The sequence below is a fragment of the Rhinatrema bivittatum genome, chromosome 2 (genome assembly GCF_901001135.1).
Source record: "Rhinatrema bivittatum chromosome 2, aRhiBiv1.1, whole genome shotgun sequence".
In the NCBI taxonomy this organism is placed as follows: Eukaryota; Metazoa; Chordata; class Amphibia; order Gymnophiona; family Rhinatrematidae; genus Rhinatrema; species Rhinatrema bivittatum.
In genome coordinates this window covers 465,023,328-466,176,760 of record NC_042616.1, presented here as the reverse complement: position 1 = coordinate 466,176,760, position 1,153,433 = coordinate 465,023,328, and the positions used below count along the sequence as shown (strand labels likewise).

General features: G+C 44.2%; 3 protein-coding genes across 6 annotated transcripts; 2 read left to right on the top strand and 1 right to left on the bottom strand.

Annotated features, from left to right (window-relative positions):
* Positions 1-116,191: 116,191 nt before the first annotated feature.
* LOC115084996 (cadherin-6-like) lies at positions 116,192-349,465 on the top strand. Its single transcript, XM_029590503.1, has 12 exons — positions 116,192-116,413; positions 223,736-224,094; positions 297,735-298,029; positions 310,554-310,673; positions 312,324-312,491; positions 323,599-323,786; positions 324,601-324,854; positions 331,158-331,294; positions 341,234-341,355; positions 342,737-342,854; positions 342,964-343,215; positions 346,609-349,465. Exons 2-12 carry the CDS (start codon positions 223,891-223,893, stop codon positions 347,097-347,099), a joined length of 2,349 nt encoding a protein of 782 aa, XP_029446363.1. The 5' UTR covers positions 116,192-116,413; positions 223,736-223,890; the 3' UTR covers positions 347,100-349,465.
* A 102,267-nt stretch (positions 349,466-451,732) lies between these two features.
* DROSHA (drosha ribonuclease III) lies at positions 451,733-853,317 on the bottom strand. Its single transcript, XM_029587136.1, is given in 36 exon segments — positions 451,733-452,215; positions 461,563-461,575; positions 461,577-461,610; positions 477,196-477,288; positions 496,613-496,716; positions 496,853-496,935; positions 497,369-497,510; positions 518,077-518,182; positions 534,234-534,391; positions 539,162-539,206; positions 543,003-543,073; positions 550,139-550,241; positions 598,713-598,812; positions 618,190-618,249; positions 621,149-621,209; positions 628,345-628,483; positions 628,777-628,884; positions 645,841-645,948; positions 653,129-653,228; positions 665,472-665,596; positions 680,890-681,020; positions 681,023-681,058; positions 697,868-697,939; positions 720,482-720,563; positions 723,309-723,380; positions 754,130-754,138; positions 754,414-754,491; positions 754,576-754,668; positions 755,494-755,639; positions 756,391-756,472; positions 766,352-766,506; positions 775,453-775,594; positions 801,351-801,585; positions 817,369-817,449; positions 820,201-821,094; positions 853,103-853,317. Coding segments are annotated over 35 exon segments (4,191 nt in total). The 5' UTR covers positions 821,088-821,094; positions 853,103-853,317; the 3' UTR covers positions 451,733-452,078.
* A 186-nt stretch (positions 853,318-853,503) lies between these two features.
* On the top strand, positions 853,504-937,656 carry C2H5orf22 (chromosome 2 C5orf22 homolog). 4 transcript variants are annotated; one of them, XM_029590502.1, is made up of 9 exons: positions 853,504-853,621; positions 868,427-868,572; positions 876,853-877,002; positions 889,945-890,419; positions 901,817-901,879; positions 911,181-911,302; positions 912,397-912,463; positions 924,556-924,713; positions 936,209-937,656. In XM_029590502.1, the coding sequence occupies exons 2-9, from the start codon at positions 868,532-868,534 to the stop codon at positions 936,339-936,341; spliced, it is 1,209 nt and encodes a 402-aa protein (XP_029446362.1). In that variant the 5' UTR covers positions 853,504-853,621; positions 868,427-868,531; the 3' UTR covers positions 936,342-937,656. The 4 variants fall into 4 exon arrangements, with proteins under 4 accessions (XP_029446362.1, XP_029446359.1, XP_029446360.1 ...); XM_029590499.1 differs by lacking the exon at positions 853,504-853,621 and adding an exon at positions 853,643-854,045; XM_029590500.1 differs by lacking the exon at positions 853,504-853,621 and adding an exon at positions 853,646-854,045 and having other exon boundaries at positions 924,574-924,713.
* The last annotated feature ends 215,777 nt before the right edge of the window (positions 937,657-1,153,433 follow it).

The following is a 1,153,433-nucleotide window of genomic DNA, read 5'->3' as shown; positions in this document are numbered from 1 at the left end:
CTCCGAGGCCGCTTGAAATCGGAGCGGCCTCGGAGGGAACTCGCTTTCGCCCTCCCCTCACCTTCCCCTCCCTTCCTCTTTCTAACCCACCCCCCTGGCCCTATCTAAACCCCCCCCCCTACCTTTGTCGGGGGATTTACGCCTCCCGGAGGGAGAAGTACATCCCCGCGCGACAGCGGGCCGCTAGCGCGCCGAGACGTGACCTGGGGGCGGTTCCGGAGGGCGCGGCCACGCCCCCGGACCGCCCGGGCCGAAACCACGCCCTGACACGCCCCCAAAACGCCGCAAACCGCCCCCAAAACGCCGCGCCCATCGGCCCCGTCCCCGACACGCCCCCAACACGCCCCCCTCGAAAAACCCCGGGACTTACGCGAGTCCTGGGGCTCTGCGCGCGCCGGCAGGCCTATGGAAAATAGGCGCGCCGGCGCGCAAGGCCCTGTTCGCGTAAATCCATCCGCCCCAGAGTTGGTTCCACTACAGATTGCTAACTTCCTAGCAGATCATACAAGATTGCTAACTCCGCCTACCGAGTCTAACAAGATAGTTAACTCCTCCTCTTACAGGAGTATCCAGCAACAGATCCCTAACGGATTGCTAATTCCTGCAGTCCGTCCACAATAGATTGCTAACTCCTCCCATCTCGAGGAGTAGCGTATAACAGATTGCTAAATCCTCCCCTCTGGAGGGGTGATCTACAACAGATTGCTAACTCCTCCTCTAACAGGAGTATCCAGCAACAGATCCATAACATAACCTGACCTTCCCACCCCTTCCCCTAACCATTCCCCCCAGCACCGCCAAAATGTTTATCTTACCTTTTGCGCCTGCCAGCAGCCTGTCACCACACAATCCTCCAACAGAATGGCAATGGCCGCTCTGTCAGAGGCCTCTGGCCCTGCCCCCAGACCGCCCCGCCCCCTCCCGCCCCTTTTTGCAAGCCCCGGAACTTACACTCATCCAGGGGTTTTACGCACGTTGCGGGCCTTTTTAAAATAGGCCCGGCGCACGTAGACCCGGTTACGTGCGAAAATTCTCTGGATTTAAGAGCATAACCCTTTTAAAATCAGACTCTATGGGGTAGATTTTAAAAGGTTGTGCGCAGGTATCCATGTGCATGCACTACCCGGCGTGTGCACATGTGCGCCCAATTTAATAACATGGGCGCGCATGTTATAAAATCCTGGGTCGGCGCACGCAAGGGGGTGCACAATTGTACACCTTGTGCACACCAAGCCATGCTGCCTTCTCCCGTTCCCTCCCAGGCCACTCCAAAAATCGGAGTGGCCTGAGAGGGAATGTCCCTTCCCTCCTAGCCTGACCTTCCCACCCCTTCCCCTAACCTCCCCCCCCCAGCCCTACTCTAACCCCCCTGACCTTTATTTTACCTTTTGTGCCTGCCGGCCAACTGCCGGCATGCAATTCCCGGCACCGCGGCAAATATGACCGCTGTACCGGGAGCCTGACCCCGCCCATGCCCCGCCCATACCCCCTTTAGTAAAGCCTCGGGACTGACACACGTCCCGGGTCTTTACGCACATCGCCAGGCCTTTTGAAAATAGGCCTGGCACGCGTAATGCTGATTATGCACTTAACCTTTTTTAAATCCCGCCCTATATGTTTTGTTTGGCATCAGAGCAACTATAAAGGTTAGAAATGTGAGAAAATGTTTGCAGCACACACGAAAAATAGCGAAACTTTAAGGATTTCACCTTTGCAAAGAAATTAGTAAAAAGCTCTACTAATGCAAATTTTTTTTCTCCATTAGTTTTAATGGAAACTTTTTATATATAAGAGGGCCATATCCTTTTGGCATCATTTGCAAATTCTTCATTTTCTCTTTTTTTATGCAGAATATTTTGTATGGAGTTTCTCCTATTTAAGACTATGGAAAATATTTTAAATGTGTGGAGGGTGGTATTGTTATCAGGTCAGATGGTTTGTGAACTGCTCATGATCAGCTGAAATGACCAGATTGAGGAGGTTCAAATTTTCTTTGCATTTCAAGTCCATTTCTAATGACCTCTTCATCTTGCTTTGTTCACAGAGCTGTTGTACATCAGTCCAAAGGATCTACCATTCAGTAAATTGGCCTCATAAAATCTCTCAAAATGATGTGGGAGTCAAGAACTGCAATTAACGAACCTCAGGGTGGAATCATTAGCACCAAGACTAATTGCAGGTCACTTGAATGAAGGTTTGCAGATCAAAATCCACGGATTATGACTTTTAAATTGACCCTGCTTTAATTGAAATATCAAAGCTTGACTATAAATGCATAGCCAGAAATATGTTATTTTAATTACCTATTATATAAAGGAATATATTTGTTATGTATAGGAATTATTTGGTATATGTTGGAATCCGGTTTTTACTGTACAATGATGCATATGATATATTAGCACTACAATAGAATAATGCAATTTAACCATATTCTGAAACTGTGTCAATAACATTGCCTGAATATGTATTACATGTAACATCATAAGAACACAAACTTAACTATTCATTTCTGTAACTTCATTTTACTGTGATAGGTTTAAAGTGAAAAGCTCTGCATAGTCTGCAAAGACCAGTTTCCATGTTTAACAGTATGGAGGTCAAGGGGTTTTTTTGTTTGTTTTTGGGAAAGACTTGAGGGATAGCAGATACAGAAAAAATATATATTAAAACTAGCATTTGGTGCATTTGATTTTGAATGTATAGAAAAAGATATACAAATAATCCAAGAAATTGTGCAGAATAAGTTTAATGTCCACGCACAGTTTGAGTGGTGATCAAAGAGGGGTAGATTTTTTTTAAAAGCGCGTTCGTGTACTTTTGTTTGCGCACCAGGCGCAAACAAAAGTACGCTGGATTTTATAAGATACTCGCGTAGCCGCGCGTATCTTCTAAAATCCTGGATCGGCTCGCGCAAGGCTGCCGATTTTGGGCAGCCGGCGCGCGCCAAGCTGCGCAGCCTGTCTCCGTTCCCTCCGAGGCCGCTCCAAAATCGGAGCGGCCTCGGAGGGAACTTTCTTTCGCCCTCCCCTCACCTTCCCCTCCCTTCCCCTACCTAACCCACCCCCCCGGCCCTATCTAAACCTCCCCCCTACCTTTATCCACGGATTTACGCCTCCCGGAGGGAGATGTAAATCCACGCGCGCCAGCGGTCTGCTGGCGCGCCGAGACTCGACCCGGGGGTGGTTCTGGAGGGCGCGGCCACGCCCCCGAAACGCCCCGGGCTGAAACCACGCCCCCGGTCCCGCCACCAAAACACCGCGCCCCGCCCCCGAAACGCCACGTCATCGGGTCCCGCCCCCCCAACACACCCCCGACACGCCCCGTTCGACAAACCCCGGGACCTACGCACGTCCCTGGGCTCTGCGCGCGCTGGCAGCCTATGGAAAATAGGCGCGCCGGCACGCAAGGCCCTGCTCGCGTAAATCCGGGCGGATTTACGCGAGAGGGCTTTTAAAATCCGCCCGAATGTGTTTACTTGGTACGGCAACTCCACAGTGTTTCATATAGCAAACTTATATACAAGGGGATCGAGCAGGTCGTATATAAGTTTGCTATATGAAAACACTGTGGAGTTACCGTACCAAGTAAACACATTTTGATCACCACTCAAACTGTGCATGGACATTAATTTTATTCTGCACAATTTCTTGGATTATTTGTATATCATGTGCACTATTGCTCCCGTTGTGGATTTTTAGAAAAAGACATAGACATATGCAAACTTATTTCATCTTTACTGTATATTGATTAATATTTTTTATTTACAATGCAACTACATCTGAGTTCATTGCTAAAGACCAAGTGAAAGTTTTCATTTTATCAACAGTGTTTTAAATCAGCTTATAATGATCAGTAGTAGGGATGCTCATTTGTTTCAAATGAATGGACAAAATGCAATAAATGAGTCCATTTTTTTTTCTTTCATGGATCCACAAAATAAATAGAGGAAGCCATGAATTTGAACAAAAAGTTTGGTCTCAGTTTGTGTTTCCCACTGAACTCTATGGCCCATTGATGTCTATAGCTGTGCTTTGAGCAAATAAACAGGTGCAGGTAACTTAGCAACCAACTCTTGCCTGTGTGACATCACAGTCTCTTGGGAGTAGAGGCAAGACAAGTTGGCAAGAAGACCAGAAGGAGGATAAATCATGGTGAAGAATCCTTTTAACTAGTCTATAGCTGCCATCTGGATCAAGTAATACTAAGATCCTCCCACTGAAAGATCTGTGCATTTGCAAGAAACTCTCTATTTCCTCTCTTGCAATTGGTAGAGAAGGATCTGTTTTTAAGAAGATCTCTCAGAAATTAAAAAAAAAACCTCTTTAAAATGTTTGCTTTGACACTGGTAAAGGGCTATTTCTGATATTCTCTGCTGCAGTGGTTTCACTCACTGTGACAGAAAAACAGAGGCAGTGGTACCGTGCTTTTTCTGTTCAGACAGAAAAGGTAAGAATATGGAACTTGTCTCTGTCTCTGTTTGTTTGATTCTCTAGTACAGAAGTACAGTGATGTTAGCACACTAACAAGTGAAGATTAAGAAGTCTTGCCAGGCTGCTAGTCTTGTTCATTTGGTTTTACTTTCTAGTTTCTAACAATTTTTTGTGTGTGTGGAAAAGGAGTCAGTATGTGAGTATGAGACAGACATTTCTGCACATAGTAGAGTGGTATTGTAAGTGGTGGTACAGTATCAAAAAATAAATTCCTTTCTGATATCAAAACTCCCAGTAGGAACTTCAAATGTCATCATGTCACTGAGAGGAAAAAGCATAGGTGGGAATGACAGCCCTGGTAGGGATAAAGAACTTTCTGCAAAACCAGACCAGCTTAATAGCAGTGAAAAAAGACTGTCCTGCCCCTAAACTGAAAAGATAATTTTTTAGTCACAGAATGGCAAAAGTGGAAGTTGGTTCAAGGCAGAAGCAATTGAAATTTAGAGATCATTTTTCACTACCACCTGCTCATCTCTCTTGTTTTGGAGCATGGGGAAAAGGTGAGAGAGCCATCCAAGGATGGAATTAGCAGGGCAGAGGCAGAAGAAATGCAACAACTAAAACCAGTAGCACACTCCTGTATGGTTACTGCTTCTCAGGCAATGGAGGTAGTATTTTCAAAAACTGATACTGAGGAAAAATCTTGTCTGGGATTCCCTGAATAAGAAATTGAAGAGCTAGAAAAGAATTTGGGAGGTTTAGTCAGTAGCATTTTAGCATTCAATGCATTGATATAAATGTTGTTGAGATCAACCCCCAGGAAGAGCAGACGGTACAGCTAGAGAGTGTGAGTGATGCCCCTGGCATTTTTCCTCATGGTCCACCCCCAAATTTAACTCCATTGCTAACATCAGTATCCCAGAAAGCAGAGAATAGATCTCACAAGTCATCCATGGACTGGAAGCACTTTTAAGTGAAGGAAGGACCCGCACTTTGCTCAGTGTATTCATTCCAGAATGGACACCAATCAAGAGAAGCAAGTGGGGCATCTGACAAACACTGGTATATAATATCAACTGTGGAAGCAGCACCTGCTAGCATTGGCAGAGGGAGTGCTGACAGAAGAACATTCATCTGCTATAGTAAGTTTGGATTTGCTGGAAAGAAGCACATAAATCTTGAAACAAAAAAAAAGTATTGTATGGTTAAACTGTCACTGATGCAAGTGCTACCTTATAGACTAATTTATTGAGGCATGAGCTTTTTGGGACACCTAATCAGAAAGACCATGCCTCAATAATTTGATTAGTCTTTATGTTGCCACTCGGCACTATCATTTCTGCTACACCAGACTAACACGAATACCCCTCTGAAGATTTTAAACTATCACTGGATGTTAATATTGTTGCTAGTTTTAAGGTTAGTATATGTTTGCCAGTGTTAGAATTGTTTGTGTGATGAGGAAATAGACTTTGATTCTCTGAGCTAGTAAAAGATAGTTTTTATTTGCCAGTGTTAGAACTGTGAGTTCGCAAAGATCACTTATTTGATTTGAGAAGCTGATAGAACTGTTTCCTGGCCAACTGGTTACTAATGTGGTTCCCACCATCCGACCCACCCCATCTCATTTTTTAATATATAATCACCCCCTCTAGGATGACAGTCTTAAAAATAAGTCAATTAATCAATTAACCCTGATTTTAGTGATTGAATAATTTTAGCTCTGTTGCTGGTCATTTACTAACTAAAATCAATTACTTAGTTATCAGATTTAAGAACCATAGATTTTTTAAAAAGACACCTAATAAATAAATTTTAAAATCCTAATAACATTTAACAATCCTCATATTGAGACATACCTACTCCTTACTCGCCTTTAAGACTTTATCATCTTAACACATTAAGGTACAGGCAAAAGCCCAGAAGTGAGATGGAGGCTATCCAGATTGCTCTATTTGTCACATGGTGAGAGGTTGTATGTGTGCACTCAGTGCAAACAGCTGCTGGTTCTTAGAGAATGCATCTGATCTCTGGAGGCCAGAATGGCAGACCTGGAGAAGCTGAGGCTGAATGGAAGGTATATAGAGGATACCTTAAGGGACATAGTAGAACAGTCCCATCCCCAGTCTAGCAATTCTTGTGCTGCTTTGGAGAAGCAAGGTCTCCTGGCAGGAGACAATTATCTTGGTGTGGCAGAATGTGATCCTGTATCTAGAACCTGACCTCCAGGTGATTCTTTATTCTCTCCAATTGAGGATGTATTTCCAGAGATAGGTGACCAGAAGAGATGGGTTAGGACGGGCATTGTAGTGGGTGATTTGATCATTAGGAAAGTAGATATCTGGGTGACTAGTGGGCATGAGGATCGCTTAGTAACATGCCTGCCTGATGAAAATATAGTAGGCCTCATGCACCATGTAGATAAGATTTTAGAAAGACCTGCGGAGGAGCTGATTCTCATGGTAAATGTGCATATCAGTGACACTAATCAATAGGGAATAGCCACTGATTGTTGCTGGCATTAGTAGCATGGGATCTATTTAATGTTTAGGTATTTGCCAGGTACATGTGACTTGGCTTGACCACTGTTGGAAATAGGATACTGGGCTTGATGGACCCTTGGTCTGACACAGTATGGCATATATTGTTTTATTTTGTTCTTATGACATAGGGCTGGATTCACTAATGCCGCAAGGCATAGTGAATCCCGCGGTAACGGGTGGAGGGGGGACGATCCTGCGGTAGCCAGCAGCAATCGCACCTCCACAGTGTGATCGCTGCCGGCGTCACGCCAAATAATAGCAATAAGGTGTAGTTATTCGGCGCGAAACTGACAGCGATAAAGGTGCTTACTTTTCGCTGTCGGCGCAGTCTTCGTGGCGTCAGCCCCGGTGCCGCTCCGACTCCTCCTCTTCCAGGGCTGACTCCTCCCCGAGCTAGCTATCGCATGCGTGCACTAGCTTTAGAAAATAACCCCCATAGGAAGGTGTATGAATGAAGATCTGGAGGCTAAATTTAGGCTACTCTGTAGGAAATTGAAATCCAGAACCTCCAAAGTTGCATTCTCAGAAATGCTCCCTGTTCCATATGCAGGGCTCTGGAGGCAGGCTGAGCTCATGAGGCACAATATGTGGATGAGAATATGGAGCAGAGAAGAGGATTGTTAGGAATTTGGGAACATTTTGGGGAAAGGGGAACCTATTCTGACTGGATGGGCTCCAACATAACCAGAGTAGAAATAGGCTAGTGGTGCTATCTTTTAGAAAGGAGATAGAGCAGTTTTAAAACAAGAACATGTTGGGAAAGCTGACAGTTGCCCAGAAACACATGTTTCAGATGGAGGCATCTTCAAAGGATAATGGCAAACCAAGCAAGTCAGAATGTCTGCTAGAGAGGTTGTTGTAAAAGCTGAAAACACCCAGATGTATTAAAATACAGAACACACAGATAAAAATGACTCCAAACAGCCTGTATTATCTGATAATAAGCAGGTTTGGGGTACATATAAAATAGAATTGCTAATAAAACTACTTTAAAATGTCTGTACGCAAATGCCAGAAGTCTGAAAATAAGACTGGAGAGTCAGAATGTTTGGCAGTAAAGGAATATATAGACATAATACGCATCTCGGAAACCCAAGATGCCTATATGTTAAGGATAGCATAAGGATGGCAGGAAACAAACTGCACTCTGGAATCCTTATGAATAGAAATTACAAGGGTAACAGGGAAGAGTATTGTAGTGGGGATATACTACTGCCTGCCTGGCCAGGATAAGGAAACAGACTGCAAAATGCTAACAGAGATTAGACTGGCTAGTAAAATGGAATACTTCAATTTCCCAAGTATTGTTTGGGTAAATGTCACATCAGGACATGCAAGGGAAGTAAGGTTCCTATGAATAACTATTTCATGCAGTAGCTGTTATGGAACCAATGAGAGAAGTGACTAATATACTAGATCTAGTTCTCAGTGAAACACAGGACCTGTTGCAAAAGAAAAAGCTAATGGTTCTGCTTGGCAACAGTGATTATAATGTCATAAAATGTGACATAACCTCTGGAGGTTGAATACTAAGGAAAAATACTGCAGTAGCATTGAACTACATAAAGGGAAACTATGATAAAATGAGGAAATGTGTTAGAAAAAAACTGAAAGGAACAATTCACAAGGTTATAAACATGCATGAGGCATGGACACTGTTTAAAATTACCACACTTGAGACCCAGACAAAATGTATTCTATGTTTTAAAAATGGTCATAGGAAAATCAAACAACTTCTAGTATGGTTTAATAGTGAAGTGAAAGAGGCAATTAGCCAAAAGCACATGGAAAGCAGAATCAAATGAGAAAAATAGGTAAGAGCATAAGCACTAGCAAGTTAGATAGGACAAATAATTAAGCAAAACAAGTAATAAAACTTTAAAAGTATATCGGAAGCAAAAGGCCTGTTAGGGAATCACTTTGGCAACTGGATGACTAAGGGATAAAAGGGTTGGTCAGAGAGGACAAGGAAATAGTAGAAAAACTAAATTAATTCTTTGCCTCTGTCTTTACTGAGGAGATGTTGGGGTCATTCCCATACTGAAAACATATTTTGATGGTGATGAATCTGAGTGACTGGATGGAATAACTGTGAAACTAGAGGATGTAAACTTTCAGACTGACAAATTAAAGAATAGGAATAGTACCCCCCAAAATTTTCATTTCAGTTTTCAAATAATTTCAGGCTCTCCTTTCGTTAAAAAAAAAGGAAAAATCCAGAACCCTCCCTAACTCATCCCATTTATTGAGCGTTCCCCCCCAAACCCCCCTCCCACCACCACCACCACCACCAGCTGACCCCCCTGCCTACCTATCCCACCCTCCCAAACCCCCCAGGACTCACAAAAAATTCCTGGTGTTTTATCGGGAGACCTGAGAGCAACCTCCAGCTCCCAGGCCAATGGTTGCCATTATTCAAAATAGCACCAGGCGCCCTTTCCTCTATCTTGTGACAAGTGCTACCGGCGCCATTGGGCAGCCCCTATAACATAATAGGGGCAATGAGTGGCCAGTTCTGGGTCCCCCGTTAGACCACCAGGAGAGTGGGTGGGCAGGAGGGTTAGCTAGTCGGGGGTTCAATATTGTAATAAATGGGAAGGGTTGGGATGGGTTCCAGGTTTGTATTATTATTTTGTAATATTGCTTTTTTTTTTACTTCCCAGAGGAAAAACAACATGAAATTTTGTGTTTTTTTCTATCATTTTTTTTTTAATTCCAAAATGCAATGAAATGGGAAATATTGTTGATGTTTCCTATTTCATTGCAAACAAATGCCCATCCCTACTAAAAAATATCAGATCACTGGGTCAGGATGGTATTCAACCCAATATTCTGAGATAACTAAAAAGTTAAACTTTAAAGCTGTTTCTGGTGATTTGCAACCTATAATTTAAAACAGCCATGGTACTAGAAGACTGGAAGGTGGCCCATTTGATGCCAGCTTTTAGAAGAGCTCCAGGGGTGATCTGGGAAACTATAGACCGATGAGCCTAATGTCGATACTGGGCAAAATGGTTGATACTAGTGTTAAAAACAAATTTACTGACCACATGAATAGACATGGTTCATGGGGGAGAGTCAACATGTTTTTGTAAAGGGAAGTCTTGCATTACTATTTTAAGAGATTTTTTTAAAGGGTGTAAACAGACATGCAGACAAAGGTGAGCCAGTTAATATAATATATTTGGATTTTCAGAGGGCATTTTCAGAAGCCCCTCATGAGAGACTCCTCAGAAAGTTGGGAGGTCATGGAATCAGAATCAGTGTCTTGTTGTGGACTGCTATCTGAATAAAAGACAGGAAACAGAAGTTAGGACTAAATAGTCAGTTTTCCAAATGGAGAAAAGTCATTCGTGCCCCAGGGGTCTGTATTGGGACTTTTACTATTTAGCATATTCATAAATGATCTGGAGAAAGCAATGATAAACGAGGTGACTAGATTTCCAATTTCGGAGCGACCTCGGAGGGAACAGGGAAAGCCATCAGGGCTCCCCTAGGGCTCGGCGCCCGAAAGGTGCACAAGTGTGCACCCCCTTGCGCGCACCGACCCCGGATTTTATAACATGCACGTGGCTGCATGTGCATGTTATAAAATTGGGCGTAGATTTGTGCACGCCAGGTTGTGCGCACAAATCTACGCCTGCGCGTACGTTTTAAAATCTGGACCAGTGTGTGGTGGCAGTCAAAAAGGGAAATAGAATGTTATGAATTATTCGGAAAGGAATAGAGAACAAAACTAAGAATATCATAATACCCTTATTTAGATCCATGGTGTGACCGCACCTTGTGTGCAGTTCTGGTCTCACCATAGAAAAGTTAGAAAGACGACAAAAATGATAAAGAGGATGGAAAAGCTACTTTATGAAGAAAGACTAAACAGATTAAGGTTATTTAGCCTTGAGAAGAGAAGACTGAGAGGGGAAATGAACAAGGAGGTCAATATTCAAAGCCATTTGGATGGATAACTCACAAGTTATCATCTAAATGGCAAGGTTTGAATATTTAGCCACTTATCCAGCTAGCAGGTTGATGCAATATAGTGCTCTTGGCCGAACACGCTGCTTAACGCACGCTTGATGCACATTTTGGATGCTCGTCCAAAACGGGCATCCTAACCAGTGCGTAGCTAATAGCGCTCATCACGTGTAAATTCATGTTGATGAGACTATTCTCAAAAATTATCGCCTGCTTTGGAGCAGGTGTTAATTCTTGAGAAGCCCATAAAGTAAACAGAAAAGCAGAAAATACTGTTTTTTTTGTTCCTTTTTTCAGTTCTTCTGGCTTAATATTGCGGCGATATTAAGTTGAAGGAACAGAAAAAAGGAGTAAAGAAAAAATTTTTTTTTTTAAAGTCACGAGTGGTCAGGTTAGGAATATGGATGCTCAATTAACGAGCGTCCATTTTCCTTACCTGTGGCTTTGAACAGGTTAGGAAAACGGACACATAAAATTGAGCGTCTGCTTTCCTAACCCGCACTGACAGCCACCTGTTCTAGGTGCCCGCTGCCGAGGAGGCGCTAGGGGTACACAATTTTCCCTAGCACCTCCTTTTTACCGCAGCTACCCATTTAAATATTACATCAAGCACCCCGGAGAGGTGCATAGGCGTGTGTTAAGAGGGCAGGTGCTCAATCATAAGCACCCATTTTCCACGCCCCGCTGTTGCATCGGTCTGTAGATTTTGAACTTTATCTGGATAACTTGTCCACTAATTGGCTTACTCAATATGCCACACACACACACACACACACACACACACCCCAAGATGTATAATATCATGAGTAGGGTGGAATGGGTAAATAGGGAACTGTTATTTATCCTTTCAAACAACATTAGGTCTAGAGGACTCTCCATGAAACTAGCAACCAATACCATCCTTTGCTTTGCAGGCCTTCTGCACCTCTCCCTCCGGCTTTTGATACCATTCTTCATCCAGCCTCACTTCTCAAGGTACGTCCTGGGCGGGGAGGGGAGGGGGTTCAGCTAATTTCCTTGCTGTGTTGCTCTGCTCCTACCATTTCTGTTTTTAATCACCGGCACCACTGCTGCCACCGCCACTCAATGCCACTCTTGGTACCTTAGGGAGCTTCATCCTCTGCCCCAGCTTTTTTCTGGTTGGTTCTTTCTAAAGCCTCTTCCTCTACACTATTTGCCGACTCTTGGTCTTGCCCTTCCCATCCATTGCTTTGAATGCTCGCTGCACCACTCCTTGGGCTTTTGATAAAATTCTTCCTCCCGCCTGAGCCCTCAAGGCAAACCTTGAGAATTCTTCAGCTACTCTTTTTGCTGTATTCCTCTGTTCCTACCGTTTTTTTTGTTTTTAGTTGCCAATGCCACTGCTACAGCTGCCACTCCAAGCCAGCCCAGGCACCTCAGAGTGCTTCCTCTTCTACTCCAGTTGTTTTGTGGGTTCTTTCCAAATCCCCTTTTCCTATGGTCCTTGCTGACTTTTGATCTTGCCCTAGCCATTCATTGCTTTGCACACCTTCTGCACCTCTTCTCCAGCCTTTGATACCATTTTTCCTCCTGCTCGAGCTACACCTTGGGAGCTTTTCAGCTGATCTTCCTGTATTGCTCTGCTCCTACCATTTCTATGTGTTTTGTATATAGCTTACCCCAATTCCCGCTACATATTTAGCTAATCCAAAACTTTCAAGCTTTTCATTTTCGTAACCTACATCATTTTCTATTTGTTATATATATAGTTTACCTACACCCCACTCCCTTGTTTCTCTCCCCCCCCCCCCATAGCTACAGCTCACTGTTTAATACCATTGTTTCTCTGTAAAGCAAATTTTGCTATTGTTATGTTTTAATCCGATGTGATGTATCTAACGAATGTCGGTATAGTAAAAACTTTTAAATAAATAAATAAATAAATACATTTCTGTTTTTAATCACCAGGGCTACTGCTGCTGTCCTGCTCCAAGTCAGTTTTAGTAACTTAGTGTACTTCTTCCTCTCCTCCAGCTGTCTTGTTGGTTCTTTTTCAATCCCCTTCACCTACGGTTCTTGCTGACATTTGTCATCAGCTGCTTTGCATGCTTGCTGCACCATTCCATGGGCTTTTGATAACATTCATCCTCCCACCTCAGCCCTTGAGATGCACCTTGAGGGGTTTTCCAATATTCTTCTTGTTACATTGCTCTGTTCCTATCATTTTTGTTTGTAATTGTCAGTGTTGTTGCTGCAGCTGCCACTCCAAGCCAGTCGTGGTTCTTTAGGGTGCTTCCTCCTCTGCTCCAGGTCTCTTCTTGGTTCTTTATGAATCCCTTTCCCCTACAGTACTTGCCAACTCTTGGTTTTACTCTGACCAACTGTTGTTTGCTACCTTCAAACACTCCAGCATAGTGTCCTGCCCTGTGCAACTCTGGGCTGTTGTTAGCTCTTCCTGTCACCAGGGTATCCTCTTATAGGCCCTGATAATAGAATTGCGTTGGGGCACTGGCTGATGACATCACTTCCTGTTCTAGTATATAACAACTCCTTCTGCTACCAGCCAGCACCTCACTAACAGGTATCCTGCCATGATCTTGCCTGCAGTGTGTGTTGCCATATTGCAGCCCTTGTCTCTAGCTTCTGCCTTGCCTCTAGTACCAGCCCTTGTCTCCAGTTCCTGCCTTGCCTCTAGTACCAGCCTTTGTTTCTAGCTCCTGCCTTCGCCTCCAGATCCTGTCTTGACCCAGCCTTGTATCTGCCTTGTCATCCTGCCATGTCTGTTCCTGCTTCCCATCAGCCTCTTTGGATTGTCTTCTTGGTGCTGACTTGGAACGGACTTTGACCTTGCCTAATTGCTGTCTTACTGATCTTTGTTTGTTTTTGGCTCCTGTTGATATGCTAACCGCCATGACCTTAGCCCACATCTCAAACTCTCTGCTATCCACCAGCCCTAACTTTAGACTGCTCCTGGACTTTGCCCTCACCTCACATTGTCTCAGCATCAGAGCTGTTATGTTTATGTTAGGGTACTAAAATTGTGAGGCAGTATGCACTCCAGTTCAGGACATTAGCTTTTGAATTCTCTTGAAATGAGGAGAGCCAAACCACAGTATTCTGACAGGGCTTTTCAGAAAGGATTAACGTAAATTAGCTGGCTGTGAGATCCCCTCTCATCTGGAGGACCTCATTACACTTTGTATGAAGATTGACATCTGACTCCAGGAGTGGTCCCTGGAGAAGGAAGTGTAAAGGAAACCCATTCTCCTAGCCCCAATCTTTCAAAGATCCCTGCAACCTCCTCCAAAGCATCAGTATCTAACCTCTACTTTGGAGGAGCTCATGCAGCTAGGTCATGCTGGTTGTCTGAAGAAGAGAAGCTCTGATGACAGGTTTATAACCTCTGCCTGTATTGTGCAGCCTATGGGCACTATGCAACAAAGTTCCCTGTGAAGTCTGAAAACTCCCGTGCCTAGAATGAGTTGGAGAGACAACCCTAGGCACCACAAATACCTTTACTCCTGGCAGAATTGTTATGATAGTGCAACTGGAGTTGGACTCAAAGCTCATCTTCACTGAAACCTTTGTTGACTCTGGGGCAGGAGGCAACTTCATCATGGAGACATTGGTCAGACACCAAAACATTCCTATTATTCCCCTCAAGAACCATGTCACTATCTCCTCTATATATAGAGACCCTTTTCTCAGGGCATCCTGGCCATGACTGAACTTGTGACTCTGCACATTGGCCTCCTACACCGGGAACTGATAGCTTTCTATGTATTTCCCATATCTATCAACTCTATCATCCTGGGGCTCCCCTGGCTGCAGCAGCATGCTCCAACCATTGATTGGGCCTCTGGAGACATAATCACCTGGAGTCCCTCCTGCTTCTGCTGCTGCCTCCAAGTAGTACAACACCCCACCCTCACCCCGGTTTTGGCACAATTGGACCACCCACAGTTGGCCTCCCTCCAGCTTACGCTGCCTTCACTGATGTTTTCAACAAAAAAACAGATGGAGACACGTCCTCTTCATCATCCTTACAGTTGTCCCATTGAGTTGCTCCCAGAGAAGATGCAACCCATGGGAAGGGTTTATCTGATCTCTCTTCCAGAGACTCAGGTGATATCCTCCCACATTAAGGAGAACCTGTAATGAGGCTTCATTCAGCCCTAAACGTCCCCAGCCAGAGCAGTATTTTTCTTTGTAGGGAAGAAAGGTGGGTCACTGTTCTCCTGTATAGATTATTAAGGCTTGAATCAAAACAAGTATCCGCTACCACTCATTTCTGAGCTTTCTGACCAGCTGCAAGGAGCAACCGTCTTCACAAAGCTGGGTCTCCAGGGGACCTACAATATGATCCAAATCTGGGAGGGGCATGCGGGAAAGACAACCTTTAACAGCAGAGATGGACGTAAATAATATTTCGTTTTTCTTTTGGTTTCTGTAATGCCTCAGCAGCCTTCCAGAACTTTGTAAATCATGTCGTTAGAGACCTCCTAAATTCCTGTGAACTTGTCTATCTGGACATTATATTGATTTATTCCATCTCTCCCTCAACATCGTGAACAAGTGAAAATTGTCCTCACACATCTAAGACAATATGGACTGTATGCAAAATTAGAGAAATATTCCTTTGAACAAGCTGAGCTTCCCTTTCTGTGATTTATTGTGTCCGATCAAGGCTTTTGGATGGGTCCTGCCAAGCTTTTGGCCATTCAGGATTGCCTCCAACCAATGGATCTTAAGACCTTGTAATGATTCCTGGGCTTTGCTAATTATTATTGACAGTTCATCCAGAACTATTCTACTATAACAGCCCCCTTAACCTCCCTTACTCAGAAGGATGTCAGCATATGAAATTGGCTACTGGAAGCACCTCGATTTTTCGACCAACTCATCCTGCTTTACAACAACTCCCATACTGATTTTAACACTTGGACTCCTCCTGGCAATTCTTTGTGGAGGTCGATGCTTCATCTATTGGGGCGAGAGCCATACTGTCCCAGGCAGCATCTGATGGCAAATTGCTGCTATGCTCATTCTTTTCCAAGAAGTTCCCTCCAGTCGAGCAAAACTATATGATTGGAGATTGCAAACTCTTAGCCATTCAGCTGGCTTTGGAGGAATGGAGTCCATGCTCCCAGACTCCTCTGCAGATTCCACCACCTCTTTCCCCATAAGTCCAAACCTAGAGCATGGGGAAGGGCTTAAAGTGGGGTACTATAACACCCCTTATCTTCAAGCACTCCGGCATAGTGTCCCACCCTGGGCAGCTCTGGCCTGTGGTAGCACTTCTTGTCACCAGGGCATCCTCTTATAGGCCCTGATACCGGGACCTCCTGGGGGCACTGGCTTATGACATCACAACCTGACCAGTATATAAAGAAGCCTTCTGCTAACATCCAGTACCTCAGCAACAGGTCTCTTGCCATGCTCTTGCCTGCAGTGTGCATTTCCATGTTCCAGCCCTTGTCTACAGCTCCTGCCTTGCCTCCAGTAGCAGCCCTTGTCTCCTCCAGTGTCTGCCTTGAACTTATCTAGCATCTTAACATCTCTGCTAGCCACCAGCCCTGACCTCAGACTGTTCCTGGACTTTGTCCTCTCCTCATCATCTCTCAGCTGCTGGCTGCCGGGACCTGGGCAGCACTTTCACTGCCCAGGTAGCATCAACCCTGCAGTGGTCCTAGGGCTCACCCCTCTTGCTCATGATACTTTGCGCACTTGTTGCATCACTTCTTGGACTTTTGATACCATTCTTATTCCCACCTCAGCCTTTGAGCTACAACTTGGGCTTTTTAGCTATTTTTTTGCTGTGTTGCTTTGCTTCTACTATTTCTGTTTTTATTCACTGACACCACTGCTGTCACTTCTGCTCCATGGCAGTCTTGATACCTTAAAGTGCATCCTCCTCTGCTCCATTGTCATAAGAAATTGCCATACTGGGTCAGACCAAGGGACCATCAGTCCCAGCATCCTGTTTCCAACAGTGGCCAATCCAGGCTACAAGCACCTGGCAAATACCCAGACAGTAAGTAGATCCCATGCTCCTGATGCCAGTAATAGCAGTGGCTATTCTTTAAGTCAATTGGTTAATAGCAGTTAATGGGCTTCGCCTCCAAGTACTTATCCAAACCTTTTTTTAAACCCAGCTCCACTAAATTCACTAACCACATCCTCTGACAACAAATTCCAGAGCTTAATTGTGAATTGAGTGAAAAACAATTTTCTCCAATTAGTTTTAAATGTGCTACTTGCTAATTTCATGGAGTGGCCCCTCGTCCTTCTATTATCTGAAAGAGTAAATAACTGATTCACATTTACCCATTCTAGACCTCTCATGATTTTAAAGACCTCTCATGATTTTAAAGACTTCTTGGTTCTCTCCACCTCCCCTTCACCTACAGTTCTTGCCGATTCTTGGTCTTACCCTGGACATCCATTGCTTTGCTTCATGCCACTCCTGATACCATTTTGCCCCTCCTGGTGCCTTAAGCTTTGGATACCATTCTTCTTCTCTCCTCAGCCTTCAAGGTACATCTTGGGGTGTTTTCACTTATTCTTCTTTATGTGTTGTTCTTCTCCTACAATTTGTGATTTGATCATTAGCACCACCGTTGCAACCACAACTCCAAATATGTCATCTTAGGGTGCATCATGTTCTTGGATCTTTGAAAATCTTCTTCCCCTATAGTACTTGTTGACTCTTATTCTTATCCTGGCCATCCAATGCTGTACATAGACCTTACCAATCCAGTTATCTTTAATAGTTTCATGCCTTCTTGGACATTATCTTCATACTCCTTTCCCATACGGTTCTTGCGATTATTGATCTCATCTGGTATTTAGCCTTCAATTGATTACACCATAGTAAAAGGCAGCCAGAACCAGAACCATTCTCCTGCTTTTGAGGTAATGGAGGCAGAATTTGCGAAAACTGATTCAAAAGAAGAATTAGGTCCTGAATTCCTTAAATCATAGGATATTAAACAGCTAGTGGCTAAAGAGCATTGGTGCTTCTAGTCAGTAGCAACTTAGCTTCAGTGAAGACCAATTCCAAGCCCGAACAGCTAGCTCCTTCATTTAATGATGCCTAGGGCTTTCTACCAAATTGGTTGGTGCCTTTTTCCCCTCATTTGGAGCCTTAGGGTATTCTTGCCACTCTGTGTGGATGCTTTGGATCTTTCATGATGCTGTGGGGTCTTCATGCCACTCTTTCATTTGCTTTGACCATCTATCATTGCCTTGGGGGAAGGTCTGCCTTTTTTGGTGCTTTGCTCCCCCTTCATGGTGCCTTGTGTTTTCAGCCTTGCAGTACTCTGGCCACTCTTGATGCTGTTTTCTCCTCTGACAGTGACTTGGATAAATCCTTCCATTGCTAGAACCAGTTTGCATCATGCCACTTTTGATGCCATGTTGACATAAATCTTGATGTGTTGTCTGCCTACCAGTTTCATTAGAAATTATATATTTATTTATTTATGACATTTATAAATCGTTTTCCAGTTTTTATAATAAAAGCTTCCATAGAAACACAGAAATGATGGCAGAAGAAGACCAAATGGCCCATCCAGTCTGCAGAGCAAGCTTTCATACTTATTTTTCTCGTACGTATCTGTAATTCTGACCGCTGAGGTCAGGGCCCTTATTGGTAACTTTTTGGTTCTAATTTCCTTCCACCACCACCAATTGATGTAGAAAGCAGTGCTGGAGCTGCATCAATGTGAAGTATCAAGCCTAATTGGTTAGGGGTAATAACCGTCGCAATAAGCAAGCTACTCCCATGCTTATTTGTCTGCCCAGCCTGTGCAATTTAGTCCTTGTTGGTTGTTGTCTGAATACAAATCCTCTTTTCTTCATCCCCCTGCCTTTGAAGCAGTGAGCTACACTGTATATGTATTCAAAGTGAAGTATCAGGCTTGATTGGTTCGGGGTAGTAACCGCCATAACAAGCAAGCTATTCCCACGCTTATTTGTTTTTCCAGCCTGTGCAATTTAGTCCTTATTTATTTAAAAAAAAATTATTTAAAATCTTTTCTATACCATCATTAAACTAGTTGCCGACACAACGGTTCACAATAAGGCACATAACTTCAAAATTAAATGTGTTGAGTTATATTAACTAAACAGGTGCCATCAAATACTGTAACAGTTTCATATTAAATATTACTTAGTAGTTGTGATAAGTGATGCCTACTTTAAGTATATCGGCTATAAGATAAATTAACACTTAAGTCTTGTTCTCTGTTGTTGCAATCTAATAGAGGTAAAGTAAAATAAAATATACACACACACACCATTCGAGTAAGCTGATGTGTGTGTGTGGGAGTTCTTCGGACTGCATCATACAATTCCCTGGATTCTACTCTTCATTCCCTTTGTGGTATGCTTGCTTAAATAGCCATGTTTTTAATCTTTTTTGAATGCTTTGATGTCTCTTTGTATTCTGATTTCTAAAGGCATTGTGTTCCATATTATAGGTCCTGCCAGGGATAGGGCCCTATCCCTTACTTGAGTTAGTCTGGCTGTTTTTACTGAGGGAATAGTTAGTAGGGCTTTGTTTGCTGATCTCAAGTTTCTATTAGGGACGTGTACGTGAAGGGCTGTGTTCAGCCATTCTGCCTTTTCGTCGTGTATTAATTTATGTATGGTGCAAAGAGTCTTGTATTGAATTCTTTGTTCAATGGGTAGCCAGTGTAGTTCAATTGGGTTTTGGTGATATGGTCTCTTTTACTTTTACCGGTTAAAATTCTTGCAGCTGTGTTTTGTAATACCTGTAGTGGTCTTATCGTGGTGTGGGGTAATCCTAGTAGAAGGGCATTACAGTAATCAGTGCTTGAAAAAATTAATGCTTGTATTACTGACCGGAAGTCATTTGGTGTTAGTAGTGGTTTAAGTCTTCTGAGAGTCATAAGTTTGGCGTAACCTTCTCTTACTTTTAGAGATATATGTTGTTTCATACTTAGTTCCGTATTGATAATCACTCCAAGGTTTTGCACTTTCTCTGCTAGTTGTATTTTTTGGTTGTTATTGATTGTGATTGGGTTTTGAATGATTGTGATGTTTTTTCATTCAAGATGTAGGAATTCTGTTTTCTCTATGTTAATAACTAATTCCATCTGGTTTAAGAGCTGTTTTATTATATCTAGATACATGTTGGCTAAGGTTAATGTTTTCTCAATTGAGTCATTAATTGGAAGTATTAATTGAATATCATCAGCATATATATAGTGTGAGATGCCCAGACCAGCTAGCAGGTGGCATAACGGCATCATGTATATGTTGAATAGTGTGGCAGATAGGGCTGATCCCTGCGGAACTCCTGTTTGAAGGTTTATTCTTTCTGACATTGCTTTTTTGATTTGCACTTGGAAATATCTGTTATCTAGGTATGATCTGAACCATTTGATTGTTGTGTTGCATAGTCCTATTTCTTCTAAACTATTTAATAGGATATCATGATTTACTGTGACGAATGCCGCTGATAGGTCCAGCATTACTAAAATGTAATGTTTACCGCTGTCGAAACCTCTCATGATGTTGTCTGTTAGCGTAAGTAGTAGTGTTTCAGTGCTATAGTTTTTGCGAAATCCATGTTGTGATGGGTACAGAATATTATTGTCCTCTAAGTGTTCTGCTAATTGATTTTGTACGTTTTTTTCTATTAATTTTGCAATTAGTGGTAAGTTTGATACTGGTCTATAATTGCTCAGGGTGAGTGGATCACTGTTCTTTTTTTTTAATATAAATCTTCTTTTCTTCATTTCCCCTGCCATTGAAGCAGAGAGCTGCTTGGATATGCATTGAAAGTGAAGTATCAGGCTAATTTGGTTTAGGGTAGTAACCGCCATAACAAGCAAGCTACTCCCACGCTTATTTGTGAATGCAGATCCTTTTTCCCACATTTCCTCTTGCCGTTGAAGCATAGAGCAATGTTGGAGTCGCATTAACCGTGTGTATGTTTTTTGAATAAGGGTAGTAGCCGTCATTCCCATAAGCCACCCCCATGCCTCTTCTCTTCATTTCATTCACATCCTCAAGACTTTATGGATCCACAGTGTTTATCCCACACCCTTTTGAAATCCTTCACAGTTTTGGTCCTCACCACTTCTTCCTGATTCCAGGCATCCACATTCCAGGCATCCACATCCTTCTCCGTGAAGAAATACTTCCTGACATTGGTTCACAGAAACATAGAAACATAGAAATAATGGCAGAAAAAGACCAATCAGCCCATGTAGTCTGCCCAGCAAGCTTCCACTCTTATTTTCCCATACTTACCTGTTTCACCAACCACCAACTTCAGGGCTCTTTTTGGTAACTGTTTGATTCAAATTTCCTGCCATCCCCTGTCATTGATGCAGAGAGTAATGTTGGAGTTGCATCAAAGGTGAGCATAAGGCTTATGGTTAAGGGTTGTAACCGCCGGATCAAGCAAGTTATCCCGATGTTTGTTTACTCAGATTACACAGATCGATGCCTTGTTGGATGTTGTCTGAATGTAAATCCTGTTTTCCTAACTTCCCCCTACCGTTGAAGCAGATAGCAACACTATATATGCTTTCAAAGTTATGTATCAGGCTTAATTGGTTTAGGGTATTAACTGCCGTAATAAGCAGCTACCCCCACGATTGTTTACCCAGATTGTGAAGTTCAGTCCTTGTTGGTTGTTGCCTGAATGTAAATCCTGTTTTCCACTTTTTCCCCCTGCCGTAGAAGCAGAGGGCAGCACTGTATATGTATTCAAAGTGATGTATCAGACTTAATTGGTTTAGGGTAGTAACCGCCATAATAAGCAAGCTACCCCCATGCTTATTTGTTTACCCAGATTATGAAGTTTAATCCTTGTTGGTTGTTGTCTGAAAGCTAATCCTCTTTTCCAAAATTACCCCCTGCCGTTGAAGCAGAGAGCAATGCTGTGTATGCATTGAAAGTGATGTATCAGGCTTAATTGGTTTAGGGTAATAAGCAAGCTACTCCCACGTTTATTTATTTATCCAGATTGTGAAGTTCAGTCCTTTTTGGTTGTTATCTGAATGCAAATCCTCTTTTCCACATTTCCCTTTGCCGTTGAAGCAGAGAGCAATGTTGGGGTTGCATTAACTGTGCAAGGGATTTTTTCTGAGTAAGGGTAGTAATCAGGTAGTAAACTTTCCAGCAAGCCACCCCCATGGCTCTACTCTTCATTCCCATCCCTCTAGCCTTTATGGATTCACAGTGTTTATCCCACGCCGCTTTGAAATCTTTCACAGTTTTAGTCTTCAGCACTTCCTCCGGAAGGGCATTCCAGGCATCCACCACTCTCTCCATGAAGAAATACTTCCTGACATTGGTTCTGAGTCTTCCTCTCTGGAGTCTTCCTCCCTGGAGTTTTAAATCATGACCCCTGGTTCTGCTGATTTTTTTCCAACAGAAAATGTTTGTCATTGACTTTGAATAACTAAAACCTTTCAAAACGATGTACAAAAGAAATTATTAAAAAATCCCAATTTGGGAGCACATAATAAGCCTCATTGCTTCCCCCATTGATTATATTGGTAAATGAATGAACAAATCAAACAAACAAATCATTTTTTCATATGAATCAAACTGAATGAATGACTGAGACTTATGAAACAAATAAACAAACTGAAATTAATTTTTTGACACTGCACATGCCTAATCAGTAGTCTTCTGCATCCCTTCAAGATCATTTAGGAATATGTTAAACAGCACAGTTCTCAGTACCGATCCCTGTGGTACCCCATTAATGAACTTTCTCCATTTAGAAAACTTACCATTTAGTCATACTCCCCATTTCCTGTCTTTTAATCAGTAATCAGCCTACAATAGGACACTGCCTCCTATCCAATGACATTGATTTCCTGAGAAACCTCTCAAGGGGACTTTGTTAAATGCCATTTAAAATCCAAATGCACTATATTGACTGGTTCACCTTTATCCACATGTTAACTTTATTTACCACCTTCAAAAAAATCTAATAGATTTCAAAGACAAGATTTCCCAGTGCTGCAACCATAGGCTTTGCCATGGAGTTTACCACAGGAGCCATGGCCCAACCAAGGTCGGTTTCACTTATGGAATTGCTGTGGAAGATCTGGAACGGGGTCAGACAGGCGGCAGCTATTGAGTGACAGGAGGACAGAAGTGGTGCCACAGACCGTGTCCTCCTTCTTCTTTGCTGCCTGTCCATACTGTTCCTTTGAACCTTATGGGACTCTGTATAGCCCCGCAGTTCACAGCAGCAGGGGAGGAGGAGGAGGAGGAGGCACCACTGCTTTCCTCCTCCTGCTGCTGACCTGTATGGGAAGGGGGGGGGGGGAAAGTAGGGTAGAGAAAGGAAGATAGAGCAAGAGAGGGATAGGAAAGAGAGAAGGGGTGGGGAGGAAGAGAAGAGAGAGAAGTAATGAGAGGAGAAATAGAGGGATGTGGGGGCAAAAGGAGGGATGGGGTGGCACTTGGTTGGTTTGGCCCGCCCCTCCCCCAAAACAGCATTCCACTGTCCCTAGCTACAACTACGATGACTCTTCCCCATTAAGCCCTGTCTATTGATATGGCCAGTAATTTTGTTTTTAAGAATAGCTTCTAACATTTTGCCTAGCAACAATCTCAGGCTCACTGGATCAACCCTGGAGCCCTTTTTAAAAATTAACCTCACTAGGAAGAAGGGAGATGAAAGAAAGTGCTATCATTCCATCTCTCTCTACCCAGGTAGCACACAACACAGTCTGTAACATATAGTAACACAGTAATGATGGCAGAAAAGGACCAAATGGTCCAACCAGTCTGCCCGGCAAGCTTCTTGTGGTGGTATCTGCCATGCCGTGCAGGTTACCGCCATGTTTCTCATGCAGTTGTTCTCAAGCTTCATGATAACCCATAAATAATTTACTGCTAGCAACATTTTTACTGGGTGATGAGCCTTCTTGAAAATTCAGACATTGCTGACATGTTTTGCTTATGGACTTGGCCTTAGAAGCAGTCCTGCATTTTTCACTTATCAGGACCCCAGATCGTAAAAGTTTGCTACATCTTTTTTTTTTCCAGGAAACTCCTGTTCTGTACAGTTTAACAATATATCCTGCCAGGATCACAAGCCACTGAATTAAGCTGTAGTACATCCTTGATACCGAGAATGGAAAAATCATTCCACATTCCTCAAGAAAAATGGAAAATAGGTCCAAATAAGGAAACATTTACATTTTTTTCCTGACTTTTTTTTTCCAACTGAAATAATTAAATGTTCTTGTGTTTGATTCAGGCTCTTCCATGTTGAAGCAGATTATTGATAGTGCATCTTAAATTAATCCGCCATTCTGTAAGAATTATCTGCTCTCTCAGTGAGGTTTAAAAGAGATCTCTGCTTTATTTTGCTATTAATTTATTTTATCTTTGACATCATCAGTTTTTTGGTGTTTTTTTTTAATGGTGAACATAGAAGCTGTGCTGTATTTGAAAAGAAAGAAAAAAAAAATCAAAAAGCAGATCAGAATAAATTGGCTATGCTGAGGCATTTACAATAAGCATGATAACCAATTAGAGCAATACCTGGTGTAGCTCAGCGATTCGCTACTGCACATCAGAGGCTTTCTAATCAGTGTGAAGCAAGCAGGCACTGCCGTGGAAAATAAGTAAGATCACAGCATTTGCTAATGAGTCTCTGAAGATAGATTTCAAGGCGTCGAAATGTTCATCATTGTCAAACAGATGAGGATTCCACAAATTGTAGGGTGGGGGCAGAAAGGGGGTGTCATTCTAATTTACAGGTGATGGGAAGAAGCACCTTTTGATTTCTGCCGCACCTTTGCCCACTGCCACATTTTATTTTATTTTTATCATTTCGTCAATGCCATACTAACATATTATTCCAAGTGCTAAATACAGATGTGTTTTGAAGCAGCTAGGACCCAGTCATTTCATTATTTAATTGTAATCTACCGATTTTTTTTAAATTTGCAAAAAGCATGAATTTGGGGGGGGGAAGAGGGTGGGGGAAAACTGAGTGATTTCATTGCGAGATGATGTTCTAGAACAGACTGACTCCAGAGCACGTTCTGAAGCAGCGCATTAATAGCATGGCTTGAGTGTTTTTAAAGTGTAAGATGATGAGAGCAAAACCACCGCTATTCATTTCTGGAGCTGCCTTTACTGCAATTGTTTCAAAGTGAAATGCTATTAAGTTATGACAACTCTGCCATGGTTTCGCGAACAACGATCCTTCAGGAGCTACTTCATTAAAACTTTCAACCAATTTGGAAATAAATAGGCTGAGTTTCTTTGAGACCTGCGTGTCTGTTCAAGAAGACATCAGTCTATTCATGTCTAAGTTGGTTCAAATTTAATGAAGTAGATCTTAAAGAAGCATTATTTGTGAAACCACAGCCATTGTAGGCTCTGTACTAATTTTGATTTGGACAGCTGACATCTATCTAATTTTATTTGTGTTAAAAAAAACTTTTAAAAAATTGAAAACTCTTGCATAGAGTATCATTATGAGCCCTTGGTTCATGAATGATAAGACTAGGCAGCCCATTTAAAAAAGGGCATACCGACTGGCTTGCTGATACCTCGGGCTTACTGGTTTTGTATTATTTTCATTATTTTTTCTTTATGTTCAGCAAAACCTTATGTTGTTGATCTGGGATATGCATTCCCATTCTTTTCCCTTGATTGTTTCTGTGCCATCTTAACAGAAAATTGAATGTATTTATTACTACTTGTGTGTTTCAAGAAGAAATATTCAGATATTCAGAAGAATTTCTGTAAAAATTGAAAAAAAATGTTCATAAAAATTAAAAAGGTGTTCTTGGATTTATTTCAACTGTATTCACTGAAAGCTATCTTTTCCTTTGTAGCTTGGGTGCCAGCTGCCCTTCCGGTGCCTTAATAATGCAGTGTTCCAAAAATGCACCATCACTATGTGTGTTGTAGTAGAAATACTGTGGTAGTCAGATAGTGGACCCTTGGGCCGGGCTGCAAAGAGAGACTCTATGGCAGACCGGGAGGCGGAGTCGAATGCCTAGCAGAGCTTCACCTGGGACCCGGAATCCCCACGGGAGGAGCCCGTAGGGACCCAGGCCCTTGGGACTTAGGCTGAGAAGGGAAAGTCCAGAGGCTGGTCTGAGGGGGTTAGACAGCTAGGTGTGAGCAGGCCCCGGATTGGGTAAAGGTTGAGAAAGAGCAACAAAGTCCAGCAGCGATCCGAGGCAGGGCCAGCGATCCATGGACAAAGGTCAGGGGCAGACCGTCGAGTGGGCAGAGTTCTGTAGCAAGCCGGGGTCTGGGCCGGCAGCAGGCAGGCAGGCGAAGTGTTGAAGCAAATCGGGATCAAGGCAGGCAGCAGACAGGCAGGCAGAGCACTGAAGCAGGCCGGGGTCGAGGCAGGCGGCAGACAGGCAGACAGAGTACTGAAGCAAACCGGGGTCAAGGCAGGTGGCAGACAGGCAGACAGAGTACTGAAGCAGGCCGGGGTCGAGGCAGGCGGCAGACAGGCAGGCAGAGTACTGAAGCAAACCGGGGTCAAGGCAGGTGGCAGACAGGCAGACAGAGTACTGAAGCAAACCGGGGTCAAGGCAGGTGGCAGACAGGCAGACAGAGTACTGAAGCAAACCGGGGTCGAGGCAGGCGGCAGACAGGCAGACAGAGTACTGAAGCAAACCGGGGTCAAGGCAGGTGGCAGACAGGCAGACAGAGTACTGAAGCAGGCCGGGGTCGAGGCAGGCGGCAGACAGGCAGACAGAGTACTGAAGCAAACCGGGGTCAAGGCAGGTGGCAGACAGGCAGGCAGAGTACTGAAGCAAACCGGGGTCGAGGCAGGCGGCAGACAGGCAGACAGAGTACTGAAGCAAACCGGGGTCAAGGCAGGTGGCAGACAGGCAGACAGAGTACTGAAGCAGGCCGGGGTCGAGGCAGGCGGCAGACAGGCAGACAGAGTACTGAAGCAAACCGGGGTCAAGGCAGGTGGCAGACAGGCAGACAGAGTACTGAAGCAAACCGGGGTCAAGGCAGGCGGCAGGCAGGCAGGCAGAGTACTGAAGCAAACCGGGGTCAAGGCAGGTGGCAGACAGGCAGACAGAGTACTGAAGCAAACCGGGGTCGAGGCAGGCGGCAGACAGGCAGACAGAGTACTGAAGCAAACCGGGGTCAAGGCAGGTGGCAGACAGGCAGACAGAGTACTGAAGCAGGCCGGGGTCGAGGCAGGCGGCAGACAGGCAGACAGAGTACTGAAGCAAACCGGGGTCAAGGCAGGTGGCAGACAGGCAGGCAGAGTACTGAAGCAAACCGGGGTCGAGGCAGGCGGCAGACAGGCAGACAGAGTACTGAAGCAAACCGGGGTCAAGGCAGGTGGCAGACAGGCAGACAGAGTACTGAAGCAGGCCGGGGTCGAGGCAGGCGGCAGACAGGCAGACAGAGTACTGAAGCAAACCGGTGTCGAGGCAGGCGGCAGGCAGGCAGGCAGAGTACTGAAGCAAACCGGGGTCGAGAACCAGGAAGACAAACGAGAAAGTCACTGAAGCAGGTACAGGAACGGAAGGCAACTAGTATTCGGAGAACCTCGTTGCAAGGCGTTTAGTAGGAGACTGGACGCCGGTTAAATGCGGTCCGGGGCGTGACGTCAGCAGAAGGGGCCGTCCCGAACTTCTGGGTGCTGGGCGCACATAAGGGCCTTCCTCGCGCGCGCGCGCGCGCGAGGCAAAAGAGAGAGGCGGAGATTCTGGCGGCCTGGACAGCGTTCTCCACCTGGTGAGGCCGCGGCCTGGCGGCCCAGTGGACTGGGGCCCCGGCGCGGCCCTCCATGGTCCGAGATGAAGGTAAGCAGACCTGACCCCGAACATGGGGGAGGCGGTCGGGACCGCAACAATGTGAGACAACCAGGATTATTCTCTTCCCAGCTATTGAAGGATATTCTACTGATAATCCTTCTAGAGATGCATGCGACAAATTGGAATTATAAAGTCAATGATTCTCCCATTAGGAGAATCATATATAAAGTAAGATCTGTGAAACTTGAAATTTTCTGTCCACTTAGGATGGTGAGAGCATCCTCCTACACTCAAGGGATGGTGGAAGCACCTTCTGTAGCCAGCAGTGGCAGGGCTGGCCTGCTTTCATTCACTTCTTCATTATCCATCCATGTCTACTGGATGTTAGCAAATTTCTGCGTATTTAACTTTTCCTTTGTAAGATGGAGCTGCATGCTGTGCAGGACAGTGCCTACACCAGGTGTAGATCCTGCCTGGGCCCTGGATCTAGCCCAGGCAGATATGGATGCAATGCTCTCCGGTGTGTTATATACATTATCTGTTATGGTATATTGCAATGCAATATGGGTTAATGTCAGTTACTGTAAAATATGTGCAATTTGTCCAGGTTTTGAATAAGTGGGAGGGGGTGTAACAGGCACTCCAGTTACATTACCAATAAGCCCTGGGTATTTCATATAATGTTAGTGCAGTACAGGTTAGTAAAGGAGGGAGGGACGTTTCAGATGCAGGCCCTCCCTTTGAGAGTACTGGATTGGCCGTCCCTTTAAAAGGTTATATAGTTTCTCTCTACTGAGAGCTCTGGGGGCAGTGTGAGTTGGGTTTTTTTTAAGTTATAGGAGGGGTGTAGGACCTTTGCCTGAGCTGATTTTTGGGCCTGCTCTTAGGACTCCAGAAACCCCTGCAGGGAGTCTGGGGGTTGGGTCAGGGATCTGCCTTTCCTATCTACTCCCTGGTGGGTAAAGTCTGCATCCTGGGGCTACTTTGGGCTTTTGAAGAGACTTTAATGTGTAGGAAACCTGGTGAAACCGTGGGCACCACCTGGGCTCAGAGCAGGGGCAACTTTGTGTCTGGGGCTGCCCAAATTAGGGAAGACCTGCCCCTCTACACCCTCAGAGAGGGTGACCCAATCCAAGATCTTCCTGTGTTAATATCAGTTTTGGGAAAAGAAGATTTTTTTTTGTAAGAAGATCTGAGAGGAGGTTTTGGCCGCCCCTCTTCCTGCCCATCTGAAAGAACAACCTGACCTGCTGTACCAGCCTGGATCCCTCCCAACAGGGATTTGTCTGAACCAAGAGAACACTGAGACCCAGCTGTGAGTAAAGGAATAATTGCTAACACCGAGGACCCCCATCTGGAGTCTTCAACCTGAGAGAGAGAGGTTTGGGCTCTCTGTGCAGAGACAGTGGAAGGAGTGTCCTGCCCATCTAAGGGATACCCTGCCCACCTGGAGACTCTGCTTTTTCCAAGGCCTGGAGGGTAGAGTTTCCCTTGTCTTGGTGGAAGTGAATCCTGCACAGATAGAAAGAGACCGTGACACGCAAAAAAATTCTGTGGTGCTGTGGATTACGTTTAATTGTGCTATTCTCATCTGACTTTTTGCAACAGTAAAAAAGTTTAATTCTGGACACTAACCAAGTGACTCCCATGTAGTTATTAGCATATACAGTGAGGAAACAGTGCCCCTTTCCCAGCGACAAAGAAGAAGATACAAAGGGTCAGCCCTAGCACTCTGGGCCTTAGAAATAAATTCCCCCCCCCACCAACAAAGGAACTTAGCCCTGTGGAAGAGAGACAGAGAGAGACATGCTAATGCTAGCCAGGAGTGATTCTAGCCCTGAAGAAAAACTAAATTCTTTTATGGCCCCATCAGAGTGCAGTAAGCTCCCCGTGGTGGGGGTTACATAGTTTTTCTGCAATGGCCTTATCTTCCCTAAGTGCCCCTGTAAGCCTTTGATCATCTAACAGTCAACCAACTCCCTTGCAGGCTTTCTACTTTGGATATATATTTTAGTGTTTATTATGTTTTTGTGCCTACAGCCAATTTCATTTCAAAATCCTTTTAGTCTGTCTTATCAATGTTTTACATTTAACTTGCCAAAGCTTATGCTTTTTCCTATTTTCTTCAGATAGATTCTTCTTCCAATTCCAAGGAAGAAGCACTGCGCCTTCCTTCAATCCTGTATGAAAGTTAGTAGTGTGGTCGCGACCGGGCCTGCTCACCTCGCGCTGCCCTCTACTAGCTCCAGCCTCGCCGCTGCTGCCAGCTCCTGGCATCCTCGACACTTATCGCAGCCCTCTCTGGCTTCCCCCACACCACAGGCCTCTCAGTGGAGCTCCCGTAGGGGCTCCGCATCTTCAGCCACCTCGGCCCCGCCCCTGGGCACGCACGTGGCCGACTTCTCTTTTAAAGGGCCGAGCACGGGAAGAGTGACGCAGAAGCATCCCAATGACATCACATAGCCCTAGTATAAATAGCAAGGCCCTGTCCCGAGGACCTCGCCTTGGCAATCGGGTCGACACTGTGGTGTTCTAGTTTGCCTAATCCTGCGTTCCAGCATTTCGTTGTTCCAGTGTCTCCTTGTTCCAGTGTCTCCTTGTTCCAGCGTCTCCTTGTTCCTGAGTCTCCATGTGTTCCTGTCCTTACTCAGGTAGTACCTTTTCGGACTGATCTCTGGTACTGACCTCGGCCTGCCTGACTACTCTCTTTGTCTGCTGTCTGGAACTGACCACTGCCTGCATGACCACTCTCTTCGTCTGCTGCCTGGATCTGACTCTCACTTGCCTTGACTACGCTTGGACTAACCTTGGTATTGACCCCTGCTTTGGCTGACCACTTCTGGATGGATACTCTGGCTTTGACCCTTGTGCTTCAATCGGACACTCTCTTCTGGCCTATCATGACTACCAGACCAACCTGCTTGGATTCCAACAGCGGCCTTCACCCGATTAGATACGCAGGCACTGCCTGTCTCGCCCAGAGAGCCTTCCTGAACTGTTACCTCCCTGAGGTCTCCGGAGCTTTCAATTCAGGTCTGGTCCATCCTCTCTGCATCAGCCACGCACCCTTGCTCATGGTGGGCACACCTCTCTGCTACCTCTCCAGGAGACCATTCAAAGCCCACCTAAGTCCAGGCGGTCCAGGTACCCAAGGGCTCAACCTGCAGAAACCCCGGACTGTTATTGGCGAAGCTCCAGCTAGCCTCTGTCTCCTCATGTGCTCTGCCTCCTGATGGCAGGCACTCTCTGGGGCTGACCAGAGGGCCATACCAATTTTGTACCAGGCCAAGGGTCTACCTCCAGTGCAACAAGTAGGGTACATGGGGTTGGTTGTCATTGCAGAAAGGAAAAGTGGCAGAGCAACTGGACCCCAGAGATGAGGGTAAAAGACAGCAGAGAGTTCTTGGGTAGGAAGCGCCAGACATCTGGGTTTATTTTCTTGTGTCTCCTATTCCTTTTGAATATTACCTTTCTTTCCAGGTCATTTATCATTTTGTGTTAGGGCCCGAACACATGTTAAATGGCTCTAGCACACTTGATAAATATCATAACGAACCTTAGCATACAAATTTTAAATTTTGTATGAAAGGGGGAGAAGTTAATGCAAATTTGGGCCCGTTACCACTTTTCACGGTAAAGTAACACACAGTAAAGCAAGCTTCAACTTCAGAATTTACTACATCTTTTTTTTTTTGCAGTGGAGGAGGGAAAAAGGTTTTATTGTGTGTCCATGGCTGCCATCGTGTTACGCGGCTATTATCATGGCTATTATTGCAGCACTTGTCACGCGCAATAAAATGAGGCCTTCTATCAGATACACCCACCACGCCCTCCTGGACCAATAAAAACACCTATTATTACCTGGCCTTTCTGAAACCCATTATGTTTGTAGCAAGTCTACTTGGGGGATACTGGATGTTTTGGGAGGAAGAAGAACAACAACAACAGGCAAGTGAAGTTCCAAGCCCTCCTAGGGAAACCACTGCACTGGAGCCCAAGGCACTGGTCCCACACGGAGAGGGTCGAGGCCCATGTCAGTGCTTGGCATGCAGGTGGGCACAGCGGCGGAAATACAGGGAGCACATCTTTCCTCTAAGAGCATCATTGCTGGGCATGCCAAAAGATTATGTGGTTAACAGGTATCGGCTGAGCTCTTGGGCTATCCTGGAATTATATGAAGAAATCAGAGGGGATCTGGATCTGATCACGGAAAGGTCCCACGCTGTGCCTGGCCTCACCAAACTATTGGCCACCCTGCATTGATGATATAGTCGAAAAGACTTCTTTGACCTTGATGGAGATGTAGTCGGTGTTTAATGCTGCTCCCCAAGGGGAGGAGCTAGCAATTTGTAATACTCTGTAGGCGGAGTTAATGATCTATTGTGGGTTGGCTGGCAGTCTGTTATGGTACCACTCTAGTAGTGTATGGAATAAACACTTCATGTAAATTGGTGAATCCTTGGGCCGATGGCAGATGACAGCGCCCCCAGGAGGATATCCTGAGAGGGACCACCGGCTAGGCTGGAGTATGGAGACAAACACAGATAGTTCTTTATTAGACAGGAAGTAGAACCACCAGAGGTGGCAGTAGTGAGCTGATGTGCACGGCAGGGCTGAAGTCCCTCAGATACTGGAATTGCGATCTCTGGGTTGCTGAGCTGTAGAGAGAGACTATAGGTAGTGAGTAGACAGGGTATGCTGGATATATAACCAGTAGTAGATGATACACTCACAATTGTAGATATCTGTAATGGCTTCTATGCAACAGAGAGTCTTCAGTATATTCAGGAACAGGAGCCGTAGGCAAGTACTGGTTCCTATATGCAGTCTGAAATAGTAATTCACGATTTCCGTACCTGCGATAACGTCTTAGACAGAAGAGAGTCTTCAGAGATTAGGAACATAGGCCCTCATGGAGTGAGTACAGGTTCCTATCTGTAATAGAACTCACAGTGTTCATGTCTGAGATCGCTTCCAGGCAATAAGGAGTCTTCTGAGCATTCAGGGACGTAGGCCCTCGAGGAGCGAATACAGGATCCTGTCTTAGCAATCTGGAATCAAGAAGAGAGAGCGGGGCCCCAAGGAGCGGGTTCCCCTGGGAAGTACAAGAAAGCAGAGTAGCTTGGATGAATCGTAACCAAGAAGAGTATGATTCGAGTCCTTGCTAATTCGATTTGTAGTTGCAAGCAAAGACCTTTTAAGTTGGAAGCGGATGATGTCACTATGGGGGGACGCCCCCGAGGTTCGTGCCCTTGCCGGTACAAACTCTGGAGTGCGCGCACATGCACCCCCCTACGTCATCAGGAACATGGCGGATCTGCAGCTTCAGGCCAACCCGGAGACTCCAGAGAGACGTGGCAGGGAGACTCCGCGGCAGCAAGTCATCCCTCAGACCCAGAGGGAGTCGCCACACAAGTAGAGAGGGTGGAGCGAGGGCGAAGATCAGGCACAAATGCAACAGTAGGCTGATGCTTGCCACAGCATGTCGCCCAGGATCATCAAAGGTTCATCAAAACACAGCCACAAACTGAGTCAGTTCATTCAACAAGGAATCCGAGCGTTCCCATGGGAGGAAGCCCACGCCAGCGCCTTCCCCTCAAGGTGGGATAAGATGAAGGTGGCCTTCGTCAATTCGGCCTGGAAGACGGAGGGCTGCAGAGCAAATTGCATATAACATTGGTTAATAAACCCATGGCAGAGTCTGGAGTCACTGTTGAAGCGTGGGGGCACTGGGAGTGCCATCGATGGAGGTGGCTGTAGATGAGGAGGAGCTGGAAGAGGAACTGGATTATTAGTGAGGGCATCAAGCCGGGCATGAAGACAATCCATAGAGGAGGCCAATGCCTCAAGAAACTGCTGCTGTTCTTGTACCTTGGACGCCAGGCCCGGGATAGCCTGGCATCCCCACCGTCGGCAGGTGGAGTGGGCTGAAAGTACAGGTCACTGGAGCTTCACCTATACCAGCCCTCGATCCCCACGAGTTGAGCCTTTGGGTGCCGGGGCCAGCAGGACTTAGGTGGGCCTCGAGGTTGGTTAGTAAGAGAGGTTGGTTCAGCCCAGAGACAGCAGGTGGCATAATCCTACCCTGGACTGGGTACGGTACTGGAACTCGGGCGCCAATGGAACGGAGATTAGCTGGGGGCGCTCGAGCAAAGGTAGGCCAAAGCCTAATAAGTCCACATCCAGGGAGTAGGCTAGGAGAGGTGTCAATGACAGGCTTGGATCAGGGCCAGCGGCAAAGCGGAGGTCGTGGCAAGCAATGCTGAGTTCTGATCACAGAGAAGTCAATAGCATTAGTCAATCAAGGCAATGTTCTGATCACGGAGAAGTCAATAGCGTAGTCAGGCATAGCTGAGGTCTGGGTCTGGAGATAGGCAGAAGCGTAGTCAGGCGTAGCAGAGGTCTGGGTCTAGAGATAGGCAGTAGCGTAGTCAGGCGTAGCGGAGGTCTGGATCTGGAGATAGGCAGTAGCATAGTCAAGCAAAGCAAAGTCGATATCCGTAGAGTCAGTCCAAAACATAGACAGGGCAGGAACGAAGAAGACAGGAACCAGGAACAACAAAGGTCAGGAACGAAGAGTAGAGAGGATTCTCTAGTAGTAACGAGTACTCGAGTAGCAAGGAGACCTGTTGCAAAGGCAACGCTATGGAGCGAGGCCTGAGCTTAAATACACTGAAGAGTTTGACATCATCATCTGGAGCTGCGGCCAGGTTCCAGCTGCGGGCCCTTAATAAGGATCAGTGATGCGCGTGCGCGCCTAGGGAGGGGCGCTGTGCGAGTAGTGGCGTCTCTCCATGGACCATGCGGAGAGGCCCGACGAGCAATGGCATCTTGAGCTGCAGCACTGGGGACCAAGGCAGAGCCGGAGGCACTGGAGGCGGCCCGAGGTTGGAGCCGGCGGCCCACCACTGCTAGCGAGGAGGAACCAGGAGCTTGAGTCTGTGTAAGAAGGTGAGGGGGCTGCGCCGTGGGTCTGCCGCGGACGGCATGCGTAACAATAACTGCACTATGACCAGCACATAGGTATACAAACCATTAGGCTCCCACAGAGTGCAGACATACTTTAGCACCTCTAGCCAAGCAATTCAACATCTATTGTACTAGACAGAGTATGGAGCTGAACACTAGCTAGCTAGTGGCCATCTCACAAACAGGCCCATGTACCCAAGAGTAAGCTAACAGTATGCTGTCTGAGGAAGGCAGCAGGAGTCAATTGTGAAGCTCCATAATAAAGAGCTTCTTGTTTAGCTCATGCTTTCTTTCTTAGGAGCTTTCAGTTGTATGGTCTAGGCCAGATGGTCTTGCCTGCCAGATAAGTGGTTAGTTGGAATGTGCAAGGGTACTCTAGCATGCAAGGTCAGTAGAGGCCAAACTTTGTACCTAGTGAATCCTTAAGACAAAAACCACACAATGAAAAGACACAACCAGAAAGTGTTTTGTTCAAAACTGTGACCGCTTTATTACACAACACATGTAGTCAACAGATTCAAAGCAAGTCAACGTCTAATCATTTTCCGCAAGGACAAGATATCAAATAGCACATGACATAATAACTGAACTGAACAGCACATTGAGTGTAGACCTCTACATACATACTTATAAATGGCACAACTACATATACAGGCTTAGCATCTTATCCCTTTTGCACAATCATGATTACAGCAAAGAACATAGAAAGTGGAAGTGGCACCCCCAATAGCTACATTACAGCTCTAAGGTTACAGCTGAAAACAGCATAATTATGTGCTGGCAAGTGAAGGCCCCAGCCAGTCCATTTTGAAAGAGTGCATTCAGTGGGGGACAGCCTAAGGGCCATGGCAGCAGAATTCAAGTGAAGGCCCCATACAGTTCATGTTGAAAAGGGACATCCTAAGGGGAACATCCTAAAGGGGACATCCTAAGTGCCATGGCAGCAAAGGTTAAGTAGCAGGCAGCAGGACCAGGACTGGAGAGTGCAGCATGGAGGCCGAGGGCCAGGACTGGAGGCAGGAGGCCCAGGAGATGACCCAGCAGCATGGAGGCAGGAGCCCCAAGAGATGACCCAGCAGCATGGAGGCAGCAGCAGGAGGAGAGGAGATGAGATGAGACACCAGCATGGAGGCAGCAGGATGAGATGAGAGGAGAGTAGATGAGAACCCGCATGGAGGCAGCAGGATGAGAAGAGATGAAATGAGGCACCACCATGGAGGCAGCAGGATGAGATGAGAGGTGATGAAACACCAGCATGGAGACAGCAGCAGGAATGAATGAGAAGAGATGAGACAACAGCAGGACCATGACAGAAGCCAGCAGCAAGGAGGCTGGAGTACCGGCCGAGCATCGAGGAGGGCATTAAAAGTAGGCAGCAGGACTACACTGGCAGACAGTTGACCATCCCCATCAGCAAGCTGGCACAGAAACTCTGTAGTCAGGATGGGCCCAGCAGGCCTCTTCCATCTAGCTGGCAAAGGAACTCTGTACTGAGGTCCAGCCAGGCTTGATGGTACAACTCTTCTTATTTGGAATTTGATGCCACCCCCCTCTGATGCCCCTCCAAAGACATGCCACTTGGGAGGGCAAGTCTTTGGGGGGCCTACCCCTCAGGTATCTATCAGACTGGGGACTGCTGTGAGGCATGCAGTCCTGTGATGCTGGGAAAGACACCAGTGGGTCTCTGGCATCCTTTGAAGGAATTGAGTGAGGACACTGGTCATAGTGTTGAATAATGTGGCCACCATTGTTAGGACCTGTGTGTATGTGTGTGTGCAGCAGTCTGATCTCACAGAGCCTGGGTCTGCCTGTTCACAGCTCTCCTGAGGCACCTAGATCAGTTTGCATCTGGCGGAGGTATACCCCATGCTTCCTTTCCAGTTGGTCCAGCTGCTCGTACATCAACTCCTCTGTTGGTCGTGGGGATGGGGATGGTGCTGATGCTGGTGCCAGTGCTGATACTCTGCTGGTGGTGTGGAGTGCCATAATTTGGACCTCCAACTGTGGCATGCAGGGGCTGCTGGGCTGCTCCTACTCAGGGCCTGGTGCTTCAGGCTGGCAGCATGGTGTGCTGGTCTGAGGTTATGCTGCATCAACTGGCTCCCAGTACAGGCTGGGTTCCTCCATGAATCCAGAGAGATTCAGTGACACATTCAGTGGGCTGGCTGAGCCCAGGAGTTAAAGGGTCTGCATGGCCTCCTTGAGGCAGTTGCTGCTGCTCCTCTTCCTTCTCCTCCTCGTTCACCTGGGTCTGGGCATCCATCAGCCAGGGGTTCCGCAAAAGAGCTGGTATGCTGCTGGTCCCTAGAACTTGCTGACTGGTCCATGGGGCTTGATGGCTGGGACTGACAGCTACATGGGTGAGAGCTGTGGAAATAAAAAGAAGACATAAGTACCAATGGCAAGAAGTAGCCATTTTCCATTTGGCATCAGAGGTGCACTTTGCATCTCTAGCATTGTGAGCATATTATGCCAAATGATATCTACAACTGTTTCAGCCTTGCCATTTACAGGTGAGGTGAACTTACTGGCTACGGCTTGTTTGGTGTCCAGCCGCTCAGCTATGTCCTTGAATACATCTAGTCCCAGCCATTGGATGCTGTGCTCCTCCATTGGTGTCAGCACTATCATAAAGGGGCTCCTTCTCTGGTCCGGTGTATGTATTTATTTTGACTTACCACCTTTGCCTTCAACTGCACCTTGATGTCCCGGGTACCTATGGGCCACCTGCTCTGCGCTGCATTTGACACCATTGTGCCTGGAGATCACCTGGGGGATGACGCGCTAGATCTGGCCCTTGGTTGCCCTTGAGGTCTTGGCCACACTGTTGCCAAAGAGCATGGCATAATGCTCCAGGACACCTTCAATCACCATCTCATTCTCCTGTACACTGAACTTGAAAGCCCTCTGACAAAAGCGCCCTGCTGCCTGACTGCCAGAATGGTGTGCCACTTTCACTTCACTTTCCTCACTCTCGCTCCCACTCCCCTCCCTTCCTCCCCTTTCCTGCCCACCAAAACTCCCTTCCTCTCTGCCATCTCTTTCTATCCCTAGTCTGTCGTCCTCATCTCTCCATCCTCGCCTGCATATCTCCTTCCCCCGCCTCCTCCTATCCCTTCCCTCCTTCCTATCTCTACTCATGTCCCTACTCCTACTCCTACTCCTATTCCTCCTCCTAGCACTCCTGCCCTTATCCTCCCCCTCCTCTTCTTCCTCCTTTCCTAATGCCTGTCCTCTCCTCTCTCCCAATGCCTCTCATGCTCCATTCTCTCCACTGCTTACTCCTCCACACCACCACCACTATTTCTCACCACCACCTCACCATTCCTCCACACCACCACACTCCTCCTCAACACATTATCTCGCCTCCTCACCATCGCCACTCCTCCTTACCACCACCACTCCTCCTCACCACCACCATTCCTCCTCACTCCTCTACAAAAAAAGACTGATAGACAAACATGACAAACTAACAAAACCTTTCACACACAGAAAAAGACAAAGGAGCAGGGAAACAGATGAGAAACACAAAATAGAAGACACAGCACTCTGAAATCACTACCTTAACCTACTCCATCTATCCAATAACTCACCTTCTCTCCTCTCTTTCACGTGCCTGACACCCCCTCAAAGAGGCAGCTGTAGGAAGCTGGTATATATAAACCCAAAAATAGCGAGTCATGCATTAATCAATACACGCCGTGTAAAGTGACGCACACCACATAAAATGACGCGCAAAGCACCTACGCATCACAAGTTATCCATCTAAATGGCTTTTTATTTATTCCCATCATCCAGCTTTTTAGGGATCCACAGTGTTTATCCCATTCTCCTTTGAAAATCTTCACAGTTTTAGTGTTTACCACTTCCTCCGGAAGGGCATTCCAGGCATCCACCACTCTCTCAGTGAAGAAATATTTCCTGACATTGGTTCTAAGTCTTCCTCCCTGGAGTTTCAAATCATGACCCCCTAGTTCTACTAAATTGTTTCCAATGGAAAAGGTTTGTTGATGACTATGGATCATTAAAACCTTTCAAGTATCTGAAGGTCTGTATCATATTACCCCTGCTCCTCCTCTCCTCCAGGGTATACATATTCAGGTTCTTCCACCTCTCCTCATAAGTCATTAAATGGAGACCACCTACCATTTTGGTCGCCCTTCTCTGGACCACCTTCATCCTGTCTCTGTCTCCTTTGAGATATGGTCTCCAGAACTGAACACAGTACTCCAGGTGAGGCCTCACCAAGGGGATTATAACTTCCCTTTTCTTACTAGATATTCCTGTCTCTATGCAGCCCAGCATTCTTCTGGCTTTGGCTATTGCCATGTCACACTGCTTCATCGACTTCAGGTCGTTAGACACTATCACCCCAAGGTCTCTCTCATGATCATAAATAGGTATGCTGGATTACCAATATGCCAGTGATCAGAGGTTCATCTAAGAACTCTTTCAATGGTTAAAAGGGTAACTGAATTGGATCAAATGATGTATAAGAAAGGTGAGCATAGGGATTTGAAATTTGGGTATATTAATGCTGGATCAATTAGAGGGAGAGTTATATTTTAAATGTAATTGATCAGTTTCAACTTGATTTTTTTTTTATTATTACTGAATCATGGCTTAAGGAACATGACACTTTTTTTAAAAAAAATTTATTTTCAAAAGTTTTCCAAATTAACACAAGAGAAAATCTTGTACAAAAACAGGTAATCCAAATAGAAGTAATAAAATATTACAGATTCCAAGTAAACATGCACTAAAATAAAGGAAAAAAAGGAAGGACTCAGAAACATGAGTGAATTATCAATCAGGAAAACATTTCAAGAAGAGAAAACAGAGCAAGCTGAGCAAAGATCACAGCAGCCTTACCCTTATACCAAATCAGCTAGGGGTGACTGTAGGTGTGCGTGTCTAAAAACACTCTGAGTTGTAAAGGCTCAAAAAAGATATAATTTACATTTTGATACTTAACATAACATTTGCATGAATATCAAAGAGTAAATTGTGCCCCTCTTTGAAGTACATCTGGACACATGGATAGGAAATTTTTCTGCAAGTTTGAGTGATTTTAGTAAGGTCTGGATAAACCCAGATCTTTTGTCCATAGACTAGACATGCAAAACGCAACTGCCAGAATCATCACTAACACCCGTAAAACAGATCACATCACCCCGATCCTGAAAAGCCTTCATTGGCTACCTATCCCATTCCGAATACTCCACAAAACACTCACCACCATACACAAATCCATTTTCTCTCACAATTCCCTTTGGCTGGACATACCATTTAGCCCTGTCACTCAGACCCGCCCCACCAGGACAGTTCACAAAGGAACTCTGCAAGTTCCCTCGCTAAAAATTGCACACCTCTCCTCCACTAGGGAAAGAGCCCTTTCTATAGCAGGCCCCACACGCTGGAACTCCATGCCCATGATACTCCGATCAGAACCCTGCCCAATCAAGTTCAGATCTAAATTGAAGACCTGGCTATTCCATCAAGCCTACCCTGACTAACCTTCCTCCCCCTATGAACCCAATTCCGCCATTGTATCCCGATCTGCTCACCGCACTTTATAAAGACTACGCCTCTTCGGTTAGATTTAAGTTTTTACCAGTTGCTTTTGTTGCATTTATTGCAGTTGTTGTAGGTTTTTGACTTATTTAACTAGTTCACAACTCTGTATTTCTTGCCTTTCTCAGTTTGCTTTATCCCCTCCCACTCCCTGTTATAATGTATTTTCCTCGCTTTTGTTAATATGTAAACCGGCATGATCTGCCTATCTAATGCCGGTATATAAAAGTTATTAAATAAATTAAATAAATTACGGAAGAAGAACCTGAGAATATTGTTCCTATCCATAAGAAAAGCGAAGGAGACCAAGAGTGCTCGTCTTCTATCTTTGTTTCTTGGGACATTTCAAGGATCCCTGAGACATCCAATGAAGGTAATTGTATAGGCGCATCAGCTCCACTCTCAGAAGTAAAGTAATTGAAAACTCTAAAGACTTTAAAGCAGTCCATATTCCATCAAGTGTAATTTCAGAGGGACGCTGTAAAGTATTTGCAGAATCCAGAGCATTTATATAAGCACCACCTGCACCCGAAGTTGAGCCTAAGCCAGTCTCCATACCTCTCACAGATGGAACGACAACCTCCAAGGGGGCCGCCGCTCCAAGGGATCCCTGACCTTACCCTGAAGTTGCCTTCCCAACTTCCGGGTATGGTACCCTCGGCGGCTTGAATTACCTGGGCCCCTATTGATATCTCTCACCACTGCTCTGCTCCTGCATCTCCTCAGCACATTTCAGAGGAAGATGTTATCGGGATCAAAGTGCCAAGCATTTTATGGTAGGGTGGGGAAGGTGGGGAAGGTGTGTTCGGCGCGCCGGGGCTCAATGAGATGTCAGTGGTCAAAGGGGATGGTGTTTGCTCCCCCATAGCCCCACAGTGACCAATACTTCTGGCATAGCTGTCGGATTAGCTGTAAAAAAGCCCTCAATTCATGGCTGAGATGTTTCCAGGGAGGGAGAACTCAATGTAATCCCTCTCAGTCTAGCCTTTCTTTTGGTATGAGGCATTATAAAGCGAGGAAATTGAAGGAAAAAGATAATCAAGTTGAGAGCCATTTTACAGCATTCCTCACTCAGCGGCCATCTTAGGGTCCTCCCTGGAACATGACACTTTTGATTTTAATTAGGTCTGCTGTCAGGGTTATAAATATTTGTAACACATGTGTTTAATAAAAAGATGGCGGGGGGGGGGGGATTGAATTATTTATAGACAAGAATTTGCTGTAGAAAAACTTGATTGCAAACCACCAGTCCCAATCCAGTCATTAAAATTTAGAACTGGTGACTGGAGGCTTTGTGTTTTGTATTGTCCTCCAGGTAATACCCTAGCTCAAGTGTATCAGTTAGTCGAGTATATAATTTCTACTTGTGTAACTTACTTGAAGTTTATTTTTATTGCGGATTTTAACGCTTATGCTGAAGATAGTGCTTCTTCCTAAACAAAGGAGCTTATGGCTATAATGCAAGCAGTAAATTTTACTCAATTAGTAAAGAATTCTACACATCGTGATGGTCATCATATCCTAGATGTTTTGCTTTGCCTAGAAAAGTAGGTTGAGGCAGAATCCAATGTTTGTGTGCTGCAAACTTTGTAGTCTGACCACAATCTATTTCTGTGGGATTTTAATATAGGAGTGAGTCCTAAGGAAGTGGTTATAAAATATGTAAAGAAATTGATTTGTCCTCCTGTAGAAAATGAAATGTTTTTTCAACAATAGAGAGAATTGTCTGGCCAGTCTGATTTAATACTTTATCGAAGAAGTTTGAGGAAATTAGAAGGATGTTGGAGGAAGGAACAATGTGAGGACAATAGGTTAGAATATAATAATCAACCGTGTGATTATGGAAAACAATGTAAGTTAATCAGGAGCAAATATTATGTTCAAAGGATTGAATCAGCAATTAGTCACCCCTTGAAACTTTTTGCAACGATGCGTAAATTAACTAGCCGGTTAAGTATGGAATCATTATTACACCCTATGTGTGAGGATTTTGTGGAGTATTTTGGGAAAAAATTGAGGATGTTAGATTGCAAACTAGTCCTATAATGGATTATCCAACCTCAAATTGTGATGGACAACTGGTCAAGTAGTCTACCTTTAGGGAAATATCAGAATGGGAGTTTTAAGATGTTATTACTAAAGTTAACCCACACTTAAAGAGTTTGTATATCAATCAAACCCAAATTAGTACTAGGTCCCTTTACTTTATTATTACTATTTCATCAATTTTTTCTAAAAAATATTTCAATAATGTTTCTCAACATGCTGACGAACTCCAATATCGATCTTTTTTTTTTTTTTGTACAATCTTAAATTGGTATATACACATCTCTCCAAAGCTAGCATTACTCCAACCCTGACATGATCATGTTTCGAACCACACAGTTCTGCCTCAGAAAAAATTGATGAAATAATAATAATAAAGTAAAGGGACCAAGTTCTAATTTGGGTTTGATTGATATACAAACTCTTTAAGTGTAGGTCCTACATAATACCAAATAAAAAATAAAAATACATAAATACATATTTATATGAAATAAGTAAGTAAAGCGTGGCTATACGTAGGAAGAAATATTTGAAGGACATACCAGTAGACTAGTCGAATTGTGTTGTGTTACTATCAGCAGTCTCTGGAATACATATTTGTGTAAGGGCAGATTTTGTGATTGCTGAAGTTATCATCTGTATATATAGACTCTTGTCCATTTTTTCTGATTAATAATTTCTGATTGAAATTTTGAGGAAAATTGTGAATGCCTCATTGGTGGAGGGTTACCTTCCTGTACAATTGAAAGAAGCTATTGTTAAGCCATTAATTAAGGATGATAACGTTTTGTTATTGGAGGTTAGCAATTATCACCCAATTTCACAATTTCCAAAACTGACTAAAATAATTGAAAAATGTGTTTTGGTGCAACTTGAAGATTTATTGAGAAGAATGGAATTTTGGATAACAATCAGTTTGGCTTTTGTAAAGCCCATAATACAGAATATCTTCTATTATCTTTGACTGATATTTTGTACCAAAGACTGGATAAAGGGTTGTGTGGCGTGTTGGTTCATCTGGATATTACGTCTGTGTTTGATACAGTAAATCATCAAACCTTAATTTCTTAGTTGATAAATTTTGGTGTTGGAGTTGAATTGCAGTGGTTTAAGTCATTTTTAGGTGAGAGAAAACAATGGATTTCTAGGGGCCAAAAGCAAGCTGCATGGAGAATAATCTTGGAGCGGGGGGGGGGGGGGGGGTATTGCAGAAATCTGATTTATCTACAGTATTGTTTAATTTGTATATGGCCCCTTTGGGCGAGGTGATTAATTCCCTTGGAGTCCAATATTATATTTATGCTGATGATATTCAGTTGTATACTCCTTGTGATAGTGATGGCTCTATGCCTTGTTTGTTGTTTTAAAAATGTGTAGACATTATTAAATATTGGTTGAATAGTAGAAGGTTGTTGTTGTTGAATATTAAAAATATAAAAATTCTTTGGGTCAGAAAAAGGAACTGGTATAATAACCAGATGAATATGCAATATCATGATGAAGTAGACATATTTTTGGATTCTCAACTAACATTTAAATCTCATGTACAGTATCTTATTAAACGTTCTTTATACAGATTGAAAATGCTAAGGCCTTTAAAGTATTTTCTGAGACCTAAGCTGGTCAGGACTGTTTTGCAGCCCTTAGATTTGGGGAATTTGGATTATTGTGGAAGTCACTTGGCTAGTTTGCGAATACACTTTCTTAGGGCTTTGCAGTTGGTGCAACATGCCGCTGCTAGGATAGTAGACAGGGTTGGTTATTGTCATCATATTTCTCCAGTTCTTCTCTCCATACATTGGTTGCCTATAGGGTGGAGGAATCAGTTTCGGACTGTGGTTATTTTACTCAAACTTTTATATGGAGAAATGGGATGTATGGAGAAAACATTTATATGGAGAAAAGGCATTCCCTTTAAACTGGTATGTTCCAGCTCGAGATCTGAGGTCGGCTGGCTCACATTTATTATGTGTACCAAATGTTAAGTTGTATTGTTTCAGTCCTCATGAAAACAAGCTTTTGTTTCAATTGGCCCTTGTTTATGGAATGATCTTCCCATTGAAATAAGATCTCAGAGTGATCTGAAATTGTTTCGTAAGATGGTAAAGATTCACTATTTTAAGAAGGCATTTAAATAGTATTGTATTTTTTTATTAATTTTATTGTTTATAAGATACTGTACTTATTATGTTTATGAAATTATTATGGATGTATTTTGTGTAATCTGCACTAGATGTAATGATGAAAACTGTTTAATATAAAAATGAAAAACTGAATAAATAAATAAACAAGCCATTTATCTGGCTAAATTATAGCTGGATAAGTAGTTATCCAGCCATAATTTAGCCGGATAAAAAAGGGGCATTTCAGGGGTATTCTGGGGAGGGGTTGAGTTATCTAGCTAACCTAGCCAAATATCGGGTATATCCAGATAGATTAACTTGAATAACTTTAGACCTGCTTCTGAGCAGGTCTAAAGTTCTCCAGCTTCGTGTAGCCAGATAACATGTTACTTAAACAGATATCTTTAAAGATATCTAAGTAAGTAGGCTGTCAAAAATGAAAAACAATTAAATAGATACAGTAGGCCATCCCCTCCCTCTCCCCAAAATTATCTTGTAAAGGCCCTGTTGGTCCGTGCCCTCCTCATCCCCCAATTCCTTAAAATATTAACAAGACTCCTGCACCATCCCAGTGTATCATAGATTATAGAATCAGGCTGCCCCTCCTTCCCTTTCACCCACCCACCCACCCACAAGGGTTTACCATATCATGGCACCCTTACCCCTGCCCCCTTCTCCTGACCCTCCCGATCCTTACTGATGCCTTAAATTAGATTGCTGGGAGCATGGGGACCCTTCGCCCTACTCCCATTACCTCCACACTGCTCTAAGAGAGACAGTGCTGGAAGCCTAAGCTTACATTAAGATTAGGCTTCCAGCTCTACCTCTACTCAGGTAGAAATACATTTTGATGTCTACACATGTACAGTGTAGCTGTCATTCATTTACAGGCAGATATAAAGTACTATGCAGCAACCTATAGCTCCCTTTAAGACTGCACCCTTCTACTTTCTAAGCCAGACCTCAAGCTGTAGCCTTCCTAGGTTTCTTGAAAAACAATGCCAACCTAAGATGATAGCTCTAGGTTTAACATGATTGCCTTCTGACTGACCTTTACTTTTCTGGTTGTTTTGCTCACTGGCAGACTCTTGCAACTTAAAGGCTCCACCTGGAAGCTCCCTAACCCTTTTTGTCAGCTACCCCATTTCCAGTTTTTCCAAGGGCCTTTTCTTCATGCTCATACCACATCCTAATTGGCCACACCTGTCTTCATGGCTTCTTTTTCCTTAGAACTACATCACCTAAAGGTCTTCCAGCTATAGCAACATCACTTCTTCACTTATTTTCCTATTTTGCAATGCCCTCTGTTTCCTTGGCAGCTAACTGCACCTAATCGCTTGTTGGCCCCCAAGTGTGAAGAATCTTGGTTCTATCCCATGCATGTTAAACAGCCTCAACACATGCTAAACTTTATTGCCTGAGCCCCAAAGGGGCTTCAATAGAAAGCAATTATCAATAAACAGCAATAATCAATAAATAATAATCATTAAAAAGCAGTAGAAGATTTATAGACATAGTAAAAAAAAAAAAAAAAAGGTGTTATCTCAAGGAAATATCATGCAGCAAGTCAATTTTTACCATAGTGATAAGTTTAGCACATGGTATAAACAGCAAAATGGAAATGCGCCTGCAGTATTATCAACTCCTGTATATTCATGACCCAGAATACCATGTGAAATGTAAAGAGCAGGCTAATGTTTGAAAACTGTGAAATTTGGTATTCATAAGCTATTCATTAAACTGCAATAAACTGAGAAAGCCATATCGCAAATGTAATAACACCAATTCTTCAACACCAGCTCCAAGCTCAGGCTAAAAGACTTAGTGGTCTTTATTCTATGGGAAAGATAAGGGCTCTGTTAGCAGATTTTATGTGTACCTGTTTTCTGGCTTTCTTTATGAAATAACAAAAAATAGAGAGTTAGAGCTCTGTCTCAGGAAGATTTGTGTTCAGTTCGGAGTTAACAGTCTGCTTAGGAGTTAGCAATCTGTTTAGTTCGGAGTTAACAGTCTGCTTAGGAGTTAGCAATCTGTTGTTAATTAGGAGAGTAGTGGGTGGATCCTTGGACTGATGGCAGATGACCACGCCCCCGGGGGAAGATCCCGAGAGGGACCACCGGTCAGGCTCAGAGTATGGAGACAGACACACACTAGTTCTTTTATTAGACAGTATATAGAACCACCAGAGGTGGCAGTAGTGAGCTGGAATGCCCAGCTGGGCTGTAGTCCCTCAGATACTGGAACAGCGATCCCTGGAGGCTGAGCTGTAGAGAAACTGAAATATAGTGAGTAGGCAGGGTATGCAGAGTTCATGAACTGAACCAGATGGTAACACTCATACTATGTCTCATAGAAGCCCAGGAACTGGAATGTATAGGCTCTCGAGGAGCGAGTACCTGGTTCCAGGGAAAGCTCTGAGAGAGCGATGGTAGCTCACTGATATAGCTGGCAGTGATGACTTCCAGGCAGAAGAGAGTACCGAGTAAGTCTGGGAACGAGGGCCCTCGAGGAGCAAGTACCGGTTCCAGACTGTCACCTGAAAAACAAAGGAGAGAGAGAGGCCCCCGAGGAGCGGGTACCCCTAGTAAGTCCGAGGAGGCAGAGTAGCTTGGAAAGTCGAAGTGAGTCCGTAATCAATCTTTGCTAACTCAATCTGTTAGCAAATTCTAAGACCTTATATATCCGTCGTGGGTGACGTCATCTTCGGGGGACGCCCCTGAGGTTCGCGCCATCGCCGGTACTTCAGTTGGGACTGTGGTGCACGCGTGCCCCTAGGCCTCCAGGAAGCATGGCGGGTTGCAGCGTCTAGCCAGTCTGGGGACGCCGGAGGACCTCAGCAGAAGGACACCGCAGCAGCCAATCTTCCCGTGGTCGAAGAGGGAGGCGCCAAAGAGGTAAGGAGGGCGGAGAGAGGGCATCGGGAACCAACGGATACAACAATTGGATAGCCGTACTTTCTCAAACATGCAGTTATTCTGTCTCGGGTGCATTGTCTGGACTGCAAATGAAAACTGGAATGCATCTGTGATAAATTACACACTGGAACCAAGTGAGATGTGTTAGAAGCAGTTTGTTGTCAGAAGAACATGAGCTTATGCTCTTTGCACATACTTCTAGGTTTGCAGCTCTCTAGCTCATGTACTCGTTTTCATTTTGGAAATCCCAGAATAACCATTGTTCATAGCATCATGGGAGAAATTGCCCCTTCTCGAGTAGTTGCACTTGCTGACTCCTCCTTACCGGTCATTGTAGGAGGGGGAGGGGCAGTTTTCAAATAGCCAGCGTAGCTGCAAAACACTTTGCAGCAGATTCTCAAAGAGAAGCTACCTAAATACTACTTTCTCTTTGAAATTTATCTATTTATTTATTATTTATTTATAGGGTTTATATACCGGAGGTTCCTGTATAAAATACATATCACCCCGGTTTACAAGAAACAAGAACTATCGCTTCATTTAGCGGTTTACATTGAACATTGAACATATTAATTAACATTGAACATTGGACATTGAACATAAACATTGAACATATTAATTAAATTAACGAATTAGTATATATTGCTGACAGTTATAAATAATACCTAATAAATAAATAGCGTGGTTATAAGGTTCTAACATGATAGAATATAATATATATGATTATAAAGGTATAAGATAAATAAATGACTCAATTTTTTCAACTGGTCTCTTTGTGAAGTTATATGCTGTGGGATGGGGAGAGAGCGAATAGTCTGAAACATGACTTTCTTCCTAACAGAATCTAGTGTTAAGTATGTACACTACAAGCACCTGCAACCTTCATACAGCTATTTATGCAGATGGATGGGAAGAGGCAGGGAGCAAAATAGCACACCTACGTTTGAACATTCCAAACACATGAACTGCGCCCCTGACCAGAATATCTCACCCTCCCCACCCCAGCAGAAATGTCTCAAGAGGGCAGTTTTCAGGCAGGCAGATTTACCTGGGTAAATGGCTTTAAAAAATTGCCCTTTAAACCTTTGCTCACCATTGCATGGGTAGGGAAGCCATGACATTTCAAAGTGGTCAATGGACTCAAAATATTTTGGCCCTCTACAGGATAAACATCAGAACAAAACTCAAATAGGAACTGTTATAAAAACAAATATTCAGGACAAATCTGTCAGAAAAAATAAAGATTCTTGTTAAGGTTCATGGAAAGATATTCAGAGCATTTAGGAGAAGGAGCCATCATAAATGTTACATAAAACCCTTCCACTCTGTCCACAGACCTGCCTACAAATGCCTGCCTGGTCACCCAGATGTATACTTGCCTTTAATTCACCTGAAGGTATTTGCTCCCATTCAAGGCTGGGATAAATCCAGAACTGAATTCTACCAAACACGGCCTCCATTACTTCCTATAGCAGTAATTTTGATACATTTAAAACATTCCTGCATTTTGAGAAAAATAGAAAAACAAGGAAAAAACATTTATCTTTTCTTCAATCAGATAAGATCCCTAGAAAAATGGTAACAGCCCTCTCCTGTTTTTAAACATTGGGTTAACTTCCCATGAAAAAGCTGCCAAAAAAGAGCCAGCGTTGTTTTTGTAACACACAATGGAGTTTCTTGTCTTAAAACGGAAAAAAAAAAATCTACTTCACAACTATTTCCAGCTCCAGTGATCCAACTATTGCTAGCTCTGCTTAGGTGAGTAGTAAATCCAACACAGGAACTCCAAAACGCCAAGACAGTTTCATTAGTGAGAACTGACAAGGATTCAGATCAGCAAGGTGACTTCCACTTCTTCCAAGAAATTTGCTTATAAACTTGAAGAAGCAGATCCAAATGCCACCCAGAAAACCCTTGAGGCACCTTATTTCCCTGCCAGCAGTGAAAACAGTAATTCATCAACTGAAATGGGGTACCATGAGCATGATAAGCTGGATATCCAGACTGACACTTTGCAGCAAGTTATTTAGGAAATGAAGGATGAAATCAGAGCAAAAACTAACAGTACCCACAAAAAACAGGGTTTCTAGGCATAAAAATATTCCAAAGACTATACTAGTTATACATAATGGAAATTAGTATTTAGCCAAATAATTCTTACAGGCACCTAATTGTTCTTATAATCAAAATTAGGCTCACTAACCGGTTTGATTGAGAAAAATGGTTATCATAAAGTTGTCTTCACTGGTACGATAAGATCAGCAAAATCTGCTCATGCAAGTTCATTTTCAAAGTTAGCATATACAGCACCTGTGTAAGTAACTTGCATTCATGTACTTTCTATTTCTTAAACAGCAAAAGTATTCACGTGCACATTTACCTGCACAAAAAGGGGCAATCTAGAGGCATTCCTGGAGGGGACAAGAGGTACGTGCATAAGTTGCTATTTTATAAGAGATTTATATGACTATATTAGGCAACCTATTAGTGCAATTTTTCACCTGCTAATTAACTGGAGCAAATAACATCAGACTCGTCTGTTGTCTGCTATTTTTGGGTGGGATGTCTGGGTGAATAAGGGGGAGGGAGTTCAGGGTGAAGTAGTAGAAAGGTCTTATCAACTGGAGCTGTGTTACGTTCGCTAGTTGCAGCCCTCCGCGACCGGCCTCACGTACTTACCCGCGCCTTGGTGCGGCTGGGGCGGGCCCTGGAACGTTGGTAGCGGCGGGGAGCCACTGCCGACGCAGCTCCTCCTCTCGGGCTCCCCACTGGGCAGTCACAGCCAGCTTCTCTGGCACTGCTCCCTCCCGGCGCGCGGCCACATGCTGCCTCGGGCTTCTCTCTCTCCCTGATCCCTTAGGCATGCGCACGCGCCGCCTTCTGAGATTTAAAGGGACCGCAGCAGGAAAATGGCACAGCCCCTCCCTCCTGCTGTCAGCGCTTATCCTATTTAAGGCAAGGTCTGGCCTGCAGACCTTTCCTTGGCTTCTTGGCTCTTGCTCCTGTTCCTCCTTGGAGTCCTGACCTGTTCTGCATTTGGACTGCCCTTTGACCCTGACCTTTGCCTGGATATGACTACGAGACTCGTCACCTACCACGACCACAGCCTGAATAACTGACTACGAGATTCCCCACCGGCCTTGACCCAAGTCCAAACTCCGACCGAGAGGTTCGCCGCCAGCATCTACCCTTGCTTAAACTCTGACCCTCATCGGTATCCGGACCCTCACTTGGCTCCAGCCAGTGTCACCACTCCACTGGGGCTTTCAGAGACCCCACATAAGTTCGACCAGCTCCGGTACCCAAGGGCTCAACCTGAGGGGAACGTGGACTGGTAGTGGTGAAGCTCCAGCAGAATATCTGCTCCTCTATGGCCTTGCCTGCCGACGGTGGGGACCTGTGGGGCCCATCCCCACAGGTGGCACCAACTCCCCCTCAGCCCAGGAGTCCACAACCCAAACAAGATGGACTGGGTCGACAGATGGAGGTTTCGGCAAACTTGATTTCAAGTATGCCCACATATTTTAAAATGTACTTATTTCCTCATGTAAATATTAAATAAAGGTCCTGTACATACAAGTTATATTTTTTTCACATGGAAAATAAATGTGCATATGTTTATAAAATAGGTAGAGAAAGTACATGCTTTCAATGCATTGCAAATATTCACACATACTGAGACATACACATTTTTTGTTGGGTGATGGATATAAGCATATTTTATAATCTGCACAGAACAGATACGAGCAGATTCTAAAATACTATAGTAGATCTCAGTATGTCCATATATACGTGTATCTGTGACTGTGCAGAGATCTTTGAATGTCATCCTCTTAGGCAGTAGACTCGGACATGAACTAGAAAACCCTACAAGGGGAAAAAATACTTCACTAGCCAATTTAATTCAGGGTCCCAACGTCACATAAAATCATATTATCAGGCTAACAAGAGGCCAGCAGGCATAAAAGAGTGGTCAGAACCACTTACCTTATGTATCCCTGAATTTTAATTTTCTTTTGATTCGGAACAAATGTAATTTTTCTAGTAAAAGTCATAGCCACAGAAGAAAAGCAACAATCTCAAGATGAACTAGGACACGGAAAGATTTTTTACCAGTTGATTGATGCAGACCCAGAATTAACCAGAGGAGGTCTCAGGGAAGCTTCTATGGCAATGTCAAAGCAAGATGCACGTTCTCCTTATGGTGGTCTCCAATCTCAGATGATTGTCTGAGTCGCAGCAGCATGTCATTGTGGGTGCAATTTAGAAATCCCATGCGCAACACGTACCCGAGGGGACTGCGGGCTTGTTTGCAAAGGGAAACCCTGAGCAGGGACCCCTTTTTGAAAATGTGCCAGTCATGGAAATGAAGGCTGAATCAGTCATGCGTGTGCATTCGCACGTTTTCTGAGGCAAGTTGAAAGTCTGTGTGGGGCTTTCAAAATGAGAGCCCCACACATACTCCTCCTCCCCTGGCCTTGCCATGCCCCTTCTTACCTGCAGGTAAAAGTATCCGTGTTTTTAACCACAGGTCTTTTTCCATGGGGGAAAAACTTTGAAGCGTGTCCTCCCCATGGCTGAAAAAGAAGGGAAACAACATCAAATACCAAGCATTTTAAACCTTTTCTGAAAGCCTTCTTAACCAATAATGTGAGGTATCTTAGAGAGCAAATCTGCATAGACAAGAAAACTGTAGCAGATGGGAGTGGCTGAGGAAGGAAGCAGTAACAGGGATAAAAAGAACAGAGGACCAAAAATCATAGCCTTTGTCAAAGTTTCAACGCTCTAGTCCATCAAATCCAACTGAGCAGCAAAGAGAGAAAGAGAAGCTGGTAACACTTCATGGAACACACACACGTTCCCACGGTGAAGACTCCATTCCCCACCACAGTAGCAGGCATCAAATAATCAAAACCCATGCAGAGTGGGTGCTGCACTGATGAATAATTGGTATTGCTATCTACGTACTTGGCAGGTCTCTCATGAGCAAAATGGACACAACAGTCAGGCTGTTGCAGCATTGTCTGCTATAAGCAGAAAGCATCTGACGTCCCACCTGCAGTCAGACATGCACATTCTGGAAGACCATCCAATCTTTCCATGCCAAAGACAAAAAAAATGTACGTCCTGCTCTACTGAACATACCAATGCTGACTCCCTGGCAGTGCTGGGGGGTAGTAGGCAAGCGGGCATCCCCTGCCCCATTCACGATCCTGAAATGGCATGGAAAGGGATCAGGAGGGAGCTGGGAGGTCCTAGGAGGGTGGGAGGGAAGTTAGAGGGGGCCCAGGAAGTTCCTTTTTTTTTTTTCTTGTTTGCTTTGGGTGCTTGCTTTTTTATATTAAATGAACTGAAACCTGGGGAAAAAAAACTAAACAAAAAATAGATGTTAGGGGGGTGCACATGCCTCCATGTGTATTTTTACCCATTTATAGGGCAGGCAATCTTCTAAAAAGCCCACTTCTGCAGGCAAAGAGCTTTTTTACCCATGAAAATGACTTCTAAAATTGCTCTCCTGCAACCAAATAAAGATTTTTTTGTTTAATTGTTCAATTTCCACTGCTTCCTATGAAATTGTGGCACGTAAGCGGCTTTGAGCATATTTAAATGAGGCAGTGTAGGGCCTCAAGTGCGGGCAGGTGCTTTTGACTTTATGTCCCTATCTGGAGATGACACAATGGTGCAGGCATATTTATTTCAGTGCCTCTGCCAAATTCCAGGTGCTGATGTCAGGAGAGTAATCCTGCACATTGAGAAAAGGATAATGAGAGGTAGGTCTGGTCAGATCTGATCAGTTTCTTTGGATGATCAGAGAGAGCACTAGACATAGTATACTTGGATTTCAATAAGACCTTTGATACAGTTCTGCATGGCAACTTATAAATAAACTGAGCAACTTATAAATAAACTGGGCCCTAAAGTGACGGACTGGTTGAATGGGAGGTGTCAAAATGTAGTAGTAAATGGAATTCACTCTGAGGAGGGAAGGTTTAATAGTGGTGTGCCCTAGGGATCTGTCCTTAAACCAGTTCTTGTTAACAATTTCATAGGCAATATTAAAGAACTATCATCATCATCAGTGTTTATTTAGGACACGATTTTCCAACAAAAAGAGTTCAAAGCAAGTTATAACAATGAAATCAGTAATCAGGTACAGTTCCAATTATTGTCAAAGTTCAATTACAGTATACAAAGGCAACCGTTGTGATCTTCATTTGGAACGACGGTATGTAAAATGGCTAAATAAATAAATAAAAATATCAGCAGTGCATTTGGGCTTTCCCATGGCAGAACTCCATTGGTGGGTTGGAGAGGCTCCATAAGCAAAACAACTCCAGGAGTAGATAGTTTAGTGGTGAAAATTCTATAGTATCTTCTGAAGCTCAGAAGTAGTTTATGGTGATCTAAATGGTACAATATATTAGAGATCTACGTATATGTGGTTTTAATGAGTTCAAGGTTTGCTAGTGCCAAAATCTGCTTTAAAGAATCAGGTTTTCACTGATTTCCTAAACTTTTGGGTTATGGAGCAGATCTAATGTATGGGGGTAGGGAGGTCCAGAGGGCTAGGGTAAGGTCTGCAAAGGTCCTTTTCCTAGTGGTTGTGAGGCACATAGTTCTGGGGTATAGTTTCACAAGGCAAACTTGAGACAGTGAGCATACTGAATTGGCTATCTTGTAGGGAATGATGGAGTCGTGGAGGTAGATTGAGGTCAGCTCTATGAAGGTTTTGTAGGCCAAAATTAGGATCTTGAATTTGGTGTGGTAAAATGTAGGCAGCCAGCATAGACTTTTCAAGACTGGGGTGATTCAATTAAACTTATGTGCATTCATTATCATGCAGGCAGCAGCATTTGTACCGGTTGAAGGTGGCAGTTTAGGGTGTCAAGGTGTAAGCATGAAATAAGAGTGGCCCAGATACCAGTTGTGAAGTCCATGTTGTTTAATGATGGGTGGCAATGGCTGGGCTGGCAGAGGTGGAATAACGCTGCTTTGGTTACCACTTGGATTTGGGCTTTAGTGATCAGTCTGGAGTCCATGAATCCTAAGCTCCTGACCTGAGAGCTGAGAGTGAAAGTTGTTCTCCCTAGGGTCATTATCAGGAGAGAAAGACTGTTGTGGATGTGGTGCTTAGGCCGAGGGAGAGTTGGCGCTACCTGCAGGGAGGAGCCACACAGTTCCCCACCATCGGTAGGCGAAGCTGGCAGAAGCAGAGGCCCAACTGGAGCTTCGCCAGTACCAGCCCACATTCTCCTTAGGTTGAGCCCTCAGGTGCCGGGTGGGCTGGTCTTAGGTGCAGGCCTCGGTGGATGTGAATTGCCATTGGAATGAAATCAAAGCAGGCCAGCACAGAGAAGGTAGCAGCATCAGGACAAACAACAGTAAGGACAGACAGCAGAAATCAAGGTCTGGTCCAAGCTGAGGTCAGATGCAGGCAGTGTTCTTGCAGGGTTGTGGTTCAGGCAATGGTCTGGGCAGACAGCATTTGGTCAGAAACGGAAGCAGGCAGTGGTCAAGGGCAGCAGAGGTCAAACAGTGTCGAGGTCCAATCCAAACAAGCCAGGTCTGAGGTCAAGACAAGTCCAATCCAAAGAGACGAGGAACAAAGAGGAGGACGGAGGAGGGAGGAGGGAGGAGGAAGGAAAGGGTAGGAATCACAGGGACAAGACGAGATGCTGAAGACAAATGAAGGAAAGACTGAACATGAAGACACAAACTCAGCAGATTACCAGACTGCCAACACAGGACCCAAGACAGAACACAGAAATTCAGGAACATGAATCAAGAACATGGCACAATAGGAATACAGGAACACAGGAATGCTGAAGCAATGCACACTTCCAGGGAAGTCGACCTATTGCCGAGGCACTGGAGGGATCTCGGTCTCAGCCTTTTATAGGGCTGGCTTGATGATCAAGAAGCACCTCCGGTGGCTTCCCACCACTGGCCCTTTAAGGTTGGGGCAGACAGCACACGCACACCCTAGGGTAGGTAGGTCCCATTGATCCAGCAACATCTTGCCTCGAAGAGGGAGAAAAATTGCAGCACAGCTTCCTGCCATTTTCAGAGGAGGGCCCAACACTGGGAAGCCAGTGGAGGCTGGAGGCAAGCATGGTGGTAGATTGCTGTGTCTCATGGGGAGGGTGCGGCATCGGGAGAAGGTGAGGACGGGCCCGGGCTGGAGATAAGGGCGGAGGTCCATGGGACAGGTCCTCAGACCACTAATCTCAACAGTACTCCCTCCTCTAAACCCCCCCTTGAGCGTTGGAGTTTCTTGGGGTCTCTTCGGTGGAATTCACACAGGAGGCTTTTATCTAGAGAGTTGGAAACTGGCACATATGTGTTCTCTAGTCCATATCCTTCCCAAGAGAGAAGATAATCCCATCTTTTGCTGTGCTTTCTGACGTCTAAGATTTCCCTCACTTGATATGTGGTGTTCTCCTCTGAGGGGATCTCTTGAGGCTGTGGCATCTTCCTGAAGGGCCACAAGAGAATAAAAGGATTTAAGAGCAAGACATGGAAAATGTTGTGGATTCCCAGAGATACAGGCAACCGTAGCTGGTAGGTTATTCGTTCAAGTTGCCAAATAACTGCAAAAGACGCAATGTACTGGGGAATGAGTCGCATGGAAGGAACTCGGAGCCTAATATGGCAAGTACTCAGCCAAACCTTCTCCCCCAGTTTAAACAGTGGAGCGAGTCTCTGATGAAGGCCTGTGAAACTTCTGGCTCTTTGGGCTGTCTTATAGAGCATTTCTTGGGTATGAGTCCATAGCTCTTAGAGTGCCTCTGTCTAGAGTTGAACTGCTGGCAAAGGGACTGTTAAGGGAAGAGGTAGAGGAGGTAGCAGTTGTCTTCCATAAACAATCAGGAAGGGTGAAAAGCCCATGGCTGCACTCATTGGCATATGCTCTGAGAAACATTTTGAGGGTACAGTTGGTCCATTCAGGTTGGCCAATCCCGTGGGGTTGTTATGCCATCTTGAAGTCCAGGGAAAAGCTGAATTTCTTGCACAAAGAGCACCAGTATTTGGCAGTGAATTGGGTTCCTCAGTCCAAGACAATATGTCTGGGCAGACCATGTAGACAGAAAATGTGGTGTCTGAGCAGGCGGGTCAACTCAGGTGCTGAGGAAAAATCCAGGTAGAGGAACAAAATGAGCCATCTTAGAGAAATGGTCAATTATGACCCAAATGATAGTGCAGTCATTAGAGAGGGAGAGGTCCAGGGTTCCCTGAGCATTGGCAATGGCTGTAACAGCCCCAAGGGTCATCCTGACAACAGTTTTTGCTGTGCACAAGTGGAATAGGAGTTCATAAGAACATAAGAACATGCCACACTGGGTCAGACCAAGGGTCCATCAAGCCCAGCATCCTGTTTCCAACAGTGGCCAATCCAGGCATAAGAACCTGGCAAGTACCCAAAAACTAAGTCTATTCCTTGTTACCGTTGCTAATAATAGCAGTGGTTATTTTCTAAGTCAACTCAATTAATAGCAGGTAATGGACTTCTCCTCCAAGAACTTATCCAATCCTTTTTTAAACACAGCTATACTAATTGCACTAACCACATCCTCTGGCAACAAATTACATAATTTAATTGTGCGTTGAGTGAAAAAGAACTTTCTCCGATTAGTTTTAAATGTGTCACATGCTAACTTCATGGAGTGCCCCCTAGTCTTTCTATTATCCGAAAGAGTAAATAACCAATTCACATCCACCCGTTCTAGACCTCTCATGATTTTAAACACCTCTATCATATCCCCTCTCAGCCGTCTCTTCTTCAAGCTGAAAAGTCCTAACCTCTTTAGTCTTTCCTCATAAGGGAGCTGTTGCATTCCCCTTATCATTTTGGTAGCCCTTCTCTGTACTTCTCCTTAGACTCAGACACCAGTAGTATTGTTGAAGGAGGGCAAGCATCTGAGCCCAGCCAGAGTGTCCTGCTACAAGGGATTCATGGGACCACTTTAATATTTTTTCTCGGAGTAGTGTGGAATGACTATCTTCCCTGACAGGACAGTCAGGGTGGTGGTAAAGAGGAACCTAGCTGGATCAATGATGTGCTTGAGAGGTTCCGGGGTGCCCTCTGTATGGAAGGAGTGGCAAAAGGCATCTGCTCAAGCATATTGAGTGCCAGATGATAACTCAGCTCAAAATCAAAATGGGCAAAAAATAGAGACCAGAGGGCTTGTTGAGCATTTAAACATTGGGCATGATGGAGGTGCTCCAGATTTGTATGATCGGTGTAAATGGTTATGCAGTGTTGAGCACCATTAAGCCAGTGATGCCATTCTTTTAAGGCTAACTTAATTGCAAGAAACTCCCTATCACTAATTCCATAATTGTGGTCAGCCGGGGAGAATTTTTTTCGAGAAGAGTGCCCTTGATGGAGTGCTGATTTAAGACAGCCCTTACCCCCACCGAGGAGCCATTCACTTATGAAGGGGCATGTAGAATCTGGATGATGGAGACATTGTTCTTGCAGAACATCTTTTAGGTCTCAAAAGGCTACCACAGCCTCAGGTGTCCAGAGCTTGGTGTTAGCTCCTTTTCATGTGAGGGCAGTGAGAGGAGTGGTGATCTTGGAGTAGTTGGTAATGAAATGTCTGTTACAGTTGGCAAAGCCCAGGAATCTTTGTAGGACCCATAACCCACTCTCTTTCTCAAATAGACACTTCTCAATTTTGGCATATAACTGAGTGTAACAGAGGCACTGAAGTACTCGGCAAACATCCCAGCGATGAGAAAGGAGATCCTTAGAGAAGATGAGGATGTCATCTGGGTACACCATGACACAGATGTAAAGAAGGTCTCTGAAGATTTCATTCATCATCTTTTGGAACACTGCCGGGGCATCACGAGATACGCGTAATGCCCGTTCGCATGTTGAAGGTTGTTTTCCATTCATCATTGGCACAGATGCAGATTAGATTGTAGGCTCCTCAGCGGTCCAATTTAGTGAATATTCCCACCCCTTGAGGGTGATTGAACAGCTCTGAGATTAAAGGAAGTGGGTAGCAGTCCTTTTTGATAATCACATTTATACCCCCAATAATCAATGCAGGGTTGGAGTGATTCATCCTTCTTAGAGATGAAGAAGAATTCCACATTGGCTGAAGACATGAAGTAGCGGATGAAACCCCTGTCAAGGTTCTCGTGGATGTATTCAGACATCACCTTCGTCTCTGGGAGTGACAAAGGATATACCCTGCCACGAGGTGGTTTGGTGTCGGGCAGCAACTCAGTCACACAAGCAAATTCCCTATGCAAAGGTAGAGACTCTGCCTTCTTCTTGGAGAAGATGTCCAAGAATTCAGCATATGATGGAGGAATGCCAGGCATGGTCGCTGCCATGGGAAGACATTTGGAATTCCCCAAGATCTTTAAGCATGAAATTTGACAGTTAGGGCCCCACTTGGAGAGCTGCAAGGAAGTCCAATCAAACTGAAGTGAATGGTGTTGAGCCAGGTAGCCCCAGGACCATGGGGTCAACTGATTTGTCAAGAACATGGAATGTGATGTGCTCAACATGGAGGGTGCCAGTCCATAATGTTACGGAGCTGTAGTGAGGATGATCCTACTGGGTAGCGAGTCTCCATGGATGGAGGAAATGATTAACAGGACATCCTGAGGGATGGTGGGTATCTAGAGGTGGTCCACCAAGGCCTTCATTAGAAGGTTCTCGCTGGAACTGGAGTCCACAAGAGCCAGCTGTTACGACTGTCGCTGCCCGACGTCTCCACTCCGCCCACCTTACCTTTTTTGCGACTCCTCCCGCAGTTGATGGACGTCTGACTGTCGCGGCGTCTGCCTGCCATCCTCTCCAGCGTCCCCGGTCCGGCTTGGGCCCTGAATCCCGCCATGTTGTCCAGGTACCATAGGGCATGCACGCCACGCAGTCCTGCTTCTTATTCTCTCATTGACGTGAACCTCAGAGGTGTCCCCCTGTGATGATGTCACGCATCCCGGATACAAAAGCCTACACTGCTAGCTAATCGAGTTAGCAAGGGATCTCCTTATGGATGAGATTCGCTCTCCGTACCTAGCTACTCTGCCTCTCCAACTTTTGGACTTTATCCTAACGGGGGCCTCTCTTATTTCTTTCAGGTTGCTATCAGGAACCGGTACTCGCTCCTCAAGGGCCCATGTTCCCTGACTCGCTGCCTGAACTTATCGCTTCTGCTTGGAAGAAACCGCTGCCTACATCATCAGTGAGTTACCAACTTTATTTCCTCAGAGCTGTTCCCTGGAACCAGGTACTCGCTCCTTGAGGGTCTGCCTCTATTCCAGCTTCTTTGTCACCTTCCGGGAGAAACCGCTGTGTGAGTAACTTTACCAACGAGGCTCTATACCAGAACTCTGTGTATGTCCACTGTACTCACTATCTCAGTTTTCTCCACTATAGCACAGCCATAGAGGGAATCGCTGTTCCAGTATCCTGAGGAACCCTAAGCCCAGCAAGGCTTCATCTCTACTCACTACTGCCACCTCTGGTGGCTTCTCAGCTCTGTCTAATAAAAGATATAACTCTGTGTTATGTGTCCCAAAGCTGAGCCTGACCTGTGGCCCCTCACTGGACTTCCCCCCGTGGGCTTGGTCAGCTGTCACAGTGTCCAAGGGTCCACCCAAAACCTTATAAACAATAACACCAGCATGGTGAAACTCAGATCACCTATTGAGATTGTTACAGGAAGGGTGAGTTGCAGTGCCAGAGTTCTGAAGCCTAGGGTCAGCCCCCTGCTAGGCCCTAGGCTCTGATATTTCCCGGTCTGATCAGACAATGGGCTATATGGTGCCCCAAGCCACCACAGAAGAGTCATACCCAAGACTGGTGATGCTGAAGGTGTCCTCCAGGGAAAGGCATTCTTGCCCCAGCTGCATAGGTTCCTCAGTGAGAGTCATGGGAGTCAGGAGTGAGCTGGGTGGAGATAGTGGCTGTGACAAGCAGGGAGTTGACGTAATGGCCCTTCACAGTGGCTTAAACTCCCTGGCATGCTCCTGGAGATGACAATCCATTCTGCTGGCCAAGTCAATGAGACCTTCAAAAGACCCCAGGAGGTCCCGAGCTGCCAGCTCAACTTTTATTAAGGATGAAAGCGCCTCAAGGAAGATAGGCAATCCTCTCTCCAATTAAGTTCAGTGGAAAGAGTCTGGAACTCTATTGCGTAGTCCATTACAGGCTATTTCCCTTGGTGCAGGTGGAGATCCGTGCTCAGTGTAGCTTGGGGGCCAGGGACATTAAAGACAGTTTTGAAGGTAGTGATGAATTGCTGGAGATCTCGGAGGATTGGGTCAGCTCGTTCCCAGACCAGTGATGCCCATGCCAGGGTCTTGCCATCGAGACAGGAGAGAATGAACTTGGTCTTGATAAAGTGCCACTTAGAGGGAGAAATGCATATATCACTGATCAATAAACCCTGTTTCAGGTCCCCAGCATACCAGGGAGCAGCAGGCAAAGGAATTGAGGGACATCTCATAGCCATTGGGGTGGGTGGAACCATCATGGGCAGCGTTGGCACAGCTGGGATTGCTGTGGATTCTAGTTGGGCATTGAGACATTCCATGGAGGTTGACAAGATCTCGAAGAAGTGCTTTCCTAGATTTTGTGGGCCAAGCCCAGAATAGCCTGAAAGGCAGTGCCCTCTGCGGGATCTATGGCCTCGGCAATCTGTTGCAGATGTGATCCCTTAGGCTGAAGGGGAGCTGGCACTACCTGCAGGGAGAAGCCCCATAGGTCCCAACCATTGGCAGGTGGAGCTGGCAGAAGCATAGGCTCCACTGGAGCTTCACCGATATTAACCCATGTTCTCCTTAGGTTAAGGCCTTGGGTGTTGGGGCTGGCTGGCCTTAGGTGCGGGACTCTGTGGAGGTGAAGATCCATCAGGATGAAGTCATGGCAGGCCAGCACGGAAAAGGTAGCAGCTTCAGGGCAAGCAGTAGTCAGGAGAAGTAGCAGATCCAAGGTCAGGTCCAGGTAGAAGTCAGATGCAGGCAGTGTTCTTGCAGAGTCGTATTTCAGACAGTGATCTAATCAGGCACCATTTGGTCAGAAGTGGAAGCAGACAGTGGTCAGGGGCAAGCGAAGGTCAGGCAGTGTCAAGGTCCAATCCGGAGTCAAGACAGAGGTCCAATCTGAAGAGACAAGGAACAAGGGGGAATTAGGAGAACAAGGAACCACCAAGGTAAGATGAGACGCTGAAGACAGATAAAAGAAAGACTGACTACAAAGACACAAACTCAGGAGCTGACCAGATTGCCAACATAGAACCCAGGAACAGAACACAGGAACTCAGGAACACGAACCAGGAACAAGGCCCAGCAGGAATGCAGGAACACAAGAATACTGAGGCACTGCAGGGAGGTCAAGCTATTGCAGAGGCATTGAGAGGTCTCGGTCTCAGCCCTTTATAGGGCTGGCTTGATGATGTCATCATGGAGCACCTCTGGTGGGTTCCCACCACTAGCCCTTTAAGGTTGGGGCAGTTGGCATGTGCGTACCCTCGGGGAGGCAGGTCCCACGGATCTGGTGGCGTCCTGCCGCAAAAAAGGAGAAGAATTGCAGCTTGGCTCCCTGAGAGGAAGCCAGCAGGAGGCTGGAGGCAAGCGCGGTGGACAGCCGTGTCTCACAGGGAGGGCATGGCATCAGGAAGAGATGAGGATGAGCCCAGGCTGGAGGTAAGGGCGGAGGTCTTCAGGACAGGCCCGTGGAACTGTCAATTGCATCAGCGACTGGGATCCTAATAAGAAAAGTTTGTCTTTTTACAGATTATATCATAATCTGCAACAGGGTAAATATGCAGGAAGATATGAAAAACATGAGGAAGGATCTAGGGAAGTAACTTTTATGAGAACCGGCCGCAGAGGCCCGCGGCCGGCTCCCTTCACTCACCAGTGCAAACCCCAGCTGACCGGACCGACTGCCGGTGCACGCTCTCCGCTCCGGCTTTCCCATGCTGCCATCTCGACCCGATCAGGCTGCTACCAGGGAGCCAAGCGCCGACCAGGTTGCGGTCAGGCCCCGCACTGTTCTGCCTGATGCCACCTGCCAAAACCCTTGCCTGCCTGACCACGAGTTTTGCTGCCTTCCTGGACTCTTGCCTGTTCACTCGAGTTACTCTGTCCGCCAAGCCTCTTGCCTGCCTGACCCCACGAAAATCCAGCCGGCCCTGGTACCCGAGGGCTCAACCTGAGGGGAACGAGGGCTGGTATTGGTGAAGCCCCAGTGGGTCTTCACCTGCCGACGGTGAGACACCCGTAGGGCTTCCCCCCCAAGGGTAGAACCATCTCTCCATCGGTCCAAAGATCCACGTTGCTAACAGCAACAAAGATTTATTGCTAAAAATGCAGTCATGCTCTTGAGCTACAAAACACCTAGGCCAAGCCCAGAATAGCCTGAAAGGCAGTGGCCTCAGCGGGATCCATGGCCTCGGCAATCTGTTGCGGATGTGATCACTAAGGCTGAAGGGGAGCTGGCACTACCTGCAGGGAGAAGCCCCATAGGTCCCAACCATTGGCAGGTGGAGCTGGCAGAAGCAGAGGGATCGAAAGAAGAACAGAATCTGGGGCTGATCGCATCTGATGATCTTAAGATGGCCAAATAGGTGAATAAGATAACAGTCGAAGACAGAAAGATGCTTGGATGAATAGGTGAGATCTCAATTGGAATACTGTGCACAATTTTCTAGACTGCACCTTCAAAAGGATATAAACCAGATGAAATAAGTCCAGATGGTTACTGAAATGGTCAATGGTCTTCGTTATAAAGCATATGGGGACAGATATAACCATGTATACCTTGAAAGAAAGGCTGGAAAGGTGATTCTAGAATGAAAAGTCATGAGATGAGAGTGAAAGGGGGTATATGCAGGAGTATTCTAAAGAAATATTTCTTTACAGAAAGGGTGTTGGATGCATGGAGCAGCCTTCCAGTGGAGGTTTTGGATATAAATATAGCATCTGATTTCAAGTCAGCATGAGACAAGCAGGTAAGAAGGAGAAGGGATTGTATTTATTTATTTATTTATTTGGACTCTTTTATATACCGAAGTATAGCAGTCTGCCTTCACTCCGGTTTACAGTTCAACAACTTAATACATATAACACATTTGTCTAACACATATTAAACCGAGTACAAACAACTAGTTACATTTAGGCATAGAGCACTAGTGTATAAACAGGTATAATGGAGTACGACCTAAATCGGCCTTTCAGTGTGTGAACTTATAAAGTTAAGCAAATAAAGGCATAACTAAAATGTGTGCATAACTTCACTAAACCATAATTACAATTATTAATAAAAAAAATAATAAACAAAAAAAACCATATATTCCATCCCACAAAAGCTTTTGTCTCATTAAAAACTCCAAAAGTCAACACTCGCTCACCAACCACTCATCTACCCCACATAAAAAAAAGCATTCCTAGTAAACTGCTATAATCCGTTCATACTCTCACCACCTATCTACTAATCGCCATAATAAAACCACCACCATGCCATCCCCTGCTCCTTTAGCTGGTTCACCTATCTGGAAAATCAGGATTTCACTTTTTTCTAGATTCCTAGGGGCCAATATTCAAAAAGTCCTAAAATGGCCAACTTATGCAGCTAAAGTTAATTGAGTAACTTATCCTGGATTTTCAGTGGGTAAATATCCTACTGAATATCCCCGAATAAAGTTATCCGACTAACTTTAGCTGGATACCTTTAAATCCTGGTAGCCATCTTTTGAATATCACGTTAGGTTTTAAAGTTAGTTTAAAGTTATCCAGCCTCGTGTGGCTGGATAACTTTAGCCTTAACTGGCTATATTGAAAAAAAATATAGCCGGTTAAATAGTGATGGCCATTAAAAAAAAAATGTTGCATGCAGGTCTCCCAGTCCAATTCCTAGTTCTCCACCCTGCCCCAGTCAGTATAAAAAAAATCCCCTGCTAGTCGATTCCCCCCCCCCCCCTCATTTAACCCTACCAATTGTTAATTTAAAAATGTATGTATCAGTTTTGCCACTGGCCTCCTTCTCTTCTGTTCCATTCCAGTAAATCTGATGCTTTCTCATGACCCTCCCACCCACCCAGTACCTTAGTCAACCCTGGAACCCACATTTCCAGCACCAGAATTGCAGTACACGAATCACAAGGTACATGGTACATGGTACACAAGGTGTTTACGGCTGTTATTGCTACTCTGAGCAGGCCTCACCCATGCTTTCTGCTTAGGGCTGTAACTGCCACTCCATCTTTTCCAGCAATTACTGGCACAAGGCAGATTTTTATTCAATTATACAAAAATATTATTACAATGTATAAAAATATATTTGAAAACACAATACGAAGCTTAAAAAAAACCTGTATACAAAGCATAGCACAAAATTGCATCCTTAATCCCACACCAACTTCACAGTAAAATAATTAGCCGGGTAAACACAATGATAACATTTAAATTAAGCTTTTTATAGCCATATTAGCCAGATCCTCTAGTCTAGAGCATGAAATCTATCTCCATTTAAATGTCCTATCTGACTGAACCAGAGACCATTTGAAAATCAACAAAGAACTATTTGAGGTCTAACAGAACAAACAGCCAAATTTTTAACACATGACAGAAATGCATACAATTCCCAAATTTCTTTTAACTGACCCCTGAATCCAAAAATTAGAAGCAACTCCCGAGAAAGCCCTCCTTCAAGTTCATGCTAACCACCGTGTTTTACGTGACAGGAGAATAAGATTAATAAATTCAATTGACTGGAGCACAAACTCTTGATGGCTGATATAAGGTCATTTTCTCTTTAGGATAACCTGAGCCCCTCCCACTCCCCCATTTAAATTTTCTGGGGCCAGGGAGCTCCCACCCCAGTCCCCACTGACCCCCTTTTCCAGGACTTGGAAAGTGCTAAAGGACAGTGCCATTTTTAAAGGTCAGGGGCCTGGGTATGTGCAAGTGGGCTTTGCTCCTGCTCTTTAGGAATTTCCAGTACCCAGGAAAGGAGTAAGTAGGGGCAGGAGTGGGAATTCTCCAGCCTCGGCAGATTTAAATCAGGGGTCAGGAGAGGCCTGAGGAGGTCCTGGTTGGGCCCAGACCCTGGCCCTGCGCTCCAGGCTCCAGGTTAGGTTAGTTTTGTGTGCTGGGAGTGGGGGTTGGAGGAGCCCTGAAAGAGCCAGATGGGCAGGCCCAAGTCCTTGCTTCTTTTTTTTTTGCAGGGAGGAAGGGAGTTTCCAGGACTGTGAAATGACTGAGTTTTTTTTTTTAAATATAAAGAATATGAAAATATCCCAAAATTTTAAGGCATTTTTGAAGGAGGCCATTTTCAGTTTGTTTCATTCAGAACAAACCTAAAATGGCCTCATTCATTGTATTTTTTTTTTGCATTTGTTTTAAATAAATGCACATCCCTACTCCAAAATATCGCTCACAAAGAAATTGAATAGAATTGGCCCCAGAACTGATCCGAGGGACTCTACTAATCATTTTTTTCTCCTCTCAGTGAATTCCATTTACCATTACCTGCTGTCAACCAATCTCTAATCCAGTCCACCACTTCAGGACCCTATCCCAGGCTGCCAATTTTATTCACAAGCCTCCTCTATATGTTGCATTTGGCGGTCCACGGGGCTCTCCTGTGAACTGCCGCACTCATCTCCAGCCCCAAGCTACAATCGCTGACCTCCAACACCAACGAAGTTCCCTCAGGCAGACACGTGGCAGGCCTCTGTGTTCGAGCAGGCCCAATGCGACATGAGGCTGGACACCACTGGTTTCCATCATAGCTGCCCCTAGGCATGTGTGCACCTGAATAGCACCAATTTAATCCGTCCAAGGTGGAAAATCCCCAGCAGCACCCATTCTCCCTGCAGTCCTCACCTCGGCAATAGGTCTCCTACAGCCTTGTAGAGTGAGGTCTTCAGTGTTCCCTGCCTGCATTCCCAAGAACCTGTATTCAGTTCCTGGTCTTTGTCTAGTCTTCAGTTCCTGGTCTTCATCCTGTCTTCAATCTGGTCATCATTTGTCTTTGGTTCCAGTGGTCTTCGCCTGCAGGTCCTCTTCAGTTCTTGTGGTCAGCCCTTCAGTGTTCCATTTCTCCTTGCCTGCCCACCTGTTCTGCTCCATGTCTCCCTACCCTGCCTATCCAGCCCGCCTTCCCTCGGACAGATACTCAGTAATGACCTTGGCTTGCCCATTGGACTTCCTTGATTGCTGCCTGCCAGTGACCACTGCCTGATACTGGACATCCTTGAAGGCCACCTGCCTTGACCCAAGTTTTCCTTTTACTATTCCTGCATGTCTCAACCTCATTTACAGATATTCTGTTTGTTGGCAGAGGCCCCTATCTAAGACCTGTCAGGCCTGGAACCCAAGGGCTCAACCTAAGGGGATTGTGGGCTGGTATAGGTGAAGCTCTAGTTGGACCTTTGCCTCATTCATCTCCACCAGTCAACAGTGAGGATCTGCAGGGCTCCTCTCTGCAGGTTATGCCAACTCCTCCTCGGTCCAAGGGTCCACGCCCACAATACTATGGGACTGTATCAAAAGCTTTTTGCTGAAATTCAAGAAAATCACATTCAGTGCACGCCTTTCATGTAATTCTCTAGTCATCCAATTGAAAAAAATTGATCAGATTCATTTGATACAATATTCCTCTGATAAAACCAAGAAAAAATCATATAAATACTGTATATACAAATTTAATATTATGTCTGAGGGCAACAAATTTGTGTTTTTAGATCCTGACGCAATACACTCCAGAGATGCTACTGTTTTTGGACCCACCCAGGGCTGATACAGACCCCCTCCTTCTGACAATTAGTTTGAACAACAGTTGGAGATCTGCCCTACTCAGTTCAGCTTCCTCCTGCAATCTGCTATCTTACCAAGTCATTTTATGCACTTAGGAGCCAGCAACTAGGGTGCTCTACACATGTAACGTGCTGATGTGGAGGAGAGAAGTCAAACCAGCTGTCATCCAAAATAGCCGCTTAGTCTCTGTTCTCCTTTTTCACTATGTAAAACCTTTTTTAAGGTGAGAAATCCTGATAATCAGATCACAAAAAAGACAATTAACCATTCTGGATATTTCTCCAGCAGATCCATTTTATAGATAAAACAGTGCTACAAAGGGTGTTTTGAAGAGGAGCAACATCCAGGCTCTGTAGATGTTCACTGTTTAAGGTGTAGCTCCATAGCACAGAATTCTGCTCAGCATGGTAAAGCATGCGTGAAATATATATACTGCATACAGAAACTCTGGCAAGGAAACTCTGAATGAATACTGGTCCAAAAGTCAGTGGGGCTGCAGTATTAACTGAGGATTCCAACAGCATGTAAGTTCATTCTCGCAGCACTGAGCAGCAGGTGCTCCAATCCCCTACTGCTATTAAATAAAGGTTCCCATGAAGCAAGAAAGGAGAGAAGAAAATGGGAGGATCACCGGTAAACCTTTGCAAGAGACACATTGAAAGGCCAGGCAGATAAACTAAACTGAGCACCAGAAAGCACCAGGCTGCTGAAGCTGAGAGCAAATATGGGGAGTTATACCAGCAGAAAGATACAGAGAAGAGGCCTATAGAATACAGCTTAGTTAAATGCAATTCAGAGAATTAACCTATCAGACTGATATGGAATAAAATATGAATATACTCAGCTAGAGCAAGCTGAGAGTAATATAGGCATAAAGACTTGGGTGTTTTACTGGCTTTGACAATAATCTGATTCATGACTGTCTGCTAGAGATGTGCTTCGTTTAAAGCTTTCGGGTCGGGCTTCAGTTCAGGTGCTCTTCGGAAAAATTTATTTTCCTACGGTTCGGGAATTTTTTTCGGCATTTTTCGACGAAGTGCATTAGCACATACTAATGGGCCTCACTGCGCACTACCAACAAGTTAGTGCACACTATATCAGCATTAGTGCGCAGTGCACCGGACAAGACAGTGCGCACTAGCTAGATGTTAATGCGCATTAAGGCCCTTTAATGTGCATTAAGGCCCGTTAGTGCACACGAACAGGTTAGTTAGTGTGCCCTAATAGAACTTACAGCACACAAAGAAATCTAGTAGTGCGCTGTAACTAATGTTAGCACGCACTAACAAAAAGTGCTACTTAAAAATTACAACATATCAATTCATGAGGAGTTCGTTAGCTAGAGGTATGATTCTGCATTTCCAATGGTTCTCTCCACTTTGAAGACAGCCAATGGGAATGTAGAGCCATAACTTAACTGCCCATCTGGAGGTAGTGCGTACTAATCCTTAGTCCTTGCGTACTACTCAAGGTTTAGTGTGCAGTGATTTGAATTAGTGCGCACTGCCCATCCGGAGGTAGCGTGCACTAATTCTTATCTAGTGCGCACTAGGTAAGCCTTAGGGGCAGATTTTCAAAGCCTACGCTCTTAAATCCAGGCAGATTTACACGTGTGGGGGGGGGGTTACGCGCGCCGGGCCTATTTTCAAAAGGCCCGGTGGCGCGCTTAAAGCCCCGGGACGCGCGTATGTCCCAGGGCTCAAAAAAAGGGGCGGGGTGTGAGCGGGATGGGGCGGTCTGGGGGCGGGGCAGGGGCATGGCCAGAGCCTCCAGGCACAGCGGCCATTTGCTGCTGTGCCCGGGATTGCACGCCGGCACTCGGCCAGCACGCGCAACCTAGTAAACAAACGAAGGCAGGCGCAATTTAGTAAACAAATCTATGCCCGCACGGAGCTACTAAAATCTGGCCCTTAGTGCGCACTAACTTGACTTAGGGGCAGATTTTCAAAGCCTACGTGCGTAAATCCAGGCATATGTTATAAAATTGGGCATACATTTGTGCGCTCCGGGTGGCACACAAATGTACGCCCTCGCGTACATCTTAAAATCCAGCTCTTAGTGCGCACTAATCCAAGCTTGCTCGGTGGTGTCCCCGGGGGCCATTTTGTTTCTTCGATGTGCGCAGTAACATTTTGCTTCTTTGAGACAGCGCACAGACAGGCAGGCAGCAGTGCAGCACTGCTCTAAGAGAAGAGTGATTAACCACCAGAGCATAACCACTGTAAGTACATAAGGTTTTGTTTTAGATTTTCTATATATATTGATAACTGTGATCACAGTTAAAACATTTTTTTCACTAAATTTATTTAATTTTTTTTCGCTGAAGTAGCATAAAATATAAAAATAATATTAAATGAAGTACTTTATTTCATTTTAAGTTAAGTAAGTTACATTTGGGGAAATAAAAACTTTAACACACAAAGTACTTCATTTTATTTTATGCTAGTTTAATGAAAAAAAAAAAGTTTAACACAGAGACTGACAACCTGGCCACAGTTTTCTCACCAGTTTTGTCAGCCATCCTTCAGAGACGGGGGAACTGCCTGGCCCGTCACCCCCTCCTCTCCCCCAAGTATCTGCCAGTGAATGGTGTGTGGGTGTGGGGGGGAGGATCATGACAGGTGAGACAGCTCTCTGCATTAAGGTGTGAGCTTCTGAACAGACAGCTGTCCTTCAGAGACTGGGGAACTGCCTGGACACTTGTTGTCATTTTCATACTAGTAGCACTAGAAATAGTAGTAGTAGTAGTAGAGGTAGTAGTTTTAGTCACGTGCTGATGTCAAATGGTGTAGGGGACAGAGTATCACTACTGGCACTGGCAGTGGTTGTTTTTGCAATCTGACTAGTCATTGTCATTGGTTTTGCAATCTGACTGACATTGTCATTGGTGGTGTTCTCCTCCTCCTTCTCATCCTCAGAATTTTTACTAGCCAAGAAACTCTGATCATCAACGTCATCATCCTCCTCATCATCAATATCTGATTCATCATGCAAGACTTTCTCTAGCACTGTTCTTTCATCTAAAAATTTGCCCTTTTCCTCACATTGTTCTGATTTAGCTCCTTCCTTCCCCTGCAAGTAACCTTGCGCTTCTACATCCTCATTCTCTTTCTTCTCAAAAAATTGCAGTTTTTTTCTAGGGACTGGCAGACTGCTCTTTCTGGCAGCACTAGTACTAGCGCCAGTGCTCTTGTCACCAAACATTTTCCAGCCAATACTAGTAGTACTACTAGTACCACATTTTCTTCCAGAGGGGAGTGGCATAATGATTGAACAAGTTATTAAATTAGTTTGGTATTTTTAAAACTTTACTGAGCTAATAGCCCCAGACCACAGGACAAAGAAGGATATAGGGAGTGAGTGACACTGATAATTGATAATTTGATATAGTTTATATATATTGCGGTATTGCATGATCTGATTGATGAATGACTGCCAGCCAGGCACAGTCAAAGCTGTAACTGCAAGTCCAGCAGTGACAACTAAGCTGGCAGGCACAGCAGTGAGACACTAGTTTGGTATTTTTAAAATGTTAATTGATATACTAGTGGCTCACTGGCTAGTGACACTAGGCTAGTACCATAGCTAAGCTATAAATCTAGTAGATTAATATAATAAATCTAATTAATATAGATTAATATAATAAATCTACTACACTACTGCTGCACTGTTTGGTATTTTTAGATATATAGCCCCAGACCACAGGACAGATGTAGGATATAGGATATAGTGACACTAGTAATCTGATTGATATACTAGTAGTGGCTCAATTGGCTAGTAGCCACTAGCCAGTGACACTAGGCTAGTAGCCTAGCTAGCTATAATAAATCTAGTAGATTGATATAATAAATTAATAAATCTACTAGAACACTGCTGCTGCACTGCACCTACCTAACAAGCACTACTGCTGGTGCCTAGGCTATGATAATGCTACTAAGTGCTAAATGCTAAGTAAGTAGCAGTAGCTCACTGGCTGGCTAGTAGCCACTAACCACTAGGCTAGTAGCCTAGCTAGCTAGTAGAAGCAGCTAGCTAAGCTAGCTAAGCCAGCTACCTATGAGCTACCCCTTAACAAGAAAGACGGTATCAATCAACAGCTGCAGCTAATGATTGATTGATATAATAATCAATAATAAATCTAGTAGATTGATAGAATAAATCAAGTAGAACTTGAAAGAATGGATTGAATAAAGAGCTGATGTTTTCTCCTCAAGCCCCGCAAAATGAAAGCAACACACAAGCAGAGAACCCCTTATCAGTGAGTAAAAGTAGGAGGGAAAATAAACCTATAAGTGGCCAATTCAAAGATACACTTAACCAATTATCATGTACCTCTCATAAAAAATGAAACAGGATTTGAAAATTAAAAGTGTGTGCATAATGCATATATAATGCCAAGACCCCCTTTCTAAAATGCACAGGGATTAGCAAATTCAAAACATGCACTAGCATTTCATCTGCCAGTGCCTGGTAACACAAGAATAAACAAATCATAGTTACATGACTGATGACATGTAATCACAGTAGGACTAGAACTTTTTGTCAAGCTATCCCCCATTCCCATTCCCCATCCCCCCATATAAAACACACTCTGTAAAAAAAAACACCACCTCAACAGGAACCTTGGTAACATGAATAAATAACAAGAAGACAACCAATAGGAATACATATTCATTCCTAAATTGACTAAAAAGTGACATATTCATTCCAAAATTGACTAAAAAGTGTCAATTTAGTATCATTTGATATTAGTGTGCACTGTCATATACGTAGTGTGCACTATCACAGATTTAGTGCACAGTACAGTTTCCTAGACATACTGCACATTAAGTCCCGTTAGTACATGGTAATGGCTGAAGCAGCGTGCACTAAAGGACATTACTGCGCATAATGTACTTATGAAATAATGCGCACTAATCGGTGTTACTGTGCATTAAAAGATATGCGGTGCGCAGTAACTCTGTTAATGCGCACTAACACAAAATACAAATTTTGCCGAAATTTTGGCAAAATATGCTTCGTTTTTTGGGGCAACCGAACAATAACGAATTGGACAACTTCGTTGACATTGTCTAATTCATGAAAAATGAATGCACATCCCTACTGTTTGCCAGAAGATCTATATGGAAGCAAAACAGAGGACACCGTAAGGCACTGAGAAAAAGCCCTAAACAAACCAGCAAGAGGCTGTCAGGGACACTCCTGTACATGGTAAAGAAAGCTACTCAGGGATCCAAGAAGTGAAGAACTCCTGAACAGCTCTAGTAGATGCAAGCAAAAGAAACATCCAGGTTTTTTTTACAGTGATTTATGCACGGAATAAAAAAATACTTTGATCTAAGTAGTTCTATTACACTACAATAGACTTTCCTGGAAATTCACTGCTTGTTCTGTCATCTCGAAGGGGCTCAATGGCAGTACAACACCAATTTTTTAAAAAGGGTTCCAGATGTGACCCAGGAAGCTTTACACCCGTGAGCCTCACACTGGCGCTCAGTAAAATGACAAAGGCATACACAAACATGACTTAATATGGAAGAGCCAGCATGGTGGTAGCAGAAGGAAATCATGGCTTACAAGTCTATTAGAATTCTTTGAAGATGTGAGCAAGCACATCATTAGCAAGGGAGACAGCCAATAGAACTTACCTAGATTTTCAGAATGCATTTGATAAAGTCCCCCACAAGACAGTCCTTAGGAAAATAAAAATCTGAGGACTAGGAGGCGTGTCCTGTTGTGAGATGGTAATTGGCAGAAGTGTAGGAAACAAGACGTAGTCCTAAATGGGCAGTTTTCCCAATGGAGAAATGTGAAGAGTGCATTGCCCCAGGGATCTGTACTGGGACCAGTGTTATTTAACTTGCTCATTAATGATCTGTAAAAAGTTTAGCATCAAGTGAGCCAATCAAATTCACAGATAACCCGAAAATATTCAAAGTAGTGAAAACACAATCAGACTGTAAAGAATTACAGTAGGACTTTGTAAGACTGGGGAAATGGATATCTAAATGACAAAAGATAGGAACATAGGAAAAAAATTCCTAACATACCTTTTCCCTGCTGCTGCTCCATGTTTATTAAAAAAAAAAAAAAAAAAGCTTAGGTGCCTGGTCCAGCATGCTGATGGTGGAGCAGCAAACAGCAGTAAGGAAGAGGATCCCCTTCCACATGCTGGCTGACTTCACCACCCTCTTTCTCTACCATAACCACACTAGAGGTCAAAGAGAGAACAAGACAATCTCTCTCCAGAGCAAAGGCTGCAGCAAGAGCTGTCAGATTTTATCCCACCAGTCTTCATTGATCTTTCTCCTTCAAGATTCTCCTTCCCCATAGTAGTGTAGTGTGACAGGAGCTGTCCGCTTTGCTGCCACTATTACTTCTGGGTTCACAGTACTGATAGCATCTGGGATTTCATGCACACTGAGCGTTGGGGGCTGGTCTTGGACACACTGTCAGTGGACAGCACCAGCAACATTGGAAAGATAATCCTTGTCATAAGTGTGAAATATAGGTGCTAAGTATGGGATGACATACGTGTGAAATGTTGCAAGTTGGGTGATATAAGAGTGAGGACTTCCTATACACACATATTTAGAGGACCTGCTGGTATACAAAGTATCAGGACATCAGTTGTAGCTGGTAATGAATAACCACTCCATGAGTATTTTCCTTGGCATATCTCTTGTTGATCAACATGGGTTCTTGTGCCTTCTCTTCCAATTCCTATTTTCTGTATTTGGGTTTGCATGTGGCATATCCTTTCTTATTTGCATTTGTAGAGACCCCTTGTCTCCACTTGTGTCCACTGCGTTAGACAGCAGTAGAGGAGCATACCATTTCAAAAAGCACCTCCCCAGAAGCTTGCTGGAATAGATGGCTCCTAGTTCACAAGGCAGCACTAGGAGATAAGAGAATATAGCACTTTAGATTTAGATTTATGTTCTTATGTTCTTATTTGGTTTTGAGAGAGCCATGTGTGTCATAGGTTGCTAGCAAAGGAAGAGAGAGGCACTGCCCTGCCAGTTCCCTTGTCTGGACTGGAGGGATTAGAAGGTAAGGGAGAAAAAATGTTGCCTTTTTTCTAAGTTATTTAAATTTTGGTCAAGACCTGTGCCTTTCTAGGAGGTGTTCTCCATGTCTAGGAGGTCAGGAGTTCTCCATGTCCTCTTTGCCACAACTAAGAGGAGGCTGCATCCAAAAAAGAAAGGGGTTTTTTTTGTTTTTGTCCATCTGAAAGGGAAAGAAGTTAATTTTTTCTGCCATCCTTCTTTACCTCTGTTAGCGCTCACCCTGCCAGGAGGGCGGAGTTAGCAATCTGTTAGCACTCACCCCGCCAGGAGGGCGGAGTGAGCGATCTGATAGCGATCATCTCCTCCAGAGGGGAGGAGTTGGCAATCTGATAGGCTTGGCTCCTGTAGGAGGAGAGGTTAGCAATCTGTTAGTGCTGTGCTCCCCCAGAAGGGAGGAGTTGGCAAAGTATTATGCTTTGTTCCTGTAGAAAGAGGAGCCAGCAATCTGTATGACCATCACGGGAAGTAGGCTATCTGATATGGTCCGATGTGGGTTGGCTCCCACAGAGAGGCAGATGATGATACCACTCTATTAGTGTAAGGAGTAACACTTAGTAGAAATAGTGAATCCCTGGGCCGATGGCAGATGACAGCACCCTCAAGTGGAGATCCTGAGAGGGACCACCGGCTAGGCTGGAGTATTGAGACAAACGTAGATAGTTCTTTATTAGACTGGAAGTAGAACCACCAGAGGTGGCAGTAGTGAGCTGATGTGCCCAGCAGGGCTGAAGTCCTTCAGATACTGAAATTACAATCTCTGAGTTGCTGAGCTGTAAGAAGAGACTAGAGGTAGTGAGTAGACAGGGTATGCTGGACATACAACCAGTGGTAGACGATACACTCACACTTGTAGATATCTGTAATGTCTTCTTATGCAACAGAAAGTCTTCAGTATTCAAGAACAGGAGCTGCAGGCGAATACTGGCTCCTGTAGGCAGTCTGAAATAGAACTCACAATAACTGTGTATGGGATGGCTTCTGGAATAGAAGAGAGACTAGGAGAGATTTAGGAACGTAGGCCCTCGTGGAGCGAGTACCGGTTCCTATCTGCAATCTGCAATGGTAACTCACGATCTCCGTACCTGCGATAACGTCTTAGACTGAAGGGAGTCTTAGAGATTAGGAACATGGGCCCTCGTGGAGTGAGTACCGGTTCCTGTCTGTAATAGGACTCACAGTTCACGTCTGCAATTGCCTCCAGGCAATAGGAGTCTTCTGAGTATTCGGGAACGTAGGCCCTCGAGGGGCGAGTACCAAATCCCGTCCAACAATCTGACATCAAGAAGAGAGAAAGCGGGGCCCCCAAGAAGCAGGTACCCCTAGGTGAGTCTGTAGAGGCAGAGCAGCGGAGAAAGGATTCCCCGAGAGTTGCGAGGAAGGGGTTCCTACCCTTGTCTTTGCTAACTCGAATTGAATTAGCAATCAAAGACCTTTTATGTTGGAAGCAGATGACGTCACTACAGGGGGACGCCCCCAAGGTTCGCGCCCTTGCTGGTACAAAGTCTGGAGCACATGTGTGCACCCTTACATCATCAGGAACATGGCGGATCCATAGCGTCATGCCAGCCCAGGGATTCCAGGAAGAAAATGGCGAAGAGAAGCCGCAGCCGTATCTGTCTGTCTGACCCGAAGGGAGTCGCCACAATGTAGAGAGGGTGGAGCGAGGATGAGAATAGGCATGAGCACAACAACTTCAGACATGGAAGCGTTAAGAACTGTTTCCAATAAAAGGCATTTCCTCAAGGAGGGTATGCTTCCATCTAATTTTGAAGAAGAATCCAAGGAAGAGGGAAAAAAAAAATCTAGAGACCCCCAACAGAGGTTCCACCCCAGGATACAGGACACAGACAGTTGAAGACTGGGAGTACCCATGGACCTCAGATACAGTGAGGAGAGAATCCAGTCATAGTTAGGACACCCCAGCCCACTTGGGACAATTATCATTCCCCCCATGGAGCATAAGCAAATCTTAAGCCTGTGTACTGATGGGCACCTCCACAGAAGTAGAGACACTAAAAATCTGTATTCCCTTATAGATTAAGAACCTTAATGTAAATGGACACTTTATTTTGAATACCCATCCAGTGAGTCCAGCTTGTTTTGAAAGTGTGCCTGCCCCAAAGAGCCATAGTAACATGCACAAAAGAGATTATACCCAAGCCCTGGGCCTTGAAGGGTATCCTTCCCCCCAAGAAACAAGAACCAACACCCCAGGGCAGCAAAGACTATTGACTGTGACCTTGGGACTCAACCCTGGGATTTTCTTGGCCCCGTCATGATTCAGTCCATCCACTGAACTGAGTTACAATTTTTTTCATCTTTCAGCTCCACAAGGACCAGCCAACGAAGGACTCAACAAACTCACAGGAAAGGAAGGAGACCCCTTACACAAACACACTAAATAGAAGAAGAAGAGGACCCTCAGCTAATGCAAGGAGTCAACTAAAAATTCTGAAGGGGGTTAACTAAAAACTGACATTTTTCAAAATAGATGTTTCTTATATTCAGTGAAAATTATATTTTTGCCAGAATTATCATGGGCAGAGTCATTTCTTTTAGGGTTAGCTATGTGTGTGTATGAATGATGGTCATGTGTGCATGAGTATGTTTGTCGTTTGAATGCCTATGGGTACAGGTAGCATATGTATACAAGAAAGGATATAAAGGGCTATGAAGAGGTATAAATTAAAGGAAGGGTCATGTGGTAAGTGAGAGCATTAGGATGCTTGTGTAGTAGGTCAGGACTGCAAAAGCACTTTTAGAAAGATAGGCTGCAAATAGAAAAACAGTACTGTCTCAATAAAAGCATCAAGAATATTTTCTGAAATGGAACCCTTTGGGATCTCTGGCCTGACACTTTCACATGCACTGCAAATGCAATATGAAAGAGTAAAACGACAGAAAGTAGCACAACGTGGCTTCCATGATTTTCTATGGGAGGAAAATAAGTATTTGTAACACATGTTCCCCACTTGACATAATGAGAGCTCCATGATAAAAGTGAAGCCCAGCCAGATGTGCCCTAGGTAATCTCTCTCTATATATACAATTTGCTAGATGCAGGAGTTGGTCACGCTGTGTGTCATGCTCAAAAGGTAAAAAAAAAAAAAAAGCATATTTTCCATCACTTTTAGGGACATGTGGTGATTGATTTAGGTTCCTCGGGCTTTCTTCTCAGTATCTCACTGAAAAAGGAACCTTAGGAATGTTCATTAAGGAGGAAATCTAATTAAAAGGTGTTTGGCATTTTACATATACCTGCTAAACCTGCAGATGGCTACACCGACAGTCTTCCCAGCAGGTGAAAGTAAGCCTGGTGTTTCATGTGCTGTGACAGGTGCATGGCATTCTGTGTCGGTGTGAAAGTGTGTGCCCTTATTCATGATACTTCTGTGCTTGCTGCGAGGGAGAAAGGGGTACCCATGTAAATGCTGTATTCCCCCTCTCTCCCCACCCCCCACCCCCAGCATTTCCGACAGACATTTCCACTAGTAGTAAATATATTCAGGGTAGAGTCCACAAATGTGTGAGTAAATAACTCCTTGTAGCTATTTATAGTTTTGTCAGTCTCAAAACTGTTCCAGAATCGATCCTTTTACATTGGTTGTTATTCAAGAAAAGCCAAACAGCTATCACTAGTCGCTTACAGAGAGGTATGAAAACTCTAGAGGTGAGGGACTCAACATCTATGGAAGCATGTGGCAAATCTGAGTGTGCTGACAGGGCAGAGCAGCAGGACGACATTTGCGGCTCTCTGCTGGTATTATTCAGCCCACCCGCTTACACTGGTCGGCCCTTCCTCCTCCTACGCTTCCCTCTCTCTCTCTTCCCCGCCGTCCTAGTGCTGATGGCCCTGCTGCAATAAGAGCTTGTGGCAGAGGTGCAAGAAGGCACCGAAAAGGGCAACCAGAATGGTGAGAGGGTTAGGAAAGGCTGAAAACAGTAGGGAGTTTTAGCGTGCAGAAAGAGAAGACTAAGGGCGGACACATTGGCCCATTCTCATCCAGTTTCATTTGTTTTGTTCCTTCTAGACTCCTTTTCATCACAGTTAGCTTTGAACCCCTGTTATGTATCCTGGATATGTGATACCGTGCATTTCTAGTTTCTTGTTATCTTGAAGAGCTTAGTATTTATTTGTAACCATTGGATCCCAATTACACGTATCCCTTGTTTGATGTAATGCATTCGTTTGCTTTTATTGTTTCACTGTAAACCGATGTGATTTGTAATTTTGCACATGAATGTCGGTATATAAAAGTCCCAAATAAATAAATAAATAAATAAATAGAGGTCCTACAAAGAAAGAACAAGCCCCCAAGCAAGAAGTTGTTTACCCTGTCCAAATCTAGTAGCGCCATGGTGCATCCAATGAAATTGTATTTTAGCAGCTTCAAGAAGAATGCAATAACATATTTCATTTATTTAGTCGGCGGGTAGTTAAATCGCGCTCCCGTAGGATGTAGTCACAGCAAGCAGCAAAGCAGGGTTCAAATAGCGCCTGGATGTGTACTTAGAGCACAAGGGCATAAAAAGATATTAAATGATCAGTGAGAACTGTGTTGCTACACACTTATATATCTACAGGGAGCACTTAGATGTGATCTGTTTTGGATCTGTTGGATGTTACTAATAACTCTGGGGCCACTGTTGAAGACGAGATAGTGGGTTAGCTGCACCATTGGTCTGACACAGCTTGGCCAGTCTTTAATGTTCTTGCATGTTAAAACCGCAGGTGGTAGGTGCCATTAAAATTCAGATTTTTCTCAGGGCTTTAGACATCTGTCTATGCTAATCTCCTTTTGAAATTCAGCTGCCAGGCTGCTAATATATGTATGGTGGGGCCTGGACTTGTAACTTAATTTGTAGATAAAAGACTGACCTGAGTCTGAAACATCCCCAGTGAACCTCCCTCTCCAGACAGCCACATCAGTTTGGAACATCTACAGCTTAAGATATTTCAGCTTCTTCACACCGCTGTCATTTGCTTTAATGTTTGATTTTGATTTCAGGAAAACAGAGTTTATTTAATTGCTGGAATAGTACAGAGCTACAGATTTCGTAACAGATATCACTGCAATCTAGCCCACTTTTAATGGGTGAACGAGAAGAAGAAGAGAAGGATAGAGAGAGAGAGGAAAAAAGGTTAACTTAACATCCTGGCTATACTTCAGGAGCCATGTTTGCTCCTCAGTGTCCATCTGTCCTCAGTGTCTGTCCTCGACTAGGTTGTAAACTCCACAGAGCAAAGACTGTCTCTTCCAAGTGTTGTAAGAGCACTGCATACACCTTGTAGTGCTATAGAAATGTTTAGGAGTAATAGTAGTTGTATCTTCTTGATTCTGATCGGTTGGGCCGAGCTTGAAAGTGGACGGTCTGATGTGCAGCTCATCCCTGGAGTAATTTAAGAATCAAACATCATGTTATACTTAATATTCTAAGGTTTTTGTGTTATTGGTTACTATACTTTGTCTTTTAATATAGCTGTGGTCTTATTTTTCATTCAAATGGAGCAGTCATTATTGCAGAAGATAAAGAAAGTGAATAGAAAAAAAAGAATAAGAGAAGGATTAACAGAGAAGGAATATTTTGGCTTAGTGATCTGAAAGTAATCACTAAAAGGTTATTTTCTAAGAAAAATAATCAGTAATACTAACTGATTTTGACATAATTCGGGAGTTGCTTTTTGTATTCCGTCCTCTTTGAAACAAATAATGGTGCTTTTGTGCTGGGTCAGGCAAGATCACTGATCCGGAACCTTTTTTGGCCAGACACCATCATGCGGGCAACAGCTCACATGAGGATAGTGGGCTGCAGCAAGAGCAGCTACCAGGGCTGCTGCAAGGGTATTAGGCGCCCTAGGTGAACCTTCTGCCTTGCAACCCGCTCCCCAGGTCCAGGCCCCAGCTCTGGCCCCAACCTCACTCACTCAGACAAGCTCCCTCTCTTACACACACTTACGTTCCTAGCCTCACTTACACACGTACCCTTGCACAAGCTCCTTCCCTCTCTCCAATTAACATCATTGATCTCTTGTTCACAATCCCTCTCTCTCTCACACACACACAACACACACACACACACACACACAAACATAGGCGCCGCTCATGGCCCGCTGCCGCTTGTGGAAGAATTAGAGATTTTCTGGAACTGTAATTCTGTTTAGATTTTGCATCTACCTGAACTGTCATTATGTATGATTTGGAAGATTCTGCAGCAAATTATTTATTTTTTGGAGCACAACTTGAGTCTGGAGAGTGGTTTGTCAGTACGGAAAGTTCTTAGCCTGGTACTGGCCCTGCAGATTATCCTGTTCCCAACTCACAGCCCTGGAAACTTCATTTCCCACTTCGGGATAGTGACTACAATACTCCCCAAGGCTGGGAGGGAGGGGTTACAAAAATGGCGCACGACTTGTGGCAAGAGTGACTGGCTGGGGACACTTGTGCTCCAAAAGAGTTGACATTTTTTTCCAAAAAATGCAACAAAATTGATGCAGAAACAGTTAAAAAAGATTTTTTCAAATTTCCTGTGGAAATCCAAGATGGCCACATTTCCTGCAGGTGTGCAGGAGAGTGCGCAAAGAAGCAGAGTGTGCGTATCCGCATTGGCGCTAGGGAGCGTGAAAGAGAGATGACGTCACTTAGTGGGTAACTCAAAGTGACCAACCACAGTGCAGGTGGCCAAAGGTTGCACGGCCAGGCGTGATTCTGTGCATCATGCAACAGCCATTTCTGCTAGACAGCATGCGGCTACAGTGAAATCCAATGTGACCACATGTTATTCTTTAAGATTTTGCCAGTGGTCCCGCTCAACACCCTATAACATGGCTTATCATCTATTAGGCCAAGACTGACTCAATATCAAGAAGGGGGATACCGTGGGACCTGACATGCCTGAGTGCAGCTGGTGGGGACAAGCTCAAGCAGCAGCGAGATGCAGAATACTGCTGTGAGAACCAATGCGTTGTCCATCCTATCATTAGACCCGCATCCAGAGGAACAGATCAGCAAGAGTTGGGAGGTGGTCAGTGGGGAAGAGCCGACAGACCCAGTGGTGCTCCTGGAAGTGAAAGAACCTATACCAGAGCAGGTTGTATGGGGAGGAAAAGAGGCCGTGGTTGCTGTAACTTTACTGCCAACACCTGCATGAGGTCACTGCCTTCATGAGGAGGACTTGGGGCTTTTACCAGGGTCCCTGACCACTCAAAAACCTGCCCCCGTACCAATGGATGGGGCACTAGCCAGGATTGCCAGCTCAAAAAGCAGCTTCCCTCATCAGTGTCCTCTAGAGTCAGTGAGGCTATCATGACTTCCTGGGTGACTCAAGTAGATTGTTGGGAATCCCAGAGTTCAGGCATCGAGCAAGTCTCCATCACGAGTTGCAATCACCCGGCTGCCTGCCTAAGTTGGAGACCCTGCTAGATTTCATCATTTTGTCTAGGGGTCCATAGTCAAAGAATCTTCTTCATTATAAATCTAAATAAATAAATAAAATAAATCTGGTATATCCCCAGGTAGGACTACCTCAAAAGGCCGGAGTCCCTCGGGGAATACTTAGTTTAGACACTGAAGAAGACACCATGGATCTCTCTCAAGTCCCTGTGCCCTTCAAACTGAGCACTGCACCATGGGTAGAACCTTGATGCCCAAGGGTTAGGCAATTGCCCCCGTGGTCAAGAGCAAAGCGCTTTGTGAGGTGGACCATCTCTGAAATGTGCGATTACACTCTCCCATACATCCCACTTCCAGCAATGGCAGTAGTGGAATAGAGGCGAGAAGATTGGGTGTGGCAGGAGATATTCAATCAGATAAAGAGCGAGATTGCCTACAAGGATCTTCCCAGAGTCCATCCAGTGATCAGAGCCACTATAAATAAACAATAACATCTGCAGGAGTATCTGCAAGCACACTGTGGTGATAGTTAGGAAGGATGGCAAGCCACACCCATATACAAAGACCCACATCCTGCCTGGTGGAAATTGTGTAGAGATCCCAGACCTCAGTTGGTATTCACCTTAAGGAACATAAGTACAGCAGAAGTCTGCTTACCAGGGGATGTGTGTTCTTGGACCACGGCTCAACCCCAGAGGAACTCCAAAGAGGTGCCGCGGCAGGCGAGGCATGCCCGAGCATGGGCTGGACAGGAGCGAGGCTGGACTGAAGACAGATGATTGAAGATAGTGACCCTCCTCAGGACCTGCACACTTTGGAAGACCAGCAACACAATGGTGGTCTTATAAACAGTCCTCCGACCTTTCCAAGCCCTTTCGAACCTGCTGCAGGGTACGGCAAGAAGCGGCAGGCCGGATGGAGGCCAGGCAGCGAAGACCAGAACATGGGGATTCAGACGAAGACTCTGGAACAAGGTACTTGGATGCACAGACGAGACTCAGGAACAAGGTACTTGCAAGCACAGACGAGACTCAGGAACGAGGTACTTGGGTGCATAGACGAGACACAGGAATGAGGTACTTGGGTGCACAGACGAGGACTCAGGCAAGGTTCTAGATATTCAGAAGACTCAGGCAAGATTCAAGGTATTCAGAAGAGTTAAGCTAGGTTAAAGGCATTCAGGAGAGTCAAGCAAAGTACTGGGTTGAGAATGTGATGCAGCGTGCCCTACACAGTCCACCTGCGGGATTGGTTGTGGACCACGCTGGACTCGAAGTAGCCTCTAGACAAAATGTGGAGTAATGACAGGAACATGTCTCAGAAGCTGTAGAGGCCTGCACCGGGACGCGCCCTACACAGCCACAAGTGGCTGGTCACGGACCATGCTGGGATGGCACAGGTTCTGGCAGAGTCTTTGGCATGGACGGAGCAAGCACAAGGGACTCCGAAGACCAGGGACAAGGACACGATGCAATGCTCCCCCACTTCAGCACAAGCAGAGGCTTGTGCTGAAGTGGGGGAGCATTGCACCATGAAGCGCCTTACACAGCACGCCCGTGGGGCTGGTCGCGGACCACGACATGGCAAACCAGGAAGGGTGGCAACGAGGAACCAGGGGTTCAGGACAACTGGACTGGATCACCAACATCAGGAACGGAGAACAAACATCTGGATTGGAACACGGATTACAGGATCAGCAGACAGACCTCAGGACTGGATCACGGACATCAGGAACAGCAGGCGGACATCTGGACTGGAACATGGACATCAGGACAAGACGAGGAGCTCCAACGAAGTACAGGAAACACAGGACCTTGAAGAAGCGATGGAACAGCAAGACTCCTGGAGCGAAGGACAGGAACATCCAGGAGCAACTAACTCCTTGCGAAGGCAACACTGGAATGGACGCTGAGCCCTTTTGTAGGGCTGAAGTGGCAAAGCCCAGGGAAGGGCCAGCAGGGGGCCACACCTGACTGGCCCTTGAAGAGCAGGAGAGAGGCGCGCACCCGCACCTAAGGAGAGCTGGGAGAAGAGAGGACAGGCTGGTTGGTGGCGTCCTTCCAGCCACGTGGAAGGCCCAAGAAACAGGCAGGCAGCGGGAGCAGCCCTGCCAAGAAGCTGGAGGAAGGCAGGCTGCAGGAGTGGCTTCCAGCCATGAAGAAATCAAGCAGGGAGAGAAGGAGGGCTGCAGGCACCGGCAAGGACCTGGGCAGCAGCAGGCACCGGCAGGGATGGCCCCCCTGCTGGCCGAAGACCCCGGCATAGGTGAGGATGGCTCCCCGCCGTCTGAGTAACCCAAGGACGGTCCCAGCCACGTCGGGAGGAACAGGAGTGGCAGCGGCTGTCCCGGCCACGAGGGAGAGCCCCCAGCGGCCCGACGATGGCAGCATGCCCACCGTGAAGGAAACAGCGCCAGCGGCCCGACTGGCCGCGGCAAAGTAGGGGACCTGCCCGCGCTCCTCGCGGGCAGGTTCACAACAGTTTTGTTACGAACTGGGGAATCTTTTGGGGAAGGAGGAGTCTCATCCGAAGGGATGGGCTCCACCTTAACCAAGGTGGAACCAGACTGCTGGCACTAACCTTTAAAAAGGAAATAGAGCAGCTTTTAAACTAGAGCAAAGGAGAAAGCCGACAGTCGCTCAGCAGCACATGGTTTGGAGGGAGATATCTTCAAAGGATACTAATGATGCATTACAATTAGGGCATCCCGACAGTGAGGTTCCAATAATAAGAAAAGTAGTCCAACTGCCTGTAACTAAAAACTCACCTGAGCTAAAAAATTCTAACTTAATCAATTAAAAAGCAGAATGAAAATACAAACAAAAAGCAGACTTTGAAATGTTTGTATGCTAATGCCAGAAGTCTAAGAAGTAAGATGGGAGAATCAGAATGTATAGCAGTGAATGATGACATAGACTTAATTGGCATCTCAGAGACATGGTGGAAGGAGGAAACCAATGGGACAGTGCTATACCGGGGTACAAATTATATCGCAATGACAGAGAGGAACACCCGGGAGGTGGTGTAACGCTTTATGTCTGGGATGGCAGAGAGTCCAACAGGATAAACATCCTGCATGAGACTAAATGCACAATCGAATCTTTATGGGTAGAAATCCCTTGTGTGTTGGGGAAGACTATAGTGATTGGAGTAGAGATGTGAATCTGAACCGGAATCGGTTCCGATTCCAATTCCGATTCACATCGTTAATTTTTTTTAGTGAGGCCCGCCCCTGTCACATGATAGGAGTACTGGATAGCCGGCGCCATCTTTAAAAATGGCACCGTCCATCCAGTGCTCCTACCATGTGACAGGGGCCGGCCAATGGCACGGATACCCTGTCACATGGTAAGGGCAAAGGGCCATCGGCACCATTTTTATTAGCGCAGCAGATGGCCCGAGACCGGGAGATCGCTCCCGGGACTTCCGCTAGATCACCAGGTATTTGGAAAAAGTTTTGGGGGGTTCGGGAGGGTGGGGGAAGCTAAGGGGTCAGTTTTAAAGGGTCGGGGTGGGTTTTTTTTTTATCTGGCCATTGGCGCCATTTTATTAGTGGCAGCCGACGGCCCAAGAGCGGGAGATCAGTCCCGGGGCTTCCACTGGACCACCAGGTACATGTAAAAAGTTTTGGGGGGGTTTGGGAGGGTGGGGAAAGGTAACGGATTAGTTTTAAAGGGTTGGGGTGGGTTTAGGGATTGTTTGGTGTGCCGGTTTCCCCACCCTCCCCCCAAATAACTCCCGTTAGTGGACACTAACCCGATTAACGATTTTTTCATGATAAATCGGAGGAATTTCTATTGTATCGCACTCTTTAACGATTATTGATGATTTAAAAAATATCAGACGATATTTTAAATCATCAAAAAACGATTCACATCCCTAGATAGGAGTATACTACCGTCCACCTGGTCAAGATGGTGAGACGGACAATGAGATGCTAAGAGAAATTAGGGAAGCTAACCAAATTGGTAGTGCGGTACTAAATGGGAGATTTCAATTACCCCAATATTGACTGGGTAAATGTATTATCGGGAAATGCTAGAGAGATAAAGTTCCTGGATGGAATAAATGACAGCTTTATGGAGCAATTGGTTCAGGAACCGGTGAGAGAGGGAGTCATTTTAGATCTAATTCTCAGTGGAGCACAGGATTTGGTGAGAGAGGTAATGGTGGTGGGGCCGTTTGGCAATAGTGATCATAATATGGTCAAATTTGAATTAATAACTGGAAGGGGAACAGTAAGCAAATCCACGGATCTCATGCTAAACTTTCAAAAGGGAAACTTTGATAAAATGAGAAAAATAGTTAGAAAAAACTGAAAGGAGCAGCTACAAGGGTAAATGTATGCAAGAGGCATGGTCATTGTTAAAAAATACCATCCTAGAAGCACAGTCCACATGTATTCCACACAATAAGAAAGGTAGAAAGAAGGCAAAATGATCACCGGCATGGTTAAAAGGGGAGGTGAAAGAAGCTATTTTAACCAAAAGATCTTCATTCAAACATTGGAAGAAGGATCCAACAGAAGAAAATAGGATAATGCATAAGCGTTGGCAAGTTAAATGTAAGACATTGATAAGACAGGCTAAGAGAGAATTTGAAAAGAAGTTGGCCATAGAGTCAAAAACTCACAGTAAAAACTTTTTAAAATATATCAGAAGCAAAAACCCTGTGAGGGAGTCAGTTGGACCGTTAGATGATCGAGGGGTTAACAGGGCAATTAGAGAAGATAAGGCCATCGCGGAAAGATTAAATGATTTTTTGGCTTCAGGGTTTATTGAAGAGGATGTTGGGGAGGTCTCCGTAGCAGAGAAGGTTTTCATGGGTAATGATTCAGATGGACTGAACCAAATCACGGTGAACCTAGAAGATGAGGTAGGCCTGATTGACAAACTGAAGAGTAGTAAATCATCTGGACTGGATGATATACACCCTAGAGTTCTGAAGGAACTAAAAACTGAATTTCAGATCTATTAGTAAAAATTTGTAACCTATCATTAAAATCATCCATTTACCTGAAGACTGGAGGATAGCTAATGTAACACCAATATTTAAAAAGGGCTTCAGGGGCGATCCGGGAAACTACAGATCGGTTAGCTTGACTTCAGTGCCAGGAAAAATAGTGGAAAGTGTTCTAAATATCATATAGAAAGACATGGTTTAATGGAACAAAGTCAGCATGGCTTTACCCAAGGCAAATCTTGCCTCACAAATCTGCTTCACTTTTTTGAAGGAGTTAATAAACATGTGGATAAAGGTGAACCTGTAGATGTAGTGTACTTGGATTTTCAGAAGTCGTTTGACAAAGTTCCTCATGAGAGGCTTCTAGGAAAAGTAAAAAGTCATGGGATAGGTGGCAATGTCCTTTCGTGGATTACAAACTGGCTAAAAGACAGGAAACAGAGAGAAGGATTAAATGGACAATTTTCTCAGTGGAAGGGAGTGGGCAGTGGAGTGCCTCATGGATCTGTATTGGGACCCTTACTTTTCAATATATTTATAAATGATCTGGAAAGAAATACGACGAGTGAGGTAATCAAATTTGCAGATGATACAAAATTGTTCAGAGTAGTTAAATCACAAGCAGATTGTGATAAATTGCAGAAAGACCTTGTGAGACTGGAAAATTGGGCATCAAAATGGCAGATGAAATTTAATGTGGATAAGTGCAAGGTAATGCATATAGGGAAAAATAACCCATGCTATAGTTACACAATGTTACGTTCCATATTAGGTGCTACCACTCAAGAAAGAGATCTAGGCATCATAGTGGATAACACATTGAAATCGTTGTTTCAGTGTGCTGCCGCAGTCAAAAAAGCAAACAAAATGTTGGGAATTATTAGAAAGGGAATGGTGAATAAAACGGAAAATGTCATAATGCCTCTGTATCACTCCATGGTGAGACCGTACCTTGAATACTATGTACAATTCCGGTCGCCGCATCTCAGAAAAGATGTAGTTGCGATGAAGAAGGTACAGAGAAGGGTAACCAAAATGATAAGGGGAATGGAACAGCTCCCCTATGAGGAAAGACTAAAGAGGTTAGGACTTTTCAGCTTGGAGAAGAGACGGCTGAGGGGGGATATGATAGAGGTGTTTAAAATCATGAGAGGTCTAGAACAGGTAGATGTGAATCGGTTATTTACTCTTTCGGATAATAGAAAGACTAGGGGGCACTCCATGAAGTTAGCATGTGGCACATTTAAAACTAATCATAGAAAGTTCTTTTTCACTCAACGCACAATTAAACTCTGGAATGTGTTGCCAGAGGATGAGGTTAGTGCAGTTAGTGTAGCTGTGTTTAAAAAAGGATTGGATAAATTATTGGAGAAGTCCATTACCTGCTATTAAGTTAACTTTGAGAATAGCCACTGCTATTATTAGCAACAGTAGCATGGGAGAGACTTAGTTTTTGGGTACTTGCCAGGTTCTTATGGCCTGGATTGGCCACTGTTGGAAACAGGATGCTGGGCTTGATGGTCCCTTGGTCTGACCTAGTATGGCATGTTCTTATGTTCTTATGTTCCTATTTTCTTTAGATGGATTCTTTTTCCAAGTTTTGAAAGAAGCCCTTTTGGCTAAAATTGTCTCTTTCACCTCACCTTTTAACCATTCTGCAAGTGTTTGGCTTTTCTTTCAGCATTTCTAATGCATGGGATAAATTTGGTCTGGGCTTCCAAGATGGTATTTTTAAATTATGTCCACCTGATGTAAACGCTTTTCTTTTGTAGCTACACCTTTTAAGTTTTTTTCTCTTTTCCACATTTTATAAATAGCTTCCTTTTGAAATGAAATGCTAGAGCAGTAGATTTACTTAATGTCTTCCATCCAGTCATTAACTCAAATTTGATTGCATGAAGATTATGTTGCTGAGTGAGTGCTCTACCATTATATCTCATACCATATACCGCATGCCACTAAAAATTAAGTCTAAAAATGGCTCTCCATCTTGTCAGGTCCTTGACCAGTTGCTCCATGAAGCAGTCATTTATTTCATCTAGAAACTTTATCTCCTTAGCATGTCCTGTTGTGACATTTACCCAGTCAATATTTGTGTAACTAAAATCTCTTATTATTACTGTGCTGCCAAATTTATTTGCTTCCCTAATTCCCAATAGCATTTCATTATGTATCTGTTCATTCTGTCCAGTAGACGATAGTATACCCCAACTGCTATACTCTTCCCCATTACATATTAATTTCCATCCACAAAGATTCTACTGTGCATTTAGTCTCCTGCAGGATCTTTATTCTGTTGGATTCTATGCCATCCCTAACAGAAAGCACCACCTCCCACCAAGTTGATCCACCCTATTATTGCAATATAATTTATACCCTGGTATGACAGTGTCCCATTGGTAATCCTCTTCCACCAGGTCTCTGCAATGCCAATTAAATCTACCTCTTCATTCAGTGCTATATATATACTAGAGATGTGAATCGGAACCGGAATATGATCGGTTCCAGTTCCGATCCAAATCTTTAAATTTTTATCACCCGGCCCGATTGGATTTTTGATTATCGGCTGCGCCCAATCCAATAATCAAAAAACCCTCCCCCTCCCTCCCGAACCCCCAAAAAAGGTTTTAAAATTACCTGGTGGTCCAGTGGGTGTGCGAGGAGCGATCTCCCACTCTCGGGCCATCGGCTGCGTTAATAAAAATGGCGCCGATGGCCCTTTGCCCTTACCATGTGACAGGGTATCCATGCCATTGGCCGGCCCCTGTCACATGGTAGGAGCACTGGATGGCCGGCCATGGCCGGCGCCATGTTTAAAGATGGTGCCGGCCATCCAGTGCTCCTACCATGTGACAGGGGCCGGCCAATGGCACAGATACCCTGTCACGTGGTAAGGGCAAAGGGCCATCGGCGCCATTTTTATTAGTGGCAGCCGATGGCCCGAGAGTGTGAGATCCCTCCCCGTGCCCCCACTGGACCACCATGTAATTTTGAAAGATTGGGGGGGGGGGGGGGTCGGGAGGGTGGGGGAGGCTAAGGGGGTCAGTTTAAAGGGTCGGGTGGGGGTTTTTTTTATCGGGCCATCGGCACCATTTTTATTAGTGGCAGCCAAAATGGCGCCGATGGCCCGAGAGTGGGAGATCGCACCGGGAACCCCCCACTGGACCACCAGGTAATTTAAAACATTTTGGGGGGGTTCGGGAGGGTGGGGGAGGGTAAGGGATTTGTTTTAAAGGGTAGGGGTAGGTTTAGGGGTTGTTTTGGTGTGCTGGTTTTTCCGCCCTCCCCCGATTTATGATTTTTCACGATAAATCGGGGGAATTTCTATTGTATCGCGACTCTAACGATTTTTGAAGATTTAAAAAATATCTGACAATTTTTTTAAATTGTCAAAAAACGATTCACATCCCTAATATATACTAACTCTCCCATCTTTTTAGACTTCTGGCATTAGCATACAATCATTTTTTATTTGTATTTAAAACCTTCTTTGCAGTTTGAAGCAATTTGGTTTCTCGGCTGTGGTGTTGAAGCGGATTGAGTCTTTTTAACTGCCTGTGTTCAAAGAGTTTTATGTTGTTCCAAAAGCTCTATGTTTTCCAGCTTTCTGCAGGGGTCAGCATTTCTGCCACACATTTTAATTTAAACATTCTTCCATTTGTCAGCATCCGACCAGCCTGGGGGTCTTATATTATTTATATGCTAACGACATCTATTTCCTTGTGCCTATTACTTCATGTATCCCTAAATTTTTAGAAAGAATTACTGATAGCCTGAAATTAGTTAAGGACTGGATGGTGGGAAACAGATTAGTGTTAAATGTGTCTAAAACTGAGATTCTATATTTGGCTAGGATTCCATTTGAAGATGTGCCATATCATCTTTTACTTGATGATATCTGAATTGTCATTGTGAGACAAACATGCAATCTGGATGTCATCATAGATTCCTCCTTATCGTTTTTGCATCAGGGCCAGAATACTTTTAGATCTTCATATTTTAAATTGCGGCAATTAAGGCCTTTTCTGTCCAGTCCTAATGTGAAAACTGTTCTGCATTCATTGGTTATCTCCGCTGTAGATTATTGCAATGCACTTTATAATGGGCTTCCCTAGTCGACTTTATATGCTTTGCAAATGTTGCAGAATTCCACAGCAAGGGTTGTCACTGGGATATCATTAAGGACCCACATGATGCCTGTGCTGTGGGATTTGCATTGGTTATCCATACTTTTTAGAGTTGTTTTTATGATTCTGTTATTAGTTTTCAAAATTTTAAATGGATTGGCACCTAAGTGTTTTGGCTCAGCTTTTGAGTTTTAACAGCCAATACACCAGTCGAGATCAGCCTCTCAGAACCTTTTAAAGGTTCCTTCTTTTAAGCAGATTAAATATTCAAAATCTAGGCAGCATCTGTTCTATGAGGCTGGTGCTAAATGGAATGCTTTTCCTATAAACTCTGGGTAGAAAAATCCTTGTGAGATTTAGGAAATTAATACAAGTGCATATGTTTCAACGGGCTTATGGTGGTAATTTTGGAATCCAATATATCTATTATTTGTTACAGCAATGTTTTGTTTTTAAAGATGGTATCATTTATGCTTTGTTTTATTATTTTTATGTGTTATGTATTATTGTTTTAATGTGGTAGGTTTGTGGTTTGTTTAATTGTGGTGTTATGTTTTTTGTCTTAGAGGCTATGTTTCATGCCATATGTGTTATTTATTGTTTTAATTGATAGATTTGTGCCTTATGCTATGAAAACCACCTAGAAGTGTCCATAGATAAATATATTTTCTAAACTGTGAATGCCTGTGCAACCTCCATGTTTAAAAGTACCCATGGAGTTTGACCCAGTTCTCAAGGTGAAAGGATGATCTTTCCCTTTGCAAACTGACCATGGAAAGATACCTACAGAGGTTTGCTACTGCTTATTCTGTGGGAACTCTTTCTGACCAAAACAATGTGCATAATTTTGAAAATGCAAAACTATGTGCATTGTTGCCTCCTCTAGCCAAACCTCATCCCAGGAAGGCCTCCTGGGGTGTTCGGAATGTGCAAGTAGACTTTTAACACAGGTAAATGGCCTTTGAAAATTGCCCTTTTAAAGGTCCATCGTTCCTCAGAGTACTCCCAAAGGTACCAAGTACATGGCAGTGCATGTACGAGGGACAGGCTTTGATAGGTTTACACAGGTCAGAGAGGAAAAATAAAGGGAGAAAGAGAATGCACATTACAACAGAGACTCGGGCACTACATTGTCATGTGAATACATGTCAGTGCAGTCCCACCTACCTGTGCAAGACTTAAAATATTTCTTTTCAACCCCTAACTACGGTAGTAGAGATAGAGTATAAATTGACATGGCAAAATATGAGCATGCCTATATATTCCTTTAAAGCTTTCTTCCATCTGTTTAGATAGCAAGAGATCATACAGATGTGACATTTTGGTTCCCTGCCCTCCCTTCCGCTTACCTCCCCCTGCCCCCTAGAGTTTATTTTATTTTCTAGTAAGATATGGCACGGCTAATGCTGATGCATTCCAAAGGAAACATGAGCAAAGCTCCTTCTCCTCAAAGCATTCTGCTGTTCCTGCTCAGTAGTACCCTGCTGTTAATGTGAAGCAGGTAACATTCACAAGATTTCAGCTCCTTAAAAGGCTGTAGGAGAGAAAGAAATAGCAGGAAGCAGAAAGAGCTAATCTCCCTGAGAAGTGCAATCGCAGTTTGTCAGTAATTGTGGGAGAAAATAAAGACACGCTGAACACTTGTTATTTATATGCACATTTGGGGAGGGGATTTGTTGTTGTTTAAAAGCAAAACAGGTTTTTTTTTTTCCACTGGCAACCCTGGTTCTGTAAGAATACTATTTTTCTCTTCTGAATATACAAAAAAATATATTAATATTTGCAGTTAGCAACCATCTGCTTCGTACAATTTCAGTACAATCATTAGTCTACACTGACGGCACTATGGCAGTCTGCCGCCTCCCGGGAGACATTCTCCAAATCCCATCAGCATCTTTAAGCAGGTCTCCATAAGAGATTCTGTGAAGAATCAAGGGCCGAGTTACTAAGAAACGGGGAAACTTAGAAGGCCGTCCCACAATACATGCCACTCAGTGCAGTCTGTGTGAGCTGCTGCATTACGGTGGGCGAGCACATTGCCTGGAACGGTGGCCAACGCAGCCAAGCAGAATTTTCAGAGGCTCCAGTGAAGATAACTGAATTCTGAAGGTCTACGAAAGACGTGCAAATGATGAACAGCTATGGTTAAAGAAGCTATGGTGACTGCTGCTGCCGCTCACTGGTTTCAAACTTGTGTTAATTCAACTATTTCTCGGTGGTGGTGGTGGTTCTTCTGGCACAGGAAAAAGCAAGAGATTGGAAGCAAATAATCTATTACTGTGATTATTTTTCAGCTAGCAGCTGAGGAGCCCTTCCAGATTATCGCCAACATCAGAAATATCATTAAGATAAGTAAGACAGTGCTTGTCAGCTGGTATAACCATGGCACATTGGTGTGCTGCAGAAAAGTCACCACTGGCACCGCCTGATGCTCTCAGGTTCAGACCAGCACCCAGGTCTGATTTTAGCAACTCAAAGGCAACAAGATTGGTGGCTCTCAAATGCCCAGGAGCTCCTTTTGGAGCTGCCTCTCCTTCCGAACTTCAGCATGAGCCCCGGAGTACAGGAATTAATGGGCAGCATGGAGGACATGGAAAGCCGGGCACTGCTTTGTGAGGAACAGGCATCGCACACAGCTCTTCTGCCTCTTCATCATCCTGGGCCCCTTCCTTCAGTCCTTGCATCCACTGCCTGCCTCTTGTGCATCCACTGCCTGCCTCTTGTGCATCCACTGCCTGCCTCTTGTGCAGCTCGCTCTGAGGGCCGGGAGCAGCGGCAGTGGCGAAGGTCTGGCAGTCTCGTGCACCACCTCCAGGGGTAGCCGAGGTAACTAACTAACAAAGCCTGCTGCTTGCACCACACAGATCCCTGCTTTCTTCTGCATTTGTGTACACAGTAAAGGAAGCCTGGAGTCCATGGCTGGGGAGGTCTGCTCAAAGCAAGAAACCAGGGAAAGAAGTAGAGGGGAAAAAAAAAGAGTTCAGGAATGGGAAGGAGCAGAAAACAGGGAAGGGGGCAAAGAGTCTACAAGCAGCGAGGAGCGGAGGCAGTGGAAAGAGCAGAAACACCTGCCAGCACCATTTTCTGCAGAAGAAGTTAGCAATGTTGCCGGCCTCGATCTGGAGGCACCATTTCTAAGCATTCCTCTGGTGTGGCAGGAGGTACTGGGATATCGTCCCTGCCCCATGAAGAAACGGAAATATATATGGTGAGAGGGTTCAGGGGGAGACGTGGGATTGGAGGGGAGGCCTGAGAGGGTTTTTTCTTCTTCAATGGGGCCCAACATTTTGCTTTGCTTCGTTTTTCCTTGTATTTAATTTTCTTCATTTACTGTTTGTTTCTCTTTTTTCATTTTAAAGAAAAGAAAAGAAATAAAACAAACAACAAATGAAATAAAAAAGTGAAAAAAGAAAAAAAAAAAGCCTATGCACGCCGCCGAGAGCATGTTATGTCGCTGCCCGCGCACTCTCCCTTTCTTTAAAACTTTGGAGCAGAGGCTGGTGGAGCTTTCAGTGCTCTTCTTTCCACTATATGAATCCATTCTGTGTCAGCATGAGGCTGGTTGTTTCCGGGTCTCAGCTAAGGCTGACAGAGAGGTGCGTATAGAGGAGACCTTCAGAGACATAGCAGAGTGGTCACAACTCCAGACCAGCAGCCCTTGTGCTGCTGTGGAGGGAGCAAGGTCACCTGGCAGGAGGCCATCATTTTGGTGTGGCAGGAAGTGGTCCTGCAGCTAGACCTACCCTCCAGGTGATGCTTTATCCTCTCACACCAAGGATGTGCCTCCAGGATAGAAGGGATAGGACAGCCATTGCAGTTGTTGATTCAATCATTAGGAAAGTAAATAGCTGGGTGGCTAGTGAGCGAAGGGATTGCTTGGTAACTTGCTTGCTTGGTGCAAAGGTAGGGGACTTCACGTGCCACCTATATATATTATTTCAGAGCGTGCTGGTGAAGATCCAGCTAGAATGGAACATGTGGGTGGGTACCAATGACATAGGAAAGGGCAGGAGGGAGGTTCTGGAGGCTAAATTTAGGAACTTAGGTAGGAAATTGAAATCCAGAAACTCCAGGGTTGCATTCTCAGAAATGCTCTCACTAGAGGCAGGCAGAGCTCCAGAGTCTCAATGCGTGGATGAGAGGATTGTGCTGGGAAAAGGGTTTTAGATTTGTTAGGAGCTGGGGAACATTCTGGAAAAGGAGAGAGGGTTATTCCAATGGGATGCGCTATACCTTAACCAGAATGGAACCAGGTTGCTGGTGCTAATTTTTAAAAAGGAGATAGAGAAGCTTTTAAACTAGAACATGGGGGAAAGCTGATGGTCGCTCAGCACCACATGGTTTTCAGTATCTTCATAAGACACTGGCATACCAGAAACATTAAAATGTTCTGATAGAGAGATGGTTGTAAAAGCTAACGATAACCCAGATGTAATTAAACACAAAACATGCAGACTAAAATGACTCCAAATTACCCATGTCATCTGATAATAAACAGGCAGTGGGTACATATAAAAATAGAAATACAAATACACCTATTTTAAAGTGTCTGTATGTGGATGCCAAAAGTCTGAAAAATAAGACTGGAGAGTTAGAATGTGTGGTGCTAGAAGAAAGCATAGAAATCACAGGCATCTCAGAGACCTAGTGGAAGGAGGATAACCAATGGGATGCTGTGATACCAGGAACAAATTATATTGACATGACAGGGCAATGAAAATGGGTGGCGGGGTAGCACTATATGGTTAAGGAAGGAATTAAGCCAAGCAGGATAAATGTTTGGCAGGAAACAAACTGCACTCTGGAATCTTTATGGGTAAACATTATAAGGTAAAATGAAAGAGTATAATAGTGGGGATGTATATTCTACTGCCAACCAGACCAGGATGAGGAAACAGATTGTAAAATTCTTTCAACTGGCTAGTAAAATGAGCAATACACTAATAATGGGAGACTTCAATTATCCAAGTATTGAATGAGTAAATATCCATCAGGACATGCAAGAGAAGTAAAGTTTCTAGATTCCATCAATGACTGCTTCATACAGCAGCTGGTCATGAAACCAATCAGAGGGAGAGCAACATTAGATCTGGTTCTTAGTGGAATGCAGGATCTGAGGCAAGAGATAAAGGTGATGGATCTGGGGGGAGTCACGTGAGGTGATGAGCTAGGGCGGACGTGCTCCTCGTGAGCTCGGGGCACCACTCCACTAAAGCTACCGGCATCTTGCTTTACTGGCTAAAATCTCTCACCCACCCTGCTCGTGTGTAATCGGCATATGTCGATAGTGAGTTATATGCAGCATTCTCCATGGCTGATGGTGACAAAAAGCGCAAAAAAGGATAAGGAAAAGGAGAAAGGGAAGGCGGCAGAAATCAAAATAGCGGCGGTTAGCGGAGACCCGGAACCCTCACTGCCAGGACAGATTACGGTGTCCATACTGAGGGATACGATCGCCACTACATTGGACGAAAAACTGGATAGTGTCCTGTCCCAGCTTGCCGAAGTGAAGGATGTGGTGGCGGAGTTAAGCCCGAGAATCGAACAGCTCGAGGGGCGGGTGCCCACCGTACAGGACGAAATGGCAGCCCTCACAGAAAGAGTCATAGAGCAAGAGACCACATTAAAAGACTGCATGATAAAAATCAACAATCTCGAGAATCGATCACGAAGGGCGAACCTCCACTCCATAGGATTTTCTGAGCAGATTAACGATAGAGAGCTGGGTTCCCTGCTGGAGACTTGGCTACCGGAGGCGGTGGGCCTAGTGGACCTGCAGGGCTGCCTGTGTATTGAAAGAGCGCACCGAGTGGGGACCAGACAGGCAAAGGACACCCGACCCAATATCGTCATAGCCAAGATTCTGAATGGGGCACTTAAACAGGCCCTCTGGCTGGCATACCAAAAAAGGGAGAAATCACCTACCAAGGGCAGAAAATCAGGATAACCCAGGATTACTTTGCACGTGTCTCCCAGATGCGGCAAAAATTCTCCCCGCTCTGTTCCTTACTAGTGGACAACCAGATTAAATTTGCCCTTCAGTTTCCAGCTACGCTGAAAGTCTGAGTTGAGGGAACGGTGTATACCTTCCCCGTTTTTGAGGACGCACAGAAGTTTGTGAACCGCAGATGGGGACAGACAACGCCCTAAGAGACTGGGTAGGCCTCAGTGGTCAGAACTGATAGTCTAGGGCCAGACTCCCTGCCAGTTGTTGTGCAGGAGATACGGCTCATTCACAGTGACTCCAGTTTACATGCATTCCAGTTATTTAGCGAGTCCTATGGAGAAAAGGCTACAGTTTTGGACAGCCTAGAGTCCATCAGAAGGCAGGAGAACATAGGACAGAAGATAGTTTCATCCTTACAGCAGGACCACAGACGAGTCATAAGCAGATAACTTCCATTACGTTTATTATAAATATACAGACAACGATGGAGAAGGAACCACGAACCCGGAAATAACCCTCTAGTGCCCGTGTGACTCCCGGCGAGAGGCAATCTCTGAAATCGCTGTAGGGGCTTTATGGAGATGTGTACTGGCACGAGTGGTGGAGTGGTGCCCTAACACCTCTGGACTTGACTCTAGTATCCCTCTCAGAGAAGGAGAGAGGGGGAGACTCTTGCTAGGATTAGGGTAATGGGGGATTGGGGGAGAGGGGTGAGGGGGGAAGGACGGAGAGGTGAGGGTTAGTGTTTGTAGGGATCTGGGTGGGAGGGAAGGGTTAAGGGGGAAGGGGAAAAAAGGGGAGAGTGTGGGTAGTGGGAAGGCGAGGTCTTGCTTTTTCAAGTTTAATGATCTCCGATGTCTCGATCACATATGGTGTGGGTACAACCCAGATATTTCTTTTTATTCTCATGTGGTGGATTTTCTTGTTACATTGGGTGAGGTTACAGACCGGTGGAGGCTAGGCTGGAAGCCTCTTCCCTTCAGAGCACTGGTAATGGCAATGACGCTTGTTATTCTTAGTGAGTAATGGCTAAATTAATATCTTGGAATGTAAATGGACTGGGTACCCCGGTGAAATGAAAAAAAATGTTATCCCATTTAAAACATTTGAAGGCTGAGGTGGCGTGCATTCAAGAAACACAACTCACCGACCTTGAGAGTCAAAAGCTTAAGCGGGAATGGGTGGGCATCTGCATATATGCCGCGGCAGCCCATCGAAAAGGAGGGGTAGCGATTTTGATTAATAAATCTGCCAACTTGAAAATCTTAAAAACCATCACAGACCCGGAAGGCAGGTATATTATATTAATAGGCGTTTGGAATGCTAAACCGATTACCTTATGAAATGTCTATGCTCCAAACGCCTATAACCATGCGTTCTTTACACAGCTAAGCAATTTACTCCATACACATACCCAAGGTTCCCTCTATGTAACAGGAGACTTTAACTCTGTCCACGATACTTCGATTGATAAAATGCCCCCACAAGGACACTCTGCTGGGAAATGGAAAAAAGGCATAGACTACCTGTGTCACCATTTAGGGCTCATAGATGTTAGGAGCATATTACACCCTAATGAAAAAGATTACACACACATTGCGAGAGCCCACAAGACGATATCCCATATTGATTATATCTTGACCCCACAGGACCAATTATTTAATATTGCAGAGGTGACCATTGAATCCCAGGCAGTATCGGATCATTCCCCAATCTCCATCCAATTTACTTCCCCAACGCAGGCTATGAATAATTGCCTGTGGCGATTTCCAGGGTATCTTAAGGACGATGTCCAATTTAAGGCTTTTCTGCATGAAAAATGGAAGGATTATGCCCAAAATAACCGTCAACATCTGGATACACCCCATTTATTTTGGGATTCCGGAAAAGCGATACTTCGCGGGGAAATAATTGCTTATGTCCATTTTCGTAACAAACATCTTAACAGGGATATTATACACTTAGAGGGACAGTTGCGTTGAGCCAAAGAGGTGCTAATACAGAAAAATACGGATAGTACTAGAAAGGAATTTTATAGTGTCCTTGGCCGATTGAATACACTTTTAGATTATAGAGCACAAGCCTACTTACAAAAAGGACAGCACAATTTTTTCAAATTTGGAAATAAACCGAGCCGCTTACTGGCAAATTTAACAAAAATACAGAGGCAGAAATCGTTCATCCCTAACTTGAAAGGGAATTCAGGAGAGGTCACAGCTAAAATACCAGAAATAAGTGAACTGTTTTGCCAATTTTACAGTACACTTTACACAGATGATTCGAGAGGAAGTCATGACGAGATGGAAGACTTCTTTCAAGACCTAAAACTCCCTACGCTCATGGCCTCCCAACTGGCTTTTTTAAATTGGCCCATACAGACATTTGAGGTATCACAGGTAATTACTGTGGTGCAATCGGGAAAATCTCCGGGTCCAGATGGCCTTCCTTATGATTTTTATAAAATACTTCTTCATAATATTAGCGTTCCATTGACCAATTACTTTACTGCGGGGTTGACTCAAAAACGTTTCCCTGCATCGTTCAATGAAGCTTATATCACAGTTTTACCAAAACCAGGGAAAGATCCATTATACCCCTCCTCATACCAACCCATATCGTTGTTTAATTGCGATTTAAAAATATTAACCAAAGTTTTGGCTGAACGGTTGAGCGTCCTGTTGCCCAGGTTGATATCTCAGCACCAAGCAAGCTTTGTTCGCGGACGTAAACCAAATGCGAATATTATCAAACTCCTTTCGGCCATGAACATTTGCCAAAATCAAAATATTCCAGCCCTGGCTATAGTGCTCGACTCGGAGAAACATGTGACTTGGCCCTATCTTTTTCCTGTCCTGCAAAAATTTGGTATCAGAGGCGAATTCCTTCAATATATCTCCCTCTTATATGATCACCCGACATCAAAGATCTTAGCAAATAAATATTTATCCGGGGTCGTCCAGATCCAGAGGGGAGTCTGTCAAGGATGCTCCTTGTCCCCACTATTTTATATTTTATCCATAGACCCACTGCTCCGGAAGATCGATGCCTGCAGGGGGCTGAAGGGTTTTGGGGGCCCCACTCAAATTTTTAAAATAGTTGCCTTTGCGATGATTTATTGGTTTTTCTTACGCAGCCCAAACCTTTGCTCTCTGTAGTCTTGGATATTCTAAACCAATATGGTCATTTTTCAGGCCTTCAGATCAACTTTGATAAATCTGAGGCCATTGACATTATAGGATGCCTACACAATAGTTGGCCTGGGAATTTTCAGCTTCGGTGGGTATCAGATACTCTGAGATATCTAGGTATTAAAATCCTGGTGCAAGTAAATAAATTATATAAAGCCAATATTCAACCCCTACTGGATCATACGTTGGCTTCCCTGAAACGGTGGACTCCTTTACCCCTATCATTAATGGCCCGCGTACACCTTACTGTTTCAAGAACCTCCTTAAGATGGTACTATTACCCAAGTGGCTTTACACCCTTCAGATGGCTCCTCTCTGGATCACTAAAAAAGACCATAACACCTTTCGTCAAGCTCTTCGCTCCTTTTTACGGTGTGGGAAGCATGCCCGTTTACCTCTGGAGGTGTTGACAGATCGGTAGAGAGCGGGGGGTTGGGGTGCCCTGATCTTGCAGTGTACAATTTAGCCTGCTCTCTCTGACATATAAAAGATTGGATTTTTTCCACCTCCACATTTACCCCTTATAATCACTTATTGGAATGGTATGGGGTAACGGCGCTCAACCCATTATTGCAACTCGATATTCAGATGCTCCCTAATCATATTAAGACTCAGGACCTGCTGCGCATGTGTAGGAAAGCCTGGCTCCTGTTTTGCAGGAAAGGACATGTGCCACATCGTCTAACTCCCTTGCTCACGATTACTGCTCATGACCTATTTCCTCCGGGAAAAGGGAAAGGAGTTTTTTACCGTTGGAATCAAAAGGGCCTCACCCTTATTTCTGACTTATATGATAAAGTAACAGGGGAATTATTTCCCTTTCATACACTGCAACAACGATTTGCGATACCTGACACGGACCAATTTGCATATATACAGGTCACTCATTTATACAGACCACACAACCACAGCTGCGAGAGACCCCAGGGGTGCGGAATATAAGGGAAGAACATTTTGTGCCTTTCCGGGGGGATATTTTACTTGTGAACAGAAGTCCTAAAATGTGTATTGGGGCTGAAAAGAAAAAAAGTTCAATAAGTTTTACCAGTGTGGCTAGCGAGAGGGGCTCATTGTAGAACTCTCTGGAGTAGAGATCAGCATTTGGAAATAGACATTAGCCATTGTTTGCAGTTCTTCCTGTGAGAGGCAGTTACAAGGTATCTAAAAAATAAATAAATAAATAAAATTCCTGCAAGTAGTCTCAACTGTTTAGTTCCCTCTCCCCCTATCTCTCTACCCACCCTCCCCTGAGTTTACTTTTCTTATATAGTCTTCCCTGGACTCCTAGATAATTAGCTTCAATTACTTCATCTCCCATTACATAGTAGTTCTTTACAGCTCAGATAATAGTAACTTAAACTGTCATATTGCTTGTAATAACTGGTTTTCATATTCTACCTATTAATCTTTACTGGCTAACACTAATACTTTTAGTTTTTATTTCAAATACCCTATTACAAATCTTGCTAGACCCTAAATGTTACCTTACCTTATCTATATGATTTTAAGGAATTTGTGATAATGTAACAAAATGCCTTTCATTCAATGCAACAGTTGTGGTGCTTTTGTCCCAAGGCCTATCATTTGGAGAATCAAAGGTTGTCCCTTTTGCCTTCAAATGTCTGTAATTAAAATGGAGATGATTCACCTAAGGGATGAATTGCCCAGGTTTCAATTAACCTCCTCTTCCCTGAACCATCCAGTAACTCTCACCCATCTCCCACAAAGGTTTAAGAAACCCAAGAGAAAATGGTTTACAATGGGCTCTGGTAGAACAAGACATGTAACAAACAGACACCCAACTTCCCCAACTTTACAGCATCCTGTGCATCAACTTCCACTACCACAGAGATATCAGACATCCAGGATTCAAAAACTCAAGAACAATTTAATAAAAGTGGGCTCTGGCAGAATAAGGCCTGTGATGAAGAGACAAGTACCCTTCCTAATGTTACCCCTACAAAATGCTTCTTCTGCATTGGAGAATGAAGAAACCTCAGCAATAGATTCTGAAGTGATTTCTAAAAGTGAAGTTACCCAACACACCCAGAAGCCCTTCAACAGAATCAAATGTCATTAAAGAAAACTGCTTCTACTGGGAGGCTCAGTCATCAGAGGAACTACTTTGGGAGCACATTTTGATGGTGACACAACAGTTAAAAGCCTTCCAGGGTACTTCCGTGGCATGGTGGAGGAGTAGGACGTGTTTCTGCTGAGCTCTGTCCTCCCTCCCTCTAGATTGCTTTCCTATTGCATCTTTTTTCATTCTCCTCATCATTAGTAGTGCTATAACCAGGTCGAGAAACTCACCGACCCTGCTTAGGATGTCTTGGACCTGGAATTGCTCCCGATTTGCAGTGAATGGCAGCGAAACCACAACAACGGAGCCTGGACAAGTACCGCCAAACAGAGCTCAAAATGGCACCGGCGGCTGGTTCCCCCTCGTCCCCCGAACAACGAGATGGGAAAGTCGCAGAGATGGTGGAGGCCATAGTCTCAGCACTGGATGAGAAGTTTGATAAATTGTACCAGAAATTTGAGGATATGAGCCAGCTTTATATGGAATGTACGACACGCCTCCATGAAGCGGAAACTTGGATTTTGACAGCTGAGGACCGGGTTACTCACCTTGAGAAACAAGTTGTCAAGTTGAAGGCTAAAAATGAAAAGCAGGCAAGAAAGATAAATGACCTAGAAAACAGGTCCCAATGGGATAATCTCAGATTTATCAGCTTTCCGGAAACAATCAAAGACATTGATTTGCTGGAAGTATTGGAAACCTGGCTTCCGCAAGTCTTGGATCTTACACAGAAACATGGCGCCCTAACAATAGAACGAGCGCACAGACTGGGACAAAGACAATCTAATTCCCTTCAGCCGCACCCAGTCATTGCGAAGTTTCTAAACTCAGCGCACAAAATGGAAGTCCTGCTTGCCTATAGGAAAAAACGAACATTGGATTATAAGGGGAGTTCCATTTTAATATTTCAGGATTGCTCGGCACTGGTGGTAGCTCAACGTAAGGCGTTTGTGCCCATATGTACACAGTTGATACAAAGGCAAAAGATCTTCATTCAAAAATTGGAAGAAGGATCCAACAGAAGAAATTAGGATAATGCATAAGCGTTGGCAAGTTTAATGTAAGACATTGATAAGACAGGCTAAGAGAGAATTTGAAAAGAAGTTGGTCGTAGAGGCAAAAACTCACAGAAAAAACTTTTTTAAATATATCCAAAGCAGAAAGCCTGTGAGGGAGACAGTTGGACCGTTAGATGATCGAGGGGTTAAAGGGGAACTTAGAGAAGATAAGGCCATCACAGAAAGATTAAATGATTTCTTTGCTTCGGTGTTTACTGAAGAGGATTTTAGGGAGGTCCCCATACCGGAGAAGGTTTTCATGGGTAATGATTCAGATGGACTGAACCAAATCACGGTGAACCTAGAAGATGTGGTAGGCCTGATTGACAAAATGAAGAGTAGTAAATCACCTGGACTAGATGGTATACACCCCAGAGTTCTGAAGGAACTAAAAAATGAAATTTCAGATCTATTAATAAAAATTTGTAACCTATCATTAAAATCATCCAGTGTACCTGAAGACTGGAGGATAGCTAATGTAACCCCCATATTTAAAAAGGGCTCAAGGGACGATATGGGAAACTACAGACAGGTTAGCCTGACTATAGTGCCAGGAAAATTAGTGGAAAGTGTTCTAAATATCAAAATCACAGAACATATAGAAAGGCATGGTTTAATGGAACAAAGTCAGCATGGCTTTACCCAAGGCAAGTCTTGCCTCACAAATCTGCTTCACTTTTTTGAAGGAGTTAATAAACATGTGGATAAATGTGAACCGGTAGATGTAGTGTACTTGGATTTTCAGAAGTTATTTGACAAGGTTCCTCATGAGAGGCTTCTAGGAAAAGTAAAAAGTCATGGGATAGGTGGCAATGTCCTTTCGTGGATTACAAACTGGCTAAAAGACAGGAATCAGAGAGTAGGATTAAATGGACAATTTTCTCAGTGGAAGGGAGTGGGCAGTGGAGTGCCTCAGGGATCTGTATTGGGACCCTTACTTTTCAATCTCTATAAATAAAAATGTAAATGTTCATTTGTTCAAAATCTTAAATCTCCGAATGTTCTTCACCAATTGCTTTGAAATTTTGACACAAGGTTGCATTCGAATACGCGCATTTTTATATACCTATATTATATAGATGTCACATCTGTGACAGGTAAAAACATGCTTTTTTGGAAAAACAGTGCCATCTGTTGGACATACAAGCAACACACGCCATCTACAATATAAATAGGCTCTGACCCACGGCCCGCAAATGCGCAGTAGAGAGCAGCTCTACCACGCATGTGTGGACCATTGAGCTCTGCGCTATGTGCTGGGTGTCACAGAGGGGAGGAGGAAAGGGCAAATGAGTCACCGCTCTGAGAAACAGCTCAGCCCATTCCTCCCCCACTGGGGAGGGGGGGAGGGAATAGGAACTGCCGGACAGTTACACACAGGATGAGGAAATGGTAGAAGAGTCGCTGAGCCAGTCCGTCCACCGCCAGGCAAGGGGGGGAGGGAGTTGGGACGGCCGGAGCAGAGCAAATGCAGTAGAAAGCGGCTGTGAAGAGATCACAAGCAGCTGCAGCCTGCAGCAGCCAAAGCACAAAGAGCTGAACAGAGAACAGCTCGCCCTCCTCCCCCACCCTCTGAGTCTCGCAGATAAGGATAAGCCAAGTAAATATCCCGCAACTGCGGGGGGGGGGGAGGGGAAAGGCAGTGCTGTCAGCCCGCCCATGGGTCTCAGCCGCCACGGGAAGAGTTTACATGGGCATCACTCCACCCCCACTCCCAGCAAAGCACCGTGATGAAAGTGAAAGCCAGAGCCCTGCTCCCTCCTCCCTCTCAAGACCCCGAATGGATTTCTTAAAGGCACAGGTCTGCCAAAAAGAGCAAAGTAAGCTAGGCAACGTGTCCCAAATCTGTTGCAGTGCCTGCTGCCTGCCCTTTGTGAGGGGGACGGGATGGAGTGTTTTCCTCTCTCTCCCAGACACAACTGGCATGGGAACTTTGCAAGCTCTTGCGAATGCAGAGCAAAGACTTAGGTGGGGAGGGGACAAAAATCCCGCCCGTTTTAACTGTGTGAGAGAGAATTGTGATAATGTGCACTGAAGGCGAGTGTGAGTGCCAGAGAGAGAGGGAGACTACATGAGGGATTGTGTATGTGTGTCAGAGGGATTGGGTGTGCGTGTGTGAGGGACAGAGGGAGAGTGTATGTGCAAGAGAGAGAGAGAGGAAGCCTATGTAGGGGGCTGTATGAGAGAGAGATCCTCTACCCCCCCCCCCCAGCTCTCCACTTATAGGTTATAGTGGAAGGGGTTCAGTGTAGAGGGGAATGGGAGAGCAAAGGATTTGGGGCCTGTAAGGATAGAGTGAAAGGGGTCTGAGCCTGTCCCTCCGCCACCGGGGAAGGGGGGAGGGAGTTGGGCCTCACGAGATCCCCCTCGGGCACCGCTGCAGCTCCTACCACTGCCGCCGCCTCTGGCCCTTCATGGTGCTGGGGAGGGAGCGGAGCAGAGCAAAGACGCAGGAGGAGAGGGGACAAAAATCTCACCCATTTTAACGGGCTTATCGGCTTGGACTAAATATTTTATGATTCCATTTCAATGTTTCAAATTGCATTGTTAAATTGAATTTTCATAGATTTCGATTTATTTTCATTTTGATTTAATTATTTCGTGTGACATTGCGTTGGAATTGAGCTGTGTCGTTTACCATACCGTTCATTTAGTGAGTATAGTTTATGTTTTTTCTTTTTTCATTCTTTTTCATTTCTAGAATTATGCGGTTTACATCTAGACATGGATTGCTTCTCACATGGACAATTATATGTTGTGTGTTCTAGAGTTGGCAAACCAATCTCTATATCTGCACAGACAATGGAACAACAAAAAATATTGTATACCCACAAGCATTGTGAAATTAACCATATTCGAAATGTGCACTTTCTATTTTCTTTCTTTTCCATTTAACCAGACTGAGCCACAGCAACGCGTGGCCGGGTACAGCTAGTATATTTATAAATGATCTGGAAAGAAATACGACGAATGAGGTAATCAAATTTGCAGATGATACAAAATTGTTCAGAGTAGTTAAATCACAAGCAGATTGTGATAAATTGCAGGAAGACCTTGTGAGACTGGAAAATTGGGCATCCAAATGGCAGATGAAATTTAATGTGGGTAAGTGCAAGGTGATGCATATAGGGAAAAATAACCCATGCTATAGTTACACAATGTTAGGTTCCATATTAGGTGCTACCACCCAAGAAAGAAATCTAGGCGTCATAGAGGATAACACATTGAAATCATTGGTTCAGTGTGCTGCGGCAGTCAAAAAAGCAAACAGAATGTTGGGAATTATTAGAAAGGGAATGGTGAATAAAACAAAAAATGTCATAATGCCTCTGTATTGCTCCATGGTGAGACCGTACCTTGAATACTGTGTACAATTCTGATCACCGTATCTCAAAAAAGATATAGTTGCGATGGAGAAGGTACAGAGAAGGGCGACCAAAATGATATGGGGAATGGAACAGCTCCCCTATGAGGAAAGACTAAAGACGTTAGGACTTTTCATCTTGGAGAAGAGATGGCTGAGGGTGGATATGATAGAGGTGTTAAAAATCATGAGAGGTCTAGAACAGGTAGATGTGAATTGGTTATTTACTCTTTCGGATAATGGAAAGACTAGGGGGCACGCCATGAAGTTAGCATGTGGCACATTTAAAACCAATCGGAGAAAGTTCTTTTTCACTCAATGCACAATTAAACTCTGGAATTTGTTGCCAGAGGATGTGGTAAGTGCAGTTAGTGTAGCTGTGTTTAAAAAAGGATTGGATAAGTTCTTGGAGGAGAAGTCCATTACCTGCTATTAATTAAGTTGACTTAGAAAATAGCTACTGCTATTACTAGCAACAGTAACATGGAATAGACTTAGTTTTTGGGTACTTGCCAGGTTCTTAGGGCCTGGATTGGTCACTGTTGGAAACAGGATGCTGGGCTTGATGGACCCTTGGTCTGACCCAGTATTGCATTTTCTTATGTTCTTAATTTTGGTCTTGCCCAACTATTAGTTGCTCTGGCGAAAGGAGCATCGCTACTTGCTGACAATATGGTATCCTCTTTCAAAATAAGTCTACCAGATGGTGGTTCCGCTTGGTGATTTTGCTAGCCAAAAAATGTATCTTACAGAAACGGTTAGCTGCTGATCCCCCTACTTTAGCCCAATTGCGCAACTTGATTCATCAGACGTGCTTGTTAGACAAATATATAAACAAAATTGAATGGTTCCACCCACAACGGCTGTTTTATACACGATGGGAGGTCCATCTTTTCTCTTTAACGCCCCTAGCATGGAGTCTCATTCTTAACGACATGCCTAATCAGTAAGGCCTATCTCTTTCATTCCAACCTGAGAAGGTATGCAAGCTTATCTTTGTTAATTACTATTTCTGTTGGTGCCTACTGATCTGAACAGAAACCTGTTTTACTGTTCATATTCGATGTCCTGGGGGGGGGAGACATTACTACTGTCTGCTCATTGAAACGTTTATGTGCTCCTGCTGTACATGGTCCCACCAGCTGGCAGAATCACTGCTGGAGGGATGCTTCCACGAGAGAACACTGTTCATTTTCCTTTATCATGGCTATTGAGTTTTGTACTATATCAGTGGGCGTTTGTAGTAATATGGAGAAAATGGGGAAAAATGTGACTGTTTGGTTTGTTTGTTCTGATGTTTATCTTCTGCTAGTCAATAAAAAAAAATATGAAAAAAAAATCCTTCCAGGATCCTCAGCCGGTAGAAATGTAAACCAGAAAGTCCAAGTCATTGAATAAGAAAGTAGAAACTTTGATATCAGTGGTATAATCCATCTGGGGATCAATGACCTCAACAGAAATGGTATCTTTGAAGTACAAAAAGGTTTCCAAAATGTAGGAAAGATGTTAAGGCACACTGCAAAGACTATTGCCTTTTCAGAAGTATTACCTATCCATGGAAAGGGAAATGAGAAGCTATGCCATATTAGAATTTCAATTCCTGACTCAAAACCTGCTCTACAGAAAGTGATTTTAGATACATTGGAGGCTGGGGTTGTGTATGGAGCAGTAAAAGGCTATATGGTAAGGATGGCCTACATTTGTCTGTAGCAGGAAGGAGGATGCTAAGTGAGAAATTCAGATCATATATTATCTGACATTGAAACTAACAAATGGGGGTGGCAGGGGATGGCCAATGAAATTGACATGTCACCCCCAAGCAATACAGGAAGTGGGAGGATAAAATAAAATCAATCAGCTCAAAAAAGCAGAAAAGGAATCTAGGAAGTGCAACAAATCAAGGGAGAAAAATTGGAAAGCTATGACTACAAATGCTCGTAGTTTGGGCAATAAAATCCCAGACCTGCAGGCCCTAATGGTGGAGGCAGACTTAGACATTGTTGCTGTTACAGAGACATGGATCACAGATTCTCATTATTGGCCATACCAGGCTATAACTTGTTAAGGAAGGAAAGAGAGGACAGAAAAGGGGGAGGAGTATCTCTCTATGTCAAAAACAATATCCAAGCAACTGAACTGCAAGGAATGTGGGGTAGAGAAGAAGCATTATGGGCCATCCTAAAAAAAGATGATGGTGCATCCATTTTTACTAGAGTGGTTTACAGGTCTCCAACTCACATGGAAGAACTAGACAGAGATCTGGTGAAAAACATCCAATAGGTGGGAAAGAAGGGAGAAGTGTTGATTGTTGAAGATTTTAATCTGCCGGATGTAGACTGGAGAATCCTTTCTGTGGAATCTACAAGAAGTAGAGAGATAGTGGTTGCCCCACAAGCGGCTCTGTTCAAATAAATGGCAATGGAACCCATGAAGGAGGGAGTTATACTTGACCTAATGCTCACTAACAGGGATAATGTCTCTAATGTCCGGGTGGGTGCCCACCTCAGCACCAGTGATCATCAAATGGTATTGTTTGATATTACAAACAGATACAGAGAGGTCACATGAAGACCCAAGTTTTGAATTTCAAAAATACAGACTTTATCAAAATGGGGATGTACCTGGTGGTAGAACTAGAAGACTGGGAGAAAATGAGAGAGAGTGAACAACAGTGGGCCAAATTAAAAGGAGCAATTGCAAATGCAACAAATCTATATGTTAAAAAAGTAAATAAGAGAATAAGAAACTGACCTGGTTCTCAAAGGAGGTGGCAAAAAAGAACAGCATTCAAGAAATATAAATGATCCCAAAAAGAGGAACACAGGGAAGAATATCTAGTGAAACTGAGGGAAATGAAGAAAGAAATCAAGACAGCAAAAATTCAGGGGGCAGAAAGGATTGCCAAAGAGGTAAAGAGAGGTGACAAAACATTTTTCAGATATGTCAGAGAAAGGAGAAAAGTCCAAAATGGTATAGTTAAATTGAAAGGTGATAAAGATCAATGTGTGGAGATAGAAGAAGAAATGGCCAAATTATTAAACAAACACTTCAGTTCGGTGTTCACTAAAGAAGACCCTGGAGAAGGACCATCGCTAATTAACAAAACTGTGGATGAGGGTAGAGTAGACAAAACTCTGTTTATAGAAGAGAATATATGGGAAGAGCTAGGAAAACTGAAAGTGGACAAGGCCATCGGCTCAGATCAGGTTCATCCCAGGATACTGAGGGAGCTCAGAGATGTGCTGGCAGGTCCACTGAAGGACCTGTTCAATAGATCCTTAGAAACGGGAGTGATGCCGCAAGATTAGAGAAGAGCAGTGGAGGTCCCGCTTCACAAGAGTGGGAGCAGAGAGCAGGCTGTAATCTACGAGCCGGTTACCCTCACCTTAGTGGTGGGAAAATTAATGGAGACTCTGCTGAAGGAAAGCATAGTGAACTATCTACAATCTGATGGGTTGCTCAACCCAGGCAGCATGGATTCACCAAAGGAAGGTCCTGTCAGACAAATCTGATTGATATTTTTGATTGGGTGATTAGAGAATTGGATCAAGGACAAGTGCTCGATGTGACTTACTTGGATTTTAGTAAAGCTTTTGATACGGTCCCACATAGAAGACTCATGAACAAAATGAGAAGATTGGGAGTGGGTGCCAGGGTAGTAGCGTGGATTACAAACTGGTTGACTGACAGGAGACAGCGTGTAATGGTAAATGGAACCTACTCTGAAGAAAGAATGGTGTTAAGTGGAGTGCCACAGGGATCGGTTTTGGGACCGATTCTGTTCAATATTTTTGTGAGTGACCTGGCGGAAAGATAGAAAGTAAAGTTTGCTATTTGTGGATGATACTAAGATCTGCAACAGAGTGGACATGCCTGAAGGAGTAGAAAGAATGAAAAGTGATTTAAGAAAACTTGAAGAGCGGTCAAAGATTTGGCAGCTGCTTTCAATGCCAAGAAATGCAGAATCATGCATCTGGGGTGCAGTAATCCAAAAGATCTTTATGTGATGGGCGGTAAAAGACTAAAAGAGGGACCTTGGAGTGATAGTATCTGATGATCTGAAGATGACGAAGCAATGTGGCAAAGTGATAGCTAAAACCAGAATAATGCTGGGCTGCATAGAGAGAGGAATAACCAGTATGAAAAAAGAGGTGATAATGCCCTTGTACAGGTCCTTGGTGAGACCTCACCTGGAGTACTGCGTTCAATACTGGTGCCCGTATCTCAAAAAGGATAAAGTCAGGATAGAGGCAGTCCAAAGAACAGCAACCAAAATGGTGAGGGGTCAGCATTGGAAAACTTATGAGAAGAGGCTGAAGGATCTGAATATGTACACCCTGGAAGAAATGAGGTTCAGGGGAGATACGATACAAACCTTCAGATATCTGAAAGGTTTTAATGATGCACAATCAGGGGTGGATTGCAGGAAAATATCGGCCTGGGGGATTTTTTCAAAACTGACCCATGGTGTATCTGATGCCCAGCTCCTGCAAAGTTGGAGGAAGAGGGAGGGGGAGGGTCACGCGGCCTTGCAGGCCTCTCTCCTGGCCCTGGAACGGCTGTCTCCCAGCCGTGGCAGCATGGGCTCTGTCGCGGCCTTCCAGGCCTCTCTCCCAGCCCTAGAACACCTGTCTCTCAGCCACAACAGGATGGGTTCTGCTGTGGCATTGCAGGCTTCTCTCCCAGCCCCGCAAGTTTCTCTTTGGGCTGCAGCAGCCCCTCTTCTTCAATTTGGCCAGGAAGTTTATAAAAAAAAAAAAAAAAAGTCATGTGATTGGAGTGACCAGCCCACCAGGGGAAGCCCGATTCCCCAGTAGGGCAATCCTCCCCTGTGCACAATCCTCAAACCTTTTTCATTGGAAAAAAATCAATAGAACTAGGGGTCATGAAATGAAACTCCAGAGAGGACGACTCAGAACCAATGTCAGGAAATATTTCTTCACAGAGAGGGTGGTGAATGCCTGGAATGCCCTTCCAGAAGACAAAAACAGTCAAGGAGTCAAAGGGGCATAGCATAAACACTGTGGATCCCTAAAGGCTAGAGGATGGAAATAAAGAGTGTACGGGGGTAACTGGGGTAATTTGCTGGTGTGGCAGTTGCTACCCTTAACAAATAAGCCTTGATAGTAGAGATGTGCATTCGTTTTAAACAAATTAGACAATTTCAATGAAATTGTCTAATTCGTCATGGTTCGGAAGCGCTCCGAAACGAAAGAAATGTTTCTTAAATTTTGGAAAAATTCATATTTCCTATTAGTGAGCACTAACTCCCGTACTCTCTGCTTCAAAGGCAGTGAGAAATGGGGAATTGGATTCAGACAGCAACCAACGAGAGCCCTGACTTTTACAGCTTGGGGAACAAATAAACATGGGAGTAATTAGCTGATGCGGTGCTTAACTACTCCTAATCACTAAGCCTGATACTTTGATACATCGCCAATAATGCTCTCTGTTTTCACGGCAACGGTTAAGGGAAATTGTATTCAAACAGCATCCGAGGGCCCTGACTTTTGCGGTCTGGTAAACTGATAACCATGGGGGTAACCTGCACAGTGCAGCAGTTACTGGCATAAACTTGCTGGGCAGACTGGGTGAATCATTTTCATCCTTTTCTGACATCAATTTCTATGTTTCCATGTTAAGCATTAACACTGGCACGTTAGATGTAAGAAAGTCATTAAACATGCTATGAGACAATTTGAAAATAAGCTTGCTATAGGAGTAAAAACAAGTAATACAATCTTTTTCAAGTACATTCAAAGCAAAAAGCCTGTGAGAGAGTCATTTGGGCTGCTAGATGACCGAGGGGTAAAAGGGGTGGTCAAGGAGAACAAGGAAATAGCAGGGAAAAAAATGATGTTTTTTTTTAGAAAAACTAAATTAATTTTTTGCCTCTATCTTTACTGAGAAGTTTGTTGGGATCGTACTCACATAGGAAACATTTTTTGATAGTGATGACTCTGGGTGAATAAACAAAATCACAGTGAAATTGAAGGATGTAATAAATCAAATTGGCAGACCAAAGAATAACAAATCACTTGGACCAGACGGTGTTCATGCCAAATTCTGAAGGAACTCGAACATGAAATTGCTGGTCAGTTGCAACCTGTCATTTAAGACAGTCAAGGTACCTAAAGACTGAGGGGTGGCCAATATGACACCGATTTTTTAAAAAGGCTCCAGAGGTGATCCAGGAAATTTTAGACGGGTGAGCCAGATATCAGGGTTGGGCAAAATTGTAGAAGTTATTCTTAAAAATAAAATTACTGACCCATGGTTTAATGAGGGAGAAGCAACATGATTTTAGCCTTGCCAATTTATGAGATATTTTTGAAAGTATAAATAAACTTGTGGAAAAAGGTGAGTTGATTGATAAAGTGCATTTGGATTTTCAGAAGGTGTTTGACAAAGTCCCTCATGAAAGACTCCTCAGGAAATTGGGAGATCATGGGATAGGAGGCAGTGTCCTATTGTGGATTGTTAACTGGATAAAAGAAGGGGAAACAAAGGGTAGGACTAAATGGTCAGTTGTCCCAGGGGTCTGTATTAGGAACTGTGCTATTTAACATCTTCATAAATGATCTGGAGCAAGGAACAACAAGTGAATTGACCAGATTTGCAGATGACACATTATTTTGAGTTGTTCAAACAGCACTGGATTGTGAGAATTGCAGAAGGACCTTGTGAGACTAGAAGACTGAGCATCTAAATGGCAGACGCAATTTAATGTGGACAAGTGCAAAGTAATGCACATAGGGAAAAATAATCCCAACTACAGGTACCCAATGCTGGGTTCCTGGTTGGGAATCGCCACCCAGGAATAGAACCTCGGAGTCCTTGTGGATAATACCTTGAAATCTTCACATCAGTTTGTGGCAGCAGTCAAAAAAGCAAACAGAATGTTAGGAATTATATAGAAAGAAATAGAGAACAAAACTAAGAATAGCAAAATGCAATAGCAAATGCAATGCAGTTTTGGTCTCCCCATCTCAAAAAAGATGCAGCAGACATAGAAAAGGTACAGAGAGTGTGATAAAAATGATAAAGAAGATGGAAAAACTCCCTTATAGAGAAAGATTAAACAGATTAGGGTTCTTTAGCTTGGAGACCAGAAAACAGAGAGGAGATATGAATGAGATCTATAAAATCATGACTGAGGTGGCATGGATAAATATGGAATGGTTATTTAACATTTCAAATGAGTAGGACTAGGGGACACTCCAAAATACTAGCAATTGGCAGATTTAAAACAAATTGTCAGAAGTATTTATTCACTCAGCACCCAATCAAGCCATGGAATCTGTTGCTGGAGGACGTGGTCAAGGCAATTAAACATAGTGGGGATCAGAAGAGTGTTGCACAAGTTCCTGAAATAAAAATCCATAAACAATTATTAGCCAGGTAATCTTGGGAAAGCCAACGCTTATCCCTGGGAGTGAGATGCAAGAAATAGATCCATTAATTATTGGTGAGCTGATGGGTATTTATGATCCAGTCTGGGTACTATTGGAGACAGGATGCTGGGCTCAATGGCACTTCTTTTGTTCTAATGGTATGCCACACAACATTTTTGTTAATGTACTTGTGCCTTGGGTTTGAAAAGGCTGGAAATCACTGGGGTAGATTTTCAAAGGGGTACGCGCATAAGATACGCGCGTACCCCCCGAAAACCTACCCCAAACCCCCCCTGCGCGCACTGAGCCTATTTTGCATAGACTCGGCGGCGCGCGCAAGCCCCGGGACGCGCGTTAAGTCCCGGGGCTTGCATGGAGGGGCGTGTTGGGGGTGTGTGTCGGGGGCGTGCTGGGAGTGACGCGCTGTTTCGGGGGCGTGTCGCGAGTGACGCGGCGTTTCAGGGGTGGCGCCGTGGGGTGTGGTTTCGGCCCGGGGGCGTTCCGGGGGCGTGGCTGCGGCCTCCGGACCAGAACATGGAGTGCGGCAGCCGGCCCGGCGCACGCAAAATTATGCCTGCTTCCAGCAGGCGTAACTTTGCCGACAAAGGTGGGGGGGGGGGTTAGATAGGGCCAGGGGGGTGGGTTAGGTAGGGGAAGGGAAGGTGCGGGGGGGGGGGGGGGGGAGGGAACGGAGGCAGGCTGCGCGGCTACGCGCGTATCTATTGAAATCCCGTGTACTCTTGTTCGCGCCTGGTGCGTGAACAAAAGTACGCGTGTGCGCAGATTTATAAAATCTGCCCCACCGACTTAAAAGATTCAGGCTCTTCTCCTCTTTCTCCCCATCACTCCCCCCCACCTGGCCATGATCCTCCCCTGACAATCTCCCATCTTCTTTCAACACACTCCTACCCTCACCTGCCCCCCCCCCCCCACCCCCCAAAAAAATAAAACATGATTTTCTTCTCCTTCGTCCCAACAGCAGGTGGAGGGCAGCATTTCCTACCTGTATCTGCCTCCTCTTTTCACGGCTTCAATCTGAAGTCTGAATGAGCACTGCCAGTGCTCATTCAGAGACTACGGGGCCCTGTGCTGTTCAGACATCACATTGGAGGAGGCAGAGGCAGATACAGGTAAGGGCTCCAGTCCTGCTCTCCTCTTGCTGATAAGAGAGAGGAGAGGGTTGCACTGGGAAGGAAAGTGACTTAAGGGGAGGATGACTCCAGAAAAGCTCGGTAGTGGATGCAGTGGATGGGCAGACAGCGCTTGTCTATGTGTTGTTGAATGGGGCCTGGGTCCCAGGGCAGTCCCTCCAATTCTCCCTACTACCTTAGGGGTACCCTTGGATTTAGGGCATTGTGAAATAGAAGCAGGGTCTCTTGTACCTGTACCTACCTAGTGATGCCCCTGACTAAATTAAGTTGCATCCTCAGAATGCCTGTCCATCACAACATCCAGGAACATCTGGAAGCTGCTTCCAGCCCACCCCCAGTACCTTTAGGAGGTGTTCTGTGCACCCTGTAGTGCTATACAGATGCTTAATAGTAATAGGAGTGTCAAAAGGTACATTTTAAAACAAGACAGAGCACTCTTCCGCACAGGGAGATGTAGAAACTCTGGTCTTCTGTCGCACATGGACTTGTAGATCTTTAAAAATGTATTAAGCATTCTCTCTCTGCTAGGGTACATATTTTTTTAACTTCAGGGTTTCAGGATTCAGGGCAAATAAAGATCCTAAGGCCCATCTTGTTGGCTGAGTTACAGTGCTATATTTAATCCAAAGTAATCAGACTTAATGAATTACATGTTGTTGTTTTTCTTTCTTTTTTTTTTTATAGGACTAATATGGAGCCTCTCTACTTCATGTAAAAGAAATTAATTAAAACTTCACTAAAATAGTTATGACAGACAATTCTTAATATTTCACTGGAACTCTAGAGGTGTAGTAAATGATAAGTAGAGATTTACTGATCAGTTATTTCTAACTGCCATAAATAGGTAGACATGGAAGTACTTATAAAGAAAACAAGAACGCAAACACAGCCATACAACAATTTCAAGGCGATGGGTAATGCACCGCATCCTCACCTTGTTGTTTTTTGTTTTTTTTTTTTGTTGGGTTGGGGTTGTTTTTTTTCCCCCAAACTGTCTTTGAGAGTAGACCACATTGGAGTGATTGCTCCAGACTTCAAACAGAGAGTCATTGCATCCACCGGGGGGGCTTTCCAACAAAAGACTTCCTCTTTCTCCCTCTCTGCCCTCCCACTGAATTCGCTTGCAAATCACCGAGTCTGTCTGCCTGGATGGAGCGCTCATTCCCCAGCCCCTCACCTTCCCTTCCAGAGCGCTGCGGCTCCAGCTAGCAGCAGCAGCAGCAGCAGCAGCGCCTCGGCGGGTCAGGCACCAGGGAAGGGAGTCCGGCTTTTTTTCTTTTTTTTTGGAAGGGTGGGGGGGAGGTTGTTGGTCTTTTTCCCTTCTTCCTTTCTTTTTTTTTTTTTTTTATTCAGTCATTGGATGGAGACCAGTTAGAGTGAAGCTGAGTTCCCCCACCTCTTCGTTTTCAGCTCCCTGCCTTGGCAGAGTTAAACAAACAAACAAACAAGCCAACAAACTGATGCTGGGCGAGGGAGCCCCCAGTTAAGAGGCGAGCAGCGTCAGCAGTGGCGGCGGCAGCAGCGGCGGGGAGCGGCGCACGGTGCCACCGGACGGGACTGGCGGCTCTCGTCCTCGCGTTACTGCCGGGTAAGGAGATGGAGCTATTCAAATACTAATAATACTACTAATAATACTAATTACAAATGGTGCGGGGCGGGCTGACCCGATGCGCCCGGCCAGCTGCTGTCTCCGGATTCCAAAGTTGGCTCGGCTGAAGGTCACCCCCGCCCTGCCCGGAGCGGCTTCGCCCGCCTCTCGGCCGGGGAGGGGGGGGGGGCACGCGCTAAGGAGCTGCGCTGAGGTCGCCCGGGGGGTGGGGGGGGGGGGCAGCGCTTTTGGCGATGAGCTCAGAGAGGGCTGGCAAGTCCACGGCCGTGACCTGCCCGTAAGGTGCCCGCAGCCGATCGCGGTTTGAGGAAAAGAGGCGTCCGGGTTGCGTCCCCGGCTCGAGCTGCGGTAACACTTTTTACACTTCGCGCAGGATGGCAGCAGCGTGGGCTCCGGAGAGGGGGAGGGGTGGGGGGATCCGCTGGGATGTTTCCGAAAATCGTCGGCCGTGCAGTCTGCTCCGTGGCGCCCAAGGACACGTGGGGGGGTGCCTGGGCATTGGGTGCGTGTGTGTGTGAGTGAGTGAGTGAGTGTGTGTGTGTGGTGTGAGTGTGTGAGTGTGTGTGTGTGAGTGTGTGGGTGTGTGTGTGTGTGTGAGTGAGTGTGTGGGTGTGTGTGTGTGAGTGAGTGAGTGTGTGTGTGTGAGTGAGTGTGTGTGTGTGAGTGAGTGTGTGTGTGTGTCAGGCGGGGACGGTCCAGGGCTGATGGCGGGCTTCGGCTCTTCTCCAGGGTCGCGACGCCACTGATCTTCTTAGTGCACTCGCCCCCCCCCCCCCCCCCCGCCTTTACTTTGAAGCCTTCTCCAAAGATCGGAGTCAGGAGATGAGAAGCTGGCGATGGAGATGGGCGCTCGTCCCTGCTGCAATAAAATCCATATTTTATAGGGAGCGGAACGCGGGGCTTTGGAAGTGCAAGCGGCGGGTCAGCTAAGAAACTTCTGCGGGCGTTCAAGGACCGAGAAGTTGAATCTTCTAAATTCTGCCCCAGCAGCATAGTGGGGTCGGGGGGGCGGGGGAGAAGGTTTGTCTTGTTTGCTTTCTTTGGTTCTGTTTTTCCGGGCAAGTGCAGCCAGTGCTGCTTTAGTTTGACATTCTGAATCTAAAATTTACTCTGAAAGCAGCACCTGACTACCGTGATATCATCATGCAATCTGCTTCTATCAGGAATAGGTTGATGCAAAAATGGAAATCAATAACACAGAAATAATGTAAGTTGGTAGAAGCTGAGTGAATGTCTATATATGAATATGCATGCGCATAGATTTGCATGGCAAGCCATTCTCATCATCCAATATTATATATATATATATATATATTTATATTTACTGTGTAGACGGGCATTAGGAATCACTCAAGCACAGGAGGCACGCAAAAGAGTGAAACTTGGTCGCAGGAGATTCTCTCCTCCCAGCACTAATCAGAATAAGCAGTGCCAGTCCGGTCCTGCAAAGCGTTTGCCGCCAGTGTCATGAGCAGAAGGGCCGTTTTTCTTGCAAAATCCTTGCTATTTGCAGACCCCGTGTCGATACTGAAACAATTCTATTAGCAGGAGGGAGCCTCCTTCCACACAGTGCTATGCTATATGGAAAGCAGGACAAATCCAGCTGGAAATTGGATGCTCTTTGGTTTTGTGTTGTTGTTGCTGGTGGTTTTTTAAATTTAGAGACTGGGACAACTTAGTGGTCTAAGGAGGGAAAACAAGTTTCCTGGTGGATCAAAGCGAATGTTTGCCAGACGGGATCTGCTCAGAGCCTATACTGTGACCTACTGGAACAGCTCCCCCTTCTCTCCTTAATCCATCCAGCCAGTTCCTTCAAATATTCAAATAGGCCAGCCAGGAAATCAAGATAGTGTTCTGAGAACACCTTTTGCTTATGCTGTGTGTGTGTGTGTGTATATATATATATACACATATATATATATATATATATATATATAGACACATGCATACACATACTGTGCTGTGAAAATATACAAATGATGCCCTCTAAGTGGCAAATTCAGCCATAGCAGCATTGCGATTCAATACTGCCCTGTACCCTGACCTTATCCTCTACAGCCTTTCAAGACGTGTGCCTGCCTGAGAACTCACTACTAGGGCCTTCCTATTCCTTCTTGGTGCTTTCCCCATCCCCTTTTCAGAGCTGCTGAGTGGAGCAGCCTGAACACTCCCAGGATTCTCTTTATAGGGTCCTCCTTTGGCACTTTATCGGAAAGAGTAGGTGTGGAGAGCTGTTTCATTCTTGTCTCACAGGCCAGAACCTTGCTCTTTAATAAACCTTTATTAAAACTGACACCCTCCCCTCTAAAAAAATAAGGAATGTTTCCCCTGCTGCTATTTCAACTTATTTTACCCTACCTGACTGAAGTTCTGACTTTGCACTTTCTACTCAACTGACTGTGTAGTTTCCTTCCACATCGCCCCTAAGGGAGTTGAGTTAATGTTCCAGTCTGACTTCCCTTGGAAGAAAATGCCTTTTTTGAACCAGAAAGCAAATGTGATTCTATATGCTCTCCTTCCAGTGCCCACAATCAAAGGAAATCCTTCACTTTCTTTCTCCATTCTACCCCTCCAGTTTTCTTAGTAGGCTTAGATGTCCATTGTTTTTTTTTTTAAATAGGCAATGATATGGGAGTACCACACCTGTCCCACCGTGCAAGAAGTTGCACCACAGAATGCTGTGTACAAAAGGAACCTTCCTACCACAATCACTTAGGTCCTTTTCCAATATCTCAGCACATCCATAAACTTGCATATCAATGTAACTAACAGATAAGGTTTAATGATGAAGCTGAATAAAATCCAGAGGGGAACATTAAAACAAGCAGGACTTGGAAGGTCTCTGTCCTTAGACAGATTTCATTTAGCTATGCTATTAAATGCTAATCTTTCATTAACTTAGGAAGATCATTTTGTTAGTGTCTCTTATTTATTATGTGTAGCATCTTCCAAGCAATTCTAAAACAATAAAATTGCAAAAGTAGTTAGCGAGGGCCCTGAAACCTTTACATGTTGTCACACAAAAAAAAGCAGTAGCTGACAGAAATGAAGGAGGATGGATTTCTTAGTTAACCCCTCAAAGATTGGTTTGATCTAGGACTGAAGCTTGTTGCTGTTGACTACACGTTTCAGCAGAGTAGATGTTGCCTGGTAAAATGACTCTCAGACACGGAGTGATAAGGTTCTGTACAGTGCTGACCCGAGGTTACTCCCTGCAAAGCTTACAATTCCTTCTGAAAAACATATCCTAGAATTACGATGAGAAGGAACTTCCGTCCTGTGAACTGAAATCAAATGCTGCACATCAAGAGTTTCCCCTGCTCCTGAGCAGTAACTGCAAAGTTTGAAATGTGTTTCAGCCGAGGTGTAATAGAAAGAGGAATGTCCTCAAAATGCTGCTTGATTTCTTACCTGCTTTGCCCTGGGCTGGGTGGGGGAGGCGGGGTTGGGGAAGGCAGGGGGGGGGTGAGTGTTGCTATCTGCAGGAAATGCTCTGGCATTTAAGAATGGAAGGGAGAGGCAACAACACAGGCAGCGAGTGTCTTGGTTCCGTTTTTGCAGTTTATCTGGACAGTCTTGTGTCTCAAAAAAGATTCAGATCAAAACACCTAAACCATTATTCCTATATCCCATTTACAAAGTAAAGATTCAATGTAAAGGATTGAGATAATTATTGACGAGGTAAGTGCTGTGCGTGTGGTGTGTGTGTATAGACAGATAGATAGATATAGATATAGATAGGCTTGAAGAGAAATTACTCACCGTCTGGCTTGTTTCTGGACACATGACACAGCTCAGCCAGTTCTTGGCTTTACTCCCTTAGGAAGAGAACGAGGTGGGTGAGGCTCAGTCAAAGGGTATGTGGGCCATATTTTACTTGCTAGTGCTTGTGCCGTCTATGTATTAACTGGGGGATGACTGCATATTAGACTGCTGCCAAGGCACTCCTGAAGGACCTAACCCTTTCTCTTGGCTCAGTGCCTCCTCTCCAGAGTTGAGAAGTGTGTGTGTGGGGGGGGGGGTTTGATCCACCTACTTTCAAGAACTTTGTATAGTGTTGGCACATTCAAGCAACTATTCAGCTATGAACTTGCCTATTTCTTAACTCTAGTTCTCCCTCCATTGTCCCTATTACTATAACTGCTTTCTGTATTCTCCAAAGATGTTTTCTCTCTTATGCAGCTGTTTTGACATTTGTAGACTTTCAGAATGGCAGGGACCTTTGTGGTTTGTTTGTTTTTTTAAATCTTTTCCTGAGGTTGCTCCTCTGCTAATTACATTATAGACATTGTGTGAATATAAACAGAGTGACAGTGGCACAGGCTTAGGATGATAGCTGGCACAAGAGCCTCCTGGTGTACTGAGATGATATAGGACTGTAAGGCAGCTAAGGACCCAGGGAGGGTTTCCAGAAGTGTTAAATATGGAATTTTCCTCAAACAGTGAAATAGAAAACCAAAATAAAAAGGGAATAATAGCAATCTTGTTGAGTCAAAGTGCCAAGGAAATGACCTAAAATTGATTTTCATAGTACTGCTGCTGAAACAGTGCCTTTGCCTTCACAATGAGGGGCGTTACAGGCCTTTCTTAGGTAATCAATCACTCATTGTTATGGTAATTGGACAGTACTTGTCGTCATATAATTTTTGTAATCCTTACGTTAGTTTTATATAATATTGAAAGAGCATGCAATGCCGTGCAAAATACAGACAAATGCTGGCCTTGTTTATTATGGTACCAGTGCACATTTGATTAATGAGAGCCTTTTATTTTCTACGAGAGATCAATTAAAATCCAAACCAACATGAAGTTGTACAAGCCAAGATGAGGCCTCTGCATCCAAGATGAACCCATCTGCAAAGATTTTATCGCTGAAAACATAGCTTTGTTTGCGGATTTCTGCGACTTGGAAATTTTACTCCATCCACTACCTTAGGAAAATGAGAGCTGGAGGTGCTGTAGTCTTTATCCAGAAACAACTGTGCATAATCTTACAAACACCAAGCTGAAGGGCAGACCCTGTACCTTGAATCTGGACCTTACTGACATGCCTCTGAAGGGTGACTGAACACTGCTGTTCATGCAGAACACTTGTGTCCATCTTGAAACCATGATTTTGCATTTGAAATAAATGAATAAACCCCAGTATTTGTCTAGAGCAAACATGGCCAAGAGCTTGCAACTCTATTCTAAAATGAAACCTGGGCATCATCCATAGGATCTGTTCATGATTTACATTTTCTTCTTGGAGATAACAAATCGTCATTTCCCAAAAATACCAGCTTTGTGAAGAATAGTAGCCTTCTCCTTTTGATTTTGTTCATGGCAAGAAGAAAAGTTCAGGTCAACTTGATCTTAGAAATAGCAGCAATACTGAAAGAAATACTGCAGTTGGGAAATTGGACACAATAGCCTAACACCGGAAGTAGACCTCTCCATTAATAAGGTGATATCACCATAGGTACAAAAGCTAAAAAAAAAGTTTCCCTCTCAGAAGATCTAGCAAACAGATATTCCGCACTCATGGACTCGTCTTGCTATTGTGGTAGAGTTATACAATTTATTGAAAATTGCACTAACTCTCTCTATAGTTTCCTATGCATTCTCTCATCTGTACAAGCATTCTTAGGGCCCCCCCCCCCCCCTCACCCCCTCTGTGTTTTTGCCCCATCATTTTATGACTGGTAACTCATGAAGAATGCCACAGAATCATGGCTAACAGAGCGCTCCCGACCAGCAGGCCTGCCGCTGCCTCCTCCTGCTTCTTCGGATGCCACCCCCAGCAGCGGCCCATAGGCCAGCCTCCTCCTTCTGACGTTAAACTTCCGGGCCTGACTGTGTCGGTGCAGTGCAGCTGTGCATTTGCTACCTTCATTTGCATTTTCACATTTTGGTACCGCCTTCCTCCAAAAAAAAAAAAAAATGGACTCAGGGCAATTTGCAACATAATTAAATACTGGGCCAGGCAGACCCTCAGCTCTTCATAGGAATATTCTTGATCTTCCGTCCCTCAGCACCAAGGTCGCTTCCATTAAATGGCCTTCACTGTCTACCCACAGGGACCCAGAAGAGTGAAAGATGAAACCCCCCTACACTTCCATCCACCTCTCCCCCCCAGATCGATATGCCAAATAAGCTTAGCAGATCTAATATCTTCAAATAAATACAAAATGAGAGCAATACATCCACAAACCTATTTTTGTTCTCCACCTTCCAAAACAACTTTGTCCCACACCCTACAGAGAGAACTATCGCCAGATGTACAAATGGAGGTTTGTTTGGGGGGGGGGGGGTTTCCTTGAAGATGCATCCTGCAGAGAAAAAATATCCCCTCCCTGTCACCATCCCATAAAGCCACAACCTTTCAAACTCCACAAGAGATTTAAAAAAAAAAAAAAAAAAGGGAACAGCACAGCACCTGCTGTAGCTTTGTGTTCTCTCGGTTCACCGTGAGAAAAAAATTACAACTGGCACTGTACTGCTCATAAATGCAGAGCTGTGCTGCTCCAACACAGTCCGCTCCAGGGCACTGGTGATATCAGCAGTGGGCAGCAGGTAAGGTTTGATGTCAGAAGGAGGAGGCTGAGGATGGCCAGCGGGCTGATGCAGAGACACTCAGCGCCGGCACAATGATCAGCAGCTCAGATGCAGGGTGCTAGAAGGAGGAGCATTCATGGATGGCAGGGGAAGAGAGGTAGCTTGGAGAGGGGAGAGCGAATAGATGGCAAGGATGGAGGGCCGGGGAGGACATGGATGAGAGGGCAAGGCAGTGGGTGGAAAAGAAGAGGGGATGGAGCAGATGGAAGAAAAGGATGGAGGGAGAGCAGGTGGGAGCAAGAAAGCGGAGAAAGATCTGAAACGAAAAGGAGGCATACAAGTTTGGGAAAAGATTTTCAGCTATATAAAATTGTATACACATTTTTGCTTTATTTATTTTATTTATTTTTAGATTTTTATATACCGGTGTTCCTATATGAAATAAAGATCACATCGGTTTACATTGAAACAGAACATGAAAATTGCCAAAAGGCATTACATAGAACAAGGTTATGAAACTTGGAACAGTGTACATAAGTTCAAAATTTAACAATAACGTTGTAACATTGATGACCAAAAGATAAAGGAGAAAAAAAAAAAAAAAAAAAAAAGACAAACAATTAAGTTGACAGGTCTTATTGAGCATAAAAATTATAACGTATAAGTGAGAAAGTCTCAAGTGTCCTGCAGCAAGAGATTAGATACCGAAGTAGGTAGTGGTATGGAAAATGGGGGTTTGTGAAGAAGATATGTTCTTGCTGGTTGGAGGGGAAAAAATGATGATCATGGTCCTGGAAAAGCTTGGCTAAAGAGCCAGGTTTTAAGTTTTTTTTTGAATGAAGAGTGGCAGAACTCAAGCCGAATGTCTGGTGGGAGCGCTTTCCATTGAATGGGGCCTGCTGTAGATATGGCACGTTTATGATGCGAGGATTTTGTTGAAGGTACATAGAGTGTGCCTTTATATGCTCCTCTGATGGGTCTAGAGGAGGAGTGAGGGCGTAGTTGGTTACATAATTGAAGAGGAGAGATATTGTGAATGGATTTATGAATTACGGTGAGTACTTTATATAGGATCCTTTGCTTTATAGGCAGCCAGTGGAGGAGCTTGAGAATGGGGGTGATGTGATCTCTTTTATTCGTATTGGTAAGGATTCTGGCTGCAGAGTTCTGTAGCATTTGGAGGGGTTTGATGGATGAATATGGAAGACCAAAGAGAAGCGAATTGCAATAGTCGACTTTTGATAGAATAATGGCTTGTAGGACCATCCGAAAATCGTTGAAATAAAGAAGAGGCTTCAATTTTTTTAAGACTTGTAACTTATAAAAACAGTCTTTGGTGGTTGTGCTTATGAATTTTTTAAAATTGAGCTGATTGTCTAGCTTTAGCAGCAGAATCTTTTAAACTGTGCCGCAGAATTTTCTAACTCCTGTCTCAGATTCTACTCAGTAGCTACTCCAGAAAGCAGCAAGGCTTTCCAAGACTGCTGAGACTGCGGAGGCTCTCAGCCACCAGAAATTCCCCGAGCGCCCTTGCCATCGACACAGGATAGGAGAAAGGACGCAGTGTATCAGGCCCCCAGTGGCCAGAGTCAGGGTGCACACGTCCCAGGTTAGGAAAGGTGGTGTGATCTCAGCTTGGGTGGCCACAGTCTGCCTCTGCAGGGACTGAGTTTGAAGAAAGTAGGAAGAGTTATTATAAAATTGGAATGAACCCCAGCTAGTTATAAATGAAGCCTCGTGGTGCCATACTTCAGTATCAGCCAGTTTCAATTGTACGGGAAGCTCAAAACAGCAGGAGGACACAGTCAAGCTAAAAGAACAAGAAAACAGGGTGGGGGATGGGCAAGCAGGTATATGCGAGGAAAAAATAGTTTTGTATTTTGTTTCTTTGTTTTTTTTTAATTTGTTTTGTGGCGGTATTTTTAACTACACTACAACCATTTAGTGTACATTTAAACCAATAAATGTGCACTGAATGGTTTTTAAATACACTAAATGCATTTGGTGTGAGCTAAAACCAAAAAACACAAAATGCAATTTTTTTTAAAATTTGAAAACCACACAAAATGACACCACATATACAGTATGGCTGGTGTTTCATGCAAGATACTCTTAGGACCACTGTATAATGCCACACTGATAACAAGCAGGATTAACACTTATCAGTCTGCTTTATATTTTATTTATTTATTTTATTGGTTTTTATATACCATCATTCGGTAGGACCATCGTAACGGTTTACAATCAAACATTGGAATAAGACCGAAACAATTCTGTTCATGATTGTGTCCCGCTTTTCAGCTCCTTTTCCAAGTCAAAATTATAGGTTCAACTTCTGGGCACTCTGAATGTTTAAATTCATTCTTTCTCCCTTTACTGTTTCATTCCATCACAACATTTATAGGAGCATAATGCTCTCCTTAGCCTCTCCCAGCTTTCCCAGTTGAATATGGGTGACTATTCACTAAAGGGGAATTAATGTTTTTAGGCATCTATAAGCAAGTTAGGATGCCAGTAAAAGTTATTACCCTGTGTACACAGGGATGGTAACTTCTGAACAGGTGGGCAGGCGCACATGTGAGTGTGCATTCATCGGCCCGCACCCAGGGATGCGGCCATTATATAACAGGTGAGGGGATTTTAATAGATGCGCACAGACACCATTGGCAGTTTTCCCAGTTCATTACCAGTTCGTCCAGGTAAGGAATAGGACTTCCAAACCACCTAGTTTATAGCTTCCCTTTTCCTCTGCTAGCCCTGACTCTTGAAACCCATCCGACCTATTTATATTTATGTTATTACCTACATGTCCTCCACGGTAGAAGTAAAGGTATGTGGCAGGGGACCCCCAGCATGTGCCTCTATGCGTAAGTATTTGCGCAGAAATTCGAAGTTGAAATCCAAGAACGCCCATGCTCCGCCCCTTTTTTGCAACTTTTCATTTGTGTGCGAGCGGGAGATACGCACGTACACGGGCGGCTTTTTAAAACCTGCTCGGCACGCGCTGGCCTAACATATTTGTGAATCTCCCGCTTTTGGCACACGCCAGGCTTTTAAAATTCATCTTTATGGACTTACCCCTAGATTCATCATTCTGCTATATTTATATATATTTATAGCAGAATGACGAGTCGCGAAAAAAAAAGCGGAGGGGGAGGCGATCATGGGCAGCCGGTCGCGTCGCGGCGGTGCGGTATCGCCAGCCGTGGGGCAGTCGCGCCGCACACTATCGCCCCCAAAGCGCCACGGGAAAAGGTGGTGTTATTTCCCCTAACGCACGCGGTAGCGGCCCATCGCAGAATAAAGAACGACCCTGTTAGCTTGGCCACTGTTTGCACAAAATAGAAAAAGTGTTAAAATATGAAGAATTTGGTCATAGTGAGAGAAAACAAAAGAGCCTAGGAAGTCAGGGGAAAAAAGAAAGGATTATTTAAGGCCAGTTATACTAAGCATTTTTCCATAGCCACAAAAAGGGAAAAACCCTTTAGGACATCTGAATCATAGAGGCCAATTTACTAACCCACAATAATTACGAATATTGGCATGGATGCAGATGAGCTTATTTGTATCTGTGGCAAACCTTTGAGCTAAAATGCTCTGCTTGTTGCCATGGCTGGGAACTTTGTGCATTCCTGGCTGTGCCGATGTGTGGACGGTTTCACAAACAAGGTGGCCCCATCCAAGACTGCCATGGATTAAAGAGGCAGCGTGGACCGCATGATGGACCCCACAAAGGTAAAAGACTCCCCTTATTATCCAGAGTGGGCCAGTCAGATGGCACCATTTTGGAAATAGCCATTGCTCTTGACCCAGCAAAAAAAGCCCCCCCCCCTAACGTTTGGATAAGCTTGAGTGGTGCTGGGGATGGGGACACCCCGGGGGCTGAAGTTTTGAAAACGTTTATAAAAGCAGTTGGGTTTGGGGGCAGACCTGCCACTATAGGTCTTTTTGACCTCAATCGGGATAAAGGGTCTTTTACTTTTGGGAGGGTCCCTTTAATGCCATGGGCCACTTCATACATTACTTTGATCTTCCCTCAGGCTTCCAAAAAATAATTACACCTCTTTGAAGCATAGTTTTTTTTATGGTTTTGTTTTGATTTTTTTTTTTTTTTGCAAAAAAGCCCACAAAGCCTTTTGTATGTGCCCAATTTGGCAAAATTCCTCCTCCCCCTCCCTGCCATGAGCTGCTTTGCATGATTTACCTCCTGGAGGGGGCTTTAAATAAACTTTCACTTGCAGCAAACTATACACAAAATTTACTACAGCAAAGAGGCTTTTTGCAAATGTTTTTCACAAAAGGGGTTTTTACAAAAAAAAAAAAGGTCATGCAGAGCCCCTAGGTCTGGTGCTTCCATTAGGCAAACTAGGTGGTTGCCTGGAGTGCCAGAGGGTGCTATTGCCAAAGAAGGGAGTGCTGTGCTGAGCCGCTGCTGCGGGTAGGAGGGGGTGTGTGCTGGATGTAAGCTAGAGAAGGAGTTTCATGACTAAAGGATCTCATAGGGCACCAAATACTCTTACACTGGCCCTGAAAACACCAAGGGTTTCATACTCAGTCACTGTCCGGGTAGCAAAGTTACATTTATTCAGCTAACTTGGGAGGTGTATTTAATGCTAACAGTACTGCCACAGTATTGAAAATAACAGGCTACCTTAAAGTTAGCTGGCTAACTTTAGGACTGCTGTTTTGTGTGACCAGACTTAGCCAGCTAAGTAATCCAACTCTCTCGGGCGGATTTTTAAAGCCCTGCTCGCGTAAATCCACCCGGATTTATGCGAGCAGGGCCTTGCGCACCGGCGTGCCTATTTTCCATAGGCCGCTGGCGCGCACAGAACCCCGGGATGCGCGTAGGTCCCGGGGTTTTCGGAAGGGGGCGTGTCGGGGGCGGGACCCGATGACACGGCATTTTGGGGGCGGGACCGGGGGCGTGGCGCCGGCCCGGGGGCGTGGTCCAGGCCTTCGGACCAGCCCCCGGGTCGGAGCACGGCGCGCCAGCACTCCGCTGGCGCGCGTAGATTTACGTCTGCTTTTCGCAGGCGTAAATCTACGGACAAAGGTAAGGGGGGGTTTAGATAGGGCCGGAGGGGGTGGGTTAGGTAGAGGAAGGGAGGGGAAGGTGAGGGGAGGGCGAAAGAGTGTTCCCTCCGAGGCCGCTCCAATTTCGGAGCGGCCTCGGAGGGAACGGAGACAGGCTGCACGGCTCGGCGCGCACCGGCTGCCCAAAATCGGCAGCCTTGCACGCGCCGATCCAGGATTTTAGAAGATACGCGCGGCTACGCGCGTATCTTATAAAATCCAGCGTACTTTTGTTTGCGCCTGGTGTGCAAACAAATGTACGCGAACGGGCTTTTTTTAAAAATCTACCCCTCTCTGAATATTGGAGTTAGGCAGATAACTTATCCCCTAACATAACTCCTCCCCGAAATATCCCTGAGTTATCCATCTAAATTTTAGCCGGATAGTAAAATATTCAGCTAAAATAAAGCCAGAAAGTGAACAAATATTCCTTTAGCTGGATAACTTCTGATTTATCTGGTTAAATGCTTCTGAATATGTACCTCCAAGCTTTTAGTGTTTTCTTTGTTGTGTGATATTTTACAAAATTTTTCATGCAGAAAGCCATTTTGTGATAAAAAAAATAAAGTCACACTTTAGTACATTGGCTTCATAGTCTGTTATCAGACTGCATTCCTTTATTTTTTTAACAATAATTTAGCTTGACATATGTACATACATACATTCTATTTTTTTTTCTTTTTTAAATATTCTGATATATTGAAATTCTTTGGGCTAAAACATGAAAGATTGTAATATGTTAACATGACATGAAAAATGTATATCTTTTTCTGGATTTAATAGTGTAAAAATAGTTTATTTAAATGGACGTGTTTCTTTTTTGATCATGCTAATGTAGCCCCTGCTTTCGGTGGCTGAGTTTGAGTGCCTCCGGGTTTACATACATTTTAGCATCAATGCAAATTCCAGAGATATGAGATTTTAGCTCACCGGTGAGAGGCACCCTTAACTTTCCTTGTCCCGTTATTTAAAAACTGCACTTTCACGCAGCGATGATTGTTCCCACAAAATGTTTAATTCAAAATAGAGATAGCAATAGTTGCAAAAACACATCCAGTGCAGTCCAACAGATTGAACTGATGTCCCCATCCAGAGCAGGTCACTAAGATCAAATAGTATTCATTTCCTCTTACTGTGCTCTCCATTTAAGAGGGCAGACTGTCTGCCCTGACATGCTTTTAATACTGTACAGGAGGCACTTTACCCAGTATGTTATTTCACTATAGCTCTTCCATGTTTCTGCACAGTGATGATTAAATAAGGCAATAGGTCCCACCCTCCCGTCTACTATTTTGTCTCCTGGCACCAAAGGTTCCCACCATTTGTTTCTCCCTTGCTCCTGCCTGCAGCGAGCCCTCTGCCCTGCCACCTTCTCTTACTTCCCTCTGCAGCATTCCCCCACCCCCACTCCACGCCCTACCCCAGCATCACAGGCCTCTTCTTGCTTGCAGCCAAGAGATGAGGTCATGAGAGAGATCATTACCATGGTGGCGCCCCCCTCTTCCAGGTTAGGAGGAAGGGTTTCCAGACCCAGTCTTGCTGTGGGGTCTTAGGAAAAAAGATTTCCTGGGCTTTGCATTGCTTTCACTGATCCTTCACTTTGGGTGATGGGAGGAGATTCACACACACACACACATACACACACCCCCGTTGTTGGTGCGTCTGCTGCTTTTGCGCTTCTTCTTTGGATCCCAGTAGTAGAATCATTAAGCCGTGCTCTGTCTCCTCTCTTATCTATTGGTAAGGGAGGCTACACTGCTCGTGGCAATGCGCTTCCTGGGTAGATGAACTCTGAAAAGTTTATGAAAAATCTTTTTTTCACTCAAAAGACATTCATTCTCTTTGGTGACTTGGCAAACACAGATGTTCGCATCCTACTAAATGTATCAACTTTTAGTAAATAAATCTCGCAATGACATCTTGAAGAGAGAATGGCCTAGGGGATCCAGTCAATAAACATGCAATGCTAAATGAATTCATGAAATGGTGAAAAAGCTTAGATCATCCTAAAAACAGTAGTTATCAACTTATTCAATAAGAATCAGCTATTCGGGAATAACTTCATAACTTTTTTATCTGCGCAAATTTGAAGGTTTGATTCATAAAAGGGTAATACATTTTAATGGATAGAGGGGCTGATTTCCACTTGGTTTCATTTGGTGTTAGAGAGATAATGCCGGCACAAAATATTCAATAACATTTAGAAAAATGCTAGTGCCAGGACGTGGCATGAGTGAAGTAGGTGGTGGCATCTTGAGTGTCTGGCAAAATGTAAAGTCTGGAGCTTGAGCAAGCATTAGGACTGACTTTCAGATCTAGAGTAGGAGCACGACCTGGAGCAGGAATAGAGGTGCTGCTCTGGAACAGGAGCCAGGCCTAGGACTTGAACAAACGTGCAAGCCTGGAGCTGCAGCAAGGCTTGGGACTGGTCCAAATGGCTAAATATAAGAACAAAGTAACCAAAAGAAAGTTTTCAAACCTGTTGTTTGACCAATAGTGAGTCTGTGTCTGGGCAGGCTTAAGACCCCCTGATGGCCTGGGTGTATCCTATCTGTCATCAGTGGATCCATCTTTTAATGTATCTGTATTTAGTGCTAGGTGAGTTACCCTGTAGACTGGGTTCAGGAACTGTCCAGGAACTTTTGGCTGTTCTGCTAAGTCACCCAGGATCACCAATTCAAGCCCCATTGGCCTTAACAATTACACACGCTTAAACCTTTTTCCATTCCAAATTTACTGCTAGCGGGAAGGTTATTCATCTCTTTAGAAATTGTTGGGTGGAAACGTTTATTTTCTCACTGATCTCTGATCTGCAAAGATGAGGCAATGATGACCCATGTCATACCTAGCATTTTTTATTTATTTAGTGTCTCAATAGTTATAATTGTAGATATAATGATAGATATAATTAGTTTGCATCCCATTTCTAAATATCTAGGTTGCTAATTTTAGTGCTAAGGCACAGTCTCATTTTGTAGTATGCCTAACCCTCAATTTTTGAATGGCCCCCATATTGTGGTAACAAGATTGAAGTCCTATATATACATAATTACATACCTACACTGGTATGTAGATATAACTTTAGACTAATGTTTTTCCTACCCATGTAAGAAAGCACATGCTCATTGAATAAATATATTTTTGCTTTAGTAGTTAAATATATTTTCATTGCTGCAATAATAATTAAGTCATTTGGAATTGTAACACAAATGAATACAATAAAGAAATATTTTAAAATCATTTTAAATATATAAATAAAACATATAACATATTTTCTGGGGGTCATATAATGATGGGCTATTGATTTGAGGGCAGAGTCCTAGGATGCAACACTTTTAAATGTGAGCCACTCTAATATTACAGCAACATGAGGGGTAAATTCACTCAGTTTGAGGCTGAAAGGAATTGAGATAAATACTTATGTTATGTGCCCCAGCCCACGCACGGGCCTGCTCACCTCGCTAGCTCCTCTGCAGGTCATGGGTTGGCCTCCCCAGCAGCAGCCAAAAGCTCCTCCAGGCCTTGGCATCCCACGGCGGCGGTCGCCGGGCCTTCCACTGCGCACCAGGCCTCACGCCGGAGTTCGGCGTCTCCAGTGGCATTGGTCATGCCCCTATGCGCACGCGCGGACCGGCCGGCCTCTTGTAGGGCCAGGGATGGGTCCTTATTGAGTGTTCAATATAAGGAAGTTCCTGCCTGTACTTCCTTGCCTTGGCAATCGGGTCGGCACTGCATGAGTACTAGTTTGCCTCCGCGTTCATAGTCTTGTTCCAGTCTTGTTCCAATCTTGTTCCAGCCTTGTTCCAGCATCCTTCTGTTCCAGCATTGTTCCAGCATCCTACTGTTCCAGCCTTGTCCAGCGTCCTTCTGTTCCAGCATCCTTCTGTTCCAGCGTCTGTCTGTCCTGTCTCCTCAGGTAGTACCCTCGGACTGTCTCTCTGGTACTGACCTTGGCCTGCTCCTTGACCATTCTGTCCGCTGCCTGAATCCTGACCTCTGCCTGCCTTGTGACCTCGTCTGACCTCCGGAACCTGACCCCTGCCTCGTTGACTACTCCTCGGACTGATCCTCAGATTCTGACCTCGGCTGCCATTGACCACATCTCCTGATTCTGACTCTGTTCCTTGCCTTGTCATCGTCTACGCTGTTCTGGGCTTCCTTGCTCCATCAGACTTAAAGCCTAGAGTCCGACCGCGCTCCCTTGTTGTTCGTGGGCACACTTCTCTGTTACCTCTCCGGGAGACCCTGCAAGGCCCACCTAAGTCCAAACGGCCCAGGTCCCTAAGGGCTCCACCCAGGGGGACCGCGGGCTTCCAGTGGTGAAGGTCATCCTAGCCTCTGTCTCCTCCAGTGCTCCGCCCCCTGGGGGCAGGTGATTCCTGGGGGCGGAGCTGTTCTCCACTGCTCCAGGACAAGGGTCCACCTCCAAGCGCAACAACTTATTTATCCAGATTACTGAATATTTATAATCAATATTCAGTGCTGCAGTGGAGGTGGTGCAGAAAGCTGAATAGGAGTGCATTGGGTGAAAATGGACATATAAAAATATGCACATTTTCAATAAGGCACCAAAGAGACATAATATGAATGTATTGTACCTTGCAACCTACACAATACAACTTGATCTTTAGACACAAAGTACCTAGATAGTTTCTGTGTGAAGATCAGGTTGATAAAAAGGGCAATGCCTTTCTAACCCATCCCCAGCAACCATGGCACCCTTGTGAATAACTTCTGAAGGGTTTTGAAATGCACTGAGTAGCAGCCAAATATCCCCTTTCAGAGCAATATTTATTTGGAAAACCCCTGATATTTGTTTTCTATTTCTGTACTGGAGGCCAAAATTGGCAAGGGTAGAATAACCCCTAAATTATTAGTGGCAAAAACATATTCTTTCCGTAAAATCAAATCAAATAAAGGAATGTAATCTGCTAACAGACTATGAAGTTCCTACTTTTCACAGAGGAAAAAAAAGATCTTCAGGAGCCTTCAATACCAGCCTGGAATTCCCATTAAAAAATATTTCCTGTGCAATGTGGCTATAGCAAGCTACTGTAAACCAGGTTCTTGCCCCCATATGTTAGAGCCTTAAAATGTGGACTGAGCTGCATCTGGATCTGAGTGATGTGTTTTGGAACTTTCAAAAAAGGGTTTTCAGCCCTGCAGAGACTGCAAGCCGTTGCAGCCAAAATACGTCAAAAATCCCTGTGTGCTCTCCTGTGAATGACAAATGTTCTGAAAGAACCAGCATCCATCACTCACAGTGTTAACAAGTTGGGAAAAGGGCTGTACTGTTTAGCCTGCCCAGAGAACAGTGTTACTTAGCCAGCAGAGGATGAAGCCAAAGGAATGCTGGGAGACTAAGGTAGAAAAGGTGCAATTTTGCTGTCTCTGTCTGTGTGTGCAGGGTGGGAATGACCAGGAGTTAGAGTCAGGAGCCAGAAAAACAGGAGTGCATCTGGCAGCCCTGCAATTAGTTCTTCTCCTGAAGAGCTAATTATCAAGAGGCAGAGACAGAAGTCTGCACTCTGAGGAAATACAGAGACAGACAGCTTTTCTTGCTTCATAGCCAAACTACATGTAAAATCCAAACAAGGACAGAGAAGTCAGGAACTACGAGACTGAGAGACTTCCTTTCCAGAGATATCCAGGCCCAGGAGCACATAGCTAAATCACTCTCCTAAGAGACTGAGTTAAGTAATCTATACTTTGCACAGAGAGTATCTTAGCAGAGGAGGGAGAAGGTTTATTTCCTTGACTTTTTTCACAAATTCAGTATCTCATCTTAGCTGTTTCAGCCTTTCAACTGAATTCAAGCATAAACCCTTGCTGACAGATACTGCAAAAGAAAAACTGGTAAACCGTAGTCTTTCTGTAAGAGACTGAAACCAGGCTCACTTTCTGTTTAGTACCAAGTAAACCATTTGGGGAAGCTCCCCAGAAGAGAGAGACCTTTCACACACTGCAGTACTCATCTGTTTGGTTTGTCATCTAGTCAACTCCACCATCAAAAGTGACTTCTTCATTTTCTTGATTGGTTTTTTTTCCACACAATTTTGTGTTTGGGACAGGGTGCACCCTAGTGACATTGTGGTGGATTTATTTTCCACTCTTTATGAGTACTTAAGTATAAAGACATTTTTTGAAAGCTGTTTACTTCACTGCTTTTCCTCCAAACTTCCTCTATTAGCATTAGGGATGTGAAATCATTTTTATAACGAATTGAAATATCATATGATATTTCTTAATTCGTTATGTATCAGCTAAAACATGAAATGAAAACTTTTTCCACTGAGTTTTCGTGAAAATTGTTTTTCGGGTTGATATTTTTTGTTATTTTTTGTTAGTGCGTGCTAGCTCCCGTTAGCATGCACTAAGCCAAAAAATTATTTTTTACTTTAAAAAAATGCCGATCCACGGGAAAACGAGATTTTTCCCTTGGCCACACGAACTCGAAAGCGCAAATGACCGGGCACTCAATGTTTACTATCCATATGAGTATATTGGTTGCCCTAGATAAGAGGCCATACCCAGTGTTATTTTGGCATTGCTTGATTTAAAATAAGAAAACTGCACACATATTATACTTCACTACTGTACTTTTCTCATTTAATTTTCTGGTGGGATTTATTGTCTATCTAGGGTTAATTTTATCTGGTCCGTGGTGCTACAAGTGACAGGTTGTTTGGGAAGAGCACAGAATTGCGGTATAGAGGAGAATGGGATCCTATCTCATCCACCACTGAGGCTACGAACCCAAAGATAAATCATATTAGTAAATATAATTTCTCATGTGGTACTCCCCACCCCAAGCATAGTGGTAATTCATAGTCAGGACAAAGGAGGGAGGTGGGGTGTGTGCACATGGCTTTTTCAATGTATCCCATTTTATTAAATACCTTCTGAACAGCAGGTTTCAGTTTTCCCACATCCACATGCCTTTTACATTTTGTGGTATATTCTGGCTAATTAATGTACAGAACATCCCCAAAACTAGTGTTTGCATACTTATTAAAAAATCACTGTTTATAATGTGAGAATCTTAGGCATGATGTTTTCACCAGTTTGCTCATGCAATATTTTTGCTAATATGCACCTCTTTGAGAACTATGATAAATCTATTTTTTGCCCTTTGTTGAATAGATCCCTAATGTGAGAGAGAGAGAAAGAGAGAGCAAGGCTTGCTGCTAGCTTTTCCCAGCTGTGCTAATACTGTTGTCTGTCTGTGCAGTGCTTACAGCTGACTACTTGATACCAGTAAGCAGTGTATCTTTGCAGCCTTTTCAATTTGGTGGCAGTCAGGGATTCCTAAGGAAAGGGTCCACTGATGCCAGCAAATTAGCAAAAGGGGACTAAATGCTGATGAGAAAGACAAGGGAGAAGGAGTAGCTTCTTTACCTCTAAATGCACCTCAGTTCAGTCTTCTCGAGGCAGCAGCCTGGGAATGTGGTTAAGTCTGCATGGTAGTGGCGGTGCTCCATGGGTGTCGAAAGGGTGTTGTGTGACCTGTTGGAAATAGAGCTCATACGGTAGAGGGTAGTGGGGCCAAAATCCTATGTACTTTTATTTGGTGATACCAGCCTGCTCCTGGAAATGTCATTGGCTGCAGATATTATGCTACAGGAAATTTACTTGATGACTTTTAAAATGCCTGTCTGGCAACTCTTTAGAAAAACAGAGCCAAAAGTGTTCACATTTTCAAAGAACCTTTAGCAAGCAAAGAGCATCACAACTACAGGCGGAACCTTGTTTTTTTAAACCTTTCACGAAACTAACTATAAACATGTCTTTGAATAGTAAATACAAGAAGGTATAGGAAAATATTCAGTGTACCTTAAATATAACCTAATAAACCAGTGGGAAAAAGCCATTGGATTTGTTAAGACAAAACTATCCTTCCTCCCTCGTCCCACCCCCATGGAATGGAAGGCTTATGAATGCCTTTGGACATGGGAATTAATAATCACCAGTGAACTAGCAGCACACAGAAAATAATTTCCTATTCACTCAGGACACCCCCCCCCCCCCCCCCCCGACTCCAGCCTGTCGAGTTTTCAGTGTCTCCATACTGAATATGTATAATAATAAATATGTATAAGATGTATTTGCATACATCAACCTGGTTCATAGACCGAGTGTATGAAAATATATCTCATGCATATTCTTTCTGGAAGTTGTGAAACCCCAGCCAGCTCAGCATCCCCTTGGACAGGTTTGGGAGCCACCGCAGTGGGAAAAGAATGCCTAGAGCTCCCATTAACAACGAATGCTGAGCAAACATATGAAAGGCAGATTCCAAAGCACTTTACAGGGGTAAGAAGCCTTTGGCCCACATTGGCCATCCAAAAACTGCCCGTCTGCCAAGCGGCTGAAATCCTACACCCTGCTCCCCGCTGCGCCTCCTTTTAGCAGCAGCGAGAGGAGGCATCTGGGTCGGGGGAGGGAAAGTGCGTGCGTAGGCGACATTTTCAAGCCCAGGGACGCGCCTTTCCATCACCCGCAGGAAAAGAAGGTGCGAGCGACCACGCCCATTTCAGAGCCAGGCTTCGCCTCCAGGCAAAAGGGTGTGAGTGCTTCCATTTTTGAAAAACTGGTCCAAAGCCTCAACATGGCCAGTTTGAAAACTGCCTCTGTAAGGGAAATGCAAACATTGCATATACATACATTTCAGCACTTTCTCTGCATTTTAGCCTCTCCTTTGAATTTGTGGCAGTCTTTTGTTTAATTGAAGCAGAGAATTCATTAGAACAGCATTTCCCACCCCTCTCCTGGAGGCACACCAAGGCGATCGGGTTTTTGGGATTCCACAATGAATAAGTACGAGAGAGATTTGCATACCCTGGGTCTCCAGTGAATGCAAATATATCTCATGCATATTCATTATACATACATCCTGAAAACCCGACTGGTTAGGTGTGCCTCCAGGAACGGGATGGGAAACACTGCATGAGAAATTAACGAGGCAAGTATTGTGCTATTCCTCTACCAAATCTCCTAACAAGACTTCAGCTAACGTATGTTTTTAATATTCCATCATCTGGCTGCATCCTATGAAGTAAATTCCCGTGAAAGTCAGAAAGAACAGAGTAGGAGTGATTTATTTGATCTATGATGCCACCTAGAAGCAAAATGATTAATCACTATCAGGATGCAAGGATTGTGTATAAATATGATGGGCCTCGCTTGCAGCAGGTTAGCACCAGTGTTAAAGTGATAGCGTCCGCCAACACTAATGTTCTGACTCAGTATACAAGTGTACAGTCTGGTAAATAACTCAATCTCTCTCGCTCTCTTTCTCGGTCTGCTTGGTTGGATCATTTGTTTCCCTGGCTGCTCTCCAGGCTTTCCCAACGGTCTTCCATTCAAGTACTAGCCAAGTCCTCACGGGGAGCGTGACATGAATGCTGATCCATTGCGTCCCAAATAAAACATCATTTACAGGGATCATCGTAACCCCTTTCACTGGTGGCACCCTGATTTTAATATTAAAACAAGCTGCACCAAGCAAATTTACAAAACAAATTGCATCTGCCTAGCCCTCGTTGCCCTTCGCCTTGGCAAAGCAGGGGCAAACTTGCTCACAAAACCGTTACAAATGTCTTGCACTTTGAAGCTGGTTTTTTTTTTTTTTCATGTTTGAAGTTTATCCAGTAAAACTACTCGCTTGAGATTTTGTAGGTTTCTTCTTATTTTAGAAATTGATATGGAAACCCTCCTATTCTTCTACCAATCTGTAATCTGAAGGACCGAGGTCAAAATCAAGATCAAGCCTAGCTCTGTGCATTTATACCCCGATTTTAGAAAGGCCGCGTGCGTAAACAAGTGCATTTTAAATGGGCTACGCACCGTACATTTCGGGGTTTACGCGTGTGGCTGGGCCTTGCGTGCGCCACATGCATTTTACAAGGGGCCTGGCCACGTGCATAAGCCCTGGTCCGCTCCAAAGTGCCAGGCGTCTCCAAAAGGGCGGGCCGGGGGGGTGTGGTCTGGGTAGGGAGGGGCATGGCGGGGGAGGTCCAGGACAGCATCATTCAATACTGTCCCGGGGAAGTGCTCTCCAGAGGAGCAGCAAGTACCAAAATAAAACATTTGGGGACAGTTAGGTTAGGTTTAGGGGGCAGGCAGGAGAGGGGAAGAGGGAAGAAGGTTAGGTAGGTAATTGAAGCGCCTGGAAGGTATCTGGGGAAAAAGGCTGATTGCGTCGCCATGCAGAATTGGAAAATTCCCCCCTCACACCTGAGTTGTGTGCCGCCCGCACATGCACGTGGCCATCGGATTTTATAACATGCGCGCACCAGTGCACGTATGTTATAAAATCAGCGCTTCCATGTGCACATGCTGGGAACTGCGCGCACATGGATGTGCGCGCGTGGGTCTTAAAATCGACCCCAGATTTCAGGGGTTACACGCGTGGCCAGGCCTTGCGCGTGCTGCGCGCATTTTATAATGGGCCCGGTCATGCTCCTATCCCCTGTTACGTGCTGACCTGCCTGAAAGGGGCGGACCGGGGGCGTGGTCTGGGCAGGGAGGGGCGGGGTGGTCGGCTGGGACTGCGCCATTAGCTGCTGTCCCAGGGCAGCGTGAGCTGGCAGCTGGCCGGCGTGCAGTGTCTACTGCTGCTCCAAAGGTAAATTAAAAATATTATAATAGCTAGGAAGGGTTTAGGGTTTGGGGAGGAGAGGGGAATGGGTAGGAAGGTTAGGTAGGGTTATAGGGAAGGTCCCTCCCAGTCCGCTCCTTAATTGGAGCGGACTGGGAGGAAACTGGGGAAGCCCTACTCGCATTACCGTGTGTAGCTTTTTTAAATTTCCCCCCTCCCATGCTCGTGCGAGTCCCAACCCGCCCGAGCATGCGCACGGGAGCCGTATTTTATAACATGCGTGCACCGACGTGCACGCATGTTATAAAATACCCACGCCCCTGTGCATGCGGCGGGAAACGCACGCACATGGACGCGCACACGCACGTTTTAAAATCTACGCCTTAGTGTCTCAACAGTGCTGCATGTTATGCATTACCCTCTGTAATAAATGAGGCCGGGGTAAAATCTGGTCCTTCGTGCACGCAAGGGCTAGGGAAACACTGCGCTCCACCGCTTTTGCCCTTGGCTTTGTAAATGAGCCCCAGTGTCATCTAAGAATAAGAATTTTTAAACGTGCATTTTTGTGGAGTTGGTAAAAAGTCCAAATAAATATGTATGCAATCCTAAGCAGCTTAGGTCAGCCACCTGTACAACCTTGCCCCGCGAGCACAAGATGAAAGACGGATCTTTAAAAAAAACAAAAGCACTAACTTCTCATGTGTAGATGCTGGAGAATCACATTCCGGGGATGCGAGATTGATTTCGCTTTATTTTTGTTGTTTTTCTTAACTCCAGATCTTTCCTGCTTATCTCTGCTTCTTCCAGGTCCCCTTTTTCATGCACAGTCCTCCACTGGGTTATTTGACTAGTGCTCCCATCTTGCCCTCAAGTCGATGACGCAATTATACAATTAAGATGACAAAAAAGAAATAGCCTCTGAGATATGAAGGAAATCCCTGCATAAATGCAAAGGATAGCAAGCTACTTCAGACAGGATCTGCCTCAGTGTCTCTTTCTTAAGTGTTTCCTTTTCTGCTATTTGGACACATTTTCCTCAGCAGATCCATACACAGATTAGGTCGAGTAGTTGCAATTTATTAAGGGTTAAGATGATTTTAACACAAGTGAAATCAACTTGATGCACCGCAAACAATTAGATATTACAGATGGCATTTAGGGAATGAAAACTGTTTGTGTAAACAGTTACACGACTGATTAATTAAGCAATGATGAACAAGAAGCTTTGCTCTGCATTTATGTGATGCTCCGGATGCTCATTTAATACTAAGTACGCTATGCTATTCATTACTCAATTAAATGCCTTAAAATTTTAAAAAAATTAAATAAATAAATTGCTTACACTTTTTTTCAGCTGCTTCTGTGTGGCAAAATGATTATGTCAGCTGGATGTCACGACCGATCAATCCCTACCAAAAAAAAAAAAACGGCTGTGCGCTTTTGTAATTAAGAAAACACACACGACTATCCGTGACATCATAAAAGAACTTCAAAGCAGCAAGGAAGAATGAGGCTGGATATTAAACCAGCTAACAATTAGCATCGCTCCCTAAGAAGCGGTGCTGTGCTCACATCAAGGAAATGATGCCCTTGGGAAACGGTTATCATATTTAATCCCCACATCGAGCCACCTGATCACTAGTCTGGCAAAATGCAAGCAATTAGTGTAGTGCTCTTGCGACTGGCTTAGCCTTTGTAAATTTTATGGTTTTTTTTCCTTCCACCATTGTGCACGATGGAAACTTGAGATATCTTTTCAGTAACAGACGGCATGTTAAGTCTCAGGCGAAAGAAGCTAATCATTTGTAGAAACTTTACAGTTTTTCTCGTTGGGAACGTGGGTCTGGTCATAGGAAAAAGTCAGAACTCGTCAGTTGTGATTTTATTATGCGCTGCTATAATTTGCTTCCTGTCTCATTCATTTTAGAATATCAGATTCATGGGGGGGAAATAACTATGCTAGTTCCACTTTGTGATACAGTCAGTCTAACTGATGTGTTTTTTAAGTCATATGGCATAAAATAGATGAAAAAAAAGACCAAAACGTTCTCAAAATTTATTTTTTTTTCACATTTCAGAACAACTCACACTGTCCTTATTTAGCTTGCCACTGTCGGATATAATAGTCCGAAAATAACGTAGTCTTGAAGGAATCTATGAAATCTCTTAAGCATGCGAAAAAGGAATGCAAAGGAGGGAAGGAGAATGTTTTACTTGTTGCATAATCGTGTGGTGAAAATGTGCTTGGAGGACTTCTCTTGCAATGCTTTCTATGAAGATGAAAAGGACCAGTTCGGATTAGTTCGCACTCTTCTCCGTGGCTGCCTTTGAACATAAGAGATGCGCACACTGCAGGAACGAATCTAATCCCAAGTCATGTGGTACAGAGTGTGACAGATGCTGATATGACTACTCCCAGTGGATGAGGGGAACTGTACGGGTGCATCTTCAAGGAGCAGTGGGAATTGCAGTCTACCTTTGTCTTGTTTTAATTACCTCATTGGTATTAACAGAGTATATCTGCAATATAAATTCTTGCTAAACATAAGAGTGTTCTTTAAACAAAGAGAGCGAAAGATGATAGCTGGTTTATTAGCCACAATGGCAGTGCTGCCTGCTGTCAGAGCCAATCAGAGTGTGTGTGTATGGGGGATGGGGGGACGACCGCAGGAGGGTCATTTGGCCTGGACCTCACACTCAAAGAGGGCCTCAGATTTAGACACTTGTTCATTTTATGGATTTCGATACACTTCACATTTGCACCGAAAAAGGTTATAAAAACATTTATTAAATAAAAAACGTACTCAAATTATGTCTCAGCCTTTTTTGATGCCTTATTTTGTTTTCTTATATTGTCATTTTTTTTTCTTTTATTAGGGCTAGGGGCCTCAAATGCTGGAAGTGGTCTGCGCCTCTTGGATCTCTGAGAGATCTGTAACTTAATAGATTCATTTTAGAAATGAATCGTGGATCTGTTATGATTTCTGTACATGTTCACCATAAACCTCTAGCCTACATATAAATATTCTTTAAACTTTTTTTAAGCTTCATATTATTTTCCTTCATATTGAGTTGCTAGGCTAATCTTGAATTAATAATGTATATATAGAGGCATATGTGCTAATCAGCGTTAAAATTGGCACGGCAACGTATATTACCTTCTGATTTTAATGCCAGACGTACATTAGGCTATAATATGGAGGAAAGAAAATCCAGTATGAGACAGCATTACCATGGCCATGTTAAAAACAATGTGACCATGCCAACACTGCCACATTTGGCAGCTCAGGTTTCTGCACACCAGTTATCCCACAGTGAAATGGCCAGTTAGAATAGGGAACCTCTCTTGCCTCCATGCTCAAAAACAAATCTTTGAAGCCCTCTTACCATCACCACCCAAATCCTTCCACCCCCTTAAAGTCACAGTCAGACCTTGTTAGTTTGGGCGTGGGTTGAATGAAGGCATAGGGGGTCTGAAGTCCTACTAAGGCCACTCAAGCTAACTACACCTCCTGAAGTGTGGTTAAATTTGAGGTGTTGATAGGCCTCATTAAGCCTCTTATATAGAACATAGAAACATAGAAATGATGGCAGAAAAAGACCGATCGGCCCATCTAGTCTGCCCAGCAAGCTCCCACACTTATTTTCCCATACTTATCTGTTTCACAAACCATCAACTTCAGGGCTCTTATTGGTAACTGTTTGATTCAAATTTCCTGCCATCCCCTGTCATTGATGCAGAGAGTAATGTTGGAGTTGCATCAAAGGTGAGCATAAAGCTTATGGTTAAGGGTTGTAACCGCCGCATCAAACAAGTTACCCCGATGCTTGTTTACCCAGATTGCACAGATCGATGCCTTGTTGGATGATGTCAATGTAAATCCTGTTTTCCTCACTTCCCCCTACCGTTGAAGCATATAGCAACGCTGTATATGCTTTCAAAGTAATGTATCAGGCTTATTTGGTTTAGGGTATTAACCGTCGTAATAAGCAGCTACCCCCACAATTGTTTACCCAGATTATGAAGTTCAGTCTTTGTTGGTTGTTGCCTGAATGTAAATCCTGTTTTCCACTTTTCCCCCTGCCATAGAAGCAGAGAGCAGCACTGTATATGTATTCAAAGTGATGTATCAGGCTTAATTGGTTTAGGGTAGTAACCACCGTAATAAGCAAGCCACCCCCACGCTTATTTGTTTATCCAGATTGTGAAGTTCAGTCCTTTTTGGTTGTTATCTGAATGCAAATCCTCTTTTCCACATTTCCCTTTGCCGTTGAAGCAGAGAGCAATGTTGGGGTTGCATTAACCATGCAAGGGATTTTTTTGAGTAAGGGTAGTAATCACCAGGTAGTAGTTAACATTCCAGCAAGCCACCCCCATAGCTCTACTCTTCATTCCCATCCTCTAGCCTTTATGGATCCACAGTGTTTATCCCACGCCGCTTTGAAATCTTTCACAGTTTTAGTCTTCACCACTTCCTCCAGAAGGGCATCCACCACCCTCTCCATGAAGAAATACTTCCTGACATTGGTTATGAGTCTTCCTCACTGGAGCTTCAAATCGTGATCCCTAGTTCTACTGATTTTTTTCCATTGTAAAAGGTTTGTTGTTGACCATGAATCATTAAAACCTTTAAAGTATCTGAAAGTCTGTATCATATCACCTCTGCTCCTCCTCTCCCCCAGGGTGTACATATTTAGGTTCTTTAATCTCTCCTCATATGTCATTTTATGAAGATCATCTACCTTTTTGGTCGCCCTTCTCTGGACCGCCTCCATCCTGTCTCTGTCCCTTTGGAGATACGGTCTCCAGAACTGAACACAGTACTCCAGGTGAGACCTCACCAAGGACCTGTACAAAGGGGATCATCTCTTCCTTTCTCTTACTAGATATTCCTCTATGTAGCCCAGCATTCTTCTGGCTTTAGCTATAGCCTTGTCACATTGTTTCGCCGACTTTATTATGTACTAATGCTTGATAGTAGATCCAGTATTAATTTCTTAAAGAAGTAATTTAGATATATATTTTACCCTCACGGGGGATAAAAATAATATCCATGTAAATAACATCATAATACACTTTGTAGATGAGCATGAGCTAATGCCCATATTAATGTGGGCATTAATGCTAATGCCCATTAGTACATAGGCCACTAAATTATTTGAATTAATAAAAAACATGAACATATTCCATGGGGCTTGGTGATAATAAAGGTAAATTGGTAGCCTGAGGCTAAAAAAATTTTGATTGGGCTACTGAACTTTCATAGGCAGGATCCCAACTGTCATCCTGCTTCAGGCAAGTTTTTTTGTTTGTTATTAAACTTAGTATTAAACAACATTGCCTAGAGTCTAATTAACAATTTATGCAATCTTAACAAGGATTAACAGAAGCCTATAATTTTAATATTTATATCTTAGCTTCTACACAGAGGACACACACATCATGCCATGATCAACAGCTCATTTCTCAAGGTTTACAGAAATGTGAATAACTTTTGATCAAAATAATTTATTCCTATTCACTGTTTTGTTTATGGGTGTATATTTTTTTTCTGAAATGACATTTTTAACTTTTCTTACCTTGTAATTCCACCCCTAGGATATCATGTGTCTGTATATGTTTGTGTGTGTGTGTGTGTGTGTGTGTGTAAGTATATTATAATAAGGGTGTTGGTAAATAAAGCATTTATTTTCCTGTAGGGATGACTGTAGTTGAGACATGTCATGGAAACATAATGCAATGCATAGTCAATAAAGTGATGGAAGTAGCTAAGTTACCTTACCTAAAATTGACCCTAAATGCTTTCCCACAACCAGTAATGACTGTAAGTTATTCAGGTGCAGCAGATCCATGAATGGGTTATGCAGAGTCATCTCTTTTTTAAAAAAAAGCTTATATTCTCTACAGCTCCGGTGTATTAACTGTGCCACCCTGTTTCCGGTTCTTAAAGCAGCACTGTGACCTAGTCAACCCGAAAGTCAGCCATATTGAATACTGAGTCCAAAAAAAAAAAAAATAAACCACAGAACAAATCCAAATGAGTCATAAAAGACAAAATGCTTTATTCCGTAGCTGAAAACACCCAGAGCCTCTGGAGACCCGTGAAATGGAAAGAAAAAAAAAAAGCTATGATTGCATTTGGTAAAAAGTTTGATTTCTAATGAGATCTGAAATGCAAAGACAAATGTGCTTCTTGTATGTATTTCCACTAGAGATGTGAATCGTGTCCTCGATCGTCTTAACGATCGATTTCGGCTGGGAGGGGGAGGGAATCGTATTGTTGCCGTTTGGGTTTTAAAAATATCGTGAAAAATCGTTAAAATCGTGAGCCAACCCCCTAAAACCCACCCCCGACCCTTTAAATTAAATCCCCCACCCTCCCGAACCCCCCCCAAATGCTTTAAATTACCTGGTGGTCCAGAACGGCGGCGGTCCGGAACGGCCCCCTCAATTGAATCCTTTTGTCTTCAGCTGGCGCCATATTGCAAAATGGCCACCGCAAAATGGCGGCGGCCATAGACAAAAACGATTCGACGCAGGAGGTCGTTCCGGACCCCCGCTGGACTTTTGGCAAGTCTTGTGGGGGTCAGGAGGCCCCCCCCCAAGCTGGCCAAAAGTTTCTGGAAGTCCAGCGGGGTTCAGGAAGCGATTTCTTGCCGCGAATCGTTTTCCGTATGGAAAATGGCGCCGGCAGGAGATCGACTGCAGGAGGTCGTTCAGCGGCGGTCCAGAACCCCCGCTGAACGACCTCCTGCAGTCGATCTCCTGCCGGCGCCATTTTCCCTACGGAAAACGATTCACAGCAAGAAATCGCTTCCTGAACCCCGCTGGACTCCCAGAAACTTTTGGCCAGCTTGGGGGGGCCTCCTGACCCCCACAAGACTTGCCAAAAGTCCAGCGGGGGTCCGGAACAACCTCCTGCGTCAAATTGTTTTTGTCTATGGCCGCCGCCATTTTGCGGCGGCCATTTTGCAAAATGGTGCCGGCTGAAGACAAAAGGATTCAATTGAGGGGGCCGTTCCGGACCGCCGCCGTTCTGGACCACTGCTGGATCCCCAGGTAATTTAAAGCATTTGGGGGGGGGGGTTCGGGAGGGTGGGGGATTTAATTTAAAGGGTCGGGGGTGGGTTTTAGGGGGTTTTAGTGTGCCGGTTTTCCTGCCCTCCCCCTTCCCCTGATTTACGATTTTTTAACGATAAATCGGGGGAATTGGTATTGTATCGTGGCCCTAACGATTTTTGACGATTTAAAATATATCGGACGATATTTTAAATCGTCAAAAAACGATTCACATCCCTAATTTCCACCATATGACATAAAAACAATTGTATTCTAACAAAGTACCATGAAAATCAAACAGCTCAACTTAGGACATTTATGATTCCATTAACAGTGATGCGTGTACTAATACTCTAATTCAGACAGCAAAAGAAAAAGTCCTTAATTTATCCTGGAATCCAGTTGAAGCTAAGATTTTTGTCTTAATCTCACCTGAGTATTGTACAAATACATGTTTGTATTCAACATGTGCAAAGTCAAATAATGACATTTAAGAAATAATGAGAAATACATGCCAATTAAATATAGAGGTCGCAGAATAGCATTTAAATATCAGCTCATGACTCAACTGCGTCAGTCAGATAATGAGAGGTTGCCACAATGTTACTACAAATAGTTATAATCAAAAGGATAAAATGAAGTTAAATAAGGGCTATATCCCTCCTTTTCTTATAATCCTAAGGGAAGCAAAGGTCTCAGATTATTTTAGAATTTCCAGTGGAAGGTCAAACTGTTTCATTTTATGACATATATCCTTGTACGACAATAGGACTCGCTTAAAGAAATGCTAAGGGAAATCTATCAGACAGATATCCATCTTAACTCTCCTCTTGGACTCCTTCCCCTAACCCCCTGCCCTCCCACCACCATAGGTCTAGTCAGTGAGCCTGCTCTCCGCGTACTGCACTCTGCTTCACTCCCATTCTCTTCCCCACAGGTTGCCGTATTCGTTCACTTAGTCACATACAAATAAAGATCAGCGAGCTGTTCATTGCAAGTAGACGTAGAAATGTAGTAGTAACAGGAGGAAAGTAATACTGACTGGATTCGATATTCTAGCTAGCCCTACAAATGAGCTTTTACAGTATTTTTCTATGTCATAAATAACATCTAAAATGAATGACTGTTCCTGGATTTAGCTGTTCTGTTTTTGACTTCTTTCTAAATGTTTTCTTATCTCCATATCAAGTCAAGCTTCTGCCCTTCAGGGGCATTTCTTGTATTCGGCCTCCTTGAAGAAGTCGTTGGGGGCCTACGCAATAAAACTTGTGCAAAACTAATATTAGTCTGGGCCTGCAAAAAAGTTTAAGGGGCTCATTAAAAAGACATTTAATGAGCTTTTAGCCTGCTCATGGTAAAAAAAATGTCAGATATGGCATTCTCGTGCTATTCTTCTGCGAGAAAACCTGAGAATGCATCAAGTCAATAGTGCATTACTGGGGCATGCTAAAGAGCCTAAGCCTCTTTATTCCTCCTGCTGCCTGCTGCAGACTGTACAACTAAGCCTGGTACATATGGGGGGGGGGGGGTTGCTTGTTAGTGCAGAAGAAAGAAGTAGGAGACCTACCACACTCTGGATGAGGAGGTCAAAGGAGAGCGGAGGGTACCTGGGGAGCATAAAACTGACAGCACCGCATGTTTGCAAGAACCCGTCGTGCATATCAGTACAGGATTTTCAAATAGCAGTGACAGGGGGCTTGCTTGGGGACAGAAGGAGGCTTGCAAGGGGGGAGAATCGGGGAGGAAGCTCACCCACCCTGACTCAGAATGTCCTGACATCTGTCTGCTCCGCCCTTTCTGACCACCCTGTGAGTGTAAGCACCACGGTGGCTGCACCACAACCACAGAGTCTTCTACTGCCTCAGAGCTCAGAGATAGGAGCTCTGCCTCAAATTGAAACAACCGATCAGCTGAAAAGTAGCCTTTGGGGCTCAGACTGCTCTTCAGTCCCAAGCCTCTAAGCATTTAGAGTGATCTTTGTCTCCACTAACATTAACAGTGACTTCCCTCGGGCAACTTATTGCTTGGAATTATGTTTGCCTTGTGTTAAGAAGGGAAGGTTTATTCTTGAAGTGCTCAAGAGTGTCTCTTCTGTCATCTCCTTCTCTCTGCCATTCCCTCCCTCTCGTTCATGGATTCCCTGTCTCTCTGGTGCCCTGTGATATGGAAAGGACTGGGGAAGCACACACAATGCCTACTCACTTGTGTCTAGAGGGAACCCCCATCCATGGGATGCCACCTGCTTTCGTAACTAGCCCCCCCCCCCCTTACAAAAAGATTACTATGGGCAGATATTCAAGTGCCAACAGAGGAAGAGGAAGAAAGAGCAGCTTGCCCCATAGACCTGACCACTATTTCCTCTGTTATCTCCACTTTTTGCAACTAAGCATTCTCTGTGCTTTTGCCAAGTGTTGAAGAGGGCATGAAATACGCACAGAGAATGTTTAGTTGCCAAAAAGCGAAGAAATAACAGAGGAATAAGCGGTTAGGTCTGTCTGGCAGGCTGTACTTTGCTGCTCTTTGACTCCTCCCTCCTCTACCTTCTCTACCCATCGGCGGCCCTCTGATTGTATGTTTTTGGTCTGGTTTTTCTTCTCCGGGAAAAGCCTACTTTCCTTTGACCTCCTCTTCTGGACAACAGTGGGGCTTTCACGTCTTCCCTGTGCACTGACTTGCAACCCTTGTGTTTCACATTTCTTGTTGTGCCCCCTCAGAAGCCAGCAGGAGTTGTCAAGAGAAAAAGAAACTGAAGACTGTTCGGTTTAGTGTGAGCACGCTATTTAGCTTTCCTTCAGTGAACAGTAGGAATATGTATGAAAAAACCAATTTCATTTCATGTGAGGTTTGTTTTTTTATTATGTGGTTGTATTTCTATTCAGGTTTTGATTCATTTAATGTTTCCTTTTTGTTTGTTTCCTTTTTTCTTTAACCAAAATAAACATTACTTTTTTTTTTTTTTTTTTTTTTTAATCTCCAAAAGAATAAAACAAAATAAATGGTCCTCCCTCCCTCTGGATCATGCTTACCCCCTCCCCAGTTGCTCCTGCCCTGACAGCTCCTGGTTCAAAAAGGTCAACAGCTGGCCCTGAGGCCAGTGCCGTTTGTTTCATAGCTGTCTGGCTGTTAAACAAAAAACGGCACCATTTTCAGAGCAGGGCCAGGCCGGGCAGGAGGACCTGGGGGCTACGCTCCTGCCACTTTCTACATCAAAAGACCCCCCGTGGAAGCAGGAACATGAACCTGAGAGGTGGGGACAGGGGCAGATTTGGGAGTTTGCCTCGCCCAGGCACTGTGTGTGTTGCTGTTCTCCCCCCTTTTCCCCTGTTAGGCCGGACATAGGTGCCAGCTCTGTGGGTGCAGTGGATGCTTGACCACCTGCAATACTGAGCAAACTCCTTCAGTTTGTCTAGGAAGGGGAAATTTGGCTTGAATTTAGCACCCCAAATCAGTTTGCAAAGTTGACTTCTTTGAAGTTGGACAGCATCTCAAAAAAGATACGGTTGCGATGGAGAAGGTACAGAGAAGGACAACCAAAATGATAAAGGGGATGGAACAGCTTCCCTATGAGGAAAGGCTGAAGAGGTTAGGGCTGTTCAGCTTGGAGAAGAGACGGCTGAGGAGGGATATGATAGAGGTCTTTAAGATCATGAGAGGTCTTGAACGAGTAGATGTGACTCGGTTATTTACACTTTTGAATAATAGAAGGACTAGGGGGCATTCCATGAAGTTAGCAAGTAACACATTTAAGACTAATCGGAGAAAATTCTTTTTCACTCAATGCACAATAAAGCTCTGGAATTTGTTGCCAGAGGATGTGATTAGTGCAGTTAGTGTAGCTGGGTTCAAAAAAGGTTTGGATAAGTTCTTGGAGGAGAAGTCCATTAATGGCTATTAATCAATTATACTTAGGGAATATTCAGCCACTGCTATTAGTTGCATCAGTGGCATGGGTTCTTCTTAGTGTTTGGGTAATTGCCAGGATCTTGTGGCCTGGTTTTGGCCTTTGTTGGAAACAGGATGCTGGCCTTGATGGACCCTTGGTCTGACCCAACATGGCAATTTCTTATGTTCTTATGGAGGAGAAGATGTAAGCCACAGCCCCATACTATCTTGTGGCAACTCAGGGGTAGATTCTGTGGCAAAATGAGGAGATTCTGAAGCCCATTGGCAAACATTTCCACCTTGATTTTATTTGATAAAAATAAAGTCGTTTTCCGATCTTTCTTGTATCTGTACAATTTATTTCACTTTTAATGGTGAGGAAAAGAGACCTCTAGTGTCAGAACAGAAAGAAGATCTCAGGCACGGGAAGAAGAGTAGAAGACAGTGAGAGGGAGAGAGGACAAGGGATGGGGAGAGGAAGTCAGGAGGACCAGGGATGAGGTGAGGAGAAGGTGAGAGGACTGGGGAAGGGGAGGATGGAAGATGGAGAAAATGGAAGAAGGGGAAAAAATTCAGGAATCTGAGATGCAGAAAAAGGATGGAGAGGGAGGGAGGTGATGGAACTAAGGAAGGGAGGGAGTGACTAGGAGGGATTGGAGGGCGGGATTCAGATCAGGGGAGAAGGGAGAGATAGGAAGGAAGAGAAGTCCCATGATCTGGAGGATAAAATCTGAGATCAAGGGAGAGAGGATCTGCAGGAGCAGCGGGGGGGGGGGGGGGGGGGGGGAGACGGCTTTAATCCTGCTCTCCCTTGCATCCCCTCTCTAACCTCCCACCCAATCTGGCATACATACAAATACACCTGGCACCAATCTCTACTCTCTCACACACACAAACATTTACCCCCATCTCTCGCGCGCAGACGCACGTCTCCCACTCAATTTTCTCTCATCCCCCAACAGGTCTCAACCCACAATGGCCCCTTTTAGCCCCGCAAACCTCACCAAAATGCTCCGTCTACCCCAGATTCCACTCGTCTCCTCCCGCTCCTAAATGACAGGCGGAGAGGGGCTGGATCAGGGACCAGAGCCGCTGTTCTTTGGGCAGGGCATGCTGGGCACCTCCAGCATCTCCCGTCCTGTGGTGTTATTGCCACAGCAAATCCCATCCCAACTCAACCAAAGAGACGCCCAGAGTGGCCGCAGTGGATCCCATCCCACCACGGCCAAAGAGACGCCCAGAGTGGCCGTAGTGGATTCCACCCATTCTCAGCCAACGAGAGGCATGGGGCTCCATCAGTTGGGGGAGGTGCTTTCGACCAGGGCGCCATTTGCCTTAGAGCCGTCCTTGTTTTGCTATGTCTGTTTCAGAATCACCCCCTTTCCCCTCCTGTTTTCTGCAGGCTGCCTGGGAGAAGACAAACTGGATCCAGAAGCAGAGGGCTGTTCTCTGCTAAGTGAGATTCAGCCCAGTTGGGGAAAACAGCAGATCTTCAGCACAGCCTGCTGTCTCCCAGAATTTTGCCACCCTAGGCAGAGGCCTAGTGTACCTATTGCCAAATTCAGGCCTGGGTAGCGAGGCTTAGGTGGGAAGGTGTGGAAGTGAGTTTCTAAAAATAAGTCAATGAAAAAAAAAAGTCAGTGAGTTTCATTTGAAAATGAAATGAAATGCATGTGATTCATTGGATTTTTCATTTTGTTTAAAAACTCATGCACACCCCTAGTAAATGGTAGGCTCATGCTAAGTTTGAAGAGGTCCCAGCAGGTATTAAATAGCGTTCAGTCCTGTGAGCTCCTGCTAAATAACATGGAGGGTGAGCATACCATACTGCTCAGCAAGAGCTTGCTAACCCCTCAATTTACATCTACCATGCCTTCATTTGCATGCATGAGCTCGCACATTTTTCTCTGCTCATGCCAGCGTCTTCTAGGAACCTTTTTAAACTGGACAGCTCACTACTGAGCTTGCACAAGAGAGCCTTAACGCGCATGCTAAAGTTGATTGCAAAAGTCCCATTTGTATACAAGTAGGGCTAACAGCTTTGCTTGAACCTTTTCCTGGAGGTTTCATCGCACCATACAAATAAGAGCTTTAAAGGTCTGGGCTTACTGAGATTTCTGTTATGGAAAGAACAACTTATTTGCTGTTTGCCCCAAGTGGAAAATAATCGCCATTGGATGTGCCAGGTTTTTGTCCTGTGCAAGTGGACCCCGTCCCTTTGAAGGAATTAGGGTATTTCTTTAACAAAAGCCTCTGATTTATTTTGTTTCGGTTTTTTTTTAACAAGCTGCATACTGTGTTATTCCTGCCTTAACATTACCATTTCTTTGTGCTTGTTGACTTTACCCTGCAGTGTTAAGGAAATGGCTTGTTAAGAGGCCAATAGCTGCCTAAAAATGCATTGTTTTTTGTTCTTGGCAGTCCGCTAGAAAATGCAGCACTGAAAGGTTCAAACAGATGGGTGTTCTTTAAGAATCTGCAGCGTTGTAAGTGCCTCTACTTAGAAATCCATCACAGACCTCCTAACTCATCTAGCCTAGCCCAGCTTTTCATCAGCAGTACAATTGTGCTTTGAGCTTAACTTCAGGGCCTGCTGGCTGAAAGGTTCCCTTGTATTTAAAAGGAAAGTTGGATAAACGACAGCGCCGTGCAGCATGTAGGGTGGCACTTTGTATTCAAATCTATATCCAGCATTTCAACAAATATGCAATTCCTCAACCAGAAAATTGTGTAAACACACTGTCCTACCAGCGGTAGATGCTCTAGCATTAAGGAGAATGTCCAGGCACTTACTGAAAACAATAACCTGTGAGTGCCTTGCTGTAGGAGCACTGTGGTAATAAATCCAGCGCGTTGCTCTGTCTCTTCCTACATGTCAGCTTGGTATTAATTTAATTTCAGGAGGTGAGGCTATACTGGATCAAAGGTTGTTTGTCTCGGAAAGTGGAAGAACTTAGCTGCGCTACCATAACACAGCGGCTTTCTTGAAATCAAATAAATAAGATGCTACAATGTGAAGTTTTTCCTGCTACTCGTCTTTCCAGATAGATGACCTGGCATCTTTATCAGAAGAAGTTTTTAGCACTTTTTTTTTTTCAGTTGAATTATTCTCTGGTTTTCTTGCCCTCTTTCACAGTGCAGTGGGTTCACAGGGCTTATGTGTAGCCAGAACATAGGAAGGGTATAGTTAATCATGGGGATTACCTGTCACCGTTTTATTTTCAGATGCTGGTCTTTTTACCAATTCTTATATCAGTGTAACTGCAAACTGTATAAATAAAACACAATATTAGCTTACAATAAGCTACAACTGTGGTTTCTTTTATTCGTTGTGCCTTGTAACAGAGGATTCAGTTTCTTCTTACAATAAGAGTTGGGAAGCCTCCTTTGGAAGTATTAACAAGATCCTTTCTCTAGCTCGTTTAGAAAGATTCTGTTTCTTTTTTGAAATATTTGTGTTGACTGTTGGCTCTCTGAGTATCCCGGTGGTTTTAGGTTCGCTTCATTGGCAAGTTTTTTTTTTTTTTTTTAAGAATTTCCAGACTGTTCCTTTCTTGTATGTGCACACTCTGAAAGATCCAGAGGAAGCAGTAGGGCATGTGCCCAGGTAGATTGCCTTGCTTGAAAATTATCCCCCCAAAAGTCAGGGCGGCCTTCCATACAGGCCGATACAGTAAAGTTCGCTGGAGAGCGGGCGAGTGCCCACTCTCCTGTGCGCGCGATTCAGAAAAAAAAATTATTCAAATTAGGGCCTGCGGTAAAAAGAGGCGCTAGGGACACTAGCGCGTCCCTAGCGCCTCTTTATGGACAGGAGCGGTGGCTGTCAGCGGGTCTGACAGCCGACGCTCAATTTTGCCTGCGTCGGTTCTCGAGCCCGCTGACAGCCACGGGTTTGGATACCGGACGCCGGCAAAATTGAACGTCCAGTTTTCAACCCGCGAGCCGCTGGCCGATTTAAAAATTTTGTTTTTTAAATTTTTGATTATTTTTAACTTTTCAGACCTCCGACTTAATATCGCCATGATATTAAGTCGGAGGGTGTACAGAAAAGCAGTTTTTACTGCTTTTCTGTACACTTTCCCGGTGCCGAGAGAAATTAACACCTACCTTTGGGTAGGAGCTAATTTCTGAAAGTAAAATGTGCGGCTTGGCTGCACATTTTACTTTCTGTATCGCACGGGAATGACTAATAGGGCCATCAACATGCATTTGCATGTTAATGGCCCTATTGGTTTCGGGGGGGAGGGGGTTGGACGCATGTTTTCGACGCGCCATTACCCCTTACTGAATAAGGGGTAAAGCTAGCGTGTCGAAAAGGCGCATCCAAACGCGGGTTAACAGTGCGCTCCACCGGAGCGCACTGTGCTGTATCGGCCTGTAAGTGCAGTGGGTGGACATTTGATTTCAGTGCACATGTGCTGTGTTAACACCTCTCCCCCCCCCCCCCCAAGATTGGCTTCCTGTATACTGCTTGCAGATGTAAATTAGCTTGAAGGGGGTAACCTGTACAAATGTGCACGCCTAGCTTGCGAAGAGGTGGGCTACCGAAAATTCCCCCACTCCACATTGGCTCTGCTTGCTTTCCTGAGAAGGAACGACTGCGCCGTGCAAGTCAGGTGGTCAGAGTTCTTCAGGACTTACTGTGTCTGGATCCTCACAAATCCTTGCCCAGAAGTGGACTCTTTAAAGAAGGACAATTTCAATGGATCATGGTCTTTCAACCAGAAGATATGATTTGATTGGAAGCTATGCCCAGATCCTAGAATCCTGCTGTACATTAAGGCCAATAATTTATCTGGGTCAATGGTAAGAACACTCAGGGGCTAATCACAGCGTATTTTAAGACCTGAGAGCATGCACATCATACCGGGAATCTGATCACAATGAAGGGCAGATTCCTGGTATCTCTGTTTCCTCCTCTCACCACTGAAGACATGTACATTCCCACATTTGTGAGTGATCCAGAAACGTGAAGGAATATCGTGGATAATTTTTAGGCAATAGAATACTCTGTGCACCTTTTCCTGCGAAGACTTATTTCGTGACTTCCGACCCAGAAGTTGTATGCCATTTGCAACCCTGAACTAAAAAAAATATCAAGCATTATCCAATCCAGTGCATCTCCAGCACACAGGGATACAACATGGAAAAAAAAAGTCTTGAATAGTATGTATGAGATCAAGAAAGGATTCCTTTATATTTTAATAATGTTTCTGTAAAATATTTCCTTCTGGTCTCGCTGTTGTTTGGGGCTTCATCCGCTCTTTTTTTTTTTTTTTTTGCTTTTCTTTTGCAAACAACTCATCCTTATTACAACCCCTCTAATTGCTTTGTGTTCTAGCAAAAAAAAAAAAAAATTAATTGCCAATTATTTCAGATTCTGAGTTCTCTTCTAAATGCATCATGCATCTGACTGATCCTGATAACTAATGAAGTTTAAAATGGTTTTGCTCTGGCAGTGCTGGCATTCCTGTCCCTGACCTGTACAGTAAGGGAACCTGTGACCTCCGAGTGCCTCTGTTTGAACCGCATTACAGTCTTTCCATATAAAAACATAATTGCATCAAAGATACTCAGATTGTGTGGTGTCAAGGTGATGGGGAGGAGGAGAGAAGTAGTAGAGCAACAAGATTTATTTAATATTAAATGCTAAAAGAATAATGATCAATTAGAGGAAATATATCTTAAGGGTGAGTATAGCCAAAGGAATAGTAAATGTGTCATTAGATGATCATTGTAAATGCTTTCTAGAGGAGCTCTTAGGTACTTCTCGCAATTGAAAATGAGAATTTCATGGTGAAGGTGCAACTGGGGGAAAGGCCATTTGGGAAGCTAGTGGGAGAAATTTAAAGTGGCCGACAGAGATGTGCAAACAATTCAGTGTCAACCTTCAGCCAGACAGAGCTCTGCCTGTTCTTGGCTAATTAGAAAAACTGAAATTTTCCCCCAAGCCCACTGCGAAAATCTGTCAGAATATTGTTGTGGAGTTGCAAAAACAAAATTTGAAAACTTCAAAACAAATCTGCCAATCCACTGAAATCTGCTTTGGATCTTCAAAAGAATGAAAACAAACTGATAAAAGATGCAGCACAAAGTCCAAAGGCTCCAGGGAAACCCAACGCACTAGTGCATCACATGTAGCACCTGTCATGTGCTCCATAATATTTGTAAGGGCCCTTATTTGGAATAACAGCTATGAAGAGTCTCATTTGGATGCCACTGTAATGCTGAATTAGACTTTGAAATCCTATGTGTGCTTTGTGCATGTATTTTGAGAGCCCCCTAGGACTCTTGTGCCTCAGAGCTGCAGTTCAGTTCTGCAGGAGGCAGCTAAATATTAATCATCTCAACAGGTTAGTCCAGCTACCCAGCCTACTCCTAGGAGAAGGTGTAACACATTCCACAGATTATCTTCCTTCCAGGAGTCTCTTCTGGAGCTGGCATCTGCGTGATTGTCAGTAATTATTCTTCTCAATCTGGGTACTCAACTGGAGTCCCGGACTTTTCTGGAAATTCTAAATTTTAGGTACTACAGTTCAGCTCAGAAAGCAGGGGTTTAGCCCACTATTGTAGATGCCAGTGAAACAGCTTGGTTGTCTGCCCATTAAACTGGTTAAGCCCTGCACAAAAAAGTGTGCCTTAGGGAGAGTAATTTGGATTGCTACTAGCCTTGTTTGAACTCAGAAAATAAATTGCCTTTACTGTGAAGTTTTCCTGTGGATTGGAATTACAAACACTACTTTCCTCGGCAGATAAAACAGACCTCATTTTTGGGAATCACAACTGATGTAGTAGCTTGGACATAGCTTAGTCAAGTGCTCACCAATGGGACTGCCCACATGGTGTTCAGCTATTTGTCAGCAGTCTGCGCTACCTGAGAGAATCTGCCCAACCAAAGAAAGGTCTGATCAGTCTTAAAGTAGTAAATTATTCGGCCCCTGCTGTACTACAACGCCTGATCAACCACTGACCATTGAGGAGCTGAATTTCAGTGGGACTTAAGGCAGGAAGATTCTTGCAGTGGTATAAGTAGGATCTAAGAAGGGAGAGCTTATTTAATTATAAACTTTCTTAGGCTGTTAATTTTAATTTTATTTGATTTTTAGTTTATGGATGGTCTATTGTTAGGCTTTAGGTGCTTATGTTATTATGAAAGTTTTGATTATGTACTGTATGAGAAGCTGTACCTCATTTAGGATTATTGATAGGTGGCTTGTACATTTTATAAATAAATAAATAAATCAAACATTCTTTAATGCACATAAGTGGCACTTTAACAAAAAACTAGGGTGTTTTGCATGTAAAAGTATGAAGGAAATATGATTCTGTGTGTACTTTTACCTGCACTTATGATATGTATTCCCAGTGGTGTATAGTGTTGAGGTAGGGAAAGCATTTAGCAGGGATGTGCAGAGGGGAAAATATTTGTTTTGGTGTGCTGGTTCATTTCGAGAGCACCTCAATTAATTTCATTACTTTTAGAAATAAAACCCCTGTTTTATTGTAACTTCTGCTTCTCTTCGCTTTGTTAATATCTAAGGTTATTGTACCCCTGTTCCATGTAAACCGACATGATATGATTGTATCATGAATGCCGGTATAGAAAAGCACCAAATAATAATAATAATAATAATATTCATACATTCATTTTTTATTATACATTAAAGCCAATAGGGGAAGGCCCATTGACTTCACTAAGAAAGAAAAATGGGCAGGGGCCCAGGCCCGAGGCTGCATCCCATTGCTGAGGCCCAGACACAACACTGGGTCTCTGCTTTAAGCCAACTCCCAATGCCGAAGCCTAAGCCTGAGCCTTGCCCTGTGCCTAGGCCTGGGACCCATGCCGAGGGGCCATCTGAGACAGGGTCCCAACCCCGTCACCGAAGTCCAAGCAAAGACTTGAGGCTTAGGTCTGAGACTGAGATGGGGGTCCAGCCAAGGTTAGGTCCCATCACTTAGGCCCAGGTCAGATGCTGGGGCCCAGAAAAAGCTGTGTCCCAATGCCAAGATCCAGCCTTGATCAAGGCCTAGGCTCTATGTTGGGTCCCAGCCTGAGGTCAGATCCAAACACCAAGGCCCAGAGGTCAGATCCAAACACCAAGGCCCAAACCTGGGCTTGGACCTAGGCCTAACTCCAGGGTCCCAGTCTGAGGCTGGCTTCCACTTGCCTAGACCAAGGCCTAAGCCTCAGACATATAACTAGATCTCAGTGCTGAGGTCTGGCCAAGACTAGGTCTTGATGTCAAGGACCAGACCTGGGCCTAGGCCTAGGCTAGTTGCCAGAGCCAGGTCAGAAACCTGGTCCTGGTCATTGAGATCCAGGCCTAATGCAGGGGCCCATGCTCGGACCCAGGCCTAGGCTAGTCCCAGGAATGAGGCCTAGGCCCTGAGGCCCAGGAGGAGGCCTTCCAGCCTTAGATCTGGGTCTCTGCAATTAGGTCTCTGCATCAGGCCTGGGCCTAGCCCCAGGCGTAGCCCGAAGCTCAGATCTCGATGACAGACTTCAGGCTTGCTTAGGGCCTAGGCCTAGGTGCAGGCCCAGGTCTTGGTGACGGAACTCAGCCTCAGCTATAGAACTTGGCCTTGGGTGGGCCAAGGCATTGGAGCCAGGCCTAGGCCTTGAACCTAAGCCTCAGGCTAGGCCTGGGCCTCAGTAAATGGGCTCCAGCCTCAGGTCGGCCCTCTGCATCATTTCTAGGCCTTAGCGGTAGTATCTGGCTTGCCCAGGCTCCAGCATCAGACCCAAGCCTAGTTTTGGGCCTTGGCTATTAGAACTTTGTTTTGAGCAGGGCACCTGCAACAAGCCTAGGCCTGGGCCCATGCCCAGGCCTCAAAAATGGGACCTGGCCTCAAGTCGGACCCCAGTTTTGGGCCTAAGACCGAGCCTCAGCAATGGGACCTAGCCTTGTCCAAGCTCCAGTATTGGACAGAGGCCTAGGTCTCAGGCCTAGCACTGGGCCTCAGTGAAGGGACTCAGCCTCAGGCCAGGCCCTGGGGTTGGTACTAGGCCAAGGTCTGTTTTTTTTTCCTTTTCAGTGAATGAATACGAATATACACAAAATTTTTCTGTATTATTATCCATGACGTATTTTCGATTTCTATCAGTCACCAAACCAAAAATGGTCTCATTTGTTACGTATTTCACATTCATTCAAAATGAATGAATATCCCTAGCATTTAGTTTCCTACTTTCAATTTTCTAAAGTATGCATGTAAATGGACATGCACAAAGTTACACCTTCTCTAAAGGTGTACAACCCATGAATTTTCAAAGCAAACTTATGCACGTCAGTCCACTTGGAAAATCCAGGTTAAAAATACCTGCAGACCTTTGCCCTGCACCAGCAGTTTGTTTGGCAGTGACCCTCCCTGAACCTTAGAACCTGCGACTGAATATACCATCACACGGGATTACTCAAACATCTGAGAATGTTCAGTTTGTTCCCATTTTTGCAGGAAGACCACACATTTTGCACGTCGCCTATTTTTTGATGATTCACACACCTCTAGTTTAGCCCCTACTGTACTCTCCAGCAGGGTGCATGGGCACAGCTGGGAGATGAGGGGGAGAGGGGCATTAAGACTTCTCATGGACTCCCAGGGTGCTTTCCAACAAAGGGGGAAAGACAATCTTTAGAGTCCCTAAGGCTGTAACCCTCTTCAATAACTTGCTGCCAACATTTAATAATTGAAACACCCCACCATTCCACAATGGGCCTTCCCTATCCCCACCCCCTACTCCCACCCCCCCCCCCCCCCCAAACTCTTGTCGAAGGACTCTGCCCCACCCTTGGGATTCCAGCAGTCCAAATTGGGCGAGAGCAATCCCCAGTCACTCCTGCCTAGTCAGGTCCCTTTTTCAAAATGATGCCTTGCCGGTCCTGAGGCTGCCATCTTTTTGTTGTATGACTGTACAACAAAATAGTGCCAGCCTCATGGCCAGCCAGTGTCACCGTGAAAACAGGGATGGTTTTGGACTACTGGAAACTCACAGATGGGATAAGAGATACCCAATGCGGGGAAGGCCCAGGAGTGAGGGCATCAATTTTTAAAGGCTGTAAGCATTTCCAAAATGAAGGACAATTTTTTTTTTTTTTTTTTAAATAATCCTAATTTGGGCAGGGTTTCTCTTTGTTTCATTTTGCAACAAAACTAACTTTCTTCATTGTGTTTAGCATTTCATTAGAAAACAAATGCACATCCCTGCATGCAGACGATACACCAATGTGGGAAATTACAATATTACTCCCTTAATGAGTATTCTAATCAATTAGGTTAACTGATTGTGCAGTCTTTTATTGCATATTTTTTTTTGCAAAGTCATCCCCTTTTTAATTATCCTCTACTTTATCCAGTGACATGTGTTTTTGTAACCTTGGAGCAATCAGTTCTAGCGTCTTCCCTTTCCACTGTAGTTCCAAGTCCCATCTTGTTCTCATCCATCTCGCTACCATTGTCCATACTCACCTCCCTTTCCAAATCTTTGCCTCATCTCCCAGAGATTCATATCATTACATTATTAAAGAAACTGTTATGCAAAATGGCATGAGGGCTGATTCAACTGGGCTTGAAGAAAACCAAGGCTAAGAGTGAAGACATTTGAAAGATTACAAAGGCACAGTTTTTCTTATTTGCTTTTCCACCATGTTCATCTTTCATTGGTTGCATTTTCTCCTTTTAAGATTGAGCTATCAAAAATGAGTTATGGGTAGTAAAGAAATTTAGATTTCAGAGAAACAGAAGCTTTGTAGCAATTATACAGATGCTGGCATATGGGATATAGATTCTTGTTTTCCCTGGAGTATCAATTTGAAATGCAGGGTGAAATGTAAGCCAGCATTCGTCGGATTTGGGAGCACTCATAATCGTGTGAGAACCCCTTGCAGCAAAAAATAAAAAAATGTTAGCAGATTTAGTACCCTCTCCCCATCTGATCCGAATGCTGTAATTATGTCCAATATCAGTGTTATGGTTATAATGCATAACGTATAGCTAACTGTAAATAATGCTGATAGAAGCACTCCCTCTCTTCCCCACCTCTGTCCTCCATTCCTCACCCTCATTCACTCTACATCCTCCCCAAAATCATACATAAAATGCCAGTGGCGCTCACTTTAGAGTAAACCTAGTAAAATGCAGTGATTTCCATACTGTCTGAAACAAAACAGTTTGTGCCTTTTTCTACCCATGAGAAAACAGAAATCAAGCATTTTGTTTTTGATCATTTTGGTCAGAGTACACTGGAGTCTCACAGGTACATAAAAAGAATGGGAAAAGTAGTTACAAATCTGTGGTGTATCATGCATCATCACATCCAGCAAGCCAAATGAATGAAACAGAGGCATTCTAAAAAGAAAACTATAAATAATAAAAAAGACACAGGAGCACAGTACAATATAAAAAGGGCAAGAGGCAGGCACAGCGCTTTATTTAGAAAATGTTTTTCCTATCGGCCAAAAAATGGGAGAAACCCCTTAATAATTCAAGCTCTAAGAATGAGAAAAACGAGCTTGACACCGCATTTCCAAAGCACACAGACTTTAGGAACAGACTTAATTTTGATTGGCTTTGGAGTCTGCCCATGGGCTTTAACCTCCTACAGCGCACCCCTCAGCCTCCCACAGCAATCCACCACTCTAGGAATCAGGTGACAAGCATTAAAGCAATTATGAGATTTTTACATGAAAAATCACGAGATTTATTCTGGCAGAATGTGGATTTCAAAGCTCTTAATTAGTTGCTACTGTGTAAAATACTATTATTAACAGAAGCTGCAATCAAATTAGAGGCATGAAACCAAATAAAACGCCAAGTTCAGTTCACACATCTATTATTAATTTAAAAAAGAAAATTGTATCAGCCGTAAGCTGTGAAACAGCTCAGACGTATGTGGTGAGTAATAACATTTTGTCTGCATCCATTAAAAATGTTAATGATAATTATACTGTGTTATTATTTTTTTTTAACTCTTTAAGTTACCATCCTTACTCCCCTCCCCCTACCCCACAATTTCACTATAGCCCTTCAGGTTTGGTCAAGATCTCAGATGCAAAATGCATTTACAGGTATTTTCATCCAAATCCCCGATTTAGGGACATTTTTCAAAGAAAGTTACTTCCTGACTTTGAAAAAGAAAAATAATCAGATCCTATGGTTAAAAACAGCAGCTCATAGAAAAGTAATGCAAGCTCACTTTACATGACTTTTTAGACTGGCCCCTGCTCGGCGTCATTGTAACAAAACATCAGCTTCATTATGGCATGTGCATGTGCCACATTATCCCTTTCCTAAATTGCAGTCTTTCTCCTGGTATCACCAACATTTGGAACATGGTGGAGGAGTCACACTGAGAAGGGTCCCAACGCAGGAGGCAGGTTATGAAGGGTCGCTGCCAATTAGTGTGCATGTTAAAGGCTTTCACGTGAACGCTAAGCAACTGAACAAATCACTAATGACTTAGCATGGGTGAAAACTCATGCTAAATTGGACATGAGTGTGAGTGCTAAAAATGAAAGTCCATGCACATGCAAAATATTCAAGCTGCCACGGCTGTGGCGTGCCACTAGGTGGCACCATTTTGAGTGCAGAGGTGGTGTCAGCAGGATGTCAGTGGCTTTAGCACCTGCCAGTAAAGATTTTGGTTTGGGAAGGGAGGTGCCAAGCAGGGCCGCGATTCTGTCAGAGGCGCGTCCCAGAAAGCTTTCATTCTTTTGGGAGGTGGGGTGTGCCAGAGGAGAGCCTTGGAGGGTTGCGATTCTGCTGAGGATTGAGAAGGGGAAAATCAGATGGAAGCCCCAGAGGGCCATAGTTATTTTGGGGGATGGGGAATCAGAAGGGGGGACACAGAGGCCCATTATTCTTTTAGAAGAAGTAGCAAGAGGTGGGACAGAGCCTTTGATCTTTATTGTATCGGGAGAAGGAGAAGGGTTACCAGCCATTACATTTGGGCCTCTGACCACACGGGATTTTGACATGCAGAGTAGGCACATAATAAACAGTATCTCTGCACAGCACCACGTACATCCGGCATGTGTTAAACAAATGATAATGACAATAATAATAATAATGACATCAGTATTCAAAAACCCAGAAAATGGATAATTCATTCAGCTAAAAGTAGCAGGATAAGTTCCTGCGGAAAAAAAAAAGTTAGCCAACTTTTTGAAGCCTAACTGGCAATATATAAATATCACTGGTTGGGTTTCAGAGTTATCCAAGAGTGTGTTTTCAGCTAACTTTGCTAGATTTTTTTACATTTAAAAAAAACATCTAGCCTCCTGTGCCTCTCAGCTTGTTTACTCACCACCTACACTAGTGAAATCAGCCTATCCCTCCTCCTCCAAGCCCCCCAAATACTTAAGCTCATGACATTGGCCTATAGGCCCAAAAAGCTTCCCTCTCCCTAAAACCAATCAATGAGGTAATTGCTAGCCCACACCAGAGGAGCACCCTTGCCCCATCACCCTCCTCGCACCCCACCAGGACACCCCCAGCCCCTTACTGCAAGCTCCAAGCACCTGGTTGTGGTAAGGGTTTAGAGGGAATATGGGGAGGGGGGTTTCAGGGCTTGGGGGGGGGCATGGCGGGCGGGGAAGGTTCTCTCCTGCTGTTGGCCAACAATTACTGAATTTATTGATTTTGGTGGGTAGGAGGGAGGCATTTCAGGCCTACAGGCCTGTGACATGAGATTAACTTTTTAGAGAGGCTTGGGGGAGCAGGGGGGTTCAGCTGGTGGGGCTGGCCGAGGATTCCCTGGCATGGAGGGTGGGGGATCGAGCCGTGAAGCCCATTTGACTAGATTTTTTTTATCTAAGCTAGTGCTGCTTAACCACCTATATTTTTTGACCATAACTGGTTAAGTTAAAGTTATCCAGGAACACATTCCCAGATAACATTAACCTTTCCCAAACATACGACTACAGATGGCTGAAGAACTTATGCGGCAAACTCCAAATATTCGGCTATCTCATCTCCATCCCAAAATTCCCCTGAAATGGCAACCATAAAGTTTATCCAGAGAAATGGCCCCGTTACTCATACGGTGGCATTTATCTAAATAAATTTTGCGTTATCCGACTATATGTCTTTGAATATTGACCTTAGTAATAACAATGAAAGGCTTGTGTTCCTTTTAGTGTGGCTCACCATATACATACTGTCTGTCTCATTAGATTAGTGACTAGGCCATTAATCACAATTCTAGCGCAGATGCTGAAAACATGTTTGCAAGCCGTTTAGTGACTCAGCTCCCTAAGGTCACCATGAAGTAAGGGCATGAATTAAATACGCTTGTCACACTTCAGTAACCATACTTCCTCATTGAAATATGTGCAAAAGCTCCTACATGGATGTACTTCAGAGACGTACATGGGGGGGGGAAAGGAAAAACCAAACCAAAAAACAGATGGCAGTTTGGATGAACCATTCTGGCCTTTATCTAGCGCCATTTTCAGTATTTGCTTAGAAAAACTCCCAACTATTTTTGGTGGCGAAAACATGGGCCAAAAACTGGTGCAAATGTTTGCCTTGCAACGTAACAGGCACAAACCCATCCAGTCTAGGCTTTACTTCTGTATGACCAGCACTGGAAATCAAAAAGAAGCAGCCATTTACAAATAGTGCCTCAGGTCTTTTGCACATGTAGAGAGCTTTATTCTCCCCTCAATACCTGCAAGTTGTACAAGATGGAGCAGTCTCTCAAAAGTGGGGACAACAGGCTCTTGGCGGGACCGACACCAGTCTCAAGCTGGAGTAAGCATGTTTGTATTTGAGGGCTGCTCGAGGAGAATAAAAGATGCATTTGCAATTTGGATAAATGGGTGTTTGTAGGCATATGTGTGAGAGGAGTGGAGGAAATCCATTGTAGCACCTGCTCTTCCATGCTCCAAATAACTTTTTTGGGCCACGATGAATATTTCATTGTTTTGCCGAGCATAGGCTTTTTGCAACAGTTGCTATTTTGTTCTTCTTCTTCTTCACTATTTGCCCTTCAGAGTCCCAAAAGAATTTGAGTGAATTAAGCCCATTGTACCCAATTGTTTCAGCTTAAATAGAATGTCAAAAAATATATCACATGATCTACATCAACAAATCAGACACCACATTGTGTAATGCCATCGGAAATTCTCTCCAACCCTTGTCTGCTCCTATGGATGCAAGAGAACCTTGGAGTTTTGTTCTCCGCTTGATTTGCATTGCTCTCTTGAATTGAGAGTATTAACTGTTTGCTTGCTGCACTTTAGGAAAAGTAAATGGTATACTGACATAACAGGTTTCTATTTCTTGTGAACCGTGGTTGACATTACTATATTTTCCACTGGAGGAAGAGGAGTATATGTTGCTTAAATAATTGTGTATATTGCTTTTTTTTATTCCCTCAGTTTTGAACCTGTGGGAATTTTTGTTTACGTAAGACTCAGAGAATGCAACTTTCAAAACCATTTATATGGATAAAGCAGTGCTTTACCTGCATCACTGTTTTTGATGCACAGCAGTGTAACACCTGCCTCTGTTTTTGATCACAAAGTGTATCTTATTTACGTTCGTTCTCAAATTGCATCTTATTTACGTTTGTTCAGTGCACCTGTTAGCTGTTCTATGTACTGTTGTTTCTCTTGTAAACCGCTGTGAAGGCCAGTTCCAAACAACGGTATATATAAAAACACTTAAATAAATAGAATCAATGACTCCTTTGCAAATTTCCCACCCGATGTGCACGCAGATTGAAATGCATGCATGAATTACGTGCGTAAACGTATGTGCACTCCAGGAGAGTTGTTCCAGGGGCAGAGGATACGTTTTGCTTTCTAAAGCGTGCACATAATTTCTTCTGGCAAAAGCACCTGCACAAATAACAGGTGCAGGTCTGTGTGGGGCCTTTTTCCAAATCACTTTTTAAAGGAAACTTTTCACCCTTTGAAAACCGATGGAAAGCCCATGGGAAAAGCTTTCCCGTAGGCTTTACCTTTCTCTGCACAGACTTAAAATTGCCCCCCTGTGTCAGTTACTTTCAGGCAGCTTTGTTCTTAAAATTGAGTTCTGTGACTGGGAATCTAAATGCAATTTTTTTCGATGACGGGAGGAGGACATATAGTGAACCCGCTCGCCTCTTGTGAACTCTGATGGGAAGATGGTTGCTAAAGACATGCGCGCGCTTTTACCTTGGGCGGGGTTGTGCAGTTTGAACGGGAGATTCTTGGCCCTCCAAGACAGAGAGCCAGTGAACACTGCAGCACCCAGAGCTTTATACTCTCTTCCGACCTTCCAGGTCTCTTGGAACTGCAAACAAGGCCTTATAAAGGCACAGCCACGTTCACTTGCTGTTTTGCTTCTATATAGTCCCCCTCCTCCCTTTCATCCATCCCTGTTCTGCATAGCACAGCCATCAGGAAAGAAATGTCAACAAGTAAATGCCGTCAAATGCTATTAGGTTTTGTCAGGGATGGGAGAAGAAGGAAGGAAGAGCGAAAAAAGATGATTTTGTCAAACGTAACAAAGCAGATCACTGGGTGCTGCCACCACTCCTTCACTGACATAGACGCCTATTACAGAACCCAGAGTGCACTCAAAATAATTTTCCTGCAGGAGAAATGAGGACAGTTGAAATGAATCTTGGGAAGACGAATGAAAAAGATGGTCTTGTTTACAGCAACGTGACAATGCAGTCATTTAAAATATCACACACCAAAAGCAAGCAAAGAAATAAGAGAAAGCAGATAAGCTAAAAAAAAAAAAACAAAAAAAAAAAAGTGGAAGGTGTAAACAATATTTCACCATGGTTAATTTCATAATCCTAACAATGCCATCAAATTCATCAAAAGTTTTGCACAAAACATAGTGCTATTGTTCATTTTGATTTCTGTAGTCATCCAATTCACAGTCCAGAAATAAACAAAGACAGATTCAGAGCACTCTGTAAAATTCTTACCAGTAACGGCGCATTTGCAATTCAACAGCTATAGTGAGCTTGTCCCAAAGCAGCCCTCGGCCTTTAAAAACGTTCCATCAGTATTTCAGACAGTCCGCTCCCAAAAGATTGATACCGGATGGTGAACAAAAGACACATTTAGAAAGAAGATCAAGTACTGACATGGAATAATTAAGAATGGAAATGCTATTATCTTATCCTAATTATAATGTATGCAAAGAAATAAATGCTCCAGGCATCCCTGTTATGCTAAACTGTTACAGTATATGGAATATCAGTCACTTCTGGATATTAACATACACTGCACGGTACATGTCATAATCTTGGAAGGTATCTTACCAATAAACTGGAGAAAAGAGTAAAAGCCTGAACCATCATTTAGGAGGGAAATATGTGTTTTATTATTTTAACCACTTAACGCAAACATCACAAGATAATGGATCATTATGCTCTGTAGCATCGTCTGAAGTGTCCACCCAGTTAAATATGTGCTCACTGTTGAGGAAAATGCTGGTTAGAAATGGTAAGCATTCTGGTTCTTTTTGCCAGAGTTGAAAATGTGTAATAATTAACCTTAGAAACAGGCAGTTCAACTGTAGCGTGGATCATATACCAGCATGCCACGTTTGATCTGGTACATCAAACTGTATCACATTCAGGTCAATTTCCAGTTTCTTATAGATTTCATTGGATTCAGCCAGCCTCAGCTCATATGTTTAGTGGGTGAAAGGTCAGTATTTGATCTGCCTTTTCAGAAACATCATCAAAGATCTTGAAATCTGAATTTTTGTTGTCTGATAGTGGCCTATTTTGTTTTGGTTTACTGACCCCGATATGTTTGCTAGGTTATATTAATTTGTTTTTTGATTTCATGATAGCTGTATGTTTGGTTTTTGTGTCATGTTATTTTAGCTTTTAATTATTTTATTTTGTCTTAAGTTATGTTGATTTATGTATTGCTTGAGTTTTGTTATTTTTATGATATAACTTTATTTTTGGAAATTTATGATTGTTTTTAAATGTATTGCTACTTGGGTAACATGTTATCAAGCAGGATATTAAATTTTAATAAATGAAATGAAATGAAAATTCAATGGTCAGTGCCTGACCTTTTGGCATTATTGAATAAAGATTTTTTCATAGGTATAGAATAGGGAAAAAAGTCCTCTTTTAATAAAATTCTTTATTCTAAACATGTCTTCAAGATTCAGCAAAATGTGGATTTGAATTTTAGATTTAATTACTCGCCTTTCTAACTCCATGCGCAAAGTGGGTGACAATCAGTTACATGAACCTCAAATAAGAGGATTTGCTTTGCCAAAATAAATTGAGTTTTCCCACAGTTGCAAATCATGTCACTTATCCTTAGTTTGTCTCCTCTATTTTGTTCCAGTTATATAGATTGAGTACTAGGGGTGTGAACAGAAAATATTTCCAATTCGATTTGGTTTGTTTCGTTGGAGGGGTGGTTGGGGATTTGGCAGAGATTTGTTTTGTTTGGGTGGGGGTTTTGCAGGAGGAAGGTGGAATGATTCATTTCAGGGAATAGTGCGCACTATCTCCCAAAACAAATAATTTGAAAATTAGGAGGTTTTTTGGCACTACCAGGGATTTTTTGGTTAAAAATGAACCAAACCAAAAAAAGGGCTTTCTTGGTTCAGCTTCCTTATTCATTTTAAATGAATGCACATCCTTCCTGAATACCTGTAACTATTTTACCCTGCTGGTATTCAAGTGTGAATATTGCTCGTAGAGTATTATAAGTATGGGAACAGAATGCATGGGAATGACAATTACAAATCGGATCTGGTTAATTCCTCCCTTGTAACACAGAGTCCTTTGAAAGGTGCACTAGTTGAGAGCCATGTCCTTCGGTCTTAGACAACGACCTTTAAGATAATTTATGTACAAGTACAATTTTTCTTATTTTTAGATCTGTAGCCTGAACCTTTGGCAGATTTCTGGTCCTGAGCTCTTAGGCATTTAATTATCCTGATTACTGTACACCAATTATATTAATAACACTAAAGTGCCAGTATGACAGCAGCATTCCTTGGGGGTAAAAGGGTTATCAGTTTATTGCCAACAATATTCAAGAAAATATAGACACTCATGGTATGAACTAAGGAAAAACACAACTGCAAAGAATTTTGCTGCATTTCCAAACTCCGGAGCCTGGTACAGAGTTATCTTCGGAAGTGCTTTTTCTCTGGAAATGGTGTTTAGTGAAAGTAAAAGTGGCACCCTCGCTGACATCTATGAATTTATCATTTCCATATTTTCTCAATAATAATTCTTTTTAATAATCTAAACTTTGCCAAATACTAGTTCAGGTGCACGGATACAGCTGATATATAACTAGTTTTCCAACCATTGTGGCCACTTGTTTGTTAACACTTTGATGATTTTGTTTAGTGATATGGGATGTATTGAGCTCGGCATTACAGAGAAGTATTTTCACAGCTTCAGAACTCAGCTCTGGCAATTCAGCTGCCGCTTCTGGTCCAATGCCATGATGACATACATGCTTTTTTCTTTTTTTGAATTAGAAACCGGACATTGGTTCTTTTTTTTTTTTTTTAAACAGGAGAGTAAAATCTTGAATAGAATTACGTCCGTGTACATATTTTGCTATAGGATGATTCTTGCACTTACCACAGACTTTTTTTGAAGTTCTTGGAAAGTCAGGCTTTGCTAGCTTCACATAACAAACCCAAGATGCAAAGCCATGGAAAGGTTAGCTGTTCTCACTCTCTGTCACAAACTGTGAAAGAGTCATCCTGTTATTTGCAATGCATTTTCGTTTTCAGATTATTTCTATCACTACATATGCTGTTTATTCTCTGACAGATGAAATGACTGCAGGCAGATTAGCACTATGGGGTGCATCTGGTTTAGGAAGCCTGGGGCTCCCTCAAGTGGACATTAGTTGATGTTTTGTTGCATCTCTGACTGGTTGTATGCTACGACTGGTGCAAGAACTCCTGCTAGGAAGCAGATTGGGTGTGTTAAAGCTCAGTTTTTTCACAATCTCAGTGTGGTCATTCCACTGAAAATAATTCCCTTAGTATGGCCAAACTACTTGCAAGGTCACTTTTCATTTCTAAAGACTTCTTGCAAAACCTACATTCAGTGAAAATGATTTTTTTTTCCCCTTCACTGTAATGTGTGTTCAGAACAGAGACACCATGCTTATTGCTAGCTCCGATTATTCTGTTTTGTATTTCTTAATTTTATAAACACAGTTATATGCTAGGGACTAAAATGATGAACAGTATAACCTCTACATAGAGAATACAGAATATGCTGCACATGAAGTGCACAGCTGTGTTTGCTCTCAGTTTTTTTCCCTGTGCGTTTCAGTAGCTGTTCTTCATCTCTCCAAATGGGTAGAAGTTAGTGTGATATAAGGCTACATAGATCTGTAGGAGACCAGCGCATTCAGAAGGTAGAATGCATTGTGCAGACCAGAGATTTGCTCATGACCTGCTTGCCAACAAGTAAGTCCTTTCTTCTTCCTTTCATGTTTACCTGTGAGAAAAACAAAGCTTTTATTGTTCCTGCTTGGTAACATCAAACAAGTACATAACAGAAAAATATTTTCAGATCAATGTTTTCCTGTATTTATAAGGTTGATAGAATATGCAGGTAGACAACGCACAATGAGCTTGATACACTTTTCCAAGTTTCCACTCAGAGTGACCTTGTGCCAGGCTGGAGTAGGCATGTGCGTTGTCTATGTACTAAAGGTACTTTAGGGGTCAGATGTAATGAACTCTTTTATTCCCGTAGATAAAAAAATAGGAAAACATGTTTGTACCTCTGGCCCCATAATAGAAATATAGAAACATAGAAATGACGGCAGAAAAAGACCAAATGCTCCATCAGGTCTGCCCAGCAAGCTAATGATAGCATTTGCTGCGCCATATACGTCACCGCCATTCTTAATTTTCCAGACCATCAAAGTCAGGGCCCTTGTTGGTTGCTGTTTGAGTCCAGTTCCCCATTACCTCTTGCCTTTGAAGCAGAGAGCAATGTTGGAGTTGCATCAAAAGTATCAGGCTTATTGGTTAAGGATAGTAACAGACCCATCAGCAAGTTCCCCCCATGCTTATTTGTTTTCACAGACCGTAAAACTCAGTATCCTTGTTGGTTGCTGTCTGAATCTAAATCCCCTTTTCCTCTTTTCCCCCTGCTGTTAAAGCAGAGATAATAATGGAATTGCATCAACAGTTAACTGCCACATCAGCAAGTTAACCCCATGCACTCTTTTCCTCATTTCCATCCCTTAGTCTGTAGGGATCTTCAGTGTTTATCCCAAGCCCCTTTGAAATCTTTCACTGTTTTTGTCTTTACCACCTCCTCCGGAAGGGCATTCCAGGCATCCACCACCCTCTCCGTGAAGAAATATTTCTTGACATTGCTTCTGAGTCATCCTCCCCGGAGTTTCCTTATGTGACCCCTAGTTCTACTGATTTCTTTCCAACAAAAAAAGGTTTGTCGATTGTGCATCATTAAAACCTTTCAGATATCTGAAGGTCTGTATCATATCTTCCCTGCACCCTCTCTCCTCCAGGGTGTACATATTTAGGTACGTCAGCCTCTCCTCATAAGTCAATTGATGGAGACCCCCACCACCACCACCACCACCATTTTGGTCGCCCTTTCATCCTGTCTCTTTCTCTTTTGAGATATGGTCTGAACACAGTGTTCCAGGTGAGGCCTCACAAAGGACCTGAACAAGGGGATTATCACCTTTTTCTTACTGGTTATTTCTCTCTCTGTGTATCCCAGCATTCTTCTGATTTTAGTTATCACCTTGTCACATTGCTTTGCCATCTTCAGATCGCTAGACACTATCACCCCAAGGTCCCTTTCTTGCTCGTGCAAAACAGCCCTTCACCCCCATCTCATACATCTCTTTTGGATTACTGCACCCCAGATGCATGACTCTGCACTTCTTGACAGTGAATCCCAACTGTCATATTTTCAACCACCGTTCAAGCTTCCTTAAATCCCGCCTCATTCTCTCTACTCCTTCAGGTGTGTCCACTCTGTTGCAGATCTTAGTATCATCTGCAAATAGACAAACTTTACCTTCTATCCCTTCCGCAATGTTGTTCACAAAGATAGTGAACAGAACCAGTCCCAACACCAATCCCTGCAGCTCTCCACTTGACTCTGTTCTCTCTTCAGAGTAGTTTCCATTTACCATTACACTCTGTCTTCTATCCCTCAACCAGTTTGTAATCCAGGCCATCACCTTGGCGCTCCCTCCATAGTTTCTCCTTTTATTCACAAGCCTCTTATGTGGGACCGTATCAAAAGCTTTGCTGTAATTCAAGTAGATCACATCGAGCACTCCTCCTCAATCCAATTCTTTAGTCACTCAATCAAAAAAATCAATCAGATTTATTTGACAGGACCTTCCCCTGGTAAATCAATGCCTTGGGTCCAGCAATCCTCCTGACTCTAGATAATTTTCCATCATTTCCTTCAGCAGAGTCTACATTTATTTTCCCACCACCAAGGTGAGGCTAAGTGGACTGTAGTTTCCAGCCTCCTCTCTGCTACCACTCTTGTGAAGCGGGACCACCACTGCTCTTCTCCAGTCACTCGGCACCACTTCCATTTCCAGGGTTCTATTGAACAGGTCATGCAGCGGACCCACTGAGCTCCTTCAATATCTTGGGATGAACCTCATCTGGCCCCACGGCCTTGTCCACTTTCAGTTTTCCTAGCTCTTCCCATACATTCTCTTCTGTAAATGGAGTTTCATCTTCCCCTTCTCCATCTATGTTTTTGTCAATCAGAAACGGTCCTTCTCCAGGGTCTTCTTTGGTGAACACTGAACTGAAGTATTTGTTTAATATTTCTACCATTTCTTTATCTCTCTCCACATAGTGCTCCTTGTCACCTTTCAATTTCAGTATACCACTGTGGGCCTCCCTTCTCTCTGACATATCTGAAAAATGTTTTGTCTCCTCTCTTTACCTCTTTGGCAAATCTTTCCTCTGATTGACTTTTGGCTTTCCTGATTTATTTCTTCGTCCCCCTCATTTTTAATAGATATTCTTCCTTGTGTTCCTTTTTTTGAGATCCTTTATACTTCAATAATGCTGTTCTTTTTGCCATAAATTGTTCAGCCAGCTCCTTAAAGAACCATATAGGTTTCTTTTTCCTCTTACTCTTCTGTACTTTCCTAACATATAGATGTAATAGCTCCTTTTAATTCGGCCCACTGTTCTTCCACCTCACCCATTTTCTCCCAGTCTTCCAGTTCTTCCTCCAGGTACATCCCCATTTTGACAAAATCTGTATTAGTGAAATTCAAAACTTGGGTCTTGGTGTGATTTCTCTGTATCCTATTTGCGATATCGAACCATACCATCTGATGATCACTACTGCTCAGGTGAGCCCCTACCTGAACATCAAAGACATTATCCCCATTAGTGAGCACTAGATCGAGGATCACATGCTTCCTCAAAGCTTCCATTACCATTTGTTTAAGCAGAGCACCTTGGAGGGCATCCGCTATCTCTCTACTTTTTGTAGATTCCGCAGAGGGTATGATTTTTTTATTACATGCGTCCTTGAATCCATTCAAGGCATGTTCCAACAGTAGCAATATATAACCATCAAGCTAGGGCAATAGAACATTGTAGAAATCTCATCTTTGTGTGGTCTTCCTCACTCCAAATGACATCAAATCTTCACTGAGGTCTACTGTGCTGTTCGTATGTTTCTGCATGTAAAACTGGCCCCAAAACCCCACACCACCACCAAAACCTCACCTTGAGTTACTAGCTGGCCCTACTGCAGCAGTATAAATAGTTGACTACTATGTACATCATCTCCATCCATCTCTCTCTCTCTCTCTCTCTCTCTCTCTCTCTCTCTCTCTCTCTCTCTCTCTCCATGCCTGAAATGTGTTACATGAAATGTGAATGCCAGGAAAAAAAGGTGTAGTTATTTCTGGGGTTAAAAGCATGCAATAGCACAATGCACAGTGCAATAATGCTCCTCATTTTCATTGATCCCGCCAAAACCCCTGCCCCTTTGAATAAATTTGCATTTGCACTGCGATAACTATCGTGTGTTAACGCCATAATGCACTTTGATGAATGACCCTGTATGGGTCCTAAATCTAAGCAAATAAATAGCAGGTCCAAATTTAGGATTCAAAGTTATAGGGTCCTAAATTTATGTAAATTTTCAACTGAAATCTTAGGGACCTAAGTTTTTTTCTGAAAATAGATGCCTCATTTACGACCCTAACTTAGGAACCTTCAGATTACTTTGAATATTGGCCTCAAAATGTACAACTGAAAGTTCACATAAATTTAGGAGGCAAAAACATAGGATACAAAATTTAGCCCTGCTATTCATTTACCTAGATTTAGAATCCTAAGAGGATAGCTTTCAAATATCTACAGATGATGGCATATGTAATGACCCCCTGGGGTTCATTACAAATATCGCCCTAGATTAACTCCCTTATCTAGGTACAGACAGGTTGGCAAATAAGAGGAAGCACTATTTGGTACAGCCCCTCTTTTTGAGGGTGCTGGGATAGCCATCCCCTTGTGAGGAAATGAAAGCAGCTCTCTTCTGAGAGTTTTGGGAGCGGTGCAGTTTGAGTTATGAGTTTGAGAAAGTGCAGGAGGTTTTGAATTTGTTGGATTTTGGGGCCTACCTTTTGGGCACAGGCCCTCTAGCTTGGTGTCCCTGAGAAAGGTCGGGAAGCTGCCCTTCCAGTCCACTCATTGGCTGGCTGGGTTTGCCTTCAAGGTTGTTTTGGATTTTTTGCTGAATTTTTCTTTTGTAAAAAGCCTGCAAAACCCTTGGTGTTTTCTGGAGAAAGGTCAGGGGAAAATCTTTCCCTGGGGGGCCCAGGATAGGGGAAACCTGCCCCTCTGCAACCTCCAGGACAGAGATATGGTGGTGACCTGCGGTGGAGAACTTCTGGTGTTTTTGGACTCAGTTTTTGGAAAAAGACTTTTAGGTTAAAAGATCTGGGAGGAAGAGTTTTGCTGCCCCCTTCATATTCAGCAAGAGGAATTGCTGAGATCTGCATGTTCCTGACTGGATCCTTTTCCATCAAGGATTCACTAGAGAGAGAGAGAAAGAGAGAGAGACTGGACACCTGGAGAACTGTGAGTAAGATCAAACTAACACTAAGTCTAAAGACCCTACTTGAGGTCTTCACCCTGGGGGAGAGAGGAATTTGGGACTCTGCGCATAGACTGTTTTCCCACTTTTTCTGGCCTTGTAGGGGGTTGTTCTGCCCTGTCTCGGCCCATACCCAGGCCCAATGCCAAGACCCAGCCCAGAAGCTGGATCCTGACACCAGGGCTGCAGCATAGACTGGGGCCCAGCTGTGGTGTTGGACCTAGGCCTGGGCTCTGTCCTAGGCTGAGGCCTAGATGTTGATACTCAGCCTCCAGGCCAGGTCATGATATCAGGTCTGGGCCTGGTCTGTGTGGCTTAGGCCAAGGCAGAGGCATCACTAGTATAGCCAGAGGCTGAGGTCACAGTGACTTACCGTGGCCTCGGCTGACTCAAGGCCAAGGCTATGGCCTGTGCCTAGGCCTCACTGATGGATCCCAACTGGATTGAGTAAGGGGGTGCCAAGGGGGATCCTGGTCCTGGCACTTTTCCAGGTAGGAATGGGATGGGAAGGCCTTGGAAGGCCCCATTTTCTTTTTTGCGGTACTTTTTTTTTTTTTTTTTTTTTTTTAATGTTTGATTCATTTTTCTTTTTTTACACAAATGAAACAATCCACACAGTCCACAATCTGAAATTCATGGGAAAAATCCTCCTGAAAATGAACCGAAAAACAAAAACTAATTATTTATCCCTGCATACCCCTAGTACGCATGCTCTATTGACTTTTAGAAAATACGAATTAAATGAGTACAGGCTACTTACGTGCATATATGCTAATTTTTTCATGTGCATCTCTTTGAAGATTACTCCTAAGTAAGATGCCTAGTAAAACAAATCAGTGCTAAGTTCCTATTTTGTTTCCATGTACTAACAACAGGTCCATAGTCACTCACTTATTAGGAACCTAAACTTAGGAACCTATATTCACTAGGCAGTTAAATTTAGGGATTCATCCCTAGCATATTTTAAAATTTGCCAATTTAAGAGCCTACCTCTCAGTATTAAGCACATAACCCTTTAAAATTTGACCTCTTAATTCTTGGATCAATGCATGCCATACCGTATTCATTAGTATGGCATGGGAGAATGCCCTCTGCCTCATTCTTTCCTGTTTTGCTTCCTTTAACTGATGGCACAATTAATAGAGTATCATTTTTCAACCTCATGGCATAAATGGGTAGACGTCTTAATAAACAATCTCCACGGCAGGAAGGAATCAGATTGTGGAGAGACTAAGAACCCACAAGGTTCATAGTTGGAAGAAAATATTCTTCGTCTAAGATACTGTCTTATTAGCAATATACTTTATTATTTTTTTCTTTTCATTGGGTGCTGTGTTATTTTTATAGAATGTTTCCTATTTTAAAATGATTGTCGCCACCCTTTGGAAAAGAGGTCCCCATACCTTTACATTCAGTCATAAAACAAAATCTGTGTGCCGCTTCTCTGAAAGTGTTAGACCATGAAAAAAAGCATAAAGAGAAACAATCCTGTAAATAAAAGAAGAAGTATCTTTATAAAAAAAAAAAAAAAAAAAAGAGAGAGAGAATACTGTTTGGCTGAGAACAGCCTTATCTCAAGGGTCCAACCAACATTTCCCGAGTTAACTGAAGCATACACTACAGTACAAATCGCTATACAGTGTCAGCATCGAACAAACTGATTTGTGGTGCCCTGCAAGAACCGCATTAGTACTGAAATGTCACTACGTCAGCACTAAAGTAACATTTTTATGAGCATTGCATTAATACTGCAGCATGTAGGGTGCTAACAGAGTGTCCACCGCACCGATCAATCCGAAAAGACATTAACAACAAAATGAAAAAAAAAAAAAAAAATCAATCTTCAGAGCACGGCATACACCCCTGTAAAACTCCACTTGCTACAGTTACAGAGCAGTGTGCCGAAAATGGGTCCTGAACCAAAGTAAACCTGATTATTACAGCATTTATCCTTTACCTAGAAGAAAACAGTACAAACCTGCAAATGGTACACCGCGCCGAGTGCCTCTTTAGGGAGACGTGCGTTTTAGAGATGATCTTCTACTGGCTGTGGCAGCTTGGATGAGGCTTCACGTTTGGTTTGAGCCTGAAAGGAGGAGAACGGTACCACTGTCGTCCCAGCTGGCAGAGATTCCTTCTTCAGCTCCAGTGGAACCCTGCACGCACTCCTTTTGGAGCCAGCGACCGCCAGGTCTAGTCTGGACTGGGACATGTTTGTTTCATCAGAGAGGACATCTGAGGGAAGCTGTGATTTATGTCGAGCCATTTAGCGAGCACTGGCAAAGAAAAGCCCCAAGTAAATGGCACAGAAAAGTCACGATCACGTGCACTGCCAAATTGTGTTTTCTCATATCGGGCCTGATGGTTCATTTGTTGATGCTTGGCCCTTGCCACCTGCTCTTATGTTGTGCCTGTTCCCTCCCCTACATGTGGGTTAATTTATTTCAACCCGCTGTCTGTTTGTCAGGCAAAAAAAAAACACGGCCCAGTTCACCTAAAGGTGGGACTCAGAAATGTTTTCTGGCGGGAAGTTATTCATTGATTTTGGTTAAAAATAAAAAAAAATCATCATAATCCTATGTTTAAAGGAAGAGACTCTGTGCATCTCTGGATAAACCCCATTTCTTGGGGCTGGGCTTTTGTTTGCAACAAACTAGAAAATATAAAAGAAATTTCCTATTTCATTTCCTTTTGCTCTGAAAAAGAAACAAAAGAAAAAAAACCAACCAAAATTGTACTTTATTTTTTTTCTTTCATTTTGTTTTCATTAAACAGAAGCAGTCAGCCCCACCCCCTCCATAAAAAAAAACAAAAACCTGCACTGCCGCATTTGAAAAAAAAAGCTCCCCAGACCCCTTCAGACATGCTCCTCCCCACAACAGCTTACCCAATATCCCCAGAATGCAAAGGATGCCAGAAGCAATCCCAGATCACTCCTGCCCTACTGGTGGTATATTCCAAAACAGCACTTGCTGACCCAAGACTGGCGCCATTTTGGAAAATGGTATCGGGGAGGCAGGAGTGACTGGAGATCACCCTTCCCCCTTTTGGACCCCAGAGATAGCAGGTAAGCTAGGGTTACTTAGTGGGGGTGGTCAAGGGTGGTGGAAGCAAGCCTGCGGGGGGGGGGGGGAGGTTATTTGTTAGAACGATTGTGGCCTTAATATGTAATGCCAATAGCACACGGTAAAACATTTTAGTGTGCGCTATTGTAAATTAGCATGCACCAAAGCAGAAGGGATTATGATGACAACATTTTTTTTTAATAAGCCAACCCCCCCTGCCCCCCCACTAATAAAACAAAACTGAAATGGAGCAAAAATAAAAAGGCTGCAGATCCTTACCATTTGCATATGAGCCAGTATGTACGAGTCTGAGAGTTTAAGGGCTTAGGCACGTAGATCTACCTAAATGAAAAATTCCCCTGCTGAGTATCTAAACTTAGGTTCCTATTTTCACCAGGTGCCTAAATTTATACACCTAAAAATTGGGCAGGCCAGGGCTGGAATCAGGTAGGGAGCTAGCACTGATGTTTAGTGCTAGGAAACTAACTTAGGTCTGGATTTATCAAAATGCGGTAAGTACCGCATGTGATAGCAAAAGGGGTGCAATTACAGAGAGAGAGAGAGAGAGAGAGAGAGAGACACAGACCTGCTATAGTGTCTCCTCCCTAGACAGGTATTTGTATCCCTATGGTAGGCCCACCTAGTAACTCGAGGTGGGGATTAGGTAAGAGTGTAGGGGGTTAGGGGCCACTTTGACATTCTACGTGACACCTACGAACAGAACAGTGGTCTCTTGTGATCAAGCTAGCTTGAGAGAACCTTGCCCAAATCTCATCTTGGAGTGAGTTTCCTTACTCCGAAGGCCATCAAATCTTCACAAGAGACCACTGTTCTGTTCGTAGGTGTCACGTAGAATGTCAGAGTGGCCCCTAACCCCCTACACACTTACCTAATCCCCACCTCGAGTTACTAGGTGGGCCTACCATAGGGATACAAATACCTACCTATGGGCCATGCCATTATGGCCAGTCTCTCTCTCTCTCTCTCCCCCTCCCCCCTCCCCCTCCCCCCTCCCCCCCCCCCCCTCCAAACCTGCCAATTCAGCTGAAATCAGACTTACAGGAGACATCACAAATGGCAATGAAACCTTACCACTATCACACAGCCTAACACAATCCAAAGAAGTGTAGTTAAAATCAGCATTACAGCTGTGCGATAGCTCTTCGCAGACAGGCTAACCAAGCCCACTCTCCACCCCTAACTCCTCCTATTTTTGGAATTTGTATCGCACCATACGATATGGTGCGATTGCATGTGGTAAACACGTTTTTGCATGCGGTAAGGGACTATCACATGCGTTAACGGGGCTTTTCGCAAGCGATAAGCCCTTAACGCATGCGAAAACACCTTATCGCATTTTGAAAAATGACCCCCTTAGATGCCTACATTTAAGACAAAACAGCAGGCCTAAAGTTAGACAACTCAGTTTGAGGTTTCTAAAGCTCGGTGAATTTCCAGTTGACAACTTAGGCCTTCTAAGTTTCACTGAACAATTTCCTAACTTTATATGCCTAAAACCTGGTTAGGGTACTTGGCTTTCTTTGAAAAATGACCCCATCGGTTTTTAAATTGATTTCCTCTCAGAAGTGTATAATACATGATTAGCTTCATTATAATTACATATGACTCGGAATATCCCTTTCCTGAAATGTGGAATTGTTCTTCTGATGTCACTAACATCTTGAATTGGTAGAGAAAACACAATGACTTGTTTTCCTGCTGTGATGCTAACTCAAAGTAAGGGCAAGAAACTGAAAGTATTTGCCCAGACTGAAATCATTTCCACAACATGCCACCTGAAGTTCTTACGCCACCCAAAAGCATAGGAATTAAAAGAAAAAAAAAACAGAAATCCTTTATTTCTAGTGGAAATGATCATATAAAAGACAGCACTATGCAGACGTTAAGGAAAGCATAGATATTAATAGGGATAAAAAAGGAAAGAAAATCCTATGCACACTGCCCCTTGTCTTCTTTGCCTTTTCAACAATATTGTATACAAAGGAGAAGCAATTCCTTTGCAGATAATACATTCATCTTTTTTTTCTGTTCTATAACTGCAGTCTCCATTTGACCCTTCCTAGGAAAGAATGCCTAGACAGTTCAAAACAGCACTATACAGACCGAGCAACTTAGCATATGAAGAGTTGAGGAGAAGGGAAAGGGAGGCTCATCTGCCTCATCCAATAGACTCAGCAGCCATCAAATCTCCATGGCCTGAGATGAACAGTAACACAGGGAAAACATATTACAAAGTGCACAACCAAGATGCTGCCTTAGCATCTGAACTTTGCAGCCTCCTGCCTTCTGCAGATTCTCTTCTATTTTTAGGCTTAAATACTGCCATATTACGGGCACCCCAAAGAGGTTTACATCACTTAAGATAAAATACAAAAATACAACATAGTATAACAAAATAATGTAAACAATCACAAATGCAGTCCTACCCACCCCCCACCCTCTTCAGGAAAGGAAAAAGGTGCATCACCCAACTACAGAGGGAACAGAATAATGTTCCCTCTCAATTTCATTACAATAAATATAAATGGTAGAATAGTAATACAAAGCATAATATCACAAATACATAATAAAACAATTAACAGCATCACAGTAAATATACTTATTTACATTAAACCCACCCCATTTCATTTATTTAAATTGTATATCTTACCTGTAAAACATGTTATCCAGGCGGATGTGCCCCCATTCCCTAACAACTATCAGCAAGTCCCAATCGCTCAGTTTCCCCGGTCACTCCTGAAAGGGCACAGGGTAGCCTAAAAGTTTCCCCCATGTGACATCAGTGGAAAAACTTCAGCAGGAGCAGTTGGAACCGGGAAAAAATAGCAGCTGCATACAAGCTCAATCTCTCCGCACTAGCAGCTCAGCCTCTCCACACTCTTTAGCCAGCCAAGATAGATGCTGTTTTGAAGCATACATCACACATTTTGACCAAGGATAAGGGCAGAACATTTCCATTGGGGTCCTAACAATGAAAATGGGGTTTAAAAAGGGATGAATATTTACCCAATAACTGCCTTTGAAAAACCAATTGTAGCATCCTTCTGAGAAAGCAAATGGATACAGGTACAGTCAGGACAAGAGAATAAATCACCTACAAAAAAAAGAACACAGCATCATTTATATAATTCACTTTACAGTTCCCTCACAGCCCCACATATAAGGAATCATTTTGTTCTGCACCTACGCAGCTGAATTCCAGCCGAAGGATCACAACTGCCCATGTATTTATAACGGGAACTTTAGGAGGATGATGGTAGGGCCTAGGAATCCTATCAACAGCATCTATCGTCAGCAAATGGTGGACATGAAACACCTGTATGTACAGGCTGTGGTAATATTTTGAGTAGGTATCATCCTGAACCCTTGGGGATAATAAGACCATATGAATGTTATTGTTAACCTTGATTACATGGGAAAAATTAGCTATCATATAAAAGCCCCTTCACGCCACCTGCCTCCTCTGCTGAATACATGAAATCAGGCACTCGGGCAACCATGGCATCCATACAGGAACTAATGCATCTGGATACAGAAACTAATGCTGGTTGTTTCTCCCACGACCCTCTGGGAAGAGTGAGTAACCAGATAATGCAGAGCAATCAGCACCATCATGTCCTCATAGGCGACTTGTAAATAAATGTAACACCCTTGGTATGGGGCCTGAAGAGATTGACTGTGTTAGAAACTGGTCGAGCAAGAGGTGACAAGAAGTAGTGGAAAATGGAGTTCACTCTGAAGAAGGGGCATCACTAGAGGTCCTTGAAACAGTTCTTTTCAACATCTTCATAAGCGCGGAAGGATTAATGGGAAAGGTTTGTCTTTTTGCCAATTATACCAAAATCTGTAAAAGGGTAGACAGCCAGAAAGGTGTAGAAAACATGAAGAGGAATCTAGCGAAGCACGAGGAATGGTCTAGAGTCCAGCAGCTAAGATTTAAATCTAAAAAATGCAGAGTCATGCATCTGAGCTTCAAAAACCCAAAGGAGCAGTACAGTATAGGGAATGAAATTCTTCTAAGCACGAAACAAGAGTGGGATCTAGGGGTGATCGTATTTGATGATCTTAAGGTAGCCAAGTTGTTGGCTAAGGTAACAGCAAATGCCAAAAAAAAGATGCTTGGGTGCATAGGAGAAGAATGGTCAGTAGAAAAAAAGCGGTGAGACATCATTTGGAATACTGTATACAGTTCTGGAGACTACGCCTTCAAAAGAATATAAACAGGATGGAGTCAGTCCAGAGGATGGCTACTAAAATGATCAATAGTCTTCATTCTGAAGCATATGGGGACAGACTTAAACATCTAAACATGAAAGGCAAGATAGGGGAAATATGATAAAGACATTTATCTACCTCCAAGATTTCTATGCACAAGAGGCGAGCCTCTTACAGTGTAAAGGAAGCTCTGAAACAAGAGTCCATAGAATGAGGGTGAAAGAGGGTTGATTTAGGAGTAATCTAAGGAAAAATGTATGTACAGAAAGGGCGGTAATGCTTGAACAGCCTTCCAGTGAAGATAGTGGAGACAAGGATAGTAACTGAATTCAAGAAAGCAAGGGCTAAGCAGAAAGGATCTCGCTGAATAGTTGGTGTGGATGGGCAGACTAGATAGGCCGTGTGATCTTTTTTCCTCCTTCAGATTGCTGTTTCTATGTTTCATAGTCAAGCTATGAGGATAGTGAACCTATTGCAAGATTAGCAGATTATAACCACTTATTTAGATTTATTTAGATTTTTATATTCCGCTTTTCAGCACTTCAAAGTGTACATTAAAGCAGATTACATTCAGGTACTATAGGTATTTCACTATCCCCACAGGGCTTACTTCTAAAGAAAGAAAGAAAGAAAGAAAATATATACTTTAGGATTGCAGATGGGAGATGAGAAGTCCACTCAGGTGAAAACGAGCTATGTACATTGTCTATTTGTCAGTTCTTAGATCCAATCTGGAATTAAAAATTATCCTGTATGCCATTTAATACCACCTACAATATTCATAAGAGTAGGGTTAAGCACAGAGCTACAGACAAAAATCCATCTAAATAGGTGAAATAGGAAGGAGTCAGATCATATCTCCTATCCTCCTTTAACAGGCTGACGTTTATTGCAATCAATTTTCCCATTAATTCTATCGGCTGTGAGAAATGGTGTTAAATGGTCAAGAGCCCTTTAAATTTCTCTCTGATGCTGCCATTGTTTGGTGTAGGCTTCTCAAGTTTGTTTTTTTATTTTATTTTTATTGAATTTCCATTAACTTAGATAGCAAACAGACTAGTCATTGGAAACAGGGTCATAAGGAAAGAAAAGAAAAGAAAATATATTACATAGGAGAAAATTAAAAAGAATATCATCAATTGTACCTTAGACCCAGGCACCAAGAATTAAAGAGAGAAACTAAGGATTTCAGAGTGTAATGTATCAACAAATGGGTAAAAAAGAAATACCAAGGGACAGAAAAATCAACAGATAATCTTCAGTTTAGTAATAGATTAGCTAGCGGCATCCCCAATTGAAATGGAGACTTCTCACGTCTTTCCTGTGTAGCCCCTTTGCTCTTAGAGTCTGAAAAGGCAGGGGTCACACTCACTCCCGGGGCTAAATCCCTACCTACATTCCCAAGCCCAAAACATCCCCGGAGCACGGATTCTCCAAAACGTAGGGGAGGATAGACCCACAGGGCCCAAGGTGCAGGGGCAAAAACCTCTTCACAGGGCGTGCTAGCTATTGCTTAGGTCTAGGTGCAGAAAATAAAAGGCAGGACACTCCAGCTGGCTGTTCAGAATTAAAACTTTACCTTAAGTCTTCCCAAGTAATCAATTTGCACCAAATACACACGTGTCTCTGGTTACATCCATGTCCGTAACTGAATTTTTCTCAAAGTGCTCCTATATCTATGAAGGATCCTGAGATAATCTTAGCCTCCAGGGTTTGGAATGATGGATGCCAGGTAGGTGGGGGTATCCTAGGGGTAATGGGATCCCTTCCTCAACAGTACCTGAGGTCCAAGTGTACTTCTTCATCTCTAAATAAAAGTCCTCGTTCTTTCTTTCGCAGTGAAGACTCTAGAGGGAATCTCCAGATGAGAATAAACGTCTTACTCCATTTCTCCTCTCAGAATGACAAAGGGAGCTCTTTCAGCCTGAAAGGTCTTATAGCAAAAAAAAAAAAAAAGCTTCTCTCCTTTACCCAACTATGGGCAAAAAGGGTGGAGGGGAAAAACCTTCCTCACAACTCAACAGAAAAAAAAAACAATAAACGTTTCAAAAATATCGAACACAGGGCTCTCTTTCAGTGAAGCACCACTATCCCTCCACAGACTGTGAGACTGGCACAGCAGGTGTACTCTACCCCTGTCCTTCCCAAGGCAGGGCTCCTCCCTCTCTGAGCCAGGACTGGGGATTACACAAAAGACAAAACTCCAAAAATGAACTTCCAGAAAAATAAATCACATCCTCCAAAAGCCCGAGGCAAATTCCACCAGGCAGGTTGTGCACTGGGAAGGTGTATGCCACTCCCCTTTACTATGTATCTGACTATGGAGCCTAGAAACAGAGACAGGGAATCACAAAGGAAACAGATCCTAGTTATTCCAAAGCCAACCAAAAAATGCCACGCTGTTCTCTATCCCCGCCTGATGTTATGCAGGCGGGAGCTCACCACTCCAGCAGCCTCAGAGGAGAGGCTCTCAGGAATGGTGTGATCCTCTGCTATCTCCCAACCCAGGGCTTAGGCTAGGACCACCTAGTGGAGAGTCCAAGGGATCCCTTCACTTGTCTTATTATGATTTCTTTCACTGGGCCTAATTCAAAAAGAACTTTTCCCTATCCTTGTCTATGAAATATCTTTTTAAATGAAAACTGTTCATTACCTGAATGGCCCTGAAAATAATAACCGCCGGGCCTGAGCTCTGTTTATGGGAAGGAGAACACTTCTCTCCTTTATGCAGTAGTTTCAGCTGAACTCTGGGACACAGAGGAGGTACCCTCCTGGTCTTCCTCCCTATCCTGGTAAGTGATTGATGCGGTCCATTGACTGATCCCATGGACTGCCGCTCTTACCCCCAGGCCTGAGCTACTGCTGCCACCGCCACCAAAGGCCGCTCCCAAAAATGCGGCAAGAAGCTGCCATCATGTGGCAGACACCACCGCTCCAGTCTTTCTCTCCTCGCAGCTTCCTGGGCGCGCATGCGTGTCTTGGGGTGATTTAAAGAGGCCATGCACAAGGCCTGGCCTATAAAAGGACCCTGTCTGCCTTAACCTTTGCCTCAGCAATAGGTCAACCTGTGGCTTCAGCGTGTGAGTTGCCAGTGTCTTGTTCCTGCGTCTCCAGTTCCTTCTTGACCCTGTTCTAGTTCCAGGTTCTGTCTTTGTTCTTCAGTTTCATCATCTGTCTTCATTTTTCAGTTTCAGCATCCTATGTCTTCAATCCAGTGTCCTGTGTCTTTGGTCTCTACCTCCAACCCCTGTGGACCTTGCCTTCTCATCAACCCTTGTCGTTACCTCTTTAGTTCTTCAGTGGCTTCTCCTGCTTGTTCTGCTCCTTGCCTGCACGTTTCACCTATCCATCCCTCCTGGTCCCTCGGAAGGATACTTGATTTAGACCTCGGCCTGTCTCTTGGGCCTGCCCGACTGCCACCTGATTTTGACCATAGCCTGCCACCAGATACGCCTTGCTTTCTCCTGTTCCAAGCCTGCTATGTCGATAGATCTCATCACAAGCAGAGGCCCCCACCTAAGACCTGCGGGCCCCGGTACCCAAAGGTTCAAACTGAGAGGAATGTGGGCTGGTAAAAGCAAAGCTCCAGTTGGGCTTCTGCCTCGTGAGTCTGCCTGCCGACGGCAGGGACCTGCAGGGCTCCACCCTGCAGGTAGCATCAGCTTTGCCTTGGCCCAAAGGTCCATGCTCGCAAAGGTGATTTGGTTATTATAACATCTTTGTAGTGGGCATTGTGCATATAGTGGATATGTCCTTTATGTGCAGCATTGTTTTCATAGAGGAATGTGTGATAAGTACATGTAAGTGGTAGCTCCATGTTTCTTAACATTTTGTTTCACAGATATATTTTAGAGGAAGATGTAAGAGCAGAAACAAAATCCTGCTGTTCATCCAGGGTTGAGTCCAGAGTACCCACCCTGCCTCCTTTCAGTCTAGAAGAAGGTGGATCTGAAAATGTTCCAGCATCTGGAGATAGGCCAATTTTAAATATAGCAATATAGTAACATAGTAAATGATGATAAATGGTCCATCCACTCTGCCCATCAAGTTGCCCAGGGTTGTAAAGATTAGTTGCCCCTATGATATCTCCTTTTAGTTATGCCCACTGCTCTTCTACTTCCCCTATATTTTCCTATCCAGCTAACGACTCTTTCAGGTACTCCATCATTTTAAGAAAGTGAGTTTTCCTGAAGTCTAGGATCCTTGCCTTTGATTGAACCTTCATCTCTTGTACGCTAATACTGAACCACACCATCTGGTTATCACTGGATCCCAGATGATCATAAGAACATAAGACTTGTCATTCTGGGTCAGACCAAAAGTCCATCAAGCCCAGCGTCCTGTTTCCAATAAGAGCCAATCCAGGTCACAAGTACCTGGCAAGATCCCAAGCGACAGATAGATTCTATGCTGCTTATCCCAGGGATAAGAAGTGGATTTCTGCAACTCCATATTAATAATGCTTGATTGTATCTGATGATCTTAAGGTGGCCAAACAGGTGGGTAAAGCAATGGCAAAAGCCAGAAAGATGCTTGGCTACATTGAGAGAGGAATAATCAGCAGAAAAAGAGGGGTGATATAGTCCTTGTATATGTCCCTGGTGAGACCTCACTTAGAATACTGTGTAGAATTCTGGAGACCGCACCTTCAAAAGGATATAAACAGGATGGAGTCAGTCCAGAGGGTGACTACTAAAATGGTCAGTGGTCTTCCTTCTAAAGCATATGGGGATAGACTTAAAGATCTAAACATGCACACCTTAGAGGAAAGGCGAGATAGGGAGATATGATAGAGACATTTAAATATCTCAAAGATTTCCATGCACAGGAGGCTAGCTCTTTCAGTGGAAAGGTGGCTCTAGAACTAGGTGAAAGGGGGTAGACTCAGGAGTAATCTTAGGAAAAACTGTATTTATTTACAGAGAGGGTGGTGGATGCATGGACAGCCTCCCAGTGGAGGTGGTTGAGACAAAAACTGTATCTGAATTTAAGAAAGCATGGGACCTCTAAGGAAGTGATGGAAATTATATAGCTATATTAGTTGGGCAGACTGGATGGGCCATATTGTCTTTTTCTGCCGGCATGTTTCTATGTTTCTATATAATTATTTCTCCATGCAGGTTAACCCAGTAATTCATTACCATCCAATGGATCCTTTGTGTTTAACCCATGACGTCTTGTTTTCCTCCACCACCTCTAAAGGAACGGCATTTCAGGCATCCATTGCCCTTTCCCTGAAAAGGTTTTCTGCTCTTGGCCCTGAGTCTACCCCTCTTGTAGCTCCATATCATGCCCCCTGATTACAATCGTATTTCTGAAATTCTCCCTTCACATTCGGCCTGTTTGTAATATACACTCAGTTTTATTGGTTGTGAGACTTTCTTTCATCTCCTACAAAGTCAATTACGATAGACTTTAGTCTTGTTACTTGTTCCTGTGTTCTCTGTTTTTATTTCTGGTTCTTTCCGATTCTGTTTCTTTCCTGTTCCCATTTCCTGCTTGGGCTATTCCTTCACCTATCAGCTTCCTGTTTTCTGTAGTGGTTAGGATGAGATCTGCCCTTTGAGCGGTAGCGTACAAGGATAGTTTACAAAGCACCCGCTTTCCTATGTTGTCTTGTTCTTTTCCAGACCAGCAATGAAATACTGCTCCTCCACCTGGAGAAGGAAGAAGAGGATATAAGAAGCCACCACAGAGCAGCTGACCTGAGATCTGGGAGGAATGCAGTTATATCCTATCCCACAGAGGCGGCTCTATAATGAGGAAGGGTGAAGCCCCTGCCTCAAGCGGCAGAATTTTGACGTGGCAAAAAATGCTCCCCTCAAAACGCCCTTGCGGTGTCTGCCTCAAATTGTCCTGCTGCAGTCCAGCTGCCTGACTGTACCCTCCTACATTGCCCTCATGTCTGCAAAGTACTCTGCACACTTGGAAAAAAAAGTGCAGCATCCCACGTCACCACGACGCTGCGCAGGCTCACCATTTTCTGTTGCCTCCCGCATGCTCGTAGTTTGGAGCGTGGCTGAGCAAGGGGGCCTCCTTTGCCGATTTTCAACTCTTTGGTGTGCTTGTGCCCTGGGTGTGCAGAGCAGAGCTACTTTCTGATTTGCGGTCGGTTTAGTTCCCATGCCTACGCTATGATATCTGTGTCAGCTGTCTCCTGCTTCCGTGGATCAGAAAAGTAAAAGTAAGCAAAAAGAAAAAAAAGCGGCAATGCCGAGCCTTTCTTCTGTGTTCCCTCTGCCTCTGCTGCTTGGTCACTTGTCAGCCTGAACTACGGGTGAGGAGGAAGCTGTATGGCCAGGCAAGAAGGGGGACTGCAGTTAAAAAATAAAAAGCCAATTGCCGATAGTCTGGGATTTGGGGGGGGGGGGTGCCATCACAGGGTGGAACATGATAGGTGCTCTTCTGATCTGCTCTCTACCAGCCATCGCCCTGCCTCAGACTCAGGTTCCTGTGTGTGTGTGTGTGTGTGTGTGTGTGTGCGTGCCCTGCCTCAAAGTCAGCTCTTCATTCTCCATCCCCCGCTCCCTGTGTTTGTGTGAGCATATGAGGGAGAATGTGTGTTACCATGTGAAAGAGTGAGTGGGGGGGAGTATGAGCATATGAGAGATTGTGAACGTGTGTGTGTATTTGAATATGTGAGCATGTGATAGAGTGTGAGCGAGCATGTGTATGTGTGTGAGAGTGAGTGTGCATTTTGAAAATGAGCATCTGTTTGTTAGAAAGTGTGTGTATATGAGAAAAAGTGGGCAAAGTTTATGTGTAGCTCCCCTCCCTACACTAATCTAGGATAATTTCAAGGTAACTAAATCAAATGTTCCCAGGTATGGAAAATTGGAAATTTTTTTTATCCATATTAGTTTTAATGATTGTTGGATGTTATTTTATGTATCTGCTGTTTTAAAATATTTTATTGGCTTTTGGGAACTTTTTAGAAATTAGTATATGAATTTAATTATATACATGATATTCTGTTCATCAGCTGTCTTCAAATATGTATTTTTTAATTGTATGGGGTTTTTTTTTATTATGATTGTTTTATATTTACTGTTTTTGTGGTTTTTTAAGGAATGGTGATGTTTCTTTTTTTCCACTGATGCATCACATAAAGAGTCTGGCTTTTTCAGTTTCCAGTACAGTTTTTGTTTGTGTGTTTATCATTATAGTTTGTCACTTTATTCTGTATTTGCCGAGGATCTGTCTATGTTCTGGTGTGTGATGGAGATGAGGTATTCTGCTACTGTGTAGTTTCTGTATAGGGATCTATAGCAGCCTGGCTTGTTCTGTTTTTTTAATTGAAGGTGTATTGGTATTTTAGGGCCTGGTGTAATATTTGCAGTGTTGCATTTTCATGCGTAGGGTTCTTACTTCTTGAGTGCTAGCATTTAGGGTTATTTTGGTATGGGATGTTTACTATATTGTAATTGTACTTCAGTTGATTCATGGCTTTCTGAGGGCCAAGCCCAAACCCAATGCACTTTTTACAATAGGCCTATGGACTCCAAGTGTCTTTTTTGCAGGGTTTCCTCATTGTCTTCACAGCACTGCATGTAAATATAACATCCATGTTGTTGTAAGTGATATTTTTACATCGGAAATCTGTACTTTGAATGTCTTTTTTCATATAAAATATGTTATTATAAATGCATAATTTTTAATTGTGTACATAGTGAGAGCTGGTTTGGAGGATGAGCGCGAGACTGTAAGGTTCACCGAGTGCCTAATACCCTTGCACTAGCCCTGAGAGAGTGCACTATGCACAAGTCTTTGCCATTCACGTCTCTCCCACGTTCCCAGGATGCAAATGCTAGGGACGGTTGGGAAGCAGATGAGAGGGTTCCCAGCTTCCTAGAAATATTATCACTGGCATTCTCATCTGGGATCTCTGACCTCTGCCTGCCCACTTCCACAGCATTTCCAGTCGTAGAAAGGGACAAACTCCAGGGGTAACCTTGCCCCCCCCCCCCTCTTCCCAGGGCCATCTTGGTGATTTGACCTGCTTCATGCTTTCGGGGGTGGGCAGGGGTGGAGCGCCATCTCAGCTCCTCGTCTCAGGCAGCAGATTGTCTTGAGCCGCCCCTGCTATCCCATACACCATCTCATTGCCAGCCCACAAAGGGATGTAACCTTAGTTTATTTTATGATACCTTTTTTCTACAAATATAAGTTTGATTGTATTTCTCCATCTACTGTGTGGCATCAGTTCTTGTTTCAGCTGTACTGTGTTCTATGAGTTATAACCTATAAGTGAAGCTGGTATGTCTGAGTTGTGTTATTTTGTATACAGCAGAATATGTACGTGGGAACTGATTGCACAAATCATGAGTCAGTGAAAATCCACTAGGCTTAATTTTGTTCTTAAATGTTTTGTACATTTCTTGCCAGTACTGTAAATTCGTTTTGCTATCCAGGATCCTATAGGCTCATGGATGTGTGTTAGATATTAGAGTAGTTAAGAGGTATACTGTATATATATCAAAGAGTTTGCATGGATGTGTAATGGGGTCAGAGTGCAAGTGTGAGATTCAGTGTGTAAAGGTTTGGCAGAATGAGTGCAAGACAGAAAGTATAAATATATGATTGAGAGGCAAAGGATGCTTGGAACAGGACAAGAGGGAGATAACTATGAAATTTGTGTAGCCTGACAGAGGCATTAGATTTTGGCAAAGCAAATTGTAAAAGACCAGGACTACAATCCCCAGCAGAACAAGTAGCATTGACCTTTCAAAGGGGAAGTGGCCTGGAGAACTTTAACTGTTGTTCAAAAGCAGGGAAAGGGTCTTAATGTATTTTGCTCTTGGGTTTTTATTGGTAGCTCAAGGCAAATTACCATCAGGTATTTCCCTGTCCAGATAGGGCTTACAATCTAAGGGCCCTATATACTAAACATTTTTCCCCATAGACACAAAAATGTGGGGAAAAAACTAGTAGTAAATAGGCTGCTAAGGTTGTACCTGAAGAAATGGATAGTGAAGTGACTTGCCCAAGGCTGGTTTCCTTGGTGTTCTGCCCAGTGCTCTAACCACTAGGCTTCTCTTCCAAGTATGTAGGTTGTTTCATAGTAGGGTTAAAGAAGAGGGATTGTTGCAGCTATCTCTCCAATGTTAGCCCATGCATAGTCAAGTTCAAAGACTGAAAACGATTCCCAGAGGAAGCAGTGGGAGCTGTGTGGCATTGCTCTAGGCCAGAATTTCCCAACCATGGTCAGACCTGGTCAGGCGTGCCACGGAAAAATGCACCGCTGCCTCCAGACTTGGTCAGACGTGCCACGGAAAAGGCACCGCTGCCTCCAGACCTGGTCAGGCGTGCCACGGAAAAGGCACCGCTGCCTCCAGACCTGGTCAGGCGTGCCATGGAAAAGGCACCACTGCCTGATGCTTAAATCCAGACCAGCACCTGGGCTTTGCTCTTAGCACCTCACAGTAACAAGAGTCACTATCAGTGGCTCATAAACTTGTAGGAGCTCTTTTCTGAGAAGATATGTAATCATTCTTCCTAGCTACAGCATGAGCCCTGGCATGTGATAATTAATGGGCAGCATGCAGAACATGTATAGCCAGGCCCTTCTTTGCATGGTACACAGTGCTCACAGCACCTCCTCATCTCCCCCTCCTGAACATTCTTTTTTGAGTCCTTCCCACCTCTGTCTTATCCCCTAGCTGAGTGAGGCAAAGAGAGCGTGCACCGAGCACTGGATGTGACACATGCTAAGTGTTGGCAGCTGCCGCATTGGAGGAGCTCTGGCAGCCACACATGACAGCCAAGGTAACTGAGCCAGCTGACTGCATCCCACCGACTTCTCCCTTCTGCATTTGTGTGTAGAGGGAACTGGCCTATTGTGTCCAATTCAGGTGTGTCTCCATCTAATCTCTAAATTTATTTTAAAATTTGGAAGAGAGATGGGTATGGCTTTCAATGCTTCCCTAGGTCTGCTTTTGACCATATGTGTCTTCCCTATGTCCAGATCGCCACACAACGTTTTTGTTCACGTAGGTGTGCCTGGGTCTTGAAAAGGTTAGGAAAAACTGCACTAGGTTCCAGTTACTCCTCCCTTAAGCAGGAGTAAACATATTCGGCTCTAAAGGCTTCCTGAGGTAAATAAAAGGCATGTATATATTTTGGGAAATGGGTGTTTGTGGGGAGTTAAGGGGCGTCTACAATGGCTTCTCCTCCTGTGCGCTCTAATTATAATTTTTCAGGGCATGACAGATATTTTCCTTTTTGTTTGACACAATTTCTGACATTTGACACAGTTTCTGCTATTTGTGTTCTGTCTGATATTCTCCCTTCAGAGGACAAAAAAATCATTTGGGTGAATTGAACCCAAAGAGCAAAAAAGCTCTACAAAACAATAAGTAACCGTGTCCTACTGAAAAGGCAAAGCTAGATTTCTAAAACAAGAAAAGGAAGTAATATCATTAGTCTATAAAATTAGCTGGATAACTTGTCCTAGGTATTCAGAGGGAGAAACATCCTGCTGAATATGACCACCTAATGTTGCGATCCTGCTCACGGCAGGGCTGCGAGCAGGCTCTTACCTTCTTCGGCCAGCCGGCCCGACCCCCGACACCTGACGTCATCTTGCCGGCATGGCAGGAGCTGTGCCGGTGTTCCCTACCATGGCTAGAGGCTGCCATCTTGCCGGCACGGCAGGAGCCGTGTCAGGATTCACCCTCGTGGCGAGGGGGGCGCTGCCGACTTCTCCTCCACAGCCCAGAGGCCGCCATACTCCAACAGGCCTGGATTCCTGCTTTTCGGTGGCGAGAGCCGCCCGCCGGGCTCTGTTGCAGCAGGAAGCCGGCCACGCCGTCCTCGACGGACCTGAGGCCTGCTCCGCAGCAGCAGCAGGGATGCTGCCTTGCTCTGCTTCCAACATCGGGGCCTGCACGGCCCAGCTCCTGCTCCTCCTTTCTCAGCAGTGCCACTGTCCAGGGTCCTGCTGCTTCTTCCTGCTTTCCCTAGGCAAGGGGCCGCGCCTCTCTGCCCTTCTTAAAGGGCCAGTGAGGGAGTGGGTTCTAGATGACCTCATTTCCTGGAACTGCCTCTTCAGCCTACAAAAGGCTCCTCAGGTTAGACATGCCTTGCTTCGCAAGGAGCAAGTCCTCCTTAGGACTCCACGTCTTCCAGCTTCTCCATGGCACTATGTTCCATGTGGGATCCCTCATCTTCATCATTGTTCCTGGTCTCTTGTCTCCATCTTGATGTCTTCAGTGTCCTGATGTTCCGTTCCAGCCCTGATGTCTTCAGTGTCCTGATGTTCTGTTCCAGCCCTGATGTCTTCGTCCATGTCCAGATGTCCTCAGCTCCACTCTGACCTGTCCTTCGTGGTCTGCGACCAGCCTTGCTGGGTTGAGTAGGGCGCATAGTGGCCCAGTGGTTCACGACAACCCCCGCTGGGGTGTGTAGGGCACTGGTGGGTCTTTCCATCTGACGGCGCCAAGGAGTCTTCTCGTCCCTCGTCAGACCTGCCATGTTCCTGATGTGCTGACGTCTTCCATGTGAGATGTCTGCCTTGCCTTGATGTCCGTAAGCCTGATGTCTGCCCTTCCCTGGGCAGGTCCTGTCCTTCAGTGTGGTCCGCGACCAGCCTGGCTAGGCTGTGTTGGGCGGCTGAGGGACATTGGCCGCCTGTCCGATCCATCCTGTCCTTGGATTTCCTTGGTTCTGATGCCTTCTTGTGTGGTCTGCGACCAGCCCGGCTGGGCTATGTAGGGCGCCGGAGGCACATTGCTTGCCTGGAGGTTCTGAACTTTTAACTACTTGATTTTAATCTTGCCTTGCCTTGCCTGAGTCTTCGTCTTCCTCAATGCCAGAGTCTTCATCCTGCGTAAGATGTCTCCACTCGCCCTTGACCTCTGTCCGGCCTGCCACTTCTTGCTGTTACCCAGCAGCAGATTCGAAAGGGCTTGGAGTGGTCAGAGGACCACTCAGAGACCACCATTGCGTTGGTGGCCTCACGGAAGCGTGCAGGTCTGGTGGAGATCCCCGGTTCTCCAGTTCCCAGAGAAGGACCGTCTCTCTGCAAGGGCATACAACTCTCGTCCTGCACTGGGGAGCGCCCCCCTGGTGCTCTCTCCCATCGCAGCGCAACACCTAAAGCTATCCGGCTACATGTAGTCAGCTAACTTTAAAACCTAGCTGGCAATGTTTCAATATAACCGGTTGGGTTATCAGGCCTAGTGTGGCCAGATAACTTTCTGCTTACCCAGATAGCTATCCGGGTAAGTAGTGCTGACAAAAAATTATCGATGTGCCTGAGGCTTCAGTCTTCCTTCCCCCATTATTAAATATAAAATTTCTCTGTCTGCCCAGCACCCTCTACATTACCGCCCCCCCCCCCTTCCTCTCCCTTTGCCCCTTGTGCAGTAATAGCTTTTACTTTCACTGCTCCCGCCCCCCGCAGGCTCAAACAAATGTGAACCCCCTCCCTCACCCTGGATCCCCAATCCTACCCCTCCGAGGCACAAACGACATCCCTGCCGGGACCTCCTGATATTTTTCACGAGGCAAATGAAATGTAGATCAGTGTTAGTGGTCTAAGAACATGTGCAAGAAATGAGTCTAGGGTCAATTACATACCCCAAGCGCCTCCTTGACAGCCGGCGCCCGGGAGTAGTCAGCTTTCCGCAGCGTCCATTTTCCTAATCGGTGCACAGCCATGGGTTCGGGAAACAGACGCTGGTTAATTGAGTGTCTGTTTCCCGAACCTGACCGCCAGCACTTCAAAAAAAATATTTTTTTAAATCTTTCGCGTTCCTCCAACTTAATATCGCTCTGGGCAGGCGTTAATTTCTGAGCATGTGATGAGCGTTATTAGTTTCCCCGGCGCATTGGACACGCGTTGTGGAGGTGCTAATCCCCTTATAGTATAAGGAGCTGTGGATGCGCCTACACAACCCGCGTCCAACTGCAGGTTAAACAATGTGCTCGGCTGAGTGCACTGTATTGCATCGCCCCAGAGAAAGAGAGAGGGAGAGAATCTCTCTCAGGAAAACCTACAATGTGTTACTTTTAAATCAAAGTGTCAACTCCGTAGTCAGAAAAGTTTTACACGTGTAATAACATGGTGGGGGGGGGGAGGGAAGTTGCTAATTTGTGGTGATTTTGTCACAGCTGTTAATCAGGTCAAAAACAGAAGTTATTTCTCTCAATAGGAATAGCAAAGGGACATCTGTGTGATCAAGGTATGCGGCTTCACAGGTTCCTACCACAATTAAGTCAATCCCATATGTTTCTATTAAACATCTGTTTCTGCCCTGTGACTTTAAAAGCAGGTGAATTAAGAGGAATCTCTTGCAGTGCCAGCAACATAGATAGATAAATAGATAGATATGACTGTCAGGACATGAATGCAGCAGGAAAACTACTAATCTTCCTTTGCTCCAATTAACCTCTGTGTCACATTTAGGCTGCTCCAGCTGCATCAATCAAGGCCTCTTCAGCTGGAGAAAAATCCATCACTTCCGCCACACACATGCATTATTCTCCTAAAGTATCATAATCCTCTATTTACAAAAGAGGGCTCGTGAGAGCTGGGAGGAGATGCAGGCTCATTCTCCTTCACATCTGGTTGACTCTTTTTGTTAAAATCAGCCCTGCATGCCACAGGCAATGCTGTGAACTATGACACTATTCATCACAGCACACAGCCTCCCAGTTCTGTACTCACTAACCTCTTCCTATCCATCCCACTTCTCCTGATCTCTGAGAACACTTCAGAAAAGAGACATTCTTCTCTTTGGACTCAATTCACCCTGAATACTTTGGGCAAATAAGAATAATCACATCCTATGTTTAAAAAAAAAAATTGTAGTTCAGAGGTCTTAGTGGGTCTGAGGAAGAAATGAATAATCCTGCTTTGAGTTATTAGATTGACCTGTCCTCAGAATCACATGAAACATTATCGGCTTCATCACCATGCACATGATGTTACTCTGCTGATGTTACAAACATCTGAAATTAAGGAGAGAAAGTTCAATAAGAATTGCTGTTATTGCGATGTCAGTTTAACCTAAGGACAAGAATCCAAAAACCCTTGGCTACACTTCAGTCACCACACCACCTCTTTTAAATATTCTCTGAAATACTTATATGGTCCTAGTTCCATAGGAGTCAATGGGGGGAAAAAAGGAAAAACAAAATATAACATTACAAATCTTTAAGTCCTGCTAGAAAAATACTTGTCTGATCCCTATCCTGTTCTGCTTCTGGGCACGGGGACACACGGGGAGGGTTGTGTGACCCCTATCCTGTTCTGTTTCTGGGCACGGGGACACACGGGGAGGGTTGTGTGACCCCTATCCTGTTCTGTTTCTGGGCACGGGGACACACGGGGAGGGTTGTGTGACCCCTATCCTGTTCTGTTTCTGGGCACGGGGACACACGGGGAGGGTTGTGTGACCCCTATCCTGTTCTGCTTCTGGGCACGGGGACACACGGGGAGGGTTGTGTGACCCCTATCCTGTTCTGTTTCTGGGCACGGGGACACAAGGGGAGGGTTGTGTGACCCCTATCCTGTTCTGTTTCTGGGCACGGGGACACACGGGGAGGGTTGTGTGACCCCTATCCTGTTCTGCTTCTGGGCACGGGGACACACGGGGAGAGTTGTGTGACCCCTATCCTGTTCTGTTTCTGGGCACGGGGACACAAGGGGAGGGTTGTGTGACCCCTATCCTGTTCTGTTTCTGGGCACGGGGACACACGGGGAGGGTTGTGTGACCCCTATCCTGTTCTGTTTCTGGGCAAGGGGACACACGGGGAGAGTTGTGTGACCCCTATCCTGTTCTGTTTCTGGGCAAGGGGACACACGGGGAGAGTTGTGTGACCCCTATCCTGTTCTGTTTCTGGGCACGGGGACACACGGGGAGGGTTGTGTGACCCCTATCCTGTTCTGTTTCTGGGCACGGGGACACACGGGGAGGGTTGTGTGACCCCTATCCTGTTCTGCTTCTGGGCAAGGGGACACACGGGGAGAGTTGTGTGACCCCTATCCTGTTCTGTTTCTGGGCACGGGGACACACGGGGAGGGTTGTGTGACCCCTATCCTGTTCTGTTTCTGGGCACGGGGACACACGGGGAGGGTTGTGTGACCCCTATCCTGTTCTGCTTCTGGGCACGGGGACACACGGGGAGGGTTGTGTGACCCCTTACCTGTTCTGTTTCTGGGCACGGGGACACACGGGGAGGGTTGTGTGACCCCTATCCTGTTCTGTTTCTAGGCAAGGGGACACACGGGGAGGGTTGTGTGACCCCTATTCAGTTCTGTTTCTGGGCACGGGGACACACGGGGAGGGTTGTGTGACCCCTATCCTGTTCTGTTTCTGGGCACGGGGACACACGGGGAGGGTTGTGTGACCCCTATCCTGTTCTGTTTCTGGGCACGGGGACACATGGGGAGGGTTATGGACCGGGCAGAGCCTCGTGACCTCCCAGGATTCCCACATGGGGTGGAAAGGTAGATGCTTCTCAAGGCCCTTAGTGGTTTCTCTTTTCACACAGGAGCTCTTCCTCCTCACCAATACATTCACTTCAAAGAAGTGAGGGAACCTGTGCTGTTGTTCAAAAACAAAATCCTTCACTATCAAATTGGTGGCAGGAAAAAACAAAGTCCAGTAAGTACACTGGTCAATAGTGCTCCACAGTAACAAATACAAAAATCACAAAATATAAATTCAGTCTCTTTTCAACCTCCCACACCAATCACCACACCAGGTCAACTTTCTGGCATGATTTCTCTTCCACCCTGGGACCCCTGGACCTGTTGGGTAGCTGAATTTTCTTCAAGGGCTCGTTTTCTCTCTCTCTCTCTCTCTCTCTCTCTCTTGTCTTTTGCTGATTTTATTAGAATCAGGCTTTGACTGGTGGACTTTCCCAGGCAGGATGCCTCTTCTCTGGCACCTCCCAGTACCCTTGCTTCAGCTTCCAGGGTATCCCTTCCTTATCAGGGCTCCTTAGATTCTGATGTTCTTCAGGAACCCTTCTCCATTTCAAACTCTGGACTCCCAAGAGTTCCTTTGAACTGTAGATGTTTCTCTCAGATGAGGCCTAGCCTTCCTCTCCCAGGGCTCCAGCCACCTCCTTCAGTCACTTCTTGTCTCCTAAACCTTCTCTGTGAAGAAATCGGCCCACTGGTGCCACTCTGTAAAAAGATAGCTCCAAACATCTCAAGGTCTGTAGATCTTAGATTCCTTTCCTGACTCCCTCTTGCATCACATGGGCACAGAGTTTTCTAAGTTCTCAAATCCCTCCCAATGGGAAATGATATACTACACTAACATACCTACAATACACTGACTTCACTCATAAGGGCATGGTCTAGATAGACACCTCTGACACAGAAGCATAGGTGACTGCTGAAGTTGGTGATGCATCAGAAAATTTGCTGTTGTCATGTGATACATTTTTTGAGGTGCCTCCCTAACCTGACATCATCAACAAGGCCGGATTCAAAACGTCTCCTCTGATTTGGCAACAAGTGCAAATTGGGTCAGCCTTCCATGGTGACGTCAGGCTCTTGGCGGGTAAGTTCAGAGCGTCGGCAACCCAAAGCAGGAGCAGAGCTTTAATTTATCGGTAACTGCCTGGTGCTGGCAGTCAGGAACAGCTCAAGGCAATCTGGTGTCTGAGGTGAGGGATGGGATGAGATGGCCCCCACCCCTATTAAGGTACCCAAAATGGATGCATCCTCCAAGAGGCAGGCCTTCGCCAACACATCATACAAGAAAAAAAAAAATTCAGATTCTAGTGTCACCTCGGTAACAGCCACACAAACACCTTCTACTGCCAGAATGTTTGTTGAAAGTTGTACAAAACCCTTCAAAAAAGACACACTGAACCTATATGGAAAACCTGCCAAACCAGCCTTCCTGCTGCCCTGGCCAGTCCTTGTACCCTGCTTCTCTCCTAGTTCAGTGCCTTTCTGTGCTGTTCTACCACCGCTGTTGCCCAGTCTGTTCCTCCCTCCCTGCCTCTCTCATGGTTCTACCGGGAGAGTTTTGGCTCCAAAAACAAAACTTTTTAAAAGCATTCCCACCCCTCCTCCCTCCCAATTCAGCTTCTTTCTGTGCTGTTCTACCTCTGTTACTGCCCGGCCTGCTCCCACCACATTGCTTCTCTCACGGTTTTACTGGGGGTATTTTGGCCCCCAAAACCGAAAAACGCTTAAAAAAGAAAAACAAATGAAAGAGAGCTTCCTCCCGCCCCACTTCTCTCCTGGTTCAGCGCCTTGCTGTGTTGTTCCGCCACGGTGAAATACTCTTTTTTTTTTTTACTATTTGTTCTTTTTTTTTTTTTTTCATTTACCAAACAAGTACTTTTATGACAGTTGCTAACTGGCTACAATGCACAATTTACCAACAAGTGGTAACAGAAATTTGCAGATGAACAAAAATTGCCACGATGGGTCAGACCAAAGGTCCATCCAGCCCAGCATCCTCTCTCCGACAGTAGCCAAATCTAGGTCACAAATAGCCGGTAGGATCCCAAAGAACAGACTCAATCCTGTCGCTCATAACTAGGGATAAGCAGTGGATTTGCCAAACCTGCATGGCTAATAGTGGTTTATGGACCTTTCCTCCAGGAACTTGTCCAAAGCCAGCTGTATGAACTGATTGCATGCTTGGTTTTTTTAAACAGAACCAAGCTGAATATTTTCAATACACACAAAATCTTTCATGCTTATATTCACACATAGAAGTGAATATAAATACTCTTGGTAAAAAAAAATACATCCCCACTTTTAATGGAAGATGACAGGTACACAGATGGGTAGAGGAGATCGATATTAAAGCTGAGAACATATGCAAAGAAAAGTAACATACTGTTAAGAAAACTAAAACATTTTTTCACAAACAAAAAAAAATTAGAATAGAACAAACATGCCTGTATATAAATGTTGTTTAGTCTGTCTGATTTGATCTGAGACTGGAGGTTAATAATTCTTCTCTCAGTACATTTTATTCTATATCTGACAGCTTTCGAAAATGTGAATGATACTTGTCAAAAAATAATAATATAACATGATACCTGATGGATTCCATTCTCATCCCACTCTCTCAGAATCCCTAATAACTTATATTTTCCCTGCAGTGCTCATTGATGAGCCTTACTCATGCTGAAATAGGAAAATGCACCTTCATTCCTCTTCTGGTTCTTACTCATTTTTGCATTTGTCCTCCAAACTATGTTTCCTTCTGTTCCCTCCTTCAGGTTGCTATATTCTCACGCACTTATGATAAATGTAGTCATAAGAACTCTTGCCGCATAAAAACTCCTCATTTGAAATGACCTAGGCCCTAAACAGAATGAAATTCACTTCTGGGGGAAAAAAAATCACTTTCTGTTTTTTACAAATGACTTACAAAGATATTAAATTCCGTGCTGTAAAGGTATTGCATTAATAAATTCAGGAGGTATAAAATATGTCTGCACTGCCTACCTGGCATGACCACTGTATGTCCTCTTTACAACAGATTTTAGGAGCTTGGTACTTTTGGATTATTATTATATTCACTGTCTGATAGCTGGGGCAGATCGTGTATTGCTGAGCTCCCATTAAGGTTGTCAGAGCCACAGCACAAACCCACTCATTTGTTCACCAAGTCAGATTTTATGTCTTCAGATTCATGACCCAAATATTTCAACTGGCTGGGAAATAAAGCCTGTTATTTTCTTGCCCTCAAATTTTATGCACAGAACTAAAATAAGATGGACATTTTCTGGGTTTTCTTTTTTCTAATTTCTTGAAGCTATATAGAAGGTATGGTTTTATTGCAAGCACTATAATTATTGCTTATTACTTATTTAACAGATTGCTATATTGGCTGGAAGCTAATCTCTTTAATGAACTAGGATAGCTTAGTTTGATCATCAATGCCTTATCCTCAGGCCACTAGATGTTGGTGCAGCTTGATGTCAATATGCCAGTTGCCAAAGAGAGAGGAAAAAGTCGGTTTCTCCATGACTTGGCAGTGCAAGAGCTATTCATTGGCATAAACCACAGAGATTTGATCCACTTTCTAAAATATGCTGCAGAAAAAGGGAACGAAAACTGGAAATTACAGGAAAGGGACAGGAGGTTGGGCATTTAGGGCCAAACTTTCAGAACTGCCCTCAGTACACCATTTGCACGCGTAAGTTAGCCCACGGAGGTTCAAGAGGCTATTTTATAAACTGTGACAGGAGCCACACGGTTTATAAAATACGGTGTCTTTCTGCCCTGAAAGTACGCACATATATTTCAGCATATGCGCATATTTGAAATGCGGGAACACACATACTTTTCCTGTTTTATAAAGTTTCACACATATATTTTATGCAAATAATAACCCAGAATTAAATGCAGAGGCAGGTATTTTATAAAATATATGCATGTTCTGCTTCTGTTGGGCTCTTAGAATTTATGTGGATTCAGAGTCTGTAGCCAAAGTAGAAGAAACTCAAAGCTGACTGTATCATAGGCTCAGCTATCCAAGCCCCTACAGGTTCAGCTGACTTATGAGATGAGCTATTTGAAAGAGATTTTCAAAAGGTGAGATCAGTGCTGTATTAATGGATATATTACGTATTCTGTTTCTTTTGGGCAGAAGTCAGTTTGATCATGTTTCATGAAGGCTGTTCTTTTTGTTGAATAAATATGGCTCTAGATGAGCATTTCCTTGGTCCTCTGTTCATTAAAGATGTTTGGCACTGGCAGAAACATGAGGAAAATCCCTGTCTAAAGGGGAATGCTCTGCATTTATCTGTTGAGCCTTACTGTAAATGTACACCAATTCCTTATGAAAGAAGGCTATGATTTGGGAAACAGAATCTCTTTTTCAAAATCAGTCTTTGCTTTTAATATGTTTTTTTAATGTATTAGTGCAGTAGTAAGAATGACTTCTGATGTTAGGCAGGAACTCCCTTCCATGTATAGAGCTGCACTATAGGAATACAGCAGCATCGGAAGACAATTTCCACAACTGCAACACCTTATAAAAAAAATATAGATGCAGTTTCCAAAATAACAAGCTTTCATGGTATTGAGATACAGCATAAGGTGCTTTTAACAACAAGTGAAGCTTAATGTTTCAGTGAGGGGGGGGGGGGGGGGAAAGAGGGAGAGAGAGAGAGAATCTAGCCATAAGCCTCGCACACTAGATTGGTATTTATATCTCTATCGGAGGCCCACCTATTCACTCAAGGTGAGGTTTAGGTATTAGTGTAGGGTTTAGGGGCCAATTTGACATTCAAAGTGAGACGTACGAACAGAACAGTGCTCTCTTGTGAAAATTTGATGACCTTCGGAGTGAGGAAACTCACCCAAAGATGAGATTTGTGCAATGTTCTCTCAATCTAGCTTAGTGTTACCCAGGTAGAGAGTCCATCAAGCTAGGTTGAGAGAACATTGCACAAATCTCATCTTTGGGTGAGTTTCCTCACTCCGAAGGTCATCAAATCTTCACAAGAGAGCACTGTTTAGAGATTTAATTTAAAGGGTCGGGGGTGGGTTTTAGGGGGTTTTAGTGTGCCGGTTTTCCTGCCCTCCCCTTCCCCCGATTTACGATTTTTTAACGATAAATCGGGGGAATTGGTATTGTATCGTGGCCCTAACGATTTTTGACGATTTAAAATATATCGGACGATATTTTAAATCGTCAAAAAACGATTCACATCCCTAGCACTGTTCTGTTCGTACGTCTCACTTTGAATGTTAAAGTGGCCCCTAACCCCTATACTAATACTTAAATCTCACCTCGAGTGACTAGGTGGGCCTCCCATAGAGATATAAATACCAATTTAGTGTAAGGGTATTATGGCTAGGTGCTTGCTCACTCGCTCTCAAAAATATGGTCCCCCAGGTGGTTCTATGTAGGAAATTTATCACTTCTGGCACTTATTGCAAAGCATACTAAGATAGCACTTCACATAGGTTCTAGTATAAACTGCCTATTACCATAAATCACACCCCTTTTCCTATTGCATGCAATATTCAGTGCATTTTGATAAATCTAGGCCTAAGTAACAGAGTTAAATATCCAGCTATGGTCAGTGGATGCCACTAAGCCTAAGTGGTTTAGTCAGCTAAGATTTTAGCCAGACAAGTCAGGGATGAGGAATATGTGGATCAGGGAGAGTCAAGTTGGCTGGATAAATTAACCAGCTAACTCGATATTAGGAATTAGCCCATTGATTTATTCAGCCAATTCTGGTCAGGCCAAAGGGTTGTCCTAAAGTTAACCGGTTATACATAATCATCTAACTTTAAGATAGCTGGGTAGGGTAGGGGTGGGGGTTCCAAGATGGAGGTGGCAAGCAGCATAACAGCAGAGCTGCATTAGCATTGGTGGTTGTTTTAAGGATTACCTTAAGATGGGCCTCAAGAGAAAGGGAAGATCAGTGACTTTCTCTACAGCCCCGTTAACCTTGTTTCCACGCAGCCTGATGGATGCTTATGTCTTCCAAGGAGAGGTGCCATCAATGGTTGAGCCATTGGGGAGATCCAGAGAGAGAGGTTTGTCTCCACTCTTCCCCGGCTTGATGACATTGCTCAATCTGGTTATAAGGACTCCTCTAGCCGATCCTGTGGTGGTCAGGTTGCTCTCAATGCAACCAAGAGAGTCCTTTTTGGATGATGTGGTTGTGACTCCCTTGGGAATGGGGAATGCTGAATGCAGCACTCCACTTGCTAATCTCACTGAAACAGCTAAATTTCACCTTCAAAGTGCTCCTGAGGCAAGGCAGGAAGAGGGGATCAAAAGAGGTACTATACCATCTTCCTTTTCAGCCAATATTTCACAGAGACCTTTTCCTTACTGAGATTTACTTATTTCACCCTTGAGACTATTTGAGAAGCCATTGAGGGTCTTAGTAAAGTCAATACCACTCAAGTGGGATCTTTGCAAGCTAATGTTTAATATTTGGACTCACGTATAGTTGTTTTAGAAAGTTCTAATGAAGATATGGCTGTGCAACTATCTGAGGTTAAAATTAATTTTTCTCATTTTAAATCTTTGCTTGAGATTTTGATCAAAGACATTACCATTCTTTCTAATAAAGCTGAAAATTTGGAAAATTCTTTATGGCATAAGAATTTACGCTTTGTGAATTTCCATCAAGGCCCTATGACATCTCCTAGGGATATGTTTAAAAAATATATGCTGGAGATTCTTAAAATTCCTGAAAATGCTCTCTTACCTATTGCCAGGATATACGATTTACCTCTGTCAAAGAGGGAAATTGAGGGGAACCCAAGATGGCTGCTCCTGGGCAGTCGTGTTTTCAGCCGCTTCCATGACTTTTCTGTCTTCTTCATTCCAAATTGCCCTGAACTTTTTCTTTATGGGGAAAAGAAAGGGAGTAGTAAATAAGGAAAAGCCACCTAAAATGTAGGCTATCCTTTGTCAATCTACTACGCTGGAACACGCACTTAACCGAGTGGCAGTAGAAGAGCCTGGCTTGACTGGAATAGGGGACACTAGTCTGTCAGTGGCTGAAGTCTCTCTCATCCCTGCTGATCTACCCCATGGCCTCCTGGCAGTGCTGCCTTTTTTGAAGATGAGTTCCCAGAGGGTGTTAAGATCCCTGAGGTTCCTGCTTCGTCATCTGGCTGCATCCTCCCTCCAGCGGCCGTGAGTCTCATGGCTGGGCTTGGTGGGAGAGTAGCAAGAATGCTGGGAGATATAAAGGAAATGGCTGCTCGACTAGCCACGCTGATTATTCACCCAATGTAAGTTCTTTAGCATTGATACCTCAATCTTTGGCTTCTTCTTTAGGTCTTCGTTTCAAAACTTTCTTTGAAAAACCTGCCGTGATCACATTGGAAAGTTTGTGGACAGTAATGATGGCTGTAAATAAATCTGTTTCATCTCTTGTATTAACTACAGACATACATACCAAATTTCATAACCACGAACAACTATACCATCTATACCGTCTTCCTTTTCAGCCAATATTTCACAGAGACGTTTAGCGTGGAAAAGAAGGTATCTGAGGTAGTGGAAGCTCGAGAGGTACGGACTAAGATCTATCTTCTTCTTCACGAAGAATTGAAAATATTGCCAATTCAGACCCCAGTGTCTTGAATTCCATAGCGAAGTCAGCTAATGGTTTATTACCTTGCTTCAGGTGAACCAAAGAAGATCCTGCAGTGGTATACCGGGCAGGATCATCGAAAACTGATTTAAACAGTTTGAAGAATCCTTCAAGGTCATGAAGGATCGGATCCTCACGCTCCCACAGCGAAGAGACCCAAGACAATGCTTGTCCATCAAGATACGACAAGATATAGGTGGTCTTGGCATAAGCTGTGGGAAAATGGCTGGGTTGCAGGGAAAAGTGCATACTACATACATACATACATACATCTCCAAACTTCCCCCAAGTAGCGGGTAGGAGCAGATAGAGGTACATTAGTCTTGACCGTCACTTCAGACGGTGTAGCTTCTTTACCTGTGGTGGTAGGTGAGTTCATTTGCTGTGCAGTAAGTCAACCCCTCCAGCGTATTCTGCTGTTTGGAGATTCGCTGGGCTAGGCCTGGAATGGCCTGCAATGCGGTGAACTGAGCCGGATCCATGGAGTTAGCAATCTGTTATGGTTGAGCGGTGTTTGGGTGGATCCTTGGGTACTGTGGCAGATGACCACGCCCATGGGGAGGAGCCCCATGAGGAGCCACAGTACTAGGCTAGACTCAGAACGCACATACACAGTTAGTTCTTTATTATACAGCTTGAAGAGTACCACCAGAGGTGGCAGTAGTGAGGCAGACTGGTAGTTGCAGTCTCAGGGACCTCGGCAGAGGGAGCCCTTCTCACCCCGTTGGTATTGGAAGGTTCCGAAGCAGGTTTCCTAGCAAGGAAGTACTGTGGATGAGATAGACTGAGAATTAGAGTACTCACTAGGCGTTTGCTGTAGGTATGCGATTCCACCAGGTTGTAGAAGGTACAGGCACCGAGGCAGGGAGAGCAGGCCCTTGAGGAGCGAGTACCTGTTCCCTGTAAGGCATCTGAAATAAAGCAGAGGGCCCCCGAGGAGCAGGTACCCAGGTTAGCAGTTACCCCGTAGGGCAGAGAGAGAGCTTCCAGCGGCAACACGGAAGTGGCAGAGTAGCATAGACAGGAATGGATTCAAGTCCAGATTCAAATCCTTGCTAACTCAACAAGCTAGCAAATTAGAATAGGTTATATACCCGGATGGCGTGATGTCAGCAAGGGGGAACGCCCCCGAGGTTCGCGCCAAGGTTGGAATAAAGACGTGGGTGATGCGTGCGCGTGCACCCTAGTAGGTACCTGGGAGGAGCATGGCGGGAGGGCTGCACCATAGCCGTTCTGGGGACACCGGAGAGGTCGGCTTGTAGATGCGGCGGTAGCCATCTTTCCTAGGTAAGCGAGAGGAGCCGTGAATAAGGTGAGGCAAACGGGGCGAAGCCATCTAGCATCGACGGACGCCACACTGATTCCAAGAAAGTTACCAATACCGTCCTGTTGGAGGTTCCTGCTATAATCTATCAAATTTTCTGGAGAACTCTGAAGAAGGCAATCTAGTGGGTTGTGACACTTTACAGGTGGCTTTTGTCTTTGTGAAGGATCATAATAATATTTTCTGATTGCATTTTTGTCATAAAGATGTGTTATTAAAGGGTCAGAAAATTTGGATGTTTCCAGATTTGGCCAGTCACACAGGAGCATAGAAGGAAATTCTTGGCTATGAAATCTGAAGTACTTGCATTAGGGGCTACTTGTATTGTTTGTCATCCTTGTAAATATGTTATAACTTTAGATGCCTTCTTTGACCCAGTACAACTTAAAGAGCTCATAGATGCCAAGCATGGTATAGTATTGCTGCCTTCCTCTGTTACTGTAGGTAATTAATGATATGGGTAATGTTCTGCTCTGAAGCTCTCATCCTTTGTGAATTTCTTTACTTTTCTATTAGCCTGTCCCCATGGCTATTTACTGCCCCCCCCCCCCCCCCCCCCCGGATTATAATTGGGGTCTAACATTAACTTATATCATGGAATAATTTGTTTTTCTTGTATTCCATTTGCTTTATTGTTATGTTTTGCTAACTATATATAATGTCTTTTTTTCTTGTCAAATATTTTATATTTGATGTTTTATTTAAAATACATAAATAAAAGTTAAGAAAGAGGGAAATTGAAAGGAAAAGAACTCAGGAACTCTCTCTGATTTCAGATGATTCCTTGGATGTGACAGCCTATCTGGAAACGTCTGATACTGTGGTGGCAAAACCTGCTGCTTTGCTGGTGTCATTGGTTCTGGATTTTGACAGAGATTGGCTTCTACAAATGTATTTCAGATGACGAGAGGGCACTTTGTTATGTTGCAGAACAATGGCATTCCCTGACATGACAATATCCACTCAAAAGAAAAGGAAGCAGGAGCAGGGAGTTTCAACTGGGTGCTCAGTTTTTTCTAAAATTTCCTTGCAAATGCTGTGTTAACTATAGGGATACTATGTATGAACCAAATCAGCTTTCCTTCTTTTGGCTGATCAGATTGTTCCTCCACATTCTCCTATTATTATCTCAGAGGCTTCTTCATAGGTGTATTTGGCATTCGTTTTTTGTTGGTTGTCTCCAGAGCTAGCTGCTTGCTCCCTTTTTTCCTTTGTTTAATTTTATTTTCTATTTGCATTAAGATAGAGATGTATTTATTATTTATTTATTTAAAAGATTTTCTATACCACCTATACAAACTATTGCAGGTCTAAGCGGTTTACAAATAAAAAAAAGTTCATAATCCAATTTTAACAGGTAAAACAAGGTGTTACAACAAACAAAATAGAAATTAAAATAGGATAAAAAGTAGGACAAATAGAATACTGTGAGATGAACTAACAATAAAATAACAAAATAAAAAGGCCTTCATGCCTAAGGATCAGCAAACGCTAATGAACATAGGTAGGTTTTAATAGCTTTTTTGAATTCTTTGAAATTTGTAAGTAGTCGGATAGAATTAGGCAATGAGTTCCATAATGTTGGGCCCGCTACGGGCAAGGCATGTTTTTGAGTTAGGTCCAGCCTGGCTGTTTTAATGTTTGGTACCTGTAAGTAATTTTTGTCAATCTAGCATAAGTGGCATGGTGGTTGGTAAAGACGTAAGGAGGAACATAACCATATGGTTGATGCGCTATGTATTAAGTTATAAATAATGGATAGGATCTTGTACTGAATGCGCTGACAGATCGGTAACCAGTGGCCTTTTTATAGGACTGGAGTGATATGTTCTCTACAATGTGTATTGGTAAGTAAACGGGCCGCAGAGTTTTGAATTAATTGAAGAGGATGAAGGGTATAGTTGGGGAGCCTAGGTAAAGTGAGTTGCAATAATCTAAACCAGTTAGTATTAACGCCTGGACTATGGAACAGAAGTCATTCGGGTAGAGGAGCGGTTTTCGTTTTTTTAATCAGTGTGTTTTGTAAAAATAGGTTTTTGGTACAGATGAAATATTAGCAGTCATGGATAAATTGGAGTCTAAGATGACACCTAAGTTGCAAGCTTGTCTGGACATAGGAATGGTAAAATTTTCAAATTTGAATTCTGGTGGAATAGCACAAGTTGAAATTGGTATGGTTGATATATTATTTCTGTTTTTGTGGCATTACGTGTAAATCGATTATGAGACAACCACGTGTTTATTGTTTTTAGATAAAGGGTTACTAATGACAGTGTATTACTCTAAGAGGTATTGTATGGCAAAATAAATTGATGTTGTTTGTATATATTTTTAAATTTATGTTAAGACCAGATAATAGATGGCAGAGGGGTAACAGATATATATTGCATAAGATGGCAGATAAGGCCGATTTTTGAGGGACACCTGAATTGTTGTAATACCAGTTGGAATGAAAGTGTCCATGTTGTGGTCTGTGGGATAGGAATGACTTAAATCATCAGAGGACTGTACTGTTAATGCCAATATGTTGGAGATTAGCGCAATAGGATGTTGTGGTCTAAAGTATCAAAAGCTGCAGAGATACCATAAAAGGTGTAGTTATTTGGCGTGAAATAGGCAGCGAAATAGGCAGCGAAAAGGCTCCTTACCTTTTCACTGTCGGCGCCTTCTTTGCAGAGTCAGCCCCGGTGACGCCCCGACTCCTCCTCTTCCGGGGCCGACTCCGCCCCGATGTACCTAGCGCAGGCCTGCGCTAAGCTTTCTAGCTATTGCACGCTATTGCACGCTATCGCAAGCGTGCGATAGCCTTAGAAAATAAGGCCCTAAATGTTTTACTCTTGTAATTGGGCTTTTGAAAATTGCTACAATATATGCTATTGAATCGTCCATAGGATCTACCTGCCTAAGTGCACTTTACTCGGTTAAATTGCTTTTGAAAATTGCTATGAAAGTAGTTACATTTACACGTGTAAATTGTAAATCCTTTTGAAAATTCAGCTGATTGTGCGTAAACCCCAACTCCACCCCTAACAGCCCCAAAACACCTATCCCCAGTTCCCATTAAAGTATGCATGAAATTGGGTTACACATATACGTTTATATGAACTGAGCCCTGGGCTATTTTACAATGACCATTTATTCACATAAAAAACTATGTTTTATGAATGTAAATGTCTTTGAAAATTTGGCCTTTAGATTCCAGAATGCCAATCATTTCACTATAGAACCTGGTTTCTAGACTGGACTTTCATTGTAAAAGATGCACTATATTTTTGAGGGGAATGCAGGGTCATATTTATTTTTACCCATCATTAGAATTCAACTCACTCACCTTCCTGTAACAAACAAATGTTGGAGCGCAACTCTTTATTACATTCTAGTCAGATATTGGAATAAAATAAAATTAGTACATTAACTGGATTTATTAACCTATAAACTGCTTGGATTTATAATTGAACCGGCAGTACTCAAATGGCTCTTACATAATTATTTCTGAATGAAAAGAATTCAAGTTTTAGCATGCTTTCTTGGCATCTGTTTCATTAAGCCCATATATCCTGCTCTTGCCTGTATCTTCTATATTGCCACTACAGAATTATTCATTAAAAATATGCTTTCTTTTGCAACTTAAATCATTTTGTTTGACAATGCATTAATTGCGAAAAAAAAATTCTTCTCTGTCCCCCCTTCTTTACGTTAATAAATATGTATTAGCTAGCTCATTTCGGCAAATGTTTATTAAATATCAAGTGAGAGCACTTGCCTAATGCTGTAATTATTATTCTCTTTAGACTATATTCTGCTTGCTATTGTGTGTGTAATTTGGTTTATGGAAAGTAAAAAACTAAGGCCTGGATTTATCAAAATGCACTAAATATTGCATGTGATAGGAAAAGGGGTGTGTTTTATGGTAATAGGCAGTTTATTGCAATAATACCTATGCAAAGTGCAACAACTGCCAGAATTGATGCATTTCCTACATACAACCACTGGGGGGACCATGTTTAAGGGAGAGAGAGAGAGAGAGAGAGAGAGAGAGAGAGAGAGAGAGAGAGAGAGAGAGAGAGAGAGAGAGAGAGAGAGAGAGAGAGAACCTAACCATAATACCATCACACTAGATTGGTATTTATATCTCTATGGGAGGCCCACCTAGTAACTCGAGGTGAGGTTTAGATATTAGTGTAGGGGTTAGGGGCCACTTTGACATTCAAAGGGAGACACAAACAGAACAGTGCTCTCATGTGAAGATTTGATGACCCTAGGAGTGAGGAAACTCACTCAAAGATGAGATTTGTGCAATGTTCTTTCAACCTAGTTTGATGTTACCCAGGTAGAGAGAGTCCATCAAGCTAGGTTGAGAGAACATTGCACAAATCTCATCTTTGTGTGAGTTTACTCACTCCAAAGGTCATCAAATCTTCACAAGAGAGCACTGTTCTGTTCGTACGTCTCACTTTGAATGTCAAAGTTGCCCCTAACCCCTACACTAATACCTAAACTTCACCTCGCATGACTAGGTGGGCCTCCCATAGAGATATAAATACTAGAGATGAACTTCATTTTTCTGGCTCGGGCTGGGTTTCAGTTCGGGCGCTTCGTGGGAAAACTCGTTTTCCCACGGATCATTTTTCACCAAAAACGAAGCTGGAACCCGACCCAAACCCGAAAAAATGAATCCAAAAAAAAAAAAAGAATCAGAAAAAAACCTACCCCAACCCTTCACTTTACTTTCTTACAACCCCCCACCATCCCGATCCCTCCCCAAGACTTTCTAAAAGCCCTGGTGGTCCAGCGGGGTCCCGCGAGTGATGTTTCCCTCCGTCCCTTCGGGCTGCCGGGCCTGCTATGAATCAAAATGGCGCCGATGGCCTTTGCCCTTACGATGTCACAGGGGCTACAGGTGCCATTGGTCACATGGTAGGAGAAATGGATGGCCAGCGCCATCTTGTGCTCCTACCATGTGGCAGGGGACGACCAATGGCACCGGTAGCCCCTGTGACATAGTAAGGGCAAAGGCTATCAGTACCATTTTGATTACTGGCAGCCGACGGCCCGAGTGCAGGAGATTGCTCCCGGACCCACACTGGACCACCAGGGACTTTTGGCAAGTCTTATGGGGGTCCAAAAGTCCCTGGTGGCACTAACCCAAAAACCGAGTTTTCCCCAAAGTTTGGGGGAAAATCCATTTCATGGTTCAGGTCCCCTGAACCACCACGAATTAGGCAATTTCGTTGAAATTGCCTAATTCGTGATAAATGAATGCACATCTCTAATAAATACCAATCTAGTGTGAGGGTATTATGGCTTCTCTCTCTCTCTCTCTCTCTCATAGCTTGGCTGGCTCAACTGCATATATCCTCCCCTTTTTCTCATTTGCATCACACCAAACGTTATGGTGCTTTCGCATGCGTTAAAGGCGTTTTTTGCATGCGAAAACACCATATAACACTTTGATAAATAATCCCCTAAGAGAGTAAGATGTGGTAGGTAACCTGCTCTAGAGTCAGACTACTGCAAAGAATGACTGTAAATCCCTGTTGGATTTCTTACTGAGTAAAGTGCCTCCTTTACAAGGGGAATGCTGTGGTGTGCATAAGGTTTCCCCATTGACTTCAGAGTTTCAGGACAGGCTGATCCAGTCTTGATTTGACTCCCACTGCCTGCATGGACTTTTAGTCTTGCTTTCCTTAGGGAAATCAATAGGGACACCAGAGCTCCTTCCATGCAGGCTGCAAGGTAAAAGCAGGATCTGATCAACGTATCCTGAAAATCTGTAGCCAGCTGGCAACCCTAGGATTGCTGGAAGATACTATGAACAATTTGCTAAGGCCCCCTCATAGGGAGTTGCTACGATGGATCATTTTTTTGCATTAAGTATAGAGGCTCCTAGAGAGTTCTGAGAGAAAGGAGGAAGCAAAAGAATGGAATTATTAGAAAGAGAAGGAGTGCAGTGAGCTGGAGGAGTATCACAGACAGTGCTGGATGTATGGTGCATCCTGAGAGTCACTACAAGCTGAGGGGTAGGGACTTGTGAGTTGTCTCTGCTTGTTTCTTCAGATAGCAGCTGAAGGGAAGAAATTATGGAAACTATTTTTCCTTGGCTGTGTATCTAAGTCTTAAGATCTGGGATTAGCTAGGGTGTAAGATTTTCCAAAATATTGGATAACAGCTCTTACTCTTCTCATTTCTGTTCCTGCCAGCATTGAATCCTGTTTAACAATACTCAGGAGAGAGTTTGGGGGTTTATGTTTTTTTTGTGCTTAGTCAGTAATCCACTGGAAACCCGTCAGCAGCCTACTGAAAGGTTTAAAAAATAATAATTTTCACCCTGATTCCTTCAATCAGTATTGACCAGGTGTCACCCAGAATTTATTCCAAAGGGAAAAAAAAGGAGAGCATGCCCATCCAGTACATAAAAAGAGAAAAAGGAGATCCTGTCCAGCACAGTGTATCAAAGGGGTAATGATGTGCATTTGAATTACTCTGCATGAAGAAAATGTGACAAATGAGTCAATTTTCAGTTTGGTTTGGTGTTTCTGAAGCAACCAGGCTCAGACACCAAAACAATCCAAATCCTATTCTGCTCATTTGGTTCAGTCCCTCTAAATCTACGGGGAAAGCAAAGCCAGCCAGAGCAAAGTCGGCTGTGTATGGGACAAGGAAGGAGCAGGACCAGTCTTATCCCAGCAGATAGCTGCATGAATTGACTTCAGTTTTTTTCAAGTGAAAGTGAAGCTGAGAACATTTGAGCAGCCAGTGACTATTTTGGTCTCAAGTTATTCCCCTATTGGTTCTCAGAGAGAGAAGGCCTAAGATTTTTAAGTCTTTGCTCCAAAGTTCCAGAGTTCAAGAAAACAGGGGAAAAAAAGCTTAAAATTTAGAAGAGAATGCTCTTACAGTCACTGTTCCTGTGTCCTAGCTGTGCTGCTAGGAGCAGGAAAAAATGTGATCAGTCTGTTGGAGAGTTGCAGTGTTAACGTTTTATCAGCCAGGGAAAGACTGCACTTCTCTTCTACAGCAGGCAGGCAGCTTGTGTCAGTGTTTGTAAGAAACATACCAAGAGAGAGAGATTAATTTTCTCTTGCTGGATCTGCAATGTGGCCAATGACTGGCTGTGACAGCCTTTGCTTACTCTGTGTAAAAGAGTCGGCGCCACTGACACTGTACTAATTCTTCTGTGTGTGTGACTCTTGCACTAATTTCTTCGTAACATAGTCAGCAAGCATCAGCAGTTCACTGTGCTCTATTTGTAACAAACATCAGTGTCTGGTCTGCTGTTTGTGTGGATCCATGCTTTAGTATATATTGATTGTAACACTAGCAATCTGCTTTAATAAATTACATTATGTCACTGGCATTAAGAGGCAGATATGGCATTGGGAAAAGAAGAGGGAAGTCTATTCTTTCTCTGGTATCAGTGACAATGATGAGAGGCATAGATAGGATGAAGACCAGAAGCCCTCTAACCACAATCAGAAGAGATTTTTTTTTTTCTAAGAGAGAGAAACCAGCCAGAGATGCAGGGTATGCTGAGAAGCTGGAACAGCTGTAGTCTGCTCCCATCTCCACTGCTAGTATGGTGCAGAGACAGAAGTCTCAGTGCAGAATGGTAGTAGAGATGTGCTTCATTTAAAGCTTTCGGGTCGGGCTTTGGATCGGGAGCTCTGCGGAAAATTTCGTTTTCCCTCGGGTCGTTTTTTTTTTCGGCAATTTTCAACAAAGTGCGTTAGTGCACACTAATGGGCCTTACTGCGCACTAACAACCAGTTAGTGCGCACTATCTCAGCATTAGTGCGCAGTACACCGACCGAGACAGTGCACACTAGCTAGATGTTAATGCGCATTAAGGCCCTTTAGGGCACCCTAACAGGTTAGTTAGTGCGTCCTAATAGAACTTACGGCACACTAAGTATGTAGTAGTGTGCTGTAACTAATGTTAGTGCGCACTAAAAAAAATGCAACTTAAAAATTAAAAAGTATCAATTCAGAGAAGTTCGTTAGCTAGAAAAACAGAGCGCACTAATTGGTATTACTGTGCACTAAGTGGCATGCAGTGCGCAATAACTCCGTTAGTGCGCACTAACACGAAATACGAATTTTGCCGAAATTTCGGCAAAATACGCTTCATTTTTCGGGGCTACCAAACAACAATGAATTAGACAATTTCGTAGAGATTGTCTAATTCGTGAAAAATGAATGCACATCCCTAAATGGTAGTATCAGCAGTGGGGAGCCCACTTTCTGAACATTTGTGAAAGCCAGCACAGCACTCCCTGTTCTGTTCTGACCAGTGTCTGCAGCAGATCTTTGCAGAGCTTACTGATTCAAAGGAATCATGTCAGAGATTTGAAGATGTAGAGAAAGAGGATATTGAAAGCTGAAGAAGATTTGGAGAACATGGTTACTAATGTGATACCTAACTGGTGAGCAGCAGCAGATGGATAGCATAGTTCAGTGGTACTCACTTCCACTCCTCTGGGATTGCAAATGGGTCAGGTATTCAGGATATCCCTAAGGAATGTGCATGAGATAGATTTGACTACATAAGAGGTAATGTGCATGCAAATCTACTCCATGCATATTCATTAGGAACATTCTGAAAACCTAACTCATTTGTGGCATAGTCATAAAGGCACTAAGTGATCCTTGACTGCCTGCCCAGGAAGGGCAGGCAGTCAAGGCCATGAGAGGCAGCCCTGGTGTTTTACTTCCTGGTTTGCCTTTGACCTCAGCCCCAGTAGTAGCAGCTGAGGATCCAGAGAGGGGATCCCACAAGACATTAGAGGTGTGGAGGCACTTTATTGTTTTGGAAAATCAGCATTTTTCAGAATGCATTCACTGTCCAAAGGCCATTTGAAGAGGGTTGGTAGTGGGCCATTTTCAAACAGTGGTGTTCTCCATTATTTGCAAAAACACCCTTAGTATCAGGTTCAGGGAAGGCTGGTACTAGTCTAGGGACCCCCATCTTTTCCTCCAAGCAGCAGCAGGAAAGCCACAGCAAATGAGAAGTCCACCTGCCATGCTGACATCTCCACCCCATTACCCAATGATGAGGCAGGCCAGCAGCCACTACCCCCATGTCAGTGGCAAGCCACCATGAATCAGATGGGGTGGTGTTCTGTATCTCTGTCCCTGGGAAGAGGCAAGTAGCATCAAAGATGGTGACATGAACCATCGGGCAAATGATTGCCCTGGATAGTCAGACCCTGCAGATGGTTAAGAACATGGGATTGAAGTGGCTGCTGCACACCTTATCCCCAACTTATACATTTCTATTAAAGCATTTGTGGTAGGTGGGTTAACCCCCTATCCTGTACATTCAATACCATGCCCAGAAGTAGGAGCAGCTGTCCAAGGTAGAGCAGACCAGCATCCATTTTACAAGTGACATCTGAACCAGTCAGAATTTTACATATGCCTTACCTCTCACTGGACGAAGCAGGAGCAAACAGCAACTCAAGCAGGGGCACCCCAGCATGCTACAGCAGATGGGCTACCTTGCAAACCCAAGTGATGGACGAGAGCCGTACCTCAGCCCATTTCCTAGCAGGGATAATCAGGATGATGAAGGGTTTGAGGCTAGTCTACAGTAACATGACCATTCCTAGTTCTTTTGTTACAGACGATGGCATTAACGTGATCAAGGCAGTGAGTGATGGAGGCTACCAGGGAATCTGATGCTTTGCACACTTGCTTCATCTGACAGTAAAGATTGGGGGGGGGGGCAAGGAAGGTGCTAGCTGTGTCCTGCAGAAACTTGAGAGAAAGGTACAGAAAAATGGCATGGCTTTTTAATCAGAGTATGAAGAGCAGATAGGAGCTCTGTGAAAAGCAGGCACCTTGCTCAGATGATGCAGAGGTTAGTGAAGGAACAAACACTCTTTCATGAGCTGTCCATGAACTCCAAGGTCACGCTGTGGTGTCAGGATTGGTTTCACATGATGCAGAGGATAAAAGTCCTGAAGCCGTTGAAGGATGCTACGAGGCTCTGAGGTCAACAACAGATAGTGAGGTCATCTCCATAATCAATATCCTGGAAGAGAAGTTATATTGTTTCCATCAGGAACAGGGTCTGGCACTACAGGCTAGGGGATTGCTTGCTGCAGCAAGTGAAAAATCAACTCAAACCCATCACCTAGATGAATCCCTTCATGCTGCCACTCTGTATGACCCACAGGTGAAAGGGAATATTGCTCTCCAGTCTGGAATACTGACTTACTGGAAGCTGGTGACAATTGTACAAAAATGGAAGCACCAGGGCAGAGAGGAAGTAGGATTGCAGCACAGGAAAGAGTGGGATCTCCATGCAATGCTTTCAGCATCAGCAGCACCCTGAAAGCTACAACTTCCTCTTCTATCTTTATCCCCCCCCCCCCCCACCTTTTCCCCAAACCCATGGCCACCACACAACAGGCTCCCTGTCACAGGCCATTTCAGTGGCTGGCAACAGAAAGCAGTATCTCCCCAGAAAAGGAGACCCCTGCATAAATTATACTCATGTAGCACCTTGGAAAGCCTAACGAGAACAACACCGTTGGCATATTGGGTACTCAAGTCTACAGTCTAGCTAGACCTTGCTAAGGTTGCCCAACATTTCCTTTCTTGCCAAACAGCCAGTGTGTCTGATGAATGCATATCTTCAATGGCAGGGGATATTGTGAGTCCCTTCATTCACCAATGTTGGCGGAATTATTGATCTTCCATAAGATCCACCTCCCTCTGTTGGGTTTCCCTGAATTCCCATGCAAGTGGCAGGAGGACCCAATGCACAGCTGCACCGAGCCAATGCCAGCACTTCTTTGGTCTCAGCACCTTGCCATGTTGTTACCAGTTGCCAATCTTGTCACCGCTGCCCAGCCTATTCCTCATGCCCTGCTTCTCTTCTGCTTCAGCACCCAGTTGTGTTTTTGCCAATTGCCCCCCTTGCTGTCACTGTTTGGCCTACTCCTGCTGCACTGCCTCTCTTCTGGCTCAGCGCGCTGCTCTGCTGTTGCCGTTCTTGCTGCTGCTGCTGCTCAACCTGCAAACACTGTCCTTCCATTTCCTTGATTCCACTGGGATGTTTTATCCCCAAAAACAAAAATTAAAAAAGAAAAAACTCTCTTCATTTGGCTAGGCGTCGGCTGCTGAACATAGACACGTATTCAGCGGCTGCTACTTAAGCCACATAAGTCCCGCTTATCTGGCTAAATAGTGCTGAATGAGCTTTGAAGATTGGGCCAATTGTGCACAAGAAATCCCAATATTATTTGCATTATACTGGCTCAGGGCACACAAATTTGAACTCAGCTTATAAAAAGTTGCGCACAAGAAAATCTTTGCACATTTAACCTTTCAAAAATTAGAAGGAACATTGGATGGTACCCATAGTCTTGCTGGCCCCTGTGGAAAGTTGCAGGATTCTGAACCCATGACAGAAAACAGGGGTTGAGGATTGCATGGTGTGTGTAAGAGGGGGCAGGTTAGTAACCTGTGAATGTTAGGGGTGTGCAACTGAAAAAGTGTGTTTTTTGATTTTGTTTTTGTTTGTTATTCATTCATTGGGTTTTTTGTTTTGATTTGTTTTAGTGTGCACTACATTCTTGAGTGCACACTAAATCCCTTTTTGTGTGTGCTATTTTGATTTTCTGCGCACTAAAAGGTGAATTTAAAAAACCCGGCATGTGTCGAAATTAGGGGATGCGCAAATAGGTTGGACCGTTGTGCAACGAGCAGTTTTTAAAAGCCAGCCGGACATGTGTGTACTTGCTGCTGTGCGTACAAATGAAAAGTTTTAAAAAAGGGGAGGAGCATGGGCATTCCGGAATTGTGCCCTAAAATTTGCATGTAAATACTTACCTACACTGGTGCACACTGGGTTCCCCTGCCACTTTACTTCTGCTATGGATGACATGTACGTTATAAAATAAAAAATGCTAGGCAGATCAGCGGGGTTTTAAAGGTCGGGGCTAACAGGGGGGAAGGGAGGCTATTAAACTAGGGGGGTTTGGAAGTCCTATCCCTTAACTAGGCAAACTGGGAACAAATTAGGAAAATGGCCAATGGTTTCAGCATGCAAGGGTTTTAAAATCCCCCCACTTATGCAGTAGAAGCAGCATTTGCGCACACAGGTGCGCATCCACTTAAAATTGCACACACGTGCACACAGTCAGGCTGTTTTATGACATGCGCGCATATATGCGTGCATGTTATAAAATGGCTGCGTCCCTGGGTACGGGCTGACGAAGACGTGCACATGTGCGTCTACATGCTGCATTGAAAGTTACCATCCCTGAACACCTAACTTGAAACATATTCGTGGTACTACATTTGCACGCGTAAGTGGACGCATGGAGAGCTATCCTAGCATTTGATAACCTGCCCAGTGGGTTGCTGTATAGTTTATAAAATACAGTGCAGTTCTGCTCTGAAAGTATGGACACATGTTTCAGTACGCACAAATGATTCCAATGCAAGAAAGTGCTTACTTTCTCTACCTATTTTATAAAAATGCATGCATATATTTTGGCACAAACAGAATATCATGTATACGTAAAACCCTGATTTATATGCTCATTATCGCCTGATTTGTCACTCTTAAACCTTCCATGCAGCTCCTGCTCTGCTGGCCTTCCCAGATAGTTATTCACTTCAACCTCCTTTCTGACCTCAAAATGGGTGAATACATTTTGATATTACTGTATATTTATATTTAAGATTGTATATCACTTTGTTTCCATGAAGAAAGGTGATTGAACAAATTCCTAAACTAAACCAGACCTATATATATATGTAACCCCTTTTTCTCCAGGGGCCACTCTCAGATGCTGCAGAGCACGAGCCCACTCGGTGCAGCTCTGGGTTCCAGATTCTGTTGTGGGGGGCAGCTGAGCTACAGCCGAAGGGGAGCACGCTCATTCACTCCAAAAAAAAAGCAGTCCATACCCAGTGCTGTGCTCTAAAACAAAAAGTAAAATGTACTGAAGAAGAATCAATCTGTTCAGCATTACAAAATGAAATAAAGCAGGATGCCACATTTTAAAAGTCCAGAAAAGACAGAAAAAAAAATGTATGTCTTGGTTATAGGGTACATAACCCACTGGAGTATATTTGGGCAGGACTCTGGGGACCTCTCCTTGCTCCCCTTAAAGGTGTCTTATCCCTTAGAATTCCTTTGGAGGCAGGAAAACACACTTCTCCCTCCTGGAGATGGTAGCGCTGTACCTGATGTGACCCACTCACTTGGATGAACTCCTCTATCCCTTACACCTGGAACACAAAGCCCTCTAGAGTCTAAATACAGTTGGCACCTTTAGGGGATCCATTCTAGTCTTCAGACGGAAAAAAAAAAAAAAAAAAGCATGGGAGAATCACAACCCCAATGCTGCTGCTCCCTGCTCCCTGAGTGGCATCTCTCTTGGTAACCAATGGAATCGCCCAGCTTAACTCTCCCCCCTATGGCCCACCCTTTGGTGGGCTACATCCTGACCATCACTCAAAATAATACTACCTGCCCTGGAGCCTCCCGTTCCTGGGCATTTCCTCGAGTAAACCTAGTGGGCTTTACATAAATAATTAAAAGCATAGCTGGCAGAAGCCAGTACCTGATTAGAATTTCCTTAAAAAACAGAGATCGAGTGTAAAAAAAAAAAAAATTGTTTTAAGCATGTTTTCTATGTATGGTAATAAAGCCACTGTGGAAGCCACAGTTGTCATATAGCAGGTTGTCGTCAGCAGGTCGATCTGTTGTACTTCTGAATGTTATGTCCCTTGTCAATTGTTTTATTCTGCAATTGCTCGGGCATGGATCTGACATTCTTTGCCTTTGTCTTCATTACCACACTAGGGACGCTTCCCAAGCTGTTCTGACATGATACGCTACCTACCAGGTTCAAGGTGTAAAATGGAGCTTTTCAGAAGAAAATGAAAGCAGTCCAGCCAACTTTGCTTCCTTTTTTTTTTTTTTTTGGACATTTCTTCAAGTCACGGCCGAGCTCGGTTATTTTGGGGACTTTGGAAACAATACTTGCATGAAGCTGCCTCTGTTCGAGCCCTGCTCACGCTTGGAGATGGCACTGCCTTTTTATGCATATAATTGTACCCCAGAGATTAGTGCTGTGTATATTAATGTCATGGTGGGTATAATAAGAGAGTGCAGGCAGTGCTGGTTGCCTTTATGTTTCTGGTGCACTCACTCATTTTTCTTTGCCGTTCTAGGACATTCTTCTGGCTGTGTGAAAAATGCTTTGAAAAGCATTCTAATTAGTCAGTGATGGCTGCTATTACATTTCATTCCACATTTCAAGAATCTGCCTTCCTTAAATGTGCAAATCTTTTGATTATGGTGTTGTTTTATCACATTACAGTTTTCCACCTGAATATTAAATAATATGGCATTATATATTTCCAGGCTGACTTTTCATCGTTTCTGTTTTGCGTTTCTTCTTTGTTTCAAATCGGCAATTGCAAATAGTAAAATATTAATCTGGAGGGTCCTCTGCTAAAGTAATTGTATTTCTCTTCTGGCTGGCTGTAAAGTAAATGCGTCTCAGAGAAATACATGAAAACTACATGAGTCCCTCCCAATTTTAGTTAATCATTACATAAAGAATTTGGAAATGGCATGCAAAGCTTGAGATGACATCACATTCATTCATTCATTCATTTCTCCATCTGTTTACTTATTTGTTTGTTGAAAGCGCTTATAGGCCGCTCTATCCTTTGACCTGGGTGGCTCACAGAGTAAAACATTCATAATGCAGGCACAAAAGACAAAGGGTTCAAGCACCCTAGGGATCTGGGAAAGGCAAGGCAGCGAAGAAGAAAACAGAAAGAGAGAAAATATTGTTTGGCTCAGGTAAACGAGGTCCATATTCAGAAGCATTCATTATGGATAATTCCGAAGTTATCTGGCTAGATGAATATTTGGGCACTTAGCCAGTTATTTTAGCTGGTTTATAAGTTTGCTGGCTGGAATTTAGTCGGCCAAATTAGGGATGTTCTCGGGGTGTAACTGGGAGGAGCTGAGTTAGCCGGCTGACTCTGATATTCAAAGTTTGCCAGCTAACTTAAGGGCCTCGTTTACGAAGCATTTATGCCGTAGACACAGAATGGGAGAAAAGCCTTAGTAAATCAGGCCTTAGTCAGCTGTGTGGTTTGGCCAAAGAGCTGTCCCTGAAGTTAGCCGGCTCACTTTGCTATCCAGACAGTGACTAAATATGGACCTCATGGGGAACAAAATTGCTTGTGCCGGGTGCATGCTGATGAGAAGAGTGAGAGTGCCTGAGATGAGGAGCCCGAAGAAAGGACGTTCAAGTAAGGAGAAGCGTAGTGCAAAAAAAGAAATGACAAGGCAGCTGTGAAACTGGTGAGCAGGGTGCTGGAATACTAGGGGGTGAGGCGGTGCCTTGCATCTCAAATAACTGAGCAAGGAGCACATAAATGCCCGAGCTGCAGGTGATGCGGGACCTAAGTAATCCTTATGGAAAGTTACTTTCATTCACTCACCGTGCGCAGCGACGAGAGCCACAGGAGAGCATTTGCCTTTCGTTGACTTATTTCTGCTGGTGCAGCATCGGCACAGACAGAAACCAGCAGGTCATAAATCTGAAACGTTTAGCTCTAGCAAAAAAAAAAAAAAAAAATGGATGTCTGGAGATGGAGACAGCGTTTGTAATTTTTTATTCCTTGTCTCTTTAAAATAGAAGAGGGTGGGGGTGAGAGGCGAGAAGAGCAGAGAGCTGAATTGGGGTGATGTAATCAAGTCCTTAGCGCATGCTTTCCTGCCTGTGCTCCTATATTTCCTGCTCACTTGAGTGTACTCGCTATGACAGCTCACCGGTCTCTGGGACGGGCGCTAACCTCACTCACTTCTGGGAGAAGCCCTGGAGTCTGTGCGACGTCTTTGGGAGCACGGGTGTTTTAATGTTGCACGTGGGAGTGAAATGTTAGGGGGAGGGGACCCGAGGGCGCCCGGTGTTTTCTTGTTTAAATTAGTTTACGAAAGCAAACGGCATCTCATTGCATGGTCCTAGCAAGAGCCCCTCCATCGGAAACTGTTAGGATATCTTTGGTTGGTTGTGGGGAGGTGAGACTTGGGAGTGTGAAATGTTTTGAAGGAAAAGAAAACTCAGAAAGCTTATAGGTCGTCCCTGAATTTTCTGTTTCAAAATTCAGGGCGGGTGGGGACCACCTGTACAAAGGTACCAGCAGGCCTTTGGTACAGGTGCAAGTCCGCACTGTGTAGTATCTCTGGGGGTTGCCCACCTGAGGGGAGGGTGGTTCTCAGCCTCGGGAATCTACCCAGGCCACCGCCGAGCTCTCCGGGCTTGAAAACCGGCCTCCCCGTGAATAGGGGAGTGCTCATCGCAGGACCAGCTCCACGCCAGATCCTGATCTGGTCCCACGGGGGCCTTTGATGCAACAGGTTAACAGTTCAAGTCATGCAGGGGGCACATTTTCAAAGTACCCCTTGGTGCTCACGGGGCAACGAGCACTTTGCAAACTGCCCCTGGAAATTTCTTTGGAAAGTTCAGGGACAGACAGCAGGTGTAAAGTATGCCCATGAAAGCACCCCGGAGACTTTTCAAAATGCCACCCTTGTACAATTATCAGGTGGCATAATCCTGCCCCTTTTCTTTGACCGCGGGTAAAATTATCCATGCTGTGAGGAGCACCCATGCATTTACCCGCTCCTAGGGAGAGGGGAGAGTTTCTGACCCACTTTTCCCTCTGGTTAACAGCTAGGTACCCGAGTGAAAAGCTTTGAAGATTGCCCTCTTAATGGATATTTAAAAATGCATTCTACTGAATAAAGATGTGTGTGTGAATCTGAGTGAGAGAGACACACACACACACACAAGAAAATAAAGAGAGAAAAGATAGAAATGGAAACATCCTCGATGGCGTGCAGTGCTGGTAGAAGGGTGTCCAGCCGCCCTAGGCAGTGATGTCGTCATGTGATCTCTCTCTTTCTCTCTCTCTCTCTCTCTCTCTCTATCTCTCTAAAATCATGCATGACAAATGACTCCAACTCCTCAAAGAAATACAGACCCGAAAAAGCCCTCCAGTTCCATGTCTCACCTGCGCCACTTCTCACCTCGTCCGTCCTTTCAAAACTGCCGCCCTTACCGGCTACTCTGCCACCTCCGCCCACTTCCAGAGCCCTAGGCCACTGCCCGCCCCGCCCAATGCTTCCGCCGGCCCTGATGGCGGGTTGCATTGAGGGTGCTTGGTGTTCGGTTATAACATTTCAAAGTCGGTCGACATTGGCTGCAGTTTTATTTTCTGATCTTCTCCTTGGGCTTACTTGCCGTAGCACTGAATTTAAAATGCCTTTGAAAGTGTCTGATACATTGTCATTACTCTTTACAGAGATCCTCCGAGAGCAAAGAAGAGAAATGCTGAAGAATGAAGCAAAAGGATTAAGTCTGGGCACAGAGCACTGAAGAAGATCCTTTTCAGGACATAGCGCATACAAAGAGGGAATTATTTACATCGCAGGAACTTTTGTGCTTTTTGTTTACACCATGAGAACTTATCACTGGCTTTTGTTACTATTCTGGGTTGGTCAGCCCCAGCAAATCTTCACGGGTCCATTGACAAAAAGGACTAGTAGCAGGAAAGGGACTGGGCGATTCTCTGAACTTAATCGCTACAAGCGGAGCTGGATGTGGAATCAGTTCTTTCTACTGGAGGAATACACGGGATCCGATTATCAGTATGTTGGCAAGGTAATGGCTCTCAAGATACATTTACAGCCTTAAAACCATGCTCTCTGTGTCTTGTATATAGCAAGTAATAATCTCTTGAATCAATTACACATTTTCCTAGCTTCATTATTTTAGAAATGACCCTCAATGCCTCTGGGAGGGGCCATCTTTTGCAAGAGGGTGTGGCTTTCCCTCCTCTCCTCCCTTCAATCACTGGTTAGGTTAAGTTGTGTTCGCAGTGTCCCGGGTCCAGGTATGACAACATTTAAGATCTTGAGACTAGCAAGGGCCGTAGTGATCTCTTGTGTGCTGACTGATTCCAAAATAAATTAGCAGAAAGGCATATATTTAAAAAACAAAAAAAAAAACCCAGCCTCAAATATAATTAGCAAAATTGCAGTCAGCAAAGATAGATCTGCATACGGTGGAGGTAGTGCATGCAAATCTATCTAATGTATATTCATTCTGGATATCCTAAAAACCTGGTCTGTTTGTGGCTCTCAAGGGCCGGAGTTGGCCATCCTTGGCCAAGTCTGACTCAACTCAGTGGGTCAGGTCTTATTTTCTAAAAATTTCACATCTTTGCAGGAGGTGAGAACAAAATAAGAAAAATATAATGTGAACACCGAACACCAAGAAATCTAAGAACTCCAAGAAATGTATCTCTTAAAGATTTGCATCTGTGTATAGAGCTAACTGCATAGGAATTCCCACTGGCCAAACCCTCAGCAAGGCTCCTTGTTAGATTCTTGGCAAACAGTGTTCATAGATATAACATTTAAACGAATAGCCATGTCAAATTGGTCTGAGATACATTCTGAGATGCACCATTCCCTGGAGTATATCCTGCCATGTATAAATATAAAGTGGCAACATCCCGTACGATGGGCCCGCATGCATAGAAATACAAATATAGCAACTCTTAGAGCCTATAAGCATATCCAAATGAGAAGGTCCATCTCACCAAATTGGGGATTATTGAGAGAGGTGCTACAAGAGTAAAACATCAATTAATCTACTTCTTTCTGGCTATAGTATTATCAGTGATATAGTACACATTGCAAGAACTACTCTGATTCAATCCTATTAAAGGTTACTGCTCAGAATATGGCTACTCCCAGGGAATCATGGGAATAACAGGAGTATCATAGAGATAACATTTCAAGGCTATTTACCTGAGTAGCTAGCAACATTGAATGATGATCCCCTGGGCTCAAGCTTGTGCCTAAGTCTAGCAGAGACTGTTTAATCTCAGCCTTGCCAGGAGATCCATCTGAGATACAAAATAGTCCACGACACCACTAAGGGGCTAGTGAGAATTCAGTTTCTGCTTTCGCTTGACCATTGTTGGACCTGAAAATCAGTCAAAGTAAAATAAAATTAAATCCAGCTTGGAAGGCAAAATGGTCCTGCTCTGCAGATGCCTTCTCGGTTCTCCTTCTTATTTTTACGTAATTTATGAACTGAGGTATATTTAAACAATGCAGTTACACAGCAAGTGTCTGCTATTCTGAATGCAGCATGCTGTGTGCTGAACTACAGCTGAGGTTACTTCCTTACAGTTCACTTTGAGGTTATGTAATGCTATCATTCATCTTCCCCTTGTTTTCGTTATCAGTCATCCCTGCTTGTTGTTCTCATTTCAGCCTTAACCAGATTTACCAGGCCAAGTTTTTCTCATTTTAGGGGTTATTCTCCTCTTCAATCTGCTTCTGCTTTTTAACACATGGCCAAACCTTATATCGTAAAATGGATTTTGTTCTATCTCTCCCCCCACCCTCCCCCCCCCCCCCCCCATTCTCTAAATACCCTGAATTCATCATAGTACAATGTGCTATAATTGTCTCTTCATTTTATTACTTTGGTTTCATTTCCTTGCCACCCAAGTGGTAAAACGTGCCTGCCTTTGTTTTACACTGGTGGAATACTTAGCATTCTACTTCAAGGACAATCCGTGCCATCTGTAAGACAAGTGTGCAAGTGTTAATACAGGTAAAGATAGGTAAGGCCTAACCAGGATTACCCACATTATATGATCCAGTGAGTTTATCTGAAATTGTAGGGTGATGGGTATATGGTAAAGCAATTTAATATGAATAAGTATGCATCCATTCTCCACTTGGCAGGAACAACTTATAAAATTCTATCAGAAAGTGATTTTAACATCCCCACCTTTCAAGAAAATAATTTCTACTGATTAGGCAGAGATGTTATGTTATGTTATGCTATGCTATGTTATGTTATACTTTTATACCGCTTTCTTTGAAACAAGTTCAATGCAAGGTTGTTTACATTAAGCAAATAGAATAATAAACATACATCATATAAATAATAAAACAATAACATATATTAGTACATCAATAATCTAGAACCAGGACTCAAAAAATTACCCTACTTTCATTAGGGGAAATAGAGTCATAGTTCATCTAAACATTATCAGCCTAACCTACTCCTAATAAGAAATTATGGTCATGTGGCCAGTTAATCTTATGTTTGTCATTAGCCTCTGAATTTCTTCCTCATTGGTTGGACTCTGTATTATAGTGTAGCTAGTTTTGCATTAAGGGTGACGTTATTATAGATGCTTGCATTTATGCGAACTGTACAACATTTAAATAAGCTGCTTTACATAATTATGCATGCTGGAAGGTCATTTACATATTCAATACATAAATGTACATGAATGACAAAAACTGCACATTAATGCAAATGCATTAACACACATTCCACGATAAAGCAGCATTTAAAGCATATTAATGTTTGTGTTAGTGTTTAGCAAGCAGGCTCCACAGTTTGTTATAACTTGTGAGTAATAAAATTAAATTGAGGATGCAAGGGATTATAGCATGAGTAGACTTTGATTCTCCTGAACAGCACTGCTTTCTACACCATTACCTCTTCTACAGTTCATTTTCTATGTAGCAATGATCATAAATGTTCCTCTGGATACATTCCAACAAGGGCATCACAATGACCTTTCATGAGGAGTTCAGTTTCCAGGCCTGCGCAATACCATAAGTGATACTTTCTAATGGACGATTTGATAATAGTACTCTGCTAGTCACAAGGCTATTATGCTATCTACCTGGGTATTTAAATATGTTCTTCTTTCAGCACTTCTGTTTATATTGTTACAGGCTTTAAAAATGTCCAAGTTAAATGACAGTTAATGCATCTTCTGGAGAAGAATATTATGATATACCTACTGTATGTAAAGGTATTGGTTATATAGCTGTGAGTAATCCTCAGAGAATCAGACCTCATGATTACCAAACTCCATTTTATAATCAATAATATACCTTCCTTTGCATCCTAAACCAAAATTAAAATCGAAACCCAAACTGAAATCTATTTTTTGCTCAGTTCCGAGTCTTAATATTAAAATAGACTTCTTTAAATTAAGGGGTGGGTACTGGAGAGTTAGGTAAACAAGATGCTTCATGATCCATCAGTAATGTGCTGGGATACAGCACGACTAAACTAGTCAAGGTGGTACATTACTTGAAATAAAAGGGTAATGAACGGGGAAACCTATCTCTAGTGGCAGCAATTGTAGTTGGAAACAATGATCTAGAATGTGGCTTTTAGTTGTACTAATCATGCACACACAAAGATCCACAAAAAAGTTATAGAGGATACCATTTTATTGGACTAACTTAATACATTTGTGACCAGCTTTCAAGAGCTATGCTCCATTCATCAGAACAGTGCAGAATGAGCTACCGAGAATGTTGCCCGAATATACAAGTGAATTACAGGCTTTATTGGTGGGAGGTGCGGGAGCAGGGCTTGCGGAGGCCCCCTTTATTTGTTTATTTTTTTATTGTTTGTTTGGAACTAACCAAAAATATCTGAACATTTTCAGATAAGTCTATGTTTGGTTCATTCATTTCAAAACATACCAAAACAAATGCACATCCTTAATGTACATACTTTTATAATATGTACAGGCCGGTGAAAGCACTGGGCAAACTAGGCAGCTGCCTGGAGCACCACAGGTGTGATCAGATGTGATCTTCAGGCTCGGAGCAAAATGCAGGACCGTGAGAACTGCACTTCCTATTTCCTGCCCACGTGAGCCAGAAGAATAAGTGGTGTGCTCTGGTTCTACAGAGGCAGGAAGAAGGCGTCCCAATCACTATGGCTGGCAGGAGCAGGAAGCTTTGGTATCAGTCCCACAGGGCTGGAAGAAGATCCCAGGCATCAGGCGGTAAAGCAATGTGGGTCAGGCATTGTGGTGAAAAGAGGAGCAGCACCTTGCAGGCGCGTGGGGCCACTGCCTGAAGGAGCAGGAGTAGTGTTGGAAGGCCGCGCAAGGTGAAGGAGCAGGAACAGTGTTGGCTGGGCGGGCCTCCATGGCAGAAGAGAGGAAGAGCAGCATTTGCAGCTGTGCAGGTCCTGAAAATGCAGGAACAGTGTTGATTGGGGCTGCTGTTGTTGCCGAGAGAGACAGAGCATGTGTGTGTGAGAGAGAGTGAGTGAGAGAGAGTGTGTGTATGTGAAAACATAAGAGAGACAGCATTTGTGCTTGTGAGTGAAAGAGAGCATGTAGGAGAGGAAGTCAGCATATATGTGTGTGAGAGAGAAAATGTGGGAGAAGGATATAGTATGCATTTATGAGAGAGAGAGAGAGCATATGGGAGAGGAAGAGAACTTGTGTGTATGTGTTTGAGAACATGTGGGATAGAGAACATGTAGGTGGATCAAACCATGTGGGAAAGAGAATGTTTGTGTGTGTGTGAGAGAACATGATGGATAGAGAGTGTATTGCGGGCATGGACCCTTGAACGAGATGGAGTTGGTGCAAACTGCAGGGAGGAGCCCTGCAGGTCCCCACCATCAACTGGCAGAGCTGGCTGTGGCAGAGATCCAACTGGAGCTTCACGTATACCAGCCCTTATTCCTCTTAGGTTGAGCCTTCAGGTGCCGGGTCCGGCAGGACTTAGGCATGGGCCTCTGGTGATGAGGTGGAGATCCGTGAAGATGGTCGAGTCATAGGCCAGAGCATGGGACAGGCTGAGTACTGGCATAGTCAGAGACAGGCAGCGGTCAGGACAGGCAGCATTCAGGTGAGGTCAAGAGTCAGGCAGTGGTCAGAGGCAGGCAGAGTTCAATCATAGTCAAGAATCAAGCAGTGCTCAGTGGCAGGTGGAGTCCAATTATAGTCAAGAATCAAGCAGGCCGAGGTCAGGGCTAGAGATCCATCCAAGGGAAGACAGGATGTATAGGCAGGAAGGGAGGTGAGTAATGGCACAGGTAGGCAGGAGAAGACACTGAAAAACTGAAGACTGACCACAGAATGAAGATGAAGAACTGAAATCTGACCATAGGACAAAGATGAAGAACTAAGGAATGATGAACAGGGCCTGCCAAGATGATGACCAGGAATGCAGGAACGAAGACCAGGATCATACTGAGGTAACTTGCTCTAACAAGGATAGATGACCTATTGCTGAGGCCAGAAGCAGAGTCAGGAGAGGCCTTTTATATACCACGGTGTCAGTCATGAGCAATAAGGGCCGTGAGAAATTTCCCTCTGTGTCCCTTTAAATACAGCAAAAAGGCATGCACACATGCCTAAGTTAGCATACTGTTCAGGGAATCAGCGGCAGCATCCAGCCGCATAGACTCAGCAAAGGCATCTATGTCGACGATGGGTCCAGAGGTAAGAGAAGCGGTCTGTGAGGGCAGCCCATAGATTGTAACAGAGTGTTTAGTGGGTGAGAGAACGTATGGAGGATGAGAACATGTGGGCAAGAGAGTGTGTGTGTGTCGGTAAGCCTGTATGTGAGAGAGAACACATTTATGTAGGTGAGATAGCAGGTGGGAGAGAACACATATGCGTGAGTGAGAAAGCATGAGAAGAGTGTGTCAGACAGCATGTAGGAGAAAAAGAAAGTATTTGGTGTGTATGAGAGATGAGTATGTGTGTGAGAGAGCATGTTGCGTGTTTGTGTGTGTAAGTGAAATATAGTGGAGAAAGTTTGTGTGACCTTCAGCCCACTAATTCAGGACAATCTCAGGTGGACTGGAAATTAAAAGTTCCAAGTATGGAGAGCAGACTTTTTAAAATTCTGATTAGTTTTAATTATTGGGTGTTATTTAATGTGTCTGCTGTTTTGAAATATTTTATTGCTATTTGGGAAATTTTTAAAAATTTCTATATGGCTTCATATATTTATTGGATGTTATTCTATTCATCAGCCTTTTTGATATACTTTTATTAGTATTACTTTACTATAATATTTGATGTTTTTTATATTTCTTAATTTTGTTTGATGTTTTCTGAGGAATGGTGATGATTCTTCTTTTCCATTGTTTTACTAGATTCAGAGTCTGCCTTGTAGTTTGCAGTTCAGTTTTTGTCTTCACATTTCTATTTACTTTATGGTCTCTTTATTCTGCATTTGGTCAGGATCTGCCTGTGTTCTGCATGTGTGACCGAGGTGAGGTATTCTGCTAGTGTATAGTTTCTGTGTAGAGATCTATAGCAGCTTGGCTTATTCTGTTTTGGTATTTTTGGTATAAAATTTGCAGTGCTGCCTTTTTATAGGGATGGTTGGTACTGTTTGAGTGCTGGCAGTTAGTACTGTTTTGGTATGGGAGGCTTACTGTATTGTAATTAAGGTTACTCATGGCTTTCTGAGGGCCAAATCCACACCCAACACGTGTTACAATAGATCTAATACCATATGAGTTCCAAGTGTCTTTTTTTGCAGGGTTTTCTTGTTGGCACCAGAGCAGTGCATGTAAATAAAATATACACTCTTGTTGTTGTAAGTGATATTTTTACCTCAGAATGTCTTTTTTCATGTAAAATCTTTTATTATAAAAGCATAATTTTTAATTGTGTGTGGCGAGGTCCGGTGGTGGTGGTCAGGGAGGACAAGGCTGTAAGGTTTGCCTAGGGTGCCTAATATCCTTGCACCGGCCTGGAATATGTATAGACATGGTCACATATGAGAGGTATTCTGGAAGGTATTTTGTGGGTGTGTACTCAGCATACATCCATACTCCACTTTCAATAAGTATGTGAATAGATGGTAAGTCTCTGACATTCCTAAGTTTACACCCCCATTTTCCTTTCCCTAAATGCTGATACATATATTTACCCACGTACAACATGATTTTCTGTTTACACAGGTACCTTATGTTGGAAAATTGCCTTATAGAAAAAGTATCCAACAAAGTTATTAATTGTCAAGGTTTTAGATGATTTTGTGTTTCGCATGAAGGGGTAGTTTTTAAAGCTTACGCGCATGTATCCATGCGTTATAAAGTATGAGGGGCGTGCGCACGTGTGTGGTGGATTTTAACATCCATGCGCGCATGTGCGCACGGCCCGGGACTCGCACGTGCAGGAGGGGTAAATTTGTAATTTACGCACGGCGACACGATGGTCCCTTTTCCCAGTTCCCTACCCCGCTGCCTAACCTCCTTTACCCTTCCCCCTCCTCCCCACCCTCTAAACCCTTTGTCCTACGTTTTTTGGTTTTTATTTTGTTGCTTACTGCTCCTTCGGTGACCCCTTCCCCAGTATAGCGGCAAATGGCCGCTATACTGTCTCCAGCCCCCCCCCCCCCCCGCCCCCCAGGACCTGCCCCTTTCATTCGGCCCGGCACTTCTGCGCGTAACGGGAGTTACGCGCGTGGCTGGGCCCCTTTGAAGATGCGCGCAGCTCGCGCAAGGCCCAGCCACCCTCGTAACCCCCGTTTTCCACGCGCACAACATTTTACATATCTACCCGTTAGAGAATAACTTTCAAAAGATCTCAGCGTAGCCCCGTATATGCACATATATGTTCACACAGAGATCTACTGCAGTAATTTATAACCTTTGTGTATCAGGTACGCGCAGATTATAAAACGCACGTATGTCTACCCCTCAATATATGCACATATGCATGGTTACACGTGAATACCTCAAATGCATTGAAAGCACACACTTTTCCTGCCTATTTTATAAACATATGTGCATATATTTTACATGGGAAAAAAATACAAGCTGTTTGTGTACAACCCTGTTTTATGTGCCTAATCTGTATATTTAAAAAATGTGCGCATGATTGAAATCACCAATTTGCCGATTCCTCCACCAGTTCCACCAGGTCCTTCTCCAGGTCCAGACCCTCCTGGTTCTGCAGCCTGCACTCCCCCAGTTCACCCAGACCTCACACCCAACCAATACTTGACAACAGACAATTCTGAAATTGTATGAGATAATAAGCAGGGGTAAAATTGTGCGAATGAGTTACCATATGTACTTGCATAAGTCTCTTATAAAATAGAAACTTGCACATGTACCTCTTAACCCCCCTCCCCCGAGCATCCCTAAACTTCCCCTTTTTTGCACAAGTAAATGTGTGTGCAAAAGCACAAATATGTGCGTATTTTTGATGTAGATAAAATAGCAAGTACAAGCTACTTACATGTGTATATGCTAATTTTACGGACGTTAACGCCTTTGAAAATTCACTCCATATGTATTTGAATGAACATATGCATCCATGCCCATTAATTAGCATATTTTATGTGTTTAGAAAGATGCATTTCCAATTTTGTTTTTTTAAGAAACCTGACAGAAGCATTACTGGGCATTTCTAAACAAACATGTTTACTCAATTCTCATATTTTGCATTTTAAAGATTCAAACTCCATCAATATATATTAGCCCATAAAATACTGAACACCATGCTTATCAGAAATAATAATATATTTCATATCAATGATAATACAGGTAAAAATATTTGTTAAAAAAAGTGTGAAAAGTAACTAATTTAGAAAAGTAGAGCCAGTAGAAATTTTAGCTGCCCCAAGAAAGACCCAAGCCTGAATCCCCATTGTCTTTGAATCCTGGGAACCTGGACAGAAAGCTCAACATACGAACATCCCAGAACAATCATTTATTGTACAATCCTCACATAAGTATACATTAATTAAAAAAAAAATCTCAAAATATTCAGTAATACAGTTTGCAAATGGCTATCAGATTTTAAAAGCAATTATTTTCTCTTTTGAACAAAAGGTTAAATGAAACGGTGCAAAAAATTTATCATACATTCTCACACCCACACAGCCAAGGTCTGAAAGATGTGATGTGGAACCAAAAAATATTACAAACTAATTAAGTCCTGAATCAAGAAAAGTGAATTTTTACAAAAAGGAAAGAAAGCACGTTACGCAAAACATTTGTAATATCAAGCGGTCACAGGAGAAGCTGTGTGGAAACTAGTAAAGGTGCTTGTGGAAATTGGATATTATTTTGTGAGCCAGCGGTTCCTTCTTGCTCCTTTGTACTTGCAGCTCAGTCAGAACCAGGGGTGGGATCTGTTGCCTTTGGCCTTCATTTGTAGCCACCCAGAGATTTTTTTTTCCCTCATATTTTATATCCTCTCCCAACTTCCATTTAGTTTATTCACTGCAGTGATGGTCCTAGGCCAGAAGCCATACACCAGGGCTCCTCCTGAAAGCCTGAAATCATGGGCTGTGAATCTAAAGCATTGATCATGACTCCCTCCCCCTCCCCCTGCCCCTGGAGGTTGTGACTGTAGCTTCCACATTAACCTGGGGATCAAAGTGGGGACAGTCTGCATGACATATATAATAAGCACTTACCATCTGAACCATTAAAAAGCTTTGCAAATAATACAGTTTTCATTGAAAAAGGGTGTAAACGGTTGTTGGAAATGTTCAAATAATGACAGAAACATTTCCAACTAAAACACCTTAGTGCTTATTGCACGATGCCTGGGTATTCTACAATGTGCTGTAAGATGGGGCTGTATTATTTCTTGTTAATAATTGTTGTTGTTATTTTCAGGGATTTTAGTAGACGTATGATCTAGTGCTATCCATACTCATTGTGGACGAGTCGTGCCTGCAAATTATAGTAGTGCAGTATCACAGTACTAAATTATATTAGCATTTTTTTATTTATATTCCATCTTTCATGACACATCAAAGCAGATTACATTCAGGTAGTGTAGGTATTTCCCTCTCAGAAGGATTACAATATAAAGGCCTAATTTACTAAGCTCTGTGTCTATATGAAAAAAGTTTAGTAAAGCAGGCCCTAAGTTTGTACCTGAGGCAATGAAGAGTGAAATAATTTGCCCAAGGTCGCAAGGAGAGTCAGCAGGATTTGAGCTCTGGCTTCCCTGATTTACAGTTTGCTGCTTTCACCATTAGGCTGCCCCTCTGTACCTTAGGATTCCATACAGTCCTGAGGGTAAATAACACAGTGGTATGAAGCTTTGAGTAAATGAGAGATTTATATGTGTAAAAGTGTTTGTATGTACGGTATATATGGAAAATGTGTACAGTGAAAGTGTATGTGAGCTGTGACTGAGTATGCAAGCGAATGAGAATATAAAGTTGCAAAGGATTAAGGGGGTCATTTTCAAAAGCGATCACACGCGAAAAGGGACTTTTCGCGTGCGGTCACTAAATGGGGGCAGAGTCAGGGCAGAGTCGGCCCTGGAAGAGGAGGAATCGGGGCGGCACCGGGGCTGATGCTGTGGACACATCGCTGGTGGCGAAAGGTAAGGACCCTTATCGCCGCCAGTTTCTCGCCGAATAACTACCCCTTTTATGGTGAAGTTATTCGGTGTGAAAGCCGGCAGCTAGCGCACCACAGTGGTGCGATGGCTGCCGGCTTTCGCAGGCCTGCCCCCCACTTCGCCCCCCCGTCCCCCGTTACCGCCGGATTTTCTAAGGTCTGCGACCTTAGAAAATCCAGGCCTAAGTGCCTTATTCAATAAAGATTATTTTTCATTAAGTACAGAACGGGAAAGTCTTTTTTGATTAAGGCCTTAAGGCATTGATGCATAAAGGAGGATCTTTCCACCTTTGAGATATGAGATTCCATTGTGATGTTTTGATCTAACTGAACCTCGACGCGGCATAGTGATTCCTTAGGAAAAATTGAAGGGTTCCAGAGAGAGAAGGTAGTGATCATAAGTGATGGTCTTGGTGGCTTAGCCAGAGGAATTCCGATTTGGAGGCATTTAATTTGAATTTGTGGTTACTAGGCCATTGGGAAATGTAAGGAAAATGTAGCACTACAAATTATACAGTGATTATTATTTGAATGTCCATTGTGCTAAGCACAGAATTTATAAATGTATTAATTTATGAATCTATCAAAATTTGTTTTAATCAGAACAAAGACGCGTTTAGTTTGTCTAATGTTAAAGGTTTATTGAACATATTTTATCAGCTAAAATATAATTGATTGATGTAACAATCATTTAAGTGATTTAGAAAGTTAGAGGCAATTACAGTTTTTAAAGCGGCATTCTAGCATCTTGACCACCAGCTTGGCAGAGATTTAATTCAGAGAAATTACAATGATCTATCTATCCAAACTAAAAGTAACTTCAGACTTCTTAATTAAAAGTTAAAGTTTGTTCTCTTACCACACTGGCAAACACAGCTGAAGGGATATTTTCTCTCTCTGTGAAAGCATCTGCGTTTTTGTTCTTCAGTCTGGGAGCTCAGCAGCTGGGCACAGGCATCTGGGTAAGCGTCTCTGCATCCCAGCGATCAGGCTGATGGGCAGGCAGATTTATTGTGGTCCCCTCAGGCAGTGGCGTAGCCAGAATTGATTTTTTGGGTAGGCACAAGGTTAACATGGGTGGGCTGTAGGCATGCAGGTCTGAGACCTACTAGTTGTATTCTTCTTGATAAATAATACCATATGCTGCACCCTGCAATGGCTTTCTAAGCAATTTGAAACAGCCATTGTGTATCATGTATGAAACTTTAAAATAATTTACCTCAATTATTTCAAGCACTTACCAGCATTAAAAATTCCTTATTAATCAGAATTTATTTTATATTTTTTGCAGTTTATAAATGCACAAGTATATCATGTAAAAGCAAAGAAAACAATCAGATCCAATCATGTAACAAAACAAAAATTAATGTATTCTTTCATGAACCATTTTTTGTAGAAAGCCAGAAATCTTCACAAATACAATAAAATATAATTAATCATCAGAACAGGTGCAGCGCAGAGCTAGGACAATTCACATTACAACTAACATGAAAAAAAAAATTCAAATTCTGGTGTCACCTCAGCAAAAAATAACCCTCCACTGTTGTTTCGTGAAGTAACGGAAACTCCTGCAAAGAAAGTGACATCTAGAACCTTGCCATACCATACAGTCACAGCACTGACTCTCAGGATTCAAATAACAGCAACCTTATAAAAAAGCAAATACTACACCAGGCCCTACAACATTAATACATCACCTACTGGAATAACAGAACAAACTGGACTGCTACTACAGAGAAACTACACGCTAGAAGAAATACTGTATTTCACACACACAGGCAAAACAGAGGCCAATCTTTACCTAATATACAGGCCGATACAGTACAGTGCGCTATCAGAGCGCACTATTAGCCTGCTCTTGGACGCGCGTTTTCCCTTACCCCGTATTCAGTAAGGGGAGGAAAACGCGAGTCCAACCCGCGGCACCTAATAGTGCCCTCAACATGCAAATGCATGTTGATGGCCCTATTAGGTATGCGCGCGGGATACAGAAAGCCGCACATTTTACTTTCAGAAATTAGCGCCGACCCAAAGGTCGGCGCTAATTTCTTCCAGCACCAGGAAATGCACAGAAAAGCAGTAAAAACTGCTTTTCTGTGCACCCTCCAACTTAATATCATGGCGATATTAAGTCGGAGGTCCCGAAGAGTAAAAAAAGTTAAAAAAAAAATTGAATTCGGCCCGCGGCTGTTGGGCCAAAAACCGGACGCTCAATTTTGCCGGCGTCCGGTTTCCAAGCCCATAGCTGTCAGCGGGCTCGAGAACCGACGCCAGCAAAATTGAGCGTCAGCTGTCAAACCCGGTGACAGCCGCCGCTCCGGGCGAAAAGGAGGCGCTATGGACGCGCTAGTGTCCCTAGCGCCTCCTTTTCCCCGTTTCTACTGCACCACCTAATTTGAATACTGAATCACGTGCACCGGTGAGGGGGCCGGTGCGCACGCCAGGAGAGCGGGTGTTCGTCCGCTCTCCCATGGACTTTACTGAATAGGCCTGTTAGAAATAAGAGACTACAAATTAGAAACAGAAACATGCAGATAAAACCAAAATAGAAAGCCTGAGAAACTAAAGTCTCCGAACAGGGGAATACTGAAGAAAGAGCAAAAGACAAAAATATAAGAGATGCACATTCCCATTTTACCCATGAAGAATTTAGCAAAGTCCTTTGCTGTGTTGTCCTCTGTAGTGGTAGTAGGTGTTTGGAATTCTTGAATATTTTTTTTCAGGCCACAGTAAATATTTTCTTTTATCTGCTGAATATCTCTTCAATAACATTTTTTTAAAATAGTTGCTATTCAAGTTTTTTTTTCACTCAATGAAGCATTCACAGCCGCTTGCCTCCTACCCCCCAGAGGGTCAAAAATATTTTGGGTGAATTGACTCATGTGCTGAAAAGGTTCAGTAATAAACTTGTGAACGAAAATGTTTAGTAAACAGGAAACACAAGCAGAAAAAAGTAGTTTCCTTTAACAAAAATTAATTTATTCATAAATATTTAATGTCATTGTTATGGAATTTTTGTAATCAATCAATGCATTCATTAAATAGAATCCAATCAACATAAAAGTTTCAAAGCCAAGAATTTCATTTGTCCAGTTCTATAGTAGAGTTTGCATATGAAATAAAGAGAAACAGAATCTCTTTCTTTTGCTCACTGCAGTGATTCATTTCATTTTGTTATCTGGAAATCAATACCATCCAATCAAGAATATGCATAGATCTAAAAGGTAGTATAAAGCTCCAATTATTTTTAATTGCCTTAGTAAGTAAAAACTCTTGCATTTTTAACAGGTTTAGGGTACATTATTTAGAATTAAAATCCTCCAAATTAACTATAACTGTAAACATATGAATGGATAACTTATTAGCATAAGCTTAACTATTTATACATTCTTCAATGATAGACAATTTGGGAAGAGGGACGTTTCTGGCTGGCTACCACAATGAGACACTGATCACTGAAGGCTGTTTGATTGTTTTGTTTTGTTTTTCTTTAGTCTTTTTCTCCTGTATGGTTAAGAGGAAGGAGAAATCAAGAATTTACCCTGCAGAGAGATCCCTGGTTCTCTGGGGTCCAATGGACACACATGCCCAAGCAGTGCAATCCCCATCCCCCCTCCCACGGGAGCACCCACTGAGAAAGAAGGAGTGACCTGAAGTCCCTGAAGTCCTCTGTGTTCATGGATGTGATGCTTAATGCAAGCAGTAGAACCCCTCCCATTCCACCTCTCCTTGGAAACATCTTGCTGCTGGGCTCGCAAGTGAGTGATTCCAGTGGCAAGAAGGTGAGTTTAGCTGTGTCACAGTTTCTGGAGGATGAGACTGTGAGTGTTGCACATAACCTTGTTCTGTGCACCTAGCTAAGGCTGTTGCCAGTTGTTTATCTCCTATGGCTCTTGCAGTGCCCTCAGTGGTTCCTGCTCCAGGTGGTCTGGGGCTCAATTTGAGGAGGAGATTGTCAGCTAAGCCCAGGAATGTAACTTTAGAGAATGTGTGGGAGGAGTGTCCCGGACTGAAGACACTCTGGCACAGTCAATTGTTCAACTATGTGCTCTTTCACCTGAAGCAGCAGCCAAGATGGAGGTGCAGGAGGGGAAAATAACTGGGATTGAAGGTCAATTAACTGAGATATCTTCACAGGTATAATCGCTTCCAGCTTCTGGTGTAGCTTGATAATCCATAACAAATTGGAATCACTGGAGAATTCCACTAAAGAAAGGAATATGAGCCTTCATTTTCGCAAAATAAGGTTTTAAGCTCCTAAGGAGTTATTTGGGAAACATATTAAGGATGTTCTGAGGATCCCATCTGTAACTGTGATATCTGTCTTGAAAATGTTTTATATACCAACAATGAAACAGGAAGAGAATATAGAGGATGCAGCTGTGGATTCTTTAATCGTAGTGGATAATCTGGACTTTTCGGCTTTTCTGGAATCCTCCAAGGACTCATCAAGGCCACCCTCTTGATATCTTTCTGTTCCAAATGGAACAAGGACTTTGTAATTTGTTCAAATTTCAAATATAAAGATCTTGCTTTTTGTGGCCAGAAACTACAGATTTTTCCAGATATAGCCCATGCCACCCAGGCTAGGAGGAAAATATTTCTCCAACCACGAGAACTGGTTGTGACCCTGGGGACTGCTTTTTTTTCTAAAGTCTCCTTGTAAATGTATAGTACATTTTTCAGAGGCATAAATTAGCTTTTTGGGAGCCTTCATATTTAGAGATTTACTTGATGGATAAAATTTGAATTATAGTAGATTTCTATATTGATAGTACTGGCATAGGAAGTAGAAAATAGAGTTCCATTAGGTGTAATTAATGGGCTTGATTATCAATCTAATTAGGTATAAGGGATAATTAGTTTATTAATCCTTGATTATTTACAGATGGTGCCCAAACAGGGACCCAAAATGTTTTTGACTGTTTTTGTGGACTTAGCAGTTTTCAGCAAAAAGCACTAAAATTTGACAAGATGGCATCTTTACCACCCTGTGAAGGCGAAGATGATGAAATCATGCCAAGATCTGGAGAAAAAGCAGTATGTGTGTGAACCCATAATATCAATCAGAGCATCATTACTAGCCAGCCAGTTAGTGGATGCAGATTTTCACACGTAGGAGGCAGATCCTGGCCAGCAGGAGGACAAAAACAGAGAGATCAAACATGGTGGTCCTGCCGTGGACTCCAAGCACTGAGCACCAGAGTTTTGCCAGGGAGGAAATATCTAGATACTGCTAAATCCTGCCTGAGTTTCTGCATCCCAGGTGGGAGATACCACCCAGCCATTGTGCACAGAGGAGGGTTGGGCAACAGCGATCGGAGAGTCAACCAGCAGTCTTTCCAGTGGGACAGTCTCTACGGTAATGCCAGTTCAGTTACTGTGAGAAGTAGATCCCTGACGGCTACAGAAAGGAAGGCAGTGTTATTATTTACCCTCATGGTTGCTTATAGCTGGCCCTGATGGGATGCACGATGATGGGGGTAGCAGAATGTGTAGAGTACCACACTTTTCCATGGTGACACTGCAGTGTTGTCAAAGCTGTGACCCCATATTTTTTTGAAGCAGATGCCAGCAGTGGGCTGACATGGATTGAGTTGGCAGTGGTGAGTGCCCTATCCCATAAGAATATTGGGAAAGGCCCTAGTCTGGTATTGTTCGCCTAATTGGCGAGGAGCACTGAGAGTGGTGGAGTTGGGAATCAACCGTCAGCACTGAGTGAGGTGGCACTGCTATGTCTATTATTACTGCATTCACGGACATAGAGATTGTGCCTGAATTACCTTCAATAAGTGAACTGAGCTCTGAGGGGAGAACCCTGTGGTAGAAGATGAAATCGGTCCACCTGAGGTTAGTGCAGGTGCAAGTCTTCCTCATATCACATCTTTGGACTCCGTGGACAGTATGGCAATAGAAGAAGGAAATGTAGAGATACTGCAAGGTTGCACGGCTTTACTTAGGTCCATGTCCACTAGCCTCTACCCAGTTAGGCTTCAGCAATGATTAGAACTGTCCCTGCTGAAGCCAAGCAAGTGGAAGGAGTACTTATCAGATGAAGGGTTCACAACGACCAAATCCATGAGGAGGGCTGGCAGGACTATAGTCAGTCATAATTTTGATTTGTAAGAGTGGAACATTGGATTTCTGCAAAAAGCATATGAAGGTGCTTTGCCATTGTGACTCCACATATAAATTTTGTTGGCTAGAGGCCCAGAAACAATACTGGCATTTCTCAGGCAATGTATGGACAGTATTTTGCCATATACAAGCTTAGAAATGTCATCTAGAGGCTCAACCAGTGGTATGAAGTCCCTTATTTCCTCTAGTAGCGGGCAGGGTGAAGAATTACCAAGGTCACCCAGTGATGTAGCTGCTTTGAGAATGAGGCCTAGCAGTTTGGTGGCAACTGATGTTCTTGATCACACCAGCACTTTTGAGTAAGTGAATACCCTCCAGTGGACTTCACAAGTTGAACAAATAGTGCAGTGGAAGAATAAGGCACTTTTTGATCTACAGTGTAACTAACAATCCTGGCTCCTAGGTAGCACCCCCCCCCCCCCCCCCTGCCAGCAGAGGTCCACTGAGCCATGTTCTCTCCCCTTCCTTCATGGCTACAGGACAAAGCAAGGCCAGCCCTATTTAACCCTGCCTCTCCCACAACTTGGTGCCTCATCATCAAGTCATCTTGGATCCTTGCTTTTTCTTTCTTGCCTTTTTACTGCATGGCCCTTTTGGCCTTCTTAACCTGCTTTGTCCTACGGCCTTCTTGGCCTTTTTGCCTTGTTCTGTGGCCTTGGCATTCTTGCCCTGTGGCTTTCTTGGCCTTCTTGACCTACCTTGTCACCTTCAGGCCTTCTAGAATCACTTTGCCCTGCCTTGTGATCTTTGGGACTTCTAGCCTTGCCTTGTGGCCTACTTAGGCCTCCTTGTCTGTTGCTTGCTTGTCTTATCTTATGTGTACCTTAGTTTGCATTAGTTCCTGTATTTCTGTGTTCGCATTTTCCTTGCCCTGTTCTCCTGCCCCTGTCCAGTCCTTGTCTTGTCCTATCCAGTCTTCCCTGTGGACTCCTGCTCCCTGTGGACCTCCCAGTGACCTCTTGTATCTTGCCTGTGCTTCCCTTGGCCCTATCCTCTCTGTGAGTTCCTGTTCTTGGCTCTTGTCTGTCTGTATCCTGCTTGTACCTCTGTTCCTATTTACCCTGTCCTTGCATACATATTGTTACCTCATTCCTGCCTGTATGAACTTTCCCTGTTCCTGCCTTGTCCTTCCATGCTCCTGCCCTGCTGACCTCACCTTCCCAATCTGCTTTACCAGAACTGATCTTCATTAATGACTTAGCCTCTGGCTTTCAACCCTCACTTGTCTTCTGCCTGCCTCGACTGTGTGCCCAGATTCCGACTTTGCCTGACCGCTGCCAGTTCTAACCCAGGCTCGCCTTGTTCTACGGCAAGAAAGTCCTGCCAGCCACCACAACCTGCAAGATCAACCCAAGGGGGAGGTGACTGACCAGGTGGAAGACATTACCCTTCTCTGCTCTCCTGTAGAGCCCTGTTCTGCTCCTGCTGGAGGAATCCTCAGATCCAGCCTGTCTGTCCATGACATATGATATCCCTATCTCCCAGTCTATATTATGAATCACATCGAGCATCATTGCGAAGAGTGGTTCTGAGAATACACAGACAAATGTGTAATAAAGGATGCAGCTGACTATGACTTTGTTCACAGCCACCCCACATACAGTATTGAGATGACTCAATGAGTGAAGGATGTGAAGAGGGGAAGAAACATGTATAAGCATGCAGTTGTATACCACTGAGGGGATGGCTGTAACAATTGCTGCCAGAGAGAAGGTTTGCTTCCAAATGAAGTAACTATTAAGAAACGACACCCAGAACATTACGAACAGTAAGAAGATGCGTGAGTTGGACCATTACTATTTAAGAAGGATATTAATATTGTTTTCAATGCATATTGTTGAAATGGTTGAAAAAGTTTTGTTGTTGAATTGCGAATTTTGCCTTTTTTTTTTGGGGGGGGGGGTTCTTATTTTTCAGATTATCTGTCTCAAGTCAGCCTTCTAGTAACAAGCACCTGGCATCTCAAGAGCCATAGAAGAAAGAATCAGGACAGAGAGTACTACTGATCTCCAATGGAGTTGAGGCACTAATTTGATCCCAATCGAGGGTGGGAGAAGTATAAAGTAGTGTGTAATATTGTATTATTCATTGACTAGTTATTAAAAAACAGAAAGAAATTATAGGAAGTGTGCTTTGAATACCAAAGTTTGCTCTCCTTGAGTAAAGTTATTCTTGAATAATGGGATATATTTGAATAAGTATTTAATAACAAATTGTTAAAATACTATAAAAATTGGAAAAAATTCTTAAAAACCCATAAAAAGCTTATGGTGTGCAGTATCTTAAGTTGTGATTTTTTGTAATACTTTGGTACTGCAGTGTTTTTCTGCCATTTCAAATTCAGTTTTTAGATGCCCTTAAAGGTCCTCCACAGATCTTAGAACATTGATTTTATTGAGTATCTATTCCACGGGTCACAAGATTCTCTTCTTGGTTCCCTATGGGAACCTAAGGGAGTACTATGATGTGTTTTGGGAGATTTTCTATGGTGTTCCTTTTCACGGGGCAGCTCCTGTATATACACCTTTTTTCTAGGATGTCTCTCCACAGGTATTTGCCTGAAAGGGTTGCAAAGTGGTTTTCAAACGTTTTCTGTAGCGTTCCCTGCTGGTCTTATATGTGGTAGAACTACTGACAAATAGTCCCTCTGTATTGGGTTTGGTGGAAAGGACCCAAGTGTGCGCATTGTTCTCTGCACTTTTCTGTACAAGAGGCTCCATTGTGCCTACTTTGCGGACTGGTCTTCCACCTGAAGATCTGTTTTGATGCTTTTTTCTTTAAGCTCGTCCATGGTAAACGATGTGAAGATCTAATTGGATGGTTAGTGGTTCTTCTTCCGAGAGAACTACTGTACGCCTCTGCTATTGTTATTGGATTTGCCTTATTATGAGTGATATAATGTAATTCCCTTCTTCTATGCTGGATATAGATCCTTGGGTGTGAGCTCCCCCAAGTAGGCACAGGGAATTGTTACACCTGCATTTATTCTGTCCTTGTCTAATTCTGACTAATCTTATGTTCTGTGTTTCAAAAATTGCTGCTATCCATAGGGGGAAAAAAATCTGAATCAGATTCATGCTACAGATTTTTTTTATTTTGTGCAGGGGAGGATGTGATGGAATTTGTGGAAAGGGAAAAGCGAGTATATTTTCCTGTCAGGATTTCCCCCTTCCCCCGCCCCAGCATTTATTAGAACTATATATTTTTCCATTCTCACCAAGCTCATTTATCAACATGTTTTGTTGCTCTCCTACCAACTGAAAGAGCAAAAAAATAATAATAATGCCCTCTCTCTTCTCTTCCCCAGGGGTGTTTCTCCAGTTTCCTTCATCCATCTTTAACCCTCTCCAAAAGAATATGTTCCCAGGGAATACTTACTCATTTATAGTACAGTTGCTATTCCATCTCATTGGCATCTCACTCTAAATAGTAAATAATTCAATAAAAGATACAGGAACGAGGAATTTGTTACAGTCTTACAGTTGCCAGTATAACAGTGTTTGCAGATGCTACAGACAAAGCATCAGCCATATGTAGCCCCCTACGTCAGGGTTCAGACTGAAATGTGCAAGGGTCACATTCAGTCCCAGGGCTAAGTCCCTCGACACAGTCACAAGTCACTTCTGCCCCAGTGTGTGAATTATACGAATGGGGTTGGGGGAAGGCTGAACCTCCGGGACCCAAGGCAGCAGAGAGGAAAGCTTCTGTCTCTCTCTCTCTCTCTCTGGGCGTCCTCAAAGTTTGCCGAATTGCTGCAATCTTTCTTCTTTGGTACCAATAACATACTAGTCACTGGGGTGGGGTGTTCCAAAAACATTTTATTTTACTGTTATAACTCTTCAAGGTTTAATAACTGGCAACCGTTCATTTAATTGTCCTTACTTCCACTAGTTACCCACAATCTCAGGCCTGCTCCTTTGAATGAGTGTCCTTCAAGATGGCAAGCACTAGAAAAAAATAAACACCTCTGCTTCTAAATGGTGGAAGCCAGGCTCCTAGTAGGGTACCAAGGATCAGGGTTTCCTCTCTGATGCTTAAGTGGACATCTCAGGAGGAAAGTCCAAAATGCAGCAAACAAATCAAATCCTAATTCCCTTCTCTCGGATAGGAATGGTGGACAATAATTCCTCCCAACAAAAAAGGAAATAAAATTCTTCTCAAAATCCCAAACCTACTGCTATTGTGGCAAGTCACTCCATGTGCGGTAGGATGGGAACTGCAGATCCTCTCTTCCCTGATCTCCTCCTGACAGAGGACAAATATCCTCCCAGAGGCAGGCCCAGGAATCCACAAACCAAAAGCAGCTCTCACAAATGATGACTCTCACAAAACTGAGACAACCCCATCCAGGGTGGTCGGGTATTGAACAGGGGTGAGCCTCTCCCCTTCTCCTAGGTATCAAACCATGGGGCCTGGATTTGGAGACTGGAGAACTCCAAAAACTGAACAGTCCTCCTCCCTAAAAATCCAACTCAAAAGGCCACACACTAGTAAGCAGCCTCCTGCAGGTAAGCAGGTTAGAGATGCCACTCTCCGCTGGATAAGAACGACAGCAACGTCATGGAATACCGGCATACATTTACCAACAAGGACCATGTTTTGCCAGCATGCTGCATTAGAATGAAAAGATCCAGGTACATAAGAACATAAGAAATGCCATGCTGGGTCAGACTAAGATCCATTGAGCCCAGTATACTGTCTCTGGCCAGTTTGGGTCAGAAGTCTATCCGGCAGATCCTATAAAGTGGATCGTTTTCCTGTTACTCACTCCCAGGGACAGCAGTAGATTTTTTTTAATCTGCCTGGCTAATAATGTTCTATGGATTTTTCCTCCATGAACATGTACAAATCTCTTTTAAACCCCACTATGCTAGTCATCTGGACCATGTCCTCAGGCAACAGATTCCAAGTTTGATTGTGCAATGAGTAAAAAAGTAGCTTCATACAGTGTCCCTTTTTCAGTATTATTGGAAAGGGTAAATAACCATCCTTTATTTACCCATTCAGCCCCACTCATGATTTTATACGTTTCTATCATATTCCCCTCTCAGCCATCTCTTTTCCAAGCTGAAGAGTCCTAACTTGTGTAGCCTCTCAACACAGGGGAGCTGCTCCATTCATTTTACCAATTTTGTCACCCTCCTCTGCACCTTTTCTAGTTCCGCTGTGTCCTTTTTGAGAGGGGGTGACCAGAACCGGACAAATACTCAAGGTGTGGTCACACCATGGATCGTTGCAGAGGCAATATGATATTTTCTGTGTTATTCTCCATTTCTTTTCATATCATTTCTAACAATTTATTTGCTTCTTTAACCACCATCCCACACTGAGCTGAGGATTTCAATGTACAGTCCACAAAGACTCCAAGGTCCTTTCCTGGGTGGTGACTCCCATTACAGAACCCAGCATTGTGTACCTGTAGTTGGGCTTATTTGTTTCCTATGTATATCACTTTGCTCTTTTTTACATTAAATTTCGTCTGGCATTCAGATGTTCAGTCTCCTAGTCTCACAAGTTCCCTCTGCATTACCTCGCAATCTGCTGCTCTTTTAACAATTATGAATAATTTTCTGTTATCAGCAAATTTGATCACCTCTCTCGCTGTTCCCTTTTCCAGATCATGTATGACTATGTTAAACAGCACAGGTCCTAGTGCGATCACTGTGGTACTCCACTAATGACCTTTCTCCATTTAAAAAAATGACCATTTAGCAATCCGTAGTAGGTTGCTGCCTCCTATCCCATGATTTTTTTAATTTCCTGAGGAGTCTCTCCTGAGGGATTTTGTCAATTGCCTTCTGAAAATCTAAATACACTATATCAACCTTTTCTATATGTCTATTTACATCTTCAAAAAAATCTAAAAGATTGATTTGGAAAACTTTCCCTTTGTCAAAACCATGTTAAAGGTATTTTCAAACCTTTATGATGAATATTTTCAAAATAGCTCAGGGCACAGGAAAAGTGTATACATCCATGTTTCTATCATGTTAACTGTAGGCTTGTGAGAAAAAAGGAATGCTACAAGACATTTAAATTGACTTAATAGATCAAACTAAGTCAGCTTAACCAATGTATATCACTTTGCTCTTTTTTACATTAAATTTCGTCTGACATTCAGATGTTCAGTCTCCTAGTCTCACAAGTTCCCTCTGCATTACCTCGCAATCTGCTGCTCTTTTAACAATTATGAATAATTTTCTGTTATCAGCAAATGTGATCACCTCTCTCGCTGTTCCCTTTTCCAGATCATGTATGACTATGTTAAACAGCACTGATGTAATAGCCAAGGTGAAACACAATCTGGCTAGCTGGATTCCTGCTGCTCCAGAAGGTGCATCAGGATAATACCAGCGCATATCCTGATGACAGCCAGCACAGCAGCATCACAGAATACTTCATTCTAAGTAGCAGGTGCTATGAAAAGCTTCCAAAACGAAGGGTCATGTGATGCTCTGAGGAGGAAGTTGTATTTAGCTGAGCTCCTGCCCGGCCTACATTTCTTAGCTACTTTAACTCTTTTCTGTTGACCCAAAGTCATTTAATACAATGCCTTAGGAACTTCCAAAGTAATCCATAATGTAGGTGTGGGCAGATAAAGCGGCCAAATCACAGGATGGCCCAGATAATCAGGCTGCTGATAAAAAAGCCTCTGAGCAGAATGGAGCCTCAACCTGAAAACAAGATGACTGGCAACTTTCTGAATTAGCACATTTATTAAAAAGATAGCTAGACATTTTCTCAGAGAAGATTAATAAAAATGAAATTCTAACTTTGTCATAGTGGTTGAGAAAGTCACTCAACCAGTTGCTTCTGTAAAAGATCATGAAGAGAGGTTTATCTGTGAAATAGTCTACTGCTCTGGAAGGCCCACTATTCGGATGTTATTATGGTGACTCCGATTTTCAGGATCATCTTGCTTTTCCTTGAGAGCCCTAATTTTCCTTTCCCATGTGATCAATTTTACTCCTGAATGAGATAACAGCCATTTCTAGGTTGTCCGTTCTAGAGACCAGAGAAGTGGTTTGGCTGAGGGGTGAATTGTTATATCAGAGTTCAAAAACAGTGCAAGAGGTAAAGAGATAGTTCAAATAACACGGGGTCCAATACTCTATGATATATCTGGCGAAACTGCATATATTGAAAGATGGTAAGCCTAAACTTGCAGATGTGAGTAAATATATTGCCATTGAACTCAGTTGTGACACTCAAAAGACAACCAGTTTTTTATTTTTCCCAATGGGACCAACACACTGACCATGTTAGGCCGGGCGGAGTGACAGTGCTGTGACCCCTAATGTACTTGGCTTGGGTTTTTTTTTTTTCTTTGTTTTGGTTGCTAGTGTCTTGGATATTGGTAGACTTGTTCTTTTTACAGGCCATGGCAGCTCATTGCTCTTATTACCTCCATATGACTTGGAACTGGCCCCGCAATTTCTTTACTGAGTTTTTGGAGATGGTTTTTTATTTACCTTTCACAGCAGTATTCTTGTTCACTTTTATCGGATTAGGAGAAGGCCTTTTATTTTGCTGCCATCATCGCTAACGTCTTACTTCAAAGTCATCCTGGCTCCACGGATGAACCGGTTCATCATACGGACAATTTTTTTATATTTTTTTTTTTTGCTGCTGCAGGCATTTCAAACGTCAGTGCACGGATTACCATGTTGCCTCATTTACTTTTTGTATTGGATTTTATTTTTATTTTGTCTACATTTACTATTTCATATTATTATCAATTCTCCGGGCAGTGCGCCCACCTGGTTCCTACTGTTAACTATCTGCAGTATGAATGTGTTCACGGTGGGCTGTAATGCAACGTGGGGGTGGGAAGGGAGTCCCAATGGGAGTTGTTATATTCTCTTTCTTATTTAGGATGGATATCTGTTTCCTTGCTGTGGTGGGCAATTTGTTATCTCTGGTCATGACCTGTTCCACATATTCTTTCCAGCAGTCTGTCAATGTATCTATATTGGTTATTTACTTCTTAGTTCATCCGGAAGGGGTTTCTCTGAAAATCTATAAGTTTAATTTGCTGCCATATTGGGTTATGTATTGAGTCCAATGTTCTTTAAATCTAATTTGATGCTGCAGATGAAACCTGGTTTAACTTTTTCTCATTACTTTCTAGTGAACGTACTCTTTGTTTATATAGTCTTCATGTTTCAGATCTTTTTCTGTATATTGCTAACCTAGTATGTTATGTGCTTAATGTTCTGTCCTTGAATGTGAGGGGCTTGTCTATCCAGTCAAAAAAACAAGGATTCTGCAATTCTATAAGTGACATAGTACCCAAACTGTATTCTTTTAAGATTCCCACATAACTAAAGAACATGGTAAGCTCAGGAGGGACTGGGTAGGTCAAGTTTATGCTGCCTCTTACTTCTCTAAAAGTAGAGGTGTTTGCATCCTAAAACACAAATCTTTCCCGTTTTCTGTTACTAAATCCCACCTTGACCCTGAAGGAAGCTATGTGATTGTGGAAGGGATTATATATGGAGTACCCCTGACATTGGTAAATGTGTATGGTCCTAATGGCAATAGTGGGGAATCTTTTCATTCCTTTTTTAATGTTTTGGGTTCTTTCTCTGTCTTTCTCTTGTTGATCAGCAGGAACTGGAATATATTTCTAAACCCAGTGTTGGATAGATCTCATGATACCCTTTTATATGGTTGGGAGCCCAATAGCTTTCTCAGCGATTCCCTTCTAGCAGAGACTATACATTCTACTCTCCTTGCCACAAATCATTTACTAAGATAGGCTATTTCTTATGTGATTCTTCTCTCTTAACACAAGTTAGTGACTGTGATATTCTGGCAAGTTACTTCTCAGATCACCATCCCATTGATATCACCCTATCTTTCAGGCCGATACAGTAAAGCGCGGCCGTGGTTACCCTGTTTCTAACCCGCTTTGTACCCACAATTTGGCCGCGTAAGTCTAACCTGCGATTCACTATCCGTTTTTACCAATCCTTACCGCTTCTTTAAATCAACGCGTATCCCTTTCCGCCTCGCTGAACGACCTCCTGCAGTCGATCTCCTGCCGGCGCCATTTTCCGTACGAAAATGATTTGCGGCGGGAAATCGCTCCCTGACCCCCGCTGGACATCCAGGAACTTTTGGCCAGCTTGGGGGGGGCCTCCTGACCCCCACAAGACTTGCCAAAAGTCCAGCGGGGGTCCGGAAGGACCTCCTGCCGTCCAATCGTGTTCGTCTATGGCCGCCGCCATTTTTCGGCACCATTTTGGAAAATGGCGCCGGCTGAAGACAACAAGATTCAGTAGCAGGAGCCCGTTCCGGACCGCTGCCGTTCCGGACCGCCACTGGACCCGCAGGTTATTTAAGTCATTTGGGGGGGGGTTCGGGAGGGTGGGGGATTTAATTTAAAGGGTCGGGGGTGGGTTTTAGGGGGTTTTAATGTGCCGGTTTTGCGATTTTACGTTTTTTCGATTTTTCACGATTTTTCACGATATTTTACCCCCCCAAACGGCAACAATACGATTCCCTCCCCCTCCCAGCCGAAATCGATCGTTAAGACGATCGAGGACACGATTCACATCTCTAATGCCCTCAGCTATCCTGTTAGACAATGTACAATACACTGGGTGACTGGCACACCTAATCTGTTAGTGTCATATGACACAAACAATTGAGAAGACTGATGATGTGGCTGAGTTTATTTTTTGTAATAAGCCAAGGCTCTTTTGAAATCCAAATATGAAGAGTTTTCTCTACCTCATGCACATGAGATCTTACAAAGAAGGTAGGTAATATGATGGACTAACATGAAAAGCTGAGACAACCTTTGGCAGAAACTTCAAGTGAGTATGGAGGACTACCCTGTTGTAGAAGAATTGCATGTACAATGGATAGTGAGAACGAGAACTTGGAATTTGCTGAGTTTTGTAGCTGATGTAACTGCTACCAGGAATAGTACTTTCCATGTCAAGAACTTAAGTGAAACTTATTCCAACAGTTTAAAAGGATGCTTCAAGGACTGAGAACAAACAACATTCAAATCTCATGGAACCAGCAGTTTTTGCACTAGAGGTCTGATATGCCATACATAAACCTTTCATGAATCTAGATATCAATGGATAAGTATAAATTGGTTTACTGTCCACCATAACATGGCATGCCACCATGGCGCTGAGATATACACACACTGAAGATGTGGCAAGACCTGAATCAGAAAGATGGAGTAAGTACTTTAGCAAATGCTTAGGTTCACAAGAGAACAGGTCCAAAGTGTTCTGTTAGCACCACTTGGAATATCTATCCCATTTGAAGGCATCATTTTTTTCTATTTGATGGCTTTCTTGATGAGGCTAATATATCTACAATTTCTCAATATAAATTGAGATTTGTGATTACCGAGCTCTCAACATCTAAGCCATTAGGTTGAGGCCTGGGAGGTTGGGATGATAAAGCCTTCCTTCATCTTGAGTTAACAATGTAGGCTCTGTCCCCAGATGTATGAGAAGACTGCTGGATAATTGTACTAGATTACAAACCATATCTGGGCCACAGTGGAGCTATGAGGATCAGATGAGCAATCCTGGAAAAGCTTCTGTACTATTCTGGTGATCAATGATATTGGCAGAAAAGCACACATGAGGCTAGTGCTCCAGTCAATCAGGAAAGCACCCTAAGCTAGTCTGAGATTGCTGGGTAGAATTAAGCCACATTGATTTAATTTCCTTTTTTATTTTGAAGTGAACAGATTCACTGATGGTAGACTCCATAAGTTGAATAATCTGTTGGCTACTGATTGCTGTAGAGACCACCCATGTGGACAAAATACTCTGTTGAGGCAATCTGTTAATGAGTTGGAGATGCCTGGAAGATAGATGGCTTGTAGGACAGCTTGATTCTTAGCTTCTCAATCTCAAATCTTCAACATTTCCTGTGCCTCTTTATTTGTTGACATAAACATGGTGACTTAGTTGTTGGTTTGAATCAAGATGCCTCTTTCCTGAAGAAGATATGTGAACGCTGACAGAGCACATGTTATTGCTCTTAACTCCAGTAGGTTGATCTGAAACTGACTTTCCTCCAGAGACTAGGTACCCTGGGTTCAAAAGAATGCTGTGTGAACCCCCCGTCCTCTGGTGGAGGCATCCGTCACCACTGTTACCTATAGTATCTCATTGTAATCCGCTTTGATGTACACTTTGAAGTTCCAAAAAGCGGAATATAAAAATCTAAATAATAAATGTAGGAGCATTCAAAGAGGAGCTCCATCCTGGAGAACTGGAGGGTGTAACCAACACTACAACTCTCACTTCATGTCTCCTGTGACCCATACCACATCCAACATTGGTTGAGTTAGCTGATCCCCTTAAGAAAGTACACTATATTGAAGATAATGGATATGGAGACTTATCAGCAGGGCCAAATGTATGGCTTCCACCATATGTCCAAGACCATCAGGAATACTCTGGCTGTTGAACATGGATGGGACTGTAGCTTGTGAATGAACAATTTCATGAAGTTTGCTCATTCTGAAGGCAGAAATGCTCTCTCTTGTAATTAGTTTATCCAAGCTCTGATGAACTTGAGATTCTGAATATGGACTCTATTCAATTTTTCGAAATTGACTAGAAAGCCCAAGTGTTGTAAAAGACAAATCAACTTGTACAGGAGAATTTGCTGTAACTAACCAGTCATTCAGAAAGAGGAAAATATTATTCCCTGACAACATAGATGTGATGCTACCTCTGTGAGGCATTTTGTGAAGACTTACAGAGCTGGCAGTAGGCAAAATAGGAATACCTTATATTGGTAATGGGAAAAATCCACCTTTTAAGTGAAGGTAGCACCAATGGGAAGCGTGGATGGGTATGTGAGCATATGCATCCTTTAGGATTAGGACACAAATCCTTTCATCTGTCTGTATGTAAGGAATAATCATACTGAGGGAGTTCATTTTGAATTTCTCTTGGAGAAGATGTTGGTTTGAGTATCTCAAGTCCAAAATGCACTTCAATCCTCCTGACTTCTTGGGGATAAGGACATATCAGGAGTAGATACCCTGCCCATATTGGGATACAGGGATTGGCTCTATTGCTCATCGCTGAAGAAATGATTGGACTTTTAGGCAAAGGTGTAGCAAGTAAGAAGGATTTGGACAGAAAGTTACATAATGTGAAAGAGATGGCAGCCAGACTGAATGATTGTGAGGACCCAGAGGTCCTTGCTTTCTGATACCACATTTCTAAGAAAGTCTGGATTCTTGCTCCCACCAGGACAGAAAAGTGAGGATTGTGCAGAGGGATGAAAAACTGAGTCTAGATTTAAGGTGAGCCTGCTGCGTAGTTTCTGGTTGATGACATTCCCACTGTTGTTTTTGGCTGGAGTTGGCTGTTGATGCTGAGCCGGAAGAAGTGGCAGGCGGTACTGCTGAAAAGACCATAGGGCCATCTGTGGGAGTATAATCACTTATACTTGGAGGATCATCTTGAGGAAGAGGGCTGCTTGGGAGCTCTCGAAAGGGATTACACTGCTACATTCAGATCATTAATCAGAATGACCATTTCTCTGAGGTTTACATCAAACAGGATGTCACCTAAACAAAGGAGGTCTGCCAAATTCTCATGGACATTTTCACATATGCTGCTTGCTCCAAGCCACACATACGTTGAGTCCCGATTGAGGCTGAGGAAGTATGTGGTGTAGTTGATCAACTCATACACAGATCGAGAAGGTGATAGATGCTTTCTTCCATATCCAAAAGTGGTTGTGGATAATAACTACCACCTTCCATAGGCCATAGAAAAGGCTTTTGCTTCTGGATGCAGTCATGAAGGTATTGCACCATATAAAATTGGTGAATAGTGATGCAAGCAGTAAGCATAGAGCTTTGAAAGACCATCTTGCCAAAGCTGTAAAGTAGTCTATGATCTTTCCTTGCAGGTGAATTGAGTAAATTCTTGTCTTTTTTGTTTTTTTCATAGCAGATTCAACCACTACAATACACCCTGGTCAATCACCTCCAACTGACTGGTCTCCACTGCTAGAGAGTGCGATGATGAGGAACCTCAAATTATGGGTTCTGATAGTGTGTTCAGGCTGATAGGCAAGACTGCGATTCTGATCTGAGGTATCACCACAGTAATTTCCATCTCTTTGGTCAGAGAGATAAAGAAGCTTCTCACCAAACCTGCAATCTGGTCAAATGACTGATTTGTTCATTGACCTGAGGTGGGCGGTAGAACATCCTCTTTGGAGAATAGAATAGGTTCCTGCATCTGAATAGGAAGTTTATTGGAGGTAAATGGAACTATAGAACATACCAGATATAGTATTTCCAAATGAAGACCCTCCTATAACACCCTTGCCAGAGTTAGTGTTCCTGTTATTGGAGGGGGAAGAGGTAACATGGCCCCTTCTGCCTCCGATCTAGGATGGGTTGCATAAATCCTAATTGCATTGGGAGCTTGGGGACATCTCTCCACAGGTGTAACAATTTTTCTGGTCATGTTCCGGTCCAATAACAGAGTTTATGTCCATCATTGAGGAACATTACCTTGCCACAGATGCCATTTTTAAATCCTCTCTACATTGATTTTTTTCTTCTGGCCCGACATGTTGAGGAGGCAAGGCCTCTGTAAAAAATGGTTTTCCTTCTTTATTTATTTTTATTATATAGCACTGAAAAGTGCTGTTGTGGGTGCTGCAGAGGCAGTGAGACAACTTGAAAAGAATTTGCTGACGAAGAATTATCAAATTCAATAGTTCAAAGAAAAATTAAAAGAAGAAACTGAGTGCACGTCCATTCTTGTGCTCAGACAAAAATGATTGAGAAGGCTCATAAGGCAATGCCCACATGGGAACTCCCACACATGCTCAGTAGAATTCAAAGCTCTACTAGCTTGGAGAGACGAGTCTGTTTGGTGCCGCCAGATGATGTCACCCACATGTAATGGCTAATTCAGACTGCTTCTCAACGGGAATGCACAATCACTCTCAAAGTTAAGAGAAAAATATGGTCTTAATTATTCCCAGTGTGTATCCATCTTTGCTACATTGGGGGAGTTGGGGGTGGAGGTTGTTTTACTGATGGCTGTTCATATAGGGAGATAAAGTTGCACAGTTTCTGAAATGGTTAACATCATCCAGGGTTGTTGTGTGAACTGAATGCAGCAGATGCTTTCACAAAAAAAGAAAACTACCCCCAGAGAATGTTTGTCAGGCTCCAGCACTTAAAATATCAAGGGGTCACCTTAGTAAGCAAAGGATGTGAGTTTGCTTTGAAGTAAATACATCAGGGAGCAGTAAAAGGCTGCTACCTGCTGAGGAGCATGGTGTTCTACTTAATCACATTCAAGTGAAAACAAGTCAGTTTTTTAGACCAAGATGGGCTACTTTACAGTCATGGTTCAGCAAGGTCCTTCAGTAAAGATTTTCTGCTAACTGCTGATAAAGCCATGAGGATAACTCAGGGAGATGAAGGATGTCAGAAACAGGAGGGAAAGGGGGCTTCTTAGCTAGAATGATGTGACTATGTATGTGTTTTACTTGATGGCTGATTTCCAGAGCCCTTCTGAGAATTCTCCCCGATCCTTGGGCTCTGGAGGACAAATAGTGGAAAAACTGAATAGAAACTGTCATAAAAACAGATATTTAGAAGCTATCTGAGTGAATAAAAGCAGCCTGAGGAAAGATATTCAAGGCATACAGGAGGGACTATGTACTAAAAGTGTGCTAGGAAATGTGCGTACTACCATTAGCACACATTTCTTAGCACACATGTTAAAAAATAAAATAATTATGTACAAAGATAATAGTCTGCTGAGCACATATTAAGTGTATATCATTACCTTCATATATTTTATCACAAGGCTGTAGTATACTGCTAGAACACTAATTTGTTATGGAAGTACTTTACAAATGAAGGGAGGTCGTGTCCCTAACAATATTGACTGCCCTCCCAATTCTGACTCTCTTCCTTCAACTCCAATCTCAAGTCTGCTGCCCCAGTCCAAAATATGCTTCCTCCCCCTGACCTTCCTCTCTACTTTTCCTGTCCCCTCCTCCTCCCTCCCATCAAATCTTCCACCACTACTACCGACCCAGCTGACAGAAGGTTCTCCTATCACCTCCTGTTGGCTCCAGTGTAGTCTGTCAAATGGTACTGGTCAGTGGTGTGTTACACATTTAGTACATAGGCCCCAGAAAGAGCAGTGATGGACAATTCAGCAATGCCATCCACTCCATCCCTAGGCATGCATACTAGGGCTGTACAGCTGAAAATGGTTTGTTTGTTTCATCTTGTTTTCATTATGTTTTATTTTATTTTGTGTTATTTTTTGTTTTAGTGCACTCTAGATGGTTTTAGATCATGTTGAAACCAATTTAGTATGCATTCATCACGCACTGGGTTGAATTTTCAAAATGTTATGCAGGTAAAAATTAGCATATACGTGCATAGGTAGTCTCTACTCACATAGTCTGTATTTTATAAAAGTAGAAAATATTCATTTATTTTCATATTTGTGCACACATGCACATAAAAAAGGAGCAGTATAGGAGCATGGCCAGCATTTACACAGGTCCGTTGCTATTTTAAAAGACACAAACATAGATTTGCCAATTTACCTGCATAATTTTACGCCTGCTAATTATCTGGCATAAATGATATTAAACATGCTTATTGTGTAGTACTGACTGGGTGGGAGATCTGGGTGAATAGGTGGAAGTTCAGGTTGAAGAACTAGGAGGATCTCAATGACCTGGAGAAGGACTGGGCAAACTACTGGACTAACTGGTAAAACTTAAAATATACTTATGTGTATAAATTCTGATATTCGCAATTAAATCCTACTTTATGTTCATGTGTAAAATATATGCATATATTTTTAAAATAGGTAGGAAAAGTACATGCATTCAATGCATTGATATTCGTGGCTTCAATGCATTGCATGTATTCGCACGTAAGCCTGCGCGAATGTTGTAAGGTAAAGATACATGTATTTTATAAACCACGCATATAGCATATGCATGGGTTATAAAAATACTAGCATATATGCTGCCATGTGCATTTTGTTTGAAAGTTATCATTCCTAAATCGCTTTAGGGCATGCTAAAAATTAAGATGCACAAAATGAATTGAAGCAAGCAACAGCACATCCCTAATGCCCACAAACATCCAGTCGCTCAAATACCATGCTTTTAAAGCAATTTTGCACTTAGGCTGAAATGAGAAAAACTATCTGCAAAAAGTCATCATTTTTAAACTCTAACCCAGACCTCCTCAAAAATCATTCCACCACTTTCTTTTTTCATTTTTAAAAGCTAAAGTTTACCAAGCAAAAGTCTTTTTTAAATGGCAAGTACTGCAATGCTTTTTCCACTCAGGATCATGATACTTGCCTTTTAAAAAAACCACTTTGGCAACAGCTAGAATACCATCTAGAACAGGGATGGCAAACTCCAGTCCTCGAGTGCCACAAACAGGCCGGGTTTTCAGGATATCCGCAATGAATATGCATGAGAAAAATGTGCCATCCCTGATCTAGTCTATACACATCCTTTCTCTTATCCTAATCTATACTCAAATGTCACACTTATACCCTTACACTCCTTCAGTCACACCTCATAGCCTCATTCTTGTGCTTTACATATTTTCTGCAAGCATGCGAAATGTAACAGCTCACAGTTTGATAAAGGAGGAGGCGAAGACCGATCACTTTGCAGATCTGGGGTAGGCTTTGAACAGTGCTTGATACAGGGTTGAAAGGATAGGTGGGTTATTTGGGAGACGAGGGAGGAGTGCGCTTGCATGGGGCTGCACAGGAGATTTTGTGTGCGCCTGTGCCTAAATTGGATGAATCTCTACTGGGCAGAATGGATGGACCATTTTGGCCTTTATCTGCCATCATTTACTATGTAAATACTGGAGAATGTAAGGAACATATGCATCCTTGATACTTTAGCTAAAGCAGACACAACTATGTACACCCACAGGATCATTGTGATACAAAAGAACAAGCCAACAAAAAATGCTTTCTCGGGCACATATTACAAACTCCCTGGTATTGACAGTATTAAGACCAAGCTCAGCAAAAAAAAAAAAAAATTTGCTTTCAAATATATTTCTCTGCTGCCCTCTTGAACATACCCAGCTATCATATTCTAGCATTCACAGACTCATTTACACATATATTATAGCAGATTCTATAGACCTAAACATAAAGTGCCTGACATAAGTTGTTATAATAGAAGGGTTATTTACATTCATATGGCTCTGCAGGGGAAACGTATGAGGACTTTTCCATGTCATCTATCCTCATCTTTTCTTGGTGTGGGGCACTACTACTCATCGCTTATTTTTTTCCCCTTGAGCACAAGAATGTCATTCTTTAAGTGAGAAAAAAATAGAGTTGATACACAGGATTGTTAAACCTTCAAAAAATATTAGCCTCCAGTGGTTACAATATGGACATTGGCTACATAAAGCCCTATAACAGTGTTTCCCAAACAGTGTGCCAAGAGCTGACCAGGAAAGTTTCACTGCAGCTGCCAAGATCCAGGCCAGCACGGGGGCTTTGATCTCAGCACCTCCTAGCAACAAGAGCGGTGGCTCTTAAAAACCTAGGGCCTCCTTTCTGAGAACTTCTGTAATCATAGGAATGTGCAGGGAAAAAAATGTGTTTCATTTTTGTTTTCAGGAGAATTGTTTCCCACAAATTTCGGTTCAAAGAATATTTGATTTGTTTCGTTCGTGTGAAAAAAAACGAATCAAACGTTTAAAAAAAAACAAAACAAAAACGGCCAAAAAATGAAAACGGGACCTCCTAGGGCCTCCTAACCATCCCTCCCACCTACCCGGAAAAATGCTGGGGCCAGGGTCCCCCTTGCCCACACTTACCTGGTCTGATGGGAATCCACCAGTGAGGCCTAGGCTGAATGGCAAAGTTGAAAAAGAAAGAAGACAATGGATATGCTTCGAAGCTTGGGCTTCAGGCTTGGGCCTGACCCTAGGCCGAGGCCCAGGTGTCAGGATCCAGCCTCCAGGCCAGGCTATGGCATCGGGCTTGGGTCCAAGCTAAGGCCCCAGCATTGGGACCCAACCTCCAAGTTGGGTCACAGAATCAGACATGGGTCCAGGCTCCAGCCTAGGCCAAGGCCCAGGCATTTGTAACTGGTCTTCAGACCAGGTTGTGGCTTCGAGCCTGGGTCAGGGCTGAAGCCCTGGCATTGAGACGCAGCCTTTGGGCTGGGCACAGCATTGGGTTTAGGTCCAGACTCCAGCCTAAACTGAGGCCCAGGTATCAGGACCTGGCCTCTGGGCCGAGTCACAGCATTGGGCCTATATTCAGGCCAAGGCTCAGGCGTTAGGACACAGCCTCCAGGCTGGGTTGTGGCATTGAGTCTGGTTCTGGGCTGAGGCCCCAGCATCTGGACCTGGTCTCTGGACCAAGTTGCAGCATTGGACCTGGGTCTGGGAAAAGGCCTAGGCAGAGACCTAGGAATCAGGACTCAGCCTGGCCACTTTCGGGGATACCTGTTGGATCAGATAAGTTTGTTTGGGGGTACTCAGTCGAGGCCTAAGCATTGGTCCGGGCTAAGGCAGAGACCCTGGCATCATGCTCAGACTTAGGCCATGGCCCCTGTTTTGAGCCTCAGCCTATGCCTTAGGTGAAGCACCAGCTTCGGCCTAGGTATAGGCCTAGGCTGAGGTCCTGGCGTCACGCTAAGGCATAGGCATAGGCCCGATGCATTCATTTATAATGAATGAAACTAATAAGGTTCATTTCATTCAGGGGGCCCCAATTTATTTTGGAGACCCCCGAATGAAACAAATTGGCCTTATTCATCATGTTTTGCACATTCATTTTAAATAAATACACATCCCTAGTAATCATATTATAAGCTTATCCCTGGGATAAGCAGCATTGAATCTATCAACCTTTTGGGATCCTGCCATGTACTTGTGTCCTGGATTGACCACAGTTGGAAACAGGATATTGAGCTTGATGGACCCTTCATCTGACCCAGTATAGCAATTCTTATGTTCTTCTGATCATATATAGCTCTTCTTCCTAACTACAGCATGAGCCCTGGAGTGTGGTAATTAATGGGCAGCATGTAGGGCTTTATTCAGCACACGCTGTGCCTACAGCACCTCCTTCTCTTTCCCCTCCTGACCTTCCTCTTTTGAGTTCTGCCATCCCCTATCTTATCTCCAAACTGAGTGAGACAGAGAGAGCATACACTCATTCTGAGTATTGGGAACAGCAGCAGCAATGGAGAAGCTCTGGCAACTACACGAGGCAGCCAACACTGTTCCCTCTATATTGTGTGCATGTACATGCACACATAGGTCTTAAACTCTGTGCACAAGGCAAAACATAGTGGGGCGGATTTTAAAAGGAGCGCGAATAGCCTACTTTTGTTTGCGCTCCAGGCGCAAACAAAAGTACGCTGGATTTTAGTAGATACCCGCGGAGCCGCGCGTATCTGCTAAAAACCTGGATCGGCGCGCGCAAGGCTATGGATTTTGTATAGCCGGCGCGCGCCGAGCCGCGCAGCCTACCCCCGTTCCCTCCAAGGCCGCTCCGAAATCGGAGCGGCCTCGGAGGGAATCCTCTAACGCCCTCCCCTCACCTTCCCCTCCCTTCCTCTACCTAACCCACCCGCCCGGCCCTGTCTACACCCCCCCCCTTACCTTTGTTGGGGGATTTACGCCTCCCTCCGGGAGGCGTAAATCCCCGCGCGCCAGCGGGCCTCCTGCGCGCCGGGCCGCGACCTGGGGGCGGGTACGGAGGGTGCGGCCACGCCCCTGGACCGCCCCGGGTCGTAGCCACACCCCCGTACCCGCCCCCAAAACGCTGCCGACACGCCCCGAAAACGCCGCAATGACCGGGACCGCCCCCCCGACACGCCCCCGACACGCCCCCGACACGCCCCCTCGGAGAACCCCGGGACTTACGCGAGTCCCGGGGCTCTGCGCGCGCCGGTAGGCCTATGTAAAATAGGCTTCCCGGTGCGCAGGGCCCTGCTCGCCTAAATCCGCCCGGTTTTGGGTGGATTTAGGCGAGCAGGGCTCTTAAAATCCGCCCCAGTGTGCACAAGAAATCCCAATGAAATTTGCATTACACTGGCTTGGAGCGCACAAATTTGAACTCAGCTTATAAAAAGTTGCACAAAAGAAAATGTTTGTGCACAAAGCCTTTCAAAACCTTTGAAGGACCATTGATAGCCAAGGTAAATAACTAAGCCAGATGCCTATATCACACCAACTTCTCCCTTCTCCTGTACATATATATAGAGGGAACTGGTCCACTGTGATGGGTTCATGGGTGTTAGGGATGTGCATTCATTTTCAACGAATGTGCAATCCACAACGCACAAGTCCCTGTTCGTTTGATTCGTGGGTTCGCGAAATGCATTGCGATCCCCCACGATCGAAATATATCATATTAGTTCCATTCTTTTAGTTCGCAGTGATTTCTTAGCAGCCATTTGAAATAGGAGAAGGCCATGTGGGAGTATCCATAGCAACAGCCAGCCCTTTCCTGTGAGTCATAAGTGACCTCACAGCCCTGTCATAGAGTGGGTCAGACAGGTTGGCAAGGAGACCAGAATGGCAACGTATCAGAGCTAAGCATTTTTCTAATGTAGCCAATCGCTGCTCTCAGTGCTCTGTGATGCTGTTCCTGCTGTACTATGTATACCTTAAGCACGCGGCGTACCATGCACTTTTTTCTCGCAGGTGTTTGGGGTGGTGGCTTTACTCAGAGCTAGTCTGAGTGTCTCAAACCTGTATTAAATTGCTATTGCTTGCTACTTTGATAGAATTTTCTATTAAAAAAGATATGTGTTCGTTTTTGCTGCTGTGCCAGCCAGGCTTTTTTTTTTACTGCACTTTTTTTTATTGAAAGACTATCTCTCTGTCTCTCCCACTGAGACAAGCTGCCAGCAGAGGCATTTTGCTGCTGATCTTACCCCCCTGGGGTAGGTTGCAGGCAGGGTATGGGTGGTGTGGGTGGGAGATAGTGTGAGAGTTGCAGTGGCTGTCTAGGAGTTGGTATTTTCAAACAAGAAGTAGCATCACTAGGAATTGTGCATGCTCATCCTTCCAGTCTTGACTCTGGAGTTTCATTTTTTTGTGCACATACAGCAGTCTCAGTTGTAGTGTACTGTAAAGCAAAGCACTGCACTGTGTGTCTAGTTTTCCAGACTCACATATATTGGTACAACAGTGTTCTTTTAATCCAAATCCCAGTAGGCATCTTGAGTTTAAATTTTTTTTTGTCCACATACAGCAGTCTCAGTTGTAGTGTACATCAAGCACTGCACTGTGTGACTGTGTGTGTGTGTGTGTGTGTGTAGTTTTCCACACTCACATATATTGGTACAGAGGTGTTCAGTCACCAATAAAGGAATAATTCTTTTAACTGAAATCCCTAGTAGGCAGTGACATTAAATCCATGATATCAGGGAAAGGTAGACGAGTGATTGAGACTGGCAGAGAAGGCACTTCAAAAGGCAGTGCCAGTCCCCCATTAAAGTTAAAAAGGGAGCTGTTCCAATCTAAAATCTCTGGAGGGGAAGGCAATTCCATCGGGAAAAAACTGAAATTTAAAGATGATGCACCGCCACCACCTGTTTCTGACCCTGTTGTTTGGAAGGGAAGGGGAGGCTGAGTCATGCAAGACAAAAGGGCGAGACCCAAAAGCAGCAGTGCAACAGCAGACTAGTTAGTGCTGAAAATGTAGCACAGACACTGTTTGCTTCTGATTCTGATGAAGAATCATCTTGTGTGGGATTCTCATTATCAGAAATGGAAGAAGTAATAGCTGAAGAAGGTTTAGGAGGATTAGTTAATTCTTTCTTAGCCTCCATTTCAGTGCTGGGGAGGAGAGATGAAACTGATGATGAGGAGGAGGAAGAGCAGTCAGTGCAGGCACAGAGTGTGACTGATGCCCCTGGCATTGCTTCTTAGGGTGCACCCACTTCTTCAACTCCAGTGCCAGCATCCACCCTGAAGGCTATAGAGAAGGGATCACGAAAGAAATCTGTCATCTGGAGCCACTTTAAAGTGACGGAGGACCCGTGTTTTGCTCAGCTTAATTACTGTGCCAGGACTATTAGCAGAGGCAAGCAAATGGAACATCTAACCAAGTTTTGCATGATGCATCATATGCAGAAGCAACACCCAACAGTACTGCCATCTGGGGATGGTGGCAGTACCAGTCAGGGAACCCCTTTTTCCAGGCAGCATAAAGTGGTTGAAAAGGAGCAGAGTCATCCCACGCCCTCAGCCCCTTCTAGCAGTCAGGTGGCAGGCCAGCAGCCCCCTGCCATGTGTCAGAAGCGACAACCCACCATGGAGAAAATGGGGTGATGTTTGGTAACGCTATCCCGGGGAAGGAGGCAGACAACCACAAAAGTTGTAACCAGGAGCATTGGGGAAATGATTGCCCTTCATTACCAGCCCTTGGAGGTAGTGGAGAATGTGGGTTTCAAGCATTTGCTGAAGGTCTTAGTTCCAAATTACAAAGTCCCCTCCAGAACCACATTTAGCAGAAAGGTCATCCCTAGCCTGTACAACCAGTGTCACATTCGCATCCAAGCGCTGCTAGCTAAGGCAGAGGGGAGTGTGCATTTCACCTGCGATATCTGGACCGCCATGAGTGCCGCACACTCTTACCTCTACCTGACAGTACACTGGTGGGAACTGGCTGAGGCAGGGGCAGGCAGAAGCTCTATTAGTGAACAAGTATCAGGGTGGAGGTGGGCTTTCCTGCACACCCACCTGATGGATGATGCCCATACCTCAGCCAATATTCTAGCTTGCATCAGACAGATGCTGGCGGGCTGGCAGCTACACCAGCGAGACAGTAATCTTCAGGCAGGGTTTCTTTATCACAGACAATGGTGCAAACATGGTAAAGGAAATAGCTGAAGGGCGCTTTCAGAACATCCGATGTTTTGCACACACTCTGCACCTGGTAGTGAAGTCAGCTCTGGGGTTGGAGTCCAAGCACCAAGAGAAAGAATACCTGCAGGACTTAATATACAAGTGCAGGAACATAGCAGCACACTTCCACAGAAGTGTGAAGGCGGAGCAGGTTCTCTGTGAAAAGCAGACTGATTTGAGGATGCCTCACAAGCGTCTCATTCAAGACATTGGCACCTGGTGGAATTCCACCTATATGATGTTGCAGAGGTTAATGGAGCAGCAGACACCCCTTCATGAACTTTCTGTGGAAATGGACATAGGTGTGCAGAGTCCTCTAGGGCATCATGATTGGTTAGTCACGAGTCAGCTGGTAAAAATCCTGCAGTCCTTCAAGGATGCCATGGAGGAGCTGAGTTCCAGAAGTGCCACCTTGGCTGACATCATCCCTATAGTTAATTTTCTGGAGGAACATTTGGAGGGCTTTAAACAGGAAGAGGGAATGACAGCAAAGGTGCTGCATTGTCTGGACTTTTTGCAGAAGCAGGTGCAAGAGAGATTAAGACCTTTAACAAAAGACCACAGATATATGCTCTCCACAATCTGTGATGCCCATGTGAAAGGGAAACTCGCCCTACAGTCCGATTGTCTCACATTTGTGAAGTACCTGCTGATAGTAAATGTCCATGAACAGGAGTGCCATAGGCAGAGACTGATTAGGCATGAAGCAGAGGAGGAAACAGCGGGCACATCAGAGAGCAGTGCAAGCCCAAGCAGGAGCAGCACTCTGTCAGCGACAGCTAGTACTTCCTCCTCCACTTCAGTACGCCAAAGCCATGTTGCCCCTAAAAAAGATTCTGTTCTGGAACGGGCTAGAGTGAAAGCAGCTGGCAAGAAGGACTCTCAGCCCACCCAAGCAAAGGAGACACAAGCACAGCTGTCAGTGACACGGTATCTCAAAGAGCTCGTAGAGGACATGCAGACAGATCTGCTGGCATATTGGGCACACAAGTCCATTGTCTGGCCACACCTAGCCAAAGTGGCTCAGCGATATATGTCATGTCCACCAACCAGTGTGCCCAGTGAACGTATATTTTCTTTTTCTTTTTTTTTTTTTTTTTAATTTTGCATTTTCAGAATATAATACAATATCCATTAACTTTTGGAATAAAGAGATTATATATCTTATTTTCAAAGGCATGCATAATATTTGTAACAACATAGCATAAATCTCTCATATATATTAAGGTAATGTTTGGGGACCAAGATTCAAAGGAAAATTGGAGCTCACAAAATATTACAATCAACTTAAGCAATAGCTTCCCTGTAAGAACAAACTTCCCTTTGTTTTACACACTTCCAGATTTCCCATCCAGAAAGCCCCTTAGTTGTCCCGGTTCTAGAAATATGTATGTCTCCTTCTGATACTTCAAAACACATCTGCAGGGATATTTCAATATCATGATTGCCCCCCGATTTACCACTTCTGTTCTCATTCGCAAAAAGGCTTTCCTACGCTCTTGAATGGATCTTACAATATCGGGATAAATCCAGATATTCTGTCCATAGTACTTAATCAATCTATTTCTGAAGAAAAACTTCAAAACCATATTCCTGTCATGCTCAAAGGCAAAGGATACCAGTATAGTTCCTCTTGCTTTAATCTCTGTTTGAGATGATAGTTCAATAATTTCAGTTATATTCAAAGACTGTTGTTCCCATCCACCCATATCTCCAACATTTGGTGGCTTTTGAGAGATGAAAAAAGCTTTTGTAATTACTGGCATCAGTTCCTTTGGGAATTTAAGAGCTTCCAGTAAATAATCTTTAAATGATTCAACAGGTGAAATTTTTTCCAACACAGGAAAATTTACCACTCTGAAATTAATCTTAGAGAGTTTTCAACAGACTCAAACTTCTTTTCCATCAAATTTCAGACTTGATTAAATTAGTTTGAATTTTTTCCATAGATATTACTTTAGCTTCTACTTTCTCAATCCTTCCCTGCTGTTGGTTAGTAATCTTCTCAATATTCATTTCTTTCTTACTCAATTCTAGGAATGCCTTAGAGATGTTATTGCAGTTTCAATAGATGTTAAAGCATTCCAAACAGATTCTAGAGTCACAACATGAGGCTTTCTTAAAGCAAAAACTGTTCCAGGAATAATATTTACCTCTTCTGTTTGTGTGTCGTCGGTGTTTGGTTCCGGTGGAGCCTTAATGGGGGCCCTAGGAGAGAGTATCAGTTCTCTCACAGGAGTACTCTCACCCAGTTCAGACAGCCTCTCCCCATTTTCAACACCCGGGTCAGTGAGTGCCGTCATCCTCCTTCCTTCCCTTACGGGGCTCAGCAGTTTTTCTCCTTCAATTCCTCTCCGTCCCCGGGGCGGGGATGGCGTCATCGGGGCCCCCGGGCTCAGCGATATCATCTCTGCCAATGGGATAGACGCAAGCTCCAAGGTCTCGCCCTCAGCGGCCCTCGCTTCCGGTTGTTTGGGAGTCGAAGCGAAAAAACTCTCAATTTTCACCGATGGGAGTCGTCTTCTTTTTCTGATGGAATATTTTTAAGCTTCGCTTTGCGCTTGGTGTGCGGCATCCCTCAGAGCCTAAAATTCGCTGATAGAACAGCAGGAAATCACCAAAAGGAACTAAGCTTTGCAAGAGAGTTCTTCCACAGCGTCTTACAGGTCGGCCATCTTGGTCCCGTGAATGTATATTTTCAATGACAGGGGATATCATGAGCCCTCATCGCTCAAGGCTGGCACCAGAGTTGATGGAAATGCTAGTGTTTTTGAAAATAAACATGCCTTTGCTTGGGTTTCCAGATTTTCCCTGTGAATGGCAAGATGAATAAAAGTAATTTAAAGCCTTGCAGCAGCTCCAGCTGCCTCATATGCTCCAGATAATATCAGCACATGCACCTGACCTCAATCGCTGTGCTTGTCTGTCCATTGTCCAGCCCTTATGTCATTACAAGGGCCTGACCCCAAATGCTGTGCCTGTCTGTCCAGTCCTTACGTCACTACAAGGGCCTGACCTCAACTGATCAGCCTGCCCGTCCAGCCCTTACATCACTACTAGGGCCTGACCCCAAACGCTGTGCCTGTCTGTCCAGCCCTTACGTCATTACAAGGGCCTGACCTCAACTGATGTGCCTGCCCATCCAGCCTTTATGTCACTACAAGGAACTGACCCCAAAGCTGTGCCTGTCTGTCCAGCCCTTACTTCACTACAAGGGCCTGACCCCAAACGCTGTGCCTGTCTGTACACTGTCTAGCCCTTACGTCACTACAAGGGCCTGATCCCAAATGCTGTGCCTGTCTGTCCAGCCCTTACATCTCTACAAGGGCCTGACCTCAACTGATGTGCCTGCCCGTCCAGCCCTTATGTCACTACAAGGAACTGACCCCAAACGCTGTGCCTGTCTGTCTAGCCCTTACGTCACTACAAGGGCCTGACCCCAAACGCCATGCCTTTCTGAGTTTAGTTCTAGTATCTCTAATTTCAGTTTCATGTATTTGTGCATCACTTCTTTCCAGAAAATTGTTTTTCCTGTTTTGCAACATTTGGAATGTAATAACATAAAAAGCTGACTTAAGATGTTTGGAGCTTGCATATTTCATATGCTCAATAGTTTTCATGACCTTCATAATATGGGCCATTTTCCCTAAATCTTTCTTAGGTGCCAACATTAATGTTTTTAGTACTATAAAAATTGGTGGTGGTAGTTGTACTCTAGTTCATCCTCTGTGTTTCCATAGTTTACAGAGGCACTGTGTAGGGTAGAAAGTCAACAAAGTTTGAAATTGTAGATTTGGTCTTGAGTAGCAGTTTTCTTATTTCTGAGACCTCTTCAAGTCCCTTTGTCATCAGCTGAAGTGCACAAGTACAGTTAATAGCTTCTGGGTATTCACAATTAATCTCCAGCTCAGTTCTTGCTTCACAAATGGCAGTCTCTATTGCTCTAAAAACATCCTCTATTGAATTATCTTTCACAAATGAAAAAGATGCCATTTTCTTCTGGCAGTGAACCAGTTCAGGAAGAAGTGACAGATCAAACCACAACATACCTGTACAAAGGAAGGGGAACTCTCCCCGGGTGTAGCCTTTCTTTTGGTACCCACTGACACATGTTGAACCAGAACCGCTATTCACATGGAAATCTCCACGTCGCAACACTTTCCAAGTCTTGTGCCCCACTCTGGGGTGAACCCATTTCAGGGAGCCCTTTCCTGCGCAAAGGAAAGGGAACTCTCCCCGGGTGTCGCCAATCTCTTAACAACCACTGACACATGTTGAATCGCTGTTCACATGGAAACCTTCCCCACGTCGCAACACTTTCCAAGTCTCGTGCCCCTCTCTGGGGTGAACCCATTTCAGGGAGCCCTTTCCTGCACAAAGGAAAGGGAACTCTCCCCGGGTGTCGCCTATCTCTTATCACCCGCTGACACATGTTGAACTGCTGTTCACATGGAAACCTCCTTCACGTCGCAACACTTTCCGAGTCTTGTGCCTCACTCTGGGGTGAACCCATTTCAGGGAGCCCTTTCCTGCGCAAAGGAAAGGGAACTCTCCCCGGGTGTCATCTGTCTCTTAACACCCGCTGACCCATGTTGAACCGCTGTTCACATGGAAACCTCCTCCACTTCGCCACACTTTGAAGGCTCGAGTCCCACTCTCGGAGCGAACCCATTTCAGGGAGCCCTTTCCTGCGCAAAGGAAAGAGAACTCTCCCCTGGTGTCACCTGTCTCTTAACACCCACTGACACATGTTGAACCGCTGTTCATATGGAAATCTCCTCCGCCTCGGCCTTCAAAATTCTCGTTTGTATATCTGCTACGTCCACCAGATTTTAAAAGACCATCAAGAGCTCACTAGATGCCAACGGAACCACCACACTCTAGGGGCAAACCCATTCTAGGGAGCTCTTTCCTACACAAAGGAAAGGGAATTCTCCCCGGGGCTCTTGTTTGAATATTTGCTACTACCACCAAGATCTGCACCCGCACCATCTCCACCCCACCCAGGCATAGTTCATCATGTTTTAGGTCCTAGCACGTGTGTTAGATTCCTTGGTCCGTGTTTCAAGACGGGTCGGGTAGACAGTACGCCCTGGTCGACAGTCGTGCTGCTCCCCTCTTCTTGGGTTTTATCTGAGAAGCTTGTTTGCTGTTTGAACTCTCTCAGAGTGTCTCAAATCGTTATTCAATTGCTATTGCTAGTTTGCTATAATTAATTTTCAATTGCTGAAAAAGATATTTGTTCTTTTTTGCTGCTGTGCCTGCCAGGCAGCCAGGCTTTTTTTTACTGCACTTTTTTTTATTGAACTACTTGTTGACTATCGGTCTCGTGCTGGTATTTAACCTTAGATGGAGTTTACCACCCATTTTCGGCTGCATTCACAAACAACCCGACTCCTAGAATACCGGGTCCCGGCATGCCGGGGGCCACTACTACCGGCCTAACACTATCCGTTGGCTGAGCCTCATCTTGTCTTGCCTCCTTGTCTTTCCCCTATCAACATCACAGTGATCTGACTACCTCAGCTCTGCCAGCCTGTCTTGCCCCTATCAAAACCACAGTGACCTGACTACCTCAGCTCTGCCAGCCTGTCTTGCCCCCTATCAATTTTCTGCCACTCTGCCTTGCTACTGTACACCAGACGACTCACTCTACTCCTTGTGGTGTTCTTCTCATTATCATGGTTCCTCAGTGTGTTGGTGCTAGTCTTTCTACTGCTTTATCCCTTTATCGGCGCCTTGTGGTTTTTTTCTGACACTTTTTCTGCTTGCTATGTTCCCCCTTCATTGTGCTGTAGGATGTTGATGCCACTTGTCTTTCCACTTTGCTTGTCGTGCTGACTTCGAGGGTTCATGCAACTGTTATCGGTGTTCTCTTTTGAAGCTGTGGTGTGTTTTTGACACTCTTGCTGCTGCTTTGCACCTCCGTTAAAGCACTTTTGCCACTCCTGGTACCCCTTTGCCCCTTTACAGTGCCTTAGACTATTCATGCCACTTTGGTGCCACTTTGCCACAGTCTAAGTACCTTGGAGCTCTTTTCTCATTTTGATAATTGCTCCCCAGAAGTTTCATCAGAATTGATAAGAAAACCCCAATTCTGCAGCCAAAAATAGGCTGCAAATACTTCCCCCATTGACTTTAATGGCAAGCGAAAAACGAATGAAACTAATAAACGAATTGGTTTTTCCCCCTATGAAACTAATGAAACGAATTTGGGTCCCAGCGAAACGAAAAATGAAATGAAACACATTTTTTCCTTTTACACATCCTTAATGGGTGTCTGTCCTCTCTCTTCCCTTCTTTCAAAATTTGGAAGAGAGGCTGATTGGACTTTTGATGCTTCCCTTACTCTTCTTTTGACCATATGAGTTCTCTCCATGTCTACATTGCCTTCCCTGTGCCTCATGATATTTGTATTAATCCAGGTGTGATGGAGGTCCAAGCCATTACTAATAGTTCCCTTATAATTTAGATATTTAGTAGCTGTGGAAGGGGGGTTTATATTTTTGATTCCTCCCTGTGTGATAACCCCACCTTTTGGTAGGTGTGGCATCTGCAGTATATATTTCCCAGAAGCATGAGCAGAACTTCAGTGGGAAGGAGGAGCTGAGAAAGGGTAGAGGGCTGGAGATAGAGATTGCCCTAGAATTTCAAGGAAGCAGTGGATTGAAGGTAGTAGTGGAAAGGAGAGTAAGGGATCCCTTCAGGATCTCCACTAGCTTGCAGAGCTTTGGATCCCCTCAGGATCTATAAGGAAGAGAGAGGAGATTGGGGCTTTCTACAGGGTCTCAAGGGACAATAGTTGAGAACCTTTTGGATGGGCCTTTGCTTATCACTTTTGCATTTTGATATTGAAGGACTTTTGGATAAAAGATAGTAAGAACCCAGTAAGAACTATAGTACCTACAGTAACTTTTCCTCCCATGTTCCCCCCCTCACCCCTTTCTCCCATTCCCCTTACTCTCTCCGTCTGCCCATAGTCTATATAACCCTTAAATTTATTGGTTGACATCTTTTGCTTACTTCTCCCCCTATTCCCTCTTAACCTAGATAAATCAAAAGTTTATCAGTTGACACTCTTTTGCCTTTTCAGTTAGCTTAATTATGCCATAGTTAGTCACCTTTTTTACCACTTTACCATATTAACCTCGGATTTTGATATCTGTTTTCTCCAACTTCCAAGTTTCTATTCCCTCTGTTCAATGTAACTTTGCCTCTTTTCTATGTTATTTTACTTTATTCCAGTTCCATATAAACCGATGTGATATGCTTATATGAATATCGGTATAGAAAAGTTTATAAATAAATAAAAGATATTTTGGACTTTGACTTGACCAGTTTGAAGGGAAGGGTGTATCTCCAGTATCCCAGAGGATTTGGGCAAGAATCTGGTTGACTGAGTGACCTAAAGAATCAAGGGTAAGAAGATTTTGATACTTTGTGATTCAAGGACTTAAAGGGCTGTACCCCACTGAGACAGTATGATACAGTTTTTCCAGTTTAAAGAAAAGTTAAAACTTGGACCAGTTGAAGTTGGATGTTTTATTTGTGGAGACAGTTGTCCTGCAGAGTTTGTGCTTGGGATTTTCTTCTATTTGGTGATTGACTTTATGCTGGAATCCCATTCCGGGTTTCCCACATTCAAGGGGAGCAGATTTTCTCCATGGATAATAGTGCAAGAGGATTGAGAAGGGAGGTAACACCTAAGATGGACAAACTGACAATAACCTTCATTGCTATTACATTTTTTATGCTTTCTTGATTTTTGGTTTTGTGGCCTGGATTATCCTTTATAATTTCAGTAAAGACTATTTTATTTGAACACCATTCTTGAACTCCAGAGAGAATTTTATCCTAATTTCCCTACCCTTTTTAGTGGTTGAACTGTATGACTGGACATTGGTGTGAATTCACTTATAGTGTATACCCTTATTGCTGTGATAGCCTTAATTGTTCTTTCTCTGGACTGTTTGGCACCTGTTGCAGGTCCTCTACCTCCAGTGTCAGCACTGAGAGTAAAGAGTGGATAGACACACCAAGGGCCCTGGAAGATTATTCTTCCTCCCGTCCAGACTGAATCTGGATCCATACCACCCGTTAGTGATGGATGAAGCACCAAACGGGGAGACCGGTTATACAGTTGTGCCTTGGGCTTGAAAAGGTTGGGAAACACTGCCCTATAAGCTGAAGGTAGCAAGAAGCCAAAAAAAAAGCTGGCGAAGCTGGAAGCATAGCATCATACTGATAACGTCCACTAGGAATATCTTAAGTAAAGAACAGATTCTTCCAAGGCAAAACTACAGCGCTGCTACTGCAGGCAGCACTGGAAGAGAGCCAAAATATGACATAACAGGACTACAAAAAGTTCAAATAATTACAAACAAAGACATTATGACTGCAAGGCAGATGACATAGAAAGGAACACCAGAGTTAATGCCACATGCCCAGAAAATGAACATTTATTAGTGCATAAGTCAATCAGGAAGGATATGATATCCCACCAACTGCTCTTGCAGTCATTATGAACTGTGTGGCCTGGTGCTTTGAAGCCATCCTTTCTACCTGCTGATTTATACAGAGCTGGGCTATGTATGAGCTTTTGACCATATGTAAATGAAGCAGTGGTTTTGGTTTCTTGTCTTTAGTTTGTGCTGATTTCACAGCATGAGTATGCTCAGTGGGCTGCTTCTGCCCAATTCCAGATGTCAGTGCTATGATAAGAGGAATTGCATACTGCCAAAAAAGAGAATGAAACTGATAATATATTACATGATTCTGAGTGAGGGCCTTCTTAAAACCTTCAAAACAAGGGCTTATTTGACTTTCCTGAGATATGTACATGAAAGCCCTTTGCTTTAATAAAATGTGAAATGCATTTTTAACACAGTCTTCAGAACAGACCCAGCCAGTCTGGTTATCAGGATATCCACAATGAATATGCATGAGATAGATTTTATGCACTGCCTCCATCATATGCAGATCTATCTCATGCATATTCATTCTGAATATCCTAAAGACCTGACTGGTGTTAGGACCTGCCACCATCTGCAACTCTGAACAACGGGGAGAAGATGCCTCTAATCCAGTGGATCAATCTTAACGATAACTTGCATCACCTTCCATAGGATCTATCAATTGACCACACCTGGGGAGTGACATCCTTAATCCACCTTAATTATCTCACAGTGGGAGAGGAGCAAAAATATTGTATTTTGATATGCTGGCCAGCAGGGATGCCGAAGGCACTAGGTGAACAAAGCAGCCGCTTAGTGCAAAACAGTTCTGGGGCTGGCATCATAATGGCATCTCCTCCTTCTTGCCCATGCAGACCTTGGAGGAGGAAATGGGCTCGTGAAGGCAGGAAGAAGGAGATGCCAAACGATACCATGGGAAGGAGCAGGAAGAGGCTGCAGTGTGGACCTGCGTGGTGGGAAGGAGCAGCAGATGGGGCAGCACTGGGCCTTGTGGCCAAAGAAAGGAGAGCAGGAGGCAGAGCAGCATCACATCAGCTGCGTGGCCAAAGAACGAAGGAGGAACAGGAAACAGAGCAGCGTCAGGTAGGAGCAGGAGGAGCGTCAGCGCCGTAGCCTGAAGAAAGAAAGATGAGTCCCATTGGGGGCTGAAGAAGGCTGCTGTTGCCTGTGCTTCCAGAAGGAGAATATGTGAATGAGGGAGAGAGCATCTATATAAGATTGAGCATGGGAGAGTGAAAGAGAGAGAGAGAGAGAGTGTGTGTGTGTGTGTGTGTATGAGAGAAAGAGAGAGCATGTGAATGTGTATATGTGTGTTTATATATGAGAGAGAGAGGAGATAGATTGTATACAACAACATCCTGTCTTCCCCTGCAATCTAAGGGCATCTGGAAATCAAAAGTTCTCAGATATAGATAGCAGGGGAAATTTTTATACTTATTAGTTTTAATTATTGGGTGTTTGATGCATCTGTTCTTTTGAAATATTTTGTTAGTGTTTGGAAAATTTAAAAAAAATGTTCAGATGAGTTTTAATTATTTGATATTATGTTCATCAACTGTTTTTGAAATATTTATTCTTTTTATTAGTATGGTTTTGCTATTATTATTTATATCCTTTATTTTATTGTTTAATGTTTTATGAAGAATTTAGGATGTTTATGGTTTTCCATTGTTGCGGTTTCCAGTTCTGTTTTTGTCTGTTCATTTCCATTTATTTTATGATCTCTTTATTCTGCATTTGGTCAGGGTCTGTCTGTGTTCTGTATGTGTGACCAAGGTGAGGTATTCTGCTATTGTTTAGTTTCTGTATAGTAATCTATAGCAGCTTGACTTTTTCAGCTTTCCTAATAGGAAGTATATTGGTGTTTTAGGGCCTAATATAATATTTGCAGTGTTGCCTTTCCATAGGTAGGGTTGTTACTGTTTGAGTGCTGGCAGTTTGTGCTCTTTTGTTATGGGAGTTTACTATATTGAAATAGTAATTCTGTTTATTCAAGGCTTTCTGAGGGCCAAGCCCACACCCTGTATGCATCATAATAGGCCTAATACCATATGAGTTCCAAATGTCATTTTGCTTTTTTGGAGGGTTTTCTGGTAAGCACCACAGCAGTGCATAGAAATACAGTATATTATACATGTTGTTAGTGATATTTTTACCTCAAAGACTATACTTTGAATGTTCTTTTTCATGTAATACCTGTATTAAAAATGCATACGTTTTAATTATTGTGTGGGGATGGTGCGACTTGGGGAGGGGAGAGGGAAGGAGGGTGCAAAACTCTAAGGTTCACGTAAGGCACTCTTACATCAGTCCTGATGGCCAGGCATTAACACACTGTTGACCATGTTGGCCAAACACAGATAGAATCTTTTCTACCTCAAACAAAAAGAGATATCCCTTGTGCCCAGGGCCCTGTTATCCAAAACTTGAACTTAAACCAATTGAGAAGTCTTCAGCTCTAGCACACAGGAACAGTGGGAAATATCCCTATAAATGGACTGCTTATGCTCTTGTAACTACTTATATACTATGGGCCCCACGTGAAAGGAGAAATCTTTGTGAACATCAATCCAGTGTGGTGTGTTTTTATTTGTGATATCCACTGAACTTACATGAAGGTATAAGAACATCAGATATACCATACTGGGTCAGACCAATGGTCCATCAAGCCCAGTATTCTGTCTCCAACAGTGGCCAATCCATAGAAACATAGAAATGACGGCAGAAGAAGACCAAATGGCCCATCTAGTCTGCCCAGCAAGCTTCACACATTTTTTTCTCTCATACTTATCATTTTCTCTTAACTCTTGGTTCTATTTCCCTTCCACCCCCACCATTAATGTAGTCATAAGTCATAAGTCATAAGTACCTAGCAAGTACCCAAACATTAAATAAATCCCGTGCTACAAATGCCGGCAACAAGCAGTGGCTATTCTCTATTGATTAATAGCAGTTGATGGACTTCTCCTTCAGAAACTTAAACCCAGGTATACTAGCTACCTTAACCACATCTTCTGGCAATGAATTCCAGAGCTTAATTGTGCGTTGAGTGAAAATAATTTTTTTCTGGTGGTTCCTGAAGCTTATTCTCTTCTCAACTGAGAAAAATCCTTGTGCCCATCTTGCTAAAGAGTGAGCGTCATGTAGGAGCACTGAGCCATATTTCTTTTTAACATTGGATGTGATTAATTTTATTCATCAAACTTGGTAAACATGTTTCTGCGAGAAAATGTTCTGTCCTGAATCTGAGTGAACCCATGGAACACAGGGTTCAATCAAGATAGTAACTGTATTTGTGTGGGAAATAAATCAAGAAATAACATCACTGCTTCAGGTAAGATTCAGAGAACAGTGCTGACAACTGATATACATTGGAAATCATTTGCCGATGAGCTGTTGAGACAAAGATTATTTTGACCACAGACGTATACAGCACTGTTATTAAAAGTTCTCATAAAATGTATTGGGAAATTTCAATTTTCTGAAATGTAATTTCACCGTGTTCTCTGTCAGCTTGCAGCCCCAGTGATATTTCATATCCTTCTCTGAGTGGAGATCACTATAAATGCAATAAAAGATACACATTTAAGATAGGAGGGTCATTGTTTCATTAAATCACTAATCATGTTTCTGAGAAATTTGCGTCAAAACTTTATAAAGTTTAACACATTGTAAGTGCAGTGAAAGCAATGAGCAACAGCAGACAGATATGAGGTGTGGAACTCCTTGAAAAAAGAAATTTAAACCCAAACTCCAGAACAAAAACCAAAGCTGAAGAAGCACCGTCTAATATATGGGGCTCAGTTTTCAGAAATGACGAGAACAAGCAAGCATTTCCCAAGTTGTTAAATTACAAGAACTTAAGATATGCCAAACTGGGTCAGACCAAAGGTCCATCCTGTTTCCCACAGCGGCCAATCCAGGACACAAGTACCTGGCAGGATCCCAATTGATAAGCAATGGATATCATGGAGGTCAATATTCAAAAGCTATAATTTAGCCATATGAAAAAGAGGCAGCCCTGCAAGCACAATCTTACGTTCAAGTTTACATTTCCAGCACTACCTTTGTCAGAGCAGTGCTGGAGGTGTCAGGAGTGGGGCAGAGAGTCCCTCGCGCAGGGCTGAGCTGAAAAAGGTATGGGCAGGGATGGAGAGAGTCGGGGGATGGGGGTGCAGGCAGGACATTTCTTGTAGGTGGGTGGAAAGGGGGGGGAGACAGGTTGATCACGTTTTGAATGTAAAAGCAGGATGGGACCCGGCTTATAATACTGGGCAAATCGCTACTATTTATAAAGGCTTAGGGGCAGAGAGGGGGTTTGAGGATACACGCCTGGCTTGTATTATGCTTATGGTTTACTTTAGATGCTGACGACAACACTACTTAGCCAGATAACTATAGGCTGGTATAGTCAGTGGGACGTTTCTCCCACTGACTATATATGAGACAAGATATCTGGCTAAGTTTAGCAAGATAAATTGTCCACAACCGGTCTACTGAATATGGACCTCCTCAAATCCACCTTCAGAATGGTTTATGGACTTTTCCTTCAGGAACTTGTCCAAACCTTTTTAAAACCCAGCCACAATAACAGCTTTTAAAAAATCCTTGAGTAAAAAAAAAAAAAATGTTATATTTGTTTTAAATGTACTACATAGTAACTTCCTAGTCTTTGTACTTTTTCAAACCAACTGCTTACCCATTAGTCCTAACCTCTTTAACCTTTCCTCATAGGAGAATCGTTCCATTCCTTTTATCATTTTGGTTGTCCTTCTCTGTACCTTTTCTAATTCTGATATATCTTTTTTAAGATGCAATTACCAGAATTGCATACAATACTCACAATACAGAGGCATTATGATATTCTCTGTTTTATTCTACATTTCTTTTCTAATAATTCCAAGCATTCTATTTGCTTTCTTGGCTGCTGCTGCACATTGGCCATTTGCATAACTTGGAGGTCAACATTCAGCCACAATTTATCCAAGTAAGTTTCCCAGATAAATGTACCCAGGTAACATACACCATTTATTCAGCAATGCAGCTGCACCACACTGAATATACCCAGAGAAATGGAGAATATCATATTGCTTCCATATCGATCCATGGTGTGACTGCACCCAGGGCTGACCTTAGGAGCTGCAAGGCCCCAGAACAGCACTGTGCATGATTCTGCCACCAAACTGACAGGAAATTATAGAGCAGGGATAGGGCTATCATTTATTTATTTATTTATTTTGAAGGTTTTGTATACCGACATTCGTTAGGAAAACATCACATCGGTTTCCATAGAACAATAAAATAGCCAACAGGGCTTTACAATGAACCTGATACAATAAACAATAAACAGGGGAGGGGATAAAAAGGAGGGGGCGGGGAGGAGGGGATCATAGTAGGGTCCCCCCAAAAGCATGGAGCCTGGGACAATCACCCCTTTAAACCCCCCCCCCCCCTCCCTTCCCCGGTCCCTCCCAGGCAGCTCTGATCACATCTTGATTATTGTGTGCATTTCTGGTCACCTCATCTAAAGGGAAATATAGTAGATCTAGAAAAGATATAGAGGCACTAGAGAGCTCATTTTCAAGATGGCTGTTTAATCCTTTTTCTCCAGCCCCCTGAATACAGTCCTCTGATTTTCTGCTAAATATAATGCTATACATTTGGGTTATTTGCTCTTTTTGGATAGCCCTCCTCCCCAAGGTACTCACCGGATGCCTTTTGGGGCATTTCAAAGTTCCAGAGCGACGTGAGTTGTCGGAGGCCTTAGCAAACTAATAATTGCTGCTGGCGACATGAGCCACTTTCTAGCTCTGTGCTGATATTGTGCAGGAGACCTGCATTGCGCACATCTCTTGAGCTGCCTCTAGACAGACCCAGAGAAAAGAAACTGCGGTACTACTGGGGGCAAGTCATTCTGGAGAAGAGATGCCACAACGCCGCTGTGAGCAAGCACAGAAGCTAAACAGTAAGGTGGGCTTAGTGGTTGAATACTACAGCATAAGAGTGCTAGTCGGTGGGGTCAAAGGCCACAGTGAAGCCTTGTCATTGCGCTGAGCTGAAGATGCATTGTACTATCCATGTGCCTAGGCCATTTCTTGTCTTGTCCAAATGAGAGAAGCTGCTCTCCAACAGTGAGTGGTTTTTGTAAGCTAGTGTTTGAAGTGCATGGCAATTTTACATAGCTGGATATTGAACTCTAATTGTTTTGATCAAAGTGCTATTCAGGAGGGAATTATCCCCAATATATCAAGCGGGTGGAGGAGCTCAGTTTGTAGCCCATAGACTGATATTGCATGCTGTGTTTAGGGAGCCCCCCTGGTCATTTCTAGCTTCTTAAAGAGGGAATCATTTGGAAGTCTGGCCTCCAATGCCTGGTCACTTATGAGACCTATTTTATTTTCTGTGAAAGAGAAAGCTATCTCACTGAAGCAGCCTGGCTGTTGTTTTCTACATTTGTATGTTTTTATTTTTTTTCTCTTGAATAATCTTTCTCTTGAATGCTCCCAGTTCTTTTGTCCAGTTTAAAATATAATTAAAAGTCTGACTCATAATGGAGCAAAAACCTTCCTATGCAGCAACCAGTTTATATCCTTTTGCAGGTATGGTCTGTAGAATTGTATATAGTATTTCAAATGAGGTCTCACCAGGGATTTATACAGGGGCAGTATCACCTTTTTCTGCTGACCATTCCTCTCTCTGTACACCCAAGCATCTTTTTGGCGTTTGCCATCGCCTTATCCACTTGTTTGGCCACCTTAACATCATTGGATATGATGACCCCCAGATCCTGGTCTTTTGTGGTTAGATGAATTTCACTCCCTGTACCGTACCTCTCCCTTGGGTTTTTGCGGCCTAAATGCATAGCTCAGCATTTTTAAGCATTAAATCTTAGCTGCCAGATCCTAGACCATTCCTTGAGATTTGTTGTATCTCCTCTCATGTTTTCCACACCTTCCTGGTTGTCTACCCTGTTGCAGACTTTCGTATTATCTGCAAAACGACGAACCTTTCCCAATAATCCTTCTCCAATGTTGCTCATGAAAATGTTGAAAAGAAGTGGTCCAAGTCAGATTCCTGTGCCCACCACTAGTAATGTTCTTTTCCTCGAAGTGAACTCCATTTATCACCAGCCTTTGTCACCTTCCACTCCACCAGTTTCTAACCCAGTCATTCACATTAAAGCCCATACCAAAGACGCTCAATGTATTTATAAATTGTGTTTCCAAATCATTCCTGGTTTTGGAGGGGGTCACAATGCTTGAAGGGTTCTCATACCTGTATTTAAGCCTCAATGATTTGACATCTCATGGTGTTCATTGAATATGAAGAAGCTCAGCTCCCCTCTTAAATGGAATCTGCTGGCTGGAGAGGTTCTTAGATAGAAGCTTTTGATATATTTTATTCAGGAAACGCATTTCAAATTGTATGCAGAAATTCCCATAAAGAATAAGACTAAATATAAGAATAAATATTTCATTCAATTCTTTTTTTTGACTCTGCTATAGATAAGAAGGGACTCGGAGGTGTGGGACTCTTATTAGCTAAATCCTTTCCTTTTATAAGTAATCAAATCAGAAAGAACTCTTTAGAAAGATGCTTTAGTTTTTTGTGAAAGTTAAAATGGGGGGTGCCCTATTACCCTAGCATCTGTCTATGCCCCTAACGTTAATCAGATTGAATTTATTTCTCACTTCTTCACGGACCTTTTGCTTTTTTCAGAAGTAGGATGTATATTGGGGGGATTTTAATTTAATTTAATTTAATCCTTTTCCTGGCATTAAAACTATTTAGTTCAAAGAAGCTTATATGGCCATTTAGGCCTGAGTCTCTCTGTAATATTTGTGATCTTTGGGCCTTATTTACTAAGCATTTTTCCCATAGACACAGAATAGGAGAAAAGTCTTAGTAAATCAGGTCCTTTGGTGTTTTAATGTTTTTTACTTGCTTTAATTGTATTTGTTTTATATATTTTATTTGTCATTTTACTGCTTGATGTGACTTTTATATATATTCTGTTGTAATCTATGCTGTACTTTTTTGGAATTGTAGAATATAAAATATACAAATAAATAAATAGATAAATAACTGGGCAGATTACTAAAGAATTGAGGTGAAAAGCAGAATTGTTCATCTGCCTGCTAAATGAACATAGTCTGCTAGATGTGTAGAGATATTTGTTTCCTAAGGAAAAGGATTTTACCTATTTTTCTCCTCCTCAAAACTCTTACTTGAGGATTGATTTTATTTTTATTGATAAGAGGTCCTTACCAATGATTTCTTCTGCACATTTGGGTCTAATAGAATGGTCTGATCAGGCTCTAATTAGATTACATTAAAATGTATTTAGGAATTCAGGATTCAGTTTTCTAGAGTGTGAAAGACTAAATATCTGTTGCGAGATGAGGCTGTACATGACTCGGTAAATTACGCTATTCAAGAGGTTTGTTTTTTTTTTTTAATTAATGATAATGGAGAAGTATCAGTGGATACTTTATGGGAAACAGCTAAGGCTACTATTAGAGGAAGATTGATTCCAATAGCTGATAGAAGGCAGTGCCATGGAGAGTCAGAAAATATTGCTAGAGATGAGCTATAGAAATTCAAAAGATTGATTAAAAGATATTGTTCCTTGCATTTAAAGAAAGTTGTGTTGCATAAAAGGGCCATAGTAAAAGCTTATGTTATTAACAAGGTGGGTAGGACTTTGAGAAGAGTAAAACAGTTATTTTATGATAAAGGGAATAAAGCAGATAAACTGCTAGCTCACAAGTTGAAGGCCTCTTCATAGATGAATTTTTTGATTACTACTGTATTTGTACCTCTTCAGGAGAAATTTCCTGTGACAGTGGCATAATTTGTGAGGCTTTTAGGAATTATTATTCATCATTGCATTCTTCTGAGTCAGTAGCTAGTATGGATAAAATATCAAATATTTTACAGGCTCTTGATCTTCCTGTGTTATCGAGGGAATCTTCCCATTGATTGGATTCTTTGATTTCCATTTTTGAGGTCATGGAGGCGATTGAAGCTTTGAATAATGGAAAGAGCCCTAGGGAAAATTGTTTCCCTCTTTTATTTTACAAAATCTTTCTGATCCTGTGGCTCATAGTATGCTGCTAGGTGATTCCTTGGCTTGTTCTTCCCTTCTAACTTCTATTTTGGTTGCAATGTACACTAAACATGGGTAAAGACCCTTTGGAATATGGTTCTTACCAGCCAATTTCTCTTTTGAATTATGGCAATCAAATGTTGTCTAAGATCCTAGCTCAAATAATGGAACTTGGTGTGAAAGTTGATCTTAACTGATAATTTCTTTTCCTTAAGTCCTGCTAGACCAGTCCTTTCTCATAGGAATTTTCCACTCAACAGTTGCTGGAGACAGAAAACACATGTTTTTCTCTTGTGATGTTATGTCCAGCTATAAGGGCAGGTGTGGCCTTAGGCAGCTTTCAGAGCAAGAAAGGAACAACTTACCCTACACAAATTTAAGGTAATAAAAACTACAATTAAGGATGCACTGGAGAGTGAGATAAATCCCTTGATTCACTCTCAGTGCATTTCTGTATTCGAATAACAGAGATATATCTGTGCTCTATCTTTTTTTTTTTTTTTTTTAAAGGTTTCTAACAACATTTTCTTTCCTTTATTTTTTTAAAAGAAAAGGATGAATTCTGGAACTTCTATCCCCCTTGAGGAAATAGGAATTGAATTGAAAGGTAGAGGGGATAGCACATAGATTCGGCATTGTGATAGGATCTGAAAGCATTGTATTACTGAGTGGGCCTTAGACTGGTCTAGCAGGTCTTAAAAAAAAAAATTATCAAGTAAGATCAAATGTCACCCTCCTTATCTTCATGCTAGAATATTTCCCTTACTCATGGGAAATATGTAAGCTGCTACTTCTTCAGGCAGGAGGAAGAAAGTACTGCCTCAAGTACACTTGCTTCAAGGGCTGCATTTGCCTTGGCTCATACTTCTAGTAAAGGAATGCAGGGAGGAACAGGAGGCTGCCCTACAGATGTCTTCTGTGGCCTGACAACACCTGTGCCCATGATATAGCCGGTGCTCTGATGGAGTGTGCCTGGAGTGTAACCAATGCTTGTTTATCTCTGAATAAGTAAGCCAAAGTTATTGCTTCTTTGATTCATCTAGCTATTGTCAGCTTGGAGGCTGCTTCTCCCTTCTGTGGATCTCCATGTAGTACAGCCTGTCAGACTTTTAGGTACCTAAAGAGTATGTACCAGATGTCCAAAAGGTAAAGTTTGATGCTTTTAGTTTGTAACTTGTTATCCTTAAAGGCTGGAAAGGATACCACCTTATTCAGGAGAAACAAGGACATCATTATGGCAGAAAGTGGGGACTGGACAGAAGATAAACAAGTCCAGGATAAAGACCAAGTAGAGGTCCCTGCAAGACAGGACTTGTTTCTCTGAGATCTGTCTAGCCAAAGAGACAGCCACCAAAAAGGCCATCTTTAAGCAACGATCTTTTAGAGATGCTTGTCTAATTGGTTTGAAGAAGGCCTGTTAAGGCCCTAAGAACCAAATTAAGTCTCATTGCGGGACTACTGGCCTAAAAGTCAGTTCAATATGCTTAGCCCCTCTAAGAAAACAGACTATGCCCGGGTGTGCTGCTACCTAAAAGCTCTTGCTTGGTCCTCTGTAGCAGGATATGGCTGCTACTGGCACTTTTCAAGAGTTAAAATATAACCCTTTGTCCAGACCTTTCTGGATGCAATCTAAAATACACACAACATCTGCTTTCCAGTGGAAGATTATACAAATTTGGAAGAAATTCTCAAACAGGATCCAGTTGCGGATATAAGCTAAGCTTTCAGCATGGTCGCAGTGACTATAGAGTAGCCCTTCCTATTCAGGTGTGCCCTCTCAAACGCCAGGCCATAAAATGGAGACAGGTCTTCACTGGAATGGGGCCCTGCCCTAATAGGCCATGCCCCCTGGGAAGATATACCAGGGTTCCTGCCAATAGTCTTATTACATATGCATACCATGGTCTCCTTGGCCAGTCTGTAGCTATCAGGATTATCATTCATCAACATCCATAGTCAGCCACTTCAGAACATTGTAAATAATTCTCTTCTCTTATGTTAAATTCCTATAGTCTTTCCTTCTCTTTCCAGTTTTGATCATCCTTTGTTTATTGTAACTTCAATGTTTCCTCTCATTTTTCCAGTTTCAATTACTGTTTACACCCCCTGTTAATTGTAAACCAGCATGATGTGATTGTATCAAGAATGCCGGTATATAAAAACCCTAAATAAATAAATAAATAAATGGACAGATGATCTTCCACTCTTTTCAGTGTCCTTCCTATCAGGAGCCATATTTCTAATCTGGAAGATGTCCTTTGGCCAAAATCTTATCAGGGTGTCTATTCCACTGGAGCTTGGTTCCTTCTGCTGGCTGAAGAACCTGTCTATTTTGGCATTTGCTCGAGTTGTCATTAAGTCTATTGTCTCCACTGGCTTATTATCATCTGAAATGCCTCTGAAATACCATTCTCCAAGTTCTAACCTGTTTCTGCTGAGGAAGTCAGCTTGCACATTCTCAATCCCGTCATGTGGGAAGCAGATAGGAGATACAGATTTCGTTCTGCCCACCTGAAAAGCATGTTTGCTTTGGCTGCTGAAGTCTGGCTGCAGTGCCCTCTTGCTTGCTACAGCTGCAACAGGGAAAAGAGTAGGGTTCCCTTGATGGCTCTTGTTTCTAATCTGTTTATCAACCATGTCGATTCCTTCCTTGATCATTGCCTCTGTGACACTTGACTTTGGCAATGGGCTCCTGAGCTGTGTGCGCTGGCATTTATAGTTATAGTGACACAGAAGAAGTTTCTAGGTTCATGCCATTCAAGAGGGCCCCATCTATCATTTTAAGATCTTCCTCACTGTCTAAAGGCAGGAGGGATTGTTGCAACAGGTGCATATGAGTACTGATACATGAAACTAGATCTAGCATAGTTGTCATCAGCCCCAAGAGATGGAGATAATTCCAAATTTTGAGTGCTTTTTGAGAATGGAAATGGTATACCTGAGATATTAATTTGGCCATCCTCTTTGAAGTAAAGTAACCCACCCCTTTACTATATTAAAGAGTGCCCCTTAAAAAATCCAGGGATTGGATAGGATACAAACTCCCTTTTGCATAGTTTATCTCCCATCTGAGTTGCTTCATGAGCTGTATCACTTTACTTGAGGCTAATTGGTTTCCTGGAAAGACTTACTCTGATAAGCCAGTCATCTAGGTAGGGATGGACCAATATACCCTGTTTGCGTAGTGCTGCAGCCTCTACTACCATCATGTTGGTGAAGGTTTTTGGGGTGGTTGTCAGACGGAAAGGTAGGAGTTGGAATTGAAAATGTTTGTCTAGGACACAAAAGCAAAGCAGATTTTGGTGGAAGTATCGGGATATGAAAGTCAGCCTCCACTAAATCAAGGGATGCTAGGAAGTCTCCTTTCCTTATGGACATAATGATGTACCAAAGTGTCTCCATCCGAAACTGAGGTACTCTTAGACATATGTTGATCCCTTTGAGGTCTAACATGGGAAGAATGAAACCATTCTTCTTTGAGACCAGAAAATAAATTGAGTATGTACCAAGTCCCTGTTCCATTGCTGGTACTGGAATAATAGCTTGGCTATCCTGTAGCTTTGACAATGTGGCCATTATTGCCTTCTTCTTGGCCAAAGAGGAACAAGGGGAGGTCATATAGGCCTGGGGAATTGGAACCATCATTTCTAGTGAGTAGCCCCCTCGAATGAAGTCTAAGACCCACTGGCCTGATGTGATGTGGGTCCATTCTGTATAGAATTGCTGAAAGCATCCACCTACAGGGAATATCATGGGCGTGACCTGCTAAATATCTTTGGGGTGGACAACTGTAGCCTGCGCCTGTGGAGCAGGCATCTTTGGCTATTCTTGCCCTTTGAAAGGAATTGGATTTAGCTTTACTGGCTTGCTGAGGCATTTACTTACTCGCTTTGAATTTTCAGTATTCTCTGAAGCACTTGCATCTTGAGCCTCAAGTGCCTGAACAAGGGTTATCTTCTGGGAGTTTTGAGGCATGGATTCTTCCAAGTCTCTGACCAGTTTTTCCAATTCTTCTCTGAAAAGTAAGTCCCCTGTAAAAGGCAGTTTGTAAAGGCAAGCTTTGGATACAGCATCTACTGCTCAGGATGCCATCCTAATGAGGTCATATATGGTGTCAGCTTAAAAAGGCCAGGCTTTATTTTCTGTGTCTGAGAGTTGTTGAACCCAGCATACCACTACCTGTGCAACATAGCCTCCACAAATAGTCACTTGCAGGGACATGGCATTAGTGGAAAAGGCTTGCTTTAAAACCACCGTAATATTCCTATCCTGGAGCTCCCTTAAGGCACTCCTGGATCTAGCAATTACCAGCAAAATTTCAATTCCTGTTGAAGGCAGGGAAACCTTAAGGAAGCCTTCCATGGAATCTTGCATAATGGTCTGAGCAGAGGAAACTGAAGTCTTCATGGCGGCCCTAGGTTGTTTTTATGGTGGACTTCTATAGTCAGTAGTATGATAGGATCCAGATATGGCAGGAACTGGTCCTACCCCAGGCTTTTGCATAGCACAAAAAACCTGATGCATGGGGAGCATGAACCCCAGAAAAAAGAACCCTAATGGCACTACTGGGGATCTCCCCTGTGTATCCTGGGGAACTGTAACAAACCTGAGTCGAGACTTGGAGCCCTGCTTTCTTACAGAGCAGGAATCTGAAGGTGGGTCCAAGGGTATGAGACCATGCGGGCTCTGGAGGCTTTCTGGCTCAGAAATGCCTCATTCTGGAGCTACTGCCAAAGCTGCCCCTGCAGCTGCTCCCAGATGTGGCTCTGCTCCTGTTGGGGGAGGGGGGGTCGATAGGGTCCACTACCTCCTGCACTACTTGCTCCATGTCTTTTTTTTTTTTTAACCACTCTGCAGTAAGTTTTATGGAAGTTGAGATGGGTAGGCTCCACACAAGAAAGGGTGCTGCAACTTGTTCTCATGTTGTTGCACAAATAAAAAAATATATATATCCTCCTGCAGTCCCATGTCAAATGAACTGAACACTGTGAGAGAGAAATTGTTTCGCACAACCTCCAGGTGTGCCAGGTGTGCTTGGAGCTGGGTCACAACCATCTATCCTCTTGCTTCTACTCCAGCCTGCTTCTTCTTTTTATTTTAATTTTTTTTACATATTTTATACAGCTGAACCGAAGGCAGGGGAGCAAGAGGGGGAGAAGGAGAGGAGGGGGAGGTGGAGAGTGGGGGAGAAGTCTAGCTCCTGCCTTTCTTCTCACCCTGGTTCCCTGCTCCTTTTAAAAAGACAGGAAACCGCTGCCAGGGATGCTCAAATAGACCCCTAGGGGGTCCTGGGAGCAATCTCAACCAAGAAAATGAAAAAAAAGTTTGGAATTTTTTCTTTTCTATGGTTAGCGGGTCTCTGTTGGGGAAAGCAGTCCCTAAAGACTGTTGGCCCAGGATCCAGTAGGCTCAACCATGCTGAGGTCTATCCAAGACCCTAGGAGTTAGCAGTGAGTACAGACCAGTCCTCTGTGGTCTGTAACTGCTGTAGATAGAGACTGCTGGCAACTGCCTAAGGCCGCACACCCCTTACAACTGGATGAAACATCACAAAGGAAAAAGATGTGTCCTCTGCCTCTGGCAGCTGTGAAGGAGGAAATTCCCATGAGTTAACTGTAGACCAGTTAACTCAAGGAAACTTCCCTTTCTTATCCATGAAGACCAACGACTTTTTATTCAATGAAGGCATGGTGCTGATAATATTAGGCATACCCTGAATTTAATGTATCATGTACACAGCATAGGTGATGAGGTAGTTTTGGTTTCTCTAGATGCAGAAAAGACTTTTTTAGAGTACTTGTACTGGGCCCCCTCAACACTTTGGATTTGAAAAGAATATTCAGACTTTTGTCAAAAATTTCTTTTGAAACCCTGAAGCTCAAATTAAAGTAAATGGTAGGCTCTCTAAAAAAAATGTCTCTCAATAGAGGAACGAGATAAGAATATTCCCTTTCCTCTCTTATTTGCCTAAGCTATGGAATTATTTTCTGCTGTGATTAGACCATAACAAGGTTTTTCAGGTATTGTGAGGGCAGATGGTAGCATTAACAGAATAGCTTTATTTATGTATTATGTACTTCTCCACGATAGGAGGCCATCCAGCTATTTGGTAGACTATCTGGACCAAAAGTGAATGAGCAAAAGACCAAGGTTTTGGGGAGTCAGGTTGATGCAGACACACAACAGAGGTTGAAAGCTGCTTTTCATTTAACATGGAATAAAAGCTATTTGAAATATTTAGGGATTGTGATCCCAATTAATCTTGAACAACTCTATTCACTGAATATTCTTCCTTTATTCAAGAGGTGAAGCAAGATTTAAAGATCTGGATGCCCTTTCAGATTTTGTGGTTGGGGAGGATTGCCTCTGTCAAAATGAATGTGCTTCCATCAAGAAAAGAGGATTTATATTCAGACAACAACCAACAAGGACTGAATTGCACAGGCTGGGTAAACAAATAAGCATGGGAGTAGCTTGCTTATTGTGGCAGTTACTACCCCTAACCAAATAAGCTAGATACTTCACTTAGATGCAGCTCCAGCACTGCTCTCTACATCAATGGTGGGGGTGGAAAGTAACTAGAACCAAAAAGTTACTAATAAAGGCCAAGCGTATCAGATAAGTATGAGAAAAAATAAGTGTGAAAGCTTGCTGTGCAGACTGGATGGGCCGTTTGGTCTTCTGCCATCATTTCTATGTTTCTATGGATATGTATAGAGAAGGAGAAAGAGGAGTCGAAGATTACTCCAAGGTTACAGGCTGAGGGAAATGGGAGGATTACGCATCAACCAAAATAAATGATTTGGAAGACAGAGTTATTGACAAGAACACTGAAGGAGAAATTTGACAGGATGTGAACAATGAATGAGTAGAGCCAGAAAAAAAAATAGAGTTGATGGCAAACAGTGTTGACAGTTGCTGACAAATCCAGGACAAGTATAGTAGATCAGCAGGATATAGCAGACAAGATAATTAAAAAGGGGAAGGAGGGCAGTTTCAGTATAGTAGTGAGATCTGAAGACAGACGAGCATTGATAAAAAGAAGAACATGCAAAGGCTAGCCAACGATGACTTGCTACAAAACTTTAGAAAGGAAGGAAATTAGGGAGATGGACCAGTAGTTAGAACCAGATACAAAACTGAGAGGAGGCATTTTTATAAAGAACAGATTATTGCAGCTTGCAATAATCACTAAACTAACTATTGGGAGTTTTTCAGGATGTATTTTGCAACCTACTTTTCTTTTTCTTTGGAACTGCAATCTGTTTAGTGCTTTTTGCCCTTTATCGTCTTTGTCCTTCTGGAGAATGACATGGCCCAAGGCTGACACAATCTATCTACCTGCACTCTAGAGGTTTCAGATCTATTTATTGATGTCATGGTTGCTCTATGTTCAGTATGCCAGATTGTGCAGAATACAGATACAAGGCATCTACCCCAAGATATCTCACTTCCCCAGTAGATTTAAGGATGAGAATAGCTATGGCCTCCTAACCAGATTTGAATTTTTATCTCATCCCTATAACCGCATGATAGTTTACTATGTATTCTTTTATACAGAGGAATTGTTTATATTGTATAAAACATGTCAGCGGCCCCAAAGATATCTAGAGTTCATTGTAAGTTCAATAGGAAAATAAAGAGATTTGTGCCAACCTGAAATGTAGATTTCTATATATTTTATTTTTTGTCTTTTGCTCTATTGATTTCTTTTGGAGTTAAGGTGCATAAATGGTTAAAACGTATTTCCAAAGGAATAAAGGTGAGTGCATCGTGCTTAATATCCTTTCTTTATGCTGATGTGAGCATACTCTGTGTGTTTCTCCACCCTATCTGAATTGTTACCAATGTCATGAAGATAACACGCATATCGATCTGATGTGCTCTTCAAATCATGTACTCATTTAAAAATTCATGTAAAGAAGGTTTACATGATTTTTACAAGATATATTGTGCCTTAAAGTCAAGTTCTTATGACATGAGAAGTGATTATTTTATTGTGGCCTCCCTCTGGGGTATTTAGATTTACCCAGCGCCAAAGGAGGGGAGGCCAATCCTAGAAGAAAGAATTATTAACAATGCAGGTTCACAACAACCTGGGGGAAACAGTGTAAGAGGGAAAAAGAAAAAGGAGAGCAACAAACAATAAGCAGCTTTCAGGAAAAATATTGACAATGCAAATGAATGATACACAGACAAGGAGTAATAGTTTCAGTAATCTGACACCTTAGAAGGGAATCAAGGAGAAGGATCCAATATGGTGGAACTAGCAGCACACTCTTGAGCTTGTCTTCATATTTGCCTTACCTTATCAAAAACATGCCTCACTCTGGCTGAAAACGGAGGGCTAGGGAGCTTGAGGTCTCAACAGTTTCCTCTTTGAGCCCACTGGTGGGTTCGATGGACGCTCATGTGAGATGGGGAGTCATTACTCCAGAAATGTGCTCTCTGGAAGTTGGTCGGAAGGAAGGAAAACTCGACTCCCTCCCAGAGCTATTGACATCTTTGACCCCAGAAGAACAGATGGCCCCTGCAAATCCTGCTGAGATGAGATGAGATGAGGTATGAGATGAGGTATGACGCTGATCAATGTTGTTGGTGGCTTTGAGCCTCATTCTGAGACCTCGGAACCTGTTGGAAGTGCTTCAGTGCCATTTGAGAATCTCGGCCATGCAGGGGAGATTCCTGGAGGCAGAATGGAGTGGACTTTCTTGAATTATGCCAGTTTCAACTGCTTGAAATGGTAAGGCCAATTACATTCACACTTGACATTATTTGGGAAGCAATTCAGACTTTAAACAACAATATGGCAATCCAGATAAAACCAGTGGTGAATTGCATAAATGCTTTAGATTCTTAGATGAAATTGTTGGAAAGTGAGATTAAAAAATCTTATGAGACCCTTAAAGTGGATCTAGAAAGTACATCTGCTCTTCAGCAGGCTTTGCTTAAAGAAAATCAACTTCTATCAAACAGATTAGAGCAAATGGAAAATCAAATTTGGAGGGAAAAACCTCCACTTTATTAATCTTCCACAGGATCCACTTATCTCTCCTAAAGAAATGTGGAAAAAATACTTAATGGATATTCTTAAAATCCCCAAACAAGCTTTACCACTGGTTTCAAGAATATATTATATACCATCCTTTAAGAAAGGGTCTCCTGATCATAAGGATATGCTTGCAGACTCTTTCTTTGACTGAGTCAGCTAAGGGGGTTATTTTCCAAGCTGCATTATGGCCTTTTCGCATGCGTTAAGGCATTTTTTGCAAGCGAAGAGCACCATAATGCATGGTGTGATGCTAATTTAGAAAAGGAGTGGGATTTCTGGCCAAGTGAGTTGGCTTCACAAGTTGCAAAGCCATATTGCACAGTTTTAATGTGGCTAATAACTACATCTTTTTCATTAAGATGTGCAATATGGCTTCATCAACCTTTGCAATGTTTTTGCTCATAGCACTGTTAGTGTTTTAAGCAACCTACAGAGACAACAACAAATGCGAACAAAAGTACGCGCTCGCGCAAGGTTTTAAAATCTGCCCCATAGAGGTATAAATACCTACCTAGTATGAGGGCCTTATAGCTAGCTTCTCTCTCTTTCTCTCTTTCTCTCTCTCTCTCATATATTATAAGTAGGAATTACAGCAGTTGTGGCACTTACTGCAAAGGGTGAAAAGTTATTGCACTCTGCAGTAATACCTATACAAAGCATTACAATAGTGCACTTTACGATAAATAAGCTATTACCATAAAACATGCCCCTCTTCCTATCGCATGCAATAGTTTGATGAATCTAGGCCTAAGTTGGATATCACTAGAATTCTAGAAACTTCTGAAAAGAATCTAAGTTTTTTCAGCAAACCTTATTGCTTCTTTCCTCTTGGAGTCCAACAGAGACTAGGTCCTTAAAATGTTTTTTCATCACCGTTTGGAAAGCTTCCTAAATTTAAAAGTATGAGTTTATCTGGATCTTGCCAGACAAATGCAGAAGAAGAGGAGGCAATTTCTATGAATGAGGCCCAAGTCTTTAGAATTAGGTGCTTTCTTTCTTCTCAAATTTCCTTACAAATGTCTTATTAAATACCAAAATGTCTCCTATATCTTTTTTCAACCATCTAATTGTCATCTTTTCTGAGTGATAAATCTATAGCTATCTTAAGTTCCTCTCCCATCTCTGACAGCAGAGCGCTGAATGTCCAGTTATAAGTCTATTCATACATATATAGCTCCTTTGATTGCTAGTAATTTCCTTAACATTATTGCACTATTTTCCTGGGGTTGTGTTCTTGGATTCATCTTATTGAGGACTTGGATTGTATGAGATAAGTGAATCGTAACTATATAATATTGTTATTTTCTTTTTATTCTTTTTTTGTTATTATTTCATGGTTTGCTGTTCAGATTCTTGAAATGTATTTGGAAAATTCATAAATAAAAAAAGAGAATCAAATACATGGAAAATTCATAAATAAAGGGAATCAAATACTTCTAAATAGTATTCTTCACTGCAAGTAACATGGAAAATTCATAAATAAAAAAAGGGAATCAAATACTTCTAAACGGTATACTTCACTGCATGGAACATAATTGAGTGCAAAGATAAAAAAACATAGAACCCCTACTCCAAGAAATGTTTTTAAATGGAGCAAGAGGAATTTAGGAGAAACTGCATCCCTTTCACATTTATCTCATAACATTTAACAACCGTCCACTTGCATGAAAGTCCTTGCTTGAAAAGGCCCAGAGGTAGGAGAGATATTACGCATTGGAGATTTCTAAAAATCCTGTTGGTGGAGGCTTTGTACCCCTAATTTAACAAGCACTCAGTTCCAGATACATATAAAAACCAGAGATTGTAACCAATACCAGGTCCAAGGGTAAAGACAAGCCAAGTCTCATTCCTGGGACAGCGGAGCACCTTTTTAGTTGGTGGGGGGGGCAACCAAGCTCTGCTCTCAACTCTGCCCCAAGCTTGCTTACATTCCCACTGACAATTCTTTACTGTACATTTGCAGTTAATGTTCTGTCGCATACATTCTTTGCATAAATCTTAGAATATAATTATTCATTCCCAGACCAATTAAATGCTTCATGCTAGTGTAGCAGGGCCCATGTCTGGTGCCATGGGTCCACGTTCAAATCCAGAGGGGGGGGGGAGGAAGAATTAACTTCCGGGGCCCTGGGGTGCAGTCACTTACTGGCTTACTCATGGCCCACACTCTAGGTAGAAAATCTCACCCAGGTGCAATTTTGTCCAGGAAAGGATCAAGGAAACAACTTTCTTCCACTACCAGGCACATTGTGAAATAATACAAAATCCTGGAATAGAAAAATACTATATAGAAAACTTGCCATTCTACAGCAGCACTAACTCACAAGACCACACCTTGAATACAGTGTACAATTCTGGTCGCCGTATCTCAAAAAAGATATGGTTGCAATGGAGAAGGTACAGAGAAGGGCAACCAAAATGATAAGGGGAATGGAATAACTCCCCTATCAGGAAAGACTAAAGAGGTTAGGGCTTTTCAGCTTGGAGAAGAGACGGCTGAGGGGAGATATAATAGAGGTCTTTAAGATCATGAGAGGTCTTGAACGAGTAGATGTGACTCGGTTATTTACACTTTCGAATAATAGAAGGACTAGGGGGCACTCCATGAAGTTAGCAAGTAGCATATTTAAGACTAATCGGAGAAAATTATTTTTCACTCAACGCACAATAAAGCTCTGGAATTTGTTGCCAGAGGATGTGGTTAGTTCAGTTAGTGTAGCTGGGTTCAAAAAAGGTTTGGATAGGTTCTTGGAGGAGAAGTCCATTAATGGCTATTAATTAAGTTTACTTAGGGAATAGCCACTGCTATTAATTGCATCAGTAGCATGGGATCTTCTTAGTGTTTGGGTAATTGCCAGGTTCTTATGGCCTGGTTTGGCAATGTTGGAAACAGGATGCTGTGCTTGATGGACCCTTGGTCTGACCCAGCATGGCAATTTCTTATGTTCTTATGACTCCAAAAGCAACAACTCTACCTATGATTAGGCAGCCATGCAAATATTATACTAGACCCTAAAACACCGTTACATCTGTTGGGAACACACAGGAGTAGATTTTAAAACATGCTCCCTGGCACGCACACATGGACACCCAGTTTTATAACATGCACGCGCAGGTGCGCGCATGTTATAAAATCGGGGGTCGGCACCCACAAGGGGGTGCACACTTGTGCAACTTGTGTGTGCCGATGCCCTCGGCCTTCCCCCATTCCCAACCCACTTTGCTAACCTCCCTTCCCCTTCCCCTTCCCCTAACCTACCCACCCCCTGGCCCTAACCTAGACCCCCCCCCCCCAACCTTTATCCTACCTTTTGCACCTGCCCCAAGGCAGAAGCAGGTTGCGAGCACCGGCACCCTGCCAACACGCGATCCTCCGACATAGCAGCCCCCTCCACACCCATACGCATGTCCCGGGGCTTTAAAATAGGCCAGGCATGCATAGGCCTTTTAAAATCTGGGCCACAGTGAACAAGGTTGTTGTTTCTTCTTTTCTCTAGGAGTGGGTTCTGTTGGGGAAAGCAGGTTGACCGGGCTCACCACGCTAAGTACTAACCAAGACCCTGGGAGCTGACAGTGACTAGAGACCTGTCTTCACTAGTCCACAACTGCTGGAGACAAGACACTGCTGGCAACTGCCTAAGGCCATACCCCCTTACAACTGGATACAACGTCAGAAGGGAAAAAGGTGTGCCCTCTGTCTCCAGCATCTGTGGAGGTAGAAATTCCCATGAGTAAGGACAGGTCTAGCAGGAAGATAAGAAAATGTCCCTTTCTTATACATATAGACCAAACAGTCTTTTTATTCAGTGAAGGCATAGCATGTGAAAATTGGATTTCTGTATTATCAGAAAGATTTATATACAAGAAAACATTATTAATCTTTATGTTTCAAATGTAAAAGCAAAATGAAAATCCATATTTGAGGCAATTTGAACTTACTACTTTCCATGCAGTAAGCTTATGCTCAGAGGGTATTTTAATTGTATAAATTTTAATCAGGACTGAGGGAATATGGTAAAATTCATTATGATGCTTTGTATTTAAAATTCGTTTGCAAGCATAAAGACTCTGATGATGTTTTTCAAGCAGATAATTCTTTGCAACCAGGTTTAACTTTTTAAAATTTAAGAGCCATATATGTATGCTTCATATCAGGAAAATGTTTCTACTAAGAGTAATGCTTTCCCAGTTAAAAACCTGTGTTTCATCGTGAATCAGAAAGGTCTGTTCTGTTCAGGGCTGAGTGAAGGAGGAGTCCATTGGTGAGAGCAGCAGGCTAAGAGCACGTCAGGGTTCACATCCAACTAACACTCTTTGGGACCTTGGGTAAGTCACTTCACCCTCTTTATTAAGAGGATAGCTTTCAAACGACTGCACGCAGTGGCATAGGTGGCCGGAAGCAGATCTATGCAAGTATTTTATAACCCACGCATATGATATATGTGCATTTTATAAAATATGCACCTATCTCTATCCCACAACATACACTTGCCTATGTATGTTTACACAGAAAGAAATGCAGTGCATTTAAACCACGTACATCAGTCCATTGAACGCGTATACTTTTTCTTCCTCTTCTAAAAATATACTTACATATATTTTACATGTGAAAGCAAAGCAGGACTTTTAGCTAAGTCCAGATTTACACATATAAATTGGCAAATTTTAAAACATGCACACAAAAATAAAATTTGCCAGTTTACCAATTACTCCACCATTTAGCCCAGACCTTCTCCGGGTCATCGACACCTTCCTGGTTCTTCAACCTGAACCCCCACCCCCATTCACCAAGTCAATACTACACAATAAATACATTTTTTTTAATTCTTTATTTTTATTTTCAGCTGAATTACAATACAAGAATACTCTTGCTTAGGAAATGAATGGCAAATAATCGATAGAGACGGGAACATCTGTATACACAACCCAACCAAAAATGAATTCCCACTGTTGTGCATGATTAGACTTACAGCATTCTAAGGGGCAAAAGTCCTACTTGAGTTTAAAAAGCAGTTCTGTTGGGGGCAGATACGTTGCATTCGGAAAGGGCCCCCCCCCCCCCCCAATACGTTTATACGTCAATTCTTATTCGTTTCCTGACTAAAATTAAATTAACTACAACCCCCCACCCTCCTGACCCCCCCAAGACTTACCAAAACTCCTGGTGGTCCAGCGGGGGGTCCGGGAGCCATCTCCTGCACTCAAGCCTTGGCTGCCGGTATTCAAAATGTCGCCGATAGCCTTTGACCTACTATGTCACAGGGGCTACCATTGTAATGGATGGCTGGCGCCATCTTGTGTTCCTACCATGTGACAGGAGCTGACCAATGGCACTGGTAGCCCCTGTGACATAGTAAGGGCAAAGGCTATCGGCGCCATTTTGATTACTGGCAGCCGATGGCCCAAGTGCAGGAGATCACTCCCGGACCCCCGCTGGAACACCAGGGACTTTTGGCAAGTCTTGGGGGACCCTCCTGACCCCCACAAGACTTGCCAAAAGTCCAGCAAAAGATGGCGCCAGCCATCCATTGCTCCTACCATGTGACAGGGGCTGACCAATGGCACCGGTAGCCCCTGTGACATAGTAGGTCAAAGGCTATCGGCACCATTTTGAATACCGGCAGCCGAGGGTTGAGTGCAGGAGATGGCTCCCAGCTGCCCCGCTGGACCACCAGGGAGTTTTAGTAAGTCTTGGGGGGGTCATGAGGGTGGGGGTGATTTAAATTTGCTCCTTTAGGCGGCTGAATAATTCGGCAAAGATTTGTTGTATTCGTGGGGAATCGCGATACGTTTCACTTCCCCACAAATACCACAAATATGGCCCTATACGTTGCGGATTACCAATTTGTAGGGAACTAATGCACACCCCTAATTTGTTGTGACTGGACTGGCTTGCAAAAGAACCCCCAAAGAGAACAAAATCCTACGGGCCTTGAAAAGGCTGTGCTCTTCCACTTGTGCGGGAATCCTGGGACATCATGACTTTCGTGGTCCGTGATCCTCACTGAGTGTCCCCCATGCCCGACAGCCAATTGGGACGGGGGCTACAAACATTTCATTTTGGAAAATCATAAAAAAATGAGAGCTGGCAAAACAACAAAATCAACTCCCCCTCCCCCATGGGCTCTTTCCATAAGCTTCTTCCACCCCCCCCCCCCCCCCTACAGGTTTCATACCCCATTCTTGGGGGTCTGTGAAGTAGAAAGGGGCAGGAAAAATCCTCTGATTCTCCTGTTTCTCCAGGTCCTGATTAAAAAATGGCACTAGCTGGCCCTTTTGTTGTACAGTTGCATGTTTTGTGACCTTAGCACAAAATGTCACTGGCCTAAGGGCCTTCCGGTGTCATTTTCAATCCGGAGCCCAGCTGGGCAGGAGCAGCTTGGGATCACTTTTGGTCCTTTTGACTTTGCAGCTCTTAGGAAGGGGGTATGAGTCCCCTGGGGATGGGGGAGACCTGGGACAGGATAGTTTCACTGTTTTAATGCTGGGGGGAAAGTTTCTTTTGTTTTGTTTTTTCTTTCAGGTGTTTTTTTTGTAATGTTATGCTTTGGCCTGCAGACCCCCTACTCTACAAGAAGTTACTGATGGCGGAGTGACTCAGACTCACATCCTGATCTTTTCTGAGTTGCAAGCCAAATGCCCCAAATACTTCAGTCACATCTGCTATAGCTACTTATAGTTCAGTTCACAGCTTTTACTCAGGTGTATGTCACCCTCACAGAGTTAGTGCTCCGATACTCAGTCATCTTGTGCCTTCACAGCTCTTAAGTTCAGCTGATTATGAAAAATACATTTAGTATCATGCACCAGTTTGATAGCAACAACAATGTGTAATAAGAAAATATATTCAGAGGTATAATTTAGCCATTTTCTACAAAGACAGTCTAATAGCACATGTTGCTGTTTCCATGTGAAGTTATCCAGTTAGAGCAAATCTGTTAAGATGAAATGTATTTTTTTCCTGTTTCGCCTTGTGGCTATCACCTTCGTATTGGCAAAAGCGAGCGATAATAGAGGCGCATGCCTTTGCTTTAGTGAACAATGGAATGTTAGTTTCATCAGAAACTCGTTTTGTCTCATTCTTGATAGCTTCATTTGCATTTCATTGACTCTTACTGACTCTATAGGTGGTCCTGTGTCTTCAGGTTCCGTTATATGGTTTATATTGCCTTTCATAGTGTTGTCTCACGGGAAAGGAGAGAGGCTAAACTACTCTGAAACAAAACCTAAGATGCTATGGCAGTTCTTGTAACATTCTGTGCAGGAAATAAAGATTTTCTGACAAAAAGATTTCAGCTGCAAACAAATGCAAAGACGAAATATTCCTTGTGATATGAGATACAAAATGCCGTGTGTCGTAGGATTGTGTCTCAGCATTCTAATGTCCTTGTTTTTCAGTTGCACTCAGACCAGGACAAAGGAGATGGATCGCTCAAGTACATCCTCTCGGGAGATGGAGCTGGAGACCTGTTTATCATCAATGAAAATACAGGAGATATACAAGCCACGAGACGACTGGACAGGGAGGAAAAGCCTGTGTACATTCTGCGTGCCCAGGCAGTAAATAAAAGAACAGGCATTCCCGTGGAACCAGAATCTGAGTTTGTTATAAAGATTCATGACATCAATGATAGTGAGCCCAAATTTACCAAGGACATGTACAGTGGCACTGTTCCTGAAATGTCAGAAGTGGGTATGTAACTGCTCTCTGAATAAGTGACATCTACTACATTTTAATGCTAAGTTGTTAATTATCCAATGAGAAAATGAAAAAATATCCCTGTCAATCCAGTATGACTCTACCTGCTCATTATTAATAGAACTGTGAGTTTAGTTTTATCAACCTAACACACAAGTTAAATTAAGAAACTATTATAGGCTTAGCAATTTGACATACTTCCCGTTTTACAACGAGATTTATCATCTATACCTGAACAAGTAAGAAGTTCCTATCTATGTAAGGCTAGGTAAATTATCCAGGCATGCCTGATAGGGATGTGCAGAGGGACAGCATATGTTGCATTCGGTATTCGTATTCGTCGGGGGGCAGATACGTTGCATTCGGCAAGGGGGGCACCCGATACGTTCATGCATTCATTCTTATTCATTTCCCGGCTAAAATTGAATTAACTACAACCCCCCACCCTCCTGACCCCCACAAGACTTGCCAAAAGTCCTTGGTGGTCCAGCGGGGGTCCGGGAGCCAACTACTGCACTCGGGCCGTCGGCTGCCAGTATTTAAAATGGCGCCGATAGCCTTTGCCCTCACTATGTCACAGGGGCCGACCAATGGCACCAGTAGCCCCTGTGACATAGTAAGATCAAAGGCTATTGGCACCATTTTGAATACCGGCAGCCGACGGCGTGAGTGCAGGAGATGGCTCCCGGACCCCCGCTGGACCACCAGGGAGTTTTGGTAAGTCTTGGGGGGGTCAGGAGGGTGGGGGGTTTGTTTAAATTCGCTCCTTTAGACGGCCAAATAATTTGGTGAAGATTCGTTGTATTCGTGGGGAGTCGTGATACGTTTCGCTTCCCCACGAATACAACGAATATGGCCCTATACGTTGCGGATTACCAATACGTTGGAAACGAATGCACACCCCTAATGCCTGAAAACAATTATAGATGCCGATGTTAGAGGCCTGTTTGTGCACAGTTTTGCTATGGATGCTAATGAGTTCAGAACTTATTGGCATCCGTAGCAAAATTGCTAAAATCTATTAAACAGATCCTTCACTAGACCTGCCAGAACCTCCCTGAACCTCCTTAAGATCCTTGCATGCATCCCAGCTACCCCATCGCTTTGCCTACTTTCAGTTATGCAAGCTCCATCCTTACCCTCTCCTCTGTCAATGGCAGGTTATTACTCCATTCCAGTATGGAGCCTTGACATACAACAGCTGGTCTTTTCTACTGCCTTACTTTTTTAGTCACCAGTTTGGTAAGCCATGCTGGTTTCTTTTTATTCTTTATTTAGCCTCACATAAAGATCATTTTCTCATACTGTTGCTCCTTTTAGTTTAGCCCACTGTTCTTCCACTTCACCAACATGCCATATTCACTGTTAAAATCAACAAATAGATAGTCATTTTCCATTAAAATTGCAAAAAGATGTTATGTTTACCGTTGGCTATTTGTCGGTGTTTAACTTTGTGCCATGCAAAGGTTGTGTCAGCTTTTGTTCACTTTAAGGTTCATTGAATCATACAGTTTGACCAGGGGTACCTAAACGTTTGCATTTGACTGTATAAGTTTATCTTTGGAGGTATAGTTAATTGATAACGTGCCACACAATGTACAAGGTTACAAAGCTGCCATACACTGGCGCACTCGGAAAATATAAGAAGACAGGTTGACCAGCTTTTCCTTCTCTTGCTACTTCCCTAGGCCTAGGAAAGTGGTGGGTGAGCTGGGGAGGAAGAGTAGGGGACTAGATGTCAAGGGGATTGTTCAGTGTGGAGAGAGGGTCTTGGTGATCCCAGAAGAGCCAGGATACAGGAGAAGTTGGAGATGCTGGGACGAGGAGGTCAAGAATCCCCTATGATGTCACACAGTCCATGATAACTGAGCCCATATCTCGGGCATGAGTAATGCGGGCTACAGCGGAGGACCAAGATAGTGTCCATGTTAAAATGAGCACATTCATTCTAATGTAGTCATTTTAACATGACTGCGATCTGCATCTTAACCTTATCAGTTTTCTGAATTCAGCAAAAATGTGTGGTTTCGCACATGTTTTAAAATCAGCAGATAACATTCAGCTCTGTAAACAGACCCCTAAACATTTCTTTTAAAACTTCAACTGTTTAAAAGAAGTTTGGTTGGAAATCTGAAAACTCTTCAACCTTTCCAGAATTTTCTTCATAGACAATAAGGAAGGGGGTGGGGGAGAGAGGGAGAGAAATGTATTTAAACCAGCAGCATTCTACAGAAATATGTGGAAAAGATTTCAGCAGTCTTACGTAGTATCCTGTGAAACTCAGCTGAAAATGCAATCAAAATAGCATTAGATGTTGCTATGCACTTTAGGAGATTTTTCTTGGCAGAAGAGAGGGGAATTGGTAGGGATGAATATGCACATATTTACCTGGAGTTCACCAAAGTTCCTCACTCTGGCTGTGTTTAATTACACAGAGAGAGTGCAGCAATTATTGCAAATACACATGGATAAAACAGTACAAAAGCAGACCACAGATAACAAATGACCTGCTTCGAGATAAAACGTTCCAGGCTGTGCCACTAAATATAAAATCTTCTGTTCCTTCCTAAACATCTGACACTGAGCAAACAAAAACAAATTCTTTAGTGAGTGAATGTGCAAACGCTGTAGGTGGTAAATCACTACTCTGAATCTTAGAAGCCCGAATAATGAATTACCCATGATACATGGGGTTAGCAGTTAATTCCTTGCTCTATAATATCTGAATTTCTTCTAAATCATTCAGCCATATGTTTCATTCTCAACAGTCCCCATTTCCTGAGGCATCCTTAAATTCATTCTACCCCTTCTCAATCTGTCAGCTCTTGTAGAAGAAATTGGGGACTTCAAAAAGCCAATTCATATATTGGCTTTGGTCTTTAAAGAATTGATGTAGCTTCTTATTTTTGAAGGTTGTTAACTTTTCTAATGTTCCCTTATAAGAGGATGTGTCTGCTCTTTCTAAAGCTTGTTCCTGATCTTATTCTGCCATTCTTAAACAATGACCTCTACATGTTTTCATAATTTTTCAAATATAACAAAGCATCTGTAAATCAATATGTTGCTGAGGGCTGGTCTGCATTGTTTGTATAAAATGTGCGAGGTGCAACAGTACAGGTATGAGAGAAAGAGAGGGTGACTGCAAGGAAAAAGGAACAGAATAGGATGAGAGGTGTTATAAATATCACATAGGCTAATGTGGGCACCACAGTGGTTTTTAAAAGTTCAGGGACCATGATCCCTAGAGTGGAAAGCAGACCTGGCCCTTTAAAAGGGACTATTTCATGGAAACTGTTGCCTAGTATTTAAAAATAAAGGGAGGGAATTAAAAAAAAATTTTTTTTTTAAGGTAGAATCTGTTATGAGTGAAAGCAAAAGGTTTATGCTTTCTGGTTTTCTTATTTCTCCCTCAAGCAGAAAAAAAAGTTCTAAACATGTCAAAATTATTCCCATAGAGTGCAGTGGGAGTTGCACAGTTGTGACAGTGCTCTAGCATGGATTTGCACCAGCCTTGAGCAGGAAGTAAATGTGTTTGGACATGCGGGCTTTCAGAGATGCATATGCATATGGGTGAATGAGAATCCTGGGGCAAATCTATTGACAGAATAGAGTGCACCAGATTTCTTTTTTTGTTTTGACCCTGAAGAATATTTTCTTTTATTCTGGAATATCTCCTGAATGTCTTCTTTTACAACATCTGCTATATGAGGTTTTCTACAGTTTGCCCTCCAGAATCCAAAAGGAATTTGGATGAATCAATACTTATGTATAAAAGGAGTTAGTGATATACTCATAAAATGCATTAAATGCTATTTTTGTTAGCATCATTTTTGAGGGGTGAGGGGGATATATGCTACATTTATTTTCTATCTTCTCTTCTCTCCCCATATCCCTTCCTCTAATAAGCCATCCATCTCTCTAAAGTCAGGATTGCAAACGTGGGCTTTTAATATTTACTAAAGTTAGAAGAGACCAAACAAACATCAACCAGCACAACCAAAATAATAAAAAGTGAAACAAGCTGGTGGCCAACAGAATGCAAAAGGTGAAAACCAAATTACAAAAAATGACTTGGAGAAAAGGAGCCCACTATGTAAGACACTTGCAAAAAAATAAAAAAGCACTACTGATAAAAAGGGGTGAAAAACAAAACAAGGAGTTGTGCATGTTTTCATGTAAGGACTCACACAGCCTCTCACATCATTCATTTACATGTCAGAGTAATATGCAAGAGGTTCTCACGACAGGAGCTCTAGCAGGACTACAGAATCATTTAGGAAGAGGTTTTTGGCAGATATGTGCATTTATGTGGAACAAATTAAAAAACTAAAATGAATGAGGCCATTTTTGCTTTGTAAGAATGATAAAAACTAAATATAGGCCTTGGACAAATATACATGAAAATTTTGATGTATATTTGTATTCATTGGCATGAAACAAAAATTTAAAAAAAACAGGCCTCCAGTGGGACCAGGCCTTGGCCTACTGCCATTCCAGGGAGATGGGATTTTATTTATTTATTTATTTAAGGCTTTTATATACCGACTTTCTTGATACAAATCAAATCAACTCGGTTTACATTGAACAAAGCGGTTAACCGTAACCAAATAACAGCAGACACAGATTGAAGAAGCAAAAAGTTACATTGTAACAGGGGCACAAAAACTGGGGATAGGAAATATAGGGGGGAGAACAGAGATAAATAACTTTAGGATCTAGGCCTAACCCCAATACCAGAATACCAATACCAATACCCAAAACCCCTAATCCCCAATACCCCAATAGGCCTAACCCCAATACCAACTTTAGGATCTAGGCCTAACCCCAATAACAGGGCCTGGCCCATAGATAGATCACAGTCACTGAGGTCTGGACCTACGGCATAAGCCTAGGCCTAGGTCCGATACCAGGATGTAGTCATCAAGGCCCAGGCCTGGGACAAGGTCTAGCTCTGATGCCAGGTCCTGGTCACCAAGGTCCACCCCTAAGCCCTAGGCCAAGGCCAAAGGCCTAAGCTCAGGTTCCAAAACTGAGGCCTACATCTGGTTGCCAAGGCATGGACTTGGGTCTAGGCCCAGGCCTGATACTGGGACCCAGCCAAGAATGGGTCTTGGTATTCAAGACCCGAGCTTAGAGCCTATGCCTAAACCTGGACTGAAGATGGGTTCTGGCTGAGACTAGAGCCCAGTCACTGAAACCTGGTCCTGGGCCTAGGACAAGATCTGAAGCTGGATCCCAGTCACTAAGGCCCAGGCCTAGGCTCAGTCCAACACTGGGGCCAGGCTGAGGCTAAGTACCAGTCACTGCAGCTAGGACTAGGACCGAGCCCAAGGCCTAGGCCATGCTGATATTGAGTCCTAGTTACTGAACCCAGGGCCTGAACCTATGCCTAGGCGCAATGTTGGGGCCCAGCCTGAGGCTGGTTCCCAGTCACCAGGACCCGGGGATAGGCTTTGGGCCTAGGCCCAGAGGGTAGGCCTAGGCGTTGATGGCTTGGACCTAGCCTCAGCCGAGTCCCAGTATTGGGCTCAGGCCTAAGCCTAAGTCCTAAGCTCAGGCCCAGTGTCTGACCTGGGACTTTGCAACCAGGACAGCCTTAGCCAGGCCCTGGACTTGGACCCAGGCATAGGCCTGGGCCTTGGCAATTGTGATCCGACCTCGGCCAGGCCCCATCATTGGGCCTGGACCTATCTCTAAGCCCTAGGCCTGGGCCTTGGCAACTGGGACTGAGCCTTACCTAGACCCCAGCGTCAGGCTCAGGAACAGGCGTCAACGACTGGGTCATGGCCTCAGCTTGTGCCCAGTATCCTAAGAACATAAGAACATAAGAAATTGCCATGCTGGGTCAGACCAAGGGTCCATCAAACCCAGCATCCTGTTTCCAACAGAGGCCAAACCAGGCCACAAGAACCTGGCAATTACCCAAACACCAAGAAGATCCCATGCTACTGATGCAATTAATAGTAGTGGCTATTCCCTAAGTAAACTTGATTAATAGCAGTTAATGGACTTCTCCTTTAAGAACTTAACCAAACCTTTTTTGAACCCAGCTACACTAACTGCACTAACCATATCCTCTGGCAACAAATTTCAGGGCTTAATTGTGCGTTGAGTGAAAAAGAATTTTCTCTGATTAGTCTTAAATGTGCTACTTGCTAACTTCATGGAATGCCCCCTAGTCCTTCTATTATCCGAAAGTATAAATAACTGATTCACATCTACTCGTTCAAGACCTCTCATGATCTTAAAGACCTCTGTCAAATCCCCCCTCAGCCATCTCTTCTCCAAGCTGAACAGCCCTAACCTCTTCAGCCTTTCCTCATAGGGGAGCTGTTCCATCCCCTTTATCATTTTGGTTACCCTTCTCTGTACCTTCTCCATCGCAACTATATCTTTTTTGAGATGCGGCGACCAGAATTGTACACAGTATTCAAGGTGTGGTCTCACCATGGAGCGATACAGAGGCATTATGACATTTTCCATTTTATTAACCATTCCCTTCCTAATAATTCCTAACATTCTGTTTGCTTTTTTGACTGCTGCAGCACACTGAGCCGACAATTTTAAATTATTATCTACTATGATGCCTAGATCTTTTTCCTGGTTGGTAGCTCCTAATATGGAACCTAACATCATGTAACTACAGCAAGGGTTATTTTTCCCTATATGCAACACCTTGCACTTGTCCACATTAAATTTCATCTGCCATTTGGATGCCCAATCTTCCAGTCTTGCAAGGTCCTCCTGTAATGTATCACAATCTGCTTGTGATTTAACTGCTCTGAATAATTTTGTATCATCCGCAAATTCGATAACCTCACTCGTCGTAGTCCTTTCCAAATCATTTATGTATATATTGAAAAGCACCGGTCCAAGTACAGATCCCTGAGGCACTCCACTGTTTACTAGAGATGTGAATCGGAACCAGAATCGGGTCGGATTTCAGTTCCGATTCACATCTCTATAGATGTGAATCGGAACCAGAATCGGGTCGGATTTCAGTTCCGATTCACATCTCTACTGTTTACCCTTTTCCACTGAGAAAATTGACCATTTAATCTGTTTCCTATCTTTTAACCAGTTTGTAATCCACGAAAGGACATCACCTCCTATCCCATGACTTTTTAGTTTTCTTAGAAGCCTCTCATGAGGGACTTTCTCAAACACCTTCTGAAAATCCAAATACACTACATCTACCGGTTCACCTTTATCCACATGTTTATTAACCCCTTCAAAAAAATGAAGCAGATTTGTTAGGCAAGACTTCCCTTCAGTAAATCCATGTTCTATATGCTCTACAATTTTGATCTTTAGAATAGTTTCCACTATTTTTCCCAGCATTGAAGTCAGACTCACTGGTCTATAGTTACCCGGATCACCCCTGGAGCCCTTTTTAAATATTGGGGTTACACTGGCCACCCTCCAGTCTTCAGGTACAATGGATGATTTTAATGATAGGTTACAAATTTTAACTAATAGATCAGAAATTTCGTTTTTGAGTTCCTTCAGTACCCTTGGATGCATACCATCTGGTCCAAGTGATTTCCTACTCTTTAGTTTGTCAATCTGGCCTACTACATCTTCCAGGTTCACAGTGATTTGGTTCAGTTCGTCTGACTCATCACCTTTGAAAACCGTCTCTGGAACTGGTATCTCCCCACCATCCTCATTAGTAAACACGGAAGCAAAGAATTAATTTAGTCTTTCTGCAATGGCCTTATCTTTCCTAAGAGTCCCTTTAACCCCTCGGTCATCTAATGGTCCACCTGACTCCCTCACAGGTTTCTTGCTTCGGATATATTTAAAAAAGTTTTTATTATGAGTTTTTGCCTCTATGGCCAACTTCATTTCAAATTCTCTCTTCGCCTGTCTTATCAATGTTTTACACTTAACTTGAAAATGCTTATGTTTTATCCTATTTTCTTCAGATGGATCCTTCTTCCAATTTTTGAAGGATTTTTTTTGGCTAAAATAACCTCTTTCACCTCACCTTTTAACCATGATGGTAATTTTGCCTTCCTGCCACCTTTCTTAATGCATGAAATACATCTGGACTGTGCCTCTAGGATTGTATTTTTAAACAATGTCCATGCCTGTTGAACACTTTTAACTTTTGCAGCTGCACCTTTCAGTTTTTTTCTAACTATTTTCCTCATTTTATCAGTTTCACTTTTGAAAGTTTAGTGTTAGAGCTGTAGATTTACTTATTGTCTCCCTTCCAGTTATTAGTTTAAATTTGATTATGTTATGATCACTATTGCCAAGTGGCCCCACCACTGTTACCTCTCTCACCAAATCCTGCATTCCACTAAGAATTAAGTCTAAAATAGCTCCCTCTCTTGTTGGTTCCTGAACCAACTGTTCCATGAAGCAGTCATTTATTACATCCAGGAACTTTATGTCTTTAGCATGTCCTGATGTTACATTTACCCAGTCAATATTGGGGTAATTGAAATCTCCCATTATTATTGCACTGCCAAATTGGTTAGCGTCCTTGATTTCTCTTAGCATTTCATCATCTATCTGACCATTTTGTCCAAGTGGACAGGAGTATACTCCTATCACTATACTCTTACCCAGCACACATGGGATTTCTACCCCTATAGATTCTACTAAGCATTTAGTCTCTTGTATGATCTTTATCCTGTTGGACTCTATACCCTCCCAGACATAAAGTGCTACACCCCCACCAAGTTGATCCTCCCTATCATTGTGATATAATTTGTACCCTGGTATAGCACTGTCCCATTGGTTATCCTCCTTCCACCAGGTCTCTGTGATGCCAGTTATGTCAATCTCATCATTTACTGCTATACACTTAACTCTCCCATCTTGCTTCTTAGACTTCTGGCATTGACATACAGATATTTCAAAGTGCGTTTTTGTTTGTATTAACAACCTGCTTTTCAGTTGATAGGGATAATTTGGAAATCTTTATCTCATGGCCTTCGTTTGCATTTATTGGAACCTCTCTGTTGGGATGCCTTAACTCTCCTGTTTCATTAGTATCCTTCAAGGATACATTTCTACGAACCATGCACTGCTGAGTGACTGTCAGTTTTCCCCCTTGTTCTAGTTTAAAAGCTGCTCTATCTCCAGGCTTGAGCTTTTGCAACCTTAACCTGGCCTTGGCTGGGCCTCAGTGTTGGACCCGAGCCTAGGCCTTGGGTTTAGGCCTCAGGCCTAGACTTGTACCTTAATAACTAGGACCTATCCATGGACCAGACTCCCAATGTCAGACCTAGGCCCAGGCCTGGGATTTCTTGACTGGGACCTAGCCTCATCCAACACTCAGCATCAGGCCTGGACCTAAGCCTAGGTCCTTGCCCTGCTGTCCATATCCTGGCATTGGACCAATGCCTCTGTTTTTCTTTTACTGTGAAGTCAGTGGGGCCTTCCCCCACTGACATCTATGTAAAATGAAAAACAAATGGAACATAAAAACAAATATTTTTTATGTTCCAAAACTAATGAAATGAATTGAGGCACTCACAAAATAAACCAGCAAGCCAAAACACATTTTTTGAAGGTGCACATCCCTAGTTTTTGGGAGAGGCAGCATGAAGGCTGGCCTGCTCTTTGCAGGGGTTCTCCATCTTTTCACTCTTTCCAGTAGAAAGGTCACTTGTCTTTCTACCCAGACACAGCATGCCCATTCCTTTATTTTCCACTAAATTTGGGAGTGACAGAGTTTCACCTTTTCCCCAAGGGAAGAAAGGTCAACACTCTCAGAGTCATGTTTCTAAAGAGGAGAAAACTCTTGGACTAGTCAAGGATTCCTAGTAGCATATTCAAACTCTACAAACTGCTGGCTGCATTTTAATATTGGTGGAGAAAAAGCAGAGTACAATTTTTGGTGAATATCCATCCCGGGGAGAGGAGAGCCATTCTGGATGAGCTGCAACACTTGCAGCTACAACAGCAATAGAAGAGCACACAGCAGAGGAAATTTTCAAAACATTTCATGCATGCACATGGGCTTTTGAAAATTGATGTTATATACTCCTTTTACCTGTGAAATGCCTTGGAAAATTCACTCCATTGGTTCTAGGAAATCTTGGAGGCAAAGAAGGCCAAAAGGTTTGGCCTCATGCCCCTTTATCTTTTGGAGACCAAAGAAAAGAGGTTGCGTACACAAACTATGCTGCAACTCAATCCTTCACTGTCACGGCAAACAAGAGATTTCAGGTTTTAGGATTCAATTTACCATATGTAACAAGTACTCCTGCTGAAGCAGTAGCACATTGCCATTATACTGAGTACGTGCACAAACTCACGTACAATTCCGTTGCAGGTTGCAATGGCATAAGTACAAAGCTAGTGAGGAAGCTGAGTGGGGTTACAGATAGATGGCCAAATTTTGAATGTTATTTTGAGAAATATTTTTGGAACAGGGATAGTGAGAGAGCTGGACAGCCATAAAGTGCATTCAACTAGAAGAATAATTTTACAGGAAGATCAAAAAATATGGATCAAATTCTTTTTAACTAAGGCCTGGATTTTCTAATGGCGCACAGCTTTGTGAATCCCGCAGTAACGGGGAAGCGGGGGGGGGCGAAGCGGGGTGCGGGCCTGCGAAAGCCTGCAGCGATTGCACCACCGCGGTGTTATCACTGCCGGCTTTCGCACCCAATAGCACGACCGTGAAAGGTGGTCTATTGGGCGGGCTACTGGCGGCGACAACGGGTCTTACCTTATCACCACCAGCGAAGTTACCACCGCGTCCACCCCAACGCCACCCCAACTCCTCCTTTTCCGGTCCCGAATCTGCCCTGACTCCGCCCCTATCTAGCTATCGCACGCGAAAAGTCCCTTTTCGCGTGCGATAGGGATAGAAAATGACCCCCTAAGTGAGAAGTTGCCCCTCCAAATGCAGCATTGTTGACCTCCGTGTTCAAAGAATATCTACTAAATGTTTTATAGAATTACAAGTTTGTTCCTGTCCTGAACACATGAATAAACTAGGAATATTTTACTTCAGAAAAGCAGTGACTGGGGATACATATGCAGTGAGATTTCTGAAGCATTCTGTGAGCCTCCTGGGAAATTCCATTCCTGTACTTGGAACCATGCATAGATTCCCCAAAATATGCAGAACTGCTGTAGCAGTCTATGCTGTAACAGTGCACTACTATTTAAAAGAACCCCACAAGAATTTAGTTCAGAAACTTCTCAAGAAAAAAACAAATATATATATAGATGCAAAAGAGGATTCAAATTGATAATAAGTATGAATAATGAAGGAACAATTCAACCAAAAATCAAGTGAGTTACATTTCTCATACATACTGCAAATGTCTGATATAGTTGCCTTTATTTGTACAACATTGTCAGTCAGGGGAGCCCTGAATTAAAGGAGCATGCTTTCAGCTGCTAAGAGCAAACTGAAGCAGAGATGCTTGAGCAGCAGAATTCATGCTCAGAAGAAAATTAAACTTGATGGGCAAATATATCTCCAGCCTGATAACTATCAGACCAGATAACCATGTTGCCACTGATTTTCATAATGATCCTATCTGATGTCTGTAATCCTTGGCATAATGTAATACATCCTGGCATTTTCAGATATATCCTTCTGAATTCCATGCCATGGATTATCACCAAGGGAAAGATGGAGCAAAGATAAATATTTCTATATGACAACATTGCCAGAGTGACAAAATGTTTATATAAGGCCGCTTTTGGACAGACGTGCCACCACACAGAACAAAACTGCTTTTTCCAAGATATCGAGAAACTCACTTATACATAGAGACCATCACATTCAGGTTATATTTTATTTTTCCTGACAATTTAACGGTGGTTATTGTAACAGACAAAATGGGAGAAAACCAGTGGGGGAAAAAAAAGGCTCATTCTTTTTCTACTGGTTTTTCTCCCATTGATAAATTCCTGGTAAAAATAAAATAAAAACTGAAAATGATGGTCCCAACTGATACAGCAGCAAAAAGTTAAGCGTAAAAGAGTTCTGTGAATAGGATTTTTCACTGTACAGACGCCCAAATATATTACTCAGTTGTAAATGTATTACTCAGATGTAATACATCTTCTCCCCTGACTCTTAACTACCTTCTAAAACTTCCCCCCCCCCCCCCCCCCCCGGCACCCTATATCCCCTCCAATCTTCCAATCCCTTCCCATGCCAATAGAACCCTCCTAAATTGCGTACACTGATATCCTTTATTCACAACTATAGTATAAGTTATCAGAATTCCCCCTACATGCATTACCCATGCTAGCCTTTAACTTATGATCTATATTGTTACCTAAAGTATTATGCTTATTATTATTACCACATGTTGAACACAGTTACTTTGTATCCTCTAACCTTTATGTTTTATGTAATTCGCATATTTAAAACCTTGTTGGTTCTTTCTATTTCATTGTAAAGCATGTTGCTGCATTATGTTCTAATGTAAACCGAGGTGTTGTTCCAAACGTGCCGCGGTATAAATAAATAAAATTCTGTTCATTAATATAACAATGTATAATATTGATCTTTCTTGTCTTTACTATAGGTACATTTGTTTTGCAAGTTACAGCCACTGATGCTGATGACCCTACCTATGGGAACAGTGCAAAAGTTGTCTACAGTATTCTCCAGGGGCAGCCGTATTTCTCAGTCGAGTCGGAGTCAGGTTAGGAGACCTTACTTGTCAGTTTCCTTCTGCATCCTCGATTTGAAGTGACATGTTAAGCTAAGCTGGGACATATTGCACAGAAACCTCCAAGAGATTCAATTTGCCTTGCCTGTAAAAATCTGACAAACTCAATAGAGCAATACATCTGTAAACTTGACACCTGCGTTATTATAACCTGAACATCAAAGCATAACAAATACAATTAGGGCTGCCCACAAAACAGTTCTCAGTCATTTTTGGACAAGCAATGGCCATGGAGGATTCAAGTGGAATATGTATACTGGACTGATTGTACAAATATTCATCAACTTTGTTCTAATCAGGATAGAATTTTCCTTTTTCCGCTCCCTTAACAGAAATTGTTATTTCAAGGCTGAAAAAAAACCCCAAATCAGTCATCTTTATGTAACAATCTTTTTTTTTTCTGCTGCTTTCTCCAGTGTTCATGCCCACAAATTTTCTGTGGCTCATTTTAAAATAAATATCTTTTATCTTAAAATTTGTCTTTATATTCAACACTCCTAATTTTAATGATATTTAAACGTGGTCTACCCTCATTCATCAAGATCTAAGGAATTTTAAAGAGATTCACTAGCACCACAGGTGAGAATAAAGAATTAGTCTGAAATTATACTGAAGTATATAAAATGTAATTATAGTTTTGTAATTTTTCTTATATCGTGCTTTGATTCATAACACTTTATGGAAATAATACACAATTATTTTCACTTAATTACAATTTATTTATTTACTTGTATTTATTAATTGCCCATCTTGGAGCCCTAGGTGATGTACAACAAAATTGGAAAATACATAAGATAACAGATTTAAAAAATAACAGTACAACAAAATAAACCAAATTATATATAATAATAAAAACAGTAAATATGAAAAGTACAAAAAGTAAACAATTTAAAATAAATTATCCAAAAGGCCATAACTTTATATATATATATATATATATATATATATATATATATATATACACTAGTCAAAAGTACCCAGTGTTGCTCGGGTCGTCTGGTTCCGCAGGCAGATGCAGTTCCTCTCCCATGGGTCCGGCAGAGCTCCAACAAAGCTTCTTACTTTATTCCAATTCTCTCTGGCATTGTTCTCCTCAGACACACTCTCTCTCTGCTTCTTCTAACTCTCAACTCCTGTAGGGCTTTGAGAAAACTCGAATTCTCTTTCCAGCTTCTCACTCCTTAACTCTCCTTGGAACCTTTTAGCCCTACTGGGTGCAGCACCTGTTCCTTCTCCTTGGCTCAAGCTCCTCCAGATACTCCAACCCTGAGACTCCTTCCTCAGTGACCAGCATCTAATCCTCATGGAAGAACCTCTTTTATACCATTCTCTTACCTTCTCCTATTGGAGTGAGTCACTCTGCCACTCATACACCGGCACTCTCTTCCATTTACTCCACTTGACTCCTAAAGCTGAAAAATTCCACATCTTAACATATAGGTTACATTCACTCTAAGCAATTTCCGATATCCATATGCCATCTAGTGGCCAGAGTTCCACTCTACGACAGACAGACTGACTAGTTGGCACACTGGTAATCGTTTACCCAGTCACAAAAGATAATTTTCTTAACAATTTATCCATCACCGATGTTTCATATTCTTTTTACTTCTAAAATTACAGGTGTCATCAAAACTGCTTTACCAAACATGGACAGAGAAAATAAAGAGAAATACCAAGTAGTGATCCAGGCTAAGGATATGGGCGGCCAAATGGGAGGATTATCCGGAACCACCACAGTGAACATCACACTGACAGATGTTAATGACAATCCTCCTCGATTCCCCCAGAGTAAGAAATGATTCTGTTCCTTTGAAAGTCTGTTTAAAAGAGGTTGATGTCTGAGCAGCATTAAAATCAGCCATTAATATATCTGGCCAGTTTTAATGCAGGTGTTAACTCCTGCAAAATAATACATTGAATACCAAACTAAGGGCCTCATTTTCTAAAGTATCGCAGGCCTGCGATACTTTAGAAAATTGCGCTAATGGGAGGCGGGGGGGTCGAAGTGGGGGGGTCCTGGGCTAACTGGCAGTGACCGCAGTGCGATCGCTGCCAGCATCGCGCCCAATAGCGCCACCATAGAAGGTGTAGTTATTGGGCGCGAAGTAGAACGCGAAAAGGCCCTTACCTTTTCGTAGTCCGTGGCGTCTTCGCGAAGTCGGCCCCGGTGATGCTCCGACTCCTCCTCTTCCGGGGCCGACTCCACCCCGATTTAGGTAGTGCAGGCATGCGCTACCTTCGCAAGCTGTCGCAGGCTTGCGCTGTTAGCGCAAGCCTGCGATAGCCTTGGAAAATAAGGCCCTAAATGGCATTAAATCTTGTGTTTTGCAGGAAATAATGCATGTAAGCTACTGCTCCTAGTAAAGTATTGGCACTATATTCGCTCTGTCCCCAAAAGGAGACAAGAGGGATCCTGCACATGGGCCATTCCCTTCCCCAACCTTCCCCCTTCTCCCATCTGGATCCTCCACATCCTACTCCATCATATGCTGCAGTAATGTGCGTTATCCACATGTTAATGTGTCAGCCAAGTCCACATGTCAATTTAGAGAATGAATTTATTATCCAACCAGATAACAATCCTTTCTATGGATCGAAATGTTGGCTAATAAATTAATTCTCTAAACTGATAGGTATACCTAATTGCATTCTCCTTTTTTTATCTTTCTTTTGAAGTGAAGCATGTTCAACTAATTTCCCCCTTATACCTTTCATCCAAGACTTTAAATGTATCAATACATAGACTGCAAGGTTGACATTTTTCTATTGTCTAGAGTTGCGATGTCAAAGTCAGGCCTCCTTATCTTTCCAGTGAAAGAAATATGATGCATACTTATAACTTCATAGTTGAAACAGCTTTTCTTTTCTTTCCTATAGTAGTCACAATATTTGCCTAGGGGCTTCTGAGATAGTTGTGACTGATAGACATCAAGATTTTGTTCGTTCTCATTATAAGTTATCTTGCTTGGTGCCTTTGAATTTTTCTATCAACAGAATTACTCCTGCATAAATAATTATAATTCAGTAAAGCATGGAGGATCCTTGGTTATGGGGAAATGAGGGTTAGACCAGGGTTCAAGTAGAATCTGCAGAATTGCAATAGGTAGGAGAAATGACCAGATGCGATTCGCCTTGTGGTATCTGCTGTCATATTCTGTTTCTGTGATTTGAATTTGCATTGAGAAGGAATTAGATATAGTGTCGCATGAAGGTCTGCTTTATAAAGTAAAGAATATATGAGTCAGAGAAAATTTGAATAAAAATTGCTTAAAAAACTGTTTTCAGAGAGTAATTAATAGAAGTAGCATAGGTGGTGGAAGGATCGGTGTTGGGAGTGGTTCGGTTCAATATCTAACGGGCAAATTCAGTAAACTGCGCAGGAGAGCCGGCGCTCTGAGGCGAGCGCCCGCTCTCCCAATGTGCACCCAGGCCACTCTAGTGGGCGCGCGATTCAGTATTCAAATAAGGGCCCGCACTAATAAGGAAGCGGTGGCTGTCAGCGGGTTTGACAGCCGACGCTTAATTTTACCGGCGTCGGTTGTCAAACCCGCTGACAGCCACGGGTTCGGAACATGGATGCCGGCAAAACTGAGCATCTGTTTTTTTGGGTTTTTTTAAGATTTTTAAATTTTTGTTATTTTTGGGGCCTCCGACTTAATATCGCTATGACATTAAGTCGGAGGGTGTACAGAAAAGCAGTTTTTTCTGCATTTCTGTGCACTTGCCTGGTGCCGGCCAAAATTAACTCCTGCCTTTGGCAGGAGCTAATTTCTGAGAATAAAATATGCGGCTTGGCTGCACATTTTACTTTCTGTATCGAGCAGGACTAACTAATAGGCTCGTCAACATGCATTTGCATGTTGCGGGCGCTATTAGTTTCGGGGGGGTTGGCCGCGCATTTTCAACGCGCTATTACCCCTTACTGAATAAGGGGTAATAGCGTATCGAAAACGCGCATCCAAATGGGGGCTAACGGCACACTCGGCCTGAGCGCACTGAACTGAATTGGCCTGTTCGTGAGCAACACTGCGGAAGGGATAGAAGGTAAAGTTTGTCAATTTGCGGATGATTACCATAAAACAATATGAGGATTTGTTGTATGCTTGACACAACCTCTAATGTCCGGTACCCCTGCCCTGGGTTTAAATCACTGTAGGATTTACTCCCATGGAGCCAAGTGCCATTTTTACTTTATTCAAAATCCTAGTAATATATTTATTGTCCTTTATAATTTTTTTTATTTTTTTATCACATCATAAAACTCTTTTGTGTCCATGGATACTGTCTGTGTCCACTCTCCTCTGAAAAGCTCTACTTAATGGAATAAACAAACTTATCTTTTCCCTTTTTCACCCAGCGATTCTGGGCTCTCAGTGTCCTTTCATTCTTTGTTTTAGTAGAGCCATTTGCCCACCCCACCTCTAAAAAGCTCTACTTAATGGAATAAACAAGCTTATCTTTTTCCTTTTTTGCGTGGTGAAAAAGGAAAAAAAGGACACGGAAAGCCCAGAATCGCCGGACAAAAAAGAAAAAAGATAAGTTTGTTTATTCCATTAAGTAGAGCTTTTCAGAGGAGAGCGGACACAGACAGTATCCATGGGCACAAAACGGTTTTACAGTGCGATAAAAAAATAAAAAAATATATATATAAAGGACAAAAGAATATAAAGGACAATAAATATATTACTAGGATTTTGAATATCAACACGGTACTTGACTCCATGAGAATAAATCATACAATGATTTAAACCCAGGGCAGGGGAACCAGATATCAGAGTTTTTGTCAAGCATACAACAAATCCTCATATTGTGTTGAGGTAATTATTATTATTTTAGGGATTCTTGCAGAGGCTTGTATTTCTTCTGAGATGCACACTAATTTGTGGATGATACCAAGATCTGCAACAGCGTGGTCACGCCAGAAGGAGTAGAGAGAATGAGATGTGATTTAAGAAAGCTTGAACAGTTGTCGAAGATATGGCAGCTGGGATTCAATGCCAAGAAGTGCAAAGTCATGCATCTGGGGTGTGGTAATCCAAAAGAACCGTATGTGATGAGGGATGAAAGGCTGTTTTGCACAGACCAAGAGAGGGACCTTTGGGCGATAGTGTCTAGCGATCTAAAGACAGTGAAGTAAAGTGACAAGGTGATAGCTAAAGCCAGAAGAATGCTGGGCAGCATAGAAAGAGGAATAACCAGTAAGAAAAAGGAGTTGATAATGACATTGTACAGGTCCTTGGTGAGGCCTCACCTGGAGTACTGTGCTCAGTTCTGGAGCCTGTATCTCAAAAGGGACTGAGACAGGATGGAGGTGGTCCAGAGAGGGGTGATCAAAATGGTGGGGGTTCTCCATCAAATGACTTATGAGGAGCCTTCATACTGTTGATGCGTCCATCATTGCTCTCTGCTTCAACGGCAGGGGGAAAAGAGCAATTTGATTCAGACAGCAACCAACAAGGATCCTGACATTTACAGTCTGGGGAAACAAATAAACATGGAGGTAACTTACTGATGCAGCTCTTAACTACCCTTAACCAATAAGTCTGATACTTTTGATGCAACTCCAACATTGCTCTATGCTTCAACAGCAAGAGATAATGGGGAATTAGACTCAAGACAGCAATATACAAGGGCCTTGACTTTTATGGTCTGGGACACTGATAAGTATGGGGCTGACCTGTACAGCGCAGTGGGTGCTGCCATGGGCTTGCTGGGCAGACTGGATGGACCGTTGGGTCTTTTTCTGCCATCATTTCTATGTTTAGGTTAGTGTATCCTTCTTGGATAAGCAAAGGTTTAAACTCAGAGGGAAGGGTAACTTAAACAAGCATGCTGCAGAAAGACAAAGTCAGCGTTTTTGGCTTCCTTTTACAATCAAGTTGGATGAGTTTCTGGACATTTATGATGTTAGTGGGTGTTCTGCATGATCGGCGTTAAGAAAATTTGAAAGCCACGTTTATTAAGGATCAGAATGGAATTGCTTGCTTCCCTGGGCAACAAAACTGGCCGAAGTCCTCCAGACTTTTTACTTTTACTTGATGCCCCTGAATTATCCTAAACAAATATTTGCCCAGATAAGAACAGTTGGTAAAGTGCTATCCTTGATGTTTTCTTTCAGCTTAGTATAGAAAAAAGATAAACAACTTGTAGGTGAAACCTTTTTTTATTGAGCCAGCTGAATATATTTTTGTGACTCCAATTCATGGTTTACCAGCTCTTTATCAGATCAACACAACACGAGCTAAAGAGGATGACATTTAAATATGCTGTATGTCTGCTGCCACAATGCCTTCCCAGTTTTGGTTTTTTTTTATTATTTTTTTTATTTGATTGTGGAGCTTCAGGGAGGGCAACATTTAGCAGTGCTGAGGTGCATTTTTCAAAGGGACATTGTCTGCCAGACTTAGGAGCCGATGTAATAAAGAAAAGCACGTGGCAGAGCACAACCTAATCTGCAGCTGTGCACACATTTTTTGTGCGAAAACTTTGCTGTCGATGCAGTAAGGAGTTTTATGCTGAAAAAATGGGCGCACAGAACTGTGCATGAAGGTGAATGCCCTTGTTGATGCTGGCGTCAGCTGCTACACCCATCCCAATGCAGAGAGGTGCGCTGGCTTACCTCGTGTTCCCTTACTGCTGCAAACTTAACTCCTAGTCAGAGGTGGAGTAACGTTTCTAGGGTTAACGTTAGCCTATGGCTGGATGCTTGAGTTCTGGTGCTGGGACTTCTAGTCTGGATTTTATGTGCAAAAAAAATATGATTTATGCACACCAAAAAATGTTTTCTTTGCTTAACCATTTTGGTGCGCATAACTCATATTTATTGCACAAAAAATATACTTTACATGCACAAAGCATGTTTTCTGTGCATAAAAGACTTCAGTGGACACAAAAGTGCTTTTTTTAAGTGCTCATAAATCATGACTCCCCGAGACTCCTTTTTCCAGCGGAGTTAAAGTGTGTGCTCTGCCTATACAAAAAGCTGAGGGCACATTGTAACTCGGGTTTGCATGCTTTTTTAACTCTCGATGCATTAGCAAACCCCCTGCTTATTGCATCAGGTGTTAACTTTTTTTTTTTTTCTAAAGCTTTATCGCGTTCGTTAGGGCCCTAACGCGCCCGATAAGGCCATATCGCATGCATAAAGGGCCTATTCGCATGCGATATAATGCAAATTAGGGGGAGGGGAGGAGCGGAGTCGGCAGTGTCTTCGCTGCCGGTGATAATGTTAGTAACGTTATCGTCGGCAATAGTGCACCAACTAGCACCACCTTTCACGGTGGCACTATTCGGTGTGAAAGCCGGCAGTCGGCGTACCGCCGTGGTACGAAGGCTACGGGCTTTAGCAGGCTGCAAGGAATGATGAAGCCAGGCTTTAGCCAGCTAAGTTAAGCTCATTTTCAGTTGCAATCTAGCCTGCTCAGTTATAGCTGAAGATGTCCCTAAATCTAGCCAAGTTGACTTAGGGCAGCTATTTGTGTGCTCAGGTTCAGGCACCTAGATTAAGCAGTAGTGGCAGTATCATCTCATCAATACCCTTCAGAAATCAGAAAAATCTCGTAGTGACAAAGAAAAAGTGACAACTCACACTCACATTTCTCAGTGTGTGGTATGTTTACCTTCTAAATCCCATACAAATTTTATTGGTGAAATCTCCAAGGGATGGAGGAGGGCTGACTGAAGGCCGGTCTAGAAAGATGGGAAAAGTAGGAGAAAAGATAACGCACAGAAGTGAAATACCAATGTTTTGGTAAGAAAAGGAGAAGGCCTGCCATTCCCATCCAGACAGCGTAAGTCATTATAGTGAGAATAATCTATTTACTATACATCTGAGAACTAGGGAAATGGTAATTACTGTGGATCACGATGATCCTGACAATGATGATGATGTGGTGCTGCAGGTGCACATTGATATTGGCAACAAAGAGCCATGGTGATACAGCTGTTAAAAGAAACATATCTCTCTTGAGAAGAAACTACATTCTAGTCAATTCGCTTTTTCAGAAAAAAAAGACAAAAAATGCTTAATAGACCTTCCTTCTCCCACTAGCCACATCCACTACCACTACTACTGCAAACATCACTAATGGCTTTCACTGCTCGGTGCTAGGGAAAGGGTCCTCCTTGGAAGTACATGCTGCCGCTGTGATAGGCCAAGGGTCAATGACAGTGGAGTTTGTGCAGAAGGAGGAGGATGGCGCTGCCAGGTTGCATAACAACAGCATCAGAAAGAAATGAAATCCACCAGTGTACACTATGAACATCTTTCATTTCTGCTTCCAAAGAAAACAGCAGAATGCCTAAGTAGAGAGATACTAGGGATATGTGTTTTTGTGTCACCCTCAAGAGCAAAATATGATGTTCAGTCCTTTGGCCATGTAACAGAAATGCATGCACTTAAATGTCATAACCAACTTGAAAATTGCAAAAGAGAAAAACCAATCTTCCATCATAGAAGGTTCCTCAGACTTTATGCTTTGGTATTTTTTTGGTCATTTTTTCCCTCCGTCTTTTTTTCTGTAACCAAAATGCAATAACTGCTTCCCCATCCGTTTCCTTTCTGCTTTTTCTCACTCTTCCTCTCTTTTTTCCTTTTCCCTAATCTAGAATGAAAGAGTACTTACTGGAATCCAAATTCTGCCTCAGCTCTAGTTTTGCGTATAAAATATCCATTAGAATTCCCTTCCTTCCCTCCCCTCACTCCTGGTCTCCCTTTCTGCAAAGACAGACACATCTTCAACAATCAGCAAAAGAAAAAGCCACAGGCTCTGTTTATCATAAATTACATAACTTATTTATTCTTAATACAGCAAATTATGTCAGAAGCTAAAACCTCACCAGCAAGAGAATATTTATATCCCTTTTAGAATCCCCTATTAGGGATGTGCATTTGTTTCATATGTTTCCTACGTTTCCTAGATAAGCATGTAATATAAAACGTATGAAACATATGAAACGAATGCACATCTAATTGGCATATAATGGGAAAAGAATGAAACGAATGAAACGAATGCACATCCCTATCCCCTATACACTGTGTTTACTGACAGCTAGCGAGGCTGCCGCCCCTTACATCTGCTCCGTGTGTAACGCGGAAGATCGTTAGCAGGCAACGGATGCACCTTGCAGTTATCCCACCTCTTTGAGAGAAACCTCCTCACACTGACCTTGGTGGGAACCACACCCCTTTCTTATGGGGGCCTAGGATTGATCACCACCATGTATCAAACAGTCCAGGAGTCCCTTCCATAATAGCACCTTGGTACCTCCTTTATGGGCTGAATCCCCCTTTTGTTTGCTGTTGCAGTACTGCGGTAGCTCAGCTCTGACAGTGATCTATTCTACCAACTTTACCAGAGCTAACCCTATTGTTACCAACAGCAAGTGTGATGGGTGAGTTACCTTTGCTGTGTTCTGCTGAGCCCTTCTGCTATCTCCCCCTTTTACGGTGCTCCCTATCTTCCCATCTATTGTGACCTTCCAGTTGTGCTGGAAAACTTGCAGGCTTGCTTTTAAAATTCCCTTCAACCTATAGATGTAAACCTTTCTCCTAGGGAAATTTTGGTTGAGTTTGTTTTTTCAGTTTGGTATCCTATTTCATTTGTTTCGTTCGATATTAGGAAGCAGAAACTGTTTTGGGTTTTTTTTTGTTTGTTTCCATTAAAGTCAATAGGGGAAACAATGCGCATCTTAGTTTTTATTCTAACACTGGAGTTTTCTGTTCAAGTTTTCTGAAACTTGCTGGTAGAAATAAGCAGCAGAGGTAACATCACACCAAGGCAAAAAAAGTGGCATGACCACCCCCATGGCATCCAAAGAGGGCAAAGGGTACCAACAGTGGCATGAACAGCCCAAGCCAGCATGAAAGGGTCAGAGCTGCACAGATAGTGGTATGAGCAACCCAAAGCATCAAAAGAGAAGAAAACAGCACAAACAACCGAATTAACACCTCGAGGCACCAAAAGAAGGACAAAGGACACCATCAGTGGCATGAAAATCCCAAGGCGACAAAAGAGGAATAAAGGCCATTACTAGCCATAGCAGAAACACCCCAAACAGTGAGCAAGGGGCATGAACACCCCAAGGCACAAAAAGAGGGGCAAAGGGCACCAACTACAGTGGCATGAACACCTTATAGCACTGAGAGACCCAAGGCCCTGTGAAAGGGGCAAAGCAGCACCAACAGTGACATAAAAATTCCAAGACACAATTAGAGGCTTAAACAGTGGTATAAAAAACCAAACGCACCTGAAGAGGGGAAAATGGCACAAAATGTGAAATGAAAACCTCAAGGTATAGAATGAGGGATAATGCAGCCAGTACTGTGACATCAACACCCCAAGAAATAGAGTGAGGGATATAGAGGGGCACCAAGACCTCAAAGTATTGCATAAGAGGTATGGCGGCAAGCACAATGGCATCAACACCCCAGAACAATGAGTGAAGGGTAAGGAAGCAAGAAGAGCGGTGTCAACACCCCAAGGCATAGAGTGAGGGTTAAGAAAGCAAGAGGAGTAGCAGTAACACTCAAAGACACTGAATGAGGGGTAAGACAGCAAAATAAATGGCACCAATATCCCCAGGCATAGAGTGCCATGTGAAACATCAAGAGGAGAGGCATCAACATCCACAGACACTGACGGGTAGATTTTCCACCAGTTGCGCGCGTAAATTCCAGCCTTTACGTGCTTGGCCAGGCCTTGCGTACGCCGAGCCAATTTTCCACAAGGCCCAACCACATGCATAAAGGCCAGTACACACACAAATGCTGGGCTTCCTGCAAGGGACGGGGCAAGACAGCACCATTGTTCACTGTCCTGGAGCCTGACGCGCCGTCCAGCTGCCACGTGTGCAACCTACTTCAGCTCGGGAGCTGAAGTAAGTTGCAGAAGAAGAATAAAAAAGAAAAAAGGTAGGGTTGAGGGGGTGGGGAGGAGAGGGGAAGGGAAGGGAGATTAGGTAGGGGGGTAGGGAAGTTCCCTCCTAGTCTGCTCCTTAATTGGATGCAGTGCACTTCTGTGGAAAATCTACCCCTGAGTAGGGGATAAGGCAGCAAGAGGATTGGCATTAACTCCCCCATGAGGGATAGAAAGTTAAGAGGAGTGGCATCAACACAGCAAGGCACTGAACCAAGAACATAACAGTATAAGATATGCCATGCTCAATCAGTCCAAAGGTCCATCAAGCCCAGAATACTGTTTTCATCAGTAGCAAATCCAGATCACAAAGAGTAAATCCAATTTCTTATTGCTGACTCCCCGAGATATAAGATGGCGCCCATCAAGTCTATATACTTAATAAGTGTTTATGAAATTTTCCTCCAGGAACTTGTCCAAACCCTTTTTAAACCCAGCTATGATAGATGCCTTGACCATATCCTCTGGCAGAAAATTCCAGAACGTAATTGGGCATTGATTGAAAACATCCCCTACCTGCTAGTATCATGGAGTGTCCCCTAGTACTATTTGAAAGGGAAATAACCATTCCAGGGGTCATATTCAGTAGGCCAGCTAATGCATAAGTGATCCAGCTAAAGCCAGATAACTTGTCCCGTCTATTCAGCGAGATAAATGTTCCACTGAATATACTTGACTAAAGATATCCAGCTACATGTAGCCAGATAACTTAAAAACTTAACCAGTTATCTTTGAATATAGATGGTTAGATTTCTAGATATTCAGTTTTGTGTGGCTGGATAATTTGCAGCTTAACTGGATATCTTGAAAAGATATCCAGTTAAGTAGTTCTTTTAACAAAAAAAGAAGAAGAAGTAAAGGGCCTATGGCCTGATTCTCTGCCTTCATCGACCAAGTTTGAAAAGTGCCCTGTTGGGCTGTCCACCTAACACAGATAATCCCCTCATAAACCTTTTAAAAAATACCCCGGGGGGTCTGCTGCTCTTCCTCCCCAGTCTATCCCTAGTTCAATCTACATTTAAACCACTGCTGCTGCCAGACCCTCCCACCCCTCACCAACTTAAAGTGCTTCTCCGGACTCCCACCCAAACCCCCCCCCCCCCAGACCCCTAAAAATGTTTGCCAGGAATGGGCTACGACATCCCTTCCCCCTGCGCTCCTGCACAGGCTCTGTGATAAGCTGCACTGCACGCAGCCACTGCCGCCTAGCCAGAAAGGTTCTTACGTGTCCAGTTAAGTGGCGCTGAATATCGACCTCGGCGCGTTTAAGTCCGAAGTCTGACAAACTCCTCCCCCATCCCCGGAGTGCCTCTTGTCAGTTTTTGAAAAGGTGCAGGCAAAATCAGGTGACACGGGCAGATTACATGAAGCGAGCCCCAGGCCGTTTTAGAACCCCCATTTATATGCGGAAAATTATATCCTGGTAACGTGCCCACTATCTTGCTCACGGATTTTGGACCTCTAAAGGTTTTACCTCTAAAAGAATTCTGCTGTAGGCAGAGAATAGGAAAAGTCTTCTTTTGAATAAAGGCCCTGGAGCTGATGCCATCAGCTCTGCCCCTTCCTCTTTTCTTTCTTGTTCATGATTGAAAACGTCTGGTCTTTGACGTCCTGCATTTATGGTCTTGTTTAGCCTTAGTGTACCTTCAGTGGAATAGTCGAGTTCCAAGGGTTCATTCAGATTCAAATGTAGCTTCAAGGTCTAGAAATAGTAGAATTTGTAGTATTTAGTTATTTGTATATTATTTAAACATTTTTTTTTTTACTATACTGTTTTCCACAAGTGCATCGATTCAAAGTGGTGACAGAGTGGAGAAGTCAAGACTTCCCTCTGCCATAAACTCTATATGCCATGCATCTCCGCTGCAGTTTCCTGGGCAACAAAGAAAAATGTTTTTTTTTAAGTTCAGCATTGGTCACAGGCCCCCCACTAAACTACAGCCTTTCCCTCCTAACAGAAGGTGTTCTTGTTTTTCTAGGCACATACCAGTTCAAAACACCAGAGTCTGCCTCTCCTGGACACCCAGTTGGCAAGATAAAAGCCAATGACGCCGATGAGGGTGCTAACGCTGAGATCGCATACCATATCGTTGACGGAGATGAATCAGATGTGTTTGATGTGATCACTGACAAGGACACGCAGGAAGGAATCATAACTGTTAAAAAGGTACAAGTGCTGCAAATGCTTACGAAGCTTTAAATTAAGTTTTATGTCATCACTCCACCTCCATTTCTTGGAAAGATACAAGAGGAGGAATAAATGTTTCATCACACTGTCATCTGATAGGACTCAGCAAGATATAAAGCGGCAGCCTTGGGCAAAAATCTACTGCGTAATAAATAATAAGATAAAAATCTAGAGAGATGTTCTACATTGTTTCAGATATTTATGATTTTACTCATGGGGAATTTTTCGGTAGTAACTAATGGAGATCACTGCATGTTGCTTATTTGAAGTATCCATTGATCACTCAGAAGAAGCAGCACTGCTAGGAATCCTAAAAATCAGTTTTATAATTAAGCATAGTCAGTGATTTACAATTGCTGAGCACAGGAAATTAAAAGTAAATCAAATAGCATGACCCCACTTTGATGCCTTTGCACTCCTGATTTCAGAACAGAGGCAAACACTTCTTAAAGTCGTATTCCAAGAAAATAAGATACTGGGGTTCCGCATAGACCCCTGTTGTATGATTTCAGATACATTTGTTCAGCTTTTCAATACGAATCTGCAAGGGTTGTGGGACTGGGAATGTTATTGCATGACATAATCACCATCCTACTGAGAATACTGTGAGATAGGCAAGCAAAACTCATAATCCACTAGGTTGCACATGTAATATGTTACGCTACTAAACCACATCACCACGTAACTCAGCTTAAACCTTTCTTGCAGCTACCTGGAAGTGCAATAGAATTGACAGTGTTGGTCTATTGACATATTACAATGCACGTCTACAAAATGTTGCATCTTTTTCCAGGCTTTAGATTTTGAAAAGAAAAAGCTGTATACCCTGAAAGTGGAGGCAGTCAATACGAATGTGGATCCTCGTTTCCTCTATCTGGGGCCATTCAAGGACTTTGCTACCGTTAGAATTCTCGTGGAAGATGTGGATGAGCCCCCTGTATTCAGCAGGCCAGTATACATACTGGAAGTGAAGGAAGATATTAAAGTAAACAGTACTATAGGAGCAGTAACAGCTCAAGACCCCGATGTTATGAAAAGCCCCGTGAAGTAAGTATAGCAATATTGTTCTGTGATTCGCTTGATGTGCTTGACTAATTTATTCATGTATTGTTATTCAAACAACTGCTTGAGCGACGGGAATCGTTTTGCTATCGCTCCTGAAATAGTTATTTGTAAATTTTAAAATATAATTTCTTAAGCCGTGTCTATTGTACAACCATGTATTCAAATCCTTGCGTGTCATGCCTTTTGTAACCTGAGTCAATGGCAAGGACATCGGATACCTTGGGTAAGCTAAATTATTAAAGCCTTCTTCTGTAACAAAATATCTTTTGGTACTTGTTAGAACTGGAATTGGTAGCTTTTTAAACCACCATATGATGAGCTATCCAACACTGTTGCTGTGCATGAGCTTTGACAACCTCGTAGCTCTACTCTTTGGATATCATCTGAAGATACACTGAGAAGAAGTAATAATGAAAGCAGTATGGCTGCTCGAGTTACTCATGCCTCAAGCAAGAGTAAATATATTTGGGACTGGGGGCTGCTGGAGGTAAATAAAAAGTGCAGGTGTGTTTTGGTGAAAAGGTGCGCATGTTTCTGGGCAGGTCTGGAGGCAGAAGAAAAGGTGATAACTGAACACCTGTGTGGTCACTTTCTCCTATACATTGCCAAAATCGTTTCACAGGCAATCGTCTCCTGAATATCTGCTTTTATGACTGCAGCTTTTCTGGTGTTTTAGTCTTTTGTGTATTTGCACTCTAGAAGCCAGAAGAATTTGTGGGTGAATTGACCCATTAAAGATTTCAATGAATTAACCACATGAAAAAAAATGATTACTGTAGGAATTGGGTGCTCTGAATCTAGCTGAGAAAGATATGTTACAATTTACTATTATGTGTAAATTGCAACAAAATAACTTTCTGTTATCAACTTAAATTCTTGGGTACTTATAGAAGTTTATTTTTGTTTTTAAATAATTGGAATAGAAAAACAGAACACCTTCTAATTTTAAAGAGACTATCACAAGACATGGCACAGGTTTTTCATTGGTCCATTTCTATGGATTATTTCCAGGCTCTTGATGTCTACAAGCATGTATCATGAGTTGTCTACCTGTGGTCGCTGTATAGCCGAGGTGTGAAACAATTCCAAACTCTAAGTAAAAGTGAAAGATACTATTTATAACCCCATCCCCGTGTGCTGTTTGCACTCCAATGGGGCCATAAAGTTATATATAAGTTCTTTGGGGCAGAAACCCAAACTAGCTCTCCAACCTCCCTTCCTTCCCAGGGTATAGGCTCTTTTGACTTAAGGATGAAAGGAGTCCTCTCATTTCCTAGTGCAGGGTGACCAACTCTTCCTCTGACCTCCCTTTTGGCAATGTTAATCTTCTTTAGTATTACTGTGTGTGCTGGAGGGCCAAATAATGACTGGTGTCACTGTGTTAGTGCCCAAATAAATCTTTACTATTGCAAATAGTTGTAAGGTGGCACAATACTGATCCACAGCACCACTAAATATGTTCTTTACAGGATTTCCCTCAATCTGTGCAGGAATATGTGTTGTCACTGTCCAGGGAACTACTAACCTCCAGGGTTTTGTTAAAATAGAGTCCCAGGTGGGCAGGTTGTCCTTTGGATGGACAGAGCACCCCTTCCAGATGGCCAGGATATTAAAATTCTCTCTTTCTCCGGGGTTTGAAGAACCACTGGATGGATGTCCTTTGAATGGTAGACTTTGCTTTTACTCACTGTTAGATGATTCGAACCTTCTTTGTTCTTATGCATTCCTTGTTCTTTCCTTTGAATCCCTGATGGGAGGGATCCCTCGGAGCAGGATTCTCAGTGCTCCCAGCAGGAAGGAAGGGCAGTCAGAACTTCCAACCCAGATCTCAAAATTAGGCTTACAAAACTGAAGATAACTCCAGGGTGACTCACAGCAGGTCACTGGTACCCCCTTCCTCACCGAGGCAATAGGGGGCAGGTCTTTCCTAAACTGTCTTATACAGGTTGTGTATATTGGCTGGGCAGAAACCCTCCTGACCCTGGCCAGGACCACCAAACAAGGCTTGCTTGGCTAAAATATATATTCAAGGATACTCAGGGAACTCAGATATATCCTGGCAGCTCCATTGCCCAACTTTTTCAATGCTTCTTTAGAGTTTGGAGTAGTTCTGGAGGACTGGAGACAGACATATGTGGTTCCTATGCATAAAAGTGGAAGTAAGGAGGAGACTGGGAACTACAGGCCAGTTAGTCTGACCTCTGTGGTGAGCAAACTAATGGAATCACTGCTAAAACAGAGAATAGTGCAGTTTCTGGAATCCAATGGATTGCAAGATCCAAGGCAGCATGGTTTTACCAGAGGTAGATTTTGACAGATGAATCTGATCAATCTCTTTGATTTAGGTGACCAGAGAGTAAGATCAAGGGAGAGCATTAGAATTTCTTGGATTTCAGTAAGGCCTTTGACACGGTTCCACATAGAAACTTATAAATAAACTTTTTATAAATAGAAACTTATAAATAAATAGAAACATAAATAAAGTAAATAAATAAATAATATGTATTTCCGTTATATTACAATTTGTTATTTGTAAATGTTATCTATTTCATGTAAACTGATATGATGTTCAAACGGTTATCGGTATATAAAAGTCTTAAATAAATAAATTCAGCACCCTTGGTATGGGATCTAGAGTGACTGACTGTGTTAGAAACTGGCTGAGTGGGAGGTGACAAAGGGTAGAAGAAGGGATTGTTGCTAATGGTGTATCTCAGGGATCAATCCTTGGACCAGTTCTTTTCAACATTTTTTTGAGTGACAAAGTAGAATAATTGTCAAGAAAGGTTTTCCTTTTTGCCACTGGTACCAAAATCTGCAGCAGGGTGGACAACCAGGAAGGTGTGAAAAAAATAAGAATGGATCAAGCAAAGCTCGAGGAATGGTCCATGGTCTGGCAGCTAAGTTACTGTTTTAATGCTATAAAAAAATGCAGAGAAATGCATCTAGAATGCAAAATCCCAAGGGAAAGGTATAGTATTGGATGTGAAATTCTTCTAAGCACAAAGGTAGAGCAGGATCTGGGGTTGATTGTATCTGATGACCTTAAGGTGGCCAAACAAGTGGATAAAGCAAAGCCAGAAACGTCCTTGGCTGCATTGAGAGAGGAATAATCAGCAGAAAAAAGGGGTGATATAGTCCTTGTATATGTCCCTGGTGAGACCTCACTTAGAATACTGTGTAGAATTCTGGAGACCGCACCTTCAAAAGGATATAAACAGGATGGAGTCGATCCAGAGGGTGACTACTAAAATAGTCAGTGGTCTTCCCTCTAAAGCATATGGGGATAGACTTAAAGATCTAAACATGCACACCTTAGAGGAAAGGCGAGATAGGGAGATATGATAGAGACATTTAACTATCTCAAAGATTTCCATGCACAGGAGGCTAGCTCTTTCAATGGAAAGGTGGCTCTAGAACTAGGTGAAAGGGGGTAGACTCAGGAGTAATCTTAGGAAATACTGTATTTATTTACAGAGAGGGTGGTGGATGCATGGACAGCCTCCCAGTGGAGGTGGTTGAGACAAAAACTGTATCTGAATTTAAGAAAGCATGGGTCCTCTAAGGGAGTGGTGGAAATTATAAAGCTATATTAATTAGTCAGATGGGTAGACTGGATGGGCCATATGGTCTTTTTCTGCCGGCATGTTTCTGTGTGTTTCTATGTAAAACTGGCTGGGCCTGTAAAACAACAAAACCTAAACTCCTCTCCTCCTCTGAACACTGTTCACAACTCAAGGGACTGCCTCCTCAGTTGTAGCTGGGGAGCTATTTTATAGTATTTTAGCAAGGGGATGGCCATGCCAGACTCCGCAGAAAGAGGAGCTGTATCTGAATGGATCCTCCCTACTAAACAGTCTACACTAGCTGGCTGACACCTGACACCCAGGCCTTAATGGTAACAGAACAAAGGGTCTGTTATTGTGTGGGGCCCTGTCTCAATCTGGTCCTGGGCAGAGGGGCTCATGGGGAGGCTCATGGCCTAGTGCAGGCACCGTGACCTCCCGATGTTCCCTCACTGGTGGAGGGGATTTAACTCTTTAAGGCCTCTAGTGTTTCTTCTTGCTGGGGAGCTTCTGCTCATCAGTCCAATCAAAAACACAAAAATTACCACACAGACCCCAAAACTGTTGTTCAAAAGAAAAGTTCTTTATCACCACTGATGGGAGAACAAAAGAAAAGTCAAAAAAAGTGAAACAGTAATGGCGAGGGCACCAAACAGCAGCGCAAAGTTCAAAGCAGCATCAAAACAAAATCTCAGTCATTTTCCAGCAGCAATAAGCCATTGCCCTCCCAAACAGGTCAGCTCTTGGGCCAGGAACCCTTCTCTCTCTGGACCCTCCTGAGTATCTGCTTTGAAGGCAGCTCTTCTCCTGTATCACAGCATTTTTCCCACGCTGGTGAGCTTCTGCCTGACTCTCTCTCTCTAACCAGGAGCTCCTTACTCAGGTGGGCAGTTTCTTCTTAGTGAACGCTTCTCCAAAACTTCTCCCGTGACAGGTGAGGAATATTAAACACCTCCCACTCCTGTAATCTCCTCTCTTCAGGGTTCTCAGGGTTCTCGCCTTAGAAGGGCTGCATACACCGATTATAGGCCTCAGTCCCCCTCACTGAATAGAAATTATTCTGTTCTATACACTCCTTAGTTGTGAGAAGGTCCCTCTCCAGGTACTTTCCGGGAGGAAGGAGCAACCCCACCAGCACCACTCTGTGGGGAGGTGGCACCCTCAGTCTGTGTGTTTTCAGAAATCACATGGAACAATAGAAAATGGGGAGAAATATAGAGATTATTTTTTGATAAATAAGCCTTCTTGGAATGTTTTTGCAAAAATTGAAACACCAGAATTTGATTTCCCTCTCTGACTGTTGTATTAGTAATAAGAATTATGTTGCCCATATCATGGCATGGTTTCCACAGAGCTCTAATGATATCTCATTTGTTACAAAGTCATTGTTATGCTGATACAATTCTATGCAATTTCAGCGAGTCTTTAGCAAGGAAACTAGAAGGGGCAAATTGATGTATACTGCTGTGATGGCTTCCAGTTCAGTCTGGGGCTGTTCTTGTGACTCTACTGTAGCAAAATCCCATGTGGCGGCCTGGACAATAATATAAACTGTTAAACTGAAAAGCTTATCCGTCCTCGCAAAGAACAGCAGCACAGCCTACAAATAAATCAGCATCTCTTATGGATCATTTTCAGGAAGTCCGTCTTTTCTTTCTTTGGTATTTGGACAGCATATACATGGCTGGTGGTTATCTGAATAGCTCAGTGCTCATGGGCCTATGCGATAAAACTCATGCTAAACATATTTGAGCATAGGATCACAAAATATTTAACATGTACTTTTAAGAAGCCACGTAACAACCGCTGCAAAAAAAGAATTAATATGCTCGTAGTACAAAATGTCAGCAATAGCATGGTCATATTATTCTTATTTATGGAAACCTGAAGATGCTTTGTTTAAAAAGTGTGAGCATGTTACAATTCGAAGGGAAGTTAAATAAGGTGAGCACGCTAAAATGTGCCTCCTGCACACACCAAATGTATCATTTTCGGCCCTTTCAAAAAAGTAATTTTTTCAAAATATTTTAAAACAGATCAAGTAGCAGACAAATAACCCCCTTTTTGATAGCAGTTATTCAGGAAAAAAAACTATATTTGGCTGCTGTTCATCACAAGTAGGCTAGAACGGTAAGGGGTGAATTTGCCTTATAGATTTTTATCTGGCAAAGCTGTCTAGCTACCTGTTGTTAGCAAACTGAAGTGTATCTATATATCAGCATTTTATAGAACTGAACACCAAATATCTAGGCAGAGCATGTCAAAGGCAATCATTTGACAGCAGGAATCTGAATCACTGCTTTTGGCAAAGTATTCACACCATTTCTCTCAATGACTCCATTACTACTTAACATTTCTATACTGCTCCTAGATGTAAACCCTTCCATGCAGATACAGAAACAGAAACAGTCCCTGTCCCATGGAGCTCACAATCTAACTGAGATACACAGACAAGATAATTGGTTTCTAGTTTTATACTGAAATGAAGTGATGTCCAATAGTTAGATCACTGAACTACGAAAACTGATTGCAAAGTGATGGCTTGATATTTCCACTGTTGGATCATATAAGGTCATTGGGAATGTGGTATCCTCTGTTTTTAAATGTTGCTTCAGGATTATATCCATTCTCTTTAATTCCTACGTGTGAATACCTACTTAGCCCTAAGGGAAATTGCACAATTTATCAACCTGTGTGTGATATTCCTCTGTGTTTTCAGGTACTCCTTGGATCGGCACACTGATATGGACAGGATATTCAACATCGATTCTGGAAATGGTTCAATTTTTACCTCAAAACCTCTAGATCGGGAAACATTGCTGTGGCACAACATTACAGTAATAGCTACTGAAATTGGTGAGTCGGTGCCAAAATACAGCTTCTCTTCCTGACATAATGAATGAAGCCTCCTATACCTATAACTATAGCTGGACAGATATCAGACTGCAGTACATGGATAAACCTTTTGGATTTCAGTAATGAAAAAGAGGGCTTCACCCTCTACATTTTTCACAGTCTGCTGTCTAAAAAATACAGATCAAAAGTGTTAAAATTAAAGTTTCTTTCACTGATCTACACAACATATTCTACACTTTCATCATTTAGGAACAATTATAGAAATATTCCAAAAGTAATCAAGAATAAAACAAAAACAAAAAAAAGTCTTGGATTTGGAGTTCAGTAATGTAAGAGAAAAACCCTGAGGCGCTACAGCGAGATCATTAAGATTTCTAGATTCAGAAAGAACAGAAGAGGCACTGCACTTGCTAGGTGGGAAGAAAAGCAGACGGTACCAGGGACAAATGGGTGGGGGAAGGAACGTGATGGGGTGGAGGGAAGAGTGATACCTGTGACCAGATACATGGCAGATGCATTCCAGGTCCCAAAGGGAGCTGCAGTGTGTGAACCCCCTAGCCAGGGACTGTTGCCACAATGACAGGCTAGAAGGAAACAGGGAGAAAGTTAAAAATGAGAAAAACAATCAAGGGCAATTGTAAATGAAGAATCACGGGGCCATGGACCCAGCAGAGACCAGTTTTTCTATGGAGATGGACAACAAAGGAGACGTACAAGGCTAAAAAAGAGAGAGAGAGAGAGACTATTTATGACCTAATAAATAAAAGAATGAGTGGTAGTGGGAGCACAGTACTTTGGGAGGACAAGTTTTGAAGGTATTTACCCAGGTTAAGTATGTATTTACTCAGGTAGAAGGCCTTGGCTAAACTTTGTCCTCTGGCCCACCCAATCGAAGGATCACAGCAGAGTCCCAGAGCCACAGCCTCTCTCCTGGATCTCAGACAACTCCCACACAGAAGATTAGTAACTTGGGGGGGGTGGGATGGGGTGCGGGTTCACCACCAGGGTGAGGGAAGAACCCTTAGGGGGTGGTGGAGAACTCAGTCTCTTACGCACTCAACTCTCTCCTCAACACGGTCACTGATAGCTTGGTATTCACAGACGTAGAGCTTGCTGGCTGGCTGGCTGGAGGCAGAGGTGGTATACCTCAAAAATAAACGTTACTGAAGCTTGAAAAATAGGATTCATGTCAGTGTTGCAAAAAAATCAAAAAGAGTATTATAAAAATCATAACAATAAAAATGACCATGTCCTTATCCATCCTGTACTCCCTTCTCCTTCTAGCTGATACCTCTGGATCAGTATCCATGAAACCTTCTCCAAAAAGGGTAAGGAAATGATCCTGTATCTCCAGCATGAGCTAGAGGGAAAAAGTTGGGGGGGGAAAAAAACCCCACACTCATTTTACTGAATAGAAAAATTACAAAATTGTCAAGAACTGTCCTTCCAAATGATGTTGGCAAAAAATTTAAAAAAATAGTCCTCAGGCAACTGCTGCCTACTGTTCACGGGTCATGGATAACAAACCCCACTACAACTGCAGCCCACTGTTCACTGGTTGTTGGAGGTAACCATGCCACAAAAATCTCAAAACCTTCTTCTCCAGCTCTCAGCTCCACTCTGAAGCACAGACAAGCTCACACCATTTGGTCAGTCCACATGAGGGATGGCAAAGACCCTTCTTCAATGCTCCCTGACATTATATATATACATACGTCCTAAGCCCATCCCAAAAATAAAAAGGGTAGAACAAGGAGGGAGGAAGCCAAACTGCAACCCCCTCCTCCTTTGGAGGCTGTACCAGGCAAGAATATAATTTACCCTGGCAAAGCTGGGTTGCATAGAAATGGGCTTTTAGCAAACATATCCTCATCAAAAACAGAATAAAGAGACCTTAAAGTATGTAGACACAACTGAACTGAAAATCACAACAAGAAAGATTCTGTATGCAGTGCAACAATGAAAAAAACAGAAACATCACCATTCCACATAAAACACAAAACAACAAAATTAAAAAATATAAAACATCAATCATAATAGTAAAAACATACTAAAAAAAATATTTCAAAACAGCTGACAAATAGAACATTCAATAATTAAACTCGTATAAAAATGTTTTATGTTCCCAAATATCAATAAAACATTTCAAAAGAACAGGCACATAAAAAAATATCAAACAATTAAAACTAATAAGGATAAAATAAATACCTTGCTCTCCATTCACCCTGGATTAGTTGGGGAAAGAGGGGGAGGCGCACAATCTTTGCCCTCTATCATATACAACACTAAGACACATATGTTTATTCTCTCACACATACACACTCACACACTTTCAGATGCTCATCTCTCAGAAACACACAAGTTCATCCTCCATATTCAGCCCACACAGCCAATGGAACTATTCTTCTTTCCTCTCAAGGTGTGGGACAATGCTGCTCCTGCTACTTCCCTGTCACTCAGCCACCCATTTTCCCTATCTCCCTTTCCTCTCACTCACTCACTCACCCTCCCCTTCCTTTTCCCCTTTCCTCACACTCACTCAGCAACCCATCCCTTTTCCTTTCCCCTTTCCCTCTTCCCTCTCACCACAACTTCTTATGTTCTTATGTTGTTATGCTCTTACAGAAAGTGCCTCTGACTGGTAAGGGCATAGTTCACATCAGTTCTTATCACCTCAGGTGGCTTTTACAGTTTTCAGTTATCTATGCAAGGATCTCTTTCTACCAGGGCAAGGGAAACACTCACCATCCAGGGCATGGATAAATGAGGTTCCCAGGTGGATTAGGGGTACTCTTGGTGGACAGAAAAAAAAAACCTTTCACGCTGGCCAGAAAACAAGAATAACACAGTCTCTGCACAGATTCCCAGTCTTCTCTTTTTTTCCCAGGGATGAAGTGGGAGTCCTCAGAATTAGTTCAGTTTTGGTCTTACTCACAGCTCCCCAGATGTCTCGTCTTCAGATACTTTGATGGAAAAGGATCCACTCGGGAAAACACACAACTCTCTCTCTGGTGTTCCTCCTTCAGGGTAGGAAGGGGGCAGCAAAACTCTTCCTCCCAGGGCTTGTCCAAAAACTGAGTCCAAACACCACCAGGAAGCAGAGCTTCCCTATCCTGGGCTCCATGACCTCTCTCCAGGCAACACCCAGAGCTTTCACAAGGCTTCTTACAAAGAAAAAATTGAAAGAAAATCCCAAAACAGCCTGGAATGCAAAGGCAGCCTCCAGATTACCTGGACCCCAAAAGTAGGCCCCAAAAATGCAAAATAGGTAAAATCTCCTGTGCCTCCTCTAACTTCAGACACTGCCCTAAGCTCTCAGGGAGAGAGCTACTTATAGACTTATAGAGACACAAGGGACTGCCCATCCCAGCTCTCTGAAAGGGAGGGGCTGAACCAGCTGGTGCCTCCACTTCCCTACTAGCTGCACTGCTCCTAGCTAAAGGCATTACTAGGGCAAATACTCTTAATGAACCTCAGGGGATCATTACGTACTCATGCCATGGTCTGCAGCCTTTTCGGGAATCTCTCCTACTTCCACCCCCAGATCCCTATCCAATCATCCCTCAACCCTTTCCTCCTCCCAGTGACAAATCTAGGTTTTTGCCACCCCCTAAGAACTGTTGTTGCCATCAGCAAATACGGAACAAGGGACCATCGATTAGAAATAGAAATGTGCAGACAAAATCCTGAACTGGAAATTTCAAGAAAGCAATTCTCTACATGAAGAGTAATACCAGAGAAATACAAACAAGAATGCATTTTGCCTGATACTTCATAAAATACAAATATATCAGTGACGCACATTCTTAGGGCTCACATATTCCTTTCACTACTGTGAAAATAAAATGGTTTTTTTTTACCTGTGTTGTCTGGACATTTCATTTTTCTAATCACTTTGATCCTCATCTCTTTTTTCCTGCTTTCCTCTTGTTGGTCTCCTAACTCCTTTTTCAGTGACTCCTGTCCATTTTCTGTTTCTTCTTCTTTCTGTTTTTTTCAGTTCCTCCCCTACCTCTCTCTCACTGACTTTGATCTTTCCCTGTCATCTCATTTTTCTCCATCTTTCTGTGCTCTACCTACTATAAACTCATAGCTAGATTTCTTCCCTCTTTATCCTCCTCCTGTTCTCCCTGTCCCAAACCTACACTCCCCCAACTCTCCCCTCTATTGGCCCCTCTCAGCCCTGAGTCAGCCAAATAGCAAATAACACCTCTGGGAAGACTCTACAGCAAGCTCAATATAGACAGAAGCTGAATAGGAAGGAGATTTAAGGGAGACTGCTCAGGACAGGATAGATCCTAGGATAGGGGTGGCCAGTTCTGGTCTTTGAAAGCCACATACAGGTCTGGTTTTCAGGAAATCCACAATGAATATGCATGAGATACATTTGCATACAATGGAAGTAGTGTATGCAAATCTATCTTGTTGTAGATAGCCTGAAAACCTGGCCTGCTTGTGGCCCTTGAAGACTGGAGTTGGCTACCCCTGTCTTAGGGGAAATGGGGAAGGGGATTGAAACTTGAGAGGGGGAGATTGTTGGAGATGAGCAGGAATTGGGAGAGAGACTACTGAAAAAAGGGTGTGGGGTGGAAGTCAACTCATTGCCCCCACCCTGTCCCAGCAGTCTCTTTTTTCAGTTCCTTATTCCCAGCAGTCTCTCTCTCTCTCTCTCTCTTAAAGTGGGAACAGTGGGGCATTGCAACAGAAACTGCTGTGGTAGGAGAAGAGTTTGCAAGTAACAGGATTACTAGCATGCTCACAATCTATGCCTAGAGCCCCCTTGTTAACCTTAGGCCCTGCCGAAATACCAGTTCTGGCTATGCCACTGCATCATACACTGTTAATATGTTGCCTGTAATGCAGTATACAAATAACAATTATATCAATCCTTATCTCTTCACTTCCATATGAAGGCCTTCATAAAAATATGTCCTGAAAAATAAATCCTTTTGGGTTGATGTTGTGGCTCAATGGCAACATAAAATGACCCCAGTTGGATTCCAAGTCCTCCTCTTTTTCACTCTTCAGGTCAGCCGGGGCTTAGGATGCTGCAGAGGCATCATTCAAAGCCCACAGAGGGGGAGGGAGTCATGATCATCGCTCAAGAGTGACACCTGGTGGCCACATTCATGGCCCATGATTGTAGGGGGTCTAGAAGGAGCCCTGGAGCATGATCTCCTGCTGACGACTGTCAGTATAATGACTAGACTTGGTATGTTGGAGGGAGCGGATATAAATAGGGAGGGGGAGGAAATCCTCACGAATGAATGAAGGTGAAGGGCACCAGGATTCCAGCCCAAAGGAGCATAGGGAGAAAATAATAAAAACAAAAATGAAATCCTTTTGCAAACAGCCTCGGACAAAAAATAACCTTGCTCATAAGTGCTAAGGGACTGTTCCATGTCTGGGCAGAGCCAGCATCTCTAGCACCTTAACCAATTTGGTTTTTAGGCTATCCACAACGAATATGAGGGAAATGTGCTTAATGAATTAATATGGCTCTTAGATCCTGTGTATTTATTTATTTTTTATTTATTTATTTAAGTTTTTTTATATACCAACATTCAAGACAGTAGTCCCATCATGCTGGTTCACAAGAAACAGGGGTGCAATAAACTTTACAATTTGAACAATGGTGCAGAAAAGCAGTTACATGTAACAGGGAATCAATAACTAGGAGTAAGAAGGAAAATGAAGATCAAATAATTATATATATATATATAATAACATTATAAGAGGTGGCTATTAATGCTATTACTAGCGAAGAGTGTTGATTGGCTATTAATGCTATTACTAGCGAAGAATGTTGATTGGAGGAGGTTAAGTAATGTTGGAGTTAGAAAAGGCCTGCGTGAACAGCCACGTCTTGAGTCTTTTCTTGAATGTTGAGATGCTGGGTTCCATTCTAAGATCCGGGGGAATGGCGTTCCATAAAGTTGGACCAGCTGTGGAGAAGGCCCGATCTCTAAGCGTGATGTGTCTGGTAGTTTTGGCTGGAGGTACTTGAAGAGATCCTTTGTAAGCATCTCTTGTCGGTCTTGTTGAGTAGTGTAATCGGAGGGGGATATGGAGATCGATTGGGGCTAATTGATGGATGTTTTTGAAAATGGTGAGAATGGTCTTGTAGATTATTCTGAAGTGGATAGGCAGCCAGTGGAGGCCCATCAGGATAGGGGTTATGTGTTCTCTTCTCCTGGTGTTAGTGAGTATACGGGCGGAGGCATTTTGGACCATTTGCAATGGTTTGGTGTGTGAAGAAGGGAGACCAAGCATGATGGAGTTACAATAGTCCAGCTTTGCGAAAATGATTGATTGTAGAATCGTTCTGAAGTCATGTGTGTGGAAGAGAGGCCGTATTCTTTTCAGCACTTGGAGCTTATAAAAGCAGTCTCTGGTGGTTTTGTTGATGTTCGCTTTCAGGTTTAGGTGATTGTCAATTAGAACTCCTAGGTCTCTCACTTGTGTAGTATTTGGTAAGGCTGGATGAGTGGGTGTGAGGGAGCTGTTTTCTGGTGTGATGAGTAGAAGTTCCGTTTTTGAAGAATTTAGTATAAGGTTGAGACTTGTGAGAAGCTGTTTGATATTTTGGAGGCAGGTTTCCCAGTGAGACAGTGTTTTTGCGAGTGACTCCTTGATGGGGATCAGGACCTGAATATCGTCAGCGTAGAGGAAGTGTTTGAGATTGAGGTCAGTGAGAAGTTTACATAAAGGTAACAGATAAATGTTAAACAAGGTAGGAGACAGGGATGAGCCCTGAGGGACTCCTACTGACGCAGGGTGAAGAGAGGATTCTTTATTATGAATCTTAACCTTATATCCTCTGTTGCTGAGGAAGGTTCTAAACCATGATAGGGCGGTGCCCGAGATACCTATGGCTGTTAGTTGGTTGATGAGAAGAGAGTGATTGACCGTGTCAAATGCAGACGAAAGGTCGAGTAGGATCAGAAGGAAGGATTGTCCTTTGTCTAAGCCTAGGATGATGTGGTCGGTCATAGAGATGAGAAGGGCTTCCGTGCTTAAAGTTTTACGGAATCCGTATTGTGATGGGAAAAGTAGGTTATTGTCTTCAAGGTAGTTTGAGAGTCGGGAGTTTACCAATTTTTCCATTATCTTGGCTATGAAGGGGAGGTTGGCTATAGGTCTAAAGTTGTTAGGATCGTTTGGGTCCAGATTTGGTTTTTTGAGAAGGGGTTTGAGTGAGGCTAGTTTGAGGTTGTCCGGGTAGAGTCCTTGAGTGAGGGAGCAATTTATGATATCTGCCAGGGTTTTGGCGATAGAATCTGGAATTGATAGTAGTAGTTTAGCTGGGATGTGATCTGAAGGGTGGGAGGAAGGTTTCATTTTCCTTAGAATTCCTTGGATCTCCATGGATGAAGTTGTGTCAAGTTCTTCTAACTGAGTGTAGTTGATTGAGGGTTGACGAGTGGTTAGTGGAACAGTATGGTTAGTGGGGAGCTGAGATAGAAGAGTGTTGATTTTGTTGCTGAAGAATAGAGCTAATTCTTCCGCTTTCGATTGAGCTTGGTCATGTGGAATCTCTGGTTGGTTTAATTGTGTGAGGTTGGCTACATAGCTGAAGAGGGCTTTGGCATCGAATACCAGGTCGTGTATCTTCGAGGCGTAATAGTCCCTCTTGGATCTTAGGGTGCTTGATTTGTATTGGTGCAGAGATGATTTGTAGATTGAAAGGGTGTTGGTTCCTGGGTTTTTGCGCCATTTAGCCTCATTTTGTCTTAGTTGGAGTTTGAGCTTTCTTAGTTCTGAGGAGAACCAGGGCTGTCTTTTGGAGGAATTCTGGTGTGGTTTTTTTGTAATTGAAGGGCATAGCTTGTTAGCTATAGTTTCGGTGATTGTGTTCCATGATCGAAGTGCTGAGTTCGGATCTGTAAGGTCCAGTTGGTGGAGTTGAGGTGATAGGTGATTATTGAGGTCTTCTGGGGAGCAAGTTTCCTGTATGTGAAGGAGGGCGAAGGAATGCAAGCCGGGCTAGTATCTTTTATAGAGAATGAAGTTGTTATGAGGTAGTGGTCTGACCACGGGACCTTTGTGCAATCTGGGATAGATACGGGATTGATTGCAGCGTTAACGAAGATCAGGTCTAACGTGTGGCCGGCTTTGTGGGTAGGTTTGTTAACTAATTGAGTGAAGCCTAGTGCTGAGAAGGCTGTGAGAAGTGTATGTAAAAGCATCTCATGCATAGTCCTTATGAGTGCCTAAAAATCAGGCCTGGTATGGGGCTCCCAAGGATTGGATTAAGAACCACGAGTCCACATTGTGCCACAGAGTCTCAGAGGAATCTGGGGAAGGAGCAGGCAGGTTCGGGATAGTTCAGCTCCCTGTTCCAGCCTCGCTTTTGCCACTCTTATGGGTAGGCTTTTTCTCTGGTCAAGATACCAGCTGTCACCACTCCTGACATGGTGACAGTCAGCCGCCAAGGACTTCTCCAGTAAGTCATAAATTCCGAAACCAAATTCCCTTTCTAACGCCAAGCTCTGTGAATAATAAAAATGGCCATTCTCCAGTCACCAGGAGAATTGCAAAGAATGCAGTCATTCTCTGTGGACATGGATGTCCCAAGGGGTGGGCAAAAAAGAGCACTGCCCTGGGGAGCAGGCTGGGAGGGGGAAGGGCCCCACGCCGCTCTTTTGAGCCAGTCTGCGAGCATGCAGGGACGAAAGGAAGGCAATCCTTGCGCAGAGCTCTGTTTTGTCCAGTGACTTACATGTCAGTGGGGTAAGGATTTTCTCATCTAAGCTCATCTTTATGAATGAATTCAATCAGTCCTAGAAGTGTTTAGCAGTCCTCGGGTACAACAGAGTCCCTGGATCCTTGAACGAAGATCAGCAATTTCTGTTGTGCGGGTCTGGAGTGAGTCTGCTTCCTCTCCTAACTGGTGACTGCCATCAGGTTTACCCTGGGTCTCCTCTCCAGAAATTTCACCCATATCCCTAGATTTTACCATTTCTGAAGACTACCATCCCACCCTCTCTAGGTACCTGCAAGTAATCTGCTGTGGGATAAGGTTGTCAGAAGTGATCATGCTTTTACCTAGAAATTCACTGAACCCAACCCTTTCAATGGAGAATAAACTGTGATTTCTTATTTCTGTGAGTATAATTGCTGATAGTGTTGGAACCATAGCCTTTGTGTCCAGAATTCGTAGAGACTTGGACAGCCTTATGAGTTAATCCTTCTTTTTACCAGCTTCAATAATCCATTTCATAACTTGTCCACCTGTGATTCAGTCCACAATCTCCAGGATCCTCTTTTAATAATCTCTCTGCACTCCTCCATTCTCAAAGGTACATTCCCCTGAGGCACACCATGACAAAACCTCGATTAGATTTTGTTTTTAAATTCCACATTTCATATCTCTTAAGTGTCTTGCAACTGTTGACATTTTCGTTTTATGATTTTACAAAAAAAAAAAAATAATAATAAAAATAGGAACAGTTGGCACTTATAACTCAGCTCATAAACTACATTGAGTTCACAAGACCACAATTCAGCAAACTTAATAGTTGTTTTTTGGTTTTTTTTTAATGGAAAGCCCAAGATTGAACAAAGGACATTGTCCCATATGACTTATGCAAGTTTGGAGTGTTATGTGCATGCCCTTCACCTTGCTTTGCTTTTTAAGTCATAATAAAAAGAAAACAAGTATGTCTAAAGATAAAGCCATCCCAACTGAATCCTAAGCATAAACAGATCACTCCCGCTGCATTAAACACGGTACAAATAAATTCTCCTCAGCTATGGATGTAGGAAACATCTTGGCAGAGAGCTGCTCCCTTTGCCTCTCACGGTCACCAGCTGTAGGAAGGGAAGACCGAGCAGAGGAAGGGCATTACTGAAGCACCTGTTCTCCTTCTCTTGGCAGAGGCAAGGAACTCAAGTCATTTCTGCACATTAAACTACTCTCTCTTTATTTTCTGGCAGGGAATCCGAAAGAAAGCAGTCGCGCTCCTGTATTCATTAAGGTTTTAGATGTGAACGACAATGCCCCAGAGCTTGATATGTTCTACGAGACGTTTATCTGCGAAAATACAAAGGCAGAACAGGTGTGTTGACTCTTGGCACTTTTTAATAAAGGGAATGTGAGAAGGAATCAAGCTGAGGCACCACATTTTTTTTAAGCGAGAGCTCGCTTTGCAATGGCACATCTGCGTGGCAAATGTGCGTTATTAACAAAGCTAGTAATAACAGTTGTTTTCTCATCGTGCCTTGAATCCAGAAACAGGATCTTAAAGCGCCTAACAATTAAAACATTTCGAAAACACACATGCAACTACTCAGAGGGTGCCTGAGAAGCCACTAATCTCAGTATCGAGAAGATTGAATGGCAGCATCCGCAGGAGAAGAAGGAATATTTGTTCACCTTTAAATCCATAACATCATAGTTTTGGCAGGGCAGGGATTGTTGTGCCACATTATGATTCTGGCTTTTCTGGGTTGGAATCATGCATGCACAGTTTTGGGCAAACCAGGTGCTACAGCTGAGCACTGGCAGCTTCTGCCAACGAAATCACTGATTTGATGAATCAAGCTCTGCCCTTGCCTGCTAATCACAACTGGAGCTCTCTTTCTATTCAGAATGATAAAAAAAAAGGACAGATCTCTTAATAAAATGTATAATAACAGTAAATGACAGCAGAAAGAGATAAAAATGATTCATTCTGTTTGCTCAGCAAAATGTTCAGGGTAGTAACTGCCACTCTGAGCAGGCTACACGCATGTCTTCTGTTTAGGGTTGTAATTGCCTCTCCATGCAGGTTGCCACCATGCCTTCTGTTTAAGATTGTAAATAGCCCTCAGGGGGCTAATATCCTTTCTGGTTACACCTGGTAGGTCAGCCTGTAGTGGACCTGATGGTTTATTTGCAAGTTTAAAATCTGTTATTGCCGACTGCAGTCCTTTAGTGTAAACTGGATACATTTCTGTTGTAAATGTTTTTAGTATTGGTATCCTGTTTTTACCTTAAAAGTGGAAGTCAAGGAAAAAGCAATAAGCAGTTTCTCATTGCCAGTCAAAGAAGGGTCAAGGGCAACCTTCTTACCTGTCTAGGTTAGGGTGATCAACTGACTCCAGGCTGAGCCGAGGAGGCTGGATCAATTCAGCTTTAATCCTATTGCATGGATCTTTAGCTCCAATTATTCTGGAGAAATAAACAGAACTAAAAGACTATAAATACTGTGGGATACAACCAAGACTGACTCCGCTTGTTCAGATGAGATGGAGCCAATTGGCGATCCTAGTCTACATTCCTACCTATTACCTGCTTTCTCTCCTGGGCATGGTTGGTTGTCTGAGCTGTAGTGCAAAGGAACTTTATATCTAATTACCAGCCTAAGAAAGCTAAACCACACTTAACTACATTCTTAAAAGGAGTCAAATACTCATTATTATTGAAGGGACCATTGTATTTTGCCTTTGTAATTTCAGTTGATTCAGACGATACGTGCTGTTGATAAAGATGGCCCTCCTAGTGGACTTCAGTTTTTATTCTCCCTAACACCGGAAGCAGTCACCAGCTCCAACTTCACGATCCAAGACAACAAAGGTAAATAAGGGAGCCATGTTCCTTAGGATATTTGTATTAGCTTTGTTCTTCTAGATAGCACTTTGTAATCACACCTATCCAGCACTTACAGTATCCATTGTGTTTTCAGACAACACAGCAGGAATCTTCACCCGTAGGAATGGGTATAGCCGACATGAAATAAATACCTACCTCCTTCCAGTGGTGATATCGGACAGCGATTATCCCATCCAGAGCAGTACCGGCACGCTGACTATCCGAGTGTGTGCCTGCGATCGTTGGGGAAATATGCAATCTTGTAATGCAGAAGCATTGATCCACCCTACTGGCCTTAGTACCGGGGCTCTGATTGCCATTCTCCTCTGTATTATTATTCTACTAGGTAAAATTCATCATGACATTTTATTTTTGGTCAATGGAACTGCTTCATTATGCTTACCAACAGGGCAGATTTTCTTTTGGTATTCCATGGCATGCTTATTCTAGAATGGAAATTTCTAAAATGCACATAATTGCCTTCCTGTCTAGGAATGCACACCTTACGACACATGAATGGCTACAGTATGTCTACCATTTTATTATATTTGAACTGATGACTATACACTTGGAGGTGCAAATGTGATTTAAGTAGTTTCCTCAATGGGAATAGTATACTGCAACCTCTTTTACAAAGGGTATGAAGACACATTATTTGCAGTATTTTTTAAATCAAAATAGAAATGTGACTAAGTGCTGCAGCCCTACATCTGGTGTCTTAGGTTATTATTTGCAAAATTAGTTTAAAGAAAACCAACAAAATAGTGGGTTGAGATGATCCCTGTGTAAGGATAACCAGTGTTTAAAGCAAAAAAAACTTTTGGAACAACTAAAGCTCTTTTGTCAAGCAATGTTCAATGTTCCCTTTCCATTTTCTAAGTCATAATTATGCAATTATATATCATTCTAAAGCAATGATTTTCATGGCTGTCTACAATACTATTAAATATTTTAAGGTCCAACAATACAAGAGCCTCAACTGACTGCTAATGTATATTGTACATTCTGGGCCTAATTCAAAATTCCTGAACCTTTAGTGAAAGATTAGAAGTTTGGTCACCATCATTTCACAGTTAGAGCTAGAGTTGTAGAAATCATCCACGTCATACAAGTCTCTCCTTAGATTTCTCACTTTAGTAGTTTACTGCACGTTCCCAGCTTTATCGCATTCACTATTACAGTAACTAACCGGCACATTCAGATTACCTGGAATGTAATAAACACAAGCAGTGGCATACCTCACCATCAGAGATGTGTGAACTTCTTCAAAATAGGATCAGTGAAGAACTCTGTGCCCCTGGCAAAATGCTGAAGTTTTTATGAACGTGTTTGCTGAAATTGAAGAGATTAAGTTAAACTTTTTTCAAGAATTCACTTCCTATCCACCTGAATTGATAAAATTGATTCAAAGGGTGTGCGCTATTCTGAATTGAATGCTTCAGATTTTTGGAGCTTCTTTCAAATGCTTCCTAAATCTGCTTGTAAAAATGTAATGGATCTGAAAAAAAAAATCTGATTTTTTTTTTTTTTTTTTCAAATTCAAGAGGCTGAAATTTATCAATTTCAAGTGCAACTTCAAGTTGTTCACACTTCTGTACTCTTCATGCAGAGGGAAATCCTATGTTGTAGGCTTCGCGCCGGCTCAGGCACCAAGGCCCAACTAACTTGCATGGCTCGGGATCACCAGCTCTGGAAGGCAGAGGGCAATGCTGAGTGGAGAATTTCCTTCAAGATATGCATACCCTGAAAGGAACAGTCTTTTCACATTATTGAAGGTATAGGGGCATTAGGTTTTAGATTAGGCCCAAATCCCAGAATGTAACCAATATGCAGCCACATATAAGGTTTCAGTTGAGCTTTTTGCAATAAATATATATATATGATTTAGACATTACCCGACCAAGGAAACCTTGCTTCTTTATTTTACTTTCAATATGTTGCTGTCTCCTTTGTCAGAAAACACTGATGTAGTATTTTACATGGTGGTTTATTGGAAAGCTCATTTGAGAAAGAAACCCTTACTTTCCACATTTCTGTTTTAATGATTTTATGCTGCTGTGCTTGTAAGAATCAATTGGCTTCTCGTTGGGCAGTAAAAGATAATTCTGTAGGGCAAGCGTCAGTGAAAACCGTAAAGTGGAAGTGAATTCCGGACAATGCTCAGAGCAGTGCCACACCGCCGGGAACGTTTTGTGTAATACGTAGTAGTTAATTTTATGGTTTAATTTTTTTGAGTGGGGATAAGTGGAAGGGTGGATGATGGACTGCCAGTCTACCTTGCATTTCCTAAATGTCCATCCTGCATAAGAGCATAGAGTCTGCATGCTTTCAATAAATTAAAAAGCTACCTGAGAAACAGCGGGATGGCTACCCTAAATTATTATGTAAGTAAACCAAGAAGCAAGCTGGAAAAATAAACTGCAAAGTGAAGAGCACAATTCCTCAAAGCAGATATGATTAAAAATTACTCTTGCTTAGAAAAAGACCATCAGCGTTTCTAATTGGAATGATTCTGCTCGAATAAGCAGTCGCCCTGACATCACAGCAAACGCGAGGAGCAGCAGCCTGACTGGCACAATCTTCTATGTGGTCATGCATTATGCATTTCAGAGCATTTCAGGGGAGTTCTTTTATCTTATAGTCTCTGCTTTTTCAGGTCCGTTCCCCCCCCCCCCCCCCCCCACCACTCACACACCATAATAGTTATGTGGCATTTTCCCTGCCAGAACTTTTTATAAAAGCAATTTTTGTCAGCTGCTACTGTTACTGCTCTTATAACAATGAGTGTGAGTTTCAGCATATTCTTTAGATAGGTAAAAATGCTAAAGCCTTCTATCACCTGAATGTCTCCCAGGGAGCCAGTGACATATTATTAATTAGAGCAAGCGCGGAGGTTAGGAGGCAGGTTTACTCCGAATGATCACTTGGGTGTAGTTTCATTGGCCACTAAACATATGATCAGGCCCATATTTTTTCACCTTACCTATCTGTGGAAATTGGTTATGCCTAATTTTTTTTTTAATTTTTTTTTTTAGTTATCTTATTTCCGTGTCTGAGATTATGAGCCCAATTTTCAAAAGGGTCCAACTGAATGTGCCTTAATTAGGAGCTTAATTAAGAAGTGTCTGGATTCAGTCATTCAAGGTGCCTTAAATAAGTGACTATAGGCTCCCAAATGTAACTTTACTTGCCTTAACTTGAGTACATCTATTTGGGTGACCTACATTAAGGCACCATGTTTAGGTGCTCAGCGTTGAATATCCCTTGCCCCTAGCTCTGTACAGCCTTAATGTAAGGACCTTGTGCTTTAAGGTGCCTAAAGTTGGGTGCTAAGACCATGAAATGTATAAATTGAAATATATAGACAATTAGCATTTGAAGTTAGGCACCTATGTCTTGTGAAAATCAGCCTCTATGTGTCATAGATTGGTGACTGACTGGTGCTTGGTTCCTCGACAAACAGCATACTTAGCACTTGATTCAGTAAGAGTGTTTCCCATAGACACAAAATGGGAGAAAAGCCTTAATGAATCTGGCCCTTGGTTGGGGAAGAAATCCCTTTAAATACTTTCTTCCAAGTCCACTACTCTGAATCTAAATTGGAAAACCCAGCCACCAAATTTGCAATGAAGTTTTCAAACCAGGAGAACCAGCACTATATTTCTGCTTACCTTGAATCAGGAAATAAAATAGGTTTCTTATAGATGTGTTTAATTAATTTTTGTGTTACCATTTGTAGTTACAGTGGTGCTGTTCGCTGCACTCAGGCGGCAGCGGAAGAAAGAGCCCCTGATCGTCTCCAAGGAGGACATCAGAGACAACATTGTCAGCTACAACGATGAGGGCGGAGGAGAGGAGGACACCCAGGCCTTCGATATTGGCACTCTGAGGAATCCTGAAGCCATAGAAGACAACAAATTACGTCGAGACATTGTGCCGGAGACACTTTTTCTGCCACGTCGGACTGCGACGGCACGGGACAACACTGACGTCAGAGATTTCATCAACCAAAGGTTAAAGGAAAACGATACGGATCCCACTGCGCCTCCATACGACTCATTAGCAACCTATGCCTATGAAGGCAATGGCTCTGTAGCAGAGTCACTCAGCTCTTTGGAGTCGGCGACCACGGAGGGAGATCAGGACTATGATTACCTCAACGACTGGGGGCCTCGCTTTCGAAAACTGGCAGATATGTATGGTGGTTCAGATAGTGACAAAGACTCTTAATATATTGCCTTTTCAGCCCCATATTTCCAGAAGCAGCATTGAAATACGTGAAGTGGCTATTTCCTTATATTTATCCACGAGCTCTGTGAAAAGGGCTCCTCTAGTCCGCAGAATCAAATGGTTCAATGATTGCAGTCTGTGTGGATCAAACACTGGAGACTTTTTCTAATACATTTTAATGAGCTTCCAGGAGGCTTTTTTTTTTTTTTTTAATTATTATACTCTAGTGTACCCTGTTTACCTGACCAAGCTTGGAGACTCAGTGCAGGATGGGAATGGGAAGGCAGCAATACTTAATTTGTTCAGCCTACGCTGCAATATACTATTCTTTCAGATCACCTATCCTCACTGTAAGCAGATTATTCCATCCCAAAAAGAGACATTCAATTGCTGTATGTTTCTGCGTTCTATTGTAGTGAAGAACCGAAGTATTCCTTAAAAATTAAGATCAGCATTCTGAGTTTTATTTTTGTAACAGAATTCTACATTTGCCTGATGAAGCAAAGCCAAAACCTTGTTCTAGTTTACTTACTAATGACTCTAAAGGCATCTAACGACCATTTGATTTTATGCATATCTCTTGTCCTGACTGCTGCCCCAGTTGTAAATCCTGTGACTCAGTAAAAAAAAAAAAAAAAGAAAAGAAAAAAACCTTCCTCCGTGGCAGATATTTTGAGATATCTTGATTTATATGATGTAAATTAATTTGTACAGTTGGGGTGCTTCTTCTCAGATGTTGTTTATTTCATGATCTAACGTTAATTAATTTGGGTACCTAGTGTAGGCAGTGATAGTGGAAACATTCTCTTTTTTGGATAAAGAGTTAACTCTAGCTACTACACATTAATTAATTATACATCACAGCAAACTTGCTGAAGAATTAAAACAACGAGGTATTTGAATGTGAGATTTCCTTTCATTCCTTTGGAAGGATGTAATTGTGCATCTCGCCACGGAATGCACTGTTGAGGAAAAATGTCTACAAGAAGGAAGCTTAACGATTCAAACCCTCACTCAAGGGGGCCCAGTTTAAACCCTGATGAGATTGACCAGTTCGAGCCTATGCAGAATATAAAATTCTTGCAAAATGGTGATACACCCCCCAAAAAAAATCAAAGAATCAGTTTGGAGACTCTAAAGGTTTTTCATGTTCTAATTTCTGCCTACGGATTGAAAAAAAAACCCCAACCATTAGCAGGTCAATTCCTCAGGGTTTAAAAAACTGTGAAACCGTTATGTAGCTGCTCGGCGTTCCAAAAGGTGAATTTTAAAAGCCCTGCTCGTGCCAAAACTAGGAGATACGTGCACAGGTTGGGCCGGCGCGCCGCGAGCATGTTTTAAAAGGTGCCCACGCTCTTGATAGAATTAAGGTGGCAGCGAGGGGCAAACTTCAGGTCGGCAAAGCCTTTTCTTATTTCGGTATTTGCTACTTGAAAAAGACAACGATGGAGAGAGAGGGATTTAGAAAGCGAGACTCGTGGATCCTGATTCAGTGCATGTCAGTGATTCTCATGTGTTCTTTGGTCTTTTTTTTTTTTTTTTTGGCAGTGTGTGCTCTGGGACCGTGCTGAAAGGTTTGTGCCTGTGCACTGTTAAATGTACACTGAAGCTCGGGCTGACAAGCTTGCGAAGCCTCTGTTGATAGTCACCACAGCAGATTCCTCAATTGAATTTTACAGCAAAACACAGCTTCAAAAAGGAAGTATTGTTTGAACAAAACCAAGAAGCATACTCTAATATCAGAGCAGGCTTCTAAGCCCAATGCCTCCCGCCCTCCAGATCAAACGCATGCTGGTGCTCCGAGTTCAGAACAGCCAAGAAAAGATTCTGCATAACGAAATATTGGCTAATGATGATCTAATAGCATTGATGGTTAGTTCTTAATTGTGAGCAGCAGACTTGAGGGGAAAAAAAAAGTATTTCATTTTCTAGATTTTTGAGAGGTAATTTATTTACCTAGTCATTTAACTAAATTAAGTCATATTAACGTGATAAATCAACATAGAATATCTCCTTTATTTTCTAGTATTCCTGAAAAGTAAGGATGTGCATTCACAGAAATCAGTAATCCAAAATGAATGCATGGCCCCAATTAAAAAAAAAAATGTTCAGCTATTTTTCATTTTGGCCAATAGTGCTAGTAGCAAATGGCGCTTACTATTTGCCAAGATCTTTTTTTTAAATGTGGCACCCCCACCTCCACCACCAAAGTCGGGTAGGGGCCTTCCTTGCTGGGCTGAGCCAAGCCCAGCCGAAGTCGTCCCAGGCACTTCTACCCCCCCCCCACCACACACACACACACACACACACACCCCCACACACTTAGAAATCAGCTGGGGCCGGGGACCTCTCTGGCACCCACTTACCTTTTACATGGGGGTCTTGGCAGAAAAAAAGGGGCAGGAGTGATCCCCACTCACTCCTGCTCTACCGTGACTTTTTAAAAATGGCACCTGGCCCTAAGATTAGGGCCACAGTGCTGTCAAAATGATAGCAGTCTCAGGACACCATTTTCTTGCACGGTCATATATTTGTAAAGCTAGCAAGAAAATGGCAGTGACTGGATCTAAGCCCAATGCCATTTTTACTTCACTTTGCCACCAGCCTGAAGGTTGAGCACCATTTTTAAAGAGTCACGGTGGGGCATGAATGAGGGGGGGGGGGGATCTCTCCTGCCCTTTCTCCTGCCAAGACCTCCACAGAAGAGGTAAGTGGGGATCAGGGAGGCCCCCGATTGATTTCTGAGGGTGAGCTGGAGAGGGTCCAGGCCCTGGTACATTGTAGGGGGCAGTGGCTGAGGGGGGCACAAGAATGCCCCAGGAAGCAGCAGCGGGAAACCCAGGGAGGCCCCGTTTTTGGGAGGGGGGAAGTAATGTTTATTTTGGTTCAGCAAATGAACTGAACCAAAATAAACATTCAAAGAGGAAAAAAACAAAATAACAACCAAAACAAAAATATTTGGTCTGTATATCCTGACTGAGAAATGTACATGTCCCCAATTTCGTCTTTATACACACCGCTCGGGTGCATTATGCGATCTGAGGCAAGTAACAATGTGTCTTAGAAAAGCAGAGACGTGAGAATAGTTATTATAGAACAGGTCCCTAAAGGAGCTTTGTAGAGGATTCTATAGCTAATGTTCTTTGGAGATTTCCTTTTCCAGGCCAAAATCAGCTCAGATTTTCAAAACCAAATCTATGTTATGAAATACTCAAACAATGCTTAGTGATTTCAAGTGAAAAACTGAATCTAATTGCCAGAACAGGCTGGAAAGAGTAAGACTACTCAGCTTGGTGTGGTGAAAAATATGTTTTCTTCTGAATGAAAACCACTGGCATAAACTATTACCTACCAATATTTCTTTGAAATCCTTTTTCAGAGTCTGCTTTCCTGTTCTACTTTGCTTCCCTTAGAAATCAACTAACATTCATGTGTTCTGAGCAATTTGGAAATGATTCCCTAATGCTGTAAGGTTTGCCATGTGTAATTTAAAATGCAAAACTTAGAAAAGTGCAGTTTCACCCAAAGCAAAATAAAGGATTACTCATTCAGATTTTACATTTACTAAACTTTATTGATCGCTTAACGCAAATGTCCTAAGCGATGTACATGAAAGCATCCAAATTTCAAAATGTTGCAAAAACAAAAAAGCCCCCTGGCACCCCCTTATGTTTTCTGGGGGTCTTGGCAGAAGAAAGGAGCAGGAGTGATCCCCAATCACCACCGTGACTATTTAAGCTTAAGTGCAGGGGATTCCCAAATCCAAAAGAAAAATGATACTTACCAGGTCAAATAGAAGCAATAAGAACATAAGTACTGGCCATACTGGGTCAAACCATCAAGCCCAGTATCCTGTTTCCAACAGTGGCCAATGCAGGTCACAAGTATCTGGCAGGATCCCAAATAGTAGATAGATTCCAAGCTGCTTATACCCAGGGATCAGCATTGGCTTTCCTTAAGTTTACCTGGTTAATAACAGTTTAGGGATTTATCAGGAACTTATCCAGAACCTTTTAAAACCTAGCTATGTTAATCGCCTTTACCACATTCTGCACAATGCATTCCAGAGCTTAATTATGTTTTGAGAGAAAAAGTATTTTCTACAATTTGTTGTAAATATGCTACTTAGTAACTTCATGAAGTGCTCCCTAGTCTTTTTATTTTCTGAAAGGGTGAACAACTGATTTGCATTTACCCATTCCATTCCTCTCTGATTTTATAGGCCTCTTATCACATCGCCCCCTCAGCCATCTCTGCTCCTAACTGAAGAGCCTTAACCTCTTTAGCCTTTCCTCATAGAGGAGCCGTTCCATCCCCTTTATCATTTTGGTTGCCCTTCTCTGAACCTTTTCCAGTTCCTCCATATCTTTTCTTGATATGTGACAACCAGAATTGCATACAGCACTCCAGATGTCGACGCACGGTGGATCAATACAGAGGCATTATGATATTCTCTGTTTTATCCTCCATTCCTTGCCTAATAATCCCTAACATTTTGTTTGCTTTTTTAATCACCATTGCACACTAAACTGAGGATTTCAATAGATTGTCCACGATGACACAGACCCTTTTCCTGGATGGTGACTCCTAGTATGGAACCTAACAAGTGAATAAAAGTATAATCTCCTTTCAAATTGTTAGATAAAGTCTAAGGAGTTAATTTACAAAGGAGGTACATGCATAAAATTAGCATATACGTGCAAAGGTAGCTTGTATTTGCGTACACGATGTTTCATCGACATCAAAAGTACGCGTGTATTTTTTATTTCACGCAATATTTACTGCTATTTTATAAGAGATTTACACAAATACATTGGGCAACTTGTGCAATTTTATGCCTGCTGATTATCTAGCACAATTGATATCAGAGTCCTCTGTTTTTGGCTATTGTTTGGTGGGAGGTTTGGATGAACTGGGGGGAGGTTCAGGGTGAAGTATTAGGAGGGTCTCAGTGAATTGGAGACGGCTGGGTGACCTGTGGAGATATCGGCAAAATAGTGATTTCAATTCCTTGCACATTTTTTAAAAATCTGCCTACTTCCACATATAAATCAGGGTTTTATGCAAACAGGTTCCAGTTTCTTTCACGAGTATGTTTATAAAATAGGTATAAAAAGTACGTGCTTTCAATGCATTGCTGATATTTGTGAATATTGAAACACACGTGTGTACATAAGAGGGGGTGGGCATACGCATATTTTAAAATCTGTACGACCAGACATGCACAGGTTATAAAATACTGTATTAGGTCTCTACTTGCCTGTATACGCATGTACATAGGGCCATGCACAGTTGTTTGAAAGTTATCCTCTATGTGATAGATAGGTTAGCAACACAGTCATAAAAGAGGCTCCTTCCTTGTATGGACAATTTTAGGTACACAGCAAGAACATCTCGCTTGGGCTGTGGCTGCATAAAACACCCACTCTCTTTTACATAAACATTTATTTCATAGAGGTCCTCCTGCTAGGTTGTTCTCTCTTCTCAAGGCTATCTCCCATCTCTGGTTGGTTAGGAAAGGATAAGGGAGGTCTTTGGACAAAGGCTGGACAGAGGAATAGAATTGGGAGAGCCAGAGAATCCACCAGGAATGAAATTAGACTAGATGGGTCTTACGGTTATATTATATATGTCTATATAAGTGCTGCTCCTTGTTTCCAACCTAATTCCACCTCTGTCATCATGGGATTTTATTGTAACTTTCTTCTAATTGGAAACAAGTATAGATTATACAAATACAAGAGGCAATTTTCGCTGTCACTTAGTGGAAGAGTTCCTGTGTATTTTCCCTTTGAAAATTCGCTAACACCTAGGCAGATACAAAAGTACCCATGTACTGTGTCTCTTCTATATCTGTGAATGGGGGTTCAACAGGAAAAGCAACAGATGTCTATTGAAATTGATGTACATGGTTTTCTCCCCTGGTCAAGTTACATCTCCCAGGAATGTCTGTATTTAGGGTGGCTAATTTACTGCTCGGCAAATGGCGATTTTCACCCTGGAGGATCTAACCAGCTAACTCCTTAGTTGGGTAGAGTTCTTTGAAAACTGCCCTCCAGAGGACTGATTTATGAAAGATTTTTGCTGCTTTTGGCCCAGTGTCAAACCAACGGCAGATTTACCAACAAGAAACATCCTATTATTTTCAATGGGGAAAAACATGGCTTTTTTTTTATACAAGATCAAAACTGATGCAAACCTTTATGCATTATAGGGCTAATTTATTAAAGTACAATAAAGCACTGGATAAAAAAAATCGTACTTCATAAAATTAATCACACAAAGGACTGGCCATCTAGAATCATTTTGTGACCCAAGTAAGAAGTTTTCACTCAAATTATCAGAAGCCTGTTCTATTACATATATAAAGTAATATGAAAAAAGCCAAAAGGTGAATTTTCAAAATGTTGTGTATAAAAATTAGCATATATGTGCGTAAATAGCCTTTTCCTGCATACTTCATATTTTATAAAAGCAAAAAATTACACGTGTATTTTCACTTTCACGCCCACATAGACACATGTAAAAAAGGGGAGATCTACGGACATCCTGAAGCAGGGCCAACACTTACACACATAACTTGCTATTTTAAAAGACACATGCCCACATTTTTCAACTTCCTTGCATATTTTTACATCTGCTATTTATCTGGTGTACGTGATATTAAACTTGTTTATTGTGAGTACTTACGGGGTAGGAGATCTAGGTAGACTCGGGGGAGTTCAAGCTGAAGAACCAAAAAGGTCTTGATGACCTGGAAAAGGACTGGGTGAACAGATAGATTCATTGGTAAACTGGTTTTATTTATTCATTTATTTATTTAAAATTTAAAAAATGGCCTATCAACATTTTTAGGCGATTTATATAAAAACATTCATAGTCAATCACAAACAACATTAGTCTAATAATAAAACATAAAAAGCATAAAACAAACAATAAAACAATGATAAAATAATAAAATATGCAGGTAAAAATGATATATTTAAAGGAACAGCCAATGGCTAAGACTCCTACAACTGCTGCTCTTCAGAAAGTTAAAATTAAGGTTTAAAACTTGCTGAAACAGGAAGGCCTTCAACATCTTTCTAAACCTGATTAAAACATTTTGTCCTTTTTACTGCTTCACTAATGTATTCCATAATATTGGGCCTTGTACATAAAACAGCATTCTCTAGATTCATCTAAAGTGAACTTCTTTAAAAGATGGAATATCCAATAGTAGTTAGAAGGCCGATCTTAGAGTTCTCACTGGACAGTATAATTTCAAAGTTGCATGAAAACTGTGCAGTGATTCCCTTGAGCCCTTTAAACACCAACATGATAAGTTTAAACTTCACTTGCATGATATAGGTAACCAATGATGTTTCATCAAACATGGAGTAATGTTTTGATGAATTGGTACTTGTTCAATAATTCTAACAGCAGAGATTTGGACATACTGAAGTACCCATCTATAGAGTTCTGAGGTAAACCTAGATACAGTGAAATACAGTAGTCAATAGATGACATAACCAGGGAGTGGATTACAGTTTTAAGATCAGTGTCATTCAAGAAAGGGCGCAACCTTCTAAGCATCTCTAGTTTATAGTACACATTATGGACCACTGGTTTTATCTGTGGATGGAGAGAAGCTTGGTATCCATAATGGTATATTAAGTTTCTACCTCTTCTGAAATAAATTTTGCTCTATCAATATTCAGTGTTTTGGGCATACATTCTGGTTAATTTCCTTGACACACATGTTTTAAAATTGGCTGACTTACGCATGTAAATCAGGATTTATGAGAATATTTTTAAATTAGGTGGGTAAAGTACATGCGTTCAATGCATTCAAATATGTGGTTTCAATGCATTGCATGTCTTCGTGCATTGGCCTACATACGCACATAGGGGTAGATTTTAAAAGGTTGCACACGAGCGTACATGTGCGCGTGCTACCCGGAACGCACACATGTACGGCCAATTTTATAACATGTGCGCACAGGTGCGCGCATGTTATAAAATCCTGGGTCGGCGCACGCAAGGGGGTGCACAATTGTGCACTTTGCGCGCGCCGAGTCGCGCTGCCTTCCCCCGTTTCCTCCCCCCTAGCCTGACCTTCCCACCCCTTCCCCTAACCTTTCCCCCCCTAGCTCTACTCTAACCCCCCTGACCTTTATTTTACCTTTTGTGCCTGCCTCTGGGCAGGCACATGTTGCGCGCACCAGCCAACTGCTGGCGCGCAATCCCCAGCACAGCGGCAAATATGGCCACTGTGCTGGGAAAGCACGCGCGTTGCCGGGCCTTTTGAAAATAGGCCCAGCGCACGTAACCTTTCTAAAATCCGGCCCAGAGGTTGTAGTGTAAATATGTGCATATTTTATAATATGTTATAACCTACTATGGTAAAACTACACAAAACCATATACATGCAAATATGCTGCTGCACACAGTGGTTTGAAGTTATCCTCAATAAGTGCAATATGTGTAGGTAAAATCAAACAGTCCTATATATTGAAAACATTCAAAAGTCAAATCAAACAGTTGGATCCCATCCATCAACCCTGTCAATCAGGAAAAGAAGCAGGGAAAGTCAGGAGAAAGGGACTAAAGGAGGATGAAGGAATTGGGAGATGAGCACCTTGCTGCCACTGTATGAATGTTCACTCAGTTGTGAATAGAGATAAGATGGCCTCTCCATTGTTACAATGACCTCAATTTTCTGGTAGCAATTTAGCAAAAGGGCAATGAAGTCTGCTTTCCGTAACTGATCTAGCCACCAACAGTAAGCAGTAGACTAAATCTCGCCTATTTAACATGGGGAGAGAGTTGGACTCAAGAGAGCACCCGTCCTAGTTTTCTTACTTCCATGTCAATATAGTCAGGTTCTTGTTGTACTCCAACAATGACTGCAAGTGGAGTTAGAAACCATAGAACAAGAACTAAATAAAAATACAATAATGACTTGAGGTTAAATTGGTACTATTGACATTCTCCTTGGCCACCAACCCCATGCTCTCCCTAACTCCAATGAGAATTGACTGAAGTCACTATGCCCCTTCATTAAGGCAGACTCTGATGTTCCTTCTGACTTTCCTCACACAATGTCATCCATTTGCATTCTAGGGTACCCAACTGACTTGCTTTTTTTGCCGGATGGGCTGATCCAGACCTGGTTGTAACCTATTGCATGCATGGACTTGCAGTTCTTAGGGAAATCAAATCCCAGAGTACATGCAATGGGAGTGAACTTAGGACTGGTTACACCCAACCTGAATAAATGGAGCAGCTGGTCACCTTTACAAGTAACTTCAGAAACGGTAGTTCTCTTATTCTAGGAATAAAGTAACAGGTAAACCCATTTATGTACATTTTTAAATTGCATTTTTGCAATGACATAAGCATAACATAATAATAATAATAAGATGAATTCTAAATAATAATTTGACGTATGATTAGAAGACAGAATGTTGACTGCCCTTTCATGTTTTGCACGATTTCCATTTTATCCTAATCAGGTGGAAATCTGCTTACAGAATTTATTTTCAGCCGCAGTCATTAGAGATGAGCTCACAGTCCTGTTATAGCTTGGTGTATTAAAAAATCATCTTTAAACTCACACAGATAAATCAGGAATCCAGACTTAAATGTATCACTCAATTTATATCCTTGGCTGAAGTGTGACATGGTTGACGAGGTAGAATGCAGTTAGTTACAAGGAAGCAAAAGACCATAAAAATGGAGTCATAGAGCAAGATCTTACTGATAAGGCAAGAACTTCACATTTTCCTTAGAAGACTGCTTTACTTTCAGACTTAGGGCCTGATTTACTAAGGCTTTTCCCCCCATTCTGTGTCTATGGGAAAAAAAAGTTTAGTGAATCAGGCCCGTTGTTTTTATGGTTATTATTATTATTGTCTACATCAGAGTTGTATAATTTTAGCCACACAAACTGCTTTTCTAATCTTGTTCCACACCACTTTCCACAAACAAAACAAGTTTAGAATAGCAGTGCTAGTGAATAGAAAGGGTACAGTTCAGCTGTGATTTTTCACTGCAGTATCAATAATTATTTCAATTCATTTTATTTATTCATTTTTTTATTCTGGGGTGTTTTTTTTTGTGCATACACCATTTTGAATGCAGACAAAGCATTGTGATGTAGTTCTACCATTGTTAGAACACATCACCAAAAGAGAGACATGGTACCATCATTTAATCCTTAATTAAATATTTCATTTTCAGGTATCTTTTTCTATTGTATTATATGTTGTTATGGTATTTGATGCTATACACCACTTTGCATGACCTTCTGAAGGTCGGGGAGGTGGTTTATAAATAAAAAGAATAAACAGCGGACTAACCCAAACCAACAAGTCCCTATAATAACTACTGTCCCAATATAAATGGCCAGTTTTCTAAATATCACTCAATAAAGCATCACCAACCAGCTCATTTCACACCAAATCCTAATACCAGGGATATTGTTAAAAGAATGACCACAACCTTTGTATAATCTTGATATCATAAAAATAATTGCTTCCCCAGCACCATGACTCACAATTATGCGAACCTGGCTTGCTCTTTTCTTAATTGGGTTTCTTTCTGGGATGTCAGTAATAATTTTTGCAATCCTATCCCAGTTGTAAGTATGGCATACATTGGTTTATCCATGCTCTCCCTAGAACCCTTACCAGCAGAAGATGATACAGCAATTGACTTGCCATTAGTGTGGGTATCAGCAATTAAGGCTTATTGTTTGCCTTGTTCTCTTATCAAAAAATACCTAACTAGTGGGGACCCAATTTTTAACTCAAGGTATTAAAAAAATAAAAAAATAAAAATTAAAGCAACAGTAAGAACATAATAGGTTTGAAATAATCCAGCTGCCAAGTACAGAAAAACCTTAAAAATTCACTTTTTTTTTCTAATTTTTATTTTATTTTTTAGAATATACCAGAGTGAAAGTGCATACTAACGAGGTGTACTTGGCATTAAGAATCAAAGTAAATCAGGAGCACTCCTGTGCTGACCCTCCTCAGAATGCCATACAGGATCCATGTAAGTGTGGATACAAAGCAGGCGGCTGAAGAATGGACTCAGGGAAGGAGACTGGGAGTGTGGCCATAATAAAAGATGTATATTTTAAGTCAAGTTGATGTTGTACTGATTACTCAAGAAACGTTGTAGTCCAGCGATGATATTTTTTTAAACTGAAAAACCTACACTTTGGGGGGGGGGGGGGGGAGGGGATTCCAGATTGCTGAGTTACAATTTGATGGGGGGTGTATTAGACTGTCACTTTGTGTTATTTGGATGGACTTGGATTGGTAGTTTATGACGTCTCTTCAGAAATGAATGGGTGGAATTACCCAGTAAGTACTATCCATGGCTTAAATTAAGGAAGTCCTAAGTATTTAAGGAAGTAAGGAGTATTTAAACCTGACATTTTCTAAAACGTTTCTATTTGTTTGAGTACTCTACTGGGGAAATAATCAGTTATACTACATTTCAGTGGTTAAAGTTAGCAGGGCGCCTACATATAGCAGGACTAAAGCAACTTTCCTTGCACTTTGCTGGAAAACTGTTTCTAGTCTTTAGGAAACTACAATTTGTACTATATTCGCTTACTGACTCTAAATTATTCCAGATCCATCAATATTGTGCCATAGTGTCTGCCCATCTAGTTAACAATTGTACTGGATATAACTATATGCATAGCTTCTGTGAAGATGGTTTTTGAATTCTATTGAGACATTGATAGTGGGTGGTCCAGAATCCCAGAGTCAATTGTGTAAACACCAAAATAGAGGTTCCTCATTTCCTTTATTAAGCCATGAGAAAACAGTTTATTCATTTGCCAGGGTCTGCCCTGACTTTCCTGGAGATGATTTCATGAACTGCGAGTGTAGTTTAGCTACCGTTTGAAGTTACTGCACAACATGCCTTTGCTAAAGCACTGTAAATGTAATGTATATTTCATTATCTAAAGGAACATGGGAATAAATCATATTTAATATCTGTAACCTCGTGGGTTTAGAAAGGAAATATGTTGGGGCACTTGTTAAAAATTAATAATGCAGGGTTTTATTAGGGTGTGATATTTTTGAAAGGACCAACAAAAAAGAGGGTGTACTACATGAGACCTTCCAGTGGAGGTGTTGGAGACCAAACAGGAACAGAATTCAAGCAAGCCAGGGATAAGCACAGAGGATCTCTAGGGCAGGGCTTTCCAAATCTGTGTTGAGGACCTCACAGCCAGTTAAGTTTTCAGAACATGAGAAATGAATATGCATGAGATAAATTTACATACTGGAGACTTCTTGTATGCTATTTTATCTCATGCATATTCATTAGGGATATCCTAAAAACCCAACTGGCTGCAGGGGCCTCAGGACAAGTCTGGGAAACTCTGCCCTAGTTGCAATGGAGTGAAGGAAATACCAGAGGTCAACTGGGGCCTAGGCCATGCACCATTGTAACCGTCTTAATTTAGTCAGGAAGAAGGCCCAGACAACTGATCCGTAAAGATAGACTTTTATTGCCAGCAAGATGCAGCTAAGACAAAGGCTTAGAACAAACTGCAAGCCCCTCCCCGTTGGGAGTGGGCTTTTATACATTCTTTCAAGTAGGTGTAGCTTATAATTAGACCACTACATACGTCATTAAACAGACATGATATGATCGACATTTTATAGCAGCAATCGTATTAATACAATACAAAATATTATTACAAAATGGTAGTGCGTTTCACTGAATGTCAGTATGTAAGTGCGTAGTGCATTCCATTGCGTATCAAATGTTAGTACATTTAAAATGGCTGTGCATTTCAATGCGTTTCACTGCTGGCGTTGTTAATCAGAGATTTTCAGTTTTTCTCATTTAACGATTGTTCATAGGAATTTGCGCTCCTACAATAAGATGATACTTGCGCCTTCTAAAGAAGTTGAAGTATCAAAGGGGGGAATGTAGGAGCTCAAATTCCTATGAACAATTGTTAAATGAGAAAAACTGAAAATCTCTGATTAACAACGCCAGCAGTGAAACGCATTGAAACGCACAGCCATTTTAAATGTACTAACATTTGATACGCAATGGAATGCACTACGCACTTACATACTGACATTCAGTGAAACGCACTACCATTTTGTAATAATATTTTGTATTGTATTAATACAATTGCTGCTATAAAATGTCGATCATATCATGTCTGTTTAATGACGTATGTAGTGGTCTGATTATAAGCTACACCTTCTTGAAAGAATGTATAAAAGCCCACTCCCGACGGGGAGTGGCATGCAGTTTGTTCTAAGCCTTTGTCTTAGCTGCATCTTGCTGGCAATAAAAGTCTCTTTACGGATCAGTTGTCTGGGCCTTCTTCCTGACTAAATTAAGACGGTTACACCATGAAGTAAACTGGGCAGACTAGATGGGTCTTAAAGATTTCATCGGCTATCATATTCTATGTTTCCCTGAGTTCTCAAGACCTTACAGGTACCTTCTTCAGACGTACTACATATTAATAAAGCAAATTTGGTTTTAATATCATTAGATTAAGGTTTTTCTATAGTGTCTTTATTTGAGCACAACTGAGACAATCTTTCACCTGCCTTGTATTGTGCAGTAGAACGCTAAGATGGAATCCTTTTCAAGTGAAGGGTAAGGAATGAGAAACGAGGGAGAGCACAGGCACGGGTCAACAGAAAATGCCATCTCATTATTGTAGTTCAGGTTTCTCCAAGGCATTTGAAGCAAATACTGAACAGCCATGGCATTCTGCATTTCCTTATCAGATTTATTCCATTCACATTTTCTGCAGGTTGTCCAGCTTCCCCTTTGAAATATGGGCTGCAATCTTAAATTCCTTCACCATGGTGTTAATTTGACAAATGAGGCATGAGCCAAGCAGAGCAGGAATGCCTGTGTGCTGTCACAGTATCCTACTCCTACCATTTATTGTATGTATTGATATACCCAGATGCTCTTTCCAATAGGATTTGTTTTTAGATTTCTATGATTAAGTTAGGTTAGTATTTCAAAGGGCAACAATCAAATGTTTAGTATGATCAGATACTCTATTTAGACAAAAGATACATGCAACTTTAAAAAGAATACACACACACACACACATATATATATATACACCCATTCATTAATTCCCCACCATATGAACATTCTGAAGTTTGTCAAAATCATTGTACTGTTTGATTTCCAGGTTCTTTTAGTTGGTTTTGTTTTTTTTAATGCACATGAACAAAGAAGGCCTTACACTAAGTCATTAACCATGCTAAGTTGGTCTGGTATTCCCGAGATTATGTTATGGTCTGCAGATTCCAACCCTTAAAATGAATGTTTTTTAGATATTGATTTTGTTTAATTAAAAAATACTTACAAGCAAAGCGTGAACTAGTTGCCACTTCAGCAGATGTGTTCACTGCAGCGCTCTAGCAGCACGTCCCCGTGCCACAGGATCTGCTGGAAGCAGGCCACGAGCAGCCGTGCCAGGCGTCTGAAGCTGATGACATATCCATACTTTAGTAGTTCGCTATTAGCAGTTTCTGTGTATTAAAATTCAAACAAAATGCAATGAGGGTGTCAGAAATACAATGTGTTTTTTTGTTTTTTTTAACTAGATATTGCAAACATTTGTGCTTCATCTCTTTTAGTTTTTCTTTCTTTCTTTTGTTCGTCTGCATCTTGTTCACTGTTATGGCTTTTTATGTGTATTTGGAGAAATTAAAGTGAAACCAATTTCAAAATTAATTTCACAGGAAAAAAAAGTGAATTTGCCTTTCTGCGAATCAATTTTTGTAACAAGTTATTTATATGATATTACTGAATAAATTGGTTTTTTTTTCTAACCTGTTTTTTTTATTTAATTACCACAGGTCATAGTTTCTATAGATAGATGAGGGTGACTGCATATGCTCTAGTGCTTCAGCTGTAGGAATAAGTTACTCCCTTATACTGGTTAAAGCACTCCTAGTTTTAAAGATCCTAGGGAATAATAATTTTTATGGGTGGAAATGGACCACCCTTTTTTTTTTTTATTCCAGTTTGATAGTGATGGGCCTTGTATTCCTGGCTTCCACTCTGCAGAGTTCCCTAGCTCATAAATATAACAACTGTATTTCACATCACTTATTGCAAGCTACATGGTCTTTTTCATGTCTACAGGTCTGTAGTGCCAGAGGGTCATGTTAAAAAAAAAGCAACAATATGGTTGGGAAAAATTGAAAACTATAATAGCAAATGTTTAAAGATGCAATCTTTCTGGACTGCTAAGGTACCTATATTGACTGAGGAAAGGACCCTGGTAATTGTAAACATTCACGTCTTTAAACTTTTATTAACCTTCATAAAGATGTCGTCACTATCCAGCACATTTTTGCTTTTCTTATAATTCATCATCATCATTATGAACAAATCTCATCTTCAATAGAAGGTTGTCAACCATGGTGCATCAGTTCTCTCTGTGCTCAGCTTTCCTAGTTGTTTAAGGTCATCACCCCAGACTGTTCTCTGCTTTTCTCTATCACTTTTGTCCTCTACCATGCTCTCCAGTACCAGATTAACTAATTCCCACCAGATCTAATATAATTGGTAAATCTCAATTTCCTTTTAATCAGGTCTTCTATTGGAGTTCTTCCAACATCTATCATCAATCAAGTCATATCTTTAGTTGTGGTCCACCTTTCCTTTAAGTACATCAGTTCCCAAACCATGGGTCATGAGCCCAAATGGGGGGTCACAAAACAATATTCCTCAAACGGGGATTACAAGTGCATCTTTGTGGATTACAAAGAAATCAAAACACAGATGCTTCCAGAACTGGCAGCAACTCCATCATGTGGCCAAATGACAAAAACAGCAAGCCTGTACTTTTTTTCAGCAGCCATATGTGTTGGCAGAGGAGGAGAGTGCGTGGCAGGAAGTACAATGAAATGATGCCATTGCCCGGGAACAAGCACAGCCTCCCAAACCTCTCTCCTCACCTGCTGCCATAAAATGTATGCTGTTATTGCCGACCAGTAACCACAAACCCTCCCCTCCCCACCCCCACAATTCTCTCTACAACACCCACTGCCAGTCGAAACTTCAAAATGCGCTACTGTTGCAGGCCTGCTCCAATCCAACACCTACCACCACCACTGCAATCACCGCTGCCACAAGCCTGGACCCAAAAAAAATGTGCCGGTATTGCAGGATTCCTTCTTCCCCTCTCCCCTCCACAATGATCACTGCCACTGCCGTCCTAGGCCAAAAATATTGTTGCTGAACTGCAGACGAGGAGGAAATGGCCTAAGGTACCTTGTCCTTGTTCAGGCTGTGATCAAGCAGCAGCAGCAGCAGCCGGGTAAATTTCAAACAGAGACCCACAGGAGCAGGGGAATCAGTGGAATAAGAGATGAGAGAGGAATAGACTGATGGGGGTGGGGGTTGAGAGGAAAGGTCAGCAGTGACAGTGTGAGTGGGGAGGGGACTGGGGATGACAGTTTGAGAAGGTGGTCATCACAGAGGGGTTTAAGAGAGTGGAAAAGTGTGTGGAGGGGGATATGGGTGTTTCAGAAGGGTGAATTGGTTGGGTGGGGTTCGGAGGAGGAATTGATTGGAAGAGAGGGTTTCAGAAGGTGACTGGAAGGGGAAGGCTTGAGGTGACCTGATTGGCTAAAGGGTGGTATAAGAGGGGAGACTGAGTGAAAGGAGGCATGAGGGGAAAGGGGCTAAACCTTGCTGGTGGGGGGGGAGTGGAGTTGCTGAGAGATGGGGGATGGGCTGCAGAGTGTGAGAAATGACCTGGTGGGTGAATGTCAATGGGGTGGGGGGAAAGGGGATGGGATGGGGTGTATGACAAAAAGGATTGACAATGAAGGGTGAGAGAGAGTGGATGGATTGTTAAATGATACAATAGGATGACAGGATAGACTGTGAAAGATGAAAAAGAGAATGGGATGGGGTGAGAGAGAAGAAGTAACTAAGAATTTACTATGACGGGTGAGAGAAAAGAAGGTGAGCTTTTTGGGGTGAGAGGAAGGAAAGAGCCTGTTTGGAAGGAGTGAGAGAGAGAGAGAGGGGCTAAGAAGGGGAAGGATGTGGATGAGAGAGAGGGGATTAAGCCTAGGCTGTGTTAGCAAGGGAGAATGAACTGTGGTGGCAAAAAAGAGGATGGGAGATGGGGGATTTAACAGGCTATCGGCTAGGGGTAGTATGAGAAGAACTGGAAGGATGTTAGAAAAATTAGTTCTGGAATGGGGTGAGAGAAAGGAAAATTAGATGAGTGAGAAACAGGATGAAGGAATTATGAGAGAATGGGATGGGGGATGACAGAGGATCAGTTTGGTGTTGAAAGTGTGAATTGGAGGCAGAGAGAAAAGAGAGGAAGAGCTGGGGATGCTTGTGAGACAAGCTGGTGGTCAGGATGTAAGAGGAGATCAGCTGGAGCTAGGGGATTCTTGAGGGAGGGGATCAGCTGAAGGGGGAGGTTGAGAGTGGAGTGATTTTTGAAGGGGATCTTTCACTGGCTAATTTGTTTTGTCGGATTGTAGTCTTGTGAATTTTCAAGTGCTAAAATGGGGTTGCGTTGGTAAAAAGTTTATGAAGTCTTGCTTTAAGAGCTCATGTGGGGAACAGTGGATAGACAAAGAAAAAACATTCTATTAAAATAATTAATGCCAATGATAAAACATACTACAACAGAAAACAATAAATGTACAACTACATAAGATTAAATATACAACCAGTAACTTTGCTGGTGCCGAGGTAGTGGATTTCAAACATCACCTAGATGAGATTTTAGAGAATGCTGGGGAGGAGCCGACTATCGTGGAACATGTGGGTACCAATGACATAGAAAAGTTCAGGAGGGAGGTTCTGGAGACTAAATTTAGGTTCTTAGATAGGAAACTGATAACCAGAAACTCCAGGGTTGCATTCTCAGAAATGCTCCCTGTTCCACATTGAGTACCCCAGAGCCAGGCAAGTTCCAGAATCTCAATACATGGATGACACGATGGTGCAGGGAAGATGGTTTAGATTTCTAAGAAACTGGGGAACATTCTGGGCAAGGAGCCTATTCAGGCAGGATGAGCTTCATCTTAAACAGAGTAGAACCAGGCTGCTGGCACTAACCATTAAAAAGGAGAAGGGGAGATCCGGGAAACTATAGACCAGTGAGCCTGACGTCAGTACCGGGAAAAATAGTGGAAACTATTCTAAAGATCAAAATCACAGAACATATAGAAAGACATGGTTTAATGGAATACAGTCAGCATGGATTTACCCACAGGAAGTCTTGCCTCACAAATCTGCTTCATTTTTTGAAGGGGTTAATAAACGTGGATAATGGTGAACAGGTAGATGTAGTGTATTTGGATTTTCAGAAGGTGTTTGACAAAATCCCTCTTGAGAGGCTTCTAAGAAAACTAAAAAGTCATGGGATAGGAGGCGATGTCCTTTCATGGATTACATGTTGGAAACAGGATGGTGGACTTGATGGACCCTTAGTCTGACCCAGCATGACAATTTCTTATGTTCTTATATTCTTAGGAAATAGAGCAGCTTTTAAACTAGATGATGGGGGAAAACTGACAGTCACTCAGAAGAACATGGTATGGAATGATGTATCTTTGAAGGATGTTAGGGCATCCCAACAGAGAGATTACAATAAATACTAAAATAGCCCATGTGCCTTTAAGTAAAGAGAAAACAGAGCAGAAACATTCCAAATTACTACTGTCAACTGATAAACAGATTGTTAATACAAACAAAATACATACTTTGAAATGTCTGTATACAAATGCTAGAAATCTAAAAAGTAAGATGGGAGAATACATAGCACTGAATGATGAGGTAGATATACAGTAACTGGCATCTGAGAGAACTGGTGGAAGCAGGTTAACCAATGGGACACTGTAATACTAGGGTGCAAATTATATCACAATGATAGGATGGATCAAATTGGTGGAGGAGTGACGCTATATGTTAAAGAGGGCATAGAGTCAAACAGTATAAAAACTACACTGTAGAATTTTAATGGATAGAAATTCCATATGAGAAGGGTAATAGAATCAATATGGGGGTGTACTACCATCCACTTGGCCAGAATGAACAGACAGATGATGAAATGCTAACAAAAATTAGTGAAGCTAACAAAATTAGCAGCACAGTAATAATGGATGATTTCAATTACCCCAATATTGACTGGGTAAATGTCACATCAGGTAATGTTTCTAGATTAAATAAATGACTGCTTCATGGATGAACTGGTACAAGAACCTACAAGGGGGAAGCTATTTTAGACCTAATTCTCAGTGGAACACATGATTTGGTGAAAGAAGTAATGGTGTTAGGGCAGCTTGGCAATAGTGATCATAACTTGATAACTTGAGGGAGAATACTAAAGAAATCTACTGCAATAGCATTTAACTTTCAAAAGGGAAATTATGAGAAAATGTTTAAGAAAAAACTGAAAGCTGTAAAAGTCTATAGTTTACATCAGGCATTGACATTGTTTAAAATACCATCTTAGAAGCCCAGACTACATGTATTCCACACATTTAAAAAAGTGCCAGTAAGTCCAAATGACTGCTGGCATGGCTAAAAGGTGAGGTGAGAGAGAGGCTACTCTAGCCAAAAGATCATCTTTCAAAAAATGGAAAAAGGATTTGAATATAGAAAACAGGAAACAGCATAAGCACTGGCAAGTTAGATGCAAAACATTGATAAGCACGGAAAAGTCAGAATTTGAAAAGAAGCTTGTTGTGGAAGCAAAAACTCACAATAAAACCTTTTTCAGCTACATTAGAAGCAAAACATGCAAGGGAGCCAATTGGACCATTAGATGATTGAAGGGTAAAAGGGGTACTAAGGGAGGACAAGACCATAGCAAAGAAATAAAATGACTGCTTTGGTCTTTACTGAAGAAGATGTAAGACAGATACTCATCCAAAAGTTATATTTAAAGGTGATGAAACAAATCTCAGTAAACCTGGGAGATATACTAGGACAAATTGACAAACTGAAGAGTAGCAAATCACCTGGACCAAATGGTATATATCCCAGAATGCAGAAATAACTGAAAAATAAAATTGTAGACCTACTGTTAGTAATCTGTAAGCTATCATTAAAATCAGATATTGTACTTGAAGATTGGAGGGTGGCCAAGGATTCCAGGGGTTCCAGTGAGCCTGATGTCACTGCCAGGAAAAATGTTTGGAATTATTCTAAAGAATAAAATTACTGAACATATACAGTAGATATAGACTAGTTAATGGGAGAAAGTCAACAAGGATTTAGCCAAGGAAAATCTTGTCTCACCACTTTGCTATATTTTTTTTGACAGCATGAATAAACATGTGGATAAAGGTGAGCCAGCTGATATATTGTATCTGGATTTTCAGAAAGCATTTGACAAAGTATCTCATGAGATTCTTGAAGAAATTAAAAAGTCATAGGATAGGAGGCAATGTTCTATTATGGATTGAGAACTGGTTAAAAGATAGAAAACAGAGAGTAGGGCTAAATGGTCAATTTTCTCAATGAATAAAAGGTAAATAATGGAGTGCTCCAAGGATCTGTACTAGGAACGAACTAGAGATGGGAACAACTAGTGAGATGATCAAATTTGCTGATGATACAAAATTATTTAAAGTTCTAAATCACATAAAGATTGTGAGAAAGTCCAAAAGAACCTTGCAAGACTAGGAAACTAGGCATCCAAATGGCAGATGACATATAATGTGAATAAGTGCATGCAAGGAAAAGAACTTCAAATTATAGTTACACATTGCAAGAGTCTACTTTGGGAGTCAACACCCAAGAATAGAATCTAAGGGCCAAATTTTAAAACGTACGTGTGGGTGTAGATTTGTGTGCGCAACCTGACGCGCACAAATCTACGCCCGATTTTATAACATGCGCGCCGCTGCGCGCATGTTATAAAATCCGGGATTGGCACACGCAAGGGTGTGCACACTTGTGCACCTTGCATGCGCCTAGCCCTAGGGGAGCCCCAATAGCTTTCCTTATTTCCTTCTGCCACCCCCCACCTTCCCCTCCCTTCCCCTACCTAACCTGCCCCCCAGCCCTACCTAAACCCACATCTTGACCTTTAATCTTCAAGTTGCGCCTGCTTCCGAGCAGGCATAGATTGCACTCACCGGCCCAAGGCTGGTCTGCGATCCCGGGCACAGTGGCAAATGGCCACTGTGTCTGGAGGCTCTGGCCCCGCCCCGCCCCAGACTGCCCCGCCCACTCTCCATCCCCTTTTTCAAGCCCCGGGACATACCTAAATAGGCTCGGCGCGCACAGGGGCAGGTTTTCAGGGTTACATGCCCCTAAGCGTCATTGTGGATAATATTTTGAAATCCTCTACTCAATGGGGTAGATTTTAAAACCTACGCATGCAGCCTACATTTGTGTGCACTACCCGGCTGCGCCCATGTTATAAAATCAGGGGTCGGCACATGCAAGGGGGTGCACACTAGTGCAACTTGCGCGCGCTGAGCCCTTGGAGTGACCAGCTAGCTTTCCCCGTTCCCACTGAGGCCACTCCAAAATCTTTCCTTCCCCCCCCACCTTACCCTCCCTTCCCTACCTGTCCCACCCCCCAGCCCTAAAGAAACTCCCCCCACACCTTTGTTGTAGAAGTTATGCCTGCCAGAGGCAGGCGTAACTTGCGCACGCTGGCTGACTGCCGGCATGCGATCCCCCCTGCCCAGTGGCCCTGCAGAGGCCTATGGCCTCGCCCCCACCTGTCCCACCCATTTTATCAAGCCCCGGGACTTGCACGAGTCCCAGGGCTTTACATGCACCACCGGGCCTTTTGAAAATAGGCCTGGCGCGCATAACCCCCACTACGTGCGTAAATGCACCTGGATTTACACGCGTAAGTCTTTTAAAATCTGCCCCAATATATCATCAGTGGACAGGTGAACAAATAGAATTCTAAGAACTATTAAGAAAGGAATGGAGAATAAAACAAGAATATCATAATGCTTCTCTGTCACTCCATGGTGAGACTACACCTTGAGTTCTAGTCACCACATCTCTAAAAAGATATAGCAAAATTCGAAAAAATACAAAAAAGGGTGACCAAAATGATAAAGGGGATGGATTGATTCTCCTATGAGGAAAGACTAAAGAGGTTAGGGTTCTTTAGCTTGGAGAAGAGATGGCTGAGGGGAGATATATGATACAAGTCTATAAAATAACGAGTGGGGTGGCCTGGGTAAACACAAATCAGTTGATTACACTTTCAAAAAGTACAAAGACTAGGGGACATTCAATGAAGTTATTTGGTAATACATTTAAGACAAACAGTGGAAATATTTTTTTACTCAATGCATAATTAAACTATGGAATTTGTTCCTGGAAGAAACAGAAAGCCTGTGAGGGAGTCGGTTTGGACCGTTGGATAACCAAGGGGTTAAAGGGGTACTTAGAGAAGATAAGACCACTGAAAGATTAAATAATTTCTTTGCTTTAGTGTTTACTGATGAGGATGTTGGAGAGATACCAGTTCCGGAGAAGTTTTCATGGGTGATGATTCAAATCAATTGAACCAAATCATGGTGAACCTGGAAGATGTAGTAGGCCTTATTGACAAACTGAAGAGTAGTAAATATCTTGGATCGGATGGTATACATCCCAGGGTTCTGAAAGAACTAAAAAAATGAAATTTCAGACCTATTTCAATTAATTTGTAACCTATCATTAAAATTCTAGAATAGAAATCCATAGTCAGCTATTATGGTAATTAATTAGCAATAGTAACTTGTGATTTATCTAATGTTTGGGTACTTGCCAGGTACTTGTGACTTGGATTGGCCACTGTTGGAAACAGGATAATGGGCTTGATGGACCCTTGGTCTGACCCAGTATGGCATATCTTATATTCTTTTTTATAATTATTATTATTATTATTTCTTTATGCATTTTACAAAAGAAAACAAGATATCAGTCTTGAAAGAAATACAGAGAACATTCAACTTACATTGCAGGAAATTTTCCAAAAACACAAAAACCACAATAGTTTCTCTGATATTAAAGTCCACAATTGTGGGGGAGGATATACTCAACCTAAAGAAATATTTAACAAACAAGAAATCCTCAGAAGAAATACAGAGACCCACTTCTTTATGAGGAACTTAATACACCTAAACTGGTTCCTACTGGGATCACCGAGGACTTCCCTGTTAGAAATTGTATCAGTTGAGGAGGGTCAAAAAATATATGTATTATTAGCATGCTTTACCATGCATTTACATGGAAATTTAAGAAAGAAAGCCCCCCCCCCCCCAATCTGCAATACCTGAGGCCTCAAAAGAAGGAAAGCTTTTCTCTTCTTCTGAGTTTCACATGAAATGTCTGGGAATACTCTAAAATTACAGCCTAAGAATACATCATTCCTATGTCTGAGACACAATTTTAATAACCATTCTTTATCCGGTTCAAGAGCTAGAGTCACTATTAAAGTTGCTGTAACTGCCAAAACCGTATCTGAGGTTTCCAATATCATCAAAATGTTCAAAGACTGATCCTGTAGAGGTACTGAAGGTGTTATCCCCTCTACTTGTTCCAAAGATCTTCTTGGTTTGTGGAGATAAAAAAATCTTTGATATCGGTGGAATATCGCTCTCTGCAATTTGAAATATTTCTATCAGATACCTTTTAAATATTTCTCTAGGTGGACTTAGAGGAATTTGTGGAAAATTAATAAATCTTAAATTTCTATTTTTATCAAATTTTCCAAATTCTCCATTTTTATAGCTGTACTTTTCCTTTCTTTTATCATTGCAGTCTGAGTTTATTGTATCCCACTTAATTGTTCTCTATTATTCAAGATTTGCTGTTCCAACTCCGTATTGGTATTGGCCAGCACTATTACCTTATCTTCCAGCTCTTTAACATTTTCATTCATAGGAATTAATTATTGAAGTATTGAATGTCTCATCTCTATTATGGTCTCCCAGATAGTTTCAAGTGAAAAGACAACAGGTCTTACCACCGTAGGTATTCTTTTAGCAAGAGAATCTCCAGCGGCTCCAGCAGGTTCTCCCAGCGATGTATCCCTTCCAACACCGGTCTGCCCTGATGAACTTCCTGGGTCTACTGTCGCGGTTCTTGCCTCGTCTAACCCTGCAGGGCTCTGCCCCTCGACTCTTCGGTCTGGTGGTGTCTCCCTCGACTCAAGGGCACTCCTTACTTCGGCAGGATTTCCCGGTAGTGTTCTTTCTGTGAGACTAAGAGGTGAAATCAAGCCAGGGAGAAAAGGGAGCTCCATTTCCCCTCCTCCACTCTCCAACGACTGCTGACCAGCGTTCATGTCTCTGTGCACGACATGAGCGTCCATTGGCCTGGAGATGGGCGTTGACATGGAGATTGCAGGGTAAGGTTCCCCCCGTGGCTTTCGTTTCCTCCCCATCAAGGTAAAAAAGCAGCAAGAAAAGTTAAAAACGTATTCTGCCCATAGGAGCCCAAACGCCGAGCTGCTCTATCACCTTATATTCTTATGTTATATTCTTATGTTCTATACAGGGTTAGATCCTTAATATTTTGTGTATCTTGTAAGAGGAACTACACATATAAATACTTCTTTTTCTTAAAGGGGTTTGATGTGCACAAGGAAAGGGTAGAGGACCAAGATGACACATAAGGAAGGAAAAGATAGAGTGTAAAACTGAGTGACAGGGGTGGGATGGAGGGGTCCATTGGGGGAATCTATTTTCTCGGATTTGCAGGCATGTATTTATAAGCCCCCCTAGTGCAGTGATGGCAAACTCCAGTCCTCGAGTGCCACAAACAGGCCAGGTTTTCAGGGTATCCACAATCAATATGCATGAGATAGATTTACATACAATGGAGGCCGTGCACACAAATCTTTCTCATGCATTTTCATTGTAGATATCCTGAAAACCTGACCTGTTTGTGGCACTCAGGGACTAGAGTTCACCATCACTGCCCTAATGCCACTTACAAGTTTTGTCTCTATTATAAGCTTAAAGCATACGTCTTCTCCATACTTGGCTTTCTTCCCTTCTGTTCTCATCTCAAGGTTCAAAGTTTATTTGCTTGTGTTCTCTTGCTCACCTTTTCATGTACAGTCCTCTGCTGGGCATTTCTGCTCTATTTCTTCTTCTTTTGATCCTATCATCCCTTTTTCTTATCCCTGTCACTCTCACTCTCTCTCTCTTCCTCTCTCTATCTGTGTCTCTGTCTCAGCTGTTTTTTTTCTGCTCGTTTTCCTTTATTTATATAGCACATTTATCCAGAATGCTGAGCACAAAGAGCACATCTAAAAATAAAAACAGTACAAACAGTGTTAGTGTTATTTGTCATGTATCATCAAGAGTGAAAGAAAGGGATGGAGAAAAGGAGAAGAAATGTTAGAGATTTATGAAGGACACAGATGAGTTTTTCATAGTAATTCAAGCAATCAGAAGGTAGTAGCGGAGACGATGGTCAATACAAGACAAATCTTCAAAAAAGGCTTGGCAAGAGAAAAAGAATAGAAAAGGAAGATTAATGAGAGAAAGGGAGAATGGATACCAAGAGCTGAATAAGAGCAAAAGGCAAGAGAGACCTGAAAAGGGGCAGTCAGAGGCCAATGCACTAACCTGCGCTATTTACTGCGGGTTAGTGACTGTTTTGTGCTGTTTTGCTGGAACTACTAATGAGCTCAGACCTCATTAGCATCTGAAGCAAATTTGCCCAAGACCTTTTTTCCCAAGCTAAAGAGCCCTAATCTGTTTAGTCTTTCTCCATAAGGGAGCTTTTACGTCCCCTTTATCATTTTTGACACCCTTCTCTATACCTTTTCCATGTCCACAATGTCTTTCTTGAGATGGGTCAACTAGAACTGCACATGATTCTCGAGTTGTGATCCCACCATGGTTCTATAGGCTCAGCTTTATTCTGTATTCCATTCCAATTAATTCCTAACATTCTATTTGCATTTTTGACTGCCGCCTCACACTGAGCCAAAGAATTCAAGTTATTGTCCACAAGGACTCCGAGATCCTTTCCCTGGGTGGTGAATTCTAATAAGGAACCCAGCATTGTGTACCTGTAGCTGGGATTATTTTTCCCTATGTGCATTACTTTGCATCTGCCATTTAGCAGCCCAGTCTCCTCGTCTCACAAGGTCTTTCTGCAGATCTTCACAATCTGTTACCATTTTAATGACTCAAAACAATTTTGTGTAATCTACAAATTTGATCACCTCACTCTCTCCAGATAATTTATGAATATCCCAATACAGGTCCCAATACAGATCCCAGGGGAACTCCACTAATGACTGTTCTTTATTCGGAAAACTGACCATTTGGTCCTACCCTCTGTTTCCTGTCTTTTATCCAGTTACCAATCCACAATAGGACACTCCCTATGATCCATGACCTCCCAATTTCCTGAGGAGTCTCTCATGAGGGACTTTGCCAAATGCCTTCTGAAAATCCAAATACACTATATTAACAGGCTCACCTTTGTCCGCATGTTTATTTATACCCTCAAAAAATCTATTAGATTGGTATGGCAAGACTTCCCTTTGCAAAACCCATATTGACTCCCCCCATTAAACCATGTCTATTTATGTGGTCAGTAAGTTTGTTTTTAAAAATAGCTTCAACCATTTTGTCTGGCACAGACATCAGGTTTACCAGTCTATAAGTTTCCTGGATTGACCCTGGAGCCTTTTTTAAAACCTGGCATCACACTGGTCACACTCCAGTCTTCTGGTACCATGGTTGTTTTACATGTGAGCTTGCATATCACCAGAAACAGGTCTGCAATTTCATTTACATTTTTAGTTCATTCATAACTCTGGGGTGAATACCATCCAATCTCAGTGATTTGTAATTCTCTGTCTGTCAATCTAAGTTATTACGTCCTCTAGTTGCTCAGAGTCATCACCATCAAAAAATGTTTCCAATGTGTCTATGACCCCAATATCCTCCTCACTAAAGACAAAGGCAAAGAATTTCATTTTTCTCCTATTGCCTTGTCCTCCCTGACCATTCCTTTTACCCCTTAGTCATCTAGCAGCCCAACTGCCTCCCTCACAGGCTTTTTGCTTCGAATGTACTTGAAAAAGTTTTTGTTATTTGTTTTGACCTCTATGGCAAGCTTCTTTTCAAACTTTCTCTTACTTTTTCATATTTATAACTTGCCACTGCTTATGCTCTTCTCTATTTTCCTTATTTGGATTTGCTTTCCATTTTTTGAATGATTCCCTTTTGACTTTACTTGCGTCTTTTACCTCACTATTAAAGCCCGTCAGCAATTGTTTGGGTTTCTTTCAACCTTTTTTAATGCAAGGAATACCTTCCTTGCATATCCTGATGTGGCATTTGCCCAATCAATACTCGTGAAGTTGTAATCTCTCATTATTATGTTACCCATTTTATTAGCCAACCTAATCTATGTTAGCATTTTACAGTGTTTCCTCATCCTGGCCAGGCAGGCAGTAAGATAACCCCACTACTATACTCTTTACTTTTACCCTTGGAATTCCTATACATAAAGATTCATAGTGCAGTTTATTTCCTGCAAAACTTTTACCCTGCTTGACTCTATGCTATCCTCAACATATAGTACCACCCCTTCACCAATTTTATCTGCTGTGTCATGTTGTTATAATTTGCACCTGAATTCACACTGTCCCATTGGTTATCCTCCTTCCACCAGGTCTCTGAGATTCCTAATAACTCTATATTGTTGGGGCTCCCGGCCGTGGCAACCCGCAGCCGATCCCCCCTACCTGTTCCGGCACTCCGTGGACCTCCTGCCTGCTGGTGCGGCGCACTACGACTCTGAGTCGGCTGCCAGCATGGCCCCACGCAGCCCTGGATGCCGCCAATCCTCCTGCTGCAGGCCTCTCCCTAGGCGCGCATGGCTCAGCTGGCTACTTAAAGGGGCCACGGCGTGAAACCTCGGCCCAGCCCCTACTGATGACATCAGGCCTGAGGGGTATTTAAACCCTGTCTCAGTCCTCAGTCCTTCGCTTTGGCAACAGGTCCATCTCCTCAGAGTGCTAGTTGCTGATCCTGATCCCGGTGACTTCAGTTCCTGACTTCTGATCCTGATTCCTGACCACTGCTTCATGAGGTTCTCTCTCCAGCCCATGCAATTCCCCAGCGATCAGGTAAAGACAACGTTCATCCTCTTGTTGTTGGACAGCAAGGCCCTGGCCTGGGCTTCCCCACTGTGGAAGCGCGAGGACTCCATACTCGGGGATCTTCCCTGTTTTGTCCGGACTTTCAGACAAGTATTTGATGAATCAGGGTGTCAGTCTACTGCGGCTTCCGAGCTTCTTCAGCTCCACCAGGGGTCCTATACTCTGGCTGAGTATGCCGTGGAATTCCGCACCCTGGCCTATGAATTGGACTGACGCGAGGACAGCCTGCGGATCATTTTCCTCGAGGGCCTGGCCTTCAGAATAATAGATGAGTTGGCTGCTCGGGAGTTACCCAAGGATCTGGAGGCGCTCATTGACCTAATGGGCCGAATTGATTGGCATTTTCAGCAGTGGATGAGGGAGCTGAAGCCTGGGCACCAGGTGGTTCCTTTGGCACCTTCCTTCTCTTGACCTTTGGTCACCCCCAACAACCTCAGTGTCTACGCCTGCTCGCAATGAGGAGCCCATGCAATTTGGCCGAAGTCACCTGTCAACTGTGGAAAAGCAGCGACATAGATCCCTCGGTCTTTGCCTTTATTGTGCCAGCAAGGGACACCTACTGGCTCAATGCCCTGAGCGTCCAGGAAACTCTCGAGCCTAGGCATCACAGGGGAGCTGACCCTAGGCTGCATCAACCCTGCTCCCCAATGTACGGTTCCCGTAACACTCCAGTACTCCAGTGAGTCCTTTACAACTTTGGCCTTCTTCGACTCCAGGGCTGGAGGGAACTTTATCCTAGCCGAACTAGTGAAACAGCTACAACTGCCCGTGGTTCATCGTACTCCTCCGCTGCTAATCTCTTCCAGCCAGGGAGATCCTCTTCCAGGTCAAGTTACCTCTTGCACTGCTCCCATGATTCTCCTCACAAGGAAGAGATCTCCTTCTTCATACTTGAAAAAGCTGTCCACTCAGTGGTATTAGGACTTCCATTGCTGCAGAAACACTCTCCTCACATCAACTGGGAGACCTTGCAAATAGCATCCTGGGGTCCCAACTGTTTCTCTTCCTGTCTTAGGGACTTACTTTGTCCTCAACTCCTGCTAGCTACCACCACCTTGTCTTTGCTGGCCCAGTATGCGGACTATGATGATGTCTTTTCAAAGGAGAAGGTTGAGACTCTCCCGGAGTACCTCCCTTTTGACTGTGCGATTCATCTTCTGCCCACGTGGTCGGGTCTATCAACTGTCGCTACCTGAAACTCAGGCGATGTCCCAATACATTCGTGAAAACTTAGAGAGAGAATTCATCCGTCCTTCCACTTCCCCGACTGGAGCAGGTTTCTTTTTTGTAGCTTAAAAAGACGGTTCATTATGGCCATGCATTGACTACCGTGGGCTCAATGCAATCACTCGCCGGGACAGGTACCACTCACACTCATCCCATAGCTTTTGGACTGTCTCCAAGGGGCTAAGATCTTCATTAAGCTGGATCTCCGTGGGGCCTACAACTTGGTCCGCATTAAGCCCAGGGATGAATGGAAGACCGCCTTTATTACGCATGACAGCCATTACGAATACTTAGTAATGCCTTTTGGCCTGTGTAATGTGCCGGCGGTCTAAAAGACCATCACCTGTATGCCAAGTTAGAAAAATGCCTTTTCGAGCGGGAGTCCCTGCCCTTCCTGGGGTTCACCGTTTCCACATCAGGATTTCGTATGGACCCGGAGAAACTGGCCAGCATTCGGGATTGGCCTCGACCCTTAGGACTCTGCTCATTACAACATTTTTTGGGCTTCGCTAACTTCTACAGGAACTTCATCCCACGATATTCTCACATTGTGGCACCTCTCACCACCCTCACAAAGAAGGGCTCTAACACCAGACACTGGCCTCCAAAGGCCATTCAGGCCTTTGAGAAGCTGAAGCAGGCTTTCCTGCGTGAACCCTGCCTCCGTCACCTGGATCCTTAATGCCCATTCATTGTGGAAGTTGACGCTTTCGATATCGCAGTGGGAGCAGTTCTCAGCCAGCACTCCAGTCAAGGAGTCCTCTTGCTGTGCTCATTCTTCTCCCACAAATTCTCCTCGGCTGAGAGGAATTATGGAATTGGAGACAAAGAACTCCTGGCGATTAAGATGGCATTTGAAGAGTGGAGACAATGGCTGGAGGGGGCGCAACATCCAATCACAGTATACACTGACCACAAAAACTTGGAATATCTTAGCAAGGCACACTGTTTGAACCCTCACCAGGCCCACTGGTCCCTCTTCTTCAGTCAGTTTGACTTTGTGCTACACTATCGACCAGCATCAAAGAACTCAAGGGTGGATACCCTGTCCAGACTTCATGAGACGGAAGATGTACCCAATTCACCTCAGTATATCCAAGATCCTGCCAGGATCCTCCTTGCCGCCACCAGCACGGTACCTTCGGGGAAGACGGTAGTCCCTCTACGCCTTTGGCAGAAGGTTTTATCCTGGGGCCATGATTCTCTCACCACCGGACACCCGGGCAGAGCCCATACCTTGAAACATCTGTCTCATTTCCATTGGTGGCCTTGGATGACCCAGGACGTTCAGGCTTACGTCAACTCCTGCCCAACCTGTGCCCAGCAGAAGCCACTGCCGGGTCACCCATGGGGGCTCCTGCAGCCTCTGCCAGTGCCTCAAGAACCTTGAACACACCTATTCACAGACTTTGTGGTGAACTTGCCTTCATCCAGTGGGAACAGGTGATCTGGATGGTGGTTGATAGGTTCTCCAAAATGGCACACTTCATTCCTCTGCCCAAATTGAGCACCCAAGTTAACTCAGTTTTTCACCCGACACATCTTCCGCCTCCTCGGTCTTCCACAACACATCACGTCGGAACATGGTCCCCAGTTCACAGCAAAATACTGGTGGTCTTTATGCACGAAATTTGGAGTACAACTAGATTTCACATCTGTTTTCCATTCTCAGGGAAATGGCCAAGCTGAACAGGTCAATCGGGGCCTGAAGACCTTCATCCGCTCTTTCGTTGGGAGCCGCCAGGATGACTGGGCATCTTTGTTACTTGGGCGGAATTCTCGCACAACATGCATGTTCACTCGGCCATGGGGACTTCTCCTTTCCAGGTAGTCTTCGGTAAGCAACCAAGACCTCCACTGCTTCTGCCTCTGGCTGTGCCCTCCCCGATGGCCCAACTCACAGCTCAGCAACTCCATGCCCTGTGGAATACCACCCAGGCCAACCTCCAAAGAGCTGCCAACGCTGCCAAGCAAACGACAGACAAACACTGTCGTCCGGCTCCTCTGATCAGACCTGGAGACCGGGTATGGTTAAGCACGCACCATATATGCCTTCGGGTGCCCTCCATGAGACTTGCCCCTAAATATATTGGACCATTTTCCATCAGTAAGCAACTGGGACCAGTTTCTTATCGCCTATGCCTGCCTGCCAGCTTAAAGATACACAACTCCTTCCATGTGTCCCTGTTAAAACCGTTGGTGCTCTCCACCTTCCACTCTCCACCTCCCATGACCCCGGCTGTCTCCTCTAAAGAAGATCCAGTCTATCAAGTTAGAGAGATTCTGGATGTAAGAAGTAATCACAGGTGTTGGGAGTATCTGATATCCTAGGAAGGATTTGGTCCAGAGAAAGACTCCTGGGAGCTGGCCTCAAACATCCTGGACAAGTCCTTGCTTCAGCATTTCCATCACACTCACCCCAACAAACTTGGTCCTTCTGTGAGGGGGCATAAAGGGGGGGTTACTGTTGGGGCTCCCGGCCACGGCAACCTGCAGCCAATCCCCCCTACCTGTTTCAGTGCTCCGCGGACCTCCTACCTGCCGGGGTGGCGCGCTCCGACCGCCGGCATGGCCCCCACATGGACCTGGACGCTGCCGATCCTCCTGCTGCAGGCCTCTCCCTAGGTGCACGCATGCAGCTCAGCCGGCCTCTTAAAGGGGCTGCAAGGGGAAACCTCGGCCCGGCCCCTACTGATGATGTCAGGACTGAGGGGTATTTAAACCCTGTCTCAGTCCTCAGTCCTTCACCTTGGTAACAGGTCCATCTCATCGGAGTGCTAGTTGCTGATCCTGATCCCGGTGACTTCAGTTTCTGACTTCTGATCCTGATCCTGATTCCTGTTCCGGTGGCTCCAGTTCCTGTGTGCTCCTGTATTCCTGACTCCGTGCTTCTCCTCGCCTTCAGTTCCTGCGTTCCCTTCCTCGGCTTCATCTCCTGGTTCTGACTTTGGCTTGCTTCCTCGTCTTTGCTTGTCTCCTGCCCGTCTTGACCCTTGGCCTGGTACCTCTTCACGCTCGTCTGCTACCTGCCCTGGACCTTCGGATTGCATGTTCATTTTGCAACTTCGCTGCCAGCCACTACCCGGACTCCTGACTTCACCTCTGTCTGCCGCTGCACCTGTCTTCCTCGAGGCAACCCACACCTAAGCCCTGCCGGCCCCGGTACCCGAGGGCTCAACCTAAGGGGAACGAGGGATGGTATAGGTGAAGCTCCAGCTGGGTCGTCCTCATCATTGTTTTGCGGATTCATCTTTAAGATTCATGTTTTCAAGAGGCAGAAATTTACAGGAGTATAGCAGTCCCTCTTTGTTACCAACCAAGAAACAAATGATTCTGGGTAGTCTGACTGGGGAGAAATTGATGGAACATTTTAAATGTGAACATTGTTCCATTATGTCCTGAGGAACTGATCAGGGAGAATCCTCAGCCCAGCCGTCCGCTGATCAAACTTCCCCAGGCAGTTTCACCTTGCAGGATTCCACACACCACATTAAGGTCCTCCAGCTCAAAAGTGTCCTCTGATGCGTTCACACACATTCAGCCAGTTGCTTTAACGTCCCCCACAGCAGGTCCATGCGAGCTCTCTGTTTCCATGTCAGTGCTAGTAGTTTCCACTGCAGGGACCTCCACTTCCAATCTTCCTCCTCCTCTGAGGAGCTGAGCTTCCCTTTAAACTCCAATGTATCCCCAGTGCCTTCCTCCTCCGTCATCATGGGTTTAGGTGTGTGCATTTCCCAGGTGCCATTCTCCGGTATATAATCAAGCCTCTTTCCTTTCTCCCATTGGCTTGTCCTTGGCTCAAAGAACCTGGGAAATGTAGTTTTCCCCTGTAGTCTCTGTTGCCTGGCTCTGCCCCGGGCTCTCCCTGAGGTGATTCGGTCCGGGTTTTTCCCCTTAGATACACTATGCACCTCATCACACACACACACACACACACACACTTTTAAAACTCCCAGAACCTCCTGAGTAGGGAATTCCTTTTTCCTCCCTTGGCCTGGAGAGGAAATCGGCATTCACATGTTCTTTTCCTGCTCTATGTTGTACTTCAAAACTGTACGCTTGTAAGACTAAGTACCAGCGTGTTACGTGTGCATTGGAATCTTTCATCACATTAAGCCAATGCAATGGGGCATGGTCCGTGACAAAAACGAACTGTCTTCCCAACAGATAATATTTCAAAGTCTCTATGGCCCACTTGGCTGCTAGACATTCCTTTTCAATTGTAGCATGTTTGAGCTCATAGGGGTGTAACGTTTTGCTCAGATACATCACTGGGTGTTCTTCTTCCTGATCCACTTGGGAGAGGACGGCCCCTACTCCCCCTCCTGATGCATCTGTCTGCAAGATGAACGGCAGGGAAAAAGTCCACTGCCTTCAGCACAGGGTCCTTGCAAAGAGCTGTCTTAAGGTTTTCAAACACATCCTCAGCTACATTCCCCCGTGTTAATCTGTTGGGTGCTCCCTTTAACATCTCGTTTAAAGGGCTAGCCAAGCTCGCAAAGTGAGGGATAAATTTTCAGTAATACCCCACCAAACCTAGGAAAGCCCTCAATTGTTTCTGTGCCCCTGGCTGTTGGTATTCCCTGACACTATGGACCTTATCTATAAGGGGGCGCACCACTCCTCTCCCTACCAAATGTCCTAAATATTTCACCTCCCTTTGGGCCAATCAACATTTGGCCGGGTTGGCTGTCAAGCCTGCCGCTCGCAAGGACCTTAATACTGCTTTTTCCCTGGGGAGATGGGATTCCCAGTCAGAAGAGTAAATAACTACATCGTCCAGATAAGCGGCCGCATAGCACTATGTTTAGAAGGCGCTGACAGCTTGCTGCAGCCCCATGTAAGCCAAATGGCATGCGTACAAACTGGTAAAGCCTCCTTGGAGTGGAAAAGGCCGTTTTCTCCCTGGAGCTCTTCTCTAAAGGGATCTGCCAGTATCCTTTTGTGAGATCGAGCATGGTAAGGTACTGCACCTAACCGCTCCACCAGCTCGTCCACTCGGGCTATGGGGTAGGCAAAGCCAGAGACCGCATTTACCATTCTAAAGTCTGGGGAGAGGTGAAATTATTGGGTAAACTGACTTCAAGTGCATGTGTGTGCTTTGACTAAAAGCCAGGAAAAATAAGTAATTTTTGTTAGTATATATATGTGTGTGTGTGTGTGTGTGTGTATGTGTGTGTGTGCCTGATTTAAAAAAGAAAAAAAAAAAAGACAAGCGAGTTAGGTAATTTCTTTTCTAGTTTCTGTGTGCGTGCCTTTTGATTAGAAAAGAAGACCAGGGAGCTAAACAATTTCTTTTCTGGTGTGTTTGAGGGCCTTTTGATTAAAAAAGAAGACAGGGAGCTAGGGAATTTCTTTTCTAGTGTCTTTCTTTCCCTCCCTCCCTTCCCTATGCTCATTCTTTGATTTATAAACTCTTATGCCACATAAAAGAACAATAGTCGTTTCCATATCAAAAATTAATTGGGGAGCGATCTAGAACAAGAGTGACCTAGCCTTTATCAATTAGAGTAATTTTTCCCTTGCAGTTCATTGCCACTTAACATTAAATCTAAATAGATCACATAAATTTAAAGGACTTAAAATTACACATCCCCACTCCCATAGCAACATAAATTAACTATGAACTCAACAATATGAAGATGCAGACATCAAGTTCAGCAGTGAGATGGGGCCCTTCCAGTATTTTGACCCAAGTGCTACATGTATGATTATCTACCATTTGGTGAGAGGTTGTATGTGTGCGCCTGGTACAAACAGCTCCTGGCTCTCAGAGAATGAGTCTGATCGCTAGAGGCTAGAGTGGCAGACCTGGAGAAGCTGAGACAGATAGAGAGGTATGCAGAGGAGACCTTCAGGGACATAGTAGCCAAGTCCCATCTCCAGTTTGGCAGCCCCTGTGCTGCTATGGAGGAGCAAGATTACTTGGTTGGAGAGAATTACCCTGGTGCAGCAAGGAGCAATCCTGTAGCAAAGATCTGCTATCTGCTCTCCAGGCGATACTCTTGAACCAAGAATGAGTCTCCAAGGACTAGTGCCCAGGAGGGAAGGGTTAGATCAGTTGTCATAGTTATGATTTGACTATTAGAAATGTAGATAGTTGGGTGGCTAGTGAATATGAGGATTGTTTAGTAACTTGCCTGCCTGGTAAGAAAGTGGCTGATCTCACATGTTAGCTAGATAAGATTTTAGAAATTGCTGGGTAGGAGCTAAGCGTCACAGTCGATGTAGGCATCAACGACATAAGAAAGTGTGAGAGGGAGGTTTTGGAAGCCAAATTTAGGCTCTTAGGTTAAAAGTTGAAATCCAGAACCTCCAGGGTGCTCCCTGTTCTACATGCAGGACCTCAGCAGCAAGAAGACCACCATAGTCTCAATACGTGGATGAGACAATGGTGCAAGGAAGAGGGCTGTAGTTTTATTAGGAACTGGGCAACATTTTGAGGAAGGGGGCATCTATTCTGAAGGGATGGGCTCTAACTTAACTAGGGTGAAACTAGACTGCTGGTGCTAATCTTCAAAAAGGAGGTAGAACAGTTTTTAAACTGGAACATAAGGCAAAGCCGACAATCGCTCAGCAGTGAATGGTTCAGAGACAGGTATCTTCAAAGAAAACAAAAATAGTAGTGGAGTTAGGGCATCCCGATAGAGGTTCCAATAAAATCAATAGTAGCCCACATTCCTATAAGTAAAAAACCACCTGAGTTAAAAGATTCCCAAATGATAAGCGGATTGTTAATATCAACAAAAACATACTTTGAAATGTCTGTATGCTAATGCCAGAATTCTAAAAAGTAAGATGGGAGAGCTAGAATGTATAGCACTGAAAGAAGATGTAGGTATAATTGGTATCTCAGCATCCTGGTAGAAGGAGTATAACCAATGGGAATCTGTTATAGCAGGGTACAAATTGTGTCACAATGATAGGGTTAATCAACCTGTGGGGGGTGGCACTTTATGATAGGGATGGAATAGAATCCAACAGGATAAAGATTCTTCAGGAGACTAAATGCACATTAGAATCTTTATGGGTAGAAATTCCATGTGTGATGGGGAGGAGTGTAGCAGTGGGGGCATACTACCATCCTCCTGGCCAAAATGAACAGACGGACAATAAAATGCTTACAGAGATTAGGGAACATAATACATTTGGCAGTAATAATGGGAGATTTCAATTACCCCAATATTGACTGGGTAAATGAAACATCAGGACATGCTAGGGAGGTAAAGTTTCTAGATGAAATTAATGAATTCTTACATGGAGCAGTTTCTCCAGAAACCAATGAGAGTGGTATCCATTTTAGACCTAACTCTTAGTGGAAAGCAGGATTTGGTGCAAGAGGTAACAGTGGTGGGGCCGCTTGGTAACAGCAATCCTAGTGCAATCAAATTTGACTTAATAACTGGGAGGACATTAAGTAAATCTACAACTCTAACTTTAAACTTTCAAAAGAGAGACTTTGTTAAAATGCGGAAAACAGAAATAAACTGAAAGATGCAGTTACAAATGTTAAAAGTCATTGATTAAAAATGCTACCTAAAAGTCAGTCCAATTTTTATATTAATACTCTGCTGTATTACCACTATTGAGTGATGATACACCAGGACCATTAGAAAATGTAACAGAAGTTATGACTTACTAAGTGAATGTTTTCTAATCATCAGCCCCAACTTTGTGCTTGTTTTCCTTTGGTGTTTATTTTCTTAATACCGTACTTGCAAAAGGTTCTTGTGGCCTGGTTTGACCTCTGTTGGAAACAGGATGCTGGGCTTGATGGACCCTTGGTCTGACCCAGCATGGCAATTTCTTATGTTCTTATGTTCTTGTGCTCCAAAAAGATAAACATTTATTGTAGTCCACAAAGACAGTAGACAGATTTTCAAGTTAAAATCATAGTTCAGATTCTTATTTACTTTCATTGTCATCTTGATCAGATCACAAAACTCCCAGTTTACCACTTTTCTCCTCCCAGCTGCAACACTGGTATCCCAGAACCCCTGTGGCTCCATCCTCCTCTTCCATCACTGCACCTCTGGACAGCATCTCTCATTACACAGGTCTCTCTGCACAACTCTTAGTTTAGGACCAGTCTGGGGCCCTGAAGATATTTCTTTCTCTGTTACAGAAGTTCCCACTGTGCTCACACTTCAGAAAGCAGCTCACATCCAGTCCCACACTTCAGGAGTGGCATCAGAGTCTGTACACCCCCAGTCTTTTGGGCATAATAGTGTCAGTCCCCAGCCCTGTGATGAAGCAACTGGCTGCAAATCCCTAAGGTCCAGCCAGTCCCCCCAACACAGATACTGAGCATAAGTCTAAACACAAATGTTTTCTCCTTTCAGTACTCAGTATGCACTTTTCAAATTCAGCTCACTATCCATTCTCTGCACACAGAGGCACTCCTGAGACAGTGAACCCCCTGGTCCATTGGAGCTAGTGCAAGTTTTGAACCCTGCACTGAAATAACCAGCTGCAACTTTCCCCTTAGGTCCAGCCATCCCTTCCCCACCCTTCCACCCCCTCAGCACAGTCTCTGCATCCAAATTCCAAACTCTTCTTAATCAGCAAGAACATGTAATCCACTTTCTTGCAATTCTGTCCACCTCTGGGTTGTTGAAAACCCCAGGCACTTCTCTCTTCACACCTCCTGTTCCACACTGGTCTCTCTCTCTCTCTCTTTTCAGTCTCAATCCACACTGTGGGTCCTTGATAGCACTTCTGGATGAAGCACTGCTGTTCTCCTCTAACCCCTTGGCATGGACCCTCCAGAGCCTCCTGTTGTCCTGTCTCCTTCCTCAGATGATCAGGCCCATTCACATGTGCACAGTCTCCTCTTGCGACCCCTATACCACAGAGTATATAGGATTTTATATTACTTTGGAGATGTGTAGTAAATAGGAGGCTGAATATTGAGTGAGGAGACACCATAAGATGGGCCAAGTGCCAGGCTTGCCACCAACTCCGCTTCCAATCCGAATACAGTGTGCCTTTTGCTGGGAAAACCTATACGAGCAACAACCCAGATTGGCCAAGACGGCTGGAATCCAGGTTGGACGGAAAACCCTTGATGAGGAAACTGGAGTTACTTTGGATAGGGACAGACCTGCTGGCCCACCCAGATCACCATCATTTTCAGACTAGAGCAGAAGCATCTCATTGCGGCTGGCAGGGACAAGTTCAAGCAGTAGTGAAACTCAGATTACACACATGAGTACCCAAGCTTATCTACCTTATTGATTGGACCAACCCAGAAGAACAGCCTGATGAGAGTGGTGAGGCAGCCGATGGGGAATAGTAGAAGGTGCCGGAGGGGATCCTGGAAGAAACTGGTCCCGAGCAGGGGCAGAGTGAATAAGGAGGTGGAGAAATCACTACCGCCACCAATACCAACACGAGGTCAGGGGTTTAGCCAGATTAATTGGCTCCATGAAGAGGCCTTGGGCTTTGCCAAGGCCTAGAACCACTATAGAGCCCCCATCCACCATCGGACAAACTACCAGCCAGGATCACCAGCTTGGCAAGCAGTCCCCTCATCACTATCATCTAGAGCCAGTGACGCTACCATGAGTTCTTGGGAAGCTTGAGTCGATTGATGGGAGACCCAGAATTTAATATAGAACAGGTCTCAATCACAAGCGGGTGCATTCGTACCTAGAAGATGCAAACACTGGGTTGACACTCGAAGCTAGGGACTCTAGATTTTCTTTTCCTAGCTATGAGGTCCATAGTAGAAGAGTCCTTGTCATCTGGGATATCCCCAGGTTGGACCATCTCAAGTCCTGAGGTGGATTTGCAGTCTACTGCCAGCAGTACCAACTTGTGGCACCGGAAGATGCTGGGGCTGCCCCAGGGAATTCCCAGCTTGGATTCTGAGGAGGATAAGGAGGATCTCTCACAGGTTCCCGCTCCAGCTGAATTGAGCACCTCACCATGGATGCCCTAGGGAAGATGACTGCATCCATGGTCCTGGGCGGAACAGTTTGTGAGATGTAGGACTACTCATATTCTTATGTCTCACTTCTCGTGATGGCCATGATGGAATGGTAGTGTGAAGACTGAATCCAACCAGAGATCTACAACTGAATCAAATCAAACGAGAGATTGCATATAAAGATCTTTCCTTGGACCGCCCAGTAATCCGAGCAGCCATCAATAAACAGTATCACCTGATGTAGGAGGGAAGAAGCATTCAAAAGCACACCATGGTCATCATTGGAAAGGATGGAAAACCATGTACGTATTTAAAGACAATACAGAGCAACACCTCTCTAAAATCACCACAAACCAGAACAAAAAAAGAGAGGGAAAACCACAATCAAAAATTAAACTGATTTAAAAAAAAATGTTTTACTTCATAAACTTCTATTAACTTTAGAAGAAATTGACGGTATCAGAAAAAGTAATGCAACAATTATAATCTGCTGTCTCTCACCCGCAATGGGCCTCAGGCAGCATCAGTGTTTTTTGCACTCCGAGTTTAAATCATTTACCATCAACCTTCAACTAACCCAATGCTTTTCTGTACTTCTTTTTTAAAGTAAAAAAATAAATAAAATAACTCGGCAGACCGCAGAGATATGAAGACAGACGCCTTCATAACTTCATATTTTATAAATAAAATAATTCGGCATCGGTTTTCAGAACCGGCCGTCTGCCAGTAATGAAAATGGAAGGACAGAGACAGGTTGGAGCTGTTATCCTCAGGAGTGAGGCAGAGATTTTCTCCAAAAATCTCAGGAGGCCCAAAGAGAAGGAAAGTGAGTGTTTGCAATACAATTTGGGAAGATCAGAAGAAAAGCCTGTGCTTAACTGCTGCAGGCCATCTGTCTGGATCAGGACGACAAACTGTGCCTGCAGTGCCTTGTTGCAGTGCTCGGTGGGTTTCTGACTGCTGAACCGGAGGGAATCTCTCCTTGAGCTGAATGGGACTGTGTGAGTAAATATTTTTTCTAAATGATGGAAAGGAAGAGAGAGCCAGGATAAGCCAGTGAAAAAAACTGAATAAAGGAAAGAAATAAAGCACAAAGCGATATTGTGTTACTAGAAGAAGTAACGGTTACCAAAGGAAGAGACGTAAAGGTAAAAACGTTGAGCATTTTCTGAAACTGTGATATTGTTTAATTTTCTGCAACTACTGGAGTCTGTTATGTTTTATTCTAAACATTCTTTACTAAACTAGTTTTAATTTGGAATACAACTTGTGTCTGGACATTGGTTTGTTTGTGTAGAGTGTCCTCAGCCTGGTACTGGCCCTGCAGGTTATCCTGACCCTAGCTCACGGCCCCAGAGTCTTGATCCCCCAACTCAGGTTAGTGACCCCAATACTCCCCAGGGCTGGAAAGGTAACCCCAGAAGTACAGTGGAGTTACACTTTTATACAACTGCAACTCACACAACCTTTAGCTAGCAGTCACACTTGCCACTCACAACACAGGCACATCCTAACAGGGCCATCCTTGCATCCCTATCTGGAATTTTCCCCATTATAAGAAACAGGAAAAACTTTTAACCTTTTATGAAAAGACCCACAATACACTCCTCTTAGAGGAATGACTACCCACATATCTTCTCTTACTAGCCATCCTCCTCTGATAAACTTTGGATGACCTCTTTTAACAAGAACATTCCTATTTTAAAGAATAGGCTAAACTTTGGAACCCCCCCATCAACCATACACAGAAAATGCATAGCTCAAGTAAAACTGAGTTACAGTGCCATCTAGTAACCCCTTAGAGTTATATCTCTTTAAAGATATGTTTAAATATTTTCATTTTTGAATTTGAGCAAAGAGAGCACATAAAATAAGTAGAGTTTTTTTCACATTATATGAAAACAAAAATAGGAGTTATTTGGCCAATGACTGACAATCTGAGTGATTTTAACTCGGAATTACTGAGGTCTTTTCCTCAAATATGATAACGTTAAAAAGAGAGAGAAGTAATGTTTTGTTTTAGAGAAGAAATAGGGCTAACTGTTGCGCAGGAGGTGGACCCTTAGGCTGAGGTGGGGTTGACACTACCCGTGAGGCCCTCCGGGTCCCCACTGTTGGCAGGTGGAGCTGGCTGACTGACAGAGGCCGGCTGGAGCTTCGCCAATACCAGCCCTCGTTTCCCGCGGGTTGAGCTTTTGGGTACCGGGGCCAGCTGGAGTTAGGTGGGCCTCTGTCTGTGATCTTTGAAGAGATGGTGAGGAGGTCAGCCAGAGGGCAGCAACCACAGGAGTGGAGAGTCTGTACTGGATGAGGCAGGGTCCCGGAGACCCGGGCGCTAATAGGAACTCAGAGGGCGCCCGAATGTAAGCAGGGCAAAGCCTAAAAGGCCATGCCCAGGACTGAGACTGTAGAGGCGTCGAGGAACAAGCTGAAGTCAGGGCAGGTGGCAGACAAGAAGAAGAGGTCTGAACTAGGAGATGATCCATAGCATAGTCAGGCAAAGCAGAGGTCAGGACTAGGAGATGATCTGTAGCGTGGTCAGGCAAAGCAGAGGTCTGGACTAGGAGATGATCAGTAGCGTGGTCAGGTGAAGCAGAGGTCTGGACTAGGAGATGATCAGTAGCATGGTCAGGTGAAGCATTGGTCAGGTCCAAGAGAAGATCAATGGCGTAGTCAGGCAAAGAAGTGGTTGGATCCAGGAGACTATCAATGGCGTAGTCAGGCAAAGCAGTAGTCGGGTCCAGGAGAAGATCAATGGCGTAGTCAGGCAAAGCAGTGGTCGGGTCCAGGAGAAGATCAATGGCGTAGTCAGGCAAAGCAGTGGTCGGGTCCAGGAGAAGATCAATGGCGTAGTCAGGCAAAGCAGTGGTCGGGTCCAGGAGAAGATCAATGGCGTAGTCAGGCAAAGCAGTGGTCGTGTCCAGGAGAAGGTCAGTCCATAGGAATAGCTAAGTAGCACAAAGCACAGGAACCAGGAGAAGGCGAGGACCAGGATCAGGAACACGGAAGGAACAGGAACCAGGAACACGAGGAAATCACCAAGGAGGCAATGAAGTACATGTCCAGTGTGGAGACCTGTTGCAAAGGCGACTAACAGGAGCTGAGCCCGGGCTTTTATACCGGAGCTCAGTGACGTCATCATCCGGGGCCGCTGGTTGAATTCCCGCCATGGCCCCTTTATAAAGAATGGAGATGCGTGCACGCACGCCTAGGGAGGGGCGCGGCATCTCTCTGCAGACCACAGGGAGAGGCCCGCCTTGGAGCACAGGAGTCAGACATGGAGACGGGAGCGCCAGGGGCGGCCCAAGGCCGGAGACAGCGGCCCACATCCACGAGGGAAGTGGATCCAGATGCTGGAGCAGGCAGAAGAGGGTAAGAGGGCCTGGCCGCGGGCCTGCCGCAGCCTGCACACGCAACACTAACAGAAGCTAAGATGGCCACTATGTGGACTACATGTCCCAGCTTCCTCTTTACCCAGCCTCAGAAAGCATGAGTAAGCAGGGGCTGAGTCAGGATGACTCAGCAGTCTCCCAGCCATAGGCTTCCAGGTGCTTTAAATAGGCAGTGGCATTAAGGAACAAGGGAGAGAGGGACAAGGAGAACAAGCTATGCAGAGCCATTTCAGCCATATCATGGAGCATCTTTCTGAGCATCCAGAGCACTGAACACATTATCAGCATTTAAGTTAAGTTTATTTTTAGAAAAGCATTAAGAGACTATGTTGTTCCTCTAATTAAGGCAGTGTTAAGCATGGGGAGTAGAAGGACAGATTGTGAGATTAGATTCTGGGGGAAAGAAAATAATGAGGAAAGGAATGGAGAGCCCTAAGCTAAGCCATGTTAACACTTTTTTTGTGGCTAAAGAGTGAAGTACTGGTGTCTGTGTGAGAGCTGTGTTCTTGCTTCACTGTTAATTAGTGAAGTTGCCAGCTGTGTAGGGAAATCCCAGAGAAGTGAGCCTATCTTAAGTGAAGCATTGCTATCAGTTCAACTTAAATGGAAAGGTTTTTGCATTGAGCTCTAATACAGCAGACATTGCCCTAAGAGATTGTTAACTGTGCTTTAGTTCTAATAGATGTTGAATTATAATAAGTAATAGAAAACCATGCTCCTGCCTATCAGGTGGTTAGGAGTAAGAGGTTGTAGAAGACAGCTTCAAAGAATGAGAACTATTATCAGCAAGCATGTAGCAATTGTTGAACTTAAAAAATATATATAAATTGAAAAACTTTCTGAGAGTGTATGGTATATTTAAATCCTGTTGAAAATTCTAAGGGTCTGAAGATTTATTTTGTTGTTGTATAAGAGCATCTAAAGATTCTCCAAACCATTATATGGATAGAATGGATATTAAAGAGTTTTTCTTTGAGCCAAGAAAAATAGCACAAACCCAGGGCGAAATTCTTAAAGGAAAATACTGTGCAAACCAGGATAATTTAGGTTCAGGAGATGAGCCTACCTAGAAAGAGGGCAGAAAGAAAGTATAAGCACTGGAGTATGAGCTTGGATAAGGAAAGACCTTTCACTTAATAATATAGAAAGGTTTTATAAGGTACTCGCTAGAGACTCAGTAAAAGGAGGAAGGTAATAAGCCTGAATTGTAGGCTTCCAACAGCTCTGGTGACCTATTTTGTACCGGCATAGGATTATCCTCCGAACAAGCCAAGATGCCAGACAGCTCCTCCTAGAGACCAGAAAGAATCCTAACACTATGAGTCCTCATGACACAGTTAAATTGCATTTTTTTTTTTTAAATCCTACAATTGGCTTAAACTCTCCAGTAGTTAGGAAGCTTTCTACTTGGGTCCCATCAGGGTCAATGGACCCCCATACTTGTTATATTTAGGGAGTTGGTCCTTAAAGATATTGTGCAAATGGAATCAAAGAAGATGTATTGGCATCATAATTTGACTAAACAGGATTGGGATGCTTTGAAAAATCTCTCCAGAGAAAAGTCAATAGTTGTAAAATTGACTGATAAGAGGGGCACAATTGATATTAAGGACTCTGATAAATATATTAATGGCATACTTAGACAATGTTGCTCATGTTACAGGCCATTATTAAAAGATCCTACCAGAGTTTTGCAGATGCAGGTCAGAGAGATTACCACACAAAGGGCCGGATTTTAAGAGATACGCGTGGGCGTAGATTTGTGCGCGCAACCTGGCGCACACAAATCTACGCCTGATTTTATAACATGTGCGCGCGCGCGCCGATCCCTAGGGGAGCCCCAATGGCTTTCCTCTCCCTTCCCCTCCCTTCCCCTACCTAAACCCCCTCCAGCCCTACCTAAACCCCCCCCCCCCCCCGACCTTTGTTTTTAAAGGTCCGCCTGCCTCCGTGTAGGTGTAGGTTGTGCGCACCGGAACTTGGGCATGGTCTTCTGAATGGAATGCCTTCATTACCATGACACTATTGGAGACTATTTTACGAGGCCTCAAACTGGCTTCAGTTAACATTGACTGTATTCTCTTTAACAAATCAGTAGATGCTTCTTCTGAAGATATGGACTTCAATCCATCAATCACATAGACGTCTTTTTCTGTGAATTCTCTGCCATCTGTGCCATACTCCTTCTCTCCTTCTTGTGCTGTCCTCCTGAATCCAAAAGTAACCACTGAGGGTGATGGTCTGTTGCTGAATACATATACATTGTGAAAGACCGACTATGCTTCGCCACTCACTGGAGCAGATTCCTCGCTGCTCCGGTCCACTGATCCGTTCCCCCTGTAGAATCTCAGCAACATTCAAATTCCCCAGCCCCAACATGGGCCTCCGATGCCCCTGCGGGGCTTGCACAAGTCCTGGGAGGTGCCTCGGTAACAAGTCCCTGGCCACGAGTCCAGCCGAGCTCCCAGCAAAACCAACACAAAAAGCAGTTTGTATCACAAACAGTCTTTTTCCTACAGCTCCTTCCATGAACCCCAGTGGGTTCCAAACTCCTAGTTCGCAGGGGTAAAAACCCTCGCTTGGCTTTTCAGCCAGCCTCAATTGCCCTGCTTGAGAGTTGCACAACACGCCCCCCCAACTCCCCTCAGTTGTGCATCAGGTCACGGTCTTCCCAGTCCTTAACAACCAAAGCAAAACAGCAACACACAGTCAAAATCCCTCTTAAACAGTGCCACTCACTCTGTTTCCATTTCTGAGTCAGCGGCTTCCTCTGTAGGGACTTCTGTCTCCATCTCCTCCTCCTCTGAGAAGGAGGAGCTCAGCTTTTCAAGCCACTCTAACCCTTCTGGAACACCTTCCTGCTCCACAATCATGGGCTCAGGTGTGTGTGCGCCACGAGTGCTCTGCTCAGCTGCACAATCAGGCTGCTCTCTCTACCATTGGCTGAGCTGTGCCTCTAAGAATCTGGGAGTTGCAGTCCTTCTCTGGCTCCCAGGCATCTTTTGCTGTCTGACTCTGCTCCGGGCTCTCCCAGTGGTGATCCAGCCTGGGTTTTCCTGCCCTAAGACAGCCTGCACTTCATCATAATATACATTCCATACTCAACAATCTTATTGCTGATGTTGTTTTAGTAGCACAGGAATCTTATTTTCTGTAGTCTTCGTGAACAATGAAACAGTAAAACATCTGTTGGTTAAGTAGTGCTAACAGTAAAAAAATCAAAGCTTTCAAGCAGGCCTTGAAGCCTGATCCCCCACTCTCTACCCCAATGAAACCAATGACTATTCTGCTGATGATTCCCTTTTCTGCCAAGCTCCCCAAAATAAGTAGAAAATGTTTTGCTGGCCTATAAGCCCAAAAAGCCTCCCTTCACCTTCCTCCCAAAAATCTAAACATATATTAAGTGAAAGCTCCCAGTATAAGTCCACTCACCTACCCCAACTCTCCTGCCCCAGCCACACCCCTCAAATCCCTTACAGTGATCCAGAGCTTGGAATTGGCATCTGGTTCCTGGTGCATCTAGAGTTGCTGACAGAATATTGCTTTGAAAACAACACAGGAAACTTACACAACCAGTGCTGCTGTCAAAGCAATGCTGGAAACACAAGAGCCAGACGCTAGTTCTGAGCTCTGTAGGAAATAAGATGGTCACCCTACAAGGATGTACACACTGAACCAATGTGCAAGCCTACAGCAATACAAAATGGAGTTGCAAGCCACCTGATAGCCTCTAAAGGTTCACTTTTAAAGACTGTGAGAAACTACACAGTGAGAAAAGATTGCTATTGTTCTTCATATCAAACATCTGTTTGGACATTACAATTTGATAGTAAACCCCGGACTGCTAAGCCCTGTCATTGGCGAAAACTTTATATCTAGCCATGAAGCTACCTGGGAAGTCGGTATTTTTCAGCAAATGGCCACTGATGCCCTTCTTACCAACAGTGAGAATATGGATTCACATATTAGCTGAGATGTAGTCATACCAGCCTAATAATCACAGGTCTATAGAAGGTGGTATCATTCAATCAAGATCAATCTTTGGACTCTATGACTCTGAATATGCAATGAAGCCCTAGAGAAGAAAGACTTTGCACTACACAGACTACAGAATCTTTTTTTCCCAGTATTACTGCTGATGCTGCTGCTTTTCATGCAGACTGAGAAATTTCTCTCTGTTCCTTTGCTGTTATTTACATGAACTCTAACCCGGTTCAAAGCTTGATCCAGCCCTGTTTCATAACTGTGGAGTGCTTGACGGTCTCACACTACCTAAACCCCAGACAAATAAGCTGCTTCCACCCCATTCCTGCCCAGAGACATCTGTAAGACTTCTGGGATCTGTTTCCCTGAGACTGTAGCATTCCCATGTCATTAACTGCTGGAGGTGTTGCAGATTCCCTCCGTGCCGTGAGACAGGTTCCCAGATCTCTTCAGGACAGCTATCTGGCTACAGCTAAGGCTGAGTCACTGACTTAATTACTTTAGTTGGAATAATTAGTTGGCATTGCATATTGAGAAATACACTCTGAGTTAATGCAAGAATATTTGCTTAATCTTGTAACAACAGTGCTTTGCTCTATAACATTAAAACTTAAAACAAAACTATATCTACCATACAATTCCTTGTATACGTATGCTGCTATATTAAACATATTAACTACCTCACAAACATATAAGTTTCTACTCCTTGTAGCATATTCAGGCCTTTTGCAGCCTCAGGAATAGTCCAGGAACACAACAAGACTTACTAGTCCAGTTCTGGTGCAAGTATTTATTTACAGTGCTTCCCAATTACAGAAACAAAATAGTGGCTCACCTTGCGTCAGACATAATTCTCAGGTAAACATACTCCATATGGATATACCAGGAGGTCCTACCAGCTCCCTGGAATCTCCTCAAACTTTCTAGGCCTGGGTTCTTATGGTAGGGTAAAGGGAACCTCCCTTCACCCAGAATCCCTTGCGGCATTCTGCCTTAAGTAGGACTGGGTTAGAAACCTGAACCGGGTTCCTTAAAGTAGAATGAGGGAATTGTTGGTATACTCCATCACTTACCTTCCCACTTGGCCTTGTCAGATCAAGCATCTAGATTTGTCCGGGGCACACCCCAAATCTGTTTCGAGTGCCTGCTGCCTCCGGCTCTATTGTCCCCAACACTCATGAGTTGTCTGCATAAGGTTACAAAGTGGGGATAATCTTGACCCAGGATTACTGGGTATGGAAGTTCGGGGAGAACAGCCACTTCTAACACAGCTTGTCTTGCGGCAGTCGTCAAAAGGACGTGGAAGGTTGAACACTTCTATTCATCTTCATGTATACACGTCAGTATCTTTATTTCTTATAGATAATGCGTCCTTGACATAGTAGGTCCTGGCAAATGAGCATTTTGCTACAGCTGGAATCTACCAAGGCCTAGTAGAGGTTCCTTCCAGTTCCATCTGGATTATAAAGTCCTTAAGCCATGCTCCAAAATTGCAGCCTTGGAGTTTTTACAACTTGTGATCCCAAGCGTGTTCCCAAGTGTCATTAACATTCTGGGGCTCTGTCCCTGTTCTTTGCTCCTTCTCCCATTGTTCCATTAACTTACGTTTGCACTCCAGGTCACAAAGCCAAGGATATTCTTCCTTTACAAGATCTTCTGGTTTACAGAAAGAATACTTCCATAGGGCTGGTCAGGTTTCTGCCCTAGCAGGTTCACTTAAAGACTCTTTGGTTTCCAGCTGCCTTTATGGACAGTGGTCTTCTTCATGCTCGTTCTCTATAAAAAGAGAGGGTCTGCAAGGTTCTGTTTCTGGATTTTTCCCTTCTCTCCGGATTCCCTTTTTTTCAGGTTGTGGTTGTTGCTGCTTCAGAGCGTTGATTTTTGTATGTATACTTCGTTCTCAGGCGTTGGCTGGGTCATCAAGCTAACATCCATAGACATACTTCAGTCATACTAACTGTCCTTTGCCAAGTGTCCTTCTGTCCACATTTAAAACATATGAATGAGATTGGCATCTGGAAGGTGGGTACAGAGGGCTTGCACCCATCCTCAGAGGTTTGGAGCTGAGGTCTTCTATCCTCTGTCCCATGCCAGGGAATGGTTACAGGTTGCTTCTATAAGACCCTTTAGCTAGCGGACATTGACTGTGTCTGGTGGAAGGCTTCCGCCACTTTCAGGTCTCTCTCCAAAGTGAGCTTGATGTGCCGGCAGACCCAATTCTGCATGAGCTAGTCTAGGCCACTGAGGATCTGCTCTAGGAGTATCTGATGGGCTACTTCCAGTCCTGACCTTGCCTCCAAGTGTAGCTACTTCCAACCAGCATTTTTCAATTGGTGAAAGAGGTTTCTGGGGGTCTCCCCAGACTGTAGGGCCACATGCCGGAACTGCTGCTGGTAATGTTCTGGGAAGTATCCAGCTCTCTGCAGTATAGCGGCACTGATATCCTCATAGGAAGCCCTCCCATCTGGATTGGCTATCTGGAAAGTCACTTGACTCCTGCTAGTCAGCAAATTCACCAAATTCTCCAGCCAGGCCAACAGGCGGGCCATTCGTTAAAAGTTTTTTAGAAAGACCTCCGGGTCCTCTCCTGCCTTCATCTTAAACAGGATATGTGAAGGTGTGGTTGAGGTATTCTGGACAGAGCTGATTGGAGGGCCTCAGCTAGCTGCGTTAAGACTGTGCTTTGTTGCATTAATTGGTCTTGCAACTGCTGCTGTTTACCTATTTGTGTTTGCAGAGCATTCTGCAGCTGCTACTGACCTTGGCCAGAACCTGGATTATTTGCTCCATTTTATCTCCCTTTTGGGCCAGCTCACACACACACACACACACTCCGATGCCCCCTCCAGCCACACACATACACACACACACACACACACACTCCGATGCCCCCTCCAGCCACACACATACACACACACACTCTCCGATGCCCCCTCCAGCCACACACATACACACACACACACACACTCTCCGATGCCCCCTCCAGCCACACACATACACACACACACACACACACACACACTCTCCGATGCCCCCTCCAGCCACACACATACACACACACACACACACACACACACACTCCGATGCCCCCTCCAGCCACACACACACACACACACACACACACACACACACACACTCCGATGCCCCCTCCAGCCACATATACAGACACGCACCTTGCCATCTCTCCAGCCACACACACACACACACTCTCTGCCAACCCCTTAAGCCACACACATTTTAAATGAAAATCAAAAGCCCTGCTTATACCCACTTTGACCATAAGATGTGTCTAGAAGCTGCCAATGGCAAAAAAAAACAAAAAACCCAAGGCTATAGTGACTTTAAGATGGAAGACCATAGACTTCTGTCCAGCTGCTGGCACAGGTATATAATGGTTTCCTTATTAAACCTGAACTTGTGCATCCTGTGTCCTGGGTCTATATATCCTTTTCATGGGATACCTCCTCCTGCTCCTCTGTCGTCTGCCCCTTTGCTGATGCAGATTCCACAAAATCCACACATTTATAACACTCTTTGTAGTACTTCGCATCATCACCAGTATCATCCTCTCTCACCACGCTACACCCTCAAGCACCACCATTACACCTTCAGCCACCAGCAGCACAGCCTCACCTGCAACCACTACACCCTCGCTCACCTTCAGCACATACTCAGCCACACACACACACACACACTCTCTCCAAATGCAGCCACACACACCCTGATTCACACAAACACGGAAACCAAGAACACAAACAAACCCTGAGGCACACTGAGTGACAAACAGAAAAGACAGCGAAACCGACAAACACACAAGAAATGACCAAAATTGCAAACAACAAATAATTCCTAAGGTACAATTACTCAACCAAAGCAGCTGCAAACACTCACAAGTAACTCCCGCCAATTTCCAGTCTCCAGCATTAACCCCCCCCCCCACTCCCATCACCAGGTCCCAAAAGACACATGAGACACATTGTGTGGCTTGAATAGCAGTTGTAAAAAGCATCCTCACACGTTCGATGATCTATACGTGTACTCCATTTATAAAATATGTAAATATGTGTGTGTACCTCCAAACGCCACCCCAGAACACCCTCAAAATGCCCTCTCTGAAAGCGCACGCTTTCCGACAGTACCCGTGTACTTCTGCTCTACTGAAAACGGGCTTTCCCGCGCACAGAGCCTACTTATGTGCCTACGAGCTGATTTTTACGTGCACGACCCCAGCCTAAAGTCTTTGAAGATCACCCCCCTTTGCTGCCCTGTACTTCAAGGTTTACAAAAGAATCCGAACCTGCGAGAGACACATTGCCAATCCTCGGCCCTTACAGGTGGTAAAGACAAAAGTGACAGCCTGCATCTGTTTTGTGATTGAACAGAATGCATGGAAACTGATCTGCAACTCTTTCCGAGGGACCTCCTCCCCCCCCTACACCCCCTTAGGCCTTTCTGAAGAAAAGAAAATGGAGGCTTCTCCAGGGGGATAGAAGTACTTTTAAAGAAAAATCAGAATAGGCTTGTGAATTGACCTTTGTAATTGAAACTCTGAGAAATGCATTTCTGGCTCTGTTTTCTCTCAGTGAAAGTAAACAGCGTGGCCTCCTGGGCAGCAGGGCCTTTAAAGATTTTTGATGAGATTTATGTGGCAGAAAGAACACTTCACAGACAAATCAATACAGCCAGGCACAGGGCACTCATGCAATCACTCTGATCAAGGAAAGTGGCGGCATCATCAGGGGACTGTCATTTTCGTTCTTGTGCTTTTGGAGGGCAGCGAGGAGGGGAGAGCCTTGAGACATCTGCGGCTTTTCACAGCACTGATGCAGCGAGCACAGAACTGATGGCCGCTCTTAGGAGCGATGCGATGCTAACAAGAAGGTGAATTACTGTGGTGCAAAGTCAATGTTTAACATGCATGAAAGGAACAGCATCTCACAGCACCTCTATGGTATGAATCTGAGTTACAAGATGCTAACGATATGGGTTACGATGAGCACCCCAGTAGAGGAGCAGTCATTTCATCTCTGTAAAGAAACAGAGCCCCCTGCGCAATGGGATGCAGGCACTACTACCATGGCTTCTAATATTTGTCATTTTTGAAAGCACTATTAGACATAGGCAGTGCTGTGCGGGTGCACCATAACATTCTCTAGGGCCCTTGTTTGATGTGCATTAATTAAGGGTCCAATGTAAAGCAACTCTTTAGTGTCTGAGTACCCTAAGCCCTTGAGTAACAGCTTATGAAACCCCTGCACACTGTATTAGAAGGGCTCTTTGTATGTGTTTAGAGAGTGCTCTAGAGGTTTGGGTTTTAAGAACTGAAGAAGTAGTCCGCAGGAGGGGATCTGATGAGTGAACATCTCACCAGACTGGCTCCTGAACCAGCATGAAGTGGCTAGAGCAGCAGGCTGCCAACCAGGGATCAGATCCCGCAGATGTGACTTGTGACTTTAGGCATGTCACTTCACTCTCCATTGCCTCAAGTACCTCTTGGGCAGGGAGATACCTACTGTACCTGACTATAACTTGATTTGCGCTTCAGTTTGGCAAGACAAATAATCAAATACAAGCCACTCACCGTACTCCGAGGCAGGGTTGCTTAATGCTCCTGTAACAGACCCTTTGTTCTGTTACCATTAAGGCCTGGGTGTCCAAGAGTCAGCCAGCTAGTGCAAGATGCAAGGGGGGGGAGGATTCCTTCAAATTCAGCCCCTCCTTCTGCGGGTCAGCAACGACCATCCCTCTGGTGAAGCTTTTAAAAGCAGAGCTCTGGCTGATTTGCACTTTTCAGTCAACCAGATAGCCTGGCTGGTCAAGAGGGCTAGAAGATAAGAAGACCTGCCTCTGCGGTTGCTGAATGGATTTTCAGTTACTTTTAATTTGAAGTTCCTTAACCACTATGGGGAGGATTTTCCATTGTATACTAGTTAACATATTTTGAGTGCTTTATGGTGTACTTCAGTTCCTTATTTGTGTTGAATGTCAATTATGTATTGGTTTGCACAAAGGAAAAATTGAAAAAAAATCCTTACTATAAAAATGGAAAAAATGTTTGAACTTGGTGTCCTTGGATTTATTTCAGAACATCCATTAAAGTAATCGTTTCCTCGTAGGTTGGGTGCCAACAACCTTTCCGGTGCCTTTTACCTATTTTCCAGAAAGAAGCTTCAGGAGGAGTTAAGATTAGGAGACACCTACAGCACTCTAACATTATTTATTTTCTCTCTTCAGGGGTTGGAGGAACTTATTCCAGGTTCCTCTTATGCAGTGAGTCTTATGAAGTGACTTTTATGGAATGAGTCGTAGGTTCTCCAGCCAGGAGAACCCAAAATGTCACCTTCTCCCATGAAAGTGGAACATTTAGCCCAGTGTGCACTGAATTGTGGTATTGAAATGGGGTGGTGAGAGCATCCTCCATAGCCAGCAGTGGTAGGGCTGGCATTTCTGTATATGTCATTATAATTCACCCTAATCTGGTGAATATTCAGGCTAATTTTTTCAGTTTACAGGATGGAGTCAGCAGACCTCCTCTGATAGTGCCTATACCAGGTATAGAGCCTCCTTGGGTTTGGGCCCAGCCCAGGTAGATTGGCTGCTATTGCTCCCCTGTGCATTTCATGTTTCATGTTGGAAAAATATTTTGTGGAAAAAAATGTGTGTATGTATATTAAGATAACTGCAATGCAATAAGGTGTGAAAAGGTGGTTTAATTATGCACATATTTGTGAAATCTGTGCCCTTTGTCCAGATTTGATTAAGTGGGAAGGGGGTGTAACAGACCCTTTGTTCTGTTAACATTAAGGCCTGGGTGTCACGTGTCAGCCAGCTAGTGCAGGAAGAAGTTGGGGGAGGATTCATTCAAATTCAGCCCCTCCTTCTGCGGGTCAGCAATGACCATCCCTCTGAAGCTTTTAAAAGCAGAGCTCTGGCTACTGCTAGAGAGGCAGTCCTTCGAGTTTAGAACAGAGTTCAGAGGTAGAGCGAGTTAAGCTTTTTTTTTTTTTGTTATTTTTCAGGCCCAGCTAGAAGAGCTGAGTAAGCCCTGTTTAGTGGTCCTGGCCAGGGTCGGCAGGGTTTCTGCCCAGCCAGTACACAGCCTTTCTGGTAGGAGTTAGCCCTCTGAGTGCATTTTTAGGAATTTAAGCATTCAAGTGGTAGGGGCCTTGCTGGAGCCTGATCAGCTCCTGTTCCTGGGGAACGGAGAACCCTGGGCCTGGGCCTGGACAGATTAGGGAAGATCTGCTCCCCTGTAGCCTCAGGGAGGAAGGTGGGTGACAGTGACCTGCTGTAAGAAGTCACCCCGGTGTTATTCTCAGTTGTGCAAAGATTACGTTCAACATCCAAAAGGATTTGACTGCCCTTCCTTCCCGAGCAGAGCACCGAAAGCCCTGCTCCAAGGAATCCCCCCCCCCCCCCCCATACCCTTAAGGGATTTGATGAAAACATCTAAGGTCTGCATTAAGACTTAAGAAGAAACTATACAACTAGCTGTGAGTTAAAGAGTGAGCCTAACATTTGGGAAGACACCCATCCAGTGATTCTTCAGACCCATGGGAAGAGAGGGAGTTTGTCTTTCTGTGCAGCGACTGACACATTTTGTCTTCGCTGGTTGGAGAGGTGTTCCTGCCCAGCTAAAGAACACCCTGCCCACCTAGGGACTCTGTTTTTCCAAGCCCTGGAGGGTTAAAATTCCTCCTGGCTCTGGCAGCCGATATAGACTGAGGGAAGAAATTGTGACAAAGGTCCTTGAGCTGCTGTACTGAGATTTGTGCCATTTGCATCATTTTTATCGGTAAAGATTTATTTGGACACTAGTTATTTATTTGGCAGATCCAGCAAAAATTTGGACAGAAATACACTTTGGTAACCCCAGGTTAGCAGGACAGACACAAGGAGCCACCCTTAGCACTCGGGGCCTTGGGAGTCATCTTCATCCCCCCACTCGACCAAGGATCCAGGCCCTGAAATCAAAAGACTCTGCCGAGCTAGCCTGGGAAGGTTCCGGCCCCCACGAGTACAACAAATAAGTTTGTTCTGTCCCCAGCAGTGGGTACATGTTTGTGTCTGTATATACTGTGCTTAATGGAAACACCTTTTTGTAACCCACGATAAAAACCTGTGAGCCTTGCCTTTAAGGAAGCTTGCCCTTAAGAGATGTTCCCTTCATCCTTTGCTTTCTCTCACTTGGGAGGGGTCTGTATGCCCTCTCAATCTAGCTTGAGTCTTCTTAAGTGCCTTATTGGCTCAAGGGACTGCCCTTCATGTTTCCCCCTGTGTCACATGGATCCTAGGCTTGCTACCATTGGATATCACCCTCTAGTCCCAGCTTGTGGGGACGTTTCCTGTAATCACACTCCAAGACTGTTAGTCTCAGCCATGCTACCTCAAAGCTAGAGGTGCCTGCAACCTCTGTGATACAATTAGCCTTTTTACATTCCTTCTTATTGCTTTAATTCTAAAGATTAAATCAGCTTCAGAATCCTTTGTCTTCTCACCCTGAATCCCAAGAAACTCCATTATCCTCCCTCCTACCTACTCCAGCTACAAGATCTCTGCCTGGGGCTACATGTTTGGAATGCGACAATTGTAAGTAATGGAAAATTATCTGTACAATAAATAATTTCAAACTTAAAAGATCTTGCCTGAAGACTGATTGGGAAGGAAAGTTATCTGTCTGGATGAGAGAACTTGGATATTTTCTATTGAGCCAGCACAAAGTTTATTGCCTCATCGGATTGCAATCTACCCCCGGGGGGGGGGGGGATTCACACTCCTAACAGGTTGTAGCACCAACAGAAAACCTCTCTTCCTCCAGTAGCTACTTCAGCTGGTAGTGTCAAAAAAATTAAGTGTAAAGAATCTCAGGCCTTACTATAATGTTCTATGAGGAACTTTCCAGAGCTGGGAGGTTTTAGTGGCTGCACAAGGGTGGAGTGACAAGGAGTTCCTTCCCCAAAAGGGGCTGGGTAGGGATCAAGTTATAAAAGCACTTAGGAGGCGTTGATGCAGTGGAATTGGGGCTGTGACTCCCATGATTCAGGAGCCTGGAGTGGAAAGAGAAGCAGGCTGAGGCTTGCAGCCTGGTGAATTAATTAGAAAGGCTCTGTAAATCTGAAACCTGAGCATGTTGAATTGTTCCTGGGAAGAAGAAAATTCCTCTGCGGTGTAGGAACTTTCCCCACTGCTTGGGATAATTCTTGAAGTAAAGAGAAACTGAGTTACCTCTGTGATGGATTTGGAAGTGAGAAGCTGTTTTCATTTTATTTGGATTTGTGCTCCTTAAGTTGTTGGGGTTTTCTTTTTTCCTTCTGTTATTCTGCCCTATCTGGACTTAAGATTCTTTTAGGCTTTACAATAAATTTTCTATCTGTTTGGAAGATTTTTGGTGTGATAATTTTTCCCTGAGTAAATGCAAGGCTCCTCTTGGGCCAACCAGCTTTTGCTGGTCCCCTATTAATTGAACTCTGGTTTGGGGCTTCAGAAGAGTTTCCTCACCATCCCTGCAGCTGCTGAAGGTGATACCTGATGAAGTGGGAGTCACATGAGTAATAATCTTATCCATACTAGAAGCTGAGAGGGCCAGGACCCTATAACAAAAATATTTTAACCCTATAATCCAGGACTTCCTAAACCTTTCCTGGGTTCTCACAGCCAGTCAGGTTTTCAGGACATCCCCAATGAATATGCATTTGAGAAATGTGCATATCATGGAGACTCACTATATTCAAATGTATCTCATGCATATACATTGTGGATATCCTGAAAATCCAACAGGCTGTGGAGTCCCCAGGACAGGAGTGGAAAGCACTGCTGTAATCACTGATGCAGGTAGGGAGGACAGATAGAAAGAGAAGAGAATTCAGAGACTGGGAAGGAAGGGAATTGAAAGGGGAGGAATTAGGGGAAGATGAATATAGAAGTTGGTAAGGGATTTAAGGGGACAATGTAGTGAGAGACAGGGCATAGGGCTAAGAGACGAGGAAAAATAGGGTTAAGAGCAGGGCTCCTGGTCTCCCGTGATTCCGCAGCCAGTGGAAGAGTCAGAAAGCCTGCCTATTCCTGCAGAATTTGCTGGTCCCTACATCCAGCCAGGTCAGGAGTGGATCAATGTGTTGGCAAAGGGCTTTTGTCTTCAACCACCACCAGATTCCCTTCTTGGCTTTCACCTCCTCCCCCACCCCCAATCCCCAGCCACGTGCAAGCGCCTGCATGTCTGATCACGTGGTAAGGAAGAGGAGGAGAGTGACAGCCTGTCAAGTCGTGGCTGCCTCCTCCTCCTCATTCACCTGAGGGACAGTGCACAACCCAGGGGCTGAAAGCAGCAGTCAGGCCTGGGCGGCTGAGAAGGAGGATGCACCCCCGACCTGCAGCCGCCTCTCTCTTTCTCTCTGTGACCCACGCCAAGGGGAGGGGGGAGGGAGAGAGGTAGGATGAGGATTGGGGTAGGAGTTTTGTTAGAGTGGCAGGAGGTGGTGGATAAGGAAAAGAGAAGATGGAGGATGTAATTGGCGGGTTATGAAGCAGGGACGAGGATGAAGGGGATATAAAGGAAGGAGGAGATAGGGGGATGATGGGGGGGGGTCTGTGATGGAGAGGTTGCAGGTTAAAAGTAAAAGGGGCTCGTGGTGGGATGTGAGATGTAGTGACTGGGGACAGGATCTCCGGCCTCCTCCAGTTCTGTAAAATCCGTCCCTTTTCATGGAATTGCGATTCCCCTGCAGTACACTGAGGTCCGAGTGCCAGAGTCAGTAGGAGCAGCAGCGATGGCAGCTTTTCTCCCTCCAGCTGCAGTGTAGCGTGTCAAGCGGCATTTTCTCTCTTTGCTTTCAGCTGAGGTTTGCATTTTGAACCATGGAACACTAAAATAGCCCATGCAGCTGAAAACATGCGAGCAGTCCCAGGAAGCATGCAGCTTGAAGCACTATACTGACATTATACTGCACTGAGGTGGGAGGGTAAATGAAGGGGTCAGGGAGGAGGGAAAGAGTGAATAGGGGGATCGGAGGGAGAATGGGGGGGGGGGGAGGAGAGAGAATGAGTGAAAGGAATAAGGGGGCTAAGGAACTTATTTTTACTGTTTTAAAAATCTTTTTTATACCACTTCTACAATGAAGTTAGATCGAAACGGTTAAAAAGTACATACATAATAAAAACCACAATGAGGAAATAAGACATATCATCAAAATAATATCATAACAAAACAATAATAAATATGACGCCTCAGAAAGTAGACTACATAGAGTCAGTCCTTTACTGTCTGTTTAAATGTGATGGAGCACAAATACGTTTTTAAGCTTTTCTTAAACTCCTTGAAGTTTGTTAGTAGCCTGAGGAAGTCTGGAATAGAATTTCAAAGAATGGGGCCAGCCATCAAAAAGGCACGTCTTCTGGTACGATTGAGCCTGGCCATTTTAGCTGAAGAGATGTGGCAGCTTAGTCCTGAAAGAACTGATAAAGAAGTGCAGGAAACCTGTGTGGCATTTTTACTGGAGCATGAAGGATGGGCAGTAGCTCTGTGAGCAGCAGGAAACATGGGGCTATCTCTGTACCAATTTATTGAGGAAGTAGGCTCCAGGTGGAATTCCATCTATGTCATGCGGAAGAGGGTAGTACAACAACAGAAAACACTTCATGAGTTGTACCTGGAAACCGAAATAAGTGTGGACCGTTTCCTGGAGCATCATGATTGGTGGCACATGACACACATGGTACAAGTCCTAAAGCCATATGAGGATGCCACTGAGCATCTAAGTTCAATTAGAGCCACCCAGGGTGAGCCCATCCCCACGGTCATTATCTTGGAAGAGAAGTTAAAGGGTTTTCTGGCAGAAACAGAGACTGAAACCAGAGGTGCTGGTGCTTGTGGACTTCTTGTGGCTGCAACTAGAAAACAGGCTCAAACCCCACACCCAGCTGGATCCTTACATGCTTGCCATGTTGTAAGACCCAGAGATGAATGGAAGTATTGCCTTCCGGTGCCACAGTCTAAGTTACTGTAAGCGAAGCTAATGGCTCGGGTGCGGGAATGGGGGCACCAGAGGCAAAGGATCAGTGAGATTACAGGGGAGGAAAGAGTTGGCGCATTACACAGTAAATTAAGCATTAGCAGCACCCTGTCAGCTACCACTTCCTCCCCTTCCTTTCCTGCAGAGCAGGCTCTCCTGACACAGGCCATAGCTACAGAAGTTGGCAGCAGAGACCAAGATCCACCTCCAGCACGTGAGACCCTGCACAAATTTCATTCACCTGCTACCTCACAGAGCCCATTGAAGACATGGCCACAGACTTGGCTTACTGGACACACAAGGCCACAAGCTGGCTCAGGCTTCAGTCTTTGCTTTCTGACAGATCCCAGTATATCATCTGGGATGTTCAGCTTTTATCTTATTTGCAAGTGAAATATGGGGTTCAACAAGAAGCGATTTTTTTGCCTACCTAGTTTAATATTTATCTTGCCCCTCTGTGTTCATAGTTAGGTCTTGTGGTTTAAATTTTCAGTGTCATGCAGACAACCTCCAAATGTATGGCTCTTATTCAGCTAAAGATGTATCCTTCCTAGCAAAGATAAAGAATTGCTTATTGTATATTGAAAATTGGATGAAAAGTATTAAATCTTTAAATCCAGCTAAAATGGAGATCATGTGGTCCACCAAAGACAGGTTTTCCTCTCCTTGTTATGTCCACCAGTCGTGGCCACCTGCGGCCAGCTCAGCTCACCTCATGTCAGGCTTGGCTCTTTGCTCCAGGTGTTTTCGCAGCTGCAGCCAGCCACTGCCGCCATGTTCTGCCTAGCTTCCAGTGCTCCTGTGGTGGCTGGGACGCCACTGACCAGTGCTCTGACCCTGGACCTCCTTAGGCAGGCACGCACACCATCAATCCTCCTTTTAAATGGCCAATGGCGGGAACTTCGGGTTCGTCCCTAACTGATGACATCAGTGGCTCGGGATATTTAAGGACAGCCTCTCTCCACCACTAGCTGACTTGGAACGAGTTCCCTGGTTCCTGTTCTGGTGCCTTTCTCCAGTACCTCGGACCTGTTGTTCCTGCTCTACGGATTCCTGCTCTGCTCTTCAGGATCCTGCTACTGCGCACCGGCTCCTCAGGATCGGACTCAGCGCTTCTCCTTTACAGGACTCTGTCTCGGCGCTCCCGTTCCTCTGTGCCTAGCTCAGTGCTACTATACCTCAGGACTTGGCTCAGCGCTTCTACACCTCGGGACTTTGCCCCTGCGCCTCAGCTCCTCGGGGCCTGGCTCAGCACTACTACACCTCAGGACACTGTCTCCGTGCCCACCGCTCCTCGGGGCCTGGCTCAGTGCTTCTACACCTTGGGCTCTTGTCCCTGTGCCTCAGCTTCTTGGGGTCTGGCTCAGCACCTCTGCACCACGAGACCCTGTCACTGCGCTTTGCTCCTCGGGGCCTGGCTCAGCAATTCTACATCGCGAGGCCTTGTCTTTACGCTCTCGCGCCTCAGGGCCTGTCTCAGCGCGTCTACATTACGGGACTCTGTCTTTGTGCCCCCGCTCCTCGGGGGATCCCTCAGCGCTTCTACTCCACTAGAGCCTTTTCAGCAGCTTCACTACACAGGTCCTGCTGTGCCCTCTATTCTACAGGCTCCAGCTCCAGCACTTCCTCTCTACGGGGTCCACCCCATGTGGTCCTGCTCTACTCTCTCGAACTGCTATAGCCTCTCATCCCTCAGGGACTTCTCTTTCTCCCTCCTCGAGGGCACCTCAGCCTCGGACTGAACCTGACCTCTGTGACTCTCCCTGCTCTCTGCCGTCTGTCTCCTCCAGGACCAGCCACACAGAGGCCCACCTAAGACCAGCCGGCCTAGGCACCCAAGGGCTCAACCTGCGGGGAACACGGCAAAGTTCCTGTTTGCCTCTGCTCCTGGCCAGCCTCACCTCCCGACGGTGGGGACCTGCGGGGCTCAATCCCACAGGCAGTGCCAACCCAACCTCGGGGCAAGGGTCCACATTTCCTAACACTCCTGAGTTATACTTTTCACTTGATGGGACAAACTCATTGGAGTCAACTCTTAGTTTGGAAAACATGTTACCAAAAACATCTCGTATTCTCTTTGGTTGGTCTGTCATCTCAATCCGTACCTGACAAATTCCCAGTTCAGGTAAGTGATACCGTATTTAATAATTTAAAAAATCGACTATTGTAACTCTTTTCTGTTGGGTCTCCCAATTAAGAATAGTTGAAAATGCAGTTGCCCATCTAATCTCAGGCATGAAATGATCTGCATGATTTATGTACCAAATTAATGAAGTCCCAAAACTGGGGAGGAGGTGTTTCAGAGGATGTTCCTATTGATTCTAGGTTGTGACTTATGTTGCATTAGCTCAAGTAGATGGAGGGAGTATTTAGTTTTGGGGAGAGCAGAGATGAACAGAGATGAGCCTGAAGAGAGTTTGTTGATGGATTTTCAATCTGTTGTAATTTGGGGATTTACTAAAATGTATTAGTTAGTTTATTCTATCATTAGATTATAGGTCTTTCTAATTCCTAGTGAGAGTGAGCATGAAGTTCCCCACATATTAGGGAGAGTTTACAGTATGTTGATTATTGTTTTCAATATTGTAATTTTCCTCTCTGCTGTGAATCGCTTTGGGTTGATATTTTATAGACGGAGTATGTGTCACAACAGCCAGGCACCAAGAGCCACAGCTGCAGGACAGCAAAAAGCAAAGGACCAGCAGCCCCGGAGCAGCAAAGGACAAAAGAGCCAAGGACTCAAACAACAAAACGGGGGGGGGGGGGGAGCAGTGACCAAGAGCAGAAGAGGACCTAAGAGTCCTGGTGTTGGAGTGGTGAGGGGCACAGGACCAAAAAGCCATGGTCTTGAAGCAGCGGAGGACTGGTGGTTTCCCAAAATGTGGGGACCCGAGGAAGGCAGAAGAGCATTTTTCTAAGGAACAAGAAGAGACTAAGAACTTCAGGAGAATCCAGGGCAGTGAGAGAGAACTGCATTCCATTTTCCTCTCCCACGCAGATGAAACACAGTCCTGCCCTGGAAAGAGCAGGGCAGGACCAAGGACAGGGATTCCAGTTCTCCTCACTGCATCCACTCTGCTGCCATACTGCGCCCATGGGGGAAGTAGGGAAGACATGGCCTAACACGCCAAATTCTGAAGACAAGCCAAAAAAAATTGAGACTCTCACCCCTGATCTTGGATTTTCAGGGGGGAAACTCCCTGCCCCTTTGAACTTTGAATCCAATCCTGGGACAGAATGTATGTGAGAAAAAGAGATACAGGGGGCAGTGGCGTTATGAGACAGCGAGATGATGAAGTGAGGAAAAGGGCTGTGAGATAAGGAAATGGAAGGGCGACAGAACTGTGAGTGACCTACCTTTGCCTGTCATTAGTACTTTTGCCCTGTTTCATCTCCTAGAGGGGTTTTGCATTTTTGGGTCCTCCACATGTGTTATCGCTACCTTTTTTGAGGGTCGTGTCTGAGGGATATAAAATGTCCCCCAGGGCATGTGGTCTTGGTCTTTTGCTGTCCCCCAGGTGGACAGATCAAATAGTGTGGATGGTGGTTACTTTCTCTTCAAGAGGACTGATCAAGATAGGAGTTTTGAGAGTAGAAGATTATTTTTTTTTTAACAGTTTTGCTGTTGTAGAGTTGAACCAGGGCCTAAAGGAAGGGAAACCCCCTGGTATCTGGAAGGGCTGGGCTCTATATCTCTTTTGTCTTTGCTTATAGCAACAGCAAGAGTAAGGGTGTGAATATTTTTAAGATCGTGGACATTGCTGAGAAAGCTTTTAGATTCACCTGTTTTGGAGGGTGAGTTTTGAACAAGGGGGTTGGTCACCTTTTCCAAGCCCTTGCTGATGCTGGAATTACAAAGAGATTACCCTGCCCGGGGAAGGAATCATGGAAGTGGATGCTGGGGGCAGGGGTAAGAAGAACTTTTAGGAGAAGTGTCATGGATACAGAATATAATTTTTTCTCATTTTTTTCTAAATAGGCTTGGATTTTGATTTTCAGACTCAAGTAAATTCCTCTTTTATTTATTTTTATATACCGACATTTAATCTGAGATATCACATTGGCTTACATTCAGGTACTGTAGGTATTTCCCTACCCCCAGAGGGCTTACAATCTAAGTTTGTACCTGAGGCAATGGAGGGTAAAGTGACTTGCCCAAGGTCACAAGGAGCAACAGCAGGACTCAAACCCTGGTCTCCTCATTCATAGCCCACTGCTCTAACCACTAGGCTATTCCATTGCTGGACTCTGCTTTTTTTTTTTTTTGCTTATCATTGGACATTGAGACACTAAGTGGAGTGTATGGTTTGTGGACCTTTTTTATTTTTCATCCTGGAGGACTCCCCCTCCCAGTGATTAGAAACTGTGAAGTGAGACTTAAACAGGGCCCAGAAGGTTATCTTATCCCCGCCGGATGATCCCCAATTTGTAGCTCCCCCGGTTCCAGCCAGCAAGCCAACCATGGGTCCCTCTACATGTGCAACAGGGGGGGGGGGATATGGGACTAGCAGCAAACTATAATTGTCTGTCTAGTTTATTGTGCCACAGTTCAGGGCATTATGTATGTGTTAAGGTCTTCAACCGTAGTTTCTTTAAAACGTTTCTTCCATGAATATTTTCTAAATTGTAATTTGTATGAATCATTTTAGCCAGAGGTGCTGAAAATGTTTAAAAAAAACCCAAACTATCAAGCAGCATAATTTGATAGACAGCATGATATGACCATGCGTCACAACACTTCAATTCACAGTCCATACAACATGTAAGAACAACAAATGACAGGGTAGCTCCAGCAATGGCATTTCAAGCAGGCCAAAGATACTAGAAATCTGACATTGTTTTTAAATCTTAAAAATAAAGTATGAGATTATTCTGGCTTTGTGAGGTTTGATGTGCAGTAACATACTCCGAGGTGTGTATTATAGGATGTTACTACATTTCCCAGAGAAGGCGGTCATTAAGCCTTGGGCCTCATGCCATACAGTGCAACTGGGATGCCCATCCAAACCTGTCAAGTATATCCTGTGTTGTGTTACCTCTGTATAGAATATGTCTGTGTACAAGAAGGGCGACTAGAAGCGAAGGGCATAGACTCCAGCATTTCTCAAATGAACATAGGTGCACCTACTCAAGCACAGTGAGTAAACTCCCACTCCAGTGAGAAAATGACTTCAAAAAATAATCTAGGGACAGAAATAATAGCAGCTGCTGCATTTTAATTGTAAACAGTAAATGTAGGAAGCATTATGATTCCTGGGTTTTGTTTTAAAAGGAAACCCTATGCTAACCCCTTTCAATGAGAAAAAAATGTAGCTTTATTTTAAACCGAAAAACACTGTCATCACGCCGACTTGGAAACTCCTTCAAACCCCACCACCACCACCTTTATGTTTTCCATTGATGGCTGCCTGAACAAAGCCCATTGCCCAGATACTGACTGCTGACTGACCATTGCTGTCCTGATACTCCTCTTCCTCCCACTGGTTTGAGCCTGGACAATTGCCATCCCCTATGCTCTTTTTGTGAGAACAGAACAGGAATATGGGCACAGTTTGGGCTCAAATTCGCTTAGAGCCGTACAAACAAAGATCACTGGCAGCAGAGAGAGTTTTAGCAACAGAGCTGACAATGGGAATGATGGAGGGTTTCAAGGTGCCTAAGGACCAGATTCACCTAACTTTATTGGCATGACAATTTTATATGCGTTGCCAGAATAATACATAGAAAGATCAAGACAAAAAGGGGAAGATAAGAAAAAAAAACTACAAAATAATAACAGTATTGGTTATGGAAAGTACAATAACTAGGATAAGTCTTAGGTTTTGGTGCTGATCCATATTGTCCCGGTCAGATTACATTTTCGGCTTGATGACAAGATACCACATATTTTGCTGCTATAGCTGTTGTTCTTCCTCTTTCAGGATCATACAGAGTTTTTACTGATTGCTCTTTTTTTATTTTCTTTGTCAGCTTTGGGAAATGAGCACCTCTGAAATCTTTGAATTTTACACAGCACAGGAAGAAATGCAGTTCTGTTTCTATTTTTCCAGCGTTGCCTTGCATATAGACTCTGGCTTCATGGTGTTGCCAGTTCAGTTTCTGTCTGCATATTTCTATTTCTAGACTGTGGGTGCTTATTCTGTAGGAGTCAAAGCTGATGACAGAAGCAGAGCAGACGCCTAAGGTACAGCAGTGGGAAAACTGGAGGAGCCACGACTGACAAAGGGAGCAGGGGCAGAAACAGTGTCGAGATGTAAAGCCAAAGTTGAGCATGGAGTTTTGGCAAGAAGTGGAACATGGGAACAGCAGTGGAGAGGACCAGAGCAGTGATGTACTAGGGCTCAGGCTGGTGAACTATGAGAGTGCTGAGGATTGGCTGAGGGGGAGGGAGAGGTGAAGGTCTATTGAGGATGAGTTGGTGTTTGGGTGAAAGTGCTGGGAATGGCTCAAGGTGGGGGCTGAGAGTATGCTGAGGGAGTCTGGTGGGGAAAATAAGTACTATTTTGGGGTTGTGCTGGTGGGGAGTGATTGAGAGTGTGTTAATAAAACAGAAAATGTCATAATGCCTCTGTATTGCTCCATGGTGAGACCGCACCTTGAATACTGTGCACAATTTTGGTCCCGCATCTCAAAAAAGATATAGTTGCGATGGAGAAGGTACAGAGAAGGGTGACCAAAATGATAAAGGGGATGGAACAGCTTCCCTATGAGGAAAGACTGAAGAGATTAGGGCTGTTCAGCTTGGAGAAGAGACGGCTGAGGGGGGATATGATAGAGGTGTTTAAGATCATGAGAGGTCTTGAACGAGTAGATGTGAATCGGTTATTTACACTTTCAAATAATAGAAGGACTAGGGGACATTCCATGAAGTTAGCAAGTAGCACATTTAAGACTAATCGGAGAAAATTCTTTTTCACTCAACACACAATTTGTTGCCAGAGGATGTGGTTAGTGAAGTTAGTGTAGCTGGGTTCAAAAAAGGTTTGGATACGTTCTTGGAGGAGAAGTCCATTAACGGCTATTAATCAAGATTACTTAGGGAATAGCCACTGCTATTAATTGCATCAGTAGCATGGGATCTTCTTGGTGTTTGGGTGATTGCCAAACGTGGCTAGGCCTTGCGCGCGCCGAGTCTATTTTCAAAAAGGCCCAGCCACGGTGTAAAGGCTGGTACACGCATAGGTGCTGGCCTTCTTGCAAGGGGCGAGCACAGGGGCGTGTTCTAGATAGGGAGGGGTAGGCTAGGGGGTGGTCCAGGACAGCGCCATTCCTCACTGTCCCAGATCCTCACATGCTGGCCGGCTGCCGGCACGCGCAAGTTACTTCAGGTAGGGCCCTGAGGTAACTTGCGAAATAAAAAGTACAAAAAAAAAAGGATTTTAGAGGGTGGGGAGGAGAGGGGAAGGGAGGTTAGGGTAGGGGGTAGGAAAGTTCCTTCCCAGTCTGCTTCTAAATTGGAGGGACTGGGAGGGAGCCGCGTAAATTAGCTTATTTCTACCCCCTTGCGCATGCCGCCCCGGATTTTATAACATGCGTGCCAGCGCGCGCATGTTATATAATTCCAAATCCATGTGCGTGTGCCAGGTAGCATGTGCACATGGATGCGTGCACGTATTTTTTAAAAATCTACCCCTAAATATTTAAAAGACTATTACTGGAATGTCTCCTGCCCAAATTCCTGCCCATGAATGTCCATTGTTTACATAGATCTTGTGAATGACAGGCTTATAGGTATGATGACCTTTTGGGATCCTGGCCCTAGTTTTTCTGGAGCTGGGAGTTAAAGTTAGGTAGTATAGGGAAAAGTGCGCCATTTCAGAATGGCTCCTCCACTGAGGTTGCTGGAATGGTCAGCCCATTGCTGGTATATAAGCAGCTCGCATCATGGCTAGGTATAGCTTTTTGAGTAGGAAGTCAGAGTGTTTCCTAAGCTGATGTTTGTTCCCCTAATTGGTGTCCTAGGCCCCAAAGCCCGGAATCTGCACTAACTAAGAAGGAGGCAAATGCTTACTGGTGCTGGCCTTAGCAGTTGTTTCAGGGATTTTGGATTTATCTTTTGGGGATTTTTCTTGTGAGACCCCTGATACCCCAGCTCAGAGGATTTTCAGCTAGAATAGGTCAGGAGATAGTGAAGATTCTGCTGCTCTCCCTCCCTGGATAGATCAGTGGTGACTCACTGCAGAAGAGTTCCAGTATTTTGCCATTGTTGTGAAGATTTTGCCTTGTATTTTGGGGAGCCACCTTTCCTACCTTGAGGTGGAAGATCCAAGGAGCTGCTTGTCCCTGCTATCTAGTTTTCCATCTAGAAGATCCTGTGAATCATCTAGAGAAAGAAACTGTAAGAACTTTTATTACACTTGGAGGATCCTCATCCGGAGCCTTAACCCTGGGCGGAAGAGATACATCTTGGAAGTTTGCTCAGAGAGTTAAATTCCCAATTTTTGTCCATCACTATTTTTGGAAGAGGATTTTTCCATCCAACTAGGATGCCCCTATCTACCTGGGAAGCTTTGCTTTTTCCAAGCTCTGAAGGATAAGAGGATACTGGGGGCACTTGCACAGATAGAAAGTGAAGAACTGTGATTTGAAACCATTTATGCCAAGATCTGAAGTTGTATGTAAAGTGACAATTTTGCCATCTAAGAACTTATATAGAAAAGATTTATTTTGGACACTCTGCTCAAACCTCCAGAGTATTTTATTGGCACCCACGCCCCTTAATGGTGAACATGAACTGTCTCCTCCACAAGACAGCAAAACTGAGAGCCCCCCTCCGTCAACTTGAGCCTTGGAGGATTGATTCTTTCCTCCAGTGGATAAATGGCCTCGGGGACCCCCCTGTGCTCCTACCCTCCAGACTACAAAATCAGAACAGGGGTTTCATAGGACATCAAAATTCAGCCTTTAAGGGGCTCCAAATGACCCTGTCGCCAAGGATTCAAAATCCTAAGGGATAGTCTTGCTTATCCTCTAAGAAGACTTGGCAATATGTAGGTTGTTACATTTTCTTGTTCCTCTTCATCCTGCCAGACCAGTCTTCACTGTCTGTTTAGTCCCCCTATCAGCAGATGGAGGCAGAGTTCCAAGGCTTCTTCTCTGATGCTCCCCCCTATATAGGTCAATTCATCAGGGAAGGAGTCAGTAGTTCTCTGCCTCCAGCATATGGTAGGTGGAACTGGTCCAGCAAATGAGGAGGAAGTGGCAGAGGTGACGGCTTCCCAGAGGTGTTGAATGAGTGGACCCTTGGACCGAGACGAGGTTGACACTACTTGCAGAGAGGAGCCCTGCAGGAGCTTTACCAAAATGATAAAGGGAATGGAACAGCTCCCCTATGAGGAAAGACTAAAGAGGTTAGGACTTTTCAGCTTGGAGAAGAGACGGCTGAGGGGGGATATGATAGAGATGTTTAAAATCATGAGAGGTCTAGAACGGGTAGATGTGAATCGGTTTTTTACTCTTTTGGATAATAGACTAGGGGGCACTCCATGAAGTTAGCATGTGGCACATTTAAAACTAATCGGAGAAAGTTCTTTTTTACTCAACGCACAATTAAACTCTGGACTTTGTTGCCGGAGGATGTGGTTAGTGCAGTTAGTGTAGCTGTGTTTAAAAAAGGATTGGATAAGTTCTTGGAGAAGTCCATTACCTGCTATTAATTAAGTTGACTTAAAAAATACCCACTGCTATTACATCTGGCAACTGTACCTCCCCACCCCTATGGTTTTATTTTCTTTGGCTTAGGCTTATAGCTTCACCATGCTCATGGTCAGCCATGTGGTATTACCTATCCTAAAAAAACCACTTTTTCTCAGCCTAAGTTCTGATTCATCTATTATTTAATCCTACATGGGTTATCTCTCTACCAAAAAAAAAAAAAAGCTAAAACACAGGCAAAACTACAGTTAACCACCCCTTCCTGGGAACTTCTTACCCAATGTGTCTCAATACCCCTGCTAGTCGGGGTACAAATCTATCTGCCTCCCAGTACTTCTTCCATCACATTTCTCTCAAAAATCCCTTCCCCAGTCATAGTTCTGTAATTTAGAAGTTTAAATTCTCTGGAATTTTTTGTTAGTGAAATTACCCAGAGGTCCATGGGACTGTGATATGCAAATCCCTTACCTGAATGTCTGACTAATCCATTCAATGGTCAGTTAAGTATCCTCACAGCAGGACTTCTGGCAGCCTTTTCAATCTCCTGAGCTTGAGGCTCAGGTTACATAGTTGTATTGTTCTGTTCTTTTCTCCCCTGTAGCTCACTCAAACCTCAGTTTCTTGGGTGTATGTGTGTGGGTGGGGCGAGGTTCATAAGGGACTTAAAGAAGGACAACTTTTGCATAGAGATCATTCGTGCCTTATTGTAGTTATAGCAGTTAAATAGTAAAACCCCTACAGGCAAAACCTAATGCTCTGTTTCAGTCCTGTGCTGCATCAAATGTTTCTTTTGCCTGCCTACTTCACCTACAATCCCCCAGCAGGTTCTCCTTTCCTACCCGAATCTTGAGTTTTGGTGTAAGGATAGGCCTAGAATTGCTGGGTATGTAGCATGAAAAATGCCCTTAAAAATAAAACACCTATTCCAAACTCCTTTTCTTAAGCATGGGCACAGAGCACAAAGCAATTCACACAATAAAGCCACAGACAAATTGACCAGTGCAAACCGGTTGTTGATTGCTTTTTTTTTTTTTTTTCAGTTGCAAGTCAGCAGGAGACGTGCTGGGCCTTTACCTGAAACATGCTATTTATTTTTAATTGCCATCTGTCTTTTTAGTAGCAATTTATTATTGTAAATTTATAAGTTAAATTGTTCCCACCCCCAGCTCATGCCTGCAGAGGTGCTGCTTAGCTGCACTGAAAAGGGAATGACTTTTCATGCTTATTTCATTTCCAAGGATCAAACCTGACATGTGAAAGGCAGTCTGCACTAATTTAATAAAAGAGCTTGATTACTGTAGCTCAGTTGCACATTTTCCTCTGCTCATTAACTCGCTCTGTCCATTTTCTTGCTTTCTTTCCATTAATACAACAGATCATGAAATTAATCTGAAATAATGCTAATTGGCTTGGTTCTTTTCCCATTCATATAGGGGCCTTTATATACTGTGATAAGAATAATGGTCTCTAAAGCTCATGCACTGTATGAGATATTTGCTTATGCTGGAGACTTTGCATATGTACATTTATCTCATGCATATTCATTGTGGAAAGAATGAAAAGCCAATTGACTGTGGGGTCAATACAACAGGACTGGGAACGTTTTGCTATGGTTTCTTACAAATGTTACTAAGACTCTAATTTTCTCTAGGGCCAGTATAGATACCACAACTATCTACCACTCAGGCCGATATGGTAAAATGCGCGGGAGAGCCGGCGAGCACCCGCTCTGCCGACGCACGCCCAGGCCACTCTCCTGGGCCCGCGATTCAGTAAGCAAGAGCATGCAAATGAGGGCCTGCAGTAAAAAGGAGGCGTTAGGGACACTAGCGCGTCCCTAGCGCCTCCTTATTGACAGAAGCAGCGGCTGTCAGCGGGTTTGACAGCCGACGCTTAATTTTACCAGCATCGGTTGTCGAACCCATTGACAGCCATGGGTTCGGAAAATGGACGCTGGCAAAATTGAGCGTCCGTCGGCAGCTGAACCAGGAAGCAGAGAGACCCACAGTGGTGAGCTCCATTGACTTTTTACACCTGAGTCGTTTCGCCGGCCCTGATGTCATCAGGAGGGGCCGAGACTGCCCATAAGATTGGCATCACAGCAGCGCGCCGCAGCCGCCGGTGTGCCGCCAAAGCCACGCGCATCTAAGGGGCGCACGCAATTTTGCTCGGCTTTGTCCGGCTTAGTCTGGTTTAGAATGGTTTAGTGGAGATCACTCTGCTCAAATTTCAGCTGCCACCGAGGCCAATAAAATAATATTCGCAGTAAGACAGACACAAATGAAGCTTCTGCACGGAAGATATAGGAGAGTTTGTTTTATTGCTGTATTATTATGCCTCCAAAATGCAAGGGGAAAGTAAGGGTGTATCCCTCTACTCCCCTTCCATCCCCTATACAGCAGGAGATTATTCGTTATATGTCTGCCTCTGCACTAGCTAGTCCAGCGGCTAAGGATACTGCTGACCCAGAACTTTTGGGAGGAAGGACTGGATCTTTAGAGGAGGCATCGCTGAGTCCCAACCTCGGTTTACCACCTTTGCAGAGGGTAAGTGAGGCCTCCCGCGGGATTACATCGGAGCAGTTAAGTCCACTAGGGCCCAAGATTGTTCTTGGAAAACTAGGAGATGGAACTCCAAGGGCGGAAGGAACGTAGGTGGGTCTGCCAATAGATCTGGAGGGGCAGACACCTCAAGCGACCGCATCTGGAGGAAAAGATCTACCTGCAAGAGGAGAAGCCTTAGAGATCTTGACCCGCCCTACACGTGCCGTGGTATATAAAAAATCACTAAATAAATAAATAAAATAAATAACACTAGAACTGTTGTGGGACTTGATGGTTACAATGACTAATAATATAAAGGGGTTAGAAAAAAAGATAGATTCCATTGCAGGAAAAAGTCTTCAGAATGTAATGGTTATCCAGAATGAGGTAAAAAAAATCTGAGGAAAGAATAAAAAGCCTAGAGGATACAGGCAAAAGGACTCTGGAGTTCCAAGCAGTGGTGGTAAAGGATAGAGAATCATTATCTAGGCGACTAGAGAATTTTGAAAATAATTCTAAACATCTAAATCTTCACCTGCTCAACTTCCCAAGGGTAGCTGGGCAGGTTCCGATGGAGATGTTGAAGTGTTTCATGAAAGAGGTTTTGTGTTTTACTGAAGATGAATTACCATATATAAGTTTTTGTTACTTTTTGCCTAAGAAACATTTGAATTTGAACACATTAGAATTGCCTTTTCAAGGAAACCTCACTAATTTTCTAGAAAATTCCAGTAATCAAATAATAGATCGGGGAGTATCGCTTGTTTCTTTCATAAATTTTCTTGATTTGAATAAGGTAATGAAAAGATATTTTTCTAAATATCCTATTTCTTTTCAGGATAACATAGTAAAAATTTTCCCCAATTTATCATTTGCTACACAGCTTAGGAGAAAAGGGATTTTAGCCTTCCGACAGGAAGTGATATCCCTGGGTTATTCTTTTACCCTGAGATTTCCCTGCAAATGTTTAATAAAGAAAGAGCAAGATATGTTTATTTTCTTTTTGCCTGACCAACTAAAAATTTTCTTGAACAGAGAAAGATAACCACCTCGTCTCCAATACCTAGTGAATCAGAATAATTAAATATAGTGCAGTCTGTGAATGTTTGTTTTTCTTAGTAATTTAATTTTCTTTGAATCTCCCCATTGATGGTTAGGCCTTCAGTTACACTAGTTGAAAGGTAACATTTTTTCATTGATAGTAATGGAATAGATTTATTTCTTGTTATAATTGAAGTAGGTACTTAGTTTGAAAGAAAATCAAACTGTACTGAAATTATAGTTTTATTTCTGTATAATGTTGAAGAAAAATCAATAAAGATATAATTTAAAAAAAAATTGAGTGTCCGTCTTCCAACCCGCGGGCTGCAGGCAGATTTTTTTTTTTTTTTTTAAAGAATTTTAATTTTTTTTTTATTTTTGAGGCCTCCGACTTAATATCGCTATGATATTAAGTCGGAGGGTGTACAGAAAAGCAGTTTTTACTGCTTTTCTGTACACTCTCTTGGTGCCGGCCAAAATTAACTCCTGCTTTTGGCAGGAGTTAATTTCTGAAAGTAAAATGTGCGGCTTCACAGCACATTTTACTTTCTGAATCGCGCGGGAATAACTAATAGGCCTATCAACATGCATTTGCATGTTGCGGCTGCTATTCATTTCGGGGGGGTTGGTCGCACGGTTTCCACACGCTATTACCCCTTACTGTATAAGGGATAAAAATTGCGCGTGGAAAACACGCGTCCAAACGGGGGCTAACAGTGCGCTCAGCCTGAGCGCACTTTACTGTATCGGCCCGACTGATATGTGCATTGGTGCTAACTCTGGGGGTGCAGTGACTGCTTGGGCAACTCCTTCCATTCTGTCCCCGCTATCCATATACCTGGGAACTCCCAGGATTTCACTGAGACTCAGGGAATTTGTATCAAATGCAGGGTCTCAGGGAAACACTCAGGGCCTCTCTATATACACAGCTCAGTCTCTCCCCTTCCTCAATAAACCTGCAGAGAACAGGAGAAGTGGGGCGAGCCTGGAGTACACATTGCAAGCAGCATGCGGGGAGAAACTGGAGAGGGGCTGCCATGTACACAACACAAAACTCAGCCTGCAGCTGTGAATCCAGGACTTGGGAATCACTCACCTAGGGGTAGAGTGAGGATGGATAATTCATGGAACTGAGAATTAAAGAGGAAGGGTGCAAAGAGAGTGCTGCGGCCAGGGAGAGATGAAGGTGAAGCATGCTGGGTCATCTCAGGAGGGGGGACAGGTGATGGTGATGGGTAGGAGAAAAAGTTCAAAAGTTCCCAGGTATGGCTATGCACTTCCTATGTACAGCTTGGATAGATAGCTTAACTTGGCCCTTACTCGCAGACGGAGGAGGCCACATCTTCAACTCCAACTTAATTCAAATGGAAACTATTAACAGAGTCTTACTGTGCATAAACTGAAGACAAGAACTGCCAATAAGGCCAAGTAAAATGAATATAATTATACAGGGTTAGCCAGATTAGCTGCTGATTCATATAGACCTAACTAGTACTGACCAGAGATGAGAGAGAGCCACCAGATAAAAATACTCCTAGGCATCCCTACTTTTAGTCACAGTTAACCCTTTAGAGCCAGCTGCACTGAGCATAACAAAAGGTATAAATATGCAAGCTGATCATTATTTGGTAGTATAATAGAAACATAGAAACTATGCAATGGAGAGCAAGAACAAAGCAGTAACAGAAACAGACAAGCTGCTGAGAAGCAGGGTAACAGTGAATAAAACGGAAAGCACCTTGTGGAGACAGTACACCTTCACTATATCTAAGGAAGGGTAATTTGTGTTGCGTTTAGCATTCCCAATCATTTTAAAAAGCTGGCTCCCATGGATATGGTGAGTGATTTGATATAGTCTCTTAGTACATGTGTGACAGAGTTCCAAACTTGTGTTTATGCTTCCTTAAGCTTGCCCTGTTCCAAAGGCACAGCATAGAAGTAACATACACTGGGGTGCAGATAGAGAGCAGCCTTTTGGTTGATCAGCATGTGCCACACTGTGAGCCAATGAGCCATAGAAACTTTGCAGTCGGCCAGAGTGTCTTTGCATGAATTTTATGCCTGGAGAAAACAAACCAACTGAGTCTTGTCTCATGAGCATGATGTCATAGAGCATGGGCTGAAGGGATGCCTAGCAAAGGAAGCTATATAGGATTGTGAGTATGGTGGCAAAAAAAAAAAACAGTCCAGGGTAGTCCTGGTTCTAGCCCGTGGAAGGAATCCAGTCCATTAGAGCAGTCTTCAGAAGCAAGACACCTCGGCAAGGAGAAATGCTGTGAGACCCCATGTGAGAGTGGTATAAAGAAAGAATCCAGAGTCTGGGCTGCCAGCAGTACACAGAGATACCAGGGGAGTGGGAGAGGTAAAAATCTGGAGGCTAGATTCACTAGCCCCAACTAAATTTTGCCTGGCTGTATGCAAGCTAGAGAGCTCTGGCTGGTTGGCTAAGCAGGACTGAGGAAAGTGCTTATTTCAGAGGCTCAATCAGAGCTGCAGTCACCAATGAGTTACCTCATGTGCTGTGATTTCTTTTTCAGATTCTACATTACAAGGAAAGGCCTGCCCTCACTGCAGAGCATAAGTAGAGTGGAGACTTGTTGGTACAGAAATCTTTTCACATTATATCTTCAAGCATTCAGTGGTACTGATATTGAATGAAGTAAATTTGCACATTCAGTATTTTCAAGCCAGTTATTACCTGGACCCCAGGGATCCAGCTAGCTATAGCTGGCACCGTATTCAGGGGCAGTTCTATAATGAGGCAGGGTGAGGCGGCTCTCTCAGGCAGCAAAATTTTGAAGCAGCAAAATGTGCCCTCCAAAACGCCTCCCTGCTGATCACCAAAATATGAGAAGGCCCTTTGCACCACGGGCGGAGCCCAACCCGCCAGCAGGTGGAAAAAAGAAAAGGAAGCCTTATGCGCTGCGGCAGAAGGAGATGAGGCCTTGTGCCACCTGCGGCCAAAAAAAGAAGAAGGGGCCCTGTGGCTGCACATCAGTAGTCGAAAATGAAGAGGAGGCTCCGCCAATGGCCAAAGAAGAAAAAGATCAGCGGCTGCCAGCAACCAAAATAAAAATGAAGATAGAGTATGGATAAGTGAGGTAGCGGGAGTGTGTGTGTTTGCGCAAGCATATGTGTTTGTGAGAGAGCGTATGCATGGATATGTATGGAGAAAGCATGTGCATGTGAGTGACAGCGTGCATTGTGTGTGTGTGTGTGTGTGTAAAAGAACATGGGAGCATCTGTGTGACTGTGTGTGTAAGAGCATCTGTGTGAAAGTGCATGTGTGAGAGCATGTGTGAGATCATAAGTACATGTGTGTGAAAGTGCTTGTGAAAAGGCATCTGTGTGTGTATGTGAGAGTATGTGAGCATCTGTGCATGTGTGAGCATCTATGTGTATGTGAGAGAGAGCATGTGTGAGAGTATCTGTGAGTGTATAAGAGAAAGCATGTATGCAAGAGTCCCTGTGTGTGTAAAAGCATGTATGAGAGCATCTATGTGTAAGAGAACATGTGTGAGTGCATCTGTGAGAGAGATCATGTGTAAGAGCATCTGTGTCTGTGAAAGAGCATGTGTGAGAGCATTAGAGCATGTGTGTGTGTGAGATAGAGAGAGAGCATGAATGGTTTTGTGTGTATATATATAAAAGAGGAGAAAGTTCACCCTTCCTGACCCTTCCCCCCACCCCCTGCCCCACCCCCCAAATAATCCATAGAAATTTCAGGGTGACTGGAAATCAAAAGTTCCCAAGTATGGAAAATGGGGATTTTTGTTATCCTTATTAGTATTAATTATTGAGTGTTATTTAATGTTTGCTATTTTGAAATATTATTGATGTTTGGGAAATTTAATAATTTTTTGAGTTTTTAAATATTGGTTATTCTAGTAATCAGCTGTTTTGAAATATTCTTTTTATTAGTATGTTTTTGCTATTGTGATTTATGTTTTATATTCCTTGATTTTATTGTTTTGAGGAATGGCATTTCTATTTTTCCATTATTGCTCTGCATACAATCTGGCTTGTTGAGGTTTCCAGTTCATTTCTTTTTATACTATATGGTGTCTTTATTCTGTGTTTGGTGAGGATCTATGTATGACTGAGGTGAGGTATTCTGCTGCCATGGACTTTCTATGGAGGGATCTGTAGCAGCCTGGCTTGTTCTGTTTTCCTAATAGGCGGTGTATTGGTATTTATGGTCTGGTGTAATTTTTGCAACATTGCCTTTTCATAGTTAGGATTTTTACTGTTTGAGTAAAAATCCTAACTATGAAAAGGCACGCGATTCTTTATTTAAATTAGTGCTCGCGCTAATAAGGAGGCGCTACGGACACTAGCGCATCCCTAGCGTCTCCTTATTGGCAGAAGTGGCGGCTGTCAGTGGGTGTGACAACCGACGCTTAATTTTACCAGCTTCGGTTGTCGAACCTGCTGATAGCCACGGGTTCAGAAAACGGACGCCGGCAAAGTTGAGCATCTGTTTTCCAACCCGCGAGCCGCGGGCAGTTTTGTTTTTTTTTAAAGAAGATTTTTTTTTATTTTTTATTTTTGGGGCCTCCGACTTAATATCGCTATGATATTAAGTCGGAGGGTGTACAGAAAAGCAGTTTTTTCTGCTTTTCTGTACACTTGCCCGGTGTTGTCTGAAATTAACATCTGCCAAAGGCGTTAATTTCACATTTTATGAGAGTAAAATGTGCGGCTTGGCCACACATTTTACTTTCTTTATTTAGGGTGACTAACTAATAGGCTCATCAACATGCATGTGATGAGTGCTATGAGTTTCGGGGGGGGGGGGGGGGGGGGGGGTTGTTGGCCGTGCGTTTTCCACACGCAATTACCCCTTACAATATAAGGGGTAATAATAGCTCGTCAAAAACACGTGGCCAAACGGGGGCTAAATGGTGCACTCAGCCGAGCACACCGTTCTGTATAGGCCTGATTGTAATTATAATTCAGTTTATTCTGGGCTTTCTGAGTGCAAAGCCCACCCCCAATCATTACTATAAGCCTAAAACCATATGCAATCCAAGTGGAGTTTTTTTTGTTTTTTTTTTTGCAGGGTTGTGGTATTTTGTGACATTTTTCCCTCAGAAGACTGTACTCTCAATGTCCTTTTTCATGTAAAATTGTTTATTATAGATGCAGATTTTTTAATTGTGTGTGATGAGAGCAGGGGTACCTAATGCCCTTGCACCGGCCCTGTGATAGTGCCACACAGAGACCCCACCATTCACCCACCTCTCGCTTCTCCGGGGGAAAATGCTGGGGTAAAGTCTTAGGGTTCCCGGGAGTACGGCAGGGTTGCCAGCTTCCTAGAAACATTATCCACTGATACTCTATCTGCCACTCCTCTGGGAACTCTGACCCCTGTTTTCCCCCTTCCACAGCATTTGACATCACCGGAAGGACCAGACCACAAAGAGACCCCCCCTGCCACTCTTGATGATTTGGCCTGTACCATGCCATGAGAGGGGAGGGTGGGGGGTACTCATCCCTCACCTTGGCCAGCAAATTGGCTTCAGCCGCACCTGACCATTCTAATGGAGATTGTTTCTGATTTATGCCAGACAGAACTTTTATTTTCTTTTCTTTGAGCGAGGCACACAAAAGCTGGGCTGGCGCTAGCTTTTTTGTTGTCCTGTGCGAAAAATCACTGTGCCCAAATCATTCAGTCTCTTTCCTGGGTCCGTCAGAAAAAGCCCATCTCCCTCCAGAAATCAATATTTTTAAAAATTGCCGAAACATTACAGCCTTGCACACACACCCTTTATTCCTTTACAGACATACAACTAAATTATGCATTTTTAATAAGATTTACATGAAAAAGAACATTCAAAAGTACAGTCTTCTGAGGCAAAAAAAACACAACATGCATATTATATTTACATGTACTGTGTGGTGCTATAAAAAAGACACTTGGAACTCCTATGGAATTAGACTTTTTGTAATTCATGTTGGGTGTGGGCTTGACTCTCAGAAAGCCACAAATAACCAGAATTACCATTACAATATAGTAAACCTCCCATACCAAAACAATCCTAACTGCTAGCACTCAAACAGTAACAACTTAATCTATGAAAAAGCAACACTGTATATATTATACCAGGCCCTAGAACACAAATGCATCTCCTATTGGAAATTAGAACAAGTGAGGCTGCTATACATCCCTACACATAAATTGCATGCCAGCAAAATACCTCACCTTGGTCACATATGCAGAACACAGACAGACTCAGAATAAAACCACAGAATAAAAAGACCAAAAAGTATAAATAGAAATGTGCTGAGAAGAACTGAACTGGAACCCACAGCAAACCAGAGCAACAATGGAAAAACAGAAACATTACCATTTTTCATAAAACATTAAATAATAAAATCAATAAATATAAAACATCATTATAGTAAAATCATATTTATAAAAAATATTTCAAACCTGTTAATGAATAAAATATCCAAAATTTCCCAAACAATAATACAATTTCAAAACATCTAATGAATAAAAAATCCAGTTATTAAAAATTGTTCTAATATTTCCCCCAAAAAAGAATAAAATCTTTCAAAACAGCAGAAACATCAAATTACCCCCAATAATTAAAACTAATAAGGATAAAAATATCTTCTACTCTCCACAGCTGTTTTTTTTTAATTTCCATTCACCATGAGATTGTCGTAGATTCGGGGAGATAAGGCTGCACAAACTTTATATTCTCTGTCACACACACCACAAAATAACACATTCAATCTCTCACACAATCCCTCTCTCATATATATTTCTATGCTCTCACACACACTTCCTCTCTCTCACATATACAGGCTCTCTCTCCCTGACAGATAATATTGTGTGTGTGACACATAAGGGTAGATTTTAAAGAAATACGCTCGTGCCTCCATGTGAGTGCCACGTGCTCATGTTATAAAATCAGCAGGCCACGCACACATGCGTGCCAGATTGTGTAATCTGTATGCACATGCGTGCATGGCACGCGCAAGGGAGGGTAGATTTTAGCTAATTTCGCGTGGCAATGCATTGCAGCCTTCTCCAGTTTCCTACCACCTACCTTAGCCTCCCTTCCCCTTCCCCTCTCCTCCCCACCCCCTAAACCTAATCTGCCTTACGTATTTTTTTTTGTTTTTTAAGTTGCTGCTCCTTCGGAGCAGAAGCAAACTTGTGCGCACCGGCAGACTGCTGGTGCCTCCGGCCCTGCCCCTCCCCACCCCCCAGACCACCCTTCTCCGTACCCCGGACCACCTCCTTTTCAGGCCCTGGTACTTAATCGCGTACCGGGTTTTACGCGCGTGGCCGGACCCGTTTGAAAATTGGTCCAGCACATGCCGGGGTTTAAAAATTTACCCTATATTCTCTATGTGAAACATAGTCTCTCACAGGTGCACACACATACATGCACACAAGCACTCTCAGACACACACATGCATACAGACTCCCACACAGACATACATACTTGCAACCAGGCACTCTTGCAGACACACATGTACACAGGCTCTCATGCAGATGTACATACAGGCTCTCAGACACACAAAAGCATACAGACTCTCACATTGACACATAGGCTTTCACATAGACACACATGCACAAAGGCACACACACATGCATACAGGATCACACACAGCCCCCTCCTGACTTCAGGCCATGGTGGGATGAGCTCCACCATGGCCCGCCAGCCTTTCTGAGCTGGGGGCGGGGAAGTGGAAGCTGTGCATGCCCATGCACAACTTGCTCTACCCTGCCCCTGCAGATTAAAGGGAACATTGCAGCCTCTCCATATTTTCAGCTGCCGGCAGGTTGAGTTCCATCAGCAGCTCATGGCCTCTGTTCTTCTTTAGCCGCTGGTGGGGTAAGCTCTGCCAGTGGCCCACGGCTTCTCGTCCTCTTTGGACACTGGCAGGTTGGGATCCACCGATAGGCTTGGATACTTCTCCTGCTGCTGCCACCCCCAGGTGTGCCGCCTTGTGCAAATACACGGTCTTCACACCCGGTGATGCTGGATCTATACAAAAGAAGATAGCTAGACAGCATCCCAGGTCCGTGCCATTAGTAAGAGTTTAAGGGATTTGCACAGACTGTTGCACAATGATATTGTTCTCTCAATAATTATTGTTTATTGTCCTTATGAATATTGTGCTTTTATTCTGATAGGCTTTTATCTTTCCCCATTGGTTTAAAGTTGAGTGAAGAATTTTCTTGTATTTCTGGTGAAGTGTTTTCCCTGTAGTTTTGGTGCTGGGAAAGATAGTGTGGGACTGGAAAGTGGGGGGGGGGGGGGTGGGGGGCAAGGAGACTCATTCATCCCTGGACCAATCTCGCAACCTGCAACCTCTCTAACTGGGATGGATAGGGTTTTCTTCTGTTACAGCTCCCCCCCCCCACCCCACCTCCCTTGGCAGCACTTCATATATACTAAACCATATTTTTAAATCAAAATTATTCACTTTACATAAAATAGAGGACCTGGGGTGAATTGCACAAGATGGTCCATGAGTTGGCCACACCATCTTTCTAAAATAGGAACAGGAGTGGAGATTTGACCCAGCAAGTGAAGCAATCTCTGCAGTAAGACTCTAGATAATGCCTGGCTTCTTCACACCTCCCTCCTGATGCCTTGGGTAGTGCTGATTTCTAATGGAAGAAGCAGGATTACAAACACCATAATTGCCACTCTCTAGGAATGGCCAAAACGTCTCCCTTCAGAAACAGAGTTGCCCACGATCCCAAATATAGCATCTTTGCAGAAAAAAAAGAGAAGAGACTTAGAAAGAGCGATGCAGGAAAAACATCCATGCTGCTGATACTGGTATGAAGGGAGTACGGTTACTTGAAAAGAATATAATTCTTCGGCTTTGATTTTCAGAAGACCTCTGTTATCATTGGCAATGGGCTCTGATTTACACATAAGCAAGGTTAGGCAGCTGCCTCAGGGCTGAATTTTAAAGGAGGCATCCGATTCCCAGCATGTAGGGAACAGAAGACAGGGGCTGGATGGAGAGGGGAGCAGAGCAGAACGATTGTTTTCTGTTCTGCATAACACACAGGCGGCTGGGACGCTCCCCTCTCCTGCATAACACGCTCCCCTCTCCTGTCTCTTCCACCCAACCTAGCATGTAAAGGAAACATCGAGCCAACACTGTTTAAGTGGAAATACAGGGCCTCAGCTTTATTAAGTTACAACAATAATAACCAGTACCAAGTGGTACCTGAGTAGATGAAGTTTAATGTGGACCAAGTGCAAAATGATGCACATAAGACATGCATTTCCTCTGAAAATATACAGAGTAATATCATAGAAATCAGAGGCCACAGAAAACCATTCCTCCTAATTATGCTTTATTTTTTACAACATATATTCAAATTCTTTGCATGTGGACCATATACAGAACACAATTTTACACTTGTTATGCAATATAACAGGTTTTAAATATCAAACCCAATAACATTCCTCACTCATTCTTGACCCTCATTCATCCCACATCTCATTCATACATATCCCATAATAAACACCTGGGGGATGACAAGTGTAAAATTGTATTCTGTATATGGTCCACATGCAAAGAATCTGAATATATTTTGTATAAAATAAAGCATAATTAGGAGGAATGGTTTTTTGTGGCCTCTGATTTCTATGATATTAGTGTTAGAAATAGGATGCTGGGCTTGATGGACCCTTGGTCTGACCCAGTATGACAATTTTTTATTTCTTATGTTCTTATAATCCTTGCTGTAGTTACACAATGTTATGTGTGCTATGGTGGTCAAAATTGCAAACAGAAAGTTAGGAATTATTAGGAAGAGAATGGTGAATAAAACGATGGATATCATAATGCCTCTGTATTGCTCCACGGTGAGACCATACCTTGAATACTGTATACAGTTTTGGTCGCCGCATCTTAAAAAAGATATAGTTGCACTGGAGGAAGTACAGAGAAGGCCGGCCAAAATGATAAAGGGCATGGAATGGCTTCACTATGAAAAAAGGCTAAAAAGGTTAGGGCTGTTCAGCTTGGAGAAGAGACAGCTGAGGGAGTATATGACAGAGGTCTACAAAATCATGAAAGGACTTGAAAAGGTAAATATGAATCGGTTATTTACTCTTTCAGATAACAGGAAGATTAGAAGGCACTCAATGAAGTTAGAAAATAGTACATTTAAACAAATTGGAGAAAATTCTTTTTCACTCAACACACAATTAAGTTCTAGAATTCATTGCCAGAGGATGTGGTTAAGGAAGTTAGTGTAGCTGGGTTTAAAAAAGGTTTGGAGAAGTTCCCGAAGTTCATAAACTGCTATTAATCAATAAGGAATAGCCACAGCTTGTTACCAGCATTAGTAGCTTTGGATTTATTTAATGTTTGGGCACTTACTAGGTACTTGTAACTTGGATTGGCCACTGTTGGAAACAGGATGCTGGGCTTGATGGACCCTCGGTCTGACCCAGTATGGCATGTTCTTATGTTAATCCAAAGTAATCACCATTGCCACCTGGGCCTACCATGGACCAGCTAAGCCCCCAAGCCGTAGTGGTCCACCATGGAGCCAGCTAGGCCATCTGCTTTGGGCAGTGGCCACCCAGTTGACTTGCCCCCCATCACGGCATCCAGGGAATGGTCTGGCCACACGGGGTGATTGGCTGCATACTTCAAGCAGATGTGCTTGAACTTGCAGTCTGGGTAGATGCAGATGGAACAGTTATATTGCCAGCATGCCACCTTTATGGTGTTCTACTGGCGTGCAGTGCCCTCGGTCCCAACCGCAGGCTGAAGGGACTGCATGTGGCTGGGTCCTTCCTGAGGCTGCCCCCTTCATTTTCTTGAGCCACAGCTCTATATCCTGCTTTCCCTAAGCCAAGTGTCTATTTTCTTCCATTTCTTCCCTGAATTTCTCACCATAATTCAGGCAGGACCAAAGACCATAGTCCTTATAGGCACCCAGTACGGTATAGGAAGAGCTAAGCAAGCCGCCATATTGCATCGGGTCACTCTCACCGATGATGCCAGCGAGCCTGAGGAAAGCCCTTATCCAATTGAAAATGTTTCTGAAAACTTTCATTCTTATATCATCCTTGCCCTTCTTACTTCTGGACCCTTTTCACTGCCCCTCCAGCAAAGCAAATAGATCGATGGATTGATGCTTCTTCCTGCTTGTGGAGCAAGAGATAGCTTTCCACAGGTGAGTAAGATTAGTCGTCAAGGGAACATCGCATTGCCTGCTTTTATCTGGCTCCACATCCGAGTTCGAACTACTGGAATTGGAGGAAGACCCGGTGGAAGAAGGTAGAGAAATTTGAGGATTTGTTGCTAGAAGATCAAACTATGGACACTTCAGGGCGCTTGCTCTCCTCTCTTTTCCCCTTTTTCTTTCCAACCCAGTCCTTTCTCTCCTTGACTCTATTTTTTCTTTTCTTCCTGGCACTTTCACCCCTTTTGACACCCCCTCCTTCCCAAAGGAGGCTTTACCACCTGCACTGGTTGCACAGATTAGCATTTTGTGGGGCCTCACCTGCTGTCCGATCCGCTGACCCCATCACCACCTCCTTACGAGGGGAACCACTCTCCTCTGCTGGTGAAATCTGGTCTTGTTCCAAGGGGTAGGCTCCTGCCCCGGTGTGCTTATCGGATGGTGCCCCACCAGCAGATGGCCTGTAATCTACATAACAAGGTCTGGCAGATGCCTCTTTCTGCCCAGGGGCCAGGCACTGTCCATTAGGAATTGCCCACTTCTGCCCCTACCATGCACAAGGCCAAACTGGAGGCCCAGAGGCAGAAGGGGGTCATTGTGTATTTTGGTGGGACCCTAGGGACAGGCCTGCTGGGAAGGCTACCCATTGTGATCAATGTACACCTTATCCCCCTGCTTCACTGCACCCAATCTGTAGCATCCTGTCAACACATATTTGCTCCTTACCACCAACAGATTTTCACTCTCAGGGCCAGGACCGCCATGCAGCTGGCCCACAACTGCCTCTGATCTGCCCTCCCCGGGACACATGGCCCCACTTCCCCCCTCACTTCCTGTCCCCCATCACTGCAATGCTCGCACCTGCTTCCAGAGGCCAACACAGCTGCCTCTGATATCTTCTATAGCTTATGCTTTAGGCCTCCCTTTTTTCCTGAAGCCTGGAGGGGGGGGGGGTAGACATGGTTGCTTTTGCAGCCAGTTCACCTTTCCCTCCACTACCTTTCTTTTTCGAGGGGGCATGCCTGGCATGAGCGGGTGGTTCAAGCCCCCTACAGCTGCAGAAAGAGCAGGCCCAGAGACAGCCCTCACCACCCATGCTGGCAGGCAGGGCAGAGAGCCCACCTGCTCTGATTGGCAAGCTGCCTCCCCCCATATTCCATCCATCCAGGGCTGAGCTAATAGCGCTAACTGCCTGGGTATACTCACCTTGGAAACTGGAGAAGGCCTGGCATCTAGCTGCATCTGGAAGGTCTGCAGAAGACTGCATGGTCTGAAATACGTGGGATGGTTGCTGATGGTCTGCTTTATTTATTTATTTATTTATTTATTTATTTAATTCTTTTATATACCGACCTTCATGACGGGTGTCATATCAAATCGGTTTACATGGAACGAAGGGGAAAACATTCTTATCAACCGATTAACAATAAAATAATCAGAGGAGGTAAAAAGTTACATATAACAAGGAGATCAAACTTGGGAATTGAAGAAAGAAGGACAGAGAGATAGCAAAACCCTTTAATCACAATGGTTATGTAAGTTGTAAGGAAGGCTTGAGATGTAGAGTATCTAAAGTGAAAAGATTAAGGGAAAGCTTGGCTAAATAGCCAGGTTTTAAGTTTTTTTCGAAATGTTTGCAGACAGGGTTCCTGCCTGAGGTCCGGTGGTAAATTGTTCCAGATAGTGGGTCCTGCTATCGAGAATGCTCGTTCTTTGGTTGCGGTGAGGCGTGAAGTTTTGTTAGGAGGCACTTGAAGAGATCCTTTGTATGATTCTCTGATGGGTCTGGGAGAGGAGTGGAGTTTGAGGGGGAACTGGAGATCCAACGGGTAGGGCTTTAGGAAACAGTGTCAGTTTTCTGAGGTTGTGAAGAGGCAAGCAGCGGACCCTCCATTTGTCCCAGGCCTATTATTGCCTCCTGATCCTGCCCTCGTCGCTCCCCTCCCCCCTTACAGAACTTCCATGCTAGGTGGGAGGATCGCAGAAACAAGCAGCCTGAACCAGGAAATGGTGATGCTGGAAATGCAGGGGGAAGGGGGTACCCTCCACTTTGTTATGTTGTTCAGTATTGCCAATTTAGAGATTTTGTAGCTAAATCTGGTGACTTTTTGAAACAAATATAGATTTTAGAACTGTGAATGAGACAAGATAGCTAATTTAGCTATTTTTGGACAATTTGGGTACATTAGCAACTTTCGCACAGCTCTAAAATTTCCATCAGGCTCCCTACTTATGGAGCATAACTGGAAGCAAAAAAGTGCAAGAGAATGAGACCTCCTGTGGCTAGAGTGCCCCAGAAATGTGCAAGAGAGTGAGATGACCTCTGCTAGAGTGCCCCAAGAATGTGGAAGAGAGTGAGACCTTGTCTGGCTAGAAAGGAACAAGAAAGTACAAGAGAGTGAGACCAGCTTTGCCTAGAGTGTCATGCTGGCTGGTTCCGCTCTCTCCCCTTGCTATACAGCCCCTCAGGCCTCTGAACAGGCTCTGCTGGTTCAGTCTCTCCCCTATCCCCCCCCTCCCCCGCCAAGCCACTGGAGAGTCTGATGACATCACAGCCAAGCCCTTTTTGCAGGAAGGGAAAACAAATTACAGCCAGCAAAAAAAAAAAAAAAAAGCAGGATTTGCCGCATTATCACCTTATGACAGACTGACAGCAGCAGAACAGAAAACAAAGGCGAGGGCCATGTGTTATCCTCAGTAATGTTTTTTTGCTTGTTTATGCTCTTCTGCTGGTAGTCAGGGGAAGTTCTCTGCCATGCTAATCTGACCTCTTTGTGAGCTGGCTGGGCTGATCTCAGAGAAGGGCACCACAGTGGACCATGGACACAGTGAGTGTCTTGAAGGAGGAGGAGGAGGAGAAACCATAACGGTGGCTGCTGCAGGCTGGGTAAGGACTGGCAGCAAATGCAGAACGATACATGATGATGCTGTAGTGTCCTCGGTTAGCCAGTCTAGAGCAGGGGACACTTGCTAAGAGGTAGATTTTAGGAGCCTTGTCCATGTGCAAAAAAGGCCACATGCGCATGTAAGTGGACCCACTTTGATTCGGGGTGAGTTTTCGGGAGGTGTGTTAGGGTTAGATGGGGTATTACAGACACATTCAGGGGTATCCATTGTAAAATATACATCATTAAAGAATTTTAGACCTTGGAGGTGAAGAAAAAGGAGGTGATTTGTACAATGCAGCTAGCAGACACTGCAGTGCACAAATCAACTCCTAGTTAGAATGTTCATCACTAATGAGGTCTAAAAGTCTTTAATGCTGTCAATTTTACAATGAATACCTCTGAATGTGTCGGTAACACCCCCTCCCCCTCCCCCCCCAACCCCAACCCACCTCCCAAAAACTCACCCCGAATCCAAGTGGACCCACTTATGTGAGATGGAGCAAATGCGAATGTGTGTGTGTGTGTGTCCCTGTTTCTGAGAGAGAGCAAAAGAAAGTGTGTGAGTATGATCTACCCCCTCTTTCCCCACCAGTCTTAGGCTCATCCGCTATGCTGATGCCACCACACAAAAACATGCTTTTAGCTACTTTTTGCCCCAACTAGAGATTTTTCACAGTGTATCTAGTGACCTTTTTTTTTTTCCACATAGGAATTGGCACTTCGGCCTGCAGCCTTTTTGTGCTGCTCTTGTTCCATCCTTTCTCTTCCCGTGTCAGCAGGCAGCGCATGTGGAGAAACAGAAACAGAGGTGCTGGACATGGGAACAGAGCAATTGGTTTTCTATTCTGCTGTGCCCTCTGCTACAGAGTCTCATTCTATCCCACTCTGCCCCCTTGTCTCAACAGGAGAAAAGAAGCTGAACCAGATACAGCCTCAGCCTGTGATTCCCAGGACTTAGGAATCAGCTGGGGGGAGGAGAAAGGAGACATCCTGGACAGAGCGTAATCAGGGAGCTCTCAAGTGATTGATAGGGGTAGTGAGGAGGCAAATTCTGAAAGGAGGTGAGGTGAAGAGGGCGTGAATACTGGTGACATCAGAGAGGGGTGGTATGACAGGTTAAATGCTGGGAGAGGTGAAGAGGGGGGTTGAATGCTGGGGGAAGCAGAAGAAGAGGAGATGAATGCAGTATCCTTCCCCCCCCATAGGAGAAGTTGCCTGGGACCGCATTGGGTCAGACGGCTCTCCCCAAGGGCCCCCACTGTGAAGGGGCTGAGTCGGGAATAGAGAGGTCCAGGGTAGTCTCACTGGTGGATCCGGAGTCCTCTACAGGCTGCAGGGGACCTTGTCTCTGCTCCCACGAGCTTTTTTGCATAGCAGGCACAGGGCGGGGGTCACCTCGGACTGCACCGCTCTCAGGTGGCATGCCGGACAGAGGGCTTGTCCCTTAGCTGTCTTGGACGGCGGTGCCATGATTTATGAGTGTATCCTGTACAGGTGCGCGCTCCGGGTGCGCCTACGTTGTGCGTGTAGGAGCGGGAGATGCGCACGGGCCTAATTGTGCGCCCGGCCCCCGATGCGCGCGCCGTTGTGCGCACGGTGCAGTTGCATGCGCCGCTATGTGCACAAGTATTTTGTGCGCCCAGCTGGCTGCTGTGCGTACGGCTCAGTTGTGCGGACGATGCGGCGACCAAGGGGGGGGGGGGGGGGGGGGGGGGGGGAAGGTGCCGGCAACCACGCGGTAAGATGGCGGCCCCCTCGGGGGTCTCCACGTGGGAGGACCCTCTTGCCGGATCGGGGTCTAGTCCGGACGGGGCTGCTCAACCCGAATGTACAGACGCCGGAGGGACGATCTGTGTGGCTGTCCGAGCCTCGGAGACTTAGAGAAAGTTTTCTACCTTACCTTGTCTCAGCGCTTCCCGGTCCTCTGCCGGGCGTTCTCCGACTGCGGGGGGGGGGGAGAGGGAATTACCTCCACCGCCACGCTCGGTTCTGCACCCGCTGCCTCTCAGCCTCTCCCTTTTCAGGGGGCTAAGTCCAAGCCAGGACCGAGGCTTACCTCTGAGGGATCTCGGAAATCACCTCAGGAAATCTCGACTGGGGGAGGGAACCTTAGGCAGGAGAACGGGGCTCGTTTTGGAGGTAAGTTTTTCTTTGTTTCTTCTTTAAATTTGGAGTTTGGTTTTCTAGCGCTGTGCAAGCGCGTGTGAAGTCCCGAACTGCTATGGAGACGGAAAAAACTGAAGAACAGAGCCTCGTGCACGGGTATATGTAGTGCTGACGTCAGATTGAAATCTGACTCCGTCTCCAACTGCTATCAGGAGCACACTATACCCATTGGTCCTGAGTCCATCTGCTACACGCTAGGAAATGATGGGGGGGAGCAACCTATTGAAGGGAGGGAGAGAGGAGAGCTGGGGAAGTAAATTGTTGGGACAGGTTGAACTTGAGGATGAGAGATGAAGAATAGGAGTGAGGAAGAAGGAGGGATGAAATCCAAGTGTCAGAGGACAGAGAGAATGAAGCCATGCTGATGAAAGGGAGAGATTTAGAGTCAAAGGAGAAAGAAATGAAGGAAAATAGGATGAAATGTAAATATAGATATCAAGGGAGGGGAAAAAGTGATGAAGGCAGGAGAGCAAGAAAGAAAAGTAAAAGGAGTTAGGAGAAGAAAGGAAAAAAAACCAGGAAAAAGAGGCAGAGGCCAATGCAAAAGAAGCCTACCCAGCTAACAGAGATAGAAATAAGCATGTTACTTTCAGTCTAATGACTGGAATATATAATACAATGATCCAGTAGCTGTATGGCTCTTGGAGCAAAAGTGGATTCTCTGCAGGTTGTGATAGCTTTAATTGGGTCAATGTAAGCATCATTAAAAAATGCTACGTATGAGCTATCATGACTACATAGGTCCCTTCTTCAGGTGTGAATAAAGCCTCTGGTGTGAAATCTGAAGGGATATCTATGGTTTCAAAAGTTCATGTACAATATTTTTAGACAGCTAATGCACTGATCCAGTAAAAGGTTTCAGAATAGAAATCCCATGATTAGAATGTAATTTTCAGTGTTATTTTGTGTTCTGTGTAAAAAGTTATTTTTTGTTATATGGAAGAAGTGTTGGAGGGTTAAATAATTTTGATAATTCTTGATTTAAAAAAAAAAAAAAAATTGAAAGCTCAGATTGTGTAAGAATCAAGCCAGTACAGTGGATCCCCTTAGCTCTTCCAATGTGGTTGCTGCAGATTTCTTAATTTGTCCCCATATGGCCAGCAGGATCTCCGTAACATTATGTCCTGTGTTTTCACAGGGCCATTCTTGGTGGTGGTTGGGAAAGGGGATGGTTGTTGAATTTGATTATAAAAATCTCAAAGGAGGACCGTATGAGGGCGAGCACATAGCCCCATCCCCTTCGTCTTATAAGTACCGAGCAACCTCTCTGAATGAAAAGACATTTAAGTATGTCTGCATGATAAGAGTATAGCCTGAATTTTTTTTTATTTCTTAACCAAGAGTGTTTTTTTATTATTTTTCCTGGCAGTGCCAGAGTCCTAGACTCATACAGAGGATAGAATAAGCAGATGACAAGGCCTGTAGCCTGAACCCTGTCTTCCTCTTTTCAGTGCAAGAATAATCTGAAGCAATTCTGGGCACTGCTGTAACCTCTTTAGGTGCACTGCCACATCCATTGCTATGAAGTATGCCAAATTCATACTGGAGACGAATGCAATGCAGTTTCAGGCCGACAGTGCATGGCTTACCTTCACTGCTCATGAGCAAGCAGCAGAGAGTTTATCAAGCTCACATGTGACAGGAGGGTGAAAGCTACAACATATCCCACTGCTCCAAATTGTGCACAATTTTATGTGCTGTTGTGTTGGAAATAAAAAAAAAAAAATCTTGCAAACCATTCTGCCACAAAAACAAAGATGGTGACTGTTAGAACATTCCATTTGAATTCTCCATCTTTACCTTCTTTTCTTTCGGGTTATCTAGCAGCTGTGTCTCACTTGGTTTTGGGCACACGCCATGGGGATACCAGCTGAAAGCTCATGATGGACAAATGAACAGACAGTAACAAGCAAGGTGGACAAGCTGAAACATTACCTCTCTCACATTTAACCGGTTTTTTTTTTTTTTTTAAATCTTATCTGTGTTTCACAGGCCTTTATTTTTTTTCATCTGTGAAAATTAGATGTCTGAAAAGTCTAAAGGCTTCGATTTGTCCCTATTCTTTTTTTGCACATTGAACAAATTTGGATAAAATCAAGATCTCAGTGCAACAACTCACTTTCATTAGCCTGCTACCTCAGGGGACTTTGTTGCCTCAAATATTGGAAATATAAAAGAAACAATACTTAGCACAGAAAGTGCTGCTAAGCATCATTAAGTACATTATTTTTAGGCACATTTTGCTCATTTAACATTTCCAAATTCATTTGCACCTTTCGTCATAAACAAGGATTAAAATAATAATAATATTTACGCCTTATGTCCAGAAAACTAACCTTAGGACAGAAAAATATGGTATCCCCTTCCTTCAGTTATTTTACAAATAAATGTTTTAAGAAGAGAAAGAAAGGCTTCCTGCTGTTTCAGCTGGCTTTTCTTTGGAGCTGAACAAGCACATGTGTAATACGTCTCTTCTGTGAACTAGCATTCTCAGAAAATTCACAACACATTTTTTCTAATCTTCCTATTTTGAAGAAGATTAAACTAGTGCAGGGCTTTCAAACCTCTCCTCTGGCTGATGAAGACAGTTGTTTTAACATTTTGTCCAGGCACCAAGTTTTGCTTTGGAAGGCTGCACACATCTCATGGATGGAGCCTGAAGCCACTCATTTGAAGGGAAAGTGAAAAGCCCACCATATGCCCGTTGACAGTGGTCACACGTTTGCTATTTATTTTCAGAGCTGGGAATATGTCTCACCAAAGCACCAAGGTGTGGCAGCAGCCGGGAGTTATGCATCAGTGAACCCTTCCCCAGAATCTGGGTCCTGGCATCTAGTGTTCTCCACAAAATACAGTCAGGTCCTGTAAGCTGTTTGCCTGCTCACAGCACAGCATGATAGCTTTTTTTTTTGAGCAATTACTTAAAAAATAAAAATGTGTCCCTTTAAGTTTCCAGGAAACCTGGTCGGTGTGGTTGTGGCTTAGACGTAGAGTTTACTCCCGCCGATCATGAGTGAGAGGGGAGTTTCCATTTTTTGCAGCAGCAGGCAGTCAGCCATTGTACAGTTTTGGCGATGAACAGTACTGCTACAACCCCTAACTTGTTTCTAGATTTCAGATGCAACACTGAGTGAACAAACATGCACTAAAAAAAAATTTTTTTACTGAAGAAAATAACTTAACTTCATTACCAGCCTCTATAGTTCCAACAATGTTGTCCCTGTAACATTTCGACCACTTTATTGAGGTTTGCCTTGCCACCATTTTTATTTATTTTATTTTTAGATTTATATTCCGCTTGTCACACTTTTTTCAGCGCTTCAAAGTGGATGACATTCAGGTACTGGAGGTATTTCCCTATCCCCACAGGGCTTACAATCTAATTTTGTACCTGAGGCAATGCTGCAGTGCCCCAGATTTCATTGGCATCAATCATGAGCAATCACAGCAACCGGTGATAAAACCACGAGGACCCCCGTTATTAGCATCCTATAAGGGCTTGAGCTGCATGCTGATTGAAGGGTTTTATCCATTGTTTATGAAATCCATAATCTCTTGGCCCGGGAAGCATTTAAGAAAGGTTTGGGCCAGGGTTATCAATGAAAATGTCACAATGGAGAAACACCACTAATACAAAACTGGAACAATTTTTTCAGTAGGGTGAAGGAAGAAACCGAGCTCTTTGCAGATTTCTGAGGGATGTTGGACAGGCAGCCAAATCTGTGACTCTCTCTGATGTGCCACCTGCCTATAATAGGGGAATTGTCCTTACAAAAATCTTTACATGGTGGCTGAACAACTGGTTCAGCAAAGCTGGGCTTTGGTACATGGGGGACTAGGTATGTGCTTGGGAAGCTAAGGATCTTTACAAATGAGATAGGAGGCATCCATCTAAGATGGACTGGAAAAGAACAAATGTAGTCCTGCGACACAAAACTTGGGACAGGGTGAAGGTGGGTATTTAAAGCCCCATTAGTCTAATGTCAGTAGTGGACAATACTACTGACATTGAACTAATGAAAAAGACATTGCACTAAAACGACTATAGTTAGTGCAATTGCCAGGTTCTTGTGGCCTGGTTTTGGCCTCTGTTGGAAACAGGATGCTGGGCTTGATGGACCCTTGGTCTAATCCAGCATGACAATTTCTTATGTTCAGGACACCAGTCATCATGTTTTTGCAAAGAAGGAGAGATTTTGCCACTGAGTGAGTTCTGGCTGAGGAATAGAGGAGTAAGTTAGTGATTAGAGCAGTAGGCTGAGAACAAGGGAAGCCTGGGTTCAAATCCTGCTGAGAGTCTTTGAGCAGATCATTTCATTGGCCATTGCCTCAGCTGCAAACCTAGAATGTGAGCCTTCTGGAGACAAAAATATCTACTGCACTGTAACTCACTTTTTTTTTTTTTTTTTTTTTAAATGAGTTGTAAATGTTGCCTATCCAGAGTTCGGTAAGGCGTTTGACACTGTTCTGCATCCAAGACTGATAAGCAAACTGGATGGTATGGGAGTAAGCCAAGAAAGTTGTTTTGATTGAGGAACTGGTTGAGAAGCAGCACACAAGAGAATGATGGTAAACTTTGGTGAAAGCAAAGTGATCTATGGGGTCCTCCAGGGCTTTTTAACTGAGACTGTTTCTTTTCAATATCTTTATTAGTGACATTGCTGAGGAACCAGAGGGAAAAAATATGCTGATTTGCAGATTATATTCAAATCTATGCCAGAGCAAACGTGTTGGGAACAGTGAAAAAAATGAAAGGCATGTTAAAAAATCTGGAAGACAGTCAAGGATTTGGAAAATTAGATACATTGCAAAAATAAAGTATAAAATCATGGGTTTGGGAAATAAAAACCTATTACCCACACTGTCAATTAAAAGGTCAAGAGCAGGAAACTGTTAAGCAACATCTATCTGGGAGTGACCATCATATAACCTGAAGGTAGCCAGTCAATATCATAAAGCAATTGAGAAAACTAACAGCAGGCTTGCTTACATTGGCAGAAAGGAGAAGATAACATATGCTTGGTGTAGATCGCTTACAGCACTCCACTTTGAGGACTGGAGGTCGGGCTTCTGCAAGGACACTGAGAGGATGAAGCAGTTCAAAGAAGGGCTTAATAAAATGATGCAAGGCCTGCAACACAAACCCTACAAAGACAGACGTAAGACACGCAAAATGTACGCTCCGGAGGAAAGAAGGGATGTAGGGGACATGATAGAAACTTGTGAATATTTGATAGGCTTCAGGGAAGTATGGGAAGGTGAAATTTTCCATGGAAAAGGAAATTCAAGAGAAAGGTGCCACACTATGAAGTTGCAGGCAGGAAAGTAAAAAGAAACCTGAGAAAATAACTTCTTTACTGACTAAATGCTGGATGCTTGGAAAAGCCTACAGGCAGAAATAGTGGAAATTGGAAGAATTTAAACCTGTTTGGGACAGATTCAGAGCACAATGGTAAGAGCAAGCGACAGGTGGAAGGAATGAAGGAGGGTACCGAGTGTTTGTTTGGTCATAAGAGGAGAAACCGTAAGCCAGTGGGCCGTACAGTGGAAGCACAACTGCATAAGGCTAGATTAAAACCCTAACAGTTATGGTATGAGTGCATCAAGCAGGATGGGGTGACTACATAGAGTAGTGGTTATAAGGAGTCTGGGATAACCTCCACAAACCAGCGGTTACAATCCTAATAGCAGTAGTATAGCTTGATCAGGTTTCCAAGCAGGTAGGAGCAACCATAAAACCAAATATCAGGGCCAGCTTGGTGGCAGTGCTGGCATGGTCACAAGAGCACCAGATATGCCATACTGGGTCAGATCAAGAGTCCATCAAGCCCAGTGTCCTGTCTCCAACAGTGGCCAATCCAAGTCAAAAGTACCTAGCAAGTACCCAAATATTACATAGATCTCAAGCTACTATTCCTGGATTTTTTCTCAAGGAATATATCCAAATCTTTTTTAAACCCAGTTATACTAACAGCCTAACTACATCCTCTGACAATGAATTCCAGAGCTTAACTATGCACCGAGTGAAAAAGAATTCCCTTTGATTTGTTTTAAACAAACTACTTACTAAATTGTTGGATTGCCCCCTAGTCCTTCTAGTATCTGAGAGAGTAAATAGCCAATTTACATTAACCTGTTCAAGTCCTTTCATGATTTTGTAGACTTCTATCATCCCCCATTAGTCGTCTCTTCTCCAAGCTGAACAGTCCTAACTTCCTTAACCTTTCCTCAAAGGGCAGCCGTTCCATGCCCCTTATAATTTTGGCTGCCCTTCTCCATACTTTCTTCAGTGCAGCTGTATCCTTTTTGAAATGCGGGGACCAGAACTGCACACACTATTCAAGGTGCGGTCTCACCATGGAGTGATACAGGAGCATTATGACATCCACCATTTTATTTGCCATTCCCTTCCTAATAATTCTCAACATTGTTTGCTTTTTTGACTGCCACAGCACTCTGAGTTGACAATTTCAGTGTTTTATCCACTATGACGCCTAGATCTCTTTCCTGGGTGGTAAATCCAAAGATAGACTCTAACATTGTGTAACTACAGCGAGGGTTATTGGTCCCTATATGCATCACCTTGCACTTGTCCACATTAAATTTCATCTGCGGTTTCAATGTCCACTCTTCCAGTCTCACACGGTCCTCCTGGAACTCATCACAATCCGCTTGTGATTTAATTACTCTGCATAATTTATCGGACCCCGTTCCAGATAATTTATAAATATATTAAAAAGCACCGGTCCAAGTACAGATCCCTGAGGTAATGTTTACCTTTTTTCACTGTGAAAACAGACCATTTAATCCAGTTAAACCTCAGTTTCATTCCATGATTGGGTCTTCCATACTCTTGAGGCAGCTGGGGCTGGAGATGCTGCTGAGGCAGCCTGCAGTGTGGGGGGTGGGGTGGGGGAAGTAATGGTCATAACTAAGGGCAACACCTGGTGGCCAGATTTAGATCTGGGTACTGGGTTTTAGAAGGAGCCCTGGTGCATGGCTCCTGGTCTCAGGACCACTGCTGCAATGACCAGACTATGGCCAATGGAAAGGTGGGTCTATTAATATAGGATAGAAAAGTCCTGCATATTTACAATTGAAGGCTCATTGTGTTAGAAAACCAGCACTGGTTCTGATTGAGCTGGAAAGAAAAGGAGAAACTACTGAGCCAAAAAAACCCCAAACAAACCCCAAAACACAAGAACAAAATAATCCCTAAATATCAATAAGCTTGGAAAGGCCAGATGTTTTTGGACAACAGTCTCACAAATTTTAGTCGCTGTGTGGATTGTTAATTAAAAAATAGTGATTAGAAATGAGCCCAAATGCTGGATTGAACATTAGGAAGGGCGATTTGATGAGGCAGGGTGAGGCGACCGCTTCAGGTGCAGAATTTTGAGGCAGCAAAAAATGCTCCTCTCAGAACGCTGCTGTGGCATCTGCCTCACACTGCCTGCCCTTGCCATGACGGTCTCACACTCATTCATGGGAACTCTCCGGATCTGGCCCAGAGACTCCGGAATTCTGAACAAATTGCCGGCCCAACACCCGAAAATCCGGGAACCCTGCTGCAGCAGGCCCGAAGAGAAAGGGACTGGAGCAGCGTGTGCTCGAAGAAGGAGGAGCATCAGCACCCGTAGCCCTGGAAGAAAACGTGAAGCCCGGTGCTGCGCCACTAGAATGACGAGCAGGAGCATCACCCTCCTCCGCGGGAAACTGAGGACGCAGGAGGAGGAGCAACAGTGTTGGGCCTCACACCAAAAATAAAACAAGGGCAGAGCAGGCCAACGCTACTGGAGGAGGAGGAAGTGAACATATGTCCCATGGGCCTGGGGAAAGAGGAGGCTCCTGTAGCTAATGAGAATCGAGGTGAGAAGAGACAATGAGAGTGCATGAGTGTATGTAAGAGGGAGAGAAGTGAATGAGTGTATATGTGTGTATGAGTGTATATGTGTGTATGCATGTGTGTGTGTGGAAAATGGAGGGGCAGAGGGCGGTGCACAATCTCATCTCTCACCTCAAGCAGCAGATTGCCTTGAGCTGCCCCTGGCATTATGTTTGTAGGAATTACAGAGGAAGATGACAATACCTGAAATATCCTACCAGTGGAGGTGATGGAAGCTAGCACAGTAAAGGAGTCTGAACATACGTAGGACAGATATAGAGGTTTTAGAAACAAAGTAAAAGGCATTGGAAGGGGGGAGGGGTGAAGGGTAAGAGAGGAGCCACGAGAATTTATACAATCTTGTCTGGGCAGACTGGATGGACAGAGTCTGATTTGTCAAAAAAACGGAAACTTTACTGGTTATTTGTGCAGCCAAATTTCCCACTCTATAGGTTAGGTCCACTGTGCCTATTTAACACTATTCTTGGGGAAGGTTATTGCCATTTAGGAAGCTAGTGTCTCTTATTCATGAAGAATGTAACATGACAATGCTTTCAGTTCAGAGCTGAACTAAGGATCTTTTATATCTACCAACTGGTACTGTGACCTGTGTGTTCTGTAGACAGTGCACCCAGGCTCCCACAACGGTGGGGTATAGGAGAACCATATAATTAGCTTGTTGCTGCATAATTTACAAACTTATCATTTAAGCAACATTCCTGAAGCTTCTCCGCCTCTTAATTCAAACATTTGAAGAAAGCCACAGGGTGCCTGCCTTCAGTTTCAGCTATTGCTTTAGTCCTGCTCCTATCCCTTCTCTGGCAGTCTGCACAGAACAGGAGGGCAGGGGTGATGTTGCAGTAGACAGAGCAAGCAATCAGAATGTTTGATCTATTAAAGATCTTTTAAATCAAAGTCCGGTTAGCCTGACTTCAGTGCCAGGAAAAATAGTGGAAAGCGTTCTAAATATCAAAATCACAGAACATATAGAAAGACATGGTTTAATGGAACAAAGGCAGCATGGCTTTACCCAGGGCAAGTCTTGCCTCACAAATCTGCTTCACTTTTTTGAAGGAGTTAATAAACATGTGGATAAAGGTGAACCGGTAGATGTAGTATACTTGGATTTTCAGAAGGCGTTTGACAAAGTTCCTCATGAGAGGCTTCTAGGAAAAGTAAAAAGTCATGGGATAGGTGGCGATGTCCTTTTGTGGATTGCAAACTGGCTAAAAGACAGGAAACAGAGAGTAGGATTAAATGGACAATTTTCTCAGTGGAAGGGAGTGGACAGTGGAGTGCCTCAGGGATCTGTATTGGGACCCTTACTTTTCAATATATTTATAAATAATCTGGAAAGAAATATGACGAGTGAGATAATCAAATTTGCAGATGACACAAAATTGTTCAGAGTAGTTAAATCTCAAGCAGATTGTAATAAATTGCAGGAAGACCTTGTGAGACTGGAAAATTGGGCATCAAAATGGCAGATGAAATTTAATCTAGGCATCACAGTGGATAACACATTGAAATTGTCGGTTCAGTGTGCTGCGGCAGTCAAAAAAGCAAACAGAATGTTGGGAATTATTAGAAAGGGAATGGTGAATAAAACGGAAAATGTCATAATGCCTCTGTATCGCTCCATGGTGAGACCGCACCTTGAATACTGTGTACAATTCTGGTCGCTGCATCTCAAAAAAGATATAATTACGATGGAGAAGGTACAGAGAAGGGCTACCAAAATGATAAGGGGAATGGAACAGCTCCCCTATGAGGAAAGACTAAAGAGGTTATGACTTTTCAGCTTGGAGAAGAGACGGCTGAGAGGGGATATGATAGAGATGTTTAAAATCATGAGAGGTCTAGAACGCTAATAGAAAGACTAGGGGGCACTCCATGAAGTTAGCTTGTGGCACATTTAAAACTAATCAGAGAAAGTTCTTTTTTACTCAATGCACAATTAAAATCTGGAATTTGTTGCCAGAAGATGTGGTTAGTGCAGTTAGTATAGCAGTGTTTAAAAAAGGATTGGATAAGTTCTTGGAGGAGAAGTCCATTACCTGCTATTAATTAAGTCGACTTAGATAATAACCACCGCTATTACTAGCAATGGTAACATGGAATAGACTTAGTTTTTGGGTACTTGCCAGGTTCTTGTGGCCTGGATTGGCCACTGTTGGAAGCAGGATGCTGGGCTTGATGGACCCTTGGTCTGACCCAGTATGGGATGTTCTTAAAGCAAATATGATTTTGATATAATTCCTGAGCAGAGCAATGTCCCTTTAGAATTTCATCTTTATACAACGGTTCTTGCAAATTCAGATGTGGCCAACCATACATCAACTACAGACTTGGATGTACTTTTGGAAGTCTGCAACTGCAGGTGGCCCACAGCTGACAGTGAGGACATTAATTTGAAATCAATGAAGCCTTGATAATTGGCACTAATGTTGACGAGTTTCAAACTCGTCTGTTACCATGTGCCTAATATATACACACATATTTTGTGTATAAATAACAGCATGACAAACTGCTGCTGCTAAGGGCATTTTAACATACATAAGCTCATATACCCAAAAAGACAAGGACTTTCTCAAGATGATATAAAAAGGATGGCTGCACTGTATTTTAATTCAAAATATAACTGACATTTCATAGTTGAGTTTGTAACTTTTATGTCTTAACTTGATAATTTATTTTACTTGGAAAATTTTGTATTTCTATATAATTTAAATATTTTAAAACAATGTAAACGGTTTTCAATTAAAAAAATTGACTTTTTTTTTTGCATAGTTGGACTTATGAATCTTTATGCAATTTTTCCAGATATATGCCACAGAGTTTTAAAACATTTGTCACAGGAAACCAGAACTCTGCCTATAGTGTATATGGACAATAAAAAAGTTTGTGGCATCTTATAAACTAACAGATTTACTGAGATATAAGTCATTGAGGATAAGAGTCCATTTGACAGTGGGGTCTCTTGTCCTCAAAAGCTTATGCCTCAATGGAAAAGATGTTTCTTGCCTGCTACGTTTCTTTCCTGGAATCCCACAGACCCATACTTAAGTTAGTGTCACCTGCAGTCTCTCAGCATAATCTATAACCAAGTTAAAAAAATTTACCCCTTACTTTCAAGCTGGGGAAAAGAAAACTTAGAGAAAAAAACCCCCAATAATAAACTCCAGACCCCTCCCATGAAAAGGTTTGAACACCAATAATACTTTGAGTATAAAAACATACACACACACACCAGAAACCAAGGGTGGGACTCTAGGCAGGTCTGTGGGTCTTAAGGAAAGAAAATTACTAAGTAAGAACCAATTTTCTCTTCCTTATTATTTCCCAGGCCAGTCCAGATAAATGGGATGTACTCAGTTTTCCTAAACTGAGCAGGAACCTGAAAGATCTGCTTCCAACACACTTTCTCCAGACATTGCGGCATCTGGAGTGTGAACATCCAGCCTGTAACACTTGTAAAAAGTGTGTAACAAATACCAAGTCGCTGCCTTGTGAAACTCCTGCGGTGACACCAACTGACACTCTGCCCAGGATGCAGTCTGAGCCCTAGTACAATGAGCTTGAAGAACCTGAAGCCCCTTGCAAATGTAAGCAGAAGCAATTGCTTCTTTATGCCATCTGGCAATAGATGCCTTCGATGACTTTTCTCCTTTGTTATGACCGTAGAAAAATACATAAAGATGGTCTAATGTATGAAAGTCATTCGTGACTTGCAAATATCTCAGAAGGGTCCTACGTATATCCAGGACATGAAGCTCTCCGGAATGCACAGAAGGTTAAGAAAAATACCTGACTTCCTAAATGCAGGCAACTCTATGAATTGGCTCAAATGGAAGAAACAAAACTCACCTGGAAAAGATTTGGCACCATATGAATAGAAACCCCATCCTCTGAAAACTGGAGCAAAGGATCCCAATGCAACAAAGCCTGCAGATCTGGAAAAAAAAAAAAAAAAGACACCTTGCAGAGTAAACAGGACTACTCTCAGTAGTTCAAAGGCACCCTTCCTGATTAATTGCAAAGCAGGCTAACACAAGGCTGTCAAAGCCAAATTAAGATTCTATGGTACAACCTCACACTGAGTTGGGAGACGCAAACACAGAACCCCCCCACCTCAGAAATCTCACCACATCCGAGCATATAGCCAGAGAGGAACTGTGCACTCTCTCTCTGTAACAGAAAACCACTGCCTCTTGCAGATGGCTAAACCCATCTGCAAACTCTTCTGCAAAAAGGATAGGATCACTAGAAGCAGGGAAAACCCCCGACTCCTGACACCATGATTCACACACCTTCCAAACATGCACACATGCCAAGGGGAAGTCGATGCCTTCTTAACTTGAAGTAAGGTTGAAATGACCTCCTCCAAATAGCCCTTAACTCTCAACCTTCTCTCAAAAGTCGGACGTGAGACAAAAATGATCCATCTGGTTCAAGAGAATCAGACCCTGATGCAGAAGACCAGGAGTATGACTGAGTCAGAAAGGTCCCTCTACCTTGAAAATTTCTGCAAACCAAGGATGTCAGAGCCACTCTGGAGCCACCAAAATCACCCTTCCTTAATGTCTCTCCATGTGCCTGACTACCCCTTCCTATCAGAGACCAAGGAGGAAAGACAGAGCAGAATCCCTTAAGGCCACAACTGAGAAAGGAAATTGAGGCCTTCCAACCACACATCTCGCCTTTGACTGGAGAACCTTGGAGCTTTGGCATTCCACTTCGTTGCCATCTAATCCAACTGGGGACGCCGCCCCATATGGCTCTGATGTGAGACACAGCCTTTTATGCCAACTCCCATTCCCTGGGGACTAGAGTATGCCTGTTCAGATAATCTGTTTGCACATTCTCTACTCCATCCACATGAGTTGCTGACACCATCTTCAGATGCTGCTCTGCCAAATGGAACAATATCCCCACTTCCAAGCAAACTGCTGGGCTCTTTGTTCCTCTCCACCTATTTATGTATGCCACTGCTGATGCATTGGCTGACATTTTCATTGCCCTGTCTTTGACTAATGGCTGAAAGAATATTAAGGCTTTCCTGATTGCCCTTGCTTCTAAATGATTGCTGTACCAGGAGGCCTCCAGTTCAGAGGCCCTGAGTCATCTGTCCCTGACAAATGGTTCCCTGCCATACAGACTGGCATTCATAGTTAGTTACCCAATAGAAAATCTCTAATTCCACAACATTTGACAAATTGTTCTGCGAGAGCCACTAAGAAAGACTTGACTTGGCTTCCCCATACAGGGACAAACTGATCTCGAAATTCTGTGACTCAGGACTCCAATATGAGAGAAGGACTTTCTGTAACAGACTCATGAGCAAACACTTGATTCAATGGATCCAAATACCTGAAGATAATACCAGACTCTTGGATTCTTCAGGCGTAACAACTGATGGCTCTTCCCCTATAGTTTCAACATTCTATTTGTTATAAGAAAAACCTTGCCTACATACTTGTCTCAAAATGAGCCCTTCTCTGCTCTGGATTGGAAGCAACTTGTTGATGGAAAAATTTATGATGCAGCCTAAAGCCTGCAATAACTGAACCACCATCTTCCTTCAACTTCACCCAAATGAGCCACTCATCCAAGCAGGGAAATGTCAGGATTCTTTTCCTGCACAACGCTGCAGCCACTATCTCCCTCACCTTGGCAATTGTACATGGAGTAGTCACCAGCCCTAGAAACCTCTGCTGTTCTCTTCTTATCGGGATGTGTAAATAAGCCTTCATGATATCCAGAGATGTATTTACTTCCATTAAATCTGGAATAGGCCAAAATAATCACACTTGTTTTTGGGACCAAGAAATAAACCATATAATGAGGAGAGAATCATTTTCTGCTCGAAGAGAATCACCTTGATGTAGCAGGAAATGATCCTATAGCAAGGACCTGCTTTCCAGATGATGCATTTTCCTCTTGCACCAAGGATGAGTCTAGAAGGGCTAGTGCCCAGGAAGAGTTTGCTTGCTCCTCGTAGTTTGGTGATTTGATTATTAGGAATGTAGATAGGTGGATGGCTTGTGGTCATGAGGACTGCTTGGTAACTTGCCTGCCTAGTGCGAAGCTGGCAGACTTCGCACATCACCTAAGATTTTAGACAGTGTTGGGGAAAAGCTGGCTGTCATGGCACATGTGGGCACCAATGTATAGGAAGGTGTGGGAGGGAGGTTCTGGAAACCAAATTTAGGCTAAGTAGAAAGTTAAAATCCAGAACTCTCTATTCCATGCACAGGACTCCAGAAAACCTTTCCCAGGGGGATAGTGCCTTGCATCTCCAAACTGTGACATTCGGGGAAGCCCTTTCCAAGCTTAACCAGCTTTTCTAGATGCTCTCTAAACAGAAGCTTCCCACCAAAGGGAAGGCTGCTAAGTTGCGACTTTGACCAGACATCCACTGCTCAGTTACATAGTAACAGCCATCCTGCCAACACTAATGCTACCATGTTCTTCATCAATGTCCCAATACGACTTCGTAGGGCATCAGTGATGAAAGTAAGACCAGCCTCCAAGTGCCTTTGCCTCCAACAGAACTTCCTCAGTGTTGCCCACTAGAACTTGCTGAGCCTAGTGCAAATATGCCTATGCCAAGTAACTATTACACACTGCTGCCCTGAGGGCTAGAGCTGACACCTCAAAGATCTTATTAAGATTGAGCTCAAGCTTCCTATCCTATGTATCTGTTAGTGGTACACTGCCTTCCATTGGAAACTGCCTTTTTATTGTTACCACTGACCCAAAACATCTACTTTTGGCAACTTCAGGTGCTCCAAGGCATCCGGAGGATATAACTTAGTCTTGGCCCTGCCAACCCTCAAGTCAACTCCCAAAACTTTGCACTCTGCTAAAACCAGTGCTTTAACAGTTCTATGAAAAAGAAAATTTCTAATAGGACCTTGGAGATCCTCCAAAATAGGATACTCATCCTCTGAATCAGATCTGCTTTTTATCCTTTATACCAAACACTAACAGAGCCTGAGAAATCATTAAGTCTTTCCTCTTAAACAATCTGCTGACTGTAGGGTCATCTCCTTCTGCAACAGGACTTTATCTCTCCTGCAGAGGCTCTTTGATTTCCCCTCTTTCAATGAACCCTTGGCACCTTGTCCAACCCCTAGGTCAACCAAGGCCGCTTAGGCCAAGTCTGCACCAAAACAGTCACTGAGGGAGTTCCTGAAAGGGAAAAAGTACTTGAAGTGGCTCCTTTTCTCTTTAAAAAGGCCTTATGCACAAGGACTATGCATTTCAGTGAGAAGCTGTCAATGGGAATTGCACCCAGCAAGTTCTCCTTCCCCAGGCTCACAGCCACTTTGCATCATGGAGCCCCCAACTCCAAACCAGGAATGAACAATGGGGGGCTCTACTTCGTTGCCTACTTCCTCAGCACCAGGAGGAACAGAAAACATAGCCAGGAATCTGGTGCAGTGGCCTTCTCCCATGATGAGCAAATTAGCTCATGCAGACTGCTTTCCTCCTGATTGCATGTTTTTTTTACCTGAGGGAATCTCCTGAATGGCCCTACCACCCACTAGTGCAGGCATGGCAGAGACCAAAGGAAGAAACTTTCCCGCATTTACCTCTGTAGGCGACATTTCTTCCCACATTCTACAAGAACAGCCATTTTTAGGAGCCATGTGGTTGCAGCGTTGCTTCCCCTCTCCCTTCCCGGTGTCCAAAGAGTCAGATTCTTGCACTGTGGGAAATAACTCTGAGAAACAGTAAATTCATCTCCATCTTTCCTTTCCATAACTCTGAAGAACCACTTCAGCTCTGAGCTGTTCACTTCTCTTCTTTGGGTTTTTTTTTTCTTTTTTGAAAGAAAAACTTAAGGCTGACCAAAGAAAAAGAAAAAAAAATACTTCCTTGAAGAAGCCTTGACATAGAGCCATAATCAAGCCAGGAAGGGGAAGTAAAAAAAACCATAATAATCCAGAAGTAAGCCAAGCTAAGGGTCACTGAACCCTCCCTACTCATCTCCTCTCAACCATGAAGATAGCCCTAAGTGGACTTAGCAACCCCTGGGAACAATATGACTGGATTTCTGACTGCAGAATTTCAGCACCTCTACCATCTGTTGGAGATTACTAAAAGACTACAAGTGGCACAGTAACTTAAGTAGCAGCAGTACAATAAAGCTTTTCTTCTTTGTCTCCATTTGCTGGCAGGGGATGATAAGGAAAAATCTGTTAGCCTATAAGGTGGCACGAGCCTTGGTGTTGTTTTTGTTACTATACACTAATACGGCTATCCCTCCAGATGGTGTAAAAGAGGCACCACATGATATGTGAGAGAAAGAAACTTAGTCAAATGGAAATGCTATCACCACATTCAACATATTAGCACACATAAGTGTACCCAAAAAACCAAGACTAACCGGCAATTAACTTATTAAGAAACATCTATAAATTCCATAATTTGTAAACAACAGTATCAAAAACATTTTAAGGAATAAAATGTCTCTCTGCTGGAAAGAGAAAAATGTGATCAGAATGTGAATCCTCCCTTTGCAATAACCACAAACACAGAGTAGGACAAAAGAAGCATTAGCCACTTTTGCAAGCCTTTTATTTATTTAATTAGTTTATTTAATTGTTTTTTTTTAGTTTTCCCTATAAAAACTGTGAATTGTTTTTATTGTTTGCTAAAGACATGAACAGACAGACTTCATAAAATTAAGTGAATAAAACCTCATAATTTAAAGGACAGGATCACAAATGTACAATTTAAAAGAAAAATAATTCCTGATGGTTAAAACAATATAAGAACATTAAAAAAAAAAGGCAAATTAAAAAACAAAACATGATTTTGTAAAGTATTTCTCTGGGCACGGGTCGGGAGGAGTCAGAATAAGCCTGAGGTGGGTCTCTGTGGCCATGGGCATTAAATCTGTAAGAGTCATTTCACTTCGTCCTCAGCTTCAGCTTCATCTGAGCCTCTCTCGTGATGTTCTTTCTCCCACTTCATCTCCTTCAGCTCTTGCCTGTATTTCCGTTCAATGAAGCGCTTCTGATGGGCCATCTGGGGAAAGTTATCTGAAACAGGGAGAAATATTTCATATTAACAGAGGCACTAAAATGCTTTTTTTTTTTTGCTGAATTGGTCCCAGGAAAAATAGGATACTTTGGAGGTTGTGTTGCCTTTTACTGCGCCAACAAAAAAAAAAAAAAAAGTTTCGACAGATATTTCAACCTCCAATGCGTCTTATTAGTAGAGGACAAACAGCAGCAAATGCAGTGTCCAAATACAATTATTTGTTCTGTTTGGGAGGAAGGCAAAAAAAAAAAAAAATGCTTGGGGGTGGTGGGGACAGGGGAAGAAACAGAACACCATCACAGTCCTTATTATCAATTCATTACTAATCTATTACAAACACAGAACAGGACAGCAGATAAAGCCCAGGAGGCTCATCTAGTCTTGCTTGATCTCTCTCTCTGTTCCTAAATGATCTCTGGCTTTACCCTCACTTCCCTGCACTTAATCATCCTAGGTACTTGTCTAATGCTCATCTAAATAACTTGTACTGTTTTCTCTCCACGGACTCCTTTGGGAGAGTCTGTCCCTTGTATGCAGCACTCTTGTGCATGAAGAAATATTCCCTTATGCTACTCCTTAGTCTGAAGTCATGTCGCTTCAGGCCACAGCATCTCATGACACTGATACCACGAGTCCAGTAGTAGTTTCCCAATTTGCAATATTTACAAACTACGAACATTAATTCAAATGCATTGGGATCCCACATATGCTGGGACTGCTATAATATTTTACCATTTATCTGAAGAAAGATATTAAAAAAAATATAACCATTGTTTGTAGATGACATTACACACTGTCAAACTGTAAATATACTGAAGGGCTAACTGATTACATAAAGGAATATAGATGGGGCCGTTGGAAGGGGCAGAAAACAGGTAAAGATAAACATGGGCCTAGCACCTGATTCTCCCTCTCCCCATCAACTCACCAAATAAAAAAATATATATATTGGCTGCTAGTACCCCAAGGCCAACTGCCCCCGCTTTTCCATTTTTTTTTTTTTTTTTTTTGCAAAACCGCAATCCCTCCTGCCTCTCCTCACCACACACCTGCAACCTCTCTTCTACCCTTCCTCAGCTCGATGTCCAAACCCTAACTAGGAGTATGGCATCTTATCCACTTCTTGGTGCTTTCAGCATTGCTCTGTCACAGAACGGTCTTATCCTACGCTTTCAGCATTGCTATCGGAACGATGCTGGAAACGCCGGGAGCAGGTACTGAAGTCCTGGCTTGGTTTTCGGTATCTGGAGGGCAGGGGCTTGGGGAGCATGGAAGAGAGATTGCAAATAGGTGGTGAGGAGGGGGCAGCAGGTATTGTAAAAAAAAAAAAAAAAATGGCCTCGGGAGACTACTGCATCTTTATTTGATGGGCTGCGGTGGGGGGGAGGGAAGGAAGGAGGGAATTGGGTAATAGGCCCAGGCTTACCTTTAGCTGTTTTCTGGGATAGGTGGTTGGAGGATCAGGCCTGAAGGCCCTGAAGTTTTCTTTTTTTTTGTTCCAGTTTGGAGCCATTTAACCAGCCATATTTTATTTATTTATGTAAAACATTTTATATTTCGGCACTTCCATATATAATGTTCAGGGCGGATTTACAAGTTTAAACATTCAGAATATACATTGTCTACAGAGTTGTCATAAAATCTTAAAACAGACGTCATAATAATTACTTACAAAATACAGTTTAACAAATCAGTTTGGTCCAAATGCCTTGTTAAAATAAAGGGCTTTCAGCTTTCTTCTAAAATTGTTTTTGTCCATTTCCCCACACAACTCCTCAGGGAGGCTGTTCCAAAGGACAGCTCCTGCACAGGAAAAGGCCCTTGATTGAGCTGTGCATGATCTATATTTCTTTGTAGAAGGAAGGCTTAGTAAATGTTCTCCTTCAGATCTGAGCACCCACCTTGGTCTATAAAATTGCAATTTAGTCTCCTCCCCATAAAGCAACTTATGCATAGTGACTACTACCTTAAATAGTATATGCCTCGAAAATGGTAGTGAGTGAGGTTCTCATAAAGTGGGGGGTGATATGAGAATATGTTGGTTACCCCATTAGTAATCATGCTGCTGCATTCATTAATAATTGCATAGCTTTCTTCAATTTTTTGGCAATCCATTACATAGACTATTACAATAATTGATAGATCTAAACAGCTCTGATGGAAGTAAGGCTTTAAGAAGTTGTAACATCCTTAATCTGTAAAACGTAGCTTGAAGAACCTTCTCGTGAGGTTTCATTGTGAATTTGGAATCAATGGTAATACCAAGATTCCTTGCTTCATATCCCATGGGTATCTGAAAAACTTCAAGCATTAAGTGGCAAATCCCTGATAATGGGGACTGCTTCCCTATCTACAAGGTTGTTTTTGCAGAATTTAATTTAGACCATTTGCTCTCAACCAGTCATTTATCATTAACATGCAGTTTCCAAAAGTTACACTGGGAAACCCACCATCCACAGAACATGGATTTTGAATCTAGTTGGTTAAGTACCAAGTTATCCAACCACACACACCTGAATAATTTTCAAACTTTACTGGTTATATTCAATAATAACCAGTTAGATTTTAACGTTATCCAGCTAAAGGTAGCTGATAACATTAGGAGAGTATATCAGGTAGGACGTTTATCCTGCTGAATATCTAGGACAAGTTATCTGGCTAACTTTAGCTGTATGACTTGTCTGCTTTCCTCCTGATTGCTTCTTTTTTTAGCTGAGGAGGGAATCTCCTGAATGTTGGCCTTTTACATAGTAAATGACAGCAGAAAAAAAAACCCCCAAATGGTCCATCCAGCCTGCCCAACAACTGCCATGCAGGCTACTCCCATGCAGAGATGCTACACTAAAGTTAACAGAGGTTACCATACGTTTTCATTTCCATATTCTAGCCCCTAGAGATCCTCTGTGTTTATCCCATACTCTTGATTTCTACTACTGTTCTTGTCATCACCACCTTTTCTGGGAAGGCAGTCCATGTATCCACCACTCTTTCTGTGAAGAAATATTTCCTGATATTGTTCCTAAGTCTACCCCCTTCAAGTTTCATATCGTGACCCCTTACATAATAAGCGCATGGTTGGAGGGAGGTATCTTCAAAGGATACTAATGATGCATTAGAATTTGGGCTTTCCGACAATGAGGTTCCAATAATAAGAAAAGTAGTCCAAGTGCCTGTAACTAAAAACTCACCTGAGCTAAAAAATTCTAACTTATCCCTATCAATTAAAAAGCAGAATGAAAATGCAAACAAAAAACAAAACTTTGAAATGTTTGTATGCTAATGCCAGAAGTCTAAGAAGTAAGATGGGACAATTAGAATGTATAGCAGTGAATGATGACATAGACTTAATTGGCATCTCAGAGACATGGTGGAAGGAGGATAACCAATGGGACAGTGCTATACTGGAGTACAAATTATATTGCAATGACAGAGAGGACCACCTGGGAGGTGGTGTAGTGCTTTATGTCCAGGATGGCAGAGAGTCCAACAGGATAAACATCCTGCATAGACTAAATGCACAATTGAATCTTTATGGGTAGAAATCCCTTGTGTGTTGGGGAAAACTATAGTGATAGGAGTATACTACCGTCCACCTGGTCAAGATGGTGAGACGGACAGTGAAATGCTAAGAGAAATTAGGGAAGCTAACCAACTTGGTAGTGCGGAAATAATGGGAGATTTCAATAAAACCAATATTGACTGGGTAAATGTATCATTGCGACATGCTAGAGAGATAAAGTTTCTGGATGGAATCAATGACAGTTTTATGGAACAACTGGTTCAGGAACCAACGAGAGAGGGAGCAATTTTAGATCTAATTCTCTGTGGAGCACAGGATTTGGTGAGAGAGAGGTAATGGTGGTGGGGCCACTTGGCAATAGTGATCATAATACGATCAAATTTGAATTAATGACTGGAAGGGGGACAGTAAGCAAATCCACGGCTCTCGTGCTAAACTTTCAAAAGGGAAACTTAGGGAAGAAAAGGCCATCACGGAAAGATTAAACATTTTCTTTGCTTCGGTGTTTACTGAAGAGGATGTTGGGGAGATACCCATAATGGAGAAGGATTTCATGGGTAATGATTCAGATGGACTGAACCAAATCACGGTGAACCTAGAAGATTTGGTAGGCCTGATTGACAAACTGAAGAGTAGTAAATCACCTGGACCGGATGGTATACACCCCAGGGTTCTGAAGGAACTAAAAAATGACATTTCAGACCTATTAGAAAAAATTTGTAACCTATCATTAAAATCATCCATTGTACCTGAAGACTGGAGGGTGGCTAATATAATCCCAATATTTAAAAAGGGCTCCAGGAGTGATCTGGGAAACTACAGACCAGTTAGCCTGACTTCAGTGCCAGGAAAAATAGTGGAAAGTGTTCTGCATATCAAAATCACAGAACATATAGAAAGATGTGGTTTAATGGAACAAAGTCAGCATGGTTTTACCCAAGGCAAGTCTTGCCTCACAAATCTGCTTCACTTTTTTGAAGGAGTTAATAAACATGTAGATAAAAGTGAACCGGTAGATGTAGTGTATTTGGATTTTCAGAAGGTGTTTGACAAAGCTCCTCATGAGAGACTTCTAGGAAAAGTAAAAAGTCATGGGGTAGGTGGCGATGTCCTTTCGTGGATTACAAACTGGCTAAAAGACAGGTAAGAGAGTAGGATTAAATGGACAATTTTCTCAGTGGAGGAGAGTGGGCAGTGGAATGCCTCAGGGATCTGTATTAAATGATCTGGAAAGAAATACGATGAGTGAGGTAATCAAATTTGCAGATGATACAAAACTGTTCAGAGTAGTTAAATCACAAGCAGATTGTGATAAATTGCAGGAAGACCTTGTGAGACTGGAAAATTGGGAATTCAAATGGCAGATGAAATTTAATGTGGATAAGTGCAAGGTGATGCATATAGGGAAAAATAACCCATGCTATAGTTACACAATATTAGGTTCCATATTAGTAGCTACCACCCAAGAAAGATCTAGGTGTCATAGTTGATAGCACATTGAAATCATTGGTTTGGTGTGCTACGGCAGTCAAAAAAGCAAACAGAATGTTGGGAATTATTAGAAAGGGAATGGTGAATAAAACGGAAGATGCCATAATGCCTCTGTATTGCTCCATGGTGAGACCGCACCTTGAATACTGTGTACAATTCGGGTTGACGCATCTCAAAAAAGATAGTTGAGATGGAGAAGGTACAGAGAAGGGCTACCAAAATGATAAGGGAAATGGAACAGCTCCCCTATGAGGAAAGACTAAAGAGGTTAGGACTGTTCAGCTTGGAGAAGAGACGGTTAAGGGGGGATATGATAGAGGTGTTTAAAATCATGAGAGGTCTAGAACGCTAATAGAAAGACTAGGGGGCACTCCATGAAGTTAGCATGTGGCAAATTTAAAACTAATCGGAGAAAGTTCTTTTTCACTCAACACACAATTAAACTCTGGAATCTGTTGCCAGAGGATGTAGTTAGTGCAGTTAGTGTAGCTGTGTTTAAAAAAGGATTGGATAAGTTCTTGGAGGAGAAGTCCATTACCTGCTATTAATTAAGTTGACTTAGAAAATAGCCACTGCTATTACTAGCAACAGTAACATGGAATAGCCAGATTTTGGGTACTTGCCAGGTTCTTATGGCCTGGATTGGCCACTGTTGGAAACAGGATGCTGGGTTTGATGGACCCTTGGTTTGACCCAGCATGGCATGTTCTTATGTTCTTAAAGACCAAATAGTCTGCCCAACAAGTTTTTTTTTTTGGTTTTTTTTTTAGTAGCAACTGCCACTCCATGTAGGCTATCCCTTAGCCTTCTGTTAAGGATAGCAGCAACTGCCTTAGCCGGCAGTGACTCTTTGTGTTTGTCTAGGAGGACATTCCATGCAGCTACTACCCTTTCTGTGAAGAACTATTTCCTGATATTATTCCTGAATCATCCCCATTGGAGTTTCATATTGTGACTCCTAGGTTTTGCAGCTTTCTTTTCATCAGAAAAGATTTTACTTTTGCGCATCATTAATTCCTTTCAGGCATATGAAAGTCTGTATCATATCTCCCCTGTCTCTTCTCTCTTCCAGGGTATACATAATTAAGGACCTTCAGTCTCATCTCTTATGACTTTCCGTGCAGACCCAACACCATTTTGGTTGCCTTTCTCTGGACAGCTTCCATTCCATCTTTATCCTTTTGTGGGATGAGGTCTCTAGAACCGAACACACCATTCCAAGGAACTGTAGAGTGGCAATATCACCTCTTTTTTCCTGCTGGTAATGCCTCTTTTAATGCAGCCCAGCATCCCTCTGGCTTTAGCTACTGCCTTAATACATTGACATTTCTCTCCAAGTTCATGCACATCAGTCTTTTGCACACACCCCCACCCATACAACGCCTTCAGATTGCTGTACCCCAAATGCATGACTTTGTATTTCATGGCAATGAATCCCAACAGCAAATCTTCATATACTTCCAGTTTTTTTTAGGGCATTTCTCATTCCCTGTACTTCTTTAGGCTCTGTTGCAGATCTTTGTGTTATCCACAAAAGACAAAATTTTACCTTCTAATCCCTCCGCAATAGCGCTCACAGATATTGAACAGAATCGATCCTTAAGGAACTCCAATTATTAATCTTTTTTCTTCAGAGTAGTTTCCATTTACCATGACTTGCTGACATCTGTCAATCAGCCAATTTGTAATCCATTCCAGCACTGTGGGATCCACTCCTAGGTTTTATTTTATTTATGAGCTTCCTATGAGGGACCATATCAAAAGCCTTGCTGATATCCAAGTAAACCACATTGAGCACTCTACCTAGTCACCCAATCAAAAAAAATCAGATTAATTTGACACAGCCCTCCTCTGGTGAAACCAGATCCTGTATCCCATGGTATTATAGATAGTTCATTATCCTTTCCTTTAGCAGTCTCTCCATTAATGTTGCCACTACTGAGTTAAGATTAACCAGCCTGTAGTTTCTAGCCTCTTCCCTGCTACCACTTTTGGGAAGCAGGACCACCACTGCCCTTCTCTAGTCTTGCGGCACTATTTCTGTCTCCAAAGATCTATTGAACAGGTCCTTTAGTGGACCCGCCAGCACTTTCTGGAGCTCCTTAAGTATCCTGGGATGTAAATCATCTGATCCCATAGCCTTGTTCACTTTCAGTTTTCCTAGCTCCACCCACTCTTTTCAATAAATGGGGATGTATATACTCTACTCATCTATACTCTTGCTAGCCAGCAATGGTCCTTCTCCAATGTCTTACTTAGTGAACACGGAAGTATTTGTTTAATATTTCTACTATTTCTTCATCTTTCTCCACACCTTGCGCCTTGTCTCCTTTCAATCTTACAATGCCACCTCTGGCCTTCCCTTTTTCTCTGATGTATCTGGAAATATTTTTTCACCATGCTTTACCTCTTTGGCAAACTTTTCTTAAACTCAAGCTTTTGCAATTCTGATCTCTTTCCTCGTTTCCTTCAACTTCACAAAATATTCTTCCCTGTGTTTCTCTTTCTGAGTTTCTTTGTACTTTTTGAATGCTGCTCTTTTTTCCTTTATTTCTTAGCCACCACTTTAGAGAATCATATTGGTTTCATTTTCCTCTTACTTTTATTGCATAAAAGTTTGTCGTCTTTGTTATAGCTCCTTTATTTGCCTTTGTTATAGCTTTGTTATTTGCCTTTGTTATAGCTCCTTTATTTGCCGCTGAATATCCATGGTCAAGGTGCTACTTAGCCAGATAAGTTAAATCTGGCTAAAATAGATCAGTTCTATGGCTGATCTAACTTAACTGGATAAGAACGAATATCACTACTTATCCGGTTAAGTTAACCGAATACATAGTGCCACCCAGATCTATCAACTGTCCACCTACAAATTGGCTGGCCAAAAGATAGCCGGATAAGTGACTTATCCAGCAGCCACTGATTTTCAGCAGACCACTAGATAGCAGGATAAGACCTACGTATCCGGCTATCTAGCGCTAAATGCGCTTTCACTATTGGGCCCCATATGTTTTCAATCATTTGAATCTGGAATTCAGGTTTCTATTGTAGCCAAAATTACCTTCTACCTCATATATAATGTGTAGCCTTCTCTCTGCTGATGACCTTCACACATTTCTGGCCAGGTTATGCTTCTCTTTGAGGCCTAGGTTGGCCTCCTATTGTTTAAAAAATACAGTTCTAGGTATTACTGACAATTTTCAAGGCACTTTAAAGTTTAGGAACTAGTTATATGGGAGGACTGATGATGCTTGCTGGGCCTGCATAGAAGTCAAAATCAGCTAAATGTTCTTTGAGTAGCATGGGAGGATCGGCTTTTCAAATGAAGGACTCTACCTTTGGAATATTTTCACCATGGATCCTAGGAAGGAGGCATGGCCTAGTAGTTAGAGTACTGTCCTGTGATTCAGAAGTCCCAAGACATAAGTTAAATAGTCCCATCTGCCTGTATTGGTCTGAGTGTCCTTGGGCAAATCACTTTATTTATTTCAGAGAAAATAAGATGTGCCATGCTGGGTAAGAGCAGTGGTCCACTGAGCCCAGCATTCTGTCCCTGAGAGTGGCCAATCCAAGTCACTTGGAAGTGCCTACTGAAGACAAAACATGTGGCTTAAAAAAAAAAAAAAAAATCAAGGACATGGTGTGGAAGAGCAGTTTCACATTCGGTTCCGTGATACTTTTAAGAGCGTACTGATTTACTTTCTATGAAAATGCATTTGTTGATTATTAATTTTAAGACTACTTTTTGCCTGTGATCAGATTTATTATATGATTTACTCAGAAAATCATCTGCAGTCAAACGTCAACAGGGGTAAGGTTAAATATTATAAAACTTAAGGCAGGGGCCTACAACAACGACCTTGAAATTTGGTAATCCATTTGGCTGACATCCAATATTATGATCAGTTCAGAGGGTACATTATTTCATTGGTAACAATTTCAGAAGTAAACAGTATATTCCTCAGGGAAATTCTTACAGTTTTAAATTGGGGAAAGAAAGAGGCTGTGTCTCAACTGAAAATCCTCCCATGAAATGGCTTTGCTTCAAGCCTTCGAATGCTCCCACTAGGTCCTCGGACCGTCCACAACGACTTTCTCCGCTGGTCGTTATTACTTAAACGAAGATATGCAGGCGTGGGTTCTTGCAAAAGAATTGCTCCGGGGTGGCTTAAAAACACCCACAATAGCAGGAGAAAATTCAGGCTCTGACTCAAGCTGACTAATGCTATTTAGTGCCGAGTGATTAACATGACATTATAAAACTGTCCAGCTTGTAAAACCACAGCATAGAAAAACTGTTTATTAAAAAAGAAGAAGAAAAATCTTTATCACACCTACATTTTTCAAGGGCAATCTACAGCAGCTCCCATTTCTGCTTGCTGAATGCTGTCAAGAAATAGGAAAGTGATCATGACTTGTACAACATAATGTAATATAAAACCATTCATGATGAGAACCTCAAGCACTCTGCAGTCACAATGAAGGGAATGCGGCAGTATAGCAATAAAAAGGGCTGTGCTTGCCAATCAAAGCTCAACTTGCACAGCTACAATATTGTCATATACAAATCCAACGGGTGGGTCTCAGTGCTAGAGAGCATGCCCCTCACGGAAGTCTACATCTTCTACCAGTGGAGGTCCACATCCCTTGACAAACTTATCAATGATTCTTTTTCTTTCACAAAAATATTGGGGGAGAAGTGGGGAGAAGGGTTGTGCTGGGAATGCAAAGAAGGAAAAGTTAAAAAAAAAAAAAAAAAAAAAAAGCCAGAGGAAAGAGTCATAGATGTTTGGTGATTACTGTGGGGGTTCTGTACAACCATGGTGGGGGTCATCACTGGAAAGGAAGAAAGACCAGGATCCCCATGAGATCTTTACAAGTTCAACAGGGCTAGGCTCAGCCAGTAACCTGCATGAGACAACCCCAAGCAACACTGAGTACTGCAGGAAATGACAATAATAAACTAATGGGCTGTAATGAACCAATGGCTCAGCAACAGCTTGTGTGAAGATGCTGTTGATAAAATGTTATTTGGTTTGAATAAGTTCTTTTGCCTTCATACAGACTCTTTGAAGTCAAAATACTATGTACAAGCTGAGGGAGCTGCACTGGCTACCAATAGTACAGCAATCGCAGTTCAAAGTTTTTGACTTGTTTCATAAGATTATATATTTTCTTTCTATGTTACTAAATGTACTTTTCACTTAGCTGATGGGAACTTGCTCAGTTTCCTTCTTTTTGCGTACATAAACTTCATGAGACCAGAACCCAGTCATTCTCTATCACTGGTCCTATTTTGTGGAATAGCTTGCCCTCAGAGTGCTGAAAAGGATTACTTATGTTTTTGATAGAAATTAAAAACCTTACTATTTAACAAGGCTTTGTACGATATTGATTTTTCAATCTTGCTACTAGGATGCTAATTTTTTCTGTTCTTAGTTTTGTTTCAGTACTAGTGTAATGTTTGTGTTTTTATAATTATGTATGTTTGCTGTAATCTGCACTTAACATTTTTGGAAATTGCATAATAATAAAATTTTATAAATAAATATCTTGCAGTGCTAGTTTTAAGATTACATGGAGATGTCTACTTTGGCAGGGAGAAGGGATAAGGATGGTGTCTGATGACTAGATTGGATCCTGGTATGCTCTTAACATTCAGCTTCTGTGAAGGTCTTTTTAGTGATAATGTTAACTACTACTGCATATGGAATATAGAATTTTTTTTTAATCCCTTTACTAGCCGTTAAGCCCGTAACAACTGGCTGCAATTAACATTTTTTTATCGGTCCATTTCCTTACCCCTCATTCTCTCTCCCCTCCCTCCCATCATTCTCCCCCTCCCTCCCCATTCTCCCCTCCCCCCATTCCCCTCATTCTCCCCTCCCCCCTCATTTTCCTCCCCCTCCCCTCCCCCTCCCTCCCCCTCTCCTCCCCACTCTCCTCCTCCCTCTCCCCTCACTCCCCCTCCATCACTCCCCCTCTCTCATCCCCTCCCCTCTCATCACACCCCTTCGGATGGCGCAAACGGAAGATCTCCGGGGGAGGTCCCTCCCTCCCGTGCGCCGCCACCGCTACTGCTCCTTGCCGCTACTGCTCCTGCTCCTCGCCGCGCCATTTTTGTTACACGGCAAGTTCTGACCAACGTGCTGCCCGCGCATGCGTGGTAGAGTTGCTCTCTACTGTGCATTTGCGGCAACGTCGGTCAAGCTTCATTTATTTAGTAGATTATTTGAATAAGGCAGGAGGATATGCAACTCTGCTCCTTGAGGGCTGCAAATAGATCTGGTTTTCAGGATAAACAAAATAATTAATTCCTCTTCATCCAGTGAGACCAGCCCAGCAACTAGCAGATGGAGAGAGAGATCAATAGGCTCATTGGTGACAACCTTTTATAGGCATCTGTGCTGACATTAGCCTGCCAGTATTCTCGGTCTCCAGCAAATGGTAGGAAAAGCTTCCTGTGCTGTGGACTGTGGCCTGGTAGGCTGAACAAGAAAGTGGTTCAGATCCTTAGCTGGATCTCAACTGTTTAAAAAAAAAAATTAAAATAATTTTATCTTGAGGAGAAAGTCATGTGCTCCCTCCTTAGTGGAATGTAAAGACAAGGGGCTTCCAGGAGGATCTGGGTTTCTGGACCTCTCCCCTTTGTCTTTGCCTTCCTTGTTTTCTCCCTGTCTGATCCCCCCTTCCCTCTCTAATGTTCTCGGCAGTCCTCTCCTTTTCTGGGTCTCCGGCTCTTTAAATTTCTACCTTGTTTGCAAACTGGAAGATAAAGTTAAAAAAAAAAAAAAAAAAAATCCACTGCTTGAGGAGCTTCTCTCCCCGCTCATCGGTCGAGGGGCCACAGCAGGGCGATTTCTCTGGGAACTGGGTAAATCGCAAGGTCATTGTTTTTGCACCAGTGAACCTCCGGCGCTGAGAGGATATGGCAGCCCAGGCGGAAGTGCTCTCTGTTTGGCCTGCAATCTTAGGAAGATTCAGGTGGGAGAAAGTTTTGCCGGAACTGCAACAAGACTTGGGGACAGCTCCAGAAACTCAGATTTTTCTTTTTTCTTTTAGCTGCGTGGGGGATCCGTAGCTCAGACTGGAGGCTGGCGTTTCACCGTCGGGTCCATATTACTGCAGGAGCTCCAGTAACCATTTTAGAGCTGCGGAGCAGTGAGGAGGACTTTGGACCTCCTTCTTTGAATCCCGTGGAACATTTAAGAACTACCCGCAGTGATTTCTCAGTCAGCCATTGGCAGCAGCAGCAGCTAGTGCAGTGCAGGTTCCTTCTTTGATTGTTGTTGCCTCTTTGCCCTGGGCTTTGATATCCAAGCAGCTTTTTTTTTTTTTTTTAAGAGGCCTGCAAGCTTTTGTATCAACTAGGGACCAGGTCTAAGGCCTGATGCACATGTCATTCAACTCTTTAAGGGAGTAGGACCAGGAAGAGACCCAGGGCAACAGAAAAGTGCCCTGGAGGATTTTTATATCCTTCAGAGAATTCCCTGTATGGCTTTCATCTAGGGCCACATGGTTCTGGGAAGGAGGACATGGAGGAGGGGGGAAGGTCCCCCTGATTCTGTGGAGATGCCTCTAATGCTGCATCTTTTTCATAAAGAGGAATTGGTGCCCCCTAATCTTTCAGTCCTTAAGTACTTTGGGTATTGCAGAGGAGGGAAAAGGAAGAGACTTCTAGATCTAAGAAAGATCCTGATATGGTCCAGTATTAGGAAGTCTTCTAGATGTTTTCCCACATCATAAAGCAGTTCAGGATTTAATAGATCTGGAGTAGGGGTCCCCCAGAGGCCAATTTTAAGGTGGGGGGCGTCCACACTGGCTAGGCTGTACCTTTTAGATCCTAAGCATGGACAGCAGTTTTGTTTTTCAAGAATAGATGCGTTGGTGTGTTTGGACACTATACAGACCACCATTCCTGTGCGGATGTTGCTGCCCTTAAGGCTAAAACAGGACTGAAAGAGAGAGTCTATCCTTATGCAGCCGTTTGAGTCTGTAAGAACATTCCTGTAGATTGCGGCCTATAGCACTATTGTGGCAAGGTCTTGCTGGCACCTAGATCAGCAGGCGCAGGAGGGCTTTCTGGAACCTGATTCCCAATTGGAACCGGGCGCAGCATATTTGCCAGACATCTGCTTGGAGTTGGATGTATTCTTTGTGGCTAGTGGTGTTGCTTCTATTGTGGCAGTGAGAAGGCTCCTCTGGTTAAGGAAATGGTCAGCTGATTCCATTTCAAAGACTAATTTAACAAAGTTTCCCTTTAAAAGACAACGTTTATTTGGAGAAGATCTTGAGAAAATGGTGAAAGTTTGGGGAAACTCCAATGTGCTAAGGCTCCCGGAAGACAGCGCAAATGTTTCTTCTTGGTCCTTTCTATTTTGTAGATTTTGAGACTCGAGCATTTCTGGAACAAAGGTGGACCTAGTCAAAAGTCTAGATCCTTTTCAAGATTCCAGACCTTTCAATCAGAGAGATATGGTAAGGAATCATCCTCAGGGGCAGGATTTCTCTCAGTGAGTGCTTGGGGGGCCCTTTCTCTACTTTGTGAGATAGATGTCCTCAAATCTCCAGGATGGGTCCAAATTACTACATATCAGTAGGTGAAGGACATTGTCTGAGACAGTCACACCCTGGAATTCTCCTGGCCCGTTTCAGATGCATTTTATGATTTCCTGTTGCTGGTCCAGCAGAAAACAGGAGACGATAAAAGCGATTCTGGGACAACTTTGCAGCTTGAAGGCAATGATTCCAGTTCTAAAAGGTGCAGGAACATCTAGTCAGCACTCCATTTAATTTGTGGTCTTGAAGGATGGGTCCTTCTATCCCATATTGGACTTGAAGTGGGTACATTTTTTTTTTGTAAAGAATACTCATTTTAGAATGGAAATTCTGAGCTCGGTGATTCTGGCAGTATGAAGAGAATATCTTAACTACCCTGCACCTGACGGAGGCTATTTTCATACTCCAATATGAATCAGATCATTGCTTTCTTCATTTTGCGGTCCTGGGTTGGCATTTCCAGTTTCAATCCTATACTTTGGGTTAGCAAGGGCACAATGGAGAAATTACTTACGAGATAATTTCATTTTCCTTAGTGTAAGACAGATGGACTCAGGACCAATGGGTATAGTGTACTCCTGATAGCAGTTGGAGAGATGGATCAGATTTCAATCTGACGTCAGTCCTAGTACATATACTCTGCAGGAAGTGCAGCTCTTCAGTATTCTCCTCGAAAAGCAATTGTGGATATATGCATGACTGAATACTTAGAATAACTTGCTTAACTTATACTTGGTAACTTGATTAATTTGAACTGGTTGAATTAGTTATAGCTGGAGACTGCCAGTGCCCTCAACCGAGAAACGTCGACACCCGGGAGAATGGGGTGTCCTAATTGAAGGAAGCCTAGGCTTACCCGTGAATAAGTCACTCTTGGGGATGTCACCTGAGAATACCATGAATGACGGCAGCCATGGGTGGGATGCTGAGTCCATCTGTCTACACTAAGGAAAACGAAATTATCAGGTAAGTAATTTCTCCATTTCCTAGCGTGTAGCAGATGGACTCAGGACCAATGGATGTATAAAAGCCACTCCCGAATCGGGTGAGAGGCTGCCCGTGGCCCACTTAGTACTGCCCTTGCAAATGCTGTGTCCTCTCGAGCCCTGAACATCCAGGTGGTAAAACCTGGAGAAGGTGTGGATGGAAGACCATGTTCGCCGCCTGACAGATCTCGGCGGGCGACAGCATCTTGGTTTCCGCCCAGGACACTGCCTGGGCTCTAGTGGAATGGGCCTTGACTTGTAAGGCGGCGGCTTGCCTGCTTTCTACGAAGACCGCCTTGATAACTTCTTTGATCCAAGCGGGCTATGGTTGCTCGCGAGGGCCTCTTCCCTTGCTTCTTCCTGCTGTGAAGGATGAATAGATGGTCCATCTTTCATACGGATTCCGACCTTTCCGGGTATCGGACTAGGAGTTGCCGACGTTGAGGAGGTGTAGACTGCGAGACTCTTCCAAATTCTTATGCTCATCTGGCGATGGTAGTGAGATGGTTTGGTTGACATGGAAAGTGAGAAACCACTTTGGGGAGGAAGGATGGGACCGGGTGTAACTGGATGGTTCCCGAGTGAGTCTGAGGAATGGCTCCCGGCAGGACGTGCTTGTAGCTCAGAGGTACGACAGGCCGAACAGACTGCCATCAGGAAGGCAGTTTTCAATGTTAATAGTCGGAGAGACAGGCCGTGAAGAGGTCTGAAGGAGGCTCCTGCTAAGAATCTAGGACCAGGTTGAGGTTCCATAGAGGCATTGGCCACTTAGGGATGGTTGGATCTGCTTGACTCCTTTTAGAAAGCAGGAGACATCCGGGTGGAGAAGCTAGGCTGCCGCTCTCATTCTTGGTTCCGTAGCATGACAATGCGGCCACCTGTACCTTGATGGAGTTGAGAGATATCCCCTCTGTGGGCCATTTACGCAGGAATTCCAAAATCACAGGAATTTTGACCGAGCGTGGAATGATGTGCGGTCTGCACACCAGGCTTCGAATACTCTCCAAATCCTTATGTATGTTAGGGATGTGGAGAACTTGCGTGCTCGGAGCAGGGTGTCAATTAATGCCCCCGAGTATCCGCTCTTACTCAGGCTGAGTTCCTCTCAATGGCCAGGCCGTAAGAGAGAATTGAGCTTGATCCTCGTGAAGGATCGGCCCTTGTTGGAGCAGGTCCCTGTGTGGCAGTAGCGGGAGAGGGCTCCCTGTCAGCAGCCTTCGCATGTCTGCGTACCACAGTCTTCTTGGCTAGTCCTGGGCCACTAGAAGTACTAGGTCCCTTGTGGTGTCTATCTTATGGATGATTGCACCCACGGTGGGAAGGCATATAATAGAGTTTCCTGTGGCCAGGTCTGTACCAGGGCATCGATTCCCTGTGACTGAAGGTTCCCGTCTGCGGCTGAAGAAGCTGGGCACTTGGGCGTTGGACCGGTTTTCCAGGAGGTCCATGGTTGGTGGTTCCCCAATGGTTACTATCAGTTGGAATGCTGTGGTCGACAGTCTCCATTCTCTTGGGTCTAGACTTTCTCTGCTGAGGTAATCCACAGCGACGTTGACTTTCCTGGCGATGTGGACGGCCGAGATCTCTTGAAGGTTCGCTTCTGCCCATGACATTAGGGGGTCTATTTTCCAGAGACACCTGTTGGCTTCTGGTTCCTCCCTGACAGTTGATGTAGGCCACTGTTGTGACGTTGTCCGACATGACTCTGACTGATTTGTCTCAGAGTCTGTGACCGAACCATAGGCAGGCTAGTCTGACTGCCCGGGCCTTCTAGGTGATTGATGTTCCATCCAGATTCTTCTTTGTTCCATTGCCCCTGGGCGGTTAGCTCCTGGCAGTGTGTTCCCCATCCTCGTAGGCTGGCGTCCGTGGTGAGCAGGATCCAGGTTGGTGAGGATAGCCTCACTCCCTGGCTCAGATGGCCTTCTTGTACGGTATGTAGTTCTGGGACAGTGTATTCCCATCGTGATAGTAGTAAGCGCTGTAGGGGTCTCATGTGAGCTCTTGCCCATGGCACTACTTCCAGTGTGGATGCCATGAGGCCGAGACTTGGAGGTAGTCCCATTCCATGGGATGAAGCTCGCTCAACAGAGTTCGCAACTGGGTCATCAGTTTTGATCTCCTTGTCGGTGTCAGGAATACCTTGTCTTGTTTGGTGTGGAACCGAAACTCCCAAGTATTCTAGAGATTGGGAGGGCTGCAGGCAGCTCTTGTTTGTGTTGAACCCCCCCCCCCCCCCCAGGCTCTCCAGTAGAGTTTTGACTCTGTTGGTCGCCCTGGTGACTTTCCTCTCTGGGGATTTCACCCTGATCAGCCATCGTCTAGATAAGGGTGTACGAGGATTCCTTCCTTCCTCAGTGTTGCTGCCACTACCACCATGATTTTGGTGAACGTCCAAGGGTGCTGTGGCTAACACGAATGGTAGTGCCCGAAACTGGTAAGTGAAGGTCCGGGATCGTGAAGCATAAGAAAATGCTGATGCTCTTGATGGACCGGAATGTGCAGGTAGGCTTCCGACAAATCCAGGGATGTAAGGAACTCTCTCGGTTGTATCGCCCTTATTACCGAGCATAGGGTTTCCATGCGCAAGCGAGGAATCTTCAGGTGGCGGTTGATCGACTTGAGGTCCAGGATGGGCTGGAACGTTCCCTTCCTTCTTTCTTGGAACGATAAAATAGATGGAATAAATGTCCAGTATTTATTTGTTGTGAGGACCACCAGTGTTATAGCCTCTAAGGCTAGTAATCTGGTCAATGTAGCTTCCACTGCTATCCTCTTGGAAGGGTCATGGCAGGGGGATTCCACAAACTTGTCCGGAGGGAGGTGGTGGAAATCAGGTATATCCATCTCGAATGATGGTTAGGACCCACTTGTCCGAAGTTCTCTCGACCCATCTTTGGTAGAATAGGGCAAGTCTGTCCCCTATGGCTTCTTCCTTTGGACGGGTCGGCTGATTTTACATTGTGGGGTGCGGCTGGGACCTGGGCCCGAGCCGGCTTCCCTTTTGTTGTTCTTGTTCCGAAAGGACTGGCTCCTGCCTGCGGGGTGAGCCGCTTGATATGTGCTTCTGTATGGGTTGAAGCGCTATGATCCTCTGCCCCTGGAAGTTCGGGGGAAGGATTGCTGGTTTCTTTTATTCCTGTCCTCTGGTAGCCGCGGCAGTGGGGATTTGCCCCATTTGTTGGCTAGCTTCTCTAGTTCGCTTCCGAACAGGAGGGTTCCCTTGAAGGGCATCCTTGTGAGTCTAGTTTTGGACGATGCGTTGGCCAACCAGCTTCGGAGCCAGAGTTGTCTTCTGGCTGCCATGGCTGATGACACTGCTCTAGCTGCGGTGCGCACCAGATCAGAAGTAGCATCCATGAGGAATGATACTGCTGGTTCCAGGGCTTCCCCGGGAGTGTTGTTCCTGATCTGTGAGATAAGCAGGCTTGTGTCACCATGGCACAGCAGGCCGCGATCTGTAGAGACATAGCGGATACGTCAAAAGACTGTTTGAGGATGGATTCCAGACGTCTGCCTTGAGCATCCTTGAGTGCTGCTCCTCCCTCAACTGGGATAGTAGTGCGCTTTGAGACCGCGCAGACCACTGCATCCACTTTTGGACATGCCAGGAGATCTTGGGCAGCTGGATCCAGAGGGTACATGGCAGCCAGGCACGCCTGTCCCCCTTTGAACGTAGTCTCCTGGGCTTCCCATTCCAGGTCAATTAGCTGCTGGATGGCTTGTAATAGTGGGAAATGATGGGAGGTCTGACGGAGTCCCTCTAGGAGGGGATTCATCTTAGGTTCCCCCGAGGCACTTGTGCCGGGGATAGCGAGCTCTTTCAAGCTGTGTGTGACCAGGTCTGGAAGGTCGTCCTTGGTGAAGAAGCGCCTCATGGTTCGGTGGGGCTCGGTTCCTGGGGGGAGTTCCCCTTCCTCCAGGGGTTCTGAATCCTCATTTGAGTTGTCAGTGTCCCCGAAGGTGGAGCTTCTGGGCAGTGGAATCACTTCTCTGGGCATAGAGGGTCCCGGGATGTTGAGGTCCTCTGGCGAGGGTAGTGGCCGTATTGTCGGAGGCCTCGGCTGCATGTGGACGAAGGTATGCAGGCCTTTGAAGAATTCCACCCAGGAGATAGATGCTGGGTCTAAATTAAGAGGCGCTGTGTCCCTGGGGAGCCCCGTTTAAGGGGAGGCTCCCGCTGGGGGACATTAGGTCCAGCATACTGTTCGAGAAGCTGGAACCCTGTTCCGGCTGGGGAGGGCCATGGCTGGATCCCCCAGGGCCTCCTCGCACCGTATACACAGGGTCGTGGCCTCCTCATGCTGTGCAGCTCTAAGGTGGCATGCTGGACAAAGGCCCTGAGCCTTGAGCTTCTTTTCCGGTGGTGCCATGGCTTGTGCATGTAAAATACAGGGCCCGAGTGGCTTAGTTTTGTGCCTCGGTGTGTCGAAGTTGTGCGCGCACAGAGAGATGTGTGCGCTGTTGTGCGCACAGATCAAAGTTATGCGCCTGGCACAGTAAGTGTGTGACTATACGCGTCACTTGTGCGCATGGTACTTGGGCGCGCGATGTTGTGCGCATGGCTCGCCTCTGTACGTCCGGGTCTGGGCTGCGGACAGGGCGGTGACCAGGTTAAGATGGTGACGGCGACCACCTCGGAGGGTATCCATGTGGGAGGACCCTCGGATCTGACTGGGGTCTAGCCCTGGTAGGGCAGATCAACCCGGTGGGCACTGGCACCAGCTGGTGACCTGTGCGGACTCCTCGAGCTTTGGAGACCAGAGACTTTTAAATAGATTCTCTACCTTACCTTGTCTCGGCACTTCCCGGTCTCCTTCCGGGCAGTCTCCGGCTGCGGGGGGGGAGAGAGAACTACCTTCACTGCCATGCTCAAAGTTGCACCCGCTGCCTCTCAGCCTCACCCAATGTCGGGGGCTAGGTCCACGCCAAGGGTCGGCCGCCGGTCCGAGGCTTGCCTCTGAGAGTTTGAGGAAATCACCTCGGGAATTCTCAACTGGGGGAGGGACCCAAAGGGTGTCACCGCAGGAGAGCGGGGCTCATCTGTAGAGGTAAAATTTCTTCTTCTTTCGGTTTTCTTTGGTAAATTACTCTAACGCTGAGCTAGCGTGCATAGAGTCCCGAACTGCTATGTAGACAGAAAATACTGAAGAGCTGCACTTCCTGAGGGGTATATGTACTAAGACTGACGTCAGATTGAAATCTGATCCGTCTCCAACTGCTATCAGGATTACACTATACCCATTGGTCCTGAGTCCATCTGCTACATGCTAGGAAAGGACTTTTTTTTTTTTTTTTTAAAGGTGATGGTGGCTGTTGCAACAGCTTTGTACAAGTAAAGAATCTAGGTTCATCCTTATCTGGATGATTGGTTGGGTCAGGGCAAAGACACTCAGAAAGTCTCCTGGCCACTCAGAGAATGGTTCAGTTTTTGCAAGAGTTAGGCTGCATAGTCAATTTCTCCAAAAGCAATCTACAGCCTCCCAGACTCTAAATTATCTGGGAGCCCTTTCATTACAAAGCAGGTTTGTGTTCGGTTAACAGACCAAAGTGTGCAGAAGACAGCTTGTCAAATGCATGCGCTTTTGTCCACAAATCATCTGGCGATCTGGTCCTACCTTCAACATTTGAAATCCATAGCAGCAGCCTTGGACGTAATACTGTGGGCAAGGGCGCACATGAGGCCTCTTTAGATGGTGTTGCTATACAGATGGAATTCCCAGTTGCAATGTTATTCCATGAGACTTCCTGTGATGGGAGGACATGAAACTAAGTCTGTGTTGGTGGACAAGTTCCAAGCATTTTGAAATTGGCATAGATTTAGAAACTTTAGAATGAGCAACAGTGACACAAGAACGCCGGTCTCAAGAGATGGTGAACACACTGACTGGGCTGGATGGTTCAAGCCTAATGGAGTTTCAAAGAGGCTCAAGGGTCCATCAATCAACGGGAAGCCAGAGCAATCCGGTTGGCTCTAATGGAGTTTGCACCTATCTCAAGAAGTCAAGCAGTTGGGATAATGTCAGACAATGCCACTGCAGTGGCATACGTGTACCATTAAGGGGGGACCAAGAGTCCTCAGGTGTCCTTGGAAATAGATTTTCTCATTGCGTGGACAGAGATGAATTTGAGGACATTGTCCACACCCACATTGCGGGAGTGGACAATACTCAAGTGGATTATCTCAGTTGCAACATGGTTGATCCAGGAAAGTGATCTCTATCAAAGGAGGCCTTTGATGACATTATAGGAGGTGGGACTTGCCAAGGATAGACTTTATGGTACTGTCAGGAACGTGAAGGTGCAAACATTTTTCAGCAGAAGGAAGGAATCCTTCTCATTGTGAATCAATGCTCTGGTCCAGATTTGGCTGGAGGACATTCTCCTATATTTATTCCCTCCATGGCCCATGATTGTCAGAGTTCTTCAGAGAATCTCAGATTGGCCAAGGCATCCTTGGTACACGGATCTCATGCAGTTGCTCCGGGGAAAACCGCTGAGGTTTGGGCCCACTCCAAACCTGCTGGCGCAGTCTGTGTCTTTGCAAGGATCAGGATCAATATACATGGGACTATGTTCCTTGCCTGCAGCCCACCTGTAACCGGGCACTGCATGTAGAGGCCTGTTTGTGACCTGACCACAGGTGGAACTCCGATGGCATATAGTACCTCCGGTTCGACTCGCTCCCCCTCCTCTCTCACGTGTGTGGTTTCCTGTTGTGATGATAATGTGGTCCTGGCAAGGGAAGGGGAGAGCAGTCATGGTAGGATGATGTCACGGTCCTCTTAAAGGCCAGGGCTGGGACCAGGGCACAGTTGTCCCATTTGTTCCTGCACAGCCTTCCCACCCTCCCACCCTAATTACCGATCCTCAGGGCAGAACTTTTCATTATTATTAATGCAGAACTCTCTCACACTAAAGTGCTGGCTGAAGGTTTTTTGTGCATACTGTCTGAGTACTTTCAATTTTATTGTTTTACGCATATCGTAGGTAGCATCCAATGTTAGTTTGTGATGCATGTTCTACGGGGATGTTTATATACGAGCGGCACAGTTAGCAGAATATTTCAGATGTGGTGCATCATGGTCCAGGTCAGCAGTCAGCTGGCACCTTGGGTGGCACATAGCGGGGCATCCCTATGCCTTAGGTCTCTTTGCTTGGGGACAAGGTGGGGAGGGAGGCACCAGGTTATATGCTGCCTTGTTTGGTATTACAGCGGGTAGCGGAGGTGGGGATGTAGCCTGTTTTGGTGATCACCATCTCGGCTCAGGTACAGGTTATTTACAGGGAATATATTGTTGGATAAAGCTGCAGCAATTTATATCCAATTGCTATGTTTCTGTCATTTCATTGCTATGAGTACTGAACTAATTTATGGGAGGGTGTTATTACATGTGGGTGGCTGCAGGTAATGGGGAGGAGGAGGAACGTAGCTGGGCTGACACAATCGTTGTGGCTGCTAGAGTTTTCTGTCTTTCAGCTTGGCTCTTGAGACATGGGTACCGGAACCCTTGAAGTATAAACTCCACTGCTTGCTTCTTCTGCAGGGAGTGGCAAGGGGATACCATAAACATGTCCCGAGGAATACTGCAAAATTCCATCACATAGCCTTCCCTTATGACCTCCAGGACCACTGGTCCAATGTGATCTTGAACCACCTCCAATAAAGGAGAGATGTCCCCCATCTCCTCTTCTGAATGGTGGGTCTGCCACCTGAGCCCGCTCCTCTCCTGGGCTGTTGGGGACGAAAGGACTGAGATCTACCAAAGGGCCGAGTCCGCTGAAAGGTCGACCCTCTATAGGGAGAAAATCGCTTGAAACCCCAGAGACGACACCTCATACCAAACGGGTGCTGTAACTGCTTCTTATCGTCTGGCAACGGAGGAACCGGAGACTCTCCCCACTTACTGGTCAGTTTCTCCCAACTTGCTCCCAAACAACAACGAACCTTTAAAGGGCATCTTGTTAAGATTAGCTTTGGCGGCTGCATCAGCTAACCAACTTCGCAACCAGAGTCGACACCTGGCCGCTATCACCGCAGGCACTCCTCATCAACCTCCTGAGAGAGAAGCAGACAAGATCTCACCATTAAGGTGTAAGAGGAAGCAATCTTTCATTGCCACTGCCTCAAAGGCTTGCTTATGAATAGCCTCAATCCTTCTCTATCACGTACCTCCTTCAAGGCCGCACATCCCTCTACGGGGATAGTCATTCTCTTAGAGATGGCACATACCAGTGCATCCAGTTTAGGAAAATGCGAACGTTCTCTCACAGCTGGATCCAGGGTGTACATATCTTCCAATGTCCGATCCCCTTTAAAATTTGCCTCTGGGGCATTCCATTCCAGCTCAATTAATTCCTGAATGGCATCCATCACAGGGAAAAAATAAGAGGTTTTACCCATAAGGAAACCAAAATGGGATTCTTCCTCGGGTCTGATATGGCATCCAAACCAGGGCTGTTTCAAGGACTGGGAAATCAGGGCTGGCAGTTCATCTCTATGAAAGAACCGCAACAATGTTCGATACGGTTCCAGTCCTGGAAGAATTTCCCCATCTTCCAGGGAATCGGGATCAACCTCATCATCAGTGCCATCCGGATTCCTGTTGGGAACACCTGCTGGGAGCTGAGGCGAGCTCTGGTGCTTAAGCATTGGACTGGAAGAGGGAGGAGCCACTGGCTGAGGGTCCGATGGGATAGGAATGGGGGTAGTGGAGGACTGCGCCTGAAGAAAGGCTTGTGAGCCTGAAAAAATTCCACCCAAGAAAAAGCAGCCGGGTCCAGACCAAGCCCAGAAGGAACTGGAGCTGGTCCCTCAGAACTGCCCTAACCAGCGGAGGATCAGGTCAAGGGAGAACCAAGATCTGGCGTCCCTCCAGTCAAGGCCGTGACCAACCCATCATCAGAATAGGAAGAGCCAGGCTTAGAAAAATCCAAGAAAGACAACTCTCCCTGAGCAGCACTGACACAGGTTAGAAGCCAGGTCAGGCTGAGAAGCCCTAATATGACAGGCAACACAAATAGGAAGACGCTTAGGCTTCTTGCTTATCTGAGCCAATGCAGCGGTAAACGTGCATGTTAATGGCTCGCGCTCAAAAGGGGAACGCACACAAAAAATACATGCACGTACAACTTGTGCACCAAGCTAAGTGTATGGACAGTGAAAAAATTTGTGCACGTAAAAAGCATGCCCAAAACCCAAGCGCACAACATGTGCGCAGAGCCGATACACTGCGTACACTGACGGCCGGTAGAGGTCAGCAGGGCACTCACAGTAATGCGCGAAAACCACCGTTGCAGCCTACCACACGGCATGCAAGAAAAAAAAGTCTAAGGGCGGGGCCTAGCCCACTGGGGGCCGCTCAACCCACCAGACTGCCCAATTCCCCAACCCCAATGGGAGCAGGAACAAACGTCGGTATGGTGCGCCGAGCACAGACACCGGAAGAAGTCCTGAAACCCCTCTGTCTCTGAATCAAGGTAAAACTTTTTTTTTTTTTTTTAAACCTTACCTGAGGCTCAGCGCTTACCGGCTGCGGGGAGAGATGGCATCTGCCATCACCGCTGCGCTCGGCCTCCTGCAGCTGCTGCCTTTCAGCTGAACTAGCAGCTGAGTCCACGGCGGGAAACCCAGTTACCAGACCAAGGCACACCTCTGAGGGACTACGGAAATCACCTCAGGAATTCTCAACTGAAGGAGGGACCTTTAAGTATCACTGCATGAGAGCGATGCTTTCTTTTCCAGAATTCAAATGTCAAAATTCTGCCAAAAAGTTCAAAGCAATCCCCGTAGGGGGATGCACGTTCACCATCTGCTGGAGACTGAGAATACTGGCAGGCTGGGGTCACTGCAGGACTATATATACTGTGAGGTCAGCTTGCTCCATCTCCATCTGCTGACAGGGGAGCATAATAAACTCACTGGTCCTGAGTCCATCTGTCTACACTCTAGGAAAATATAGTTTTATTCTGGCTTGTTTGGACTTCTTAAGTTTAATTTTTTCTTTCAAAATTTTATATGTGCGCTGCTTATTTCCTTGTCTTATTATAGTGTCTGATTGTTATTTAACATATACATGTTCATGTGCTTTCAGCACTTTTTGGATTACAAGCTGAAATAAATAAAGCAGGTTTAGAAAAGCTTCTGCCTCAGGCCATTATATGTATTTTCTATTATATGCAAGTATGCATCCCTGGTTATTACTTAACAAATTAAGTTCTTCTCTCTCGCACCCCACCTTAAAGGTACAGATATTGCCACAAGTGCTTCACTATAAAAGAACAGTTTTCACTGGGTTTTCTTAAGCATTTTATTTCTAGTATTTAAGCATATTTGATTTGATTTTTTTTTTTAAAGAAGTGTCTGCCTGTTATTTTTTGCCCTACAAAGAAATTACTAGGAAAAAAAAAACAACTTTCAAAATACCTTGGACCTTTACCACAGCCGATTCGCTCTCCTTTGAAATAAACAGCAACGGTATAAGTTCGGGCATGAGAAGGTCCCAGCGTCTGAAGAGTCCTGAGGTAAAAAGACAGTGTTTTCAGTGATTAAAGGATGCCTTGGGCTCATCGATACACATCTCCATCGGCCTTAGCGTATGCGACTGGTAAAGTAAAGAAACCTAAGAATAAGTTTCACTGTACTCTCCTATTATGCTGTTCTGCTGCTCTCGTACCCCACAAGGCATTCATCGCCGGATTGTGTAGGGAGATAAAGTTTAATGTTATTAGTTCATAACTCACTCAAGTTCTGCTCTAGGCATGGCAAAGTTTATGAGATTCACCTGTGTAACCTGTGAACCAGTATCTTGCCAGGAACTGAGTGAATGAGTTACAGCATGACAGGATTGACTTACATTTCATTTTTCTGCAAGTCCCAACAATGAATTTTTTCTGACAGTAACGATCAGAACCTTATAAAGGCAATGAAATATACCTGGAAATAGCTGGCACAGTTTGGACATGGAAGTTGGGAAAGGTAAAGCAAGGCTGCTGTAATTAGTTGCAATACTTGATAAGAAGAGGGAACTGAGCTGAACCCAGGAAACTCAATATCTTAGAACCAAAAAAAAAAAAAAAAATCCCCCGACACTTCATTTGGACTGTTTACCAGAGGTGTAGGTAACCAAATGAAAAAGTACTCCAAACACTCAAGACCTGAGGCTTAGGTTTCTAGAAGACAGCTGTTCTATTAACTGGAATTATTGCAAAACAATATACAACCATAATCAGGCATTTGTTTCACTAAAATCAAACAGAAAATGCTTACTGAGTGAGAAAACAAGCTATAACAGTATTCCAGTACCAGTACAGATGTCCTTAAAATTAATTTTTTCTATACTTGACTGCATTTTTTTTCTGTTTTTTTTACATACTGCTATTATGTTAAAACACATTTAGGCTGATGCAATATCGATGTGTGGAAAACATACGCTCATGATTGAGGCCCTCTCTCCTAACGTGTGCCAATGCACCTCTCCGGGGCATGCAATGTAATATTTAAATGGGCTGCTGCGATAAAAAGTAGGCGCTAGGGGAAATCGGGCACCCCTAGCACCTCCTCGGCTGCAGGCGCCCAGGAAAAGTGGCTGTCAGTGAGTTAGGAAAATGGACGCTTGTAAAATTGAGTATCCTTTTTCCTAACCTGACAGCCGGCACACTTTTTATTTTTTAAGGTTTTTCCTTTTTCGGTTCCTCCGACTTAATATTGCCAAGATATTAAGTCAGAGAAACTATTGAAAAGCAGTATTTTATGTTTTTCTGTAAATGTTTTGGATTCCTCAGGTTGAGAGAGAGGAAGAGAGAGAGCCTCTTTATAAGGCCTTCATAGTAGTCAACTATTTATTTATTTATTTATTTAACACTTTTCTATACCGACCTTCATGGTAATGACCATATCAGATCGGTTTACATCGAACAGGGTAAAAAACTGAAACAAAAGTAAACATATGAACGGAGGCGGCAAAGTTACATTCAACAAGGAGGGTGAACTTGGAGGCTTAATCAGCTAGAAAGAGAGGCCTAGGATGACTGAAAACTAGTAATATAATACAATAAGGTGAGCGGGCTAGTGCTTAAAGAACTTTGAGGTACAAGTTTATATCACTATAGGAGGGTCAGCTAATAACTCAAGGTGAGGTTTTGGTGGTGGTTTAGGGTTTTGGAGCCAGTTTTTCATGCAGAGCGAGATGTATAAAACAGCACAGTACACCTCAACTTTGTGAGGTGTACCGTGTACCGTGCTGTTGAGGTACATCTCAACTTTGTGAGATTTTCCTCACTCATTTGGAGTGAGGAAAGTCTCACAAAGTTGAGATTTCTACAAATCTCTCTCGCCCTAGCTTGAAAGTACCCTGGTATAGAGCCCAACAAGCTAGGGTGAGAGAGATTTGTAGAAATCTCAACTTTGTGAGACTTTCTTCACTCCAAATGACGTCAAACTTCACTGAGGTGTACTGAGCTGTTCGTACGTCTCACTCTGCATGTAAAACTGGCCCCAAAACTCTAAACCACCACCAAAGCCTCACCTGGAGTTATTAGCTGGCCCTCCTATAGTGATATAAATAGTTGAATACTGTGAAGGCCTCCCCAGAGGCTCTCTCTCTCCCCCCCCTTTCAGGTATTTCCGCAATGCTATACCATTAGTAGCGCATGCATTATGGCGTTAACTCCATAACGGATTTTGATGAATGACCCTATAAGTCGAGCCAAAGACCTGTCCTAAAGTCAGACAGTTATAGTTAGCCAGCTAACTTTAAGATAGCCGGTTATATTCAACAGCGCAGCTACACTACTGAATATACTTCCAAAGTTAGCTGAAGGCTACCTTGTAGAGCAACTGATACAAAGAGTAGACTACTGGGTGAAAATGTCAGGCCAAGGTCCATTAAGACCAGCATCCTGTCTCCCACAGTGGCTAATCCACAGCACAAATACCTGGCAGATCCCATAAAGGAAATTTAATTTCTGTTACCCTCTCCCAGGGATAGCAATATCTTTCTAGAATTTACCTGGCTAATAATATGTTATGGACTTTTCCTCCAAGAACTTTTCCAAACTTCTTTTAAACTCCTCTATGCTGGTCATCTTGATCGTGTCCTCAGGCAACAGTTTCCACAGTGCGCTGAGTGAAAAGTACTTTCTATGATTTGAGTCTGCTGGTTTCATTGAATGTCCCCCAGATTTAATATTATTTGAAAGGGTAAACAATCATCCTTTATTTACCCGTTCTATCCCACTCATGATTTTATAAACTTCTATCATATTTCCTCCCAGCCATCACTTTTCCAAGCTGAAGAGCCCTAGCCTGCATAGTCTCTCATTGGAGAGATGCTCCATTCCCTTTATCATTTTTGTCACCCTCCTTTTTACCTTTTCTAGTTCTGCTGTGTCTTTCTTGAGGTGGGGCGAGCAGAGCTGCACACATTACTCAAGGTGTGGTGCATCATGGCTCAATACAGAGGCAATATGATATTCTCTGTTTTATTCTCCATTCTTTTAGGATCATTCCTAACATTCGGTTTGCTTTTTTGACTGCCACCGTGCACGGAGCCAATGATTTTCAATGTATTGTCCACAAGGACTCCAAGGTTCTTTTCTTCCTTGGTAGTGATTCCCAAAACAGAACCTAGCATCATGTGTACCTGTAGTTGGGTTTATTTTTCCCTATGTGCATCACTTTGCACATTAAATATTAAAGAACACAGGTCCCAGTACTGAACCCTGTTTACTCTACTGATAACCCCTTTCCATTTGGGAAACTGATCATTTAGTCTTACCCTCTGTTTCTAGCCTTTTCACCAGTTACCATTCCACAAGAGAACACTGTCTCCTATCCCCTAACTTTGGAATTTCCTCAGGAGTCTTTCATATGTAACTTTGTCAAATGCCTTCTCTAAATCTAAATACCCTATGTCAACAGGCTCACCTTTATCTGCATGTTTATTTACATCTTCAAAAAACTTCTATGACAAGACTTCCCCTTGCTAAAACCACATTAAATTTTATTGCAAAAAGACTTCTGAACTTCAAAGGGTACAAACTCCAAAGGTAAATATATCCCCCGACAAGGACACCGTGATTCACCCGTAGGCTGCGTCAAGAGGGACTGTACAGTCAAATGCTCAACAGCTCCTTAGACGATACAGGAGCTCCTGTCAATATTAGAAATTTATTGTCTAAGGAGCTATTGAGCATTTGCTTGTACAGTCCTTCCTGATCCAGCCTATGGGTGAAACACGGTGTCCATGTAGAGGAACATACATATCTTTGAAGTCTGTAAACTTTGAAGCTCAGGTGTCTCTTCGCAATAAAATTTATATGATTGATTTGGAGTGAACTGTTCAATCATTCTAAGAGGACAAGTATATTTACCATGCTCTCATTTGCCTATACTGATATTGCTTGAGTGTGGATACTCCTCCTCCTCTGTTTACTCAGTAATAAAACCATATTAAGCCATGTCTGTCTATATGGCTAGTGATTATGTTTTTTTTTTTCAAAGTATATTTAATAACATACAGCAATATAACATCCAAATAGTCCGAAGGAAATACTAACTTTTCTGGTTTACAGATAACATTACCCCACTTAATCCCACCTCTTCCCCAGTCCAAGGCACATGAAAAACTCTCACTCATTATCATCTACCATATTAAAAAAAACCAATCCATTTTGAAGACACCTGTGAATGTCCTGAAGCAAATAAACTGCTAAAGTGACAGCTGGGTCAGGAGAGTGGGTAAAGATCTTGAATATCCCTGGTCAGTATTTTATGATAAGCACCCCAAATATTTATAAATGAAGGTTGAATCAAACTTGATCTTTGCTTCTGGTGCTTGTATTCCATCATAAATAGATCCATCATAGAATTTTTCCATAATTTCACAGATGGAGATTCCTCTACTAACCATTCAAGTAAAATACCCTTTTTTGGCAATACAATAAGCCTTCCCTGAAAAAAAGATGAAAAACTTTATTCAGGTCTCGCTCTCGCTGAGCATATCCCAACAAGCAATAAGCAGGTGACATGGAGAGAATAATTTTTGTTGCCAGTAATATAATATGAGCAATCCATTCCCAAAATTGACATTTATATGGACAGGATCATATACAGTGAAAGAGATCAGCATTCTCCCCATTACATTTTAGGCAGTTCACTGAAGAAGTAAATCCCATCCGATAAGCCTGCACTGGAGGAATTACAGATCTATGACAAATTTTGATTTGTGATTCCCTAAGAGTAACATTTGCAATGTGAGAATTCAAGAAAACATGACATTCATCAAAAACTTCCTCATCAAGCTCTATTTGTAAATCATTAGCAGTAGACATCTTAGAAAACATCTATTTTTCATGCAGATGAGAAAATGTATACAAATGAGACAATAGTCCTTTGGGGGTTTATACAAATGAAGTAAAGCATTAAAAGAGTGGAAGTCACAGGCAGTTGATAAGACTGTAAAACCTTACAATAATAATTTTTAACTTGTAGGTAATATTAGGAAAACTGCTGATGTAAGTCTCTATCTATGCATTCCTAAAAAGAAAACATTTTGAGTCTGTTTTACTTTCTAATAGCTCCCTTTTTATGCCTAATGTGATCATTCTCTTCCGTATAAAAGAATCAGATTTACAAAACTGAATGACATAACTTACTATAGACTCCTTAATGGTGATCCGACTTCCACACTATAGTCCTGCATAGTTGTTCTGGTTGACCAGGGAGCAAAAATGGGGTTCCTCACATCTAGAGAATCTTGTGCATTGAAAGTAACTAGACCAATAGAATCTATTTTTTTTGCACAGTGCCAAAGATTCATAAGAATTTTAACCAACCCCTGTGACGCCCAATTGTGGTTAGGTGGGGATTGATTCTAGAACCTTTGTCAATTTTTTTGGACCATTTTTTAAAGCAATTTGTGATTAAGGCTTGAATTTTTTTTTTTTTTTTTTACAAGATACAGATCATATGCTTTCCCTTTTACAAGATATGTCTACTTGTCCTATGGACACAGTTTGCTAGTCACTCTTGCCACAGAGGCTCTCTACACCAATATTCCGCAGATAGAAGCCCTGGCTCTTATTAGAAATACTTTGGCTTGCTGTCTTAGACCCCATCGAGGCCCCACCGAGTTCTTGGTACATCTGGCCAAATTAGTTTTAACTAGTAATTACTTTTTGTTTGATTCGACATATTACCATCAAATTCAAGGGGTAGCAATGGGGGCTAGAGTAGTTTCCGATATTGTCAACATATGTATCGCATTTTGAGGAGAAGTTCTTATATGATTTGGCTTGGTTTCAATCAATTCTACTATGGCGGTGATACATAGATGACATTTTTTTCATCTGGACATCTAATGTAGCCCAGTTACAAGCATTCTTTGACTGGTTGAATAACTTGGATCCACATTTAAAATTTTCCATCAATTTTCATTGTTGAAAAAAATTTCTTTTTTGGATATCACCATTATTAAAGACAATGACAAGATTACAACTACTCTGTTTGGAAAAAGCATGGATTGAAATAAACTATTATCCTATTCTAGTTACCATCCTAAGAGACTAAAAGACAGTTTACCAGTTAGCCAATTCCTGCGGCTTAGATGATTTTGTTCCTCTACTGTAGGTTTTAACTTTGTAGGTTTGTTGCTATCCTACAAAGTTAAAACTCCTGATTTATAGCCCATGTGTGTGTTGCGCTATACAGATTGTGCCAAGACATTGAAAATATATTGCAGACCCATTGGTGGGTCCTAGCATTACATAAAACCTTCAAAAACTTTCTGAGGATTTCTTTTTCTTGAGGGCACAATATCAGGGATATAGTGGTACACTCTGATATTGGTTTTAAGAATCGCAGATGTTCTGTGTCACTTAATCAAGGACACTTTCCCTGTGGCTCTTGCGATAAGTTCCTATTATCTTTAGCGGGCACTACGTGGGAACACCCCAAGACGCACCGTACTGTCAAACTCTGTTCTAGTACCAACTGTTTGTCCCAAAGGGTGGTGTATTTAATACAATGTCCTTGCGATTTGATTTACGTGGGTTGTAACAAGAGGAATATAAGAGTGAGACTAAACAAACACAGAAGTTGTATTAATACTTTAAAAACTACGGCTCTTTTGGTCTCCCATTGTATGCAATTGTCGCATCAGTTTCAAGATTTGAGATGGACTATTTTGGATCAATAGGATTTTCCGCCTCGAGGGGGCGGGTGATATATAGGCACTATTTACTAAAACAGAACAATTCTGGATCTTCCATTTGGGGTCTGTGGCTCCTCAGGGTCTGAATGAAATCATTAATTGGCATTCTTTAATTTAACCCGTAGGAATATAGACTCACATCATATTCTGTATTTCTCTCAATTCTACCGGTTTCCTCCATGTTTTACAGAGACGTCTGAAATGCTGAGCTAAAGAAGGACTGACCACGAGTGAATGATATCAAGACATCTAAATGCCCCTGAAGCAAATTATACTCGAAACAAGGATTCTTGTTGGGGTCATTTCTATTTTGGACATATAAGCTAAGTACTGCTTTTGTTTATGGGTTATTGGCTCACTTCTAAATGCCCTTGTCCTAAGCAAAGTGGATATTTTTATTTGCATATATTGAAAAAAAGTCCAAAAAATATATAAAAGTGGACCAAATAGTTATTCAGCTTACGTATGTATTAGCTGACATTGTGTCAGTCCTACAAACAAAAGAGGATTGCTCATTTAATTATGCTCATGATTTCTTTGAATTAAATGACCAGAAACATTTACGTTTTTTGTATACCTTGTTATGGAATGCAGACATCAGTTTTAGAAGAAACTTAGAGTGAGGGTGAACAACAACTCTGTAGTGAAAAAAACTGAAAATGTGGTGAACAGGAGACCAAGGCCTGCAATTCACTCTCTGCATGCTGAGGAGACAGCCATGAGTAACAACACCTTCCAGGTGAGAAACTTCAAGTCCACCAACTCGAGAAGTTGAATGGAGTTGAACCAGGACTATGATGAAATCCCATTGCCACAGTCCTTTTATGTACTTTAACACTAAAGTGTGGAGAGCGAGAAGTTTTTTGTCCAGCTGCCAGTGATAAGCCGCAGTTGCACTGAGATGTATCTTGACAGAAATATTGAAGTCTGATGACAATAGGAAGAAGAAATATTGGAGAAGATCTCTCAAACAACAAGTGAAGAAGTCTAGAACACTGGACTTGCACCATGTAGAGGGCCAAGGACGGAAGATTCAGATGGTAGAGTTTTTCATCCTGCTAAGTGATGAGAGTCTGAGATATTTTCAGCTGGATTGGTAGCTTATCCGACAGATGAAAGAAGTAAGGATACCAAATCTGATGAGAATAACCATTGCCCTATACCAAAAGACCTTCTGAATGGTCCTGGCAATGAGTGGAAACAAAGGGTATACATACAGTAGACTAACTCTCCAGTCTAGCAAAAAAGCATTGAGAGCTTACCTGCAGCTGCTCGGTCTAATGGAACAGAATTGACTGACCTTCTAGTTGTCCTTTGACACAAACAGGCCACTCACCAGGTTTCCTCAATAAAGGAACAAGCCATTTGTGACCCTGTGATCTAGGGACCATTCGTGAGGCTGCAGAACTTTGCTGAGCCAGTCTGCCAGCATATTCTGGATGCATGGGATATAAATTGCTTAGAGCAAGGAATTGTGATGACATGCCTACAACTAAATCCTTAAGGCCACCTCACAGAGGGCATATGAACCCGTGCCTCCTTGCTTGTTTATATAAAACATGGCCACCTGTCTGGATAAAGATTCTCTTGTCAGAGAGAAGGTGGGAGAAAGTTCTTAATGCACACTGGATGGCCCACAATTCCACAACATTGATCTGTAGATGACTCTCCATTTCTGACCACATTCCCTGGGTCCACAAAGTGCCAGTGTGCACTTCCCAATCTCTGGTGGAAGCACTGGTAGATGGCACCACTTGTTATGCTGGGATTCTTAAAGGAAGTCCTAGGGCAAGAACTTCAGAGCTCATCCACCACTGCAGAGATACAAACATTTTGAAAGACATGGACATCTGATGAGTAATTGATCCCTCTAAATCTTGAAGGCCCACTGAAGACCACAAATGTGAAAGCAGGTCAGAGGGAACTACCTGAATCACTGCCGCCATGTGACCCAGAACAACCACAACCGATCTTGCTGACATACAATACTGTTGTAAACCGACACCTTAACAGGCCCAGGAAAGTCCCATCCCTCTCAACTGGCAGGATGGCTTTCTTCTAAAGTGAGTCAAATCCAAGTTGCAATAAATTGAATCAGACTTTGTAAAATTGAAGATGAATCCCAGAGACAGAAAAAGCTGAACAATCATGCGGAGGTACTCCAGAATGTCTGCTGAGTAGGATCCTGCCACTAGCCAATAGTAGAGATATGGGAACACAGAGACACCCTGTTTCCATATATGCGCTGCTACAACATCCAGGCATTTCATGAATAACTGTGGGGCTCCCAAATAGCTGAATGGGAGCACTTTATGCTGATACTCTACATCCTCCACTACAAACTGATGAATCTCAAAAGGGTGGAGTGAATAGGGATATGAGCATAAGTATAAGAACATGCCATACTGGGTCAGACCAAGAGTCCATCAAGCCCAGCATCCTGTTTCCAACAGTGGCCAATCCAGGCCATAAGAACCTGGCAAGTACCAAATACTAAGTCTATTCCATGTTACTGTTGCTAGTAATAGCAGTGGCTATTTTCTAAGTCAACTTAATTAATAGCAGGTAATGGACTTCTCCTCCAAGAACTTATCCAATTCTTTTTTAAACAAGCTACACTAACTGCACTAACCACATCCTCTGGCAACAAATTCCAGAGCTTAATTGTGCGTTGAGTGAAAAAGAACTTTCTCTGATTAGTTTTAAAAGTACCACAGGCTAACTTCATGGAGTGCCCCCTAGTCTTTCTATTATCTGAAAGAGTAAATAACAGATTCACATTTACCCGTTCTAGACCTCTCATGATTTTAAACACCTCTATCATATACCCCCTCAGCCATCTCTTCTCCAAGCTGAAAAGTCCTAACCTCTTTAGTCTTTCCTCATAGGGGAGATGTTCCATTCCCTTTATCATTTTGGTCGCCCTTCTCTGTACCTTCTCCATCGCAACTATATCTTTTTTGAGATGAGGCGACCAGAATTGTACACAGTATTCAAGGTGCGGTCTCACCATGGAGCGATACAGAGGCATTATGACATCTTCTGTTTTATTCACCATTCCCTTTCTAATAATTCCCAACATTCTGTTTGCATTTTTGACTGCCGCAGCACACTGAACCGACGATTTCAATGTGTTATCCACTATGACGTCTAGATCTCTTACTTGGGTGATAGCTCCTAATATGGAACCTAACATTGTGTAACTATAGCATGGGTTATTTTTCCCTATATGCATCACCTTGCACTTATCCACATTAAATTTCATCTGCCATTTGGATGCCCATTTTTCCAGTCTCAGAAAGTCTTTCTGCAATTTATCACAATCTGCTTGTGATTTAACTACTCTGAACAATTTTGTATCATCTGCAAATCTGATTACCTCACTTGTCGTATTTTTTTCCAGATTATTTATAAATATATTGAAAAGTACAGGTCCCAATACAGATCCCTGAGGCACTCCACTGCCCACTCCCACTGAGAAAATTGTCCATTTAATCCTACTCTCTGTTTCCTGTCTTTTAGCCAGTTTGTAATCCACGAATGGACATCGCCACCTATCCCATGACTTTTTACTTTTCCTAGAAGCCTCTCATGAGAAACCTTGTCAAATGCCTTCTGAAAATCCAAATACACTACATCTACTGGTTCACCTTTACCTACATGTTTATTAACTCCTTCAAAAAAGTGAAGCAGATTTGTGAGACAAGACTTGCATTGGGTAAAGCCATGCTGACTTTGTTCCATTAAACCATGTCTTTCTATATGTTCTGTGATTTTGATATTTAGAACACTTTCCACTATTTTTCCTGGCACTGAAGTCAGGCTAACCGGTCTGTAGTTTCCCGGATCACCCCTGGAGCCCTTTTTAAATATTGGGGTTACATTAGCCACCCTCCAGTCTTCCGGTACAATGAATGATTTTAATGATAAGTTTCAAATTTTTACTAATAGGTCTGAAATTTCATTTTTTAGTTCCTTCATAACCCTGGGGTGTACACCATCCAGTCCAGGTGATTTACTACTCTTCAGTATGTCAATCAGTATCTTTCATGTCTAGAGCAAACAGCAGTCCTTCAGCAGAATTGTCTGGAGTAAATTCATTTTGAAATTCTCACAAACCAATAACCTGTTCAAGTTCCTGTTAAGTCCACCTGACTTCTTGAATTAAGAAGTATAGGAGGCAGAACCCCATGCCACACACTCAAGGAGGAAAGGACTCTATGGATTTCTGCTATAGGAGGGATGTTATCTACAGTTGTAGCTGAGCCAACTAGATGGAGATGAGTTGGGATCCTGAGATTTGCCAGTTTGGGAGAGGGTGCAAGAAGCGCAAGCAGTAGCGATACTCCACAATTCTCAGGTCCCACTTGCCCTTTGAAGTGTTGCCCCATTCTGGTTACTAGACTGGACCCTTCCCCCCACTGGGGGTGGCAAGCATCATGGGCATCAAAAACTTGTCCCAGGATTGAACTGTGGCTACTGCTGCTTCTGAAATTTAGGTTATCCCCTTTCCCTCTGCCAGTTTCTTAACAGAAGATGTTGAGGATAAGGAAGGGGGCCAATTATCTCTGGAGTATAGTAACATAAGTAAATGTTGGCAAATAAAGACCAGAATGGCCCATCCAGTCTGCCCAGCAAGCTGTTTAGGGTTGTACTGCCGTTCTGTGAAGATTACCCTAAAAATAAAGAGGCCTCATCCAAGCCGTAAAAGCAGGTGATGACCAGACAATCCCCCTTAACTTTATTTATTCATTCCTTGTTGCAGTGCACAGAGGGTCTGCCCCAGTCATAGAAACACAAGAGCCTCTGCTGTACTGCCATCATATTACCCATAAATAAGGAGAACCTTATATAATATAACAGAAATACTTTAAAACACACATTTATTAAGAAAGACACATCTTAATGTAACCCCACTAAATACATATACAATCACACATTTAAAAACATCAAACATGAATATCATATAGGCAGAGAATATTTATAAATGTAATATAATCATAAACAATATGAATCTTCACATATGTTGTATTAAAGTGCTTCTAAATGCAGATTCTCGTAGTTTTCAACTTCGCAGCTCTCCTCCATTAATCACTGCCGTAATGAAATTCACTTGAGTACTACCCGACACTACTCCCGATACTACTCCCGACGAAGATCTCCGTTTCACCTGACAAGCAGGCTTCCTCAGGGGAAACTTCTAATATCCCTACAACAATCAAACAAAATCATTTACCTCATCCCACATATAACCAATGCCTACATATCACTATACCTATAAATCCTTACCATATGCGTCCAACCAAGGGACACACAAAAATTCTTATCCAAATCACGAATTTCTCCCAAAATCTTTGATACACTTCAATTTCATCAGAGCCTTATATCAATTCTTCAATTTGGTCACGAAACTGTAAACCACAAACATTATTTTCAATCATCAAAGTTTAAAGAAATGAAAGACAGCATACTACCTGAACAAACGCTACCATCACGTACCTTCAAAAGACGGAAGTGACATCATCACTTCCTTTCTGCAAGGATCTCCATTCTACACAAACTAGTGCATTGCCTACTCTTTATATAGTCCTCAACCACCTAAACTACCAATTAAAGAACCAATTAAAGAACACTCTGGAATCACATAAGGCTGACTCAAATTCGAATGGTAAAACACTTTCAAAGGTAACACATGCTCACAAACGGAACATGATCCACAAACAAATTGACCCCGTTCAGAATCTACTCCACTATCCTGACTCCCACTGAGCTTTAAATTATCCCATAAGTTCTTCCGTTTTTTCAAAGAGAAAATGGGTTCATCAACAAAAATGTTCAATGGAGATAATACATGCCAATATTTTTTAACAATGTCTTTAATTTGAAAAGCCTTCGTTGAATAAGGAATGGTACACACCATTCGAAAAAGAGGCTCCTTCTGCGAATTAATCAACAAGTTATCCCTGTTCGAAAACAAGGCACGTTTATATGCCTTTTTTAAAACAGAATTTGAGTAACCACGGTTCTTAAATCTGGTATTCAATTTTTCAGATTGTATCTTAAATTCATACAATCTGAAAAATTGAATACCAGATTTAAGAACCGTGGTTACTCAAATTCTGTTTTAAAAAAGGCATATAAACGTGCCTTGTTTTCGAACAGGGATAACTTGTTGATTAATTCGCAGAAGGAGCCTCTTTTTCGAATGGTGTGTACCATTCCTTATTCAACGAAGGCTTTTCAAATTAAAGACATTGTTAAAAAATATTGGCATGTATTATCTCCATTGAACATTTTTGTTGATGAACCCATTTTCTCTTTGAAAAAACGGAAGAACTTATGGGATAATTTAAAGCTCAGTGGGAGTCAGGATAGTGGAGTAGATTCTGAACGGGGTCAATTTGTTTGTGGATCATGTTCCGTTTGTGAGCATGTGTTACCTTTGAAAGTGTTTTACCATTCGAATTTGAGTCAGCCTTATGTGATTCCTGAAAGGTTTACCTGCACTTCTAATGGCGTGATTTATGTAATCATCTGTCCATGTCAGCTTATTTATATTGGGCAAACTGCTAGAGCTATTAAATTACGCATTGGGGAACACAGGAGTAGGATCAGGTCATGTGTTGAGAATGCCCCATTAGTTAAACACTGGATTGACAAAAGTCACTCGATAGAAGAATTAAAATTCTTCATTATTAAAAAGATTAAACTTCAGTTTGGGGGTGATTTATCAGCAATTCTAAGACGGGTTGAACAACGTTACATTTTCAACTGGGACACTGTGATTCCACATGGACTCAACAGTCCAATTGAATGGGGGGCTTTCATTAAATAATTGGTTGGATGGAAGTATATTTCTTGTTGTAATTTGTTAGTTATCCATTCAGAGGGGTTTGGAATAGATTTACTTTGATTGGTTGATTGTGTGTTTTCCTCCAGTATTTGTAGCAGCGGATTATTGTTGATGAGTGTTCTTTAATTGGTAGTTTAGGTGGTTGAGGACTATATAAAGAGTAGGCAATGCACTAGTTTGTGTAGAATGGAGATCCTTGCAGAAAGGAAGTGATGATGTCACTTCCGTCTTTTGAAGGTACGTGATGGTAGCGTTTGTTCAGGTAGTATGCTGTCTTTTCATTTCTTTAAACTTTGATGATTGAAAATAATGTTTGTGGTTTACAGTTTCGTGACCAAATTGAAGAATTGATATAAGGCTCTGATGAAATTGAAGTGTATCAAAGATTTTGGGAGAAATTCGTGATTTGGATAAGAATTTTTGTGTGTCCCTTGGTTGGACGCATATGGTAAGGATTTATAGGTATAGTGATATGTAGGCATTGGTTATATGTGGGATGAGGTAAATGATTTTGTTTGATTGTTGCAGGGATATTAGAAGTTTCCCCTGAGGAAGCCTGCTTGTCAGGTGAAACGGAGATCTTCGTCGGGAGTAGTATCGGGAGTAGTGCCGGGTAGTACTCAAGTGAATTTCATTACGGCAGTGATTAATGGAGGAGAGCTGCGAAGTTGAAAACTACGAGAATCTGCATTTAGAAGCACTTTAATACAACATATGTGAAGATTCATATTGTTTATGATTATATTACATTTATAAATATTCTCTGCCTATATGATATTCATGTTTGATGTTTTTAAATGTGTGATTGTATATGTATTTAGTGGGGTTACATTAAGATGTGTCTTTCTTAATAAATGTGTGTTTTAAAGTATTTCTGTTATATTATATAAGGTTCTCCTTATTTATGGGTAATTGCGTGTATTGGGGAACCAATATTTGATTATTTTCCCTCAGTTATTGTACACCTTGGTACTGCCATCATAAGCAAAACTGATCAAACTTTGTTGAAATAACTGTAAGATATGCCCAGATAAATCCCTTGAATGTACCATTGGCTGGTTGTAACTGCTATTCCATACAGGTTACTCCATGCAGAAATTTTTCATCAAGTTACCACAGGCTATCCAGATTCTTCATTTCTATCCTCTAGCCTCTAGAAAACCTCTGTGTTTATCCCATTGCCTTTTGAATTCTGTTATAATTCTTGCCTTTATCACCTCTTCTGGAAGGGCATTTCAGGCAGCTAACACTTTCCATTAAAAAAATTTTCCTGATGTTGTTCCTGAGTCTACCCACTTAGAGCTTCATATTATTATTAAAATTGTATTACCTGCTAGCTCCAAAGTTTGCAGTGGGTTACACCGGATACATCCACAAGAAAACAATTACAAACCAAGAGACAAAAATAAAAACATGATATTAGCAAGATTGGTGCAAGCACTATCACATCTGATCTAAACTGTACACTAGAGCAGTGTTTCCCAACCAGTGTGCCCACTGGTATGCCTTCAGACTGTGCCATGGAAAAGTCACCACTTCCTGATGCTTAGATTCAGACACCACTTGAGCTCTGCTCTCAGCATTTCAAAGCAAATAGAGTCACTATCGGTGATTCAAACATGTAGGAATTTCTTTCTGAGAACACGTGTAATTATGCATGCTTCTTCTTCCTATCTACCATGTGAGCCTTGGAGTAAGGTAATTAATGGGCAGCATGCAGGGCATGGATAGCCAGCCCCCACACATTGCACATGGCACCTCATCTCCCCACCTCAGGAGCTTCCTCCTTTGAGGTCTTCTAGTCGCTCTCTTATCCCCATGCTGAGTGAAAACAGGAGAGCATTTACTGAGCATCAGATGTGACTCATTCTGAGCATTGGAAACAGCAGCAGTGGAATTGCTCTGGCAGCCACAAGCAGCAGCTAAGTTAACTAACAGAGTCAGCTGCCTTCATCATACCAACATTTCCCTTCTCCTGCCCTTGTATCTAGAAGCAACTGGTCTATTGTGACAAGTTCAGGTGTGCCTCTGCCCCCTCTTTCCCTTTGTTTTAAAATTTGGAAGAGATAATTGTGGGGCTTTCGGTACCTCCCAGCTCTTGTTTTGACCAAACGAGTCCTCTTCATGTCCATGCTGCCTCTCCCATGAAGGCTGGTGTGCCACACATCATTTTAGTTACTGTAGTGTGCCTTGGGCCTGAAAAGGTTGAGAAAAACTGCACTAGAGAAGGCTAGTAAACTCTTTATCCTATGGGTCCAACTGCCTAACTTCTCGATGCACTTAAAAGTTATTAACATTAAATAGCACCCAACTAATTAGCCAACTTACTCTGCCAGTTCAAAATGCCTGCTTAAAAAAGTACACCTTAAGTTGTTTCTTGAATAATTTAGGGCATTCAGTGGCATGAAAACACGCCACAAAAGAGTTCCAGAGAACTGGGCCTGCAACTGTAAGTGCCCTCTTGCGATTCTCAGTCAGATGCACCAATTTAGGTGACCCCTAGTTCTATAGCTTCCTTTCCATTGGAAAAGGTTTGATTCTAATGCATTATTAATATCTTTCAGGTATGTAAAAGACTGTCTCTCCTCTAAGCTATACATGTTTAGATCCTTTAGTCTCATGGAAAGAGCGGAATGGCCTCCTCTGATAAAAGGATCGCTTGTACAAAAAGTATGAATACCTGCAAATGGCAGGCTGGTCTCCCATCACTACAGGCAGCGACTGCAGAGTGGACTGATGCGCCGTGATCAGTACCACAGTCTCCTGCATCTTGCCCCAAACAAGTTCTCTCCCATATATGGGATATCTGCCAAGCAATCATGAATGTCCACCCAGAGCCAGGTGAGCTTCTCGGCTCTCATAAATGTTGCTAAAGGTCTGGCCATTGTGTCAAAGTCCTCATAGTGGAACAAATCAACTGTTTACCATATTCCTCTACATCTGCTGGAATTCAGCATGATGAGTGTCCTCCAAGTCTGTCAGACGTTTAAGCTTCTGCACACATTTCTGTATGTATTATACCATAAGAAGCTCGTGAGTTGCAACCCCTGCGCTGTGTATTGACCCACTGAAAGACCTTCTTTCCGAAAGAATCCAAGGCCTTCTAGTTCATTCTGGGAGACATGTCAGAATGCTTTCTACAGCCTTTTGCATATTTCAAAACTGACTTCACCACTCTAGTAGTGTGAAGCTGGACTATACCAAATACTAGGCAGGCTTGGACTCTGTACTTCAATCTTGCACACCATCAGAAAGCAAAACATGAGGGTTTGCCACATCCTCAGCTGGAGGCCCCTTAATAGGCCACAGACAGAGACAGCAGTGGTTTCTGTTGGGGCCTGGATGAACTGCAACAGCACAAAAAACATCCACTTTTGGATCCTTTTCCTTCCTAAGATTAATGGACAATGTGCTCATCATCTTTTCCAGGAACTGAAAATAACTATGGTGTTTGGGAGGCAAGGTATGATTGGGTAAAGTTGGGAAGGGGGTCGGATGGCATCTCTGTGGACCCTTGTTCACGACCATTGTGATACACTCAGCCAAGACTTGGACAAAGACAAGGGATGCTGAGCAGAGGATCTCTGCTGTTCTGAAAGAGAAAAAACTAGCAGGAACTCAGACCAAACCAATTCCATATCTGGCCTCTCCAAATCTTTGTTAAGAGATGCCTTCAGGTGGAGTGGACTTGCTACACTGATGAAGCTTCTCAAAAGAACACCAGGACATCTTGGGGACTCCTCTAAACTCTGCTTTATGGGAAAAGCTCCTTCATCCTGGACAGGAGAAGTTCCATCCTTCCTCTTGAGTTTTCTGGAAGCAAGAAAATAAAGAAATTCCTCACCATCTCAGACAAGAAGGCTGCAGTCTGAGGAGGAGCCCTCTGTGCTGGAGTAGGTAGGGAAACATCCTCCTCTGATTTCCAGAAGGGCTCATTCTCACTTGGATTCACAGCGGCCTGGAGTGCTGAAGAGGAGCTCAATGGAGTGGGCACTTGGGCCTGGGACATACTTGGCGTTGACATGTTTAGCACTGGTTGCGCTGATGAACTCTGGTAGTTAGAGTCAGGCTGATCTGTTGGTGTTGGGAAGGATTCTCTCCACGCCAAGGTTATACTTTCCATTGTCAAACGTTACTTACTTCTTGGCGCTGAGGTGCTCTGCACAGACGAAGTTGAGTCATGGCCAGTATACTCCATGCAGATGTAACTGAAGGTGCCCTGGATTGTGCTGAGTCATCTAGTAAGAATAAGCTACCTAGTACCACAGAGGCTCTCTGCACTGTGGAGGACTATGCCCATCTATGCCAAAGAGCTCCTCATGTGAGGAAACTGAAGGCATTCATCTCAGTGTTGAGTCTGTGCTAATGGTGCTGTTGTCTTCTTCATTGCTGAGAGGCAACCCCTCACATCATTTCAACACTTTTCTTGGTGGCTCATACTGCTCCGTAGGATTCCATACCAACCTTGAACCCTGGCCCTATGGCATGGTGCCAATGAGGGAGGGGATATGACTTTCCCAACAGATTACCAAGGCAATATCCAATGTTTCTTATGGCTCTGGGAATCCAAAGAGGTCTCACTCCGTAAGGTAAAGTGGCAACACTGTCCACCATCGCGTGAGGCTTCGGAGCCTTACCAGATGCCGCCTTCTATAGATCCTCTATCTTTCAGGCATGGGTCTGAATCACCCACAAGGACATTCTGCCACAGCTAGGACAATATGAAACAGCATGGTCCAGGTCCAGACAGCAGTAACAGATAAAGAGTATATCCATGATGGCCATACGGTGCCCACTCATGCAGGCCTTGAACCTGCTAATGAAGGACTTCTTGGACTTAAGATTTCTCCATCATGATAAACTCTCACTTTATTTTTTTTTTTTGAGGGGTAGGACTTAAAAGTTCTTTTTATTTATTTTAATTTATTTTGTATATAGATTTATGGGAATTGTAAGCGCTACATAAATTGGACAGATGGGCCGTATGGTCTTTTTCTGCTGTCATGCTTCTACGTTTCTATTTAGCTCATGACTTTTCATTAGCAGCTCAAGGCGTGTTATATTCAAGTTCTGTAGGTATTTTCCCTGTCCCCAGAAGACTTACAATCTAAAGGGGTTATTTTCTAAAGATTTTCTCCCATTTTATGTCTATGGGAAAAATGCTTGGTAAGTAGGGTCCTAAGATTGCACCTGAGACAATGGAGGATAAAGTGACTTGCCCATGGTTATAAGGAGGAGTATCAGTGAGATCTGAACCTTGGCTTCCCTGGTTCTCTGCTGCTCTAACTACTAGGGCTGATGAGGCAACAGCACAAAAAAGAATGCAATTCCAAAAAGATATGAAAAGTGCTAAAATGATGGGGACAGAGACTGGGTATCACTTGGTGCAGTAGATTGGACGACGAAAGACTGAAGGGCTCATGAAGCATCGGCTGTGCATGGGAACTCCTGTGCATGCTCAGAACATTTCTAAATCCTGAGCTGGGTCTCTGTCAGTGTCATCGGATAACATTACCCACTGGTTATGGATGATTTCATCCTGCTTGCAGGATGGAGAACTTTGCGTTCTTATCTTTCATAGCAGAAGAATGAACACATTAAAGGGATTTTCACCAGTCGGGTTGCCAACTCCAAAGAACTGGAGGGTTAATGACTGCTTTTGAAACTGGTGGAATGCAGCAGTAATAGAGAATGATGCTCTGTATGTCTTTGGTGATGCTTGGTTATGGCAGAGGTGGGAGGAGGGGAGAGTGAAGAAGGTGGTGTCAGATCCTTACTTGTACAGAGGTATGTCTGGCTCCTTCCCTTCTGACCGGAGCGTAAGGCAGCATTGCTGGAGTTGAGACTTGGGGTCGTTCCAATCCTGATTCAAAATGAACTCCTGCAGAAAAGTGCACAGAAGCAGAAGTACAAAAGCAAAACAATTTAAAAATAAATCTGTAAAAGGGAAACATCCTGTCGCCCCCCCCCCATGCCAAACAATACATACACATATTCTTAAGGGACTGTGTATTTACCTTTAGCCGTGGAAAGAAGCACACATTCATGAAGGTGTGAACGAATTCCAGGTCCTTATCGATATACAGCGCAGCAATAAAAGCTAAAAATAAAATATTTAAATAGGTTCATCTGGGTATGAATAGAAATCATTACTATTGGGCATTTATGTCCCTTCAGCATAAAGGACATGCAGCAGACTCCTTCATATTAAAAGTGAAAACATTTATTAAAACATACATTATTAAAAATCCACTAAAATAAGATACAAAAAAAAATTTATGAACATTTTAATGAACCAAAAGGCCCTAAGAGAAAGTAAGTACATATTTTAGGAGAAAATATCAATGAAAAAAGAAATGGGACTGGAATCAACATCATCCTTAATGTCCATGACAATTAAAACATAAAACCAAATAAACTCTATATTTTATTGTACATCTGCTTTTAACTTTCATCATTTCAAGCTCCCAGCACCAACAAAAAAAAGAAGAAAAACAGAAAACGAGAGACAAGCTGCAAGCCTGTGGACTCACATTCCAAGAGATCAGCCAAAGTCTTGGTGCGCAGTGAAACATGCCTCTTGGTCTTGTCATTGGTGATGGCAAACTCGTGCATGCCTAGCTCCTCCGCTACCTTGGCCTGCGTCCTGTTGTTCACTAAAGAACTGCGCAGCAGCTGCAGGGAGGACAGAGAGGATGCACCCAATATCAAGCACCTGCTCCAATTCTGCTCCTATGGCTTACAGGATGGAGATAAGTAAGCCAGCCAGATAAGTAAGGACTTATCCAGCTAAGTGGCAGCAGTTGAATATTTGGCTACATTTAGGGGCGGATTTTAAAAGAAGCGCGAATAGCCTACTTTTGTTTGCGCTCCAGGCGCAAACAAAAGTACGCTGGATTTTAGTAGATACGCGCGGAGCCGCGCGTATCTGCTAAAAACCTGGATCGGCGCGCGCAAGGCTATGGATTTTGTATAGCCGGCGCGCGCCGAGCCGCGCAGCCTACCCCCGTTCCCTCCAAGGCCGCTCCGAAATCGGAGCGGCCTCGGAGGGAACTTTCCTTTGCCCTCCCCTCACCTTCCCCTCCCTTCCCCCTACCTAACCCACCTGCCCGGCCCTGTCTAAACCCCCCCCTTACCTTTGTCGGGGATTTACGCCTCCCGGAGGGAGGCGTAAATCCCCGCGTGTCAGCGGGCCTCCTGCGCGCCGGGACGCGACCTGGGGGCGGGTCCGGAGGGCGCGGCCACGCCCCCGGTCCGCCCCGGGCCGTAGCCACGCCCCCGGGCCCACCCCCGACACGCCCCCTCCGAAAACCCCGGGACTTACGCGAGTCCCGGGGCTCTGCGCGCGCCGGTAGGCCTATGTAAAATAGGCTTACCGGCGCGCAGGGCCCTGCTCGCGTAAATCCGCCCGGTTTTGGGCGGATTTACGCGAGCAGGGCTCTGAAAATCCGCCCCTTAGTGTATGCCACTTATCCAGATAAGTACTTATCCGGGTATGTTCGGTGGCATAACCATCTCACTGAATACCTGGGTGAATTAGCTAGATAAATCTTATTTGGCTAACCCACTTAGCTGGATTTTTAACTCTATATAACGCAGGCTCACTTATAATGCGGACCAGCTTTTTGGACCCTCATCATCAACGCTATATCGGGTCTCAGTATTATAGACATAATTTTTTGTATGTAGGGGGGCGGTTATGTCACTTATCTCTGCTCCAAGACAAAATGTTTTCTGGTTATAAAACCATCATTATCCATTCAGCTTGTTACTGTGAGACACAGCTAGATGCCTGCTCGAAGCTACCTAATTCCAATCTTACTAAAGAGATGCAGAACCGCTGGCCACAAAGACTGCCCTGGTTAAAAAACAAAACAAAACACTAATGCAATCAAGCTCTATTCAAAGCCATTAAAATGGGAACAAAAGTGCTGAGGCAACTTGAGAAAGTTTGAGGGGAATAAAATGTGCATGAGGTGGAACAGAAGAGCCAGGAGTAGGTGTGTGTGTGCGCAGAATGTATACTGGGCACACTGCACTCCAGTGAGCCTCCTGTGCTCTTCCTCCTATCTGCCATAACTTGAATGCAGCTTGATTCTGACACTAGCTTTTGTACATGCTGATGTATATGGGGTGTGGGTTTGTGGCTTTTTTTTTTTTTTACCACCTGTGCACATCCATTTTATCCTCCTCCAAGCAGGGTTCCTTTATTTGGACAACTTAAATCTTAGGTCTTCATGCGCATAATTGCACCAGTGCATATTGAGAACCCCCCCCAAAATAAATCTATCCAATAAACCAAGAAAGTTTTTACCAAAATAGCAAATCTGTTTAAACATTTTCTCATTTGTCCGAACTGTCTTCCATCAAACACCTGCATAGTTAAGGCACGCGCAGCTCTTCCTGTGCATTAACCAAATGGCAAGGCAGCATTTACAATTATTCTGGCCATTAAAATCATTCTAAGGCCAGTGCTAATAGAGGGTTTTATTTACTAAGGCTTTTTCCCCCATTCTGTGTCAAGGGAAAGAAGGAAAATGGAGAAATTACTTACCTGATTATTTCTTTCCCTTAGTGTAGACAGATGGACTCAGAACCAATGGGCTATGCTCCTCTGCCAGCAGATGGAGACGGAGTCAGGTTTCAAAGCTGACATCATCCTACATACAACCACTGCAGTGACCTCAGCCCTCCAGTATTATCTTCAAAAACCACTGTGGACATACTAGTGAAAAAACTTGATTAAAAATATGATTAAAAATATATAACTGTAACTGTACTCGACCAATCATAAACACTGAACCCCAGTAAGAATATAGGAGCCCTGATCTAAGGACTGGATAAAGGCTTACCCATAATCTCTTGGATTCGATATCCACTTCATGGGTGAATCCTTGGCACAGTCCTTGGGCAGCCGAGGGAGGGATGCTGAGTCCATCTGTCTACACTAAGGGAAACGAAATTATCAGGCAAGTAATTTCTCCATTTCCTAGTGTGTAGCCAGATGGGCTTAGAACAAATGGGATATACAAAAGCTATTTCCAATCAGGGCGGGAGGCTGCCCACGGTCCGGTCAACACCACCCATGCAAAGGCTGCGTCCTTTCAGGCCTGCAGATCCAGGCGATAAAACCTGCAGAAGGTGTGCAAGGAGGACCATGTTGCCGCTCGGCAGAAATCAATAGCCCTGCCTGAGCCCTAGTGGAACGAGCTCTCATCTGAGAAGGTAATGGCTTTCCAGCTTCCACATAGGCTCCTGTGACCACCTCCTTAATCCAGCGAGCTATGGTAGCTTGTCAAGCTGGTTCGCCCTGTTTCCTTCTGCCATGAAGGAAAAACAGGCAGTCTGTCTTTTGGACAAGTTCTGAGACTTCCAGATACCGCACTAAAAGTCTCTTGACATCCAAATAATGAAGGAGACTATATTCCTCTGCGTCCTTGAGTTTATCTAGGGATGGCAACGAAGTGGACAGATTCAAATGAAACTCCGATATTACTTTTGGCAAGAACGATGGGACAGTACGTAAGCTGTAACGCCCCTGGAGTCATCCAGAGGAATGTCTCCCGGCACGACGACACCTGCAGTTCCGAGATACAATGTATCGAGCATATAGCCACCAGGAACACAGTCTTCAAGGTCAATAAGCGCAAGGAAAGACTTTGCAGCAGCCAAAATGAAGGACCTGCCAAGAATTCCAGTACTAAATTAAGATTCCACAAGGGGACCGGTAACCGTAAGGGAGGTTGAAGGTGCTTCACTCCCTTCAGAAAATGGGCCACATCAGGGTGTGCCGAAAGGGAGGCCCCATTCACCTTACTCTTGAGCAGGAGAGAGTCGCTACTTGCACCTTTATGGAGTTGAGGGTCAACCTTTATTCAAACCGTCCTGCAAAAATTCCAGAATAAGTGGGACTTTGACCGCCTGAGGGTTGACACTGCATTCCTCACACCAGGCCTCAAATTCCCTCCAGCCCCGCACTTACACTATGGACGTGGAGAACTTCTGAGCGCAGAGTAAGGTGACAATTACCACCACAGAATATTCTCGCTTCATCAGACGAGTCCTCTCAAGGGCCAGACCGTAAGACAGAATCGAGTCGGATCTTTGTGAAGGACCAGTCCCTGCTGTAACAGGTCCCCGAGTGGTGGGAGGTGCAGGGGATTCCCCACCAGTAATCAACACATGTCCGCATAACACGGATGCCTGGGCCAATCCGGAGCTACCAGTAGGATTAATCCCCTTGGCGTTTGATTCTGTGAATGACCCTGCTCAGCAGAGGCCACGGAGTAAAGGTGTATAGAAACTCATCTTCCGGCCAGATCTGGACGAGAGCATCGATTCCTAGGGACCACGGATTTCTTCTGCGACTGAAGAATCAAGGAACTTTCACATTGTGGCATGTGGCCAGCAGGTCAACTGACGGGAGGCCTCAATGATCTACCATCAGCTGAAATGCTTTGGCCGACTATCCCCACTTTCCTGGATCCAGACACTCTCTGCTTAGAAAGTCTGCTCTGACGTTGTCTTTTCCTGTGATGTGGGAGACTTAGATCATCTGTAGATGTACTTCCGCTCATTCCATCAGGAGGTCTATCTCTTGTGACACTTATTGGCTCTTGGTTCTTCCCTGGCAGTTGATGTAGGCTACTGTCGTTGCATTGTCAAACATCAAGTGGACCGCCTGGCCCTGTATTCTGTGGCTGAACTATAAACACACAAATCTGACTGCCCGGGCCTCCAGGCGATTGATGTTCCAGAGGATCCCTTCTTCTGTCCACCATCCCTGGGCTGTCAGCTCCTGACAGTGAGCTCCCCAGCCCCAGAGACTTGCATCTGTTGTGAGAACCAGCCAGTCTGGGGAGGACAGGTACAGCGCAGTTGCTTACCTGTAACAGGTATTCTCCTAGGACAGCAGGATGTTTAGTCCTCACATGGGTGACATCATCCAATGGAGCCTGGCACGGAAAACTTTTGTCAAAGTTTCTAGAAACTTTGGCCAGCAGACTGAGCATGCCCCGCCTGCTACTATCCATGCATCCATGTGAGGTCCCCCTTCAGTCTCATAACAAAGCAAAAGAAACAAGCAAAAAAATAAAACAACAAACCGAAGGTGAACCCAACATTGTGGGGAGGTGGGCAGGATTCCTCAGGACTAACATCCTGCTGTCCTAGGTGAACAATTGCGCTTTCTCCTAGGACAAGCAGGATAGTAGTCCTCACATGTGGGTGAGTACAGAGCTCCAGACTGCCCCTTTTCAACCAGAGAAACCAACAGTGGCCGAACAAGGTGCCAACGGGCACAACACAACTGTGGTGCTGTGGGAAAAACAGGGGGCGGTCTGGTCCCACAAGGAGCACGAGTAGACGGAGTTGAGTTCAAGTCTGGAACAGATTGCACAGGATGGACTGACCAAAGGCACTGTCCTGACGGCTATCCCTGATAAGGCAGTAGTGAGCTGCGAACATGTGGCAAGAACTCCAGGTTGCAGCCCGGCATATCTCTGCAACGGGGACTGCACACAAATGAGCCACCGACGCTGCCATGGCCCGCACAGTGAGCCCTTCACTCTGCCAGCTAGTTGAAGGCCTGCTTGCATATAGCAGAAGACAATGCAATCCGCCAGCCAGTTCGATAGGGTTTGTTTATCCACCACTGCACCCAGTCTTTTGGGGTCAAAAGAAACGAAGAACTGGGTGGACTGTCTGTGGCTTGCCGTGCGATCTAAGTAGAAGGCCAAAGCCCATTTACAGTCCAGGGAGTGGAGAGCTATTTCCCCCGGGAATGTGGCTTCATAAAGAAGGTGGTTAAAACAATTGACTGGTTGATGTGGAAATCAGTCATCACCTTGGGCAGGAACTTAGGATGCGTAAGCAGGACCACACGGTCGTGGTAGAACTTAGTGTACAGTTCGTACATAACCGGGGCCTGAAGCTCACTCACCCTGCAAGCTGAAGTGATCGCCACCAGGAATATGACTTTCCAGGTGAGGAACTTCAGGTCACAGCACTGCAGATGCTCAAAGGGAGGCCGTATCAGTTAAGGTCCCAGGATGCTGCCGGTGGCCGAAGAGGGGGCTTCAGTTGGAGGAGACCCCGCATGAAATGGCCAACGAGGGACTGGACCGAAACGGGCACACCAGCGACACCTCGGTGGTATGCGCTGACCGTGCTGAGGTGCACTCTAACAGAACTGGTCTGTAGTCCAGTCTCAGAGAAGTGCCACAGATAGTCCAGCAGCCAGGGGAGAGGGCACAAGAAAGGGTGAAACCATGCCCTCCAGATGGAAAAGCGTTTCCATTTTGAACTGTAGGACTTCCTGGTCAAAGGGTTCAGGGATTCAATCAGGACTGAGAACACTGTCCAAGGACTGTAAGGACTGGAGGATTATGCGCTCAACATCCAAGCCATGAGGGCCAATGCCTGGAAGTTCAGGTGGCGCAGAGTGCCCTGGTTCTGTGATATGAGGTCTGGCGCTGTCCCCAGTGGGCTGGGCGCACGCACCAATAGGTCCTGGAGAAGTGGAAACCAAACCTGCCAAGGCCAGGTGGGTGCCACAAGAATCATGGTACCCCCATCCTCCTAAAGCTTCGACAGAGTCTTCGAGAGGGGCGGGAGAGGTGGGTACACGTACAGGAGGCCCTGCCCCCAGTGAAAGGAGAAGGCATCGCAGGCCGGATGGCCATTACCTGCTACTAGGCAGCAGAATCTGCTCACTTAGTGATTGAGAGGGGAGGCGAACAGGTCCACATGCGGTGTACCCCAGTGGCGGAATAATTTGGCCGCTACTGCAGGATTGAGAGACCACTTGTGGGGGCTGGAAGGACAGACTGTGGCTGTCTACCGGCATGTTGAGGTGACCTGGCAGGTAAGTCACCAGCAGATACATCCCTTGGGAGAGGGCCCAGTTCCAGACCTGCACTGCCTCTTGACAGAGGAGGAACAAGCCTGTGCTGCCCTGCTTTTTGATGTACCTGGTTGTCCGTCCAGATCAGTACTTCCTTGGATGACAATTGATCCTGAATTGCCCACAAGGCGTACCGTATCGCCCAAAGCTCCAGAAAGTTTATCTGGCAACTTGCTTCGGTGGCGGTCCAAAGACCTTGATTGTATAGGCTGTCCAAGTGGGCTCCCCACCCGAGTAGAAGAATCGGTGGTGAGCCTGGGGCGGCGTGGGCTGGAAGAGAAGTCCTCGTTCTAGATTGGGGAGGGCTTCCCACCAAGCCAAGGATAGCTTGAGAGGGTCCGTGACCGTGATTGGAGCCTCTAGATACTGGGATGCCTGCTGCCACTGGGACTGCAAGGCCCACTAAGTGCTCCTCATGCAGAGGCAGGCTAAGGGAGTCACATGGATGGAGGCTGCCATGTGGCCCAGCAGGCGGAGTAGGAGACGGGCTGAAACCCTCCTGCTGTTGCGGACGAAGGTGGCCAGCTAGGCGAGGGCAATCGCCCGGTTCTTGGGCAAGAAAGCTTTCACTTGTGCTGTGTCCAACCTGGCGCTTATGAAGTCTAGCTGCAGGGACAGACAGAGGTGCTACTTGGGGAAGTTGATAACAAACCCCACCGTCTGCAGGATCTGAATCGTCAGGGGCAGAGCTTGCAAGGCTCCGGAGTGGGAGTTGCTCCTGACCAGCCAGTCATCCAGGTATGGGAACACATGGACCGAGCAACGCCTGAGGTAGGCAGCCACCACTGTCACGCATTTGGTGAAGACGCGGGGGGCTGATGCCAGGGCAAAGGGCAGCACTTTTTATTGAAAATGTGCATTCCCCACCACGAAGCGGAGGTACTTCCTCTGGTTTGGGACAATCACAATGTGCACATATGCCTCCTTGATGATGAAGGAGCAAAGCCAGTTTCCTCTTCGGAGGAGAGGGATCAGCATGCCCAGAGAGACTGTCTCGAACTTTTCTCTTATGAGAAACTTGTTCAGTGCCCTGAGGTTGAGAATGGGGTGTAAGCCGCCATTCCTTTTCGGGATGAGGAAGTAGAACCCTTGGCCCTGTTGCTTGCAAGAGACCGGTTCCACTGCACTCACTGTAAGGATGGCAGGAAGTTCTGTTTGAAGAACAACCGGATGGGCGAATGAACCCCACGATGGACAAGGGTGAGATATCTCTGTGAGCTGACCGAAGTGCAAGCGGACCCTTGGCGGATGATGGAGAGGACCCATCGGTCCAACGTGATCTCTTCCCAGCGCTGGGTGAAGCTGAGGAGCCTGCCGCTGACTGGGAGGATTGGGTGCCAGGGGAACTGCCAGCTGGCTTACGCTCCCTCGCCGCCAGTCAAAAGCCCATGGCTGGGGCACCGGTTGGGGCCTAGGGGCCCACCTTTGGCGGAGGAGACCCCTGGAACCGGATCGGAGAAAGCGAGTTTGAGTGGCCGGAGGGTAATACTTCCTCTGCCAGTAGAAGGATTTACGAGAACCTTGCCTGGAGGATTTTCTGGCTGAGGATGGCCGTTCAGAGGCCCTAGCGGATAGCTGCTGGAGGGTATCATAATGGTCCTTCAGCTGCGCCATCACATTCTGGACCTTATCCCCAGATTCTCGCCTATACAGGGGAGATCGGCGAGCCTAACCTGGACCTCCAGCCGGAGGACGAGGTTCACTTGGGCCAGGTCGCCGAAGACAAGGGCTGTGAGGGGCAGCAGCCCTGGGCTCTGAGGGCTTCAGAGGCTGCAGAGGCACTGATGGGTCCCCCGGCATTGAGCGGGCCATCAGCCATGGTAAGCCGAAGGGGTCCAGAAATGGCTCAGGGAGACGTGGGTGAGGGCGAATGTGGCTGGTTCCCTCTTCCTCCTCCTCGGACCAGAGGATCAGGATCACTCCGGTGGGGGGGCATCGGCAGCCAACGGGGCATTGAGGGCCCCTCAGACACCGGCTGCATCGGTAGGACACCAAGAAGGATGTCCAGACGCTCTAGCAGAGGTGTTAACACTGATGGCGGAGGCTCGGGCACCAGTATGTGGGCCAGTGGCGCCGACAGCTGAATGCCCTGCAGCAACTTAAGCACCGCTGATTGCATCCTGCGGTCCAACTCCTCCTGGAAGTCCTGAGTGGTCAGGACTGATGGAGGGGGATGAGGCGTCACCGGCTCATCCTCTGATTCCCGAGGTGGCATGGCGCCCTGCACTGTTAATGGTGGGGAATGCCTCGGGCTACCAGAAGATGGGGCCTCAGATGACCGGTGCCGCTTTGATGGTGGCTTGGTGGCCGCCGATGCCACTCCAGGATGGAACTGTGTGGGGACAGTGATCAGTGCCGGTGCTTTCTGGATTGCTTCCGGTGCTCAGCCCGGTCTTTCCCCAGCGCCGAGGAAATCGATGATCCTGAGGTCTGGGGGATTGGAGAGACCACTGAAGATTGATCGCCTTCTCCCTGATCCTTGGGGGTGCTGGCTAGAGGGATCGCAGAAAGGGAGAGATTGAGACGATTCTCCACGATCCTTGGGCGTTGAAGAGGCTGACGCAGGTGTGGAGGATTTCGGGATCCCGAAAAGTTTCTCCATTTTGTTGAGGCACGCCCGACGCCCTTTGGGTGTCATCTGATCACACAAATGGCACCCATGGACATCGCGTGAGGGCCCCAGGCAGAGGATGCAAACCTCATGTGGATCCATGATGGACATGGTCCGCAGGCACTAGGGGGCACTGATGAAAACTGGTCGATGCCATGAAAAACACCTGGCATGCAGTCAATGCCCAACAAATACTGTGGGGTGGAGAGTCAGGAATCGACAGCAGTTGGAGAAAAAAGGCCAAAAAAGGACCTACCATACCAGGGGAGCACCGACCATGAAGGGCGACCCAACGAGGATCTAGAAAACAACTCGAAAATTGAGGAAGAAAATTTGAAAAGGTTGGAGCTCCACGAACTACGAGGCAACTGCACCGCAGAAAAGAAGAGACTGAAGGGGGACCTCGTTTGGACATGCGGATAGTAGCAGGCAGGGCATGCTCTGTTTGTTGGCCAAAGATTCTAGAAACTTTGACAAAAGTTTTCCGTACCAGGGTCCATTGGATGATGTCACCACATGTGAGGACTACCATCCTGCTGGTCCTAGGAGAAACACCCCTGTTCAAATGTGGTTCCTGTAAACATCCCTGGAGGTGACAGCAGACTCCTATCGGTAGGTAGAGACGAACCAAATAGTCTTGAGACTGTGGGTTCTAACGTGATAGCAGACAGTGCTGAATAGGATGCATGTGTGCCCTTGCCCACGGCACTACTTCCAGGGTTGCCGCCATCAATCTGAGAACTCTGAGATATCTCCACGCCGTCACACCTGGTACATCAACTTCTGTATCCATGTAGATGGAAGAAAGACTTTGCCCCGTCTGGTGTTGAACTGGACTCCCAGATACTCCAAGGACTAGGAAGGCTTGAGGCTGCTCCTGGTGAGGTTTACTACCCAGCTGAGTTCCTGTAACAGAGAGATCACCCTATTGATTACCAAGAGGCTCTCTTCCACGGACTTGGCCCATATCAGCCAATCGTCCAAGTATGGGTGCACCAGGATCCCTTCTTTTCTTAATGCTGCCACCATGGCCACCATGATTCCTGGAGAAGGTTCTGGGGGCAGTGGCTAAGCCAAAGGGTAATGTCCGAAACTGATGACGATCCAGCACCACAAACCGTAGGAAATGTTGGTGCTCCTGCCAGAATGGAATATGTAGGTAGGCCTCGAATAGATCCAGGGAGGTTAGGAACTCTCCCAGTTGTACGGCCATCATCACAGAGTGTTAGGTTTCCATGTGAAAATGAGTTACTCGCAAGTGACGGTTGACATTCCAGGTTCAGGATGGAGCAAAAGGAAAATCTTCCTTCTTGTGTATGACAAAATTAATGGAATAATGCCCCATATTTTCCTGGGGTGTAGGTACTGGGGCTACTGCCCTCAGCTTGAGGAGTCTTATAAGTGTAATATCCACTGCCTGCTTCTTGTGCTGGGAGTGGCAAGGAGACATCATGAATATGTCTTGAGGAGTGCTGTGGAATTCTAGTGCATATCCTTCTCGAATGACTTCCAGTACCTATTTGTCCGAAGTAATCTTAACCCATCATTGGTAAAAAAAAAAAAAAAAAAAAAAGAGACAGGCGACCCCTTATCACCTTGTCCCGAAGGTGGGTCGGTAAAATTTCATCGTGGGTTTCGGGATGAGATTGAATCTGAGCCTGCCCCTCTCCTGAGTTGTCAGGTACGAAAGGACTGGAAACTCCCAAGGGGGTCGAGACCTCTTAAATGTCTAATTTCTGTAGGGGCGAAAATGCTGGGAAACCCTGGAATGACTACACATTGGCAAGGGGTGCTGTGGCTGCTTCCTCTTATCTTTTGGTAACTGGGGAACTGGAGATTCGCCCCATACCAGGTATATCTCGGTACCATTCGGTAGGAACGGGAGAGGGAGGGGCCATCAGCTGAGGTTCCATCCAGACTGGGGCAAGAGAGGCAGTAGACTGCGCCTGCACGCAGGCTTGTTAGTCCCTGGAAAAACTCCATCCAGGAAAAGGCCAATGGTTCCATGCCTAATCCAGGAGGTACTGGGATGGGACCAGTTGAATTTCCCTCTCCCATGGATAAACCCATCAAGGGGTACAAAGGTCCGGTGTACTTACAGTTAAGGCTGTGGCCAACCCATCATCCGAATGGGAGGAGCCTGGTTTAGCAAAGTCCGAGGCTTCCTTGCAGTGTTGACATAAGTTGAAGTCCAGGTCATACTGAGAGGCTATAATATGGCCTCTCAGTTGGCAGTGCCATTGGCGGCAGTAACTGTGCACCCTATCGACTCGTGCTTAAAAGTGTATGCGCACAGATTTCGAACGCCTAGGTGGGGGCGTGGTGAGGCGCACACACAGCTCATGTGCCTGGCTTTTCCTGTGTTCTGTGCTTACTAAGTTGTGCATGTATGTACGCGTGTGACATTATGCTCACAGCCAATGCACTGCGCATACCGAGGTTCTATGGAGGGCAATATGACACACGCAAAGACGCATGCAAGATGGTGCCGACATGGCCTTCCACGCGGCGAAGCCTAAAGTGAAGCCTATCCCACTGGGGGGCCGCTCAACCCACTCAGAAACCCACTTCCCTTACCCCAATGGGATTGGGAACGATGTTGATATGGTGCGCTGAGCAAGGAGACCGGAAGAAGTCCTACCGAAACCCCTTCAAATGTCTCTGAATCGGGAGGTAAATCTTTTTTTTTTTTTTTTTTTACTTACCTGGGCTCAGCACTTACCACAGAGCTTCCCAAACCTGTCCTGGGGACCCCACAGCCAGTTGGATTTTCATTGTGGATATCTTGAAAACTCGACTGGCTGTGGGGTCCCCGGCCAGGTTTGGGAAGCCCTTGCTTACCGGCTGAGTATAGAGATGGTCTCTGGCTGCGGGGGGAGAGGGCTTTGGCTTCCTGCACCTGCTGCCTTTAAGCTGCTTAAACAGCAACGTCCATGCCGGGAACCGGCTACCGGAACAAGGCACATCTCTGAGGGATCTCATAAATCGACTCAGGAATTTTCAACTGGGGGAGGGACCTTTAGGTATCACTGCAGGAGAGCTGGGCTCAATTTTCCTTCAATTTAGAAATAGAGAAATTACTTACCTGATAATTTTGTTTTCCTTAGTGTAGACAGATGGACTCAGGACCAATGGGTATAGTGTACTCCTGATAGCAGTTGGAGACGAATCAGATTTCAATCTGACGTCAGCTCCTAGTACATATACCCCTGCAGGAAGTGCAGCTCTTCAGTATTCTCCTCGAAAAGCATTGTGGATATATGTGTGACTGACTGATTAACTTAATAATTTGGTTAACTTGAATAACTTCATAACATGGTTAAACGCTCAAACTTGATTAACTTGAACTGGTTGATTGACTATAGCTGGAGACCGCCAGTGTACTCAACTGGAAAGCGTCGACACCCAGCAGGGTGGATGCACTAGGTAAATGAAAACATGGCTTACCCTTGAATTATTTGAAAGACCATGCGTAACGGCAGACCAGGGTGGGATGCTGAGTCCATCTGTCTACACCAAGGAAAACGAAATTATCAGGTAAGTAATTTCTCCATTTCCTAGAGTGTAGAAGATGGACTCGGGACCAATGGGATGTATAAAAGCTACTCCCGAACCGGGTGGGAGGCTGCCCGAGACCCACTTAGTATTGCCCTTGCAAATGCCGTGTCCTCCCGAGCCTGAACGTCCAGATGGTAGAATCTGGAGAAGGTATGGATGGAGGACAATGTAGCCGCCCTGCAGATCTTGGCAGATGACAGCATTCTAGTTTCTGCCCAGAATACTGCCTGGGCTCTGGTAGAATGGGCCTTGACCTGTAGAGGTGGTGGCTTGCCAGCTTCTACGTAGGCCGCCTTGATGACTTCCTTGATCCAGTGAGCGATGGTTGCCCGCGAAGCCGCTTCCCCTTGTCTCTTTCTGCTGTGAAGGACGAAAAGGTGGTCCGTTCTTCGTACGGGTTCTGACATTTCCAGGTATCTGGATAGGAGTCTGTCGATGTTGAGGTGACGTAGACTACGGGCTTCTTCCGAATTCTTCAAGCCATCCGTCGTTGGTAGCGAGATGGTCTGGTTGAGGTGGAAGTGTGAGACCACTTTGGGGAGGAAGGAGGGAACCATGCGTAGTTGGATGGACCCCGGGGTGAGCCTGAGGAACGGCTCATGGCAGGACAGTGCTTGTAGTTCCGATATGCGGCGGGCTGAACACACTGCCAGCAAAAACACCGTCTTTAAGGTTAACAGGTGGAGGGACAGGCCTCAGAGGGGTCTGAAGGTGGTTCCCGCTAGGAAGTTCAAAACGAGATTGAGATTCCACAGAGGTACCGGCCACTTTAGTGGTGGGCGAATGTGTTTGACTCCTTTCAGGAAGCGTAACACGTCCGGGTGAGAAGCTATGCTGTCGCCCTTGCTCTTGGCGCCGTAGCATGACAATGCAGCCACTTGTACCTTGATGGAGTTGAGGGACAGACCCTTCTGTAGTCCATTCTGTAAGAATTCCAGGATCACGGGAACTTTAAATGAGCCTGGCTTGATGTTGTGGTCTTCGCACCAGGCTGCAAATACTCTCCAGATCCTTATGTACATTAACGATGTGGAGAACTTGCGTGCTTGAAGGAGAGTGTCGATTACCGCCCCTGAGTATCTGCTCTTCCTCAGGCGGGCCCTCTCAATGGCCAGACCGTAAGAGAGAATTGAGTTGGGTCCTCGTGGAGGATCAGACCTTTTTGTAGCAGGTCCATGTGTGGGGGCAGGGGTAGAGGGTTCCCTGCCAGCAGTCTTCTCATGTCTGCGTACCAGGATCTTCTTTGCCAATCCGGAGCCACCAGAACTAGTCCCTTGTGTAGTTGTATCTTATGAATGATCGCGCCCAATAGGGGCCACGGTGGGAAGGCGTATAGTAGAGTCCCCGGGGAATCCTCAGGTGGCGGTTGACCGATTTGAGGTCCAGGATGGGCCTGAACGTTCCCTCTTTCTTGGGGACGATAAAATAAATGGAATAATGCCTAGTATTTATTTCTTGTGGAGGCACTGGGGTTATGGCCTCGAGGGCCAGTAGCCTGGACAGTGTAACTTCCACTGCCACCCTCTTGGAGAGGTCGTGGCAGGGGGACTCCACGAACTTGTCCGGAGGGGTTCATAGAAAATCCAGGTAGTGCCCCTCCCGAATGATGGCTAGGACCCACTTGTCCGAAGTTATCTCGACCCATCTGCGGTAGAATAGGGCTAGTCTGCCCCTATGGTTTCTTCCCTTGGATGGGTCAGCTTTATCTCATTGTGGGGTGCGGCTGGGGCCTGTACCCGAGCTGGTTCCCCTCTTGTTGTGTTTGGTCCGAAAGGACTGGTTCTTGCCCGTAGGGCAGGGGGCTTGATAATTGCTCCGGTAAGGATTGAAGCGCTGTGAACTTCTGCCCCTGGAGGACCTGGGGAAGGGTCACTGGTTTCTCTTCGTCTTATCCTCTGGTAGGCGCGGCAATGGGGACTCGCCCCATTTGTTGGCCAGTTTCTCTAGTTCGCTGCTGAACAGGAGGGATCCTTTGAAGGGCATCCTCGTGAGGCGTGTTTTGGAAGATGCGTCAGCCGACCAGCTTCAAAGCCAGAGTTGCCTCCTGGCCACCACCGCAGAGGACACTGCTCTGGCCGCGGTGCGCACTAGGTCGGAGGCAGCATCCGCGAGGAATGGTACTGCTGGTTCTATGTCTTCTCCTGGGGTGTTGTTCCTGGTTTGTGATAAGCAGGCACGTGTCACCACAGTGCAGCAGGCCGCAATTTGTAGAGAAATAGCGGCTACGTCAAATGACTGTTTGAGGATGGACTCCAGCTGCCAGTCATGTGCATCCTTGAGCGCAGCTCCTCCCTCCACTGGGATGGTAGTGCGCTTGGAGACCGAGCAGACCATGGCATCAACTCTTGGGCATGCAAGAAGATCTTTGGTTGCTGGGTACAGGGGGTACATGGCTGCCAAAGCTCATCCCCCCTTGAATGTGGACTCCGGAGCACTCCATTCCAGGTTAATCAGCTGCTGTGCTGCTTGTAACAGAGGGAAATGGCGAGAAGTCTGTCGAAGACCCTCCAGCAGGGGGTTCAGTTGAGGTTCCCCCGAAGTACCTAGGCCCGGGATAGAGAGCTCAGTCAGGCATTGGTTGACCAGGTCCGGGAGCTTGTCCTTTGTGAAAGAAAGCGTCTCATGGTTTGCTGAGGCTCTGTCCCCAGGGGGGCTCCCCCTCTTCTAAGGGTTCGGCTTCCTCCTCAGAGATGTCAGAGTCCCCATAGGTGGGGCTTCTGGGTAGTGGAAGCCTGTGCCTAGGTCTTGAAGGGCCTGGGGCATGAGGGTCCTCCTGTGGCGCATGTGGCTGGTCAGCCTGAAGTTCAGTTTGCATTTGAACAAAGGCGTGAATCCCCTTGAAGAACTCCACCCATGAGATCGACGCTGGGTCAAAGCTGAGGGGCGCTGGTTCCTTGGGGGTCCCCGTCTGTGGGGAGGTCCCCCTGGCTAGGTCCGGGGTACCCCCTAGGGAGCTAGAACTCAGCCCTGGGTGGGGCTAGCCTTGGACTGGGTCTCCCAGAGCCTCTTCGCACTGCGTGCACAGGGCGTCAGCCTCCTCGCTTTGTGCGGCTCTGATGTGGCATGCTGTGCAGAGGCCTTGAGCCTTTATCCCTGCTTCTGGAGGTGCCATGGCTGTCGGCGCGTAAACTCTTATGTGCTCCGGTGTGCTTAAGATGAGCGTGTAATTGTACGCGCAGCTATGCGTTCAGCCATAGATATGCGCCCTCTGTGCACGCAACTTATGCGCGCAAGGTTTTATGTGCGTGTAAGTTTATGCACACAAGTGCTTTGTGCGCCTATCTCGATTGTGCGTTCTCGAACGGTGAACGGGCGGCGCGGCCAAATAGGGCCAAGATGGTGACGGTGAGCACGCGGGCAAAACGGCGACCCCCTCGCAGGGTCTCCACATGGGTAGACCCTCGGAAATAGCCGGGGCCTGGCCCTGTTAGGGCGGATCAACCCGGTGGCACTGGTCCCGTCCGGTGACCTGTGCTCCTCCTCGATCCTTGGAGACCGGATTCAAGCAGAAGATTTCTACCTTACCTTGTCTTCGGCGCTTCCCGGTTTCGTCCCAGGCGGGTCTCCGGTTGCGGGGGGAGAGGGTAAATACCTTCACCGCTGCACTCGAGGGTGCACCCGCTGCCTCTCAGCTGTGCCCCGAGTATCGGGGGCTAGGTCCTCACCTCGATTTCGGGCCGCCGGACCGAGGCTTGCCACCGAGGGACCACACAGAAATCACCTCGGGAATCTCAACTGGGGGAGGGACCCGAGGGTATCACAGCAGGAGAGTGGGGCTCGTCTTCAGGTAGGTTTCTTCTTTAATTTTGGATTTTCTTCTTTGAATTTGGTTCTAACGCTGGTGAGAGCGTTGCAGATAGTCCCTAACTGCTATGGAGATGGAAAATACTGAAGAGCTGCACTTTCTGCAGGGGTATATGTACTAAGGGCTGACGTCAGATTGAAATCTGATCCATCTCCAACTGCTAACAGGAGTACACTATACCCATTGGTCCTGAGTCCATCTGCTACACGCTAGGAAAGTAGAATTTATCCTTCAAAAGTACAACAATCCCTATAGGGAGAGGTTACGTCCACATCTACTGGAGATGGAGAATACTGGAAGGCTGAGGTCGCTGCAGGGGTGTATGTACGGTGATGTCAGCTTTGAAATCTGACTCTAATTTCATCTGCTTGCAGGGGAGCATAACCCAATGGTCCTGAGTCCAGCTAGCTACACGCTAGGAAAGCTTTAATAAATAAGGCCCATAGTTAGCAGGAAACAGGAAACTGCAAGTTTACAACCTTCTTCTTCCCACAAAAAAGTCTTCCTGAAATTCAACTGCAGCAAAACTTCCCCAAACAGATACTCTGCTTCAACAGGGGCGGATTGACCTATCGGGGATCGGGCTTCCCCCGGTGGGCCGGTCACATCTGTCACGTGATTTTTTTTTTTTTTTTTGTATTATAAAATTTTCCAACCAAAGTATTAGGGGGCGCCGCGAGCAGTGGTATCCCGAGGGGAGCCAATGCCCCCGGGCGCAAGGAGGCCCATGCGGCTGCTGAGCAGCGATAGACAGATGGGCAGGGCCGTGGTGAAGCTCACGTCACCACGGCCTGAAGAAAAAGATCGCGTTTTAATGCGCTGATGCTCCTCTCCTTCCTGCCTGTGCGGCCCGGAAGTAAACGTGCCGGAAGCCACGTGGCAGAAGGAGGAGGGGCATCAGCGCGTGCAGAAGAGGAGCAGCGCTTACGGGCCGCTGCGATGATTCGCGGCGGCCCAAGATGATCAGGGCTGCTGCAGAGGCCATCCTGCGGCGACCCTCGAAGAGGAGGCCCAGAGGTGAGAGAGAGGCTGAGGGTCTGTAGAGTGTGTGTGTGCGTGTATGAAATGAGTTGAGAAATTGTGTGTGGGAGTGAGGATCTGAATGTTCGCAGAGACAGCATGTGAGAGTGAGAGCCTGTGTGTGTGTATATGAATGATTGTATGAGAGAGAGCATGTGACAGTGAGAGCCTGTGCTTGAGTAAGACAGCATGTGGGAGTGAGAGAGAGCCTGTGTGTGTGAGAGTCAGACAGCATGTGCCAGTGAGAGCCTGTGTGTATGAATGATTGTATGAGAGACAGCATGTGACAGTGAGAGGCTGTGTGTGTGTGTGAGAGAGAAGAGAGAGAAAGCATGTGAGAATGAGAACCTGACTGTGTGTTTGAGGGAAGAAGATAGAGAGAAAAGAAAAAAAAAAGACAATATAAAAGGAATTGGCAAAAAAATAAGAAAGGGAAGGTGGAAAAAAAAAGCCTGTGACCAACCAATTAGAAAACTAAGATCAGCCAGCAAAGGTAAAAAAAAAATATTATTTAGTGATTGGCACATGTAATCTTTGGGAATGTGCAAGAATAGCACTTTCTCTATGCGGATTTCACAATGTACGAGATCAGCATGGAGAAAGTGGAAGCCCACGGGGCCTGCACAGAGGAGGCAGCAGAATGGGCTTTAGTGTCAGTAGCAGCAATCGGCGCCTCCCCAATAGCCATGCGGCAGCAGTGACAGTGGCAGCAGAGGAATGAGAGAGGTTCCAAGGTTGTTGGCAAAAGAAAGAGAGGGGGTCTGCCTTTAGTGTGTGCATGTGTATGAATGGGACTCTGCCTGGGGGTGTATGTGTGTGAATGATAGGTGCCTGCTTGGGGGGTGTGTGAGAGAATGAATGTGTGCATGCCTGGGGGATGGGGAGGGAGTGGTGTGAAATGAATGGGAGCCTGCCTGGGGGTCAGTGTGTGAGTGTGAGAGATGAGTGTGTATGAGAAAATCCAAGGGAGTAAGAGTTTGAGTGTGTGTGGGGATGTCTGTGGAGGGAGAGTGTGTCAGTGTCAGTGAGAGCGAGAGGTTATGATGGGTATAAGAGCATGAATGTGTATGTAGTGACAGTGCATGTGCGAGAGAGAATGGACATGTGAGTATGTGTGAGAGAGAGGATAACCTCCTAATCCTCGACAATACAGGGTGACTGGAAATAAAGAGCTCCCACAGAAGGGGACAGCAGGGGCTTTTTAAAATCCTTATTAGTTTTCATTATTGAATGTTATTTGATATATGTACTGTTTTGAAATATTTTATTAGTGTTTGGGACATTGTAAAAAATATATGATTTTAATTAATAGAAATTCTATTTATCAGTAGTTTTAAAATATTCTTTTATTATGGTTTTACTATTATAACTGATGCTTTATGTTTCTTGATTTTATTTGTTTTATGAGGAATGGTGGTTCTATTTTTCTATTGTTAATACATGGAGTCTGGCTTCTTGGAGTTTCCATTTCAGTTTTTGTCATTTGTGCTCCTTCATTTTGTATTCTGTATTTGGTGAGAGTTTGTGTTTTGCATGCAAAGACTGAGATGAAGCATTTTTTAGCATGTGGTTTCTCTGTAGGGATCTGTAGTAGCTTGGCCTGTTCTGTTTTCCTGATAGGAGGTGTATTGATATTTTAGATTCTGGTGTAATATTTGTGGTATTCTTTTTCATAGGTGGGGTTGTTATTCTTTGAGTGTTGGCAAATAGTACTGTGTTGATATGGGAGGACCATACCAAATATAGGGGTGTGTACATATATATGTAAATTATATTGTATATGTAATTGGTTACCCATGGGCCAGTATGGAGAAAAATCCCCCGGGCCACTATTTTCCCACAATCCGCCCCTGTGCTTCAATACAACACTGAATGGACTAACAGAAGAGTCAAGATGCAGAGTCTGGTAATCTAATCTAGGACAGAAGAGTTGGGTGCAGACCGTTCTCCATCTTATGTTCTTGTGGCTCACCGCTGATGGACAGGGACTAGATAAAAATAAGGAATCCACAAGAATTGCAGGAGAAAATCTCAAGGTAGATAGAACTGACAGGACTAAACAGTATAAGCTAGCCAAAACTGATCTATATTTTGATGAGAAAGTTAAAATAAAGTAGATCTTTCTGGCTATTAATGGTGCATGGATGTGTGAACACTAAAATCCACAGGTGTGTAGGCCGCAGCACATAAAAGAAACCTAAATATAATGTACAAAAGCACTGTTCATCAATACATTTATGAAAATGTCACTGGACAACAAGAAAACGATATTGCACAGGAGGTATACAACGAAAACAGACAGTGCCAGAGATATGGGAAATGAAGGAAGGCAAAGCAAACATTGATATTAACCAGACAACTTTGGATAACTTTAAACTCAATAAAACTGTCCGGTTAACTTTAGACCTGCAATCTGGCCAGTCAGCGTTACCCAGACAATTCTGGTTGGCTAGCGCTGGCTCTCCAGTCCTGTCTGTTTTTGTCCAGCTAAATTTTGTCCTGGTAACAATCTGCCCAGACAAAATAAAGCTGGTCAGCAGGGGAAATTTTTAAAAGTCAAAGTTTGATCAGCTAAATCCCAAAGTTAGCTGGACAAACTCTTTGAATATTGACCCCATTGTGAACAAACTGCTGTATATTTGTAATGGCCCACTTTTATCCTACATCAAGAAAATCCACCTCAGCTCCATAAAAAAAAAAAAAGGATTACTCATAACATGCTGTAAGCTACAACACTGTGCTCTGTATAGTGTAACCACATCAGCAAAAGCTGGTAACACACACACAAATTTAAACAAGAGGGAGTGGATTCTTAAGATAAGAAAAAGGTTAACTGGAGAGAGACCACAGAGAAATATTGACAATTATAACAACTGCTTTTAGGGGTACCAGTCATTCTAGCACTGAAATAACAAGAAAGCAAACAAGTTATCTGCACAGCAGGAGAGTGCTTCCCTGGCCTATAAATGAAGCAGAAAAGAGACATCCATTTACCACTACCTCTCTAGCCGTTAAACATGCGCTGGTGTCAGTTTCTCAGTGTACTGGGCTCATCACTTTGATTACACTATTGATCTGCCTCTACCTACGAACACCACAATAATTATTATGCCTGGCTCATAAATCACCATGCCTTCCATGTGCAACACTTCCATACTTAAAGCCAACCCAATCTTCTCCAAAGAGTGGCGACAGAGGCCGGAGGCGCCAGTTATTAATCAAATCCAGAATACATTCTCTAAATGCTCCCTTTTTCCCTTCCCCCTCCTTCTCCAAACCCCCTTCTCAGTTTTACTTCTGCCCTACAGCTGCCTTCCTGGAGAGTGATTTATGGAGGTCTCACCGTTAAGTGCCCCTCGTGATGATCAGGAAAATGTATGAATAAGTACTGCGTGGCCACCAACTGCATAATGGAGTCACCCAGGAATTCCATCCGCTGATTGTGACCTCTGACAAGAGAAAGGGAGAGGGGAAAAATATATATCAATAAGAACTCAGGAAAAACACAACTGGAAATATAGTCGTTTAAGCTGCATGTGGTTTGTTTTCAAATAGGCTCTCAAGAGGACTTTTCTGGTAATCACAAGGTTGGGAGGCAGAAGGGAAGGCTGAAGCTGGGTGGCATAAAAACAGGATTGAAATTGTAAGCCCACTCAAAGTCTGACCCTCAGGGAAAGTAGACACCGGCCCTAGATACATTACAAAAAATGTGCTAAACCTGCACAAGTGGAGTAGTTGTGTTGCTGGCAAAGGCACAGGTGCTTGCCAAGGAAAGCCATAAAATGTGCTTCTCTATTATGCATTTTACAGTTTTCCAACAACCGGATAACACAGAAAGATCCAGGCCACAACTCGAGGAAGCTGGTATGTATAGAAGATATGGAACAAAGGCCAGCCTATGTAGGGTTATTTTGGAGTCTTCCAACTTTAAAGGCATACTCCCAACCACAGAGGTACCCTTACCTCCAATAGCAGGGGGGAGGGGGGGGGGGGTCAGGTCTGAACATGGTAGAGAGACATAAAATATGCCCATAGATAAGAACCTCTTAGTTTACCCAGTGTGACCAATTTTACCAGCATACTGGGCTGCTGAAGACAGTTTGCTTACCTGTAAACAGGTTTCTCCATAGACAGCAGGATGGATTAGCCATGTGCATGGTGATGATGTCAGATAGCACTGACATGGACCTAGCTTTCAGAGCTCAGTAAAAGTCTTACTGAGCATGTGCAGGAGTTTCCGTGTCCATGCGCGCTGCCTCGTTAGCCCCATAGGTCTCTTCCAGAGCTTAAACTTTAGCGAGGCTGTTGACTCTCCAAATGGGTATTAAGCAATGCTTTTTCATCCTGCTAAGCAGAATTGCTTACCTGTAACAGGTGTCCTCCGAAAACAGCAGGATGTCAGTCCTCACACATGGGTGACAAGTTAGCAGAACTTTGACTGTGCCTCACTAATCTTGCCCATGTATTGCTATGTGTGCCTGAGTCTAAGACCAACATGGAGACTATGGCTCACTCAGAATCCTCTGCTGCCTTGGCCTGCTTGCAGTTCTGGCCATGGGAACCTTAAATGCCCTATTGACCCTGGTTTGGAGAAACTACAGGAGATATCTGGACAGCAGAAGGAGATGTCAAAAACTTATGATGGTCACAAAAAAAAGCAGAAGGAAAAGGTTAGAATCTCACAGGCTAATGTTTCCACTAAGTGGTACCAGCGAAACCAAAGTCTTGGAAACCTCCCTGAAGGTGAAAACGTGACAGGACAAAGGACTAAGAGTGATGTTTTGCTATTCTCCATCTCCTCACCCCGAGGAATCTTGTTTTAGTTAACCTGTCTTTCTTAGCTGCTGTCGTTACCCCCCTCTCAGTTGAATTTCCCTGTTAAAATGTAATTTTCCAAACCTAACTTGTTTACTGTAAACCGACATGATGTCCACAATGAATGCCGGTATATAAAAATGTTTAAATAAATAAATAAATAAATGTAAACATTAGGCAAGTGAGCCTCATTTTGGGAAGGGGATCAGGGTAACTTAGGTTTTATTTATCTGGTTTTGTCATAAGAAACTTTGTACATGATACTCCCCATAAGAGTCAAGCAATTTAGGGATTGAGACTGTCTGTGTTATCTATAAAAAGAAGACTTTACTAATGTACGGAGAGAAACCAAGGGTAGAGCTTCTCCTGAGCTCTGGCCGGAGAGGTCCTATCCCCTCTGTTCCTCCCAAAGGTGCCTGCATTGCTTATTGATATGCAATAATAAATTAAAATGTGTTTCTACTAAATTTGGTATGGTACCTTTGTGTTCATGGAGAAGCGCCTTTAAGCTGATTTAACGCTTAACAGTATCCACATGAGGGCCCCTTCAATCTTGTCCTTTAGCATAAGTAAGTGAAGCCAGCTCAAAGAGGAGGCAGGCAGGTCTCGTGAAGTCTGACATCCTGCTGTCCTCAGAGAACACTTGTTACAGGCAAGCAAGCAAGCAACTCTGCTTTCTCTGAAGACAAGCAGGATGGCAGTCCTCACACATGGCGAATCCCTAGCTACAGATTGCCCCCAACAAAAAAGGAGAAAGCAAAAACAAGTGCCAATGGGCACAACAGTATTTTTGTTGGCAACAAGCCTTTTTTCCATTTTATATTTACCATATGAGGGGCAGCCTTAAACAAAAATAAGCAGCACTAGGAGAGCGTGGATTTGGGTTTTACACCTCAAACAAATTCCACTGGTCAGACTGGCCAAACCTATTGTTGTTTTGGCCATCTCTGCCCAAATAATAATGAGATGTGAATGTGTGGCGAGAACTCCACATTGTAGCTTTGCAGATCTCGTCCATAGAGACTGATCACAGGTGAGCCACCAACACTTGGACAGCGTGAGCCTTGACATGACACACCAGATTCAGCCCTGCCTGGGCACAATAGAAAGAAATGCAATCTGCTAGCCAATTAGATAAAATCTGTTTCACAATGGCTGTCCCCAATTTGTTGGAATCAAAGAAACAAAATGTTAGGTAGACTTTCTATGGGCTTCTGTTTGTACCAGGTAGAAGGCCAAGGTTCTTTTGCAGTCCAAATTGTGAAGTGCTTGTTAACATTGGTGGACATGTGGCCCGGGAAAGAATGTTGGAAGGATGACTGACTAGGTAAGATGGAATTCCGACACCACTCCTTAGGCAGGAACACAGGATGGGTGTACCACCCTATCATGATGAATCTAGTATAAGGTGGATAAGTTACTAGAGCCTGGAGCTCACTGTCTATGTGTGCTGAAGTGACTACCACTGGTCACAGGAGCACGGTAGCTCAAAGGGAGCTTTTATAAACTGAGTCAGTACTATGTTGAAGTTCCAAGACCAGCAGGAGGTCTAATGGAAGGCTTCAAATGAAGAAGACCCTGCATAAATCGGACAACCAAAGGTTGTACAGAGATGGGTCTACCTTTACTTGTCGGTGATAAGCGCCAATTGCACTAAGGTGAACCCTTACTGAGCTAGTTTTGAGACCAGTCTCGAACAGATGTAGAAGAAGCAGGAGAAAAGATCTAGAGCCTTCCATTTAAATCCATAGAACTTCCTAATGGAATCCTTTCTTGCAGTTAACAAAACCTGAGATACATCATCGGCTAAGTCTAGAGGTTGCATGGTGAATCTCTCAACATCCAGGCAGTGACAGCCAGGGACCTGATGCTGGGAGAGCGTAGCCTATCTTGATCCTGAGCGATGATATCTGGGGAACTGCCCAGTTTCATTGTTACCATGATGGATATCTCCCTGAGGAGTGGAAATCAAAATTTGTCTTGGCCAAAAGGGGGATATGAAGATCATAGTCACCTAATCTTTTCTCAGCTTCGACAGTCTTCGACACTAGCAGTATCGGAGGATACGTATACAAAAGCTCTTTGTCCAAATCAGGACGAAGGGTATACTACCAGGTCAGGGAACCCATGAGCAGTGGTGTGACATAGATGCTGTAGATCATGAGTGGCCTGCAGCCAATGAGATATAAGGATCCATTGGACTCCCTCATGTGCCAAGGGAATAATATGTATGGTGGATGCCACAAATCCCAACATGCTAAATATGACCCGTGCTGATGTCTGCTGACTCATTTGAATTCTCTCCACTGAGGATATCAAGGTGATAGAAGACTTGGCTATTTCAACAAGCCTTCCTTTAATCTGGGACCTCCCCAGCTACAGGCACATTCCAAGGCCCTCTAGTCATCGCACCCCCTTTACCGCTATTGTAAATATTGTTGTATGATTGTTTAGTTCCCAGTTTCCTTTGCCACTGGCTCCTTCCCAGTTCGACTACCCCTGTTTTATTGTAACTTTCGCTATCTTCTTGGTTATGTTAACGTTATTTCCCCTTGTTCCATGTAAACTGATATGATTTGATCTGTATCATGAATGTCGGTATAGAAAAGCATTAAATAAAATAAATAAATAAATAATAGCCCTCTGTTGTGGAAGGAAGGCTTTTGCCTGAGTCATGACTAGCAGAGCTTGATAAACATCAGCTGGTAGGACAGGCTCAAGTGGGATTTGAGCAGTAGTTAAAAACAACCCTAGTAACTCCAACACCCGGATGATCTTGCGCATTGATTCTGTGGCACCCACCTGCAACGTGCTCTTGACCAGCCAATAGTCCAGAGACCTACATCCACCCTCAGCATGCATAGGCGTGTCACCACCATGGCAAGGCATTTGGTAAAGTCATTCATGGCTGATACTAGACCAAAAGACAATATGTGGTAAAGGATCCCCACCATGAAACTGAGATATTTCCTTATTTATTTATTTAATTAATTTGATTTATATTATGCTTTTCAGGCAATTCAAAGTGGATTACATTCAGGTACCCCAGTGGGCTCACAATTCAGGTTTATACCTGAGGCAATGGAGGGTGAAGTAACTTGCCCAAGGTCACAAGGGCAGCAGCAATATGGGGGGACAAAGGGAAGAATATCGCTATGTGAGTATAAGAGTCCTTGAGATTACAAGAGCAAGAAAATCATCTGAACCTTTTATTTTGATAAATTTGTCAAGGATCTGAGATCTAGGATCTGTTGGAATCAGAAAATATTGGAGTAGAATTCCCACCCTCTTTCCTCTGATGGAACAGGTTCAACCACTCTGCTCTCTAAGAAGGAGGAGAGCTCCTGATATAGTGAACTGATTTGTGGAATACCCAATAAATTTAATTTTACCTTCTTTTATGATGCCAAGGAACTACTGTGTGTGAAATTACACTGGATCAACAGTTTACATAAAACCTCAGCCTATCTCCAACTAGGAGGTCCTCTGGCACGGGTACCAGGATGCAGGCTAAGCTCTCAGCAATCCAGACAAATCCCTGTACCAAGAGTTGACTGGAGTGCTGTCTGTGGCTTAGGAGCCTTCTGCTGCCTTGAATGGGCACACATGGCCTACTGTGATCGAGACCTTGGGGGAGAATAGTGCTTTCTTGGTTGGAAAAAGTACCTCTTCTGCCCTAGCCTCTGATACCTTCTGGAAGTAGAGGGCAGGTCTTTGGTAGAAGTGTAGAGTGGATCCTTGCTACTTTTGCTTCCACCTTATCTCCGAAGAGATTTTTCTCTAAAACATTCCACATCTGTGAGTCTTTCCTGGACTCTGGTCTGAGGCCTGCAGCCAGGCGAGTCTGTGAGCACTAATTTCCATGGCAGAAATTCGCAATACAGTCTAAAAAACATCAAAGGTTGGGAGGAGTTAAGATGGCTGCACGTATTGAGTCCTAAGCAGGAGCTCTCTGGGTTATTTGATACTATTGCCGAATAATGCCTGCCAAGAGGAAGGGAAAAGTTCGGACTTACCCGTCCGAGTCGACCCCTTCCACAAGTTTTCAGACAGAGATCACCGGCTTTATGTACCCAACAATTCAACAGTGGAGAGCCGAAGAAACTGATGCGCGTGATGGCGTGGAAGAGTAGTCTTCGCCGGCAGGGGAGGTGTCTCTTAGTCTGGAGCAGAGGGAGCCGCCTGTTCAGAGAATAGCTGAAGAGACGAGGAGCGGAGATCCGGCAGTGTTTCAAACCGGACCGAGTCCGGAGGGCCCCTCATTGACTCCCGATGGTATAATACCGAGATCCCTTACATCGAGTCCGGTGGAAGAACAGAGAGCTGCGGGATTAACTGAAACCAGCGTAAGGCTGGAAGGAGGTATGTCTGCAGAGAATACCATAAGGAAGGAGGTAGTCGCCATTCCAACGCAGCCTGCACAGGTGACTTTAGACTCCCTTTGGGACTTTATGGCTGGGATGGCTTCGGCTATAAACTCCTTGAATGAGAAAATGGAATTATCAAATTTACAAAGCTGTCAAAAATCTGCCGCCATACAAATCAAAGTCGATGTATTAAAAGAGAAAGTAAACGGTTTGGAAGAGAAAGGCAAACAGTTTCAGCAGTATAAGATTGCAGCAATTAAAGATTGTCAAGTACTATCCAGACGTATGGAATTTACTGGAAATAAATCCAGACATTTGAATTTACGTTTGACTAATTTTCCTAGGGTAGTGGGGGAAATTCCTACACTACCCTGAAAAATTTTTCCTTGAAAAGCTGGAAATAATCGAAGGAAATCTTCCATCTATTAACTCTTGCTTTTTTCTCCCTACATCAAGACGTTCAGGAAACCCTACCAGTGTTCCCTTCACAGGGAACCTGACAGGTTTCTTAGAAGATTCTACCTTTGATGTAATAAGTAGAGGAAACACTTTTGGTATCGTTTATTACAGTTAAAGATATCGGCTTGGTGATGAAATCATACTTTAAGAAATATCCGGTTAACTTCCATGAGGCTGCAGTAAAAATCTTCCCTGATTTGGCCCCAGCCACGCAGGCCAGGCGTCGGGGTTTCTTAAACCTTAGACAGAGGCTGTAGGGCTGGGTTATACTGTTAAAATTTGTTTCCTTACAAAGGGAGATGAACGCTTTGTATTTTTCACTGTTGAGCAATTAAAAGAATTATAGAGGCCAGGAAAGTTAACATACTAACCCAGTAAAAGTAAATATGGAATTGTTGTTATGTGCACTATGATAAGATTATGGGTTTAATTTCTTTTTTTGTTTTTCTTCCTTAAAAGATTTTCAATCTCCTCTCACTAAGTATTCTGCTGGGAGTGGGTTTTAATAACTGATTAATGTTATAAAAAAAGTGTTTAAATTTACCTGCCAGGCTTACAAATTTCAAGTGGATAGTTTATTGTTGTTGCTTAAGATTTTGGGTGAAACTGGGGGCAAAAATGTGATTATGAAAATTAATGTACCCACAGTATTTCTTTATAAGCAAATTTGATTTTATGTATTAAAAATGAATAAATAAAGAATTAAAAAACAAAAACAAAAAAAACATCCAAGGTTGAGCGAAGTATGTGTTTTTCTGGACTCTGTTCCTTTATCCAGTAGTGACTGGAGAATGTCTTGCTACTTCTAGGAAGCTATTCGGCCATCCCCTGCATCAGCTTCAGCAGGTCCCACATATACTGGCCCATGAAGAACTAGTAAGAGGCTATGCAGGCATCCAGCATAGCCCCCGGAAGAACTTTCTCTCAAAAGTGTCCAGGGTACAAGAATCTTTCCCCAGGGGCACCAAGGAAGGAGTCCTCTGCCTCTTGGCTCTTGTGAGAGCAAATCTGATCACCACATATTCTTCAAGTCTTGTTGTATCTTCTTGTCCAACTCATCCTTAAAAATAGCAGATGCCAAAACTGACTGGGAGGCAGAAGGCACAGCCACATCTTCCTTGAAACGGAGAGGTGTATCAGTGGCAGACAGTGACACAAACCCCATATCTTCTGAGAAGATGAGCATTCCTCACCATGGGATCACTTAGAGGAGTTCTCAGCAGCCACTGGATCATCCCTACTAACAGTATCATGCATTGATGGAGGCTGATGCTTCTTCAGTTTCCTCGATGTCCAGCATTGGAACTTCTCAATGCTGGTGTCAAAGAGGCGGAATTCATTGCCTTCTTCAATTGGGAACAGTCAGATGATGGTCTGTCCCTGGGTTTCCCTATTGGCCTTCAACATCGAGGAAACTGACCAGCTTCCCCGTTGCCAATAGATTCTTCCTCCATCGATGTAACTCCGAGGTCCCTCAGTGTGATGCCTCCAATGTTGATAAATCAGACTTCTGGTGCCCAAAAGTGTTTCCCCATTCAGGACCATTGTTCTTTTGGAGTCATGGTTGCGTAGTTGTGACACCTCTGGACATCATGCAATGCCTCCAGGCATAGGACATATTTATCATGAGGATCAGTGATAAACATGACCCTGATGTACGGAGAGCATCACTGGAACTGCTAGACATGGCTCGACTGAAATATAAAACCTACCTAAGGAAACTATTGAGTTAGAAGGCTGAAACACCACTGCAGAGCCCCGTGACAAACAATCCTACTTTTAAACAATCAGAGGCATAAAGCAGGAGCAGTGAGGAAAACCACAACTGGAGGCTCTGCAGAAAAAAAAAAAGACTGAAAGGGCCCCTGCATGAAACATGTGGTATGTCTGAACATCATGCTAAGCTCTAGAATTTTTGACATAAAATTTCCCTGCTGGGCTCCATTGGATGATGTTATCCATGTGTGGACTGTAATCCTGCTGGTCTTCAGAGAATCCTGTTACAGGTAAGTAAATTTGCTTTCTCTCCATTAACAAACAGGCATGAACTAGCCATAACCTACGTGGAGTCCCAAACTGAGGGGAACACTGCAGAGCATCTACTGACACCAGCAACCTGGGCCCCATCAGTGGAGATTGGAACACTCTGTGAAAAGGCTGCATAAAACTGCTTGTCCAAAGTTACTAGCTTGGGAGCACTTCCAACTCTACCCTGTTTTTGCCCCGCCTTAGTTGTCAATATCATTTGGCAGATGGGGTATTGTTGCTGATCCCCATTTACACCAAACAAGTGTTGCCTTTAGCTAACTCCTTCCTAATAAATGTCTTATTGTACCCTGAATCTATAAAGGCTTGAGGAAGATAGTCATCCAGTGCAACTAGGATCATAAAGTTCAAAGCCCCTCACATGGATCATCTACCAAATTACAATATTGCAATTTTGCAAAAGTATTCACCCATTCTTGCTCCCACTTTTCATTCTCCCATTGCGGGCAGTCCTTTCTAATGTGTTCTCTCCCTCTACAATGGAAGCAGGCCTGTTGGATTGGTTCCAGTCTGATTTCAACAGTCCTTAGAAAGGGTGTGGTCCCAGACAACAACACAGAAGCCAATCCAATGTAGCAAGAATGCAACCAGAACAAGAATAGATTGGTGTCAAGAAATGCTTTAATATGACAAATGGTAAAAACCAATGCTCGACTCAGGCCGCGTTTCGCCCATACAGCGTGGGCTGCTTCAGGGGCTATGTTTATAGAAACAACGTGAAAGAAAAGATAACCATTTGGACAATGTTAATAAAGGAAATTTCTTCACAATGACTATTATGCTGAGACACTTACCTGTGCATTCGTACTGTTTCGAACTGTAAAACTTAACTAGATTTCAAGCAGTGGACAAATACAGTAGATTTCCAGTCTGCTGCGATGCCAGTCAGTTCACAGATGGTGCGCTGAGCTATTGTGCCTAAGCCAACATCTGTAGCTGCATTACAAGTCATTGTGAAGAAATGTAAATTAGTTATACAATGTTAGGTTCCATATTAGGAGCTACCACCCAAGAAAGAGATCTAGGCATCATACTGGATAACACATTGAAATCATCAGTTCAGTGTGCTGCAGCAGTCAAAAAAGCAAACAGAATGTTGGGAATTATTAGAAAGGGAATAGTGGATAAAACGGAAAATGTCATAATGACACTATCACTCCATGATGAGACCGCACCTTGAATACTGTGTACAATTCTGGTCACCGCATCTCAAAAAAGATATAGTTGCGATGGAGAAGGTACAGAGAAGGGCGACCAAAATGATGAAGGGAATGGAAAAGCTCCCCTATGAGGAAAGACTAAAGAGGTTAGGACTTTCAGTTTGGAGAAGAGATGGCTGAGGGGGGATATTAAAGAGGTGTATAAAATCATGAGAGGTCTAGAACGGGTAAATGTGGATCGGTTATTTACTCTTTTGGATAACAGAAAGACTAGGGGGCACTCTATGAAGTTAGCATGTGACACATTTAAAACTAATCAGAGAAAGTTCTTTTTCACTCAATGCACAATTAAGCTCTGGAATTTGTTGCCAGAGGATGTGGTAAGTGCAGTTAGTGTAGCTGTGTTTAAAAAAGGATTGGATAAGTTCTTGGAGCAGAAGTCCATTACCTGATATTAATTAAGTTGACTTAGAAAATAGCCACTGCTATTACTAGCAACAGTAGAATGGAATAGACTTAGTTTTTGGGTACTTGCCAGGTTCTTATGACCTGGATTGGCCACTGTTGGAAACAGGATGCTGGGCTTGATGGACCCTTGGTCTGACCCAGTATGGCATGTTCTTAACATTGTCTGAATGGTCATCTTTTCTTTCACGTTGTTTCTATAAACATAGCCCCTGAAGCAGCCCATGCTGTATGTGCGAAACTTGGCCCGAGTCGGGCATTGGTTTTTACCATTTGTCATAATTAAACATCTCCTGACACCGACCTATAAATGGTGTGCCACAACCTTCCTTCAGGTGACTGCATTCTCTCTTGTGCTGCTCTAACTTGCGCTCCTATTCTATGTCTTTCAGTCATAGGCCAATACTCATCCGTGTGCTTGTTTATTTTACAGAAGGAACATGGCACTGGAGCTGGTTCTGTTTTAAGTTTACCCCTTCTTACCAAGGGTTCTGCCTTTTCTTCTTTGTCATAGGGGCAGCCCTCTTTCTCATATCCATTCTCTGCACAAAGTGAGCAAAAGGAAAATACATCCGGACTCTTATATAAAAATATAAGGTATGCCATACTGGGTCAGACCAAGGGTCCATCAAGCCCAGTACCCTGCCTCCATCAGTGGCCCATCCAAGTCACAAGTATCTGGGCAAATACCCAAACATTAAACAGATCCCATGCTACTAATGCTGGCAACAAGCAGTGGCTATTCCCTATTGATTAACAGCAGTTTATGGACTTCTCCTCCAGGAACTTATCCAAACCTTGTTTGAACCCATCTACACTAGCTGCCTTAGCTGCCTTAACCACAGCCTCTGGCAATGAATTCCAGAGCTTAATTGTGCATTTAGTGAAAAAATGTTCTCTGATTTGTTTTAAATGTGCTACTTCCTTAACTTCATGGAGTGCCCGCTGGTCCTATTATATGAAAGAGAAAATAACAGATTCATATTTACTCGTTCAAGTCCTTTCATGATTTTATAGATCTCTATCATATCCCTCCTCAGCCGTCTTCTCTAAGCTAAACAGCCTTAACCTCTTTAGCCTTTCCTCATAGGGGAGCCGTTCCATGCCATTTATCATTTTGGTTGCCCTTCTCTGTACTTTCTCCAGGGCAACTATACTTTTTTTGCGATGCAATGACCAGAAGTGCACACAGTATTCAAGGTGCGGTCTAACCATTGAGCGATACAGAGGCATTATGACATCCTCTGTTTTATTCGCCATTCCCTTCCTAATAAATTCTAACATTCTGTTTGCTTTTTTGACTGCCACAGCACACTGGGCTATCAACGTAACATCAAATCTTTTTCCTGGGTGGTAACTCCTAAAATGGAGCCTTACATCGCGTAGCTACAGCATGGGTTACATTTCCCTATATGCATCACCTTGCACTTGTCTACATTATATGTCATCTGCCATATGGACAACCAATCTTCCAGTCTTGCAAGGTCCTCCTGCAATTATTACAATCTGTTTGTGATTTAACTACTCTGAATACCTGTACCCTTGCTACTCAGGAGGGTAGATACCCCTGAAATTCCCTTTTTCTTCTGACTCTTCAGTTGTCTTTGCTTTGAAGGTTGTATCAACTGAGGGAGACGAAGGTTGTATCAACTGAGGGAGACGAAGAAAACAATCAAGTTGGCAAAAAATCAAGCAGAAGAGAGGATTGCCAAGGAGATAAAAAATGGTGACAAAACATTTTTCAGATACATCAGCGAAAAGAGAAAGGTCCAAAGTGGTATAGTGAAATTGAAAGGTGGTAATGATCAATGTGTGGAGACAGACGAAGAAATGGCAGAAATATTAAACGAATACTTCAGCTCTGTGTTCACTAAAGAAGACCCTGGAGAAGGACCATCTCTACACAACAAGAAACTGGAGGGAAGTGGAATAGATGAAAATCCTTTTACAGTAGAAAATGTGTGGGAAGAGCTAAAGAACCTGAAAGTGGACAAAGCCATGGGGCCTGATGGGATTCATCCAAGGATATTGAGGGAGCTCAGAGATGTTCTGGCGGGTCCGCTGTGTGGACCTGTTCAATAGATCCCTAGAGAACGGGAGTGGTGCCGAGAGACTGGAGAAGAGCGGTGGTGGTCCCGCTTCACAAGAGTGGGAACAGGGAGGAGGCTGGCAACTACAGGCCGGTTAGCCTCACTTCGGTGGTGGGAAAAGTAATGGAGTCTCTGCTGAAAGAGAGAATAGTGAACTATCTACAGTCCGGAGAATTGATGGACCAGAGGCAACATGGATTCACCAGGGAAGATCCTGTCAGACAAATCTGATTGACTTTTTTGACTGGGTAACCAAGGAATTGGACCAAGGAAGAGCGCTCGATGTCATATACTTGGATTTCAGCAAAGCTTTTGATACGGTTCCGCACAGGAGACTGGTGAATAAAACGAGAAGCTTGGGAGTGAGTGACAAGGTGGTGACCTGGATTGCAAATTGGTTGACGGACAGAAGACAATGTGTGACGGTAAACGGAACCTTCTCTGAAGAGAGAGCGGTTTTAAGTGGTTTGTACCGCAAGGATCGGTGTTGGGACCGGTCCTGTTCAATATCTTTGTGAGCGACATTGCGGACGGGATAGAAGGTAAGGTTTGTCTTTTTGCGGATGACACTAAGATCTGCAACAGAGTGGACACGCCGGAAGGAGTGGAGAGAATGAGACGGGATCTAAGGAAACTGGAAGAGTGGTCGAAGATATGGCAGCTGAGATTCAATGCCATGAAGTGCAAAGTCATGCATATGGGGAGCGGAAATCCAAATGAACTGTATTCGATGGGGGGGGAAAGGCTGACGTGCACGGAGCAGGAGAGGGACCTTGGGGTGATAGTGTCTAATGATATGAAGTCTGCGAAACAATGCGACAAGGCGATAGCAAAAGCCAGAAGAATGCTGGGCTGCATAGAGAGAGGAATATCGAGTAAGAAAAGGGAAGTGATTATTCCCTTGTACAGGTCCTTGGTGAGGCCTCACCTGGAGTACTGTGTTCAGTTCTGGAGACCGTATCTACAAAAAGACAAAGACAAGATGGAAGCGGTACAGAGAAGGGCGACCAGGAAGGTGGAGGATCTTCATCGCATGACATACGAGGAGAGATTGAAGAATCTAAATATGTACACCCTGGAGGAAAGGAGGAGCAGAGGTGATATGATACAGACTTTCAGATACTTGAAAGGTTTTAATGATCCAAAGGCAACGACAAACCTTTACCATAAGAAAAAAATCAGCAGAACCAGGGGTCACGATTTGAAGCTCCAGGGAGGAAGATTCAGAACCAATGTCAGGAAGTATTTCTTCACGGTGAGGGTGGTGGATGCCTGGAATGCCCTTCCGGAGGAAGTGGTGAAGACCAGAACTGTGAAGGACTTCAAAGGGGCGTGGGATAAACACTGTGGATCCATAAAGTCAAGAGGCCGCCAATGAAGAGTGGGTGACTCGCCAGAATGATGGCTACTGCCTGGAGACAATACCCTTATTCAATAAACATACACATGGTTACTGTGACTCCAACATCACTCTAAGCTTCAACAGCAAGAGGAAATGTGGAAAAAAGGATTTGCACTCACAAAGACGGGAGTAGCTGGCTTGTTACGGCGGTTACTACCCCAAACCAAATATCCAAATTACTACCTCCACCTTCCTCTATTCCTGATGCCTTTCAACTAGCTTGATCACTCCATTCTTATACTTCACTTCAATGCATATCCAGCATAGTTCTCTGATTCAACAGCAGGGGAAAAGAAAAACTGTTACTTCACACATCCAGCAGAGCTCTCTGCTTAAACGGCAGGGGAGAAGAAAAAAGGATTCACACTCACAAAGCGGGGAGTAGCTGGCTTGTTACGGCGGTTACTACCCCAAACCAAATGTGCCTGATACTTCACTTTCAATGCATATCCAGCATAGCTCTCTGCTTCAACGGCAGGGGAGAAGAAAAAAACTGATACCTCACGCATATCCAGCATAGCTCCCTGCTTCAACGGCAGGGGAGAAGATAAACAACCAATAAGGGCTGTATAACATAATCTGGGTAAAAACAAATAAGCATGGGTGTAGCTTGCTTATTGCGGCGGTTACTACCCCTACTACCTCTAACTACTCAAGCTAGATATTTCACTTGGATGCAGCTCCATCACCGCTCTCTACATTAATGGTGGGGGTGGAAGGGAATTAGAACCAAGAGCTAAGAGAAACAGATAAGTATGAGAGAAGAAATGAGGGAAGCTTGCTGGGCAGACTGGATGGGCCATTTGGTCTTCTTCTGCCGTCATTTCTATGTTTCTATGTTTCTATCTTAGTCAAAGCACATATTAGCCTCTGGTGTTGGCTGATCACCAGGTTTACGTCCATGGCCTCAATTCCTTGGTATCGGCAGTCTCTGGCCAAATGTACTCACTTCCCACAGTTGAAACAAGCAGAGTAGCCCAATGGCTGTGCTTTAAGTATGTAGTACTGCTCTGAGGACTGTTGTGAGGTCCTATGTTCTCACTGCCATGATAGGAAGCCTGCACGATTGTCTCTCTAGTCTCTGCACTATTTCCGGCATCAACTCAGCCTGATGGAAGACGTCTGCTACTTCCAAGGCTTTCTTCAGGGTGAGCCCTGGGTGTCCACACACCCAATTCCGCATGGATCAGTCCAGCCCATCCCATCCAGTAACTGCTCCAAAAGAAACTGATTAACCTCTTCAAGGCTGGTATTCACTTTAGGCTGTAACCACTTCCAGCCAGCATCTTTTAGCTAATGGAAAAGGCTTCATGGGGTTTCCCCTGGCTGTACTGTACACCACAGCTTGCACTTTAATTTTCTGAGTCATGCTTAACCTCTGATCTGTGATGGATCTAAGAACCAGTGTCGGAGGGGGCACCAAGGATCATAAACTTTCCTCAATGTGAGGGATAAGAAGGGAGAGGCATCAACAACTTCATGCACCAGGATTCTGATGATACCTCAACTCCAGGATGAAAAGAGTCTCTGCTGTCCTACCTCTTTGCACCTTGCATCTAGGCTTCCATCCAGTGGCACTCTCCGGGGCCTCCAATTTTCCAGACACGGTGCTGTTGCTTCCAAGGGAACATCCTCCCATAACTGTAGAAGTTGGAGGCATCATAATCCAGGCGCAGGCAGTGAAAGCAGATGGAATGAGAATCTGTAATGGACACCTGGTGCCTACAAATTCAGGCTTTAAAGCCAGTAACTGCAGTGTTATTAGTCTAAGGCTTCTTTATAATCTTCTGATCTCTTTTTTTTTTTCCAGAAAACATTTTTCATTTTAGGGATTGTCGAGGCAGTACCAAGAAAAATTATGAGGCAGAAAAATAAAGGCAAAAGTCAAAATAGAAGAGACTGGAAACATGTCCATGTGATAGCTTGGACACAGAAAGACTGAGGGGCTCACAAGGCAGCATATGCATGCGTAGCTATTCTAATGCACGTTCTGAGAGCTGGGTCCATACTGGTGCTGTCAGATGATGTCACCACGCACTATGGCTAATTCACGCCTACTAGATGACAGAGAACCAATCTGATCTCTGTTTGTCTCCCTCTCATTGTGCCACTATGGTCCCTCTGTGTCTATTCCACGCATGCTTGAATTATGCTTCTATTCTGGCTCCAACCACCTCCACTGGAAGTCTCTTCCATGTATCCATCAACCCACACCCCTAGGGAAAAAGGATTCTTTCACACACTTTTAATCCTCTTTTCCTCCAACGTCATAGGATGATTCCTTGCTTTGAACTTCTCAGGTTTTTCTTTTAAACGTGCCAGATAGAGTATTTATTTACTTCTATCACATCTCCCTTGTCTGTCTTTCTTCTAGATAATGCATCTTTTGCTCAGGTCTCTCCATGTGGTTCTGACCAAGTAGCACTTTAGTAGCCCTCTTTGGAATTACCTTCAGCAAGCAGTTGGTACGTGGCATGCACCCATCACAAAAAGCACCATTTTCTCCTCTGACTTGCTAGTTCTCCAATTCGTACCAATGCCTTAATGCTACTTTTTCTTTCACCAAAGTCCAGTGCATTTTTACCATCATAAAAAAACCCATTAGGATTCCCCTATCATACCTTCTCCCCACCACCATATTTTTCAAGCATACACTCATTCAGGAGCTGTGTTCTGGTTCTCTCACGTGTACTCACAAGGTAAGGTGGTTGAATCCTACAGTTCTCAGTGTAAACGCCCGGGCCAGAAGCCGAATATGAGTGAAACAGACTCCAATAGCTTCCTCAAATTCTGTTAGCTTCTGCAGAACTGGAGATGTGGCAATGAGTTGTCTGTCAGTGTTAGATTCCTGTTGCTGGCTCAAAGAAGAAAAGACAGTAATGAAAAAAAACCCAGAACTAAAAGCATAAATAAAAGAGAAACATAGTAACATAGCAAATCTTGGCAAAAAAGACCCAAGTGGTCCATCCAGTCTGCCCAGCTAATCTTGTATTTTATTTTTTTTAGGGTAATTGTTGTTCTGTGCAGGTTACCCTAGTCATCACTGATTACCCTTTTCATTGTCTCCATCATTTAATTTAATCCTCTGTGCTTATCCCATACCTACCTAATTTCTTTACTATCCTGGGAGTGCATTCTAAGCATCCACCACCCTTTCCGTGAAGAAATAGCAGGGTTGCTTACCTGTGAAAGGTGTTCTCCTAAGACAGCAGGATATTAGTTCTCACATGTGGGTGACATCATCAGATGGAACCCGACACGGATGAGCCAGTCACCCAGATAGGGAAACACCTGCACTCGCTGCCTTCGCAGATGCGCAGCCGCAAGGCATTTTGTGAAAACATGGGGAGCAGACACTAGCCCGAAGGGCAGTATCCTGTACTGAAAATGATGCTCGCCCCAATACAAACTGGAGGTACCGCCAGTGGGCGTGGTTAATCCCTATGTGAGCATAGGCATCCTGTAGATCGAGGGAGCAAAGCCAGCCTCCTTGGCATAGGAGGGGCATAAGGGCACCCAGTGAGAGCATCTTGAACTTTTTTCGCATGAGGAATTTGTTCAAAATCGGGCAAAGGCCTCCTGTTCTCTTTGGGATGAGGAAATACCTCAAGTAGAAGCTGCATCCCAGTTGATCGGGAGGAACGGGTTCAACCGCTCTGGCCATAGTGAGGGCAGAGAGCTCTTTGAAAAGTATTTCCCAATCCCTGGAAGACCTCCAAGAAGGGCATGGTGAAGAGTCATGCAAGATCTTCTGGATGCGCAACCTGTACCCTCAGGGGATGATGGAGAGGATCCACCAGCCTGAGGTGATGGCTTTCCAACGGTCCGTGAAGGACGCGAGTCAACTTCTGACCGGAGGGGCCCCTTGCTGGCTGCATTATAGACTGGCTTAAATCCCCTCGCAGCCAGTCAAAAAACCCGTGGCAGGGGTCTGTTGTGGCAGTGGTTGAGTTCTGGGAACATGCTGTTGCCTAAGACTGGGCCTCGGTCCAGTCCTTTGAGGCCACACCATCCCTGCCAGAGGATAGTACTTCCTCAGTCGGCAAAATGGTCATCGAGATCCCTGCCTTGAGGACATTTTGCCCAAGGACTGGGGATCCGAGTTCTAGCCAAGAGATGCTGCAAGGTTTCATGATAGTCTTTGAGTTGCACTACTGCTTCCTTGATTTTGTCGCTGAAGAGATATTCTCTCCGGTACAAGGCAGATCCGAAATACGGTCTTGTACTTTGGGCCGGAGATCGTATGCCTTTAGCCAGGCCATACAACCAGCCCCAATGCTACCATGGCCACTCTTGCCGCTGTTTCAAAGACATCATATGCGGACCAAACTTTATGCTTATCGCATTCCAATTCCTGCTGCACAACTTTCAGGAAGTCCTCCTGGAGTTGTTGAGGGAGGCGGTCCACCAACTCCTGCAGTTACTCCTGGAAAATTGGCCCATATATAGTGGGTAACAAGCAATGCGGGCTGCCAACATAGATGCCTGGAAGCCCTTACGGCCCAGGGCATCCAGGGCCTTGTGCTCATGGCCTGGGAGGCAGAGGCATGGGTGCCAGACCTTTTTGCTTTTTTAAGAGCAGATTCCACCACCACAGACTGGTGTGGAAGGTGACGCCTGTTGAAACCTGTAGAGTCTTGGAGTCTTCCTCAGTGAGTGATGGAAGGGGACAGATTCTGCCATTGCCCTCACAAACCTGCAAATGTCAGGTCTTCTGGAGAGGAAGGTTCCAAAAGCAGTTCCTTGGAGTCCTCAGAGGAAGAAACGGAAGGCTCATCTTCCCAAGGGTCAAAAGGGGTGTCACCGGCATGGGCCTGCACAAGGGCACCGGGGGCACTGATAGCCCTGCAGGCACAGATGGCACCACAGGCCCCAGGGGCACTGTAGGCACGGAGGGCGTCGAGGGCCCTGATAATCCGAGGCTTGGTGGCCGCAGGACCGGTCGGGGAGGACACATCACCAGAGCTGACGGCCCTTCCTCATCGGAGGAATCTGCAATGGGGATGGTCTCTGACTGCAGCTTTACCGGTGGGTGCACCTCGCGGCAGCGAGGGTTCCCAGGGCATCAGCACATGTTGTGTTGGCAGAACACCGAGGAGCTAATCCAAGCACTCCAGGAATGATGTTAGCATGGATGGTGCCTGTGCTCCAACTCCTCCTCAAATGCTGTCGATGACAGTACAGCTTGAGGAGGCAGCGGCGAAACCTGCTTCCCCTCAGAGCCTGGTCTTCTTTGCTATGAGGTGTTGATGTCCCCGACATAGAAGTCGAGGGATCAGAGTTCCTGGTGCCAAATAACTTGTCCATTTTATCCAGGCGTGCTTGATGACCCTTGGGGGTCCTCTGAGCACAAAAAGAACAGTCGCGCACATCGAGTGACACCCCGAGGCACAAGACGCAGAACTAAAGGGGGTCTGTGATGGACATGGTCCGAGGGCATTGGGAGCAGCAGTGGAACCCAAAGGAAGCCATAGAGAAAAATAACCGCCGAGCGGTCGATGGACGGTGGCCACTGGGGGGCGGCTCTGTCGGTAATCGGCCGCAAAGAACACAATTTACTTACCACGATGCCTCTAACTAGGGCCGGGAGAGATTGAGGGACCTGGTGTGGGAGACACAAGAAGAAAACTCGAATTTAAGATTTCCCAAAGGAAAAAAAGAGCATGAGTTCCACAACCGCGAGGCACTAGCTCCGCGGGAAAGAATAGACTGAAGAGGGACCCCGCATGGACACGTGGATAGTAGCATGCTGAGCATTCTCTGTGTGCCTAATCAAAGTTCTAAAAACTTTGACAGAAGTTTTCCATGCCGGGGTCCATCTGATGTCACCCACATGTGAGGACTACCATTCTGCTTGACCTAGGAGAAACATCCTAACTTCGATCCTGATTTTACCCCCTTGGAGTTTCATATTATGTCCTCCTTTTTCTATAGTTTTCTTTCCATCGAAAAAGAAAGCCCTACATACAGCAATGATGCCGTGTCAAGTTTTCACTTGCTCATAGAAACAGGTTCAGAAACAAGTGGATAAAGAGAGCCGAAACTTTTTGGACCCTGGTTAGCTGACAATGAGTCAGAGAAATTGCGATTTGAGGTAATTACATAACTTTTAAAGCCCAGATATTGGGTTTTAAACTAGTAATGTCCATAATTATCCTGTTAGAGATCAGGTACAATCCTCCCCACATATCTGAAGACTAAATGAGATACACTGTCCATGTATTCCATAAATTCCTTCAGCTTCCAATATCCTGGCTTCTGCAAACTCTGCTTAGCTATCTGCAATTAGATTAGAGCAAAGATACATATGGAAGTATCGCAAAGTTATCCTTCTGTACCTTCCTATTGACAAACAAATAAGAACTCCTCATATAGAGCCAAAGGTAGACTGCATTTATATCAATCAGACCCGCTGCCATCTATCATCAGCCTTCCACTCTTGTGAGCTGAACTGCTACCCATCTTAGCTGTGACCGCTGAATTAGCAATCACTAGGAAGGTGCCGCTGAAGATAGTTTAGACAAGGATTACCTACCCTGTTTCGGGGGGTTTTGTTTTACATTTTTGCAAATTTGCTTCAAAGAAATGAATGAGGCTGGCTACAGCAGTTCTGTCACTTTTCCATTTTGCTTTTTGTTTTCCTGTGTGGGGGGAGGGCAATTTTTCAAACACCGTGCATAAGTTACGCCAGTTTTCAAAGCAGGCTTGTGTGGAGGAACCTGCTTTGAAAATTATCCTACCAAATCTGCCCTGCACAACTTATACTTGCTATTTGATGTGCATAAAACTCTCCTGAAAATTTACATGCCTACTGTTGATCTTTACGTACACAAGCCCACACCTAGGGTTGCCAACTGGCTTCAGATTTTCCTGTATTTTGCTCCCCCCCCCCCCCCGCCCCCGCTGTAGTCTTGGTTGCGTTAGGGAACTCAGCAGGAACACCAGACCTACAAGTCCATGCAGGCTGCAGGGTAAAACCAGGACTGGATTAGTCTGTCCTGAAAAATCTGAAACCAGTTGGCAACCCCTAACCAAACCATGTCCCCAGAAACTCCTCTGCTTAGTCTGGGTAAATTTCCATGAGAACAGGGCATACGCATACAGGTTTGTCAGCATAAGGGAAGGGCAATTCTGTAAAAGGCCAGTTCTCACACAAAACACCATTTACCCACAGAAGTCTCTTTGAAATCTACCCCCATGTTACACAAAATAAAGACTGGACAGTTCTGCATTAGCGCCCCCCCCCCCCACACACACGTACAGGAGGACAGACATTAAGTATGTTTAACCATTTAGGAGGCAAAAGTCCTCTTTAACAGGCTTATTTAAAAATATAAATAAATAAATGTAAAAAAGCACGCAATGGGAGTCTAAGTACGATATTTAAGCAGACATGATTTATGAACACCGGTGCTCATGCACATGGTATGCAGCTGCTTCGCACAGCGTGGCAAGCCCTACATATTTCTTCACACAAGCCGCTAGCACATCCAAGGGGCAGCATGGCTCTGAGAAATAGCACAGGAAATTAAAACCTGAATTAATACATGAATAAGTAATAAATGGCTAGGAAAAAGTATTGCAAAAGCAAAAAAAAAAAAAAAAAAAGCGAGCAATCTCTTACTTGAAGTGGGTGTAGCGGATAATTAAGCCATACTTCCCGCAGGTCCTACAAACATTGAAAGATGCTTTTAGTGCTTATAGGAGTCATTTAACAAATTCCATACTACTAAATAAAATGTCATTATCTGAAGCGCTAAACACTATTTCAGATGCAGACTCTGCTTACCGCAAATTCAATAGCGCCAGCAAATTAATCTGAAAATGTGCATTCACAGGTTAGACTGCCTGTAGTGCTTCCAATGAGCCCTGTGTTGTCGGGGAGGGAATAGTCAAACCCACTAAAAACTTACAAATCCCCCTCCCCCCAAGAAGTTAATTTGGTGCATTTCCTATAGCATTCAAGGTTTGTACCCATCTCCCATCCCCACAAACCAGCTCTTACTTAACAGCAAACATAAGATGCAAGCACAAGCAAGGACACAAAAAAACCCCCAAAACCCCCAAGGTGACTGAACTGCATTTGCTTGTTTGCAAGTAATTACTTCCAAATATGTTAAGGCTAAATGATATGGAAACTGAAGTCATAGTTTGAGCACCGTAACACAGACACACCTTTCACCAGGTCTTCTGTCTCAGTGCGTGTTACCGTGTTTCACTTTTCAAACACCCAGGCTTGGATTTGTCACTAGACACACTAGGTACGTAGGATGGTAAAAATTCAGGGCAGAAGCTTGGTTGCAGATTAACTGCCTTCCTGCTATGCTGAATCTCACTCAGCAGAGAACAGCACTCTGTTTCCTGATCCAGCCCCTGCCCTCTCACAGGCTGATGCAGAAATCTAGGCTTTCAGCACTAAGTTTTAATGCTCAGATTACATTTTTTTTTTTAAACTTCAAGCAGGCCAAGCCCCCCGAAAACTAATAGCACTCATCACATGCAAACACATGTTGATGAGGCTAATAGTTAGTCCCTGGGATACTGAAAGTACAATGTGTGGCGAAGCCGCACATTTTACGCTCAGAAATTAACGCCTACCCAAGGGCAGGCGTTAATTTCTGAGCAACCCAGTAAAATGTACAGAAAAGCAGAAAATACTGCTTTTCTGTACACCCTCCAACTTAATATCCTAGCATTATTAAGTCAGAGGAACCAAAACTTAAAAAAAAAAAAAGTAAAAAAAAAAAAAAAATCTGCCGCCAGTCAGCAGTTAGCAAAACGGACACTCAATTTTACCAGCGTTCGTTTTCCTAACCCGAGGCTGTCAGCGGGTTCGAAAACAGACACCGGTAAAATAGAGCATCAATTGTCGGACCCACTGACAGCCACCTCTACTGCTAAAAAGGAGGCGCTAGGGACACGCTGTTGTCCCTAGTGCCTCCTTATTAGTGCACCACCTCATTTAAATACAGAATCGTGCGCCCAGGAGAGGGGCCTGTGCACGCGGCGGGAGAGCGGGCGCTCAACACGGAATGCCTGCTCTCCCGCAGTTTTTACTGTATCGGCCTACAAATCTAGTAAGCTAATGATATACTAATGGATCGGGAGTTAAAAAAAAAAAACCACGGACCTTAAAAATGTGCGTTTGGCATAGGCATAACGCATATTTTAACTCAGGAAGGAGATTGACTGAAGCACCCGAACCGTGGCCAGATAGCTGGATAAGTACTGACTCCTTGGCCAAGCTGGCTGCTGCTTCCACTTAGACGGGTTAGTTGTACCACCACTTAGCTGAGTGAGTGAGTACTTAGCAGGCTAAAGGGTTCCTGACATTTTTACTTTTTTTTTTTTTTTTTTAAGGGGGATTTTAAGTGCCAACTGCAGTAGCGCTGGAAACTTAACTCCATCTCTGACCTGGAATTAAGTTTCTAGCGTTAAAAAAATTCCGGGCTGGGCTAAAAGTATCTTTGCATTGGGGAGTACTACTTAATGCCCTCATCCGCATGGGATTTGCATGCGAAGGCGCTAATCGGTACTCCCATTTCGGTAATGCACGTTTTCTGTGCCCAAAACTCCTTGCTGCATTGGCAGTAAAGTCTTGCACACAGAAAATAGACGAAGTGCAGGCAGAAAGGTGCGTTCAGCTGAATGCACCTTTCTGCATCGCCCTATGAGGCAGTTGCTTGGGGGAGGAGGAAGTGAGCCTGGAGCAGACAAAGCAGAGCAAAGAAGAGCTACTCTATTTCCTATTCAAGCCCCCTCCTCTTCCGTCATTCAGGGCAGGAAGGGAGGGTGTGACTGGAGCAGAGAGAGCAAAAGGGGATCATTTTGTGGAGGTTAGGAAGTGCTGGGGGGGGGGGGGGGGGGGCTGAGGATATTAATAACCAAGTAGATTCAGAGAAATCCACTACTTAAGCATGGGAGCACATAACAAGGAAATTGAGCTACTCTTTGAGATCTGCTGGGTACTTCCTAATGATCCGGACTGGCCACTGTCAGAGACATCACGCTAGGCTCGATGGACATTTGGTTTGACCCAGTATAAGACATCTTATGTCCTTATACATGAAAGCGGAGAGGGGATCAGCTAGGGGAGAGGGCGGGGCATGCATCTCTGTGTGTGAGAACTTATGCATGTAAGTTTACTTCGAAAATACTGGGTAAAGTCTGCATATATAACACAGATGCAGGCTTTACCACTGTGTGGGCTGTTGGAAAATTATCCTCAAAGTACAGATGCTAGTGCATTTGATGTCCCCCTCCTCTCAACACACCATTTCGGACTGAGAAAGGATTTTAAAATTAATGAAACTCAAGCAGTCAACCACAGCAGATCTATAGATTTGCCAGTTTGAGGCAAATGTGCCTGCATTGTGTCCCCGTGACAGGAAATGTCATGGAGTGGTGTGGGCAGTGAAAGGTTTAGGATTTTGCCCACCCCTATGCCCTGTAGGTGCTGTCACAGACCTTTGCCCCGCCCCTCCAGTAAGGCCCAATAACAGGGAGGGGGAAGTCTAAAGCACAGTTTCCTGCGGTAGCGCTGGAGTAGGTGAAATGGCAAAAATTAGAAAATCCTAAAGTACACTGGGATTTTTAGTTTACATTATAAAAATGTCTTTACAGTTTTGCTTGTATCTGATTTATTTTCTTTTTACTGGGTGAGGAAAAGGGATGGAGAGAGAGTAAGAATAGGGTGAGGAAAAGGTCAGAGAACTGGGGATGGGGAGGAAAAGGTCAGAGAACTGGGGATGGGGAGGAATGTGAGAAGGAAAGAGATCAGGGGATAGGGAGGAAGACAGGGAGAGAGGATCAGGATTGGGGGGAGGGGATGGTAGATTTGGAAGAAATGGGATGGGGAAGACCAAGAGGGAATAGGAGGGATTGGGGGCTAGGTTCCAGCATCTGGGGAGAAGTGTTAGGTAGGAAGAAGTTGGATTCCAGGATCTGGGGGACAGAATCTGAAAGGATCTGAATTATGGCAGTGGAGGAGCAGGCAGGTGGTCCCTGCTGTGCTCCAGTCCTGCTTCTCCTTGCATCCCCCCCTTTAATAGTTCCCTTTGGCATGGTTTTACTATCTGATATTTAGCTGGAAGTATGCTACATATGTTTTCAGAAAAAACCTAAAGGCATGCCTTTTGTACTGGCATTTAGATAGAAAATTACATTTATTAGGTGTAGAAACTGCCAGCGTTTAGTGTTTTATAAACTGAGTTATTTTGTGGGTTTTTTTTATTATGATCGTTAATTATGATGCATTAGTCTTTTAATCACAAATTGTCTGATATGATGTATTTTGTGTATTTTTATTGTACCCTGCACCTTGAGATTTACTGAGAAAGGCGAGTTATCTATTTGAAATACTAAAAAAAAAAAAAAATAGCTTTTCACCTAATCTGGCATCCACACACACACCCCGCCCTCCCATTCCCTCCCCCCCACAAAAAAAAAAAAATCCACAGGAGTACCTGACAATTAAAGAGCAATCGTCCAAATAATTGTTTGGCTTCCTCAAGGCTTCCCTCCAAGTAAACAGCGCCTGTATGATAGAAATAAAGCAGCAGAAAGGAAATTCATCACAGATTATAACATATATTTCTGAAGAACATGCAAAATGACTGCATCTTTGGGCAAGAGATTTTAGCCGTACACTTGCCCACTAGCAGATAAAAGTGAGAAAGACTGAAAGCAGATGTGTTGCTAGATCTCTGCTGAGTGCTGGTTTTCTGAGCAACAGGACCAGTAGGTAAAGAGCAGAAAACCAGGGGAGAGGGCACAGATCCTGCAGTGCTTCCCCGTTTCAATTGACCAGTAAGATTCTGAACAGGTAGTTCAAGGAGGAGAGATGCTGGTTGTCATTAATCTATATGCCGCTTAGCTCCAGTGCTGTGCAGAAATGGAGAATCAGTGTGGGTGCGGAAACATTTGTGTAAAATGAGGATCTCTGATAGCTGGCTCTGAGAACAAAGATACTGTGACATTTCACTGCCTATAAACAGCAGTCCCATTACAATAATTTCTGGAAGATGTCGGGCTGAAGAAGAGCTTGGATGCAATCCATCAATGAGTGCTCAGTACAAAAAAACCCCAGAAAAAAAATTTAATATGCATACTGTGAGTCAGCGAGTGAGTCCTCCTGCTCCCAATCATAGGTTGTAAACCATCTTCCCGATTACCCCCACCCACCCTTGACCCTACAGTAGTGCCGTCAAAATCAGTACTGGATGTGGCTGTGTTTTGAGGGTGGATAAGTTTCCTGTGAAAAAATACTACACACATATAAACACACTGTGGTGGTTGTGAAGCACTCATTTGGTCTGTATGCTGACAGCACCTTGCCCCCATGCTTTGGAATGGCCTTCCTGATGACTTAAAGTAAGTTTACAGAAGGATTATTTATCTTTCAGGAAGGTCACAGAAGCTTGGTTAATTTTGGAAATTCTATTCCTGAATCATTTTTGTGACTGAATCGGTGGTCTCCTTAAATTACTGTGATATTATGTGTATGATAATATTATTATGTTTTGTTAATTTGGAGAGGAGAATATGGAATGACTTTTGCTGGCTAAAAGAGCCAAGAAGAGGCTGTAGTTTACAGGGTGAGGATTGTTATGCTGTATTTTTAATCTGCTTGATACTGAAGCAGAAGTTGATAGTAAGCCATGACCCTTGCCTGGAACCTGACCACCAGATACGGTGCCTGCCACGACCCTTGCCTGGTACCGGACCTCGTGTTTTGCTGCCCGTTCCTGAACTTGGCCTTCACCTCAGTATCTCCTCTTCCTCCTGGACTTCCATCCCTGCAGAGACCCCATGCAAGTCCAGCCGGCCTTGGCACCCGAGGGCTCAACCTAAGGGGAATGTGGGCTGGTAGTGGTGAAGCTCCAGTGGGGTCTCTGTTCTTCACCAGCCTCGCCTACCAATGGTGGAGACCTGAGGGGCTCTTCCCCGTAGCATCAACTCCCCCTCAATCCAAGGGTCCACCAGCATAACACTGGCTGTGTGGCAAATGACAACCCTTCCATTCTACCTCTATCATCAAGAAATAGATTAGGGAATTAAGTGCCAGCCCTTTCTCCAGTCCATCTTATAAAAAGGTTCACAGTGAAGCCACTGACGCTTTCTATGGTAACAAAGTCCTATCTGCACACCAAGACTCACAAATCCTCCACACCCTCACATAAGCTAAAGAGGTAGAATGCTTGTGAGCCTATGGAAACCATTTTATCAGGATAATCTTTCTTCACTAGATGCATGCTTTCAAATGCCATGTCATAAGACAGAACAGTTTTTGCAATTAGACCTTGTAGCAGTAGATCCCTTTCTCTGTGTCAATATGAAGGGGCTCTCCTTCCTTGATTCTAATAAGGTCTGTAAACCAAGGTTATCTGGGTCAATCTGGTGCCACCAGAAATACTTGATTCCAGACTCCCGCTATCTTCAGCAGGACTCGACCCAGAAGAAGCCAAAGAAGAAAGACACACAATAAGCCCGTAGAAGTTCAAGTCTGTGTTAACGTATCCAAGCCCTTGGAATCTTCCTCTCTTCTATGGCTGGGCATTCGTTTTTGTCACCATAAGGTCCATCAAGGGCTTCCCTCACCTTACCATGATTAGGGCATAAGCTTTTTAAATAATTCTCACTCTTCTGTGTCCAGCGTATAATGGCTCAAAAAATCTGCTTGAACATTTTGCATTCCTACTATGCGCATTATAATGGCAGCCAAATATAGACGTACTTTCTCGGCCATGTGAGAAGTCCTTGTTCTGCCCTGGTGATTCATATATACAGCTGCAGTCACATTGTCTAACAGAACTTGTACCGCTTGGCCATGAATTAAGTGAATAAATTCCTGCAAGGCTGTTCTTATGGCCCTTGTTTTTAAACTGAACCAACCAACCTCCAACAGACTTCATGTTTCCTTCACCACCTTTCCTTGGCAGCGTGCCCACCAACCAAACAAGCTGGCATTGTTCATTATCATGGCTGAATAGCGGTCTCCAGGTCTATTCCAGCTTCCAGATTCTGCACATCGAGCAACCAGAGAACTGTCCCTTGTCTGCTCTGAGAGGAGGAGCCTAGAAGAATACACCTGAGTCCAAGGTAACCATCAAGAAAGGAGACATAACTGCAGAGGATACATATGCACCCTTGTCCAGGATACCAAGTCCAGTGCTGTCACCATGGAGCCCAGTACTTGCGAGCAGTTCCACATGTTGAGACTCTGATTCACCATAAAGCTGTGCACTTGATCCTGAAGCTTTAGAATTCTTGTCTTTGTCATACACACTTGACCATTCTTCATGTTGAAGTGGGCCCCCCATATACTCCAAAAACTGCATGGGCTCCAACTTGCTCTTCACAAAGTTCACCATCTAGCTCCTGTAAAAGATGTATCACCCCAGCAGTAGCAATGTGGTTCAACTCTGTTTTTTGTTCAGATTAGCTAATCATCCAGATAGGGATTAACTAGAATTCCTTCTAGGGCAGGGCCACTACCACCACAACTAATCACTTTTGATACTCAAGGTATCCAGCATGGTTAGGATCAAGGAAGTCAATGCCTCCCTCCTAAAAAGGTGAACACCTGAAGAATCCTCCTCTTCCTAAGAAAAACATCTTACACCTTTCTTCAGGCTGTCCCCTAGGGTCCACCCCTGAAACTTCCTTAGGGAGCCATGAATGTCCCTAACCAGAGTGCCTCTCTTCCTCCACATCCCAATCCTGATCCCAATGGACATACTTCCTCACTGGTGTTGCCAATGTCCCATGCCCCTGTGAGGTACTGGGAACAAGAGGAGTCTCCACATCAGTGCCTTGCTTCAGAAGGACCGATGTAATAAAAATCACAAACTCTGGGCAAGAGGAGGAGGAGAGGGACAGTACTAGGTCAGGCAGCCAGACTGAAGAACCTGACAAGATCCACCATCAAAAACAGCTGTAGTAGCTTGTGTTGCTCCTGAGGCCACCGAGGATAACACCAGTGCCCCCCCACCCCCCAACTCCAAATAGCTGCCACTTCCACCAAGGGCAAATTTGCACTGGCAAGAACTCCCAAGAATCCAGTCCTAACCAACATCTGGCCCTCCAAAGCAAAGGAACGCTATCCTTTGGTTCCCCCTCCTCCTCTAAGCAGCACTGGCAAAGGTTGCTAGTTTCTGCAATCGGCTGGTGCAGGCTGCAGGACACAGAGGATCCGGCATACTTCCTGAGCTCCCCCAGAGCCAACATTAGCAGCCCTCAGGCCTGTACTCACTGGAGGCCCCAGTCAACCTGGAGCATGCTTTTTCCTGGCCACAGTCTGTTTGTCAGCTGCTCAATCCTCCTGCTGCAACTACAAACCTTTCTACAAACATTATCTGCCCCCACCCCCGCCCCAAACAAATTTACACTCTCCCTATTGCACTCCATCATTTTTCCTCCCACCAGGGATGACCCCAGCACTTTTCCCCTTCCTCTATACATCTCAGTACTCTCTTTGTTCTCACTCCCCCCCCATATTACAGCTCCATGACTTATGCACCCTTACTCTATCCTCAGCTGAGTCTCAAGTCCTGAAATCATAGCTTCAGACTGGGCTGTCTGTTGCAACCCTCTCCAGTTTCTCCCTACCTGCTGCCTTCAGAGTCTGTGTCTGGCTCATCCTTACCCTCCTATTCCCTGCAGGTTTCTTAAGGAAGGGAAGGGGGAGGGGGTGAAGTGGAGCTGACACCACAGAGCAAAAACAAGTGCACTCCTCCTTTCTGTAGCACCTCCCCTCCTGTTTCCTTAAGGCTTCCTGAAGGGGAGGAGCTAGAGCAGTAAATAGAGAGGACCAGAGCTTTCTAGTGTTTCCCTGGAGACCTGGTAATTAATATAATTTCTCTGAGACTCCAGGTGAAATCTGGAACGTTCTCAGGTATGCCTATTAGTTACTTTTTTTTTTATAAATCCCTCAAGGAAGTCAGTTAGGTCCAAGCTATCAGTTGATACATCAACTATCCTATCTTCATCACCAACTTCCCCCTTCTTTAGATTTCTTCACCATAGGAAGATAGAAGATCTTACTAATAGGAGGCAACCTTTCCTCAAACTCATAAAACATCCTTAAAATAGTTCCTAAAAACTTCCAGTGAGGAAAGGGGGTATAATGTAGAAAATCAATACACACTAGTTCAGATACCTAGCCAAATTTTCCAGCTTCTGATGCACAGCATTCTTGTCTTGTATAAGACTCGCCTGCTCCACTGACATCTGTGCTGTACAAATCTCTAATTTCCCAATCTGCTCATCTTGGGACACAACATTGGCCTCCCGAGCCTGTATTCTAGAATGTATATCCACAGTCAAGATAAGGCTCCAGCAGACAAGTGCCATATAGGAGACTCACGAATAAAATAAGAAACCTGGGAGTGGGTCCCAAAATGGTGGAAAGGATTACAAATTGCTTGACTGACAGATAACAGTGGATAGTGGTAAATGGAACCTATTCCAAGTAGAAAAACATGATAAGTGGCGTGCCTCAAGCTTCTACGGCTAGTTCTATTAATAGTTTTGTGAGTGATACTGAGGAGAGGTTAGAAGGAAAAGCTGGTCTTTCTGCGGATAACACAATGATGTGCAACAGCATGGATTCACCTAAAGGTATAGAGAGAATGAGACTTGATCTAAGAAAGCTCAAGGAGATGCTGAAGGTTTGGCAGCTGGGATTCAATGTGAAAGAGATGCATGACTCTGCACTTCATCTTTGGAAGGCCGGTATATAAAACCCTGCAAATAAATAAATAAAATTTAGGGTCCAATAATCTAAAGAAGTTGTATGTGATTGGGGAGGGGGGCCACAGCACTGATGTGCACGGACCGGTAGAGACACCTCAGGGTGATAGTATATGAAGATTTGAAGGTAGCGAAGCAATATGATAAGACAATGACTAAAGCCAGAGGTGGGCTGCATAAGGAAAGGCATAGCCAGCAGGAAAATGGTGACAATGCCCCTGACCAGGTCATTGATGTTCAGTTCTAGAGATGTACCCCAAAAAGAAAAGACATCGGATAGTAGCAGTCCAGAGAAAGGCAACTAAAATGGTGCGGGGTCTGCATCAATAAACTTATGAGATGAGACTGGAGGACCTAAATATGTATATCCTGGAGGAGAAGAGAGCTAGGGGAAATATGATACAGACTTTTAAATATCTGAAAGGTATTAACAATGCAAAGCTCTTCGGATGGAAAAGCAGCTGTAGAATTAGAGGACTATGGGTCATGATATGAGACTCCAAGTGCGTAGACTCAGGAGTAAGGTCAGGAAGTATTCCTTCAATGAAAGCTCTACTGAGCAGGGACTGTCTTTTTTTTGTATGTCTGTACAGCACTGTGTATGTCGTGTAACAGAAAAATAAAGAAGAAAAAAAAGAAAGCGAGAATAAGAAGAAAAAGAAGAAAGAGAAGAAGAAGTAGTAGTAGTATTAGGATGCTCTCCCAGAAAAGGCAGTGAAGGCAAAAATGGTAATGGAGTTCAAAAGGGCATGGGATAAACACAGTGCCTAGAGGATGGAAATAAAGAAATGGGGTAACTTGTGGTAAATTTGGATGTGACATTTCTGCATGGGAGTAACCCGCACAGAGCAGCCATAAGAAAACTAAACAATAGGCATAGGGGTAACCTGCATGGAGCTGCAGTTATAATCCTAAACATTTTGCTGGGCAGACTGGATGGAACATTTGGACCCTAATCTGCCGTTATTTATTACATTACTATTACCACAGTTTTTTGGGGTTTTTTTAAACTCAGAATACAAACACATCAAGAAAAGCGATTTACAGAAAACAGATGTGATAAAGCACTTGAAAAGAAGAAGCAAAATATAAGCCAAGAAAATAAAACAAATCACATCTAAACATTTGATCAACAAATTTGGGGGGGGGGTTACTGAAAAAATGAAGCAGGAAAGCAGAGAACGATACAGGCTCATCGAACATAAAAGTACTCAAGATGTTATAAATAACTAACCTCAGCTGCTCAAAAAGGAGAACAAACACCCAGCTACTGCAACAGTTATATCCTGAAGCACAAGCCCAAAATGCACATAATGTGAACATAAGTCACAGGGTGAGCATGTCTCTGGCTTTATATTCCAGTCAGCAGTGGCTTGTTTTTAATTTTTTAACTTCTATTTCACAACTGGAAACCCTAAGCATAGAATATAAATACCAACTCTATATAACTGATAATATTAAAAAGACTGTCTGTTCTGTGAAATCTTAGGCTGGCAGACATTATATGGTATCTCTAATTTTTTCCCGATCACAAACACATTACGTTCTGCTGGTTCTCAGTAGATTGGTCTTCATTTGTCAGGAGTCTAATCACCCTCCACGACGTCAGAAGAGCAGGGTCATTGCGTTTGTCGGACTCAAATTTTACATACTTTTTAAGTTTCAACAACTGATAAAAAAAACCTTGAGCAAATAGTCTGCAGACATGGAATTACCTTTAGGAAGTGCTTCTTGGTTCTGTTTGAAAAATAAGCATCTCTATCTATGCCATGGATTGGTCTTTTGCCACATTCATGAGAAATACAAGCAAGCAATCTATTTTTTCATACATTTAAGATGTGATAATTACCAATGAGGGCTTCAAAACAGTTTGCCATTGCATGGCGGAGATCAGATTCTCTGCAGAGATCAGGTCCATGAGCATAAAGCATGAAGCGATCCAGTTCCAGCTTCTAAAGAAAAAAAAAACCATGACAGAATGAAGGCTCCACATCAGTCTCCCTTAGCATATTAGAGGATCTCCACTAACTGAGTCATAGCATTCTTTCCCTGGATTACTTTTCCCCACTTAGAGGCTCAATGTGTCTGATTCTAGTTACAGTCCGTTTTCCTATCATTCTGGCCATTACGACTCTACAGACAATGTAGACACTATATTTATATCAGAGCAGCTTTTAAACTAGACAAAGTGGAAAGTTGACAGTCGCTCAGCAGCACATGGTTCAGAGGGAGGCATCTTCAAAGGATACTAATGATGCATTAGAATTAGGGCTTTCCGACAGTGAGGTTCCAATAATAAAAAAGTAATCCAAGTGCCTGTAATTAAAAACTCATCTGAGCTAAAAGATTCCAATGTATCCCGATCAATTAAAAAGCAGAATTAGAATACAAACAAAAAACACACTTTGAAATGTTTGTATGCTAATGCCAGAAGTCTAAGAAGTAAGATGGGAGAATAAGAATCCATAGCAGTGAATGACGACATAGACTTAATTGGCATCTCAGAGATATGGTGGAAGGAGGATAACCAATGGGACAGTGCTATACCAGGGTACAAATTATATCGCAATGACAGAGAGGAGAATCTGGGAGGTGGGGTGGTGCTTTATATCCGGGATGGCATAGAGTCCAACAGGATAAACATCCTGCATGAGACTAAATGCACAATCGAATCTTTATGGTTAGAAATCCCTTGTGTGTTGAGTAAGAATTAGGGATGTGAATCGTTTTAGGACGATTAAAATTATCGTCCGATAATTTTAATATCGTCTTAAACCGTTATGGAACACAATACAATAGAGATTCTAACGATTTATCGTTATAAATCGTTAGAATCGTGAGCCGGCACACTAAAACCCCCTAAAACCCACCCCCGACCCTTTAAATTAAATCCCCCACCCTCCCGAACCCCCCCCCCAAATGACTTAAATAACCTGCGGGTCCAGCGGCGGTCCGGAACGGCAGCGGTCCGGAACGGGCTCCTGCTCCTGAATCTTGTTGTCTTCAGCCGGCGCCATTTTCCAAAATGGCGCCGGAACCCTCGCTGAACGACCTCCTGCAGTCGATCTCCTGCCGGCGCCATTTTCCGTACGAAAACGATTCGCGGCGGGAAATCGCTCCCTGACCCCCGCTGGACCTCCAGGAACTTTTGGCCAGCTTGTGGGGGGCCTCCTGACCCCCACGAGACTTGCCAAAAGTCCAGCGGGGGTCCGGAAGGACCTCCTGCCGTCCAATCGTGTTCGTCTATGGCCGCCGCCATTTTTCGGCGCCATTTTGGAAAATGGCGCCGGCTGAAGACAACAAGATTCAGGAGCAGGAGCCCGTTCCGGACCGCCGCTGGACCCGCAGGTTATTTAAGTCATTTGGGGGGGGTTCGGGAGGGTGGGGGATTTAATTTAAAGGGTCGGGGGTGGGTTTTAGGGGTTTTTAATGTGCCGGTTTTGCGATTTTTCGATTTTTCACGATTTTTCACGATATTTTACCCCCCCAAACGGCAACAATACGATTCCCTCCCCCTCCCAGCCGAAATCGATCGTTAAGACGATCGAGGACACGATTCACATCCCTAGTAAGAATATATTGATAGGAGTATACTACCATCCACCTGGCCAAGATGGTGAGATGGACAGTGAAATGCTAGGAGAAATTAGGGAAGCTAACCAAATTGGTAATGCAGTAATAATGGGAGATTTCAATTACCCCAATATTGACTGGGTAAAAGTAACATCAGGAGATTCTAGAGAGATAAAGTTCCTGGATGGAATAAATGACAGTTTTATGGAGCAATTGGTTCAGGTACAGATGAGAGAGGGAGCAATTTTAGATCTAATTCTCAGTGGAGCACAGGATTTGGAGAGAGATGTAACAATGGTGGGGCCCCTTGGCAACAGAGATCATAATATGATAGAATTTGAATTAATGACTGAAAGGGGGACAATAAGCAAATCCATGTCTCTAGCGCTAAACTTTCAAAAGGGAAACTTTGATAAAATGAGAAAAATAGTTAGAAAAAAAACTGAAAGGAGCCCCCTACAAAGGTAAAAAGTGTGCAAGAGGCATGGACATTGCTAAAAAATACCATCCTAGAAGCAGAGTTCAGATGTATTCCACGCATTAAGAAAGGTGGAAGGAAGGCAAAACAATTACCAGCATGGTTAAAAGGTGAAGTGAAAGAGGCTATTTTAGCCAAAAGATCTTCATTCAAAAATTGGAAGAAGGATCCAACAGAAGAAAACAGGATATAGCGTAAGCGTTGGCAAGTTAAATGTAAGACATTGATAAGACAGGCTAAGAGAGAATTTGAAAAGAAGTTGGCCATAGAGACAAAAACTCACAGTAAAAACTTTTAAATATATATCCGAAGCAGAAAGCCTGCAAGAGAGTGAGTTGGACCGTTAGATGATCGAGGGATTAAAGGGGCATTTAGAGAAGATAAGGTCATCATGGAAAAATTAAATGATTTCTTTGCTTCGGTGTTTACTGAAGAGGATGTTGGGGAAATACCCATTCCGGAGAAGGTTTTCATGGGTAATGATTCAGAGGGACTGAACCAAATCACTGTAAACCTAGATAATGTGGTAGGTCTGATTGACAAACTGAAGAGTAGTAAATCACCTCAAAAATGAAATTTCAGATCTATTAATTAAAATTTGTACCTTATCATTAAAATCATCCATTGTGAAGACTGGAGGGTGGCTAATGTAATCTCGATATTTAAAAAGGGTTACAGGGGCGATCTGGGAAGCTACAGACCAGTTGTAGTGTATTTGGATTTTCAGAAGGACTCTGACAAAGTTCCTCATGAGATGCTTCTAAGAAAAGTAAAAAGTCATGGGATAGGTGGCAATGTCCTTTCATGGATTACAAACTGGTTAAAAGACAGGAAACAGAGTAGGATTAAATGAACAATTTTCTCAGTGGAGTGCCTCAGGGATCTGTACTGGGACCCGTGCTTTTCAATATATTTATAGATGGTCTGGAATAGAATACGATGAGTGAAGTAAACAAATTTGCAGATGATACAAAATTATTCAGAGTAGTTAAATCACAAGCAGATTGTGATAAATTGTAGAAAGACCTTATGAGACTGGAAAATTGGGCATCCAAATGGCAGATGAAATTTAATGTGGATAAGTGCAAGGTGATGCATATAGGGAAAAGTAACCCTTGCTGTAGTTACACAATGTTAGGTTCCATATTAGGAGCTACCACCCAGGAAAGAGATCTAGGTATCATATTGGATAATACATTGAAATCATCGGCACAGTGTGCTGCGGCAGTCAAAAAAGCAAACAGAAATTTGGGAATTATCAGGAAGGGAATGGTGAATAAAACCGAAAATGTCATAATGCCTCTGTATCACTCCATAGTGAGACTGCAACTTGAATACTATGTACAATTCTGGTTGCGCATCTCAAAAAAGATATAGCTGCGATGGAGAAGGTACAGAGAAGGGCGACCAAAATGATAAGGGGAATGGAACAGCTCCCCTATGAGGAAAGACTAAAGAGGTTAGGACTTTTCAGCTTGGAGAAGAGACGGCTGAGGGGGGATATGATAGAGGTCTTTAAAATCATGAGAGGTCTAGAACAGGTAAATGTGAATCGGTTATTTACTCTTTCATGTAATAGAAGGACTAGGGCAGTGCTTCCCAAACTGTGGGTCGGGACCCCAAATGGGATCACAAAATCTCCAGCCGGGGTCACAAATGCCTCAAAGGGCAGTCCTCTCCAGACATCACCAGCAGCAGAAGTAGTGGAAATCAGCATGGGATCTTTGAGATAGCATGCAGTCTCAGGTCTGCAATGGTCCCGCCCTTGCTTGAGTTTCCACGTTAACAGGAAGCCATATGTGAGGAGGGACTGGGACTACTGCAGGGCCTGTGAGCTTTTACTGGCTCACAGATCATGTGCTGACTTTCATTACTAATGCTGCTGCCAATTGCAGATCAACATCAGGCATTGGACCAGCCATTGCAGAAGAGTGGGCAGAGTGTGCACAGATCTGTGCAGGTTGTCACTTCTTCTCTAAACTCTCCCATCACTGAGCTTACCTAACAGAAAAATGTTTCCCCTGTCATCAGCCTGCCCTCTCTTCCCACTAGCTGTCATCCACTGATCACCTGAGGCCCAAAGGAAAATGCTGCTGCTGATCCTAGTCAAGGGGATGTTTGGATGGGGGCTGTTTTGAAGGAAGGGTTTGAGGGTTGGATCAGTGGGAGAGAGATTGGCTGTGGAAGGTGAGAGGGGGGATGCAAGAGAGGAGCTAGGGGTGAGAGTACCAACTGGGGAGGTATGTGAGAAAAGACAGAAGAAGGGATGAGAGATAATCAATTGGGGTTACAAAAAATGGCTTGGAGGTGAGAGAAGTTCAGTGGGGAGGATGTAAAAAGCTGGAGTGGGTGAGCGAGAGGCTAGGCTGGGAAAGGGAGAGGAACTGAGGGATGTAAGAGGGGATCAGCTGGATGGGCAAAGGTTGAGAGACCCTCTGGGGGGGGATGGAGGTTGAGAGAGGGGATCAGTTGGAGTGCAGGAATGATGAGTGGAGGGATTGTTGGAGGCGAACTACACCCCGCAAATTAGGTTTGGTTGTCCTCTGGGGACGTGTGAAGTTTCATGTACTAAAATGGGGTCACATTGGCTAAACGTTTGGGAAGCCCTGGACTAGGGGCACTCCATGAAGTTAGCATGTAGCACATTTAAAACTAATCCTAGAAAATTATTTTTCACTCAACTCACAATTAAACTCTGGAATTTGTTGCCAGTGGATGTGGTTAGTGCAGTTAGTGTAGCTGGGTTTAAAAAAGGAGTGGATAAGTTCTTGGAGAAGTCCATAACCTGCTATTAACCAAGGTGACTTAGAAACACTAGCCACTGCTATTACTAGCATCAGTAACATGGGATATATTTAGTTTTTGGGTACTTGCCAGGTACTTGTAGCCTGGATTGGCCACTGTTGGAAACAGGATGCTGGGCTTGATGGACCCTTGGTCTGACCCAGCATGGCAATTTCTTATGCTCTTATTATTTCACAATGAACCACCCAAAACTGTTTGAAATTTCATCCCATATATTATAACCAATGAGACTAAAATTTTATCTTAAAAGCATGCTATAGCGAGATACAAACAACTTTATGGAATGTCTAATATCCAATGTATTTATTTATTTATTTAGAAACTTTTATATACCGGTATTAGTGGGGACATCATACCGGTTCACATAATAACTGAAAGCTTGGAAAATACATTTCAACAGGGAGAGTGTAACTGGGCGGGGGGGGGTAACCAAAAGGCAGTAGGAAGGATAGAGAAACAAGAAAATCATAACCAGAGAATAACAATTTACAATGAATATCTCCTTAATATAAGGAGAGGGCAGTCACCTGGAGGGGGGGGGGAGCGGACTACGGAGGGGAAGGGAAAAGCTATTCTGTGTAGGCTTGGTTGAACAGAAGTGTTTTTAGTTTCTTTTTGAATTTGATTGCACAAGGTTCAAGGCGCATGTGGACAGGTAGGGAGTTCCAGAGCGCTGGACCGGCAATGGAGATGGCACGGTCGCGGGTGGAGGAGAGATGAGCTGTTTTCAGGGATTGAACATGTAGGGTGCCTTTGTTGGTAGATCTGGTGGCTCGGGTGGACAGGGGGGCAGTGAAAGGGAGGTCGAGCCAGTTGGAGTTGTGGGTGTGGATGGACTTGTGTATTATGGTCAAAGTTTTGTAGTGTATACGGGACAGGATACACTGTCCCGTATACCTTGTGGCCCGTATACCTTGTGACCTGAGGCCTCAGCAGGCCTCAGGTCACCTCTGAGTTCAATATTAAAAGGATTTGTGTAGGTAACTGAGTTATTTGGACAAAACTCAAACTTTGAATATTCCCCATTTCCATTCCCCACTCCGAGTAAATTTTTTTGGGTATCATTACCCACACAAAATGTACCTGGTTAAAAAAAGGGAGTAATGGAAGTGTTCCAGGGGTGTGGTTAAATGTTAGCTGGTGAGCACCAATATTCAACATTACCTGACAAATTAGCTGGGTAAGTCTTAAAAGAAAAATACTGTGTATACAATAGCTATAGTGTGTATCTATATCTATATAAACACACACACACACACACACACACACATATGCATACAGTGCCTTGGAGAAGTATTCACATCCTTATACACTTGCACATTCTGCTGCCTAAGAGAAATACAAATCAAAATGCATTGAAGTAGGAGTTTCACTGATCTACACAACATACTCTAAACTTTCATCGTGAAAGAACAGTAATAGAAATAATCCAAAAGTTATTACTGTAAGAATAAGAACCCAATGTCTTGAGTGCATAAGTCTTCTCACCCTTTGTCAAAGCAAAACTAAATTAGCACTTGTTCAAAAAAATTGCCTTAAAAAGGCCCATAATAATTTAAATAGAGCCCACCTGTGTCCTGTCACAGTAGTTGAGTTTATTTAAATACTCCTGGATGAAGAATCAAGCTGTTCCTGTTGTATGAAGTGAATTTGAAGCAAAGGTCAAAACATGCTGAACAAGGAGCTGCTAAAGGAACTCCAAGATAAACTTATTCAAAAGGTACAAACAGGGGGAAAGCAATAACAAAATGTCAGTGTGAATATCCCTTGTGACACTGTCAGATCCATTATTTGTTACTAAATTGGCACCACCAATGCAGTGCCATGATCAGGCTGTCTCTGCAAAGTCAGTATTGGTGGGTTAAGGAAACTGCTGCAGAAGGTCACTATGAGGCCTAAGATTACTTTAAAAGAACTAACGAGATCTTTGGCTGAGACTGGGAAAAACGTTGACTGTTCAACAATTTCAAGATAACTCCACAGATACAGCCTGTATGGGAGAGTGGCAAGAAGAATAAAGTGCCATGCTAAGTCAGACTAAGGACCATCGAGCCCAGCATTCTGTCTCTGACAGTGACCAGTCCAAGTTAAAAGTACCCGTCAAATCCCCAATAGCTGATCTAGTTCTCTAATCTCACTCCTAGCAATAAGCACTGGCTTTCCCAAATCTACCTGGCTAATAACTGTTTATGGACTTTTCTTTTAGGAACCTGGCTTGTATGGTAGGGTGGCAAGAAGGATGCCACTGCTGAAGAAAGCAGAGTTGCTTACCTATAACAGGTGTTCTCCTAGGATAGCAGGATGTTAGTCCTCACACATGGGTGACATCAGATGGAGCCCAGCATGGAAAACGTCTGTCAAAGTTTCTAGAACTTTGACTGGCACACTGAGCATACCCCACTATCTGCGTGGCCACACGGGGTCCCCTTCAGTTTTGTTATAGAGAATTATGAAAATAAAACAAATTTAAAGCGAAACCCAACTCCGCGAGGTGGCGGGCAGGTTTCGTGAGGACTTAATATTCTGCTGTCCTAGGAGAACACCTGTTACAGGTAAGCAACTCTGCTTTCTCCTAGGTCAAGCAGGATGATAGTTCTCACAAATGGGTGAATACCTAGCTGCAGGCTGCTTTCGATTGGAGCAGACTAACAGACACTAAACAGGTGCCAACGGGCACAGCAACCTAGGTGCTGTTGGTAACAGAGGAAAACAGCTTGAACCCAAAAAAACAGGGCCCTACGCAGAAGAGTTGGGTTTAGACTCAAAAAAGGTTACGGAGGACAGATTGGCTGAAGCTACTACTATCCTGGCGCCGACTCTGTCCAAGCAATAGTGAAAACATATGGAGAGAACTCCACTTCGCAGCTCTGCAGATCTCTGTCACAGGAACAGCTCTCGTAGGTTAGCCACCAAAGTTGCCACGGCCTTGATGGAGTGAACCTTAACATGGCCCTCAAGCTGCAATCCTGCTTGTGCATAGCAGAATGAGATGCAGTCCGCTAGCCAGGTAGACAAGGTGTGCTTGGCCACAGCAACTCCCACTTAGTTCTTATCAAATGAGATGAAGAGGTTCGTGGACTGTCTATGGCCTGCTGTCCTCTCCAGGGAGAACGCAAGGACCCTCTTACAATCCAAAGAATGTAAGGCCCCATTCGCCTGGGTGAGAATGAGGTCTCAAGAAGAAGGTAGGTAGGTCGATAGACTGATTCAGATGGAAGTCTGATACTACCTTAGGCAGGAACTTAGGGTATGTATGTAGAACCACCCTATCGTGGAAGAACTTTGTATAAGGTGGGTACGTCACCAACACTTGAAGTTCGCTGACCTCACACGCCGAGGTGACTGCAACCAAGAATATGACCTTCCAGGTCAGATATTTCAGGTCAAAGGGGTCCTTCATGAGGTGAGCCAAGACATTAAGGTCCCAGGATATAGGTGGAGGTTGAGAGGGGGCTTCAACTGAAGCAGACCATGCATAAACTGCCCAACCAAGGGTTACACTGAGACGGCTGTACCATTCACCCCGTGATGATATGCCTAATAGCGCAAAGATGCACTCTGACAGAGTTGGTTTCTAAGACCAACTGTCAGGATTGGTCTTCCGACAGGTGCAACATATCGTCCAAGAGCTTCAGGGTGGAGCAGAAAAATGAGTCCAATCTGTGCTGCTCACACCAGTCAGCAAAACTCCTCCACTTCGGGCTGTATGACTTTCTAATTGAAGCTTCTTGGAGACAACCAGAACTCGAGACATCATCAGACAATGCCTGGGGCTGCAATACTAACCTTTCAACATCCAGGCCATCAGAGACAATGCCCTGAGGTCTTGATGGCTCAGCCTGCCTGGATTCTGCGTGACTAAGGTCTGGGAAGTCCCCAGACTGATCAGGGCCTGGACCAAAAGGTCCTGCAGGAGTGGGAACCAAGACTGCCGTGGCCAATAGGGGGCTATGAGGATCATGTTTCCCCCGTCTCGCCGGAGCGTCCTCATAATCATCGGAAGTGGAGGATACGTGTTGAGAAGTCCCTTGTCCCAGTGATGGGCAAAGGCGTCTGAGGCTGGTTTGTAATCCTCCCTGTAGAGGAAGCAAAAGGATTCCACCTTGTTGTTGAAGGGGGAAGGCAAACAGATCCACGTCCATGGTTCCCCAAAGATAGAAGATCATGTTCGTTACTGCCAGGTCCAGGGACCACTCGTGGGGCCAAAATGCCTGACTGAGGCAGCTGCCACTATATTCTCTGTCCTCGCCAGATACAAGGCTCGAAGTAAAATATTCTGAGAGGGCACAGGACCAAATCTAAACCACATCCTGGCACAGGAGGAACGATCCCATGCCTCCCTGTTTGCTGATGTACCACATTGCTACCTGACTATCAGTCTGGACGAGGACTGATTTGGTCACCAAGCGGACCCGGAATGCCCACAGGCTGTAACGGATCGCTCGGAGCTCCAGGAAGTTGATTTGGCACTGAGCTTCCAGAGCTGACCACAGGCCCTGGGTGCGGAGTCCCTCCACGTGGGCACCCCACTCCAGTGTGGATGCATCCGTGGTGACGACAACCTAGAAGTAGGGGGATTGAAAAAGAACCCTTTGTTCCAGATTGGATAGGACCTCCCACCAGGACAAGGAAATCTGGATCGGCGGATGGACACATTCATACATTGAGGTCCTGGGAGGCTTGCCATCACTGGGACTGCAGGGTCCACTGCACCCGGTGCTTATGCAGGCAGGCAAAGGGTGACATGGACCGTGGCTGCCATATGACTCAGAAGGCGGAGCATGAGACAGACAGCACCAAGCCCGCCAGGATGAGCACTCTGTCATGAGGAAGATAGGCCTTGCCCTCTGCTGCGTCCAGGCGGGCGCCAATAAAACCTAGGCACAGTGACGGAGTGAGATGGGACTTCAGGTAGTTGATGACAAACCCGAGAGACTCCAACACCTGAATGGTCAAGTGTAGAGAGCATAGCATCCCGCCTTGGGAACTACTCTTGATTAATCAGTCATTCAAGTAGGGGAACACCTGTGCCCCCAGAAGGTGCAAGTGCGCTGCCACAGGTGCTAGGCATTTGGTGAAGACATGAGGTGCTGAGGTGAGGCCAAATGGCAGCACACTGTATTGAAAATGCCTAGTGCCCATCAGGAAACAGAGATATCTCTGATGACCGTGGGAGATCTCGATTTGTGTGTACGCTTCTTTGAGATCGAGGGAGAAAAGTCAGTCCCTCCTCTGCAAGAGAGGGATCAGAGTGCCGAGAGAGACCACCTTGAACGTCTCTCATTTGAGAAAAAGATTCAGAGATCTCAGGTCTAGAATGGGATGGAGTCCTCCGGTCCACTTGGGGATCAGGAAATTGCAGGAGTAAAACCCGTCCCCCTGCTGCCGCAGAGGAACTGGCTTGACCGCCCTGGCCCGAATGAGGGCGGAGAGTTCGGACAACAGTATTTTCTGATGAGGAGACAGACCCCAAGAAGGGCACGGGAGAGCATTCCCAGGCACACTCAAGAAGTTTAAATGATACCCTTGGCGAACGATGGATAGGACCCACCGATCCGATGTGATCGCTAGCCAACGATCTAGAAAAAACGCAGGCAGTCTCATACTGGAGGGTCCAGCGCCGAGGGCATGGTTTCTGGACTTGTGCTCCCTCTTTGCCAGTTAAAACCCTGTAGCAGGGCTCGGCTGAGGCACTGGTTGGGGCCTAGGCGCCTGCAGTTGCTTGGAGCGGCCTCTAGAGGACATCTGCGGGAAACTAGAGGGTAATATTTCCTCTGATGGTAGAAGGATCTACGCGCCCCTTGCTCGCCAGCTTTCTGGTGGGGAGGTGGGGGTGGGTTCGAAGTACTTGCCAATAGATGCTGGAGGGTCTCATGATTATCTTTTAGCTGAGCCACAGCATCCCAGACTTTATCTCCAAAAATGTTATCCCTTGTGCAGGGGAGGTCCGCCAGTTTCTCCTGGACCTGGATGTCCGAAGCTCTGAGTTAGGCCATCCTGCAGGCTCCAATGCCCACTGCGGTCATGCGAGCTAACATCTCAAAAACATCGTGCATGGAACACACCTCATGCTTACCACATTCAAAACCCTACTGGACCAGTGCTAGGAACGCATTCTGCTGCTGCTGGAGGAAGTGCTCCGCCAATTCCTGAACCTTCTTCCAGAGGTACTGGGAATGTTGGGCCATATACAACCGGTAGGGGGGCCGATACGGGCTATTAACATTGCCCCTGGAACAACTTCCTATCCAGTGCATCCAATTACCTATGTTCCCAACCTAGAGGCACGGAAACATGGGTCCGGGACCGCTTCGCTTTTTTGAGGGTGGATTTTACCACCACAGACTGGTGGGGTAGCTGGCTGTGCTCAAACCCGAGGGACTTCTTAATGAGGTAGACGATGTCCGCCTTCCTGTTGACTGCTGACACGGACACAGGATGTTCCCAAATGTGCAGAAGCAACTCCTTGAAGATTTCATGCACGGGAACAGCTACCACCTCTTTCGGGGCATTAACAAACTGGAACACCTCCAGCATGTGGTGCCTAGCATCCTCTTCCATCAGGAGCTGGAATGGAATGGACTCCGCCATGGTTCAGACGAAACTGGCAAAGATCAAGTCCCCTGGAGGAGACCAGAGCTGTTCCTCCAGGGGTGGGGGACAGGTCAGAGAGGACATCCTCGGAGGACTCGTAAGTCTCTCCCCCCCCCCAATGGCTCATTTGGAGCTTCCACCTCACTGAAATCCCAAGGAGAGGTCAGTGGGGGACCTATGCTGTCTGCCCTTGGTCTGGGCCCTGGAGGCACCAGGAGCACCGACGGCTCCGAGGCCCCCGAAGGGCCCGGTGCCAGAGTTGGAAGCGGCAGCCTAGGCACCAAAAAGCATCTCCATTTTATCTAAATGCACCCAACAATCTTTAGGGGTCATCTGGTCACAAAATCAGCAATTCCCGGACATCATACAATGCCCCTAGGCAAAGAATACAGACTTCATGCGGATCAGTCAATGACATGGTCCGTGGGCACTGGGGACAACAACAGAAATCTAAGGAGGCCATGCCTCGAGCCGACAAGTGGACAGAGCATGGCGGATACTGACCCTAAAAAATCCCTGGAATTGACCCCAAGAAAAGTAAAAACGTACCATGCCGCCCCACTAACGAGAGGGAAACAAGGGAAGGGGGACCCCATGTGAAGGCGGTGAAAAACAAAAGAAAACAAGCAGAGAACTCGGAGGACAGAGCAGAGCACCACCCCCATGAGGCAACTGCACCACAGAAAGAAAGAAACTGAAGGGGGACCCTATGTGGCCATGCGGATTGTGGCATGCTGGGCATGCTCAGTGTGCCAGTCAAAGTTCTAGAAATTTTGACAGAAGTTTTCCGTGCTGGGCTCCATCTGATGATGTCACCCATGTATGAGGAGTACCATCCTACTTGTCCTAGGAGAAAACCATATTAGGTGCCACATAGCACATGCAAAGAAACAATTATGGGACAGTGCATGCATAAGAACATAAGAATTGCCAAACTAGGTCAGACCAAGGGTCCATCAAGCTCAATATTCTGTTTCCATCAGAAGTCAATCCAAGTCACAAATACCTGGCAAAATCCTAACCAGTAAACAGATCCCATGGTGTTGTTGTTATAAGTAGTGGCTATTCCCTAAGTTTGAGTGAAGGAGTAGCCTAGTTGTTAGAGCAGTGGGCTATGAACCAAAGAAGGAAGGGTTCAAATTCCACTGTTGTTCCTTGTAATCTTGGGTAAGTCTTTTCATCCTCCATTGCCATCAGATACAAACTTAGATTGAGAGTCTTCTGGGGACAGGGAAATATTTACAGTACCTGAATATAATCCGCTATGAAGTGGCTGAAAAGCAAAATATAAAAACTAAATAAGTCTACTTGGTTAATAACTTATGGACTTTGCCTTCAGGAATTTGTCTAAACATTTTTAAACCCAGGTATGCTCACTGCCTTAACCACATCCTCCAGAGCTTAATTGCGCATTAAGTGAAAAAGGATTTTCTCCAATTTGTTTTGAATATCCTTCTTACTAACTTCATGGAGTGTCCCCTAGTCTTTGTATTTTTTGAAAGAGTAAATAACTGAGTTACAATTACCCATTCTATTCCACTCATGATTTTATAGACCTCTATCATATTCCCCTTCATATGTGTCTTTTCCAAGCTGAACAGTCCTTTAGTCTTTCCTCAGAGGGGAGCTATTCCATCCCCTTTATAATTTTGGTCATCCTTCTCTGTACTATTTCCAAATCAACAATATCTTTTTTGAGATGTGCTGACCATAACTGTACGCAGTACTCCAGGTGTGGCCTCACCATGGAGTGACACAGAAGCATTATGATATTCTGTTTTATTCTCCATTCCTTTCCTAATAATTCCTAACATTGTTTGGTTTTTTTGACCACCACTTCACAATGAGCCTAGGAATTCAAAGTATTGTCCATGACGCTCAGATCCTTTTCTCAGAACCGAACATTGTCTAACTATGGTGTGGGTTACTTTTCTCCATGGGCATCACTTTGCACTTGTCCACATTAAATTTCATCAGCCATTTGAATGCCCAGTCTTCCAAACTTGCAAGGTTCTCCTGCATTTTTTCACAATCCACTTGTGATTTAACAACTTGGAATAATTTTGTGTCATCTGCAAATTTGATCATCCCACTTATTGTTCCTCTTTCCAGATCATTTATAAATACATTAAAAAGCACTAGTCCCAGTACAGATCTCTGACCACTGTTTACCTTTCTCCACTGAGAAACTGACAATTTAGTCCCAACTCTCTGTTTTTTATCTTTTAACCAGTTTACAATCCACAATAGGTATGCACAGGAAAGAAAGTTTTGTGGTCTGATGAGTCCAAAGTGGAAATTTTTTGTCTCAATGCTAAGTGAGATGTATGGCGTAAAACAAACACAGCACATCACCTTGCTAACACCACACTTACAGTAAAGCATGGTAGTGGCAGCATTATGTTGTGGGGATGCTTTGTAGAGGCAGGAACAGAGAGCCTGTGAAGATGGAGGAGGGAAAGGTGATTGGTGTATAATACAGGCAAATCCTGGAAGAACCCTACTCTGCCTTAGACCTTGAACTGGAGAGAAGATTTACCTTTCAGCAAGACAATGATCTTAAAGCACAAAGCAACAGTAAGAATGAAGTGGCTCAGCAAGAAGGTGAATGCCATCAAGTGGCCCATTCACAGTTCAGACCTGAATCCAGCAGAAAATCCGTGACAAGACTGCAGTCCACAGATGATCCCCAGTCAACTGGAAAGAGCTTGAGCTCTTTTGCCAAGAAGAAATGCCAAAAACTGAATCTTCCCACTGTGCAAAGTTGGTAGACACTTATCCTAAATGATTCTTAACTATCATTGCTGCAAAAAGGGCCTCCGCCAAGTACTGAGTCAAAAGGTGTGAAAGCTTATTCAATCATGGCTTTCATATTTTTATCCTTAATTATTTTTGGATTATTTCTATAATTCTTCTTTCACGATAAAATAAATAAGTGTTCTAGACATCAGTAAAAAAAACCTCTTTAACCTTCTTTCTGAAAACCAGGTAATCAGATTCATCTCTTAAGCCATTAGGTAATGCATTCCATAAAATCAGGCCTGCTATTAAAAAAGTCCTTGATGTGGGTTTCCTTAAGCTTAAAATCGGTGTTTCTTGAGACACCATTTATTTATTAGCTTTTATATATGCCGACATTCGTGGGCACATCATGCCAGTTTACAATATAACTGAAGGAGGAAAATACAAAAAACCAGGGTGGGGGGAGTGGAGCAGCTAGGAAGAGAGAAGGGGCGAGAGAAGAGGGAGAAAAAGAGGAACAGTACCTGAAGGAAAAACAACCAAAGAACATAATATGTAACACTGCAAATTATACACTCAAAAGGGACTTTGTACAATAATGTACAAAATAGTAACAAATAAGACAAATTCAGAATCAGTGTGTGTGTGTATAGCTTATACCTATTTTCTTTAGCATAATTAATTGGCTAATTAGAATTATGTACTTAAATAATTGAACAGGTAAACCATCTTACAGACCACATCTGCATGAATGAGTTTTGGCACACTGTCTCATATAAAGGACCAAAAGGTTTTGAGATTGGTCTTTACCATGAAAGTTAGTGGGAACTCATTATTCCATGATCAAAATCAATTTCTAAAGGCCTATGAAAAAGTATAGTTGATGCCCATCTGTCTGGACAGGGTTACAAGACCATTCCTTAACGTTTGAAGATCTAGTCATCCACTGTCAGAGAAACCGTCTACAAATGGAAAAAGCTGAAGACTACAGTGACACTACCCAGAATCGCAGACTAAGATCTAAAGATCCATGTTTCTCTCACTGTGGCTGAAGTAAGGGTTCATATGTTAACCATCAGAAAAAAAAATGAATGTGAATGGTATTCATGGGAGGATATTTATTTATTTAAATATGTTTATATCCTGCAATATCCACTATTAGGGATGTGAATCGTTTTAGGACGATTAAAATTATCGTCCGATAATTTTAATATCGTCTTAAACCGTTATGGAACACAATACAATAGAGATTCTAACGAGGGTTCCGGCGCCTCGCTGAACGACCTCCTGCAGTCGATCTCCTGCCGGCGCCATTTTCCGTACGAAAACGATTCGCGGCGGGAAATCGCTCCCTGACCCCCGCTGGACCTCCAGGAACTTTTGGCCAGCTTGGGGGGGGCCTCCTGACCCCCACAAGACTTGCCAAAAGTCCAGCGGGGGTCCGGAAGGACCTCCTGCCGTCCAATCGTGTTCGTCTATGGCCGCCGCCATTTTTCGGCGCCATTTTGGAAAATGGCGCCGGCCGAAGACAACAAGATTCAGTAGCAGGAGCCCGTTCCGGACCGCTGCCGTTCCGGACCGCCGCTGGACCCGCAGGTTATTTAAGTCATTTGGGGGGGGGTTCAGGAGGGTGGGAGATTTAATTTAAAGGGTCGGGGGTGGGTTTTAGGGGGTTTTAATGTGCCGGTTTTGCGATTTTACGTTTTTTCGATTTTTTACGATTTTTCACGATATTTTACCCCCCCAAACGGCAACAATACGATTCCCTCCCCCTCCCAGCCGAAATCGATCGTTAAGACGATCGAGGACACGATTCACATCTCTATCCACTATATCTTTCTTGGACGGGTAACAGACTCAATATAAATAGTAAGTAACATAACAAATATAAAACAGTACATCAAATAGCAAAAACATTAAGAAATATAATGATTGTGCAGCTGAGTAATCTGCTTCATGTACACACCCAAGGGATACTTTATCTAGTAGGGGATTTTAATTGTGTTCATGACAATCTTTTACTTAAAAATCCCCCACAGATTCAAACTCTGGGGAAAAAGAAGAAGGGAATAGAGTTTCTATATCACCAGCTGGGTCTTTTGGATGTTTGGCGCACACTCCACCCTAACGAAAAGGATTACACTCACATATCACGCTCTCATGGTTTGATGTCGCGTATTGATTATATACTATTACCCCAAGACCAGTTCTTTGGGGTTGCATCAGCGGCCATTGAGACCCAGGTTATATCGGATCATGCCCCAATTTCCATCCTGTTAAATACTCACATGCCAGCCCATAAAGACCGGCTCTGGCGATTCCCCGGATATCTCAAGGACGATGCCCAATTTCAAGCTTTCTTGAGAGAAAATGGAAAGACTATGCTGCAAATAACCAACAGCATATAAGTACGCCACACCTTTTTTGGGACACGGGAAAAGCGGTATTAAGAGGGGAAATTATAGCTTATACCCATTTTCGTAATAAACAATTAGCTAAGGGAATTCTTCACTTAGAGGGCTTACTCAAACAGGTGAAGGAAGCCTTGATACAACAAAATTCTGAACATAATAGGAAAGAGTTCTATAGCATTTTAGGACGCCTAAACACCCTCTTAGATACTAGAGCCCAATTATATTTGCAAAAAGGGCAACAAAATCTATTTAAGTTTGGGAACAAGCCAAGTCGCCTATAGCCAATTTAACAAAAACACAGAGGACAAAATCTCATATCCCTAACCTGAAATCCACCTCAGGGGAGATGGCAACTAATGCTGCTGCAATTAATGAAATCTTCCGACATTTTTTTTTTTTTAACACTCTCTATACTGCTGAGTTACCAGACAATTCTATGGCGGAGGAAGTCTTCTTTCAAGATCTTGCCCTCCCCATGCTCACGGCCTCTCAACTTGCATTTTTAAATCAACCTATTCAGACATATGAAATATCGCAAGTTATTACAGCCACACAATCTGGTAAATCCCCTGGACCAGACGGCCTCCCTTACGATTTTTATAAAATCCTACTCTCATACATAAATGTACCCCTGACTAAATATTATACAGCTGGGCTAACGCAGACTCACTTTCCGGCCCCTTTAATGAAGCCTATATATCGGTTCTTCTTAAACCTGGTAAAGACCCCTTAATCCCATCTTCATACCGTCCCATATCATTACTAAATTGTGATTTAAAGATATTAGCGAAAGTCTTAGCAGTTCAGCTGAATGTTTTCCTACCAACCCTAGTCTCTCCTCAGCAGGCGGGCTTTGTTAGAGAGCGAAAGCCCAAAGCAAATATAATCAAACTTCTCACTGCCATGAATATCTGTCAACATCAAAATATCCCGGCTTTAGCCATTGGACTTTATGCGGAAAAAGCTTTTGACTGTGTAGCATGGGCATATTTATTTTCAGTACTGCAAAGATTTGGGCTACGTGGCGACTTCCTTCAATACATCCTCCTGCTATACGACAAGCCAACCTCGCACATATTAACCAATAGTTGTATCTCTGGAGAAATCCAAATCCAGAGAGGTGTCCATCTCTCTCTCCCTTGCAGTACATACTTTCCCTGGACCCCCTATTGAGGAAAATTGCTGCATGTAGAGAGGTGAAGGGTTTCGGTGGTCCAAACCAAAAATTTAAAATAGCTGCTTTCACAGACGATTTACTGGTCTTTGTTACGAAGCCCCCACAATCACTTCCCATAGTATTGAATATACTGAACCAATTTGGTATCTTTGCGGGGCTTAAGGTTAACTATGAAAAATCAGAGGCAACTGATATTACGGGCAACCTGCGCGATAACTGGTCAGGAACTTTCCCGTTTCAATGGGTGACTGACACTCTAAAATATTTGGGAATAGAGGTCCCGGTACGGGTGGGCAACATATATAAAGCAAACATACAACCTCTTATGCTTCGCACATTAACCTCCTTACGCAACTGGACATCGCTCCCGTTATCTCTTGTAGGACGTATACAGCTCTTTAAGATGGACTTGTTACCCAAGTGGTTATACACCCTACAGCTGGTACTGCTTTGGATCACAAAAAGGGATCACCACCGATTACGACAGGCCCTTCGTTTGTTCTTGTGGCATGGCAAAAAAGCCCGTTTACCAATGGATATCCTTACTACTCCACCAAAGGGGGGGGGGGGGGGGCCTTGGATGCCCGAACCTAGCCATGTATAATTTGGCTTGCTGTATAAGATATGTTAAGGATTGGCTTTTCACCACGTCCACAATTACCCCATACTTGTGTCTTTTAGAATGGTATGGGGTGAGATCCCTTAACCCTCTACTACAGCTAGATAACCAGATGATTCCCCACCACATCAAGTCCCAAGTACTTCTCCATATCTGCAGGAAAGCCTGGCTTATGCTATGCAAGTTAGGCCACATACAGAGTCGCTTAACTCCCCTTATTACTATCACAGGCCATGATTTATTCCCTCCAGGGAAAGGAAGGGGGACATTTTATCATTGGAATCAATTGGGGCTCACTTTCATTTCAGACTTATATGACAGGGCATCTGGGATCATACTCCCCTTCCCTACCCTTAAACAAAGGTTTGTGCTCCCTGACTCGGACCAGTATGCCTACATACAGATAGTCCATTTTCTGCGGATCACGGGATCTCACATAACCGAATCTCCAGATGTCCATAACATAAGAGACATGGTGCATATTGGGAATGTGGGGGTAGGGAAGAAGTATTATGAGTTATCTTAAAAAAAGAAGCTGGTGCTTCCATTTATAATGGTATGGTCTACAGGCCTCTGATTGAAATTGAAGAATTGGACAGAGATCTGGCTGAACCTAACCAAAAGGTGGGAAAGAAGGGAGAAGTGTTGCTTTATTGGAGATTTCAATCTGCTGGATGTGGACTGGAATATCCCTACTGCAGAATCTGCATGAAGTCGAGAGATAGTGGATGCCCTTCAAGGGGCTCTGTTCAAACAAGTGGTGATGGAACTCATGAGGGAAGGAGTGATACTCGACCTAGTGCTCACAAATGGGGATAATGGCTCTCATGTTCAAGTAGATGCTCACTTGAGCACTAGTGATAGTCAGCATAGTTTGATATAGCATCCAGGACAGAGAGAAGTCAGACGAAGATCTAAGTTTTGAATTTCAAAAACAAAGAATTTGGTAAAATACGGAGGTACCTTGAGGAGGATCTAGAAAAGTAAACATGCAAGAAAAAGAAACCAACCTGGCTCTCAAAGGAGTTGGATAAAAAAAGAAATGCAAAAAGACCATTCAAGTATAAATGTTCCCAAAATGAAGCTGAGGGAGATGAGGAATTAAATTAGGAAAGCAAAAGGTCAAGTAGAACATAGGATTGTCAAAGAATAAAGCGAGGTAATAAAACATTTTCAGAATTATTAGTGATAGGAGGAAGATCCAAGGTAGTCTAGTAAAACTGAAAGGAGACAAGGAGCAAGGTGTACAGAAAGATGAAGAAATAGCAGAAATATTAAATACTTAAGTTCAGTGTTCACTAAAGATGACCCTGGAGGAGGACCATTTCTGGTTAACAAGAGCACGGATGGAACTGGGGTAGACGCAATCCTGTTTACAGAAGAGAATGGGAAGAATTGGGAAAACAAAATAGACAAGGTCATGGGGCCGGATGGAGTGCATCCCAGGATATTAAGGGATCTCAGAGATGTGCTGGTGGGTCTACTGAAACACCTGTTCAATAGATCCCTTGAAATGAGAGTGGTGCCAAAAGATTGAAGAAGAGCGGTTGTGATCCCATTTCACAAGAATGGTAACAGAGAGGAGGCTGGAAGCTACAGGTTTGTTAGCCTCATTTCTGTGGTGGGAAAATTAATGAAGACTCTGCTGAAAGAAAGGATAGTAAACTATCTATAATCCGGTGGATTGCTTGAACCAAGGCAGCATGTATTCACCAGGGGAAGGTCTTATCAGACAAATCTCATTGATTTTTTTGATTGGGTGACTAGAGACTCAAGAAAGAGCACTTGATATGATTTATTTGGATTTCAGCAAAGCTTTTGATATGGTCCCATATAGGAGGCTCGTGAATAAAATGAGGTATGGGCACCAAGATGGTGGAGTGGATTGCAAACTGGTTGACTGACAGGAGACTATGTGTAATGGTAAATGGAACCTGCTCTAAAGAGAGAATGGTGTTAGAGTGCCTCAAGGATCGGGTTTGAGACCAGTTTGTTCAATACCTTCATGAATGACATTGCAGAGGGGTTAGAAGGAAAGGTTTGTCTTTTTGCAGATGATACTAAGATCTGCAACACAGTAGCCATGCCTGAAGGAGTAGAGAAAATGAAAAGCAACTTAAGAAAACTTGAAGAGTGGTTGAAGATTTAGCAGCTGAGATTCAATGCTAAGAATTGCAAAGTCATGGACCTGGGGTGCAGTAATCCAAAAGAACAGTATGTGATTGGGGGTGGTGGTGGTGGTGAAAGATAAATGTGCACGGACTGGGAGAGGGACCTTGGGGTGATTGTGTCTGGCGATCTGAAGGCAACAAAGCAATGTGAAAAAGTGGTTATTAAAGCCAGAAGGATGTTAGGCTGCATAGACAGAGGAATAATCAGTAGGAAAAGAGTTAATAACACCCTCGTATAGGTCCTTAGTGAAGCCACACCTGAACTGTGTTCAGTTCTGGAGAGACAAAGGATAGAGACAGTATGGAAACAGCCCAAAATGGTGCGGAGTGTTTCAGAAGATCTATGAAGAAAGGCTGAAGGATCTAAATATGTATACACTGGAGAGAAGGTGTAGGGTAGATATGATATAGACCTTCAGATGCCTGGAAAGGTAGTAAATGTACAAACATTAAATGTTTTCTGTTGGAAAGGAAAATATACAACTAGGGATCACAATATTAAATCCCCCGGGGGAGGGGGGGGGGGGAAACAACTCAGAACATCAGGAAATATTTCTTCAAAGAGAGTGGTGGATGCCTGGAATACCCTTCCGAAAGAGGTGGTGAGGACAAGAACAGTAAATTAATTTAAGAGAACATGGGATAAGCATAGCGGATCCCTAAAGACTTGAGGTTAATAATGAAGAAAAAAGGCAACCTCTGTTAACTTTAAGTGTAACAACCTGCACAGAATGACAGCTATTATCCTTTACAGAGCGCCTGGGGGTAACCTGCCTGATACAGCAGATACTACCATAAGCCACTTGGCTGGGCAGACTGGATGTACTATTTGGTCTTTATTTGCTGTCATTATGATGTTACTATGTTAAAAGACTATATAAAATACACAACTTTGACTTGCTTCCTAAATTCTTCATAATTCAAAATTTTGCACACAATCTGGGAAAAAATTCCATAAAGTTGAACCAATGACAGAAAACATTCTAATTCTCAACTCTTTGAAATGGACTTGCTTTACAGTTGAGATAGACAATGCGTTCTAGGTTGCCTATTATATTTCACTTGTATTGCCCATGGATAGTAGGCCATACAAGTATTATACCATAGACAGTAGGTATTAAAGTTGAACCAGCAACCTCCCCCCATCATGACTGGAAGATAAGATGTATAAACTAACACAAGTTGTATATTAAGCAAAAATTTTAACATAATACTACTAAAAAATTATTTCATGTAAAAGTAAAAAATATAAAAGCAACCTCCAAGCCTGTATCTTAAAATGTAACAATACTAGGAGGATAACACTGGATACAGGCTGAAAAACATAGCATGAAACTTCACCAGTAGCAAAACAGCAATAGCTGGAGCTCACCGGAAAAATGGAGGAAATAGCTAAAATAAAATAAAATGCAAAAGTGTACCAAAGGTTCACCTCCAAGCTAGTTTAGAAAAAAAAATGTAGCAGCAACAAAAAACCTTTATTAAAAGACAACCTATTACTCATACAATATCGAATAGGCAGAACCAGACGGTGCCATCCTCATTTCACAGGTTAAGTTCCTTAGCTACACATAAGCTCACATACAGGCCGATACTGTAAGGTCCACAGGAAAACAGGCCCTCAGTGTTGATGCTCGTTTTCCTAACGCACAATACTATATGTAAATGAGAGGTCGCGCTAAAAAGGAGGCACTAGGGGCAATAGTGCACCCCTAGCACCTCCTTAGCAGCAGGCGCCCAGGAGAGGTTGGCTGTCCACGGGTTAGGAAAGCAAATGCTCAATTTTACGAGCATCCGTTTTCCTTACAGGTGCATAGTCACGGGTTAAGAAAATGGACGCGTGTAAAATTGAGCATGTTTTCCTAACTGACCAGCAGCACATTTAAAAAAATTTTTTTTTAATCTTTTTTTCTTTTACCTTTTCATTCCTCTGACTTAATATTTCTGAGTGCAAAATGTGCAGATCGGCCACACATTTTTTTTTTCGGTATCCCGGGCGAATGACAGTCTCATCAACATGCATTTCCATGTAATGAGTGCTATTAGTTGTGGGGAGGGGGTTGGAAGCATTAAACCCCTTACTATATAAGAGGTAGTGCACGTGTGTCGAAAACGCACATCCAACTGCGGGTAAAACAGTGCGCTCAGCTGAGTGCACTTTACATATCAGCCTGATAGAAGGGCACACTAAGAGACTTGGCCTTTAGGTGTCAGACCACTTAAATGCAGAGCGTGGTCTAGCCTCAAGGAAGCACCAGTTCTAGCAAGTAAATAATACTGGTCAGTAAGAAAACTCAGGCATAATTCAAGGCACAGTTTCAACAGCTAGTTTCTTCTACTCACACGAATTTTGAAGTGCAATAGGTAGAGGTAAAAGGCAAGTCCTCAGAAACTCCTATAGCTAGGAAGAACCCAATGCTCTCTGAAAAGAACACCGCTGCCCAACTCAGGTTCACCAAAGAGAATCAGAATGACCAGAAGATTTCTGCAATAATACTGTCTGGACAAACGTCAAAAATTGACCTTTTTGGTCACAGCAATAAGTGTTCTGTTTGGTGAAAACCAAACACCGCCTTTCAAAGTTAGAATCTCATTCTGTTAAGCACAGTGGTGGAGGTATAGTGTGGGGCTTCCCTGATGGATCAGGACCTAGATGGCTTGCCATCATTGATGGAACCATGAATTCTACTGTATCTCAGAAAATTCTAGAAGGAACTGTCAGGCCATCCAACTGCTAGCTGAAACTAGTCAAAAGTGGATCATGCAGCAAAATGATAACCCTAAACATTCAAAGTAAATCTACTACAGAATGACTGAAAAAGAAATTTCATGTTTTGGATTGGCTAAATCAAAGTCCCAAACTAAACCCTATTGAAATGTTGTGGCAAGACCAAAAGTGAGTTGTTTGTGCAAGGCAGGCCTCAAATGTCACAGAGTTGAAGCAGTATTGTATGGAAGAATGGGTCAAAATTCATCAAGAGTGATGTGAGAGACTGATCAACAGATACAGGAAATGCCAAGTTGAAGTTATTGCTGCTCTAATAGGTGCCACCAGTTACAGAGCTAAGGTTCATAAACATTTTCACACAAGGATACTAATTGTTAAATCTTTTTGTTGAATAATCAAAATATATCCATTTTTTTCTTATGATATACTCGGTCAGACCAAGGGTCCATCAAGCCCAATATTCTGTTTCCAACAGTGGCCAATTCATGTGACAAGTACCTGGCAAGTACCCAAACATTAAATAAATCTCAAGCTACTATTGCTTATTAATTAATAGCAGTTTATGGATTTTTCTTCTAGGAACTTATCAAAACCGTTTTTAAACCCAGTTACACTAACTGCTATAACCACATCCTCTGGCAATGAATTCCAGAACTTAACTATGCGCTGAGTAAAAAATAATTTTCTTGATTTGTTTTAAATGAGCTACTTGCTAACTTCATGGAGTGCCCCCTAGTCCTCCTAATATCTGAGTGAGTAAATAACCGATTTACATTTACTTGTTCAAATCCTTCAGGATTTTGTAGACCTCTATCATATTCCCCCCCCCCCCCCTCAGTCTTCTCTTCTCCAAACTGAACAGCCCTAACTTCCTTAGCCTTACATCATAGGGCTGTCGTTCCATGCCCCTTATTTTGGTTGCCCTTCTCTGCACTTTCCCCAGTACAACTATATCTTTTTTGAGATGCGGCGACCAGAATTGCATACGGTATTCAAGATGAAGTCTCACCATGGAGCAATACAGAGGCATTATGATATCCTCCGTTTGCCATTCCCTTCCTAATAATTCCTAACATTCTGTTTGCTTTTTTGACTGCCACAGCATACCGAGCTGACTATTTCTCCTTTTAGTCTAGTCAAAGTTGTTATTGCTCTCTCTTATCAGGGTTTAAATTAGAATCTAATCATGTTTTGAGTATAAATTGTGCTCAATTAAAGACCATCTTGGGGGAAAGTTCACAAATTTTTTCTCAGCACTGTGTGTGTATATGGATATACAATATATGCACATACACACATACATATAATACATAGTACTTTGCCCTCTTGTGGGGGCATTTTATTCAGGAAAGTTTTCATTTTATTCAGGAAAGTTATATTTTCTTTTCATGCCATAATATAAGTCTGCAGTGCCGTCTTCCTTAGATCAAAGATCAGTGCACAAGTTGAAACACTAAGATCTCCAGTCACGGTATCCTCAAAAGAGAGAAGGCACAAGGGAGGTGCCAAGAGCATCAAAGGGTAGCATAAGGAGCCCATGAAACTGCAAAACAAGGGCAAATGAACCAAGACTAGAAATAAAAAGAATGACTGTAAGAAGAGGAGTAGTTTGCAAGCAGTTGGCGTTTAAACAGGCACACGTTGTTGAAAAACCTAAGGAAATTGGACACAAAACTGAAAAGAAAAAAAAAAGTACTCTGTATTTTCATTAATGGACATTTTCTGCAGCAAATATATTAACCATAGGTAAAAGGCAATCCTTCCTTATTAAGTTATACTGCAGTCTATCGATGAAGGGAATTAGTGCTACAAATCAATGTACAGCGCTAAAACTAATTGTGTTATAAATTGCCTTTAAACTTCCTGGCACCCGTTTTAGCTTTTAATGTCAGGTCTTATTTTTTTTTTTTCAGATAGCATAATACTTTTAAGGATTAAATTTTAATTTCAAATTTGATCAAAGAAGGTGGTGGATATGTTCCTTTTTCTGAAGCCTGCATTATGATGCTACTTATGTATGAAAGCAATTAATGCCTGAGTCCCCAAACCACAGCCCAGTAAATGCATTTAGCGCCAGGGGGAAAGAGGAGTCTGGGTTTTGTCCAATAAATCAAGCCGAATCAATTTCTAGAACAAACGATTTAAATGAAAAAAAAAGTACACTCTGCATAAATACAAAAGTGTGGTTGCTGTTTTAGTCCACTTGAATGCACAGAAGTAAAGGTGATACATTTTATTAGACTTTACCTATTGCATTCCTTCACTAGTTTTTGGGAGTTCCGCTCAGTTCATTAGGTCATTTGGCGGTTCATATTTAGAGGGTTTGCCTGGCTAAATTAGGGACTCAGGTAGACAAACCAGGGTCTTCACATTTATGGTGAACTGCTCTGAGTTATCTGGGTATGTTTTTGGCCAGGGGAAACTTACCTAGATAAATTGGGGACATTTCAGGGCAGGCCAAACTTTATTATTCCAGGAAGCTTTTGGTTCTTCCCATGTCTGAGGCAAGAGAGGCCGCCTGGCCAATGAGTTCTGGATTTTTTTGTTTTATTGTTTAACTGTGTTCTGTAATTTTATGTGATTGAAATCCATTTACCATTATTGGTTTGTTGTAAGTGGAATATAATTATTTTTAAATAAACAGCTGTAAAAACTTACCTGGATAACTCTGGCAGTCCTAAAGTTATTTTGATTTATCCAAGAATATTCCGTGGTGTGACTATACTTGCCCCCCCCACAAGGGGGGGCAAGTATAGTTCTGATACAGAAAAAGATTATTCAAATGACCTTTTGGCAATGAATGGGGCTCTCAGGATGTTCATCTGACTGAAGGTTAAAGGACTCGTGTACATTAACAGGAGTATCAGAGGTTCTACAGCTTTGGTACTGGATTTACAAATTATTGCTCTGGTTTTTTCAACTATATAGAAGAGGGTGCTCCATGCCCCCTGCTTACCTATGAATACTGAAAACTGTAGGATAAATTTGGTGCTAGTTTAATAGTCAGCTTCTGTATTCTAATCATCAGAAACCTCTCACACACAAAGCTTTTCTTTCCACCACACGTTTAAGCCAGCCCCTGAAGCCACACTGATGTATTCTGTTTTAGAAAAGCAAGGTACCTCTTCAGAGAATGGAGAGGTGAGTTCAGTGTGAAGGGTGAGCCAAAGTCAAGGTCAGGAATTCCAGATCCTTAGGCAAAAGGTACATAAAAGTAACATGCTGAGTCAGCGATGGAGGCGAGTCTCTAACTCATGTCCCAGATCATCTCCTAAATCACAGACCAATGCTTTAACTATTATCATGCCTTCTTAATGTCTTCCACCTCACTTTAATATGGTGTTTAAATGCTCTAGAATTTTTCCCCATCATTTTGTTCATTAAAAATACCAGGCTACCTACACTGACAAATCTGAGATATTTTTTTTTAATTGATCAAAGCTTTAACCTATGTACTGCTACTGTACAGAAAGCATTTTCGGCATCAACATTTTCAACAAGACAATAATAAAAGATGCTCATCTTTCTGAAAAAAAATATTCTATTTTTTCTTTGTAGATGAATCATTTTCAATAATACTATTTATAGTTGATGCCGTAAAGTCTCTGCAGTTACAATCAATACCACTGTCAAGGAGACATGTACTTAGCAAGTGATTTTGTATGAAAAAGTCTAAAATGTAAGCTACTGAAATAGGCCACTAGATGCTGGTTTGAATTAGGACACTGACCAGACAAATGATTACCAGGCTTCTAATAGTGCCAGCTGAAAAACTATTCGACAATGTCATCAGAACTAAACTTTTAATGCACTTGCCTTTCCATGAACCAGGTTGCTACAGCCAACTGTGATGCCTCTTATTCTCCCTGGCACAAACACCTCATGAATTTTCTGCAAAATTATGTTTACATTTATCTAGGTCTGAGCAATGCTTAGAAGACCAGCAACTAATTTGGCTTGTTGTTCCCACCAATGCTAAGACAAAAATGAGGTCATCTCCAACTGAGCCATCCATTTGTTGATAACACTTCCCTCTTCCCTTCCCCAATTACCTAAGTTGCTGGCTGCCTCACTTTCACTCTTCACACCCTGGCCATTCTTGCACAGTCTCTCTGCCACTCACCTTAGGCTGCCACAGCAGACAGTGTTTAGCTCCATGGAACATGCAAGAGCTGTGAAGCAAATATAACCCTGCACTGTTCTCACAGTGCTAAGTCAGTCACCAACACAAAGAGCAGGAAGCAGCAGAAGTCGAGCAGTTCAAACTTAGTCAAGTGAATCATGCACCAGAACAATGCAGCTTGGGAAAATAAGAGAGCAAACCTAAGGAGGAATGGATGGATGGAAGGGAAGGTAATGGGCTGGATTCAGGGAGCTGGGGGTTGGTAAAGGGAAGAAAACATTAGGACGTGTAAGAAGATTGGGCAAGGGTAGTAGAAAGGAGGACAGGCATAAGAATTAGCATGCTGAGGCAGAATAATGGTCCAACATCCCGTCTCCGAGAGTGGCTCCGTCTGGGTCACTTGGAAATACCCCAGCGGATCCTATTAGGAAAGTCTATTCCCTATTTTTCACTCCCAGAATTATGAAGCAAAGACACCCACATCTATATGGTTATTATTTATGGACCTGTCCTCCAGAAACCTGTCCAAACCTTTTTTAAACTCAGCTATATTACTAGCCTTTAACACATTCTCAAATTCCATAGTTTAACTGTTCATTGACTGAACCTTTTAACATTTGATTTAAATCTGTTACTAATTAGTTTCATGATGAGACCCCTAGGCCTAGAAGTATTGATAGTGTAAAGGAAAATTGGTTCTTAACTGATAATTTTCATTCCTGTAGTACCATGGATCAGTCCAGACTCCTGGGTTTTGCCTCCCCTCCAGCAGATGGAGACAGAGAAGTTTTGACAGACTCTGCCATATATGCCCAGGTGCCACTCACAGTCCGTCAGTATTACTCGCTAACAAAGCAGAATGGTTCCAAACCAAACTAACTACAACTAACATATAACTTGAAATGGATTACTAACCCCAAATGGGAACCCGTCGAGTACGGTAAACAAATTGATCTGCAGACCTGAAACAAACAAAAGCTGAATGAGAGGACTCTCCATTACCTCCATACGTTAATCGGGCGGGACTCTGGACTGATCCGTGGTACTACAGGAATGAAAATTATCAGGTAAGAACCAATTTTCCTTTCCCTGTAGGTACCTGGATCAGTCCAGACTCCTGGGATGAACCAGAGCTTTTCTTACCTGGGATGGGACCCGGAGAGGCCCGCTCGAAGCACACCTTCTCCAAATCCTCCAACACCCGGGGCCTGGACATCCAGCCTGTAATGCCTCACAAAAGTATGTAAAGACTTCCACGTAGCCACTCTGCAAATCTCTTGTGGTGAAATCTGTTGGCATTCCGCCCAGGAGGTCACCTGTGAACGAGTAGAATGTCCTCGAAGTCCAATCGGAGAAGATCTGCCACGTAGCAAATAGCAGAAGATATAGCTTTCTTCAGCCAGCGGGCTATTGTGGTCTTAGAAGCCATATTACCCCGCTTTGGACCACTCCAGAGCACAAAAAGATGATCCGAAACACGAAAGCTGTTCGTGACTTCCAGATAACCCAGAACAGCCCTGCAAACATCCAACTTCCTTAAGTCCTTAGACAGTGGATCCAAACAGTCCAGCTCCGAAAAAGATGGGAGCTCCACTGACTGATTCAAATGAAAAGAGGAAATTACCTTTGGAAGAAAGGAAGGAACTGTTTGTAAGGACACCCCCGAATCTGTTATCCGCAGGAAAGGCTCTCTACAAGATAACGCCTGAAGCTCGGACACCCGTCTAGCAGAGGATATAGCCACCAAAAACACCACCTTTAGCGTGAGGTCTTTCAATGTTGCCCTTTTCAGAGGCTCAAAGGGCGCGTCGCACAAGGCTGTGAGAACTAAGTTGAGACTCCAAGAAGGACAAGGGTGTCTCACCGGCGGACGCAAATGCTTTGCTCCCCGAAGAAAACGAGACACATCCGGATGCGCCGCCAACGCTACTCCTTGTATGGTACCCCGTAAACAACCAATTCCCGCCACCTGCACCCTCAAGGAACTACACGACAAACCCTTGGTTAACAGGAAACCCAGAATATCAGAAATGGATGCTCGGGTAGGCACCACCTGAAGCTCCACGTACCAAGATTCGAAGACTTTCCACACCCGGATGTAAGACAGGGAAGTGGACGTTTTACGAGATCTCAAAAGTGTGGCCATTACCGCATCAGAATAACCTTTGTCCTTCAGACGCTGCCTCTCAAAAGCCATGCCGCTAGAAAAAAGCGATCAGCCTGATCGAAAAAGATGGGTCCCTGATGTAGAAGGTTCAGAAGATCCCGAAATCACAAGGGCCCTCCACCTTGAGATTGAGCAGATCCGCAAACCAGGGATGTCGCAGCTACTCCGGAGTGACGAGGATCACGTCCGCTGGGTGTAGTTCTATTCGTCTGAGCACTTTGCCAATCAGGGGTGATGGTGAAAACATGTAAAGCAGGACGTTTGTCGGCCAGGGAAGAGCTAGGACATCTACCCCCTCCACTGCCGTCTCTCTGCGGCGACCGAAGAAACATGGGGCCTTGGCATTTTTGAACGTCACCATGAGGTCCATGTGGGATGTGCCCCACCTGTTGTAGATGACTTGAAAGGCTTCCTCAGCTAGCTCCCATTCTCTAGGATCAAGATGGTGACGACTGAGAAAATCTGCGTGAACATTGTCGACCCCGGCTATGTGAGACGCCGCTATGCTGACCAGGTTCTGCTCTGCCCAGCTGATTAACTGATGAGCCTCCATCGCCACCGGCTGACTCTTGGTCCCTCCTTGGCGATTGATGTAAGCAACTGTGGTTGTGTTGTCGGACAGCACCCTGACCAATTTCCCTTGGAGGAAGGAAAGGAAAGTCTGTAATGCTAAGCGCACCGAGAGTCCTTCTGGGACCATTGACCTTGCACGGACTTCTCCAGACAGACTGCCCCCCAACCGGAAAGGCTGGCATCCGTGGTCACCACTGTCCATTGCTGGATCACCAACGAAACTCCGCATGTCAGATTGTCCTGGAGTAGCCACCAATGCAGACTGGATCGCGCTGAATCCAAAGGTAGGGGAGATGAAATTGCTCGGAAACCGGATTCCAGCGAGAAAGCAAGGCTGACTGTAAAGGACGCATATGAGCAAAAGCCCACGGAACCAATTCCAGAGTGGATGTCATGGATTCTCAAGTAATCCCAAACTCGCGGGGGATTTTTGGACAAGACTCTGACCCTGAAGCTTGACAATGCAGTCCATAGTGAGGAACACTCTCCCCTGTTGTGTGTCGAAAAGTGCCCCCAGATACTCCAATGACTGCAAGGGAATTAGATGGCTCTTGGCAAGATTGACTACCCATCCGAGTGCTTGTAATAATTGAAGTTCCCAGTTGACCGCTGAATGGCAAAGTGATTCCGATTTCGCCCGAATCAGCCAATCGTCCAAGTATGGGTGCACCAATAAACCTTCCTTCTGTAGCTGAGCAGCTACCACCAACATTATTTGGGTGAAAGTCCAGGGTGCAGTCGCAAGCCCGAAAGACAGAGCTTGGAACTGATAATGCCTTCCTAGTATGGCAAACCTCAGGAACTTCTGGTGGGCCGCCTGGACTCAGATGAGCAAATAAGCCTCTGTCAGATCTAAGGACGCTAGAAACTCCCCTTTTCGAAGCGAAGCAATGATGGACCGCAACGTTTCCATGTGAAAGCGTGGGATCCAAAGACATCTGTTGGCACACTTTAAATCCAGAATGGGCCTGAAAGTCCCTTCCTTTTTTGGAACTATGAAGTAAATGGAATAACGGGCCTTTCGCTGCTACGCCCAAGGCACAGGCGTAATTGCTCCAAGGTGATAAGATGTTACAATGTTTGGTGCACTGCTTGACGCTTTGCTGCATAACCGCATGGGGAAACCAGAAACCGGTGCCGGAGGCGACGTACAAAATCTAAAGCGTAGCCATGTCTTATCACAGAGAGAACCCACTGATCTGACGAGAGTTTGGCCCATTCCTCGTAAAACAGAGACAGCCTGTCTCTTACAATAGGAACAGAGGAATGGACCGGCTGCCCATCATTGGGAAGGCTTACCTCTTTGTGCAGACTGGGTATTACCCGATCTGCCGAAGCGCCGCCCGCAAAAGGACTGAGACCATGACTGCTGTCTGCTAGGATTTTGTCTGAAAGAGGAAGAGGAAGACTGGGAAAGACGGGACCTCCGACCCCCCACGGTATTGAGATCTAGATGAAAAAGAACCTCGTGGCTTGGGTCTAACTTCTGGCAGTCGGTGGACCTTATTCTCTCCCAGGGGCTGAATCATATCTTTCAGGTCCTTCCCGAAAAGTAACTTGCCCTTAAACGGTAGAGAACCCAGTTGTATCTTGGAGGAAACATCCGCCAACCAGTTCCTTAACCAGAGCAACCGGTGCGCAGAGACAGCAGATACCATGGATCTGGCAGAAGTCTTTAACAAATCATAAAGTGCATCTGCACTATAAGCGATCGCTGCCTCCAGACGCCCAGCCTGGAGAGCCTCCGCTTTGGATAAGGATTCACTGGCCTGTAGTTGCTGCACCCAGCGAAAACCAGCTTGCAAAGAAAAATTACTACACATAGCTGCGCGGACACCCAGCGCTGAGACCTCAAAGATCATCTTGAGCTGAATCTCCAGCTTTCGGTGCTGTAAATCCTTGAGGGCTGTCGACCCAGTAACTGGAATAGTGGTCTTTTTAGTGACCGCTGAGACTGCCACATCCACCTTGGGGACTCGCAGAAGGTCCAAAGCCTCATCCGGCAGAGGATATAGCTTGTCCATCGCCTTCGTGATTTTTAAGTCTAAATCAGGGGTATCCCATTCCCTGAACAATAGGTCCATAGCCGAGAAATGGAAGGAGAAGGAAGTAGGAGGACCTCCAGGCCCAACAACACAGAATCAGTAGATCCTAAACGAGACTCTTCTTGTGGAGCCTCTATACCCAGCTCCCCTAAAATAGCGGGAATAAGGGGACCGAGCTCCTCCTTCCTAAACAGGTGGACCACCTGTGGGTCGTCTCCCTCAACGACATGGGACCCATGATCAGCACCCTGCTGAGGGTCCCCGTCCCCTTCTACCCCCCTCGGAGGTGAGGATGGCAGATTCTGATCTTCCGGATCAGAAATATCTGAGGACGCGTCTGAGTCCTCATGCGGGATACCGGATCTTAGGGGGCGCTTTGATTTAGCGGCTACTCCACTCCTCCTGGACTTGGAACGCTTTTTTGCTGTAGCCAGCTGTCCCAATAACCCAGATTTTCCAGCAGAAATCTTCTTGTTGGACTTCTTTGCCTTAAATGCCTTGTGCAAAAGCCACTCAGCCACTGTACAGTCATACGTTTTCTCTCTCCAGTTTCTTCTGTCCTTTATTTCCTGGCTACCCTAGCCCCCAAGTTCATTCTCCCTGTTATTTGTATCTGCGCTTCGGCCTTCTATCATATGGTTTTTTGTTAAGTTAACCCCTAAGTTTGATGTAAACCGGCCTGATATGAAGCTTGTCATGAAGTTTGGTATAGAAAATGTTAAATAAATAAATAAATAATAAAATAAATTCCGAGGAAAAGGAAGATGAGGAAGAGCTATCTGTATTTCCATCTTCCCCATCCTCCTCAGCCTGATTGTCAACAACTACATCCCCCTGAGCATTAGCACCCAGAAACACTGACCTGCTATGAATAGGAGCCAGCTGCTGAGGAGATAAAGAGGGCGGTAGAATCCCTTCCCCCGCCGCGAGTCCTGCCGCTGACCAAAAGGCACCCAAAACGGCACCCATTCCCACGCTCAGCAGGACTGGGAGAGGGGAAAGAGGCTGCAGGCTCTCAAACATCCGTGAAACAGACTGCACCCGGAGCTTGACTCCTCCGATGGCTGCAGATGTTCCCTCTCCCCCCGGGAGACAGGCCGAGCATAGGCTGTCTCTCACGAGCCGCATGCGCGGCAAGACGACCGACGCGGCATTCTCTCGCTCGTGAAAAAAATGAAAAAAAGTTTCCCCCTTTTTTTTTTTAAAGCAGTGAAAAAAAACGCGGCAATGACGGCCAAGAGAGACGCGACCGCACAGGAAGGGCGAGCCCACATAAGAAGCAAAATATAAGCTTTCAATTTTCTTTTTTTTCTTTAAAATCTTGCCATGCAGCCTCCGGGTCCTGGTCCTGATGGGGTGAGTGATCCGCGTTCCCCGGTATCACCCTAAGTGCTGCTGTGTGAGGGCTAATAGGGTCCTCAACCCCTAGCCGCAGCTCCTCTGGTACCAGGGGGGATGGTCCCCTCAGGACCTAGCAACCCCCTGGGAAGCTGAAGGATCTCCTCTTCTATTTCTTTTAACACTGTTTGGTTTTTGTTTTGTTTTTTTTTTAAATAATTCCTATCTACTCTCTATATTTTTATTATTATCCTTTTTTTTTTTTTTTTTACCAAGTAACCAGTACAGACTGTGAGTTTTGCAACTCCACCATCTGCTAGAGATAGAGAAATACTGACGGACTGTGGGTGGCACCTGGGTATATAAATGGCAGAGTCTGTCAAAACTTCTCTGTCTCCATCTGCTGGAGGGGAGGCAAAACCCAGGAGCTGGACTGATCTGGGTACGTACAGGGAAATAACTGTTCCCTATTTAACTTGATCTACACCACTCATGATTTTATGAATTTCTATCATAGCACCTCTTGGTTATCTCATCTCCAAGCTGAAGAGTTCTAGCCTGTTTAGCCATTCCCTTTATCATTTCTACTGCCCTTCTCTGTACTTTTTATAGCTCTGCTATATCTTTAAGAGGTGGTAACCAGAACAGCACACAGTACTCAAGATGCAGTTGCATAATGAGATTGATACAGAGCCAATACTATATTTCATGTTTTGTTTTCTTTCCTTTCCTGATAATTCCGAATATTCTTTTGATTTCTTGGCCTCTGCTGCATACGGAACTGAAGATTTCAATGTTTTCCACAAGTTCTCCAAGATCTTTTTGCTGAGTGGTAAATCCTAATATGGAATTTAGCATTATGTATCTACAATTGGAGAAATTACTTACATGATAATTTTGTTTTCCTTAGTGTAGAGAGATGGACTCAGGACCAGTGGGTTATGCTCTGACAGCAGATGGAGACGGAGAAAGCTAACATCACGGTATATATACTCCTGCAGTGATCCCAGCCTGCCAGTATTCTCTTGAAAAGCCACTATGGAAAGACTAGTAAAATACTTGATTAAAAAGTTTCAACCATAACTGTACGCAACCAACAATAAACACTGAACTCAAGTAAGAATATAGGCACCCCAAGCTAGTGACTGGATGAACACTTACCAGTAATCCTTCGGGATCCATATCTCCCCAGGAGGACTTCTGACACAATCAGTTGGCAGCCGAGGGCGGAACTGAGTCCATCTGTCTATACTAAGGCAAACAAACTTATCAGGTAAGTAATTTCTCCATTTCCTAGTGTGTAGAGAGATGGACTCAGGACCAGTGGAATGTACCAAAGCTACTTCCGAACAAGGAGGGAAGCTGCTCACAGTCCAGTCAACACCGCACATGCAAAGGCTGTGTCCTCCCGGGGCTGCACATCCAGACAATAAAACCTGGAAAAGGTGTGCAAGGAGGACTAAGTCGTAGCTCAGCAAATGTCGACAGGAGATAACCTAACCTCTGCCCATGACACTGCCTGAGCTCTAGAGGAATGAGCCCTAACCTGAATAGGCAATGGCTTTTCAGCATCCACATATACGGCCATGACCACCTCCTTAATCCAGCAAGCTATTTTAGCCCGCAAAGCTGGTTCGCCTTGCTTCTTTCCACCATGAAGGACAAACAGATGATCCAACTTTTGGAAAGGTTCAGAACCTCCAGATACTGCACAAGTCTCTTGACATCCAAGAAATACAGGAAGTGATACTCCTCCACGTCCCTGACTTTATCCAGAGACAGCAAAGAAATGGACTGATTCAAATTGAACTCCAAGAGCATCTTAGGCAAGGAGGAGAGAACAGTATGCAACGCCCCTGGGGTCACCCAAAGGAACGGCTCCCAGCAAGACAGGGCCTGGAATTCGGAAATGTAACACACAGAACAGATAGCCACCAGGAACAATGCCTTGAGGGTTAATAACTGCAAGGAAAGGCTATTCGGCGGTCGAAACGTAGGGCCTGATAAAAAATCCAGCACCAGGTTAAGACTCCACAAAGGAACCAGCAACTGCAAGGCAGGCCGAAGGTGCTTCATTCCCTTCAAGAAACGGGCCACATCAGTATGGGATGATAGGGAGACATCACTTACCGTGCCTCTGAAACATGCAAGAGCCGCAACCTCAACCTTCAAGGAATTATGGGTCAATCAATTATTGAACCCATCCTGTAAAAAATCCAGAATAAGCGGGATCTTAACTGACCGAGGAAGAACACTGCACTCCTCGCACCAGGCCTCAAACACTCTCCAAACCCACACATATGCTAGAGAAGCCGAGAATTTCTGAGCGCGGAGTGAGGTAGCAATCACTGCAGAAGAATATTCATGCTTCAACAAGCAAGCTCTCTCAAGGGCCAAAATAAGACAAAACCTAGCTGGATCCTCGTGAATAACTGGCCCCTGTTGCAACAGATCCATGCGTTGTGTTGTCCGACATCATACAGACTTCTCAACCCAGTAGTCTGTGGCTGAACTGCAAGCATGCCAACCTGACCGCCTGGGCTTCCAGGCGATTGATGGTCCAGACAGTCTCTTTGGCCATCCAACGGGGCCATCAGTTCCTGATAGTGAGCTCCCCAACCCTGGAGACTCGCATCTGTTGTGGGCACCAAACAGATTGGGGAGGACAAGGAAACTCCCTTTGTCAGATGAGCCTCCTGCAACCACCACTGGAGGCAACAGCAGATTTCCATCAGCAAGTGGAGCTGAAATGAATGATCCTGACACTGTGGGTTCCAACGAGACGCAGTGAGTGCTTAAGTGAACGCTTATGGACCCTTAACCATGGCACCAGTTCCAGGGTTGCTGCCATCAAACCGAGCACCTGTAGATAACTTTACACCATCAGGTTCATAGTGTTCACCAACTGATGCACCTGAGACATCAACTTTTGGATCCATGTGTCCAGTAGAAAAACTTTGCCCAGCCTCGTGTCGAAGTAAACTCCCAGATACTCCAATGACCGAGAAGGCTGGAGACTGCTCTTGGCCAGGTTCACCACCCAACTGAGCTTCTGCAGAAAAGAAATCACCTTGTTGATCACCAGACTATTCTCTGCCAATACTTGGCCTGAAACAGCCAGTCATTCAAGTATGGGTGTCCCAGGATCCCATCTTTTCTCAACGCCGCCACTGCCACACCACCATGACCTTGGAAAATGTTCTGGGGGCAGTGGCCAGACTAAAGGGCAGTGCTTGAAACTTGATTATGACAACCCAGCACCGCAATGCGTAGAAAACGTTGGTACTCCAAATGGATGGGCATATGAAGGTAAGTCTCGGACAGATCCAGGGAGATCAGAAACTCCCCCAATTGTATGGCCATTATTACTGATCGTAAGGTTTCCATGTGCAAATGAGTCACCCGCAGATGACAGTAGATACTCTTGAGGTCCAGGATGGGACGAAAGGAACCTTCCTTTTTGGGTACAACAAAATAAATGGAATAGTGCCCCGTATTTTCCTGAGATGTAGGCACGGGAACCTCAGCCCTCAGCTGGAGGAGCTGCAAAAGCATAGACTCCACTGCCTGCTTCTTCTGTGGGGAGCGGCAAGGAGAAATCCTGAATACATCCCGAGGAATACTGCAAAACTCCAATGCATATCCTTTCAAGACCCATTGATCTGATGTGATCTCGACCCAACTCTGATAAAAGAGAGATAGGCGCCCCCCTATCTCCTCCTGCCAAAGGTGGGTCAGCAAACTTTCATTGGGAAGCTCAGGATGGTCCGCCACCTGAGCCTGCTCCTCTCTTGGACTATCGGGGACAAAAGGACTGAGACCTACCAAAAGGTTGAGTCCTCTGAAAGGTCGGGTTTCTGTAGGGACGAAAACGCTTGGAACCCCTGAGACGACCCCTCATGGAAAAGGAGCACTGCAATTGCTTCTTATCCTCCGGTAACCGAGGAACTGGAGATTCACCCCACTTACTGGCCAGCTTTTCCAACTCGCTCCCAAACAAGAGTGAGCCTTTAAAGGGTATTTTTAAAAGATTGGCCTTGGAGGCTGTGTCAGCTGACCAATTCCACAAACATAGCAGATGACTGGCTGCCACTACCGAAGCCACTCCTTTCGTCAAGGTACGGACCAAATCACAGCCTGCGTCTGCAAAAAGGTGGCAGCGGGCTCCATAATTGTTCTGGAATTCACCCTGGAATCATCCACCTCCTGAGAGAGAAGCAGACAAGTGCGCGCCACAAGAAGCAATCTGCAAGGTCATTGCGTCAAAGGTCTGCTTAAGGATAGATTCAATCTGCCTATCATGCACATCCTTCAAGGCTGCTCCTCCCTCCACGGGGGCAGGCCATTTAGCTACAGCACAGACAAGTGCATCCACTTTGGGAAAATGCAAATGCTTTCTCACAGCTGGATCCAGAGGTTATAGCCCTTCCAATGCCCGACCCCCTTTGAAATTTGCCTCTGTGGTGTCCCATTCAAGATCAATCAATTCCTGAATGGCATCCATAACAGGAAAAATGGAAGAGGCTTTAAAGCAAGGAGACCAAAATGGGATTCCTCTTTGGCTCTGACAAAGAATCCGCCCCAGGCACTCCCAGCATCTTCAATGTCTGGGAAATCAGGGCAGGCAGGTCATCTCTATGAAAGAACCGTATCATGATTTGATATGGCTCCAAACCAGGAGAAATCTCACCAACTTCCAAGGAATCAGGATCCATCTCATCATCCATGCCATCCGGGTCCCCACCAGGGAAACCTGTGGTGAACAGAGGCATGCCACAGCTCTTAACACAGCTCTTAACCGTAGGAGAGGAAGTGGCAGGCGCCACAGGATGAAGGTCCAACCTGACCGAAGTGGGCAAAGTGGAGGACTGCTCCTGAAAAAAGGCTTGTAAACCTTGAAAAAACTTCACCCAAAAAAAAATAAACAGCCGGATCCAGACCAAGCCCAGAAAATACTGGAGTGGGCCCAACTGAACTGCCATCTCCTGCGGAGGAGCCAGTCAAGGGAGTAGCAAGATCTGGCACACATCCAGCAAAGCTGTAACCAGACCATCATCAGAATGAGAGGATCCAGGCTTAGCAAAATCTGAGGAAGAGAACTCCCCCTGAATATCTGAGCAGTGCTGACACATGTTGGAAGACAGGTCAGGCTGAGAAGCCCTAATATGACAGGCAACACAAAGAGAAAGGCACTTAGTCTTCTTGTTTACCGGCTTGCACTTAAATTTGCATGCGCAAAGTATAGGTGCCCCAGCAATAAGCGTGGCAAGGCGCAGGCACTACTAATGCGCCTCACTGAACTGCATCACCAAGCACAAAAAAGTAATTCACACAAAGGTCGCACCTAGCGTGGCACACACTGACGTCCTGAAGAGGGCAGTAAAGCATGCACAAGCGTGTGCAAAAACGACACCATGGCCTACCACGCGATGCATAAAGAAGCGCCTACCGTGGGGCCTAGACAACCTGGGTTGCTCAACGCACCAGGCTGCCCATTTCCCCTAACCCCAATGGGAGTGGGAATGACATCGGGACAGTGTGCTGAGCACAGAGACCGAAGGAAGGCCTAAAAGCCCCTGTCTCTGTAGGTAAAAGTTTTTTTGGGTTTTTTTTTTTAAAAACCTATCGGAGCTCGGCGCTTACCGGTTGAGTACTGAGACGGTCTCTGGCTGCGGAAGGAGAGGGCATCTGCCGTCACTGGTGTACTTGGCCTTCTGCACCCGCTGCCTTTCAGCTGTACAAGCAGCTAAGTTCACACTGGGAACCGGCTACCGGACCAAGGCACACCTCTGAAGGACCACAGAAATCACCTCAGGAATTCTCAACTGGGTGACGGTCCTTTAGGTATCATCGCAGGAGAGCGGGGCTTTTGTTAATATAAAATTCCTTTCAAAATTCACAGCAATCCTCATAGGGAGATGCACATTCACCATCTGCTGGAGACAGAGAATACTGGCAGACTGGGGTCACTGCAGGAGTATACATATTGTGACTTTAGCTTGCTCTGTCTCCATCTGCTGGCAGGGGAGCATAACCCACTGGCCCTGAGTCTATCAAATAGGACATTTTTCTCCCCCTCTGTGTGTGCATTACTCTGCGCTTGTCCATATTAAATTTATCTGCCATTTAGATAAAGAAGAAAGATGAAGAGACAACTATAGGAAAGGAAGATGCGATACAGGCTTGAAGGACAAAGGAGGAAAGAACTGGAAGAAGAGAGGGACAGGAGTCAAAAAATTAAGGAGAAATAAAAAAATGCTGAGAAAATGAGAGGCAGACAGAATAATGAGCCAACAGAAATAGGCCTGGAAAGCAAAAGATCAAGGAAAACTCCCTCATGCCCTCCAAAAAAAAATATACAAACACAATTAAAATGGTTACAAAAAGATTAGAAAATGGTTTCTTGGTGAGTACTGCCTGCTGTTTTTTCTGAGCTAATTTGGCTTGACTTCCACTGGGCTTTTAGTTAAGCCAGACTCCAACTTGGCCACAGATTATCTGGCTCGTTATCCCTTCAGAAGTGATCATATTAGTTAAACAATAACAAGGCTTCCATATGCATTAATTAGTTGAATTTCCTACTCATCCTACTTTATGCTTTTACAACTACCTTGGTGCGTGGGAAGAGAGAGAGGCATTAAGTAAAAAGTAAACAGTGGAGTGCCTCATGGATCTGTATATCGACCGGTGCTTTTCAATATATTTATAAATGATCTGGAAAGGAATACGAAGAGTGAGGTTATCAAATCTGCAGACAACACAAAATTTTTCAGGGTAGTTAAATCACATGCGGATTGTGATAAATTGCAGGAGGACCTTGTGAGACTGGAAGATTAGGCGTTCAAAAAGCAGATTAAATTTAATATGGACAAGTGCAAGATGCTGCATATAGGGAAAAATAACCCATGTTGTAGCTACATGATGTTAGGTTCCATTTTAGGAGTTACCACCCAGGAAAAAGATCTAGGCGTCATAGTGAATAATACATTGATATCGTCAGCTCAGTGTGCTGCGGCACTCAAAAAAAATCCCAAGATAAATAGAATGCTAGGAATTATAAGAAAAAGAATGGTGAATGAAACTGAGAATGCCATAATGCCTCCGTATCACTCCATGGTAAGACTGCATCTTGTGTGCAATTCTGGTCGCTGCATTTCAAAAAAGATATAGTTGCACTGGTGAAGGTACAGAGAAGGGTGACAAAATGATAAAGGGGATGGAACGGCTCCCATATGAGAAAAGGCTAAAGAGGTTCGCTTGTTCAGCTTGGAGAAAAGATGGCTGAGGTGGGAAATGATAGTGGGAAATGACAGAGGTCTATAAAATCATGAGAGGATATGAATGGGTATTGGAATCAGTTATTTATTATTTATTTGAAAATGTTCACCTTTACTCTACTGTTACAAATCTTCTATGAAAATGTATATTGTTCACAAGGTTTTACTGTGCTCAACTGCTATGATAATTACATAATCTGTAAACCATTATGATGGCTCTACCGAATAACGGTATATAAAACTCAACAAATAAATAAATAAAGTTACTCTTTCAGATAATAGAAGGACTGGGGGGCACTCCATGAAGTTAGATAGCAGCAAATTTCAAACAAATCGGAGAAAATTCTTTTTCACTTAACACACAATTAAGTTCTGGAATTCATTGCCGGAGGATGAGGTTAAGGCAGCTAGTGTAGCTGGGTTTAAAAAAGGTTTAGATAAGTTCCTGGAGGAGAAGTCCATAAACTGCTATTAATCAAGTTGACTTAGAAAACAGCCACTGCTATTACTGGCGTTAGTAGCATGGGATCTATGTATTTGTCTAGGTACTTGCCAGGTACTTGTAACCTGGATTGGCTACTGTTGGAAACAGGACACTGGGCTTGATGGACCCTCGGGCTGACCCAGTATGGCAACTTCTTATGTTCACTAGAGACAGCCATGACCGGAGATGGAAACTTGACTCCATTGTTTCCTTCCCTTATTTCTTTCTAAAAAAAAATTATATTCTTTGAAAACTCCAAGAGGCTTCCTGTAATAAAATTAACAAGATACGAGGCCTATGCATTAAAAAATAGCATTTAAATTAAGGTCTTCATGTACACTCCATAAATAATGAGCTATATAGGAAGGCCTTACCATGCATGTTAAAATGGTTCTTAGAAAATGTTAGTGTGAGTATATAAATGAAGGAAAATATGGTAAGGAGGGGATACTGAGCTAAATATTGGGATATGCTCACTCTTGCTGCTATTTAGTGAGTACTAGCTAACTGAATGCTATTTAATGCTTAACTGAGACAAGTGTTAACTTACTAATATGAGCTAGAGGTGGTGCAGAGAAAGGCAAGCAAAATGGTGTGGGGTCTGCACTAAAGGTTATAGGAGATGAAACTTAGGGATCTAAGTATGTATACCCTTGAAAAAAAGAGGGACACGGATGGTGTAATATATACAGCTGTGTGCAAACGTTTAGGCATCCCAGTCAAATTGTATGTTTCAATGAATCTCTAAGTAAACAGAAGGTGACAACTGCTATATGACACAAAGTTAAATAAGACATCTTTCTGCAATTTTAAAGATATAATTACTATTTATTTGCTGATTTTAACAGATTGGAAGCAATAAAATAGTGCATATGGTTTCTGCAAAAGTTTGGAAACCCTTCCAGTTCATTCATTACTACTTTTTTTTTTTTAAAGTTGTTAATAAGGCTGATAAAACTGAGTGACTCATTAGGCTTTCAATTAGTCAGGTAAAGATAATTCCACATTTGAACAAATATTCTGAAGCATCTAACCTCTCAGGCTGTGATTGATTGTTCTGTCTCAACAACCATGGGTTCCTCTATGCAGCAGCTGTCTGAGCATTTGAAAATGAAGATAATTCACTCTTACAAAACAGGGTAAGGCTATAAAAAAAAATCTCTAAGCACTTTTTTCCCCTCCAACCAGCAAGAACATATCTTCTTCACAAACCCCCATTTTCCATACCACTACCTACTTCGGTATCTAATCTCTTGCTGCAGGACACTTGAGACTTTCTCACTTATACGTTATAATTTTTATGCTCAATAAGACCTGTCAACTTAATTGTTTAAGTCTTTTTTTTTTTTTTTCTCCTTTATCTTTTGGTCATCAATGTTACAACGTTATTGTTAAATTTTGAACTTATGTACACTGTTCCAAGTTTCATAACCTTGTTCTATGTAATGCCTTTTGGCAATTTTCATGTTCTGTTTCAATGTAAACCGATGTGATCTTTATTTCATATAGGAACACCGGTATATAAAAATCTAAAAATAAATAAATAAATAAATAAATAAATAAATAAAAATCTCTAAGCACTTCCAGCTAGCAATTTCAACTCTCAGAAATATTGTTAAGAAATAGGATGTGCATGCGTTTGCAACAAAATAGGAAATAAAGACGATATTTCCTATTTCATTGCATTTTGGAGGGCTGACAAAACGAAAGGAAAACCCACGAAATTTCGTGTGATTTTCCTATCGGGGTTTTTTTTTTTGGGGGGGGGAGAAAGGGCACATTTAAAAAAAAAAAAATCCCCAAACCCACCCCAACCCTTCAAGTTTAATTAATTACAAACCTGGGTTAGTTGTCCACAGTACATCACTGAAGTTACAGTTTCATGGGTTTTAGTGGATGAACAATTCAGTTTTCATTTCATCAGCCCAAAGCACTTTGTCCCAAAGGTTTCAGGCTTATCAAGGTTTTGTTTTGCATACTTTAGAGGATGACTTTTGTGATGAGGTTGTAAATAAAAGTTTTCTTCTTACATCTCTTCCATGCAGATCATTGTTGTGTTAGCAATGCTGTCACAACTAACAGCAATGGTGTGACTGAAAGGGCTTCCAAGAAGGCATTAGGGGAACCTGCAAGGAGTAGCAGTTACAACCCTTACAGCCTATGCTTCCCATGAGGACACTGGAGTAACCTGCATGGAGCAGTGTTTACAACCCACACACATCAGTAGCAAGACTAAGCTGTGCTTCCAAGGCAACATTGGGGCAACCTGTACAGAATTATACTGCAGTTACTTTTATACTTGTGTACTTTGCACCTTCACAGGAGCAGATGCAAAATACACACTGAAAAATACATGTAGTGATTTGAAGATGAAATCACTGATCAAGCTTTCCTTCCTCCGACCTAATCCCATCTCTTTTTTCACTGCAGGCAAACATGTTTGAGCTGTTTCACAACAGTCAAGTCAGTCTATAGCGCCCAGGGCCGGTGCTAGCTTATTTGCTGCCCTGTGCGAACAATTACTGTGCTGCTCCCCTCACCCCCGCCCGCCGTTCATTCATTCTCTGTCCTGGGACCACAAAAAAAATGCCCAGCTCCCTTCAGTGATACAAGCTCTGGAATTTGTTGCCAGAGGATGTGGTTAGTGCAGATAGTGTAGCTGGGTTCAAAAAAGGTTTGGATAACTTCTTGGAGGAGAAGTCCATTAACGGCTATTAATCAATTTTACTTAGGGAATAGCCACTGCTATTAATTGCATCAATAGCATGGGATCTTCTTAGTGTTTGGGTAATTGCCAGGTTCTTGTGGCCTGGTTTGGCCTCTGTTGGAAACAGGATGCTGGGCTTGATGGACCCTTGGTCTGACCCAGCATAGCAATTTCTTATGTTCTAAAACTGACACCATCTACCCCACCCTCCTGTACCAATGGCTGGTATTAGGTGCCCTAGGTGAACATTATAGTCTTGTACAACGCCCCCTCCCCCATTCCACACACGCAGTTAAGAGTTATGTATTTATATTTTACATGAAAAATATCAAATTACAGTATTCTGAGGTAAAATATCACTTACATTATATTTACATGCACTGCTGTGAAGCCAACCAGAAATCCCTGCAAGAGACACACTTGGAACCCATATGCTATTAGGCCTATTGTGATGTGCGTTGGGTGTGGGCTTGACCCTCCAAAAGTCTTAAAAACTAATACACTTCCTATTAGAAAAATGCCTCATCTCAGTCACACATGCAGAACATAAACCTACCCTCACCAAATACAGAATAGAGCAACCATAAAGTAGAAATACAAACATGCAGACAAAAACTGAACTGTAAATCACAAGAAGCCAGACACTATGTAGTGCAACAATGACAAAACAGAACCAATACCATTCCTCAAATATCAAACAATAAAATCAAGAAATAAAATACATAATCATAATACTAAAAACACTAATATTTCAAAAAAAGCTGATGAATAAAAGATCAAATTAAAAACTCATATACAAGTTCTTTTTAAATGTCCCAAACACCAATAAAATATTTCAAAACAGCAGACACAGCAAATAATACCTGAAAATTAAACTAAAAAGGATTTTAAAAATGCACATTCTCCATACCTGGGAACTTTGATTTCCAGTCAGCTGAGAATGTGCATCCCTCTTCCACTAAGCCATGACAAACTTTCTCCTATCTTTCTTGTATACACACATACGCTCCCTCTCAAACAAACCCACAAGCGGCAGGCCCCGCAGTATTAAAAATTTGCGGGGCTTCCAGTTCTTCCATGCTGATCTCGCACATTGCAAGATTGGCATAGAGAAAGTGCTACTCTTGCACTTTCCCAAAGATAACATATGCCAATCACTAAAAATTCAAAAATGATTTATTTATTTTTTAACCTTTGCTGTCTGATCTTAGTTTTCTAATTGGTTGGTCACAGGCTTTTTTCCCCCCCACCTTCCCTTTCTTGGTCTTTTGCCAATTCCTTTTACAGGGTTTCCTTTTTTCTGTTTCTTTTCTATCCACCTGTTTTCTTCTTTTCTTCCCTCAAACACACTCTCAGGCTCTCATTCTCAAACGCTGTCTCTCTCTCTCACACATAGGTACAGGCTCTCACACTCACATGCTTTCACACACACAGCTCTTACTCTCAAATGCTCTCATACATAATCAGTCTTTTTCACATGCTGTCTCTGACTCTCACATGCACAGGTTCTGACTCTAACATGCTGTCTCACAAACACACAGGCTCTCACACACAGTCTCTCAACTCACTTTCATATGTACACACACTCTTCAGGGCCATAAGCCTCTCTCACACCTCTTAGCCTCCTCTTCGCAGGTCGCCACAGGATTTATTTATTGGAGAAATTACTTACCTGATAATTTTGTTTTCCTTAGTGTAGACAGATGGACTCAGGACCAATGGGTATAGGGTACTCCTGACAGCAGTTGGACAGGAGTACACTATACTCATTGGTCCTGAGTCGATCTGCTACACGCTAGGAAATTATTTATTTAGCAGCTTTTATATACCGATATTCGTTTGTACATCATATCGGTTTACAAGGAACTTATCGAAATTGAAATACATGGAACGTGTAGAAAAGTAAAATAATTAATAGGGTAGTCAAGGGGTAGAACTAGTAATATAGGTAGAAGAGTGTTGTATAACATAGTGGTTAACAATAATCAAAATTTAAAGATAACTCGATTACAAGCGTAAACTAGTAAACATAGGTAGAAGAAGAGAGTTGTATAACGAGGTATGTCAACAATGGGATGGGCTCCATGGCAGCCCTGATCTTCTCGGGCCACTGCGAGGCAGGATCCGCAGCAGCTCTGCAACCAGGCCTCCTCTTCTCAGGCCGCCACAAGGTAGGTTCTGCGGTGGCCCTGCTACAAATACTACTGCTCCTCTGCACATGGCCGATGCTCCTCCTCCTTCCTGACTGAGCAGCTCTGGCAACTTTTTTCTTCTGGGGCTACGCAGGCAGGAAGAATGAGGGGCACATGGACATGAATTTTTCTTTGGGCAGTGGTGGGATGAGCTGCACCACAGACCCACCGATCTTCCTGCTGTGCACGGCCGGCACACAGCATCAAAGTAACATGACCCCCCCCCCCCCCCGGTACAAAACTGCTTCCTGCCTTTTCTGCCGCCAGTAGACCCGATCCACCGAGAGCAGAAAAACCGAAATTGTGATTGGGTCCACCGGTGGCAACACGGGCCTTTCCCTGCTCCCGATGCTGCCCCACCGAGTGTACCGCCCTATGCAATTACACGGTTTGCACACCTGGTGGCGCTGGGCCTGATAGTGCCTTGCAGACTGAACAACAATTGTTTTCAGTCTTTAATCTCTGATTATTTTACATGCTACAGTGAACAGGCTTCCAATTAAAATTTAACAGAGCCTCCTGCTAGTCTGTGTGATAAACCTGGAAATCAGTTCAGAGAATCTTATAACTACCTCTTCAACTACTACTCTGAATTTCTAACTACAAAAGGCAAGGCAGACTTTCTGCCTGAGTTACAATTGAATACTTTTGTGACTGGTCCCTGAATAGACTGGTGCCATTCAAAGAGCTCATTTCAAGTGGTAGGATTTCGGTTTGCTCTTTTTCAGGAACTTAAGCACACCGTAATCTAATAAGGAGGTCTATGCATTTCCACAAGTCCAACACTGTCTCAAATCTATATGGCTTACTAATGCAAGTGTCTTGAATATAGTCCAATTCACATATTTCTCCTAGAGTCCTCAAAAAAGGGTCTCTCCATTTCTGAACTTATGAGTTTCTAAATAGTCAACCCATTAGCTAGCAAAAATCAAAATGGCATATCCCACAAATATTAGAGTAATGTTCTGTCTTGTGAATGAATTCAAAGAAAGTAGGCCTCAGAGAATTATAGTACAAAATGATAAATGAATTATATATCCACATAGCCAGGACATTTAGAGTTAGTATTAAACACATAGATGAGTGCAACAAATGTATAAAGTTAATATGGATGTGCAGTTGGAAAATATTTGTGTGCTTTTTCTTCTTTTTTTCCTATTCATTTTGTTTCTTTTCATTTTCGTCTAATTTTCATTTTATTTAGTGCACACACAAAAAAAATTAGTGTGCACTGAAAGACAAATCAAATGACTGCATATCCTTAAAGGGTACTTACCTGCATTGCATTTGGGACTGTTCTAATACTTCAGGCTTTTGGAGCCAAGAAGTAGCTGGCCTTAATAAGTTGATTAATATTTTAGTTACTTTGCATTATTATTTTTTTTTTTTAAATCAGACTGCAGGCTTGACATCCTTATATCTCACACTTTGTTCATTCATAGACGTATACACATAGCCAAACAATGTACCATAACTAGAGTGCACTGATGCCTCACTTCCAGACAATGCTTTGTGAAGGTGCCATTTATACAATATGACAGTCGGAGAGTGGAATACAGCTGAAGAAAGTGACCCTCGAAGATGGGCAATCTTCCAATGCACTTGGGAGCCCTTTGTACTGTAGTTACCAACTGAAGTTAGAGATTTTTTTCCAGAGACAGGATCCAAAGCAGCCTTTTTAGCAGAGCCTATCAGCCCAAAAATATTTATATGTATTTATTTAATAGGATTTATAAATTGCTTCACTGATTAAAAATGTTTGATTCAAAACTAATGCAGGCTCCAAAGGCAGAATGGAACTCAGGGGGAGATATGGCAAAGCTAGGAAGTTACATATCTAATTTTTCATGTGGGCATGCTGCTGCTATTATGGCACTTTTGCCTAACATTGCATTAGCTCATTCACTGCCCATGCGGACGTTTCTTTTCCTTTGTTGTGTCCCTGCACCAAATGCGATACACAGAACTGAAATAAATAACTGGGTTTGAAACTGGTACGCGGCTGAGGGATTTTTTTTTTTTTTTTTAAATCTCTTATTGAGTCGTGTTCTGAAAGAGAGAGCCGTAAAAGGCAGTGGGAGAGAGAGCAGCAGTGAAATGACTGAGCTGGTCGCCGTAGGTAGACTCGGCAATGCTCTGCTCTGCTTTATGAGGAGCAACGGGGGGAAACAGGCCAGAAATCAACACAGCTTAGGGAATGCCACAAAAACTCTTACCTTTGCCAACATGGCCAGGTGCTGATTCTGAACAATAGCAGTGCGATATGTTGCTAATCCTCCTTCCTCTAGACCAGGGAACAGGTAGTACAAGTGGACGCTGCCAAATGAAAAAAAAAGAGAGTAGGAAATCATTTATGTTAAAAAGAAACCAAATTACAAAATACTAAGAGATGGTTGCTTAATTCCCCCAAGAACTGATCTATATAATCTTTGAAAAGCTTACTAGGAAAGAAAAAGAACAAATCAGGGGAAAAGAAAACTGCATGCCAAATTAGAATTATCTGCGAGACCCTCAGACAGCTTTGTAGCTGGGACACTTTTGCCTTCAGAAGAGCTCAGTTTGAGCAGCAGGGCTGAGCAGCTCACATTTCCCCACCCACTGATGGGGCATGAACCTGGGCTCATTCAGAACAACTCAATAGTTTGAAACTGGGAGGAAGATGGTACCAAGCAGAAGACATGTTACCATCCAAAACTATATCCCATAAATATTTCCCCTGCTCAAACTTCTTAAAGTGACAAATCAACTTAAAAATGATCCACCTGCCATGTCATTGTTGCACACTGCACATACTGGGAAGTCATCTGTGGTTACAGCACATGAACTCTTGGACTCCAGAATCAGCCCTGTGGCACTGTGGTGTCACAGGAAGGATGAGGATGATAATAATACTAATTAGAATAACTATGGCATAATGATGGGTTTTGTAGCCCATAACTTGCACTGGAATAAGAGTGACAGCACAGCTTGCTATTAAACACTTCTGACCCCCATCCAGAAGCCATGTATGTAACAAGCTGAGTGACTGGCAGTTTATTTGCCATGCACAGCTGGCTGTCAGTGCCCATCTGAGCTGAGAATTATTCTGAAATCAGTTAAGTTGCCTTTCTCCTGTGAAAATGCTCTGCTACCACCAGTGGCTGACCCTTAATCATATGCAGGGGGAGAGAAGAAACTAAAAATCCCCCAGTTACCCATTTTGGCTGACTTTTTCACAGTCCATCTCTCATCAGCAGTTAAGCATCTCCATCACTGAGCCATAGACAAAAAAGTGTGTGTGTGTGTGTGTGTTTAGTCCTTTAAAAGTTATCTGAGCATCTTCTATGCAGTTCCAACAATTCAGACACTTCAGTGAACACAGCTGCTAAAAACCACTTGAATGCCATTTCACAAGGGTGGTTTTATATCAGAACCCCTCCAAGACAGGATAGCCTGCTAATGTACACTTCCCTAAGCAAGTCATGCTGCTGTTTTGATGTCACTTGCCAACCTGGCCACTCTACTAATAAAGTGTGTATGTGCTTGTGAAGAGCTGGCATTCTAAACCTATCTGGGCCCTAATAATTGTTCCCATTAATTGTGAAAAAAAGAACGTTTGGTGGAGAAAACATGAAGAGAGGAGGGAAGAAAATCTAATAGCCACAAAAATCCCTTACAGACAGAAGACTCAATTTAGCATGTGCATTTGTGACAAGGTTGAGAAAACTTCATCCAATGTGAGGATTTTTGTTCCACCGACGCCTTACTACATTAGTGACACTATAAACATTTGGCCATATCACCCACCTATACTCCTTTCTACTCTATCTGGAAGGGAGATTTATATTATTTGCTCTTCTTCCAGTAATATGCTGATGTGTACAAGCTCATGAAAAAATGTTCTTTTCATTTCAGATTAAAAGGAGAAAAGCGGAATTGTTTACAGGTGTTCTCTGAGGACAACAGAATGTCAGTCCACACATGTGGATGACATCACACGCTGGAGCTCAATCCGGAACTTTTAAGTCAAACCTTCTAGAACTCTGACCGTGCCTCACTGCTACTCTACCACACCTCCATGTGGAGGCCCTTCCAGTCTTGCTCTTTAGCATTATAAGGAGAAGCCAACTCCAAGGGGATGCAGGCAAGTTTTGTGAGGACTGACATCCTTCTGTCCTCAGAGAACACCTATTACAGGGAAACAACTTTGCTTTCTCAGAGGACAAGCAGGATGGCAGCCCTCATGTGTGGGGAACCCTTAGCTACAGACAGACCTAAACAAAAAAAGAGGAACAATAAGTGCCCACAGCACAATTAAATATTTTTGTTCACAACGTCTTTTTATCCCATCTTATAACTTATCTATGAGGGGCAGTCTAGAACAAAAACAACAGGGAATAGAGTTGTGATTGATACCTCAATCAAACTCTGCAGGGCAGACTGGCCAAACATACTGTCGCATCGGGAGTCCCCGTCTAAACACTAGTGAGATGTGACTGTGTGGAGAGAACTCCATGTTGCTGCCTTGTAGTTCTCCTCCATAGACACCGATTGTAGGTGAGCCATCCATGCTGCCATGGCTCAGACATAGTGAGCCTTGACATGACCTACCAGATTCAGGCCCGTGTGAGTATAACAGAAGGAAATTAAATCTGTTAGCCAATTAGATAAAGCCTCTTGGCAATGTGTCAGCCGTTACCCAGCTGATGGACTCCGGACAGGCTTTTCAGGGTCTGGTATTTGGTAGGGACACTCCCATGCACTGTAAAACTCCAAGGGAAGTCACTTGTAAATTTGTCCTCTGATTCCCCAGGCAGGGTTCGAACCTCCGCTCTCAATGTCTGACTGGCTAGGAGGCACACGCTCCCCAGCTGGGCTGGGTTTCGTGATTAAGTCCCAGCCTTTACATCATAGTCCTCTTTTTGTAGAAAAACAAGTCCCAACAAAACAATGTCCAAAAGCAGTCCAACAAAGTAAATCCAAATTAGGCCCGGTTGGCCTATCTGCCACTTCCCACGTATCTCTGGGCCTTTACCACTCCTCCCTTGAGATAACACCACCTGCACGGCAGTTTTCCAAAAATAGTTTACCAGCAAAAAAGAAAACAATCTAAAACAAAATAGAAGTCTCTGTGTTCCCAAGCTCACTGTTCTTGGCACTACGGTTGTAGTCCTTCCCTCACTCTCTCCGGCGTAGGCAGCTTTCTGGAAACAGAGTCCTTTCCACGATAGACATCACAGTCCGGGATACAGCCTCTTCAGTCCCCAGAAGGAGACTGAGACTACTCTGGCTGAGGCTCGTCTTTATAGGGTGGAGGCTCCTCCCCTAGTGGCCAGGGAATGGTTCCCGGGGCTCCACCCTCTTCCTCCCACAGCTGTGTCTCTTGGCTCTCTATTACTGGGGGAAGGAACCAGCGTGACTCCCTAGCTCTTTGTCTCCTGGTTTTCCTTCCCTCCCTGGGGTTTTTAGTTCCGGGGTTTTTTAGTGCCTGGGGTTTTAACCTTCCTCCCCAGGCTGGTATATAAATCCCATCACACAATGGTAAGCCCGTTTGTTGATGTCAAAAGAAACAAAAAGCTGGGTGGACTTTCTATGGGCTTCAGTCAATTCAGATAGATGGCCATGGCTCTCATATAGTCAAAACTGTGCACGTTTAGCATTTCAGAGCAGATTATATTCAGGTACTGAGTGTTTCCCTGTCTCCAGAGGGCTCACAATCTAAATTTGTATCAGAGGAAATGGAGGCTTAAGTGATTTTCCCAAGGTTACAAGAAGCAGCAGGGGGATATGAACCCTGGTTTCCCTAGTTTGCAGCCAACTGCTCTATCCACCACTAGGCTACTCCTCCATTACTTGTTCAGCTTGGTGGATATGTAGCCAGGGAAAAAATGCTGGAAGGATGATTGACTGGTTAAGATAGAATTCCAACACCATCTCAGGCAGGAACTTAGAATGGATACACAAAACCACACTATCATGATGAAATTTGGTATAAGGTAGATAAGTTACTACAGCACAGAGTTTGCTGACCCTGCATGCTGAAGAGACCGCCAGAAAAAATACAACCTTCCAGGTCAGGAACTTTAGGTTACAGGAGTACAGTGGCTCAAATGGAGTTTTCATCAGCTGGGACAGAACTATATGGAGGTCCCAAGACATGACTGGAGGCCTGATGGATGGTTTCAAATGAAGCAGGATTGAATCTGACAATCAAAAGTTGTATAGAGATGGGACTACCTTCTACATGCTGATGATATGCACAAATTGCACTGAGTTGAACTCTTAATGAGTTGGTCTTGAAACCTGATTTGGATAAATGCAGAAGGTAATCGAGCAGTTTTTGAGTAGAGTACGAGACCTAGGGCCTTTTGCTCACACGACAAAGCATGTCTCCTCCATTTCAATCCATAGGAATTCCTGGTCGAATCCTTTCTTGAAGCTGAAAGAACGCGAGTCATTTCTTCTGACAGATCAAGAGTTTGCAAGGTCAAGCACTCCACATCCAGGTACTGAGAGAACCAGGGTCCTGATATTGGAATGATACCACAGAATTGATGTGCAAGACCATCCAAGTGTTGGTTACTAAATTTCATATTCAACTTCCCCGAGTTTAAAATGTGTGTTCAGCTTGTGCTGAGTATATGTTTTAAGTCAGGTTTGTTGTCTCTGTGCACATTTTAACACCCAATGAATTAGTACAGCATTAGCTTACTGTATTGGGAATTAAAAAAAATAAAGTAGCTTGCACATTAGGAAACTGCGTTGAATTTCAGCATAGTTTGAATGTTCAGCTTTCCGCGTCAGCCTGGTTGATAGTATACTGCAATGGCATTAAGGTGCACTTTCACTGAAGGCATGCTGAGTCCTGACGAAGAAAGAGATAACAAGTAGTAGAGTCGGTCCCTTGGACTACAAGCGAAAGGTCCTGACAGCCAGACTGGCAGCAAGCCGAAAATCTCTTTCATTTGAAGCCATAAGCTTTCCTGGCCGAGATGAATATATCTTTCACTTCTTTAGGAAGGAAATATCCTCGCAGTGAAAGCTAGAAATCGTAGATTTAAATGGCAGAGATGTCCATCCTCTTGAGTGATGAGAAACAAGGATGTACCCAGTGAAATCAGAGGATGCTTGGACAACTGTAGAAGATAGAGGCGCCACACTTGTTTTGGCCATGCCAGAGCAATGTAAATAATCTGTGCATGATCCCAAAGCACTTTAGAACTGGCCTTACAATTAATAGGATTGGAGGGTAGGCATATACAAGATGTGCATCCCAGCACAGCAGGAAAGCATCAGAAGCTGAGCTGAACCAACATGGAAATATGGAGCAAAACTTTCCAACTTTTATATTCTCTGTAGCAAACAAATCAGTTGTCTGCTAACCCCTAAGATCAAACAGATTGTCTGCCATCTGCTGATCCAGCGACTACTAGTGAGGAAGGACTTGTCTGAGGCAATCTGCAAGAAGGTTTTGAGATCCTGGAAGATATATCGCTTGCAGATGAGCTCTGTTGTGGATCGCCTACACCCAGATCTTGACGGCTTCTCGACAAAGGGCAAAGGAGCCTGTGTTTTTCTTCATGTTTAGGTAGAACATAGCAACCTGAATGACTACTTGAATCAAGACTCTCCTTCCTACTAGAACATGCAAAAAAGCTTTCAATGCCTACCAGATGGCACATAGCTCCAAAAGGTTGATTGGAAGATGAGACTCTGCCAAGGATCACATCCCTTGGCTCTGAACCATACCTTTATGAAACTCCCAGCCCCTGGTGGAGGCTTCCGTGGACAGAGTCACTTTATGAGGTGTCTCCCACAGTGGAAGCCCCACATCCAGAACCAATGGTTTCAACTACCACTTAAGAGCTGTCTTCCTTCTGGCTAATATCCCAATGCGGTGGACCAAAGTTTTCAGAGCTGGTCCCACTGACACTAAAGGCCCTTTCGAATACCTTTCCTATCAACAGGTTGACATGAACTGCTGCTGCCATGTGTCCCAAAATTTATTTTATTTATTTATTTATTTGTTTTTGTATACCGACATTCACTCAGGGTATCACATCAGTTTACATGATGTATTGTTAATTAGGCATTAATAATTAGGAATTAATCTAATCCATGATCATTGTATATACATGCATATAAAACATAGTGATATATTAATGTATGTTCATAGATAGTAGCAAAATAGTTACAGAAAGTAGGGCTAGACAAAACAATTTCCATTGGTGTATCATTTAAATAAAAGCAGCATAGAGTGAAACTAGGCGGTGTAGTTTCGTTTGGATGGTCCGTTGCTTTTTAGAGTGGTGTGGAGGGTGGGCTAGGGTTAGGTTTTGAGGTAGGAAAGGTATAGGCGTTGAATGGTGCAGGCGTCGAGATATTAGGTGTCAGCTGGGTATGCTTTTTTGAAAAGCCATGTTTTTTGTGATTTCTTGAAGTTCTGAGGTGAGGGATCTGTTCTGAGAGGTTCTGGTAGTTTGTTCCATAGTGTTGGACCGGCTATTGAGATTGCTCGTTCTCTGGTTGAGATGAGGTGGGACTTTTTGTTGGAGGGGATGGCGAGTAGTCCTGTGTTACTGGAGCATAGGTGTCTTGTGAGGTGTAGAGGTGGAGGGTGTCTTTTAGCCAGTCGGTCTTTTCGCTGAGGATGGACTTGTGAATGAGAGTGAGGGTCTTGTATTGAATTCTGTGTGTGATGTGGAGCCAGTGGAGTTCTTTTAATATGGGGGTGATGTGTGTGGAGCGTTTGCTGTTGGTGAGGGATCTGGCTGCTGCATTTTGGAGTAGTTGGAGGGGCTTGATGGTGTTGTGTGGGAGTCCAAAGAGGATGGAGTTGCAGTAGTCTAGTTTGGAAAATAAGAGGGCTTGTAGTACAGTTCGATAGTCCTGAGTGAGAAGTAGTGGTTTGATTTTTTTGAGGACTTGGAGTTTGTAGTATCCTTCCTTTATTATGGTGTTGATGTGGGTTTTAAGGTTTAGCTGGGCGTCAAGGGTGACTCCAAGGTTTCTTGCTGATGTGAGAAGGTTGTTCAAGCTTGGTATCGGTGGTCCGCTTTGGAAGATCTGTTCTGGGGGTTTGTTAGAGATGTGTAATATTTCTGTTTTTGAGTGGTTGAGGGTGAGTGCTATTTGGGATATTTGGGATCAATTCTAGTCATTCTAATTCTAGAATGACTAGAATTGATTTTCTGGGAGCTGGATTCTGCTGCAGGAAGGTTTTGTTTTGGTTTTTTTTTTTTTACTAGCCCCTTTAGTATTAAGGTCCTTTCGTATTGGAACACTCGGTCCTGAATTGAATCTATCCATGCTCCTAAGAACTGAATCCTCTCGATCTGATGAAGTTGATCAGAAAATTTAGAGACTGAAGGAGTCGAATAGTTTTCTCCAGGGAAGAAATTGTTATTACCAGGTAGGGGAAGAAGCATACCTCCATCTGACAATAAATACACTGCTATCACTAGCAGGCAGTTGGTGAATACCTCAGGACTGCACATAGGCCAAAAGGAAGGACTTTGTACGGGAAATGAATCCCTTTCACTACGAATATTAAGTTATTTCCATTGTGAATGATGAATTAGGGCATTAACTTCCAGTAACCCGGCTGATTTATTTGATTTATATTCCGTTTTTCGGCACTGTAAAGGAGTGGCCTTACTATCCCTCCTTAACCTGTATGGGACCAGGCTAGATGCCTGGTCCACATTAACTCTCACATAGGGAGCAAAATCTATAGGCGGGACCCTGATGGGCAGAAAAAGCTTTGTGGGCAGGACCCTGCCAAGCAGGGTAAGAGGCAGAGCCTAGCTGGGATGAGGAGGCCTTCGCATCTCCAGGAGTAGGAGCTCCTGACCCGCTCTGGGAAGTCTGAATTGTGAGTACACTGCAAAGATAGGCAGTCTACTGTGATGTTATTTTGCTGTTTACGTTGATAAAAGTTGAAATTACACGAGAAAAGCCTGGAGTCAGCATGGTTCCTGCTCCAGCCCACAAGATTTCACTCAGCCATCCTCACATATGATTATCAGAAGTGAAATTTGAACCCATGCCTCTGGAGAGATGGTGAAAGAAAGTTTGTTGGGTATATGGCCTGCCAAAAAGTTTGGAAGCAAAGTAAAGTAGTGTGTCCAAGAGCAAACAGAAGTAAAAGCAGAAAAGAAAAAAAATATTGTGTAACCTTGCTTAAGGAAGGAGCCTGGGACAGAAGAAAAGTACTGCTAGGACTGCAGAGCATTGAAACTTTGAAGCTTACTGGCTCAAAGAAGGCTTCACAAGAAAAAATATGTGGAATTACCTTTAAAACAGAGTGGTCTGTAGGGCCTAGAGGAAATCAGGCTTAGGTTTATAACAGGCAAAGGAGGAAAGCTCCACCTGGAGTTAGGGCTTATACTCAGTGAAATTAGTTCTGGAAAAACAGGAGATTTTTTTCCTTTTGTTTATCTTTATAAAGAAAAAAATAAAAATACTGGTACAGAGAAGCTATGGGTTTGACAGGGTGTGGCAAAGAGTGCAGAGGGTGGTGATAATGCTATCTAGCGTAACCCTGTGTGGGCACGAGCTCGACCCTAGAAACCTAACCCAAGCCTAGTTGCCGGGAGGCCAGATGAAGGGGAGTGGGGATGTGAGACACTTCCCTGGATCCGATCCAGGGGGAGTGAAAATAATCAAACCAATGGGTTCAAGCTGCAGGGGTGGGAATGTGAAGGAGTGAACTTACTACACATCCTTAACCTGTGTGGATCAGGCTAGATGCCTGGTCCACCTTAAATCCCATAGAGGGAGAGAGCTCTATGAGCGGACCTTGCTGGGCAGGAAGAGTTCTGTGGGCAGGACTCTGTTGAGCAGGTTAAAAGAAAGAACCCAGTTGGGATGAGGAGGCCCCACTAGTCCAGAAGTAGGAGCTCCTGACCCTCTCTGGAAAGTATGAATTGTAAATACACTGCAAAGCTAAGCAGCCTACTGTGATGTTGTTTTGCTGTTTATGTTGATAAAAGTTGAAATTGCATGAGAAAAGGCTGGAGTCAGCATGGTTCCTGCTTCAGCCCACAAGATTTTGCTTAGTCATCCTCACAGGCACTTCAAAGCAAATTACATTCATATACTGTAGATATTTCCCTATTCCCTATAGGATTTATAATATAAGGGCTTGATTCATCAAGGACTTTCCCCATAAATACAGAATGGGTTAAAAGCATTAATGAATCAGGCCCTAAGTATGTACCTGAGGCAAAGGAGGGTAAAGTGACTTGCCCAAAGTCACAAGGAGCAGCAGTGGAATTTAAACTCTGGTTTCCCTGGTTCACAGCTCACTGCTCTAAACACTCGGCTACTCTCCACATCGGAAGAATCAGGTGATGGGAGTTAATCTTGAACGTCTCCTGCATCAGATGTTTGTTCAGTTTTTGTAAATCCAGACAGGCTTTAGTTCCCCAGTTTTCTTGGGAATGAAGAAGAACTGGGAGTAAAAATCTTGACTTTGGGTCCTGGGTAAGAATCAGCTCTATCAATCTCTGTTGAAGGAGCAACTCCCCCTCCAGGCTAAGATGGGCCAACTGAGACAGGTCTGAATTGAAGACTGAAAACTGCTAGGTTGAGCGCAGGTGACAGAAACGCAAGCGGAATTACACTCCACACAATTTTCAGGACTCAGCAATCCTTGATCTTTTTCCTTTCTGTGAGAAAAGATTGGACCCTCCTCCTCCCCCACATCAAACTTCAGGGAGTCTGGATTGAGACATTATAAACTGGGCTCAGGTTTCACCTGTGGTTGCTGTGGAGTTTTTGGTTGATGTCTTTCCCTTTCTCCCCTTCTTGTGGGAAGCTATTGCTCCTGAACATAGGGGTGAATCGAGGACATGGGTAAGACTTGAAGGGATATCTCAGGAATAATGAATACCTATAAGAGAAATACTCCTGCCTGGAAGCCAGAGATTAGTCACCCCTTCTATTGACAAGGATTGAACAACAGCCCGATTCACCTTAATCTGCAGTACACTGTCCTTGAATGTCTCCAACCAAATTGTGCCCTAAACAAGGATCATCCACAATTCGAAAATGGGAGGACTTTCCTCAGACCACTGATGTAACTAAGCCAGCCTACGGGCCCCAATGGTAGCCACCAAAGTCTTTACTATGTTGTTGAAAGTTTCATAGACTGAGCAGACCAGATGCTGTTTGCACTTTTTGACATTCTCCACTTTAAATGCTGCAGCCTGCTCAAGGCCTAAGGACTCTGTGAGGGGCATCATCTTCTTAAAATATTAATGCAAGTACTGCACCATATATAGCTGGTACACCGCTATACAAGAATTCAGTATGGACATTTGAAAAGCCTTCTTCCTGATGATGACTAGCAACTTTGGATCCTTATATAGTGTGGCAGAGATCTGCATAGTTTTCTTGGCACTTTAGAGAGCCAGCTCCACCACTATTGATGTGGAAGCTACTTCACACCAAACGTTGCAATCTATACTTTAGATCCAAGTTCTTGGCCAAAGGCAGTGTTCTGCCACATCGTGGAGTGCAGATTCTAGAGCAATATATGTACAGGGATTGCTACCAAGTGCTCTAAGACAGAGTTTCCCAAACCTGTTCTGAGGACCGTACAGCCAATCGGGTTTTCAGGATAACCACAATGAATAGGCAAGAGATAAATCTGTCGATAATAAGTCTCCATGATATGCAAATTTATCTCCTGCCTATTCATTGTGGATATCCTGTAAAACCAGACTGGCTGTAGGGTCCCCTAGACAGGTTTGGGAAGCCCACTCTAAGAGCAGCAAAAGGTGAAAAAACCTCTGTTCTCGGATCTGCTTCTTTCCTAACATTAACGTTTAATGCCTTTGTCAATTTGTCTAGGAACCTGAAAGAGCAAAGATCCTCAGGTGATGAACAATGCTGCAGTAATTCTGTCAAGGAGTCTGATGGAATTCCTGTTGAACATTCTTCCGATCCAAGCAGTAGGGCAACACTGATCCATGACCCTGATGATGAAAAGAGTGAGCGGGGAGTAGACCTCAGACACCTCAGAGGGATCATGCGCTGAGGGATCCTGACCTAGCTGAAGCTCCCTCATCATCCTCTGATTCAGGGCGGAACCCCCAACCGCAGGTGACAGCTTGCCCAATTGTTGAGTTCTTACACCTATGGCCAGCAACTCTTGCAAGGGTATCCACCAGGTGTGGAGCTACTGAGAACTCTTCTTTGAGGGAATAGCTCACCAATTTTGGAAAGGAGAGGCTACAAAGCATCTTTCCTGTCTTCAGGAATGAAGAAGCCAAAGAAATTCTTCACCAACTCAGTGAACTGGTCCACTGACTATTGTGCTTTCAGGGGCCAGAAGAGACATCCTCTTCTGAGACCCAAATAGGTTTCTCCTCCATCTGCTGTAGTAGAGCTGAAATACTTGGTTCTAATGAAAGGGAAGGCTCAGATGGACTTTGCTGTTGAGACTCAGGCATTCATGCCAGCGGAATCCTATAGAGTCTTCTTCATCAATAAAACAGTTATAAATAAATGGAATCAGCACTGGTGTTTCAAGCCTTTGTGCCAATGGTACAGCTGAATGCGCATACTGCACCAACAGGGCCATGGATGCACAGAGATCTGGAAAGAAAAGGTGATCTGGCACCATAAGGACCTTCAGTGCCATGAAAGATGAAGAGACTTGCAGTGCAGCACTAACAGGTATTGGTGCCAATGAAGGACCCCAGCCACAGTGCCATGCAGCTTCTGAGCCCCACTTCGGCACTGAAGTATGCACTTCTTTGCTTTCCTCAATCTCATAGCTGCAGAGGATCCAGGGCCTGGCACTACAGGAGGGGACCCCTTACCCCGGAGAGGTGATAGGTGGTACCCTTTCTCAACTCAGCATAGCGAGAGCTAGAAGAGCCTCCACTCTGACAGGAGACTAGATTTGTGGGCATGCTCCTTCAGCGTCTTTTAGAGATCCTGCATTTTCCTGGGCCCATTGAGACATACGACCACAGCTGTAGCAATCTGCCATACTGTGATTTGGGCTCAAATATTTGTAACAGACTTTGTGGGCGTCGGTGATCGATATCTGGCACCCACAGTCATAGGACTTTAAGCCACTGACGACTGGATTCTTCCTGGGCCGCTCTCCCGGGAAAGCATGCAGATCTCCTTTTATTTATTTTTTCTTTCAGCTGCAATTAAAAGTGCTTTTGAAAGGCTGCTGAGGTAGTAGGAAAAGGAACTGCAACAAGGCAGAAGAGAAAAGAGCAGAAGAGGGTCACATGTCCATGCAAAAGTGCAGACAATATCAGACTGTGCGGCTGATGAAGCAGTGAGCTCAGGAACCACCAAGCATGCCCAATAAGCTTTTACTGAGTTCTGGGTCTATTTGGCACTGCTGGGTGTTGTTCATCCCCATGTCATAGCTGATACAGCCCTGGTTATCGACAGAGAAACTTAGTTGCCCAGAGGAAATTGGATATAGATGCAACGGAAATTAGGAAAATAGGCTAGCAATTGGCACGTTATTCAAGTGTATATGCAGGCACTCAGATGATAAAAATAATACATTCTGAGGAGATGTTGTAAGAACAAGTGAATCAAAACAGGGAAAATTGATTCTTACCTGCTAATCTTTACCTGCTAATCTTTGAATGTGAATTTTTTTTTTAAAGCAATGCTGAATTGAAGGAGTCTGTGACAAATGTGCAATACACGTTTTGAGACACGCATGCACGCTGCCATAAAGATCCTATAATTTAAGAATTCATACCGTTTGAACAAAGATAGTTGTACAAATATTCCAAAGAAGACCCTGATGCCGCCCATATTGTAGGCGAAACTCGGCCAGAGTCGGGCATTTGGATTTTACATATCTGGTTGGTCATTTTGGATTGGGCATTTGGATTAATCACGATTGTTTCATCTTTGATCTCCCTAATAAATATAATTTAAGAACTAAGACTATTGGTCTATGCTTTTTACTAGCCACCAGGAGGAAGTCCACTAAACAGAGCCTAACACCTCTGTGAGTCCTTCATTCTTCACCAACCGACTGCAGGATGGATGTTCCTACCATTTTAGGTGGGCTATCAATATTGACATGGCGCTGACAATGTGAGCCTTGACATGTTTCACCAAATTTAGGTTTGCTAGGGCATAACAGGAAGAGATTCTATCTGCGAGCCAATTAAAAAGAATGCATTTGGCAAGGACAAATCCAGATTTGTTTGAGTCAAAAGAAACAAAAAAATCAGGTACACTTTCTATTTATTTGTTTGATTTATATTCCGTCTTTCAGGTATTTCAAAGTAGATTACATTTAGGTACTGTAGGTTTTTTAGGGCTTCAGTCGACTACAGGTAGAAAGCCAAGGCTCTTTTGCAATCCAAACTGTAGCACTTGATCAACTTTATAGACATATGGTCTGGGAATGAATATCAGAAAAACAATTGACTGGTTAAGATGGAACTTACATTATCTTAGGCAAAAAACTTAATATGTGTGCCCAGAATCACCCTAGTGTGGTAAACTAAGTCATTAGATAAGTCACTAGGGCCTGAAGCTCACTAACTGTGTGCACTGAAGTGACTACCATAAAAAATACAACCATCCATGTGTGGTACTCCAGCTCATAGAAGTCCAGAACTCAAAGGGAGGTTTCTTCAGCTGGGTCAGTACCACAATGAGATCCTATACACATTGGGATCCTTGATGGGAGGCTTCAATTGAAGCAAGCCCTGCATGAACTAGCCAACTAAAGGCTGTGCAGAAATAGGCTTACCTTCTACATGGTGATAAGTTCCAATTGCACTAAGATAACTTTGAGATGGTCTTCAGCTCAACTTAGAAGGACTCAGAAGATAATCAAGCATTTTATTTGTGTGGAGTATTAGAAAGGCTCTAAGGCCTGTACTTCATACCAGGTCCCCAATCTAGGGAAAAAGCATCTGAGGTTAGCTTGCTTTCTGTCCCTTTTGATGCAAAAGTCCAGGATGTTTCTGTTCAGAGAGGGCACAAATAGATCCACCACGGGTGTACCTACTCATGAAATATCTGATTTGCTACTCCTTCTCCAACCAATCATGGGGTTCCAGGACCCAATTTAGTGTTCCCACTGGAATATTCTCCTTGCCAGTCAGATACGAGGCTCTGAGGACCACTCCTTGAGAAATGACACAAAACATGATCCTGTACCAATCTGTTTATTGATGTAGAACATCGCTACTTGATTGTCCATGAAGATAGTTTTGTTGGCCAACCGCTCTCTGAAAGCCCTAAAGAGCATATAGTACTGCCATTAGTTCCAGGAAATGTTATCTGTTGGTGCTTTTCCTGGGCAGACCATAGACTATGGGTACACAGCACCTCTAGGTGAGCTTCCTAGGCCAGATCAGAGGCAACAATGATTAGGACAACTGGCAGTGGAAAAATTTGGAAGGGTATTCCCTTGGGCAGATTGGATTGACTTACCCACCAGGACAGTTTATCCTTAAGAGGGTGAGGGATACAGATGGTGTCTCAAAGAACCCGAGTGGCTTGCTCCCACTGTGATCTTAGGGTCTACTGGGTTCTTCTCATATGAAGACCTAACCACAGGAGTCCATGCCACAGTAACCTCATCGCTGAATTATTGCAATGCACTACACAAGGGTTTAACAGACATGGCACTTCATACATTTCAAATACAAAACTCTGTAGCACAATGGATAGAAGGTTGCAAACTGCATAATCATATCATACCTGTACTATAGAAATTACAGAGGCTACCAATCCCCTACAGAACCAAATTCAAAACTTTGACACTGATTTTCAAGGCTCTAAGAGGAGATGGACTTAGTTGCTTACAGAAAGACTGTCCTTATACTTGCCCTTGAGACAACTAAGATTCTCACTTAGTATCTCCATAACAATTCCACTGATTTAAGAAACCAAAGAACAGCTACCCATGGATGATCTGGAGCAGCACCCATTCTATGGAACTCTCCCTCAGATGAGCTCCATCAAATTCTCACTACTCCAATACTAGACCTTTAATGCCAAACCTATAATGGCTCTTGCCCTTGAAAACAACTAAGAAATGGAAACTTACCTCCGTTGATTGCTATAAACTGTCAGGCAACATTTCTGGAATTATTGTTGACTGCTTAGTTATTCTAAAGTTAATGTCTTTATTTTAAAATTAGGCATTAGTATTGATTTAATTTCAAATCCATATATTTGATTACTGCTGTCATCATTGCTGACCTTCCTTTAATTTCAATCCCTACTGTGCACCTTCTTTTATTATGAACTGATGATGAATTTATTATTCAAAAAGGTGGGCAATAAATAAAAATAATTAAGAAAGAAAAAGAAAGAAAGACAGACGTGCTGGGAAGAAACATGGACCGTTGATTCCATTAGGTTCAATATCCTCGACATGTCCCATGCCAACACCTGCTGTCTTGTTCGTAAGATACGCGCGTACCCCCGAAAACCTGCCCCAAGTTCCCCCTGCGCACGCCGAGTCTATGTTGCATAGGCTCGGCGACGCGCGTAAGTCCCGGGGCTTTCCTGGGGGGGTGTGTCGGGGGGCGTGTCGCGGCGACACGTCATCCGGGGGCAGGGCCGGGGGCGTGGTTCCGGCCCGGGGGCATTTCGGAAGCATGGCCGAGGCCTCCGAAACTGCTCCTGGGCTGGGGAATCTTGCGGCTGGCGCGCGCGAGTTACGCCACATGTCAAACAAAGGTGGTGGGGGGGTTAGATAGGGCTGGGGGGGGTGGAAGGAAAGTTCTCTCCAAGGCCGCTCCGATTTCGGAGCGGCCTCGGAGGGAACGGAGGCAGGCTGTGTGGCTCGGCGCGCGCAGGCTGCTGATTTTGCACAGCCATGTGCGCGCCGACCCCGGATTTTAAAGGATTCACGCGGCTACGCGTGTATCTATTAAAATCCGGCGTACTCTTGTTTGCGCCTGGTGGGCGTACTTTTTTAAAATCTACCCCTTAAGACGCCAACACTAGGTCAAAAGGCAAAATGCAATACTGGAGGTTGTGTTTCTTCTGTAAATCTGCGAACTAGAAATATCTCTATGTGAGTGCAAGCATCCTTTAGATCTAGAGTCCTATTTTTCTAAAAAGGGAATCAGGGTGCCCAGGAAAATTTGCTTAAAGCCCTGAGTCCCTCTGTGCAGGTTCAACTGCATTGGCCTTTAAGAGAGAGAGAACCAGCTTCTTTAGCAGCAATTCCTGATGCTGAGGAAGCGACCATGTGCTCCTCTGAGAACAATTTGGAGGATTACCCAATAGGCATAATCTAGATCCTTTTGTTATTATGCTGAAAACCCAAATGTCTTGAGGTTATACTGGGCCAATGGTTTACATAAAATCTCAACTTCCCTCTGACAGATAGGTCCTGCAGCAGTTACTGGCATTACAATCATGCTCTCCCCAATCCAGTCAAAACCCTATCCCAGGTTTTGGCTGGGGTGCTGGGTGTGGCTTTTGGGCCCTCTGCTGTCTGAAACAAGAGCAAGGTTCCTGTTGCTAATGGGACATATGGGGTGGAGGAAAACATCTCCTTAGAGGATAGAATTGTCTTATCAGCTCCTCAGCTGAGGAGGGTGAGTCTGGAGTGGTAGTGGAGAAGGTCTGAAGTGTTGTACAGTGGTCCTTAATCTGATCCACTGTTTTCGTGACCTTATCTACAAAAAGATTCTTCCTATTGCAAGGCACTTTGGCAAACCTTTCCTGGCACCTTGTTGCAGGTTTGAGGCCTGCAGCCAGGCAAATCTGCAAGCGACAATACTCACTGTAGAGATCCTTGATGTCATCTCAAAAACATTAAAAGTAGACCGGAACATGAGGTTTTGCACTCCATACCCTTGTTCACCAGTTACTTCAAGGCGTCGCACTGCTAAAACTGCTTTGCTCTCTCCTTCACACTTTTCAGTAGGTCTTGCATATGTTGACTCATGAAAAGCTGGTAGGACGTTATGGAAGCATTGAGCAGAGCTCCCTGAAAACCTCTCTTCCTATGCAAGACCAAGGTATGATAATCCTTTCCTGGGGGCACAGAGGAATGAGTTCTAGATCTCTTGACCTTGCCAATTGTAAGGAAACTGCTGCTTCTAAAATCTGGGAGCCTCTAGACATGATATCTCACTTCCACCTTCTTATTAATGAAAGTCACACTTGATTCCCACATTCTCATCTGTACCTCCTGAAAGATAATGGACAGAGACAGCTACAATATTTTTTTTTGAGGGGTGAGGGGGAGGTTTCTACAAACAAAGATGTTAAGCATTTTAGCTACTGACTCTTCCTTCTTTTCCAATGTAAATGGAATGGCCTCTGCCATTCTCTGCACAAAATTGGAAAAGGAGAGATTCCGTGGTGAGATCTTCTCCTTTCCTGTGAAGGAGAAGGGTCAAAGGGGAGACTTGTTGACCCCTTCTAATCAGAGAAGTTCTCAGATCCATAACCATACTCTCAGGAGTCCAACTGGTACATTGGGGGCATGGACCTGGACCTCATTTGGCTAGCAGCAAGGCCTCAGAGAAGGCAGCACTTTTTGCCGGGGCTTAGACCCTAATGAACTCTTGCACCTTAGTCAAACTTTCTCCTCCAATAGGTTGGAGATTAACATCAGTGCAGTGGTTCCGGATTTTGATTTCCCTCTAAGAACCAGTATTTGGGCCCTTTCACTGGACTTTAGCAGGGGCTGGACGTTCGTCTACAAAGACACTGATACTGTCCATGCCAGTGCACCAATGCTCTGCATCTTACTTTCTAGTGTCTCTGGATTTTCCTACCCAGCTCCTTCTTAAAAAAAAAAAAAAAAGAATAAGTGACAGCAATGCAGCCTGGGAAGCAGGAAAGGCCACATCTTCTTGGGACATAAAAGATGTACCAGTGGCTGACAACTGGACCTTAGCAGATTGTTGCAATTCCCAGGATTGCTTTGAGGATGAGATCTCCTATCTACAGGAATACTTTAGGGATTAAAGGCAGCTACCAGAATGTCCCTGGCTCCCAGCATCGCACATCAATGGAGACAGATGCTGTTGCTTCTTGGCCTTCATCCAATGCATGTCATCAAAGCTCTGCAATGCTGGTATCAAAGAGGTAGAATCCTTTGCTCTTTAGGTTTGATAAGCCAGATGATGGCCTGTCTCGCTGGTCTTTTCTGGTGCTGTGTAGGGATATTGATGCCCTCTCGATGCCGATGTACTGCCAGTGGTCAATACAGCTTCTGGGTCCCTCGAGGCAGATGCCTCAGATGCCGATACAGATGGAACAGACTTATGATACATGAAGTGCGTTTCCATGAGGACAAGCTGGTAAGAATGCCCCCTAGGGGTCATAGTTATGCAGAGAAATTACCCTCAGGTATCTTGGGTGGCCCTCAGGCAAAGGACACATCTATCATGGGAATCCATGATAGACATGATCCATTTGCACAAGGGACAATTTTCAAAGCCACTGGCTTTCTTCTCTTTCTGAGGCATAGACTGAAAAATTAATGAGGCAAAATCAAGTGACTAAATAGTGGGGAAAAACCAAAACCAATGCCGCCTTAATGCATGGATGTTGGTGCACCATGTGGCCTTAAAAATTAAGGAAACTTAAAAAACGATTGAAAATTGGGGCCCAGAGAGAAATGAATCCTATGATCCAGGTACTTGTACTCTGGATTGGCCACTGTTGGAAACAGAATGCTGGGCTTGATTGACCCTTGGTCTGATCAATTATGGCAACTTCTTATGTTCTCCTAGGAAAGAAAACAATCACTGGCATGCAGGAAAGAAGGTCCACAGCCAATGGACTCCACAGAAAAGATGAAACTGAAGGGACCCCCGCCTGGCTCGCAGCATTGTGAGAATGTTCAAAGCTTCTAGAATCTCTGATGTCTAAGTTCCATGCCGGATTCCATCCAAAGATGTCACCCATATGCGAGGACTTCCATCCTGCTTGTTCTTGGAGAAGACACCAATAGCAAGTTGAATGACAAATTAAAATGCAATAAATGGAAGAATAATCAAAGATCTTAGGATGCTCTCAAACTACTGAGCTACTAATGGGTGAGATGTTAAAGACCAGCTAATACTTAAGAAGATGCTGCTGCTGAAATCCATGGAGGAAGCAGTGTTGTTTAAGAGGGTGATCGCCTTCCTATGAAAATGAGTTGAAAAGTATGTGGAAAGGGCAATAGAGAAAAAGATGGGATATTTCCACTACACAGGTTTTGGTAAGGTCACAGGTGGTAGAAGGAATACAAACTTTGATCACCTCTGCATCAGTTTAAAAATGAGCATCGTGAAACTTATAAAAGAGAATAATACAATCATCATATCAGATACTATGGTCACTGTTAAATAAAAAAAAATAAACAGGAACATAAATTGCTTAAATATATCATAGATCTAAGTGCCCAAGAAAGCTGGAGCTGGTAGAACCAGAGAGGTATTAGTTAGAAGTGATTAAGGATCCATCAAATCTTCTTTGCTTTTTACATTTTGGTTAACAAACCTACCACTGAACCAAATGGTGCATTCACCCACAGAGATATGTAAAAATGGACATTAGTTGACCATAGTAGGGTAGATGCAGGAATACAGCATAAATAGCACAATAAAAAACTGATGTCTACAACAGCAAAGAAAAAGGCAGACTATGGAGACATCTTTAATTAGTCTAAAGAAAAAAATGTAACTAATAAATAGGACAGTTCTGAATTACACACCCCACTGTTTCACTCACCTGGTTAGAAACTCAACTACTGCATCTCCTAAAAACTCCAAACGCTCATTGTGGTTAATCCTGGAAAGATATTGTGATTAAGACTTGTCAGTTACAGTACAGAAAGACTTAAGGCACATGTGACCACTTTCATGATCAGATTTAAAAAGCTTATTCCCCCCCCCCCCCCCCGCCACTGGCAAAATAATAACAATAAAAATAATAGAAAACAGTATTGGAGTCTATTTTCAGAAGAGTTGTCTGGCTTACTTTGTGAAATAACTGGACAAATCTTCGGGGTTGAAATTCTTCCCCCCCCCCCTACTCCCGATCAGTAAGTACATTTGGTGTGGGACATGGTTACCCTTTGTGCGCTGATATTTAGTGCTGGCCAGATAAAGTTATGCTTGCAAGTCTTGTCGAAAAAATAGCTGTGTTATATTTAGCCAGATAAAGCTATGCGCACAACTTCATCCAGCAATATTTGGCAGCAGAGATTTATGCATATAAGTCCCGCTGAATATCTGGATAAAGTTGCAAGAATAACTATCTAGTTAACTTTGCCGCTGGCTGGCTTACTGAATATTCACCTCATTGTTTTTACTTGAAAGAATAGCACTTGATAATTTCATGGTGGGTTTTTGCATATATCTGGTACTCTACAAGCTAAACCTGATGAACAGTTTTATAGTGTGCATATAGCTGAAACTGTATACCTTAACCAGATCATTCTCACCTCTCATAAGGACAACATTTTTATTCCGGGGGGAATTCTATGCCACTTCAGAATTTGAGAGGCCTTCATGGACCAACAGGAGAGAACACAGCACAAAAGAAACTACTGGAGTCCTTAGACATAGTCCACTTTCCTTAAACAAAGTGGCAAACTGTTCACTACGATATGCAGAAAGAAGCTTCATGTTTGGAAGCTGGTTGGTGCGGTATAATGGGGTAAATAAGAGCCAGTTGATAGCCAGTGAAAGGATAGGCCAGCTTTCTTCTTTACATGTTTTGTAGAAATATAAATGTTAACATTGATCTAACTCTGTGTGAAAACTTGGTATCAGACTGTGAGCTCATTAATTTACTACATTTTACAGTGAATTATGAATGTTATATAATGTTATATTTATATAAGCTGTCATTTCTCATTTGAATTCTATTCTGAAACTGTGGGCACTTATGCTGTTGTTTTTTTTTTTTTTAATATGTGTGAGAATGTGTCCCCTGATGAAGACAGCACTGTCAGCGAAACTGTGGCCTATAGTTGAGTATGTATGATTTTTTTTATGGTGATGTTGGCAGGTGCATGTATTAATTTTTTGTATCAATAAAAAGATGTTGTAAAAGAAATTCTTTGATAATAAAACATTTTGTGAAATTTATTGAGGCACCATGTATATAATTTGTATTATTTCAAATGGTGCCTAGTTGTATGTAACCTTACAAGTTTTTGTTATACTTACGCCCATATACACATGCATATGAGCACACGCCCATGTGAAACTTAACATCATAGGTTTTAGCTCCGTAAAACTCCGCGGAAATTTGGAGTAAAAACACGCTGTTAGTTTAGCGTGGGTGCGTGTAAATGCCATGTAAATGAAGCAATCAGCTATTAACAGGTAACAGAGAGAGCTGTGTTAGCCGGGAGAACTGTTAGTGCCTGTTTTTTTTCATGGTTTAGCAGCGTCTGGATTAGGGCAGGAGTAAAGGTTAGAGCACTGTCTGAGATACACAAAACACTCCAAGAATAAGTCATGCCAATGTAAATAATTCTGCTTGAATATTTGAATATATAAACCTGAAAATAAGCCATGGCAACTGTAACTGTGCATTTTCCAGTACTCCTGTGTATTTGAGGTTGAAATAATATTGCAGAACAGTAACTTAAGTACATACATTCCAAAGCTTATTTTAAACTCATGTCATTCATAAGCATTTTAGAGGACAATTTACAATTTTTTGTAGGCAATGATATCTCTTATTGGATCAATTTAAGAGTTATCAGTTTGGCCCTTGTCACTTTGAACAGCCAATGAAGGAACTCTGCAGTATTTTTTACATTAACGCTGATTTTAGTGCCTGTTTTTCCTGTGGGGCTTTGGCGTGCGTTATTTTATTTAACCTAGCGTGGATTTTTGCACTGTCTCATTTATATTACCTTTATTTTATTACATCCTGCTGGGCCGCCGGTTTTTACTGTCTGCATTGTCAAAAATTGGCACAAAAAACAGGGCCAATTATGGTGCAGGTTTTAGTACATCTCTCCCTGAATGAGCAGACACGTATAGAAACACTTGTTTACTGATTCTAAATTTCTTTACCCTTTTCAGACTTTACTTTGGTTCTTTTCATGTACATTTACTTAACTTCAGAATCCTTTACATTCCTATTTTGCTGAATTAAAAAAAACCATGCACTATGTTCAAGCAAGTCACTGTTTTACAGCTGGCAAAGAGACCTGAGCTCAAGAGAAAGCCGTAGCCATCATGTACTGAGCCGTACGTAACAGCGGCATCTGGCAAGCACCAACATGCATAAAGTACAAATTGAAAATGTTTACTTTAGAAGGCTTTTTTTGTTTAATTCTTTAAGCTGACCATCTAGAAATTCCCCTAGCCCTCTAAAAGCCTCCATGTTTGAGACACTCTCACAGATTCTCTTGGGTCCACCTTAGCTGTGCCTCAAATGACCACAGCCCAATGACAGGAGTGCGTGAGAGGTCAACTCAGACTGATTACAGGGGGCTTAAAAAGAATGCCTGTGAGATGCCAAAAGTCATTTACAAGCGATGGATTAAAAATAAAACAGCACGCAAATAACTACTCATCATGCAGACTTTTTAAAGCAGATGACAGGCATGTTCTTTGGTTTAATTTTAAATTATTACTTTGGGTACTAGAGAAAACAAAGTTAGCCAGTGAACGTCAATGCATTGCTTTTAAACCAAGGAAAAATCATGAGCTGTGTTATTTACCGAGAAGGTGTTGGGTCATCTTGCCCTAGACGTGACATGATGTTTATCAAGGTGTTAATACCTGTTTAAAAAGAAAACACCACCATCTTAGCCAACAAATTCCACAGCGAATTATGAACAGTGTATCTTCAAGAGATTTATGGTTAATAATGTTCAGATCTGGAAGCTGAAGAAAATCTTCCAAGTAACATCAATTCATTCAGACAAGAAAAAAATAGAAGAAGGCAGTACCAGTGAGAGAGGACTGAAGGGGAAGTGAGACAAAAGGTAGGAGAGAGGAATGAATAGGGGGGAGGGGGGAGAGATAGGAGATGTAGACAGATAGACTCAGGACCAGTGGGTTATGTGCCTCTGCCAGCAAATGGAGATGGAGCAAACTGACGTCACAGTATGTATATACCCCTGCAGCTATATCAGCCCACCAGTATTCTCTTCAAAAGCAATTGTGAACAGTCTAGCAAAAAACTTGATTAAAAACAGTCAACCATTACTGTACTCAACCAACAGGAAACACTGAACTCAGGTAATGAATGTATGTAGCCCAATCTAGTGACTGGATGAACACTTACCAGTAATCCCCTGGAACACACAGCCCCACAGGAGGTCCATTAAACCAAACATTCGGCAGCCAAGAGCAGAAAGCTGAGTCCATCTGTCTACACTAAGGAAAAAGAAGTTATCAGGTAAGTAGTCATTTCTCCTTTCCTAGTGTTTAGACAGATGGACTCAGGATTAGTGGGATGTACCCAAGCTACTCACGACTAGGGTGGGAGGCTGTCCGCGGTCCAGTCAACACCGCATGTGGAAAGGCTGCATCGTCCCAGGCCTGCACAAAGGAAAATTTTGTTGCTGCCTGATAATTTTCATTCCTGTAGTACCACAGACCAGTCCAGATAAGTGGGGTTTATGCATCCCTACCAGATGGAGGCATAGAACAAAAACTTTTAGGCACTGCTACATATCTGAGAGTGCCACCTCCAGTCCCTCAGTATTGACCTGTACCCAAGCTAAGATGAGTAAACTAATAGACTAAAAAAGCTAACACACCCCAACAAAAAATGGGTGAACAGAGAAACAGATGTCGTCTCCTAGAACTAGGACCCCCTTGATGAACACCAAGAATAAACATATACATCTCTCGGAACACTCATTGCTCTGCACCAGTGTATACTGCCTCAACCACATCCAGAAGCAAGGAAGTCTTTCGATTGAAGGGGATGGGTCTCTGGACTGATCTAGGGTACTACAGGAACGAAAATTATCAGGTAATAACAAAATTTTCCTTTCCTGTTCGTACCCCAGATCAGTCCAGGCAAGTGGGATGTACCCAAGCTCTCCTTAATTGGGCAGGATTCTGAAAGACCCACGCACAACACACTTTCCCCAAAAGTCACCTCCTCCGGCACCCTTACATCTAGGTGGTAATGCCTAGAGAAAGTATGCAGAGAGAAGACCATGTCACTGCTCAACAAATCTCCTGAGGATAAATAAACTGACATTCCGCCCAAGACTTGCTTGCCCTAGTAGAGTGCATTTGCAACCCTTCCGGAAATGACTTGCCCTTACAGATTAAACTGTACTGATCGCCTCTCTCAACCATCTTGCAATCGAGGCCTTGGAAGCATTATTGCCCTTCTTTGACCCACTAAACAAGACAAAAAGATGATCGGACCTCTAAAATGGATTTGTGACCTTAAGATAGCGCCAGAACCCAAAAGGTTCTCCAAACCTGGACACAAGCCAGTGAAGTGGATGATTTTCTCGTGTGAAGCAAAGTAGTAATGACCAGTTCCAAGTAACCTTTCATGCAGAGCTGCCGTCTTTCAAAAGCCAGGCCACTAGACAAAAGCAATCCACCCGGTCTGAAAATATGGGCCCCTGCCGTAGTAATCCTGGAAGATGAGCCAAACGCACAGGTCCATCCACTGCCAGATAAACCAGATCTGCAAACAATGTACAACGTGGCCACTCTGGAGCTACTAGAATCACCCTGCCTGGATGAAGCTTGATACGCCGCAACACTCTCCCTATGAGAGACCATGAGGGAAACACATACAGCAACCAGTCTGTCAGCCATGGCTGAACGAGAGTGTCCATCCCATCGAAGCTGACCTCTTGCCAGCGATTGAAGAAGCGAACCGGCTTCGTGTTCCTGGGTCTCGACATGAGGTCTAATTCTGGCCTGGCCCACCCCACCTGGACTGGATTAGGGCAAAGGGCTCCGCCGACAGCTCCTCACTCCCAAGGGTCCAACCATTGCCTGCTGAGGTAATTTGCCTGCACGTTGTCCACCCCGGCTACGTTTGATACCGCTATTCTTACCAGATGACTCTCTCTCACAGGAACAGGTCCTGTGCCTCCTGCACTACCTGACAACTCTTCGTGCCGCCCTGACGATTGATGTACGCTACCGTTGTTGTATTGTCCGAAAACAGCTGCACTGACCTTCCCTGAATGAGTGGGAGAAACACCAGCAATGCCTTGTGCACAGCTCTGCTCTCCAAACGATTGATGGACCAGGACGCCTCCTCTGGAGACCACAGCCCCTGGGCTGATCTGCCTTGACAAATCTCCACCCCATCCTTTGAGGCCGGCATCCGTGGTCACCACAACCCAGTCGGGCACCAAGTCCATTCCACTCTCCAGACTGCTTCAAGACAGCCACCACGAGAGAATGGACCTGGCCACCCCTGAGAGCAGCAAAGGAAGCTGAGGATTCCACTGGAACACCAGAGCCCTCTGCATTGGCCACATTTGCACAAAGGCCCATAGAACTAAGTACAGCGTAAAAGGCATAGAACCCCGGACCTGTAAATAATCCCAGACCTGGGGCACCTCCAGCTGCAAAAGACGGAGCACCTGACTCTGCAACTTGAACTCTCTCCTTGGTTAGAAACACCTTCCCTAAATGGGTATAGAATAGAGTGCCTAGGTACTCCAAAGACTGGGAAAGTTTCAAATGACTCTTCACTAGGTTCGTGACCCAACCTGATGATTCCACCAGCTGCATCACTCGCCGGACAGCTTGACGACATTCCCCTTCTGACTTTACTCAGATGAGCTAATCGTCCAGGTACAGATGGACCAGGACTCCTCCTCTCCTGAGAGCGGCCCCCACTACTACCATCACACCTTCATAAACGTCCACAGAGCAGTCGCCAACCCAAAAGGAAAGGCCCGAAATTGGAAATACTCCCCCAGGATCATGAACCTCAGGAATCTCTGATGATCGGCCCTTATGGGAATGTGGAGATAGGCCTCCATCAGATCCAAAGTCGCCATAAACTCTCCTTTGTGAACCGCCGCTATCACAGTCCATGAAGTTTCCATCCGAAAACATGGCATCCAGAGGGCAACATTGACCTTCTGTAAGTCCAGGATGGGGCACAAGGTACCTCCCTTCTTGGGCACCATGAAGTAAACAGAGTACCTTCCCTGCCCCTTTTCCTGAGGAGGCACTGGAATGATTGCTTTCAGACACTGCAAACTTTGCAAGGTGTTCTGCACCGCCTCCCGCTTGGCGTGGGAAATGCGATGGGAGATCACAAAGGTGTCCCTGAGCAGCCGAGAAAATTCTAATGCGTAGCCATCTTGCTCCACGTCCAATACCCACTGGTCTGTTGTAACCCTGGTCCACCCCTTGTAAAAAAAAAAAAAACCAAAACAAAACAAGGGAAAGCCGCCCTGCGATCTCTGCTGGAGAGGAGCAGACCAGCAGGCCTTTATTGGGCACCCTTACTTTTGCCTCTGCCGGATGCTGCTGTCCCTGGGAGAACAATGTTGCGCTCGAAAGGACTGCTGCCTACTCGAGCTCTGCTTTTGCGCCATCGCCACGGAGCCTCTGCTTGACTGAAATCTTCTTGCATCTCAAAAATGAGCCCTCGGCAGAAAGGACTTCTTGGCGGTCTTGTCCTCGGGCAACTTATTCCCCGATGACTCTCCCAAGTGCTTCATCAGTTGTTCTAAGTCTTCTCCGAACAGCAACTTGCCCTTAAAAAAAGGTGTTACCTAGCTGTGCCTTAGACCACACATTCATGGACCAATTCCGCAACCACAGAAGTCTCTGCGCCGCCACAGCTGAAACCAAATTCCTGGCTGATGTGCGAACTATGTTGTACAGCGCATCCTGCCACGTAGGCAATTCCTGCTTCCAAGCGAGCAGCCTCACTAGATGCATCCGCTGTCCTCTCATGAGCCTTCTGAGCCTTCAGGCCCTCTGCATCAAGCTGCTGCAGACAGCTGCCCAGAGGCTTAAGGCCGAAACCTCAAACAACCTCTTCAGCAAGATCTCCAGTTGGCGTTCCTGCACATCCTGCCACTGGGACAGTCATCTTCCTGGTCACATCTGAAATGGCCACATCCACCTTAGGAATTTTCCAGGACTGTAAGGTCTGTTCCGGTAAGGGATACAGCTTAGCCATCGCCCGGGCAACCTTGATCCTGCCTTGGGAGATGCCCACTCCCAATCCACCAACTTATTCACCGGCTTGGGTAACGAAAAAGCCTTCGTGGACCTCACAGCCCTTCCAGGACCAGGTTCATCCCATCAATGTCAAAGTCTTCTTCCGCAACCTTGATCCCCAGTTCCTCCAGAACCTGAGGAATGAGAAGACGCAGCTCCTCGTTACAAAAGAGCCTGACCACCCGAGGATCATCCCCCTCGGCCACTGGGATGTCCTCGGAATCCTGCATTGGCATATGGATCCAGATCTCCTAACGTTGCCTCAGAGTCCTTATTCGGATCCCCCGGACTGCCCTGCAGCTGCTCAGAGCCATCCGTGTCGCCTAACATTTCCCCAGTGTCCTCTGCGGATCTTCCGAGTCCCAGTGCCCGCTGAATGGCCCCAGGTCCCTTAGACCTTTCTCCCCTAGATTTCTTAAACACCTAGACCTTTCTAGGGAGAAGGCACTTGGAACCCTGCCTCCTTCTTGGCCAAATAGATCTTGTGGAGGAGCAGGATAAAATTATTGGAGAACCCCTCCAAATCAAAAGAACTCTGATCAGGTTCCACGTCTAGAATGGGTAAATGTAAATCGGTTATTTACTCTTTCGGATAATAGAAAGACTAGGGGGCACTCCATGAAGTTAGCATGTAGCACATTTAAAACTAATCTGAGAAAGTTCTTTTTTACTCAACGCACAATTAAACTCTGGAATTTGTTGCCAGAGGATGTGGTTAGTGCAGTTACTATAGCTGTGTTTAAAAAAGGATTGGATAAGTTCTTGGAGGAGAAGTCCATTACCTGCTATTAAGTTGACTTAGAAAATAGCCACTGCTATTACTAGCAACAGTAACATGGAACAGACTTAGTTCTTGGGTACTTGCCAGGTTCTTATGGCCTGGATTGGCCACTGTTGGAAACAGGATGCTGGGCTTGATGGACCCTTGGTCTGACCCAGTATTGCATGTGATGGACCCTTGGTCTGACCCAGTATTGCATGTTCTTATGTATTGCATGACATATCTCTTGACATCTAAAGGACATAACAGGTGATACTCTTCCGCATCTTTTCCCTTATCCAAGGACAGCAAGGAAACGGACTGATTCAAGTGAAAATCCAAGATCACTTTAGGCAAGAAAGAAGGAACAGTATGCAGCTATGTCGCTCCTGGAGTCACCTGAAGGAACGGCTACTGACAAGACAAGGCCTGCAGCTCGGAAATTCTGTGCGCAGAACATATTGCCACAAGAAACACTGTTTTCAAGGTCAATAGCCACAAGGAAAGGCTACGCAGCAGTCAAAACATAGGGCCCGTCAAGAAATTCAACACCAGGTTAACACTCCACAAGGGAACCGGTAACCACAATGGAGAGCAAATTTGATTCACTCCCTTCAAGAAACGAGCCACATCAGGGTGAGACAATAAGAATTCACCATTGACCTGGCCTCTGAAACAGGCAAGAGCTGCAACTCATATGTTCAATGAATTAAGGGCCAACCCCTTATTTAACCCATCCTGCAAAAATTCCAAAACGAGCGGGATCTTCACTGAACAAGGAAAATAATTCTTGCTGAGCCTCTAAGCAGCACTGACACATGTTAGAGGGCACTCCAGGCTGAGATACCAGAATATAATAGGCAACACAGCGAGAAAGGCGCTTAGGTTTCTTGTTCACCAGCGCTATTAAGTTAGTCAGTTGACTGAGAAGGTGCATCCAGCTCGCACAAATTTTATGTGCACAAAAGTTAGGCACCCCAAGTTTATGCACCACAAAAAACAAATGCACAAACAGTGTGCCAAAATCTGTGCGCACAACCGATATGCTTAAAAAAAATGCGTGCATAGAAAATGCGCCCAAAACTGGTTGCACAATTCGTACGCAGAGCTGGACGCACTGCGCACACCGACGTACCTGTAAGAGGGGCAGTTGAACACACACATAAGCGTGCAAAAATGCCACCGCAGCCTACCCATCGGGCGAGAAGGAAAAAGCCTAACAGCGGGGCTAGCCCACCCAGGCTGCCCAATCCACCAGGCTGCCCAGTTCTCTTAACCCCCACGAGAGCGGGAACGAATGTCGGAATGACACACCGAGCTCGGAGACCAGAGAAAGTCCTACAAAAACCCTCTACACTGTCTGACATTTTTTTTTTAAACTTACCTGAGCTCAGCTCTTCCCGGCTGAGTATAGAGACGGTCTCCACCTGCGGGGGTGGAGAGGAGCATCTGCCATCACTGCCATGCTCGACTTTCTGTTCCTGCAGCATTTAAGCTGTATACTCAACTAAGTCCATGCCGGAAAAAAACCCAGCTACCGGACCAAGGCACACATCTGAGGGACCACAGAAATCACTTCAGGAATTCTCAAATGGGGGAGGGACCATCTGGTATCACCACAGAAGAGCGGGGCTTTTTTTTTTTTTTTTTTTATAAAATTCTTCTAAAATCGGAAGCAATTTCCATAGGGAGATGCACGTCCACTATCCGCTAGAGACAGAGAATACTGGTGGGCTGTCGTTGCTGCAGGGATATATATACTGTGATGTCATCTTGCTCCGTCTCCATCTGCTGGCAGATGGACTCAGGACCAGTGGGTTATGCACATGTTAGCAAAATGCCCGTTACTAAGATATCAGTGTGAAAAATGGATGCCAATTAAATGCCAAGACATAATAATTAACTGTACATGCTCCAGATAGAACCTGAATGTCACCCCTTGAAAGCATGTCCTCTTAAAAAGAAGGCTCTTACCTTTTTTCCTCATGTGCATGTGATGGACCTTTCTGTCTCCATACTTGGGCTGCCGGATGCCACAATTAGACAGGGAGTTTCTTGCATGATCAGGATTCATGCCGAAATTTAAGTGATGGCTCGGATGGGTCATCGCTAGCTAAAAATGCAGAAGAGACCCAACAGCTTTACTATTAGAAACTCAAAAGTGTGAGCAATATTCAGTGAGAACATGTTGGACATTTGAGTTAGAATACTTGCAGGATTTACTTATTTTGGATCGGGTGTGGAGGGGGGTAGCAAAGAGCTTACCCAAGGGGCAAATACTGGTTTTACGATTGCTAGCCATAATCACAATTACTTTACCAGTCTCAATTAACGATTAGATTTTATTTTTTACATTAACACAGGGATGCACAGGAGAGCATGCAAAGCATACTGTGAGCCAGTTACCTGCAGGAGAGCACGATCTTGGAATGTATATCCAATTAACCTGTCCAAGTGCATCAGACACTGGTGGTAGCGGATGTGATGGGTCAGCACTGGCAACATCATTGCATGCTGGGAGAGCAAAGGGAACACAGAAAAAGAAGGGGTAAGCGAACAGCGTAGATATAAAATATGAGACAGGGAGAGCAGTGCTGATTTTCTGGCTGGTTTTTTTTCTAAAAAAGAAAAACAATGCCAAAATAATAGTGCCCTGCATGAGATACTTTTCAAACTGAACATGAAGAAGCTAATCACAAAATGCGTTATTCTGAAAAAGTGCAACTACAAGATAAAGCACTATTCAAGCACTCAGCGACAAACTCACGACTGCATCATATGCTCCTTGTAAACACAAGTTCTGATGACTGCACTCCCACCTGCACCTCCTGGTTGAAAATCCCTGATCTGGAATACTTGTCAGGATGATGCTGTAATGTTACTTGTACAGAAACCCCTTGGAAGCTGGTACCAGGCAGAAATAAGGTCAGCCAGGGGTGGCTGAATAATGACATCCAGGACACAAGGGAACTAGTGGATGTTAGCATTGCCCCTCACTGCCCAACTAAGGCATAAGAACATAAGAAATTGCCATGCTGGGTTAAGACTAAGGGTCCATCAAGCCCAGCATCCTGTTTCCAACAGAAGCCAAACCAGGCCAGTACCCAAACACCAAGAAGGCTGTGAAACATGACCCCCAAACAATCATTCTTAACTGCGATGCACCTCAAAGCAGCAGAAGCACAGAATATGATGTCTGATAAGGATCGTAAGGCCCATCTAGACTGCCCAATTTCACTCCTGGTGCAATGCTGTAGACCTTCTCAGTTGTCCACTGGCTTCCCGTCCACTAGGGATCCTCTGTGCTTATCCCAGGCATTCTTGAATTCCACTGTTCTGTTTTTGGATGGTTGTTCCAGGCATCTACCAGCATACAACAGGTGAATGGAGCATTATCTTTTCCTTTGCCCTGGATGCGAGGTTGAGCCAGAGTGGCAATCGGAATGTGGACACTGCCCAGTAAAATTGCCACAAGTAAAAATAATTCAGCTGTAATAGGAACTCGATGAAAAGAATTGTCTAGCAACCGTCATATATTGCCACAGAGACTTATTGGCTTATATAGTCAAGCCCGTGAAGCCCTGGGCTTGTCTAATCATAGGTTGCATAGGACACGATACTTTCCAAACAGGGCTGCATCACTTGTGCAGACACTGTGTAAGCCAAAGCAGCAAACGTATGCACACACAGGATGTACTTCAGGATTAAACATATTATTTGTTGACTGGTGGACTATAACTAAGATAAGTGCATACATTTGCTGCTTTGTCTTACACAGTGTCTGCACAAGTGATACAGCCCTGTTTGGAGAGTATCGTGTGTGCATACATTTGCAGCTTTGTCTTACACAGTGTCTGCACAAGTGATACAGAGCTGTTTGGAGAGTATCGTGTCCTATGCAACCTATGATTAGACAAGCTCAGTTAGAATCAATGAGAAATCACCCCTGCTCCTTTTCATACAATTCTGTGGAACTGCTTTATCATCTTCAGTGCTGACAGCGCGCGCCTGGAACTGTACTTTAAACTCCTGAGGACACATCAATATTTGTATTGGTATGCTGAGTTCACTTGCTTCCATTCTCTTTTATATTTTCTTATGTCTTCCCTGGCTCTTGGATGCTGTCTTATTTTGGATCTTATGAATTTATTTAAAATAATTTAGATTCCAGCTCTTGCAATATCAGTTGTTCTAGGTGGATCACAATTAAAACATGCAGTATCAAATCACATTTGAAAGAGAAATTAAGAGACATTTACTAACACCACAAAATTAAATAACCAAATTATAAAAACATTAAAAAAAAAAAAAAAAATCAGGAGTCACGTGATGTAGTGAGCCTGGTAGGACTGCTTTCCCCAGGTCAGCTCCGCCAATCACCAGAAATCCTACTTACCTTGTGAAGAATCCGCTGATTTGGGCATCCCATCTCTAAGGGCATATGTCCATAGAGAATTACATGCAGCGCACTTCTCCGGTTATGGCCACAAAAAGGAAGCAAAAAAGAAAAATCGCGTGGCCCAGACCCCAAAATGACGCCTATCACCGAAACAGCTAAAGGGAGCCCAACGGCAGCAGCCACCTTAACGGACATCAAAGAGGTAATACACGCTGCACTAGACGAAAAGTTAGCTAGCATAATCTCCCAAATAATGGAAGTTAAAGCAACCCTGGCCGAGTTTAACCCACGACTTGAGCAAGCGGAGTGCCGCATCTACCTCCTGGAAGATGATTCCCTTGCCAGCGTGGGTAAAATAGCGGCACATGATAAAATCATCGGGGAGCTCCGGGACAAGCTGGACGATTTAGAAAATAGGGAAAGGCGGTCTAATATCCTGTTTTTAGGCTTTCCCGAAACATTGGAACACTTTTGGAGGCTGGGTTACCCGACGCGTTGAATCTCCCTGATCTAAAGGGCTGTGTCACCATAGAAAGAGCTCACCGAATTGGTGTAAAAAGAGCGAACCTGCAAAAGCTGAGGCTAATTATTGCTAAGTTTTTAAATTACCAACAAACAAAAAATTTGGCTGGCTTCTCGGAAAATACCACGCATAAATTATGAGACTCATGAGATCAGACTTATTCAGGATTACTCTGTTCGTGTCTCGGAGGCCCGCAAGAATTTTTCCCCAATCTCTTCTAAGTTACACCAGCAGCAGATTAAGTTTTCTTTGCAATTCCTGGCGAGACTCCGCGTTTGGCATAAAGACCAGGTGCATGTCTTTGAAACGCCGGAAGCAGCAGCTTCTTTTACAAATCAGCTTTAATATCAGAGTATGGATTCTAAGTTGTTTACTCTGCTAAATAGCTGCAGTAATAGTTTAGTTCATCTGTTAAGTTAGCCGGACTACTCGGTGGTTCTTCCTCGAACCGTTGAGAGAGGGAACCTACAAGTTTGGTTCGACTGGGAGACAGGCCTGATCTTGGGTTCTTCAGCGGACAAACAGAGCAGACAGTCTCCCTAAATATCTTGCCCAGGCATAAACCAATTTTCTGAACCCAAGGAAAGCACAACAGCCGGATTAAAAACTGACGCGGGTCAGTGAACTGTGAGAGTACTTAAATCTTAAATTGCATCGGACGGGGCCGAGACTCAGGTGCTTGCCATCGTTAAGGTTTTTGTTTTTCCTTTCTCTCTTTTAAGCCTGGGAATACTGTTAACTTTGGTGTTAAACTGGGAGCTTATACCTATTTTCATTAATCTCAAGTGATTTGGATTACAATGGTGACTACATGCAAAGGAGGACAGGGAAGCGAATCCCACCCCCGACAACGCTTTTGGAATATGTTGGACCCGGAATTTCTTTTTACAAAGCCAGGGACACTGAGTTGCTTTTTTTTTTGACTGGTATGAGGGCTGGACAATCAAGGTCTCATGATGTTATGCCTGGGAACACGGACCAATCGATCTTACATTAGCCAAGGGAAGATCACCGCCTCTTGAGACCGGATCCGTAGTGCGACATCCCAGACATCAAGCGAGGAATAACAACACCTGTCCTGCATCACACGACTGGAACCACGCCTGACACTGGCTTACGGGACCGTTCCCCCCCCAGAACCCCAGATGTCAATGGGATGTCAAGGACAGATCAAAGGGGAGTGGAATACCGGGTGAACACGGTCCTGAAGAGAGTAGCATCTCTGCGCACATCACATCTCGGGAAGAGCGAAACAGCACAATATCGTGCTCAACCCAGGCTGAAATAGGCTTAGACAATTTCATTTGGTAGGATAGCCACAACAGCAGTCTTCAGCTACTCAATATATTGATATGACCACCTATATGGCATGAAGACTACTAAGGGACGCTGAAAAGGAACCTGGCCCTTGCACACAATTCACTAGACTTCTCAACCCCAAGTTATGAGGGTTTGGTTATGGCGGAAAGGGTATATAGATTTTGAGGTTAGAAGGGAAAAGGGAGGAGGACGGGGAAGAAGGGGGGAGGGAAGTAAGGTGGGAGTATCGGGGTCACCTTCTCTTGGTACTTTTATATCTCTTGAATATCTTTCCACTACTTAACTATTGATCTCAGAGCCTAAGGCTGTACTTTATGGATGAGGCACAATGGTGGGTGGGGTCTCATTCACATACCCGATTAGACATATGGAGAGCATTAGCAGTGTATAATTATACATTTCATGTCATGGGAGTGGAGTTAGGCTGGGAACCCCATTCCTTATTTGATAGGGTAATTTTCCTTGAAAAATTTAGTACCACATTTTTCACACGTCCTGGCTAATTTAATAACTTGGAATGTAAATGGCCTAGACTCGCCTATTAAAAGGAAAAAAATCTTATCCTATCTCAAGAAACTACAGCCAGGCATAGTGGGGCTTCAGGAAACACATCTTAAAGCCTCGGAAAATGAGAAATTGTAGCGAGATTGGGTGGGCCTTTGTGAGTACTCCACAGCTGTTGGTCGAAAGGCTGGAGTGGCCAAACTTATTAATAAAAACACGGCCTTTCAGAAAATCAAAAGTGTGGCAGACTCTGAGGGGCGCTACATTATCCTGACAGGGGATTGGAATGGGACTCTGCTCACACTTTGCAGCTTATATGCTCCCAATGAATATTCTCATATGTTTTTTTTTTAATCTTTGTAATATCATACTCTGTCACTTGTATGGCACACTCTATCTTATGGGGGACTTTAATTGCATCCACAATCCCTCTCTCGACAAAAATCCAGCAGTTCTCGGTAGGGGGCAGGAACGAGAACAGGACCACGGTATACACTTTATTTGCACATACCTAGGTCTCGTGGACATTTGGCGTTCCCTTCACCCGGAGGACCGAGATTACACACGAGTCACTCTCACACTTATCATTATCCCGTATCAATTATATATTAATATCCCAGTCTGCTTTCCTGGATGCGGTGCGAGCTACAATAGAAACGCAAGTAATATCAGATCATGCCCCAGTTTCTCTACTTTTGTGCTCTAAAGCAGATAGAGAAGAGACCCGCACTTGGAGATTCCCTAGTTTTCTTAAGGATGACCTTAACTTCAAAAAGTATCTCAGAGAGCAATGGTCAGACTTTGCAATTAATAATCGGCAACATGCATCTGAACCTCAACTTTTCTGAGAGACCAGGAAAGCAGTCATGCGAGGGCATATTATCTCTCATCTCAGCAATCGGAAAAGGGAATTAGACAAGGCGATCCTTGAGCTGGAGACTGCCCTGGGACAAGCTAAAACTGACATGCGTTAAGACCCCCACCACCAGTAATATGACCCAATATTATAGTATTCTTAATCAATTGAACACGACACTTCATTTACAAGCACAACACTATTTACAAAGAAGCGAGCAACAACTATTCCGGTTTGGCAATAAAACAGGAAAGTTACTAGCTAATTTATTTCGAACCACAAAATCTAAAACCTTTATTCCTCGCATGGTTACAAAACCTGGAATACAGGTTACTAGCAAACAGGAGATCTGTGAAGTGTTTAGGTCATTTTACGAAACACTTTATGCTGCCGACGCGGATGGGGGGAGGGAAGAACAACATTTTTTTTTCCAAGACATTCATCTCCCAAAACTTTCGGCCACACAGCTGGACTTTTTGAATAGACCAATTCAACATATAGAAGTAGAACAGGCCATTGCCTCAGTACAACCTGGGAAATCTCCAGGACCTGATGGTTTCTCTTATGACTTTTATAAATACTTAAGTCACCAGGTGTCGGGCCCACTAGTATTGTTTTATTCAGATGGACTAGCCAAGCATTCTTTTCCACATTTTAATCTTGCCCATATCACAGTACTGTGAACACAAAAGGAATAGATGCCGTTATCTTTTCCAAATACTTTATTGATGCAGAGACGTTCCAGATAAATTGCCCGACTCTGGCCGAGTTTCGCGGCCTTCTAGCCGCTGCCTCAGGGGCTACAAATAAACAATCAGTATTGAGCAAATAAATATCTCACAATAGATATTGAGCAAATAAATATCTCACAATAGATATATTATTAAGATCTTATAAATATTAAAAAGAAATTTATATAAATCAATAAGCATCTTTTTTAAACATTATAAAGATCTAAATTTAAAATCAGACTAATGAATTTCAATAAAAAAGTTAAAATACATAAATACACATAGAAATAAATACATAAATAAATAACAGTGACGTTAGACAATAACCTTTAGACAATACTTTACCTCCAAAATTCAAATCATTAATAATGTTTGATCCACTCAAATCAGATAATGTGCCAACGATGATAAAACAACTAGAAGAGAAATAACCACCATTGCAATATGTGTCAGTTTCACAAAAAACTTAATATATTTCAAACAACAAATTACCACATATGCATATCTCAAAATATGATATTAAAATAAACCAGCACACCAAATAGTAAAACTATTGTAAAAAATTAATTAATTATATAAAAATCTGTCATACAAAAATCTATTATATAAAAATTATTATATAAAAATAATAAAAATTCAGCTAGAGAGTGTTTCTAACATCAAAGGATGTTCTGACTAAAAACAGAATATATAACAGCGAACTGCTAATAATGTATAAGATACTCACTTAATGATAAGCTACCGCTAAAATAAAAAACGTAATAAGCTATTAATTATAATAGAGGCTAACTATCAATGATACAAAAAACTTAGAAATATTGATGTTTAAAAATGTATCTAAGCTCAATTTTGCATATGAACCACAATCTTCGCTATTTAACTAGTATAAACCACGCTTTGGTAGCCATTTTCAAAAGCTAATTTTGGCGCCAAAAGTTCTTAACAATTTTGACAAACCAAAGCTAAGTAAGTTCTCAAGTTCTCAGAATTGAATTATTTAAAAAAACATGACTTGTTTTTTGAAATTATACACGAGGATTATAAGAAAAATGTTGATAATTTCACTAAAGATTTGAAAACAATGAAATATGATAAGTTTAAACGAGATGAGGACGATTATAAAAGCAATAAAATTTATTCATGGCAATATTCAAATAAGCAAAATTATAATAAAAACAAACAAGATTATGGTATTAATAATGACAACAGAACATACAGTAAAGAGGAAAGGAAAGAAAAGAGACAACAAGATAGTCCGAATCTAGACAGAAATGCCAAGCGTGTAAGAAGCAGTACGGATGCAGATCTAGATGCCTCTGTATCCCTATTTACCACTAATAATAAAGAAGGACCATCGAATAGAGTTAAAGAAATTGGGAAGTTCTGGAGGAAAGACTCAGTGAAAGATCAAGGAAAAGATTCAGAGTTAGAGGCACCCCTAGTAAATAAACCTTCGACTTCTTTTTTCAGGGGGCGAGGGGAGTGGAGAGGGAGAGGGAGAGGGAGGGGGAGAAGAGGCAGTTACAACAACCGATTTCAGACATATCAAGATCGGAGGTTCCAATATTAAAAGAAAACAGAGTGATTAATCTATCCTCCAGATCATTAGATGAAGAAGAGATCAAAATACTAAACAAAGGCCTATCCTTCATTCCCACTCCCTCCTATAATTCATTTCGAACCAGGGTGGAACTGTTTAAATTTATTCGTAAACTTAAGATTGCAGAATTCTTTTCAAACAAAGAAACAGAATATACTGATATTTCAGTGATCAAAAAATCAAGTAATTGGATACCTCCTGGAACCTCCAATCCTGTGATACAAACCTTTGAGAGTCTCATCTTACAAGAGATTGAGAAGATGGAAAATAAGACATTGAACAAAAGATTTTTTAATATAACTAAAAAAGAAAGAGAAGCCATGAATAATTTGAAGAAGGATAGTTCCATCGTGATCAAATCTGCAGATAAGGGAGGCTCCATAGTCATTATGGATACTGTAAATTATATTAAAGAGGTGGAACGGCAATTATTAGATGAAACTTTCTATCTCAAACTTGACAAAGATCCAACAAATACAATAAAAGGAGAAATAGATACTTTGTTAAAGATTGCAAACGATAGAGGTTTTCTTACCAATAAGGAAATAAGCTATCTTAAAGTGGATAATCCAATTATGCCCACTCTTTATATTCTACCCAAAGTACATAAATCTTTAACAGATCCCCCTGGGAGACCGATAGTATCAGCAATAGGATCTCTATTAGAACCACTCTCTTCATTTTTAGATATTTTCCTTAAAAAATATGTTTCAGAAACAACAAGCTATATCCGAGATTCTTCAGATTTTATTCTCACACTAGAATCAGTGGAGATTTCCGATGATTCAAATGACATTATTATGGTAACGTTAGACATAGAGTCATTATATACGAATATACCCCAAGCTGCAGCATTAGAGATCTTGACTCAATTTTTTCAGTCTCGCACAATACATAAGCGGATTCCATGTGAATTTTTGAATGAAATAGCAATACTGGCATTGACAAAAAATTTTTTCAGTTTCGATAGGAAAATCTATCAACAAATTAAAGGGGTCGCAATGGGGTCTAAGATGGCACCCTCGGTAGCAAACCTCTATGTGGCACAATTTGAAAAGGTCAATTTAAGATCACATATATTTAACGATAACATACTCCTTTGGAAAAGATTTATCGACGATGTTTTTTTATTGTGGAAAGGAAGCATGGAGAGATTGATTGAGTTTTTTAACTGGTTGAATTCATTGGATCACAATCTCAGGTTTACTATGAATCATAGTAATTCATCTATTTCATTCTTAGACATACAAATATCTTTGGTAGATGGTAAATTTGTCACTGATATATTCAGAAAACCTACCGATACGAATAAATTGCTACATTACACCAGCAGCCACAGCAGATCCTTGTTGAAAAACCTCCCTTATTCACAGTTTTTGAGACTTAGACGTTTATGCACAACTGAAGAAATTTTTGATGAAAGATCAACACAGATGAAACAGAGATTTCTAGAAAAAGATTATCCGTTACAATTTGTACAAAATGGTTTAAATAAGGCGAAAAAAACAAGATAGGCGAGCCTTATTGAAAGTAGGAAAGAAATCTGAAAAAGCTAAGGATCGCTTTGTTTGTCCTATCACGTTTACACATTTGTCTTATCAAATTAGTACCATTCTGAGGAAGTTTTGGCCAATAGTACAAGTTTTACCATTTTTTAAGAATAAAGGGATCATGATAGCCAACAAGAAAGATAAGAATCTCAAAGATATCTTGGCACCTTCTGCTTTACCCAGGAAAATCATTTATGATAAAAGACCGCCAGGTCACCGCCCATGTGGGAACTGCATAGTATGCAAAGTAAATATGAAGACTAATTCTTTAAAGATACCTGGATGTAATACAGATTTTAAACTTTTCTCCTTTACAAACTGCAAAAGCAAAGGAGTGGTATATATATAGCTATCTGTCCATGTAACAAATTGTATGTTGGTAAAACTATCAGAGAATTTAACAAACGGATTCTAGAACATAAGAGCAGTATTAAAAGAAATATAAGCTCAAAACCGTTGGTTGATCATTGCATCGAAAATGGTCATAAATTTGAAGATTTCAAATTCTGTGTGATCCAACAACCACATTTAAGCTGGAGAGGTGGTGACTTGGATAAATTGCTACTACAAATTGAGCAAAAATATATTTTTGAATTTAATACTGTAGTACCACATGGTTTAAATATGGAGTCTGATTTGTCAGTTTTTTTATGATCTTTGCTTTTTGTGCCACCAGCACTTTTACAACTGTTTTAGTGCCATATATTTTATTTATGTTATTTTATGAGTACAACCACTATAGACATGTGAATTTTTACAAAAAATTTTAAATTAATTTTTGGTAATATTTATTACATATGCTTTTTTATATCTTTTTTGATTTTTATATTATTGAAATACACACCACACCAATAGATTGGATTGTTGTTAGGAAAGTTGTGAACAGTAGTTATTTAAAGTTCCACTTTCTTTTCACTGGAGAGTGTTTCTACAATTTTATTGAAATATCAGTATTTAGATAACTATCACGCCTATTTTGTGAATGTTAATATATGAAAGGCAACGTTTGTATATTAACAGCCTCTGATTAGTTTAATATGCTTATTTCATTGAAGAAGTTTTTCATGTACCGCAGTGCACAGTCCGAAAAAAGTGTAAGAATCGGGACACCAACCACGCCCCCTTTGTGATTGACATGTTTCGAATAGATACTAACCACGCCCCCTTTGTGATATTTTTTCGGCGCCAAAAGTGACACTTTAAAAATGGCTACCGAAAGACAGCTCACATTAGCTGCATAGCAGAGACTGCGGTTTACACACAAATCTGTGTTTGGACCCATCGTTGTGAAGGTAATTTTAAAATAGTTTATGCTACATGTTGCAATATTTGATGTTTTATATATTATTGATAGTCAATTACTAACAGCTATTGACTCTAGCAGTAGTTTTTAATTATATATTTTGTTGTTTAGACACTATCTGATTCTTCGAATTTGGTGCTTTAAATTATTTATTGAGACAAGGCTTGCAATTGTTGCACAGCAGAGATCATACTTTGGAATATAATTCTGGATCTAAAGATAACATGAACATGGTTTCTGCAACCGCAACGCCGACAAACACAGCCATCACTAGTTCGCACTAGAGAGGATTCCGATAACACTAATTCCTTAGACCGCAGTGCATAATTTTAGTGAAGTGTAAAAATCGATATATTAACTATTCCTTTGCTATTTTAAATTCAAATTCATACTATCTATAGAGTTTTTTCCATATAATTGAGAACTTACTTAGCTTTGGTTTGCCAAAATTGTTAAGAATTTTTGGCGCCAAAATTAGCTTTTGAAAATGGCTACCAAAGCGTGGTTTATTCTAGTTAAATAGCGAAGATTGTGGTTCATATGCAAAATTGAGCTTAGATACATTTTTAAACATCAATATTTCTAAGTTTTTTGTATCATTGATAGTTAGCCTCTATTATAATTAATAGCTTATTACGTTTTTTATTTTTAGCGGTAGCTTATCATTAAGTGAGTATCTTATACATTATTAGCAGTTCGCTGTTATATATTCTGTTTTTAGTCAGAACATCCTTTGATGTTAGAAACACTCTCTAGCTGAATTTTTATTGTATTTTTATATAATAATTTTTATATAATAGATTTTTGTATGACAGATTTTTATATAATTAATTAATTTTTTACAATAGTTTTACTATTTGGTGTGCTGGTTTATTTTAATATCATATTTTGAGATATGCATATGTGGTAATTTGTTGTTTGAAATATATTAAGTTTTTTGTGAAACTGACACATATTGCAATGGTGGTTATTTCTCTTCTAGTTGTTTTATCATCGTTGGCACATTATCTGATTTGAGTGGATCAAACATTATTAATGATTTGAATTTTGGAGGTAAAGTATTGTCTAAAGGTTATTGTCTAACGTCACTGTTATTTATTTATGTATTTATTTCTATGTGTATTTATGTATTTTAACTTTTTTATTGAAATTCATTAGTCTGATTTTAAATTTAGATCTTTATAATGTTTAAAAAAGATGCTTATTGATTTATATAAATTTCTTTTTAATATTTATAAGATCTTAATAATATATCTATTGTGAGATATTTATTTGCTCAATATCTATTGTGAGATATTTATTTGCTCAATACTGATTGTTTATTTGTAGCCCCTGAGGCAGCGGCTAGAAGGCCGCGAAACTCGGCCAGAGTCGGGCAATTTATCTGGAACGTCTCTGCATCAATAAAGTATTTGGAAAAGATAACGGCATCTTTTCCTTTTGTGTTCACCTGACGGTATCATAGATCGCCTACCTCTTTGTTTTCTTGGACCATATCACAGTACTTCCAAAGCCAGGAAAAGATCCACTACAACCGGGCTCCTACCGCCCCATTTCCCTATTTAATTGCGACCTTAAGCTTCTAGCTAAAATATTGGTGGAACGACTGAATGTTCTTCTCCCGGCTCTCATCTCCCGTCATCAAGTCAGCTTTGTTAAAGGATGGAAAGTGAACATTAATATTCACAAAATAATCACTGCAATGCACATGTGCCAAACCCAGAATATCGCAGCCCTGGCGGTGGGATTTGATTCCGAAAAAGCATTTGATCGCGTCTCTTGGTCATATATGTTCTCTGTTCTTAATAGATATGGATTTAGAGGGGAGTTTTTGCATTATATCCAACTTTTATTCGATAACCCCACCTCACATATTATGGCCAATCGCTTACTTTTGGGTGATATCCCTATCCGTCGCAGAGTCCGCCAGGGCTGACCGCTGTCCCCTTTATTATACATCTTGTCCATAGACCCCTTATTGAGGAAAATAGCAGCAACCCCCACTATAACTGGATACGGGGCAAACCCGTCAAATTTTAAAGTGGCAGCGTTTGCAGATGAAGTCTTGGTCTTTCTTACCAACCCCCTCTCCTCTCTTCCAGCACTCCTTCAATTACAAAAACAATTTGGAGTCTTTGCAGGACTTAAAATCAATGAGGAGAAATCAGAAGCCATTGACGTGATCAGTACATTAAAAACGAATTGGCCTTCCCCATTCCCTCTCCGCTGGTTTCAGACAGCGGATATCTAAGGGGATACGGATCCCCTTAGATATCCGCCACTTGTATAGTGCAAATATACAACCTTTGCTACAATATTCAGAAACACTACTAGACCGATGACAATCTCTACCATTATCCTTGATCGGTAGATTTCAATTATTTAAGATGGTACTGATGCCTAAGTGGCTTTACATTCTCCAAATGGCCCCCATATGGCTCACCAAAAGAGATTCTGAATGCTTTTCCAAAATATTAAGCACGTTCCTTTGGCAAAAAAAGAAAGCACATTTATCAATGGCAGTCCTCACCCAACCGATTCAATCAGGAGGTCTTGGCTGCCCAAACATATCCTTATACAACTTAGCATGCAGCTTATGATATATAAGGGACTGGTAACATGGTTCTTCCTACTATACCACATTATCAAGACCTGTTAATATGGTATGGGGTCTCCTCCCTCAATACTCTTTTACATACTGATATCCACCATATCCCCAGCCACATTCGATCTCATGCATTACTGCGCACTTGTCAGGCAGCTTGGTTGACACTATGCAAGCGTATAGGACAGTCTTCACGCAAGACTTCGTTAGCCACTATTACTCATAACCCGGCATTTCCCCCTAGCCTTACTGAAGCTGCTTTCTTTCAATGGGCCAAGCAAGGGTTAAAATACATATACCAACTGCGACAAACTACTACTGGAGAGCTGCTGGACTTTTCCACCCTACAACAGTCCTACGGCCTTACCAGTGCCGACTTTTATCCTTATCTTCATATTAAACATTTCCTTACTCATACAACAGGGTCGAGTGGAGAAATGAGTGCCAACCAGAAAGTCCGTAAGATTCTAGACACAGAGAAAACGTTCTGCCCTACCATTTCTTATTTTTATAATACAATCACAGAAGGACAATCCCTACCTAAATTGGAATGGTTGCATGAGAAGTGGGGCAGGTGGGCCCAGTTTACAGTCCCGTATGACACTTTTAAGAAACGATTCTCCACCATCAAGGACATAACTGAGAATGCAATTTTAAGAGACGGAATATAAATTTCTTTGGCAAATATATGTTACTCCTGATTGAGAATGTCACTATAAATTGGCTACCATCAAATGTACCACTAGTATAAGTACTTATCACCACTGTTTCTGGGAGTGCCCTCGTGTTTATGCCTTCTGGGAAAGCCTGCGCACCACATGTTCCCAGATACTACAGGTAACCCTTCCCTTACACCCAGATCTATGGCTGTTTGAGCACACGGCGCACTCCATACCTATGTTGAACAGGCAGACCCGCTTATTCTTAGCTAAGGCCAGCAAAATGGGAAAAAAGGTAACTTTAATGAGATGGCTTGATGAGCAAGGTCCCCAACATGTACAGTGGATGAGGAAAATGACATTTATGCTCTTTAGAATATGCTATTGCTCAATCCACATCTTTAAAAAAGTTCTCCAATAACCAACTCATACCTTTCTTAAAATATCTTACCCCCACGGTGGACCCAAATGGTACCTGAGCACATAGTAGATCCTTGAACTCTTAGGCTCCGGCTGGTTGAGCATTCACAAGTCTCGAGGCATTGACTAGGGCATCTAGGTATCTTTAATTATATACTGGCCCTTCTCTGCTTCACTATTATTATTGCTTCATTAGTGCTTGCCTTTTTATATGCTTTATGCTTTTTTTATGCTATATCTGTTTTATATGCTATATATGCTTTATATGTTCTATATGACTTATGCTTTATATGCTCTATATGATTTATACATTCCATATGTTTATATGATTTCATATATATTTATATACTATATGCATTATATATTATATGCTTTATTAGTTCCGTATGTTTCAATATATATCCCCTAGCATCGATAAAGCTTGTATCAATATATATCCCCTGGCATCGATATAGCTTAAGAACATAGAACAAAAGAAATTGCCATGCTGGGTCAGACCAAGGGTCCATCAAGCCCAGCATCCTGTTTCCAACAGAGACCAAACCAGGCCACAAGAACCTGGCAATTACCCAAACACCAAGAAGATCCCAAGCTACTAATGCAATTAATATCAGTGGCTATTCCCTAAGTAAACTTGATTAATAGCCCTTAATGGACTTCTCCAAGAACTTATCCAAACCTTTTTTAAATTAATTGACAATTTGGACTATACCAAGGCTTAGAGAAGAGGACGGGGGACAGGGGAACAAAAAAAAGGGGGGGATGTAGGGAGGTGAGGGGAAAAGGGGAGGAAGGGACATTACAAAGAAAACTTTCAAACCATTTGTTGTATTACTCGTTTTGTACAGATGTATTGAACTTTCATAAATAAATATAAAAAAAAAAACCCCACAGAAAAAGTTGAACAAACAACATCACCTGTAGTTCTAAAAGATTTACAGAATTAAGGAAAGGCCTACTTAAGAAAGACTTCAATTACTTCTTAAAGGCTCTAAGGTCAGCCTCCCCTTTAATCTCTGTAGTCTCACTTGGGAGCTATACAGGGAGTGTGCAAATGTTTTATATTTTTTCTTCTCATTTTCTTATTTGCCCATCAAATTGGGCTTGTCATGTAATTGTGAAATTTCAAAAGTAGGAAAAAAAAACCTAAACTGGACAATCTTTATTTTATTCATTTATATTCCACCTTTCAGCCACTTCAAAGCAGATTACGCTCGGGCAAAGTAGCTTAGAAATGTGTACAGGAAGAGGATGGGAGTTGTGGCAGGACTGCTGGCAAACACAAGATTGTACCTATATTTTTCTGGTTTTAGTTTCACTCCTCCCCAGCTTGGCTTTCCCTGCTACTTTTTAAAGTATATGCTCTTCCCCTTCCCACTCCAGATAATTACATTCCTCTGTAACTTTCTTTTTCCTTATTGATATTTAAATTTCCTAGTGCAAGCCCTTAAACACAGAGCCGGCATACCCAGCATTTCTTATTGATCCAAGTGCGAGGCGAGTGAATAAAAGGCTTACTTTTTCTCTCTATATATATTTTGTACTTTTTTTCAGGGACTTGAATTATAACTGCTTATGAAACATATGCTAATGGACAGCAGCCAGGTCTGAAGCCTTGACAAATTGGCGTTACTGCTTACAAGTTTCAAACTAGTCCCAATTCAACCCCTTTGTGTTCTTGTTTTCTGAGTGAAGTTAAAATTGTTACATGCTTCTGATTCTGTGTTTGATTGCCATGGGTTTTATAGTGATGGATGAATAATAGAGGTGCTGAACCAAGGTTTTATACTGGATTGCCACGTCCTACATGTTGCCTGGTTGTTTCCCCCCCCTTTTGCAAATAGGAAAAAAAGAAAAAGCAACAAGAATATTTAAAATCGGGAAACTGTTAAATATCACCTGTGACAGAAAATGCAAGAGAAGGTGCAGAAACCCTAATCAGTGTTTCACAGCAGACCCTGTGCATCCAAACAAATCATTTCATGATTCTCTCCCTGCAAATACTGCACTTTTTCTTTGGAAGTAGAGAAAATGGGGAAGGTACTCTAACAAAGGCAAAAGAACACCTTTTTTTTGCCTTCACTCTTGCCAATCAAATCTGTTTACCTTTACCTGGCAGGGTTGTAATGAACAGCTGTTGGCATCAGTACATTATAGGTTGACTTGAGATTTTCAGTGGTAAAATTTAACCCAGGGGTAGGCAACTCCAGTCCTTGAGTGGCGCAATCTGGTTGAGTTTTCTGGGTATCCACACGGAACATGCGTGAGATGCATTTGTATGCAATGGAGGCAATGCATGCAAACGCATTCCATGAACATTCAGTGTGGATGCCTTGAAAAAACCCAACCGGCTTATGGCACTCGAGGACTGAGGTTGCCTACTCCTGATCTAATCCTTTAGGTCAACTCAAGCCAACTCTTATAACGCAGAAAACAACCTTAGGAAAAACAAAGTTGTTACAGCTCCCCCACCCCCCCCCCCCCCCCCACACACACACACACACGCCCCAAAAGAACCACTCTCTCTCCCGAAATGATTTACAACCAAACAAATCAGGAGCTTTCCTGTAGCAATTCATGCCTTTTTTTTTCCTTTTCTACTTCAAAGGAAAAATAAAAGGGTGGAAGGAGACTCTTTCAGTAAAAGCAGCAAAATTACAGCAGATAAAGACCAAAAAGTTCCATCATGCCTAGCAGAGGACAGTGACCTAGAGAAGAAGTAGAAGGCAACCCTGGGTCTTCTCCAGTGCCGCAAACAGGTCTGGCTTTCAGAATAACCAATATATCCAGCTGAAGCAATTGCTCACATCAAATGTATGCAAAAATCTCTGAAGAGCATTCAGTGTGGACACCTCAAAAATGAGACCTCTGCTCACGTCTCTCTCTAGTATCAGGGTAGTCTAGCCCTGGCTCGGAACATGCAAGCAGGCAGCACTGAAAGCCAGGGTGGCTCAGACTCCCTTTTCCCATCTTAAGGCCCCCCCCTGTGGCTTTGCTCACCTGGCAGACATCGGAGCGGATGCCTGTTTTCCAGAACCCTTGGCTGCTCAGCTCCACTGTAACCTCACGCCTCATGGTGTTCTTCTGCCTGATTTTTTGCAAAGCTTCCTGTTAATAATAATAAGAAGAAGAATTACATTTAAAAAAAGAAAGTTCCTGTTCATACCCCAGATTAGTCCAGATGAATGGGTTTTGCCTTTCAACCAGCAGATGAAGACAGATAAAAACTTTACTGACACTGTGCTACTTAGGACAGCATGCCACCTGCAGTCCCTCAGTATTTCTCTGTCTCCAGCAGATGATAGAAGAGAAAAACCTATAGACGACTAGTTGGATGGACAGTTTACTTCCAGGAGTGGTTAGACCCCTTAGGGGGCTATTCTCCTAGTCGAGTGAGGACAAGCGGGGGTGGGGGGGGGGGGCAGTGAGCCTTTGGTGCTTTAGTTATTTCTGAGGAGGAGGTTGAAAGCTAGTGGTGCTGGCTCCCTCATTCCCCTGCCTTTCCTCCCGTGCTGCCAATGGCCTGTTCTTCAGTGCTCTGGACCAGGGAAGTGATCTTTTCTTTCTTCTTACTCAGTTTTTGAAAAAATAGTAATACATAAATAATAAAAAAAGATTAATGAAAGAATGATGAAGAAGGTCTAGAGTGCGGCAGTCGGCATATCAGCTCTGGCAGGGCTGTGTTATGCCAGAACAGACGAGCTCCCATGCTGTGTGGACTGCCCTAATGTGGGGGAAAGAGAGCTGCTAGGTGAGCAGTGCTTGGCCACACGACACTTAACTTGCATCTGCTTCTGGCAGGGCTCGGCTGAGGATGAGGCAAGCCTCGGGGCTGTACAGGTCCGGTTTGGGAGGCACTGAGGGCTAACTTTGGGGATCTTCCCCTGGTTTTAGCAGCATGTCACCTATCCGCTCGCTGATTTTGGCAGGCCTTCCTTTCTCCCTCAAAACAGTACAGTAAGCGGTCTAGAAAAGCCACGGATATGAAAAAAACAAAACAAGACCGGAGCCTTGGAAAGAGAATTTATTGATTAGCTATAATCAGGCCGACTCTGGCCAAAGTAGAAATTTTGCTATTACTGAATGGAGAACATCGCTGTTATTCTTTCAAGTGAACTTTGAAGGACTAGCCACTAACCCATACAAGTGATTAAACAAGTGAATACATCCCATAACCATATATGGTGCCCTGACATATACTTTGTATTTATCTAAAACCAAGAGCCCCTGATGCAGCCATAAAAGGCGAAACTTTGGCCAGAGTCGGGCTGGTTATAACTAATCAAATTCTCTTTCCAAGGCTCCGGTCTTGTTTTATTTTTTTCACTTCCTTTCTCCCTTTCAGTTTTGCTGTGGCTAAGCTAAGCATGGGAATGGCAGCCATTTTAAAACCCTCCCAGGTGGGAGGAAACCAGCAGGAAGGCCTGTTCTAACTCACGGGATCGGATTCCATTGCAAGGGGTGTGACATGTGTGACAGGGCCTACATCCTCAGCATTCCCTGTTTTCTGCTGAAGCAAGCCTTGGAGAGGCTTGTTTCTTTGGAGCTTGTAGTTTCAGTATCAGATGCATTTTTGTTTCCCGATTGCAAAAAAAACAAACTACAATTTTTGTCCCACGTCTCCTTTGATTCTTCTGGGAAACTCCGGTGATTTTCCTCTCTCTCTGAATGGATTTGGTGGCATCCTGTTTGGAATGTTTTTGTCAGGCATGGAGGAGGATCATGGAGATGGTTTTCCTAAAGGGAGTTCTTTTTGGGGGCAAAGGGTGTCCGGAGTTGCTCCTTTCCCTTGAAGAGAGGGTCACTGGCTGTGCTTAATCAGGTCCTAGGGGACCACAGTCACAGGGAAGATTTAGAAGGAGAACCTGGATCTGAAGAAGCGGATCTTCTTTTGGAGAAAGTAAAGAGGATCTATAGGATTTTCTCTTATCACAATACACCTATGACCTCTGAGGAACAGGTTTCTCTGAACGCAAAGTCAAAAAGGGAGAGAGCTATAGTTTAGCAATCCTCCCTGCCTGAAAAGGTGTCACAGCCTTCTTCACATGTTGCATGGAGAATCCTTGGTGTCTGCTTCAATTTGAAGAGAGCATTGGCTCAAGCATCCCCAGGGCAAAATCTTGGGGCCATTCTCCAGGAGGTTTTTTGGAGTTGCAGCCTGGCACTTCCTAGTGACAGGGCGGTCACAGGAAGATGGGAATACCTCTTCAAAAGATGTTTGGAAGTCTTGGCCTTGGGCACACCGGTGGCTGTGGGCAACAATGTCATGGCAGGAAGTAAAGAGGGCAGGAGCTTCTCTTTCATCCAAATGGACAGAGAATTTGAAGGCTGCAGGAGCCCATTTTGCAAAAGCTGCACACTTTCAGCCTGGAATTTGAGGGTCGCTGACAGAGGTCTCTTTGGGTCCAAGTAGCAACTTGGCACTCTTTCCTTCACAGGAAGCATTTGTTTAGTGAACACCAGGAACAGCCGGGGAGGCACTTGGATAGGTCCATTACCCAAGGCTGAGCCCAAGAGGAATGAGAAGAACTTCTAAAGAAGTATTGGCCAGGCAAGGAATCCTCCTCTCAGAGGCAGGCATCTGCCATGCCGCAGTCCTTTCCAGATTCCTGTGGCAGGTTCAGTACTGGTATCGGATGGAGTAAGCACTCAAGACAGCGCGGCTGGTCCACTCTTCTCCAGAGATCATAGGGGGGCAAGGGGGGCAAGTTGGACTTTTTTGTGAGGAGGGAATCAAAATAACAAAGGTCCTCAAACATCAGAGACAGCTACACCTTGTAATTTGCTTGGAAGGTCCGCGAGGACTTCATGAGTTCCCCTTGTGCTGTCCATGCCAAATGAGGCAGTTTGCTCCACCTCAAATCATCTACGTCACTTGGATGCGATTATTCTAATGCCTCCAGGGGAGTGGGATAGAGAATGGTATTCTATCAAATTTGTGGTCCCAAAGGCAGAGGGGGCCTATTAGCCAATTCTAGGTCTGTAGAAGGTGCATGCGGCTCTGTGAATGCCACATTTCTGGATGCCCAGGAACTCTACACTCGGTGATTGCAACCATCCACAAAGGGGGAGTTCCTGGCTACTCTGGTTCTCACAGAAGCATATTTACATATTCTATTAGGAAGGAGCATCAGAATTCCTTCACTTCATGATCCTGGGAGAGCGTTTTCATTTTCACACGCTCCCGTTTGGATTAGTGCCAGCACCGCAGAAGTTCACAAGATGATGGTGGTCATGGCCACAACACTAAAAATGTACTAAAATGCCTTCATTTTGTATCTGGACGACTGACTAATTCAGGTAAAGTGAAAGAAACTAGGTCAGCAAGTGGTTCAACTCATCATGCAGATGTTATAGACCCTGGGGTGGGTGGTGAATCTGACAAAGAACAACTTGGTTCTGGCTCAGTCATTAGGAGCCCACTTCGATACCAGGCTAGGCAAAGCGTTTCTCACAGAGGTCAGGGTACTGGTTTAGGTCGAAGTTTCACCAGTTATTGCAGCTTTCAATACCTAGAGTGTGGGATTATTTGCAGGTCCTGAGTTCTTTGGCATCTATGTTGAATCTAGTTCCCTGGGCATGTGCATGATTGAGGCCTCTTCAGAGAACATGTCTGTCACGCTGGAACTCTCAGGAAGAGAAGTTCCAACTGCACCAACTATTGTGGGGGGGGAATGTAGGTCCAGTCCTTCCAGATGGCTTTTATGGGCCAATAAGGAACTAGGTGTCAAATTGGAGATCCTGCATTGGGTGGGGATGACCACCGAGGCCAGTCTGAAAGGCTGGGGAGTCATTTACCAGAGGTCAAGCAGCATAGGACTGGTGGTCAGTGGAGGAGGCATGTTAGTCTAGCACCTGCTGGGAGTCAAAGGCAGTTTGCAACACATTACTGTCTTTTCTTCCACAGTTGCACAATTGTGTTGTGAGAGTCCTATCTGACAATACAGTGAGGAAAGTTTATGTTGATTGCCGAGGGGGACCAGGAGTCTCATGGATTTTGGAAAGCCCAGGAACTCTTCCGCTGGGCGGAATATCTGGTGGCACTGGCAGTGTCTCATGACACCGGAGTAGACTACGTTCAGGCAAACTTTCTAAGTCGACAAGGGCTGGATCCCAGAGAATGGGAGCTGGCCGTAGAGGTGATGGTGCTCATTTGCTCCAGATGAAGCATTCCACAGCTAGACTTGAAGGTATTGACATGGAACACCAAAATGACCTACTTGTTTAGTTGCAAATGGGGTTCTGAATGGCGGGACTCGACGCTCTGGTTCTCCTGTGGACCCAACAAGGTTCTGTTGTACATCTTCCCTCCTTGGCTACAAATAGAAAAGGTGCTAAGACATACTGCAATGCATCCAGGGAGAATGATCCTGGTATCTCCAGAGTGGCCACGTCGCACATGGTTTTCAGACTTGGTAATTCTGACGGCAGATAATCCTCTATGGCTTGGGCATCTTTCTAAGTTGCTCCATCATGGACTAATCTTCTTGGATCAGGCAGCTAAATTGTGTCCCACAGCCTGGCTTTTGAAAGGAACCATTGACGATTGAGTCTATTCGGAGGAAGTCATTACCACCCCATTGCATACTAGGAAACCTTCCACTTCTCTTGCCTATGTTTGGGTGTGGAAAGTGTTTAAGACATGGTGCCTCGGAGAGGGGGTTGTGCCACTTCGGCATCAGTGTCTCACAATCTGTTATTTGCAGAATGGTCTAGCTAAAGGGACTGGCATTCAATTACCTAAGAGTCCAGGTAGCAGCCTTGAGCTTTTTCCTAGGTAAGGTGAACCGGGTAACCCTAGATTCGCATCAGAACATGGTTAGTTTTCTTCAAGCGGTGAAACATGTGTGTCCTCCGGTGAGGAGAGTGTTTCTCTCATGGAACCTTAATCTGATATTGCGGATTCTCTGTGGATTTTCATACAAGCCATTGAGGAGGGCATCCCTGAAAGACTATGTTTAAAGTAGTCTTCCTAGTGGCCATTTGTTTGGCCAAGAGGATTTAGGAAGTGCAACTGTTGTCTTGTTGGGACCCTTTCCTTCAGTTTTCGAAGGATGGGGTGTCTTTATGTACAGTGCCTTCCTGTTTATCAAAGGTAGTCTCTGACATCCACCTTAGGCATGCAGTGGAACTTCCCTCATTTTCAGAATTTGGATTCTTCTGTTCTACATATGACAGAACTTCACTTGTTGGATGTCCATTAGATGTGGTTACGCTATTTGAGGGTCACCAACAGTTTTCGTTCAATTTGAGGGAAAGAATAAAGAGAACACTTCAAAAGCCATGTTTGCTCGATGGCTATAGGATGCCATTGTGTCAGCTCATATTTGCAAGGGTGTTGATTCCTGAAGGATATCAGGCCCATTATCTGCCACCTGGTTTCTCTACACATTTTCACAAAGAATTACCAATGGGTGTTCAAGCACCAGAAGCAGCTGGTTTCGAAGAAAGTGTGCTGTGAGCGGGTCTTTTAGGTTCCTGCCCAGTTTAGGGGAGCTTGGGTACATCCAATGCGCCGGGACCATTTTGGGTTATGAAAAGGATAGGAAAATGGATCTTACCTCTTACTTTTTGGTCCTGGAATATTGCAGATCATTCCAAAGCCCTGCCCTCTCTGGAAAGACTGCTTTGTTTTCTGTGTGTGGATTGTAAAGAAATTGTTTTGGTTTGGGAATTTTCAATTTCCTTTGAGGACAAAGGGCTCCAGTTTGGAGGGCTTGACCTTTCCCCTGCTCGGTTTGGAGGGGGAAGTTGGTTTATGGCTTCATCTCATCTTGGCTTGGGTACAGGTCATACTAAGAGACTGCAGGTGGCAGGCTCTCTTAAGTAGCACAGTATCAATAATGCTTTTCTTCTCTGCCTCCATCTGCTGGTTGGGAGACAAAACCCATCTGCTGGTTGGGAGAAAAAACCCATCTGGTCTAATCTGTGCTATTCCAGGAATGAAAATTAACAGGCAAGAACCAATTTTCCTTTAATCTTCATGACCAATATACCCAGGGCTGCAAAGGAATTTGGAATCCAGATCTGGACTGTAAAAATGACAACTCCACTTTTCCATGTACAATTCCTTTCAGTGCCTTACAATTTATACATTTTGTTGTCTTTGTGCAGGTTTAAAATTTTATTTATTTCATTTTAATTCTACCTTTCAGGTAATACAAAGCAGATTATATTCAGGTACTGTAGGCATTTCCCTATCCGCAGAGGCCTCACAAAAATTATGTACTTCAGGCAATGGAGGGTTTAGTGACTTGCTCTAACCAGTAGGCTACTCCTCCACTCCAGTGTAGTCCTGTTGAGCAATTTAGCCAAAAAACTAATACTTTCTCAACTGTTGAACCTGCTCACAGCCCTGCCACAGAGTCATTTCTGACCAGATAGGACCTGCTGGAACAAATGGTTCCAGTGGCAATTTCTAGCAAACACAATATGGGGCATGGGTTGTGCCTTCTTAATAAAATAAAATAAATACAATTAAAGGTTTGTGCTGAGCCCTGAGCGCTGCTGCAGGTCAGCAGGGATGTGAAACAATTTCCAGGTACTGTCTTGGTTTCAAACCACATCAGCTCATCTATTGCTCCCTAATAAGAAGCTTTTATTTAATTAAAAAGAAAGACAAAGACAAAAACAAATTTCCCCTTTCTGAGACTTTTACTTGTTTTTTTTTTTCTCTCAGCTGGAAGTTGTCATTAAGGAAAAAAAAAAAGACAAAAATGCTTGCGTCTGGAGCAAGGGATTGAGGTTAAAAGATGGTAGGGCATAAGGTACGACTGCCTTCAGGCACTTTACAAACACCTCAGCACAGGCTCTTGGTGGTGTGAACGCCTACATTATGCTAATAAACTAGCATAGCGTGGTGGTACAGAAACCTGTCAAGTCTCCTCTGCACATAGCTGTGCCTGCTGCAGCGACACCAGACAGCAGATGAATGAGACTCGAGCTTCAAAAACAGGCATCACAGATACAAGAAAAGACCCTTCTGAAAGGGGAAGTGGCCCCCTATTGTTTGGGTCTTCCTTGTTCTGCCACATAACAGCTTCGGCGGGATACAAACCCTCAACTAGACAACCATATCTGCCTTCACAGCCACTACGAAAATTCTGACATCTTAACATTATGGGGGCAGGGGAACATCAGTTTTACACAGCCATGAAATAATGAAATCCTCTCTCTCTCTCTCTGTGTCACGCACACAGAGGAGGTGGCGGTGGAAGATAGGAACAGTAAGACTTGGACACAGTAAGACCGCACAATCTCCGGCACGGCTGCTAGAGTTTCAGCGCACCTCTCTCTGTGCCAGCTTCAGTCTGTCGCTCAGTTTCACTTTGGGGCTGTTTGCCAGTAGATGACGCAGCTTCACGTAGCTCTTCCACAGTTTCTGGTACCTGATGGGAGGAATGGACAGATCTGGTGAAACCCACAAATCAGAGTATCTCGTCCTACATGAAAAATGTTTAACCATTGTAGCTTCTAGCCACCTGCAGGAGAGATGGCTAGAAGCTACAACAGGAAGAGGTGGGGGTCAAAGAAGGAGAAATTAGGTCTTACCGGATAACTTCCTTTCCCTGCATCCAGTCTTACCAGTCCAGAGGCATGGGTTATTCACCCCAATCAACAGATGGAGAAAGAGATTAACAGGTTCACTGACATCACCCATTTATGCCTCTGTGCTGACCTCAGCCTGCCAGCATTTTTTTTTTAACAAGCTAACTTTGGACATTTTAAATCCCTTATTTTACACAACAAAATATTTATTTTTAAACTGGAGGAGCTCCCAGATGAAGAAACCCTAACCAGAAAAAGGAAAAACAATATGTACAGCCTTACAAGGAATATACCTATTTGTACAATATCCAAATATGCCAACTCTCTTTGCACTGTAACTGTAAAATGGAAATGAGCTCGGCAGCATAGAAAGGGTCCTGGACTGGTTAGATTTGACTCAAGGAAAGGAAATTATCAGGTAAGAACTAATTTCTCTCCTCCTTCTTCATCCAGTCAGACTAGTCCAGATGAATGGGATGTATCCAAACTATTCCACCACAGAGCGTGATACTGCCAAACCCACTTCTCAGCACCTCAGGCAAAAGAAGACTCTTGGCTGGCCCTTATATCCAAATACGGTATTAATAGAAAAGGAATGAAGAAAGAATGAAGTTGCAACTTTACAGATATCCAGCAGAGAAACCAACCAGAACTCTGCCCAAGAAGCTGCCTGAGCTCTAGTAGAATGTTTAGGTGAAGAGCTACCACTACCTATATAGGCCACTGTAATGCTTTCCTTAATCCAAAACACTATTGAAGCTTTGGTTGCTGCCTCAACTTTCCAAGCTCCATTGAATAAAACAAAGATACAATGTGATTTTCTAAAAGCATTCATGACCTTGAGATACCGCAAAAGCACTCTTTGCATCTAATCAGTACAGTAGTCTAATTTGCTTTATTTGTATGTTTACTAAACAAGGCAAATAAAACAACTAATTCAAATGAAAGGCAGAAACCACCTTCGGAAAAAATAAAGGTACCATACAAAACTTGAGCATATTCTTTGTGAATTCCAAAAAGGGCTCAATACATGACAACGCCCGAAGCTCAGAGATCCTTCTGGCTGAGCAAATAGCTACCAGAGATACTGCCTTTAAGGTAAGCAGCCTTAGCAAAATGTACTTAATGGGCTCAAATTGTGGACCAGACAAAGTCAAAACTAAATTCAAATCCCAAGATGGAATAGAAATCCTCACCAGATGCCTAATAAGCTTTACTCTCTTAGGAAACAAGATACATAAGTTTTGCCATGCCATGTTGGGTCAGACCAAGGGTCCATCAAGTCCAGATTCCTGTCTCTAACAGTGGCCAATCCAGGTCACAAATACCTGGCAGGATTCCTAAGTTCAAGAGATTCCATTCTGCTTATCCCAGGGACAAGCAGTGGATTTCCCCAAGTCCACTTTTATAAAGGTTTTTGGACTTTTCTTCCAAGAGCTTGTTCAAACCTTTTTTAAACCCAGTTACATTAACAGCTTCTACCACATCCTCTGGCGATGAATTCCAAAGTTTAATTATGGGTTGAATAAAAAAGTATTTTCTCCTATTTGTCTAAAATGTATCACCTAGTAACTTCATTGCATGCCCTCTAGTCTTTGAACTCTTTGAAAGCATAAATAACCGATTTGCATGCACCCATTCCAATCCATTCAATTTATAGACCGCTATCATCTCTCTTCCCCAAGCTGAAGAGCCCTAACCTCTTTAGCCTTTCCTCATAGGGGGAATTGTTCCATCACCATTATTTTGGTCAGCCTTCTCTGTACCTTTTTTAATTCCGTAATATCTTTTTTGAGATGCGGTAATCAGAACTGTACAGTTTTCAAAGTGTAGTCAAACCATGGAGCAACACAGACGCATTATAATATTCTCTATTTTATTTGCCATTCCTTTCCTAAGTTCCAGGCATTTTTTTTTTTTTGCCTTCTTGGCACACCACCACACACTGGGCAGAGGATTTTAACATATTATCCACAATGACACCTAGATCTTATTCCTGGGTGGTGACTATCAATGTAGAACCTTGCATCGTGTACCCATAATTTGGGTTCCTCTTCCCTATATGCATCACATTGCACCTGTCTACATTAAATGCCATTTGCTATTTGGATGCTCAATCTCCCAGTCTTGCAAGGTCCTTATACAATTTCTCACAGTCCTCTTGGGATTTAACAACTTTGAATAATTTTGTATCAGCAGCAAATCTGAATATCTGATTTGCTATTCCCATCTGTAAGTTATTTACACAACTGCGGTCCCAGCACAGATCCCTGGGGCACTCCACTAGTCACCTTTCTTCAATGAGAAAATTGACTTCTTAGCCCTACTTTTTGTTTTCTATCTTTTAACCAGTTCCCAATCTACAACAGAACATTGCCTCCTATTCTGTTGTAGATTGGGAACTGGTTAAAAGATAGAAAACAGATAGGAGTCTCTCATGAGGTGCTTTGTTATCTGGGTGATAGGACAAGGGCTTCACCAATAAGCCCCTGTATTTATTTAGTTAAGGTTAAGGGTTTTTTTGACCGACATTCATCAAGAGATATCATACCAGTTTACATATAACACGGGTAATATGGAAAAGAATAAAAGTTACATATAACAGGGGTGCAAGGAACTGGGAATAAAATGCGAGATAGAGGAGGAAAGGCAGGAGAGCTGGAGAACCAAGGCTGGAAAATGGAGTAGTATAATAACAGTATAACGACAGTGATAACAGAACTTTGTACAACTAGGCTAGCGTATTAAACTTAATGCATCTAGGATAGCGGGTTAACTTTAGTTATAAAGCATCACAGAACTTGCAGTTTCAAATAAAAGAGCATCAGAAGGGGCTTAATGAGGGAGAGGGTTATTGGTAAGCTTGCTTGAATAGCCAAGTTTTAATTTTTTTTTTTTAAATTTCTGTGTGCACTGTTCAAGTCTGAGGTCAGGGGGCATGGCATTCCAAGCATAAGGGCCAGCTATGGATAAGGCACGATCTTTAGTGGAATTGAGGTATATGTGTTTGGGGGTGGGTGTGTGGAGGGTAGCTTTGTATGCAGATCTGGTTGGTCTAATGGAAGTGTGGTAATGTATGAAGTCTTTCATCCAGTGCATGTTCTGATTGTGGAGGGTTTTGTGTATCAAAGTAAGGGTTTTGTAAGTTATTAGATGGTGAATGGGGAGCCAGTGAAGATCTTTGAGAATAGGGGTGATATGGTCAAATTTGCAGGACTTGGTGAGTATCCTGGCAGAGGCATTTTGAAGCAGTTGAAGGGGTTTAATTGTGGCTTTAGGTAGACCAAGGAGAAGGGAATTACAGTAGTCAATTTTGGATAAAATGGTGGCTTGAAGAACTGTGCGGAAGCCATTGAGGTGCAGTAAGGGTCTGAGTTTAATATCCGTAACTTGCACCTTCAAAGAATTAAGCACCAATCCCTTAGAAAGTCCCTTCAGCATAAAATCCCAAACCACTGGAATCAATGCCTTTCTAGGACACAAATGTCTAATGGTGCACCATTGCTCATTGTCCAAACCTGCACATATGCCAAAGAACATAAGAACATCTACTTATCAAGGATACCTCAGCCAATCTGGGGCCACCAGAATCACTAGACCCAGATGCCCTGATATCCTCTGAATTACGTTCCTTATCAGGAGCCATATTGGGAAAACGCAAAGAACTGACTCTCACAGTAAACACAGAACCAGAGCATCCAGACCGGATGAACAACTTTCTCTTCTTCAGCTGTAAAATCTGTGCACCTTCACATTTCTGAAGGTCACCATCAAATCCATCAGTGGAACACCCCACCTGGCAATTATTTGGTCAAATGCAGTCTGAGACAAGGACCACTCTTTTGGATCCACTGCAGGCCAACTGAGGAAGTTTGCTTGAATGTTCTCTACTCCTGCTATATGAATGGCAAATTATATCTTCAGATTCCTTTCTGCCCAACTGAGCATCACTTCTATATCTCCTGCTACATGCATACTTTTGGTGCCTCCTTGATGGTTCACATATGCCACCACCGTAGTATTGTCAGACATTATCCTGCCTGCCTGACCTGTCAGGAGTGGACCAAAGTACAGCAGAGCCAGTCGAATCACCCTGGTTTCCAAACAACTGATGGACCATTCAATTCCTCCTGCGACCACCGGCCCTGAGCAACTCATCCGTCGTCACTGCCACACAGGCAGGGGGGGGGGGGGGGGCTCAAGATTCACTCCTAACACCAAACTCTTGGGATCCAGCCACCATCGTAAATTTATTCTGATCTTCTTCGGCACTGGAAGGTGTATGGTGTAATCCTGATATTGCAGATCTGATCTGGAGAGCAAGGCTCTGCAGAATTTTCATATGTGCCCTTGCCCAAAAAACTAATGCCACTGTCATGGAGCTAAGTAGTTACAAATAGCTCCACACCATCAGGCTCCTGACTGAAAGCAACGGAAATCTGATGCAGTTTCTGAATCCTTTGATCTTTCAGACCTTTTCTCATATCGAAAAGAGCTCCCAGATACTCCAGGGTTTGAGAAGGTTCCAAACTGCTCTTAAAAAGTTGACCACCCAATCTAGTTTCTGCAAAAACAGCACTAGCCTCCTGGCATTCAATGCACTCTCCTGCTCTGACTTTGCCCATATCAGTCAATCATCTAGATAAAGGTGTACCAAAATATCTTCCCTCCGCAGTGCCACTGCTACCACCACTTTGAAAAGGTTCTTGGCAAAATGGCCAATCAAAAAGGCAGGGCCTGAAATTGAAAATGCTCCCCCAGCACTACAAAGCAAAGGAATCACTGGTGATCTCCTATTAAAGGAATGTGGAGCTATACCTCGGTTAGAACCAAAGAAGTCAAACTCCTCTTGAATTACTGCCAGAATGACCAACCATCAAGCTGTGAAGGATTTTGTTAATCTGGAGTGAGGTTTTCAGAAGCAAATCTTAAAGGAGGTCACTCCCTGGTCAAATTGTACTCTTTAGTCCCTCCTGAAAGAGACAGGATTAGATTCCGAAGTGGAAAATGATGCACAGAAAGAAAGATAGAAGCAAGCATTTGAAGCTGCTAGCATGGTTCTACAGACAGCATCTTGCACCTGTATTGTGGCAAGATTTGATTTCTATCTAGCGCAGAGCATGCAGGAGGATGTTGTTGACGAGTTTCTTCAGTTAAGAGTCAGGAGCAGTGTACCTTGTAAATACTTCCTTTGATTTGGTGTGAGTGTCTTCCAGGGGAATGGTGTCCATAGTGGCAGCAAGCAGGCTTCTATGGCTGTGGTACTGGTCAGCATATTCTGTTTCTAAGACCAATTTGACTAAGTTGCCCTTCAAAGGGCAGTTGTTTGGAGAAGAACTTGAAAGGATGATCATGGCCTAGTGTGAGATCAAGATACCTAGGGGCTCCTGGACAACAGACCTAAGAATTTCTTGCATTCTCTTTCAACTTGAAATAGGTTTCAGGACTCTAGAAGGTTTAAGTAAGGGCAATAAGTGAGTGCTCAGAGATCTCATCCATTTGCTAGGTATCAGTCCTTTCGTTCAGCCAAGGAGCGAGGTAAAGCTGGCAGCTCAGGAGCAGGTGCCTCTTGAGCCTCCCAATGAGAATTGGGAGGCTCAGTATACGATCCCAGAGATAAGTGGACATCTTTCAAGGTTCTATTGGAGGTGGGCCCAAATTACTTCAACCCATTGGCATCTGGAGGTTATACGAGATGGTTATGCCCCGGAATTCCTTTTGCCTGTTTCAGATGCTTTTATGGTTTAACCTTGTCACTCAATGAAGAAGCAAAAAGCTATAAGAACAAATCTGGATTGGTGCCCAAGGCTCAATGGGGTCTGTGGCGTTATTCAGTTTATTTTGTGGTTCCCAAGAAGAAAAGGACCTTCTGTCCCATTCTATATCTTAAATAGTTTATTTATTTATTTATTTTTAATTTTTCTATACCGAAGTTCCTGTACGAGTACAGATCACTCCGGTTTACATGATAACCACAAAATTCGCTAGAGAGCGTTACATATAACAAATAGTAGATAACATATAACATATAAAATATAAACAGAGAGCAGCATAACTAAGGAGGCATCCAAATATGAACAGAATTTTTAAACTAATATATAAAGCAGAATATATCTTAATATAGACATGATAAATAGTAACTTAATATGTGGTGAGCAGAACATAACATATTGTATAAATTAACTTTTGGTTCCTTAATTTCTCTTAAGTATGTATCTGTGGAAAGCTAAGGGGGTGGGTGGGAAATAAGGAGTGAGTGGGTGGGAAATAAGGAAGTTCAACAATTTCCTGTATGTGTCTTGCTTCAGAAAGGAAATTGCCTCTTTAAGAGCTGCAAGGGATTCTCCTATTGGCTCCCAGACACTTGCCCTTCAGAACTGAGAGGAAGATGACTGAGCTCTCTTTCACTCCCACACAGACTTAAGATAGCCGCTGCTTCTGTTTCAGAAAAATGGGCTCCACTGGGGAAGAGGCTGCCTGAACAGCTCTGGCAATACAGATACCCAACCCCTCCTCCACCCAGGGAGCCATTTTCATGACACCAGAGCTCACCCCCTCAGCCGAATAGCTTAGCTGCTCCCCCTGATGGCAGCTTCCTGTGTAGAGCATAGATTTCTTCCTGCACTCTGCAATAGAAGCCATGCTTGCTCTGTACTCACTGCCGCGTGCCGACTGCATTGCTGTGGCCAGGAAGTGAAATTAATTTTTTAAAAATAACTCACTCAAGAACTCCTGTGGCCGTCAAACACATCTGACATCAAAATTTCCGGGCTACTCCTACCCCACAGCACAGTGATCTTTTTACTTTTTGTCTTTTTTATTATAAGATATAAGAAGCAGCTGGACAGCAGCTAAATAAGAATGAGAGCAAGCGAAAGAAAGTGGGGGAGAGGGTAGGACAGATAGAAACCAACCCCAGCCTCGACCAGACTCTGAAAGCCCCCTGGGCCAGGACCTGCTCTACTGAGGGAGGGAGCCCAGGTTTTTACCTAAGAAGCTGCCATCTTTTTTTTTTTTAGGATCTCTGTATCTTGGGCTCTGCTCAAATGAGGGAGCGAGAGCTTATATTTCACCTCAGGGACTGCCTTCTTAGAGTCCTATCCAATTCAACCAGACCTCAGTCCACAACATGGGATGCACTCCACCATCTGCTGGAGACACAGAATACTGGCAGGCTGAGATCAACACAGATGCATATAAGAGTGACATCAGTAAACCAGTTACTCTATCTCCATCTGTTAGGGTGAATAACCCGTTCATCTGGACTGGTCTAACTGGATGAAGAGGAAAGTACAGTTGTTTAGGCACCCCTGGTCAAACTGTATATTTCAAAGAATCACTAAGGGGCGGATTTTAAAAGGCCCGCGCGCCGGTGCGCCTATTTTGCATAGGCCGCCGGCACGCGTAAAGCCCCGGGACACATGTAAGTCCCGGGGCTTTCGAAAAGGGGCGGGAGGGGGCGTGTCTGGGGCATTCCCGAAACGACGTGGCGTTTCGGGGGCATGCCGCGGCGTTTTGGGGGCGGGCCCAGGGGCGTGGCGCCGGCCCGGGGGCATGGTTGAGGCCTCTGGACCAGCCCCCGGGACTGGAGGACGGAGCGGAGCTGCCGGCGACAGGTGTAACTTTGCCGACAAAGGTAGGGGGGGGTTTAGATAGGGCCGGGGGGTGGGTTAGGTAGGGGAAGGAAGGGGAAGGTGGGGGGGAGGGCGAAGGAATGTTCCCTCCGAGGCCGCTCCGAAATCGGAGCGGCCTCGGAGGGAACAGGCAGCGCGCGCTGGGCTCGGCGCGCGCAGGTTGCACAAATGTGCACCCCCTTGCGCGCGCCGACCCCGGATTTTATAAGCTACGCGCGTATCTTATAAAATCCAGTGTACTTTTGTTCGCGCCTGGTTTGCGAACAAAAGTACGCGATTGCGCAAGTATTTAAAATCTACCCCTAAGTGAATAAAAGCTGACACAACCTCTAAATGGTACAAAGTTAAACATAACATCTTTCTGCAATGTTTAATGCAAAATTACTATTTGCAGATTTTAACAGATTGAATATGGCATGTTCAAAAGTTTAAACATTCTTCCAGTTTATTCATTACTACTTTTGTTTAAAGTAGTTAAGGCCCAAAACAACTGAACAAATATAAGAACATAAAAACATAAGAACATAAGAAATTGCCATGCTGGGTCAGACCAAGGGTCCATCAAGCCCAGCATCCTGTTTCCAACAGAGGCCAAACCAGGCCACAAGAACCTGGCAATTACCCAAACACCTAGAAGTTCCCATGCTACTGATGCAATTAATAGCAGTGACTATTCCCTAAGTAAACTTGATTAATAGCAGTTAATGGACTTCTCTTCCAAGAACTTATCCAAACCTTTTTTGAACCCAGCTACTGACTCCAATTGTTGTTTTGACTACTTTCAACGACCAGGGGCTTCTCTAAGCAGCAGTTTCAGCTTGTGAAATGAAGACAATTTATTCTTATAAAGCAGAGAATGGCTACAAAAAGCTCTCTAAAAACTTCCAGCTACAAATTTCAACTGTCGGAAACATTGTAAAACATGGAAGTTATATGGACCTGTTGAGGTCAGGACGATTTGGAAGAACAAGAAAAATCTCTGAGAGAACTGTGTAAAAACACTTCCAGCCATGCTCTGAGCTGGGTAGCACCAGCTTAGCTGACCTTCCATCACAGAAGGGCTGTTTTCTCAATAAATAAATTTGAACTGCCACTAGCAAAATGTCATATATTAAAGACACACTTAAGTGCTCATTTCCCTCCAGACTGTGCAGGTAAGCTGCAAAATGCAGGAGAATCTGCAAATAGGACATTGCAAGCAAATGAATTAGTTGTGGAAGATGATACTGGGGCAGAGCTGTAGGAGGCCAGAGAGAATGTGGCCTATATTTGCAATATAATTGAGATGTTCGAGAAAATTTCTAAAAAAAAAAAAAAAAAAAAATTGGACTCGCGCCTGGCTACAATAGTGAAGAACATGGCACAGTTTGTAGTCTCTGTGCAAGATAATGCTATTTAGATCACGGAACATGATATGAGACTTGCAGAACTGGAGCTTTCTCTTATCTTTGCCAAAATCAACAAGTTGGAAAGAACCTGTGACTCTATGACTGAGAAAATACATGAATTCAAATATTGCTCCCATCGCTGTAATATTCAGATACTCGAGATGCCAGAAAAGGTGGAGGTGAACGATGCTGATTGGTGCTTTTCAAAATGCTGGTAAAGATATTAAACCTTGAATGTGCTAAGGATACAGCAAAGACTGATTGGGTGCATCACGACTTAGCACCAGTCCCTGGCCCAGGTGGTCGCTCTCGCATTATCATTGTTAAATTACATAATTTTAGTAATAAGCAAGCAACTCTGAATGCTGCACGATCTGCGCAGGATCTCTCATTCCAAGACAATCGCATCAGGGTTTTCTAAAACTTTTCTGCTGAAGTACAATGCAAGTGACAGGCCTTTCAAAATGTTAAAAAAAAAAAAAAGAGCTACAAAAACTGAACATAACCCCACCAAGCTCAGAATGACAATTGAAAATGGTCATCACTGACACAGTCAAAGCTTTTGAAAATGGCTATAGGACAGGAAGGGAAGCCATGTGACTGAGGCCTAAAGAAGTGCATCTGTGTTCTGGCACAGTAACAGTCCTAAATATTTTGATGGGAATGGTGGCTGAATGGGGTCTGCTGAATTTGAGTGGAGACTTCAGAGTGTGGGAAGTGCTCAACTTATACTGTAACAATTTTCCCTACAGGCATGCTGTGCTGAATTATTTGTTCTTCTTGCTATGTTTGCTGCAATGGTCTGATGGAGCGCTTTACTCACTCAGGGTAACTACATTCAACAGCTCTGTCCTTGCTTTGGACATTCCCCTTACAACTCACAATAACAGGAGCACAAGCTCTCCCTACTGCCAGACGCAATAGCCCTACTTATGAAAAGAAAGCAATTTACCACCAAGGCATGTCTTATTGAGAAAAACATAATGAATAAGACTGATAGATAGAAAAGGACCATCCAGTCTGCCCAGCAAGCTTCCCACAGTAGTATTTGCCGCGCCATGCAGGTTACACCCATGTACCCAGTCAGTGCCGCTTGATGTGCTTTGCTTATGGACTTGGCCATAGAAGCAGCCTGCGTTTTTTCCTTAATCTCTGCGCATCAGTATCTCAGACTGTAAAAAAAAAGTCATGGCTTGTGTTGGCTGCCTCTGAATACAAATTCCTCTTCCTTCCACCCCCCCCACCTTCTCACCTTCAAAGCAGAGAGAGCGATGTTGCAGTTGCATCAAAAACATCAAGGCTTATTGGTTAAGGGTAGCAATCCCATGCCTTCTGTTAAGGGTAGTAACTGCTGCTCTGTGTAGGTTACCCCCATGCTTATCAGTTCCTCAGACTTAAATGGCAGGGCCCTCGTTGGTTGCTATCTAAATCCAATTCCCCTTTTCCCCTGCCGCTGAAGCAGAGAGCAATGATGGAGTTGCATCAAAAGTATCAAGGCTTGTTGGTTAAGGGTAATAACCACCGCCCCAGCAAGTTACCCCCATGCACGGTTTCTTTGGGGTTTTTATTTATTTTTTTTTTAAAGGACTTAGCCATAGAAGCAGTTCTGTGCTTTCTGACTTATGTCTGGGTATCAGTATCCCAGACCATGGAAGTCAAGTCCCTCTGTTGTCTGAATCCAATTCCTTTCCGCCCCCCCCCAACATCTAAGCGGGGAGCAATGCTGCAGTTGCATTAAAAGCCTCAAAGCATATTGGTTAAAAGTAGTAATCTCCATGCCTTCTGCTAAGGGCAACAACCGCCGTACTAGCAAATTACCCCCATGCACGCTTATCCAACTTCCACAGTGTTTATCCCTTGCTCCTTTGAATTCTTTGACTATTTTCTTCTTCACCACATCCTCCCGAATAAATGTTTCAAACAACCGATAAATAGAACATTCAATCATTACAAACTCAAAAATTATTAAAACATTCTCCAAACACCAATAAAATATTTCAAACAGCAGACACATAACATAATAGCCAATAATTAAAATGGCAGTCAATCAAGAAAAATAAACTTTAAAAAACACCTTTACTTACCCTCTCCAGCAACACTCTTGCTGCTGCTCTCCCTTGTAGGTCAGTAGGCCCATTATAAATTTTTTTTTATTTTTTACTTTTTTTTTTAACTTTTGGGGCCTCCGACTTAATATCGCCATGATATTAAGTCGGAGGGTGCACAGAAAAGCAGTTTTTACTGCACTTCCCCAGTAAATGCCAGCAGAAATATACACCTACCTTTGGGTAGGCACTAATTTCTTAAAGTAAAATGTGCGGCTTTGGCTGCACATTTTACTTACTGTATCGCGCGGGAATACCTAATAGGGCCATCAACATGCATTTGCACGTTGCGTGCGCTATTAGGTTCAGGGGGGTTGGACGCGCCAGCTTTACCCCTTACTGATTAAGAGGTAAAGCTAGCGTGTCGAAAATGCGTGTCCAATCGCGGGTGCGCCGGAGCGCACTGTACTGTATCGGCCTGACAGTCAGCAAATGCAGGCAGATAAAAATTGAAAAAAGACAAAAACTCCCCAAACATTTAGAAAATGCTTCATTTAAGTATTCAACAACAGTTGAGATTTTAGACAACAAACAAAATATATTTAATCTTCCCCCACCTTAGCATATTTGTTTGATCACTGTATTAAGCAAATAGCCTTTAAAAATAAAGACATTTCTCAATACAAAGCTAAGCCGAGCATAATACAGATAATAAATGTGTCACTGGCACGCTTTTAAGCACTCTGTGTCTTCCTTTTTTTTTTTTCCTCCCTTAATAGCAAATCATGTTCTGCAAAAGCCTAGAAATGGACTTGGCCAATTTATATCAATTCTGTGTACAGCTGGCACACTTGCTTAACAAACAAAATGTGTGGTTTGAGTAGAACGTGAATGAGAAATAACTGGACAGGGAGTAAAATGAAGGTTGAATGTTCCCCCCACCACTTACTAGGTCACCTTCAGCTAAACTAGACTATGTCATTTCCTCATGCAAGGGGACGAGAGAGATTTCTTACTGTGGGTCTCCAGCGTAACTCAGCTGAGCAGGCCGGATCCCAAAATGCACAATCACAGGGAAGGTGATCACATCCAGGCTGGGCTGCTCACGATCCAGATGATCAATACGCACAGAGCTGGGCTTCTGAAAAACCAAAGAAACCCACATATTTACACAATCAGCACTCTGTTTTATTCCTCACTAATTAAACATGAATCGCTTTTCACAATGTCACAACGTTTTGGGAAGGGGGGAAAAGATCTTATGCAAAGATTTTAATAAGTTCAATATTTTCTTGGCAAGCTCTTTTGCCCCAAAGCAAACAGAAATGTGTTTGCAAAACAGATGAACTGACATGACTTTTTAGCACATACAAGTCATGAGAAAATGAAGTAGTTCTGTGCTTAAATCACAGCAGCGAATCCCAAACATAGGCTGGTGAGGCGGAGGTGGGGGAAGTGGAATGCCCCAAGCTAGCCCAGATTTTAATGTGTGAAAAAATAAAGAGAAAAAAAACCTTATTTTCTCTTCAATTTACTGGGACACTAATTGATACAATATGAACAAGAGCAAAAAAAATCCTGTCCACCAGTACGAACCCAGAATATGGGTGGGCTTTAAGATTGAAAATTTTCAAAACCTATCATTGATATATACCTAAATATATAGAGAATTTTTTTTTTTGAGGGGGAAGGAGGATACTTTCACTTGTTTTATAACCCTCTCCTCTCTTTAGGCCACACACACTGCAGCAATGATACTTGGCCAGAAGTAATTCTGTCTTTGGAGCCTGCAAACACTGTCTCTAAGTCTGGACTCTAGATGAGGCTGTTGGGACGACAGACTCTCTCCCCCCTCCCCCCCCATCACCCCCTAGGGACCCGCCATTGCTCCCTCTGGCAGCATCCCCAGCTCAGGGAGCAGAAACAGAGCCTGGCAATTAAACCCCAGACCATCTGCAAGAGACACCATTGGAGATGCGATCTTTTAGGACTGGCTGTTGACTCGGTGAAATGTAAAGAAAATGTTTTTTCACGAACATTGCATGCACAGAGAGAAATCCCTGCACTAAATGTTAGGAATTAGCTGTCTTACATCTGTCCTTTGAGGTGTTTGGTTTTTTTTTTTGGCTAGTGCACCAATTCATTTCTCTACCTGGTTTCTCACATGCATTTGGGGGCATAGCCTTCACACACTCCTCAGAGTGCTTGGTACTCGTGGGCCTGCAAATGAAGGTTCAAGGGAAACTCCTTGCAGAATTTCCCTTGAAAATCTGCAAGTGCAAAGAACATGAAGATAAAGTACTTTGCAGGGATTTTGAAATGAAATCCTCGAGACATACTTTACTGCATCTGATCCACCACATCCCTGGGCCTGCCTCTTTTCTGACATGGGTAAAAGTCATTTTAGCAGCCTTTACAGGAAGAGGAGGCAATTTTCAAACGTAGATAATTTTTTTTTTGTCAGTAAATACAAGTTTACCCCCATAACAATGTCTGAAAATTGCCTCCCCTTTCCCCCATGATATAACTAGGAAAGCCACTGCATATCTGCTCTAGGGAGAACTAGCAAGATTGACACTTATGTACCTTGAGCAGTAATAGCTGACATTATTTTAGCTAATTCAGATGATTAAAACAAATATCAGCATGAAGATTCCCCATCAGCTTGCAAAGCTTTTCTTTCTTAGTCACTCATACCAATCTAAGTTAGTCAGCTGGGTCACTGCTTTGTTGATCCTGCTCAAAACTCTTTGAGGGCATCATATGACAGATAAAGCAGGGGGTTTTCAGCAAGAGCCACAAAATGGAGAAGTCTGTTCTTACTTGATAATTTCCTTTCCTTGAGTCCAGTCAGACCAGTCCAGATGAGTAATGTTATGCTCACTGACCAGCAGATAGAGATCAGCAGAGGTTTGCTAATATAGGCATTCGTGCAGACCTCAACCTGCCAATATTACCTGTAACAAGGCAACTTTGGAAAATTTCTTCTCCCAGTTTTAACATTTTTTTTTTAACCAAAGAGCTTCCAAGCCTAAAACAATAACATACAAAAAAAAATATAAGTACTATTTACAGATCTGAAAACCAACATAACTAGCTTCCACTCTCTATAAAAATTCTTCTTGCAGCTCTACCAAATTCTTGTTGTTTGGCAGCATAGGAAGGCTCCTGGGCTGGTCTCACTGGACTCGGGGAAAGGACATTATCAGCTAATTATCTCCTTCCTCTTTACCCAGTTAGACCAGTCCTGATGAGTGGGATGTTCCCAAGCTATTCCTGAACTTGGCGGGACTCTAGCCAAACCCACTTGCAACACTTCCGAGGCGAACAAGACACCTTTCCTGGCCCTAACATCAAACAGATAATGCCTAGAAAAGAAATGCAAGGAAGACCAAACAAAGTTCTGCCCAAGAAGCTGCTTGAGCTCTAATGGAATGTGCTCTGATCTGTTTGGGCAAAACCTTATCTCTTATCAATATAAGCAGTCACAGCAACCTCTGTAATCCAATGCGTTATTGACACCTTTGTAGCTGCCTCACCCTTCTTAGCACAACTAAAGAAAATGAAAAGATGATCTGATTTTCTGATTTTCTGAACTCATATGTGACCTACAGACATCTCAAGAGAAGAGAACTCTCCTTACATCTAAACGATGCAGCAGATATTTTCCCACATCAATTTACCTACGTAAAGGTAAACAGATAGCTTGATTCAATTTATTTAGATATTTTATATACCATCATTCCATGTAAAGATCACAACAGTTTACAAAGTAAAATTCATAGCTATACTCGGCAGATAATGATGGGTTACAGAGGTAGTATTCATAAACAGGCATTAAGATCTATCAAATGTACCTCTACATATTAACTAAAGATCTGGAACAAAAGATATGAAGTATGGAAATAAATTAAAATAAAATTTCACACAGTCAGTACATGGAGCTTTTTACAATCTCGTTAAATTTGTTCCTCGTGCATCAGTTAAAATCTCTTGTCCTTCTTGTTATTGTGGATCTCTGCATTCTGATGTCTTAAAGTTAGGTTGTATGCATTTTTTGAAAAGCCATGTTTTTAGCTCACATTTAAATCTCTTTCTTTCTGGTAACAAATGTAACATCTCAGGTAGGGAATTCCAAAGTTTTGGACCTGCTGTGGAGAACACACGATCTCTTACATGTGCCAGGTGTGTGCTCCGTATTGTGGGGATACTCAGAAGTCCTTTATTTTGAGATCTTAGTGTTCGTTGCGCTGTGTATGGTTGTAACATCACACCTATCATACCGGTGTTACTCGAATGTATGATTTTGAATATTAATGTTAATACTTTAAAATGGAGTTGGGATTGTACTGGCAAGTGTACAGTGAAATCAGCGAGGGGTGTAATAGGAACTAGGAAATTTGATCACAACAGTCTTGCTGAGGCATTTTAAAACTATTTGTAATGGTTTTAAGAAACGTGCAGGAAGACCGAGAAATAAAATTATTACTTTTGACAATCAGAAGGATTTTGAGACAATAAAGATGCTTGAACATTCAGTTTTCAATTCAGATTTTCATCTTTCTAATCTTTTTGATTAAAAGAATTTTCTAAAAAGCCATCATAACATTTTTTATACCTGTTTTCCAAGTATGAGTAGATTTTTCTACTCGTTTTTCAACTATATAACTGAGGTATGTAATCGGGACTTAATTTTTAATAAAAATAAAGTTTAACAACATAGAACACTAAGGAACAAAGAAAACAAGGAAATCAATTTCGTTTTAGTTAGTAAAGCTTTATTTTAAATTAGTGTTCGAATAGATTTAAACTTAAATTTCATTGGTCAAAGGATAATATAAATAAAGAGCGCATGCGCCAGCATTCTTGTCTCAGAAAATTACAGTAGCGATACTGCACTGAAGATAAAATTATGGATGCTGAGATTTCCTGTTGAAGGTAATATTTATTATCGAGTTTTATATACCGTCGTTCGGTTTCGCCATCACAACAGTTTACAAAGTTTCAATGATTAACAGAGTTTCCAAAAGGTTTAACATAGAAAGTATCATTTTATAAACTTAGTTTATGGTTAATCTTTACATGTTTTGGTTCTTTGTTATAATATTCTCATGCATTTCATCTACCAGCTTTGCTAATGTTAATAGGATGTGAGTGGTGTTTTTAAGCCATTGGGTGAGTTGATATGCTTTGGTGAACATCCATGTTTTTAGCTCTTTTTTAAAAGTTTTCTTGTGTTCTTAGTTCGATTGGGAGGGAGTTCCAGAGTTTAGGGCTTCCTAGAGAAATTGCTCTCTTTTGAGTTGAGGTGATTTGTTTAGAAAGAGCAGGTGGAATCTCTAATAGTCCTTTATTTGCTGATCTGAGGTTTCTGTTTGGAGCATGCAATTTTATGGATGAACTTAGCCAGTTTGTTTGTTCTTCATATATTATTTTGTGTAGTATGGATAGTATTTTGTATTCTATCTTAAATTTTATTGGGAGCCAATGCAGTGATAACAGTGTCGGCGTAATGTGATCATGTTTTTTAGATCCAGTTAGTATTCTTGCCGCTGCGTTTTGTAGGATTTGGAGTGGTCGTATGATGTTGAGAGGTAAGTTGAATAGGAGGGAGTTGCAGTAGTCCAGATTGGAGAAGATGAGTAATTGAAGGACTGATCTGAAGTCATTGTGGGAGAGGAAAGGTTTTATTGACGAAAGTGTTAGGAGTTTATGATATCCGTCTTTGATTTTAGTTGTGATGTGGTTCTTGAAGGAAAGTTCCTTGTCAATTATGACTTCTAGATTTCGGGCATGATTGACTGGAGAGATAACCACTTTTTGATTCATCAGGTTGCGTGGTGTTAGTTGAGGAGTGTTGTTCTTTCTGTCTAATATGATTATTTCAGTCTTATTGAAGTTAAGGATGAGTTTCATGTTGGTTAGTATTGCTTTATTCTGTTTAGGTAATGGCTGTTTTTTGTAGGTTTCTTCCAGCGAGTTGTGTATTGGTATTAATATTTGTATGTCATCCGCATAGATGAAGTGGGGTCAGATTAAGGCTTGATAGGAAGTGGACATATTGGAAGCAGATAGATGTTGAAGAGTGTCGCTGATAGATCGGAGTCTTGGGGAACTCCGGTGTCTAGGTTTATTTTTTTTTGAAATGGTGTCGTTGATCAGCACTTGGTAGGTTCTTTGTGATAGGTATGATGTGAACCATTGTAGAGTTTTCTCTTTTGCACCAATTTCTGATAGGCGGTCAATCATTATAGAATGGTTTACCGTGTCAAAGGCAGCTGATAGGTCGAGTAGGACTAGCAGGTAGCTGTGGCCCTTTTCAAAACCTTTGAGTACGGTGTCGTTTATTGATAGTAGTAGTATCTCCGTGTTCAGTTGTTTCCTGAAGCCAAATTGCGTGGGTAGTAGAATGTTGTTTTCTTCAAGGTGATCACTGAGACAGGAGTGTACGTTTTTCTCAATGATTTTGGCAATGAATGGTAGATTTGATATGGGTCAGTAGTTCAGTGGGTTTTCTAGATCAAGACTGTTCTTTTTCATAATGGGTTTTATAACTGCAGATTTTAGGCATTCTGGGTAGTTTCCTTCAGTGAGGGATAGGTTTACAATGTCAGTCAGTGTTTTAGTTATTGATGGTTCAATATTTTTGATCGTCGTAATGGGTTTAGCATCAATAGGGTGTTTAGCTGGGTTCATTTTTTTTATGATCATTTGGATTTCCAGTGAAGATGCCAGCTTGATGTTTGAAGGTTCTGTATTTTCTGGTCCTGTGAGTTGTTGTTGAGGTTATTTATGAAGTTTTTGATTTTTTCATTAAAGAAATCTGCGAAGTCGTTACTAGTGATCTTTGATGTTGATTGTAACTGGTCATCATTGGATGATTTTGTTAGGCCTTTTACGATGTTGAAAAGCATCTTTGGGTTATGTTGGCATTTGTTTATTTTGTTTGAGTAGAAGGTTTTTTTTGTTTTGTGGATGTGTTTTTTGTATTCTGCTAGTTGTGCTCTGTATGTGTTAAGTAGAGTGGTTGTTTTGTTGTTGTTCCTCCATGTTTTCTCTTTTTTTCTGAGTTCACGTTTGACTGATCTGATGATGTCATTGTACCATCGATTCTGGTGTTTTGGGTTTTTTATTGTTTTCTTTATCATGGGGTTTATCTTATCTGCTACTGTTTTAGTTATGGTGAGCCATGACAAAGTTGCGTACTCTGCCTTTGAAAGGTCTATGCATGTTAGTTCTGTTTGTAAATTTGCTTGAAGTGTTTCTATGCAAAAAGGTGGTCAATATGAGAAGGATTTAGGTGGGTTTTTTATTATTGTAAATTTACGGTTTGACTATAAATTTGCTTGGATTATAGAGTGGTCCGACCACGGTATCTTCGTGATCTTTGTTTGGTGGTTAGACCATATGTCAGTGTTGAAGATGAGGTCTAGTGTGTGACCTGCTTTGTGTGTTGGGCCATTGATGATTTGACTAAGGCCTAGGGATGAGAGCGCGTCAATGATTGATGAGCATGTGGGAGAGTGGGGGACGGTTATCTATATGTATGTTGAAGTCACCTAAGACGATTATGGGTTTGTTGATAGATATTTTAGTCAAGAAGCAGTTCCGATCCAGCGTATTAGGGGGACAGTATATCAGACACATTTGTAGATTTGGTGAGTCAATAGTGGCAATTTCCATTGGGCTGTAGTTGTTAGTTGGAAGTAATTTCATCTGTAAGTTTTTTTTGATGAGTAGCATTAGGCCTCCGCCTTTCTTTTTTGGCCTGGGGATTGAAAAGGTTCTGTAGGTAGAGTTGTTGATTTGGTTGATTAGTACTGTGTCTATGTTTTTTACCCATGTTTCCATAATTGCTATGAAATCTGGCTTGTCATCTTGAAGTAGGTCATTGATGATGAGTATTTTCTTTATTATGGATTGTGCGTTAAATAGCAGGAATGAAAGTGTTAAGTACCTGTTGAATGTTTTATTGTTGATGTGAGTCATGGTAGGGGTGTTTGTGTTTTTTATTTGTTTTCCTGTTTGTGTCATTTAGATTATTACTAAGTTTAGGTCTTTTCTTTGCACTAAGGCTTGCACTAAGGGGTGCACAAAGGGGAGTGCTCCTTTGGCGCACAACGCCTGGTGGCTCGCCTCGTTTAAAGGTCCGGGGCTAGTGGTGATGACGTCGGGGGCAGCGGGCCTCCCAACTGCGGACTTTGCGTCTCCTTTTGGTTCTGTTTCCACCTTTTTTTTCAGGCTTCTGCCTTCTTTTCCCTTCTCTTTCTTGTTGTGGTAAGGCGCAAATATAATATTTAAAATATTATATTTATATATATTTATAATATCTATATTTTTATATATATATATATATATATATATATAAAATAAATATTTAGAATATTTAGAATATATAAAATATAATAAGGAGTAAATCATTATTTTACATATTCAAGTTGTAAATTTACCATTTAATTCTTTGTTTTATAACTTTGTAGTTCGAGCCTTGACACAGCCAGTATGGCGAAACTTTAGCGGATGTCGGCTCTCATTTCGAACAATCTCTTTGGCTTTTGAACCTGTATAAGCCATTCATTGGTCACCCACTTGGTGTATATATTCATCAGTAAGATCAACATGGCTGTATCTAAAAGAAGATGACTATTTATATAACATCAAGATTCAGATAAGTGGAATTTTTACAATTATTCAGATGTACTGTTTGAAAGAATTATCAATGACACACTCAGTGATTCATAAGAATTGATATTTATATGATTTTATGCTTTGCAGCAACTAGTGTTAAATTTTTCAAAAACATTTTTTAGAAAACAAAAAAATAATAATAACAAAAAATTGTTGGAAATAATAAAAGTAAATTAGGTGGCTGGAGGTTTTTTTTTTTTTTTTAAGACCAATGATTGACACAACCTCTTGAATACCAAAGCGTTCCATTGAGAACAGGTATTGAGGCTCTGAGGTCTTTTTCCTCCTTTTGGATGACATCCAGTTTAACAGCATTTATTTAGAATGATATAGATATATATATGTGAAGTTTCTTCTTTTTGGATGGTGCATTGTTTCTTCACATTTGCCTGTACTTTTCTAAAACCCATTCATCTGAAGTAATTTGTACCCATCTCTGAAAAATCTTGACAGGCAACTACTTGTCTCCGGAACCTTATATTAGGTCCCCAAAACTCATCTGGAGTTACATGAGGAACAAGCAGTTCTTGAGGATCCATCCTTGCCACCTGACTAGCACTAGAATTGCCCTTGCTTAAACCTCCTATTACCCCAAAATATATTTCAGGCTGGAACCAAACGCAAAGTTCCCTTAGCACTGTATTTCAGAAGCCTCAATACTTTGGAATCATCTTAAACCTTGGCCATTTTCTCCAAATCTTCAAACAGATTTTATTTAAAGGGCAGCTTCATCAAACTAGTCTTAGATATTGAATTCGCAGACCAATTCTGCAACCATAGCAACCTTCTAGCCATCACTATGGATGCCATACATCTTGCAGAAATATGCATCAACTCAAAGAACATATCTGCCATATATGCTGCTCCTTGTTCCAAATAGGACTCCTCAATGACCTCAATACCTATTACTGCTATTTCCTTTTGGAAATGCATCAAATGCAAGCCAGACCTTGCCAATATCCAGTTATGTGCAGTTATCTTCAGTGCTGGGCTTGCTTTAATACAGACTATATTTTAGTCCTGTACATGCTTAAGAGTCGTACCTCCTTCTACTAGTATGGTAGTTCTCTTGGACACCAAACAAACCAGAGTGTTCACCTTTGGAAATTTCTTCTGAATTCTCCTTCTCTTGAGCCACTAAGTGATGCAGTTTAGCCAAACAGTGACTTCCCTTAAAAATTCAGCTCAAAGAAATCCACTCTAGATCAATCAGTTCCTTCACTGCTTTATGCAGAAGAAATTACTTTGAAGGCCTAATACTGATCATAATAGGGTCCTCAACAGAACTAGACATCTCTTCCTATGCTCTATAATATTTAAGGTATGCAAAGATTGAGAAAGTAGGGAAGAAAGTTCCTCCCTTCAGAAAAGGTGCATCATAGAAGTGCTGTAGATGAGACAGACTGACAATGTTAGATTACTCACTAAATTGGTAGCTGTATAGGTGGAGGATCCCAGCAGGAGCAGAAATAGTTGTATCCAGGGCATCGAGCCAGGGAGAGCAGGCCCTCGAGGAGTGAGCTCCTGACTTCCCGCGCTGACCCCTTTAAGAAAGGGGCTGGCTTCACCGCGCACATCCCGGCCGCAGGGGTAGGCTGTTCGATGTTGCGGTAGGCCCCGGGGATCTAGAGCCGTCTGGACCGTGGCCGGAAGGGGTAAGCTTGGTCAGCCTCCTTGGCATAACACCATTCTCTCCTTCAGGAAGAAATTTACCCTCTTCCGACTCTCACCTCACTAATAGCATCTTAAGGCACCTTAAATCCCTCCAGGGAATCCTTTGATTCAGAAAAATCCTCCTTATCCACTTTCCTCTCCTCACCCCTGGGTCTTTTCTACTCAAGCCTCCTGCTGCTTCTGAAGGGACAGGAAAGCACCGCAGTGGAACCTAGGTCTGACCTCTGTTCCATTCAAAAAGCCTAATGTAAACATTAAGAAATTCCACAGAAACCGAGGCACCATGCCATGGAAAAGGGCCTCCAATGCTGAGAGAGAAGAAAATGCCCCTTTAAAAGCTGCTGCCCAGCTGAGCTTTGGTACTATAACTAGCTGCTTGATCCGTGGGACTGAACAAAGAAAGCTCAAGGTCCCTTTCATTCACCCATGCTGCTAACATGGCCTCATTCCAGCTGCGGTTGAAAAAGCGCCTACAGAAACAGACAAAAATGACAATCCTGCTGAAGCATCCCATCTCCCTACCCCTCTACCTCAGGGCCACCAAATCATCACCCCTTTGAGAATCTCTTTCCTCCAATAGCCCCAATATAACTTAGAAGCTCCCCTACACTGCAGCTTCCTCATGCCGCAAATGGTACAGAGAGCAGGCTTCTTCCCGTGCTCTGCAAAAACTGCCATGTCTCCCCTGCATCTCAATACAGCCGAAGCAAGAGCACTGCCGAAATCAGAAAAAATGATTTGAAATCCCAGCGACTCACCCAGTTATCCTTTCTGTGATCCTTGTAACAAGTTTCAGTACTATCAAGTCCTTGTGATTCTTTTTTTGTTGTTTGTTTTTTTTTTAAGAGAAGAGACTTGCATGCAGAAGGGAGACAAGAAGAAGGGGGAGGAGGGGAAGAAGACTAGATCTATTCCCAAACCCCAAACCATATAAAAAAAAAAAAAAAGCTCCAAGACTTTCTCCTCTGGAGCTGCCTTAAAGTGGATTATTCCAACCTGGAGCAATGCTCAACTGAGGGAGAGAAAACAGGTCTGTCAACTCTGGAGCCATTGCCTAACAATCCTCTCTTCTCCAGCCTATCTAGGCCTTAAATTACAACACAGGATGTACATTCTACCATCTACTGGAGAATACTGGCAAGCTGAAATCAACACGGATGCCTATAAGAGTGACATCAGTGAACCTGTTGATCTCTGTCTCCATCTGCTGGTCAGTGAGCATATCCCACTCATCTGGACTTGTCTGACTGAATGAAGAGGGAATTTCTGATTTTCAGGTTACACATAATAAATATTTAATCAGGTACATTTGTAAATGTATAGGCTAAGAACAAGGCACAGCTTGATTACCCTTGAAGACCAGACCTGTTTGTAGTCCTTGAGAACCCTATAAAGCAGGCACACCATGGCAAACAGCTCAACAGTGCGTCAGTAAGGATATTTTAAGACACAGGGCCACTACCTTAATAAAAAGGTACACAATTTTTATTCTAAAATAACATAAAAAAATGCATTTCACAATAAGGTTTATCAAAAAAGAAAACAGAACTATAAGTAACAGGAAGAAACAGTACCAAGAATCAAAGTAACAATTTGAGCTGGTATTGCTGCATAAATATACAGAGCTGGAAGTTGTCAACTACTTTGAGTTCTACCCTCTGCTGTATTCTCAGTCATCTCTCTGCATTCCTTCCATTGCTAGTCACTCTGTCATCTCTGCACTCCCAGAGTCACCACTGTCTCTTGAGGTCAACCTCTCTTGTTTTTCTTCACTGCCACCTTCTCAGCCAAGTCCTCAATGATTATCTTTTCTCTTATATCCCCAATCGCAAAACTTTGAATAACTCCTGATACGACTTCAGGCTCTGGCTCTCCATGTCAGAATTATGCTTTTCTATGTAGTCAGTGACTTTTCTCATCTTTATCTTTGTACATTCTTCCTTCTACATAAGCTTGGTACGGCTTGAAGTTCCTTTAGCAATATGAAGCATTTAAGTTCCTCGATGTTCCCCGTCTTAAGCTCAACTCCTAACCCTCTCACCCCTTCTACAGCTTTAGAATTCTCCTTCACGCCAATGGTCCAATACCTTAGCTTCCCGCAGTCTGCTCTGATATGTATACTCTCTTTCTCTTTTATATTAACTAAATTATTGCCCTCCCCCCACACCAAAGTAATTCAATTACAGTATTTGTTACAGTAGACAAATCCAGCTAATCTATCCTCCCACATTTGTAGTAATCAAAGCTCTTATCTCTCAGTTTGCTTGTTATCAAGAAATCAGTGTATCGGCCATGGTAGCAACTAACATCTTTTCGAGCCCAAAACTAAAAAGTCAGTCAAAACACACAGCAGGATTGCAATCCATGCTTTGATGTGTCTTGAAGGGGGTGATGGGAGATTTGTAATAGCCATAGTCAGTCCTTTGTGAAACCAGACTTTCTAAAATATTTTAACTTCTCTCTGAAAACAGGAACAATTATTGAAGTGATTCTATTGAAATAGCCATTAGGAATTAAATACCTCTGAGAATAAAAAAAAAGCACTTATAAAGAAAGGATTAAAATTAATAATGTGGTTCAATTTTAAAATTGCTTCACCCCAGTCTACTTTTGATATGAAATGCATAAAATCCAGACAGGACTACTGCATTATTTAAAGTAGTTTAGAGTAAAACATTAAATGTACAGTATTAATTTATTTTTAATACAAATAAATCCAAGATTACAAAAAATAAATAAATAAATAAAAAATGTAATGTGAATGAACACAGAAAGTACACACAAAGGGCAACTCCACCATCTCCTCCCATTCCTGTTCCATGCTCTCAGCGGGGTATGCTGTCAGGCAGTGAGGGATTGCAAGGGCAGGATTTTGATGCTGAGCACTGCCTCTGCTTATCATTCAAGATGGGGTGACGGGGGACGGACAGAGGGCCACCTGGAACCCAAGGCAGTGACAGGTGAGGGAGGCAGATCCAAACCCTGAGATTTGCAGGAATTTTAAGAAGTACTTTTGGACAATAACTGCCAGAGAGGGAAGAGTTAAGGAAGCAGCTGATATTTACAGAGAGCATGTGGTGGAGGTGGCAGCAATAGCTCTCAGCAGGGGGGGGGGGGGGGGGGGGGGGAGGAGGAAAAAGAATGAAGCCTAAGGCCCCGATTTCCAGAATCATTTATGTTCGTCCTGCCCAAGATTTCCTCTTTTTGAGCCTCAGATCTTGCAAAGAGCTGTGCCTCTCTGTTGATTCCCAGCTACTATGTTTCTCTCCAGCACAGACAAGAAGGAGATGTGTGCTGCAGTGGCAAGTGTCATGAAATTTACTTCAGAAAGCTACACTTTCAACTGCACTTTGCATGGTGTGAATTTCCTGATGGCACAGATAAGCAGCGCTTCCTCCCTTCCAGGAGATTTCTGCCCTATCTGGCAGGGAGGCAGGAAGAAAACTCTGAAGGAAAAATCCCCCCCACCGCCCAAGTTTGTACACAGAGTCCCCATGAGTCCCTTCCCCTGCAGCAGCAATACAGAGCAGCTGATTAGAGAAAAGGCTGGGGGTGGGGCAGCCTACCTACACGTGTGTTTATGGAAGAAGTAAAATGCAACAGAGGGGAATAATTATTATAATAAAAGAAATTTGGGTAGAAAACGTATCCCAAGATCTGTACTATCTTTTATCGTCTCCACCGTAATATGATTAAAATAAGGTAACATTCCAAAACAATCGCTTCACAAGAACATACTGGGAGAAATCCTTCTTGAGCCAGAGATTAGTATGCAATGTGTAAATAGAAAGAGACTCCCAGGTGGGTCATAAAGGATTTCCATGCAGGTGTGCTCAGAGGCAGTGGGCCAGAAAACCTGTAATATATACACTGCAGTGTTACTTCAAACAACATTTAATTTTACTTTCCTTGCAAGATTCATCTTCTCAGTTAGTGTTTAGGGAGAGGCTTGAGCACACTGCATTGTCAATCTGCATGTCTAAGCTGTCCTGTCGCTGGCTGCCACCTCACAAGCTGCTAACTGTTCACCGGAGGACTGGAACACCAAGTTCTCCAGATCAGAAGTGTGTGATTATTTTTTTTTTGTTTTGTTACTCTTATCAACAGTACTGTAGAGAATGTTTAGCTTAATACTAATTTTTTTATTGGTTTTATTATTGCTATACTGATATATTCTCTTTGATGTATTATGTGATTTTGAATGTATTGTGCTATATTGATGTCTTTTATGTACCATATTTTTCGCTCCATAAGACGCACCTAGGATTCAGAGGGGGAAAATGAAAAAAAAAAAAAAATTGTGCTAAACCGGCTCTGCGTCTGGGCGTCTTATGGAGCAAATTAGGGGAGTGCATAGATTTTTTTTTTCTCCCCATTTTGTTTTCGGGTCTGGGGAGGGCCATTTCGGTCCACTCCCCAGATCAGAAAACGTTTCTTTCTCTGGGAACCCCTCCCCCCCAAAAAAAAACCCCATCCCAACCCTTTAAATTAACAACCCCCACCCTCCTGACCCCCCCCCAAGACCTGCCGACTTAATTTACTGCAACCCCCCAAGACCTGCCGACTTAATTTACTGCAATCCCCCACACTCCTGACCCCCCCAAGACCTGCCGACTTAATTTACTGCAACCCCCCACCCTCCTGACTCCCCCAAGACCTGCCGACTTAATTTACTGCAACCCCCCACCCTCCTGACCCCCCCCAAGACCTGCCGACTTAATTTACTGCAACCCCCCAAAGACCCTGCCGAATTAATTTACTGCAACCCCCCCGCCCTCCTGACCCCCCCAAAGACCTGCCAAACGTCCCTGGTGGTCCAGGAGCGGTCCGGGAACGATCTCCTGGGCGTGGGCCGTCGGCTGCCAGTAAACAAAATGGCGCCGACGGCCCTTTGCCCTCACTATTTCCACTGAAACCGACCAATAGCAGCGGTCGGTCCCAGTGACATAGTGAGGGCAAAGGGCCATCGGCGCCATTTTGATTACTGGCAGCCGACAGCCGAAGCTGAGGAGATCGTTCCCGGACCGCTCCTGGACCACCAGGGACGTTTGGCAGGTCTTGGGGGGGGTAGGAGGGTGGGGGGTTGCAGTAAATTAAGTCGGCAGGTCTTGGGGGGGTCAGGAGGGTGGGGGGTTGCAGTAAATTAAGTTGGCAGGTCTTGGGGGAGTCAGGAGGGGGGGGGGGGGGGTTGTTAGATTTTTTTTTTTTTTTTTTATATTCGCTCCATAAGACGCACATACATTTTCCCCCCCACTTTGGGGGGAAAAAAAGTGCGTCTTATGGAGCGAAAAATACGGTAAATTTTTTGGGTTCCCTTTTATGGGAGGAAGATGGTATAAAGACTAAAACAGAATAGAAGTAAAATAATAATATGTTCTTCCCCCATCAAGGAATGAGAGACCTGAAATGTTCCAAGGGAATCTTTCTAATTTTTTAGATGATTCCTCTGCAAACGTTATTAATTGGGGTACTTTGTTAGTAATTTTTTATTCTCTTACTGATGTTAATTTAATCATGAAGAAATATTTTGCTAAATATCCAATTAAGTTTCAGGATAAAGATATTAAAAATATTTCCTGACTTGGCTATTTCCACTCAATTAAGGCGTAAAGCCTTTTTGAACTATCAGCAAGAAGTTCTCTCATTGGGATATACTTTTGTCCTTCGATTTCCTTGTAAATGTATTATAAAAAGACAGGATGTTACTTATCTTTTTTCATTCCAGATCAATTAAAAAATTTCATTGGAACAGAATAGATTGCCTACCTCATCCCTACTGTCCAGTTAAAAATAATTGTGGGTATAGGTTCAGTTGAATCAATCTTTATAATATGAATTTCTTGTTTGAAATATTCCCAATATCTGTTAAACCAAGGGAAGAACCCTCCAGGTTGATTGATATATAATGGTGTATGTTGTTTTTATAAATTTGCCTAAGAAATTTATTTGGAAGTTGTTTCTTTAACATGACCATGTGTTTCTGTGTACAAATAATATGTTTCAATTGTATTATTTGAAAAGTGATAAATAAAGAATTAAAAAAAAAAATAATAATAATAATATGGACTTTACCATGCCAGGGTTGGTAACAATCATCCCTTTGCATTCTTCTGCGTACTTCTGCCATTCAAGCTCTTCCCATTGAAGCATATTGCTCAGCTCCTCCTCAGGCACCAAAGCTTTACTGCACCGTAGTAGGTACACAAGACCTGGTGCATCGACAGCACTTCTTTACCGCCATCTTAAAACAGACACAAGCAAAATATAAACACTGTATCTGATAAGTAAACTCACCAGCTCTTCAGCCTGGCCACACACAGAGGACAATATGGTGAGGCAGACACACAGGATGGAGAAATTACTATTTGCCTGATAATTTCCTTTCCTCTAATGAAGTCAGGCCAATCCCCACAAGTGGGTTATGCACATCTACCAGCAAAAGGAGACTGAGTAAAGCCGACTTCATGACATATAGCCCTGCTCCGACATCAGTCCACCAGTATTCTCTGGAAAAGCCAACTGTAGACAAACTGATAATACATGAACATGATTATTAACAATCAACCACTTCATGCTTCCAACCGATAGCGAACACTGAGCTCAAACAAAGCAATGAACATTCATTACACTAAAGTAGCTGGTGAAAAACACCAGTCCTCCAACGCATAGCAGGGGGGTGAACCTAAAGGGTGAACCAAAGGCAAGAATCAGGCAGCCGAGGGCAGGTTGGGAATTGGCCTGCTTTCATTAGAGGAAAGGAAATTATCAGGGAAGTAGTAATTTCTCCTTCCTCTGCACTCAGGCAGACCAATCCCACAGGGCAGGAGGTTGCTCCCGGTCCAGTCAACACCACTCCAAGTATTGCTTCAGATGCCGCTAGACATCCAAGGCATGCAAGAGACAATATTCACTTATTTTATTTTTATTTATTTATTTTATTTAAAGGCTTTTCTATGCCGACATTCGTAAGGCACATCATGCCGGCTTACAATGAACTGATAAGAGGAATACAGAGAACAAAAACCAAATCGTAGATAAAACAAAGAAGTAATTCAAATTTCTAAGAACATAGAACATGCCATACTGGGTCAAACCAAGGGTCCATCAAGCCCAGCATCCTGTTTCCAACAGTGGCCAATCCAGGCCATAAGAACCTGGCAAGTACCCAAAAAATAAGTCTATTCCATGTTACCGTTGCTAGTAATAGCAGTGGCTATTCTCTAAGTCAACTTAATTAATAGCAGGTAATGGATTATCCAATCCTTTTTTAAACACAGCTATACTAACTGCACTAACCACATCCTCTGGCAACAAATTCCAGGACTAATTGTGCGTTGAGTAAAAAAGAACTTTCTCCGATTAGTTTTAAATATGCCATATGCTAACTTCAGGGAGTGCCCCCTAGTCTTTCTATTATCCGAAAGAGTAAATAACCGATTCACATTTATTACGTTCTAGACCTCTCATGATTTTAAACATCTCTATCATATCCCCCCTCAGCTGTCTCTTCTCCAAGCGGAAAAGTCCTAACCTCTTTAGTCTTTCCTCATAGGGGAGCTGTTCCATTCCCCTTATCATTTTGGTAGCTCTTCTCTGTACCTTCTCCTTCCAGCATGGGCAGAGAAACAGACTGTTTCAAATGAAAATCTGAAACCACTTTCGGCATAAAGGAAGGCACAGTCCAAAGGTGTATTGCTCCCAAAGTCACAGGAAGAAAAGGCTCATGACAGTTCGGAAACCTGACATGTGGAACAGATTTCCAATAGAAAAACTGTCTTCAAGATAAGCAGCCACAAAGAGATGACATGTAATGGCCTAAAAGTCGGACCCACCAAAAATTCCAGAAGACCAGATGAAGGTCATACAGAGGCACCGGGAGCCACAAGAAAGGATAAAGATGCTTTAACTCCCTTCAATAAATGGACACATAGGGATGGGAGGATAAAGATCCACCATTGACTCACCCCTGTAACAAGCGAGAGCTTCCACTGAACCTTCAAGAGGTTAAGGGCCAAGCCTTTATGCAATCTTTCCTGCAAAAATTTCAAGATGAATGGAATTTCTCTTTGAGAGGCTGAGAACCTCGCTCCTTACACAGGCCTCGAAAACTCTCCAAACTCAACGTAAGCCAGAGATGTAGAAAATTTCCTGGCCCAAAGCAAAGTGGAAATCACTGTAGCAGAAAAACCACGCTTCAACAACTGAGCCTCTCAAGGGCCAAACCTTAAGACAAAATCAATCGGATCGCCGTGCAGAATGGGTCCTGCTGCAACAGATACTTCTGGAGCAGCAGTCAGAGGACTGCCCATCAGCCAGCTCTGCAAATTGGCATATCACGGCCTCCAGGGCAAATTCAGAGCCACCAAAAATATGGTTTGGCATGACTTGCAATCTTCTAAATTATCCTGCCTATCAGTGGCCAGGGCAGGAAGGCATTATAAACCCCCTACCCTACGTCCACACCTGAAGAAGCACATTGATAACCAGCCTTTCAGATCTCTTTCTGCAACTGAAAAACCATGGAACCTTCACGTTGCCCGGAAGTCGCCAGCAAATCTAGTTATGGGTGACCTCATTGCTCCACTATGAGCTGAAAGGCTTGGTCCGCTAACTCCCATTCTCCTGGGTCCAAGCTCTTCTGTTTTCTCCAGCAACGTGGAGACGGATATGTCTAGAAGATATTGCTCTGCCCATACCATGAGTGCCTCTATCTCCTCTGAACACCTGTTGGCTTTGGATCTGCCTGATGACTGATGAAAGCCCAGTCGTTGCATCACCCTGACATTATCCTGACTGCCTGAGCCTCTAGATGCGCGGTGAAGCACAAGCGCTCAAGCCACATTGCCCATGATTCCAAAAGATTGATGCTCTATGGCATTCAAGCATTCCCACCCCCCCACCACCCTCTTACCACCAAGCTGTCTCTCACCCTCCACTCACCTCTCTCTCAAACACATTCTCTCTCACCCCCCTCATATAGGCTCCCTTCTCTCTGAATCCTACCCTCAAGCAGCCCCCCCAACCCCTCTCTTACCTCCCATGCTACTCTCTCACACCCCCCCTGCTCTCTCTCACCCTCCCCACCCCCCCTCTTACCAACCATGCTCTCTCTCACCCTCCCATCCAAACACATTCTCTCTCACTGGCATTCCCCACACCCCCTCTCCCCTTTACCTCCCATGCTCTCTCTCACACCCTCCTGCTCTCTCACCCTCCCCTCCACTCCCTGAAAACCACACTCTCTCTCACTGGCATGCTGTGAACAGAGCATGTCCTGCGGCACACAGGGGCCTTCCCTTTTCACCATAAACGGCTCGCCGGGCCTTCATCTTCGCCGCGAACGGAGCGTATCACGTGGCACACGTGGGACGCGCTCCGTTCGCAGCATGCCGGTGAGAGAGAATGTGTGTGAGAGAGAAGGGAGGGGTGTGTGAGAGAGGGGAGGATGAGAGACAGCTTGGTTGGTGTGGGGGGATGCTTGAGTGTGGGTTTCAGAGGGAGCCTATATGAGAGGAGGGGTGTGGGGGAAGGGAGGGTGTGAGAGAGAGCATGGGAGGTAAGAGGGGGGGGTGGGGGGATACTTGAGTGTGGATTTCAGAGACAGGGAGCCTATATGAGGAAATTGTGAAGGAGTGTGTATGTGTGTGAGGGATTGGGCTCGTGTGTATGAAAAAGGGATCGTGTGTATGTGAGGGTGCTAGCCTGTGTGAAGGGAGTTGTGTATGTGTGAGACAGAGCCTGTGTCATGAGGGAGAGACATAGGTAGCCTGTGTGAGGATGTATGCGTGAGAGAGAAAGGGAGCTTGTGTGGGTGTGTATGCAAGAGAGAGAGCCCTGTATGAGGGGATGTGTATGTGTATGTGTATTAGAGAGAGGGAGCATGTGTTTGAAAGAGGAGGGATAGAGGGAGCCTTTGTGAGGGGCAGTACTGAGAACAGGGTCAAACTCTGGGACTGGCAATAGAGTGGAAGGGAGAGATACTGGCAGGTGGAGGAGTTGGGGCCTGAGAGGGCAAAGTGGCCAGGAGAGTAGGGAGAGCGAGTGGAAGAGAGACACTCTACAGTGAATTTCTAGGGAAATTCTGCTCAAAATATTTAAATTCTGCATCTTTAAGTAATAACTTTTTTCTGTATTATTTTAAAATGTAATTAAAGACTGTCATGTAAATTGTGTTGTTTTGACTAATATAGTTTGCAGAATTCTACAGAATTTTCAGTTTTTGTGCACAGAATTTTCAGTTTTGTGCACAGAATTCCCCCAGGAGTAGCACTTACATGGCAAGCAGCACAAATCACTAAGTGCTTAGACTTCTTTGACACCAGCACCATACTGTACCGGTTCATTACGCCACCCAAATTAAGTTATGCGCTCAAGAATGCGCTCATTTACGCTCACAATACGTGCTCAAAAAATGCACAGGCTAACAACATAGGCCACAGTCGTAAGCGCACAAATAGGTGTGCATGTGCACATCATTACTACACCGCCGCGCAGCAAGAAAGTGCCCATGAAAACATGCGAAAAGCGCTGTCGCGGCCTACCACATGATCAGAAGATCCAAGCCTGGGAGTGCGGCCTAACCAAAGGCTTGCTCACCCTGTCCAGCCTATGCGACCTCTGCAACTTACTAAACTCCCCAGAGATGTGAGCAGGAAAAGCAACCGACCAACAACGCAGCAAAAGGAAGACCCGATAAGGACGAGATGGTGAAAGAAAACCTCCCTAATCTTTTTTCAACTTTTTTTTTTTTTTTTTAACCTAAGCTCAGCCCTCCCTGGCTGAAGGCAGGAACAGGTCTCAGTCTACAGGGGGAAAGGGTAAAAGCCTTCACCGCTGAGCCTCTTTCTTGGCCTTCAACTGCTTTTATTTTATATTTTTTTTAGTGTTCATGCCTGACTCAAGGCACTCAACTGAGGTATCACCTCAAGAGGCAAACGGTGCTATCCAACTTCTTGTTTTCTCCTAAAAATATTCACTTCTTTCCTTTATTTCTTTTTTCTGATTTACTACAAGCAATCCCCAGTAGGAAAATGCATGTCCACCATCTGCTGGAAACGGAGAATACTGGCAGACTGATGTCTGGGCAGGGCTATAGGTCCGTGATGCAAGCTCTTACTCTGTCTCCATCTGCTGGTAGAGGTACATACCCACTTGTGGGGACTGACCTGCCTGAGAGCAGAGGAAACCAAATTCTTAAACAAGAGAAATATACAGGGTATGAAGTTAAAAGAAAAGTTATATTCCAAGGTCCCTTAATTTTCCTGCAGCAGCCTAAGGATAAATGTAGCAGCAACATGCATGGCATTCAGCAGTAGGGATGTGCATTCGTTTGCAACGAAATAGGAAATAAAGACAATATTTCTTATTCGTTGCTTTTTAGGGGCCGACGAAACAATAGGAAAACCCACAAAATTTTGTGTGGTTTTCTTATCGTTTTTTTGGGGGGGGAAGAAAGGGCACATTAAAAAAAACAACAACAAAAAAACCCCCAAAACCACCCCAACCCTTCAAATTTAATTAATTGCAGCTGCCAACCTGCCACAATGAACTTGGCCGCAATCGTGAGTCTCCGAGCCTAGTGCCGTTGCAAGGATGAGAGAGGGATGTTGCAAAGGTGGACCCTTGGACCGAGATGAGGTTGATGCTACCTGCAGGGAGGAGCCCTGCAGGTCCTTGTCATCGGCTGGCGGAGCCAGCTGGTGAGGAGACCCAAAAGGACCTTCACCAATATCAACCCTCATTCCCTGCAGGTTGAGCCTATGGGTACTGGGGCCAGCTAGACTTAGGCGGTCTCCGAAAATGAACAACTCCACAAAGGGCGAAGGCACGAGTGGAGACAAAGTTCCTTGGGTTGAGAAAGGCAGCGATCCAACAAATCCAAAGGTGTACCAGGAGTCGGAACAGGCGGTAATCCAACAAAGTACAGAATGATCCAATGTCAAGGCCAGAGAAGCAATCCAATAAGGACAAGGACTGGGACACGGAGTCAGGAACAAAATGTCAGGCAACTAGCTACTCACAAGAAGCTCAATCTGTTACTGAAGCAAAGTACTACAGGCAGGGATGGGCTTAAGTAGTCAGAAGGGCTGACGTCATCAGAGGGAGCTGCGGGAATTTTCCCCACCGTGGCCCCTTTAAGTTCCGTGAAGAGGCGCACATGCATGCCTAGGGAGTTGCTGGTGGAGCCAGACGTCGGTGGCATGAGCAGCGGCTCCGGGCCGTGAGGAAGCTCGACCTTGGCAATGGCTCCCTGCCACTGCAAGGGAAGTCAGGGCTGAACCAGGGTAGTGCCAGGTAAGTGCGACCGGCCCCCGAGCTCTGCAGCAGGCGTGCGCAACAGGGAAGCTGCAGAAGGCATTGAGAACCTTACGATTTAGGCCACAATCCTGACATCAGGTCTGGAGCAGGGGCCATATAAAAAAACTTTTAACGCTGCAGACCCAGAGCAGCCACTCAACAGATTTCCCAAACAGTCGCGTGGCAGGAAATTCCCGCAGCCACATTCTTAGCTGACTGCTCTGCGCCATGATGACTGCAGCTCAGGCAAACAGCTGAGTGCTGCCTTCTTACCGCTGCGGGGGCCAGGGGAAGCCTTGGGACACAATTTCTGCAGCAGTGGATGGCAGCAGCAATAGGGCCCTTTCTTCTTCCCGTGTGCCCGGTAAACATTACTTCCTCTTCTGGGCCGCAGGAGCGGGAAGAAGAAAAGGCCATGTTGCTGTTGTCGGCTTCCACAAACACTGCTGCCATTCCACTCTGGGCTTGAATGTGCTGAAAGCATGGGCAGGAACGGGAGCAGTGTTCGTTGAAGAATTGTGCACGTCTCGCTGGGGTGAGGAGAGGGAAGAAAGAGCAGTGCGAGACCAGGAAGTGCGCGACACCTGCCGGTGCTTGGCAACACACTGGTGTGTCATGACACAACAGTTGAGAACCGCTGCTTTAATCAATTACCAATAAAGAAGAGAACACAGACTCGTAGGCAATGACTTTTTAATTTCCTCCAGAGTGTCTCATGGAAGTTTTATCAAATACTGAAAATTCAGACATACTGTATCATCCTTATCCAAAAGAACTCTAATAGATTGTGATTTCCACTCATTAAGCCATGATTACCCAGATGCTCAGTAATTCTGTTATTAACAATTGTTTCCACCATTTTTTCTGGCACCGACTGAGGTCTGTGATTTCCAAGATCACCCCGGAGCACATTTTATAAACCGGCCTTTCAGGGGGGGGTCTGATTTACTAATAGGTCAATTTTCCAAAGACCTATACACCTAATTTTGGAGGTAATTTTCAAAAAAAATTCTGCACGTAAAAAGGAAAATTAGTTCTTACCTGCTAATTTTCGTTTCTGTAGTACCACAGATCAGTTCAGACTGTGGGTTATGCCTCCCTTCCAGCAGATGGAGACAGAGAAAAACTTGAAGGGCACCACCTCTTAACCTGATGTGCCGCCTACATCTCCTCAGTATAAAGATTATCCAAGCAGAAACGAGTATGGAAAATGGATCAAGCAAAGACCAAACAGAGAACTTTGAACTAACAGTGGCAGAAAAAAAGCCAAATACTAAACTCTGAATGAGAGGAAAACCTGTAGCCTTCTTCTGAGGTTTTCTGCAGCCACCACGACTATTAGAGCGGACTCTCAATAAAACAACTCAGTAAATAACCCCTAGAAAGAGAGGGCGTCTGGACTGATCCGTGGTACTACAGGAACGAAAATTAGCAGGTAAGAACCAATTTTCCTTTCCCTGTACGTACCCGGATCAGTCCAGACTGTGGGATGTACCAAAGCTTCCCTATATCGGGTGGGACATCGAGAGTCCTGCTCGAATGACACCACCTCCAAAGTCGTTGACATCCGGAGCCTGGACGTCTAAATGATAGTGTCGAGCAAATGTATGTAGTGTCTTCCAGGTGGCTGCCCTTCAGATTTCTTGCAGCGATACCAACTGACATTCAGCCCACGAAGCCGCCTGGGAGCGAATCAAGTGGGCTTTTAACCCCTCGGGGACGGGCCAGCCTCGACAAATGTAAGCAGACGAAATAGCTTCTTTCAACCATAGTGCAACTGTCGCCTTAGACGCTTTATGACCCTTCTTAGCACCGCTCCACAAGACGAACAAGTGATCCAAAACCCGGAACGGATTGGTGACCTCCAAATAGCACTAAAGAGCCCTCCGAACATCCAGGCGCTTCACTTCCCTCGCATAGGTGCATCCAGAGAGATATGTGAAAAGGCCAGGAGCTCCACTGATTGACTTAAATGGAAGGCCGAGACCAACTTTGGTAAAAAGAAAGGCACCGCCCTAAGAGAAACTCCTGAATCCAAAATTCACAAGAAAGGCTCCCTGCAAGAAAGGGCCTGGATCTCTGAAATCCTGCGAGCTGAGCAGATTACCACCATAAACAGTTTTCAAAGTGAGGTCCTTTAGCGTGGCACGCTTAAGAGGTTCAAAGGGTGGTTCACACAAGACCCTAAGCACCAAATTAAGGCTCCAGGAAGGACATATAGGATGGATGGGAGGATTCAGATGCTTTGCTCCCCTGAGAAAAAGCACCACGTCCGGATGTGACGCCAGCGTCTTGCCTTGAACCTTGTCAACAAGAGACCCCCAAGGCAGCCACTTGGACCCGGAGAGAATTAACAGACAACCCATTGGCTAAGTCCCTTTGCAAGAACGCCAAAATGTGCACCACTGAAGATTGTGGGGGAGAACGCCCTGCTCGCAACACCACGTCTCGAAGACTCTCCAAATCCTGACATAGGACAGTGAGGTAGAGGTCTTCCTGGATTGCAGAAGAGTAGTAATCACATCTTCCGAATACCCCTTCTTTCTCAATTGCTGCCGTTCAAAAGCCAGACCGCTAGACAAAAGCGATCTGCCTGGTAGAAAAATATAGGGCCTTGACGAAGTAGATTTGGAAGTTGCCCGAGCCTCAGGTGACTGTCTACCACAAGACTGACGAGATCCACAAACCATGGACGCTGGGGCCACTCTGGCGCCACTAGAATCACTTTCCTTGGATGAATCTCTATGCGTCTGAGGATCTTGCCGACCAGAGGCCAGAGAGGGAAGGCATATAGGAGTATGGAGGTCGGTCACAGAATCACTAGTGCATCCACTCCCTCTGCGTCATGTTCCCTTCTGCGACTGAAGAAGCAACGAGTTTTGGCATTTCTTTGCATTGCCATCAAATCCAGGTGGGGAGGTCCTCATCTGCTCGAGACGAGGTCCATCGCTTGGTCGTAAAGTTCCCACTCTCTTGGATCTATCTGCTGCCGACTCAAGAAATCCGCCTGAACATTGTCAGTTCCTGCGATGAGGCATGCTGCAAGAAACATATAGAAACATAGAAACATAGAAATGACTGCAGAAGAAGACCAAACATCCCATCCAGTCTGCCCAGCGAGCTTTCACACTTATTTTTTCTCATACTTATCTCATACTCTTGGCCTTTATTAGTAACTTTTTGGTTCTGGAGTTACATGCAGTGCTGGAGCTGCATGTAAGTGAAGTATCTAGCTTAACTGGTTAGGGATAGTAACTGCTGCAATAAGCAAGCTACTCCCACGCTTATTTGTTTACCCAGCCTGTGCCATTCAGTCCTTGTTGGTTGTTGTCTGAATATAATTCCTCTTTTCAGGTGACTCTCTTCCCAAGCCATGAGCTGCTCCGTTTCAAAGGCCACTGCCTGGCTCTTGGTGCCGCCCTGATGGTTGATGTAGGCCATCGTCGTCGCATTGTCGGACAGGACTCTGACCGCCCAGTTGTGGAGAAGCGGCAGGATGTGCCGAAGCACCAACCAAACTGCCTTGGTTTCCAAGCGATTGATTGACCAGTTCGCCTCCTCCAATGACCACCAGCCCTGAACTGATCGGGATTGGCAGACTGCTCCCCAGCCGGAGAGACTGGCATCCGTGGTCACTACTACCCACTGTGGGACTTCGAGGTTCATGCTGCGAGTCAGGTGTTCTCGGACCAGCCACCAGCCAAGACTGGACCTGGCGGAATCGGTGAGAGGTAAGGGGACCTGAAATTCCTCAGACTTTGAATCCCAACGAGAAAGTAATGCTCATTGCAATGGTCTCATATGAGCAAAGGCCCAGGGAACCAACTCCAAGGTGAATGCCTTGGAACCAAGGACCTGCAAATAGTCCCAGGCTTTGGGTAGTGGAAGCAACAAGAGACAACGGACCTGCTGTGTCAATTTGGCGATCTGATCTGGTGGAAGAAACACCTTTCTTCGACAGGTGTCGAACTGGGCTCCCAAGAAGTCCAACGTCTAAGACGGGAGGAGTCTGCTCTTGGTATGATTGACAACCCAACCAAAAGATTCCAGAAGACTTATGATCTTGATGACAGCCTCCTCACAGAGGGCCCTCGACTTCACTCAGATGAGCCAGTCGTCTAGGTACGGGTGAATCAGAATACCTTCCCTCCAAAGGGCTGCTGCCACAACCACCATCGCTTTGGTGAAAGTGCGAGGCGCCGTAGCCAGACCGAAAGGCAGGGCGCAGAACTGGAAATACATACCGAGGATCATGAAGCAAAGAAACTTCTGGTGATCCTCGCAGATGGGTATATGCAACTATGCCTCCGTCAGATCCAGGGAAGCCAGAAACTCGCTGCTGCAGACCTTTGCAATGACCGAGTGGAGAGTCTCCATCCGGAAATGCGGAACTTTGAGTGCCCTGTTCATCTTCTTCATGTCGAGGATTGGCTGGAAGGAGCCCTCCTTTTTGGGGACTACAAAATAGCCAAGACTGGACCTGGCGGAATCGTTTTGTTTTGTCTGTAAACGGGCTGGGGATTAGGAAGAGGGAGGGACCAGACCACCTGTAATCCCCCCAGGTGCCTTACCTCCGAGGAGCTCCGCGGGGGTCACCAACCCCAGCTTCTTAAACCTACTACCAGGGGGGTGGTCCCCCTAGGAGCTGCCTACCCCTTGGGAGATTGTGCCTGCTTGATCCTCTCTCTTTTTTTTTTTTAAAAGGAGATTGCCTTAACCCTAAAACAGGTCAAGACCGCAGGGTTTGCACTACCTCCATCTGCTGGAGACAGAGAAATACTGAGGAGATGCAGGCAGCACACCAGGTTGAGAGGGGGTGCCCTTCAAGTTTTTGTCTGTCTCCATCTGCTGGAAGAGAGGCATAATCCACAGTCTGGACTGATCCGGGTACGTACAGGGAACACTGTATATGCACAGAAGTGGCCTTTTACAAAAACTGCCTGTTTGATATTTATTTATTTATTTATAATTTTTTTATATACCGCCGCTCATCAAAGATATCACGTCGGTGTACAGTGAACAGGAACTTACGCCGGAGCGTTATACATTTAACAGGGTTATATAAGCGTTATACATTTAACAAAGGTAAGTATATAAATATTTGAACATAAAACAAGTAGAATCTTTTAAAAACAGAACTATCATTTAGGTGTAACTTAACTGAGCTGAGTTAAACAGAACTGGAAAGTAAAGGGATTCTAGGAAATTAGGTATGAGGTTAGGCACAGGTTAGGAGGAGATGGAGTTCTAAATTAGAGGTGATAAGAGGGGGGAGAAAGCAGCTATGATATGATATGATATGATATGATATGCAGCTAAACTTATGTATATCATGTTCACATGTAACTTTACCTGAAATGGACGCAGATATTCCCAGGAGCAGAGCTGGGGCAGGGTTTTGACGTAGATGCATTATTGTGTAAAATACGACTATATGGGAATACATTTTCCAGATAATTTTGTGCGCACCAAATAGCAGGTGCAACTTATGCAGAGCAGATTTGGTAGGATAATTTTCAAAGTGGACTTCTGCAATAAAGTTTGCTTGAAAATTGGGGTAGCATGTGTGCATATTTGTGACAAGTTATGCAATACGTTTGAAAATTTTCCCACCCTAAGAGTTATGCGCCTGAAGACTGAATTTGTGCCCCTTCTGAGTTCCTAAATTTAGGTCCCTAAATTCACAAGGCGTCTTAAAAGTGGGCAGGGTTAGTGGAGTGAAGGTAAATGCTCAGTGTGGGCACCAAACACAGGCACCTCAATGGCAAATCAATGGCAAATCTGAATGTAGGTGTCTAAGTTTTAGGCATCTATAATGTCATTTAGACACAGATATTCGGTCCAAGATTTAGGTGCCTAAACTTGGATCGGTAAAGGCACCTTATCTAGACACCTAACTTACAGGCCGATTCAGTACAGTGCGCTCAGGCAGAGCGCACCATTAGCCCCCATTTGGATGCGCAATTTCGACGTGCTATTACCCCTTATACAGGAAGGGGTAATAGCAAGTGGAAAACGCGCGGCCAACCCCCCCAAAACTAATAGCGCGCTCAACATGCAAATGCAAGTTGATGAGCCTATTAGTTAGTCCCGCTCGATACAGAAAGTAAAACGTGCAGCCAAGCTGCACATTTTACTCTCAGAAATTAACACCTGCCCAAAGGCAGGAGTTAATTTCAGCCAGCACCAGGTAAGTGTACAGAAAAGCAGAAAAAAACTGCTTTTCTGTACACCCTCTGACTTAATATCATAGCGATATTAAGTCAGAGGCCCCAAAAATAAATAAATAAATAAATAATTAAAAATCTGCCCGCGGCCCAGAAAACGGATGCTCAATTTTGCCGGCGTCCATTTTCTGAACCCGTGGCTGTCAGTGGGTTCGACAACCAATGCCGGCAAAATTAAGCGTCGGCTGTCAAACCCACTGACTGCCGCCGCTTCTGCCAATAAGGGGGCGCTAGGGATGCTCTAGTGTCCCTAGCGCCTCCTTATTAGCGCGGGCCCTCATTTGCATACTGAATCGCGCACCCAGGAGAGTGGCAAGGGCGAGCGTTGGGAGAGCGGGCGCTCGCCTCGGAGTGCCGGCTCTCTCGCGCATTTTACTGAATCGACCCGTTAGGAACTTAAAGTTAGGTTCTGAGTGTCCTCTACGGCTTTCCCCTATTCTGCGTCTATGGGAAAATAATTGGTGAATCAGGGCCAAAATTTAAAGGATTTTGCTGAACACACATATTAAATAGAGCTTAACCGTATATCCTCTCTCCCTTTACCTATTCCCTTTCAGGCCTTCAAAGTGCATTATTCTTCAGATCCTGTTTCTTTCACACACACAGTTATCTTAAACTGTGATCCATCAGCTTCATTACTTCTAAGTATAACCTGCCTGAGGAAATCACCAACTAAGCTGAATTTTAGCTTTTGACTCCACAGCTTCCTCCTGTTCCTTCATACTTCCAGCTCAGTTTGAACTAGGCTTAAAGATCTACCTCCAGAAGCCTTCATTTGAAATACCTGGGGATTTTTCCCCTATTTTATATCCCCTCTATTCCTGTTTCCTCTCCTCCCCTTCCCACCCCCAAAACCATGCCAAGTCTGGACAATCCTTGGCCAGGGACCAAGCACCAGGGCTCCTTCTATATGCCTGCAATCATGGGCTCTGAATCACGCCACTAGGTGTCACCCTTCAGCAATGACCATGAATCCGCCCTCCCAAGGGTTTGTGAATGCTGCTTCTGCAGCACCCTTGACCCCCACTTGACCCCGAGAGTGAAAGACCCAATTCGGAAAGCGAACAAGGGACGTTCCACATGACAATGCATAGCACTGCCACTGAGCCAGCAAGTCGGTCCATTGAACTGGTTTCTATGGGGGGTGGATAAAAAAAACATATTGGTTCTCAGCAGCCTTCAATCAGTTTCTCCCTTTTCATTCAAGCTGAGTGGCTATCTAATATGTCTAATATGAACATGTTATGAGGAAGAGGAGGTTCTATGTGACGTTGGATTCTGTATGCACAGAACTGCAGAACATCGGAGGCCACAGCCATTCAGATGAAAGCTTCACTTGCACAGAATAGCCATCTGCTAAACACATCAAACCACAGGAGATACAAGCCACTATTGTCATGCACAAGTTCTAAGTCAAAGCAGAAGCACTAGGTGGGGGGTTTCAAATATTCACTTGCCTGCAACTTCCTCTCTACTCATCTTAAGAACAAACCTTACTCCTCCTAGATCTTATTTCTTTACATATCCTAGAATATTTTAAAAGTATACTTTTATTTTTAAACTTACATTGTTTAATTCTTATATTGTTTGTTTTATTTTGGAGGGAAGGGGAGCGCAGAAGGAAAAGCTTTAAAAAAAACTTAAAAACAAACCTCTGATGCAAATGCAAATCAGAACCAAAAAATGAGGGGGAAAGTTCGTTTCCATGTGCAGCTAAACTATTTAAATGATTAAAAAAAAAGGAAATTAGCAGCACTGTTCCTTTAAAGCAATTTTGGCATATGCAATGTCCAAAATTGATATGACCATTAAACATTGCGCTTGACATACAACTTAGATTAACTAATTGAAATGGAACAATAAGCACATTCTGGCCTGCTTAAATAATACATGAACTTACTTAGTCTGGCAAATAATTGAAAAACAAATTTGGAGAACCACAAGTTATCTATTTACCTGTTGCCTTCATTCACTTTATCATTGATTTTATGACAGCTATTAAAAGCCTTTGGACATTATGTAGCCTTCCCAGGCAAGATGGAGGGCTTTTATTGGACACTTATGGATGTGCAGAGCAAACTACTGAAGGAATAATGGAAATGGCTGGAGAGCTAAACGACGCTTCAGGGACTATTTTATAAAAAGCTGAAATTATAATTCAGCTTTACATCTCACATAGTCTTGAGTGTCTCTTGCTTTGCAGCATGGATATTTGCATGAAAGAATTATCACTATGGTTTCAAAGAGGCTGCTGTGCGGAGTTTGGCTGACGTGATGTGAAATGCAGAGCCCTTTCCTACCCCTCCACCCCCACCCTCTGTTGATGCTTCCCATTTTCTAGAGATGTGCATTCCAATTCTTGTCCCTCAAAAAAAAAATATGACAGGCTCTAAGTCTTTGGGTACAAATTTCATTATGCATTTTTCTTATTTATCTATATCTACCTATCTTTTCCGGTCTTCTGTAAGTTCTCCATAGCTGTATTTTCTTTCTACTGTATTTCTTTTTTTGTTCTATGTTCTTTTTTGGAGTAATTTTTCTTGGCAAATTAGATGTTTGTATTCTGATTGAAAATGCAATAAATAGAACATAAAAAAAGAAATAGAGAAGTACTCATTACTATTGCCTTTTGTTTCTGGAGCTTTTTAGGTGGTGAGGCACAGATCTGAGCTTTTCACCAGAGTGGGTGGCGCTGCCCTTGTCCCACTCTGTGCACAGAGGCTGGCACATGGTGTGCAAAGCAGGTATAGCGACAGTGAAATCCAGCCAGAGCATGCAGGATATTCTGAAGAGTTAGGAATAAAAAGTCTCTTGGACTTTCTCTGAATTCTGCATAGTTATCCACTGTCCTTTGCTCTGAAGTGGCCATCACCATATCCTAGAGCCTCATAAGCAGGCCACATATTCAGATAGCCCTATCTTGGCCAGAAGTCATCCGTGGATGTTTCTCCTCTGCACTGAGACCAATTCATTTTTTCCTCACCCACAAGAGCGTAATGGAGGAGAGTCTTTTTCAATGGAAAGGAGGCTCTAGATCGAGGGGGTCATGAGATGAGGTTGAGAGGGGGTAGAGACTCCAGAGTAATCTTAGGAAATATTTTTTTTTACAGAGAGGTTGGTGGATGTGTGGAACAATGGAGTCAAAAACAGTATCTGAATTCAAGAAAGCATGGGATAAGTACAGGAGATCTCTAAGGAAGTGATGACAATTATAATGCTCAATTAATCGGTCGGATGGGCAGACTGGCTAGGCCATATGGTCTTTTTTCTGCTGTCATGTTTCTGTGTTTTTTCCTTTGATCTATGTCCCTCCTTTAATGTTTTGCTCTCGCCTGCTGAACTCTCTTTGATCTCCTATTTCTCACTGGCACCCTCCCCCCCTTCCTCTTTTCCTTCATCTGTTCTCTGTTCCTCCTGCCCTTCTCCTCCCCAACTCAAGTTGTAAAATAGTGAGTTAAAATGCAAGCAAACTCTGTCTTTATGTGGGGGAAGAGGGAGATAGGAAGCTATTACCTCATGTGCTCCTCCTGCAGCCTACTGATTATGAGCACAGGGGCTGATAAATAATAGGCCAGGAGAGAAGCAAAGCCCTAAGGAAATGCTTCCTGCCCCCCTTCTCTCCCCACCATGGCCCACTTGTGCTGGCGATAGCTCTCCAACCCACACCTCCCGAACTCTAGATATCTGCAGTATAAACAAACTGCCTAAAAAATACTTAAACCCATTTCTCCTGTTCAACGGGAGTGCAGCTCTACAGAATCAGTAAGGCTGAATGGTTTCTTTTGCCTTTAAAACAGTTATTTCTAAAAGATCAATTCCTAATTTGAACATTTCCCAGTGCATTTAATGCTTATAAACACCACCAGATTAACAGCACTGGTAAGCTAAGTCCTTCATTTAACCCCAGCAAAGTTACAGCGTACGATACGGGAGTTTTAAGCTCCTGCAGCCTGCCCTGCCAGGGAGCCTCATCCCGGCTCTGGGGGGAAGTACCTCATGATGTGAGAGGATAATTCGGTGTCCAGGCCTGTGCAAGTCTCTGGCCCCTCTGCTGAGACTGCCAACTGGTGCTGCTGGATTTACCAATGCAGACACCTGCTCAATGGGAAATGGATTAAGGTCACTGAATGGTAATAATGACTTCTGGAGCCGGACTGACTTCTGATCTAGATGGACTTTGTAACTCTGTGCGAATCCCCCCTCCCCCCAAGACATCTAGTCCTTGAAACAAAGAGCAATCCACTGGTTTGAGGCAAAAAGAGAGCAATCCTTTATTGCAGTGCTGCATGGAATAGGAACCAATAGCTAATTACGCTCTCTGACCACACCCAAAAAAAAAAAAAAAAGTAATAAAAATCTGTTTTATGAGGAAAAATACGTATATGTTTGTTTTGTAAGTATAAGATGTGATTTAGGCAACACAATAAAAGTTTGCTATAATGAGGCTGACATTTCACTTCTGGGTAAGAAGATGGATTGTGGTTCACTTTTATGCCCTATCTCCCAGCAAGAAAGAAAAGGCTTACCTGGAAGAAACCTCACAAATCGTGGCATGAAGTGAAACCTCTGACAGCTTGAACTCTCCTCAAAGAAAGGACCTAACAAAACACACAAGAATTAAAACAAACTGAATCAGATCCTCCTTTGAAAACCGGATCATGACCAGCTAATATCACAATCAAAGTAATTCTTTCACAGTGTTTCTTCTCACAGCAGATTCTGCTGGTTCCTGGCACGACTGTTGCAAAGCAGAGGGTGATACCTGACTTGGCTTCAGAGATGCAAGCTATTTGAAAGCAGTACCTATGATTCTGGGCACCAGGCTCAAAATACATTTTCAAAAGAAAACTGTATAAGCAGAGCAGAGCATAACTCAATGACACCGGAGATACAGCTCAGTACAGGCTTTTTAGCATTAAATTCACATGCCCAGCGAAACAGTCTTATGGTGAAATGCAGTCTAGGCTGGGATGACAGAAACTAGAGCACTTTACACTCTTCCCTTCAGTTTCTGCTGTAAAAAAGACATTTTCCAGAACTATTTATTTTCAGTCTGAATTACTTGCTTCTTGAGTCTATCTTCTCTCTATAAGAACATACCATGGGTCCATCAAGCCCAGCATCCTGTTTCCAGCAGTGGCCAATCCAGGCTATAAGTACCTGGCAAGTACCCATGCTACTGATGCTAGTAATAGCAATGGCTATTTTCTTAGTCAACTTGGTTAATAGCAGGTAATGGACTTCTCCAAGAACTTATCCAAACCTTTTTTAATCCTAGCTACACTAACCACATCCCCTGGCAACAAATTCCAGAGTTTAATTGTGCGTTGAGTGAAAAAGAACTTTCTCCGATTAGTTTTAAATGTGCTACATGATAACTTCATAGAGTGCCCCCTAGTCCTTCTATTATCCGAAAGAGTAAATAACCAATCACATTTACCCGTTCTAGACCTCTCATGATTTTAAACACCTCTATCATATCCGCCCTCAGCTGTCTCTTCTCCAAGCTGAACAGTCCTAACCTCTTTAGTCTTTCCTCATAGGGGAGCTATTCCATCCCCTTTATCATTTTGGTTGCCCTTCTCTGTACCTTCTCCATCGCAACTATATCTTTTTTGAGATGCAGCGACCAGAATTATACACAGTATTCAAGTTGCGGTCTCACCATGGAGAAATACAGAAGCATTATGACATTTTCCATTTTATTTACCATTCTCTTCCTAATAATTCCTAACATTCTGTTTGCTTTTTTGACTGCCGCAGCACACTGAGACGACGATTTCAATGTATTATCTACTATGACACCTAGATCTCTTTCCTGGGTGGTAGCTTCTAATATGGAACCTAATCGTGTAACAGATTATGCAGCACCTTGCACTTATCCACATTAAATTTCATCTGCCATTTGGAAGCCCAATTTTCCAGTCTCACAAGGTCCTCCTGCAATTTATCACAATCCGCTTGTGATTTAACTACTCTGAATAATTTTGTATCATCTGCAAATTTGATTCCTTTCCAGATCATTTATAAATATATTGAAAAGTAAAGGTCCCAATACAGATCCCTGAGGCACTCCACTGTCCACTCCCTTCCACTGAGAAAATTGTCCATTTTATCCAACTCTGTTTCCTGTCTTTTAGCCAGTTTGTAATCCACACAAGGACATCGCCACCTATCCCATGACTTTTTACTTGTCCTAGACGCCTCTCATGAGGAACTTTGTCAAATGCCTTCTGAAATACAAATACACTATTTATTTATTTGTACACTTTATATATACCGATATTCGTTAGACTTCATATTGGTTTACATATTCACATTCAAACCAAATAAACATTGTGAAACTAACTTCTAAAATACATCATCATGTTATAAATAATCAGTTAAAAATTATCAAAATACTAATTGCTAACTAAAATAACATTCAATATTAAATTTAAATTTAAACAGGGAAAGAAGAAATGGGAAGAAAAGGATAACCTCAACTTAAAAAATGCCTGCTCAAAGAGCAAAGTCTTCAGCTTTTTTTTTTTAAAGTGTATGGATGAGATTCTAACCTTAATTCACCTGGAAGATTGTTCCATATTCTTGGACCTGCGAGAGACAATGCCCTATCCCGAACCATATTCAAGTGTGCCAGTTTAGGGGAAGGAATAGACAAGAGTGCCTTTCCTCCGGAGCGTAAATTACATCTACCGGTTCACCTTTATCCACGTTTATTAACCCCTTCAAAAAAGTGAAGCAGATTTGTGAGGCAAGACTTGCCCTGGGTAAAGCCATGCTGACTTTGTTCCATTAAACCATGTCTTTCTATATGTTCTGTGATTTTGATATTTAGAACACTTTCCACTATTTTTCCTGGCACTGAAGTCAGGCTAAATGGTCTGTAGTTTCCTGGATCGCCCCTGACCAGTTAGCCTGACTTCTTGCAGACGATACAAAATTATTCTTTCTAGCTGACTTATCCAAATCTATGATCTTTTCTGTCTTTCATAGTAATACAGTAGATTTCTACAAGCAAGTATGTGTAAACATACCCCCCACATATTTCTGCATACATTTTGGCAGGTGCAACTACATGCAGCAGATTTGGTGGTATAATTTTCAAAGTGCATTCATTTATGCGCATACATTGGGTTTGAAAACAATTCCCTGCCTGCCCACCAACCAGATAACAAGAAAAACATGAATCAGCTAAATGGACCTCTTTCAGCAGGGTCTCTAAACTACAAATCACGGAAATCGTTTCTAAAATAAAACCCGCAAATCACCCTCTTTACCCCATTCCAGCTAGCTCCTTAAAACAAATACATAGCACTATCACCCCAACAATCACATCCTTTATCAATCAATCTCTCTTGGTAGGTCTAGTCCCAGACAAGGCGAACGAAGCAGTGATAAAACCTATTCTAAAAAAGAAATCCAGCAGTTCTGACAATTGGGAAAATTATCGACCCACATCTAACTTGCCCTTTTTATCTAAAATTCTTGAAAAAGCCATTTTATCACAAGAAGACTATTGTGATGACCATCACATTCTACATCTAAACCAATTTGGATTCAGAAAAAAATCACTCAACCAAGACCTTACTCATCTCCTTAATGGACACCATATTACAATGATTTAACAATGATGAATCTTATCTCCTGGTACTAAATGACCTAACAGCAGCCTTTGACACTATTGACCATACCCTTCTACGCCATCAGCTGAGAAAACTCGGAATTGACGGCAATGTATTAAAGTAGTTCACCTCCTTCCTAGCACAAAAGCCATTCCAAGTCAAACTGGCAACCATATGTCTGACACATTCCCAGTCGAGGCAGGTGTCCCCCAGGGTTCAGCACTATCCACAACTCTTTTCAATATCTACGTGCTTCCCCTATGTAAACTGCTATCTGATCTTGGAATCACTTTCTACCTTTACGCCGATGATATTTAGCTCTACATACCATGCACCTTCTCCATTGAAAATACAATATTGACTTTTGCAACACACATGAAGGTTATACAACAAAAGAACCTGAAATCACTCTGCTAAGAAGAAACCCACCTATAGCGGCTCCACAGCCTCTAGACCTGGGCAACTTCAATATTACACCCTCAGACCAAGTGTAAGACTTAGAAATACAGATTGACGAGAACCTATCAATGGAAAAGAACGTAAATAAATTAATCAAATCAGTCTACTACATAGACTGAAACCGTTGCTGACTGACAGACTTCCGCACAGTCCTGCAAGCCCTCATTTTTTCAAACGTTGACTACTGCAACTCACTTCTACTTGGAGTACCTAACTGCCTTCTATAAAAACTACAAATATTACAAAATGCCACAGCTAGACTCTTAAGAGGATCCAAGAAATTCGATCACATCTCACAATCTCTGATAGCACTTCATTGGCTACCTGTGCAATCCCAAATCCATTACAAGGTCCTAACATTAATACATTCCGTCCTCCACACTAACAACACTGGTCTAGTTGAGGTAGCATTACAACCATATAAGCCTCAGAGATCAAGATCTCAAAACAAAGGATTACTAGCTGTGCCATCATTTCAGGATATGCATCTATCAAAAATAAGAGACCATATGTTCTCCATTGCAGGCCCAAGACTATGGAATTCTCTACCTGAGGCCCTTCGACTGACTCCAGAAACAAAGAAATTCAAACACCTAAAAACATGATTTCAAAATGCCTATAACCCAACTTAAACTTTGCTGATCTCAATGCTTACCAAAACAGGATCTTAATGAATTTACCCATAACTAGTGAACTCAATACCACAAACCTTTTCAAGCCTCACTATCAAATCACTTCCCAACCCCTCCCAAATAAATGAACCCTCTGGTACCTTGAGTTAAAAATGCTAGCTCATCTCTGCATATCTTCTCACCCCCGATAACTCTAGCTAATGTATGTGTCCCTGAGAACTTTAGTCATCATATGTGTCTATCTTTAAACTGTATGTTAATATGAACACATTAAGTGATTGTATTTGTCAATTCATATTATGTACGTCATAATATAAACCACTGTGATCTGCTTTTGAAATGCCGGCATATAAAATGGCTAAATAAAGAAATAGACCCAAAAAGCAAAGCGGTAGCCGATCCAGTGAACTGTGTGACAGTGACGACAAGGAGAATCGGATGATAGCAAGCCCTTTATTAAAATGCCCGACTCTGGCCGAGTTTCGCTCCCTTGCACAGAGCTGCCTCAGGGGCAATTCATTTATCCAGGACTTGATTTGATCAATGTAAAGGATATCAGATTGATTATACCTTGGTCGCAGATGAATTCTTTTTCAGACTAATAGGCTTTCTCTTATCAACATAACATTGTTACGTGATACCGACGTTGGAGTGAAAGAATGTTCCATAAATAGCAAATGCAAACAAACGAGCCGTCTCTCAGCCTAATGCTACACTTTTTGCATTAAATACAAGTTTCTATATTCTTGATCGCTCCTCACCCTTTTTAGATTTTTTCCAATCCATCTGAAGTGTCTACCCTGTTACAGATATTTGTGTCATTTGCAAAAAGATAGCACCTTCCTATGAAAATATTGAATAGAACTCTACTCAGAACATATTTCTGAGGAATTTCACTGATAACTTTCCATCCTTTTAAATAAATAATCATTTACCACTCCCACCTGATACCTATCATTCAGCCTGCTTCTTTTTTTTTTTATTTTTTTTTATTTTTATATTGTAAGCATTCAATACAAAATTGCTAGTACAGAATGGTTCAAAAGAATCAACATGAGCCCATAACATTAATTTTTTTGTTAAGATATAACTTCAGTCTTGTTATGCATAAAATAGGGTAAAAGCTCCAGAAAAAAAAGAGAAAGTTAAAGAAATATATATAAGAAACTGTCTAGTAAAAACAGAGAGAAAGAAGAAAAAAATTTCCTCAGCAACGGTCAACCTAAGGAAGCCAGAAACAGAGCCCAGATCTTGTGGAATTTCTGCAATCTGTTATTTCATTCAACCAGTTTCTAAGGTGAAATTTAGTCTTACCTGCTAATTTCCTTTCCTTGAGTCCTGCCAGATTAGAACAGACAAATGGGTTATATTCCCCTACTAGTAGATAGAGGCAGAGAGCAACTAGTTGGCTGATGTCACCCTATAAAGGAACCTGAGCTTATATTAACCTGCCAGTATTTTCTATAACAAACTCCTCCCCAACCCTCTCTCCCCTCCATTAACCAGGGGGCTTCACAGAGAGACAAATAGCAACAATCTATCCAAACCTATGGAGACTGGCTATCAAAAACTCTAACAGAGCCCTTAACCAGAGGACTATAAACATACAGGTACAATAAACACACAGATAACTTTGGCAATACAGACAGTTAAACTCCCTGACAGTGAAGATGAAGTACTAGAGCAAATAACCAGCACACTGTGAAGGTCCTGGACTGGTCTGGCAGGACACAAGGAAAGGAAATTAGCAGGTAAATCTAAATTTCTAAATTTTTATCTCTTATCATCCCACTAAAACAGTTCACACAAGTAGGATGTACCAAAGCCATCCCTCAGACTGAGAGGGATACTGCTAGGCCTGCTCTCAAAAAGCCCAAACCAAAGCAGTGTCTTCTCTGGCTTGAACATTCAGATGATAATGCTTTCTAAATTAATGCAAAGATTCTCAAGTAGCCACCCTGCAAATCTCCAAAGGAGAAACAACACAAAGCTTTGCCCATGAATAGGTCTGAGCCCAGGCTGAATGAGTCTTAAGACCCCTGGGAAGTCGCAAACCTTTAGATATGTACACAGAGCCGATGGCCTTTTTCATCCTCTGAGCAATCGAAACTTTCAAAGCAGTCTCTCTCCTTTCTACCAGTCACTAAAGAAGAACAAATGATCAGATTTCCTGAAGGAATTAGTCATCTTCAAATATCGCAGAAGTATCCCATGAACTGTAAGGGATAATCAGTCTTACATGGTTTATCTGACATTTGAATTAGATAAAATAAGGTCCAAGTTCATATAAAGAGAGCAGAATGTCTACATCTTTTCCTGAGATGGAGAATAATAATTTTTATTATAGCAGCATAAAATGTACAATGATACAGTATATGGCATTGTTTTAGGTTTCTCTGCCAGGCCAAGTCTTGACTCCAGAAGCATGGGTATGCTAATCTACCATCTGCTGGAGGCAGAGAATACTTGTAAGGCTAAGGTAAGGACCCTATATAGGGTGGCATTAGTAAACCAGTTGCTTTCTGCCTCCATCTGCTAGTAGGGGAGTAAAACCTATTTGGACTCGTTTGGTGGGTCACTAAAGAACCCAGGTTACCACCTTAGGCCCTAACCCCTAAGCTATCCAGCTACTTTAGGAGTCTCCTAGATAGAACAGTGTCAATCTAAGTACATCATATCCATTATTTACCCCTGATCTAATTCTATGGTCACCCAGTGAAAGAAATTGATCAGATATTTTTGACATGATCTCTCTCTGGTAAATCCATGCTGCCTTGGATCTTTCAATCTGCTGGATTCCAGATACTCTACCTAGCATTTCCTTTAGTAGTGATGTCTGTTGCAGAAGGTTACATACTGTTTGTTACAAGACCACTAAACCAAAAAGACTGCCTTGGCAACATCATGTGCTAAGTTAAATATCATGCACCGTTCATGGCCTATACCACTGAGCAATGCTAAGACAAAACAAAGGAACTCTGGAGTCGTTATCATCTTGAAAACCAGGGCATAAATAAATTATCTGAGAAACTCCCTGAGGTACCTGAAGTAGTTGTCTGGCTATCTAAGTACTATTAGTACAGTTGGCATAATCTTATTTTCCATTTACATATTCCCTCTGAGATCCCAAGTGAATGCAAATATCTAAATTTCTGTATAAATACATGCTAGAATCTGATTAGTATTTTAATTGTAGTGATATTAACAACATATTAGCCTATTTTGAATTATTCTCTGATCTCTACAAATTATTTGGTTTTATTTGTATTTCTTATTCACCATTACCCTAACAGTGACTCCATTAGTTTACCTAGTGCTCAGGCAGATTAACTAAGCTGTAGCTACTATCCTTCTCTCCAGTGCCACGGTTATGAAGCGGGACAATGCTCACCTCCTATGCTCTGGAAGTATTCCTGTCACTAACAAATGACTGCACAGAAGCTTTATGGGAGATTCCAGTATCTCCCCCAGTTTCTTTAATATCGCTAGGATGTATCCCATTTGGCCCTATTGCCTTGTCCACGTTTAGATTCCCAGCAAACACTTCTGTAAATAGCAACACTAGACATCAAGTCAGGTAACTTAAAGCCTGTGTCCTCCCAGCTTGGGTGGCAATGTTTTGAGGAGTATGTGGTGGGAGGGAAATCAGGCTGGGAAGAGCCATCCAATACCAATTCTTTTTTTATTAATGCTAGACAGATGGGCGAAAGGAAGGGATAGTAGGGGAAGAGGAACAGGGAGATGGGGACTGACTGCTGCTCTGCTGTTACTTTGGGTGGAAAGGATGGAGAGTGGCTGGCTCCCCCCCCCCCCCTCCCCTTCCACTCTATTAATACCTCCCATTCGGGTTGATCTGAGAGAGGATCTGCCCGACCAGATTTAGGTCTACTATGGTAGCGTTTAGATTTGGCCAGGTGGCTAGGGCAGAAAATCAGTGCTAGCCACCCCACCTTCTCCTCCTGACCTAACCCCACACCTAGGCCAATGCAGAATTTGAGGAGCTAAATTTAGCCACTTAGTGAAAACTTAGGTGCTACATATAGCCAACTCAGCCCAGTTAATTTTCAAAGGTTTAGCTGGCCAGATCAAAGTCCTTACTCAGCCTGCTAGATCACTTTGAACATTGACCTCTAGGGCTTTTAGGCTGCAGGCAGTGGTCGTGCTCCCTCCCTGGCAACTCTCAACCCCTCTTGGTGTTCCGAGAAGGGTGCATCAAGAAGCATGCATGTACTGACCTGTAGAAACGTAACAAGTAAACTGCAGCAAGAGGCACCTAGAGGAAACCATGCAACTACTATACTTCCAAACATACCTTGATATATTGCTAGTACATATTACACCTTATGAAAGCCAAAAGGAAGCTCTCTTTGGTATACTGCAAGCACTGAGGCAAATACAAGTAGTACATAGAGACAGATTGTATCTAACACACCCTAGCTTATGAGTGAGGTTCATGCAAGACAAACCCATGTGGGACACATTTTCTGTAGCACTTATCAATGAGAGAATATTTATACCTGCCCTTTTGGCTCTATGAAGTCATGACTCATGAGAACAGGACTGGAGACATAGGAAAATTGGTTCTTACCTGCTAACTTTCATTCCTGTAGTACCTCAGATCAGTCCAGAGTCCTGGGTTTTGCTTCCCTTCCAGCAGATGGAGACAGAGAAAGTTTTACTGACACTGTCACTTAACCTGGTATGCCACCTGCAGTCCCTCAGTATTGATCTGTACCCAAACCAAAATGGAAATGTATTCCAAAACACAACATAACTTATCAAACATCTCCCGCCGAACAAACAGGCGGAAATGGAATTACTTAATCTGAACGATCCTTACAACCATATAAGTCAGAATGTACAACCATCACCTGAGCCAGAAAAACTCCTTCAGCTTATATACAAGAAAACCACAAATCGAGCGCACTCTCCAAGCCCAGGCAGGACTCTATACTGATCTGTGGTACTACAGGAATTAATTAACAGGTAAGAGCCAATTTTCCTTTCCCTGTATGTACCTGGATCAGTCCAGACTCCTGGGATGTACCAGAGCCTCCCTAAACCAGGTGGGACTGCGAGAGTCCCGCTCGAAGCAAGCTTCCACCAAAGCTCCAAGACTCTGGCACCTGGACGTCCAGACGATAATGTCTTAAGAAAGTGTGCAGCGATTTCCAAGTAGCCGTCCTACAAATCTATTGTGGCGTCACCGACATTCAGCCCAGGATGTCGCGTGCAACAGAGACGAGTGAGCTCTCTCAGATTCTGAGGCACCGACCGGCTCTCACAAATGTATGCTGAAGCTATGGCCTCCTTCAACCACTGTGCTACTTAAGAGGCCTTCTGTCCCTTCTTTGCCACTCGAGAGAATGAAAAGATGACCGGACACTCTAAAACCATTAGAAACCTTCAGATACGGCAGCAGCACCTGCTTGACATCCAGACACTCAACTCCTTATCCAAAAGAACCATCCTATCCAGATTTGTAAAGGCTGGTAACTCCACAGACTGATTCAAGTGAAAGGATGAAACAACCTACAGAAGAAAAGAAGGCACCATACGCAGAGACACCCAAGTCCAAAATCTTTAGGAAAGGATCTCTACACGAGAGGGCTTGTAGCTCCGAAACCCTTCTAGCCGAACAAATGTTGCCCTGTGCAGTGGCTCAAATGGCACCCTGCATATCACTTTAAGAACCAAGTTAGGCTCCACAGAGGACACACATTCTGCACAGGGGGATGCAAATGCTTCACATCTCGCAGTTAACGCACCACATCCGAATGCGCAGCATTCTAAGGCACCACAAGGCCGCCACCTGGACCTTTCAGGAGTTGAAAACCAAACCTTCCACCACACCTTACTGCAAAAAAAAAAAAAAAGACAAAATATGGGCCAGCGAAACTCAAGTCAGATCTACGCTGTGCTCCTTGCACCAAGCCTCGAAAATCTTCCACACCCGCATATATGCTAAGGAGGTGGACTTCTTTCTTGCTTGCAACAAAGTGGTAACAACATCCTCCGGATAACCCTTTTCTCTCAGGCGCCTCCTCTCTAAAGCCAAGCCTTGAGAGAAAAGTGCTCTGCCTGATCCAAAAATACAGGACCTTGGCACAGCAGATTGTGAAGATGAGCAAGACACAGTGGTCTATCTACTGTGAGATTCATTAAATCCACAAACCACGGCAGATGAGGCCATTCCAGCACTACCAGAATTACTTGCCCCAAATGAACTTCTATCCTTCATAAGACCTTACCCACCAGCAGCCACAGCGGGAACACATACAGGAGAATCCCCTGTGGCCACATAGACTCCTTCTGGCCATGCTCTCTTCTTCAACTGAAGAACCGTGGAGCCTTAGCAATCTCCTGCGTTGCCATCAGATCCATGCAAGGAACTCCCCGCTTGCAACAAATCAGGAGCATGGACTCCTCCAACAACTCCCACTCTCCAGGATCTATCTGCCAGCGACTGAGGAAATCCACCTGCACGTTGTCCAACCCCGCTATGTAGGAAGCTGCCAGCACCTCCAGATGCCGCTCCACCCAGTGCACTAACTCCTGGGCCTCTTGCACTACTGCCTGACTCTTAGTATCACCCTGGATGTTGATGTAAGCCACCGTCGTTATACTGTCCAACAAAACTCTCACTGGCCTGCCCTGTACAAGAGGAAGAAAGGCCTGCAACGCTAGATGCACTGCTCTCCTCTCTAGATAGTTGATGGACCATGACACCTCCTCCGGAGACCAGTGCCCCTGCGTCACTTGGCGAGGCTGGCATTGGTTGTGAGTACTATCGGGACTTCCAAGGCCACCCCGCGGCTCAAATTGTCCCGACACAGCCACCAATCCAGACTCGACCTGGCGCTTTCCTAAGAGGCAGCGGTAGGTGAAATTGTTCCGATACCAGGTTCCACCTGGAAAGCAAGGCTGACTGAAGCGGCCGCATATGAACAAATGCCCAAGGGACCAATTACAATGCGGAAGCCATAGACCTAAGAACCTGTAGATAATCCCATACCCTGGGAACACACTGCTCAGCAATCTGCAAATCAGTCCCTGGATGTTGACCTTGGTAAGAAACACTCTCCTGAGCCTGGTGTCGAAGAGTGCTCCCAGGTATTCCAGAACCTGAGATGGAACCAGCTGGCTCTTGGGAAGATTCACAACCCAGCCCAGGGACAGTAAGCGCTGCAGCACCATTACCACCACCCAATGACAAAGGTCCTCTGACTTTGCTCGAATCAACCAGTCATCCAAATACAGTTGCACCAGGATGCCCTCCTGCCGAAGAGCTGCTGCCACTACAACCATAACTTTTGAAAAGGTCCATGGTGCTGTTGCCAATCCAAAAGGTAGGGCGCAGAACTGAAAATGGTCCCCAAGAATCATGAACCTGAGAAACCTTTGATGATCCGTGTGAATTGGAATGTGAAGATATGCTTTGGTCAAATTCAGAGAAGCCAAAAAACCCCCTTTGCGTATCACAGTGATCACAGACCTCAATGTTTCCATCCAAAAATGAGGAACTTTGAGCGCCACATTCACCTTCTTTAAATCCAAGATTGGACGAAAAGTGCCGTCTTTCTTTGGGACCACAAAATAAATGGAATATCTTCCTGTTCCCTGCTCCACGGCAAGTACTGGAATTATGGCCTCCAACATACATAGACGACCGATGGCCTCTCAAACCTCATGTCTTTTCTACTCGTAAGCGCAAGAGGACCTTATAAACAAATCCTTTAACAAGTGTGCAAATTCTAAAGCATAATCGTGCTCTATCACACTTAGGGCCCACTTATCTGACGTGATCTTGGCTCACTCCTCGAGAAAGCTTGTTAACTGACCTCCGATTCTTGGAACGGAGGAGCAGGCCAGCCTCGCTTCAATGGGTGGACTTAGAACTGGAGACCTCCTGACCGGTACCATTTCCGGTCAGTCTCCTGCCTCGAAAGGACTGATTCCAAGACTGCTGCCTCCCAGCACCTTGTCTCTGACCCTCTCCCAAAGGAGGAGACTGCCAGGAACATCGATTCGACCGGAAACAAGTCATGACAAAGAGAAACCTCTGCTGACCCTCGGCTTGTCCTCTGGCAGCTTGTGCCCTTTGGTCTCTTTGAGATGCTTCACAAGCTTCTCCAAATCCTTTTCAAAAAGAAGCTTCCCCTTAAAAGTAAGTAACCCCAGCTGAGACTTAGACCAAATATCTGCTGACCAGTTCCTCAACCAAAGCAGCCCCCTACTGGAGACCGTGGACATCATAGATCGAGAGGAAGTGCGAATGAGATCATACAAAGCATCCGCACCGTAGGCCACCACAGCTTCCAGCCTCTCATCCTGCTTTATATCCTCCACGGATAGCATCCTATTTGATTGCAATTGTTGCACCCAGCACAATCCAGCCCGGAGCATAAAACTACTACATACGACAGCGCAAATGTCCAACACCGACACCTCAAATACCTTTTTAAGATGCACCTTCAACTTCCTATCCTTCATATCCTTACGTGCTGCCGATCCTGCTCTGGAGTCGTTATCTTCTTTGTCACCGCCAAAACCAAAGCATTAGCCTTCGGCATCCGCAACAGATCCAAAGTGTTTTCTGGTAATGGATACAGTTTCTCCATGGCTCTGCCAACCTTCAAACCTGTATCTGGAGTCTCCCACTCCCGGAGCACTAATTTCTTCACTGATTTATGGAAGGGGAAGGCCTTTACTGGTCCTCTTAAGCCCTCCATGTCTGGATCCACTCCCTTGTGGTCTGAATCAGCCTGGGGCTCTTTAATTCCCAGTTCCTTTAGGACACAGGGGATTAAGGGCCATAATCCTTCCCAGCTAAAAAGATGGACTACCTTCGGATCATCTCCCTCCACCGAGGGTGCTTGACCCCGAGCATTATCAGGATTCACACTACCCAAAGGAGAATCCACCCCCGATGGATCTCCAAACAGAGGATCACGGGGGGCGCTGTTTGCCGCGCTCGGTGATGGCGGCTTAATTCTGGAGCTCCGGGTCGCCAGTGTCTCATTTTGCCCCAGTAACCCGCAAAATCCTCGCCCGCGCTGGGGACCACCGGCGAAATTGAAGCCGAAGGGCAAGGGCCGAGTAATCTGCCCGAAGCGGGCTTGTGCAGTGGCGAATGAGGTATCTAGGGGCAGCAAAAGTAATCGGGACCGCCGGCTATTGCGCCCGCCATCTTGGATAAGCTAAACGGGGGCGGGAAACGGAGGACTTTGCAGCCCATTACCGAAAATACTCCCCCCCTCGCCTAATCTATATTGTGAAGTGGGGGAAAGAAACAGAGGGGAGGTCGAGGGCTGCAGACGGAGTACCCCGCAAGGACTTTCATTCTGAACAACTCAGCGAGGGACGCAAGTGGCCGGGCGCCGGGAGAGTGAGTTGGGCCCATCCCGCCTCCCTTCATCTACAATCAGTAAGTGGCTAACAGTTCGCCCCTGCTCTCCTCGCTTATCGCGGTGGGGTGTAGGAGACACCAGGAGCTTCAGGGTCTCAGCGTGGGCAGTTTTACATCGCCGCTCGGTTTGGCCCCTCACCCTGCTGAGCCAGCAGAGCGTCTGACTGACGGCTACCGGAGACAGGAACACGACCGCTAACCTTTTATTTATAAAAAAAAAAACAAAACAAAAACAAAAAACGAATAAATAAAAATAAGTAACGATCCCCGCCGTAGAGCTCAATCGGCCAGAGGAGGAGGCAGCCAGCTTGCACCGGAGAGCTGCGGCGCAATTGCAGCAACCAGAACAGTTTTGGCGCTGGCAGCATAGCGGGGCAGCCATTTGCTTAACCCGAACCGCCACGTGGTCATAGACCAGGGGCAGTCCGTCCAGTCTGACAAACAAACGGCAGAGGGGGATAGACGCGGCTTCAGTGACCGTTTGTGTCTTCCAGCTCAGGCGGTTGGAAAAGTCGGAGGGTCAGGTCAGACAGCTTAGCGTTTCTATGCATCTTTAAGCGATATTCTGTGGGGGGGGCCCCTGATGGCCGCAGCTGTGCGACAGCAATTGCAAGACTGATTATGTCCCCTTATCAATTTGTTCTTTCAACTTGCCCCACCGGATCCACAGACACTTTCCTATCAAGCAACTTCCAGTGAAATTATTCTGAGACACATTTCTACTAAAAGCTGTCATCAGTCTCCCGTGCCTCCATAAAATCTCCCTCAAGTAATTAGGGGGCACAATGGCGGTCCGAAGGAAAGCAGCCGACTTAAAGCAATTTGCATTTAGCAAAGCCGCAGACGAACCTGTGATTGCAAATCTGATAGCTCCAACTACTATTCAAGGACTTGGCAATGATGGGGAGGAGGTAATGGGGAGGAGTACGGAGACCTTGGAGAACCCCTCGGAGGGTACCTCCCTTAACTTTCCTACCAGAGACGAGATGCGAGGCTGGTTTATTGAATTGAGGTTGGAAATGCGCAATCATAAAGCAGAAATCTTAGCAAGCATGGAAAATATGAAAGAAGACATCGCCTCGCTGGGTGTGCGTGTGGACGACCTGGATGGAAGGGCGGATGGCCATAGTGAGCAGCTGGAGGCTATGGCCACACAAACAAAGCAACTCGTTGCAGAACTCGAAGCGATGGGCGATAAGGTAGAAGATCTGGAAAATCACTCTCGGAGGTCCAACATTCGAATTCGAGGAGTACCGGAAGAAGAGCGATATGCTGATAGTATGCAGACGGCGATTAATGTGTGCCAAGATCTTTGGAACAGTTTCGGCAACCCAACAGAGGAGCCCGGCGGTCTTCCACGAGTGGACTTAGAAAGAGCACATCGAGCGTTGGGGCCCAAGCGAAACAATCAGCCTAGGGACATTATCATTAAATTTCTCCACTTTCAACAAAAAGAGCAGATTGTGAAATTGGCGCGAGCCCATCCGCAATGGAAGTGGAATAATCAGGATATTACCATCTATAACGATCTGGCGCCAGCTACATTGCAAAAGAGGTTCTTGTTACGAGAGGCGACGTCGGTACTCCGCCGAGAAGAAATCCGCTACAGATGGGCTTTTCCCTTTGCACTGATTTTCCAATATCAAGGCATCTCCTACAAGGTCAAAACCTTAGCAGAAGCTGCCGACTGCTTCACACAAGCTGGCATCCGCTTTGATTTTGCTACTACTTCTCGCCCTGAGGCCCAGATGCCCTCTGATGCAAACCTGCGGTGGAGGCGACAGGGTCCAGGACGTGGACGACTGCGTAGACAAGCAGCGGGTCCCAGACACCTTAGTCCCGAGAAGGGCTGAAGGAGCGAGTCCTTGTTTTACTCATGGACTACAGCTTAAATGAGACTATACTGCAAAATGGACTTCATATTTAGTCTACTTTTTCCAGGTTTCCTCATAATAGGATGTTTAGTACTGATGACTTCGGTTATTTTCTTAGTGTGTTGGTAGAGATGTTTTAGACTGGAACATGTTGCGTTATCTTTTGCTATGATTGGGTCAGTGAGGGTGGGGGAGGAGGGGAGGGGATGGAGTTGAGTGTAGCTAGCGGTGGGCTTGAGGGCCCCCCCCCAGGGGTTAGATTCGCTGAAACTGATGAGCGAATCCTTTTTGGTGAAGGAGTGGGGGGTGGGGGAGCTCCAAAATCTGTCTAGTTTTTTTTATCATTGACAGGTCCCGATTCATCTCTGAACACCAAATTGATGTGATGATGTATTACTGTTACCCAGACAAAACCCAAGGCATATTTGATCTACTCCACGACACTCCACAAGCACTCACAGCGACAGTTGTTTTTCTGCTTGATAATGGTTAGAGTGATCTCAATTAATGTTAAAGGCTTAAATACTCCCAGAAAGCGTTTTCTCCTCCGCAGCGAGTTATTACATCATAAGGCAGACGTTGCATTCATTCAAGAAACCCATTTAAAGCGTAAGCATGAGCGACTGTTGCAGTTTAAAGAATTCCCACACTCATTCTTGGCAGCTCGGGGACCAGATGCTAAATACACAGGAATAGGCATCTTGATTTCAAAACACCTGGTATTCGAGCATCTGTCACACGCTGCTGACCCGCAAGGGAGATACCTTATTTTAAATATCCAAATGGGTTCGACGAAACTTACACTTGTGTCGGTGTATGCCCCTACTAAGGATGCTGGGCCCTTTTGGAAAGACCTCCACAGAGCCTTGGCCGAGCATGCAACCGGACCAATTATTTTGGGAGGCGACCTTAATATCTCCATTCGGCCTGATCTGGATTCCTCTAAATCACATTCCCAGTCTCTGGGGTCTAGTAGAAGGGCAGTGCGAAATTTTATCACAGATTGGAATCTAGTAGATATCTGGCGGAGCCGATACCCCAGGTCTCGATCATACACTTTTTATTCTGCACCTCACGATAGTTACTCACGCATAGACTATTTTTTGATTGATAAGTTACTGGGGAATCAGGTTGGGAGCTCAGAGATAGAGGCCATTACTTGGTCAGATCATGCCCCCATCACGTTGGACCTGGACTTAGCGGATGGAGATCTGGGTAGTCGGTTTTGGATGTTAAATGAATCCCTACTGCAGGACACAGATTTTGCTCAGAAACTAAATGATCAGATGCAGGAATATTTTCATTTAAATTCTAGTGGGGAGGTATCACCTGTTACTATATGGGAATGCTCCAAAGCGGTGGCCAGAGGGATTCTGATCGCCAGGGCAACTGCATGCAAACGCCAGGAACAGGGGGCGCGCCTAGATTTGCTTAACCAAATTACAGCTCTATCCCAAGTCCATATGAAAACGCATTCTAAGCGCTGCTATCAGAAGATACTGGCTCTTAAAGATGAACTAGCTCAGTTAGATAATAAGCGGATCCTTTACGACAAAAGTACTTTGAAGGTGGCAACAAGGCAGGCCGGTACTTAGCATGCCAACTTCGGGCGAAGGTCGCTCAAAATAAAATTCCTAAAATCAAAAACTCAACAGGAGGGATTCTTACCGCCTCGGAGGGAATCCGTAATACTTTTACTGAGTTCTTTCAGAGCCTGTATCAGTCTGAGGGTTCCATTCAGTCAACGGATATAAATGCCTATTTGCACGAGTTAGAGTTGCCAAGATTGACATTGGAGCAGCAACGGAGCCTGGACGCACCTATTCACCCTACCGAAATTGAGTCGGTGATCCACTCTCTGAAATCGGGTAAAGCCCCTGGGTTGGACGGGCTTTCTGGGGTATACTACAAAAAATGTGCACCCTCGGTGGTAGAACCTTTAACCCGGTATTTTAATAACCTCGGGGAGGGAACAGGTATAGGACCCCATAACAACACAGCTGGTATTACTGTTATTCCAAAACCTGGGCGAGACCCGACACAATGCGGCTCTTATAGACCAATATCATTAATTAATATGGATCTTAAAATATTGGCACGCGTCCTGGCTCAGCGACTTAATAGGTTTCTAGCGCAGTTAGTGCACACCGATCAAGTAGGATTTATACCACAGCGCATGGCGGCAGACAACCTCAGGAAAGTTATTGATCTCATATGGTGGGCCAAGAAAACTCAAATCCCAGCGGTACTTTTGTCCTTAGACGCTGAAAAAGCCTTCGACTTAGTGCATTGGCCCTTCCTTTTTTCCACCTTACAACATATGGACTTTAGGCCTTTCTTTCTGCAATGGTTACATCAGTTATATAGCAATCCCGCGGCACGGGTTAAAGTGAATGGCGGGTACGGTGCAGCCTTCCCTATCAGACGGGGTACCAGACAGGGGTGCCCTCTGTCTCCGTTGCTTTTTGCATTGTATCTTGAGCCCTTAGTTACCCGAATCCGAGGCGCTAGGGATATCCAAGGAGTCTGCCTGGGGCCGGCAGAATACAAGGCATCTTTGTTTGCGGATGATATTCTATTAACTTTAACTAACCCCGTAGCATCCCTGGAGGGGGTTACCCGGGAACTCCAAGAATTCGGCAAAGTTGCGGGCCTAAAAGTGAATTTCTCAAAGTCTGAGCTCCTCAATGTGACTTTGAGCCCAGGCGAACAGCAGACTATCCGCAGTCTGTTCCCGTATAAATGGGCGAAAGCTCATATAAAATATCTGGGGGTGTACTTAACAGCTAGGCTCACAGATCTGTTTCATTTAAATTATACACCGTTACTAGATACCTTAACGACAGATATGAGCCGATGGAACAGGCGTACATTCTCCTGGTTGGGAAGAATAGCCATCACCAAAATGACAATATTGCCCAAATTTCTTTATTTGTTTTCTGTCCTTCCAGTGGGGATCTCTACGCCTCTGATTCGACGCTGGCAAAAATGGATATTTGATTTTATTTGGCGTAGACGCCCGCCTCGAATAGCGCGTCAGGTTTTATATAGTCCTAGGTCACAGGGGGGCTTGGGGGTCCCTAATCTTCTACGATACTATAGGGCAGCTCAATTACGGGCGATACTGGATATACACCGCAATCTGGAAGTCAAGCAATGGGTGGCGATTGAACAAGCTCTGTTGGGTCCTATGGCTTTGAGGGCCATATTCTGGCAACCCAGAGGCTCATGGCGGTCTGTGGGGGATATCACTTGGTCCCTACAGGTGACCCTGATCATTTGGCGGCAGAGTAGGCGGCAAGTAGTTGGGGACTACAAATACTTTTATCAAACCTCTCTCCTTTATAACAGATACATCACCCAGGTGGCGGCTTGGAGGAATGCGGGTCTCACTACGGTCGGCCAACTGATGTCCCAGGGGTCGCTCTTATCTATGCAGGGCCTAATGGACATTTCTCCCTTTCGGTCAAAAGATTTCTTGGCGTATGCTCAAGTAGATCATTTCATTCAGTCCTTACGCCGTGCCAAAGAATTACGACCCAGTCGCTCGCTGTTTGAGTCATTGGTGCAAAATAGTGATCGCCTAAAAGGTCCCATCTCTAAAATATATCAAGCACTTTCGCCAGCGAGTCAGGCAGTTAGCACATTTGAGAAACAGTGGGCTTTGGATCTGGGGGAACAATTACAACCGCAATTTTGGGAGGCCATATTATACTTTGCTAGGAAGTGTTCCATCTCCGCAGGATTACGTGAAAATTGTTATAAAATGATATATAGATGGTATCTCACCCCAGATAAAGTCCACAAGATATATCCGAGTGCTGCAGACACCTGCTGGCGCAAATGTGGAAATAGAGGCACATATTTTCATATATGGTGGGATTGTCCAACAATCCAAAGTTTTTGGGATCTTTTATTTGCCTGGCTAAGTGACCTGCTCCAGGTGCCTCTTCAGGCGAACGTCATGATGGCCTTGCTGCATGTGTTCCCAGATGCCCTTTCTAAAACTCAGCAGCGTTTTTGTTCTCATACCTTTATAGCCGCTCGCACACTGATAGCAGTTCGGTGGAAAACCGACCAGGTACCGGGGATATTGGAGATCGTAGATAAATTACATTTATATTATCGCCTGGCTTCTTTAACAGCTGCTAAATACGGGAGAGTGGCCTCTTTTCGAGCAGCTTGGAAACCATTTGTGGAATATATTGCTAGTATGTAACTTGTGGTTAGACTATGAGTTTGGAGGTTTTGGGAGACTTGGGGGGGGAGTGGAGTCACGGCATCATCTACATGGGGTAGGAGTGTACTGGAGGGAGTGAATAAGAATAGGTCATTTCATCTGGGGATTTCTGTTACAGACTAAATTGAGCTCCTCCACCTAGGTGGGGGTTGGGGAGGGAGGGGGGAATTGGGGATGTATTCTATATGCTGTATTCATACTGCTACTGTGATAATGTTATTATATTGAAAGTTAATAAAAGTATTAATTTCAAACAGAGGATCACCATTTTCCGAGTTCTCCGAATGCAATTATTGTCCCAGCACTCTCCAAACTCTGGTCACCCCATCAGAAGGAGCCGATCGAGGCCTCTTAGCCAAAACTGGTTCCTGCAGGTCCACTGGCTTATGAAGGTGACGTCCAGCCACCTTTCTAGCCAAAATCCTTGTGCATGACCCCGAGCATTATCAGGATTCACACTACCCAAAGGAGAATCCACCCCCGATGGATCTCCAAACAGAGGATCACCATTTTCCGAGTTCTCCGAATGCAATTATTGTCCCAGCAAAATCCAGGGAAAAACCTCCGGGTCTTCTGGATCCTGCTCCGGGTGGTCTTCCTCCTCCTCCCCTAGTAGAGGCCTCAGGGACCCAAGGGGCTTTGAGGATCTCAGATCTGCTGGCGAAAGCGGTGGGGGCAGGGCAGAGGCCTTGCAGGCCCTGTCAGATGCGGCAGCAAAAGAGGACAAAATGGCCGCTATTCCCATCAAAATCAGGAAGACAGTGTCGGGCTGCTCGGCTTCCCTGCTTGTGCCGCAGAGGATCGCTGCCTGTCCGAGCCTTTTATTGCACTCCACGAGCTGCCCTCTCCTCCAAAGAGGCAGCGGGAGCAAGTGCCGATAAGGGAAAGTCGCATGCGTCTCTCCACATGTCGTGCACTGCCCGCCGCATGGCATGGCTTGCCTCTTTTTTTTTTCTGCCGCACCAGCCTGCCTGCAAAACGCGCCGCAAGAACCGGCCCCTAACGCACCCGACCTCCCCAAAGCAGCACGCTGCAAAGTCCAGCCGAAGCATGCAACCAGAAGAACAAAAATAAAAAACAAAGAGGCTTGTTCCTTTTTTTTTTTTTTTTATAACTCTATGCAAAAGCAAACTTCCCTTTAGCAGCTGCAGGCTCTGGCTGTCCACCTGTAGGAGGGAGGAGAGGGAACTAGCCCCACCAGTTATCTCCCCCCTCAGCAGGTTAGGATCCGGACAGACCCAGGATTTTCCACCCCCCCGCTTATCCACTCCTCTACCTGAAAGGATGGCCCCACCAGGATCTACCAACCATCGGAGAGGGCTAGCCAGTCACCTATTCCTAAAACTCCTTTTTATCTCTTTTTTTACTCCGACTGCAGAATTTTCACCACCTTCCATCTGCTGGAGACAGAGAAATACTAAAGGACTGCAGGTGGCACACCAGGTTAAATGACAGTGTCGGTAAAACTTTGCCTCCATCTGCTGGAATTGAGGCAAAACCCAGGAGTCTGGACTGATCTGGGTACGTACAGGGAAACATGCTTTTTTTTGTTTGTCTCTTTGCTTCAGATGCAGGCCAGCTTTTCTTAATCCTACAGGGATTTTCTGACATGTCTGTCCTCTAGAATTTCAGGTGTTGGCAACTCTGGTCCTTGAATGTCGCAAACAGATTTGGTTTTCAGGATACCCACAACGGATATGATATGCATGTGAGATTTCCATGTATTGCTTTTTTGCATACAAATACATCTCATGCATATGCATTATGGATATCCTGAAAACCAGACCTGTTCGCAGCACTCATGGGATAGCAGCTGCCAGACCCTGCATCGAGCTACTTCTGTGCATTTAGCAGCAACACATATAGCTTGCTTAAATCCTCTGCATCCAAATCGGCCTGAGCTCTAAACATTAAAAAATCAACAACATACCTTTGGAGGTTAAGGACTCGGAATCTTATTAGCAGAAGGCCAGTCTAACTTACACTACTGTGAGCTGATAAAGATGTGCTGCAAGGAAATGCCATCATATTCTATACAACCATTTACTAACGTACAGACTAAGACCTAATGTTAAAAAAAAAAAAAAACAAAAACCAAGGACATTCTGCTGGTTTGACTCTTGTTAATCTTTCCATCCAAGAATTTCCTTTTCTAACCTGTGAGATCTTCTCCTTGTTCGACTACACATAAAGGTAACTGATCTGAGTACAATAAACATCCCTTCCCTTGTGATTGTGTCTTCAGCAGCCCACAATAAATCCTTCAGGATTAACTCTGAGCTGCTCTCCCAGCTGGCACCAATACCTCCGTTAGTAACATCACACTCCCTGGACATGGTACATCATTTTCTTTACTGGCAGTGACAGAAAAGAAGAAAGCTGCTGAGCCCTGCTTCCAACAGGGCATTTCAGTTTGGGATTTTTTTGTTGTTGTTGGTTTGTTTCAATTTTTATTTCTTTTCCAAGGACACAGACGTGCATGAAGGTTTTGACAAACACTTCCTACCTCGTCCACCATCATGAATGGTCAGTCATTAGGGTTACTGCAGGATCTTCACGCAGGCATTGCACAGATAATGCCGTACTCCTGCTTCTGTGCTAACAACTGAAAAGAGTGATCTCAGGAAGGAGAAGGGGTTCCCACTTTACCTTTAAATAAACATTGAGCTACAGACAAAATAAAAGGCCTGTAATATATATTTTAAAAAATTATACACCAAGATAAAAACAAGGAGGAAATCTAGAACTAGGACCAAAAGACAGGGCAAGAAAAGCAGAAGATAAGTGACTGACCCATTTGAAGGCTGTGGCTGCTCTGAAATGATAACCTGACAGCCCAACCCCCCTTCACCAAAGGTCACAGTTGTAGCTTTGTCAAAACAGAAACAGGATGGTGCTTACCTACAAGATCCCAGTCATACAGTTCCAAAATATCTTTGAAGAGATATGAAGAAAATAATTCAAGCCCTCTCAGGCAGTAGTTCTAAGGAAAACAAAGAACAAATCAATCACAAGGTACTTAAGGGGTTCTCGGATGCTAAAAATCACAGAGATAATGAGATGCTTGGGAACAGGAGTGTGCACGTACATGAAGACTTCAGGCTACATCTGTACAGCTTTCTACGTACAATTTATAATTTTATCATCTCTAGTTTCTGCTTATTGGATTGTTTCAGTGCCAATTCTTTTTCCTCCTGGCTAATGACATCAGGTGACAACCACACAGTTCTTTAATCTAATGATGTCACAAGTAGGCTAAGCCACCTCTCCAGAATATCATTCACAAGTGGACCTGCCACCTCAGCCCTTCCATGGCATTCCTTTACTGCCTCTGCCCTTTCCCTCAGCAGCTGCATGCCTGTCCCCACACCCCAGGCCCCACTCAACCTACCTGTACCCTGGGCAGAGCTTTTCAGAGAAAAACTGGGACCAGGGGCAGCAGCAGCAGCAACTGCAGCCTGTCGCCGAGCACCGCACTGTAACTCGGCATGTGGTGGACCCCTTTGCCCAGGGAAGTTAGGAGGAGGAGGAGATGGGGGTGCCGCCATGGGTACTTGCGAACAAGCACCCACTCAGAGCACAGTGCTCAGTGAGGGGCTGCAGTTGCTGGGGCTATCCCAGACAGTAAAAGGAACCCAAGGCATGGTGCCCAGCACAGCGCTGCTGAGGCACAGATCAGCTGAGTAGAGTGGAAGCCAGAGTACACCTCTGAGAGGAGAGGTCGATTTCGCCACCTTGGTTAGCAGGCATGCCATAGGATTAAACATCAAGCGGCACTGAGCAGTTTTTATTTTACTTCCTGTGGCCTAAACAAAACTGGAGTTAATTAATTTGTTTTCACTGCACAGTAACCAAGAGGGAAGAAATTGATTTTTAGCTGCGAAACTCCTCCTCCTCCTCTGTCATCATCAACTCTCAGCTTCCCGCTTTCCGGTTTGTTGTGCTGTATATGCCTGGAACAGCTTTTCATGAATTCCTCTCTGGCCATATTCATCCTCCCCTAAAACCCCTTTTTTTTTTCCCGATTGCTTTTAAATATTAAACACAGTTTCTCCCTGGATCAGAGCTTTGTAGATTTTTTATAATAAACACATTTCCTGAAGTCTCTTATTGTCTGTGCGCTTTGACTAACTTGTAAGCTCCACGGGGCAGGGACTGTCTGTTGCGTAAGTCTGTACGGCGCTATGCATGTCTGGCAGTGCTACAGGAATGATCAGTGGGAACAATAGTAATAGAAGGGGGTCTGGGAAGATTTGAGATGGTTAGCTCATGACATCTCCACACAGAGAAAGCAAACTTTTCCATCTTTCACATTTAAGCACGTAGTTTATAACTTGCAGCCTGCCCTTTTTTTGGGGGAGCAAAAGAACAAGGACAGGGAATGCCAAGGGCAAACTTTCAAAGCCAGGGAGCCAGTTTAGCAGTAAAACAAACTGCAACTTGTGGAACTGAGCGTTTGATTTACTGGCAACAAAATCAATCCCACGTGAAGATGAACTCTCTCAAAAGCACTTTCAGATATTTTGCATTAAGTTATGGGGGAGCGGGGGTTTACAGAGTAGCCAACTTGCAAATTAACACAGACGTGATGAAATGAAATTATTTTCAAGGCAGGACTACGTTTTCTTCCGGTGTTAAGTGAAAAACTACAAATGCAGGATATTATTTTACTTAAAAATAAAAAAAAAAATAAAAAAAACTCCCACAATCCCTCTCATCCCTCACACTTGGAAAAGCAAAAATGCCTTCAATAAAAGTTCCTGCCTCATTTCTACTCAGTACTAACAGCAGTCTGGGGGGGTTTTGTCAGCAAACTAAACCATATAGCACACAAATATATCCATTTCATGAAAGGAATTGCAAAACCTGAATTTTGTGCTAGTGCAAGCCCTCCTGCTGCACTGGCTCATAGCACTGTGAGGGGACTACAAGAGTGAACAGACAGGGGACAGGCACCCAGGGCTTTCCCCCTGCTTGGTGGGATTTTAGGCCACACCAAGAGGTCGGCGACAATAAAATTGCAAGTGCCAAACTTGCTGGGAGAAGGCCACTGTGAGAGGCCAGGCGAGGAGGCAGCTGGGGGCCATTCTGAGAGAATCAGACTCTCGGTGCTTCAGCTGTTTCCCAGTTGCTAAAACATTCCTTTGCTGGTGGGGAAAGCAAAGCCAGATAATGAATCATTCCAAGCCCCGTGCTCATCTTGCACTCAAAAGGTTAGGGCTCTTGAATGTTTATAAATTAATCATCGGTGGCACCGAAAAAGCTACAGTAAATATGGGGGGGAAAAACCCTATTTAAATGAGAAAAATAAATACAAAGGGTAAATTTGAGTTACAGAGGGACCCAGGTTTCCCCAAGATGAAATTCTGTCTCTGTATATCACAGCTTCTTGCTGTATCGACGTAGGCGGCCTCACAGTAGTAACGTCTTCAGCCAGACTGCTTTACTAATGACAGCATTCTGTGCAAATTAAAACTAAAAATGCTTTTATTGGGCAGCTCCTACCAACTCTACATCTCCTCTGTCAGCAGCTAACATGTGCACGGTACTGTCTAGGGGCATGTGCGGTCGTGTGCCAGAAAGGCCATGCTCCACTGAGCTGCGTGAAACGGCTGCGCTGTGCAGTTGCCTCTCACCCCAACAGATGGGGAGGGACAGTGTCTGCGGCGTCCTATCTCTTCTGCTCCACAAGCCCGGGCTGATGAAACTAAACAATTAACTCCCTTACCTGGGGCATCATCTCTTCGATGAAATGAATCGTGTAGTCGATGTTAAATCTGATTACTTTACACAGGGGGATCTGCAATTATGACAAGAACACAAGGGAGATTCAGCTTCAACAGACACAGCACTGGGATCATGCTAACAACTTTGCTCTCTTTATCTCTAATAAAAGCAGAAGTTCAGTGCAAATGGTACCAGAGGGCAAGAACGTACAGCTAAATAGGACGGGTGGAATTCTGTCTAGGGGTTCCAGTAACTTTATAAAACAATGAGTGTGAAGGTCAATTGGTTTTGTTTGTCACTAGTATCCTGAGAGAAAGGGCACCAGAAACAAGTACCATTTCCAGTCCAGAGCAACGTGGACCAATCATTGGTCTATGGAAGAAAGCCATGAATGGCGACCCAAGTCCTTCTTAGCCAATGGAATTTCTACCTGTGATCCAAGGCACCAAATGTCTTTCTCCTTATCTCGCTCACTTTATCTCTATATTATATACAGCTGTACTCATAGATTTATACAACCCAGGCAGAATTTGTAAGACATGTAGCATTTTAAGAAAACATGAGTGATCAGACAAAACACGTCTATTATTTTTAATGTGTTTCAAATTAAACTATTTATGCATCACAGAATAGCACAATCGTTAAACAAACCATAGCAACAAGGGAAATAAAATGGTCCTGTTCAAAAGTATTTTTCTGACAGGACACCCTGGAATGGCATACCAGTATCTTCCACCAGGGCAGCGGGGGGGCAGCATGTCCCCGTCTTGGTACTGGTATGCCATTTTGGGTCAAGAGAAACAGAGCAAGCTACTGAACCTTCACCACCGATGCAACTGCTCACCTCACTCAGAGAGAGAAGAAAACAAGGCGGCAAAGGTGGTCCCCCGCTCCTTCTCTCCCTGGGTGATTCTCTTCCCCAAATCCCCTCCAGCCAACAGGTTTGGAGATGAGAGAATGGGGGGAGGCGGTTTGATGGTGAGAAGGGATTAAGGTGGGGAAAGGGGTTTGAGCAAGGGAGAGGACCGGGCAGGTGGTTTGAGACACAGAGAGAGAAAGGGTGAGAGGATCGTGTGTGGGTAGAGGGAATGACAGTCAGAGAGGATCAGGCTGACAGGTGGACAGAGAGGGAGGGGTTTGGGAGAGAGAAGATGGTTGTGTGAAAGAGGATTAGGGAATGGGGTTGGGGGGGAGAGGGTTTGGAGACTATCAGGTAGGTATAGGGGTTGGAGAAGTAGAGGATTGAGTGTGGATGAGAAGAAAGTTTTCTGGTGGGGGGGGGGGGCATAAATGGATGAAGCAGAAAATGCAGGAAAGTTCCTTAACCATTTTTCCAGGGAAAATTAAAAGCTCTCTCTCTTTATATACATGCACACACACGGTTAATCGCTCGTAACTGAATTCTCAAATTCAGCTGCACTCACAGGTGTCTGAAGCACATATGCTTGGCCAGGTATGGTCATCTGCATCGTTCTATTACAATTCCAAAACAATGTGTTCTGTGAAAACAACAGCATGAGAGTGTGTGTGTGTGTGAGAGAGAAAGAGAGAGAGTGCTGTGTGTGTGAGAGAGAAAGAGAGAGAGAGAGTCTGTGTGTGTGTGTGTGTGTGTGTGTGTAGTACATTGCTAAAGCACACACAACTAGCAGCAACATTCACTCTCTAATGTTTAAAAGCCAAAAAGCATTACATCATTATTCTGTCAGGTGAGTCACAACACTCTTCAGAGCATGACTACTCCCCCAGGGGCCTGCGGACATTACAAGCAAACACCTTAAAGAATTAAAAAATGGAACTTAATAGGAAAATATGTAACCAGTGGACGGTGATGTTACTACTGCCGTGCACCCTTTTGAAACACTGCACAGGAAACTGGAAAGGTGCAAAACTAAATAAAATGGTGTAATGCTGCCACAAGTTTCACCTAGTGGTTGTTTAAAGATTATTGTGACGGCAGGAGTGTGAGGGAAAGGGAATCATTTTGAAAACCATTTTCACGGGTAAAACCCAGCAGATGGGAAGGGACGGTTTCTTGCAGAGTCCTGTCTCTTTCACTGTGCAAGCACAAGTCAATGAAACAAAACCACTGACAGCACCCCCCTCCCCCCCCCATCCTGACACACTTTACCTGGGACAGGGTCAATTTCCAAGTCATTTTTACAGGTAAAACAGTGTTTTCCCCACAGGAACTGGGCTTTCTGAAAACTGCCCAGCCTCTCTGTGGATAAAAGAGCAGCTGAGTCGTGGAACAGTATGCGCCATCGTACCCACATGTGGGCAGGGTTAGGTCAGGAGCGGGGGCGACAACACACGTAGCTTTGGATTTTCAAGACCACGCATGTTGTTTTGCCGAGAAAACAAACAAAACAAAACTAGTATCCGCAGAAAAAGCAGGGGCAAATCTCCGAAGGTGCTTTCTCCAACGGAAATAACCAAAGCTTAACTACGCACACAGCTTTGTTTTGGATTTTCGGGGCAAACTCCTTGGGCAGGAAGTCACAATGCTTGCATCAGTGCGGTCGGTTGAATTATCGCCTCCTGGGAGAGGAATTTTCAAAGGCCTTTCCAGGGATAAAATGGTGCTTTAGCCTCAGCCACAACTTGATATAAAAACTGCCCGCCCGACATGCGGGTATATTTTCGCGCCCGTGTCCCGTTGGCACATAAGATTACCCAGCCTGAGCAGAGGCATCCCTTGAAGCGGAGCTGGGGAGAGGATCAGGGTTATGCAGGTTCTCTCGCATTTTCAAATATACGCAGTCTCCTCCGCACACAAATTAGCAGGCATAACTATGTGTGGGTAAGTCTTGGAGGGATAATTTTCAAAACGACTATAATGCTCATAAGTTTGCTTTCAAAACTGGAGTAACTTATGCATGAATTTGCTGACTTTCTCTGAGACCTGCACATAGGGGCAAAACATATATAAAGATACACCCAGACAGACATAGATATACATCAATATATGTAGATATAAATATGTTTTTAACATCTGAAAATATTTCTAACAGTATGCGGAGATGGTTAATATGTGGGGAAAAAAACCCAAACAGTTATTTATGTATATAGTGCCATCTACTGGAAATAGAGAACTTAAAAAAAAAAAAAAGACACCATAACCCTCCAAACATTTCCACACACTATAAATGCTCTTTCGCAAGCTTCCAAGTCAGACAAAAGGCCAACCATTTTCCTTGCTCTTGATCTGTGCCTGCTTTCTCTATGGGTACTTTTTCCAGTCTAAATAACACACGCAGCTCTGAAACTGAACAGTATGCGAGTTGTTACCTCCCCGCCACCCACCCCCGGAACACCTCTGCACAATCGGAACAATGCAGGTAAGCTTTTAGCTGTGTAGATGGCGGGCAATTTAAAAAAAAGTGTTATCCAGGTAAATGGCTTCTTAAAATTACCCTGCCAGTGTTCAATTATGATTCTTTGCACTGCAAGCACGGGAAGGGAAAGTTACATACTGGCCCCCGCCCGCCATGGTGCCTGCAAGTCGATTTTCAAAGGGAAACTCCCCATGGAGTTTCCTTTTGAATATTCCACAGCACCAGTGCTGCAGAGATTTTTATCCCGCACACTGTATTAAGTAGGATAAAGAACATGGGGGGGGGGGGGGGGAATTTCAAAATGAACTCTGCCTGCATTCTTGGAGTAGCTCAATTACAAACTGAAGTAATGTTTCTGGTTTAATTTCAACGACTGAGACATTTTTTCTTTATTGCTTTTGCTTTATTTGTTGTTGAAAAAGGGAACTTAGCATTACTATTTTGTTTGTTGGGTATCATACAGGCATACTAGTACCTTAGGTTTAGGAAGGAAGTTCAGAAGGGAAAGGGCTGCCTTGGTGTAAGGTTTTTCGGTCCCACCACCCCCCCCCCCCCTTCTATCTTTAGATTTAGCAGTTCAAAGGGAAATTTTGTATGAAACCATGGAGGTGAAAGGGGCTTGTTACCTGTGTTAATCATAATCAGGACCAGTGAGGTGTATTAAGTTGAGAAAAACCTATTTGCACATTGAAAATTACAGGAAACTTATTCATAATGAAGCAGTCAAACTGAAGAATATCTTTACAATGATTGTCATCCTGCTGGTGCTAAATCACTTGTAGACAACCTGATTCTGGGTCAGGGTTTCATATGTAGCAGAGCAGGGCAACTAAGAAAGGAAGACAAAGAAAATCCCCTTCCAGCCAAGGCTGAACCAACATGCCTATGCCCATGGCAACGAATTCCCTGCGTTGGCTGAAGAACCGGCCAACCTCGGCATATCTGTGAGTTGCCATTAAATCCATGTGGGGCAAACCCCACCTGAGCACTATTTGCCAAAAGGACTCCTGGCTCAGTTTATTTATTTTATATATTTATAAAATATGCATAACCACTAAAGACACTTCTAAGTGGTGAACACCCATATTCAAATACACAATAAATATCATATCACAAGACAATAACATTTTTAAAATACATAAGTCAATAAAACAAACAAAATACAATTGCTGTCAAACAGCATAAAAGCTGGTGAATGACCTTAACTATCACTTGATAATGTGTCTTCAGTTCAAAATTATAAAGGAAGGGTGTTCCACCAAACTGGGCCCATAGTGCTGAATAATTGAGCCCCAGTTCCCTTCAATCTAACTTCCTTCAGTGAAGGAACTTCCAATAGTAACTGTAACTCTGATCTTAATGAATGTTATAGTTGGTAAGGAATTAGAGCAGATGAAGTACAAGTTGGTGAGAGACCTCTTAAAGCCTTATATACCAGTAACAAAATTTTAAACATATTCCTGTACTTGACTGGTAAAAGTGCAAACCCCTCAAGCACCAGGGTGATGTGATCCCACCGAGCTATGCCTGTTATCAGGTGAGCTGCAAGTTCCCATTCGCCTGGGTCCAGCTGACTCCTACTCAGGTAATCAGCCTGCACATTTCTCCTATCCTGCAATGTGAGCTGCAGATAAGATCTTTTTCACCCAAGAAAAAAAAAATTATGTTTCTTCTAGGACCCTTAGGCATCTGGTGCCACCTTGTCTGTTCACACTGCCGTAGCTTTGTTGTAGGGCACTCTCACGGCTTTCCCCTGGAGCAAGGAAAGAAAATAAAACAGCTAAGCAGATTGCCCACTTTGTTGATAGAGCAGGCCACTTCCTCTGGAGACCAAAATCCCTAGGCACTTGGTCCAGACAATGTGCTCCCCAACTCAATAGACTCACATTCATCATAACTAGAATCCAGGATGGAGTCGATAAACTGACTACCCATGAAAGTTTCTGAGGGACCGTGCATCACCAAAGATCATACTTTACTGACATGAGCACTGGTAGACAAATCTCATAGTCTTGGACCTCAGAACAGCATACAACCTCATTAGAATTTGAGAAGGGGACGCGTGGAAGATATCCTTCAACACAAGAGATGGTCACTATGAATATTTAGTAATGCCCTTTGGCCTATGCAATGCCTCGGCTGTCTTCCGAGACCTCCTGTACTCCTGTCTACCTCAATGACATTTTGATTTACTCATCATTCCTTCTGGTATACCTGAGCCAGGTGAAAACAGTGCTCCCAACGCTTGAGAGATCATGGTCTCAATGCCAAACTTCAAAAATGTTCCTTTGAACAGTCCAAAAGTCCCTTTTTTGGTAGATATCATTTTAAAAGACTCCTCTAAACTCTTTACAATACTGGATTGGCCTCAACCTGTGAGCCTCAAAGCTCTGCAATGCTTTTTAGGGCTTTTCCAGTTATTCTTGCAACATTCACAACCCTCACACAGAAAAGAACAGATACCAGACAGTGGCTGCCTGAGGTACTCCAGGTCTTCGACCAATTGAAAGCCACCTTCCAGTCCACCCAGATAATTGCATTGCCCAGACACTTCCCACCCATTCTATCTGGAAGTGAACAGTTCCACTGTAGGCACTACAGCCATATCTCCCAGACAGCAGCCAACAGAAAATTGTTGTCCTGCTCTTTCTTCTCTGAAAGGTTTTCCCCCAATGAGAGGACCTATGGCTTCGGGAACAGGAGTTACTGGTCATTAAAATGGCCTTAGAGGAGTGATGCCACCTCTTGGAAGGTGCTGCATATCAATTCATTATTTTTAACGAACACAAAAACCTCTTCTACCTGCAAACAGCCAAAAAACTCAATCCCCGTTTGGCACGGTGGTTCTTCTTTGCCAGATTTGATTTTTGTCTGTTTTGACCACTGGAGAATAACAATGGGGCAAAACGCTATCCAGATCATTCATCCCCACTGATGATGCTATAGACCCTCAACCTATCTATGACCATGCAAAATTCCTTATCACATCCTTCACTGTACCTCTGGGCAAAATGGTGGTTCTGAAGCATCTCTGTGGGCAAGTTCTTAAGTGGGCATACAATTTGAAACTGGTAGGCCATCAAGGAGTGCATAAAATTCTGGACCTGATTATTCATCACTATTGGTAGCCCCAGATGAACAGAAAGGTCAGACAGTACATAGAGTCCTGTGACAACAGTGCCCAAAATAAAACATTCTGGCAAAGTCCAGCAGCCCCTAACCATACCGGAAAGACCATGGATCCATACCACCATGGACTTCATTAGAGATCTTCTCCCTTGGTCCAGACACACCGTTGTCTGGATTGTGGTAGACTAGTGTTCCCTTCAAGACACTTCCCACAGCCTCTGTTCTTGCTCACCACTTCTTCCAACAAATCTTTCTGCATGGCCTTCCTAACCACATTGGGGCGGATTTTAAGAGCCCTGCTCGCCGGTGCGCCTATTTTACATAGGCCTACCGGCGAGCGCAGAGCCCCGGGACTCGCGTAAGTCCCGGGGTTTTCCGAGGGGGGCGTGTCGGGGGGCGGGCCCGATCCGCGCTGCATTTTCGGGGCGGGACGTAGCATTTCGGGGGTGGGCCCGGGGGCGTGGTTTCGGCCCAGGGTGGTCCGGGGGCATGGCCGCGCCCTTCGGACCCGCCCCAGGTCGCGTCCCAGCACGCTAGCGGCCCGCTGGCGCGCGGTGATTTACGTCTCCCTCCGGGAGGCGTAAATCCCCCGACAAAGGTAAGGGGGGGTTTAGACAGGGCCGGGGGGGGGTGGGTTAGGTAGGGGAAGGGAGGGGAAGGTGAGGGGAGGGCAAAAGAAAGTTCCCTCCGAGGCCGCTCCGATTTCGGAGCGGCCTTGGAGGGAACGGAGGTAGGCTGCACGGCTCGGCGCGCGCCGGCTATACGGAATCGGTAGCCTTGCGCGCGCCGATCCAGGATTTTAGCGGATACGCGCGTATCTGCTAAAATCCAGCGTACTTTTGTTGGCGCCTGATGCGCCAACAAAAGTACGCCAAATCGCGCTTTTTGAAAATCTACCCCATTGTGAATGCAGAGGGGTACAATTTACCTCCAAGTTTTGGTGCAATCTCTGCAAAAAACTGGACATCACCTTGGACTTTTTTTCTGCCTATCACCCACAGACCAATGGACAGCTGGAAAGGATAAACTAGATCCTCATGAGCGTCCTTCGGGCACATGTTTCAGCACAACAGGATGACTGGTCCCAGCTACTTCCCTAGGAAGAGTTCCGTTATAACAGCAAGTCTTCTGGATCTTCCTCCTTCCATATGGTCTCTAGCAGTCATCCCAAAGTGCCGTTACCTCTCCCTGTGACTATTAGAACACCAGCAGATCAGCAGCTATGGCAAATTATACAGATCATTGGAAGGAGACCCAAAGGCTTACTATATTTCAGCAGTTGAACTATTTAGGAAGATTGTAGTTTTCTCCTGATAAAATGTTTCATCTTGCTAATAGCTTTTATCTACTAGATAAGAGATGAGTTGAGAGTGAAGAGGGTGCTACTGCTGTTTTAGCTTCTCTCCCTAAATCTGCATTTCCCAATTTCTTCAGTCCTCATATAACATCAGTACTAGGACAATAGGACAACTTTTTTTGTTTCTTGTCTGATATGGATAGAGATAATTCCCCCACCCCCCCCCCGTATTTTACACAAAAAAGTAGCCCTTTTTGTGGACAGACAATTCAGGTATTCCCAGATGTTACTAAAGAGACACAGTTAAGGAGGAAGGTGTTCCTCCAGTTAAAACTAAGGTTCTCTCTCCAGGAGCTTCATTTTATTTAAAATTGCCATGTAAATGCGTAGAGGGGTATCAGGGAAACAAGTTTGTCTTCTTAGATCCCTCTCATCTTGAAATTTTTATTATGGATAAAACTCCTGTTACTAAAGCTTTGTTAAAGCTGGGAATTAGCAGTCTGTTATTAGAGCTCTGTTGTTAAAGCTGAGAGATAGCAATCTATTATTAACGGAGTTGGTGGATATAGCAATCTGTTATTATTTAGAACAGTTGTGGGTGGATCCTTGGACCAGTGGCAGGTGTCCACGCCCTCGGGGGAAATCCTGAGAGGGACCACTGGTCAGGTTTAGTATAGGAGACAGACACACACTAGTTCTTTTATTAGACAATATGTTAGACCAGAGGTGGCAGTAGTAAGCTGGAAGCGCCAGGCTGGGCTGTAGTCCCTCAGGTACTGGGAACAGCGATCCCAAGGTGGCTGAGCTGCAGAGAAACTAAGAAAGTGAGTAGGCAAGACATGCGGCGTTTAGGAACAAGTCCTCAATGGTAACACTCCCACAATAGTCTCTTGAGGCAGCCCAGGAGTTGGTATGCATTAGGCCCTCGAGGAGCGAGTACCTGGTTCCAGGGAAAGCTCTGAGAGATAGATAGAAACTCACTGATGTTATAAGCAACAAAGACTTCTTAGTAAGCAGTATGTTAAACCACCAATGGTGGCAGTAGTGAGCTGGAAGCGCCCGGCTGGGCTGTAGTCCCTCAGGTATTGGAACAGCGATCCCAAGGTGGCTGAGCTGTAGAGAAACTAAGAAAGTGAGTAGATAGGATATGCAGAGTTCTGGAACAAGTCCTTGATGATAACACTCACACCATAGTCTATTTGAGGCAGCCCAGGAGTTGGAATGCAGTAGGCCCTCGAGGAGCAAGTACCTGGTCCCAGGGAAAGCTCTGAGAGATAGATGGAAACTCACTAATGTTGTAAGCAGTGATGACCTCTTAGCAGAAGTGGTATTCAGGAGCAGGTTGGGACGTGGGCCCTCGAGGAGCGAGTACCGGTTCCGGACTGCGACCTGAAAAGAAAAAGAGATAGCGAGGCCCCCCGAGGAGCGGTTACCTCTAGTGAAGTCCGAGGAGGTAGAGTAGCTAGGTTTGTGGAGAGCGACGATACCCAGAGATAGCGAATCCATACCTTGCTAACTCGTCTTGTTAGCGAAAACTGAGACCTTAAATATCTGGAGCTGATGATGTCCTCTCAGGGGGACGCCCCTGAGGTTCGCGCCAACGCCGGTACATAAGTCGGGCCGCACACGCCCTAGGCATCTGGTCAACATGGCGGCTTGCAGCTTTGAGCCGGTCCGGGGACGCTGGAGGAGGACGGCCTGGAGACGCCGCAGCAGCTAGCCTTCCATGAACCCCGAAGGGAGTCGCCAACGAGCTAAGGTGGGTGGAGCAGAGACGTCGGACAGCGACAGACAACAACTCCTGAGGCTGAGGCAGGTTTGGGATGAGAAGATCTCTCAAGGATGTTTTCCTAAATGATAACCTTATAAATGATTGTTTAGCTGTCTTCCATTATTATATGAATTTGATCTCAGCTGGATATTTCTCTAGAAGAATATTATACTATCGTTTTTCTCTGATATATCTGAGTTTGTATTATAATTTTGATGCAAAACTTAAGATTCCAAATTACCCTTGTCATCTGATGAACAGGTTGTTAATACAAACAAAAACATATTTTGATATGTCTGTATAAAAATACTAGTAGTCTATAAAATAAGATGGGAGAGTTAGATTCTATAGCACTTGAAGAGATAGATATAATTGGCAGCTCAGAGACCTGGTGGAAGGAGGATAACCAATTATATCGAAATAATAGGATGGATCAAATTGGTGAAGGGGTGGCACAGTTTGTGAAAGAGGGCATTGAGTCAAACAGAAAAACAATTCTGCAGGAAACAAAAGGCAAATGTTAAAACCTTTATGGATAGAAATTACAGATGAAAAGAGCATTAAAAAACAGTGGTGATGTGGAGGTGGAGGAGCAGGACAGGGATTGTATCGCGGCATACCAGGGGTGAGAGGAGCTTCCTGGCCCCAACTGGACTTCCAATGAGCCGCACCGTGCATCTGACGTCATCAGACGAGGATGGCAAGGGGCCTCTTAAAAATGGCCCTTCCACGGCGCACAGCCGCTGCCGCGTCGCCGAAGCCATGCGTACCAAAGGGGCGCGCAGCTTTGTTTTAAACTTTGCCTTGTTTCTGAAAAAGAACCTGCTTTGGAAAAGAACTTGTAATCTTTCCCCGATTGTGGTATATGGATGTGGATACCCCTCATATATTCCTCAGCCTTCACACTTAAGGTCCAAGTTAATTCTGGTAAGCAATTTCTTGGGTAACCCGGTTATCTGTTATTTTTTATTTATTTATTTTAATTGGATTGTGAATACACTACAAGTTTAAGTGATGCCACATATGGCCCGAAAGAGATGGGCAAAGGAGAGGGCTGGCCCTGCAGTCCCTTCGGGAACCCCCCTTTCTGGGCCAATGGATGCCCATGTTCAGAGGATCACATCGGAGGCAGTACCGGTGGTAGGGGAGGCAAGAGGGGAAGTCCCCTATTCCCCTCCAGATTTTTCAACTTCTCTGTCCCCGATATTAAGGGCTCCACCAGCGAATCCGGCAGCCTCCAGAACCAGTGGAGAACTGACGGTAAAGATGCAGGCCCTAGATGCAGACATCTTTGAAAACCGTGCGGGGACAGATCCCACGGTAGTTACTGGAGGAGAGGCCGGTGAAGGCTAGCTCATTGGCTGAAGGAGGGTTATGGGAACAATCTGAGCAAAATATATTGATATCAAGCCCTTTGTTGAAAATTCATACTCCTATATTGGTAAAACCTGCACATACCACACTGGATGCTATTTGGGATGCTATAGCTAATTTGGGGAAAGCAATGGCCATGCAATTGAATCCTACGGTGGAAAAAATAAATAATTTAGATGAAAGAATGGTAAAGATAGAAAGGTTACAAGGTGAAAATGCTGAAATGAAAAAAGAGATGGAAAAACTGAAGCCTCTACAAGAGGCTATTATAAAAGAAAATAAGCAATTGCAATTTAAAGTGGAAAATCTTGAGAATGTAATTAAAACTAGGAATTTATGCCTTATAAACTTTCCTAGGCTACCATATGTATTACCTAAAGAAATGTTTAAAAGATACTTGATTGAAATCCTCAAAATACCAGAGGAGGCAATACCACCTTTGGTTAAAGCCTATTATTTGCCTCAATTTAAAAAACAAGAGCAACACCCCTTACAGGTGGAGGGACAAGAAATGGATCAAACTGCACCCACATTGGATATTTCCCAAATTCTACAACAATCTGACAGTGAGATAGTGCAACCCGCTCTATGTTGGTATCCTTTACCTTTGAAACTGATCGGGACTGGGTGTTAAGATTATTTCTTAAAATGAGAAATGTAGATTTATTAAGTCTTAAAGTAAGAATTTACCCTGATGTAACTAAACAGACTCAAAGAAGGAAGCAACAGTTCTTATTAATGAGACCTAGAGTTTTGCAGCTGGAGGCAACCTTTACACTTAAGTTTCCCTGTAAAAGTATGATTAAATGTAAAGATCATAAATATGTTTTCTTGTTACCTTCACAACTGTCACTTTTCTTGAGTGATAAAGGAGAGGGAATAGTTTAGTAGTTATATGGGCTTGTAATCATATTTTTTGCGGCCTCTAGGCCAGTGAGTGCCCTTATAAAGAAAAGTAACCTCTAATAATTTACTTTTGTTTGATAAATGATTATGAATTAGTTAATTTAATATATTTAGTGGTAGTTAGGTGTGACCTTAAGTTAGTGGACTGGAGGGATGAAGACATAAAGAAGTCTTATGTAAATTTAAATTAAGATATATATTATTTTTTTGACTTTGTATAGTCTTTATTGTCTTTTCTCTTGTTGTAACAAGAAGATTTATTGGAATAATGTATTAAAAAATGCATAAAGAATTAAAAAAACAAACAAACAATGGTGATGTATAACCTGGCCAGAATGATCAGACAGGCAATGAAATGCTAACTCACCAACCCAGAGATCAGGCCACACCCTTGACCTCATATTCATCAACGACATAGGTACTTCCACAAACAACCCACCCACAACAACCAGCGTCCCATGGTCGGACCACAAATTAATCCAGACCACACTCCGATTGAAAACTTTCCACACGGAAACCGACCAATCCAAATTTGAGATAAAAAGCCTGTGAGAGAGTTGGGGCACTTAGGGGTGGCAAAGCCATAGCAGACAGACTATACAAATTCTTTGCCTCGGTATTGAGGAAGATGGAAGAGAGATACCCATGCCAGAAATGATATTCAAAGGTGCCGATTCAGAGGAAATGAAACAAATCTCAGTGCACCACAAAGATGTAGTAGGGTAAATTGACAAACTAATGAGTAAACAATCATCTGGACCAGATGGTATACATCCCAGAAGGATGAAAGAATTGAGACATGGAAATTGCAGACCTGCTACTGGAAATATGTAATCTATCATTAACAGATAATGGTACCTGAACATTGGAGATTGCAATGTAATGCCAGTTTTTTTTTTTTAAGGGATCAAGGGGTGATCCAGGAAACTACAGACAGTGAGTCTGACATCCATACCAGGCAAAATGGTAGAAATTATCACAAAGGACAAAATTGCTGAATATATAGATAGGCATAGTTTAATGGGACAAAGCCAACAAGGATTTAGCCAAGGGAAGTCTTGCCTCACCAAGTTGCTAATTCTTTTGTTAGGGCATAAATAAACATGAGGATAAAGGTGAGCCAGTTGATATAGTGATTTCCACAAAGCATTTGACTTAAGTCCCTCATGAGAAACATCTTAGGAAATTAAATGTCATGGGATAGGGGGCAGTGTCCTGTTGTGGATTATCAACTCATTAAAAGATAGAAAATAGAGACTAGGGCTAAATAGTAAATTTTCCCAATGGACAAAGATGAATAGTGCAGTGCCCCCGCCATCTGTTCTGGGACCACTGCTTTTTAATATATTTATAATTGACCTGGAAATGGGAACAAGTGAGCTGATCAAACTTGCCGATAACACAAAATTATTCAAAGTTGTTATATCACAAGAGGATTGTGAGAAATTGCAAGAGGACCTTGCAAAACTGGTAGACTGGGCACGCAAATGGAAAATGAAATTTAATGTGGACAAGTGCAAATTGATGCATTTAAGGGAGTAAACCAAATTATAGCTACATGATGCAAGGTTGCACATTAGGAGTCACCATTCAGGAAAAGGATCTAGGCGACATTTTTGATAATACATTGAAGTCTTCTGCTCGGTGTGCAGCAGCAGCCAGAAAAGCAAACAGAATGCTGGGGATTGTTAGGAAAGGAATGGAATATAAAACAGAGAATATCGTAATGCCTCTGTATCGCTCCATGGTGCCACTCTCATCTTGAGTATTGTGTGCAGTTCTGGTCACATCTCAAAAAAGATAAAGTGGAATTAATTTCCCTATGAAGAAAAGCTAAAGCGATTATGACTCTTTAGCTTGGAGAAGAGATGGCTGAGGGGAGATATAAGAGGTTTATAAAATAATGAGTGGACTGGAACGAGTAAACAATCAGTTGTTTACTCTTTCAAAAAGTACAAAGATTAGGGGACATACAATGAAGTTACTAGGTAATACATTTAAAACTAATAAGAGAAAATATTTTTTGTACTCAATGCATAATTAAGCTCTGGAATTCGTTGCCATAGGATGTGGCATATTAGTACTACATATTAGTGTAGCTGCATTTAAAAACGGTTTGGACAAGTTCCTGGAGTAAAAGTGCATAAACCAATATTAAGGTGGAGATGCAGAAATCCTCTGTTTATTCTTGGGATAAGCAGCTTGGAATCTAGCTACCCCTTGGGATCCCGCCAGGTACTTGTGACCTGGATTGGCCACTGTTGGAACAGGATGCCGGGCTTGATGGTCCCTTGATCTGACCCAGTATGGCAAATCTTATGTTATTATGTTCTTAAGTATTTGCAGTACCCTCTTTACCTAGTAAGGGTAAGGGATTTCTGGAGTTTCTTATACAAAAGCAGGACTAATTTTTAGATACTAATCAACATCTGGATGATCCCATTCTTTTTTGGGAAAGTGTTAAAGTGGCTTTAAGGAGTGAGATTTTAGCTTATACTCTTAAAATAAAAAAGAAATATCTGGACATGATCCTTCTACAACCAGAAAAACAGCTATATAAGAATAAGTGCAATTTGGAGCAGAATAGAACTAGCTCTGCAAGGGAACAATTTATGGCTACTCAAGTTGCTATTAATTATTTGATCATAAGAACATAAGAAATTGCCATGCTGGGTCAGACCAAGGGTCCATCAAGCCCAGCATCCTGTTTCCAGCAGAGGCCAATCCAAGTCACAAGTCCCTGGCAATTACCCAAACACAGTACTTAGAACTTTACAGTAGATTAGTCTATGAACTCTACACCACAATAAGCATAACTATAATACTATGTATGATAAAACTACCCGTGTAAGTACCTTGGTACAATTGGTCATGAACTATTTCGCTAAATAACTATGTCTAATGATATATCGTAACCGAACCTTTGACGGCACCTGTTAGAATGTACTATAGTACACTTTTACCTACATTAAATATGTGCCTACATGTAAACCGTTGCGATGGTATTTAACTTAGCAATGGTATAGAAAAGTTTTTAATAAAAATAAATAAATAAACACCAAGAAGATCCCATGCTACTGATGCAATTAATAGCAGTGGCTATTCCTTAAGTAAACTTGATTAATAATAGTTAATGGACTTCTCCTCCAAGAACTTATCCAAACCTTTTTTGAACCCAGCTACACTAACTGCACTAACCACATCCTCTGGCAACAAATTCCAGAGATTAATTGTGCATTGAGTGAAAAAGAATTTTCTCCGATTAGTCTTAAATGTGCTACTTGCTAACTTCATGGAATGCCCCCTAGTCCTTCTATTATCCGAAAGTGTAAATAACCGATTCACATTTACTTGTTCAAGACCTCTCATGATCTTAAAGACCTCTATCATATCCCCCCTCAGCAGTCTCTTCTCCAAGCTGAACAGCCCTAACCTCTTCAGCCTTTCCTCATAGGGAAGCTGTTCCATCCCCTTTATCATTTTGGTTGCCCTTCTCTGTACCTTCTCCATTGCAACTATATCTTTTTTGAGATCCATCAGTATGCCTCTAAAAGTATTTGGTACTACAAATACAAATTGTACCAGTTTGGGGATAAGCTGGGGAAGATTATGTCCTAATTAGAAACAGTTGATCCTAAATATAAAGTTACACAGAGAGAACAGATATTCTCTGCATATTGGAGAAATTTTATAGGGACATTTATACTTTACGAGGATGTGATCTGGAGCAGTGTGCTCTGGAATTTGTTGCCAGAGGATGTGGTTAGTGCAGTTAGTGTAGCTGGGTTCAAAAAGGTTTGGATAGTTCTTGGAGGAGAAGTCCATTAACAAGCTATTAATCAAGTTTACTTAGGGAATAGCCACTGATATTAATTGCATCAGTAGCATGGGATCGTCTTAGTGTTGGGTAATTGCCAGGCTCTTGTGGCCTGGTTTGGCAATGTTGGAAACAGGATGCTGGGCTTGATGGACCCTTGGTCTGACCCAGCATGGCAATTTCTTATGTTCTTATGATCAAATAATTAATAGCAACTTGAGTAGCCATAAATTGTTCCCTTGCAGAGCTAGTTCTATTCTGTTCCAAGTTGCATTTATTCTTATATAGCTGTTTTTCTGGTTGTAGAAGGATCATGTCCAGATATTTCTTTTAAGAGTATAAGCTAAAATCTCACTCCTTAAAGCCACTTTAACACTTTCCCAAAAAAGAATGGGATTATCCAGATGTTGATTAGTATCTAAAAATTAGTCCTGCTTTTGTGATAAGTTGCATCAGTGGCTACATTTGTCTCTGACTTTGACAGGGCATATTAACTTATTCAGGATGGTGGTTTTCCCTAAGTGGCTACAAGCTGCTTCCCATGCCCTGCATGTCTGATCAGAATTCTTAGAGACTGGCTCTTTGGTATATCTACTTATATTAGTATTAGGGCTGAGTCTTTAGCATTGAGCTGTATGTTGCATGCCCTGAGTAACAAACTTCCAGTAGTGATATGCAAGAGTTGGCTAATAGCCCCTTTACATGTAGTGTGAAAGCAGATTTTGGCCTACCTTAAACGTTGCTCCCCTATCGCACCATTTATTCCTTTATAGAGAGCAACCCAGCTTTTAGAGTTGGGGACCAATTTAAAACGCTTCATACTTGGGCCAAGGCTGGAATCTAACAGCTTCACCATGTCATAGGGAACAAAGAGGATTTGCTGTCCTTTTCTCAGCTGCACGCAAATTACCATCTGAGTAGTAAAGATTTCTTTGCTTACCTTCAGATACAAAAGAATGTTTGGCTAATTCAGACTGTCACTTACCCACATCAATAATATATCAAAGTCAACAGGAGTAAGTATTACAAACAATACATATAATATAATACAATACTGAAGAATTTTTTGTAGCATATATTATATGTATTGTTTGTAACACTTACTTCTATGGACTTCAATATATTACTTTCAGATATGACATTATGTTCATTCTCTTGACCATGCACATGATTTTCTATAGGGAGTAGCTCAGCTAGAGGAGCTTTCCCTGGCTGATTAAAAAAGGTTATAAATGCTGCACTATATAAATGTTTTCAAACTACGACCTTGCATGACTCTTATGTTGAATTGTTAATTTTGTGGCATAGAGAGTTGGGCTCATTTCTCTTGGCTCAAGGCTTGCAGGAATGTTTCAAAAGAATTAGGCAGCTAACTGATAATCAACTCCTGAGAGAGATGTCCTTTACATTTTTTTTTTTATAGAGAGCCTATTTTTCCACAGCTGTGACTTATAAGGCTAAATTAGTTGAATTTGTTACATGTTTGAAGTGTGGAACGACTGTGGGTTCTTTTGCACACATTTTTCAGTCCTGTGTTCAGGTTCATGAATTCTGGCAAAAAAATCACCAGCTTTCTTGGGGGTCTACTGGAACTGATTATCCCTCTCACTCCAGAGATTGTCCTATTTGATGATGTTTCAACCTCTAGACTTAGTGATAAGGGGGGAAGATCTCTTAGTTCAGAAAGCTTTTATGTTGGGAAAGAAGAGTATTCTGTCAGCTTGGATGGAGATTTTATGGCAGTGTGGAATAGGTATTTGCAGACCTTACCAGTACATGCCTGCAGTTTGGTACTCAATTACTATCTTCTTAGTGGTCTAACATAGAAACATAGAAACATAGAAATGACGGCAGAAGAAGACCAATCGGCCCATCCAGTCTGCCCAGCAAGCTTCACACTTGTTTCCTTTCATACTTATCTGTTTCTCTTGGCTTTTAGCAACCCTTGGTTCTATTTCCCTTTCACCCCCACCATTAATGCAGAGAGCAGTGATGGAGCTGCATCCAAGTGAAATATCAAGCTTGATTAGTTAGGGGTAGTAACTGCCGCAACAAGCAAGCTACACCCATGCTTATTTGTTTACCCAGACTATGTTATTCAGCCCTTATTGGTTGTTTTTCTTCTCCCCTGCCGTTGAAGCAGAGAGCTATGCTGGATATGCGTGAAGTAATTAGTTTTTCTTCTCCCCTGCCGTTGAAGCAGAGAGCTATGCTGGATATGCATGAAGTATCAGTTTTTCTTCTCCCCTGCCGTTGAAGCAGAGAGCTATGCTGGATATGTGTGAAGCATTAGTTTTTCTTCTCCCCTGCCGCTGAAGCAGAGAGCTATGCTGGATATGCATTGAAAGTGAAGTATGCACTGAAAGCCACATTAACTATCAACAAATATTGAATAAGCCTAATAATTGGTAATACCTATAGCCTATGAACTCTCCGTTAATTTTACATACTCTTACCCACCCCTGGTTTTTTTTTTGTTTGTTTGTTTGTTTTTTTAAATTTGGAGATGGCAGCCCTCCATCCTTCAATAAGCAATAGTAGCTTGTAATTTATCTAATGTTTGTGTACTTGCCAGGTACTTGTGACTTGGAATGGCCACTGTTGGAAACAGGATACTGGGCTTGATGCACCCTTGGTCTGACCCAGATTGGCATATTTTGTGGTTTTTAACGTAAATAAAACAGAAATACTATTCCTGGATCAGAAAATGGGCATAAACTACCACCACTCAAAATCGACAATTCCCACAACAAAATTGAATTAACAACCTTTACCAGAGACCTTGGTATTTTCTTAGATAATGAGCTTAACCTGAAAAAACACATCACCGAAAAAGTGAAGGACGAATACCACAAACTATTAACCTTGAGACGTCTAGAAACTCAATCTCACCAAATCCGAAGCGTTGGATATTACTGGCTCTCTTAAAGATAATTGGCATGATTTCCCTTTGCTATGGGCCTCTGATATGATCAAGTATTTAGGGATTAGAATACACACAGACCCTCAACAGTGGTATTTTCATAATATCACCCCATTGTTGAAAATATTTCAACAGAAAACTGACAGCTGGATGACCCTACCACACTCTATTTCAGGGAGGATAGCCTTAGTCAATATGGTACTATTACCTAAACTGTTATATATATTACAAATGACCCCTTTCTATTTAAAACCTAAAGATATACGAAGATTCAATCGGATTTTGGGCACCTTTTTTTGGAGTCCTAAGAAAGCTAGGATGGCCTTTAACAAATTAATGGTGCCCAAGGCAGAGGGTGGCTTGGGAGTGGCGAATTTGAGATATTACAATATTGCTTGTTTATTGCCCATCTTACGGGAATGGCTAGGCTTTGGAAACGAGTCAGACGTTCTGCTGCTGGAGAGGGGGGCATATTCCCCTATACATTTGGCATATCTATTGCATTCTCCTATTGGGATGTTGCCTTCCTCTGCCACCGGTAGTCTGGTGGCCAGGGGCCTGCGTCAGTGCTGGAAGTTTATTCGGCTCTTCTTACATTTGGAATGGAAAATTTCCTATTGTCTCCCTTTACTTAATAATCCTGATCTTCCTGCTGGGATACCTATGCGAACCTTGCTGAGAATCCGGGAGAAAGGCATTGTCAATATTTCCCCCTTTGTAGACTTACAGACTAACTCGGTTCGCTCCTTTGAATATTGCTGCCAAAACCTTAATCTAATCCCCACAGATTACCTTACATACCTCCAGATTCGCAGCTATATTCAGACCTGTATGACTGGCTGCAAGAGGGCGATTACTAACGGTCCTTTCCAGAGATTTTTACATATTCGTTCAGTCAAATTGGTGAAATTATCTATGTACTACAAATTTTTACATGATAACTCTCACTATCTCTTGTACCGTGCATGTACTTCCACATGGTCCACTGATTTAGCTTTCGATATATCCGTGAAAGCTATGAGAACGAGCTCCCATATCATCCAAAAAGCAGCTATAAGTGTGTCCCTTCGGGAAACGCACTTTAAAATTATGCACAGATTGGTGTTTTGGCCTCATAAGGCGTTTCTGGCAGGCATAACTTTATGTGGGGATTGTCTCAAATGTTCCCATAAAAATGATACCTTGCTACATTGTTTGTGGGACTGCCCTTCAATACAGGGTTTTTGGTCACAGATTTTTCAGACCTACCCTAGAGGATTCATCTCTAAGGAGGAGTGGACTGTGCATTTTGTTTGCTAGGAATTACTACACGGTCGAGTCCCAACCCCACCCTTCCTCAACTTTTGTTACAAAAGAGTAGATTAATGGCTTTACGTAGTGTCCTGTGCCATTGGTTGTCCGAGACTCCTCCATCTCTTCAAGCGTGGAGGAATGCCATGCTCAACTTATATCTTCTGGAAAAGAAGTCCATTCCAACAAAGTCCCACAAACAGCAGCTGCGCTTTGCTTCTTTATGGGCTCCATTTCTTACAACGTTGCCTTCTTCTCTGCCAATACAGGTGCCCTCGCCACCATCATACTAGCAAGACATTCTATTTTCTGTTGTGGGTTAACTCGGGGTGTCCACTACATAATCTTCATATTTTTGCTAATGTTTCTATCTCTGCTTTAGGTGCCTAGATACTTCTAGGGACCTTTCGGATTATGGTGTCTTGGGATAGGGGGGGAACTTTGGGAGGGGGTGGGTGGGAGGGGGGGAAGGCGGGTGGTTACAGTGTTACCATGTTACAGTGTTCCAGGTATATTGGGATTCTAATGGATTCCATGTTAGCTTAGGGGAGGCAACGCCGTTGATGATGTTCTGTTGTTGTTGATCCTGATGTTGCTCTGGTGTACTTGCTTATGCACTGACTATGTTTACTTTGTAAAATCTCAATAAAACAGGATTACAAACAAACCTTGAGACGTCTAAAATCTCTATTACCCACAAACGAATTCAGAACTGTACTACAACTCTTAATCTTTGCCAATATGGACTACTGCAACTTGACTTGCCCACCGCCACTCTATATCCCCTACAAGTTTTAACACAACTCAGTGGAAAGACTGCTGACAGGAAAAAAGAAAATCGACCACATCACTCCCGTTCTGATATCATTACACTGGCTCCTGATAAATCAGCGGATCGAATTTAAGATTCTGTGTTTACTCCACAAGATTATTAACGGAGAACAAACAGATTGGCTAAACACAGCCATTAGGGTTCACGTTCTAGAGCAAAACCTCCAATCTGCCGGTAAAGGCTTGCCAACAATACCATCCGTAAGAAAAGCTCACCTATGTGACGTTCGTAACCAAGCCATTTTCTCAGCCAGGCCCCAAAATTTGGAACACATTACCACTCTCTCTTCAAATCCAACCAGACCCTAAACTTTTTAGGCTAAACCTGAAAACCTGGCTTTTCACCATAGCTTTCGAGGATCAACTCACAGACTAAACCTGAATATCAACAGGTCCCCTGTCCCATAACATTTTTATTTTAGCATTATTTTAAGTTTTTATTTATTTGTACTACTCTGATTCACTGTACTAGCTAATGTTTTTATTAACTTGTCAACTGTTGTGATGGTCCAACCGAATGACGGCATATAAAACCAGCAAAATAAATAATATCTTATATTCTTATGTTCATATCCTCCCCTTACCGGGGATCTCTTTTGGCTCTTGCAAGGTTCGCCCGCAGTAGCAAAACCCAGAATGGAATGCAGGACCAAACTGCACCCCATTGAAAAAAAACACACTGCATGCACCTAACAAACTCTTTCAACATAGTAGCCCAAGTTAAAGAAGAAGCCTCAAAGGGGATGGGTACAGATACTAACTCCCTCTGAGTAGCCTGCCCCACAGGAAAGGAGACTCTACTTCCCTTAGGGCTTCCCGTGCTCCTAAAATGGCCACTATTCTCACCATGGAGCTCAAGTCCCTGGTGGGAATCAATAGCCTGTATGGCCCCCACCAAAATGGTCCCCCCGGAAACTCCAACATCGCCAGTGCGGCTTGTCCCCTTATCCCCTGCACAATCATAGCAGAGTTTTGCCAATCCTTCCACTTGAAGCCTGCATGAACCGCAACTGCTACGGAGCAGGGGTCTTTATCCTGCATTCAGCAGAGGCAGCCATACTCTTCTGACCCTCCCTGCACAGCACCACCATGGCCTGGAAGGAGGGAGAAAATGCACTTTCCCCACGGGTCCATGGCTCCAACCATTCTGCTGATTCTACCCAGCCCCGTCTGCTCCTGCTATGAGACCAGAGTGAGGCCAATACTCACTTTTTTTTTTTAAACCTTTGACAGGCAGCACAAAGGTCATCTTTCTTATTTAAAAAAAAAAAAAAAAAAAAAAAGAGTAAGAGGAGACAGGAGCTGGGGGTGGGGGGGGAGGAAGGAAATAAGGACAAGACTAAATCTGCTAACCGCCTGGGCCTAGGCCTACTCCACTGGGAGAGGGAGAACTCATCTCATCTCAGGAGTTGTCAGAAAATAAATTTACCTGAATCCCCTGGACAATGCTCAACTGAGGAAGAGAAAAAGTCTCAACTCAGGTGTCGTCCACTACTACCAATCCTCACCAGCCTTAGTCCACAGGATGGGATACTCGCCTACCATCTGCTGGAGTCAGAGAATACTGGCAGGCTGAGGTCAGAATGGATGTTTATAAGGGGTGACATTAACGAGCCTGTTAGTCTATGTGTCTTTCTGCTGGTCGGTGGACTTAATCTGTTCATCTAGACTGATATGACTGGATAATGAGGAAAAGAACTCACAGTCTTTTCTGGGAGACATGAAATAAATAGTACTATCAAACCAAAAATCGTGGGGAAATTCTTAATATTACCAACTTCTGTATGTAACCCTGTCTTGCATCAATAATCAAATCAGTACCGTATCAGCAAGCCAGACAGTGTGCCCTTCAATGCACGGACCACACACGGACAGCTCAATCATATTTCTGCCTTAAACAGTGAGGAGGAAGCTGCCGGCACAGCCAAGCCGTGCAACTGCCTTCAGTTCTTTTCCTTTTATTTTTTAAACTTTACTCAAACTCCCAAACTGAGGCACATAGTCTACAAAAAGAAGAGACTGCCTCAGCACAAAAGGATATTTGGCGCCTGCAGCTGCCTGAGCAGCCTCGTGAAGGGGAGGGATGTAGACCACCAGATTGACACCCCACAGGCGCACGGTACGAGCACCCTCAAGGGTCACCAACCCCCACCCCCCCCCCCCCCGGCTCATCCGCCTCAACCAGAGAGAGAAAAACCCACTAGGATTCAAAAACCCCTGGGAGGAAGGCTCAAAAAGAAAAAATTGCCCAGACTGCAGAACTGCAGGTTTTGCACCCATCTACCATGTGCTGGAGACAGAGAAATACTGAGGAACTGCAGGTAGCACATGTGGTTAAGTAGCAGTGGCAGTAAAACTTTTTCTGTCTCCATCTGCTGGAAGGGAGATAAAACCCAGGATTCTGGACTGATCTGGGTAAGTACAGGGAAGTGCAGATTCCCCACTCCAGGTGAGTGGATGGGGGTAGCAGATTGTTACCTTAAGTTAGGAAAGAGTGCAAGACAGAGAAGTTGTAGGGAGAGTGTAAGTCCTCCAACTGGTCCTTTCACTTCATATTTATTTATTTAAAATTATTTATTTTCCGTTTAGCAATAAAGTATTGAACAAAACAGTTTACAAGAAAATAAGACAAAACAAATTAAAAAAAAAACAAGAGTAGGAAAATTACCAGTACATGCATAAAATTATATAAATTAAACAAACATTATAAAAATGTTAAAAACTATTAATAATTAAAGAAAAGAAAGGAAGAAGAAGCAAGTGGAGTAGAGTCATGGTAACAACTGTGTATAGTGGAATTAAGTGAGGTTTGTGTCGGAGATGGTAAAAGCTTTTGAGAATAGGTATGTTTTTAATGATTTCTTGAATTCTTTAGAATTTGAGATATGACGAAGAGGGGTCGGTAAAGAGTTCCATAATGGACCGGCGACTGAAAAAGCTCTTTTTCTGGTGATATCTAAACTAGCTAGATGTATTGAAGGGATGTCTAATAAGTTTTTGTTTAGAGATCTTAAGTGCCTAGATGGTTTATAGATCTGAAGAATGGAACAGAGCCAAATCAAAGATGGATTATGTAGTAGTGAGTGAACAATGGATAATATTATATAAAGAATTCTGAATTTGATGGGTAACCAGTGTAAAGAGTATAGAGTTGGAGTGATATGACTTTTGACAGGTGAGCCTAGTAAAATGCGGGTGGCAGAATTTTGTATAAGCTGTAAAGGTCAGATTCCAGAGTCTGGAAGACCCAAGTAAAGGCCATTACAGTAGTCCAAGCCTGAGAAAATTAAGAATTGACGGAAGTCACGAAAAAATAAAAGCAGACGTAAGCTTTTAAAGTAAATGTAGTTTAAAAAAAAAGAGTTTTTGACAATTAAAGAAATATGATGTGACACTGACAAATCTGAGTTTAGTAAAACTCCTAGATTTCGAGCTTTAGTGAGAATTGGAATAGGAGTGCCGTTTAAGAGTAAGTATGCCTAGGAGGACCATTTGAAGGGTTTGCGATGGAACTTAGAAATAATATTTCAGTTTTGTTGGGGTTTAGTTTTAAATGGCTATGAGATAACCATCTGTCAATCGTATTTGTGTATAGAACTACAGTAGAAAGAGTCTCAGATCAAGAAGATTGATAAAGTACGAAAAACTGTATATCATCAGCGTACACTTTAAATTGAACATTCAGAGCAGAAAGTATATGACACAGTGGGATTAGGTAAATGTTGAAAAGGATTGGAGAAAGTGAAAATTCTGAGGGACTCCTGAACGGACTGTGTAAGGAGCTGAGGAATGTGAACTAATGTTAACCTGATAGGTATGGTTAGATAAATAACTTTTAAATCATTCAAGCACTGTTGAGTTTATTCCTAAAGAAAGAAGACTGGACAGGAGAATTTGGTGATCTAAAGTGTCAAAAGCAGCCGAGATGTCTAAGAAAACCAATATGAAGTCTGTATTTAAATCAAAACCATGTAGATAAGTGTCAAAGGAAGATAGAAGTAGCGTCTCAGCTGAATATCCTTTTCGAAAGCCATGTTGACAGGATTTAGTATCACAGTAACATAGTAAATGATGGCATTAAAGACCAAATGTCCATCCAGTTTGCCCAGCAAGTTGCTTTTGGCAGTAACTGCTCCTGTGCAGAAGTGTTACACCTAAAATTAACTTAGGTTACTCCAGTTTTTCATTTCTATTCTCTAGTCTCTAGGGATCTGCAGTATTTCTCTCATGTCCTTTTGGATTTCATTCATCCCCCTCTTTGTGAAGAAATAGTTTGTTCCCCCATGGAGTTTCATATCATTTATATCATGAACCCTAGTTTCCTTTCCAGCAGAAAAGGTATGATGTTTTAACACATTAATACTTTTAAGGTATTTGAAGAACTGTATTATATCTCCCCTGTACCTCCTTTCCCCAGGACATACAAATTCAGGTCCTTCAGTCTCATCTCATATAGCTTTAATGAAGACTCCATACCATTTTGGTCACCTTTCTCTGAACGAACCACTTCTATCCTGTCCTTATTTTTTAGATCAGATCTCCAGAACTGAACATAATTCTCCAGGTGAAGCCTCACTAATGACCTATAAAGAGCATTATCACCTTTTTCCTACTGATTATTCCTCTTTCTATGCAGCCCAGCATCCCTCTGGTTTTTGCCACTGCCTTGTCACATTGTTTCATTGCCTTCAGATCGCCAGACACTATCACCTCAAATCCATGCATATTAATCTTTCACTCCCCAATGTTAATTTGGATTTCTGTACCCTAAATGCATGACTCTGCACTTCTTGGCATTGAATCTCAGCTGTTTGAAAATTAAAGGAAAATTGGTTCTTACCTGCTAATTTTCGTTCCTGTAGTACCACGGATCAGTCCAGACACCTGGGTTTATGCGTCTGTGCCAGCAGATGGAGACAGAGAAAGTTTAATTGACACTGTTTTATAATCACTGGTGCCACCTGCAGTTCCTCGGTATTGAACTGTACCCAAGCCAGAAAAAACATTGGGTAAAAACACTGGTAAATAGTCAAACAGCTTATAACGTATTAGAATATCCGCCCCCCCAAAAAAAAAAAAAATCTTACAGCATTGAAAGCATCCAGAGTCGAACGGCTAATTCTTCACCCTCTAGATCGGGCGGGTTCTGGACTGATCCATGGTACTACAGGAACGAAAATTAACAGGTAAGAACCAAATTTTCCTTTCCCTGTATGTATCCGGTTCAGTCCAGACTCCTGGGATGTACCAAAGCTCCTTACTCAGGATAGGACCTGGAGAGTCCCGTTCACAAAACACTCTCACCAAAAGAGCGAGCTTCCGGATCCCGGATGTCTAGGCGATAATGACGTGAAAAGGTATGCAACGATTTCCATGTTACTGCCCTACAAATTTCCTGTGGCAACACCAATTGGGACTCTACCCATGAGGCCACATGCGATTGAGTAGAATGAGCCCGCAAACTGTCAGGTACCCGACGACCCTCGATTATTTAGGCTGACCCAATAGCCTCCTTAAGCCACCTCGCAATGGTAGCCTTGGAAGCCTGGGTACCTTTCTTCGCACCACTCCACAAAACAAACAGGTGATCAGATATCCTAAAGTCATTCGTCACCTCGAGATACCTCTAAGGCTCTCCAGACGTCCAAACATTTGAGCTTTCGCGCATGAAGTGCAGAAGCATACAAATCCGGAAAAGCTGGAAGTTCCACAGTCTGATTAACATGAAATGATGAGAAGACCTTGGGAAGGAAGGAGAGAACTGTCTGCAAGGACACGCCTGAGTCTGAAATCTGAAGGAATGGATCTCGACAAGATAACAGTTGCAATTCTGATATCCCTCTCGCCAAACAAATAGCCCACCAGGAAAACAACCTTCAGAGTCAAATCCTTTAAAGTCACCCTGAGGAGAGGCTCAAAGGGCGGCTCACATAAAACTCACAGGACAAGATTAAGAATCCAGGATGGGCCGACTCTCCTAACCACATCCGGATGAGAGGACAAAGTCCCCCCATCCATTGTCCCATGTAAGGACGCCAAAGCCGGTACCTGGATTCGGAGAGAGTTAAAGGCCAAGCCTTTGCTCAAACCTTACAGAAAAGAAAGAAACATCTCAGACACCGACGAGCACAAAGCTTGAACATCCCTAGATATACACAAAGCTTCAAAACCTTCCATACCCGGATGTAAGATAGAGATGTAGACATCCGTCTAGCGTGAGGAAGGGTAACCTACTCTGTGTAACCCCTGCGCTTCAAACGCCGCCTCTCAAAAGCCAAGCTGCTAGACAGAAGCAATCTGCCTGATCTGAAAATATGGGACCAGACGAAGCAGGCAAGGAAGATGGCTGAACCGCAAAGGCCCATCCACTGCCCAAATTGATCAGATCCGCAAACTACAGCAGACACGGCTTTTCCAGGACCACCAACACGACGTCTCCGGGTGTCTCTTTATCCAGGGCAATACCTTTCCTACCAGAGGCCCATGGGGAAATACATAAAGTAGAAACCCTCCCGAGGCCAAGGATCACCAGAACATCGATTCCCTCGGCCCGTACTCTCGACTGCGGCTGAGAAAGCGCAGTGCCTTCGCATTGTGGCAAGTCACCATGAGATCCACATGGGGACAGTCCCATCTCTCACGAATGAGCTGCACCGCCAAATCTGACAGTTCCCATTTGCCTGGATCTAAAAGACTGCAACTTAGAAAATCTGCCTGTACATTTTCTACACCTGGCAATATAAGAAGTTGCTATCTGGACTAAGTGTTCTTCCACCCACAGAACTAACTCCTGAGCCTCCTGTGCCACCACTTTGACTCTTCGTGCCGCCCTGTCGATTGATATAGGCTACGGTTGTCGCATTGTCCGATAGAACTCTGACTGAGTGACCTTGGACCATCGGTAGAAGAAGGTAGTAGCGCTTAGCCTCACTGCCCTGGTTTCCAAGCAATTGATAGACCATGAATGTTTCTCCTCAGACCAAGTGCCCTAGGCCGAATGATGTTGGCAAACCGCACCCCAACCAGAAAGACTGGCTTCGGTATGACAACAATCCATTCTGGCACCTCCAGGTCGACACCTCTCCAACAGATTGGACGTTTGTAGCCACAGACAGACTGTTCCTCATGGGAGAGCATCGAGCGATACAGGCTGATGAAAAGCCTCCGATAGTGGATTCCATTGTGCCAACAGAGCTCTCTGCAGTGGCCTCATATGCGCAAAGGTCTCCAGGGAACAACTCAAGGGTGGAAGCCATTGATCTCAGAACCCTGCAAAAATCCCAGGCTCTGGGTACTCGCAACCCCAACAAGCGGTGAACCTGCGATTTGCAGTTTGCATGCTCTCTCCTCTATCAAGAATACCTTGCTCACGTTCGTGTTGAAGCGGGCTCCCAAATACTCGAGACTCCGCAACGGATGGAGATGGCTCTTTGCAAAATTCACCACCCAGCCTAGAAATTGCAGGACCTGAATCACTTTCTGGACTACCACATGACAACTGGCCTCCGACTTGGCTCTTATGAGCCAATCGTCGAGATATGGGTGTACCAGGATTCCCTCGCACCGCAAAGCCGTCGCCATGATCTTGGTGAAGGTCTGTGGCGCCGTGGCCAGCCCGAAGGGAAGAGCTTGGAACTGGAAATGCTGACGCACAACCATGAATCTCAGAAAATGCTGGTGATCCTGACAAATGGGAATGTGAAGGTACGCCTCCGTTAGATCCAAAGAAGCTAGGAACTCCGATTTGCGCACAGCCGCAATCACTGACTTCGAGGTTTCCATGGAAAATCTCGGGACCTTCAGCACTACCTTCAGCAAAAAGTGCCCTCCTTCTTTGGGACCACAAAATAGATGGAATACCGACCCGTGCCCCATTCTTCCGACGGGACTGGCATCACGGCCTCTAAACCCTGCAACCTGTTTAAAGTCTCCCGAAGCTTGCTGTTTTTCCAACAAACCGCAGGGGGAGACCAAAAAGAGTTCGCGAACAGGGCGTGCAAATTCTAAAACGTAACAGTCTCTTATGACCGTGAGTACACACCGATCCTGAGTGACTTTGGCCCACTCCCCGTAGAAATGAGCCAGATGGCCCCCTAAAAAAGGAATGATGGAGTGGACCGATCTCGCCTCATTGAGCTCCTCCTCCTGTGGATGCTCTGAAGGTCAGACAATCTCCCCGAAATGTCTGCCAGAACTGACCGCAGCTCACAAACTGCTTCTGCGAAACTGGAGTACCCCTAGAGCGACATGGCCTTCTGCCATCCCGAAAACGGGAATGGGCCGGAAAAGGATATCCAGTAACTTGTGGACCTTGTTGTCCCCCTGTTGCTTTATCAATTGTTCCAGATCTTCACCAAACAAATAATGCAATTTGAAAGACAGGGAACCCAGTTGTGATTTGAATGACACATCCGCTGACCAGTGACACAACCACAGCAGTCTCCGGGTCAACACAGCAGAGACCATAAGCCAAGTCATACAAGGCATCCACTATGTATGCAACCGACGCCTCCAAGCGTTCCGCACAATTACCGCCCACGCTGGGCTTAGCCTGATCGCCCTGTAGCTGCTGCACCCAATGCAGCATTGCCCGTTGCATGAAACTAGAACAGATGGCTGCTCATAAACTCAAGGCAGCTACCTCAAACATTTTTTTGAGATGAACCTCCAGTTTGCGATCCTGGACATCCTTTAAAGCTGTGGCCCCACCACAGGAATCGTCTGGATCAAACAGGGCTAGGCCACCGGAGTTCCGGACGTATGGGGAATAGGGGGAGGGGCAGCTCTACTTGATGAAGCCCCAAACCCTCCTGCCGCGCCAAACGTTCGCGGTTGAAGCAATAAAACAAACTCCGGGGAAAACCCGCAGGGGGCCAATAATGCCCGGCCCGCCGCTCCCCGACTGTGAAAAAACGCTTAGACAGAGCCTCTCCTTTGCTCCCCTGTCCCTCTACAGGGCCCAGATGAACTGGAAAAAGCCGCAGGGAGGGGGGAAATCCTCCAACCCCCTCTAATGGCACAAATCGGCCCGCCAGGAAAGCTAAGATGGCCACCGTTCCTGCACAGTTGGAGCTCAAAGGGCTCATGCAGGAGAAAACTGTTCCAGGTAGAAGCAACAGGTGCTTCCCCCCTCCCCCCCCCCCCGTTTCACGGGGGGGGGGGGGGGAGGGGAAGGAAGAAACGGGCCCTTCATCACCAGAAATACATGCTGCAGCACAAAGAGGAAAGCATGCTTAAGCAGAAGAAACCACACTACTCCGAACAGCAGGCCCCGGCTTCCGAACCATCCACACAGTGGCCCGGGGAATCCCTCGTCAAGCTGTGGGTATCGCCACAAAAAAACCTCTCCCCCCCCCCCCCCCCCCCCCCCCCCCCCCACAACCAAGAAAGGCCACCCGGTAGAGCCCAGAGAGCTCACCGATCAGCTCCAGCTGCTTCCTGCCCTGTCAGAACTTGTTTCTTTTTTTTTTTTTTATAAACTTTACTAAGGAAACAGGAACCCTGCTCTCCTAAAGCTTAGGGGAGCTGTCCAGCTTCAGCCCAGCCTGAAGGAAATAAAGGAGAGAGGAGAGTCCCGAAAAGCAGTTGCCCAGAGCCCAAAAAGCCGCCCAGGCGGCCTCGTGAAGGGGAGGGAGGGATCTGGACTACCAGATTTTCACCCCGTGGATAACACTGGAGCGATCGTACAAAGAGGTCACCGACCTCCAGCTAGTCAACCAAACAGGGAGGGATTCCCTATGGGAACCCTACCCTGGGAGGAAGGCTCCTAAGAAAAATGAGGGAAAAAAATAAGAAAGACAAAAGGAGAAAAAAAAAAAAAAGACCCAAACTGCAGGTGTATGAATCAGCCACCATCTGCTGTAGACAGAGAAATATGAGGAACTGCAGGTGTCACCAGTGATTATAAAAGTGTCAGTTTAACTTTCTTTATCTCCATCCGATAGCACGGATGCATAAACCCAGGAATATGGACTGATCCGGGTATGTACAGGGAAGTAACGATTTTGAACAAAATTTGAATGTTTCATTATTAAATAGGGAGGTTAGATGGAAAAGGTAAATGAGGTTAACTAGAGTGCTTTTTTTATGATGCAAGTTGATGAAACCCACTGCGGGCAAGAGCCTGTGGATCTTAAGACGATAACGCACATTCAAAATCTGACAACATTTCCTGATAATGAGTTTTAAATATCAGTGCAACCTTTTTTTGTTTGAAGATCATCATCTAAGGTGTAATGCTCACATGTTTTTTTGGTTTTTAAGGACACTTCTAAAACATCTCATGAACTGGATATGAGATATTTTAGATAGTTATTTACTTGTTTGCATTATTTTGGAAGAGAATGTTGCTTGTACATCGCCTAGTGCGCAGATTAGGTGATTGATACATTTTTAACAAGATAAAGCTCCGCCTTGTACTTAAATTGGTTAGCCGGCGCGTGCGAGAACATAGAAAACCCCCTCAAAATATACTCATGATCGTCGTACTCTATGACAGTGGGTCGGTCAGTCTGTCGAAATAGAAAAGAAAGCCATTAAGAAACGACAAGCATCTTAAAAGCCCTGGGACTCCTATTTTTTCTTAAGGTACTCACCAGAAAGTTCGTGGGGGGTGCAACAGTGTATCCTACTAGTGAAGAAAGAGTCGTCCAGCACTTGTTGGTCATGGAACGAACGAGCCGGACTGGCTACAGCCAGGGTGGGAACATAAGCACGGTTCAAATGTTAACACCAAGGTGAAAACTGCCGACACACTGAACAGGCCAACACCTCTTCTGAACCTACCATAAAGGACCCTGAACAGTACCATAAAAAATTCTAAATAATTACTGTGTTTTTGGATTTGTCTGATTCTTCATATACAATATGGTTTGGTTTTTTTTTTTGGGGGGGGGGGGGGGAGGGGAAGAAGAGAAAACTTTCATTTTTCTTTTATTAAACAAATTTTCTATACTCCATACAGCACACAATCATGACACGAGGATAAAAAAAGCAACATGGAAATAACATAATATTATAAATGAAATACAAGAACAGATGAGGGCAGAAAACTTCCAGGATAATCATAAGGCCTGTTGTGTAAACAGACAAGGCTTACTGGGCTCTTCTTACATGCAATCTGTGCTATCTGGAAAAAAAAAAAAAAAAAATCCCCTCCCATCAGCACCCAAATTCTGAGCAAGGTTTATGACGGTAAGTGATAAATGTATTTTTGTTTTGTATGGAGGGGATCCCTCTCTCTACTAACTTACATTTACTACTTAAAAGTGTATGGGCTAAAGCAATTAATTTTAGCATGCACGCTAAAGTTGTTTTGCATACACTAAAAAAATAGCTCGCTATGCAATAAAGCCTTAACATGTACACTAAGACAGTCCCCTCAACCCAGTGATGTACATGTGCTAAAATCAGCTCCTGTCCAAAAAGTAAAATGAAGGCGTGTCATATACAGAGGAGACTTTACCAGGCCCACAGGAAGTAGTGCGGCATGGAACCCTCCATCTGCCATTTACCGTGGGCCTGATTAAAGGTAAACACTTAACATCTGCCTCAGACCAGATGTAAAGTTTTGGGGGTTTTTTTGCAGAGCATGTCGTGGTACTAAATCCCCCATTCACTTTTGTTTCATTGGGGGTCGGGGACAGAGGAATCCCTTCTGCTAATGGGTCAACAAAAAAGAGAGGTTACCAAGGGGATTTTGGCCTGCAGCAAAATATGGACCATAAACTGTTAACTTCAACGTTAATACAGAGGTCAAGTTTTATTGTGCCTGTTGGTAACATTTTTCATAGCACATCAAGCCCTTTTTTAAATGTGCACATAAAAATTGTATGGAAAACTCCTGCTCATTTTGGAACCATGAGCCTTCATTTGCAAAGAATCCACGAGACTTTTTTTTTTAATTATTTTCTCCTCCCCCTCAACATGCAAAATCTTTGCAGTGAAGTCCTTAGCCAGAGGCCACGCACCAGGTCTCCAACCAGAAATCATGAGCCCTAAATCTTGGCCACTAGCTGTTATCCTATGAAATGACCATGATGCCCTCCCACTGGGGGACGGGGGGGGACTATGAACACTGCCTCTGCAGCATCCTCACGCCCAGGCCAACTTGGGGATCGAATCAAGGACCTTCTGCATGAGCCACCAGCTGGCCATAGGTGGGTTTGGTGTTTTGTTTTGGTTTTTTTTTTTACATGAGTTTTTATTGCACACACACCAAATATTATGTGGAAATAGGAAGGCCTTCAGCTGCTGTTAAGACATGGCCAAAAATGTCACAAAAAAATTATTATAACCCATGACAAGAGCATAACTTTTTTCCTCCCAAATGATATTAGCGTGTATTAGCAAACCTTGTCTAATGGTGCCAGAACAGTGTCCTGATGGCAACAAAGTATGGAAGCCATTACCCTCCTCTCCAGGGTAGATGCTATGTCGGATTCCTGTGCGTCTGGCCTTAATGCTGCACTTACAGAGAGGCCCATCATTCATCTGAAAATGAAAGGAAGAGCATCACCTGCATCTTCAGTTTCTCATGCATTCCCTTCCCCTGCTGACATTTACCCTTCGTTATTTGTGCAACACAACAAAAACAAACGAACGTTATTCACTCAGAATCATAATTAAGCTGACACATGTACTCATTTACTGAGCAAATTCCAACAGGACACAGGCAGTATTCAATATATCCAGATCCCAGTGCTATTATCATGCAGCGTCTTCCCTCTTTTTATTGCTCACCATCTCCAACAGTCAACCTTCACACATACACATCGCCTCTCCCCACACTTACCTTTCCTAACTCTCCCCAGCTCTGCAACTATTTAAATTTCCTCGTGGAAGCCATCAAAGGTGCTTACAGCCAGTATAGCCAGATCTTATTAGCATGAGATAAATGAATGAAACATTTACTTTTTACTTACAAAAGATTTTTTTAAAATATATTTTGAATTATTTTTATTACATTTTAATAATTTACAACATCAAGATAATCTTCAAAAAAAATGCCATGATAAACAGATCAACTTAATAAGATGCACAATGGACTAAGGTTGAAGCCTTTATGACTGAAAACTTGTGAACAGTAGCACCAAACTTTGCTAATTCAATCCCTTTGTATGGTTGCTACCATGTTTCCAATATATGTGTGTCTATTTTTAAGCAAAGCAGTACAAGTGATGTACCACCTCCTGGAGGATCCCAGGCCTATTGTTTTGAATGCTGTGGATATTGCCAGAGGCTCCACCATACATTTCATAGATTAAGGGCCAGATGAACTACACGGTTTTACAGTTTAAGGAGTCTTCACTGTAGATTAATATGGAATAAGGAAACGGAACATCCATTTATACTGCTACAATATGCAGACTTCCTTCACTTGCAGAAGAAAGGGACAAATTTAACCAGAGTCACAAAATTGCTATGAAAGGGGAGATGCTATTGCTGGTGATTTCAATCTGCCAGATGTTGATTGGGACATCCCAGCTGCAGTGTCATTTAGAAGCAAGGAGGTCCTAAGTGATCTGCAGGAAGAACTGTTCCATAAACTGGTAAAAAAAATTGACATATGAGAGGTGATTCTGGCCTGGTGCTTACAAATCAAGATAGTGTTTCCGATATTCAAAGTGAGGAATCATCTGTGAATCAGTTACCACCGGATGGTGTGATTCAGAGTATTGAAGTACAAGCAATGGTGTTCATTCAACGTGAGGGTCCTGGACTTCAGGAAAACTGAACTTTGATAAAATGGGGGGATACCTCAAGGAGTCATTAACTAGATGGGGTGAGCTAGGGGAAGTAGAAGAACATGTGCAAAATTAAAAGGAGATATTGTAAGGACAACAACCAGAGAGTACTGACAGCAGAATATTCATCCGCTGGTGGTAAATTGGACTTACTGGGAAAGAGTGCTTAAATCTTGAGAAAAATGTCTTTGGGGGTTAAACTATAACTGGCTTTTATATTGTGTGTAGGGCTTCAGATTTTAGGTATTTATAAATTGTAAATTTAGGTGTATGTAAATTGAAAATGTAGATGTTTACCTTCCACTTTATTATGGGTTCTTTGGGGGGGGGGGGGGGGGAATACCAAAAATCGGGTTTATCAGTGTTTTGCAGTGCAGGTAAGAAACTTTAAGGAAATCGACTTCAATGGCTGGTAAGGCAGTTTCATGAGTTGTGCCAAGCCAACATTGAGATCCCATGGCACTGGGGACTTTGCAACTAGAGGTCTCGTATGCCACAAAAACTTCATGAATTTCAGTAACAGCGAGATGGATGGAGCTTGGATTTCCATCCACTTGAAGGTGGGCCATGACAATGGCACTGAGATGTACTTTGATCGACAATGTACTAAGGCCTAAAGCAAAGAGGGAGAACAAATATCGAACAAATCTTCTGGATCGCAAGCGAACAGGTTCAGAAAGCCTACCTAAAACCATGATGAAAAATGCTTCCATTTAAAATTGCATGTTTTTCTGCTACATGGCTGAAATCAGAATGCCCTCAATGTCTTTAGATAGTGACAATGAGAAACTATCAGGGCTCAACATCCATGCCATCAAGTTGCGGGAGGGGAGGCTTTCATGACACAGACGACTCTCTTTCTGAGTTAGTAGAACCAGATCGGATTCCATGGGGATCGGTGGTCAGACTGACAACCTGATAAGAGAGTGTGTATTTTGAACTGGGGAAACCTCATAAAGTGCCAATATAAAGATGCCTCCTATGGCTACTTAATCCAACTCCAATATAAAGGTTGTTGGAAAAGGTTATAATCATTGGAAAACCCCAGCAGTCCAGTGTAACTTAAGTGGTATACAGCAAATTGATGCTATACCACTTCAAAACTCACAGTTCTGTCGCAAAGATGCTGAATTGAAAGCTTCATGCAATAAGTCTTTTAATCCCGACACTGCAATGTTTTGAGTGGGTTCTCTTCATCAGTGAATGACTTTTAAGCATGGATGATATCCATATGTCTAGGCTGTGAGAATTCACTAATAGAGTGTTGTGCTTACGCTGAAATTGTGGCAATGCTATTTTTCTGGGTCAAAAGAGCTTCTTCTTCACTCAGAATGCGCGATGTGTGATGTACTCTTATCGCTGCTATGGCATTGACCTTCTCCCAAATTTTCATAGCTTCCCGGCAGATGGTTCAAGACCCTGTACCTCCTTGTTTATTCACATGGAACATTACCACTTGGTTTTTTAATTTGGATCAGAATTCTTTTTCCCTGAAGGAGATGCAAGAAAATGGCTTGCATCTCTAAGAGGTTGATCTGAAACAGGTATTCCACTGCTGACCAGATCCCCTGAGTTCAGAAGGAGTCAGTGTACAGCCCCATCCCCTGGCAGACTCATCAATCACTAGCGTTACCTGATATGCTAGAACTCAAAGAGGGGCACTTATCTCTAAGACCTTTGGATCTAGCCATTAATAGAGGAACGATACCATCTCTGTCGTTACCTGTACAAGATGCACTCAGATAACGGGTTCTATTGGATTATTCACATGTTGAGGTGCATCGTAGGGACCACAGACATTGCTGCTGCCATGAAACTGAAGAAAATCAGACTTGCTCAGGCTGGTACTTGATCCCGCTTCAGCAGGTTCTGGACTAGGGCTTGAAGACAACATGCCTGATTTGATAAATGGAATACCTTCTCTTCTGATAAATCTATCCATGCCTCTATGAACTGGATTCTCTAGATAGGGACAAGGTTTGACTTGGCAAAGTTGAATATGAAACCTAGTAATTGAAGAAGCTGGAATGTCTTCTGCAGGGAGTCCAATACCCCTTCTTGTGAAGGTCTGGTCACCAACTAGGAATCCAGGTAAGCAAAGACTCAAATCCCTCAAGGATGAAGGTGACACACTACTACTGCTAGGTATTTCTTGAAGACCCTGAGGACCACCAAAAGCCCAAAGAGGAGAACCTTGTATTACTAGTGAGAAGAATCCACCATGATTCTGAAGTATTTCCAATAAGACTGATGTATGAGCATGTGAGTATATGCATCCTTCAAATCCAGGGTGCACATCCAGTCTCCAGCTTGGATGGCGTGAAGGACATTCATCTGAAGTTATCCTGTAACAGGCTCTTGTTCAGACTTTGTAAATCCAGGATATGTTTCAATCCCTGATTTCTTGGAGATAAAGACATAGAGAAAACAATCTTTCCATGGTCCTTGGGAGGGACAGGTTCTATTAACAGCTGACTCAGAAGTAACAGCACCTTGAGACAGAACTGGGTCATAAGTACATAAGATTTCCCATACCTGATCAGACCAAAGGTCCATCAAGCCCAGTATTCTATTTCAAACAGTGGCCAATCCAGGTCACAATGATCTGGCAGGATCCCAAGAAGTATATGATTCCATGCTGCTTATTCCAGGGATAAGAAATGGATTTCTGCAAATCTACCTTAATAATGGATTATGGATTTTTCCTCCATAAACTTGTCCAAACCTTTTTAAAATGCAGCAGTAGCAGATTCCAGAATTTTTAGGACCCGACAGTCCTTGGTGAACTACCATCACTCTTTGAGGAACAGATGAATCCTCCCCCCTATCAGAGGAGTCAAAGGCAGAGGACTGAGTTTTGTCAAAAACTAGTTTTGGTTGGGCTTCTTATGGCGCCTTAGGCTGACGTCTCATGCGGTCATCCACATACTGGAAGCTGCTGCTGTGGCAGCGCAGGTGGAGCACTATACCACTGAAATTCATAGAAGAGGCATCTGTGGTCACGGTAGTGAAGCAAGGATGACTAAAGGAAGAAAGCTGTTTGGCTTCCACCAACAACTGAATGGCTGTGGGCTGTTCCTTAATCTGGGCCACAATTTTCTTGATGTAACCCTGAAAAGACAGTCCCTGGAACAAGGGACATCATCCAACTTGTCAATGAATTCCTCACGCAAGCTGCTGATTCAACCAGACCATCTGGCATGTCCCAGTCCACAGAGCATCTTTGCTGCGGTGTCCAATGAATTATATACCAACCAGATGAAATGATGCTTGCACTCTTCTGCATCCAGAAGAGCCTTCCAATAATCTCCCTGCTATCTGTTCAGAGACACTGCTAGAGGCTTCAGCTTGTTAATGCAGTTGTGTAAGTATTGCAATATATGCAGTTGGTGAGCCACAACTGTCCAAGACTTGGGGTCCTTGCCTATAGGTAATGGAAAAAATGATGGTCTTATTAGCTCATTGTAACACAGACTTTACTACCAGAGTCTAGTGTGGAAGCTGAACTACCGCAAACCCAGGAGTCTGTTGAACTCTCTATTTAAGATCCAGTTTTCTGGATAGTGGCAGGCAAGAAGCCGGATCATTCAATATTTCATTTGTAAATCCCACAGGATTTGGTGGACTGAGATTGCTCCCATTTGGAAGATGCTTCTGGTATCAGAAGTATTCCAAAGAGCTTGGTGCATGGATCTTTGTCCCTATGGATACTAACTCCGATCACCTTATCCAGCTTGTCTAGAAATTTAGTGTATGAGAGTACTTTTGGCGAAGATGAATGCTCCGACAGGTTAGGTAAAGATTCTGAGGGGATCCCCATAGACCCCTCCTCAGAACTTAGAGGTGGAGAGACAGTAGCTTATGATATCAAACGAAGATTATGTTCATGGGGGAGGGGACCTCTGTTGCCTCAGAGGGGAATATTCCCGAGGCATGTTCCAGTTGACTGTGTCCCATGCTCCATCCTCAAGAGTGCTGGTCAGAGTCTGCTGCAGAGAGGATGGTCTGTCTGACCGAGATAGGCTAGCATCCACTACCAAAACCTCTGATGAGAGCTCTCGGGATATCAGGGAGTAGAGGCAAGAGGGACACCACCCTTGAGGGAACAAATCCAACATCCTGGACAGTTGATGGCTACCCTCCTTGTCACTAGCCATTAATGAACTAAAGAAAGCGTTCACAAATGCAGACACATGGACTATAGACGTTTGTGTCTTTTTGCCCAAAGTTGGAGAAGAGATATCTTATTCAGAAACCAGTACTGGGTTATCCTGAGAAGCACAAATTGGACTCTAGGTGGAAGCATCTTCCTGGGCTGATTGTGCTGCAGATTTGATTGAGACTAGGGACACAACTCTGAATTCTCCAAAGTTCTCAGGTAGATGGACAGTGAAGGCCTAGGATCTGTAAAAATGAAGCAATATGGAGACAAGGGCACTATCACAGATAAAGATAACTGCAAGGAGTCTCCTTCCAGGTCCCCCTGAAGCTTGCTCCTTCACAGAGAGCATGCCGAATACAACAATGATGCACGAAAACTGATGCCAACAACAGGGTCAAGGTCTGGGTGCTGACATGTATGCTTTGGCACAGACTGCATCGAAGGAACAACCATGCCCAACTCCGACAAATGTCACTTCTTCTGCACCGACAAGTCTCATAGATACTTTATTGGAATTTGAAGATTTTAAATTGGTGGTGCAGGCATCTATGCTTCCATTCTGGACTATTGTAATGCTATCTATCTAGGTCTGCAGCTTCTACATTGAAATCCCTTACAGTTACTTTTGAATTCAACAGCTCGGCTAATTAGTGGTAAGAAATGCACCATCATATTATATCAAATCTTTTTCAACTTCAATGGTTACCCATTCATTATCAAGTTCAGTTTAAAGTATGACTCATATCTCACAAGCTTCTCGGTACCAGTTCCTTACCTTAGCCAAATTTTTGTTGCGAATATATCAAACAAGAAATTTGAGATCCCACGAAAGAGGGATCCTTGAGGTATCTTCAGTAAAGGTAGCTTGACAGTCAGTGACAAGAAACTGTGCTTTTTCTGTAGCTGCACCCGCTATTTGGAACACAATACCAGAAGTACTAAGACTGATGGAATGTATCAAACGTGTGAAAAACACTTCAAAATCTTTTCTGCTGGGAATAACTTTTGCCTAATCAGACGCACTTAGACATCTATTGAGATCCTTAGCACATTTTGACAAAGACTTTGGTAATAGTTGATCTGACTCTGTTCTTGTATAAATGTTTTAGTTGTATATTCCATTTTAGTTTGCAATTTTGTAACCACTGTGTATGTTACTATGTAAATTGCTTAGGGCCTAGGCATTAGTGATTAATACATTTAAATAAATACAAATACAAAATAATAAATTTAAATAAATACAAACAGAATGTTAGGAATAAACAGGAAGGGAATGGCAAATAAAACAATGGATGTCATAATGCCTCTGTATTGCTCCATGGTGAGACCGCACCTTGAATACTGTGTGCAATTCTGGTCGCCGCATCTCAAAAAAGATATAATTGCGATGGAGAAGGTACAGAGAAGGGCAACCAAAATGATAAGGGGCATGGAATGGCTGCCTCATGAGGAAAGGCTAAGGAAGTTAGGGCTGCTCAGTTTGGAGAAGAGGTGACTGAAGGGGGAAAGGATAGAGGTCTACAAAAACATGAAAGGACTTGAACAAGTTAATGTAAATCAGTTATTTACTCTCTCAGATAATAGAAGGACTAGGGGGTACCTCATGAAGTTAAATAGCTCATTTAAAACAAATCAAAGAAAATTCTTTTTCACTCAGAGCATAGTCAAGTTCTGGAATTCATTATCAGAGGATATGGTTACAGCAGTTAGTGTAATTGGGTTTAAAAAGGTTTGGCTAAGTTCCTAGAGGAAAAATCCATAAACTGCTATTAATTAATAAGCAATAGTAGCTTGAGATTTATTTAATGTTTGGGTACTTGCCAGGTACTTGTGACTTGGATTGGCCACTGTTAGAAACAGAATACTGGGCTTGAAGAACCTATGGAGTGACCCAGTATGGCATAACTTGTGTTCAAATACATTGAGGAGCATGCTAGCTCTTGTGCTCGACACTTCCACATCTTGATTAAATCCTGAATGTGGTAATGCTGGAGTCTAGTGCCACAGTTGGGAAGCCCTACTAGAGGAGCTCTTGCTCGACTGGGAGTGAAGGAAGCTAGAGGAGGCCCTGCTCTGGGAAGATGAACAGTTCAGACTCTGCAAAGTTTCTCCACCTTCCAAGCTCTGTTCTGCCTGGAACTAGGTGACATCTGATTGTAATAGTAACAGTTAACTGATGATCTGGACCTAGGCACCTGTTAACTGATATCGTGACTATTGGTGATGGACATCTTGTGGCCTCAAAAGCAGTTCATGAAGCCACTGGAAGTGGCCTTCTTGGAGCCAAACATTTTGAGGTCAATATTCAAAAGTCATTTAGAAGCATAATTCACATCTTATCCCTCTAAATGGTAAATTCTGCCATATTCAGTTACTTATCCATCTAAATTATATCCGGATAAGTCATTATTCACCTATAATTTGACCGGATTAAAAAAAGAGGCATTCCATGGTATGATTAATTTATCCGGCTAACAGACGATTTTCAATTATAACTGGCTAAGTTAGCCAGATAACCTTAGTCTGCTTCAGAGCAGGTTTAAAGTTATCCAGCCTGTGTGACCGGATAACCTACCACTTAGCTGAATATCTTCATAAAATATCCAGTTGTGGAGATCCTTAAAAAAAAAAAAAAAAAAATTTTCACTGCAGGCCTTCCGGCCCAATTCCCACCACAAATACCTAAATTCCTGTCTGGCTAGGACCCCCCTTTAAAACCCTCTAAATTAACAAAACAAACAAAAAAAGTTTTAAATGGCACTGGCCCTCCAACTCTTCTCCCTTCCCTCTCTCGTAAAAATTATAAAAATGCCTGCCTCCTCAACACACGCTGCCACTTTGGCCTAGAAGCCCTCTCCCTCACGCAGTAGATCTGAATTGGTGCTCCATTGTTACACAGATACACAATCATCCCGGGGCTTCCATTGTTGCTTTAGTAATAGCACTGGAAGTGTAAGCTTACGATTACAGTTTATGCTTCCAGTGCAATTACTAGAGCTAGTATGCTGGAAGTGCATTATTACTAAAGCAAGGGTGGAAGCACTGTGGTCCTGTGTTTTAAAACAGAGGTGGAAGCACTGTGGTCCTGTGTTTTAAAACAGAGTGCCGACTCAGTTACGGGGGGAGGAGGGTTGTTAAGGACGGCAGTAGTATAAAGTGGCCACACTGTTACAAGGTCCACAGGTATTTTTTCTCCCATGGAGTCTGCACCAATTGCCAAAGTGAAAGCATGTGCATACTTTTTCCTTTGGGAAAAACTGCCCCAGAGGAAAAATAAATAAATAAAGTGCCCAAAGAGATCTGCAGCTGCTTTTTCTGCAGAGAATTTTCCCTGAAAATCAACCTGCAAAAGTAGGGTGCATTGTTGCTTTCCCCAACCTAATCCCCTCTTCTGAGCCTGGCTAATTTTCCCCTGGATAGGCTGCTCAGATTTTAACTGCCATCCAATGTTCTGTGTGTCCCTATGTGGGCAATTTCCACACTGGTTACCTACCCAGGGAAAAAAGCCTTTGCAAACTTGCCCCTCCCTATAAGTCATAAATTTGATCAAAGACCAGACTACACGTTTCTTTTTTAAGAAGGTGAAAAATTATACATGTCTGCATATATAAGTGTATAGTAAAAGGGGAGAGAGACACAAATTAGAAGTAATTTCACATTTATCAGTCAAAATAATACACCCCCCCCCCACCCCAAATGTTAAGACACTTTCCTTTTTAAAGTATGCAATGAATTTTTTTTAGGTGCTTTAATGGGGTTTTTTTTTTTGCAAGTCAATGCTTTCAAAGGAAAAGTGAGCCCTAGCCCAAGCGTGATAAGTTGGTCTCCCCTCAGCCCACAGCAGATAGGAAGTGGAGACTATGAGGGTATACACTATCGGTGAAGACCACAAATAGGGATGGCATAGTGCTAAGAGTTCAACGGATCCTTATATGAATAATCAAGAAAATGAAGTGAGGAGAGCATTAAATCAAGCATTTCCACCTTTATTCATAAGTGCTGCCTTTCAATGTTGTTTATGTCAGAGTTCCCCCCTCCATTTGAATAGTTCTGGTTAAAAGGCCGGTTATATACAGAAACTGATCGGGAACTGATTTGAGAATTATTTCACTGCGCCCGTCAACTCACGCCTTCCTGGATAAACCTCTGCAAGGTGTCCTTCACTCAACCCCTGCATTTTTTCCTGACAGAACATACGGACACGATTATTGGCTCATGTACTGAGAATCCTCTAACACTAGTATCAGTGGTTTTTCTCGGCCTCTATCCCTCCCTGACGCAGTCCATGTGGTGATGAAACACAGTCCGTGTCGGGGGACCAAAACCTCCTTCCAAGCACTTATGAATAAAAGGTGGACACGCTGATTTAATGCTCTCCTCGCTTCATTGTTTTGATTAATTCAATATAAGGATTCGTGAACTCTTAGCGCTATACCATCCCTATCCTCAGCCCAATCTACAAACCTGCCCAGCGTCGTTGTACCAGAGCTCCTCGTGAAGCCGGTCAGGATGAGCCTTCTTCCGCTTGATTTCCCCGATCACATCAAACACTTCCGAATCAGAGCTGCTGGAGCAGCTGCTGTCATCATCCATGTCACTCTCCGACTCGCTGAAGCTCTCTGGAACATGCAAAAGAGATTTTAATGTGAGTATGTCTCTCAAGCTGCAGGCTGGGGCTTTCAGATCCAACACATTCTCACTCAGGAAAAAGCAACTGAACTCATACTGTGCCTTTCCAGTAGCCATTGCTAGCCCTGAAAATGGAGAAGAAATGTTCTTTCCTGCTAATTTGCTTTCCATTAGTCCTGCTACATCAGTCCGGCCACAACAAGTGGTTTGTTTCCCCCTACCAGCAGATAGAGGCAGATTACACTGTTTTCCCTTCGTGACATCATATAGCCTCTACTTAAGGGTGGTTCCCAGCAGAAGGATTCCAGCAACCCTCTGGCAAAGCTTCGGATCAGACCCCAATATATAATTTGATCAACATTCGAACAAACCTGAAAAGCAGCTTCCCTATAGACTGCAGCTAAAAGAGAGAAGCGAACAATACAAATCCCAGACAACCAATACTACAAAAGAGGACAATCAGCAAAGTTTCTGAAAAAAAAAAGAGACAGCCTTGTTTTACATAGAAACATAGAAATGACGGCTGAAAAGGACCAACGGTCCCATCCAATCTGCCCAGCAAGCTTATGGTAGTTTCTGCACTTATCAGTTCCCAGACTGTGAAAGTCAGGGCCCTTGTTGGTTTCTGTTTTGAGTCCAATTCCACATTACCTCCTGCCATTGAAGCAGAGCTCAATGTTGGAGTTGCATCATTGGTTAAGGGTAGTAACAGCTGTATGAGCAAGTTATCCCTATGCTTATTTGTTTTCCCTAACTACAAATGTCAATGTCCTTGTTGTTTGCTGTCTGAATCTAATCCCCTTTTTCCCCCTGCCTTTGAAGAAGAGAGCACTGATGGAGTAGCATCAACAGCATGAAGGCTTATTGGTTAAGGGTAGTAACCGCCACACCAGCAAGTTACCCCCATGTACTCATTTTTTTTTCATTCCCTTCCTCAAGCCTTTAGGGATCCAGTGTGTTTATCCCATGCCCCTTTGGATTCTTTCACTGTTTTTGTCTTCACCACTTCCTCCAGAAGGCATTCTAGGCATCCACCACTCTTTCCATGAAGAAATATTTCCTGATGTTAGTTCTGAGTCGCCTCCCTGGAGTTTCATTTCGTGATACCTAGTTCTACTGATTTCTTTCCAGTGAAAAAATGATTTGTTGGTGATTGTGCATCATTAAAACTTTTCAGGTATCTGAAGGTCATATTATATCTCCCCTGCACCTCCTCTCCTCCAGGCTATACCTTTCCTCATCAGTCATTTGATGGAGACCACTCACCAATTTGGTCGCTCTTCTCTGGACTGCATCCATCCTGTCAATGTCCCCTTTGAGATATGGTCTCCAAGAACTGAACACAGTACTCCAGGTGAGGCCTCACCAAGGACCTGTTAAGGGGATTATCACTTCCTTTTTCTTAGTAGTTATTCCTCTCTCTATGCAGCCCAGCATTCTTATGGCTTTACCTATCACCTTGTCACATTGCTCGCCATCTTCAGATTGCTCGACACTATCACCCCAAGGTCCCTCTCTTTCTCCGTGCACAACAGACCTGCCATCACATACAGCTCTTTTGGATTACCGCATCCCAGATGCATGACTCTGCACTTCTTGGCATTGAATCCCAGCTGCCATATCTTCAATCACTGTTCAAGCTTCTTTAAATCATGTCTCATTCTCTCTACTCCTTCCAGCATGTCCACTCTGTTGCAGATCTTAGTATCATCCACAAATAGACAAATTTTACCTTCTATCCCTTCCACAATGTCACTCACAAAGATATTGAACAGAACTGGACCCAACATCGATCCTTGTGGCACTCTGCTTAATACAGCTCTCTCTTCAGAATAGGTTCCATTTACCATCACATTCTGTCTTCTGTCCGTCAACCAGTCTGTAATCCATGCCACCATCTTGGCCCTCACTCCCAAGTTTCTCATTTTATTCACAAGTCTCCTATGAGGGACCGTATCAAAAGCTTTGCTGAAATCCAAGTAAATCAAATCAAGCACTCTTCCTCGATCCAATTCTTTAGTCACCCAATCAAAAAATCAGATGTGTCTGACAGGACCTTCCCCTAGTGAATCCATGTTGCCTCGGGTCCAGCAAACCTTCTGACTGTAGATAGTTCACTATCCTTTCCTTCAGCAGAGTCTCCGTTAATTTTCCCACTATCGAGGTAAGGCTAACCGGCCTGTAGTTTCCCGTTCCCTCTCTGCTACCACTCTTGTGGAGTGGGATTACCACCACTCTTCTCCAATCATTTGGCACCACTCCTGTTTCCAGAGTTCTATTGAACAGGTCAAGCAGAGGATCTGCCAGCACATCTGAGCTCCCTCAGTATCCTGGGATGAACTTCATCTTGGCCCCATGGCCTTGTGCACTTTCAGTTTTCCTAGTTCTTCCCCATATATTCTCTTCCGTAAACGGATTTTCATCTATCCCATCTCCACCTACGGTCTTGTCAACCAGCAAAGATCCTTCTCCAGGGTCTTCTTTAGTGAACACGAAACTGAAATATTTAATATTTCTGCCATTTCTTCATCTCTCTCTATACACTGATCATTGTCATCTTTCAATTTCATAATATCACTTCGGACCTTTTTCTGATATATCTGAAAAATGATTTTTTTTTGCCTCTCTAGCTCTTTGGCAATCCTTTCCTCCACCTGACTTTCATGATTTTCTTCTTTGTCTCCCTCAATTTCATCAGATATTCTTCCCTATGTTCCTCATTTTGGGATCCATTATATTTCTTGAACGCTGTTCTTTTTGCTTTTATTTTATCTGCCGCCACCTCCTTTGAGAACCAGATTGGTTTCTTATTTCTCTTACTTTTGTTTACTCTTCTAACATATAGATTTGTTGCCTTTGTAATTGCTCCTTTTAGTCTGGCTCACTGTTGTTCCACCTCTCCCATTTTCTCCCAGTCTTCTAGTTCTTCCTCCAGGTACTTCCCCATTTCAACAAAGTCCGTATTTTTGTAATACGTGTCTGACTTCTCTGCATCCTATTTGCGATATCAAACCACACCCATTTGATGATCACTAGTGCTGAGATGGTCTCTCACCTGAACATTAACGACATTATCCCCGTTAGTGATCACCAAGTCAAGTTTCACATCTTGCCTTGTGGTTCCATTACCATTTGTTTGAAGAGAGCCCCCTGCAGGTCATCCACTATCTCTCTACTTCTGGAAGATTCCGCAGAAGGGATTCTCCAGTCTACGTCCGGCAGATTAAAATCTCCCATAATCAACACTTCTCCCTTCTTTTCCACCTTCTTGATGTCTTCGACTAGATCTTGTCTAGCTCTTCCGTTTGAGTCAGAGGCCTGTTAACCAATCCAGTAAAAATGGATGCACTATCATCTTTTTTTTTTGTTTGTTTGTTTTTTTTAAGTACAGCCCATAATGCTTCTTTTCTAGCCCACATTCCTTGCAGTTCAGTTTCTAGGTGGATCCTGGACTAGTATAGCAGAACTAATGGAAAGGAAATAAATTAGCAGTTAAGAAAATTTCTCCTATCTTGTCCTGCTATACCAGTCCAAGTCATAACAAGTGAGAAGTACCAAAACTCTTCCTATGCGGGTGGGTGGAAGCAAGGGCTGTCCAGAGAACCCTGCCACCATATGCTGTATCCTCCCTCATGAAAATGTCTAGCCAGCAATGCCACATGAAGGTGTGCAACCACCACCAAAAGACCACCCTGAAAATAGGCACCCGTGAAAGTACTTGTACCTCTGTCCTAGACACAGAATGCGCTCAAACCAAATACGGAGGCTTCTTGCCCTCCTTTATTCCATGAGAGAAAATAAACTTGGAAGCTACCTCTCCCTTACACAAACCACTGGACAGAACAAACTGTCTGAAAGACTTGTAGAAATCATTAGTGGTTTCAAGTAATGAAGGAAAAGCCTTCACACATCCAAACAACTGAGAAAATGATATTCCGCTCCATACTGCTCCCGGGAGAACATCGGAAAAGATCTGATTAATATGAAACAGAGTTTACATTCGAGAGAAAGGACAGAACCAGGCGAAAGCCATTGTATCTGCCAAAATCACCAGGAATGGATTCTGACAAGACAAGGCTTAGAGTTCTGAAATCCGCTTCACGGAGCACCTCGCAAAACAAATAGTCACCAGGAAAGCCATCTTCAAAGATAGATTTTTCAAAGGAATCTGCCTTAAAGGTTCAGAAGGAGCCCTCACAAGAGCCCTCAATAGCAAATTAAGGTCCCAAGTGGGACAATGGGCCGAAAAGGCAGCTGCAACCTCTTTACACCCCTCAGAAACAGAGTCACATCCGGTTGAGTCACTATAGAGAGAAGCCGTCTAACCATCCTCAGTAACACAAAAGTCACCACATACATCTTCAAGGAATGCAAGGCAAGCCCTTTGTCAAAGCCCTCCTGAAGAAAGACCAGAATAACTGGAACAGTGGCCCGCCAGGGAGACTCCGATCTGGACTCACAAAACATTTCAAACACCCGCCACTTGAGGATGTAAGCCAACAGTGACTTCAATAAAGTCAAAATCATGGAAGAAGAAGAATATCCCTTCCTGCGGAGCCTCCGCCGCTCAAAAGCCAAGCTGTAAGACAAAAGGCCTCTGAGACAACAGTCCCTATGACCCTGAGAGATGCAAGGTTTGGTCCACCTACGGATATATGAGATCCATGTCCCATGATCTTTGTGGCCAATCCGATGCAACCAAGATGACCCGGTTGCGCTCCAATTGTAGACTCTGCAGTAACCTGCCTATGAGAACCCACAGCGGAAAGACATATAGTAACACCCCCACCGGCCAAGGCTGCACTAGGATGTTGATTCTAGTCAAGCCCTGCTCCCTTCACCAACTAAAGAAGTGTCCCTACTTACATTCCGATGGAATGCCATCAAATCCACCTTTGGAGAGCCCCACCGATGACAAATAACTTGAAAACCATCTGGGCTTAGCTCCCATTTCATGGGATCCAACAGTTTGCAACTGAGGAAGTTTGCATGCACATTTTCCTGTCCAGTGATATGTGCTTGATCCTCCTTTGTCAAGGGGAAAAGGAACAACGTATCTGCTCCTGGTTCCCTCCTGCCAATTCACATACGCTACTGCTGTAGAGTAGTCATAAAGGACCTGCATGGCTCTCCCCTGAAGCAGCAGGAGAAAAATGCAGGATAGCCAAACAAACTGCCCTGGTTTCCAAAAGACTGATGGACCATGAAGTCTCTGCCTAGGGTGCAGGGCCCCTGAACCATTTGATCCTGATAATGAGCCCTCCAAACTGAGAGACTCGCATTAGGCAACACTAGAACCAAGATGGAGTGCCTAGGCTGACCTCCTTCCATAGATGGGAGAATGTCAGCCACCAGCAGACTCAGAGGAAACCATACCCTGTAGTCCTGGGACTGTGGAGACCAGCGCGATAGGAGACACCTAGAGTTGTCGCATGGGGGCACTGGCCCACAGAACCAAAACCAGAGTCGCTGCCCATCAGCTTAAGCACCAGCAAATAATCTCAAGCGAACAAAGCCAGTAGAACCTGTTGGAGTATCTTGCTCATTCTCTCATCTGTGAGGAAAACTCATCTGATCTGATATCGAACCGTACTCCAGGGACTGAGCAGGCTGCAGACTTTGGTTTTGGCAAAATTGACCACCCAAACCAAGCCCTCCAAGTCTTGAACCGCACTGCCTCCTGAGAGAATGGTGCCCAAATCAACCAATCGTCCTTGTACGGGTGGAACATGATGCCTTCGCGTGTGAAAGCCACAGCTACGATGACCATCACCCTTGGTAAAAACCCAAAACGCAGTTGCCAGACCACATAGCAATGGCTGGAACTGAAAACATTTCCACATGACACAAAACTGCAGATACCTCAAATTGTGTTCCTGGATGGGAATGTGTATATAGGCCTCTGACAAATCCAGAGAACACAAAAACTCTCCCTGCCAAACCACAGTGAGGACAGAGCATAGGGTCTCCATGTGAAAGTGGGTTAACTCACAGACTGCAGTTTACCCCTTTGAGATCTAAAATAGGACAAAAGGACCCATCTTTTTTGGGCACCACGAAATAGATGGAGCAGCGGTCCTGCCCCTGTTTGGACGGAAGAAACAGCACCACTACCTGCAGGAGCTACAATTTTAACAGCATCAAGCAAACCACCCACTGCTTAGCTAGAGTGAAACAAGGGAACACCACAAAAAATGTCTCAAATGGGCTGTTGCAAGTCCAAGGGCATACCCAGACCTAGAATCTCCAACACCCACCGATCGGATGTTATGTGGGTCCACTCCCTGTAGAACCCCTTCAGGAGGCCCCCCTACAGGAGTCAGAAATAGACCTGCTAAACCTCATGACAAGGCCCTGGTGGTTTCTGCAGGAGAACTGGAATCACCTCTCTGTTTTTAGAAACCATGAAAGGACTGACCTTGGCCTCTAGGCATCTGAAAATTAGATGAGATGGACCCAAAAAAACGTCTTTCTGGACATTTGTGCCAGTAGGCTCGAAAGTGCCCCCAACCTCTATCAGCTCTGTAAAAGGCCCATCCGTGTCCTCCAGGAAACTTTGGGGCCTAGGATCCCCCAGGTTCTTCACCAACTGATCCAAAACCTTAACGAATAGCACCCTGCCCAAACGGGTTAAGGACCAAGAATCCGCTGTCCAAGAATGCAGCCACAATAAATGCCAAACCACAACCAAAAAAGCCACCAACCAAACAGAACTCCGCAACAAATCGTAAAAAGGATCTGTTAAAAAGGCGGTGGTGGATACAATCCTAGTTACGTTCTTACTCTCTGGTAGCTGCTGGAGTCAGCAAAGGAGTGCACACACCACCACAGAACAAATGGAGACTTGGACAGCTGTCACCAAAGAGACAAACACTCTTCAAAGGCAGATCTGCTACATTGTTTTGAAGGGGTGAATAAGCATGTGGATAAAGGTGAACTGGTAGATGTTATTTGAATTTTCAGAAGGCGTTTGACAAAGTCCCTCATGAGAGGCTTCTAATAAAACTAAAACGTCATGGGATAGGAGATGTCCTTTTGTGGATTGCAAACTGGTTAAAACACAGGAAACAGAGAATAGGATTAAATGCTTTGTTTTCACAGTAGAAAAAGGTAAACAAGGGGTGCTTCAGGGATCTGTACTTTTCAATATATTTATAAATGATGTGGAAATAGGTACGATGAGTGAGGTGATCAAATTTGCAGATGGCAGAAAATTATTCAGAATAGGTAAATCACAAGCAGATTGTGATAAACTGCAGGAGGACCTTGCGAGACTGGAAGATTTGGTATCCATATGGCAGATAAAAATAATGTGGACAAGTGCAAGGTGATGCATATAGGGAAAACTAATCCATGATGTAGTTACACAATGTTATGTTCCATTTTAGGAGTTACCACGCAGAAAAAAAGATCTGGGCATCACAGTCGATATTACTTTGAAATCATTGGCTCAGTGTGCTGTGGTGGTCAAAAAAGCAAAACAGAATGTTAGGAATTATTAGGAAGGGAATGGCAAATAAAATGGAGGATATCATAATGCCTCTGTATGCTCAATGGTTAGATCACATTGTGTGCAATTCTGGATGCCACACCTCAAAAAAAGATAGAGTTCCTCTGGAGAAAGTACAGAGAAGGGCAACCAAAATGTTGAATAGCATGGAAAAGCTCCCCTATGAGGAAAGGCTAAAGAGGTTACGGCTGTTCAGGTTGGAGAAGAGAAGGCTGAGGACGGATATAATAGAGGTCTACAAAATCATGAAAGGATTTGAACGGGTAAATGTGAAACGGTTATTTACTCTTTCGGATAATAAAAGGATTAGGCGGCACACCATGAAGTTAGCAAGTAGCACATTTAAAACAAATTGGAGAAAATCTTTTTCAATCAATGCACAATTAAGCTTTGGAATTTGTTGATTTTGTTAGGGCAGTTAGTGTAGTTGCCCTTTCCAATGGCCTTGTCAGTACCAGAGAGGATGATGTTAATGCTGGGGGGACTTGCTATGGATGCTTATTTCTGCTCATTTTATTACCAGCACAGAGAGAGTGAGGAACGCGACACAGTTTCAGAAAGATCAAGTACAATTTTGTCTCAGCCCTGAAGTGTGAAGCCTTATCACCAGCAACCTGCAAGAAATGTTGGGAGCATTTACATTGGAATAGTGGCAGCAATTAGACAGGATGAGGTGCACACATGCCTCTGAAGGAAGTTCCAAACATTTAGCTCACCAACTTCTCAGGATAAATTCAGAAAGACAAACCAAAGATACATTTCATGGAACACATTCTTAGGCATACAGGTAATAAAGCAGTGGGAGAGGAAGAATAAGGAAGCACGAGAACATCAGCTGGCCAGAGAGAAATGTCACACAGCATCTGTCAGCCAGATGCCACATTTACACAAGATTCCCTGGCCAGTGCATCATCACTCCAGCATTTAATGGGCTACTGACTGAAGTGTTTGGGGATAAAAGGAAGCAATATGAACATGCTCTTAGGACTCCCCAGATTTAGATCCCCTGACTTAATGGGTGTATGGGTGTGTGTATGTGTGTGTGTGTGTGTGTGTGTGTGTATGTGTGTGCATGTGTGTGTATGTGTGTGCATGTGTGTGTATGTGTGTGCATGTGTGTATATGTATATGTGTATGTGTGTATGTGTGTGTGTAGCAGATTCAGATCAGGTTGGAAATTAAAGGAAAGATAAACTCTCTCCCTTAGACATCTCTCAAAATGTCATGTCAAACACATGCTCAGGATTTAAAACATTTATGATGTATGCATATTGTCCCAAAGTCTAAGAAGCAGATATGCAGAAGGAATCCATTCATATAAGATTATTGTGCTCGCTTGCAAAACACAAGCAGAAAGGCAGGATACAATATTTATCATTGTTTAAATTCAACACTCTCTCTAGTCTTAACAGGACATTGCACTTACCGAGCTCTTCGTCTAGCTTGGTCTTTGGTGGTTCCCATGGTGGTCTGGCTGCCTTAGCCCTTGTCTGACGCTTTCCCAATTCTTCTTCAAATTTGGCATATAAATCACGAAGTTTGCTGGTCCCAACCACTGTGGAATCCCCCTAAATATGACAAAGAAAAAGCATTGTATCGAGGTTGCTTCCACAGGACAGTGTGCAACTGGCCTTATACCTGGGTTCACAAAATTCATGTTCCTTGACTTTCTCTGAAAAAAATTACAAGAAGTTTAGATAAAGTTAAGAAAAGAAAAGATATTTGTATTCAAATTTACCCCAGCATTTAGGGGTGTTTACTTTACTTTGTTAAGATGAGAAAATATGTAGAAATGGTTTGATTAGAAAGCAAAAAAATACTTTTGGATTTTTATGAATCCTAGAAAGTAGGTAATGGAAATTTGTCAATAACCATTTGCAATACATAAAAAAAGAACCTGGTTTATTTAGTAAATCAAATAATTTTATTTTAATTTGCATAAAGTTGCTTACCTGTGTTCTCAGAGGACAGCAAGATGTCAGTCCTCACACATGGGTTGTCATCATCAGATGGAGCCCAATGCAGAAAAAACTTATGTCAACGTTTCTAGAAAACTTTTACTACGCACACTGAGCATGCCCAGCAAGCCCTATACCACGTATCCATACAGGGTCCCCTCTTCAGTCTAGTAACATAGAATTACGATAAAATAAAAAAAGGAGAAACCCAACTCCGTGGTGTGATGGGCAGGTTTCTTGAGGACTAACATCCTGCTGTTCCTCTGAGAACACCTGTTACAGATAAGCAACTCTGCTCTCTCCGAGAACAAGCAGCAAGGTGTAGTCCTCACACATGGGTGAATCCCTAATTACAAGCTGCTCCCCAACACAAAAGGGGACCAACAGACCCTCTAACCAGGTGCCAACGGGCACAACAATACCGGTTGCTGTTGGTGACAGAGGGGAAACAGCCTGAACCCAAACAATGGGCCCTAGGTTGGGAGAGTTGTGTTCTACACCTCAAACATGTTTCGGAGGACAGACTGGCTGAATCTACAGTTGCATTGGCCATCCCTAACCAGAAAGTAATGTGATCTGAACATGTGGAGAGAACTCCACTTGCAGACTTGCTGACCTCCTCCACAGGAACTGTTTACAAGTGGGCCACTGATGCTACCATGGCTCTGACAGAGTAAGCCTTGACATGACCCCCAAGATGCAGTCCTGCCTGGGCATAACACAAGGAAGTGCAGTCTGCTATCACTAGATAGTGTCTCTGTTTAGCAAAAAGCAACACCCAACCTATTCTTATCAAAAGAAACAAAACGTAGGTGGACTGTCTACGGGCTTATGTCTGCTTCCAGATAGAAAGCTAAGGGCTCATATGCAGTCCAAACTGTACAGTGTTCTTTCACCTTGGTGAAATCGGCAGGACGATTGATTGGTTAAGATGGAAATCCATCACCACCTTAGGCAGGAACTTAGGGTGTGTATGCAAGACCACCCGTCATAATAAAACTTAAGTGTAAGGTGGATAAGTCACTAAGGCCTGGAGCTCTGCTGACCCTGCATGCTGAAGTGACCGCCACCAAAATATGATCTTCCATTCAGGTACTTCAGGTCACAGGAGCACAGTGGCTCAAAGAGAGCTTTCATCAGCTGAGCTAACACCACAATGATGTCCCAAGACACTGCGGAAAGCCTTAGAGGAGGCTTCAACTGAAGCAGGCTCCGCAAGAAATGTACAACTATAGACTGTACAGAGATGGGCGTACCATCCACACTGTGGTGGTATGTGCCAATTGCATTAAGATAAACTCTGACGGACTTGGTTTTTAAGCCAGCCTCCAAAAGGCGTAGAAGGTAATCAAGCAGTTTTTATGTGGGTCAGAAGGGATCTAGGGCCTTCTGCTCACACCACACGGAAAACCTCCTCCACTTCAGTCCATAGGCCTTTCTAGTGGAAGGCTTTCTGGAAGCCACCAGGACCCAAGACACATCCACAGAAAGATCAAGTGGCTGCAGAATTAATGTTTCAATATCCAGGCTGTGAGCAACAGGGCCTGGAAGTTGGGATGCCAAAGCCTGCCTTGATATTGTGTGATGAGATCTGGGGAAGTCCCCATACTGATTGGTTTCTGGATGGACAACTCCCGTAGGAGTGGAAACCAGACCTGTCTTGGCCAATGAGGGGCTATGAGAATCACAGTCCTTCTGTCCTCACGAAGCTTCAAGAGGATATGCATACAGAAGACTCTTGCCCCAATGACAGGCCAGGGGGTCTGAGGCTGGTTTGCCATCTGACCTAGACAGGGAGCAGAACCGAGGTACCTTCCTGTCACAGAGGGGACGCAAACAGATCTACGTCCGGGCTCTCCCAGAGGTAGAATATCCGATTACCTACTACCTGGTCCAGGGACCACTCGTGGGGTCTGAAGGCTTGACGCAGCTTGTCTACAACCACGCTCGCTGTACTGGCCAGGTACATGGCCTGGGGCATCATTCCATGAGACAGGGCCCACGACCAGATCTGGACAGCTTCCTGACACAGGAGGTACGATCCCATGCCTCCCTGCTTGTTGACATAACACATGGCTACTTGGTTGTCGATCTGGATCAGGCCAACTTTGTTGGACAGCTGATCTCTGAAAGCCCATAGCGCGTACCTGATTGTCCGTAATTTCAGGAAGTTGATTTGACAAGAACATTCCTGAGTGGAACACAGACCCTGGGTGCCAAGCCCATCAACACAAGCTCCCCACCTCAGGGCAGATGCATCCGTGGCTAGCACAATTTGAGTAGGGAAATTCCGAAAGGAAATCCCTCAATTCAGGTTGGAAAGTACCTGTCATCAAGACAAGGATTCCCTGAGAGATGAGGTGACTCGTATGCAATCCTAGAGGCTCTGAGTGGCTTAGCGCTACTATGATCTCAGGGTCCATTGGGTTATACACATGTGTAAGCGGGCCAAGGGAGTGGCATGTAAGGTCACAGCCATGTGGCCCAACAGCCTCAACATGTGCCACGCCGATACCTGCTGGTTCTGTTGAACTTCTGCCACAATGCTCACCAAGGCAACTGTTCTCTGATGTGGCAGAAAGGCCTTGGTCTGAGCTACGTCTAGCAGGATTCCGATGAAGTCCATGAGGTGATGGACTAAAATGGGACTTTTGGTAGCTGAGGATGAACCCTACTGACTCCAACACCCAAATGGTCAAGCATTTGGATCTAGTAGCCCCTGCCTGAGATGTGCTCTTGACCATCCAATCATGCAGATACAGGAAAATATGCATTCCCAGTCTCCGAAGGTATGCTGCCACATCAGCCAGGCATTTTGTGAAGACCGTGGGGCAGACATGAGCCCAAATGGCAACACCTGGTACTGGAAGTGCTGTTTTCCCACCACAAATCGGAGATACTTCCCGTGACCGGGAAGATCTCAATATGGGTGTATGCATCCTTTAGTTCAAGGGAGCATAAACAGCCCCTTTCTGAGCTGCAGGCATTGTCTTGCCAGGAGCCATTCCTTTGGGTGACTCCAGGGATGTTACAGCTGTGTATTGCTCCATCCTTCTTGCCCAAGGCAGTCTCGGACTTTCATTTGAATCAGTCCATCTCCTTGCCAACTCTGGACAAGGTCATGGATGCCGAGGAATTTTTCCTTTTACTCTCCTTGGAAGTTAAGCGTGTCGTGCAATATCTGGATGTCTACCACCAGATGCAGAAGATCCGCAAACCACAGCCAACGTGGCCAATCGGGCACCCCCAGGATCACCCTACCCTGATGACATTTGATGCACTGCAGCACCCAACCTACGAGAGGCCACAGGGGAAACATGTACAGCAATAGGCATGCCGGCCATGATTGAATGATAGCGTCGATGCCCTCTGATCCGATCTCTCTTCTGCGACTGGAAAATCAATGTGCTTTGGCATTCGCTGGAGTCGCCATGAGGTCCACCACTGGTGTGCCCCACCTTGTCAGCAGCAAGTCGAAGGCCTCCACTAACAAGTCCCAGTCCCCAGGATCCAGACGCTGTCTGCTGAAAATTCCACCTGCACATTGTCCACTCCAACCACATGAGAAGCAGCTATCCACACCATATGTTTCTCCACCCATTCAATTCTTGCGCCTCTAGTGCCACCAGATGACTCTTCATGCTGCCCTGCTGATTGATGTACACCACTATCGTCGCATTGTTGGAGAACACTCAGACCGATTTGTCCCAGATGAGTGGAAGAAACACTATCAAGGCCTTGCAAACCACCCTGGTTTCCAGCCGATTGATAGACCAAGTCGCCGCTTCCGGTGACCATGGACCTTGGGCTGATTTGCCTTAACAAATCACCCCCCAGATCCCTTCCTTTCTCCAGACTGCGTTGAGACAACCACCACGAAAGACTGGACCTGACATCTTCCGGCAACGGTAAAGAAAGCTGAAATTCTTCCGACAGCAGATTCCAACAGGATAACAGAGCCCCCCCCCTGCAGAGGACACATGTGAGAAAAGGCTCAAGGCACAAAATCCAGCACAGACACCATGGAACCCAGCACCTGCAGGTAATCCCAGACCCTGGGCACAAACAGGTTCAGAGCTGAAAAACCTGACCCTGCAACTTAGGACTCTCTCCGTAGTCAGAAACACCTTCCTAGACGGGTAACGAAGTGAGCTTCCAGATATTCCAAAGATTGGTTCAGGCCCAGATGACTTTTTGTGAGGTTCGTCACCCAGCTCAGTGACTACGGACACTGTAGTACCCACTGGAAGGAAGGAGAGAGCACACTCCACCTCCAACGTTGCCCATATCAGCCAAACATCCAGGTGCGGGTACACCAGGATACCTTCCCTTCTGACAGCCACCGCCACCACCTTTGTGAAGGTGCGCATTGCTGTCGCCAACCCAAAGGAAAGAGCTCGAAACTGGTTCCCCCAGTACCATGGTAGTCGGCTCGAATGGGGATATGTAGGTAGGCTTCTGACAAGTCCAAAGATGCCAGAAACTCCCCTTTGCGAACCGCCACTATCACCATGTGCAACATCTCCATCTAAAAGTGTGGTACGCGGAGGGTCACATTAACCTTTTGCAGCTCAAGAATGGATCGAAAAGGCCCCTCCTTTTTGGGTGCCATGAAGTACACAGAGAAACGATCTTGTCCCATCTCCAGAAGAGGCATGGGAACAACAGCACACAGAAGCAATAGACGTTGCAATGTCTCACGCACCGCCTCCCACTTGCCTCAGTAGACGCAGCGGGAGATTATAAAGGAGTCTCTGAGTGGCCAAGAAAATTCTAAGGCGTAGCATTCTCTCACCATCTGAAGAACCCTCTGGTCCGACGCGAGTTTGGTCCACTCCTGGTAAAAGAGGGCCAGTCTCCCTCCGATAGCTGCTAGAGAAAAGTGGCCTACATGCCTTCATTCCCCGATCTCGTTTCCGCCCCCACCTTGGGACCCAGTTTCCCTCGGGGGCCTGTTTTGGGCTCAAAAGAACTGTAGTCAAGAACTCTGCTTTGAGGCCACCGGTGTCTGACTCCTGCCAGTGCGAAACCTCCTCACCTCCCAAAATTGAGAATGAGGTGGAAAAAACTTCTTGGGCTTCTTCTTGTCCTCGGGCAACTTGTTACTCTTCAACTCCCCTAATTGCTTCATGAGCTGCTCCAGATCCTCTCCAAACAGCAGCTTTCCCTTAAAGGGCAGGTTAGACAGCTGGGCCTTAAACTACACATCCGCCGACCAATTTCGCAAGCACAGGAGCCTCTTTGCAGCCACTGCCAATACCATGCTCCTGGAGGAAGTTCAAATGAAGTTGTACACGGTATCCGTCACATAAGCTGATATCGCTTCCAAGCGAGCCACTTGGGCTGCCTCCACAGTTGTTCCCCTTTTATCATGCTCCTTCTGAACCCAGCACAAATAGGCTCTCTGCATCAGACTCCCACAAACCGCCGCACACAGCCTTTTAAGGAGGATTTCTTATCTGATCCTGAATATCCTTCAAGGTCACTGCACCTGCCACAGGAATGCTAGTCTTCTTGGTAACTGCAGATACAACCGCATTCACCTTGGGGGGGGGGGGGGGCAGGGATCTTCCTTGACTCCAGGGTCTACTCCAGCAAGGGATACAATTTGCCATAGCTCTGGCTACCTTCAAGCCCGCCTCAGAAGATTACCACTCCTGATCCACCGACTTCTTCACCATCTTCAGCAACAAGAAAGCCTTAAGCGGACCCCACAATCCCTCCAGGACTGGGTTCACTCCCTCATTGTCTGACTCCTCCTGAGCGACCTTAATCCCCAGCTCCTCCAGAACCTGAGGAATCAGTGGGCCCAACTCCTCCCTGTGGAAGAAGCAGACCACCTGAGTATCATCCCCGTGAGCCACCAGAATCTTGTCTGGGTCTGAGTAAATAACTGATTCACACTGATAGGATCCTGACGTAGATCCTGTAATGGATCCAACACACTGGCAGGGTCCCTGACGGATCCACCAGATCCAGATCATCCATCTCATCAGATGTGTCCTCCTACATCGCAGACCTCTTAAGACCCAAAAGCCTCAGGAAACCTCCTGATTCTGCCTACTTAAGCCTGTCGCCCGGGACTTCCTAGCCAAAAGCCGCTTGATCCCAGCTCCCTTCCTGACCAAATATGATTTAAGCATCAAAAGGACAAAATCCGGTAAAAAAAGATTCCAGATCTGAAGAAGAGGGGCCCGGATCTGCATCTCCCTGCGCCTGTTTCTTTGCCCTGCTACCAGCAGGGTCTTTTCTGCAGGAAAAAGCATGGGAGGAGAGTCCAGAGGCCCTGAAACAGCAGCCTGGCTCCCAGCACATGTGCACAAAATTGCCGCCAGTTCCTCAGACCCCCCCCCCCCCCAGAGCTCCAAAACCTGCCTCACCGAAAAACAGGCTAGTCCCAGCGACGGCAAACTTTCCCACGCAGCGCGGGAAATGCCATGCCGGCAAAAAGGTGGCCTAAAAATAAACCCTGCCTTCGAACACTGCAGGTGGCGATGTCTGGGTGCTGAACAAGCTCTCCCAGTCCCACACACACAGCAATTTGGCCCCTCTTACCTTGAGCTGCTTCCTGGCAGCAAAACTGAACTCAGCTGCTGGAGCACAAGGTAAAGCTGCTCTGTCACCCTTTTTTTTTTTTTTTTTTTACAAAGCAATTAAAGGGATACACACACAGAAGGGAAAGAAAAGCTGAAAAACTTCCCTACTTCTGCAAAGAAGGCTGAGCCCAGGCCGGCGACAGAGATCCAGAGGGGATGAGGCAGACAGAACCACCGAATATCACCTCCCCCCGACGATAAGGCCAGAGCTATCCCAGGGATCACCAATCCCCTGCTCACCCTACTCTACCCAAGGGATGGCCCATGAAGGAACCTAACACCTCAGGGAGGCAAGCTTTTTCTCTATAACATTTTTTTTTTTGAAACTCCAGACTTCAGGACCTGTAATGGATCCAGCAACACACCAGCAGGGTCCCTGTCCAGATCCACTGGATCCCTCTGTACCAGGTTCGGATCATCCGTCTCATCAGATGTGTCCTCCTCCACCTCAGACAGAGAAATACTGAAGGACTACAGGTGGCACTCTCGGTTATGTAGCAGTGCCTCAAAGCTTTATTCTCTGCCTCCATCTGCTGGTAGGGATGCATAAATCCACTCGTCTGGACTGATGTGGGGTACGAACAGGAAAGAGAAATTATAAATCGAGAATGACTGAGAAGATCCTTTTCTTGGGTAAGATGAGTATCCACATTGATTAAAATCCCAGAGCTTTTCTGTGAGTAGCATATCTGAAGTTTGAATAAAATGTATCACTGAAAATTCAGAAACTTGATGCTACAGATTTAGTGAACTATCGACCACTTTTGAATTTGCCATTTCTCACGAAAATCGAGAGTATGGTTCAGAAGACCCAAAGCAGAGTTGCGTACCAGTAACAGGGGCTCTCCGAGGACAAGATATCACTCCTCACATACGGGTGACATCATCCGATGGAGCCTGGCACAGAAAACTTATATCAAAGTTTCTAGAACTTTGACTGAGCCTCAAAGATGATATCCATGGCATGCATTATATCACGCATTCACATGGGGTCCCTTCAATCTTATAACAAAGGTAAACAAATGAAGTGAAGACCCAACTCCATGAGGAGGCGGGCAGGAATAGTCAGGACTGACATTCTGTTGTCCTCTGAGAACACCTGTTACGGGTAAGCAACTCTACTTTCTCTGAGGACAAGCAGGATGGCAGTCTTCACACATGGATGATCTCTAGCTACAGGTGGCTCCCAACAAAAAAGGAGAACAAAATCAGTGCCAATGGGCACAACTACCATATTTTTGTTGGCAACAAGCCTTTCTTTCATATTATATATACCAAGGAGAGGGCAGCCTGAAATACAAACAATGTTCCCAAGGCGGAAACAGAGATGGGTTCTGCAACTCAAAAAAGTTTCTGAGGACAGACTGGCCAAACATGATGTCATGTCAGCCATCTCTGACCAAACAATAATGTAATGTGAATAAATGGCGAGAACCCCATGTGGAACATTCCATGTCAAGTGGATCAATTTAGAAAATCATCCACGCTTCACCTTCAAATTGAATAAAATTTTGTATAGATGTTCACTAGGGCCTCAAATAAAACTATGCAAAATTTTTCGGCTGGACCTCTATTGGTTCCAGAGTTAGAGGCAGCTGAATGAAGGTCATTCTTAAGAGTACTGTGCTCTGCGCAACACAAGACGGTCATGTTGTCCAGGCACTGCAGCCAAACAACACCTGTTAGGGGCCTGAAATGTTGTGGATTATTACATCCTCTGGTGCTAAGTTCCTATGCAAACTTTGGAATCTAATATGAGTTTGCCACCCTTTTATGGGCCAGTAAAGTACATGACAAATTTTACAAAAGAAATTTAAAGCCTACTTTGACTCCTCATTGCGCCTGATGTATATTTCGATTCAGGCCATAATTAGATCAGTAGTCATGGCCCACGACATACATCTAGGATTTTCACTAGGAAACTTGGCTGCTACTACTCCATCTAAGAGCAGTTGGTTTCAATGTACTCTCTGGATCTGTCTGGTCGAAAGGAGTGTACAGAACAAACAGCACACCAGCTTCTTCCATATTCTGCAATTGCACTGCGAGAAACAGAAAGAGTAAGACAAAAACCCGCAATCTGAGGGCTCCACGAAAAAAGAAAGACTGAAGGGCCTCTCTCCCTCCTCCGCATGGACGCGTGGCATAATACACGCATGGGCCTACTCAGTGAGGCACAGTCAAAGTTCTAGAAACTTTGACATAAGTTTTCCAGGCCAGGTTCATAAGATGTCATCCATGTGTGAGGACTACCATCCTGCTTGCCCTCAGAGAAGCAACATTCAGTAAAAATAAAATAACACTAACAAAAAAAACCCCAAAAAAACTTGATAATGGTTCAGTTTTAATGCTCTGCATGCTTCTTTGTCATGCTGCCTAGTCCTGGAATATCAGCCTGCATAAAACAGGTGGCAAATATGCAAATTTTCAATATACATTTACAGTCAAGTATATTTTGAAAATTATCCCACCAAACCTATCTGCACATAATTACATCTGCTATTAAGCGCAGGAAAAATGTATGCATATATTTTTGGAAATGCAAAGATATACTTGTATATTTGAACCCCTCCCCATCTCCTTTACCAGGAAAACCTCTGCTCAGTCCAGGCAAAATTATGTGCCAACAGGTGGTCAATGCACAAGTTTACTCTCATATCAGGTACACAATTTTGTAAAAGACCATTTCTGTAGGTAAAGGAGAAATTTAAACTTACCTGATAAAGCAGAGTTGCTTACCTGTAACAGGTGTTCTCCTAGGACAGCAGGATGTTAGGCCTCACATATGGGTGACCTCATCAGATGGAGCCCAGCACAGAAAACTTCTGTCAAAGTTTCTAGAACTTTGCCTGGCACACTGAGCATGCCCAGCATGCCACTATCCGCGCGCCCACGCTGGGTTCCCCTTCAGTCTCGTTACAGAGAATCACAAAAAGAAAATAAACTTAAATGAAACCCAACTCCGTGGGGTGGCAGGCAGGTTTCGTAAGGACTAACATCCTGCTGTCCTAGGAGAACACCTGCTGCAGGGTAAACAACTCTGCTTTCTCCTAGGATAAGTAGGATAGTAGTCCTCACATATGGGTGAATACCTAGCGGTAGGCTGTTTCCGAATGGAGAGGACCAACAGACACCAAACAGCTGCCAACAGGCACAACAACCTGGGTGCTGTTGGTAACAAAGGAAGACAGCCTGAAACTGAAAAACAGAAGAGTTGGGTTGAGACCCGAAAAAGGTTACGGAGGACAGACTGGCCAAAGCTATTATCCTGGCAGCCATCTATGTCCAAGCAATAGTGAGCTGCAAATGTATGGAGAGAACTCAACTTGGTAGCTCTGTAGGTCTCTTTCACGGAACCGCTCGCAAGTTAGCCACCGAAGTTGCCATGGGCCGGACAGAGTGAGCCTTAACATGGCCCTCAAGCTGCAATCCTGCTCACGCATAGAACGAGACACAGTCCGCTAGCCAGGTAGACAGGGTGTGCTTGGCCACAGCAACTCCCATTCTGTTCTTATCAAACGAAATGAAGAGTTGTGTGGACTGCCTATGGCCTGCTGTTCTTTCAAGGTAGAATGCCAAGACCCTCTTACAATCTAAAGTATGCAAGGCCCGTTCACCTGGGTGCGAATGAGGTCTAGGGAAGAAGGTAGGCAGGACGACAGACTGGTTCAGATGGAAGTCCGATAGGCAAGAACTTAGGGTAAGTATGAAGACCCACCCTAATATGAAAGAACTTCATATAAGGTGGGTACATAACCAAAGCTTGAAGTTCGCTGACCCAACGTGCTGAGATGACTGCAACCAAGAATGTGACCTTCCAGGCAGATATTTCAGGTCACACGTGCACATAGGCTCAAAGAGATCCTTCATGAGGTGAGCAAAAATCACATTAAGGTCCCAGGACACAGGCGGAGGGTGCAGAGGGGGCTTCAACTGAAGCAGACTGAAGCAGACCATGCACAAACTGCCTGACCAGGGGTTGCACTGAGATGGACGTACCATTCATCGCATGATGATATGCCCCAGTGGTGCTGAGATGAACTCTGACAGAGTTGGTCTTTAAACCAGCTTCTGACAGGTGTAACAGCTTCGGGGTGGAGCAGGTAAACAGATCCAAATAATGCGGCTCACACCAGATGGCAAATTTCTTCCACTTCAAGCTGTACAACTTTCTAGTTGAACGCTTCCTGGAGGTAACCAGAATTTGGGATCAATCGTTAGAGACAGGGGCTGCAAGAATAGCCTTTCAACATCCATGCCGTCAGAGACAATGCCCTGAGGTTTGGATGGCACATCCTACCCTGATCCTGCTTGACTAGGGTCGGAGAAGTGCCCAGACTAATCGGATTCTGGACAGAGAGGTCCTGCAGGAGTGGGAACCAAACCTAACACGGCCAACAGGGGGCTATGAAGATCATGGTTCCCCAGTCCTGCCGGAGCTTCAGGAGCGTCTTCATCACCAAGCAGGGGCAGAGGATACGCATACAGAAGCCCCTTGCCCCAATGGCGAGCAAAGGCATCTGGTTTGCTGTCCTCCCAGTAAAGGGAGCAAAAGGACTCCACCATGTCATTGCAGCGGGAGGCAAACAGATCCATGTCTGGGGTTCCCCACAGACGGAAGACCATGTTTTCTACTGCCAGGTCCAGAGATCTCTTGTGAGGCTGAAATGTCCGGCTGAGCTTGTCTGCCACTATATTCTCTGTCCCCGCCAGATAGACGGCTCGAAGCAACATGTTCTGAGAGTTGGCCTAGAACCAAATCTGAACTGCCTCCTGGCACAGGAGGAACAAGCCTGGCCTACCTTGTTGTTGGTCTGAATGAGGACCAATTTGGACATCAAGCGGTCTCAGAATGCCCACAGGGCTGTAATGGATCGCTTGGACTTCTAGGAAGTTCATTTGGCACTGAGCCAACCACAGGCCCTGGGTGTGGAGCCCTTCCATGTGGGCACCACACCCCAGCGTGGATGCATCAGTGAAGACAACTTGGAAGGAGGGGGACTAAAAAAGAACACCCTGTTCCAGATTGGCTAGGTCCTCCCACCAGGCCAAAGAAATCTGGAGCGGCAGGGTGACACATATACACACACTGAGGTCCTGGGAGGCCTGCCGCCACTGGGACCAAAGGATCCACTGCGCCCTGCACATGTGCAAGCAGGCAAAGGGAGTGATATGGACTGTGGCCGCCATGTGACCCAAAAGGCGGAGCATAAAACAGGCAGTGAACCATGTGCTCCGATGCACCAAGCTTGCCAAGTCCATCAAGGTGAGTGCTCGGTCACAAGGGATATAGGCCTTGCCCTCCACCGTGTTCAGGTGGATACCAATAAAATCCAGGCGCATGGACGGAGTCAGCTGGGATTTCGGGTAGCAGATGACGAACCCAAGAAACTCTACACCTGAATGGATAACCACAGAGACTGGAGTGCTCCCTGTTGGAAGCTGCTCTTGATTAGCCAGTTGTCTAAGTAAGGGAACACCTGTGCCCTTAGACGGCGCAGGTGCGCTGCCACTGGTGCTAAGCATTTGGTGAAGACGCGTGGCACCGAGGCAAGGCCGAACGGCAGCACCCTGTAAAAATGCCTGGAGCCCACCAGGAAGCGGAGATATCTCCAGTGACTGCGGAAGATCTCGATGTGCTCGTATGCGTCCGTGAGATTGAGGGAGAAAAGCCAGTCTCCTCCCTGTAAGAGAGTAATTGGAGTGCCAAGGGAGACCATCTTGAACGTCTCTTGCTTGAGAAAACAATTTAGAGCACATAGGTCTAGAATGGGATGGAGTCCCCCGGTCCCCTTGGGATCAGGAAATAACGGGAGTAAAACTCCATCCCCTATTGCCATAGAGGAACTGGCTCAACTGCCCTGGCATGAATGAGGGCGAAGAGCTCTGACAACAGGATCTCCTGATGGGGGAAGACTGACCCCAACACTGGCACGGGGGAGTGTCCCCAGGCACATTCACAAAGTTTAAATCATACCCTCATCAAACAATAGATAGGACCCACTGTTCTGATGTGATCGCTAACCAGCGATTCAAAAAGAGGTACAGGCGGCCTCCCATTGGTGGATCTGGCTCCTAGGGTATGGTGACTATACTTGTGCTCCCTCTCTGCCAATCAAAACCCCATAGCAGGACTCGGCTGAGGTCCAGGCATCTGCGGCTGCTTGGAGCGACCTCTAGAGGGCACCCGCTGAGAATGCCTGCGGGAGACTGGAGGATAATATTTCCTCTGATGGTAAAAAGGCCTTCTGGCCGGGGGGGGGGGGGGGGGGGTTTGTCCAAGGTCTAGTGGAAAGATGCTGTAGAGCCACAGCATCCCAGACCTTATCCCCAAAAAGGTTATCCCTGTACAGGGGAGGTCCATAAGTTTCTCCTGGGCCTCTGGCCGGAGAGCAGAGGCTCTGGGCCAGGCCATTCTGCAGGCTCTGATGCCCACTGCAGCCATGCAGACTGATGTCTCAAAAACATCATATGTGGAACGCTCCTCGTGCTTACCACACTAGAAGCCCTGCTAGACAAGCACTAGGAACGCTTCCCGCTGCTGTTGAGGGAGGCGGTCTGCCAATTTCTGAACTTTTCTCCAGAGGTTCCGGGAGTATTGGGCCCTATAATAACTGGTAGGAGGCGATATGGGCTATTAACATCGCTCCCTGGAACACCTTCCTACCCAGCGCGTCCCATTCCCTATGGGCCCGACCAGGAGACACAGAAGCATGGGTGCGGGACCGCTTAGCCTTTTTGAGGGCAGATTCCACTACCACCGACTGGTGGTGTTACTGGCGCCATTCAAACCCAAGGGACTTCTGAACAAGGAAGATGGCATCAGCCTTCCTGTTTACCGGAGACACGGAATAAGTTGCTCCCAAATGCGCAGGAGCAACTCCTTAAAAAATTAATGTATGGAAACAGCTACCACTTCCTTCGGTGTGTCCACAAACTGGAGCACTTCCAGCATGTGGTGCCTAGCATCCTCCTCAGTGAGAAGCTGGAATGGAATGGACTCCGTCATGGTCGGACAAAACCGGCAAAGGTCAAGTCCTCTGGAGGAGATAGACACTGTTCCTCCAGAGGTGATGTTTCCGACAGGACATTGGAGGAGACATTAGAGGAGGACTGTTATAATTAGTGAGGTTTGGGTGGACCCTTGGACACTGTGGCAGCTGACCACTCCCACGGGGGGAAGCCCTGTGAGAGGCCACAGGTCAGGCTCAGCTTAGGACACACAAACACAGAGATTGATCTTTTATTAGACAATGTGTTGAAGCCACCAGAGGTGGCAGTAGTGAGCAGTAGAAGTAGCCTGGCTGGGCTAGTGTCCCTCAGGTGCTGGAACAGCGACTCCTCCGGTAGGCAGTGCTGTAGTGGAAAGAACTGAGAATAATGAGTACAGTGGAATATGCACAAAGCCCCAGTATGGAGAACCCCAGGATAGGGAGAGCAGGCCCTCGAGGAGCAAGTACCTGATCCCTGAGAGATGAGAGGCTTGAAGGTAATGTACTCACACAGCGGTTCCATGTAGGAGATGGCACTAGGGCTGGGATAGAGGCAGGCCCTTGAGGAGCAAGTACCTGGTTCCAGGGAACAGCTCTGAGGTGAAGATGGTAGTACTCACTGATGTTGAAGATAATGAATCCTTCCAGGCAGAAGAGAAGGTAGGAGCAGGCAGCGAGTCAGGGAACATGGGCCCTCGAGGAGCGAGTACCAGTTTCCTGATAGCTACCTGAAAAGCAAGTGAGGCCCCCGAGGACTGGGTACCCCGTTAGCGTTAAGAGGAGAGGCAGAGTAGCTGGGTACGGAGAGTGAATCCTATCCGTAAGATTCCCCTTGCTAACTCAAAGGCTAGCAAACATTCTAGGCTTTAAATATCGGGCAGCGTGACGTCATCACAGGGGGACGCCCCTGAGGGTCGCACCAAGTAGGAAATAAGAGTAAAGGCCACGCGGTGCGCGCGCCCTAAGGTACCAGCGGAGCATGGTGGAAAGCAGCACCCAAGCCAGTCCGGGGACGCCGGAGAGGACGGCAGGCAGATGCCGCAGCAGCCAGGCGCCCATCCACAGCAAGAGGATGTGCAAAGAAAGAAAGGTAGGCGGAGTGAAGCCGTCGGGAAGGGACGGTTGCAACAAGGACTCGGAAGTATCGTCGCCTGATGGGTCATATGGGGCTTCCTCCTTACTGAGATCCCCAGGAGAGGTCAGCGGGGTACCTGTGCTAACTGCCCATGGTCTGGGCCCCGGAGATACCAGGGGCACCAAGGGCACTGATGACATCAACAGCACAGAGGTCCCCGAAGGGCCCAGTGCTGGAGCCGGGAGCCATAGTCTAGGCGCCAGAGGCCCCTGGAAGCGCCGAGCCTACCTCCTCGGAAGAACTGGCTATAGGTATAGATCCAGAGGGGGAGGCAGCAATGGCCACCAGGGGACAGAGTAAGCCCCCGACATCAGCTGCATAGGGAGGACATCAAGTAATAAATCAAGGTGCTCCAGCAACGGTGTTAGGATCGAAGGAGTGGGTTCCGGCATCGGTGGAAGCAATGACAGGGACTGCGGTTCGACACCCGAGAGCTCGGAGCACTGTCAACTGAACCCTATGATCCCAGCTTCGCCTCAAAGTCCTCTGTGGACAGGGCAGGTGGAGAAGGAGCAGGTGCCTCCGGATCGCCCTCGAAACGAGGGGGATCGGTGCCCGGCACAGACATAGGTATCGGTGGGGAGCGCCTCGAACTCCCAGGTGCAACTGAGGGTGAGGCCTGGACTCCACAGGGCCACTTCAGGGGCAACACAACTGATGCCAGCGCCGTCCAGGAACTGGAGCCATGCCCAGATGGTGATCTTGATCTCCGGTGCTCGGCCCAGACTTTCCATGGTGCCAAAGAGGATGAAGAATCAGACGTCCCGGAACAGGAGGACCCCAACAGTGGTCGATCTCTGGCACCCCTCTCCAGAGGGGGAGCTTAAGTGGGATCCCCTCAGCCTTATGGCATCGACATGCCGGACTCCGCGTGGAGGGCCCAGACTTCTTGGGGCCAAAAAGTTTCTCCATTTTATCTAAACATGCCTGACGACCCTTGGGAGTCATCTGGTTGCAAAACGGCAACCCCGGACATCACGCGATGCCCCTAAGCAAAGAATACAGACTTTAACAGACCACAAAGAAGGTAAAAACTTACCATGCCGCCCACTGACTGGGAGGAATCAGGGAAGGGGTCCCCACACGAAGGTGGGGAAAAAATTGCAAGGAAAAAACCAAAGAACTCTGAAGACCGAGCAGAGCTCCATCACCGCGAGTCAACTGCATCGCGGAAAGAAAGAGACTGAAGGGGGACCCTGCATGGCCACGCGGATAGTGGCATGGGCATGCTCAGTGTGTCAGTCAAAGTTCTAGAAACTTTGACAGAAGTATTCCATGCCAGGCTCCATCTTATGATGTCAAACATATGTGAGGACTACCATCCTGCTTGTCCTAGGAGAATCTCCTGTGCTTGAATCCAGCCAGACCAGTCCAGACAGATAGGTTATGCTCACCAATTAGCAGATCGAGACAGAGACTAATAGATTGGCTGATGTCACTCCTCATAGGCTACTGTGCTGATCTCAGCCTATCAATATTTCTTGTAAAAAGCTAAACAATTTTCCAAAACTTTCCTTCCCCCAGCCAGGGACCTTTCCAGAAGATAAAATAGATTGAAAATAGTCAACTTACCACCACATTGGAAAGAGAATATAATCACGCTTTCTTCCAATGTACAAACTGGTGAAGAAGCACATGTTTGGCAGAATGGGGGGGTCATGGACTGGACTAGCAGGACTCAAGAAATGGAAGTTATCAGATAAGTATTAATTTCTCCTTCTTCATCCAGCCAGACCAGTCCAGAGGGGATGGGATATAACCAAGCTAATCCTCAAATGAGAGGGAAAATGGAAAATTGGTTCTTAGCTGCTAATTTTCATTCCTGGAATACCAGATAAGTCCAGATGTCTGGGTTTTGCCTCCCTACCAGCAAATGGAGACAGAGAAGAAAAGCTTTACTGACACTGCTACTTAATCTAGTGTGCAACCTGCAGTCCCTCGGTATGGCCTGTACCCAAGCCAAAATGAGATTAATTATAACCAGAATAAACTTGAAACTTATAATTTGGAACCTTCACCCCTCTCTCAGACCGAGCAGCAGGGATCCCTGACCCAACTAACAGACACTAGAACCTTCTGACCAGCAAGCCACTCTGCATTATTTATTTATTTATTTAGCACTTTTATATACCGATTTTCCAGTAAACAGAATTACTAATCAAGTCGGTTTACATTCTAAACAATAACCATGACAAGAGGATGTCTTACAATAAACAGGTAGATTGAACTTGGATAAAAATAATTGGGGTTAACAACATAAAGTAAAAGATATGGGGCCTAATGTAGGCTGGAGTTAAGAACAGGTGTGGGCATAAGGCTAGGTTTTTAATATTGCTCTCTGGGGGTTACCAATGAAAGGGATCATAGGTTGGAATACACATAAAAGCTGAAGTTAGGAGAATGCTTGGTTGAATAACCAGGTCTTGAGTCTTTTCTTAAATACAATAGGGCATTGCACTAGTCTGAGGTCTGATGGGAGAGAGTTCCAAAGTTTGGGACCGGCAGTGGAGAAAGCTCTTTTACTTAATGCTGTCTTCATCGGTGGGACCTGTAGGTTGTTTCTGTATGCTTGTCTCACTGGTCTGGATGAGGTGTGAGGTTGAAGAGGGATCTTGATTTCGAGTGGGGCGATGTTATGTATAGCCTTGTGGATAGATGAGAGTGCTTTGAAAAGTATTCTGAATTTGATAGGAAGCCAGTGTAGATTTTTCAAGATGGGTGTTATATGGTCTCTTTTGTTTTTCTTGGTTAGAATCCTTGCTGTTGCGTTCTGCAACATCTGTAGAGGTTTTGTGGAGTTAGCAGGGAGGCCAAGTAGTAGTGAGTTGCAGTAGTCGATTTTACTGAGAATGATTGCTTGTAAAACTGATCGGAAATCTTGAAGATGGAGGAGGGGTCTCAATCTTTTTAAGACTTGTAGTTTGAAAAATCCATCCTTTATGATGTTGTTGATGAAAGATCTGTAATTCATTTGGTTATCTAATATAACTCCCAGGTTTCTGACTTGTGGGGATAGGATTAATTGTGAGGCCAGGTTGGTGATAGGTTGTGGGTGGTTTCCATCTTGGGAAATGAGAAGGTACTCTGTCTTGTTTTGATTAATAATCAGATTGTGACTTGTCAGCAGGTTGTTGATGGCATGTTGGCATGAGTTCCAGAAGTCCAGAGTTTTATGAAGTGAATCCGTAATAGGAATCAGAATCTGATCATCGTCAGCGTACAGGTAGTGGATAAGATTTAGCTTGCGGAGGAGCTGGCAGAGTGGAAGCAGGTATATGTTGAATAAGGTGGGTATATGTTGAATAAGCAGGTATATGTTGAATAATGTACATACCAAAAACAAGAGCAGGCTTCTCAGAAATGGGTGGGTCTCTGGACTGATCTGAGGTATTCCAGGAACAAAAATAAGCAGATAAGAACCAATTTTTCTTTCCTGTTCATACACCAGATCAGTCCAGATGCCTCGGATGTCCCCAAGCTCCCTTAAACTGCATGGGAACGTGATAGCCCTGCTCGCAGCACACTTTCCCCAAAATACAGCTGAATCTGGAGCCCAGACATCCAGCTAGTAATGTCTAGTGAAAGTGTGCGACTTCCATGCAGCTCAACATATTTCTTCCAGAGAAACAAGCTGACATTCAGCCCACCAGGTTGCCTGTGCCCAAGTACAGTGAGCCCACAGGGCCCCAAGTGCTGAATTACCCTTACGAATATACACCAATCCAATCACTTCCTTCAGCCACCACGCAATAGCAGCCTTGGAAGCCTTAATCCTTTTCTTTGGTCCACTCCAAAGCACCAAAACATGATCCAATCTCCAAAAACAGTTGGTAACCTTAAGATACCTCAACAAAGCTTGACGCACATCCAACAAATGACGCTCTTTCACATGAGGCGTAGGCGAATCCAAGTTTGAAAACAAGGGGAGTTCCACTGTCTGAGATGAAAGGTAGATATAACTTTTGGCAGAAAAGAAGGCACCATGCGCAATGAACACCCTCCACCGAAATCTGCAGAAAGGGGTCCCTACACGACAATGCCTGAAGTTCTGAAATCCTTCTGGCAGAACAAATAGCCACCAAAAGACCACCTTTAGCATCAGATCTTTTAGAGATGCCCTCTTCAAGGATTAAAAAAGAGCTCCACAAAGTATCCACAGAACCAGATTAAGTTTCCAGGAGACACAACTTTTTCACCGAAGGTTGTAAATGCTTTGCCCCCCGAAAAAAAACCTACCATATCCAGATGTAATGCCGGAGAAATTCCTTGGACCTTATCCCAGAAATAGCCCAAGGTTGCCACCTGTACCCGAAAGGAATTAAAAGCCAGATCCTTCACCAGACCTCCTTGCAAGAATGTCAGAATATGCGAGATCAACTCCTGGGTTAGCTGTATGCTCTGCTGCAGACACCATGCCTCGAATACTCTCCACACTCTAAAATAAGCCAACGATGTGGACGGACGTCTAGCTTGCAGTAAAATGGCAATGAATCCCTTGGATTAACCCTTCATCTTAAACGATTCCTCTCAAAAGCCAGGCTGCAAGACAAAAGCAATCCGCCTGTTTCAAAAATATTGGATCCTGACACACACTTTCTGCAGGTGTCTGAATCTTAGCAGCCCGTCCACTGCCAAGTTTACTAGATCTGCAAACCATGGGCATTGCATCCACTCTGAAGACACGAGAATCATGTCACCCAGATGCCGCATTATTTGCCTGAACAATCTGCTGACCAAGGTCCATGGAGGGAACATGTATAGAAGAATCCCCCGCCACCAAGGCAGGACCAGACCAGTCCTTCTGCTCTGTACTCCTACCTGCGGCTGAAAAATCTGGACACCTTGGCGTTCTGTCTTAATGCCATCAAATCCATATGGGGTACCTCTGCCAGTTCCCATTCTCTGGGTTCTAGTCTCTGCCAACTGAGAAAGATCACTTGAACATTGACCACCCTGGCAATATGAGATTTCACCAGAAGGTGTAGCTCCACCCAGTGAAAGTTTCTGAGCCTCTTGTGAGTCCAGTTAACATTTTGTTCCCCCCTGATGGTTGATAAAAACCACCATCAACACATTGTCCAACAAGATTTACACCACTTGTTCGAGCAATAGTAGCCAAAACAAAAGCACTGCTAACCAAACTGCCCTCATCTCCAACCAACTGATAGACCATGAAGCCTCCTCCACTAACCATTGGCCTTGAGCTGTCTGGTCCTGACACACTGCTCCCCAAACCCATAAGTCTGGCATCAGTGGTTACGATCACCCATTCTGGGATCTCCAATTACACTCCTCGTTCCAGATTGACCCAAGAAAGCCACCATGATAGAATGGACCTGGAATCCCCACCCTCGAGTGGAAGGGACTCAAACTCCTCCGATAATGTGTTCCAGCAAGATAGAAAAGCCCTCTGAAAGGGCACATATCAGCCAACACCCAGGGAACTAGATCCAGTGTACATGCCATAGACCCCAGGACTTGCAAATAAGTTTTGTTGCTTTACCATTTTTTTTTATTTTTTTTTTAATATATAGTGCCACTCCTCCTCCTGTCTTCCTACCCTGTCCTTCCTGAATAGGCTGTGTCCAGAATAACTATATCCTAGGTATGGTTTTCCATGTACCACATCTCTGTGACAGCCACTACATCCAAGTCAGCCTCTTCCATGACTGCCTCTAGATCCAGAATTTTATTTCCCTTACTTTGGGCATTAGTATACATAGCTTTTCAGATGTTACCCTTCTTTTCAATTCCTATACAAATGTTTGATGTTTTACTTACTTGAGGGCTTTTTTTTTCACCTATCCCTGGATGATTGTAGTTTAAAGTCCCCCTCACTAGGTCTGCCAGTCTGTCCTGGCAGACATTTCACCTCTTCTTTGATAGACAGACACCATTTCTGCTTAGCTATTCTTGGAAAGCCTTCACATGGTCTAGGAAGCCAAAACACTTGTTGACACCCCCAGCTACACCACCTTTCATTCACCTCCAGAATGTGAGCTGCTCTGCCTCCAGCCTTTATCCTCAACTGGAAGAACTGAGGAGAAAACCACCTACACACCCATCTGTTCTGCCCTCTCTCCAAGCACCATGAAGTCACTTCTGTTGTTACAAGGGATACCTAGCAGTATTCATGAGATGCGAGAAGGTGTAATCTGTCACTAGATAAAAGCACAAGCTCATTCGGTGACATGGCATAAAACCTGATACTCACAAAAGAAAGATGTATCCTTGCATTACTTTCCATTATAGCAGGGTATCCCATGCATAGTAGTAAATTGATGTTGCAGATTTTAAACATATAGTTGGCTTACTTTTGTGATTTGAAATTCACTTAAAACTGTACAGAATAGTTTCCAAAAAAAGACACCTGTTTAAAAAAAGGACTTTGTAAATGTTTTATTTATTTTTTGTGTGATTATATTATGTACTTGTATTTGTACTCTGCCCTGAACAAAATTATTGGAAGATAGTGGACTATAAGATTTCGTAAAAATATAATTTTTTTTTTTTTTTTTTAATTAGGATGAGAGGATAGAAGCCTACCTAATACCTGTCCTCTGCACCAGGCATTAGCCCCCCACTTGCACCTTTAAGGAACTGAGATCCAAGCCCTTGTCCAAACCTTCCTTCAGAAATTCCAGATGCAAGGGATAGAGGCCACCGGGTATATTCTGTAGCACAGCACACCACACCTGAAAATCTGCCAAACTCACATACGCCAGTGATGTAGAATTCTTTGTATAACACAGAAGGACATGCATCATTTCCTGACAATATCCCCTCCTGAACAAAATGAGACCTCTCAAGGTCCAGACCTTCCAACCACCTCAAGCTGTTTCACCGGAACCAGAAGAGTGAAACCACATCCCCAAGGTAAGAGTAACGGATCTCAATCCAAGAACCTAACCAAGATCACATACCAAGGAAGTTGTGTCCAATCGTGGCTACCAGCAACATCATCCCTCGAAGGCTTGAAGTTCATTGAAGGACATTGTCTACTACAGGCCACAGAGGAAACCCGTAAAAACCTTCTTCTGGCCAGAACTAAATCAGAGTATTCAAATTGGATGACTTAAGTTCCATCCTTCAGCCGGAAAATCTTTCTACTTGGTCAATTTGTTGGCTGCCAAAATGTCCACCCCTGGTCTCCCCCTTGGGGAGACCTGGGGAATGATTTCTCTCCCCCTTGGGGAGAGAAATCATTCCCCAGGAATTTTAAAGTTAATACCAAGACTTATGTTTGTACATTTACCCCGCATTGCGGGTCACTGAAATTACTCTTGACTTTCCATTCAAGCCAATAAGAGCCTTGCTTCTTTCTCCACCCCAAGAATCTTGGGTACTTGTTTGAAGACTTACATACGCCACTGTCATGGGGCAGTCTAACAAAGTCTTACAGCCAGACCTAGAAGGAAGGCACCAACTGAAGGATACTTAAACGGATCACTCTGCTTTCCAAACAATTTATGTACTACTTAGCCTTTTCTGGTGTCCATAGTGCCTGAATCGAAGCTCTTGACAAAGTATTCTCCATCCTGACAGGCTGGCAATGGTCAACACTGTACTCTAAGAAAGAGATTATACATTCACTCCTTATTCTAAAACCTTGGTTAAGGCCTACCACTCCAAACCCAACCATTCCTTTACTGGAACAACAGCCTAATCAAATAACCCTGAGACTAAGGATCCCATCTGGACAATAGAGCCTATCACAGGAGTCTTATAAGCACTCTCACCTAAGGGACTTGATCCAAGGTTGCTACCATCGAGCCCAAATCTAGAAGATAACTCCACACCGTTGAATTCCTGATCTTCAAAGAATAAACTCGCTTGAGCCTGCAGCTTCTGAATATTTTATACTGTCAGCTGCACACAATCTATCTTTGTGTGAAAAAAAGCCACCAGATGTCCTAGGAACTTACAGAGCAGTCACCTGCTCCTGGCAAAACAACTTTACTGCCCACCTCATTTGCTGCAACAACCAAACCTCTCTATTGACCAGCTGTGCCCATACCAAGTAACCATCCAGATAAGGATAAACCAAACTCCTGCTTTGTGTCAAGAAACCACCACTACAAGCATTTCCATGGAAAATATCCTCGGGGCTGTAGTCAAATTAAAGGACAGAGCCTGAAACTGAAAAAGGGGCCTATTCTTCTGGGAATGTACAACATGCAATAAATAAAAATGGCTCCCTCAGATTTAAGAATGCTAACTGACTCACCATTACCATCACAGACTCCAAGGTTCCCACCCTGAAATGATAAACTTTCAGGGATATAACAACCTGTTTCAGTCCTAGAACTGGCTGAAAGCTTCCTCCCTCTTCAGAACCACAAAGTAAATCAAATATCATCCGTGGTCCACTGTGACACTGAAACCTCAACTACACATCTTATGCAACAGAAGCGACTGAGTGTAATCCTCACTGCTTCTCTTTCAGAGTGAAACGACAAGAGAAAGGCATAAAAGCTGCTGAACACTCCAAGTCTTAACCATTCCTTAAGTGCTCTAATATCCATTAGTCTAAGGAAACAAGGACCCACCTCTGGTAAAACACTGATAACCAACAGCCAATCTGCTGATCGAGAGAGTAAATCCCCCAAATAGCAACGATAGATCCTGGAGATCCACATCACCCCGGCACCTCCATCCTTACTTTCTCTCCTGGAGTTCTGAGAAGACTGTATTTATCAAAGGGTCAAGATCTCGAATCCCATAAAAATCTCCAGTTTACTCCTCCTCGAGATTTGCAAAACAACTGCGGTCCTGCACTGGGCATGACCAAACTCTCACCTGACTTCTGGAAGCCTGCCTCAGACTTCCTCCAAACCCTGCCAACCTTTTGAGGTCCTCACCGAACCACAAGGGAAGCTTAACCAACGAAGTGTTAGAAAACTAACTCGTTGGTCATGTCCTGCTGATATCATAGGGGCCATACCCCTTGCAACTGTGATCAGGTCAAAAAACTGCCTGGCAAGAAGGCTGCCTCCGAAACACCCTGAACATAACCAATGCTCAAGGACTTTATCTTCTTCTTGTGGACAGTGGGATAAATATAATCCTGCCCTTGCCACCACACAGAAATGCTAAGCTGGGGAAGCGGGTAATCCTGTTGGTTTGGAGGGATGTAGAACCACCTTCTTTTTGGACATGGAGAAACCTCTTTTACTCATTGATGCATATGGAATATCTTTCGGCCAGGAGCTCACCTCGGCACAGGCGACATTTTCTAGATGTTTGGGAACCATATGTGCAGACTTTTCCACGTCACGCCAGAAGCAGATTGCTAAATGATTGAATTTCACTCTTATTGACTTACACTACCTGGAGCAGTAGCTTTTGGACCTCTAGCAGCAAGGTGGGCACTTCTTTAGTCTTTTCAATACCTCTATCAGGGACTCAGGGGCTAGGATGGGGGGGTTCGGGGGGGACGGGGTTAAACTTTGTACTATCTTTGTTATATATTGTTGATAAGAACACCAGGTGGTATAGAAGTACCACGCACCTCCTGGTATGGCTGTACTTTTGTTATTGAAAATGCCAATAAAACTTTTAAACATAAGAAATGATAAGCTGCAGCTCCAATATGGCCATTGTTCCCACCCCAGCAGCAAACACCCCAGTGGGAACAGCCTGGCCCTCCCCTCCTCCCCAAAAAAAAGTGCCGCTCCTCCTTGTGTGCTCTCTTCCTCTCCTCCTCACAGCTCCTTAAAGAGTTTCCTCTTCCCGACTCAATGCATTCCACACATGGCCCCAAGGGGGCTCGTTTCCCGTGCCCCACTGGAGCAGCCACAGCTGCTGCTCATGTCTGCCTCCAAAACAAAGAAATAAGCACCAGCAAATACCTGGTCTCCTGCTCGAGCCAGAACAGTCAACTGGTAACATTTTTCTCCTTTTTTTTTTTTTTTAAACTTTAACTTCAAAACTCCCGGCAGAAGAACAAGCAAAGAAAACAGAAGGAGAGAAAAGGCTCAGAAAGAAGAGAATCTCCATTTCCATTCACTTCCTTTTTGTTTTTTTGTTTTCAGGGAAGAGAGGCTGAGGACAAGGAGAAAACTAAAAATGAGCAGGGGAAGAAAAATGGGGGGGGTGGGGGGCTGGAAATAAAAATTCCATTCCAAAGAGAAGATCCCCTGATAGAAAAGGCTAAACTCAACTGGGGGGGGGGGGGGGGGGGAGGAAACTCAGGACTTCCAACCCCAAGAGCGGCTCGATCAGAGGAGGGAGCCCAGAGACTTCCACCTCGGAAGCAGCCTAATCCACCGGCTTCATCTTTTCACCCGGCCTAAACGTCAGGAGAGACGCAGCCCGGGACGCTTGCCTACCATCTGCTGGAGACAGAGAACGCGGGCAGGCTGAGCCTATAAGGGGTAAAGGCCAGCAAACCTGTTAAGTCTCCGTTTCCACCTGCTGGATGGCGAGCATAACCCATCCGTCTGGACTGCTTTGGCTGGCTGAGGCGGCAGCGCTGCTTTACGCATGGAAATGCCTTCGAACATTGTCCTCCTTGTGCTCAGCAGAACTCACAGGGTGGTACCCTCAGTTTAGACGATTTGATTCATGGGGGCGCAACACTCGGGCTGTGACCATCCGCTGGGCACCGCGTGACCCAGGGGGTGCTAGGACTCACTACCTACCACTTGGTCCATGGGGTCACTTGAGAAGTAGCTTTCTGAATGGGTGCAGCGAACCCAGACAGGTTTGAGCAATTCCTCAACATCCTGCTCATTCTTTTCGAGGGGAATCTCTTCTGCCAGCTCCCTGTCCTTGATGGAGGTGTAACTCTTTGGTTTGCTGGCTTTCCGGGACTCTGAGGAGCGTTCGCGCTCATCCTCCCAGCGACTCCTCTTCTTTTCCCGGCTTGGGGATCGGCTTAAGAAACAAAAAATACAGAGTGTGAAAAGTCACAGGTAGCAAAACTTGGCACTAATAAACGGGGCTACTGACAAAGTGATATTGGTTCAACCTTTGCCCATTGAAACAGCAAAAAAAAACCACAATAAATAAAAATGTTACACAACTGGATAATCACATTACATAGTTAAGAGCATTATTAAGAGGGAAGGGAGAGAGGTCAGGGATAGGACACAAGACATCAAAGGACAGAAGATCAGAGATGGAGATGAGACAGTGAGGACAGAGAGATTATCACTAGGCACCAGTGCCTTACTGTCACTTTAAGAGTCATTGCACTGCAGAGCCACGCATCTGGCAGGTGCAGAGAAATGCTGACAAGTTCTCATCTCTGCTCATTTGCCCAATGGTCAGACAAGCTCCAAAATATTTTTCAGATGTTGAAATAAGAGATGGCCTGCATCTGTCACATTTACAGCAGGTTGAGATGGGTCCTGTGGTCCTCTCTCAATGAGGAACTATTTGGAACTAAACCAATCTTGTAGTCTAGTGGCTCTCACTCCAGTCCTCAGCAGCACTATAGCCAGTCCGGTTTTGGCTATCCCTACCAAATACACATGAGATATACTGTATGTACATAAATCAACAGTGGGGCTTATTTAATATATATTTCTCTTCATAACGTACAGACCGGAGGAAAAATAGTCCTTTTAACGATGACCCTATGCATGCAACCCATCTCATTAAGGAAAACCCAAAAAGATGACTTGTAAAGGTGCTCTTCTGGACTGAATGAGAACCACAATTCTAGTCCTTTCATTTAGACTAAAAGAATTTGTCAGTCTCAGCAGTCATACTCCAGAACTTCTGCCCATCTCCCAGAGTGGAGTTTTGAAAGGCAACAAACAGGAGATGTTGGTCCTCATACAGGGTTATGAAAATATTCACAAAAAGGAAACAAATTAAAAAAGTCTTTCAGACTTCTGCTTGACATGTCTACCTGCAGAATTCAACCCTCACACAGGGCTGTGAAAACATCCAAATAGAGGCCAAACGAAAGCCTCATTGGTGCCTTGTGCAGGGAAGAAGTGCTCTCACAGGTTTTCCTCTCAGTTATCAGGTGATTGAGGCTTGCTTGCTATTAAAGCTACGTTCCCCCTGGAAATGTTGCCTTCATTCTTTGGAGCTGCTTCCAGCGCTGTTAAGGTTTATTACAAAAAGATTTAAAGGGTAACCACTGCACTTTTTTTTAAATCAGTATTTAAGAAAGCTACTAATTGTTTACCACAGCGATGGGGGAGGCCCGGCAATTTCTTCCTGTTATTTTGGGACACCAGCTCAGTTGGAATCAGGGTCAAGGGTCTGGCACCACGAACCTTCATCCTCAGCTACCCGAGAACTTTTCCATCCTCTTCCGGTCACTGTGGTGACAGCTCTGGGCTGGGGCCCATATATCAGAGCTCCTCACTGCAGTCATGGGTCCCAAATCAAGCCTCTGGGCATCAGTGCTGTGTAATAACCAGACTCCCCCTCCCCCACCCAAACCCCATGGGGGACTGTGAACACCAACTCTGCAGCATCTGTAGCTCAGCCAAAGAGCAGAAGAGTGGGACCTGGCAATCAAACCCAGCTCCCTCCATGGCACTTGCCACTAAGCCACTGGGCCGGCCCTAGATTGTTGAAAACGATATGTTTTAAGACTCTATCCTCTCCCTTTTTTTCATATTTTAACATGGTGCTTTGTAATTGATTCCAACTGTACTGCAATAGTGGGAAATGGGCCACTAATGTTACTGCAGAAAGTTCCCACTATTGCACTACATTTTAAAAAAAAAAAAATTTCCTTTGTTTAATTTAGAACATTTTCACAAGAATTAGTCAAACTCAACAGATGTTGACAAGAATTATGTGCAGAAGAATAATTAAGAGTAAGTTTGTTGATAAACAATGAGACAGAAATAATGAAATTCACCTCCCAGAATTTAAAGTTCCCTATATGGGAGCGATGGATGGGGAGAAAAGACCAACAGAACTTATCCCAAGAGGAAAAAAGAAACCCATCTAACTATTGGAAAAGGAACATTACCATGGCAGACACACAAAAGCAGGTGCTGTTACCCAAAATCACAGCCTTCTGTACACTGTTTCCTCTAAGCTGCACACATATGTGCGCAGCTTAGAGGTCATGAACCTCGCACACACGGCAAAACATAACATGCACAAAAATCCCAATATTATTTGCATTATATGAGCTCATGGTGCACAAATTTGAACTTGGCTTACAAAATGCTGCACAAAAAGAAAAAAAGGTTTGCACATGCGGTCTTTCAAAAATTTGAGGGAACATTGCTTGTTCCCAGGGGGTCACAGGATTTACAGGTACAGTCATTAATAGATGATGAGGGAGGGGCGATGGGGACCATTTTTAATCTGCCCATGGATCCTGCAGAGCCATATTTTGTACCCCAGAACTGCAAGTTCACTCTCTAAGGGAAGCTCCTTGTGGTGTTTCCCTTTGAGAATGAGGGCGGGTGTGCACAGAAACAGAAACATGGGGGGTTACCTGCACGGAGCGGCAATTGCTACCATGAGAAACTTGGTGGACAGACTAGATGGACCATTTGGTCTTTTTCTGCTGTCAATACTATGTTACTATTTAAACAAGTAAGCCCGTGACCTCTATTCCTGTGCTTACGAAAAAGCTGCCCGGGGTCTAAGTTATTCGTCCCATCCTGTAACCTGAGCTGCCCGGGTGTAAAAAAAAACTTACCACAAGAGAGAATAAGACCTGGAGCACCCTTTTTGTAGACACAACCACAACCACAGCCCTCCTCTCCCCCCCCCCCCCCCCCCAGTTGTTTAAGTGTCTCCTTTCACCTACACCTGAGTGGCTCCTAAATGGAGAATCACCAGTCACCTTCACTCTTCTCCAAATTTAACACGCACAGTAGGTTGAATGCCTGCTAAAAATACAACTCGATACTGAAGTCACTTAGCATGAAAAAATCTTACTCCATTATGCCAGACAGTGCAGTGCACCGAGGAGCTCACAGCCCATCTATTACCCTTTCACGTCCCTTACTAACAGCCTCCCTTTCTTCCAACATGAGTGGAGTCTACAGAAATCCTTCACTTCCTCTCCCTGGAACCCTTCCAACAATTTAAGTTCCTCACTCATATGCACTTAATTGAAACACTCTTCCCCTCCCTTAACCTACTCTATTGCCTTGTTTCAAAAAGATCAAATACAAAAAGAGCCAAAGAGTGATTTCCACGTCGTGCAATTGTGTAGCAAAAAGGAAATCTCAACGTAAAACTCATTATATAAATGTCAAAATAATTGCTTTTTTTTATTTTTATGTTTTTTTTCAATTATTTATATAATTATCAAAAATATTTTTCTATACATAGTGTGTGTGTGTGTGTGTGTGTAGTACCGCATCAGCAAGCCTGTCGGCATGCCTCCATGTAGACTCGGAGACCGCCCGGACTATTCAATCATTTGCGGTTTACTTGGTGTTAATAATACCTCCCCAAAACTTCAACAAAGATGTCTTCAACAAAAAGTGTTTTATGATTATGTTTCAACAAGGGTATTTCTTGAATATGTGAATATCCAAAAACTCTAATTTCTTCTGATCTGGCTTGCTTCACCAGGAGCCTTAATGTTATCCATGAACAGGATCCTGGATTAAAGAAGCGGGAGACTTGTTGTCCCGTGGTTGGAACAAGAATGAGAATGATTTGTAGGGTATAAGAATATCCTATGTAAGAAGATAACATTAAGGCTCCTGACAAAGCGAGCCAGATCAGAAGAGATTACAGTTTTTGGATATTCACTTATTCAAGAAATACCCTTATTGAAACATTATCATAAAACACTTTTTATTGAAGACATCTTTGTTGAAGTTTTGGGGAGGTATTATTAACACCAAGTAAACCGCAAATGATTTAATAGTCCGGGCGGACTCAGAGTCTACATGGAGGTACGCCGACAGGCTTGCTGATGCGGTACAATACACACACAAAAATATTTTTGATAATTATATAAATAATTGGAAAAAACCCATAAAAATAAAAAAAGCAATTGTTTTGGCATTTATATAATGAGTTTTACGTTGAGATTTCCATTTTGCTTCAAAAAGACCAAAACAATTTAAAAGCTGGACATGAGGAAGGTGTGTCCCTTTCACAGTCATCAAACACAGGGCTTTATCCAAAGAGAACGTTTTTTTTCCTTTTTCTCTCTCTCTCTTTTTTTGTCCTTATTAACTTGGTTTGTTATTCAGACTTACTCCACACAGATACGTCGCAGACTTCATTTGATAAATCCTGGTGTCCCCCCGATCCCAAGACCTGGGCGAAGGCTCGCCCTTCTAATGTCCAAGGCGAGCGTTAAAGCAGGTTGGTAGCTCCCCCTCTGTGTATTCAGGCAGGTAACCCACGCACCTTGCTTTCTGGTGCACACATAGGAGGCAATAAACAAAGGGTCTTGCACAGACGAGCAGGTTGTTCAGTTGTGTAATAATGTATTACGATTTTCTCCACCCCGGATGCAGATAAAAGTACACCTGCTACGAACGGTGCATGCTTTTACCCATATTAAAAAAAAAAGGAATGAGGCAGGTCAGGGGAGGCAAATTAAGCACACAGATTATACACTTTTTGGCTCCTGTTCCCATGCAGGGGCAGATTACAGGGCTGCTTTACTTAGTAACATAGTACTGTTGGCAGAAAGAGACCAGGTGCTCCTTCTAGTCTGCCCAGCAAGTTTTTCATGGTAGCAACTGCCGCTCCGTGCAGGTAACCCTCCATGTTTCTGTTTCTGTGCACACCCGCCCTCATTCTCAAAGGGAGCTTCCCTCAGAGAGTGAACTTGCAGTTCTGGGGTACAAAGTTATCCATGGGACCGCAGGATCTGCAGGATCCGCGGGCAGATTAAGAAGTGGCCCCCATCCCCCCCATCATCTTGACTTTAGCTGGGACTCTATCACAGAAAGAAGATTCATGCAGTTCTGTACATTCTCCCCTTTCTTGCCAGCTCTAGTCTGGGGGACCACACTGCTTTTTCAAAGTAATCTTTGTTCACCTGCTGCAGCGGGTTCCACAGTGACCCAGTGGAAGTTCAGTTACCGTCTCCCTCACTGCAGTGGTCGCCCAGCCGGGAGCAGGGACTTTTGACTGGAGTCAGCCCCACTGTCACTCTTCTCCTGATGCCAGGTTCTGAATGCCTCAGAGCCGGTTGGTCGCAACTGGCGTCCTGCAGATTCCCAGCCAACTGCTCTCCCCAATGAGCTACTCTGCGATCCGGTGCTCAGTCATCTTCCATTTGGCTCGCCCCTTCTGGTGCAAGCATCTGTTCAGTTCTACCCTAACTCTTCCAAACTGGATCAAGCAAAGCCCAGCCCAGCCCTAACTGGCTAGCACAAGAATGTGGGTTCTGCTTCTCAGCTCTGGCATCCAAGCTTTAGCTCCTGTTTGTTCCCAGTCCTCGTGTTGCTGTGCGAGTTCCCGTCTGCTCCTGTTTCCCACCTGCCTTGGTTCCTCCTCTGTTCTATCTGATCCTGCAACCTGCCTTGGGCTTTGACCTCAGCCTGGACTCGACTTTGTATTTGTCGTATTGCAGAGACTGCTACTTGCTCGCCTGCTGCCTCAGAATTGTCTGCCTCCATGCTGAGCGTGTACGCCTCGTCCATGACTGTAACCAGTCATGCAATTGAGAGAGACCCGGACTGCAACTGCTAAAATGTCTCAAGTAGAGAGTCTTGCTGCCCAATCAAAAGGCGTAAAAGATCCAACAGGGCCGAACAGCAGCAGCCTTACACCAAGGTTTGCCAACTGACTCCATTTCTGATCAGGCTCGTTCAGTGCTGCTGGGCTTGCTCCACGGCCTGCACAGGGAACTTTAGTACTGTTTTTCACAGGGAAATCGGAACTAAAAGTCCATGCATGCAACGAGGAAACGACAGAACTGGATCAGGCTGACCAGCAGAACTGGAGCCCGCTGGCAACCCCAACCTCCCCAGAGCCTCTCTTCTGACAAAACAGGTCTATTCGGTATGTGGTCTCCTCCCTCACTTAAAAAAATAAAGTATACATCTATAAGCATAGGCACACGTTTAGCTGCACTTATGTTGCCTACACTGTGTATTTACCAGTGACAAGATGACACAGGGGTCATTGTGTGCATGGAAGCTCAGTTTCACCTTGCAGGGAGCAACTAAGAACACGTGCCAGGAAGGGTGGGGAAAAAAATAAAAAGAGAGAGGCTGGCTATTTCAGTTCTGAATGGTAATGAAATTAGGATTTAAATTCAAGCCTCATGTCAGCAATGCTGGCCAAGAAGCCAAGAGAATAAAATCAGGAGGAAGAGTTCTAGCATGCCATCCCCAAACATTGGGAGGCAAAGAGCCGAACACACATTTTTAATGAAAACATGTTGACCCAGTAAAGTCTGCAGCTCATTGCCTCCTGTATAGCTGAAATATTTCTGCCTGAATAGTTGTTAAGAGGGGTTGGGGAGGCATTGCCAGGAGGGATACCTTTTACTGTACAGCCTCCTTAACAGTGGCCAGTTAAGTCACCACAGGCTTCATTCTTTTATGTCCATACTATACGGACAACAGAAGGCACGACATCCAGAGCTCTGGAGCTATACATTTGCTGCCATAGAAGAAGCCAATAGAGTGAACAGGAATAGTACTCGCACAAAGGGGAGAAGGAAGATGAAGGGTACTGTGGTTGTTATAGCATGTGACTCAGTAAAAATGTTTACATGCACGTTAATACGTGACATAATGTGCAGTGCAATACATTTTCCTGGGGGCGCACTGAAACTTAACCTCCGTAGAGTGGCCACAGCACTAACATTAATAGAAACAAAAAAAAAAAAAAGCGTAATGCCCATGCTACCTATTAAGAAATCCCGTGCTAGCCAGCCTGAAGTGAAAGGGACCAATTACCAGGGGGTATTTCATTCCCCCCCATACCATCCCCATCAAGGTGGGGAAGTGATGCAAGAGCAGTCATCTGCCTACAGAAATTAACTCCCCAGACCCGGGCATCAGCCACCACCCCACCCATGGCAGCACGAGACAGCCAGGCTCCCCCGATCCTGTGGCCTGAACTGTCCTCCTCCCACTCCCCAGCCCCGCCCCTCCCTTTGGAATGAGTGCTTACCATTCCAGACAGTCCTCCGTCTTATCTGACGGGAGGAAAATTGGAGCCTTCCTGCTACCACCACTAGGGCTGCTGAATGAGGCCACTAGGGGGCGCCTCACCCACAAAATTTAACACATGGTCCAAAGACAGGCATTACATTTTTGGTGTTAACAAGCCTATAGAAAATAATGCATGAAGAGAGCCTACTGCACTATTTACCGTGCATATATCAAAGCCTCATCTGCATATGATGCACCTTTATTTACATCCGGGCACATACTAATTTTTAGCACAGATACTGGGAAGAGAAGGTAGCATCGTAACAGGCACATCATCGTTTTATTACATGGTACCAGTGCTATCTTTCTGGGAAAAAAAAATGTACCGGTACTCACATGCAGAATGCATGGGGGGGGGGGGGGGGGCGGTTTTTGTGTGTTTTTGAGGGACCACAGGGCAAAACAAGTAGGTGAAGGAAAAAGGTGCTGGTACTCAGTATTGGCAAGAAACCCCGAACAGCACGCTATTTTTAGTGTGCACACTGAGCTTTATTGCATAGGCCCCACAGAGGCTGGATTTACTTCAGCTACCCAGGAGCGGACCACTATCATATGCTACTTTTTTCCCTCACTTGTACACGTAACCTGCAAGGACTGACTCAGGAGACAAAGTCTGTGTAAATCATTTCTTTATTGACGGACGGTCACCAGCATATTACAATGTCTCATTTGAACACTGAAGCAGGATCGATTCGGAAAACCATGCGCACACGCCCCTTTAAAGAGGAAGCGTGTCTTCATCTACACAGCTGCGGTTCCGGTAGGCCCTCCCCACCCACCCCCATTTTTAAAGAGTCACAACAGCCGGAACACCACCGTCAAAGGTCAGTTTTTACCCTGCGAGTAGAAACATAAATCAATGTTTAAATCACACATCACAGGGAAGTCCAGTAAAAGGTTGCGCCATGACTTTGGGGCACAAATCTAACTTTGCTTTGCTTTCCCTGGCAACCCCATGCAAGTCGGGGAGTGGGAAGGGGGTGGGAGAGGAAGAGGGAGAGGGATAGTTACGCTCTGCAACAAGAAGACTTGAGTGAAAACGGCCAATGGCTCCAGAATAAAAAAAATTAAAAAAAAAAGAAAGAAATGGAGAAATTACTGATAATTTTGTTTTCCTTAGTGTAGACAGATGGACTCAGGACCAATGGGTATAGTTGATAGCAGATGGGAGACGGAGTCAGATTTCAAAGCTGACATCAGCCTACATATACCCGTGCAGGAAGCTTAGCTCTTCAGTATTCTCCTCGAAAAGCAATTGTGGATATGTGTGTGCTCTAATAACTTGATTAACTAGGACTAGTTCAACTGATTTCCAAACTGGAGACTGCTAGTGCACTCAACCAAATAAAGCCAACACCCAGCAACTAGGGTGTCTTGAACTAGGGGTAATACTTGGCTTACCCGTGCTTATCTTGTTCTCTGTGTTTGTCACCTGAGTTTTCCAGATTCTGGGGCAGCCATGGGCAGGATGCAGAGTCCATCTGTCTACACTAAGGAAAACGAAATTATCAGGTAAATAATTTCTCCATTTCCTAGCATGTAGCCAGATGGACTCAGGACCAATGGGATGTACAAAAGCTACTCTCGAACAGGGCGGGAGGCTGCCCTTGGCCCACTTAGCACTGCCCTTGCAAAGGTTGTATCCTCCCGGGCCTGAACCTGGAGAAGGTGTGTATAGAGAACCACATCGCCGCCCGACAGAATTCGGCAGGCGACAGCATCTTGGTTTCCACCCAGGACACAGCCTGGGCCTTTGTAGAATGGGCCTTGACTTGTAGAGGTGGAGGCTTCCCTGCCTCTACTTAGGCCGCCTTGATTACTTCTTTGATCCAGCAGGCTATAGTTGCCCGCGAGGCCGCTTCCCCGTTTCTTTCTGCTGTGAAGGACGAATAGGTGGTCCGTCTTTCGCACTGATTCCGATCTTTCAGGTATCGGACTAGGTGTCTGCCGATGTTTAGATGGCGAAAACGGTGTGAGTCTTCCGAATCCTTGTGTTCGTCTGGATATGGCAGAGAGATGGTTTGGGTTAGATGAAACTGAGAAACCACTTTCGGTAGAAAGGAGGGGACAGTGCATAGCTGTATGGATCCCGGTGTGAACCTAAGGGATAGTTCCCGACAGGATAGCGCTTGAAGCTCGGAGATGCGACGGGCTGAACATATTGCCACTAGGAATGCAGTCTTCAGGGTCAGGAGCCATAGTGACAGACCGCGCGTTGGTCTGAAGGAAGTTCCCGCTAAGAAGTCTAGTACTAGATTGAATTTCCATAGGGATACTGGCCACTTTAAGGGTGGTCGGATTTGTTTGACCCCTCTCAGGAAGCGGGAAACATCTGGATGGGTTGATAGGCTGATGCCGTCCACCTTGACTCTGAAGCAAGCCAGTGCGGCCACCTGAACCTTGAGGGAGTTGAGGGACAACCTCTTGTTCAAGCCATCTTGCAGAAATTCCAGGATATTGGGAATTTTGACTGTCCGCAGAAGGATTTCCCGGTCCTCACACCAGGCTTCGAATACTCTCCATATTCGTATGTAAGCTAGTGATGTGGAGAACTTGCATGCTCGAAGTAAGGTGTCAATCACTGCCTTAGAGTATCCGCTTTTCTTCAGGCGAGTCCTTTCAAGGGCCAGACCGTAAGAGAAAATAGAGTCGGGTCTTTGTGGAGGATTGGTCCTTGCCTGAGCAGGTCTCTGTGTGGAGGTAGGCACAGAGGATTCCCTGCAAGAAGTCTTCGCATGTCTGCGTACCATGACCTTCTTGGCCAGTCAGGGGCCACTAGAAGTACTAGTCCCCTGTGGTGTTCTATCTTGCAGATGACCCTGCCCAGTAGTGGCCATGGGGGAAAGGCGTACAGCAGGTCTTCCTATGGCCAGGTCTGGATGAGGGCGTCGATTCCCCGGGATTGCGGTTCTCATCTGCAGCTGAAGAACTTGGGAACTTGGGCGAGCATAGTTCAACAGTTTTTGTAGCTGGCCCATCAGTTTCCTTCTCCTTAGAGGAGGAAGGACAACCTTGTCTTGTGTCGAACCGGACTCCCAGGTACTCTAGAGATTGGGAGGGCTGCAGGCAGCTCTTGGCTGTGTTGATGACCCACCCAAGATTCTGCAGTAGATTCTTGACTCTGGTGGTCGCTTGGTGACTTTCCTCTGTAGATTTTGCCCTGATCAGCCAATCGTCCAGGTAAGGGTGAAGGAGGAATCCTTCTTTCCTCAGTGTTTCCGCCACTACCACCATGATTTTGGTGAAGGTCCGAGGGGTGGTAGCTAGTCCGAAGGGTAGCGCCCGGAACTGGTAATGATGGTCCAGTTATCACAAAGCATAGGAAGCGCTGATGGTCGTGATGGACCGGGATGTGGAGATAGGCTTCGGATAGATCCAGTGAAGTCAGAAATTCTCCCGGCTGTACTGTCCTTATGACTGAGCGTAGGGTTTCCATGCGGAAGTGTGGTACTCTCAGGTAACAATTGACAGTCTTGAGGTCCAGGATGAGCCAGAATGTTCCTTCCTTCTTGGGAATGATAAAATAAATGGAATAGAGACCAGTATTTTGTTGGTGCGTGGGTAGAGAGGTTATCGCCTTTAAGCTGAGTAGTTTTGCCAGTGTGGTTTCCACTGCCGTTCTCTTGGAGAGGGAGTGGCACGGTGATCTCACAAATTTGTCTGGAGGTATGCTGTGGAAGTCCAGATAGTATCCCTCTTGAATGATGGTTAGGACCCACTTGTCCGACATTATCTCGACCCATCTTTGCTAGAAGAGGGTAAGTCTGCCCCCTATGACTTCTTCCTGTGGATGGGTCTGTTGATTCTCATTGTGGGGTGCGGCCGCAGCCTGTGCCTGAGCCTGCTCCCCTCTTGTTGTGTCTGTTCCGAAAGGACTGGACCCTGCCTGCAGGGCAAGGTGCTTAGTAGTATGTGTTCTTGTACCGTCTGAAGCGCTGGGCTCCTCTGCCCTTGGTTCTTCGGGGAGAGGAGGACTGGTTTCTTTTGTTCCTGTCCTCCGGTAGACGAGGTACTGGAGATTCGCCCCATTTGTTGGCTAACTTCTCCAGTTCACTTCAGAACAAGAGGGATCCTTTAAAGGGCATTCTCATGAGATTCGCTTTGGAGGTCGCGTCGGCTGACCAATTTCGGAGCCATAGTTGTCTTCTGGCTGCCACTATGGAGGAGATGCCCCTGGCTGAGTTGTGCTAGGTCTGAGGTCGCATCTGTGAGAAAGGATATCGCCGGTACTAATGTTTCACCTGATGTGTTTGCATCTCTGTAGAGAAGCAAACAGGCACGTGTTACTACGGCGCAGCAAGAAGCAATTTGCAGGGTCATTGCTGCTACAAAGGACTGTTTAAGGATGGTTTCCTGACGTGTGTCCTTGAGTGCCACTCCTCCTTCGACCGGGATGGTTGTGTGCTTAGAGATCGTGCAGACCATGGCGTCCACTTTTGGGAACCGTAGGAGTTCCTTGGCCGTGGGTTCCAGGGGGTTATAGGGCTTCTAAGGCCCGTCCTTCTTTGAAGCTGGCCTCCAGGGCATTCCATTCCAGGTCAATCAGTTGTTGTATGGCCTGCAACATTGGGAAATAGCATGAGGCCTGACGAAGGGACACCAAAACTGGGTTCGTCTTTGGTTCCGCTGTGGTACCCGTGCCTGGAATGGCCAGCGTCTTCACGGTCAGAGACACGAGAGCTGGTAATTCGTCTTTGGAGAAGAATTGCAGCATGGTTCGGTATGGTTCCATCCCTGGAGGGATTTCTCCTTCCTCCAGGGAGTCAGTCTCGTCCCCCGAGGTGTCTGTATCCCCTTGTAGGGAGGATCTTGCCTAGGTGGGGAATGTCTCGAGAGGTCAGAGAGGTGCTTGGAAGGTCTTGTGCTTCTGGTGAAGACTGGGGCTGTGTCGCAGGCAGTACCAATTGCACTTGGACAAAGGTTTGCAGCCCTTTGAAGAATTCCATCCAGGAAAAAGTCCCTGGGTCCATGTTGAATCCAGGCGGGGTTATGGTGGAGATCCCCAAGGTGCCTTCTTGTGTAGGCGCCGAGTCAGAGATACAGAGGACCGGGGTACTATCATTAGTGGAACCGGATCCCTCTATTGGCTGTGGGGGGCCTTGCTTAGGTTCCCCCTGAGCCTCTTTGCACTGCTGGCATAGGGCGGAGGCCACTTCAGGTTGCGCAGCTCTCAGGTGGCAGGCTGGGCAGAGGGCTTGTCCCTTGGCCTTCTTGGCTGGCAGTGCCATGATTTGTGCGCGTGGAGTGCTTCAAATCTCGTCTGTGCGCGATGGTATGCACGCCAGGAGGCTTAGTTGTGCACTCCGGGGGCACCGACGATGTGTGTGCAGGATGCGCAAGACGTGCGCGCAGGCAACTGCTTTGTCCACCTGGCTAAGATGCGCGCGCCGCTGTCCGCACATGCTTATCTGTGCGCTCGGGCCGTTTGTGCAGGCCGCTATCCGCACGGCACCGTTGTGCATGCCATTGTGCACACGGCACAGATGTGCGCACAAGTTGGTTGTGTGCATGGTTCAGTTGAGCAGGCAATACGGCGATCAAGGGGGGGAAAAAAGGCACCAGCGACCACGTGGACAAGATGGTGACCCACCCGGAGGGTCTCCACGTGTGTGGACCCTCGCACTGGATCGGGGTCTAGCCCAGACGGAGCTGCTCAACCCGATTTTACAGATGCCGGAAGGGATGATCTGTGCGTCTAATCAAGCCTCAGAAACCGGAAACTTAGAAGAGGTTTTCTACCTTACCTGGTCTCGGCATTTCCCGGTCTCCGGCTGCGGGGGAAGAGGAAATTACCTTCACCGCCGCGCTCGATTCAACAGCTGCTGCCTCTCAGCCGCCCTGGGGGCTAAGTCCACGCTGGGAGCCGGCTACCGGACCGAGGCTTGCCTCTGAGGGATCTCTGAAATCACCTCAGTAATTCTCAACTGGGGGAGGGACCTTTAGGTATCACCGCAGGAGATCGGGATCTCGCCTTCTTGAGGTAAATTTTCATTTTTCTTTGTTTTAAAATTGCTAATACTATTCTAGAGTGTGGAAGTGTCCCTATCTGCTTTAGGAGACGGAGAAATACTGAAGAGCTGAGCATGCTGCACGGGTATATGTAGGCTGACGTCAGCTTTGAAATCTGACTCCGTCTCTCATCTGCTATCAGGAGTACACTATACCCATTGGTCCTGAGTCAATCTGGCTATATGCTTGGAAAGATATTTTTTTAAACAAGAGCAAATACCACTTACCTTCAAAAGCAAAAACACAAGCATAAAACCAAACAGGCTAAATACAAAAGCTGACATGGCATATTCTCTTAATTTTTTTTAATACTGTTTTTGTAATGATCTTATAGCTCTGGAAAAATGCTGGACCAGCAGACAGGAGACCGATCAACCACAAATGTTTTCCATCCTACTCTCACCATACAGGACCACAGGCCGTGTGAAAAAAGAAGGGGGTATACTCAAAAAAACGAGCTTCTATCACTGTACAAGAATACCCCCGGAGCAGCAACTATGCACGGATAAATTAAACGCTGCATTTTCACAAAAGTCATTTACCACAGAGGCACTCTTACGGGAGGGCTAAGATATTTTAACTTTCATGAATGGCTCTGCCTTTGGGGGTCCGGTTTTGCAAGCACTATGCCATACTGCATTCCCAGACTGTGGTCAGGGGGCGCCACTAACCTGAAAGTGTCATTTTTGACTGGTGGATAAGGGGAGCAGCCGCTTAAACTATAAGCAAACATGCTTGGAATGGTGCCAGAGTCCAGGCCTGACGAGAAGTGGGTGAAGAAGGTAGGGGTTACAACAAGCTCAATGAGACCCAAAATTACAAGAATACGTAAAGAATGTTTGCGCAAATAAAGTTACCCAGATAGCTCCAAAAACTGATATAAAAATATAATGAATTGGAGCAATTACCCAGAGTCTCATAAATACACAAATATTAACAAAGAACAATAAAGATTTCAATAATAAAGTTAGGAAGATTTTTAAAAAATAGTTATATTTGTAAGATTTGCCAGGTGACTTTTAAACAGAGGGATGGCAAAGATTTAATTTTCGCCTAGGGCCGCTGAAAGAGCTCAGGCCATCACTGGCGTTAGCATAACTATATCTGTTGGGGGGGGGGGGGGGGGAATCAAAACACAATTGGGCTATTTGAAAGGTTGGTCTCCCCCTAAACACAGCTGACAGGGCCCCAGAATCCTCTCAGCATGAACAGAAGGAAAATGTTAACACCACAGTGACCTGGGTAAAAAAGTAAGAGGTAACACCTTCAAGCCTGTTTGATCTCCACAGACTGCATGAAAAGGCTAATACACAAAAGTGCAAAATGTTTTCCACAAAAGGAAAGAGGCAGAAAATGACCAAGAATGCTAAAATGGTGGATGCTATTTTCATGCAAAGCCACATACTCCAAAAAAAAAATTAACCAAACTGCACTTTGCAATGCTAAACTTTCACACTTATCCTACCATAATGCACTGCTGCAGTGCAAAAATCATACAAAGCAGCTACTTGATTTTTCAAAACGGGTACATGAAAAGGCTTCGCAGGCCCATTTTTGCAAAAAAGATAACCAAACCTTAAAGAGGTATAGGCAGGGGGAGTGGCACTCCGCACGCAGCAGGTGCAGTTAAAGGGGCCTCGCAGGCCTTGTGACCCCCACCCCAGTGCATCAGAAATTGCTTTTGGTCCCAGTGGACCCCCAACCCAACAACCTCATAGGTTGTAAATATTAAAGAAAACCCCCCATAATCCATGAAAATTCTCCCCAACCCTCATCTTCCCCTTTCCCCATAGTTGGGCTGGTCTTCTGGGGATAAAATATTATCCTCACTCAATCCTACCTCTCCAACACCAGGTTTCATGAGCTCAGCCGGCACCATTTTGAAACCTGGTGTTGGAGGACAAGGAACCACTGGGGATCATTCTTGTTCCCAGAAGACCATTTTACACATGGGTTAAAATTTGGAGGCAAAAAGGGTTGCTCAATGAGAGTTTTCATGGATCTTGGGGGATAAGGGAGGTACGGTTTGAAGGTGGAGGGGCTTCCAAAAAGGTCTTTCTTTAACATTTACAGCCTGCGTGGGGACAGGGGTTCTACTGAGACCACCAAGCAATTTCAAATACAACTCCCCCAGCTGGTGTGTGGATCCTGGGCCAGCTTGGTGCGTGCCATGACCTGGGAAGCGCAGAGTTGCTGGCCATGGCAATGCGTGAAAACCATCTCTCGCAACTTTGCTACATGTAATTGAGCTTGAGTTCATTAGCATCCGTAGCATAATTTCACCTGGCAAAAACCATGGGTTAGTACAGCCAAGGTTGAATTTTAATATTTATTCTTTTTGCTCTTTGAAAGTATCAAAATGGGCTTTTTCAGGACCCTCCACCCCAAACTAACTAGAGTACTAGTGAACTTTTATGGGAGAATGTACAGAACACAGAAGAAATCTCAGTATTCACCCACGGGAGAGGTTTAGGGCTTGAGATAATAAGAAACCAGGAATATGACAGCTCAGGCCAATGTCAAGTCTCGAGTCTGCAGTGTGAAGCACAATCAGAGTAAGAAACCATCTTACCTTCGTATCCTCTTATAGTCTTTCTTATAGGACCTGTCTGGCGATGGGGATCTTCGCCTCTCACGGTGTCGATGCCTTTCTCTTCGAAATTAACAGAAACAGGTTGTCAGTTTTTGATTATTATATTTTCTTTCACAGAAAATCTTGGACAGAGAAAAAAAAAACCCACCAGTCACAAAACCTCCAATTTCAACACTGTCCTACTTATCCTAGAAGCAGCATCTGAGGGGGAAACGCCAGGCCACACATAACAAACCTCTAACGCAGATCCAGCCCTTCTTAGCGCTACCAAGAACAGTAGCAAAAGTCCGATATTCCCAGCTCTAGCCAGGCCTTGAACAGGTCCAATTGTTAGGACATTCATAAGCAGGGTTGGGGGGGGGGGGGGGGGGAGGTGACTGGTCACCTGGTCAAGCAAAGTTTAATTGCTGCTACCCACTGCACTGGTTCACAGATGATAGGAGAGATCAGGGAGAGGAGGAGAAAGAAGAAAAGCCTACCAAAACTGAAGAAAAAGTGCAATAAGCAAAAGGAACAAAGGAAACATTGAATTATAAGGAAAAATACATTTCGCCTTCTCCTAAAATTTGAGAGTGGTACCCATGATATCTAAATAATTTTCCACTCCTGCTCATGGACACATACATTCAGAGCCTGATTCACCAAGGCCTTTAACTCATTCTGTGTCTAAGGAGGAAAAATAAAAGAGATTAGTGAGTCAGGCCCTTAGTGTAATAACTGTGTATGCTGAAAAGGACAAGGAGGACTGGGAAACACTACTGGAAAAAAAAATCAGTAACAACACAATCATTAACAGGCCGATTCAGTAAAAGTCGCGGGAGAGCAGGCGAGCTCCTGGTGCGCGCACAGGCCACTCTCCTGTGCGCGCTACTGGTCTCAGCACACCCAAGCAGAAACCTCAAAGCTCAACAAATAACACTAACAAAATAAGCAGAACCAGGCAGAACTTGTATGCGAGACACCTGCTTCACTGCAGTCAACCACAAAGTGGAATAAATTCTCTCTTAGGATTCTGATCATCTTCAGGACTTGTGGGAGAACTTGCCACTTCGTATCAGTGGGACGTGAAGGAGCCGGGGACAGGGTTCAGTTGGAGCCGCCTCACATTCACCCTGAACGTCACATGGGGCAAAAGGAGCAGCCTCATGAGCTGCTCTGCTACAATAAGGGACTCCTGGAGAAAATAGAGGCTTTTCACGAAAACGTGGGACCAAACAAAACCGTGCAAATGCAATCTGGGTTCTGCGGAGGAGAGGTGATTTATTATTGTTTCTTCTAATTTTTCTCTTGCAATGAAACCTAATTCTTCTATCAGTGTTTCATGTTGCGGGGAAAGCAGACTCTCTCAGCAGAAACATGCTCGACCCAGGAAAATTGGAACTCAGCCAGGAAGCCTTCCAGATATCAGTCGAATGCTCGGATCCCCTGGTCACAGGCCTGAGCTCCCATTCTCTCCTGGGTCGAGCAGGTTTCTGCTGAGAAAGTCTGCTTGGATATTTTCTTTTCCCACAATATGAAACACAGATAGAAGAAATACATTTCTCGCCACCCACCTGTTTCCCCTGCAAGCCTAAGGCTGCGAGTACCTCCCTGCTTGTTCACCACAGAGGAATTGTCTGAGAGAACATAAATCACTTGGAAACAAGAGCAGTCCGTCTGGCACTGTGTGCCTTTCTCCCGCTCATCCAGCATCAGTCGGTGCGGATTCTGTCCGACAACGCGACGGCGGTGGCATACATCAATCGTCAAGGGGGCACAATTGAAAGGAAATGATGCACTGCCAGCCTGATGGCTCGTGTCTCTAATCTGTTTATTGACCATGATAGATCGGTGTCCAGCACACCAAGCCAGCTGACCCAGACAATGTGCTGACTTTGGTGATTAACATGATCCAATTGGGAGACTCTAGATCCATCCTCTTTAATAGAATGGAGGAGTTTGCCCACCATCCCAGACTTCTTTCCGTTGCCTGTCAGATTCAGTGGCGACAATCGTAATTTTGGGAGGTGGGGGAACATCACTTCAGAACAGATTGTTGGAATGGGCATATACCCATGCCCACCGAACTAAATCTAGTTTGGTTGCCATCAACCTTAACAGCTGAAGATAGTCCCAAACCCTGGGTGCCCTTTGAGAGTGGAATGACTACATTTGGTCTAAGATCTTGGTGACCCTCTTGGAGGGGGGGGGGGGGCAGGGACACATCCTTTCACCATGTTGAAGAGGATGCCCAAGAATTCCAAGGTCTAAGCTGGCTCTAGGTTGCGCTTTGCATAATTTACCATCCAACCTAGCCTCTCTAGGAGCTGAATCACTGAGGATGCTGCCTACTGGCCTGCTGGGCAGATATGGCCTTGATGAGCCAATTGTCTAGATAAGGATGTACCATAATTCTCCTTTTTTTTTTTCACCACCACTATGTCAGAGCTAGTTTAGTTTGTTGCATTTGATAAATCACTTATTTTATAATAAATCAAAGTGAAGAATCTCCATTTCTGAAGTGGGGTATTTCCAAGCACTTGACAACTTCTTTTACATCTAGGACAAGATGAAATATGCCATCTTTCTTTGGACCACAAAAGAGATCGAGTATTTCCCCTGTCGGTGGCATGAGGGAACAAAAAAAAAACAAAAACTGCATGCCAATCTTTTTACCACCTTAGGTGCACTTTTTATTCAAAAAGGCAGGTAATAAATTCAAACAAATAAAATAATTAGCACTGCATTATACAGACAGAGCCTTCTCCCCTTCCCAAGCCCATTAAAAAAAAAAAAAAAAATGAACAATTAATCTGCAACACTAGGATTTACCTGCTTCTGTCATAGCTCCTGTGACGAGATGAGGTTCTACCATGGTCGTGGTCATGTTCCGGCCTGTGCCGGCTGCTTTCCTGCCGTCTCCTATCGGGGCCTCTGCCCTGGTCCCGCCAGTCCCCGTGGCTCTCCGAGCGGTGCCTGTCCCCATGGCCATGGCTGTACGCCCTGCGCCGCTGCTCGTCGTAGTGCCGGCTTCGCTCCGGGCTCCGCCGCTCGCTCGGGGCCTCTTCAGTTGAATAGCGGCTGGCAGCGTGCCGGTAGTGATTGCTGTTCTGGAAGTAGTATGAGCTCTGCTGGTAGTTGCTGAAGTTTGGAGGGGGCGCAGGAGGGGGCGGGGGGAATGCAGGGAAGGCTTGCTGCGAATAGGTGGCCGCATATACAGACTGGTAGGTGACCTGCTGCGGCAGCACTGGAGGGGGGAGTATCGACGGAGGCATGCCGTAGGGGAAGGGGTTATGCCCACTGGGTGGTGGTGCTACTGTGGCTGTTGTTGGTGCTGCTGCTGCTGCTACTGCTGTTGTGTTGCTGGTGCTGTGCACAGCTGGAGGCACAGGAGGAAAATATGGAGGGGCTGGAAAAGTTTGCCTCACCGAATGGTTTGGGAAAGGCGGCCGCAGGGGATAGGGGCTTACTGCGCTCTGGGTTGCTGGAGGCACTGGAGGGGGAAAGGGCATGTAGGCAGGCCTCGGTGGAACATAGGTGGCGCTAGGAGGGCTGGAGAAGACGGCCGGTGGAGCAGCTGGTGGCTCATACGTGTAGGATGCTGGGGGCTGCTGAGGCTGCAGCACTCGCAGATTCTGGGGCCTGAAGGTTTGCGCTGATGGTCTCACTCCAGACCCTCCTTGGTCTTGCGAACTCTCTCTCTCAGGGTAGAAAGACATCTTAACCCTTCAAAACAAAAAAAATACAAAAGCAAGGAAACAGTAGATCAAAATAAAACAAAAGCTATTTTTATGATTGGTTTAGTAAATACCATGTACGGAGCTGAAGCGTTCATATTGCAGCCCCTGCCAGAATCCTAAAACTCTGTGAATTCTGCCGCATATTTTTTTTTTTTTTTTTTTAAGGGCACGATGAAAGAGCGGCAATATGGAACATAAAGACTCATTTGCCTTTCCTCTCTGGATTCAATTCCAAAACAAATCTAAACACTTCAATGTTATCTTCATTCGTTAAAAATGCCATTATAACGTAAGAAAAAGCATTACATGCTATAACCTATCCCATAGAAAACTGGTGTCTCCGTAAATGGTTATAGATTTTAAAGGACCAACCAATTGCAATACTCGAGGTTTTCAGATCTCAGAACTCTCGAAAGCTCAGGTTTCACAACCAACTACAACATCACTTAAGGAGCAGCTGAAAGGAGAAATTACTACTTACCTGATAATTTCTTTTTTTTTTTTTCAATAAGGACAGATGGATCCAGAACCAGTGGGTTATGCACCTTTACCAGCAGATGGAGACGGAGCAAAGTTCACATCACGGTATATGCAGTGACATCAGCCCGCCAGTATCCTCTGCAAAAGCCAACTGTGGACAAACTAACAAAACCTGATTACTAACAGATAACCATTCTGGCACTCAGCCAACAGGAAAACATTGAGCTCAGACAAGGAGTTTAATAACAGTAGTCTAGGGACTGGATGAACACCAGGAACCCCAGGAACATAAGAACATACCATGCTGGATCAGACCAAGGGTCCATCAAGCCCAGCATCCTGTTTCCAACAGTGGCCAATCCAGGCCATAAGAACCTGGCAAGTACCCAAAAACTAAGTCTATTCCATGTTACCGTTGCTAGTAATAGCAGTGGCTATTCTCTAAGTCAACTTAATTAATAGCAGGTAATGGACTTCTCCTTCAAGAACTTATCCAATCCTTTTTTAAACACAGCTATACTAACTGCACTAACCACATCCTCTGGCAACAAATTCCAGAGTTTAATTGTGCGTTGAGTGAAAAACACGTAGCCACGCAGGACAATAGTACAACCAAGGGCGGGAAGGTGGATCCACCTGTCCTTATTAAAGAAAAGGAAATTATCAAGTAGTAATTTCTCCTCTCTTACAGGTGGATCCAGAATCAGTGGGATGTAGCAAAGCTACTACTGAACAAGGTGGGAGATGGCCCATAGTTCAATCAACACCACACACACAAAGGTTGTGTCCTCCTGGGCCTGCACATCCAGGCAGTAATGCCTGGAAAAGATGTTTTAAGGTGGACCATGACACAGCTCAACAAATGTCGACAAGAGACAGCAATCTAACCTCTGCCCATGACACTGCCTGAGTCCTAGTGGATTGAGCCCTAACCTGACTAGGCAATAGCTGCTCAGCATTCACTTATGCAGCTGAGACTACCTCCTTAATCCAGCAGGCTATCATAGCCTGCAACACCAGCTCACTCTGTTTACTCCCCCCCCCCCCCCCTGTGGAGAACAAACAGGTGATCTGTCTTCCTGAGAGGATTAGAAACCTCCAAATACCTCAAGATATGTTTCTTGACATCCAAGGGCCATAACAAGTGATATTCCTCCACATATCGCTCCCTGTCCAGAGATGGCAGGGAAATTGACTGATTCAAGGGAAAATCCAAGATCACTTTTTGGCAAAAACAAAGCAACAACATGCAACTGTATTGCCCCTGGAGTCACCCATAGAAAGGGCTCCCGGCAAGACAAGGCCTGCAGTTTGGAAACGCTATGCACCGAATAAATTGCCACAAGAAAGAGTTTTCAAGGTCAGTAACCACAAGGAGAGGGCATTCTTCGGTTTAAAAGTAGGGCCCGCCAAAAAATCTAAAACTAGCTTAAGACACCTCAAAGGCACCAGCAACTGCAAGGGGGGACTAAGATGCTTCACTCCTTTTAAGATACGAGCCTCATCTGGATGAGCCAAAAGGGTCCACCATTCACTTGACCTTGAAAACAGGCAAGAGCTGCCACCTATATCTTTAATGAATTAAGGGCCAACCCTTTACTCCATCCATTCTGCAAAAATTCCAAAATAAGCGGGATCTTAACCAAATGAGGCATAACCGCTCAGTCTTCACTCCAAGCCTCAAACACTCACCAGACCCACACATATGCTAAGAAAGTGGAGAACTTTCTTGCTCATAGCAAGGTGGCAATCACCTCAACAGAATATCCACGCTTCAGTAACAGAGCCCTCTCAAGGGCCATACCGTAAGACAAAATCCAGTTGGATCTTCATGAAGAATCAGCCACTGCAGAAGCAGATTCCAGAGAGCTGGAAAACGGAGAGGAGAGCCCACCAGGAGCCTTCGCAAATCTATATACCAAGGTATTCTGGTCCAATCTGGGGCCACAAGAAGCACCATCCCCGTGTGATTCTCGATCCTCCGAATCATTCTGCTCAACATGGGCCATGGAGGAAAGACATATAGTAGCTTGTCCTCCAGCCACTCCTGCACAAAGGCATCGATGCCCAAGGACTTTTCATCTCTCCTGCGATTGAAGAAGCAAGGAACCTTCGCATTGCGAGAAGTCACCAGCAGATACAGAAACAGAAGACCCCTGTGATCCACTATGAGCTGGATTCAACTTCCTTTTACTTGAATCCAGACTCTGTCTGCTGAGAAAGTTGGGACTTACATTGTCTTTTCCCGCAATGTGCGAGGCTGAGATCTCCTGAAGATGCACTTCTGCAGACTCCATAAGTTGGCTATTTCCTGCGACACTTGCTGGCTCTTGGTTCCTCTCCTTGTGATTGATGTAAGCCACTGTCAAATTGTCCAACATTATCCAGACCTCTCGCCCTTGCAATCAGTTGCCGAATCGCAAGCATGCCAACCAGATGGAATGGGCTTCTAGCAGATTGATGGTTCAGAGACTCTTCTGTACTCCAGGGCCCTTGAGCTGTTAGCTCCTGACAGTAAGCTCCCCAATTCTGGAGGCTCGCATCTGTCATGAGTACTAGCCAGTCCAGTGATCTTAGGGAAACTCCCTTTCTTAGATGATCTGCTTGCAGCCACCACTGCAGGTGTATGCAGACCTCCTGAGACTGTGGGTTCCAACGAGAGCAGAATGCACTGAAGAGGACTCATATGTGCCCTCGCCCAAAGCACCACCTCCAGGGTTTCCGCCATCAACCCAAGTACCTGTAGATAAGACCACACTGTCGGACATATCATGTTAATATACGCACCTGTACCATCAGCTTCTGAATGCGGCACTCCGGCAGGAGCACCTTGCCCTGCTTTGTGTCGAACCGAACACCAAGATCAGTGACTGAGATGGCTTAAGAATGCTCTTGACCAGGTTCATCACCCAACCTAGTTCCTGGAACAAGGAAATCACCTTGCCCAAGACCTGAAGGATCTCTTCCAGACTCTTGGACTGAATCAGCCAATCGTCTAAGTATGGGTGTACCAGAATCCCATCCTTTCTCAGCTCTGCTGCCAACCCCCACCCACTAGTCTGATGAAATCTCGACCCACCTCCAATAAAAAAGAAAAAAAGAAAAGGTGAGTTGAGAGAGAGGTGATCCCCTATCTCCTGTTCCCTGGGGTGGGTTGCACACCTTCATTGGGAGGCTCAGGGTGGTCCACTACCCGAGCCTGTGCCCCATTTGGTCTGCCTGGGATGAAAGGACCAATACCTACCCAAAGGTCAAGTCCTCTGAAGGGCTACTCCTCTGTAGGGTCAAAAACGTCTGAACCCCCTATTATGACCTCTCAAGCTGAAGGAGCGCGGCGCCTGTTTCTTATTCTCTGGTAGCCGAGGTACCTGGGACTCACCCCACTTATTGGTCATTTTCTCCAGCCCACTCCCAAACAAAAGTGAGCCTTTAAAGGGCAACTTCATAAGGTTAGACTTTGAGGTTGTATCGGCCGAATAATTTCTCAGCCATAGCTGATGCCTAGTTGCTATTACCGAAGCTACCCCTCTGGCCGAAGTGCGGACCAAATTGCCACAAGCATCTGCCAAAAAAAGCGGCTGCTGGTTCCATCACTCCTCTGGAATTCACACCAAATTCATCGACCTCCTGAAAGGAAGCAAACAAGAGCAAGCCACCAGGGAACAACCAGAAGCTATCACTGCCATTGCTTCAAAGGCCTGCTTAAGGATAGCCTCAATTCTCCAATCCTGTGCATCCTTCAAGGCGGCTCCCCCTTCTACGAGGATAGTCGTTGCATGGTAATGGCACTCACAAGCGCATTCACCTTTCGAAAATGCAATTGCTCTCTCGTAGCTGGATCCAAGACTCGTTCCCCTTTGAAATTAGCTTCTGAGGCACTACATTCAAGATCAATCAAATCTTGAATGGCCTCCATAATAGAGAATAAACAAGAGGCTTTATGCAAAGAAATCAAAATGGGATTTTCTTTGGCTCAGACATGGATTCAGCCCCTGGAACTCCCAGCATCTTCAATCTCTGGGAAATCAAAGCTAGTAACTCATTTCTATGAAAGAAACACAATGTCGTTCTATGCAACTCCAATCCTGGAGGAATTTCCCCATCCTCCAGGGAGGAAGGATTGGCTGCATCATCTGTGCCATCTGGGTCCCTATCAGGGAGACCCACAGCAGACCCAGGCTTACTCCAACGCTTAAATGCAGCACCAGGCGTGCCCTGCAATCCTGACTTGTCAAGATTGGCCGGGGCCGAGGTCTGCAGTCCTTGAAAACATTCTACCAAAGGAATGGCAGAGGGATCCATGCCAAAAGCAGGGGGCATCAGACCTGCACTCAGTATACTACCTTCCACCGCTGACAAACTAGTTAGGGAAGTCCCAAAATCAGGCAATACCTCTGGCAGCTCTTTTATCCATTCCCACACCAGGCTGGGAAGAACTGGGCTTAGTAAAATCAGACAGAGGCAATTCTCCCTAAGCTTCCAAACAGCGCTGACACAATTTAGAGGCAACGCCAGGCTAGGATGCCCGAATATGCAACACATAGGGCAAAGCACTTAGGCTTCTTTTCTGTGGGTGCCATCAGTCAGTCAATTCGCTAACAGGCATCTGATAATAATGTGCTTAGCTATGTTTGTGCTACAAAACCTATGTGCCCAAAATTTAAGCGTTCAACACTGTGCCTTAATAAGCGCACAAACTGAGCTCCCAATCAGGATTCTCAGATAGTGCACACAAATAAGAGCATGCATATGTGTGCACATATAACTGAGCACCCCAGTAGGTGCTCCTATGCACCTGCTAGGTGCCCAACCAGGGCACACAAGCACAAATCGACGGAACTGAAGAGGGCAGACTTGTATGCAGAAAAGCATGTGAAAACACCAACATGGCAAACAAGACAGCTTGAGAGAGGGGCCTAGCCAAAAAAAGGTCGCTCAACCCACCAAGCCCACATCCCCTAAGCTCCACGAGAGGTGGGAATGACCATAGGATCAGCGTGCCAAGCACAGAGACCGGGGAGAAAAGGAATCAGCCCATCCCAGCTGAGTGCAACATCAGTCTCTGGCTGTGAGGGCAAGGACTTTCACCACTGCACTTGGCTTCCTGAACCTGCCTGCATTTCAGTTTGTTTTGTTTTTTTTTTTTACAGCCAAGTCCACGCCATCTAAAAAAAAACAGCTACTGGACCAAAGCACTCAACTGAGGGAAGAATCCAAAGAAATCACCTCAGGAATTCGGCCATAAGGTATCACCACAGGATAGCAGAGATAATTTTTCTTCTTTTATCCTTTAAAATTTTATAAGCAATCCCCAGTAGAAAGAAATATGTCCACCATCTGCTGGAGACAGAGAATACTGGTGAGCTAATATCACTGCAGGGGTATATATACCATGATATCAGCTTTGCACCATCTCCATCTGCTAGTAGAGGTGCATAGCCCACTGGTTCTGGATGCACCTGCCGTATGCTAAGAAAAATGGTGATTAAATATTTGCTTAAACTGTGAAAGGGACATTCCATGTAAAGTGGAACAAGTTAGAAAATCCTCCATGCTCGACCTCCTTCAAATTGAATAAAACTTTATGCAGATGTTCGCTAGGGCTTCAAACAAAACTATGCAAAATTTTTTGGCTTGATCTCTATTGGTTCAAGAGCTAGAGGCAGCTGAATGACTGTCACTCTTAAGAGTGCTGTACTCCGTGCAACACAAATTGGCCACTTTGTCCAGACACTGCAGCCAAACAATTCCTGTTAGGGAACTGAAATTGTGTGGATTATTACAACTTCTGGTGCTAAGCTCCTTTGCAAAATTTGAAATCTAACATAAAAGTGTGCCACCCTTTTTATGGGCGAGCAAAGTACATGAAAAATTTTACAAAAGAAATGTAAGGCCTAATTTGACTCATCATTGCGCCTGGTGCATACTTCAATTCAAGCCATAATTGGATCAGATTTCATGGCCCATGACGTACATCTAGGATTTTCACTAGGAGGCTTTTGGAAGCAAAGATAGTTACATAAAGACATGTCACCTTTTTATGCCAATTTTCTCCATTTTTTGGATGCAAATATCTCTACTGTATAGTTTTTAATTTTTTTTCTTTCTAATGTCATTTGATAGAGCACCTTTTCTTGCTACAAAAGCCATCCTGTTTCATTTTGGACCCAGCCTTGCTTTGGTCAGAATTACAGTTCCAAAGACAAGCATCATTTGCATGCATTATTGCACTATGACACCCAACTGTGAAACATGCAAATGAGCTGGAGATGTGAAATTTTACAAAGCAGCTAAGTTTACTGTGCTTACCACACTTTTAGCTTTTGACACATTTGTTTGGACATGTTTTCATAATTAGTCATCAAAGTCAGTGTAAAACTTTGTATACTGATTAGTTAATTTGCATTGGTCAGTAATGGCTGAGCCACTGCCAATTCAGCAAAATTAACAACTCCATCGACTAGGGCAGTGGTTCTCAACCTTTTTTCGGCTGGAACACACCTGACAGATGGTTCTCACATGCGTGACGTACTGAACATGTGACTGTCACGGGGCTATACATAAACATACACTCTGCATCCACAGGAACCCCCTCGACCCCCAACAATGGGTGCAGAGCAGAACTAGAGCATTCATTACCCATACAACTCACCATACAAAAAAGATATTCTGGTTCTGATGACATCTCAGTAAAAGCAAAACATTCTCCTTTTACTACCAGGCACAATAGCCCTTCTTATGAAAAGACAGTAATTTACCACTAATGCATGTCCTATTGAGAAAACATAACAAGATTGATACAAATGCCTACATGCTAGTAAAATACCTCACCTCGGTCACACTCCCCCAAAACTGACCTTCACCAAGTACAGAAAAACAACAAATTATAAATATGGAGACAGAAACTGGAATGGAAAACCAAAAGCGCCACTCTGCATGCAATGCAAACGAGGAGAAATGGAAAGAGAAATATAGCACCTAAGATAGTCCAAGGATCTGCAATAATGCACACAAACTAACCCGCACAAAGTTACACCTGTATTATGGAACACATTCAAACAGAACAACCCTATCTATGAAATGGCAACACTACAAATATTAAAACTGGCCCTAAACACGAATACACCTCCTATTAGGAAAATGGAAAAAGCCAAGCTTCTTACAGATCCCTACACAGAAATAATTGTAAAGCTAAACTAATAAATGTTACAAAACAGCTGATGAACAGAACATCCAACAATTAAAAACATTAAAAATTGTCCAAACATCAATAAAATATTTCAAAACAGCAGACATCACATAATACCCAATAATTGAAATGACAGTCAATTAAGAAAAATAAACTTAAAAAGCCACCTTTACTTATCCTCTCCATGAACTCCTCTACTCCTTTCCCTTCCAGGCCAATAGCACTCACCAGAAGCAGTAGTGGCTGCTGAAGCTCTGTCTTCACAGTCTTTTTCCTTAGACCCCCCACAACCAGTTTCTGTCTCTCACACACACACACACACACACCCACCAGTTATCTTCCCTGACCAGTCTCTCTCTCAATCACACACATGCTCTCTACCACACACACCAGGCTCCCATTCTACCACACACACACACACCCCCAGGCTCCCATTCTACCACACACACACACACACACCCCCAGGCTCCCATTCTACCACACACACACACACACCCCCAGGCTCCCATTCTACCCCCCCCCACACACACACACACACACACCCCCAGACTCCCATTCTACCCCCCCCCCCACACACACACACACACACACACCCCCAGGCTCCCATTCTACCCCCCCCCACACACACACACACCCCCAGGCTCCCATTCTACCCCCCCCCCCCACACACACACACCCCCAGACTCCCATTCTACCCCCCCCCCACACACACACACACACACACAGGCTCCCATTCTACCCACACACACACACACACACACACACCCAGGCTCCCATCCTACCACACACACACACACACACACCCAGGCTCCCATTCTACCACACACACACACCCAGGCTCCCATTCTACCACACACACACACACCCAGGCTCCCATTCTACCACACACACACACCCCCAGGCTCCCATTCTACCACACACACACACACACACACCCAGGCTCCCATTCTACCACACACACACACACACACCCAGGCTCCCATTCTACCACCCACACACACCACACACACCCAGGCTCCCATTCTACCACCCACATACACACACACCCAGGCTCCCATTCTACCACCCACACACACACACCCCCAGGCTCCCATTCTACCACACACACACACACACACACCCCCCCAGGCTCCCATTCTACCACCCCCACACACACACACCCCCGCTCCCATTCTACCACCCACACACACACACACCCCCGCTCCCATTCTACCACCCACACACACACACCCAGGCTCCCATTCTACCACATACACACCCCCTCACTCATGCACCCAGCCTCCCATTCTCACATTCATGCACCGGGCTCACCGCCACACTTCTTCCTTCGCTGCAGGGATGGGCTCCAGTTCCACCCCGGGAGGCCTTCTTTTTCACCACCATGGGGATAGGCTCCCATGGCAGCCTTGCTTTGTCAGGGCCAAGCTTCTTTGTCACCACGGGGAAGAGATCCCGTGGTAACCTTCCTTCGGTGAGATTGGGCTTCATCACCGCTTTGACACTGCCATTCCTTCCAGCCCCCTCAAACCACCTCACCCCAGAGCTAAACAATGCCCCTTCTTCCCACCCCACCAGCCAGTCAGTGGCTTCTTCCCTTCTTCCTACTCCCACTCGCTGGAAGAAGGGAAGCTTCCCATTGGCCCACAGAGGAAGGAAAAAGGGAGAAGACAAGCACAACTGGGGCAGTGGGACACCGGAGTCGCAACACACCTGCCGATGCTTGGCGACATGTTGATGTGTTGTGACACACTGGTTGAGAATCGCTGGCCTAGGGACCACTCCAGACTGCCAGACAAGGTACTAGTGACAGGTTTCCAAGCTTTTATTTACGAACAAAACAAGAAAAAGCAAGACACTACATATAATGGATAAATAACTTACCTGATAAATTTGTTTTCCTTAGTGTAGACAGATGGACTCAGGACCAATGGGTATAGTGTACTCCTGATAGCAGATGGGAGACTGAGTCAGATTTCAAAGCTGGCGTCAGCCTACATATATACCTGTGCAGGAAGCTTAGCTCTTCAGTATTCTCCTCGAAAAGCAATTGTGGATATATGTGTGCTCTAATAACTTGATTAACTTGGTTAACTTGATTAACTTGATTAACTAGGACTGGTTCAACTGATTTCCAAATTGGAGACTGCCAGTGTACTCAAACGAATAACGCCGACACCCGGCAACTAGGGTGTCTTGACCTAGGGGTAATACCTGGCTTACCCATGTTTGTCTTGTTCTCTGGGTTTTTTCACCTGAGGTTTCCGGATTCCAGGGAAACCGTGGGCGGGATGCTGAGTCCATCTGTCTACACTAAGGAAAACGAAATTATCAGGTAAGTAATTTCTCCATTTCCTAGCATGTAGCAGATGGACTCAGGACCAATGGGATGTACAAAAGCTACTCCCGAACAGGGCGGGAGGCTGCCCTTGGCCCACTTAGCACTGCCCTGCAAAGGTTGTGTCCTCCCGGGCGTGGACATCCAGGTGGTAGAACTTGGAGAAGGTGTGTATGGAGGACCATGTCGCCGCCCAACAGATCTCGGCAGGCGACAGCATCTTGGTTTCCGCCCAGGACACTGCCTGGGCCCTTGTAGAATGGGCCTTGACTCGTAGAGGTGGAGGCTTCCCTGCCTCTATGTAGGCCGCCTTGACTACTTTTTTGATCCAGCAGGCTATAGTTGCCCGTGAGGCTGCTTCCCTAGGAGTCTACAGGCGTTAAGATGGTGAAGAAGGCGTCACTCTCCCGAGTCCTTATGTTCGTCTGGAGATGGTAGCGAGATGGTTTGGTTTAGGTGAAACTGAGAAACCACTTTCAGTAGGAAGTAGGGGACAGTGCGTAGATATATGGATCCCGGTGTGAACCTGAGGAACGGTGCCAGACAGGATAGCACTTGAAGCTCGGATATGCGATGGGCTGAACATATTGCCATAGGAGCCGTAGTGACAGACCGCATGTTAGTCTGAAGGAAGTTCCCACGAGGAAGTCTAGTACTAGATTGAGATTCCATAGGGATACCGGCCACTTTAGGGGTGGTCGGATTTGTTTGACCCCTCTCAGGAAACGGGAAACATCTGGATGGGTTGATAGGCTGATGCTGTCCACTTTGGCTCTAAAGCAGGCCAGCATGGCCACCTGAACCTTGAGAGTGTTGAGAGACAATCCCTTATTCAAGCCTTCTTGCAGAAATTCCAGGATCATGGGGATTTTGACTGTCCGCGGGAGGATACTGCAGTCCTCACACCAGACTTCGAATACTCTCCATATTTGTATGTAAGCTAGTGATGTGGAGAACATGCATGCTCGAAGTAAGGTGTCAATCACTGCCTTAGAGTATCCACTTTTCTTCAGGCGAGTCCTCTCAAGGGCCAGACCGTAAGAGAGAATTGAGTCGGGTCTTCGTGGAGGATCGGTCCTTGCCGGAGAAGGTCCCTGTCTGAAGGTAGGTACAGAGGGTTCCTCACAAGAAGTCTTCGCATGTCTGCATACCATGGCCTTCTTGGCCAGTCCGGGGCCACTAGAAGTACTAGTCCCCATTGGTGTTCTATCTTGCGGATGATCCTGCCCAGTAGTGGCCATGGGGGAAAAGGCGTCCAGCAGGTCTTCCTGTGGCCAGGTCTGGACGAGGGCGTCAATTCCCTGGGATAGTGACTCTCGTCTGCGGCTGAAGAACTTGGGTGTTGGACTGGGTTGCCAGGAGATCCATGGTTGGGGGTTCCCCAGCGGTTTACTATTAACTGGAAGGTGTGGACGACAGTGACCATTCCCCAGGGTCTTTCCTTGTCCCATTTTCCCTGACAGTGTGCTCCCCACCCTCTCAGGCTCGCATCCGTGATGAGAAAGATCCAGTCCGGTGGGTATAGTTTTACTCCCTTGCTCAGATAGTCTTCCTGTAGCCACCATTAGAGCTGGGTCCGAACCTCTGCTGGTAGCTGGAGGTGAATGGAGTAGTTCTGGGACGTCTGTTTCCATCGTGACAGTAGGAAACGTTGTAGTGGGCCCTTGCCCATGGAACAACTTCCAGAGTTGATGTCATGAGACCGAGAACTTGGAGGTAGTCCCATACCTTGGGGCGAGCATAGTTCAACAGTTTTCGCAGCTGACCCATCAGTTTCCTTCTCCTTGGAGGGGGGAAGGAAAACCTTGTCTTGCTTTGTGTCGAACCGGACACCCAGGTACTCTAGCAATTGGGAGGGCTGCAGTGAGCCCTTGGCTGTGTTGACGACCCACCTGAGATTCTGCAGTAGATTCTTGACTCTGGTGGTCGCCTGGTGACTTTCCTCTGGAGATTTTGCCATGATCAACCAATCATCCAAGTAAGGATGTACGAGGATTCCTTCTTTCCTCAGTGTTGCCACCACTACCACCATGATCTTGGTGAAAGTCCGAGGAGCGGTAGCTAGTCCGAAGGGTAGCGCCCGGAACTGGTAATGATGGTCCAGAATCGCAAAGTGTAGGAAGGGCTGATGGTCATGATGGACCGAGATGTGGAGATAGGCTTCGGATAGATCCAATGAAGTCAGGAATTCTCCGGGCTGTATTGCCCTTATGATTGAGCGTAGGGTTTCCATGTGGAAGTGTGGTACTCTCAGGTAACGATTGATGGTCTCGAGGTCCAGGATGGGCCGGAATGTTCCCTTTTCCTTGGGGGACGATAAAATATATGGAATAGTGACCAGTATTTGTTGGTGCGTGGGCACCAGGCTTATCGCCTTTAGGCTGAGTAGTTTCGTCAGTGTGTGTTGGTGTTTGGGGTAGTTGTAGGTGGATCCTTGGGCCAGTGGCAGATGACCACACCCCCGGAGGAAGATCCCAAGAGGGACCACTGGTCAGGCTCAGAGTATGGAGACAGACACACACTAGTTCTTTTATTAAACAGTATATTGAACCACCAGAGGTGGAAGTAGTGAGCTGGAAGTGCCCGGTAGGGCTGTAGTCCCTCAGGTACTGGAACAGTGATCCTGGATAACTGAGCTGTAGAGAAACTGAATATAGTGAGTAGGCAGGGTATGCAGAGTTCAGGAACAGAACCTTGATGGTAACACTCACACAATAGTCTCTAGAAGTAGTCCAGGTGTTGGAATGAGTTAGGCCCTCGAGGAGCGAGTACCTGGTTCCAGGGAAAGCTCTGAGAGAGAGAAGGTAACTCACTGGTGTAGTAGGCAGCGATGACTTCCAGGCAGAATAAGTATTCAGCAACCAGTCTGGGAACATAGGCCCTCAAGGAGCGAGTACCGGTTCCTGAATGTGACCTGAAAAACAAAGAGAGAGCGAGGCCCCCGAGGAGCGGGTACCCCTGGTAAGTCCGAGGAGGCAGAGCAGCTTAGGTAGCATAACCCCAGTCCGTATCCAACTCCTTGCTAACTCGATTAGTTAGCGATTTCTGAGACCTTATATATCCGGTACGGATGATATCATCTCAGGGGGACGCCCCTGAGGTTCGCGCCACTGCTAGTACATCAGTCAGGGCCGCGCGCGCGCCCTTAGGCTCTTGTGAATTATGGCGGATTGCAGCGTCAAGCCGCTCCGGGGACACCGGAGGGAGTAGACGGAATGACGCCGCAGCAGCCAACCTTCCACTTGAGCAAGAGGGAGTCGCCAAGGAGGGCGGAGTGGAGACGTCGAGCAGCGACGGTCGCAATAGTGTGGTTTCTACTGCCGTCCTCTTGGAGAGGACGTGGCATGGTGATCTTACAAATGTGTCTGGAGGGATGCTGTGGAAGTCCAGATAGTATCCCTATCGAATGATGGTTAGGACCCATTGTCAGACGTTATCTCGACCCATCTTTGGTAGAAGAGGGTAAGTCTGCCCCCTATGACTTCTTCCAGTGGATGGGTCTGTTGATTCTCATTGTGGGGTGTGGCCGGGGCCTGTCCCTGAGCCTGCTCCCCTCTTGTTGTGTCTATTCCGAAAGGACTGAGCCCTGCTTGCGGGGTGAGGTGCTTGGTGGTTTGTGTTCTTGTATGGTCTAAAGTACTGAGCTCCTCTGCCCTTAGTTCTTCGGAGTGCGGGGGGGGGGGGGGGGGGGGGAGGAGGAAGGACCGTTGGTTTATTTTGTTCCTGTCCTCCGGTAGGAGAGGTACTGGAGATTCACCCCATTTGTTGGCTAGCTTCTCCAATTCACTTTCGAACAAGAGAGATCCTTTAAAGGGCATCCTCGTGAGGTTTGCTTTGGATGTCGCGTCGGCTGACCAGTTTCGGAGACATAGATGTCTTCTGGTTGCCAATGCTGAGGCGACGTTATTGGCAGAGGTGCGCACTAGGTCTGAGGTCGCATCCATGAGGAATGATACCACAGGTTCCATTTTCTCATCAGGCGTGGTTGCGTCTCTGGAGCGGAGCAAACAAGAACGTGCCACCGTGGCACAGCAGGAAGCGATCTGAAGAGTCATTGCTGCTACATCAAAGGACTGTTTAAGGATGGTTTCCAATCGTCTGTCCTGGGCATCCTTTAGTGCCGCTCCTCCCTCGACGGGAATGGTTGTGCGTTTGGTGGTTGCGCAGACCATGGCATCGACCTTTGGGAACCGCAGGAGTTCCTTAGCTGCGGGTTCCAAGGGATATAGGGCTTCTAGAGCCCGTCCTCCTTTGAAGCTGGCCTCCGGGGCATTCCTTTCCAGGTCAATCAGTTGCTGTATCACTTGCAACATTGGAAAATAGCATGAGGCCTCACGGAGGAAAACCAAGATGGGGTTTATCTTTGGTTCCGCTGTGGTGTCCGTGCCTGGAATGTCCAGCGTCTTGGACATGAGAGCTGGTAATTTGTCTTTGGAGAAGAATCGCAGCATGGTTCGGTATGGTTCCATCCCTGGGGGGATTTCTCCTTCCTCCAGGGAGTCAGCCTCGTCCTGCGAGGTGTCTGTATCCCCAGTAGGGAGGCTCTTGCTTAGGAAGGGCGCATCTCGTTGTGCCCAAGAGGTGCTTGGAACGTCTTGCGTTTCTGGTGGCGACTGGAACTGGGTCGCAGTCGGTACTGAGTGCGCTTGGACAAAGTTTTATAGCCCTTTGAAGAATTCCACCCAGGAAAAAGTCCCTTGGTCCATGTTGATTACAGGGGGCGTTATAGTGGGGGTCCCGGAGATGTCTTTCTGTGTAGGAGCTGAGTTGGAATTTCAGAGGTCCAGGGTACTATCATTGATGGATCCGGATCCCTCTACTGACTGTGAGGGACCTTGCTTTGGTTCCCCCTGAGCCTCTTCGCACTGCTGGCATAGGGAGGAGGCCACTTCTGGTTGCGCAGCTCTCAGGTGGCAGGCTGGGCAGAGGGTTTGTCCCTTGGCAGGCGGTGCCATGGTTTGTGCTCGCAGTGAGCTTCAAAACTCATCTGTGCGCGTAGGAATGCGTGCCAGGAGGCTTGGTTGAGCGCTCCGGATGCGCCAAAGATGTGCGTGCAGGATGCCTAAAGATGTGCGCGCAGGCCACTACTTGTGCGCCTGGCTGAGATGTGCACGCTGCTATGCGCACGGTAATATTTGTGCGCTCAGGGCGTTTATGCGAGCCGCTATGCGCCAAGCACCGTTATGCGTGCCGCTATGCGCACAAGTCGGTTGTGCGCATGGCTCAGTTGAGCAGGCAATACGCCATCAAGGAGGGGAAATGGCGTCGACAACCACGCGGACAAGATGGCGAAACCCCCCCCCCCCCCCCGGAGGGTCTCCATGTATGTGGACCCTCGCATCGGATCGGGGTCTAGCCCAGACAGAGCTGTTCAACCCGATGTAACAGACGCTAGAAGGGACAATTTGTGCGGCAAATCAAGCCTCGGAGACTTTAAAAGAGGTTTCTACCTTACCTGGTCTCGGCATTTCCCAGTCTCATGCCGGGCAGTCTCCGGCTGCGGAGGGGAGAGGGAATTATTATCTTCACCACTGTGCTCGATTCTGCACCCGCTGCCTCTCAGCCACCCGGGGGGCTAAGTCCACACTGGGAGCCGGCTACGGGACCGAGGCTTACCTCTGAGGGATCTCAGAAATCACCTCAGGAATTCTCGACTTGGGGAGGGACCCTTAGGTTTCACCGCAGGAGAGTGGGGCTCGTCTTCTTGAGGTAAGTTTTCTAACACTATTCTAGTGTGTGGAGTGTTCCTATCTGCTTAGGAGATGGAGAAATACTGAAGAGCTAAGCTTCCTGCACTGGTATATGTAGGCTGACGTCAACTTTGAAATCTGACTCCGTCTCCCATCTGCTATCAGGAGTACACTGTACCCATTTGTCCCGAGTCCATCTGCTACATGCTAGGAAAGTGCACTTTTCCAACTTTGCATAGAGACGATGTTCCCGCAGCCTCTGCAATACTTGCTTGACATGCATCCTATGTTGGGCCAAAGATTGAGAGAAGATGAGGATGTCATCTAAGTAGACTATTAATGTAAGAATACAGAAGGTCCTAAAAATTTCATTGACCATATGCCAGAATACTGCAGGAGTGATCCATAGCCCAAATGGCATGACCAGGTACTCATAGTGGCCATCTCTAGTGTTAAATGCTTTCCACTCATCACCTTCCCGTATGCATATGAGGTTATATTCCCCTCGGAGGTCAAACTTAATGAAAGTCTGTGCTCTCTGAAGATGATTGAATTGTTCTGAGAAGAGGGGTAAAGAATAACATTTCTTTCTATTGATAGCATTAAAGCCCCTGTAATCAATACAAGGCCTGAGAGACCTATGCTTCTTTCCACCAAAGAAGAAACCGGCACCAACCAGAGAAGAGGGCCGGGAAAAAGTCTGGTCCAAGTTTTCCTTAATATACCGTGTCATGGCAGCAGTCTCTGGTGCCAATAAGGGGTAGACCTGATCTTGAAGTGGCATCTTCCCGGGTAGAAGATTGTGCAATCAATCATAGGATCTATGCGGTGGTAAGGTTTCCACCCATTGCTTATTAAAGATATAGGTATAAGTGGCATATTGGGGTGGTAGGCCAGCCACAATAGTGACCAGAGCCACGGTAACAGGTGGCTGGACCAAAGCTAAGCATGTTTCAGCACAGGTAGGATCCCACCGAGCCAGCTGCAAGGTGCCCCATCGATAGAGGGCTGGTGTTGCAGGAGCCAGGACAGCCCTAAGACAAAACAGGGTTGACCAACCTGGAGAGCACAAAAAAGGTGAAGTCTCCTTATGGAGAAGACCAGTCTACATGGTAAGGGGCAATGTCGCTTCAGTGATTCGGCTCAGAAGATTCCCCACAGATTGAAGAAATGGTGAGAGCATTCTCCAAGGTAGTTGTGGGCAGATTATACTGGTGGACCAATGCCTTCTTGATGAAGTTTCCACCTGCTCCTGAGTCCAAGAAGACTGTGTGGCTTAAGGACTGCCCCAAGGTCAGGCAAACAGGCTCCAGCATCTATGGAGAGGGTGGAATCCAGCCTAGGATTGCCTCTCCTACCAATCCTAGGCATGGAAGTTTCCTGACTTCTTGGAGCAATGATTGGCGAAGTGCTCCTGCCAGCCCGAGTTGCCTCCGCCCCGCTTTTCTTCTTCAGAGAGCTTCATGCAACCCAACTGCATGGAGTCCTCTATGAGTGGCACCAGCTCCAGATTAGGGGAAGTGCCAAGAGGCGTTGGAAGCGAGAAGCCAGGCAGATGGGCCACTAGAAAGCCTTACACTCCTGGGTTTGTTCTTGAAATTGAAAGTCTTTCTACACAGATGGCCAGGGGAATCAGACCATCCAGGGTGGGTGGAAGGTCACGAACAGCTCATCTTTGACCTGACCAGACAACCCCTGCCAGAAGATGGCTGTATGGCTATTTTCACCACAATGGAGTTCCAATGCCTGGGTGTGAAACTGAACGGCATATTTTCCCACCGTGCTTGTCCCCTGATGGATGCGCAGTAGCTCCACAGCTGAAGATGAGGTGCTGCCGGGCTGATCAAATACCATCTGGAGCTGTTCCAGAAAGCTGTCCAGATTCTGCAGAATCGGGTCGTTGCACTCCCCCAGTGGAGAGGCCCATGCAAGGGCAGTGCACCCCATCAGTGAGAGCGGAGGGGAACAGGCCGACTGGAGTTCAAAGTGCATGCGGTTTATGAAGCCTCTGCACTCTTTCAGGTCCACAAGAACACCTGGGCAGAGATAGAACCGTGAGAGCCAGAGCTAGGATCAAGTCCTGTATGGCTTCCATCCTCACTGCCTTTGAGTAAGCCAGTCATTTGGTTTAGGTCCTCTTGCTGCTGTTGAATATATAGGATAGTCTGCGGCGTGGACATGTCTGCTGAGTCCATGACCTCAGCAACCTGTAAGGAGAGTGGACCTTTGTGCTATGGTGTGATTGGCGCAGCCTAGTGGGCAAACCTACTAGGCAGACACCGACAGCTGGCGAACATGACCTGGGACAGGAGCTTCACCTTTACCAGCCCCTTTCCAAGCAGATTGAGCCCTTGGGTTCCAAGGGCCAGAAGGACTTAGGAAATAGTCCCACAGGGCAAGGATAGAGAGAGAGTCTGGAACCAAGCTGAGGTCGGGGCAGGTGGCAATTAGAGAGTACCTGGATACAAACCAAGGGTTGGGGCAGGCAATGAGCAAATGAAATCCAGGTCCAGGCAGTGGTCAGTGGCAGGCAGCAGGTGAAGAATAGTCAAGGTCTAAGCAGTGGTCAGATCCAAGAAGGCAATCCATGGCAAAGGTAGGAGCAAGGCAGAGAGGATTGGATGAGGCAGGACAGGCTGGAGAGACAAGGACAGGATAGGCAGGACGAGGACGAAAAGAGGCAGGGCAGGCTGGATGAGATGAGGTGAGGCAAATCAGGATAGATGAGACTAGGCAAGGCAAGGCAGGGCAGTAACCAGGAGACAGAAACAGTGGCAGCAAACTCGGCAGATCAAGGCCAGAGACCCAAGCACAGCTGGGGTTTAAAATCCCTCTTGCATTGATGTTATCAGGAAGCACCAGGTTGAGTTTCCCACCACAGGGCCTTCTTAACACGGTGCATAGTGTGCATGTTTGCACCTGGAGGGGGAGGGGGGGCAGTATCCAGAGGAACAGCATGGTGGTGTCCATGCTGATGGAGAGAAAGTGGCATATCGGCAACAAGGTGAGTTAGGCTGCTCGTGGGGCAGTCCAGCAAGTAACCAAACATTACAGTGGCACTGTGAAACTCGGGGGTGAAGGGAAGGAATATGCAGAGGCCAAGAAGGAAAATGTGGAATTGCTTAACAAATATTTCTGTTTAGAGCTCATGGAGGAAAGGCCAGTAGTAATTCCACAGCAAGACAACACAAATAGGATTGGAAGTGAGGTAAACCTCAAACTATTTTTTAGAAGACTGTGTTTGTAAGTATCTAGTGAAACTAAAAGCAGATAAAGCAATGATGCTGGATGGGCTTCATCCAAAAGTTTTAAGGGAATTTAGAAAAGACCTGGCAGCTCTGCTGGCTGACCCTTTCAATGCTTCTTTAGAATCAGGAGTTATTCCAGAGAACTGTAAACAGGTGGCTGTGGTTCTTCTTCACAAAACTGAAAGTAAAGAGGAAGCTTGGAAGTACAGTCTAGTTAGTCTGACCTCTGTAGTGATTAAAATTAATAGAATCAGTGCTAAAACAGAGGATAATGCAGTTTCTAGAATCTAATGGATTGCAAGATTCAAGGCAGCAGGGTTTTACAAATCTGATCAATTTCTTTTATTGGGTAATCAGTGAGTTAGATCATGGGAAAGCGCTAGATGTCGTGTACTTGGATTGGTGCAAGGCCTTTAACATGGTTCCACACAAGTGACAAAAATAAACTGATCACCTTTTGTATGGGCCCTAAATGGGTTGGGAACTGGATAAGTGGGAGGTGACAAAGGGCAGAGCTAAATTAAGCTCTCACGGAGGAGAGGGGTGTTATTAGCAATGTGCCACAGGGATCAGTCATCGGACCAGTTCATCTCAACATTTTTGTAAGTACTATTGCAGAAGGGATACAGGAAATGTTTTTTCTTTTTAAGGATAATCTCAAAATCTGCAGCAGGGCAGAAACCCAGAAAGATGTGGAAAACATGAGGAGGGATTTAGCAAAGCTTGAGGAATGGTCTAGAATCTGGCAGCTAAGACAATCATTAAAAACAAACAAAAAAAAAAACAGTCATGCATTTGGGCTGTATAAACCCAATGGAACAGTCTAAGGCATAAAATTATTTTATGCAGAAAGCAAGAGCAGGATCTGGGAGTGAATGCAGCTGATGACCTCAAGGTGGACAAACCGGCAATGGCAAAAGTCAGAAAAATGCTAGGCTGCACAGAGAGAGGAACTGTCAGCGGTGGGGGGGGGGGGGGGGGGGGGGGGCAGGGAGCGATATTACCCCAGTTTAGGTCCTTGATGAGACTTTATTTGGAATCCTTTGTACAATTCTGGAGACCACACTTTCACAAGGATATAAACAGGATGGAGTCAGTGCAAAGGGTTGCTTTGAAAATGGCCAGTGGTATTCATTATTCATTATGCATATCCAGCATAGCTCCCTGCTTCAACGGCAGGGGAGAAGATAAACAACCAATAAGGGCTGTATAACATAGTCTGAGTAGAACAAATAAGCATGGGTGTAGCTTGCTTATTGCGGCGGTTACTACCCCTACTATCCCTAACTTATCAGCTAGATATTCACTTGGATGCAGCTCCATCACTGCTTTCTACATTAATGGTGGGGGTGGAAAGGAAATAGAACCAAGAGCTAAGAGAAACAGATAAGTATGAGAGAAAAAAGTGTGTGAAGCTTGCTGGGCAGACTGGATGGGCCATTTGGTCTTCTTCTGCCGTCATTTCTATGTTTCTATATATTATAAAGCCTATAGAAACAGACAAATATCTAAACAAGTATACCATAAAGGTGAGATAGGGGAGATATAATAGAGACATATAAATACTTAACAGAATCAATGCACAAGAAAGGAGACTTTCAAACAAGGGATTATGAGTTGAGGGTGAAAGGGGGTAGGCTGAAAGGTAATCTAAGGAACAGGTGAGAGATGCATGGAATAGCCTCCCAGTGAGGTGGTGGAGATAATGAAGGCATCTGAATTCAAGAAAGCATGGAACAAACATAGGGGATCTGAGGAGGTGGTAGGGATTGCAGAGCTGAGCAATTGTGTAGATGTGCAGACAAGATGGGCCATATGGTCTTTTTTCTGCCATCATGTTTCTATGTTTTACATGTATAATGGTTTAATTTTGCAAATGATTTTTTAATCTCTAGCATTTGATTTCTGGCCACATTTAATCTCTAACATTCTGGCCACATGTTCTTAAGGGACTATGCTCACTGATCTCCAACATCTCCTTGCTGAGCGAGAATGACCAAATCAGGGTCCATTCTTGTGTCTGAACAGCTAAGATTATCTCCCCCAGATGCAGTATTTTGCACTTATCTATTCTGAAACTCACTTTCCACTTTATTGCTCACATGTTCACTTTTGGTATCCAAAATAATTCTATCATCATCTCCTTACTGTTTACACCTTTTTCCAGATCATTTGCAAATGTACTGAAGAGCAGTAATCCTACCACAAATGCTTGTGGGACACCACTGCTTATCCTCCCCTTCCGTGAAAAAGGATGAATTAGTTCTACACTTGGTTTCCTAGTTCAGTGTTCCTCACAAACACAGAGGTGAAAGCTAACAAGCCCAGTACAAAAAAGAAAATTATTCCTTACCTGCTAATTTTCATTCCTGTAGTACCATGGATCAGTCCAGACGGTGGGTTATGTCCCCCGTCCAGCAGATGGAGTCAGAACAAAACTTCTAGGGGAGGTCCTATATAATCTCACCTCCCCTGTCTCAATTCTCAGTAACTAGACTAGCAAAGCCAAGAAGAGAAGAGACAGACAGAGGGATCAAGTAACCAATATGCTTAATGATGGCTGTTAAACAGACAACAACTAGATTTGGAACCAAAATCTTAACTGTGAACTTGCAAACAGAACTGCGAGACTAAACAATCTTGGAGCACCAAGAAGTACAGAGTGAAAGACTGAGGAGACAGGTAAGCAGGGATGTCCCACAAAACAACCCCCAGGCATAGGGAGGGTGTCTGGACTGATCCATGGTACTACAGGAACGAAAATTAGCAGGTAAGGAATAATTTTCTTTTCCCTGTACGTACCAGGATCAGTCCAGACGGTGGGATGTACCAAAGCTTCCCCATCATGGATGGGCCGAAGACAGCCCTGCGCGGATGACCCAGTCCCCAAAATGACCGCCCGATGGCGCCCGAACATCCAGGCGATAATGCCTCGCAAAGGTATGAAGCGACTTCTAGGTGGCCGCCCTACAGATCTCCTGAACGGACACTGACGTGCTCTCCGCCCAAGGCGTTGATTGGGCGCAAAGGGAATTAGCTTTAACCGCTAGCGGCGGAGACTTACCCACTCCAAGGTATGCCGCTACGATTGTTCCCTTCAGCCAACGAGTGATGGATTGTTTGGAGGCCATGCAACCTTTCTTGGGACCCGACCAAAGGACGAACAAGTGATCAGAAAGACGGAAATTATTCGTGACCTCCAAATAGTGCATCAGACATCGCCGTACATCTAATCTGCGCAGATCACCCAAATCAGACGAGGAAAACGAGGGTAGCTCTACCGATTGGTTGAGATGAAAAGCCGAGACCACCTTAGGTAGAAAAGATGGCACCGTGCGCAGAAAAACTCCACCAGGCGAAAAACTAAGGAATGGCTCACGGCAGGATAGCGCTTGCAGTTTGGAGATCCGTCGCGCCGAGCTGATTGCTACAGAAAGATGGTCTTGAGAGTGACGACCTTGATGGTGACTGCACTCAGAGGCTCAAAAGGTGGACCACAGAGGGCATGGAGCACCAGGTTCAGATTCCATGATTGTCAAAGCGGGCGAATTGGAGGCTTCAAGTGTCTCACCCCTTTAAGGAAGCGTAGGACATCCGGATGGGAAGAAAGTAAAACATTGTTCCCACTATGAAGGAAGGCCCCCAAGGCCACCACCTGAACCCGGAGCGAGTTATAGGCAAGACCCAAATCCAGACCCGCCTGTAGGAACGAGAGGATCTGCGCCACCGAAGCCTGCGTCAGTTGAATAGCATGCGACACGCACCACTCCTCAAAAACCTTCCACACCCGGACATAAGTGACAGAAGTGGACGTCTTACGTGCCCGCAATAGGAGTCGATATGATGGGCTCCGGATAAACGCGACGTCTCAACTTGCGTCTCTCAAAAGCCAAGCCGCAAGACAGAAGCGATCTGCCTCCTCGAAAAAGATCGGTCCTTGACGGAGGAGATGAGGAAGATGACTGAGCCGAAGTGGACCCTCCAACGCCAGGTTGAGGAGATCTGCGAAACACGGCCGACGGGGCCACCAGGATTACCGGCCCCTGATGCACCTCTATCCTTCAGATAACCTTTCCCACTAGTGGCCACGGTGGAAAGACATACAGGAGGCATTGACGTGGCCACGGAAGGACCAGCGCATCGACCCCTTCCGCGCCGTGCTCCCTTCTGCGACTGAAGAAACGAACGGCCTTTGCATTTCTGGCGGTTGCCATTAGATCCATGTGTGGCTTCCCCCAGCACTTTACTATCATCTGCATTGCTTCCTCCGAGATTTCCCACTCTCCGGGGTCCAAGTGTTGTCGGCTGAGGAAGTCCGCCTGCACATTGTCCACGCCCGCAATGTGCGAAGCCGCCAGGCGTTGTAAATGGAGTCCCACCCATTCCATCAGTCTGTCGGTCTCCAATGATACGAGACAACTTCTCGTGCCCCCCTGGCGATTGATGTATGCCACTGTGGTCGCATTGTCCGATAGAACCCTGACTGCCCGACGGTGTACCAATGGAAAGAACCCCTGCAACGCTAGACGGACCGCCCTGGTCTCCAACTGGTTGATGGGCCACCGTGACTGCTCCGCCGTCCACCGGCCCTGGATTGAGCTGTCCCGACAGACCGCCCCCCAGCCCGCGAGGCTGGCGTCCGTGGTGACTATCACCCAGTCCGGGGCCTCCAGGGACACCCCCTGAGCCAAACAATGAGGGTCCAGCCACCAGCGGAGACTGAGCAACGCTGACCTCGGGATCGGCAGGACCGCCTGGAAGTCCCGCGATACTGGTTTCCACCGGGAAAGCAAGGCCCTCTGGAGAGGTCGTAGGTGAGCGAAGGCCCAAGGGACCAGGTCGATGGTGGAGGCCATGGTTCCTAGCACCTGCAGGTAGTCCCACGCCGTGGGAGCTTCGAGCGCTATGAACCTGTGAATCTGTTCGCGAAGTGCCTGCGCCCTCTCCGGACGTAGGAACACCTTGGCTTCCCTTGTGTCGAAATGGGCCCTTAGGAAGTCCAACGACTGGGATGGAACCAGCTTGCTCTTGGTGAAGTTGACGATCCACCCCAGCGAGTGGAGAAGCTGTACTACCCTGTCGACCGCCTGGAGGCCCTGTGCCCGAGACTTCGCCCGAATGAGCCAATCGTCCAGTTAAGGATGCACCAGGATTCCTTCCCTGCGTAGAGCCGCCGCCACTACCACCATGACCCGTGGAGCTGTCGCCAGACCAAAAGGAAGAGCTCGGAACTGAAAAGGATGACCCAGGATCTTGAAACGAAGGTAGCGCTGATGGGCCTGATGGATCGGGATGTGAAGATACGCCTCCGTGAGATCCAGCGAGGCCAAGAATTCCCCTGGGTGCACCGCAGCCAACACCGAGCGGAGCGTCTCCATGCGAAATCGAGGAACTCTGAGAGACTTGTTGACGGTCTTGAGATCCAGAATAGGCCAGAAAGTACCTTCCTTCTAGGGAACCACGAAGTAGACGGAATAATGCCCTTGGCCCATCTCAGAGGCCGCAACTGGCACTATCGCGCCCAACGATAGGAGGCGATCAAGGGTCTGTCGAACGGCCCTTTGTTTGAGTAGGGACCCGCAGGGGGAAAACAGGAACCTGTCTCGAGGCGCGTGTACAAAATCCAAGGCGTAGCCGTGTCTTAGAATATCCAGAACCCATTGATCTGACGTGATTTGGACCCACTCTTCGTAGAAGAGAGCAATTCGACCCCCCAGCCGAGGAATCGACTCGCGGGTCCTCCTGGCATCATTGGGCAGATTTCGGGGAGGTACCCGAACCCTGCCCTTCCTTACCGTGACGGCGTCCACGAAAGGACCGGTTCCAGGTGTGCGACCGAGAAGATGGCGCCTGGGGCGGCTGATGTCTCGTAGAGCGCATCCGGTGCTGATTGCGGTACCGGATTCTGGAGGAATTGAATGATCTCGAAGAATGTGGTCGATCCTCTGGCAACTTATGGACAGCATTTTCGTTGAGTGACTTGATGATCTGGTCCAGATCTTCCCCAAAGAGATACCTGCCCTTAAAGGGAAGGGACCCTAGACGGATCTTGGACGAGGCATCAGCCGACCAGTTCCGCAGCCACAGAAGCCGATGAGCCGACGCCACCATAGAACGGGCTAGGACCCCTTAGAAGATCGTACAAGGCATCAGCCCCATAGGCGACCACGGCTTCCAACCTGTCCGCCTGTTGCGCCTCTGCGTCCGGCAAGGTCTGAGAGGTGAGAAGCTGTTGGACCCAACGAAGCCCCGCTCGCTGCGCTAGTGAACTGCAAATAGCAGCCCGCATTCCCAACGCTGAGACTTCGAAGACCCTTTTGAGGTAAACCTCCAGCTTCCTATCCTGAATATCCTTCAACGCCGTACCACCAGTGACGGGAGTGGTGGTATGCTTTGTGACTGCTGAAACCACAGAATCCACGGCAGGGACTTTGAGGAGCTCCAGGAAGTCAGCCGGAAGAGGATACAATTTTTCCATGGCCCAACTGACCCTAAGGTTGGCCTCCGGCGCATCCCACTCTCTGATTATTAACTGTAAAATAGTGTGATGAGTGGGAAAAGCCTTAGCCAGTGGCCGAAGCCCCGCCAGAAGCAGGTCCCCCTTCTTGAGCTTCGGGTCAGGCCCCACTGGTTCCGGGGGAGGGTCGATATCCATCTCCTGCAGAATGTGGGGAATGAGATCATCCAACCTCCCCAGCTTGGAAAATGCAGAGGACTCTCGGATTGTCACCCTCCACCTGGGCCGCCAAGATGGGGTCCTCCCCGTCCGGATCCACCAGGCTCCGATTCCACCAAGGGGGGCTCGAACCGGCAGCGTTGCTGAAAACGGGGCCTCTGTGTCCTCTTCTGACAAACCGGCATCCGAATCAGGAAACAAAATGGCCACCGTTCCCGTGCTCAGCAGGAACGGGGCCTGCCGCTTTCTCCCCACGCGGTCCTGTGCTCGAGCGGCATCCCCCGAAGGGGAGCTGCCTTCCCCCTCAGGAAGGCAGCTCGCGCAATGCTCCTCCCTGGACAGACGTTCTCCCTGACGGCCGCAGGCCTCACAGGTCGCCGATCGCTGCATCGACGAAGACAGGGGGGGAGGGGCGGGCGGCAAAATTCTTCAGCGACTGACAGCAATAGGATCCGAACCGGCACCCCCAACGACCCAAAGAGACCGTCGGGGAATCTGGCTTCCCGACGGCAGGCAGCCCTGGGGAATGTCACTTCGCGGGGCCGCAGGTCGGGATGCCTCTCACTCCCTAAGGAGGGGGAGGAGGGGAATGAAACAGGGAAGAGGGGGAGAGATCGGCCCCACCGACGTGCACCCCAGAGGTCCGGGACCATCGCCAGCTACTCCGGCTCCCCACCAGTAAGGCTGAAACAAAACAAAAAAGACACTTACCCCTAAACAGAGTAGGGAAATAAAGGAGAGAAGTAGCGACAAGGAAAACAGCCTGTCAGCAAGCCACTAGCAACAAGGGAGAGCAATCAAAACAACCCTCCTAGGCTGAATGCCGTTCCCCTGCCTGGTAACTCCTGTTTCCCCTTTTTTTTTTTTTACTTGATCCCTCTAAAAAAAGAGCCTAGAACCCTAAGCTAAAGTGCTGGGGACCACCGTGTCCCCTGCTCACATCTGCTGGAGTCAGAACGATACTGAGAATTGAGGCAGGGGAGGTGAGATTATATAGGACCTCCCCTAGAAGTTTTGTTCTGACTCCATCTGCTGGACGGGGGACATAACCCACCGTCTGGACTGATCCTGGTACGTACAGGGAACTGCAGATCCCCAAAATTTATGAATCAGAACCTTTTTAGGATTTTGCTCAGTTTCCAGCATTTTCTTTCTGAATCTATATAAATAAAAATGTTAAATAGTTTGTACCAAATCGCTAATCTCAGCAACCACTTAACCGATTGCGTTCAAATTTGGACACAAGTTTCACCTCACACACGGCAAGGATCTTCTACACTTACATTACATATATGTCACACCGGGGGCTGGTAAAAAAAGTTTTAAAATTTGGTTCCACAAAACAGCGACATCTGGTGGACGTAAGCGGAAGCTCTTACACCTTGCACAAACGCTCACACCCCACACACACACGTGACCAATGTTTGCGATTCACACATCCTCCGAGCAGACACAAATCCACCCTCCTCACACCCCCCGCACACATGCCAATTGTACTTATTTCACACACCCTCAAAAAACACACAAAAACCCACTAAACACCAGCATGCTACACCAGGAGGCAACTCACATGCCACATGTTTTCAATTCCCACACCCTACGAACTCACACACAAACACCCTCCTCACACCCCTCACGCACATGACTTTTCTACTTACTGCCCTCAACCTCCGAACGCACGGAAAACTGCAGAATAGTTCGGGCTGCTCCAGCAGGAGGGGGCAACACCGCTCCGGGACACATCGCATACACTACGGCTGTTGGCTGCCAGCAATCAAAATGGCGCCGACGGCTCTTTCCCTTACTAGGACACTCGGGAACGCCAATAGCGGCAGTAGCCCATGTGACATAGTAAGGGCGAGGGCCCGTCAACGCCATTTTCTGAACTGGCAACCGGCGCACCTTCGCCCTTACTATCTGAGCGAGACGACCGCTCCCATTGCTCCACCTCGAGGGCCCGGCGCCAATACTTCCATGCCGGAACGAACGCCCGCTCCACCGACTACCATTTTTGAAAGGTATCGTCGGGCCTGCAGGGGGGGGGCCTGGGGATGTTCTTGCGTCCATGTTCGGGGGGGGGGGGGGGGGGGGCCGGGGGGCAGTTCCGAGATTCTGCATCTCTTGTGGGTTCGTCTATTTAGCCGGTCTGGTGGGGGGGAAGGGTGGGTGGGGGAGGCTTATATAAACACAACGTTTCTGTGGGGATTACTTTGGGTTGCAAAGGGGGAGGGCACACACAAACACATACACAAAATGTGCACCATCTCCGAAAGGTTACAAAACAGCCCTCACCAGGTGGGGAGTCACTGAGGTGACAGTGAGGGGAGGGAGAATGAGGAGGGAGGTAACTGTCAGGGGAGGAAGAATGAGGGGAGAGGTGAGTGTGAGGGGACAGAGTTGGAGTGGGGACAGGGGAGGGAAGGGGGGGGGGGAATAATCAAGGGGGAAGAGGATGAGTAACTGAGCTAAATGAGCAAGAGGAAGGGGCAGGGAGGGCAAAGAATCTGATTCAGCCACTGCAACGCGTGGCAGGGGTCCGCTAGTTAATTTACTAAAATATCAGCATATTTTACATTTCTTGCTACAATTTTCTCTTCTGCAGCTTCATCAAAAGTGCATTTCATCAGGCAGCAAGCATGACTGTGAGTGGCCAGGTGCAGAGAAGTTAGCTTGGTCAAGCAAGATGCTTATTTTAGCTCAGGTTTCCTGACTTTCCCACCCTAGACAGGATAACAGTGAAAGACCCTGAAAACAACGAGAATAACAAATTCTATTTTTTTATTTAATCACTATTTATTTTTACCATTTTTAATCTAACACTCAGAAATTGAGGTCAACAAAAAAGATGCAGGTAGTATCATTTTATTGGATTAACTTCACGTGTTTCTTTACTCCCTTCTTTAGGTTAACAAAAAGGATGGTGATTTGTTGAAGATACATGATCACTGACTAAATTACAATAGTGAGCAAGCTAGGGAAAGGGAGGAAAAAGGGGTAATGAGTTAGAGCTGACAAGAATGGGATTATGTCGGGTAATAGGTGAGGAAATGCAGGTTCCTATCAAGTCCTTTCATGTTTGTTTTGAAGTGTGTGGTCACTTTAATTTCAAATGTCTTACATTGTTTATTAGTTCTGAAGTTCCCATTCAGTATCCTGACCATAAGCTCATTGATGCAGTGGTCTGGCTCTGAAAAAATGTTTCTCCAAACTCTAACAATCAGGCCGATACAGTAAAACGCGGTCGCGGTTACCTTGCTTCTAACTCACAATTTGGCCGCGTAAGTCCAACCCGCGATTCACTATCCCTTTTAACTCATCCTTACCTCTTCTTTAAATCAACCGGTAACCCTTTCCGCCCGCAGCATGTATATGAGATGTAAACGCTCCGATTAGCTATTCCCTCCCATACAGTAATGTGCGCCCCGATTATCTCCTTTTTAACCTGTAATTTGGCAGCGCGTTTAACCTGCTAACTTACCGCCTACCCTTACCCCTGCGTTACTGTGGAGCGTCAGGTCAGAGAGACGAAATTTCATGGGCAAACGACCCCCTCACCCCCCGGGATCCTTACCCTGGCATTAGTGTGGTGTGACAGCAATAGGCAGGCTCCGGTCAAAATCCCCCCTCCCGAAGCAAGGCGCAGGGTGAAAATCGGCTCGACATGTCATTAAAACAAAAGTAAATAAAGTGTAATAAAAGTAAACTTACTGCATGTGAATTTTCTTTGAACAGTCCTCTCTCCCCTCCTCCCGAGGCGCGCACTGCGGCTCCCCTGCCTCCTGGGGGCAGCCGGCGGCGAAAGCGGCTTCCAGCAGCCCCCGCCGGCGAAGGAGGATGAATGGACGCCCGTACGCCTGGATGAATGCACGCCCGCCGGCAAAGGTGAGTGAATGAATGCACGCCCGTACGCGCCGGCGGGCGTGCATTCATTCACTCACCTTCGCCGGCGGGCGTGCATTCATCCAGGCGGAGGGAGCCGGCGGGCGTGCATTCATCCAGGCGGAGGGAGCCGGTGGCGAAAGCGGCTTCCAGCATTCCCCGCCGGCGGTGAATGAATGCACACCTGTCTACGCCTGTGCATGCAATTTGGGCGCTCAAGGCGTGATGTCACAACGTTTGACATCACGGCGTGTGATGTCGGCGTTCGCTAATGCACTGCCTTGAGCGCCCAAATTGACCGCACAGGTGTACACAGGCGTGCATTCATTCACCTTCGCCGGCGGGGGCAGGGGAGCCAAAGCGGCTTCCAGCAGCCCCCGCCGGCGAAGGTGAATGAATGCAATTTGGGCGCTCAAGGCAGTGCATTAGCGAACACTGACGTCACACGCCGTGACGTCACGCCTTGAGCGCCCAAATTGCACGCACAGGCGCACATTCATTCACCTTCGCTGGTGGGGGCTGCTGGAAGCCGCTTTCCCCGCCGGCTGCCCCCGGGAGGCAGGGGAGCCGCGGTGCGTGCCTCGGGAGGAGGAGAGAGGACTGTTCAAAGAAAATTCACATGCAGTAAGTTTACTTTTATTACGCTTTATTTACTTTTGTTTTAATGACATGTCGAGCCGATTTTCACCCTGCGCCTTGCTTCGGGAGGGGGGGGGTGAGAGAGGACTCGCAATCCCCCCTGGTACCTGTCATTTCAAACGTCATTTGAAATGACATTTGAAATGACAGGTACCAGCGCACCCAGGATACTGTGTAGGAGCTGTATAGCGCTCTATACAGTAAAATAGATTGCGCGGGCCTAACGCTTCACGGATGCTTCTTGGACGTGGCTTGCATTTGCATGCTATTTAAATACAGTATCGAGCAGTAGGTGATCCAAACTGTGCGTGCGGCAAACGCGGGTGCGCCCGGCACTAACGCACCTCTTCCTACCGCTCCTTACTGTATCGGCCTGAATATAAGTAGTACTATCTAGGTCACACTGGCAGTCCATTAAGCCCAGCATCCACAATCTCTGACAATGGCCAATCCACATCACCTACAAGTACCTGGCTGCTCACGCCCAGACATCAGAGGTGGAAACACCCAAGTCTGTCTGGCTAATAATTGTTTATGGAGCTGTCCGCCAGGCAATTATTTCTTCATTCTTTTATTATTTAATGCAGATCACAAAATAAAACAACCATTAAAAAAAAAAAAAAATCACAAAGCAGACACACACAAATAAACAAACCCTATAAAAATGGATTACATAAATAGCATCATAAAATCAATTTAAAAGCTGCACTAAAACTCAGCTATACTACTAATCTTGACAAACTCCACACCTTACCTACACGTTAACAAAAATATTAAAAAAAAAAAAAAAGGTTTTCTGAAATTTTTTAAATCTGCTAGTGGTTAATTTAATGGAGAGTCTCTCTATCATAGCCCTAGCATTATTTGAAAACAGATAGCCAATTCCATTTAATTGAGATGAGGATTTCAACATATTGCTCACAGTGACGCCAAGATCTTTTTCCTAATATGGAACCAGCATAGTATACATATAGTTTGGATTATTTTCCTCTACATGCATTGCACGTGTCATTTAAATGTCCAGTTCCACAGCCTGCAATGTCCTCCTAGAATTCCTCACAATCAAGTTAAAATTAACTACTTTGAATAATTTTGTCTCATCTGAAAATACTCACTCACTGTTTGTGTTTCCTTTTCCAGGAATAACGAGTATGTTAAAAAAAAAAAAAGCAATGATGCCACTACAGATCCCTGAATGACTTCATCTCTCTCCTTCGGAAAACCATCCAGTTAGTTCAACTCTGTTTTCTTTCTTTATACCAGTTACCAGTCCACAATAATACACTGCCTCCCACCCCATGACTTTTTAATGTCCTAAAGAGTTTCGCAGGAGGGCTTGTCCAATGCTTTCTGTAAATCCAGATAGAACCTTTGAAGGTATGAATATGGTGTAACAGATCAGTAAAGCAGAGTCTTGGCTCTTGCCTTCAACTTCTGACCCATTTCACCAATGCGGCATGCCTCCTCATCGAGTAACAAACTGGACAAGAGTGACTCTATCCAAATAGCACAAAGAAAAGCCAGACGACATCTCTCTGGGTAGACAACCTACACTAAACTCGGTAACTGTTGTAGGTTCTGAAGTGTATCTATGAAGGAGGAATAATAAATACATTAAAATAAAAAATCTCCAGCAAGTCTTTCAGGATAAGCGGGGAATGGTGAGGAGCCCCATCAGCTGTAAAAGCAATAGCACACCTGCTGCCTGCCCCCTGTACAGTGCGCGCCACTCTTGCAGAAACCTAGATTCTTTTTAGAATGTGACACTGTCTTATGCACGCGCTTTGACGACCACTGACCTCTGTGCGTGCGCAGAGGGGGGTATGACAAGCCTCCAAGCTCCACGTTCCACTCTTACCTTAGCGTGCAAAACCTGTTACGGGGCTGTAAGAGACGATCCACACATTCCACCACCAGCTCGTGCACTTCCTGCGCATAACGGAGCCGGTTCTTACGGAAATCCCACCCCCCTTCTCTCTGCTGACACTTTTCATTGGTCACATAGAGCACCACAGATCACACTGATAGGTGAAATTGAGCCTTCGTTCAAGAATACAAGTTTCGTGGCTCCTCATAAGAAAGAAGGTTCCGAGTTCGGAGTAAGAGGGGGAACGGTTTAAGAAGAGGACCAACTGTAGCCAATAGCAGCAGCTCTCGTTTGCCACCATCTTTAATTTGGGCGAGAAAAAATAAACGGTTTTAGTAAAACAAGTAGGAAGACAACATTTCCCCCACATAAGTCATGCACCAGTAAAACAACTTAAAGTGATTATAAAATCAATTCTAGTCTTTTATTTTAAATGTTCAAGGTCCATGAAATTCGTCTGTCTCTTCCCGAAGCAATCATGGCCGCCAGAGCTTCTGCTCTGGGCGAGAGGTCAGTAGGGAACGGAGGAAAAAGAGCAAGGTGCTTCCGCTGCTGCCACCCTCCTGGCTCGGCCCGCGGGGGTTCACTATTCACTAAGAAAGCGAACGCTTCAAAAATAAATCGAGACGGTCTCGCTTTTATTAGCAGCAGGAAGAATAAAACAAAACAGGCCGTTGTTATTCTGGAAGTGGGCTGTTCTTTAATTTATTCAACGGCAAGCAAGAACTCCCTCGGCTCGCGGCTCCTCTGGTTGCTAAGCTCGGGAAAGGGTGGGCGTGGGGCTCCTGCTGGCGGCAGTGCTGTACCGCTGCCGGCTGGGTTGGGGAGGGTGCGGAGCTGCTTCCCCCCCGGGGTAGAGGTCGGGGGCGAGATGAGCGCCCCCCGGCGCAGCTACAAGCGGTTGCCCGTCTTCGTAGTGGAGGATCACCATGACGTGAGTGAGGAGGCCAGTTTGGCCCGTTATCAAGACGGACTTCACGCACACATTCACACTATCTTATCTATACGTATGTATATCCCGGTTCCTATAAAAGGGCGCCCGGGTATACTTCAGCTCTGTTCGCAGTGAGCTTGCAGAAATTTAACATTTGTTTGCTTTTTGTTAGTGAAAACAGGCTAAGCTACCCAGTTTGGTGGTTTTTTTTTTTTCCTTCTGTTAAGCGGATTATAAAAACCAACAAACAAAATAAATTTGCATATGTTGGATACCTAGAAAAATCAGAATTGTTTTCTATCCCTCGGTGAGCAGAGAGCATGGGGCGCACAAGAAAGATGTGAATGACCCGCTTTCAGTCGTTGGACTACCCCATTCTCAAATAGGGTTTTAAATAAGAATAACGTAGAAGCAGAGCAAATGTTGGCAGATAAGTGTCGCCCTTTGTTGGAGGATGAATTCCAATACCTGTCTAGGCTACTGGTTTCTTAGGCGTTTCGATTGAATAAAGGGTGTAATAGTGGATCAGTCCTGGGTGACTCGCTCAAAAATCTCTTTTGATTAATGTGACAAGTGGGAAGTTATCTGTGTAACCTTAGCTGGCGTATTCAGTAGTACTTATGGTGTTAAGCCTGCTGCTGAATATACCTTCCTAGGACTTGCCCTCCTGAATTTATCTAGATAATAGTGAGGTCAATATTCAAAGCGTGTTCAGTGCTGTTTAGCTGGATAAGCGGGACTTATGCAGTTAAATAGCATCCGCTGAATATGTGCTTACATTCAGCGGTTGCTGCTTAGCATATGTTAGCCATATACCTTGTGGGCTAATCGGGGTGGAACGAGTTAGCCATACAAGTTATATGGCTAACTTCCAATGTTCAGACTTAGACTTATCCAACTAAATCCTCAGTTGTGTATATTCGGCAGCATAGTCATGCTGACTAATATACTTCGTAACTTAGCCAGATAAGTTCTAACTTGCTGTTATTTAGCTGGCCAGTTTTAACTATTGATCCCACTAACTATTGGGACTCCCTGGCTACATTTAGCCTTGTTCACACCCCCCCCCCCATCTTTTTCCAGTTGGCACGATAGAATATTGAAATCTTGTAGCATGCTTATTTGATTTATATTCCATATTCAGGTATTTCCCTATCCTCAGAGGGTTTACAGTCTAACCCCTAGATTCATCAAAATGTGTTAACGCATTGATATTGCCTGTGATAAGAAAAAGGGGCGTGTTTAGGTAAATTTAACAATTACCGCACCATGTGCTAACATAACGCTTCGCGTTGGTAGTATTGCGTGCTGCAGTAAACTTATCGTGCCCCGCAATAATTCCTATTTTCGCATCTTGCACAGAGAGAGAGAGGCCCTCCCAATGTGCAACTATTTATATGTCAATAGGAGAGCCATTTAATATCTCGAGGTGAGGTGTTGGTGGTGGATTAGGACTTAGGGGCCAGTTTCTCATGTAGGGTGAGGCGTACCAACAGCACAGTACACCTCAGTGAAGATTTGACATCATTTGGAGTGAGGAAATTGTCACAAACATGCCATTTCTACTATGTTCTCTCACCCTAGCTTGATGGACTCTATAACAGGATACTATCAAGCTAGGGCGAGGTAACATAGTACAAAATTTCATCTCTTTCTTTCTCTCCTCCACTCTACTCCTCTTCACTTCTCCCCTCTCAAGCCCTGGAAAAAAAGGTGTAGTTATTTCCAGCATTAAAAAACACGTGATAGCATGCGTTATGCTATTGCACCCTGTGATATTGCCGTCATTTCCTAAATCCCGCCCAAACTCCTCCCTGATCCCACCCTTTCCAAAAATTCGCATTTGCGCTGGTCGGTGAAAGCCAAATCTCCTCACTTTTCCGAGACCAGGACGGTCAGGGTTTCTGCGAATAGGCACTTACTAAGAGTGTATGACATTTGGCAATCGGGGAGAGTAAAGGGTATAAAATCCTCGATACTCCTACAATCAAGTCCCTGGAGTCTCCCCTGTTGAGTCAGATGTTTTAATTGACAAATATCCTTGTGATAGCACAGGGAGGAATCACTGTCTATCTGAAAATGTAGCACAAAGGACTGACCTGCCTGAATGTGGTTTGCCTCTACACATTTGCGAAATACAGTCTCTTGGTTAACCCTTACCCTATAGGGATCTGCCATTCTATAATAGTATAGGTAATATCACTTTATTGGAATTTTTTAAAAAATTCCTATTTTATATTGCCCTAGATATTACCTATCTTTCTAAAGGAGTCCCATCTGGGGTGCCATGTCAGTGAAAGCCAAGAAGAGCTCTGCTCCTATCCTACCTTTCATTAGACCCTCCAGCCCTTAGGGAAGGAGTTCATTATTTTTAGAGATGAGGGTTCCCCAATAGATTTGTTTAGAGAAGCAAGTCAGTCAGGATGTATGAAAAATAAGTCTCTTTATTCAGACAACAGTTATAAACATTTAAGGCATATGATTAGCAAGTGAAACAACATAATTCTCAAATCTCATCCTAATCAAACAGTACATGGCTATGAGTACAAGTATGATAATGATAGTTAATGAAACTATAGCAATCAGATAAATGTCTACTAAAGACATTATTCCTGTAAAGTAAATTCTTTCTAGTACATGTCTTACTAATACTACCTAGGGTTCTCTTATGCAGAAATAACTATAATTAAATGCTTACCAGTATCATGAAGCAATTAGCCCTTTAATGTCTCTTGTGATGAGTAAGGATTGTTCTTGCTCCTCTCCCTTGTACTATCCCTACCAGGGTTTAAATACCCAGGTGGGTGCTATTGAGTCTGACCACAATTGTGGTCACTTCAATGCTTACCACATTTGTGGTTAGTCTGTACTTTTAACCACTATGAGACACATGGCGACTAAGCCGGAAGGCATCCTATCTATGTCCTTATCTGAATTCTAAGTAACATTCCTTATGCCTTAATATAAATTTGATATAACTGACTACACTCTAACTACACGTGTGGCTGCAAAGAAACACATTTTCTGACATGCCATGCGCTACTGTTATTATCGCCTGCATTATGGCATTAATGCATGCATTAACGCCATAACGCATTTTGATGAATGACCCTGTGAGTTTGTACTTGAGGCAATGAATGGTGAAGTGACTTACCCAAGGTCACAAGGAGCAATGAGATTTGAACTAGCTAATGGTCACTTACCTTGCTGATAGAAATGCTTCTTAACCAAAAAGATCAGACTGCATCTTTAGTGGTCATTCTATAAGGTCTGCTTATATATTTACAGGATCAAAGATAATGAGGAAGTCCAATCCACAGGCACTTCACAGAGAATGAAAATTACATCATATTCAATATGGTGGAAGCAGCATAGCATACACTTTACTGGTAGCAATGTTTCTGATTGGGGCTAGCATGCATTCCTGACCAAACTCTGAGGACTGGTAGTCTCTCAGTCGGGCTGAAGTGATGTGATATCACACTCCTGAATTCTACCCAGTTCACAGTTTGTCAGCAATTTCTGTAAGTTGTTCCCCAGCATGGAAAAGACATCTCCTTAGTTGTGCTACATTGCCCTCCTAGGGGCTAGCTGGAAAACCCAGAGTAAGAGCTGGGTGGAAAGCTGAGGTCCTTCATGTAATTTGGGAGCTTACCTAATAAGATGTCAATCCTTCAATTTTCTCCTGCAGAAAACTAAACCAGGGACCTCTAGGACAGTGTTTCTCAATTACCGGTCTATGGACTGGCAGTCATTACAGGAGGAAACAGACCCATACTGCAGTCTCCTTTTGCAGCTGCGCAGGTACTGGCTACCATCTGGTTGCCTGCAGCCATGAGTGGGACAGGGTCTACTGCGCTCAACTACTGGGCCAAAATGTTCTGGTAGCGGCTTCACTCTGGGCCCCACAGAGCTTCACACTGCTGCTGCTTCTGGGTGCAGAGACATTGCCAGCACTGTTCAGTTCTTCAGTACGGCAGGCAATGAACAGATTATTGGGCTGGCAGATTAATGGGGAACAGGCTTAGCTGAGCCCCAAACTACCCTCCCTATGCAGCCACGAAGGTTATTGCAAGTACCAGGCCCCTTTAAAGGGTAGGCTCTACCTCTACTGTCACGGATGTAAGTATTTTTATTCCTATGGCTACGCTATTCTGGAATGAGGCAACCTGTTTTGGTTTTTTTCCTTTCCCCCTTGCTCATAATTCTTATAATAGGAAGTGACTGGGCTGAGAAGGGGAAACTTATGAAGGAGGGGGGCATATGCTCCCTTTCTTTCCTGCACTTAAGCCATGAAGTGATTCTCCATGCTTTTCAGCCACAGGCGAGAACTCCTATCCCATTCTTCAGGAGTCTGCCCCAGTTCTACCAGCCAGCCAGTCAGCGTCCGTTCAGGAGGTCAGCCCACTGATCCCTGGCATCAAAATGGTTGAGAAACACTATTCTAGAAGGTTTATAGAGAACACAAGCTGTGGGGCAAGGACTTAAAGCAGTGGCAGGCAAATGTTTTACATGGGGCCACTTTTGTGGTTCTCGCCTACATTGGGTGGGGGGGATCCCTTTTGAGTTTGTCAGGGAGCAGGCGGAGGATGAAGGAAAGGCCCTCTCAGAACTCCAGTCAGCCTGTTGCCCTGCAGAATTGTAGCACTCTAACCCCAACCAGACCCTAGGATCTTCCTCCTCTCACAGACCCCCAGCTTAATCTCAGGATACCCTTTCCCTCCCTGACTGCAGTACTCTCCCTGGCCAGAACCCAGGGTACCCCATCCTATCTCCAAAGCTCCCTCCTCCAGTGCAGTCTTTTTTTTTTTTCCCACAGGGTAGCAGTTTGGTCTCTTCTGCCACATAGCAGTGGTGGCTGGCTCCCCTTTCTTCTGCTGCATAGCATTGACTGCTTGTTCTCTCCTGCCTCTCTCTCTTCTAGCCTGAATTCATCATCAGTAGTTCGAAATGACGCACTGGCACATGCAATGGGCCGTCGATGATGACATTGGGCATAGTCTGTCGTGCTGGAGATAATGGAGCTCAGGAAATAGGCAGATCACAAAAACAGTGGTGATAAGCCATAGTTTTCCCACCCCTGGCTTAAAGAAATGCATATTCTTTATCGAGCATGGCCCAAAAATATGTGGGAACACCTGATCACAATGTGTCATGGGGCTGAATAAAAATCACTTGGTCCATTCAGTCTGCCCATGTTTGTTTGCCTATTGCACTTCCTTCCTTTTTGTGTCAGTTAAGGTCCTTTTGTGTCAATCCCTTGTATGCTTGAATTCTGTCATTGGAGTTCTCCAAATGTTTAGAACATGGGAGGAATATTTTCTGTATTAGGTCAATATTAATCATTTTGCAGTCCTGAAAGGTTGAAAAAAAAACCCAGCTTCTTTTGTGATTGGTTCAGTCTTCTAAACTATTGTTATTCTGTTATAGCAAAGATTGCAGAGTTTGAGATTGTATTCATCATTTATACATTGAGACAGTTCAATATTTTTATATGTGTGAGCACTCTTCATAACATGAACCAACGTGTCTTCTCCACTTTTACATTTACTGCAAATGTTTGGATGTTTGTTTTTGGTCTATCCATTTAGTATATATTTTTTCTGGATGTCTATAAAATTCTGAGAATATTTTTCCTTGCATCATTCTGATCCATAGGTTTTCAGATGAATGAAAGAGATCTAGGTGTCATAGTGGATAACACATTGAAATCATCGGTTCAGTGTGCTGCAACAGTCAAAAAAGCAAACAGAATGTTGGGAATTATTAGAAAGGGAATGGTGAATAAAACGGAAAATGTCATAATGCCTCTGTATAGCTCCATGGTGAGACCGCACCTTGAATACTGTGTACAATTCTGGTCGCCGCATCTCAAAAAAGATATAATTGCGATGGAGAAGGTACAGAGAAGGGCAACCAAAATAAGGGGAATGGAACAGCTCCCCTATGAGGAAAGACTAAAAAGGTTAGGACTTTTCAGCTTGGAGAAGAGACGGCTGAGGGGGGATATGATAGAGGTGTTTAAAATCATGAGAGGTCTAGAACGGGTAGATGTGAATCTGTTATTTACTCTTTCGGATAATAGAAAGACTAGGGGGCACTCCATGAAGTTAGCATGTGGCACATTTAAAACTAATCAGAGAAAGTTCTTTTTTACTCAACGCACAATTAAACTCTGGAATTTGTTACCAGAGGATGTGGTTAGTGCAGTTAGTATAGCTGTGTTTAAAAAACGATTGGATAAGTTCTTGGAGGAGAAGTCCATTGCCAGCTATTAATTGAGTTGTCTTAGAAAATAGCCACTGCTATTATTAGCAACAGTAGCATGGAATAGACTTAGTTGTGGGTACTTGCCAGGTTCTTATGGCCTGGATTGGCCACTGTTGGAAACAGGATGCTGGGCTTGATGGACCCTTGATCTGACCCAGTATGGCATGTTCTTATGTGTATTTCCATATATGTTAGAATTTCAGAAATATGCTTGTGAGCAACATGCGAAGGAATGGATAGGCCATCCATGAAAAAAAGTGCCTCCCTTACTCAAATAATCACACAAAAATAAACAGTAGAGACAAGGTAACAACTCTATGAAGCCACCAATGTTAGTGACACTAGATACTTTTAACAGGGTTTCAGCAAGCAGGTAGTCACGTTTGGCTTCAGAGATAGCCAATGTCAGTCTTCTCTGTCATCAGTCCCAGAGATATTAACTCCCTTTTTTCATTCATATAAATGTTGTTCACAAGCATATTTAAAAAAACAACTGTTTAGATGTGAATCACTTCATGAACAATTTGCAGCAATAACTCTTGCAAAAATTTTTCCACCTAAAAAAACCCATGTATTCAACAACAATCATAAAACTATAAATGAGTCCCAAACCAACTGGTGTTCCATAACATAAACTGCATCAGGGGAACATAATCCCAATATCTTGAAAAGGTGGTCAGCATCGGATCATTATTATAAATTGATCAATAGTCTTTGTTCTAAACTAAAGCATATAGGGACAGACTTAAAGATCTAAACGTGTCTACCCTAGAAGAAGGGTGGGATAAGGGAGTTGTTATAGAGACATTTAAATACCTCCAAGGTTTCAGTGCACCAGAAGTGGACCTCTTTCAAAGGAAAGGAGTCATGGGGCAGAACCATGTCTGTGTTGGCTGTGCATAGGAAGTGTTTGTGGCCTTTGTTGTGCATGCAGCCTGCATCGCATTGCTTTAGGCACCAGTGGCCATTGCTGCATTTGTTTTGGGGGGCTGAAAGATTAGGCCCGGTTGCATTGGAGCTGCAGTCCATGGTGTGCCCCAATCAGTCACTTGTTCCCACTGGAGGGACAGCAGCCAGCTTGAAGTCATGAGGCTTCACAGAGGCTGTGGCAATGGGACCTCCATTTTTATTTTTTTTTTTTAGAGGCCAGTGTTTGGATCTGCTTAGGGAACTTCAATGGGACTTTCTGGATTTTCTGTCCCTGACTGTAGTGCCCTTGCCTCTCTTTTGCGCCCCCCCCCCCCCCCAAGTTTATCCACCCCTTCTTTGTTTAGTCCTTGCAAGGGACATGAGAACACAGTACTAGGAAGAAAACACTCTAACTGGGAAAAAGAGTGGAAGATGGAAGAGGAAAAGTCCTCTCACTTGTACAGTTGCCTGGTGTTGCTCAAGGAGGGACAAGAGGGAAAGATTTCCTCTAAAAATAGGAGAAATCTACAGTGCTCTGTCTGCTTAGAAGAGAGGAGTTGCCTTCTCTTATCGTTAATTGTCTGGGAGAGTTAGGTGTAGCAGAAGAGCAGGCTGAGGGGAGAACAGTTACAGGAGATCCAATTATGATAGGCATGAAGAAACCAGTCAGAATCTTTCCCCTGCATAAAGCAATTGATCAAAGCAGAATAGCAATCCCCAGAAGCAAAATTGGGAGTTCGAAAGGCTATGAGTAAAATCTGCCCACCTCAAGTGGATGAAAGAGGCTGAAGGCTCCATGGGTGGATGTGCTGGTATACGTGCTCACTAGGAAAACCATGATCCCTATGGATAATGGATTGAATCTATTCTACTAATCATGTGAGGTTGCTGGCCTCGCTTTGCAGGCCAGCAACTCAGACAATTTTAGTTTGTAGTGGATTATGTGGTTAGAGCATGGTGTTGGACTCAGCAGTTTCAGGAGACTGGTACAGACCTAGAGGAGGCGGCTTGATTTGAAGTGGCCATGGCATTCCAGGTGGATGCTATTTATATCCTGGTTCATGTGTTTGCAAGGAGAATGGCCATAGTAATGGCTGCTTGCCGTTTGCCCTGATTGAGGAACAGGGCGGTGAATTCAGTCTCATAGACATATCTCACCAAACTCCAATTTAAGGCAAACTCTTTTGGGGAATACTTGGAACAGTTGGTCAGGGCTTTTGGAGAGGCCAAGTCGCTCAAACTTCTGGAGAATAGAGCTGTGCTTCTACTAGGATCCGCTTCAGGAAATCAAAACTCTATTGACCCAAGAGAACTTTTGTATCACAGCAAAACCAGACATTTTGTAGGATGGTCTTTTTTTTGAGGGTGCAAGAGGGGTGGGAAAGATGGAACAACTAGAGGGGCCAGTGGAACCTGCAGCTCCCAAAGTTTGAGGACTTTGTCTCTGGAGGTTCAGATAGGTGGTCATCCTTCATTGTTTTACCAGAGGTAGATCCGAATCACTTCAGATGTAGATGTCATCAGTCGGGATATAACTTGGAATTTTCTTGTCCTATTTCAGATGCCTTTTTGCTCTCCCACTGTCACACTCATCTAAAGAGAGAGGTAGTTCAGACCATTGTTGGATGGGAGTGGTGATCTCTGTTTTGGACTCTGAGCTCGTATAAGGAAATTATTCAATTTATTTTGTGATTTCCAAGAAAGACTGTATTTTCCAACCAATTTTGGATTTGAAGTATGTCAACAGGGGGCTGAGGGTGCCTTGAATATGGTTGGAAACTCTGAAGTCTGTCATGATGGCTGAGATGCAGAGAGAGTTTCAAAAATCCCTGAATTTGACAAACGCCTATCTTTACATTCCCACGAGGGAGGGTGATCAAGAGATTCCTGTGCTTTGTGGTTCCCGGAGGACACTTCCAGTTCAGGGCATTAATGTTCAGGTTGGCTACAGCTCCCAGAACTTTCTTGAAAGTAATGGTCATAGTGGTGGTGGCCTTGCACCAGGAGGGCATTCTAGTACATCCTTATCAAGATGATTGGCTGATCTGGGTGAAAACGTGGAAAGAGAGTTGGTCTTCCCTCACCAGAGTGATACTGCTCTTTCAAGTGCTGAATTGAGTGGTGAATTTTGCAAAGAAAAACTGGAGCCTGCTCTGTCTTTGGATTATCTGAGTGCCCATTTCTAAATGAAGAATGATAGAGTGTGCATTTCAGTAGAAAGAATTCTCAAGATTCAAGTGTGTAACCTTATGTTGGACCAGAGTCCCCAAAAGTATAGGACAGGCTGCAAGTCTTGGCCTCAGTGACAGCAGTCCTGGACTTGGTGATCAGGGAAGGTGCACATGTGGCCCTTACAGAAATCTCTCCTGACTTGTTTGCCTTAGATCCAGGTCTGTTCCATGAGGCTCCCACTTTCAGCAAAGACCAGGGTCAGCCTCACCTGCTGGCTAAATATGAAGAACCTGGAAGCCATGGTGTATCTGGAGACCCCATCTTGGGTTACAGTAACAACTGATGCCAGTGTCTTCGATTGGGGAGCTTACTGTCAGGACTAGGTAACTTAAGGGAGATTGAGTCCTCTGGAGGCCAGTTGGACAATCAATCACCTGGAAACAAGAGCCATAAAAAAGGCCTTATAGGAGTTTGTTCATGTCATGCAAGGACAAACTGTTCAAATCCTCTCAGACAACACAATAGTGGTGGCATATGTGAATCACCAGCATGGTGGCTGAGGAAGTGAGTTGTTATGCCCATTGGTCGCAGACGGCTGCGACCTCATGCTCACCTCTTTCTTTTTTTTTTTTTCTTTTTTTTCCTTTGATTCTGGGAAGAGTGGCAACCTCCGCCAGTCAACGCCGACCTCCCTAGCGTCCCCAGAACGGGCGTGGACGATGTCAATCGCCATCTTGAACCTGGAATCACCTAGGCGCGTGCACGAGAGCTTGCTTTGAACATGTCATGGCGGGAACCTCGGGGGCGTCCCCTCCGGATGATGTCATCATGATGCCGTACTTAAGCCGACCAGCCCTCTACACCGAGTTTGCTAAATCCACTCTACACTGGAGTTCCTGTTCCGGACATCCTTCTGGGTAATTGGACACTCAGGGTACCCGCTCTTTGGGGGCCCTTCCTCGTTCTCGGCTATCCGCTCCTTGGAGGACCTTGCTACCCTGGGAACTCTCCTGTTCTACCATTGAACTACTCTTGGACCTCCATCTGTGAGTACTTCTCAGACTTCGAGTCAAGCACTCACTGAAGCCTTCCTGCGGGTTACCCCGCATCCTGGGCCACTACTGCTCCTGCTTCGGTGAGATCTATTACTGAGCTACTGGATATCCATTCTACAGCTTCCAGATCCAGTTCCGGGTTCTACATCTCAGTCATCTTATGACTGTGCCAACTCCTCTGTGTACCCTGCTCTGCGGGCCACTACTGGAGCCACACCCCTGAGATTATCCATACCAACGGAGGGAACATATCGGCATACCCTGCACTGCAGGCCACTACCGGATCATCTGCTGTGGTATCTCATTGATATACCTTCTTGCTCAAGTACTGTGTTTGCTAATAATCCCGCTTCGCGGGTTCTACTCTCTCTCTCCTCATAATAAAGTCTCTAACTATAGCCTTGTCATACGCTGCTGAGACCACACCTGTTGCTGGTGAAGCTCACAGGGCTCCTCCCTGTGGGCGGAGACTACACTCATTGCAACCCAAGGGTTCACATCTAACCATAATCATAACATGAGTCTTCTCATTTTCTGGGTAGAGCAGTTCTTAACGGGTACTGCCGGCAGCTCATACAGTATAGTAGTGATGGAGAATGTTAAAACAGATTTCTTGAGCCATCACACCTTGAATTTAGGAGAGTGGTAACTTTCGAAGAGGGCCTTTGCCCTAATTGTGGCCAAGTGAGGAAGACCTATTATGGACTAAATGGCAACAAAGGGAAATCACAAGAAGAGGTATATACAAGTTTTAAAGTGTTATGCCACTAATGCTCGCCTCTTTCTTTGCTGCCTTGTCATCTCTTGGAAGAATGGTGGTCTCTGCCAACCACCGCCGACCTGCCTGGCGTTCCTGGGATGGCGTGGGCGCTGCCAACCGCCATCTTGTTTCAGGAATTACCTAGTTGCGCACGGCCCACCTTTGTACATATCATGGCGGGAACCTCGGGGGCGTCCCCTCCAGATGACGTCATCTGTCTCTTGTACTTAAGCTGGCTGGCCCTATGGTTTGACGAGTTAGCAAGGAGTTCCCTCGTTGCTGAATTCTGCTCCATCCTTGGACTTCCGGTTCCAGACTCTACACTTGGCGTGAGACGCTCTGGGTACCCGCTCCTCGGGGGCCCTTCCTTGTCTCTGGCTATCCGCTCCTCGGAGGGCCTTCTTGCCTTGGACTACTATCTGTCCCGCTCCCCGGGACCTCTCCTGGAACTATCTCCTGTGAGTACCTTACTACTATGGACTTCAACTATACCAAGCCTCTTTGTAGGATCCTCTTTGGTGTACCCCATGCCTCGGGCCACTACCGCATCATCCCCAGCAGGAACCACTCCGGTATACCCTGCGCTGCAGGTCATTATCGCACCATCGCTACAGGACCCTCTTTGGGGTTCCTGCACCTCAGACTACCATCTCATTACCACTACTGAGACACCTCTTCGGCGTACCCCGCTCTGCGGGCCACTACCGGATCTTCACATTGGAGGTATCACTCTTGGGTATACCCCTCTGCTCAGAACTATACTTATACTTTATTACTTTATTAAGAAAGAAGAAAGACACAGCCCACTCCGCGGGCTGTGTCTTTCTTCTTTCTTAATAAAGATTCTATTCCACAGCTGTGTCTGATACTACCGAGACCGCGCTTACCGACAGTGAGGCTCACAGGACTCCTCCCTGTGGGCAGAGACACTTCTCACCTTGGCCCAGGGTTCACACTCTTACAAGTTATATAACATAAAGTCCCTCGACATGAAGGTGTTGGTCAGGGGGAACCAACGAAAGGATGCATTTATGCAAGTAACAGGTAAGCTGTAATAGTGGTAAATACAGTGATGAAAAAAATGAACTTGATGTTTATCAGCCTTGTTAGAAGCTAACCAGGCTATGACAGCATTCTGAGCTGTGGTACTGCGAGTGAGGAGATCATTCTTGCCACTCTAGTTTATTGCCAACTGTAGAAATTTCAAACACCCGAGTAAGAGACTGAATCGTGCAGCATTTCTGGCAGCAGTTGTTTCTTACGGTATTGTGAATGAAAAAGACTTTGTGAATGAACAAAAGTTGAACTTTCTATTACACATTCTTTTCTTTTGATTATACCATGTGTAATTCTCATTTACTCCGCCTCCGGTTTAAACAAAGAAATGCCATGATGGTTAGGTTATTCAGCCACAAAAGGGAGGAAGGCTTGGAGGGTCTGGATGTTTAACACAGCCATGTCCACTCCATGGTCTGCTATATGTTTTTCCTCCATGGTCTCTCATGGGACGAGACCTGCGGAAAATAGCCAAAGTTTGGAACCCGATAATGCTGGTGGCATTGGATATGACCAGATTCTCCTGGTTTGTGGATCTTATGAGAATCAAAGAGGGGACAGTCACAGTCTCCTGAAGGCTAGGGGTCTTCTGGCACAGGGTCCAGTAGAGTGTGAGGATCGAGCTCCATTTAGAGGCTGGCTTTTAGAGAATGCATCCAATGAAAAAAGGTTATATTCTGATAAGTTGATTTTCATGCCCACAAAAAAAATCCACCTCACTAGACTATCAGGCCGATACAGTAAAAATCACGGGACAGCGGGTGAGCGCCCACTCTCCCGACATGCGCACAGGCCACTCTCCTGTGCGCGCGATTCAGATAAAAGAAGGCGTCCCTAGCGCCTCTTTCTTGACGGGAGCAGCGGCTGTCAGCGAGTTTGACAGCCGACGCTCAATTTTGCCGGCATCGGTTCTCAAACCCGCTGACAGCCACAGGTTCGGAAACCGGACACTGGCAAAATTGAGCATCCTGTTTTCAACCTGCGAACCGTGGGCCGATTTAAAACTTTTTTTTTTTAAATTATTTTTAACTTTTGGGACCTCCGACTTAATATCACCATGATATTAAGTCGGAGGGTGCACAGAAAAGCAGTTTTTACTGCTTTTCTGTGTACTTTCCCGGTGCCGGCAGAAATGTGCAGCTTGGCTGCACATTTTACTTAGTGAATCACGCGGGAATAACTAATAGGGCCATCAACATGCATTTGCATGTTGCAGGCACTATTAGTTTCGGGGGATTAGACGTGTGTTTTCGACACGCTATTACCCTTTATTGAATAAGGGGTAAAACTAGCGCGTCGAAAAAGCGTGTCCAAATGCGGGTTAACAGTGCACTCCAGCGCACTGTACCTTATCGGCCTGTATGTGAGGGTATGTAAGATTTATTTGCTTTGTGTTAAGTCAAGGGTGCATTCCCCTTGAAAGACATCAGTGGCTTCTTGCAGGAAGGTCTGGAGAAAGGGCTATCTCTTAATTCTTTCAAGGTAAGGTAAAGGCTATTGCTGCTATAGGTTCGTCGCATGTGGTGCATCCAGATGTTTTGCACTTCCTGAAAGGGGTGAAACATGTTATGCAACCCAGGAGGGAGTTGGTTCCTTGTAGAATCTGAATTTGATTCTAAGATCTTGGAGAGTAGCGCTCTCTTTGAGCCCTCACGAGAACATCTATGAAAGATGTAACTTTGAAGTCTGTTTTTCTGGTAACAATGTGTTCAGGAAAGCAGGTTTCAGAGCTTCAGACTGTTTCCTATAGGGAGCCTTTTCTTAGGTTCATGAGAAATTTCTTGAGACAGTCCTGCAGTGAAACACGGCTCATGTCAGGGGTTGGAGATTCAACCTTATTTGTACAGACTGGCAATCTTAAACACTTCCTTCGCTATGATATGACGCTTTTTGTGCATCTTTGAATTAATTTGCTCCTCAAATTGGACTTTTCTTCAATGAAGCACTATACACTGCGATGCCCTTTGTCTTGAAATTCATGTGTGGGTGTTTGCTCCCTTTTAATATGAATTGTAATTTGTAAACAAAATATTCTGTGCATGAGACTTGGGTATTGAACATAGCGTTCAATACTCTGTTCTAGCCACTTGATTTCTTGATTTGTGATGTTTAATAGATAGATTTGCACTTCTCACCGTATTCTCTTCTTCTGGTTCCAGGTTCTGCCTTTTATCTATCGCGCCATCGGCTCAAAGCATCTGCCCATCAGTAACATCAGCTTTGTTCATTTCGATTCACATCCAGACCTCCTTATCCCTGTGAATATGCCTGCGGACACGGTCTTTGACAAAGAAACTCTATTTAGGTAACACCTAACCAGAGGACTAAATCCGCTTTGGAATTTGATTTTCTTCTTGCTTATTTTAGAGTCAAACTTTCAAAGCCATTTACACACCTAAAACTTCATTATATGCACATACATGGCAGTTAAAAAAAAAATAGTCTAGGGCTCTGTGCATGTAGACGTGCACATACTTTTACGCAAACTGGGGAGGGGCGTTCCACGGGTGGAGTGGAACTTAAGCCTATATTTTTTTATTTTAAAAAGTACACGCACAAATTATGCCTTCTGAAGAAGAGGTGTAACTCTGTGAAAGGTAATCTTTGTGCATTCCAGGCTAATAACCTGCAAATTCACTTAAAAGGTATATGCAGCCCTTACACCACCACTCACAGTTATATAATTACCCTGCCTATGTTGTAAGTTTATTTTGTGTTTCTTTGGGTAACAAAATGCCTACTGTTTCACCCTGTACTTTTTCTCCACAGCATGTTTCTAGGCCTGCTTAGTTTTTTTAAAAGCAGTTCTATATTAATCTTGTAACAGTTGTGACCAAGAAAATTAAATAGAATTATAGTATCAGTAACAGTTGGTGATGCACCCTCTACTGAAAAAGCTATTTTCCTTTGTGTTATTGACACTATAATTGTTTTAATATCAATGTAATGTCTGCATCCAATCTAGGAAACTAGATTTAGGGGAAATAAATCTGAGATTTTTTTGGAGACGTGGCTGGTTACAGAGCTGCAGCTGTTGTGATCTTCCTTTGGAATTTCGGTATATAAAATGCTTAAATAAATTAAATAATTGAGCGGGCGCCTAGACTGGGGCCACAGCTGGAGAACCAAGGGAGACCCTGGGTTGTCATAGCTTGGTTTTTGAATGTTACCCAGCGGTTCGTCGGGCACCCTTGAAGGAAGGGATGCTGCCCTTGTCCCATTCTGAGCTCCACTTGGGGGGGGAGGAGGGTGAATTTTCAAACTGTTCAATTAACTATAAAGTTTGTTGATTGGCTATCTTTCTCTTTTGTTTTAGCTGGGTTTCCCCAAAGAGGGCCGATGTAATAAAGTGCACCCAGCCTAGCGCATAGGTTTACATGCTAGACCAATACCCGATGCAATCAGGAGATTGATGTGTCTAAAACGCGTGCCCAAACAAATGCGTAGCCAATAGCACTCATCGCATGTAAATCCCATGTAGGTGAGGCTATTAGCTATTACCCCCCCAATGCAAAAATTCTCTAGGCGCTCAACATACACTTTTTAACATGGCAAATTTAACTCCAGCCCTGGATGTGGTGTAAAGTCAATCCACGAGTCAAGGGCTCATGAGAAATTAAAAAATATAGTCCTCTGTGGTTCCTCCTAGTTAGTATTGTGACACTTAAATTTACCAACAACAAAAACTTTGAGAGTTTGATCAGACCCCAGTAGGCCACTACCAGACATATAGTGAATTCACTAATACATTTAAAGGACGTTAGACACATTCCTACTCCCATAGCAACCTAAATTTTAATTAGGAACTGATCAAAATTGAGATGAAGGCAGCAGTCCAGCAGCAAGAGGGGGGCTTCACAGTCTTTTGCTGTGAGAAGTTGTACATGTGCATGCGATGCAAAGAGCTCCTGGCTGTCAGAGAACGAGTCCGATCTCTGGAGGCTGGAGTGGCAGACCTGGAGGAGCTGAGGCAGACAGAGAGGTATATAGATGAGACCTTCAGGGACATAGTAGCCAAGTCCCAACTTCAGACTGGCAGCCCCGGTGCTGCCTTGGAGGAAGAAGGTCTCATGATTGGAGAGGGCTTCTCGAACAGCCCTGAATTCTCTCCTACACCAGAGGGCTCATGCATCCATGTTTTACTGTAAATACCAATTATTTAAGTTTGGAAACAAGTCTGGTAAAATGCTAGGTCCTTGGTTAAGTGGAGAGAGGGAGCCTGATGTATCACAGCAGTTAAAGATAAACAGGCTAAAGTGGTACATTTTACTGAGGGGCTTTGTAAAATTTTCTGGGAATTTTTTCACTCCCTATATGCTAAGGGTAAAGTTGAGGTGGGGAGGAGAGTGGATTTTTTTGACACTATTTCCTTGCCTCGGTTGGCTACCTCACAGTTGGAGGCTCTGAATGTGCCATTGTCCATTATGGAAATACAGGTTCAATAGGGCAAGCTGCTCTTTGCAAAGCTCCAGGACTGGACGGATATGGTGGTGAATTCTAAAAGATCTTGAAGGTTCTGGTTGCGCAAGCTCTGCAAGCCCTGTTTACTCGATTGGTTGAGAAGCAATGTTTCCCTTTTGAGTACGATCCTTCCGAAAAAGGGACAGGCTACGCTTCTCCTAGAATCGTACTGTCTGATCTCATTACTTAATTTTGATCTCAAATTGTTGGCTGAGATGTTTGCGGATCGTTTATCTATTGATTTGCCAACCCTTATAGCAGAACATCAGGTAGGCTTTGTGCAGTGTAGACAGCATGTAATGTTCGGAAGGTGCTGGTCTCCATTTCCCAATGCATTCAGGCTAATATTCCTTCTCTACTTGTCAGCCTTAACGCTGAAAAAGCTTTTGACAGGGTGGATTGGGATTATCTGGGGGGGGGGGGGGGGGGGGGTTTATTGGGGGAATTTGGGATTTCAGGGTTTTTTTGTGATGTGGTGAAATTATTATATTCTGCTCCCAAAGCGCAAATTTTAGTTAATAGGCAACTAACTGAGGCGTTTGATATACAACAGGGAACACGTCAAGGTTGCCCTCTATCACCTTTGCTCTTTCTTTTGACCTTGGAGCCCTTGTTGTGGTCGATCCAATTAAATAAGAGAGGGGGAGTCCCTAATCGAGATCAGGAATTTAAATAGTGGCCTTTGCTGATGATTTGTTAGTTCATCTTTCCAAGCCTCGAGAGTCTTTGTCTGAGTTGCTGAACAGGAGGATCTCTTTATATGGCTCTCTTTCCAGTTTTAAACTTTAATATGGAAAAGTCGGAGGCACTGGCCTCCTCTCAACAGGTGAAGTCAATGTGGGGAATGGACTTCCCAGTGAGATGGGCAGATGGTTCTTTCTATTATTTGGGTATAGTTCTTACTTCTTACCTTGGATTTACCCCAACTATATGATTTGAATGTATCCCCCTGTTGAAAATTATGAAAGATAAATTGTTATTATGGAATTCTCTGCCATCGTCCTTAACTTGGGCGCATCTTTAAAATGATGTTGTGGCCAAAATGGCTTTATATGCTGCAGGTCCTACCTATTTATCTGCAAAGAAGAGATTTATGGCTTAGTTATCCCATGCTTTCTAGGTTTTTCCTGTGGGGAATACAAGCCCGAATTTCGATTAACTGCCTGCTGGGGGGATGGCAGGAAGGGGAATTGGGGGTCCCTAGAATAGAGCAGCATAATGTAGCTTGCATATTACGTCATTTGTGAGATTGGCTCTTTGATATATCTATATATACCCCATGCACCTTGGAAGAAGGGTGGGTAGCACCTTTGGCGCTTCATCATGTTCTACATGCGGATAATTCGGCTTTGCCAGCCCACATCAGGATGCACTACATTGTTTTGACCATTAGGCACGCAATGCATTTCTTATGTGGTTATGCCATAGCCACCAGGAATCTATTTTCATACCCGTGCAGGGTAATGGGAGCTTTAAACCGGGTTCGCACTCTAAAGCTTTTGTTGAGTGGGCATGGGAGGGGATGTGTCATGTTGTGCAAATGGAAGGACAATTCATTTCTCCTCAAGACATGGAAATTCAGTTTGGGGTGAATGTGGGGCAGCGTTTTGCTTCTAATCAGTTGAGACATTATTGGTGGTCCTTGACGAGTACCAGCCTTCAGGAAAAATTTAAGGTACAGGTTGAAGACTTTTTTTCAAATCGGGGTACAAAGCAGAATGGCAATTTCCCATTTTATATAAGGCACTATCCCAGCTCCAGGACCCACTTGAGTTAGGTTCTCTATTAGAAAAATGGAGAGCCGAGTTTCCGATTCAAATGGCGGCGAAGCAGCGGGTATCAGCCTTTTGCAAAGATACCGGGATTGGTGGGGAATGCTGCTTTGAGGGAGACGCAGTAACGGTTTGTAAGAGTCTATATGCCTCTAGTTAGGTTGTTTAAAGCAGGGCTATTACAATCTAATGTATGTCCTAAGTGTTCCTCTGCTAGGGGGTACTTAGGGTCATTATTTCTGTTCTTGCTGATGTAGGAAGGGGGGACTGCCTCTTTCTGCGTAAGGCTTGGTTGCTGGGGAAAAAGGCGATGTGCTCAGTGTGGTGTGATGCTGACTCTCCTCCGTGCTGGGCATGGAGGAATAATTTGCATGCTTTAATGCAAATGGAGAATGTGGACACCAGAACTTTTAAAAGTAAAGCAAGGTTTATAGCTATATGGGATAAGTATTTATTTATCGAGTTTTATATACCGTCATTCGGTTTTGCCATCATCACGGTTTACAAGTTTCAAAGGATAAAAGGTTATCCAATTGCTTTCCTTTAAAGCGAGAAGTATGGTGCTTAATTATCCTTAATGATTGTAAACCGTTATGATGGCTCTACCAAATGACGGTATATAAAACTCAACAAATAATAAATAAATAACTGCATCTATTGAAGCAGGGAACATTTGCTTAACCTGTGAATGCTGCTGTTATTTTCTCTTTGTTCTCTTGTTTGAACTTTTGGTGGAAGCTGTAAGAGGGGAGGGGGGACTACAATATAAATGTATGTTGACAAGGATGGCCTTGAAGGGCCTTGCATTCTGTTACACTCTGGTATTTTAGTGTGCCCTTGGGCCTCGGACCGAGCCCAAACCTTCAGGGCCGGGCCGAGGGTTGACGGCATGTCCCACGATGGCTGACTGTCTGACCCTCTGCCAGGCCTGCAAGCTCCCAAGGCCAACACCCAAGGATGTTGGAAGTTGAATGGTCTCCGACCATTCCGAGCCCTTTCGGACCTGCTGCGAGGAACAACATGGAGCAGCAGGCCTGGCCTGAGGTTGAGGGCAAACGGGCCTTGACACGTAGACAGGACTATGGTCGATGCGACGGCATCGCGGACGAAGACACTTGGTTGATGCGACGGCATCGCGGACGAAGACACTCAGTACTTGACAACAGCTGGGAGGAAGGACATTTGCACTGTCTCTCAGGGCGCCCTACTCAGGCCACCCGCGGGACTGAGTTGCGGACCACCCTGTCCCAGTGCGCGCCCTACACAGCCCTTAGAGGCTGGTCATGGACCACGAGGAGAACGGGACAAGCGCAGGGAAGATCCAGGCAAAGAGGAACTCCAATGACGGAATTGATGTCACCCGAAGCTCCATCTATGGCTGGCGGGAGCAGAGGCTCAGGAGCACAGGGACCAATCCCACCTGTAGACCGCTCCATTCTCAGGCACACACCATCCGAGAACCACGGCTCTACAGGAACAGAAGGCTCAGGAGCACCAGACGAAGATGCAGGGAAGAACATCCTGGAAGGCAGGCGCATCAGGAGGTGGGAGATCATGACGAGACACCAGGACATGGACCGGGAGCTCAGGCAAGACATCAAGACACGAAGACGTGGTAGAAAGCAAACGAGACGAGGAGCTCCACGAAGAACAGAAGACCTTACAAGGTTCTGGCAGGCAGGAGCCTCCAGAGGGGATGTCACTCCGATGCAAGGCAACCACAGACTGAGAAGACAGCCCTTTTATAGGGCTCAAGCAGGAAGTCCACTCCTTAGGTGGGGCCAGCACACTTCCTGTGCCTGGCCCTTTAAATCATGCAGAGTGGCGCGTGCCGGCGCCTAAGGAGCAGCATAAGCAAGGCTGTGCAGGACCGTGGACAGCGGCCTGCACAGCGTCATCACGTACAGACGCTGGCTGGGCCTGAGGAGCAGGCCCTGACGTTGGCAGCGGCTCCAGCCACTGCGGGGAGCCCCGGGGGCAGCTCCAGCTGCCGGATGGAACCGGGGCTTGCGGCCTAGCGTCGCGAAGATGGCTGTAGTGTCGATGGCGGTTCCGGGCCGCGGCTCCAACCGTGGCGAAGATGACGATCCGGGCGGCCTCGGGGCCGCGTGAGGCAGGCGAGACCGCGGCTCCAGCCTCGTTGGAGAGGCCCGACGGCGGCGTCCAGCCACATCGGGTGAAGAAGCAGGGATGGTGAGTGAGCCTGCTCGCGGGGAACCCGCGGGCAGCACAGTTCATAACAATGTAAGCTGTTATTAATATTTATGCTTGGCCTGGTGTGCCAGAGTTTATTTGTATTGTTCCTGCTTACCATAAAATGATTTGAAAAATTAAAAAAAAAAATACTGGCAGTATCCTCATTACTCCCAGGTACCAAAATGTTTCTTTCTGCCCTTTTTCATTAATTTTTATAAAGCTTTATATTCAGAAGTATGTAGCCCGGATGACTCAGAAGCTAGTCAGCTAAATCAAGATTTGGGCACTTAGCTGGCTAAATTCTAGCCAGGTAATAAGTTATCCAGCTAGAATTTATCCAGATAAGTTAGGGGCATTCCGGGATCATACAGCTCAACCAGGGAACGTGCCCTCTCCATAGCCGGACCCTCCCCATGGAACACCCACCCCACAAACCTAAGACTTGAACCAACGACACAAACCTTCAAAAAGAAGCTAAAAACATGGCTCTTCCAAAAAGCCTTCGCAACATACTAAGGACCACCAACACTCATCTCACTTCCTCCCATCCCCCACACACCCCCTCCCCCTCACAGACTCAAGCCATATTTTGAAACCCAGTTAACACAGAATGTTAAGCTTCTATATACCTAAATGATGATAAGAGGTAAAGTTATCCAGCTACCTTTAAGATAGCAGGCTACAATCGGCAGTGCTGTCGTGCTGCCGATTGTAGCCTGCTATCTTAAAGATAGCCGGATAAGCTTATCTGGCTATCTTTAAGACAGGCATGCGGGCCAATCAGAGTAGCTGGATAACTTATCCCACTAATTCAGCTCCTCCCAGTTATTTTATTTATATATTTATTTTATTTGTTTTTATATACGACATTCAACATGTTATCACATCGGTTTACATGGAACGAGATAAGTGGGTTACATTGTAACAGGGTGTGGAACTTGGAGAACATAACGTGGGGGGGGGAGAGTAATTTAACAAGCTATTAAAGGATAACTTTATCTCTTATTATTTAGGTATATAGAAGCTTAACATTCTGCGTTAATTGGGTTTCAAAATATGGCTTGAGTCTGGGGGGAGGGGGTGTGTGGGGGAAAAAGGAGGGAAAGGTAGAGGGGTGGGGGGATGGGAGGGAGTGAGATGAGTGTGTGTGTATATACTAACAGGTCGATACAGTAAAGTGTGCTCCGTCGGAGCGCACTGTCAGCCTGCTCTGGACGCGTGTTTTCCCTTACCCCTTATTCAGTAAGGGGAGGAAAACACGCGGCCCACCCGCAGCACCTAATAGCGCCCTCAACATGCAAATGCATGTTGATGGCCCTATTAGGTATGCCCGCGTGATACAGTAAGTAAAATGTGCAGCCAAGCCGCACATTTTACTCTAAGAAATTAGCGCCGACCCAAAGGTCGGCGCTAATTTCTTCCGGCGCCAGGAAAGTGCACAGAAAAGCAGTAAAAACTGCTTTTCTGAGCACCCTCCGACTTAATATCATGGCGATATTAAGTCGGAGGTCCCCAAAAGTAAAAAAAAGTAAAAAAAAATAAAATTAAATAAATTTGAATTCGGCCCGCAGCTGTCGGGCCGAAAACTGGACGCTCAATTTTGCCGGCGTCCGGTTTCCGAGCCCGTGGCTGTCAGCGGGCTCGAGAACCGACGCCGGCAAAATTGAGCGTCGGCTGTCAAACCCGCTGACAGCCGCCGCTCCTGACAAAAAGGAGGCGCTAGGGACGCGCTAGTGTCCCTAGCGCCTCCTTTTCCCCGTTTTTCCCGCGTCACCTCATTTAAATACTGAATCGCCCGCACCGGCGAGGGGCCGGTGCGCGCGCCGGGAGAGTGGGCGTTCGTCCGCTCTCCCGCGGTCTTACAGTATCGACCTGTAAGTTAGATGGATACGTTTATCCGGCTAACTAGCAGAGTTACACAGCGGCCGAATATGGGACCTCAGAATGTTATGCTAAGGACTTAAAAGATGTTTTTGTAATTTATAGTTGGAGTCCTGAAAATTGTTCTCCTTGTACCATTAGGCTCCTGGTTGATGGAAGTTATGTTTAGCACAAGTTTGATCTTGATGCATGTACACTTTCGGTGCTGCTGGAAGGGAATACATGTTGACACTATCAACACATGGTTGTTTTCCTTTTTTTTTTTTTTTTTTCAGTGAGCTTAGTATTGAGAACTGGATTATGCCTGTGGTTTATGCTGGTCATTTCTCACAAGTAATTTGGCTTCACCCGACGTGGGCGCAGCAAATCTGTGAGGGCAAGCATTGCTTCCTGGTGGGGAAGGATGAATCTACTACCACTATAAGGTAATACATGATGCTTCTTTCCATGTAATGCAGGGCATTTTCAGCCACTGCTTGAGAGTGAGTTTCATTTTTTAAGTGTTGCCTGCTTTTTAGGCTTTTCTATAATGCTTAGCCTTTTTGCTTTGCACCAGTGACAGCAGATCTTAATTCTGTGCCAGGGAGACAAAACCTGCCTTCTGATTGATACTGCTTCCTTATAAATTATATAGAACTTGTCCTTGTTTCAGTAGCGTGGTTTCAAACCTGATCACTAGTGCTAGGGCTTTTTAGCTTTCTGTAGCAGGTTGACAGGATACACAGTGATTCCCCTTTACCAGGTCTCTCACTGACCACCTCCAAGTTGCTTGCTTGCTATTTCAAGACTTGTTTTGGTAGTATCTATTTCCCTTCTACAGAGTATGCCATTGCTGTTGTCCTGCAGGTTGCTTCCAAGCGGGAAAAACTTTGGCTCATTGGCTCATTTTTATGTGTCTTACGAGAGACTTTTATTCTTTGCAAAATATAAAATATATTTTAAACCACATATGAGCCAAACAGACAAACATGTTTAGAGGAAACATGGCAGCAGAGGTTAAAGAAATCTAGATCTTCATGAATACAGCTCTATTCATGCTATTAAAGCTTAGCCTGACCTCTGAATGTGAGTTTCTTTTCTGGAGCTTTCTCTACTGTCATTACAGATAGATTACAAACATGTATTGTAAATACCTTTTAGTTTAATGCATGGTTTCGCTATATGGGCGACAGGAATATAATCCTCAGAAAATCTGATGGAACTGTTTGTATTTGATTGTAGTCTAGCATTCCTTCATATTGCCCTCTTGCCCTTCTGGCCCTTAGATTGTTTTTCCTTGCAAGATTTATCTTGTACAGTGTTTTCACCTGCCATATTTTTTAAAATGTTGTAATCACTAGCAGCAGACTTGACAAAGTAGACAAAACTTTGAGAATGTCTCAGGCTTCAGAGTCTCCGCATTTTAAATGCATTCAAATAAAGATGGCAAATGGAAACCCTGTAAATATCTTTGGAAATGAAATGTTTTATGCATAGATTTCCATTTCCTCTTAGCACCCAATTGCATATTTTGGAAGCAGCAATATGATCTTCTTTCCGTCTGACTCTTGCATTGCACAGTCTCTGAAAATATTATGTAACTGAGAGCAAGAGCCATCCATATTCATTGGAGAACAGAATAATTCTTGAATTTGAAGAGATGATGGCATAGCAGAAGTTCATTCTCCACTATATCAATATATGGTCTTCTCCATGAACATTGAATCAGAGTATGGTGGAACTTTTAAGATCAGACCCGATGTAGTAAGGATGGCTCTTTATTAAATATGTGGCTACAGTTCCCAGTGACATACCCTTTTCTTTCAATACAATGTCAGCTCTGTACTGCAGAAACCTGTTTAATAAATGCATGCAGTAGAAACTTTTGGAATGAAAGCTAGTATTTGAATTGATCTATGATCCATCTGTTCAGAACAGGATAAGTATGCAGTCTATTTGCAATGATAGCAGATGTTCTAGAAAATTTTATGTTCCTGTTCATACCCCAGATCAGTCCAGACAAGTGAGTTTTGCATCCCTACCAGCAGATGGAGGCAGAGAACTAAAAACTTTCAAGGCACTGCTACATAACCAAGAGTGCCACCTGTTGTCCCTTAGTATTTCTCTTTCTCCAGCAGATGGTAAAAGTGCAAACCTGCAGTCTGACAAAAAAAAAATAGAAAACAGGATAAGAGATGCATCCTGAGAAAACATGGCAGCAGAGGTTAAAGATTACAAGCCATCCCTCAGGTTGAGCCAGGCGAGTGGAGGGTTGAAATCTCTGTTCCCTATACATACCCAGATCAGTCCAGACTCCTGGGTTTTGCCTCCCCTCCAGCAGATGGAGACAGAGAGAGTTTTACTGACACTTAACAAGAAGTGCCACCTGCAGTCCCTTAGTGTCTCCTGCAGATGGTGGAGGTGCAAAACTTGCAGTCTGAGTTTAAAAAAAAAATAAAAGTATAGAACTGCAGTTTTCAGCTGTGCTTGCCTCCCGGGGTTTGCTAGATCCTAGTGGGGCCATCCCCCTTGGTGTTTGTGGTGGATGAGCAGGGGGTCGATGACCCTTTTATAGCTCGCTCCCTTTTTTGCCGGACAGGGCTGAAAGCCGGTGGGCCCAGTTCACTTGCCCTGAGGGATGGACAGAGCCTGCAGCCATTTTTAAGGGAAGTGCTTCTTCATTGTTAAAGTTTTAGCTTAGGGAAAAAAAGGAAAAAGGAGATTTTTCAGAGCAGTGGGGGGTTGCTCTGCTATCTTCTCATTTGGACAGCTCTGTCTGTTTCTCCCCGTTCTTCCATCTTCTCTCTCGCTGCCAGGTGCCGATTCCATCTCTCTGCCTGGCGCCAACTTCAATGCTGTGTGGGACAGCTTGTACAGTTTGCGGAGACTGTCTCTCACGCGACAGCCTGTGCTCCTGATGCCTCCCCGGTGGGGGAAAAATTGACCAGGCACCGTGAGCCTGGGAGGCTTTCGCCGGTGTGGCAGCTCTCTGACGATCCCTTCCCGCTGAATGCAGGAACGGCGGCCATTTTGTCAAAATTCAGGACTCCTGCGTGGGCAGAGGAGAAGGACGGGGATTTCCCCCCTCCTCCTTTTCTCCAGAGGTGTGGACCACTAGGGGAGGTCCAGATGCCGAGGGGGGGCCCCCACTGTGAAGTGAGGAGAACCCCAAAGAAGACTCAGATGCCTCTTCTCCTTCTCTTCGGATTTTGTGCTTTTACTACACAAGGCCTATAAGGCCAGGAAGTCTGTGTGACACAGACCTGAAAAGGGGGTTCCCATAAGGCCGGCAAAGGGGGGTCCAGGCTTTCTGGGGATGTGGGAGCCACGAGGGTCAGGTGAGTCCTGAGGGCCACGGAAGGCTCCTCCGATGCTTCTGAAAAGGATGATCAACAAGTACAGGACCCTCAGGGGTCTGATCCGGGTGTGGTGGATCAGGACCCGGGTTAGGCGTTAGCGAAGAGCTTGGCAGTTGATGGAGATGATCCTAAGGTGGTATGATTGTCCCACAGGGAGGAGCTGAGTCCTCTCATACCTGCGGTTCTGGAGAAACTGGTTATAGATCTCCTTTCAGAGGATTCCAAATTGGGAGCAGTGAAAACCGGTCATGGTTGGCCTCCAGGGTCCAGCCAGGTCTTTTCCTTTTCATAAGCTTTATTGTTCAGGGAGTGGGATATTCCAGACACAGGTTTAATAGTCAGCAGGGCTATGGATAAGTTGTATCCATTGCCAGAAGATGCGCTTGACCTCTCAAGGTCCCGAAGGTGGATGCCTTAGTCTAGGTGGTTACCAAAAAGACGACCATTCTGGTTACTGGCACTACAGCTCTGAAGGACCTTCAGGATAGGAAGCTGGAAGTGCACCTCAAGAAGTTTTTTGAGGTGTCTACCCTTGGTGCTTGGGCTGCTATATGTAGCAGTTTTATGTTGAGAGCAGCACTTCGTTGGGTGCAGCATTTGCAGATGGACAAGTCGTTGTCTGAATCTGAATCTCTACAGGCAGAGTGGCTGGAAGCCATTGTGGCGTACAGTGCGGATGTATTATATGATCTTCTCAGGACCTCTTCCAGGACTATGATGTTGGTGGTTTCGCCACATAAACTCCTCTGGTTGAGGAATTGGTCGGCCAACATTTCCTCCAAGTCGCAGTTGGGATCTTTGCCTTTTAAGGGGAAATTGCTCATTGATAAAGACTTGGAGATGATCAGGTTCCTTGGTGAGAATAAAGTTCATAAGTTGCCAGAAGATAAGCCCAAAGGGAAAGGCACTTTACCTCCTCGTTCCCACTTCAGAGGAAGTTGAAGATTTCGGGTGTCCAAACCGTCAGGAGCTACTCTGAGGCAGTTCTTGGGCAGAGAGTAGTCCTGGAGTCAGTCTTTTCGTGGGGTGTCTATCTGGCAGAGATGGCTCTTCCCAGGGAGGAGGTGGTGCGAAATAATCCCAACGATGCATAGTCGGTCCACTCCTCTGTTCCAGTCCTAGGGGGACGACTGGCTCTGTTTTACGAGGAGTAGACCAAAATCACATCAGACCAGGGAGTCTTAAGCTTGATAAAACAAGGTTATGCTTTAGAATTTGCTCGGCCGCTAAGAGATTGGCTTTTGGTCTCCTTGTGCTCTTACGAAGAAAAGAAACTGGTGGTATGAGACACCATTCGTCGCTTGCGCAAGTTGGGAGTCATTGTCCCTGTTCCCCGGAGGAGCAAGGGACAGGACGCTTTTCCATCTTTTTCATAGTTCCCAAGAAGAAGGGAACGTTCCGTCCAATCCTCGATTTAATAAAGGTGAACGTGACTCTGAGGGTTCCTTGGGGCACAAGGGGGAGTACCTGGCATCCCTGGATTTAACAAAAGCATACTTGCACATAGAAATCCGGCCCGATCATCAGAGATATCTGTCAAAATTCAGGACTCCTACGTGGGCAGAGGAGAAGGATGGGGATTTCTGGGGGAGCATTTTCAATTTTGCACTCTGTCCTTCGGTCTAGCAACAGCACCCAGGACATTTACCAAGGGTAATGGTCATGGTGGCTGCAACTCTCTGGAGAGAAGGGGTCCTGGTCCATCCCTATCTGGACGACTGGCTGATTCGGGCGAAGTCAGAATCCCTTTGTCGGAGGGCAGTGGTTTTGGTCTTCTGGCGCCTGAGATTGTTGGGATGGATAGTCAATCTGTCCAAGAGTCATCTTGTTCCTTCCCAGAGTTTGGAATTCCTGGGGGCGCATTTCGATACGAAGGTGGAGAAGATGTTCCTCACCGAAGAGCGGATTTCCAAATTACAAACTCAGGTTTGCGGATTGTTGGACAAACGAGTACCCAAAGTTTGGGATTACTTACAAGTTCTCGGGTCTGTAGTTTCCACCTTGGAATAGGTTCCATGGGCGTTTGCTCATGTGAGGCCTCTTCAATTGGCTTTACTATCTCATTGGGACCCGTTGTCTGAGTATTTTCAGTTACCTTTCCCTCTTCCGAAGTTTGCGCGTTCATGTCTTTTCTGGTGGCTCCTCCCGGGCAAGTTGAGTTGAGGCGTGGACCTGGATGTTCCAGTCTGGTCGATCGTCACCATAGATGCAAGTCTTTCCGGGTGGGGAGCGATATTTCAGAACCAGACTGTGCAAGGGCGGTGGTTTCCGGAGGAAGCCTCCTGGTTCATCAGTTGTCTAGAGACGAGAGCCGTGCGATTGGCCCTATATGCATTTCTACCCTTGGTGAAGGGAAGGCTAGTGAGGGTCTTGTCGGACAATGCGACAACATTGGCTTACATCAATCAAAAGGGGGGTGCCAAGAGTCGAGCGGTGGCTCAGGAGGCCCAGCTTTTGTTCTATTGGGTGGAGCAACATTTGGAGTGCTTGGAGGTCTCCCACATTGCAGGTTTGGACAGTGCAAGCAGATTTTCTAAGCCAGCAGCAGCTGGACTCCAGAGAGTGGGAGCTATCAGAAGAAGCAATGCGCCTCGTCAATCAGGCGCATTGCTCAATCAGGTTGGGTATACTGTGTTGATTTGATGGCGACTTCCTGCAATGCCAAGGTCCTGTGTTTCTTCAACTGACAAAGAGAAAGAGGAGCAGAGGGGGTAGGTGCCTTGATTCTACCTTGGTCAACGAACGTCCTCCTTGGCCATTAGTAGGCAAAATCTTACAGCGCATAGAGATTCATCCAGACGACGTGATTCTTGTCGCACCAGAATGACAGAGGCATCCGTGATTTGCTGACTTAGTCAATGTAGCAGTGGACGGACCATTGTGGCTAGCTCACTTGCCGAATCTTCTGCGCCAAGGTTTCATTTATTTAGATCAGGCATATCAATTTTGTCTAGCGGCTTGGCTTTTGAGAGGCAGCATTTTGAAAGATAAAAGTTAATCGGTCGCGGTCATCGCTACCCTCTTGCAGTCTAGGAAGACCTCTATTTCCCTCGCCTATGCAAGGGTATGGAGAGTTTTTGAGGCCTGGTGATCTGGATCCTAGGTGAGCCTCGGTGGTGCTTATTTTGGCCTTTCTTCATGACGGTTTGGTCAAAGGGTTATCCTTTAATTCTCTCAGGGTACAAGTGGTGGCGTTAGGATGTCTACGAAGTAAGGTTCGAGGAATTTCACTAGCGGTTCATCCGGACGTTGTGTGTTTCCTTCGGGAAGCGAAACATTTGCGCCCTCCAGTTCACCAGCCATGCCCTTCCTGGAGCTTTAATGTGGACTTAAAGAGCATGTGTGCGCGCCCCCCCCCCCCCCCCCTTCGAAACTCTGAGATGTGCGACTATGAAGGATCTCACATTAAAAGTGGTTTTCCTGGTGGCAATTTGTTCGGCTCATTGAATTTCCGAACTTGCAGGAAGACTTTTTTGAGAATTTTGAGTGAAGGAGTTTACTTGAGAACAGTTCCCTCCTTTTTTACCCATGGTGGTATCCTCTTTTCACTTAAATCAGTCAGAAATCCCGTCCTCCTCAAACTTGGATCCTTTGGTGCCACACAGTAAAGATTTACGGCGGTTAGACGTAAAGTGCACGTTGATGCAGTACCTGGAGGTCAGGAACGGTTTTCTGCATGTCAGATGATCTTTTTGTACTATAGAGTGGTGCCAAAAAGGGTCATAAGGCATCAAGGGCCACAATTGAAAGGTGGTTGAAAGAGGCTATTAGTTCTGCATATATCTGTCAGTGTCGCCTTGTTCCGGAGGGGCTACAGGAGCATTCTACTCGTTCTCAGGCGGCCTCCTGGGCCCAGTGTCAGCTAGTTTTGCCACAAGAGATTGGAAGTCGTTGCACACTTTCACCAGACATTATCGTTTGGATGTCCAGGCTCCAGAGGCGAGAGGCTTTGGTGAATGTGTGCTTCAAATGGAACTGTCTCAGTCCCTCCCTACTTAGGGAAGCTTTGGTTCATCCCAGGAGCCTGGACTGATCTGGATACATCGGGGAAAGGAAAATTGGTTCTTACTTGCTAATTTTCGTTCCTGTAGTATCACAAATCAGTCCAGAGTCCAACCCTCTGGAGGAAAGGGAAAGATTGGAGAGTCCGCTCGATCTGTCTCTTTTTTTCTGTTTTTACACTGAAGAATGGCAAAGATTTTGTTAGTCTTACACAGGGTTTTGTGTGGACGTGGTTTCACCTTTAAGGTTTTCCTCTTCCCACTGCTCGTTTAGGGGAGACTAGGTGGTTATTCAGGTAGATGGTTTTGCTTCTTTCATTTCTGGCTTGGGTACAGATCAATACTGAGGGACTGCAGATGGCACCTCGTGCTAACTGGCAGTGTGAGTAAAGCTTTCGCTGTCTCCATCTGCTGGAGAAGAGGCAAAACCCAGGAGTCTGGACTGATCTGTGGTTCTACAGGAACAAAAATTAGCAGGTAAGAACCAATTTTCCTTTTGGCTTAATCCCACAGCATCCAGGGGTCTGAAAACCAGGGATACTGGATCCCTCTTTCCTCCTTAGGTCTTCTTCCCCGAGTCTTCAGCCAGCACCAGGGAAGTTTTGATTTATTCTGTCTGTGGTTTGCTTTGTGGCTTGGTGAGCTGTTTTAAAAAAAAAAAAAAAAAAAGAAGAAAAGGAGCTCAAGCAAGTATTGATCCATCAGCTGGGTGGTTACACTGCAGATTTTGTTGGGGAAGAAGAGGCTGCAAGTGGTTCTGCTATCCAGAGCTGGGGGGGGGGGTCATTTTAAAAGAAGATGACTCGTGTCACAGGCAGTCCTGCATTTTATGTCTCGGAAGGCAGACCGGGTGGTAGGCACCGCATGTACTGCTCTAATGGCACCTCTCGCTGAGCGCAGGAAATACTTTCTGGCCAGTGGCTGTAGCTGCACACGGCTTAACTCTGCTGTCCTTTGTAGTGATTGTGCTGCAGGAGGGGAGGGACTCTCCACGAGAGCAGCAGGCAACAGGAGAACCACCCGAATGCAAGGGCCTGTCACAGGTTGCTCCAAGGGGAGATTTTAACATGGCAGGCAGGAAGGCTGCACGTGGCAGAGACAAGCAGCTTCGCGGGAGCCTAGAGACTACCTTCCCCACTGTTTCTGGCAGTGGAAGCTGAGGAGGAAGGACTGTCAGGGGAGGCTGCGCCAGACAACAGAGGCAGCGAGGTGGAAGTATTTTCCACAGATTTTATTTTGCTTCTGGAGAGAAACAGTGGTAAAAGGCCCCTGGGTCAGAAATCGCAGCACACCTCGAAGAAGTCTAGAGGGGGACCCTGGCCAGGTGATTGGGGGACCTGCTCAATTGTTTGGATCTTTGCCATCCTGCTGGAGATGATGCATCGGAGGTGTCCGATGATTTGCAGGAGGGCCCAGGTGAATGATCTTGGGGATGACAAACGGCACTGCAGGGATGGACCATGACGGGACCAAGGATTCTGATCTGGAGGCAATTCCGATTGCAGAGGGAGATGATCCACAGGTGGTTCGGCTGTTCCACAAAGAGGAGTTGAGATCCCTCATTCCCCAGGTACTCAAGGAGCTGGGTATTAAGGTATTCCATGAGGAATCAGATAGTGAAGGGGTGGACCTGGTCCTAGATGGACCTCGAGGTCCACCGATAGCTTTTCTTCTGCCTGAGAAAGTTAAGAAACTAGTGAACAAGTAGTGGGACGCTCCGGAAGCAGGTCTTAAAGTTGCCAGGGCAATGGCGAAGTTAAATCCTTTAATGGAGGACTCTTTGAAGCTATTGATTTTGCCTAAGGCAGGGTCAGCAGCACTTAAGAAAACTTGGGACTGAAAGTTTGAAATCCCAGTTGAAGAGGATTTATTTATTTATTTATTTAAAAACTTTTATATACCGGTATTAGTATGCATACATCATACCGGTTGTTTGAGTTCTTGGCCTTAAGCCTTAGAGCAGCAATCTGTAGTAGTCTGCAGAGGGCTTGTCTGTGCTGGATCTAGAAGCATTAAGAAAAGTGCTGTATCGCTGCTGGCAATTCTATGGTCCACTTAGAAGCCAGAGTTGTATATGTGGCAGATGCACTGTATGATTTGGTCTGGACATCGGCCAGGAATATGGCCTCGGTGGTGTCCGCACGCTGGCTTCTGTGATTACAGAATTGGTCAACGGTTATGTGGTCCAAGTCACAGCTGTACAATCTTCCCTTTAAGGGAAAGCTACTATTTGGAGAGGACCTGGAACAGTTTATGAAGCATTTGCGGGAGTTGAAGGGGAACATGCTTCCAGAAGATAAGTGTCAGAAAGACTTTCCCTATTCACGCCCATTTTCAGGATATGAGAGAATTTTTTCTCAGCAAGAGTTCTTCAGCGACCTAGCAGAAGCAGGGATCAGGAAGTCAGGAGCCTTTTCAGGGTTCCCGCAGACCTCATCAGGTATGGTTCCAGTCAGGGTACTGGAATCACTAAATCCTCGCAGTGAAGCCAGGTTGGTCCACTCCCTCGTGGAAGCAGTCTGTGGGCATCTGACATGGTTTTACAAGGAATGGACCAAGATCACCTTGGACCAATGGGTCCTGGAGGTGATAAAGACAGCTACACTTTAGAATTTTCACACCCCATCAGGGAAACCTCTGTGGTCTCTCATTGCACGTCCCACAGCAAGCAAGAGTGGTTCTGGATACATTGCATCACCTTCAGAGGTTAGGCGCGATTGTTCCAGTGCCTTTGATAGAGCGGGGCTGAGGGAGGTACTCTATTTACTTCATGGTTCCCAAGAAGGAAGGTACTTTTCGGTCCATCCTCGATCTACAAAAGGTCAATGTGGCTCTGCAAGTTCTACAATTCTGTATGGAAACGTTGTAGACAGTGATAGCGAGATTCCGTCAGGGGGAGTTTCTGGCCTCATAGGATTTAACAGGCCTACCTGCACATCTCCATACATGTGGATCATCAGAAGTTTCTTAACTTTATGGTGCTGGAGCAGCATTTTCAGTTTCGGGCTCTTCCTTTTGGGTTAGTGATAGCACCGCAAACTTTCTACAAAGGTGATGGTCGTGGTGACTGCTGCGCTGAGAAAGGAAGGGGTTCTTGTTCATCCTTACCTGGACGACTGGCTTATCCGAACAGAGTCGGAGGAAGAATGTCGTCAGTCTGTTTGGAGGGTACTGGAGATGTTGTGATCTCTGGGCTGAGTAGTGAACTTACCAAAGAGTCATTTAGCGCCGGCCTAGTCATTAGAATACATGGGAGTGAGATTCGTCACCCGACTGGGCAAGGTGTTTCTTACATCAGAGAGGATTCTGAAGCTGCAGTCACAGGGTGGTCCAACTACTATGAATGACCATGCCCAGGGCCTGGGATTATCTGCAGGACCTGGGATCTGTGGAGTCCAGGCTAGATTTGGTGACATGCGCCTTTGCCCACATGCGTCCACTCCAGAGGGTGCTTCTGTCTCGTTGGAATCTGTTGTTGGAAGAGTTTCATCAGCCTTTACTGCTGCAGGGGGCCTCCAGATCTAGTCTCTTGTGGTGGCTGTCTCGACCCAATTTGGAAAAGGGGGTGGATCTGGAAGTTCCGGACTGAGTGGTGGTGACCACAGATGCCAGCCTCAGGGAGTTAGGGAGCGGTCTGTCAGAGATGGATGGCCCAAGAGCTGTGATAACCAGTGGAAACATCCTTGTCTATCAATTATTTGGAAACAAGGGCAGTTTGCAGGGCATTGGTGGGGTTCCTCCCTCAAGTCTGGGGGCGAAAGTTAAGAGTGTTCTAGGACAATACAATAACTGTGGCATATAACAATCAGCAGGGCAGGACGAAGAGTTGGGGTGTGACTCTAGAGGCCTAGGAATTGTTTGTCTGGAGGGGATTGTGGCATCATATGTGGCCGGAGTGGACAATGTCCAGGCAGATTATCTCAGCAGGCAGCAATTGGGATCTAGGAGAATGGGCGTTGTCATTGGAGGCCTGGAATCTCATTCAAGCCAGGTGGGGTGGTCCCCAGGTGGATCTGATGGCGTCACACAGCAATGCTAAAGCAACGTGGTTCTTCAGTCGGAGAAGAGAGATAGGGGCTGAAGGGATCAACACTCTGTTTCTTCCGTGGCCAACAGGAATTCTGTTTGTGTTTTCTCCATGGCCTCTCTTAGATTGAGTGTTGCAGTACATAGAGCGACATCCAGGTAGGGTAGTGTTGGTAGTGCCAGAGTGGTCATGACATCTGTGGTTTCCAGATCTGATTCGTCTCACCATAGTCAGACCCATCAGTTTGGCTCATCTACAAGGCCTGCTCAGGCAATGACCTATATTTTGGATCAGGCGGATCTCTTTTGTCTCTCAGCTTGACTTTTGAGAGGAGAAACTTAAGATCAAAAGGGTACTCTGGGTCGGTTATTGCCACATTGCTTCAGGCTCTGAGACCATTCAGTTTGCTGGTTTATGTCAGAGTATGGAGTGTGTTTGAGTCCTGGTGCATTGAAGAGGGCCTGGATCCATTGCGGGTGGTATTCCACACATCTTGGCCTTTTAGCAAAGGGTCTGGCCTATAATTCATTTTGAGTACAGGTGGTGACCTTGGGATGCCTTCAGGAGAAGTTGCAGGGAAAGTCTTCTCATCTGGGTATCATACGCTTTCTCATGGGGGGGCAAGCATTTGTGACCACCAGTGCGAAGAATGTCTCTCTCATGGAACCTTAAATTGGTGTTACAAGGTCTTTGTAGTTCTCCGTTTGAGCCTTTTGTGGTTTTTTTCTAGTGCCAGTTTGTTCGGCCAGAAGGATTTCAGAGCATCAGGCTTGTCCTGTAGGTGACCATTCCTGTGCATTTCGTAGGAAGGCGTTTCTTTGTGTACAGTATCTTGTTTTTGCCGAAGGCTGTTTTTGTTCCACCTTAACAAGACTGTGGAGTTGCTGGGATTTTCAAATTTCCCTACAGAGGGAGCGCATGCGAGGAACTTCACTTATTGGATGTTCGTCGTTCTCTGATGTGTTATTTTAAGGTTTCAAATAGTTTGTCGGTCAGATCATATATCTGTCTTGTTCATGGGTGCAAAGGAGGGAGCTAAGGTGTCTAAAGCCATTATTGCTCGTTGGTTAAAGTAGACTATTTTTTCAGCCTATCTCTGTAAAGGTCAGACAGTCCCGGAAGGATTGCGGGTGCATTCTACTAGAGTACTAGCGGCCTTTTGGGCGGAGTGTCAGTTGGTGTCGCCACAGGAGATCTGTAGAGTGGTGACATGCTCTTCCCTTCACACTTTCACCAGGCATTGCAAGTTGGATGTGCGGGCATCAGAGAAGGCGAGTTTCATTGAGTGTCCTGTGAGCGGGTCTTTCGGGTTCCTGCCCAGTGTAGGGTGAGCTTGGGTACATCCCACTTGTCTGGACTGATCAGGAGTAAGAACAGGAAAGGAAAATTGGTTCTTACCTGCTAATTTTCGTTCCTTGAATACCACAGATCAGTCCAGAGACCCATCTCATTGATTCAAAAAGACTGAAATGTTTTGATATAGATCTTTAATGCAGAACTTAATTTTGTGTATAGTTGAACCTTTGGGGTTTTCGAGTCCCTTTGGATGTGAGGTCTCCAGTTCAGGGGGATCTAATTCAAGGTTCTATGTTCAACCTAGGAGGGGAAGTTGTTAGAGTTGTGAATGTTGCTGTACATTGGCTTGGGTACAGGTCAATACTGAGTGAGTATAGGAGGAACTCTCGGTTATGTAGCAGTGCCTGAAAAGTATTTTTAGGTATCTGCCTCCATCTGCTGGTAGGGATGCAAAACCCACTTGAATGGACTGATCTGTGCTATTCCAGGAATGAAAATTAGCCAATAGGAACCAATTTGCCTTTCTCCTGTTTTCCTACATCTTTGCTGCTAATGCCTGACACATACTGCCTTCTTGTTGAGGCCATCTTTATATTCATAACAAAATGCCTTGTCTCTTTATTGTATGTAATAGCCAAGTTTAATTGAAGACAGTGGATGTTATTCCTAAACGGTTATATTTATATCACGTCTTATCCAATCTAGGGTAACAAGTACAGATGATTACTTTCTAAGTGATGGGCTCTATGTTCCTGAAAATCAGCTCGTGAACAGAAAGCCTTTACATCTGAATGTGATTACGGTGACCCCCTTTGAAGACCCGCACAGTCCAAATACAGGAAATGGGGAGTCCACTGCTAAGAAACTGAGACTGGAGCAGAATTCAGCTTCTGCATTGCACACTAAAGACGCCACGTCCCCGGAGAGACATTGTATTCCCTCCCGTGAAGACATGGACTTGGGGGGCGAAATGTCAAAAGCAAGGACGGGTTCACCAGACCAGATGGAAGCTTGCAGAGAATCTGCTACGTTGTGTTCCCCTGAAGGTCAGAGACATGAAGGTGCAGAGGAACTTATCCAGGATGTTCTACAAGTTCTGCAGAAGGGCGATGCCTACGTTCTAGACATTGACTTAGATTTCTTTTCGGTTAAGAATCCTTTCAAAGAAATGTACACCCAGGTAAAACTAAATCTATATATGTATATACTAAACTGAAATGAAAATGCCCTTGAATGCTGGACATAATGTTCACATTTGATGCAGATTGTAGGGCAGCGCTTATTCACCATTGCAGAGATCATCCTATAGACCCAAAACTGTGGGAACAAAATCATTTAGAAGATGGGGTATGTTACTCCAAGGTACCAGCCAAATGCTCTCCACCACGTAGCTCCAGAGATGTAAGATCCATCCTTTAATTGCGGAGATGTAGTATATATATATATTTTAATATTATGTGTGAGCAGTATACTTTTTAGCCCTTCAATTGGCCACAGTCATCTGCCTCCTTTGTGTGCCTGGTTTATAGGGTGAGTCTTTCGGTGTCTTGGTCAAATTTACTACTGCTGCTGCTGATTATTGCATACTTTTCCTGTTTGATTCTATATTGCACAAAACTACAAAAATAAGTCCAGATTAAAAATGTAATTCCTTATTGTCCATGCCAGACCAGTCCAAACAAGTGAGTTATGTCCCACGTGCCGACAGATGGAGACCGAGAAAGTAAGATCAAAGCTGGCTTCGTTTTCCCTATAGGGGTCTGGTGCTACTTTCAGCACTTCCATATTTCTCTGTCTCCAGCAGATTGTGTAGATGTGTGAACTGGTGCTGCAGCTATATGTAGGCCACTTCCAGGAAGGCTTTAGACCCAGGTTACTGGGGAGGCATAGGCTGAATCTTGGGGGGGCGCGCTCTGAGTGTTGATCCTTGTGAGACTAATTCTCCCTTCCACCTTGGAAATTCTCAGGTGGATCTGATTTCCTGCACCAATGGGTCAAGCGCCAGGTCATTTTTTTCCTTGGTGGATCTGGCAGCAGGAGCTACTGACCGTGCACCCTCCCTCTATTCTGCAAAAGCAAGAGGGAGGCAGTAGTTTTTTACAAAAAAAAAATGTTTGCAGCACAGCTTTTTCCTTGGACTGCCTCCCTATGGTGGTGGTGTGCCAGATTTGGACTCGGTAAGGGGTCTGAGATCTCTCTCCCCTCTCGCTGACGCTGCTGACTTTCAGTATTGCTGTAAAAAGAGGGAGGCACGACGTTGCATCCAAGTTACAGTGAATGCATTCTGCCAGGCTTATGAGTAGGCAGGGATTGGGCGGGTGTGAACTGCAGCAGGTCAGCACCCTGCCAAGATGGGAGCAACCCTTAGATTTGAGGAAGAGAAGGTAAGATAAATAGCCTTCTAGGCCAGTGATTCTCCCTGGGCCTAAGTGGCTTAAAGGAGAGTGAGAGTGGGGCAGTGAGAGGATGTGGAATACTCCCCTGAAGGGGAAGACATTTCTTCTGTTTCATGCAGAAGAGCTGTTCTCCTTAATTTCTCATTCCTTGAATGTGCAAAAAATTTCTGAGGGAGCAATGGAGGAAATTCCGAAATCTTAGATCCCATTTTGACTAGTACCCGGAAGCTAGTGAGGGTTTTCTGTTGCTTAGGTGAGACAAGGATTTTTTGGTTATTTTAGAATGGAATTCTCCTAAAGCCAGTTTTAAAGGGGTTTGCTCACTGAAAAAAAAATAGGCAAGACTGTCTTTCCTTATCTCCCAAGAAACAGGAGTCCTAAGTTTTCCTGAGTTAGATGCACTAGCTTGTGTGATGTTAATCACGATTCTTGTGGAGGGTGGAGCGAGATTCTAAGATACCCAGGATGGAAAAGAATAGAGGCAGTTCTCAAGCAGGCCTGAGATGGCTAGTATATTTCTTCAGATGGCAGCGTGTAATTGAGTTGTAACTAGAGCAAGTTTACGCTTGTCTCTTCCTATGCAGGAGGCTTTGCAGGAAAGCAGTTTCAAATTTGGAGAATGCAGCGCAGCTGGAACCGAAGGGCTGGATACATCTTTGATTAGTTCATACCTCACTAGGAGCATGGCTTCTTAATATAGTGACCAGATATTTGTGTGTCTGCAGAGTTGGTCTGCGGATTCATCTTCTGTGAGTCAGCTGACCAAGTGTCCCGTCTTGATCAGACTTCTATTCGGTGAGGACCTAGAGAAGAGGGTCACAGCCTGGGGAAAATCTAAAGTTCTCAGGCTCCCAGAGGATAAACAGCAAGCAGCATCCTGTCAGTTGCCTTCTGGAAACCTTTGCGGTGACAGAGGTCTGGGTCATGTGGTAGATTTCAGTCCTTTTGAAGCTCCGAGAAAGCAAAATGCTGAGAGTTTGTAAAGTACACGACTTCCATGAGCTCCCAGTGAAGGAGTAGGGGACCAGTCTCTGGAGCAAAGAATAAGTGGTCGGTTATCCAGATATTTGCCCAAATTATAACAGACCAGTGGGTCTTATGCCATTTAGGGTGGCTGTACCTTAGAGCTTGCCTGTCAGTACTCAGATACTTTTATGCTTTCTTCTTGTCTTTCCTCTCTGATGCAAGAGGCATTTCAGGTTGAACTCAATTGCCGGCTGGACATCAGAGCAGTAGTTTTGGTGCCTCTGGCACAATGGGATTGATGGTGGTATTCCATCTATTAAGTGGTTTTCAAAAGAAAAAAGGAATCTTTCAACTTATTTTGGATCTGACAGAAATCAACAAAGTTTCTCACTTCAGAACAGGGTCCTCTATCAGTTATGGAGACCTCTAGATCTGTTTTAGTAGAGCCATTAGGTGGTTCAGAGACTAAACTTCTGTCTCTCACCTTTGCCACACCACTGATTCAAGACAAGTTCCAGCTCTTTTAACGGTGCGACCAGACAAAGTTTTTAGCAGCCATGAGTTTGACAGAAACTTATCAGCATATTCTCTTATGAGAGGGCTTTCAGACGTTTCTCCTTTTCTCTGTGCTGTCATTTTTAATTTCAGGTCTTCTCTTTTGGTTGACCACTGCCCCCAGAATTTTCTTACAGTGAGAAGCTCTCCTGGTTCAGCCTTATCTAACCTGATTGATTAGTCAAGTCAGTCAACCCAGGAGAATGACTTGGCTACCAATGAGGTTTAGTTCAGGGGTGGACAACTCCAGTCCTCAAGAGCCACAAACAGGCCAGGTTTTTGGGATAACCACAATGCATATGCATGAGATAGATTTGCATGTACTGCCTCCATTGTATGCAAATCTATTATATGCATATGCATTGTGGATATCCCGAAAACCAAGCCTGTTTGTGGCTCTTGAGGACCGAAGTTGGCCTCCCCTGGTTTGATTGATCTGGAGGCTGATTGTGACACTATTTAAGGCCAAGTGTTGTTGATGGTACAGAGGCTGTAAGCATAGTTGCATTCTTTGAGGCACACAAGGAGGTCCTCTGTATGGAGTTATCTTCATATGTGGAAGTCCATGGCGGCAACCTTGTTGCTAGTTCAGTGGGTGAGTTCTCTCATGGGGTACTTGCAGAGAGCCCTGCTTCCATGTGACATCCGTAGACACAAAACTATGCAATCAGGTTTTCTATCCCAGATTAGGTAGGAGTAGGTTTCAACTGGAGCTGCCTACTTAAATGGTACATAAGAATGTAAGAACATAAGATAACCTAAACGGAACTAATTCATCATGATTTACTATTGATGTTATGTTAACTTATAATGTGAATGTCAAATGTCTGATACTGTGTGGACCTATAGTGTGAATGCCACATGTTCTGATGTTATGTGGACCTTTAATGTGAATGTTGATTTTGTAAATAGTTGTGATCTTTATTTTGCAATGACGGTATATAAAATGCTTAAATAAAATAAATAAAAGATTAGCCATCCTGGGTCAGACCAAGTTGCATCAAGCACAGTATCCTGTTTCCAACAGTGACCGGTCCAGATCACAAGTACCTGGCAGGATCTCAAAAGATAGATTCCATGCTGCTTATCCCAGGGTTAAGCAGTAGATTTCCCCCAAGTCCACTTTAATAATGGTTTATGGACTTTTCCTCCAGGAACTTGTCCAAACCTTTTTTAAAATGCAGCTAAACGAACAGCTTCCACCACATGCTCTGCAATGAATTCCAGATCTTAATTATGCATTGAGGAAAAACATATTTTCTTCTGTTTGTTTTAAATGTACTATTTAGTAACCTAATTGCATGTCTTCTAGTCTTTGTACTTTTTGTATGAGTAAATAACCGATTTGTGTTCACTCATTGCATTCCGCTCATTATTTTATAGACCTCTATCATATCTCCCCTCAGCTGTCTCTTCTCAAAGCTGAAGAGCCCTGATCTCTTGAGACTTTCCTCCTAGGGGAATCGTTCCATTCCCTTTATCATTGTGGTCACCCTTCTATGTACCTTTTTTTTTTTTATTTCTGCTATATCTTTTTTTGAGATGCAGTGACCAGAATTGCACACAATACTCAAGATGCAGTTACACCTTGGAGTGATACAGCTTCCTTATGATATTTTTTATTTTATTCTCAATTTGCTTTTCTTGGCTGCTGCCATGCACCGAGCAGAGGATTTCAACATATTATCCACAATGATGCCTAGATTCTTTTCCTGGGTGGTGAGTCCCAATGTGTGGTACCTTGCATTGTGTAGCTATAATTTGGGATGCTCTTCCCTATGTGCATCACTTTGCACCAGTCCACATTAAATATCGTCTGCCATTTGGATGCCCAGTCTTCCAATGACCTCTTGCAATTTTCAACAATCCTCTTGTGATTTAACAGCTTTAAATAATAATATTTCATCTGCAAATTTGAACCCTTCACTCATTTTTCCCATTTCCAGATCATTTATAAATATATAAAAAGCAGTGTTCCCAGAACAGATCCCTGGAGTACTCCACTAGCCACCTTTCTCCATTAGCCTAACTCTGTTTTCTTTATTTTAACCACTTCCCAATCCACAAGAGGATATTAACTCCTAGCCCTTGACGATTTAATTTCCTCAGAATTTTCTTATGAGAAACTTTGTCAAAAGCTTTCTGGAAATCCAGATACACTATATTAACTGGCTCACCTTTATCTACCTGTTTCTTTACGTCTTCATAAAATTGTAGCATATTGGTGAGGCAATACTTCTCTTAGCTAAATCCATGTTGGTTTTGTTCCATTAAACTATGATTATCTACAGCATATGTTCAGTAATTTTGTTCTTTATGATAGATTCTCCCATTTTGCCCAGTACTCATGTGAGGTTCATTGGTCTGTCGTTTCCTAGATCACCCCTGGAACCTTTTTTAAAAATTGATGTTATGTTGGCAACCCTTCAATCTTCAGGTATTGTAGACTATTTTAATGATAGTTTACAAATTACAAATAGTAGGTATGCAGTTTCATTTTTCAGATCTTTCAGTACTCTGGGATGTATGCCATCAGATCTAGGTGATTTGCCAATCTTTAGTTTGTCAGTTTGCCCAATTACATCTTCCACATTCACTGAGATTTGTTTCAGTTCCTCTGAATGGTCACCTTTAAATATCATTTCTAGCATGTGTTACATCTTCCTCTGTAAACACCAATGCAAATAATTAATTTAGTCTCTTGCTATGGTCTTGTCTTCCCTAAGTGAACCTTTTACCTCTTGATCATCTAACAGTCCAGTTCCCTGCACGTACCCAGATCAGTCCAGACTCCTGGGTTTTGTCTCCCTTTCAGCAGATAGAGAGAGTCTTGCTGATGCTGGCATATCACTGGTGTGCCACCTGCAGTCCGCCAGTATTTCTCTGTCTCTAGCAGATGGTGGTGGTGCAAAACCTGCAGTCTGAGGAGTATTAAAAAAAAGCAAAAAAGGGTATAGAAAGATTAGGTGAAGAGTTTCTCCCAGAAGGTTGATAGGTCCTGTAGGGCCATCCTTTCTGGTAGAGGAGTGGATGAGTGGGGGGATTGGAAGTCCTTTTCGGTCTCGGTCCTTTTCACTGCCGAGGGGGGAGATAATTGGTGGTGCCAGTTCCCTCTTCTCCCCCCCCCCCCCCCCCCCCCCCGGACGACGTGTGGAGTAAACAGCCTGCTTCAGGGAAGTGATTTCTTAGCTTTGTTGTTCTTAAAGTTTATTTTAAAAAAATTTTTAAAAAGAAGAAGAAAGGGGTTGCTTTTTGTTTTCCTTCCTTTCTGTGTGTTGGTGTTGAGCGACGATTGTTGGTGTGGAACAGCGGTTTGCAGGCTGTTCGACAAGGACCTGCTCGCCATTCCTAATCCTCCTTTTACCGGCGGTCATTTGTACACGAGCAGCTCAATAGCAGCCGTGCCGCGCGGCAGTCTGTGCACAGCTTGTGGAGAGGCACGCCAGAGTCTCTTGCACGATGGAACTTGCTCCCGATGCCTCTCTGGGGGAGAGGGTAGTTCGGGGAGACCATAGAAAGCTTTGGGCAGGCATTGGATGTCTGCGGAGACTGTGGGAAGTGCCGATGCAGCTGAGGACCCTTCCTTGTTTCAGCGGGAAAGGCGGCCATTTTAGCTTCTTTTGCTGCTTCAGCTGAAAAGGCAGGAAAGGAAGGGAGCCCTTCCTCCATCGCTGTCTCTGGCCAACAGGAGGCTCGCAGAGGCCTGGGGCTTCCGGGAACCTCTGTCTGAGGAGGATGAAGGCCTCCAGGGTCAAGATTCAGACAATCTGGCTGAATATTCCCCAGATTTTGTGCTGCTTTTTACATAAGGTGTATCTTGCCAGGAAGGCCGATATGCTGCCCTTCAAGGCCCGAGGGGGTCACAGGAACCTTGCCCTATTAAGAGATCCAGAAGATCACAGGATAGGGAGGCGACCAGGATTTGGTGAGTCCTGGATCAGGGCTCTCATTGAGTGGATGCAGATGAGCCTTCAGAAGACTCGGAAGTTGGAAACCTGCGGGCAGAGGATCCTCCACTGATAGACCCATCTCCAGACCCTCAGGATCTGGATGAGTAGCGGATCAGCCCTCTACGGTGGAAAGGTGGTTTGCCTATTCTATAGAGAAGAAGTGGGGCCCCTAATGCCATACATTCTTAAGGAACTGGGAATCAAGAACTGAGAGATGAATCTGATCATGAAGAAATAGACCCAGACATTGTAGGGCTTAAGAGGTCCAGTGAAAGCTTTTCTGTTTCACAAATCCGTAAAGAAGCTGGTGTTCTGGGAGTGGGAATCTCCAGACACAGGTTTGAAGGTTGGCAGAGCTATGGAAAAATGATATCCGTTGCCGTGTGTGTGTGTGTGTGTGTGTGTGTGTGTGTAGCCCATGAAAGATGCAAGATGTTGATAACATGGAATAGACTTAGTTTTTGGGGACTTGACAGGTTCTTATGGCCTGGATTGGCCACTGTTGGAAACCGGATGCTGGGCTTCATGGACCCTTGGTCTGACCCAGTATGGCATTTTCTTAAGAGTCCTGAGAGCTATTGTGGCTTCCTCCCACCTGGTCTGGGTGGAGATTTGTTGCATCCCACATGTTTGAACTGGTCATGCAATGATGATAAGATGAAATTTAAACTTACCTTTTAATTTTCTTTTCTTTAGTCCTGCCAGACCAGTCCAGAACATACCCAGGAAAGCCACAACAATCAAGGGCTCTGTCTAGCAAGTTCAGAAAATTAACAAGTGCATTGTTTCTCACTCTGAAGGTAGTTGGCCTAATCATGACCTTGGTGTAAGGATTAACTAATTCTTGGGTTAATGACACTGCAACAGGTTTTGTTTGTGGTGGCAATTTGGAAACCAAAACCTGCAATTGCGTTCAGTTGTCTTAGCTTTGGCATTGGAAACTGAAAAGCTGAAGGCAGCACCAGATCCCTATAGGGTTAGTGAAGTCAACTTTGAGCTTATTTTCTCTGTCTCCCTCTGCTCGTGGGAGGACATAACCCACTTGTTTGGATTGGTCTGGAAGGTCCAAAGCAAATGAAATTAATAGGTAAGTTAAAATTTCATCTTATTGGAAATGTCATGAAACTGCAGAATGAAAATCGGAGCTGCCAAGACAAAATTAGCACTTGCAATCCAGACTTTAGTTAAACTTTAATTCTCATGGGCCCGATATTCAGTGTCACTTAGCTGGATAAGTTGGGACTTATCCTGGCTAAGTGGCAGCATATCAGTATCCAGCCATGTTCAGTGACTGCTACTTGGCCAGATAACTATTTACCCAGCTACGTAGTGGGCGGGATAAGTGGTGATATTCAGACTTATCCAGCTAAGTTAGCCACATAAGTTAGACCTACTGTTGAGTAGGTGTAAAGTTAGTTGGATGAACTTAACCGGCTAACTTGAAGTTATCTGGGTGGTTCAGTGGTGCAACCGCGCTGCTGAATATCCCGGCTAAGTTAGCTGGATATGTTTATCCAGCTGGATATGTTTATCCAGCTAACTTTTCTAGCCGGATAATGTATGAATAGTCTGCGTGACTATAATAATCCCCCAAGTTGAAAGGAAAATATTTTTAAACCAAATCTTGCCATGCTCTTATTTTAAAGGTGCTTACATGGAAGAAAATAAGTTGGTAGGCTGCAGTTTATTAAAGCTGTTGCTTCCCTGCTGAATAAATACTGATGTAATGTTGTTTTTTGTTTAGAATTTGCTACTTTTTTTCACAGCACTGACTGCTGTTCCACTGACTTTGTATATGAAATGCTTTGAGACCAAGGAGTGATTACAATATTTTGGGGGAGGGATTTCCTTCTGTGATATTTATTGAGACAACCCAACCTGATTGGTGATACTTGAAACTCTACATTGTGATCATGCAATATTTTTGAACAAAGAAGTTAGAAATGTCAGTTATATAAGATTGAATAAGGTTGATTTATCCATAATTCCTGCATACTGTTGAAACCAATATAACTTTTTTCATGATATTCTTTCTCTTCTCTGATGTGCATACGAAAACAGTGAGGATGATTCACCTTTGGAGGTTTGGAAATCCACTAGGCGAATAATGGCTGAATAGTGGATTTTCCTGATGAAAGGGAGAGTTCAGCCATATTCATTTTGTTTTGGAACAGTCAAAAAAAAATTATTCAGATGAGCCTAAAAAAATGATAATTGGAAAATGCATGAAGTGGAACAACCATAGATGCTCCATTATCAGCTTCCATTCCACCTCTGGAGCCACCTACAAAGGGTTATTCACCCACCTAATTATGTAGAGATCCATATTCAGCTGCTGAGCGTATAGATAAGTTAGCTAGATACATCTATCCGGCTAACTTAACCGGGATATTCAGTGGTGTGGCAGCACTGCTGAATATACCTGGCTATTTTAAAATGTAACCGGATATATATATCCGGCTAATTTTATACCTGCCTGCAGCACGGCTGGAGTTAGCCATTTAGTTTCACTGGCTAACTCTGCTCGCCCCAGGACTGCACCCCTCGTATCCAGCTGAATTCTAGACGAATATCGCGGCTAAGCTATTTAGATGGATAACTTTTTTTCTGAATATCTACCCCGTAAGTTATATTTACCTCCACCTTGAATATATGCATTCCTGCCTGGAGAAGAGGTAAGTTCAACCAGCCTTCCTTTTGCCTGAGTAAGACTCATTGTTTCCCGTGAGAGGAAATGTGTTTTTCATTTCCTTTTTCTCCCATAGAAAATCATGGAAGTCAGCCCATGCCTCTTTCCTTTTACTCTAGCCTGTTTTGTTGAAAGGGATTAGGAAAAAGCATCAGGAAAGCCATTTAAAAGGCTTGTAATTTTAGAACAATTTATTGATGTCGTCAAAGAGACATTGCAGTATTTGTCTTATCAAAGCAGATTGGCCAGACCCTTCCTGTTCCTGTCACGCATGCATGCTGACACATTCATTTTTCCTATATGGCACTCCCCGTCTCTCAGACTTCATGTCCATTCACTTTCATACATAGATTCCCTGTACTTTTATCCAGATTCCTGCTTTTGTACTCAGCAGTCAGACTTGCACACCACTAACCCAATGGAAGAAAGGTACAGGAGACCAACATTTTAAATTAAAATAAAACTATTTTTTTGTAGCCTCTTTAGCAAATTCCCGAGTCTGGTAGCCTGTCTTGTCCAGCCAGAGAATTGCATGGTATACTGCAACTGAAAGTAGAAGAAGTTAAATTACTTGCTGTTCTTCACATTGGGCCATCATTAAACAGTCCGTACAGCACTCATGAAGAGTCAAGTTAGTACACAGGGCAATTTTCCCACCTTGTGCCTAACTTGCAGGTCCACAAGTACACGCAAGATTATTTTCAGAGGGAAACTCTGGAGCTTCCCTCTGAAAATGTGTAGCTACTGGGGAGCACTGTTCTAACGCAGGTGCACAGTATATATGGACATTTCAAAATGAACTCTCTGCTTGTATTTTTCCCTCCTCTCCTTTTCCCCTGCATGTAAAAGTATGTGGGTTCTGAGCCCTTTTGCAACCACTAGATCAGCAAGAATGAGATGTCGGAGCATACATTCTGGAAGGAGGCTTATCTGCTGGTGCCCCGGATCAGCAGCATTTCTGTGACTGCTCCTTAGTCAATCAGGAAAAATATTAAGAAATTCCCAATATTTAGTAAATATTACACTAAACCATATAACTTGGTCCAGATTCAACATTCCTGTTTATCCCGTCCTACACATGTCCAGTGTGGTTTCCTTGCCTTTTTTGATAGGAGGACTAATGTAACCCAAGTGAGTTTGCATATCAGAAAAACTATAATGGGGTTCATAAATATTGTAATAAGGCTGCTAATGCATTTCATGGTGTGGAACTAAGCCAGCCCCAATAGCTTCATTATATTTATTTATTTAGATTCAGTTCACACCTTTTCATTGGTAGCTGAAGACAAGTTGCATTCAGGTACAGTAGGTGTATGTATATTATCTATTTTGCCATTTTTTTTGGCCTGCCATGCAGCCTCTACTCAACATTTCAATCCATTTGTTTTTTATTTGCCCAGCCTTCCCAAACAGCATTCTTCCTTTCTGGCCTCAAATTATATGAATTTACCCACACAGCTCTATATCCCCTCTTTTTAAAATCCAGTAACAAAATTGTGCCTGGATTTCCATACAAGCACTCAAATTACACCTTGTTATAAAACCAGCATGTTGATACCCATCCAGTACCATGTGTGTAGTTATAGTACCATGCCACTCTTAATGTCGGGGCCTAACCTAGATAGAAATATCTGGCTAAACCATGTGTGCATGAAAGCCCTGTGTCAGCTATTATACTTTGTGAATTGACAGCTTAAACAGGCAGTTTTGCAAATACTGGACACTTAATATTTTATTTGTACTGCTGTAGTATTATTTTAGCCATTTTTTAAAAATTCTGAGCAGCTCTTGCAATTTCTCCATTCTTTTCTGTGTTTTCAAAATATTTTCTTTAAAGGGGATTGTGATATGGCATGCTTGATATTAGTGTCTTAAGTAGAAATCTTTATATTGTGATTTTACTGACTTCATTTGCCTCTGGTATTACATTTTTAAACTAGTCAGTCCCCAAGTTGCAATGTTCTATTTTATTTCATTTAAAACCAGTTAAATTAGCTTATTTTCCATGATTTGTTTTTAAGGAAGAATATGGACTCTTGCTGGAGCTGTATAATTTTAAGAAGCCGTGTGCAGATGCTACAGAGGTACAGTTCTTTTTACTTTAGGACTGTTGAAAAACAGAAGTGAGGAAAACCTATAGAGCTGTGTTGTGGGCCGATGGCTTATAAAATCCTGGGGTGCATATATGTATGTATGTGTGTGTTTGTATAGATATATCTAGCAATCTATATATATATATATTAATATATGCAAAAAACTTAACTACACTTCAGAGAGGTCTAATTAATTTATATATATATATTGACACCGATGTACCCCTCTCCGAAATGTAGTTAAGTTTTTTGCATTAATGGGTCTGTGTTCACTTTTGCATGTTTATTTTTTTTGCTAAATATTTTTATTTTGTAGCTACATAGAAATACATGTTGTTTTTCTATGCACTGATGATGAACTGTTTTCTATAGTTTTGTACCTCGTTAGCCCAGGTTTTTGCATTAACATTTTTTTTTAATTTAAAACTTTTTTATTGAGTGGTTCAAGAAATAAACAATATGATAACAGCTTGTATCACAATTAAAGTGAGCAATAAGCATCAATGTAAATACAGGTAAAAGATACGAGTGTTAAAACATAAGGTTATTCTATAATAGCAAAGAAATGAAGCTATTATGCCTGATCCAACAACAGTAATAGTACTCAAATTTATCCAAAATCTTTTGCATTAACTTTTATGAGCTAATCCACATGTAAACTAAATTGTGCACATTAACAGTGCTTTAAGTATGTTACCCTTGCCAAAGCATTAGCGGACTTTAGTACATTGGCCTCATTGTGTATAGCTAATGAAAATGGTTCAAGAGCCTTTTCTACAATGTCTGGTTTTCTATAATTGAGTTTTTTGTCAGTTAGAATAGGAATGCCAGGTGATGACAACTTCTTTGTTCTCTATAATACTGTTTGGGTCATGATTCCAGTGTTTTTCTATTACTGTGGTTATAGTGTTTATCCCAGGACAAGCAGGATGCTAGTCCTCACACATGATTGACGTCACTGATGGAGCCCTAATGCGGGAAAACTTTCTGTCAAAGTTTCTAGAAACTTTTGACTGGCACTGTGAGGCCACTGAGAATGCCCAGCATGCCATGATATTCTCTGCCGCAGGGGTCTCACTCCAGTCTTCATTTTTCCACGCTGCTGTAAGCATCGTGGGGATAGGAGCCTTCTGAGTTTTATACTCAGTTCTGACTGAAAAGTCATTCTTAAACATTTTTCTCTCCCTCACGGGATCTCACTCACACTGTATCTCGTCTGCTGGTGAGATATTCATAGTGTTTCTAATTTAAAACGCTAATAATTTTTTTTTTCTCTCAAAACACCGTTTTCATCGACGGCTGTCGATAATACCATGGCCTCGGGTTTTAAAAAATGCCCGACCTGTAACCGGACCATGTCGGTCACAGACCCGCACCTCGAATGTGTTGTCTGTTTGGGCCAAAACCATGATAGTTCATCCTGTCAGGAAATGACACCGAAAGGAAGAAAACTGTAGCAGGAAAAAATTGAAAACTTTTTCACCTGCAACTAATTCCTTCACCTTCTACTTCGACTAAATCTTCACCAGCAGGAGTTACCAAGAAAATCCTGCTGAAGGAAACGTAAACTGGATGGTTCCGGAGACAAAACATCGCCAACACTTTCGACGGTATCTGTGAGATCGGAGACCGAGGTAAGGCCTAAACATAAACATCGGCATCGTCATGCCTCGACATCTCCGTCGGTTCCCTCCCAGGAGGAACCGAGCGGTAAACGTCCGAACCACAAAGAGACCTCGCCGTCACCTAGGCCTCCCTCGGTGGAACCTACACCATCGCAGGTGATATTGTCTCTGCCTCCATCGGCACCAAGTGGACCACCTGTATCACAAGACTTGACGGCATTCATTAAAGAAGCGGTAATGCAGGCTATAAAGGAACAACTACTGGCGATACCACTGATGCCGTTGACGTCTTCTATGCCTGTGACGTCACCATTGCCGATGCAACCGATGACGGTGACAATACCAGTACCGGCGACAACGCCGATGCCGGGACTACTCCCGATGCCGAGGAAAACCCCGATGCCACTGGCATCCATGCCATCGACAACTGCGCCATCGATACCGATGTCGATGCCTCCTCTTTTTTCGGAGTCTACATCGATACATATGACTTCATCGGTTCCGATCTCGATGCCTATTGTCAGCTTTGCACCATCGCAAAGGAAAACTGGAACAGCATCGATACCTACTAAACAAGCATCAAAGACACCGATATCCTCGATGCCAATGACTTCATCAACGGTGCCACTTCCTCCTGGGGCTCCAGGATCCTCAGAAGCAGCACTATATGCTGTATTACAAAAAAGGTATCAGGATTTACTGGACTCTTTGCCAGCTAATCCACAGGAAGAAGACTCTTCTCCTGATGACCCTTTGCCAGGGCCTTCTGGCCTTCTTCCGCCACCTAAATCTTCGGTACCACCACCAAAAACTCCAGAATACGATACATGGAGTGACACTGCCTCAGACTCTTCATCAGAAGCCTTTATGTCTGACCCATCACCACCACCACATCCCAGAAAGCAATCTCCTCCTGAAGATCTTACCTTCGCCACATTTGTACAGGAAATGGCGGATTCCATTCCCTTTAAATTACAGAGCAGGATGCTAGACAACAAACCTTGGAGATGCTCCAATTCATTGACCCTCCAAAGCAAGTAGTGACAATTCCAATGCATGATGTCCTCTTACAGCTGCAACCGCCTTTGGGAACATCCCTGCTCTGTTCCTGCAGTAAATAAAAGGATGGATACCACCTACTTAGTACAGTCCACTCCTGGATATCAAAAAATCACAACTCCCCCACCAGTCAGTGGTCATTGAATCAGCGTAGAAAAGATCTAAAAGAACTAGAGTCCACTCACAAGATCCTCCAGGAAAGGACCATAGGTTTCTGGACTCCCTAGGATGTAAGGTCTTTCAGGGTGCAATGTTGAATACTAGGATCTCGTCCTATCACCTCTACATTACCCAGTACCAAAGAAACCTATGGAAACAAATTGAAGAATTTGTTCCATCTCTTCCCACTGAATATAAGGAGGCTACACAGGCTATCATCAACAAAGGGTTAGAAGCCGGAAAACATGAGGTCAGAGCTGCCTACGATGGCTTTGAGACGGCTTCAAGGGTGGCTGCGTCAGGCATTAAGTGCCAGAAGGTGGGCTTGGCTCAAGGCCTTGGACCTCAAGCCAGAGGTCCAGGATAAATTAGTGGATCTCCCCTGCCTAGGAGACAATTTATTCGGTTCCAAAATGCAGGATGCTATGTCTCAGTTAAAGGAACACACAGAAACATTGAGACAGCTATCTTCCCTCCTACAGGACCCCTCCCCCCCCCATACATGCTGGCCGTAGGCCCCCATGGAAAGACACAAGATGGCCTCGATGGGACCCTCAGTGAGGCCTGTTGTGATTGCCTACTTTAGATTCTATCCCTGTTCCTTGGTCTGAAAGGCTGCTGTTGCGACTGCTACACTGGCTGTTAATAAATTGGTCATTGTCTGATAGTAGGAATTGAGTTGTCTTCTGTGTGAGTAGTAACCCAGTCTTCTGTATTGATATAGCCTATATTTTCTAGCTGATGAACTAGTTCTTTGAGAAGAAGATTATAGAGCCATCTTTTGCTACTTCAGATATTCTACTGCCTCCTTCATGCAGTCTCCAAAAAGATTTTCACCCATACAGGATGCATCTGCCAATTTTTCATGAATATCATCTCTGAGGCCTGATGCTTTAATCCATGCAAGCTGCCTTGTAGCTTTTGCAATTGCAGAGGTTCTAGAAGCTGTTTCAAAGCAATCCTATGTTTTGCACAGTTGTCTGACACAACCTGAGTATAAGAATTTTGCTGGTCTGAGACCAAAGTTGGGTTGAATTCTTCCAGTTTCTGGACATTATTAAAGAGAAGTTGGGCCATTTGCGTCTGGTGTGCACCTATGCGTACAGTCAGCATAGTAAAATGAAACATCTTTTTCCTTGTCATATCCAAGATTCTGGCATCTTTTCCAGATGGAGTAGAAGAAATCCTGGTCATTCTGACGTTTTTTTTAAATTGCTGATTCCACTGTTAGAGACGTGTGATTTATTTTCAGCTTTTGTCCTGGTCGTTTCTGAAATTTATATTTAGAATCTGTATCTTTCGATGCTGATAGGATTATGTATGATGTTTTCCACATTTTATTTTGGAAATCCAACAATGCATCATGCATAGGAACTACTTTCACTTGTTTTGGAGATTGATTAAACTGATAGGCACCGTCACATTCTCTTATTTGCATGTTATCTTCCTCTAATTAAATTTATTGGTATCTTGGCATTTTTATTATGCCGAGTAGGATGTATCCTCAGGTGGGGTAGTCCTATTCAGTAGGGATGTGCAGAAGAGAAAAATTAGTTTCTTTTTTTTTTTTTTTGTTTCTTTCATGGGGACCTAAATTTGTTTCATTAGTTTCATAATAAAAAGAAAAAATTAATATTTATGTTCTATTTATTTTATCATTTACCATTAAAGTTAACAGGGGGAAGCATTGCAGCCTATTTTGAGCTCCAGAATTGGTGTTTTCTTGTCAGTTCTCATGAAGTTTCAAAGAAAAAAATCATAAGAAGGAGAAAAGAGCTCCAAGGCACCTAGACTACCATGGCAAACTGACACTAAAAGTGTGGCATGAATAGCCTAAGGCTCCATAAATGGGCAAAGGGGTACTATCTTGGCAGGAGTTGTCTGTGGCACCGTCAGAGGAGCAAAGAAGAAATATAGTGTGGGAAGAACATTCAAGGCTCTAAAAGAGGGCACCAGCATCTGTGGCATGAACCCTTGCTGGCAGCACCAGAGGCAAAAATGTCATCAGCATCCTAAGGCATCATGAAGCAGACAAGGTGGCAGGAAAAAAAAACCAAGGCACTGATAAAGGGGCCAAGCAGCACAAAGAGTGGCATCAAGATATCAAAACAACATGAGGGGTGCAAGGCAGCCCTGCTCCCAGAATGGCAGGAACGCCCCAAGATATAAGGTCTGGGGTGTGGCAGTAAGACAGAGGGGCACAAAGAACCCCAAGGTATACCCTGAGGCATATAGCAGCAAGGTAGAGTGGCATGGGAGGTGCCAGTCGTTCTGTGGAAGTACATTGGCTGTTTGTCAGATTCAGTACAAGAAAATTACTTTCGCATTTCCTGCTCGAACTTGATTTAGCTGTTAGGTGGTATTTTGATTTTCTTATGAAACGGGATTTCTGAAGGAAATGGTTATTACATTCAGAACATGGACTTGATTTTTCTGATGTGTAGTTTGGTTTTCTGAGAAGTTATAAGGGTTGCTTTCTTTAGAAAGCTTTTCTCATATTCTTTAGCTAGACTTTAGCTGTTCCATTTCGTGATCTTTGTTTTGTTTTTTTCATGATTTTCTCTGTCTTTCTGATAGTTTTACTTCACTCAAAACATGGAAATGGTTTCTCTCCTGTATATTTTCTGTTCTGCTTGTATTTCTTCCTTCAGACTGAGGGCTTTAGTGGACCGACCACCCTAGTATGATCAACAAACAGAATGCAAGAACCAGGCTGAGAGTAGAAGAAAAATGAACTTTAAAGCAGGTGGCATGGTAATAGAAACCTATATTTTTAGTCTTTTTTTAACATTATTGTTTTGGGGATAGAACACTACAGTGTAAAAACCAAGAAGAAAGCTAGTGTAGGAACAATACTCCAAGTTAGCAGGTTAATTTATGTAGCTGGTTACCTAACTCTGGTTGGGCTGTAGATAATCTGTGGCACTATTTGAGAATTGCAGTCCATACGCATCATCCGAACAACCTAGAGCAAATCTGCCAGGAAGAATGGGCAAAAATCACTCCCAAAAAGTATACAAAGCTGTTAGAAACTTAACACCAACAGAGTTAAAGCTGTTATTGCAGCAAAACACGATTCTACCAATTACTAGTCCGAAGGGGTTGAATACATATGCAAGCAGCATTTTTCAGTTTTTAATTTTATTTTACAAAAAAATGCAGAGAAATTATGAATTGTGATTTTGAAAATTTACTTTAAGAGCATACTGGTTTGCAATGAACATAGTGTCTGAAACAATCTGTGTGTCATTTGTAATCCATACAAATTTGCTGACTTTTTTAGGGGGGGGGGGGGGGGGTCGAATATTTTGCAAGCCACTGTATATATATTTATATATTAAACATATCTAAGGAGCGACGAGGGAGAGCAAGGCATATTTCAACTATCCACATAATGGATAAGATTAGACTAAGGCGACGAGGGCACCGATACACGTACCCATGTTCAGAAGTTCTAGTAACTTTTGAGCTATGAGGATATAAGAACATGCCATACTGGGTCAGACCAAGGGTCCATCAAGCCCAGCATCCTATTTCCAACAGTGGCCAATCCAAGTCACAAGTACCTGGCAAGTACCCAAACATTAGATAGATCACAAGCTACTATTGCTTATTAATTACCGAAATAGTTTATGGATTTATCCTCTAGGAACTTATCTAAAGCTTTTTTAAACCCAGTTACATTAACTGCTGTAACCATATCCTCTGGCAATGAATTCCAGAGCTTAACTATGCACTGAGTGAAAAAGAATTTTCTTCAATTTGTTTTAAATGAGCTACTTGCTAACTTCTGTTATCTGAGAGAGTAAATAACCAATTTACATTAACTTGTTCAAGTCAATGGAAGGAGGCAGCACTCGACTCGGTGCTGTGAGATGTCTGGTTTGTCCATGGATAACATATGCTCCACTTTTGTTACCCTTCTTCTCTTGTTACCATAATGTTGTTAGTTGATGTGATCATATATTCTATTTGAATCTATTGCAGTGAATAGCACATAGATTGTAGGTAAGCAAGCTATTGATTGATAATTTGGGGGGAATGTTACTTTGGTCTGTCATTGAATGAAGTGTTTTTCTTATAATTAGCCATTGTGGTGTTAATTCTGGCTATCTGATCAATTGACTTTTGCAGTTTACCAGGGCTCGATGAAGAATACTTGAACCAAAAGTTGGACCCTGAATCAGGGCGAGAACACTTCCAATTTGGTTTTTTTTCTTAACCTGCTTTCTAGCCTTTTTGTTCCTTCAGGCCATGCCATCGTTTTAATGTCTGCCTCTTCCATGCTGTCCTGTGTTCTGTGTAACCTATTCAGGTAATAATGTAACGTACGTACACCTCTGTTGCTAACTATAAACATAAAACCTGTAACAGAGGACTCGGCACAATTGTAATGCCAATAAATACTCCAATAATTTTCTTCACAGATTTAAATCAATCATCTTTAATTAGAACCAACATGTGCTAGAAACCATCACATATTAAAACCATCAACGACGCATTATAATTCAATGACCATGCATACCATCCATTCATACACCATAACCCTAATACCTTTAAAATTTAACATTAACGGCTTGGGTATATACCATTACCTCAATGTTGACATGCCCAACATATAGCGTTTTTTTTTTTTACTAAATCTAATACATATATATATAAATTGTTATATATATGTATTAGATTTAGTAAAAAAAAAAACGCTATATGTTGGGCATGTCAACATTGAGGTAATGGTATATACCCAAGCCGTTAATGTTAAATTTTAAAGGTATTAGGGTTATGGTGTATGAATGGTCATTGAATTATAATGCGTCGTTGATGGTTTTAATATGTGATGGTTTCTAGCACATGTTGGTTCTAATTAAAGATGATTGATTTAAATCTGTGTAGCCATTCTGCCTCTCTGTTGCGCTCTACTGAGCTTTTTTCTGTTTCTGTTTTGGTTGGCAGTATTTTAACAGCACCGATGTTCTTTTGTAGTTCCCTGTAGAACTACTGTGAGTTCTCAATAAATGTTTTGTTTAGATGTACCGTATTTTTTGCTCCATAAGACGCACCTGACCATAAGACGCACCTAGGATTCAGAGGGGGAAAATAAAAAAAAAAAAAAATTTGTGCTAAACCGGCTCTGCGTCTGGGCACATACATTTTCCCCCCACTTTTGGGGGAAAAAAAGTGCGTCTTATGGAGCGAAAAATACGGTATCTCATTTCTGTTTTCTTTGTGCATCTGCAGTGTTTCTGCTTTTTTCAGTTTATTAAGTGCAGCATATCTCAGCTTGATGTTTTGAATTTTTCTTATTTTTTGTATCCTCGGTCCTTTGTTTACCAATAATACCTCTGCACACAGTTGTGATATGTATCTTTTTTTTTTTTTTTTTTTTTCAGTTTGTGGTTCGGTTCGGGTTCCCCGTAGGTAATTTTGGTTTTTCCGCGGTTCAGGACTTTTTTTTTCATGGTTCCTGAATTTCGTATTAGTGAGCGCTAACCATAGTTAGTGCACACTAACATTTTAAAGTTAGTGCGCGCTAACTCCCATTAGTGCACACTAACACGAAATACAAATTTTTCTGAAACTTCAGAAAACTTTCTTTCATTTTTGAGTGCTCCCGAACCATGACGAATTAGACAATTTTGTTGAAATTGTCTAATTTGTTTAAAACAAATGCATATCTCTAGCACATAGTGCTTTATTTTTTTCTGCTATATCTTTTTTCCAAGGAGTCGTCATTTTTCTTCTGCTCTTCTGGCCTCGTGTCCTTTTTGGTAGCACTCTCAGTAATTATTTTCACTACAGAATATTGTTTCCAGTATCTACTACTGGGTGTGTATGTTTGTGGCTGTGTTTGTGTGAGGCTAAATCGGTGCAAGCTGGCTGTGTAAGTTTGTGTCTGCAGAGAGAATACAAAAGAGAGAAAATAATTGAAAGATGAGATGGCAAAGTGGTAAAACAAAAATGAGATACTTGAAAAGACAAAAATATTAAGAGAATGTAGATGGGAACAAAAGGAGCAAAAGGGAACGTAGATGGGAACAAAAGGAGCAAAAGGGAATGTAGATGGGAACAAAAGGAGCAAAGCCCATTTATTTAGCAAAGCTAAATAAATGGGCCTGACTACAACAGAAGTCTAAAAGATGTATTTTTTAAACTTTTAATTGATAATACTTATTGTATATACTACAGCATGTGCTTTTCTAACTTTTCTATATGCACTGTGTGTTGTGTACAGTTGTGTCACTGCAATAGGCCTCGTGGTTCAAGAGTTAGTCACGGCCCTTGAGCATTTGACAAAACAGTAGTTTTCCCCCTAACCGGCAGATAAGTTCAGGTCTCCGTCAGTTCACATTGCTCTTCAGTTCTGCTTTTTCAAGCTTCATTTTAAAGTGTATGTTCTGTGTTGGAGGTATAGTATGCCTTTCTTAAGCTCTTCCTGTTTGCTTTCCAAGGAGGACTTAGTAGACTGTGTGGAATTCCGCATCCGACAACTGGAGGATCTGGAATCCGCTTTTGCAGATTTTTGTGATGATGATAGTGAGGAAACACTGCAGCAGTGGGCTTCAAAACCTGGGTGAGTTCCGAACGAAGGCTATGGTGCCAGAACTCGGACATGGTTCTGACTGAGCAGGAGGAAACTGCTGGGTCAGGGAAGAAAAAGAATGTAGGAAACTCGGGATAGCCCTTTCCAAAAGAGAAAATGTGAGGCAGTATCGTTCTAGCCCAAGAAAAATGAAATCATTGAAAAGAAACTATCAGAACATTTGGACAGAGATGTCTTTGACAGTAGCATGCTAGTCTTGCCCACCCTATATGGATGTAAAAGTGCTCAGGTAAGGCCTCTGTTGACATATTTTTACACACAGTAGGACACAGCATTCTTGGAGGTGGAGTTGGGAGGGGGTTTGGAACTCTGTGCACATGCACTTGAATTGTCAGAAATACACACAGAGTTTTTGCCATGAAATGTACCCACACAAATTGGCAGGTGCAGATGTGTTGCAGGTATTTTTCTTGGGGCAAGTTTCAAAGTTTAAAAACTCAGTGTAATTCTACTTTGAAAATTAGCACAAAGTCTAAGGGTAAAAAGTACCCACACATATGCAAACACTCTTAAAATTACTCATGTAAATCAGTTGCCCGCCCTCAGTGCGGCTGAGAGTCCAGGAGTTGTTGCCCAGGGTTTACTTTTAGCCACATTGAGAGGAAGGCATTCCCCGAGGCCTGTTGAGGTCGGGACAGGAAAAATCTACTTATAGATTTCATTTTTTGAATACTCACATTTACTTTTCAAGCAAACTTCTACCTGCATAGAAAGCCGGCAGGTGATCTGTATCCGCAGCGATTTTCAAAGAACAAGTCCATACATACTTCCACTTTGAAAATCGGCATAGAGTCCATGGGTAAGAAGGAGCAATTTTTGTCCCAGTGCAGAAAGTTTGAAAATTGCCCCCAAATGAGAAATTGAGATGCCAGAAAAATGAACAAGGGAAAATACAACTTTTTGATCTAAAATATGGGCCTCATATAGTGGTTTCTTGCAGTTTTGTTCTTACTGATACTTGTGCTAGATGACCTGGGCCCACTGCCTTGTTGGAAAACTGCTTTTGTTTACTCATACACAATTTAAAACCTGCATCTAAAACGAAATCAATATTTCTTTTGCAGAATGAAATCACTTGTCCAGCTTGTGCACAGTTTAAAAAATCGGTTGGATTTACCAGACTATGAAATGGTAAAAGCAGAATTTCAAATTGTATAAACAGGTATATGTGGTATATAGCAAAGTGGCAAACTAATGTATAATTCTAGTTGGTTTCAAATGTAAAACCGTAATTATTAAAAGTTTGTATAATGAAAATAGAACTCTTTTTCCATCTTCTAGTTCTCATTGGTGCAATGGAAGTTAGTCTTGAATTGCTTTGTAGATTGTATATTACTTTTGAACCCGGGCTTAAATGATTTAGAGAACAACAATGAGATTAAATGTTTTGGTCTTTGCTGAAGGTAGAATACTGTGTGGGACAGTAAATCTTCTTTTGCCATCAATCATTATTCAAGTACCCAGCTGCCCTCACTCATGTAATCTTTGTTTACAATATATCTTTCTCAGGATCTGATGTCATGAGCTGTGCAATAAAAATGTGCACTGAAATTCAGCATACAACAAAAAATATTGTAACTCCCAATGCAGTAATCTAATTTTATGCTAATGTATTGGGAGTTTTAAAAAAAAAAAAAAAAGCACACTAACCCAGAAATGTGGATAGATGCCATGCTTATTGGAAATAAAATATGTTTTATGGATATAAAACATATTTCCTCATCACCCTTATCAGACCAGTCCAGACACACGGGCTTTTCTCCTCTGTCAGCAGATGGAGACAGAGAATAGAAGCTTTTCTGGAAAAAGCCTTCTTAAGGAACAATGCCACGTGCAACCTTTCAGTATTTCTTTATTTCCAATAAATGTAGATGTGCCAATCCTGAAGTCTGTGAACTTAGTGGATAGACTCCCAGAGAGGTGCTTTTGAGTGGTTAAGGCCTTCCCCTCTACTTGAGAAAAGGGCAAGCAAGGGTGTCAGTAACTTTTGGCTGGCTGGACCCTGTTACTGGGGGGGGGAGGGGGACTGAAAGCCAGTGGTGCTGGTTCCCTCCTTCTTCTTTCCTTATACCCTCTGGACCAAAGAAGGACCTAGCAGGAAGGAGGTACCCTCATTCTTTTATGTTGGGTGATTTTTTTTGTATTCCCCTTGGCAGGATAACATTTTTTTAGAAATTGAAAGCTGCAGTAGTGGCAGCTCTCAAGCCAGGAGAGTAGTTGGCCGGGGCCTGTCTGTCCATAGTGCAAGTGGAGAATCTAAGAAAATCCTAGGGGCTTGGTAGGAAAGGAAATATTTGCAACAGTGCAGAGCCATGTGTGTACAACCGTGTGGTGCCACCACCGTAAAGCATGGTAAAATGTGTTCCACTTATGGGCATTGTTGTGGCAGTATCCTGGCGTCTGGGCTATCTGAATCCTGCTCCAGAGGGGGAGAGGGTTGCTCTGGAGAGTCTTGGCCAATATGAAAAGGCCTTCAAAGACAGCTCCTTACAGTGGTTCAACTAGAAGAGAGCTGGGTATGCCAGTGGCGGGAGCCATTTTGAATCTGACCCTTAGCAATTCTGCAGAAGACACGGAGGTGTATGGGAGTCTTCAGTGCTGTTTCCCAAGGGGGAGTCCTCATCTCTGCAGGAGGAACTTGGGGTAGGGTCAGAGACAAGAGAGGAAGAGGATTTTTCTTATTTGGAGCTTTTTTCCGCAGAAGTTGAGATTTTCATGCATCAGGCTTTTCTAATTAAGAGTGCAGGAGCAAAGAAATCTGCTCTTCTAGGAAGATTCTCCATCCCTTCTCTGGCTATTCCTTCACAGGCCAAAAAACCCGGAGGAATCTGGATCTGGAATGGGATGCTGTATCAGTGGCATCAGCAGATGTTTCCTTGAGCGCCTTCATGGCTGGGGAGGAGGTAAAAAGGACCTGGCGTAGGGCCCCCTTGAAGAGAATGAGATACCTGTGGCAGAGGTAGATAATCCCCAGGTAGCTCACTTGTTTAAAAGAGAGGAACTACAAGCAATAAAGCAGTCTCTTGTAGACCTGGGAATTAAGGTTCAGCAGGTAGAACTAGAGCAGGAAAAAGACCATATTTTGAGGGCCCTATGAAAGACTTTCCTCTTTCATAGGGTGCCAAGGGCCTTAGTTTTGTCAGGGTGGGAAACTCTTGACGCCAGTCTCAAGGTTGGGAGAGCCATGGCTAAGATTTATCCACTTCAAGAAGAAGCCTTGGAACTGTTGAGATTTCCTAAGGTGATACTGGTCCCGCAGTCACTAAGACTGCAATTCCAATAGAGAGCATTGCAGTGTGGCCTTGAAGGATGGCCTGGAAAGGAAGAAAGAAATTATCTTAAACAGGTCTTTGAGGTGTCGGCTTTGGCTCTCCGAGCTGCAGTTTGCAGCAGCTATATGTCAAGAGTATGTCTGCGCTGGATGCAATAGGTTATCTTCCTGTAAGCATTTCTGAAGATGGAAAAGGAAGCAGAATGCTTGGAGGCTGGTCTTGCCTTTTTAGCAGATACCCTCTGTAGTCTTATTCAGACATTAGCCAGAGGAATGGTTGCCTTGGTTTAGGCCAGACATCTGTTGTGGCTGCAGATGTTTGGTCCAAATCTCGACTGGGGAAACTACCCTTCCGGCGGAATGTTCTTCTTTTGGGAGGATTTGGAGAAGCTTTGGGCAAGTCAAAGTATTTATTTTATTTATTTATTTATTTATTTGAGTTTTTTCTATACCGGCATTCACGGAGTTCATAAGTTACTTGAAGATAAGCTCATGAAGCTTCATAAAGGGATTCCCAACAGGCTGAAATTTAGGGACATGTGGTGTAATTGACCAGGGAAGTTGGCAGCGTCCTCGTCATCTTCCTTGCAAAACAGTTTTGGAACAAGGCGCCGTTCTTTTGTATGAACTGGAGAGGCACTACATTGACGGCAGGGGGAGAAAGGACCACAATTAAAGTCAAGGGGTCCACTCTTTGCCTCAGCAAATTGGGGGTTGGTTGTCCCAGTTTTACGGAGAGTGGATTTCATTACTACAGATCCATGGATCCTGTCTTGTCAAAAGAGATGGTTATGCACTAGAATTTGCACATCCTGTAGTGGACATGTTCATGATTTTCTCCTCTCATTCTCGAAGAAAAAAGACAGCAGTGCAGGACACTCTGGAATGCCTTCTCCAGTTGGCAGCAGCATTCTGGTGGTACCAAAGGAAGGATGGAGTCAGTGAGGTTACATCATTTATTTTGTGATGCCTAAGAAAGAGGGGCACTTTCAGGCCTATTCTGGATTTGAAGAAGATGAACTTGTCCTCGAGATTGACCTATTTTTGCATGGAAACCTTTCGATCAGTAATTGTAGCGATACAAAAAGGGGAGTTTCTTATGTTCCTGGATCTCTCAGAAGCATATCTTAACATTTCAAACAGAAAGGATCATCAGAGGTTTCTCAGATTTGTGGTCCTGGGAGGACATTTTCAGTTTCAGACCATAATCGGTATGGCCCCAAGGACTTTTTCCAAAGTGATGGTGGTTGTGACAGCGGCATGTTGGTCCTTCCATATCTCTATGACTGCTTTGGGCAAAGTTGGAAGAAGCTGTAATCAGGCTGTTACAGGATCTCAGATAATCAATTTTCCCATGAGCATCCTTTGACCCTATCTGGAAGTCCGTTTTGACACTGAAAGAGAATGTGTTCTCAAAACAGAGAAAATGAAGAGGCTTCAGAATCAGGTGCAAGAGATTCTCAGAATGCAGGGTCCCAGAGCTTGGGGTTATCCCCAAGTGCTGGGATTAATAGTGTCAACTCTGGATCTGATTCCATGGGCAAGTACTCACATGAGGCAATTTCAGAGAGTTTTACTTTCAAGGCAGAATCCTCAGTCTCAGTAATGCAAAGGCAGACTGTCATTTCAAGAGGAGGCCATGCACAGTTTGGTGTTGTGGCTCTTAGACTACAATTTGTCCAAGGGAATGGAGATTCCGAATTAGATGGTGGTTACCACAGATGCGAGTCTCATTAGGATGGGAGAGCTCATTGCCAGGGTCATACAGCTCAAAGTCACTGGAGTGTAGCAGAAGAGTCTTGGTCAGTCAGTTGTTTAGAGATGAAGGCAATCAGGAGAGCCTTGCTGGAGTTTCTCCTGCTAATTCAGAGAAAGGTGGTAAGAGTGTTATTGGACAGTGTTAAGGCAGTAGCCTGCATAAACCAGCAATGGGGAGACCAGGAGTGCAGCATTCGACAGAAGTGAAACTATTGTTCCAGTGAATTGAAAGTCAGCTATTTGCACACTCGGCATCATACATTGGTAGAGTGGAAAATGTCCAAGTGTACTTCTTAAGCAGACACACATTGGATCCCAGGGAATGCAAACTATCGGATATGGCATTCTCCTTGGTTTGATACGAGTTGGGAGGACCTCAGATGATTCTGATGGCATTGAGAAGTAATGCCAAGAACCCACATTTTTTCAGTATGATAGAGAACCTGGGGTCAGCAGGTCTGCATTCCCTGTCTCAGGCATGGCCTCATGGGATTCTTCTGTATGTCTTTCCTACTTGACCATTGATAGGGCATGTTATCCTGCAGATACAGACATCGAGGTTTTATAAATTCTCATGGCTCCAGAGTGGTCCTGGAGACCATGGTTGCAGATCTGGTGAGGCTCATGGTACAGGGGCCTTTGAGATTCAGTCAGGTACAAGAGTTGTTACATCAGGATCTGCAAGCAGCAGGTTTGCTTTTGTGTTGCAATCTGGCTTTTGAGATGAGAAGGTTAAGGAGTAAGGGTTATTCCGAGGTAGTGATTTCCACATTGCTCTAGGCTAGAAAAAGGTTGACTTCCTTTGCCTATATCCATGTTTTGAAAGTTTTTGATGCTCAGTGTAAGGAGTTGGGAGTCCTTCCATTAAAGGCATCAATACTGGAAATTCTTTCCTTTTTGCAGAAGGGTCTTGTTTTGAATTCGCTCATAATACATGTGGCAGTGTTGTCCTGTTATGGGGAAAGGTGCGAAGGAGCTTCTTAGCAGTTTACCCAGATGTGGTAAGATTCCTGAAAGGGATGAAACAACTAGGGCCTCCAATTAGGGGGTTGGTCCTTTCTTGGAAACTCAATCTGGTGTTGAGAGCTTTGGGTACGGCTCCATTTGAACCCATTAAAGAAACTTCACTTAAGCTACCAGTATTTCTGGTAGAAATGTATTTAACAAGATGTATCTCTTATCTTATTATCATGCAGGGATCATTTTCTGAGGATTTCAGAGGAAGAATTGTCAATTTACACAGTACCTTCTTTCTTAACAAAGGTGGTCTCCAATTTTCACTTGGAGCAATTTATGGAATTGTCAGTCTTTAGGGTCAGGTTCTGGAAACAGCCTGTGGAGCTCCATATTCTGACTAGGTGTAGGACACTATTAAAGTATTTGAAAATGATAAATGCCTTTTGGAGGTTGGATGATCTGTTTGTGTTATTCAGCAGGCACAGAAAAGAAGAGAAGGCAACTAAGGCTATTACTGCTAGATGGATTGAAGAGGCTATTGCTTCTGTATATATTTGTAAGAGGGGTTGCAGTTCTGGAGAGATTCAAGGTGTACTCCACTAGGGCTCAACAACACCTTGGGCAGAGTACCAATTTGTTTCGCTGCATTTTAAGAGCAGGTCTTTCAGGTTAGCTCCCAGATTAGGGGTGGCTTGGGTATATCACATGCATCTGGAATGGTCTGGTAAAGACAACGAGGAAAGTAAAATTAGGTTTCTTTCTTGTTAATTGTCTTGCCTTGAATCCTTATATCAATCCAGAGATGTGCTCATTTGTGGATATTGTATAGATAACATTTACATTTATTAAATTTATGAATTGCCTAAATCCTAAAAGTTTAGGCGAGGATCATATTAAAACATAAATAGATATTAAAACAGCTTGACAGGAACTTAAAAACTGAATAAAATAAAACATAATAAGCTAAAATATAATACTATCATAAAAAAAAAACAATTAAAAAAGAAAAAAGGTAACTAAACCTGAACAAAAAAGAGCATAATTGATTGTCATGTATTGGTTCTCATACCCTTTTGGTAAAGGGTAGTTTCTTTGAGGGTTTACTGAGAGGTTTTTGGTTTTCTTTAGATTACCTCTTCTCATGTGGGAGTTGATTTGAGAAAAAAATACTAATAGGCTGCAAATAACACAGTTCCTTAATTAAGCTGTTTCCAGCAAAGCTTTCATTTTTGTCTCTATCTGCTGATAAGGGGAAAAAACCCATGCAACTGGACTGGTCTGGTAGGATTCAAGGAAAGAAATTTAGCAGGTTATTTTATTTATTTTTTTATTTAGATTTATATTCCACTTTTTCACAGCACTTCAAAGTGGATTACATTCAGGTACAGTAGGTATTTTCCTATCCCCAGAGGGCTTATAATCCAATAGGCCGATACAGTACAGTGCGCTCCGGCGGAGCGCACTGTTAACCCGAGTTTCGATGCACATTTTCGACATGCTAGCTTTACCCCTTATTCAGTAAGAGGTAATAGCACGTCAAAAACGCGCGTCCAACCCCCCCGAAACTAATAGCACTCACAACAAGCAAATGCATTGTATGTAAAGCATCTTCTGTGCCTTCTGGGCTGCTACTTTCTAACTTAAACTCATGTTATATTTAGTATTATATACAGTTCTCATACTCTCTAAACTACTCGTGTCATACTTGGTTTACTCAACTATCCTATACGTTTCTACATGCCCCTATCTACCTGTGCATTTACATCCCAACCTAAGTTTGAGACACATATCATGTATTTATGTTTGATATTGTATATTTAAATTTGCTACTGTGTATTTGTTTGCCTTCTCCTTCATGCCTGATGCTCTCCTTTTCCGTGCATCTTCCTCATGTACCTCCCAGTTATTCATGACCCTGTTTTTTTGTAACTGCTCTTTTCCTACTTCGTTCTCCCCTGTTACATGTAAACCGGCATGATATCTCTGATGATGGTTGGTCAAGAAAAAACAGTAAATAAATTAAATAAATAAATAGTTATTCCCGCGCAATTCAGTAAGTAAAATGTGCAGCCAAGCCGCTAGTTTTACTTTCAGAAATTAGCGCCGACCCAAAGGTAGGGGTTAATTTCTGCCGGCACCGGGAAAGTGCACAGAAAAGCAGTAAAAACTGCTTTTCTGTACACCCTCCAACTTAATATCATGCGATATTAAGTCGGCGGTCCCAAAAGTTAAAAATAATTAAAAATTAAAAATTGGCCCGCAGTTCATTCAATTTTGCCGGCGTCCGGTTTCCAAACCCGTGGATGTCAGCGGGTTTGAGAACCGACACCAGCAAAATTGAGCATCAGGTGTCAAACTCGTTAACATCCGCCGCTCCTGTCAAAAAAGAGGTGCTAGGGACACGCTAGTGTCCCTAGTGCCTCTTTTTACCGCGGGCCCTCATTTGCATGCGGGCCAATACTAAATCACGTGCACAGGAGAGTGGCCTGTGCGCGCGCCGGGAGAGCGTGTGCTCGCCTGCTCTCCCGCGACTTTTACTGTTTCGGCCCGTAAGTTTGTACCTGAGGCAATGGAGGGTAAAGTGACTTTCCCAAGGTCAAAAGGCACAACAGTGGGACTTGAACCCTGGTCTCCTAGTTTATAGCCCAGTGCGCTAACCTAGGCTACTCCTCCACTCAGCTACTCCTCCACTCCAATTTGGTTAAGAAACCAAATTCTTCCTTTCTGCACAGAAAACATATTTTGTGTGCATAAATAGTATCATCTGCACCTAAAGCATGATTTATTCTCTCAAAACACTGCTAGACCAGTTCCAACATATGGGTTTCTGCCACCGGCCAGCAGATGGTGATAGAGAACACAACTTTTCTAGTGACATCATCACTGGTAGTAGACTGGATACAGCGCAGTCAGTTGTCAATATTCTGCTATTACTTCTGAACATTTCTGTAGTGCTACATAACATATGCAGTGCTGTGACAGTATTCTTTGTCTCCAGTAGATGGTGGCATGTGCTAGACTGGTGTAGCAATACATTTTTTATGCTGTCAGGGTTTGAGCTTCAAAGCCTTACTTTGTGGAGATGGACTCTGTCTGCCCCCAAAGTATCAGTCTGCGGGCTGTATGTCCTAGTTGAGAGAAGTCATCAGCTCCGGGGACAAAAAGATTTCTTGTCCCCTTGGTAAAGTAAATTTTTGGCTCAGGCTCCCAGGATTTTTGCTATTGGAGCAGGGCCTAAGGGGAGTGCCATAGTGCTTTCAAGCTCTGGTTGATTTCTGAGGTTTGAGAGAGAAGGCGAGACCCTTCAGTCAGACTCTCGCTCTTTTATTCTTCCTCCCCTTTTCTCTAGCTCTTCTCCTGACCACAGCTTTGCTTCAACATTTCCAGAGGTCAGTGTAACCAGGTAGTACTGGTGGGCATGCAGGGGGGAGCTCTAATGATCTGCAGCAGGCGGTGGGGTCAGCCACTATGAGGGTGCCACTGGCAGGAAGGAGTCACGCAAGTCTGGCGACCTGCCTGTTTTGAGAGTAGATGAAGAGCAAGCAGCTAAAGGGAGGGAGCATGCCTGACCGAGGCCATGCTGTCAACACAGAAGATGCAGAGGTTGACACGTCTCAAGCACTGAGGGCTCCTTTTTCCCCCCTCCTTGAACTCAGCCTCAGTTACATCAGTTTGAGCAGCTTCTACACATGGGAAAGTTAATAGCAAGAAGATCAAGTAGTTCTGATGCTACGGAAGATTGTATAATTGCGGGGAACAGGTGCTATTTTGGCTTCTGCATGTGGCGCTGGACGTAATGCAGCATTAATAGAGGGGGCCCAGTCAGAACTGCTGAGCCCTCTGTTTTGGCTCCAGAAGGAATGGGGCACAGGGAGGGGATTTGGGCTTCTTTCTCGCAAACCCAAGAAAATTTTACAGCACATTTAATGCAAGGTATGCAGCAGGTTTTCTGCGCCTTGCATAAGCCTGCTGCAGGAGGGACCTCCATGGTCCTGGGCCTCTTTCATTGCTCCGCCTTATTGCTCATGGCTCCTGTGCATTGTAGCTCTATTCCCAAATGCACTAAGTTTTCCAGAGAGGTTCTAGATTTGGCACAGGAGTTTGTTTTCTTGGGAACTCTCTTGGTGTCATTGGATAACCTGGAAGAGGAGTTGGAAGTGGAGAGCCCACTGGAGTCCTTGGAGGAAGGGACATTGTCTTTGGAAAGGGAAGATTTTCTGTGAAAAGGCTGTTTCAAAAAGAGGAGCTTGCTTCTCTTATTTCTCAGGTGTCTTCCCTCTACATGTGAGATGGAAGTTTGAAGAGATTCTGGATTTGAGGGGGATCTGGAGATGGACTAAGGCTTTTCCTTTTCTCAAATGCTTAAGAGTGGAGTGGGAATCCCCCAAGGGGAGAGAAGAGCTCAGGAGGACAACAAAGTTACATCCTATCCTGATGTTAAAAATCTAGCAAAAGAAGCTACTAAATCTCTTTCAGAGAAGGGAGAAGAGGAGCATGAGATCTATTTAATGTTTGGATACTTTCCAGGTACTTGTAACTTGGATTGACCACTGTTGGAAACAGGATGCTGGCCCTGATAGATCCTCAGTCTGACCCAGTATAGTAACTGCTTATGTTCTTATAAGAAGGAACTCAGACAAGAAACATGGCGTTGGCACTTCATACCCTTGCAACTTGGTCCAATGTCCTCCTGCTCTCCCCTTATCCTAGAATAGAGGTAGGCAACATCAATCCTGAGTGCCACAATGAATATGTATAAGATATGTTTACATAAAACAGAGGCAGTGCTTGCAAATATAACTCATGTTTTTCATTGCAGATATCTTGAAAACCAAACCCGTTTGTGGCACTCCAGGATTAGAGTTACCTACCCCTGCCCTAAAATAATGGCACCAAGCCAATTGTTAGTTGAAAGTACGAATCACTGCTTTTATTTGGAATATAACAGCCATATATATATAAAATATATTTGTAATCATATCCATGTCCCAGACACCTTCTACTCTCAGGAATCTAGATTAAATTAAGCTAATCCACCAGAGCGCACTGTACTGTATCGGCCTGTTTGTGCAGTACCCTCCTATCTAATGGCACCTGAGCAACATTGATCAGGGTGCACCCATTTTTGTGCCAGTGAGGAGGTACAGCAGTTGTGACAAAGAATGTGCCGCCTTCCAAGTTACACCTTCACCAGCTTTCAAATATTGTCCTTCGCTCTAGTTCTGTGTCTGAAATGATGCCTGCCTGCCTACCTAGTCAAGGTTTACTGCCCTTGGCCCTCTTCCCCCCACCAATTGCTCTCCGTCAGACCTGACAGGGAACTTAGCCTGCAGCCATCCTCCCCCCAGCCCCCTCTTTCTTCCTTAACTTTCAGATCAATCAATTTTAAATTCTTCCCCTTGCTGTTCTCAGGATGGGACCATGTTACGTGGGGTCTGTTCCTTAGTTGGGCTAGGCCATCTAAAGTGATGATGTGGAAAGAAAGAAAACTAAAACAGGGAGGAAACCACCGAGGCTAGCACATCTGCAGTAAGAATTCATGCACAGGACAGTGTGTCAGCAATCGCAGACGAGTCTTTATAAATACATTTCATATTTGTTGTAGTCATATTTGCAGGCGCCCTAAATTCCCCCAAACCTCACAAGCATCTCTGACTGTGGAAGTAAGGAAGAAATGCAACTCACCCAGAGCTCTAAGCTGCTGATTGCTCAGGATTTTCTTGCTATCAGGCCGATACGGTAAAATGCGCTCCACGGAGCGCACTGTTAGCCTGCGTTTGGCAGCGTGTTTTTCGATGCCATATTTTTACCCTTTATACATTAAGGGGTAATAGCACGTCGAAAACGCGCAGCCAACTCCCTCCTGAAACTAATAGCGCCTGCAACCTGCAAATGCATGTTGATTGGCCTATTAGTTATTCCCACGCGATTCAGAAAGCAAAATGTGCAGCCAAGCCGCACATTTTACTTTCAGAAATTAACGCCTGCCCAAAGGCAAGCGTTAATTTCGGCCGGCACTGGGGAAATGTACAGAAAAGCAGAAAAAACTGCTTTTCTGTACACCCTCTGACTTAATATCATAGCAACATTAAGTCGGAGGCCCCGAAAATAAAAATAAAAATTAAAAATCTGCCCGCGGCCTGTGGGTTGGAAGATGGACGCTCAATTACGCCATCGTCCGGTTTCCGAACCCGTGGCTGTCAGTGGGTTTGAGAACAGACGCCGGTAAAATTGAGCTTCGGCTGTCAAACCCGCTGACGGAGGCGCTAGGGACGCGCTAGTGTCCTTAGCGCCAACTTTTACCGCGGGCCCTCATTTAAATATTTTTTTTTTCTGTATCGCGCGCCCAGGAGAGCGGGCGCTCGCCGGTTCTCCCGTGGCTTTTTCTATCAAAAGGTGAAATAAAGATTCATGATAAAGATGAGATGTAAGGAGGTTTACGTTTTTTAACAGGCAAGAATTCTTTATGCTGGCAGCAATTAGATTAGTCAATATTGTACACACAAACAGCTCTAGCTTCTTTAATATTAATATTTGCCCTAGTTCTTAATGGTAATAATGAGTATTTGAACTTGCTTAGCTTCTGCTTAATAAAAGTTGTACCAAAGATTTATACAGCTCACTTTCTGGGATCCAAAAGAAATATTTACACACAGAACATATATAGCTAAAATTCTGCATGTTCTCTCTTACTTCCTCTGCGTCACTACAAACTAATGTTTATGGGACTTAGAAAAGATTAAAATCAATGAATTGGTCTATTCCAGAATCATTTTTGTCTAAAAGAGTGATAATAATTGTATTAATGGCAACAGTTGAAAGGAACTCTTGCAACAGTTAGCAGAAAACAATATATCCATTTCCTTCAGGAGTCTCTCTAGGTAAATAATTTTTGTTTTCAGCAAAATAGAATTTTACCAGGAGTAACAATGATTTCATGTGGAGATAAACATTCACAACATAAATACATTTGTGTATATGTGTACTTTGGGCTTCTATGTCCGTAAATATACATACAAAGAAAAATAGGTACAAATTATAAAGCACTCCTGAGTCTGTTGAATTTTGTTGAACAATTTATATGAAATATATTTAGTGGTTCCTAAATTGTGAAACCAGGTTAATCATTTAAGGTGGCTCATGGATGAATGGCATCAGTTATTCCTGTCATGCTTTCATGCTATAAGTCCATCTATTGCACTTCTGGAGTAATATAGACACTGATCTAATGCTGTAGGAGTCCTTTTACTTTCAGGTTCATCAAGCTGGACTTACATGTGACTACTCGGAGCTTCCTCACCATGTTAGCACAGAGCAACAGATAGATGGCCTTGTACAATCTGTGAAGCACCTACTGAAGAATTTACCAAAGCCAGTGCTTGTGACAGTAGCTAGGTAAACTAAAGATGTTTGGTAATACAAAATCATGTATCTTTCCAGGTTTAATTATGAGTGGGAAGCATATATAAACTTCTGGCAGAAGAACTGAAGGGTTGATTCACCCTTCCTCTCCCCCCCACCCCCACAACAGTTTTTAGCTTTCCAAACAGCGACATTTGTTCAAATTTTCTAAAAGAGCAACTGTCGTAAAAGGGTCTAATGAAGAGGTGTTTGGGGTTAATAATTCAGCTTGACTCCAAAAAAAGATACTAGGGGGTAAAGGTGGCAGGGCCACTATAGACATCCTTCAAAATGTGTTATTCACACTTTGAACTTCCCTTAAACATTTTCATGGTGATTGTCTGCTGCTTCTCTAATTTGCTAATGCCTTTTTCAGTGACTTTGATATTTTGCTTAAATTGTACTTTGATCTGTCTATTCCAAACTTCATTCTTGGTGATTTCAACCTTGATTCTTCTGACTCAGCTAACTCCTTCCTCTTCCCTCCCCCCCCCCCCCCAATCTCCCCAGAAAGAGCTCCACCACTCTCTCACTCTTTCCCTATCCTTTACCAGCAAGACCCTCAGCTCTCACTCTCTTCCTTGCCTCCCAGCTCTCCCTCTGGTCCTTCCCATTTTTCTCTCTCCAACCCCCAGAGAGATCCCCAGCTCTTTAACCCCCCCCCCCCCCCCCCCCCCCAAGCAGACACCCCCAGCTTTTTCCCTTTCTGCTCTTCTCCCTGTTTTCTACATCCTTCAGCCAGGTCCCCAACTTTTACCTCCCCTCCCAGTTCTCCCTCCCTGCTCCCCTCCAGTTCTCTCTCTGTGCTTCCAGCTTTCTCCCCTTCTCTCCCCACCCCAGCAAAACCCCAAGCTCTCTCCCTCTCTCTGCCTGTACTTCTTCTGGCCAACGCTACTGCTTCCTGAATCTGGTCACATGGGCCGAAACTGCTTCAGGCTCCTCTCTTCTTTGGTCCTGTGGGTGAACTGCTGGCTCCTGGTTTCAGTACTGGATTTTGCAGGACAGACATAATTCTGCATGAGAGGAGAATTATGTGCAAATTCTGCATTGCGCAGTTGCACGGAATTCCTCCAGAAATAGATATTTAATGGCCTCTCTTCCTCCCACCATTGTGAGTGTGAAATTCCTAATCTTCATAGCCAAGTTCCCTGTACGTACCCGGATCAGTCCAGACTCCTGGGCTTATGCATCCCTGCCAGCAGATGGAGACAGAGAAAGTTTTACTGCACTGCTACATAAACCCTGGTACCACCTGCAGTTCCGAAGTATTTCTCTGTCTCCAGCAGATTGTGGTTGGTGCAAAACCTGCAGTTCTGTAGACTGGAGAGTACTTTAATTTTTATGAGCCTTCCTCCCAGGGGTTTTTACGTCCTGGTGGATCCTTCCCTTTTCAGTTGAGGTGGACGAGCTGGTGGTCGGGGACCTTTTTGTATGCTCGCCCCGTTATTCCGTGGGGTGTAAATCTGGTGGTCCAGATTCCTCCCCTTCTCGAGGCTGTTCAGGCAGCTGTGGGCTCAGGGCAGCTGGTTCCTTTTCTGCAGCGTGCCTTTCCTTTTTTTAAATTTGGCTGATCTGGTGCTGGACAGCTCTGTTTTCCATCCAGAGGAGAGGTTTGCTAGTCTTGATTAAAGTTTATTTAAAAAAAAAGAAAGGAGTCCAGGACTGATGTAAGATGTAAGATGCGAGAGGCTTGAGGTTTCTGAGGATCGGCTCTCTCCTCGTTGGAGGTAAAGGAAAAAGGGCTTCCTTTGCCTCTCCCGCTTATTGCAGCATTCTGGTCTCTGTCTCGGCAGGGGGACCTTTTCCCACCATTTAGATTATGGTGTGTGGCACGGCACCAGCGCATCTGATCCATCTTGGGCTCTGTGCGGCTTATGTATTGGGGGGAGAGGGTGTGTCTGTGGCCCCAGCAGCCATGAAACGTAGAAAGCGGTGTGGAGATTCCCCCGTGGCGGCTGTTCCTGCCCGCCTGAGGTAGGTGCATGTCAAGATCTCTGCCTCTGTCAACGCGGGAATGGCAGCAATCTTGGATTGGCATACGGCGCTGACCGCACCATCGGAGGAAGGGGAGGATTTCGCCTGAGGTTTTCCCCAGTTCGCCTGTGCTCATTGGATGAGCAGGGAAGGGCAAATGAGGTGGCCACCTCATATCTGCCTATGACTGGGTCCTTTAGTGCTGGGTCCATGCAGTTGCCGGCTGTGCCTCAGCCTTTCTTGGTGGATTTTGTTTTGCTTCTTCATGAAGCTTATTTGGCTTAGCAGGCAGGGCTGGGGTCCCAGTCTTGTGGGTCTGAGCATGGCTTCCAGACCTGGGCAGTCTCGAAGTAAGAGGCCTTCCTTGGTTCAGCATTTGCTGGGTCCTATTCAAACTGGCGAAGACTCAGATGAGTTGTTCGAGTCAGTGGGAACCCCCAGGGCTCCGGGGTCATTGTCGCAGGACCAGGGTATTGATCCAGACGCAGCCGGCACGGTTCTGGGGGATGTTCCAGAAGAAGTCCCGATTTCTGAAGGATATGACCCCAAGGGGGTCCGTTTGTTCCGTAAGGAGGAATTGGACCTTTGATTCCTCATGTTCTAGAGGAGCATGAGCTGAAGGTTCCGCAAGAAGACTTGGACAAGGAAGGGGCGGACCCGGTCCTGGATGGGTTTAGAAGTCTCGTGAGGGCCTTTCCCTATTATAAGTCAGTGAAGAAGCAGGTGGATCAGAAATGGGGGGCTCCTGTCACCAGCTTAAGAATGGGAAGAGCGATGGCGAAGCTTTATCCTTTGTCTGAACAGACGCTGGAGGAGTTTTCTCTTCCAAAATTGGATGCTGTGATGTCAGTGGTCACAAAGAAGACTATTATCCTAGTCATGGGTTCCATGGCTTTGAAGAATGTGTTGTTATTTGTGATAATTGTGGGTGGATCCTTGGGCCGGTGGCAGATGACCACACCCCCGGGGGAAGATCCCGAGAGGGGCCACCGGTCAAGCTCAGAGTTGGGAGACAGACACACACTAGATCTTTTATCAAACTGTATAGTGAACCATCAGAGGTGGCAGTAGTGAGCTGGAAGAGCCCGGCTGGGCTATAGTCCCTCAGGCACTGGAACAGCGATCCCAGGATGGCTGAGCTGTAGAGAAACTGAATATAGTGAGTAGGCAGAGTTCAGGAACAGAACGTTGATGGGAACACTCACACAATAGTCTCTTGAAGCAGCCCAGAGTCTGGAAAGAAGTAGACCCTCAAGAAGCGAGTACCTGGTTCCAGGGAAAGCTCAGAGAGAGAGATGGTAACTCACTGGTGTTGTAGGCAGCAGTGACTTCCTGGCAGAAGTTGTATTCGGTAGCAGGTCCGGGAATGTGGGCCCTCGAGGAGCAAGTACCGGTTCCAGACTGCAACCTGAAAAGCAAGAGAGAGAGCGAGGCCTCCGAGGAGGTAGAGTGGCTGGTACTTGAGTTGGGGCCGCGCGCGCGCCCTTAGGCTTCAGGAGAACATGGCAGAAGGCAGCGTCTAGCCGGTCCGTGAACGCCAGAGGAGGTCTGCAAGATGACATCGCAGCAGCCAAACTTCCATCAACCAAAGAGGAAGTCGCAAAAGAGGTAAGGTGGGCGGCATGGAGAAGGGCAGCGACGGTCGCAAGAGGATATCAGGATAGGAAGCTGGCAAGTCACCTCAAGAGGATTTTTGAGGTGTCGGCCCCGAGCTTGCAGGCAGCCATTTGTTGCAGCTTCATGCAAAGGATTTGCCTGCGTTGGGTACAGCACCTTCAGGACGGGCAAGCGAAGTCTGGGGATGAAGCAGGTAAAGCTGACCGCTTAGGCTTTGGTTGTGTATGTTGCGGATGCCTTGTAGGACTTGGTGAGAACTTCGTCTCGCATTATGGGATCCACGGTGTCATCCAGGCGGTTGTTATGGCTGCATAACTGGTCAGCAGATGTGTCCACTAAATCCCAGTTGAATTCTTTGCCCTTTAAGGGACGCCTTTTGTTTGGAGAGGACCTGGAGCAGTTGATGAAAGATCTGGGAGAGAATAAGGTGCACAAGTTGTCAGAGGACAAGCCTAAGAGCAAGCGGTTTTTTCAGGCTTGGTCGCATTTTCGTGACGTTAGTAGGTCTTGTCCTGCGAGGGGAGCCTCAGCTTCGCAGAAACAGTTCTCTTCCTGAGGTCAGTCCTGGGGGCAGTCCTTTTGAGGAGGCTGGAGGCCCTTCAGAGCTTCTACAGGAGGTGGAGCTACAGGGGTCAAATACTCACAATGAGGTGAGGCCAGTCCACTCCGCTGTTCCCTTTATAGGGGACAGATTAGCACGGTTTATGGGGAGTGGGCCAAGATAACTCAGGATCAATGGGCCCTCAGCATAGTAAGAGAAAGTTATGCATTACAATTTGCTCAGCCCATTCGCAACTTGTTTCTAGTCTCCTCTTGCGGGTCATTGGAAAAGTGACGGGTGGTGTGAGTGACGTTAGACCGGTTGCCAAGGTTAGGAGCGGTGATTCCATTTCCCCAGGGTGAGTGAGACGAGGGAAGGTATTCCAATTATTTATTTATTTATTTAAAATCTTTTCTATACCGTCGTTCAATAATATACCGTCACAACGGTTTACATGGAGGCACATATAGTAAATTGTACATGTATCTGTTCCTATTATTGGTAATGGAGGTGCCTTTTAAGCTCAGTAACATAGTTTCATAATAATGGCTAATTGTTCAATGTTGTCTAATTTGTCCTTTAACTACAATAAAAACTCTGTTAGATTATTCATTCAAGTTAAAAGCTGCAGTAAACAAACCGAAACATACATACATATAATGTGCTGTGTGCTGTATGAAGATTTTGTGTGTACAGCTTTCAGAGTTTCTCTATTTCTCGCTCTCTTTGTGAAAAGGCTTCTCTAAAGAGCCATGTCTTTAAGCTCTTTTTGAATGTTTTGAAATCTCTCTGTAGTCTTATCTCTATGGGCATGGTGTTCCATAGTATCGGCCCGGCCAATGATAGTGCTCTTTCTCTGACTTGTGTTAGTTTTGCAGTTTTGACTGAGGGGATGGTTAGGAGGGCTTTGTTGGCAGATCTCAGGTTTCTGTGTGGGACATGGACGCGGAGTGCTGTGTTTAGCCATTCAGCTTTTTCATCATGGATTAGTTTATGTATTGTACAAAGAGTTTTATATTTTACCCTGTATTCAATTGGCAGCCAGTGTAAGTCAGCTAGCATTTCAGTGATATGATCTCTTTTTCTTTTGCCAGTCAGAATTCTTGCGGCTGAGTTTTGTTCCAAAGAAAGAAAGCACTTTCCATCCAATTCTGGACTTAAAGAGGTGAATGTGGGCTGAAGGTCCCAAGGTTCCGGATGAAGACCCTGAGGTCTGTAATTGCGGCAGTGCACAAGGAAGAGTTTCTGGCGGCTTTGGATCTGAAAGAGGCATACCTGCGCATTCCCATTCACCCGGATCGTGGTTTCTGCAGTTCATGGTGCTGGGGCAACATTTCCAGTTTCAGGCTCTTCCCTTTGAGTTTGCCATGGCACCCTGCATGTTCACCAAGGTGCTTGTGGTGGTATTAATGCACGAGGGAGTGCTGGTGCACCCTTATTTGGATGACTGGCTCATCAGGACAAAGTCGGAGGACGTTTATCGCCGTTCAGTGCAGAAGGTGATAGATACTCTGGAATCTCTGGGCTGGGTGGTAAATTTAGCAAAGAGTCACTTGGTTCTGTCTGAGACCCTCAAGTATTTGGGAGCTTGGTTCGACACGCGGCTAGGTAAGGTGTTTCTAACGGAGGAGCGGGTTTGCAAGTTGCAGAGTCGAGTCTGGTGCTTGTTGGAGTTACCGATACCCAGAGTCTGGGATTATTTGCAGCTCCTGGGTTCAATGGCTTCAGTGCTAGAGTTTAGTGCCATGGGCTTTTGCGCATATGAGATCGCTCAGAGAGCTCTGATGTGGTGGAATCTGCTCTCGTAGGAGTTCCATCTTCCCTTACCTCTCAAGAGTTCTGTGCGGGATAGTCTGTCTTGGTGGTTGCTGATGTCCAGTCTAGTTCGTGGTGTCGATCTGGAGGTCCCAGATTGGGTGACTCTTACTACTGATACCAGGCTCTCTGGATGGGGAGCAGTATGTCAGCAGCAGTCGGCCCAGGGCACTTGGTCTGCGAAGGAAGCGTCTTGGTCTATCAGTCAGTTAGGGACCAGAGCAGTGCGGTTAGCATTATTTCCATTTCTGCCTTTGATACGAGATCGTTCGGTGAGGGTCATGTCAAACAGTGTGACGGCCGATGCCTACATCAATCAGCAGGGAGGAACCAAAAGTCGAGCGGTGGCCCAGGAGGCTCAGGAGCTAATCCTTTGGGCAGAGCAACACTTGGAGCGCATAGTGGCGTTGCACATCGTAGAGGTTTAAAACATCCAGGCAGATTTTCTAAGTCACAGTTTTCTAGATCCAGAGGAGTGGGAGCGGTCAGAGACAGTGATGCAGCTCATCTGTGAGAGGTGGGGCTGTCCCCATGTGGATCTAATGGCAACTCATCTCAATGTGAAGGTGGCTCGGTTTTTCAGTCGAAGATGAGAGTACGGGGCCGAGGGAGTCGACGCTCTGGTGCTACCTTGGCTTTGGGAGGTTCTGCTTTACATATTTCCCCCTTGGCCTCTGGTAGGCAAAGTGTTGTGTCAGATAGAGAGACACCCGAACGAGGTGGTGTTGGTAGCCCCAGAGTGGTCACGCCAGCCATGGTTCTCAGATCTAAATAACTTGGCAGTGGACATCTCTTATGCTTCAGCCATCTTTCAGGCCTTCTTCAGCAGGGCCCCATATTTTCAGACCAGGCTGCTTACTTTTGTCTAGCAGCTTGGCTTTTGAGAGGTAGCGTTTGAGACACAGAGGGTACCCAGAGACGATCATTGCTACTCTTCTTCAGGCTAGGCAGAGGTCTACTTCGTTGTCGTATGTTGGGGTCTGGAAGATTTTTGAGTCCTGGTGTATAGCTAACGAAGTGCAGGCCTTAAGGTCTTCGGTATCTCAAATTTTATCCTTTCTTCAGGAAGGCTTGGTTAAGGGCTTGGCTTTCAACTCTGTTAGGGTCCAGGTAGCAGCTCTGGCTTGCCTGCGAGGTAAGGTAGAAGGTTGCACGCTGTCTTCCCATCCTGATGTGGTTAGATTTTTTCATGTTAAGAATTTGCAACCTCCGGTGAGGAGGCTTTGTCCATCCTGGAATCTTAATCTGGTTCTCAGAGGATTGTGTGAAGCACCTTTTGAATCTCTTTGGAGATCAACGCTTAAAGTTTTGACCCTAAAGTTTGTTTTTCTAGTGGCCATTTGTTCATCTAGGAGAATCTCTGAGTTGCAGGCTTTGTCTTGCCGTGATCCATTTCTGCAGATTACAGACTCTGGAGTGTCCTTGTTACCAAAGGTAGTATCAGTGTTTTCATGTGAATCCGGCATTCTCGGAGTTGGACTCTTCCGCGCCTCATGCACAGAAGCTTTAAGTTTTTGGATGTCCACAGGGCTTTGTTGCGACATCTCAAGGTAACAAATGAGTTTAGGAAGTCTGACCATCTTTGTTTTATGGAGCAGTTCGAAGAGAGGCGAGAATGTCTTGCGAGCAGTACTCTCCAGGACCCACCCTAAGTAGGGAGCTTTGGTACATTCCAGTCTGGACTGATCCAGGTACATACAGGGAAAGAAAAATTGGTTATTAGAAAAGGAATGGTGAATAAAACGGAAAATGTCAATGCCTCTGTATCGCTCCATGGTGAGACCACACCTTGAGTACTGTGTACAATTCTGGTCGCCGCATCTCAAAAAAGATATAATTGCGATGGAGAAGGTACAGAGAAGGGCTATCAAAATGATAAGGGGAATGGAACAACTCCCCTATGAGGAAAGACTCAAGAGGTTAGGACTTTTCAGCTTGGAGAAGAGACGACTGAGGGGGGATATGATAGAGGTGTTTAAAATCATGAGAGGTCTAGAACGGGTAGATGTGAATCGGTTATTTACTCTTTCAGATAGTAGAAAGACTAGGGGGCACTCCATGAAGTTAGCATGGGGCACATTTAAAACTAATCAGAGAAAGTTCTTTTTTACTCAACGCACAATTAAACTCTGGAATTTGTTGCCAGAGAATGTGGTTAGTGCAGTTAGTATAGCTTAATAGCAGGTAATGGAGAAGTCCATTACCTGCTATTAAGTTCACTTAGAGAATAGCCACTGCCATTAGCAATGGTTACATGGAATAGACTTAGTTTTTGGGTACTTGCCAGGTTCTTATGGCCTGGATTGGCCACTGTTGGAAACAGGATGCTGGGCTTGATGGACCCTTGGTCTGACCCAGTATGGCATTTTCTTATGTTCTTATGGTTCTTACCTGCCAATTTTCTTTCTTGTAGTACCACAGATCAGTCCAGAACCCATCTGATCTGTGGAGGTGGAGAGTCGTCTGCTCAGCTGAGGTTTATTGGTAGGGAATACAGTTTTTTTTTCATGATATGGAATACAGGCTTGTTGAAAAAGCTTTTTTGTAAATTTGTTGAGTTGGTGTTTTTACAGTTTTTTTGTGCTTGGGTACAGGTCAATACTGAGGAACTGCAGATGGCACCAGGGATTATGTAGCAGTGGCAGTAAAACGTTCTCTGTCTCCATCTGCTGGCAGGGATGCATAAACCCAGGAGTCTGGACTGATCCGTGGTACTACAGGAACGAAAATTAGTAGGTAAGAACCAATTTTCCTATCCCTGGTACCCTATGGGAGCCCAAGTTAGAATCTGTGACCACAATTTTAAAGTTCTGCTGCAGGTTTATGGAATAAAATATGCTGTATATTGCTGTTTAAGAAGTGAAAAATGTACATAATGAAAAATATTTATTTTATTAATTTCATATTGAAACTATGCATACATAACTACTCTATGGGCCTGATTTACTAAAGCTTTTATGTAATAACCCCTTTAAATACTTTCCCTGCTATAGTGATAGTTATTTAAATGGAAATCTCCAATAAAAGCAAACTACTTTGGATGCTTCATGTTCATCCAATTTTAAAGGTTCATTGCTCATGTTTGAATATGAATTCTTCCTTTTAGGCATTTAGTTGCACTAATCTTTCCACCCTTCTCTTTTAAAAGGATTTTTTTCACCTTCTCATGATGCTTAATGTGTTTATTCCATTGTTAAATCTCACGGAGGCAGACTCTAAAAAAGCTGTTTGTTTACGTAGAAGAAACCTTTTCATTTGGAGTCATTCTTTTCTTATTTTTGTAATTTATTTTTATGAAGTTTTTTAGCACAAAGTACATACCAGCTTTGGTGTAAACCAGGTATATATGAACATATTTAACAGTAACAAGTGTATATACTCAGACTGCCCATCCCCCTTTCCATCTCTAATCGTTCAAGAAACTTGCATTATTCTCTCTCTCAGGCTTGGAAAACAGATCAAGTTCTAATGAACTTAGCAATGGAATTTCTTCTTATCGCCATCAAATAGTCCATCTGGGTGGGTCCTTCTGTTTCCAGTGTGCCACAAACTCGCATCTTGCCACCAAATGGTTCTGTCAGTATTTTGTGGCATCTCATCCACTGGTGCTGAGAACAGAAATACTTCTGGGTCACGGGCAATGCAAAATTTGGTGATGTCTAGAATTAACTTGTGTACCGTATCCCACCCAATAGGTAACAATCCCAGAACATGACCATCAAATGTGACCCATTGCTCCCACTTCCCACAATCCCTCCAACACATATCTGATACATCTCCAAACATACGTTTCAAATGAGCTGGTGTATAATACCAACACAAATAGACTTTAAATGAGTTTTCTGCTAATTGAGCAGATATTGGCATCTTAGCAATACATCGCCTGATAGCTTTCCATGTTTCTTCCTTTATGGAATAAACTAAATCATTCTCCCAGTCCTTTTCATGTTTTATTTCCCCTCCGGTATGACACACAGTTCCTTATAAAGCTTAGATATGAAGCCGTTAAGAGGCAGCCTTTCACACAATATGTCTTCAGAATAGAACACCATTTCCCTGCCCAATGCTTACCCATCCTTTGGTGTGAATCATTTTTAAGTTAAATATAGGTGTAATGATCCCAATCCCCAGATGGTATTTACCTTGCAGTTCAGGGAAGTTAAACCATCCCTGACACCCCAATAACTGACTCAAATGAGTTAACCCCAATTTTTCCCATCATTTAAACCAAATCCACTCTAACCCTTCTGGAAATTCTGCATTGTAGCAAATTGGCATAGAGGGGGAATATTTTCCCCATGATATTACCCTGTCTTGGATAAATTCTCAGATTTTAACTGTTTGCTTAGTTAAAGGGGTTACTCAGTTCCTTATATAGTCATTCATCCTTCCTTAACCAGAGATAAGCAGCTGGGGGGGGGGGGGGTTAAACCCAGGAAATGCTGTTCTATCTGGCCCACTGTGCCATTCTAGGATCACTCTTACTTGGGCTGTTTTATAATACTGTTCCATATATGGGACCCCTAGTCCACCACTGCCCTTTGACAAATATAAAACATTTTTGGATACTCTAGACATCTTCCAACACCAAATAAATTCTAAAAATTTCCTCTAACTTTTTCAAAGCATCCTCTGGGATAAGAAGTAGTAACACTTGAAATAAGTAACATAGGCGTGGTAGGGCATTCATTTTTAATGTGGCTATCCTACCCAATCAGGAAAGATGTCTTTCCCCAAGATTGGAGCAATTCTTTTCATTACTCAATTAATATAAAAATAGTTTATATAAAATTGGAATTTTATATGTACAAAACAAGCATTAAACTTTGTCATAGAAAACAATGAAGCAACTATAAGAAAAGATTCATTACAGAAAAAAAAATATTGAAACAAAAAAAACAAAAATCTAAGTAGTCTCCATATCTAATAATAAACATTAATGGGGAGGCAGAAAACCAAGGGAGAGGTAAACAGAAAGAAACACATAAGAAAACAGGCTTAACATGAATCTAATCAGCCTAACTACATAACCCTATCAAGTAGACACTGGAGAGAAGATGTTACAGGTTTTTTTTACTTCCAAAAACTCTTTAAGTTGTCCAGGAAAAAAGAAAAAGAAAGTCATCATTTTAATTTATAACACACCTACAAGGGTAAAGTAGTTGAAAGGAACATGCTATAACAATAGCTTCTTGTCGAAGGGCCAAAAAACCGCTATGACTATCTTGTGTGACCCAAGCTAAAGCAGGGAAAATTCAGACAACCTGAAAAAAAACCACATTGAATATATTCCTAAAGTACCTCTGTATTACTTTACTCAAATCTTGAGAAGAGAAAAAAGAAACTAATAATGTCATGCGTTCGATAACTTCAACAGAAGAGTTCTCCAAGAAATTAGTTTGTACACTCATTAAAAGTACATAGACTTATAGAATTAATTTTGTTGCCTGATATCCAACTAAAGAATCGTTGTCCATGATTTATGTGGGACAGAGAGAGATATTTGATTTATTTATATGTATTCCTTGATTGCTATTCTCAGATCTAGTTTGGATGACTATTGTCCTTCGGAGCAAGTAGATCTCATTCAGAAGAAGGTGCTGGATGTGCTGAAGTCGCTCTATGGCACAGTGACTGTTCATTTAGAATATTCAGCTGGCTCATCTTCTGTCTGAAAAGGAAAAAAAGTTAAATTTTAAAGCTGTAAATGTGTTAATACATGAGATCCATAGTCTAAATTGTTGCTTTGAAATAAAGCTATGCCTTCGGTCGGTTCACAGTTTCAAATGTGTATATATCCAAGCGATATTGTCAATTTGCATTAGTTAAAACACAATTCTTCTGTCATTAGATGGCTGCTCCTATAGATCCATGAGAGATGTAAGGGAGCTGCTTATAGACTTTGAAAAGCAGTGATGCAGCTTTGAGTAAATCTCATATTCAGAAAGGTGGGCAATAAATCCATGTAATAAATACATAGTCTTTAATTGATAAGGAGTAGGTATTGCTGCTTGTGGTAAGCACTTTTAAAATGTGGCACATTACACAATGGATACAGCTTTCTTTTAACTCCCTTTCTAATTTATGTATGATTTTATTCAGTAAATATTTCATCTTATGAGGAATAAAACTGATTCCAATATTTTTCAGTAGATGGCAGCATAACACATTCTAGCAGCGATCTTATACTATGCGGAAATCCTGTTTTGATTTATCAACTAGACTGTATCCAGTGTGCTGTATTAAATGAGTATTACCTGCCACAGACTAATCAAATTTCTAATGCAAAAAATGAGAAATAATTTATTTCAGAAAAAAAATTCAGTATGTTGTATCTGCATTTAGTCATACTGTCTGTCAAGGGAGAGCTTTCATTCTATGGCAGTGTTGCTGAGTAATTGGCAGTGCCTGCCATTCATTTGAAAAAAAAATAAATAAATTTTAATTGTGCCAGTATTAATGGAACAAGTACTTCCAAACTCCAATTCATCCCAGAAAAGGAAAGAATCATCTGGCTGATGGCATAATTTGTAAATTTTGCTATATGAAAAACAGTCGGTAGAATCAAACACAAAAAAAAGCTAATGAGAAAAAAATTGTGCAGTTTACATCCACTAGATACATGGTGAACTCATTAAAAGAAATGTTTAAATAATCAGAAGCATGCCTGCTCAGGGCACAAAGTCAGGCAAGTAAAAAAGCGGATGATCATAGAGCATCTTCTAAGGGCCAAAGGCTTGTTCAAGATAACAATTATGCTGATAATCATTTATCCACAAAAAACATTTGCAACAAAGTAGAAAAAGTGTGCCAGAAGAATAAAAATGCACACCCCACTTGTCCAAGCTTACATCTATTAGGAACCTGAGTCAAGGGAGAACAAAATCAAGCTTTCAGAACCTTTCCAGGAAAAAAAAAAAAAAAACCTAGTTAATAGTGCTCTCTCTTTTTCTGCCCAGTTAAGGCAATGCGCATAACTAATTTGTTCTTGCCTGGAAAAAGAATGCTTTATGAGATGGTCATATTAAGCCTTTTCACTTGGCTAATTTTGATTTTGGGGTGTGAGTTGAATAGATTGTTTGAGGTTATTTAAACATTTCTTCTGCTGAGGTCTCTATGGATGTGACTTTGTTTTAGAGGTAAACGCTTACCATACCGTCTGTTTTGACTGTGTAGACAATTGTGGGATTCCTGTTCCTACTGACACCCTTTGGGAGACGTTGCCGTATGTCAGCAGTAAAGCTGAATTTGTGAAAAAAATGAAATCCCTAAAAATGTGCAGAACATGGGACAGAAATGGAGTTTGCTTCTCCTTTGGTACAGTGTGTATGTCCTTTAATCCAGCATTTACCAGGTAAAGAAAGGGATGGTTTTCTTGTGTTTGCTTTGGATAGAAAAAAAACTGGTTGTTTTATTCAGCCAGAAGAGAGGATGATAACTGGGGTGTTTTGGGGGTTTTTTTTGTGTTCTCTTAATCTTAACTTTGTTGATGTTTATGATCTGATTGGCAAATTTAATTAAAGTCAATTATAAAAATAATCTTGCAGATTGTAAAATGTCTTCATTTATAGTTAGGCTCTCTTGTAACAAGATATTCCTTCAGCATGTAGGTTGCTTAAAACCCTCCTACAAATCTGGATAGCTCTGAGGTAAAATATACATTTTGATATTTCAGTACCGAAGTTCAATAAAAATTACTTCCAAATTTCTGGTGCACTATGCCCTCTAGTGTGCTTCAGTGTTCAGCTTTTGACAACATTGACATTTGGGCTGAGGTGCAGTGATATCTGTAAATGTATTTGTTGTGTATTATACTTTAAATTATTTTCTTTTCCCTGAAAGAGTGTTTAAAAGCTGTCCTATCCTATCCCCATCCAAATCAACTCCAGTAAGGGCAGAGAAAGCCAAGGGGGGGAGAGCATTCTATAGTTACCTGGCTAATGTGTGACTAGAAACATAAGAACATAAGACTTGCCTTACTGGGTCAGACCAAAGGTCCGTCAAGCCCAGTATCCTGTTTCCAATAGTGGCCAAACCAAGTTATAAGTACCTGGCAGGATTTCAAGAGGTCAATAGATTTCATGCTGCTTATCCCAGAAGTAAGCAGTGGATTTCCCCAAGTCCACCTTAATGATGGTTTATGGACTTTTCTTCCAGAAACTTGTCTAAACCTTTTTTAAACTAGACACCAAAAATATCGCTATACTGTTCTTAAACATATTTATTTAACACTTTTCTATACCGACCTTCATGGTAGAGACCATATCAGATCGGTTTACATCGAATTGGGGAACTGAACCATGAACAGTAACCAAACAACAATAGATTGAACAGGAAGAACAAAGTTACATTCAACAGGGGAAGTAAACTTGGAAGCATAGACTGCTGGAAGGAAGGAAAGGCTTGAGAAAGAAGTAAATAATTAGTATAAACAATAGCTGAGTCAGGGGGCTCTTATTCGGGACTTAGGGGTAGTATGGAGATCCATTGTTCATGAAGGAGGTTCTGTCGACTAATGTGTGTCAGGGGTATCTGAGAAGGCTTGGCGGAAAAACCAGGTCTTAAGTTTTTTCTTAAATGTTAGGAGGCAGGGTTCCATTCTGAGGTCAGCTGGGATGTTGTTCCAGATAGTTGGGCCTGCTGTTGAAAAGGATCGGTCTTTAGTTGAGGTGAGACATGTGGCTTTTGTAGGTGGGGTCTGTAGGGATCCTTTATATATTTCTCTAGTCGGTCTGTTGGTGAAGTGGAGGTTGAGCGGGAATTCGAGGTCCAGATGCAAGTGATTGTAGATGGCTTTGTGGATTAAAGTGAGTGATTTGTGGAGGATTCTGTACTTCACTGGGAGCCAGTGTAAGTTATGGAGGATGGGAGATATGTGTTCTCCCCGGTTGGTGTTAGTCAAGATTCTTGCCGCGGCGTTCTGTATCAACTGTAGCGGCTTGGTGGTAGAGCTGGGGAGTCCCAGGAGGAGCGCGCTGCAGTAGTCGATTTTAGCAAATATCAAGGCTTGCAGAACTGTTCTGAAGTCGTGGAAGAAAAGTAGGGGCTTGAGTCTTTTTAGGACTTGAAGCCTGTAGAAGCAATCTTTGGTTGTGGTGTTGATCATTTTCTTGAGGTTTAGGCTGTTGTCAAGTAGCACCCCGAGATCTCTTACGTGGGTATGCATGAGCTGGGTGTTGAGGTTGGTCTGTGGGAGTGGGTTGTCATGGTTAGAGGAGATGAGGAAGAGTTCGGTCTTAGATGCGTTAAGGACCAAATTGAGGCTGTTAAGAAGGCTGGTGATCCATTTTAGGCAGTTGTTCCAGTGCAAGAGTGATTTTGCGATGGGTTCTGTTATCGGAATCAGAATCTACACATCATCTGCATAAAGATAATGAATAAGGTTAAGGTCTGTTAGAAGCTGACAGAGTGGGAGGAGGTATATATTGAAGAGAGTGGGTGATAACGATGATCCTTGGGGTACACCGAGTGAGGACCTTGTCGAAGGTGATTCTTTATTATTAATTTTAACTTTGAAACTTCTATTACTAAGGAAAGACGTGAGCCAACTGAGGGCTGATCCTGATATACCTATTTCTGTTAGGAGAGTCAGAAGGATGGCGTGGTTGACGGTGTCGAAGGCCGCCGAGATGTCTAAAAGAACTAGAAGGAAGGAATAGCCCTTGTCTAATCCCATAATGATATGGTCTGTTAAGGAAATGAGAAGCGTTTCTGTACTGCGAGATTTGCGGAATCCGTATTGGGAAGGGAATAGAATGTTGTGATCCTCTAGATATTCTGACAGCTGAGTGTTAACCAATTTCTCTGTAAGTTTGGCTAAGAACGGGAGATTTGAGATGGGGCGGAAGTTAGCAAGTTCTTTGGGGTCTAAGTTGTGCTTCTTGAGGAGGGGTTTAAGAGAAGCGGATTTTAAGCTATCTGGGTACCTCCCTTGTGCTAGTGAGCAGTTTATAATGTTAGCTAGAGGTCCTGAGATCCTGTTTGGAATCAGTAGCAGTAGTTTGGATGGTATATTGTCCGCTGGATGGCTAGATGGTTTCTATCTCTTGAGGAGGGATTCGATCTCCCCGGGGGATGTCAGTTCGAAGTTGTCTAGCTTGATTCTGGTGTGGGTGTGAGTGGTGGAGAATGTAGAGTATGTGGTGGTGTTGGTTGGTAGGAGAGCCAGAGTATTTGTAATCTTCTGCTGAAAGAATGAAGCAAGCTCATTGGCCTTGGATTGTGCTTGTTCATCAGGTATCGTTGGTGGGGATGACTTTGTGATTTGTGACACATAAGAGAAAAGTGCCTTGGCGTCATATTGGAGGTCGTGGATTTTACTTGCATAGTATTCTCTTTTTGACTTTAGGATTGAGGTCCTATAATGGTGTAAGGTTCCTTTGTAAGATGAAAGCGTAAAAGAGTTGGGGGCTTTGCGCCATCTATTTTCTTTGTGGCGAAGGACTTGTTTCATCCGTATTAGCTCCGTGGAGAACCATGGTTGATTTCCTTTCTTTTCTAGGTTTATTGTTTTGGAGACTGCAGGGCATAGCTTGTTTGCAACTGCTTCCGTAATATTGTGCCATGAGAGAACTGCTGAATCGGTGTTGGATAGGTCCAGGTTTGAGAGTTCTTTCGTAAGATGGTCGCTGAGAGTCTCAGATGCACATGATTTCCTGAAGTGAATGGTGGACGGGTGCTGCGGGCTATAAGTCTGTTGTTTAGCGGAGATCTTGGTGGTTATCAGAAAGTGATCTGACCAAGGGACTGGGGTGCAGGCGGGTGTCGACGAGCAACTGAATTTTGACTTAATAAAGATGAGATCTAGCGTGTGTACAAACATATACAAACTCAAAACATCCAAAGAACAGTAAAATACTACTCTTCAGTTATTCTTTACAATTTTTATCTATTTTTTTTTTTACTATTTATTAGTGGTAATTATACCTACGGTAAATCACATTCAGATATACAAAATATTTCTAACTATACATGAAAATGTTTTAACATACACAATTTAAAAAGACATATATTTATCAATATATTTTATATTATAATTAATTTTTACATTGGATTTATGTATGTATTTTTAAATGGTACCACCACTTGGAAAACATGTTTAGCAAGCGGGATATAAGAATAATAAAATAAAATTAAATGATTTATTGGATAATCCACCCTCAGATATTTTCTTTCTTAGGCAATAATACATTTTAAAATAACTGCTTGGTCACATAACTTATCAATCCTTACTTTAATATCTACTATCGAGTCTGAAGGCAACCGCATATAAAATGATGTATTAGCTAACTGAGCTTCAATTTCCAACACACATTCCTTAGTATCCCATATTTATTTATTTATTTATTTCGGATTTTTATATACCGACATTCTCAATACAAGTATCGAATCAGGTCGGTTTACATATAACAAAACTTTCGCACAAAAGGCGTTACATGGTACAGCGTTTCTTAACATATAACGTATAACATATTGCATTTAGCATATATTATCACTGCACCTCCCTTATCGGTTGGTTTGATGGTGATATCGTCCTGTCTTAATTGTTCTATGGCCAAACTTTCCCTTTTGGTAGTAATCTGCGACCACTGTTGTTTTTTGTTAGAGCTTTCTATAGTCGTCAGATCCTTTTTTGTTAACTCTAAAAATGTAGCTGTCACTAGATCTATGGGTCCCAGGGGTACACATGTTGAAGGACTTTTAACTACTGATAGATCATCAGTAGTCTCCGTCTTATCTGCGAAAAAAGCCTTTAATCTGGAAAGCCACCTGAAATTGAAAACATTGAAAAAATGAGTAAGTGCAAAAGATAAACCTTTATTGAGAACAGCTGTCTGATCTAGGGTTAACTGTTTGCTTGAAATGTTAATTACAGAGGAGGAACTGCAAACTGTGATCTGGTTCTCCACCAGTAACTTTCTTATACATTCTGGCGAAACCGCCTGTGATCTTTGGGCCCTATCTGGTCTCTTTGGCTGTATTTGCCCTGGCGTGGAGCATTCTCTCTGTCTTAAAAAAAAAATAAATCTATTTCCCTTCCCTTTGGTTTCTAAAATCTTTCTCATCTCCTGGGAATCATTTGATGAACCCAAAAAGGTAACTTTCTTACCCTGTGGCCGTGACAATTGTATATTCATCCATTAGTAAACGTTACCCCGTTTATAATCATATCCAACCCTTCAGATATTTTCATGTTTCATTTTACAAAGTTCTTTAGAAAAATTATCTGTTTCAGATCATTATGTGCTTTATCAAAAGCTTCAGCAGTAGAGCAATGTTTAATTATAGAAATGAAACATAGAAATGACGGCAGAAGAAGACCAAACGGCCCATCCAGTCTGCCCAGCAAGCCACGCAGTTCATCCATCTATTTATTTATTTATTTATTTGTTTATTTTTTTCCCACCCTTTTTCTCCCTCCACCCTTTTTTTCCCTTTTTTTTTTTTCCCACCCTTTTTCTCCCTCCACCCTTTTTCTCCCTCCCACCCATCACTATTGGCTTCCAGCACCCTCCGGCACCAACTCCCTTCCACCCCTCCACCATGCAGAGAGCTTCCAGCACCCTCCGGCCCCAACTCCCTTCCACCCATTCACCATGCAGAGAGCAGCGCTGTATCCGCATCCCAGTGAACATCCAGCTCAAACAGGGGTAGCAACCGCCGCAATAAGCAGGCCACACCCCTGCCCCATACTCCTACCCACCCCTGCTTTGTTTGTTTGTTTCTTGTTTTAGTTTTATTTGGAGATGGCAGCCCTCTGTGAAGGCGGAACACCAACCACTGGCCACTGGCATCCCGCTCCGTGAATGCCTCTGTGGCTACTGCCGCTTCGTGCAGTGTTTTGCTGCCTGAAGGTGGAACACCAACTACTGGCCACTGGCATCCCGCTCCGTGAATGCCTCTGTGGCTACTGCCGTTCCGTGCAGTGTTTTGCTGCCTGAAGGTGGAACACCAACTACTGGCCACTAGCATCCCGCTCCGTGAATGCCTCTGTGGCTACTGCCGCTCCGTGCAGTAATTGACTGACTGTATCTAATTCAGTTTTAATAACTGTTGATGTAGCTCTGGCTTTTTCTTTAATGATCAGAAGCATTAGATCCCAGGCTTATTTATTCAAAATCTTATTCCAGTCTTGTACGAATTCAGTGTCTTCGCTGTAAAGCTTAGGTTCTTTTTGGATCCTCAAACCCCAAGGAATCCTTTGGGCTCTACAGTATTCCACTAGTGTCCCTGCATGTAACTCTGTGCGAACTAGCTGTTTATTCAACTGAACCATTTTTTCCCAAGCTAGAGCTTCAGTACTACTGGTGGACTGACCAAAGATTGATGGAGTCTCTAAAATTCCTTGCAGTTGTACATCTGTGAAGCTTTAAAGTATTAGCCCAAATTGAATGAGACATTTTTAGCAGTTAATCTCTTATGTAGGCAGCACTATAACTAGACACAAAAAATATTGCTATATTGTTCTTAAACATATCCAAACTCAAAACATCCAAAAAACAGTAAAATACTACTCTTCAATTATTCTTTACAATTTTTATCTACTCTTTTTACTATTTATTAATGGTAATTATTCCTAAATCCCATGCAGATATACAAATATTTCTAACCATAAATATTTCTTAACATACACAATTTAAAAATACAAATATCTATCAATTTAGAACAATATATATCCCTTTTACCTACAAACATACTTCATCAATTACCGTACATTAAAACAATTGTAACTGTCAGTATCATCATTTTAATAATAGTTAAATAACCCAAGCAGCACTGAAATCTTTCAAACAGTCTTAATCAGAGGGGCTATCAAAGATCCATTTATGACCCACTTTATCATCTATTTTTATAACCTTTGACTTGCCGTCCTCCATACTTAGCTTGCCCCTCTGCCCGCCCCCCCCCCCCCCCCCCCCTTCCCGGCCAAAAAAAAAAAAATTTCTGTTCAGAGACAATATAGAGGCAAGGATAGGGAAGAAGAAAGCAGGCAGCAAAGAACCGAGTTTTCTGTGGTATCTGCAGGGGGAGTTGCTGGGGCAGATGGGTGAACATCCCATATTAAAAGACAGGTAAGAGCAGAGGGAAATGAAGTACAGGGCAGCAGGAGACTATTTCTGATTCTTAATTGTTTGCATCCTGGTTTCTATTATATGTGTAACACAATCTGTTTCGAGCAGAGGTGCCTCAAGGCAATCTACTGCCTGAGGTGAGGGATGAGAGAGTGCTCGCCCCAAGGCGCAGCACAGGTTAAGTAATCAAAGGGCGAGGGTGTCTCTGTAGTCTGGCCCTTTCGGAGATTTTAAAGGGGAAAGCAGGGATCAGAGTGTCAGTGATAATATTTCTAGAAAGCTGGCAACCTTTGCAGCACTCCCAGAAACCCTAAGACCTGCCTCCCACATTTACCCCAGCATTTTCCCCTGGAGAAGTGGGCATGGGTTGATTGCAGGCAAATATCAACCCGTTTTTTTGGTTTTTTTTTTTGTTTTGTTTTGATTTTTTCAAAACAGCTTATGGTGGTATCTGTGTACTTTTTGTGTGTCCTGTACTGAGACAGCTCCCAAAAACACACCCAGCTAATCTTTGAAAGGTATAGCATGTAATCCGGAGCCTGGCAGAATTGGAAAAAAGGCTCCACCTACCTGCCACTCTCACCTTATTCCCTACTTCTCTCACTCCTCCAGCCTTCTATTTCCCTGATTTAACCCACCCACTATTTCCCTATTTCCACCCTCTACTCACTCCTCCATGTTCCTCTGCCTCTTGTCTCCTCACCAGCGTTTGCTCCTATCACTCATCCCTTTCTTCTGGCTCTTATCCCTACCCAGCCTCCCATTCCTTTCCCCCATTTGTACCTACTTTGACCCCCTTCACAGACCTGACCCTTTTCATATAAGAAGTGCCAAGCTAGGTCAGACCACGAATCCACCAAACCAGCATCCTTTCTCGGACAATGGCCAGTCTAGGTCATTTGGAAATACCAGAAAGATCGCTTCCCTCTTGTTTATTCCCACTTTCCCTCTTGTCTCTCATCCCCTCCACAGCCCCCATCCCTTTCCATTGCTTCTCCAACTCTTCCATGTTTTTCACACCATCTCTCCACCCTCCCTACCTTTCTGCAGTCCATCTTACACCCCTAGTCCATTTAACATGCCCTTTCGCCTGTATCTCACCAAATTGCCTAGTCCCTGAATGCCAAAGTACCTCATCCATCTCTCATCATACCAGCCCCACCTTCCCCTCTTTCACATCTTTCTTTTTTTGCTTCCCATCGCCTCTTTTCCATCACTTTCCCTTCCCACGCATCTGTTTTCTCTTTTTCCCAGTCTCCCTTTTCTCCTGCTTCCCCCCTCCATTTTTGGGAGTGGGGTAATTTCCAGCCCTTGCCATCTTTGTAGTGATGCCACTGCCTCAGCTTTTCCCCACATATGGACTCTTATCTTTATCCCATTCTCTCAGTTCCTTACCGCGGGCAGATCTCTCTGCTTCCAGCTCCCTCTACTTGTAGGAGAAAGCAGAAATCCATGGCTTGGTTGCTACAAGCGGTTGCCAAAATTTCATTGCTACTGCTCCTCGTAGCAAGTCGAATCTGGTGCTCAGTACATGTTGTCCCCTCTGATACATATACACACCCAACTACACATAAACTCCTTCTCACACACTCTACACACTTGCAAGCACACACATGAAGATTTAGCATGTTTCTACCTTCCAAATCTTGTCCCCACAAAGCCCAAGGGTGGATTATAGATTGCAGGGACACAGGGCTGGGTGTAATAGAAGGAGAAGCTAAAGTTACAGTGCACAGCATCCCTCACCCAAATGATAGTGTATAAAGCGTATAAAGCTTGTTCCCTGTATGTACCTGGATCAGTCCAGACCGTGGGTTGAGCCTCCTGTCCAGCAGATGGAGACAGACTAAAACTGAAAAGGGTATCCTATATCAGGACAGAGCCTACCCTGCAGCCCTTCAGTATTTGTCTGTCTCCAGCAGATGACAGGCAACTCACCCTGCGGTTCCCTCATCTTGGCTAGTTAGCCCTTTCCCGGTTTGGGTATTTTCTCTTAAAGGATCAAGCAAGTACTTTTAATTTGTTCGGGTTTAAAAAAAAAAAAAGAATTGGCTCTGTTTGGTTTTTCTCTCTCAGGAGACAGCACTGTCTCCACGCTCTTGCGGGGCTTAGGGGGGCTTGGCCCCTTGTGTTTCCATAGCCTAGGCCCCTGTTCCTGGTGATCCTATTGGGGGTGAAACTGGTGGTCCAGTCACTCCCCCCTCACCTGGCTGCCTTTTTGTTCATAAGAACATAAGAACATGCCATACTGGGTCAGACCAAGGGTCCATCAAGCCCAGCATCCTGTTTCCAACAGTGGCCAATCCAGGCCATAAGAACCTGGCAAGTACCCAAAACCTAAGTCTATTCCATGTAACCATTGCTAATGGCAGTGGCTATTCTCTAAGTGAACTTAATAGCAGGTAATGGACTTCTCCTCCAAGAACTTATCCAATCCTTTTTTAAACACAGCTATACTAACTGCACGAACCACATTCTCTGGCAACAAATTCCAGAGTTTAATTGTGCGTTGAGTAAAAAAGAACTTTCTCCGATTAGTTTTAAATGTGCCCCATGCTAACTTCATGGAGTGTCCCCTAGTCTTTCTACTATCCGAAAGAGTAAATAACCGATTCACATCTACCCGTTCTAGACCTCTCATGATTTTAAACACCTCTATCATATCCCCCCTCAGTTGTCTCTTCTCCAAGCTGAAAAGTCCTAACCTCTTGAGTCTTTCCTCATAGGGGAGTTGTTCCATTCCCCTTATCATTTTGGTAGCCCTTCTCTGTACCTTCTCCATCGCAATTCTATCTTTTTTGAGATGCGGCGACCAGAATTGTACACAGTATTCAAGGTGCGGTCTCACCATGGAGCGATACAGAGGCATTATGACATTTTCCGTTTTATTCATCATTCCTTTTCTAATAATTCCCAACATTCTGTTTGCTTTTTTGACTGCCGCAGCACACTGAACCGACGATTTCAATGTGTTATCCACTATGACACCTAGATCTCTTTCTTGGGTTGTAGCACCTAATATGGAACCCAACATCGTGTAATTATAGCATGGGTTATTTTTCCCTATATGCATCACCTTGCACTTATCCACATTAAATTTCATCTGCCATTTGGATGCCCAATTTTCCAGTCTCACAAGGTCTTCCTGCAATTTATCACAATCTGCTTGTGATTTAACTACTCTGAACAATTTTGTGTCATCTGCAAATTTGATTCAAGGAAGCTTCTTTTTGTGTCATCTGCAAATTTGATTCAAGGAAGCTTCTTCCCCAACAGTGCCCTCAGGGAATGTGCATTTCCATGCATCAAGTTTTATGAAGTAAAAAAATATATATATCTCCACAAGCCAGTCTATTTTTACTTCTGGGGTATCTTGTAAACCGGTGCGATATGTATTCTTTACAGGAACATCGGTATATAAAAATTAAAAATAAATAAATAAATAAATATCGGTATTCTTCTTTCTCCGGCAGCCAGGGTGTTGTTGATAGAGGAGTGTGCAGGGTTCGGTCTTCTGCCTCCACTCCTCCCTGCAGCAAAGTTCAGTTCATCAGCTGTTTTTTTCTTCAGATCGCGGCTCTTCTTCAGTGAGAATGCCGCGATCACACTGCTGCCTTGCTTGTGGTGAGCCCTCGACGCATCTCTCATGCGAGGGCCTCTGTTCCTCATGTTTGCCGGTGGGGAAGGTCCCTTCCCAGCAGCGCTGACAAAACAAGCTCGGGGTCGCTCCTCACAACGTGTAGCCAGGCCGTTCCCGGGTCGGCAAACCGCAGGAACGGTGGCCATCTTGGGGTTTCAGCATCTCCCAATTCGGAGCTGCTCAGCACAGAAGAGTCGAATTTTTTGGGGTCTCCCCCCCCCCGGCAAGCCTTTGGTGGGTTCAACAATTAGTCAGCACCCAGGACCTCCCGTCTGCAGAGGCGGAGCAGGCTGAACGGTTGGAAGGTGCCATTGCGTATGGGGCAGATGCTCTGTACGATCTTCTCCACGTCCAGGTGAAAGCGATGGCCTCGGCAGTATCCGCCAGAAGGCTTCTCTGGTTACGCAATTGGTCAGCGGACCTGTTGTCCAAGGCGCGGTTGGGCACTCTGCCTTTTAAAGGTAAGTTGCTCTTTGGTGAGAACCTTGAGCAGCTCATTAATTCCTTGGGTGAGAACAAGGTTCATAAGCTGCCTGAGGACCGACCGCAAAAAACAATCCCGAGCATTTGTGCCTTCCCGTTCCCGTTTTCGGGGCCAACGTAGATATACGGCTCGAGGGCATGATGCTTCTTCTAGGGGTTATCCTTCCAGGTCTCAATCCTGGTCTCAACCCTTTCGAGGTCGCCGGCCCTACCGAGAGGGGGCATCTCAGCGTACCACCCAGAAGCCCGCTTCCCAATGAGATTCAGTCGACCCATTCCCAATCTAGGGGATCGTCTCCCTATTTTTCGAGGAATGGGTCAATATCACGTCAGACCAGTGGGTTCTCGAGATTATCCGAGACGGTTATGCTTTATAATTTTCTCAGGATCTGCCGGACCTCTATGTAGTCTCTCCTTGCGGACATCTGAAGCGGGATGCGGTGGCCCAAACCCTTACCGGGCTCTTGCAGCTGGGCGCCATTGTCCCAGTGCCAGCAGAAGAGCTTGGTGCCAGCCAGTATTCCATCTACTTCATAGTACCAAAGAAGGAAGATTCCTTTCGCCCGATCTTAGACCTCAAAAGGGTCAACTGGGCCCTTAAGGTGCCCCATTTTCATATGAAGACCCTGAGGGTGGTCATAGCAGCTTTTCATCCCAGCGAATACCTGGCCTCTCTCGACCTAATGGAGGCATACTTACACATCCCGATTCGCCCCGAACACCAGAAGTACCTTCGCTTCCACGTTCTGGACCAGCACTTTCAGTTCTGGGTGCTGCCCTTCGGTCTTCCCACCACGCCACGCACCTTCACCAAGGTCATGGTGGTGGTGGTGGTGGCTGCTCTCCGCCGGGAAGGGGTCTTGGTCCATCCTTATCTGGACGACTGGCTCGTGAGGGCCAAGTTGGAGGTTCTCTGCTGGCAGGCGGTCGACCGGGTTCTTGCTCTTCTTACCTCTCTTGGGTGGATAGTCAACTTCCCCAAAAGCCATCTACAGCCTTCCCAGGTGTTGGAATTTCTTGGGACATGCTTCGATACTCGGCTCGACAAGGTGTTTCTGCCCCGTGCTCGGGCATTCAAGCTCATCGACCAGGTGAGCAACCTTATCTCGCGCCCGCTCCCAACGGCGAGGGACTACCTCCAGGTCCTGGGGACTAAGGCCTCCACCATCAACCTAGTCCCCTGGGCTTTTGCGCATATGCGACCGTTACAGAGAGCTTTGCAATCCCACTGGCAGCCGGTGTCGGAACAGTTTCAAATGGTTCGTCCGCCAACATACAGTGGTGGCTCTAGCTTCCAAATCTTCTGAGGGGAATGCCTCTTCAGACTCCACAGTGGATCATCTTCACTACGGATGCCAGTCTCTCCGGCTGGGGAGCAGTCTGTCAGTCTCAGACCACGCAGGGATACTGGTCCCCAGTCCAATCCCGATGGCACATCAATCGGCTGGAAGCCCAGGCAGTTCGCCTGGCTCTACAGGAGTTTCTACCACTGCTCCGAGGCAAGGCGGTGAGGGTCCACTCCAACAACTCCACTACAGTAGCTTATATCAACCGGCAGGGGGGCACTCAAAGTCGCCTAGTGGCCCTGGAAGCCAGCCGGCTCCTTGTCTAGGTGGAGCGTCACCTGGATTGCCTGGTGGCCTCCCACATAGCGGGCAAGGAGAATGTGCAAGCCAATTTCCTCAGTCGCCAGCGTCTCAATCTGGGAGAGTGGGAGCTCTCGGACGAAGCCATGGAATTGATCATCAGCAGGTGGGGTCCCCCACACCTGGACCTCATGGCAACCTTGAGCAATTCCAAAGCCAACAGGTCCTTCAGCCGCTGGAGGGGGAGGACTGTTCGGAGGGAGTGGATGCTCTCGCTCTCCCTTGGCCCTCGGACGTCCTCCTCTACATGTTTCCTCCGTGGCCTCTCATGGGAAAAGTTCTACAAAAGAATAGAACTTCACGAGGGGCTGGTCATCCTGGTAGCACCTGAATGGCCCCGCAGGCCGTGGTTCGCGGATCTGGTCAACCTAGCGTTGGACGGGCCTCTTCGTCTCAGCCATCTTCCTCGTCTGCTTCGGCAGGGTCCCGTATTTTTCGACTAGGCGGATCGCTTCTGTCTAGCGGCCGGGCTTTTGAACAGAGACATCTGAGGCGTAAAGGCTATAAGGGGGAGGTGATTACCACTCTCCTGCAGGCACGGAAGCCATCTACATCTTTGGCTTATGTTCGCGTTTGGAAAGTCTTTGAGAATGTCTGTTCTGAATCGGGTGTCTCGGCGCATTTGGCACCAGTCTCCGTGGTTCTTTCCTTTCTTCAGAAAGGACTCTCCAAGGGGCTTTCCTTCAATTCATTGCGCGTCCAAGTGTCCGCTCTCGGTTCTCTTCCTGGTCGAGTAGAAGGGCACATCTTGGCGTCTCATCCGGACGTGGCTTGGTTCTTGAAGGGCGCCAAACATTTGAGGCCACCTGTCCGTCCCACGTGTCCATCCTGGAATCTCAATTTAGCCCTCCGGGGCTCTCTGTGTGGCTCCATTCGAACCTCTTAAGGATCTTACGCTTAAGGCGGTTATCTTAGTATCTATTTGTTCCGCTCGTCAGATTTCGGAGATTCAAGCACTGCCCTGTCGGGAGCCCTTTCTATGTTTTCCTGATTCGGGAGTCTCTCTCAAAACTGTTCCTTCCTTTTTGCCAGTCATTTCTTCCTTCCATGTTAATCAGTCGGTGGAGCTTCCCGCATTCTCTCCAGAGGACGTCGCGGGTCCCGCTGGGGGCGATCTTCGCCGGCTTGATACTCCGTTATCCGTTTCTCCGTTATCCGTTATCTTTGCCGGCTTGATACTCCGTTATCTTCGCCGGCGTGTTACTCCGTTATCTTCAAGTCACCAATGAGTTTCGAATCTCCGAACATCTTTTTGTCCTCTGGAGTGGTCCAAATAGGGGCAAACAGGCTTCTAAGACTACTATTGCTCGGTGGTTGAAAGAAGCAATTTCCTCGGCATATCTTTGCCAAGGCCGGATAGTTCCTGAGGACTTGAAGGCTCACTCTTTGTGTTCTCAGGCTACTTCGTGGGCAGAGAGTCTCTCAGTCTCTCCACAAGAAATCTGCAGGGCCTCTACATGAACATCCCTGCATACCTTTGCTCGGCATTACCATCTAGATGTGCACACACCGGTCTTTGGTTCTTTTGGGCAGCAGGTGCTTCAAGCGGGACTGTCTCGGTCCCACCCGGTTTAGGGAAGCTTTGGTACATCCCACAGTCTGGACTGATCCGGGTACGTACAGGGAAAGGAAAATTAGTTCTTACCTGTTAATTTTCGTTCCTGTAGTTCCACGAAACTGTCCAGACGCCCTTCCCTGGTTCCTTTCCTTTTCTGACGTCCACTCTGGATGAATGTCAACTTATCTTACGGACATCGGAAACATCTGTATTGATGAATGTCACCTTTCATTATCTTACGGACACCGGAAGCATCTGTATTGATGATCGCGGATATGCAAGAGCGCTATTCTACAGAGTCCATTCCTTGTTGATAATTGTTTCGTTTGAGTCTTGTTCACTTGCTTGATCTCTTTTCTGGGTTATCTTAGTTCTTATCTGCTTTGACAATGGTTATACTGAAGGGCTGCAGGGTAGGCTCTGTCCTGATATAGGATACCCTTTTCAGTTTTAGTCTGTCTCCATCTGCTGGACAGGAGGCTCAACCCACAGTCTGGACTGATCCGTGGTACTATAGGAAAGAAAATTAACAGGTACGAACTAATTTTCCTGTACTGTGTCAATATCAGGCGTTGGCCATTACAGCTTGAATTAAAATATATGTATAGTCATTAAAAACTATCAAAAAGATCTTCCCCCCCCCCCCCCCCCAAAGCAAATACTGATCTGTATCTTCTACTTTCATCTTCTGGATTTCTTGACTCCTTTCCTTGGGTTTTCTTTTTCCATTTTTTACTTTTCCCTTTTCTGATTTGCCTTTGTTCTCGAGCTCCTCCCCCTACAATGGGGCATATCCAGCATAGCCCTCTGCTTCAACGGCAGAGGAGGAAATTTTGACAATTCACACATATCCAGCATAGCCTTCTGCTTCAACGGCAGGGGAGTAAGTCTGATATTTCACTTTTAATGCAAAGCCAGCATAGCCCTCTGCTTCAACGGCAGGGGAGCAAGACTGATACTTCACTTTCAATGCATAGCCAGCATGGCTCTCTGCTTCAACGGCAAGGGGGAATGAAGAAAGGTGGATCTATATTCAGGCAACAATCAACAAGGACTGAATTACATAGTCTGAATAAACAGATAAGCATGGGTGTAGCTTGCTTATTGCGGTGGTTAATACCCCTAACTAAATTAAGCTATTTCACTTAGATGCAGGTCCAACACTGCTCTCTACATTAACGGTGGGGGTGGAAGGGAAATAGAATAAAAAAAGGTTACTAAGAGCCAAGAGAAATAGATAAGTATGTGAGAGAAAAAAAGTGCAAATACTTGCTGGGCAGACTGGATGGGCCATTTGGTCTTCTTCTGCCGTCATTTCTATGTTTCTATGTAATGGATGTGGTTTCTCTCCATGTCACCTCTCCTCATCTTTATTTCCATCCATCACTTCACTTTTCTTATTTATCATCTTTTTTTTTTTTTTACCTTTTACCTCTGTATCTCCTATCTTATTCTTCCATTGTCTCATGTCAGCCCTCCTTCTCCATTCTCTCTCACCCAGCCATCTTTCCATTTTCACCTTACCCCTCTCCCAGCCTTTTCTCTCTCCCTCCCTTGTGCCGACTGTCTCAATATACCCTCTCCTCTCCTCCTGTGGCCCATCTCCTGTGCTGTCCTCTTCAATACCTTGTCTTTTTCCTTCCCTGTGCCTTCCTATGTCCTTCCCCTTTTCCTCCCAGCACCCTCATCTTTCTCTTTCTCATGTCTTTCATTTCTCTCTTGTCCTTCCCTCCATGCTCTCATCAGTATGTTTTCCTTCCTTTTCCCATTTGCCAATTTCCCTGCATGCCTCACTCTGTGTCTTTCCTCTCCCATACCCTGCATAGGCGTATTTCTCCTTTCCCTACATGCCCCTTCTGTGTCTCGCCCCTTCCCTTCCCCCTCTATGTCTCTCCACTCCCATGCCCCCAGTGGGTATCTCTCCCCTTCCCTCCATGCCCCATCTATATGTCTCCTCTTACCATGCCCCCATATGTATATTCCCCTTCTCTCTCCTTCTTTCCCCTTTTGTCTGTGTCCCTTCTCCCAACAGTAGTCAGTGTTGTAGGAGGCATATCACAAGCCTCTTTTTCCAGGTGTTTGCACCAGGTACAGTGAGCTATACACACCCGCATTCACACTTACATTAGATTCCCTCTTCAGAGGCAGGAAATACCCTGACAAGGGGTTTCTGTGCTTCAGCACAGTTACCCCATGTTCTGGGGTGATAGACTGCACCCATGTAACCCTCATCCTAATCTATAAGAGGGAGGAGTCCTAATGCATCCATAAGTTCTTCCACTCCTCAATGTTGTGCCAGGTACCAGAAGCCAGACATGATGCCTATATCTTTTGACAATCAGCAACTTTTGCGCAGTTTGAGGATGGTAGGTATGGCCATGGCTGACTATTTGGTAAGATCGTTGCTTCAATTCCCATTTTCTTTCTAGGTCTTCCATGCATATGCCTGGGAGCCCTGTAAGCATGCACTTCTTGGACTTTGTACTTGAAGAACTATTATCTATACATAGCTGGCACTGCCAGGCCTTGTCATACTGCCTAGATGGTAGTGTTGCAAATGGAGACTAGGGAAGACCTAGACCAGGGCTTCCACCATTGATGGCAAATGTTCTCTCATAACCTATGAGTATCTGTCAAGCTCTTAAAAGAAAAAAAAAAAGGCTAAAGTGCCAGATGCACTGTCAGTTCATAACAAGAGCTTGGTAAGCTCTACATAGTGGGACAGAAAATATATAAATAATCTGATCAGACTATGCAGATGTTCTCATTACAAATATTTTGTTGCAGTTGTATATGTAGATATTGCAAAAGTGTAATCTGAAATGGCATCCCAGCTGACATGAACCAGCATCTTGAGCAGGAGCCTGTGTGGTGTCTTGTACGTTCTGGGGAAACCACACGGAGCAGGAGCCATTTTCGTCACAGATTTGATCTCTGCTGTGTAAGTGTTCCATTGGAGTTTTCCATTTCTCAATCCTTGACTTGTTTTGGGTTTAGCAGGAGTCCCTGGCTGTATGTGATTCTATGAAGCACTGCCTCTTTATACAAGGTAAACCTCAGGGATAGTTCAAGGATAGATATTACAAAGGTATAAAATCATGAGAGGTCTGTAACTGGTAGATGTGAATCGGTGTAAAATCATGAGATGTCTAGAATGGGTAGATGGGAATCAGTTATTTACTCTTTTGGATAATAGAAGGGCTAGGGGGCATTCCATGAAGTTAACAAGTAGCACATTTAAAACTAATCAGAGAAAATTCTTTTTCACTCAATACACAATTAAGCTCTGGAATTTGTTGCCAGGGCATGTGCTTAGTGCAGTTAGTGTAGCTGGGTTTAAACAAAGTTTGGATAAGTTCTTGAAGGAGAAGTCCATTAACTGCTATTAATCAAGTTGACTTAGGGAATAGCCACTGCTATTACTCACATCATGTTTGGGGTACTTGCCAGGTACTTGTAGCCTGGATTGGCCACTGTTAGAAACAGGATGCTGGGCTTGATGGACCCTTGGTCTGACCCAGTATGGCATGTTCTTATGTCAGAAGAGTTATGCTTGACAGGAATAATAGCTGAGTATATGGTAGGGAAGCGCAAAGGCTTGGGGCCTCCGAGACACATGACATCTCATCTGGAAAATTCAAATATTAAGGATGGCCAAACTTCAGCTTTAACACTGAAGGTGCCACTTACATTTTTCATGGTAGGTTGATGCAATTTCATGTGCTCAGGCTAGCACACAGGTTAACCTACATTTGGATGGGTGTTTTAGATAATGCAGTAAGGGGATTAGTCGTCCAAAACATGTGTCACTAATAGCACTCATCACATATAAATGCTTTGTTGATGAGGTTATTGGTTAGTACCCCCCTTATGTAAAAACTAAAGGTGCACTCAACATACATTTTTATCTTCAAAACTGAACGCCAGCTTCAGAGCTGGCGTCAAGTCTTGAGAAGCCCCAAATGTTTACAGAAAAGCAGAAAATACTGCTTACCTGTGGTACCTCTGAATTAATATCGTGGTGATATTAAGAGGCTGTGCACTGATTAGAAAAATGGATGCTCCTAAAATTGAGCATCCGTTTTCCTAAGCCACTCACAGCCACTTCTCCTGGGTGTCCAATGCCAAGGAGGCGTTGGGGAAGCACAATTTCCCCTAGCACCTCCTTTTTAACACATCGGCTCATTGGCCTACTGCATCACGGACGCAGGAGCGGTGGATGGGCGCACGCTAGGAAAGCGGGTGCTCAATCATGAGCACCCATTTTTCCTGCGCTGATATTGCATCGGCCTTATAGTTGTCCCAGAACCTACAGCAGGCACACTTGTAACAACATAAATAAAGGCCCGGCAGTGCATGCTGCAAAAGTTTGTAAAGCACTGGGTGGTTCTTGGTTAGAGCCTTTGATGGAATCCTCTTTGTCACATTGCAGGGCTTTGGCCTCTGGTATGTGCGAGCTCGTGTTCTGGAATGTTTTTCCTCCAAATACTGTAGCTCCTAATGCCTAGTAGTTGTGATCCATTCCTAACTGTTCCCACCCCCATTCCAGGCCTTAGCCAGAAAGCCCACTGTTAGAAAGGGCCGCACAAGGTGTTTGGAATTGTTTCTTGCAAATCTGCCCTCCTGAAGAGGCTCGGGCTTTCTCTGTAATGTCGCCTTCTTGATTCCGTCACAGTTCAGGTCGTGATGCCTGGCAGTGTCACCTCTGGACAATGGGCTATGATTAAAAGCTTGGCTGTTCTTCAGGTTAAGTGAATATTGTCAGATATGTATGAAAGCCGCCCCGTCCAAATTATGTGCACACGCATCCACCCACAAACGGCTTTACAGCTGGGTGACCATTAATGACTTAGGTGGGGAGTAGACAGCGTAAGTTGGGGTTCCCGTGGTCACATGTGTGTGCTTTTTTCTTCAGTCTGAGTTCACCTTCTGCCTTGTGGGTAAATTGAAGAGGACAGAGGTGCTAATGGCACACAACCTCCTGCTGAGAATCTGTCTGGAGCCGGCTGTCACGCTCCTGTACATTACACCCAAAGATTTGTATCTTAGAGTTGGTGCTAAGTATAAAGGGGGATCAGATGTGGGTTACTAAAGTGACAGGACATAGTATTGCTTGAGCACGGCTCCTTGTTTGTAGAAAGAGCTGTACTGTGAGGGCTGACATGCCAGCACAGGCAGAGGGCTTAAAAGTAGTTAGTGCAGAGTCGCTGTTGAATAGGCAGAAATGCAAAGCACCCATTATCCTTTGCATCATTGCATTACTCAGATGAGTATAGTGCAGACAATAAAAGATAATTAGTATTGAAAGAAACACTGCACAAAAGACTAGAGTACAGAAATTACTGCTGGATTACACCTTCAAGGGCGGATAACAGCAGGGACACCACATTGGTGGAGCTGCAGAGCCCTTTTGTGCTAGCCCAGCTTTCTTTTCTGCCCTGGGACCTGGAAACACCTTCTTTACACACTATTGCTCAGTGATTTCTGTGTTTTTTGTTTTCGGGGGGGGGGGGGGGGGGGAGTTTATGTAAGGTCTCTCTCTGTTTTGGGAGTGGTGTGGCAGTCGCATCATTACAAAAAGGCCTGCACTGGAAGCTGTGCTTGACACGGTATAAATCGCTGCTGTTGCCTTGCTTATTCTGTATATATTCTGGGAGGTTTGTACTTTCACCGCCAACGGAGGAAAGAGGCCAGGAACTGCCATCGCCAATAATGTAAGGAGGCCCGGGAGTGCTGTTGCCCCACCACTACGGACAGAGGAAGGAGGCCGAGAACTGCCTATCGTTGATAGAGAAAGGAAGCCAAAGGAAGCCCGGGAGTGCTGCTGCACTGCTGCGGGCGGGGGGGGATCAGCTGATAGGAACAAATAAATGATGGTGGGCTGGGGAGGGGAAGAAGAGATGGTGCTAGTGCTGGGCTGGGAGGGGAAGGGGAGATGATGTTAGAGGGGGAGGAGAAGGGAGAGATGGGGTTGGAAGGGGAAGGGACCTAGTAAGGCCATCAGCACATCCCCTCCCACCTACCCACGGAGTAATAAGTGAAGGCCCAGTGAAGTTGTTGGCGTGTTGAAGCAGAGGCCTGGAGTGTGAGAGGGCCTATTTGTGTGCATGCATCTGTGTGTGAGTAAAGGAGATAGTGAATGTACATGAGCCTGTGTCTGTATGTATGTGAGTGTGTGTGTGAGGAAGAGAGAGAGCCCGTGTGTGTGTGAGAGAGAGGGAGGCAGCCCTTGCGTGTGAGGGGGAGAGAGAGAGGGAGTGTGCATGAAAGTGAACGTGTGTGAGAGAGAATGAATATGTGTATGTGTTAGAGAGTTTGTATATGTTAAAGGCTGGGGGGGCCTGATTTCCTCCCCCCCCCACCTCCATTAACATGGTGGAGGGATGGACATTGGACACTTGATTTTCGTGCAGGGTGAGTTGGGGTAGGGGAGCTGTGCCTCAGGGACCGTTGCAGCATTTGTAAACAATTTTTGAAATGCTGCACGGTCATTGGTCCCTGAGGGCGGTGTGGAGTTTTTTTTTTCCCTTCTAAGCTCGGGCTTTGGAGTCCTGTGTGGCGGAGACGGACAGCGGGTGGCAGGTTTTTCCCTCCCTCCCTAATTTATGCTCTGTGACTGATTATTATAGTGCGGGCATTATGTCGCAGTTTGGAGGTGGAACCCAAGCCCTGAATTGTCAATTGTTAATGATTGTGTTGTTAAGGGGGGCAATTAGCGGAGGGGGGGACTACTACATGAAACGGCTGGTGGGGGTTGCTGCTCAGGCTGTAGGCTTACCCTCCCTGGGATGTGGCAGGGCGAGGCCTGTTTAACTCTGTATGCCCCTGGGGTGTGGTGGCATGGGGGTGGGGGCTGATGATGATTTAATTTGTCAGCTGCTTGTTCGGGCTCTGGTTATGTTTTATAATACATATTAAACTGCGGCCTTTTGTAAAGCCATACTGTGTTTATTGTTGTTTTGTGGGGGAAAGGGGGGAAGTAAACGATGCACAAGTCTCGCCATCCTATCAGGCCGATACAGTATAGTGCGCTCCGATGGATGTTCAACTGTTCTGAAATATTTATTTTTGGGGTTTCTGAATAGAGCTTTAGGGTAATTTGTTTGATGTGGAAAAGCTTTTGCAATAATCTTCTCGGGGACAGTGCAAATCGGGATTCGGAACGGGTAAGTAAGCAGCAGATTATTTTCTCTGTATATAATCTGGGCCACATACTTTTCTGGACGTTGAAATGTGAAGGAAAACCTTGAATGCAAGCATTGTTATGTAGGTGACATGTGGCAGCTTGTTTCTTCTAACGCACCGGCCAATCCTAAATAATAATCCTGTGAGTCTTTTAGATCCCAGGTAACCTTTCATGATATGAGGGTATGGGAGTGGAAGTCATTACTTTCCTGTGGTGCACCAGCTACGCAGCTTGTAACACTTGTTGTGCGCGGCATCAGCAAGCAATGAGTCTGCCGTACCGGGCTAGAGAAAGAGGGCTTCTATGCAGAACAGGCAAGCAGAAGCAGGGCCAGGTTTGGGGGAGTGGATCGCATAAGTCTGGAGTGTGACTTTTCAAGCTATATCTTGCCATCTTTACCAGTTTCTGACTGCATGACCGTCACATGCAAGTATCTACCCATTCCCTTCCCCCTCCTGACATGGGACCTTGGTAACTAGGGGGTGGGGGTGGTACTAGTTCTGGGGTTCCTCGGCAAGATCTGCCTTCCAGCATCTCTCACCCAGTTATCTTGCTGTCAGTCCGGAAGAGGGAGGATATCCCTGCAGGAATGGGCCAATTAAAGGAAGTTCTGTAGCTGCTGTTAGGTACAGGGGCTAAGAGGAGCTTCATTAACGATGGCCACTAGAAAGCGTGTACGTACACTGGTCCCCATGCCTGTTGATGAGTCAGAATGAGCACAGTGGGCAGCAGAAGCAGCAGGCTGGATTCCACCATTGCAACATCATGCTCACACGTACACTGGCTGCATTCGTGTTGCACTGAACCGCGCCGCTGCAAGGGACTCTCACCGCCCTAGGCAATGACGTCACAGTGTTACGAGTCTCTCTCTCTCTCCCCTCGAATTTCCAAACCTGAAACCACGTTACCTCCGTGTCGCCCTCGCCGTTTCTGCCACCTCCTTCTATCTCGTGCTCCGTGACCGCTCTCAAACTTCCTTTCGCATTTCAGAAATGGCACCCTCATACACACTGGCATCCAGCCCGCTGACTGCGCCTTCGGCGACCGCCTGGTCCTGCCTAATGCTCGCACCAGCCCTGGTACTGAAACAGTTGGCACCCTATGTGCTACGCCGGCAGCATCACCAAAAGTAGCGGGGGACATGGCCAAGGTCAGGGCCTACTATGGCATAGTGTAACCGTCTCTTTTTAGTCAGTAAGGAGGCCCAGACAACTGATCCGTAAAGATAGACTTTTATTGCCAGCAAGATGCAGCTAAGACAAAGGCTTAGTACAACTGCATGCCCCTCCCCTCCAGGAGCAGACTCTTATGCACTTTACAGTTCTTATCTTTTACACATGCGTTCTAAGCATTGCTGAGCAAGCATATTCCGGCTGAAGGGGCTACTGACCCCCTCCCTAGACACCCTGGAACTTTCGTGAAACTTCTCCCATGTTCTGCAGGAGAGGCTGCTGGGACTTGCAGTTCTGGAAAGGAATTTGCGAGTCTGCAGTAATACAGCCCATCACATAATACATCCATTGTTCTAATCTAGGTTACAGCAGTGAAAGCTTATCAGAGAATAAGAACAGCGAAGCCAAAAAAATGAAAATGTGCAATGTGCTGACAGAAAGTTTCTCAATGTCCTAATTACAGCTGTATTGCAGACTGTTAGTAAACCCGTCATGAAGCAGGGAATTCTGGTACATGAAGTCCTTTGTCAGGTTGAAGCGTTCAGACCCCTTCATTCCCCCCTTTGATACTTATCATTCTTTATGAAAAGTATCACACCATCACAACGCAACTGTGGAGCTGAAAGAAACAGAAACAAGAAAAATTAGCAATTTGAGTTCGCAGGGGGCCCTAATTTCCCAAACAGTCCGATGGTTTCTTCACGGGTTTGAGACGGATGGGCCCTATTGGCTCCACCCCCCTTTGTAGCCCGAACTTGTCATGTATGGGAAGATGGCCCAGGATAAAACATGAGGATGGTTAAACAGGTTCTATAGGCTCAGAGGAATACATGTACAGTGACAGAAGCTGCGTGGCTGTTTTGCGTTCAGCAATGTCCTTCATCACCCGACGAAGGCGGTTTGAGCAAGAAAGGAATAATTCAGGGTCCTAAAAGACAAAACAGAATTAAACTGGCTGGGATAACAAACAAGCTCTTAAATCCACCGATCATGGAAAACCAACCACGGAATCCATTGGTCCAGTCCCAAGCACTATTCCACTGCTGGACAGGGACGTGTGCCATCTTGACCATGCGATCAGTGATGTCTTGGATAACCTTGTTTTGGTCATCTACCTGTAAACAACAATTGGAGAGGTTAAATGTTCCACAAACCCTCCTTCCTGGGCCAGAGGGTAATCTAAAACCAATCTATTCTGGTACACTGCAGTCATAATTTTGGTATTTTGTTTTGCCCAGAGTTTAAGAGCGAAAGCAGTCGTTGGTGATGAGCTCCAGGACTGCCTGAAGCCTGATGATTCGATGCAATTAATACTGCTTGGAAGGGTTCCCGAGTTGCCCCTTTTTGCTGCTTCATCTGCTCTCTGATTTCCTTGACAATAGGGTTTGATTTCCTGGTGTGTGCTTTGCAATGCATTACAGCCACCTTGCGAGGAAGCCAAACTGCGTCTAGTAATTCACGTACTTCTGATGCATTGTTCAATTGTTTTCCCTCTATAATGCTCCATGCACTTGAATTGTAAGGAAGGCATATTTAGAGTCTGTATAGATATTTACAGTTTGTCCTTCTGCCAACTGCAGAGCTCGAGTAAGGGCAATTAGTTCAGCTTTTTGTGCAGACGTTCCTGGGGGAAGAGGTTGAGCCTCAACGATTTCATCTTCGGATACAACAGCATATCCAGCAGAACGTATCTCATGAATGATTTGGCTGCTCCCATCAGTGAATAAAGTCCAAGCTCCTTGCCAGGGTTGATCCCTCAGGTCTGGTCTACTGGAATGTATTGTAGTCATGACTTCTTCACAATCATGGGCAACTGGTTCAGGTGCCGGCATAAGAGTGGCCGGGTTCAAGTTTTTGCTGTCTTGTATTTGAATTTCAGGAGTTTCACATAACAGAGCTTGATACTTTACAAGACGTGAATTAGTCATCCATTTTGGCCCATGAGTTTCTAGTAGTCCTTGGATAGTATGAGGAGTTGTTACGTTCAAGGTTTGTCCAAAAGTTAATTTGACTGCTTCTGGAATTAGTAAGCATGCAGCCGCAATGCTTCGAAGACAACCTGGCCATCCTTTTGCAACATTGTCCATTCCTTTTGACAGATATGCAACAGGTCGTTCCTATGATTCTAGAGTTTGAGTCAATACCCCAATGGCCATTCCTTTCTTTTCATCGACGAATAGATGGAATGGTTTCATTACATCTGGCAATCCTAAAGCAGGTGGTTCAATTAAGGCTTCTTTTAGTTGACGTAAGCTTGCCAGTTCGTTTCCTTCCCATTGGAAGGGTTGAGATTCTGCCTCTTTACCCCGCAACTTGTCGTACAGGGGTTGGGCCATAACAGCATAGTTAGCAATCCACAGCCTACAGTATCCTGCAGCTCCAAGGAACGCCCGGAGCTCTTTCTTGCAAGTGGGTACAGGTTGATCTCTTATAGAACTGGTGCGAGAAATCCCCAGACATCGGGTTCCTCCACGTATTTGGAAGCCTAAATACTCTACTTCCAATTCACAGATTTGCGCTTTCTTTTTACTTGCACGATACCCTTTTGAGTACAACGTCTTTAGCAGCTGAAGAGTGGATACCGCACATTCGAGGTACGTCTCTCGAAACAACAGAAGGTCATCCACGTATTGTATGACTGGCCCATACTTTACTTGATACATCTTTAAATCTTTTGCCAGTTGCTCACCGAACAGCGTAGGTGAGTGCCTAAACCCTTGAGGCAACCGTGTCCATGTGTACTGCTGCTTTACTCCAGTATCTGCATCTTCCCATGTGAAAGCAAAAATCTTTTGACATTCCTCCGCCACCGGGACGGAGAAGAAGGCATCTTTGAGATCAATGACACTGTACCACTTTGATGCAGGAGAGACTTGAGCCAGGATTGAATACGGATTTGGGACGAGGGCTACTAGATCTGCTACTTGACTATTCACTTTTCTTAAGTCTTGTACTGGTCGATAGTCATTAGATCCAGGCTTCTTTACTGGCAACAAAGGGGTGTTCCAAGCAGATCGGATTCGCCGGAGAATGCCCAAATCATACAGTCTTTGCAGGTGTATCTGGATTCCTTGTCTGGCCATATATGGAATGGGGTATTGAGGTTGATTAATCACCTGTGCATTCTGTTTCATCTCTATCCATATGGGGGTAGCGTCGATAGCTATTCCTCCCGGGTTCTGTTCGAACCATACTTGGGGTACACTATCCATCAGTTGTCTTCGTTTTTGTTGAGGGGGGTGTTGTTTTCATATCGATGTTCGATGGTTCGTTCGACTATGGGAAGATGTAGTCTCCATTCTTCTTGGAGGGGACAGATGAGTATCACTGGATGGTCCCCGAAGGAGGCTTTAACTTCCCCTGTTGGTTGAAATCTCAATGTGGTCTGAGGCTTACACAGCAGGTTCCATCCGATAAGGGATACCATGGTCCCGCCTACTTGTATAGTTCATTCTTTCTGCAGAGGGGCAGTGAGTACCTGACCTGAGGCACCCACTATAGAAACAGTCTCTTTCGTCGGGGGGGCCGATTGGTGCAGTCATGACAGATCGTTGGCCTCTGAGTCCAACAGGCCCCTGATTTTTGTTGTGTTACCTCGTGGATCTCCACCAGAGGGTCAGTGGGGATTCTTCCCTCCCGGTCTCTTCAGGCTGTATGCTCCTTGTCGCCTCCCCCGCCATCTGCCAGTGGGGGTTGTCCGATCTCCTTCCTCCTCGGCCCCTTTGTGTCGGTGCAGGTCCATTTTTGTCGTTAGTATTCACTGCAGGGCTCCCGTATTTCTTTTGCCATTCTTCACAGTCTCTCTTCCAATGGCCTTCATTTTTGCAGTACGCACACTGATTCTTTCCCAAAGGGGGGGTCTTGTTCCCCCTCCTCTTCGCGGTCTGCCATTGTCTTGGCTCCTTCCCGTCCGCGTGTCCTCGAGAGCGGCGGCTAACAGTCACTTTCTCCTTCATGTCTCTACTTGCTTCTCTCTTTTCTCTTCCACTTCTCTATTTCCACATACTTGGTCTGCTATAGCTTTTAACTGGCTGAGGCTCATGCCCTCAAAGCCTTCGGCCTTCTGCAGCTTCTTTCGGATGTCGGGTCTCTATTATTAAGTTCCTGGTTGCAGGGACGGGCCCTTTTCTTCTCTTCCTGATCCCTGTTCCCATACATCTCAAAATACGATGAAAAGATCACAATCCATCTGGAAATTGAATAGGTGACCTGCGCCTGGAGGCAAATCAGTTCTGACGAGGCTGAGAAGCTGCAAAACATTGCTTCCTTCTTACTTGTAAGTTTGGCATTGGGTTAATTCAATAAAGTCAAATTGGATCTGCAGGCAAGGATCCAGGGGAGGCGCTTTAGGTGTGCAGGAGTGATGATCAAACCCTTGGAAGCCTTGTATCAATTACATTGCAAACACTAAGAACATATGGTAATAGCCAGAGCCCAGCCCCCACCAGTGGTAAAAGAACATAATAGCAATATATATATATATGTGTGGGGGGGGGCCACCACTTTATCATTTGGGTCGACTCATATTTGCTCTTGTTCCTAATCTTGCATAGTGGCCCCTTCTCTTGCCCACAACTTCCAATAATCCTTAACTTGCGCCTGCCACTGAATCAAAATTTTTAATATTAAGTCTTTGTTTTCTCCGGTTTTTTTTTTTTTTTTTACAAACCAGGCAAGTCTGGGGGATCACTCCGCCACAAAATCCCCTGGACCAACTGGGGGGCTAAAATAGCGTCCCCGGTACCTCCTGGCTGAGGCTCGCCAAATGTAACCGTCTCTTTTTAGTCAGTAAGGAGGCCCAGACAACTGATCCGTAAAGATAGACTTTTATTGCCAGCAAGATGCAGCTAAGACAAAGGCTTAGTACAACTGCATGCCCCTCCCCTCCAGGAGCAGACTCTTATGCACTTTACAGTTCTTATCTTTTACACATGCGTTCTAAGCATTGCTGAGCAAGCATATTCCGGCTGAAGGGGCTACTGACCCCCTCCCTAGACACCCTGGAACTTTCGTGAAACTTCTCCCATGTTCTGCAGGAGAGGCTGCTGGGACTTGCAGTTCTGGAAAGGAATTTGCGAGTCTGCAGTAATACAGCCCATCACATAATACATCCATTGTTCTAATCTAGGTTACAGCAGTGAAAGCTTATCAGAGAATAAGAACAGCGAAGCCAAAAAAATGAAAATGTGCAATGTGCTGACAGAAAGTTTCTCAATGTCCTAATTACAGCTGTATTGCAGACTGTTAGTAAACCCGTCATGAAGCAGGGAATTCTGGTACATGAAGTCCTTTGTCAGGTTGAAGCGTTCAGACCCCTTCAATAGCACTGCAAGGCCTCATTTTTGGTATAAACACACACATGCAATGGATGGCAATTGCCTGATAAAGGAAACTTTCTGTTAGTGCTCTATGATACGTGGCCTATGGGAACACAGTGACCCATTTTCCCCGGAGATCTCAGCAATACATCTTTCTTTCTTTCTTGGGGGGGGGGGGGGCTTCCAAGAGTAAAAGCTTTTTCTCCTGCTATATCTAACTAGTACATGTTTTCTCTGTGATGATGATTTGGGCCTGATCCTGTCATTCGTGTAGTGCAATGGCCACCCAAGAAATTGCCTTTTATACTAAGGTATGTGGCCCTCCACCCGTTCAGGGTATACTCCCCCCCCCCCCCCCCCCCGGGGGATCTACACGGTATCACGCCACCTTCGTATACAGCTGTTATTATAGGACATGTCTCTTTCAATACAAATGTACTTTATGGGGCGGATTTTCAGAGCCCTGCTCGCGTAAATCCGCCCAAAACCGGGCGGATTTACGCGAGCAGGGCCCTGCGCGCCGGTGAGCCTATTTTACATAGGCTCACCGGCGCACGCAGAACCCCGGGACTCGCGTAAGTCCCGGGGTTTTCGGAGTGGGCGTGTCGGGGGGCGGGCCCGGTCGTCGCGGCGTTTCGGGGGCGTGTCGGGAGCGTTTTGGGGGCGGGTACGGAGGCGTGGCTATGGCCCGGGGGCGTGGCCGCGCCCTCCGTACCCGCCCCCAGGTCGCGGCCCGGCGCGCAGGAGGTCCGCTGGCGCGCGGGGATTACGTCTCCCTCCGGGAGGCGTAAATCCCCCGACAAAGGTAAGGGGGGGGTTTAGGTAGGGGAAGGTGAGGGGAGGGCAAAGGAAAGTTCCCTCCGAGGCCGCTCCGATTTCGGAGCGGCCTTGGAGGGAACGGGTTAGGCAGCGCGGCTCGGCGCGCGCCGGCTATACAAAATCGATAGCCTTGCGCGCGCCGATCCAGGGATTTTAGTGGATACGCGCGGCTCCGCGCGTATCTACTAAAATCCAGCGTACTTTTGCTTGAGTCTGATGCGCAAGCAAAAGTAGGCTGATCGCGCTTCTTTTAAAATCTACCCCTATATGTATTTCATAATGTTTTCACATATACAGCAACCTGTAAAAAATTTATAAGAAAACATATTGGGGTAGATTTTCAGAGCCCTGCTCGCCTAAATCCGCCCAAAACCGGGCGGATTTAGGCGAGCAGGGCCCTGCGCGCCGGGAAGCCTATTTTACATAGGCCTCCCGGCGCGCGCAGAGCCCCGGGACTCGCGTAAGTCCCGGGGTTCTCGGAGGGGGGCGTGTCGGGGGGCGGGCCCGGTCGTCGCGGCGTTCCGGGGGCGTGTCGGCAGCGTTTTGGGGGCGGGTACGGGGCGTGGCCGCGCCCTCCGTACCCGCCCCCAGGTCGCGGCCCGGCGCGCAGCAGGCCCGCTGGCGCGCGGGGATTTACGTCTCCCTCCGGGAGGCGTAAATCCCCCGACAAAGGTAAGGGGGGGGTGTAGACAGGGCCGGGCGGGTGGGTTAGGGAGGGGAAGGGAGGGTAAGGTGAGGGGAGGGCAAAGGAAAGTTCCCTCCAAGGCCGCTCCGATTTCGGAGCGGCCTTGGAGGGAACGGGGGGAGGCAGCGCGGCTCGGCGCGCGCAGGCTATACAAAATCGATAGCCTTGCGCGCGCCGATCCAGGATTTTAGTGGATACGCGTGGCTCCGCGCGTATCTACTAAAATCCAGCGTACTTTTGCTTGAGTCTGATGCGCAAGCAAAAGTAGGCTGATCGCGCTTCTTTTAAAATCTACCCCATTGGCTGCAGTGACTACTTCTCCAAAGAGAAGTGGCTAAAGTGGCCATTTCCTGAGATGTGCTGAATTCCTCCTGGAAGGCTTCAGGACCCAGGTGCCCTGTGAGCTGCTCCTCCATGGGGGAAGGGTAGGGACCTTCATTTTCAAGTTTGTTTTGGTTTTTTTCCTGGGAATTTATCACGGTTTATTATGACAAGAACAAAAACAGGAGAAAATCAGTGGAAACAATTCTGGATAAATATCAGAATTTATTTTGGTGGATAGAAGCCAGGACAATTAAAAAAAAAAAATAAATTAAACAGATTCTCCCACTTACCCACTCAGCAGCATCCCTATCCCTACCCTCATCCCCTACCTAGCGTCCCCTTTCTCTTCCCAAACCCTCCACTGTAACAGCACTCATCCTTACTATTGCTGACTCCTGCCTTCTCTTCTCTCCTTCGGCAGCTTGTTGAGGCTCCTGCACTTCTGCTTTTGTGTGGGCCAGGAAGTCTGCCGGGAAGTACTTCTGGTAGGCATGGCCCGCTTCAAATGCTGCATTGGCGGCACCAAGCAACAGGAACTTCGGCAGCCTGGGGGGGAGGGCAGGGCCGTTTTATCCATAGGGCAAATGGGGCACTTGCACAGGGCTCAAAGCCTTAGAGAGGCCCACCTGGAGCCCAAAAAAATGAGAGAGAGAATAAAATGGTAAAAATAAAATAAAAAAGAGAAGGTAAAATAAGACAGCTAACTAACATGTCTTATTATCTTCTTTCGGTCTTAACAAGGATCGGCTGAGTCCGTGGTTTGCAAACTGTGCAAAATGTTAATATGCTGGGGAGTGAGGTGGGGCCCATCCTAGTGAGGTTTGCCCAGGGCCTTCTAGAGGCTTAAAATGGCCCTGGGGGAGGGGGACACAGGCGCTTGCTCTCCAGTGCCACATCAGCGACACTGGAGAGCGAGTGTTTTTGCGGGTGGGGGTGGGGGACTTGAAATGCTGCAGATGCTTTGGCACACACTGGCTTCCAGCAGTCTAAAATTAGGATTAAAATTGGTATAAACTGATTATCACTTTTGGAAAAATTTGGGAATTTATGGGTGAAAATCAGTTTAAACTTAAAATGAAAGACCCCGGGTAAGGGTTACTGAACATGGTGCTTCTCCTCCTGTCTCCCTGGCATATTTATTCCTCTTGGCTACCTTTTCCTTCTGCTGGGCTGTGAGGTCACTGAATTGGTGTGCCACCTATTCGCTGTTCTGCTTTGCACCGCTGTCTCTCTCGATGTTCTGTCCCATATATGGCCCTTAGTCACCTTCAAGGTGTTTAGTACCTGGCTCCCAAATAGCATGGCATAGTTGGCTAGTATGCCCTGGATGAGTCTCTCATTCTCTTCTGAACGCTTGCATGCTCAGAGCCGCTGCCTGCCATCTGGTTGGCTGCCTATAGCTAGGGTTGCCTCTGCTGGGGCTGTCAGATCCCTCCCTTCCTGACTCTCATTGCCACTCCCTGTTCCTATCCCTTCTTCCCCCTTCTTCTGCACTTCCTCTGACCACTTCCTCTCCCTCTCTCTCCTCTCTGAAGGTCTTGCCTACTTTTCTCCTGCCTTATCCCTTCCACCTCCCTCTTCCCACTATCTCTCCCAACCTCCCTGACTCTAATCCTCAGCTGGTCCTCTCTGCCACCACTCTTCCCTATACCATTCCTGCCCTCCTCCCCCCCCCCCCCCCACCTTCACTTTACCCGACCCTCTCGCCTCACATGACCCGCCGCTCCTCTCTCCTCCTTATTCTCACTCATTTCATGCACAAGCCTCTCATGCCTCCACGCACTCCTATTCTTCACTCTCAGACCTATCACACACACATCCTCCTCTCTTGCACTTCCTAACCACAAAAGGACACACAGACAAGACAGACACAACAAACGCTCATATACTTCTTTCACACACAGGAAGAGACATCAGACTATAGAGAAGGTAAACACAGAAAAAAAAAAAACCCAAGCAAAAAACACAACAATCCACTTATGTAATTAATGCACAAACTCCTCACTTCTCTCTTCACCAATGCTTGATACACTCTCAAAAGAGCAGCTGCTGGAAACTGGCTTTTATAGTCCAAAAAAAAAATAATGTCCAAAGCGATATTATAACGCTTGAAGCAATAAAATATCACATGGCATATTTATTTTTCTAAATAACTCCCACTTTTTAATCACATAAATTTTCCCTCAATTAATGTGCAATATTTGTTTTTCAACAATAAGCAGGCTGAACTTGTCATGCTTACTGGGTGATGTCATCCGACGGCGCAGGGAAGAGCCATCTCTCCAAGCTTACAGAGCTTCACTCTCCTGTGCGTTCTTCTGATTCTCCTGTTTCCTTTTTCTGCACTTCATACAGTTATGAGGAACCTATCTCTCCACTTTTTCTCCTCAAATTGCTTCATCACCTCAGCTACCCTTCTGAAAGTTACCCATTGTCCTCCTGTCCCTTGGTCAGACCACGCACTCATCAATGCACTCCTCTCTATAAAGCCCTCCACCACACACAACCCCACTCACAGTAATACCATATTCTTTAGAAAACCATGCTCTACAGATGATTTGATCTCTTCCCTCTCCAACTCCCTTAATAACCTAGACCCTGCCAACCCTGATGCCGCACTCTCTTCCTGGAATAACCTCACCAACAACATTGCTAATGAAATATACCCTCTCATCAGCAGAGAGATGCATCATGCGCATAAAAATTAAAAAAAAACCCTGGTACACCCCCCGAATTAAAAAGACTGAAAAATGACCTCAGACTCAAAGAGAGAATTTGGCGCAAGAACCCCACCCCGAAGCACTCAGCCATATACAAATCCGCTCTTCACACCTACAGACTCTCCACTCTCCAGACTAAACGTGACTAATATGCAGCCGAAATCCATGACTACCAGTACAATGCAAAAGCCCTATTTTCATATGTGGCAGACCTCACTAAATCAGCCCCCCCCCCCCCCCATCACCAACGATAAAGCCAAAAGTAAATGTGAAGAACTTGCCCACTTTAAAAAAAAAAAAAAAAAAAAAAAAAAAGCAAATATCCTGCGAACCCACTTCCAAAAAACCCCAATGCCAACCTAGATTCACTCGACCTAACTTCTTCTAATGAAATCGAATCTATACTAAAGAAAATCACAACTTGCAACTCAACCCTCTGATACCATCCCTACTAAAGCCCTGCTATCTATCCCTAAAATTATCGCCAAACCCATAGTCGACATAATTAACTGCTCCCTCTCCCTTGGCAAAGTCCCTGACCCCCTCAAGCTGGCCGTTGTCAAACCCCTCCTCAAAAAATCCACCCTCAACCCTACTGACCCATTCAATTACTGTCCCATCTCTAACCTTCCCTTTCTTGCCAAAATTATGGAAATTATAGAGACTATACAGTCAAAATTGGAAACTCGGAATCCTCTCACATCCACCTAACCCAAGGTGACCCACAAGGCTCCTACCTATCCTTCACCCTTTTCAATATATACCTGTTGCCCCTTTGCTAATACCTCTCCGACCTTGGCCTCAAGTTTTTCCTATACGCGGATGATGTCCAAATCCTCATCCCAATACAAGAATCCCTCCCCAAATCGTTAAAGTTTTGGGATAATTGCCTCTCTTCCATAAACTCTCCTCACCAATCTCCACCTGGCCCTAAACACAACTAAAACTGAATTTCTCATCATCTCTAACCACCACAACCTAATGCCACCCTCCCCTTGCGACCCTGCCCTCCCCGCGATTTCTTTCCCGCACATTGTACGAGACCTTGGTGTCTCCATTGACCACCAATTAAATTTTAAAAAACACATCAATACAACCTTAAAAGAATGTTTCTTTAAGCTCCATGTTCTTAAAAAACTTAAACCCCTGCTCCATGTACACGACTTCCGCACAGTCATACATGCTACCATATTCTCAAAAATGTATTACTGTGATTCCCTACTCCTAGGACTCCACCATCAAACCGCTCCAAATGTTGCAGAATGTAATGGCCAGAATTCTAACTAATACTCGTAAAGCTGACCACATCACCCCTGTCCTCCATTGGCTCTCCATTTCCTCTCGTATCCATTACAAAACCCTCACCATCATCCACAAAACCTTAAACAATCACAATTTCCATTGGCTCGACGATGCCCTCTGCTTCCTCCCCTCCAATCGCCCCACCAGAACAGTCCTCAAAGGTACCCTTTATAGCCCCACCCTTAAGACTGCACACCTCACCTCCATGAGGGAGCGAGCCTTATCTGTTGCAGGCCCCGCCCTCTGGAACACCATGCCCCCTGAACTCCGCCTAGAGCCATGTACACTGAAATTTAAAAAAAAGCTAAAGACATGGCTTTTTAAACAGGCATATCTGGAATAGGACTCCATTTACTCTTTCCTAGTTTATCCTGCTAAGGTGAAACCTGTTTATCACCTGATGTTAGATATTCCTGACTTTTCCCTGTAATTTTGTCCTGACCCATATTAGACTTTTCCCTTTGTAATTTATGCCTCACTCATATTAGAGCCTTATCAGCCTCCAATTTAACCCCTTAATTATGCTACTTACTATACTCTATTGTATAAGGTACCTCGCTATTAGAACTCATTTAATAGACACTTCCTTGTACCCAACTTAATCTCTTAAATATGTTCTGTTCCATGTTATATTGTATATTTGCAAGGTACTGTTCCTCCAATAGTTAATTTCCTGTCCTTTTCTCCGTCTCTCTCCTCTCTTGTATATTCACTTTGCCTCACCCCCTGCTCCCCTCTCCCCTTCCCTGTTTTTTGTATTTCACTCAGTTACATGTAAACCAATATGATGTACCCACAAATGCCAGTATAAAAAAGCTATTCAATAAATAAAAAGGCCTTGAGACCATTATCTGACCCTAATTTGGACAGCAGTCCCTCAGTGCAGGTCAGATGAACATCATCTCCTCTCACGGCTTCTTCTAAGTATCCTTTGGGGTTTTCAGAACCTGGTAGATTATTTTGTGATGATTTTCCAGCTGCTATTGGGCTTGTAGTTGCTGATATGTCAGTTGACGGAGAAATTGTTGTTGCACCTGTTGTTGGAGATGCTGCTGTTCAGTCATGCATTTAAACAAGACTCCTGGATCCCTTCTTGCATCCCCTGCAGCAGTTAATCAAAAAGGGAGAACACATCCAAGTGCAGCAAAAAAAGATTTAAGGAATTTTCTGTAGGTTAGAGGAAAGGGGAAGAAGGCTCCAAGCATTATGACATGTTATGTACATATAGTACCTATATATCTATATTTATATATTAAAGGTTTGTGTCAGTTGGTCAGTCAGTCACATTGTTGTGTCTGTCTGTGGCCACCAGCTAGCGCCCAGAACAATGGAAGATGTACTGTGCAAAGACAATATGCTCCATCTGCAAAGCTATCTCTCTCTCTCTCTCACTCACACACACACTCACACACCCGACAGGGTGTCGTCTTCAGGTACCGCCAGATGCATTTTTCAGCTGCCATGGAACGTGGCAGAATTGAACCAAAATATCTCCAAAATAAATTTCACATTCTTCCTAAATAACTAAGCAGTGTAACATACTCTAGACCATGGGTGAGCAAACAGCGCTGCAATCCCAATCAGTTAGGACCCCCTCCCCCCCCCCTCCAACAAATTTGCTTATATCTCTCTGATGTATATAATTATCTCCTAGATTCACTGAGAGCAAGTATGTGTGTCTGTATCAAACAGAATGACACCCACACATACTTTCTCAGATACAAACAAAATGTATGGGTGTCTTTCTCACTCTCTCTGACACAGATGCGCACACACTCTCTCTAACACGCTATTGTTGTGCTGCTGCTTTTATGCTCACATAGTGAGTGCCCCTACCATAGCACTGCTGCATCAGGGTGTAACATTATTGCTTTCTGCCAGCTCTTCCACAATCTGTAGCAGCTCCCTCCCTTTCCTGATCCCATTCTCCAGGACATTTGCTGGTTCCCCAGACAGAAGACACCCCAACAATGCACAGGTACTTCCTCTTGGCTTTCCCCCTACCATCCTGTGTTTGTAGCTTGCCTCCACTTCTCTGTCACTCTCCCACTACTCCAGTACATTCCCATTGACTGCACTACACAGTCTGCTGCTTTTATGGTTCCCCAGACTCTGCTCTGCGCATGCCATGAGGACGGTATTTAAAGGGCCCAGGGCGGGAACCCTGGGCCAGCCCCGTCCGATGACATCACCTTCAGGGGACTATTTAGCTCATCCCCGGCTTCTCTCAGATTGACTTGGCAAAGAGTTCCTCCTTGCTGAATCCTGCTCTTCCACTGCCTCACTTGTTCCTGATTCTCTCTACAGCTGGTGTGAGACATTCACGGGTACCAGCTCCTCAGGGGTCCGTTCCTGTCTCTGGCTCTCCGCTCTTCAGAGTGCCCCTCTTCTCAATGCCATCTACCTACTACCCCGCTCCTCGGAGTTTACCCAGGATCTACTCTACAAAGACTCTCTACCTCAAGTACCCCACTCTGCGGACCATTGCCGTTATTACCCTCTACAGAAGAATCCCCTTGGGTATACCCCACTTCACGGACTCTGTGACACTTCTGTATTTGAGTGACTTTCCTGCTACACTCCCTGCTTTCTCTCTCCAGTACCTGCTGCTGTACAGCTGAGACAGGAATGGACCCCTGAGGGCGAGGCTCACAGGGCTCCTCCCTGTGGGTGCTATCATCTCTCACCTCGGCACAGAGCCCACATACCTGCAAATCCTAACAGATTGCCAAGTCCATGGACCCGGTGGATCTGACCACTCTCCAGGCCATCCCAGGCCTGGCCCAGAAAATCCAAGAGCAGCAGAGATTCTTGGAGGCGTTGGCTACCTCCATTGAGCACCTAAATGCTTGCCTGGCCTCTCAACCGGTGGACTTGGCGGTGCTCAAGTCCATCCCCGGTCTTGTCCAGAAGCTTCAGAATCGGCAGTTGACGTTGGAATTGGTAGTGGCAGATGTAAATCGTCTTGCCGCTCGTCAAGACATCCTGACTCAACTCAACATCCCACCTCTGCTTCCTGCGCTTCCCACACCGGCCTTTGATCCGGGTCGAGCAGTTATACCTTTGCCAGCCCCACCTCGTTAATCGGGGACCCTAAGTGGTGTCGGAGATTCCTAAACCAATGCCACATGCATTTCGCCCTTCAACCCGCGTTCTTTCCAAACGACTCGGTCAAAATCCAAGGCCTTGCCATCCCTTTTGGATGGCAAGGCCTTGGATTGGGCCTCTCCCTTGTGGGAGTGCTCTGATCCCTTGCTCTCAAACCTGCCACACTTCGTCTCAGCTTTTAAGGAAGCTTCGAGGAACCTGGCAGACTGCTCACCAAGGGTTTGGATCTTCTCTGCTTGTGACAAGGGTCGCGCTCTCTGAATGACTACGCCATCGAATTTCGAACCTTGGCCATGGAGTTGAACTGGCAGGGAAACAGCCTTCACGCCATGTTTCTAGGGTGCTTAGCCCCCCAAATCAAGGATGAGCTTGCGGCACAGAGCTTCCTACAACCCTTGAGGGGCTCATCGACCTCACAGGGAAGATCGATCATCAGCTCTAAGAGTGGGCCCGGGAGATTCGCACTACTCAGCGGGTGCACACCAAGGACCCTCTCTTCCTAGTGGATGACCATCTTGTATCTCCCGAAGAGCCAATGCAACTGGGTTGCGCTCACCTCTCGTAGGCTGAGAGTGCCTGTCGCCGCCAGTTGGGACTTTGCACTTATTGTGCTAGTTGTTCGCACTCCCTGTCCCAATGTCCTGAAAAGAAGAAAGTAGGTCCTCATCGGGAAACCACAGAGACTGTAATCCTCTGTCTTACTTCAGTTTCACCCCTGTTCCTGTTACCCGCGTCCCTGGAAATACCCTCCACCTGTGTTTCTACTCAAGCTCTGGTGGACTCCGGCGCCAGGGGAAACTTTATTCAGCAAGACTTCGTGGATCAATACCAACTCCCCACGTGTCCAGTGACCCTGCCTGTGGTTCTTTCTTTGGTACACGGAAACTTCCTCCCCCGTGAGGTCACACGAGCCACACGGCCCCTCTCTCTGAGAATTGGACCGGATCACTTTGAGCCCATTTCGTTCTACATTCTCCCTTCAGCCATGAGTCCTGTAATTCTGGGCCTGCCATGGCTGCTGAAACATCAGCCACAATTCAATTGGTCTTCACCTGATTTGATTCAGTGGGGGCCGCAATGTTCGGAAACCTGTACAGAACCTGCACGGTCTTCTCGGTCCCTAACTGTGGCTACTGTCCCAGGATGCTGGGCTTGATGGACTCTTGGTCTGACCTAGTATGGCATGTTCTTATGTTCTTATGTTCTCCTTCCCTGCAAAAAACCTCAAGTGACTCAGACCAGGCCTGGTTCTCTCCAGAAAAACGTCCTGAAGGATGTTTTTCCTCAGTTGAAGGAGCAGTTGGTGCTTAAAACGTCTGAACACAAAGCTCTCATAAGGAAGCACAAGCAAGCCCCGAAAGGCTTTGTATCCTTGCTGACCTACAAGGAGCAGGAGGTGCAGAAGTTACATGCTTTCTTGCAATTTGAGAACGAAGGAGGGCATTCCCCTGCAGCCCTTTTGACACCTTCAGGATCCCCGGTTTCTCCTCGTGCTAATCTTAAGACGGTCATTCCTCTGTGCTCTATTGGACTTCTGACCTCGAATTTGCAAGGCTTGGAGAACAATCGGTGCTGGGCCACCCTCACCCGCTTGGGGAGGGCCTTGAGGAGGGGGGGTACTGTTACGCCAGTCAGCCATGAACCACGCAGCCGACTGCACTCACCTCCCTGCCGGGGATGCTTCTGCCGCTGCTGCGGGTCGGAGGAGGTGCCGCAGTGCTTCTCTCTTCTTCGCGGCTCGACCTGCCGACGAGGAGCCTCGATTCGCGGCAGGGATGCTTCCGCCGTTCCCTGCTCTGCCCGTGGGCACGCCACCAGGATGGTATTTAAAGGGCCCAGTGCGGGAACCTTGGGCCAGCCCCGTCTGATGACATCACCTTCAGAGGACTATTTAGCTCCTCCTCAGCTTCTCTCAGATTGACTTGGCAAAGAGTTCCTCCTTGCTGAATCCTGCTCTTCCACTGCCACACTTGTTCCTGATTCTCTTTACAGCTGGTGTGAGACATTCATGGGAATCCGCTCCTCAGGGGTCTGTTCCTGTCTCTGGCTAACCGCTCCTCGGAGGGCCCCTCTTCTCGACGCCATCTACCTGCTCCCCTGCTCCTCGAAGTTTACCCAGGATCTACTCTACAAAGACTCTCTCTACCTCGGTGTACCCCGCTCTGCGGACCATTGCCATTCTACGCTACAGAGACTCTCTACCTCGAGTAACCCGCTCTGCGGACCATTGCCGTATTACCCTCTACAGAAGAATCCTCTTGGGTATACCCCACTTCACGGACTCCGTGACACCTCTGTGTTTGAGTGATTTTCCTGCTACACTCCCTGCTCCACGGGTAGTGTTGCTCTCTCTCTCCAGTACCTGCTGCTCTACAGCTGAGACCTCGCCTCCCGATGGTGAGGCTCACAGGGCTCCTACATGTAGGCGGTACCATCTCTCACCTCGGCCCAGGGCCTACATACCTACAAATTCTAACAGGCTGTTTGGGAGGAGAGAAGGAAAGGAGCTGGAATTTGGTGGTTGGGCTGGAAACTGCTGCTGTTTTTCAACAGAAGCGGTGGCATGTCCCACTGCCTCGCTCTTCAGCACTTCCTTCCACTCATGTTTGATTCCCTGCACTGCGATGTTTATCATCTCTGACTGCTGGCCTCTGCGGATCCTGCTCTCCCACATTGTCACCTCATTCACACGCTGGCTCTCCGTCTCTTTTTCTCCAGCCAATCTGCAGGTACCGCCGCAGACTCTGTCTTCCCTGCCACCTGTCTTCCCTGCCACCTGATTAATAGTCAGCAATAAGCATGGATTCTGTGGCAGCTCCGCCAAACCTTTCTTCGGGCCACAGTGGCCCATCTGAGGAGAGGAGTCCAGGTGACCAGAGTGACCAGCCCACCAGGGGATGCTCGATCCCCCTATAGGCCAATCTGCCTCTGGGGGTTAATAAACAAGTGGGTAAAGGTGAACCAATAGATATATTGCATTTGTATTTTCAGAAGGCATTTGACAAATCCCTTATGAGAGGCTTCTAAGAAAACAAAGAAGTCCTGGTATAGGAGGCAATGTCCTTTTGTGAATTGCAAGCTGGTTAAAAGGCAGGAAACAGCAAGTAGGATTAAATGGTCAGTTTTCTCAATGGAAAAAGGTAAACAGTGGGCTGCCTAAGGGATCTGTACTTGGACTGGTGCTTTTCAATATATTTAGAAATGATCTGGAATGGGTTAAGATGAGTGAGGGGATCAAACTTGCAGATGACACAAATTATTCAAAGTAGTTAAATCACAGGCAGATTGTGATAAATTGCAGGAGTACTTTGTGAGATTGGAAGACTGAACGTCCAAATGGCATATTAAATTTAGCATGGACAAGTGCACGTGATGCGTATAAGGAAAAAATAACCCTTGCTGTAGTTATGTGATGTTAGGTTCCATATTAGGAGCTACCACCCAAGAAAAAGATCTAGGTATCATAGTGGATAATACATTGAAATCTGCTCAGTGTGCTGCAGCAGTCAAAAAAGCAAACAAATTGTTAGGAATTATTAGGAAGGGAATAGTTAATAAAACGGAAAATATCCTAATGCCTCTATATCACTCCATGGTAAGACCGCATCTTGAATACTGTGTACAATTCTGGTTGCTGCATCTCAAAAAAGATAGTTGCACTGGAAAAGTTTCAGAGAAAGACAACCAAAATGATAAAGGGGAAGGAATGGTTCCCCTATGAAGAAAGGTTAAAAGTGGTTAGGGCTGTTCATCTTGGAGAAAAGACAACTGAGGGGGGATATAATAGAGGTCTATGAAATCTTGAGAGGGCTAGAATGGGTAAATATGAATTGGTTATTTACTCTTTCAGATAATAGAAGGACTAGGGGTCACTCCATGAAATTAGCAAGTAGCATATTTAAAAGAAAATCAGAGAAAATTCTTTTTCACTCAACGTACAATTAAACTCTGGAATTTGTTGCCAGAGGATGTAGTTAGTGCAGTTAGTGAATTTAACAAACGTTTGGATAAGTTCCTGGGGAGAAGTCCATAAACTACTATTAATCAAGTTGATTTAGGGAATAGCCACTGCTATTATTCAGATCAGTAGCATGGGATGTATTTAATGTTTGGGTACATGCCAAGTTCTTATGGCCTGGATTGGCCACTGTTGGAAACAGGATGCTGGCTTGATGGACCCTTGGTCTGAACCAGTATGGCAGATTTTTATGTTCCTATTGTTTCTCTTGTCATTTATTATTCTCTTTTTGACAGAGCATATTTAAGTAGAAGTTTGGGATAATTGCAGATCACATCCTGCCTTATTTTGTTGTATGCTATCTCTATATTAAGCTGTATTCATTGAGGAAATGTCCTTTACATTGTATGATGAGAAATTGCTAATACAAAATATTTGCACAAGTCTTCATACTGAAATTGAGTTGCAAAATCAAGTCTTTTTACAGTAAAATTACTGTAAATTATTTGGAAATTTATATTCTGCTTTTTGACACTTCAAAGTGCATTACATTCAGGTACAATAGGTATTTCCTATCCCCAGAAGGTTTACATTCTAACAGGGTCCTTCATCATTTTGCTATAATGGCTTAACGCATGCAGATATGTTCATTTATCTGTATGACTGAAAGAACTATACATAAAACTAGAGCATTTGTCAGGATAGAATGGACATGGACAATGATTAGAGAAAAATACTGAAAAATCCTTGAGGAAAACCTGTGGTCTTCTGCAAGAAAGCTGAAATTGGAATATAAGTTCACCTTTCAGCATGACAATGACCTGAAACACATAGCCAAAGCTACAATGGAGTGATTAAGGATCAAAAAGGTAAATGTCCTGGAGTGACCCAATAAGAGCCCAATCATCACACCACAATTGAAAATCTGTGGCATGATTTGAAAATTGTTGTTGTTCAATGCTCCCCAAGGAACATGTCAGAGTTTGAACAATTTGGTAAAGAAGAAGGATCTAAAATTGACAAATCTAGTTGGCAGAGATCTATCCCAATAGTCTTGCAGCTGTAATTGCTGCTAAAGGTGCTTCCACTATGTATTGTTGCACTAGAAATCAATCTTCCATCTGGGCAGGATCCATGCTGAGACCACCGCAAATTTGTTACTGAGAGATTATACAGATCATTAACACAATTAATACATCTTCCTGCCCCTTAAACCCCTGTGTAACAGCAATACTTAAAATCCTTCAAAATGAGATTAGTGGTTTTCTAACTAGGATAGTGAATTTTGCACTAATTGAAGGACTCTTACCTGCTGAGCTGAAGTGAGCATCGGTATGTCCATTGCTGAAAAAAACATTTCTTTATCTAATTTGAACACATACATCTCATCATTACCATTCTTAGCAAAAATCATCAAAGGCATAGTTTTAAAAGAGCTAACTAGTTTGCTTGATGAATATGAAATGATCACTATCACTTTGGCTTAAGAAAGATTTTAGTATGGAGATATTATTATTATTATTATCATCTCTTGATGTCTTTAGATGGGGATTTGATTATGGGTCTGAATATGACTTGGTATTATTAGACATATCAACTATATTTTACACCCTTAATCACAATGAGGTCAATATTCAAAAACCATTTTGATGGATAACTGAAAAGTTATCTGTCTAAATGGCTACCCAGCAATATTCTTTGCTGGGTACCCATTTAGGGGCATTCTGGGGGGCGGGCAGGAAGAGTTTATGGGTGGAGCAGAGTTAGCAGCATACGTTCTGTGGCTAACTCCAATATTCTGAGTTAGCCAATTAACCTATGCAGCTAACTCAGCCGGGTATATTCAGTGGCGCAACAGTGCGACTGAATATACCCTGCTAGTTAGCTGGATATGTTTATCCGGCTAACTAGCCAAGCTGCACAGCAGCTGAAAATGGACCCCAATATTTCTATATCTAGATTAAAGAAGAAAAGTATTACGGAACAGTCTTCACATGATTTATTACATCCTATTTGACTGACCAAATGCAGTAAGTAAACATAGAAACCAATGGAGTGCAGACAGGGCCTTCAAGAGATTCAGTGAATCCCCAGCCTTAATTGACTTCATTTTATTTATTTATTTTTGTTTTGGGTTTTTTTTCAATCACACCTGAAGCGTGGCTCAGTGGGGCTGCAGCAGACTCCATTCCACTGCAGACCAAAACAGGTCCAAAAGGGTCATGTCAGACCCCATTCCACTGCAGCTAAAGATGGGCCATGTAGACCCCATCCTGCCATAGCCCAAAGGGAAACCTCCACAGTTCAAAGAGAGGGGGAGGCATGGAGAATGCATGGGAGTAAGAGCCTGTGTGCCTGTATATGAAAGTCAGAGAGAGAGAGGGTATGTGTGCCTGTGTGTGAGAGAGAGCAAGGGATATGTGTGAGAGTATGGATGTGTGTATACGAGAGGGAGTTTGTGAGAGATTTAACGTGTGAGAGAGAGCTTGTGTGTGTGTGTGTGTGTGTATGTGTGTGAGAGAGAGCCACTGTGTGTGTGTGCATACGAAGCTGCATGCATGTGTATGTGAGAGAGAGCCTATGTGTCTCATCTAATCTCATATGTACAATCGCACAACCTCACACACACATACATAATGTGTGAGAGAGCACCCCAAAAAGTTGAACAGAAAAGCAGAAAATACTGCATCCATTTCCCGAACCTGTGGCTGTGTACCGATTAGGAAAATGGATGCCAATAAATTCAGCATCTGTTTTCTAAACCGGCAGACAGTCAACCGCTCGAGGGCACCAGTTGTCAAGGAGGCATTAGGGGCATGCAATCAACCCTAATGCCTCCTTGACAATGCGACCCCTAATTTAAATATTGCATGATGCCCCCAGGAGAGGTACCTGGGAGCACCTAAGGAAAGCGGGCGCTGAACACTCAGCGCCCACTTTCAGTGCTTTTTTTTTTTTTTTTGCATCGGTCTCTTTTTAATTATTGAATGTTCCATTTGAAAACCACCTGGTTTGAGATCTTCTCTTTTCTCAATTGTAATGTGGCTGATGGTAAGGCTTAGGGTTTCCCAAAAAGAATCAAGAAAGGTTGCTAGTTGTTAAGAACCCAAGTAAGTTTATAGTAGAAAATAATTTGTTTAATACTTAAAGTAATGGCACCAAAATATATATAAATAATTTTTATTATGGCTGGAACTGCAATGATGAAGTAAGCAGGCAGATTGAAAGTGATAAGTTAGAACACACGCACAATACTTTGTAAATTTTCAAAGTTATAAGATTTCACAACTTTTTGGATAATATTTTCATACCTTTGGATTAGTAAAAATAAACAGTATTAATTATTTATCTAGAAATAGCTTTTGAGATAACTGGTAATTATTTTACCCTTATTTCTTTACGGTATCTGTTCTATTACTCAATTCTGATGAAAATTCTGAGTGTACTTTTATATAAAGAAAGGTTCCTTTATTGTTTTGTCTAGCTAGACTTTCTTGCTATTTCAGTTAGTGTGTACCCTTATCTGTTTTCCATTGCAGGATATGCTGAATGTTTCTCCCCTGCTGATGCTAGCTGCTGCTGTTTGAGTCTTGCTTGAGTGGCCAAGGGTATAAAATCTTACTTTCCCCTTGCTGTCTCTTCTCATCAGACATCTCTGATGTTTCTCACTCTCTTAGGAATGCGGTATGAAATCCTTCCTTCTTGAAACCTATCTAACTTTAAATAAAACAATACTGTGTTCCTAATTACTCTAACATGAAATTTCTTTCAGTGCTGTCTCTAGTATCTTTCTAAATGTAGTCACATAAGCTAGTTGATCTGAATTATCTTATGTAAGAAAATAAAAGGTAATTGAATTTCCATTTTCTGTCTAAACATCGGAGAGAGAAGAAATGATAGTGCTATCTACACTAGTGAATAATTTTCCTCTCACCCTTTCATTCCATTTATGAGAATTACAGTGTTTGCATTCAGGGTCTCCTTATTTGACAATCCCTTATATGAGATTATTATTTATTCACAGGAAATTATGGAATATTAATTTTACTCAATAATACATGCTTTGGCAACATTTATTTACCACATATGCTGCAGCAAAAGTTCTCTATTGACACCTTCAGGGATCTTAAAAATTGTTACTCCCTCCCACAATTTTAGTTTAAATCACAATTGAAGGAAAGATCAGGGATTATATATGTGCATTTATATAATAGGTAATAGCGTCCAAATACAGGAACAACAGAAAATGTTAAATATACAAAAAAATCTGTTTATTCATTTTTAAATTCTTTTATATAAACAAAGAAAAGCCCTAGAACAATTGCATTCTTCTAAAATAAAACACAAAACACCACTTGTGACAAATCTTTATACATTAGAAGAAAATAATTAAGAACGAGATGTGTGTGTATAGAGCAATGTATTAATCTAAGCACTATAAGTCCTGACAGCTCAATTAAAGCTGCTGTTCTCTAAAATCTTCTCTTATGCAAAAGTCTTTTGAAGAGGATGTGTAGCATGTGACCAACGGATATCACCAGCACTCAACATAAAGTCCAATCACATAATAAAAGTGGCAAACCATCAGTCTTGCAAATTCTTAATGCCACGCGCGCATGTCCCTGTATTGGCGCGCGCGCCAGGGATTTAAAATGACCCCATTAATGTTTTCTTTTGTTCCTGTATTTAGACGCATACCTATAGTATAGATAGAAACATTCTCAATATTTATATCTGCCATTTTTGTTAGTTACTATATATATAGATAGATAGATAAGAAGGATAAGATACATGTCATCTAGCATTTATTTACCACATATGCAGTAGCAAATGTACCTTAGGGGAAATCAAGCTCATAATTTCCCTCCCACTAGTTTTAGTACTCAATTTTATGATGGGACTTAGGAGCAATCTCTCTCAAACATAAACTTTCAGATGCCTCCTTAGCTTACCTGGCTTCTATTAAATTTAAAGACACACTTCTAACTATATTCACTCATACCAATTCAGTCATACTATGGTAAGAAACTCTTTTTTGAAGTGTTTTGCTATAAATGTATCTGTCAGAGGCCTCTATGAAAGAGGAAAAGCACACAGCTCCTGCTCCTCTGAAGACAGCATCTCTCTCTCTTTCTCCAGATTCTCAACTGACACACAGATAAGATACAATTGAAACCCTCCTCTTTCTAATATCACTGTAAAATATTGCTGACAGTGACTGAGATCTTATATACCCATTTTACTGTCCAGTTCCCCAAATACTTGGTAAAGACATATTCCACTAAAGAGAATTTTTGGGAACTTTAATTATTTGAAACGTGAACCTGTTACGGTTCGCGGGCGCTGCATCCGCGAACCGCGCCCGTGGCGGCAGACCCTGACGGGACCCCTCTACCAGCTCCGACGCACCTCTTCATGCTCCACACCGCAGCAGGCCTCCCAGAGCCTGCCACATGGCCGCCAACGCTGTCCTGCTTCCCTCAGCAAGGGCTCCCCCTTGACACCTGCGGGAAACTCTGCCCCTTTAAGGGGCAGTGATGCGACAGAGGGTGATCTCATAAAGGAGGGAGTATTTGAGCCTGGTAGCTGCTGTGGAGAGGTGCCTTAGCAACAGGTTGTCTCTCCTGAAAGTTCAGTTTCTGTTCCTGCACCTGATCCTGTATCTGATCCTTGGCTTGATTCCTCGGTTTGATCCCAGCTTCGTCTCCTGACTGCTTTCTTGTCTGCCGCCTGCCTAGAACCTCTGGACTGTCATTGACTCTTCTTGTCTTCCGCCTGTCAATACTTGGACTGCTCACTACTTCTCTTGTCTCCAAGAGACCTCCTAAGTCCTGCCGGCCCTCTCAGTACCTAAGGGCTCAACCCGCAGGGAACAAGGGCTGGTATAGGTGAAGGCCCTGTCCGGTCTTCTGGTCTTGATCCACCTCCCGGCTATGAGCATCACTGCAGGCCTTCCTGCAGTAGCTACATCTCTCACTCGAGCCGGCCAAAGGGTCCACGAACATAACAGTTTGCTAAGGCCATGGACCCGGTGAATTTGTCCAGCCTCCATGCTATCCTGGGTATGGCCCAACGAATACAACAGCAGCAACAATGTCTGGAGACTTTGTCCGCCACGGTGGAATGATTGGTCAATCATCTAGAATCTGCTCCAGGGCTGGGGGCAGTCACCCCTCCCCCTGTGGTTCCAGTTGTTTCCTCTCCTCTGACTCATATGTCAGTCCCGCCTAGGTTTGCCGGATATCCAAAGCAGTGCTGGGAGTTTTTGAATCATTATTTTATCCGATTCTCACTCCAGGCCCAGCAGTTTCCAACGGATCAAGTTAAAACCTCCTTCATCCTGTCCTTGTTGGATGGCAAGGCTCTGGCCTGGGCGTCCCCGCTGTGAGAGCGTGGGGATCCCATTTTCAGAGATCTGTCTCGCTTTATCCAGACCTTCTATCAGGTTTTTGATGAGCCAGGTCGTTTATCCACTGCCACCTCTGAACTGCTTCATCTCTGCCAAGGGTCACGCCTGCTGGCTGAATTTGCAGTAGAATTCCACACTTTGGCATCCGAACTGGGTTGGCGTGAGGACAGCCTATACGGTATTTTCCTCGAGAGGTGGTCTCCCTGTGTCAAGGACGAACTGGCCGCCCGAGACCTCTCGGATGGACTTGAGTCTCTCATTGACCTGGCCGGCAAGATCAATCGGCGGTTACAGCAATGTGCAAGAGAACTTAAGCCTGCTTGTTGCCCGGTTCCCCTGGCTCCCTCCTTCACACGCCCGATGGCTAATCAAGTGACATCCACGGGTGCACTGGAACACTGGGAGGAGCCCATGCAACTGGGGCACAGTCGTCTCACTGCAGAAGAAAAGCTGCGTCGAAGAACGTTGGGTCTATGCCTTTACTGCGGTGGTAAAGGGCATCTGTTGGCCCAGTATTCCGAGCGTCCAGGAAACTCCCAGGCCTAGGTGTCTCGGGGGGGGGGGGCTGACCCTAGGATGCGTCAATCCTGATCCCCAATGTACTGTTCCTGTCTCTCTTCAGTTCCCCGGGGGTTCGCTCACGACATTGGCTTTCATTAATTCCGGAGCTGGAGGAAACTTCATCCTGGTGGAATTAGTACGCCAGCTGCAAATTCCAGTGCTCTGCTGCAGCCCACCGTTGATCATCTTATCCATTCAAGGGGAGCCACTCCCAGGTTGAGTTACCTCCTGCACAGCCCCCGTGACCCTCCTTACTGGAGTCCGTCATAAGGAGGAAATTTCCTTCTTCATCCTAGAAAAGGCAGTCCACCCAGTTGTATTGGGTCTCCTGTGGATACAGAGGATACAGAAACACACGCCTATTATTGACTGGAAAACTCTTCAAATTACGGCTTGGGGTTCCGAATGTTTCACTACCTGCTTGCACCAGAAGCCGCAACCACAGGTTCAACTTGCTGCTGCTACTACTGCCCTCCAACTACCACCACAATATGCCAACTTTTCAGACATCTTTTCCAAGGAGGAGGCAGAGACCCTTCTGGCACATCGTCCCTTTGACTGCGCAATCGACTTGCTACCTGATACAGTTCCCCCCCCCCCCCCCCCCCCCCCCCCCCCCCCCCCGAGGACAGGTATACCCACTATCCTTGCCAGAGACTCAAGCTATGTCCAAATACATAAAAGAGAACCTGGACTGGGGGTTCATTCGTCCTTCTTCGTCCCCAGCTGGTGCCGGGTTTTTCTTTGTATCCAAAAAGGATGGATCATTAAGACCCTGCCTAGACTACCGGGGACTCAATGCCATCACCCGCAAGGATCGCTATCCTCTCCCTTTAATTTCTGAGCTCTTGGACAGTCTTCACGGAGCACGAGTATTCACCAAGTTGGACTTGCAAGGCGCATACAACTTGGTCCAAATCAAGCCAGGGAATGAGTGGAAAACTGCGTTTAACAAGCGCGATGTCATTACGAGTATCTTGTAATGCCATTCAGACTTTGTAACGCACCTGCAGTCTTTTCAGAATCTGATGAATGAAATATTTTGGGATATGCTACACAAGGGAGTATTGTTTATTTGGACGATGTCCTAATCTATTCCAGGGATCTAGCCACCCATCACTCTGATGTCCGCCAGGTTCTCCAACGTCTCAGAGAGAACAGTCTATTCGCGAAATTTGAGAAGTGTCTTTTTGAGCAACAGTCTTTACCCTTCTTGGGCTACATTGTCTCCACCACCGGCTTCCGAATGGACCCGGATAAACTAGTCAGCATCCAGGAGTGGCTGCAACCGGTGGGGCTTCACTCAGTGCAACGCTTTCTTGGTTTCGCCAACATCTACAGAAACTTCATCCCTTGCTACTCTCACATTGTAGCACCAATTATGGTCCTGACCAAGAAGGGTGCAGATCCTAGACACTGGCCCAGTGAGGCCGTTCAAGCATTCAAGGAACTCAAGGCCGCCTTCCTGCAAGACCCTGTCTCCATCATCTGGACCCAACCCGGCCATTCAATGTGGAGGTGGATGCCTCTGACCTTGCGGTGGGGGCAGTCCTTAGTCAACATTCTAACCAGGGAACTCTACTTCCCTGCTCCTATTTCTCTCGTAAGTTTTCATCAGCAGAAAAGAACTATGGAATTAGCGATAAAGAACTGCTAGCGATAAAGATGGCTCTTGAGGAATGGAGGCAGTGGCTGGAGGGGGCGCAGCACACCTTTACGGTCTACACCTACCACAAAAATTTAGAATATCTCAGCAAAGCACAGCGACTGAACCCACGTCAAGCCCGCTGGTCCTTGTTCTTTAGCCGTTTTGATTTCATACTTAAGAACATAAGAAAATGCCATACTGAGTCAGACCAAGGGTCCATCAAGCCCAGCATCCTGTTTCCAACAGTGGCCAATCCAGGCCATAAGAACCTGGCAAGTACCCAAAAACTAAGTCTATTCCATGTAACCATTGCTAATGGCAGTGGCTATTCTCTAAGTGAACTTAATAGCAGGTAATGGACTTCTCCTCCAAGAACTTATCCAATCCTTTTTTAAACACAGCTATACTAACTGCACTAACCACATTCTCTGGCAACAAATTCCAGAGTTTAATTGTGCGTTGAGTAAAAAACGTTACCACCCAGCAGTGAAAAATGTGCGAGCAGATGATCTCTCCAGACCGTATGAATCCGAAGACTCACAAGACCCACCTAGTTATGTCCTGGATCCAGCTAAAATTCTACTAGCCATCGTGGATACCGTACCACCAGGGAAGATGGGCGGTCCCACTCCACCTTCGTGCCAAAGTACTTTCTTGGGCGCACAACTCCCTCTCCGCGGGGCACCCAGGGAGAGCGTGAACACTAGAACTCTTATCCTGCTACTACTGGTGGCCTCATATGATGCAAGATGTTCGTGCCTACGTTAGCTCCTGCCCGACTTGCGCCCAACAAAAACCGCTACCCGGCCGACCTTGGGGGGCTTCTTCAACCTCTGTCACCTCCACGAGAACCTTGGATTCATATATCTACTGATTTTGAGGTGGACCTACCCATGTTTTCAGGGAATCAAGTAATATGGGTTGTGGTCAACAGGCTTTCCAAAATGGTGCACTTCATTCCGTTGCCCAAGCTTCCATCAGCTTCTGAGCTGGCAGGTCTGTTCACCCTACACGTGTTCCGGCTGCACAGCCTCCCGTTACACATAACATCAGACCGAGATCCTCAATTCACAGCCAAATATTGGGGGGGGGGGGGCACTGTGTAAAAAAATTCAGAATACAGTTGGACTTTACCACAGCATTCCATCCTCAGGGAAATGGACAAGCGGAACGTGTCATCCCAGCTAGAAACCATCCATGAGACTCCTAAGATGTCCCCGAAAGACCTAAACTTATGAGAAATCACTAGAGAATATTGTAAACTGCACCAAATCTATATTTCAGGAATTAAGTTTTTAATTCAAAGAAAGTCAATTAAAGAGCTTCAGCACCTTCTTAGATATTCTCAACCTTTTTCAACTTTTTCTGTGGTGATTTACTTATGTTTATGCCTAGAATGCACTCCATGGGGAAACGGGTGAACTTATAGCTTTAAAATGCACTCTTAACTTCCCCACACATGACCACCACCAACAATTCCCCTGGTTTAATAAAATTTAAGGAGGTTTTAATCCTGTTGGCGCCAGGTTCACCAGCGTACTTCCCGGGGATTCATATTCGATGGGGAGCCTCCTCTGGGTGTCCCCACCTGAATTGGGTCATTTTTAAATTTTGCTCTCTATTTAACTTTTTTAATTGGCCAGAGCTGGTGACCTCGTGATCCCGCTGGAGTCGTCGAGGATGTCAGTGGCATTGCCTGCACTTCGCTACTGGATTGGATTGGCTGGATTTGGTGGCACATGCAGCTGAGAGCTTCCCAGGCTCTTGCAGCCCATGTATGCTACCACCGCCGCTGTGATCAGAGCAGGAAAAGTGAAGCGGTAGCAAAAATAAAACAGTTGTTCGCTCCGGCTCCTGTACCAATCCTGCCTCTCTCAATTGCCTTGGCAATCATGGCTGTCAGCAGCTTCATGCTACTTTCCTTCCTCGGCCTCTTCTATAAATAAAAAAAAAAAATTCTTGGCCACCTTTCTGGGGCCCCTAACCCCAAAACAGCACTAGCCCAATCAGCCTTGCAACCAGGGCACACCTTCCAGCCCTGCCATGCCCATAAGACCCCAGGACCCCAGGTAAATATTAAATTAATTTTACACCTATTTACATATTGATCAGATGTTTAGAAATATTTATTCTTTTTATTAGTATGAGTGAGCTTCTGTGTGTGTGAGCATAAGTGAGTGAGTTAGACAGAGCATGTATGTGTATGTTACGCTCCCCGCTCATACGGTTGTCCCGTGAGCGGCTTTAATCACCCCGAACGCTGTCAGTCTCTCACGTGGCTGGAAGCCGCTGGTGCATGGCAGACACCGCCAGTATCACTGTCCCCAGATGTCCTCCTAGGTGTGCATGAGACATTGTTTCATTTAAAAGGCCCAAGGAGGGAAAAGCCCATGGCACCCTTGAATGATGTATCAGCTTCTGCTCTATAAAGGGGCTTCTCAGATGTTTCAGCACTGACTCAGCAAATGTCGCCTGGTTCCAAGCCTTCAGTCTTGTTCCAAGTCTTCAGCCTTGCTTTTGTCAAGTCTTCAGCTTTCACTACAGCTTGTCTTCAGTCTCCACCTCGCTTTCGCCATAACCTCTTGGACTCTGTCTTAGCCTGGCCTGTGCCAAGACTTGTTCGTGCAAGCCTTAGGGCCCTGCCCCCGAGGTTGTGTCAATGACATCACGACAAGATGGGTTCACACTCACATCATTCGCAAAATGTTGTTGAGGCCATGAGCATGGTGAACACATCTCTGTGATGGGCCATCACTGCATTGGCCTTCCAGATGCAGGAGCAAAAGACTGAATTAAATGGTCTTCTGAACAAGTTCATGCAGCAAGCCCAACAGCAACTTGATCAAATAAATGGATTATTACAGACCTTGTCTCAATGCCCAGATCTGATACAAGACCAACATATGGCCTCAATCACAGCACCAGCTCTGGTGAACCCTGTAATGGCACCCCTCCGGACCATGGAATCCAAGAAAGACTCCCACCACCTCCGAGGTAAAGTGGTGACCCTAAGGGGGGTACAGAGGGTTCCACAATGTTTGCAAGATCCATTTCAAGTTACAACCGGCCCATGTTTTTCTGATCTTGACAAGATTATGTATATCCTCTCCCTGTTGGAAGGTCCCGCTATTACTTGGTCTCCCCCCTTGATGACTTACTTCTCAGGAACTTGGATGTCATGCAACAATTTCGCCTGATTTTTGATCAATCCAACTGTGTCTCGTCCATTGCCACAGAACTCCTTCGTATTCATCAAGGCTCTAGCTCAGTTGGCAAATATGCAGTAGAATTCTGTACCCTAGCTTCTGAATTCAGTTGGGGTGAAGATAGCCAAACTGCCATTTTTTTGGCAAGGATTATTCGGGAGTATAAAAGATGAACTAGCAGCTCAGGATCTTCCTTAGTCTCTTGAAACACTTATTGCCTTAGCTGTTCAAATAGATCTGAGATTTCAGGAACAAGCTCAAGAGAGGAATGCCTCCCATTGGGCTGTTCCCATAGCTCTCAAGCCCCTGAATCATTCGGACTCTACCCCAGAACTGCAAAGGTTGTTGCCTTTGAAGAGCCCATGCAATTGAGTAATTCTTGACTTTTGGTCAATGAAAGACAAAGGCGAAGATGGCATAACCTCTGCCTATACTATACAGCACAGGGACATTTTGTCAGTTGGTGCCCCAAGAGATCAGGGAACTCTGAAGAAACACATCTAGTTGGGAGGGCAGTTTTTCACCATCCTGTTTCTTCTCCACAACTTATGGTACCACTGTCCCTCACATTCAGGGAAATATTCAGTTTGCACTGAAGCTTTATTAGATACCAGAGCGGAGGGCAGCTTTATTCAAGATTAACTATTACACCAGTGTGGTTGCCCTACTACCAACTTGACTACTCCTCATGTTATTTCTTCCATTTTTTGAGAACCCTTACCCAGTAACTTGACTTCAGCCACTGTGCCCCTTACCATGCAGATAGAATCTCACAAAGAAAACCTGCAGTTCTTTGTGTTACCTAAGACTTCCAGCCCTCTGGTACTTGGATTACCCTGACTTGACTCTATCAACCATCCATTGACTCGAACACCTTACAGATCAACCACTGGGATCTATCTTGCCAGGAGCATTGCACTATTTCATCTCTGGATGCTCCACTGTGAACCACCCTGCCTGAAGGATCGGATCTGCTGCTCCTGAATACATCATTCTCCACTGTATGTTACGATGGACAAAGAACATTAGCCTCTTGCAATTCTGTCGACCACACCAAATCTCTGAAGTCCATTGTCACGGAGGTAGAAGCCACTGCCAAGACGGCAGGAGCCATCCTCATTCAACACAATGACCTTGGAACTTATAAGTCATGTCTCTCCCCTGCTGAAGGGTCCTTGTCTATAGAGCAGGACCAACCTGTGAAAACCTCTGTAGTTCAAGCTCGAAATCAAAGTATTTCTGGATATTGTGTTGAGACCCCTGAGTTCCCTGATGATATAGATGCACCATCAACATCTCCCCAAAAACCAAAAAAGAGGGTTGGGGAGGGAGCTTAGAGGATGGGGAGTACTGGTTTCATTCACCCTGAACACCACCAGTCTTATGCAGCTGGAAGCCGCTGGCGCACAGCACATGCCGCCAGAGTCACTGGCCCCATTGTTTCATTTAAAGAGCCCATGGCAGGAAAAACCCAAGACGCCCTTGAATGACATCACAGTTTCAACCCTATAAAGGGGTTTCTCAGACATTTCAGCCTTGCCTCAGAAAGGTCACCTGGTTCCAAGTCTTCCTTGTTCCAAGTCTTCAGCCTTGTTCCGATCCAAGTCTTCAGCTTTAGCCACAGCTTGTCTTCAGTCTCTGCCTTGCTTCCACAATAGCCTCTTGGACTCTGTCTTGGCCTGGCCCTTGCCAGACTTGTTCACCTGCTGTCGGCACAAGCCTTAAGGCCCTGCCCCTGAGGTTGCGTCAGTTGCTCCATGGCGTAAGGTGCCAAGTGGCTACAGATTTTCAGGGCAAGCTGATTCTGGTTTTGTCCCACTACCTGCCTGGACTTGTAGTTTTGCTTTTTCTTAGGGAAATCAATAGGGACACCAGATCTACAAGTCCACACAGACGGTGCAGTAAAACCAGGACTGGATCAGCCTGTCTTGAAAATCGGGAGCCAGTTGGCAACCCTAGGCTCATGCTCATATCATATGCAACAATATGTGAGCATGAGTGAGTGAGAGGGATTGTGTGTGTGTGTGAGCATGAATGAAAGTGGGGGAGCATGTACGTGAGTAATAGAATGAGTGTTAAAGTGGTATATGAGAGAAAAAGGAGAAATTCTGTGTCCCTTTCCCCACCCCATTAAGCCATAATAATCTTAGGGTGAATGTAAATGAAAGGTTCCCAGGTTTAGAGAGCAGAGGATTATTTTTTCCTTTGATTATTGGGTTTTATTTGCAATAATAAGCCTAACACTATATGGGTTCCAAGCAACAATTTTTTCGTTTTTGCATGGTTTTCTGATTGGCACCACAGCAGTGCATGTAAATATAATATACATGTTGATGTAATATTGTTATTTCTGAAGACTGTACTTTGAACATCCCTTTTATTATGTAGAATCTGTTATTAGGATGGAGCTTTGGGAAGGGGATGACATAGGGGAAGATGGAGAAAAGGACCTAGGATTTTTCATGAGGGATTAAAGAATTACAATTTAAATGAAACCAAAGAAAGCTAAATATTTTGTTGCTCTTTTCATTTGCAAAGCAATACGATACACACATCTTTCCAGATTTATCCCACAGACACACCACCAGAAAAATCTCACTCTTTGGCTTCAGTCTCACTTATCTAGACAGTAAATATCACTTTTTGAGATGGGGAGAGGGGTAAGGAGGAAGAGGGAAAGTTAGGTGATTATGCTAGGCTGTGGGATGGAGGGAGGCAAAGGGAAACAAATGTGATAATGCCAGTGGAGTGAGGGGAGAAAAGGGAAGGGAAGACGTAGTGCATTAACTGAATCCCCTACTTTGAATGTCACCACATGTCACTGATAGAAATGTAGAAACCTGATGGCAGAAAAAGATTGTATGGACTATCTATTCTGCCCATCTGCCAAACTAATTTAGCGTTACAATTCCCAGCAACCCCTCAGATCCCCTGTGCTTGTCCCATGCTTTCTTTAATTTAAATACTGTCCTTGTCTCTATCACCTCCACTGGGAGGCTGTTCCATGCCTCTACCAACCTCTCTGTAAAGAAATATTTCCTAAGATTGCTCCTGAGTCTACCCTCTTTCATCCTCATCCCTTCACCCTTTGTTCTAGAGCCTCCTTTCCATTGAAAGATTGGTACCAGTGCATCTTCTTGGCACAAAGTGAAAACTGGTCTACTGCAGGACTCCGCCCTATCATGGTGTTATTTTACATTTACATGGCACCAATTTGTAGACTTCTTGCTCAGCGCGGATACTGCATTTATGCAGATGATATTAATTTTTTTTTAACTAAAATCTACTTTGTCCCAGACATTAGCTTTTGTCTCAACATTATTCTCAGCCATTAAGCAGTGGTTATTTCACAACAAGCTCACATTGAATTTGGATAAAACCAAAGTGATCGTCTTGAGTCATTCTGCTTCAATTAATGTGCTACCAGAACTACAGTTCGATGGATGCATTTTTAATACCAATTGGGTAAAAGGTAAAACATTTTGGAGCTTGAGTAGAATCTCTTTTGTGAGCAGGTGAAAGCAGTTGCAAAGGGTGCATTTTTCAAATTGCGCCTTCTACACTAGTTGAAACGTTTGCTGATTCCCAATTATTTTCGCATAGCATTACAGGTGTTGGTTTTGACATCACTTGACTACTGTTAACTCTGTTTATATCAAGATTCCTGCTAATACTTCTAGGGCAGTAAGAGCTGGCACAGCATGCTGCAGCACGTATGCTGACAAATTCCAACAAAAGGGAATACATTACGCTTGTACTTCAGTCACTACACTAGCTTCTGATGCAATAGCGGGTTAAATATAAGATCGTGACTTTGATCCACAAGTTACTAAATAACATCTGCCTGTGGATCTCTGCCATGCTGAGATTTTTCAGCTCTCCACAAGCCTTGAGATCTGCATATCATGGGCTGCTAGATGTTCCATCACCGCAATTTGCACAGTTGTCAGATATCTGGGAAAAAGCCTTTTTGGTGGCAGGGCCTGCCTTGTGGAATTTTATTACTGGACATCTGATGGTGATCACCTGCACACAGATAATTAAGAGACAATTGAAGGCATATTGATTCAGGCAAGTCTGAATTCCAGGTATAGTGTAATCTTGTTACTTAGTGGGATTAGATTTTGTTTTTTTTGTGCAGGTTATTTTGTCAATATGGTTGATTTGTAGTGTTTTATGTCTTATGAATCATGCATATATTTTAAGTGTATCCCAGCTCCAAACAGTGGATAGAGCGGGAATACATCTTTTAATAAAATATACCTTTGTATTGACTCAGGGGGACGTTGCCTTGTCTAAGGAGGGCAGAAACATCCAACTGCTGGATTTCAGTTTTGTATTTTTTTGATCCATAAAAGCTTTCTCCCCAAGTAAGACATTTCTGGCCCTGAAAGGTATGGTATATCTTGTGTTGATGAGTGGAATAAAATTCCTCATTTAAATGGATGCAAGTCTGGCATATTGAGACAAAATATGAAAAAATGTTCAATGTATACTTCCTATAACCACTTATAAGTCCATTAACAATAGCAACATAATGCCTACAGCATTCTTTCATGAAGGTCTTCTATAATGCACATGCCATAGCAAACATTTGTTCTTGACATGATTTATCCTTCATAAATTGATGTACGTTACCTTGAATTCTAGATAATAATGATGTAAAAGTTATTTACACTTTGTATGTACTTTATGGTTTAATGGTTTTATGCTTTATGTATGTGAATAATGCAATCTGCCTAGGGCTGTGAATAGAAATTTCTGAATAAATAAATAAAATATCTGCCTTGGGCTCATCTGTTAGTGTATCTTCTCTGTTATCTCCCTCCTCCATGTCAGCCTTGTCCTGCAGGTTCCCTGTGAAATATTTCTTTCTGTATTTTATGGGGAAGGGAAAGCTTAGTTTAATAAATTGCCTTTCTATAATTTATTTTTTATTTATTTTATATTCCACTTTTCACACTTTTTTTCAGCTCTTCAAAGTGGATTACATTCAGGTACTATAGGTATTTCCCTATCCCCAGAGGGCTTACAATCTAAGGGTGTCATTTATCAAAATGCGCTAAGGCGTTTTCGCATGCGTTAAGGGCTTATCGCATGCGAAAAGCCCCATTAACGCATGTGACAGCACCATATCGTATGGTACGATCCAAATCCGAAAAAGAGGAGGAGTTAGGGGCGGGAGTGGGCTGGGTTTGCGAAGTGCTATCGCACAGAGTTAACGCCGATTTTAACTACGCCTTTTTCAGTAGCGTTAAGCCGTGCGATAGCTTGCGTTACGGGGTGGTAAGGTGATAGCGCATTTCGCGATGTGTCCTGAAAGGCCTCACCTCGAGTTACTAGGTGGGCCTCCCATACGGATACAAATACCTATCTAGGGAGAGGACATTATGGCTAGACTCTCTCGCTCTCTCCCGAGCTCCTTGGGACCATTAACAATGGTCCCCCAGTGGTTGTATGCAGGAAATACAACAGGTATGGCACTTATCACAAAGTTTGAAAATGTTATCACAATTTGCGCTAACTTAGCTCTTCGCATAGCTAATTAGTGCAAATTGCAATAAACTGCATATTAGCATAAAACACACCCTTTTTGCTATCGCATGCGATACTTATCACATTTTGATAAATCCAGGCCTAAGTTTGTACCTGAGGCAATGAAGGGTAAAGTGACTTGCCCAAGGTCACAAGGAGCAACAGTGGGACTCAAACCCAGATCTCTTGCTGTATAGCCCACTGCTCTAACCACTAGGCTACGCCACTCTAGGAGCAATGTACAGTGTCAACCATTACATATAAATTCACAAAATACATTAAAAAAACTTAGTTCATAAAAACATGCAGTAAATATCACATCATTAAATACATGTTTAAAACAGTCTTAACATTGATCAATAAAATGGTGCTATTTAGAGCAAACCCACAAACCATAAATTAAGAGATAAAAGCCATGTTTGTATACTCCTCTTAAACCTCCCATAATTAGTTTCTAAATGCACTTCTAATGGAAGAGCATTTCACAGCAGAGAGGGCTGATATATATATATATATATATATATATATATATATATATATATATAGTTAGTACATTTTGTGATTTGAAGCCTGATTTCAATATAGAATGAGCTCTCAATAGATCCTGCTGCGATGAGTGAAAGGCTCTCACTGGCTTAAATGGAATCAATAAATATTGAGGCAGACCCCTCTAAATTGATCTAAAAGTAAGGCACAGCATCTTAAATGTGATTCTACATCAAACAGGCAGCCAATTTAATTCCACCATAAGGGAGCTTACATGATCATGTCTTCTCAGTCCAAAAAACACTTAGCAGCAGTGTTTTGTAAAAATTGAAGCCATCTCAACAAAAACCTTGAGCGATCATGGTACAATTGCTAATCACATAAGAATCGGTGCTTGAACCAGCATTAAAAAGTCAGATTTATCTTAAAAAAAAAAAAAAAGGTTTAATAAAGTGAAAACATTACAAATGGAAAAAGGCGGTCGTGTCAAAGCTGTAATTTGGATATTGTAAAACTGACATTAAATTTAATGCATAACACAGATCCTACATCACTCAAAGGAATAATAATGCCTGGCATCAGAGAAAATATTTTAGAGGGAGTCCTTCAAATTTGAGGAGGAATGGGGGATCCCATTGGATATTCACTTGACCCTTGAAGAGTCCCCTTGTATGCTAGGCCTCCTGCTTTTTTGACTAGAAACCCCCACAAAAAAATGCTGAAATGGATGATGTTCAAATGCCAGCAGAGGAAGAAAAAGAAGAAAATGCAACCCACTAGAGTGACTAGACAGATTCAACTGCTAATTCTTCTGCTATCTCTTCACTCGTTTACAAATAAGAATTCTCTCAGGCTGATGCAGCAATCTGAGCATTAAAACACTGTGCGCTGGATTTCAGGGCACAATTTTAATGCTCAGATTAAACTTTTTTTTAACTCCCATAGCAACAAGCTAATGATATACTAATGCAGTGGGAGTTTAAAAAAGCAGGTTACCTTTAAAATGTGCATGATTCATTGCTATTTAGCTGGATAATACTTATCTGGCTATCTGGTGTGGTTTGCTGCTACTTAGCCGGGTAATGATTTATCTAAGTACATAAGCTTTGCCATGCTGGGTCAGACAAAGGGTCCATCAAGCCAAGCATCTTGCTTCCAACAGTAGCCAATCCAGGTCACAAGTACTTGGCAGGATTCCTAAATTCAATAGCTTCCATGCTGCTTATCCCAGGGATTTCCCCAAGTCCACCTTGATAATGGTTTATGGACTTTTCTTCCAGGAACTTTTTAAAATCCAGATACACTAAAAGCTTTTACTATATCTTCCAGTAACTAATTCCAGAGTTTAATTATGCGTAGAGGAAAAATGTATTTCCTCTTATTTCTTTTAAATGTATCACCTAGTAATTTCACTGCATGTCCCCTTGACTTTGTACTTTGAGTGTAAACAACCAATTTGCATTTACCCATTCCAATCCACTCATTATTTTATAGACCTCTATCATATCTCCCCTCAGTCATATCTTCTCCAAGCTGAAGAGCCCTAACCTCTTTAGCCTTTCCTCTTAGGGGGAATCTTTCCATTCCCTTTATCATTTTGGTCACCCTTCTCTGGACCTTTTCTAATTCTGCTGTATCTTTTTTGAGATTCCATGACCACGGAGTGATATCGTCACAGTTGTGAGCATAAAAACAATATCATGATGCCTCTGTATCTATAACATTTGACCGGTCACAGGAAGGCCCTGCAACTGGCTGCACTAGCCCCCAATGTCACAGACGCCGACATCAGGTCTCCAGGATGTCATCCGTGTCACTCCCTCACGCTGCCTCATAGGCGCGCGCATGCCCGCCTCCACAAACTGATGAAGACCCTGCAGCAACTGTGAAATCTGGGTCCAGGCCAAGGGTCAGGGCAGGCAGTGAGCAGACAAAGTCAGAGTTCCAAGGCAGAGGTTAGAACCAGGGAACCAGGCCAAGATAGACAAGACCGATGGAGACAAGACACTAAGTGACCAGACAAGGTAAAGCAGGCAGGGCAAGGGCACCCACAAGGCAAGATAAGACAGCAGGATAACAAGGCAGGCACAGGGAGTAGCAACTCACACTGCAACGCAGGAGGATCTGTTGCTGAGTCAAGCAGTGGATGCCGTGTTCCCATGTAAATAACCCTTCACGGCTAATGACATCAGAGGGCACTGTGCTGGAGTTCCTGCTGCAGGGCCTTGTGGAGGCGGGCATGGGCGCACCTATGTCTCTCACATATACACATACATCAGCTCTCTGACCAGTTTCTCTCAATCACACACACATGCTCTCCATCAAATACATTCTCTCACTTACACACAGACTCTCAATCACACGCAGGCAGGCAGGCAGGCTGGCTGCTTCTCTCTCTTTCTCTCACTCACTTCCTCCCCCCCCCCCCCCCCCAGCACAAATGGTAGCTGCTCCTCCTCCTCCAGCCCCTGCAGGCCAAGAAGGAAGAATCCCATCGGCCGCAGGAGGCTCGTGCTGCTCTCTCCCGATTACCGGCTGCTTCAGTTGCTCGGGGGCCGATGCTGCTGTCGCCGCTATTTTTTCACGCAGCACTTCTCTTTCTTCCCGCGCATCACTTCCTGTTCCGGTTCAAAGGGGGGGGGGCAGGAAGAAGACCAGCCGCGGATGCAACAGCTTTTTTTTTTTTTTTTTTTGCACCGCTGCCGTTCCCGCTGGGCTTGAACGTGCTGATAGCCCGGCGGCAACGGCAGCAGGGAAGAAAGAGCAGCGGGAGGGACCGGGAGCCACGCGAACCGCTGGGGGAGGTCAGATGGGTCTTTTGGGGCGGGCTGCCGGCAGCGGCTGTTTTATTTTTATCGGGGGGGGGGGGGGGCGGCGGCTCTCTTAATTTTACCGGGGCAGTGCCGCCCCCGGGAAGCTGGCGCCCTAGGCGACCGCCTAGTTCGCCTAGTGCTTCCGCCGGCCCTGCTCCCAGCTCTTCTTTTGACCAAACGAGTCCTCTTCATATCCATGCTGCCTCTCCCGTGAAGGTTGGTGTGCCACACATCATTTTAGTTTATGTAGTGTGCCTTAGGCTTGAAAAGGGTGGGAAATACTAAAGTAAAAGGCATGGGAAGACAGTCTATTGCTGCCATTGTGATGCCTACACTACAGGATAGTAGTAGAGGGGGGAATGGTCAGATGCACATGCCCCTCTGAGTCAGGCTGCCAGATTCCTTCCTGCATTTCCCTTACATGTTCCTTTCTATTCTTAATCACATTCTCTGACACGCTTTTTGACGATTCTTACTGACACATACGACAGAGGGTTGGAAACACGCAGTCATGTCGGTTTTCTTCTCTCCTTTGCCCTCCTCTCCTGATATGCAATAGGTCTCCTACATCTAACGATTTGCATTTGTTTTGTTTCATCACTTTATGTGCATAAAAATTCCATGTGCATGCCCAAATGTGTACACACACAAAAACATATTTGTACACATAAGCAACCAAATAAAACACAACAAAAAAACCCAAGAAAAATTAAACAAATACAATTGTTTTTTTCCCATGCATATCCCTGCCCTCTCTTCTCAGCATTACCAAACCACTCCCATGTACCAAGCTCATTTGTATTTCACGTGGAAGCCAGCCAGAGGAACCAAGAGAAAAAAAAAGAACTGAGCATGTACTGTTTAGCCAGCTCATTCTATTTGTGTGTTCACACTATTTAGTATGCTAATGCTATTTAGCCAAGGATTTTTTGGGGTTTCTGTGCAGAAGCATAACATGCCCCGGCAATTTCTGTCTTTTTGTCCTGCAAGTATGCTAAATATTTTAAGTGACTTTTTCATAAGGCCATTATAATTTTTTGCATGCACAAACTAAAATTGATTTTGCATGAGCTTTATTTCACAGTCCTCTTACAGCATGATTCATTAAGGTCTTTTTCCATAGACACAGAATGGGGAAAAAGCCTCAGCAAATTGGCCCCTTGGACAACAAAGGAAGAGACACACAAAAATATTTAAGGCAACAATAAAACACTCAGAACTCATATGGACTTAAAAAAGAATATATCAGATCTCCCAGCAATTTTAAACAGATGTGTCTCTCACTCTCTTCTGAACAGCACTGCCAATGGTTATATTTAAATTAGGAACTTTTATAATCTGCCTATTCTCCAGAGCATATACCGGGTCATTCATCAAACCGCGATGTGCCAGTAGCGTGTGCGTTAGGGCCTTATCGTGGCAGTCCAATGCAAATTAGGGGAAGGGGAGGAATGTGGGAGGGGTTTGGGTGGAGTTATGTCCCGGCAGCGCTGCAGGCGATAATGTTTTCTACATTATCACCGGCAGCACCGTGGGAAATAACTACACCTTTTCCCATGGTGCTATGGGTGCGAAACTGTGTAGCCTGGACGCAAGCGTGGTGGGCGAAAATGCACCGCCTCGATGCGGCCGGCTGAATGATGAATCTAGGCCATAGTTAGATATATTTGCGTTCACTTGATCCAATAACAGACCATTTGCGGCCTTTGAGGACGGGAGTTGAGAACTCTTGAGTTAAAAAAAACCCAAAACATTTTCCCAGTTTAACAAAAGTAAAAACTGTACTGTTCTATAGAACTAGTAAATTAGTTGAACATATCTGCATCCTAGCTAGCTGATTCACTAACTGGTATATTTTAAAAGCATTGCTCATGCCAAAATGTCCCCGTACATGCGTATGTGGGCCATGCACAAGCAATGTGAATTTTAAGAAGTCAGGAAGAACGCGCGTACATACCTGTGCACGCGTCAAGAATAAGGAGGCAGAAAAGGGGCGGTGAATGGACATTCTGGGGTGGGGACAAGACGTCCATGCATAACTCTTAAATTTTGCAAGGCTGAACACGGCAGCACGCGCAATGTTACCTGTGTAACTTTACTACTGGTCCTGAGGCGCAAGTTTGGAGATTTTGGGCCACAGAGATCCTCAACACCGGGGGGGGGAAGGGGGGGGAGCGAGAGAAAGACTCTGTTAGAGAGACGATCTGACACTCCTTGTATATATCTCCCACTGTAAGAGGGGCACTTACAACTGGGTTGGTGGGGAGTGGTGTTATGTTGGTCTGCCTAGGGCGCAAGGGTCTGTAGACCCTTGTAACATTGCCCCCCTCCAAAACCTACCCTGAGTTGACAGTGCCCCTCTTACAGTGGGAGATATATACATGGAGTGTCGGAATGTCTCTCTCTCTTCCTCTCCCACTCCCCCATACTTGCTTGTGAGTACACGTGTAAGGCTCCACAAATACATGCAGTAGAGATATTTTAAATGGTACGCATGTTCTTGCACGCACGACATAAAATAAAGTGTATTTTTGCTTGCGTGCCCAATACGCGCGTTTATGGGCACACACGTGCTCCTTTTAAAATTTACCTGTAAGACTTTTCGCCCATTCTGTGCCTACGGGAAAATACCTTGATGAATCAGACCCTAATGTTACATAAGCAGCCTCGAAAGCCTATGTGGACGGCCTTGAAAGGCCTTGATTTCTGTTACGTAAGGGGTGTTTTAGTGTGCCCTTGGGCCTCAGCCCGACCCAAGTCGGATCCAGGACCGGACCGAGGGTTGACGGCATGTTCCACCATGGCTTGGCCGGCAAGCTCCCAAGGCCAACAACATGATGATGTTGGAAAGTGAATGGTCCTCTGACCATTCCGAGCCCTTTCAGACCTGCCGCTTGGATCGGCATGGAGCAGCAGGCCTGGCCTGAGGATGAGGGCAGACGGACCTTGAAACGAAGATATGACAGACTTGGGTAGAAGCGACGGCATCACAGATGAAGACTTGGGTTGATGCGACGCCACCACAGACGAAGACTTGGGTTGATGCGACGGCATCACAGACTAGACGAGGAACTAGGCAAAACTGGGAGGATAGACTTTGGCACTGTCTCTCAGGGTGCCCCACTCAGCCCACCTTCACGGGCGGACACAATGGGCTGGTCACGGACCACCCTGTCCCACTGCGCGCCCTACACAGCCCAAGGAGGCTGGTCATGGACCACGCTGAGAACGGGACAAGCGCAGGAAAGGATCCAGTCGAAGCAGAAGTCGTCCAAAGCTCCACCAATGGCTGGCAGGACATGAAGCTCAGGAGCACAGGGACCGGAGTCCACTGCCGGCATCTCTAAGACGAAGCAGCGTCACCGGGAGAACCACATCCGGCAGTACGGAAGGCTCAAGAGCACAGGGACACAGGAGCAGAACACCAAGGAGCCTGGAACATCAGGAAGCAGAAGAACTATGACGAGAGATCAGGACACCTGGACGAGGACCTCAGGCAACGAAGACATGGTTCTAGATACAGACGAGACGAAGAACTCCATGGAGAAGACGAAGAAGACCTGTCAGAGCTCTGGCAGGCAGGAGCCTCCAGAGTGAAGTAACTCTGGTGCAAGGCAAAGACTGAATGACGGAGCAGCCCTTTTATAGGGCTGGGCAGGAAGTCCACTCCCTAGGTAGGGTCAGCCACACTTCCTGTGGCTGGCCCTTTAAATCTTGAAGAGAGGCACGGGCGTGCACCTAGAGGAAGCAGAAAGAGCTGTGCAGGACCGCGGACAATGGCCTGCACCGACAAGGCAGGGCAAAGCCTGAGGAGCAGGCCCGATGACGGCAGCGGCTCCAGCCACTGCAGGAAGCCCCGAGGGGGGCTCCAGCCGCCAGGTGAGACCAGGGCTTGTGGCCTTCAGGCCGCGAAGAAGAGATGGCGTCGGCGTTGGCTTCCTGCCACGCTAAAGAGGCAGAAAGTCCGTGGCTCTGGCTGCGGTAAAGAGAACAAGTCCGGGCAGCCTCCGGGCCGAAGGAAGCAACAAAGTCCGTGGCTCCGGCCGCGCTGGAAGGCCCGACGTCGGCGTCCCTGCCGCGTCGGGTGAAGAAGCAGCGTGGGGTGAGTGAGCCTGCTCACGGGGGAACCCGCGGGCAGCGAATTCATAACACCTAAATTTGTGTGATGAGTAATAATTAGGCTTGCTGTGAGATGTTAAGGTGAAAGCTCCAGTAGCACAAACTTTTCAAATGAACGGCCTGATTTACTAAGGCTTTTCTCCCGTTTTGTGTCTCTGGGAAACATGCTTAGTAAATGGGGCCTTTAGATTGTCTTTGAGTGCAATAAAGAATTACTGAACACAGAAGGCCAGATTTTAAAAAGCATTTACACGCTGGGTTTTACATGTGTAAATGCACTTTACTTGAGTAAGTGGGCTTTTAAAAATTGCTACAATATATGCCATTGAATTGTTTGTCAGATTTGCTCGTGTAAGTGCACTTTACACGTGTAAATGGCTTTTGAAAATTGCTACAAGTAGTTACTTTTACGCATGTAGATCCTTCTGAAACTTTACCTGACAGGTTATTGAGAAAACATTCGCAAATTTTATTGTTTGTCAGTTCTGAACGGTTAGCCATGACTTTCTGTGGGCACTAGCTTTAAAAGTGAAATGCATATAATTTGTCATTTTGCTCGGTCTCATGTTTCTGCACTGAATGCTAAAACCATGATTACTGAACTCAGTCTAAGAATTTAGATTTCTTTATGACATGGGATGAAAGTTCTTTGTAGTAAATTAATTTTTGGCTTTGATGTTTCAGAATTTTTTTCCCCCATAAATGTTTAATCCTTGGTCATCATGTACACATTTTGATACAGATAATATCCAGCTGTGTTAACTTAGAAATCCCACAGTGTTTACCTGGTTTTGTTTTGATTTTTTTTTTTGCCTTTTCTTACTTGGAGTAGTGTCTCCAAATGGATTTGTTTTGTGGACACCCCCTTGACAAGAATGAACTTCACTCATAAATCAGGCTATGTTGTGAATGATCTTAATCTCTCAGATTTACTGCTAATGCTCATCTCAATACTTACCTGGTACTTAAAAAAAAAAAGCTTCCTTCTGGAGTTCATAAGATGTAATATGTATTTTTTCTACATTTTTAATATTTTCTGGGAAAGTGAGCTGGTATTCTTTTAAACCCATCAATGATGTTTCATGAATTGGACTTGATGCATAATCAAATTAACCCCTTTACAGGCCAAAGGAATTTTGTATTCGTTTTCCAGTAAAAAATTTTAAAACCATAATAACTTATTCATGCTTACCTAGCAAATCATTCATCATTTTTTCAGCACAATGAGGACTTTTCACTGGTTCAAAATTCCCCTGGGTGGCAAGGAAAGCAAGATGCTTAGAGATATCATTGTACATCTGCTTTGTCCACCTGATATCCATGGAGTTCCAAACATCTCTCATTCATTCTGCCACTGAGAACTTGTAGTCCAATGACTAGGTATGTGCATATCAGGACACCATGAAAGAATATATATGTGAGGTCTCGATAGGCAGTTCTCATCTCAGTCTAGCAAGGGGCCTTTGTGGGCTTTGGGACTATCTGGTCAGTCCTCCTAGATGCTTGGCCTATACTTCCTGCTGGCAGCCATCTTGTTTCTTGTTTGAATATATTTAATTCCAGGCAGGTTTCCAGCATTTGGTCCTCATTCTCCCTTTCATTGGAGTCCTGCTTCTAGAGTTTGTTTCACTGCATTGACTCTAGCAAATTTCTCACTTCTCCAGAACTGCTGAGTCATCTCATTTGTCTTCCTATTTCCATTCTTCACTTATGCATTCTTACTTAGTCCTGGTTCAGGGCCTATTATCTAAGCCTTGCTGGCCACCAACACCTGCAGGCTCAACTCAAGGAGAAGGTGCCATCGCAAGTAGAAGATGCCCTTCTGCTGTTCCAGTTGGAACCTGGCAGACTCACTTTTTCAGTGTACCAGCCTCTCTGGCCTTGAGGTCCTACCTTCAACAGACTGTGCCGTTACAACATGTGAGTCTTCAGGATGGAAAGCATTGTCATCTGATGCCCTGCAGCTGCCACTATTGCAAATGGCACCAGCCACCAAGGCCAGAACCACTGTAAATTTTTTCCATACAAAATGGCACTATTTTCCCTTCAGATAGAGCACACAGATGCTGGTGGTCAGCAAGGTTTAGATAGTAGGGACTGAACCAGGACTAAACAAGAACACAGTAAGAAGCACAAGTGAAGATTAGAAACAGGAAGACTAAATGAAATAAAATAGCAATAGCCAGGAGCGACCAGTGATTGTTCCTACCCTATAAAGATTTTACATAATCAGGGATCTGAGGCACCAATGATTGTACATTGTTTGCAGGCTGAACATTCCTTCAGCGATTTAAGATGTTTTATCATTGATGGTAACCTGCTGATTGATATGGTGGAGATCATGACACATGCCTTTTACAAATGAAACAAAAGTGAATATTTATGTTTAATTCAGTTTTTCCCAAGGAGCTTAGTGCAGAAATAGAATGGTATGCCTTCCTTTCAATCTGGTTGATTATTTTGAATTATGATCTTGTTGGCATTTGTTCTTCCTCTTTTTTCCACAGAAGATGGATTTTTTTTTAGATCTATAGTATCTCGATTAAGTGAAGTACTTTTAAACCTTCTGGTTATCAATGGTTTCTGCATACAGCTTTATAGGTGACTCAACTTAATAGCATTGGATGAAGATGCCCTGGTAGGACAAGAAGACATGTTCATGGGTAGCAATTTTCTGTGTTTGTTGTAAATGGATGTGTGTACTAAGTGTGTACTGAGTGGGTGTATATGAAGATGTGGCTCAGGGGTGAGTTCCCCTCCCCTAGGTTGGTTTACATGCATTTTAACAAGCACCTGATGGCGCACCAAACAATAGATGATGTGATGTGTGGGAATATGTGGAGATATTAATTGCTGACTTTACTTTCACTGACTGGTCTGCCTGCCATTTCAGTATCCTGTCAACAGAAAGTTATGCAGGTATGTTTCTTCGTAAAGACAGATGAAAACAGACACAGAAGAACAGCAGGAGGAACTAGCGAGTAAAGAAGCAAGTCTGGTGGTGTTCTACAGGCAGGGCCAGTGCAAGGGGATTAGGCGCCCTAGGCGAGCCTTCTCCCTTGCCCCCCCCCCCCCTGTCTCGGCCCCGACTCCTACATCGTTCTCGATCACGCCCACCGGCTGTGTGGTTTTCTGGGTCATGAACAGGGCACTGCTCGTGGCCCGCCAAATCTCCACTCCTCTTTGCCGCTGCTTGCGGCCCCATATGGTTCGCACCTAGTGACGCACCAAAGGTCTCCGGCGCCTGGGGGCTAATGCATTTGTCTACGTCTCCAGCATCCCCCTCTTAATCCTTCTTGTACTAATGCTTAAGGTCACAGAAAATCAGTGGCATCTCTAGACAGAAGAATTTTTTTTTTTGGGGGAGGGGGAGCCAAAATGACGTTTCTTCATCACACCCACCTCTATAGCATGGATCCTGCTTTAAAATTGGTTATAAAAAATAAAAGTGTTAATAAAAAAGTCCAAAGGGTCTTCTGCGTAATTTTAAAAAGCTGGCCAGTTTCACCCTTCTAATAAAACTACTATAAAATTATTTTTTTTAGCCTCATTCAACTAATTCTATGTGGCTATGAGAGTGAAGCCTGGAATATATAGGAAGGGACAGAATGTCAATATAAATCCTGCAGCTCCAGTTCTCTAACTCTGTGCATCCACTGAAATTCCCCCAAACAATGGAGCTTGGATGTTTCCCTTACAGCTCATCATACTAAAAGATATTTTCAAATTCTGGTGTCACCTCACAGTAACAGCAGCACCACAAACACCTTCCACTGCCAGACACATTGTGAACTAACACAAAACCCCGCAAAAAAAGACACTCAAAATCTATACTGCAATCCCATCGTAACATAACAGTAATAACACCAAGGACTCAAACAACAATAACCCTACCTGTGAAAAAGCAAGGGTAAATATTACACTGGGTCCTAGAATACCAATACACCACCTACTGAGGAAACAAAACAAGCCCGATTGCCATAGATCCCTATACAGACACTACATGCTAGCAGAATCTCTCATCTCGGTCACACACACAGAGCAGAGACAGACTCTCACCAAATACAGAATACAAAATAAAGGAGCAAAAATTAGACAAAAACTGAAATGGAAACTCCAAGAAGCCAGACTCTGTGTATTAACAATGGAAAAACAGAACCACCATTCCTCATAAAACAAATAAAATCAAGAAACATAAAGCATCAGTTATAATAGTAAAACCATAATAAAAGAATATTTTAAAACGACTGATAAATAGAATTTCTATTAATGAAAATCATATACATTTTTTACAATTTCCCAAACACCAATAAAATATTTCAAAACAGCACATATATCAAATAACATCCAATAATTAAAACTAATAAGGATTTTAAAAAGCCCCTGCTGTCCCCTTGTGAGAGCTCTTGATTTCCAGTCACACTGATATTGTTGAGGATTAGGAGGTTATCCTCTCTCTCTCACACATACTCACATGTCCATTCTCTCTCACACATACACTGTCACATACATACACATTCATGCTCTTATATCCACCATAACCTCTCGCTCTCACAGTCACTGACACACTCTCAGGCTCTAAGACTCTCCCCCTCCTCACACCCCCCCCCCCCACACACACACACTCTTACTCCCCTGGATTTTCTCATACACACTCATGCTCTCACACTCACTGGCTCCCTCACATACACACAAACACACCCAGGCAAGCTCCCATTCATTCACACACACACACAGGCAGGCTCCCATTCGTTTTCACACCACTCCCTCCTCATCCCCCAGGCATGCACACATTCATTCTCACACACACAGACCCCCAGGCAGGCACCCATGCATTCACACACATACACCCCCAGGCAGAGTCCCATTCCTACACATGCACACACTAAAGGCAGACCCCCCTCTCTTTCTTTTGCCAGTAACCTCGGAACCTCTCTCATTGCTCTGCTGCCGCATGGCTATTGGGGAGGCACCGATTGCTGCTACTGGCACTGAAGCCCATTCTGCTGCCTCCTCTGTGCAGGCCCCGTGGGCTTCCACTTTCTCCATGCTGATCTCGTACATTGGGAGATCCGCATAGAGAAAGTGCACATTCCCAAAGATTACATGTGCCAATCACTAAAAAGTAATTTTTTTTTTACCTTTGCTGTCTGATCTTAGTTTTCTAATTAGTTGGTCACAGGCTTTTTTTTTCCACTTCTTTCTTATTTTTTTGCCAATCCTTTTATATTGTCTTTTTTTCTATTTCTTTTCTCTCCATCTTCTTCCCTCAAACACAAAGTCAGGTTCTCATTCTCACATGCTTTCTCTCTCTCACACACACACACAGGCTCTCACTGTCACATGCTCTCTCTCTCATACAATCATTCATACACACAGTCTCTCTCTGGCACATGCTGTCTGACTCACACACACAGAGGCTCCTCACATGCTGTCTCTGCAAACATTCAGGTCCTCACTCCCACACACAGTCTCTTAACTCACTCTCACATAGAATCTCTCATCTCATACAAGCACACATACACACTCTACAGGCCCTCAACCTCTCTCTCACCTCTGGGCCTCCTCTTCACGGGTTGCTGCAGAATAGGCTCTGCAGGGGCCCTGGTCTTCTCGGGCCACCTGCCGCAATGTGGGATACGCGGCGGCCCTGCTAGCGGGCCTCCTCCTCTTCTCGGGCCGCTGCTGGGATTCGTGGTGGCCCGTAAGCGCTACTCCTCTTCTGCACATACTGATGCTCCTCCTCCTTCCTGCCCGCACGGCTCCAGCAACGTTTTCTTCCGGGCCATGCAGGCAGGAAGGAGGAGGAGCACCTGCATGTTTAAACGCGACTTTTTTCTTCGGGCCATGGTGACGTGAGCTCCACCACGGCCCTGCCGATCTGCCTGCTATGTGTCGCTGCTCAGCTGCCAGTGGGATGAGGTCCACCGGCGGCCGCATGAGCCTCTCTGCGCCCGGGGGCATTGGCTCCCCTCGGGATACCACTGCTCGCGGCGCCTCCTAATACTCGGCGCCCTAGGCCCAGGCCTAGTTCACCTAGAGTTTCCACCGGCCCTGTCTACGGACTCTATCACCTGAAGAAAAAAGTGAGGAACAGGTTGCTGGAAGAGTGGGACTGGTGTAGCTCCCCAAGCCTCTCAAGCTAAAGGCAAACACTTCCTCCTATCTTCTATGTGGTCACAGCAGCCACAGACTTGCAGCTGCCTGGCCTGCCTTAACTTCTGATGTCTGACAAGACTTAATATATTTAAGAAAAAAATCATGTGGGATTTCTATTTCTGTTATCAGTTTCCCAGTATAATAATCATATCTGTGGGCACTGAGATACAACACAACTTCTGCCTAACTTCTGATTGGCAGGAGGGGCCAAAGACAGTTGTTGCCAGGTAGGAGGAGGCGGCAAAGTCTTCAGCCCTCATTGGGCTGGTAGGATAGAAATCTCAGCAACAGGCAGAGTAGATGAGCATAAAAGGAGACTGACAGGTGTGGGGCTGAGAGAGCAGAGTGAAGGGTTGCAAGAGGGAGAAAGGGGAGAGAGATAAGTGTATATGGAAAGAAAATAGAGTATGAGCAAGGGAGTAAGTGGATAGGTGAAGTAGAGAAAAGTGAGAGGGTGGAGGTAAATGGGTGGGGAAGAAGAGATGTGTGGATTGAGGGGTAAAGAGGAGAATGAAGGTTTGAGTGGGTGGGAGGGAGAGAACTGCACTTGAATTGGGCAGGGAGTGGAGGAGGAGGAGAAGAGAGAGAGTGCTGCATGGGTAGGGTGGGGTGGGGGATATTCACTTGCCTTGGAAAATCTTTGCTCATCAGGTATTCCTGCCACCTGCACCCATCAAAACAAAGTAGTGAGGGGAGGAGAGGTGGCGGCAGCAAGAGTAAAGAGAGTACATTTTGGCCTTGGTGAGTAAGTGCTGGAAGTAAAGAATGCCTTTGGAAATTTTGTGTACTTCATGGAGCACACCTTTCTAATCTTGTTTAACCCTAGTTTCATCTTATCTTTCTCTGTGGCACTCTCCCCTCTATTTCTATTTGCCCTAGGTAAAGTGCTTCCATTAGGCAAATTAAGCGGTTGCTTACAGTGCCACATCATGGAAGGTGTCACAGTTTTGCCAGTGCCACATGTGGATGCTGCATTGCAAATGGCATGTCAGTTAAGGTGTTAAACTGAGACGGTGAGTTTTATTTATTTTATTTACTTTAACATTGTATTCTTCATCTTTCAAATTGTAGATCAGTGCGGATTACAGCATAACAGACATAAAACTGATACAGCATAACAGACATAAAACCGATAACACAAAATCCTCCTGACCTGATACCTACCACCCTACTAAAACAAGTAAACCAGACAAAAACCCCTTCAATCACAATGCTAGTCAACCTTGCCCTTGAGGAAGGTTTTATGCTCCAAAGTCTAAAACAGGCAGTTATAAAACCAATTTTAAAAAATAAATCTGGAAGACCTGATGATTGGAATAACTATCGTCCGATCTCCAACTTAACCTTCATTGCGAAAATACTTGAAAAAGCAGTCCTTCCACAACTGGAAAATCATCTTGAAGATAATAAGATACTTTACCCTAACCAATTTGAATTCCAGAAAAACCACTCAGCCAAAACATTTCTTCAATCCTTAACTAATCCTATTTTACGAGGCTTTGACTCAAACGAATCGTACTGCCCAGTCCTGATTGATTAACAGCTGCCTTCGACACTGTTGACCATAACCTACTATGCCAACAGTTGAAAAACATTGGGATACATGGAAATGCGCTAAAATGGTTCACCTCTTTCCTCGCAGATAGATCATTCCAAGTAAAACTTGACAATTACTTGTCCAACACCTTCCAAAGCACAACTGGCTTCCCACAAGGATCAGCAATATCAGCAACATTATTTAATATCTACATGCTGCCCATATGCAAATTACTAACAGACCTGGATTTAAACTTCTTCTTATATGCAGATGTTCTACAATTCTTTATCCCTCTAACAAAATCATTTGAAAAAACATCTCTCATTTGTAAATATTCAATTAAAAGAAAAGAAAAACTAGCTCAATGGAAACTATCGATGAACCCCCCCAAAAAACTGAAATAATTTGGTTAAGCCACAACCCACAAAATACTATATCCCCAGGGATAGACTTGGAGGTTGCCAGGTAACCCCTGCAACCCAAGTGAGAGATCTAGAGGTCCAAATCTATGAAAATTTTACAATGAAAGCCCACAAAAGCAAATTGATTAGATTTGGTTTCCACAAGCTGCAGATTTTGAGCCAACTGAAACCCCTACTAAGTGTTATGACTCTGCACTTACCAACGCAGCACGGAGCTGCCAATGTTCTTCGCAGCAGAAGCTGCAGTCAGCTGTTTCCTCTCTTCACCGCGGCAGGGAGCCACGGACTTCGGGACTTCAATGCGGCCGGAGCCAATGCCATCATCACTTCGTGACCTAGAGGCCACAGTCCCCGGGCTTTCTTGGCGGCTGGAGCCGCTGCTGACATCGGGGCCTGTGCAGAGGCCCGGCTTCTCCCTGCACTGCTCCTGCAGCATAGCCGCTGGCCATGGTTCTGCATAACTTCCTGCTTCCTGTCTCCTAGGGCGTGGGCCGTGCCTCCTTCACTGATTTAAAGGGCCAGCCTCCTGGCCCCACCTGGGTGTCTCCTGATCTTCAGCCCTATATAAGGGCCCAGCTTCCAGTCCTTAGTTGCCTTCGCAAGGAGTTAGTCTCTTCTATGGACTTCTTGTCTTCACTCCTGCTGGTATTTCCTGTTCTTTGTGGGATTCCTCATTGTTCTTCATGTTCCTGGTCTCTTCTGGATTATCCCTTGTCTTCCTGATGTCTCGTGGTCTTCCTGATGTTCCTTCCTGATGTTCCTTCCTGATGCCTCGTCTCCGCTTCTGCTTCCTGGACCTTGGTTCCTCATTGCTACCTTCTCTGGCTTGCCATGCCGTGTCTCATCACCGCGTGGCATGGGCCTGCCTTTTCGTTCGCAGCACTAGTCTCAGGACCTGAGCCATCCGTGAAGACTTGATTGCTGATAATAATCTCGTGACATGGGCCCCTGCATTATGGTTTTTCACAAAACCCGCCTGGTGTACAGAGACTATGGAAGGAATGACATTGGCTAGACTCTCTGCGATGAGTCTAGTGTATAATTCCAGGTCGCAATTTAATAATGATATAGGTCTATACGACGCTGCCAAGAGAGGGTCTTTCCCTGGTTTCGGGTGAACAGTAATAAAAGCCATATTAAATTCAGGAGGAAACATACCCTTCTCATTCACTGCCTGGAAGAACTGAATCATGGGCTCTACTAGTTGGGGGTCACAGTAATTTATAAAAATCAGCCGTGAACCCATTCACTCCAGGTGCTTTATGGGCCTTACTGGTTTTAATTACTGCCAGTAATTTGGTTTTCAATAATGGGCTGTTTAAATAATCCAACTGTGACTCTGTCAATTTGGGTATATTCAAATTCTCAAAAAAAAGTTATTTATCCTCCTTATTCCCTTGTCTATCTTCCGTATACAACGTTTCATAGAATAATCGCAGAATCTCACAAATATCAGTGCCCCTCATCACAATCTCCCCAACACTTTTAGACCGGCAATGAATGATTTCCCTCTCCTAGCAGTGACCAGCCTTAGCCAGTAATTTACCTGATTTATTACCAAAACGGAAGGAGGAGTGCTCAGACCTCTTTAAAGCATTTTGTGCCCTTATGTGGGTGTTAAGGGTTTGTAGGCTGGCTCTATAGGACTCTTTATGTCTTTGGGAGGGGGATTCCACCAAAGCCCGCTTTGCAACTTTCAATTTGTCTTCTAATTCTAAAATTGTTTTATTCAGTTGTCTGTTTTTATCTGATTACATATGCTAAGATTTCGCCCCTAGGGACTGCTTTGCCTGTTTCCCAAAATAAACTTGGGTCATTTTTATGTTGGGCATTGTGTAAATTAAATTCTTCCCATTTCTGAATTATAAATTGGTGAAAAGTTTTATCTTCGGTCAGATAATTAGGGAATCGCCAAAGTTTCGCAGAAGAGGTGTCTGTGGAAAACTGGAAGTCTACCCATATGGGGGGCATGATCTGCTACCGCTATGGTTCCTAATTCTGTCCTTTCCACCTGGGAAAATAGATCTTTGGAAATTTATATATAATCAATCCTGGAGAAGGTGGCATGTGCCCTTGAGACATGCATGTAATCCCTCTCCTCTGGGTGCAGGATTCTTCATATATCTAGCTGTTGTAAATGTTTAATGGCCAAAGTAACCCCTGTTTCTGCAAGTTTTTGAAAGCCCCGAGGTATGGATGATTTGTCTAGCATGGCATCATGAATGCTATTAAAGTCTCCCACGAGTAGCAGTGGGCTTTGCCTATGAATCAGTAAAAGATTAAAAATATCTGTAAAGAATGTTTGCTCATAAGTATTTGGAGCATATAAATTACTTATAGTACTGGGTTTGCCCTCTAATTGGCCTACTATGATATAACATCCATCAGGATCCGTGAATTTTTGATCTACAGTAAAGGTCACATTTTTGTGTATCAAAATGGCTACCCCTCCTTTTTTACTTTTTGCGGGGGAAAAATAAAAGGCCATTGCCCATTCCCTCCTAAGTTTTTTAACTCTCTTCTGCAGTGAGATGTGTTTCTTGCAGGCTTGCAATACCACACTTTATTTAGCCTTTGTAAAGTCTGGAAAACCTTCTTCCTTTTAATAAGGAAACCGAGCCCATCCACATTCCAAGATAATATCCTTTGCTTACCCCCTATGTCCTTGTGATATTTGCATATCTAGGTAGTTAGGAAGGCTTGTGACCATCCGGGGGAGGCTCCCAGCCATACCTCTGCCCTGCGGAATCACTTGAGCTACGGCTCCATTGCTAATATTTAACATAGAACAATTAGTTATCCTAGAGGACTGAAATCTCAAATCTGTGTGCAGAACTTCAGCAGCAGGAAAAAACCCTCTTCCCCTTCCCTTCCCCCCTATCCCATCCCCTCTATACCCCAGTGTTAACCGTAGACTCTAATCGGGAGATCATGATTACATGTGACTAGGTGCCACAACTCGCTACCCCCAACAAATATATAAGAAATAATGGCTCACTTTACAGCTTGCCTTAAGAGAGTCATGTATATAAAACATCCAGCATATTTTTTGCCGCTTCTGGAGATTCAAAAATAGTCCACTTCCCTCCTTGTAAGACTAAGTTTCCCCGGGAATTGAAGAATGAATCTCATCTGGTTTTTTTTCCAGCTCCCCGCAGATAGGTGTGAAAGGCCTCCGGAGCGCTGTCACTTTGGCCGAGTAATCTGGTGCCATACGAATTCCGGAGCCTTGGAACTGAAGGTCTGGTTGCTTCCTGGCTTCTTGCAAAATGCGCTGCTTATGCACATAATTTAAAATTTTGATTATGGTGGTTCTCGGCCTTGCAGCCGCCTGCATGCGCGGCCCTAGTCTATGTGCACGTTCAATTTCCAACGTGCCCTTTAGCTCCGGTAAGCCCAATGCGTCAGGGATCCAATCTAAAAGAAGCCCCCGTAGTGTATTCTCTTCTACCGAATCCGGTATGCCTCTGAGGTGAAAGTTCGACCTTCTTGTCCAATTTTCCAAGTCATCAATTTTTTCGGCGTGGTCTTTAATGGTATTCTCCAGTGAGGAAACCTTTTGTGTGAGGCCTAGCACATCATCTTCTAGCATGAAAGTACAACTCTCTATCTGGTCGAAGCACAGAGCAAAATCCGAAAGCGATGTCTGTAAATTCGTAATTTGCTGGGATATGTTCGTGAGTTTATCTAAAGCCTCTATGACCGCCTCTTTGATTTCACTAATCATCGGGTGTAGCAGAAGAATCCTTTCTCTTTCCTCACCAGAAGGCCCTCCTGCAGCCAGCGCCATCTTGCTGTCGGTACCTCGAGGTTTTTCTTTGTCCTTTTTAGTCGTTCTCGGAGGTATCAAAGCAGGAGATTTATGCATAAAAGTAGTGATCAACATAGGCAGGATCGTATCCGTTAGATTCAAATCGCTGGAGCCCGTTTTGGTAGCGGATTGTTGGGGATATTAAGCTGCGGCACCCAGAGCTAGCTCAGGCACAGCCTATCCAGCTTACCACATCACGTGATCTCCCTATCATGTCACTTTTTATTATGAACTGCTTGGATAAATTGTTTTACAGGCGGTATACTAAGTTTCATAAATGATAATAATATGCGAAGCTTAGGTTCACCAACATTTTGCCTGGACATGTTTCAAACCACAACCCGGTTTTAATATCACTTAATGTTTCATAGGCATTGGCCATGGAGAAGTCCTGGAGACTAAATTTATCAGTGTGACCCTCCTAACAGTGTACATAAAATGATGGGAGAAATCCCTTATTTGTTGATGGGTCCTTCTCCCATCTTTATTTAGTGGGTTCAAAATATTGGTCAGTGGTCATGCAGATGGTGAAGTGGACATGAACAGAGGCAGCAGAGAAACTCCCATCTGGCTGGCTGGACAGAGAGGACACCAGCCTTCTCCCCTCCATGAACTCCAGCCCCATACTCTCCATTAGTGCTGGCACAGATAAAGCATAAGCAGATACCATTTTCAAATAACTGACTCTTAATTTTATTCTTGGGGTTTTCTAGCCACCAACTATGTACATGTTAGGGTAAAATAGTCAATTTTAAATAATCAGAATTCATGGGATGCAACAGCCAGAAATTCAGTCTTTTCCCTAATCATATGGTACTTGTAAGGCATAGTACACTAGTCACTCAGCCTTCATGTGAAAACCACTTAGATCTCACAAACACCATACTCAGGAACATACAGGTTACATTCCCCATATTACACCTCTCCCATCAGCACTTCACTAGGTACATTTTAGTATTTTTTTCAACATTATATGTAAGAAAAGCATTTTGTTTTGGAAGTGATTCATGGATTTGATTATTGAGTGAATTCATTCCTACTGTGGAGAGTGTTTGGATTAGTCCTGGGAAAGTCAGCCATGCCCCTATGGTCTTCAAATTGGACCAGCATTAGATATGTGTCCTCAATGGCGCCTGCCCTAAGGAAATGCTATCAGTTTATCTGATGCTCTGACCTGTATCCTCGTCCCAATCCTAGTGTATTCCAGTTTTCCTGCCCTGTGTTCTTATGATGTAGTATGTTCCAGTTTTTCCTTCCTTATAAATATTCCTGCATTCACCATCCAGTGTCCTGCATGTCTCTAAGTTTCCTTTGCTCCTGTTCCTGAGTTCCAGTTCTGTGGTTCCTAGTTCCTGCTCCAGTCCTGGATCCTACTCCTTCCAGATGTCCGGCCTCTCACGGGTATGTCCTGCCCAGACACTGTACCTGTGAGCATTCTCCAGCAGAGTAGGCCATGACAAAAGCCTGACAATATTGATAGCTGAATATGCCACACATATTGTTAATAATCATAGGCCTGGTTAAAAAAAACATGTTTTGACTGCTTTCTGAAATTTCAAGAAGTTTAATTCTGCTTGAATGTCGAAGGGAAGGCCTTTCCAGAGAAAGGTGCCTGATGAGAGAAATATGATTCTCTAGTAAAATCAAACCTAATAACTGGGGGAGGAGAAAGATGGACACCCTTCTGAGAAGAATGTAGGGTGAGAAATGGGGAGTAGGGGATCAGAAGTTTATAAAGATATAGAGGGAAATCAGAGTGACAACTAGCCACTGTAAGGACTGGAGAACTGATCAGATAAATAATCTTTGCAGCTGAATTCTGCAGCAGCTATAGCTGCTTGAGTTGGTATTGTTAGAGCCCAAGAAGAAGGGAATTTCAATAATCTGATAACAGCTATGCAACACGCTCTTAACCCAATTTGGGCTACATTGCAAGTATGTATTGTGGAGAGAGAGAGAGAGAGAGAGAGAGAGAGAGACTTGCTATAGTGTCTCTCCCCTAGACAGGTATTTGTATCCCTATGAGAGGCTCACCTAGTAACTCGGAGGTGGGGATTAGGTAAGAGTGTAGGGGGTTGGGGGCCGCTTTCACATTCAACAAGAGACGTACGAACAGAACAGTGGTCTCTTGTGAAGATTTGATGACCTTTGGAGTGAGGATTTGGACAATGTTCTCTCCACCTAGCTTGTTGTTAGGTGGAGAGAACATTGTACAAATCTCATCGTTGTGTGAGTTTCCTCACTCCGAAGGCCATCAAATCTTCACAAGAGACCACTGTTCTGTTCGTACGTCTCATGTGGAATGTGAAAGCGGCCCCCAACCCCCTACACTCTTACCTAATCCCCACCTCCGAGTTACTAGGTGGGCCTCTCATAGGGATACAAATACCTGTCTAGGGGAGAGACACTATAGCAAGTCTCTCTCTCTCTCTCTCTCTCTCTCTCTCTCTCTCTCTCTCTCTCTCTCTCTCTCTCTCTCTCTCTCTCTCTCATACTGAAACAGGCTGTTCGTGAACCACGATAAACCTTTACTGGCCTCTAGCGCACAATGTACCACAAATGAAAGAGTTGTAGCTATTGGCTGCGGCTGTTTCGCGGCACATGATAACTCTTTCCCACTTTACATATGCTCCGCCCCCTGAATACAAAATTAGAAATTTGCAAATCGCATTAACGGCTGTTAGCGCGATTTGCGGAATTATCTCCTGTGGTAACTCCTTGGAAAATGACCCCCATAGAGGAGAAAAAAGAAAGATCTTTGAACAATAGTGGAGATGTATGATGTCATAAAGAGTTTTGAGTCAAGCTAAACACCAAGAGTGGTGATGGTATTTTTAAGGGGAATAGGTGTACTGAGCATGACTGGGTGATTAAACTGATTGAAATTCCAATGATATACCCACAAAGCCTCTACTTGAGAAGGACTGACCTTGCGTTTGTGAGCGTAAAGTCAATCCACTACTTGATTCAAGCAATTGTTGAAGTCTGTGAGTGAAAAAGAAAATCCTGTCTTAAAAAAGTGGTGACCTGGATATTATCAACATAAAATGATGGTCTGAAACAGCAATTTGGAATAAGAGTAGCAAGAGAGGAAAGAAAAAAAATTGAAAAGAATAGGTGATAGGATAGATCCTTGGAGGACACTAGAGGACAAGGACTTGATAGCTGAAAGCTGATGAGCCCAATGAACCTAGTAAGAGTGTTCATGCAGATAGGAACAGAACAAGACCAGAGCTAAGCCCATGAGGCCAATTTCTTCGAGGCATAAGAGGAGCAGATCATGGTCAATGGTATTGAAGGCCATGTTCATGTGCAAAGGACAATGAGAACGCCCTTGCCACCGTCAGTCTGAACCCTGATGCCGTTAACTAAAGCCAACAGCGCAGATTCTGTGCTAACTGGTAAGGATGTAAGACGTTAGTTTTAGACACATGGAGGTCCGCATTCAGAAGCATTTAGCCAGATAACTAAGACATTATCCAGCTAATTGAATATTTGGGTACATCTGACTAAATTCTAGCTGGATAACTTTTCAGCCTGCTAAACTTTGGCAGAATAAGTTAGGGACATTTCAGGGTGTAACTGGGAGGAGCTGAGTTAACCAGAAAAGTTATCTGGTGAACTCTGGTTGGCCCATACACCTATCCTAAAACTAGCTGGATAAACTTAGGATAATTTTAAGGTAGTTGGATATATTCAGAGGCGTGGCCATGTTGCTGAATATATAGATCAAGGCCTAGATTTATCAAAATGTGGTATTGCATGCGATAGCAAAAGGGGCGTGGTTTATGCAAATATTCAGTTTATCACAATTTGTGCTAATTACCTATGCGAAGAGCTAAGTTAGTGCAAATTGCAATAACACTATCAGAATTTGCGATAGGTGCCAGACCTGTTGTATGTCCTGCATACAACCACTGGAGGGACGGAGGGAGGGAGAGAGAGAGAGAGACTGGCCATAATGTCATCTCCCTAGATAGGTATTCTATCTAGTAATGTTGCTGGGGTAGACCACTCCTCATCCAAGGCTGACTCCTTCACCAGACTGCTCTTTTCTTCCAATGTTTTTTGTTTGCTTTTTGTGATTAATGTAAGCAGAGACCTCAGAGCTTTTTTTGGACATTTTAAGCCTCTGGTCATTGGAAAACTCAAAATTAACAGGATTTTGTGTTTCATGTCAAGAGAGCATCACATTTCTTCACCTTCTCACTATCAGAACATCACGTCACCTCTACCTAGCATAACACAATTTGGCACTGGAAATATTCAAACTCCTAATGCTAAATGCTTACAAAATGGAGTTCTTAAAAGTTGCCAGGCTTGGAATTTTAGAGATTGCAAATTTTCTACTCTCAAATGGTTCAGTAAGGTACAAGATCTTCTGATGCATGTTGATAAGCATTTAAATATGGCACTTCAAATATGTTACCTCAAATAAGATCTATTTTCAGGACATCTTTGCTTATCTGAGATTGCTTAAGCAGCAGAACCCTTTCTTAACAAGGAGGATCTAATCAAGCTGATGCATGCCTTCATTACAACTCAGCTTGATTACTACAACTCTTTTTTGTGGGTTTGCCAAAAAACACTTTATGGGTTTGATTTTCAAAGTGACATATGCATATAACCTAGTTTTATGTTCTTAAGTAGTTCTTTGAAAATCAATTATGTGATTGTGCACATAAAAGTATGCACAAAACTCCATTTTGCATCAACTTTTACTCTCACTAGCAAGAGGCATTCCTGGCAAAGGAGTCAAGGTGGGGAAAGCATTTAAATGCATACATTTGAATTTTAAATGTAAGTCTATGAATGTACATGCATAAAGATATGCCTGCCCAGGAGCAGGTGTTACTTTCTGCACGTATGTGAACATATATATATAGAGACAACCTGAACATTTTCAAAAGAGACTTATGTGCATAAGTACGCTTTGAAAATTAAAGCTACCAAAGTACCCACAGACTTTAGCCCTACACAGGCCATTATAAAATTACTCCCCCTATTTTATCAGTTAGTACAGAATGCTACTGGATGAATCATAACTGACTATAATTATCTTGACAATATGCTCCCTGTGCTAAAAAAGAATTACATAGATTCAGGATTGAACTTCGCTTGCAGTTTGAGATACTCTGTCTTGTATTTAGATTTTTGTGTGGAATTAGAGTCCTTTATCTTGGGGATAAACTGACTTACTATTCTTCCACATGTTCTTTGTGATTGTCCCAAGACTTTCACTTGATTGAATCATCCTTGAAATTTGCCCATTTGACCTGTACAAGAAAACATGCAAACAATTATTTAGCATTCAGAAAGATTGTTAAGGCATTTGTTTTGCAGGTCTTCCCTTGATTTTATTCCATTTTTATTTTATGTTTTTTTATCAGGATATCCTTTTGCTGATGAGCATTACTTTATTTTTGTATGCATTGTTTTGTGTATTGTTGATGTTATTATTGGTTGAATAATTGCTTATTTATGTAATTGTTTTTGTTAATGTATACTGTACATTATGTAAAGTATGTTTGTTGTACTTATTCAGAGTTTTGATAGATAAAAGTGGCAAATAATTTTCTAAATAAATAAATGGTGAAGTATTAGACAAACAATGGCAGCATACTCTGAACTAGATCTCTCCTTCTGACCTCTCTCTAAGCAGTAATCTGTCCTCTACATCTTGGTGAAATAGCTCTCCAAACCCTCCTCACAGTTCTGACAGGTCTGAATTTTATACTTTTTTAAAAAGGTGGTGTTTCTAGCAGTATATTGATCTTGTTTGGTCAAAATACTGTGCATTTTAAATTTTTCTATGTGAAAAAGAATTATTGCACAGGGAGTTTGATACCACTAAGTAGGACAGACAAAATACTGCAATATCAGGTGAATTTTCAAATATTGCATGAGTAAAAATTAGCATTTGCATGCTAAAACCTGGAAATACCATTCTGACACAGCCTCACTTATTTTCTATTACTGTATGTACCAATGATTATACACACAGATTTTGTTTTGATAATCATATCCACTAAGCTATACTTCCTTCAGTTTTTTTTAATGCTATATTTATGCTTCTTTTATATATACACGTGATGACTGTATGGGGTTCTGATAAGAGCATAAAGATATAGGGGTCAGTTTTTAAAGGCGTTAGGCTTCTAACATTTGGAGTTAGGCTCCTAAATTGGCCCTTTTGAAAAATTGCTAGGATTGAGTGCCTAAAAAGTGGGTGATTACGGGAGCAGAGTTAGGGTGGGGAAACAAAGTTAGGAGCTTAGCACTAATTTTCAGAACTAGGGAATTAATTTGATGCCTAAATCTAAGCAAATAGCTTAGGCCCCTAAAATTTATGTGAATTTTCAGCTGAAAATTTAGGAACCTAAGTTTAGTTGAAAATAGATTCCTACTTAGGAACCTAATTTAGAGGACTAAATTTAGGTGCTCAGATTTTTTTGAATATTGGCCCCATAAGAAGATAAGATGCGCCTTGACGGGTCAGACCAATGGTCCCCTGAGCCCATCGTCTTGTCTCTGTTACGTGTCCCGGCCGCGGTAGGCCCACGCCCGGGCCCACTCACCCCAGGATCTCAGCTGCAAGCTCCGGTTCACCCTCACTCATGGCGGTGGGCAGCTGTCTCCATCCCGAGTGCCTGCAGCCTCCTCTGCCGCTTCTGACTAGTGCGCGGCTCCTTCCCGCACCTGGTGGGCCTCCCCGCTGAGTGACACCGCTGGCTTAGGCGTGCTTGCTTGCAACTCCCCGATTCTTAAATGGGCCGCGGCAGGAAAACAGCCCACGGCCCCGGGTGATGACATCACTGGGCTTCTGTATAAAAGGCAGGGTCCAGCCACTTTTTCCCTGCCTTGGCAACAGGTCTCCACGATTGCTCGTGTGCTCGTTGCCCTCCATTCCTGGTTCCTGTCATTGTTCCTGGTTCCTGTCGTTGTTCCTGACTCTAGCTCCTGACTCCATTCTTGGTTCCTGTACTTGTTTGCTCCTTCGTCTTCTTCTCGTCCTCTGGGACTGACTCTCTGGCTTCGTTGGACTATGCTTGGACTGACCTGCTGGCTTCGACCCCTGCTTCATTGGACTACCCTTGGACTGACCCTCTGGATTTGACCCCTGCTTCGTTGGACTACGCTTGGACTGTCTCTCTGGCTTTGACCCCTGCTTCGTTGGACTACGCTTGGACTGACCCTCTGGATTTGACCCCTGCTTTGTTGGACTACGCTTGGACTGACCCTCTGGCTTTGACCCCTGCTTCGTTGAACTATGCTTGGACTGACCCTCTGGCTTTGACCCCTGCTTCGTTGGACTAAGCTTGGACTGACCCTCTGGCTTCGACCCCTGCTTCGTTGAACTATGCTTGGACTGACCCTCTGGCTTTGACCCCTGCTTCGTTGGACTAAGCTTGGACTGACCCTCTGGCTTCGACCCCTGCTTCGTTGGACTACCCTTGGACTGACTCTCTGGATTTGACCCCTGCTTCGTTGGACTACGCTTGGACTGTCTCTCTGGCTTTGACCCCTGCTTCGTTGGACTACGCTTATATTGATCTCCTGGCTCTGACCCTTGCTCTGCTTCCTCGTACCTTGCCTGTTCACCGCCTGCCCAGACTTCAGCTTGCCTTTCACTACTCTTCAGTTTCCTACGGACTTGGCCTTTTAGGCTTTCGCCTTCTATTACCTGGACACCCCCAGTCCTACGCTGTTCCTTTGGCGTCCTGGTCATTGGAAACCTGCCTTGTCCAGATCTTCCCTGGTCCTCTGTCTCCTCTGCTGGTCCCTGGCACATCCTTGCTACCACATACTGGGAGTCGTCACACGGAGGCCCGCCTAAGATCAGCCGGCCCCGGGACCCAAGGGCTCAACCTGCGGGGAATGAGGGCTGGTATTGGCGAAGCTCCAGTCGGCCTCCGTCTCCTAGCCTGCTCCACCTCCCGACAGTGGGGACCCGTAGGGCTTGCCCTGTGGATAGCATCAACCCTACCTTGGGCAAGGGTCCACCACCAGCGCAACAGTCTCTGATAAAGACCAATCCAGATCATCAGATGTTGGGCTCAGGGGACCCTTGGTCTACCCCATCAAGGCACATCTTATCTTTATACAGTGTCCCCTTGTCCTTATACTATAAGGAAAGGTAAACAGATGTTCCCTATTTATCTGTTTTACCCCAATCATGATTTTATAAACCTCTATCACATCTCTGCTCAGTGGTCTCTTCTTTAAGTTAAAGAGCTCTAACCTGTTTAGCCCTTCTTCATAGGTGAGCTGTTTAATTTTGTTACTCTTTTCCTTTCCTAGTTCTGCTATATCTTTTTTGAGATGTAGCAACCAGAGCTGCATACAATACTCAAGGTGCAATAGCAGCGTGGATCTTTACAGAGACATTTATGATATTCTCAGTTTTGTTCTCCATTCCTTTCCGAATAATCCCTAATATTCTATTTACTTTTTGGTGGCCACTGCACATTAAGTTGAGAATTTCAATGTATTGTTCACAATGACTCCAAGATTATTTTCCTGGGTTGTGACTCCTAATATGGAACTCTGCATTGCGTACCTCTAGTTTGGATTGTTTACCGATGTGCACATTAAACTGTCTCCATTAAATTTCCCCTGCCACTTAGAAATTCAGTTCCCTAGTATAGCTGGGACTATTAATTACTTGCCCCTTTTCTCCCAGGGTTGTGGCTGCTGCTTTGAATAGAAGCTCTCTGGGCTACTATAGAGGGAGCTGGTGTGACCGGAAATGAGCCCTGTGAGGGAACTGAGGCAGGCACGGTGGTTCCCTCTCCCTGGATTGTTGCAGGGGGAGCACTAAACAAAGCAGCCAAACCAGCAAATAACTAGGGGGTGACTCAGCAGTAGCTCTTAGCACGCTAGAAGCAGAGCTCAGACCATGTATGCAAAGCCAGTTTTGAGAAGGGGAACAGCTCTGAATTAATTATGCCCTGTGCTAATGAACAAACAAGGGGTGCTTCTGCAATTTCTGACCACCTGCATACATTATCTTTCATTAGTTCTTTCAGATTACAGCCAATGTCTTTCTTTATTATTTTAAAATACTGTTTTGCTGGCTTCCAGTTCTCTTTATTTAAGGTGGTAACTTTCCTCAGCAACTTTTCCTTCAAGAACCCTTGCAGTGCAGCTTATCACCACCTCAATCAAATATTATAGTGGGTTTTATTTAAACCTTCTTACTCAGTTCAATATCACAAGGTAGAAAAAGCTTTAATTTATTCACAATAGAAAATAACTTCCAGTGTTTTTTCCCCCCAAAGTTTGACAACATTCACGATATTCTTTTCAGTTTGAGCACTTTCCCCATTGTTCATTCCACAACTTTTTGGTACAACAGCTTTATTTTTTCTCTGTTACCACTTTCTTACTGTAAAGTATTGTTCTGTCCCCAGCAGTGGGTACATGTGGTACCTGTTTATACATTGTAGTTTAACTATGTCTAGTGCAGTCTTTATTTGTTACCCATGATAAAAGCCTATGAGCCTTGCCTTTAAGGGGAGTTTTGCCTTTAAGAGAAACTCCCTTCCCCCTGCTTCTCTCATCGGGAAGGGTCTGCATGCTCTCTCAATCTAACTTGAGTCTTCTTAAGTGCCTTATTGGCTCAAGGAACTGCCCTTCATGCCCCCACTGTGTCACATGGATCCGAGGCTCACTGCCAGTGGATCTCGCCCTCTAGCCCCAGTTTGTGGGGATGTTTCCTGTAATAATCTCCAAGACTGTTAGTCAGTCTCAAGCATGCTGCCTCAAAGCTAGAAGTGCCTGCAGCCTCTGTAATACAATTAGCGTTTTTACATTTCTTCTCATCGCTTTAATTCTAAAGACTAATCAGCTTCAGAACCCCTTGCCTTCTCACCCTGAATCCCAATAAACTCCATCTCCCTTCTCCTGCCTATCTCCAGCTACAAAGATCTCTGCCTGGGGCATATATACGTTTGGAAGCAACAATTGTAAGTAATGGAAAATTATCTGTACAATAAATAATTTCAAACTTAAAAGATCTTTGTCCTGAGGACTGATTGGAAGGAAAGTTAGCTGTGTGGAAGAGGGAAACCCGGGTGTTTCTTACTGAGCCAGCACAAGTATTTTCCCTACTGTACCTTTTTTAAAATGTGGGGTTTTTTTTTGTTTGCCAAGCCTCAGAAGCAAGCTTAAGAGAAGCCTTTTTGTTCTGTTGCTTTTCTCCTTGAATTCTAAAGCTGTCAGTGGCTGTCCCTGAGGTGTAAAATCCCTGCTCTGATGATATCATATCTGTAAATAGTTCTTAACCTGAGTGAATACCTCCTAAATTATCCTCAGCTGATTCCCTATTTACCCTTTTTTAGATGTAAATTTTGGAAAATTTTGGAGGCATTATAAATTCTGGAAACTGAATTTATCTCAAAGGAATTGTGCTTTAAACATAGAGGAGCGGATTTTCAAAGGCCCGCGCATGTAAATCCTTCCAGATTTACGCGCGCAGGGCCGGCGCGCCTATTTTGCATAGGTCGCCGGTGCGTGTAAAGCCCCGGGACGCGCATAAGTCCCGGGGCTTCCTGTCGGGGGGCGTGTCGGGGGTGTGTCGGGGAGCGTGTCAGGATGACGCGGCATTTAGGGGGTGGGGGGCGACGACGTGTGCGTGGTTTCGGCCCAGGGGTGGCCCGGGGGCATGGCCACGGCCTCCGGAACAGCCCCCGGGACCGGACCACGGAGCGGGGCAGACGGCCGACAAAGGTAAGGGGGGGGGTTAGATAGGGCCGGGGGGGTGGGTTAGGTAGGGGAAGGGAGGGGAAGGTGGGGGGAGGGCGAAGGAAAGTTCCCTCCGAGGCCGCTCCGAAATCGGAGCGGCCTCGGAGGGAACAGGCAGCATGCGCTGGGCTCGGCACGCGCAGATTGCACAAATGTGCACCCCCTTGCGCACGCCGACCCCGGATTTTATAAGATACGCGCTGCTACGCGCGTATCTTATAAAATCCAGCGTACTTTTGTTCGCGCCTGCTGCGCGAACAAAAGTACATGCTCGCGCAAGTTTTTAAAATCTGCCCCAGATAGTTTTACTACGCTAACTTGATCACTGGTTTCCAGTTAAACTGTTTCCACGTTTCCCAGGATCTCACCTGCGCAGAGGTACTAATTTTCTGGGGGAAAACCTGGGCCCACTGGACAGGATCCAATTTAATGTAATATTAACTTCCAAAAATGTTTGTTTCATTCCTCATGTAGTTTGATATTTGGGTGTATTTTTGATTAATTTACCTATTTTAATGATCTCAATACTTTCTAGTAACACTGATGCCTTTTTTTTTTTTTTTTACAGAATTAAACATCCCCGATCCAAATACACATATAGAGGGTTCTCCAGCCCTTGTTTAGGTGCTCCCATACTTTATTCCATTTATTTAGTGTGTTGTTTTTTTTTTTAACATTTTTAATTCTAAAAATGCTCCATGAAAAAATGGGGCTCCTTTCTCTTTTAAAATGAAGTTTTTAATCTCATCAGACTTTTTACAGGTCCCCAAGGGTTGCCCACCTGCACCCTATTTATTTTTCTAAAATTCAGGTGTTTTGTGGAATTTTTGTACAAAATTAGAATGGGGTCTCCAGAGTGTACCCAGAGCTTTAAACTTTAATGGTGGCCTTTGTTTAATTTAATTGTATTTAGTTTTGTATATTTTTTTACTTTAAAAGTTGTTGCAGGAGTGCGGTAAAACTGGAATATCACTCTATATCACTTCCTGTTCGGCCCACCCACTCTTATCATGCTAGAGTCTCCTCAAAAACCTCCTACCCCTGCCGTCTTCTTTAATTTTCTAAACCTCATTGGTTTCACTCTGCCACTGACATCGGCAGCTCCTGCGGCTGTCAACAGCTGATCACTGCCTCCTGCATGTCACCTGCCTGTGCTGAGGGAGACATGAAATCAAACTCCTGCAGCTGTCACAGCTCCAGCTAAAGCAATCACTTGCCCTGCAACGAGCCTAGGACAAACATCTACCAACTCTCCCCTCTCCAGCCAGCATTTTTTATTTCTTTTGCTTTGCTTCCCTTGTCCACATTTGAGTAAGGCTAGTGCTAAAAAAAACATGCTAAAACAGGAGAAAAAACCCATGGTAGGCTGAGCGCAGCTTATTACATTGGCTCTACTGTGTCTCTCAGGTATTTTCTTAGCTAGAGCACAGTTAAAACAAGCCACGGTGACTTTACATGTAGGTACACATGAGGCTGCAGAAGAACTTCAGTAAAGGGAGATAGACTTTCTTTTTGATTTATTCAAGCATAGCTTAATAGGGAGAAGATTCAAGGAAGAGAAGATGATGTCAGAACCAAAGAGGAAATAGAACTTGAAATGGTAAACAGTAGCGGCAAATGTGACACTTCAAAGTGTGCACACACTTTAGACAAAAACAGGTCTGCAACAAGGACAATAAAACATATATACATATACATAAAGAAATAAGAAAATGTATAAGAAGAGAACACTATACAGAAAGATATGAAAGAAGCAAACAGTAGGAAGATACCAAAGAACTAAAAAAAAATAAAATATTCTTACCTGAAAGGAAATTATAGATCTTAATAGCTTAAAGGTATCTGATACTTGAAACTGAACTAAAGTAAAAGTAAACACAAAGAATTTCAGTGGACACAAAAACAGTAAAAGATTAAAAAAGACAATTGTATGTTAATTGACATACTTATCTGATAGAGAGTCTTTAGTTGTTTTGAAAGATACACTTCTAGTTTAATATCCTAGGTAAAAGAGAAAAACATAATTAGCCAGATAAACTTATCCAGTTAACTTTAGAGGCATATCCATTAGTGCAATCGCACAATTGAATATAGCTGGATATCTTAAGTAGTTGGCTGGCTAACAATAGTCAGCTAACATCAGGACAGCGCTTTCACCTGATCAGACTTAGCCAGCTAAGTCATCCAGCTAACTCAGAATATCAGCATTAACCGGTTAGCTTAGCTGCCTAACTCAACTCCTCCCAGTTATGCCCTTGGTATGCCCCCAGTTTATGCAGCTAGATTCTAGTTCCCAAACTTATTAGCTGGCTAGTATTTAACTGTATAAAGGCTGAATATAGCTGAGTAAGCCATTTAGACCGATAACTTTTCAGTTATCGGTCTAAATGGCTTATGAATATCGAATTCATAATGTTAAAAGTACATAAGTAACATAGCAACATAATAACGATGGCATATAAATATTAAATGGTCCATTTTGCTTATGGTAACTGCCACTTCATTCAGATTACCTCATGCAGAAATGTTACACCATCCCTTTCTTCAAGCATTTAGGGATCCACAGTGTTTTCCCCATGCCCTTTTGAATTCATTAACTGTTCTTGTCTTCATCAGCTCTTTTGAGAGGTCATTCCAGGCATACACCACCCTCTCCATGAAGAAATACTTCCTGATATTGGTTTGGCGTCATCCCTCCCTGGAACTTCATACATGACCCCTAGTTCTACTGTTTCCTTTCCAAAGGAACAGGTTTGAAATGTGTGCATTTTTAATACCTGTCAGGTATCTGAAGTTCTATAATCATATTTCTCCTGCACCTCCTCTCCTCTAGGGTATATATATTTTGATCCTTCACCTCTCCTCTTAGGTCTTCTGAAATAGACCCCCACACCATTTTGGTCATCTTCCTCTGGACCATTTCCATCCTGTCTCTGTCCTTTCTGAGATACTATCTCCAGAACTGAATACATTACTCCAGGTGAGGCCTCACCGAGGATCTGTAGAAGGGCGTTACCACTTTCCTTTTCCTGGTTATAGCTCTCTCTATGCAGCTCAGCATCTTTCTGGCTTTAGCTATCGCCTTGTCACATTGCTTTGCTGCCTTCTTGCCAGAATTACTCACCCCAAAGTCCTTCTCCTGGGCTATGCATGATAGCATATTGTTTATGGCATAAATGAATTGTTGTTAAGACATAAAAATGTTTAAATGTGTTTTGTTAAAAAAAAGAAAAATCTGATTAGGTATTTTACCCCTGCCTTCCCTTTGGCCACAGGTAGTATATATGAGGAGATGTTTGAGGCTCTGATTTATTTAAGAAGGGGTTTTAGTTGGTAGGAGAGCATGGTGCTATGCCATTTTTGCAACATCTGAAGACCCCACCTTATAAAAGCCATGACTAACACTTAAACAGCCATGACTAACACTTAAACATCACAAACCATTACAGTGGGGAGGGATTTTCACCATAAGGGCCACAGTCCATACAAACATGTAATATGGGTTTTAGCACCAAAAAACATCTGTGCTAAGAAACTTGCGGTATGCTTTACATGGGTGCAAACGAATTGCATGCAAGGGAAGCTATTAGCAAGGATATATTTTAGTGCAGGAGTAAAATTTGAATCATATTTCTCATGGCCATTTTAGTCTATTAAGTTGCTGTGTATATGTGTGTCTCTGTGACAATCATGGATTATGTGCTTTTTTTTTTTTTTATTGCTTGGTACAACATGGACCCTGGATTGTGAGCTCATGTATGAATACAATCAAAAATTTGCAAATATAAGTCCCTGAGGAAGCCCCTAACAATAGGGGCGAAACGAAGATATCTTTTGTCGGACCCAGTGAACATATGATCTTGACCAAATGAATGTGGATACATTATAGACAGCGTGATGATTTACTATCATAATACGTGTAATTGAGGGCAATGACATATATTGACAATTGTGTATGTGATAATTTATAAGGTTTACACTCTGTATTGTTGAATAATCAGGTTAATAAGTGTATCTATTACAAAAAGAAGATATGGCAATTTCAATTTAACATCTCAAACAACATTTGTTGCTTTTATTTGGTGTATGAATGTGTGAATGTGCTAGCTTAGTTTTAAATGTCTATGTAGGGATATATGCGGGTATTTCCAATAAATAATATATTGGTTAAAATTGGTGTCTCTCTAAAATTTGTGGTTGGGTAGGACCTAGGCAGATGTTGCGGTGACCTTCCACAACCTAGGCCTACTCAAGGACAAGGTTTTGGCCTGGGCTTAGGCCTTGGTATAGATCTTCCCCAGACCGGGTAAGTGGGGGAAGGGGAGGATCCTGGGCCTGGCATTTTTTGGGGTGGGAGGATTGTGTGGTGGGGATGGGTTTCTCTTTTTTTCAATTTTTTGGGGGGCTTTTAATATTTATTTTGTTTTTTTAAACTAAATAAATGAAATAAACATTAAACAAAATGAAATTCATGGGAAAACCTCCCTAAAACAAAATGAAAACGAAACAAAATTTTTACTTCTTCTTACCCCCATTTTACATCTAATTTGCCAGTGCTTATGCACCTTCCTGTTTACCTTATTAGGTCCTGCTTATCACAGAAGTACCAAAAAGTGGAATGAAAATAAATAAATTGTTTAAAGGATGCTTTATTTGCTTTAATAGTTTCTTTCACAGCACTGTTTAACCATGTTGGCAAACACTTTTCTTCTTTTGAGCTTTTTTAACCTATGCAATACATTTTATCTGGGCTTCCAATATGGTATTTTGAAAGTGTCTCCAAGTTTAGCTGCTCCTTTTAATTTTGTCTCACTAGTTTCCTCATTTTATCATAGTATCCCCTTTTAAAGTTATATGTAACTGCAGTAGCCTTATTCATTATTCTCTCTCCAGTGATTATCTATGTTGCTTCCTGTGTTTGCCTTGGAATTCTGCCAGCTTTTCTGAATGAGCAGAGGTCTGTGAACTGAGCTGTCTGCTATAGATGACGTCATTCAGAATTGCTGCATTCGATCTACTTAGGAGCAGCCTGTTGGTGGGCCACCACCTGGCATGCCATTGCTTAAGGGCCTGCCAAAGGGCCTACCCCTTTGAGGACCATTGAGTGGACACTGAGGAGCCTATAGATTTTGTCTCTTGGTTGGGTCTGATTGACTATTTTTTACGTGGTTGTTGTTAGAATGTGGGATTTGTTCTGTTTTCATGGATTTTGTTTAATATAACATTTACATTTATTTAAAATTATTATTTTAATAATTTTAATATTTTGGGGGAATTAGATGGTTGGGGTAGGGTGTGGAAAGTTGTGATTTGGAAGTGAGGAATATGGATATAATTTTTAGTATTCCACTTTTAGTTGGTAGAGGTGGATTCGCAAGCATTCTGAATATAAATGGGGTGTTAATATACATAATTTAAGAGCTCCCTTAGTAGTGAATTATCCTGAAGCTCTGACATATGATAAACTTTGCATTGGTTATATCGATGCTCACTCTGGAAGAACTAAGGGGCGAGAAATCTCTGAATTAATTGCACATAACAACTTTGATGTATTATTTGTGACAGAATCTTGGCATACTGAAGAAGAAATACTGTTACTTAAACAAGCTTGTCCAGATGGTTAAACAAGCCTGTCCAGATGGATATAATTTTGAAGGGAGGTGTTGGGGAAGCAAGATGAAAGTCGTGATCTTATTGGTTATTTTTATGGATTATTTTAAGGCGAGGAAGCCCATTTTACATCTGGGTGCATTGACTGGGGGGTTGCTTATAAATATTGAAAATTTAACATTTTGTTTAATATATCAGCCTCCAGGGTACTGAGTGGATGATTTGTTGATACTTACTGAGCAATTAATTGCTCTGCATTTCAACATTTCTAATTTAATTATTTTAGATGATTTTAATATTCCTATTGATAATGTGGCACTACATCATGCAAGAGAGTTTATTAAGCTTATGATGGATAGTGGTATGCCTCAATTAATTATGTACCAGACTCCTAAACATGGCCTTATTTTGGATTTATTATTTTGCCATGAGAAATTATGGCAATAGCATACTTTAAGCATAGATTATTTATCTGAGGTTACATGGTTTGATCACTGGGTTGTCAGTATGTCTCTGAAGTTGCAGCAACAAGTTGAAACTGCACAGAAAACATTGAAACAGGTGCAAGATAAGGTTGGTCCTGAAAAATGCCATGAAACTTGGTTAATTGAAATGGCAGATGCCCATTTCAATCAAATGAATAGTACGGGTTTATCTGACTCCTGGATTACTTCTTTAATTAAGGTTTATAATAATACTGCCCCCCTCAATGTTGGTACATGTTAAAGAAAGGGTGTACAACCCACCTCAGTTTAAGAAAGAGTTAATGGCATTGCGGCCAAAAGTCCATTGTGCTGAGGGAAAGTGGAGGAGGGTAAAGATTGATGAGATGAAAGTTGCTTATTTGGTTCTTACGGCTAATAGGGGTGGGCATTTGGGAGAAACGACATAGGAAATGAAACAAAATTTCCTATTTCATTTCATTTTGTTCTCAAAGCAAAACAAATGAAAATTTGACAACATTTCATTGGTTTTCATGTTTCGTTTTGAAAACAAAAAAGTGATCCATTAGGCCTAGGCCTGAAGCTGAAGCAAACTGGATGAAAGGGCTCCGAGGGGTGAAATTGGCTTGTGGGCCATAGCTTGCATACCTCTGCTTTAAGTGCATATACACTCTTGAACACTGGAGGGAAGGGGGATGAGAGACTGGTGGGAATAGAATGGGGGACAGAGAGAGAGAAATGGTGGTAATGTATTGAGAATGGACTGGGGAGAGAGAGATGAACTATTAGGGATGAAATGGGAGGAATAGAGAGAAAGAGAGGTGAGAATGGACGGGGAGAGAGAGGTAGTTAAGGATGAACCGGGGAAAAGACAGAGACTGGTGGGGATGGACTGAGGAGATAGAGATAGGCTTGCGGGGATGGACTGTGAGGGAGAGAGATTGTGGGGATGGATGAAGGGGAGAAAGAGACAGTGGTAGAAATGGACTAGGGGAGGAAGAGAGACTGGTGGGGATAGAAGGAGAGGTAGGAATGGACTAGGAGGGAGACGAGATGGGTGGAGATAGAGGGAGAGGTGGGAATGGACTGGGAGAGGGAGAAAGATTGATGGAGAAGGACACAGAGAGACTGGTGGGAATTAAATAGGGAAGAGAGATTAGTGGGGATGGATAGGGAGAGAGATTTGGAGGGGTGGACTGAGGGAGAGACAGAGAGATTGATGAAGATGGAAGGGGAATAGAGAGACTGGTGGAGGACTGTGTGGGGGAGAGAGAGAGACTGGGACGAACTGGAGGCAGGGAGAAAGAGACTGTTGGGGATGGATGGAGAGGGAGGGGACTGGGAAGTGACAGAGAGACTGGTGGAATGGACTGGGGAGAGAGAGAGAGACTACTCAGGATGGATGGGGAGAGAGAGATACTTGGAGGGGTGGACTGAGGTAGGGACAGAAAGGCTGGTGGGGGATGGACTATGGGGAGAGAGGGAGAGACTGGGGATGGACTGGGGAAGAAAGACTGGTAGGGATGGACTAGGAAAGAAAGAAAGAGACTGGCGATGGATTGGAGGAAGAGAGAGAGACTGTGGGGATGGATTGGGAGGGAAGGATTGTGAGGAGTGGACTGGGGAGAAACAGTCTATAGAGATGAACTGGGAAGAGAAAAAGACAGGTGGGGATGGATGGAGGTGAAGCGAGAGAGATGAGGGGATGGACTGGGGAAGAGAGAGAGAGACTAGTGGGGTGATAAGGAAAAAGAGATACTTAGAGGAGTGGACTAGGGGAGAGAGACTGGTGGAGATGGAATGCGGGAAGACAGACTAGGAGATGAAGGAGAGAGAGAATGGAAGGGATGGACTGGGAGATACTGGTGAGGATAGAATGGAGAGAGAGAGAGAAACTGGTGGGGATGGGATGGGGAGAGGGATAGAGAGTGAGACTGGTGAGCATGGACTGGAAAGAGAGAGAACAACTGGTGAGGATGGATTGGGGGGCATAGAAAGAGAGAGACTCCTTGGCACAGAGACAGGAAAAGTATTGAGCAAGTCTCACATCACTAAAGAGGGCAGGTGATTAGTTTGCTGCATAGCCCTGGCTTGGTACCTTTTTATTTTTTTTAGAAAATCACCTTGCCTCCTGCCCTTATTACCCTAATGTATGGGCCCTTTCCAAGTGGAGCTCCTCCCCCAGCTTCTTCACACGTCCTCTCCCTCCTGCTCTCTGCCTCCTGTGTCCTCTTCCCTGTCTTCTTCCTCCCACTTTCCCCTCGAGGCCCCTTCCCTAGTGCCAGTGTGACTAGGTGGAAAATGATAAATATTTAAAATACGTTTTGCCTGAGTTGGGGCACTCCAGGTGCCCTGAAATGGTTCCCAGGCTCGGTGATGATGATGGCTCCAGGGTAGTGTGACTGAGATGTCTTAATTTGGCAGCTGGGACTGAGGCCTCATTGTGGTGGCTGCTGCTAAAGGATTGCTGGTGGCTGCAGTGAAGGCAGTGAAAGTCAGGCCAGTGATGGAAGAGCAGTAGGAACTCTGCTATTAGGCTCCCACTGCAGAGAAGGCAGCCGGCAGTGCAGGAGCAGAACAAAGGATGCTGGTGGCAGTGCACCCATGATGAAACCCGAAAGTGAGTTCTGGATCACAGTGCCACCTGAGATTGCTGCTGGAGAGAGCAGAAGAGAGGCCAGCAAAGCATCAGGAAGCACAGGGAAGGCTCCTGCTGTGCTGTACGTTGAGATTACCTGTACGTTGAGATTACCATCATCACCGCCGGCTGAGAGAGACAAGCGGAGAAAAGGGAAAGCAGGGAAGCACTGGGGAATTCCCAGCACTGGTTAAGTGGCACGTTTCCTCCTCTCAGCAGTGCAGGACTGGGCTTTCCACAGAAGCAATTTGCCTCACTCCTCTCAGTGGTGTTTTTCTCAGCAGATTTCCTATGGACCACTAGGGGTCCGCGGACCAGAGGTTAGGAACCACTGGGCTACTCTATCTCTAAGTTTCGGACCCAGCTAAAAGCCTATCTTTTCAACTTGCCTACTCTTAACCTTAGTCTCTTCCATTTTGTCTTATTCACCCACTATACCTTAACATTGTGTGGCAGACCCCCCACCCACCGGGTTTGGCAATTAGATATCACTGTCCCTGTATAGAATCACACATTGAAGGAGCCTTCCATTCCCCTCAGCTCCACCCACCTGGAGGGTCTGGATTGGATGCCTCAACAGCCCAACCATTTTGAGACTCGTTAGGATCAATTTGAGAAAGCATTTGAAGAACAAGGATGTCTGATTTTTACACTGGTGAGTCCTCCCAGCTTCAACCAAATGGAGTCTCATTTAGAAGAGACTCTTCAACGTACACTCCCTGCCAGAGGGTCCTTCTCCTACTAATTTACAGAGAGAGAGGGAGAGAGAGAGATTGTTGAACCTGATACCCTTTTGGGACGAAAGACCTGGGAGTACACTCTAAACCCTAGTGGGCTGATTTTAAATGGCCGGTGCACGTAAAAAAAGGGGGGGTGGGGGGGGGGGGTTACGCACGCATTTTAGAAGGGGCCTGGCCAAAGTGCCGGGCCAAAGAAAAGGGGTGGTCCAGTGGGGGCGGGGAGGGGCGGGGCTGGAGGCGGCCGGTACAGAGGCCATTTGCTGCTGTACCGGGGAAGGGAGGGAGGGTGCGCGCAAGTTGCTACTGCTCCGTGGGCGGGTGGGGAGGAGAAGGGAGGCCGGCGCGCACTTGTCTCTTGAAATTCCTTAATCTACTTAATTACATTGTTAGCGTTGATCCAGTTTTATGTAACTCTTTTTCCTGTTCACACCGTTATATGTAAACCGGCATGATGTACCTACGAATGTCGGTAGATAAAAACCTTAAATAAATAAATGTTATAAAATCAGTGTGTTGACGTGTGGAAGTGCGTGCAGATGGACGCGCGCGCGCAGCTTTTAAAATCTACCCTTAGGTGGGCAAGCACCAGTGATGGATCCTGTTGTGAGATACAATGAGGGCAATGCTGAAATCTAGCCAGTTCCCACTTGACTTTTCCCCACAAGAAGTCCCCCCAGAAACAACAAGCAAGGATGGAAGAACAAGATCGGGAGACCCCAACTGGATCTCCACACACTATGGGACCTGGAACTGCTGGGTATCTGAGGAAAAAGATGGAATAAGGTAGGATTTTTGCAGCAAAGTTGGGGACCCCTCCACTAGGATTCCCAGATAGCCACTGGGAGAGTTTGTGCATTAAATATCACCACGGACCCTACCCATAGGTCTGAAAAAAGGACACTTACCTACAAAGGAAAATTATTCATGTACCATCAGTCAGATGCAACTTCAATATTATTGACAAATGAACTTTAATGTATGACCAACAATCAGTAAACCTTATTTAACACCCAGACCTTGGTCCTGTCTACCTTATTGCAGCCTCTCAACTCATGAGATGCACCTACAGTCTACATACACACTGGGAGCAACATAGCATCATCTGGGTCACAAGTGAGAATTTCCCCCATAAAAAGAATCCCCTCCAGGAATTCAGGTTCAAGTGTGGGAGAAATTTGTTAGCTGGAGCAGCTCTTAATGATATAAATTAGTTGAGTACCCTGAAAGGAGTAATTACTTCCAAAAAAGGCTTACATTTCTATTTTCTTTTTTTTTTGCCTCATTTTTTTCTCTTTTAAGGCACTCTGATCATGGCATCATCAAAGAATTAAAATGTAAGAACATATGAATTTTCATAGTGGGTTAGAATGAGGGTCCATCAAGCTCAGTATCCTGTTTCCAATAGTGGCCAATCCAGATTACAAGTACCTGCCAGGATCCAAACAGTAGATAGATCCCATGCTGTTTATGCCCAGAGATAAGCAGTGTCTCTCTCCCCATGTGTATCTGGTTAATAAAAGTTTATGGACTTTTCCTCCAAGAACTTGTTCAAACATTTTTTAAACCTAGCTATGCTAACTTCGTCTACTACATCCTCCAGGAATGAATTCCAGTGCTTAACTGTGCATTGAGTCAAAAAATATTTTCTCCAATTTGTTTTAAATGTGCTACCTACCAATTTCATGGAGTGTGCCTAAGTCTTTGTATTTTTTTTTTAAACGTTTTATTTATCGGGCAAACTACACCACAGTGATATTCATATAGCATATGTACAACATAGTTAGGCTTCCATATGACTTCACATTTGAAAAAAAAAACAAAAAACAACCTCACAGTTGTTCAAATAACAAGAAATAGAACATTGAAGTTCAACAATTTCCTCAAACTGAGGCCAGGGAACATATAAATATACAATTATCAGTTTTTATATTTCCAAAACTTTCCACATATACAGTCATATTTATCCAATTTCGCTCTCAAAAAGTAGGTAATTTTCTTTATCAACGCTAATTCAGTTAATTTCTGCTGCCATTACTCATAATAGTCGATGCACTTTTCCATAACAGTGCAAAGGTATATCTAGCAGCATGTAAGCGGTGAACGATAAGGGTTTTGTCATCAGCTAAAACCAACACTAGAGAATCCTTTCCAGAATCCCAACAACCCCAAGCAAGGTGTCAAAGAAAATGTATTATTACATATTAATCGAATCTCTCTTTCCACATCCCCCCCAAAAAGAGAGAAACAAACAATAGGACCACCATACAAGAAAAAAGGTACTGTCTTGACCACACCCACACCAGCATAATGGCAAGGCAGATTGAGAAAAAACAGTGAAATAGATGGGATGTCTATAAACTCGATGTAAAAGCAAATGGAGACTAACGAGTACGCGTGCGACCATACATGCGCATATTGGTGCATGAGAAAGGATACGCTAGAATTTTTAATCTTGCGCCAACTTACGCACATATGTTTTCAAATGCACCAACCTCGCAAAAGTATTCTCCTAATTTGAAGAGGTTTCTTGAGCACAGCTAGCGCGTGTGCGTCTTCACTACAACCATGTAGGCTTTTATGTGCGTAGGTCAGCAAGTTTTAAAGCATGCGTGCGCAAGGGACCTTTCCAGTTTTCTACTTAGTCCACAAGTTTCTTCAGTTAATAGCGAGGTCTTTCAGACCCCTCTGTTTCTTCATCCTGCATGGTGTCCAGTAGACCCATGCCCTCTAGACTCTGTCCTATAATCCCTAAAATGTGAGATCTACAGAATTGCTTTTCATGAGGAGCAGCAATAAAGTTCTGCGGATATCTAGAGTACGCGCGCTCTGGGTTTCATTTTAAAAATTCATATTTGCGCGCGTTAAGTCTTGGCCCCACCTGGAATGCCCATGTCCAGCTCCTTCTCCGCCCTCTTATTCCTCACTGCACACACGGGTACATTCGCATATATTTTGCAGCTTTTTAAAATCCGCATTGCACGTGCATATGTGGGCATTTTTTCGCAAGCAACGCTTTAAAAATCGACCTGTAAATGAGCAGCCTGCCACATCTCATCCCAATCTATGTCATCCAATGTTAACTGCAGATCTTTGTTCCATTTCTATATCAGGGAGAGCATCCTTTTGGGAATGCTATCTATATCTGTTATGCAATTATACTGATAAGAAATAACTTTCCCCTTTACAGTGATATCACTTAAAAACCTTTCCAGAGGGCTCAGCCCTTAGCCTCCTCAGGGATGTTTTCATTTGCAGGTTCATGAACTAGGTGTTATTTGCAATATGATATTTATCAACTAATTCTGCAAAAAGAACAATACCATCCTCCATCCAGGTCTGCCAAAGAAATTATATTTACCGATTCTACTCCACTCATGATTTTATAGATTTTTATCATGTCACCCCTCAAATGTAAATCGTTATTTACTCTTTCAAAAAATACAAAGACTAGGGGACACTCCAAGAATTTAGTAAGTAGCACATTCAAAACAAATTGGAGAAAATTCTTTTTCACTCAACACACAATTAAGCTCTGGAATTCATTGTTGAAGGATGTGGTTAATGCAGCTAGCATAGCTGGGTTTAAAAAAAGTTTGGACAAGTTCCTGGAGGAGAAGTCCATAAACTGTTATTAGCCAAGCAGACTTAGGGAATAGCCACTACTTATTGCACAATAGTAGCATAAGATCTATTTATTGTTTGGGATCAAGCAGAGTCGGAGTCAGATGAAGCTATGGTCGGGTCCAGGAGATAATCAGTAGTGTGGTTGGGCAAAGCAGTGGTCAGGTCCAGGAGATAATCAGTAGTGTGGTCAGGCAAAAAAGTGGTCAGATCCAGAAGAATCAGTCCGTAGGAATAAGCAGGGTAGACACAGGACATAGGAGCAGGAACGAATATCAGGATCAGGAACAGAAGCTCAGACGAAACAGGAACATCAAGGGATCACCAGAGGAAGCAACTAAGCACACATCCAGTGTGGCGACCTGTTGCAAAGGCAGAGAAACTCTGGCTGGGCCCGGCCTTATATACCGGGACCCAGTGATGTCATCATCCGGGGCCGCGGGTTGGATTCCCGCCGTGGCCCCTTTAAAAAAAGAGGAGATGCGCGCGCACCTAGGGAGGGGAACGTTGCAGGACGGCGGGGTTTCCCTGTGGACCACGCGGGGAGGCCCGCCGCAGAGCAGAGACGTCTGTCATGGAGTCAGGAGCACAAGGGGCGGCTCGGAGTCGGAGGCGGCAGCCCATGGCCACGAGAAAAGCGGAACCAGGCGCTGGGACAGGCAAATGGGGGTAAGTGCGCCTGGCCATGGGCCTGCCGCGGCCAGCACACGGAAAACCCTATAGGAAAGACTAAAGAGGTTAGGGCTGTTCAGCTTGGAGAAGAGATGGTTAAGAACATGAAAACATAAGAATTTTTCATTCTGGGTCAGATTGAGGGTCCATCGAGCACAGTATCCTGTTTCTAACAGATTCCTGGTTTGACCTTTGCCGTGCCCGACTCCTGGTTCTGACCTACGCCTGTCTTGCCACTCTTTCTTGCCTGCCGCCTGCCCTGAAAACCTCTGGCCTGAAGTTGACAGGCCTGTGGTAAGAATGTAGCACTGATGAAGGATAAGTTTTTCATACAAATATTACTTTATTTAATAGCATATAACATTAAGGAAACAGCTACATGAGCACAGCATCCATTTCTTCAGGCATCAGCATTCATCATCCTGGCAGTGAGCAGCGATCTGATAAGAGATAAATGTTGGAGTTAGAACACAATCCCTTCCACACAACTCTCCCTGCTCTTATCAACTCCTCCCTTCCCCCCACGGGTAAAAATGTACCTCCAAAATAGTCTGCTATGACCCTGTGATGGAGCTTATTCCTCGTTGCTGTACTATGTCCCTCTGCAACTGGTGCACAATTATTCAGCTCATATCATGATGAATGGCATGCCATAGGGCGATATTTTGGAGCATAAGGTACACCAAGATAATATTGGCAACTTTCTCTGCTGAATACTTTAGAGCATCTCCAGAGCAGTTCATACAGTGGAAATGGCTTTTCAAAAAGCCAAATGTATGTTCTATGACTGCCCTGGTGCTTGTCCGCGCTTGTTATAGTGGATTTCTACTGCCGTACGTGGCACAAACAGGTGTGAGCAGCCATGCTTTGCAGCTGTAACCTGCACCTCTTACAAAGAAATAACAATCCATTAACTGCTGCATGTCATGTCAGGACACCCAATAACAAAAATATGGCTGAACTGAAAAGGAATGCCCAGACAGCTCATATATATAGCAGGATAGTATTCACTTTTGGCACCATACACCATAAAGTGTGTACTATTCTGCTTTTGGTACCCACCCTGGAGAGCTTACATTTCACTTTTTAGCTTATACTTTGGTTTGACTTCTATTTCAAACTTACTAAGCAACTATCCTTCACCATATTTCCCTTCTGTGAAATTTTGAGCCAGAATAGGCTGCACAAGAATGAAAGAGTCATGGCAACATCCAGAAAACTTGGAGACAACAATGCGAATTTTCATGTGTGCGTTGGACACAACTTGAACATTCAGGGAATGGAAATGCTTCCTGTTACAGAATGCCATTTCTCTCCCATGTGTGGGGGTGAGAGTGATATGGATGCAAGCATTTGTACCCATTACATTCAGAATGCCAGCTACATATATATATAAAAAGTGTGCTTCACCTCCTGCCACGCTGTAAACTGCTGTTGGTACTTAATGTACCTGGCTGAAATCCCTTGAAAACATTGACCGTTCCATTTCAGCCACCATAGCCACTGTATTCTGGAAAGAGCCAGTGGCAAGTCACCAAAAAGCTTGACCAAGCCTAGAATGGCAAGTCCACGATCAGTTAGAGGATCAGTATCATCTCTGATTTCTTCATAGAGAGAGAATTACCCTGGAACTCAGTGTTGCGAGTTGTAGAGGTGCGGTTGCGGAGGCGCGGTCGCTTCTCAAGGGGGATTGTGAGCCCTTGGCTCACGGTGCGGCTCAGAGAGGAGCCCCAAGACACACCATGAGAGGTGAGCGAGTACAAACACGGGCGGAGCAGGAACGAGGCTGGACTGAAGACAAGGCAAGGAACAACTGGAACAGGAGCAAGGCAGGTTCAGCCCTCCACTGGACCTACATGCACCAATGAGACCCCGCAACGCAATGCTGGTCTCAAGAGTAGCCCTCCGGCCACTCAATAGCCCTTCTGGACCTGCCGCTTGGGAATGATGAGTGTGTGAGGCCAGATGGAGGCTGAGGGTGAGGGCAGGAACAAGAAGACTCGGACGAAGACTCAGGATATTCAGAAGGTTCAGAAGAAGATTCAGGTTACTCAAAGGACTCAGAGGTAGACTCAGGATACTTGGAGGACTCAGGCAAGGATTCAGGTTACTCAACTCAGGCAAGGATTCAGGTTGCTTGGAGGTTTCAGGCAAGGATTCAGGATTCAAGAGAAAGTACTGGGTGAGTGCTTCATCGCGACGCGCCCTACACAGCCGCCCATGGATGGTTGCAGACCATGCCGAAGGCGAAGCAGACTCCAGACGAAGCACTGGAACTTTGAAGCCTTGACATGACGAAGATTCAGGAGAGGCCTGCACCGGGACGCGCCCTACACAGCCGCCTGTGGTTGGTCACGGACTACGCTGAAGCGGAACAGGTTCTGGCAGAGTCTTAGGCATGGACGGAAGCAGGCACAAAGGACTCCGAAGACTGGGACAGGATTCAAGACTCAGGATTCAGAAGCTGGCATTAAAAATGGGAGTCTTCCGGAGGCTTGCATTACAGATGAAAAGGTAGGCCTTGTGCCACGAGGTGCCCTACACAGCACCCCATGGGCTGGTCATGGACCATGATGGTGGCATGCCAGGAAACGTGAACAGACAAGGAACCAAAGAGCAGAAGAAGAGATGAACGGAGCCAGGACAGGAACATCGTACATCAGGAGAACTGAACATCTGGAACATCAGGAGCATGAAACAAGCGACAAAGGAGCTCCAACGAGGGACTAGACCAGGAACATCAAGGTGAAGAAGTTCAGGAACACGAAGAACATGGAACGAAGATCCATCAAGGCACAGGAAGACCACGGAGGACCTGGACCGTAAGAAGACCACAGACGTTGTGAATACCGATCAAAGGCCCTGAGGGAAAGAAGCAGAGCCCTTTTATAGGGCTGAACCAGGAACACAAAGATGACATCATCCGGTGGGGCCGCTGGCTTTTCCCGCCACTGGCCCTTTAAATCTACCGAAGAGGTGCACGCCGGCACCTGGAGAAGGCCAGGAGGATGGAGGAAGGTGGCGGCCACAGCAGGGCCATGAAGAAAATCAGGATAGCGGCTCCATGCCACGAGGGAGGTCCCAGCGGCGGTGCTCAGACCGCAAGATGGAGGCAGCAGCAGCAGTAGCCTCCTGCCATTTGAAGGTCCCAATGGCGATGCTATGGCCGCGAAGTTGGAGTCAGTGGCGGCGGCTCACAAGCCGCGAAGAGAGACATCAGCGGCACCCGGCTGCGCAGGCAAGGCCCCGGGGAGCGGCGACTCGGGACAGGAGCAGCCGGCAGTCCAGGCTGCGCCAAGCAGAGTCCGCTGGTGTCGGGCCGCGTAATGGTGGGTGAAGAGCCTGTCTGCGGGTTGGGGTCTGCGGGCAGGAGTGTAACACTCAGTCTATATGTTCAGACCACATCGGTCTCCAGTAACCCCAGAAGTGTTGTCCTCAGGCAAAATATCTGCTGCCTGCGTTGCCCTTCTGCGAAAGGCTTGAGCCAGACAGCCTTCTTCTTAGGGACCCTCCTTTCTTCTTCAGCAAAAAAGTATCTTCTTTCTCTCTCTTCTTTGCCCTTTAACAAATGCTGCTCTAATTCTTCAGCTCACATGCAAAATGTACAAAATCATCAAAAAAGATGGTAATCCATGTTTTCATAGACAATCACCTGTACACACCACCACAGAGGCACACAATAGACTAAAATGGTCACAGACAATGTGACTTTCTTTTTACCCTTGCCCTGAGCCAGGCATCACATTTTCTGCATTAAAAAGCACATGCTAAAATGTCTCCCTGCATTGCCCTTTAATAGCTAATGCCTTCATTTATTTTTTAGTATGGGGTTTTTTCGGCACTAAATTTCATATTACATACCTGGGTAAGATTAGCACCAAAAAACTCATGCTAAAACATGAGAAAAAATTTGTGTAGGCTCAGCACAGCTTATTACATCAGCCCCTGGAAGACAAAAAAGAAAAACATTTGATATTCATAATTCAAAATGTTTCTTGTCGGCTATTAAATGTATACCAATCCCTGAAGACTGAGTGGGTTATTTTGACAAACATGTAATCAAACAGAATTCATTTAACTTAAGAATTGCAGATTTGAACAAAAAGACATTTCAAGAACAGCTGTGCCTTCATATCCTAGGAAAAAAATAAAGTAATGCCAGATGATTTTCTTCTCAAGAAAGTCTTCCCATAGAAACAAATGAAATTGGAGGTAATCAGCATGCTAAACATAGAGGCCTACACCACCAGAAGGACAAGGCTGCAATTTCCTTACCTGCAACTTATTTTTGATTGTTTGTGGCTATGAGAGGTTAATGCAAAAAATATATTTTTTCTTATTATTTTTCTGAATCCTTGACTGTTTGTTTTCAGTCTACTTCATGGAACTGTGAGTACTGCAGAGGGCTTACTTTGAAGTTTGTTAAAATTTTCCTCAGGATATCTGCATTTGCTAGAAAATTCTCCCAGTCTTACATATTATTCTCTACCTTTTAAAATGTTACTGCAGATACTGTATTTTCTTTCATATTTTATCTTGTCTTGTCACATCTATATTTTGCTCAACGAAGTGAGAGTAAAACTGCATTTTCTTTCTTATTACAATTTTTGGCCTTGGTTGGATATGTATATTTATTTTTTCTATTTTTTTTTTTTGTTGTTGAAATATTTTCTTGAGAGAAATACAAATTTCCATCCAATAAATACATAAAACACCCAAAATAAAATGAATATCACAAAAACATGTAGAGACAACTGTACACAAGTAACACAAGTAATAAAATAAAACAGCCACTTACCACACCATGAAAATTCAGATCAGAATAGATTAAAATAGTCAACTTAACCAACCCAATCACTAAATACTCTTTTTAGAAAGAAACCTCAGTTCCAAAATTCTCCCCAAGCCCCACCCCAAAGAGAATACCAAATCACACTCAGTCTTCACTTCTACAGGCAATAGATTCCATGGATGAAAAAGCTCTGTCAAGAGATTGCTTCAGCCTGGGTCACAGAGTGTAGTATGATTTCTTTGTTGAACCTAAACCTATACAAGCTGCTTATTCTTGGGATAAGCAGCTTAGAATCTATTTACCCCTTGGGATCCTGCCAGGTACTTGTGACCTGGATTGGCCACTGTTGGAAACAGGATACTGGGCTTGATGGACCTTTGGTCTCACCCAGTATAACAAGTAGCACACTTCTGGGCAAGGGCAATGATTTCCCAGTTAGCCCCCTCTCCCCTCTTGCTCTACTCCTAGGAAGCTGCCATTTCCATTCACCAGGAGAAGCCAGCACGCCAAACACCAGGTTGAAAAAGACAATGCAAGTTTAATTTGGCTCGTTAAATAGCAGGTGTAAAAGTCTTTGCACATTCTTGATGATGTCCATGCCTAAGTACTATTTTATAAAGAAAAGTACGTGCAAACTTCAAAACCATGCCCCGACACCCCCCCAAATAGAACCAGTTTGTTTGTTCAAGCACATGAGTACACACATAATCAGCTTGTTTTGCAAATCATTTGTGCATGCATACGCCAAACAAATGCACATACAAGCTGTTTTGTTTTTTTCTGCATGAAACCCCTTTGAAAACGTGCTCTTTAGTGTGCATGCTAAGGTGCTTACTAACATTTTAATGTGTGAATGCTAAAACATAGAGGTCAATATTCAAAAGGCTAACTCAAAAGTTATCCGTCTAAATGACACAATGGGGCATATTCAGCCACTTAGGCTAAATTATAGCTGGATAAGTAGTTTCTTTGGATAAAAAAGGGGCATTCCAGGGAGGGGTTGAAGTGTCCGGCTAACTTAGCTGAATGTCGCATATATCCGGCTAACCGCCTGATTTACTAAGGCTTTTCTCCCATTCTGTGTCCTTGGGGAAAATGCTTAGGGAATCAGGCTCTATGTTAGCCGGATAACTTTAAACCTGCTGCAGAGCAGGTCTAAAGTTGTTCGGCCATGTGTTGCCATATAACTTTACACTTAACCAGCTATATTCAAAAGCACATAGCCAGTTAAGTTAGGTTCCTTAACAAAAAAAAACAAAAAAAAACATCGCTGGTCTACAGGCTCAAATTGTCCCCTGCCTCCCTCTCACCCAAGTTCCAAAATCCCTACGGGGCCGAACTTGCCTCCCCCTCCCAATCATGGCCCATTTCACTGCTTAAAAAAAATTCTTTGGGTAGGAGTCCCCCCTCATCCCCTGATCCCACATCCCCTTTCATTTTATGCGCCTATCTTCTGTCTCCAGCCCCCCACCAAACCACCTCCTACCCCAACCCTTTCCCTTCTACTCCCCCCCCCCCCCCCCACATGCCCCCATACCTTTATCTTTAGTATTGTTCTCCCAGATTGCGGTAGCCTTCTACCACGATCTGGGCCCGTAGCTTCCATCATAGTGGTAGTACGCTTCTGCCATTGCTAGGCTACTGCAATGTAAGTAGTAGCCCAGCAACGGCAGAAGCGTACTACCACTACGATGGAAGCTCTGGGCCCGGATTGTGGTAGAAGGCTACTATGATAGGGGAGAACAGCTACTACAAATAAAGGTGTGGGGGTGTGTGGAAGGGGAGAGTGTTGGGGTGGGTGGTGGGAGAGCGGAAGGAGAAGGGTGGCTGGAGTCAGAGAGATAGGCGCATAAAATGAAAGGGGATGTGGGAACAGGGGATGAGGGAGACTCCCAACCCAAATACATTTTTTTCCAGCAGTGAATCCTATCATGTGGCTTTCCTTCTGCGACAGGGTAGTATGTGGTTGCTTGAGCGGATTGGAGATCAATGTCCAATTTGGCTGTTGTTTGAATCCATGGTAGTGAGGCTCATTCTCCTTTGTTTGTTGCTAGATATGGTTCTTCCATTGAGGTTAAAGGACAGTATGGGTTTTGCGGGTCACAATGGATGCCATTCATAATTTTGATCAGAGGATGTCTTTATCTTGGTCCTCGTCTGCTCGGATGCCTCTTTGGTTTAATCCACTTTTGAAAATTGGTGGCTCTGTTATTATTTGGATTCAGTGGCAGAACTGTGGTATTTGGTACATTGAGAAATTATTGACTGATAGCAAATTAAAATCTTTTCAAACTATGCATTTGGAGTTTAATCTACTCAATAATCCATTTTTCGACTGGCTGCATCTTCATCACAGTATTTTGTCTAGCACAGTATGGTTGCTAGCATTGTCGAATGATCTGGGACACTGTCTAGGCTTCCTCCAAGCAGGCAGCATGCTTTTATAAATTGATTAGGATTAAATTAGGCAAGCAATGTGTGGGGACAGAGAAAGTATAGAAAAAGGACAGGGGTGTGGGTTAAGTCCATTAGGGCTTCCTTACCTGCTTCAATTACCCAGGCTATGTATTTCATAGTACATTGAGCCATTTGGACTCTGGTGAAGGTTGAGAAGTTTAACAAGGCTGGCTCTGATATGTGTTGGTCCTGTCATTTAGAGAGGGGTACATCTGCCTATGTTTTATTTTATTGCCCAAAATTTAGAATTGTATTGGTTTTCTGTTTGGGTTCAGATCTGTACTATTTTACCTCTAGGTGATGATCTATCCTTTTCACTCCTTATTGGGAAATCCTTGGTTATTTCTGTATCTCTTTCTGAATATGAAAACAAACTGCTTGATTTTGTATCTGTTGCTATTCATATGCTCCTCTTGCATTGGAAAGATAATACTGTGTTAACTGTTCATATGTACTGGGCTGCTGTGTCCACTTTTTTGCAAATATGAGAGGGCTGCTGTGGAACATGTGGATCGCTTGTTAGTGCATCAGAAGGTGAGGACTCCATTGCTCTGTTATGTGCAATCTCATGTTCAAAGACTGGATAATTCTTTGACTGCTCAGTTGTATGTTTTGTTATTCTAATAAAAAGCTTTGAACCAAAATAAAAACCAGATGAGTGTAGCAACAATAGAAAACAAGGGGCTGGTCACATATAACCACAAAATGCAAAGTCTTTCTACCCCACTCAATATAGGTCCAAAACAAAAAAAAAGGAATATTCACTATGGGGGTAATTTTCAAAGGAGTTATGCGCATAAATGTAACTACTATTGTAGCAATTTTCAAAAGCCATTTACTCACGTAAAGTGCACTTATGCGAATAAATCCTATGGACGATTCAATGGCATATATTGTAGCAATTTTCAAAAGCCCACTTACTCGAGTAAAGTGCATTTACATGCGTAAAACCCAGATTTACGCATGTAAATGCTTTTTAAAATCCGCCCCCATACCTTTTATCCTGCTTCTCTGAGTAAGGAAGCAGACTGTCCCAAATGGAGGGATAGAGGGGTGTTAATCAAACAGGAAATATGCTCTCTCTTATCAAAGCAATTTCCAGCATCACCCTCCCCTTTAAGTGATTTGTTATGCTTTGTGTCATTGTATTATTAATATGATGCATTTTAGATTAGCGGACTATAAATTGTTTCAAATAAATACATTTCTCTTTGCCTTTACTGAAATGATCTGGGATCCCAATCATTTCCTCCTTCCCAAATCTAAATGAACACACTTGCCAACATGAAGCTTTGTCTACTGATCCTGCTTTGGAATGATCTGTGATACAGATCAACTCCATACACAAATAAAATTTAGGAAATTCTCTCTCAGGAGATTTGGAGTGACCGGACATTGCCGTGGTTCTTCTGAACGTCTTCCACTTCTAGCATCTGAAGATCTCGATTTGTTTCGTGATGCTTCCTCTTGCTCTTTCCTAAAACAGTAACTTTCTGCTGGGGTTTCTTGTTCCTTCTACGAGAGAGATGCATTAGACTGCAAAAGTCTCTTAGAAAAATTGTTACAGACTGTAAGCTTTGTATAAATTACATAGGTGGTCACCCTTAGATTCTTCTGGCAGCTAACTCTAATGCAATCTATTTTCCTTTTTCTAAATGGGGTTATTTGTTGTTTGATATTCTGCTTTCTTCCAAGAAAGGCCTCAAAGCAGATTACAACTTCCCTTGTGCTTTTTCCAATGACTTGTTTCCAAGCCACCAATTAATGCTGAAAGATAAAAACAGAATATCATTCATTTTTCTTGGTACTGGCCATGATTTTCAGAAATGTTACACAGCTGAGCCCTTCTCTTTTCATCTGACTGTGTCATAGATGGCTTTCTGCTCTTAAAGATCAACGAAGTCATTATTTCTGTAATAAAAATAAAATGAAAGTATAATATTTGGTTTAACACAATGGCCTTTTTGGATGCTCATAGATGCTGCAACATGTATGTGTCTTACATTTATACCAAAAGCTTTTTGACTTATGTGAAAAAGATTGGTTTGCAGACTTTGATGTAGGAGTGTATTCAGCCTTCATTTAGATGCCATAGAAAGGAACATTAACCTCAATAATCATGATTTGTTGAAAACTTTCACAGTTATGAGTTTTCAATCCTTGGAATTGAGTGCCTGCCTGAAAATGAGATCTTTGTATCATGGACGGAAATCAGTACATACATATTAAGTGAACTGTTCAAATGTTACTGGTAAGCACACTATGCATAGACAAGAATAGAGTCAACAAATGAGAAATGCAAATAGCACCCAGAGCAAAGCCAGAAAGAAATTAATGTGGATGAAAGGAAGGTTTCGATTTTGGCTGAGAAAATGAGGAACTGCTGTCATCTCAGGCGGTGTTGGTAGCCATTTGGGTTAACGAGCTCAAGAGCAGCAGGACTGCATAATAACATGTCAGTTATTTTCCATATCAATGAAAACTTTGAAGTTTATTTTTTTTTAACCAACAGTTCCCTGAAGTATATGCTGTAAAGTTCCATTACTTAACTATTTGAACATCTGCAGAACATACATTTTCTTGAGATAAGGAGGTCTAAGTCAGAACTTTGATTTTAATCTGTTCTATTTATTATAACATCTTGATTCTTACTAGTATCAGAGCACATACTATAGTTACTTTGTTTCAGGAATACATCAAATTGTTGATCTCAACTTGTTTGCAATGATTAGTTAATAGTTATCCAAATGTAGCCTTATGAGGTTGGAGGACCCTGTCTAGTATTTGGTAACAGAATTTTGTATGAAGGGCTGGTGTAAGAATATAGATACTGTATATATGTATATTTATATTTATTTATATGTGTGTGTGTATGTGTAATGTGTATGTATATATATATATATAGAGAGAGAGAGAGAGATGCAGCTACAAACAACCATTACACAGTTATCCAATATCAACAAGTAATACCAACTTCAGAGAATGTTTCCAATCTCTCCCCAAACTCTAATCTTTTCTCAAACTCCACTAGAAATATGGGGCCCACATTTCTATCAAATCCCATAAATACAGTAAGATAATATCTCACCCCAAAAATCCATGGGATTTTTTACACTCCTCCATATACAACCATATCTGCTCCAAGAATGAGATCAGCTCTTGGAGAGTACCAAATTTCCCCAGGTTCTATATCTCCGTTCCCATGCAGTATTCATGGACATTCCCGGCATCCTCTACACACTCCTTGTGAGCTTCTGCCTCTACTTCTTCATCTGCTTCCTTTCTGAAAAGGGGCCCAACTCCTTCTGGTACCTTCTCCTGTGGGAAAACCCGGACCAGTATCCTGGAGTAATTCTTTGTGAAAGGAATCACATTTTGGTCTCAGATCTCTCCCCTTGAGATGGAAATACCCTGTAGGGCCTACTCTTAAAAGGAGAGGTCCCTGGGCCCCACCAGCCCAAATGACTGGCTCCCTCCAGACTCTTAAGCCCTCCTAGAATCTCCTCAATCTCTTACTCCACCAAACTTTGCACAAGATTACAAACCCTCTTGAATACTCCCAATGGTTTCCAAACATTAGTAACTTTATTCAGAACATTCCTATTAACTCATATACAACCTATTCAGTTACAATTTATTTTGCCATCTGGTGTAAACACTGGTGGTAACCCCATATCATTTTATCCTTCCAATATTTCCTACCAGAAGCAACCTTAGGGCTCCCCCACCCAAAGTCACTTCCCAATCCACACTCCAAAGAACGGGACCCAAATGGGGGCCTCTGTCACATAACTGTCTGTACGGAAGATGGTACTAAATTCACAGATAATTCAGGACTTAAAGGAGTACAAGCACTATTGAGTATTTCTGAGAAGAATCCCTTTTAATAGATTTAACTGGATGATAAGAGGTTCTGATAAAGACGGCAAAGAAGCTTTAAATTCCAGATAAAATGAATCAAGTGATATGAACCAGACTAGTGCTTACATTTGATCTGGAGCCTTCTGCCTGCAATGTGTTGCTTCAGCGGTCTACAGCCATACCCACGAACCGTCGCACTCACATCCCCTGACTGGGCCGGACAGGCCTCTCCTCCACGCGGCGAACGCTGCCAGCAGGACGCTGCTCTTTGCTGCTGCTAGTAGATCCCAAACAAAGAAGAGCTGGAGATACCTGCAGGTTTGTCTGAGAGGGAGCGTATGTGTGTATGAGCTTGTGTGTGTGTGTGTATATTAGAAAGAGAGGAGAAAGTTTGTGCATCCCACTCCCACTAATCCACAACAATCTCAGGGTGACAGAAAAGCAAAATGTCCCAGGTATGGAGAGCGCAAATTTTTAAAATCCTTTTTAGTTATATTTTTCAGGTATTATTTGCCTTGTCTGCTGTTTTGAAATATTGTATTGGTGTTTGGGACATTACAAAAAACTTGTATATGAGCTTTTAATTATTTAATCTTTTATTCATCAGCTTTTTTTGAAATAATATTAGTTTGCTTTAGTATTATGATTATGTATTTTATTTTATTTCTTGGTTTTATTGTTTGATGTTTGAGGAATGGTAATGGTTCTGTTTTTTCATTGTTGCACTGCATAGAGAGTCTGGCTTCTTGTGGTTTCCAGTTCAGTTTTTGTGTGCATGTTTGTATTTCTACTTTATATGTGTGTGAGGGTCTGTGTTCTGCATGTGTGACTGAGGTGAGGCATTTTCCTAATAGGAAATATATTCGGGTTTCAGAGGGTCAAGCCCACACCCAACACACATCACAATATGTCTAATACCTTTGGGTTCCAAGTGTCATTTTTACAGGGATTTCTGGTTTGCATCACAGCAGTGCATCTATCATATAAATGGGCTTGGACCGACGTGCCGCAAATGCGCAGTAGAGAGCAGCTCTACTGCGCATGCATGAGAGCACATCGGTCAGAGGGGAGCCCAGCGGACGGCTGTCTTGGAAGCGGCGAGGAGGAGGAGCAGCGGCAGCACAGAAGGCCTTCGGGGGTCTCTCTATCTCGCGCGGGGAGAAGCAGCGGCGGCGGCACAGATAGAGAAATGGGAGGTCGATGGGAGTCTCTCTCTCTCGCGCACCTCATCACCGAGCGTTGGGCGGGCCAGTAAAGAGCCCGGTGAGGGGCCGGTGATGTTGCGCCCAAGTTCAGGACCTCTACTGAACTTAGGCTGGGTAGTTTTCCAGACGGACTGGGCAAGACGGAGACGGAAACGGAAAATAGCAGCGCCGAAATAAGGAACTGAACCCCGGCTGAAAAAGAAACAAAGAAGGGAGCCGGTAAGCCCGCCTACCATTCTCTGACGTCAATTTACGGCGATTCAAAGCCCTTTAAAGGGCCGTGACCGCTCCAGGCACACTCCTTTTCCTTTTCCTTGGCGCTTCCCTCCGGTCCTGGGTCGGCCCTCCCTGTGCGGTCGGCATTGGTCCATCGGGGCCAAGGGAGTTGGGCTCGGGTTAGACCACCCACGTGGTCACTGGGGAGGCCCTCACACCGCAAAAATGGAAAATAGCAGTGCCGAAATAAGGAACTGAACCCCGGCTGAAAAAGAAACAAAGAAGGGAGCCGGTAAGCCCGCCTACCATTCTCTGACGTCAATTTCCGGCGATTCAAAGCCCTTTAAAGGGCCGTGACCGCTCCAGGCGTCGCGCAACAAAGGGGCCAGCCCCTTTGTGCGCCCCTTCGTGCGCACCAGAGCGCACCAGACCCTAGCAGTGGCAGACACTCTATACTATCCTCATAGAAATTCCCACACACATCTAACACAGGCCCTCCCAAGTATTCTCCAGACACCCTAGTATTTATCCAGGATCCTCAGCACTCTTCCAGGATCCTCAGCATTCATCCAGGATCCTCAGCATTCATTCATCCAGGATCCTCAGCACTCTTCCAGGATCCTCAGCATTCATCCAGGATCCTCAGCACTCTTCCAGGATCCTCAGCATTCATCCAGGATCCTCAGCATTCACTGATTCAGGATCCTCTCATCCAGGATCCTCAGCATTCATCCAGGATCTACACCATTCATCCAGGATCCTCAGCATCCATTCATCCAGGATCCTCAGCATTCATCCAGGATCCTCAGCACTCTTCCAGGATCCTCAGCATTCATCCAGGATCTACACCATTCATCCAGGATCCTCAACATTCATTCATCCAGGATCCTCAGCATCCATTCATCCAGGATTCTCAGCATTCATTCATCCAGGATCCTCAGCACTCATCCAGGATCTACACCATTCATCCAGGATCCTCAGCATTCATCCAGGATCTTCAGCATTCATCCAGCCACCATCTGCTTTCATCCACTCATCCCACGATTTCAATCAATTAACCAACACTGTACATTCCAGTCTCCCCATCACTCATTCAGCAAAAAACCAGCACCGCCATACTACTTAATCATTTTTCCCTCTAAGATTCCTCCTCAAGTCCTCAATTCCTTTACGCCTTAGAATATCATCTGCTGGCAAATCCCATCAACGTGTTCTCTTTATGCCCAACATGATGTCTGCATACCCGATACACACATTGCACTACAACATCTGCTTCAAGACGAAGCCTTTGCTACGTTATCAACCAATAACTCGCAGAAATCTCACTCCGGTGATGATCTCTCCCTTTACACAATTGCTGGGACTGGCTCTCTTCACCTTAACACTTTTCAATGCTCAGTCAATCACCAAAAAAACTCACATCCTTCATGACTATCTGCTCGATGCTAAACCTGACATTTGTGCCATCACGGAGACCTGGCTGAAGCCAACTGACACAGTCTTAATTAATCAACTTCCTACACAGATATATGATATCTTCTCCCTACCCAGAAAAAAGAGAAAAGGGGGAGGTCTCCTCATAGCTGCAAAAAAATATCTCAACTTCACTCTTCAATCTATCAATACAATTCCCAAACTGGAGATAAGTTTTTTCAAATCTAAGTCACTCCAAATCCTCCTCACTTACGCCCCACCTGGACTTTTAGAACAAGATGCCTCCCCTATGGTGGAAATCATAGCAAAATATGTAAATCCAGATTCTCCAGCCATAATCCTTGGAGATTTTAATTTTCACATCGATGCCAACCCTCGATCTTCTAACTGCGAAGCCTTCCTATCAGCCCTTTCAGACATGGGCTTCAAACAACACATCAACCAACCCACACATAAAGCAGGTCATACCCTCGACCTTATCTTCACAAATTCCAACCTCACCCCACTTATATCCCCTTTATGCCTCCCGGTTCCATGGTCAGACCACTTCATGATCACCTCCACCATTAAATCATTGACAGGATTTTCTGCCCCACGTCAAGCGACCACACTGACTACAGGAAACCATGTCCTTCAGAAGACCTCGGCAATTCTCTAATCAAAGAACTTCCTAAGCTGGATCTATCTAACCCCAACTCTGCTATCACCTCTTGGCAAACTATTACTGAAATGATAGCCAATAGTTTATGCCCACTGTCTAAAAAAAACTATAGACCCTTATCGAAAAAATAAACAACCATGGTTCTCTAAGGAACTCAGTACCCTGAGGCAAAACCTTAGACGGAAAGAAAAAGAATGGAGGAAGAACCCCAACCCCCATTCTCTAACCACATATAAAGCCGCCCTCCACCATTACAGAAAGACAACGCTTCGAACAAAAAGAGATTTCTATGCCCTCCGTATTCACGATATGATCTTTGATGCGAAGGCCCTCTTCTCGTACGTATTGGAACTTACCAAAACTGCTCCCCCTACTATTCCAGATGATACAGCCCAATCGAAAGCCAATGATCTGGCCTTATTCTTTCAGAATAAAATCTCAAACACCCTAGCTAAATTACCTACCAACCCAAATTCACTGCCTCTGGATACCCTCCACCGACCAAACACAGACATAAGCTTGGAATCCTTTGATCTCCAGCTTTTGATCTCCAGCCTTTGATCTCCTTTGATCAAAGGCTGGAGATCAAAGGATGAGTTAGCCATTGTTGTCCTGAGCACATGCTAAGGGATTTCTCTGGTGGAACTGTTTAACTGCATTGCAAAATCTTCATTCTGGCTAAGTATTTTCTGCTTATTTTTACTTCTTTTTGCTTATTGATCTGAAGTTGTGTAGAAGCTTGTGTAGAAAGCTTCTGTGATTATTTACTGCCTGTGTTTAACTTCTTTCTAGTCTGTTTCATTTTGTGTAGAAGCTTGTGTAGAAAGCTTCTGTTGATTATTTCCTGTCTGCAAAGCTATAAGCTTTTAAACTGGGAAAATCTCTCTAGTTTGGGGTTAGCTGGCACAACTAAAAAACTGGGGCATAAAGACTGTTTTTTTTAAAAAAGAATTGACCAAAAGGCAAAGACAACAGTCCAGAAGTGACGTAATCTAACTAAATTGGGTGTGGCTCAGACCTGTGCAAGGTAATCAGAGCAAGGAAGGGAGCCATTGTTAGCCATTGTTGTCCTGAGCACATGCTAAGGGATTTCTCTGGTGGAACTGTTTAACTGCATTGCAAAATCTTCATTCTGGCTAAGTATTTTCTGCTTATTTTTACTTCTTTTTGCTTATTGATCTGAAGTTGTGTAGAAGCTTGTGTAGAAAGCTTCTGTGATTATTTACTGCCTGTGTTTAACTTCTTTCTAGTCTGTTTCATTTTGTGTAGAAGCTTGTGTAGAAAGCTTCTGTTGATTATTTCCTGTCTGCAAAGCTATAAGCTTTTAAACTGGGAAAATCTCTCTAGTTTGGGGTTAGCTGGCACAACTAAAAAACTGGGGCATAAAGACTGTTTTTTTTAAAAAAGAATTGACCAAAAGGCAAAGACAACAGTCCAGAAGTGACGTAATCTAACTAAATTGGGTGTGGCTCAGACCTGTGCAAGGTAATCAGAGCAAGGAAGGGAGCCATTGTTAGCCATTGTTGTCCTGAGCACATGCTAAGGGATTTCTCTGGTGGAACTGTTTAACTGCATTGCAAAATCTTCATTCTGGCTAAGTATTTTCTGCTTATTTTTACTTCTTTTTGCTTATTGATCTGAAGTTGTGTAGAAGCTTGTGTAGAAAGCTTCTGTGATTATTTACTGCCTGTGTTTAACTTCTTTCTAGTCTGTTTCATTTTGTGTAGAAGCTTGTGTAGAAAGCTTCTGTTGATTATTTCCTGTCTGCAAAGCTATAAGCTTTTAAACTGGGAAAATCTCTCTAGTTTGGGGTTAGCTGGCACAACTAAAAAACTGGGGCATAAAGACTGTTTTTTTTAAAAAAGAATTGACCAAAAGGCAAAGACAACAGTCCAGAAGTGACGTAATCTAACTAAATTGGGTGTGGCTCAGACCTGTGCAAGGTAATCAGAGCAAGGAAGGGAGCCATTGTTAGCCATTGTTGTCCTGAGCACATGCTAAGGGATTTCTCTGGTGGAACTGTTTAACTGCATTGCAAAATCTTCATTCTGGCTAAGTATTTTCTGCTTATTTTTACTTCTTTTTGCTTATTGATCTGAAGTTGTGTAGAAGCTTGTGTAGAAAGCTTCTGTGATTATTTACTGCCTGTGTTTAACTTCTTTCTAGTCTGTTTCATTTTGTGTAGAAGCTTGTGTAGAAAGCTTCTGTTGATTATTTCCTGTCTGCAAAGCTATAAGCTTTTAAACTGGGAAAATCTCTCTAGTTTGGGGTTAGCTGGCACAACTAAAAAACTGGGGCATAAAGACTGTTTTTTTTAAAAAAGAATTGACCAAAAGGCAAAGACAACAGTCCAGAAGTGCCCTGCTTTACCCAGCTTGTCCCAGGCTAAACTGTTTGACTCCCTCCCACCCTACCCCTCTACCCACCCACCCCAGGGGCTTGTTTCTAATAAAGACTGCCTAGATTACCATTGGCAGCAAGATAAATTAGTACATTGGTTACAGTCAAGGAAATAAAGTCACAAATTACCAAGATGAGGACTATCCAATGTAACTGCTGTGGAGCCTTTATTCTGAGGGAAAGCATCTGGAAACTTAGAGCTTGCCCAATTTGTGCACAACTCTCGTCCTTGAAAATGGAGCTGACTGTGATTAAAGATCAATTAGCTTCAATTAAAAGAATTACACCCACATTGCATTACTCAGAAAATAATTCCCCAATACCACAAACAAACCAGGAGTCAAGAAAAGGAGATCCATTAGGCTCAGGTAGGACCCACAGTCACCCATTCTTGACAGAAGAGCAGCCAACAGGTATACCGCCCCACTCAAACAGTTCATTAGGAAATTCTTTAAAAACCAGGAATACAGTTGGCTCTGGTAGAATTAGACCTGTGATGAGGAGACACACAATGTACCAAATGCAAAAAGAACAACAAGCCTTCTCTAAAATAAAAACTGAAGAAGTTCTTGAGAAAAGCATTGCAGTATTACCAGAAAAGAGAGAGAAAACACAATGCATGCAGTATTTAAAGATCCATAAGCAAAAAAAAAATCTAATTGAGATGGAAAACTCTGTCAACAGTGGCACTACCGCAAAAAGAAATAGTGAAGTGAATAACAAATCTCAACAAATATCGCACAAGGAGTCCAGGAAATGCAATAACCGTAAAGAGAGTACCTGGAAGGCTATGACCACAAATGCTCATAGTTTGGGAAATAAAATCCCAGATCTGCAGGCCCTAATGGCTGAGGCAGAATTGGACATTGTTGCTATCACAGAAACATGGTTCACAGAATCTCATGAATGGGATACAACAATACCAGGCTACAACTTGTTAAGGAAGGACAGAGAGGATAGAAAAGGGGGAGGTGTGGCTCTTTATGTCAGAAACAACATCCAAGCAACTGAGCTACAAGGAAGTTGGGGTATTGAAGAAGCTCTATGGGTCGACCTAAAAAACGATGACGGAGCATCCATTTATATTGGAGTGGTTTACAGGCCTCCAAACCAAAAGGAAGAGCTGGACAGAGATCTGGTTAAAGACATCCATAAGATAGGTAAGAAGGGAGAAGTGGTGATCGTGGGTGACTTTAATATGCCAGATGTAGACTGGAAAATCCCATCTGCAGAAACTAAAAATAGTAGAGCGATAGTGGATGCCATGCAAGTATCTTTGTTCAAACAAATGGTGTTGGAACCCACGAGAGAAGGAGCTATACTCGACTTAGTGCTCACTAATGCAGATAATGTCTCAGATGTCCAGGTGGGCGCCCACCTCAGCAGCAGCGATCATCAAACGGTATGGTTTAATATCACTAAAATAATAGGGAAAAGAACCACAAAGACCCGAGTTTTACAGTTCAAAAACACAGACTTTGAGGAAATGGGGAACTACCTGGAGGAAGAACTTAAAGGATGGGAGAATGAGAGAGATGTGGATCAGCAGTGGACCAATCTAAAAGGAGCAATCACCAAGGCAACTGCTCTATATGTTAGAAATGTAAAGAAAAGCAAAAGAAAACTGAAACCTATCTGGTTCTCAATGGAGGTGGCTGACAAAATTAAAGCTAAAAGAACAGCATTCAAGAAATATAAAGGATCCCAAAGGGAGGAGCACAAAGAAGAATATTTGTATCAACTGAGGGAGACAAAGAAATTAATCAAGTTGGCAAAGAGTCAAGCGGAAGAGAGGATTGCCAAGGAGATAAAAAATGGTGACAAAACATTTTTCAGATACATCAGCGAAAAGAGAAAGGTCCAAAGTGGTATAGTGAAATTGAAAGGTGGTAATGATCAATGTGTAGAGAGAGACGAAGAAATGGCAGAAATATTAAACGAATACTTCAGCTCTGTGTTCACTAAAGAAGACCCTGGAGAAGGACCATCTCTAAACAACAAGAAACTGGAGGGAGGGGGAATAGATGAAAATCCTTTTACAGTAGAAAAATGTGTGGGAAGAACTAAAGAACCTGAAAGTGGACAAAGCCATGGGGCCTGATGGGATTCATCCAAGGATATTGAGGGAGCTCAGAGATGTTCTGGCGGGTCCGCTGTGTGACCTGTTCAATAGATCCCTAGAAACGGGAGTGGTGCCGAGTGATTGGAGAAGAGCGGTGGTGGTCCCGCTTCACAAGAGTGGGAACAGGGAAGAGGCAGGCACTACAGACCGGTTAGCCTCACTTCGGTGGTGGGAAAAGTAATGGAGTCACTGCTGAAAGAGAGAATAGTGAACTATCTACAGTCTGGAGAATTGATGGACCAGAGGCAGCATGGATTCACCAGGGGAAGATCCTGTCAGACAAATTTGATTGACTTTTTGACTGGGTAACCAAGGAATTGGATCAAGGAAGAGCACTAGATGTCATCTACTTGGATTTCAGCAAAGCTTTTGATACGGTTCCGCACAGGAGACTGGTGAATAAAACGAGAAGCTTGGGAGTGAGTGCCGAGGTGGTGACCTGGATTGCAAATTGGTTGACGGACAGAAAACAATGTGTGATGGTAAATGGAGCCTTCTCTGAAGAGAGAGCGGTTTTAAGTGGTGTGCCGCAAGGATCGGTGTTGGGACCGGTCCTGTTCAATATCTTGTGAGCGACATTGCGGACGGGATAGAAGGTAAGGTTTGTCTTTTTGCGGATGACACTAAGATCTGCAACAGAGTGGACACGCCGGAAGGAGTGGAGAGAATGAGACGGGATCTAAGGAAACTGGAAGAGTGGTCGAAGATATGGCAGCTGAGATTCAATGCCAAGAAGTGCAAATCATGCATATGGGGAGTGGAAATCCGAATGAACTGTACTCGATGGGGGGGGAAAGGCTGATGTGCACGGAGCAGGAGAGGGACCTTGGGGTGATAGTGTCTAATGATGTGAAGACAGCAAAACAATGCGACAAGGCGATAGCAAAAGCCAGAAGAATGCTGGGCTGCATAGAGAGAGGAATATCAAGTAAGAAAAGGGAAGTGATTATTCCCTTGTACAGGTCCTTGGTGAGGCCTCACCTGGAGTACTGTGTTCAGTTCTGGAGACCATATCTACAAAAAGACAAAGACAAGATGGAAGCGGTACAGAGAAGGGCAACCAGGAAGGTGGAGGATCTTCATAGGATGACGTACGAGGAGAGATTGAAGAATCTAAATATGTACACCCTGGAGGAGAGGAGGAGCAGAGGTGATATGATACAGACTTTCAGATACTTGAAAGGTTTTAATGATCCAAAAACAACGACAAACCTCTTCCGTAGGAAAATAATCAGCAGAACCAGGGGTCATGATTTGAGGCTCCAGGGAGGAAGATTCAGAACCAATGTCAGGAAGTATTTCTTCACGGAGAGGGTGGTGGATGCCTGGAATGCCCTTCCGGAGGAAGTGGTGAAGACCAGAACTGTGAAAGACTTCAAAGGGGCGTGGGATAAACACTGCGGATCCATAAAGTCAAGAGGCCGCCAATGAAGAGTGGGTGACTCGCCAGAATGATGGCTATTGACACAATACCCTTATTAAATAAACATACACATGCTTACTGTGACTCCTACATCGCTCTAAGCTTCAACAGCAAGAGGTAATGGAAAAAAGGATTTGCACTCACAAAGAGGGGAGTAGCTGGCTTGTTACGGCGGTTACTACCCCAAACCAAATATGCCTGATACTTCACTTTCAATGCATATACAGCATAGCTCTCTGCTTCAATGACAGGGGAGAAGAATAACTGATACTTCACACATCCAGCAGAGCTCTCTGCTACAACGGCAAGGGAGAAGAAAAAGGGTTCGCACTCAAAACGCGGGGAGTAGCTGGCTTGTTACGGCGGTTACTACCCCAAACCAAATGTGCCTGATACTTCACTTTCCATGCATATCCAGCATGGTTCTCTGCTGCATCGGCATGGGAGAAAGACTGATACATCACGCATTTCCAGCATAGCTCTCTGCTTCAACGGCAGGGGAAAAAAAAATTAACAAACAAACAAACAACGGCAGGGGGAAAAATAAAACAAAAACAAAAAACTGATGCTTCACGCATATCCTGCATAGCTTCAACAACAGGGGTGAAGAAAAAAAGGATTCGCAATCACAAAGCGAGGAGTAGCTGGCTTGTTACGGCGGTTACTACCCCAAACCAAATGTGCCTGATACTTCACTTTCAATGCATATCCAGCATGGCTCTCTGCTTCTACAGCAGGGGAGAAGTAAAAAAAAAACCAACAAGAGCTGTACAACATAGTCTAGGTAAAACAAATAAGCATGGGTGTAGCTTGCTTATCGCGGCAGTTACTGCCCCTACTACCCCTAACTAATCAAGCTAGATATTTCACTTGCATGCAGCTCCATCACTGCTCTCTACATTAATGGTGGGGGTGGAAGGGGAATAGAACAAGGAGCTAAGAGTAACAGATAAGAATGAGAGAAAAAATGTGTGAGGCTTGCTGGGCAGACTGGATGGGCCATTCGGTCTTCTTCTGCCGTCATTTCTATGTTTCTATGTTTCTATGTTTCTATGTTTCTATGTTTCTATGTTTCTATGATCCTACCCACACTATAGAAGTGGAAAATCTGATAAAAAAAATGAAACCTTCGACCCATCCGCAGGACCAAATCCCTTCCAAATTCCTGATTCTCATACCAGAATACATTTCCAAATATCTAGCTGATATTATCAATTGTTCCCTCTCACAAGGAATTTTCCTAGACGCTCTCAAATCAGCCACACTTAAACCCATTCTCAAAAAACCGAACCTGGATCCGGATGACCTCAACAACTACCGCCCCATCTCAAATCTCTCGTTTATAGCCAAGATCATGGAGAAAATTGTAAATAAGCAGCTTTCAGACTACCTGGAGGACCATAATATTCTACACCATTCACAATACGGCTTCCATAAAGAACACAACACTGAAACCCTCCTCATCTCTCTCCTTGATCAAATTCACATCAGCTTTGACAAAGGTCAATCATTCCTTCTAGCCCTTCTTGACATCTCCGCAGCTTTCGATACCGTAAATCACAATACCCTACTAAATCGGCTGTCAGATATAGGTATTACTGGATCAGCTCTCAGATGGTTCGACTCCTTCCTTAGCAATAGAGGCTATAAGGTTAAAATCAATAATAAGGAATCCTCTCATACCAATGCCCCATTCGGAGTTCCTCAGGGTTCTTCCTTATCGCCCACTTTGTTTAACATCTACATACTCCCTCTCTGCCATGTACTCTCAAATCTAAATCTTAAGTTCTATATATATGCCGATGATGTACAAATTTTAATCCCCATATCTAGGTCACTGGACTCTACACTCAAATTATGGAACTCTCATTTACAAACGATCAAGCATTAACCTGGTACTCAACACTTCCAAGACTGAACTACTGCTAATAACCCCAGAAGGCATTCCATTTCATAACCAAATGCATTCTAACATTCAAATATCCCATGCCCGAGATCTTGGAGTTATAAAAGATAGTCACTTGAATTTAAAGCAGTTTATAAAACACACAACAAGGGAGTGCTTCTACAAGCTACAAGTACTCAAAAAACTCAAACCGCTACTATTCCACCATGACTTCAGATCCGTCCTTCAAGCTATTCTTTTCTCCAAGATAGACTACTGCAATTCCATCTTGCAAGGTCTACCGATTTCCACTATAAAACCCCTCCAATTGCTCCAAAATGCAGCAGCGAGAATTTTAACAAATACTAATCGGAGAGCGCATATCTCCCCCATCCTAAAGGACCTCTACTGGCTCCCAGTAAACTTCAGGATCCTTCATAAATCACTGACAATTATCCACAAAAATATTCACCATCAGACTCCTGTAGATCTTTTACACCCTTTCAAACTACACTCGATGACCAGACCCTTAAGAGATGCCTACAAGGGATCCTTACATTTATTTATTTATTTATTTCGAGGCTTTTTTATACCGAAGTATAGCGGGATGCCTTCACTCCGGTTTACAGGATAACAACTTATACACATTGGTGACCAATTGGTAACTTATACAAATTTAACATCTTATACAACTTATATAACTTGGTAAACAGATTGGTAACTAAAACAATCACTGGGGCACCCTAGCAGAGAACTGAGTTAGGGTGAGGTCAGGGGGAACAACTGAGGCGAGCTGGATAGAGGGCTTTGTAGCAAAAGTTGAAAACAAGCTAACATCAGAGACAGGACATTCTCTACCGCAGGACCCTCCATCTGGAACGCTATACCCCCGGACCTCAGACAGGAAACCTGTCTACTAACTTTTAAAAAGAAACTGAAGACATGGCTATTCTGCCGAGCCTTCCCTGCCAATAGCCCAACAGCCTGATTTGAATTATCATGCCTCCCTCCCATTCTCCATTGTAAATAGTAATTTATTTATTGTATATAGTAATCTATCTTCGTTCTCCCCCTCTTTTTTTCCTTCTCCCAGGTAAGGCAACCTTGTTAGAATGTAATTTTTATGCTCCTTCAAATTGTCTCTTGTTATATGGTTGGTTATAGTTCTGCTTCGTTCGATGTAAACCGAGTTGATTTGATCTGTATCAAGAAAGTCGGTATATAAAAGCCTTAAATAAATAAATAAATAAATAAGACTGTAGACGATGGCTTGGTGCTCCACAATACAGACATAGGCCTGATTGTATCCGCCGGAGACGATCTTCCAGGGACAGCCGCCCACGGTCCAACTGCATGGGTTCTTCTGTTTTGGCCACAAGGGAGGCCCTACCGGAGGCAAGGCTAGTGGCTGGTGGAGAGCAGGAGCGTACCTGAGAGAGCGTTTTGGGCATCCGATTCTCCCGGTGGTGCTCTTGGAGACGATGGTCAATTTGGCCAGTCAGATCGATAAGATCCTCAAGCGAGGGAAGGAGCTCCTGGCCTGCCAATTTGTCCTTCAGCTGCGGGGATAATCCATCCAGGTAGATAGCGCACAGGCAGACTTCCTGCCAAGAGAGTTCTGTAGCTAAAGTCCGAAATTCAATCGTATAATCAAATAGGCTCCTTTGGCTTTGTCGAAGATAAAGCAGATTAGCACTTGCCATGGCATGCCGCCCAGGGTCATCAAAGGTCCACCAAAACATGGCCACAAATTGATAGTTCTTGCAGGAACGAATCCGATCGCTCCCATAAGGGCGAGGCCCAAGCCAATACCTTCCCCTCCAGATGAGACAAGATAAAAGTGAACTTCATAAGTTCATCTTGGAAGATGGAGGGCTGCAGAGCAAACTGCATGTAGCATTGGTTGATGAACCCTCTGCAGAGCTTGGAGTCACCATTGAAGCGAGGCGGAGCTGGTAGAGCCAACAAGGCTCTAGGAGTTGAGGGAGACGGTGGGAAGAACCCGGTGTTGGAACTGGATTACCGGATAGGGCATCAAGCCGAGTGGGCAGGCGCTTGATGGAGGAGGCCAGAGCCTAAAGAAATTGTTGCTGTTCTTGTACCTTGGAGGCCAGGCCAGGAATAGCCTGGAGGGCAAGCAGATCCACCAAGTCCATGGCCTTTGCAACCTTATGAAGTGCAGGAGGTGGACCCTTGGGCTGAGGTGGGGTTGATGCTACCTGTAGGAAGGGTCCTATGGGTCCCCACCGTCGGCAGGTGGAGTGGGCTGATGGACAGAGGCCAGCTGGAGCTTCACCAACACCAGCCCTCATTCCCCGTGGGTTGAGCCTTTGGGTACCAGGGCCGGCTGGGCTTAGGTGGGCCTCAGTATATCATTGTCGATGGAAGGATAGAGAGGTCAGCCCAGAGGCAGCAACGGCAAAGCTGGATGAGGTGGAGTCCCGGAGACCCAGGCGCTAATAGAATCAAAGCCAGACAGGGGGCGCCTGAGCAAGAACAGGCCGAAGTCTGAATAGGCCAAGTCCAGGATGTAGACAGTAGAGGCGTCATAGAGCAAGCTGGAGTCAGGGCTGGCAGTGGCAAGGCAAGGTTGAGATCTGAGCTAGGAGAAGATCAGTAGCGTAGTCAGGCAAAGAAGAGGTCTGGGCTAGGAGAAGATCAATGGCGTGGTCAGACGAAGCAGAGGTTGTATCCTGAAAGTCAGTCCAAGGAAGGACAAGGAAACAGGAACGCAGGAACGAAGGAGAACAGGAACAGGAACTCGCACGGATCAGGAACCAAGAGCACAGGAGAATCACCAGGAGGCATCGAATTACACGACCAGCATGGAGACCTGTTTCAAAGGCGACTATCAAGAGCTGAGCCCGGCCTTATATACCGGAGCTTCAGCGACGTCATAATCCGGGGCTGCGGCCAAGTTCCCGCTGCGGGCCCTTTAAAGGTAGCAGTGATGTGCACGTGCACTCCTAGGGAGGGGTGCGGCGCTGGACAGCGGCGTCTCTCCGCAGGCTACCCCGAGAGGCCCGTCGCGGAACACAGAGGCTTATTGCAGTAGCTGGAGCACCGGGGGTGGCCCGAGGATGGAGCCGGTGGCCCACCGCCGCCAGAGATGTGGAACTAGGGGGGCGCTCCATGAAGTTAGCATGGGGCACATTTAAAACTCAATGCACAATTAAACTCTGGAATTTGTTGCCAGAGGATGTGGTTAGTGCAGTTAGTATAGCTGTGTTTAAAAAAGGATTGGATAAGTTCTTGGAGGATAAGTCCATTACCTGCTATTAAGTTCACTTAGAGAATAGCCACTGCCATTAGCAATGGTAACATGGAATAGACTTAGTTTTTGGGTACTTGCCAGGTTCTTATGGCCTGGATTGGCCACTGTTGGAAACAGGATGCTGGGCTTGATGGATCCTTGGTCTGACCCAGTATGGCATTTTCTTATGTTCTTATGTTCTTATTTGGCACTGGAAGGTGAGAGGGATGGACTGCGGGCCTGCTGTGGCCGGCACATGCAACAGAAACCTTGTCTGAGTCTTCTGAAACCTTGTCCGAGTCTCCTAGTATCCTGAGTCTTCGTCTGAATCCTCTGAATATCTTAGTCTACGTCTGAGTCCTCCGAGTATCCTAGGTCTACGTCTGAGTCTTCCGTATTCTGAGTCTTCTGTTTGTTCCCAAGCGGCAGGTCCGGAAGGGCTATCAAGGGGCTGGAGGGCTATTTCCGAAACCATCATTTTGTTGCTGGGTCTCATTGGTGCGTGTAGGACCAGTGGAGGGCTGAGCCTGCCTTGTTCCTATTCCAGACTTTCCTTGCCTTGTCTTCAGTCCAGTCCTGCTCCTGCTCTGCCTGTATTTGTACTCGCTCACCTTTTGTGGTGTGTCTTGGTGCTCCTCTCTGAGCCACGCCATTATCCAAGGGCTTACAATCTCCCTTGAGAAAGCGACCGCGCCTCCGCGCTCGCAACAGTATGTGAGCTATCTTTTGCTTAGAATGTGCTCTATTATGAGTCCTACTTTTGTGTTCCAAGCTGATTCATATTAAATTACTCTAAGTAGCCTACATGCAATGCAGAGAAACTTATTTTCTCTCTGGAAATCATTTTCCCATTCAAATACAGATGAATCAGTCTCCTGTTTTTTTCAGTTTTGATCCACCAAATTGTAATATTTAAGATAATGACAAATTATTGAGCTGTTTACAAATTATTTCTGTGCTATTGAACAGACACACTTAAGAGGCAGCTCCCTCTCTTGGTAAATGTTTTTTTTTTTTTTAAAAGAACATCAGTGGGGCACCATAGATCTACTGCGGACAAAAAAAAAACAAAACCTGGCACGTATCACAGAAGTGTGTTACACATTACTATGATCTTCAGTTACAGGCCGATACAGAAAGAAGCACGGGAGAGCCGGCGAGCACCCACTCTCCCAACGCGCGCATAGGCCAGTGTCCTGGGCATGCGATTCAGTATCGGCCCGCATACAAATGAAGGCCCGCAGTAAAAGGAGGCGCTAGGGATGCGCTAGTGTCCTTTTTGACAGAAGCAGTGGCTGTCAGCGGGTTTGACAGCCGATGCTCAATTTTACCAGCGTTCAGAAAACGAACGCCGGCAAAATTGAACATCTGTCTTCCAACCCGCAGGCAGATTTTAATTTTTAATTTTATTTTTACTTTTGGGGCCTCCGACTTAATATCGCTATGATATTAAGTCGGAGGGTGTACAGAATAGCAGTTTCTTCTGCTTTTCTGTACACTTTCCCGGTGCCGGCCGAAATTAAAATGTGCGGCTTGGCTTCACATTTTACTTTCTGTATCGCGCGAGAATAACTAATAGGCCCATCAACATGCATTTGCATGTTGCAGGCACTATTAGTTTCGGGGCGGTTGGCCACGCATTTTCCACGCGCTATTACCCCTTACTGTATAAGGGGTAAAAATAGCGCGTGGAAAATGCGCGTCCAACCGGGGATAACAGTGCGCTCTGCCTGAGTGCACTTTACTGCATTGGCCCATTTGAGAATTAAATGTATCAATGCCACATACACAGTGTTAAATAATCCAAAAAATCAAAAAGGAACCAAAAAGGTTCACTCACTGTGAAAAACGCTTGTGTGTACTGTTACTGAGCTTTTGTATTTTTTAAAAAAAAATTTTACTCCTATACGAACTGTGGAATTCTCTTTGTGAATTGTAACCAAAAAAAATTTTTTTGTAGAGGAGTTGGAAGGGTCTCATATAATCGTGTAGGCAACCCTGCCTCATTTGGCATGTTATAATCATAGAACCGCCAATCTCCTCCGTTTTTTTGCCCTTCTGTGCAATTATTATGTTTCAAAACTTCAATAAGTTCTACTATGTTTAGAATGACATCCAGTACAAAATGACTCAACTAGATACAGGTTGTTCTTTGTTGTTTTCAAATACCATGGCACCTCCATTGATATTCGATCAACTGTGATCTCTGATCCTTCTCTTATTGAGAACTAACTCTATTCTTATTATTGTATATCAGATCTCACAAGTTATCAATATCTGATATACAATAATAATAATAGAGTTAGTTATATGAGACCCTTCCAACCCCGCTACAAAAACATTTTTTCTGGTTATAATTCACAAAAAAATTTTACACCTACACAGTTCGTGTAGGTGTAAAAAAATGTTTTAAAAAAATACAAAAGCTCAGTAACAGTACACACATAAATGTTTTTCACAGTGAGTGAACCTTTTTGGTTCCATTTGAGAATTAGCCATATTTATATAGACAGGCTTGTTAATCGTTTTTTAAAGAATGTGTATGTATAGTTGCTCTGTTTGAAATGAATGAAATATTTGTGATTTTGTATGATTGCCAAGGGGATTTTTAAATTGTTTTTATATTATTGTTGCTTTTAAAATAAAAAAAAAAGTCCTGAATGAGACAGGGGCCCTATAGTCATTTTGGGCTCTGGAGGTCGAATATCTAAGGCTGCTCAAGTTTTGCTGAATCGCACCTGTTGTGAAAGGGAATAGTCAGGAGATATTCGAGGTGTTCAAAAATGTATTCATCATGATTTGAAAAAAAAAATGTTAGAAGCATGCAGGAGGAAAAGCCCCCTTACTCACTCCATTAACGCTTTATACTCTGCCTACAGACCTGCCCATGAGGGGCTATTCATCAGCAAACATAGATACCTTTTAATTGCCTCTATAACCCTCAGATCTGAATATATTTAACCTGCCTCGGGCTTTAATCTCTCTGGCCTCAGCAGTTTTATGACCTCAGTTTTCATTAGAGCGAATGGGGGAGATTTTGACATTTACTTATTTTTCATCTCATGACAAAAACAGGAAACCTATTTAGAAAAGACCTTGCTGTTTTTGCTATCAAAAGACAATCTGTGGCACAGCAGGAGAATTCAAGGCTTTCGCCTTTAAGTGCTTTTATTTACAGTTTCAAACATTGGCATTTCTCAGTTAAGAGAACAGGCCAACAATGTTCCAGGAGCTGCCGTACCCTCCCTACTCAGTGCTCATCATCACAGTGTCAGGCTAGCTATTGTAAGAGGCTGCCTTCCCCCCCCTATGCTCAGAAAGGATCAGGTCAGCAGTTACAGAGCGTGTGTGTGGGGGGGAGGGGGGGGCGGGGGGCGCCTGTCTAAGCCTTCTGCTGCCATTCCTGCCCGGGCTAACAGCACATTCAAGCCCCGAGGCGAACGGCAGCAGTGTTTTGTGGAAGCTGGCAACAGGAACTGACCTTTTCTTCTTCCTGCCCCTGTGGCCCAGAAGAGGAAGTGATGCTTACCGGGCACGCGGGAAGAAGAAAAGGCCATGCCTGCATGCTGCTGCTGCAGAAGGAGCACAGCACTGCTGCCCCCCCCCCCCCCCGCCCACCCCCCGACCTCCCCTTCTCTCACCAGCACAACACCAGCAAGAAAATAATCAAACTGGAAAAAAAAAGGCTGGGGTGGGGAGAAAAGCATAGAATTACATTCTCAGCTGATTGCTCTGTGCCACGATCGATCGCAGCACAAGCAAACAGCTGAGTGCTGCCTTCTTAGCCCTGTGGGGCTGGGGAGGTCACTCCTGCTGGTTTCCAGCCTGTCAAGACACTGCTTTTAATAGCAGCATACCGGCTACCTTAGCTGCTATGTGTGCTGCTATGAGTGCTGTGGGTGGGGGTGAGTGAGACAAAGAGTGAGTCAGCATGTGTGTAAGTGTATGAGAGAATGCGTGTGTAATTAAGAGAAATGTGTGAGAGCAAGAGACTGCTCAGGAAAGTCACAGGTGTGTGTGAGGGAAAGAGATTGGTTAGGGTTGTGACTGGTGTGTGTGAGAGAGAGAAAGAGAGACATTGGTCAGGGATGTGACTGGTATGTCTGTGAGAGAGAGAGAGATTGGTCAGGCAGGTGACTGGTGTGTGTGTGTGTGTGTGTGAGAGAGAGAGAGATTGGTCAGGCAGGTGAAGCGTGTGTGTATGTGTGTGTGATAGACTAGTCATGGGCCCTAAGGAAGAAGAGTGTGAGGAGAGCTTCAGCAGCCCTTGCTGCTTCTGGTATGTGCTATTGGCCTACAAGAGAAAGGAGTAGGAGAGTTACTGGAGAGGGTAAGTAAAGGTGGCTTTTTGAGTTTATCTTTCTTGATTAACTGCCATTTTAATTATTAGGTATTATTTATTTATTTATTTAAAAATGTTTATATACCACCTTTACAAACAAAGTTTAGTCAAAACAGTGTATAATATAATTGGAAAAAAAACATAGAAATATAAATATAAAATAATAAATAAGGCAATATTAAAAGTTACAAAAATATATAAGAATATAAAATTAAAATTAAGAAAAAAATAATCAATAGTTATAAATTATAATTCTACATAAAAGAAATAGTGTGCCATATGGATAATTATGTGATGTGCCTGCTGTTAGAAATAGTTTATTGGTGTTTGGAGAATTTTTAATTTTGAAAATTTTTAATGATTGGATGTTCCATTTATTAGTTGTTTTGAAACATTTATTATATTCTAGTTTTAGAATTATTTTATATTTCTCAGGGAATGTATAAATAGAAATGTGGAGACAAAACCTGAACTGGAAACAGCAAGAAGCCAAACTCTGTATGCAGTAAAACAACGCAACAATGAAAACATTAGCTTTATTGTCACTTTATTCTGTATTTGGTGAGGGTCTGTTTGTATTCTGCGTGTGTGACCCAGCTAAGGGTGTTCTGCGAGCTTGTAGTTTCTTGGTAGGGATCTATAGCAGCTTGGCTTGCTCTGTTTTCCTAATAGGAGGTATATTGGTGTTTAGGGCCTGGTGTAATTTTTGCTGTGCTGCCTTTTCATAGGTAGGGTTGTTACTATTTGAGTTCCATAATGCAGGTGTAACTTTGTTCGCATTAGTTTGTGTTCATTATTTCAGATCCTGGAAGTCTGATAGGTGCTATATTTTTGTTTTGCTCAGAATACAGAGTGGCTTTTTTGGGTTTCCATTCCAGTTTCTGTTTCCATATTTGTAATTTGTGGTCTTTCTGTTAGGGATGTGCAGAGGGATCGCATACGTTACATTCGATATTCGTATTCGTCAGGGGGCAGATATGTTGCATTCGGCAAGGCGGGCCCCCGATCCGTTCATGCGTTCCATTCTTATTCATTTCCCGGATAAAATGTAATTAACTACAACCCCCCACCCTCCTGACCCCCCCACCCCAAGACTTGCCAAAACTCCCTGGTGGTCGAGCGGGGGTCCGGGAGCCATCTACTGCACTCATGCCGTCGGCTGCCGGTATTCAAAATGGCGCCGATAGCCTTTGACCTTACTATGTTATAGGGGCTACCAATGCCATTGGTCGGCCCCTGTCACATGGTAGGAGCAATGGATGGCCGGCACCATCTTGTGCTCCTACCATGTGACAGGGGCCGACCAATGGCACCGGTAGCCCCTGTGACATAGTAAGGTCAAAGGCTATCGGCGCCATTTTGAATACCGGCAACCAATGGCGTGAGTGCAGTACATGGCTCCCGGACCCCCGCTGGACCACCAGTGAGTTTTGGCAAGTCTTGGGGAGGGTCAGGAGAGTGGGAGTTTTGTTTAAATTCGTTCCTTTAGACGGCCGAATAATTCGGTGAAGATTCATTGTATTCGTGGGAATCGCGATACGTTTCGCTTCCCCACGAACACAACGAATATGGCCCTATACGTTGCGGATTGCCAATACGTTGCAAACAAATGCACACCCCTACTTTCTGTACTTGGTGAAGGTTGATTCTATGTGTGTGACCAAGGTGAAGTATTTTACTAGCATGTAGGCATTTGTATCAATATTATTTGTTGTGTTTTCTCAATAGAACATGCATTGGTGGTAAATTACTGTTTTTCATAAGGAGGGCTATTGCACCTGGTAGGAGAGAGTGTTTATATTGCTGTTATTGAGATGTCACCAGAAATATCTTTTTTTGTACGGTAAATTGAACGGGGAATGTCCTTGTTCTTGCTCTGCACCTATTGTTGGGGGTCGAGGGGGTTCCTGTGGAATGCAGAGTGTTTGTTTACATTTAGCCTGGTGATGGTCACATGTTCAGTGTGTCACGCATGTGAGAACCATCTGTCAGGTGTGTCCCGACAGAAAAAAGGTTGAGAACCACTGGTTTATAGAATACTGGTGTAACTATAGATTCCTTGACCTAGGCACACTATTGAAAATTACTCCCCGAAGCTTTCTTATGTTCCAAAAAAAATAATACACTTCAAAACTCTATCATTACTACCATCAGCAAGGAGAATCGTTCTTCAAGTTAGACTGGACTTGGCGTTTATACAGTGCAGAGTGTCTTGGTTTCACCAACTCTTGCTTCAGCATCAACTCCCTCAAGACAGAGTGGAGAGTAAAGCAGATGGTTAACATTTCATCCTGACTAAAATCTTTTGATGTGTTCATATACACGATCCTGTGTCAGACAAATTTGACAGATCCAGCTATGCTGTGTATGTTTGCCAGAATCTCCCATAAATTATTTTGTCTGAAACTGCACAGGTTGGCTGAATTTGTGTGGCACCATTTGTTCACATATAGAAATTGTATTCTTATGGATAAAAGACTCGCTATATCTATATAAAAGATACTGTAAATATAGAAGTACAGGGATAAATTAAACATAATATAACATTTTAATGATTAACCTTATTTTTCATAATTACTTATTACTTATTTAAAATTATTACTTAAATTACTTATCAGGCCAAAGGTAAGCAATTTTAACTTATTTTAGTACCATTTAGATTACACTGATATATTTGAAAAAAATTAACTTAAGCAAGTAGAGTATTTACTATCCTGTATTTAAAAATCCTAGTCCACAGGTGTAATGAACACTCAAAACTCTGTTAATAAGTGTATACTAAGGTATTTTGAATAGGTACTGTTACACTCGCCGCCCGCAGCAGCCCCGCCTTGCGGCCCTCTTGCCTCTCTGCACAAACTAGCTCCTCATCGCTGGCGACAGTGGGCTGCCGATCTCGACCTCGGACTCCCGCCAGCACCTCTGGCCCTGCTCCGCTTCCCGGGACCTCCAGCCAGGATACCTCCACTCCTTGGGCCTCTCCACGGGCCTCGCGGAAAGACACCACCGGCAGCGCCGCGCCCCTCCCTAGGTGCGCACATCAGTGAATTTATTTTATTTATTTATTTAAAATCTTTTCTGTACCATTGTTAAGTTATATACCATCACAACGGTTTCCAAAAAGGCACAAATTGAAATGTTCAGTAAATTAATTAAAATTAAAATTGAGTGCTGGTTGTTGAAGTATTAATGCCAGTTGTGTTTCTCAATTACTCTCCGTTTGCTTTGCTGAATGCTTGTTTAAAGGGCCCGCGGCGGGAACCTGGCCGCAGACCCGGATGCTGACATCAGACTCTTCACACATACATACTCACACATACATACTCACACATACATACTTCACACATACATACTCACACATACATACTCACACATACATACTCACACATACATACTCACACATACATACTTCACACATACATACTCACACATACATACTCACACATACATACTCACACATACATACTTACACATACATACTCACACATACATACTCACACATACATACTCACACATACATACTCACACATACATACTCACACATACATACTCAGGCCGTGCTCCTTAGCGTCGCGTTTGCAACAGGTCTCCTTGGTCTCCTGTTCCTGGTTTCCGAGTGCTTGTTGCTGCAAGTACTTGTTTGTTCGTGTTCCTGATTCTCCAAGTTCCCTGTTCCTGGTTCTTGTTCCACTGTTCGTCTCGTCTTGTGTTTGATTGGCTTCCTGGATTTGACCACTGCTTCACCTGACTTCACCTACCTGCCTTTTCAAGCCTGACCTCTGCTACGTCTGACTTCACCTACCTGCCTTCTCCAAGCCTGACCACTGCTTCGCTTGACTTCGCCTACCTGCCTTCTCCAAGCCTGACCACTGCTCTCCTGACTTCACCTACCTGCCTTCTCCAAGCCTGAACACTGCTTCGCCTGACTTCACTTACTTGCCTTTTCCAAGCCTGACCATTGCTACATCTGACCACGCCTGCCTTCTCCGAGCCTTGACATAGAAACATAGAAATGACTGCAGAAGAAGACCAAATGGCCCATCCAGTCTGCCCAGCAAGCTTTCACACTTATTTTTCTCATACTTATCTGTTACTCTTGGCCCTTATTAGTAACTTTTTGGTTCTAATTACCTTCCATCCCCGCCACTGATGTAGAGAGCAGTGTTGGAGCTGAATCAAACTGAAGTATCAAGCTTAACTGGTTAAGGGTAGTAACCACCGCAATAAGCAAGCTACTCCCATGCTTATTTGTTTACCCAGGCTATGCAATTCAGTCCTTGTTGGTTGTTGTCTGAATGTAAATCCTCTTTTCTTCGTTCTCTCCACCGTTGACGCAGTGAGCTGCGCTGGATATGTATTCCAAGTGAAGTATCAGGCTTAATTGGTTCAGGGTAGTAACCGCCGCAACAAGCAAGCTACACCCACGCTTATTTGTTTACCCAGACTATGCAATTCAGTCCTTGTTGGTTGTTGTCTGAATGTAAATCCTCTTATCTTCATTCCCCCCTGCCGTTGAAGCAGAGAGCTACATTGGATATGCATTGAAAGTGAAGTATCAGGCTTATTTGGTTTGGGGTAGTAACCGCTGCAACAAGCAAGCTACTCCCCCGCTTATTTGTGAACGCAAATCCTTTTTTCCACAGTTCCTCTTGCCGTTGAAGCATAGAGCAATGTTGGAGTCGCATTAACTGTGTGTATGTTTATTGAATAAGGGTATTAATCACCAGGTAGTAGCTGTCATTCCTGCAAGCCACCCCAATGCCTCGTCTCTTCATTTACATCCTCTAGACTTTATGGAGCCACAGTGTTTATCCCATGCCCCTTTGAAATCCTTCACAGTTTTGGTCTTCACCACTTCCTCCAGAAGGGCATTCCAGGCGTCCACCACCCTCTCCGTAAAGAAATACTTCCTGACATTGGTTCGGAGTCTTCCTCCCTGGAGTTTTAAATCGTGAACCCTGGTTCTGCTGATTTTTTTCCAACAGAAAAGGTTTGTCGTTGACTTTGGATCATTAAAACCTTTCAAGTATCTGAAAGTCTGTATCATATCAATCCTGCTCCTCCTTTCCTCCAGGGTATACAAATTTAGATTCTTCAATCTCTCCTCATAAGTCATTCGATGAAGACCATCCATCTTTTTGGTCGCCCTTCTCTGGACCGCCTCCATCCTTTCTCTGTCTCTTCGGAGATACGATCTCCAGAACTGAGCACAGTACTCCAGGTGAGGCCTCACCAAGGACCTGTACAAGGGGATAATCACTTCCCTTTTCTTACTTGATATTCCTCTCTCTATGCAGCCCAGCATTCTTCTGGCTTTAGCTATTGCCTTGTCACATTGTTTAGCCGACTTCAGATCGACAGACACTATCACCCCAAGGTCTCTCTCCTGCTCGATGCACATCAGCCCTTCACCCCCCATCAAATATATTTCTTTCGGATTTACACACCCCATATGCATGACTCTGCACTTCTTGGCATTGAATCTTAGCTGCCATATCTTCAACAAGTCTTCCAGCTTCCTTAAATCCCGTCTCATTCTCTCCACTACATCTAGCATGTCCACTCTGTTGCAGATCTTAGTATCATCTGCAAAAAGAGAAACCTTAACTTCTATCCTGTCCGTGATGTCGCTCACAAAGATATTGAACAGGACCGGTCCCAACACTGACCCTTGCGGCACTCTGCTATCTAGGCCACCACCTTGGCAGTCACTCCCAAGCTTCTCATTTTATTCACAAGTCTCCTGTGCGGGACCGTATCAAAAGCTTTGCTAAAATCCAAGTAGATGACATCAAGCGCTCTTCCTCGATCCAATTCCTTAGTTACCCAATCAAAAAAATTGATCAGATTCGTCTGACAGGACCTTCCCTTGGTGAAACCATGCTGCCTCTGGTCCAGCAATTCTGCTCCTTGTAGATAGTTCACTATTCTTTCCTTCAGCAGCGACTCCAATACTTTTCCCACCACCAAGGTGAGGCTAACAGGCCTATAGTTTCCAGCCTCCTCTCTGCTCCCACTCTTGTGAAGAGGGACCACCACCGCTCTTTTCCAATCACTCGGCACCACTCCCATTTCCAGTGAACTATTGAACAGGGATCTATTGAGATTTTTGACTATTGCTACGCACGCCTGCCTTCTTCGAGCCTTGACCATTGCTACGTCTGACCACACCTGCCTTCTTTGAGCCTTGACTATTGCTACATCTGACCACGCTTGTCTTCTCTGTGCCTTGAACTTTGCTATGTACGACTTCACCTTAGACTCTCTTGAGTCCAGAGTTCCACATTGCTTGCTACACCTTCCAAGTGCCGCCCGCTTCCACGCAAGTTTGATAGTGATGCCTTTGTCCCTTTCCTCTGGACACGGACTATTAAGTCTTTGGCCTTCCTGTGCTCAGGCACCTTCAGAATCCTCTTGTTCCCTGGTGCTTGGGTTTCCGTTCCACATCCTGTCTGGGATAGGATTACACCACCTGCTGGCTGCTGTCTCTGGGCTGAACCAGCTACTACTGATACCCAACCTCGAGGCCCATCTAAGTCCTGCCAGCCCCAGCACCCGAAGGCTCAATCCTAGGGTTGGTATAGGTGAAACTCCAGTGGCCTCTAGCTTCAGCCCACTCTGCCTGCTGACTGTGTGGACCCGTATGCCCTCACCTACGGGTTGCGTCAACCCCACCTCAGCCCAAGGATCCACCTCCTATTGCAACAGGTACCTCTCTGAGAATGCATTATTGCGCTTATTACAATAAACCTCATTATTCTTTCTAGGCTATGCACAATTGCATTTCTTGTATCAGTTCCTTAAAGAAAATGGTGAGGACGTCAGTTCCGCTAAAAGTAAGTAGACGACATGGCGGGGGTTGTGAGAACAGCTTTATCTGGTAAGTGTTTCATATTTATTATAGCTGCCTTGTTTGTTTGTTTGATTTATAGGTTCTTGTGTCGGCACATTGATGAAGATGATGTTTTGATAAATGTTATTGAGGTCGGTAAATTACTGTTTCAACCTGGATATAAGGAATGCGAATGTGTAGTACTGGTTTTTGGTACTATAGGTTAGTATCTATCTAGATGTTATTTTGTGACAGTTATATGGAGGTTGGAAGTGTTTATGGTTGTTCTCTTGATTTTTTAGAAATTTGTGAAGAATAGTGTACTATGGATTGATGAATTGTTCTTTTTGAATGAGTCCCTGAGGAAGCCCCGATTGAGGGGAGAAACAAAGATCTTTTGTTGGACAGTTGAGTGTGAGCAGGCTGCGGCAAGCAAGGGTTTGTGTCCACAGTATTGAGGAAATAACCAGTAAATTCGAAAAACATCTGAGAAATAAATGGACAGTAGGTTACGATCAGATTGAGGTGAGCAGTGGTGTGTATCCACTGTATTAAGGAAATAACAACGAGAGATTTGAAGAATTTAATAAATAATTTATTGTTATATTTATGTGATTTCACGTTTATTGTATAATGATATAAAACTGATTGGTGAAATGTATTAGGGGTCACTATGTTTACCAGATATATGTTTTAAATGTTTTTAGTATGGTGTGAATGTGTATGGATGTGTGGAGGAATAGAGAATTTTTATTGTCTAGATAGAGTGAGGATTGTGATATGATTCAATAAAGTTTGCACATTATTTGGTATTGTTTAAAATATTCTCCGGGTATTGTATTATTTGTAAAAATGCACTAGGCAGTCTCATGGCCATGAACTGGGGTTAAGAAGCCAAATATACAGTACATGCCTAAGTTAAATATTCTCTTCAATACTAACCAAGCCCAGATCCCTAGGAAATAATGAGGAAAGCGCAATGCACATAAAATATAGCAGTGCCAAGGTACTGCTATCAACTCATTTCTATCAGCAGAACTTATTAGCAATATCGAAGCCAGCTAGACTGAGACTTAAAGGTAGTAAACAAATAAGGGCAGATTTTTAATCCTAGGCGCGCGAAGTACATTTGTGCGCGCTACCTGGTGCGTACAAATATACACCCGATTTTATAACATGCGGAGCTGCCGCACACATGTTATAAAATCTAGGGTCGGTGCGCGCAAGGGGGCGCACACTTGTGCACCTTGCGCACGCCGAGCCCTAGGGGAGCCCCGATGGCTTTCCCCGTTCCCTCAGAGCGGCCTTGGGGGGAACTTTTCTTTCATTTCCCCTCCCTTCCCCTATCTAACCCACCCCCCAGCCCTACCTAAATCCCCCCCTACCTTATTTTATTTTTTACGCCTGCCTCTTGCAGGCATATCTTGCACGTGCTGGCCGGCTGCTGGCGCACCATCCCCCGGCACAGCCGCTGTGCCGGAGGACTCGGGACCGCCCCGGACCACTGCCCCGCCCCTGGCCCAGCCCTCTTTCCAGCCCTTTTTCAAAGCCCCGGGACATATGCGTGTCCCGGGGCTTGCGTTTGCTGCCGAGCCTATGCAAAATAGGCTCGGCGCGCGCAGGGGTAGGTTTTCGGGGTTACGCGCATATATTACGCGCATAATCCTTTGAAAATCTACCCCATAGCTTATAGTTTTCACAGAAACAAAGAAAAATAGAAATGATGGCAGAAAAGGACCAAACGGGCCATCCAGTCTACCCAGCAAGTTTATGGTAGTTTCTGTTGAGCCATACAAGTCCCCCCATTCTTATCAGTTTCCCAGACCATCAAAGTCAGGGCCCTTGTTGGTTGCTGTTAGAGTCCAATTCCCTATTACCTTCTGCCGTAGCAGCAGAGAGTAATGTTGGAGTTGCATCAAGAGTTTCAGGCTTATTGGTTAAGGGTAGCAACAACCGCACTGGCAAGTTACCCCTATGTTTATTTTTCCCAGAATGCAAAATTCAATGTCCTACTTGTTTGCTGTCTATATTTAATTCCCCTTTTCCTTCTTTCCCCCTGCCGTTGAAGCAGAGAACAATGATGGAGTTGTGGCTTATTTGTTAAGGGTAGTAACCGCCACTCCAGCAAACTACCCTCATGCACTCATTTCTTCGTTTCTATTCTCTAGTCTTTAGGGATCCACAGTGTTTATCCCATGCCCCTTTGAAATCTTTCACTGTTTTTGTCTTCAACACCTCCTCTGGAAGGGCATTCCAGGCATCCACCTCCCTTTCTCTGAAGAAATATTTTCTGACATTGGTTCTGAGTTGTCCTCTCTGGAGTTTCATTTGGTGACCCCTAGTTCTACCAATTTCTTTCCAACGAAAAAGCTTTGTTGATTGCGCATCATTAAAACCTTTCAGGTTAAAGAATAAGGCCACCAAACCTCCAGAACCCCAGAGTGCACTGGGATCTTCAAGTTTGCTTTAATGGTTGTACACCTCTATGGGGGCAGGGAGGGGAATCGGGGGTCTTATTCTTATAATGGCATTTACTGTTTCTATGGTATGTTCACAATACGTGTGTATGCTTTCTTATTGTTTTGACTTTAGAGGATTGTGTATAGGTTTTCTTATTATTGCCAATAAAAGACTTAAATATAAAAAAAAAAAACAAAACCTTTCAGGTTTCCGAAGGTCTGTATCATATCACCCCTGCTCCTCCTCTCCTCCAGGGTGTACATATTTAGGTCCTTCAACCTCTCCTCATAAGTCATTTAATGGAGGACCCCCCCCCCCCCCCACCACCACCACCACCATTTTGGTTGCCCTTCTGTGGACCGCCTCCATTCTGTCCCTGTCCCTTTTGAGATACAGTCTCCAGAACTGAACAAGGTACTCCAGGTGAGGCCTCACCAGGGACCTGTACAAGGGGATTATCAACTCCTTTTTTTTTTTTTTTTTTTACTAGTTATTCCTCTCTCTAATGAGCCCAGCATTCCTCTGGCTTTAGCTATCATCTTGTCACATTGTTTTGCCGTCTTCAGATTGCTAGACACTATCACCCCAAGGTCCCTCTCTTGCTCCATGCACAACAGCCCTTCACCCCACATCACAAACAGCTCTTTTGGATTACCGCTCCCCAGATGCATGACTCTGCACTTCTTGGCATTGAATCCCAGCTGCCATACCTTCAACCACTCTTCAAGCTTCATTAAATCACATCTCATTCTCTCTACCCCTTCCATCGTGTCCACTCTGTTGCAGATCTTAGTGTCATCCACAAATAGACAAACTTTACCTTCTATTCCTTCCGCAATATCGCTCACAAAGATATTGATCAGAACCAGTCCCAACACCAATCCTTGTGGCACTCCACTTAACACCACTTTCTCCTCACAGTAGGTTCCATTCACCATCACACACTGTCTTCTGTCCATTAACCAATTTGTAATCCAGGCCACCACCTTGGTGCTCATTCCTAAGCTTCTTATTTTATTCATAAGCCTCTTATGCAGGACTGTATCAAAAGCTTTTCTGAAATCCAAAGTAGATCATATCAAGTGCTCTTCCCTGATTCAATTATTTAGTCACCCAATCAAAAAAATTAATCAGATTTGTCTGATAGGACCTTCCCCTAGTGAATCCATGCTGCCTGGGGTCCAGTAATCTTCCTGACTGAAGTTGGTTCACAATCCTTTGCTTTAGCAAAGTCTCCATTAATTTACCCACCACCGAAGTGAGGCTAACTGGCCTGTAGTTTCTGGCCTCCTCTCTGCTCCCACGCTCTTCTCCAATCACTCGGCACCACTCCCATTTCCAGGGATCTATTAAACAGGTCACACAATGGACCTGCCAGCACATCTCTGAGCTCCCTCAGTATCCTGGGGTGAATCTCATTGGCCCTGGCCTTGTCCACTTTCAGTTTTCCTAGCTCTACCCATACATTCTCTTCTGTAAATGGAGTTTCATCTATCCCATCTCCACCAATGGTTTTGTCAACCAGCAAAGGTCCTTCTCCAAGGTTTTCTTTAGTGAACACCGAACTGAATTATTTGTTTAATATTTCTGCCTTTGATCATTGTCACCTTTCAATTTCACATACCACTTTGGACCTTTCTCTGATATATCTGAAAATGTTTTGATTCCTCTCTTTACTTCTTTGGAAATCCCATTTCCACCTGACTTTTAGCTTTTTTGATTTCCTTCTTTGTCTCCCTAAGTTTCAAAAGGTATTCTTCTCTGTGTTCCTCATTTTGGGATCCTTTATATTTCTTGAACGCTGTTCTTTTTGCTTTTATTTTATCAGCCACCTCCTTTGAGAACCAGTTCGGTTTCTAATTTCTCTTACTTTTGTTTACTCTTCTAACATATAGATTTGTTGCCTTTGTAATTTTTCTTTTTAGTTTGGCCCACTGTTGTTCCACCTCTCCCATCTTCTCACAGTCTTCTAGTTCCATATCCAGGTATGTCCCCATTTCAACAAAATCTGTATTTTGGAAATTCAAAAGCCAGGACTTCATGTGACTTCTCTGCATCCTAATTGCGATATCAAACCATACCATTTGATGATCACTAGTGGTGAGGTGAGCTCCCACCCGGACATTAGAAACAATTTCCCCATTAGTAAGCACCAAGTTATCACATTTTCCCTCATGGGTTCTATTACCATTTGTTTGAACAGAGCCCCTTGCAGAGCTCTACTAGAGAGTCTTAATATTCAATTCAAAATATATGCAGACGATATTCAGTTTTTTGTACTGTATTCAAAATCTTGGTCTAACACCCTATCTTTAGTTTCCTTATACATTAATACTATAAAATCTTGCATTTCCCATAATCGTCTGAAACTTCACACTTCAAAACAGGAATTGTATACCTATCCTCCATTCCAATGTCCGACTATAGCCCTCCCCTCATCTAGATCTCAGTGGCACTCTTTTACCGATCACATCAAAAGCTCGTAATCTTGGAGTCATAATTGACTCCAGTCTTTCCATGTCGCACCACATATCTCTAATAGTAAAAAACCCCTACTATACCATCAAGACTTCAGAACTGTTCTGTAATCTTTAATTTTCAGTAATCTAGACTATTGTAATGCTCTGTTTTTGGGTCTTCATCAAAATGCTATCCACCCACTACAGTTAATCCAGAAGGCAGCAGCACACATCCTTACCAGCAAGTCACGTAGAGGCCAATTTCACCCTTTTATATTCTTTACATTGGTTGCCAATTGAATTCAGGATCGTTCAAAATTCTTTCATTATTCACAACCTATTAAACGACTCTTCAATCTGGCTCAGTTCACAACTCCGCATTTATAGTCCTTCTAGAAACCTATGTTCAGCCCCAAAATATTTGTTGCAAGTTCCTACAATCAAAATTGCTCGACTGGACATATTGAGACGTCATACATTCTCAGTAGCTGGCCCTCAGCTCTGGAATTCTATCCCAGATAATATTAGGCACCTTGACAGCAGGACAGAATTTAAAAAGAGTTTAAAAACCTATCTCTTTAAATGCACTTTTAACATCAATGAGGTCATCTAACCTTGCCTCTACTACCTACTGTTTATATTTTATTTATGTTCTCCCATTCCCCTTTCTGAGCTTTCATGAATCACACTGTTCTTAATCTTTATTGTTTTTAATAGTTTTTTACTCTGTCCTTTATTTTTATGAATTATATTGTTTTTTTATTTCTTTTAAAAGTCCTTACTCTATGCTATTTTAATTTGTGATTTTATTATGTATGTTATACTGTAAACCGTTTTGACTTCATTTTAGTATTAAAAAAATGGTATATAAAACATTCTAAACATTCTCTCTACTTCTGGTAGATTCCACAGAAGGGATTCTCCAGTCTATGTCCAGCAGGTTAAAATCTCCTACAATCAACACTTCTCCTTTCTTTCTCACCTTCTGGATGTCTTCAACCAGATCTCTGTCAAGTTCTTCCAATTGAGTTGGAGGCTTGTATACCACTCCAGTAAACAAGGATGCACCATCATCTTTTTTTTTAAGATGGTCCATATTGCTTCTTCTCTACCCTACTTTCCTTGCAGTTCAGTTGCTTGGATATTGTTTTTGACATAAAGAGCTACTCCTCCCCCTTTTCTGTCCTTCCTTAACAAGTTATAGCCCAGGATGGCCAGATCCCAATTGTGAGACTCTGTGAACGACGTCTCCATGACAGCAACAATGTCCAAATCTGCCTCCACAATGAGGGCCTGCAGGTCTGGGATTTTATTGCCGAAACTACAAGCATTGGTAGTCATAGCTTTCCACTTTCTATCCCTTGATTTATTTTGCTTCTTAGGCACCTGTTTCACTTTTTTAAGCTGATTGAGTTTGTTGTTTTCTCCTCCCACATCTTTTATAGCTTTTATTGCTTGGAGGTGACATGTCCCTTTCATTGGCTGTCTCCTGCCACTCCCGTTCTTTAGTTTAAATGCCTGGTAATATATGTTCTGAATTTCTCAGATAGTATCCTCTTTCCTGCTAGTGACAAATGTAGGCCATCTTTACCATATAGCCTTTTATTGCTCCATACTTGACCCCAGCCTCCAATGTATCCAAAACCACTTTCTGTACACCAGCTTTTGAGCCAGGAATTGAAATTACTAATATGGCCTAGCATCTTATTACCCTTTCCATGAACAAGCAATACTTCCAAAAAGGCAATAGTCTTTGCAGTGTGTCTTATCTTTCCTAGATTTTGGAAATCTTTCTGTACTTCATGGATACCATTTCTATTGAGGTCATTGATCTCCAGATGGCTGATAACATTGATATCAAAGTTCTTACTTTCATCTTCAATGACTTGGACTATCTGGTTTGAATTTCTATTAGTTGAGGATCCTGAAAGGCATTTAACTATTGTATCACCATCAAAATGTGCTCCCAAATTGGTTCCTCTGATGATTGAGTCTCCCAGCAAAAGCAGTTTTCTTTTATGATTTTTGATTCTGTTGAAGGGCTTCTGGGTGCACTGGGAGATTTCACTTTTAGAAATCCCATCAATATCTGTTGCTGAGGCTTCTTTGTTCTCCAATGCGAAAAAGCATTCTGTAGCGGTACCAGTGGGGAGAGTGGGTGTCTCTTCTTCACAGGCCTCATTCTGCCAGAGCCCACTGTTATCCAATTGTTTTGGGGGTTTTGAATTCTGGAAGCTTGACTTCTCTGTGGGAGTGGGGGATGATGCTCAGGCTGCTGTAAAGTTGGGGAAGGTGGGTGTCTGTCACATTTCTTGTTCAACCAGAGCCCACTGTAAACCATTTTTTTCCTGTGTTTCTGTACCCTCTGTGGGAGATATGCGAGAGATTTTGGATGGTTCAAAGACTGGGATGCTAATTGAATGAATGGTGGACTATTTCTCCCTTGGATGAATCTGCTCCATTTTAATTGCATTCAGCTGAAGGCAAAAGGGGCGCTCTTTGGTTCTCCAAATGATAGGCCTTGAAACATAAGCACCACAATTGTTTAATTGAATGAAAGATATTTTGTTAAATAATCACTAATTCCTTAAAGTTATATAGATAGTTCCCTACTTTTTATTTTAATTTGACATCACTACAGTCCTTTATTTATTGTTATGCTCCGCGGCTGCAGACGGCTGCAACCGCTGCTGCTCACCTCTCTTTTTGCTGTTTTGGCTCCGTTGGGCGAACTCGCAGCCTCTGCCAGCTACCACCGGCCTTCCAGCCTCCGTTCCCGGGCCTACATGAGCAGCATGGATGCTGCCAACTGCCATCTTACCCTTGGGGTTCCCTAGGCGCGCGCTCCCCGACCTGCTTTAACCACATCATGGCGGGAACCTCGGGGGGTGTCCCCTTCAGATGACATCACTCAACTCCGATATTTAAGCTCGCCAGCCCAGACAGCTGGCGACTTGGCAACGAGTTCACTTGCTGTATCTATCTGCTCTCACTTCAGCGTTGTTCCAGTTCCTGTTTCTGTGGTGTGAGACTATCGGGTACCTGCTCCTCAGGGGCCCCTCCTTATCTCTCGGCTATCCGCTCCTTGGAGGGCCTTCACCCGGACTTCTGCTTGCCTCGCTTCCCGAGGCTTCCTACAGAACTACTACTTGTCTTCAGTCACTGTGAGTACCAACCTATGGACCCCTATTGTGATATCTACGTGTGCAACCTCTCCGGTGTATGCCGCTCTGCGGACCATTGCCGTGATTCATTAGAGGAGCCACCTCCGGGTCTACCCTGCTCTACGGATCCATGCCATGATATCAGTAGAGGAACCCTCTCCGGTGTACCCTGCTCTGCGGACCACTACCGTGATTCCCCATAAGGAACCCTTCTGTGTACCATCTCTACGGACCCAATATAACTACAGTGACTGTTTTTATTAGGGATGTGAATCGTTTTCCATATCGTCTTAACGATAGAAATCGTGTGGCAGGGCAAGAAAATCGTCTTAGGCACGATTTTTTAGTTAAAAAATCGTTAAAAATCGTTTTTTCCGATTAGTGCGCACTAACTCGAGTTAGTGCGCACTAACGGGAGTTAGTGCGCACTAACTGGGAGTTAGTGCGCACTAACTGGGAGTTAGTGCGCACTAACTGAAAATGATACAATTTGACACTTTTCAGGTCAGTTAAGGTCAGTTTAGGAATGAATATGTATTCCTATTGGCTGCCCTCTTATTTATTCATGTTACCAAGTTTCCTACTGACAGTATATGGGGGATGGGAAATGGAAACAGTTGGTAGCTTGACAAAACAAGTAATGTGATCAGTCAATGTGACTAGAACTTGTGCCCTAACCCTGATACCAGGGGTATTGTGATCTTCCTGCACACAGTGCCCTATCCCTATTAATACCAGGAGTGTTGTGATCTTCCTGCACACAGTGCCCTATCCCTAATACCAGGGGTGTTGTGATCTTCCTGCACACAGTGCCCTATTCCTGATACTGGGGGTGTTGTGATCTTCCTGCACACAGTGCCCTATTCCTGATACCGGGGTGTTGTGATCTTCTTGCACACATCCCGGTATCAGGGATAGGGCACTGCATGCAGGAAGATCACAACACTCCTGGTATTAATAGGGATAGGGCACTGCATGCAGGAAGATCACAACACTCCTGGTATTAATAGGGATAGGGCACTGCATGCAGGAAGATCACAACACCCCTGGTATCAGGGATAGGGCACTGTGTGCAGGAAGATCACAATACCCCGGAGGAGTGAGGGTCAGGCAGCTCCCCCCTGTCTGTGAAGCCAGCCTCTCACTAGTAATGCAGGGAGGGAGCTGTCTCAGACTTCACCATCCTCCCCCCCCCTCACCCACACACCATTCACTAGCTGGGACATGGGGGAAGTCAGGAGTGAGGGTCAGGCAGCTCCCCCCTGTCTGTGAAGCCAGCCTCTCACTAGTAATGCAGGGAGGGAGCTGTCTCAGACTTCACCATCCTCCCCCCCCCCCCCTCACCCACACACCATTCACTAGCTGGGACATGGGGGAAGTCAGGAGTGAGGGTCAGGCAGCTCCCCCCTGTCTGTGAAGCCAGCCTCTCACTAGTAATGCAGGGAGGGAGCTGTCTCAGACTTCACCATCCTCCCCCCCCCCCTCACCCACACACCATTCACTAGCTGGGACATGGGGGAAGTCAGGAGTGAGAGTCAGGCAGCTCCCCCCTGTCTGTGAAGCCAGCCTCTCACTAGTAATGCAGGGAGGGAGCTGTCTCAGACTTCACCATCCCCCCCCCCCCCTCACCCACACACCATTCACTAGCTGGGACATGGGGGAAGTCAGGAGTGAGGGTCAGGCAGCTCCCCCCTGTCTGTGAAGCCAGCCTCTCACTAGTAATGCAGGGAGGGAGCTTGTCTCAGACTTCACCATCCTCCCCCCCCCCTCACCCACACACCATTCACTAGCTAGGACATGGGGGAAGTCAGGAGTGAGGGTCAGGCAGCTCCCCCCTGTCTGTGAAGCCAGCCTCTCACTAGTAATGCAGGGAGGGAGCTGTCTCAGACTTCACCATCCTCCCCCCCCCCCCCTCACCCACACACCATTCACTAGCTGGGACATGGGGGAAGTCAGGAGTGAGGGTCAGGCAGCTCCCCCCTGTCTGTGAAGCCAGCCTCTCACTAGTAATGCACGGAGGGAGCTGTCTCAGACTTCACCATCCTCCCCCCCCCCCTCACCCACCACACCATTCACTAGCTGGGACATGGGGGAAGTCAGGAGTGAGGGTCAGGCAGCTCCCCCCTGTCTGTGAAGCCAGCCTCTCACTAGTAATGCAGGGAGGGAGCTGTCTCAGACTTCACCATCCTCCACCCCCCCTCACCCACACACCATTCACTAGCTGGGACATGGGGGAAGTCAGGAGTGAGGGTCAGGCAGCCCCCCCCTGTCTGTGAAGCCAGCCTCTCACTAGTAATGCAGGGAGGGAGCTGTCTCAGACTTCACCATCCTCCCCCCCCCCCCCTCACCCACACACCATTCACTAGCTGGGACATGGGGGAAGTCAGGAGTGAGGGTCAGGCAGCTCCCCCCTGTCTGTGAAGCCAGCCTCTCACTAGTAATGCAGGGAGGGAGCTGTCTCAGACTTCACCATCCTCCCCCCCCCCCCTCACCCACACACCATTCACTAGCTGGGACATGGGGGAAGTCAGGAGTGAGGATCAGGCAGCTCCCCCCTGTCTGTGAAGCCAGCCTCTCACTAGTAATGCAGGGAGGGGAGCTGTCTCAGACTGGTATCAGGGTTAGGGCACTGTGTGCAGGAAGATCACAACACTCCTGGTATTAATAGGGATAGGGCACTGTAAGAGATGACTGTAGTAGATTGAATAAAGATCTGATGTTTCTGCTCTCCTCACACCAAACAAAAACAACACACAAGCAGAGAAGCCCTTCTTACAAAGCTGAGCTAGTGAGTTAAGTAGGAGGAAAAGTAAACATACTTGTGCCAGTGTGGCTACTTAAAAAATACACTTACCAACAATCAATTACATATATTTGAACTGTGTACAGTTCCAGCCAGGACCACCTTTCTAAAATGCACAGTGATTGGCAAATTCAACATGCACGTGTCTGCTAACAAAAATAATAAACAAAGAAGTTCTAGTCACGTGAGTGCTGATCATTACATTACTTTTTTTGTCAAGCTTCCAACTGTTTCCATTTCACATCCCCCCCAACCATTACCTCAGTATTAGCCTTGGTAACATCAATAGATAAGAGCACAGCCAGCCAATAGGAATACATACATACATATTCATTCCTAAGTGACCTTTACTGACCTGGGAAGTGTGAACACTTTGTTTCATTTTCTGTTGGTGTTCGTTAGTTTCCAGTTCCATTTCCCATCCCCCCAACCATCACCTCAGTGGTAACCTTGGTAACATCAATAGATAAGAGGGCAGCCAGCCAATAGGAACACATATTCATTCCTAACTGACCTTCAGTGACCTGGAAAGTGTTTATTTGTATCATTTTCAGTTAGTGCGCACTAAATCGAGTTAGTGCGCACTAACGGGGAGTTAGTGCGCACTAACTCGAGTTAGTGCGCACTAACACGATTTAACGATAAATCGTTAGAATTTCTATTGTATCGTGTTCTATAACGATTTAAGACGATATAAACATTATCGGACGATAATTTTAATCGTTGAAAAACGATTCACATCCCTAGTTTTTATCTCCTGGCATCCCTGCTCCTCGGGTAGTGCCGAAGCTACTGCCTGACTCCAGTCATCTGAGCTGAGTTCAACGTCAGCATCTGTGCTGTCCCTCCATGGCCCGCCTGGGGTCACCCTCACTTTCTCCATCTATATCTCTGCTGTACATCATCCCGCATCCGAGATTCCACCTCCCAATGGTGAGGCTCAGTGGGGCTCCTCTCCTGGGTGGTACCATCTCTCACCTCGGCCAAAGGGCCCACATACTTTCAAATCCTAACATTTATTTTACATCATGTATGCAATTTTAACTGTGACATATTTCACTAGTTTAATTACATTTGTTTTTCTGTTGCACTAATTTTATTTTATTTTACTAATTTTAAATTTGTTCTTAATTTTATAAGATGCTATTAGGTTTCTTTTCTGTGAATTTAAATTGTAACTCTTAATGTATCTTAAGCTTGTAAACCGTTGTGATGGCTCGTCTGAATGACGGTATATAAAAATCTATTAAATAAATAAATAAAGATATGGTAAGGTAAAATTTAGGCTCTAGCAGCAAGTTTTAATAGATATTTGATATAAAACTAAAGGATTAGTGTTAGCCGTTAGAGATTAATAGGTAGAATATGCAATCCAATTGTTTACAAGCAATGTGACAGTTTAAGTTACAATTATGTGAGGATGGAACTACTATTTAATGGGAGATGAATTAATTGAATCTAATTATCCAGGTGTCTTGGGGAGGCTATATATGAAAAGTAGACTCAGGGGTGGGTGGGTAGAGGCGTAGAGTGGGAGGGAACTAAACAGTGGCTCCAATTAAAAGTTATTCCTCTTTGTTCAGACCCAGAAAGGCAGTATAATTTGCACACCTTTTGGCTGCAGTTAAATAAAAGTCTGCCCCTCCTACAACCAGAGCACACTATTATACAATTCTACTAGTATCCTTGGCTGAATATTTCTACAAATCTAATTATATATAAATCAGTAAAAGTTCACCCAGCCAAATCTGGAAGCCACTTCTTTGGAATTCATTGGAAGCCTATCCTTTAGAGTTCATTGAGTTAATAATTTGTAGGGAATTAAATTATATTAGATTTTGTAAGGCAGGTAAGGCTTCATTTTTTAATTAAGCCTTCATGTGAAATTTTTAATCAAGGATAGGAACTCGGATTTTATCTTATCCTGTTATGCTTTAGGATAGGAAGTCTGATTGTATTTCATTCTATTTTGCTTTTATTAATGTATATTTGTTATTTGAATTCCTGTATTTGGTTTTATATTACGGAATGATTATGTGATAGGGTGCTCAGTTTAACCCCTAGGTAGCAGTGGTTGGCCCTTAGTGGTGTGGCACTTGGCCTCCACAGGTCTGCTTGCCAGCAGTATGAGTCAGAGCTCTCCAGCCAGACCCTGCCCCATGCGTGAGGTCAGTATACTGTAGGTGTTTTAGTGTGGTGTACCACTCCTAGTTGGGATGGCTGGAGAGGTTGTATAAAAACCCCTGGACCCTTGTGATGCAGTGAGTAGGATCCAGGAGGCTGAAGTTGAGAATCAGCCTTAGCAGAGGGCTGAAGGAGCAGATGTTGCTCCTTGCGGAGGACACTTGCTGGGAATGTCTCTTCACAGGGACAGGTCCTGAAGAAGTGACATCCTTTTGGGCAAGGAATGCCTGAAAGGGGGAATGAAGTTGCAGATCCTGGAGGGGTGAAGTCCTGGGTCTCCAAAGAGTTTAGAAGAGAAGTGTTCTGTCTGAAAACCTGCATCTAGGCAGCCCCCAGAAAGGATGGATTTCTCCAGAGACAGAAAGAAGTGGAGAGAATTGTCTTGCAAGGTTCCAGAGACAGCCTCCCAAGATAATCTGCAGGAGTGCTGACCCATTAAATCCAGCAGACAGAGGCTTCATTAAAAGACAGAGTGATATTGTGAGAAGTCCAGCGTTACCCAAAGGGTATTGGGATGGCCCAGGGTAGAAAGGTGCCTTTCCCAGATTGCTGACCAGTTTCTCAGAGTGCAAGAAAATGCAAAGGAGTCTGAGATCTCTTTTTGTACTTTGAACTGTGTTTGCTGGGATACACTATCAAGTGGTGTACTAAGTTGGATTTTATTTTTCCTGCCACCAGTGTTCAGTAAAGATTTTATTTTTGAGCAAGAGTTAGAACAGAGTGATTTTTTGGCGAGGCTGACTGGCGTGCAGAAGAGCCCCAGAGAGTGAAGAAAACCCTAAGGGCCCCCAAAAGACTCTCCCTCCCGCCCCCCGTCCCCCCCCCCCCCCCCCCGTGCAGGAAACCTGGGAGGTTGTAAGGCATGGTGTGCTCAGTGATCCTCCCCATGTGCCTCCCCCCCCCCTCCATGCCCAAGAACTGCCTGGGATGGGGGCTACCAGTTGTTATGATGATGATATAATTGTAAAACGCTTTCATTAGAGAAACAATGAACTAAACTAGTCTTCTTCACAGGGTCCTTTGCTGTATCCAGGGAAACTCACGTCAGGTAAAAGGAGTCTTGGAGGTAAGCACTCATGGAAATGTAAATTTGTAGCTAAGCATTATGATGTTTCAGAAAGGCAGCACATATATATATATATATATATATATATATATATATATATATATTCTGTAACACTCGAGGCTTATGATAGTTTCAAGGGCATTTTACTAATATGGAATATGATGTGATATGAGAAAGTTCTGTCTCGGGCAAGCCTGCTGGCCCGATCGTAATGTTGCATGGTGCCATGTGAGAGATCAGAGTTCCACTCCTAAACCGGGCTTCTGCTCCTCAGCACTGTCAGGATTGGGGAAGCAACATAAACAGATTAATAGCGCCAGGAGCCAGGGAGCCACAGCCATTGTGCTGTGGTGACACCTATTATGATGATACTTAGGTGCATTAAGATGGGTTCTGGATAGAGCTACGGTCTGTGATCTCTGACCAATGGATTGTCACTGCAGTGTTAGAGCTAGATAAAAGGAGGGCTAAAAATTGGGGAGAAAATCCTTAAGAGTCAGTTCCAATCAGGCTGAAAGCTGAAAGGATCAGGAGGAAAGCACTGGGTCAAATACAAAAGAAAACAATTACAAAAAAAAAAAAAAAGTTTGTCTAAAAGGTGACTTTGTCTTCGCAGTGATGTTGACATCGCTGAGCAAAGGCCTGTAGCTCCTGAGGACATCAATGTGGTTTATTTTCCAGTGTCTTTCATCACTCCCTAAGTCAGTTCTCATTTGCTGCACAGCCCTTAGCATCCTTCGCTCATTAAGGTAATGGATGAGAGGGGATATAGGTATGAGTCCAAAGGAGGACATCTCCCCAACACAGGCATGGTAGGAGGGACTATGATTTGGAAGCCAAAAAGGCTATATTCGTAAGAGAAAGGATGCCTTTTTGCCTAGATCTTCATTCTCTCCTTCTGAATCCTCTGCCACGGTTTAAAGAGGAAGGCATTGTTGTCTCAGAGAAGATCCTGAGAGACAGTCCTCCCTTGAGCATAATTGGGAGAATTTGATTATTCGTGAAAGGAGACGTAATTGCAGGCTAATTATGAGAAACCAACTGAGCTGATATTTCCATTAATAGCAGCTTAAGAAAATCAGCAGGCTCAGCACATAGCTGATGTGTGTGTGTGTGATGCATCAGATGATTGCACATTTGACTGCCATGTGGCAAATGTGATATATCAGCTTCTGTCATGCAGTTTTCCTATAGACCTTACGGTATGAATTTGCATTGAATCAGACCAGAGAGATTGTGCTCTACGTCACCTAGTCCAATCACCTAGAAGTCAAAAGGTTTCAGAATCAAATGAGGAGACTTTAGCCTTTCTCATGCCTCACAGTATTCATGGCAGATATAGTGGAAGGAACTAGAAAAGGTACAGAGAAGGACAAAAATAATGATTTAAGGGTATTTCAGCTTGGGGAAGAGATGACTGAGGGGATATGACTGAGGTGTATAAATTCATGAGTGGAGTGGAACAGGTAAAAAGGGGAGACTTATTTATCTTTTATTTATTTATTTATTTAGTTATTTATTTATTTATTTATTTATTTAGGTTTTTTACTATACCGGCATTCATGAACAGATCACATCATGTCGGTTTACATTCGAACAATAAAACTATAAACTGGTGCATGAGGGTTGCAGTTACAATGAACAAGGTAATAGAAACTGGGAGAAGAAGAAGAGAGCAGTGTAGGTTAACATAAGTTAATTATTTACAAAGCCAGGAGGCTGCATTATTTACAGTGCCAGGAGGTTACATTGTTGGGTGGAACTGGAGGTGGTTACGAGTTGTCTGGGAAGGCTTGCTTAAATAACCAAGTCTTCAATCTTTTCCGGAACGTTGGTAGGCAGGGTTCTTGGCGCAGAGTTGAGGCCTCAGGCACAGCGGTCTTTGCTGCTGTGCTGGGGGATCGCGCGCTGGCATTTGGCCGGCGCGCACAACCTATACCTACCCAGAGGCAGGCAAAACTTAGAAAATAAAGGTTAGGGGTTTTTTTAGGTAGGGCTGGGGGGCAGGTTAGGTAGGGGAAGGGAGGGGAAGGTGGGGGGGGGGGGGGGGGTGGAAGGAAAGTTCCCTCCAAGACCACTCCGATTTTGGAGCGGCCTTGGAGGGAACAGGGAAAGCCAGCAGGGTTCCCTAAGGGCTCAGCGTGCGCAAGGTGCACTAGTGTGCACCCTCTTGCGTGCACCAACCCCGGATTTTATAACATATGCGCGTGGCTGCGCGCGTATGTTATAAAATCGGGCATACATTTGTGTGCGCCAGGTTGATTTTTCATTATGGCAAATAATGCAATCTATTTAAGAATCGAGAAGACCCACAGGGACAGAGATGGTTGTCAAGTCTCACATGTCAGGCTTGCTGATACCTATTGTTCAATCTGATTCTGAGATGAATTAAAAATGATGTTTTGAAAAAGGATTTCTGGAGCTCTCTCTTGGTTTTGTGATTTCAGCTTGAGCAGCCTTATTGCATTTTTTGTATTTCTTATCCTTAAACTAGGCACAAAATTAATCCAGGCTGTCACAATATTTTCCTAACACTCAAATATGCACTCAGAATTAATTTTAAATCTTAATCTACACTTGGCAGAATTTTTGCAAACCTCTCTGCTTCACAGGATAGAATCCTTTGTTAATAAATTAATCAGGCTTTCTGACTATAACTTGATATCAAAGTCAAAACAGAGTTGGTTTTCTTTGCTGATTAATTTTGTAACTGGGCACCCATGGTGTGCCATCCCACGTACTTATCTCTGCTTCCAGGTCACATGGGTGTCATTCAACTGCATGGGCCTTCCCTCTGGACATCATCTGTCAGAACAAATTGCGCCATTGCCTTGTCAGTCCCCTTTTCTGAGGGGAGAGGGGGTGTGATATATCTAGCAGCCCCTGCACCACCACATGCTGCTTACTGGAGGACTTGGACCAAAGAGCTATCCACTGGCCAAGGAGGGCAGGGAATCAGGAGGAGGATATATTTTGACGTTTCCGAATGACGGTATATAAAATATGTGCATGCATTGCCTAGCCCAGCCTTTTTCTCATGTATCCCAAGGGTCTTGGGTCTTGCCAGCATGGAGCAATTGCAATTAATTGCAATTAAAAAAAAATAAAGAATGGAGGGGAGCAGGCAACAAGGACTATGGTATGGCAACCTAAGCAGTCAGGCTTGGTTCTGATACTCAAGTTGTTCCGCACAATAAAAAAAAAAAAAAAAAAAAAGTGTACCTTAAAGGGACAATGCCATGGATTCCAGCAGCACTGTTTTCAGTGTTGGTGCGATCCACTGGGAGCTTGATTAAAATAATAAATAAAGAAGTGAACAGTGGCTTCTGAGGTGCCCTGCAGTATTTCTTTCTCAGTCTTGATTGTGTTGCTGGCCTATGAACAAATGAGGTAAGCCTTGCTATCTTCAAATTAGAAATGCACTGCACTGTTGCATTCAAGAAGCCTCTGAGGTACCAAGATGGCCCAGGTACCCTGTTGATCCAAATCTGTGGCACCAACCTGTGGTTGTCCAGCAGAATAGCAGCCACAGCCCATGGGGTAGACTTCAGTTGTTGTGGCACTTTCTTCATGTATGTGCTTATGAAGTCTACCCATAATTTCTGAATGAAGGCATGATTACTTTATTGGTTGCTGTAGAAGGATGTTTGGACTTACAATTTTTGTTGACTCCATCTGTGGCTGCAATTTAGGAGGTGAAGACAAACTACTTGAGATTTTTGTGTTTCCTCTTCCTTGTATGCTTTCTTTCATCTCCAATGATATCAGTTGAAGAGCTTGGTGATTAAGATGTATTTTGCGGTGTGCAAGCATGTTTGTGCCAAGGGAGGGAGGGTTGGTTCTGAGCCCTCTGTGGTTCATTTTTCATGCATCAGTGATTCTTGGCATTGATGTTTTAGTTCCTTGATTCTCAGCACTGATGATTCTGTGTCACCAGTTCCATGCTGTGTTAATTCAGTGGTGGTGCCTCATGGCTCCGATATTACAGCACCAATGGATCTGCACTGTACAACTTCAGCGCAGACAGTTCTCAACTCCCATTGGTTGACTCCAGTAGTCCAGCACTGTGCTCCTTAGGCATAGGTGTATCTTGGCACCAGTGCTTCGATGCAATTGGTTTTACCTCCATTGACTCTCTACTTCTCTGATATGGAGTTATTTCTGATTGACACAAAATTATTTAGAGTTGTTAAATCAGAAGAAGATTGTGTTAAATTTCAGGAAGACCTTTCAAGACTATAAGACTGGGCATCCAAATGGCAGATGAAACTTAATGTGGACAAATGCAAAGTGTTAGGCTCCAGCCTACTATACAGCCTCTCTGCTTCTGGAGGTCTCCATGAAGCTACTCCTGTTCTCATTGCAGCCATAATCTCCATGGGCTCATGACTCAGCAGGACTTGGCCTATTTAGCCCTGCCTCTTGCAATACCTGATGCCTTGTCTTTGAGTCTACTCAGCTCTCTGCTTGGCCTACCTTGCCTAGTCCTGTGGCCTCCGGGCCTTCCAACTCTGTCTTGCCTATTCCTGTGGCCTCCAGGCCTCCCTGTTCTGCCTTGTCTAGTCCTGTGGCCTCCAGGCCTTCCAACTCTGTCTTGCCTAGTCCTGTGGCCTCCGGGCCTTCCAACTCTGTCTTGCCTAGTCCTGTGGCCTCCGAGCCTTCCAGCTCTGTCTTGTCTAGTCCTTTGGCCTCTGGGCCTATTACCTCTGCTATGCCTAGTCTACAGCCTCTGGGCCTCCTAGTACTTCCCTTCCACTATGTTCTTTGTTTTGTTCTGGCTTGTCCTTGTCCTGTAATTGGCTGTCCTGTTTAGTCTTGTCCTTCCCTGCCAAGTCCTTTCCCTGGTATTCGTTCCCTGTAGTGTCAGTGTCTTGTCTTAACCTGTCTGCCCAGCATGTCCAGCTTAGTTCCATATATGCCCAGCCATTGTTTCCAGTCATGCACTGCTTCAATATCCAGTCCTGCCTTGCCTCAGTATGAAGTCCATGTCTCTAGCATGTCTCCAAGTTTCAGCCTGCACCTTGATTCCAGCCTCAGCCTAAGTCCTGTCGGCCGCCAGAATCTAAGGGTTCAACAAGCAGGGGAGGTGGTTGATAAAGGTGGAGATCTTCTCTGCCTTGCCTTGAAGTCCTGTGCTGCCCCTGTGGGGGTTCACCAGCTCTAGCCAGATCCTCAGTTGTGACACAAAGTGATACACATAGGGAAAAGCAACCCATGTTGTAGTTACATAATGTTAGGTTCCATATTAGGAGTTACTAACCAGGAAAAATATCTGGGCATCATAGTGGACAATATATTGAAATAATCAGCTTAGTGTGTAGCAGTGGTCAAAAAAGCAAATAGAATATTAGGAATTATTAGGAAAGGAATGGTGAATAAAATGAAGAATGTCATAGTATCTCTAAATCACTCTATCATGAGACTCACCTTGAGTACTGTGTGCAATTCTGGTCTCGTTATCTCAAAAAAGATATAGTTGCACTGGAAAAGGTTCAGAGAAAGGCAACCAAAATGATAGTGAGGATGGAATGGCTCCCCTATGAAGAAAGGCTAAAGAGGTTAGGGCTATTCAGCTTGGAGAAAAGACAGCTGAGAGGGGAAAATGATAGAGGTCTATAAAATCTTGAGAGGGCTAATATGGATAAATATGAATCGGTTATTTAATCTTTCAGATAAATCAAGGACTAGGAAGCACTCCATGAAGTTAGCAAGTAGCACATTTAAAACAAATTGTAGACAATTATTTTTCACTCATTGCACACCTAAATTTTCAATAATAAATAATGATTTCATGCTAAGTGGGTCACTATCACCCCCTTCCCCAGACGTGTTTCTCTTCCCCATATTCCTCCAAGAGGATGGTACAATCCCACTCCACAATCCTCACAGTGGAATTGCACAACCTCCAGGTTCAACAATCTATACAGATCATCCCTCTTCATCATCATCACCAAGGATTTTATTCCCAATATTTCCTCATTCCAAAGAAGTCGGGGGGCCTACGACCTATCCTAGATCTCCGACTACTCAACAAACATATACAGAGAGAGAAATTCAAGATGACTTCTCTCAAAAATATCCTACTGCTGATTCAGCACAACGATTGGCTATGTTCCATCGACCTGAAGGATGCATATTCCCATATACCAATTCACTCATCTTCTTGGCGTTACCTTTGTTTCCAAGTTCAGAATATACATTACCAATACAAGGTTCTCCCATTTGGCCTATCTTCAGCCCCAAGAGTATTCACCAAATGTCTAGCAGTGGTGGTGGCTCACCTAAGGAAACTTTCGATCCAAATTTTTCCCTATCTGGACGATTGGTTAATAGTAGGATTGGATCAGTCTACACTGAGTTTCTATTCAGCCAAATGATTTCTTCACGGAGAGGGTAGTGGATGCCTGGAATGCCCTTCCGAGGAGGTGGTGAAGACGAAAACTGCGAAAGAATTCAAAGGGGCATGGGATAAACACTGTGGATCCCTAAAGACTAGAGGATGGAAATGAAGAAAAGAACACATGGGGGGTAACTTGCTGGTGTGGCGGTTACTACCCTTAACCGATAAGCCTTGATACTTTTGATATAACTCCTTCATAGCTCTCTGCTTCAACCGCAGGGGAGAAAAGGGGAATTAGGTTCAAACAGAACCAATGAGGGCCTTGACTTTTACGGTCTGGGAAACTGATAAGCATGGGAGGTAACATACATGGCGCAGCAGATCCTACCATAAGCTTGCTAGGCAGACTAAATGGACCATTTTGCCTTTTCTGACATCATTTCTATGTTTCTATATGTTTCTATGTATATAGGCTGTCTCTCACACGCACACACCCACACCACACACATACACATACATCAGGTTCTCTTGTGTGCACACACCCATGCACATCCACAGGCTCTCACTCTCACACATATGTACACAGCGTCTCGTTCTCTAGCACACACACACACACATATACACGCATATAGGCTCACTCTCTCACATGCATAGATTCATACTCTAAGGGCCTCCCCATCTTTTCAGGCCATGTCGGGAAGGGGTTTCCCATGGCCCTCTAGGCCTCTCTTCAGGTCATGGCGGGATAGATGGTGATGATGGTGCCCAGAGTAGCCACCCAGCGTGTCCTATTCAAAGACCAGCCAACACTGCTCCCTCTTCAACCACTGTCACCTCCTCCTCCAGACCAGTCTCTCTTTCTCTCTCACCAGTCATTGTCACCCCTGCCGCAGACCGGTATCTCTCTCACCATTCACTGTCACCCACCCTACAAGATCGGTGTTTCTCTCTCTCATCAATCACAGTCTCCTCCTGACCAGTCTCTCTTTCTCACCAGTCAGTCACCCCTCCCTCCAAATCCATCTCTCTCTCTCTCTCTCTCACTAGTCACTGTCACCCCTCCCCCAACCAGTCTCTCTCTCTCTCTTTCTTAGCAGTAACTGTCTCCCCTCTAGTCTCTCTCTTTCACCAATCACTGACTCCCTCTCCACTAGACCAGTCTCTCTAACCAGTCACTATCACCCCTCCTCAGACAAGTCTTCTCTCCAGTCTGTCACCTTTTCCCCAGGCCAATCTCTTTTCTCAGTCATGGTCATCCTCTTTCTGCAGACTAGTTTTTCTACCTCTGTTTATTTATTTATTTCAACATTTATCACCCGCCTATAATGATTTCATGCTAAGTGGGTCACTATCACCCCCTTCCCCAGACGTGTTTCTCTCTCACCAGTCACTGTAACCCATTTCACCCACCCTGTCGCTCTCTCTCTCGCACCAGTAACTGTCTCCCCCTCCCTCAGACTAGTCTCTCTCACAATCACTATTAGGGATGTGAATCGTTTTCCATATCGTCTTAACGATAGAAATCGTGTGGCAGGGCAAGAAAATCGTCTTAGGCACGATTTTTTAGTTAAAAAATCGTTAAAAATCGTTTTTTCCGATTAGTGCGCACTAACTGGGAGTTAGTGCGCACTAACTGAAAATGATACAATTTGACACTTTTCAGGTCAGTTAAGGTCAGTTTAGGAATGAATATGTATTCCTATTGGCTGCCCTCTTATTTATTCATGTTACCAAGTTTCCTACTGACAGTATATGGGGGATGGGAAATGGAAACAGTTGGTAGCTTGACAAAACAAGTAATGTGATCAGTCAATGTGACTAGAACTTGTGCCCTAACCCTGATACCAGGGGTATTGTGATCTTCCTGCACACAGTGCCCTATCCCTATTAATACCAGGAGTGTTGTGATCTTCCTGCACACAGTGCCCTATCCCTAATACCAGGGGTGTTGTGATCTTCCTGCACACAGTGCCCTATTCCTGATACTGGGGGTGTTGTGATCTTCCTGCACACAGTGCCCTATTCCTGATACCGGGGGTGTTGTGATCTTCTTGCACACATCCCGGTATCAGGGATAGGGCACTGCATGCAGGAAGATCACAACACTCCTGGTATTAATAGGGATAGGGCACTGCATGCAGGAAGATCACAACACTCCTGGTATTAATAGGGATAGGGCACTGCATGCAGGAAGATCACAACACCCCTGGTATCAGGGATAGGGCACTGTGTGCAGGAAGATCACAATACCCCGGAGGACTGAGGGTCAGGCAGCTCCCCCCTGTCTGTGAAGCCAGCCTCTCACTAGTAATGCAGGGAGGGAGCTGTCTCAGACTTCACCATCCTCCCCCCCCCCTCACCCACACACCATTCACTAGCTGGGACATGGGGGAAGTCAGGAGTGAGGGTCAGGCAGCTCCCCCCTGTCTGTGAAGCCAGCCTCTCACTAGTAATGCAGGGAGGGAGCTGTCTCAGACTTCACCATCCTCCCCCCCCTCACCCACACACCATTCACTAGCTGGGACATGGGGGAAGTCAGGAGTGAGGGTCAGGCAGCTCCCCCCTGTCTGTGAAGCCAGCCTCTCACTAGTAATGCAGGGAGGGAGCTGTCTCAGACTTCACCATCCTCCCCCCCCCCCTCACCCACACACCATTCACTAGCTGGGACATGGGGGAAGTCAGGAGTGAGGGTCAGGCAGCTCCCCCCTGTCTGTGAAGCCAGCCTCTCACTAGTAATGCAGGGAGGGAGCTGTCTCAGACTGGTATCAGGGTTAGGGCACTGTGTGCAGGAAGATCACAACACTCCTGGTATTATTAGGGATAGGGCACTGTAAGAGATGACTGTAGTAGATTGAATAAAGATCTGATGTTTCTGCTCTCCTCACACCAAACAAAAACAACACACAAGCAGAGAAGCCCTTCTTACAAAGCTGAGCTAGTGAGTTAAGTAGGAGGAAAAGTAAACATACTTGTGCCAGTGTGGCTACTTAAAAAATACACTTACCAACAATCAATTACATATATTTGAACTGTGTACAGTTCCAGCCAGGACCACCTTTCTAAAATGCACAGTGATTGGCAAATTCAACATGCACTAGCATTTCAGGTGCCTGCTAACAAAATAATAAACAAACAAGTTCTAGTCACGTGAGTGCTGATCATTACATTACTTTTTTTGTCAAGCTTCCAACTGTTTCCATTTCACATCCCCCCAACCATTACCTCAGTATTAGCCTTGGTAACATCAATAGATAAGAGCACAGCCAACCAATAGGAATACATACATACATATTCATTCCTAAGTGACCTTTACTGACCTGGGAAGTGTGAACACTTTGTTTCATTTTCTGTTGGTGTTCGTTAGTTTCCAGTTCCATTTCCCATCCCCCCAACCATCACCTCAGTGGTAACCTTGGTAACATCAATAGATAAGAGGGCAGCCAGCCAATAGGAACACATATTCATTCCTAACTGACCTTCAGTGACCTGGAAAGTGTTTATTTGTATCATTTTCAGTTAGTGCGCACTAAATCGAGTTAGTGCGCACTAACGGGGAGTTAGTGCGCACTAACTCGAGTTAGTGCGCACTAACACGATTTAACGATTTTTAACGATAAATCGTTAGAATTTCTATTGTATCGTGTTCTATAACGATTTAAGACGATATAAACATTATCGGACGATAATTTTAATCGTTGAAAAACGATTCACATCCCTAATCACTATCACCCCTCTCTCCAGATCAGTCTCTCTCTCTCCATTCACTTAACCCTTTCTCCCCAGACCAATCTCTCTCTCTTCACTCAGTCACCAGTCCCCCCCCCCCCCCCAGATCTTTCTCTTTTTCTAATTATATTTCTTTCTCTGTTCAGTCACTGTCACTCCTTCCTTCTAGCCCAGTGTCTCTCTCTCTTCAGTCACTTTCACCCTCTCCCGCCCAGACCACTGCCTTTTTCACTTTCTCTCCAGGAGAAGGGAGGAGCTGATGTGCTGCATTTAGTGACATTCAGGCAGAAGCTCGAGCGAGAACCTTTCACTGCACTTGCAGTGCTGCTACTGAAGAGTGGGATCTGCTGGCAGTGGGCTCAGTGTCTTCCTCCAGCTCTCCTGCTCTGCTCCTTGTGGGTTGCCACCCTACCCTGCCCCAGCCTCCGGTCTGTGTGTGCTACTTCAGTGCTGCGATTGCCTTGGATTTCCCATCCCATTGTACCCCCACAGCTCTACCTCCCTCCCTGAGACTCTCTTGGCTCTTCCTTCTTCTGACTCCCACCCGGCCGCCTCCCATCCTGTAGGTCACCGAGCAACATGGGGGGGACGGGACGAGGGAACCAAAGCTGAGCAACGAAATGAGGCCTCTGGCAATTTTAAACTTTAACAGTGCTTTACTTACTTTTACTTTGAGATCTCTTTGGGCAGGTGTTTGAAGCACAGAACAGGCAGATCAGCACAGGTGACAAGTGCCCCTGCAACCTGAGTGCAGGACCAGTCTGTAACTTTGCTTCTGCCCTGTCCCTTACTCAGCTGAGCTCTATAGCATGAAAGATCAGAACAAACTGGTGAGCTTGTGTGCTCGCGCAGAGGTTGGGATGCTGCACCTCCGTTGTTTTTTGATGCATGCGCTCTGGTAACTAATTCATGTGAGGCAGACGATGCAGGGTATTTTGGGGGGGGGACGACATATTTTGCCACATCAAAATTGTGCTGCCTGAGGCAGCCACCTCATCTTGCCTCATTATAGAAACGGCCGGATTTTAAAAGGCCTGTGAGCGTACAATCCATGGTTAACGCGAGTGGCTGGGCCTTGTGCACGCTGCATGCATTTTTAAAGAGGCCCGGCCATGCGCATAAATCCCGGTATACACACAAGTGCTGGGTCTCTTCAAAGGGGGGGATGGGGGATAGGGTCGGGGGGCGGGCCAGAATAGCGCCATTGAACACTTTCCAGAAGACTCGCCGGCCGGCGCATGCAACTTACTTCAGCTCGGGATCTGACGTAAGTTCTAACACAAACAAAAAAAGAAAGATAGGTAGGTAGGGTTTAGGGGGCGGGGAGGAGAGGAGAGGAGAGGGGAAGAGGGAGGAAGTTTAGGTAGGGGGGTAGGGAAGTTCCCTCCCAGTCCGTTCCTTAATTGGAGCGAACTGGGAGGAAACTGAGAAAGACCCAAATGCGTCGCTGTGTGGAGTTTGCATAAATTCTCCCCCCTTGTGTGCGCCACCCGCCCATATGCGTGCGGATTATAAAATCCGGTGCGCATGTGCGCGCAGCCGTTGCAGTTTATAAGATGCTCGCACAGGCGCGCGCATGTTATAAAATTGGCACGTCCATGTGTGCGCGCCGGGAACCGCGAGCACCTGGCCGCGTGCGCACACCTTATTAAGTCTATCTCAGAATGTCTTGTGCCCTGAAGTTGGATGTTTACCCTTCTCCCTAATGGAAGGCTTGCATTCACGCAGAAAGAAAGACAACGTGTAAGCTGTGCTCACACAAGGGATAGCTTGGATCAGGGTTACATTGATTAAAAAAAAACCATCTCATTCCTACAGTTGCCATCCCATTGCCAGTCTCTCGTCTGAAAACCAGCTATTGTATGAAAGGGGAATTGCATATCACTAGAACCAAGGTAAGTAAATCAAGTCATGGTTGGAAAGGGAGTTTTAGACCAATGTTTCTTCTGTGCAGCTGCAGCAGTTATTTTTAGGTCCATGCTTTTGTTTTAAGACCAAAACAAAAAACAAAAAAATACAATTTAGTTCTTTTTCATATGTTTCACCACCAAATTAAAAAATACCGCCGCCTCCACAATCTGGTCCCCTCCTTCTACTTGCCCAAGTTGGCTCTATCCCCACAGACTCCTCTTACTCCATCCCTGGGTTAAAATAGGGCAGGAGCAATCCCCAGTCCCTCCAACCTATCACTTCTGTTTTAAAAAAAAATGTCTTCAACTTCAGCCCCATTTAAATAGTGGAGAGGATAAAAGACAAGTCTGGGGGAGAAGCTGAGAGGGCTGAGGGAGGTAATTCATTTTTGCAGGTTGCGCAGGCGGTGTCCTAGATGGGCACATTTGTTTTATTTTTCTCTTTCTTTCTTTTGTTTTCTTTCATTTTGAATAAGCAAAATGAGAACCAAAACAAAGTGAGCATTTTTCCCAGCGCCCTGCCCTAATTCCGTTCCATAGGGTCCTGAAGATAGAACTTCTCTGCTTTCAGATGCCATTCCAAAGGCTCCTCCCCTAGGAAGGAAGTTCTTAAACCCAACTACAGCTTGTGGCAGAGACTGATAAAGGCGCTGAAGGGACCCATCCTTTTTATCCACAGTCCGTGTAAAGTGGGACTGGTTAAACCAAAGACTACATGACACTGATGAATCGCTTTCTCCATCCACCCTATTCATCCTTCTCAAAAAGTCAGAGCACTGGCAGAACCTAAGAGGTTTGTCTGGTGAAAGCTACCTTTCCTACTGCAAACAAACACTAGCCTGAACAAGCTACGCAAAGAGCTGAAACATGGTTGACCATTAAGACCTTTTCACAGGCACTCAGGATGAGAGACGTTAATGTACAGTACATCCTTTCATTGGCACATACTTTTAAACTGATTCTGCATTTTCTGAATAAAAAGGGCATATTAAGGGCTGACTGGCTCTTTTCAGTAAAAACTGAGGGCATATTAAACACTCTTCTCGAAGCTGCAGAGAGGGAATGATTTGCCATAGCAACAACTGAAGTAGGAAGCTATAATCAGGTAGAATCCCACAGGCTATGTGCTGGAGTTACTTTGGGATCAGCAAAGAGCAGGGGGGCAGCTATACGTAAGGCAAAAGATAACACGGAGTGAGGAAGAATTTGTTCCAGTGTGCCCAAAGGAAGCACGCTGTCTTTTCAAGTGGCTTCATATTCTGTTTTGCTACTTTTATATCTTACAACCACATGCTTTCTTTTTTTCTCTCTTTTACTCTCTGTCTCTCTGACAGACACAATCTTACACAGTCAAAATCTGGTTAGAGGCACAGGCACTGTCTTTCTCACTGACTCAGGCTCAAACAAAGGGGGCCGGTGCAATCAGACACGCGCCGAAAATGGGCACTTGTACTGATCGCCCGTCTTCCTAACGCGCATGCCAGCCATGTCCCCTGGACGCCCGATGCTGTATTTAAATGAGGGGCTGTGGAGGAAAAAGGCATGCTAGGGGAGAATTGGGTGTCCATAGTGCTCAAACGCAACGGGCGCTCAATACGAGCATCCATTTTTACTCCGCTTCTTCAGGCCAAATTTTTTTGTTATTTTGCTGAGGTTGCTGAAGACGCCCATAGCTAAGTGCTCTTTGCTATGGGCTTCTAAATTGTGCGGCCATAAACATTTGGTTTTTTTTTACAATATACATTTATTTTTCAACATCACAAGCAGTAAATTTAAGTGTCAAAACAATACTAAGTAGGAAGATACACAGAGGACTGTATTGTTTTAAATTTCTCATGAGCCCTTGATTTGTGAATTGATTTTACTCCACCTCCGGGGCTGGAGTTAAATTTGCTGCATTAAAAAGTGTGTGTTGGGTGCCCAGCGATTTTTGCATTGGGGGGGTAATAGCTACTAGCCTCATCCACATGGAGTTTACTTGTGATGGGTGCTGTTCGCTGTGCATTTGTTTGGGCGCGCGTTTTGGACACACTAATCTCCTTATTGCATCAGGTACTAGTCTAGCGCATCCAAAACGTGCGCCCAACCTCGCGTAGACCTGTCCACTAGGCCTAGCACACTTTACTGCCTTGACCCCAATGTGGTTCAGATCTTCAGAGAGATAGCCGTGTTAGTCTGGTGTAGCAAGGATGTGAAGAGGCTGGTGGTACCTTAAGCTTCAATAAATTGGTTAGTCTATAAGGTGCCACCCGACTCCTACCATTTAGGCTCAAACAACTGTATGTTCTACCAAATGCCCAAAACATATTCACATAGCGCCACTTAAGAATACTCAGAATCCTTTCTTTCCTCTGTCCACACACACAGACACACAGAAATACACACACGCGCACTCACACAAAGCTTACTCACACAGGCGGAGGACATGCATATTACCTCATTAACAGAAACACAGACATACCTTCTCTCTAATAAACAGACAGACACATTCTCTCTCTTTCTGTTCCATACATACACCCAGATGATTTCTCATGCTCTCCATGCACACACACATACACACACATTTAGAGGGCAATTTTCAAAGCCATGTCTGCAGGTAAAACGGTGCTTTACGCCCAGAATGGACTTTTAGGAAATTGCCTACCTTATAAGTATTTTAATGTACTTATGTAGGTCCACTACGTACCTACATTTACACATAGAAGGGGGAGGTGATTCTGGAGGCAAGGTTGGGGTGGGGTGTGGAATTACTGTATGTGCATATATTTATATTTTTATAAGTATACACAAAATTCTTGCCAGTGAAATTACATGCACAAATTAGCAGGTGTCAATGTGTGCAAGTACTTTTCCTTAGGTAATTTTCAAAGTGAAAGTATACACTTTGAAAATTAGTGCAAAGTCCATGGGTAACAAGTATTCGCGGATGTTGCACCTATGCAGCTAGTCTTAAAATTACCCCTTTAATGGCCTATGCAATAAACCTCTTACTAAAATAAGAAGGAAGAAATGGCACATACCCTTCTAATGTACCATGCTGCAAATTATGCCAACACAGATCACAGGACCCCGTAATCACAAACATGGGAAAATCCATTCAGCATAAAAGGATCCTGCTCCTACTCTTTCTCTAATGTAGTGTATATATCATTCAATGGAGAAAATGTGAAGAAATATGCTACACTGGTGAGACAGGCCAGACATTAAAGGAAAGAATCAATTCACATTGATACAAGATCAAACACCACAGGGAAGACCGGATTGACATCTCCAAGAGGGAGCACTTTTTGGACCAAGACTACTGCATCGATGACCTTGTGATTGTGATAATCAAAGGAAAATTTTAAACAATCAGGAATGCAAGACTTTTGAAGTTAAAATGAGTAAACACTTTGGAACTGACAAAAAAAAGACTCACTAAAGACCAGGATTCTTAACATATTATGAACCATAAAATTATATTGCCTGTCACCTTCTGTTGTGAAGTTAGGAATTAGGGAAAAAAGGTTACAGAAGCTATGTAAAATGGATTACAATGAGCCACTGCCAAGGATCATACACATATGTCCTGCTTGTTTGCATAGATACAATAAAATGCTTTTGCTAATTATTTTACATAGCGAGAAACAGCAAGATTGCAGGGAGAAATGTTGCTTGCATTAGAATTCATATTATTATACATAATATTAGAATTATATGAAGACACTTTTTCCGACAGAAAAGATGTCTGTCACTATCTCTGTTACCATCTTAGAACTCTTGGCAGGCAGCCATGTGATAGCTAGAGAGCACCAAGATTAAAGTACTGCATAAATAAGAAAGTTAGTCTCAGGAATTACTAAAAGACTGAGAAGCACACCATCCAAATTAGGAAGTATATCATCCCTGGCTTTATGCACAGAACTGGCCTTCTGCCTAGTGCAGCTAACAGGTAGATTTTAAAAGCCCTGCACGTGCCAAAAGTGGATTTTATTAGAGATGTGAATCGGAACTGATATCGGATCCGATTCTGGTTCTGATTCACTTTTATAAATCACCCATGGACGCATGTAGCTCCTGCTGCGCAAACAAGGAAAGGTTTTTCAAAAATGGGCAGTAAGTGGGTGTGGTCTGGGCAGGTGTGGGCATATCGGGGAAGAAGCCAAGAGATGTGCATGTAAATACTTAGGCGCACAGGCGTGTAGCGGGGTCCCCTGCTGCATACATTTACTTCTGCTATGGAGGACGTGTAAGTAGTAAAATAAATTTAGGCCAGGCAGCTGGGTGTTAAGGATCGGGGCTAATGGGAAAGAAAGGTAGGGTTTGCAAGTCCTATCCCTAAACTGGGCGAACTGGGAATGAACTGGGAAAACTACCTATGGCGTCGGCATGTGTCTCTTTTAAAATTTCCCAGCCCTACACGGTAGACACATGATTAAATGGATGCACATGTGCGCATCCATTTAAAATTGTGCATACGTGTACGCGCGTCCAAGCTATTTTATAATATGCGCGCATATATGCATGTACATTATAAAATGGATGCGTCTTTGGGCACGAGCCAGCATATGTGTTTACATGTACACCTATGTGGCTGTTTCAAAGTTATCCTCTAAGCCTGCAAAAAGAGGAAGTATCCATCCACAGCTGAATGCATGCCCAGACAGAAAGGAAGAGACATTTCTGTAGTTTAAAATACATACTGCCTTACAATATCTTCAGTTAAGAGACAGAAAACATTCTGGGATCATACTTTATACTTAGGGACGGTAACTTTCAAACCAGCATGCGTATGTGAGCACATTCGTCAGCCCATGCCCATGTACGCGGTCATTTTATAACATATACACACATATGCGTGCATGTCATAAAATAGCCTGGCCGCTCACACATGTCAACCAAATTTTAAGTGGGTGTACACATGTGCGCACAAATGCTGCTTCTACTTCATAAATCGGGGGATTTTAAAAGGAGCACACGCCAACGCCATTCCCATGTCATCTTTTGCTCATATGAATTTTGACCTGAAGAAGAAAGTATTAGTTCTCAAAAGCTAGCCAAGGAATATAGTATCACGTTATATATATATATTTTTGTTTTTGTTAACCATTATTTCTATAAAAAAAATAATGCACTGTGTGAATTGGTAAACGTTTAACATAAGAAAATAAGAACATAAGAAAATGCCATACTGGGTCAGACCAAGGGTCCATCAAGCCCAGCATCCTGTTTCCAACAGTGGCCAATCCAAGTCACGAGTACCTGTCAAGTACCCAAACATTAGATAGATCACAAGCTACTATTGCTTATTAATTACCGTAATAGCAGTTTATGGATTTAACCTCTAGGAACTTATCCAAACCTTTTTTAAACCCAGTAACACTGAAATCACATCCCCTGGCAATGAATTCCAGAGTTTAACTATGAGCTGAGTGAAAAATAATTTTCTTCAATTTTCTTTAAATGAGCTTCTTGCTAACTTCATGGAGTGCCCCCTGGTCCTTCTATTATCTGAGAGAGTAAACAACCGATTTACATTAACTTGTTCAAGTCCTTTCATGATTCTGTAGACTTCTATCATATCCCCCCTCAGTTGTCTCTTCTCCAAACTGATCATGTTGAAATGCCACTTAATGAGCAATGCAATAAGATTTAAGGTAGTCATAATAAATAAAAATGCCCCCAGTATCCCAATAATTATTGTATATACTCGTGTATAAGTCGATCACATGTATAAATGGAGGGGTATTTTTTGAGCCCCAAATCAAGAATTATCTGTCACCCGTGGATAAGTCAAGGGTAAAACCTAGGGGGCTTATGAAATAGTGAAATCATACTAAAAAACAAACCAATAACTGAAGGAAATTGCTTTTATTTATTATTTCAAAAGCAGAATAAAGTGTCTCATAAGAAACATTATCATTTAACAACGTAAGAAAATGTCCCTACTGTTTGAATCCTTCTCTTTTATTCAAATCCTTCCAAGTTTGATTCTTCATCATAGGAATGTCCGAATAAATCATGGAACTGTTCTTTGGTGATGCCATCAGTGTAAATGTTGTCTTCGCTGTCTCCATCTGTTGAATCATCATCTAATGCTGATTTGTCTTTGGCTTCATAGATGGCGTCAACTTCTGATCCATCCATAGCATTGCTAATGCCGCATTTCAAGAATGCTTTCTTGACCATTTCTGGTAGAACTGATTCCCAGGCATCTTTTACCCATTTTGCTACCAAATGAATGTCTGGTTTGATCAGGTTCCCTCCTTTTCGTTAATTTTGCTTGACAGGAACACATCCATTGTTGCCACATATGCTGCAATATGTCCTTGAAAGGCTTGTTGAGACAGACATCTAATGGCTGGAGCATTGATATCAGACCTCCTGTGATCATTGCTAATGATCGCCATTTTCTTTGCACCATCCTTCACATCCTGCGTTATACGGGCACGGAACATATCCCACACCAATAGTGACGGTCGTTTTCCTAGTCCCACGCCTGGTCGCCTACCCAACACATCACACAGCCACCATTTCATTCCCTCCTCATCCATCTAAACTTTAGGATAAAGCCAAACAGTTATGCCTGCTGGAATTTTTAGGTTCTTTGACATAGTTTTCTTCTTGAATATTACCACTGGACACACTTTTGTGCCATCTGCCAGGGAAGACAGGACCATTGTGAAATGGGTCTTTTCATGCCCAGTTATTTTTATATGTATGTTCTTCTCACCAATGCCAGTTACAGTGCGATTGCGAGGCATATCATATGGCATAGGCATTTCATCTATATTACTAATGTTATTCATATCAAAATGATTCTTTTTTTCTCTTCTGAGTAATGAATTTGTGGAACAAACAGATCTTTTCATCAGTCTATTTAGGCAGTTTCTGTGAAATCTTTATGTGTTGCCGAAGGCACAATCTATCAGCTCGATACAGTAAAGTTCAGTTGAAGATTTCTCGTCTGTAACGAGCTCGCTGCGCACAATTCGGACGCGTAAGGCAAACCAGCGATACAGTCTCCAGTTTTGCACATCCGTAGCTCTTCTTAAAACAGACGCGTAACCCTTCCCGCACCCGGCATGTAAATGAACGAATTAGCTGTATAATGAAGGAATTAGCTATTCCCCTCCGATACCGTAACGGGCACTCAGGTTCTCTCATTAGTAACGCACTGTTTTGCCACGGCCGTAACGTGTTAGTTTACCGCCTCCCCCTAGTAGGAGTTAGGACTGTGAGTCTAGTAACAAATCCATCGACACCGCTTAAGATACTCAAAAACAATAAAACACAATTTAAAAAAAAAGCCATACAGAGATGATCGAGAAAATGTAATGATGTGGGACACATAAAACCTGTCAGAAGAAAAAATAAAAATTTTTAAATACCTGTCGGAGGGCCGCGTGGGTTCAGGCGGCCGGCGGCGGCGGGAGCCGGGTGGTCGCGTGTTAAATCTAGGCTGCGGGCGGGTGGGCGCCTGTTCCAGGCGGTGGCGGCAGCGGCAGCGGCGGCGGGGGGACACGCGTTAGTTCGAGACGGCCGGCGGGCGGCGGGTGGTCGCGTGTTAAATCTAGGCCGGGTCCGCACAGGCGCGCATTCATTCACTGCCGGTGGGGGCTGCCTCCGGTAGGCGCTGTATTAAGCGCCTATACAGTAAAATGGGTTACGCGGGCATAACCCTTCCCTACCGCTTTAAAGCCGCGGCATGCATTTGCATGCGATTAGAGGAGAGTATCGGGGAGTTAGTGAAGAGAACTGTGCGTGCGGGGAGGAAGGGTACGCCTGACACTACCTCACTGTTTCTACCTCGACCTTACTGTATCGACCTGTATATTGGTTCATGAACCGCAAACACCAACCAGATGCTGTGAATTATTTCAGACCTTTGGTCGTTGAATATTTTCTTTTGCCATTTGAAGGGCACAAATCTTAATGCTCGAGCGAATCACGATGTAGCCATTCTGTCTGCATTCCATTACCCGGTAATTCAAATCCTTTTCCATTCCCTCAAAAGGTGCAATTTTGAAATCTAAGGCTTTCTTTGACTGCCATTTCTAGCAGAATTTCTTCATTTTTTCTTCAATCTCTGAGTTTTTCATTAATGTCAAATTCTCTTGCATCTACACAATTATTGACCACTTGTCCACCTTCTGTTTCAGTGATGCAGTGTAAGATACTCTTTTTTCTTCTCAGAGCTCATTTTCCTGAGGGTAAGCAGTCATTATTCTAATGTCTGTCCCTGCTGTCTGAATCCTTCCCTCCCTCCCCCATGTCTGTCCCTGCTGTCTGAATCCTTCCCTCCCTCCCCATGTCTGTCCTTGCTGTCTGAATCCTTCCCTCCCTCCCCATGTCTGTCCCTGCTGTCTGAATCCTTCCCTCCCTCCCCCATGTCTGTCCCTGCTGTCTGAATCCTTCCCTCCCTCCCCATGTCTGTCCTTGCTGTCTGAATCCTTCCCTCCCTCCCCATGGCTGTCCCTGCTGTCTGAATCCTTCCCTCCCTCCCCCATGGCTGTCCCTGCTGTCTGAATCCTTCCCTCCCTCCCCCATGTCTGTCCCTGCTGTCTGAATCCTTCCCTCCCTCCCCCATTGTCTGTCCCTGTTGTCTGAATCCTTCCCTCCCTCCCCCATTGTCTGTCCCTGTTGTCTGAATCCTTCCCTCCCTCCCCCATTGTCTGTCCCTGCTGTCTGAATCCTTCCCTCCCTCCCCCATTGTCTGTCCCTGTTGTCTGAATCCTTCCCTCCCTCCCCCATGTCTGTCCCTGCTGTCTGAATCCTTCCCTCCCTCCCCCATTGTCTGTCCCTGCTGTCTGAATCCTTCCCTCCCTCCCCCATTGTCTGTCCCTGCTGTCTGAATCCTTCCCTCCCTCCCCCATGTCTGTCCCTGTTGTCTGAATCCTTCACTCCCTCCCCATGTCTGTCCCTGCTGTCTGAATCCTTCCCTCCCTCCCCCATGTCTGTCCCTGCTGTCTGAATCCTTCCCTCCCTCCCCCATTGTCTGTCCCTGCTGTCTGAATCCTTCCCTCCCTCCCCCATTGTCTGTCTCTGTTGTCTGAATCCTTCCCTCCCTCCCCCATTGTCTGTCCCTGCTGTCTGAATCCTTCCCTCCCTCCCCCATTGTCTGTCCCTGCTGTCTGAATCCTTCCCTCCCTCCCCCATTGTCTGTCCCTGCTGTCTGAATCCTTCCCTCCCTCCCCCATGTCTGTCCCTGCTGTCTGAATCCTTCCCTCCCTCCCCCATTGTCTGTCCCTGTTGTCTGAATCCTTCCCTCCCTCCCCCATGTCTGTCCCTGCTGTCTGAATCCTTCCCTCCCTCCCCCATTGTCTGTCCCTGCTGTCTGAATCCTTCCCTCCCTCCCCCATTGTCTGTCCCTGCTGTCTGAATCCTTCCCTCCCTCCCCATGTCTGTCCCTGCTGTCTGAATCCTTCCCTCCCTCCCCCATTGTCTGTCCCTGCTGTCTGAATCCATCCCTCCCTCCCCCATTGTCTGTCCCTGCTGTCTGAATCCTTCCCTCCCTCCCCCATTGTCTGTCCCTGCTGTCTGAATCCTTCCCTCCCTCCCCCATTGTCTGTCCCTGCTGTCTGAATCCTTCCCTCCCTCCCCCATTGTCTGTCCCTGCTGTCTGAATCCTTCCCTCCCTCCCCCATTGTCTGTCCCTGTTGTCTGAATCCTTCCCTCCCTCCCCCATTGTCTGTCCCTGCTGTCTGAATCCTTCCCTCCCTCCCCCATGTCTGTCCCTGCTGTCTGAATCCTTCCCTCCCTCCCCCATTGTCTGTCCCTGCTGTCTGAATCCTTCCCTCCCTCCCCCATGTCTGTCCCTGCTGTCTGAATCCTTCCCTCCCTCCCCCATGTCTGTCCCTGCTGTCTGAATCCTTCCCTCCCTCCCCCATGTCTGTCCCTGCTGTCTGAATCTTTCCCTCCCTCCCCATGGTTGCCCCTCCTGTTTGAATCCTTCCCCCTCTTGATCCCTTGATCTGTGGATAAGATGACTGCAATTTTAAGGACCGATTTTTGGGGTAAAATATTATCATGCACAGGAAACTGAAAATGCATTGGCTAAATAGTGTGACCATCTTACTTATTGACAGGAAGGAAAACTGAGCATTCTCAGTTCTGTTTTCCTCTTGGCACATCCTGCTTGCTTCCAAAGAGTATACAGTAAGTGGCAATCAATTTTACCTCTCTTGAGATGGAATCTGTAATAGGTTTTCATTAGCAGCACAGAGACTTATTTGGAACATATCATGCCAACAGGGCCAGTGCTAGCCTTTTTTGCTGCCCTGTGTGAAAAATTACAGTGCTGCCCCCCCCCCCCATTCATTCATTGTCTGTCCCGGGCCCATCAAATAAAGCCCAGCTCTGTCCTGCAATCTATATTTTTAAAAACTGACACGCACCACCCACCCCAGAACCCATGGATAGGGAAAGGTATTAGGTACCTTAGGCAAACCCTACAACCTTGTACACACATCACTCCACACACCCCCACATCCTTTACAGACACACATAATTAAATTATGCATTCATAATAAATTTTACATGATAAAGAACATTCAAAAGTACAGTCTGCTGAGGCAGAAATAACAGTTACAACATGCATATTATATTTACATGCACTGCTGTGGTGCCCACCAGAAAACTCTGCAAAAAAGACATTTGGAACTCCTATGGAATTAGACTTTTTGTAAAGCGTATTGGGTGTGAGCTTGGCCCTCAGAAAGCCATGAACAAACAGAATTACCATTACAATATAGTAAACCTCCCTACCAAAACACCTCGAACAACTTTATCTATGAAAAGGCAACACTGCACATATTACACCAGGCCCTAGAACACCAATAAAACTCTTATTAGGAAACCAGGCTGCTATAGATCCCTTCACAGAAATTACATGCCAACAAAATACTTCATCTCGATCACATAGGTAGAACACAGACAGCACAGTTGCTTACCTGTAACAGGTATTCTCCTAGGACAGCAGGATGTTAGTCCTCACATGTGGGTGACATCATCCGATAGAGCCCAGCACGGAAAACTTTTGTCAAAGTTTCTAGAAACTTTGGCCAGCAGACTGAGCTTGCCCAGCTTGCTATTATTTGTGAGTCCACGCGATGTTCCCCTTCAGTCTCGTAACATAGTAAAGCAGACGAGCAAAAAAATAAAATAAACCGAAGGTGAACCTAACATTATGGGGAGGTGGGCAGGATTCCTGAGGACTAACATCCTGCTGTCCTAGGAGAACACCTGTTACAGGTAAGCAACTCTGCTTTCTCCTAGGACAAGCAGGATGGTAGTCCTCACCTGTGGGTGAGTACAGAGCTCCAGACTGCCCCATTAACCAGAGAGACAAACAGCAGCCGACAAGTTGCCAACGGGCACAACACAACTGCGATGCTGTGGGGAAAACAGGGAGCCACAAGGAGCACGAGGAGAGACAGTTGGGTTCAGGTCTGGAATATGTTGCGCAGGACAGACTGAACAAAGGCACTGTCTTGATGGCTTTCCCTGTCAAGGCAGTAATGAGCTGCAAATATCTGGAGAGAACTCCAGGCTGCAGCCCGGCAAATTTCTGCAACGGGGACTGCACGCAAATGGGCCACCAACGCTGCCATGGCCCGCACAGAGTGAGCCTTCACTCGACCGGCTAGCTAAAGGCCTGCCTATGCATAGCAGAAGGCGATGCAATCTGCCGGCCAATTTGAAAGGGTTTGCTTACCCACCGCAGCACCCAGTCTGTTGGGATCAAATTACACGAAGAGCTGGGTTGACTGTCTATGGTTCACCATGCGATCTAAATAGAAGGCTAGCGCCCATTTACAGTCCAGGATGTGGAGAGCACCTTCCTCAGGGTGGGAATGTGGTCTCAGAAAGAAGGTGGCTAGAACAATTGACTGATTGATGTAGAAATCAGTCACCACCTTGGTCAAGAACTTAGGATGTGTACGCAGGACCACAAAGTCGTGGAAGAACTTCGTGTATGCTGCATACGTAACCAGGGCCTGAAGTTCACTGACCCTGCAAGCAGAAGTGATCACCACCAGGAATATGACTTTCCAAGTGAGGAACATCAGGTCACAGGACTGCAGAGGCTCAAAGGGAGGCTGCATCAGTCTCACCAAGACAAAGTTGCTGCCAGAGGCCAAAGAGGGGGCTTTAGTTGGAGGAGACCCTGCATGAAACGGCCAACGAGGGGCTGGACCGAAACGGGCACACCAGCGACACCTTGGTGATATGTGCTGACAGCACTGAGGTGCACTCTGACAGAACTGGGCTGTATTCCAGACATAGACAAGTGCCACAGGTAGTCCAGCAGCCAGGGGAGAGCGCACTAGAAAGGGTCCAACCCATGCCCTCTGCATCAGATGGAAAAGTGTTTCTATTTCGAGCTGTGGGATTTCCTGGTTGAAGGTTTCTGGGATTCGATCAGGACCCAGGAAACTCCATCCGAGCACTGTAAGGGCTGGAAAATTATGCATTCAACATCCAAGCCATAAGAGCGAGTGCCCGGAGGTTCGGGTGGTGTAGAGTGCCCTGTTTCTGTGATATGAGGTCGGACGCCGTCCCTAGCGGGATGGGCGCACGCACCAACAGGTCCTGGAGAAGTGGGAACCAAACCTATTGAGGCCAGGAGGGTGCCACGAGAACCATGGTCCCCCCATCCTCTTGAAACTTCGATAGCGTCTTCAAGAGGAGCGGGAGAGGTGGATACTCATACAGGAGGCCCTGCCCCCAGTGAAGGGAGAAGGCATCGCAGGCCGGATGGCCGTTCCCTGCTACTAGGGAGCAGAATTTGCTCATTTAGTGATTGAGAGGGGAGGCAAACAGGTCCACATCTAGCATATCCCAATGGTGGAATAGGCCGGACACTACTGCAGGGATTTCCTTTGACGACAACTGATCCCGGAATGCCCACAATGCGTACCGTATCGCTCAAAGCTCCAGAAAGTTTATCTAGCAACGTGCTTCGGCGGTAGTCCAAAGGCCTTGAGTGTGTAGGCCATTGTGTGGGCTCTCCACCCCTAAGGGGAAGCATCAGTGGTGAGGGTCACCTGGGGCAGCACGGGCTGGAAGGGAAGCCTGCATTCTAGATTGGGGAGGGCTTCCCACCAGGTCAAAGATAGCTTGAGAGGGTCTGTGACCGAGATCGGAGCCTCTAGATCCTGAGATGCCTGCTGCCACTGGGACCACAAGGCCCACTAAGGGCTCCTCATGTGGAGGCGGGCTAAGGGAGACACATGGACAGAGGCCGCCATGTGGCCCAGTAAGTGGAGCAGGAGATGGGCTGGCACCCTCCTGCTGTTATGGATGAGATTGGCCAGCGAGGTGAGGGCAATCGCCCAGTCCTTGGGCAGGAAAGCTTCCACTTGTGCCATGTCCAACCTGGTACCTATGAAGTCTAGCTGCAAGGATGGACAGAGGTGCTACTTGGGGAAGTTGATAACGAACCCCACAGTCTACAGGGTTTAAACTGTCAGGGCCAGAGCTTGCAAGGCTCCGGAGAAGGAGTCGCTCCTGACCAGCCAGTCATCCAGGTATGGGAACACATGGATCGAGTGCTGCCTGAGGTAGGCAGCTACCACCACCAAGCATTTGGTGAGGACACAGGGGGCTGATGCCAGCCCAAAGGGCAGCACTTTGTATTGAAAATGTGCATTCCCCACCGCAAAGTGGAGGTACTTCCAGTGGATGGGAACAATCGCAATGTGCATATGCTTCCTTCAGGTTGAGGAAGCAAAGCCAGTCCCCTCTTCGGAGGAGGGGGATCAGCGTGTCCAGAGAGACAATCTTGAATTTCTCTTACGAGAAACTTGTTCAGTGCCCTGAGGTCGAGAATGGTGGTGCAAGCCGCCATTCCTTTTTGGGATGAGGATGTACCTCCAGTAGAACCCTTGGCCCTGTTGTTTGTGAGGGACCGGTTCCACTGCGCCCGCTGCAAGGAGGGTGGAGAGTTCCATTTGAAGAACGACCGAATGAGCAGATGAACCCCACAATGGATACGAGGGAGAGGTTTCTGGGAGTTGGCTGAAGTGCAGACGGTACCCCTGGTGAAAGATGGAGAGGACCCATCGGTCCGACGTGATCTCTTCCCAGCACCGGGCAAAGCTGAGGAGCCTTCTGCCAACTAGGGGATCGGGCACCAGGGGAGCTGCCAGTTGGCTTATGCTTCCTTGCTGCCAGTCAAAACCCCGTGGCTGGGGCTTGCTGGGGCACTGGTTGGGGTCTGAGGGCCTGCAGTTGGTGGGGGTGACCCCTGGAACTGGATCGGGCATGCGAGTTCAAGCAACAGGAGGGTAATACTTCCTTTGCCGGTAGACGGGTTTATGAGGACTTTGCCTGGAGGACTTCCTGGCTGAGGGTGGCCCTTCTGAGGTGCTAGCGGATAGCTGCTGGAGGGTATCATGATGGTCCTTCAGCAGCGCCATCGCATCCTAGACCTTGTCCCTGAACAGATTCTCGCCTGTACAGGGGAGGTTGGCAAGCCTATCCTGGACCTCTGGAAGGAGGTCCGAGGCCCGGAGCCAAGCCATCCTTCTGGCACCAATACCCTCGGTGGCCAAGTGGGCTGCAGTTTGAAAAACATCGTTGGTGGAATGCACCTTGTGTTTTGCTGCTTCCAGACCCAGTGAGGCAATGGCGGCAAGAGCATCCTGCTATTGCTGGGGAAGGCATTTCACAAAATCCTAGACTCACTTCCAGAGATTGCAGCTGTACTGAGTCATGAAAAGTTGGTAGACCGTGATGTGGGCAACCAGCATGGCACCTTGGAAAATTTTTCTCCCTATGGTGTAGAGTTTCCTATGCTCGCATCGGGAACACCATGCCTTTTTAAAGGCGGACTCCATGACACCGACTGATGGGGGAGTTGCGTCCTCTCAAACCCCATGCCTGTTGCACCAGGTAGGTGGAATCGGCCTTTCTGTTAACTGGGGAGTCGGAGTCCTTAAAAATGTCATGGATCGAAACTGCCACAATCTCCTTAGGAGCATCAATGAACTGGAGGACTTCCAGCATCTTGTGACATGCATCCTCCTCCATGAGGAACTGAAAAGGGATGGCTTCAGCCATAGCCCTAACAAACCCCATGAACAACAGGTCCTCTGGTGGTGACTAGCACCACTCCTCTGGAGGGGAAGACTCAGAGAGGGGGTCATCGGAGTATTTAGAGGACGAGTATGAGTCATCACTCCAAGGGTCATAGGGACCCTCCTCCTTTCTTGGGCCAGGGTGCCAAGAGTGAGGGCCATGAGGGGCATCAGCCCTGGGCTCCGAGGGCTTTGGAGGTGGCAGGGGCACCAATGGCACCATTGGGTCCCCTGGCATCGAGGGGGTCATTGGTCATGGTAAGCCGGAGGGGTCCGGCAATGGCTCAGGGAACCATGGCGCCCGGTCCCGGTTGCCTCTTCCTCCTCAGAGGACCTGAGTACTGGAATCGCTCCAATGGAGGACATCGGTGGTTGATGGAGCAGTGAGAGCCCCTTGAGCTCCAGCTGCATAGGTAGGGTGCCAAGAAGGATGTCCAGACGCTCTAGCAGAGGTGCTAATGCCGATGGCAGAGGCTTGGGCGCTAGCAGCTCAACTCTCCACAGCGCCTTATGCACCTCCAATTGCACACTTTGGTCCAGCTCCTCCTGGAAGTCCTGAGTGGTCAGGACTGATGGAGGGGGATGAGGCATTGCCGGCTCATCTTCAGGTCTCTGAGGTGGCACGGCGCCCTGCACCAGTATCGGTGGGGAATGCCTTGGGCAACTGGGGTCACTGGAGGCCAATGGCCAGTGCTGGTTCGATGGCGGCTCGGCAGCCGCCGATGCCAATCTGGAACTGGAACCCTGTCTGGATGGTGATCGGTGCCGGTGCTTTCCCCGGTGCCGAGGAAGTCGATGACCCTGAGGTCTGGGGGAGTGAAAAGACCACCAAGGATCAATCTCCCTCCCCCCGATCCTTGGGGCTGCTGGCTAGAGGGATCGCGAGAGGGAGTGACTGAGATGGCTCTCCACGATCCTTTGGCAAAGAGACTGACGTGGGTGTGGAGGATTTCGGGGTCCCGAAAAGTTTCTCTATTTTGTTGAGGTGTGCCTGACGCCCTTTGGGTGTCATCTGATCACACAGTTGGCACCCACGGACATCGTGCAAGGCTCCCAGGCAAAGAATGCAAACTTCATGCAGATCTGTGATAGACATGGTCCACGAGCACTGGGGGCACTGACGAAAACCGGTTGATGCTATGAAAAACACCTGGCGCGCTGTCGATACCCGATGGACACTGTGTGGTGGGGAGTCGGGAATTGACTACAAATTTGAAGAAAAATGCCAAAAAAGGACCTACCTTACCAAGGGGGCACCGACTGCGAAGGGGGACCTGACAAGGATCTGAAAAACAACTTGAGGAAAAAATTTGAAAAGGTTGGAGCTCCACAGACCACGAGGCAACTGCACTGTGAAAAAGAAGAGACTGAAGGGGGACCTAGCATGGATGCGTGGATAGTAGCAGGCTTGGCATGCTTAGTCTGCTGGCCAAAGTTTCTAGAAACTTTGACAAATGTTTTCTGTGCCTGGCTCCATCAGATGATGTCACCCACATCTGAGGACTACCATCCTGCTTGTCCTAGTAGAAAGACCCTTACCAAATACAGAATAAAGGGATCAGAAAATATAAACAGAAATGTGCTAAGAAGAACTGGAACCCATAACAAGGCAGCCTCTACATGCAGAGCAACAATGGAAAATCAGAAACATTACCATTCTTCATAAAAACATTAAATAATAAAATCAAGAAACATAAAACAATCATAATAGTAATATCATATTCATAAAAAGAAGAAATATTTCAAACAGTTAATGAATAGAACATATAAAATTTCACAAACACCAATAAAATATTTCAAAACATTTGATGAATAAAAAATCCAATAATTGGTCAAGATGGCTGACGGTGAGGAACACTGAGAAGAGCTCCTCTGCCACATTATTTTACCTTTTTTCTCTATATTGCCTGGCTGTTCCAGATGCCGCATACAAAATGTAATGCCAAGTTGCAGGGGGCCAGCGCAAGCTCCCCAACACCGAGAGGCTTACAGACGCAGATGGAGGGCATTTTCTCCCCCTCCCTATCAAGAGTTCCGGAAGTGATCACTAGTGGGAATGACGCCGAGCAACGCCATCCCCACAGATTGAGAAAATATCACTGACCCCTGGGGCACCTAAAACACCTTCTACTCTTGGAAATGAATCCTCTGACCATCTGTTCATGAAAGAGGGACACCAAGCTGATGCAATGGCGGGGCCTGTGGAGGGCGCAAACGCTGAGGAGCCAGGGTCCATCTTGGGAGCAGCAGGAGGAGTCAACCCCGATGAAAAAGTCGTGTAAGGGGCCATTCCTTTACCTGTAAGTAGAACTTCGACCCCACTAGCACAGCTTGAGGGCGGAATATGGAGCAGAGGTGGTGCAGATTGGATGGCAGCACTCCCCAATTTGGGGAAGGGGGAGTCTCTTTCGAAGGGATGGGCTCCACCTTAACCAGGGTGGAACCAGACTGCTGGCGCTAACCTTTAAAAAGGAGATAGAGCAGCTTTTAAACTAGAACAGCCGACAGTCGCTCAGTAGCGCATGGTTCGGAGAGAGGTATCTTTAAAGGATACTAATGATGCATTAGAATTAGGGCATCCCGACAGTGAGGTTCCAATAATAAGAAAAGAAGTCCAAGTGCCTGTAACTAAAAACTCACCTGAGCTAAAAAATTCTAACTTATCCCTATGAATTAAAAAGCAGAATGAAAATACAAACAAAAATCAAACTTTGAAATGTTTGTATGCTAATGCCAGAAGTCTAAGAAGTAAGATGGGAGAATTAGAATGTATAACAGTGAATGATGTAATAGACTTAATTGGCATCTCAGAGACATGGTCGAAGGAGGACAACTAATGGGACAGTGCTATACCGGGGTACAAATTATATCGCAATGACAGAGAGGAGCACCCGGGAGGCGGTGTGGCGCTTTATGTCCGGGATGGCATAGAGTCCAACAGGATAAACATCCTGCATGAGACTAAATACACAATTGAATCTTTATGGGTAGAAATCCCTTGTGTGTCGGGGAAGACTATATTGATAGGAGTTTACTACCGTCCACCTGGTCAAGATGGTGAGATGGACAGTGAAATGCTAAGAGAAATTAGGGAAGCTAACCAAATTGGTAGTGCGGTAATAATGGGAGACTTCAATTACCCCAATATTGACTGGGTAAATGTATCATCGGGTCACACTAGAGAGATAACGTTCCTGGATGGAATAAATGATAGCTTTATGGAGCAATTGGTTCAGGAACCGACGAGAGAGGGAGCAATTTTAGCTCTAATTCTCAGTGGAGCACAGGATTTGGTGAGAGAGAGGTAACGGTGGTGGGGCCACTTGGCAATAGTGATCATAATATGATCAAATTTGAATTAATGACTGGAAGAGGAACAGTATGCAAATCCACGGCACTCACTTTCAAAAAGGAAACTTTGATAAAATGAGAAATATTTTTAGAAAAAACTGAAAGGAGCAGCTACAAAAGTAAAAAGTGTGCAAGAGGCGTGGTCATTGTTGAAAAATATCATTCTGGAAGCGCAGTCCAGTTGTATTCCACACTTTATTTTTTCTGCACATAACTTGCCCCTGCAGAACAAGGCACATGGGTTCTTTCCTGTCCATATATCTTGCAGCTAAGCGTCAAAGAGAAAATATCCCAGTAAGTTTCCTTTGAAAATTAGTTACCAGATCCACAGGTATGAAAGTGCCCATGGACCTTCCCCCAACACAGCCAACGGAACAATTGCCCCCACAAAGCTTGCAAAGAACGGCAAAGACCTTCATCCTGTCTTGCACTTAGATATTGGTGAATTTTGCTTTTGAAAAAGCAATAAAGAGAAATGTCAGGGCCTGCTATATTTAATAGAATTTCTTGTCCAGGAGTCACAGACCACCATTAATACATGCAAAGGAATCTGCTTCTCATTTACACTGTGCATCAGTTGGTAATAAAATTGTCTGCAGGTTCAACAGTTCAGTAATTTTAAACATGAAACATTGTCACACTGTTGAGAGGAAATTAGGAACACTGCTGCTTGGATAACACCCACCTCTTTGCTAGTGGCAGTGGATAATCATGTAATTGACTGTAACAGCAGACCTGCTTTCTATTTCTGCTCCAGTAAACATCTAAAGCATAAAAACCCTCTCCTCTGTTACCATTTCCTATCACACATGAGAAAGATGAAAAAAAAAATCATCATTAATAACTAAGCACAAGGAACATATATTTTATAATTGGTTGCAAAATTTTGATGCAATTATTAGTATTAATATAGTAAACCATTATCACATTTGTAAAGCACGGAAATGACCAGGCTAAGGGTAGGATAGATCTTAATGATCCACAGGTCTGCAGAACAAAAAAAAAATATTAGGGTAGGCCATGTGTCTAAATTTTAAGGTATAGGGCAGAACTATTTATTGTGGCGAGATTCATTGTGGAGATTATTTTTGCCATTGTTCAGAAGTTAAATATTAAAATAGAATATTTTTCTATTTCTAAAAAGAAATGAAACATAATGGGGTAAATTTCGATAAAGTCCCTCATGTGAGACTCCTGAGAAAACTAAAAAGGCATGGGATAGGAGGCAAGATCTTACTGTGGCTTGTTAACTGGAAAGGAAGCAGAGTAGGACTAAATGGTCGGTTTTTCCAACGGAGAAAAGTGAAATGTGGCATACGCCCGGAATCTGTACTGGAACCAGTAATAATCTTTAACTTATTTATTAATGATCTGGAAAATGAAGCAATGAGTGAAGTGATCAACTTTGTAGATGACGCAAAAAATATTCTAAGAAGTTTAAAAACAGGAAGAACTGTGAGGAACTGCAGAAGGACCTTGAAAAACTGGGGAATGGCGAATCTGAATGGCAGATGAAATTTAATGTGGCGATGTACAAAGTGATGCACATAGAAAAAATAATCCTAAATACAGGTACACAATGTTCTGTATTAAGTAATTACTCAGGAAGAGGGTTTTGGAGTCATTATGGATAATATGTTGAAATCCTCAGCTCAGTGTGTGGTGGTGGTGGTGATCATAAAAGCAAAGAGAGCGTTAGGAATCATTTGGAAAGGAATGGAGAATAAAACTGTGGATATCATAATGCCTCTGTATGGATTTATAGTTTGACCGCACCTTGAATATTTTCTGCAATCTCAAGAAAGATATAGCAGAAATAGAAAACGTACAGAGAAGGGCAAGATACAGAGAATGGACTGGTTCTCTCATGGAGAAATGCTAGCTAGGTTAGGGATCTTCAGCTTGGACAAGAGATAATTGAAAGGGATATGACTGACATTTATAAAATCATGAGTGGGGTGGAACCTGTAAAGAGGGAACAGTTTTAACCCTTTTAAATAGTACTAGGACTAGGGGGAATTATGAGGTAGTAGATTTAAAACACTACGAGGAGGAAGTAGATTTCAAACAAATTGAAGAAAGTATTTTTTTTACTCAACATGCAAATTGTGGACTCTGTTGCTGGTGTATGTGGCCAAGGCATCTAGCTGTCAAGGTTTGTGAGCCCTTGTGCTCTGGTGAGGTTGCGCAACCCAACTAGAGAGAGACCCAGCGAGGTCCCCCACTGATAGTAGGCAGATTCACAGGGACCGGGACTAGATCTGAGCTTCACCTTTACCAGCCTGTTCCTCCTCAGGTTGAGCCCTTGGATTCGAGGGCCGGCAGTGCCTTGGAGAGGGTCCCATAGACCACAAATGGAGCTGGCTTTGTTTGGGGCAGGCGGCAGACAGGCATGGTCGAGATGAATGGACATAAAATACACTGATCACAGCAAGCTATGATGATATCTCCAGGTACAGAACAAGCTAAAACATAAGTATCTTAAAGAAGTACAGTATTTCATTTATATAATTTATTCAAAATACTTCTGTACCACTTATCCAGCCAACAATAGATGCCCAAAACTGTGTAGTATTCTTCTGAAGATATACTACTGTTCTGAAGAAAAGGAAGAAATATATGGCAAGTATTTTCTTTTTTCAATTTTTTATTTATGCAATTTAAACAAAAATAGATAGCAATTTCAGCTTATCAATGAATGGGTCATAAATTAGAATTCAATTACGTGCAGCATTTGGTTTTATACATTATAAACAAAGTAAAACTTTAAGAAGAAAAAACAACAAACCAATACATTCCATCTCAAATAATACACCCGTTATAAGGTAATAAGGGAGATCCAGATACATAATAGAGCTAACAAGAAAGAAAACTGTATGAAAAATTAGAAGGATAGGTGCGTTCCCTTTTTTTTTTTTTTTTTAACCCATGGCCAGATTGAGGTAGCAATATTTAAGGGAATGTGCATCAAGAAATTTACGTAGCTCGGGTGGATCAAAAAACACGTATCTTTCGTTATTATGTTTAACTACACATTTGCTGGGGTAATATATTACTATCTGGGCACCCAGGTCTTTAACCTCTTGGCTCATCTGAAGGAAATTCTTTCTGCGTAACTGTGTAGTTCTGGTAATATCTGGTAATATCCAGATTTTTTGTCCAAGATAAGGTTTATCTCTATTCCGGAGAAATAACCTTAATATTTTATCTCAGTCCGAAGCATGGACAAATATTATACATAATGTCCCACGATATTCCACTTGGTCTTCCATTGTTTGTTCCAAAAGTCCTGTGAGGTTACTCACACTTTGTATTTGAAAAGCTCTATTTTGCAAATCACTGCCTTTTTTTTTTTCCAGATAACCCATAAAACATCTTGGCTATGGCTGGAATAGCTTCTAGACACAGTTGTAAATTTTTCAACAGATACTTTTTAAACTGTTCAATAGGAGATATAAGCTTGACAGATGGAAAATTCAAGACTCTTAAATTCCTGTATCTTGTTTCATTTTCCATATTCTCTGTCTTTCTCATATTTAACATTTCACCCTGGATTAGGCCAGCTTGAACTGTTTGCATCTGAGTGATCCCCGATTTTCAAGGCCTTCCAGCTTCTGTGAATGATCAAGTAACAGCAGATCTATTTGGACTATACGATTTTGTGTTTCAGATAACATTGCATTTAAACTCGCTATTGAAGATTTTAATTCCAATAGTACTAACCAGACATTTTCCAAAGTTAATTTTGGTGCTCCGTCACCACTCGAGCTAGCAATAGCGCTTACCCCATCTTGTGGATGGCGTTCCTGCTTCAAAATTGAAGCCGCAGTCACTGCTTTGTGCCCCTCAGGTATTGAAGTCAGAGGATTTAGGCTCAGGTTCTTTTCTCCACTGCTACTCCTTCCTCTTTCCAACTGGGTTACAACGGAGCCTTCTTCCCCGATGACTTTCATTCTCGCTCCTCCTTCCCCAGTTATCCCCCCAAAAGGGCTCTGGAACTTCAAACTTCTCACGTCGAAGAGCCTCACCCGAACCCTGGGGCAGAGTGAGATGAGGCATCACTGGTGTCACTGGCGCCCCGGGGCTTAAAGATGTTTGTAAATCCAACGCCATTGGTGTTTGCTCCTCCCCAATGATGATAGCGAACACATCTCCTGGGTTAACAACGCTCCGTGGTGAGAAGAAACCCTCGATTACAGGTTGGAATAGGGTAGAAATCAGGGAGGTCGGGGTCTAGGTCCTTAATCTGCCCTCACCCAACCTTCTATCTGGCGGCCATCTTGGATCTCCCAGAAAAAGTATTTTCATTTTTAAATAAAGTTTTAAATACATAAACATTGAACTCTTTTTTTCCAGCCTGTATTTTCCCTTCCAAAATGTATTTTTAAGGAAAAAGATGTCTGTCCCCTCCACTCCCACCCCCCCCACCCCCACACACACACTTTACATCTCTATTTATACCAGCAATTTCCATGCAACTTGCACAGGAAAAACTATGCAGTGGAAATTCCAATATACCTGTGTATTCTCCCCCAACTGAAATATGCTCCTGGAAAGCAGAGTTGCTTACCTGTAACAGGTGTTCTCCTAGGACAGCAGGATGTTAGTCCTTGCACATGGGTGACATCATCAGATGGAACCCGGCACAGAAAACATTTGTCAAAGTTTCTGGAATTTTGACTGTGCTTACTGAGCATACCCAGCATGCCCTATACCATGCATCCACACGGGGTCCCTCTTCAGTCTCGTAACGTAGAATTATGATTAAAATAAAATAAAAAACAGGAGAAACCCAACTCCGTAGGGTGGCGGGTGGATTTTGTGAGGACTAACATCCTGATGTCCTAGGACAAGCAAGATGATAGTCCTCACACATTGATGAATCCCTAGCTACAGGCTGCTTCCCAAAACAAAAGAGGACCAACAAGCACCAATCAGATGCCAACGGGCACAACAACCACAGTGCTGTTGGTAACAGAGGGGGGAAACAGCCTGAACCCAAACAATGGGCCCTAGGCAAAGAGAGTTGGGTTCTACACCTCAAAGAGATTCTGAAAGACTGACTGGCCGAACCTACTGTCACGTCGACCATCCCTATCCAGACAGTAATGAGATGCAAATGTGTGGTGAGAACTCCAAATCGCAGCCTTGCAGATCTCCTCCACAGGAACTGTTTGCAAATGGGCCACCGACATTGCCATGGCTCTGACAGAATAAGCCTTGACCTGACCCCCAAGATGCAGTCCCACCTGGGCATAACAGAAGGAGATGCAATCTGCTAGCCAATTGGATAGTGTCTGTTTGGCAATGGCAACTCCCAATCTATTCCTGTCAAAAGTGATGAAAAGTTGGGTGGACTGTCTATGGGCTTTTGTCCACTTCAGATAGAAGGCTAAGGCTCTCTTGCAATCCAAACTATGCAGTACTCTTTTGCCCGGGAAAGAATGGGGCCCAGGAAAGAATGTTGTCCGGACAATTGACTGGTTAAGATGGAAATCCATCACCACCTTAGGCAGGAACTTATGGTGCGTATGCAAAACCACCCTGTCATGATAAAACTTGGTATAAGGTAGATAAGTCACTGAGGCCTGGAACTTACTGACCCTATGCACTGAAATGACCGCCATGACCTTCCAGGTCAGGTACTTCAGGTCACAGGAGCACAGCAACTCAAAGGGAGCTTTCATCAGCTGAGCTAGCACCACGTTGAGGTACCAAGACACAGTGGGAGGCTTTAGGGGAAGCTTCAGCTGAAGCAGGCCCCGCATGAAATGTACAACAATAGGCTGTACAGAGATGGGCGTACCATCTACACCTTGATGGTATGCACCAATTGCACTCAGATGAACTCTAACAGAGTTGGTATTCAAGCCAGCCTCCGATAGGTGTAGAAGGTAATAAAACAGTTTTTTTGTGGGGCAGGAGAACAGATCTAGGGCCTTCTGCTCACACTACATGGGAAACCTCCTCCACTTCAGTCCATAGGACTTTCTAGTGGAAGGCTTTCTAGAAGCCACTAGGACCTGAGACACATCTTCTGAAAGATCAAGTGGCTGCAGAATCAGCCTCTCAACATCCAGGCTGTGAGCGACCGGGCCTGGAGGTTGGGATGCCGCAGCCTGCCCTGATCTTGCATGATGAGATCTGGGGAAGTCCCCAGACTGATTGGTCTCTGGATGGACAACTCCCGAAGGAGTGGAAACCATATTTGTCTTGGCAATGAGGGGCTATAAGGATCATAGTCCCTCAGTCCTCTTGAAGCTTCAGGAGTGTCTTCATCACCTGAGGAATTGGAGGATAAACGTACAGAAGACCCTTGTCCCAATGGCGAGCAAAGGCGTCTGAGGATTGTTCACCATCTGACCTGTACATGGAGCAGAGCTGAGTCACTATCCTGTGGCAGGGGGATACAAACAAGTCCATATCTGGGTGGAAGATTTGCTTCAATACTCCCTGGTCCAGCAACCACTCATAGGGTATGAAGGCTTGACTCAGTCTGTCCGTTATCACTTTCTTTGTTCCGGCCAGATACATCATCCTGAGTACCATCCCATGGGCCAGGACCCAGGACCAGATCTGGATCACTTCCTGACACAGGAGGTACAATCCTGTGCCTCCCTGCTTGTTGACATACCACATCGCTAATTGGTTGTCGGTTTGGATCAGGACAATTTTGTTGGACAGTCGATCTCTGAAAGCCCACAGAGCATACCTGATCACCTGGAGCTCCAGGAAGTTGATTTGACACCGTGCTTCCTTGGTGGACTATAGGCCTTGGTGTGGAGCCCCTCTACATGAGCGCCCGAACCCAGGGTGGACATATCTGTGGTTAGAAAAATTTGGGTAAGGGAAAGATCTTCCCTGTTCCAAATTTGAGAGAACCAGCCACCAGGATAAAGAGTTCCAGAGAGACAGAGTGATTCCGATGCAGGCCTGGAGGTTCTGGGTAACCTGGCTCCACTGCGACCTCAGGGTCCATTGGGCTCTCTGCATGTGTAAGCTTGCCAAGGAAGTAACAGCCTCAACACTGCCAAGCTGACACCTGTTGGCTCTGTTGAATCACCACCGCTATGGACGCCAAGGTGACTGCCCTGGATCGTGGCAGGAAGTCTTTTGCCTGAGCTGTGTCTAGCAGGGCTCCTATGAAATCCAATCAAGGTGATAGCCTGAGATGGGACTTTGGGTAATTGAGGACAAACCCTGGTGACCATCACCCAGATGGTCAAGCGCATGTACCGATCTGCCCTTGCCTGAGAGGTGCTCTTGACTTGCCAATTGTTCAACTAAGGGAAACCATGCACTCCCAGCCTCCCATGGCCAGGCATTTTGTAAAGACACATGGGGCTGACACTAGCCTGAACGGCAACACTCTGTACTGGAAGTGCTGTTCTCGCACCAAAAATTGGAGATACTTTCTGTGTCCTGGGAAGATCTCGATGTGAGTGTATGCATCCATTAAATCGAAGGAACATAGCCAGTCCCCTTTTTGCAAGAAGGGAATCAGGGTGCCCAGGGAAACCATCTTGAACTTTTTTTTTTTTTTTTAGAAATTTGTTAAAGGCCCTCAGGTATAGGATTGGATGGAGTCCCCCTGTTCTCTTTGGAATCAGGAAGTACAGGGAGTAGAATCCATGCCCTCTTTGCCTTGGTGGGACAGGTTTGACTGCTCTGGCCATTAAAAAGGCAGAGAGCTCCCTTAACAGTACTTCCTGATGCACTATTGGCCTCCAAAATGGGCACAGAGGAGAATTTGGTGGGATACCCAATAGATTTAATTGCTACCCTTGATGGACGATGGAAAGAACCCACCGGTCTGAGGTTATATAAGGCCACCGATTCGCAAAGAACCATAGCCTGCCCCTGACCGGGGGTTCCATCATCTCGGGTACAGGAGGCTGGCTCATGCTCCCTATGATTCAGTCAAAACCCCATCCCGGTATCTGGGCCACCAACTGGGACTTGGAAGCTTGCTGCTGCCTGGGAAGGCTGTGAGAGCTCACCCTCTGCGAACGGGAGCGAGGGGCTGGAGGTTAGTACTTCCTCTGGCGGTAGAAAGAATTCGTCTGACCCTGCCTCACAGACCTCTTGGCTGAGAAAGGCAGGTCTGAAATGCTAGCGGAGAAATGCTAGAGGGTCTCATGGTGATCCCACAACTGCCAACACGCCCCCGGACACACCCCTTCCCGCCCCTTTTACGAAGCCCCGGGTCTTACGCGCGTCCCGGGGCTTTGCGCACGCCGGCGGCCTATGCAAAATAGGCGCGCCAGCACGCGAATGCCCTGCATGCGTAAATCCGGCAGGATTTATGCATGCAGGGCTTTTAAAATCTAGCCCATTTTGTTTTTCTGCCCATCTCTATCTCTCTCCTGGTATAGTTGTCCCTCTCTAGCTCGGTGTGTGTCTTTCTCCCTGCCTACCCTTTGCCTTTATTAGCCACTGCACAAACACACAGAAATCCTTTCTCTCTCACACAAGCAAAGCAGCTGTCAGGAAGATTAACAGCCCTGCATCTCTCCTGACCCAGATTAACCCCTCACATATCTTGGAGCCAGCATGTTGTGCTTGAAACATCGCTACAGATCTCTGGCATTTTCCAGGACTCTTACAACAACTGCAGGAACCGGTTTGCCGTCTGTCCCTGACACCCGACTGGAGCTGTCTGTTGCATCACAGAGCTCTCTCTCTCTAATCAAAAGACTAACATTAAATTCACTGTCCCCCAATATCAGACTGAAGTTTTCTCTTGCATCATAAAGGCTTTCTCTCTCTCTAATATCAGACTGATGCTTTTAAATCTGGGGCCCATGCGTTGGTTTTCGTGACCGCTAAAAACCAATGCCGAGTTTATCGGCGTCGGTTTTCCTTAGCGGCGGACAGCCACGAAAACCGACGCTGATAAACTCGGCGTTGGTTTTCAGCGAACATCCAACGCCGGGTTTATCGGTGTCTGTTTTCGTGACCTGCATACAGCAGTCACAAAAACTGTTTGGGTTCGCATTTGCAAGGATGCGCTAGGCCTTAGTGCATCCTTGCTAATGCAACCCCCTAGTTTAAATATTGCATGGCTCCCCCCTTTGGGGCACCATGCGCGAGTAAAGAGAGCGGGCGCTGGCTGTTCAGCACCCACTTTCTACGTGCCTTTATTGCATCGGCCCCCTAGTGAGGTTCAAGCCACAAAGAAACAGTAAAATTCTTTTATGGCCCCATCAGAGTGCAGCCTATCTCTTGGGATGGGGGTTACATATGCAAAATGACTAAGGCTAGATAAATAAAAAGCCGCTATGTGACAACACGAGTGATACATTACACAGAATGCTGGAAAAATCTTTTAAAAATATATTAAAAAACAAGCTAACATTTGAAAAAAAAAAAAATTTCAATCAATATCTTTGTTCAATTCCCAATCTAAATCCAGCGCTACTCATATTGCAACCATTTCAATTTGTGATTCACACCTCTAACATTCACTTTCAGTACGTCTAACAAAGCATATCATAGACTGGTCACTGCGTGTTGTTTAGATGGCCAATGTGCCTCAACCCGCTTGCCTCTTATGCAACTCAAATTTATTTTATTTTATTTATTTATTTATTTATTTAACAACTTTTAATATACCGACGTTCGTATGGCACATCACGCCGGTTTACAAGTAACTCAATTAAAGGAGGAAATTACAATGAACAGGGGGCAGGGGATGGGAGCAGGCCAGAAAAAAGGAGGGGGGTAAGGGAGACAGGAGAAGAGAGAGAAAGATAGGTAGCGTGAAAGAGAGTAAGGAACAACCGTCAAAGATGCAAGTCCTAACTTTACGCATGGTTTTGGCAGGTAAAGTAATGGGCAGGGACTACCAGGTGATATACCCAGCCATAAAAGTATCACATGATGTTAAATGATGTAATTTAATGGGAGATCATTTCCATTAAATGATAAAAATAAAACAGAGCAGATGCTGCATTTAAATATGACCGAGGAACGAAGGTCGAATGCATCAAATGATCATGCAAGTTACATCCTCTAGTTAAAGGGGAAAGGGGAAGATCTTTGAAGTGCCTTGTGTAAATTCAGTATATGGCAATGCTTTCTAATACTCTGCTGTACCTGATATGCAAGCGGTGAGTAAGGTAAGACATATACTGGTCGAATAGAGGGGGACTCTGCAGCTGCTTGTAAGAGCAAATCATCACCATTAGCCCACCTCGCTCTTTTATATGCACAATTAATGATGTCCCCTTTTCAGAAACCTACTTGTCGTATCTTCCTCGGCCCCATTCTTTTATGATACTGCTACATTTGCAAAGCCTTAAAGGTGAATTTTTTACACCTTAAAGGTGTAAAGAAAACAGCACATGCACACGTAAAACAGCATGCCGGCGTGAATACGCTATTATAAAAACCCCAACATGCGCGTGTAAATGAGGGACCGTGAATAAACTTGCGCATGGAAAAAAAAAGGGATGGGCTATGGGCATTCCAGGGAGGAGCAAACGTTTCCACGCGTAAGTTGCTAATTTACAACCCGCCAAAGTGACGCGCGGAGGTCTTTTACTTGCGCATATTTAGTCCTGCTCAATATCTGGTGTAAGTGATCGAAAACATCTGAAAAGTGGAAAAAGGACTGGGCAGGACGGTCTGGGTGGAAGTGGGGGAGGACTTCAGGCTGAAGAGCCAGGAGGGTCTTCACGAGCTGCAGATGGACTGGGTGAACTGGCAAACTAAATGGTAAAACTGGTTATTTCATTGCCGAGCGCATGTTATAAAATCCCCTGACTTAGGCATGTAAAAGCCGACTTAAAGGGGTAAATGTATCTAAGTAGCACGAGTAAATCTATTGAGGAATCCCTTTAAAATCTGAAGTACAAATACCAGGTACATCATTTGCGCACACTGATGCAGCTAAGTAATGCCTTTGTCGCTACTTAGACAATCACCTTTGAACTTATCTGGATAAGCAGCACTTTTTTTAGACTTATCCAGCTATCTTACATACCCAGATAAGTCCAAAAAGCGCTACTTAGACAGACAAGTAGCGCTTTTCAGACTTCTCCAGCTAAGTGTCGCTTCTTAGCCTCATAAATCGGAACTTATCCGGATAAGTGCATCTACTTTTCCGGGAAAGTCCAAACTCGCACGGCTTGTGGTTTTTACATGCATGAGCATATGTGCGCAATGCACTCCTGTTTTATAACCTGCGCATATCGTATCCATGCAGGTTAAAAAATACAGTAGTAAATTTGCATGCGCCCATACACAGTGAAAATAGTTGCATGCAAACAGCTCTGAAAGTTATCCTCCCTGGCGGGAACTCTAAGGCCAATGTAAAAAAGTGTGCTAAGCTTAGTGCTAAGATTTTAATGCAGAATGTGTGCTAAAACATGAGGAAAATATGTGCTAAAATGACCACACTTCCAGGATAATCCCATTTAAATGGCAGGCTTAACTATTACTCCCCAATTCAGAGATGCATTTAAGTCCTGAATCCTTAGCTCGCATTATTTTAATGCTAGAAATTTTAACTGCTGGGTCACAGGTGGAGAAAAGTTAACGCACATTTTTTGGACTAGTGTTAGTCTATGTTGCTGTGCCAGCATGGTCCTGGACCAGGAGCTTGTAGGTATGGGGTCCTGTATTTGGGTCCTCCATACCAAGGAAGTCCAGGTGCACAACCATGCTGGCACAATACCATAGACTAACAAAAAACTTCCCATGAAATGTAATTTCATTTTTATTCCATGACTGAGCCAGGAGTTAAATTTCCAAGCCTTAAAAAAAATGGGCTAATCACTGGGGTACTGGAATCCAGGGGCCCTGAGCCAGAGACCCCCTGTCCTGAAACTCTGAGTCAGAGGGACCTGTCCAGGGACCCCCGAGTCAGAAGGAGTCTACACCAGGACCCTCGAGCCAGAAGGAGTCTGCTCCAGGACTCTCTAGTCAGGGACTCTTTGCCCCACGAAGCCTGAGTCATAAGGACTCTGCCCTAGGACTCCTAAATCTGAAGGGCTTTGTCCCAGGAAAAGAGAGGCCCGAACCCCCTCAGCCACCTATGGAACCCCCCTTCTACTTACTAACCCACCCCACTCCTACCCCCTGCCAACATACCCCTTTCACCCACTCACTAAACCACCCATCCCTCAGGTCTGCCATTCTTACCTATCTCGTTTCCCTCTGCCAGTCACTTTAAAAATGCTGCTTGTTAAGCTGGTCAGTTACCTCGGTTGAGCACACATCATTTTTAAAGTAACTGGTGGGGAAGACAGAAGGAAGTGGCATTTCACAGGATAGTCAATAATTAGGTGGAAGGGGGCTTATCAGGAACCTGTAGGGGGATGAGTGTTCAGGAGGAAAGGTAGATGGGTAGGGTAGTTAGTGAGTTGATAGGGCTTGGGTGTGTGGTTTAGTGAGTGAGTGGGGGCTTAGCTAAATGGATGTTTGGGAGTGAGCTATTTGTTTATTAGATATTTGATATTCTGCCTTTTCCCAAAATTGGTCTCAGGATGGAATACAATAACTTTAAGTGAACAGAGGCATTTGAGCAGCTTACAATCAATCAGAGTGTGTAAGAAGAGTAGCATTGGGATCCGGCATGTAGGACCTGTTTGTGGACTGTTGAAGAGCCAGTTGAGCCCCTGTTGTGTATAGCACAGTCCCTCATCAGGAGTTCAGGTAGCTGGGCCAGAGGAAATGGGTCTCAGAGGAAGGCCTGGGTGAAATGCGATGTCTTCGGTTTGTTTGTTTTTTGGGGGGGAGGGGGGGGGTCTGAACTTAAGGTAACATGGATCTAGGTGCAGGGTTAATGGTGCTTTGTTCCAAATGTTTGGTTTTGAAAGCACGGAAGCTCCTGCAGAACAACCTGTGGCAGTCAGAGAAGGGGGAGGAAAGAAGAGCCTGGAGGACTGGAGTTCCCTTGAGGAGGAGACATATTACATGGCCTGCATATTCAAGCGTTTGAAGGCAATGCAGAGTTTTAAATTTTATCCTGCTGAGGCAGGACCTGCCCTTAGTTCCATTCTTTAAAACAACACTTGAACTATCTATCCACCTCTTGCCCTCCCCCCACCGAGGAGAGCTGGGATTGGTTTCTCCCTGCTTTATAATCCAGTCATTTTGTGAGTTTAGGTGTGGCTAAAATCAGATCAAGTCAGATACTCAAGAGTCAGGATGCAGGTTTTTTCCCCTCCCTGGTAAGGCCTCATTGACCCAGGTTTCCACTTTTTGAGGAGAGTTTCTCTGTGCACACCCTGCCAGAGGATCCTTAGGTATTTAGTTGCAGTACGGATACCTTTTTGCCTGAACCTGCATGGGACTTAACTCCTTGGGGCCACGCACATCCCCTCTCTTGGGTGCCTGATCTAATATACTAATGAGCTGGCGCACTAAAAGGGACGCACAATGGATTAATTGCAGGTCCCTAGCACGTCCATGCCATTGAGTGCCCAGAAGTAGCTGCACGCAGGTAAGGAAAACAGACGCTCAATTTTCTGCATCAGCCCCCTTGTTTGAAGACGAGCGAGTCCATTCACCCCCTCCATGAGACAAAAAAAACCACCTGCTCATACGTCTATCACCACGTCATGTAATTCTAGACTTTATTTTATTTTTATACTGCAGAAACATAAGAGAAACAGCTAATGCAGCCAGCTAACTCCTTTCCCACTGACACACTTTAATATTCCCTATTACTGATAATAGCTGAGATGTTAATTAAGGCAAGATACAACTATTACTTTAGAGTTTTCTAAAAGAAGGAAGAAAAGAAGTGTGTGTGGTTTGGAGTGAACTTGGTTGATTTTTAAAATACCCATCTATTAGTTGTTGGGTCTTTCTTTGAATGCTTCCTTTTTTATGCATTGTAATTAGAGATTAATCTTACTTGGACTGGTTGTTTTTCAGCATGGGTGTTCATCTGCACAGAAAATGGGGACTCAAAACATTCTTCAAAAAACTATCACCAAACCCTATCTGTCCTAATAACTATCATCCAATCTCCCTCTACCTTCCACATCCATACTATTCAAATATGCCATTTACCTCCACTGCCTTGACTTCTATTGCATCTCAAGTCATCCTTGACCCACTCTAACTGGCTTCTACCCTCTACACTCCACATAGACCACTCTTGCCAAAGCCTTCAGTGCCTCTCTTCATGGCCAAGGACAGGGGCCTTTATTCAATTCTCATCCTCCTTGATCTGTCACCTATCTGCTGCTTTTGACACTGTTCATCACCATCTCCTCCTTAACACTCTATCCTCACTTGGATTTTGGGACTCTGTCCTATCTTGATTCTCATCTGACTTCTTCCAACAGACTTGTAGTGTATCCTTTAGTGGATCCTCTCCACTGCTAAACCATTATCAGTCAGTGGGCCCCAGGTCTCCATCCTGGATCCTCTTATCTCCCTACACTCATTCATACCCTTGGCTCTCTGATCTCCTCTGACAGTTTCAGTACCATCTTTATGCTGATGATCCTTCCCACTTTCTGTATGGATAACATTGCCAGCCTCCCAGTTCCTTCAGCTCATAACCTTGGAGTCATCTTCCACTCCTCTATTTCCTCCTCCCTATGCATTCAAAACACTGCTAAAATGTATTTCTTTCTCTATAACATCATTAGACTCCATCCCATCCAGTCTGAATACACCACCAAATCTTGCATCCACTGTATCACCTCCTGTCTAGACTACTACAACCTGCTCCTCAAAGGTCACCAACCAAACCATCTAATTCCACTACTGTCTTTTCAAAATTCATCTACATGTCTTCCACCAATGCTATTGATCAGTGTGGCAAGTGATGCTCTGTCTGTCTGCAGTATATTCTGTAAAAGCCAATAAACTGCTCTTTTATTTCAAATGCCTAGTTTAGGTAAATTACTACAGCAATGTGCTTGCGTTCTAACAGTTCCATTATTTTGTTTGCATTGACAGAAACTGGCCCAGCTGCTTTTACTTCAGTTAGAATTGCATCCAGCATTTGTGAAGATATGATTTAAAATACTTGAATTTGGAACAATGAACTGTGCAGGTAGGCAAAGTATTTCTGAATAAATTGTTTAATCTGTGTGTAACACCTGGTCTCAGATAGCTTTTAGATGCTGAATCACAGGTGCACAAATTACATTTATCTTCAGTTTTATGTTTTGTTTTGTTTTGTTTTTTAACTTGGGAGCAACACTCAGCATACCCACTCTCTGACTACCAGATCTCCCATGCCAACCAGTGTTCCAAAAGGCTTTTGCTTTATTTGCAAAAATCCCACCACACCTCAGACGTGAAGACATTTCCAGTCCAGTATTCGCACAGAGCAAGATTCAGTAACACAGAAAAATTATTAACGGCAGAATATAAATAGACATACAGCAGCCCACCTGCAGGTCTCCTGAGCTCTCAGTTGTTTCTGGCACCTGAAATTTATGCTACAAGCTGAATCAGGGGAAACTACTGAACCAGGATTTTCTCTCTTTCTCACAGACTCCCCCTTTTTTTTTTAGACTTTTTCTCTGTTCACTAAAGGTCTCATTTCACCCACACAGGACACAAAATAGATGACAAGATTTAAAGACATAGTGATATACTTTTAAACCATATCCCGCCCCCCCAAATTTTTTGTCTTCAAAAGGAAAACTATGTGTTTTTAATAACACAGGGATGTTACATGTGCATTCTCTGCGCAATACATTTTCATCAATTCCCACATATTACCTCTTGAGCAAAGAGTTGTGGTTGCCATGTTACTCGCTTGGATACATGGAATTAAAGGACAACAAACATGTTGTAGGTGAGACCTTTTTATTGGACTAACTTAATATCACTGTGATCAGTTTTCAAAAGTTATCTTGTCTTCATCAGGTCTGTGAAGGTTACAGTGGCTTTAAATAGTATTGAGTCATCAAAACCTGCACTGTTTCTTCACTGACTTGATGAAGAGAGGATAACTCTTGAAAGCTGGTCATAGATTTGAGGTTTTGTGTTCTGAAGAGGTCCCCAAACTGACTCAAGGTATAGCCAATTCCAGTACTTTAGATTTTATGATAACTATTTGGCATGAAACTTTTACTCATACACTTGATGTTATTGCTTCGATAATATGGGCATCCAGGATCACACTCATCAGTCCACTCCCATCCATACCAATAAGTCTCAATACAAAGTGGTGTTGGGTAAAACAAGGCCGCAGCTTTAATACCAATGACCCGAGCCTATATTATACACAACCTTATACATATCCATAAACAGATGCATATCCATGTTCGGATTTCAGACTTTTCAACCCCTTCCCAATCTATCCGCCTCTTTCCGGCAGGATAGCCTTTACCAGCCACTCGGCTCGATGTTATCCGGCTCCACACACCCGGCCCCCAACTCCTGCCATTAATCTGCAAGGAGTCAGCCCGTGTGGACCCCCTGCCATCCTGCAGGGAGTCTGGCCAAACGGCCCCCGCCTCTCTCCAGCAAGGGGTCACTCCCGACAACAGCCCCAGTTGTCAACCATCCTTTTCATATCTGAAATCCGTCATGCAAAACCATAACTATAAACACTGATGGCTCGGGCCAAGCGCCATCACATCCACCTCCCCAGCTGCGACAATTTTCAAAAGTACAATGAGTCAAAACCTAGAACAATGCGGGTGGGTGGGAGGGTAACAGCTTCCCGCTAGACTTGTCTTTCCGCCGCGCGATCCCCCGACTGACTGTTCCTTCGCGCGCCGCCTCAACTAACGATAATTTTGAATCTCCCCAGCCAATCATAACCCCCTCCTCGCCCCCTCCCTTCCACCACTGGATCCCCACCAATCGCTTGCCGCCACGATCCTCTCTCTCCTAACCCCTCCGGATCCGCTCCCCCCTTTCCCTCCCCCCCCCCCCCCCCTACCTTACCTTACCTAATGAGTTGACCTGGGCCCACATTATACTGTCCGCGTGGACACAAGGTCCACTTGGTCCCTCATAATATGGGCATCCAGGATCACACTCATCAGTCCACTCCCATCCATACCAATAAGTCTCAATACAAAGTGGTGTTGGGTAAAACAAGGCCGCAGCTTTAATACCAATGACCCGAGCCTATATTATACACAACCTTATACATATCCATAAACAGATGCATATCCATGTTCGGATTTCAGACTTTTCAACCCCTTCCCAATCTATCCGCCTCTTTCCGGCAGGATAGCCTTTACCAGCCACTCGGCTCGATGTTATCCGGCTCCACACACCCGGCCCCCAACTCCTGCCATTAATCTGCAAGGAGTCAGCCCGTGTGGACCCCCTGCCATCCTGCAGGGAGTCTGGCCAAACGGCCCCCGCCTCTCTCCAGCAAGGGGTCACTCCCGACAACAGCCCCAGTTGTCAACCATCCTTTTCATATCTGAAATCCGTCATGCAAAACCATAACTATAAACACTGATGGCTCGGGCCAAGCGCCACAGGCACGGACATCCTATGTTCCGTGACCCCCCAAAGATGCGGTCTGCTTTACCGAGGAAACAATGCTTCCAACACCTCCTGGATAGAGTTCAGAAACAGGTCCAACCCCAAGAAGGACAAATGAACCCCATCATTCCTAAACAAGCCCCCCAAATTGCCCCAAGACCAGTCATGCCGTATATGACGACCCCCCAAGCGCGCCAGCCAAGAGCCAATTTGCTGGTTTGCCTTGGACCTGCTTCTGCGCCACATAAAATGATCCCGCAATGCCGGTCTGACTATTATGTCAGACCAACACAGAATAGTGGTAGGCATCAATATCGACACAGTCATCAGATCTTTCCGCACCATGGCGATAAATTGCCTACCAACCATCCGACCCCAATCATTTCCACCCAGATGAATCACCATCACACGAGGAGCACCGAGTCGTTCACGTTCTCTCTGAACACAGGGAAGTAATTCATCCCACATCATGCCGCGACGCCCCATCCAACGCACCCGAACCCCTCTGCTGTACAAGTCCAAGTGGGGGCCATAAGGTCGACCACAGGCATGCCTGTGTGCCCAATGAATATAGGAGTGTCCGATGATCCACACCTCCATGTCCACAGACCCCGCACCTGAAAAGAAACATAGGTTAGACTCCACTCATTCGCAACCCGCCCCCGGGCGAATGTAACCGAGATAAGCTCTCGACCGCCAACGGCCGATTCTCTGAATAACACCGCCCGACAGACCCGCGCTGGCTGCAGACGTGGCTGCCCCGATACGAAACGAATGCGTACCAAAACATCGCCCGTCCAAACCGATGACCGCCAGTGCTCGTTGCAACACCACCGCAAACTGATACCTCGTTAACGGCCTACCCGACTCATGGACTAGGAACTGAGCATCCCCTCCCTGACGGAGCTGACAGTAGTGCACCGCATTGGCAACTGGACACGTGACCAAGCCAGGTACTTTAGTCAGTAACACTGACAAGCCCCGTCCACTCTGATCCGTCTTGGATTTCGGAATGCCCAAGACCACCGACCGATTAGTCACAACTACGTTCGTTGCTAACAAGCCCGGATAATCCCGACGATCCGCCGCTCGCGCCACTAATTCGCTAATGCGCAACGCTCCAAAAAAGGCCCAAACAAACGCAAGACGGAACAACGCCGTTTCGTAACCTGAGGAACACACCGACTCCAACGCTCCCCACAACTGCAGTAGCATATCATGCGTGATTGGCAAACGCTGGTTCGTGCTCTGCACCAGCCCTCTGGACCAACCCGCCAATAAACGCCGCACAATGAACCGTCCTGCTGGAAAGCCCCACCCGTGCGCTTTCATCAAGAAGGAAAACCCCGCTAACTGCCTACCTACCCGCCGCTCTCGAGCACCCACTACTTCTCGCGTGCTCGATAAATCGAACCAGCGCACCATCCGAAACTGGTCCTCCCCTCCAACCCCTGTCCCACAGGAAAGCCGTCACTCTACGCGCCCCACCCACGTAACCTGTCCATGTGGACGGAGCTAATGAAGCTCGCAGCATACTCCACGATTCAGGGTACCAAATCTCCAGAGGGAAGACGGCACCGGATCTCCGCAAACGTTCGCTTCTGGAGCCAATTCTCGAAAAACGTCCCACTTGAAACGAGAAAGAGAATCGGCCACGCCATTAGACACCCCCGGTACATGTCTGGCCCATAACGTCACATTTAAGGACATGCAACACAAAATCAATTCCCGCAATAACTCAGAAACTCTAATACATCGCGCTGCCCTTTTGTTAATGACCTCGACCACCCCCAGATTATCGCACCAAAACACCACTCTCTTCCCTCGTAACTGCGAACCCCAAATATGCACCGCCACCACGATGGGAAACAATTCCAAAAAGGTAATATTTTTTGTGATCCCTAATGCTACCCAATCCGCTGGCCACCTATCTGCACACCAGGACCCCTGGAAGTAGGCTCCGAAACCCAACGATCCTGCTGCGTCAGTAAACAATTCCAACTCTTGATTCGACAACGTATCAGCTTGCCAAAACGCCACCCCATTAAAATTCTGCAAGAAATCATCCCAAATGCACAAATCTTCCCGCATGGCCATAGAAACACGGACATGGTGGAAGGACCTCTTAAGCCCGACAGTAGCATACGACAATCTACGCAAAAATACCCTCCCCATGGGAATAACTCTACACGCAAAATTCAGACTTCCCACTATGGACTGCAATTCACGCAAGGTTAACTTGGCACGCCCTATCGCATTCCGGATCAACACCCTTAGTCGCTCCACCTTGTCTGCCGGCAGACGAGACACCCTGGCCACCGAATCCAATTCAATGCCCAGAAAAGTCATAATGGTGCACGGACCTTCTGACTTCCCAGCCGAAAGAGGTATACCAAAAACCTTTGCCACCTCATGAAAACTATCGACCAACTGCTCACACTCCCCTGAATCCGCCGCCCCCACAAATAAGAAATCATCCAAATAATGTACCAACTTAACCGACTTTGCCCTCTGCCGCACTACCCAATGCACAAAAGAGCTGAAAGCTTCAAAATACGCACACGCTATAGAACAGCCCATAGGCATGCACTTATCAAAGTAAAAGTCGTTCTCAAAACGGAATCCTAATAAATGAAAACTGTCCGGATGAACTGGAAGCAACCGAAAGGCCGCCTCAATGTCAGCTTTTGCCATCAGCGCCCCCGGACCGCAACTGCTCACTAACCAAACTGCCGAATCAAATGACGCATACCGAACTGTACATAATGATCTCGGGATCCCGTCATTCACCGACTGTCCTTCCGGAAATGACAAATTATGGATTAAACGAAATTTGCCCATCTCCTTTTTTGGGATCACTGCCAACGGCGACAGTATCAAATTAGACATAGGACTCTCCTTGAACGGACCAGCAACCCTGCCCAAATCTATCTCCTCCTGTAACTTAGCCCGCACCACCCCTATCAAACGCCGCACCGACGGACAATTACCTCCCCCCCCCACCTTGCCCCCCCCTTCAAAAGGAATAATGAAACCAACCGTAAAACCTTTCAGAAGAATATCTGCCATGCACTTCTTAGGATACAGCTTTAACCAAGGCCGCATAGCAGAAACCCTAACTGGTGTAAATGCCCGATCACACCCCAGGTTTTCCCTGACCCTTGGAACCCGGGATTGAAGCAGGTCCTTCCCCTTGCCGTTTGAGACATCTGGACACCGGATGGGCTGCTCCACAATTGGAACAGGCATGCCGGAATTTACAGTCAGGGAACATGCAATTGGAGCGGTTAAATCTCCAACACACATCACTCCTTGCTGGCACTCCTTTTCCGGGTCCCCCACCGGTGACGTCCTTCCGAAAGGGCCGCCCCAATCCGCTGCTCGCGCTCGCACCCTGTCCTAAACCACTCATTGGTCCCTTAGACGCCATTTGCGTCAACCATAGCCCAACATCTTGAGTGCCCCAAGACATGAATTTATTTTCCTCCATCCTGTCGCGGAAGCGTTCATCATAATTTAACCACGACCATCCGTCGTAGGTTTTGCTGGCTGCCAAAATGGCATCTGCATAAGCCAACAATGGTCCATACTGTGCAGGGTCCTTGCGGCCTACAACGCTCGCCAGACGAAGGAAAGCTCTCATCCAATTATGGATGGTACGCGCTACCTTCGGCTGCGCACCCGGAAAACGCTCATTCTTACCCCGCTTCTTCTTTCCCTTGCGCTTCCCACGCCTGCCCTCCAAAAGTTGGAAAATATCAATGAAACGTCTATGTCTAATCCGTTTACGTAAGGATTTTGGAACCTCCTCCCATAATTCAGTGAGAGCTACTAACGCTGGGGCACCATGCACTGTCCCTCCCCCTGAAACCCCACCCGGGTACGACGCTCCCCCAGCCATCGAACTCGAGGACGACGATGTGGACGAAGATGAGGACGAGGAAGAATCCGAGGAACTATCCCGCCTCTTCCGCTTCTTAGACTTTCCCTTTTTTCCTGTCACCCCACGGACTCCCACTTCCCCCTCAGGCTCACCGCTCTTCTGCAAATCAACTCCCGAATCTAACCCTCCACTACGACTCCAACCACCCCCCTGCTCACCTCCTATCTGTTTCTGGGATATATCCCTTTTTTCAGGTCGGGGAAAAATCACAAACTCACCTGGCGGGTCCGTTTCCACCACCGCCTCTCCAGCCACCTCCGCTCGTGCTTGAATCCCCGTCCGGTCTGCAACTGGCGCCACATTTCGCCACTCTTCTTGCCGTGAAGGCCCCGGCACCGCCACCTCATCCTCCTCGCGTATCGTCTGAGAAGACACCACAGCCAAGGAGGGAACAGACCCCGCAACAGGCACGACATCCCAATCCCCCTCTCCCCCCGGCCCTTCCATCCCCCAGTCACCCCCCACCAACATATCACCTTCTGCCCCACCCCTGTCTCCCCTGATCTCACCCTGCCACCACGCATCATCTGTGATCCAAGATCTGGAAACAAATTGCCCTCGTCCACTAGAACCGGCCCCCACCGCTCCTGTTCTTCCCGCTCTCACCGCTCTCCGCACTCCCCCGCACCCTCCATGAGAACCCCCTGCTGTATCTGCCCTTCTGCTGACCCTTGTGCCAGGCACTAACCCCCGTGCAGGCCTCTCCCTGCCCGTGTAACCACCCAACCCTTGGCCTCTCCTAGCCCCCACCCCTTGTCCACGCGCCCTCCTGGAACCTGCCCCATTCAACCCCCCTACCTGCCCCCCTCTGCTGCGACGTCTGCCACCAGAGACCGCTCTCGGATTTCCTGCCGCGCCGAGCTCCGCCGCCTCCCGGATCCCCAGATCCCCCACAGCTCCTGATCCATCTCTTGGTCCAGCTCGCGGACCCGCCCCTCCCCCGGGCTGCCGCACACCCTCACTCCACACAGCTGACTGCCCGCTCGCCGACCCAATCTGCGCCGTCCTTAAATTTTGGCTACCCCGCCCCCTACCCCGCCCCCGTACAACTCTCTGCGCTCTACTCCCGCTGGCCTCAGGCCGCCCTTCCAACATCTCCGGGAACCGCTCAACACGCGGTCCAACTCCGCCGCCTGAAACCCCGCCCCGAACTGCAACTCGCTGTTCAGCCTCAAGACCATCTCCCTCGCCGGCACGCCTCACCCGCTCCGATTCAGCTCCACCGTCAGCCTCCTCCTCTGCGTCGTCGAATGGAAGCCAAGCCGCCTCCTCCGAATCCACCAACCACGACAGCTCATCACCGCCAGCGTCAGCCATCTGCGCCCCTGCCGCCAACACACGCGCCGACACCACCCAGAAAACAGCAAGGCAAGTCCAGCGCAACAGCGCTAAATTACTAACAGCTTCCCGCTAGACTTGTCTTTCCGCCGCGCGATCCCCCGACTGACTGTTCCTTCGCGCGCCGCCTCAACTAACGATAATTTTGAATCTCCCCAGCCAATCATAACCCCCTCCTCGCCCCCTCCCTTCCACCACTGGATCCCCACCAATCGCTTGCCGCCACGATCCTCTCTCTCCTAACCCCTCCGGATCCGCCCCCCCCCCTCCCCCCCCCCCCCCCCCCCTACCTTACCTTACCTAATGAGTTGACCTGGGCCCACATTATACTGTCCGCGTGGACACAAGGTCCACTTGGTCCCTCAATAGAGTTAAGCCTATGCCACGAGCCAAAGCAGCTCCTTGGTTTAATCAATCCATTAGAGAAAACAAGTGTCAATTGTGTGAAGCTGAATGTTGCTTTCAAAAGAAGCATTCTGATTCTGATGCTTCAGTTTATTCATCACTTACTGATTATCGAGAAACAGTGCTAGCTGTAAAGATTTTTTTTTACTGCAAAGATTGGAGCAACTAATGGGGGCCCGCAAGAACTTTTCCATATTGTCCATACGCTGACTCAGTCACCTAGTAATTCCTTGCATAACATATTTTCATCTGCTAAATATGAAACCTTTATATCATTCTTCGAGAAGAAAGTACAGGTTATTTTTGCTCAGTTTTCTTCCATTCCTATTGTGATTGTACTTACTGATTATGGTCTTCAGACTCAATGGGGTGAATTTGAAATCACCTCTAGACTTGAATTACTTCTCATTTTAATAAATCCTCATGTCCATTAAATCTGTGTTCGACAGCCTTGTTAAAAACCCTCTGTAATGATGTAATTGATGTGTTGGTAACTATTGTTAATTCCTCTTTATTGGAAGGTAAATTCCTGAAATTTTGAAGACTGCATGTGTTAGGCTGATTTTGGAAAAAAAACATCTTCAGATGCTTACAATCCCATAAGTTATCATCCTATCTCTTCACTTCCTTTTCTCTCTCCAATATTTTAGAAAATGCTTTTCTAAAGCAATTGAATCAATATCTGACTAGGCAAGATTTACTGGATGCCTCTTAGTGTGGATTCGGAGCTGGCCATGGCACTGAAACTTTGCAGTTGGCCAATGCTGACAAATTTCATTGAAATTTTGATTCAGGTCAGAACTACTTTTAATACTTCCAATAAATACCTTCCAATAAAGATAATAATACCTTCCAATAAAGAGGAATTAACAATAGTTACCAACACATCAATTACATCATTACAGAGGGTTTTTAACAAGGCTGTCGAACACAGATTTAATGGACATGAGGATTTATTAAAATGAGAAGTAATTCAAGTCTAGAGGTGATTTCAAATTCACCCCATTGAGTCTGAAGACCATAATCAGTAAGTACAATCACAATAGGAATGGAAGAAAACTGAGCAAAAATAACCTGTACTTTCTTCTCGAAGAATGATATAAAGGTTTCACATTTAGCAGATGAAAATATGTTATGCAAGGAATTACTAGGTGACTGAGTCAGCGTATGGACAATATGGAAAAGTTCTTGCGGGCCCCCATTAGTTGCTCCAATCTTTGCAGTAAAAAAAAATCTTTACAGCTAGCACTGTTTCTCGATAATCAGTAAGTGATGAATAAACTGAAGCATCAGAATCAGAATGCTTCTTTTGAAAGCAACATTCAGCTTCACACAATTGACACTTGTTTTCTCTAATGGATTGATTAAACCAAGGAGCTGCTTTGGCTCGTGGCATAGGCTTAACTCTATTCGAAGCAATAACATCAAGTGTATGAGTAAAAGTTTCATGCCAAATAGTTATCATTGTTAGCCATTGTTGTCCTGAGCACATGCTAAGGGATTTCTCTGGTGGAACTGTTTAACTGCATTGCAAAATCTTCATTCTGGCTAAGTATTTTCTACTTATTTTTACTTCTTTTTGCTTATTGATCTGAAGTTGTGTAGAAGCTTGTGTAGAAAGCTTCTGTGATTATTTACTGCCTGTGTTTTAACTTCTTTCTAGTCTGTTTCATTTTGTGTAGAAGCTTGTGTAGAAAGCTTCTGTTGATTATTTCCTGTCTGCAAAGCTATCAGCTTTTAAACTGGGAAAATCTCTCTAGTTTGGGGTTAGCTGGCACAACTAAAAAACTGGGGCATAAAGACTGTTTTTTTTAAAAAAAGAATTGACCAAAAGGCAAAGACAACAGTCCAGTAGTGCCCTGCTTTACCCAGCTTGTCCCAGGCTAAACTGTTTGACTCCCTCCCACCCTACCCCTCTACCCACCCACCCCTGGGGCTTGTTTCTAATAAAGACTGCCTAGATTACCATTGGCAGCAAGATAAATTAGTACATTGGTTACAGTCAAGGAAATAAAGCCACAAATTACCAAGATGAGGACTATCCAATGTAACTGCTGTGGAGCCTTTATTCTGAGGGAAAGCATCTGGAAACTTAGAGCTTGCCCAATTTGTGCACAACTCTCGTCCTTGAAAATGGAGCTGACTGTGATTAAAGATCAATTAGCTTCAATTAAAAGAATTACACCCACATTGCATTACTCAGAAAATAATTCCCCAATACCACAAACAAACCAGGAGTCAAGAAAAGGAGATCCATTAGGCTCAGGTAGGACCCACAGTCACCCATTCTTGACAGAAGAGCAGCCAACAGGTATACCGCCCCACTCAAACAGGTCATCAGGAAATTCTTTAAAAACCAGGAATACAGTTGGCTCTGGTAGAATTAGACCTGTGATGAGGAGACACACAATGTACCAAATGCAAAAAGAACAACAAGCCTTCTCTAAAATAAAAACTGAAGAAGTTCTTGAGAAAAGCATTGCAGTATTACCAGAAAAGAGAGAGAAAACACAATGCATGCAGTATTTAAAGATCCAGAAGCAAAAAAAAAATCTAATTGAGATGGAAAACTCTGTCAACAGTGGCACTACCGCAAAAAGAAATAGTGAAGTGAATAACAAATCTCAACAAATATCTCACAAGGAGTCCAGGAAATGCAATAACCGTAAAGAGAGTACCTGGAAGGCTATGACCACAAATGCTCATAGTTTGGGAAATAAAATCCCAGATCTGCAGGCCCTAATGGCTGAGGCAGAATTGGACATTGTTGCTATCACAGAAACATGGTTCACAGAATCTCATGAATGGGATACAACAATACCAGGCTACAACTTGTTAAGGAAGGACAGAGAGGATAGAAAAGGGGGAGGTGTGGCTCTTTATGTCAGAAACAACATCCAAGCAACTGAGCTACAAGGAAGTTGGGGTATTGAAGAAGCTCTATGGGTCGACCTAAAAAACGATGACGGAGCATCCATTTATATTGGAGTGGTTTACAGGCCTCCAAACCAAAAGGAAGAGCTGGACAGAGATCTAGTTAAAGACATCCATAAGATAGGTAAGAAGGGAGAAGTGGTGATCGTGGGTGACTTTAATATGCCAGATGTAGACTGGAAAATCCCATCTGCAGAAACTAAAAATAGTAGAGCGATAGTGGATGCCATGCAAGTATCTTTGTTCAAACAAATGGTGTTGGAACCCACGAGAGAAGGAGCTATACTCGACTTAGTGCTCACTAATGCAGATAATGTCTCAGATGTCCAGGTGGGCGCCCACCTCAGCAGCAGTGATCATCAAACGGTATGGTTTAATATCACTAAAATAATAGGGAAAAGAACCACAAAGACCCGAGTTTTACAGTTCAAAAACACAGACTTTGAGGAAATGGGGAACTACCTGGAGGAAGAACTTAAAGGATGGGAGAACGAGAGAGATGTGGATTGAAGAATATGTCTGATTAAAATAACCAAGAATACCCAGACTCCTCTGCTGTACTGGCCTGTCAGAGGTGAATGAACTTTGAGAGACTTTCTGACTATCACAGATTCAACGGATGCAGAAGATTTTGGGAAACTGGTAAATCCTGCAAAGCTTATAATTACAGGCCAGGAAGGCATCAATGACTTGCAGAGAATCTCTGAGACAGATTTGCTGGCAACAAAAGGAGAGAGGCCTATTTTAATGGCCACATTTATTTCACAATGCAGGGATACTCGTTCTGCAGGAAAACCAGGATGCAAGCCTTTATCTTGCAGATGCATGGTGTCAATGAACAGAAACCAATTTGAAGGGAGGGTCCTGTGAGGTGACAGTTTTGAATGAATTCTGGTGCCAACCTACAGAATTGAAACCTAGCTCTATTCAAGACCCAGACTGTGAGTTGTCTACAATAAACAAAGAAGAACAACAGGAGACAAGAAGAATACAGTGCATCAAAAGCCAGCATGATACAGGAACTGGTATCATGGGAGGATGGGATCAGGAAAGATTAGTATAGAATGATTTTTACCATTGAATGGAGCATGACCTCACAAGCATTTCCTATACAGGATAGAATGTCATGACAAACAGTATCATGTATTTGTGGGCGGTTACACTTTTCTGGAAGCTTCGGGAAGGTTGTATTTTAATTATATAAGTCAGAGCATGGCAGAGATTCAGGGAGATGCTACTTATTACAGATAGAGGGCAGATTGCATCTCACAAGAACACTTGTCTTTGCCTGTCTTTTTTAAAAAAAGCCAAAATAAACTAAATTTTAAAACCTCTTGCTGAATTGCAGTGTTCTTGTGCCCTAAGCTATGAGTCCCAAAATTAGACATTTTGGCACCCCAGATGGGACTCTAATAACTGTTGTTATTATTAATTATTAATTATTAATAAGCTGTAGTATTACTTTTGGCGGACGAAAGTATACTAGGTTCTTGACCGGTAAAAATTGGCTTGCCGTTCAAAGATTGAGTTACCCAGGTAGACTGGAGGCTTATCCCGGAGAATTATGAGTTCAGAGCAGATGTGGAATGAAGTTGGATCCATTTTGTGAGTATGTAACAAGAAAAAAAAAAAAAAAAAAAAAGGAAAAAATCTGTAAGTAGCAATGTTTTTATTTTATTTGTTGTACAGTGTATATAGCTTGTGTGTTATATCAGGTTTAGAATACTTTTTGCAAATTGTTCTTTAATATATGTTAGGGAGACAGGACATGAGTTGATGATTTGATTAAAATATAACTTAAGTTCTGCTATTTTCAGATTGAACAGTTGAAAAACAGAGGGGTAGCCAGCACTAGTCAGTCTGGGGTCTGTTGTTCTTAGACCGCATGGCTTGCGCTCAAGCAGTTTCACTTTCACTTTCACTTTATATCGGGGGAGCGGCTGTTGTAAGTGTGTAGATTCAGAAGGAGAAAGAGGGAATAAGATACAATTGGTAAGTTGAAAGTTTTATAATTAGTATGATAAGGTGTTTTTCGTTAGTGGATTTTTACCAAAGTTTAGTTGTTAAACAAAAACAAATGCGGTGCTTTTAAAACTAGAAACTGCATGGCTGGATATTATAGTTTACAGCTGTCTGTGATCAGAGGTACATAAATGCCTCCAGTTTATTTTAGTCTATGAGATTTATTGTTATCAGTTCATATTTAAGTTTGCTTTGGAGTTAATGCGTGATTGCTGTTAGGGTATCATTAACCAGAGAAATGAAGTTTTTCAGTTTTTTGGTGTTTTGCTTCTCCCCTCCCCCTCAAGGTACAGGGCTGACTGATGTAGCCATGGCTGGCCACAAGGACTCTTATGTTCACTGTAAACGTAGAAAAAGAATAACCAGCTCAGTAAGCTTTTTAGTTTTTGGTTTTATTTCCTACCATTAATGCAGAGATGCTCATATTTGCATCTAAGTTTTTAGAATTGTGTGATTACCGAGAGTTTATTGTGCATTGTGTTTCATTTCATTTGGTAAGAACGAAAGCATGAACTTGTGTTTATTTAAAGCCATTCATAATTAGATTTGATTTATCATTGGAGAGGGATGTATGGTTTTTTCTTTGGTCAGGGGTATAGGCAGAGAGATAGAAAGGAAAACAATCTATAGATATACTACAAGAGAGCAACTTTATTTTAATAAAATGATCTGTTTAAGTGTTTTATCACTTAACAAACCTATTCATTGAGTGTAATAGTTGTTTGGCGGGAGAGGAGGTAAAACCCCCCCCTTAGGAATGTGGTTGAGAAGAAAGGAAAAAACCCTGGGAGTGAGTCACTTTTAAAATGGATTTTATAGTTCTGCTGAAAGGTTTGAGGTTTAAGTATGTTATAGGACAGAGTGCACAGGTGATAGAAGAGGGACTAATGAATTGATCTGTTTAATGTGAAAACAGAAATTTGTGTTGAAAGTATGGGGAAAGTGAATATTAGGGATGAGAGATGAAGTAATGTTAAAGAGGGAAGAGATCTATGAAGATGCAGAAGGCTGTGTGCTGAGAAATTTAGACTGTTTTGGGTAAAAGGAGAGAAAAGATATAAGTCAGTTGCATTAAAATTGTGTGAAGATATGATTTAATTAAATTAAATACAGGTCAGAAATAAACGGACGGCACTAATATGCATGACCTTTCTGCGGCAATATGTGTTAATTACGTTAGTTCTTAGTTTTGATTATATCTCACTAGCTGCTAACTTTTAGACGTAAGGGAATGAATTAGGTGGTTTATTTTGATGGGAGTTCAGGTATTACATGTTTGTATTGTGGACTGGTTAGATGATATGTAAAGGAGAAAGATTGTGAGACGGTGAACAGCAGAGAAATAAGCAGCAATGTCTATTATTCAGTTATGTGCCAGTAAGAAAAACTTTTGGTTAATGCATATTAGTCTGTGCCATCCTTTTATTTTGCAGACTTCCAGACTCCTAGCTGATATGTCTGTGCTTTTGGAAATGATTCGTATTTCTATTTAGGGTATTTGCAGGATTTGGTAGTAAGAACTTTGTGGAACATATGCATATTGGATGGAAATAAATGACTTCTAATTAAGTGCAAAGTTGTTTGTTTTAAGTTTTTCTTTTAGAAGGCGAGTTAGGAGTTTACAAGCATAGGAAAACAAAAAGAGATTTTAGATTTGTAAAAGGAAGTAGCTCTTATCATAGGGGACAGCGCCTCCTAGGGGTGGACCATCAGAGAAAGGAAAGTAGCTTTATGACTGTTTTTTGCTGAATTAAGGTATAACAGTAGTTTGACTTTTAAAGAACATGTAATGTCATTTTTAACTTTCATTTTAATCATTATATTAACTGTTATATATTAGATTTCTTTCCAGGGTACCAAAGCACAAAGCGCATCTGTCTCTATGCTATGGGAGATGAAGATCAGTTTTTTTTCCAGTTTGATTCCTTTTCAATTTTTGAATAGATCTATTTTAATTTTCATCTTGAGTTTTTGTTTTCTTTTGTGGATCGATCCAATTCTTTTATATTTTTAAAATACGTTTTTTCTTTTTGAGCTCAAACGTTTGACATGTTGTTTGTTCTATGTTACATGTGTACAAGGAGGAATGAATGAATGCATGTATTATGTGGTCAGTGCTGTGACATATATGTTTTAATGTACAGTTTGAGTATTTATGTTTGTGGTCTGGACCATTGTATGATGTTTTGAAATAATGTGGGGATTATTTGGCAACTTAAATATAGGGAGTACGTGATATAAAAGTATTTTCTTACTACTTAATCAGATTTGTTGCACTTTTATTCAGGTTTGACTTCATACACATGCATCCAATCTAAGGAGCTAAGAGATTCTGCCTTGACATCATCACTGAATCCTACTAAAAGAACTATATACGCCCTGAATGCAGAAATTATCCTTGGTCACAGACTATTATATGGACTGCAAGGCTTACAATTTATACCTGATATTTGCTTTTTTCTATGTTTTGTGGGAATGACTTTATGCAGAATTTAGGTTTTTTCATTCTCTGTCAGCACTTAGGTGTTCAAGTTAATAATATTATTTGAAGTGATGCTGTTTTTATTAGTTTGTATGTTACATATGTGATCATGTTGTTATGAAGTAGGTCATTTTTATAATGCAGGTATCTGTATAGCTCCATTATAGAGCTAATAGTTACCTAGTGAAATTAGTTTTGATGTTATTTTTTGATTAACTAGTGAATGCTTGTGGGAGCATCCTTCATAGTAATTGATAATCTAGAGGGACATACACCTATGCACTACACCTGATAAATACCAAGGTTAGTGGTTAGGTTACACTTTTAAGTTCCTCTGTCATGGCTTAGCATCGAAGACTGATTGATGTGACACCTATCCATTTTAAGGTGTCCCATAGAGGGAAATGAAGAATATGTCTGATTAAAATAACCAAGAATACCCAGACTCCTCTGCTGTACTGGCCTGTCAGAGGTGAATGAACTTTGAGAGACTTTCTGACTATCACAGATTCAACGGATGCAGAAGATTTTGGGAAACTGGTAAATCCTGCAAAGCTTATAATTACAGGCCAGGAAGGCATCAATGACTTGCAGAGAATCTCTGAGACAGATTTGCTGGCAACAAAAGGAGAGAGGCCTATTTTAATGGCCACATTTACTTCACAATGCAGGGATACTCGTTCTGCAGGAAAACCAGGATGCAAGCCTTTATCTTGCAGATGCATGGTGTCAATGAACAGAAACCAATTTGAAGGGAGGGTCCTGTGAGGTGACAGTTTTGAATGAATTCTGGTGCCAACCTACAGAATTGAAACCTAGCTCTATTCAAGACCCAGACTGTGAGTTGTCTACAATAAACAAAGAAGAACAACAGGAGACAAGAAGAATACAGTGCATCAAAAGCCAGCATGATACAGGAACTGGTATCATGGGAGGATGGGATCAGGAAAGATTAGTATAGAATGATTTTTACCATTGAATGGAGCATGACCTCACAAGCATTTCCTATACAGGATAGAATGTCATGACAAACAGTATCATGTATTTGTGGGCGGTTACACTTTTCTGGAAGCTTCGGGAAGGTTGTATTTTAATTATATAAGTCAGAGCATGGCAGAGATTCAGGGAGATGCTACTTATTACAGATAGAGGGCAGATTGCATCTCACAAGAACACTTGTCTTTGCCTGTCTTTTTTAAAAAAAGCCAAAATAAACTAAATTTTAAAACCTCTTGCTGAATTGCAGTGTTCTTGTGCCCTAAGCTATGAGTCCCAAAATTAGACAGGATCAGCAGTGGACCAATCTAAAAGGAGCAATCACCAAGGCAACTGCTCTATATGTTAGAAATGTAAAGAAAAGCAAAAGAAAACTGAAACCTATCTGGTTCTCAATGGAGGTGGCTGACAAAATTAAAGCTAAAAGAACAGCATTCAAGAAATATAAAGGATCCCAAAGGGAGGAGCACAAAGAAGAATATTTGTATCAACTGAGGGAGACAAAGAAATTAATCAAGTTGGCAAAGAGTCAAGCGGAAGAGAGGATTGCCAAGGAGATAAAAAATGGTGACAAAACATTTTTCAGATACATCAGCGAAAAGAGAAAGGTCCAAAGTGGTATAGTGAAATTGAAAGGTGGTA

Bases quoted from the DNA above. Each gene is read 5' to 3' on its own strand.
- LOC115084996 (XM_029590503.1), top strand. From the start codon at position 223,891: ATGAGAACTTATCACTGGCTTTTGTTACTATTCTGGGTTGGTCAGCCC. The intron at 310,674-312,323 runs GTTAGGAGACCT...CTAAAATTACAG, and splicing joins CTCAGTCGAGTCGGAGTCAG to GTGTCATCAAAACTGCTTTA. The intron at 343,216-346,608 runs GTAAAATTCATC...TACCATTTGTAG, and splicing joins CTGTATTATTATTCTACTAG to TTACAGTGGTGCTGTTCGCT.
- C2H5orf22 (XM_029590499.1), top strand. From the start codon at position 853,983: ATGAGCGCCCCCCGGCGCAGCTACAAGCGGTTGCCCGTCTTCGTAGTG. The intron at 868,573-876,852 runs GTAACACCTAAC...TTTTTTTTTCAG, and splicing joins GACAAAGAAACTCTATTTAG to TGAGCTTAGTATTGAGAACT. The intron at 890,420-901,816 runs GTAAAACTAAAT...TTTGTTTTTAAG, and splicing joins TCAAAGAAATGTACACCCAG to GAAGAATATGGACTCTTGCT.